The sequence below is a fragment of the Triturus cristatus genome, chromosome 6 (assembly GCF_964204655.1).
Source record: "Triturus cristatus chromosome 6, aTriCri1.1, whole genome shotgun sequence".
NCBI lineage: Eukaryota > Metazoa > Chordata > Amphibia > Caudata > Salamandridae > Triturus > Triturus cristatus.
In genome coordinates this window covers 826,621,669-827,775,101 of record NC_140589.1, presented here as the reverse complement: position 1 = coordinate 827,775,101, position 1,153,433 = coordinate 826,621,669, and the positions used below count along the sequence as shown (strand labels likewise).

Here is a 1,153,433-nt window from a genome sequence, read left to right as displayed (position 1 = left end):
CATTAAGCGTATGGCAATAAACTCAGTGTGCTCTTCTAGCAAAGCCCCAGAAGTGCTTATTACCATCTTGTCAACAACAGTTGACAGTCTTCTAATCTTTTCGCCATTTAACATAACGCCTACAAGTGGAATAATTGTGCCAAATATGTCTCCTACTAGTTCAGCTCCGGTTTCTCTAGTACGTCTGTGAGCCTGTGTCATTGTTAGTGCATCTATACTTTGTAAATGGTACATTTTATGAATTAGTATACCTAAATAACAAATACCCCTCCAATTGGCAGGTAGCTGGAAATAAGCATTCTGTCCACAAATAAAATAAACTATGGGATTTGCAGATTCTTCACCTACTAAAATTTGCCATACGCTTCCTATTAATTCAAATGTGTGTTCACAGCTTCTAAACCCTGCATGTCTAGTTATTTTGGGTGTTCTCCTTCTGCAAACACACATTTTCCCTCTGTGTTGACTATTTAACCTTAGCCTGGGCTAAACCAACTTTTTCCTATTTCTTCCAGACATTTTTCAACACATCACTATGTTTATCTTTAGTACATGTTATATTTATGTATCTTTTTTCTAAAGCCATTATGTAAGTCTTCTCTAACGGTCGCATTAAACAGATTAAGTTGTTTTTATAAGCCTTAACACTATCTATTGATCTATGGGGAAAGAAGTAATACCAGGCGTAGGACGTTTGCTCTGTATATAGTGCACAAAAATGAAGTCTAGTGGCTCCCTAATAGATAGGAAGAGGTAAAGCAGATCATTCTTTTGCTCTTTTTGTGGTAGTTTAGGCGAGCAGTTAAGACTTATCAGAGGGTAGTGCTAAGCATTTGTTGTCACACATAGAGGCAATGAATGAGACACACACTCATGAATAAATCTGAGATCAATAAGGAAAAATAAAATCATATTTTTATATATTTTTAGAAACTGAGAACTTCGTTCACAGTTAATAATTTCTTTGTACATCGACTTTTTTTTTTTTTGGAATGTATTTATTTGCATTTTCTTTGGTACAGTAAAAAACCACATCAGATATTCAAAACATCTCATTTCTGTTTTCAACACAGGCATAGCAGAGTCCGGCAATAATAGCACATAAGGTATCAATGACTTCAAGTAGTTACTGTCAACGAGATCTTCATTCCCGCACCCTCTCCCTCCCCTGTACCCCCCCCCTCCTACTGCGAGTCGTGAGTGCAAGACCATAATAATTTAGCCACGGCTTCCATATTTTCCAGAATTTTTTAGGGCATCCCCTTGCCGTATAGGTCGTTTTCTCCCCCAGCATGTACATGTCCATACCTTTCCGCCAATCTTCTATCGTTGGGTTGATCGCAGCACCCCATGCCCTTGCCAAGTCTCTTTTAGCTACCACCAAACCCAACTGGAGCAACAACAACTTCACTTTGGGGAGATCTACCTCTGTAGGTATACCCAGCAAGATAAACTTAGGATCTGGGGATATGGAGTCTTTCAATATAAATTCCAGCTCCTTCAACAGCGCACCCCAATACAACTGTACCTGTGTGCACCCCCAGACCGTGTGAAAGAAGGTTCCTTCCATGATCTTACACTTCAGACAGGTGGGTGACTACGATCTGCCTATCCTATGCAATCGATCTCTGTCATAGTATATGCTGTGTAAATATTTGAGTTGAATCAAGCGCAATCTAGATCTGAAAGCTACTTCCCTTGGATGCATCAAAGCCATCTCCCAATCCAGGTCGTCCATATCCCCCAAGTCCGCCTCCCAGTGCGATCTCAGTTTTCGCAAGGGGTCCGGTGTGTTATTCATGATGGTCTTATAAGCCCAGGACACAGCCTTCCCCCCAATTTCCTCCATCAGGAGCCTTCCTTCTAGCGGGGCATATTCTGGGAGGCCCTCCATGTCGATAGATTGTGCCCGCCAAGCATGCCTCAATTGCAGATATTTGAAATATTGTGTCTTATTCATGTCGTACTCACTCTGGAGGCGTGAGAACGTCATTAGCTCCTTACGATATATTATATCTTTGAGCTGAGATATGTCAACCAAATCCCATTTCTGAAAACCTTTCAGTTTGGCAAATTCCGTGAGTCGTGTTCCCACCCAGAGCAGGGTTTCTTTGGATACCCTGCCATCCCACTTCATTCGCCTCTCTGCCTTTTTCCACGCCAGTATCACAATTTGAGTGGCCGGCAGTAATTTTGCGATTCCAGCGCCTCCATACACATAATGGGAATACGTCCTTTTGAGGAACTGCGTGTGCTCAAGCGCATATGCGGGGTGTTCCCTATCTCCGAATGCCCATTCATTGACCACTATCAGATGGGATGCCCAGTAGTATGCCCGGAGATCCGGCAGGGAAATGCCTCCGCTGTATTGATTGCATTGTAGCTTCCCCAGGGCCACCCTAGGGGGTCTCCCTCCCCATAGGAATTTTCTCAGGATTTTAGTGAACACCTCTTCCGGGATAGAGTGATAATTGTTTTGCAAGACATATAAAAATTTCGGTAAGATTATCATTTTGAAGAGTGCGACTCTTCCAAGCAGTGTCAAAGGTAATGAGGCCGATCGATCCGCGTCTACACGGAATTCCCCCAGCACCTTATAGAGGTTCCGCTCCAGTGGCAGCGGTGTATCCAGCATAATGTAGATACCTAGGTATTTGATCCCAGTGGGTGCGACTTGTAGGCGGCTTGGATAAACGGTAGTTTTAAAACACCCTGCCCTGCCGGATAAACACATGATTTTTCCCAATTAATTCTATACCCTGCATACGTGCCATAATCCTCACAGCTCAACATGATATTAGGGAGCGTCATTTCTGGATGCGTGACATATAGCAATATGTCATCAGCATACAGAGAAACACGCTCGTCACGGTCATCATCGTTGTTCACTCGAAAGCCGGAGATGTATGGATGCGCTCGAATAACACATGCAAAGGGCTCCAGAACCACTGGGAAAAGCAGCGGTGAAAGGGGGCATCCCTGCCTAGTGCCCCTTCCTATTTAGAATTTCCTAGACGTGGCCCCGTTGACTCTGACCCTTGCTAACGGTCCTTCATACAAGAGTGCTATCCACCTCCGAAACTCCGGGCCAAATCCCATCTTATCCAAAACGGCCATGAGAAACGGCCAGTGGACCGTATCAAACGCCTTCTCGGCATCAAGGGACAGTATCAGATGTGAGTCAGTCCTATATCGCACCATTTCCAACCAATTAGAGACTCGTTTGAGATTCAGTCTCGTCAATCTCTTAGGCATAAAGCCTGACTGGTCCCTATGAATAAGTTCATTAATGACCCGAGTTAGTCTATTAGCCAAAATTCTGGCCAGAATCTTTGTCTCCATATTTATGAGGGAGATCGGACGATACGAAGTGCAGCTCTGTGGCGGCCGCCCTTCCTTAGGTATCACCACTATAGTGGCCGTCCGGAGATCTTCGGGAAGCGCACCCGTTTCCCTCGCCTCCAGGTACATCTGCAAGAGATGTGCGCTAAAAAATGCCCCATTTTGCTTGAAAAATTCTGGCGGGAGCCCATTAGTACCCGGGGACTTTCCTGTTTTCATCTGACCTATAGCTTCTGGGATTTCTTCCTTTGACAGTCCCGTCTCCAGCGTTTGCGACTCATTAGACTCTAATCGTGGGAGCTGGGCTTCAATTCTTGTTACCTCCTCATTCTCCTTGCATTTCTTGTGTGCAATAATATTCTGGGCTCTGTCCCGAAGGACCGTCTTGTATGCCTCACACAAAACAATAGCGGAATCCACCGACCCCACATTCTCCTGGAAATACAGTTCTGTGTCCACTTTAATCTCATGGTCTACCTGTGGGTCCTGTAACTCCCAAGGGTTCAATTTCCATTCCCTAAATTGTTGTTGTGTTCAAGCCCCTACTGCCAGCCATAACGGTGAGTGGTCTGAGAGACCCCTCGCCAGGTATTCAATCCTTTGTACTTCCCCTACTTCCCCCGCCAGGGCGAATATGTAATCTAATCTAGAGAAGGCCTTGTGGGCCCCTGAATAAAAGGAATACGCTTTTGTCTGGGGGTGGTGTCTCCGCCATAGGTCAGTGAGTGTCAGGGTATCTGCAAACCTTTTGAGTGGGGTTTCCCTGGGGCCCCCTGTTGGGCTGTCGTGCGATCCCTTGTGGGATCTATCACATCATTAAAATCCCATCCGATAATGTGGGTGTGGGAATCGGCTTCAAGAAGGATGTCCACCAGTTTGTCCATCGTTTGCTTCTGTAACCGGGGGGGGGGTGCATAGACACTAACAAGGGTGATCTGTCGTCTGTCCCAAAGCCCCTGTACTGCCACGTATGTTCCATTAGGGTCACTCCAAGTACGCTCTATCCTAAACTGCAGATATTTCCTTATTAATATGGCAACCCCCCTTGCCCCAGTGGAGAACCCCGCATGTGCCAGTGTGGTGTATGGTCTACGACCCAGAAAATTACAGCTCGTGCCCCTCAGGTGCGTTTCTTGTAGGAGAATCACATCCGGCTTTAGCCGTTTACAGAACGACGCTACCAATCCGCGTTTGACCTTACTCCCCATCCCGTTGACATTCCACGATAAAACAGAGTATGGGGTCTGATTAGCTGTCATCCTTGCTAAATCCCAACGTCCCGTGGTCATCCCTCTGCCTCGTATCCGCCTCCCTCCTTCCCCCTCCGAATGGCTGCAACCAATACATTCCTGCATTTTCAAAACGAACCATCGTGCTCCCCCCACCCCCCTCCCCACTCACCCCTCACCCAAGTGACTCTCCCTCGGGTCAACATGACCAACTTTGTCAGCTGGATCAGGAGAGGTCTGCCGCCCACCCCTCAAACTCTCCCCTCCCCCCTCTATGAGCTACCTCTCACCCCACCTCACACCCAAATAAACAAAATCTCAGTCACTCACAATAAGAACAAGACTCCCCCGACCAACCAAGCTCAAACAGTGAAGAAAATCCAAAAGGAAAACCTCCGACCAACTAAAAATTCTAGGGAAGGAAGGAACAGACACGAACAACTACCGGGGGGGGGGAGGGAGGAAGGACAAAGGGAAGCACAGAGGGAAATAAAATAATCTAAGCTCAAATACACCAAAAGAAAACTGCACACGTAGGGAGGCGTGGGCGCCCGTCTGTCTGCTTACTGCCCATCCAGTTCTCTGCGCCCAACACTGCTCAACATTCGGCTGCATCTTCAGGCCTCAGTTGCGTTTCTGCGCTGGTTGTCAAGTCTGTCTCTCCCGGATTTTCCAGAAGAGTAATGTTCCGCATCAGTCCATGGTAAGATCCTGATCCGTGCCATCCACCAACTTCCGCCGAGCCGCTCCCGCCTCCATCTGTCGCTCCTGTGGCATGCCCCTTCGGGAGGCGCTTTCCAAGTCTGAGGCTCTCGGCGTCCGGCATGGAGCTCCTCTCGTGTCATACGGTGTTGTCCTGTTGTGGCCTCTTTGTATCGAGTCTCTTTCTCTCCATTCCCTTGTCTTTGCCCGGGGTCTATTACTGCGGCGGCTCGGTGAGCACTGAGTCCCTGGGGGTCCAAGCTTGGGCCTTCCTCTATCCAGTGCCAAGCCTCCTCGGGTGTAGTAAAGAACAGCGTTTTGGCCTGATATATCACCTTAAGCTTGGCAGGGAAGAGGAGCATGTAGGTGATCTGCATCTGCCTCAGCTTATCCTTGACCGAGTCGAATTGCTTGCGTTGTTTCTGGACCTCACGCGAGTAATCCGGAAATACCATAATTTTGGTGTTGTCTAGTCGGATTTCTCCTTTCTTTTGGATCCCCTGAAGGACAAGGTCGCAGTCCTGGTAGTTGAGAAATTTCGCTATCAGTGGCCTTGGTGCTGCCCCCACCGGAGGCCGAGCCCCCAGAATACAGTGCGCCCTTTCAATGATGAAGCAGGACGAAAAGTGTATCTCTGGGAGAGAGTCCAGTATCCACTTCTTCAGAAAGGCACCGGCACCCGTCCCTTCAACGTTTTCCGGAAAGCCAATAAAGCGTAGATTATTTCTCCTCGCCCTGTTCTCAGCATCATCCACCCTCCATAGCACATCCTTCATAGCCACTGTCAAGTCTGTGACCTCCTTCCGAAGTGTGTGTGTGGTATCTTCCACTTCCGATATTCTCTGTTCCGCTTGCGTAACTTTTTCGGACACATTTCGCAAATCCTGTCGAAGCAGGTTGACATCTATCTTAATGCCATCAATTTTGCCTTCCAGCGCCTCTCTTGAGGAACGGATCGCCTGGAGAAGAACACTGTTGTTCGGCGCTTCCATGGCAGCTGGCACGAGGGGATCAGTCCCTTGCAGGGGTTTGGCAAATTTATCCAGCTTCCCCTGTTTCTGTGTTTTAGGGTCTTTATCTCTCGCCATTGGTACTCGTTGTCCACCACTGGTCAGATTCCGGAGAAGTGTTCCTGGTGTTCACCTCCCTGCCGCTTTCTAGGTCAGGAGGTCACCTCCTTCAACAGCTCTTCCTCGGGGGGCGGTGTGGCACCCCTCAGGGCCTGCCACCGCAGATCTCCCTCCTGCACCGGTTTCTATCACTCAGTTCTTATTTACCACCTTGGCCCCTACCAGTGCCTACAGACTTCCACTGACGTCATCCGTCTTCACCTGCCTGGTGGTGCGTCTGGATATCTGTTACCCTTTTCCTGGTGGCGCCGGCGTCTCTTAAGTTAATGTCTCGCTCCCCCCGCTTTGTTCATGGGGCAACAAGCACCTTGCACTGAGTATAGGTCCTCGGTAGATGGGTATCCGCACCGTCACCACTCCCGTGCGTCGCCTCCAGGGGACCCACCTCTCTCGACCCCGCACACTGTGTTCCTCACCTCTTTAACGCTCTCGAGGACCAGGCTTTACACACCTCTCCTGTCTCACACCACCGAGTTTTCCAGTGCCTGTTAAGGCAATCCGCTGTCTTCCATCACGGGGCCTAGGTCTCTCTCACCTTCTGCTCTGGCCGCTGTCTATAGCCCCTCGGTTGGAACCGTCAGCCTGCCCAACATCAATCCTTCCACTGGTAGGGCGAAGTCATGTCCTTCCCCTCTCCCTACCCCCCCAGCCACACCAGGCAAATCCGTATCCTTCTCCCTTCCAGGCTCGGGCCGATCTCCCCGCCGGCCAGCTGACTCTGCAGATCCTTTCTTCACAGCCACCATCAACGTTGTTTCTCCGCAGGCAGTGCTTCCGCCCCGGCGGGGGTGCCGCAAGTCACCACGGCTTCCCCTCCTCATGCCGCGCCTGCATCTACGCGGCAGCCTCCATGCCGCAAATTCAGCCGGTCGGCGTCTCCGGGCTTACCTCTTTCTTGTGAGCACCTCGGCAGGTCCAGCGGCGCCCAGTACAATCTCCACCAGGCATCTGTGTCCGGATGCTCCGTTGTGTGTATCTAGGAGTGTCCGTAGCACACTTTCGCTTTTGCTGCGGTTGGACACTACGTCTCCCCCGCGCTGTCTTCTTCACCTACCCGCGTCAGCCGCTATGGCGTCAGTCTCGATTTCCACGACAGCCACTCGGTCGCCACCAGAGGCCGTGGAGATCCCCTATGTCCACCGCTCTGCCGATGGTCTCCAGCTCCCAGCGATCTCACGCAGCAGACCGCTCTGCTGCACTCGGTCACCCTCTAAGTGCTTTCATTTTGGTGTAGCGCCATCTTGCCTCCCGGGCCTGGCCTTTGTCACTCGGCGGTTTTCTGTCCGCCAGGGAGCCTCCTAGGGTACGGATGCCACCTGCGACCGGCGCACCGAATTACCCGACACTCGGATTGGGAGTACGATGCGGGAAAGTGAATGTGAGCTCAGGATCTATTGCGGGCTTGCAGAGCTCCGGCGGGACACGTCTAGTCCGCCATGCAGCTGGCCACGCCCCCATGTACATCGATTTTTAACCAAATACAATTCAAGACACAAATGATTACAGATTTCAAGCAACAGCGGTCAATACCATCAGGCAGAGACCGTAGAGGTCAAGGTGAAGAAGCGCAAAGGGTTAGATAGTTGAGTACCACCAACACATTTAATGTTGCGGTCAATGGAAGCAACACTCTGCCACAGAGTTTTGGGGACAATGGTCACCCAGAGTTCAGGGAAAGTTCTACTCAAGAGTATCCAGAGTTTAGGAAGTCCCAGGGATCCGGCACAGCTGGCAGTTCTGGGTTACCTGTATCGGAGTAGCAGGAGGTCTTGTGATGTAGAATTGGTTCTTTACTGGCAGCGTTCAGCCACAGATGTGGTGAGGGAAGCCCAGGGCGGTTGTGAACAAGTTGCTGCTTTCACACAGTCGACAACACCAGAAAGCGGGTACAGGCTCACAGGTACAGGGCTGTTTCCAGCATCTGTTGCAGGTACTGTGAGAATCTCCCAGGCTGGTGGATGGGTTGAAGGGGGTCAATTACTGGACTAGTGACCATCAGGCCTGGGCTGCTGCAACTTTTGGGTGACAAGATGAATCGTGTCGACACAGTCTGTGCTGGTCTTCACCTTCTGGCGGTCTTTTACCGGTGGTGCGCTGGGAACTAAAACCACTAGTACAAAGGGAGGTCTGACGCAATTGGTGAAGGATGGCAGGGCTCCGGGGTTTTTGGAGGCTGCACAGGTCTCAGGTAGGGACAACAGACCACAGTTGTTGAGCCCTTTCGCAGTTGGCAGGGTTAGGCACCAGTTTCTTCTGCATCAGGGCTCAGTTCCTGGATCATCAGAACATCTTTTTCCTTTGTCTTCTTTAGGTCTGTGGAATCTGAAGTCCAGGTCTCAGGGAGCCACCTAGGTACTGAATTTAGGGGCGTTACAAGGGGAGGCAGGTAGTAGCCAATGGGTAACTTCCCTTTAGGGTGTCAACACCTTCTAGTAACTACTCCCTTCTCCTCATCTAACCAATTTTCCTGCCTTTCTTCCTGCCAAACATGGAGCAGGAAAGGGAGTTTGATCTCCCCCACTATCTGGGGATTCCTGGGTTGGATTGCATAGGCAGCATCTCCTTTGAAGCTTCCCGCCCGGGAAGACCATCCTGTCCTGGAGGAGGTTTAAAACACCCATGCCCAGAGCAGGTATTCTTTCTGTCCCCTGAGTGTGCTGGCTCTCACCCCATGAGGTCAGAAACATGTCTGGTGGTGGCAGGCTGTTGAAAACTGGCCAGGGACCCCACTAGTGTTTGGTTAGGTTTCAGAAGTCCCTCTAAAAGGGCCTCCTGTGTGAATTTCATTAATAAATACAACACTTGCATCAGTGACGATTCATTAAGACAAGATGTTTGGCACCAAAAACCTTAGAAATCAGTATAGCCATCATGGAGCTAGGAAACTCGTGTTGGCAGTGTCTAGCCCATGTACTTTTTATGGCTTCCCTGTTCACTTACAACATCATAGAATAGGGTGGACATTGTAGGGCCTATCTGCTCATGCCGATAGACCCACAGATATGATATAGTGCACCCTGCCTTAGGGCTGAAGGCGTACAGAAGGGGAGATTACCTATACCTCATGCAGTGCATGGGAGGAATGGCACACAAGGTGGTGTGCGATGCAGACCCTTCTGATTTTCCTGCACCAAGACACGCAGCCTGCAATGGCAGAGTGCAAAGGCTTGGTAAGGCGGCACTGGATGACACAATCAGTGCTGCATCCCCAGAGGACCCTCTTCAGTACCCAAGCGCTAGGTACCAGAGCACTATGTATTTGGGACTTATAGGGTGGCTAAAGTTATGCCAATTGTGGTACAGTTTTGGGGAAAGAGATCTGGTATTGGGAACCTGCTTATGAGGGGCACAGTGCACTACAGTCAGAAATCACATCAGGCATCAGATAAAAAGTGGGGGCTAACCATGCAAAAAGAGCCACTTTCCTACATAACACACCACAAATGAAAGAGCATGAGACTAATCTTTCCCTAGATAGTCTTCATCGTCTAAGTGGAAGAACCTGTACAGGCCATCTGCGTCGGCATGGTCAGTCCCAGGTCAGTGTTCTACTGTAAAGTCCATTCCCTGTAGGGATATGGACCACATTAACAGTTCGGGGTTTTCTCCTTTCATTTGCATGAGCCAATCAGAGAGGTCTGTGGTTGGTTTGGATAAGAAAGTGAGAACCAAACAGGAATGGTCTTAACTTCTTCAGGGACCCAACCACAGCAAATACTTCCCTATCTATAGCACTCCAACTCTGCTCTCTGGAGAGAAGCCTTCTGCTTATGAAAGCAACTGGTTGGTCATGGCCATCATTATTGATCTGGGATAGGACCGCTCCTATCCCATGTTCAGAGGCATCTGTCTGTACTATGAACTGCTTGGATTAATCTAGAACTTTGAAAATGGGTGCTGAGAACATTGCTTCTTTCAAGGTGTCAAAAGCCTTTAGACAGCTCACTGTCCAGTTTACATTTTTGGGCATTTTTCGTAGAGGTCAATTCGGTGAGGGGGGACTACAATGGACCATAGCCCTGCACAAACCTTCTATAGTACCCAGTCAAGCCAAGGAATGCCTTGACTTGAGTCAGTGGTTGGAGCTTCCAAATCCAGAATGGTCTAGATTTTGGTTTGTAGGGGCTGAACTTAGTTTTCACCTACAAGGTGGCCAACGTATACAACCTTGCCCTGCCCTATCTGGCACTTACTTGCCTTAGCAGTATGGCTTGCTCTCTGCAGAGCCTTCAGAACCTTTTGGAAGTGAATCAGGTGATCCACGACAGGTAGAGCTAAAGACAGCAATATTGTCAAGATAGGCTGCACTATAGGCCTCCAATCCAGCAAGGACTTTGTTCACCAACCTTTGAAAGGTGACAGTGGCATTCTTCAAACCAAAAGGCATCACAGTGAACTGGAAGTGCCCATCTGGAGTGGAAAATGCAGACTTTTATTTGGCTCCAGGGGTCAGACCTATCTGCCAGTACCCTGATGTGAGATCGAAGGTACTCAGATATTGTCAGCTTGAAGAGATCCTCTTGTAATTGACCCCGTTAGATGACGACAGGAAATAACAGTTACTCTACCACATGTAGTCCTTCATGTATCCTTTTGAGATTCAGAACAAATCCTTGATTCTTACTAATCCAATCAGTATAAAAGGGGATTCCAATAGCATTGCAATCAAAAATAAAATAGAAAAAAACAAAGAGAAGGAGGGGTTATCCACACCCCAAAGTACCATCTTACAATTGGTTATAACCAACAGCCCAACAACGGTATGAATACGTTCCTCCACTCGATAAAGTCTCAGCCGAGACTCCAATATCCGATTCTTAACATTACCGCAATCCTGCAGGAAAATGTTACCACCACAAGACCAGCCGATCTCAATTCTGGGATGCAGACGCGTCTTAACACTCCTCAATATGAAGCAGCTGCACCTTCTAAACAGTTACCCTATGGGGCTAACACTTCAACAAAATGCTTGTCCAAGAACTTGAATCCAAACAGCCCTTCAAAATATCACTGTTATTTTGGCAAACACAGAATGGAGAGAAAACTTGCTGCACCGCAATATCAATCTGTATCTCCGCTTCCTCTGGCTGCTCAAGAATAATCTGCAATGGACCACCGAAGATCCTCTTATGGTCCCCACAGTCCTTCCAATCAGCAACAGTCAGGAACAGGAATTACCTCACGGAGAACATGGGTAATGTAGTTTTAGAAGGGAAAACTTCCTTGAAAATGAATTCACAGAACTTTCCAACAACCCAATGGCAGTGTTCAATACCAGAAGCAAGACACGTAACCGATATGTGGCAGTCCCTAACCTGTCAATAAGCTTGTCAGCTCTTGGAATTGGGAGTTCATCTGTTTTCCTGACTGAATTGAAGCCACTATAGCGCACAAAAAACCTAATTTCTTTCTTTCCACCCTGGGAATGAGGCTTGGGGACTAACTCAACTGGGCTTGCCCAGGGGCTCTCTTAGGGCCCGATTCACAGAACTAACTTAAGACAAAATCCTAAACTTACTACCATTTTTGTATTCACAGAAGGCACTTGGAACAAGCTTCCCTGCCAACTTCGAGTTGAAGACCGCCTTCTCCCTTTTAGGAAACAATTGAAAACCATCTTGTTTATAGAAGCCTGGGCTTAACATAACTATCAGTGCTCTGCTAAAAGTCTACGCTACTCTTCTTCTACAGCGCTTAGAGACCTTTTTGGTATTAAGCGCTCAACAAATCCAAATTAACATAACATTAACATAACTTACTCATTTTGGTATTCACAGAAGACACTTACTCATTTCGGTATTCACAGAAGTTAGGAGTCCTAAGTTTAGGACTCCTTAATGCCTTCTGTGAATACCGAAAGTCTTAAAATTAGGATTTTTCTCAGTTTAGGAGTCCTAAAGTTAGGACTCCTAACTTTACTACTACTAAACTGAGAAAAATCCTAATTTTAAGACTTTCGGTATTCACAGAAGGCATTTAGGAGTCCTAAAGTTAGGACTCCTAACTTCTGTGAATACCGAAATGAGTAAGTGCCTTCTGTGAATACCGAAATGAGTAAGTGCCTTCTGTGAATACCAAAATGGTAGTAAGTTTAGGATTTTGTCTTAAGTTAGTTCTGTGAATCGGGCCCCCCGTCTTTGATTACACCCAACTCCAGCACCTTGCTTATCTCAGCTTTGATGTTTTCTTTGATATGGTCAGACTGCCTGTATATTTTGTTTTTGACATGTAGGCTGACACCAGTGCCCACATCGTGTACACAAGTTAGTCTGACCGGGCGTCAAGGAAAAGAGCTCAGCAAACCGGTCGAAGACTTGCCTGCAATCAGTCTGCTGTTGAGCTGTGAGGGTGTCTGAAAAGACCACTCCATCAACTGACCCATCCTTAGGGTTGTGAGAAAGGAGATGAGGGAGTGGCTCGCTCTCTGCCTCCTGGTCTTCATTCCCGACCTTGAACATGATCACATCATCCCTCTCATTGTAGGGTTTCAGACGATTTACATGTATCACTTTTTGGGGTTTCGACATGTTCCAGGGTCAGCTAAGTAGGTGACCTCCCCTTTTCTCTTGAAGATAGGGTACGGGCCGCTCCATTTGTCCTGGAGGGCCCTACATGCTACAGGCTCAAAAACACCACACACCTTCTGCCCTCATTGGAACTCCACCATGGCAGCCTTTTGGTCATACAAGAGCTTCTAGAGCTCTTGGCTGGCCTCAGTGTTTTCAGTGGCTTTTTTATGTACTCATCCATCCTGGAACGAAAGGCAAGTACATAATCCACAATATCCAGTTTTTTTTTTGCTTTGAAAATTTGTTTTTATTTTACACAGATCAAAACAATCGGTACTTGTACATGAAATCACAATAGTTATGCATTTCGTTACACACGTTTATATGGTTACAGCAGTTCTTGAATTGTTCATGTCTTTTCCAAATCACCAAATAATGTTTTTAGGGCGTAACCGAAAATGAGCTTCATACTTAGCACACAGTCTCACAACTGAACCACCGCTCAATCACTAATGTCAGATGTTGTGTCTTCTTGAGGGGGCTTGCATATATTGGCGCGGTAGGTGTTCCATTTCCCCCAGATACGGGCCCATTTTTTGTGGCATCCCCTGTGTACATACACTGCTTTTTCGGCTGCCATTGATGTGTCCATGTCTCGGCACCATTGTTGGAGGGTCGGGTTCTGTCTGGATCCCCAGTGACGAGCTATATTTCTTTTTGCCAGGGTCAGACCAAGTGTCACCCAGTCCTGGTCGGAGTGACTGAGGTCTGTTGGCTCCCAAATATTAAGCAAACAGCATTTTGGTTCCGGGAGGACTACTATCCCTGTGACCTGTGATATGGTGGTCATAATTGATGCCCAATATGGCTGGAGGATTGGACTGTCCCAGATCGTATGTATGAACGTTCCCGGGAGATGGCATTGCCGCAGGCAGAGCGGTGTGTCGGTAGTTCCCAGTTTATGTAATAATGTACGCGTATAGTATGTCCTATGTAGGATTTTCAATTGTAATAACCGGAGCCTCGAGGGGATTGCTACCTCCCGTGGGGATGCTAATGCTTCCTGCCATTCCGCCTCATCCATGGGGCCCAGCTCCGTCTCCCACCTTTCCTTAAGGGTTAACGTGGGATCCGGTTGGTTGTTCACTATTTTCCGATATACCAGGGATATCGCTTTCTTGTGTAGATGATCCGTGAGAAGTCTATCCTCTAGTGGCGGGGCTTCTGGTAATGGAGTGTTTTGCGGCAGCGCCTTATGTAGTGCATGTTTTACCTGCAGATATCTAAACCTCTCCGCCTGTGCAAGACCATATGTGCCCTGTAGTTAGTCAAATGAGATGATCTCCCCTTTTTTCCAAAGATCCCCCACTTTCGATATACCTATTAGATCCCATCGACTGAATCCTTTTGTGTTGCTCAGTTTACCCAGCCGTCGTGTCCCCCATATAGGTGGGGCCTGAGTAATGACCCCTTTCCAGCCCAGCGCTCTCTGTGCCTCAAACCAAATCTTAACCGTGTGAGCCGTTGGGCCTGTAAGTGCGGGCCTACGTTTCTTATTATATAATGTCCCCATGATACCTTCCTGGTCAAGTAACTGCCTATCCATGTGAAATGCTGGCTCCCCCTGTGACGCATTCAACCGTTGATTTATGACCGTAAGTTGAGCAGCCCAATAATATTGCTTGTTATTAGGGAGGGCAATACCCCCGTCATACCATCCCCTCATTAGTTTTTGTATTGCTATCCGACTCGTTTTCCCATCCCATAGTAGTTTGCTCACTTCAGCGTTAATTGCTGCGAAATACGTGGGCGCTACCAGGAACGGCGTATTTTGAAGAGCGTATAAAAATCTAGGGAGCACCATCATTTAAAAAAATAAAGGGCCGCCCGTCCCAGGGACGTTAACGGCAAGGAACGCCAGAGTTTGACATTGTTTTGGAGTTTTACAAGCGGTTTCGTGAGATTCTCAATAATGAAGCGCTGTTGAATGTGGGTGATATAAATATCAAGGTATTTGAATCCCTCAGTCGCGACCTGAATGGTGCAGTGTCGGGGGAGTTAAGGCACGGGGCTGTGCAATACGTAGAGAAGAGATTTTGTCCAATTAATCGTGTAGCCTGAATCGCGTCCATATGCCGCGCAGACATCCAGTAGGCAATGTATGGATCATGCTGGGGAGGCCAAATAGAGAAGGATACCATCGTCGTACAGCGAGATATGATCTTCCCAACCCGCTGCCCACCGCAGCCCTCGGATGACCGGATCCTGTCTGATCCGTGCTGCCAGAGGCTCCAACACCATCGTGAAAAGCAACGGTGACAGAGGGCAGCCCTGCCTTGTGCCCCTCCCCAGTGGGAATTCTGTGGAAATGCAACCGTTTATGACAACCTGGGCCAGAGGCTGCGTGTATAGGAGTTCTATTCACGCACAACACTTCGGGCCAAACCCCATGCACCAGAGCACCGCAAAGAAAGAGGGCCATTCGACTAAGTCGAATGCCATACGGGCATCCAATGACAGTATCACAGCGTCTTCTTCGATCGTGTCTTTGCGTGCCATCACGCCATTTAATCTGCGCAGGTTGAGTGCTGTATTCCGGTTGGGCATAAACCCGGAGTGATTCGGGTGGATCAAGGCCGGGAGGTGTGCTTGAAGTCATGTGGCTAGTGCTTTGGCTAGTATTTTGGCCTCTGCGTTGATGAGGGAGATTGGCCTATAGGAGCTACAGTCCTCCAGGGGCTTCCCCGGTTTGTGGATAGCCACTATTGTAGCCAAGAGCTGGTCCCTCTGTAGTGCCCCACTTTGCAGACTAAGTGTAAACATGCAGAGCATATGAGGCATGAGTTTGTTTCTGAACCGGAGAGTGCAGGCCAGTGTCCGGATTCAGGGCATCCGTTTCTTGCGTCGTAACTGCCAGGATTAATTACAGGATAATCTGGTTTCTGTGCCTCCGATCGCAGAGCTCTCTCAGGCTGCGGCCATCTTCACGGGCTGCTAGGCACGCCCCCCCCCCCCCCCCCCCTCCCACAATGTTCTGTTTTGGCTTCAGGAGGGGTCTCTCTCATCCTACCTTTTCAAGACAGAGGGGTCCTCTTACAGGGTGTCCAAACAAAAGTTCAAAGTGGGCAACCCCTTCTCCCTTCTGTGGCACCTCTCTGTAAGCAAAAAGCAAGCAAGGTAATAAAACATCTCATCTCCTTCTGAATTTTTCAGGGAGTCCATCAATCATGCCTTTCGCGGGTCTTATTAAATCTTTGAGCAAGCCCATTTGTTTGTGGGTGATATGGTGTAGGGAACCTATAGGTAATCCCACACTCAGCCCATATGTGATTAAAATATGCATACATGAAGTTGGTACCTCAGTCTGACACTACCTCCTTCGGAAAGTCGACCCTAGTAAAAAGACCAAGGAGGGCCGTTGCCACTGCAGGTACAGTGGTGGTCCCTTAGGGGAATGGCTTCAGGGTACCTGGTGATATTATTCACTACCACCAGAATACATATATTCCTTGATGCTGTTGGAGGGTCAAGGATACAAACAATTCCAATCCCTACCCTTTTGAAGAGTATCCCAACCACTAGAAGTGGAAATAAGGGAGCCTTCAGGTAGCCACATGTCTTGCCATTAGCCTGACAGGTGGCACAGGAGTTACAAAACTCCTTCACCTTCTGGGACATTCCTAGCCAGTAGAAATGGTTAACTAACCGTGTCAAGGTTTTGGTCTGGCCAAGATGCCCAGCTAGGGAAATGTCATGTGCCAATATTAGGAGAAACTCTCTAAACTTCTGAGGTACTATCACTTTTCTAGTGGTACCAGGCTTGAGGTCTCTGGCTTCCATGTATAGGAGCCTCTCCTCCCAATAGGTCCTGTGGGAACCACGGACATGTCCCTTTTCCTGATTAGAAGCTTGCTGTCCCTGGCTTTCAAGAATAGGACACATATCTTTTCCCTGACACAGATCTTCCCTAGAGGGTCCCTCTGGTCCCAAGAGCTCTGTAGGGCCCAAGTCCCTGAGGCTCACTTCCCACTGGGGCTGACAAGTCCTCTCCCTCAGGAGAGGGGACTTGCTCTGGTGTCTGTTTTGAAGATGGTACCCCAGTCTTTATACCTTTTTATCTTGGAAGGTAAATCCATTCTTTTAGGCTCTAACACTTCTTTTTCACCTTGGGTTTTGCTTCTGCCCTAGTTTTTACAAACACCCATTCAGGTATTCTCAGCATCGCTGTATGGTTTTTCTTCTCTACCTCAGCCCATGCTGATTACTCCAAGGTATTTACAAGCAGACACTGTACATGGATAGCAGAAGACTCCACTACCCTTTGGAGTCCACCCTCCCCCACTCTAATGGGCAGCAAGCCCATTGGATGTTCCTTAACCTGATTATCAGTGTTGATGACTGTATAGGTCTGTCCTGGGAGATATTGGTCTGGGGACACCAGTGGCTCAGCCACAATGGTGATGCTGGCACCAGTGTCTCTGATGGCTTCCACCCTAATCCCATTAATACTTGGCTGTAATGCTCCAGGTTACTGGGCCAGACAGCCAGAGCAGCTACATCTACCCCTCTCCCTGAGACTAGAGTTGCCTCAGTGAGCACCTTGGCCTGTTCAGGGCTCTTCTGTGATCCCATCTGGAAACTCACAGCTGCATTTACTTCTGATGGACTAGAGGCATTATTTTTGTTTTTAGGGCTGGGGTTGCCAGATCGGTGTCCAGTTGCCTTGCAATCGAAGCCACAAGTCTTCTTGGGATCCCAGTTTTTACCCTGATACCCACCCTTGGGCTGTGATGAGTTTTGGGTTCCACCCTCCTGAGCACGTTTTTGGGGGCCCGATGAAGGCTCATTTTGGTTTTATCTTTTTGGTCATTATCTTTCCCTTGGGGGGGATGTGTTTGGCCTCTTTCTTTTGGTCACTCCCACCAGAGGTAGTTTTGGTCACCCTTGTTTTAACCCAGTGGGCTACCCTTTTCCCCAACTCTAGAGGAAAAAAGTGGACATAGGTCTACCAGATGCTGATGTAACTTCACAGTGTAACAATAACTCAAAAGATGGACTTTCATAATTAAACTGTAAAGACCTTCAAAGTCATTCACATTGTTTACCTGTTAACCAATCATCTAGTGTTTGCACTGAAAAGTCAACGAATTCCACCCAGGACTGACTCTGGGTTTTTCGAATATCCCTGAATCCTATTCTATACTCCTCAGTGGTGAGTCCAAAGCCCTCAATCAGGGTACCCTTCATTAGGTTGTACGACTTAGCATCCCTTTTAGGCAATATCAGGAGTCTATCCCTGCATTTTCCTGAGAATAGTTCCCACAAGAGAGGAACCCAATTTCCTCTGGCTACTTTTCTACCTATGCAGGCTCTCTCAAATGCAGTGAACCATTTGGCGATATCATCACCATCTGAGTATTTAGGGACAATCCCTTTGGGGAGTTTAGAGTCATTAAAACCTTCACCCTCCCTATTTATTTGTATGCTGCCACCAGAGATAGGTCCAAGGCCCATCTTTTTCCTTTGTTGTTCTATTTCCAGGATCTGAACTTCTAAGTTTATTCTCCTGGTCAACCTTTCTAGCCTGAGGTCCTCATCTGAGGAACTCTCAGACGTGTTTAAGGGGACTGACTCAAGCCCATCCTCAATACCATTATCATTGATATTGTCTTCATCCTTAAGTGGTCTACCAGTTCTGGGTGATCTCTCGAAAACTGAGGTATCAGTTCCATGAGATATTCTTTTCAGGGCTTTTTCCTGGTTTCCGTAGCTTTAACAAAGGCCTCTAAGATGAACATGGCTCAGGTTCATATAAGGGGTCAGGTCGAGCTCCTGAACCTGGCTGCTGGTGTCAGGCAATATTTTACCAAAGTTGGTACCTTTTTAGGAAAATTAAGAAAACTATCTATACACTAAAATACTTTGCCTTAACTAAAGTACAGATTTTAAAATTTATAAACAGTTTGTTTCAGGGACTTAACCAAAGGCCTATTAGTTAATTTTTCAAATTTAGAAACTTAGACCAATCAAAAATGTGACTAGCTAAAGACAATTTTCAGATTTACTCATGTGGCCAAATATTGACACAGTGGTTCCAGCATATGCAAAGACTTCTAACCCAATCCTGAACCACCAAATGTAGGATGCTGGCTCTCTATCTAGTGTACTGAAATGAAGTACACTGTGCAAAGAGTCCAGTGGATCCCCAATAGGTGTGCAGAGGGAAAAGGAGATAATTCTAATGCTCTTTTGTGGTAGTGTGTAGGAGCAGTTAGGCTTATCAGAGGGTAGTGTTAAGCATCTGTTGTCACACACGATAAATGAGACACATAGTCACAAATAAATCCGAGACCAGTTAGGAAAAATAAAATGGTATCTTCATAAATATTTTTAGAAACTGAGACCTTTGTTCACTGTTAATAATTGCTTTGTAGGTCTAATTTTTAACCAAATACAGTTCAAGAAACAAATGCTTACAAGTTTCAAGCAAAAGCAGTCAATATCATAAGGCAAAAACCGTAGCGGGCAAGTGGAAGAAAAGCATTGAATTAGATTTCAGAGTACTGCCAACACATTTACTGTCACGGTCGATGAAAGCAACACTTTGCCACAGAGTTTTAGGGGAACACAGTCACCCAGAGTTCAGGAAAAGTTCTTCTACAGGGGAGTCATGGTTTTTGAAGACCCAGGGCTCGGGCACAGAAGGCAGTTCTGGGTTATCTGGATCGGAGGTGCCTTTCAAGCATTCAAAGCCACCAGAAAGCGGGTACAGGCTCACAGGTGCAGGGTTGTTTCCAGCATTGGTCACAGGTTCTGTGAGGATCCCTCAGGCTGGTGGATGTGTTAATGGGCATCATTCATCAGACTGGTGACTTGCAGTACATGGTTGCTGCAACTTTTGGGTGACGAGGTAAATCGCGTTGACACAGTTTTTGCCAGTCTTCACCTCGTGGCGGTCTTTTACTGGCAGTGTGCCAGGGACTAGTACCAGTAGTTCAAAGGGAGGTCACAGGCAATTGAGGATGGCTAGCAGGGCTCTGGGATTCTTAGAGGCTGCACAGGTCTCTCGTAGGGACAGCAGACCACAGTTGTTGAGTCATTTCGCAGATGGCAGGGTTTGGCGCCGGTTTCTTCTTCTTCAGGAGCAGGGCTCAGTTCCAGGATCAACATGCCTTCTTCTACATCCTGCGGAAAGAGGCACTACGCTAGCCCTGAATGGAGGATTTCCCTCCATCTCACGATGGTGGAATTTCAGTAGAGGGGTTCACCTAGTCTGCCCCACCCTAGGGGTGGTGTAGGCTGAGGGTGGACTCTCCTCCTCATTGAACTAATTTTCCCATCTTTCCTCCAGCTAGAAGTGGAGCAGGAAAGGAGGCTTGGCCTCCCCTACTGCCTGAGGATTCCTGGGTTAGATTTCAAATGCGGCATCGCCTTTGAAGCTTCTCGACCGGGAAGACCATCATGTCCTGGAGGAGGTATGAATGAATTAAAAAGTTCTGTAGAGGGCGCATTACCCGAGGGTGTCTTAGTGCTGAGCAGGTATGAAACACCCATGTCAAAAGCATGTCTTATTTCTGTCCTCTGAGAGCACTGGCTCTCACCCCATGTGGTCAGTAACATGTCTGGTGGTGGCAGGCTGGTGAAAACCAGCCAGAGACCCCATGTATGAAAGTAGGATCTGCTTTTATGGTTACCCCCACTTTTTGCCTGGTGCTAAGCTGTTACTCACTAGTCTGAGTGGGATCCTGCTAATCAGGACCCCAGTCTAACTGCTTTCTCCCTTAAATTGGTATGTTCAGTACTTAGGTACATCCAAGATTGGATACTGGGGTACCCTTATCAGTCCCTAGTATATGGTGCAAAGGTAACCAGAGCATAGGTACCCCAGAGGTCCCCCATGGACTGAAGCATGTAGTATGCCACCCATGGAAGACCAATCAAAATGGAACTACAGGCCTGCCATTGTAGCCTGTGTAAGCTGGTGCTAGCACCACTTACTACAGATATAGGTTTCCTAAATCTGGGCTCACTGCACTTAAAACCTATAAGTCACCCCTATAGCAGGCCTTATCAATCTTGAAGGCAGGATGCTTGGGTCTAAGTGTGAGGGTGCCCCTGCATAAGCAGCACACCTCTACAGCCTATGGAGTCCATTCTCCCGGGTTGTATGTGAAGCAGCCATATAATATACTGAGGGGCATCGCGTAATTACGCGATGACCATCGAAAACTGGCTGCACTCTGGACATCGCTTGACTTCGTTTCAGCTGAACTTCATCCCCCTTTCAGTGTGCTGCATCCTCCGTGCCTGTGCACCATACAGGAACCTTCCAAGGCCTATGGGCATCAAAGAAACCTGAAGGAATCTCCCTTGGAGTGAAGGAGACACCACCCTGTATTCGCAGGCACCGCAACTAAGTCGACAGGTCTGCTGAGCCTGAGCTCCTCCAGACTCCGTAAGGTTCTGCAACACAGATGGTGGTTCTCCACAGCTCCCGAGGCCTGTCCTGCCCTCTCACCAAGTTTGAGGCCATTATCCCTCATGGGGTTGCAATAACCGAAACTCTGTGCACTGTGTCAACTTGCAGTTGCAAAGCCATGTTGGCTTCCTTCCAAGAAGATCTTTGGGCTCCAAGTAGCCCCAACCTCGAGCACCTCCAGTGACCAGAATCTTCAGCCACACTGCATTGTGTGCATTGTGGCCTGCATCTTTTGGTGAGCTGCTTGAGGTCCTCTCGTGACTCCAGTGCCTTCAGCCTGTGGGTCTATTTGAGGGTCACCTTTGTTTCTTTTGGACTTCCCTGATTGTCGGGCCTGCCCTGACTCCCCTGCTTCTGGTGAGTCCTCTGGACCTTGCTGGTCCGGACATTGCACCTACTTTGACTTCTGCGTTGGTTACACTTGCGAAGGCTTGTTGGTGCACCCGCCGGACACTTACCCATCAGCAATGGACAATGAACGTGGGCCAGCTCGTGCACGGCTCCTAGTCTTCCTCAGTGTCGCCTGGACCTCACAGCTGCAGAGTCAAGGTCACCGTCATCTCTCCTGCAACACCCTACATCAGAGGGCATTCGTCTTCCAAGTCTCCCGGTCACTCCTGAGTGACAAAGACTCTGTCCTCTCAGCTAGCAGGTACCTCTCATCTAGAATCCATCCTCGGATCCCACCAAACACTTTCTCCTTCTTCAGCAGTGGCACTTTCCTGAGGTCCTCCATTGGGTTCGGCAGCGGTTTCCGACACCACTTCACACCTATGCACCCAGCTTCCCTGGTGTAGGTAATGTGGGTATTAGGGTATCCATGGGTGGGGTGGTTCTCCAACCTTCTGTCTTCCACAGGGTTTCTTCAGGGTCCACTGGGAAGGGTCCATAATCTTTAAAAATCCAACCGCAACTTACACGTGGAGTTGGACGGACCATGTGGTTGTGTTCCCACACTGCACACGCTCTCCGTGGGGCCCCTATTTACTCACCGTGGGTGGTTCCTTGGGTCCCCAGCACTTCTACCTCCCTCGACCTTATCTTGACCCGAGTCGTGGTTCTTATACCACTTTCTTAGTATATGGTTTGAGGTCCACTGTGTATTCTGTGCTATTTACTGTGTTTCTTTGCAAATTATTGTGTGCATTGTAATTATCTACGGGTAGGACACATCTAAACGTGTTAGAGAGTATATTATAATAAATACATATTTTTATAAGTACCTTGTGTGGTTCTTTTTCCCATTGGGCCAGATGTACGACCATTGGCAATCGCGACATACAAATTGTGCCAAATTGCGAGTCGCAATTGCCAATGTACAACAGTGTCTGAGACACTGTTTGCGATTCCCAATGGGGTCGCAAACTGCATGCCTCATGCATATTAATGAGGCTGTCACAATTTGCGACCCCATTGGGAATGGCTGGCACTCCCAGGGATGGTGGCCCGCTGGGGTCAGCAGACCTCCATGTTTGGGACTGCTTTTAAATAAAGCAGTTTTTAAAAAAATGCAGCCCGTTTTGTTTAAAGGGAAACAGGATGCATTTGGGTGAAAAAAAATGAAATGTTTTTGTTTCATTTTTTAAGGGCAGGTAGTGGTCCCTGGGACCACTGCCTGCTCTGAAAGAACGTTTGTGCACCCATTCACAAAGGGGAAGAGATCCCCTGGGGACCCCTTTCCGTATGCGAATGGTTTACCACCCTCTTGAAGAGGGTGGTTGTGAGAAGGTGGCCTGATATATGCTGTCCACTAGTTCTACAACCCCTTATGGTGATAGGTTAAAGACAACCTTTATTGAAAGATATCCTAGTGGTAGCTATGGAGAGCAGCTTTCAGGCTAAGTCTTGAAGGAATGTAAAGCAGCTTGTTTTACCAGTCTATAATCTCTTGAATGATCAAATCAAAAGACAACCACACCAGGTATAAATTTAAAATATATGTATTTAGTATAAAACACACCCCTCTAGTTTCTTTATGAGACTGGAGTTCGAAGTACTTAGTTTACAAGTCAGCAATTATCAGTAATAGCACAAATACACGTTTGGGACCTAGGGGCGTACCAAACCATATACCAAAAAAGTGGTATAAGAACCACGACTGGGATAGACACTAGGCCTATAGCCTGTAGAATCGCTGGGACCCCAAGGAACCACCCAAGGTAGTGACACAGGGGACCCACGGGGTCTGTATGCAGTGTGTAAACACAACCGTGGGTCCCCGTTTCCTTCTATGGGCAATGTCGCGGTTGGAAATTTAAAGATTAGGGACACTTCTAATCGAGTCAGGACCAAACCCTTTTGGACTTAAGAAGTTCTAGGGCTAGCACCCACGAGAGCACCGGTGTACTCGAGTTACCTCACCCAGAGAAGCTAGGTGCATAGGTGTCTTTTGGTGTCGGGTTGCACCGTCGATTTCAATGGGAGCCTGCAAAGAACTGCTGCTGCCGTGAAGAGGAGAAGTGTTCGAAGAGATCCAAGGCCGGATCTTGGATGGAAGGAACCTGAAAGCAGAGGGGACAGAGTCTGGGTCACTTACCAGTGACCTAGGGCAGGATGGACCAATGCCCACAGATGTCGGGTGCTTCAGGTGAGTTGATGGGAGTCTTGACTCTTCAGCCACGAGGTCCAGGAGGCGTCGACAAAGTCCACGAGCCGGATTCGAGCTGTTCCACAAGTCTGTCGAGTGCTGCGGTGTCGGCGACCAGAAAGGACCCAAGCCTTGGCAACGGCAAGTCACTGGAATTTAGAGAAAGGACTGCGGTGCAGACCAGCAAGGTCTGAGGGACTCACCCAGCGAGGGTAAGTCAGGGCACGTCTGGAGCAACCAGGAAAGCCCAAGTAGAGAAGGAGTTGCCTTCGTGGGGACCTGCTAGTCAACGGGCTAGTGACCACGAAGGAGCCTCAAGCGGTCGCACTTGAAGCTGGCACCTGGGTCCCTCGTGGAGTGGAGGTCAACAATCTTCGGTGCAGGAGGTGCTCAAGGCAGGGGCTACTCGGAGCCCAAAGCACAACTTCGAGGAGGACCAGGAAGATAGTGTTGCTGCAAAAGTTCACGGTGTCCAGGGGTCACGGTTCCACGTCACCCACGATAGCCACAGGCCTCAGCTTTGCTGTGGACTCAGGGTAGCCTTGGGGAAGTATGCAAATCCACCTCTGGTGATGCAAAGACCACGGCGTCCGGCTGGAGCTTCAGCGATGCAGACCGGTCAGTTGCTTCTTTGGTGCCTGCCAAGCAGGGGAGTCACTCCTTGACCCCAAGGTAGATTTCTTCAGTCTTCTAGTTAAAGTAGAATGTCGAAGGTCCAGGATATATGTTGCAGAGTTTCGTCCAGGGTAGTCTAAAGTTCTAGGGACTGGATTCCTATACTTATAGTAAGTTTAGGGGATGGACTAACTCTAAGGCCCCACCTATGGGTGGGCCTGGATAGAGGGGTGGTTACACCCATTTCCTTTGTCCAGTTACGCACCAGAGCAGGGGCAGGTAGCCCCTGCAACCGGTTTGAACTGAGCTATGCACAGGGACAGCAACCGTGCCCCCAGTGCAGGACTTCAAAGCACCAGAGAGTGCTCCTGCCCAGCCCCAATACACATCTGCCTGTCTGGGGAGGTGGTCACACCTCCCTTCGACAGGAAACCTATTGTCCAGGCCTCCCCTGCCGGAGTTTCGGTCAGCAGCAGGAGGCCAGACCTGTGTCTGTGGCAGAGGCATCCATTTTGTGATGCCAGGGCTCAGGAAAGTCCTACCGGGTTTAGCCAGTGTGAACATGTCTCTCCCTCTAGAAGGATGGAATGCTACCCCCGCTGCCAGGACTGACGGGGGGGGCAATATTGAAATGAAATGAAATGAAATGAAAAAGGGTATTTAGTTAAGCGCACTGCGGCCAAGCGGCTTCCTGGCACTGAGGACTCATCCAAGCTCACAGAACAACCCAAGAGGACTAGCTGGGAAAAGCCTGAGAAAACAGGAAAGTTTTGAGGGCCTTACGAAAGTGAGTGTAGATGGGGATGGAGCGAATAGAAAGGGGGAGGCTGTTCCAGAACCGGGGGGCCAAAACCGAGAAACGGGTGCCCCCAGTACGTGATTTGCGAAAGCGGGGGACGTGAAGCAGAGAAAGTGATGAGGAACGAAGAATTCGACTGGGGACATGGGAGGTGATGAGAGAGTTGATGAAGTGTGGGGCGGAGCGATGATGAGCCCGAAAGGCCAGGCAGGCGAGTTTGAAGAAAGATCTGAGATGCACAGGGAGCCAGTGAAGAGACTTAAGAGCAGATGTGATGTGAGAAGATTTGGGTAGGCGGAGGATAAGACGAGCCGCCTGATTTTGAATGGCCTGAAGACGGCGGGTTTCATAGGCGGGGATGCCAACGTACAGGCCATTCCCATAGTCAAGGCGGGAGATGATAAGAGCGATGACTATGGGTTTAAGGGCATCAACAGAAAAAAACCGAGAGATCTTATGGATTAAACGAAGGGAAAGAAAACACGAAGAGACAACGGAGCTGATTTGTGAATGCATGGACAGGTCATGACTGACCTTGATGCCCAAGGTCCGGACAGAAGAAACCGGTACGGGGGGGACCAAAGGAAAGGGGCCAATGAGCAGGGGACCAAGGATTGGAGGAACCACCCGTGAGGACAAGCTCCGTTTTGTCCGGATTGAGCTTCAAATGATTGAAGCTCATCCACTGAGAAATGAAGACTAAAGTGGAGCAGAACTTGGGGAGGGAAACAAGAGGGGACGAAAGATCAAAGACGAGCTTGAGGTCATCAGCGTAGTTATACACAGAGACCCCCAGCTCGAGAAGAGAGGAGACAAGAGGGCGGATGTAGAGATTAAAAAGAAGAGGGGAAAGGGAGGAGCCCTGCGGAACCCCACAGGTAACCAAATGAGGGGGAGCGGAAAAACCGGAAAGGTGAACCGCTTGCATCCTGCCTTGAAGGAAGGACGTGATCCAAGAAAGGGCAGTGCCCTGAATGCCCGCTGCGCTGACACGATCGAGGAGAATGGCATGATCGACCGTGTCAAACGCAGCGGACAGATCGAGGAGGACCAGAGCTTGGGGGAGATTGATGTCGGCTTTCCCCTTGAGTTCATCCATGACCGCAAGCACCACTCCCTCAGTGGAGTGGCCTGGGCGGAAGCCCGCCTGATGGGAGGCCAGAAGATGGTTCTCCTCGAGATAGATGGACAAGCAAGATGTGACATGGCTTTCAAGGATCTTCCCGAGATAGGGGAGCAAAGAAATAGGCCTAAAATTGGATAAAAGAGAGGGATCAAGACTAGGTTTTTTGAGAACTGGAAGAACAATAGCAGATTTGAATGAGGAAGGGACAGAGCCCAAAGTAAGGGAAGCATTAAGAAGGGCAAGAGGGGGGATGGGGCAGCTAGTGTAGAGTGCTCTGAGGATCCGTGCGGGAGCAAAATCCGCAGGAGAGCCAGACTTAACCTTAGCAAGCAGGTCCAGGAAAAGCTGAGAAGAAATAGGTTGGAAATAGTTCAGAGAAAAGGAGGGTGGAGAAGGAGAAGCAGAGAGTTCGGGTTGGGATACAGAAGGGATGTTAGCCTTAATGTTGAAGATCTTGTCAATGAAAAAATCATTGAGTGAGGAACATAAAAATTGGGATGGAACAAGGGATGTGCAGGTGCGATCGGAAGTGGCAAGGTTATGAACTAATGAAAAAATTTCGCGAGATTTATTGGCGGAGAAGGCCACTCTCTCAGTGAAATATTTGGTCTTAGCCACTAGAATGGCTCTTTTGTAATCGTTCAGGAGGGTTTTATATTTAAGCCGGAGAGTGGGGCAGTAGTTCCGTCTCCACTGACGTTCCGAGTGCTTGAGATCAAGTTTAAGGGCTTTTAAGTCACTAGTAAACCATTTGTGGGCGTCATAGGGTCGGACAGATTTAACCTTCTTGAGCGGGGCAGCCTGATCGCAAGAAGAAGAGAGCCAGATGCTGATGGCATCAGCCTGATTTTCCAAAGACAGATCAGTCAAGTCAGGGGCAGATGAGGCCAAAGAAGATGAGAGAGCATTAAGATCAGTCTGGTTCCAACTACGAGCCAGGATGGTTTTAGGAAGAGGAGCTTTCTCGGCAGGGCCCAGATGGATAGAGAAGGAGATCATGGAGTGATCCGACCAGACGCAGGGGAAGATAGAGGTAGATGATATGTTGCAACGTGAAGACCAAATTTGATCCAGGATATGACCCTGGATATGAGTGGGGGCCGAAACATGAGAAGAGAAATTAAGACACTGAAGTGTGGCAGTGAAGTCTTTAGATGATGAGTCCTCCCTGGGGTCACCTGGCCAAAAATTAAAGTCACCAAGTAGTAGCAACGATGAGTTGTTAACCACCAAGGTGGCCAGGAGATCCTGCAGGATGGGCACAAAAAGCGGCATAGCTTGGGGGGGACGGTACAGAAGGACGACAGTGAGGGGTGAGGGAAGATTGAGGGAACGGGCCACCAAGTAGTCCACATTGGGTATGGGGGGGTGAGCGAGAAGTTGGAATTTCAGAGAAGAGCGGATTATCATAGCCACACCTCCGCCAGCCTTGCCATCCGGGCGGTCTGCTCGGAGGGCATAATAGGTGTCAGGTAGGATGGCCAAAAGATCAGGAAGAGAATCAGAGGAGAACCAGGTTTCTGTGAGAAATAAAAAATCAGGAGAATCAGTGTGGAGGAGGGTGGAGAGTGCTGTTTGATTTTTGGCCGCAGAGCGGGTGTTAAGCAAAATAGCAGAGGCTGGAGGGGGACCGGGAGAGGGGCAAGTGGCAGGGGGGGGTACAAAGCATGGGAAGGGTAGAGCTAGATGCAGCAGGAAGGGAACAGGGGGAAAGGTGGGCATTAATACCCAAGATGTCTAAATGGTGCAGTAAGGAGGGGGAGAGAGGAGGGGTGGTGAAATGTGCAGACAGTTGGGCCGAAGTGTAAACCAGAGGAAGAGCAGGGTCTGTGGCCCCTGGTCCCGGCCCGTCGCAGACGGGCGCAGATGGGCTTAACTTAGGCGCAACTTCGGCACGCCTTCGTTGCGCCCGCTGCGCCCGTCCGCTGCGCCGCCAGGGCTGACTAGCCAAGATATAGGAACACATGAGGGGGAGTGGCAGGGGGTGGAGGGGCCAAAAAGCTGCAGCGCTGACCCAGAGCCGCCCAAGATGGAGGACTCGCCCGTCCCTACTCCGAGCAGCAGCCCGGCAGGAGGAGGCGATCAGCGGCCGGCGCTCTGGGGAGCGTGCAGGAGAAAGAGGCAGCTAAAAGAGCAAAGCGCGATAGTCCAAAGCGCAGCTGGAAACACAAAGATTCGTGGACCAGAGGTCAGTGTCAGAAGTAAAATGAAACGTTGCTCCCGGCGAAGCCTCGGGAGATCTGTGGGAGGAATGAGGGTAGGCGCGATGTCCGCTGGGCGCCTGAAGTACTTGTCGGGGGGGAGGGGCCAAAAAGCTTCAGCGCTGACCCAGAGCCGCCCAAGATGGAGGACTCGCCCGTCCCTACTCCGAGCAGCAGCCCGGCAGGAGGAGGCGATCAGCGGCCGGCGCTCTGGGGAGCGTGCAGGAGAAAGAGGCAGCTAAGAGAGCAAAGCGCGATAGTCCAGAGCGCAGCTGGAAACACAAAGCTTCGTGGACCAGAGGTCAGTGTCAGAAGTAAAATGAAACGTTGCTCCCGGCGAAGCCTCGGGAGATCTGTGGGAGGAATGAGGGTAGGCGCGATGTCCGCTGGGCGCCTGAAGTACTTGTCGGGGGGGGAGGGGCCAAAAAGCTGCAGCGCTGACCCAGAGCCGCCCAAGATGGAGGACTCGCCCGTCCCTACTCCGAGCAGCAGCCCAGCAGGAGGAGGCGATCAGCGGCCGGCCAAAGCGTTTGACACCAAACACGACATGTTTTGATGCAGCCATTCCAAAGTTAGCATTTACAGCGAGGTTATAATGCACTTAAGAGTATATGGTATGGCTGTATCACAGAACAGCCATAAGGAAGTATTTCCGAAAGCTGCAGAGGGGCGCAGCTCATGCTTGGGTACCCTCTCACATAAAACCAAGCACTCTGCCTTCAGGATTGTCAAGGCCTGCCATAGGAGTGGCTTATAGGTTTATATGTGTCTGTATATATGTGTGGATATAGGTAGCCTATACCACTGTAAGGGGTGCAAGCACACCCTTACCCAGGCTGCAGTAGCAGACCTGTGGTGCCATTTTGGAGTGCTTCCCAGGGGTGGCATAATACATGCTGCAGCCCCTGGTAGGCTTCTGAGGTACCTATGCCCTATGTACATAGTATACCATATACTAGGGGCTTATAAGGCACTCCGGAATCCAATTAGATATGTACCTAATGTATATGCAAACCATTTTAGAGAGGAAGCAGTTAGGCTGTGGGCCTGATTAGCAGGGCCACAGCCAGACTAAGCTCGAAAAACAGTGAAACACCAGCAAAAAGTGGGGGTACCCATGTGAAGCAGATTCTACTCTCCTACAGTGGTAAACTGTGTGCAATTGCAGTCGCAAAACATTCTTACATAGGGTTCAGACTCGCTATTAGGAAGGGACGCCCTTGGAACACCCCTTCCTAATAGCAAGTCGCTAACCCTATTTTGCGAGTCGTTATTTATTTAACGACTCGCAAAATAGGGTTAGTACCTGGGCCACAGGTTTTTTGCATGCACAAACGGGTCTAAAACCTATTAGCGCATGCAAAAATTCATCGTACATCTGGCCCTCAATCTATACTATAAGATTGCATTCTGGAACAACATGCTGCTTTACACTCTTTCTGGATTAAGGGCCATATGTATGACCTGTGAAAATAGTGACTCGCTATTTGCGACAAATTGCGAGTCGCAAAAAGCGTTTCACTATTCGCTACCTACTAACACAACTGGCAACATAATTACAAGTGTATACAGTCGCAACGCCATTTGACCCACTCGCTATTTGCGAGTCGCTATTGTCTCTCAAATAGCGAGTCACGTGGAAACAGCGATTTTACATGTACTATTGGTGAGTGTGCATGAAAAAGGCCAATAAAGCACTCATAAATAGCGATTTGAAAGAAAAAAAAGGATACACTTCCTGTTTGAGGTGAAGGGCCCACAAAACAGGAAGTGGTGCCCAAAGCAACTCCAGAACAAAAATCAAGCACATGTGCAGGTGCAACAGCACTGTTAGACACTGCTGAGACAGAAAACGTGAGCAGGAAGGAGAGCAACAAGGGTAGCAAGTAGAGGCTGAGAAAGCTGAAGTTCTCAGAGAAAGAGCTGGATATCATCACAAAGGAATGCTGCAACCGCCACGATGAACTATTCGGCAGAGCCTCACACCGTTTGGCCGAGAATGAGAAGAGGAAGCTCTGGCGCAGCATGCAGCAAAGGATAAATGCCCTAGGAGTAGCACACCGCTCCATAGATGATATTAAAAATCAGTGGTATGATCTTCGCTCCAACGTAAAGGAGAGGGTGCCTGCACGGCTGGAAGCTGCGAAAAAGACCGGAGGGGGACCATCCACTTCAGCAGAGCCAACAGCTGCTGAAGCAATGGTGGAAGCTACCCTGGAGAGGGCAGCTGTAGCAGGCTTTGGGAGCCTTAATACATCCCAGCCATCCAGAAATCCTGGTAAGTGAAAACTTTGCATGTAATGTGTGAATACCCACTAACACTGGTGTGTGTAGATTTAGATTCCGTATATAGGTTTCCCGATTTATGCCCTTATATAGGTACAATTCACATTGCCCTTAATTGGACATAGAAATCTGGCCCTTATTTAGACATTGTGCGTTCAAACCAAATACAGGCATGGCCACCTACATCCGTCCATCCACGTCACAACAAATTCTTGGAAAACCAGACCCATAAGCCTTTAGGAATTTCCCTCAGCTTAAATATTGATTTCTCCAAGAACTCATTAAGTATGCATGAACATCTATACCTTAGGGGTTCATTCATGACTTTCCTCTGCCCGACTTTTGCGTCAATACTGGCATTCCTAGACACCTTCAAGGTATAAATATACCAGCACTTGCCCTGGCAAATTGCAGTTCCCGGAGAATTCGATCCAACCCAGACTACGCGGTTCGCCACGGCAAGTTCGGAAGGAGATCGAGTTCCAGCCTGATGCACTGACCTGACGTTGCCATCCTCCTCACAGAGAATCCAGCTCCAGTGCTCTCTGACTTCCCTTGCGGGAGGTTAGACTATCGAGTCCAGAAAAGAGATTCCAACCTCTCTCATTCTCAGGTATGGAGCTGACTAGAATTTAGAGAAACTTTTGGCAACTCTTGGCTAACCTAAAATATAGCTAGCTATACTTTAGAAATAGCACCTACTTCAAACCTCGTACTACACTTAGGTTAGGTACACCGGGGTTGAACAATTTAGAAGCATCAGATGAGTATCACATTTTAGCATTATGTTATTTATGTATGTATTTTGATTAATATGTCATAGCTACAAACCATGCTATTACAGTATTCTTTTATCCTCCTGCTAACCTCGTACATATTGTACTTCACAGTCTGTCTTACGATTGTAGCAATTCATATCTCTTGCATGAGAAATAAGACTGTTCAATAAACCCTTTTATTGAAACCCCCGTCTCTCTATTTCTGTGCAACTCTGTAGAAACGAAGCATGCACGATTGACTGAGTGAAACTGTTATATATTGTTTCCACGATTCTGAGATTGTTCCGATTCTAAAGGGAAACAAAGTTGTCTTGTTTATGCGGTTGTCAGAGACTAATCCCTTCTTGTATATTCGAGAATTCAAGTGACCTCTGAGTTAGCTGCCACACACAAGTAATTACGTTTAATATACTCGATAGAGACATACTGACCTTAGTCCTATGTCAAATCTACAGTGTATGTTATTCCAATGCGCAGAGCCTATCAGGGATATAGGAACTGCACTACATGGCGCCCAACGGTTTGGTAAGGCACTAATTTAACGCTAGATATTGAAGTAACTCAGTCGTGCTTTTCTCAGAGACCCTCTACTCATAAAACTCCATAAGACGTCTGGAGTGGGTAGGGATAATATCCGCCATAGCTGAGTAGGACGATAGTTCTATGTATTTGCTGTTTGGTTTTGTTCAACGTTGAAGGATACAGTGTTCCAAAATATTGTGCACCTTATCTTTGTTCCCTTGAAACTTGCTCTGCATTTTTCATTTCAACATGTCCGAAAACGACACAAACACCGATACTGGTGGAGCTGTGGCTGACCAAGTTGCAGCAGCTTTCAATCGTACAGGTTTTCAAGAAACCGACGAGGATGCTATAAACATCCCACCAAATTTAAGGAGAGCCATCACTCTAAAACATATAAAACATGGCCTAACACCAAGAGGTGGTAGAGCAGTTTTCGGGATAGAGGCACATGAATCTCACCAGACAGAGGTATTCTATTCATGGATAGTATTCCCAGAATCAAATCCAGTAACACACTTGTTTCACTTCTACAAAGAAGATGAACCACCAGAGGAATATATTCCTTTCGAGGATACTGAAATTCCACTCACACACCAGGAGCATGAGCTCTGGCTTAAAGGCGCCCTAAAACATTACAATCACATTACCAGGCTCGGTCCACTAGGTAGACCAGGAACAACATGGCCGATTTTAGGCGGCTACACAGCTCATCCTGACATTGAAGAAAAGTCAGATGTGGATCTACTAGCTCAACTCATGGAGCTAATCAAACTTTAGAGACAATTGGTTCAATATGTCAGGCGGACTTTCACAGTCCAACCACCATTAACCATTCAAAATCCAGCCCCTCATCAGGGAATACACTAAAAATCACTCCACCGACTTTACACGCAGTCATGGGTAAAATGCCTACAAAACGTGAACATATTCCATTCTGGATAACTCAAACAATTACTCAAATCGAAGCGGTATTTTCTAATACAGCCCTTATGAGAAACAAAGAATTCTAACAATCTGTTTACCAATGGGGATCACACCACATCTGGAAGACTGCACCTCTTGTGGCGCAGTCTTTGCTGCAATCTACACAAAAACACATGGTGTTCCGTCTATGGCGGTAATAGCTGACGTCCTGAAACAGATTCAAAACGAATACGGGGCAGAGCCTGCTCTGAATTTAGGTAGGAAGTTACTGAAAAATTTCAACCAGGTCTCAACAATAATATTATCTAATATTAAAGGAGAAGCAGCATCAGTGGCGATCTGCCAAAAACTAAGGGAATTTGATGTAAAAGAACAACCTCAAGAACTAGCCAAAATAATTGAATAATCCTATGAAGAATTAGGCAGAGACAGTTTGGCGGGGAAACCAGTAAAACCACAACTGTCTGAAAGTCCTGATAAGGTCTTTCCTAAAAACACTCCTACCTCTTCTAAAAAGAAGTGGGAAAATAGAAAACAGAATTCCAAAGAGAAGCGTTCTCATTCCCGAGGCTGGTCTCCTCCTCAAAAGGAGCCCTCTGAAAGGAGGTACAACCTCAGGAATAGGGATAATTTGAGAAAACCTGACAGATATCAAGAAAATGATACACGTTCCTCTCGTACCTTTCAGATATCGTCACAGACATCCGAAAGAAGAGGACAGTTGGAAAACAAGGAAGAACGCGTGAAATCCAAAGACGATCAACACATTCAGAACAGTCATTGGCATAGCCAATAGGTCTCGCTTTTGGGACATTCTAAGTATTTAGTTATGCAGCACAATATCCTTGGTGCAACCACATCAACTGTTGTGTGGCTAAACACTTATAAGGTCCCAAAGGTGAGACCTATTGGCTATGCCAATGCTTGGTGTGGTTGTGTGTGTGGTTGTGTGTGTGTGGTTGTGTGTGTGTGTGGTTGGGTGTGCGGTTGTGTGTGGTTGTGTGTGTGTGGTTGTGTGTGGTTGTGCGTGTGGTTGTATGTGTGGGTGTGGTTGTGGGTGCGGTTGTGGGTGTGTGTGTGGATGTGTGGTTGTGTGTGTGAATGTGTGTGTGTGGTTGTGTGTGTGTGTGGTTGTGTGTGTGTGGTTATGTGTGTGTGGTTATGTGTGTGTGTGGTTGTGTATGTGTGGTTTTGTGTGTGTGGTGTGTGTGGTTGTGTGTGGTTGTGTGGGTGGTTGTGTGTGTGTATGTGGGTGGTTGTGTGTGTGTGTGTGTGTGGTTGTGTGTGTGGTTGTGTTTGTGGTTGTATGTGTGGTTGTGTGTGTGGTTGTATGTGTGGTTGTGGTTGTGTGTGTGGTTGTGTGTGTGGTTGTGTGTGTGACTGTGGTTGTGTGTGTGTGTGGTTGTGTGTGTGGTTATGTGTGTGTGTAGTTGTGTGTGGTTGTGTGTGGGTATGGTTGTGGGTGCGGGTGTGATTGTGGGTGTGTGTGTGAATGTGTGGTTGTGTGTGGTTATGTGTGTGGTGTGTGTGGTTGTGTGTGTGTGGTTGTGTATGTGTGTGTGGTTGTGTGTGTGGTTGTGGTTGTGTGGTTGTGTGTGTGGTTGTGTGGTTGTGTGTGTGTGTGTGGCTGTGTGTGTGTGTGGTTGTGTGTGTGGTTGTGTGTGTGGTTGTGGTTGTGTGGTTGTGTGTGTGGTTGTGGTTGTGTGTGTGTGTGTGTGGTTGTGTGTGTGTGGTTGTGGTTGTGTGTGTGTGTGGTTGTGTGTGCGGTTCTGTGTGGTTGTGTGTGTGTGGTTGTGTGTGTGTGTGTGGTTGTGTGTGTGTGGTTGTGTGAGTGGTTGTGTGTGTGGTTGTGTGTGTGTGTGTGGTTATGTGTGTGTGGGTACGTTTGTGGGTGCGGGTGCGGTTGTGGGTGTGTGTGTGGATGTGTGGTTGTGTGTGGTTGTGTGTGTGGTTGTGTGCGTGTGTGGTTGTGTGTGTGGTTATGTGTGTGTGTGGTTGGGTGTGTGTGTAGTTATGTGTGTGTGTGTGGTTGTGTGTGTGGTTATGTGTGTGGTTGCGTGTGTGCGGTGGGGTTGTGTGTGTGTGGTTGTGTGTATGGTTGTGGTTGTGTGTGGTTGTGTGTGTGTGTGTGTGTGTGCTTGTGTGTGCGGTTGTGTGTGTGGTTGTGGTTGTGTGTGTGGTTGTGGTTGTGTGTGGGTGCGGTTGTGGGGGCGGTGTGGTTGTGGGTGTGTGTGTGGTTGTATGAGTGGTTGTGTGTGTGTGGTTGTGTGTGATTGTGTGTGTAGTTGTGTGTGTGTGTGGTTGTGTGTGTGGTTGTGTGTGTGGTTGTGGGTGTGGTTGTGTGGGTGCTTGTGTATGTGGTTGTGTGTGGTGTGTGTGTGGTTGTGTGTGTGGTTGTGTGTGGTGTGATTGTGTGTAGTTGTGTGTGTGGTTGTGTGTGTAGTTGTGTGTGGTTGTGTGTGTGTGGTTGTGTGTGTGTGTGGTTGTGGTTGTGTGTGTTTGGTTGTGGTTGTGTGTGTGGTTGTGTGTGGTTGTGTGGGTGCTTGTGTGTGTGGTTGGATGTGGTGTGTGTGTGGTTGTGTGTGTGGTTGTGTGTGGTGTGATTGTGTGTAGCTGTGTGTGTGGTTGTGTGTGTAGTTGTGTGTGGTTGTGTGTGTGTGTGGTGTTGTGTGTGGTTGTGTGTGGTTGTGTGTGTGTGTGGTTGTGGTTGGGTGTGTTTGGTTGTGGTTGTGTGTGTGGTTGTGTGTGTGTGTGTGGTTGTGTGTGTGGGTGTGGTTGGGTGTGGGTGTGGTTGTGGGTGTGGTTGTGTGTGTGGTTGTTTGTGTGGTTGTGTATGTGTGGTTGTGGTTGTGTGTGTGGTTGTGTGTGTGGTTGTGTGTGGTTGTGTGTGTGTGTGTGGTTGTGTGTGTTTGTGTGTGTGGTTGTGTGTGTGGTTATGTGTGTGTGGTTGTGTGTGTGGTTGTGTGGTTGTGTGTATGTGTGGTTGTGTGTGTGGTTTTGGTTGTGGGTGTGGTTGTGTGGTTGTGCATGTGGTTGTGTGTGTGTGGTCATGGTTGTGTGTGTGTGTGGTTGTGTGTGTGGTTGTGTGTGTGGTTGTGTGTGGTACTGTGTGTAGGGTTGTGTGTGTGGTTGTGTGTGTGTGGTTGTGTGTGTGGTTGTGTGTGTGTGGGGTTGTGTGTGTGTGTGTGTGTGGTTGTGTGTGTGTGTGTGTGTGTGTGGTTGTGTGTGTGTGTGTGGTTGTGTGTGTGTGTGTATGCATTTATATATTTAGATGTGTGCACACACACACATAGATATAAAAAACATATTCAGAATGTATCTGTTTTTGTTTTTCCTTGCTCTCTTCTAAGTGAGGAAGAGTAAGTAAGTCTAAGTTCATAGAATTTCAATAAAGTACATTTTGAACATGAAATACAAAACCCTTTTAATTCAGAGTGGGTTAGTACACCATAGCTTTTCAAGTATTACACACACCTCCCTTGGTTACGGTCTAGTGGGAGTTATACCTTTTTTTAGGACCTGTTAGATACTGTAATTGCATTGTCCTCAGCTTGGCAGTAAATATAAGACCCACAGTGCTTATGTCAAGCTTTGCTGGCTGGGTTGCAGTGGCACAGTTACAATCATCATCGTCAAGCTCAATTTCTTATTCAATCTTTCACATCCAAGCACAGAACACGCCTGATGTTGAGGGCGTGTTCCCACAGTTCACTATGAGAGTTATCCTTTCACATAAAGAACTTGAGTAACAACCATTTTGGTAACCATAACATTCTTTCACATAATTGACTGAAGGAGAACACATAAACACGTGCAGTGGCTTTGGCGGTTAGTTGAATGGAGGTCCAATTGGGTGGAGATCCAGTTGACTGGATGAGTAAAATTTCTGGGGAAATTGTTTGTAATAAAACTGGGGGTCACAAGCTTGATCATGTCCAAGTGAGGGGTCAGGCTTAATGAACATGCCTCGAGTCAGGTCTCAAGGTATATCAAGTCTTTTTGTCTTTGGCTGACACTCTGGAAGAACTTAGTTGTAGAGAGCGCCTGTATGTTTCTGCTGGATGGCTAATATTCCAAAATTGCATGCTCAGTGCCCCTTGGCTTGTACCTTGATGTAGTGATGACGACCTGTCACGTGCTCTGTCACTGTCATATAGTTTGGGAGAGTCTTCAGAGTCCTCATAAACTTCAGAGTAAAGACCTTGATAGCTCTTATATGCAGACACATTCTCTTTAATGTGGATAATCCTTTTGACAAAACCTTTGCATTTCTCTGGGTAGTTTCCCTGAATGATTATGATGTGAAGGGCATCCTAAGCTTTGCTCCTGGGTATTGCATGAGATTTCCTACCCGGATGTCTGAGATTCTGGTGCATCTCCACTGCTTCACCTTGTTATTACTCTACTGGTATTTGATCGCCGTTGCCTCTGTCAAGGGAGAAGGGTAGCTGGATGCCAGGATGAATGAGCAGGGATGTTGACGGCAGTGAGACTTGTCATGACAACAGCAGCCAGGAACATGTGTGTTGCCTCTTCTGTGGGAGTATACAATATTTCATTTCTAGATACAGAGAGTATTTGTCGACAACTATTGGCAGCTATCTCTCATTGGTGGTGACACAAAAATCAGCACTCATTTTTCCAGTAGCTTTTTTGAAAACTTATGTGATGATTTTTCTCCCAGTTCTGTTGCCTAACACCTAGAAGCACATTGTCACCTCGCTTTCCACCAAAGCATCAAATCAGAGAGCAGCACCCTCTTGTAGATTGAGGACTTGATCACCGCTAGAACCTGGTGTCTGACATATGCTAGCTTAATGGTAGGAAGAGGCAATGTGTGAGGCATCACAATGCAGGGCCCTGAATAACAGATATGTCTCATACATAACATAACTGGGGTATTTGTAAAGCAGACAATTCACCCGTGGCGGGGAGTGGGAGGGCTTATTGTTTTGGCCTGACAACAATTATTTATTGTTATCTGACTCAATGGTTCTCATTGTATGGTTCTCAGAAGAATTACATTCTCAATGGATTGACTTAGATTTGAAGCTATGACCTTGGGAGCAAATACATACCTTTGTAGTAGATCCATTAGTGCACTGGGTCACCACAACTAGCCTATGTTTCTTACCAAGTGGTGATGATAACTGTTATCATCTTCCTGGCCCTTAGTGTCTTCTTCTCCATTTGCTGATCAGATGTTTCTGAGATGATGGTAAGCACCAATCTACCCTTTTGTGTGGGTTCTAACTGACTCCTCCAGCTTCAGGGCTGTAATACAGCAAATTTGGTGATTGGCTTCACTTGCTCTTCAGTACTGTCCACCTCTTATGTTTCTCTGATGAACCTATCTAGGATGCCTTTGGGAAATCGGCAGGCTTATCTGTAGGCTTATTGTTGGACCTGGCTCTTCTTACAGGTTTACCCCCCCTCACGTTTTGCCTCCTATTTTTTCTGACTTGTTTTGGTTGGCTTTAGGACTCTGGGCACATTACCACTGCGGATCAGTGCTAAAGTGCATATGTACTTCGGATTGGTTCTCTATAACTAGCATATTTAATTTACTGGTAAGTCCCTAGTAAAGTGCACTATGGTTGCCCAGGGCCTGTAAATCAAAAGCTACTAGTGGGCCTGCAGCACTGGTTGTGCCACCCACATGAGTAACCCTGTACATATGTCTCAAGCCTGGCATTGCAGTGTCTGCACGTGCAGTTTTTAAACTGCTATGTAGAACTGGCAAGTTCACCCACTTGCCAGACACAAACATTCCCTTTTACTACATGTAATGCACCCCTAAGGCAGGCCCAGGGTGCCCCCCATGGGTCAGGGTGCAGTGTATGTGAAAGGTAGGACATGTACTGGTATGTTTTACATGTGCTGATAGTGAATTACTGATAATTCTGTTTTTCATTATTGCAAGGACTATCTCTCCCATAGGTTATCTTTTTTTTTTATTTTTTTTTATTTTTTATTGAGCATGATCTGTTTCATTCGAACAAACAATAAAAAGAATAGATTCTTAATACAGCAAAAAAAATACACCAGATAAAAAAGAACAAAATCATTACAGCACAATACGAATGCACAGTTAATGTAAAATATAGCAGATACAAAGTAAATCTCTAAATGTTTTACATCATCAAATCATATCAACCCTTCTCTTATCAGGGGGGTGATCAAACATTGGAGTACCAGTTGGAAATTGGGGCCCAGATCTGAGTACCCCGGGCTCTAGTTTTCCTGCCTCTTGTGCTATATATAGCTGTCTCCTGCTTATATATGGCAAGAAATCGGCTAAGCCACATCTGAAAGGTAGGTACGTTGGGATCTTTCCAACAAGCAGCCAAAATGATACGAAAGACGGCAGTACCCAGGAAGACAATCCTCTGTTCCTCCAAGCTATACCCTAAGGATTCATCATAACCTAGAAGAAATAGGGTAGCGGAGGATCTGAGATTCCGCCCGAATATTTGAGTCCAAAATCCTCCAATCAATGTTTGCAAATTATCCAATTTTGGACATTCGGCAAACATGTGGATTAAATTTGCCTGTCCCTGTCTACATCTAGGGCAGCAGTCATCTACTCGCATTCCCCAGGTAAACAGTTTAACCGGGGTAAAATAAAGGTTGTAAATAGTTTTAAAATATTGTGCTTTGAGATTGGGCGCTAAAAATAATGTTGTGTAGAGAGTTAGGGAGTAGTCAATATCTACATCTGGGTTTCCAAGCTTTTGTGCCCAGGATCTCTCCACACGATCTAAATCGTCTCTAGAGGATTGAGAGAATATATCATATAAAGTGCCTATCCTAATGGCTCGTTTCTCAATAATAGAAAAAAAAAGAAAACTATCTAAGTTGATATTGAGTTTAGATTTCCGAATATTAGTAAAGACTTGGAAGTATTTTAAATAATCTGTAGATGGAATATCAAATCTCTGTTGTAATCCCTCAAAAGATGGAATAAAATTCTGTCCAAAAAAATGACCGAGTGTATATATGCCTAAATTCTCCCATCTCCTAGAGACATTATCTATCAGAGATGATGAAATGATCTTGCTATGCCACAGAGATGTGTATCTTGTTATTTTGGGTATACCTAATTGTTTTGAGGCAAGTTTCCAGGTTTTCCAAGCATCTCCAATCACCTTGAACTTGGTCTTTTTGTAATAGGACGCTTCCAGTTGTCGCAAAAATAGCCCTTGACATTTATCACCCAATCCCAGTTCAAAAATAGAAGGAATATAGGAGTCTATATTGGGTAGATTGGCCGGTTTAACTTTAAAGAGAGGGCCCATTTGTTGGAGTAATGTCGCCCAGAGATAGAATGTCAGGTTCGGGATACCAAGGCCACCTCTATGTAAGGGGAGAGTTAATAATGGTAATGCTCTCCTTATTTTACCATAGTTCCATATAAATTTAGATATCGTGGAGTCAAAGATTTTAATAATACTACCGTCGGCAATCAATGGAATAGCCCGGAACAGATAAAGTATTCTGGGAAATATACTCATTTTGATATAATTCGCTCTCCCTATTATTGAGAGATGTAGGTTATCTACCCTCTTAAGATCTGTTTTTATTACCTTAATCAAAGGATCATAGTTAAGTTGATTAATCTCTTTTACCACAGGAGAAATAATTACACCAAGATAAGTTGCGTTTTTAACTTTGTAAGGACTTTCATATATAATATTGTTTGTACATAACACCATGGTTTTGTCTCTGTTAAGTGAGTAGCCAGAATATACTCCAAAGGCCTGGGTTATTTGTTCTATTTCTGCTACTGCTTCGTCTGGATTCGTTGTAAGCACAGCAATGTCATCGGCATATGCCAATATTTTAGTAGAATATGAGCCCACCATAACTGGTTGTATTTGGGGGGAGTTAAGAAGCTTTAAAATTAAAGGATTAATCACTAGAGCAAATAATATCGGGGAACAAGGACAGCCCTGCCTAGTGCCTCTTTTTACCTCTATAAACTCTGACTCAAAGCCATCAATAAATAGTTTAGCCCTAGGGCTGATATAAAGAGCTTTTAGGGCTTTAATAAAGCCTGGGCCGAAGTTATTATATTCCATTATTTCCCATAAGAACCGCCAAGACACTCGATCAAATGCCTTTTCGGCATCGAGTAAGACCATTGACATCTCTCCCCCCATGACGCCCATGATGTCAAATAAGGCAATGACTCTACGGGTATGGTCAGTTGTTCCTCTCCCCGGGATAAAACCGTGTTGCCATGGGGATACAAGATGTTCAATGATCCCCCTCATTCGGTTTGCAAGTATCTTAGAATATAGCTTTGAGTCAGAGTTTATAAGTGAGATAGGTCGATATGAAGATGGAAGCTGGGGGGGTTTCCCCTTTTTTGGAAATATTGCTACGTTGGTATGTTTCCAAGACTCTGGCGTAGCTGAGTGATATTGTATTCCTAGAAACAGGTCAAGTAAATAGGGGAGTATCTGTTTGCCCAGCACCTTATATAATTCTAAAGGAATCTTGTCAGGACCAGCCGCTTTCCCATTAGCTAGGTCCGACAAAGCAATTTCTAACTCTACCATTGTGATTTCTTTCTCTAGCTCTTCTCTACCTCCTCGATCGAGTACTCTAGATAGCTCTGGTTCCGGCAACCACTCGCTAAGAAAGGTTTTCATGTCTCTTGTAGTTAGATGCTCGTTATCATTTTGATATAGTTTTTGGTAGTATTTTCGAAAGACACCTACAATATCTTGAGGGGAAGTATACTGTTGGCCCTCATATTCTATAATCTTTATTTTGTTATATGTCTCTTTTTGTCTAGTTTTGAGAGCTAATTGCCTCCCTACTTTTTCCCCTGCTTCATAGATTCTATTTCTATTGGCTTGATATATTTCCGCTGCTTTTTGCGTTAACGAACTATTAATTTCAGTTTTTAAAATCAGTAATTTTTGCAGTATATCAGAAGTTGGTATTCCTTGCTGAATTTGTTTGGCATGTACTATTTCCAAGTTGATAAGTTCCGCCTTATGTTGCTTATTAATATTATCCTGAGTTTTCTTACATTTAGCTACATACGATATAGTCTCTCCTCTGATTACTGCCTTAAAGCAGTCCCATACACTAAATCTGGATGCACTATATTGATTACAATCAAAAAAAGATTGAGTAACTGATGTAATATAGTTGATATAATCTGGATTCAAAAAGAGCTTCCGGTCAAATGACCATTGGATATTAGATCTATTAAAGCTATCCAATTCAAAAATTAATGTGAGTGCATTGTGGTCAGAAATAGTTTTAGGATCTTTAATTATATCAATTAGGGCTGACCTATGTATTGATGTCATAATATAATCTAATCGAGCATACTTATTATGGGGATAGGAATAATAGGTAAAGCCGTTATCATTCTGCCTCAAAGTGTCCCAAGTATCCCTTAAGTCATGACTATCCATCAAACAAGATATTGCCCTATAGACTTTAGGTTTCCGGCCACTGTAGTTCTGTGGGAGTCTGTTGTTTACTAATTTTTCTATATTTATGTTAAAATCACCACACAAAATAAGTGGACCGGCCCAAGAAGCCAGTTCTAATTCAAGTTCAATAAAGAGTTGTGGGTCATCCAGATTAGAGCCGTAAAGTGAGCAGATGGTTATATCCAATTCCAGTTGAACCACAACCCACCTACCATATTTGTCGACAAGTCGACGTCTAGGACTCCCCAAACAGGGTTTTGCCAAAATAGCGACCCCCCGTGTTTTAGATGTTTGAGATGTTGCTGCCATCAAGTTATATCCAGGAAATTTTAATAAATTTTTATCGCATCCAGCTATATGAGTCTCCTGAATACACAGAATATCAACAGGGTCCTGACGTAACAGTTGAAACAGTTGGGCCCTCTTTCTCCCATCATTGAGACCCGCTACATTCCAACATCGCAGTTTTACTCTCCCCATTCAAAACTATTCCCCATTGAACCGATACCATCAATGCTAAATAATTTGCGCCACCACCAGCCGACTTTGCATTTGATATTTACTCCATTCTGATCATTCAAAATAGTTGATGTAAAACTCCAATCACTTACAAAGATTAGAATGAAAAAAAAGCCTTTGAAGGTTCCTAGACTACAGATCAAGCTCTTTTCTGCATTTTTCCCCCCCAGTATCCCCACCCCCTCCCCCTCCCCCTCCCTACCACCCCCTGCACCCGACCCTCCACCCTCCCCCACCCATAATGTGAGGCAATAAGACTCTATAAGAGTCTTTAGTGATGGAGAGATGCTCCCAAGCCAAGCTTAAATCTAAAATAGATAACAGTGAAAAACAACCAAAAAGAGAAAAAAAAAAAAAAGGGGGGAGAAGAAAGCCCAAAAATAATAAGGAAGATATAGAGAGGCATATAGAAGCATATAAAGACTAGTAAATCTAATGTATCTTTATATCATTCTATCATTCTATCATTCTATCTTTATATACTTTAAATGATGTCCAATACACTCTCTATTCACCTCTCCCTTTTCGTCAGGTCTTATTTCCAGAATTCTCTATTCTGTATATCTCAGTGTTTCAGTGTAACAGGTTTCTTCCCATTCTCCATAACGCTAATAGACCATTAAGTGATACTATCTAAAAATTCTTTGGCTTTTACTTCCGAAGTAAAAAATTTGGTCTGGCCATTGTATACAACTTTCAACTTAGCTGGGTTATTAAGATAAACTAGAGCTTTCTTCTCCATAAAGGGTTTAATAAGTTGTCGCAGACGCCATCTCCTCTCCACCGTCGTGTGGCAAAAATCCGGTCTTACAAAATAGGAAATGGAGTCCCTAGTCCGTCGAGCTTCTGGCCTGGCTCTATCCGAAATGGCTTGTCGAAGAAGAAAGTTTCCAAAAAACACAAGAACTGCTCGTGGATAATTTTCTTGCTTCCACGTAGGTCTCATAGTGATTGGAGTTCTATGGGCCCGTTGCACCTCGTGCTCCCAATTCCATGAAGAAAGCTCAGGAAGTGTATCCTTGAAGAGTTGGATGATGAAGGCTCGAATATCAGTACCTTCAATATTTTCAGGTATTCCGAGAACGCGTAGGTTGTTACGTCGTAAGCGATTCTCCATGTCCTCGAGCTTCCATCTTACATTACTCAATTCTGCTTCATGTAATCCCACTTGTTTCTGTGTGGCTGCAGCCTCTGCCTCATTAATAACAATACGATCTTCCATTTCTGTCATTCGGGTGTTAAAAGTAGTAACCGATCTTGATAGTTTACGTACTACGCCCTGGACCTTATGCAGAGCGAGTTGTGCTTTGCGTCCATCCCTTGATGTCTCTTCTCGATGAGAGGCAATAGCAAGGAGGACTGTATCCATCACCGAGGAGAGCGTAGCATCCTGTTGATTTGAGGAGCAACGCTGCGTCGGTTGGGAACTGGTGGCATGTTCTTGAGACCCCAGTGCGGTAGGAGGGGAATAATCCCAAGTTAGTCCCTGGGCCCTTTTCTTCCGTATGGTAGCTCTTTTATTTTCCCTGGATTCTGCTGTTCGCGCCTCTTGGTCACTCTCCGTCTCTGAGCCAGTATTGGTTTCAATGTCCAGTTCAGAGTCATCTGACCATCTCGCGTCTTCCATCCCTTCCGATATTGAATAAAAGTCTGAAGGATCCCTGTCGGTATCCGTGGGATCAGGAGTTATCTCACCCCCATCAGCTTTCTCCTTGCCGTCAGGAACCTCCAGTAAATCTCCCAGATTTTTTGAGGTGGCGCCAAGATCTGCAATTTCGTGATCATTCTCTGGCATATTGCAAATAGGTTGGTGTTGCAATACTTGCTCTTCCTGCACAGCCATAGCCACAGTAATTGGGGTTATAGTGACCGTTGGAGTAATTTCCAGTGCTGTTACTGGTGCTGACATGAGTAAGCCTGCTGAGGTAGTCTGTATCGGTGTTGTTAAAGAGGCTAAAGCAACAGTAGACAAAGCAGGAGTATCACACAAGGAAAGATCCTCTGTATCTTGTATTCCAACATTAGGGTCTATCCCAGCCTTTAGATCTTCCATTCCTGCCAATGTAGGCTCCTTGTAAAGCATAGAGCCGTCCACTCCTATACTTATAGCAGTATTCACGTTGGTATTCACTGTTTCCTTGTCCTTGATTAAGCTGTTCTGAGTTTGCCCACCAGGTGCCGCTATAGACCCAGAGATACCTCTCGAGTCACCCGCAGTTAGAGAAGCAGTTGGTTTCACTGATGGGAAAAGCTGAACCTGAGCCGAAGAAGACACTGGGGCGGGAGTCCTCCGTAGCAGTTCAATCACGGATGGCTCAGCTACGGCTACAGGCATACCCAGCTGCTGTCTTGGGGCCCCCGCTGATTTTCCAGCTCCCGCGCCGAGATCTGCAACGCCGCCGCTGCCCTCCTGACGTGTGCCGCCTCGCTTCACTGCAAACTCTTTGTCGCGAAGAGCCTGCTTCGCTGCTCTAGTCTTTGCTGCAGCTGCGGCTATCGTAGCGGCGTTTTTCGGCGCCATGCCAGAGGATACACGGGAGGATACACGGGAGACACTCCGGAAAGGCAGAGCCGGCTGGTCTTTCTCTGGGGGTCCGTCTTGCTTCACGCAAGTAGATACTCCGCCGGCCTGGACACGGGCAATTAATCGAAGTGCAAGCAATCCAATCAGGGAAGTGCAAAATGAGAAACGTAGCTGTGATGGAGTCGGGTCCGAAGCAGACTCCAATGGTTGACCTTCCACTCTGCTCTCGGACATCATACCAGGATCGGAACCCGGGGCTTTAAAGGGGAGCGAGAAATGAGGTAAATCCTTTTATTACATCGTTAGTTTTTCTTAATAACAGCCGGACCTCTTCCTCTCGTCCATATTTTGTTTTTTGGTCTATTTTAGAACGCTGGCTTGGGAGCTGCCTCAAAGCGGTCTAACAAGCTGCCGCCATCTTGCCTTGAAGGGCACCACAGACTCAATGCTCTCCCATAGGTTATCATTGCAACATTTTGCAAGTGTACCTATCAATTGGGAAGAGAGAGAGATTTGGAGTTTGGGCCCAAAACTCAGGATTTAAAAATACATATTTTAGTGAAAGTGGTTTTTAAATTGTGTGTTTGAAAATGCCTCTTTTAGAAAGTGGCATTTTCTTGCTTTATCATCCTGTGCCTCTTCCTGTTGTGGAATCAACATCTGGTTCAGACTGACAAATGGGTTGTTTGTGCATTCACTCTAGGCAGTCACACAAAGGGAGTTGAGCTGTGCCCTGCATATCCTGATGACCCATCACCAGGCTGATGGGCCTTCCTAAGCTAGAGTGGTAGGAGGAGATGTCACATACATCTGAATAGGGCTATGCCTGGCCTCTCACAATGCTGTCTTCAGCCCCCTGGAGTGTGGCTGGAGATAAGACCAGGCAGGACAAGAATGTGTGCACTGCAAAGACAATCATTTGAAGAATGCCTACTTCAAAGGCCAAAAGGGGTATAAGTATTGGGCCTAAAACCGCAGACTTTTAGAACCCTTCCGGAACGAGAGGAGACTCTGTCAAGGAGAAGAGCTGTAAGGAGGAGTACTACCCCTTTGCTGTGTGTTGCTTTGCAGTGGTGGCTTGGAGTTTCTGCTTCTGCTTTGGAGAGGAAAAGGACTGGACTTTGCTGTGTATCCTGCTTGTGAAGTTTCTCAAAGGGCTTGTGCCTGCTTGCGTCCTGTTGGAAGTCTCAGGGTCATCAAAGACTTCACCTACAGCACCTTGACTCCATTGCTGGTAGTTCTGAATTTGCCAAGTGGCGTCAATTCCAGTTCTGGGCCACTGGAGGTGTTTGCTGGGCTGTAACTTCTAGAAAAGGATTCCCGAAGCCATCACAGTGACCGCTTACTGGGTGAGATCAGCACCGATCTCAATGATACCGCAACCCTAGTCTCAGCGACGACGATGCTTCACATTGTCAGCAACAAGGCTGCTTGCACCGTGGCTGTGGACACTGACTTCTACAACCACACAACCCTACTTTTACCGACGACACCGCTTCGCACCGTCACCGACTCCACTGCCTACACTGTAGCCGTGGTCACCGCCCTCGACGGCACCATACCCCTGGTCTGCCAACGATAGCACCACCGACTCTGACATCGTCACCTGTCGCCGCTGCCTGCACTGAAGCCCATCTCACGCCTCGTGAGGAGCACGAGATACCGACCGTGACAACATCGCATCCCTGGGTCAACCGACGACCGTGCTGAACAGACGCCACGCCGCTGCCTGCTCCGAAGCCACGGACACCGTATCCTGAAGTGCACGACACACCGCCTGCGATGACACAGCAGTCATCAGCGCTCCTGACTTCAACTTCATGGCGTTTGATCTGCAAAGCGTGTGACATCAGGTGCTCACCGACTTCCGTACTGACATGCAGCACCGATGCCGCTCAACTCAAGCGACGCCTCACCTCTACACTTCACCACAAGGTCCTCGAGGCCTCTTCAAATCCAAGATACTGTTTGCGGGTCTTCCCAGACACTGTACCCAGCGCTCGACTCCATCCAGGTCGGACTGAGCTGTTAGATTTGTTGGTCACAATTCCGTGATAGCCCTATTTGGCGCTATCAACTTAAAGGAACTGTATTTGCTTTATTCTTTACAAAATCATATATTTCCTTGTGTATGTTGGATTTTTGTCTTTTTGTTTTTGTTTAGATTAAATAAATATTTGCTATTTTTCTAAACAGGTGTGGTGTCCATTTTGTAGTGTTTTCACTGCGTTACTGTGTGTGTTATGTATAAATACTTTACACATTGCCTCTTACATAAGCCTGACTGCTCGTGCCAAGCTACCAAGGGGGTGAGCTGGGGTTATCTTAGCTGTGTAATCCCCTTACCATAACTAGAAGGTAGGGTCCCTACTTGGACAGGTGTATACCACTGCCAACTAGAGACTCCGATTTCTATCACTTATCCATGGCAAGTTGGTACTCTACTCTAAGGTGGCACTCTTGCATCTCCAGAACATACTCCTCTTTTCTTGGTGAGGAATATTGGATTAGCCCGTGGAGTAGAGTAATCAGTAGCTATTGATCAATGGCTTAATTGAAGGTGTGAACAAAGCAAACACAAGGAGATGATGGACGGCGCACTGAAACCTTTCTGACACTCACCCCCCAGTCACAGATCTGGGTTGAATCCATCACCGTTCTTTAGCTCACTTTGCCACCCCAGTTCAGACCCAGCTATATGCAAATCAGTCTTGACCCTGTGCCTCATGGGAACAGTCCAGCCCAAACTGCCAAGCCAGGTCTTCCCTGGAGCGGAAACAAGCATTCTGGGACCGGTTTAAGGGTAACACCTCTCATCAGCTAGGCTAGCTTGAATCCAGTGGCAAAGTGAGCAAGGGACCCACGTCAGGGCATTCCCTGCCAACTTAAAGTGAACAAAGCAAACACAAGGAGATGATGGGTGGAGCGCCAACACTTTTCACACACTCCCAGTCACAGATCTGGGTTGAATCCATCATTGTTTTCAGCTCACTTTGCCACCCATTCATTTTTTCTCAGGTGGACGGTTAAAATTTGCTTTTTTATCATCTCAAAAAGACATTACTATCCTGAAAGTAACCAATATCTCAATACCTTCACTTGCCTCTCGTTTGCAGTTTGAACTAGGCTGGCTGGCTTTCAAGCAGCTCTTCCCAAAACCACCATCTTGTCTGGCCCGGAGACCAGTGGCGTAAAGTAATGATTGAGCCATTTGAAGATATTGAAATTCTATAAAGCTGTTCTTTTTCCATAGGCAATCTATGTTGCAGCACCTCTTTTTGGGAGCTTTCTCCATTTAACCTGAACATTGGCATATGTGAGAGCTGTCTTTATGGAGATGCCTATAACCTAGGGTTATATATGAGATTAAACACTTTGTTCTAGTTTTCTAACACATGTATTGTTGCTAATTCATTGCTTTTTGTTTTGACCTTAGAAACGAAAATGGATGGATGTATATAAAGCCAGATCTATTCCCAATCTGGTTTTACCTTGTGTGGATGCTCAACAACGCTCTCAACATTGGCTGGCTTTTCCCGTGGGATCGAGAGTAAGTCTAAACTGTGATATATCTAGAGGAGTATTCACCATTTAAAGTCATAACAAAAAAAGCTATAAAATGTTCTCAACCAGAGAAACTGAGATACGTCTTGCAGAAGAGGATGCAGACGTTGAGGGTGGTCAGTGGAGCTCTGGTGAAGATGAACTGCTCCTATCGATTACTGCCATCCTATACAATGTGCCAAATACTTACCGTCATCTTTGTTACTCTGCTGAACCCCTGTGCTCTATTACCTACCACCTTAGGTGTGTATAGTTTCCACTAAGCACCGCTTGACATACACTTGGGCCTCCAGGAATCATATCACTACACCAGCGACAGCCAGAAACAAGTACCCCGCTGCCAACATTGAGGAGGAAACGGCAAGCCCGACCCTCAGCAGAGTCTCTCTCTCCACGCCTACCTTGCTAGACCAGGAAAAAGAAAGCAAGAAAAAAGCTAGATAGGTTGACTAGGCTTATCTGAGTCTGATGAGTATCATCCTGTGGAGGAGCAGGTAAAAACAGCAGGGTGTTGTGGGACCTCCATGGTCCTGGATAAGAGGGAGGACTTCAGAGGAAGAACAGAGAATTGTGTAGGGAGTTTTTTGGGGTTTTTCTTTTGCTTGGTGAAATGGTGCCTTGAGGCACACAAACATTTGGAAAGGACTCAGACTGAAAAGAATTGACAACTGACACATTGTGGAGGCTTGTGGTTAGCTGGATAGGTGGAGAGGGGAGGGAGACTGGGGGAATCAACTGACACAGAAGGGAAAGATTGAATGGAAAGTTTCTAGATGGCACCTATAAGGGATACTTTTAGGTGGTAACTCCTCGGATCTTTTTGATGAACATCACTTTGAGATTGTAAGCAGAGTGACCAAAGCCATGCAGGTGAATGTATTCGCTCTGGGGTGGTGGAGGAGAGGCCCTGTATCGCCATTCACCTACCCTCAAATACAAACCTACACCACAAAATATAAGTATGCAGTTTCTCAAAATACATGTGAAATTGTGTATATGTTTTCCCCATAACACAGCAAAGCTGAACGTAGAGCAGAAATTAAACAGGTTATGGTGTATTTGCAGTAGATAAGAGTGACGGTCACAAAATTAACTCTGACTTCAACTCTTAACCCAAGTCTCTGAGACTCGGTACGTGGACTCGAGTTCCCAGCAATGCTCGTATAAAGGGATGGGTGACTCCTCTCGAAAACACAGTTTACTTAATGAGGTTTGCATTAAGAAAGATAGGGATGGGTGGAAATGATGCTGCCTGGGGTGGCATCTGCCGATCTGTCATCATAAATTGCCTTACATGATTTTGATCAGCGAGCTGAGCGATGCATGTGGTTCCCCGAGGGAGTGAAAAGGAAAAACGAATATATGTCGTTACTACGCATTCCGTTGCAACGCATGCCTTTACCACGCATGCGTTACTACGGAATTATTTTTCTACGCATATCCTTTACCTCGATTATTCCTTTACCATGTATTTTTTTTGGGGGGGGAGACCCCCCCAAGCCCCCTTTTTTCTTTTTTTTGCCTTTTTCTCATGTCTTCGCCGACACTAAAAAAAGGACTGAATCAGATGAGGAAGAAGACGTTCCATGAAGACTTTGCTTGCGTGGTAAAGACGATCGTGGAAGCAATACGTTTACGAGGTAAGTGTACCGCTGTAAACGTAACGCGTAGAAAAGCCTTCGTGGTAAAGGCTGTTTCCCGGAAAAACATCAATGGAGGCTTGATTGTTTACCTGCTTGTGGGTGTAGAACTGGATTTTGTGCAGTACTGGGTGCTTAGCCATACACACAGCTTCTCATAGGAAGCAGGGGATAAAGCTCCACCTTGCACGCAGCTCAGTGGCCTGCTGGCTCATGGTGAGAGCAGAACCCGTGGCAGATGCTAGGAGGCCGGGATACTGAGGCAAAACAGAAAATAAGACAAAATGCCCTGGACTGCCATGAGAGGAGGTGACAAGAGTGGAGCTTCACTTTGGCAAGTAATAGAGGGGAGTAGATCTTGCCCCCCTAGACACTGTGAAAGGCAGTATAAAAGATTTGTTTCAGGGAACATACAGACTTTCTTACCAAAAGTGATGAGGTCTCTGAGAAATCTTTAAGGCTTGCTCAAACACTCAAGGAAGTTGGCTGCCCACCGGTTCCTCTCTGCATCGGTACAGAGGGAGCTTGCATGTGCTGATCTATTGATGTTATTGATAAAACAAAGAATGATCAGATAAGCTTATAGGAGGCTCCCCAGCTGAACACCTTTAGAATACTGCTAAGGTAGTGATGCAGGGGGCCATGCTTAGTGTTACTAGTCATAGTGGTCAAGAAGCTCGCTGGCAAAAGGAAAACACGTGTATACAACTTTCAAATCTAGAGCTTGAGTATGGGTTTTTGATCCGCTCGCCTGTGCCTGGATGAGGAAAAGGAGATTTACAAACATTAAGTGGTCAGATGTTGCTTGCATAAAAGCAGCTCAGAGACATTATTGAAAGGGTGTATCATAAGCACTCAATGTTCGAGCATAGTCAGTGGGTGAGACATTGGCCTTTAATATTAGCGAAAAGGACATTACCAATATAGTTTTAGGGTATATAATATCGTTGGTATGATGATAAAACAAATTTGTGGGAATTTTAGATGTCTTTTGGGAATTTTATTCTGAACTTTATAATGAAGACTCAGACTGTTCTGTTGAGTATCCTAGGACATTCTGGCTGTGGCTAAAATGCGTCTTTATGAAGAACTCCCTACTAAATTTGAACAACCCTTTTACATTGGGGGAGAAAATCAATGGAATAAAAGGTCAGCTTGGAAGTAAGTCCACTGGTTCAAAATTAATTCCATCTGAATTTTTAATGGCATGTTAGCCCATTTTTCCTTGATAAAATCAATGGGTTTTTTGAGTAATTAAAGGTCCCTTTATGAAAAATGTAAATAAACATAGTGATATTCCTGGAGAAAAATAAACACCCCAGGAAATGTCCTTCTTACTACCTAATATCCTTTGATTAACACTGGTGTTTTTGAAAGCCTTGAGTAATAGTTTGGCTGGGATAATACATCAATTGGTTTCCCCCATGCAGCATGGATGTATCCCTAGTAGATAGATCACTGTTCATATGAATATGGCCATCTCTATTTTTTGATGTCGCAAACAGCAATTAGAGGTAGGGATGGGATCATCCTAGTAAATACCCAGAAGGCATTCATTAGGGCCGCATGGGTTTTCACTAGTCAAGTTGGGGGTTTGGTTTTAGATTTTTAAAGTTTTATCCAAATTCTCAATGAAAAATGTGTTTATAACTAGTCCCTTTTTTCAAGTCGTGGAAAAAGCAAGCAGAATCCTACCAGCCTTTGCTTAATAGTAGTGAGAGGAAAATTACAGATCACATTGCATCCTTTTCTTCCGACTGGCTATCTCGGTGTTGGGACACTCCATCGCCACCCCCCTTCTGGTATTGAATCAAGAAAGCTATCAAAAATGGCTGCTCACCTTGTAACTCCCTGTCATCCTCTGACACCCAAAGACATCTGTATCTGGTGGCATGTAGACACTTTATACACCTCACCGCCAAGACACAATACTGCGGTTTTAGGGAGAAGGAGGCATCTGTATCGATCTGCATGGCTGCCACTCTTTATTTGACAATGCTAGCACTTATCAGCAGATCTGCTGAATTTTCATTGGGACAGTACCAGCTCTTCTCAGCAGAGGTGCTCTTATGACCAAGTAGCTGATCTTCTTGCCCATAGTGTAGTATGTTTGATGGAACAGTAGCAGCACTTCCCAGCTCTTAAACACTGAACCCCTGACTAGTTCTGTTAATTTGTCTATATAGTGAAAATGCCACACTATCTCCATGCACCTATTGTTCCACTTCTTCTTTTACAGGTATATCATTCCAGCCCTGGTGTTCCTGGCATTCATTGCCTTCACAAACTGCTGTGTCCTCATCATCTCTTACCGCGCACTGTACATTAATGGCTTATGGCTGCAGAAGTCTAGAAAAATAGACCTTTGGCTCATCCGGATTCTCGTAAGTTCCTCTTTATTGTTAATATAAGGATTGTGTGCAGTACCACACCATTAGCTACTTCACAGATATCTGTTGAATAAAATAAAAACCAACAAACAAACAAAATAAAATGTGCAGGTGCCCAATTTTTTCTTATGGCCCATTGCTGAATGCCAGGGTTGCCATTACTAAGGAAGCTTAGTCTTGAATCCACCCCATGCTTCTTTCCTCCACCACTCTACACTTCTTGTTTCTTTATCTCACTTTTTGGGCCTTGCCTACAGGCAGCTTTTAGGGGTATGTTGTCAAAAAGGCATATTGTGTCCTGCACTAGTACATTTTTGTGCCAGCCTGTTTCTTGGCACAGACTTTCTTTCTTGGCAGTCTCATTTGCTTGCTTCCTATTCAATGGCTTTCCTCCTCCTTGTGTTTTTCCCTCCTCTGGAGCACAGTTTCTTTACCAATCTTTTAATTGGATGGCTTTTATCCTTCCACTGCTTACATATAGGGAACTACTTTTTGCTGTCTTTCATCACTTTATGGGATTGCAGGAATGTTATTTTGCCCTCTCTTCCTTATTAGCTGCTTCCACCTAAATGCTCACTCCACCCCGTGTTACTCCCTCCTCAGCCTTCCTGTATAGTTGCTATATCTTTTCTTTTTTTACATTTATTTCTCCCTCTCACCTCAGGCTCCTACCTTGATCATGCAACCCCCCCCCCTCCATCTCTTGTTGCCCACGCCTCTGTGTTTCACTCATTGTGCTCATTTAAGAAATGCTTTTACAAAATATTTTGGAGGGCTCAGCTGCTTCAATTTGTTGCCAGAATACTCCTTTTTTTATGTTTGTGTACATTTGACTTTCTTTATATTTACTGCTCCATGATTGGCGCCCGTTGTCTTGGAACGGCGAGTAAAAACAAAATGGATGCTGAACTATGCCATATGTGAATGCGTGGTGAAGCATGCAGGCATTTAACACAGCATGCCTAGTCGACTTGGCATCATGATGCATATGCCCACAAGTGTGATGACTTATGCCTATGTTGACTTTTGTTTTGTTTTTATTCTTTCCTCTTTTTGCCATATGCTGCTTTGCCAGTTGGTTTGCTGAAGGCTAGACCTATTGACTTTGCCATAATTGTTTTTTAATTTTCTGCTTTCCCTGTGAATCGCTGTTTTCTTGTGTTTCTCTTCCTCCTCCTTTCTCCTGTTTCTGCCTTTCTCTCTCTTGCTATGGGTCAAAGATGATAAAAAATCCTTATTGGTCCGCAACGACTGGCACAAATTAAACGACAGTTGAATAAGGACGATGGCAGGAAGTCAGAAAGTGGTCTGATTTAGGGAGTTATTTCCTGTCTTTCATTTCTCAGTTGTATTCAGTGTTCAGGCGACTCTTGAAGCTAATGTAGCATGGTTGTGCCTGGAGGTGTAGACTCACTTGAACTACTTCACATATTTGGTGTAAATTTTTATGGTAACATCAAAAACTAACTATCGTATCATGCTTATTTTCTGGCATGGATGCTGGATTGTGACGAAGAAAATGTTTAGAAATATTTAAAGATACTTCCTGGGCACCTCGCAGAGGAAACAATGATGCTTCCTGTAAGTTGTCAGTTTGAGTACTATAGGTTTGGCTTGAATGTTACCCTTTAGGGCCCCTATTGTGCATCGGGGCAAATAGGTAAAACTAGGTAAAGTACATTTTTGGGTGGTGATGGAGTAAAGTCTCTAAAACATGTGTAGATTGGTCTATTTTGTGCATGCTAAGAAAACATGCACGCCACGGGCACTTGAGTGTGAAGAATTAAAACCAAATGCACAACATTGAGGAACTCAACGCCTATAGAATTTGCAGAACACAAAGCAGCTACAAGAGTAGGTAAAAAGTTACTATCACTCAGCGCCTTATCTGTAGAGGGTGAATACTACTGTTGGCTGGTGTAAGCTGGTTATAGTTGCACAGGCACAGGCATTTTCACTTGTACAGTTGGAAAGGAGAGGGCATACAAGTTTTCCCCCTAAAAAAGCTGTGTAGTCCCCATAGTCGAATAGCTGTATAGTCTCTATCGTCTGTGCATGGTTAGGTACACGTGTTGTGTGGGGGCTGGACAGACTATGAATGGTAATTGGTGTCTATATAGGAGCCAATGCGGTGAGCCTACAGAAGTTGACAACCAGTAGCGGCTGCTACCGACCAGGGGTCAAATGTGGGGCAGGAGGAGGAAAGGGAGAGGAATAATAAGAAAAAGCACTTACATCTTTACCGCTGGCCGCCCCCTATTCTTTCTCCATCCTCCTCTCGGCAGGAAGTGCACAGCCTCCCAGAATCCCCTGACCAATCAAAATGCTGCCTTAGCAGCGTTGTAATTGGTCAGAGCGCCATGGTTCAGCGCTTACACCGGGGCTGGCAGGCTGTGCATGTTCTCAGCCAGCGTGGATAACTTGCAGAGTGCGCATGTGGCTTTGGACGGCCCAAGACTGCCGGCCAAAGCATCATGCGCACTTTAGGTGCTGCCACCTCCATCCTGACTTCAGCTTCAAGCTGAATACAAAAAACGATATGATAATAACAAGCGTTATTATCATTTTATGTTTTGTATTCTGCTGGCAGCTGAAGCAGTTGGGTGACGTTCCTCTACCTTAGCGGAGGAGCCACCACTGTTGACAACCAGTTTCCCTGAACAAAAAATCCAGAGTTGACTGGTAGGTTGAGGGAATCTACATCAGTCCCTGCATATTCAGTTTCTTCCTCCCCTGTACTTACAGCTCCCTCATTCCCACTCAGGGCCTGCTTCTAAGGCAGAAGGTGAAACTGGTGTAGATTTTTTCTTAGATGAGATTGATACTCTGAGGTTCAGCATCCCCAGGGCCAAATTCCAGAGTGAATCTGAGATTTTACTGTGTGCAAAGTAAATGGTAAGCATTTTGATTTAAATTCTGACATTTCCTCAGATAGCTTTTATGTTGTTTTAAGTATACAACTACTCCTCTATTTGCCCTTCTTCTCAATGCAGAATCTCCTCTTGATCGAGCAAGTCTGCCACAACTGATCTTCAATGCATTTAGGTTAGGTGCAAAATCCTCACAAACTTTCAGGGGAAAATATTGGTATTGGGTATCAGTGATACACATGTACGCAGTTGTACACATTCAGCACCCTGACATGTAGAAACACTGGCTGACCATGCATAAGGAGAGTGCCAATACACTGTAAGTTTTGCTCACCCACAAGATGCCTCCTGTAGAGTGTGATAAGGCATGCTACCTGAGGTCAGGTGGATAGGTCACTATTCATCATGTGCCAAAGTAAAATACACGACAACAAGAAATACTATTTGGGAGACACAGACATGCTAATAGGGAAACAAGACAACAGAGGGGTCGGGTGGATAGGAGATAGTAACAGACAGTGGTTGTAGACCAGTGGAATTTGTCCATGTTGTGTTGTCATTGTAAATGTGGTCTAAATATCCAAAATTGACTGCCGGGGAGGCATCACAAAATTCCACCATATTTCCTTGTTAACTTTATAATTCAGCAGCATGGAGGTTCAGAACAGAATATTCAATCCAATTACCATCCCCTATGCATTTTTACTTTTAGACCCCTTCCTCTTGAGAGCTGAATACTCACTCTTCTCACAGCAATTGAGAGTAGTCTTCTTCAATAGCTTTTTTCACTCAACACACAGTAAAACACCTCGCAGAGTGCTCCCAAGGCTGCCCACCTCATAATAGTGTTACGATCTTGGCCATGAGGAGCTCGATGATGAAGAATGTCGGTTAAGGTTTTAAGTACTTTTTTAAAAAGAGACATCACACAGTGGGGCAAATGCAGTAAACATTCGAGTCTACCTTATCCCAATTTAGGAATCTGTAGACACTCTGTTTTTTTCCTTGGTGTTCTTGTACCCAATATCCTATGTACCTATTTATAGCTTCGGAGGGTTTATTGGACATTTTTGTCCTTTGCTTCTCACTGGCGTTTTAGAGATCCAAATATCTAAGTCAGTTTTTGCCCCTGGGATACTAGCTCTTTTATAAAGCACAGTTGTGAGCACAGCATACAATTTTGAACTAAACATTATGCTAGGTCCATTAAATCACAGTATCTCACATACAGGCACCAGTGAATGTATTCCCTTTGATGGTCACCCAGTGGTAATGAAGGGGGTCAACATTGCAAGGTGGAGTAAGTCGGGTCTTAGTCATTGTGCTTAGGATAATACAGTGAAAATAAGCCTTTTGCCAATAACTCCTCATGTGTTAAATAGCTTAGGTCTACCTTACAGCTATTTATTGTAGACATCATCCAAACACAATTTCTTAAACTTTGTCTGGAGTGTCAACTACAACCCAGTCTTTTCCATCAGAACACTTAAGGTTCCAACCACCTTTGGATGATTTGAGTTTCCTGACCTTAAGAATTACCTCAAGGCATTTATCCTGTGTTAAGCTACATATAGGCTTCAAACAATTCAGACATCCCTAATTGTGTCTCAATAGAAAATGATGTCCTCCGGTGACTGTTTACAATCTTCATTAACAGCTAATAAGCGCAGAGTGCACTCTTGCTTTATGGTTACGGTTAAGACCACACATTCCACATTGTGTTATGTGGGTGCAGAGTTGCAAGTAAACTCCAGACTCCTCTTGCTGTCTTCAATTTGGGACATTACTGAAAGCTGCTGTGCAGGTAAGAAAATACATTGGCAAGAGTGGATTGAAAAAGGAATACACACCATAAGTCAAGTAATAATCAGTGGTTCTGTTATTCTATTCAGTGTTTGATAGAAGGCTTTTTTATATCTCCCCATTAGTGAAGTATAAATAAAGAAACTATATAATTGTGCCGAAAGCTGTAATGCCACTAGTGAATGAGGACTCAAACAAGGCTGATATAATTCTCTAAATAATAGGATTGCTAACCGGCCAATTCTATTGGAAAACTTCAATATCCAAAATAATCTAACTTACCCCTGCAGTAAAGTTTATCCTGTTTAGGAAAAGAGAGAACTGGATGGAAAATTGAACTCAGAATTCAAATCCCAAATGCAGCTTGCCAAACTTACTAAACATCAGCCCACATGGAGCAATGCATTCAGCAAAGAATCATACTGTGTAGCTGTTGGACGCCTTAATAAAATGCAAAACTTGAATGTGATTATTCACTGTGCTGTGCTCTCAAGCTAATCTCACTCGTATGGTAGAAAAGGGCCACATAGAACAAGGAATTTGTTACTGTACGTTACTTTGTTTTAAATCACAAAATCGATGTAGATCATTCGATATTCTTCTTCAGTGACCTCTCCACATTTTCCAGTTTGACACCGTTCCATGAGAAATGGCTTGTAAAAGCTCTTTAGTAGCAATAAGTCTTCATCAAGTGTCTTATGTTTGGTTTCAGGGATTGTCATCCCTCTCTGTTTGGGGAAACTCCACTACCACTTTTCAGAGTTAGATGTTCCAAAAGAATACTGGACTGAAGGATAAATTCTGTACCTTAAAGTATTTTCATGGCGCAATCTCATTTCTTCAAAAGATGAATTACACATGAGCTCCTTCCACTAAGTGCTTAAATGTGTCGCCTTGTTGCTTATTATGAGACGACTGTAATATAGCCTTATAGCCCGCCGTAGCGGGCTATACCGGCTGTTAAAGGCCCGCTGCAGTGTTAAAGGCCCGAGCCGAAGGCGAGGGACTTTAACAAAGCAGAGGGACTTTAAAAGCCGGTATAGCCCTGCTACGAAGGGCTATAAGGCTATTAGAACATTCTGCCACTAGAGGGCAGAATGTTCTAACAAAACAAAGCCTTCAGGGAGCGAGTGGGGATTGAAATCCCCTCAGGCTCCCTGAAGTCTTTGTTCACAGCCAGAGCTGTGAACAAAGACACATTGGAATGTTGGAGCTCCGGGCTTATGCCAGCCATTATAAGCCCGGAGCACTCCATTGTTTTCAATGGAGCTCCCAACATTCCAATGTTCTAATACATTTTGTGTTTCAATAAAAACAAGCATTGGCATAGCCAATAGGTCTCGAATTTTGGACCTTATAAGTGTTTAGCCATGCAACAGTTGTATAACTAAATACTTATAAGGTCCCAAAAGTGAGACCTATTGGCTATGCCAGGCAGCCGCGAAAGTGATCGGGATCAAACTTCAAAGCGGCCGTGAAAGTGAAAGTAATCGCGGTAAAGCGCGGTGCGCGCGCCCGCGCATATACACTGTAGCTTTAGGCTGGCCTGGTAGCACTTTTTGGAGCCCTCTCAATAAGTCTCGCCAGACCAGCGCATGCGCTGGGTCAGGCGAGACCTAAAAAGGAGAGGACTCAGTGCATCGTTTATTAGGGGCTCCCTAGGCACTGGTGCAGTAGGTTATTTCAACTAGGCATTGGATCTCCAGAGATTCATGCAAACGAGAATGAATACATAGGAAAAATGACCCTTTTTTTCGTAATGTTATTCATACTTTTAAGATCTTAATTATTTTGTAGGTCCATAATGGAATCGCAGTTTATGCTACATGGACAACTATAGCCACACTTTTCCGTTGTGTTAACGTACAGTGGAGATGTGGCCAACGCGACTTCGACTACGGTGGCATTAGCAATTTTATCCTTCGAGGTTGTTTTATGGTATGTGAAGTCAATGTATTTAATAAAAATATACAGCTTTCCTTTGATCATTGCACTCTTCAAATTAAGGAAACATTTCCTGTGGCAGAAATTGCACTTGTGTTTCCTAATGCTTTGAGGCATTTTTTAGTAACCCAGAGGCTCTGTGACAAGCTGCTTTCTCCAGCAACTGTTGTTTTATTTAAATTAAAGTTGATAATCTACCACTGTATGGTTAGCCCTACATTTGGAGTAGATTTCTGACTTGCAGGGGATTAAGAAGAATCCCAGGCTTGTTAGTATAAATGTATGTCAGTTGATTTCCAAGCATTAATCTAATTTTTCCGAATTAATTCATGCTTATTTCCCACAAGTCTGAAAATTTGAGAGAGCAAATTCTTCGGTAATGTAGCTTTAAAGAAATCTATAGCAGGGAGAGTATTTTCTTCTCTGTAAGTTCTCTGTGAAATATGTGTGGGTTACTTGTTGGAGTGGACTTCAATTCTGGCAGCTACTAAAAGGCATAAGGGTCCCTGATGAATCTGCTTCCCTGTTACCTAGGGAACATGCAGTGGGGTATGCGCACATACTGGGGCTTATTTACAAGTCACTTTTAATATGGGAAAAAGTGATGTACTGGCGGCACAAGGGGTTTGTAAAAAGGCCCCAGAGTGTATGTGGAGCGATGCTGCTGCCTCCAAGCAGAAGAAGGAATTTCTGGGTCTTTTCCCCACGACAACTCCTTTAAAAGGAAATTAGAAAGTACTTTTTATGAGTTTTATCGTGTCAGTAGAAACAAAGAATCAGCCAACAGGGTGGCTTCAAACATCTGCAAAGAAATAGACAGACAATAGTTTACTCTCTCAAACTCACTCTGTATGTTAAACATATAGCGTTATATGGTTTATTACATTTAAAATAATCGTTTATATAACAGACAATACAAATAAGTGTTTTTGGAACTTAATTGTTAATTGCTTCTTCCTAACTTAGTTGCACTCATGTTATCAACCTTAGAAGAATGAAACATTGGTGAAAAACCTATCTTAATGTTTATCCTTGAGGCTTACAGGCTGCTGTTTGTAGCTAACACATAACCCTCCGAGCTATTTTACCAGGATTATGATTGGGTTACACATAATAGCTATCAGCAGGCACATAATTCATCCACACAATTTCATGTTGCAAATCTCTTAACATATATTACACAAAGTCTCTTTTAGGCCAACAGAGCCAGATCAATTTTCTGCACACAAGTTTTCTCGGAGGCAGACTTAGTAAAAAATAATGCACATAATTGCTGGCCATTGGTGTGCTGATGTTGACTTCAGACCTGTCAACTCACACAGTGCCACCGTGTGTCACTTTTACATGATTTCGGCTCCTTTCACTCGGTCAACTAGTGAGGACAATGCGAGTTGGAATGCTCTTATAGGGAGTGTTTCCAAATCACATTGTGTTCAAGGCTGAGCTGATGTCCATCGAGATTTTACAACCTTCCCAAGACATCAGTGTCAGCCTTTGAAACTTCAGATTGTTATCTTAGGAGGGTCACTCTAACTCACGGGCAGTCCCCAAAGCCCCGTTCCTTGCCTTGAAAGCCACACCCCCTCAGAAGCACTTTCAGATCTTCTAAGGTAGTGGATTTAAGGTCTCGCCCCGTCCTGGTGTCCTCATCGCACACGGTGGGTTGTTGCACACTGGCAGGTCTGTGGCTCTCTTCCTTCTGACTCTGCTCTCTCTTGACTCTACCCTGCCTGGCTTCACTTGCTATTCAACCCTCCCATTTTCTACATCCGAAAATTTGTGGGTTCCCAGACTACATATTTTTCATTCCAGCATTGTGTCACCTCTTTTCCATCAGAGATGGTCACTTATTACTTCATTCCAAAGAGTGAATTGATGTGTGTTTTCAGGGTGCAAAAATTCCTGTGATATGAAAATGCACAAACACACACGTTTGTACACATTTGTTGCCTTGTGCCTCTAGCACCCTTTCCACCCAAAACCTACATCTGTGACTGGAAAATCTGCCATGTTGGAGGACACTCCACCCCATTGCAATTTATGGCCCCAAACGTATCCAATTTTTGATTTTGTGAATCAGAAAGTGTAACTTACTATCATAAATTCATTTTATTTCTCGCCTATGTCCCTTTTTTGTGGATTGAGGCCATAATGTACCCTTTTCTGACGGGAAATGTGACGTATGGTTGGATGAAAGTTTGCTGGTGTCCTCGGTGTTTGCGATATGTGATGCATTTAACAACGTTCTCCCATGTCCACAGTCTAAAACCCAGAGGTTGAAGTGGGCGAGATCGGAGGGGTACAAAGTGCCCATACTTTTTTTAACTTATGAAAAACCGTTCCCCTACTTTTTGTGAAAAGACATCTGTCCCGGTGCGGTTAATTCCAGATAGCTTAAATGCTTAAACTGAAGTTTCATTCAGTGAGTCTCCTGTGCTGTGAAACCGAAGCCGGGCAGACTGCCGAGCAAGCCTTCCTGCCAGTACTAGGTTATGGCAAATTCTGTTTTTTCAAAGGTTCAAAAGAGGGGTTTTGTGCATGACAGAGGAAACTGAGTTCCAAATTCCAGGGCTCTTCCTGAAAGTGATTTAGGACTAGTTCTTTATTTCTTGAGTCAGGCTGGCTCCAGAAGCATGGATTCTGAGCGTTACAGAGAGTAACGGGCCCTTGGGGTGAGTAATTGTTTTGCCAAGTAATTATGGTTGCCAAGGTATAAAGCTTTGTGTGTGTACATCTTTAGGGGCTCATTGCTATTGGCATATGGTTACTTAGTAGAACTTGATGCTACTGTGCACTGAGATTGTTGATGTTATTTCACATACCAGATGTAAGCTGTTACTCATTAGACTGCCAGGAACAGGAAGTTGCACTTGAGAGAAGCCAGCCACTTTCATGGAATTTTGAGGAGCTTGAGACTCCATGTTCTCTTCAGGACCTGTGGACGTTTGCTCTGTCACAGATATTTTCTCAGAATGGAGCAAGATGAACACATAAGATAATAGTTGCAAAAAATACCCTGAACAGCCACTTGAACAGCTTTCAGATTGGAGGGTGGTGTAGTCTCCCAAAGATTTCCCTAATTCCCCGGGGTCAGGCTTGGTTTGGTTATTTCAAGTCTGCAGTCTCTGCCATGGACTGATACCTGCGATAGGGCCATTGCAGTTTTCAGTTCAGTGAGAGACTGGATGATGTTAGGTTTTTTTTTGGGCAGTGTAACAATGGGTGTTTAGAGAGCATCAATACTAGTCTGTAGTTCACACTACTACAAAATGCAAGGCATTTTTTACATCTGCCAATGCCTCACCAGTGGGGAAACCAGTCGCGGGGCACTCTTTTAATACTGAAACTCTTTCCAAATGAGGAGTAGCAGGATGGCTGAAACACTTCAAAGTAGAATATGGCTTGAGGTTTTCCAAAAGTTATACTTATCCCTATTACTCTCAAAGTACCTGAGTGTTCTTGCTACAATATATCTATATATGGCGAATGTATTATCCAACAACATTCAATATTGGTTCATTCGTGATTCTCATATAAGCTGAATGATTTATAGAGGAAAGGAGCAGGAATAGACCTAGCTATCAAGTCAGGAAAATAGATAAAGAAGGAAAGCATGCGTTTGGGATGTTTACCATGCAGTACAATTTCTCAAGCCCTAACATTCTAGTTAGAAATGTATACTTCTAGCAAGCTGAACCAAATATCCTCAAAATATTACATATTGATTTCTACTCTGAAGGATGCTCTGTACACACTTGTGAAATGTACCAAACCCCCCAGTCCCACTTCTACCCTAGGTTTCCTAATGAGCTTCCATTTCCCAGAAGATCTCTTTTAGCACATATCACTGCTCTCAGCAACCACATTTTATGGTCTTAATCAGACTATGAGCTGACTTGTCACTTCCTAATATAGATAAATATGCATCTAACTTTACTCGCTCACAAAAGTGATTATCATTCTTACATCAGTTCTGTCCAAAATGTTTAATTTTTGAAGTTTGACAAACACATGTATATTTTATAAAGCTTTATTTGTTGCATCCAATAGATCATAAGAGACCTTTCACACTTGTGAATGATGCTGCTAAAATGTATCCAGTAATTGAAGCTAATGTTATCTTCAACCCATTTTCTTAAGGATTGGATGCAGGGGGTTCTCGCCTTGGTCGCACGTTCCCTGAACCTGAGGTCAGGGTGAGTGCTCTTGGTAGCCACTTTGCCAGCCAGCGAATGCATTACACAAAGCTAGGGAGTGTTGTCCTTTTTTGTTGTTTTACATTTTTTTATTGTCAAAAAGAAGTACAAGCAAAGAGAAAAGGCAGGATAGAATAGGGGTGGGAATTCCCCTAAAAAGTTACACATCCAAATATACATAAGAAAGTCTGTAAAGAGAAAACAAACATTTCAAGAAGATTGTAAGCAAACAAATATCAAAGGAATCACAGAGAACCAACAACTAGAATTCCCCCTCTTATTAGCCATATGATTCTTCCAAACAACCCCATATAGACCTATATTTTAGCAGGGCCTGAATACCCCTTGCTTTAGCTAGCGCCTTCTCCCTTCACCCCGTTTCTTTAACAATTAACCACCATTCCAACACTGTGGGGGTTTGGGAGAGATCCAAACTCTACCTATCGCCAGCCGGGCAGCAACCAACATGACTGCCATTATGGAACTATACCGACCACAATCTTCCTTGTGTACTAGCATCTTTTTGGCTGTCGTGAATATGAATTCACGCCCAAGTCTAATTTTAATTGCCTCTGATATTTGATCCCAAAAAAGACTTAAAGCAGGACACAAAACAAACATATGAGTAATACCAGCCGCATATAGCCCACATTTGGGGCAATTATGACGCAATCCACCATAAATCCTTCCCAATCCAGCCGCCCCTTGAGACCATCTGACGATCCTCTCCAGGGTGTAATAAAGTAAGCAAAGTGTCCGGAAATGCTGCAATCGTAAGTTCACTGAATGTACAGAAAGGGCAATAGTATTAAGGGCTATCTTCACCTTTTCTGTAGCAATATTTCCCCCGAAGATCTCGCTCCAGCTAGAAGCTAGTTTCTCGCAGCCCTCTACTCTATGCTGATGGAGGATTTGATACGCCTTACTAATGGTAGCCTGCCGGTTCTGGGCATACAAACACTCACACATATCAGAACCAGAGACACTCCGAGCAGCTAAGTTTTTAACAAAATAATTCCTAACCTGTACATATTTAAAAAAACAACCGTTGAGGAATATCAAAAATTAGCTGAAGATTCACAAATAACTTAATGCCATTACAATCGAGTAATTGCCCAAGACAATGCACACCATACCTAGCCCATTGACTGGCCGCTGCATCCTGAAATACTCTGGGCAGCATTGGGTTCCCCCAGAGGGGAAGTTTGTCATGTATAAGAGATAAGGAGGATCTGGTTTTAATGCCCTGCCAAATATATACACAGTCTTGAATGGTATTAAACCGTACACGTTTAAAATAATTAGGGTAATTGATTCATTACAGAAACATCTGGCTCTCAGAACCAAGAACCAACCAATACCAAAAATCAGTTTGCTCTGGGTTCAGAAGGCTGCGCAAACGGCCAATGAAAGCAACCCAAAAATAAAGTTTAAAGCCAGGGAGGTCTAAACCGCCCTGATTATATGGGAGCTTCATAGACCCAATGGCACGTCTTGATTTTTTATAACCCCAGATGAAACTGCTCAAGGCCCCATCCAGCTTATCAAAAACGAATTGGAAATCCTAAGCGGGATCGACCTAAATAAATACAAGAACTTGGGGAGTATCTTCATCTTTATGACGTTGCATCTCCCTAAGATACTTAATGGGAGCTCGTGCCACAACTTCAGTTGCTTAATAACAGCAGCTATTAGAAAATCATAATTTAAAGAGTGAATGAGTTCAATCTTAGGCGAGATTCGTACCCCCAAGTAGGTAGCGGTCGAAGAAGTCCCTTCCACTGGAAATTCCGGCTGAAAATTAAGAAGAACTTGGGTTTTATCACTATTCAGTTCATAACCTGAAAAAAGGCCAAAACTCATTGACTCCCTATTAATACTCTCTATAGCCTCCTTAGGCTCCTCCGTGAAAATAGTGATATCGTCTGCATACGCCATGAGTTTCAAGAGGCCCTGTCCAATATTCAAAGGACAAATCGTATTATTGGCCAACAATGCCCTAATAAATGTCTCTATATAAAGAGCGAAAAGAAGGGGAGAAAGGGGACAGCCCTGCCTTGTGCTGCAATGAATAGAAAAAGGAGTAGTTTGAATATTAAAATATCGTAGTCTAGCCATAGGGTTGTAATACATAGCACCAACCAGCTTCTGGAATTTTTCCCTAACCCCAAATGCTGTGAGTGTTGCCCAGAGATATTCCCAGGCCACCCGGTCAAATGCTTTTTCTGCATCTAATAAGACCATGCCCAGGTTGATTTTTAACTTCCCCGCAGCATCAAAAGCTGCCACTGCCGTGTTGACATGGGCATTGGTGTCTCTCCCATGAATAAACCCATGCTACTGCAGAGAAACCAGGCTGGCCATCATTGGAGCTAACCGGGTGGCCAATATCTTAGCAAACACCTTAGCATCTGCATTTATTAAAGAGATTGGGCGATACGAAGCCCGTTCCTCTGGGACTTTATCTTTTTTTAGAAAAAAAATTATGTTGGCCATATTCCATGAATTTAGTACCCGACCAGTAACCCACACTTGGGCAATTAGATCTCGAAGCACCGGGCCAGGAGGCTCTTACAGCACTTATAAAACTCAGCCGGAATAGCATCGTTACCAGCCGCCTTCCCTAGAGGGAGCCCCCCAATTGATTTTGCAATTTCCTCCACGGTAATCTCCTGCTCTAATAAAAGAGAATCCTCTTCTGTCAACGTCGGTAAATTGCTCGCTTGCAAATAACTCTGCATACCAATCAAATCTTGTGTTGAATCGGGAGAATATAGTTGCTGATAGAAAATGGAAAACTGATCGGCGATCTCCTGGGGGCGCCTGTATACAATTCCACCCTTTCCTTTAATAGCTTTAATCTTAGTTTTAAGACGGCTGTCCATGAGCTGATGTGCTAAGACTTTCCCTATCCTGTCCCCATACTCATATTGCAGTGTCTTTTTCTTGGTAAAACAAGCCGCTACCTTCTCTTTAAGTACCCTATTAATCGCGGCCCTGTGCTCGCGAAGAGATATATACAGAGAGCCTTGATCTAGCTTTCGCATTCGGACAGCCTCAGCATGTTGAAGCTCGCAAATAACAAGCCTTTGATAAGCTTCCTTAGTTAGTTTCTCCCGCTTTCTCTTTTGTTGTCAAACAAACTGTTGAGTGACTCCACGAAAAAAATCCTTTCATAGCATCCCATACCACAAATGGTGAAGCAGACCCTATATTATCTGTAGGATATTCTGAGATTTTTTGAGAGATAAAAGCCAAATATTCAGAATCCGTAACCAAATACTGTGGAAAAGAAAAGGAACGGTTTGTTTTAGAAATAGAATTGGCCAAAAAGGAAAATATTATAGGGTTGTGATCAGATGGGATCCTAGGACAGATCTCCATGTCTGACCCCGCCAGTATGGTATCTGAAACTCAGGCCATATCAATCCTAGAGTACTGCCAATGTGGCATAGAATAGTACGTGTACCCCGGTGCAGTTGGAAATAGAGAATGCCACGCATCTTGCAGCGAGTGCAAACGCCCTAATTCTAAAATGGAAACCCTCACCTTGGCCATTCTAGGAGTAAGTGACCGGCTAGTAGAATCCGTGCCATAGTTAATAACACAATAAAAATCTCCCATTACAACAAGCACACCCTCCCATCCCATTAATTCTAGACAAATATCATCAAATAATGTCGGATCGTCAACATTAGGGCCATATAGAACACAGAACACGTATTTCAAAGTGTTAATCTCAATTTGAGCTAGGGCCCAACTCCCTCTATGGTCCGCTAATACCTTATGGATTTGACAATTGAGTGTTTTAGACACCAAAATGGCAGTCCCCCTGATTGACACATTTTGTGAAGTACATATTATATTCTGGAAGCCCAATTGATTGAGAAAGCCACGATCTTTATACGCTAAATGCGTTTCCATTAAAAGTACTATATGGGGTTTATAAGCCCTAAGCTCTTCCCGTACTAATTGTCTTTTAGATCCTCTATTCAACCCAGACACATTCCAAGATAGACACCTAATCCTTGCCATACCCATTAATATAATTACCAATCATCAAAGCAAAAAGGTAATAATCCCAAAGTTCCCACCACCAAAACAAAAAACTGTAAACCTTCTTTTTGACTTTTTCTTTCTTTATACCCTTAACCATCCCAGGAGTGCCCATCTGTAGCCCCCTCAAAAACGACCTAACCTCCCTCCCAGTTTCCTAAAGAAGGAATCACCCTCCCCAAAAAGCTGAAAATGACAGCTAACGTCTCAGCGCACCACAGAGCCAGCCCCGGCTAGCCCCCCACAGCTGCAAGAAAAGAAATGAAATATAACAAGCTAAACCCCAAGCTGCCACAGAGGCTGCAACAAAAGGCCCCAAGCCCAGCTTCTATACTTTTCTAGTCTACGCCTCCTGATCCCCTTTGCAGAAAAAAAAACCAGAACATTGTCTACTTTATCAATTCCTATTGGATCGGTCAGTCCTCCCGAAGGTTCATGTCATTTGCCATTTGCTTAATGCTTGCTTAGCCTCAAGGTCCGAAACGAAAAATTGTGACTGCCCATCCTTGATAACTTTCAATCTGGCAGGTTCCTGCAAAAAGACCTGAGCCCCGGTCGCTTTAAATGGATCGATGAGTTGTCTCATTTTCCATCTTTTTTCCATTGTAGTGTGGCTCAAATCAGATCTTTAAAAAATCGAAAAAGAGTCAACCCCTACTGGCGAATTTGGCAGGGCTTTAAAAGACAGTGCCTGTCTTAACAAATAATTCCCCCCAAAAATTAGAATAGGCCGAGGATACCGAGCATTGAGCCTCTGCGCAGTAATAGGGAGTCTATGTGCTCTTTGGACCTGGCAGTCCCAATCCCAATCAGACAGATCCGGAAAGGCTTTTTGGAAAAAGTTGGACCACAAATGCTCGGGGGTCAGCGCCCTCCTTACCCTCCGGAACACCAAACAATCTTAAATTATTTCGCCTTTGCCGGTTTTCTAAATCTTCAATCTTAGCTTGACAAGCCAAGAGCTGTAGGTTGCGAGACTGCACAGTATTCGCTATAGCAGTAACTGACTCCTCTGTCTCTGCTACCCAGTTTTGTAACTCAACCATATCTCTTGTAATTCCGGCCACAGTACCCGTCACCTCATCCAATGATAACTTAATACTAAGGTAGTCCGCTCTAATCTGAGCATGATGATCCTGAGCCTCTCGTTGTTGTTCTTGTAAGGCCTGCAGTATTACCGCAAGAGACGGCAGCTCATCTGTCTCTTGCACCAAATCTAGTGAGGTTGGCTTGGTCATATTACCTAGCTCTTCATTTTGACCGGGCGAGCTTTCAGAGCTGTTCCCATTAGAGTAGTCCGCTGAGTTAGTTAAGGGTATCTCTTGTTCCCCAATGGTTTCAATATTTTTACAATTCACAGAGTCCTCCACACATTGGCCACTTGGCCAGCCAGGACCAGAACCCGACAGACAAGAACTCAGAGCCTTGACCTCTCTCTTTGCTTGGACCCACTTTCTTAGTGGGCTGCTCTCCATTCCGCCAACCTACAGAGCTATTATGCCAGCTAGCCCCTTGCAGGTCCATCGATCTTTTGCGAGGTTTGGCTACCTTGAGATCCTTTTTGCTGTTATTTTTATTTTTATTCCCAGTAGTGTTAAGGGTCTTTTGTGGATCCGTCGGTTCTTCCCTACAATCATGACCTCAGGCATAGCATTAGATACAGTTAAACTCTTATTTTTTGGTTTAGTGCCCAGATCAGAGCGCTTGGGAGTACAGTCTTGGCCACATAATAACCTTTTTGAACCATTCTGATCCACCTCGGGACTAGACAGGCTACAGCTCTGGAGAGTACTACTAGGGCTATCGCTGTTAGCATCTAACGCAATATCCTCAGTGCCCCCCAGTGCTACGTTAGGCACTTCTACGATGGCATCCTCCTGAGTGACTGGAATCGCCTCCGATTCAGTGGCCCCCCAATGGTCCAACACTCTGGGTGGTTCACCAGCATCGTCACATTTGGTTTCCACTTCTAAGTTCCCCACTGGATCCTCAAAAGACAGTCTGTTGTTAGCAGCTGGCTCCTGTGTATCTTTCTGCGCAGCGCTACACAATATAGCTGCTATAGCTATTGCATCAGCCGTTTGTACGAGAAGCTCTCCCTCCGCAATTAAATCAGCGGTTTTACCTGCTTCCAGGAGCCGAAGTGCGGGTCTACCCACTCGAGCTGGGGTGACTTTAGATTCATTCTTGTTGTTCAGCGCCGTCCTGCCTTCTTCACTGAGCGGTGGGGGTTGTAAGCCCGTAGTCCTTGTAACACGGGCTGCTTTCGCTGTGTTTTTCAGCGGCGCCATGTCGGTCTTTAACTCCAACTCGAAAAAAGTAAGGCACAACCAACCGAGCCCCGATCTGCAGGGGCCGGACAGCCAGTAAACTCGCCTCGCCGTCCGTCAAAAGCTGCTGAAAATTACACCTCGGTCCAAGCATCCACGCTACGGAGTCAGCTACAACGCTGGGGAAGACAGAAAAATAAGCCTTCTAGCATATCACTCATCTAGGTAAGAAGGCGCCTCATAGCCTTTATTCAGCGGCTAGCGGTAATGACAGGTACTGGGGTAGCCAGCCAGGAGCTTCGCTGTGCTGTGAGACGAGGCGGCACTAGTCCGCCATCTTCCTTCCCGTAACAACCTCCGCCATCTTCCTTCCTGTGACAACCTCCACCCGCTAGGGAGTGTTTTCCAAAGAGTCAAAAAATGCAGGAGGAAATATCATATAGGAGTAAAAACCTCCCAAGAACCGAGGCAAGGCTAAATACCTGCAATAAACATCCATATGCACTGACAAAGCTTAAAAAGATGACAGCCATGAAAAGAATCAGCCTCACCTCCATCAACCTTCAATGATCAATGACAGGTCAGATGACTTGGTAAATCTAGGCCTGCCAACATCTTAAAGGCCTCAGCCTACCCATCCGTGTTTGTGATTGAGGGCATCCTGAGTCTTCCACGTCGACTTACCATGTAATTATGTGTCCCATCCCTACCAAGTCTGTCCCAGATCCACAGGCTGTCAAGCTACCCTGACTTAACATATGTCTAACCGAACATTTGTACTACTGCTGTTTCCAGTGCTTCCCACAGACAGATGTTCCTGACGTTGGGAACTCACAGTGAACACACTCTAGGTTGCAATACGCTATACCCCACACCTACCTGCCTTCCAAGACACTACTCTGACATAACTGATTTCCAACTCAGTGTACCCTCAGCAGTCTAAAAGCTCTACGGTACTCTCTGTTACTACAGTGTTGGGTTATGTGTCTTAATGTGCACCTCTAGTTCTCCAGCATAAGCAAAGTTTTTGTACAGGGAAAGACATCCCACCCTCCAAGGCTGAGCAAACTACTGTCAATATGAACATCCTTGCTCTGAGTTAATTAAAACAATGTTGGAGCTTACCAAAACGTCCTCAAAGCTTTGAGCATCTACCTCCAAGCACTGAAAGGACATCTTAGAGGACCAAAAGCATTCATTTCCGTGCACTGTAAAATTGATACCAGACACACCAAGAAACTGCTCCTATGAAACAGCTGTTCTCATTAATAACAATTATTTCAAAACGTTATCAGGAAGGTACATTTACTATAATGAATAGGTGCATCTGGACATACATATCACAAATCAGTGGATGACTGAAACAATGAATGAATACATAACAGGGCTAGACACAGCCTCACACGGAAATTTTAGGTATTTACAACCTGTTCACGTTTCCACTACTCGCCTCTGCTAATGTTTTATTTATTTTTTACAATTATACCTTTTTATTTTTTAAAGACAAGGTTAGTATTAAATAAATACTGTCCCATGTTATTCCTTGAAACAGAATTTTCTCTGGAGGAGGTTCCTGTGGCTATCTTTTCTAGATTTGCAAATAAAATCCCAGGTCCAGATAGGGTGCCCATGGGCCTCTATAAACTCGAGGTGGCTCAGTGGGCAAACGATGCTAATTTGGCTCCCTGAACCGGATTCAGTGGCTATAGGCAAGAGTATAACGGACTGCTTATCCTGTGTAGGGGCCTCTGGATCCATTGGTTATGCTATACCAAGGATGTTTGCACTAAGCTAGTTGGCCCTCTTTCTTCTTAAACCCGGAATTGTTATCTACAATGGATAAACACTGGCTTAAAATACATTTCATGGACGCCAGGCAAGGGGAAATAGGGAAGGTTGAACTTCAGAAACCCGCAAATAAAGATTATATGTTGATTCAAACAACACAACGTTTGGAGCCGTACATCGACATGGTGACCAACACGTGGGATAAATTAATCCTGCCTAGATTTAGGTTTGGAACCATTAGATGCCAGCTTTGATTTTGCTTGGGTCAATTTAATTCATCTGCTGTCCTTACCTGTCTTTGTGTTGAGCGCTCTCCGGAAACCCTGGCAAACTTTGTATTTTTTTGAAAATTTTATCGTATTTACACCAAAAGGTTTTTAATCTCGCCACTCTGGAGTGCCGCATTGACCAGATGTATTCTTGTGTTATTATATTTACAGATGCTCTGTTTCCCTGAGGTTTGTGCATGCATTGCAACATTTCTCAAATTTACCCTGCGTTGTGGGCAGTCTCTACTGTTTTAAACTGTTGGATATATATTTAGGCTGTTTTTATTATGTTTATCATCTTTTAATCTGGGTTTGTATTTCTATAAGTTTTGTATACTGTTGATGTGCTTTTATCATTTTTTTATGATCAAATAAAGCTTATTGATTGATATTTGTAAAATATAGGCTCATAGTTGTTTTTGAAGTCTCATCCAGAACAAAGGGGAAGTTCAACGTATGTAAGTGCCCCTTGCAGAGTTATTGACAGATCTAAAGTAATCACCATACGTGTCCAGCCTTGTGAATTATGTCTAGGGAATGGTTGGTGAGAGCCCCATCTCTTATCCTTGCTTTTTGGATCCTCAATCTCGTTGAACAAATCAAGGATCAGGGCAAAAATCTTTTGGCTGATATCACACCTTGAGTCCTTCACATTTTTTGATAGTAAGGCGACACTGGGTTAACTACATTTTTGTGTGAGTAATATGTTCATAGTTTGCTTTTGATTCACTGACTAATACATTTGTTATCTTACACATTTTGTGAAGTGTACTGTTCACCATTTCACTGGCATCCTGACAATGTTGGTTGCCTCGGTACACAAAGGGGGTCTGTTGGATGAAATCTGATCCAGTACCAAGGCTTCATAAGAGGTTTGGGTTTCTGGCTTTGGAATTCTTGAACCACACTGCTTGGGAGCACACTGTGACACTGTCGCTATGCAATTGTTCCCCTATGAGGGATATGTCAGCTCTTGTGGTTGGGCAGCAGTGTGTTTTGGAGGATATGAGAGTTGCCTCCCACACACACTCCTCCACTTGTGCCAGTTCCCATGGTTGGGAAAAGAGAGAGTACGAGCGGGTATTGGCGCTGTCCTAGGTTTTCAATTCCCCTAATTTCTTTACCTCTTCACATTTTTTTTTATACGGATTGTTACATAGCTCGAACTTGACCCGGTATCGGGTATCAGAGCGCTTTACATAGCACCAGTTGCGTTACATGAGGACACATTCATTTGTGTTAGGCACGGGGAGATGAAGTGATTTGCCCAGAATTACAGGATGTTCAGCGTCCTTGCCGAGACTCGAACCCGGTTCCCCAGATTCAAGGTCGACCGCCGTAGCCGTTAGGCCAACTCCTTCACATCCTCAGACTCGAGGAGAACGCTGACTGGACCACCATTGGCATCACAGACTTGTACCCTACTTTCTGGGAAAAGAGCAGGAGGGGCATTTCCATGTAGGGGGAGGGGCAACAAACACTTACTATGCCCTCTCAGCAGTGGGACAAGGGGTGGCAGAAAAGAGGACGGTCAGTAAAGGGGAGGTTCACTAAGAGAGAGGGTTGGGATTAGAGGAGGGGCTAAGGTACCGGTACTCAGATCTCTGTGTAGTAAGGGTCAACATCCTTGTGAACTACACTGGGGAGAAGATTGATGTCATTGGTTTTAGGCAACTTGTTTTCAGATTCAAGGGTAGACATGCATTATGTAAGTTGTACGTGGCTGAAGAGGGACCCTCAGTTTTGGTCTGGAAGGATCAGAAAAAACTTGAGATTATCCTAGATTCCAGCAGTCCAGAGAAAACATTAAGAACTGGGTCTTACATGAATTTACAGCTGTCCGCAATGGCAAAATCGAAAAATTGAAGGGTTTCGCTCATGTTACTAAGTTAAAACAGGAAGCCCCAGCTAAAATTTGCAAAGCACGCAGCATTCCCTTAATTGTTAGAGATGAAGTTAAGTCAGAATTAAATAAATTGCAGGATTCTAGTATCATAGAGCCCATAGAAGCCTCTGAATGGGTATCTCCATCAGTTGTAGGCAGACGTGCCAATGGCAAGGTGCATCTGTGTGTGAATTTGAGAGGTCTCAATGATAACATCATCGTGGATCAGTTTCCTCTCCCACGCATTGACGAAATGTTAACTTTAACTAGAAATGACAAATGGTTCTCTACTTTAGACATGTCTGCTGCTTATCACCAGGTTGTATTGGATACAAAAGTAAACATCTTACAGCCTGTTGCACACCCTTTGGATGCTTCCAATCCAAATGTATGCCATTTGGTTTAGCATCTGCAGCAGCCTTCTTCCAAAGGCTTATGTTTGAACTTTTCAGTGACTTAAAAGAGGTGACATTTTTAAGATGACATCTTGATTATGGGTAAAACTAAACAGTATCACGATGAAATTTTAAGGAAAGTACTTAACATTCTTTGTATGAAAGGTTTAGCTGCTGAAATTAGTAAATGTAAGTTTGCTGAAAAAAAAGCCACTTACCTGGCATATGAAATTAGCGAGAAAGGTATCAAACCCAAGGAGAAACTTGTAGAAGCAATCAACAAAGCTCCTTCTCCCAAGAACAAAGATGAACTATGCTCATTTCTGGGCTTGGCAGAAATTAACTCTAAATTTGTTGAAAATTTTTCAGAACGAACCTATGAAATGCGTTCTTTATTAAAGAACAAGTCCAAATTTGAATGGACTAACTTAAGTCAAAATGCTTTTCTTGATATTAGGGGGCCATCAGCGAAGCTTCTAAGTTACAAGCTTTTAATCCCTCTGCCACAACCTTTATCGCTACTGATGTGAGTGGTAAGGGTTTGGGCTGTGTCCTCACTCAAATTGATGATGTGGCGCAGATATTGTCATAGCGTTCGCCTCCAGGTCACTTTCCCCCACGGAACAATAATACTCCGTTATTGAAAGAGAGACACTGGCCTGCGTATGGGCTCAGAACATTTTCGGAAGTTCTTTTGCGGAAGGAGGTTTACTGTTCAAACTGATCATAAGCCTTTAGCTAAATTGCTTACTACTGATCATCTAGGACATCTGCAAGAATTGCCAGTCTTTCCATGCGCCTCCAAGATTTTATTTATGATGTTAAATATGTTCCGGGGAAAAAGAACGTCACTGCTGATTTGTTTATTAGAATGTCTCTCCCTCTGAGGGAAGTGGATGCCAGTCCTTGGAATGATGTGTGTGTTGCGAGTATTTTTTCGAAAGACAATGAAAAAGGCTTACAAAAAGAAGAGTGGGGAAAAAGCTCAAAAGGAGGATGAAACTCTTAACCTTGTCAGGACCAAAATTCAATGTGGTTGGGGTTGTATTAAATCCAAACTGCTTGGTGAGTTAAAAGCATTATGGGAAGTTAAAAATGAACTAGGAGTTGATGGTTTGTTTGTTAAGATAGGGGACAAGATTATTCCTCCACGCAACTTAAGGAGTAAAATTAGTTATTCTTTATCATGAAGGTCACATTGGTATAACATGTTCTAAGAAAAACATCAAATCATTCTATTGGTGGCCTAAAATTGATATTGAAACAGAGAGGTTTGTGCGATCGTGCATGGAATGTGAGGATTCTGATAAATCTCAGAAAACCCTCAACCCTCCTTTAAGCTCTTTAGGTTGCACTTCTCTTCCCTGGTATGATGAAGCATTGGACATTATGGGTCCCATTGTGTGGTCTGATGAGTCTCAGAGGTATATTCTCGTGTTAGTGGATTTGTTTTCAAGGTGGATTGAACTAAAGTTGTCAATAAAGTTGACACTAGTTGTGTCATTAAATTCCTGGACAGTGTATTTCTGTGTGAAGGTTTCCCTCAAACCATTCTTACAGATAATGGTGTCCAATTTATGTGTGTTGAAATGAAGGAATTACTTGAGGTGGTAGGGATTTCACTTAGATGCACTGCTCTCTATCATCCTAGGGGAAATGGTGCAGTGGAAAGGATCAACCGCATTATTAAGGATGTGTTGCAAATGACTAATCAAAGCAGGAAAAATATTGATTGTGAACTTAAGAAAATGCTATGGACCTACAGGGTTACTAGTCACGATGCCAAAGGTGAGAGTCCCTTTGGTGTTATGAGAGGCCGTATTCCTCACTCTAAGATCAACCCATGTTGGATGAATAGAAGCAAACAAGTGGAATGAGATACAAAAAAGATTAGGAGTTGTATTTTAACTTCTCAACTTAAGGACAAAAAAAACTTTGAAATGAAACATGGTGTCCGTGATGTAAAGTTGACTGTTGGTCAATGGTTTTGTGTAAAATCCAATAGAAAGGTAGCTAAAGGTAAAAGCAAATTTAGTGCCCCTGTACAAATTGTCAAGGTCATGAACAACACAGTGAGATTAACTGATGGCAGTGTATGCCATATGAGTCGTTTATCTTTAGTTAAGAATGTTCCTTGTCACATGTTGAATTATGCTCAACAACGAGCAGAACTATTGGTGGATTATTGTCCACACTGAGAGTTTGTCTTCTTCCAATCCTGTTGATTCCAATATTTGTGTTCAGAGTGGAGATGATCTGAGGAATGAAGCTTGCTCTGAGCTGTGCCTTGGCTCTGGGCAAGGTGAGTTTAGCGGAAAGAAAATTAGCACCTTCGGTAGAACCATTGTGAAACTGAAGTGACTTGAAGACTATGATTGACAATTTCCATTTTATCTTGTGCAGTCTCACCACTTTTTTTACCGTTTTTTTTCTCCAATTTTCTTCTTTTTTTTCTGTAAGAAGGGGGATGTGTAGTATTGTTTTTTTTGTATTTCTCTTTGGAAGAATTGTCCTGGTTCTGTGGAATTAAGAATCAGAACACTTAAGAGTGTTCTCAGTACTTATTAATCTGTGTTAGAATGTTAGGGAGATGCATTGGAGCTGGTGACATTGCTGCTTGCCTGGGCCTCGCTCGGGGTTGCCAAATAAAGAAGAAATCTACTTCTTTATTAAGTCTCCTGTTCATTACTTCAGCCTCCTCTCTCTAATCGATACATTTACTTGCAGCTCTCCAGATATATCAAATCAATTGCTTGCAAAATTAACAGGAAGACTGATCGTTAGGCAACTTTTAAGTGATTACTCATGCTTTGTGGCAGACCTTTTTACTTTAATTTAGTTCATAAACCAAACTACTTCCAGTGCATGTCTAAGCTATAAGTAGCACAGATTCTAGCCAAGGTGTCCCTGCTCTGAGTTAACACATATGCATTTAAACTCCTCATTTCTTGCATTCTACTTTTCAAAGAGGGAGCAGCTCTTACCCTTCCCCTGTTCTCATGGACCTGTCTTGTTTATGAAGGTAAGAGAACACGCCTGTGATTCTACTCCTAAGGTTGTTCGCCATTTATGTGTGGGTGAAGTACCATTTTTTAGCACCTGAACTATAGCGCTTCATGCACAGTGAACAATGGATGTTGGTGACGAAAGCTCGTGATATGTATAAATGGCAGAAACAACTACAGTACTTCCCTGTTGTTTAAGGATTGTGACCCTTAGTACAGAATGTGATGCGAAACGTGGAAAGACACTATGGTGGAAGAAAATGAAGAACCAATTGAACAATATTGGTTAAAAGAATTCAGGTAATCGAAAAACATGTTGATAGTGCTCGTCAGTTTCGTTGAACCGTCTAGGAAAAAGCTGCTGCTTGTTTTTGCTTTCGTTGTTGCTTCTCCAACATCTGTCTATGATTTAGCATTTTTGGTAAAAAGATGGCATCATGTTGAAAACAAGTGATAGATCAATTTTGGGTTATGCATTTCATTTAACAATAGCCATGCTCCATCTTGATGTGTCTGTCTTTGTTTGAAAAGAAAACATACACCAGTGATGTTACTTCCTATTTGAGCCAATGTAAGTTTTTTTGCATCTTGTCACTGGTTGCCGTATTTTAATTTGTTGTTTCCTGTTAAATTTTTTCCCATTGAAGGTTTATTCTTGAAAACTTTGTCTTCGACGAGTATGTGCGTTACACCCTCACTATATATCCAGTGGTAATTGTCTCATTATCTGGAAGCCTTAACAAGCACTTTGTATCATCAGATCCAGGACATCTTTTTAGGTACAAATAATTTGTTAGTAAAATTAATGGTCACGTTGGTCGTTTTTGTTTTTTGGTGGAAACAGTAAAAGTTCCAAATAAATGTAAATGTCATTCTTGTGATGATGTTGGATCAGGAAAACTTCTGCAGTGGTCGGTTCATTAGAGAAACTATGCTTGATGTAGCTTATTTCTGAAATTGAGAGGAAATGGGCTTTGATTATTAGTCTACAATATATGTTGTTTCATTTTATTACACTACTTCAGTGAGTCGATTTCTTCAGTTCTTTATGGATACCATTATTGAGCCTCACTGGCCAACAAATTAGGTGCAACTTACCCTTGATCTATGATCATTGTTAAGATGTATGTGTGCTCTTTATTTATTCCAGAGAGTCTTGTAGAAACTGAAATTGCACTTACTGTAAAGTTCCTCTTCAGTGATAAGTTCCAAACAAATCGTGAAGGCGTATTGAGATCTCCACCCAGCATGTGGAAGTAAGTTGTGCGGGGTCTGGAGGAGGAGTAGGCTGAGTCTGACACCAATAGGAACCTCCCATTCAATGTACACAAATAAAGAGAGAGCAAAATAAAATGTTTACTGGGAGGAGCAAATGTTCCCTTGAGCCCTATAAATATGAGGGCTATATGTTTCTTTTCCCCAGAGTCACCTAAAACCTTCCACTTTCTTAAAATGTGTGGTATTACTTAATTTGCTTGTTTGCTTAGTCTACCTGCAATTTTGCCATTATCACCTTGGTGTCCGATTGCTTGGCAGGTATCAAGGGGTGCTGCTCCCTTCGGGTTAAAAGTTTGGCTGATGCAACACACAGCAACCAAGGATGGATTGGATAAACCCATCGGAGAGTAAAATTATTTATTGCTTAAATAATATGCTATGACACTCTATGGTTGCATCAAAATGCTGAGGTGGGCAGTGTAGAAGAAATGAAGAAGATGGAGAAAATAAGGTAGCCGTAAAGAAGAGGGAAGGGGCCTTGTGAACAGAGTTGGCCATCTCTAAATTCTTATATCTTGCAGGAAGGGGTAAATGAGCTTTGTGGACTGCCAACGTAAAGTGTCTAGTTAGAATAAGTGCCCAATCACCCTTAAGGCTGTATCATTGGTTTGCAAAACTGGCTAGTGCTTTGGCACAGCAGTGTTTTGGTCCAGCGAGTAATGGCAAAACAGGGTGGCATCAAGACACAGGATGAGGGAAATATTTAGTTTACAATCTATAAGTCAGTGGGTACCATCTTGGACTACAGCTCCGCATCGAGCATTCCCCAATACAGGTGGTTGACTGGTCACTTGAGCAGCAAGAGAGCCTACTCTGAGCCCTTCTACTCTGCTACTGACACTTGTGGTTTGAGGGTACGTTGCAAGCTTCCAAACGCGGTCAGTTGGCAGATGGAGCCAGAAACATGCAGGATACACGAGGAGTTGTCTTTGTTTATGACCTTGCATCTCTACTGGTCAATGTAAATACTAAGTCCCTCAGGTAATTCAGTCTGTGAAGTGTTAATATATAGGGGCTTGAATATCTAGGATAAATGCAAGCTGGTTTGCAAGATGAAAGGGGTGACCTTCCAGCTTTGCAGTTGTGGATGTAGTGTGTTTTACATATTTTCTTTTCCCATGGATTTCAAAAACTGTCACAGTATTTTAGACAAATATTCTGTAAAAGAATTGATCCCAAATTAATCCATTACTGCAAAAGAATTGATAGATTGTTACGGCCTTTAGGGAGCAGTTTTTTTTGGCACTGTCCTGTATACAGGGCTATTCAAAACAAGCATTAACAAAGCCAGTAGGTCTTGCCTTTGTCAATCACTTGTGGCAGTGCTGCCCAGCGTTGGGACACTGTGCAGCATCGTCAAAAATGTTTAATAGCACAATGCAGCGTGCACCATTTCCTTTAGTTTTGTATTTACCAATCCAAGATGACAAATGCCACTTGGATCGGTAAAAAAAAAAGTATGATATTTTTTGCGTGAAAGCCCCAATTAGAAGAAAAAAAAGGACGGCACGGGGTAGAAGCACAAGAGCGAAAGATCACCAGAGAATCACACAGATGACTAAGGCTCATGAGCTGTTTAGTTTCAGAAAGAAAGATGTCACTCAACATACTGTTAGTTACAGATTTATTGATATCTCACAACAAAATTACTCAAGATTTCTTTTCAAATAAAACATGCAAGTTCCCACTTTTTGTCTTCTTGCACTACCCAACGTTTACTTCACAGGTAACCAATGATTGTTCACACTAAAGGCCCTGCCTTGATAAAGTCAATCCATCTAGGTTTAGATGATCGATTTAGGATTAGTCATATTGATTATGCACTGGACCTGTTGAACGAAGGCTCCATTATTCATATGCCTGTAAATGTGGCATTGCATGTCGATCCGATGGTGGAATTGCTAGAGTATATTGTAAGGTTTATAGGGGGAACGATTAATCAGAGAGCCTGTCAACGGGGTTCAGTGGGCATGGCTATACTAGGGCAACTGTCCAATTGGATGTTTTAAGGAAGGGTTGATTACTGATTGTCATGTGTTTGTATGATCTTGAATGTTAATAAACATATTTACAAAAAAAAAAAAAAAATGAGGAAGGCGTAAGGATTTGACGCTATGGCATCCTAGAAGTGGCACACTGAAATCTTATAGATTTCAATGCACCACTTCTACGAGGCTTTTATACGGGGGAATGCCTACCCTGCATATATTATACCTGGCGCAGGTATAATGTGCACAGAGGTTTACAAAGTGACACATCTGCCTAGATGCGTCACTTTGTAAATAGGGCACAACTAGGCTCATTTTTTACACCACCAGTAGGGCACAAAAAGTGACGGCGGCATAACAGTGTTGCAAAAGCTCATAAATGAGCCCCTTGGTGACAGTGTTTTGTATCGTACTAGGAAAGTTCATGATTGGAGCCTTAATGTTACCATTGCCAATATCGCTGCCTGCCAGCTTATACGTACTATTGTCTCTGTGGCTGAAAGTGAGCATTTTCTTATGTTTTCCTTGGACTTTGTTAGTGTTCCTGTCTGAAAAGGAGAATCATTAAATGTAGTTAGGTTAAGGTTAGTGTTTCTTCTAGGCTGATCATTATGTGATTAGGACCAACTACTTGTAGATAACTTGGCCTCTTCGGATACCTTGAAAGATCTCAGTTTTAGTCAGAGCTTGATCAATAGAAGCTATGCGTCCACTAGGGAAGGTGATGTAATTTCCTTATTGTGTTGATGAATATGTTTTTTAAGTTTTTCTTTGTTTGCCCTGCATGCATTTTCTAAAACTTCCTATTTCAGAATTGATTACAGCATTTCTAAAAGAATAGTTTTAGAACAGGTTCCTTCCAGTTATACTGTTATTTCACATATTGTTTTAGTGACTGATAGGATTCAGCCCCAGGAGAAACTGCTGGCAATAAACGTTCATTTGTTAGGGAAACAAAATGTAGATGCACATGCTTTGTTTTTAGGTCTTGGCTGCAGATAGATTTAACCGTATGTAGGCCGACCTGTTGTTTCCAACACATAATCTATACTTAGAATGGGCTTCGTGCAGTCCCTTGCTCATGATTGGGCGACTCAGTTGACTATCTTAGTAGACTGCCCACGATTTGATAGTTGTACTCCCTATGCTTATGTCTGTCTTGCTGATTAGCATTTTGTTCTTGATGTTCTGAGTGAAAGAGGTGTGTCCGTCCAATGCATGATGGAGGCGACTTTTTTTTTAGTATTGAATGTTTCATTGGAGTTAATGTGTTCATTTGCTCTTTACCTACCTAAAGTCTCCCTCTTCCTCTCCCCCCAGGTGTGCTGTCATTTCACTCTCCTAGATTTATCTCAGCCTGCTTCCTGCCTCTCTCCCCGTGTACCATTTTTGAAATTGTTATTATATTTATACAATGACCTGGCAGCTAGAAAGTGCTGCCAAGATTCTTGTTTCCTTTTTTGCATGCACTTTCGTTGTTTTAAAAAATTTCATTTCCCGTTTGAGCTAGAAACAGCCTAAAATACCCACAGCAGCAATCATTCAATCCTGATAAGTCATAGTTTCAATTCTGTCAATATTTTGTCTCAAGATGTACAGTATGGCATATATATGGTGAGTCACTGCCGCAACTCCGTCCTCAGTTCTTTGGCGAGACTGGTTTGTTCTCTCAGTTGCTGACCAAGAACGTGAAGAAAAGCATTTGTGTTTTTTCTAGAATGTTGATTGATTGATTCATGGACTGTATTATTTCATCAATTGACATTTATCTATTTTTTTTCCCTTTTCAGCTGTGCTGCTGGCCGTGGCTTGCGCTGCATTTCTTGTTCGGCTCATACTTGTCATATGGAGACACTTTAAAAGGCCGCTGTACAGGTCTCAAGTCTTGAAAGGGCCAGAAAACTCCTACTAAAGCTCAATGATTGCACCGGTGGTGCATGTGAAGGACAGGGCGATAATGTGAATAATGTGCCTAACAATTTAATTAGGCGTTTAGTATAAAATTATTGGATCGGTAGATTTGTTCGTAATTTCTAAGTTATAGTTCTGATATATCTGCATAAAACGCATGATAAAAAGTAAAAAATAAGTATCAGATGTTTGTTTTTTGTTCTGCGCTTTCTTTTATAACGCATTAAGAATGGATGTATGAGAATAAAAGAGCTGGCATCGCTGGTGTTCCTGGCGCCCATTCTGTCCTTTCCTATTGAGTCTTTGCTGTAACCATAAACATATGTTTTGGCAAAAGAGGCCATATTTGATGTTGCTTTAAGGGGTGACACAAATCACTCCATCCCACAGGAAGTGACACGCCTCACACCCCATTTCTACAGGAAAGAATACAAATAAGTGGGAGACAGAACCAAGTGTCTAATGGTCCCTAGTTTTTAAAGAGCACTTTCTTACATTCACCATGGAATCCATCCGTCATCATACTTAGCAGCATAATCCATGCAACTGGAAATTACCCTGGCGCAGTTCACGTCTTACAATGTTTTCCTGGATGTCGTGGTCGCTGTGCTTTGGCACCTGTTCTTTTTATAGTGGAAGAACACATTGTGATGAGTAACATGTCCTCTGAAGTTGGGGCTAGTTCTTAAGATGGTTGCTGCAAGGAGGAACTGAGACCATTTCGGAATGTTGTAAAGACATAAATATATTGTTAGAGTGGGATGTGCTCACTGGATTATCGAAAGACCAAAGAGAGAAGAAGCTGTTACTGGTCACTACAGGACTAACTCATCTTAAAGATTTTGAGAAGAAAAAGGAGACTTGTGGGAGGTCATGGAACATGCAGGAGATGGATGAAGGAGTTTGCTGGTGTGTTAGAACACCGTTACCATTTCTATCCAATAGACCTTTGTGGTTGACTGAGAGGCAAAGGAGTTAGCAGTCAATAAAACAATTTAAAGTTTGTGTAGCTTATTTGACAACACAATAAGGACCAGGATTCGGTGAGTTTATTATACATTAATAATCAATGCAAATTAAGCATCAGATTAGAAACAGAATTTGAATTGGAAGCATTAGTCAAAGATGTAAATTCAGTTTAGTAGCATCAGACTTGGGATAACATAGCCACACAAGTACAAATGGCAAAAACCAGAAGTTTATGTTCCTTAAATAAACCCAAACTCTCCTTCTCAGCATGCATAAAGCTTAAAGCCTTCTGACCAGGACTCCAAGTTTAGATTGAGGATGGTTCAGAATTGAAAATCTCAGAGAAATTTAAGAAGCAAGAAGGTAACATTAACAAAGTAGTAAGGTGTTAGTATGGGGAAGATTTCAGTAAAGATCTTCTCAAAGGGAACGCGTGCTTAGCATATAGCTACACTCGTGAGAATAGGGTAAGCAGAGAAAGTGAACATCGTTTACCACGAATCCTTTTCCCCGCAGGGTATTACAACGCAGTCGTTACAACGACTGCGTTGTAACAACGCATACCATTACCCCTCGAATCATAACAAGGACTTGCGGAGGGGTCAGAAGTTGTTGGATTTAAAATCCAACACCTTCCCTACTGTTGCACAGACTGGAGTTGGAATAGTAAATTATACTATTCCAACATCCAGCACCCCCTCTAGTGCAAGTCGTTGTTATGACTTGCGGTGTAATGGTATGCGTTAGTAACGACCGCTTTGTAATAGCCTGCCGGGACATTCATCCTTTTTCTAGCTACTGAAGCCTTGAATCCACATATGCAGAGGAGAGTACATGCAAGGCAAAAAAATGCATTTAAAATTAAGGCCTAGTTAAATTCGCTATGGTGAAGTTTCACAATCTGCACTTCCGCTACATAATGGTTTTAAAAAATATATTCTTGTTTAACACTTTTGAAACTACATAGTGTACAAAGCTACTGTAAAACATCATATATTTGCCAACACACAGTGGCAATTTATAAATCATACAATGCCAGGTTAATATTCACATGACTCACTCCTAATGATGCTTTGTTGTGTATATATCAACATTGCAACCCCCTGTATGTACGGGTTTTCCTGTTTCCTTATTCAGTTTACTAATGACGGATGGAAGTTGCCTGACTCATCACACATTTTCAGGCCATAGTTTCGTAGCCAGGAGCCCCAGATCTTGGAAAATGTATTTGGGCACCATTTTGCTTTATGTCACTTTTTCCTCCCCCATATAGAGGTTCATCCCCGACCTCCATTCTGCCATCGTTGGAATGTTTGGGGGCCTCAGTATTTCGCTATATCCCTTTTTTCTACTACTAGTCCTAAGTCACAGAAAATAAGGGTATGTCTGGGTACATCTATGTCTGAGGGTATACCTAATAGAGCATATGTGGCATCTCTGGGCAGCTGTAGTTCTTCAAATATCTTGGCCCAGTATTTTTGTATCTGGGGTCATTCCCACAGGGTGTGTATGTAACTCCCTACTTTCCTGCTGCACCGCAGACAATCCGGGGATGCCGCCCACCCAATTCTATAGAGGCGGTGTCTGTCAAAGTATGTCCTGTGTAAGCTTTTAAATTGTATCAACCGTAGTTGCAATTTAATAACTATCTCCATTGGGTACATAAAAGCCGCCTTCCAGTCTACGGCTTCTAGTTCTCCCAGGGTGTCTTCCCTTTGCGCCCTAAGACCCTTTAGATTATCTGGGATGTTATTCATTAGGGTTTTATATATATCCATGAGACAGCTTTTTCAGGTATTTCTCCAATAAGGAGTCATTCCTCAAGTGGTGCATAGTCGGGTATGTTGGACATGTCAACCCTCTTAGCCCTCCAGGGATCCTATCATTGCAGGTATTGATATCCCTGGTTATCAATTAACTGGATTTCCATTGTAGGGAGCTGAAGGAGGTCAGTGACCCTCAAGGACGTCTCCCAGCATGGATGTTCCGATTGCATCCCAGGGCCAAAACCCCCTCAGTTTCCCTAGTTCTGGTAGGCGTGTGCCCTCCCAAATTGGGGTCTCCTTTGTAATTTTCTTATCCAATTTTTATTTGTCTCTCAGCTCCTTTCCAGGCCTCTATTGACCTCTGGGGCGCAGGTAGGAGTTGCTGTAGTCCCTTGCCCCATGTATGTAGTAAAGGTAAGTGCGGGATTCAAATTGGCTCCTCTCAAGTGTGTATGTTGGGTGATCCCCTGGTTAGTGTCCCCACTCATTGATGGCTATCAAATGTGCAGCGCAGCAGTATGATCTTATGTCTGGGAGGTCAATCCCACCATTGTATTGGTTGCGTTGGAGTGTTAGGAGTGCAACCCTCGGCTGGCCCCCATCCCATAGTAACATTTGCAGCTCGTCGTTTATTGTTCTAAAAACATCTTCAGGTATCTTGTTATAGGTATTTTGGAGAACCTACAGTTTTTTCGGAAGCGTGATCATTTTAAAATGGCTGCTCTACCTAGTAAAGTCAGAGGTAGCCATCGTTCTACCTCCTCATGGAAGTCTGTTAAGATCCTATGGATATTTCGGGTGAGGCTCAACGTAGTATTGGTAGTTATGTAGATACCTAAGTATTGAAATCCCTCATGTTTTACTTGCAGTTGGCAAGGGAATTCACGGGTGTGGATAGGTCCATAGTTGGATAAAGATTGGTTTTATTCCAGTTAATTCTGTATCCCACATGCCTTCCATATTCCGCGAATATGTGTAGTATGAGTGGGAGTGTCACAGTGGGGTTGGTGACATATAGGAGGATGTCATTGGTATATAGAGAGATCCTTTCGTCATGACTTGAATCGGTGTCCTAGGTAAATCCGCGTATTTCTGGGTGGGCCCTGACTAGTCATGCTAGTGGTTCTAGTATTTAAGCAAATATCAAGAGTGATAGGGGGCAGCCCTGTCTAGTGCCCCGTTCCAGTGAGAACGGTTTTGAGATAGCACCATTGACCCGTACCTTTGCCTGCAGTGAGGTATATAATAATTTGATCCAAGCCAGAAATACCAGACCGAAGCCATACTTCCTTAGTGTGTGTCGCATGAATGGCCAGTGTATTGCATCAAAAGCCTTTTCTGCATCTAAGGCTAGGAAAATGTGGGGGTCTGTTCTATTTTTAACCCTATATAACCAGTTCAATAGACTATGCAGATTAAATCTTGTCGATGTTCCTGGCATGATCCTGACTGATCTGCATGCATTAGAGAAGAAATAACTGACAGCAGTCTCGTCGCTAGGATGGTGGCAAGTATTTTGGTTTCCATATTTAGGAGTGATATTGGCCAGTAGGATCTCCACTCTGTCCGGGGTTTCCTGCCTTTAAGAATAACTACTATTGTGGCCATTCGGAGGTTAGGGGGAAGTATATCCTCTGTTTGTGTTTCCAGGTACATTTGCAATAGGTATGGACTTAGTAGGCTAGAATTTGCCTCGAAAAATTTGGCGGTATTCCATTTGGTCCTAGGGTCTTCCCAGTTTTTGGTTTGCCTATTGCCATCACTACGTCTTCTAGGGTAAGTTCTTTCTCAAGAGCCTCTCGGTCTTTTGAGGACAGGGAGGGGAGGTCAACCGACTGGAGGTACTTTTAAATTTGGGTACCTTCTGCCAAGGTCCTGGCTTTATATAATCTGTCTAGTACCCTGCAAAGCCGTCTGCTATGTCTTGTGCTGCTGTTAGTATACTACCTCTCCTGTGTATGGCGGACACCCATCTAGTTTCTCTCTCTTTCCTTCCCAACCATGCTAAAAGCTTCCCCGTCCTGTCCCCAGTCTCATAAAGGCGGTATTGTGCGGCCAGGCAGAGTGATTTTACCTCTCGGCGGGCCAGGGTAAGATATTTCTTGTGTGTAACTGATATCTGATGTAGAAGGAGTTGGTCAGTGTCTAGGCCTAAATCCCTTTCCAAGTCCAGGAGCTGAATTTCCAAGGCTTCAACCTCCTGCTGTTTCTTCTTCTTTTTTTGTGCTATTGTATTTTGTGCCCTGTCTCGTAGTTTGGGGTTGAAGGCCTCACAGAGGACCACCGCGGAAGACACTGAGCCCTTATTTTCGCAGAAATATAGTTCAAGTTTTTCTTACTATCTTGGGCGATATCTGCATCTGGGAGATTCCATGGGTTGAGTCTCTATTGATTATATGTTTTTTGGAGGCGCCCTTCTATTTTGAGCCATAACGGGGTGTGCTTGGACAAGCCCCACGCCAAATATTCTGCAGTGATCACAGGCCCGATATCTCCAGCTGGGGCTAGAAGGTAGTCCAGTCTGGAGAGGGCTTTATAGGCACCCTAGAAATATGAGTACACATGCTCTGTGGGTGGTGTAGGCATCAGAGGTTGGTTAGGTCCAACGTTTGCATGAATATGGCCGAGGGTGTGTCTCCTCGTTGCTCATGGTTTCTGTGTGTTCGATTCATAGACGGATCCGCCACCTCATTGAAATCTCCTCCCACTATAAATGTAGAGGATTCAGAGCCCGTTAGGATCCCTGTTACCTTTTCCAGGGTCTGTTACTGTAGTCTTGGGGGTGCTCAGACACTAATCGGAGTGAGTTCTTGTCTCCCCCAATCTCCTAGTACTGCAGTGTATATACCATTTGGATGCACCCATTTTCTATGTATCTGAAAGGGTGGTGTCTTTTTAATGAGGATCGCCACCCCCCTGGAGCCTGTAGAGAATCCTACATGTGCCAGTGTTGTGTATGCCCCCCTTCCGAGAAAGGCGCAGTGGGTTTCTCTGAGGTGTGTCTCCTGGAGGAGGACTATATCTGGTTTCAGTCCCTTGAGATAGTCACCAGCCTTCTATTAATCTTGTGTGCTAGGCCATTGACAATCCATGTCATATCGGAGTACCCCTCCTCATCACGAGTCTGAACTGATGGGTCTGTCATGGTTCCTGTCTGTGCGCTGCCTGAAGTGTGGATATGTCTTCATGTGTGCGGTCTTGACGTCTAGCTGCTCTATAATACATCTTAAGCTGCCCTTTCCCCTGTTTCTTGGAAGCGGTGTTGGCCTTCCCTCCCACCCCACTCTCTCCCACTGCCCATGCACTTTCCCCGAACTGTCAACATGACAACTTTGTCGTAGGTTAAGCCTGAGAGGTCTGTAACCCCCCCAGCCCCCTTATAAAAGAACAACACCAACTTAACTAGGGATGTGTCTAAAAACTTGACCTTTAGACCCTTCTTTGATGTATTAGGAGAGTCCCAAAAGGGGCACCCAGTGCCGTCTTACTGTTCTTCGGCCTGTTCTTCGGCCTCTGACTGGCCCAGGGTGTTTCATCCTTCCTCGCTCTCTTCATGCCGTAGTTGCAGGGGGTTTTCTTGTGCTGCTGTACCTGGTTCCTGTCCCTCCATGCGGGTCATCTTTTGCAAAACAGGGTGCTCACTTTCAGAACCGGTCGAGAGTTCCAGTTCCGTAGGGTCAGGGGTTGACTGTGTTCTCGGTCGGGTCTTAGAGAGGTTCTTCCCAGTTTTAACTTGTGGCTGACCTTCATCTGTATCCAAGGCATGGATTTCTTCTTCTGTGATCCACCCCGATGTGAGTGGGGTGCCTCTATGTAGCTTGCCTGTGCGTCCTGGGCCAGGCTTCAGTTTCAGCCTTTGTGACCGGGTTTTGATGTCTGGCATGTGAAGCACTGCCGGATATTCTGCCGGATCGCTTCGTTGCCGCATGGAGGGAGGTTCTTCTATCCAGCTCCATGTCTCCTCTGGTGTTTTGCTTTTGAAAATGACATTTAAATTCACCGGAAAAAGTAGCATGTATTGAATATGAAGGTTTTATAGTTTTTCTTTGACCGAATCGAAAGTTCTCCTTTGTTTCTGGACCTCTCAAGAGTAGTCTGGAAACACTATTATTTTTGATGTTGGCAAGTCGGATCTCCCCTATCTGCTGCATCTCGTGGAGTACAAGGTCCCGGTCTTTGTAGTTCAGGAAACGGGCAATTAGTGGTTGTGGGGGGGACCCGCCGGTGGTCTCAGGCCCGGCATCCTATGAGTCAGTTCAATCACAAAACAGGACGAGAACTGTGCCTTCGGAAGAGAGTCTTTGAGCTATTTATGTAGAAAGGTTTGCTCGGCAGATCCCTCAATGGCCTCCAGAAAACCTATGAATCGTAGGTTGTTTCTATGCGTACGATTTTCTGCATCATCTACTTTCCAGGGGATTTCCTTCATGGAGACTGAAAGACAAGTAACCTCCTTGCGCAGGGTGTGAGTTGTATCTTCGACCTCCGATATGCGTTGTTTTGCTAATGTGACTTTTTCTGATATGTTGCCTAGGTCTTGTCTCAGTAGGGTGCCGTCAGAGCGGATTTCGTCCATTTCTTTTGCTTCCAATACTCCTCTGGAGGATTGTATCGCCTGCAAAAGGATTGCATTACCAGGCACATCCACCGTCCCCCCCACTGTCTCTGGGGGAACGGCCAGCACTTTTGCATATTTGTCCATGTTCCCTTGTATTTGTGGCTTCGGTTCCTTGTCTCTTGCCATTAGGGAAGAGTGTGATCGGTTGTGTATTGGGGTATTGATCTGGACTACGGCTGACCGAAAGATTCCGTCTGGATTGTTCCTTCCAGTCTCTGCACCAATGGCTCTTACTTCGTGAGCGTTGGCATTTATAGGCAGGCCTTTCTTTTATCTTGGCTTTTTAACCCTGGGGTTCACCAAATATCGCACAGCCCTGGCGATCTTCCCAGGCGTATTTCTTCTGTTTTGAGGAGGGCCTATCAGCCCAGGCACAGTATAGCACCTATTCTGGATTGCACACTGGTGTCTTATCGCCAAGGCAGCATTTACAGCAGCCTCCGCTAGTAGTTTGCTGTGTCTTTCGTAGATCTGGCGGGGTTCAGCCCGGAGTTATCTCTCTAAGTTGTGCCTTCGAAGGGGGTTGTCAATCCTGATGGGGCTATCACCAAGGATGGGGCCAGGGAGGCTCTTGATGGGCCTGGTTTTCATCTCCTTCAGAACAAAGGGGAGGATCAAAGTATGTAAGTGTACCTTGCAGAGTCATTGACATAACTAAGGTAATCACCATACTGGTCCAACCTTGTGACTTATGTCCAGGATATGGTTGGTGAGAGCCCCTTCTCTTTTCCCCGCTCTTTGAATCCTCAATCTTGCTGAACAAATCAAGGATCAGGGCAAAAATTTTTTGGCTGCCATCACACCTTGAGTCCTTTACTTTTTAGGTCTCGCCTGGCGAACGCAGCGCGAAGCGCTGTCGCCAGCGAGATCTATTGTTGCTGACTTGCCTCGGAAGTGGGACAGGAGATGGGCACGCGCAGGCTCTTGGCGGATTTGAGTTGGTGTACGCGCTTACAGCCACGCGGCGTGCACATCTCCTGTCCCCCTTCCCTCGCAAGTCAGCATGCAGTTTCAATTTCGTGAACATTCACTCGTTAAAAACGCAGCATTTGGGCATCCGCAGGGCTTTTGGCGCTTGCATGTAACGTGTACAGCTGGTGCTTGGTGCCGTGTTAATTAGGCTCGAGGCAGTAGTTTCTTTGTGAACGCGCTCATAAAGACTCGGGCCCCTCTCAATTCCTGAACTATGGCTATGGCGCAGCGGTAAAAATACAAGAACCACACCAGAGAGGTACGATGGACCTGCGCCACCTGTACCTTGGTACCCACATGCTGCGGTAATTACCTAGCCATCGAACTCCAGTGCTCACGCCCCTTGCGCCATTTCAATGTGTACATATTAACAGGTTCGAGCCTTATGCGCGCTCCGTCATACTACATGCCGCGCTACATCCGCTAATAGCGAACGGGAGGGTTGGTGCTCAGGGCGCCCTATACTGCCTTCTTCATTCAAGCGTAAACAAGCGGGCCCATTCCTTTTTAGCGCTGGGAGCTAGGCGATTTGCCCAGAATCACCGGATGTTTGAGGGTCGGTGCCGAGACTCGAACTGAATTCCCCAGCTTCAAAGTCCCACGCTCTAGCCATTATGTTGTGTTGCTCTACACAACGCGTGTAGTGTGCCTTGCACCCCTAGGCCGTCGCGCTATCACCCCCCCTAGGGACAGGATAAAGGATCTGTGATCCCGGCTGTCAGGAAACCCGGTCTGGCTGAAGGGGGAAGCGAGGAGAGAACTCGCGGGCAGTCTTGCCCGAGTGTAATCCAAAGCGGGCCAGCCACCCCCATCGCTGGCTACCCTGGGGCAGTCCCCGGGCAGCTAAACATATCGGCATGAGCCCCCGGTCCTAGTGCCTGGTAGGCAAACCACTAATGCAAGCGCAATTCAAAGCAACAACGAATATTTCGCAGTCGCTGGGCCGGCATGTACTCCCGGGAAGACCCGCTGGTCATCTTGTACTCCGACTCGGCCTGCTCTCACCTGCTGAACTCCTGCAGCGCCTGCTTCGCCGAGTTCTACGCCCCCTGCGCCAACAAACACACACGCACCAGCCGCCCTCAGCCAGTGCATGCGTATCCCTCAACGCGCGCATGGCGTGCTTTCGCTTTCCCTCCCTCCGGTGTTTCAGCCCACGCTCAGGTTCTCCCGCCCGTTGAGGCCCCCTCTCTTCCTCCCTCGCAGCTCTCTCCCCTCCTCTCCCTGCCTCCTCTTCGACCCCCTTTTGTCTTACTCCCTGCCCTTTGAGTCACCTTCCTCCCCCCTTTGACTACCTAGTGCCTCTTCCCAGCGCAGCCACGCACTGCTCGGTGACCCTCGGCAGAGAGCAGCCCTCGCACGGCCACGAGGATGGAGAACACACTGCTGCTCAAGATGCTCCTGCTGGCGATCCCTACCGGTCAGCTGAGGCTGCGCAGGAAGGTGGGTGCCCCCGGCAGACACCCTCCCCACCCCCTCCTGGCATGTGAGAGTGATCGGCCGGACACCCCCTGCTGGCATGTGTGAGTGTGAACGAGCCTGGCACACCCCTGCTGGCATGTGTGAGTGAGTGTGAACGAGCCTGGCACACCCCTGCTGGCATGTGTGAGTGAGTGAGTGTGAACGAGCCTGGCACCCCCCTGCTGGCATGTGTGAGTGAGTTGGAACGAGCCTGACACCCCCCCTGCTGGCATGTGTGAGTGAGTGTGGACAAGCCTGACACCCCCTGCTGGCATGTGCACGTGATCGGCCTGACACCCCGTGCTGGCATGTGTGCGTGAGTGTGAAGGAGCCTGACCCCACCCTGCTGGCGATCCTTACCGGCCAGCTGCGGCTGCGCAGGAAGGTGGGTGCCCCCGGCCTGACAGCCTCTCCTCCCCCTGCTGGCATGTGTTTGGTGATGGTATTGTGTATCTTTATTTTCAGCGTGGTCCGCTTTCAGTGCGGTCCGCCTTGGTCACGCTTGTCTTTTCATATTATCAGAGCTGGTTGTAAATTGCATTAACTGTTCTCTTGACTCTTCGTAAATGAGGTGCCATGGCGGCGGTACCTGCCCATTGAGCGCTCGCCGTGCACCCTGGCATGGCAATTCGCAGCATGACCGGACTGAGAAATCATAAGGGGGTGTCCCGCCCAAACAGCCCATCTGAAGCTACGTACCTGCATTTACATTTAGTAAAAACATAATTTTCGGTCGATTTTACCATTGCCAGCACCTCTAAATGGGCCAAGTCCATAATGTAATCTTTTTGGCCGCCTTTGTGTGTGAATTCCCTTCTAGCTGAGTGTGCGGGTTTGTGTATTTCTTTAAAAGTGCATGGGCATGGATGTCTGTGCCACTCTATCTCAGTCAATCTGGGTGTGCGTGCGTAAGGCTTTTATGATTAAGATCTAAGAATCCGCCTCGGGCACCACACAACCCCTTCGTTAACGCCTTTCACAGCGCAGCAGTAAATGGAACAAAAATTTCTTGGAAACCTACACGCGTCCCCGGGCGATTCAGGCTGGGTCAGTACTGCCAGCATTCAGCTTTTTGTTTCGTTTCTTTAATTGAATTTAAATATATTAATCAGCAGTTGAATTAAAAAGACATCCTGTGCATTTGAAGGCCGCAATCACTGGAGGAACGCCTGGCCCACCTTTCAACGCAACCACGGCACAAGTTTTCACGTTTTACTAATTATTTATGATTAATTATTTTGTTATTATGCAACAATACTGTATCCTGCCGTCGAGATGGAGAGAGTAACTGAAACATTTTGCGAATGTTCGACCTGGCACCCCGTCACCCTGAGGTTAAGCAATTGTTTGGCATTGGAGTCTGGAGCTTGTTGCTTTCTATTGAGAGTGATTTTTGTGTTCATCGTTATTTTTGTGTAGCTGTCTGTTGGCAATAGGCCTCGCATTACTAAAAATTAGAGCTATTGGTGTTGCATTATTATTTGCAACGCCAAAAGCTCAAACTTTTACTAATGCGAGACCTATTGCTTTGCAAATGCTTGTTTTGACAGTCAGGCGACACTGGGTTAGCTACATTTTTGTGTGAGCAGTATGTTAATAGTTTGCTTTTGATTTACTGACTAATAACATTTGTTATCTTATACATTTTTGTGAAGTGCACTGTTCATCATTTCACTGGCCTTCTGACACTGTTGGTTGCTTTGGTACACAAAGGGGAGTCTGCTGAAAGAGAGTTATTCCAGTGATAGGGCTTCATAAGAGAATCGGGTTTCTGGCTTTGGTATCCTTGCACCACACCACCCAGGAGCACAATGGATAGTTGCCCCCTCAGTGTGGTAATTCTTGGTATTTTGCAGGCATTCTTCACATGAGATGATGCATGTGCATAAAGATCAGAATCTATTTGTGTGTGGCAAACTGATGTTTGGGCACCAAACGTGTTTGCAAAAAAAGAAAAGTTAGCATTCTTATTAAACTTTTCAACATTTGCATTAAGGAATCAAGTTTGTTTGTGCTGACTGAAAAGCTGATATTTGATAACAAAATGTGTGTGTTTTATTGAATTGGAAGCTGCTGTTTGCGGATTTAATTTCTATATATTTATTTTTATATATATATATATATATATATATATTCACTTAAAAAACCATAGGTTTCACACATGTTATAGTTAGGTGGATATTTCACTCATAAAAAACCAATGAAATTCCCCCGTTATAGTTAGTTCAGATAACTATAACTCGCGCGCCCGCAATCCACTGCACATGATGTCACATATTACATCACTCATGACATGGTCAGTGGCATCACTCATGACATCACTGATGACATCATCCTTGTGATAGAGTGGCGGTCGCGCGAGTTATAGTTATCTGAACTAACTATAACGGGGGAATTTCATTGGTTTTTTATGAGTGAAATATCCACCTAACTATAACATGTGTGAAACCTATGGTTTTTTAAGTGAATTTGCAAGGTTTTTTAAATGCTAATTCCTAACTATAACGTGTGTGAAACCTATGGTTTTTTCAGTGAATTTGTACGGTTTTTTAAATGCTAATATATTTATGTATTTTTTTTTTTTATATATTTATTTTACAATAAACTACGTATTAAAAATTATAATTTTTTTGGGGGGTTTTTACCCTGCGATTTAGAAAAAAAAAAAAAAAAAAAATTATTTTTTTGGGGGTTTTTCAGGGTGCGCCTTCGGGGTCCTTCAGGGACCCCCTGACAAAGGCTAGGGGGTCAGGAACTCTCTACCCTGCCCCCTTTTCACGTTCGCCACCTTCCTTTTTCACTCTCGCACTGAAAACAAACAAAATGGCGGCCGACACTTCCTGATTTCGACCGATTCGAACGTTGACTAACATGTAACCACCAATCAGAATTACGCTCGCGCACGTTAGGGTGCTCGCACGGTGCGCGCACCCTGCGCGCGTATAGATATATATATGCTTTTAAATGCTATTTTCTCCGGAAATACTGAACAGATTTACACCAGACCTGCAAAAGGCACTTCCTTGACCTTATGGCTACCTCTCTGCCAAATTTCAAATAATTCTGTTCAGCCGTTCGGGCTGTAGCTGCGACTAAAGGTCCTATGGAAAATGGGACCCCCCTTTTTTCTCGGCCCCCGCTTGACGAATCACCCCGAGACTTTCAGGGTAGGAGCTGAACGGAGCGCCCCATTAGTTTTGAAAATTTCGCGAGGATTCGTCAACCGGCGCCAAAGTTATTCAAAATAGAATTTTGAGATTTCCTATGGAAACACGGTCCTAACTATAACTATCTACTGGCGACTGCCAGTAGATAATGTATATATATATATATATATATATATATATGTATATATATATATATATATATCAAAAGAAGCAACAGCGTTCCCCCGTTTCTGGAGCCCCAGGCCCTTCAGGGTAGCCTCACTAAATGGGCACGGAGCAGCCCACAAACACCACACTGGCAAGAAAACGATGTGAGGCCCAATACCTTGAAAGTTGCTTTATTTCAAGAGTCTTTACAAAGCGCCTGTTTCCTTTTCGCCCAACGTTTCAACTTTTTGCCTTGATCACGGACAGGAACACAAGCGCCCAGGTGCGCACAGGCGTCATTTCAAAGGTGTGTCACGTGACTGCATTGGCCAGTACTACCGTTCCCAAAGTGCATTGTGTATTTTTTCAAATTGTGGACTGGCAATCCAAAGATGTTTTATTACCTTGGTGGTAATAGCTGTTACACAAGCACTGATATTTGCATGGAATCGATTTTAAAGCAGGCAGGTGAGTTTTAGTCCATATCGCAAATGTTTTTGAAGTATTTGGCTCATGAAAAAACGCCATCTTTCAGGCACGATTAAAGCAGGAAATCATCCCTCTTTCAATCCCTTCCAAGCGCCATACCTTTTGCTAAGTAGTCATCCCTTCGTGGGTTGGAAGGCGCGAGTGAGCCAGGCTCCTCAATTAACATCAAAAGAAGCAACAGCGTTCCCCCGTTTCCGGAGCCCCAGGCCCTTCAGGGTAGCCTCACTAAATGGGCACGGAGCTGCCCACAAACACCACACTGGCAAGAAAACGATGTGAGACCCAATACCTTGAAAGTTGCTTTATTTCAAGAGTCTTTACAAAGCGCTTGTTTCCTTTTCGCCCAACGTTTCAGCTTTTTGCCTTGATCACGGACAGGAACACAAGCGCCCAGGTGCGCACAGGCGTCATTTCAAGGGTGTGTCATGTGACTGCATTGGCCAGTACTACCGTTCCCAAAGTGCATTGTGCATTTTTTCAAATTGTGGACTGGCAATCCAAAGATGTTTTATTACCTTGGTGGTAATAGCTGTTACACAAGCACTGATATTTGCATGGAATCGATTTTAAAGCAGGCAGGTGAGTTTTAGTCCATATCGCAAATGTTTTTGAAGTATTTGACTCATGAAAAAACGGCATCTTTCAGGCACGATTAAAGCAGGAAATCATCCCTCTTTAAATCCCTTCCAAGCGCCATACCTTTTGCTAACACAAACAAAACTATTTTTAACATATACTATGTGAGTGGCTGTGTGACTGTGTATCTGTGTGAGTAGTTGTCTGAGTGGCTCTATAGGTGTGTAAGTGGGTGTATGGGTGAGTGAGTGGCTGTGGGAAGGCAGGAGCAATCCTTTTGTCTGTTTCCTGCCGCCTCGGGCAGAGAAACAGACAAAACCTTTGCTTCCAGCAAGCAAGAGCATTTTGTCAGCTCTCGCCTGCTGGAAGCGGAATATTTTCTCTATCTTGGCAGGTGCTGTCAAAGCAAACAGATATATCCCAGGGGTGGGCACCCCAGGACATATCAGGAACCGGCCTTGGGGGGTGGCAGTCTCCAGGGCCACTATTCACTCCAAGGGGAGGGGGGGCTGCGCCCCCCCTCCTGTGAGCCCGGGCTGGCCCTGGGGGGGTGGTGGTCCCCACTATTGACTCCAAGTGGGGGGGGGGGGCTACACGGCCCCCTCCTTCTGTGAGCACGGGCCGGCCCTGGGGAGGTGGTGGTCCTCGGGCCTTATATGGCCTAGGATTGGGGCCGCACAGCCTTCTCCCAGTTTTATTTACATTTTAGGCCTCTGGAAGGTAGTGGGCCTCGGGGCCTGGGGGGTCCGCGTGCTCCCTTATTGGCTTTAATTTAGACCCAGGGAGGTGGTGGTACCCAGGGCTTAAACCACCCCAGGAGGAGGGTCTGTATGGTCCCCTCCAAGCTGAAAACAGCCCCGGATAAGTGGTTGTCCTCGGGGCTCAAATGAGCCAAGGAGAGGGTCCGTGCTGCCTCCTCCATTATATTAAAACAGCCCTGGGGAGATGGTAGTCCACTGAGGTTTAAAATAGCATCAGGATGGGGCCTCCATGCGCTCCCTCCTTTTATTATTCCTGCGTGCCCCCGGGACCTGGCCTACCCGGGGGCTAAATAGTAGAAAAGTGCAGGAGCTAGTGCTTCTTTATTTCAAAATAGTCAGCGGGAGCCACGTATCCAGCACAAATCCAGCCCAAAAATATAGAAAACATGCTTTCTTGCCCCCGGCGGTGTCTTTGCGGGACCACCCCTCCCCCTCCCCTACTCCAAGAGGCATAGGGGTGAGGGTATTCCTACCCTGTCCCCTTCTCTTTTTTAAAACTTTTTTTGTGGGACTTGGCTGAAGCAGAGTCCCAAGATGGCTGTCAACACTTCCTGGTTGAAGTGTTGCCAGTAAATCATATTTCAGCACAGGGATGTCGGATCCTTGGAAGATCCGTGTCCCGATATATTAAAAAAAAAAAAAGAAATTCTCAAAAACTACTGAACGGATTTACATCAGATAACAAAAATGGTTCTTTCTGGACCAATAGCTACCTTTCTGCCTTTTGCTGCTTGACTGATCTCCCCGAAACTTTCCATGCGCAATAAGAATCACAGGACACCTTTTGGGGAAAATTTCGTGAAGATTCCTCAACCGGCGCCAAGTCAAAAAACGCTTTTCCTATGGAAACATGGTCCTAACCATGACTACCTACTGGCGACCACCAGTAGGTAATACATATATCTTCAAGGTATATAGATGTGGAGTTAGGAATTTAGGAATAGTAAGTCTTTCTAACTCTATATGCACTTACCTTTCTATATTTTGGTTGTCAATATTTTGTCGATGATATTCTTTTGCCACAATATTCCTATCCTCGATATTAAGTAGTACAATCGCAACATATCTTGTCCTGAATATTATGCTGTTACTCCAAGATTAAGACCCATAACAACTTCAGTACTTTCACTTCGCTTACAAATTGTCTTTGACTAAAGCCCCCGTGGCTTTATTGTCCACTATGTTTCAGTCATTGTAGTGAACATTTCAAGGATTATGGGAATGCCGCAGACTGTCCAAACTGATATTTAGTTTCTTAAAACTTCCATGTACCAACGACTCTCTCATAAACTGAATACACTTAGCCATCCCTCCATTAATTAAGGCAGAAATAATCTCCTCCTTAGGTCTCTAAGACGAGCACCTGCTTGTTATGGAGACAATATGAGGAGTGGGGGCTTTTATAATTGACAAATGAGGTATATATCAGACAGCAGTGCAATAAATCCTGAATGGAGTCTCAGACCCCATGCATGTCCAGTTCTGGTATTCACAGTTCCCAATGTCTTGCCATTGCCATATTTGCTTAAGGAGGCATTTTTCTGAAATATCTATATTTTTAGCAGCAGGGCAAGGTATTTAGTGTTACATTTTAAGCACCCAAGTCTCTCCTGATTCAATATCTGCTCTTCAAGAGACTGGTTGCTCTGACTTTCTCTTTTTGTGCTGCATAATTTAAGGGTGCTTCTAATGTTTGTCTCTTTGGCAACCCCAAAAGCATGTCACATGCATTGACTCCACTATGGTAAACTCCTCAGTTCAATTTATCAGTCAAGGATTTATATAATGCTGCTTATCACTTAATAGGGCATACAGGCGCTTGCAAGTCCCGATGGACTTATTAGTGCAGCCAAGTTTTGAGGGCCTTTCAGAGTTCTGGTAGTAAGGTGATGGTCCAGAGCTGCGGGGAAGGCTGTCCAGGTCTTTGATGTGATGTAGGAGAAGGAGCTTCCTCCGCATTTGCTTAGGTGGATGCGGGGTGTGCGGGGAACTGATAGGGAAGCAGAGTGTAGTCTTCTGGATGGTTGAGGCGATGGTTTATGTAGACGGGTCCATGGTTGTGTAGTGCTTTGTGTGCGTGTGTCAGCAGCTTGAATTGCCATCTCTTCTGTATTGGGAGGCAGTGGAGTTGCCTAAGGTAAGGTGTGATGTGGGTTTGTCACGAGGGAGGTCAATGAGGAGTCTGGCTGCTGCGTTCTGTAAAGTTTGAAGTCTTTGTAGGAGGTGTGCTGTGATCCCTGCGTAGAGAGTTTTGCCATAGTCCAGTCAGCTGGTGATGAGTGCCTGTGTCATAGTGTGCCTCATGTGCAGGGGAAGCCATTTGAAGATTTTCCGTGGCATGCATAGTAGTGTGTGGATGCAGGAGGAGGAGATGGCATTGATCTTCGATTTCATGGTCAGCCTACTATCGAGGATGATTCTGAGGTTTCTGGCATGGTCAGTGGAGGTGGGTGCGGGTCCTAGTTCCGAGGGACATCAGGAGTTGTTTCAGGGTTTGGTGTTGTTGCTGAAGATCTGTACCACAGTCTTGTCCTGTGTTAAGCTTCAGGCAATTGTTCTTCATCCAGGTTGCGATGCTTGTCATGTATCTGTGAAAGTTGGTTCTGGTGGTGGTCGGTGTAGTGTCCTCCCCAGCCCTGGTACATGTAAAGGACCATGCAGCCATTATCTAAACATTCTGCAGCAGGAATTCTATCACCCACATCCAAGCACTCATGTCACTGTTCTACGGAATACCATCAGGGGCCAATAGGGTCCCATCATCTCTAACTCACAAGACACTACATCGCTCCCTTTGTTAAATAAAAAGTACACATAACTACATATGTGTATCACAACCCTTCTATAAGTTGTTTTGGTGCTCGAATCAAACGCACAGATCTTATCATGTGAGGCTGCTGAAATACAGAAGATGTGTCCATTACCTGCGCTGTAGATAAAGACACAGGTACAGTTGTTGGGCTCTCTGGATTCTGAGGTGGATAAGTCTTACTTCTGACATCTGAAGTTGGCAAAGGTTAAGGCAAGTGCTTGAAATGCGAAGAATCTCATGTAATGGACTTTCCAGGACGGTTAGCAGTTACCATGTGTCCTTTACTGGTCACAACGCTCAGTTGTTCAACAACAAAGGAACATCAGACTTGCGTTCTGTTTCTGCCTGACAATGACTTGGTCTCCTGTTTTGAACAAATGCTCTAAGCACAGTAGCTTCTAGCTGCATAGGGCTTCATTTTGTATTTTGTGAGACAAATCAGTAGTATGAAGTTATCTATTCAATAGGTCTTTGGGCGATCCATTGCGGCAATTTTTTTCTCATGGCTCTAGCAAACATGAAGGTGGCAGGGCTTTCACACATGGTTGAATAGGGAATTAACCTGTATGCATTCAGTGTACACTGAAGAACTGATTTGAGTTCCCGCTTTTTCAGCGCAGCACGCTGAACGGTCTTCTTGCGGGCGCTCATAATTCTCTCGGCAACCCCATTCACCTACGGCCAAAGAGGTGTTCTTTTCTGATGCTTGACATTTAAATGAGTCAGAAAGTCTTAACATTTTTAACTATTAAGAGTCGGCCCATTGTCAGACTTCACAGACTTCAAAATTACAGGAATACCCCATGTTGCATAAATGCCTTCTAATCATTCAGTGACTCTGTCATGAGTAGTTGACGGCAGATCTTCCACAAGAGGAAAATGGGAGTATTCGTCAACAATTACTTGTAGATGATGTCTATTGTCTAGGGAACCAAATAAATCAATTGCAATCTTTTCCCATGCATGCTTTGGAAGATCAGACATGTTTAATGGGTATGGGGTGTCTTGGATGACAAACAGTTGCACAAATGACAGGCCCTTAATTATTTTTCTACGCTTTCATCCAGACGAGGGAATCACACTAGGTCCCGTAGAGCTCATTTAGTAGCAACAACTTCACGACGTCCCTCATGTGCCAGTTCATCGACTTCTCTTAGATTCACAGGAATTACAATTCTCGACCCTCATAAAATGATGCCTTCGGGAGTAACTGAAAGTTCTTCCGGTGCATTTTTGAATCTGTGGTATTCTAGGTCATCATAAAGAGAGCTAGCATGCTTTCTCTACGATTGAGGGATAATAATGTCTTTGAGGATTTGCAAATCTCTGTCAGTGTTAGTGGCAGCACTGATTTGCTCTACAATATGGCAGCTGGCGTACTGGATTTCACAATGAAAATAATATAAGCATCTGCAGCTTCAGAAGCATTGCCATGATATCGTACTGGGACATGTGAGAAGTAATCAGCAGGATTCTGACCTTTTCCTGGATGGTGCACACTCGTATAATCTACTCCTGCAGTTGTAACCCCCACCTCGAAAAGCGAGGAGCAGCTTGGCTTTAAGATTGCTGAAAATGGTGACCAATGCCTGGTGATCGTTGACAACCTTGAAAGGCTTTCCATACAGGAGCACATAAATATGCTCACAAGCCCACACCACAGCAAGGCTTTCTTTTTCAGGTTGTCAATAGGCTCATTCTGTCAATGACAATCTCTGAATAAAATGCCACAATGTTTTTGATAGCATTGGGACGTCCAGCAGGGGTTTTGGAATAAAATATCTACTTGTCCATGGGACAGGCTGCTTCATAAACCCACTTGTCCTGTAACAAAATCCACTTGTCACTTTGGTGCCATGTAGTGCAGGGGCAAATTATAGCAGCCATCTCCTTATATTAGACTTCTGATAAGAAGATCTCTGACTGTGCCAGAGCTCATACCATAGTAGGATCTGAATACTAGCAATTCACTTAATTTGCCATCTTTCCACAGACTGTAGCTGGAGGCAGTGGTAAGCAATAGTTCCCAATGGTTGGAATACCATTTTGAGTCTGTGCAAACCTACTAGCATGTTTTATGGGTTTTCATCAGCTCATCTCTAATATTTTACCCTACAGAGTAAGGCTGGAAATGTACCCCTGACACGGGCAGAGGTCAACCATCCAGAGTTTGGGAAAAAAGTGGTTGGTGGGAAAGTGAACCTGTTACTGCTCAACAGATTTCCGCATAAGCAAATCTACACATGCATATTTGCTCATGCTAAAATGCAGCTCACAAATATTTTCTAGGCGTCAGATTGCATAACCTACTCATGTAAATTCTTGTGAATACATGAAAGCCTTAAATCTGCACTAATGCAAGGAAATAAACCATAGCTGCACTTTTGTGACTTTCTTTAAGAATTGGGCCCTTATTTAGGTCTGGCATTAATCAAGACATGTTTTTTTTATATTAAAATGTTGTCTGTCTGGGGCAAGATGTCGGGGTGGACGTGATTCACCTAGGCTCCAGAGCCATGTAGCTGTCCGAGTGCGCTATCCGATGTGAAGGGTAAGCCAAAAACTCACTCAACTGGCGTCTGAAGCATCGTGATACCGGTGGTGCCATGCAGGAGTGCTATCACAAGCTGGGAGTAGAGAGAAAAGCGTCTGAAGGAGAAGCAAGAAAGAGCGGCTGAAGCTCCCAAAATGGCGGCATCAGTCGGGGAAGCAGCGACTCCACGACTTCGCTGAGGAGGAGCCCTGAGATCCGCCACAAGGGCCAGTGTCAGCCTGTAGTGAGGCTACAGTGTGCGGGCCGATGAGAGGAGGGCTACGCGACCAGACGGTGCATCTAGCGAGGAGAGACTGCTGCAGCGATGAGGCCCGCGCCCGCCATCTTTGCCCCGACGAATGACAGTGAGAGGGGAGGTGGGTGGTGACGCCGGTGACCCCACTGAGAACCTGGGGTCTCGGTTTGCAGCCCCCGCAAGCATTAGGGCAATTGTGAGTGGATCTAGACAGGCGCAGGGTGCGGGCCTCGGGCTGCCTGGCCTCAAAATGGCAGCCGTCACGACTTTCACCAGGAGCTTAAAGCGGCACTGAGCGGAGGGCCTCCATAGGGCAAACATACACCGGTGACCATAGAACAGCACCAAAAGCTGAGTCCCTGCCCAGGGGAGTATCGCCCTAAAGTTGACTGTTGTGCAGCGCCAGATTTAGAGATGGTCCAGTGGAGTCCTAGGGGGTAACCCAGTATCCCTCCGAGGGGGTGTCAGATTCTTAGGCGCAACCTTCGGGTAGGGGGGTTTGCCCCTGAGTCACCACTAGCTGCCAGAGGAGGAAGACACATCTGCTGTGGGGCCCGCCGTCACCTGGTGGAGGTTGCTCACTCACGGAGATGGGGGCGGCTGGTCTGCATCTATGCCACCGAAGAGAGTGATAGGCTGAGTCTCCAGCTTCATCACCCCCACTGAGAAAAGACAGGCACTGGAACAAAGGGGAGATACCGCCACCATCACGCTTACTAAAGACGACCTAATGGCCTCTCTTAGGGAATTAGGGAATTCAAGGCTGAAATCCGCTCCAAAATCAAATTGGATATCAAGTCTTACATGGATCAACTCAAAACAGATCTAACCCAGCTCATGTCTGCTCTGTGTTGGAGATGGGGACCCAGGCGCAGAAACTGGACAAACGAGCAATGGCCACTCCTGACAAGGTGCAAGACTTCACACGGAATTACAGTTGCCCCACGATCAAAACTTTCTGGAAGGAAATCTTGGTTCACATGAAGGATATGCTTGGCTACCCCATTCCAACCTCCATAGAAGGAGCTCTCCTGGGTATAAGAGACCCAGAGCTGGAACATTAAACGAAAGCGGATTGGGCTATAATATGGGCATGCCTAGGAGCGGCCAAAATCGCAATTGCGGTGGCATGGAAGAAGAAGGCGGCACCGGTGCTGTCACAATGGCACTCACGCCTCATGGAAAGAATGGCAGATATTTTCAGGGTCGATTACAATTTTTTTGAAATACAAATGGAGCCCTCTAGTCGCATATCTCATGCAGGACCGCCCCTTGGCGGTATGCCCACCCTCATTACGGGCTATGCACTTGTTCCAGTTTTAGGCTAAACAGAACCCAGCACTGATAATCCCAGGTGCGCTCGGGGGTCCCCCTCCATAAACGTTTGAACAGACCCCGGAGTCCCACAATGCGCTTTCAGAATCACACATCATGCTGCGTGGCCAGTGTTCACACCATTTAGTTACCACCGCGATTGTTTTTTCGTTGTTTGTGTTGAGGGTGGGATAGCTGGGTAGGCGTTATAAAGATCTACGACATAAGATGCTCAACGCACAAGTATAGTAGGGACGGCTTGTAACTAGTACCCAGCTAACGATAACGGCTTCCTCATGTGAAGAATTTGTACCTTCATTAGCTTGTTTAACAACTGTGGGGAGTGTTCTTTCCTCTTTACTGTAATGCCACCTTCATACTGCTTATGTTTAATAAAAAGAATTTGACAAAAATTATTTGTCTGTCTGCCTGTCTGCCTCCCCCTTCCCCTCTCTCTCTATCTACTGGCTGGTTTCACTGTGAATGACAGCATTCTTCTCTTTCACAAGGAGCATATTGGCGCGCAAAGTAGGTTTGTTCAGTGCTAGGAACTACTGGGGCAATGTGTGGTTTTTGAGATTAAAAATGTTTTTGCTTTTGCCAATGTTTATCATAATGATGAGGGCCCAGCCGCTCCCACAACAATAACGTTGTAAATAAACCATGCCAAAACAGGACACGCATTGACAAAACCAAAAGGCTGATCATCAAATGTTCTACCTATTGGCTTTGCCAGTGCTTGTTTGTTGTCATGTTTCCTATAATTTTGTTTAAACTAGTTACATTGATTTTCGAATATAGATATTTTTGGGGAAATACTAGTATGCATCAACACATTTTACTAAATGATGCTCCAAAGAAATGGTACCTAAAATTTCTGTGTAGTTTAGGAAAACATTTTGTTTCTAGTTGCATTTTTTAATGAACATTTTATTTTGAAATTAAAGAATCATCAATCTTGCTTTCAAGCTTTTGCATATATTTGCATCTAATCAGAGAGCATCCTGGAAGCATTATACGCAGCCTCGTATTATTAAACTTTGCAAACATACTTACACATTTTTATTCTGGAATCAGTGTCAGTAGTGTAGTCTGAACTTACAGCATGTCCTTAGAGCACTCACCCTAACAATAAAGGCTTTCTATTAATGAACCAAAAATACAAGTTGGAATGGCATTAACATATGACACAACTATTACCTTAACTGCAGACAATGCCCTTCCTTGATCCATGATGTGGTAACTAATCTGTCAGCCAAAGGGTTTGTGCTGCAGGAGGTTGGGCCTACTTGTCCCAAGAACAAACTAAACTGAAAACGTGTTGCCCTTGACACCAAACATTTTTTCCTGGGCTTTGGGCTAAAGGAATTCCACACCCCTGGTCCAGTGTGCTGGGCAAGGATGGCAGCCAACCCCACTGGGCTTGCATCAACAACAACCTCGGTCTGCGGTTTCAGATCCAAATATGCCATTTCAGTGACATTGTCAATTGCATGCTCGAAGCTCTGTTTACATTCACATGACCATTGAAATGGAACATTTTGTTTCGTTAAATCGTTCAAATGGGCAGTGTTGGAGTTGGCCCTTTTTGGCAGGTTCACCCCTGAACTTTTTGCCTTAAGCTCTGACATGGTGGTAGTGATTTTAGGCCTATGCGCACTTTAGCACTGTGGCCCAGTGTAAAGTGCGTGCGCTCTCTGTGGTACATTTGGAAGGTTGGCCTGCCCTCCCATAGGAATGCATAGGGATGCCCTGATCAGTGTGTGTCAGCGGTAATTCCTGTTATGAGAGGAGCTGTGTGGTCAACTCTGGTATGTCTGAAATCGTGTGAAAAAATGCAGTGCGCAATAGTGTGCGCAGACTTATTGTGGTTATGTTAGAAATGCCACTTTTAGAAGTTGGCATTTCTGTGTCCTATGTGTCTGCCTGCATGATGTGAATTGCATATCTGGCTTGTGATTGACAGGAGCTGAGAGGGCTGGGGAATTCCAGGAGCCAGGATGAGTCTGCCCAGTGGTGAATAGAGAGATCTGCATGTAGATGAGAGGGAGGAGTTGCACCTGGGACCTGAATAGGGCTGTACCTCCCCACCACAATGCTGGCTCAACCTCCTGTGGTGCGTCTGATGTCCCTGGCTTGTATTGTAAAAAGAAGGAAGGAGTCATGTACACAAAGTGCTCCTGAACCAGTTGTATCTGGTTCTCCCATGCCCTGCAGTTAGACAAAGGGATTTAGTAGTATAAATATGGGGGCTGTGACCCCATGTAAATGTTCAGTCTTCTGGAGTGCTGTTCCTGCCAGGGCGTGCTGCTGCTTGTGTCCAGGGGGGGCTACCATGAGGGCTTGCCTCCCTGGGCCCTGCATTGCCCTTTTCATCTTTGAGGACCTTCTTGCAAGGACCCCTTTGACTTTGCTTCCTCTTCCTTATCCTTCAGGACTCTGTGCTGCTAGTGCCTCGTGAGCGCTAAATTTTAATGATTCCCCAGGAAAGGGGAGAATGTGGGCTGCGCAGTGCTGCGCTGCAGCCCTTGCTGGGGGGCATTCACTGCATAGGGATTCCCCTGTTATGCCAATGCGGCGGGTGCCCACCCCGCTTTCATGCCGCATTTCTTGTTACTTTGCGGGTGCCCACCCCGCTTATTTTTATACTCAAATAGCGGGTGCCCACCCCGCATTGCGGCCGTTGTTTATTCCTTAGCGGGTGCCCACCCCGCTGTATATGCCGCAAATTTACTTTACTTCAATGCGGGAGCCCACCCCGCGTGTCACCGCCGCCGGCCCGATCGAAAACCAGAAGTCCCGCCCACCGGAGAACGCGAGAAGGAGAAGTGCGGCCGGTAGCTGTGCTGCGTGCTGGGGGAGGACGGGAGCCTACCCCGCCTCCCCGAGTACTGATGACGAGTCCGGGTGAAGAGATCAAAGCCGCTACCCCGGGATACTCCAGGCGGGACTTCCGGAGTGAAGAGGGAGTCCCGCGGGCTGCCGCAGAGCAACTGGGAGAGGAGCAGAGTCCCCACCCAAAGTGCACAGTTGGCGAGCGGCCCCAGCTGGCAGCGTGCCGCTCCACCATTGAAGGAGCAGTTCGGTTCCTTTGTGGGGCATGTTTTGTTTTAGGAGCCAGCAAGCTCCAACGCTTAGGGGCAAGTTATTTTTAGGGCATACCTGTTTAGGAGAGCCCGTGTGCTCCAACATGGGGGCCAATTTTATTGAAAACACCCAGTGGGGTCCGATGGCACAGATGTGCCCGGGCCCCGTCATGTTCCTCATTCTCAGCTGCCCCGCCAGACAGTGGGCAGCTGCAACGTTTGGCAAATTGATTCCAAGGGCACCAGGAGTGTGCAGGCCGCATTTGGTATTTACAGCTGCCCAGCAAATAGTGGGCAGCTGCACCGTTTAGGCGCACAGTTCTTTGGGGGCATGTTTTGAGTTAGGAGTGAGATGCACTCCTTTGCCCCATACTTTCCCAGCTGCTGAGCAAGTAGTGGGCAGCTGCAACGTTTAAGTCTGCGCAGATTGCGCACCCTTGACTTTTGCTGCTTTGGCAGTGTGCCCTGACTTCTGGACATAGGGCATTTGAGCCCCTTAGAGATGGCCTGTTGGCCAGGGGGACTATTAGGTTTGTAGGGCGCCAGGCACTAATGTGATTTGTAAAGGTGCTAGGAAATGTAATTTTTATAGTATGTTTTATGCACCCTGATTTATGCTTCTAGATGTGATTTTATGATTATGAGGTTTTACCTACTGTGGTATGTTTTATTTTATTCTCCACTGTGGTTCAGGTATGAGTAATTCCCTACTGCGGTTAATGTTAGTAAGTTTATTTCCTAATGCGAGTTATGTTTAGGAGGTTATGGTCTACTATGTTTAGGCTTATGAGGTTGGCGCAGAATATATTTCTCGCCTGATGTGATACTGTGCATGATATGATTTATGTTACAGGATGATGCTGAGTATAGTGTTTGCCAGTAATTACTGGTTGTGGTCTACGTTTATGATATGTTCTTACTTTTACTATTTTTACCAAGTGATGATTCTGACAGTGGCCCACGTGGCCCTGTCATGTGTAAATAATCCCCTGTAAATATTGCCCAGTGCCAGTTGGCACAGTGTATATTGTGTGATTACCATCTAATGTGTTTTATGATAATACAAAGGCTATTTTTATATATAACCTTGTGTGGAGTTCCTTTTGTGGTGTGCCTAGTATGTTGTTGCTGTGTGTGTTGCGCAAATGCTTTACACATCGCCACCGGGATAAGCCTGACTGCTCGTGCCAAGCTACCAAGGTGGTCAGCAGGGGTTATCTTTGACGTGTAACTCCCTTGCCCTGACTAGAGTGGTGGTTTCTGCCTGACTTTGGCGCAAGCCTTAGCCAACCAGAAATCCTATTTCTAACAGGTAGGCACAGTGGCATAGTCACATATACACCTTGAACGATACTAACTGGCCATACCAAGGAAGGATCACAGCATAATTACATCTTGTGGGGGGGGAGGGGAGTGGATGACAAGGCTTGTACTTTATTTGGATCTGGAGTCATTCCCCCATCTGAAAAGATTTGACAGAAGACCTTGAGTTTTGTTTTCTGCAGTTTAAAGTGAGACCTGCATCAGCAAGTATCTGACACACTTATGTAAGAGCTTTAGCATGTTCTTTTTGCGTGACCCCAAAAACTAATATGTCATCACTGTCATTAAAAACATTTGTGACTGGCTATATCATGCAACGAATTACATCCTGAAAGAGTTCTGCAGTGGAGGACACTCTAAAACGTAGGTGTTTCTATTCAAACAGCCCAACATGAGTCGAAAAGGGTAATATACCTTCAGTTTTCTTCCAGTTCGAGTTGGTGATACCCTTTGTTCAAATCAAGGCTGGAAAAGCCTTTGGTTCCATTTAACTGCATAATCATTACAGTAATATGTGGATCTGAATGTCGTTCTCTTTCAATCGCCTTGTTCTCTTCGTGCATATCAACACAGATGCGCTCTCGGCTCCTCCACCATTCTTCTTCGACACTTCCACTATGGGGGACACCCATAGCGTCGGAGCAGTGGATCACTCATTGATATCATGTTTCAATAATGTCTCAGTTTGTTTCTCAACAGCCTCTTTCAAGTCAAATTTAATTCGACAATGTTTTTGAGCAACAGGATGGATGTCCTCATTTATGTGAAGTTGTCCTTTCATTGTCTTAAGTCTTCCTATTCCATGAAACAGAGATGTAAATAAATGTATTACCTTGTGATAGGCATTGACGTCGTTTACAGAAATCAGCTCCATGTCAGCAGCAGTGCTAAAATTAAGTAAACATGCACTCGATGAAGTGCCTTAGAGGACATGAATTGCTGCGTGTACTTTTGTCTTTTTATGATTCACCGTTGCCATAAATGAGCCTTGACTTTGCAGGGGCGTTGAAGCATCCCATGCATACAATTTGGTTTTCATTGGGGTTAAACGGTGCTCTAGAGACAGTTCATATTCAAACAAAACAAGGGGACCCAAAAGGTAGTTGAGGACCTTGGGTAATCGTTAATTACAAACAAACAATGGTCCTCAAATGGTTTAAGGAGTAAAGGGAATAAATATAGTACAGAATCGAAACTATATTAGGGAAGTCCAGCCGGACAACCGGTTTAATTATTCAATGAAGTACAAACAATATTCAACAGCTAAACATATGTGGGACACAGTCCTGTATCCGTTAGGAAAAAAAGACATTTACAAAACAAACAGACATTTCAGGCAAGGCAGAGGAGCTTATTTACACAATCCAGTGTTTTAAGCTTATTCCGAACAGACAATGCACTTCTTTACGCAATGGATTGATGTGCACGCTGTTTAGACTAGGGTCGACGACGTTTCGATCCTATTACGAGGATACAAGGATCATCATCAGGACAGTAGTATGTACACGCCTGGTATTGAAAAGAAATTGCCTGTGAGGAAAGGAGAGGTGAAGTAAGAGTGGAAGAGGGAGAAAAAGGAGAAAATTAGAGTTAGGGTAAGGCAGCTGCGGTAATTTAGCCATAATAGTGCGCAGTGCACATGCAGTTGTGAGTGCATGCGTGTTTGAAACGTGGCGATGGTTTGAAAACCAGAAAGTGAAACGGGTGAAAAGTATGGTTGGAACAGGGGGGTTCTCCGATTCAAGGAACGTGGGGGGTGAAGGAAGGCAAACATTAGAATGGCGCCGATGGAAGAGTGCTACGAACGGCGAAACGGTCGGATAAGTGGAGAGAAATGAACCACATAAGGTGTGGACGGGGTATTGCAGGCATTAAATGGTGACTACCGGTCAATATGTGGATGACGGCACGGGATGAAAGGTAGCCAGAGGGACCGCTTACCGTAGTCAAGCGATCAGATTCAAGGCGTGTTTGATGCCGAGATTGCGGAGCGCACGTCTCGCAGAAGGAATTAAGGAGGTACGGGTGTTGCCGTGGGAGTGGCTGGGGGAGGAAGAAAGCACATGAGGCAATGGAACGTGGGAAGTGAACGAGAAGGGGTGCCACGGGGGAGGAGAGATACCTGAAATTAAGATGAGCCGGACAGTTCAGATAGGTTGCTCCGAAGGGTAATCCGTCCGGCAAAAGGCTCGGGAGTACGGGTGTAAACGGAGGAGCTGGGGGAGAAAGAAGGCATGTGAGGCAATGAACCGTGGGAAGGTGAACGAGAAGGAGTGCCACGGAGGGGGGGGGGGGATGTACCTGAATTTAAGAGTAACCGGGCAATTCAAATAAGTTGCTCCGATGGGTAATCCGTGGCAATACACTGGAAAGAAAGGTACGAGTCAGTGGCTGGGTCAGTAATGGAAGAACCCGTAACGAACGAAAGTGAGAGCGCTTACCGTGATCAAGTCGCGTCCTCAGGTGGCGATAGACAAGTGACGAGGAAAGGGGAAGCGTGCTGGTATACATGCAGCGTGAGCGTGTAGGGCACTAGACCGTATGAACACGCCGCCATGATGGGAAAGAAAATTAAAGATGGAAAAAGGACTAAACAGTAAAGAGGTCACCAATTTGCGACGATTGCAAAGAAGAGTACAGCAATAAGAGGAGCATGTTTAAATTTTAGACAATAATGAAAAGATCTGAAACAAGAATATATTATGAGCCACAATTTAAAAAAAAAAAAGGGAAATACTCTATCTTTTATGGTACATCTTACTTCCCTTTTTTTAAAAATTTTGGCACCTGATGACGCGATCACGGTAAGCGCTCTCACTTTCGTTCATTACGGGTTCTTCCATTACTGACCCAGCCACTAACTCGTACCTTTCTTTCCAGTGTATTGCCACGGATTACCCATCGGAGCAATTTATTTGAATTGCCCGGTTACTCTTAAATTCGGGTACATCTCCCCCCCCCCTCCGTGGCACTCCTTCTCGTTCACCTTCCCACGGTTCATTGCCTCACGTGCCTTCTTTCTCCCCCAGCTCCTCCGTTTACACCCGTACTCCCGAGCCTTTTGCCGGACGGATTACCCTTCGGAGCAACCTATCTGAACTGCCCGGCTCATCTTAATTTCAGGTATCTCTCCTCCCCCGTGGCACCCCTTCTCGTTCACTTCCCACGTTCCATTGCCTCATGTGCTTTCTTCCTCCCCCAGCCACTCCCACGGCAACACCCGTACCTCCTTACTTCCCTCTGCGAGACGTGCGCTCCGCAATCTCGGCATCAAACACGCCTTGAATCTGATCGCTTGACTACGGTAAGCGGTCCCTCTGGCTACCTTTCATCCCGTGCCGTCATCCACATATTGACCGTAGTCACCATTTAATGCCTGCAATACCCCGTCCACACCTTAAGTGGTTAATTTCTCTCCACTTATCCGACCGTTTTGCCGTTCGTAGCACTCTTCCATCGGCGCCATTCTAATGTTTGCCTTCCTTCACCCCCCACGTTCCTTGAATCGGAGAACCCCCCGGTTCCAACCATACTTTTCACCCGTTTCACTTTCTGGTTTTCAAACCATCGCCACGTTTCAAACACGCATGCACTCACAACGGCATGTGCACTGCGCACTATTATGGCTAAATTATCGCAGCTGCCTTACCCTAACTCTAATTTTCTCCTTTTTCTCCCTCTTCCACTCTTACTTCACCTCTCTTTTCCTCACAGGCAATTTCTTTTCAATACCAGGCTTGTACATACTACCGTCCTGATGATGATCCTTGTATCCTCGTAATAGGATCGAAACGTCGTCGACCCTAGTCTAAACAGCGTGCACATCAATCCATTGCGTAAAAAAGTGCATTGTCTGTTCGGAATAAGCTTAAAACACTGGATTGTGTAAATAAGCTCCTCTGCCTTGCCTGAAATGTCTGTTTGTTTTGTAAATGTCTTTTTTTCCCAACGGATACAAGACTGTGTCCCACATATGTTTAGCTGTTGAATATTGTTTGTACTTCATTGAATAATTAAACCGGTTGTCCGGCTGGACTTCCCTAATATAGTTTTGATTCTGTACTATATTTATTCCCTTTACTCCTTAAACCATTTGAGGACCATTGTTTGTTTGTGACTAGAGACAGTTCATGGTACTTTTCCGCTGGCATAATGTTTATCGACATGCCACTGTCTATGATAAACGGTATGGAGCACCCGTTAATGTTCAGTGTGATTTTGGAAGAGTGTCCAAATTAATTTCACACTTTCACTTGTCGATCTTGTTTCGACTGGCCCTCTTCCTTATAAGAAGCTAATCCTACATCTGCACATTGTTCAGTGGTTGACATTGACATCACACACCCCTCTTCGCCGCTGTCATTTGATAATGACTGTGACAACATTTAGACGAGGACTTTGACATCAGTCGACATCGTTCAGTTTCTACTTGCCTGAACTGATGTTGCCACTTGGCCTTGTGGGCGTTGTTTTAATTTTTTTTACTTTCTGGCATCCATTGTGTTTTCTCATTGTGATGCACTTGATGTTTCCGCCATTTTATTTTCTTGACGTGATGCGGCTTATCTTCCCCACACTTTGCAAACCGTTACAAAATTGTTCTCTTTCCCGAAGCCCTATGCATATCTGTCCACTGGCAGAGCGTTTACCTTCATGTGGAAAGGAAAATCTACATCGAAAACACAACTTCTTTTTCTTTGGAGACATTGCTTTATGGCTTTCTACCTTGTGTTTCAGCTTACTTTTCACACTCAGGGCAGATTCATTTTGGGCAGTTCTGGCCTCCATGTTAGCTGCTTGTCTGTCAGCTCTTTCTTCCACTCTAGCATCCATGAGCACGCATGACCTCTTCATTCTTGAACTTGCAAAGCTTGATGAGGGAATCAAGTCTATAAACAAACTCATCCATCATTTCGCCAGTTTTCTGCCTTTCCTGTCTGAATGTACACCTTTTGTAGTCTAGATTCATCATTAGATTAGACTCGGTGTTTAATGCCTCTTTGATTTCACAGTGCCTAACTTCACCACCGTGTGTTTTTTTCTTAATCATTTCTTTTACTCATTCACCCGCTGTATTCTTCAGATATTTAATGATATTTTTTGTCATTTAATTCTACCAGTACATCAATGAAATTATCAAATGCTTCGATTCAGGCAGTCCATCTGTCGCCTACATTTTGCTTTTTGGCGGTATCGTAGGGAGGCAGTGGGTTCAAGAATGCAACAGCATCATAACCTGTGAAACTTCTGCTGCCAAGAGCGGAGCCCACTCCTATAGTTTCAGCTGCCCAATCAGACCTGTATCTTCTTTAAGCACTAGCCATGTGCCAATATTTGGGTCATCGCGCCCACTCTCTGCTTGTGAGGTACTGTCTTTTTCTTTTGCGGTAAGTAGCGTTTTGATTACTTGCACAGTATCTTCACCATTCTCGCCTTTTTGTATTGTGCCTTGTTTCTACTGCATTTAGCGGTTCTTTGTGTTGGAAATATTTCCGCTTATAGCGCTTCTTTGCACTCAGATATAAATGCCTTTAGCGCTTTGCTGTACCTCGTTGTCTATGTCTTTAGCGTTGTTGTACCCCATGAATGACTGCTCTGTGTGTTAGGCTGTGTTAAACTTTCGATAAGGCTTTCACTTTTCTGCACATGTGGTTTTGATTAATGACATTGAGAAATGTATCTATTAACTCTGTCTCCCTTGTAAATATGTGTACATGTATGTTTTTTCTGTTTTTGATATGAGATAATATTGTGGGAACTTAATCAGTACAAAAATAATAAATAAATAAACAATATAAACATAATTATGTCCTGATTACCATTTTCTAGAAATAGGATTTGCAGATTTTGAAAACATGGTGCATGATTTTTGCATAGCAATTAATTCGCTTGTTTAATTTGTATCGTCGGTTCTCCCTTTTTTCAAATCAGTCTCTGACACTTTACTCCAGCTGCAGTGGGTGGCACTTGCCATCTTGGGGGTGGCGGTGTAGGGCCTGGAGATTATGAAGTGGATGATGGAGTGGTTGGTCTATGTGACTTCTGTGAGGTGGCTGTACTTGACGCAATTGCTGGAGGGGAAGATGGAGTCCAACGTGTGTCCTGTGGATTGAATGGGGTTGCAGACTAGTTGAGTGAGTCTGAGGTTGTTCATCCTGTCGAGGAGATTGGCGGTGTTGTCGTTGGGATCATCGAGGTGGAAGTTGAGGTAGTTGAGGAAGATGTAGTTGTAATCCAGGTCGAGGGGGGCGTCAAAGTCAGCAATGGTGTTGTAGAAGCTGGGGCGTGGTTGGTATGCAAGTGCCCCTCTAATGGTTGACTTGCTGTCCTTGTGGAACTTGAAGTTGAGGTGTTCCATGGAGGTGGTGGTATTCTCAGTGGTGGTGCACTAGATGGTAACTTAGTAGATGATGGCTATTTCTCCTCCGGGGCTGTTGACGTGATAGTGGTGGGTGATTTTGTTTCCGTCGGGTGTAGCTGTGGCGATATCGGGGCAGATAACAGATTGAGTCAGGTCTTGTTGAGGAAGACTATGATGGGTGCGAGGGTGACGATGAGATCTCTCAACTGAGTGGAGTGCTTGTACATCGAGCACATGTTGAAGAGTAAATAATAGAGCTGGTGGTACACTGCTAGTCTGGCATGGTGAGAGGTTGGCGTGGAGCTCTGCAGCGTGATGGTACAACTGGTTAAGGAAAATGGTTTTTCCATAGAGTGTGGTGCGTCAGTAGTGGTTGTTGAGGCGTCCGGTGTTCAGGGCGTGGAGGTCGGTGGCGGATTAGCTGTGGGGTGATGAGAGCCACGGTTCCTGGCCCTGATGTGGTCCGGGCACGAACGGGCACACAAAGGCTTGTCTTTGGCACGCCTGCAGCACTCGCTGTGGGCTCCATTAAGTAGGTCCTAGGAGGTGGGAGGGGCTTGGTAAAAGGTGGGAAACAGGCAGAGCGGTGGCAAAATGAGCAGGACGGGAGTGCGAAAAACAGTCACAAAAGGCCAAAAAGGGTGAAAAAGAAAAGGCACAACAGACAAGTAAAGATCAATGGCACAGGAAGCAAAGGAAAGAAGAGGCACACATGGGTAGCTGGAGGAGAAGGCGCAAAAGAAGTCAGAGGGGGAAAGGAAGCACAAGTGGTCACAGCAACAGAAGCATAATCAGGAGATCTCATAAGAGAGAGGCACAAAAGGAGGGGACGTACTCAGTGAGGGAAAAGGCACTGTAATGAGTGCAGGAAGAGCGAGGCGGAGGTAGGACTGGTAGCATGAGGGAACAATGGATCTGGGACCTGCTCCCAGACCACAGGAATTGTCCACTTACTTAATGTTTGACTTTCTGGCTCTGCATCCAGTCTATACCAGGAGAATCAGTATACTGTGTATTCCCCAAGGGTTTTGTGTACCTCAGTTCTGAAATGTTGTACTTCACAGCTTCATCAAATCCAATCTGTTCCAGCAAGAGACAACTTTATAAATCTGGCACTAGCTTGTTCTGCTCTACAGATATGGTGAGAGCATCAGCCACGTGGATCAACAGGCATGCTTCTGTCATCCAGCAATAAGCACTGTCATACCCTGGCAACAGTAAAAACATGATTTGCCTAAGAGTGCATTCCTAACTTTCTGCAAAGTCTGTGTGTCTCATCTGGCTCTGCTTTCTTTTCCGTGCTGAGTTGGTTGCAAGCCCACAAAGTCCTTTTGAAGCAACGGGCTTTGGCATTTCTCATCCATATCCTTATATTGCTGATGAGGTCATCACGAAGAGGCTAGCATAATCCAGTTCAATCAATTCCCTCACTATATGATGCAATTATTATTATTTTTTTATATTTGTCAAAGGGGAGAAATTTTCCACTCCTTTGAAAGACTGCCACAGGCACATCAGTTGAGAACTAAACCAGAAATTCCTTTCTGCAGCCTAGCTGGCTAGGACCCCCTCATTAACTTTAAAATGTACTTGCTTGGCCAAAATGTCTCTTCACATTGGCACTATCAAAGGAAATAATCAAAAATGGCAGTGATAAGACAAGCTAGTTGTCTGCGCACAAGCTGGCCTGTAAAGACCAAAATCCTCTGTCCCCTTCACATCTGTACCTTCCACTCAGGCGCTCAGCCACAACATTTACAAAAACTGTACTAATCAGTTTACTCACATTTATCAGACTCACCTGGTTAAGACTAATGAAATATTCTTGTCTTACAAATGTGGTACTCGTGCATCACATTGTGGAAAAAAACTAGCCTTTTATCACCAGCATTTCTGTTGATTACTCTGCACAAATACTTGCATTAAAGCTTGCATGAATGATCTTTTTGCAAGGCATTTCTCATGTATCTGTGCAAAGTGCTAGTATTCATGGTAATAGTTTATGGGTATAGTAACATAGTTATTGCTTCTGCGGTATTGCCGCAGACCTAGAAATCCACATAGATAAAGAGCTCCATCTCGTCCCCTAATAACTACACGCCCACATGGCTGCTGAAATTACTCATGAAGGTCCTCTACTCCCTCATCATTCTTCACTAACTCTTTCCAGTACTTACTGCAAGGTAGGAGAACAGTTTCCCGCATTGGCAGTACGGTCTTTCTACATAGTGTCTTCCTCATCTGATCACTTTGTTCCTTCCAGATACATTTTCATAATTGCTAGCACTCTTCGGGGAGTCTGTCAGATTACTGAGTACAAAAATATTGACATGGCAAAATATCATGATGAAAATACTAGCAGCTAGAATATCATGAAGGTAAGTATATATTGATAAGTATAGATTTACTGTCAGTAATACCACATCTGCATACCTGGAAGATACATGTTATTCAAAATCATATAATATGGACTTAAGCGTAGCAAACCGATACCCAAATATGCTTACCTTCATGATATTCTGGTTGTTGATATTTTGGCATGTTGATATTTCGTTCTTGATATTCTGGTAGTATGCCGGCTGGGGCTTCAGTCTGTCTTTTCAGATGCTAATATAATTCCAAACCTCCAAGTCACCTCTTATAATGCTAACAGCCTTCCACCTCATACCTGCAGGAGCATAAATGTGATATTGAGCACCTGCTCCTCCATGTTGTCTCTTTACCGTGATTTCATGAGCCATGTATTTGTACAAACCCTGTACGCTTCTGTATGTAGGCATAAGGAGGGGTGGGTAAAGTCTGAGAACTGTTTATGCTGGTTAGCTTACCCATTGTTTTCAAGAACTGAAGGAACAAGAACATAAGAATTAGATAAGAAAGAACGATAAACAGCAGATGTTGAAATCGCGCCTGTCCTCTCACCATTAAAATGTATTCATGCTTTGCTATTCAATATTTATTTGCATTAGAGGGGAGAGTTTTTCCTGCTGTATCATGACACTTGAACTGTGAACATTATTTGGTGGGGGGGATGCACAATTTGGTACATACCTGACAGCAAACAGGAAGCATATTTACACTTGACTAATATTGTAATAATTATACCTATTATTACCATTATTATAGTCCAACCCCGGGCTCCAAATAGTGAAGAAATATCATTCCACATGTTAGTTCAGCAAAATGATGCACTTGTAACACTATGTCATGTAAATTCTCCATGGCCTTATAAACATTCGGGGCTTTACATGTATAAACGTGCAGCATTCAGTGTACATTATTTTACAAACGCCCCCTTTCTCTTCGAGGAGCATGTCAAGTGCCATACGATTGTGGAGAGTTGCCTGTTTCATGGCTGCCATTTCTACCGTGATATTGCCTAGGACACATGTTGTTTCATTTATTGTTGCTTCTAGCAATCGGCCTAATTACCTGATACTTCTAGAATTCATTGCTACCCCTAGCATAGATAGAATTTCTAGCTGAAAATCACCAAACTCCTGAGCAGAGGTATCCGCCAGCTCCACTGGTAATGAGGGCCAAGAGGCGTTGTCCAGATTGAATACATGGGTGCAGTTACTCCGTCTCATCGCTCGTGATCCATTTGATGACTGACAAACTTGTCTGTGTCCTCTTGTTACCCATAAGGCCGGAGGCTTATTAAGGTAGAGGTGCTGTAAATTGAACTATTCTTCCCTAGGGCAATTTGTTTATATATTTTACTCATGACACTATCTTTGAAGGCGTCCCTGTAGGGGGAGCCTTCCGCTCCGACAAAACAACCCAAAGGTACCACTATTTCATCTCTGTATTTGCATCTGACATCAATACCCCTCGGGCCAGAAAACCAGGTGATCACTGCTTTAAATAGAATATAACAAGAATCATTAAATGTCAAACTCGAAGGCAACACATTCATCTTGTGTTGTGTTACAGAAGGAGGTTTTAGACAAATCCAACAATCAGAGACATTTAATTACTTATGATAGGCATTCATCATTGTATGGCAACCCTTTCACTGTACTTTTGGAATGGTGATCGTGCGGATCTTCAGTAAGTGTGGTATTATTTGAACCTAGTAATTTCAGGAAGTATAAATCATGCAAGCAGATGACAACGGCTGTTAGTCTAGTAATGATCAGAGCAAATGGTATTCCCAATTTCTTTGTCAGAATGGTTCCTTTCCATTCTCCTTGTTCCTCCTGAGCAGTAAGGGTCTTTATTCTTTACCATCGCCAGGCCCTGAGAGGTCACCAGTACTTCGCAGCTCTGGACCCGATAGTAAACTATAGTTGGTTGGGTCAAGAAGATGGACTTACTGTAAGGCCTGGGCACGGCTTGTCTTGCGGGCCAGCATCCTTGATGGGCTGAGGGGGGTGAGGTGGCACATTTGTTGGTGTAATACTGTGTGCTGCAGCCGGTGGCAAGGTCTGAGCAAGGGAGCTCTTTTCACATTTAAGGCATGAATCAAATTCTTACATCCTGGACACTTCACGCCTGTTTATGTTGCTAGCGGAACTCGTACAGACCCTTCCAGCATGGTTGTAGGCAATTAGATCTCTGAAAGTTCTTGACCATCATCCGTTTGCCGGGTTAAATATTGTATCAAGGCCCCTTCTGAGGCAAGGGCAAGGGGTCGTTCACCTGTTTATGAATGGCAGAAACACGTTTTGTCAATTTAACACAATACTCTTCGAGCAGGTTATCAGTTATTTGTGTTGTTAGCAATGTCTTTTGGGACCCCCGAACAGGTGAGGGGCCTTCTAGTCACTGTTTCATGTGTGCTGAGATGTGTTACAGTATCTGAGGTAGTTCGCATATTCATAAGGACAAGTGGCAAGGCATCCACTTAAGTCATTGTGGACTCTGAACATATTTTAACTATCTTGGCCTTCAGGATACTATTTCTCCATTTGATGGCACCGGCTGCCTTGGGATGATATACACAATGAACTTCTGTTGTACTCCCATTGCCTTGCAGAACAACTCCATTACCTTATTGTGGAAGTGCACCCCATTGTCACTTGGAATCATCTAGGGCAAACCAAAAAGGCAAAATAATTAATGTTAATGAAATTCTGTGTTTGTCTGATTGTTTCATCAGCAAAGGCATTTCCCTTTACCACATCAGCTGTTATGTGTACATTACATTTGACAATGGCTACTCTTTTTGGCAGTGATAAAGCATTCAGTATTTAATCAGAGGACCATATTGTATCTTTGTTCCTTGAGACGTGAGGAAACCGTTTTCTGGCCAAAGCCTGTCAAATTTATGTGCAACTTCAAATGCAAATTGGCTATCAGTGTATACATTCACAGTTTAAAAAAAATGTGATTTAAGTTTTTATTGAGGCTTTAACATAAGCACAATGATACATGCTGTTCAGCAATGGCATCAATCTGTTACAGAGGATTTAAGGCACATTCTTCGGTACATTAGTAACTTGGCGGAATTGTGATTGTCTCTGAGATACGCATCAGAAAGAAACAGATCCCATATGAAAGCAGAAGGGGTTTTAGAGAGGCAAATAGAGACATAACAGTAATCATATATGTGGAGTTCCACGTGTCCCCTATCTAGGCATCTGTCGCCCGCGCAGGTGTGCACTCCGAGCTACTCACTGGGTCGTGGTGATCCGAGGTGTTGTCCACCAGACTATGTAAATAAGTGATCAGAGGTCCCCATATATTGTGCTGCCTGCTAGCGCTCGGCATAAGATTCCAAAATTCTGTTAGTTGTGTCTGAAAATATGCCGCATCAGCAAGCTAAAGTTTGAGCGTAGGTGCCGGTCTTCGCCCCTAGCGCATTGCCACTCTGTATTTGGCCAGGACCAGCAACATTGCCACAAGGCACCTGTGGGCATCGGGCCCCTCCTTGACATAGCCAAGTAGGTACAGAAGGGTGTTTGGTGCAAGGGTGGTTGATGCGATAGCACCAATGGATGCGCACGTTTCCAGTCAGTAGGCTGCCACTTGGGGACTAAGCTAAATGTATAAAAGAGGCGCCAGGCGACGCACAGCGCAAGCAGCGTGCGTCCGTAATAAGGCCCATCCTGCGCAGCGCAATTGGAGTATGGTATAGCCTGTGGAGGAACTTGAAATGTAACTGTCTGAGTCTGTAGTTAGGGGAAAGTTTTTCTGTTTGGCTGCAACAGTATTGCTCAGGTGCAGGGCGGGTGAGCAGGTCCTCCCACCAGGCACTGTGTGCCAGCTCGGCGCTAGCAGATGTAGCCACCATGGATAGTGGGTACAGTCTGGTAACAAGCTTACGGTGTCTAGTGGCTGTGTGGATATATTCCAACGCCGCGTTAGTGGGAGGTGGCGCTGGGAGTAAATTATTAGAGCTTTTGTGTGTCACATGCATCTAGTGATACAGCAGGCTATCCAATAGTGTGGGTGTCAGTGTGGCAGTGCGGTTAGGGGGAAGAAGGAACTGGCCGTCTGGGTATAGGTCAGCATTTATGCTAATACCAAGCGATTTCGTGCGGCGCACCGTGCCAGTTTTTTGTAGCGGGGGAAGGCGGGATTTGCAGTAAGTTGCATGGATGGAGCATATAAGGTGTCAGTACCGCTGCATTTACGGAGTCCCTCCACGTCCCAACGCAAAAATTCAATAGTCTTTATCTCTTTCCGGGGGTTTTTATAGGGCAGGAATAGTGCAGTGCTAAGCGTGTGGTTGGAATGGCGTCGGGTGGAGCCAAAAATGCAAGAAGCTAGCCTGGGCGCTGTAAGCATATAGTTGCAGGTCAGGGGCCCCAAGGCCCCCGTGTGCAAAAGGGAGCGTCAGAATAGCATAGGCGATATGCGGTTGGCGCCCTGCCCATGCCAGGGAGATTAGATTGGATCGGAGTCTGTTAAAAAATTGCATGGTGAGCGGGAGTGGTATGTTTAGGAACAAATATAGGAATTTTGGCAAGAAAATCATTTTAGCAATTGCGAAACGGCTAGATAAGGAAAGTGGAAGTTTGTTCCAGATTGGGATTTTGGCTTCCAGCCGTTCAATGGCTCTACCATAGTTAGCGGACCAGATTTCGTCTGTGTTTCTGCTGAGCCAGACGCCCAGGTAACTAATTGGCTCAGTTGCCCATTTGAGCAGAAACTCGGTCGAACAAGGTTGTGTGGCATCCGTCAGGGGGAATAAAATGGATTTGCTCCAGTTCACTTGTATGACCGAAAGTCCCCCAAAGCATATGACCACTATGGTCATAGGATTTAGATTCTTGTGCGGCTTTTGGATAAATAATGCAATCTCGTCCACTTACATGGAGGTGACCAAAGCGCGGGCAGAGAACCGAATGCCCCGGTGTGTGTGATGTTGGCAGAGCCGCGCAGCAAGGGGTTCCATGGCAACAGCAAAGAGTAATGGCGAGAGTTGGCATCCCTGCCGTGTGCCCCTAGTGATTTTGATGGGGTTGGTGATCTGGCCGCTAAGTTTGATGCGAGCCGTGTGGAGAGTATATAGCAGTTTAATGTTTTAAATAAAGCCTGCAGTGAGGCCCAGGCGGGCCAGAAGAGGAAACAAGAAAGGCCGTTCGAGAGAGTCAAACACTTTAGTAGCGTCGAGAAGTGCAGCCACCGTGGGGAGAGAGGGATTAATTTGATGTATAATCGAGAAAATGGTTCGGAGGTTATGCGAGGTGGCGCGGCCAGGAATAAAGCCAGATTGGTCTGGACGTTCTATTAGAGGCATGAGGGCAAGCAGCCGGTTTGCCAACACTTTGGCCAGTATTTTATTGTCAGTATTGATGAGCGAAAGTGGACGGTAGGAGTCGCACGATGTTGGTGATTTGTCAGGTTTCAATATAAGTGTGATGAGCGCCTCACAGAGCGAGGGATGAAGACAACCGACCTCGATGGATTCATTATACATTTCCACCAGATGGGGTATCAAGAGTGGGGCATACTCTTTATAAAAGGTGGGCGTGAGGCCGTCCGTCCCGGGGGCATTATCGACAGGAAGTCCCAAAATAACCTGGGTGATTTCCTCGTTGGTAAATGGGGCATCAAGGTATTCATGGTGTGCTGGGCTGAGCCACAAAAGCTTGATTGAATCAAAATATTGCTGAAGGGAGTCAGGGTCCTCTACGGAGCCCACGGTATAGAGTTGAGTATAAAAACTAGTGGTTGTGTTTATAATATCATCTGGTGTTGTGAGTCTGTCTCCCGAGTCGGAGCGTATCCCCGCCATATAAGTAGACGCGTGGGGCTTATGCAACAACTTAGCCAGAGTTCTGCCCGGCCGCTCACCCTTGCCATATCTGCAGGGCCATCGCCTCGCGGCCCAGGCAGCTGACATCGGATGATATTTGGAGGTTTTAACCCGAATGCTAGCAAGAATGTCTGGGTTTGGGTTGCAGCAGTGAGCCTTGTCTAGGGCTGAGAGTTCCGATCTGAGTGCTTAGGAGTATATATATTCACAGTTTATCCACTGCTCAGCTCACATGCTCTTGTTAATACTATTAATTTGGCTGCATGTGCCAATAATTTGAATAGCATACACATTTCAATGGCATTGTGTAAGGTGGTAACAACATAGGTTGCTGTGGTTGTCCCATCCTTGAGCCTAAAGCAAGGGCCATCAACCCATAAGTCACCATCGCTTTCTTCCATTGGTGTGTCCTATGAATCTATTCTCCCTTTGGTCAGTTCTTCTGTGATCAGTACACAATCATGGGGCGTGTCCGTATCATTCTGAGGAAAAGGCAAGGGGGTTGTTGGATTAAGTGTGGTATATCAATGTATTGTGAAATGAGGACTAAATAAACATTACTCATAATGTGTTAGTTTGGCATTTGGCAAATGTTGAGTCTGCTTTTTTTTAAAAGTATATCTACAGAGTGAGCCACACACAGATGCACTTTGTGTCTGAGAATCAGTATTTCTGCTTGTGTTAGAGAAACAGCTGCTGCTGCAGTTGCACAAAGACATACTGGTAAGCCTTGAGCAACCATTTCTAAGGTGGCGCAGGGCATTTTCTGGTTGTTCTATTGTACAAAAACAGCAAGTGTGCACCCATCTACCCATGTACAAAAAGATGAAATACTTTAGTATAGTCAGGCATTCTAAGAGCAGGAGCGTCACAAAGTGCCTGTTTGATTTGCAGAAAGCTATTCTGGTGTTCAGTTAACCACAGTAAATGTTGTGGGTTGTCTTTAGTTGTGAGTTTTTACAAGGGTTTTAAAAGAAAGAAAAAAATAGGGATCAATTGTCTGCAAGAGCCTGCCATACCCAGGAACGCTTGTACTTGTTGTTGTGTTGTAGGGGATTGAATGTTCAGTATAGCTTTCACTCTTTGAGGGTCAAGTCTCGTTTCCCCCTTCAACAGGAGGTGGCTTAAGGAGCAATTTAGTGGGAGAGACCTTGTGGCCATATGTACCAAGGAAATTTAATAGGGCAATGATGTCATAAGCGCAATCTGTTTCGCTGGCGCTGGCCAATAATATATAATCTGTGTATTTTATGAGAGTGGTGATTGGTGTCAACTGAAAGGTGTCTAGTTGTGCTTTTAGTGCCTGCGAAAAAGAAGAGGGGCTTTCCCTGAAGCCCTGTGTAATACATGTGAAACAGGAGCGAATTTCAAATGAAAAACTGAATAGGTATTGTAAGTCTACAATCAGGAGAATGGAAAAGAAAGAATTTTTCAAATCCATGGCAGAAAAGTAACATGCAATAGGACGAATGTCAGCTAACACGGTGGCAATGTTATGTACCACAGGAAAATGTGGTTTCAATATTTTGTGAATCTCGTGGAGGTTAACCACAAACCTCCAGACATCTTCCTTAGTGGGGTCATCACTCTTCTTTAATACAGGGAGGATTTGGCTATTGAATGGGAAACCCTGTATCTCTCTTATCACCCCTTTCCAAACCAGGTCTTGTATAACTATCTCTATTCCGTGTTCCCCTTCCAGTGAAATTTTGTACTGTGTTAATTGTGGAAGGGGAACATTTTGTTTAAATGTTATATGTGCAGGTGCTTTTGTCATATGCCCCATGTCATTTTTACCAGAGACCCAGGCCTTTTTGTCAACTCCGTCAAACACCCAATATGGAATTGTTGTTTGGGATTGGACAGTGTAAGTGCGGGTGAGTAAGGGGTGAGTTTTCTGTACTGTTGAGGTAAATACTATTGGCAGTACATTTTGGTAGAGTTTTTAAGCAAATCTATGACAACTTATGGGCATATTTATCTGTTAACACAAAAGATTATTTTCAGTTATTGGGCCAGTGATATATGTCAGTGGGGCGGAGACAGGGCTATATATGGGGATGTTAGAAAAACCCACAGAAGTGTTGTACTTACCCGAGTGGAGTGCATGTGGGATTATTTTTTGAGAAATTGAGTAATTAGTAGACTCAGTCTCAGGAGGATTTTATTATTTTTTACTTCTACCATTGCGTCAATATATGGCCCTCTTGGATCTACTGGGATCTCCACCTGCTCCACACTCCTTCCCGGGCTTCCCTATTATACAAAATCGTAATCGGGCTAGGGGACAGTTATCATCTGGGATCTGTATACTATCTAACAAGGTAGTTTTGTTAGTATCCCCGGGAACTAGTGTCATTAGCATAATATGTGGCATAGGGGCTATTATTGGGCATATCATTATTTTGTTGTGACCCTCTTTTAGAAGAATTTCTTTATCCCCCTGAGGCATGTCCACTTGGCATGGAGCATCGCCTGTTTGTTTTCTGTAGTAATGGACACTCTCTAATCCAATGATTAGGGTATTTGCAATAGTGGCACTTATTATATATTTTGGCATTCTGGGGTCTGTAATTTGGTGCAGAGTATCCCCTTATTGCTCTCGGAATGTGGACCTGACTGTGCCTTGCTGTAGTTGCTGGAACAACACTTTACTGTTTAACTCCTTATGTTTCTTATCCTTATTCTAATCTTCCCCTGCCCTTCTCTCAGTGTAATATTGGGGAATAACCAGTACTTCTGTTAGTGGATTTACTCCCCATGTTGGTTCATAAGTGTGGATGGTTAATCTTATACATTCTAGATGGTCATTTACCAAACAACTGGAGATTGCTTGTTGGACCCCCTCGTCAGCAGCATCATCCCACTATGGGCAGAGAACAGCTTTTGTGTTCGGTGACGAAGGCTGCTACATTTGAGCCCTTTTCTTGTTTACAGTTGTTAAATTTTGTCCAATCTTGTCTCTTGAGGGGCACTAATCTATGCAATCTAACCATTAATTTGCCTGGCAGTGCAGCTATTTCATCAGTGACTTGACCCTCAGCTTTCCAGGCATCCAGTATTATTAATTGTGGTCCAGTAAACATCTTCAAAGTTTTGTTTGCTGCACTTCTTCCATATATCAGGTGGGAGCATGCAGGAAAACATTTGGGCTTAGGTCATTCAATGTTAAATGGCCTCTGCGCAATATCCTTTCCGTCCTGGCATCCCATTCATCATGGTTTTCCCTTATATCTGGGTACTGTTTGGAAAAGGCAGTGAGCTCCTTTTTAGGCCAGGGGACATGTACAGGATAATGAGGGTGATTGGCGTCAAAACCTTGTACTTCACGCATAGGGGCTATCATAGAAGCACATATGGATTGTTACTTATCAATCCATTTAAGATATAGGGATAATGCAGTGTTACATTCAACATCCGTCAAGCAAATGTCTCAGATCCACTGTCATAATAGGTGAAATTATTGGGCAGCGACTGGTCCTGCAGCTGACCTTGTTTAAACCTTACTGAATTATAACGTATACATAAAGGATGTAACGTTTCCCATTTCTAGTATTATAGTGGTTTTCACTGCATTTTTACAAGTGTTTCAATTCCTATCCTCCTTATCGGCATCCTGCTTAGTGCCATGTTTAGTGCAGTTCTGACGGAATATTTAAATTTGATCTCGCATATCTTGTGTTATGATGCTTCTTAATAATTTAGTGACTTATATCAGGTCCCACTAAATGCAGAACATTTGGGGGAAGAGGAGGGAAAGGAGGGTCATCCTCCGTTGGGTCTCCCTGTTCTTCTAATTCAGGCATATCATAACCGGGGGTTTTAATATGGCCTGTATTTGCCTTAATTGATCTGCAGCCGCTTGATAGGGTGGCGGGTGTGGTCTTTTAGTGAAAATGTGTTTAATTATAGTGTCCTCTGAAATAGAATCAATCGAGGCCATCTGTTCTGGTATATATGCCATAAATGTCGTTCTGTCCTTCATATGACGTTCCTTCATCTCTTCAGCAAACTCATCAGCCCTTTTCTTTCTGTCATATTCCCTTGCTTTCTTCCTTTCCGTCTTCATTATTTCCTTCATATGTTTTTGAGTGGCGTATTTTTCCCACCTGTTCAGGACATCAAACTGCAACAGTCTCACTTTCCTTTCTCAAACATGCATTCCTTTAGATAATGCAATGCATCAAAATCAAAAGTGCCATTCAATGGAAGCTGTAATGAGGGATCCTTTTCAGTATATTCATGCTATAAATGCAAAAGCTGCCCAGTCGCCATCCCTTGTTCAGTCATCTTCCATGCTGGAGTTCCTTCTACTGGACATGGCTGTACTTCATCTACATAATGTTTATTTACAACACACAATTTACTACAACAACTAACCATGTTCACTACTTCTATAAGATAATTATTTTAGTGCAGTAATGCTGAATCTTCTTTATCACAATGCAAATGCTTCCCGTCCTACCACTATACACTAAAGACAACATGCTGGACCATCATGTAACAAAGTACAACGCACTGTACTGTCCCTAAGGCCATATTTATCCTTAGACGTCTCTAATATCATTTCACATCATTACACACATCCGTGGCACTTCTTACTAGGTCTCAACTACTGTATTGCCTCTGAGGTCTTTTAGAGCCATCTGAGTCAACCTTGTGTCTCGTGGCTCTGGTGATCCCCTCAGACTGCTACCGCGGGAAACACAATCCCTTCAGCGGGTACATACTTCAAAGTCAGTCGGTTCTTCAACCGGCCCCTTGACCGTAGCTCCTTATGGTCAGTCTGGATTGACATAGATCCTGGACGGGCCCCCAGTTTGTGAACGCACAATTAGGTATACCTGTCTGTTAATGAGAATGAGACACAGCGATCAAACACAGTTGTGGAGATATGTTAGCTTAAGCTTGAGAGATACAAAGTGGTCAACTTCCGAGCATGCTCTGCCAGACGCAGCTGGTGCAGTCTTTATATACTGACATGTATGGAAATAGCTGAGTCACACCTGTGTGCAGTCCGTTGGTTTAGTAAGTTAAGCTTTATAAAAAATGGAATCTCAGCAAAGCATGACTACATTCTCACGGTGTGAGGACAGGTGCGGTTTCAACATGTGCTGCTATCGTTCTTTCTTATCTACATCTTATCTACCTGTTCTTTCCGTTGTTGAAAAAAAGGGGAAGCTAACAAGCATAAACAGTTCTCGGACTTTATCCACTCCTCCTCCTGCCTACATCCAGAAGCCAGGGTTTGTACAGCTGCAAGGCTCATGAAATTCCGGTGAAGAGTGTCTATCAGAACCCCTTTCAGAGGTCCACGGGGCACGCACAGGCTACTGGGCTCAACTGTGGTTGTTGGGGCCTTTTACTTCTGATGTTCTGGGATCAGCCTGCTATGCATCCTGACGAACTCAGTTGGCTGTTCAAAACTTGATCTATCACCTACAAATAACACCTTAAAATTTTGGTCACTGTTGTGTCTTTGCATTCACGTTTTGACTTTAACAGACGAAGGAAAGGGAAGACTTCATGCACCTTGATTAGTCAGCTTAAAGACCCAATGAGGTTTTGTCGAGTTTTTGGGGGCTATATTTTGGACTACTGCGTTGTCAAAGGCATATCACAGAAAATCAAACTTACAACTGAGCAGCCTACTGTATACATTGACCTGCTGGAAAAAGCAGTAATCCTTCCATCTGGGCAATGACCCGAACTCTTGGCCACAGTGGTACTGGCAGCCCCTAATGGCATACGAGGTTACCGCGTTACTCAGTCTGGTCACAGACTCTTCTGATGCTATCGCCCTCATTACATCTGGCCCTTCCTGGCATAGGGGGTCGCTAATATCAGCAGACACAAGTCTCACACTCCTGGCCCAAATAAGTTCATCATCATCATAATAAATCTTTATTCGGCATAACCGCAGTAACAGCACATCCGAAAATACAATAAAAGCATAAAAAACAGACAATAAGATAAATAATTAAAGTACATAAAATCAGTAATTAGTGCACAAAGGGTATGGTTCAATTGCATGCGTAAAGCGGCAAAAATAAGTAAGATTTACATAAACTTAATTGAAATGACAGCATAAATGACCTGATCCAATCATATATCTAAAACAGTGGGGGGCCCTTGCAATATATGCCAGTCACAAGACATTTCTTCCCGCTCGAAAACAAAAGCTATCTTAAGGCAGCATCCTTCCAGGGGCTAGATTTTTTTCCTGATCATCCACATGTTCAGCAAGAAACAGAAGACAGCAAATACAATAGGTTGGTTGGTATCGCGTCTCAGGATCCTATTCACCGATCTGTAATCCCTAAACCCCAAATTGTGGCAAATCGGCTAGATCCAATTCTTCCTGTACCCGTGATAGAGTGGACAGAAAATGAAAACATGATCGATAGATTCTGTAACCTGGGGACGGAAGGGGTAGAACACATCTGACTCTGAAGAGGTAGGCTACCACTTGGCCGTAACTGGACAGAGTGTCAGGACCCCAAACCGGAATTTCTTGTACAGTGCTTTAACAAGAGGGGGTGCGATCTCATCTAGGTAACCTTCTGTGATGTAATCAGCTTTGCACTCGAGGAAAGCCGCAGTCACAGACCCCACTCTCCAATTCCTTGAAGTCATAGGATCATTAAAGTGCTGATGAAGCTGATGAAGCCTCTTGAGTGTTGATTTCGAAGTCCCACAGGCAGCCTCTGGAGTAGACCAGAGATTCCCATATCCTATCTCAGTCAACCGGCATTTTATAAACCTGAACCACAAGGTTTTAGAAACCCTAGGTAACTTCAGTAACTCCTCCAAGCCCAAGTAGTATGGCGCAAGTTCTGGGGATGCCCAGACCCTCCTCAAATACAATAGTGGTCTAAGACCCACTTAACTGTTAAGAGATCTGTGGCCCAAATCGAACTGGATTGGAACAAGAGGAGTGCTGTTGGAGAGATTAGTGAGGAGGCGCAGGAAGTTATTTTCTGCTAGCTCCTAATTCCTAAAGTTCTCATGGCCCCAGAGCTCCCCTTCATATAGTGACACCCAAAGGGCTTGCAAATTGTAAATTTGGAGAGCTGGGGACACTGAACGAAATGTAGAACCGCGTAGAGACCCCATCACGCCTCTAAATATTGCTCTAACTTGAGTCTATGCTTCTGAATATGGGGAGACCAGTTAAACTGCTCTTTAAGCGTAACCCCTAAATAATCAAATATGCGGACTCTCTCCAAGCGGATGCTGTTTAGAATCGGATGTGATTGTGCCGACGGAGAGGGATTAAAGACTGTATGCTTAGTTTTAGTAAGATTAATCTCCAGGCCTCTCTGCTTGTAGAAAATTCCAAAAGCTTTTGACCCCCTATGGGGATTTCGAGTTCAAAAGAGTGTCATGTGCAAACAGTGGCGTAACAGAGGAAAGGAGGCCAAGTTCCAAGGCCCCCCCTCAGCAGAGTACCCTGGCCTGTAAGCTCCTAAATGAGCCCAGAGCGGGGCCCTACATGTACTTTGCAGGGGGACCCCCTCAAGTTTCGTTACGCCACTGTGTTCAAACAGGAGACCCAGAACCCTCCCATTATCAAAACTCGGGCATCATTAGCACACTGCACCAGCTGGGCCACTAAGTCATTGATATATAAAAGAAATAGGGTCAGGGCTAGCACACACCCTTGCCTTACACCCCGAGTGACAAGAATAGGGACTGTCAGTTCACCCAGAGAACCACCTCTAACCTGGGTAAAATTATTGGAGTGGAGCCTGATAATAACGAGATATTTTGGAGTGCCCAAATTCATCATAAACTTCCACAGGAACTCCCTTGGTACAAGATCAAAAGCAGTCTGAAGGTCCACAAAGACTATATATAAACGGCCTCACCCCGGGTGACATATTTCCAAAATATTAATTGAAGGTGAAACACCAGATCAATTGTGCTAATACTGTTCCTGAAGCCTGCTTTCAAGGGAATCAATAGGCCTGCATCTTCCATCCAACCATGCAGTCTACTCAACACAATCCGACTAAAGATTGTTCTGGGAACTGCCGAACAGGCCGATAGTCCTATAGTTGGAGGGAAGCGACCTTGATCCCTTTTTAAAAGTAGGGATTATCTCAGCCCCAGCCCATGGAGGAGGCAAAGGGGATCCACACAATAAAACACTAAAATAGAAAGCAAAAAAAGGGGCCCAAATGTCCTTATCTGCCTTAAAGAGGTCCCCGGGATCTTGTTTAGGCCGGGAGTTATATTTAGGATAATCCAATCAATTTCTCTGTTAATTGCACTAATGGAAATAGGCCTAACGTCTTGGGCATCCGACCCGGGCACAGGATCTCAGGCATTCCAGCCCTGGGCAGAGGATCTCCTGAGGAGATACCTGCTATAGGACTGCCCCCTCTAGGATCCCACCTTCAACATATGGAGAGATATTAGTTGTGCAGCTAGCCCTCCCAGAAACAAGTATTCCAACTGATTCACACCCAGAGTGATACACACTCGCATCAGCCGAATACAGCTTTGTTCTACCCAGTCAGCTGCCGAACTGTTTTTATCCATCTAACAATTAAATAAGTTCAACGGTGGGCCCCTCTGGCTTTCGGGGTCATCATAGCGAGGCAGTGCGGGCCTGACACTTCCCACACAGCACTCCTTGCACGGCTCAGATCACAATGGCCCTCCTGGCATACGGGGTCACCAGACTGTTTCTGCACACAGGCAATGACCCGATTTGTGCTCAGCCATTTTCCTCACACCTTACTCAGTGTGTCCTCTTGGTCGGGCTCTATACTGTACCTCGCTTCCTCTTCCCAAAAGCACGTGCCTGAGCTCCAGGCTCCAGGGCAGGTGATCATGGTTTTCCTGGATGATGTCCCCTCACCCAGCAGGGAGACTAGCAGGCCTTTGTCCCCAGTCACAGGCAGAAGTCTTGCAGAGCTTCCCCTCCTCACAGAATCTGTCTAGCTGCTTGGAAGATGCCAAAATGTGAGGTCTCGCCCTCCCTTTCTTATAGTCCATTTCCAGACACCAAAATGTGATTTAGGGTCTGAGTCTAGAAATGTTATGTTGGGGTTCGGCTTCTTTTGATGTGTCCGCATCTCTTATTGCTCTTTTCCCATGAAAGGATGTCTGTCACAGCAGGCAAGACTCGGAATGCTGATTGACCCACAATAGATTTAATGGAAATGACCAGAGTTCACACATGGATGTCAGCCACAGTGATATGTGCATCAAAACTTTAACTCCGGGCTCTTAGCCCTCCTCTTTCTGATTCTCTTATCAGCTCCATCCTCTCCTGAGATGTGTCCAGGCTCCTTCCTTGTGATATATCAACTGATCAAAGAGCAACCTTTTGAAGTCCCTTCTCCCCTTTTTCCAGTCTACATCCCACCATGCTCACAAGAATGCAGCAATACACAAATCTGCCTTGAGGGGGGGGGGGGGGTGGATATCTCTACTTCTCTTCCCAAAATGGGACCCAGGGTCGTATTTGTAATGTATTTTGCAAGCACTCTTGCACTCCGTGTACTTTCAAAGCACACTTATTTTCTAGTACTGTTACTTGCATGCATAGTACTATTAGAGGCACACATACATTAAGCACACACATTCAGTCTGTGTGCACAGTTCAGTACTGTTGCTTTTCTGTATTGCACTAGGATGTGCTATTAGCAAACACACACGCTCACCGTGTGCGTGCAGCACAACACTTCACCCTTCAAGTATCGTACTGTCTGCAAGCACACATACACCCAGCACATGCTTTTATTACGCACACACAGCACAGCACTACATCTCTCATGTATTGTATTCCTCGCAGGCATACATACACCCAGTACATGTACAAAAGACACATACTGCACAGTAGTGCTCTATCCCGGTGCTGTACCCTTCCTAGGCGCACATACATCCAGTGCAGTCACTACTCCTGTGCTGCACAGCACTCCACATCTAGCTGATGTCAGCCAGAGGTAAGCTAATCGCACAGTAGAGGAACATATAACAAGGTGAGTGAACCTGTAGGCCTCCCGCTAGTGGCACAGGATAAAAAGGACCTGCTCACTAATGCTGATCAATGCCTGATATGCTGCCACCACAACACTCGTGCTGCTTAACTCTTGATGAAGGCAGTAGCCTTTCACTACTATGAGGGTAGCACTTTAGGTGCCCCTCTTGGTTCAACAACACTGTAGTTTGTGAGACAGGCATATGTCATGGTGCACACACATGATCTGTGTTCGCCTATGACAAAATATCTGCATTATGTATACAGACAACAGAACAATCGGACACTCAGGTCAGGGTTATACATCTGTAACCATGCAGAGGACCTTTCCGTCTCAACAGATGTCCCTCCCAGATCAGAACACCCCAAACCACCTACTAACCTAGATAAGTTAGGTGGTCAGACAGTTAAAACTGTCGGGAAAGTCTGTCAGCATTCCTGTGTCTCACTCTGGCTCTGTGCTCCACTACAAAGTCTAACCCTTGCAAAGAAAAATACCATCTCATAACTTGGGATTCTCTCCCTTCATAGCCATCAACCCTGTAAGTGGATTATGATCTATTTGCACCACAAAGTTAGTAACAAACAAATATGGGTAGAACTTACGCAAGACTCACAATATGGCAAAGCACTCCTTCTCAATAGCCGCCTAGTTCCTCTCTCTGGGTAGTAGCCTCCTACTGATAAAGGCTACCGTACACTCTCTACCTTTGTCAGGCAGTTGAGCTAACACCGCTCCAACTCCTCTGTCAGAGGCATCTGTCACTACAATGAAATGATGACTGTAGTCTGGTGCAGTGCATAGCACCTTCTTCATTTCCTCAAATGCCTTTTGACACCCTGCAGTCTATATTACTTTTGTGGGCTGCTTCCTAAAGGTCAAAACCGTCAGTAGGGCAACTATACTCCCATAGTTTTCCACTATGGTCCTATACTTCCCGGTGAGTCCTAAAAAGGCCCTCACTTCAGTCTGGGTAGAAGGTGCCTCCCACTTCATCACAGCTGAATCTTGGCATTCAGTGGGTGAATCTTCCTATTTCCCACTTCATGCACAAGGTAGAGTACAAAGTATTGTCCCACCTGACACTTAGTTGCCTTGATGGTCAGTTTCTTCTCTTGTATTCTTTACAACAGTTGTTCAAGGTGCCTCAAGTGGTCTTTCCCTGAATTTACAAACACCGCAATATCGTCTGATTAGGCTACACAGCACCCTTCCCACCCTGCAAGAGCATGGTTCATCAGGTGCTGAAATGTGTCAGCAGCATTCTTCAACCTAAAGGGCATCATCTTAAAGTTAAATAGCCCCACTGGCGTACATAATACAGTCTTCTCCTTAGCATTTGTTGCCAAAGCGAACTGCCATTATCCACTGGTCAGATCCAAGATACTCATATACTTTGCAGTGCCCAACCAATCCACAAGCTCATCTGCTCTGGAGAATGGATAGGCATCGGTTTTAGTTACCTCATTGAGGGCTTGGTATTTTTTGCAGAACAGCAAGTCCGTTGACCCTTGCTTTCGTACTAGAACCACAGGACTAGACCAAGGGCTAAGAAATCTCTCAATGACTCCCAGATCCAGCATTTTGGTAACTTTTACCTTGATGCATCCCTGAACCCTGTCATACATTCTATACACTCTGCCCTTCACTGGCAGACTATCACCTTTGTCTGTGGTATGCACACAAACAGTTGTCAACCATGGAGTCAGCGAGAAGAGGTTGGAAAACCTTTTCAACACATCTCTACACTCTCTCTGCTGTTCAGGTGTTACCTCAGGGGCTAACTGAACAGTACCATCCTTCATGTCACTATGCAGCAAGTCAGGTAGAGTCTCACTCTCTTCCTCAATTTCCTCTGCCATATCCATGACATTTACTATGTAGTCTCTCTGGACGTAAGGCTTCAGCCTGTTCACATGGAACATCCTCTTTTGTTCCCTTGTGGCACCTGTGTCCACCAGGTAGTGTCGTACGGTTTCCACTTTCTCAGTAGGAACTATTTGCTTGTTGGACAACATAAACGTTGGTATGGTGCCAGACTGATTATATGCACTCCCTCAGGATATGTGGGCCTATAGTCCTGCTAGTTTACAGTGCCAGCATATGTGCCCCCTAAAGCTATTAAGGTAACAAATGATTTGGGCAACCTCAGAACATGACAACCCTGACTTCCCAAGGAATCATGGTAACAGATTTAGAACCTTTTCACTCAGTCACTCGTGCATACTCAGTAAGATACACAAGAAATACACAAAGGGGTTTTTCAATATTTATTAAACCATTGTGAATCTTTTATAAAATATATGCGCTTCAATGATTAAAGACAGAAGCAGATAAAAGAGATTAGTAGTATCAGAAAAGTGAAACTGATAAATTATTCCACCATTGTGCTAAAACAGTGTATTTATGCTGGTATACAAGTTCTGTGTATAGTGTAGTTCTACTATGTGCTCCCTAACCTAGCTGACTTGGGCGGGTGTTTTGCCAAAAATCCCCTACTGGATGATCTAACTCCCCATTACCTGAAGATAAGTGTATGCAGGTCCCTGTCTTGGTCACAATTTGGCCATCCCTCCTCGCAGAGTGTTAACAGGAATCAGCTAGGCTGAGACTCTGACAACGGCGACTTTGCAGTGACAGTAGAGTGCTCCTCTGATTTGAACATGGAAATGCATGTGTATTTATAATAACAGTATCCATGCTTCCGTGTCGAGGCTTCAGCCAGGTTGAAATTGTTTATCTCTTGTGATAGACATGTCGCCTCATGGACGAATAATGAACAACAACATTTTCACAATATATGTTCAGGCCTTGTACTAAATGCAATCAAGCTTCCGACCTAACCATTGTACAGACACAGCCCTCATCACAGCAACACATGACATCCAGATGATCCTCAACAGAGGTATAAAACGCAGCCCTCATCCTTCACAACCTCTCTGCAGCCTTCGACACAGTCTCCCACACCATCTTGATTAGACTTTTTCTCGAAGCTGGCATCCATGAACCTGCCCTCAAATTGGTCGGCTCCTTCCTCACCGGTACATGTGGACAAACAATCCACATGACACCATATTTCTCAGAAGCTGGAAACTAATTTGTGAACTTCAGAAAGGTTCCTCGCTGAGCCCGATGCTCTTCAACATCACCATGATGCCGCTGGCAGACACCATCCGGGTACACAACATCATCATACTTACCTACTCTGAAGACACACACCTGATATTGTTCCTCATGGACAAAACACCCAGCACCAGTAGCAATTTAAACTCATGCATCACTGAAGTGCTCTTGGATGAAGTCCAACTGCCTCAAATTAAACACAGACAAGACCAAATTGGTGATCTTTGGAAATAGATTCCTCGCTGTGGTACTTCGCCTGGTGGCCTATAGACCTCGGACCCACTCCTACTCCCAGCACACGAACAAGAAACCTTTAAATCATTATTACAGCAGGCTGGACATGTCTGCCCCAGTTGACACTGTTGCCACCGCCTCGTTCCACACCCTGAGGATGCTAAAAACATATTTAAGTGGCTACCTAATAACACCAAGAAACCATCACCCAAGCCTTCAACACCAGCAGACATAACTACGCAAACACCCTCTACGTGGGAATCACCAGTTAACTCACAAAAAGACTTCAGATCATCCAGAACGCAGCTGCCTGTCTGGTCCTCAACTGCCCATGCCGGTCTAACATCACTTTATGAAATGGATCTGCGCCTTCCTCACCTGAAGAGCACAAACAGTCGACATGACACCATAGTCCTCAGAAGCTCGGAAACGCAGGTCGTCCACCTAAGGGAATTACATTGGCTACTGATACAAAGCATGCAGAATTCTAGCTTCTCAGCTACATATACAAAGACCTACACAGCATAGGCCCAGCAGCATGCATTTCCAGCAACTATCCAGAAGCCTCTGCTGAGCCAGACTCTCTTGTACACATCCCATGCATTCATAAAAGCAGATCAGTGGGTTATGCCTTTACTCCTACATGGTGATGCTGTTTCTGGATAATTTTCAGCCATTTTGTTAGTGTCCAGCTGCTAAAAAGAAGAAAAACGGAGAAAAGCAATTTACAAGATATAGGCCTCTAAAGTTTGGTAGCCCAGAGAGCATAGTTTGGGAGCCACTTCCAATCCTAGCTTCAGTAGCTTCCCTGTTAGAACATTAACATTTGGAATGACTCTGAAGTGTGTTGGTTCCCCATGAATTTCCTGTTGCACTAGTCATCGACCTCTCCATCACAGGTGACCTGATAACCAGACTCTGAAGCTTTAACGTTAGTATTTGTTCCTTTTATGCATAATGGCTATTTTTGGTGGGTTTTCAGTAACCTGGGTTCAAATCTTTAAGCTGGTACTCACTTTAACCCAAGGCCTCTGAGAAGTGAGTAAAAATTGCGGAAATATCCTAGAATCCTTTATATACACCTTAACATTTTATCTGGCTGCTGGGTTCATTTAACTAGACTGGAACGCTTATGGAGTTTGCAAAGGATTTGCAATCTCCAGCCCACAGGATGACATGGTCTGTAGACTCCAATGTTATTTTGTGTGTGGTGCATTACAGTGAAGTGCTGTACCTTTGTCACATAAGGTGCTACGACCTTCTGTGTTTTGTGCGTAGCTTAATTCTGACTGTCCTACTTTACTCACCTCAAAATAAAGATATTTCTACAATTAATAGGTCTGAAGCTCTTAGCGGATACTTGGTTTAGATTATTATTTTACACAGCAAATTAGTTCCTCGTGGAATAAGCCTTGCCTGCTCTGTACGCTTGGAGTGAAGTGATAAAGGGACTAATGTGGTTCTGTTATCAGACTACATTTTAGTTAAGATCCACAGAAGTTGCCTTAGCATTCAGTGGAGTTTTGTTCCTAAGCAAGCACATATACAAGAGTGATACAACAACCCAAGTACAGACAGATAACTTTATGTATGTTTTGCTTTAGGTTGAGATATGTCTTATCTGGGGTGCATTTGGAGAGTCAGTGTCAGAATACTTCACCTATGGGCTGTATGGCCTTTCCCGATGAGGATTATTGGTCCAGTGCCTTAAGAGGAGTGCTTTGTCAACTCTAGTGGTTGAGTGTACAGTACGTAAAAGTTTGAGATGGATGTTGTAATGATGCCTGAGCTCATGTTAAAAGTGTGTCTTCATTATTCAGATAAACTTTGTAATGATAAAAGATCAAGATGGTATGGGACGAGTCTGCTGTCGTGTTGTATGATATCCTCTTTATTTATGTGGAATGGCTCTTCAGATATTTTAATTGTTGCTGTAGGTATTTCTATCAGGTTTCTTAATTTTTTTATTTCATTAAAGTTTATCTGAACATTGATAAGATTGTCACAAAATGAAAAAAAAAGTAATCCCAACGAGGTTATTTTTCCTGAATTAAAAAAAAAAGATGTAAAGGTGATTCTAATGGGGTTATTTTTTCTTAATTCAGGAAAAGTAACCAGTCGTGGCTCCTCCACTAAGGCGGAGGAGCGTCGCCCCACTGCTTTGAGAGCAGTGCAGTGGAGAAATAAAATTATAAACTGAACTTTATTGTCATTTTATTTTTCTGTTCCTAGGTGCGGGGAGGGCCTGGCCATAGAAGGGGCCAGGGAGAGGAGTGTTTTTCACTCCCTAAGTGCGCATGAACTGTTTCGCCGGCCCTCTTGGGCCAACCCAAAGTTCATGCACACATTGCATCTTCTCCACCCGGCTGTAATGCACAACCTGGTGAGGAACATGCACAGGCTCCGTGTCCCCATCTGAGCTTCAAACTTCGGCGCTCAGACCTATCGCAATGTTGCAATGCAGCATTGTGATTGGCTTAGGGGAGCCCGGGTGCTTCCTGCAATGGAGGAGAGGCGGCGGCTGTGATGCAAACGCAGGTAAATTTTCTTTCTTTTTTAAAAATGTTCTAACCCCCGCTTCCTCCCACCCCTGTTCCCTATCAGCCGCCACTGAAAGTAACCTCATTGGAATCACTCTTTCCAGACATTGAAACGTATTTCCGGATATCGCTGAGCGCCTCGCAAAGCTTCTTCAACAATAAATAGCTTTTCCCAATCCCCACTGTTGACCCTTTATCAAGAAATCAATATGTTCTTGAATCGTCCACACCAGGTTACACTGACGAGGACACAATAGCCTGGAATGGACCCACAGTTGAATAGGCCATGGTGATAGCATGCCAGTTCACACATAGCTGGCAAGGCAGGCAGAACCAGGCCAGCTCTACCCAACCTTCTCTTGGCTTCTGTCTACGATCTCATTCAATAAGTGGATGATGGCAGGTTCCAACCAACTGAAAGGGATGACTGAATTCTGTTGCCAGATTTAAGTATTTAAGGCAAAGTTAGATAAGCACTCCTAGGCAGTCATCACCCAGCTTTGAACATAAATCTCTAAATATAGCGCTGCCCTGCTTTGTACCTCTTTTTTAGACCCAATCATGGGATACATTCCATTGTGATGGGACAATCATCCTACTCCACACCCCCATAACATACATGTGTATGTAACTCTTCGAGGCTAGTACAGAATTGCTGCACTGTACTCTTATCGTACCTGGATTTAATATTTTGACACCTTCAGTGCCCGCCTCGGTCCTGACCTGTTGTCTGGCTACCCTCAAACAGTAGCTAAGATTAACAAACTATTATATACAGAGCATAATATGTCTGAGACCTCACTAGTCATCCTCAGGCAATAGAAAAACGTTCACAATTAGTTTAGAAAAAGGAATTTAAATACTACTATGATTCCTGAACTTTTGACAACAGGCTTTCCACAGCACCTCTTAAAGTGCATTAAAATGTGAACTGAAGTCCCCTGTTACCTTTAGATGAGGTTTACTAATTCAAATTCAAATTCAACGAGGATATGCTTACATAATGAAACGTGAGATATTTCTTGAAAACTAGGTAAAGGTAAGTTCAGTTAGGACCTCTTCCCCCTTCCACTCGCTAACCCTCCTTCCCCCAGATATGTCTATTAAAGCCGGCCTCTTGGTCCTGATGTTAAAAGATCTTTAGTTCCTGCTAAAAATGCACCTGTAGTTATGGGGTTTATTATAAAATATATTCTATATCCAGTGATATAATGGCCAACAGAAATTCAATCTTTCTCCCAGAGAGGCCACAGGGTTAAAAAAAAGATTTGATGCCATAAAAAAGGAATATGCAGCGCTAATTAGTAGAAAGAAACGTGTTTACCAGAAGGCAATTTGGGACTTGATGATCCGCACCTTCCAGGCCAAAGATTTGGATATGTTTTGAAAGTTAGTCCAGAGTGGCTGAAGTAAGGCAAACAAACCTGTAAGGTGTGTGGTCTCGGAGAACATTTGGGTAAGATTCGTAAGTAATATTTAGAGGGGTTCCTGAGAGAGGAAGGTGGCTCACCCCGAGGAAGGGTCTACTGGTGTTTTTCTCAGAACATTCCCTTGTGAAACTGGTAATGGTGTGCCAAGCGACTGTTAAAAAAAAAAAGTTCTTAAAAAGAAAAACTAACCAGGGCAGCAGGTCCAGACAATTTATCCGCCATTGTTATAAAAGCAAACCCTGTGTGGTGGGCCTGGTTTTTTAGGTCTCGCTGACCCAGCGCATGCGCTGCTCTGCGAGACATTTTGTATCGGGGTTTTCAAAGTGCTGCCACAGGCTTTTGGTGGCCTAGCGCTTGCGTCCACGCGAGCGTGCACACGTGCAGCCGCCTTGTGGGTTTCTGTCAAGGCTCATGAAGCCTTCCAGCCTTCCAGCGAGTGACTCCCCTCACCTACCCCCTCCCTTCTCCCACTCGTCAGTTTCATTTACCCCTTCTTCCCGCCCCCCTTTTTTCATGATCGCGACCAATTTCATGTCACTTTTGCTTGTTTTTTAAATGTAATTCCTTTATTTTTAACCATAGGCAAACTTGTGCATTTTCGTCTGAGCCAATTCAATACCGCTCATTTTATTGACCCCAGCAGTGGCGTAAAAATAGCACCCGCAGTGCGAGGGGAGGGGCAATCTCCAGGGGGCCCCCTCTGGCACAGTTCGCAGGCGGCGGGACTCTGAGCTCAGAACTCGTGACTATGTCAGGAGCGTGGGGCCTCCTTATACTTTGCAAGCCCCCCGCTCTATTTCGTTACGCCACTGGACCCCAGATGGATGAGATGTTGTGTGATCCTGATGGTACGGGAGCCTGTAACTTGAAAGGAACACACTGACCTCGGCAGCAGGCACTTTAACACACTGAGCCTTCCTGTGCCCATGCATCAGTTTTCTGCTAGAAAATCAAACAATGTTCTAACTCTAGCTTCAAATCGTATGTTATGTTATCAATTCACACAGCGTCAGCTGAAGAGCCTTATAAATGTGTTGTGCATCTGAGGCGGTTTCTGAATTTAAAAGTTTGTTCCTTAGACTAAAGTATAAGGATATTTATGTGCTTCTCTAAAACCGCACCACGTACCTTGTACACCTAAACGATTTCTGTATCTTATACTAAGATCTTTATGACCGGGCTTTGTATGGTGGTACTAAGAACGCATAACTTGGCAAATCCAAATAGCGGACTTTTAATTGAAATGTTCATGTTATTTTGTTTTTCTCTTTTTGTTTTCTTATTCATAAAACTAGTAGAGCAGAAATGATCCATAAATGTTCATTTTCACAGGAAGCTGTGATCCGAATGTGTGAGTGTTTAGTGTAGAAGTTTCACATGTAAACTTATATGCTCCAACTCGGAGGTGGAATGTGTAGTGAATCAGAGAAATGTAATAAGAGCATGGGTGGCCATCAGATGTTTATACAGATACACTCTCAAGGTAACTCACACACCACAGGCTGAATCTGTCCCGCGGAGTGTAGTGCTCATGGACGCCCGTGCCTTGGCGAAAGAGTACAGAAGCACTTTTGCAAGTTACCATTCTAGACTCATCAGCTTTTCCTCTGAACACGTCTTAGCACGAACACTAAGCTGAGAGTAGCAGCTACTGTCCAGGCGGCATACTAGTGACCCTAATTAGGGCATACATTCGGGTTAAAACAAGCACTGGCAAAGTTAATCGGTCTGACATTGGCAAGCTTGCATTTTTATGTATTTTTACAACCGTGCAGTGAGCATTACATTTGTGAAGGTAATAACAAGTAAAATTGCCACTAGGCAAAGGTAGCATGCGTTTGCTTGCAAAAATATACCCATCGGAAAAAATAAATAATTAAAACATGAAATTAAAGTAGAGATTGGCCTAACAGCCCTTGCCCTGAAGCTGGTTTCTTTTTAGGCAGATGTGTACACGTGCATTAACAAAATTCTTTCACTCACAGTAAAGCAGTGGCATAACAAAACAAGCATTGGCATAGCCAATAGGTCTCGCCTTTGGGACCTTATAAGTGTTTAGTTACCCAGCACAATATCCTTGGCGCAACAACATCAAGTGTTATAAGGTCCCAAAGGCCAGACCTATTGGCTATGCCAATGCTTGTCTCCAAAGTTTTTGTGTTTGCAACTCGGACAGGTAAATTCCCTCTGAGCTGGAAGGGTGCAAAAATTAAGCCAATCCACAAAAAAGGAGTTTGATGACCCCAAAAATTACCGTTTGATAAATGTGTTTGATGTCGGAGCTAAGTTGTATTCGAAGGTGATTTACAGACACTAAAAGATTGGATTGAGACCATTAATATAGTCCCTATGGAGCAAGGAGGCTTCACACAAGGCTGATAGACCATTGCTTCAGTCTGTGGGCTCTTGGGCAGAAGGCAATGTAAACGACAGAGAATCTTTTTTGCTGTAAATTATCGATTTTAGTTCAGCTTTCGACCTAGTGGATCACACTATATTGTGGGAGAAACTTCGGCACCTGAACATTCCCTGTAGCTTACTTGCAATCATTCAGGAACTTCATCAACAGAATTGGGGTCAAGTAGAATTAGATTTAAATAGGTCTCTCTCTTCTAGAATCCCTATGGGCTAAGACATCCTTTACTCGGATGACTTGGCCATTTTAGATTTGACATAAGTGGGCCTACAGAGGAAGTTAGGGAGGTTTAATGTGTATTGTGGCTAATAAACTAAAGGGGAATATGGAGAAAACAAAAATAATGACCTTTGGGGAAAAAGATAAAGCTATATAAGTAGGTATTAGGCAACGATAAGGTGGCGGTGGTAACTACTTATAAATATGTAGGTATGATGTTTCAGAACAAATAACATTCGCCCCTGCACAAAGAAACGGTGAAGGCTTGTGCTCTTTCCACTAATGGTGGCCTAGTAAAATTTAAAACCACATACAGAGGACCTTCTCTGACCCCGGTACTTACAGCCTATAACGCTATGGTTCCAACTCAATGCTTATATGGGGCTGAATTGCTGACCCTAGGTACAGAGGCAAGCTGGGAGATGTGTGAGGGCAAATACCTGATAAATTGCTAGGCCTACTCAAAGGCACAATGTGCCCGGCGATACGAGTGGAAGGGAATCTGGTGGCGCGGAATTGTTTAGCCTACAAAGCTACCATTCACTTTTGGGATAAGCTTTGGTCCTCAGAGGTTCAGAAGGTGTCACGCCTCTGTGCTATAGAACTAATATGGAGTGATATAAAGTGGGCTGCGCAAGTCAGAGAAAGACTATTGAATAGGGCACTACTGAAGATGAAAACATTTAGAGTAATGGAGGTGTCCCATCTTTGGAAGGGGGAGTTGAGAGTGGCACCTTTTTGGTGAGCATTCATTCAGTATGCCTTTGTTATCTCCAGTGAGTGAGGATACTATCCAGGAATTCATTTTAGTGTGTGAAATTTTAGTTCAAAATGTTTATGAAGTTATCCATCCTACAATACCCTATTGGTAAATTATATGCTGTGAATTCAGTTTTGAGGAAGTGCCAAAGAAAAAGGCAAACAGTAGTTGCACTTGAGTTCAGAAAGCAAAAGCTCAAAGGAACAAGCTAACACAATGTGAACGAGTGTGCGCAATCTTGTAAATGTTTATTCTCAATCTGTGATACCAGGCCTTAGAATATCTAGCTTAGTGCTTCATTTGTTAAGAAATGTGCTAGGAAACCAAGCTTTCTTAAAGCACTGCCAAATGAGAAGCTTGCCAAATACCTTGGCTGTCTAGTGATGACACAACACCATGCATCTTTCTTTCTCCACCCCACATTTCCGATCTCCTTATCTCACTCTTGGAGTCTCTTCTTCATCATTGCTTTTGCCTTTTCTCGCTGTTTTGATATTATTTTTCCTTCTCATTTCTCCCTTTTCTGTTTTTCTCTTTTTTGCTCTGGGTCAAAGTCTGATGACTAAAGTAAGTCCTGGTTCCTGGATGACTGCATGTAGCCACCACCTGCAAAAACGTAAGAATTGATCTACACTAGTACACACTCAAAAGATAAGCCAAAGCAATGTAGGCCCTACCGTTGCACAAGTGTATCGTATTATCATCAGTGATCCCACACTCAACTTTTCATGGCCCCACTGCATAGAAGACAAAACTATGCAATTTACATCACAACAATTAGAAAAGGAGCGTCTACTATATTGTTTCGTTTCCGGCCCAAATTCAGGCAATCTAATATTAACAACTATTACAATGATTAACAAGAAGTGAGATTTAATTGTCAGGAATCTCAAGAATGCGTCCAGTATCCAATTCAATTTTGTTGATTTTTCAATACATAAAATTTTCCAGTGAGCCCAGCCACCGCGTTTCATCCACTAGGGACTTCATCAGGGTTGTGCTTTTCAAACTTGTATGACGTTCAAGTAGGAAGAAGTAAGGCCTCCTGTTTCAGTGTCTTCCTGGGTAATAAATCTTCTGTGAAGCCAAGTAGTCTGCATTTGTGTGTGTTTTTTTTAAATTCAGCTGTGACCCCCTAAACATTGCAGGCAGATTGCTGTTTGTAAGTTGCCAGAATATGGATATGTGGTGTAATACCTAAAGCTACCCACCCATTATAGCATGTTTGTAAAAGTTGGCCAGTTTAGCCTTTTTTCGGTGTGGTGGAATTAATCTACATGGAATTATGGACTTTTCTGCTATTTCTTGCCCCCTGTGTATCTGACTGTTGGTGTCTTCATTGTCTTACTTTGGGATGGGTTGTGCTGCATTATGTTTTTGCTTCAGAACCGGCTTAATGATCAGCTTTTCCAGGAGCAGACTGTTTCTCATGGGTTGTGGTGTGCATCAAAATCTGGTATGCCTTTGCCAAGAAGGAGCCTCCTTAGAGCATCAGGACTCATACTACCCTTGGCAAATACTGTTTCTTTTGCATTATCTGCTAGGCTGCAGTGTAGGCTTCAGTCCTTACCATCCCCATGCATTATTGCTTTGCCACTGAAGACTGCGGGCATGGCCATTTTGCCAGATCTGTGCTGCAAACGTCCCGATTTGACCATCTCTTTAGATCTGCCACTATGGCAATGCTACTTGGGTAATGATTCAAGAGGTGCAGGATCTGCAGTTAGAAGTATCCATCAGAAAAAAAGCTACTTACCTTTGGTAGCAGTCTATCTGGTGGATACTCTGTCTGCGTCAATGTACCTTTTCACCAATCCCATTCACCTCACCATTCAGAAGAGTGGGGATACATATGACACTGAATAACTATCCCAAGTGAGTTTTGTTACTGGAATTTCTATCACTATCTTCGGCCTTGTCTCTGCATCTGAGAGCATGGAAAAAAGGGTGATTAACTAATATCCAGGCAGTGGATAGAGTGAAAACGAACAGAGCTTTGTGTTCCATGTCCTCACCAAACCTAGTAAATAAAGCCACTCAACTGGAGATTTTCATAAATTTGCTGATCTGGGAGCCCTGAGAGTGGGGAGAGGCTCAGTTGATGAAAATTTAGGTGCAACAAGCCCGCCTGGCTGAAAAGTGCTCAGATGAAACTCAGAGCGTATGTGGCTGGCAAATCCAGGATGGCCACAGTGAGTGGTGCACATCAGCCATCCAGGGCTCCCAAGCTGGACTGAACAGGCTCTAAGCAGTGTTTCCATTGACCGTGATGGGATCAGCACTGCAAACTTCAGGTGTACCTGAGAGGGGGAGCCGAGTTACTCCTTGAAGAGCAAACATGAGGGAGAAACCCAGGTGACACTGCTTTGAGCTGCAACCTGGGGAGAGAAGGGCCCTGACTGGGAAAACAGTCTTTACCATATGGTCGGAACCACACAATGCGATTACCACGCATCCATTACCATGCAATTCCTTTACCATGCATTGCCTTTACCACAAATATGCCTTTGCCATGCATGCCTTTACAATGCAAGGTAAGTATAATTAAGGTAAATGTTTGTGTGTGTGTGTGTGTGTGTGTGTGTATATATAAATTCACTGAAAAAACCATAGGTTTCAGGGGCGTTATAGTTAGCTGGACTTTTCACTCGTACAAAACCATACAAATTCCCCCGTTATAGTTAGTTCAGCTAACTATAACTCGCGTGCCCGCAATGCACTGCTGATGACGTCACATATTACATCACACATGACATGGTCAGTGACATCACTCCTGACATCACTGATGACATCACTGATGACATCATCCAGTGAATGTGTGTTTTTCTGAAAATTACATATGTTTTATATATGTATATCTCAAGGTCGATGGAAGAATAAATGGGTATATAAGTGCCTAAATGGATGATTTGTTTTTGAAAAATTGATTGTATAACTGACTGATTAAGTGTATCTTAGTGAATACATGGCTTAGTGAGTAATGTTTAAATATGTAAATATCTGTATCAGTCTCTCACTTTGTGTATAAGTGGCTGCATGGGTTGGTGAGTAGCTACATGAGTGTCTATATAGGTTATTAGTTGGTTTTTTGAGTATCAGTATAAGTGTCTGATGTCTGTATGGTTCGGTGGGGGGTATTACATAGTGCATAGGTGCATGAATGAGTGACTCACTGTTCGTATGTGTTGAAGACAGCATGTGTGCGGGACTGTATGGGTGGATGAGTGTGTGCATGGGTGTGTTAGTGAGTGAATGACTGTCTCAATAGTGTCTCTATGAGTAACTACATATGTTTTAAACTAGTATATGTGACTATTGGTGTATATAAGTGACTATATGTGAGAGTGAGAGATTGAAAGAGTTCCTGTATGAATAAGTATGTGTTTCTATAAGTGATTGTTAAAAAGACTAAGTATGTGTAAGTTTCTGTAGAAGCAAGTGTGGTGGTGTGTGTATAACTGTATATGCAGGTAAACAGATGTTTGATTCTTTATTAGCATGAGTGACTATGTGTGTGAGTAACTTTATGGATGAGTGGCGTTGTGTAACAGGATGTATAGGTGTATGAGTACATATGATGAGTGAGTACATGTATGAGTGACTGTATAGGACTGTTGGTGAATGAGTGGATGTGGATGTGGATCTTACAATTACTGAATAGGTTGTTGTAACTGGTATTGGTATGTCCATTGTTTTGAAAATTTTAATTTCTATTTTTGAATGTGTGTATCAAAGGTTATATTAGGGGGAGAGGAGGTCTGCCACTCTATCACAAGGATGATGTCATCAGTGATGTCATCAGTGATGTCATGAGTGATGTCACTGACCATGTCATGAGTGATGTAATATGTGACGTCATCAGCAGTGCATTGCGGGCGCGCGAGTTATAGTTAGCTGAACTAACTATAACGGGGGAATTTCTATGGTTTTGTACGAGTGAAAAGTCTAGCTAACTATAACGCCCCTGAAACCTATGTTTTTTTCAGTGAATTTCTAAGGTTTTTTAAATGCTAATTCCTAGCTATAACGTGCCTGAAACCTATGTTTTTTTTCAGTGAATTTCAAAGGTTTTTTAAATGCCAATTTCTAGCTATGCCTACAGAGATAGGACATGTGAAGAAAGAAGGAAAAACGCACAGAAAGAAAAAAAAGAAATGCAGAAAGAAGCAACAGAAGTCCTCAAAGACGAAGAAAAGTGCAGGAAGAAGTATAACGTGCAGAAAGAACAAACAGAAGAGCAGAAACAAGCCTTGTTGCAAAATCATCCTGTACCCTCAACTTTTTCAGACGGATACTGGTGGTAACTGAGTCTGACTAACCAGTCCTAGAGCCAGTGCTATGTTAAAAGACACTCAGAATACAGTGAAAACACCTACATACACTAGGGCACACTATGTGTTGGGGTCCCCCTGTGATTAGCATGACCTCCTCTGTAAGCCCCTAGTATATAATAGGGCAGGGGATTAAAACTACCTCTTAAAACGCACCATAGGGCGTGTTTGAACACGTCACCTCATGCCCCGTTCCCTCCCTTCCCCACTGTGTAAACACGCCCTGTAGCCGTTTTAAGTTGGGAGATTAAGTCCCCTTGAATCCTGAGGGTCCCTAGGGTCCAACTAGACCACTAGGTACCTCCAGTAAGCGCCACAGAGCTGCGTTGCAGAGAGGTGTAAAAAGTGGCACGGCCTGCACCACCTCTCTGCAACGCAGAGCAGTGGTGCTTACTGGAAGCACCTGGTGGGCTAGTTGGACCCCAGGGTCCCTCAGGATTGAAAGGGAATAATTTCCCCAACTTAAAAACGCGCCACAGGGCCTGTGGGCGTTCTGAGTTGAGAGATTAAGGCCCCTTGAATCCTAAGGGTCCCTAGGGTCAAACTAGCCCACTAGGTACCTCCAGTAAGCGCCACAGAGCTGCGTTGCATGGAGGTGTAAAAAGGGGCGTGGCCTCAGAACACCTGTCTGCAACGCAGCTCCCTGGCGCATACTGGAGATACCTGTTGGGCTAGTTGGCCCTCAGGGACCCTCAGTATTGAAGGGGAATTAATTCCTCAACTTAAAACTGGCCAGGGGGCGCGTTTGCAGAGTGCTGCAAGGAGGGGGCGTGGCCTCCAGCGCGATGCCGGTCTTTTATTTATTTATTTTTAAGAAGGAGGGCTGTGTGGCCCCCTTTCTTTTTCTAATTTATTAGCCCTGGGGACCCCATCCCCCAGGGCCTGCACCCTAATTTTTTTTGTTGAAAAAAATTAATTTGGCCCTCCCAAGGCCTTAATCGGCCCCGGGGACCCCAACCCCCAGGTCATGGCCTTTTTTTTATTTTTTTATTCTTTAGGAGGGGGGCTGTGTTGCCCCCCTCCTCAGGCCACTTATGGCCCCGGGGACCCCATCCCCCGGGGCCGGCCTTTGTTTTTTTTTTTTTTTTTTAAATATATATTTATAGAAACACCTAGGACATGCTGGACAAACCGTATGTACCTATCACCATGACGATTTGCGTGATATTCATTAAAAGGCGACTATGCATACAATGAATCCATGTAGAATGTATTCACACCGCTAGTGAAGCTCTGACATGTCTGACACCCTACCGTGCCTAATCCCGGCGCCCCCGCTGGTGGGCACTCTCCAAGTAGACACCCTTGTTGTTTATTTATACAAACATGGGTAGCTATTGACGGGCACATTTAATACACATGCACACCAAGCCATTCAAAGGGGATTCGACAAAAATTCGACCAAACTATGCAAGAAACCCCCTCACGGTTAATAAAACACACATCCACCGCCGGATGTGTAATACTTTTTATTTTACTCTCTGGAAGGAGACAAACCTCACTTGAGAGTCACAGTGTGCTCCTGGCTGAGCCCAATGCTGCGTTACACCCACCAGTGCCCGCCGAGTGCCACACACCTCTGTGTTGTATTCCACCAGCTGGTGCGTATGCTATGACACTCTCTAGCCCATGTGCACTGTAACACCACCCCGTGAATATGTCATGGCACACTTGCCTTCGCACGGGTTATATTGCCCCATCTAACGTGCCTTCCTCGATGCCTATGTTATAAAGCACAGCGCTATGCCATACATATTACAATCTGGGATCCATATCTTTGTCACAGTGCATATGCAATGTTACACTACCCAGCACATATTTTATATTACAACTTTAGAGACTACTTAGGTTACACAACACTGCCCTGTGCATATTACACTCCAAGGCGCATATCACATAGCAAGCGCTAGTGCCTGTGCTATCTCGCGCTCTCCAATGAATCTGTCATTGCGCACAATGTATTGCATATTATATTTCACGCCCGGGTCATCTTATATCACACTTTTTGGTGCATAGTTTATACCATATACTATATTTTCATTTTCAATTGTGCTCTCAGGACTATGTTCTATATAACACTGCGTCCACCTACCCTTTTCACGGGCATTACATTTTGCGATGGGGGGTGGAGGGTCAGGGGATGTTTCTGCCAAGTGAGCCCGGAGTCACAGTCCCAAACGTCCTCTTCTTCCTGAATAAAAGTGAGATTATGCTGCATACTTGTTCATATTTTAAGTAGTTCGCACAGACACACATTTTAAAAACAATAAAGTTCCTAATACCCACCTTCTATGAACAGTTAGCTTGCTGCCCCATCCACCTCCTCCCTATCCTTTGTTGTCTGAATCCATGGACTAGCCTCCTCCCTCCTGCCATGCATGGTCTGATGTGCTGCCACTGCCCTGCATTTAGCATGATGTACCAGTCCACTCATCCTGCCCTCCATTGCCCAATTCTATGGCCCATCATTGACCTCCTGCTTAGCCTCTGTGCTTTGCTTGCTGCCCCTATTCTCCTTCCCCCTGCCCTCCGATGTCTTTGTGCATGCCCCTGCTCCATCCTTTTTGACCACCATGTTCCATGGACCTGCCACTCCTATCTACTCTGAGTGTTCTGTTGAGCTGCCACTCCCCTACCACCTGCCTAGCATTGTCAGATGACTGTAACCTGTCCCTGCCACCTCCACCCTGCCTGTCCACATGCCATGCCCCTATCCCCTTCCTCCTGTCCTCCATGGTCCATTTTACTGCCACACCCTTCTGCCCTCCCTGGTCTGTTGTGCTGCCACTGCTCCTCCTGCCTGCCCCGCGCGGTCTGTTGTGAGGCCCCTTCCCCTGAACTCTCTTGTCTGTGCCCAGGTCCTGACCCTCCCTTATATCCTCCATGGTCCTTTGTGCATGCCCCTGCACCCTCCTTCTTGCCCATCATAGCCATTGTGCTGCCACTAACCCTCCCGCTTGCCATGCATGGTCTTCTGTGCTGCCATGGCCCCTCCCACCTTCCCTGTGTGGTCCGCTAGCTGCTCCTGACCCCCCCCCCACCTTCCCTCCATGGTCTGTGTGTATGCCATCATAGTCTCACTGTTGCTCTCCATGGTGTGTCTTGTTTCTAGTGCCCATCCTGCCTGACCTCCATGGTCATCTTGCTGCTCCTGCCCTGCCCCCTTGCCCCCAGCCCTCTGTTTCCATGTGCAGACCCCTATTCCCTCCCTCCTGGCTTGTCGGTTCCATTGTAATGCCCCTGATCCGTCCCTCCTGCCCTTTATGGTCTGTTATGCTGCAGCTTTCTCTCCTGTCTGTCCATTATGGTCAGCTAGCTACCATTGCCTCTTTCCCCTCTGTTGTCTGTTGTCCATGTGCATGGTCCTGTCCCCTCCCTATTGCTTTCTATGGATTGCTGTGCTGCACTCCCGTCCCGCATGCCCTGTGTGGAGTATTGTGCTGCTGCAAACCCTGATGCCTGCCCTGTAGGGTCAGTTTGGTGCACCTCTCAATGTCCCTCCTGTCCTCTGTTATCCGAGTCCATGTCCCTACCCCAATTCCTCCTGCCTACCATGATCCAATGTACCATACTTGCGTACATTTTGAACTTGGTAAGAGGGAGATTTTGAAATAAAACTGGGGTATTGATTTTCCCCTTTGAGTTACATTGAAAAAGAGAAGATTGTAGACAGGAAACAGATCAAGTAAAGCCCATTTGAGCTTAAAAACATTGGACGTTTCCAGGCTGAAACGGGTCTGTTGGCATGTATGGTTGTATGACCACTGCCTCTTCCTTCTGCCCACAATGGTCTATTATATTGCCACAGCCTCTCTTGCCAGTCCTGTATTGTTGGTTTGTTGCCCCTGCCCCCCTTTCCACTGCCCTCCATAGTCTGTTGTGCTGCCACTGCCCTTCCTGCCTGCCTAGTGTGGTCAAATTGTTGCCTCTGCACTCTCCTACCTGCCTTCAATTTTCAGAGTCCGTGCCCCTGGCCTCTGCCTCTCAACAGTATCCCAATGAACAACTAGATTGCTAACATTCTATATTTATTACAAAAGTGTGGAATGCCTGACGTCATCTTGATGTAATCAAAACTGTAATGCCTAGAGCATTTCCTTTAGAAATTACATATATGAGAGGGTCTTATTTGCATCAAAATTATGGTTAGTGCTCTAAAAAACTAAAATGAGGACATATTTTCTGAGTTTTCAAATAGCGACAAAGAACTTTTAAATTATTTGTAATCTTAGTTTTTTTATCCAGTTGACCACTTGATTAAATGTTGCATCCAAGGGGAGAGGGTGTGGTGTTACTTCCAGAGCTGCAGACTTTGCAACTGGTGAACCAGGTTGGAGTTTCTGCTTCAGCTCAACATTCTGTGATTCTGGTCAAATCACTTAATCTCCCCATGTCTACAACCAAAATCAATTTGATCTTGTGTGATGTAACCAATGTTCATGTAAAGCACTCCAATACCTGACAAGTCTGCACTATATAAAACTGCAAATACACAAAAAATAAGTGTTTTGCACACTTCTGTCATTGGGCTATATTTGGGCTACATTTGGGTGATATTTGGGCTACATTTGGGCTCTTTTGTCTCTGGTGGCCATTTTAGGAGATTTATTTGTTATGAAGTTTCCTAATTTCCTCATTTACTGCAGTCTCCTCAGTAGGAAATGCTTTCAGTTTTTTACTTTGATTCCATCAAGAAGGTATTCAGATATGTCATACATTTGCCATAAATTCTGAATGTTAGCACTCTAGTTGCTCATTAGATCACTGTAGTACAGCTACTGCTCACCACGGAAGTCTGCTGCTAGTATTAGAAGTGCATGTTTCAGTCTGCATATCAGAATTTTTTAATGAAATAGAAGAGGATTTGAGAAGTCACTCAAAATGTGCTCTAATTTTTCTTTCTTCAGCACTAATCATAATGTCTATGGCAAAATGAACCCCCTCATTGTGTTCCTTTTTAAATTAAATGTTTTAAGTGTTACCAGTTTATTCCAATCAAGATGGCTTCAGGTGTGCCATACTTTTGTCATAAGTAAGACAGTAAGCGCTCTAGTTGTTCTTAAGAACACTCTGGGACATTCTGTCATTGGGCTATACTTGGGCTACGTCTGGGTGCTATTTGGGCTACATTTGGGCTCTTTTGTCTCTGGTGGCCATCTTGGGAGATTTATTTGTTATGAAGTTTCCTAATTTCCTCATTTACTGCAGTCTCCTCAGTAGGAAATACTTTCAGTTTTTTACTTTGATTCCATCAAGAAGGCATTCAGATGTGTCACACATTTTCCATAAATTCTGAATGTTAGCACTCTAGTTGCTCATTAGATCACTGTAGTAAAGCTACTGCTCGCCAGGCAAGTCTGCTGCTGGTATTCAAAGTGCATGTTTCAGTCTGCATGTCAGAATGTTTTTATGAAATAGAAGAGGATTTGAGAAGTCAAAATGTGCCCTAGTTTTTCTTTGTGCAGCACTAATCATAATTTATATGGCAAAATGAACCCCCTCATTTTGTTTCTTTGTAAATTAAATGTTTTAAGTGTTACCACTTTATTCCAATCAAGATGGCTTCAGGTGTGCCATAATTTTGTCATAAGTAAGACTGTTAGCGCTCTAGTTATTCTTTAGAGCACTCTGGGAAGCTGCAGTAGAACACAAAGGAATCAACTGACAGTCTTTGCCCTTGTTGGATGTACATGTTTTACTGAGAATGTCAGACTTCATTCTTACATGACTGAGAAAGATAATGTGAATTTACAGAAAATATGCTCTCAGTTTAGCTTAGAGATCACCTTCCAAACCTCTGCAGGGGTGTGGAATTTTCCAAATAATCTAGTTGTCCAAGGGACAAAATGCCACTGAGATCTACATGTCCTGTAAAATCCACTTGTCCCACCTACCCCCGTTCCACATCAAACCTAAGGGCTCCGGCTGACAGAGAAACATTAATATATTTTTGCTTTATTAAGATCAGTAAACCATTGATTGCTGTGCAATAATAATGCTAAAGGAAAACTTGTCAAGCGATATTATCGCGTCCCTGCCCCCCTGCGCCCCCTCCCCTTAACCCTGACGGCAATTCTTTTATTTCTATTCCCCTTTTTTTCCATTTTTTTTTTCTGTGTATTTATTCCCACAAAATACGTACATTTCAAACCATACGTAATGTACTAATTTACCGTCACCCTTGGCTGTGTATTTATTCCCACTAAATACGTACATTTCAAACCATACGTAATGTACTAATTTACAGTCACCCTTGTAAAAACGTATGGGTGGGATATAAAAGGTGTCAGCCAGCGTGCCTCCTGCCATTTCCCCCTCACTTTTGCAGCTGGCCAGACGTGAGCCCTACGTTCCTTGCGAATCGGTAAGTTGTATCGAAAAAGAAACAGCAAAGTTGGGAGCTTCCTTTAATAATAAGAATCGTTTTTTCGCCAAATGTACCCTCTTTGCAACATTAATCAATTGTGTAATGTATATTTGTCGGTGTGTTTACGCAGTTATGGGCTGAAAGTTAATAGCTCACTATTCTATATTAGGACTTTAAGTTATAAATTGCAAGTCACCAACGGATGTCTCTTTTGAAAGCATTAATCTGCAGATCTGTTTCCATCTGCGGTATGAAGGCTCCGGACCCGCGATGTTAAACCCGCGTTGCGATGGCAGCGCGTGAATCTGAATTCGTTGTAATGGGTGTTTCCCCCATGAAGCTTGCGATACGCTTTTTTGACGTACTCATCTGAGGCGCCGAGGCGGGCCAGGCCTAGGCTTTTGTACTAATTAATCTACCCACGCACGGTTGCTAAAAATATGAATAAAAGAAAATCGCAGCACCTCCGTCACAATATCACACAATTCAAGTGGGCAAAACTGCTTATTTTACCTGAATGCTTATTGCAAGCCTCGTGGCGGCCACAGACTACTGCTTGCAGAGGCTGAGTGACGTTTCACTCCCCCAGCCAATCACTGGCTAGAGCCCAGTCATGGGCTGCTAGCCGATCAGATGCCGCCAAAGGCTCTCTGTAAGCTTCGGATTGGCTGTGAGCCCCAGAGTGCCCACAGCCTGTTGTTTTAACGTGATTAAAACGTGATTAATGTCTACATGTCCTTCGGACATAAATAGACAATAAATCTTCTTGCCCGTCAATATAAACAACATGGTTCGAGCGTCCGATATGATTCCCCCACCCCTGCCTCTGTGGGAAAAGTATGAGAAAATAGTTTTCTCTAAAACATGGTTCGTGATATCACAGCAGAAGGCTTTTTCACATGGTAAAATCACCTTAGAACACACCACAATTCCTAAAATGAGTATGGTACCATCAACAAATGATTTATAATGTAACTAAAGTCTTAAAACCTTCTATTAACTGCAATGCTTTTTAATGAGGTGCTATCATGTATATTGGTCCCAAGATGGCTGCCAACACTTCTTGGATGAAGTACTGACAGCCAATCAGATCTCACGATGAGATGTGTGGTTAGGCTCCGCCCAGATATGTATGTGATTTTACTTTTGATTTTCTCAGGAACTACTGAACAGATTGACACCATATATGCAAAAGGCACATGCCTGACCTGAGGACTACCTCTTTGCCAAATTTCAAGTAATTCTGTTCAGCCGTTCGGGCTGTACCTTGCACTAAAGATCCCTATGGAAAATTGCATGGGGAAAACGCGTTTTGGGACCCCCCTTTTTTCTCAGCCCCCGCTTGACGAATCCCCCCGAGACTTTCAGGGTAGGAGCGGAGCGGAGCGCCCCACCTATTTTGAAAATTTCGCGAGGATTCGTCAACCAGCGCCAAAGTTATTTAACCAGCGCCAAAGTTATTCCAAATAGAATGTTGCGGATTTCCTATGGAAACACGGTCCTAACTATAACTATCTACTGGCGACCGCCAGTAGATAATATGTATATATATATAAAATGTATGGGTTGGGGTGGCTAAGGGTATAGGGTGGTAAGGGTGTTTTAGGGTTTAGGAGTGTGTTAGGGGTTGGGTAAGGGTAGTAAAGTTTTTTTTTAGGGTTTAGGGGTGGGTTTACTGGGTGGTAAGGGTCCTCCAATTAAACAAAAAAGTAATATATACATATATTCAAATGTATATAAATATATACATACATATATATACACACACACACACACATATATAAATATATAACTTCCAGTAGAAGGCTGGGTGTTGAAATGCGTAGACCGTCCGTCTGTTTGGTTGCACTATGGTGTTGAATCAAAATTAATAAAGAAGAAGTGAAAACATATCGGAGTCTTCAGTGCCGTGCGTCCTCATCAGATTAATGGGACGCAGACGGTGAAGCATATATATATATATATATATATATATATATATATATATATATATATACACACACACACACACACACAGGAACGCACACACGCACATGCACACACACGCATATATATATATATATAAATATATAAAGTTTCACTTACCTTATATTCTTACCTTGCGTTCTGAATGTATGTGTGGTAAACACTGCTCCACTCTACTGCACTCTACAACACTTCATGAAACAGCACGACTCTCCACTCTACTCCACAACCCCCCACTCTATGAAACACCACCCCATGCCACTCTGTACCACTCCACCCTACCACACTCTACTCCACTTTATGGCACTCCACTATATGGCACTCCACGCCACTCTCCTCTATGCCACTAACTTTTGGTAATGTTGAACAGCATTCATGCATGATGCTGGTGAACAAAATGGACGCAACACATTGGCAAAGCCAATAGCTCTTGCACAGGCAAGAGCTATTGGCTTGCCAATGCTTGTTATGATGATTCTTTACCCAGCCTAGGGAATGGCAACAAACTGTTTTAATTTGGAAAGCTTTAGGAACAGTTTAAGGAGTTCAAATGTTTTAAATGTACGTACATATTATGGTGATATTTAAATATATCTTCTAAGAAATTTACTATTATAAGCATATGCCTTTTCTGTTAAAAATAAACTTCCCCATGCTGTGGGAATAACATTGCTTCAGTTCACTGCCTATGAAGATGTTGCCCTTACCACAAAACAAAGCTAGTCCCTTATGAACATATTCCATGGTGCATATTAATATTTAAACAAAGGCAAAGCAATATAAGGCACTGCATTACGGGCATAAGCATTAAACTGGAACAATTTCCTTTGATGCCTCTCGGTTACTTGCCAAAAATGATCAAAACAGTTTATATTGTATTGCATTGTATTCCACCGTCATTCTTTATTTGAAACATGTATCAAATGGCAATAGCGAAGTATTATGGGATTCAAAACTGACTCAAATTGCTTTTAGCAATATTATCAAACCACTAACAATTTTTAGACCCCAAAAGTCTAAATTCAGTAGCTTCATGTCAAACTGTCAATAAGGTTTTGTATTAATAAATAGAGCAACAGATAGTTTGAATTTCTAAATATTTGAAAAAACATTGGGATAGACAGCTTTTAATGTGAAATATCTGTCCTTTCTGCTACTAGTGTGTGGATCTGGTGAGCAAAGTGTGTTTAAATGCTGTGTTTAAGACTGCAGTACCGCCTCCTGTCTACAGGGGCAGAGCTGAGCAAAAATATAAACCCACTTAATAAAACACAGGTCCCCACAAGGCAATTTTAAAAAAAGTTATAAAAATTGGAACGGATGTTCCTGAAGTCATTTTTAGGTCGAGCATAGCGCAGCACACATGCGCTGCTCTAGGAGAGGACCCCTTGAAATCACTCCAGACATGCTGAAAGCTTTCTGTAAGCTTGTGCTTGTCACATTCTATTTGCCTATGCATGTGGCTTTCAAAAAATGAAAGCACGCAATTGGCCAAAAGCGGGTGCATGTCCCACCTTTTCTTAAAATGTTCACTCCCATGGCGTTTTGCTCTATGGAGCGAGCAGGCTGGCAGCTGCATTCCTTCTGGGTCACATGCTTTCGCTTATCAGGTTACTAATTGATCTTACCGCGCCGCCCTGCTTTTCTTTGAAATGCTTGTTCTTCAGTTCTGTTCTGTGCTACAAAAATTTTCCGCCAGGGGAGGTTGTTTATCTGGGCCTCTAGCTCTGAATGCAAAGCAGATGCAAAGTCACTTCAGATAATAATTAAATTCCTTCTGTTCATAATATCCTCGCAGCTTGTTATGCACCCGGATCCGATGAATTTAAGCAGCTAATTGCTGGGAAGGTAGTGTATTTATGAATCTGTCAATGTTTACCCAGTGTAGCAGCTGTCTGCTGCTTCCCTCTAACAGTGATAAAATCCGAGGCATCGATTTCGAGGTCACGGGATTGACTGTGCCAAGAGAACACGTTGTTATTCCTGGAGATGGGGAGATAGCGGGAAGCCACACACCAGTGCCCGCAGGCATCCGATGAAGTATGTGTCACAGCAGCGCCCAACGTGCTGCCAGGGGCCTGGCCTAGGGTATTTCTCCTTCACAGAGCACTGTGGTAATTAACGATTTACTGCACAGTTTGATGCATTGGAATGAAATATGCATGAGCGTGCCACAGATCACGGAGATAAACGTTCCTCCTGTGATTGCTGCTAATTACGACCTTTCCCGTCATTACTTGCCCTATTTAAACACCCACTTGACCATGTGGAAATTATTTTTACAGGTTCCATGTAAAAGCACTTGAGCTGTGGTACACGCCACATATTTACAATCTACTCAATGCAACATAAATACACTCAACATAATACCACTCAGTACCACATAATTACACATCACATAATTATACTATATTCAATGCAACATAAATACACTCCACATAATACCGCTGTGCCACATAATTACACGACACATAAATACACAACTCAATGCAACATAAATACACTCCACAAAATGCCACTCAGTGCGACATAGTTACACGCCACATAATTACACTCTACTGAATGCAACATACACTCCACATAATACCACTTAGTGCCACATAATTACACGCCACACAATTACATTCTACTCAATGCAACATAAATACACACCACATAATACCACTCAGTACCACATAATTACACACCACATAATTACATTCTACTCAATACAACATAAATACACTCCACATAATACCACTCAGTGTGACATAGTTACACGCCACATAATTACACTCTACTCAATGCATCATGAATACACCACACATACCACTCAGTACCACATAATTACAAGCCACATAATTACTCTACTCAAAGCAACATAAATACACTTCAAATAATACCACTCAGTGCCACATAATTACATGCCACATAATTATACTCTACTCAATGCAACATAAATACACTCAACATAATAACCCTCAGTACCACATAATTACACGTCACATAATCACACTCTATTCAATGCAACATAAGTACACTCCACATAACACTGTGCCACATAATTATACACCACATAATAACACTCTACTCAATGCAACATAAATACCCTCCACAAATTACCACTCAGTGCGACATAGTTACATGCCACATAATTACACTCTACTCAATGCAACATAAATACACTCCACATAATACCACTCAGTGTCACATAATTATGTGCTACATAATTACACTGAACTCAATGCAACATACACTCCACATAAAACCACTCAGTGCCACATAATTACACGCCACTTAATTATACTCCACACAATGCAACATAAATACACCCCACATACCACTCAGCACCACATAATTACAAGCCAAAAACCTACACTCTACTCAATGCAACATAAATACCCGCAACATAATACCACTAAGTGCCACATAATTACACTCTACTCAATGCAGCATAAATACACTCCACATAATACCACTCAATGCCACATAATTATGTGCTACATAATCACACTGCAGTCAATGTAACATACACTCCAAATAATACCACTCAGTGCAACATAATTACATGCCACATAATTACACTCTACTGAATGCAACATACACTCCACATAATACCACTCAGTGCCACATAATTACAAGCCACATAATTACACTCTACTGAAAGCAACATAAATACACTACACATAATACCAGTCAGTGCCACATAACTGCACGCCACATAATTATACTCTATTCAATGCAACATACACTCCACATAATAACACTGAGCCACATTATTACACGCTACATAATTGCACTCTACTCAATGCAACATAAATACACTCCACATAATACCACTCAGTGCCACATAATCACATGTCATAATTACACTCTATTCAATGCAACATAAATACACTCTACATAATACCACTCAGTGCCACATAATTACACATCAAATAATTACACTTTACTCAATGCAACATAAATACACTCCACATAATGCCACTCAGTACCACATAATTAAACGTCACATAATTACACTCTACTCAATTCCACATAAATACACCCCACATAACACTCAGTACCACATAATTACAAGACAAAAACCTACACTCTACTCAATGTAACAAAAACTACCCGCAACATAATACCACTAAGTGCCACATAATTACACTCTACTCAATGCAACATAAATACACTCCACATAATACCACTCAGTGCCACATAATTATGTGCTACATAATTAAACTGCAGTCAATGCAACATACTCTCCAAATAATACCACTCAGTGCCAGATAATTACATGCCACATAATTACACTATACTGAATGCAACATACACTCCACATAATACCACTCAGTGCCACATAATTACAAGCCACATAATTACACTCAACTCAATGCAACATAAATACACTACACATGATACCATTCAGTGCCACATACCTACACGCCACATAATTATACTCTACTCAGTGCAACATAAATACACTTCATATAATACCACTCAGTGCCACATAATTACACGCTACATATTTACACTCTACTCAATGCAACATTCATACACTTAACATAATACCACTCAGTACCACATATTTACACGTCACATAATCACACTCTATTCAATGCAACATAAATACACTCCACATAATAACACTGTGCCATAATTACACACCACATAATAACACTCTACTCAATGCAACATAAATACACTCCACAAAATACCACTCAGTGCGACATAGTTACACGCCACATAATTACACTCTACTCAATGCAACATAAATACACTACACATAATACCAGTCAGTGGCACATAACTGCACACCACATAATTATACTCTATTCAATGCAACATACACTCCACATAATAACACTGAGCCACATAATTACACGCCACATAATTGCACTCTACTCAATGCAACGTAAATACACTCCACATAATACCACTCAGTGCCACATAATCACGTCATAATTACACTCTACTCAATGCAACATAATTACACTCCACATAATACAACTCAGTACCACATAATTACATGTCACATAATTACACTCTACTCAATGCAACATAAATACACTCCACATAATACCACTCAGTGTGACATAGTTGCACGCCACATAATTACACTACTCAATGCAACATAAATACACCCCACATACCACTCAATACCACATAATTACAAGCCAAATAACTACACTCTACTCAATGCAACATAAATACCCGCAACATAATACCACTAAGTCCCACAGAATTACACTCTACTCAAGACAACATAAATACACTTCACATAATACCACTCAGTGCCACATAATTATGTGCTACATAATTAAAATGCAGTCAATGCAACATACTCTCCAAATAATACCACTCAGTGCCACATAATTACATGCCACATAATTACACTATACTGAATGCAACATACACTCCACATAATACCACTCAGTGCCACATAATTACAAGAAACATAATTACACTCTACTCAATGCAACATGAATACACTACACATAATACCAGTCAGTGCCACATAACTACACGCCACATAATTATACTCTACTCAGTGCAACATAAATACACTCAACATAATAACCCTCAGTACCACATAATTACACGTCACATAATCACACTCTATTCAATGCAACATAAGTACACTCCACATAACACTGTGCCACATAATTACACACCACATAATAACACTCTACTCAATGCAACATAAATACCCTCCACAAATTACCACTCAGTCTCAGTGCGACATAGTTTCTTGCCACATAATTACACTCTACTCAATGCAACATAAATACACTCCACATAATACCACTCAGTGTCACATAATTATGTGCTACATAATTACACTGCACTCAATGCAACATACACTCCACATAATACCACTCAGTGCCACATAATTACACGCCACTTAATTATACTCCACACAATGCAACATAAATACACCCCACATACCACTCAGTACCACATAATTACAAGCCAAATAACTACACTCTACTCAATGCAACATAAATACCCGCAACATAATACCACTAAGTGCCACATAATTACACTCTACTCAATGCAGCATAAATACACTCCACATAATACCACTCAGTGCCACATAATTATGTGCTACATAATTACACTGCAGTCAATGCAACATACACTCCAAATAATACCACTCAGTGCAACATAATTACATGCCACATAATTACACTCTACTGAATGCAACATACACTCCACATAATACCACTCAGTGCCACATAATTACAAGCCACATAATTACACTCTACTCAATGCAACATAAATACACTACACATAATACCAGTCAGTGCCACATAACTGCACGCCACATAATTATACTCTATTCGATGCAACATACACTCCACATATTAACACTGAGCCACATAATTACACGCCACATAATTGCACTCTACTCAATGCAACATAAATACACTCCACATAATACCACTCAGTGCCACATAATCACATGTCATAATTACACTCTATTCAATGCAACATAAATACACTCAACATAATACCACTCAGTGCCACATAATTACACATCAAATAATTACACTTTACTCAATGCCACATAAATACACTCCACATAATGCCGCTCAGTACCACATAATTACATGTCACATAATTACACTCTACTCAATGCAACATAAATACACCCCACATACCACTCAGTACCACATAATTACAAGCCAAATAACTACACTCTACTCAATGCAACATAAACACCCGCAACATAATACCACTAAGTGCCACATAATTACACTCTACTCAATGCAACATAAATACACTCCACATAATACCACTCAGTGCCACATATTTATGTGCTACATAATTAAACTGCAGTCAATGCAACATACTCCAAATAATACCACTCAGTGCCACATAATTACATGCCACATAATTACACTATACTGAATGCAACATACACTCCACATAATACCACTCAGTGCCACATAATTACAAGCCACATAATTACACTCAACTCAATGCAACATAAATACACTACACATAATACCATTCAGTGCCACATAACTACACGCCACATAATTATACTCTACTCAGTGCAACATAAATACACTTCATATAATAGCACTCAGTGCCACATAATTACACGCTTCATATTTACACTCTACTCAATGCAACATTCATACACTTAACATAATACCACTCAGTACCACATAATTACACGTCACATAATCACACTCTATTCAATGCAACATAAATACACTACACATAATAACACTGTGCCACATAATTTCACACCACATAATTACACTCTACTCAATGCAACATAAATACACTCCACAAAATACCACTCAGTGCGACATAGTTACACGCCACATAATTACACTCTACTCAATGCAACATAAATACACTACACATAATACCAGTCAGTGGCACATAACTGCACGCCACATAATTATACTCTATTCAATGCAACATACACTCCACATAATAACACTGAGCCACATAATTACACGCCACGTAATTGCACTCTACTCAATGCAACGTAAATACACTCCACATAATACCACTCAGTGCCACATAATCATGTCATAATTACACTCTACTCAATGCAACATAAATACACTCCACATAATACCACTCAGTACCACATACTTACATGTCACATAATTACACTCTACTCAATGCAACATAAATACACTCCACATAATACCACTCAGTGTGACATAGTTGCACGCCACATAATTACACTACTCAATGCAACATAAATACACCCCACATACCACTCAATACCACATAATTACAAGCCAAATAACTACACTCTACTCAATGCAACATAAATACCCGCAACATAATACCACTAAGTCCCACAGAATTACACTCTACTCAAGGCAACATAAATACACTCCACATAATACCACTCAGTGCCGCATAATTATGTGCTACATAATTAAACTGCAGTCAATGCAACATACTCTCCAAATAATACCACTCAGTGCCACATAATTACATGCCACATAATTACACTATACTGAATGCAACATACACTCCACATAATACCACTCAGTGCCACATAATTACAAGAAACATAATTACACTCTACTCAATGCAACATGAATACACTACACATAATACCAGTCAGTGCCACATAACTACACGCCACATAATTATACTCTACTCAGTGCAACATAAATACACTCAACATAATAACCCTCAATACCACATAATTACACGTCACATAATCACACTCTATTCAATGCAACATAAGTACACTCCACATAACACTGTGCCACATAATTACACACCACATAATAACACTCTACTCAATGCAACATAAATACCCTCCACAAATTACCACTCAGTCTCAGTGCGACATAGTTTCTTGCCACATAATTACACTCTACTCAATGCAACATAAATACACTCCACATAATACCACTCAGTGTCACATAATTATGTGCTACATAATTACACTGCACTCAATGCAACATACACTCCACATAATACCACTCAGTGCCACATAATTACACGCCACTTAATTATACTCCACACAATGCAACATAAATACACCCCACATACCACTCAGTACCACATAATTACAAGCCAAATAACTACACTCTACTCAATGCAACATAAATACCCGCAACATAATACCACTAAGTGCCACATAATTACACTCTACTCAATGCAGCATAAATACACTCCACATAATACCACTCAGTGCCACATAATTATGTGCTACATAATTACACTGCAGTCAATGCAACATACACTCCAAATAATACCACTCAGTGCAACATAATTACATGCCACATAATTACACTCTACTGAATGCAACATACACTCCACATAATACCACTCAGTGCCACATAACTGCACGCCACATAATTATACTCTATTCGATGCAACATACACTCCACATATTAACACTGAGCCACATAATTACACGCCACATAATTGCACTCTACTCAATGCAACATAAATACACGCCACATAATACCACTCAGTGCCACATAATCACATGTCATAATTACACTCTATTCAATGCAACATAAATACACTCAACATAATACCACTCAGTGCCACATAATTACACATCAAATAATTACACTTTACTCAATGCCACATAAATACACTCCACATAATGCCGCTCAGTACCACATAATTACATGTCACATAATTACACTCTACTCAATGCAACATTAATACACCCCACATACCACTCAGTACCACATAATTACAAGCCAAATAACTACACTCTACTCAATGCAACATAAATACCCGCAACATAATACCACTAAGTGCCACATAATTACACTCTACTCAATGCAGCATAAATACACTCCACATAATACCACTCAGTGCCACATAATTATGTGCTACATAATTACACTGCAGTCAATGCAACATACACTCCAAATAATACCACTCAGTGCAACATAATTACATGCCACATAATTACACTCTACTGAATGCAACATACACTCCACATAATACCACTCAGTGCCACGTAATAACATGCCACATAATTACACTATACTCAATGCAGTATAAATACACTCCACATAATACCACTCACTACGACATAATTACGCACCAGGTAATTACTCTACTCATTGCAATATAAATACACTCCACATAATACCACTCAGTACCACATAATCACATGTCACAATTAAACTCTATTCAATGCAACATAAATACACTCCACATAATACCACTCGGTGCCACATAATTACACATCACATAATTACACTCTACTCAATGCAACATACATACACTCCACATAATGCCACTCAGTACCACATAATTACACATCACATAATTACACTCTATTCAATGCAACATACACTCCACATAATACACTGTGCCACATAATTACATGACACATAATTACACTCTACTCAATGCAACATAAATGCACCACATAATACCACTCAGTGTGACATAGTTGCACGCCACATAATTACACTCTACTCAATGCAACATAAATACACTCCGCATAATACCACTCAGTTCAACATAATTATATGCTACATAATTACACTGCACTCAATGCAACATACACTCCACATAATACCACTCTGTGCCACATAATTACACGCCACTTAATTATACTCCACACAATGCAACATAAATACACCCCACATACCACTCAGTACCACATAATTACAAGCCAAATAACTACACTCTACTCAATGCAACATAAATACCCGCAACATAATACCACTAAGTGCCACATAATTACACTCTACTCAATGCAGAATAAATACACTCCACATAATACCACTCAGTGCCACATAATTATGTGCTACATAATTACACTGCAGTCAATGCAACATACACTCCAAATAATACCACTCAGTGCCACATAATTACATGCCACATAATTACACTCTACTGAATGCAACTTACACTCCACATAATACCACTCAGTGTCACATAATTACAAGCCACATAATTACACTCTACTCAATGCAACATAAATACACTACACATAATACCAGTCAGTGCCACATAACTGCACGCCACATAATTATACTCTATTCGATGCAACATACACTCCACATATTAACACTGAGCCACATAATTACACGCCACATAATTGCACTCTACTCAATGCAACATAAATTCACTCCACATAATACCACTCAGTGCCACATATTTATGTGCTACATAATTAAACTGCAGTCAATGCAACATACTCCAAATAATACCACTCAGTGCCACATAATTACATGCCACATAATTACACTATACTGAATGCAACATACACTCCACATAATACCACTCAGTGCCACATAATTACAAGCCACATAATTACACTCAACTCAATGCAACATAAATACACTACACATAATACCATTCAGTGCCACATAACTACACGCCACATAATTATACTCTACTCAGTGCAACATAAATACACTTCATATAATAGCACTCAGTGCCACATAATTACACGCTTCATATTTACACTCTACTCAATGCAACATTCATACACTTAACATAATACCACTCAGTACCACATAATTACACGTCACATAATCACACTCTATTCAATGCAACATAAATACACTACACATAATAACACTGTGCCACATAATTTCACACCACATAATTACACTCTACTCAATGCAACATAAATACACTCCACAAAATACCACTCAGTGCGACATAGTTACACGCCACATAATTACACTCTACTCAATGCAACATAAATACACTACACATAATACCAGTCAGTGGCACATAACTGCACGCCACATAATTATACTCTATTCAATGCAACATACACTCCACATAATAACACTGAGCCACATAATTACACGCCACGTAATTGCACTCTACTCAATGCAACGTAAATACACTCCACATAATACCACTCAGTGCCACATAATCATGTCATAATTACACTCTACTCAATGCAACATAAATACACTCCACATAATACCACTCAGTACCACATACTTACATGTCACATAATTACACTCTACTCAATGCAACATAAATACACTCCACATAATACCACTCAGTGTGACATAGTTGCACGCCACATAATTACACTACTCAATGCAACATAAATACACCCCACATACCACTCAATACCACATAATTACAAGCCAAATAACTACACTCTACTCAATGCAACATAAATACCCGCAACATAATACCACTAAGTCCCACAGAATTACACTCTACTCAAGGCAACATAAATACACTCCACATAATACCACTCAGTGCCGCATAATTATGTGCTACATAATTAAACTGCAGTCAATGCAACATACTCTCCAAATAATACCACTCAGTGCCACATAATTACATGCCACATAATTACACTATACTGAATGCAACATACACTCCACATAATACCACTCAGTGCCACATAATTACAAGAAACATAATTACACTCTACTCAATGCAACATGAATACACTACACATAATACCAGTCAGTGCCACATAACTACACGCCACATAATTATACTCTACTCAGTGCAACATAAATACACTCAACATAATAACCCTCAATACCACATAATTACACGTCACATAATCACACTCTATTCAATGCAACATAAGTACACTCCACATAACACTGTGCCACATAATTACACACCACATAATAACACTCTACTCAATGCAACATAAATACCCTCCACAAATTACCACTCAGTCTCAGTGCGACATAGTTTCTTGCCACATAATTACACTCTACTCAATGCAACATAAATACACTCCACATAATACCACTCAGTGTCACATAATTATGTGCTACATAATTACACTGCACTCAATGCAACATACACTCCACATAATACCACTCAGTGCCACATAATTACACGCCACTTAATTATACTCCACACAATGCAACATAAATACACCCCACATACCACTCAGTACCACATAATTACAAGCCAAATAACTACACTCTACTCAATGCAACATAAATACCCGCAACATAATACCACTAAGTGCCACATAATTACACTCTACTCAATGCAGCATAAATACACTCCACATAATACCACTCAGTGCCACATAATTATGTGCTACATAATTACACTGCAGTCAATGCAACATACACTCCAAATAATACCACTCAGTGCAACATAATTACATGCCACATAATTACACTCTACTGAATGCAACATACACTCCACATAATACCACTCAGTGCCACATAACTGCACGCCACATAATTATACTCTATTCGATGCAACATACACTCCACATATTAACACTGAGCCACATAATTACACGCCACATAATTGCACTCTACTCAATGCAACATAAATACACGCCACATAATACCACTCAGTGCCACATAATCACATGTCATAATTACACTCTATTCAATGCAACATAAATACACTCAACATAATACCACTCAGTGCCACATAATTACACATCAAATAATTACACTTTACTCAATGCCACATAAATACACTCCACATAATGCCGCTCAGTACCACATAATTACATGTCACATAATTACACTCTACTCAATGCAACATTAATACACCCCACATACCACTCAGTACCACATAATTACAAGCCAAATAACTACACTCTACTCAATGCAACATAAATACCCGCAACATAATACCACTAAGTGCCACATAATTACACTCTACTCAATGCAGCATAAATACACTCCACATAATACCACTCAGTGCCACATAATTATGTGCTACATAATTACACTGCAGTCAATGCAACATACACTCCAAATAATACCACTCAGTGCAACATAATTACATGCCACATAATTACACTCTACTGAATGCAACATACACTCCACATAATACCACTCAGTGCCACGTAATAACATGCCACATAATTACACTATACTCAATGCAGTATAAATACACTCCACATAATACCACTCACTACGACATAATTACGCACCAGGTAATTACTCTACTCATTGCAATATAAATACACTCCACATAATACCACTCAGTACCACATAATCACATGTCACAATTAAACTCTATTCAATGCAACATAAATACACTCCACATAATACCACTCGGTGCCACATAATTACACATCACATAATTACACTCTACTCAATGCAACATACATACACTCCACATAATGCCACTCAGTACCACATAATTACACATCACATAATTACACTCTATGCAATGCAACATACACTCCACATAATACACTGTGCCACATAATTACATGACACATAATTACACTCTACTCAATGCAACATAAATGCACCACATAATACCACTCAGTGTGACATAGTTGCACGCCACATAATTACACTCTACTCAATGCAACATAAATACACTCCGCATAATACCACTCAGTTCAACATAATTATATGCTACATAATTACACTGCACTCAATGCAACATACACTCCACATAATACCACTCTGTGCCACATAATTACACGCCACTTAATTATACTCCACACAATGCAACATAAATACACCCCACATACCACTCAGTACCACATAATTACAAGCCAAATAACTACACTCTACTCAATGCAACATAAATACCCGCAACATAATACCACTAAGTGCCACATAATTACACTCTACTCAATGCAGAATAAATACACTCCACATAATACCACTCAGTGCCACATAATTATGTGCTACATAATTACACTGCAGTCAATGCAACATACACTCCAAATAATACCACTCAGTGCCACATAATTACATGCCACATAATTACACTCTACTGAATGCAACTTACACTCCACATAATACCACTCAGTGTCACATAATTACAAGCCACATAATTACACTCTACTCAATGCAACATAAATACACTACACATAATACCAGTCAGTGCCACATAACTGCACGCCACATAATTATACTCTATTCGATGCAACATACACTCCACATATTAACACTGAGCCACATAATTACACGCCACATAATTGCACTCTACTCAATGCAACATAAATTCACTCCACATAATACCACTCAGTGCCACATAATCACATGTCATAATTACACTCTATTCAATGCAACATAAATACACTCAACATAATACCACTCAGTGCCACATAATTACACATCAAATAATTACACTTTACTCAATGCCACTTAAATACACTCCACATAATGCCGCTCAGTACCACATAATTACATGTCACATAATTACACTCTACTCAATGCAACATAAATACACCCCACATACCACTCAGTACCACATAATTACAAGCCAAATAACTACACTCTACTCAATGCAACATAAATACCCGCAACATAATACCACTAAGTGCCACATAATTACACTCTACTCAATGCAACATAAATACACTCCACATAATACCACTCAGTGCCACATATTTATGTGCTACATAATTAAACTGCAGTCAATGCAACATACTCTCCAAATAATACCACTCAGTGCCCCATAATTACATGCCACATAATTACACTATACTGAGTGCAACATACACTCCACATAATAACACTCAGTGCCACATAACTACACGCCACATAATTATACTCTACTCAGTGCAACATAAATACACTTCATATAATACCACTCAGTGCCACATAATTACACGCTACATATTTACACTCTACTCAATGCAACATTCATACACTTAACATAATACCACTCAGTACCACATAATTACACGTCACATAATCACACTCTATTCAATGCAACATAAATACACTCCTCATAATAACACTGTGCCACATAATTACACACCACATAATAACACTCTACTCAATGCAACATAAATACACTCCACAAAATACCACTCAGTGCGACATAGTTACACGCCACATAATTACACTCTACTCAATGCAACATAAATACACTACACATAGTACCAGTCAGTGGCACATACCTGCACGCCACATAATTATACTCTATTCAATGCAACATACACTCCACATAATAACACTGAGCCACATAATTACACGCCACATAATTGCACTCTACTCAATGCAACGTAAATACACTCCACATAATACCACTCAGTGCCACATAATTACAAGCCAAATAACTACACTCTACTCAATGCAACATAAATACCCGCAACATAATACCACTAAGTGCCACATAATTACACTCTACTCAATGCAGCATAAATACACTCCACATAATACCACTCAGTGCCACATAATTATGTGCTACATAATTACACTGCAGTCAATGCAACATACACTCCAAATAATACCACTCAGTGCCACATAATTACATGCCACATAATTACACTCTACTGAATGCAACATACACTCCACATAATACCACTCAGTGTCACATAATTACAAGCCACATAATTACACTCTACTCAATGCAACATAAATACACTACACATAATACCAGTCAGTGCCACATAACTGCACGCCACATAATTATACTCTATTCGATGCAACATACACTCCACATATTAACACTGAGCCACATAATTACACGCCACATAATTGCACTCTACTCAATGCAACATAAATTCACTCCACGTAATACCACTCAGTGCCACATAATCACATGTCATAATTACACTCTATTCAATGCAACATAAATACACTCAACATAATACCACTCAGTGCCACATAATTACACATCAAATAATTACACTTTACTCAATGCCACATAAATACACTCCACATAATGCCGCTCAGTACCACATAATTACATGTCACATAATTACACTCTACTCAATGCAACATAAATACACCCCACATACCACTCAGTACCACATAATTACAAGCCAAATAACTACACTCTACTCAATGCAACATAAATACCCGCAACATAATACCACTAAGTGCCACATAATTACACTCTACTCAATGCAACATAAATACACTCCACATAATACCACTCAGTGCCACATATTTATGTGCTACATAATTAAACTGCAGTCAATGCAACATACTCTCCAAATAATACCACTCAGTGCCCCATAATTACATGCCACATAATTACACTATACTGAGTGCAACATACACTCCACATAATAACACTCAGTGCCACATAACTACACGCCACATAATTATACTCTACTCAGTGCAACATAAATACACTTCATATAATACCACTCAGTGCCACATAATTACACGCTACATATTTACACTCTACTCAATGCAACATTCATACACTTAACATAATACCACTCAGTACCACATAATTACACGTCACATAATCACACTCTTCAATGCAACATAAATACACTCCTCATAATAACACTGTGCCACATAATTACACAGCACATAATAACACTCTACTCAATGCAACATAAATACACTCCACAAAATACCACTCAGTGCGACATAGTTACACGCCACATAATTACACTCTACTCAATGCAACATAAATACACTACACATAGTACCAGTCAGTGGCACATAACTGCACGCCACATAATTATACTCTATTCAATGCAACATACACTCCACATAATAACACTGAGCCACATAATTACACGCCACATAATTGCACTCTACTCAATGCAACGTAAATACACTCCACATAATACCACTCAGTGCCACATAATCATGTCATAATTACACTCTACTCAATGCAACATAAATACACTCCACATAATACTACTCAGTACCACATACTTACATGTCACATAATTACACTCTACTCACTGCAACATAAATACACTCCACATAATACCACTCAGTGCCACATAATTATGTGCTATATAATTACACTGCAGTCAATGCAACATACTCTCCAAGTAATACCACTCAGTGCCACATAATTACATGCCACATAATTACACTATACTGAATGCAGCATACACTCCACATAATACCACTCAGTGCCACATAATTACAAGAAACATAATTACACTCTACTCAATGCAACATAAATACACTACACATAATACCAGTCAGTGCCACATAACTACACGCCACATAATTATACTCTACTCAGTGCAACATAAATACACTCCATATAATACCACTCAGTGCCACATAATTACACGCCACATATTTACACTCTACTCAATGCAACATTCATACACTCAACATAATGCCACTCAGTACCACATAATTACATGTCATATAATCACACTCTATTCAATGCAACATAAATGCACTCCACATAATAACACTGTGCCACATAATTACACACCACATAATAACACTCTACTCAATGCAACATAAATACACTCCACAAAATACCACTCAGTGCGACATAGTTACGCGCCACATAATTGCACTCTACTCAATGCAACATAAATACATTCCACATAATACCACTCAGTGCCACATAATTATGTGCTACATAATTACACTGCACTCAATGTAACATACACTCCAAATACCACTCAGTGCCAAATAATTACACGCCACATAATTACACTCAACTGAATGCAACATACACTCCACATAATACCACTCAGTGCCACATAATTACACTCTACTCAATGCAACATAAATACACTCCTCATAATACCACTCAGTGCCACGTAATAACATGCCACATAATTACACTATACTTAATGCAGTATAAATACACTCCACATAATACCACTCACTACGACATAATTACGCACCAGGTAATTACTCTACTCATTGCAACATAAATACACTCCACATAATACCACTCAGTACCACATAATCACATGTCACAATTAAACTCTATTCAATGCAACATAAATACACTCCACATAATACCACTCGGTGCCACATTATTACACATCACATAATTACACTCTACTCAATGCAACATAAATACACTCCACATAATGCCACTCAGTACCACATAATTACACATCACATAATTACACTCTATTCAATGCAACATACACTCCACATAATAACACTGTGCCACATAATTACATGACACATAATTACACTCTACTCAATGCAACATAAATACACCACATAATACCACTCAGTGTGACATAGTTGCACGCCACATAATTACACTCTACTCAATGCAACATAAATACACTCCGCATAATACCACTCAGTTCAACATAATTATATGCTACATAATTACACTACACTCAATGCAACATACACTCCAAATAATACCACTCAGTGCCACATAATTACACCCCACATAATTGAACTCTACTAAATGCAACATACACTCCAAATAATACCACTCAGTGCAACATAGTTACAAGCCACATCATTACACTCTACTTAATGCAATATAAATACACTCCACATAATACCACTCAGTGCCACATAATTATGTGGTGCATAATTACAGTGCACTCAATGCAATATACACTCCAAATAATACCACTCAGTGCCACATAATTACACGCCACATAATTGCACTCAACTGAATGCAACATACACTCCACATAATACCACTCACTACCACATAATTACACAGCATGTAATTACTCTACTCATTGCAACATAAATACACTCCACATAATACCACTCAGTACAACATGATCACATGTCACAATTACACTCTATTCAATGCAGCATAAATACACTCCATATAATACCACTCAGTGCCACATAATTGCACATCACATAATTACACTCTACTCAATGCAACATAAATACACTCCACATAATGCCACTCAGTACCACATAATTACACGTCACATAATTACACTCTATTCAATGCAACATACACTCCTCATAATAACACTGTGCCACATAAATACAAGTCACATAATTTCACTCTACTCAATGCAACATAAATACACTCCACATAATACCACTCAGTGAGACATAGTTGCACGCCACATAATTTCACTCTACTCAATGCAACATAAATACACTCCACATAATACCACTCAGTGTGACATAATTGCAAGCCACATAACTACTCTCTACTCAATGCAACATAATTACCCTCCACATAATACCACTCAGTGCCACATAATTACATGCCACATAATTACACTCTACTCAATGCAACATAAATACACTCCACATAATACAACTCAGTGCCACATAATTACACTCTATTCAATGCAACATAAATACACTCCACATAATGCCACTCAGTACCACATAATTAAACGCCACATAATTGCACTCTACTCAATGCAACATAAATACACTCCACATAATACCACTCAGTGCCACATAATCACATGTCATAATTACACTCTATTCAATGCAACATAAATACACTCTACATAATACCACTCAGTGCCACATAATTACACATCAAATAATTACACTTTACTCAATGCAACATAAATACACTCCACATAATGCCACTCAGTACCACATAATTACACGTCACATAATTACACTCTACTCAATGCCACATAAATACACCCCACATACCACTCAGTACCACATAATTACAAGCCAAAAACCTACACTCTACTCAATGCAACATAAATACCCGCAACATAATAACACTAAGTGCCACATAATTACACTCTACTCAATGCAACATAAATACACTCCACATAATGCCACTCAGTACCACATAATTAAACGCCACATATTTACACTCTACTCAATGCAACATAAATACACTCAGCATAATACCACTTAGTACCACATAATTACACATCACATAATTACACTCTATTCAATGCAACACAAATACACTCCGCATAATACCACTGTGCCATATAATAACACGCCACATAGTTACACTCTACTCAATGCAACATAAATACACTCAACAAAATACCGCTCAGTGCGACAGTTACACGCCACATAATTACACTCTACTCAATGCAACATAAATACACTCAACATAATACCACTTAGTACCACATAATTACACGTCACATAATTACACTCTATTCAATGCAACATACACTCCACATAATAACACTGTGCCACATAATTACACACCACATAATTACACTCTATTCAATGCAACATAAATACACTCCACATAATGCCACTCAGTACCACATAATTACACATCACATAATTACACTCTATTCAATGCAACATACACTCCACATAATAACACTGTGCCACATAATTACATGACACATAATTACACTCTACTCAATGCAACATAAATACACCACATAATACCACTCAGTGTGACATAGTTGCACGCCACATAATTACACTCTACTCAATGCAACATAAATACACTCCGCATAATACCACTCAGTTCAACATAATTATATGCTACATAATTACACTGCACTCAATGCAACATACACTCCAAATAATACCACTCAGTGCCACATAATTACACCCTACATAATTAAACTCTACTAAATGCAACATACACTCCAAATAATACCACTCAGTGCAACATAGTTACACACCACATAATTACACTCTACTCAATGCAACATAAATACCCTCCACATAATACCAATTAGAGCAACATAATTATATGCTACATAATTACACTGCACTCAATGCAACATACACTCCAAATAATACCACTCAGTGCCTCATAATTACACCCCACATAATTAAACTGTACTAAGTGCAACATACACTCCAAATAATACCACTCAGTGCAACATAGTTACACGCCACATAATTACACTCTACTCAATGCAACATAAATACACTCCACATAATACCACTCAGTGCCACATAATTATGTGGTACATAATTACACTGCACTCAATGCAATATACACTCCAAATAATACCACTCAGTGCCACATAATTACACGCCACATAATTGCACTCAACTGAATGCAACATACACTCCACATAATACCACTCACTACCACATAATTACACACTTAGGGCCTCATGTAGGTGGCATACACTTTACCGATTCTAAAATACCGAATCATACCGATTCGGTATTTAAGAATCGGTAAAGTGTATGTAGGTTAAAATTCGGTAAATGTTACCGAATCGGAGTGAGTCGGTAATTACCGAATCGGTATTTACCGATTCGGTAATGAGGCATACCTTCCCATTGATGGGAAGGTATGCCTCATTACCGAATCGGTAAATACCGATTCGGTAATGGGGGAGCACATGCAAGGGTGGCAGGGTGTCACATTGACACCCTGTTGCACCCCTGATTCGGCCATGTGTGCACATGTGGCACACATACATGCCCTAAGGGCATGTATGTCTGCCACATTGCACACTTCTAAGCGCTATGAAATGCGTTTACAAATCCATACTTTATTTACCACCAACTATTAGTTGGTGGTAAATACCGACTCCAAACAACACCCACACACTCCCCCTACATCTCATTTCTGTATTCGGAATTTACCGAATCGGTAAAATTACCGATTCGGTAATTTTACCGATTCGGTAAATTACCGAATACAGAAATGAGCCCCCTACATGTCACAAGCCTAAATACCGGTCGGTAACGGTATAATTACCGAAAATCGGCCGTTACCGACCGGTATTCGGCTACGTACATGAGGCCCATAGTAATTACTCTACTCATTGCAACATAAATACACTCCACATAATACCACTCAGTACAACATGATCACATGTCACAATTACACTCTATTCAATGCAGCATAAATACACTCCATATAATACCACTCAGTGCCACATAATTGCACATCACATAATTACACTCTACTCAATGCAACTTAAATACACTCCACATAATGCCACTCAGTACCACATAATTACACATCACATAATTACACTCTATTCAATGCAACATACACTCCACATAATAACACTGTGCCACATAAATACAAGTCACATAATTTCACTCTACTCAATGCAACATAAATACACTCCACATAATACCACTCAGTGTGACATAATTGCAAGCCACATAACTACTCTCTACTCAATGCAACATAATTACCCTCCACATAATACCACTCAGTGCCATATAATTACACGCCACATAATTACACTCTACTCAATGCAACATAAATACACTCCACATAATACAACTCAGTGCCACATAATTACACTCTATTCAATGCAACACAAATACACTCCACATAATACCACTGTGCCACATAATTACACACCACATAATTACACTCTACTCAATGCAACATAAATACACTCAACATAATACCACTTAGTACCACATAATTACACGTCACATAATTACACTCTGTTCAATCCAACACAAATACACTCCACATAATACCACTGTGCCATATAATTACACGCCACATAATTACACTCTACTCAATGCAACATAAATACACTCCACAAAATACTGCTCAGTGCGACAGTTACACGCCACATAATTACACTCTACTCAATGCAACATAAATACCCTCCACATAATACCACTCTGTGCAACATAATTATATGCTACATAATTACACTGCATTCAATGCAACATTCACTCCAAATAATACCACTCAGTGCCACATAATTACACCCCACATAATTAAACTGTACTACATGCAACATACACTCCAAATAATACCACTTAGTGCAACATAGTTACACGCCACATAATTACACTCTACTCAATGCAACATAAATACACTCCACATAATACCACTCAGTGCCACATAATTATGTGCTACATAATTACACTGCACTCAATGCAACATACACTCCAAATAATACCACTCAGTGCCACATAATTACACGCCACATAATTGAACTCAACTGAATGCAACATACACTCCACATAATACCACTCACTACCACATAATTACACACCATGTAATTACTCTACTCATTGCAACATAAATACACTCCACATAATACCACTCAGTACAACATGATCACATGTCACAATTACACTCTATTCAATGCAGCATAAATACACTCCATATAATACCACTCAGTGCCACATAATTACACGCCACTTATTTACACTCTACTCAATGCAACATAAATACACTGCACATAATACCACTCAGGGCCACGTAATAACACGCCACATAATTACACTCTACTCAATGCAATATAAATACACTCCACATAATACCACTCTACCACATAATTACACTCCATGTAATTACTCTACTCATTGCAACATAAATACACTCCACATAATACCACTCAGTACCACATGATCACATGTCACAATTACACTCTACTCAATGCAACATAAATACACTCCACATAATGCCACTCAGTACCACATAATTACTTCACATAATTACACTCTATTCAATGCAACATACACTCCACATAATACCACTGTGCCACATAATTACAAGTCACATAATTTCACTCTACTCAATGCAACATAAATACACTCTACATAATACCACTCAGTGTGACATAGTTGCACGCCACATAATTACACTCTACTCAATGCAACATAAATACACCCCACATACCACTCAGCACCACATAATTACACGCCACATAACTACTCTCTACTCAATGCAACATAATTACCCTCCACATAATACCACTCAGTGCCACATAATTACACGCCACATATTTACACTCTACTCAATTCAACATAAATACACTCCACATAATACCACTCAGTGCCACATAATCACACACCACATAATTACACTCTATGCCACATACCACCAATCAACATAAATGCACTCCACACCATGACACAATTTCGCTAAGCATAATTTCATTCAACACCACAGTTCCAGGCCACACAATTAAACTCTACACATTTCCAATACACACCACATAATTACACACCAAACAACACATTTAAACTCCACAACTCTACAATCCACAACGTATCTCCAATCCACACCATATAGTGGCACCACCTGAGCACCAAACCTCACTCACCACCACCATTTTGCATCAGCGCACCACCTAAGCATCACGTCAGTCTGCCCTCAGATTCTGGCATCTATTGATTCTCCCCTAGTGTTCGTTCGCAGCTCGTTTTCTTATTAAATCACTGTTTTCCAGCCTCCACTCCCCCGTTATTCATGTCCCGCTCCCCCATAACAAAAAAGATTCTAACAAACAAGCGTGAAAACAGGCAGGAAGAAGTTGCCAGCAGTGCAATTCCCCAAAACTAGAAGACATTTTTTATGTTAAAATCTTTTTTTAGTCAGGTTGTTCAGTTGTATTTAATGTCATCTTGGTTTGTATAAAGGTAACAAAAATGCTTAACACTTTTTATTATAACTTTTCAGCATGATGCACAGCAGCCACAATGCTCTACAACATAGCCAAAAGTTCTGGCTAAACACATAGATCCCAAAGGCAAGACCTATTGGCTATGCCAAAGCTTGTTTATCATTCAGAAGACATTGCCTTGTGGGGACCTGTGTTCAAGTCCCCACAGTGCAATCAAGTCCCCACAGCGTGAGTGTGTTATCGCACCCAAGTCCCCACAAGAATAGTGACCCCCTATTTAGACCCAGCCATGTGCAAATCAGTCTTGTCCCTGTGCCTCTTGGGAACAGTCCAGCCCGAACTGCGAAGCCGGGTTTTCCCTGGACTGCAAACAAGCCTCCTGGGACCGGTTTCAGGGCATCACCCTTCATCAGCCAGGCTACCTTGAATCCAGTGCCACAGTGAGCCCGGAACCCACGTTTGGGCATACCCGGCACACTTAGGATGAGAAAGTAAAAGGCACACAGATGATGGACTGAATGCAGAGCAAATCAAACATTCACCCCCAGTCAAGAGATCTGGGTTAAATCCATCGTTCTTTTGCTCACCATGCCCCCCCCCCCACAGGTTAAACCCAGAAATGTGCAAATTAGTCTTGACCCTGTGCCTCTTGGGAACAGTCCAGCCCGAACTGCTAAGCCGGGTCTTCCCTGGACTGCAAACAAGCATCCTGGGACCGGTTTCAGGGCATCACCCTTCATCAGCCAGGCTACCTTGAATCCAGTACCACAGTGGGCCCGGAACCCACGTTTGGGCATACCCGGCACACTTAGGATGAGAAAGTAAAAGACACACAGATGATGGACTGAATGCAGAGCAAATCAAACATTCACCCCCAGTCAAGAGATCTGGGTTAAATCCATCGTTCTTTTGCTCACCATGCCCCCACCCCCAGTTTAGACCCAGACATGTGCAAATCAGTATTGACCCTGTGGCTCATGGGAACAGTCTACCCGAACTGCCAAGCCAGGTCCTCCCTGGACCGGAAACAAGCATCCTGTTACTGGTTTTGGGGCATTACCCTTCATCAGCCAGGCTAGCTTGAATCCAGTGGCACAGTGAGCCGGGGGCCCACGTCTGGGCATACCCGGCGCACTTAGGGCAAAAAAGCAAAAGACACACAAATGGACGGAATGCAGAGCAAATCAAACATTCACTCCCAGTCAAGAGAACTGCTTCTAGTCCTGCGGTCTTTTAGGCCCTCTCCCATAACAGACGCCCGAGGCGGCTTAGAGCTTTGTGTCACCCAACAAGACACTTTTACAAGGGCCTCGACGAGACCATTCAACCTTTTTCAGCACTGCCATGCACATAGAGGACATTAAAATTAACAACGGCAAAGAGAGGAGCCCTCCCATGTCTTCTCCCACAGTGGCAGGGAATAGGGTGAAATCAGTAAAATCCCTTGCACTGTCCACATCGGAATCTCCAAGCATTGCAGAGCTAAAAACCAAGATATTCTGTGACGATGCCTTGTTGCTGTTTCAAGAAGTTTCCCTTTACACCCTAGATAAACGACGAGAATTTAAAGATGTAACCTCCTACCTGCTGAGAGAAAAAATACCCACCAGCTGATGGTACCTGTTAGACCTGCCAGCCCTTTGGCTGTCCCCTCATTTGTCTTCCTTTACCCTCTAATTTTTCTGTCCACTAGTTTTTTTTTGGTGTTGACTTAGGCTCTGGGTGCCCCATTATCACTAATTGATGGTGTGGCGCAAGGTGCTTCCCTAAAAAGGAGGGAGAGTGAGAGCTCCTCTACAAAATGGTGGCCTAAACTATCACCTCAGAGACTGGGCCATAGGTTGACATGAGGAGTTCCAGAACCTTCTGGGCCACTCTGGACAGTCAGGGCCCAGGCTATATATAGAGGTGAGGTGCGTCGGCCATTTTGTGTGAAGTGAGGTAGTCAGGAGTAAGGCCCCTGAGTGGGGAGGTAGGTGCGCTGGAGGGGGATACTGACTGTTCTTAGGGCCTGCTTTCCTCCCCCCTCGGTTGACACTGCCCCCTACCTCGTGACCTAGCCCTGCCGTCAGCCTCTGACCCTGGGATCACGTTAACCTTTCTGTGCTCCCCACCTAGCCAGGACCCCTGAAGGGAACCGGGGAAAGGAGTTAACACCTACGACCTTATCTTCTACTTCCCTGACTGGGCCTGGGCCCCCCCTATCTTGATCTGCCTCTGGCGTGTGGACTGTCACCTCCCAACCCACCTGCCCTGAGCCAGGGCATCGCTGTGAGGAAGAAGGGAGCGCTAGGAGCTGAGAACATCGCCACCCCTTAATTTGTGTGAGGCAAAAGGAAGCGCTAGGCAAAGAGAACATCGCCACCCCTTAATTTGTGTGAGGCAAAAGGAAGAGCTAGGCAAAGAGAACATCACCATCCCTTAATTTGTGCCACCCCCGTCGGGGCTGCCCCAGAGGGTAACTTACCGCCGTGGCCCTGGGCGGTGTCGCCTGTTCCTGCCATCCTTGGGGCCCGCGGGGAGGACCGGGGACCCGCCGCTGCCGTCGCAGCCTCATCGACGCAGCTCTCTGTGAGGAGAGGGCCGCCGGAGTTCAAAGAAGGCCGCGTAGGCCTGAAGCCGTGATCCACCATCACGTGACGGGGCGGACTGCACGACGCCGCCCCCGCCGCTGTAGGATTCAATCTGTGAGCCGCGCCCCTGCAGGCCGCACTGCCATTGGCGGCTGCGGGCGCGCCTCTGCCGGATCCCTCCCCGGTGCGGAGCTGACGGGGAGATCTGCCGGAGTCCCCGCAACGCGGGACTCCCAGCCGACATCTGTGGGCCCGGGCCCGAAGCCTTAGAGATCGGCGCAAGGGCCTGAATAAGGCCGAAGACACAGGTAATCTCCGAGGAGGATGGCGGGAGGCCCACGAGGCCCGGAGCACGCCCCTCCCCCGGGGAGATCCAACGTGAGGCCGCCTTCGACCCTAGAGCGTGACTGAACTGGGCCGCGGTCCCCCTTCACGAGGTGCCCCATGGGGAGAAGGGTCCAGCAGGTGCCTCAAAGACTTGCATTTGTTAAAGCGCTATTGATTCCTGGATCACTACATTATGCTGGTGGGCCACATCTGACGTGTTATTGATCCCATAATTGAAGTGCGAATGTTCTGCCAGATGCAGCGCTATGTGCAGCACTAAGTCTAATAACTCTATTTAAGGTGCTATGAAATCGCTATGTGCAGCGCTAAGTCTAATAACTCTATTTAAGGTGCTATGAAATCGCTATGTGCAGCGCTAAGTCTAATAACTCTATTTAAGGTGCTATGAAATCGCTATGTGCAGCGCTAAGTTCAATAACTCTATTTAAGGTGCTATGAAATCGCTATGTGCAGCGCTAAGTTTAATAACTCTATTTAAGGTGCTATGAAATCGCTATGTGCAGCGCTATGTTTAATAACTCTATTTATGGTGCTATGAAATCGCTAAGTGCAGCGCTAGGTTTAATAACTCTATTTAAGGTGCTATGAAATCGCTATGAGCAGCGCTATGTTTAATAACTCTATTTAAAGCTCTATGGAATTTGCTGTGCTGTGTTTGACCACCAGATGGTGCGCTTAATTTCATACCAGGTCTAAGATATTTATGCAATGCCAATCTAGTCACGATGAAATGTTTTGACCCTAACGTGATGTAGATAAAAACTGATTGGTTTCATTTGAAGGAAAAGAAAAACATGATAGAAGGAAAGATAAAGCTTTTCTAATTTTTCTAAATCCTCTGGTGTAGTGTCGTTTTTAGTGGTGGTACGCTGGAGTGCTGAGGTGAGAGGGATGCAAGCACGACATTCTACTCTGGAACTAGGCCTTTCCACCTGAGCCAAGCTACCGTAGGTCTTTAGGTCCAACAGTACCCTTTCTGCCTTCACTTCACCCTCAAGGGCCATTAACTCGCTATTAACAAAATCAAAGACGCCTGTGTGGTGCTAGGCCTGGATACAGCCTCCGCAACATCAGAAACAGACACAGGACGGCTTGATCCCAGAGAGACCAGTAACGAATGGCAGCTTTCCCAAACTTCCAAATCACACATAGTAGAGTGACTCTGATGAATGCTGGAGAAAGAGGCTCATCCTCCATTATTCAATGAAATCAGACCTCCCATGGGGTATCTCTCCCAGGTGTATCAGAGTGATGATCATGGCGACCGAGTGTTACCATCCATCCTGGTATGGCTCCCATAGATTTCAGCTGGGCAAGAGTGTTGGAGACCCTACCAGTTTTAACAGCAGTATCCCCAATTTTTGACTTGACTTCTGATTCTCAATGTGGTTCATAGATAATTTATTATTGGATGACCACCTTCATTCAGACCAGTTAGTCTCTCTTCAAAGAACATTCTCCTCAGGTCTCCTAGTTTAATAAAAATGTAAAGACGACCTCTACCAGTATGGATATCCTATTCTGCTGCCGTGCACCAGTTCGCAAAATGTGGTGTCTATCTTCTGCCTCCACAGTCTGGCAATTTCTCAATGCACTGCGCCCAATCCTACATCCTTAAAAGCTTGACATATTTCAAAGGCAGGATTCTAGGCATCTGACATCCCAAACAACATTACGCCAGTATGTAAAGGCACAGAGAGCTCAATGATGCTACTGATGCATTCCACAACCTCCTTCCAAAACACACATAACTATGGCATTCCAAATAGGGCAAAAAGTATGTGGTTGGCTGCATCCTCGCAAACATGCATGGTTATTAGTTTTACCAAACCATAACATCTGTATTTGAGTATAGTAGCTACAGTCTCTCACTATGAGCTGGCCTTAAAATTTCAAAATTTACAGTAACTCCAAATCCTGCACATATATGTAGCAGTAGTATTAAGTATTGGAATAAAAATCACATCCTCTGGATACATTTCAGCAGGTCAAACCTGCGGATATTACTTGAAAGGGGGTGAATCCTGGTAAGTACCAGATCATGCTGATTTTGATGTAGTAAAGACTAAAATCTGCATATTACTCCCTATTTATGAGGAAAGACTCATAGTTTCGTGGTATTTTTGTTACACAATAAATTGCAACTCAGTGAAGTTGGATTTTATTTGGAGGAATAAATGTTGCACCAATTGCTTGTAATCAGAGTCTCTACGTCAAATTTTATATTGTACCTGCCTGGAGCTCAGTGATTCCTCACTTCTTTAGGTTACATCATTTATTCATAAACAGCTTTCTCAATATGGTCTAGATCAGCCAGCCATCGAGCCTGGAGAAATTTCATACTACATGTTTGTTGAACAGAGGTTTGTAGATCTTGGATGCCATTGTGTATGAAAAGATTAATTTAACACTTTTTACTTTATGGACGAGGTGTCCTGTGCCTCATTCTTAAGATCCACAAATGTTTTAGGGCCTAGCACAGATGCAGGTAAGGAAAAGCCTCAGTATCTGCCATCTCATATTCAATTTTAAGTAGGTGAAATGCTTTTAGAATCCTCGGTCTATAAACATCACTCAGGGTAGCTATCCTCATAGAATTCCATCTCCTGAATCCTGTTCTGAGCAAGATCTGCATGCCCAGATTGTGTCTCTAAGTACAACATTTGACATTATGGGAGCACTTAAAAGTTTACATTTTTCACCTTTATTAATGAATTTAGTGATGTTAAGTTCCTTAAAGGAAATAAACTGTCCATTTTTCTCTTGAATTAAGACAATGAAATGTGTGCTAAAACATTAGTTCAAACACTTGCCTCTCTGTGTGATAGCCAAAATGGTTTTATACGTGCACAAAGGACATGTAAGTATGTGTGGCTGGAATTTTGTATCATTGTGAAACTAAACTTAATAAGTAAGGCTTGATTGCCGTTGGTTTAGGCACAATTTATTGGGATTGGATTTGAATAACAAATCGTATAAAAGATCAATTGCAGTATGGAGGACAATAAACAGATGTGTTGATTTACATAGAACGGTGGTCAGGGAAGCCAAGGTGCAGGATGATGTACTCACAGGACATGCACATTACATTTACTTAAACACATTCACACTTTTATATTTTCCCGGGCTGATGGTGAGCAGACAGATGGCTGGATGCGGCCTTTACACCATAGTGGTAAAACTTCTGGTCAGTGAGGTGTTTTGAAGCTAGCTTTAATGGTGGCTCGTTTGGAAATGATATTGAGCTCTCTGAGAGGGGGGAGGGGCAGTTTCAGGGTACAAAGTAGGGAAAAATAGCACAAGTGGGAACTGGGAGCAGGTGTGCATTAGCAGATTGCAGTGATCAAGTTGAGGTGTGACGGGTGAAGTTCCAGCCCATAAATTGATTTGAAGATTAGGATAAAGATTTCATGCTGGTCTTTGCCATTGGCTGCGATTCAAACACCCTAACGGCAGGAGGGGGAGATGTTTTTTTAAGTGAAAGGGAGAAGAATGTTAGGTTGAAAAGCTGCTAACATTGTCAATTGGAGAGAATGCATACTTGCTGAGTTCCATGAACAAGCTGTTGCAGTAATCTAGATTACTTATGATAGATGTACAAAGGAGATTTGTAGTGGGATGGAAAGGGAGGTGATGCTGGAGATTTCTAATGCTTGGGAGCTGATGCTCTGTCCCTATCCTGTGGAAGAGATGATTCCTCAATTGTGAATCAATAGCCTCAATAATCATTCCCTCGTTTCTCCTTGTGGAGGATGGAATGATGGTCTCCGAGATGGGAAGGAGATGAGAAGGATGGTGGAGATTTTCGATTTTACAGCATTAAGTAGAAGAAAGTCAATGGTGACGTAGTAGCAGATAGTTAGGAAACAGGTAAGTTAAAGGTAGAGATGTAGGAATTTACCTTTATAGTGAAAGAGGGAAAAGAGAAGATTTGTGTGTCATCCACATATATGTGTACAATAATGGAAGAATAAAAGAAATGTTGCATTTGTCTCTTAGGGCGTGAGTAGTGACATACAGTATTCTGCAGTGGAGATGGAGGTATTTTAATATTACTAGTCAGTCAATCAATTTAAAGCTAAGCTGACCACAAACCTCTTTCATATATCTTTTGAGTATTTGATGGAGGTGTAGCTCCCAGAGATCCAAGTGTGGATCATGGAGTATAATTTTGAGGTACAATAAATGAAAAGTCTGCAACATTTAGTAACTTACTCCCACCTGAGATTCCTGAGCATCCAAGAAGGAGATAAAATGCAGGACAAAAACAAAGTAACAGTTGGTCATGATGGTGGGAGAGGGACTAGCCAGAGTAATGGAAAATGAGATGAAGTGATAAAGAAGGACCCTTCATGAATTACATAAAAAAGAAATTAGTGAATGGTTTGACTGATGGAGATCAATTCCCAGAAGCGAAGAAGTTTCTGTTTTATGTTTGCATTAGAGTAAACGTCTGAAGAAGACTCTGATTGTACCACTTCTAGTCGTAATAAACTGAATAATACTGTAAAGGCGATTCGATTCAAAAACGTTATTCGGTATGTAAACAACCATAAACGTAGTTGACAATAAAATAATAATACATGATTACACCAAGAGTAAAAACAAGAGCTCTTACAAATAGCTATTTTTATCAATAACAGTAGCAAAAGTACATGACAAAATATTTGACATCATAAAACAATACTTTTATGTATATTGATTACTTTGGTGATAAAAGGTGCAACTGTAAAGGCATCCTTAGCGTTGTATGGCTTACAGGAGCATGAGCCAACAATTCTGATTTTCTCACACAAATAAAATAAAAATTGAAAGAGTGCTGTGCATGTGCCAGTAGTGGCGGTAAAAACTGTAAATCAACCACCTTTGTCACTAACGGAAGTTATTGGGAAATCATGGTTGAAGTTAGCTTTGGATTTCCTTAGCCCTGGGCATGTCTTGTGAAAAATATGTTTGGCTTTAGGTGGAATATCAATATATCCATTGCTCTGCATGTGGCGCTGGAGGGTTAAAGGTTCTGAGATGCAAGTGTGGTTCTAAGAGTGAGGGAAGTGTGTTTCTGAGGTCATAGAAGATGTTGGGACTGGGTGAAGTAGAGATATTGTTGTGCACTGTGGTACAGGGATAAAGTATAGAATTTTATATCTAGAGATAGATGAGTTGACAATCAGTGAATCATCATGGAGTTTGTGTAGCTGGTATGTGCATGCAGGCATGATCAGAGGGATGTGGACACGAAGGTAGCCTCTGTGTCCAGAGGTCAGTATGAGGTTGTTGTGTTGTGAGTAGAGCATGTGTGAATATTAATGAGTATCTGGTCAGCATGAAGTAGAGAGGAGATTGTATTCTGTATGTGGGTGTTTGTGTATCTGTTACAAACTCAAACCACAAGAATGTTCAGAGGGACCAGAGTGTGAAGGTGATCTAGAATGCTGTCAAGATCTTAAAAAAGAGCTGTTGTGAGTTCAGGTTCATTGTAAATAGCAGGCGCATGAAATATGGTGGTGACAGTGTCAATCAGTTGGTCAAGTGTTAGTGAGTTATTGTTTTGGCGTATGGTTGTGAAAGCTGTCAGTGATGTCACGCAAAGGCTTAGTTAGACAACTTTACATGATGATTGAGGGAAATAGTGGAAGTTTGCATGGTGAGTCACTAATGTAGTGTGTATTCAGAAGACTGGGCTTGCCATTGACTTGCGAGAGGTTCTGGACTTATGCTGGTCCTGGACTTCAAGGCGCGCACCAATCGAAATCTTCATGTTGACAGATGAACTACTGTCCCTGTCAGGTGCTTCACATGTGTGGCACAGTGGTGGCAGCATTAGTGTTCTGCTGGTCACTGTGATCTTGGGTCATAGCACCAAGATTCTATGCACTTAAGCATGTGTGTGTATGCTAGTGTGGTGGTGTGCAGTGTATGAGTAAATAGAGTGACACAGGTCTGTGGTTTCCATTTTAGAAGCCCTTGACTTTACATATACACAACATGCCTATGAGTATGCTTCTCCAGTGGAAAGGTATTGATGACATTCCTGAGACTGGAGGAGGGGAACCCAGACACTGAAGTGGGAAAAGTTGAGACAAGCCTCCCCCTTATAAATTTGATTAGGCCCTATCTGATGCTTAGGGGGTGAGTTATATTAGGGCGGATGACCAGTTGTTCCACCAGAGGAACGCGGAGTAGATTATTCCTTCCCCCTGACGGGAAGGGGCTGACTGACAAATTTATGAATCACCTCCAAGCTGACACCCTGCACTGGACTCCCCTGCTGTCTAGTTTTCAGATATGTCAGCCATTCAGCATGGTAGTATAGCAAGAAAATGACATTTGAATTTACCCCCAATCTGCGCGTCCATATCTGATGTTTGCCCCCAGACCAATTTTAATTTCCTCTTGCTCGCCATGGGAATGGGGATGCTCAGTGCACCAGGAATGCAGAAAGACTGTTGGGGTTTTAAAGGCTTTAGTGACAGGGGCTGAGACCAATGATAGGGTGGGCTGCCCACTCTTCATATTTTGTCCTAGGGGTCTCACACCCCCAAAAAAGTTAACTCTGCAATTCACTTTTGATTTAGTAGGCTTTTTATCCCCTGGGGAGTAGATTGGGAGCAAACACCCCCCCAAGGGCAGAAAAACTGTTGTCCCAGGGAATATAGGGAGCACAGGCCCATGTCCAGCAGGAAGGCTCAAGTCAAAACAGTAAATGAAGCAATTTCCCGGTGGTCTAATGGGCATTCTGATTCTCTGGGGCAAATTGAGGTTAAACATCCCTTATATGCCACCCCAGGGGGGTATAAAGATTAGTATGCCTGGGGTAGGAGGGATCAAGCTGCCATACAATCTACTCACTAACTCCTAAAGTGAAAAACCAACCTGCAGCATTATTGTGGAGTGTTTTCCTGTATATACTCTTAGGCTGTACATATAACCCGTAGAGCTCTCCCACAACGTGTACATCCTGATGCTGTAACGGGGTCATACTTTACTTTTCAATCAAAATAACTGACTAACATGTTCACTTCTTGAATTCCATATTCCACTATACTAATTCACCACTAATCCTTTATGGGTTCCAGAGTAGCGTGCTACTCGCCAATAAAGCGTTTCAACACCCCATCAGGGTTACCAGCGCTATATAAATGCAAACCTTTTTCCTTTTTCCACCCCTCTCCAACCCTTCTCAATCCAAATAACTGACTAACTTATCCATCACTCAAATTACTTTGATGTTTTGCAATACTAATTCAACATTAATCCTAAGGGGTTCCAGAGTAGTGTGCTACTCGCCAATAAAGCGCTTCAAAACCCCATCAAGGGGTAGCAAGCGCTATATAAATACAAACCTCTTTCCCTCTTCTATCCCGCAACCTACCCTTCTCTATTCAAATACCTCAATGATATATATCCACCACTCAAATTACTTCATACTTCACTATACTACTTTTCAACACTAATCCTTTAAGGGTTACGGAGTAGCGTCCTACTCGCCACAAAAGCGCTTCAACACCCATCAGGGGTAACGGGTGCTACATGAATGCAAACCTTTCCTCCCTTTTATCCCTCCCCTATCCTTCTTACTCCAAATAACTGACTAATATCCACCACTCAAATTACTTTCATATTCACCATAGTAATTCAGCACTAATCTTTATGAGTTTGCGGAGTAGCGTGCTTCAACACCCCATCACGGGTAACAAGCACTATATAAATACAAACCTTTTTTTTCCTCTTCTATCCTTCTGCTATCCTTCCGAATCCAAATAACTGACTAACCTATCCATCACTTAAAATTTACTTGCATGTTTCACTATACTAATTCAACACTAATCCTCTATAGGTCCCGGAGTAGCGTGCTACTCAGCGAAAAAACTCTTCGACGCCTCGTCTGGGGTAGTAAGCGCTATGTAAATGCAATTACAATACAATACTTGATTTGCTTTGCATAAACAGAAATCCCCCTTTGTACAAGATCAAGGACTCATTGACTGTTATATTCTTTCCAAGAATATAAATCTCTAGAAACTTGGCAGACAAATGTTCCACAAAAGTCTGTATTTTTAACAGTCTGTCACGGTATGGGTGATCCTGGGGCAATGCAACAGAATTATCATTGAAAAGCTTCTTAGGCTCCAAAATCCAAAACCTAGCTGTGCTCATGACCAGTGCGAAGCTGGGTTTTGCTCAAACCGCATGAGTAGAAGGACTGTACAGTTGGGTTGTGTAGGTTTCCCATGTTCAGTGTTAGGCTCAGAATTTCTTTTAACTCCACAAGTGATGTTTTGAGCCTCCAGGTGTGCCCCAGATTGAGGCAACAGAGAGCCTCAATGATTCCTCAGAAACTGAGAGGTATGTACATTTGTTTGGGGCTTAATATCCTCAAAGAAATCTTCATCCAGAAAAAGATGGAAGTAGTTCATGGAAACAAAATGAAGTATTGACCTTACATCCAGCACCTACGGTGCATGGGGGACTCTGTTCCTGAACTACATTAGGAGTCTGCCAAGTGAGCACTCTGCCTGTACTCTGCACGGTGCCTGTCTGCCTGCACTCTACATTTTCTTGGAAAACTATGTGAACATTTGTAGGAAAGTGCCCCTTTTTGCATGGTTACCCCCCTAACGTTTTGCCAGATACATGTTGCCAACTTGACTGAGTGTGCCCTGGGTCCCTGCCGCTCAGGCTCCCAGGGCCTGTGTTCTTTCTCAATACTGTACCTTTTTCTCCACAAGTGGCACACCTCTGGGCCACATGCAAGTACCTTGTAAAAGGTACCTCTGGTACCACGGGCCTTGTGACCTGAGAAAGCCTCTGAGGGCTGCAGAATGTATTATGCCACCCTCAGAGACCCCTCACCTTAGCACTGCCACCTGCGTGTTTGGTGCAGACAAAACTGAAGAATCGAGATAGCATACATACCTGTGTGCCATGTCCACCCACACTTCCTGTGGCATGGGTACATTACCCCTCACTTGTGCCAGGGTTGGATTTAATGTAGAATGCATTCAGAGGGCATCTAAGAGATGCCCCCTGTAAAACAACAAGCCATTGTGTGGTTCCTGAATGGCTACCCACCATCTACCACCTCTAGACAGGTTTCTGGCCCCTGGGTAGAGAGCCTCCACTCTCTGGGTCCTGAAACAAAGCATATCCTGGGCAGAGGTGTCATGCCTGCTCCCCCAGGATGGGCAGGGTCCACGAAGGGGAATCTTCTAAAGCCTGCCGCTTTTGTTAGCTATCCCTGCTGCTATCAGCAACTGGCTCCCACTGGTTCTGATTCTCACTATAAGCGGTAGAATCAGCAGGAAAACCTAGAGAGAAAGGGGGTGTTGCCCACCTTTGTCAACCCCACCCCTCAGGTGGGGGAGGTGAAGCGAAGCACACATCTCAGTCCCCTCCATCTTGAAGATGAGGGGACCCCCCAATCAGGATGAGGCATATGCCCTCTCCCACTGGAGGGTGACATAAGAGAGGGTTGTAGACACCCCAGGGAAGGGACCATTGGTCCCAACCTGTACCCCACTCTAACGCCCCTAAATCTAGGTATTTAAGGGAAACTATAAACCTGGTTAATTAGATACGACAACCTGAGAAAAAGGAGGCCTGAAGAGCCGTCCTGCAGAGAAGAGGCCTACCACAACTACTTTGGCCCCAGCTGTCTCCTGCTTCAGGGGCCCTGCAAGCTGAAACTGGTGAGTCCTGCAGCCAGCAGCCTCCAAGAACCCCAGAGACCAGCCCTGCCTTTGAAAAAGACTTGTATCCCGAGGACACTGATTGTCCAACAAAGAAACTCCAACTTCAAGGACTCCGGGATCTAGGCGGATCCGCGTCCCCAGCCCACGCTGCACCAGACGCCAATGGCCCGAGTTCGAGTGATTCACCTATCCTGTGAATTCTCCCCAGCGATCCTGACCTCGTCTGCATCAGTGGCTGACCCTTCCAGGACTCCCCCTCAACGCCTGCAGCCTCTGTTAGAAGGGTCCTCCCGACTGCGACAAGAACCCGATGAGAAAACCCTGACACCAAAAGGCACCCCTGCATTCTTCGTCCAGTCTTTGGAGAGCCCAGCTGATGGTGCCCAGGTGTCCCCCAGCTATCCAGCCTACCTGTCCAGCCATTGATCGTCTTCAGGCAGCTTCATGGTCCAAGGCTGCAGCCTCTTTCCGAAACCGACCACGTCCATTGGAAAACATTAGGCGTCAGGCGCTAATTTGCACCCAACCGTCCTGTACCCCTGGTGGTGTAGCTTCGGTGCTGCATTGTGGCCCCTCCCTGTGCTCACTTCAACACCCGGCATTTGCCCTAAGTCTGCGGGTACCTACCTTCAAAACGTGCCTCTTCTAGGTACCCCCGTATTGGATAACATTGTGCCTAGCGACCTCTGCATCCGGCCATCCTAGTGCCTCTGGAGGTACAGTACCTACCTGGTCTTGAACCTTGCCCTGTGTTGTCCTAAACCCCCAAAGCCTGGGGAAGTATGTTGAGTACTTACCTGCAAACTGTTTAACATTGTTTTCCTCTGTAGGATTGCATTGTAGTTCTGTCTATTGCACTGAACTGTCTAACCTTATCACTGCAAAAGCATACAACTGTACTTGATTGACATCTACAGAAAACATTCTTAATACTGTAAAGTATATAACTGCATTTACAAAACATTACTGCATTCTTTAAAAGTATTGCTACTTTTAAACCACTGTGAAACTTACCTGCACTAAGTGATTTTTGGTTCTAGAAATAAAATAACAAAGTAACAATGTTTTGTACAACCTAATAGTCTGAATTTGGCACCAAACGTCTCAGCACATTAAACCCACACTGATGCCAGTGTTGGATTTAATGTAAAATGCACTCAGAGAGCATCTTTGAGATTCGCCCTGGAAAAACCACCATCCCTGGAGTGGTTCCTGAATGGCTACCCACCATCTGCCACCTCTCTGGGTCCTGCAAAAAAGCACATCCTGGGCAGAGGTGTCATGCCCTCATCCCCCAGGATGGGCAGGTTCTATGAAGAGGAAGGTTCAAAGGTTTGTTGCCTTTGTTAACTAACCCCAGCCTCTGCTGCTATCAGGAGTTGGCTCCCTCCAGTTCTGACCCCTCTTTGGGCAGGAGAATCGGCGGGAAAACCTAGGGAGAAAGGGAGGTGTGCCCACCTTTGCCAATCCCACCCCTCAGGTGTGGGAGGCGAAGTGACGCACACATCTCAGTCCCCAGCATCTTGAAGATGGGAGGTAGCATAAGAGGGGGCGTCGTAGACACCCCAAGGAAGGGACCCATTAGTCCCATCCTGCACCCCCCTGTAACAGCACTAAATGTAGGTATTTAGGGGCACCCCTGAACCTTGCTCCTTAGATACGACAACCTAAGAAGAAGAAGTACCGAAGAGCCGTGCTGCAGAGAAGATGACAACGACAACTGCTTTAGCCCCATCCCTACCAGCCTGTCTTCTGCTTCAGATACCCTGCGAGCTGAAACCAGCAAGTCCTGCAGCTAAGCAGTCTCCAACAACCATGGAGAACCTGCCATGCCTTCGAAAAAGACCCTTGTCTTCCGAGGACATGGATTCTCCAACAAAGAAAGTCCCCACCTTCAAGGACTCCGGATCCAGGCGGATCCGCGTCTCCAGCACACTGCACCCGACGCCCACTGCCCGAGTTCAAGTGACTCACCTATCCTGTGAAGTCTGCGCCGTGATCCTGACCTCGTCTGCATCAGTGGCTGACCTATCCAGGACTCCCCTGAACGCCTGCAGCCTCTGTTCGAGGGTTCCCCCCGACTGCGACAAGAACCAGTTGAGAAAACCCCAACACCAAAAGACACCCCTGCATCCTCCGTCCCCGACTTTGGAGACCACAGCTGGCGGTGCCAAGGTGTTCCGCCGCAATCCAACTTACCTGCCCAGCCGTTGATCGCCTTCCTGCAGCATCATTGTCCAAGGCTGCAGCTTCTTTCTGAAACCGACGACCTCCAGTGTAAAACAGTGGGCGTCAGACGCTGATTTGCACCCTGCAACCAACTGCCCTGTCCCGCTGGTGGTGTAGCTTTGGTGCTGCATTGTGGCCCCTCCCTGTCCTCACTTTAACCCCCAGGGCATTTGCTATAAGACCGCGGGTGCCTACCTGCAAACTGTGGCTCTTCGAGGTACCCCCAGGCTCTATTGGATAACATTGTGCCCAACGACCTCTGCATCTGGCCGCCCTAGTGTCGCTGGTGGTGCAGCACCTACCTGGTCTTGAACTTTACCCTGCGTTGTCCTAAACCTCCAAAGCCTGGGGAAGTAAGTTGAGTACTTACCTGCAATCTGTTTAACATTGTTTTCCTCTGTAGGATTGCATTGTAGTTGTATCTATTGCACTGAACTGTTTAACCTTATCACTGCAAAAGCATACAACTGTACTTAATTGACATCTACAGAAAACATTCTTAATACTGTAAAGTATATAACTACATCTACAAACCATTAGTGCATTCTTGAAAAGTATTGCTACTTTTAAACCACCGTGAAACTTACCTGCACTAAGTGATTCTTAGTTCTAGAAATAAAATAACAAAGTAACAATGTTTTCTACAACCTAATGGTCTGAATTCAGTCTTTGAGTGCCCCTTTTTGCATGGTTACTCCTTACCTTTTTGCCAGATAGATGATGCCAACTTGACTGCGTGTACCCTGGGTCCCTGCCAATCAGGCTTACAGGGCCTATATTCTTACCCAAAACTGTACCTTTGAATGCACAACTGGCACACCTCTGGACCACATGCAAGTCCCTTGTAAATGGTACCCCTGGTACATAGGGCCTTGTGACCATAGAGGACCCTCTGAGGGCATGCCACACTCAGAGACTCGTCACCTTAACACCCACACACTGCCACTGCAGGCTGCATGTTTTGGTGCAGTCCAACTAAAGAGTCGACATGGCCCACATTTATGTGTTTAATGCCCACCCACACTGCCTGTGGCATGGCTAAGTCACCCGTACCACAGTGGAGGGCATAGCTGCATGAACAATATGCCCCTACAGTGTCCGTGCCATTCACCGACATTGTAAGTGCAGTGAAGCCATTTTGAGCACTTGGGCTGGGAGTTTGTCAGCACAAACTCCACAGCTCCATGATGGATTTACTGAAGACTGAGAAGTTTGGTACCAAAGTTCACAGCACATTAAACCAACACTGATGCCAGTGTTGCATGTAATGTAAAATGCACTAAGAGGGCATCTTAGAGATGCCCCCTGGAAAACAACTATTCTTGGAGTGGTTCCTGAATGGCTACCCGCCATCTGCCACCTCTCTGGGTCCTGCAAAAAAGCACATACTGGGCAGAGATGTCATGCCCTCCTCCCCCAGGATGGGCAGGTTCTACGAAGGGGAAGGTTCAAAGGCTTGCTGCCTTTGTTAACTAGCCCCAAGCCTCTGCTGCTATCAGGAGTTGGCTCCCGCCGGTTCTGACCCCTCTTGGGGCAGAAGAATCGGCGGTAAAACCTACAGAGAAAGGGAGGTGTGCCCACCTTTGCCGACCCCACCCCTCAGGTGGGAGAGGCGAAGTGAAGCACACATCTCAGTCCCCTCGATCTTGAAAGATGAGGGAACTCCTCCAATGAGGACGAGGCATATGCTCCCCCCCTCACTGGAGAGTGGCATAAGAGAGGCGAAGAGACTCAAGGTATGGGACCCATTAGTCCCAATCTGCACCCCCTGTAACTCCCCTAAATTTAGTTATTTATGGGCACCCCTGAACCTTAATCCTTAGATACAAAAACTTAAGAAGAAGAACCAAAGAGCCGTGCTGCAGTGAAGATGACGACAACAACTGCTTTGGCCCAATCCCTACCAGCCTGTCTTCTGCTTCAGAGAACATGCAAGCTGAAACCAGCGAGTCCTGCAGCTAAGCAGCTTTGAAGAACCCTGGAGACCTGCCCTGCCTTCGAAAAAGACTTGTCTTCCGAGGGCACGAATTGTCCAACAAAGAAACTCCAACTTCAAGGACTCCCGATCCAGGCGGATCCGCGTCCCCAGCACACTCTGCACCCGATGCCCTTGGCCCGATTTCGAGTGGCTCACCTATCCTGTGAAGTCTCCCCGGCCTGACCTCGTCTGTATCAGTGGCTGACCTATTCAGGAACACCTTTACCCCTCTATGCCTGCAGTCCGACTGCAACTGGAACCAGTTGCGTAACCCCAACACTAAAAGGCACCCCTGCATCTTCCGCCCCCTGACTTTATGGAGCCCAGTTGATGGTGTCCCCCCGCTATCCAACTTACCTGCCTAACCGTAGGTCACCTTCATCCAGCCTCCTGGTCCAAGTCTGCAGCCTCTTTCCGAAAACGACGACCTCCGTTAGAAAGCATTGGTTGCCCGACACTGATTTGAACACTACACCCATCCACCCCTGTGCCGCTGGTGGTGTAGCTTTGGTGCTGCTTTGTGGCCACCCTGTGCTCACTTTAATCCCTGGGGCATTTTCCCTAAGACTGTGGGTACCTACCTGCAGACCGTGCCTCTTCAAAGTACCCCCAGGCTTTATTGGATAACATTGTGCCCAGTGACCTCTGCATCCGGCCGCCCTAGTGCCGCTGGTGGTGCAGTACCTACCTGATCTTGAACCTTGCCCTGTGTTGTCCTAAATACCCAAAGCCTGGGGAAGTAAGTTGAGTACTTACCTGCAAACTGTTTAACATTGTGGGTATCTACCTTCAAACTGTCCCTCTTCAAGGTACCCCCCGGCTCCATTGGATAACATTAGGCCCAGTGACCTCTGCACTCTGCCGCCCAAGGGCGGCTGTTAGTTCAGTACCTACCTGGTTTAAGCCTTGCCTTGTGTTGTCCTAAACCCCCAAAGACTGGGGAATTAAGTTGAATACTTACCTGCAAACTGTTTAACATTGTGGGTACCTACCTTCAAACCGTGCCTCTTAGAGGTACCCCCGGCTCCATTGGAAAACATTAGGCCCAGTGACCTCTGCACTCAGCCGCCCCAGTGCCGCTGTTAGTTCAGTACCTACCTGGTCTTAAACCGTGCCTTGTGTTGTCCTAAAACCTCAAAGCCTGGGTAAATAAGTTTAGGTACCTACCTGCAAACTGTTTAACATTGTTTTCCTCAATAGATTTGCATTGTAGTTCTATCTATTGCATTGAACTGTCAAACCTTATCACTGAAAAAGCATACAACTGTACTTGATTGACATCTACAGAAAACATTCTTAATACGATAAAGTACATAACTGCATTTAGAAAACATTACTGCAGTCTTGAAAAGTATTGCTACTTTTAAACCACTGTGAAACTTACCTGCGCTAAGTGATTTTTGGTTCTAGAAATAATATGACAAAATTACATTTTGTACAACCTAATAGTCTCAATTCAGTCTTTATGTGCCCCTTTTTGCATGGTTACCCCCTTACCTTTTTGCCAGATACATGATGCCAACTTGACTGAGTGTGCCCTGGGTACCTGCCAATCGGCTTACAGAGCCCATGTTTTTCCCTAAAACGGTACCTTTGTCTCCACAGTTGGCACACCTCTGAGCCACATGCAAGTGCCTTGTAAACGGTACCCCTGGTACCAAGTGCCTTGTGACCAGAGAGGGCCTCTGAGGGCATGCTACCCTCGGAGACCCCTCACCTTAACACCCACACACTGCCACTGTAGGCTGCGTGTTTTGGTGCAGACCAAACTAAAGAGTTGACATGGCCCACATTCCTGTGTGCAATGCCCACCCACACTGCCTGCTGCATGGGTAAGTCAGCCCTCTAGCAGGCATTACAGCCCTAAAGGCAGGGTACACCATACCACAGGTGAGGGCATAGCTGTATGAGCAATATGCCCCTACAGTGTCTGTGCCATTCACAGACATTGTAAGTGCAGTGAAGCCATTTTGAGTACATAGACTGGGAGTTTGCCAGAACGAACTCCACAGCTCCATGATGGCTTTACTGAAGACTGAGAAGTTTGATCCTAAACTTCTCAGCACATTAAACCCACACTGATCCAGTGTTGGATTTAATGTAAAATGCACTCATAGGGCTTCTTAGAGATATCCCCCTGGAAAACGACATGCCCCTTGTGTGGTTCCTGAATGGCTACCAACCATTTACCACCTCTAGACAGGTTTCTGTCCCCTGCATAGAGAGCCTCCGCTCTCTGGGTCCTGAAACAAAGAACATCCTGGGCAGAGGTGTCATGCCTGCTCCCCCAGGATGTGCAGGGTCCACAAGGGGAAGCTTCAAAGGCCAGCTGCCTTTGTTATCTACCCCTGCTGCTATCAGCAACTGGCTCCCACTGACTCTGATTCCCACTTTGGGCAGGAGAATCGGTAGGGGAACCTAGAGGGAAAGGGAGGTGTACCTACCTTTGTCAATCCCACCCCCTCAGGTAGAGGAGGTGAAGCGAAGCACACATCTCAGTCCCCTCCAACTTGAAGATGAGGGGACTTCCCCAATCAGGCTGAGGCATATACCTCCCCCCCACTTGAGGGTGGCATAAGAGCGGGTGTAGACACCCCAGGGAAGGGACCCTGTAACGCCACTAAATCTAGGTATTTTGGGGCACCCATAACCTAGTTCCTTAGATACGACAACCTAAGAAAAAGATACCTGAAGAGCCGTGCTGCAGAGAAGAGTATGACGACACTGCTTTGGCCCCTGCTCTACTAGCCCGTCTCCTGCTTCAGAGACCCTGTGAGCTGAAACTGGTGAGTCCTGCAGCCAGCAGCCTCCAAGAACACCAGAGACTAGCCCTGCCTTCGAAAAAGACTCTTGTATCCCGAGGACACGTATTGTCCAACAAAGGAACTCCAAATTCAAGGACTCTGGATCCAGGCAGATCCGTGTCCCCAGCACACTCTGCACCTGATGCCAATGGCCCGAGATCGAGTGACTCACCTATCCTGTGAAGTCTCCCCAGTGACCCTGACCTCGTCTGCATCAGTGGCTGACCTCTCAAGGACCCCCCCTCCCTCAACTCCTGCAGCCTCTGTTCGAAGGGTCCCCCCGACCGCGACAAGAACGAGATGAGAAAACCCCGACACCAAAAGGCACCTCTGCATCCTCCGTCCCCGACTTTGGAGAGCCCAGCTGACGGCGCCCAGGTGTCCCCCAGCTATCCAACTTACCTGCCCAGTTGTTGATCGCCTTCGTGCAGCCTCATGGTCCAAGGCTGCAGCCTCTTTCCGAAACCGATGACCTCCATTGGAGAACATTGGGCGTCAGCTGCTGATTTGCACCCTGCACCCGACTGCCTTGTCCCGCTGGTGGTGTAGCTTTGGTGCTGCATTGTGGCTCCCTCCCTGTGCCCACTTCAACCCCTAGGACATTTACCCTAAGACCGTCGGTACCTACCTGAAAACCGTGCCTCTTCGAGGTACCCCTAGGCTCTATTGGATAACAATGTGCCCAGCGACCTCTGCATTCGGCTGCCCTAGTGCCGCTGGTGATGCAGTACCTATCTGGTCTTGAACCTTGCCCTGTGTTGTGCTAAACCCCCAAAGCCTGGGGAAGTAAGTTTAGTACTTACCTGCAAACTGTTTAACATTGTTCTCCTCTATTGGATTGCATTGTAGTTCTATCTTTTGCACTGAACTGTCTAACCTTACCACTGCAAAAGCATACCACTGTACTTAATTGACTTCTATCAAAAACATTCTTAATACTGTAAAGTATATAACTGCATCCACAAAACATTACAGCATTTTAAACCTCTGTGAAACTTACCTGCACTAAGTGATTTTTGGTTCTAGAAAAAAAATAACAAAATAACGTTTTGTACAAACTAAAGGTCTGAATTCGGTCTTTGAGTGCACCTTTTTGCATGGTTACCCCTTACCTTTTTGCCAGATACATGATGCCAACTTGACTGAGTGTGCCCTGAGTCCCTGCCAATCAGGCTTACAGGGCCCTATGTTCTTTCCCAAAATGGTACCTTTGTCTCCACAATTGGCACACCTCTGGGCAACATGCAAGTCCCTTGTAAATGGTACCCCTGATACCAAGGGCCTCTGACAAGAGAGGTACCTCTGTGGGCATGCCACCCTCGGAGACCCCTCACCTTAACACCCAAACACTGCCACTGTAGGCTGTGTGTTTTGGTGCAGACCAAACTAAAGAGTTGACATGGCCCACATTCCTGTGTGCAATGTCCACCCACACTGCCTGCAGCATGGGTACATCACCCCTCTAGCAGACATTACAGCCCTAAAGGCAGTACACTATACCACAGCTGAGAGTATAGCTGCATGAGTAATAGGGGAGAGGAGTTGGCCTAACGGCTAGGGCAGTCGACCTCGAATTTGGGGAACCGGGTTTGGGTCTCGGCAATGACGCTGAACATCCTGTGATTCTGGGCAAATTACTAAATCTCCCCGTGCCTAACAAAAATGAATGTGTCCTCATATAACGCAACTGGTGCTATGTAAAGCGCTCTGATACCCGAAACCGGGTCAAGTTTGCGCTACATTAAACTCCGTGAAAAAAAAAAAAACAGCTACAGTGTCTGTGCCATTCACAGACATTGTAAGTGCAGTGAAGCCATTTTGAGTTCATGGGCTGGGAGTTTGTCAGCACGAACTCCACAGCTCCATGGTGGCTTTACTGAAGACTGAGAAGTTTGGTATGAAGCTTCACAGCACATTAAACCTAAACTGACGAAGTGTTGGATTGAATATAAAATGCACTCAGGGGGCATCTTGGAGATGCCCCCTGGAAAACGACAATCCCTGCAGTGGTTCCTGAATGGCTACCCTCCATCTGCCACCTCTCTAGGTCCTGAAACAAAGCACATCCGGTGCAGAGGTGTCATGCCTCCTCCCCCAGGGTGGGCAGGTTCCACGAACTGGAAGCCTCAAAGGCTTGCTTCCTTTGTAAACTAGCCAAAGCCTCTGCTGCTGTCAGGAGTTGGCTCCCACCGGTTCTGACCCCCACTTTGGGCAGGAGAATTGGTGGAAAAACCTGAGAGAAAGGGAGGTGTGCCCACCATTGCGAGGGGTGGGGAGGCGAAGTGAAACACACATCTCAGTCCCCTCCATCTTGAAGATGAGGGCACTCCCCCAATGAGGACAAGGCATATTCCCCCCCACTGGAGGGTGGCATAAGCAGTGTGTAGACACCCCAGGGAAGGGACCCATTGGTCCCAACCTACATCGGCCTGTAATGCTCCTAAATGTAGGTATTTAGGGGCTCCCCTGAGCCTTGCTCCTTAGATACGACAACCTAAGATGAAGAAGAACCGAAGAGCCATGCTGCAGAGAAGATGACGATAACAACTGCTTTGGACCCATCCTTGCCAGCCTGTCCTCTGCTTCGGAGAACCAGCGAGCTGAAGCCAGCGAGTCCTGCAGCTAAGCAGCCTCCAATAACCCTGGAGACCTGCCCTGCCTTCGAAAAAGACTCTTCTGTTCCGAGGACACTGATTGTCCAACAAAGAAACTCCAACTTCAAGGACTCCAGATCCAGGCGGATCCTTGTCCCCAGCACAATCTGCACCCGACACCCACTGCCTGAATTCGAGTGACTCACCTATCCTGTGAAGTCTCCCTGGCGATCCTGACCTCGTCTGCATCAGTGGCTGACCTATCCATGACCCCATCTCCCCCTCGATGCCTGCTGCCCGACTGCGACTTGAACCAGTTGAGAAGCCCCAACAGCAAGAGACACCCCTGCATCCTGGGCCCCCTGACTTTAGGGAGCCCAGCTGATGGTGTCCCCCAGCTATCCAACTTACCTGCCCAACCTTTGGTCGCCTTCATCCAGCCTCCTAGTCCAAGCCTGCAGCCTCTTTCCGAAAACGACAAACTCTGTTGAAAAGCATAAGGTGCCCAACACTGACTTGCACCCTACACCAGGCCACCCCTGTGCCGCTGTTGGTGTAGCTTAGGTGCTGTTTTGCGGCCACCCTGTGCTCACTTCGACCCCGGGGCATTTGCCCTTAGACCATGGGTACCTACCTTCAAACCGTGCCACTTCGAGGTACCCCCCGGCTCCATTGGATAACATTGGGCCCAGTGACCTCTGCCCTCTGCCGCCACAATGCCGCTGGGATTGTGCAGTACCTACTTGGTCTTGAACCTTGTCTTGTGTTGGCCTAAACCCCTGAAGCCTGGGGAAGTAAGTTTAGGTACTTACCTGCAAACTGTTTAGCATTGTTTTCCTCCAAAGATTTGTATTTGAGTTATATCTGTTGCATTGAACTGCCAAACCTTATCACTGCAAAAGCATACAACTGTACTTGATTGGCATCTACAGAAAACATTCTTAATACTGTAAAGTATGTAGCTGCATTTACAAAACATTTCTGCATTCTTGTAAAGTATTGCTACTTTTAAACCACTGTGAAACTTACCTGCACTAAATGATTCTTAGTTTGAGAACTAAAACAACAAAGTAACAACTTTTTGTACAACCAATTGGTCTGGATTCAGTCTTTGAGTGTGAGAAGTCATTTTTTGTCTGAGAGTGTACAGTACATGCTTAACACTACCCTCTGATAAGCCTAGCTGCTCAGCCCAGTTAACACTACATTGAGAGTAAGGTAGTATCTACTTTAACCTCTGCCATACCTTTGGGGACTCACTGTACTCTGTGCACAGTATACCTCTTTTTGGTACAGTCTATAAAGAGCCAGCTTCCTACAAACATCCGCACCCAAATAAAAAAATTGCAAGTGCAAGCCAAAGCCTTTAGCGCCCTGGCATTCTAAAGACATTGCTGACAATAAACAATCCATATGAGACAGGTAAGAATAACAGAACTCCTGAGGAGCTCTTGATAATGAAGGCCCTCAGTGCAACATGGAGACAGGTCATCACATCAGCCTAAGAACAGTACTATACCATCACCATCAATGGATCCACCAAAAGAAGCAGAACGTTCTTCAAGACAATCAAGAACTGTATCCCTCCTGCCAGATTCCCCTATTTCTCACTCCACAAAAAAGTGCAATGCCATCAACCTCTTCTTCAGTGGAAAAAATGCAGAAGATTCGAGAACACATTGACGGCCCTATACCTACTTCATCTCATGAAGGACCTGGCCTGGTAGTTCAAGCTGGACTGTTTCCATTGGAGCAGGGTCAGAAAAGATTTTCATATGGCTAGGTCTAAACTACGATGGCATGGTGTGCAAAATAATTGATTGGGATGCTGCCTGAGTAATTACCAGTGGCTGAGATTAATTCAAGTATTTTAATCCATCACAGTTTTGTGTACCTTAGTGTTGTCCTAAATACTGTGGGCATACAAAAACATGAACAGCTGGCTAACTGATCAGTGGTTGAAATTGGCTATCCCACTGCCCCGTGTTGTATGCTGTGCTAGGTGGAAGTAAAATGTGAATGGCACAAAAACTAATCAGTAGCTGAAGTAGGCTGACACTGCTGCCCAAGCAGGAGGCACCTGAAAAGCCCTGAGGCGGCAGCAGACACAAACAACCATGGACAAAAAGTCAATAGCTCTTGCCTATGCAAGATCTATTGGATTTGCCAGTCTTTTAGCCATATTGATCAGCGTGGCAGCTGTTCAGCATGGCTAAAAGTTAGTGGCATGGCATAGAGTGGCATAGGGGAGAGTGGTGTAGAGGACAGTGGCATGGATTGGAGCAGCCTAGAGTAGTGTAGAGTGGCATGGAGTAGAGCGATGTAGAGTACAGTGCAGTGGAGTGAAGTGATGTGGCATAGAGTAGAGTGGGCGTAGAGTGAAGTGGTAGAGTATAGTGGCATATATTGGAGTGGAGTTGAATGAATGGAGTGGAGTGGTGTAGAGTGGAGTGGCGTAGACTACAATGGAGTAGCGTTGAGCGGAGAGGTGTAGAGTAGAGTGGCTTAGACTTGTGTAGAGTTAAATGGAGTGGTGTGCAGTAGAGTAGAATGGCATACAGGAGGGTGAAGTAGAGTAGAATTGCATAGAGTGGCATACATTGAAGTGGCATAGAGTAGAGTGGAATGGAGTGGTGTAGAGTGGGGTGGTGTAGAATGGAGTGGCGTAGAGTGGAATGGGGTAGATTGGTGTAGAGTGGGTTAGAGTAGAGTGGTGTGGTGTAGAGTAGAGTGGCACGGAATGGCGTTGTGTGGAGTGGAATGGTGTAGAGTGCGGTAGAATGCAATTGTTTGGAGTGGTGTTGAGTGGAGTGGCGTAGAGTGGCATAGAGTAGTACAATTGTGGGTGTAAGTAACTCAAACAACGAACCAAAATTAAAATGAGTGCAAAGATATGCATGAAGTGGATAAATGTCTAAAAGGCAACGATGATAGGTGTGCGGTGGTGGCAAGCATTATGAGGGTGTAATCTGTTGTTCGTGTGGAATTTTACATTGTAACGGCGCAAACCAAACCACATAGAATAGCAAAGGATGATCTAATAGAAGAGATTTTGGGTAAGAAGGTTCAACTTCTAAGGCAGTACATTTGGAATGGGTTGGTGTTTTTTTGGGGTAGAGAATACTGTTCCAGTTTGCACCCTAGTCTTTTCGGGCTAAGTTGATTTCAGGTAATCAAGTTCTGGAGATATGTACTTTGATTGTTCTATACTGTTCAGACGTTCTGATTTTCCGTGGTGGATCAGTGGCTTCTTTCTTGGCTGTTGAACCAGCACTATGCTCTTTCTTCTAGGCACTTTATGCTTTGATGGACTGTACCTCCATCTTTTGCTGCTTTTGAGATCTTCTTGTTTAGAGCCTAACGGCTTACATAATTTCTGCTTGCAATGCTCGCTCGCCAGATTCTAGCTGCTCTTCAAGAAACTGCACATGGCCCCTCATCTCAACTCATCACTCCCCATATTAGTGAGGATTCTAGGATCCACTGACTTCATTCTCTCGACTGTTCTCCAACACTTCAGCTTCATTCTTGATGTGTAGATAAGTCGCTAGTAGCACACTCACAGACACATATGAAAACCTCTGTCCTTTTTTTCGCAGACCTCAGTATGAAACCCCACGAAAGAGGAATCAAATGCTGCAAATGTGATGTTTCATAAAATGGACATTTACGCCTTTGTCCAGAAGTCGGTCAAGATAAGGGTAAACCATAAGTTAGTCCATGAGATTAATATATTCATGTTTTACAAGATAGGAGCACAGCTTCAGCGTTTCTGCAGGGGAAAAAAGAAAAATAAATGTCAGCAGTTGATTGGATTCTTTACACAAAAGATTACTATGGAAGTTCTAAGGAACAGATTGTATTGTCTAGTCTGTGTTTCATGGTGTGCTTAAATCTTATTTTTGAGGTATTCTCTATGAGACTGCTGGATGGGCTATGTGAGTTTTAGAGAAGATGTGAAGAGGGCGGGTAAGAGCTGTGTCTTGCAGTATTATGCAGATGAGGTCCCTTTTATTCATAATTCTTTCGCCACTTTGGCCTTCCCTGTGAATTCTAGCTCAGTTTGTCACTTCTCCTTTCTTGAAGCCTCAAGGTTTTGCAGATTATTTGAATTGGATATGATTTAAATTGGATAAGATGAGGTCAAATAAAAAACAAATGTATGGACAGACATACGTTCACCACCATTTTAAGCAAAGGATTAGCTCAGTTGGCTTCCATGCGAAATTAGAAAAATGGCAAAAGGGATTTAGAGTTTGGTGGATGTGGGAGGCCTACCAAAAATGGTGAATGTTCTATGTGCACTAATAAGTGAGAATATCCAGGATTAAACTCTAACTAGTATTGACAGTAATCCACCAATTATTTGCAGATGTCCCACATCCACCAAACACTGAATAACCCCTAAAGTATTTTGTCATTTTTCACCATCTTTAAGCGCTCTTTAATCTATAGGGCATACTTACAAGCCCCTATTACCAGAGGTACTTCACTTTCAGTGACGTTCAGGTGGCTATATCAGCTTCACCTTATTTACAAGGCAGCTTTAAGCCACTTAACGTGGCTTAAACCCAGTGGTTTTTGAGGTGGGCATCGTAAAGAAGGGGCATGCACAACCAAGAGAAATGTTTCATTTCTCCTTGTTGTTGCTGTTTCTGTGTGTGCTGCGTTGTGCAGCACACAAAGAAACAGCAAAAGAATACTCATTGTTTATGTGCAGTAAGGTGACCCTTCCTGCACATAAGCAATTAAAAAAAGTTATGTTTTGCAATCTATGTGTGCTGCATTAAGCAGCACACATAGAAGTTTCAAAATGCCATTTCAGAATGTTTTTGTGCAGGAAGGGACACCTTCATTGTCAGGAAGGGACACCTTCTTGCACATAAACAATCTTTCCCTACAACGCAGGCACCCTTGCACTATGGTGCACTATGGTGCAAGGGTATCTGCGTTGGCGCTAGGCAGCTAAAATTAGCGCTAGTGCAGGGGGAGACGCAGGGTTGCACCGTATCCTTGTAAATACAGTGCAGCCCGACGTTTTGAAGTGGTGGAGCGTGGCGTTAAGCCAAGGCGGTTAATGCCGCGCTCCGCCACTTTGTAGTAAATAGGACTGAAAATTTCGAATATAAATGAAATTAATGATAGAGTGATTATTCAAGAAACCCACTATATCCTAATGGTGATTATTCAAGAAACCCACTATATCCTAATGGAATAATTAGTTACATTTATAAATTGAATAATTTCCCATTTTCTAAATGTTTTTATATATTTTTTGTTTTAAACGAGCATTTGCTTATACATTAAAACAGCAACCTATCTTTCAACCCACTTATCACAAAGAAGATGGAGACGGCATGAATATAGCGTGGAGCTACTATTAGTATAAACCACTTTTGTTGGCCCAATGATGATTGGTTCAATTACTTTTGCACTATTAGAAAAATACTGCTCTGTTTGCAGTTGATATCCTTGGGAACCATTCTTGTTTGTAGTAGCCCTGCATCATCTTCAAGACCTGCTGCATCAACTACAAATCAGTTACAGAAGGCTGATTATCATACCTAGTAGAAAACAGTCCATCTTTGGTGGTCACTGCAATACAAGAAGCCAAAGCATTTAGATGCTCAAACCTGGGAGAAGAAAAAGAATGTTACCCTCTTCAGTCGAGGCTCCAGGGATAAAGAACACCCACAATTTTACCAGACAACCCTCCATCCTCCCCAAGTAGCTTTTCCATCCTTCTTAAATGATGGTTCCGCATGGACACAAAAACTCCAAAAACATTATTGCAGCAAGATAAACTCCATAATATGGATTGGCTTAATCTCGACCCTACTTAAATATCTCCCTACAGAAATTTCAACTTGTATTTAATTCCTAAATTCAGACAAATCCACTACCTATATTAGTGGGTAAATTTACTGTTTGAGCTCCAGACGTGACATAATTCCACGCTGGTGCTCGATAAAGGATAAGTCCAATTTTTTTGTAGACATGTTCATGTAAGACCAAAGTTTGAGTGACTGGGGTTTTAAAGTCTCTGTGTTAGCAACAACAACAAAATTGAAATCAATGGCGTTACAATTGCCACTGAATTACGGCGTAGTAAAAATCTCCCCAGGGTAACTCGATTAACAGTGTTTTGACCCCGGCGATTTCACTTCCGCATTCTTAGTAAATGAGGTCAGAATAGGAATGACATGCAAATGCGGGTTTGTCACACTCAAAATCTGCACTTTTCCACCATTACAACCTGTTATGCCTGACAACCGAAAAAGCAGCAGTTTCACAGTACCCCGAATTCGAGATTAGGCTCAAACAGTGCTTATGCCCATTACAGGTACGATGCAGCCAGTCAAAACCATTTGTATTCGTCAATAATCCATAAAACACTTCCATAAACAAAATAATAATTTAAAAAAATATATCCGATGTAACCCAAACTTGTACTGATAATGGAGAAAGTGGAATTGTTGGAAAACGGGCCTCAGGGGAGGCTTGGGTAAATTAAGGTTTGGGACAAGTGAAGTGCTATGTAGAAAGGAGTTGAGGTGTGGAAGTTTGGCAGATAATGGAGGATGGAGTATGTAAAATGGGAGACAAATTGAAGTGGATGACAGTCAGAAGGAATGTTTTTAGGTCTCGCCTGGCGTTAGCAGCGCATGCGAATGCACTCGCTAAGCGAGGGCTACTTGGAATCAATACGGGTCCAGAAGTCGTGTCTCAGCTCTGCCTGCAAATTTGATTGGTATGCGTCATTATTCAGAACAGACTTTGTTGATTATGCCGGAGGGTTTTTAGCCCCTCCTGGTTGCCACCCTGTCCTTTTTAGGCCACGTTAAGCAGGATTGGATCTTTTACTGGCGGCGTGAGACGGTGGATTTAATATTGACTTGCTGCACTTTTTTTTAAACTATTGCATGCGTTTGCATGTGGAAGGCATTCTACACTATTTTTTTACCCTACTTTGTTACTATCTGCTTTTTTAAAATCTAAACAATGCTTAAATGTGCATATGCCGTTGGAAGCGTTTTGAGGGGATGTCCGTAACATTAGCATCCAGACGGCGGACTCGGCATAAAAATTAAGCTTTTGTGGATGAGGGCTCGGAATAAAAGGTAAACTTTACTGGATTATGCGTTTCTGATTGGTTTATTTATGGCTTTTTTTGGTGATATCGGTTATGCTATTAAGGTGCGGCCTCGTGTGTGGGATGCATTTTGTTAATTCTATGCTTCTTGTTGCTATATCCTTCCTGTGGGATGCTTTTTCTTCATTTTATGCTACATTGTTACTATACGCTTGAGGTGCGGTTGATGTTTTCTTTCTCTAAAGAATGCGTGAATGTGCATATGCCGCTACTGACACACCGCTGCTGACACTCTGCTGCTGACACGCTGCTGCTGACACACCACTGCTGACTCACCACTGCTGACACATTGCTGCTGACATGCCGCTGCTGACACCACTGCTGAAACACCCCTGCTGACACGTCCCTGCTGACACGCCGCTGCTGACACCACTACTGACACACAGCTGCTGACACATCACTGCTGACACATCGCTGCTGACACACCAATGCTGACACATCGCTGCTGACATCGCTGCTGACACACCACTGCTGACACACCACTACTGACATGCCGCTGCTGACATGCCGCTGCAGACACCACTGCTGACACATCGCTGCAGACACCACTGCTGACACATCGCTGCTGACACGCCTCTGCTGACACCGCTGCTGCTGACATGCCACTGCTGACACACCGCTGCTGACATGCCGCTGCAGACACCACTGCTGACAAATCGCTGCTGACACGCCACTGCTGACACTGCTGCTGACACACCACTGCTGACACTGCTGCTGACACACTGCTGCTGACACACCCCTGCTGACACATTGCTGCTGACATGCCGCTGCTGACACCACTGCTGAAACACCCCTGCTGACACGTCCCTGCTGACATGCCGCTGCTGACACCACTACTGACACACAGCTGCTGACACACCACTGCTGACACACAGCTGCTGACACACCACTGCTGACACATCGCCGCTGACACACCAATGCTGACACATCACTGCTGACATCGCTGCTGACACACCACTGCTGACACACCACTGCTGACATGCCGCTGCTGACATGCCGCTGCAGAAACCACTGCTGACACATCGCTGCTGACATGCCTCTGCTGACACCGCTCCTGACACGCCGCTGCAGACACCACTGCTGACACATCGCTGCTGACACACCACTGCTGACACTACTGCTGCCACAACACTGCTGAGACGGTGCTGCTGACACACCACTGCTGACACGCCACTGCTGACACGCCGCTGCTGACACAATGCTGCGGACATGCCGCTGCTGACACGCCGCTGCAGACACCACTGGGCACACGCCACTGCTGACACACCACTGCTGACACCCTGCTGCAGACATCACTGCTGACACACCACTGCTGACACGCCGCTGCTGACACCTCACTGGTGACACCTCACTGCTGACACCACACTGCTGACACCTCACTGCTGACACGCCACTACTAACACGCTGCTGTTGACACACCACTGCTGACACACCACTGCTGACACGCCGCTGCTGACACACCACTGCTGACACATCGCTGCTGACACCACTGCTGACACCACTGCAGACACCACTGCTGACGCCACTGCTGACACCACTGCTGACACGCCGCTGCAGACACCACTGATGACATGCCAGTGCTGACACACTGCTGCTGATACCCCACTGCTGACACGCCACTGCTGACATGCCACTGCTGACACCGCTGCTGACACTCAGCTGCAGACACACCACTGCTGACATGCCGCTGCTGACACGCCGCTGCTCACACAAACCGCTGCTGACACTACTGCTGATGCCACTGCTGACACGCCGCTGCTGACACCACTGCTGACACCACTGCTGACACCACTGCTGACACACCACTGCTGACACACCACTGCTGACACGCTGCTGCTGACACACCACTGCTGACACGCTGCTGCTGACACGCCGCTGCTGAGACGCCTCTGTAGACACCACTGTTGACACCACTGCTGACATGCCGCTGCTGACACCCCACTGCTGACAAGCCACTGCTGACAAGCCGCTGCTGACACGCCGCTGCTGTCACACCGCTGCTGACACGCCGCTGCTGTCACGCCACTGCTGACACCACTGCTTACACACCACTACTGACACATCACTGCTGACACTCTGCTGCTGACACCACTGCTGACACACTGCTGCTGACACACCACTGCTGACACCCTACTGCAGACACACCACTGCTGACAGCCCGCTTCTGACATGCCGCTGCTGACACGCCACTGCTGACACCTCACTGCTGACATCTCACTGCTGACACCTTACTGCTGACACCTCACTGCTGACACACCACTGCTAACATGCCACTGCTGACAGATCACTGCTGACACACCACTGCTGACACGCTGCTGCAGACACCACTGCTGACACACCACTGCTGACATACCACTGCTGACATGCCGCTGCTGAAACGCCGCTGCTGACACGCGGCTGCTGACACGCCGCTGCTGACACGCCGCTGCTGACACACCGCTGCTGACACACCATTGCTGACACGCCGCTGCTGACACGCCACTGCTGACACGACTGCTGACTCACTGCCGCTGACACACCATTGCTGACCTACTGCTGCTGACACGACTGCTGACACACCACTGCTGACACATCACTGCTGACATCCCGCTGCTGACATGCCTCTGTAGACCACTGCTGACACACCACTGCTGACATGCCGCTTCTGACACCCCACTGCTGACAAGCCACTACTGACAAGCCACTGCTGACACGGCGCTGCTGACACGCCGCTGCTGACACGCCGCTGCTGACATGCCGCTACTGACACCACTGCTTACACACCACTACTGACACATCGCTGCTGACACTGCTGCTGACACCACTGCTGACACACTGCTGCTGACACTCCACTTCAGACACACCACTGCAGACACACCACTGCAGACTCACCACTGCAGACACACCACTGCTGACACACCGCTGCTGACACATCACTGCTGACACATCAGTGCTGACACACCTCTGTAGACACCAGTGCTGACACACCACTGCTGACAAGCCACTGCTGACATGCCACTGCTGACACCCCACTGCTGACAAGCCTCTGCTGACAAGCCACTGCTGACATGCCACCGCTGACATGCCACTGCTGACACCCCACTCCTGACAAGCCACTGCTGACACGCCACTGCTGATACGCCGCTGCTGACACCACTGCTTACACACCACTACTGACACATCGCTGCTGACACTCTGCTGCTGACACCACTGCTGACACACTGCTGCTGATACACCACTGCTTACACAACACTACTGACACATCGGTGCTGACACTCTGCTGCTGACACCACTGCTGACATACTGCTGCTGACACACCACTGCTGACATGCCACTGCTGACACCCCACTGCTGACACACCACTGCTGACACACCACTGCTGACACGCCACTGCAGACACGCCGCTGCAGACACCACTGCTGATACAACACTGCTGACACATTGCTGCTGACAAGCTGCTGCTGACACCACTGCTGACACACTGCTGCTGACACGCTGCTGCTGACACCACTTCTGACACAGCACTGCTGACACACCGCTGCTGACACCGCTGCTGACTCATTGCTGCTGACACGCCGCTGCTGACACGCCACTGCTGACACCGCTGCTGACACACCACTGCTGACACACCACTGCTGACACGCCACTGCTGACATGCCACTGCTGACACACCACTGCTGACACACCGCTGCTGACACGTCGCTGCTGACACGCCGGTGCAGACACCACTGGTCACACGTCACTGCCGACACCCTGCTGCAGACATCACTGCTGACACACCACTGCTGACACGCCGCTGCTGACACCTCACTGCTGACACCTCACTGCTGACATGCCACTACTAACACGCTGCTGTTGACACACCACTGCTGACACACCACTGCTGACACACCGCTGCTGACACCACTGCTGACACACCACTGCTGACACACCGCTGCTGACACATCGCTGCTGACACCACTGCTGACACCACTGCAGACACGCTGCTGACACACCGCTGCTGACACACCACTGCTGACACACCACTGCTGACACACTGCTGCTGACACACCACTGCTGACATGCCACTGCTGACACCCCACTGCTGACACCCCACTGTTGACACTCTGCTGCAGACTCGCCGCTGCAGACACCACTGCTGACACACCACTGCTGACACATCGCTGCTGCTGACACCACTGCTGACACACCGCTGCTGACACACTGCTGCTGACACACCGCTGCGGACATGCCGCTGCTGACACGCCGCTGCAGACACCACTGGTCACACACCACTGCGGACATGCCGCTGATAACATGCCGCTGCAGACACCACTGGTCACACGCCACTGCTGACACACCACTGCTGACACCCTGCTGCAGACACCACTGCTGACACACCACTGCTGACATGCCGATGCTGTCACCTCACTGCTGACACCTCACTGCTGACACCTCACTGCTGACACGCCACTACTAACATGCTGCTGTTGACACACCACTGCTGACACGCCGCTGCTGACACCACTGCTGACACACCACTGCTGACACATCGCTGCTGACACCACTGCTGACACCACTGCAGACACCACTGCAGACACCACTGCTGACACGCCACTGCTGACACGCTGCTGCTGACATGCCGCTGCTGACACGCCACTGCTGACACACCGCTGCAGAAACACCACTGCTGACACACCACTGCTGACACACCACTGCTGACACGCCACTGCTGGCACGCCACTGCTTACACTCCACTGCTGACACACCGCTGCTGACACTACTGCTGACGCCACTGCTGACACCACTGCTGACACGACGCTGCTGACACCACTGCTGACACACCACTGCTGACACGCCACTGCTGACACACCACTGCTGACACACTGCTGCTGACACACTGCTGCTGACACACCGCTGCTGACACCCCGCTGCAGACACACCACTGCTGACACACCACTGCTGACACACTGCTGCTGACACCTCACAACTGACATCTCACTGCTGACACCTCACTGCTAACATGCCGCTGCTGACATACCACTGCTGAAACGTTGCTGCTGACACTCTGCTGCTGACATGCTACTACAGACACCACTGCTGACACACCACTGCTGACATACTACTGCTGACATACCACTGCTGACACGCTGCTGCTGACACACCGCTGCTGACACACCGCTGCTGACACACCATTGCTGACACGCCGCTGCTGATACGACTGCTGACACACCGCCGCTGACACACCATTGCTGACCTACTGCTGCTGACACGACTGCTGACACACCACTGCTGACATCCCGCTGCTGACATGCCTCTGTAGACACCACTGCTGACACACCACTGCTGACATGCCGCTGCTGACACCCCACTGCTGACAAGCCACTACTGACATGCCACTGCTGACACGACGATGCTGACACGACGATGCTGACACCACTGCTTACACACCACTACGGACACATCGCTGCTGACACTCTGCTGCTGACACCACTGCTGACACATTGCTGCTGACACACCACTGCTTACACAACAATACGGACACATCGCTGCTGACACTCTGCAGCTGACACCACTGCTGACACACTGCTGCTGACACACCACTGCTGACATGCCACTGCTGACACCCCACTGCTGACACCCCACTGTTGACACTCTGCTGCAGACTCGCCGCTGCAGACACCACTGCTGACACACCACTGCTGACACATCGCTGCTGCTGACACCACTGCTGACACACCGCTGCTGACACACTGCTGCTGACACACCGCTGCGGACATGCCGCTGCTGACACGCCGCTGCAGACACCACTGGTCACACACCACTGCTGACACCTTGCTGCAGACACCACTGCTGACACACCACTGCTGACATGCCACTGCTGACACCTCACTGCTGACACCTCACTGCTGACACGCCACTACTAACACGCTGCTGTTGACACACCACTGCTCACACACCACTGATGACACGCCGCTGCTGACACCACTGCTGACACACCACTGCTGACACATCACTGCTGACACCACTGCTGACACCACTGCAGACACCACTGCAGACAACACTGCAGACACACCACTGCTGACATGCTGCTGCTGACACGCCGCTGCTGACACGCCACTGCTGACACACCGCTGCTGACACGCCACTGCAGACACACCACTGCTGACACACCACTGCTGACACGCCACTGCTGACACGCCACTGCTGACATGCCACTGCTTACACGCTGCTGCTGACACGCCGCTGCTGACACACCGCTGCTGACACTACTGCTGACGCCACCACTGACGCCACTGCTGACACGACGCTGCTGACACACCACTGCTGACACGCCACTGCTGACACACTACTGCTGACACACTGCTGCTGACACACCGCTGCTGACACCCTGCTGCAGACACACCACTGCTGACACACCGCTGCTGACACACCGCTGCTGACACCTCACAGCTGACATCTCACTGCTGACACCTCACTGCTGACATGCCGCTGCTGACACACCACTGCTGACACGTTGCTGCTGACACACTGCTGCTGACACGCTACTGCAGACACCACTGCTGACACACCACTTCTGACATACCACTGCTGACATACCACTGCTGACACGCTGCTGCTGACACACCGCTGCTGACACACCGCTGCTGACACACCATTGCTGACACGCCGCTGCTGACACGCCGCTGCTGACACGACTGCTGACACACCGCCTCTGACACACCATTGCTGACCTACTGCTGCTGACACGACTGCTGACACACCACTGCTGACATCCCACTGCTGACATGCCTCTGTAGACACCACTGCTGACACACCACTGCTGACATGCCGCTGCTGACGCCCCACTGCTGACAAGCCACTACTGACAAGCCACTGCTGACACGACGATGCTGACACGACGATGCTGACACCCCTGCTTACACACCACTACTGACACATCGCTGCTGACACTCTGCTGCTGACACCACTGCTGACACACTGCTGCTGACACTCCACTTCAGACACGCCGCTGCTGACACCACTGCAGACACACCACTGCAGACACACCACTGCAGACACACCACTGCTGACACACCACTGCTGACACACCACACCACTGCTGACACATCACTGCTGACACATCACTGCTGACACGCCTTTGTAGACACCACTGCTGACACACAACTGCAGACAAGCCACTGCTGACAAGCCACTGCTGACATGCCACTGCTGACACCCCACTGCTGACAAGCCACTGCTGACAAGCCACTGCTGACACCCCACTGCTGACAAGCCACTGCTGACATGCCGCTGCTGACACTCTACTGCTGACCCCACTGCTGACACACTGCTGCTGACACACCACTGCTTACACAACAATACTGACACATCGCTGCTGACACTCTGCTGCTGACACCACTGCTGACACACTGCTGCTGACACACCACTGCTGACATGCCACTGCTGACACCCCACTGCTGACACTCCGCTGCAGACTCGCCGCTGCAGACACCACTGCTGACACACCACTGCTCACACATCGCTGCTGACAAGCTGCTGCTGACACGCTGCTGCTGACACCGCTGCTGACACAGCACTGCTGACACGCCGCTGCTGACACACCACTGCTGACACATCGCTGCTAACATGCCACTGCTGACACGCCACTGCTGACACCACTGCTGACACACCACTGCTGACACACCACTGCTGACACGCCACTGCTGACATGCTACTGCTGACACGCCGCTGCTGACATACCGCCGCTGACACACCATTGCTGACCTACTGCTGCTGACACGACTGCTGACACACCAAAGCTGACATCCCGCTGCTGACATGCCTCTGTAGACACCACTGCTGACACACCACTGCTGACATGCCGCTGCTGAGACCCCACTGCTGACAAGCCACTACTGACAAGCCACTGCTGACAAGACGATGCAGACACGATGATGCTGACACCACTGCTTACACACCACTACTGACACATCGCTGCTGACACTCTGCTGCTGACACCACTGCTGACACACTGCTGCTGACACACCACTGCTTACACAACAATACTGACACATCGCTGCTGACACTCTGCAGCTGACACCACTGCTGACACACTGCTGCTGACACACCACTGCTGACATGCCACTGCTGACACCCCACTGCTGACACTCCGCTGCAGACTCGCCGCTGCAGACACCACTGCTGACACACCACTGCTGACACATCGCTGCTGCTGACACCACTGCTGACACACCACTGCTGACACACTGCTGCTGACACACCGCTGTGGACATGCCGCTGCTGACACGCCGCTGCAGACACCACTGGTCACACGCCACTGCTGACACACCACTGCTGACACCCTGCTGCAGACACCACTGCTGACACACCACTGCTGACATGCCGCTGCTGACACCTCACTGCTGACACCTCACTGCTGACACGCCACTACTAACACGCTGCTGTTGACACACCACTGCTGACACACCACTGCTGACACACCGCTGCTGACACCACTGCTGACACACCACAGCTGACACATCGCTGCTGACACCACTGCTGACACCACTGCAGACACCACTGAAGACACCACTGCAGACATGCCACTGCTGACACGCTGCTGCTGACACGCCGCTGCTGACATGCCACTGCTGACACACCGCTGCTGACACGCTGCTGCAGACACACCACTGCTGACACACCACTGCTGACACGCCACTGCTGACACGCCACTGCTTACACGCCGCTGCTGACACGCCGCTGCTGACACACCGCTGCTGACACTACTGCTGACGCCACCGCTGACGCCACTGCTGTAACGGCGCTGCTGACACCACTGCTGACACACCACTGCTGACACACCACTGCTGACACGCCACTACTGACACACCACTGCTGACACACTGCTGCTGACACACCGCTGCTGACACCCTGCTGCAGACACACCGCTGCTGACACACCGCTGCTGACACACCGCTGCTGACACCTCACAGCTGACATCTCACTGCTGACACCTCACTGCTGACATGCCGCTGCTGACACACCACTGCTGACACGTTGCTGCTGACATGCTGCTGCTGACACGCTAGTGCAGACACCACTGCTGACACACCACTGCTGACATACCACTGCTGACATACCACTGCTGACACGCTGCTGCTGACACACCGCTGCTGACACACCATTGCTGACACGCCGCTGCTGACACGACTGCTGACACACCGCCGCTGACACACCATTGCTGACCTACCGCTGCTGACACGACTGCTGACACACCACTGCTGACATCCCACTGCTGACATGCCTCTGTAGACACCACTGCTGACACACCACTGCTGACATGCCGCTGCTGACACCCCACTGCTGACATGCCACTACTGACAAGCCACTGCTGACACGACGATGCTGACACCACTGCTTACTCACCACTACTGACACATCGCTGCTGACACTCTGCTGCTGACCCCACTGCTGACACACTGCTGCTGACACTCCACTTCAGACACGCTGCTGCTGACACCACTGCAGACACACCACTGCAGACACACCACTGCAGACACACCACTGCTGACACATCACTGCTGACACATCACTGCTGACACGCCTTTGTAGACACCACTGCTGACACACAACTGCTGACAAGCCACTGCTGACAAGCCACTGCTGACATGCCACTGCTGACACCCCACTGCTGACAAGCCACTTCTGACAAGCCACTGCTGACACCCCACTGCTGACAAGCCACTGCTGACATGCCGCTGCTGATACACCACTGCTGACACCACTACTGACACATCGCTGCTGACACTCTACTGCTGACACCACTGCTGACACACTGCTGCTGACACACCACTGCTTACACAACAATACTGACACATCGCTGCTGACACTCTGCTGCTGACACCACTGCTGACACACTGCTGCTGACACACCACTGCTGACATGCCACTGCTGACACCCCACTGCTGACACTCCGCTGCAGACTCGCCGCTGCAGACACCACTGCTGACACACCACTGCTGACACATCGCTGCTGACAAGCTGCTGCTGACACGCTGCTGCTGACACCACTGCTGACACAGCACTGCTGACACGCCGCTGCTGACACACCACTGCTGACACATCGCTGCTGACATGCCGCTGCTGACACGCCACTGCTGACACCACTGCTGACACACCACTGCTGACACACCGCTGCTGACACGCCACTGCTGACATGCCACTGCTGACACGCCGCTGCTGACACACCGCTGCTGACATGCCACTGCTGACACGCCGCTGCTGACACACCGCTGCTGACACATTGCTGCTGACACACCACTGCTGATCCACCGCTGCTGACACACCACTGCTGACAAGCTGCTGCTGACACCCCGCTGCTAACACACCACTGCTGACACGTCACTGCTGACACGCCGCTGCTGACACCACTGCTGACACACCGCTGCTGACACGCCACTGCTGACACACCGCTGCTGATACATCGCTGCTGACGCTGCTGCTGACACACCACTGGTGATACGCTACTGCTGACATGCCACTGCTGACATGTCACTACTGACACGCCACTGCTGACATGCCGCTGCTGACATGCCGCTGCTGACACGCTGCTGCATACACCACTGCTGACAAACCACTGCTGACACGCCACTGCTGACACGCCACTGCTGACATGCCACTGCTGACACGCCACTGCTGACAAGCCACTGCTGACACACCGCTGCTGACATGCCGCTGCTGACATGCCGCTGCTGACACCACTGCTGACACACCACTGCTGACACGCTGCTGCTGACACATCACTGCTGACACATCGCTGCTGACACACCACTGCTGACACATCGCTGTTGACTCATCACTGCTGATGCCGCTGCTGACACACCACTGCTGAGACATCACTGCTGACACCGCTGCCGACACGACGCTGCTGACACACCACTGCTGACACACCGCTGCTGACACACCGCTGCTGACACCACTGCTGACACACCACTGCTGACATGCCGCTCCTGACACCACTGCTGACACACCACTGCTGACACACCACTGCTAACACGTCGCTGCAGACATCACTGCTGACACACCACTGCTGACATGCCGCCGCTGACATGCTGCTGCTGACACACCACTGCCGACACGCCGCTGCTGACACCCACTGCTGACACACCACTGCTGACACACCACTGCAGACACAACTGCAGACACCACTGCTGTCACACCACTGCTGATACACCACTTCTGACACACCACTGCTGGCACGCCGCCGCTGACACACCACTGCTGACACACCACTGCTGACACACCACTGCGGACACATCGCTGCTGACACATCACTGCTGATGCCGCTGCTGACACACCACTGCTGACAAACCACTGCTGCTGCACCACTGCTGACACACCACTGCTGACACACCATTGCTGACACGCCACTGCTGACACACCACTGCTGTGTCTCACTGCTGACACACCACCGCTGACACGCCACTGCTGACACACTACTGCTGTGTGCCTCACTGCTGACACACCACTGTTGTGCACCTCACTGCTGACACACCACTGCTGTGCACTTCACTACTGACACACCACTGCTTACATGCCACTGCTGACACACCACTGCTGTGTGCCTCACTTCTCACACACCACTGCTGACAAACCACTGCTGCTGCACCACTGCTGACACACCACTGCTGACACACCATTGCTGACACGCCACTGCTGACACACCACTGCTGTGTCTCACTGCTCACACACCACCGCTGACACGCCACTGCTGACACACTACTGCTGTGTGCCTCACTGCTGACACACCACTGTTGTGCACCTCACTGCTGACACACCACTACTGTGCACTTCACTACTAACACACCACTGCTGACACACCACTGCTGACACACCGCTGCTGACACATCGCTGCTGACACATCACTGCTGATGCCGCTGCTGACAGACCACTGCTGACAAACCACTGCTGCTGCACCACTGCTGACACACCACTGCTGACACACCATTGCTGATACGCCACTGCTGACACACCACTGCTGTGTCTCACTGCTGACACACCACCGCTGACACGCCACTGCTGACACACTACTGCTGTGTGCCTCACTGCTGACACACCACTGTTGTGCACCTCACTGCTGACACACCACTGCTGTGCACTTCACTACTGACACACCACTGCTGTCACGCTACTGCTGACACACCACTGCTGTGTGTCTCACTGTTGACACACCACTGCTGTGCATCCGACTGCTGACACGCCACTGTTGACACACCCCTTCTGTGCACCCCAGTGCTGACATGCCACTGTTGACACACCCCTTCTGTGCACCCCACTGCTGACATGCCACTGTTGTGCACCTCACTGCTGACACTCCACTGTTGTGTGCCTCACTGCTGACACGCCACTGTTGACACACCACTTCTGGGCCCCACAATGATGACAGACAATTGCTGTGCGCCCCACTGCTGACACGCCACTGCTGGGCCCCACAATTATGAGGGACCACAGCTGTGTGCCCCGATGATGACAGGTCACAGCTGTGCTGAACCCCGAAATGATGATAAACCACTGATCTGCACCCCTCTGCTGACACACCACTGCTGTGCGCCTCACTGCTGACACGCCACTGCAGTGTGCCTCAATGCTAACATGCCATTGCTGTGCGCCTCACTGCTGACACACCACTGGTGTGTGCTTCACTGCTGACACACCACTGCTGTGCGCCTCACTGTTGACACACCATTGCTGGCACGCCACAGGTGACACACCACTGCTGACACATCACTGCTGACATCACTGCTGACACATCACTGCTGACGCATCACTGCTGACACAACACTGCTGACGCAACACTGTTGACACGCTGCTGCTGACATTACTGATGACCTGCCGCTGCTGACACACCAATAATGACACATCACGGCTGATGCACCACTGCTGACACACCACTGGTTTGTGCCTCACTGCTGACACACCGCTGCTGACACACTGCTGCTGACACGCCAATAATGACATGACACATCACTGCTGACACATCGTTGACACACCACTGCTGACACATCACTGCAGACACAGCACTGCTGACGCACCGCTGCTGACACAATACTGCTGACCCAACACTGTTGACACGCCACTGCTGACACAACACTGCTGACTCATCACTGCTGACACACCACTGCTGACACACCACTGCTGTGTGCCCCAATGATGATGAACCACTGCTGAAAACACTGCTGATACACCATTGCTGTGCACCCTAATGACGATGTAGAGAGTCACTGCTGACAAAACACTGCTGTGTGCCCCAATGATGACTGACCACTGCCGACACTCCATTGTTGACATGCCACTGCTGACACATCTTTGCTGTGCTCTACAATGAGCACATACCACTGCTGACAAAGCACTGTCGACAGACCACTGATGTGCCCCCCAATGATGACACACCACTGCTGACACACCACTGCAGACAGACTACTGCATGTGCGCTCCAATGATGGCAGTCCACTGCTGATACACCACTGCTGACAAACCATTGCTGTGTGCCTCAATAATGCAATAATGACACACCACTGCTGTACTCCACAATGATGACATACCACTGTTAACACAATACTACTGACGTGCCACTGCTGACACACTACTACTGTGCGCTCCAATGATGACAGACCACTGATGACAACATTGCTGACACACCACTGCTGTGCACTTCATTGCTGACACACCACTGCTGACACGCCACTGCTGACACACCACTGCTGTGTGCCTCACTGCTGACACACCACTACTGACATGCCACTGCTGACACACCACTGCAGTGCTCTTCACTACTGACACATCACTGCTGAAACACCACTGCTGTGCACTTCACTGATGACACGCCACTGCTGACACGCCACTGCTGGCACACCACTGCTGTGCACTTCACTGCTGCTACACCACTGCTGCCACACCACTGCTGTGCACTTCACTGCTGACACGCCACTGCTGACATGCCACTGCTGACACACCACTGCAGTGCTCTTCACTACTGACACATCACTGCTGAAACACCACTGCTGTGCACTTCACTGCTGACACACCACTGCTGACACGCCACTGCTGTGCACATCACTGCTGCTATACCACTGCTGCCACACCACTGCTGTGCACTTCACTGCTGACACGCCACTGCTGACACCCCACTGTTGACGCACCACTGCTGTGTGCCTCACTGCTGATACACCACTTCCTGTGTGCCTCACTACTGACACACCACTGCTGTGCACTTCACTGTTGACACACCACTATGGACATGCCACTGCTGACACACCACTGCAGTGCTCTTCACTACTGACACATCACTGCTGAAACGCCACTGCTGTGCACTTCACTGCTGACACACCACTGCTGACACGCCACTGCTGTGCACATCACTGCTGCTACACCACTGCTGCCACACCACTGCTGTGCACTTCACTGCTGACACGCCACTGCTGACACCCCACTGTTGATGCACTACTGCTTGTGTGCCTCACTGCTGACACACCACTGCTGTGCACTTCACTGCTGACACACCACTGCTGACACACCACAGCTGCGCGCCCCAGTGATGATGCAGAATTTAATGCAGCCAAATTTGGAAGAGGTGGGCATGCACAGCATCGACCCACATCATCTGAAGGAGTCAGGGCAAGGAGGAGGGTGCAAGAAGCTGCCAGCACAGCTAAGATAGGAGGAACATTTAGACAGGTGCATGAAAGAGAAGAAATACTTTTGGAAGGCCTTTTTTAAACCAGCAGGAGATGGTTTATTGTTTATACCTAATTTAAGGCGTTCCATTTGATTTCTCAACACATGTACATTACAATACGACCAACAGTAGTGATCGAGAACTGAATGTAACTTCCGTTTCAGAGTCAGCAGTCTGTCTTATTTAAAAAGGAAAGGCATCTAACGTAAAGGCAGCAATATTGAACGCCCACAAAGTAAAAATGTCGTGTGGCAAGGAAAGTGCATTTTTAACAGATTATCAGACTGCAGTGACCTTTTAAATTTTCGCTAAATATACCCATAACTTGAACAATTCAGGTGTTTATGTATTTTTGTAGTGACGTGTGTACGAATGGGCATGTCAACAGAGGGTGCATAAACTAATATTTGAAGGAAATATGTTAAAACGTCGCATATTTTCATAATATCTAATTGCATGGGTGTTTTTCTACTTAGTGGAGCACTCAAACCCCGTGTGATTAATTCTAGTCATTCAGCCCAGCCCAGTCTTACATTTCTTGTTCATTGCATGTGAGAGTATATAGCTTACATTTCTGTCAAGACCTGCTGCATCAACTACAAATCTGTTACAGGAGGTATACCTACAAGGCACAAGTCCTAAAAAACAGAAGCGGGGGGACTAACCTAGTTAGGCAGTATGCAAGTGACCAAGGCGCGCGACATCACACATGGCATCACAGAATTGACATCATAGAAAGTGGCATCACAAGATACGTCTTTACAGGAAGTGACATCAGATCTAAAGCCCTCACATATATGTTTAGCAGGTCTTTATTGTGTACGTTTGAGCGCATTCAGTGCTTAATTTGAGCCAGTGCTTTCCGGAGCTCAGCACCGGCACTTGTTTTCAGTGCTGGACACCGGCACCTAAGTGTCAATACCATACTTAAAACAGTCTACCACATGGTGGCCCTGCTCATCTAATTTAGAGATGAGCAGAACAACGGTGTTTAGGATTACAATACAATTTAAAATATGCCCACACTTGCCTCCCCAGCCATTCCTTTAGCTTTGGGGACCTGGAATAATCTGAGCTGTCGCTTTTACATGCGATAGAGGTGGTTAGTAGTCATTTTGGCAGCAATGACAGGGGCGAGGGGTGGTGCAAGCTGCAGTGGCCCCTCCTGGTCAGAGCCCTGGCACTTAATATTTTACTAATTAAGCACTGAGCACATTGCGAGGATAATAGCACAGTGAGCTATGGAAGATGATATGTGACTTCTACACCTTGCAATCCCCCAGTTTTATGCAACACATCTTGTTCATTCATTTACAAACATATAATTTATTGTACATGTAATGTGCACATGTTGATGTAAAGAGCTCTGACAATCTGCATTGGAATGAGTAGGGCTATACAAGACAAAATTGTGGTACTTAAGTTATTTCAATGCCTCCTTAGGGGAAGAAAGCTCTATATAAATGCAATTCGTTTTGTGGAAATACTGAGAAAGACCAACACATCTGACATTCTTACAGTGCATGCATATCCCATAAACAGGGACTGAACAAAGTGAAAAGCTGCCTCTCTTAAGTATGTGTTAAATGCTAACAAGGCGTGGGCCTTTATTTCCCCTCCGCTTCATTTGTATCAGGTGTGAGGCTCCTGACTGCTCCCAGCCAGGAGACTCGAACAAAAGGAGGTCTGATGACACCTCAAAATCGGCCTTTGTTATGGGCCAGCAGGAGTGTAAGAAAGCCAGTCCCCGCCTGCACCTTGTTGCAGATGGAAAGCAGACAATGTGCAGCCGCTGCTTAAAGTGTGGACTGGACTAGTTCAGCACATTATTCAGTGGGGCCTGACTTCTTGGCAGGGTGGATGGCGTTCACCCAGTGAAAATAGTGGGTGGACGCCGTCCAGCCGCGTGTACCCTCGACTCGTGCCCTGAATACCTAGCTTGGGGTTCACTGCATTACCAGAAGCCAAAGCATTGAGAGGCTCGAAACTGGGAGAAGAAAAATAATGTCACCCTCTTCAGTGGAGGCCCCAGGGAACACTCACAATTTTACCAGACAACCCTCCATCCTCCCCAAGTAGCTTTTCCATCCTTCTTATCAAATGGTGCTTCCGCATGGAAACAAAAACTCCAAAAACATAATTTGCAGAGAGATAAACGCCATAATATGGATTGGCTAAATCTCGACCCTACTTAAATATCTCCCTACAAACATATAAACTTGTATTTATTTTCTAAATTCAGCCAAACTCACTACCTATATTAGTGGGTAAATTTACTGTTTGAGCTCCAGACGTGACATAATTCTGCGCTAGTGCTCCATAAAGAATAAATCCATTTTTATGTAAACACATTCATGTAAGACCAACATTTGGGTGACTGGGGTTTTACAGTCTCTGTTTTATCAAAAAATGTGTTTTAAATCAATGACCTTATTACAAATGCCACAGAATTACGGCGTAGTAAAAATCTCCCCAGGGTAACTCAGTTAACAGTGTTTCGCCCCCTCGGTTTCACCTCCGCATTCAGAGTAAATGAGGTCGGAATAGGAAATGATGTGCAAATGCGGGTTTGCCACACCCAAAATCTGCCCTTTCCCTCCATTACAATCTGCTATGCCTGACAACTGAAAGTGCAGCAATTTCACAGTACTCCGAATTCGAGATTAGGCTCAAACAGTGCTTATGCCCAATATCCGATGCAGCCAGTCAAAACCATCTGTATTCGTCAATAAGCCATAAAAGCATAAAACACTTTCATAAACAACATAATCATTAAAACATATATATCCGATGTAACCCAAACTTGTAATGATAATGGAGAGGTCGAATTGTTGGAAAATGGGGCTCTGGGGGGGTTTGGGTAAATTAAGGTTTGGGACAAGTGAAGGGCTTTGAAGTAAGGAGTCGAGGTGTGGAAGGTTGGCAGATAATGGAGGATGGAGTGTGTAAAATGGGAGACAAATTGAAGTGGGTGACAGTCAGAAGGAATGGGGTTGATGATAGAAATGGGGTACGAGTAATAGGGATAATGAGCGTAATGTAGGGTAGTAGAATTAAACAGACTGGGTTTCAAGGGAGGGATGACAATATGATTTGGGCAGCATGTGTTACAGATTGAGGTGATTGAAGGTAACGAGAGTAAGGAATGGGCGTCTGGAGGGGGTATAAATGGGAACACAGAAAACAGATTTGTAATAAGGCAGGTTTAGGGAATGGACAGATTGGGGGAGGGCGGGGATTGAGAAGATTGGAAGAAAAATAAGTGTCTTCGGAGAATTCGGATTTAGAAGGCCTCATGAAGTGGTGCAGAGGGAGTATTTGCCTAGAATGATTTAGAAGGGGTAAAGGTGTGCTAACTCACATTCTCTCTTTGTGGCAGGCAGCGTATCCCTCTCCTCTTCCATTGAGGGAGTCCGTGTAATTCAGCCATGGACGCCCTCTTCTCGTTGGTCTCTGGCTCCAGCAGAGGTTGCCTCGTGACCAAGTCAGGGTCTTCAATGCGACGGCTCCCTAGTAACTGACCTTTATATATAGCCAGAATATGTCACAATGTGTTCCTCATCACATTTGGGAAAGACCATGTGCCCCGAGGCTGTGGGGGTGGAACGGAAAATCACACCAGCGATTGTGTTTTCCAAGTAATCTTTCTGCCTGTTTAATTAATTTAACCAGTAACGTGGACAGTTCGTTGTGTAGTCTCTGAGGTGATTGCTGATTATATAATGTCCTCTCCTTGCTTCTGCTACAGCTGAGTTATCCCCGTTCAAGTACGTTGTTTTCATGTTCCACATGCCTCGTGACATCATAGTGCAGATTGTGTGATGTCATCAGGGGTTTATGCTGATGCTATGGAGATATGCAAAATCCATAAGAGGGTTAAGCAAACCTCATCTGTGTGTAACTGTACTTTGTCCTCAATCTCCACGGCAATTTAGTAAACATTCTGAAGGGGTGGGGGGAGGGGGGGGTCACAGGTCACCTTTCAGATTCAACACATATGCTCGGAAACCCCTTTTTTCTGGATCTCGGTAACACTTCGAATTATATTCTTTACTTATTTAGTTTTTCATTGATGTATTTACTTGGTGCCTTCTACAAACCTGATAATCACTCAGTGCATCCCCTGAAAGGAATAAAAGGATAGAACTGACTAAACAATGACCTCTGAACCATGTTAATTAGAGAAGAAATACTTTTGGAAGGCCTTTTTTCAACCAGTAGGAGATGCTTTATTGTTTATACCTACTTTAAGGCGTTCCATTTGATTTCTCAACACATGAACATTACAACACGACCACCGCAGTGATCGAGAACTGAATGTGACTTATGTTTCAGAGAGTCAGCAGTCAGTCTTATTTAAAAAGGCATCTGATTTAAAGGCAGCAATATTGAACGCCCACAAAATAAAAATGTCGTGTGGCAAGAAAAGTGCAATTTTAACAGATTATCAGACTGCAGTGATCTTTTACATTCCTTTAATTAAATATACCCCTAACTTGAACTATTCAGGTATTTCTGTCTTTTTGTAGTGAAGGGTGATCGAATGCTTATCTCAACAGAGGGTATGTGAATTAATATTTGGAGGAAATATGTAAAAACAACGCTTCCTTTCGAAATACAAATGTCTAATTGCATAGTGGAGCACTCAGAACCCGCGTGATTAGTTCTAGTCATTCAGCCCAGCCCAGCCCAGTCTTAAATTTCTTCTTCATTGCATGGGAGACAATATAGCTTGCTTTTCTGTCTAATTTGGCCCTGCATTTACTGGACCTTTTACAAGACTTCAGATGAAGCAAACACTTAACAGCGAGGCTATATTTTAAAGCCAATATCTTCCATCCAATTCTTTCTTCAAGCTACATGACACAGTGCTGTTCTATTGACTCAGCAGCTCACCCTTCTTACCACTCTCCTGTGTTGACCCTTCTTTCTCACTTTGTCTCCTTCCCCCAACTGTCTCACGCACTGATTTTAGGCAAATTTATGGGCTGAGAGACGCTGCACTAGGAGCCAACATGACAGCAGATTCTTGTCTTCCCTCTTTCATGATGGCACTCTCTCTCTCATACCTCTTCCTGCCATCTTGTGTTCCTCAGCGCTTTGAAGTAGCTCTTTCATGTAACAAACGCTATACAGGAAACCATTATTCCGTAAGATTCTGATGTCTCTGAATTTGATGGATAGTCTGTGGCATCCAGTGCCACTTGGATAATAAACTCCTTACTAGGTTCTCATGGCCATCTGAGGTGTTCCAAACCCCATCCCATGGCCCTCAAACACCACCCCAGAGGGCTTAGCCACCTTCCTTAACTTCACACACACAGAATAGCCAGCAGACCCATCCCTCCACCCCTCTTCCCACCCACTATATTATACTCCTGTTATGGGCGTTAGTATTGCCATACTCCCATCAAATGCAGATTCAGGAGAATCTTGGTCTCAAATATGAAGTTAAAAGATATTTTGGAACTTGGCGTCTGTGGAGAAAAAGTAGGCCGGGCTTCTTCTCTTTAAGATGGGGCTTGGGATATGCAGTGATTGGCAAAATATATCTTTTGAAGCAGACTCTAATTTTTGCGCCTCTTGTCCTCCAGCTGTAAGACTTTGGTTCATTAACCCTTTTTTTCTGCCCTCCACTTACACAGCTGGGGCTGTTTTGGCTCTAGTCCTCAGCATTTTAGCAGGTTTCCATCACCACCAACTGTGCTCCTGAAATCCTGGTTTATAATAAGCCGCAAGTCTTACATGGGTCCTGAATGTTCCTTAACACTACCCGAGTCCTCTTAGATTAAGACCAATAACGCCTATCGGAGCAGCTGCTATGGCAGTCTTGGGTCAGTCTTGAAACTCTGTAAGCTTACGCCAATCAGTAGCCCTGGGCTAGTAAGAGTGCCAGGGCCTGCCCTTCAGCACCCTAGAAAATACATCTGACTTGACACCTGACGTCACTATTCTCTCTGAAGCCCTTCCTACTCCCTATTACTCCTTCCTACTCAATCATCAAGCGCTGCCTCTGGACATCAAAGTCTCAATTGAGATGTAGAGAAGGGGTAAGATCTGTAGCTTCCATCAAACATTGACCAAGAGAATGGGAAAAGTGGACTCAACTGTTTTCCTGGAATCTCTTTGTCCGGTCGTAGTGCGTTTCCTACCCACTGTGTCTCTGATCTCTAACTCAGTGCCATACCAGGATCCCTCTTATCCCTGATTTCTAAGACCTGGCCAAGCAGTGAATCTACTCCCTGTGACCTACTGCTTTCTAGTACACCTTCACCCCTTCCATTCCGCATCCCCTCTTGAGATCAATGTCTATAGAAGGTTCAGTCTGTTGTGTGTGCGTTACATGGCTTGAAATGCATGCATTAAGCACGTTGCGTGAGATATACGGGGACATTAGTCCATTGAACTGGTGTTGAGACATCTTTAGTGTTCTTTATGGTTCTGTATTAAATGATTGTGTGGGTTCTCCCAGTCCTTATATTATTTACTTATTTAATTTTTCATTTATGTGGTGCTTTCTACAAACCTGATAATCACTCAGCTCATCCCCTGAAAGGAATAAAATATTATAACTGATTAGACAATGACCTCTGAACCACGTTAATTAGAGAAGACAAAGCATTACACAGTGTTCATTCATCTTCATGGCATAGAGAGCCTTCCCTGTGCTTTCTTCAGCACTGCATTAATGTGGTGGTGTCTCTTCGTCTGAGCAGTAGTGCCATCTCCCGTATCCTAGACAGCAATGCATTAAAGGGAAGTTGTACCATCTCCTCTGTCTCAGGCAATCATTTTATCTTTCTTACTTTCCTGGTACCCCTCACCTTTAAAGTCACATACTTCCCTCTTCTGACCCCTCAAACTCTTGAGGTGGGATGTGCCCTATACAAGTAGCCAACATAACATTATATTCCCTCTCGTTCTCTCCTGTCCACCATTGCCCGTTCTCACTTCTGTTCCCCTTAACACTGTGAAGCAGATGTAGGGGTGGTCATTTATAGATTTGCAGAGCGAGTCAGCTACCATAAATTGGCAGTTTACCTCCCCAACCAAACTTGCTTTTGTCCCCCACCCAATTAGAGGCGGGGCAACTGCAGGGTTAGCCCTGTCAGGCCCTCAGCTAGCTCTGTTGGCGCAAGCCCATGATCTTGCAGACTGTCCGTCACTGGAGTGTAAGGCAGGCTTGGGCAGGGAAATAAATTGGTAACCCAGCACACAAGGAAGGACATCACTGCACATCAGGATGATTGATTGTTCTTCAATAACAAATTTACACGAGTAAGGTTGTGTTTGATAAAAGAAACGGAGGTTCTGAGCTGTCCCAAAACAACATGGCAACCTCTCAACATATCCCTCAGCCTACAGTGTAGCCACTTGTGTGGTATCTCCTCTGTAGACTTAGAGATCCCTGCCAGGCATGAGAGAATCTCTAAATATGGGAAGGGGGGTCTGTCTCTGGGGTCAGGGAGGAGAACCATAATCTCTGCTGGCCTGGTGGGCCTGTCCTCTGCCCATCAAGGGCTAAATTAGTCCCACGTTTAGTTTTCAGGGTGAAACTCACTAGTTCCACATCCTGGTTTTTATCCATTTGTATGGTGTTTCACTCCCTTTTTAAAAAAAGATAACAGCCACTCCACCCTCCTATCTTCTCAGCCCTTGCTTGATGGATTAGCAAATTACTCCTAGATCCACCTCTGAATCGGGGGGAATCCAAGTTTCAGTAATGAAAAGTATATCCCATTAATTTGATTCCAGTAGGACACTTAGTTCAATGGCATGTTTCACCAAAGAGCGGGCTTTTAACTGCCACATTTAATTCCCTCCCCTCCTTATGTTATGCTGACAAGGGTCGTGGTAATAATCTTCATACGTTCAGTGGCAAATGGTGGATAAAGTAGTGGATCATTGGCTGAGGCAAGGCAAATTATGTGGTGGAAATGATATTTTGGCAACATTTTGTGTGGTTCAGTCCTTGCCTGTGGATCTTTCTGAAGGGGCTTGGTGGAAATTTGGGATTGATCTGAATGGACCCTTCCAGGCTCTGACAAGGAGGTAGGTTTAGGCTATTGTTGTAAATTATTATGATAAATGTCCAGACGTAAATGTTGATGAAAGTGTGACTTTGAGTACTGTAATACATTTTTATAAGATGCCTTTTGGAAGGAGGGAGTTACTGAGTACTTGGTTACTGATAATAGGCCACGGGTTGACTGTATTAGGGTTTCAAATGATCTTGTCAGATGTGGCGTGGAGCATAAAAGGATTAATTCTTACCACCTTAATCCAATGGTCAAGTTGAGCGTTTCACTTGTGTCGTTAAGGATGCTGTCCAACTTGCGGCAAGTGGTGAAATAAAGGGGAACAGAGCATTCCAATCTATATTGCTTACATGGCTAAGCTAAATTCCATTATGGGGTTTCACCATTTGCAATGTAGAGCGGATGGAAACAAGGTCTCGTCTAGCACCATGGTGGTTGAAGGGTAATGTCAAGGAAACTACACAGGAAGATCATTTATTTGGGTAATACATAGAGTTGAAGAATGTAAAAAGGGAAATATTGTTTATTTGGATGGAAAGAGAGGGAACCCTTCTGAGAATCTGCCTGGAGTGTATGATTATGTAAGAAGCAGACATCGTAGGAGTTATAATAAATCACAATCTAAACTGTCTAGTCCTGTCTCAGTCAATACAAATGAGCCATTTAGGTTGAAGGGGGTAATGTGTGGAATAAGAGTAAGATATCTGTGTATAGAGGGCAGGAGTAATTGTGTATTGTTTCCCTTGTTCCTGGCAACGTCTTGCCATGTTTGCTTATGGAGGATGATTCTTTTTGTTCCTGTGTCCAATGGAGTAGGTTTGAGAGATGGCAGAGTTAGGCTAGTAGTAGAGCTAGGAAGCTTTCTGCCAAGTTTATGGATTACAATATGTTTTAGAAGTTGTTTAGGTTGTGGTAGCTTTAGATTTTTTCCCTTCTTTTACGGTAGGTGTTCCTCATGTGTGTTCCTTTTGTTAGGTTTCTGTAATAGGGAAAGCGTGTGTTATGTGTCCTTAGAATCTGTGTATAGGAATGTGTGATGCTGGTGATGTGCCCTAGTAAATTGCCCTCCTGGTTTTGTGACCACGAGTAATGGGGCAGGGGTTGAAGCACCCAAGCTGGAGGCGATTGGAAAAACCACAGGTAGTTGCACAATGGTCGAGAGCAAGAAAGATCCTATAAATACCAGGGAGAACCAGGGACCAATAACTATTGTCGAACAGGGAGCACCACTCCTTATCACTTCCCCCCTTTGCTTATCGGAGTGCACCCACACAATGTCTCACTTCAAACCATCTTAGAAATGTCAACATTAGAAGCCCCAACTCCCGACTTGTTGGTACCAAATGAGTATACACGAGGTGCAACTCTGGAGAAGTCCACCAGTGCTGGCAACCTTAAAGTGAAGCCACCCAGCATCTACACATGGTGTGTAACGGCTGTTAGATGTAATGAAACCTATGGCACTAAATGGGGATAACAGGGTAGTGGCAAAAAATCATATTGTAGAGGCCGCAGTGGGGCCATTGCCATCAAATAGGGAAAAGAACACAAAGGTAGAATCTACGAGGCACGAAATAGAGCGCCATGAGATTGCCACACACCCTGGTGCAAATGACCAGGCATTACTAAATAGCACAGTGCTGGCCACTAAATGGGGAAAAAAGGAAGCCACAATAGAAGTAAACCAGCCAGAAGAGAAGGAAAATCATCAAAGCAAAATGGCCCCACAATAGAAACAGGAGAGCTATTTAGGAGAGCAAGAGGAACGCAACAAAGACAATATGCAACTGTATCCAGTTGTTATGAAAAAACCCTGTACCCCAACTGCCCCCACCCGCATTGCAGCGCCATGTGCGAAGTCCAAAAGTAAAGTGCAAAAAGAAGAAGAAATTTAAGGGAATTAAAAAAAACTATATTGCCACTGAAGCGCACAAAAAAGATAAGGAGAACAAGGGGTTTTAACCCCGGATGCAGGAAATGTTTTAGAGGCACCGCCATCCAGGTAGGGACTCCCTTAAGTGTACTCAAAGATAACAACACTGGAATTGATGGTGAAGAGCAAAGTGGTGCAAATGGTAGGAGCTTTGCGCCATGAAACCCATGTGCAAGCGTTTTTCTGCCTGAATCAAACTGCACGGTAGTGGAAACTAAACCGATGGGGATATTTGAGAATTGTAATATATTGACTCCCCAAGCACTAGCGAAATTTACTTTTATTGATCTATTCCCTGATCCGGTATGTCCATTACCATTAAATCAAGCGTCCCTACTAGAAGTGTTTTGGGCTATTCATGCTCTTAGTTTGCTAGTCTTGCAGAATATTAAATTAGTTAATCCCTGTGAGTATGCTAGCCCTAGCTCCCAGGCTGGCTAGAGTCAGGTATATAGTGACGTGGAGCTTCATGCACCAGTTACTCCGAATCTGATCAATGATAACAAGGACCATCTGCATGTGAGTGGCCTAGATATGATCCCCCAAAGTAGAGATTGGAGCGTAGCATTGCGGCGAGAATGCCAGATGGAGTTGGGACAGGAGAACTCGGAGCAACAGGATACGCGAGTCCTCCTCAGAAGACTGGAGGCACTTTACAAATTGACTCCCGGTGTCCTAAGGGAAGCAAAAAATATGACAGTTACCAGGGGAGAAATAGAGCTGTTATTATCAATCAGAAGAGGAGCCTTAAACCTGCAGTAGGTGGTGGCATTAATTGGCACTGGCTGCCAGCAGTACTGAACAGCCCTAATACAGCAGGTTACAAAACTTATTACACCTCTGCTGTCTCATTTTAGCTAAAAGGGCACCTAGTTTCCTGTCCACAATTGTACCTTTGGACCTGGAGAGATGCGAAGCATAAAGCCAGCGGGATAACCATTATGTCCAGGAATATAGCCGGCCTGCAACCAAAGTTTGAGGATGAGGACTGAGTGGCATCTGTTAGTACCAAGAAGATTTGCTGGTTTCAGGAGACTTGCGCTGCGATTGGTACTTTAGCTGAATCAGTGCCAGGCAAAATGGGTTTTGCCACTAAAGCAAATAGACCCGGTAAGGGCGGGGGGGGGGGGTCTCTCCTCCTGGATCTCAACAAAACTATCTTACATGGTATCAAAAGTTTCTTTATTCACGACTCGATTATGTTTGTTGCACGTACCAAGGCCCACAAGAAACCACAAGCCATAATAGTTGTTGCCAATGTCTATTTGAAGCCCAACCAGTGTGGTAACCCTGAGGATCAATAAGCAACACTACAGGAAGTCATCCATGGAATAAAGGCCAAGGTGAAACCCGCCGGCATTCATTATCTGATAGTATGTGGAGATTTTGATATTCACCCGCCCAAATGTATATGGAACGAGGCAACGAGCAAAGAGGAAGCAAGCTGGGGTATCCCTTTGCCTGATATTGCCTGCTCTATTCCTATCAGCAGGCAATGTAAAGGGAGATCGCCTGCTAACTTCCTCAACAATTTAAAGCTAAGCTTCCGAAATTGCCGAATCACCTGGGGCTCCTATGTTCCAAAGCAATAAGAGAAGTGGTATCCTATTTCCAAACAACCAATGGGAACTGGTGATGAAATGCAAGTAATTCAGCGGCCTAAGGGTGATCACGACCCTCTGTGTTTCAAGCATGGAATAGTGACAGGGTTTGAAAGTCCTCCATGTTATATTGCTAGTATCTTCCCAGATAACAGTAGTAGAGATGTAAAATGGATTGCGGATAGCTACTCAGTCGACAAGAACATACTGATGACATCCACAGAGGAATATCTTCTAAATATTCAAAATGTGGAAAATGGAGACCATGTTGCGATATTAGAAAATTATAGGACTCTGTCAAGTGAGCTTACAAGCAAACGGTCTACATCGAGAGTGGCCAGGTAGAATGGTCTGTTAAAGAATTACTCTGGGTGGTACCATAAGGAGTGTAGACTTGCCACGTCGAAGGTCTCTAACGCATATAGGTACCAACATCATTCATTAATCAATAATTAAATGTTTAAGAGCGAAAGGAGCAAATGCAAAGCCCTACTAAGGAAGAAGAAATCAAACTACCAGCAACAAGTGTGGAGCGACCTGATTGAGGCAGCAGAAGAGAAAAATAGTAGATCCTTTTCAGGGAAAATTGCCAGAGTGTTCAGGGATGGTCCAAATAGTCATGGTCATCAGATTTGCTCACACACCTAGGTGGGCCACTAAAAGGCAGTATATAATAGCAGTGGTGGTTTGACATATTTGGGAGAACTTGCCAACCATAGACCAAATTGAGAACTAAGGAGCTACGCCCGGAGGTAGAAAGAGCAGTCATAGAGCAAAAGGCCAATAAAGCCCCTGGCCCCAATCGTGTCCCAGTGGACATGTTTCGATCTGACCTGAAGGTCTGGTCAATCGTCCTATCTAAGACGTTTAGTGCAGCTATTGGGACAAAATGCATCCCCTCTTCGTAGCAAAGTGCTATCATAGTGCCCTTCCACAAAAAAGGAAGTAATTACAGGCCTATTTCATTATCAGAGAGCACCTCAAAAATCTCTGGCTGTGTACTTTCAAATAGGCTGCAAGGGTGGATTGACAATAATAATGTTCTAATCGATGCATAGGCTAGATTCTGTACAAGCATCAGCACTATCGATCAAGCTGTCAAACCATATATGGTGTGTGCCAAATATAGAAGGGTGCTCAAATTGTGTCTATATCTATCATTTATAGATTTAAAATTGGCGATTGATCTAGTTAACAGTACAGAATTTTGGCAATCACTAGAAAAAATGGGGGTGGAAAACAACTGTGCATGCAGAAACAAGCGCTTCTGTTTGCTACGGAAGCTCTAGGGTATACATCCCTCAATTTACAATCTGCTCTGGTGTACAGCAAGGCTGTCTACTTGCCCCGCTGTTCTATTTTTAAACAAATGCAAAGAATTTGTATCCAGAGAGAGCCTTGGATGCCCCGAGGTTGTGCAGTAAAAACAAATACTCATTCTTCTTTTTGCATATGACGCAGTTCTATTGATGCTATTGATGTATACACAAAACGCAATGCATAAATCTTTGGAGAACTTTGAGAGCATCTGTAGGCAGAAATATCTTTGCACTAACACACAAAAAACAAAAATAATGCCTATTTCAATGGCTCCGCCTTGAAGGAAATCCGCAAGGATAACGGGTCAGGTGCTTGAAACCATTAGGAGCTATGACTACTTGGGCATTCGCTTCATTAACAAACTGAACTGGCCTGACCATATTGAAAAGGCAACCAATGTCTTGTAGCGTCAAGCAAACGCCATCCTTCGGACTTGATAAAAAATTGGTTGCCACATCCTGAGCATTATCTTACAAGGTTACAGACAAAAAGCGGTAGTCTCAGCTACTTTGGGGATACCGTTACTGCACGCAATCGCAGATAACTGAAAATTCATTCCTGCTTTCGCCTTTTGAATTTAAGAAAATCGCAGCCACCATGGGGCATCATATCTGAGAGTGGTTTTGGAAGCATCGACCCTAGGAAATTTCCAATACAATCCCTGGCTAATCTATGTTAAGGGATGCCTGGATGAACTTGGACTCTGTCATCTTTGGTCCAGTTCAGCTCTTGTAGATCACGCCACAGTTGGCTTGGTAAAAGACACCTTTGTGTGCTGGAAACTTCACGCCTTGGCAGGCCTATTCCTCACATTTGACTGTTGACTATTTGCAAGTAAAACATACATTAGGTATTTAGCTAACTGAAATTGCCACTGTTGCACGCCACACTTTGTATTTAAACTTCCGCTTGGGAACTCTACCTACCAGAGTGTATTTGGCCAAGTTTGCTGCTAACTGTTTTGGGACCGATTGCTGGGATTGTAAGTTTGGAGTGTGGGAAACACATTCACTTTTTGCTGTTTTGCACAAAAACCAACCACTTACGCTACAAATGGCTTGTACCACTGTTTAAGCAGTTCTCGACTGTAGCTTGACTAAAGCACTCGCACTTTGCCACAGAACGTTTAATAGCAGTCTGTATGGCAGTGGCCAGTTATAACCTGCCTGTCTGGCCAGTTACAAGAAGGTACTTGAAAGCTCAAGCTAACGATTAATTATGTTGGTGTTCCTTTATAATCATCAATGTTGTTGCTCTTTTGGGATAACGAAGCAGTCCTCTCTCAGCAGTTCAATGCTTACAGTTGAACTGGTGAGAGAGTGTATCTTGATGTGATCTGAAGAGGGCGGAGAAGGAGCTGCCTGGATTAAGGGAACGCAGTGGTGTGTGGAGGAAACAGAAGTGCTGATGGGGCCTCTTACTTGCAAAGTCCAGCTGCAGATTCTCTTTACCATTTAGACAGTTCCCTGGCTCAGGGGATTTGAACTTCCTCACTGACTGGTAAACCAGCTTGCAGACAGATTCCCAAGAGGTTCAAACTGATCTACTTCTGGTTTGAGGACTTTCGGTCCCTTTAGAGGTCCTCATGTTTGGACATATGAAGAGTAACTACATACCCTCAATCACCACAAGCCTTTATGTCACTGTGCAAACCATTTTCAAATACTTATGTCCATGAGCAGTATGTTTTATGCATATAGGTAATGCTGGGTGCTGAGCAGAATGTTTTTCGCACACCTCTCCACTCAGTAGGTAAGGCTGTCATCAGGGACGCGAACATTCACTGCTCACTAAGAGAACTGTAGGCATTTTAGATGATTGAAAATAAGCGACCTAGATTTTGCTTGCCATTAAAATGAATAAATCTTACAGCATATGGCCAAATTTAATCCGCTTGCTCCCTGGGACATGCATAAAGGAACCGTGGCCTGAAATAGTTACACAAGGTGGCTCCCAGATACTTCTGCATCCAAAACATTGGGTCTTTTGGTGTAAGGACAATTTTATTGCACCAACAACAGACAGAAAACATAGAGGCAAATTCATTAGGTTACAGGTCGCCCTCTGTAATCTGCTGGAACCTCATTGGGGAGTCTGACAAGCCTTCCTGTTTACAGCAGCAACCTCTAGTTGTTCCATTTCAAGATGGTGTTCATGGCATAGTTTAACCAGACTAAAAGCACTTGTTCTTCAATGAGGGACAGAGCCACAACAAGTCAGCGAGCTTACACGGTTAATTCTTCCCATTCATAGCCGATGAGCAATGTCCTCATCTTACTAACCAATAATTTAAACTCCAGCTTCTATAACATTGTGGAACTGGTATTCTAAAGTAGCCTAAACACAAAAAAGACATATTAATAAACCACCCTGGCATAAGTTCATCTGTAGCCATCAAAAGTTTAAAATGGCAGCTCGCGGTGAGTTGTCAGCAGTAAAAATGCGCTACATAGACTTGTGGTCCCCAATATACTCTCAGCCATAGATGTCTCAGAGGACTACCACAGTTTGCTATCCTCACCTTTAAGAATGTAAGCAATTCGAATGGCATCACCAATGGGTCATTGGTCCCTAGTATTGTACAGGACTATCATGCAAGTTTTTGCAGATAACCAGTGTAGAATAATAAAGGAATTGTAAGTTTTAAGAAATACTTTGCTTCTTTTGCAGTGCTTTATAGACTATAATGAAAGTGCACGCCAATATCACAAAGCACTGTGCGGGTAATTTAGAGTTTGGCAGAATGTACTCCACCGCAAACACAACAGCTACCCTGTCTGCCAAACTGACAGTCTGCCCTCCCCGCTTAAGGTTGAGAGGATGGTCAGCCCCTGAGAGGAGGGGGGCTCCGTCAACTAAAAGGTACCTCTGATGGCCGGACAGTATAGTACATCAGACTAAAGTCATCACAAATCCCACACTGTTTAGAATGTACGGTCTGATGGGGCTTTTGTTTGTCCATCATCGCCAGGGAATAACTGGCGATGGGGCACAGGCAAAAAATAGTGACCCCGCACCCACACCATGAAAGAAAACTCTCAGGGTGTGGAGTCATTAATTTTTTTGTTAGTGATAAAGTTCCATTTTGGGAGGAAAAAAAAATCTTACGTTTGGAGCTCCGCCGTCAAAACCGATAGCAGCCGTCCACCCAACTTTTTGTGCCTTGAATGGAATTGTAATAATTGCAGTTCTTTTCAGAGTGCATAGTTGACCACAGGGCCAGTGGTCATCTCTAAATAAGACAGACTACTGTTCATCACGGTGGAAAACTTTAAGTCCTTTGCCACCCAAACGGATGGTACTCTGTCCGCCAGGGTCTAAATCTGTTTGTATGTTGAACACAATGTGATTGACTCAAATCTGCCTATTTTATTGTATTTGAATATCTAGACTTGCACAGTAGAGTCTAATTCCATTCATGTATATTGTATAATTTAACTTGCATATAATAACATAATCTGTTTTGGAAGTTAATTGATTGACACTTATTGTTACTATGTTTATCTCTTCCTTAGGTATATTTTTGGAATCAGTGGGAAATCTCTCAAACAAATTAGCAACAGACTTTACTCCTGCCGGATGGACTTTTTCCCTGAACTGGAATACAATATTTATCTGGCAGTTTCTGTGGTTTGGATATGCTCTTTCTGGGTTGTGTAAAAGGTATGTTTTTTGTTTATTTTACTATTAGCCTGGACTAAGTGTCCATCAGGCCGAGCAAATTCACAAGCTAGGAGTTGATACTATGAGTCTGTCAACTTACTGTAGGAATTTAACTATAAATGAGTGCAAACTTTAAATTGCAAAGATTAGCTGTCTATCCATGTGCTTTAATTTGTTATGGGCAAATCAGGGATGGAGATATGGTCCACTATTTGTACTGTCAACTGTGGGACAAGGAGATACAAGTGCTGATCTTAGCTTTCACACTTGACTGAAGGATGGTCATGGGCAGATCTTTATTTCCGTGGGGGTCAGTTATGTTTCTTTGGAAGGATGGAGGATTGTGCTCTTCTGCTGTTCCGCCTCTGCCTCTCTTGCCTCTTTTCTCCATGCCCTGTTTTTCTCTCTTGCCTCTTTCCTCTGTGCTCTCTTTTTTCTTTGCCTTCTCTGTCTTTTTTACAGTGTTTTTTCTTTCTTTTCACGGCGTTCATCCCCCCCCCCTGCCGCTGCTTCCTCAGGGCCCCTCCAGTGTGTCCTTCCTACCTCCGAACTTACCCGCCCTCCCCTGATCCCTACTTAATGGCGGCTGCTGCGTGGCAAGACCACTGACCTGGTCAGTGTGACTGCTCTACCCCGCGCAGCTCCACCACTGAGTGTTGTCCCCTGAGCTCACTGTTGCAGGGGGTTCGAGGCCCTCCACCCGCAGGCTCCTACCTGCGCCTCATCCCTGGTTGTTCAGTGGAAGAGCACTCTGCTCTTCTTCTGTTCTGCCTCTACTTCTCTTGCCTCTTTTCTCCGTGCCCTCTTTTTCTCTCTTGCCTCTTTCCTCTGTGCCCTCTTTTTTTCTTCCTTCTCTGTCTTCCCCTTTTTCTACCGTGTTTTTTTTTCTTTCTTTTTGCTGCATTTTTTCCCCCTGTGGCTGCTGCCTCCATGGTCTCTCCCCCCTTCAGTGTGTCCTTCCCGCCTCCCAGCGGACCCACCCCCCCATCCCTACTTAATGGGGGCCGCTGCGCAGCCGCACAGATAGCGCACAGAAGGCGTGTCAAATGCAAGCCCGTCTGCTCAGTGCCCACCGCAACCAGTGCCAGGACCCGGGTCCTCTAACCCGCCTCTGCTACGACTCCAGGACCCTCCAGGCTCTCAACCTCGGAGGCAGCAACAACTGCCAGCTCTCGACGCCGAACAACACCCGAGGCCTTCTCTCCTGTCTACCCTGCCGTCGCACCTTAAACCCACCTCCGTACCCCAGCAGCATCTCCCAGCCTACCAGACATCACCGCTCACAAACCACTCAACTACATCCTCCTTGACGTATGTGTCCTACACAAGCACGTCATAGAAATCTGGGACCTCCCCAACACCGATGTTGTCCTCCTCACAGAAATCTGGACCAAAGCTAACTCTTCACCCAACATTCCAACAGCCATTCCCGACGGATACAAGATCCTCTGCTAGGACCACCCCATCCACCCAGGAGGAGGCATCGCCATCGTTTAGAAAAGCACCTTCAGCATGAAGACCACCGTCCCGTACGACCCTCATGGAGCACCTCCACTTCCAGATCAACCCTAAAATGACTCTCTGCAGAACCCTCATCTACAGGCCGCCCGCCCCCAGCGCTCCTTTTACCGACGCCATCACCGACCTCATCACACCCTATGCCCTTGCCTCCACAGACTACGTCCTACTCGGAGACCAAAACCTCCACCTGGACAACCACGATGAATCAAACACTGCCTCACTCCTAGAGAGCCTAGCCAGCATAGGACTGAAGCAACTAGTCACTGCCCCCACGCACACAGCAGAAGTCACACTGGACCCCGTCTTCAGCAAAGGAAACTGATTCTCCTATAGCCACACCATGGAACACCTCTGGACAGATCACCACTGCATCCATTTCTCCTTAAAAAAAAAACACCGTACACAAGTATGCCCACCGACTGCCCTGCAGAAGCTGGAACAAAGTCACTGAAGACCAGCTTATTTCCTCCCTCATCAGCACCCCACCACTGCCTACGCCAGACGCAAACACCGCAGCACGCGACCTCCACCGCTGGATCACGAACTGCCACTGACACACTCGTCCCCTCAAGAAAGCCGCAGGAAGACACATCAAGAAAGCAAGCTGGACTCTACAGGACATGGATTAACAACAAAACCCCAGAAACACGGGGCACCTACAAAGCAGACACCACCGCACACCACCATCTCATCAAATCCACAAGGAAGAAATCCCTCCAAGACAGAATCCTCACCAACGCTCACAATACCAAATAACTATTCTCCATCAGCAAGGAATTCGAAAAACCTGCAGCGAAACAACAGATGTCCCACCCTCCCAAGACCTCTGCAACAGACTGAGCACCTTCTTCCACCTTAAGATTAAGAGGATCTATGACAACTTCAACAACAAAGACCTCCTCACCATTCTGGCTCCCCCTCCATGTGACGCCACCCAAGAGACCCTGCTCAAATGGACTCTAGTCACGACAGAAGACACCTCAAAGACCATGAAAAGCATCCTCTCCGGAGCACCCTCAGACCCCTGCCCACACCACTTCTTCCACAGAGCCACCTTGGCTATCACATCTGAACTACGTTTGACGATCAACTGCTCCTTCAAGTCCGCCACCTTCGCACTCCCCTGGAAACACGCCAAAGTCAACCCCCTCTTGAAGAAACCCTCAGCAGACCCGACAGACCTCAAAAACTTCATGCCCATCTTCCTGCTTCCATTAGCAGCAAAGGTCATCAAAAAAGCCGTCAGCACCCAGCTAGCAGACGTCATCGAAGCTAACAACATCCTAGACATCTCCCAATCCAGATTCTGCTGCAATTACAGCCTCGAAATTGCCATACTCGTGGCCACCGACTACATCCGCACCCTCTTCAACCAGGGTGAAACGGCAGCCCTTATCCTCCTGGACCTCTCGGCTGCCTTCGACATCGTCTCCCACCGCACCCTAGCCAACAGGCCCTACGACGCCGGCATCCACGCCAAGGCCCTCGACTGGATATGCTCCTTCCTCACTGGCAGAACTCTGCTGGTCTGACTCCCTCCCTACCTCTCGGAACCGACAGGACCAACTGTGGAGTGCCCCAGGGCTCCTCCCTCAGCCCCACCCTCTTTAACGTCTACATGGCCACCTTCGCAGCCATCATCAGGAACCACGGCTCAACATCATCTCCTACGCTGAAGACACCCAGCTTATCCTCTCCCTCACCAACGAACCCAACATCACCAAACACACTTCCAAGAAGGGATGAAAGCTGTCACCACCTGAATGAAGAACAGCTGCCTGAAACTCAACTCTGAGAAAACAGTCCTCATCCTTGGCTCCACCCCCTCTGCATGGGACGACTCCTGGTGGCCCCCGTCCTCAGAAATCCTCCCACCCCGACCGACCTCGCTGGAAACCTCGGCATCATACTAGACTCATCGCTCACAATGAACCGACAGATCAATGTCGTATCCTTGACCTGCTTCAACACCCTCCGCATGCTTCGAAAGACGTTCAGATGGATCCCATCCGAATCCAGAAAAACTGTCACACACGCTTCCATCAGCAGCAGACTGGACTACGGCAACGCTCTCTACACCAGAATCAATGAGAAACTCTTGCGCAACCTCCAGACCATCCAGAACGCCGCAGCCAGACTGATCCTCGACATCCCCTGTTGCAGTCACATCACCCAATACCTCAGCGCTCTCCACTGGCTCCCAGTCGAAGGAAAAATAACCTTCAGACTCCTCACCCACGCAATTGAGGCCCTTCACTTCACCGTACCCATATACCTGAACAAGTGTCTGTCCTTCCACGCACCCAAAAGACACCTCAGATCAGCCGATCTCTCTCCCGCCACCATCCCATGCATCTACAAGACCAGAACGGGAGGAAAGTCTTTTTCCTACCTCGCAGCCAAGGCCTGGAACTACCTCCCCCTCTACCTCTGCCAAGCTCCACATTGCCCCAGTTCAGGAAGGACCTCAAGACCTGACTCTTCAGATGACCCCAGCACTCAATGGAGCTGCCCCCTCAGTGCCTTTAGACCCTCACAGGTGAGTAGTTGCGCTCTATCAACCCTGATTGATTGATTGATAGCGTGTAAATTAGAGTAAACTTTATCATAACTACTGTAAAATGGCCATACAGGTGCAGTTTAAATAATGAAAGCAGAGAGCTGCAAAAGGAAGTTTGTCACCATTTCGATGAGCTACTCAACGAGAATTACTTGTATATAATAATGAATTGCTATACTGAATAACATATTACACAACTAATTCTAACTTGGGAGGAGTTTATGTGAAATTGGAAAGGAGATGAAGAAATGGAGAAAGTGGCGAGAACCATCTAAAATTACTGCAAGGCATTAGGCTCAAGGCATTTAATACTATCAACATAAAGTCTGAAGTAACAGGCATGTATTAGTCCATGTTGTAATGTCACCAGAAATCCGCTAGACTGCGGATTAGCAGTCTAGCAGAGTGGCGACTGGGCTTTCTAGGGGAGGGGAAGTGGGAAGGGCATGAATAGGAAGTGAGGCAGAGAGGAAGGGAAGCCCTGGATGAAGAGACATTTCAGAGGCTAGCTCCGATATGAGTAGGCTATGAAACTAGCCAGGGGATCAGCAAATAAAGAAGTCTCCTAACAAGTTCCACCAACTCTTGCAGATTTCTGGGAGTGAGTCACTCCCGCCCTCTCCGTGGTCAGGATCAGACACACGTTTCTATCCCTGTTAGGGATTCATGAAGGTTTCATCAGTTGTCAATTAGGCACTTGTGTACTAAAGCATTTTCCCATAGACACAAAATGGGTAAAGCATTTGATACATCTAGCCTTTAGTTCTTAGATGTGTTGTAGGATTGTCGGTCACTCAAATATACATACTTTGTTTTATTCACCATTAAATAGACCGAAGAAGCTGACCTTCTGTTGAAACAAAGGAGCACGGTGGATTACCCCAATTTCTCACACATGGTGGTTCGTTGCCAGTGGTTAGAGATATGTGGCTAGAATACTGTCAAGCAATTTGGCCACAGATGGGGCGGCTCTCCATTTGAGCGAAGGAGCGTTGCCCCGCTAATTAAAATGCCAGTTTTGCCCCAGAGATGAATAAAGTTATGAAAGTTATTCAAGTTTTTAATATGATTGGCGGTGCTTAGCTGTTGAAAGGTAATAGGTGTAGAACATTTTATTAACAAAAGGCAACATATTCTTGAACCCCTATGACTTAATTAGCACTATAAAAGTTGTATTTGGGTTTTCAGTTGTTTAACTGTTTTTTATTATCAGTTCAGAGTGATTGATACAACTCACCCATCTCGATCCTTCAACGCACACCCATAAGTAAAAATATAAATTCTCAAGGACTAGTCCGTCATTACATGACCTACGTTCACGATCCACTCGCGATCCCCCTTAGTATATTGTATAGCATTAAGACTCGGAATAGCTTATTCTACCCACATCATGCCATCCTTCTAGTAAACATTAATACGCAATTACAGACCTATATAGAAGGTGAGTATTTATTATGGCTCATTGCAGAGCTCTGTGGTGAGCGCCCACCCTCCTCCAGGAGTGATATTGGACTTCTCAGACTGTCATAAAATGTGTATCCAAAAGGTCAGTTGCAGATTCAAGTGTTACAAAGAAATTAGCTTCATCTCTGTATTCTATACAAAACTGGCCACATAAATCAGTGCATATTTTGATTCCATTTTCCGCAGCTTCTTCACTTCCAGAAAGGATTGCCTGACTTCCTGCACTGTTGCCTTAAAATCTGGGAAGGAAGACATGAAGAGCCTTCATATTCTAACTTCTCCTTCCAATGGAGTCCAGATTGGATTTAATCTCTCGTGGCATTACTTTTCATTTCTAGGTCAAAACTTTTACTTGCCTCGGGACTGGCATCTGATGGGCCGGTGTTACGTTGCAACGATAGGGCACCTTGACTGACCAGGAAGCAGTCCTGACGTGAGTGGTTTGTCGTTGTTAGACTATGTATACCATTGGTAGAGGCTAGGCTAAATCTAATATTACTTTCACTTCTGGTTCAGAAGTTTCACTTGTCTCAGGCTTGGCATCCAGTAGGCCCATACTACGGCCTTTTTGTTGAAATGCCAACTTCTCCGGTTCAGGATTTAGTTTCCAAGATTAGGGGAGATGAACAAGTGCCTATGTTCCATCCTCAATCTTCTTCTTTTTTTAATTCATTTTAGGATTTACTTTACCCATTATCTCTTTAGCAGTTGGGGATTGTCTGATCGATTGCACTCATTTATTCCTGCAGTGTACCAGATCTTCCAAGAGCCTCATGTAAGGAGTGCCATCCATGACAGGAAGGAGATTTAATTATTCTACTTGCCTGTGAGCACCACCTCAGACCCAGTATCGAGAAGAAATGTAGGAGTGTATGTCCATATTCAGTCTGTGAAGTATGGTGTAGCCTAAACAGAAGATATCATTGGCTTAAGAGAATGGGAACTCAACTCCTTGATTCACTGTTCGAACTCAAGAGAACATGGCCGTCAGCATCACACACTATTAAAACATTCACCTGTATAATTCCCTTGCAGAAAAGCCCCCTATAAACAAAAAATATTTACCCAACTATTTACAATAACTAAAAATCCATAACCAGCTTGCCTATGAAATCAAAACATCTTTGAAAAAAAGTTATTGCATTACAACGTTGTGCTCCTCTTGGCAGTGACAATCTCATTGTTCATTACTGTCTGTCTTCCACATCAGCCAGAGAATCACCAGAGTCCTTCTCAAAATATGTGATAAGGCCCTCACAGCAGGGACAGTTGCAAGATAAGGCAATAATTGGCAGAAGGAAGTAAACTTCACAGAAGCACTAAAAGGGGTACTGTAATCCACAGATGTTGCTGCCATGCATGTACCAAGAAGATTGTTGTCCTTTCACAGTTGTCTGGGGCAGCAGTAATATTTGCATTGTCCATGGCCCAAACCTACCAGTAAGGGTGAGACTTGCCTTTGGTGCAGTTAGAACTTAGCACAGCATTCAACACTGAAGAACACGCAACACCATTTCCATGGCTTTCCATACAGCTGGTGACATGGACGCTGCCATGCCATGGTACCTTTCGTTTAAGGATCTGATACAGTGTCTCACGTTAGACCCTTTCCTACTTCAGTATTAGTGTGCCTGTCAGCAATACTCGTCTTTAAAAGCTACCATACACTTCTCCTGGAGACTGTTGGTAACCTTAGTCTCCTCTCCAACTCCTGTGCTCTGGTGCCAGGAATTTATAAAGGGATTGTATTTTAAAATGAAGGCTTGCATCAATTTTAAGTCTGATAACATAATGTATTCAGTTAGAATCTCTATCAATGTTGTCTTCCTAATGTGTGAAACTATAGGTGTCCCACACTTTACATGGCCTCCAGGTCTCTCAATGAGTCATGGGTATCATGTTGTCGATGTTTGTAGTGGAGCAACAGTCTCTTTTTCAAAGTTTCTCCAGAGAAGAAGGTGGCCTCCTTCTGCATGAAATTCATATTCTCCTTTGGTGTCTCTACTTCAGTGTCTACCAGAGTGACCATGGAATAGTTGGGAATGTCCAGATGTAAAGCCTCCCTCCTAACTAGGCTGTTGTGCCTAACTCTCAAAGGCTCTCACCCGTGGCCAAGAAGTGTTGTGTTCCCCTCCTCCGGTAATCCACCAAGGACCAGCAGATATGGATTGCAGGCCATCATCCTTATAGGAGATAAGGACTAAAGGAGGAGAAGGAAGCTTTCGGGCTGCAGGACACACCTGGGCATATCTATATAGCACGCCTCTGAATGTTGACCATCATAAATGCATCTAGAATACCCCCACCCCCTTAAGGGTTTTTTGCATTCTGTCTTGGTTGTTCAGTTAGAGGTGGTCGGGCCAAGATGGTAGTGGTGATCCGGTGGGAAGCTGTTGAACTTGTCGCTATCTTGGGTCTTGTACCTTTTTGGAGTGCTTGTACTGGGAAAAGGGGCACGCAGGTAATTAATTACCTCTGTCCCACACCAGCTATGGAGTATGAGATTGAATGAAAGTCAACAGTGTGTGTGTGTGTGTGTGTGTGTGTGCATGCGTGCGTGTGTGTGTGTGGTTGTGGTTGTGTGTGTGGTTGTGGTTGTGTGTGTGGTTGTGTGTGTGGTTGTGGTTGTGTGTGTGACAGTAATACTAAAAGCATATCAAAATAAAGGAACACAAACATCGAGTTTATGGAAAGAGAAAGCACATTATAAGTCAAGCAGGCGCAGCAAAGCATAAACACAACAACATGTTTTTTGATGTTTGATGTTCTTTGAACGAGAATATCAAAGGGGCACCGCAAAAGTGATCGTGGGCAAAAGTGAAAGTGATCGCGGGCACTTAATGAGCATGATGAAGTTTGCACTATGGTGCCTCTGCTCCTAAGCGCGCGCCCGCGCGCATGCACTGTATCTCTAGGCTGGCCATGGTAGCATTTTTTGAGCCCTCACTAAAAGTCTCTCCAGACCAGCGCATGCGCTGGGTCAGGCGAGACCTAAAAATGAAGCAAAAACCTCAATTCTCCAAGAAAAAGGTAGCAGGGCTGAAGATTAGACATGCCGAGAATACTGAGAACCCAACTCAGGAACGGAGAATGGGCCCAGACCATGCTGGACAGTGCAGCAGAAGTTACAATAGCTCGCCAGAACCTGAAGGGACTTCTGGAGACAGTGGACTTGAATGAAGATATACAAGTTAAGACTGTAGACACCAGGGTTAGTTCTCCACATATATGAAATAACACTCCGGATGGAGGGAGACATACCAAGAAAAGTGAAAGGACTCTTTTGGGAGCATCTTTCAAAGGGTTTTGATATATTTCTAGCAGAACAGGACTGGCCACCAGAGTTTGTCAGGGAGTGCCCACATGGCGAGGCCATCATTATGCCTGCCTTCTCCAACCATATTTCAGTTCATTAAAAATATACATTAGCCAGGAAATGGGTAGTAGCCCAAGCCCCAGCACTGTATAAAAATCGGCGAGACAACACATATCGTCTAGTTTTGGATTACAGACACTTAAATTCTTGTTGCAAAACATTTGCAGTGCAAAATGCACACAGTACAGCATTAATGAATAACATTGTGTGTAAAAAAAATAAAACTACATTAGACATTTCAAATTGTTTATTTTGTCAAACTATTGCACCAGAAAGAAGATATTTGACCTCTTTCTCAATAATGGGGACTCAGCGTCAATTTTGTCGACTGCCCCAGGGATTCAAAAATAGCCCGGGGTTATTCTCAGCAAGCGTAACAGAGTTACTACAAACTTATGATGACGAGGCATTGTCATATGTCGATGATATTTATCTGACAGGCGATGACCTGGATAGGCACTTGAACAGGGTGAGCACCATAATATTGGGCTTCGCCTCAGAGGGTTAAGAATTCAACTTTAAGAAGTCAAGAATTGCCCACCTCAACGTCCTTTTCCTAGGATGTGACCTATCAAGTGAAGGCAAAAGCCTGGCAGCCAACTTTTTAGAAAAGTGTGCGCTGCTCCAATCTCCAAAAACACTGAAAAATTTACAGTCGATTCTAGGTTTCCTGAATTGTGGAAGAACTTACATTTTAGATTACGCAGAAAGGGTTAAACCTCTCTACGAATTAATCAAACCTGATTTTAAAATCATACATTGGACGCAAAAACACACAGAAATTTTGCGTTCACTCCAAACAGACATGTTAGCAACGAAACACTTGCAAACACGCGTAAACGTACGCAACTTAGTGATCCGAATAATTCCGGGTCAATGCGAATTCACCTACTTATTTTTTAACGAAGGTGAAAAAGTACCAATTGCATACAAATCCCACTTGTATACACAAGCAGAAATGAAATTCACTTCTACAGAATAAATTCTGACAGCTGTTCAAACCGCTGTAGCAAAAGAAAGAGCCCTAGCACAGGGGAAACGCATTATGGTTGTGACTCCTGTACCAGCCCTAGGGGCAGTTACAAAGGCTAGCATTCCAAATGCAAAAGCTTTACATCCGAGATGGATACAATGGGTTAATTCTCTTGCTGCAACTGATGTTGAATACATTTTTGATCCATATTTAAAAACACAAACATTCCTACAATATGAACACAAATGTCCTCTGCCTACTGAAATTCTCCCTCTTGACCAGTACAAATTTATAATTTATACTGACGGATGTGCACAGCCCGCTACGGGGAGTAAACAAGCTTACAGTGCAGCGTGTGCTATCGTTAAAGGTCACAAGCGAGATGGCAAATTCAGACCAAAGGTCACAAAAACCCAATCTCTAAGAGATTGTATGACTCAGCGAGCTGAACTACAAGCATTTAAGATGGCACTTGAAAATACAGATCGCGAATTCCCCACACTCATAGTGTGCGATTCTTTTTACTGTGTTCAATCTTACAATGAATATTTACAGAATTGGAGTCAAAATGGTTTCAAAGATGCAAAAGGTGGCACAATCAAGCACAAATTGCTTTGGGAACAAGTAGTTCAGTTGCGAAACGGACTACAAAACACTCACGTGATACACACGCTGAGTCACCAACGTGATGACGTTCACGTTGAAGGGAATTCATTGGCTGATAAAGCCGCGAAGGGGGCTGTGCAAACGGCTTCCGTAGCTGCAATCCTCGTTCAAAAACAAAAATAGACAGCAAAATAATGCTGGCTGTCAATGCATCAAGCAAAGGCAGCGGTGCGGCATTACCTAAAAAGTTTCCACTCAAATACTCATATATAATTGATGCGAACAATGTTCCGTTTGCTCGAATCCCTGGAGTGGGGGATAGAGTAATTCCAAACATGGAACATAGACTAGGGCTAATCCTAGCAGCACATGAAGGGCTTGCCTCTGCCCATGCAGATGTTTCCGCCACAGTAGCATTATTAAAACAAAGGTACTGGTGGCCCGGCATTAGAAAACAGACTAGGAATTATGTTTTGGACTGTGAGATATGCCAGAAGATGAAAGCTCTACTGTGAAACGACCTGCGCAGATGCTCCTGTTAATTTCAGATAAACCATTAGCTTGTGTTTACCTGGACCACTGCGGTCCCTTACAAAGGGATGGGAACTATAAATATATCATGGTCGCAGTGGATTCGTGCTCTAGGTTCCTATGGATGTGGCCTCAGCGCTCGGCTGACGCTCGAACTGTTATAAAAAATTGGCGAGTCTATGTTGGCACATACGCAATAGGCACACTACATTCTGAGCAGGGTCCTGCGTTTAGCTCCAGGGCTTACAAAGAAGCCATGGCCAGTCTGGGCGTAGCATTGTGGTATTCTTCTCCATTTCATCCTGAGGGAGATTCTGTTGTGGAAAGAAAAACCGGGACATAAAGCAGTCTATAACAGCTAGGGTATTAGGTTCGGGTGATGGGTGGGTCAAACAGTTATATGGGGTCCAGCGCGCACTTAACAACTTGCCAAGAAGTTCTCTAGGGGGTGTCACTCCATATGAGGTCCTGTTTGGGACTGGAATGTTGGTTGCAGACTTAGATATGAAAGGCACAGTGGTGGAAAACAAACAATTTGATATCAGCGATCGTTTGGCTGTTTTAACAGACTTAAATGAACTTAGAAAGCAGCAAAGCAACGTGATCCTGAAGCCAACCACCACTGAGAAAACTCCGGCCATCCCAGCAAGGCCTGTCTGGGCCCCAAAGCTTGGGGACCTAGTCAGAGAAAAGATTGCGGTCAAGAAGGAATTTGGCCCTTCTTACAGACAACCAGTACCTGTCCTAGCAATCCACGGATCAAGAACAGTACTTTTGCCGCCCCTTGCTGGTAAAAAGGAGAAAAGATGTGTGTCCATCGACCTGATCAAACCACACTATGTGGCCGATACTGAACAGTACGCCAAATGGACTCCGCCAATGTAGCAGATGCGCTCCTCTAGCTGCAATCCAAGAGGTTTAAACTGAGAGACTCATCACCTTTGAAGATTCAACAGTAAGAAATAGAGGACTAAGCAACAATGCTATGGACCTTGTACCTCTTGAGACCCAAATAACAGTTCGTCCAGATACACCTGTTTAAACAAAGTAACAAATGATCAATTGGTTCCAGCAATTTCATCAAATATGGATGCAATTCCAACCATTGACAGAACTGCTTCTGGCTATTTCATGAACTTTGATACATTTTCTGAGGATCCCAGCGAGCCTGAAACGACGCCAGAACAAAGAACTTTCAAAAAACAAGCAACAGACTTTTTTCTTCTACTGAAAAAGACTCATCTGGTTTCACCATGGATTGAACTATGGATTGTTTGGGAATATTCTTCTTTCTACTTTGGTTAGCTCTGGTAATAACACTAGGTATGCTGATTAATGGAAGATATATTCAAATGGACATCAAGTAAAAGAGTGAACTTACTTCTCCAGCCACACAAATCATCCCATCGTGAAGCAAGAGACTTGTCAGCAGTGAACATCACAGCGATTCCTATACCAGATGGTATAGTTTGGGACAAAACCAAATATGATATTTTTGGTCCGTCTGAGCTTTTGAAGATTCCACATTTATTTAAAATTTCATTAAGTGGGGAGGAGCCAAGATGGCGACCGGGACGGCAGCGTAGACTCCCGGCTCCGTGAACCTCCGCATCCCGCACGGATATCCTGCACGAGATCCTCAGCCTGCGCTATGCGATCGTGTTTGTGAATGAGAGTGGCACCCGATCGTGTGACTCCGCGGTTTCTGGCTGCGGTATCGCCGGAGAAATGTGCATTTGAGCTTTGCGGCCCGTGCAGCCCTGGAGCCAGGACCTCGAGTGGACGCCTTGGCCGGGTGGCAGTTCAGCAACAGCGGCCTGTGGTGACTGGGTGGAGTCGGTCCACCGGAGCGGTGCCAAACTCGGCCTACATTTCGTCGTGGTCGTTCCTACTGTTAAGCGTAGCGGACCGAGTGCATGCCCGGGGGTGCAATTCTCAGATCCTCCGGTGATTGCCCCTGCCTTTGATGGTGAGCTGCCCGGACGCCGCCCGTAACTCGCCCTGATCCTTGCGGGCCGCTCCCGGATTTTCGCGGGAGCTGGTCCGTGGTGGGGACGACTGTTGCCCGTGACCACGCAACGGATAACTTTTTGCCTGCCCCCGGAACCCTGTCTCCAGCGACGTGGACCTCGTGGCGCTTGTCCCTGGGTCCCGGCCCCAATACGGGTCGGGCATACCCGGCGGCCATCTTGTTGCGATGAAGCCTACCATCCTGTCCGCTGGGTCGCAGCAGGATTGGGAGTGTGTGACTTTTGGGAGTGTGGCGGAGCGATCGCAGAGAGCTGTGCTGGGGTACGGCGACCTCCTCGAGGCCCTTGGTGCCCTTCATTCCTCCTTGGTTCGTGGCGTCGGGGTCTTGGGGAGCAGGCTCGACGGTGTGGCATTAGCGTTGGGACAGTGGCGGCCCGCCTGTCCTCAGGTGCACAGGGACTTCCCACACTGCACACAGGAGGACAATGTCGCGGCCACCCCTGAGATTAGTGCACAGTTGGACACTCCGGACAGTATGCTACCGTGTGATCGGCTGGCTGAGGGTCTGATCTGTTCCGGAGGTATTGGACCTGAGTGGGAGGTGGTGGCCTCGTCCCGTGCACGGCCTCCGGCGACCCAGGGACAATTCAAGCAACAATTGTCCACTTCGGCTGCTTCCGCCTCCCTGGACCTCGAGTGCAGTGCAGATCCTGGGGCAGCACTGGGAAGCCCGTCCCTCCATGATGCGGACTGTGTTGGTACTCAGAGACTTCCACCCCACCTGTGTGCGTCGCTTCCCGGTCGTTTTTGGACACTCCTCTACCTTGGAATATTGGACATGGCGCTGGGTCGAGGGGTAGGCTTGGGCAGAATTGCAAAGAGTGGTCAGGGATAAGGCTGATCCTTCAGGGGTGGTCATCTAGTAGACGGGCGGGCTCAGGGGTTGCGTGCTCTCATGGCATAGCTATTAGCATAATAGGTGCATAATGCTCCCCATCTTTCTTTGATATGGTCGATTTTGTGCTGCTTATTGTTTGCTTTGGGGAAAACTTACCGTGCGGGAGGGAGAAGCCGGGGGTATGTTTTGAAGGCCCTCCTCCAGTTTATTAACACTTTCTCTACCCCCCCGTCTGGTGGGGTTCTTTTCTTACTTCTTTTTCCCTGTTCTTCTATATTTCGGGTCTGGTTCCAGGGCGACAGGCACACTGCTGGGGGGGGGGGGCCGTACTCATCTGCAGAGGTGCAGGGTGGGGGGTTGGGGGAGGGGATTCTTTAGTCTTTCACCTCCTTTTTCCATGGCCTCCTTTTTCTTCTCTGATTCTTCTTGTTTTTTCTTTTCTGGGATCAGCGTGATACACCTCCTTTGTTGTGACTCGTTGCCTTTTCATGTGTGCCACAATTTCCGGGGTGTTCTCTGGGCGTTCGGGCGGGGGACTGCAGGTGCAACTGTTTATGATATTCTTCCCCATCCTGAATTTCCTGTGTCAGCACCATTGATCCAATTGATTGCTGTTTATTGCTTACGTCTATTATTCTGCCTGCCTTTTATCGCTGTTGGGAAATTGTTTGGCACCTGATCCTTCGGTCTTGTTCAATTATAAAATGAAAACCTTTTTTTCTCCTGGTGTCCTACCTGCGCTGTTCACTGGCCAGACTGTATTAGCATGAAGATTCTGCTCCCCGAGGTGCTGCCTGTGTTTACATTTGATCTTTGTTGCTCTGATTGCTTAGCGGCCGGCCCCGGGGGGTTGTAGGCCCATACTTGTTATTGATTGAAATGTCAATAAAGGTTTTTCAAAAAAAAAAAAAAAAAAATTTCATTAAGTGACTTTATTACCTCCAGTACCTTTTCTGATAATTGGGACTTTGAGACTGTTAATAATATGATGTCTGATCTAGAGATGTCAACTGCATTCACTAATAATGAATATTTACAGGGTTCATCAGACTTTGAACAACTGTATTGTTATAACCACTATGGTCATCATTTCTTGCATAAATCTGTAACGCCTAGAAATTTATTTATGTATAACCAATGGGAACATTGTCCTATGCCACCAAAGGGCAGCTCGAAAACATTTGCAATGAAATTTCCATATTTTTCAGGGTTTAATATCTCAAATGCAGAGACATTTTACTTTAAGAATGTCAATAAGACAGGAATGAAAAGTATGTTAACAAATACCAAACAGATTTATTCTGCAGCCTTTATTGCCCAAATGTCTAGACAGGGTTACGAATTTTGGAAAGACAACATTGAGACAAAAAATGCCTGGGGTACTAAAGATTGGCAAGTACAGGGAATAGAAGCTTTGTTTAGAGCCTGTATCATCCTTGAGCAAATTATGTTTTTGAACGACACTGTCCAACAAACATCATGCCTTGAATAGCCAAGATAAAAGATATGAACACTCCGTCTATACCTGCACCTACAAGTGAAAGCACTACACATGGGGAGGTCAACGTACATACTATTTTGAAAAATAACAGATCAGATCCTGAATGGAAAAAATGGTTGCTCCGGCCCTTAGACACAAACAACTGTCAAGATAGATTCCTGAACAAGACACAAGGTTTTACCTTTCATAGGCCAGACCCACGTTATATCCAAAGACAGCATCCAGGGGTAGTAACAACTTACAATGTAGGGAAACTTTGCCTTGAATGGCTACAGAAAGCTACACTAGAGGATGTAAAACAACACTTAACTTTACCTCAAGAAGGCGCAGACCTTAGGGAATTCTTGCTAGGACCAAGAAAACTGCGTCAAAAACGTTTCATATATGCCGGTATCTACGCTGCTTATAATGAAGCATGGATGGTCACCCAAGCAGAGACTGCAGAACGAATACGAGAAATTGATCGTATTAATTTAGAGAAATCTCTCTCTGTGGTAGACAATGTGTTAACGACTCTGTCGTCCAGGATATATTCTTAGGACAGCATTGTATCCTCTGTCATAGACATCATGGAACAAGATTTGGTCATGTTGCAACATGGTCAATCACAGCTACGTTCTATCATGCTATTAGGCTGGACACTTCAAAACCTGCGTTCTGGCTATGTGCCTTGGCGTTGAATCAATATTACGTCACTGTTCGCAGAATTCAATCTCACTGATAGACAGATCAAAATGGCACAAAGGGGAGCAGACTATACGGTGCTGAGCATTGAAAAACAGGAGAAATTCTATTCACAGTGGCAGAAAAAACAGCTACTGAGTGGATCATACATGGTAAGATTACTCTGCCTGTTACGACTTTCCATTTTCAGTATTGCCTAAAAAATATACCAGCAGGCAAATATGAAAGGTTGGGTAAAGAATACTACAAGACATCCTGGGGTTTACCTTACACACATAGATGTTGGAGTAGGGGACGTGAAGTGTTTCTTAGCGGTAAAAACTGTGAACACGCACTAAGCGGTTCTCTCCTTTGTCAGGGTATTAACTTACACGGGGCCTGTGACGGTTCTACTACAAACTTATCCTGCCACCTGCACGGTTCACCGGCAACAGTGATTAATCCAATCTTTGGTCAACTTTCAAATGGGAGTTACATTATGTTGAATGATCACAGCTGCTGTGGCATGCTGCCAGGTATCCCATATCTAGTAACGGTTACATCCAGGGTCACTTGCTGTATGCAAGTCTTGTTTCCTCAAATAGACATAGTCAGGGAGTTGTCTTTATGGCCTTCACTGAATATCTCTTCTATACAAATTGATACTCTAAGCAGAATGAAAGCCATTCTTTTACAAAAAACTGTGCCTTTGACCTCTGCTAAAGAAACCTATGATCTACAAGTAGCAAGGTCTTCTGAGGAGAAACATACCCTTTTGTATACAAACTGCCCTGTGCTTTTCTCAGAAATGTTAGGTCGTATCTTAAACATGTCTGATACGAGCGGTATTGTACATGTATTTAAGAACATGTGTGCAGGACTGTTAGCACCTTTTCAAGCAGTCCTCGGAATTTTTCCAAACTTCGTGCACTCTGTGTTTGGCGGACTGCCGGACCTTTTAGCACTCGTTGCAGGGATACTATTTTTGCTCCTTCTGCTACGATATGGCAAGCCAAATCACCAGCGACACCCAGTTCACCATGGAAAGAATTCTATTGGAGATTAAGTGTCGTGAGCGCATCGTCCAAATTTTGGGTTTACCTCGTCTACGAGAATTAAACACCACTTGGTTTCTGTCATTCAGACCAATCTGGCAAGATTGCATCTTACCTGTTCTACGCTGCCTGCTATGTGGTGAAGAATGCGTGCTGGACATTTGTCTGACACTCCCATCAGTCATGCCTATGGATATCGATACTTTGCTGGACCCGATAACGGCCCATGCTATGTGTTGTCCCCAGCGGCTACCAATCCTGATGGCGGCATTCATTGAGATCTCACAGACGCAACATGCTACTGCTGAGGTACGAGAGGGAACACCAGGCGTGCAGGTAACATCCAATCCAGACATTGTTGATGCTTCCCATGCTGAAGGCGATAGTTCGCATCTCTGTGCTGTTGATCTTCTACACGAGGTATTCCAACTCTCACCCACAACGGTAGACGACTTGTTGTCTACAGGATTAGAAAAATTTATGTTTTCTCCATCCCCACACACTGACTTTTGATTCAAGCACACAGTGTTCTGGAGAGACTCTGAATTTGGCCTTCATTCTTTTTCAAACGTAATACTGACTTTGGAACTTTTTCTATGATTATCTATTTTTTCTCTTCCCCGTCCCAAAATTGTATTTTTCATTTTGTGGCACAGTAATCTGCTTATAGTAGAACTATTCATAGAGAACAGAATTCTTTGATAACACTTCCAGGGACAGTATGCCACCTTGTCATGAATAACAATTTGACTTATGTAACCTGATATGAAATGGTTTCCTTTTTTCTTCTGTATTTACGAGCCATTTCATCACATGTATATATTTTGGTTCATTCATTTAGCATTCCAATGTGAGCCTATGCTTAGAATGGAACATTGCCTTTAATATGTACAACACTTTATGCATAGCAATGGTTTTGTAATGTATTTTTAGAACCTTTGTTTTAGATATGTTTTTAGCAAGTTTTAGCAAACCCATGCGATACTCTGTTTTAAGATATGTTTAGAATGTTTAGGATTTAGTAACGTCGTTCATACGAAAGTGGAGTGGGTGTTGTGTGCAGATTTAGATTTCGTATATAGGTTGCCTGATTTATGCCCTTATATAGGTACAATTCACATTGCCCTTATTTGGGCATAGAAATCCGGCCCTTATTTAGACATTGTCCGTACAAACCAAATACAGGCATGGCCACTTACATCCGACCATCCAGGTCACAACGAATTCTTGGAAAACCAGACCCTTAAGCCTTTAGGAATTTCCCTCAGCTTGAATATTGATTTCTCCAAGAACTCATTAAGTATGCATATACATCTATTCCTTAGGGGTTCATTCATGACGTTCCGCTGCCTGACTTTTACGTCAATACTGGCATTCATAGACACCTTCAAGGTATAAATATTCCAGCACTTGCCATGGCAAATTGCTGTTCCCGGAGGATTCGATCCAACCCAGACTACGCGGTTCGCCACGGCAAGTTCTGAAGGAGATCGAGTTCCAGCCTGATGCAGTGACCTGACGCTGCCATCCTCCTCGCAGAGAATCCAGCTCCAGTGCTCTCTGACTTCCCTTGCGGGGGGTTAGACTATCGAGTCCAGAACAGAGATTCTAACCTCTCTCTCATTCTCAGGTATGGAGCTGACTAGAACTTAGAGAAACTTTTGGCAACTCTTGGCTAAACTAAAATATAGCTAGGTATACTTTAGAAATAGCACCCACTTCAAACCTCGTACTACACTTAGGTTAGGTACACTGGGGTAGAACAATTTAGAAGCATCAGATGAGTATCACATTTTAGCATTATGTTATTTATTTATGTATTTTTTTTTTTTTAAAACAATTTTTATTATTTTCTTTAACACAGTACAGTACAGCAAATGACAATTATCTAATCGATGTTCAGCCTGTAACCAAGTCTGAAGCAGTTCAGCCCCCCACCTCCCGGCAATCCCCCCACACAGGTGCCCACCCCAAACAGTCCCACCCCCAATGTTCACCATAGAGGCCTGCACCTCAGTCCGCATCAAGGGTCTCATCGTCAAGCGTTGGTGGTGGCTCGCATATATCTCCACGATATGTGTTCCATGCCCCCCATATTTTAGACCATTTTTGGGGACAACCCCTCCCTATGTATACTGAGCGTTCGGCTATCATAGCCCTATCCATGTCACGCCCCCATGCAGACAGAAGCGGCACCCCTCCCACCCCCCATTTCTGCGCTATGTTCCGCTTAGCTAGCACGATGCCTACTGTGGCCCAACACTGAGCCTGCCTGCCCAAGTCGTTGGGCTCCCATACATTTAGCAGGCAGCGCCTGGGTTCCGGTGCAAGTGACACCCCCCCCGCCTGGGACAGCGTACGCATCACTCGCCTCCAGTATTCTTGGATTTTAGGGCACTCCCAGATGGTGTGGTAGAAGGTGCCCTCCTCCCCGCAGCCGCGCAGGCAGAATGGATGGGGTGCTCTTCCTATTTTGTGGAGTGTGTGCCTGGTGTAATAGGACCTATGCAGAATCCGGAGCTGTACCAACCGAAGCCTGGAAGGTATCCCTGCCTCCCGAGGGGACGCCAGCGCCTCCCTCCAGTCCGGGTCGTCAAAGTCCCCGACATCAGTGGACCACCTCTCCCGCAGGGTGCCCATAGGGTCCGGGAGATTATTTATTAGCTTACGGTACGTGAATGATGTCGCCCGCTGGGGCATATAATCTGTGAGCAGCCTATCCTCCAGTGGTGACGCTTCCGGAACCGTGGCTCCAGGCCCCAAAGCGGCGAACAGCGCATGTTTAATTTGGGTGTACCGGAACCATTCCGTGGGCGCCAGCTCATATTGTTGTTGGAGGCGCGCGAAGGTGATCACGGCACCCTTGTGCCACATGTCCCCCACCGTGGAGATCCCGATGTCATCCCATTTGTCGAAGCCCTTGCTATGTCGAAGTCTCCCGAGCCGTTTTGCATCCCACAAGGGGGTGAGCTGGGTCAAAACTCCTCTCCATCCCAGCCGGGCCTGGGCCGCGTGCCACGCGGCCACCGTTTGTCGCAAGGGGCCAATAAGGTCCGGGCCGAGCCTCCCATCATACAGGGGTGACAGCATACCTCTCGTGCCCAATATGGCTCTATCCGCTTTGAATGCCGGATCCGAGTGCGGGGCATGGAGCCAATAATTGATGACCTTGAGTTGCGTCGCCCAGTAATAAAGTTGGATGTCGGGCAGTGCTATCCCCCCGTCGTACCAGCCGCGGGTAAGTTTGGACTGTGCAATACGAGCCGGTCGGTTGTGCCACAGAAGACTAGACACCTGCGCCGCGATTGAGCGGAAGTACACCGGGGGCACTGGATATGGTGTGTTTTCGAGCACGTATAGGAAGCGAGGCAGGGACATCATCTTAAAGAGCGCCGCCCTCCCTAGTAGGGTCAGTGGCAGCGCCCCCCAGTGACGGACATCCCGACGAAGACGGTCCAGCGGGGGCTGAAGATTCTTCTGATGGAATACCGCTGGGTCCACAGTGATGTGGACACCCAGATACTTGAACGACCCCTCCGCCACCCTGAGGGGGCAATCCGCCGGTAGTTGCGGCGGAGGGCCACACAGCACGTACATGACGGATTTAGACCAATTTATCGTGTACCCCGATGCCTTGCCGAAGACCCTGCATATATTGAGCAGCGTGAGGATGGAACGCCGTGGGGAGGCGAAGTACAACAGGATGTCATCTGCGTAGAGAGAAACCCTGTCCTCCCAGCCATCTGACCATCGGAGTCCCCTAATCGAGGGTTCCCAGCGTATCCACGCCGCCAGCGGCTCCAACACCAGGGCAAACAATAAGGGCGACAGGGGGCAACCTTGGCGCGTGCCACGCGACAAGGGGAAATCACCCGACATATGCCCGTTGGCCGCAACATGAGCCAACGGCTTAGTGTACAGGAGTCGAATCCAGGCGCAGAATTTGGGCCCGAATCCCAGATGGCGAAGGACCGCGAACAGGAAGGGCCACTCGACCATGTCGAACGCCATTTGTGCGTCCAACGACAGAAGCACCGCCGGCTCGCTCACCTGACTCGTCCGGGCCAACACACCATGCAGTCGCCGCAGGTTGTGGGACGTACTTCTGCCGGGCATAAAGCCGGACTGGTCCGGATGTACAATGTCGGTGAGGTGCGGCGTTAGTCTAGCCGCCAGCAGCTTGGCCAGAATCTTGGCCTCTGCGTTGAGGAGCGAGATAGGGCGGTAGGAGGTGCACTCCTCCGCCGGCTTGCCCGGCTTCGGGAGGACCACAATAGTTGCCGTGCGCTGATCCGGAGGGAGTTCGCCACGCTGTAAACTGTCGGTAAACATAGCGAGCAGGTGAGGGGCCAGCGTCCCTATCAACCTCTTATACAGCTCAACCGGGATGCCGTTAGGACCCACCGCCTTACCCGACTGAAGCGCTCCCACCGCAGCCTCTATTTCGTCCACCGTCAGATCGGCCTCCAAGGCCGCCATTGCGGCGGGGGATAACCTGGGCATGTCCAGATCTTGAACATACGACATCGCCTCCTCCTCCGACATGGAAGAAGCGGAGGAGTAGACCGCAGCGAAGTGGCCCGCCAGGGTGTCCACAATATCGCGCGGGTCCGTTGCCCTCTGACCCTCCCCCGAAATGAGTTGCGCAATCCACCTGGAACCACCCTCCCTTCTATCTAACCATGCCAGCAGCTTCCCTGTCTTGTCCCCGACATCGTAAATTCTGTGTCGCGTGGCCTCGAGCCGTCGCCTGGTACAGTCCGCCAGGTGCTCCTTATATTTCACCTGCGCCACCTGTAATTCCCGGGAGGTTGCCGGCGATGGATGTGCGGCCTGCTGTGCCTCTGCCGCGGCAAGATCCGCCTCTAGCGACTGTAGCTCCAGATGCCGCGCGCGTCGGTGCGCCGCGATGGAGGCGACCGCGTGTCCTCTCAGGACCGCTTTGTACGCCTCCCAGAGGGTAGCCGGAGAGTCTACCGACGAGGAATTTTCTTGGAAGTAGAGACTCGTAGCCTTCCCGAGTGTCTTGCAGACTTCGGGAACCTGGAGATAACCCGGGTACAAGGGGGGGACACGGCGTCTGGTTAGCTGGTAGCGGGTGTATTGTAGAAGTAGCGGTGAGTGATCCGATATGCCCCTGGGCCTGATTTCCACACTGTCTACATATTGGAGACTGCCCTGCGAACCCAGGAAGTAGTCTATTCTGGTCAAACTTTTATGCACCCCCGAGTAGTATGTGTAATGGCGCTGTGTTGGGTGATGAAGCCTCCATATATCTGCCAGTCCGAGTGCCTCGAAGAAGCTCCCAAGGCGAGACGCTCCCCCTCCACCAGCCCGCTCCGGGTGGCGGTCAAGCAGGCCGTCCACCACCGCATTAAAGTCGCCGCCCACTATAAGCTCTCCCTCTGGTAGATCAAGCAAGAAGCTGCTCAGCGCAGGGAGAGTCTCAGCATGCAGGGCAGGGGGAATGTAGACCGAAACAATATTCAGGGGGCGTCCCTCCCATTGGGCATGTAACGCCGCAAACCTCCCCGAACCGTCCGCCCGGGTGCCTTTTATGATTAACGGGGACTGTTTCTTTACCAGTATACCCACCCCGCGGGAACCAGAGGAGAAGTCAGAGTGTATCACCATCTTGTACCCCCATCTATCCATCGCTTTACTAGCAGTGCCCATTAGGTGGGTCTCCTGCAACAGGACCACCGCAGGGGAGCATCTCTTGAGACTCTGGAGGACCAAACCCCTCTTAATCTTATCGCCTAAGCCGCGCACGTTCCATGTAAGGAGGGAGAGAGGCTGCGCCGGAGTGAGGGGGACCCCACTGGAACGCCCTAGCGTCGTGTCAGCCATTCTCGCGACAGGAGCAGCGCAGAACTGGTGCTATGAACGGAGCGGCACCGGCCGTGCCTACATTGCATGGTGCGTGTACTGTGTGTTGAACCATATACAACCGTATAATCAAAAAAATTGTAAAACAAAACTTGCAAACATTCCCTCACCCCCCCCCCCTCCCTGCCTCCCTGCCATACGGACTCCAAACTGCCCGCCACCCCAACTCAGCAGAGTGCTCAGATCCCAAGTCCCCAAACAGTACTTGCGTGTAGTGGAGCGGGCGGTCCGAGGAAGACCATATACTCCCCTTTGGACAAAGTTCAACTGATCACCCCTGGAAATATCGTTGAGCCGACGTCGTCTAGCTGCACAAGGCCTCCACTGCGAGGCATCCCGGAAGGCAGTCTCTAGCATTCAGCGCGGAGTCTCGCCGCCGATCAGGGTCGGTCCATTGTCTCCCCTCCCGGATCCAGGTCGCCGGCGTCCGTCGCCCCCTCTGATCGTCGCCTCCGCCTGTTCGATCTCCCAGGGCCGCCCGCCGGCCTCCAGCCCTCGAGCCAGTCGTGCGCCTCTTCCGGCGTCTCGAAGAACAGGGTCTTGCCCTCCGCCACCACCCGAAGGCGCGCCGGGAAGATCATGGAGTAAGGCAATTCGCGGTCCCTCAGCGTCTTCTTGACCTCCTGGAAGCTTCTCCGCCGTGCCGCCACCGCCGCCGTGAAATCCGGGAAGAACGACACCATCGAGTTCTGAATCCGTAACGGTGGCGCCACCCGGGCCGTCTGCAAGATGACATCCCTGTCGCGGTAATTGAAGATGCGGGCCAGCACCGGTCGAGGGGGCGCCCCTACCTTGGGCTTACCCCCGGGCACTCTGTGGGCGCGCTCCACCGAAAAGAATGAAGAGAGACCCCGAGGCTGCAGTTTGGTTTTTATTAAGTCCTCTATGTATAAGTCCATGGCGGCTTTCCCCTCACTCTCGGGAATTCCCGTTATGCGAACGTTATTGCGCCGGGATCGCCCTTCCTGATCGTCCATCTTCGCCGCCATTTGTTTCGCTTCGGCCTCCAACTGGGACACCCGCTGGAGCAGGAGCGTAGTGTCGCTCGTCAAAGCCGCCGTGGTGCGCTCCACATCCGTGACCCTGGACGACATTTTTTGGAAGTCCGCCCTGAGCAAGGACACATCCGTGGAGATGGATCCTACCGTGGTCTGCACTTTGTTAAGGGCAAGCATTATGTCCTCCAGTGTCACTTTAGGCGCCTCTGCCACCGCATCAGCCCCGTCCGACCTCCCGGCCCCCACGGCCGCGTCCTTACTGTAGGCAAATTTGTCCAGCTTACCCTGCTGGTGCGTGCGAGTCCCTTTCCCGGACATCGTGGGGCCGTCGGGCGCCGTCTCGGGCCGCTGCTTCTCGCCACTCAGACGGCCGGAGGGGGGGCAAGGTCACCACGCAACGCGGGAGCAGCAAATAGGCCTCCAATCCACCGGACGGCCACCGGCCCACCACAGCGGCAGCCCCCGCCTCGCCAGTCGCGCCTCCCTCTTGCGGATCACGGCAGCGATAGTTCCTCCGCAGGGACCGCCGCAGACTGCTCTCAGTGCGGGGCGCTCTCACCAGGCCCCAGGGCGCGGACAATCACGGCCTGCTCCCGCGCTGCCACCCTCAATCTGGCGGCGCACCTCGGTCCCCGCCGGGATCGGTCACAGTCCCCGGCTCCGGCTCACTGCAGCCGCCCGCACCTGCGCCCCCCACAGGGCCGCGCCGGTATCGGGGCGACGCCCCCGGGGAGCACAGCGCCGGACGTCGCTTCTCAGGATGCGCTCGGGGACAATACTCCCCCCGCAAAGCTCGGGGCGCTACCTCCCGGTCCCAGGTCGCGGGCGGCTCCGGTCCGTCCCAGCGTCGCCGTCGTCCGTTGCTCCGGTCGCTTCAGGGCACAGCCACTGCCCAGGCTCAGGCACAGCACGGGCGGACCTCCTAGTAATCGAGGCCCCGGTCGCGGCCGGTGGCACAGGCCGCCTCCAACGGGACGACGCCGCTCAGGCTCAGGAGCACCCAGGAGCCCCGGAGGCGGCTCAGCCGGCGCCGCTTCCTCCCGGTTACCAGCACAGCGCCGGTGGGGATATGTGGTGATGAGGATCAGTGTGCGGATGGCAGGGGAGTCGGCCTCACCCTCGGAGCTCCGTTAGGCTGCGGCCATCTTGCTTGGCTGCTAGCCACGCCCCCCTTTATTTATGTATTTTGATTAATATATGTCCTAGCTACAAACCATGCTATTGCAGTATTATTTTATCTTACTGCTAACCTCGTACATATTGTACTTCGCAGTCTGTCTTACGATTGTAGCAATTCATATCTCTTGCATGAGAAATAAGACTGTTCAATAAACCCTTTTATTGAAACGCCCGTCTCTCTATTTCTGTGCAACTCTGTAGAAACGAAGCATGCACGATTGACTGAGTGAAACTGTTATCTATTGTTTCCACAATTCTGAGATTGTTCCGATTCTAAAGGGAAACAAAGTTGTCTTGTTTATGCGGTTGTCAGAGACTAATCCCTTCTTGTATATTCGAGAAGTTTCTAGTGACCTCTGAGTTAGCTGGCACACACAAGTAATTAAGTTTAATATACTCGATAGAGACATACTGACCTTAGTCCTATGTCAAATCTATAGTGTATGTTATTCCAATGCGTAGAGCCTATCAGGGATATAGGAACTACACTACAATACCTGTACTGTGCATGCATACTAACCAACCACAAGCAAACATCCATGTACAAACAACACTAGTGTTGCATCATGGGAGATGTAGTCTGTGACAAAATCAGTGTAGGGAGGCAATGACTTGAGCTGATACATTGTAAAACCACTGAAACTGTGATACACATCTTTTAGTATGTCCTATCATCTCTTTTGTCACATAGACACCATTGGAAGCAGACGATACTGATGAGGACACACCGGGTAGCCACGAGCCAGAGCAGATGGAGGAAGGGCAGGATGTTGGGGAAACAAGTGGGTAGAGGTCTTCTGACGTCCCATCTACGGTGGCTGCAACCACTACAGAGTCAACACCCACTGTCACCTCTGCTGCGCAGCAGGACACAGCACCACGAGGCCCTCTCTCCACACGTGTGTGTCTCTCACAGAGAACACAACATTCCCTGCGTCGGTCCCAAGGTCTGTCCTCCACTGAGTCAATCATTCAGGCCATGTCTGCTCCAATAGACCGCGAAATTGTGCAATTACAGCACCTGCAAAATCAATTACAAAGGCAAAGAAATGTCAGGATGTCCCAGGGGTGACGCATGGTCACAAACAAACTGGTAGAGAATCAGGCCAGGATAGAATCCAAACTGGATGCCCTCACCAACACTGTGGCAGACTTAACAAAGGAGTGGTCTGCAGAAAGAGCAAATCAGAGGCGCATTGAGCACAGCAGGGGACAAAAACTTGATAATTTGAGCAGGGCAATGAATAGGTTGGTGCATGTTACTAACAAACATACCCAGCGCACACTTGGCGTGCAAGTGGAGATGGGCCACTACAGTGGGGACTTGGCACGTGGGCTTGAAAAAATTACAGCAGCAGTGGAAACACTGCAGACCCATCAAACAGGGCCAGACTGGCCGTAGCGGGCACCGGGCAATCCCCCGGTGCGCCACACAGGTGGGGGCCGGTTTTGGGTCCTTGAGGGACGTTTTGGTTACAGGGTCGTTTTTGCAGCATAGCTGCAAAATCGGCCCTGTAACAAAATCGGCCAAAAACTGGCTCTGGCGAAGAGCTCGGCGGCTCCCCCAAGCCCCGGGGGGGCCCGCCAAGCACTTTGCCAGGGCCGGTTTTGGTTCCCAGTCCGGCCCTGCCATCAAATCATTGGGGATGTTGGCATTGGTGGCACTGACAGTAAAGTGTCAAGCCGCAGCAGCATTTCAGCCACGGAGACACCACTGATGAGCAGAAGCAGCAGACGCCACCTTGGGCAGCTCTGGCCAGGCTAAACGCAGGGGCAGGAAATGAACTTCTTGTGTTCACCGAAAAGATTTCGTGTGCCTTTTAATATCATTATTTGTGGTGACGAAACCCAATTTGTATTTTATTTTACAGCTTATTCCTACAGTTACTGTTGAACATGCTGTCCTACTTTGATAATGGATGCATGAAAATTAAAACACCCATTGCTATTCACAATTTGTTCTGTCTTTTGTACAGCAGAGTGTCTAGCTGGTGTGTACGTACCTCTCAGAAACAGTTGTTGGCAATCTGGCCTCTGTGCCTTCTCCCCTTTGCTGCAGCGCTACCATCCCTTTGTTGTATGGCAGGTGGTCCCGGGTCATCATCCTCAGTATCTGTGTCAGACACATCCATGGGCATTCCACCCCTGCAGGCCATGTTGTGCAGCATGGCACATGTTGCCACGATTTTACAGACTGTCTCTGGTACATACTGCAGAGCTCCACCCCTCTTTTGCAGGCATCTGAAGTGCGATTTCAATATTCCAAAACTACGCTCAATCACTGTCCTTGTGCCCCTGTGTGCAGTGTTGTACCGCCTTTTATGTATGTTGTTGGGAGACAGATAGTGTGAGGATCCACGGACGCAGGGCATACGCACTGTCACCTGTTGTGAGATATTTGATGTACAGACATGCAAGTGAATAAACATTATCTGGGGACAGGTGATTACATTACCTAGGAGGTATTCATTATCAAAGTCACCTCTTTCTAACCTTTGATTTAGACCACTGTGCCTGAAAATAAATGCATCATGGGTGCTTCCAGGGTGTTTGGCAACAATATCTGTGATGATGTTTTTAGCGTCACACAGTACTTGGATATTTAGGGAAGGCGTGCTTTTTCGGTTACGAAAAATGTATTCAATGCGGGATACTGGACATATGGGCACATGTGTTCCATATATGTAAATGTAAATGTACAGATATTTATATAGCGCAAATCACCAACCGGTCTCTAAGCGCTTGCTTAGGGAACCTGTCCTGGTATTCCCCTGTGAGATAACCCAGCAGGGCATCCACAAGGTGAAAGCCAGGCATCCCGCTGCGAGGGGCCATTGTGGAGATTAAGCAAGCTATTGCCCAGAGTCGCAGAGTGTGAACCCATGAATGGAGTATGCACTGGAGTGAGAATTATCGAGTCCATGGACAATTTATGGACTCAAGACCCAGCCGAGCCGGGAATTGAACCCTGGTCCCGGGTTGACCTCTGCTTCCAGGTCTGCCTACTCTAACCAGTGAGCCACACTTCTCCACATATGCACCCTATGACCTGTGGGAAACTTGCTAATCTGTAGAAATCCATTTTTGATTGGTCTAATTCCTCATTATCTCGGGGCATGTATATGTGTTGATGTATGTGGTATAGCATGGCGTCTTGGAAACTATGAAAAAAAATTCGAAAGCGCACTCTTAGACACACCACCAGCCACAGCAAAGACAACCACATAACTACCAGTGTCCAAGAGGTGGAGGGAGCACAACACCTGCACATGTGTGGGAATTGCATTGCTTCGCATGGTTCTACTCTCAAGTTGTGGCTTCAAGGTGTCAATGAGCATTAGTATGACCCTGCTACTTAGCCTGTGCTGCTCATAAATCTGCTCTTTTGTCTTATCCAACAATGTCAGCTTGACTCTGAATATCCTCTCCTGTCTTCTCCTCCTCTGCAAAGCCGCCATTATCTGCCTGCTCCTTGCTGACACGAACAGGGAAGCCATTGTGGAAAGGTTTGTGATGCATTCTGGGTTGTTCCTGATAACCACCTGTTTCAGCTTAGTGGTAAATTGCATGCACAAATATACCTTATTTGCGCGATGTCGCAATTTGCGACTACTTTGTACATGCAATTTCGCGAGTCGCTAATTACGATTTGAAATTTTGACTCACCCACAAAAGGCTTCCACCCTCATCCCGTAAAAACTTGCCTCTTGTCTGTAACTCTCCAGGTTACCGGGCCAGACAGCCAGAGCAGCTACATCCACCCCTCCCTCTGAGACTAGAGTTGCCTCGGTGAGCACCTTGGCCTGGTCAGGGCTCGTCTGTGATCTAAACTCACTGCAGAGATCAAGCTGCTAGAGCGTATGGACAGTTTCACCTCCCTCCTTCTGTCAATGGACATTATTGTGCCCCGGACTGTTGCTTTGAACCCATCCCACAGAGTGTGCAGAGAGATCTCGGGAGAGGTGTTACGGAAGAGTATCAAGGAATACTTTCACCTTATCTCCTCCACATCCACCGGATCTCACAACAGATGTGAGGGCATATGCCATCGAGGTGGGCAGGCTGGGCGGGAAGTTCTATCATCCCATGTGAATTCAAGATGCGCATGATCAGAGATGGAGATGTCAGAGGGCTCCGCTGAGCGCATGCATGTAAGGAGAGATGGCGTGACGAAAGCGTAATCAATGCGCAAATAGGAAGTGTGTACATGTGAATAGTTGGAGCAGTCCCGGACACCTGGATGTTTGAAGGATGGGGCCTGGTCGATGCCTGGCGGTACAATGTCCCTCTTAAGATGTGCTGACATTGCCCCCATATTTTGAAATGCTGCATTGCTTCTGTCTATTGTAAGGTCCCAAACTAAATTGAAGTCTCCCACCCCCATGGGTTTGAAGTCTTGCCTTCTGTGGAGGGTGACTGCCAATAGGGTAGGAGACACAGGCATACAAAGCTATCAGTGTTGCTAGTGATATCATAATCGACCTGTAAAAACATCCAAAATAACATAAAAACCAACAGCGGGCCAACTGAGCCCAACAAGGCCTTCTCTGGGCACAGAGATAGGCACCGTGGGGCACTGATCCCGCTGGAGGAGTCACCGTCTTTGAGAGAAGGTTCGGAAAGGTGGGTCATCAAGGGTGTAGTTTGAGCGTCAGAGTACATTCAAGGCAAGCTCTGTGGGTCCCCGGGGTCCTCCAGTTACCTCTATAGTTCCTGGATGAAAGTCCAGTCTCCGCCTTCCATTTTGGTCTGAGGCCGCTGCCCGGTTGAGTCCTGATCTGTGCGCAGCTTGTATGGCAGAGAGCATGGTGGATTGCTTTCAGAGAGACTCAGCAGGGGTCCTTCCCCTGCTCACTCAACTGCCAAGTGTGCGGAGGTGGTCAATGATATCCTTTTTTGTTGCTTGAGACTATAGTTACGCATGCTGTTTAGTGGTGCGGAGCTGGGGCACCGTGGTCCATCCGGGGTTGAGGTCGCGTTGCAAGGTGCCAGGGGATGTAGAACTTTCCTCTGTCGGAGGGTCATCTGCCAGGCCCAGCAGTGTCTTGGCCTCTGCCAACAAGTGGAGAGCGGCGCCTACCCTCCTAGTGAAACAGGAGCGCAAAAGGGTGGCCCCCTTGATAGAGGATGCCCTGTGCCCGCAGCTTGTCGGTGATGGGTTTGAAGTCTCGCCTTTTGCAGAGGGTGACTGCAGAGAGGTCTTGGTAAAGCTGCACAGTGTGTCCCTGGAACTTGATCTCCATGTAGGTAGCCCGCAACAAGACGATCTCCTCCTTTTTGGTAAAGAAGTGCACCCTAGTCAGGATGTCTGGCCTGCTGCCCTTGCATGCTGTTCTCATGGTGACTCTGTGGGCCCGATCAAGGGCAGGCAGCATTGTCATCTCCTCGGACCGCCTGCAAAAGCTCTGCCGTGAATCCCTCGATGTCCATGCCTTCCGTACCTGCCGGAACCCCCCGTATGCGAATATTGTTGTGGTGGCTCCTATTTTCTAGGTCCTCCTGCGGGTCTGGAGCTTAATGTGTTGGTCCTCTAGGGCACTGATACCCTTGAGCAGCATCTCGTGATCTTCTGATCTGCTATCAACCATCCTCTCCACGTCATCCACCCTCTCACCGATCTCGGCCACATCTCTCCGGATGTCACGGAGGCCCGACTTGAACTCCTTCTTGAGGATGTCTGTGCGTATCTCTTGCATGAACGGTCCATGTAGCCCTGCATAATTGGTGCTGAGGGATCGCCGCCCTCAGGCTCCGGGGTCGAAGCTGAGGTCTGCATTGTCTCCTCTGACTGTGGGGCTTTGTTCCACAGAGCCGTCACCGGGTTCTCTTTGATTGCCTTGGGTCACGGCATAGCCAGGGTCCGGTATCGCTAGGGCACAGGGCTCCATGCGTAAAAGCACCCCCACGCTAAAATTGCAGCTTATCGGTATGGGCAGGAATGTTGCGAGCGAAGGGGGGGCCCAGTCCCCCCGCCCAAGCCAGTGGATGTCCTAGCCTCCCCACTCGAGGTCCCATGGCTATCCTCTGGGCTGCCGCCGTCCGGTACTGTGTCTCGAGGCAGGAGGTCCGTGGTCCACAGTTCAGCGGGGATGGCTGTCCAGGGCCGGGCTTCACCCCGGTTGTTGCAGGCACTTCCGGATCCTCCACACCCCCAATGTGCGCCGCTGCAGAGGGCGCTCTCCACTGACCCCCAGCTCCAGCCCACCAGAGGCAGGCGGGCCCACCCCTGTTCCACACACGGTCCTCCTGCAGGCCCGCCGCCCGGTCTCCTCTTGTGCATCAATGGGCAGGAAAGTTTCAGGCCAGTCCAGGTCTCAGTGCAACGCTAACAGGGTTTCCCAGGCCCCCCACAGGGACAGAGGGGGTCCTGTGTTGCGCCCCACCTTCAGCGTGTGTGTCCAGTCTCGTGTAAGGCCCCAGCACGGGGCCCCCGCCCTGTCCGGCCACAGTTCCAAGTGCCTCCACCAACAGTCTTTGCTCTCACCAGGGAGGCCCTCTGGGAGATCAAGCACGGCACGTCCGAGTCGGTATTGGGGACGGATGCGCCGCGGGTGTGTATTGCATGAGGGCGGCTGCTGTTCTCCCCCGCAGAGTTCGTCACGGGCCCAGGCCCCCACCAGTCTAACTACTGCACAGGTGATGATCAGCGGCAGGGGGCCGGGCGCACCACAGCTGTCCGGTTCAGGGCAGTGACATCCGCTCCTCCCCACAGGCTGCAGTGACCCAAGAGTGCAGGGTATTGGCCACTAAGCCAGTTGGGGGGGTCCAGGCACTCACCGGGCAAGCTGTGGCATGTTGAGCAGCAGGCGATCTCTCCTATACCGCTCTCGATCCTCGGATAGCTCCTAGGATGGCGGCCTCAGCCCCCTGCTGCCATGCCTCAGGGACCCGAGCCTGGCCTCGCTAGTGCAAAACAGGAGGGGCGCTGCCCCCAGTTTTATCAAAGGGCTCACACACACCTCAGGACGGCCGCCATGGGCTACGGATGCCAGCAGCGGCCCCCAGGGCTCGTCAGCCGGCCACGAGTGTCATCGTTAAGATAGCGGACTTCAATTGTTGCTCCCTGACGTGGAGCCCCAGCGATGCGAGCTGTCAATAATCCGGCCCCTCCATCCTCTACCTGCTGTTAGGATTGCTCCCAGAACCTTTGGGGGCTCACCTAAGCATTGCAGGCCACCAGCGCCGTTTAAGGCGCAGGATTGCCATGTAGCGGGCCCTGGGGAGAGGGAGCTCGCCAGGAACACGTCCTACTCCAGTGCTCCCGTGGCCACGCCCCCCCCACCTTGGACTTTGATTCCAGGAAAAGTCCAACTTACGATTCAGATCCGAAACCACTTCAACTTAAACCTTGTCCCAACACTTTCCCTAGGGTACTTAAGGGCTTACCTATGGTGGATCTTCAGATTTGTCATGGGGCGATTCAGGGATTCCTCCCAGAGGAGGGACTGGACAGAGGGGAGGAAACTCCCATGTCCTTTGTCCAGTTGCGCGCCAGAGCGTGACCCAACGGCTCCCTTAACTGGCTCCAGGTGGAGTATGCAAGGAAGGCATCAAATGTGCCCTTCAAAGCAGTCTGATGGGCTGGGTTGGGGGGGCTTGCCAGTGCCAATACACTAAGTCCCGTCTGGGAGGTGGTCACACCTCACTGTGACAGGAAACCTATTGATTCTGCCCTTCTACCTTCCCCTGCTCAAGCTCAGCTCAGCAGGAGAAGATGTCTGGGGTCAGCAACAGCACTAGATTGCTGTTAGACCCTGGCAGGCCTGTACCGGGAATACAGGGGGGCTCCCTAGGAGAACCCCCCAGTACATGGAATCCTACCCCAACACCAATTCCAGTGTTGGATATAGGATCCCAACATGTTTGATCCCAAACATGACTGATTTCGGTGCAGCCAATATATAGTTAGGCATCTCATAATTGACTTGATGTCCACTGTAGGAAAGTAGGATCTGCTTTTATGGTTACCCCCACTGTGCTTTCTACCTTGAATTGGTTATGGTGAGTACTTAGTACCATGTACTAGGGACTTATAAGGGTACACTAGTATCCAATCTTGGATGTACCTGAGGTACCCAGGGCATAGGTACACCAGAGGTCTCCCATGGGCTGCAGCATGTATTATGCCACCCATGAGAGACCACTCAAATTGTGACTACAGGCCTGCAGTTGCAGCCTGTGTGAGCTGGTGCTAGCACCTCTTATGACAGATATAGGTTTCCTTATATCTGAGGTCACTGCACTTACCCCTTAAGTAGGCATTTCAATCCTGAAGGCAGGGTGCTTGGTCCTGAATTAAAACCTATAAGTGTGAGGGAGCTACTGCATCAACAGAACACCTCTACAACCTTCGGAGCCCATTCTACGTGTTGTAAGGGCATCAACCATTGCGATACATAGAGTAGCCATACATCATTAAGCGATGACCATCTCTAAACTGGCTAAAACAAACCATGTCGTATTTGGTATCAAAGATGTTGGAATCACCTCCCACACAGTTTACGGATTGGGGGTATATGATTCCATGCACTGTAAAGCTCCTCCAGGAGGCCCTCATTGGTCCTGTTACCAGTCTTCAAGACCCGGACAGCAAACTATGACTGCTGCTGACCAGAGACCTGATTCTGCCCTCCTGCTGCTGAGCCAAGCTCGAGCAGAAGAAGGCAGGACAATAAGTATCGTGTCACAGGGAGGTGTGACTACCTCTCAGACAGGATTTAGTGTATTAGGACAGGGTGGGGGCGCTTGGACACTTTAAGTAACTGCTGTGCTTTAGAAATATAAATAACAGAACAGAACTCGGTCTGCTTGCAGGGCACCTTTGGTACCCTCCTTGCATACTCCAGTTCAAACCAGCTCAGGGAGCCACTGGCTCCCACTCTGACCTGAAACTGGACAAAGGACATGGGAGTATTCTCCCCACTGTCCGATTCTTCCCCTGGGAGGGAACCTTGAATCATCCCAACCCTTTCCTTAGGGTACTTAAGGGCTTACCTGTGGGTGGGTCCCTAGATTCGTCATGGGACAAGATTCAAAACAAGACACCAGCGAAGTCCAGAGTGCCCAGATGGTCGAAGAAGAAGTGGACTTTTCCTCTGGACACTGAGACTGCAACTGGGAAGACTCTTGCAGGTTGACGAGATCAGGAGCAGCAGGTCTGCTGCAACATTCGTGCCTATTCTCTATACAGGATCCTCCTAAGGCCTGTGGACATCCAAGACACCTGAAGGAATCTCCCTTGAAGTGAAGGAGTCACTTCATTGCGTTGTGGGCAGATGCAGGGAAGCTGACCGGTCTGCTGATCCTGGGCACCCACGGACTCTGGAAGGCTCAGTGCAGGCATCAAGGGAGGTGAAGAACCACCACCTGTGTTGCTGTCTTCTCAACAAGTTTGAGGCCAGCAGTATTCCTCGTTGGAGCCGCAGGGACGGATCCCCTGTGCACCGCGCCAACTTGCAGTTGCAAAGGCTTGTTGGCTTTCTTCCTCCGAGATCTTCGGGCTACAAGTAGCCTCCACCTCAAGCATCTCCTGTGACCCAGATCTTCATCCTCACTGCATCTTTTGCACCGTGGGCCTGCATCTTTTGTGAGCTGCCTGAGGTACTCTTGCGACTCCAGTGCCTCCAGCCTGTGGGTCCTCTTGAGGGTCATCTTTGATTCCAGTGGGCTCCCCTGATTGCTCGGGCCTACTACGACTCACCGGTTTGTGGTGAGTCACTTGGACCTTGCGGGTCCCGACACTGCACCTTTTTCGCTTTCCACGTTGTTTGCAGTTGCCAACGCTTGTTGGTGCTCCCGACGGACACCGACCCCTCAACTCTCGACATCCAACATGGGACAGCTTGTGAACGGCTCCTGGTCCCCACAGCTGCAGCTCCAAGGTCACGTCAACTCTCCGGTAACACCCGACATTGGTGGGCATTTGTCTTCCGTGCCTCCTGGTCACTCCTGAGTGGTATAGACTATGTCCCCTCTGTTTGCAAGTACTTCTGATCTTAAATCCACCTTTGGGTTCCACCGGACATTTTCACCTTCTTCACCAGCAGCATCTTCCAGAAGACCTCCATTGAGTTCGATGGCAGTTTCCGACGCCACTTCACACCTATGCACCTGGCTTCCCTGGTGGAGAGCCACCCCACCCATGGATACCATAGGAAGCAGGATACCTACAACCTTCTTTCACTGGGTTTCTTCAGGGTACACTGGGAAAGGTCCTTCTTTAAAATTGCAACCGCAACTTACCCATTGACTTGAAATTGATAAGTAAACAGGAACCTCACGGAGGCTGTGTGCAGAGTGGGAACACGACCGTGGGCTCAATTCCAGACTATACCCAGAAAACGTAGAAGTGCTACTTTTGTTGACAATGTCTTCCACATAATAAATCATAGATCAGTAAGCGTGTGCTGGGAAATTTGGATGTATTAACTGGGTGGTCTAGGCCACATTACAGGGAGAGTGGTGGTTCGCCCTACCTTACGGGCATAGCACCATAGATACTGGGCATTTGGATAAGGTTTACTTTCCCTGGGGGCTTCACTACCCTGGCACTAATCCAGCCCGTAATCAGGAAGAATAAGCAGTAGTTTTCTTCTTTTCTTGTTCTTTATTGTTCTATTGTTTGTAAGGCTAACAAGTGATACAGTCACAGCCAACACGTGTTTCGTCTCACTGATGGGAGAACTGTCCTGCGACTTCCTCTGGGCTAAAAGAGTATAAACATGAAAGTCCACTGTAACGTGATATGTGGTTTTCCTGTTAAGTTTAAATCCCCACAAAATGACTTCAGTTTTGATAAAATATGATTTAGGATAGCCAAATTTAAACTATGTGCATGGGTTTCCACCGCACAAATATTAAGAGTAAAATATAGGATGAATTTACAATTCGAAACATGGCTTGCAATTACTCAAAATCATTGATGTAGCATTTGTGAATCCAGTATATTGACTAGCTATCTATACTGGTTAAGGACTAGCACAAGAGGCTATATGCTGACTGGAGACGCAATGTATTGGTGGTTTTTCTCTAAACTTCTTTTATTGTGTCACCTCTAAAAACGTCCAAAAAGTGTAGTTAACACTAAACTTACCACTACATCCTTTATCATAAGACAAAATTGAGCAATGTGTTTGTTACAGACAAGCATGTTATAAGGCAATTTTTGTTTCATTGACGAAAACGTGCTTAACGTCACTGTGATTCTTCTGTTATTTTTCTTTACCTACTAGGTATCTTGTAGGAAGCTTTAGGTATTGTACAAAGTCAAACATACCTCCTTGCGGGTGGTAATTCAGTCCTGTACTTTCCGATATTTGTAATGACAGTATCAGACTCTACCATATTAATTGGAGATTTGGAGTAGCTAATGTCCGAAATTTGTATCTGATTCTAGTCAATATGAGGCGCCCGAATATGGAGAAACCTCTACTTTTGTACCTGTTCCTTTTTAGTCATAAAACAGAATAACACTAGCAAAAAGGGGGGGTAACCATGAAAGCAGATCCTACTTTCCTACACCAGTGACATAACCATTTGTAATGGAATACCTCATATCATGCATTTGCAGAATCCCCTGACGCACAGGCAGTGTTACATTTTTGGACCACTCGTTTTTTATTGGAAGGGACTCCCACATTTGTATTCACTGATAATGGCACTCACATCATGTCTGAGGTGTTTGAACACCCTCCTTGATGACTCTATTGGAACGCTCAACAAGGCCATTGGAAGACGGTGAATATACAGCAACTTTGAATGTATGACATCATTGTTGTTAAAGACATTTTTGAAATAGCCTTGGCTTCAGGCTTGGATGTTGCAACATTTGTGGGCCAGAAGTTCTTAAGTTAAACACTTCAAAGAGTGACACCTGTAGTGCAATGCGGTGAACATTCCTGCCCCTTAGTAAAGAGAAAATGCTTTTGTGTCCATTTTGGTTGAGTGGCAAATCTCACAAAGGTAGTGATTGAAGCCACGACATCCTTAGATGGCATGCCAAGGTTGCCTTGCAACAGGCTTAAATGAAGTTGAGGTTTGATCTGGGATATAACCAACAGAATGTGGACATGATTGTGGTGATTTGGTGATGATCAGAAATCCAATTAAAACAAGGAAGAGGGAATCCAAGTTTTCTGCCCCTGTTCAGGTAGACAGTTAGTAAAGGTGCAGCGCTCATTTCAGGCAAGGGTTGGTGGAACAAACTTCAGTTGGTGAAACTCAGGTTGGTGTCATGCGTACCAAGAGAAATTTGGCCCAAAATGCAGACCAAAGTGCAGACTGACCATGTGAATGAATCTACTGTGCTACTTGTAACCCTCTGGACAACCTCCTCCACCAGGTTGTTTGCTGAAGAGTGGGCAAAGGTGACACTGGTTCTCAGAACACAAACATAGCCTCTGAAAACTCAAAAACAGGAGAGTCCCCAGAAGATGTGATGATTTTGTTCTCACTTAGCTTGACACATGATCCCACCATACACAGATGTTTTTTTTTACCGCTATGAAGCAAATAAAAGTGTTTTAGATTAAAAGGGGGGAAGATGTTGTAGTATATTGCATTCTTAGTTCGCGCCAAACACTAAATATTTGGAAACGTTCCGAGCGCTCCCACTCAGCTCTATTGTATGTAATAATGCTTTGTTATTGTTGGAACCTGTTCTTCCACAAGAAGGGTATGGCTGCAGCAGGGATCCTGTTACAGATTGCTGGATGTAGGCTGGCAGGTCGTGCTGTCGCTGTGTCGGCTTCGTTATACGGAAATAATCTTTACTTTTGACATATTGAAGAACCAGCGCCACTTTAATCCATTCCACTCAGTGCTTGAAACATCACAATGAATGGACACAGTACATACACAGATTCAAAAGATAAATATTCACATACATGAATGTTTTATGTACATTGTGTGGTAAGGAGCTCAAAGATTTATAGTTGCAGGATTCTGAACATGTATATAATTATTGGCTACAACAAACAAATGATGGACGGAATGCTGACAATGCAGACATTCTCCCCCAGTCAAGAGATCTGGATTAAATCCATCGTTCTTTTGCCCACTACGCCACCCCAGTTCAGACATGGCCATATGCAAATCAGTCTTGACCCTGTGCCTCATGGGAACAGTCCAGCCCGAACTGCCAAGCCATGTCTTCCCTGGACCGGAATCAAGCATCCTAGGACCGGTTTCTGGCTATCAGCCGTCATCAGCCAGGATAGCTTGACTCCAGTAGCGTAGTGAGCACGGGTCCCACGTCTGGGAATACCCATCCCACTTAGGGCGAAAAGCGTTACAACAAACAAATGATGGACGGAATGCTGACAATGCAGACATTCTCCCCCAGTCAAGAGATCCTGGCTGAAGAGGGGTGAAACCCCGAAACCGGTCCTAGGATGCTTGGTTCCAGTCCAGGGAGAACCTGGCTTGGCAGTTCGGGCTGGACTGTTCCCATGAGGCACAGGGTCAAGACTGATTTGCATATGGCTGGGTTCAAACTGGAATGGCATGGTGAGCAAAAAAACGATGGATTTAGGCCCAGATCTCTGTACTGGGGTGAATGTATGACATTGTTCTGCATTCTGTCCATCAATTGTTGTTTTTGCATAATTATTGGCTACCATCATGTCATTTTGTCTTGTCATTGTTAAGACAGTAAAATAAAAAAAGATGGCTCGAAATTCAGTAATCAATTGATGGAACACGTAGTAATAAAAATGAGATATTTTTATAATTGATTGGTACATGAAGTTTACTTTTACCAATATTTACATTGGCAATAGAAAATCACTGGGCAGCATGCAGGTCACTCAAGAGTTGTAACAGACCTCAATTTTATTTTAATAAACTTTATTTTCTACTTACCACCTGCCGCATCAGCCTGCACTTATTTCAGTCATTCAAACCAATCTGGCCAGTAAATGTATGCCTTTTGTATGCAGCTAGGGCCCAGCGCCAATAAACATCTTTTAATATTAAATTCAGTCGTATGTGGGAGCCATGAGAATGTGTGGTGCTGTGTGTTATATAAGGTAACTGCACTCGCCATTGCTTACATTTCTACGTTTTATTCTATGATAAATTTATAATTTGTGCTCTTATGCATTCGTATTTTCCATTGAAGGAATTATATATTTTAATTTGACAGTATGGGGAAGGACTAGCTGCCTGCGTCTTGCATTTGTTTGTTCACTTGCAGAAACAAGCAAATACAAGCAGTTATCAAAACAGCTGCATTCATCTAGAAAATTGAGCGACAGAAGTAGATTTTTTAAGGTAAATTGACTAACAAATTACTGTAGCACCCGACTGTCGTGTACATTGCATATTTGTGATTTACCAATATGCGGTTGACAAACCCATTATGCCAAGTACATAGAAATTCCATTTGACCAGTTACAAATGGTTTCTGCGAAACCCATTCACAGCACCTGGGATTGATGACACTGAAAAAGCCAGTTCATGTCAGTTAACAGGTGTTTTAGTACTGCTCAATTGTGCCATTGAGATTCAGTTTGTAATTTCTAAGCCAATGACTTGCCCGTGTTTTCCTCCAAGGCATACGTATGGCTTTTTGGGCAATGCACTATGGGCCTCATTTATGAAAAGTGACGCATCACTGCGTGAAAACAGTGATGCGTCACTTTTCACTGCGCCCTCCCTGCGACTCCAATGATGCGTCATATTTACAGTATGACGCATCATGTCGCAAGGAGTCACAGATACGTCAGTATTTCTGACGTATCTGTAGGCGCAAAAGTGACGCATTGCTGGAGTGTGTCACGAAAGTGACGCAACTCCAGCAATGTGTCCTTTCACATGGGGCAAGCCCTATGTGAAAGGGCCTGCGTCAGTCTTACGCCTGCTGTGAGGCAGGCGCAAGATATTGACGCATTTGCACCCTAGAAGTGGCGCAGTGAAATCTTGTAGATTTCTCTGCGACAATTCTACGATGCTTACTTACGTGGGAACGCCCACCCTGCATACATTGGGGCTCATTTATGAGCCCCTGCGTCACTTTTGCGCCACCGGTGCGTCACTTTTTGTGACGCACCAGTCGCGTAAAACATGCGCCATGATGCGCCATATTTACAAAGTGACGCATCTACCTAGATGCGTCACTTTGTAAACCCCTGCGCCACATTATACCTGCGTCAGGTATAATGTATGCAGGGTGGGCGTTCCCACGTAAGTAAGCATCGTAGAATTGTCGCAGAGAAATCTACAAGATTTCACTGCGCCACTTCTAGGGTGCAAATGCGTCAATATCTTGCGCCTGCCTCACAGCAGGCGTAAGACTGACGCAGGCCCTTTCACATGGGGCTTGCCCCATGTGAAAGGACACATTGCTGGAGTTGCGTCACTTTCGTGACGCACTCCAGCAATGCGTCACTTTTGCGCCTACAGATACGTCAGAAATACTGACGTATCTGTGACTCCTTGCGACATGATGCGTCATACTGTAAATATGATGCATCATTGGAGTCGCAGGGAGGGCGCAGTGAAAAGTGACGCATCACTGTTTTCACGCAGTGATGCGTCACTTTTCATAAATGAGGCCCATTATACCTGACGCAGGTATAATGTGGCGCAGGGGTTTACAAAGTGACGCATCTAGGTAGATGCGTCACTTTGTAAATATGGCGCATCATGGCGCATGTTTTACGCCACTGGTGCGTCACAAAAAGTGACGCACCGGTGGCGCAAAAGTGACGCAGGGGCTCATAAATGAGCCCCTATGGGGCAGATTTATGTTAACTGGCGCATCCCTGCATATCAGCAGGGATGCGGCAATTATTATGCGCCACAGCTGCGCCACCATGGATGCGCCGCATTTATAATGCGGCGCACCATGGGGCAAAAACGGCACAGATGCGTGATGCATCTGTGCCGTAAAAGTGGCGCATTGCTGGAGTTGCGTCGCAAGCGCGACGCAGCTCCAGCAATGTTCTGGGGGGCCCTATCTGTACAATGCTGCGTCAATCCTTACGCCTGCTTCAAGCAGGCGCAGGGTTTTGACGCAGCATGGGCCTAAAAGTGACTGAGTGAAATCTTGTAGATTTCACTCAGCCACTTTTAGGAGGCGTTCCTGCGCCGGAACGCCCCCACCTGCCCTGGAACGCCTACATGTGGCGCAGGGCTTTACAACGTGACGCATCTCCCAGATGCGTCACGTTGTAAATACCCCGCACCATGGCGCAGGATTTGCGCCGCTGCTGCGTCACAAAAGTGACGCAACGGCGGCGCAAAAGTGGCGCAAGTGCAACATAAATCTGCCCCTATGTGTCTATTTGCTGCTGATTTCCATTGAATTCAGTAGTCACCTGAATTTCCGCCCAATGATATGGTATATAAAACACACTCGAAATCCTGCTATGGCTTTTTGCCAGGCCTAAACAAAAAAAACAAAATTTCTATATTTGGATTTCTATCTTCATGTTTACACCAGCAGCCTTGAAAATGATTTTAGGTAGCATTTATTTAGAATTTATGATTTCAATAATTTACGCAACTTCATACTGGAGATGCTTTCATGAAAGGAGTCCTCCAGCATCCCACTTCCCCCGCCCCCTTCGCCCACTTAGAATGTTCCCCAAGCAGTTACATTCCTGGTTACGCTTTGACGCTATGGCTGTTTCTCGGCTGGCTGGAAGGGACAGATTCGTCCCCTGGGAGTCTGGCCCTGCGCCGGGATGTGCGGGGTTATTTGAAAAGTGTTCCGAGCTGTCGCTTCGAGTTCTTTAGACGTGAGTTACTGTCTCAATACCCCTCCTGGAATGCCTTCACGCCTGCAGTGTGTACCGAGCCGCGCGCGCCGACGCATTTACATTTTAGTGGCGGGGAGCGCGTGGCAAGTCCGCGGAGCCACATTTTACACAAATCAAATGACTGGCGACAAAGTCGTTTGCTCCCTATTTTAAAGCCTGCGTTTCTTGCATGAAATGTACGAGAACATTTGTCAAAAGGAAGGCTGCTGCAGCTTTTCATGGAACAAATAGGTGCAATAAATCGTCAAAAGAATTGGGGGATTTTTCTTGGGCAGTGCACACCGAAAATTGAATCGCCGTCTTTCGTGATTTTGAGGTGGCACTTTTTTTTTAATGATAACGAAAGAGTGCATAAAAAATCAAGCGCTTTCAGCCCTCGTGATCATTTAATCCACTGCCTCTCTGGTCATCACCTTGAGTGGTCATCGCAGCAGACCCCGAGATCCATTAGCATCTGGTCGGGAAGGTATAAGGGTAGACGGAAATCGGGAATTGTCCGCCTTGAGAGAGCTGTTGTCCGCGCTGTAAACTCATAAATAAATACATTTACATTACCCAGCGATGTCAGAGCGCTTTACAATAGAGCGAAGAACGTTACTTGAGAAATTTGACAGTAACAGGGTGTATTGTCACTTCTCACCATGAGTAACCGTAACAGCGATATGTAATTTGCAAATACGTATTTGTGAAAGTGTGATAAAGATTTGTATAACCTTAGTCGGTTTAACTTTTCAAAAGTTAAAGCTGAAGGGTCGTTCAAGCCAGGGCCGGACTGACCGTAGCAGGCACTGGGCGTTTCCCCGGTGGGCCACCATGGTGGGGGTATTCGACCCCTGGGAGGTCGTTTTTTCAGGTCTCGCCTACGCAGCGCGCATGTGATGCATAGGCAAAGAGACCTTTAGCGATCGCTTCGGCTTTTCAGCCAAAAACTTGCACGCATTCCATTGCCTTCAATGGCAACGCGTGCACGTCTGGAGATTCACTTGCGGGAGCGAGCGGCTGGCGCCATATGTTATGAATTATCTCGGCGCCAGCCGCCCGCTCCCGCAAGTGAATCGCGCAGGGCCCCTCCCCCTGCTGCTGCGCGCGCTTGTTCTTCTGTTTTGATTGGTCTTTCTCTATTTCTTGCTGCTCTTGAGTTCCACATAATACTCTTCAGGAAGATAATCCTCCACGATCCATTTTGGTTCTTCTGCACTACTTTCTCTCCATTATTCTTGAAACCCTCTGGTCTTCCGTCTTTGTCCTGATCTCTAATCTGAAGTATCCGACTCAGTTATTTGACACTGGGGGTCGCAGTCTGTTTTGGTATGCTAAACTCCACCGAGGCCGAAGTACTTTACTTTTCGGCCAAGTCAAGACTTGCACATTTTCAGAGTCCTGGTCTGTCATGGCCCGTTCTCCAGGCTACATAGTGTTTTTTCTTCTCTCAAGACCATGTAGGATTTTATTTCATTCTCTGCTTTATGTATGCATTACTAAGAGTGGGGATTGACCAGTTGCAGACCATTGACGAGGGGTTGACTGAGACAGAGACATTGTACCGGTCTGTTTTTTAGTGTAGCTGTCTGCAAGATGTATTGTTATAAAATATTTAAAATATACATGAAATGAACTCTGGCTGCGCCCAAACGAGTATTCCTCTCACCTCATCCTGTGGGTTGTATCGTTCTTCCGTCCATGAAGTGCTTCCATTAGAAAGCATGCAAATCTATTTTACATTTGAAAAGTGCAATCAGGGACCTTTCTGTTTTACGTTCAATTAACTATCCACAATATGCGTTCTACATAGAAAGTAATTTATTTTGCTACTTTCCCCCCAAAGCCAATGGGTACTGACCGCCTTTGTTCATGTAAAGAGCATTTGTGAATTCCTGTTAACATGCATTGGCGCTTTAAAGCCAGACCCACGGGCTTTGCCTATGCTTGTTTATTCATGCACGTTAGTTCGTCCAACAGCGTTTTCATATATCACTGGACACTTTTCTGTTAATGTTTTTATTAATGTAGAAAATGCTCAGCAAAATGAAATATGATGACTCTTTACCCTTCCTTTTCCCAACTGCTCCCCATGGCCCTCCGATTGGTTTGTTTGTAGAATTATATAGCGCAGCTTATCCCCCATGAGTATCCAGGTGCTGTCCATGGCCAAGGGGAGATTAAGTGATTTGCCCAGAATCACAGGATGTTGCTCAGATGCAGAGACTCGATTGTTGGTACATTTTGAAACATTATCAACTTATGTGGTCTTTTTGTGCTGCTTGGGGGCTTTTCATTAAGTTGGGAAGTCATGAAAATTGTGTTTTTTTTTTGTTTTTTTTTAATGTATTTATTATAATGCTTGACTTCTGTAATTCTAATGTCATTCCCTTTGAATTGATGGTCCCAAATTTGCGTGCGGAAGGTGTAGGGTGGCTGGCAGGTTCATCTCCATACCGTAACCACCAATTTTAATAATGCAGTGTTTGGGGCAGGGAGTGGGAGGGAATTTGAAAATCCACGCTTGCGGCACACAATCCGTGTTGTATATAGGAAATATTTTCTGATAAAATAAAAAAAGAAGGGAGCAATGAAGGTGTTCATTATATCAAAGTGTGACTGTGTTTTATAAAATGTCTTCAGATTGCAGGTCACATCTGAGGGGCATTTCACTACACCAATATGTGGCTTCCTCCTGAAACATTCAGAAAAGTCTTAAATCTGTTTGGAGAACACTCTTAGTAGGCTTTAGTCCTTGCAAACCCCACCTCGTTGTCACTTGTACACGGCTAAGTCACCTTCATTGGTGATTGATCACCGTACCCGGAAGCATTTGGATTTGAAAATGCACTGTCAACGTGTAGCTGACCAGTCACTTGCTACCAGGTTTCATTTACTTCTTTTTTTACCTTTTTTGGTTGAGCCTGTGTATGTGTTGCTTTCTGTCGCCTTCATGCTTCTTTCTCGTTTTCCTTCTCCCAACTGTGCTTGTAGCAAACTCTCAGCCTGTGTTGATTGAACCCTCCCACTGCCATTCCCTGTGTTGCTTCCACTCCCCTCACATAAAAAAACAAGCATTGGCATAACCGATAGGTCTCGCTTTTGGGACCTTATAAGTATTTAGTTATGCAGCACAATATCCTTGGTGCAACAACAACTGTTGCATGGCTAAACACTTATATGGTCCCAAAGGCGAGACCTATTGGCTATGCCAATGCTTATGTTACTGGGGGTCAGTTTTGCAGCATAGATGCAATATCCGCCCACTGTAACAAAAGCTGCAGCGGTGAGACGGGAGTGGTGCTTCCAACTAGTACCCCGCCCCCCGGAGGCCAGCCGAGCTGTTTGCCAGGGCCGATCTCGGTTCCCAGTCGGGCCGTGGTTATAGCTCTCGAGAGTGTCTTGTAAGAGTGTATGGCTGGTGGGGAGCTTGGCGAGGAATGTTATTGAGAAAAAAATATTCTCTTCCAATGACATTTAAGGTCTGTTTTGACCATCCAGAAAGAGGTGGTGGTGCGAAGGCTTGGATGTAGTGAGTTCCAAATTCTAGTCGCATTACCTGAGATAGATTATGCCATAAATCTTTCTCTTTTGAAATTTGGAGGTTCAAGAAGCAGATTTTAGGCATTTCGTGAAGGTCTAGAGCCTCCTGATACCTTGTATTTGTTGGGCTTTATGGGTGATACAAGCATTCACACTTCCATTCCTCGATATATAGTAGTCTTGTATAAGGTTCTAGCTTCAATAGGAGGACAGCGAAAAGTTATCAGCATAAGTGTGATATGGTCATTTCTTTTGGCCCAGTAGATGAAGCGTGCAACCTAGTGGAGGATGGACTTTAAAGGAGATAGGTGGGTACTGAGAGCTACTTATGTTCAATGAAACGCATTGAGAGCTACTAATTTTGTTAGTGTTGTATAATTTCAATTTTGTTATTTGTATATTGATTCAACCAAGCAAAAACCTTCTAATTTAATAAGCTGGGCAGATCACAGGTGAGCTACTCCTAGGTAGCTGGAGAGCTAAAGTAGCTCACGAGCTACTGGTTGGAGACCCCTGGTTTAGAATGTTCAGATTACCTCAAACTCTCCACCTTTGAATTCCTTCTTATCTCGTTCAATCTTGGATGGATAAAGTTTTAGAGGGATTCAGCTTTAGGTGATTGGATGACATCTCGTCACCATCCCTTCTTAGATGGAGTTGAGGGTGGTGGCGAAAAGCGATGTTGTGCACGGAAAAGCCCTTGAGCTAGAGTTGGGTATCGTCAGCATAGAGGTGGTAAAGTATTACGGCCTCTTTTAAAAGGGCTCCCAGTGGTTCAATGTAAAGATTAAATAGGGTCAGAGCAAGGATAGAGCCTTGAGGAACACCTTGATCCTAGGGTCGGCTCCTCCCTAATGGCGGAGGAGCGTTGACTCACTGAGTCAGTCAACAGAAAATAAAATGATAATATAACTTTATTATCATTTTTTTTCTCCGGCCGACGGAGTGAACTTGGGAGTCTTGGGTGGGGCCGGGCATGAAAGGGAGGAGGGAGTAGTGTGCACTGTAAAGTGCACATGTCGGTTTGGCCGGCTGTCTTAGGCTGGCCAAACAGGTTTCTCCAACCTGTGCATGTCTAAGTGTGCAACACAGCAGGGTTAGTGCCTGCAGCCTTTCTCCGCTAAGACCAATCCTGGTGCTGCTCTGACGGCTTTTTTTGCCGCTCAAATAGCATGAGATCTGCGCCTGGATTGGTGGGGAGCCTGTGCCGGTGTCCCAGGGACTGCTGGGACACCATCATGAGTGAAGAGGAGCACCGACGCGGCAGGTGAGGTACGTTTTCTAAAATTATATCTCCCTTACCTCCCCCGCTAGAGTTTTGGGGTAACCACCACTGGTTGATCCACATCCTTTAAAATTGAAAACTGTCTCTCAAATCCAATCATACGAGATCCCCCGTGATATAAGATTCAAACCACTTAAGAAGTGTGTGATGGTTTACTGTATCAGCGTGTTGAGTACTACACCTTCAATTCCCATTCTTTCTTTTAAAGGCTTCAAAAAGGTCAAGAAGGATCAGGAGGCAGGAGTTGCTCGAGTCTAGGACTCAAAGGGTATCATCGATAACCTGTAGCAGTGCTGTTTTGGTGCTGCAGCCTTGACTAAAGCCAGAATAAAAGATTATTGTCCTTGATGTGTTAGGTGTGTTGCTCCACTAGATATCTTTCAGACAAATTTCAGTGATTTTTGTCAAGGATAGGAAGGTTGGTGATAGGGTGCAAGTTGTTAAGATCATTCAAATCAGCTGAGGGTTTCTTTAGTAGTGGGGTCACCTGAACAGTTTTGAGGGCTTCAGGAAAGTATCCTTGGCTGAGAAAGAGGTTAACCAGATTTGTCCAGTAGGGGAGCATGTGGATGTAGAGGTCTATTACAATGTCGCTTGGTATAGTGTCCAGAGACTGGTTTGTAGGTTTGGTTTTCAAGATGTCATCACTGAGGATGCTCTCCTCAAGAATGTCAAAACTGTGCCCGGAGCATTTAGATTTGCATTCCTCATGTGGTGTTGGATGTGTATCATGATCAAGGAGCGATTTAACTTTTGCATTGAAGAATTGTACAAATACTTCTGCTTTTTTGGGTGGGTTGTCAATTTTGATGGTTGACCTAATGAAAACCACCAGCAACCCCTCTCATCTTCAAAGAATTTCTTTGGTCTGTTCTTGGCAGTGATGAGGAGGGTTATAAAGTAGTTTGATTTTTTGCTAATATGTTTGTGATAACGCGCTCTAGCGTATCAGAGGTTTGAGAGATTATTGACAGAGGGTGACGGTCTCTATTTCTTCTCCAGTTTTCTTGGATCTTTCCTTTCATCTTAGAGGGACTTATTGAACCATGGGGCAGAGGGTGTGGGCTTAGATTTTCTTCTTGCTTTGACATCAGTCTTAATAGACTGGTGAAACAGTAAGTAGTCAAGTGATTGTTGAGGAGCTACATTGTCTGAGTTGAGGCTGATGTTTGGTAGTGCCTTCTTAGCGGTGTTGCTGAGAGTATTGAGGGCGATGTTCTTTTTGTTTGGCCCAGAATTACAACACAAAGGGCAACTACCTGGTTTCACAACATAAGAGAGATGCTGTGATGAAAGGATGAGGAAGTGGCCAGACCAGTCTACTGGTATAGAATCGTTTACTGTGAACAGGTCATCTTTGGCAATAAGGTCAAGCATGTAGCCCCTAGAGTGTGTTGGTTTAGAGTTGTGTTACAGAAGATCATCTCCGGAGAGAAATGTGGCAAGCTGGTTGGCAGCCGAGACTTCAGAGGTGCCCAGTGAAGATTAAAGTTTCCAAAAAGCAATAATCTGATCTTTCTAGAAGACTGGCCACTTGCAAAGTCAATGAATTCCTCAGTAAATGCAGAGCTGTCACCTGTGGGTGGTAAATGGTGTTAATCCTCATAGGGGAGTTGTGCTGCACATGAAGTTCCAGAGTAAGGCATTCAAGTGTAGAGAAAGAGCTACTGGGGAAGTTCCCTGCATTGAAGGGAGTTTCTGAAGATGGCAGCTACGCCTCCCCCGACTCTGAGACCTATTATCAGTAATGGCTAGGAAGATACCGTCTTCTGCTACCCCCTAACTATTCTGATTCAATTACACTTCTCACACAATTTTCCATCACTCACTACATCCTTGACCTACTAATCCTCACGGAGATTTCCAGCTTGTGTATTGTTGCCGATCTGCAGTTCTGAAGCATACAACGCACCTCTGAGGTGACTGTTTTGGTGTAGGGGGTGTCCAGGCTTTTGGTGACGATATGAATGATATTCCTATAGGTCGGTGCTGGGTTATAAAGTGCTGGCATTTGGTTCGGACCAGGGAGATTGTGGGTATAGTGCATTGTTTTGTTTTGTCTGGAGAGGAGATGGTGGAGGTTAGAGGTATTATAGCTAGGGATTAAATTATTAAATTCAGTTCGGCAGAGACTGTGCGCAGCTCTTTTGGGGCATGAGAGAAGAGTACTCCTTGGGTTAAATGTTTGACTCCTTACTCCCCTAGGTGAGAACACAATACCGCACATACAGTGGACTATTTTGAGCTTAAATAAGGCCAGCTCAACTCCACAATCTCTCAGCTTGAAGTCACTATCTCCCACTTGTTTTCTAGGAAGTGCAGAGGTCTAAGGATGTGCATTCGATAAGACAAGAATGCCTAATGAAAGTCTTGACACATAATACAGTTGCATTTTCCTATTAATTGGTAATTATCACTGAATTACATTATCGAAGAAGGCTACACTTGAACTAATCATTGTTCAACTCTATTGAACGAGTATAAACAAAGAGAGAGCGAGGAAAAAAAAAAGGTAACTTGTCCTCTTCCCCAATGAATTTTCACAAACAAAATGGACAAGTTTTTAGGAAGGCAACTTAAAGCAAACGTTTTTTGCAGTTACCTTTTGAAAAACTGAGAAGGAGAGTACACAACTGTTGTAGAAAAACCCCTCACCCACCTACCTACCTAGTAGGAGCCATGCTTCATCATCGGGATCCAACTGGATTGCCTAATGCAATCCAGCTGTGCTACAACGCCTGAGTTACAGCGGAGCAGGTTGTTGGAATGCCCTTTTGAAACATTTATATTAGAAGGGTCCTAGGACATGAGTTAAAAACGCATTCGGGATCTCTACAAATGTATGGTATATACCTTGGTATCCCTATCTAATGAGGTCTACTAGTTTCAGCCTTCTAATAATTTTTTTTCAAAAGGGCATTCCTTAGAGACATTTTTAACCCATAATTTCACTTCACATAACACGTCACTTGCTTTTCACCCAACAACCTGCTCCGCTGTAACTCAGGCGTTGTAGCACAGCTGGATTGCATTAGGCAATCCAGTTGGACCCCGATGATGAAGCATGCCACCTACTAGGTAGGTGGGTGAGGGGTTTTTCTACAACAGTTGTGTACTCTCCTTCTCAGGTTTTCAAAAGGTAACTGCAAAAAACGTTTGCTTTAAGTTGCCTTCCTAAAAACGTGTCCATTTTGTTTGTGACAACTCTATTGAACATCATACAATTTGGCAGCATACCTTTTTATATAGCACCAATGTTTTAGATAGATAGTCACCACAAAGTAAACTGCATGGAATGATAAATAGTATGAGACACAGGGAGCAGCAAATCTACGGAATGGAGTTACAACTGCGGAACACAGGGCCACATCAAGCACAACTGCCCACACGCAACTCCAATAGTGCAGGTATCAAACTTACATTTCGTCCTGGAAGAGAGTTGCCAGAATGGCCCTTCTGAAGTAATTTTGTTATCCGCGGGTGGTTTGGAGGACAATAGAGGCGATTGATTATGAGAAGGATATGAAACCCAAGACTATCTGGAGCTTGCGTGGGTGATATCACCACACTGATTGGCATGTGGAACTCCAGTGCCGTATGGTTGACACTTGGAAGGCATGTTCAAGATTATTTGTAAAATCTACTGTCATGAGGTCTCTATCATTGGGTGTTTACAAAATTCAGCAGTCACCTGCACGAGGCTGTGGCTAGGGTGAGAAGACAGACAGCTTTAGGTAGGCTAAAACAGGACCTCAGAAGGTTGTTCCATAAAAGCGCCAGATGCTGTCAGCACAAAGCCTCCACTGTATCCTATAACCATGGGGGCCTGTGCTCTCATGATCAGTTTATAGGGAAGGGCAGATCCCTCATAAGATACTGCCACCCAGAGACAAAGAGGTGTCTGAGGCTGTTCTAGATAAAGCACCAGTGCCTTGAGTTACATACCTTTTTGGAGGAGAATCAGAGCTGCCAGGAGCAGACCAACTACTAGACCTGAGGAGCTTGTCAGAGAAGCCGGCTCTCTATATAGTGTACAAAAACAAAGTACGCTGTGGAGCGAGTTCAGTAAGTCCCAGACTGGTATACAGAGGCAAAAGTAGATAATACTAACGCTCTATTTGTGGTAGTGTGGGCGATCAGTTAGGATTATCAGAGGGTAATGCTAATCATTTGTTGTACTCACAGAGGCATTAAATGACAGAGACTTAAGTAAAAATGTATGTAAACATCAGTATTATTTTTGCAAATTGGTCTCAGATTTAAACACCAAGAACTTCGTTTACAGGTAGGTACTTTTTCAGTTATGACTTTTCAAAGTTCGGCAAATAACTCATTATACACATTTATGGAGAAAATACCAAAAATGCACATAAATCCTTAAGGTGACCCTGAAGAGCCAACTGTATGATTTTAAGTAAATAGCAAGGCCGGGTTCAATATTCCACCAGTGGAACTTTGAGAGGGTCCCGGATTCAGCCAGGAGCAGGGTGCGGAGGTCGTTGGCAGCTGGTGCGCTACGGAGAAGGGAGCAGCACAAGGGAACTAACAGGTAAGTACGAAGGACCCCAAATGAGGCATCTGGTCGCAAAGGCCTCAGGACCACGGGTGCACAGCAGGTTTGCACCCAGCGCGTCCGGCCTGGGTACCGAAAGACTAGATAGATCTGCCAGGCTTGGTGCGTCAAGGCAGTCCTTGCAGTTAGGGGAAGGCAAGTTTCAGGGACAATTCGGGGACAGCTGGGCCATTCACTGAGTAGTTCTCAGGGGTCATTATGTCCCTCGATGGGTGCCTGTTTCCTGGGCAGTTGGTGTCCATAGTGGAGTCTTCGTTTCAGTGTGGGTTGAGGGTGGTCCAGGACCGAGGGTATTGGTATGGCATGGCACCGGTAGGTCCTTGTGTCTTCACACTTGGTGGGGAGACAGATCTGACCCTACAACGCAGTAACTAAACAAGAAGAGGTACACCAGCTCCGGAGTCACCAGGGAGCAGCAATTAGGTAAGCTAGTGCTTGCAGAGTGAAGGGGAGTAGCTCCTCTGCCACAGAACTTCCTTGGAGTAAAGGGCTGGCGGTGCATCAGGGTACTTGGAGGCCTCACAGCAGCAGGACTAGTCAGCACACCATGTCAGCATCTCTTATTGATCTGTCATCTTCTTCTTGATCCAAAGCCTCTGAAGTTCAGGGTCCTGGGATGCTACCTAATACTAAATTTACAGGCGTTACAGGGAGTGACAAGTAGTAGCCAATGGGCTACCTACCTTTAGGGTGTCTACACACTCTATGTGACCACTTCTGTTGAGGCGTGGACACAACCCTGACCTCAAGTGGCTAATTCCTTCAAACACATGAAGGAGGAATCTGAAAAGTAGGGTCCACATCACCTACCCCACCTTATGGGTGGTGCTGGCTGTATGTGGGCCACCTCCTCCTCTAACTAATGTTCCCGCCTGTCCTCCCACCAAAAGGGGATCAAGACAGGGGGGTTGGCATCCTCCACTAGAGGTAGATGCCTAGGTTGCTTTTCAAAAGCAGCACTGCTATTCAGGCTTCCAGCTTGGAATGCCATACCAACCTGGAGGAGGTGTGAAGCACCTCTGACTAGTCTTTGCCCAGAGCAGGCATTGTTCTAGACCTGGAGGTCAGAAACATGTCTTTTGGTGGCAGGCATGCTGAGACCACACCAGTGTTTGATTGGTACCAAAGAACACATCTTAGGTTTTCAGGGGGCACCTCTAACATCTCATCTTGAATCCTCACTGATGCCTGTGCGTTTATTATTGATAAATAAATCCAACACTAACATCCCTGTGCACAGTGAAGCCATTATGATGCTGGGGAATCAGTAATGACCCTCTATCGCTTACCTGCACACTTACAATATCCAAGCAGTTATGACCCTACAATATATATGACCACACATGTGTGATATTGTGCACCCTGCCTTAGTGCTGTAAGGCCTGCAGTAGGGGGTGACTTACCTATACCTCATTCAGTGTACACAGGGATGTGTGCTATGTTGAGTCTTCAGTTTCAAGATACGGAGCCTGCAATGGCAGTTTGCATGATCTTGGTGAGGGGTTTCTAGGATGGCACAATTCGTTCTGCAGCCCTAGAGGACCCTCTTCAATACTAAGGCCCTAGGTACCAGGGGTACCATTTACAAGGGACTTATAGGGGTAACTGAAGTTGTGCCAATTGTGGTTCAGTTTTGGGAAAGAGCTCTAGCACTGGGAACCTGGTTAGCAGGGACCCAGTGCACTTTCAGACAAATTCACATAATGTTTCAGGCAAAAAGTGGGGGCTAACCAAGTGACAATAGGCACTTTGACCAGTATATTCACATGCAACCTGTAGGAAAGACAAGAAAGTTAGTTGGTCGCTTGATAGCAGCTTATGCAGATGCTTTGCTGTACAGCAAGCCCTCAGATCCAAAACATGGAACCAGGGGAAGTTGGTTGTCTGAAGTTTTGGTAGCACTCCATCCTGAACACTTTACGGTTAAAAACACTTAGGAGAGGTTGTTCTCTTGTGGCTCAGAATGGGTATAGAATTTGAGCACTTTAGTCACACACATTCTACTTGAATAGAGTAGGACAGTGGTTCCCAAACTTTTTGACCCATGGCTCCCTTGACCCACTTGGCAGTTGGCCGTGGCTCCCCACCATTTTTTTACCGGCGCACCGGTGTGCCGCGGCGCACAGTTTGGGAACCACTGGTCTACATGAAGAATCAAGCCAAGTTTACATGGGGTGGGCTCTGATGAACCCAAGATGGCTCACCAGATCCCCTCTACCCAGTGTTTTAAGTGTGCTGGGTCCTGCTGGTGCAGTTCTAAAAGGCAGGTGTCAGGACAATAGGTACGTTTTACAGACACATCAGAGGAGGTCGCGCAGTAGTATATTAGTAAGCCCAGCCATATCCAAACATATTCAACCATTTGCAAACCTATCCATCATGTATCCTTCCATCTATAATTTCACTTATCCATCCCTTCATCCATCCTTTCACTCATCCATCCATTATCCATCCATCCACCCTTTCACCCTATCCATCTGTACACGCATCCATCCACTCTTCTACCCATCCAGCCATTCACTCATCCATCCAGCCATTTACCCTTTCACCCATCCAGCCATCCTTTCACTTACTCATCCATCCACCCAGTCACTCCTCCTTCCACCCATCCACCCTTTCAGTCATCCATCCATCCTACCTTTCTCTCTCCATCGACCCTTTCACTTAGCCATCCTTCCATCCATCCACCCACCCGCCCATCTACTCATCCACTCATTAATCCATCCATTGACCCGATCACTCATCCATCCTTTCTCTCATCCATTTATCCTTTCACTCCTTCACTCATCTATTCATCCTTTTGTCCGCCTACCCTCCCTTTCACTCACCCATCCATCCATCCTTACATCCACCCTTTCACTCATCCATCCATCTATTCACCCTTGCACTTATCAATTCATCAATCCATCCATAACTTCACACCTCCATCCTCCCACTTACTCACTCATCATCCACCTTTTCACACATCCATCCTTTCACTCATCCATCCACCCTTTTACCCATCCAGCAACCCTTCGACCCATACATCCAGCTATTTACCTTTTCTCTCATCCATCCTTCCACTCACTCATCAATCCATCCATCCATCCTCTCTCATTCTCCATCTATTCAATCTTTCATTCATCCATTCACCCTTTCACTAATTCATCCAGCCATCCACCCATCCCTTCACTTACTCACTCGCTCACCTTTTCATATTAATTTTGAGCTGAGCCTTTTTGAGAAGAGGCCCATCAAGAACTTCACCCTCGCTGCAGGAGCCATTCCAGGACTGGGACAGAAACCACCCAGGGCGGAGACAGGATCCACCATAGGGGGGGGGGGACAGGAGCCATCACAGGTTTTTGGAGGGGGGGGGACAGGAGCCACCACATGGGGGGACAGGAGCCATCACGGGGGGGGGACAGGAGCCATCACATGAGGGGGAACAGGATCCACCAGGGTGGGCACAGGGGTGGGAATGCAGTATTCTAGTATCATCTTTGTCTCTTCCAGGGTGGGGTAGGGCTCCTCACCCCCTCCTGGACAAGACAACGAGACGACAGGGTCTCTGTCAAAAATGTTAGTTTTGCCATCCCCCACTGTGATGTACAGTACTTAAAGGAGATACTCCAAGAGAACTGATTTAATGGATTGTCCTCCATACTGTTAATCAGTGTGGGTGCGATTGTGCCATGTCTTTATTTTATTACATTTTAGACTGATGTTTGAAGAACGGAGGTTTTCTTACAATTTAGTAAGATGAATTAAACTCTGTGGAGAGAACCACGTGCTGCCTCGGTGTAATCAAGGCCTGTTCTACGATTTTTATGGCCCTGGGCAGGAAGGGAATGTGTGAGGCCCCTCTAATTTGCAGAGACATGACATGACGCATTCAGGGTTGTTTGCATCTGAAAAGATGCCCCTGCGACCGAAGCTGCAGCCCCTCCATCTCAGTCACCTTCAAACACGACTTAACAGCTCATGACGGGGCTGAAGGTGTGAGTGTTGCCATACCGCTGTGCCTCTCCAATGCTGCTGGGGATCTGAGCTTTGGTGCTGCATCGGAGTCATTTACAACGAGTGTTGCGCTGCGGCTGCAATCTCCCACATCCTGCGCGGCGGCGCGGCGCCCCTGGCTTCTAATCGCGGCGCACCGGGGTGCCGCGGCGCACACTTTGGGAACCACTGGAGTAGGAGGCTGGCGTAGCATATGGTGAACACTTATCCAAGTGATCTACCTTGTACTAATCCCTGCAACCCTTATGGTGATTTTAGGGGTATTAGACAATCAGAGAAAGCTCTCTAAGTGGTAGCTTCTTAGTCCAGAAGGAGTGTTTAACCTACACTACATGATAAGCAGCTTGTTTTACCAGATCTAAACATACATATTTTTATAGATACTCAGTGTTGTATAATAAATAAAAAAGAACCACACAAACCCATTCGTATGTCTCCTACCCGGAGATATCAACACAAATATTTACCTGTTTGCAATTGAAGTAGTATTGTTAGTGTTGGACTTGGCCCTTCTGGCAGGTTCACCCCTGAACTTTTTGCTTTTACTGGTGACCTGGTGGTAGTGATTTTTGGTTTCTGCGCACTTTCCCTCTGTCCCAGAGTAAAGTGCGTGCGCACTCGGAGTGCTTTTGGTGAGATAGGCCTGCCCTCCCATAGGAATGCATGGGGAATGTATGTGTCCCTGGTAGTTCCTGATGCGTGGGGTGAGCAGGGTCAAGTCTGGTATGTACAGATTCGTGTGATGAAATGCTGCGCGATGATGTGTGCGGCGTGCATGTAGCTAGTGTGGAAGTGCCACTTCTAGACGCTGGCATAAACGTGCAGTAACTGCCTGTCGCGTGATTGGCTGGCTGAGGTCAGGTGACGGGCTAGGGAATCCCCAGAGTCAGGAGGAGTCACTCAGTGGTGAATAGGGAGATCAGCAGCTAGATGGGTGGGAGGAGTACACCTGGGTCCTGAATAGGGCTGGGCTTTCCCCACACAATGCTGGCTCCGCCCCCTGTGGTGCGACTGATGACCCTGGCCTGCCCTGTGAATAGGGAGAGGGGCTGAGCAAAACAAAGTGCTCAGGAACCAGTTGTAACTGGTTCGCCCCTTCCCTGCACCTGAGACAAAGGGAAAAGATGTATAAAAATGGGGCTGTGACCCATGAAAAATGTTCTCTTCCAGGATCCTATCTGAGGGGGGCTGCTGCTGCTGGAGGCCAGGAGGAACCGCCACTTAGGACTGCCTTCCTGCCTGGAGGGCCCAGTGGGATTGCTTGAAACAGCGGGTGCCTACCCCGCGGTATGCTCCTATTACGAGCGGGTGCCCACCCCGCATTTTTATCGCCATAGCGGGTGCCTACCCCGCTTATTTGCGTACCTTTGGCCTTAGAAATGAAAGCGGGTGCCCACCCCGTATTGCCAGCCTTCGCGGGTGCCCACCCCGCTTTGTGTGCCTCAACAGTAGAGCCATCGTTGCATTTTTATTTGGACCGAAGGCGGGAGCCCACCCCGCGCTTCGGTAAGGAGAAGGAGAAAAGTTCTTTGCCGCTGCCGCCGGCGCCGCGAGAAGCCGGAGGGTTGCCTGGCAACCGGGACTCCTACCGCTACGTCACTGGAACGCAGAGCGGGCAGGAAGTCCCGGCGTCAGGAAATACCGCGAGAACGGAGGAGAAGCCTCGCAGCCACAGAGGAGCCAGGCGGGAGCCTACCCCGCTCTGGCGAACGCCCCACAAGCCGCCCGTGAGGAGAGCAGGGCAGCGCGGCTCGGCTGCCCGGCCTCAGAGAAAGCCGGCGCCAGGGAGAAGGACCGAGCGCAGACAACGCGGGAGTCCCAGGTGAGTGGGACTCCACGGGGTTGTTGGCTCTGTCCCTGTTCACCTCAGCGGCACCGCAGTTGCGGGCCGCTCCAGTCGGGGGCATGTTTGATTAGGAGCACCTCCTGTGCTCCAGTGGGTGCCCAATTGTGTAGAGCGAGTGCGCTCCAACGTCTGGGGGCAAAAGTGATTTCTCGAGTCCCCGAGGAGGACTCTGACGTCAGGGGCATGAGTATCTAGAGCGCTAGGCGCTCCAACAAAGGGGCACATTGGTTTAGAGCCTGCAAGGCTCGCGAGTTCCCAGAAGCGGGACTCCAACGACTGGGGCATTTCTTTGGTGTGTGGAGCCCACGAGGCTCCCACGCGGCGCAACAGGTGTCCAGAGCCCTCGAAGGCTCCAACAAAGGGGCGAGTATTGTTGTTCTGAGTCCCAGAGGGGACTCCAACGCCGGCCAATCTTCATATTTAGAGCCTAGGTGGCTCCCGGCCTGCATATTGGATTTAAAGGCACAGTGGTGCCCCAGTATTTCTCCAGCTGCCCAGCACTTAGTGGGCAGCTACCACGTTTAGGCCCCCCTGACATTGGGACACAGGGCGTCCTAGCCCTACGAGGCCAGTTGGCCTAGGGACTGCCACAGGTGGTGGCTAATGTGAGTTTTGCGCTATTGTTCCTAAACCTGCACCTCTGAATGTGTTTTTATGCGTCATGTGCCTTGTGTTTACACCTCTGAATGTGTTTTATGCGTCATGTGTAATGTGCTTATACCCCTACAGGTATTGTGAAACGTAGGTGGTTGTTTTCTCCTAGTACAGGTGGTGCTAGTGAGGTCCTGGTTCCCTGCGCGATATTCTCCTAAGGTGGTTAGGGTTGCGTAGGTGGTACTTACCTGTTACCAGTAGTTACTGGTTGTGTGCTACATGTGTTATTTTGTGCTACAGTAATTTTATATCCTATGTTCTAAGTGCTAAGTTCTAAAAGAGCTAATTCCTGACAGTGGTCCATGTGGCCCTGTCCCCTGTACATATAATCCCTTGTAAAATTCTGCCCGTGCCAGTTGGCACAGTGTAAATTGTGTGAATATTATCTAATGTGTTTTGGTATAATACAAAAGCTATTTTTACATATAACCTTGTGTGGAGTTTCCTTTGTGGTGGGCCTTGAGTGTTGTTGCTGGGTGCGCGCGCAAACGCTTTACACATTGCCTCCGGGATAAGCCTGACTGCTCGTGCCAAGCTACCAAGGGGGTGAGCAGGGGTTATCTTTGGCGTGTAACTCCCCAGCCCTGACTAGAGTGGTGGTTTCTGCCTGGCTTTGGCGCAAGCCCTAGCCAACCAGAAATCCCATTTCTAACTTTGGTGATCAGCGGTGGGATTTGGACTTGCGTTTGCGCTGTACCGCAGCAGCAGCTGGCTGCACCACAAAACTCTGCATTTAGATAATCACATGGTATAGGGATTATTGTGCTAAGTCTGGTTTTGTCATTTCTGTGGAAATGTGTTTCTGGATTCCCCAGTGAGGTCGGGATCCAGTGGTGGCAGCATAATAGTGTCCAGTGCATTTGTTCCCCGCCCTGCGCCCAGAGTTGGTACCTGTGTCACTTGTGGTCAGGTTGAGGAATCAGGGGTGGTAGAAACTGCCTTACCAGTCCGAGGGGAGGGTTGTGTGTGGATGAATGGTGTGTGGCACTAGACAAGTGAGTGTGAGTTCTCTGGGATAGAGAGCTTGCTGAACCCTTTTTGTGAATTGTGTGCTCCTGTTAAGCTCAAACCCCTAGGTTCCCTGTGTAATCTTTTCACCAGAACGGCCGCCAAAATGGAACCAGCTTTTGATCTCAGTGATCTAGTTTGATACAATATGCAGGAGTTGGAAAGGTTCTGCAGAGAGGGAGACATAGGGGTGAGAGAGTCAGACACTCTGTACGAACTGAGGGACCACCTGATCGTACGGCAAAAGGGTGAATGGAAACGGGAGCGCAGTGAGGAAGAAAGGGCCCGGGCCTCACACCTGGAGGGTGGTGGGTCTGTGGGGAGCCCTAAAGATTCAGAAGAGGAGGAAGAAGGTGACAGTACCTGGACGCCAGTAGAGAGTGGAGACCCCATAGGTAGGGAGTCCCTTGCTGGATCCAGCGTAGGAGGCAGCGCCTCATCCCTTTCCCTGTCCCCAGAGGAGTGGGAAGATAGGAGGAAAGAAAGGGAGCACCAGCTGGCGTTAGAAAAGCTCAGGTTAGAGCATGCCCAAGCTATGGCGCAGATGGAGGTCAAGAAGCAACAGCTAGAGACTGAGAGGGTCTTGGCGCAGGAGAGGATAGAGGAGGCTGAGAGGGCCTCCCCCAGAGGCAAAGTAGCTCTGGAAGGTAGACTATCCCCTGCGCGCAGTTTTACTTTTCTGGGCTCCCCAGGGAGGGTTGAGTCCAGTGGTGGCAGCTATATAGATTTCAGTGTAGGAAATCCCAGTCCCAGTTCCCCATGTCTGGTACCTGTTTCCCAGGAGGAGGAGTTAAGGTTGAAATTCAGGGGCAGTAGGAAACTGTCTCACCAGTCTTGGGAGGAGTTTGTGGATAAATGTGAGAATGCACTGTTTGATTGGATTCCCACAGAAAATGATTTTGATAAACTGTGTGATCTGGTTCTCAAAGAACACCTGCTCAGTTGTTGTGTGCCGGGGTTGCGCCAACACCTGTTGGGGTGTGGATTGTCTGCGCCATTTGAGCTTGCAGAGGAAGCAGAGCGCTGGGAAATTGCTAGAGGTTCTCTAGAGTCATTAGGGAGTGACTCCAAAAGTAGTGGTTCAGGTATCTTCCAGCCCAGCGTGGTGGAAGAGGCTCAGTGTAGCCCAGCTAGGTCCCAGGATAGCGAGGAGGGTGTAGGGGCTTACTGCCTGGCTCAGTGGAGCGGGAGTAAGAGGGTGACCGAGGGTCCCCAGATGCACGAAGCCCTGCCTCAGGACTTGGATGGTTTCTTGAGGGAACACCAAGTTGGGGACCTAGGCTGTCCTGTTAGTCCATTTGAGGAAGATCTCCTAGTGAGTAGAGGACCTGGAGCGCCTGTAAACAGGGCTCCTGTGGTTATAGAGTCTGGCAGTGCTGCTCCGGTAGGGAGGGTACAGGAGTCCAGCGTGAGGAGTGATTGGGGGATGAGTTCCCCAGTGGAATAACCAGTGGGTCAGGGACTACCCAGTTAGGCTAGGATCCCGTGTAGTGACCAGGGTGACACCACTTCTGTTCTGGGGGATCTCTGCGCACTGTCAGGTGGACAGGGGACGGGAGATCAGCGCCAGACAGACAGTCACCCGACATATGTGTCGTTTGTTAGCCTCAGGGGGATGGAGTGTAAATCCCCAAAAGTCCTGGAGTGCCAGGCGATTATTCCACCAAAGGTTCTAGGCCGGAGGTTGGAAGGCCAGGTTCGAGATCAGCCTGACCTGAAGGGTGGGACGTCTGTAACCAGCGTCCCGACCGGTTCTTCTTCCAGAGGTACCGCCCCAGTTGGTAGGGAGCAGGGCTCTGGAAGGGGGTGCAGAGGGTGGGAGAGCCCACCTCTGACCCCGGTGCAACCTGAGGGGTTAAACCCTGGGTTGGAATGGCGTTCTAGGTGTACCCCTCGCCAGAGGAGGAAGAACCCTAGGAGAAGACGTAGGGGGAGGAGAGCCTTCCCTGAGACTCCTGGTCCGCCTGAGGTTGTAGACCCTAGGCTGGAGAACCAGTGGCAGTCTAGTCCTGTCTTGCAGACAGGAAGAGTGGAGAATGGCCGCTATGTGCCAGGGGTTACTACCCCCCACTCTGTGATTAGGCAAGGACCGGTGGCACCTGGGTGGCCTAGGGCCTGGTCTTGGCCGCGGACAGCTTGGGAGTACCAGTGGGGTAGCCCAGTTGGTCCAGACAGTGATTTTAGAAGGAATCCCATGGGTTCACCGTGGCGTAGAACAGGAGGGTGTCCCTGCAGTTGCGGGCCTGCGTCTGTGTTCTATCGCCCAAAGCAGGGAAGTCCATCACAGTGGTGATTGGTCTGCCCTGCGTTTTTGGCTGGAAGGGGGTTGTGTTAGACTTGGCCATTCTGGCAGGTTCACCCCTGAACTTTTTGCTTTTACTGGTGACCTGGTGGTAGTGATTTTTGGTTTCTGCGCACTTTCCCTGTGTCCCAGAGTAAAGTGCGTGCGCACTCTGAGTGCATTTGGTGAGATAGGCCTGCCCTCCCATAGGAATGCATGGGGAATGTATGTGTCCCTGGTAGATCCTGATGCATGGGGTGTGCAGGGTCGAGTCTGGTATGTACAGATTCGTGTGATGAAATGCTGCGCGATGATGTGTGCGGCGTGCATGTAGCTAGTGTGGAAGTGCCACTTCTAGACGCTGGCATAAATGTGCAGTGACTGCCTGTCACGTGATTGGCTGGCTGAGGTCAGGTGACGGGCTAGGGAATCCCCAGAGTCAGGAGGAGTCACCCAGTGGTGAATAGGGAGATCAGCAGCTAGATGGGTGGGAGGAGTACACCTGGGTCCTGAATAGGGCTGGGCTTTCCCCACACAATGCTGGCTCCGCCCCCTGTGGTGCGACTGATGACCCTGGCCTGCCCTGTGAATAGGGAGAGGGGCTGAGCAAAACAAAGTGCTCAGGAACCAGTTGTAACTGGTTCGCCCCTTCCCTGCACCTTGAGAAAAAGGGAAAAGATGTATAAAAATGGGGCTGTGACCCCATGCAAAATGTTCTCTTCCAGGATCGTATCTGAGGGGGGCTGCTGCTGCTGGAGGCCAGGAGGAACCGCCACTTAGGACTGCCTTCCTGCCTGGAGGGCCCAGTGAGCTGGCCCCTGGCCCAGCCTTGCCCCCTGCCTACCTGCCTACCTAGGACCTTTCCTGGACTTTTCGCCTGCTGCAGCTGGGAGCGCTGTGTGTGTGCCCCAGGAGGACTGCTGGGGGCCTACAGCGCGAAGCTGCACCGTGTAGGGACCCCCCCCCCATTGGGATTGCTTGAAACAGCAGGTGCCTACCCCGCGGTATGCTCCTATTACGAGCGGGTGCCCACCCCGCATTTTTATCGCCATAGCGGGTGCCTACCCCGCTTATTTGCGTACCTTTGGCCTTAGAAACAAAAGCGGGTGCCCACCCCGTATTGCCAGCCTTCGCGGGTGCCCACCCCACTTTGTGTGCCTCAACAGTAGAGCCATCGTTGCATTTTTATTTAGACCGAAGGCGGGAGCCCACCCCGCGCTTCGGTAAGGAGAAGGAGAAAAGTTCTTCGCCGCTGCCGCCGGCGCCGCGAGAAGCCGGAGGGTTGCCTGGCAACCGGGACTCCTACCGCTACGTCACTGGAACGCAGAGCGGGCAGGAAGTCCCGGCATCAGGAAATACCGCTAGAACGGAGGAGAAGCCTCGCAGCCACAGAGGAGCCAGGCGGGAGCCTACCCCGCTCTGGCGAACGCCCCACAAGCCGCCCGTGAGGAGAGCAGGGCAGCGCGGCTCGGCTGCCCGGCCTCAGAGAAAGCCGGCGCCAGGGAGGAGGACCGAGCGCAGACAACGCGGGAGTCCCAGGTGAGTGGGACTCCACGGGGTTGTTGGCTCTGTCCCTGTTCACCTCAGCGGCACCGCAGTTGCGGGCCGCTCCAGTCGGGGGCATGTTTGATTAGGAGCACCTCCTGTGGGTGCCCAATTGTGTAGAGCGAGTGCGCTCCAACGTCTGGGGGCACAAGTGATTTCTCGAGTCCCTGAGGAGGACTCCGACGTCGGGGGCATGAGTATCTAGAGCGCTAGGCGCTCCAACAAAGGGGCACATTGGTTTTAGAGCCTGCAAGGCTCGCGAGTTCCCCGAAGCGGGACTCCAACGACCGGGGCATTTCTTTGGTGTGTGGAGCCCACGAGGCTCCCACACGGCGCAACAGGTGTCCAGAGCCCTCGAAGGCTCCAACAAAGGGGCGATTATTGTTGTTCTGAGTCCCAGAGGGGACTCCAACGCCGGCCAATCTTGATATTTAGAGCCTAGGTGGCTCCCGGCCTGCATATTGGATTTAAAGGCACAGTGGTGCCCCAGTATTTCTCCAGCTGCCCAGCACTTAGTGGGCAGCTACCACGTTTAGGCCCCCCTGACATTGGGACACAGGGCGTCCTAGCCCTACGAGGCCACTTGGCCTAGGGACTGCCACAGGTGGTGGCTAATGTGAGTTTTGCGCTATTGTTCCTAAACCTGCACCTCTGAATGTGTTTTTATGCGTCATGTGCCTTGTGTTTACATCTTTGAATGTGTTTTATGCGTCATGTGTAATGTGCTTATACCCCTACAGGTATTGTGATACGTAGGTGGTTGTTTTCTCCTAGTACAGGTGGTGCTAGTGAGGTCCTGGTTCCCTGCGCGATATTCTCCTAAGGTGGTTAGGGTTGCGTAGGTGGTACTTACCTGTTACCAGTAGTTACTGGTTGTGTGTTACATGTATTATTTTGTGCTACAGTAATTTTATATCCTATGTTCTAAGTGCTAAGTTCTAAAAGTGCTAATTCCTGACAGTGGTCCATGTGGCCCTGTCTCCTGTACATATAATCCCTTGTAAAATTCTGCCCGTGCCAGTTGGCACAGTGTAAATTGTGTGAATATTATCTAATGTGTTTTGGTATAATACAAAGGCTATTTTTATATATAACCTTGTGTGGAGTTTCCTTTGTGGTGGGCCTTGGGTGTTGTTGCTGGGTGCGCGCGCAAACGCTTTACACATTGCCTCCGGGATAAGCCTGATTGCTCGTGCCAAGCTACCAAGGGGGTGAGCAGGGGTTATCTTTGGCGTGTAACTCCCCAGCCCTGACTAGAGTGGTGGTTTCTGCCTGGCTTTGGCGCAAGCCCTAGCCAACCAGAAATCCCATTTCTAACAGTTAGTATATGGTTTGGTCTCCCCCTGGAGACCACCGTATTTTGTACTTACACAAAGTGGAATGCAAACTGTGACATGAGTCTCTTGGTTCAAAGTGCCGACTTCAGAGGAGCTTGAGACACAAGGAACCACCCAAGGTAAGTACCCAGGAACCCCACAGAGGCTGTGTGCAGAGTGGAAACGCAGGTGCTTGCTCAATAGAAGTCAACAAACAAGTTGTGGTTGCAGTTTTTGAGACAAATGACCCTTCCCAGTGGACCCTGAAGAAAACCTGTGGAAGACAGAAGGTTGGAGAGTCAACCCTCCCATGGATACCCCAGGAACCACGATACTTACACCAGGGAAGCCGGGTGCATAGGTGCAAATTGACGGAAACCGTCGTAGACAAAAATGGAGGACTTCAGGAAATATACCACTGGAGAAGTCTGTGCAAGTGTCCAGTGGAATCCAAGGGTGGATTCTGGAAGAGGAGAACATGCTAGCAGAGGGGATAGAGACTATGTCACTCGGAGGGGACCAGGAGGCACGAAGGAGCAATGCCCACTGATGTCAGACGGCTCAGGAGTGATGACAGTGACCTTGTCACTGCAGCTGTGAGGACCAGGTGACGCCGAGGAAGACCAGGAGCCGTGCACAAGCTGTTTCACGTCGGAAGTTGAGAACCAGGGGTTCGGTGTCCATCTGGAGCACCAACAAGCCGTGGCAGCTGCAACAGGCATAGAAAGTGAGGAGGGAACAATGTTGGTTAGTCCCTTGCTGGTCCCAACAGCAGGAGAGTCAGAGCATCCCAGAGCGAGCAGGGGAGCCGATTGGAGCAGAAGACCCTCAAGAGGACACACATGTCGAAGGCACAGGAGTCACAAGAGGACCTCGAGCAGCTCATCAAGAAGGGAGGCCCACGGTGCTGAGGATGCGGTGAGGATGCTGAGCTTGGCAGAAAGTGATGCTGGAGGCTGGAGCTTCTTGTAACCTGAAGATCTCTGGAGTGAAGAGCCAACAAGCCTTGGCAACGGCAAGTCGACGCGGTGCACAGGCTTTCGGCCCCATTGGTTCTGACGAGGGATACTGGCCTCAAAATTGCAGAGAGGAGAGGTCAGGCCTCAATGAAGTTGCAAAACCACCACCTGTGTTGCTGAACCTTTCGAAGTCCATGGGACATCAGCAGCAGCAGACTGGACAGCTTTGTTGCGGTGCCTGCAGATGTTGGGAAGTGGCTCCTTCACTCCAAGGGAGATTATTTTAGGGGTCCTTGATGCCCACAGGTATGTTGAACATCCCGGATGAAGCACAGATGATAAAAAAACACTTGTGCTCCTGGTTTCGCTTTTCTGCAACAGTCTTCCATGATACAGTATTGGACTTCGGTGGACTTAGCCTGGAACCAAGAGTCCAGATGCTCGAAGAGTGATGTGTTTTCAGTCTTGAGTCTTGTCAACGACGAATCTGAGGATCCACCCACAGGTAAGCCCTTAAATACCCTAGGAAGGGGGTTAGGATGACTCAGGGGTCCCTCCCAGAGGAGGGGCTGGACAGAGGGGAGGATACTCCCATGTCCTTTGTCCAGTTTCACACCAGTGAGGGAGCCAAGGTCTCCCTAAACTGGATCAAACATGAGTGTGCAAGGAGGGCACAAAATGTGCTCTTCAAAGCAGTCTGGTGGCGCTGGCAAGCACCCCCACCTCAGCCCAATACACTAAGTCCTGCCTGGTGGTCACACCTCCATGTGACAGGAAACCTATTGTCCTACCTTTCTTTGCTTGAGCTCAGCTCAGTAGCAGGGGGGCAGAATCGTGTCTGGGTTCGGCAGCAGCACTAGCTTGCTGGTAGACCCTGAGAGGCTGTTACCATGAGTACTGGGCTTCCCGGAGGAGCCCCCCATTGCATGGACTCATACCTCCAACACTGGTATCAATTATGTTGGAATCACACCGTTAGCAAACATGCCCAGGTTCGGCACATCCACTAGATATATTGGTCATCCGTCATTACGCGATGGCTAACTATGTATCAAAATAGCTGGCCGCACTAACAAATCCTGGCGAATTGACCCCGGGGGTTGTAGGGATGTCCTGCTCATGCAGGGGCACCCTCACACTTGTAACCAAGTACCCTGCTCTTAGGACTGAAGAGCCAGCCAAAGGGGTGACATAGGTATATCTGAGATCACTGCACTTTAAACTAGTAAGTGGTGCTAGCACCAACTTACTTACGATAGGTTTGAACTGTGACTACAGGCCTGCCATTGCAGCCTGTGTAAGTGGTCTCTCATGGGTGGCATTATTCATGCTGCAGGCCATGGGCGACCCCTGGTGTACCTATGCCCTGGGTACCTTAGTACCATAAACTAGAGGCTTATAAGGGTACACCAGTAGCCAATTGTGGATGTCCAGAAGTACTTGCCATGTTCAATTTAGGGAGGAAGCACAGTCAGATTAGTAAATAAAAACATACTTTCCTACACCTAGTAAGTTGTAATATCGGCTTTCATGGTCACCCCCACTTTTTGCTGGTATCTGTCTGTTCTCCAGGCTTACAAAGGCACTATTGGTACCATACATTTTGGGGGAATTAAAGGATCAACTACATTGATTTCCGGTAACAAGCATATCTTGCTGGTAGTGGACCTACTACAATATACCCAAAAGTAGTAATTTGGGAGCACACATGAGCCTGTTGGAAGCCATGAAACGTTAGACATCTTGTAATGGGTCATTTCCCCTAAAAAGGTGGCTTCTGACCCTGGACCAAACTTCATGCTGCATAGCTTACAGGTTTTCCACCTCTTCCTGACCCCAAATCAATAGATTGGTTAAAAAGTATATTAAAGCCATAGAAACATTTTGGATGCACCAGCGCTGCCCTTGAGGAGAAAATGGGACCTACTCCTGCCATGCCTTCTTATCATGCTTTAAGAAGAATGGCAGAAAGGCAATTGGCTTTCTCCCATTTCAACTTTTTATAAGCATCCATTCTGCATTCAATTGGTACTTGTTACCTGTGTGAGACCTCATGTTCCCTTCCTAGACCCCCTTTATAAGGTGGAATATTTGCCAGGTTCCAGATGGGAGATGGCACAACTGAAGCTCGAGGTAATGGGTTATCATTACACCAGTTAAGAATTCCTGAACAAATATGATCATATAGCAACATGTAAGGACAAGCGATTCTAATAATGAAGTTTATCTGCCCTGGGGCTTGTGCGGAAAGGTTGACCAGAACATTCATTGTTTTAAAAACAAATCAGTGAGGTCAACTATTTGATTGATTTGGGTACAGGCCATGACGCTATAAATGTGAAACACCTTCTAGGTGTAAGTCTTACCAATGTTTTGCAGAGATGCCAACAATTTTGGTAAATGTAGAAAAGGTTGAGAAGGACAGGGAACACCCTTTTGACTTGGAAAGCAGCAATCCCTAAGATACCTCAGTAGAGGGAACTAACCTCTCATGATCAGCCTCAGGATTAATGCCTGTGCACACTACATAGATATTGGGGACTGTTATCCCTAGACATTGACACAGCCACTTCTGGTTTGACATCTATAGATCCAAAGATAAAGATTCTCGATCTTAATGAGCCCATGGGCGAGCCTGACTACATAGTCACTCTATCGATTTGGTGCCCAAGATTTGAGGTTCTGCATGGGTTTTAGCAGTCTCAGTGAGGCCCTGAAGACCAACGCCAACCTGATTCACCTAGGTGTACCAGCTGGTGGACATGATAAGTGCTGCAACACTCCTGAACAACTCAGATCTGCCCAGTAACTATGGGCAGATTATACTTACCCCTGGTGCTAAGGCGAAACCAGCACTTGGGCCTCCTGTTAGACTATGCCAGTTCTGGGTCATGCAATTTGAGCTGAAGGACCCCCCCCATCACCTTTCACAGGTGGAGGAATGATGTTCTCTCTAGGCACAAAGATATTTTGCATCACCTATATGGATGATAAAAGTGGTCTTCTGGTGCAGATTGCAGGATCTCATTCAGGCGTTTCAAATCATATTTGAGGCATTACAGCGAGTGAAGCTGATGATCAAATCAAGCACACACAGACTGGGCAGAGCTCAGTGGTTTACCTTGATCTCGAAAGTCTGGATGTACCCTCCCAACCTGCTGCTCAATGTCTAAACCGCGTTGCACTAGCAGGTCTGTGATTTGAGAATCTGAGTGAAGCCTCTGTATTTCAAAGGCCTCTTAAAGCCTTCTTGAGGATATCAGTCGCCTTACTACAGTGGGTCCCGGGAAGTGTGCCAGAGCCATCTTGGTGCAATGAAATATGAGTAAAAGAGCCACCTGTAGCTTTCATCAGTCATCATCTTCTCTCCAAAAAGCAGAACTAGATGACAATTGAGAAAGAGGTTTAACACCTCCATTTGAGTTTGTAAGTGGTTCCTTCACTACCTGTTTGGGGCTATCTTCACCATCCAGATGAACCATAAGCTTTTGTGGTGGGTGATGGATATTTAAAGAGATAAGCCAAAATTGTTTAGGTGATCAATCCTTACAAGAAAATAGGAGTTCTCTGTCGAACACAAAGTAAAGCGGTCTCATGGGAATGTGAAAGGAGTTTGTCATTTGATGGAATACACTACTGAGAGGGAGAGAGAGAGGATCAGTCTCAAAAAGTGTGAATTTGTGAGGACAGACAAATGGGCACTGGATCAAAATACTTGTCAACATTGTCTTAATTTTCTCAATCTGGCGTTCCCAGTGTGTTTTTCTGGCACAAGTGCACAGTGTTGCAAGTCTCTTGCACCACTCATCTACATGATTATGCTGTGCAGCTCACTAACAGTGGTAGACGCTGTTGCTTTATTGGGAACTCTATCCAGAGTGGTATTTATTTTAATATTGTCCTGGACTGGGGCTTGTCCAGTAATTCAGGGCTTCTGGAATGGAGTGACAGAGGTAATGAAGCAAGTTACGGGGCTGACAATCCCACTAGAGGCCAACTGGACGTTGTTGGGCATAACAGGGGAGGAGAAATGACCCAAAAGTATACATACGTGGTTAGATACAGCAGTGGGGTGGCATAGCGCAACTCGGCAAGGCTCTGGGGGGTGGGTAGGCCTCCTATAGTGAGGGACTGGGAAGAAGAACTAGACTGGTGCCAGCTAGCAAAACCTATCGGGCCCGGGGTTGTCCCCATAAGTTCCAAAAGATCTGGGGATCATGGATGCAGTACAGGGGCATCAGTGTAGAGGATTGAGAGGGGGGTTTGGGATACGGGTTGGGCCCCCAGGGCACATAGCAATGTCAAAGACAAGTGGCCACATGGTCCAGCTGGTAGGGCTCGGGAACAGAGTCCATTTAGCTGAAGATACTTAATAATGAGCAAGCGTCTTGCTTGTGACCTATAATGTGCTTGTTGTTTTACTGCTCGCCGCTTCCAACTGTTCTTCAATAACTGTTTAATAATAAGAATTATAAATAAAATATATTATTTTGGACTGGTCATTGGGATAGTATCTGCCAGCAACTTTTGGCATGGTTGGCTAATTAAAACAGCTGGAGACAGACCTTTTCAGCTAAGCACAGGGGAAATAATGTGTACTAACTCTCCCTGGTAACTCCATTATCTTATGTGGCTGGGCACTCTCAATAGCCATGATCATGTATGGCGTGCTTGCCTGTGCTGGATCCATGTGAGGTGGTGTACTCATGTGTAGTCATTAACCTCCGAAAGTAGGTGAGGGATCCATTGGGTTAGTGGTAACCTCTTCACCCATGCAGGGCACCCACACAGCTTTTTAAAGAATTTAAAGAGCAAAGTCTAGTATCTGGATTTGAATCACAATCCAAAGGAAGGACCTTGTGTTTCAAATGCCTGAAACCGAACATCTCAAACAGGAAAAGATTGAGTGTGGCCCTTGGGCCATGTCACGACAAAGGGTTAACTAGGATAGCAGGCCTTGAGCCCTCCTCACACCCTCAGAGAAATACTGGGGCTCCACACCTCTTCCCAATTCCCATTTGTTGTGCTGAGAGATGCAACAGTCTAACACTGCTTGCTTTTGTGGGTTACAGGTACTGTGACAATGGAGCAGGGGAAACATGGAAAATGCACTTGACTGTGATTCATTCCCACTGACTATTTGTTGTGAGTGTTGAATCTGATTAGACATTTGACCCTCAAGCATACCCAATGTTAATCTTTCACTGAAATTCATATTCATTTGTGGTGACAGTTGGTGGTTTTGAAAGGAGCTCAACATACTAGGATAGACAAAGGGGAAGACCAGAGACAGAATGTGTGTTGTCTACCTTTTAGAAGTAATGACTTCATCTCTACTGCAGACAGCAGCTGCTGCTGCACAGCTTTTTGTTGCTAAAAGAACCTGGAGATTGACACTGATCAAGCAGATCCTTTCCAGGCTGAACAGAGTTCAAGTTTCATCACCAGCATATACTGTGAGGATGACGGAAAAGCTAAGCTTGTTGAGATAAGGAACTCTGAATCTCTGTTCATTCAACATGTAGGGTCCCGTGTGTGTTTCTTCTGAAGCCAGCATGCTTCGCCCCCTTGCTGTGCATATGTTAGTGAGAGGCCTGAACTCTGAATTGCCATATCCTTGTCTGCAGTTTGTGACCATGAAAGTCACTTCAGCCTGAATCCTACATCCCCACATCCTACCCTTCATTTCATTATCAGAAGAGGCTTGTGTGCCTGAACCCTGCATTGCCTCACCCTATTCTACAGCTGGTTAAGCTAGGGGCCCTTGTGCTTGCCCCATGCATTGTTGCATTCTGTTCTGCACCTGATAATCTGAGAGTCGCCATTCACAGTCATGTGACTCACAAATTGGGCATTTTTATGTGGCCTTAATCTCTTCTAACTCCAAATCTGACTTCACCATTGAAGGCACAGATGAAGTTAAATTACGATTAAAAAGAGAAATACTTCTATGTCTCTATCTTTTCCCAAGCCAAAGTTTGCACTTATTAACTGTTATAAGGCAACCCAGTGTTATCCTATGGGAGAGTACAAAACAAATCAGGAATATTTCGCTACCAGGATATGAATAAAAAAAAGACATCTTGGTTTAATTTTTAATACCATGCACCCTACTTTTAGGGCCTTCCTTAGAGGTGATTTATGAATATTAAAAAGGAAGGTTTGGGTCTGGCAAAAGGTTTGTTTTTCCAGGTCAAAATGGCAGTATAAAAATGCACTACCGGCTGCAATGGCAGGCTTGACACCTGTTTGAAAGGGGTACCTTAGTGGGTGGCACAATGCGGTGAGGGACGCGATTGTTTGTTTTTAACATTAGGACTCACCTAGCTGCAAGAAGGACGCACTTTCTCCCTTGCCCCTGTTGAGTGTTTGCACAAGAACTTGGCCGAACTCCCTGAAAGGACCGGGAGGAGCCGTGACCGGAGTGGGAGGAGCTGCCTGATCACAGACAGCTAGGAAGTGGTGCTGTAGTGCCATAAAAAAGACAACATTTGTAACCGTTCTTTGCAACCCTATTTGTGTCTCCTCGCCATTATTGCCACGTTATCAGCATAAAGTAAAATTGGGACTGGAGTGTTATTAATAATCGGATAGTCCTGGGAATGCTCTATTAAGTATTGGCCAAGACTGTTAATATATAATGAGAAGAGAAACGGGGCAAGTACACAGCCTTGCCTCACTCCTTTTCTCATTGGGAATTTGGCTGAGCACCCCCCCTGCTTCCCAAACTGTACCCTTGCCCCTGAATCCCAATATAATTCCCTTATAAATTAAAGTATAGGTGGGTCAACTCCCATCCCTTCAAGAACACTCCATAGCTTTTCGTGCTTTACGCAGTCAAATGCATAACTAAGGTCTACGAATGTCAAAAAAAAATTCCCTCCTTTGCTATGGTGTATTTACTTATTATCAGGCTTAAGTTCAGTCCTTGCTTGATTGTACCGTGACCTGCTCGAAACCCATATTGCAAATTAGATAGGACTCCTGTCTCATCCGCCCATAATTGTAACTTGTTTAAGATTACCCTTCCCACCACTTTCAGGAGGGAATCTAACAGGGAGATTGGGCGATAGCACATTGATTCGTTTCTATCTCCCTTTTTAGGTCTCGCCTGAGCCAGCGCATGCGCTGCTCAGGCGAGACTTTTAGATAGTGGGCTTCAAAAAGCCAACCACAGCTTTTTGTGTGGCCTAGAGCGTGCGGTTACACGCACAGTTATGCACGCGCCATCTGGCATTCCTCACCTCGCTCACGGGCACCCTTACAGCGTGCGATAAGGCGCCATCTGGCTTTCCTGTCGCTTGCTCTCCCAAGTGCCTCGCTCTGCCCCTCCCCCACCACTGAGCGCGTCTTGCGGCCGCGTGTCTTGTTCTTTCTGCCTATATCACCTTTCCACTTTTTAACTCTGTCTATGTCACTTTTATTTTCATCACTTTTATCTGTTTCAACTCCCTGTTAGTTTGCTAATATCTATCTTCCTAACAATTTCTCTATATTGTTCTTTTGCACCTTCTGTCGAACTTCTTTGCATTCCTCGAGCTTTCTGACTCTCGTTTCCTGTATCTTCCTCTACACTTCTCTAGCCTCTTTATCTTGTACATATCTGGGTTTCCCTGTCTCGCTGTAGACACTTAGGGCCATATGTAGGTAGCTAAATACCGGTCGGTAACGGCCGAAATTCGGTAAATATCCCGTTACTGACCGGTATTTAGGCATTTGAGATGTAGGAGGCATGATTTAAGGATTCGATAATTTACCGAATCGGTAATGGATCGGTAAAATACCGAATCGGTAAAATACAGATTCGGTAAATTACCGAATCCTTAAATCATATGTAGGGAGCACTCAAGTGAGTGTTTTATTGTATTCAGGATTCGGTATTTACCACCAAATACAGGTTGGTGATAAATATCGAATACCTTTCAAAAATCTATTTTTTGCTGTTTTGACAGTGCCATGTGGCAGACATACATGCCCTTAGGGCATGTATGTGCGCCACATGTGCACACATGCACGATTCAGGGGTGCAACAGGGTGTCAATGTGACACCCTGCCACCCTTGAATATGCTCCCCCTATTACCGATTCGGTATTTACTGAATCGGTAATGGTGAATGGCTTCCCATTGATTCCATAGGAATCAATGGGAAGGTATGCCTCATTACCGATTCGGTAAATACCGAATCAGTAATACTGAATCTTTCCGAATCGGTAAAATTTACCGATTTTTTACCTACATACTATTTACCGATTCTTAAATACCGAATCGGTAAAATTCGGTATTTATGAATCGGTAAATAGTATGTTACCTACATATGGCCCTTAGTATCCATTAATTTCAAGTGCTTCAGTGCTGACTCAAATTCAAATTTCACTTTATTCGGTTTTCAATTTCAAGTAAAAAAACCATAAAAGCATGGTACGCAGATATATATTACAGTTTTTAAATCAATTCAATTCAGTGCTGACTCTGTAGTATGGGTGTTGTGGGGCCTCCCTGTTCACGCCCGGTTTGGTCTCGCCACTTCAGCTCTAGGAATCATGGGTTTCTGCCCAGGGATACTGAGCGAGCCCCTGAGCTTTGCTGCCGGGTTACCAGGAATCTGTTGTCAAAGCACATGATGGAGAAATCATGTTTCAATCCCTCACTCCTCCCTCCTTTTAAAGAGAATGTGGAATAAATATTTTGGAAAACACTTTTTGAAGCTGTAAATTAAATCTCAACCCTTTTCAACAAGCACGCTTTTTGATCTTGTGCAAACCATTAGTGTGCAAATGGGTCTATTTTCAAATTTTCAATAAGAGTGCATTATTTCAGGTACGTTCGTGTGTGCATGTTCTGCTATTTGCATCAGTGCATGTAGACTTAGGTAGGTGTTTGTCACTTGCGTGCTGTACACCTTCTAAGCAGTATCTGTAAACCCTGAGGGTGTGAATAGAGAGAGAACAAGCAGTGGCATAGCCAATAGGTCTTGCCTTTGGGACATGCTGCATAACTAAATACTTATAAGGTCCCAAAGGCGAGACCTATTGGCTATGCCAATGCTTGTTAAAGATAGGAATCACTATTGCATCCGACCATGAAGGAATAAAACCATGTCGACAGCATCGAATTATGACATTAGTTAAGAGTGGTGCCCACAGCTCAATGTTAGATTTGTACACATCCACAGGAACGCCATCCGGCCCAGGAGCTTTGCCAGAAGCACTCTCATTTATGGCACTAGTTACTTCCTCCACAGAAAAACAAATATCTAGAGGAAACGCTGAGGGCTGGGCACTATCATCAGGCGCCGTGATTACTGTATCTGCGTCGTCATGTGTCTTAGGTACATCATTGTAAAGACCAGTAAACTACTGGACCCCTTTGTCCTCACTGATTGCAATATCTATGATGTCAGTATCCCTTTTAGTAAAAAATGGCGCATTGACCGCTTTCCAAAAGCTATTATTGTCTTTCCTGAGGCATGCATCGTGTAGGGCCTGCCACGCCTCTGCTCTTAGCTGCACCTTTTGATTTTTTAACGCTTGCCGTTATATAGTTCTTGACTGTTGTATTTCCTCGCGATTTCTTTTAGTCTATGTAGCGCTATCTTCAAGAGCTTATGCCCCTTACTACATTCCCGATCAAACCAGCCCTGGTTTTTTTGCTTACTCCGTTTCTTTTCCATAGTTAGTATTTTCTGAACCTCTCCGCTTATGTTACGAAAGGCTTTTAGGACATCTTCATCATCCATTTTCTCAGTAAGACAAACTTCAAAGTCTTCTTTGGACCTTTTTTGTAAGTTGCTTAATAAAAGCCATAGGATCTACTTTTGACCACTAGCCGGAAATTTTCGTGGAAGGCGGAGAGAAACCTACCGGAGTGTGCATTGAGCTCTCGGCGCAACCAGGTCATTTGTGCCCGCGGCGTCTCCCTCCCGCCGTCGCTTGCTGTGGTGGCCGCTGTGTGGGGGGAGCGCACGCCAGAACCACATATCCCAGGATCCCCTGGGGCCGGAAACACGCTGCCAGCGCGCCCGGAGGCGCTACTTAACCGACCCTGACCCCGGCAGAGCGGGGAACAAGCCGGAAATTTTCGTGGAAGGCGGAGAGAAACCTACCGGAGTGTGCATTGAGCTCTCGGCGCAACCAGGTCATTTGTGCCCGCGGCGTCTCTCTCCCGCCGTCGCTTGCTGTGGTGGCCCCTGTGTGGGGGGAGCGCACGCCAGAACCACATATCCCAGGATCCCCTGGGGCCGGAAACACGCTGCCAGCGCGCCCGGAGGCGCTACTTAACCGACCCTGACCCCGGCAGAGCGGGGAACAAGCCGGAAATTTTCATGGAAGGCGGAGAGAAACCTACCGGAGTGTGCATTGAGCTCTCGGCGCAACCAGGTCATTTGTGCCCGCGGCGTCTCCCTCCCGCCGTCGCTTGCTGTGGTGGCCGCTGTGTGGGGGGAGCGCACGCCAGAACCACATATCCCAGGATCCCCTGGGGCCGGAAACACGCTGCCAGCGCGCCCGGAGGCGCTACTTAACCGACCCTGACCCCCGCGTCGCGGGTAGCGCGCGGGTGGCGCCGGGAGAAGCCCGGGACAAGGGCGGGACCGTCTGTGGCCGTCCGGGGCCGGAAGAGGCCGGGCCGGGCCACACCCTTTGACTTCTGCAAATAAGACTTACCGTAAGGCTTGCATTGCATTGTTTGGTTAATACCATTTTAACTTATTAGTTCTTTGTTTATAGTACTTGCATACCAGTGCCCCTCCACTAGCCGTGTCCATAAACAAATCATGTCCGTAACATCGCCTGCTCAACCAACTAAAGGCAAGAACCCACTTAGGGGAGGTTCACGTAAAGGGACTCTAGATCATTTCTTGGCTAAAGCGGTCTCAAAATTAGACTACGAAATAGCGGACACTGAACGCCGTCTGTCTTCTGGCCTACCCCCTAATAAACGCTCCTCCTTGGGCACTATTCAGACGATTCCCTCACCTACAACACATCATATGGTCAATATCTCCGCTTCAATCAACGACCCAGGTATTCCCCTACTTTTACAAGATCAGTCGCTGATAGCAGACACCTCAAGGGAACTTGTTATTATCAATTCTAATGCGAACCCTTCCTTACATTCCACCTTGGAAGGGGTTTCACCAAGTATGTCCCCGGAATTACAATCAAGATCTAGGAAAAATACCAACTCTTTCAAGAATTCTAGACCTGGGGTTACACTGAAGAGAAAGCGGGGCGGTAACGGAGTGAAAGGTAGTCGCCCAAAAACTCCTAGACTACTTTCCAGTCCTCTACAAAGTAAAAATATTACATCACCTACTGTGCCCGATCCAAATGATGGTTTATATCAGAAACTTGAACATCTTGTGAAATCTCTATTACTACCGCTGTCTGAGAGAATCAAAAGGTTAAATGAACAACTAGATACCTTAGCAGCCATATCTTCTTCGAATAGCATTTTACTGAAAGACTTGGCTATCTCTCAAACTATTGATGGCCAGAGGAAACCATTAGATACTACTTCTATAGGAGATGTTTCACTGCCACCTAGAGCTAACATACAGCCCCCGGTTACCTCCGCAAATGCATCAATTTCCACAAGAGAGGGGAAAAAATCAGCCCTGCCAAATACTCAAGGATGGCAAAACACTAGTACCATCAGGGCGCCAACCCAGAATAAGCCAGTGCAAAGAATGGATGAGCATATTGACTTACCACCTGAGTCAGCCCCCTACGTTGTTATACTTACAGGCGTACCAGAATTAACATCAGGAAAGAAAGAGGGGTTTATAGAACAATAAATAAAGTAATTCAACAAGAATAAAGTAATTCATTGGTTAAGCAAGAACAGACCTCTGCCCCTAAATCTTAATGGCGAGATTTTACTTGTAAGAAGGTTGACTTGGCTCGGGTGTAGGCCCAAAGATATAGAGGGTGACATTGTAACTATAAATTTCAAAGATCAGAGAGTAGTTACCCATATAGCGGATTGGTTTCTTGAAAGAGGAGTGGAAGGAATATCAACTCGCGTTTTGAGCTACTTCTACCCCCAATCCCTTCTCACCCCCTGTATTAACACCTCCACTCGTAAGACATCTAGAAACATTAGACCAGCCCCAGCGTTTCAACATCTAAGAAATACTAGACCTTTCCCACTGTATCAACATCCTAGAAATTCCAGTCGCTGGATGGCTCCTTCTTCCTTCTCACCCCTCTTAGATAGGCCCCATCCTCATCAACAGCAGCATACACATAATGTATTTCAGCACTCACTTTGGACCGTTCCCGTTACAAACCGCTTTGAGGTACTGACAGGCCTAGAAGACCCGGACTGACAGATGGAATTCAGCCCGGAAACCTACCCCGATGGAGTTCCCACCATGTCACCTAACACCCATGCTATTATTTTCCATTCTGGCATAGATAATACCACTAATACCTGTAACAAGGGAACCCAAATCCATGAGGTATCCAATGATCAGGTTCAAACCAGTATTGACAATTCATATGTTGGGTCCATCCCTAAACTTGATTGCTCAACCTATTCTAGCCCCTCTTCTCCTCAAATTATTATAACCAGAGATAAAATCTCAAATGACCTCCAAATGAGGGAAACACTGGATGCCCAAAGCATTATCTCATGGAATGTTGCAGGCCTTCTAAATAAAATATCGCACCAGCCCTGGTTAGATATAGCGACTAGCTATAGTATTATTTGTCTCCAGGAAACGTGGGCCGTAGATAAACTTCATATTCCAGGATATCAGACCTTCCATGCACCTGCACAAATAAGCTCACAGGGGAGAAATAAAGGAGGTTTGACTACATATGTCTCGATAACGCAGGGCATAAAAGTATTGAGATACATATTCACTGAGTACTATCAGATTTTAAAAATTAGTTGGGGGCAGATAAAATTTCTAACCCTCATCAAATTCTATAATAATATTCCAATTAACAATCTAGAAAGCCAGATCGATAAACTTATGCAGAGTGTTAATACCTTCAAGACCCAGAAAAAAGATGACTCGGTGCTGATTTGGTTGGGCGATTTTAACTGTACTATTTGCCCACACGGTTCCAAAGGCATTTGCGGCCTTAGCAAACACAAGGATGATAACCCAACTCATTTCGTCCATTCTAAACTGGGAAACGCTCTTAATAATATGTTTTTCCATTTTAATCTGTGCTATATAAATGAAATATGCATCCCAAATATTCACTTCCAACCAACATTTTCATGGGCGGGGATGCAATTCGATTATTGATTTTACTCTTATATCTCCAATCAACGAAGGACTAGTATATGCTTGGGAAACACTTAAAGTTCTTTTTAGCGATCATTACCCAATATCGTTTAACTTGAAAATTAGAAAGACTAACGAGATTTCTGTAGACAAGTTTAAGTACCAACCTAACATAAACTTAGCCACAAAAAACGGTTACTCTATAAAATGGGATAGGGTAAACCCTGTGGATTTTCTACATAGTCTAATGGGAACTTCCCAACCTGATATATTTGCCTGTCTGACAGAAACAGAGGAGTCATCAGAACTCATGACTTCCTTCTTAAAAATCCAATTTGAACTTAAAAAATTACTAACTAGAGAGCACCAACCGAATTCTAAAATTGGCCATGGTTGGTTTGATAAAAACTGCACTAAAGCACTTCAAGCTCTCAAAAGGGTATTGCACGAAACTATTAAATCTCCAGTTGAGATTAGTAAAGCCAGAAAATTGTACAACTTGGCTATAAAAACAAGGAAACAGACCTTAAGGAAAGAGGCTTGGTCGGCCCTACTTGAAGCCTCCAAATCCAAGGATAATTTAGCCTTCTGGAAAGTGGTAAATGCCCCCTACCTACAGAAAAATCAGACAGACACTATAGATATGGCCATAAATGGGGAAACTTGGGTAAACCACTTCAAACATTTATATGACAAAGTTGGAAACCTCGACTATGGTAATTCCTTGATCGATGGGGTAGTCATCCAACAATCTCCAACTTTGTTGAATACATTCCCGCTAGGCATTACTTTTAACTGCTTGGAGATTAAAAAAAGCAATCCAAGACAGTCCTTCAGGCAAAGCCCCTGGCCCCGATGGAGTCCCGATAGATGTCTACAAAGCTGAGATTGATCTTTGGGCTCCCCTGTTAACTAATGTTTTAAATAATTCTAATCGACATGGGTTCTTACCATCTTGGTCTGAAGCCATAGTCGTTCCAATTTTTAAAAAAGGAGACAGAAATGACCCCACCTGCTACCGGCCAATATCACTCTTAGATGCATTAATGAAGGTAGCAGCCCGGGCAATTTTAAATAGAATACAACTTTGGGCAGAAGAACATAAGGTATTGTCACATTTGCAGTATGGATTTAGCTCAGGCAAAGGGACTATAGAACAGAGTTTAAACCTGGCCTTAGTCTTATCAAAATACACCCAGGCAAAAAAGGGAAATCTTTTTGTTACCTTTGTGGACCTGAGTTCCGCTTTTGATTGTGTGAACCATGAGATATTATGGTCCATACTATCTGAAATGGGTTTAGATTTTAACATTCTTCGATTCATAAAAACACTCTATAGGGACGCAGGCGCTAGGGTACGCTTTGGAAATAAGGGAGAGTGTTCTGATAAATTCCCTATCAAGAGAGGGGTGCGACAGGGGTGCATTTTAGCACCCCTCCTTTTCACCCTATATATAAACTCCATTGGCCAACACCTAATGGAAGCACAGCATGATTACCCCAAGATTTTGGGAGCTTCGGCCCCAATATTTCTTTATGCTGATGATGCTGCCATCATGTCTCGTAACATGATCGGTCTCCAGAGGGCTGTCCTGAAATTTGCACTTTACATGAAAGAACGAGGGTTAAAAATCAATATCTCAAAAACATACACGATGGCCTGTGGTCCTGGAACAAAGAAAGTGCCTTGCTCAATCTTTTTAGATAACAAGAGGATCGAGACCACAGACCAATTTTCCTACCTTGGAATACATTTTGATAGGAAGGGAAATTGGCATGCAGCTATTAATGCCAGAAATGTAGCCTTCACTCGAGCAATTGGCGCCCTCAAACAGTTCTCAGCTAAATTAGGTGGCAGACCAGTGAAAGAACTGATTGTACTTTGCAAAGCTAAATGTACTTCCACTGCCACCTATGGAGCTGGTCTTTGGGGCATTGAGAATTCACAACTGATACAAAAAACAGAAAATCAGTTTTTGCGCTATTTATTAGGAGTTTCCAAATCAACATCGACTTACTTCATACATATTGAATTGGGTATGCTGTACATCTCAGATATTATCAAAATTGCGCCTATAATGTTGTGGCATAAGATTTGGGTTACTCCTGAGACTCAATCAAATAGAGACTTAATTATTGATTGTCTCAAACTCGATGGATTAACCAACATTAAATGGCTTACTTACGTAAAAAACATGTTGACTGATCTTGGCCACCCTGAGTTTTTTACGAGGCCTTCTATCATGGAAACGGTATCCAGGAAGACGCTAAGAGAGTTGGCCCTAAACCACTTAATAACTAACAGATGGAACCTGGAAAAAACAAAAAATACAGTTACTGATTTCCAAAAAATAACCATGCACGAAGGGCTTCAAAATTATTTGTTAATTCAGCCTACCTGTTATGCCCGAATGCTTTTGACTCGTCTCAGATTTGGTAACTTTTTTCGTATGATTACTTTCCCTGCCTGTAATACTTGGTCAAATGAACTCCCACTATGCCCTTGTGATGACACCTCTGCCCAATCAAATATCCATTGTGTTCTATTTTGTAAATTTTATCAGTTGCCCAGGGGGGCTTTCTTGAAACCAATTTTAAAGACGTGGGGAATTCGCACTTGTAGACCGGCCATGTTTAGGTTACTACAGTTGGAAAATGAATGTATTATTTCTGCAGTAACGAGCTTTTTAAAGTTGACTGTCAAGTTTCGGAACTCCATGCAATCATCCTAAAATGCATTTTATGTTACTGAAAATTCTTATAACCGGAGGATTGCCTAGACTGACTATGATATATAAAAACAAAATCTTTTTAACTGTTTTTATTTCTATTATATATGTATGTACTTTTTAATGTATGCTTTTATGATTTTACTCTGAAAATCGAATAAAGCTTTCTTGATTGATTGATTGATTGACCACTATAATGAGTACCCGTTCATGCTAGCAAGGCTAATTTTGGAATTATATTGTATACCCATGTCTCTAACAGGGTTTTCCAGATCAAAGTCGATACTAATTGGATAGTGATCACTCATTGCAATACAATGAGTTTTAAAAGCACAAATCTTTCTAGCATATCTATTAGAGGCTACAACGAAATCAATATTAGAATTACAACCTCTGCCATTAAAGGTAGGCTCAAAATGTACTGAGGGAATGCATAAATCATTAGCATAACCTAGGTCAACCTGAAAAACAATCTCATTTAACATATCCCCCACCAGCGTATGTGCAAAGTGGCTAATCTTCTTTATCTTTTCCTAGGCCACAGATACCATTTTGGCTATGTTGACACAAAAAACAATTATAATCACCTCCCCATATGATACACATATCACAGGGCATCTCGTCTTGTAATTTATTCAGATCTGTATGTAAGATCATTAACACACTCGTTGTCTTCCCTTTGGGGATGTTATTATATAAATTAAGTAGCACGGCACAAAATCCTCCTACCATATGCATTACTAGGATCTGATAATAATCTGTGTTGGTAATAAATTTCAATTTGTTTACCCCCACAAGGTTAGAAATGTAGATGCATAGTCCACCCTTATTGCGCCCATAACCACTAGTAACCGCCGGTGTATGAAAAGTTCGATAGCCGTTAATATGTTTTTCCTTGACCAACCAAGTTTCTTGTAGGTAGATTATAGAATACTAATTTATAAAGATTAACCATTGGGGCACAGATGCTTTCATGGACAACCCTGCAATGTTCCAAAAGAGTATTTTGCACGCCAGCTCTCTGTCATCCTGTCTATTACCCTGAATCTTAGTATTTGGTTCTAGAATGGGGGTATCCGCCCCTGTTATACTTGGCACTATGTCCTTTAGTCTAGATTCAATCTCCCGTACAGGATTATTATTGTATTTAGTAGTGTCCAAGACCTCAGATCTTTGATGGAAAAGTAAAATACGATCATTTCCAGTGCTAGAGATGGTCCTTTGACCAAAGATCCGGTCTTGTGTGGTATCACTAGGAATTAGTAGATTTTCAGGACTAATTTGGCCATCCCCTCTCGAGTGCTGAACACTCAGTCAGTCTATATCTTCAAGTGTAGTTAACAGCTCAAAACGATTTTGCAGTGGGACATTAAAGGAGCTCCATGTATTAACATGAGAGCCCCTTGCTTGGGTTCTGTAATGGATCATAACTGGGGGATAATAAAAAAAGCCTAAGGGCAAAACATTAATTTCAGTATCATTAATATGTACATTTCCTACCCTTGTCAAAACAGCATGTACTAGGCGGGGGTCGCTAAGGGTCAAAACAATATAATCACCCTGTAAGGTTTTACGACCATTTCCTACCCATGTAACCCGCTTAACCATTTTAAACTTTGCAAAAAGTGCATCTGTTAAGCCAGTTTTTTCCCCTAGCCAAGAGAGAGATTTATTCCGTAAGGCCTCCCATGGTTCATACGCTGATGTATGTAAGGGAGGAACATTGGCTAATATTACTACATATGGTGTGGCAGCTGGTGGTAGATCGAGTTGATTATAAACCAGGTTCTCTTTGGTTTCCATGGGCCTAGTTATATGTTTCCCTGCTCTGTTTTTTGCTCCCTTCTTATCCATTATAGACGTATTAATGTCGCTATTAACTTGCAACTTATTAGGGGAGGAAATAGGTCTATGTATGGCTGGCTTTGCCATGCTGTGCGTAGAGTTTAGCATTGTGGTTTCTACTCAAGCTATGCTGAGGGGAGGATTATCTGCATGTAGTTTTGTGAGCGAACAAGAAGGTTGACAATTATTAGGTTATACCTCACTTTAGGTAGCCCTGTTAAAATCTGGTTTGCGATGTCAACATAATCGGCGCCATCTTGTCCCCTCTCAGGCCCGCACGCTCCCTCAAGCAGTAGCCATTTTTGAAAGCGCCATGGCCCCTCTGCCCCTCCCCACCCCCGCCGACCACCAGCGCGTTCCCTAGGCGCTGCAAAACATCCCCCGCGCGCCGGTCACACCCGCTCTCTCATACATAGGCCATGAACCCTCTCCTTCTGCGCGACCCTGCCATGAAACCACATCCCGCACCTGGCCAACACCTCCTTTTATCCCTTACATGGTCATACATCCTTTCGGTAACCCCTTCCTCCACGCCTGATCGTCCGAACTGATCCCAGGCCATCACCTAGCCCTACGGACGCAGTTTTATTGCCCCTACTGTAAAAGAAGCACCTCACATCTAAGGGATTGCAGTAGATCAAGGCCCCCAACCCCTGTGACCCGATCAGTCGCGCTCACCCCCCGGGAATTGGCGGAATGCCCAGCTGTGTGATAGCCATCTCCTGCTGTGGGTGGGGTGGGGACTTCTACTGTAGATATGTGTGGGAACGAGCTTGAAGTGGGGATTCCGAAAATGTTCTTTCATGTATCAAAGCAATCTCAAGAATGTGCCATGTACAATAAACCGTGTAATAAAGCAATAAACTTGTGTATAAGAGGCCAGGCCTCAGAGATGTGGGCAGAGCATCTCGAGAAGATTCCCTGTGGGTCTGATCTGATGTGTTCTCCTCCGGAGAGAATAAACCTTTGTTTCTTGCCTTCCAGTCTTCAGCGCCTGCCTCTTTTATTGGTAAATCATCGAATGGTATAAGAGGCGATTACCGCCGGGCAATACTTGAAAGGTTATCGACTGAAACTGCCGCTACCATTTAACAGCCCTATTGTCACCTCTTAGACATCCCTCTATTAAGGATAAAAAAATTGAATGTACTGATAAATTCTTCTATTTGGGGATTACTTTTGACCGTATGGGGTCCTGGTCTGCAGCTATACAGGCAATAAAACGACTCTTATCTAGAGCCATAGGTGCGGTGATCAATTTCTCTACAAAACTAGGTTGCAGACCTATCCCTGAGCTATTAGCTATCTACAAATCAAAATGCCTTTCAACAGCTATGTATGGGGCAGGCATACGGGGATTTGTGGAGGCACAAAACCTACAACGTTGTGAAAATTCATTTATGCGTTATCTGTTAGCAGTACCAAATTCAACCACTAACTTTATTTGCCACTCTGAACTCGGATTGCCTTTTATTACTGATATAATAAAAATGAACCCTTTTTTTACTTTGGCATAAGGTTTGGGTATCAAACTAAACCAGCTTTAATCGCGATGTATAACAGACTGTTTAAAATTAGATAGGGCCATTACCATACCCTGGCTTGGCTTTATTAAAGAAATGGCTAACGAAATTGGCCACCCTGAATACTATGAGGCACCGGAGATTATGGTATCTATTTCAAGAAAGGCACTAAAAATAGAGTGTCTGACCTATTTAGAGAACAAGAGATGGAACAAAGAAAGAGAAAAAATAACTGTTATGGATAATCACATGATGCTAACTTGTTCAGGTATACAGCCCTACTTGATACAGGTACAGGGAAGCTTTGACTGTATGCTTTTGACTCACTTTCGTCTTGGGATATTACATAGAATGATTACTTTTCCAGAAGCTAATGATTGGTCACGAAATTTACTTCCTTGTCCGTGTGATGACATCTCAAACCAATCCACAATACATACCATCTTATTCTGTACATTTTATACATTACCTAGGAAAAGGTTTTTAATTCCAATTTTAAAAAGCCCAGGTTTAATACAATGCAGACTTGCTTACTTGAAGTTACGATCTCTGGAAAATTAAATGATATGGCGGCTGTATCCTTATTTTTAAAAAGTGTTATTAGGTCCAGGAATACTATGTAAAGACAAAAGCAATGATACCCTCTCTGTTTGCCATGCAACGAAATGTTTGTACAAGGTAAATAACAAGAAACACAAGAAGCGCTTGTTAGCATGTTGTATAATCATGTATTGATTTTAATTAGAAATGAGCTTCTATATACTTCCCTGTTGAAATGAATGTGTTTTTTAAAAAAAAAATTGTGCTTTTATGATTTTTATTTAAAAAAATTGAATAAAGCTATTTTTGAAGTTTGAAGGGTGGCACAATGAGTACTGCCGGCCCATTAGTAGCATTTATTCGCAAGGCTCGGATGCATATAGTACCATTTACTAGGGACTTACAAGTAAATTAAATGTGGCTATTAGGTGTGGGCCAATTTCGCCATGTTTTAGGGAGAGAGCACATGCACACTGTGCACTTTAGCAGTAGTAAATCCAGCAAAAACGAATTCAGAAAATAGGAGGGATGAAGGCTAACCAGTGAAAGACTACTAAAGTGTTGGGGTGACCCTGCAGAGAGGTACAGGTACAACACATTGAACCATATTACAAAGATTGTACTAACTTAAAGATCTGCATCATCTCCATTTTCACAATTACTTTACAGATCACATCACACTAGATATCAAGGGTAACATTAGTAGTGATGACTCTAGTGTTGTTCTGTTGCTCGCCAAACAGTTGAATTAATTGCAAGTGACTTGCAAAAAAAAAAAAATCACATTCATTGAGAGAGTCACAGTTTAACAAACAGAGGACCCAATGGTAATCCATGTACATTGCATCATAGTAGGGAAATAGACTCCCTTCAAATATGGCTGCCTAGCCATTCACCTGGATTTGTCTTTCTGTCTTACAGATAATAGAGAATAATTCACTGTAAAAAGATGGAGGGCAGCCCAGGTTTTGATGTTCAACTCCCCATCTCTGGCGGAAAAACCAGCCTGGATACTCTCCAGAAACAGAGTGTGCCTCTTATGTGAGGTAAACAATGAGAATCTCCTGCTTTTAACTGGCATCTGTCCCGAGCTGGCCATGGATGGGATGCACCTCCTAAAGTGTCTAGACAGAATATAATGGCATGCCTACATGTATGGAGTCCTTTACTTTTGAATAGAGCCAGACAACCCTGTATCAAACTGCATCTACATGAGCAGTTTTTTTTCAAATGTGTTTAAAAGGTCAAGTACGGAAATAACTGCACCGTGGCCCAGTGAAGCTGCCGATCAACTGGGGCTGACCACATCTTTACACCTGTCTAAATTATGGACTCGTTGGAAGCCCCGCATCCCACTGCGGTGCATTTCTACTTAACCTCCCAAACTCCCTGGCCGCCTGGGGCCTTCTGGGTCCCCCAGGAAAGCCACTAACAAAAGTATGAAAATAGGCTGATTTCCTGTTAGATCCAATTATAGAAGAAAAGGAGTGCGTAAAAGTCCATCGTTAATTCGTCTTTTCAAAATACAAAGAATTATAATATTCATTCCTTAATTCTCATCAGTCCATTAAAAAAATAATCACTTGGGAGTCTTGTGTTTCTTAATGGATCCCAAAAATGTTATTCAATCAATGCTTTGTATCAAAAGCAGTCAATGTAGCCCAGCCAACATGTTTCATCCCTACGTGCATCATCAGGGCTGTAAATCAAAACATATGTATCAATCATATGAAGTTGGCTTTACAATGTACATATTTACAAATATACAATATTACTCCGATTAATACAACAAATTGCACAAAATCCCCCCACAAGTCTCCTTACCTATATACACACTATTATAGGCATTCTGTCCATTAACCTCTTAGTGACATATCAAAAAGATTTTTATTTCTATTTTCATTGTATCTTGATACCCCCCTTTTTATGCATGATCAACATCTCTAAATACACCCCCAATGCCTTTATACCACCTTGAAATGTTTAGAAAACCTCCCATCTGTGTATTTTGCAATACTGACTCCCTCATATTAAAGGATTAGAAGTTCCATCTCCAACATGAGCAACAAACAAGTAAATATTACCTCAAAATCACAATTCAGTCAGACACAACTGAGGAATTAACAGAGTATTCTATCAAGGTACTGCACAGTTCATATAAATGTTTCCGATCCCATTCTCATTGTTCTCTATAATAAAAGAGACACCACTTCAGACCAAGTTGATTTCTTATTACATCCAACCAATGTCCTTTAACCCAAATCGATAAATGTACATGCCAAATTGGTTCATTTACTTTAGCCAAAAATAATAATCAAGTTGACTATTTACTCAAGCCATTCTCAGTGCCCAAGGTAAAGGTATCCTTCTTCTTGCCCCTTCTCCAACTATACCCCTTCTCCAACTGCACCTATTTAAGTAAACCCATCAAAGTTGCCAATCTCCTTCCAGTTTCCATCCACAATCCATTCCAGCAAACGCTCTACACTTGCCCCAATCAATTTCCTTCTGTTCACACACCGTGCTGTCAGTCCAAACAACGTGTCCATCAAGACCTCCCTTTTTTATACTTTTGAATTACCCAATCACAAATCTGTATGCATTAACTGTGTGTAAGTTCCCTATCTGCTCCTCTCCCTCCGGGGCCAATCAAAAATCTGGATTTCTATCCCCTCATTAGAATAAACTACTTATCCTCCTTCTGGGCTAACAATCCCTAATATGGCCCTTACTATTAGGCTTCTGTTTCCTAAGCCAATCACCTGAGAGCCGGACCAGAAGGGGAACCGTTGGAGAAGAAAAATAAAGACAGTTCAGCCTGTGAAGATATCTAGAGCTGCTAAAATAGGAATTAGAACACAGATCGGAAAGAGAATCCCAAGGCAAGGGGGACTAAAATCCACCCCCTCCCCACAATCACCGTGCCATTTTAATTGGGCAAGTTATTGGCATCCCAATCACCTCTCTCCAATCAGACTGTGTGTTGCCGAGCACAAATTCCTGTGCATCTCCTTAAACTACATCCATGTACCAATCCCATGCCCCAACCATTAACCCATCTGTTTTATAACTCTATGTGACCCATAACACTAAGGACAGTGTACCCCACATCCAGATCCTAGGCTATTGTCATACCTCCTGAATCAGGATTACAGAAAGTAATGGAATTCGTTTTCAATATTCAGGCCCAGTTTCAATGTCCTCAATCTGCTAACCCATTTAGTCTCCTCCTGCCTCAGTCTCAGTTCACAGTTACCTCCTCTCCTGTTCGGAACAAGTTTTTGTATCCCATGAAATTTAAAACTGGTGTTATCTGGGTTGCTGTCGCTCTTTTTTTTAAACCAGATTTTATTGATTTTCAAGGAGGTCACAACATATACATCACCATTAATATTTCTTACAGAGTTCCTTTATGCATTGCTGGTAACTCATTATGGGTGTCTGTCCCTCATGTGTTGAAAAATGGGGGACCTGCTGTCTTTATTGACTATGGATCTCCTATGCTCTTGGATCCTAGTCTCCAATGCTCTCTTGGTACTGCCGATGTATATGTCATTAAATGCGAGTGTGGAAAAATTTACACCACATCTCCTGTTAGCATTGAGTTCGAAACTCACCGAGCCAGGCTGCTATCCTGTCTGTGGCATCTTGGGCCAGTGACAAAACTGCCCGCTGGTTTTTATCAACTGTGGCTAGATGTTTTAACCTACTTGAAACTGTCTGTGATTACTTATTTCTGTGTACATTTACTTTAAACATCTCTTAGACATTTTTGCTTTAACCCTTTCCGTGCTCATGACGGCCTGGAGCCGTCATGATACACGGTGGGCGTATGCTTATGACTGCTCCAGGCCGTCATGACACATCGCCCCGGAAATCCCTCTGGTGCGGGCACGAGAGGGATTCCCTTTACACCAAAAGAGCCTCGGGAGCTGGGGAAGAGCTTCCCCAGCTCCCGAGGCCCCCCCCCCCCCCCCCCGGTTTCCCTGAAATGACGATCGGCGTGCACGTCGCGCTGACGTCATTTCAGTGAAACCGAAACAGTTCCAGTTTCTACATGCTCAGGGGGCTATCTCAGCCCCCTGAGCACGTAGAAAGACGGGAGAGGTATTGTTGGAAAGGGGAGAATCTCCCCTCCCCAGTGGATCCCTGCTTGGGGATCTCCATAGGAGGGCGATCACCAAGCAGGGATCCAGCCACTAGACACCTGGGAGGGGGGAGCGGCTCCTTGGGCAAGGGCCTTTGCTCTCCCCAAATCAATTTGGCAAAATGTAGTCTTTTTGCCCCCCTGGGGAGCAGATGGGGGCAGTAGCCCCCAATCTGCCCCCCGGGGGGGGCAAAAAGCCCACTAGACACCAGGGATTTTTTTAGCATATACAAATAAGGGTGGGGGCTGCCCAAAACAGGCATGCCCATGCCCCCACCCCCCGCAATCATTACAGTCTTTCTGCCCCCCTGTGGGCGCAGAAAGCCCACTAAACACCAGGGATTCGTTTTTTGAACATTTTGTTTTAGGGTGGGGGTTGCCTGAAACGGGCATGCCAATGAGAATTGGCCCCTAAGCTACCCCTTCGGGGGGGCGCAAAGCCCACTTTACGCCAGGGATTTTTTTGCACAATTATATTTAAGGTGGGGGCTGCCCAAAACAGGCATGCCAATGCCCCCACCACCATTACAGCCTTTCTGCCCCCAGGGCAGTAGCCCCCAATCTGCCCCCCCGGGGGCAGGAAACCCACTGAATGCCAGGGATTTTATTTTGCACAATTTGTTTTAGGGTGGGGGCTGCCCAAAACGGGCATGCCAATGCCCCTGCCACCATTACAGCCTATCTGCCCCCCCTGGGGGGCAAGATAGGGGTGGTAGCCCCCAATCTGCTCCCCTGGGGAGCAGAAAGCCCACTTGACACCAGGGATTTTTTTGCCGCATTTGTTTTTAGGGTGGGGGCTGCCCAAAATGGGCATGCCAATGCCCCCACCCCTGCCACCATTACAGCCTTTCTGCCTGTAGCCCCCATCTGCCCCCCCAGAGGGGCAGAAAGACCACTAAATACCAGGGATTACATTTTTTTAGGGTGCAGGCTGCCCGAAATGGGCACTCCAATGCCCCTACCCCCCCCCCACAAAAATGACAGTCTTTCTGCCCCCCGGGAGGCAGATGGGAGCTGTAGCCCTCAATCTGCCCCCCCCCGGGGGGCACGGAAAGCCCACTAGAAACTACAGATTTTTTTTGTTTTATTCGTTTAGGGATAGGGGCTGCCCAAAATGGGCATGACAATACCCCCACCCCCAGAGAAATTCCAGTCTTTCTGCCCCCCGGGAGGGCAGATGGGGGCAGTGGCCCCTGATCTGCCCCCTGTAGGGGCAGAAAGCCCACTAGGCGCCAGCGATTATGCAGGCTTTTTTTATGCATGGGGGTTGGGGGCTGCCCAAAATGGTCATACCAATGCCCCCACCCCCACAAAAAAATAGCCAAAGTCTTTCTGCCCCCTTGGGGGCATATTGGGATGAACCCCCCTCTCCCGATTCCCCCCCAGGGCGGCAGAAAGCCCACTAGGCTCCGACTTTTTTTGGCAATGTGCCTACCTGTGGGTTTTGGGCCCTAGCGCAGCTGGCACGTAGGGAAACCTAGCAAACCTGTACATTTTTTAAAACTAGACACCCAGGGGAATCCAGGATGGGGTGACTTGACTGGCTCTCACCAGGTTCTGTTACCCACAATCCCTTGCAAACCTAAAAAAGTGCCAAAAATTACTCAGGAGAACAAGGGGAACGCTGGGTGGTAGGACATTTGTGCCGGCACGGTGATCCCACGCAAAAATGTATGGAAAAGGTGATTTTCTCGGCTAAATATGAGGTTTGCAGGGGATTCTGGGTAGGAAAACGTTAGGGGACCCAAGCAAGCCATACCTCGCTGGACTTCTCCGGGTGTCTAGTTTTCAGAAATGTGTGGGTTTAGTAGGTTTCCCTAGATGGCTGCCGAGCCCGGGGCCAAAAACTCATGGGACCCCCCTTGCAAAACCAGGTTGTTTTGTGATAGGTAATTTTGAAGTCGCCTCAATAGGTTTTGGGCCCTTGCGTGTCGTGGGTACTTGACCCACCCACGCGAGTGAGGTATCATTTTTATTGGGAGACCTTGGGGAATGCTGGGTGGGAGGAAATTCGTGGATCCAAATAGATTCCAGAACTTTCCCACACAGAATATTCAGAAAAAAGTGATTTTTTTAAGCTAAATTTGAGGTTTGCAGGGGATTGTGGATAGGAAAACGTTAGGGGACCCACGCAAGCCATACCTCGCTGGACTCCCCAGGTGTCTAGTTTCCAGAAATGTGTGGGTTTGGTAGGTTTCCCTAGATGGTCGCTGAGCCCAGGGCCAAAAACTCATGGGACCCCCCTTCCAAAACCAGGTTGGTTTGTGATAGGTAATTTTGATGTCGCCTCAATAGGTTTTGGGCCCTTGCCTGTCACGGGTCCTTGACTCACCCATGCAAGTGAGGTACCATTTTTCTCGGAAGACTTTGGGGAACGTGGGGTGAGTGGAAATTTGTGGATCCACGCATATTCCAGAACTTTTCACCACAGAAATGTGATAAAAATTTGTTTTTTTTGACAATGTTTTAGGTTTGCAAGGGATTCTGGGTAACAGAACCTGGTGAGAGGCAGTCAAGTCACCCCATCCTGTAGTCCCCTGGGTGTCTAGTTTTAAAAAATGAATAGGTTTGTTAGGTTCCCCTAGGGGCCGGCAGAGCTAGGGTTCAAAAACTACAGCTAGGCACTTTGCCAAAAAAGGGTCATTTTTCACTGTGAAATTGTGGTGTGTCCACATTGTGTTTTGCGCCGTTTCCTGTCACGGGCACTAGGCCTACCCACACAAGTGAGGTACCATTTTTCTCGGAAGCCTTTGGGGAATGCAAGGTGGGTGGAAATTTGTGGATCCACGCAGATTCCAGAACTTTCCACCACAAAAAAATGTGAGGAAAATGTGTTTTTTTGGACAAACTTTTAGGTTTGCAAGGGATTCTGGGTAACAGAACCTAGTGAGAGGCAGTCAAGTCACCCCATCCTGGATTCCCCTGGGTGTCTAGTTTAAAAAAATGTATAGGTATGCTAGTTTTCCCTAGGTGCTGGCAGAGCTAGGGTTCAAAAACTACATCTAGGCACTTTGCCAAAAAAGGGTAATTTTTCACTGTGAAATTGTGGTGTGTTCACATTGCGTTTTGCACCATTTCTTGTCGTGGGCACTGGGCCTACCCACACAAGTGAGGTACCGTTTTTCTCGGAAGACCTTGGGGAACACGGGGTGGGTGGAAATTTGTGGAGCCATGCAGATTCCAGAACTGTCCACCACAGAAATGTGAGGAAAATGTGTTTTTTTTAACAATTATTTCGGTTTGCAAGGAATTCTGGGTAACAGAACCTGGTGAGAGGCAGTCAAGTCACCCCATCCTAAATTCCCCTAGGTGTCTAGTTTTCAGAAATGTATAGGTTTGCTAGGTTTCCCTAGGTGTTGGCAGAGCTTGGGTTAAAAAACTACAGCTAGGTACTTTGCCAAAAAAGGGTCATTTTTCGCTGTGAAATTGTGGTGTGTCCACGTTGCGATTTGCGCCGTTTCCTGTCGCGGGCACTAGGCCTACCCACACAAGTGAGGTACAATTTTCCTTGGAAGACTTAGGGTAATTCAGATTTGTAAAGCAACTGTTATTACCTATTGACTTTTTATGCATTTTTGCCTTCCAAATGAAAGACAATGTGTAAAAAAGAAGTAATTTTGAAAAATGATCGATAATTCTCATGCTAGTATGAGTATTCACAATTTCGGAAATGTGCAAATATCTACTGTTTCTAAACTCTATATTTTGTTCCCACTTCAGGAATACATTGGTGTCTTTCATACCGATTTTTCCATGTACACATTTTCCCAGAATAATTGCTATATACCCAGTACATAATCAAAAACCATTGCAAGTCACTGCTCAGTTTTTGGCTCTGGGTTCGTCGGATTCTTGGTGAACCTACAAGTCTTATATATCCCCACAACCAGGAAGGTCCCGCGGATGTAACCGTATATTGCTTTCAAAGAGGTGTCATAATTAGAAGAACTTACATGTGAAAACGTTGACACAAAAGGCTGTTTTTTTCAACTAATTTTTAATTTTTCCTATATTTAGTCAAGTCAAATAAACTTTATTTCGGAGAATATCTCCATAAAAGATGCATAGAATTATACTATTATAAAAATATTTAAAAACATGCATAGAATTAGTTAAAAAGTGGTTTAAAATATTTAAAACATTTAGAACACCAGGACATCTATATGGCCGCTCGTTACAACAGTCATATACAGTTTAAACCAGTACAAATTGAATCAGGTGAGCGTTTTCAGGTACCATCACCTTGTATGCCAGAAAGCCCCCAGAAATTTGGCCACAGCAAACACAATATGGGCAGCCATTTCACTCTTGAGGATTCTAAAGGCTTCATGACACCTAGTAAAACCCAAGTTCCTGCAAATGGGGATGATCCATTTTCTCCGCGCCTCACTATAGCCCGGACAAAAGAATATTATATGCAGTTCAGTTTCATCACTTACTCTGCATGCCGGGCAAGTGCTAGGTGCGGACTCAATCCAGTGACTAGTGAGTGCACGGATTGGCAGGGACCCATGCCTCCATTGCAGATACAGCTTCCTTATTAGTACTGGGTGTATATTGTCCAGGGCTGGTTCCAGGCTATAAGCATTTTTAATACAAATAAATTGCTCCGTGAGGGTCCCAGGGGTTGTGCAGGGGTGCAATGTGGGAGCCTTGGAGTCATAGTACATTTTAGTGAGGGCCTTTTTTGGAAGCCTGGGGCAAGCATCTAGAGGATCATTCCATAGGGTGTCAAGGCCTAGACCCACCAGACTACTCCTTACAAATTTGAGCCAACCAATGTTCCCCGAATTCGGAAGGCTAAGGACTTCCTGCAAGCCCTGCCTATAATGGATCAATTCGGGCACCGCCCACAATCTATGTCAGTAGATCAGAGGGCGGAGCGCCAGATCTTCTTCCAGGGGTCTAATACCTAAGTCAAGTCTTAGTGGCACTAAAGGTGTACTTGGAGGGAGGGCTACTAAGCACCTGAGAAACCTGTTCTCCTCCTTTGCCAAGCAAGACGAGACTTTGTGGCCCCATAATTCACTGCCATAAATAACGGCTCCTCTGGCTTGCGCCCTATAAATGTGGAGCGGAGGGCCTATAGGTTTAAGAGTTGACCTATTCTTCCCCAACAGCCTTAATATCCCACCCACATGTTGTACTAGTTTTAGCTTTGCTTTCTCCTGATGCGGACCCCACCCCATTTTCTCATTGAGGGTTACACCAAGATATTCAAAGGTGTTAACCCGTTCTAGCGTATTGTTCCCTATACGGGGAATGCAATGGAACCCAGGCGGGGGATTGAAGGCCATAAATTTGGTCTTCGTGGTATTAATCTCCAGTCCGTGCTCTCTACAGAAGTCCACAAATCCATCCAGAACACGCTGGATTCCCATCGGCGACTTGGAGAGGAGGAGGGTATCATCCGCAAACATAATTGCCGGAACCCTCCTTCCTGACAGCTTTGGGACGTCAGAATTAGGGACCCCGTTGAGGTGGTCAATGACCCCATTGACAAAGAGGCAGAACAGGGTCGGTGCAAGTACGCACCCCTGTCTTACCCCTCTGCCAACGGGAAACTTGTTGGATAGGGCGCCCTGCTTACCACACCTCACTTGAGCATAGGTGTTGGTGTGAAGTCGAATAATTATCGACAATAGATCACTTGGTACCCCCACTCTAGCCAGCACTTCCCACAGCTTACCACGTGGAACCAGGTCAAAGGCTGCCCTCAGGTCCACAAATACAGTATAGAGGCTGCCACCCTCCAATTGTATTGTTTTCCAATATATGAGGGACAGCCTGAAGACCTGGTCTATGGTAGAGACCTTTTGTCGAAACCCAGCCTGGAGGGGGCTCAAGATTTCCCTATCTTCGATCCAGTCCGAAAGTCGATCCAACAGAAGCCTCGCGAAAAGCTTCTGGGGGACGTCTATCAGACTGATCGGTCTGTAGTTGGCTGGAAGCAGAGGTGAACCCCTTTTAAATATAGGGACAATCTCTGCCCCCAGCCAAGTAGAGGGAACCGCCATACCGTGGACAATGGCATTAAAAAGTACGAGGAAGTTTGGGGTCGACTCAATTCATATCTTTGCAATTTGTCCTAAACTCGCCCCAATCCTCCTCAAAATAGAAGAATTTTTAAGGGAAGTCACCTCTCAAACTATTGTGCTAACCCCCACTGTCATCATGCTGGGGACTCAGTCTGAAACCACCAGGATTAAAACTGGGGGTTTAATATTCATTGCAATGGCAGTCTGGAGGATTTGTGTGGCTTCAGCATGGTTGGATGCTGATCCCCCACCTTTCTCTCAGTGGCTGGCCAGACTAGCGGCCACTTACCATCTAGAAAAAGCAGTATACGCCAGGCAAGGGCGCAAAAATCGGAAGAGGGGTTTGGACGTGTGGGGAAAGTTTACATCTTGGTTAGAGCAGTCGGGTTAATCCGACCAGTGTTCTTTCCCTTGACTGTTTTCTTCTCCTCACACTGTTATACTCTCTTTTCTTTGGTTTTCTTTTTCTCAGTATCTGCCCTTCTTTCATTATCCCTTCTCTTTTCTTTTGATTCTTACCGTGCTATTCTCTTATGTTTACCCTTTTTTTTTTTTTTCTTTTTTTTTGTGCCATTCGTCTCGCTGTTTTACAGACTGGGGGGTGGGGGGAGGGACGGGTGTCCTGAACGTCATACCTCTGTAATATTTTCTGTTATGACAAATAAAAAAAAAAATAAAATAAAAAAAAAAAAAAAAAAACTACGAGGAAGTAGGGGGCCCAGATTCTAACCTCGTGTTTTAAGAGGTCGCCTGGGAGCTTGTCAAGTCCTGGCGCTTTTCCCGAGGAAAGGCGAGCAATCGCCATTTCCAAATCCTCCAAGTTAAAATCTTCCATCATGGAAGAATTACCAGTGGTTAGGGACACTATCTCTCCAGCCTCGGTTCCCAGGTGATCCAGCCCAGCTACACTATATTTAACTGTTAGTTTCTATAAAGAAACCTTGAAGGATCTACAATAATGACCCCTTGCTGAATTCAGAATTTTGTCTACTTTTCCAACATGTATAGCTTTCCTGGATCCATTATTGCTTTCATACCCATTTCTACCATTAACTGGAAGGAGGTTGAAAGCGCAAAAATCAGCTATGTCCCACAAAAATGCCAAAACTGTGTAAAAATGTTTGGTTTTCTGACAAAATTCTGCTTGTCCCCACGGCTCTAGTTTGCCGATGGTGATTTCAGCACCACAACCTCTTTTTTGATACCATTTGCAGGGAAAAAAAACAGACACTTTCATATGTAGCCCTTTTTTTGCATTTTTCCCCAAAAAAACAAAATTTAGCTGTATTTTGGCTAATTTCTGAGTCCCCTCCAGGGGAATACACAAACACTGGGTACCTTTAGAATCACCATGATGTTGGAAAAAAAAGGACGCAAATTTGGCGTGGATACCTTATGTGGTCAAAAAGTTACAGGGGCCTAAGCTCGAACTACCACAAATAGCCAAAAAAAGGCTTAGCACAGGGGGGGAAAGGCCTAGCAGTGAAGGGGTTAATCTAGGGCCCAGGTGGTGGGGGAGGGGATCGCCGGTGAAGTCATGTTCTTGGCAATTATTGGATAGCACCCATGAATGTTAATAGCAACTGCACACTTGCACCTTAACTTAAAGTTGCCCCCATACCTTTGAGCAAACAGCTCAAGTGGGTAAAGGTATAATCTTCTAAACATCAGCTTCTACCTAATTTGGTTATTCCACATTATAGTCTGCTTTTTATGAAGTTTATGATTGTAAGATTTTCTTTAATCAAAGAAGACTCAAATACAAATAAAGATTGATTTGATATCCAAATAACAGAGCATATATCGCTGTATTGGAAATACAGATTTAATTAACAAATGTTACGGTTACACTGGTAACAAAAACACTATCTGTGGGTTTACATTATATCAGGCTTTAAGGTATGATATAATATTGCTGATTGCTTGATAAAAAGGTTTTGTGGGTTCACATTCCTTCCAATCACGCCACAAACATTACCCGAATTTGAAAATGTACTCATAAGCACAGGCAGTTAGAGCAACCACTTTGAAACACAGTCATAGTTGTGAAATTACATTATATTTTGACATACAAGTAGTGATCAACATTTTGCTTTGTTGGCAGCACAAAGGCGTTTTCTGAACCCAAGCTACACACAACTGCTCTCAGTGGGACTTTTCTTTCTGTATCCTAAAAATACGCTTTCCATATACCAATGGATCAGGTTTTTAGCAGTACATGCATCAGGAATAAACATTAAAACATATAATCCCTGTAGAATGTAGAGCAAAAAATACATCTAAGGATATTTTCAGGGCTGTGGCTCCGTCTTTCCAACCAGCACTGAAAGCAGTCGCTATATTCCAGTTCTCCAGGGGTTTCCCAGTGGTCATCCAGCTGTGGGTGAGATGTCTTCTCTAGAAAGTGATGCGTTTCAAAGTTAATGCATAGGTAATCTGTGATTCAAACCAGCTTTGGTTGCAATCTGGCATTCAGAACATGGGCTGGTCACCAACTGTCTGATCTCTCATATCCTTGGCAAATACATCATGTGGTATACATTAATTGTATGTACACTAGGGTCTGCTTAAAGGCAACGTGCTGCTTAGAAACTCTCCTTATTGTAATGGAAGCAAACACCCCTCGGATCCGTTGAAGAATACAAGCTGCTCATTTTTTGAAGCGTCTTGGACAATGCTTTGGGGCCACAGAAAAACACTCCAATGGTTTTGCTGAGGAAAGAAAAGATAAATAGAAAACTATTATTCAGGCAATTTGTAGTTTTTTTTTCTGTACCTGTCCACTGTTCAGCAGCTAGCACTTGTTTCAAAACAGCAGCCCTTATTCACTAAGCTGCTTAGTCAGTGCCTATTTTTAGTGTGAGTGGGCACCACCTGAAACCACTGCCTCAAATTAAGTGCTATTCCCCAAAACTGACCTTGAATCTCTTTTGCCTTGAAACAATCACGAAAGGGGGAACGAAGGAGGAAGAGAAAACGGAAAAAACTGTGTCAAAGGGAGAAAGTAGGAATGAAAAAGAAACTGCAAGAATGAGATAATGAGACGAGAGATGTCTGGTGGGGGATTAAAGGGGCGTGAGGTGGGATCAAGACCATGCAGCCTTAGTATTCAGCACCCCAGTCTTTTATTGTGCCAGCCGTGGGCTTCTGAGCATAATTTTGGACTCGGATACCTTTACTTTTTCAAATGTATTACTGAGTTTAGCTTACAGGCTCAAGTAGTCTAAAACCACTTTTAGTAATTCGTCAAAGGAGGGTTTACACTAGTAAAAAGATTTACTCACACAAAGGGCCAACTTCTTACATACACTCAGGTTTTCAAATGTCATGAATTCACAAAAGCTGCAATAGTTGCACGTTTTCAGGAGTACAGATTGTGAATTCTCTCCTGTCTCTAACATTTTCCTGTACTGAGTGAGGTGCACTATGTAATATTACAAATCTGGAAAGCCCAACTGCACATGAAACAAGCATTGGCATAGCCAATAGGTATCGCCTTTGAGACCTTATAAGTATTTAGTTATGCAGCACAATATCCTTGGTGCAACAACATTAACTGTTGCATGGCTAAACACTTATAAGGGCCCAAAGGCGAGCCCTATTGGCTATACCACTGCTTGATTATTTATTTTATGCAACTAACATCCATTGACAAAGCCAATGGTCATGGCTTTTTGTAGGTCTAATGTTCCTGGATGCAATGATAGAAACAGCAAAATACCAGTCGGGCGGCACATTATGCTCAGCACATATTTTTAGCTGAGGTGTTTTAAGCCACGCCCTTCATTACATCAGACACGCCCCTTGGAGAGAACCTCAGTTTTTTCATCCCACTTAAAGCCCTGGAAACAACACCATGTCACAGTCACCTCACATCCTGGCACTGTGCATCCATCATGATTGACTCATAACTACTACGTTTTCAAATTGCGTATGTGCAGGGGCATAGTCAACCCCACCCCTTGCTTTAGGAACTACAGCTAGGGTGAAGTTCTTGATGGGCCTCTTTTGTCCGCAACTGGATGGGTGGGGGAATGGGTGGGTAGATGGGTGATGGGTGGATGGAAGGATGGGTGGCTAAGTGAAAGGGGAATGGAGAGAGAAAGGGAGGATGGGTGGATGAGTAAAAGCATGGATGAATGCTTGACAGAATGAATGGGCAAATGGGTGCATGGATGAATGAAAAGAAGAATGTAAAGACGGATGAGTGAAAGAATGCATACATGAGTGAACGGGAGGGTGGAAAGCTAGAAGAAAGGATGGATGGATGAGTGAAAGGGTGAATGGTTGGATGGATGAGTGGAAGAGTGGATGGATGAGTGAAAGGATGAATTGGGTGGATGTATGATGGATGAATGAGTGAAAGGGGGGATGAAGGGATGGATGTGTGATATGATGGATGGAAGGATAGATGATGGATAGTTTTGCAAATGGTTGAAAAGGTTTGGATAGCGATGGATACACAGATGGCATGACAGAATGAATGGTGAAAGACTGAATGTAAGAATTAATAGATGACAGACTGTACATTTGAAATGGTGGATATCAGGGGATTGATGGAAGGATTAATGGCTAGATCCTTGGACAAGAGAGCTCTTCTAGGAGGGTTGTGATGACTTACTTTGCTTTCTTGGTGTCATAAGAGCTTTAGTTCAAAGTGGGAGGTATTTACATTTTCTGGTTACTCCCTTGCCTATGTGTAACTATTCTGTATTTGCTGTGTGCTTATGTGTCTATACATCATGCATATGACATTTTGACTGACACCCAACTGCTACTTGAATGTTACCCTAGTAATTGTAAATGTTTGCATGTTTTTCTTCAGTTGTAAGGTTTTAGGGAGAGCCTCATAGTGCCATGAGCTGTGCTTGAGATGTATATTGTGTTTATAGCAGTAGGCAAGGCGTCAAAAATAAACTATGTAATTGTGTATCGACAGTGCATTCTTTAAGAAAGCTGCAGGAAAAAGCACCTTTGTGACTTCCGTCAGCTTGTGCAACTCTCTGCAAAGCCCCCATAAGCAATGTCTGATTCCATATTTTAAGTTCCACTTGCTGAAATACCCATAATGCTTTCCCTATAGTGGGTTAATCACAGCAATCCTCCTTTTAGTTGACCTACGGGTGCCGCTTTACATCTCACAATGGAACTCAGATATTAGATGCTAGTAATAAAGTCTATCTGAACAGAAGTTTCCTGACCACTTCTCTCACCAAACATGCCTGCTCAGGAACAGGAGTTGTAAGCAAAATATCAGACTGGACAACCCAGTGCAGTAACCATATAAATAGATTATTATCATATGAAATACCACCACAGATCTGCACAGTTGCTCAAAGCTGCACGCATACCGAAAAACAATTGTCTCAAACTAATATAAAACTTATTTTGACTTGTACTTAAGTGGTTGTTTATTTACTAACTTTTATACTATTGTGCAACTTCCTCTGATGTGTCTGTAAAACTTACCTTTTGTCCCCACGTTTTGTCCTGAATTTTGACCCTCTGTCCTGAATTTGTACACTTACCGCCCTAAATTTGCACCAATGCCAGTTGGTCACCCTAGTTTTCATGTGATTAAAAGCTCTGCAGAACACCATTCTCTCCTTTGAGTACAGCAGAATTAAACAAACAGCAGCAGGTTGTGATTGATGAGAAATAATGACGGCTTGTTGGTGTGCCAAGAGAACCAGGACTTGGTGTGTGTGTCTGCTAGATGTGTGGGTAGCTGGCTGTGTTTTGCTTTTATGTATGTATGTACGTATGTCTGTAGGTATGTCTGTGGTTATCTACCTCTACGTTGGGTACACCACCAACCTTGGCACTCTCTGGAGGCCTCATGTGTAAGATGGTAGCCAGTGTGCCAGAGACTGTACTCCAAAAATACCCAAATGTGTACAGTTTGCATGCATCACACATGTTAAAGAATTTCAGTAACTGACTGACTGATTTGGTTTCTTTTTATTGGAGAATCAGAGATTGATTGGCAGGTAGATAGCTACAAGAATGAACTGATGTTGACAACTGCATGAGCGGAGAGACTGGCTGGTGAGACTATAGTCAGTCAAGCAACCATAGAGGAAGAGAGAAAGCTAGTGATGTATTTAAGAGAGAGAAGACAGACATAAATATAACGAGATAGGCGAAAGCGGTGTGTAGAGAGAGGGGGAGGAAGAGAAGGAGAAAGACCAGGACCCCAACAGAGGGAGACTAGCATCCACAGACCAAGAGACTTCCAGGCAGAGTGAAAGACAACGACAGAGGGAGCAGCTTCAGAATACTTACAGCGTATACTCCTAGGTCAGTAATGGCCAGATGATTGAACTATCCCACGCCCCACCTCACAGGTAAAGCAAGCTTCAACCTCTGCAAAACAGATCTTTGCACTTTGTGTAGGAGAAACCGCCCGCAAATAGATTTAGCAAATCTTTGAATTGCATCAACTCCTGCTCTCCAGCTCCCCCCACCCGACCACTGAAAGCCCCCGCACTTTGACTCAATTACAAAACATGCACCAAAGATCTGTGCTTAATTCAGAGGTTGCACTTAGCATTCTGAGTGATGCACTTGGAAGCGAATTGGAAACATCCATAAAAGAAAAAACAAGAATTCGTATTGATCCAGCACACATTTTTTCAGCATTTGTGACTAATAGCACATTTAAATGTACATATTGAATTTTACTTACCAAAGCGTGTGTATTTTGCTTAATGTAGATATTTGCATCGATTGTTAATGTAAATTTTATGCTCTTTTTATGCTCATGTGGAGGTGGGGGTTCCAGTGTGGAGGCGAGGATGTGACTGCATTTATAAGTGGTCGTATAGTGTGCACACAGTATGCACTGAAATTTGCACTTCAGTGATACTGGTGCATGGACCTCAGAGGCTACAGGTTGCTTCGAAGGACAAGGTAATCATTTCCGTTATAAACACACTCTCTACAAATTCAGAAAATAGCTGCGGAGCAGGGCAGGCTTGATGTCCTTGTTTATTACTGTGGTGTTTACACGCTACATGTGCCGGGCCTTTGTGAAACAGGGACCGTCATGAATGTAACAAATACGAAGCTTCGGACCTCGCCTGCTTAAAAAACAAGCACTATTGATTTCCCGGTACGGTTCTAGCGGTGTGATCAGCCTACTAATTGGTGAAAATAAACAGAGGCAGTCAAGACGAAATTAGCAGGGAAGTCCCCACAGCCTCCCGCATGCTACGTTTATTTTTAGCTAATCAACGTGGGTTAATTACCAAAGCGGGCGAGGACACGGCACCAACACAGCTCAAATAACAAGCAGGAGGAGAGTGATTGTGTAAGGACATGGTTTACAGCCGCGGACACAAGAGACCATGAAATGGCGGCATGAGCTGAGAAGAGTGTCTGCCTATTATATTAGTTTATCTGTTGCCGAAAAGTAAACGAAGGGGGAACTGCTCCAGTGAAACGAGATTCTGGGCCCAACTTTAAAGGGACGAAAGAGCAGCGCCCATAAAGTGGGTGCTCTGGTTGCCACAAAAAGACTGCTGCAATGTGCAACAAAGCAAAAGTAGTGCGCAAATACCACAGGAAAAACAATCAATGGCCGCGAAAGTGAAAGTAATTAGGCCAGCGATGCGGAGGAAGAGATTAGAAAGGCAGATGGCGGCGTGCACGCGAGCGTGCACTCAAGCTTTATGCCAGGAAAAGCTTGTGGGTAGCACTTTGAAAAGCCCCTTACTAAAAGTCGAGCAGCAGCGCATGCGCTGCTCTAGGCTTGATCTAAAAACACTTGTGTATTTGTGCAAAAAGACTGATCACTTTTACTTCAGGACATAGGAACTCATTTAAGATACCTCTTTTAATGGCAACATCAAAACGCGGTCGGGGGGCCGGCGGCCCGGTCGCCCTCAAGAACAACGAGCGAAGGTGGGGGGACAGAGGAGGCAGCGCTCACGGAGACGACGACGCCCGGGTACCCCCGGGGGGCCGCCGCACACTTTGGGATCACCGGACTTAGAGCAGATCGTCCAGGAACGGCGCCAGGCCCTCAAGGCGGCGGCGGGCCTTTGCCCGGCCTCCCTGGCGACGGACTTGGAGCGTGCCCCCCATGTCTTCACGTCGGAGGAAGAAGAGGACAGTGAGGCGACACAGTCCGGTGTGGACTCGGGGGCTCTGCCTTCAGTCACCCCGCGAACAGCTGACGATCTGATATGACTAGCTCTGTGTAGAGGGCCACACATCCGCAGCGGAGGGTGATACTCCCCCCCCTGTGTATTTGCCGGCCCGGCGCTCATGGAGTTTCCCCCGTTGCCTCGGGCACTTTCATCCCCTACAGCGCTCACATTGCCCAAGCGGCTAGCCATAGATACTGCACATAGCCCGCTTGTAGAGCCTTCAGCAGCCGCCAGTCGACCCCCCTTCATTAATAGGTTCATGCTCTCATGCAATTCGAGAGTCAGTTTGGACGTATCGCGCCTGGCAATATGTCCCCGGTGTTGGGGCAAGTTACGTTCGCCTCACCCTAGTTTCCCCTTCCCTTCCTACGCACACCTACTGCACTATGTCCCTACCCACGCGCCGCTGAGCTGCTGCGTCGATGCACTGGACCCACGGGGGTGGGACGCAGGGATTAGCGCCGGGGGCCCCTGGGGGGACCCGACTGACCTGCCCCGCGACGTACACTAGACACGGGTACTGATGGCGCAAGCCGGTAAAACCACAATCCTTACTCTGAATGTGCGGGGCATGCATACAGCGCGCAAGCGATACTCCATTTACGCATACATCAAGCGCCACCAGGCACAAATTGCAATCCTGCAGGAGACACACCTAACGGCGGGGGAGGTGACAAAGCTGCGCAGTCGCTGGCGGGGGGCCCTTTATGCCACAACTTACTCCGCATTCGCCCGCGGTGCCCTCATATGGGTGCGCCCGGGAGTGCCCTTTCAGGAATTGTCGCAAGTAATAGATCCGGAGGGTCGCTATGTACTATTACTCGGTCGGTTAGACGGCCAGACGGTATTACTAGGCAGCGTCTATGGGCCGAACGTTGATCAATCTACATTTTGGGACACACTGTCCAATCCCTTGAGCGCATACGCGCAGGTGCCGTGGATCCTGGGGGGCGATTACAATTGCGTACAAGACATAATTTTAGACAGATCTCACCCGCCCCTCCCCACTTCCCCTATTGTCACGCAGGCCAAACGGTTCACGGCCTGGATGCGTCATTGGTCTCTGGCGGATGCTTGGCGAACTCGGAACCCCACCGCTAAACTGTACTCGTTCCACTCCAGGCCGCATAACCTTAGAGTGCGCCTGGACTGTTTCCTTTGTTCCCCCACCATCCTCTCTACCGTTCTGGACGCTGACTACCTGGGTAGAACTATATCAGACCATGATGCCCACACGATAACATTGCAATAGCGCCCGCCACATCCCCCCGTCCCCGCTTGGCGCCTTCCACGAGACAGTCTTGAAGACCCGGTCTTCCGACAAACCTTGGCGGACCACATCAGTCACTATTTTAGGGAGAACGCCGGCACGGCCAGTACGCGAGCGTCGGAGTGGGATGCTTTTAAGGTGGTCACGCGCGGCAATTGCATTCGTCATATTGCGGGGGTCCGACGGGTTCTGGAGGGGGACATTCAGCGGGCGGAAGGGGCACTGGCCGCGCTCACTAAGGAGACAGACCCCGCTAAAGCCACGCCGGCAGCGTTAGCCTGTGCCGAGACTGCGTACGCTGCAGCTTTGGCAAGCATGCGTCGGTTCAATTTCGCGGCATACGCTGCTAGGGCCCACACAGAAGGAGATCGCGCGGGCGCCCTATTGGCGTGGCTCCTACAGCAGGATTCCCGCCTTCCGACCATTACAGCCATTCGTGATGTCCAGGGTACCCTGGTGTATTCACAGGGGCGGATACTCAAGGCCTTTCAAGAGCATTATATGCGCTTGTACACTAGGCCCCATACCCCGGTGTCGGATGATGCCCGGGCTGAGTTCCTGGACCGTGTTCAGCTTCCCCGCATAGACCGCGAAACGCGTCTGGACCTAGATCGTCCTCTCAAGGCGGCCGAGATTCGGCACGCCATGAAGGCGCTAGCCAGTCATAAGGCCCCCGGCCTGGATGGCCTCCCCCTTGAATTTTACCAGACTTTTGCGTCCCAGCTGGTCCCTCAACTAGAATTGCAGCTCCGGGCAGCTCTGGACGCGGGAGCCCTACCTCGTTCCATGCGCGAATCCGTTATAGTATCCCTCCTTAAACCCGATAGAGACCCGCATCAGCTAGGCTCCTACCGACCCATAACTCTACTGTCAGCGGATTACAAAATCTATGGGAAGGCCCTGGCGGACAGGTACTCCACGATCCTCCCACGACTCGTCCACCCGGATCAGAATGGATTCGTGCCGGGTAGGCACACCTCTTCTAATATCCGGCGGTTGTTCCACGTGCAGGACCAGGTGCGAGAACGGTTCCCTCGGGCAGCGTGTCTGGTGCTGGATCTCGAGAAAGCGTTTGACACGCTCTCCTGGGCCTACCTGTTTCAGGTCCTGCTACGCATGGGCTTCGGACCCAAACTGCTGGGTTACACTCGGTTCAGTTACTCCTCGCCCAGTTCCAGAGTGCGCATAGGCCCCCTCATCTCGGACTCCTTCCCGATCCAGCGTGGTACCAGGCAGGGGTGCCCCCTCTCCCCCCTCCTATTCGCATTGGCGATGGAGCCGCTGGCGACCCTGTTGCGCGGGGCGGGCGAGGAATGGGGCATCCCGATAGGCAATTCTACCCACGTAGTATCATTGTACGCTGATGACGTACTCATATATGTCCGTGACATCACGATCGACTTGACCCCTATATCACGCATCCTGCATGATTTTGCGGAGGTGTCTGGCCTTAGGGTGAATTGGGCAAAGTCCACTGTCTATCCCTTAACGCAAGTCGTGCCCCAGGGCCCGATACGAATAGGAGATGCTGACATCTCGTGGAGCCCCCAAGCGGTTCGATACCTCGGCGTTAAACTATATCATACGCCGCAAGATATCTATGAGGGGAATTACCGCGCACTGATGGGTAACATCCGATCCCTGGTACATTTCTGGAAGGGTCTCCACTTGGCTGTCCCGGGAAAGATAGCCGCCGCGAAGATGATCCTGGTCCCGCGCCTGCTTTACCTCTTCTCCAATCTTCCGGTGGTTCCCCCGCGATCCCTGTTCCGGGAGTTGGACACCCTGCTCGGGACCCTCGTTTGGGGCAACGGCCGCCGGCGTATTGCTCTGGCAAAACTGCAATTGCCCCTTGATCAGGGTGGGTTGGCGGCTCCCTCATTCGAGGCGTATTTCCTTGCCGCCCAATTACAGTGGGTGTCGCGTTGGACGGCAGGCCGGGCACAAGAGGAGCTGCTCACGGAGACGGGGCGGATTCCAATCCCCGCTGTCCATCGCATGCTGCTGCCGGGTGCGGCACCGCCGTTATCCCGGCCCCTCCAGGTCATGACGGCGCGCACCTGCTTGGCGCGTGTTCACCGACTCAGCCGGGGTACTCCCCTGTACTCTCCGCTGCTGCCACTGGTGGGGCTCCCTAGGGGTCGGGCGTATTACACAGAGCGAATGATGCGGGTGTGGACGGATCGTGCGGTGACGGAGGTGGGGATGTTGTTCTCCGGGGAGAGCTTGCAGACCTTCGATGCATTGATCGGGGACTTCGAGCTTCCCGGGGGGCAATTCCTTCGGCACAGGCAGCTTCTCACGGACTGCCGCAGGCAGTGGGGGGGATCGATACGGAGCCCCCCACGCACCCGGTTCTCCATGCGATACTGCAGATGGGGCCGGGTCGCCATCTTGTCACTTGGATTTACAAAGCGGTGAGGACCCTGCGGAGTCCTACGTTAGCGATCCTTAGAGAACACTGGGAGGATGAATTCCAGCGGCCTCTACATGACAGGGAGTGGACCAGGGCTCTGGAATACACGAAAAAAGTGTCCCGCAACTATCGGTTTAAGAACATACAGTTGCATATATTGCACAGGGCGTATCTCACCCCCGAAAAGTTGCAGAAATATTTCCCTAACGGCGTGTTTGGCTGCCCCAGATGTCCGGAGCCTGCTGCCTCGTTTAAGCACATGTTTTGGGATTGTCCGACGCTCCACAGCTACTGGCATACAATTCACAATGCCCTCAAAACGATAACAGGGTTTCAGGACCTGGACACATGGGAGGCGTGTGCGTTGGGTATTCATGGGCGACATAAGCCGCAGAAAGTGGAAAGGAAATTTGCTTTCCTGGTGTTGCTCCTCGCTAAACGATGCATTGCTATGCATTGGAAGGCGACAGGGGGGCCCCCTCTGGCGGCATGGGTGGGAGCAGTTAAGAAGTGGGGCAAGGCGGAGGAAACCACACTTAGAACTGAGGAGGCCCGGGGGATGCGCAAACACCCGATCTCCATGCCCTGGGCCATGTTAATGCACGCTTTCGCGCAGGAAACAGCGGCTGTGGCGAGTTCAAGGCCGATTGACCCCTCGGGAGCGCCCGCGACTCCGGAACCCACCCTGGGAAACGCGCAGGCAGTCCAAACACTTGGTGCCTCGCAGAGGCAGACACCACAGGTCCCACCGCCAGATTCCTCATAGGCTGTGATTGATGCCCCCACCCCCCCCCTGTCCCCTCCCCGCCTCCGCGTCCGCAACCACCCCGGCCTTCCCCCGCACGATGGTCCAGCTCTCGAGCGCATAGATACAAGTATTTCGGATAGGCGACATAGTGCACCCCCATTCCCTAGTTCTCTGTCCCCAGTTAGTTCGCGGTTAATCACTGGCTGCACTCCTATAGCCTCTACGACATCCCTCACAGGGATTCAATCACACTGCATGGCATCCCTGCGGCGAGGCGATCACTGCGAGCTCTGGGGGGGCATACCCAGAGACTGGTCCCGAACACACACCGGCAGCCCCACTCAGGGAAGAGGCGAATGGCCTGAGGGCCCATGAGACTGCGAGACCGAAAGGGCTGTGACCGGGCGCTTCTGATATGTAAGTCTCTGTGATGCTGGCGATACCGCCTGTGCCTGCGTGTAGTACTATTGTTTATAAATGCCAATAAAAATGTTTTACAAAAAAAAAAAAAAAAAAAACATCAAAACGCAGTGTCGACGTTATTTCTATTGTGAATTCACTGTGTCCACCAGATATCTAGTCAAAAATAGAAAATTTCCCATAGACTGCACTGAGATAGTTATTGCGGTAATGCTATAATATTTTGAACTGATGTAAATTAATTGTTTGTTTTCAGCATGTTAGTGGCGCCTTGCTCATTCTTAGTGTATGTAACACATAGTGATGTGTTTTGCTCAAACTCCTTTTAGGTAATTGTATATTTTTATATACAAAACACTTTTATATCAAAAAACATATTAAATATGTTTTATGGTAAATTACTGTGTTTATAGAATGTAAAAAAGTAAGCTGAACTTTAGCTATGATTAAAGTGGAAATAGATGGTCACATTTGCTCTATATTCTCATAAACCTGTAAACTATACTAATTCAGGGCTCTTATGTGTCCCTGTAATGCCAAACTTTCTAAAATGTTATTGCATATATCTTCACCAGTCAATTATTCAAGGCAGTATAAATCCATTCTCTTTAATAAAGTCAACATTGTGTGTTTCATGATAGTAGGAACTTTCTCATGGCTACAAAATTCAGACAAATTAAAAAATAAAAACAACGGTATATATTATACAGATAACCAGCATTACTATGCCATGGACTGCAGAATATTGTTCTGCACACACTGTAGCGACAAGTACGAATCGTGAAGTCTCACATGGTCAAAAATATATCTGTACACCAAAGCATGTTGAGATGGTAAACAACAGCAACAATCGGATTTTCTCTGTTGTACTTAGAAAAGGTAAATGAGAAAAGGTTATGTTCATGTTGTTAGGTGCTACTTTCACATATATCTGCTGAGTAATATCAGGTACTAACAGTCAATAAAAAAGACTCTGTGCACTTTGGGGTATCTGATTGACAGTCACACTTCACTTCAGTTCATGCTAGTCTGGCCTTCGGTGAGTCCTTAATCACTGGATCTCGGGTCAGGATCACCGGGGAGACTGCCTCGTGGTGTTGGGCCACTCGAACTAGAGCCGTGGGCGACGGATGCAGAGTGGTGCAGACTCGCGGATTTTGCAGGAGCTGGAGTCTGTGGGTGAACAAATCAGGTGTTCATGGGAGACAAAGTATTTTCTTTGGAAGGCAGGGCAGGTCCTTTGGGTTCTTGAGGTTGCTGGCTGCAGGACACACTGGAGTTTTGCTTCTGCAGTTTCGAGGTGAGGACAAGCCGGTAGGGCCGGGGCCAAGTCAGTGGGCGTCCTCCTCTTATTAGCTTTGGTACGGCTGTTCGGTCCTTCTTGTTTTCTTCTTGGTTGTTGCTTTTCTGAGGAGGCGAGGTTCAGGGGTGCCCCTAAATACTAGATTTAGGGGCCTTACAGGTAAGTAGAAGGTTGGGACCAATGGGTCCCTTCCTTGAGATGGGTAACTGTGAGAAGTTGGCCTGGCATATGCTGGTCACTAGTTCTAGTGGCCACCTTGTACCAGTCCAATTCGACTCTTGGTAGATAGGTTTAAAGACAACCTTTTTAAAAGAAAGCTATCCTAGTGGTAGCTGTGGAGAGCAGCCTTCAGGCTAAGTCTCTGAGGAATGTAAAGCAGCTTGTTTTACCTTATAACCTCTTGAATTACCAAATGAAAAGACACCACACAGGTATATTTATGAAATATATATGTATTTATTACTAAATATACTCTACTAATCTCTTTATGAGATTAGTCCCAGGTAAACATTCAAAAGATCAACATTTCTCAATAAATTAAGCACATAAATCACTGTAGCCCTAGGGGCGTACCAGACCATATACTAAGTAAATGGTATAACAAATTCGACAAGCAAAATGAAGGGGCCTAGGGCCTTGGGAATCGCTGGGGCTTTACTGCTGTAGTGTTTTCAGGTAAGTAATCAGCCCACGGGAGGCGTGTGCAGTGTCTAAACACGCACGCGAGTTTCTCATAGACTTCAATGCAAAAATGTCGCGATTTGTATTTTAAAGTTCTAGGGCACTTCTGAGTGGACAACAAGCACACAACTTACAGGGTAAGTATTTCGATAGCCAATGCACACTTGGGCACCGTAATGCCAGAGTTACCTCACCCAGGGAGTCCGGGTGCACAGGTGTCCTTTGGGGTCGGGTCGCGATGCTGATTTCAATGGGAATCGAGGTGTTCTTGCTGCTTGTGTCGTCGAGAGAGGTGTCCGTTCGGTTCCAACGATGGATTGGAGTTGCAGGCGACCTAGAAATTGAGGGGACAGAGTTCAGCGTCACTTGCCAGTGACCGGTGGCCTTCAGGATAGATGACCACAACTGTCGCGTCGCTTTCGTCGCTGATGGTGTTTTGTCTCTTCGTCCACGTCGTCCAGGAGGGATCGAGGATGATCAGCAGCTGGAGTTGGAGGGTCCCACAACGTCTGCAGCTGTTGGCGGTGTCGGCACTCGGATTGGAGCCAACAAACCTTGGCAACTGCAAGTCTCATGTAGAGTGAAGATTGTGGATGGCTCAGACCAGCAAGGTTCGAGGGACTTACCCAGCGAGGGTAAGTGAGGGTAGGCCCAGAGCAACCAGGCCAGCCCTTGGAATAGTTGAGGATGTCTTCAGGAGGGCTACTAGCCAACGGGCAAGCAACCGCAAAGACGCCTTTGCAGGAAAACTTCAGCAACAGCCCACGGTTACTCGGGACGGGGTAGGCCGCTGATCTTTGGTTCAATACCTGCTCGGGGCTTGCACATTAAGTGGTCCAAAGCACAGGTTTGTAGTTTGTCGTTCAGGGCTTGCACTCGAAATCAGTGCACGGTTCCCTGGTATTGTCGTTCCTCGTCACTCGTGGGGTCCAGACGCCACAGTTTCACTGGGGACTCAAAATGGCCATAGAGAGGTCAGGAAATCGACTTCAGGGGACGCAGGGACTTCGGGCTCCGGCGGGAGCGGTAAAGTTTGCAACCGTTGTTCAGTCCTTAAGGTGCCTGCAAAGCAGGGGAGCCACTCCTTGGCTCCAAGGGAGATCCTTCGGTCTTCTAAAGGTAGTAGAACGTTGAAGGGACCGGATTCTTCTTCGTAGAGCGTCGTCCAGGTGTAATCTGAATTGCATTGGCAATATTTGGTATCTTATACTGTAAAGATGGGAGGGACTAGCTCTATGGCCACTCCTCTAGGAGGGCCAGGGTAGGGGGTGGTTACACCCACTTCCCTTTCTCCAGTTTCGCGCCAGGACAGGGGCAGAGGCCCCTGAACCGGTTTGAGCTGGCATATGCACAGAGGAGCCTACTGCTCCCCCAGTGCAGGACTTCAAAGGCACTCTAAGAGTGCACCCACCCAGCTCCAATACACTAAATCCAGTCTGGATGGTTGTGACACCTCCCTGTGACAGGAAACCCTTTGTTGAGCTCCCTCCACTGCGAGTTTCGGTCAGCAGCAGGAGGGCAGCCCGGTGTCTGTGCTGGTGGCATCCATTTTGTGATGCCAGGGCTTTAGAAGATTTCTACCGTTTGGTACAGTGGGTACATGTCGTCCTCTCTAGTAGGGTGGGATCATACTCCCACACCAGTTACTGGTGTGGGGGTATGATTCCAAAACGTTTGACACCAAACACGACATGTTTTGATGCAGTCATTCCAAAGTTAGCATTAACCGTGAGGTTATAATGCACTTAAGAGTATATGGTTTAACCGCATCCACAAACAGCAGCAGAGAATAGACTCTGCCAGCTGCAGAGGGGTCCTGCTCAGGCAGAAGCACCCCCTCACATAGTAAACCACGCACCCTGCCCTTGGGATTGATAGGGCCTACCATAGGGGTGACTGATAGGTTCATATGTGTGTGTATGGTGAGATATAGAAACCTATACCTCAGTGAGGAGTGCTAACACTACCTCACACAGGCTGCAGTAGCAGGCCTGTGGTGTCAGATTGAGAATGCTTCCCAGGGGTGGCATAATACATGCTGCAGCCCCTGGTAGGCCTGTGAAGTACCAATGCCCTAGGTACCTAAGGTACCATATACTAGGGGCTCACAAGGTACCACAGTATCCAATCACTAGTGCATCTAATATGCACACCAATCATTTTAGGGAGTAAGCAGATAGGCTGGGGTCCTGAATAGCAGGATCCCAGCCAGACTAGTCAAAAACCACTCAAACACCAGGAAAAAAGTGGGGGCAACCATATAGTCAGATTCCACCTTCCTACATAACCCCCCCCAAACGAAAGGAGATAAGGCTAACCTTGTCCAGATAAGCCTTTATTTCCTGAGTGGCCATATAAGGAAGAACCTGCACTAGCATGGTTGCTCCCTGTCTCATGGTCCACTTGGGAAATTCTACCCCAAGGGGTTCTAGAGTTTCTCCAAAGTCTAGGGAAATTACCTGTATTGGTTTTTGGGTCAGAGGTGGGCTGGTGGGGTGTCTGAGTCTGGAAGTGAGGCCCTATTTGGGTTGGTCTCAACCTCCTCAGATCATTGGCCACTATGGAAGCCTTTCTGCCCATGACTGTGTCATATCTGGCCCTAAGGGTCAACCTCTGGCTGCCTACAGCTGGGGGTTGGATCCCTTTGGTTGGAATAGTGGAGGGCACTGGAAGGTTTGGGGCAACTAGGCCCCAGGTTTCCCTGTGTTCAACAACATCCATTTGAGGGGTGCCTATACCTAGGGGTAAGGGGGATCCCTCAGGTTGTAGAGGAATTTTCACCTGGCTAGAACTACTCTGCTGGGTGTCCCTAATCTGCTGATGAGGGGGTTCCTCTGGACAGGTGTCAGGACTGCGGCACCAATATCTTCACGGAGGCAGAATGATGCTAGCTCCCCTTGCCCCTTCTCCGGAACACACTGCGTATGAGCAGCTGCTCCAGATGGGGGGAAAGGGGAATGGGACAGAGAAGAGACACTCGTGCTGGCCTGGACTCCCTCCTCAGTCAGGTGACGATTTCCGGAGGATTCCTAATGCACAGATGGGAACATCATTTCAACTTAATGCCTCGACTTACCCCCTAATCACTACGGTTCCAGTTTATTTTCTTTCCCCCCCTTTGCCTACCAGGTGTCTGCAGGAGTTTTGCTTCTCTTCTTATGATCAGAGGTCCACTTCTGATTAGATTAAGCGGATGACCTAATGCACAGAGGGATAAATACAGGTTAAGTGATCCTATTCTAAATCTCTAATGCTCTCTGCTTACAGTATACTTCCTTCTCTTCCCTCTCTCTTACCTATTCTCTGATCTTCCTATCGTTACCTCCTTCTGTTAATACTTGGTGTAGTCCAAAAGATGAAAGTTTAGTTCAGGAGAGCTTTCGCTTTTGAAGGACTATCCCTGCTCCGCTGTAGCTCTGCTTCACGGCTTGAAAACGCGCAAAAGGGGACAGGGAAGGAAAACAGTAAGGAAAGAATAGGGAAAGCGCAAGGGAGGCAAGGAATTCCGTGCAGCAGGCGTAAGTACTTTCAGTCAAGAACTAGGCATGCGCTGCAACAACAGTCTAGTGCTTACTTGCTTCTTGTGACAACTGGTTGGCTGACAAACTTCAGTCTCCTTCTCTCGACGGTAAGCCTACCGGAGTAAAAGAGACACGAGATTTCTTGTTCTCAGTAGCTCGACGATATTCTGTGTTTCTGGATTCCGCTACCTCTTCTGCCTCTAGAGGGGCTAACGGAGTTCTCTGACTGGAAACGCTTTTCTTTTGACGTGCTCATTCACGACCTCCCACTTCATGAGTGTAGGTCTGGGGACAAGAGTTCCTTCCGCGTGATTACACACAAAGGTACAAAACAGACGCTCTGACTAGAATACCTGAGAGCCTTCCGCAAACACAACCTCTCTCAGACTTAGGCGAATTGAAGTGCGCAGTGGAACGTTCTTCCACGGCGCGCGAAATCTCACTTCCCGCGAGACTTCCAACTCCCTTCAATACTGGGGTAAACTAGGCGGCCATCTTGTAACGGTCAACCTACAAGGAACAGCAGACCAACAGTTGCAAAGAGAAGGCTTAACGATGACTCGATGTCTTTTCAGAGAGTGATTACTTAGAGTCATGGCGTTCACATAGTTCCTGACAGTACCCCCTCTCAAGGACCGATCCATCGGTCTCGGTTTCAGAGGATGCTGCATATGGAATCGTCTTATCAGTTTGGGAGCATGAACATTCTCAGCTAGTTCCCAAGACCTTTCTTCGGGTCCATAACCTTTCCAGTCTATCAAGTACCATAACTTTCCCCTACTCTTCTTTGAATCCAGAACCCCTTTTACTTCATACTCTACATGTTCGCCCAACATCAGAGGGGGTGGAGGTTTCTGTAATCGGAGATTAGGAACTGTTTTCTTCAAAAGGGACACATGGAACACGGGGTGGATCTTTAACTGAGTAGGTAATTTCAGTTTGACAGTGACTGGACCCAGTATTTGTTCAATTGGAAATGGGCCTATGAAACGAGGCTGAAATTTTCTATTTCCCTTCAGTCTAAGATGTTGTGAGGACAACCATACGGAATCTCCTACTTGATACTGGGGTGCCTTTCGCCTGTGCTTATCTGCCTGTCTCTTGTATCCCTCCTTAGCCTTCAATAAATTGGACTCTGCTGACTTACGAGCTGAATTTAAATCTGACAATAAATTGTTGACTGCTAGAACCCTAAAATCTCCTTGACTACAGAAAGGATTTGGGTGCTGCCCATAGTTTAGGAAGAAGGGAGAATATCCTGTGGAAACATTTTTTGCATTGTTATGTGCAAACTCCGCCATCCATAACATTTCTGACCACTGGCCACCATGATCCAGAAGGAACAGACGTAAATACTGTTCCAACTCTTGATTCACCCTCTCCGTCTGGCCATCTGTTTCGGGGTGATAACTGGTAGAATGTCTGACTTCCACTCCCAATCCTTTCAAAAATGCCTTCCAAAAGTGGGACACAAATTGGGGATCTCTGTCGGAAATAACAATCTTTGGGACACCATGAATCCTCACTATGTTTTCCCGAATGAGTCTGGCTAACTCGGCAGCTGAAGGAACCCCTTTTACTGGTATGAAATGACTCATCTTGGTAAAGGTGTCGACCACCACCAATACTGTGTTATACCCCTTACTCAAAGGAAGGTCGGTAATCAAATCCATTGTAATAGTATGCCAAGGTTGATTGGGTGTGGGTAGGGGTTGCAAATACCCTTGAGGAGCCTGCCTATTCGATTTTCCCCTGGCACAGAGTTCACAGGCTGCCACATACTCTTTGATCTGAGAATTCATGTTGGGCCACCAAAAATATCTCTGAATTAGGTCAATAGTTTTCGAGATTCCCTTATGGTCTGCTAGAGGATGGTCATGGCAGTCTTTCAACACTAGTTCTTGAATTTTAGTAGTTGGCAGATACAGCGCTCCCTTTCGATACGGTAACGAATCCTTGATGATTCTGCCCTCTTCTTGACTAACCCACTCCGCCATTTCTGCTGCAGACATCTGTTTCCCGACTTCTTCTTTGAACTCAGCCAGAGATAAGGTGCACACAAATTTAGATGCTGGAATAATAGGCTGCGGAGTAACGGAATGTTCAGAACTTTCTGTTTGAATCCTGGACAAGGCATCTGCCTTACCATTCTTGTTTCCAGGTCGATAAGTAATCACAAAGTCAAAGTCTGCGAAGTACAAGGACCAACGCAGCTGACGCGGAGTTAAGGTTCTTGCAGATTTGAAGAATTGGAGATTTTTATGATCAGTATACACGGTTATAGTGTGTCTCGCCCCCAGTAGATGATGCCTCCATTCCCCAAACGCATCCTTTACTGCTAACAATTCTTTTTCGGCAATGGTATAGTTAATCTCAGCAGGATTTAATTTTCGAGAGTGATATGCCACTGGATGTAGCTGTCCAGTTGATTTGTGGCGTTGGGACAAGACCCCCCCTACTGCTTGATCTGAAGCGTCGGCTTCCACAAAGAAGGGTTCAGTGGGATCCGCATGGAGTAAAATAGGCGCAGTAGTAAAACTGTTTTTGAGGAAACGAAAAGCTTGTTCAGCCTCTTCTGACCACTGGAACTTCACTCCTTTCTTGAGTAGTCTGGTAATTGGAATGATTTTCTGAGAAAATCCCTGGATAAATCGTCGATAGAAATTAGCGAATCCCAGAAATCGTTGAATCTCCTTGATATCTTTGGGGGAAGGCCAATCGGCAACTGCTTGCACCTTTTTCTTCTCCATTGTAATGCCTCCAGGAGACAGCACAAATCCCAAGAATTCCACAGTCTGTACACTGAAAGCACACTTTTCCAGTTTTACATATAGTTTGTGCTTATGTAGTCTTTCAAGAACTGTTTTGACATGCTGAGGATATTCCTGAGGATCCTTAGAATAAATCAAGATGTCATCCAAATATACTACAGCAATTCGATCCACCAAATCATTCATGATGTCATTTATAAAGTGCTGAAAGGCCGCCGGGGCATTACATAAACCAAATGGCATCACTTGGTACTCAAAGAGCCCATACTTGGTCCTGAAAGCAGTCTTCCATTCGTGACCTTCCTTCATGCGAATAAGATGGTAAGCACCACGAAGGTCCAATTTAGTGAAGATCTTGGCGTCTTTCAGCTGATCTAAAAGGTCCGAAATTAAGGGCAGAGGATAACGGTTCTTAACCGTGACCCGATTGATTGCTCGATAGTCAATACATGTCCTCAGTGATTCCTCCTTCTTAGGAATGAAAAAAAGTGGGGATGACACTGGGGACTGGGATGGTCTGATAAATCCATTAGCCAGGTAACGGTCCAGGTATTCTTTTAGATAGCTGTTCTCGGCTTCTGTCAAGGCATAAATCCGACTACATGGTAGCATGGCCCCTGGTTCCAGGTCAATGGTACAGTCATAGGGACGGTGTGGTGGGAGCCTCTCTGCCTCTTGCTCACTGAAAATTTCTTGGAATTCTTGGTATTCTATTGGAATCTTCGAGGTGTTGACCACTCCGATAGCTCCTCCACCAAACGATAACAAAGTGGATAAAGAAGGCTCCAAGGCAGAAGTAGGATCAACGAAACAGTGTTCCGTACAGAATGACGAGTCCATCTCCACAATGCGATCCTCCCAATTGATTGTAGGATTATGCAAGGAGAGCCAAGGAAGACCCAAAATGATCTGAAATTGTGGAGCATCAATCAAGTTGAAATGAATGGTCTCACGGTGACCATTGGATTGAATTAATTCCAATTCTTCAGTGTGATGGGTAATTGGGCCAGAAGAGAGATTAGTTCCATCGACTGCTCGAACTGATTCTTTACATTCCTTGCGAATAGCTTGAATCCCCATCGCATTTGCGTACTTGATATCACAGAAGTTGCCCGTGGCTCCAGAATCAATCATAATGGCCACACCAGTAATCTCCTTTTCTCGAAACTTAAGAACCATTGATAAAATCAAATGCGGGGTCTGAGTCTGCAAGGTGTTCATGATATGATGAATCTTTGGAGCCGAATCTACCTCTTTCACCACCTGAGCGACTCCGCCTACAGATGGTTTTACAAGTTTCCCGAATTGGACAGCTTAGGCCTTTTTGGGCACTCTCTCACAAAATGCCCCGCTCCTCCACAGTACATACACAGTTTCTTTAACCTCCTCTGTTCTTTCTCTTCTTTGCTGAGGGGCCCACAAATTGACCCAATCTGCATTGGTTCACTTTCTGCACCTCCACCCGGAGATTTGCCAACTTCTGCTCTTGTTCGCTCGAATCGTGGGAAACTCCAACGAAAATCCTTGGTCTTCTTTTCTCCTCTTCTCTCGGAACTTCTAAAGTCGATCTCTAAAACCAAATCCACTAATTCAGAGTAGTTGGTGGGTCGATTAGGAATCTGTGCCAAGGTGTCTTTTATATCATCCCTCAACCCCCGATAAAATAAGGCTGCTCTTTTCTCCTCAGGCCAATTAGTCTCTACTAATAATTTATTGAATTGTGTTAGATAGGTGATTAAATCCCTATTCCCTTGGCGCAATTCTAATAATTCATTGTCCGTAGCCTGGGACACTCTACGTCTATCAAAAATCCTAAGGAATTCTGCTTTAAAATTGTCCAAATTATACAAAAAGGGGTCATCTCGGGCAACTAAGGGCATGGCCCAATTTGCTGCATCCCCTCCCAGGTAGGATAAGATAAACGCAACCCGTGACTGAGCATCAGGAAAGAGATTTGCCCGACACATGAAGTGTAAAGAACACTGAGTGAGGAAGAGTTGGGCCTTTTGGGGATCTCCACTGTATCTTTCTGGGGGAGCTAAAGGAATAATGGGAGAAACCGAATGGACCACCTGAGCTACTGTGTGAGGGTCTTGATGTGGGAGTGAACTACTTGAAAGTTTTTGAGCAGGTGACGCCCCGGCAGAAATTTCACTAACTCTCTGAGCTAATTGAATTGTTTCCTGTCTAGACATTACTACATCTTGTCTTAAGGTCTTATTCTCATCCTTCAGGACCCCGAGATCTCTCTGAATTCCCTCCAACATTTCTCCCAAGGCTTTTAAACTAAACCCCTCCGCCATTCTACCCGGGTGAAGAATACTCTTTTAGGGCACTTCAATCTGTCAGGACTGCGGCACCAATATCTTCACGGAGGCAGAATGATGCTAGCTCCCCTTGCCCCTTCTCCGGAACACACTGCGTATGAGCAGCTGCTCCAGATGGGGGGAAAGGGGAATGGGACAGAGAAGAGACACTCGTGCTGGCCTGGACTCCCTCCTCAGTCAGGTGACGATTTCCGGAGGATTCCTAATGCACAGATGGGAACATCATTTCAACTTAATGCCTCGACTTACCCCCTAATCACTACGGTTCCAGTTTATTTTCTTTCCCCCCCTTTGCCTACCAGGTGTCTGCAGGAGTTTTGCTTCTCTTCTTATGATCAGAGGTCCACTTCTGATTAGATTAAGTGGATGACCTAATGCACAGAGGGATAAATACAGGTTAAGTGATCCTATTCTAAATCTCTAATGCTCTCTGCTTACAGTATACTTCCTTCTCTTCCCTCTCTCTTACCTATTCTCTGATCTTCCTATCGTTACCTCCTTCTGTTAATACTTGGTGTAGTCCAAAAGATGAAAGTTTAGTTCAGGAGAGCTTTCACTTTTGAAGGACTATCCCTGCTCCGCTGTAGCTCTGCTTCACGGCTTGAAAACGCGCAAAAGGGGACAGGGAAGGAAAACAGTAAGGAAAGAATAGGGAAAGCGCAAGGGAGGCAAGGAATTCCGTGCAGCAGGCGTAAGTACTTTCAGTCAAGAACTAGGCATGCGCTGCAACAACAGTCTAGTGCTTACTTGCTTCTTGTGACAACTGGTTGGCTGACAAACTTCAGTCTCCTTCTCTCGACGGTAAGCCTACCGGAGTAAAAGAGACACGAGATTTCTTGTTCTCAGTAGCTCGACGATATTCTGTGTTTCTGGATTCCGCTACCTCTTCTGCCTCTAGAGGGGCTAACGGAGTTCTCTGAATGGAAACGCTTTTCTTTTGACGTGCTCATTCACGACCTCCCACTTCATGAGTGTAGGTCTGGGGACAAGAGTTCCTTCCGCGTGATTACACACGAAGGTACAAAACAGACGCTCTGACTAGAATACCTGAGAGCCTTCCGCAAACACAACCTCTCTCAGACTTAGGCGAATTGAAGTGCGCAGTGGAACGTTCTTCCACGGCGCGCGAAATCTCACTTCCCGCGAGACTTCAAACTCCCTTCAATACTGGGGTAAACTAGGCGGCCATCTTGTAACGGTCAACCTACAAGGAACAGCAGACCAACAGTTGCAAAGAGAAGGCTTAACGATGACTCGATGTCTTTTCAGAGAGTGATTACTTAGAGTCATGGCGTTCACATAGTTCCTGACAACAGGGGCCCATTAAGGGTCCACTGACCTCCCTGCCCTCTGCAGCCCTGGGCTGACTGAGGCAGGGTAGAGAGGGGCAGGATACCTGCTCCAGACTGGGTACCACCTTGGAAGGATCCCCTGCCATCAGAGAGGTGACCAGGCCAGGCCTGTCCACTTCTGGGGCAGTTACTCCACAAGAGGCAGGATCAGTTCCCTTAGAAACTGGACCCTCACCCTTGGTCTGGTGGGGGGAGGGCTGTTCCTCTCCCCCTATGCTCTCTGTTTGGGTAGAGTGATCCATAGTTTCAGGCTTCACTCCCCTTACTTTCTCCTGGGGTGGAGGTGAGGCCCTCAGGGTCTCATCCACTCTCTCAGGGATGCCTAACATTCTTAAATGGGCAATGCGGTCTACCTCAGCCCAGGCTGAGATCTCTAGATCGTTCCCCAGTAAGCAATCTACAGGCAAGGTTGGGGACACTGCCACTCTCTTGGGGCCAGTGACCCCTCCCCAGCTGAGATTTACTACTGCCATGGGATGGTCTGTCCTAATTCCATCAATATTGGTCACCTGGTAGCTAAACTCAGGTAAAAGCTGTTCTAGGGGCACTAGTCTCCTTGTCACCATGGTGACACTAGCCCCTGTGTCCCTGTAGGCCACAGCCTTCTGACCATTGATCATAGGCTCTTGTCTGTACCTGCCCAAGATATTGGGACTCATGGTAAAGTTGGCAAACCCCATGCCACCATCACAGACTAGAGTTGCTTGTGTAGGGGACCTGGTTAGGCCAGAGTCCACCTGTGTTCCCCAAGAAAACCCAACTAAGTTTTTGGGTGTACTCCCACCACCTGGGGGATTACTACTGGTAGTAACAGGAGGTGTTGGAGCTGCTTTGGGCGGAACATTCTCTTTATTGCCATTCTTTGGACAGCTAGAGTCAGTTTTCCAGTGTCCAGGTTGTTTGCACACATGGCAATATGGTTTCTTATTGGAAGAGGAAGGATTTTGGGACCCACCCCCAGAACTGGGTTTTTGGGGCCCTTCAGAGGACTTTTCTGTTTTATCATCCCCACCTTTCTCTTTGGGCTTAGTGGAATCTTTCTTCTGGTCACCACCTTGGTTCTTTGGCCTAACCCTGGTTCTGACCCATTTGTCTGCCTTCTTTCCCAATTCTTGGGGAGAGGTCAGATCAGAGTCCACCAGGTACTGGTGTAAGAGTTGGTTTTGACAATTATTAAGGATCTGCTCTCTCATAATCAGATTATACAATCCCTTAAAGTCAGTGACTCTACTGCCAACAATCCAACCCTCCAGAGCCTTGGTAGCACAATCTACAAAGTCCACCCAATCCTGAGTCTGTGCTTTCTGGGTATCCCTGAACTTCAACCTGTACTGTTCAGTGGTTAAGCCAAACCCATCTATCAAAGCACTCTTCAGGGATTCATAGTCATTAGCATCCTCTTCTCTAACAGTGAGGAGCTTGTCTCTGCCTTTATCTGAAAAGGAGAGCCACAAGATTGCTGCCCACTGTTTCTGGGGGACCTGTTGGACTTTACAGGCCCTCTCCATAGCAGTTATCCATTTGTGGATATCATCCCCACTCTGGTAGGGAGGAACAACCTTGGACAGGTTCCTATGGTCAGGAGTATAATCTCTGTTTCTAGGGACACTGTTGCTGCCACCAGGGGTATCTAACCCCTCCTTCTTTGAAGCTCTTTGGAGCTCGAAGGCTTCCCTATCTAAGGCCAGTTGCTTGGCTCTGAGAGCAAGCCTAGCTTCCTCATACTGTAGCAACTTGTACCTTCTGTTATGTTATGTTATGTTAAATTTATTTCTAGAGCGCACGTACACCCAAAGGTTTCATGGCGCTGAAGCAATGATGTACTGGAGGAGAGGGTTACAGGTAGGCTTGTGTGAATAAGAGAGTTTTGAGAAGGGATCTGAAATGAGGCAAAGATACTTCAAGTCTGAGCTCCAGCGGGAGGGAATTCCACATCTGCGGTGCCAGAAAAGAAAAGGTGAGGCCACCGTGTTTTTTCCGATTGAAACGAGAAGACATAAGAAGGTTAGATTGAGACGAGCGGAGTGTGCGAATAGGAGAGTAACGAGAAATTAAAGAAGAGATGAAGGCCGGGGCCTTACAAGTGAGGGCTTTAAAGATGATACAGCCCAGTTTAAACAAACAGCGTTTAGCAACTGGGAGCCAATGAAGGAGTTTCAGGAAAGGACGAATGTGTTGACTACGTGGTTGGTGAGTGATGAGCCGAGCGGCCTGATTCTGTACCAACTGAAGACGATGAAGTTGATAGAGAGGAATGCCAACATAGAGGGAGTTGGCATAGTCTATTCGAGAGATGACCAGGGCCATGAGAACCACAGTGAGGGCCTCGGAAGTGAAGAATCTGGCAATCTTCCGAATTCTGCGTAGATGGAAAAAGCATGAGGATGTAACTGCTCCAATCTGGGGTATCATGGACAGGTCATTACTGATAATCACACCAAGGCTTTTAACAGAGTTGGAAGGTGAAGGAGGAATACCTAGCGAAAGGGGCCAAAAATTGTTATTCCAGGGGTTGGAGGGACCAGTCAACACCAACTCGGTCTTATCTGGGTTGAGCTTGAGTTGACTGATATTCATCCAGTCCCGGATAAAACATAAAGTAGCCTGAAAGCTAGAAATAGACGCGGCAGAAGGATCGATATTGAAAACAAGTTGAAGATCGTCCGCATAATTAAAGCAGACTACTTCAAATTTGCGGAGTGAATGAATAAGAGGAACCATGTAAAGATTGAAGAGTAGGGGTGAGAGAGACGAGCCCTGGGGGACGCCGCAAGTAAGTGGAGTCTTTTTTGCTAGAAAGGTGGACAGGCGTACAGCCTGCGAACGGTCTCCCAAGAAGGAGGAGATCCATTTTAGGGCCATGCCCTGAATGCCGGCGTCTCTGACACGGTCGATCAGCAAATTATGATCGACCGTGTTAAACGCGGCTGAGAGATCTAAGAGAACAAGGGCTTGGGAGAGATTGAGATCCGCCCCCTTACGGAGCTCGTTCATCACGGCAAGTATGACCTGTTCGGTGGAGTGTGCAGGTCTAAAACCGGCCTGATGAGGGTCAAGGAAGAATGAGCGTTCAATAAATGAGCTGAGGCATTGTGTGACATGAGCCTCCAGGATCTTGCTCATAAAGGGGAGAAGGGAAATGGGTCGATAGTTGGAAAGATTGGTGGGATCGGCCTGGGGTTTCTTCAAGATGGGGAGGACCTCTGCTGCTTTAAAGGAGGCGGGGACGATTCCTGTTTTTAAAGAGGTATTGAGGAACGCAAGCGGGAGGTCAGGGCAGGTGAGGAAAGCTTCTGAGAGGAATGGGGGAGGGCAAGGATCCGAAGGAGATCCCGAACTGACCTTTTTTAGAAGAAGAAGGAAGTTTTCTTTAGAGATCGGAGGGATTTGAACAAGGGAGTGGGTGTTTATGGGGGTGGGTTCCCAGACCAAACCCGAGGGAATTAAAGGGATACTTTGCTTAATAGAGGAAATTTTCTCGGTGAAAAAGTTGTTGAGGGCGTCGCAGAAGTCCTGACTGGGTGCTGGTTTGGGTGTCACCCTATCAGGTAAAGATAGTTCATTGACAATATGGAAAATATCCTTAGTTTTGGTCGATGAATTCATGATTTTGTGTGAGAAATAGGTGGATTTGGCTGCGAAGATAGCTTTTTTATAATCAGTTAGCAGCTTGATAAAAGTGTCTTTAGTGCTAGGGGAGTAATTCCGTCTCCATCTGCGTTCCGCCTGTCTAAGAGAGAGCTTCTGCATTTTGAGGTCTTCTGTGAACCAGCGCTGCGCGTCGTGAGGTCGCCTAACTATAGAAAACTTGCTGGGGGCGACAATGTTGCTGGCTGCACAAAGCCAGTTGTGGATGGCAGTTTCTTGGCCATTGAGACAGTCAGTGACCATAGGCATGGAGGCAGAAAGTAAAGAACAGAACTTTTCTTTGTTGACCCGACTCCAATTCCTAGTTAAGATTTTTCCCGGGATAGGAGGTTTGACTAGGCTAGGCAGATCTAAGGAAAATTGAATGGAGTAATGGTCTGACCAGGGACATGGAGAAATAGATAAAGAGGAGATGGATAAATTAGCTGTCCATAGCTGGTCGAGAAGGTGTCCTTTAATGTGAGTCGCAGTATGAACATGCTGAGTACAGTTTAGGCCCCTGAGGAAATCAGTGAATTCACGGGACTGCGAGGTTTCATTGGGATCAGAGGGCCAGTAGTTAAAATCACCTATTATCATCAAATTAGGGCTGTTTATTAAAAGGTGCGAAATAAGGTCACCCGCTAATTGGGGAAAAAAGGGCATGTTGTGGGGAGGTCGGTAAAACAGGGCACAAACCAAAGAAACTGAAGGGGAGTCGAGTTTGATAATGAGACTCTCAGTGGAAGGAATAATAGTGGTAGTAAGGGCAGTGAACTGTAGCTGGTGGTGAATGATGGCAGCTACACCACCTCCTTGACGCCCAGTCGGTCTATTAGTCTGTAAGATATAATAACCAGTGGGGATGGCTGCCAGGATGTCTGGGAGAGAGTCATCTGTGAGCCAGGTTTCGGAGAGGAGGAGAACATCAGGTTTTAAAGTGTCAAGGAGATAGAAGATTTCTAAATGGTGCTTTGGGAGGGAACGTGTATTAAGATAATAAAAATTCAGCTTGTGTTTGATGGGGTGAGAGAGGTTAGGGGTGTTAAGCGGGGGGGGAGAAGGTTCTTTACTGGGCGGTGGAAGAGGGATGAGAGGACCAAAAAACAGAATTCCACATGAGGAAAGCTGTTGTGTTAATGATGGCTTAATGGGCCAAGAATGACGGAGAGTACGTAATTCACAGGAAGAGTATTTTAAAAGAGGAGCGGCAGGACCTGGCCCTAGTCCGGGTCGGACGCGGACGGGCGCAGATGGGCTTGCCTTTAGCGCGCCTTCGGCGCGCCCGCTGCGCGCGTCCGCTACGCGTTCGCGCTGGCATCGAGTTTTTATGCTCTACTAGCTCCTGGCGGCTAGTGCGCGAGTTATGCCCCTCACCCAAGATGGCGGCCACGCTAGTAGATGTCGAGTCCTGCCGCCGGGAAAGTGCGACGGGTTCGGACAAGGCAGAGATGAGGTATGCGGGGGGCACTGGAATCAGGTAAGGGGGGAACTGGAAACAGCGCACAGTTAAAAACAAAGAGCAAAGCAAGTGCCAAGTACAAGATAAAATGTCACACAAAAGTATTACAGATAAGTTTTAAAAAAAATGAACGCTTCCCGGCTTCCGCCTCAGGAAGTACAGCAAATGCTGCGCGTTCGCGCTGGCGTCGAGTTTTTATGCTCTACTAGCTCCTGGCGGCTAGTGCGCGAGTTATGCCCCTCACCCAAGATGGCGGCCATGCTAGTAGATGTCGAGTCCTGCCGCCGGGAAAGTGCGACGGGTTCGGACAAGGCAGAGATGAGGTATGCGGGGGGCACTGGAATCAGGTAAGGGGGGAACTGGAAACAGCGCACAGTTAAAAACAAAGAGCAAAGCAAGTGCCAAGTACAAGATAAAATGTCACACAAAAGTATTACAGATAAGTTTTTAAAAAAATGAACGCTTCCCGGCTTCCGCCTCAGGAAGTACAGCAAATGCTGCGCGTTCGCGCTGGCGTCGAGTTTTTATGCTCTACTAGCTCCTGGCGGCTAGTGCGCGAGTTATGCCCCTCACCCAAGATGGCGGCCACGCTAGTAGATGTCGAGTCCTGCCGCCGGGAAAGTGCGACGGGTTCGGACAAGGCAGAGATGAGGTATGCGGGGGGCACTGGAATCAGGTAAGGGGGGAACTGGAAACAGCGCACAGTTAAAAACAAAGAGCAAAGCAAGTGCCAAGTACAAGATAAAATGTCACACAAAAGTATTACAGATAAGTTTTTAAAAAATGAACGCTTCCCGGCTTCCGCCTCGGGAAGTACAGCAAATTCTCTCACAAGAGGTCTCCCTGGGAAAGTTGGAGTTCTTCTGTGGGACAGATTCTCTTCCAGAGTGGTATGAATGGTCAGATTCCCTTGAGAGGGACCTAGGCCTCTCTCCCACTCTGTCAGTTCTCTTAGGGAGAATTCCTCTGTTCCTTTCAGACTCTTCTGAGTCTGGCCCTTCAATCACAGACTCCAGGTCATCTTGATTTTCATCATCAGACCCAGAGACTATGTTTGACCCACCCCCTGATCCAGACCCACTTGCTCCTAGAGCTTGTTTCAGGTCATCTGCTACTAGCAGATCTATCAGGTGCTGTGATGAGGGACTCCTGCCCACCCTCAGTCCTCTTTCAAAGCATAAGGCCTTCAGGTCAGTGTAGGCCATGTCTTTGTACTGAGCTGGGATGGACCCACTGGCTCCATCCTGGTGAGGCATACTAGTGTTGTGCAGTGTTGTACTACCTACACTAGTTGTGGCCTACTAAACCTAGCTTGAGCTGTAGCAAGGGTGTGCTTATCCCTTTACACACAGCTCTAAGTTCAGTAGAACTTATTGATACTAGCTTGACTTTATATGTACCTTGAGTACCTTAAGTGGTTTTCAGTTAGTAATTCAAATTGAGATTTTCTGGTAAAACAATGGCAAGCTGTAATCCCACACGCTGCCCACCAATGTGAGAAGTTGGCCTGGCATATGCTGGTCACTAGTTCTAGTGGCCACCTTGTACCAGTCCAATTCGACTCTTGGTAGATAGGTTTAAAGACAACCTTTTTAAAAGAAAGCTATCCTAGTGGTAGCTGTGGAGAGCAGCCTTCAGGCTAAGTCTCTGAGGAATGTAAAGCAGCTTGTTTTACCTTATAACCTCTTGAATTACCAAATGAAAAGACACCACACAGGTATATTTATGAAATATATATGTATTTATTACTAAATATACTCTACTAATCTCTTTATGAGATTAGTCCCAGGTAAACATTCAAAAGATCAACATTTCTCAATAAATTAAGCACATAAATCACTGTAGCCCTAGGGGCGTACCAGACCATATACTAAGTAAATGGTATAACAAATTCGACAAGCAAAATGAAGGGGCCTAGGGCCTTGGGAATCGCTGGGGCTTTACTGCTGTAGTGTTTTCAGGTAAGTAATCAGCCCACGGGAGGCGCGTGCAGTGTCTAAACACGCACGCGAGTTTCTCATAGACTTCAATGCAAAAATGTCGCGATTTGTATTTTAAAGTTCTAGGGCACTTCTGAGTGGACAACAAGCACACAACTTACAGGGTAAGTATTTCGATAGCCAATGCACACTTGGGCACCGTAATGCCAGAGTTACCTCACCCAGGGAGTCCGGGTGCACAGGTGTCCTTTGGGGTCGGGTCGCGATGCTGATTTCAATGGGAATCGAGGTGTTCTTGCTGCTTGTGTCGTCGAGAGAGGTGTCCGTTCGGTTCCAACGATGGATTGGAGTTGCAGGCGACCTAGAAATTGAGGGGACAGAGTTCAGCGTCACTTGCCAGTGACCGGTGGCCTTCAGGATAGATGACCACAACTGTCGCGTCGCTTTCGTCGCTGATGGTGTTTTGTCTCTTCATCCACGTCGTCCAGGAGGGATCGAGGACAATCAGCAGCTGGAGTTGGAGAGTCCCATAACGTCTGCAGCTGTTGGTGGTGTCGGCACTCGGATTGGAGCCAACAAACCTTGGCAACTGCAAGTCTTGTGTAGAGTGAAGATTGTGGATGGCTCAGACCAGCAAGGTCCGAGGGACTTACCCAGCGAGGGTAAGTGAGGGTAGGCCCAGAGCAACCAGGCCAGCCCTTGGAATAGTTGAGGATGTCTTCAGGAGGGCTACTAGCCAACGGGCAAGCAACCGCGAAGACGCCTTTGCAGGAAAACTTCAGCAACAGCCCACGGTCACTCGGGACGGGGTAGGCCACTGATCTTTGGTTCAATACCTGCTTGGGGCTTGCACATTAAGTGGTCCAAAGCACAGGTTTGTAGTTCGTCGTTCAGGGCTTGCACTCGAAATCAGTGCACGGTTCCGTGGTATTGTCGTTCCTCATCACTCGTGGGGTCCAGACGCCACAGCTTCGCTGGGGACTCAAAATGGCCGTAGAGAGGTCAGGAAATCGACTTCAGGGGACGCAGGGACTTCGGGCTCCGGCGGGAGCGGTAAAGTTTGCAACCGTTGTTCAGTCCTTAAGGTGCCTGCAAAGCAGGGGAGCCACTCCTTGGCTCCAAGGGAGATCCTTCGGTCTTCTAAAGGTAGTAGAACGTTGAAGGGACCGGATTCTTCTTTGTAGAGTGTCGTCCAGGTGTAATCTGAATTGCATTGGCAATATTTGGTATCTTATACTGTAAAGATGGGAGGGACTAGCTCTATGGCCACTCCTCTAGGAGGGCCAGGGTAGGGGGTGGTTACACCCACTTCCCTTTGTCCAGTTTCGCGCCAGGACAGGGGCAGAGGCCCCTGAACCGGTTTGAGCTGGCATATGCACAGAGGAGCCTACTGCTCCCCCAGTGCAGGACTTCAAAGGCACTCTAAGAGTGCACCCACCCAGCTCCAATACACTAAATCCTGTCTGGAAGGTTGTGACACCTCCCTGTGACAGGAAACCCTTTGTTGAGCTCCCTCCACTGCGAGTTTCGGTCAGCAGCAGGAGGGCAGCCCGGTGTCTGTGCTGGTGGCATCCATTTTGTGATGCCAGGGCTTTAGAAGATTTCTACCGTTTGGTACAGTGGGTACATGTCGTCCCCTCTAGTAGGGTGGGATCATACTCCCACACCAGTTACTGGTGTGGGGGTATGATTCCAAAACGTTTGACACCAAACACGACATGTTTTGATGCAGTCATTCCAAAGTTAGCATTAACCGGGAGGTTATAATGCACTTAAGAGTATATGGTTTAACCGCATCCACAAACAGCAGCAGAGAATAGACTCTGCCAGCTGCAGAGGGGTCCTGCTCAGGCAGAAGCACCCCCTCACATAGTAAACCACGCACCCTGCCCTTGGGATTGATAGGGCCTACCATAGGGGTGACTGATAGGTTCATATGTGTGTGTATGGTGAGATATAGAAACCTATACCTCAGTGAGGAGTGCTAACACTACCTCACACAGGCTGCAGTAGCAGGCCTGTGGTGTCAGATTGAGAATGCTTCCCAGGGGTGGCATAATACATGCTGCAGCCCCTGGTAGGCCTGTGAAGTACCAATGCCCTAGGTACCTAAGGTACCATATACTAGGGGCTCACAAGGTACCACAGTATCCAATCACTAGTGCATCTAATATGCACACCAATCATTTTAGGGAGTAAGCAGATAGGCTGGGGTCCTGAATAGCAGGATCCCAGCCAGACTAGTCAAAAACCACTCAAACACCAGGAAAAAAGTGGGGGCAACCATATAGTCAGATTCCACCTTCCTACAGTAACCCCCTATTATCAATCAATCAATCAAGATATTTGTAAAGCGCGCTACTCACCCGGAGGGTCTCAAGGCGCTAGGGGAAGGGGGGTCCGCTACTGCTCGAACAGCCAGGTCTTGAGATGCTTCCTGAAGGAGAGGTGGTCTTGGGTAAGACGGAGGTGGATGGGGCGGGAGTTCCATGTCTTGGCTGCCAGGTAGGAGAAGGATCTTCCTCCCATGGTGGCTCTTCGAATACGTGGAACGGCGGCGAGTGCGTGGCTGGACGATCGTAGCTGGCGGGTGGGAGTGTAGAAGGTCAGGCGGTTGTTGAGGTACCTGGGGCCCAGGTCGTGGAGGGCTTTGTGTGCGTGGGTGAGGAGTCGGAACGTGATTCTGTTGCTGACGGGAAGCCAGTGAAGTTCATTCAGGTGTCCGGGGATGTGGCTGTGTCGGGGGATGTCCAGGATTAGTCGTGCGGAGGCGTTCTGGATGCGTTGGAGTCTTTTCTGTAGTTTGGCTGTGGTTCCGGTGTAGAGGGTGTTACCGTAGTCCAAGCGGCTGGTGACGAGTGCCTGAGTGACCGTCTTCCTGGTTTCGGTGGGGATCCATCGGAAGATCTTACGGAGCATGCGTAGGATGTTGAAGCATGATGATGAGACGGCGTTGACTTGTCTGGTCATCGAGAGGGAGGAGTCCAGGATGAAGCCCAGGTTGCGTGCGTGGTCCATTGGTTTGGGTGCGCTGCCCAGGGCAGGGGGCCACCAGGAATCGTCCCAGGCAGAGGGTGATGGTCCAAGGATGAGGACTTCCGTCTTGTCTGAGTTCAGTTTCAGGCGGCTGTTCGTCATCCACTCGGCTACGTCTTTCATCCCTTCGTGTAGGTTGGTTCTGGCGGTGGCTGGGTCGTTGGTGAGGGAGAGGATCAGCTGGGTGTCGTCGGCGTAGGAGATGATGTTGAGGTTGTGTTGGCGTGCGATGGCTGCGAGGGGGCTCATGTAGACGAAGAGGGTGGGGCTGAGCGATGATCCTTGTGGTACGCCGCAGATGACTTCGGTGGCCTCGGATCTGAACGGGGGGAGGCGGACCCTCTGGGTTCTTCCAGTGAGGAATGAGATGATCCACTCCAGGGCCTTCTCTTGGATTCCGATGTTGCGGAGGCGCTGCACCAGGGTGCGGTGGCAGACAGTATTGAATGCTGCGGAGAGGTCTAGGGGGACGAGGGCCGCTGTTTCCCCGTTGTCGAGCAGGGTTCGGATGTCGTCTGTGGCTGTGATGAGGGCGGTCTCGGTGCTGTGGTTGGCTCTGAAGCCGGACTGCGAGTGGTCGAGGGATCCGTTCGTCTCGAGGAAGGTGGCAAGCTGTCTGTTGACGGTCTTCTCGATGACTTTGGCGGGAAACGGGAGGAGCGAGATGGGGCGGTAGTTCTTGAGGTCGGTGGGGTCTCCTGATGGTTTCTTCAGGAGTGCGCTGAGTTCGGCGTGCTTCCAGCTCTCCGGGAAGGTGGCGGTGTTGAAGGAGCAGTTGATGATGTCCCGGAGTTGGGGTGCGATGACGAAGTCGGCCTTGTTGAAGACGTGGTGGGGGCATGGGTCGGTTGGTGATCCGGAGTGGATGGTGTTCATCGTGTGGATGGTGTCTTCGGTGCTGACCGGGGTCCAGGCGCGGAGGGTGGTGGTGGGGGGCGTCGGTTCGGTGGTTGGGTGCGTGGTCTGTGCGCCGAAGCTGTTGTGTATGTCGGCAATCTTGCGGTGAAAGAACGAGGCGAGTGAGTCGCAGAGGTCTTGTGAGGGAGTGATGTCGTTGTTTCCGGCGCTGGGGTTGGAGAGCTCTTTGACGATGTTGAAGAGTTCCTTGCTGTTGTGTTCGTTGTTGTCTAGTCGTTCCTTGAATGCTGTCCTCTTGGTGATGTGGATCAGCTGGTGGTGTTTGCGGGAGGCGTGCTTGAGGGCGTTCATGTTGTCTGTAGTCGGGTTTTTTCGACAGGCTTTCTCGAGGGTGCGGCAGTTCTTCTTGGAGTTCTTGAGGTCATCGTTGAACCAGGGGGCTGTCTTGCTTTTGGTCCTGTTGGGATGGTTTTTCAGGGGTGCGAGGTCGTTGGCGCAGTTGGTGATCCACTGTGAGAGGTTGTTGGCTGCTTGGTTGGGTTCCGTTGAGCTGGCGGGAGGGTTCTGGCTCAATGCTGTGGAGAGCTGGTCGGTGGTGATCTTGTTCCAGCTCCTGCGGGGAGCCTGTTACTGGTGGTGGTGAGTCGTGGTTCTTCTGAAGCTGAAGTGGACGCAGCTGTGGTCTGTTCAGTGGAGTCCGGTGGAGTGGCTGAAAGAGATGTGCTTGCTGGAGAAGACTGGGTCAAGCGTGTGTCCGGCGTAATGTGTGGGGGTGTTCACCAGTTGCTTGAGTCCGAGGTTGGCGAGGTTGTCCAGCAGGGTGGTGGTGTTGTTGTCGCTGTTGTTCTCCAGGTGGAAGTTGAGGTCCCCTAGGAGGATGTAGTCAGCGGAGGGGAGGGCATGTGGGCTGATGAAGTCTGCGATGTCTTCGCTGAATTGTGTGCGGGGTCCAGGGGGTCTGTAGATGAGGGTGCCTCTGAGTGTGGTCTTGGGGTCGGTGTGAATCTGGAAGTGAAGATGTTCGGCGGCTGTGAGGGTGTCGTCGGAGTTGGTCGTGATGCGGATGGTGTTCTTGTGGGCGATGGCGATGCCTCCTCCCGTCTGGTTGACGCGGTTCCTCCGGGTGATCTTGTATCCGTCCGGGATGGCGATGGCGATGTCGGGTGCTGAGGAGGCGTTCATCCATGTTTCCGTGAGGAAGGCGACGTCTGGAGATGTGGTGTCGAGCAGGTTCCAGAGTTCCACGGCGTGTCTGTGGATGGAGCGGGTGTTGAGCAGGATGCACTTCAGGTGGTTGCTGCTGATGCTTGGCTTGGCGGGTGCGGTACGGGTCCGGATGCATGAGAACTTGCAGGATTGGCAGGTGAAGGGTCCGTGGGTGCGTCTTGGGGCGGCGCAGCAGCAGCCGGGGCTTCGGCCGGTGTTGAGTGCGATGAGAGTGGCGGTGTTGTAGGTCTGGCGGGTGGGCTGGCATCTGCGGGGGCCAGGGGGTATGGCGCTGGGCGCGGGCCAGGCGCGGACGGGCGCAGACGGGCTTGCCTTAGGCGCGACTTCGGCGCGCCAGCGGCGCGCCCGCTGCGCGGCCTCCATAAGAGTGGAAGAGGGAGGGAGGAGCAGCTGGGAGGTGGGAGCGGGGCGGCCAATGGGATGTGAGGGGGCGGAGCTACGGGACGCGGTGGCAGGAAGCGGGCGGCGAGGGGGAGACTCGGCGACCACGGGAACAGAAGAGAAGGGATCACAATTAGGGCAAGGTGAAGGCGCAGAACTGTGCTACAAAATGACACAGGTACAAATGAAGGCACAGGAGAAGGCACAAATGAAGGCAGACAACGGCACTCACTCGGGTACAAAAGAGAAGAAGGGCACTGGCACTCGGTCACGGGCAGTCAGATCACAGCAGCGGCAAGCGTCACACAGGGGGCTGCATGGCGGTGAGGGGAGCGACCTGCCTGGTAAACAGGGTCAGAGGTCGCTCTCTCTACCGCTGCGCGGCCTCCATAAGAGTGGGAGAGGGAGGGAGGAGCAGCTGGGAGGTGGGAGCGGGGCGGCCAATGGGGTGTGAGGGGGCGGAGCTACAGGACGTGGTGGCGGGAAGCGGGCGGCGAGGGGGAGACTCGGCGACCATGGGAACAGAAGAGAAGGGATCACAATTAGGGCAGGGGGAAGGCGCAGAACTGGGCTACAATGACACAGGTACAAATGAAGGCACAGGAGAAGGCACAAATGAAGGCAGACAACGGCACTCACTCGGGTACAAAAGAGCAGGAGGGCACTGGCACTCGGTCACGGGCAGTCAGATCACAGCAGCGGCAAGCGTCACACAGGGGGCTGCGTGGCGGTGAGGGGAGCGACCTCCATATGGGAGGGGGGCATATGTCTCACTCTAGTTGGCTGGGTCCCCCCATCTGCAAGATGGAAGGGACTGAGAGTTGTGCTTCACCTCGCCTCCCCCACCTGAGGGGTGGGGTTGGCAAAGGTGGGCACACATCTCTTCCTCACTTGGTTTTCCCGCTGGTTCTCCTGCCCAAAGTAGGGGTCAGAACCAGTGGGGACCAGTTGCTGAGAGCAGCAAAAGGCCTAGGTAAGGTCACACAGGCGGCAAGCCTTTGATGCTTCCCCTTCGTGGACCCTGCCCATCGTGGGGGAGGAGGCTTGGCACCTCGCCCCAGGATGTGCACTGTTTCAGGCCTCCAAGAGCAGCAGGCTCTCGACCCAGAAACATGTCTGGTGGCGGCAGCTGGGGAGCAGCCACTCAGCCTGGACACTAGTGTTAGGTCATTTTTCAGGAGGCATCTCTAAGATACCCTTTGTGTGCATTTTTCATTAAATCCCACACTGGCATCACGGTGGGTTTAATGTGCTGAGAAGTTTGATATCAAACTTCTAAGTTTTCACTAAAGCCATTATGCTTCTGTGGAGTTCGTAATGGCAAACTCCCAGCACCATGTAGTCTTAATGGCATTACTGCACTTAAAAGGTCTAAGAATTGGTTTAGACACTGTAGGGGTACAGGGCTCATGCACCTGTACCCTTACCACTGGTATAGTGCACCCAGCTAGAGGGGTAGCTGATCTATGCAAGGGTAGTGGCTTGTAGGCATGGCACACAGGGATGTATGCCATGTCGACTCTTTACTTTGTTCTGCACCAAAACACGTAGCCTGCAAAGGCAGTGATTGAGTGTAAAGGTACAGGGCCCCTAAGGGTGGCACAATAAGTGTTGCAGCCCTTAGAGGCCTTCCCTGGTCACAGTGCCCTGGGTACCATTTACCAGGGACTGGCCTGTGGCCAGGGAGTACCAATTGGGTTTGGTCTTCAATGCAGTTTTAGGCAATGAACATAGACCATGGGTACCTGATTGATTGAGTGTGCCTTGGGTTCCTGCCAAAGTACATCAGCAGTTCAGCAAAATGTGGGGGCAACCATGCAGAAAGAGGGCACTTTCTCACAACGATGCCGTGACAGGCAATAATCCAAAGTATGGCACCGACAGCGAGGTGCATGGAGTCACATGGACCCCCAAACAACAGTACCTTGGAGCGAAGTCTTTGGACGATGCACGGCGTCGTGGAGATGAGGCTTTTGTCCCGAGGTCGAGGTCGGCTACCTGGCTGCCACCAGGGAGGCAGGGCATTGTGTCCGCGAGGAGGTGATGTGTTGAGTCTAGGACAGGGGAAGTTGGTTGCGTTAGCGTGAGGCATCAGTTCCGGTGAGGTGATGTGAAGTTGAAGAGTCGTGGAGTCACCCTCGGCGGTTAGCGCCTTTGTGATACCGGGATGAAGGCACTGGCGGTGTCGCGTCGGGAAGGCCAATAACTGCGGGTGTCAGCAGGCATCAGACCTGCGGTGTAGGTGGGGTGATGCGTCATGTACTTCATGAGCAGTGCCCCAGGCTTCGGTGCAGCTTGCGGCATCACAGTGGGGTCGTTGATGGCATCGGAGATTGCTTTTCTTGCTTCTGTTAGGTTTCTTCCAGCTCCCAACAGCAGGAACAACCCCCAGAGGTCCAAAACTGGAACAGGAACCTCCAGGCAGGTCAGAACTCGCAGCACGGAAGTTCAGAGGAGCTGGTTGTGAAGTCTTTGTGTCCCTGAGACTTCAGAACAGGAGGCCAGCACACAAAGCCCTTGGAGATTCTTCTTCAAGCAGGTCTTTTGCAAAGATCCAGTCTTTGTCCTGTCCTCGGCAGAAGCAGCAACTGCAGGCCAACCCCACACAGCAAAAGTGGGGCAGTATTCCTCCTCACAGCTCTAAAGGTCTTCTCCTTGGCAAAGGTTCCTTTTGAGTCCAGAAGTGATCTAAAGTTCTGGGGTTTAAAGTCCACTACTTATACTGCATTTTGTCTTTGCTCTTCTTTGTGCCAGGGTCTCTGAGCTCAGTCCAAACCAGTTCTGTCCTCACTGGTGCAATATGACCACAGGGGGTTGTGACAGCATGTTGCAAGGGAGACAAGCCCTATTCAGGTGCAAGTAAAACTCCTCCCACTACATTAAATGCAGCCAAGGTCTATTCAGCTCAGCTCTGATTTAGGTACACCTCAACCCCCCCTGTGGCTGTCTACAGTGAATGCACATCCCCTTTCACTTCAACGCCAGACAGTCAATCCACAACCCAGCAGAGGCACACAGGATGGCTAAGCAAGAAAATACCTACTTTCTAAAAGTGGCATTTCCAAACACAGAATTTAAGAACGCACCTTTTAGTAAAGATGTTTTTTAAATTGTGAGTTCAGAGAGCCTAAACTTTATTCCCCTAACTTGTCTCAATGGGAAGTTATACTTGTAAGATGTTACAAAGTATCTCCCATGCTATCCTATTGGACGGATATCCTTTCAATAGGGAAAGCCGAATCAGGACATGTCACACACACCAGTACATGTCCTACCTTTCACATACACTGCACCCTGCCCATTGGGGTACCTTAGGCCTACCTGAGGGGTGTCACATATATGAAAAGGAAAGGTTTGTCCTGGCAAGTGGGTGCAGTTGCCAGGTCGACATGGCAGTACAAAACTGCCCACGCAGACACTGCAGTGGCAGGTCTGAGACACATTTACAGGGCTTACAACAGGTGGGATGGCACAATCAGTGCTTCAGGCCCACTAGTACCATCCTATTTACAGGCCCTGGCACATGCAGTGCACTTTAATAGGGACTTACCTGTAAATCAAATATGCCAATCCTGGACAACCAATCATAATAATAATTTACACAGGGAGCACTTTCACTTAGAGCTTAGGGCACTTTGACACTGCTAATCAGTGTCAAAGCCAGCAAACACGAAATCCAGCACAGTATCAAAAATACAGGAGGTGGAGGCAAAAAGTCAGGGTAAACCATGCCAAAGATGCCAAGTCTAACAACTGGTGTTTGTTTTGAGCCAGGTACATTACAGCTTTCTAATTTGCTGTTTTATCTAATTTATCTCCGTATTTCTCCAAGGTGCTTATTTTCTTTTGTATTGTTCTTAGTGGTATTAGGATATCAAAAGCTTCCTGTAGCCACTCATACAGTACAGACCTAGACACAACAATTTCTTTTCAAAAACAATATGTCAGTTGTGTTTCTAAATATTCAAAATTGAGTTTGTTCCACGGTCAGTAGATGGATGCATGTAAGGTGGTTTTAGGTGTGTTGCTTTGTGTTGTTTTATGTTGGAAAGCAATCAAATTATGGTATTTTCCATGTGACTGGAGTCATAGTTTGAAAAGTAACAACTTCTGTATTATTGCTGGACACCTCTTAGATGTCATTTTCGCTGTTTCCGGCATGTGAGAGTGGATGTATGTTTCTAGTTTATGACAGAAAGTATTATGAGGTGTATTGTGTTCGAGATATTGTTGTGCTAGTGTGTGTGTACCATTTTGTTTTTGAGGAGTAGTGAGAGGAGTTGATGATGTATTTGTTTTCTGTGGAACATATGAATGTAAAGTATTGTTGGTGACTGGAAGCTGCAAGGTAAAAGGGGCATTTGATGTGTTTTGGAAAAGAGTGTATGTTGTGTTTAAGAGACCATGAACAAGACCAAAGAGTGTTTGTGTTAGATTTGATTGCTAAACGAGGTAATGTGTGTGGTGCAGTGGAGTGTAAGTGTTGTGTGGTTGTGTTTTTGTGGTAAAAAGAAGAGGAGAATGTTGGTGGATGAAAATAGGTAGGCTGAGTATAGGTTTGTTGGTGATAGAAAGGAGTCTGTTAGGAGTAATTAGAGCGGGAGTGTGTGTCTGGATGGGATATAGTTAAGTATGGTGTGGATTTGGGTTGTGTTGGTGATGAGGGATTGGTTAGTGGTATAGGATGTGGCGGTGTTTTGTGTGAGACTGATGGTGCCATCATGTGGTAGTTGGGGGAGAAGGGTGTAAATCTGTGGGTTGTGTAGTGGGTGTTTAGACATTGACAGGTGTGTAGGGTTTGTTAGTAGTACATGAGTAGAGTACATTTGCTGTGAGTGTGTAGATGTTGATGGGGTATGGTGGGTGCTGGTGTAGGAGACAATGGGCAGCATCTCTGGCCCTAGGCCCTAACGGGTCCAAACAGGCAGCTGCCCTAGTCTATGTGTTCTTTAGTTGTTCCTATACTTGGGTTGTATAGGTGATACAGGATTTTTATTTCTTTGAGCTAGCCTTGTGTGGGCATTGGCATGTCCGCCTTTTGGTTACACCAGATTGGTGTTCCTGCGAGTAGCAGATATTGTTTCAATACTGTACTTTAACAGTTAATTTGTTGTAGGATGCCGGAGGTATTTTTTTTAACTTTTACTTTTTCCTCTGAAAATAAGCTTCATGCTCAAGAGGACATTTGTAGATAAGTCTTCAGGTTAGGGAGTTTACCTTTTAACATGCTTCTGCGAAGCAGTTTAGTACTGCTAGTGTGTATTGCTGTTGACTTACAGCAATTCTTATAGAGCATGTACTTATGACAATTATGAGACCTTGTATGTAGAGTGTATACTTGTATTTGGTGCATACTCTGAATTTCCACTTCAGGGTAATTTTGATCTCTGGTTTGTCCAACGCAGTTCTTTTTATTATCTTGGCTTAGTGCACTTTTCATCAAATTCAAGTGGTGCACGGATAGCTTTTGTGTTGGATAATCTTTGGGTTACGTTTCTCGGTGTGGGGTTCATGCCAGCTTTATTATGTGACGTGTTACAAGCTTGCACATCAGAATTTGTTCCATGGAAGTGTGCTCCATTTTTACTGGAGACATTACTTTGACAATTCGAGGTGTCTGATTTGTATTCTTCTGAATACTTAAGAATAATAGCACCTCCAAAAACGGAGGAAACAAAGACTTTGTTTTAATATTTGGAACATGGATGTTCTGTGAACTCTGCTTCGGAGGTTATCTGAGATGCAGTGGCTGATAATTTACCTTAGGGCAGCTTATGGACTTGTCTTACATGGTTGAGAAGATTTCAGTTTTTTCAGAGGAGAAGGTTCGTTTTTTGATCCTTCTTCACTTTAAGAACATCCTGAATATGTCTTTATTCATTGGTTTTGGCACTGTTGATAGCCTTACATTTCTTGGATGTTCTCGGTCTTCTCGGTGACATTTCTCTTTCTCTATTAAGCATTTCTCTTTCTCTATTAAGCATTTGTTACTTTCTTGACTTACAGCCCTTTAAGGGATCATAGAGTGATGTATGATCTTATGCTTCCTGTGTTCTTATAGACCTAAATATGTATATTTGAGTCCTTGTCTGCCTTACGGTCAGATTGGACTTTGGCTCATATGCCATGTGGATAGTTACTACAACTGATTTACCTTTTTCGTGGGATTTTCCATGGGTTTTGTCTATCTTATTTGACTTGGCCTTCTAGGCCCAGTGTGGTGGTAAGTGCTTACTGCTGGCAAAGACTCATTTACATGTGGGATTTCTTTAGGTAGTACCAGCCTGTTAGCATTAAGATAATGCTGCCTGTCAAAAGTATCTTAAGTCACCCAAGGTCTTTCATTAACAGTGCAATATCTATTTTGATATTATATTGTGTGGTATTTTGGGACTGTTTTTTTAGTTCCGAGTTTTTTTTAGTTCCGAGTTTACATAAGTGTGTTAGCATGTGAAAACACATATGTGAGATATCTCTATTACACATAGCAGAACTATATTACCTTCGGTTTTGAAGTTTGGATCTATATGCAGGCGTGGCATACAGAATTATGAATATGGGTATAATAGATCAATATTTTTGGCAGATTTATATCTGTTTAATTGCCATTTTTCCATCCCAACGCACACTATGCATTGTGTGATCCTACGGGTGGTCATTGTGTCTGAATTTATTTAATTGATTTTAAGAACATCTAAGGCGTTGATCTGTCTAGGCACTTGGTCTGATCTTCACAACCATGCAATGAATGAGTTTATTCATCTTGGTTTTAATGTGAATGGGTTTTGGAAACCCTTCTTTTCTGGAGTTATCAGGACAGATTTTCTTCAGATATTTCTTTACTGATGTAGAGAATGTGGGTTGCACAGCACTTGCATTGCCTTTGGCCCCTTTAGTCCAAGGGCTCACGTAACCTTTGAGGTTTAAATACTATTGTCTGTCTGCTGTCAGATGTCTTCTGATAGGGTATTATCTTGTTCCCCTTGAGGCATTTGTTTTTCTGTTCTTACAGGGTTGTTTCTATTTACATTGGCTGTGGTCAGTGCCACATTCTTATAGAGAGCTATTCTATTTTTATTTAATTCCTACATATGTCTGGGGTGAATTTCGACCAGCTGGTTCTCTTTGATAGTGTTGTAGGATTAGTTCTCCGGGTGCATATAACTATGGTATTTAATTCAAAAGTTAAGGAATCTTCAACTAGATGTCTCTGTCAGATGAACAAGCTACTTACCTTCGGTAATGAATTATCTGGTAGAGACACAGTCTAGCTGCAGATTCCATAACACCCTGCCCATCCTCCCCGCTCTGCGAACGTTCTAAGATGTATGGGCTAAACCCTTTTCAGCACTGGTTTTATATACCAGTGATTGCTTTTTCACAAGATTGTGTGATTCAATGAACCATTTGGTCTTACTGCTTACATCTTGACTTGGGATTGCCATACCCTTCATTTCCAGTTGCTTCATCACACCATTGGGTCTTCCCTTATGGGCCTTGTCTGGGTATTATCATACCATTTGTTACCCTTTTCTGATTATGCGTTTAAGGATATATTTATCTTTTTGGCACACTATTTCCACAGCCAGTTTCTGGGGATGCTCCGCGTCTTAGCGCGAAGGTTCCACAGAAGAAATGGATGTCCACGCACCGGAGGGGACTTATAGGACTCCATTGACTTCACAACCAAAGTTGACATCATCACAGAGTCGTAAAGTGCCAGCCCATGGCACGCAGAGGAACTGCTGAAAAATTGACAGATCCAGTCTGACGCTTGGGGAGAATTCAAAAGATAAGGCATCTGCGGCTAGATTGTCACGTTTCTAGATAATATGTTACAGAAGGTTAGTAACTTTTGTTTTAGGAATCAGGTTAAGTGACTCCAATTCATAGGCGTCACAAATCATGATGAATTACCTATTGGTCAAGAACGGAGCATTAGTTATGTTAAGGTTTGCGAAGCACACAGCTTTTTAGCCGATAACTCCGGTAATAGACATTTACAAAGCTCAAGCTACCTGTTCTATTTTTTATGGTTCTAAACTCTTGGCAAATTAGGTGTAAATCAGAACAGCTTTTTAAGGTCCCTATTGAATGCAGCTCAGCGTACCACACGGCTGCTGCCAAAATTAGTTTTCCAATCTCTACAATGGTCTTTAACACAAGATCTGAGGCCCATCCTGCAATGGCTTCGCATATGGTGCCCTGCAGAGCTAAAGTCATACAGACATACACTCAGTGACATCATTAGTTGACCCTATGCACTGAGGATTCCCTGGTTGAACTATGTCAAGAGGTGCCTGATAGATCTAGGACTGTAAGACTTCTAGTATTGTATTGATTTGCCCTACCAAATAATAGAAAATACCAACCTCCCACACGGAGGCTCAACCACGACGAAGCAATAAAAACAAACACCACCAAGAAAGAGATTTCACTTTAATAAAAGGAGACACTTCAAGGACAGTTCTCAGAAAAAGGCATAGGGTTTTATTTATGCAGCACTCTCTAACAAAAAGGCTTTCCCATATGTCAAATGAACAACATTCAAATGTATATAGAGATTAATAACACACTTATACGTAGGCAAATGCAACTGTTAAATGCATGTAATAATAAAATGAAATGAAATGCAAGCAGATAATAATATGGACGTCCGCTCCAAGAAATCAGAGATGTTTACACTAACTACATCAGATGATTATAAACACTGGAGACTTGGATGTGAACACAAACTCACACATCACAAAGTTAATACTCAAAAACAAAACACCCCACTGGCAGCAAACACTGCATCTTAGCCCACTCCAGACTGGCGGATTCACAGCCGGGGTTAAGAGCCTCAGCAAACCTGGGTTCTGTCAAAGACGACACGTTCGTACCCCATTCGGATTCTAAAATCCTAGTTTCTAAGTCAACAAACCCCAGCTTTATAATGTTAAAACACACTAGAAGGTTCCGAGAAGCCCTCCTCTGCACCAAGAAAACATGGAATTGGCCACTTTCCATGCAAGCATTCCAAAGGCAAAAGAGTTCTCATGTCCCTTCTGCACTCTCACATGCATTCCAGCCTTTATCTTAACAAAGCTTACGAAAGCCTCCGGCAGTACAGTCAACAATCTCCAAAAGCAAAACAACCTTGAATGTGAATAACCTAAACAACTTTAGTAATCTGTCTAGCTTGCGCTTTGCGCACAGGCAGGCCCCCAGAGTCAGAATTCAAGATGCCATGAGGGCATGTCAAAGCCAATAGTAAGAACTTCATAAAAGTTCCCAATACACAATGCACATTTGTGCACCACTGCCTATAGCATTACACACTTGATCTCCCAATGTACAACATAATGCATATGATTCTCTTGGAAGCCGGTCCCTAGTTTATTGCTTTTAAAATAATCCCAGAATTCCTCATGCTTAAATACACACTTTTAATCTTCTTTCTCCAGGTCCCTTATTTGAAGTTTATATATGATGTCCTTCCATCAACCTCCTTCACATCTTCCTAGTCACCCTCTGCTATCAAGTCCAAATTGTGCCCTGCATGCTGCATCTCAGAGGAATCTGAGAAGCATGTGTTGCTTTTTGCCTAGCTCATTTAAAACCAAACAACCTGATGGGCTTCACTTTTACTACCCCCAAAGATCAACATAAGCCATGTGAATGGTATGAGAATGTGTAAAACTGATACAGTCAGTATGTAGCTTTTGTTGTTTGTAAGTTTTTACATGCAGCATGGCTCATGAGATCCAAATAACTGAGACAACTTGCTCATTGAGTAATAGCTTGTAACTCTTGGAAATAATTTTGCCTTAGCCTTTTGGCTTTTTAAAATCTAGATGTTTTTCTTATTTTAACATTCAATACAAAGTCTTAAAATATGCTTGATTGTTAGATGATTGGATAATAAAATCCATCATCAAAATACAAGATAATGATAAAGACTATATAGTCAAGCTTATGCACACACTTGACCAAGCATGTCTCAACTACAGGAACATAATCTACTTTGACATCCCATAAACTCCTTACCAGACTCTAAAGATTTAAAAACCATGCAGCCAGACATACGTATGCAAAACAGGTCCTATTAAACCCACCCTTAAAGTTTTCCACTGACTCCCAGTTGACATCATGGTTACATCTGTGGCCCTGTCCATTCATAAGTCTGGGACAAAGGTCCTTTATGCATGCAGAAATGGACACAGCAAAATGTATCATCCAGAACCTTTCACTCAATGTTCACCCAGCAGATGAATCATTATTCATTCAAGGTGGCAATTGAAGAATGTTGCCATGGTTGATACCCATCCATATAAACTGTAATCTCCTCTCCAAGTCATTCTGTATATTCATTCACCCCCTGTCAAGCACTCAGAAGTAAATGAAAGTATACATGCAGCACTTTATAAAATGTATAAAACGTTTTGAAAATTGGAAAGGAGCCCATTATGTCTGCAGTGTGTTAGGCCTCCTAGTCACCCTCCCGTCTTCTGGCAGATTTGCTGGGGATGTCTATGCTGGATAGTCGAGGAGGTGGATTGGAGTACACAGAGAGACTGTACTCTTGTCTTGCTGCAAGCCTGTGACTTCCTTGGCCTGCCCTCTGTGGAATAATCTACTCAGTCAGCAGCTGTGATGGGTGGTGCCCCCACTTGGGCCATCTCCCTGAGTGAGAGGAGTAGAGCGGCTCAGGAAGCATCAATGATCCCGTGTTTGGGATGTCTGGCACTTCTAGCATACTGTCTGCAGACTGAAATCTATATACCCTTTTGAGGCCAAATTTTATTAGTCTATAGTTTTCATATTTCAAACATATACACAAGAACCAAAGGTAAAATAGAATTGAAACCATACTGTGATTTAGCTGCATCAAGGTTAACCAGTAAATGGTTCAAATCCTATGAAGCACAAAGTGCTCTGCACAGATGCAGACATTTTCTGCAGTTGGGTTGTTTTATATTGTTATGACATCAATGGTTATTTTTATTCTCACACATAGAAACCGCTAATATCCAGCTCTTGAAATTCAAATGGGTCGCGTTTTTAATATTGTTTTTAGGGACAACTTCTGTAATGGTAGTCTGGCTTAATGACAACTTGGTGGATGTGAGAAACTGGGTGACTGTTACAGTGCTCACCATTTTTTGCCTGGTTTTTAATGCAACTTTGACTGAGGAGTACTAGGTCCTTGCTAACCCGGTTCGCAGAACCAGTGTTCTTTCTCTAAAAATGTACCACAATTGGCACAACTTCAGTTACCCCTATAAATCCCTAGTAAATGGTACCCCGGTACCTAAAGCATTGGGTACTGAAGAGGGTCCTCTGGGGCTACAGCAATGGTTGTGCCACCCCAGGGACGCCTCACCAAGGCTATGTACTCTGGATTCTCTGCACCAAGACATGCAGTCTGTAATGGCAATGAGTCAACATGGCCCAACGCCCTTTGTGCCATGTCTCCGATACACTACATAAGGTATAGGTAAGTCACTCCTACTTTAGGCCTTTAGCCCTAAGACAGGGTGCACTATATCCCATGTGAGGGCATATCAGCATGAGCAGATATGCCCCTACTATGTCCTGTCTATTCTGAGATATCGTGAGTACACAGGGAAGCCATAAAGAGTACATGGGCTGGAAACTTGTCAACACGAGTTTCCTAGCTTCATGATGGCTTCACTGATTTCTAAGGTGTTTGGTACCAAACATCTTGTCCTAATAAATCCAACACTGTATTAATGAATCCTCACTAATACCATTCACACAGGAAACCCTTTAAGAGTGTCCCCTGAAAATCTACCAAGCTCTGGTGAGGTCTATGGTGGTGGCAGACTAGCAAGACAAACCAGACACATTTCTGACCTCATGGGGTGAGAGCCAGCACTCTCAGAGGACAGACACAAAGCCTGTTCTGGGGGGAGGAACTTCACACCTCCCCCAGGACAGGATGGCCTTCCTGGGCGGGAAGTTTCAAAGGTGACACTGCCTTTGAAGTCCAAGCCAGGAACCTCCAGATAGTGGGAGAAGCCAAGCTCCCTTTCCTGCACCACTTTTGCCAGGAGGAAAGGCATGAACATTTGTAAGATTAGGAGAAGGGTCCCCACGTAGCCTACATCACCCCTAGGATTGGGCAGCCAGAGGTGAACTCCTCTCCTGAAATTCCACCATCTTGGGATGGTGGAGAAACAGCTTTGAAAAGCTAAGAATGTAAAATACTGTTACCTGAAAGCATTAATAAAAAGATAAAGGCAGGGTGCATCTGCCTAAAATTAGCCTTTTTTTAAATTGGGCTGATATAAGTCTTCCTCGGTAGCTCATAAAAACTACAAAACTTAAAAAAATGGAGCATGTCCTGTGGAGACTTTCCATCGCAGCCACAGGGCAGCAAACTCTGGCTCTGCTCCCTGGGGTGGGCAAGAAGATGATGAGAGGTCAAAGCAGAACCTAATCAGTAGAAAGCGATCATAAGAGTTTGATAGCCCTAATAAATATGGTTCAGTGAATTGCATGGTATTTAGTGTAATAAATCTACGTACACTGGGCTTCCTTAGCTCCTCATCTTTCTTATCTGTTGACCACTGTCTAAAAAAGGCCTCCTTTATCGGATCCAGATCTTCATGCTACTCAATTCTGGATTTAAAAAAACAGGTCAGCTCTTCCCAGGCTTAAAAGACGCTCTTTAACATATTTGAGCCACGGGATGTGGGAGGAGTCATCAAGGGCCATGCAATTCTTTGTAATATGTTTGTTTAAAGTGATCCCTTTGCCGAGCCAGAATTTTATCCATAATGAAAGGGGGGCAAAAGGCCAACAGAGACAGGCCATAACAAGCTCTTCATGAGCTACAAAAGTAGAGGTAGCCTAAGGTACACCTAGTAGACATCTCAGAAAGTTGTTTTCAGCTATTTGTAGATCATCATGAGTGATATAACCACAGATTTCACTACCATACAACACCTTGACAATGCACTTGGCCCTATAGATCTGCAAGAGCACCCCAATCGGTCTCTTGCCCAATCTAGAGGCAAAATTAAAGATAGCTGCATTTGCCTGTGTAAAATCCCCTTTCTTTTGGCTTTTAGAGGCCTCCAATTCATCTCAGCATCCAATGAGAACCCCAGATAGGAAAAAACACTGGTCTTGGGGCATGGACCCAACCTCAAAGGTATAGGACTTTCTCGAACGAAATCCCACCTGCATCACGTAGGATTTGTAATCGTTAACCAAGAAGTCCTGATCTTCCATGAATTGAGCAAAGGAGTTAAGCAGTGTTTGTAGCCCGCTCTCAGTCCACGCCATGAGGACAGCGCCATCTGCGTACAGTAGTACAGGCAGACCGCGCTGTTCCACACGAGTTAGTCCACCCTAGACTCCACTAATACCTTCTCCAGGTTATTGATGTATAGATCAAACAGAAAAGGGGCCAAAATAAAACCCAGCGGGACCCCTCTCTGAATAGGAAACTTTTGGGTGACCTTGAGATCAGAAGGGGCCAAAATAAAACCCTGCCGGAACCCTCTCTGAATAGGAAACTGTTGGGTGACCTTGAGATCATTGGTGTATCAAACCTCCGCCTTTGTGTTGCGTTGCCGATCTTGTAAAAAGAGAACAATGTCTCTATCCAATCCAGTAGATAACAAGATCTGCCAAAGCTTCCTTCTATTGACTCGATTGAAAGCGGAGGACAGGTCCATGAAGGCCTTGTGAATGGTACCAGAGCGGTCAGCTGTGTTCCAGTTGAGAATCATAAGCAGGTTCAGACATTGGTCCACATTCGACCGATTGGTGCAGAAACCATACTGAACATCTGCTAGGATATTTTTATCAACTGCCCAGCTAGTTAACCTGTCTAAAATGATACGTACACCCACCTTGACCACAGAGTCCAGCAGGGAAATTGGCCTGTAACAGTGGGTGCTGTCTCTGTTGCCTTTTTTAAAAACAGGGACAATAGTGGATGTGGCACCGGTCCCCAGGGGGGGCTGGCTCTAACCGCAGCATTGATTATTGAGGTGAAGGCCGGCACCCACAGCTTTGGGTTGGAGGGATCCCATTGGGTCTTGGTGCCTTGTTACAGGACAACCCCGCTATGCCCTTCCTTACTTCCTCCTCTGAAACTGATAGGGTGGATTTCCCTTCTCGCACTCCGCAGGGAGCACTCACGGCTGGTGAGCACTGAAACATTTCCACAAAGTGGCTAACCCATTCATCCTCAGTAATATGGGCGTGAAGGGCATTCGTTGCGTCTACTGCCAAGAAAGGTCTGTTAACAATGCTCCAAAACTTGGACCTACTCAAGTAGTGGCCTCGATGAGCTCGCTCGGGGCCCCCTCCTTCAGCAGGGCCTTACGCCTAGCTAAAACGGCTTTATACTTACTTCTACAAACTTTTACTAAACCAGTGTCCCTTGGGTTGGTATATAATGCTTCCTTAAACTTCCTAGACGCTCGAGAGCAGGCTCAATCAAACCATCTTGGGGCCCGGTCCAGGTACCTTGGGGCCAGAGCCCCTAGTAGGTCTGCTATGGTATGGGAAATAACTGTAAAGGTCTCAATGGTGTTGCCTAGCTCCACCTGCGGAGCTAAGTAGTTCTCTTGCTCCTTATAACATTTTGGCTGATAGGGTCTTGTGAAAACAATCAGGGATTATCTGGCCCCACTTGAGCCTTCTGCCTCCAACCGTGACTTTCAATTACCCCACCCCCACTACCCCCAAGGTTTGAGCTAGTAAAGGCCAGCTGGCTTTGATACAGAGAGGGTTATGGTCACTGAGGATACTTGCTTCCATGGAGAAATCCGAGATAAGATAAAAAAGGAGTTGAAACAAACATAAAATCTATGAACGAGTCACTGCCCCTCCCCCCCGGTAAATGTGGGGTTTAGGGGCTTCGTGCCTCGATCCAGTTTGCACATGGCCGATGTTAAATCAAACTCTTTCACTAGGACATTAAGAATATCCCCCTGATTGGTGTGTTCTAAGTGCATACCTGTCAAACCAGGGCAACCTGTGTCTCTAGGGCCAATCCCTCTTGGGTCCCCGCATAAATGAATGTTGAAATCTCCAACCAGCATTAAGTTTCTACAGTGAGCGGTGGAGGTATTCAGATTACTTTTCAAAAAGCCCAACCGAGAAATGTTACAGACCTCTGGAAGAGAAGATGTAGGGCTACATGAATGAACCTCACAATTTGTGATTACCTATTAGCGATTTTTACAGAATCGCAAATAGGTAAATGCTAAATGTGATATAACAAAAGATACAGAAAATAGCTATTTCTTAAAAATCGTGAACGCAATTAGGGAATCATTATTTGTAATTGTGACTCCATTTGTTCCAATGGGCCTCAAGGCCCATCGGTGCGAATGGTCTTGCATTACCTAAATTGCGATTAACTATTTGGTAACCGCAAATTAGGTAAGGCAAAGGCAAGGGGGCTTAAGGCCCTCCTGAAGTGCCCCCCCCAAAAAAGGTGCACATGTAAGGCACACACATGCCCTAGTAGCATCTGTGTGCCAGACAGCATTTTGGAAAAAGCTTTTTTGCATTTTCCAAAATTGCACATGCTTACCAGCGAATTGAAATCGATGGCAATAGCAATTCCTAAATGCACAGTTTGCATTTAAGAAACACTTCTTACATATGCATTAGGGAATCGCAAATTGCGATTGCCTATTTGCATTCACAATATAGGTAATCTGTAAAAGTTTAGATTACCTAAATTGCGAATTCTAAATCCTTTCATACATTAAGAAAGGCCATTTTGCATCCGCAAAGGGGCAAATTTAGCGATTTGGCGACTTTGTGAATGTAAAATACATTGATACAAGTGGAACGCAGTGTTGTAAAAGTTCAGGATAAACAGTTTACCTGACCTGCTGGAAAGTAACAAATCTTGCAACATGAGTTATCTGTGGGCAAAACAACTGTGCTACATTTTACTACCAAGGAAACATAAACAACCAAACTCCCTTGTGTTGACCTGCCCTCGAGGGGGTGGCAGGCACAAAAAAGGACTTATACCCTTCTATGAAAAAGTTTCTCAATGGGCCTCCTGTAAGCATATCACATCAAACCTTTTTATGAAAAAAATCCATCCTGGGTCGGAAAACATGCTTGGCAACCCAGCTATGTTCCGCAAGATAAATTTACAGTTCTTGCCATTCAAAGAACTAGTGCCTGAGGGTCCAGGGTCAATCCGGTGTGTGGGAATGATCTGATGTGTAAGTATTGTTGTATCCACTAGGGCTACTGCCGGGAGTCAATCAAAATCATTCAGGGAGCTTAGAGGTGTAAAACCATTAAAGAGGGTTATATTAGAAGTCACCATCCATGCTAAACCTGGTCAGGGAACCTCCTTGGAAACCTTTTGCTAAGAGATGTTACAGAACTTGAAGGTCTATAAAAATAACCCAAGGTAAGGGCCATAATGGATGAAAAGGGACCCTTGGGGGTACTCAAGATGGCAGTGGGGAGGATTCTCTCAGTCACATGGGGTCTGTTGAAGTTGATTATGACACAGTCTCCTTCACAATTCTTGTACAGCTTCCCTACCCAAGCAACTCTACGCACCATGTTGATGCACTTCTCCACCCTTATTCCCAACACCGTGTTGGAGTTTAGCCAATACAGAACTTTGTTCTTCAGTTGGCAGACATCTTCTGAGACACCCGACTTAAGCATGGTTAAGTTCCCCAAAACCACTGTATATGGTGTGGCTTTGGGTGGAAGGTGAAGAGAAATTGGTCTCTGTCTCAGAGTACCAATGCCCCATGCCTTGATCAATCGTCCCCTCCTAGCAATGGCTTGCACATGGTGGACTTAGCAATTCCCAGTCAGTCTTTTGACCTGGGATTCTCTAATGAGGGTCCTCCCCCCTTTGTCCTTGTTTCTGAATGGACTGAATTCGATGGGGGCTGTGTGGGTTGGGAAATACTCTCCTGCACGAAAGTTGGTGATGATGACTGCTCCGGACTCATTATACGCGGACCAGTCCGGCTACAACCCTCTTTACTAATACACTCGGGTGGAGCCACAAGTCCATCATTTGCTACCATATTGTCCATGGGATTATGCTGGTTAAACTTGGAAAGTTCCCTTCAATTGTAACTAAACGTTGCTTGATTGGATCCAATTTTACGTCCATTCCAGCCAGCAGGGAACCCACAAAGGCTTCTATCATGGCCGACATATCTTCTTTGGTCAGGGCTTGTAGGTCGTGTGCAGTGTGCAACATGCCCTCAGCCCTTAAACACTTTGCCTTACCCCCAGTCAAGGAACACTTTCTTTTAGCTCCCGTCCCTAGTCCCGCTCTGGTGCCCCATACTGAGGTTTAAGGCTGAGTGGCCGGTGTCATAATGGTGCCCTTGCTCAGCAAAAGGGAAAATGCTGGTTCATCCCTAATAGCATTGTCCAAAATAATGGGTGGGCCTGTATCCTCACTTATTTCCTGCCTTGTAGGTATAAGGGAAGATACCACAACCAGCTCTGGCCCCGGGATGATGGGATTCTTGAGGAGCTTGGGTAGCCACAGAACAGATGGTTTGCAGGGACGGGAGAGAGCCGTTGGGCCACCAACTCTATCACTTTATCTAAGACCCCTGCTGCTCTCTGTAAAAAAATAGTCCATCGTCATTATCGCAGGGACCGTGGAGGCTGCCACGGCCATCGTGAATTTCCCCATAGTAGTCCAGCTATAGCGCTAAGGACTAGAGTGGTAAGCTGTATAAACCGAACCACTGGCCGTACTTATAACCGGGGTATCCAAGGCCGGGGAAGGTGATAAAGAGACAACAGTCTTGCATCAGAGCAGTAAGTAGACAAGGACAAAAGCAGGAGGTGAAAGGCACCCTCCTACCTGGCCTACCTTGTCTTGCTGGCTTGTCCAAAAGCTCCCCTACAAGATCCTTGGTGCTCTAGTTTTTCTGGATGCTGCGTCTGCCAGGGATCTACCGACCCTAATCCCAGGAGATCAGATGACCAAGAGGGGGGGCCCAGCCCAGTCTCCTCTGGTCTCTGATGGGCACGGACGGGCCTCCCCTTGGCCCAGGCTTTGCCCAGGCACGTCCTGCGCCAGGGAGGTGAATAACGCTTTTCAACACGCAGGGAAGCTGACAACAGGCTCCTCCTCAAGGGTTTCTGGGACACAGAGTCCCTGGCTGGCAAAAGTGTCCTCCACAACCAACAAAGAGTAACCGTCCAGCGCCGCGAGAGGTGAACAGCGCTTTTCAGCATACGGCACTGGGAAGCTGGCAACAGGCTCGTCCTCCTCCTCACAGGTTTCTGGGACACAGACTCATTGGCTGGCAAAAATCTACTATACAACCAACAACGAAATAAGAGAGATTATAAATGACTGTCTTGCTTTAAGTACGACTTCCTCAGTTCTCCAAATAGATAGTCACAAGAGCAAAGGGTGAACTCTAATACAGTCGCCCAAATATGTCAAACCCAGCTCCTCATGTCAAATAAAATGGGAGGAGGATAAAGGGGCAGAAAGTACGTTTCTGCAAAAGCAGTTTCCCTCCAGTAGAATGGCTTCACAATTTGTAATACCGAATATCTCGGTCAAGTATGAAGCTACGGGGATGCACTGGGTCGCATAGATCTGTAATAACAGCTACCTTTTTAGCTTACCTCAGCCTCACAGGGGTAAAGAACTTTTACCAACTGCCCTGAATAGCTTCTGTCTACGATGTATAATGTTCGGTGCCCGTGAGCCAGCTGTGTTGAAAATAACCCCAGATAGGAAAAAATGTTTGTGCTTTGTAAAAAATGTGAACCAACAGTGAAGATAGAAAGCTGGATGCCCTTAGGGACACAAGCTATGATATAATATTTTGAAAAATGTGTTTGCGGAAGGAGATCAACTATAAATTGGATAAATGAGTACACCAGTAGGGGCAGTGCTTTTGGAGTATAAGCCGTCACGCTTCATCATCCACGTCTAGCAGTGTAGGAAGTGAGAAACCTACAGTTTTAGGAGATCAGGGATGATAGTACACAACTATCCCGCACACCTGAAGAGATTTCTATTACATTGGAGACTTCACTATTCGCATTTATTTTTAAAGGTTTTATATAGCGGGAACATGACCACAGGGGGTATCAGAGGGCTTTACAATTTAGCAATCACGAAAGTTATAAGAGGAATTAACACAAAACCAACAGAACAACATACAATCTTCAAAGTCTTATAGAAACTAGCGTGTCCTCGAGAGCATTGGAAGCTAGGGTCCAAGGCAGAAGTTTCTACATCAATATTGCTTTAACTTCCTCTTTGAAAAAGGCAATGGAGGGATACTGTCTGACTGGGGCAGGGAGTTCCATATTCTCGGGGCAATACCACAAAAGGCTCGATTGAACGTTTTCTTTCTATGGAATTTCTGTGATTTGAGCAGTAATGTGCTGGAGCTTCCAGAGGATCTACAGCCACGAGAGAGCTTCAGTTTTTGAGCGAGGTATATCGGGGTGTTGAAATGAATGGCTTTGTGGGCCATGCATGCAATTTTTTGTTGTATCTGTGCTTCATATTGGAGCCAATTTAGGAGTATCAGCTCAGTCAAGATATGATTGTTTCTTTTAGAACCTGTTATGAGCCTTGCAGCAGAGTTGAGACCGGCCCTAAGTGGAGCCGTCTTTGATCTAATCAGTGATCAACATGGTCCCTATGTATAACTTTATAACCATTAGGAATAGCCATAGAGAGGTCTAGACCTGAGCATTTGCGAAGCCAAGTCACAGTCAAAAACAGTAGATCACGATCTGTTTACAAAACAAATCTCTCAGTGCATTACTATTTTAACAATAGAACGTGTTTAATAAGAATGGTTTAAAAAATGTTACCTGCTAGGCCTGATTCATTTTTCGGGAGGCTAACCCTCACACCTGAGAAGTTAATGAGGTTTGAAGTACTGGGTGCTTTCAGAGCCCTTAACATGCAAAGTGTCAAAGACAATCCAACAGTGGGGACTTTACCTCTCAAGTCTCAAATACTTCCTGAATTTCGACTCATGTTTCCACGCCTTTGTCCATGCCTACTGCTAATGTGGTTTGGACAGGTCTTGGTGATTTGGGCAGCATTTCCCTCCCTACTCCTGGCTAAATGGAGAAGGGCATAGGTGGGCTTGACCCTGGCGTGCCTTGAGAGTCCCAGGGGTATACATGCTGCATGTGTTTGCTGCATGTCTGCATGGCCTACTTAATAAGCCGTGACAAGTCCATAAGATGCAACGCTAACCTCTCCCCTAAAAACAACTACTGTGTAAGTTGTCATTGAGTTGGAAGGAGCCCTGGAAAGCATGTTAACTAAAACAAATGGGGGGAGGGGTGGCCAAGATGGTGACCGAGGCGGACGCGTGATAAAGAGCTCCGCGCGCGGCCCATCACTCTTTCTGTAGAAATCATTGCCTCCTGCGGCTTCAGTGACGCACAAACTACTCCTGTGTGTCTAAGCAGCCCGCGTCTCAGAGAAACGGAGCTGACTGTGCTCGTCGAGTGCTGCTTTGGCAGATACGGACCTTAGGCCCGTACTGATCCTCCAGCCTTGCCTGCCTGGGCAGCCTCTCCGGATTGCTGCCACGCCTGGTGAGGCGCAGCAGACTACTGCCAGTGAATCGGAGCTGACTGCGCTCGACGGGTGCTGCTCCAGCAGATACGGACCTCAGGCTATCGGGCCCGCACTGATAATTCAATCTTGCCTGTGCTGGACGGCCGTTCCGGATTGCTTTCATGCCTAGTGAGGCGCACCGGACTACTCCCATGGGTGCGCTGCCCGGTCAGGCCCGAATCACTAAGGCAGGCTTTTATTGTGAGCTACATCAAGCACTCGCTTAATACGCTCCCTTGGACACAATATCATCCTGGAGTGCTTCAGTTGTGCCGTCGGCTGTGGTGGATTGACCTGCATAGAAGGAGTGTTGCACAGAGCGCAATCTGTCTGCGCGGGCTACGGTTACTAAGCCCAACCGGGGCCTAAGCAGTGCCGTCTATGTTGCGCCCATTTAGCGCTGAAGACAGATCAGACCACTGACAGAGAAAGAACGAAGGGAAGGCATTTTAAACAACGCAGCCCTCATCCACCTGGTTCTGAGGACAGACAACACGGTAAGCCCCAATCAACGCAGAAGTAGAAGGAAGGGCCCCGTCATCATACAGACCTAACAAGGGTGAAAAGCAACAGATAAAGTGACCTATAGCAGTTATATCTCTACAACAACTGATCCTGGGGCACACTCACACTCATCACCCGTAGCGCCTCGTAGCAGCACCAGGGGAAAGCAGTCCTAAACCACATCAGGCCCAGCTCACGCTTTTTATACACACTTCTGCACAACACCTTGATGGACAGAACTGTGCTGAGTCCCAGGCCTTATCCCTCTGCCCACAATACTGTTCCTGCCTCTGTGGAGTGAGGTCCTAACAGCTGGCTACCAGGCCGGTCACTACACCTGTGTGAACTACCGTTGTGACACCGACTGAGGCACAGAGCCTGGGTGTGCCCTCGGACTGTAATCTTCACCAGCTCCAATACTGCTCCTCAGCTGCATTATTTACACCAACGCCTTCACGATGGTGAGGGCTATGGCAGACAATGCCCCTGGCTTCGGCTGGTAATGTACAGTGCTCTGCCGAGCTCCCATCAGATGCTGCCCCTGCTGATAGGGCCCTGACGACCACCCTGTCTGATCACTCCTGTCGATTCGACTAACTGCTCTCAGCAGTTCTTGATATCAAATCTACCTTGGAACCTAAAATTGACTCACTATGTATAGTGGTGGGCTAACTTCGAGAAGATCATAAAACACTGAAATATAGGGTCAAAAATTCCAAATCCATGCTGGCTAGCCACAGACGCACTGTTTTAGACACTGGCAAGCAGCTAAAGGCTCTGCAGGAAGAGGTGAAATACCTGCAAGGCAGGATCGAAGACCAGGAAGAGAGATCACGATGGAATAATGTATGCATAGGGGCCTCCCTGAGCGAACTGAAGGTCAAAGTATGGAACTTTCCTTAGAGAATTGATTTGTTCACACAATCCTCCAGGGAAAACAAACTTTCTTCTCATGGAAAGGGCCCACAGGGTTTACCACATCCAGTGGTGGTGCGGTTATTAAACTACCACGACAGAGATCAAATACTGCAGGCGACGAGAGCACAAGGCCCATGGAGTATTGAGAATGCTGCGGTACTTAGCTACTCAGACTTCACACCGGAGGTTCAATGACAGAGATCCTCTTTCCTTGTGGTAAAGAAAACCCTACGGGAGCACAGTGTGAAATATGCCTTACAATGCCCTGCTACGCTCAGGATACAATAGAAGGGCACTATTACCTTTTGCGTGACTCTAGAGGAGGCCTGGTTCTGGCTAGAACACAAAGGACGTACGTCCCTACATGGAGACACAAATGGATCCTCACCCCCGTGGCAATGACAAAAACGTCGAAAGGCATGATACAAGCGCCGACTGCAGGGCCCCAGCAAAGAACAAGTAGCAAAGGAGCGGGCACAAGTGTTGAGAGACATGGAAAGACATGCCACAACTCGTTCTCCATCACCATCAGGCTCGGAGGTGGAGAACCTACAGGAGGATGCACTGGCAAGCTGTGACAGACTCACAGCTTGCTGCGGTGTTGGGCAAGGGCCCCGCTGTCCCTCCACAGACAGCTGAAGACCTAATGTGACCGACTTCGAATAGGTTTGGTGGGGGGGGATTTTCAAATGGTGTTCATGATTGCTACTAGGGTGGGGAGGCATTATTGCTATGGTTTTCCATAGTGATGGCTGGCCACAGAGGGTGTTATATACTATGCAGGCCTTACGTCGTTGCTTATCCCTCCAACCACATAGTTTCACTGGCATAGCAAGAATAAACAATGTTTTAGTTTCTTACAGCATATAAGTGCCAATGGCCTGACGCCCATTCCAAATGCAAAGGAGCATTTACCGTTCAACCCACTTGGAGAGCTTTGCATATTGTCTGAGTGGGTGGCACTCATGGTGGATGGGGAATAATATGTGTGCACAACTACGGGTGACTTTAGCTTCATTGTCATGGCTTTGACGGCACACACACAGGGCACATCTATACTGCTACCGATATGGAATGTCCGGGGCTTGGCGGGATACACCAAACGCTACAGAGTCTATCAATATCTATGGAGGCGCAAGATCACCATAGCTTTCTTACAAGAAACTCCCCTCACTTCACAAATGCTGGATTCCGTGCACAAATGATGGGGAGGGGGACATTGGTGGGGACCACGTACTCTGGCTATGCGAAGGGTGCACGGATCTGGATGGCTCCTGGAACAACACTAGAAGTCCAATACACTTGTGTCGGCCCAGAGGGTTGTTATGTGGTGTTGGAGGGGCTGTTAGACGGGCAATCGAATTTGCTGGTCTCCTTATATGCACCCAATAATGGCCAGTCCTCATTCCTACAGTTCCTGACACCGGTGCTGATTCGTACTTCACTGGCACGACTTACTGGGGTGGCGATTTTAACAGAACTCCTGACTTGGATAAGGATCGGTCACGCCCGCCACTACCGAACGCCCATTCAATTGTGCTTACACAACACCTGCAGACATGGGCAAGCAACCTCCACACACAGGAAGCGTGGCTAAGTCTACACTCGAACACCTGGCTATACTCTCACATGACCTACATACTAGAATAGACCTACAATACTGCTCGCGAGACGCCATTATCAAGGTGTTCCGGGTGGAGTACCTCGGTCACACCCAATCAGATCACTGACCCCTAAAATTACAATTAGCATGGGGGAATTGCAACTTAAAATCCTCACATGGCGCTTGCCCCAAGAAGTGCTCCGTGATGCCCCGCTCCACTCTTCTCTTTTGGAATCCATCACAAATTATTTCCACAATAACGATGGTACTGCATCCGGACCCGGGACAGAATGGGATGCAATCAAGGTTATGCTGTGTGGGCTTATGATAAAGGCAGTATTCGAAGTCCGCAAGACTGCCCACTGCCTCTTCTAAGCTCTGATTATACGATATTAGGCAAGGTCCTGGCACAGACTAACTGCGGTGACCCAACTGCATGTGCATGGCGACCAAAATGGATTCATACCCACCAGAAGTACCTTCTTCAATTTTTGTAGACTCTTCTTACTACTCCAAACACTACTCATACATGGCTCTGGCCGGCGGGCCATCACACTACTATACAATTCAGTGAGGCTGGACACAGCGACCCCACTGACGGTGCTTTGGGTTTATTAGGATGCCGCACTTTCAACAATGCTGACAGACAAATAATGGGAACAATGCTTGGGGATCCCTTAGATCATCTCGTCAAATGTGAGGCTCAAATACACCCAATTTAATTACCTTCATCATATATATCTTACCCCCCAAAGGTTGTCGCGTATGTACCAGAACTCCCCAGATATCTGCCCCTGGTGCCATGGTAATGAGGCCACGTTTATACACATAGTGTGGGACTGCCCAAGATTGCTAGAGTATTGGACGACACTGGCAAACACACTCCCAGAAGCCACGGGCACTACAATTGCATTGCATGGCCCACACATTCTGTTGGGTATCACATTACGATCAGAAAAGCGCAAAGCCCTGAACAAATTCCTGGAGCCAGCAATAGTATTAGCTAAACGAAGACTGGCCAAGCCCTGGAAATCACACACAGCTCCTCACACTCATGCATGGCTAACCGACCTGCATAGAGCTCTAGTATCTTAACTCGAAATATCTAGTGGTAACATACTGAGCCGACCAGTGACCCCCCCACCAACCCCTGACTGGAATGCCTAATTTACAGTGATCAAGACAAAACTACTAAAGTACCTACGGGACTGCCAAATCAGTTGGACCCCACAGACAGGACAGGATGTAAACCGCCTGATCCCTCCCTCCATGTGGACATATCCAATATCTTTAGCCCATAAAGAATCCCCCCCCCCCCTCTCCATCTAAGGTATAAATAGGTTTTTTGGACTAACGCTTTGACACCTTTACGTTCCACCTACATCCTGCACAAGTATTGTGCAGGGTCTCAGCTCTTCACACACAAACAGATCAATACAAATATAATACTGTAAAACACACTGTCCTTTGCTTATTTAATGGAATTGTTCTTGACACGTGCTGTAGTAACTGCTTTAACAAAACTTCATCACTTTATGACATGGACTACCTTGTGTTGCACTATATTCTGCACTGTTACTGCATTTGAGCTCCTACGAATATTTACATGGATTCTTTGTAAAATTCTGTTGATAAGCACAATGCATACACCTACTTTGTCTGGACATCTATATGCTTCTTTGAAAAATTAATAAAGAAATATTTTTAAAAAACTAAATCAAATGTAACCTTTTCAAATACTAGTTCTGGAACGTTATAACATTCAAGTATCAGCAAAAATGTAGGGATCATTATCCCAAATCTACAGGTGTGCGCACTGCCACCACATGATCCAGAATACCTACTTGAAGTTTAAATAACCCCTTTGGAGATGAAACAAAACTGTAAATGATATATTGAGGGCAATATCGGAAAGCGGAGCACAAGTTGGGGGTACACGTGGGTAAATGGCACTCACCCACTATTTTCACAGGGTAGACATTGTCCACCATGCCAAGAAGTTGGGTCCCACTAGCATATGCTGAACTTGTCCCGGTGTAATTTTCAGACATCGGGACACATTCACGAGCACCTGCACGTTGCCTGCTTTCATTCCAAGCAGCAACATGCAGGAAGTGAGAGGGCTTTGTTATTTTAAATTCCAGGTGAGCCCAAAACAAAGGCTGATTTTAAGGGGCCACCAGACCTCCTTTTGTACCAGTATCTTGGCTGGGATCAATCTGAAGCCTCACACCTACATGCAAATGCAATAAAGAGGAAACAAAGGCACACTCCTTGTTATTGCTTCGCAGGTACTTAAGAGAGGTATGGTTTTGGCTTTGTTCAGTCGCTGTCAGTGGCGGCTGGTGGCATTTGAAAGTGGTGAGCGTAAAATTATTGTCGTATTGCACTATGGCACGCGAGCGTAGCGTGCGCCCGAACAGCCTACAGGGGGGATCGGGGTGGTTCTCCCCCCCCCCCCCGAGAAAGTGGAGTGAAAAGAGAATGAGACTGAATAAAGGGTTGCTGTAGAAAAAAGAGGTAGCAACAGAGGAGGAAGGTAGTGAGAGGCAAGTTAGGAGGAACCAACAAGGAGAAAGAAGGGAGGTGGAGAGGTGAGGCCGTGAATAAATGTTAGGCAAATTGCGAGGTTAGCTTGTGAGTGGGGTGGGGTACAAAGATGAGAGTGAGTGAAGTGAGGAAGAGAGAGAAATGAGATGGAGGTGGTGAGTGAAAGTGTGGGGAATGAAGGGTAGCGAGAGGTGAGGTAAAGTGAGATCAAAAGAGGAGAGTTAAAGGAAAAGATGAGGGTGAGAGAGAGGTGAGGCAGTGAGATGGGAACAGTGCGCTGAGGTGCAAAGAGAATAGTGACACTGTGATGTCATGATAGTGAGTAACAGAGAGGTCAGGTACACAGAAGTGTACCTGCGAGAGGTGAGGGTTGCTGTAAAGATGTGAGACAGACAGAGGTGAGCTAGGAGTGGGAACATCAAGATGTAGAAGGCATGGGTTAGAATACATGAGGCAAAGTAAGGACAGAGGCGTGAGACAGAGATCGGTGAGGGAAATAAGCTCCTAAGTCTCTAGGTGCAAAAGTCAGTGAAATATCCCATTTGCAAAAAACATATTTTGTGGATTTCTAGTTTTTGCAAATAACTCATATGATGGGGTAAATAAACTATGTTTTATGTATTTGAATGACCACCCTGCTTGAAGCCCACTTACATACATTCATCCAATTCAGATTACTGTGCCCTTCATCAAGAGCTGTAAACATTTAACATTTTCAATTCAGTTACTGTGTATTCCAGATAAACAATGAAAAGCTTGAAATATCACAGGGCTTCACACGTGCAAAACTCGGGCTAATTTGAGCAAGCGCACACAGACTTGTTTCTTCATAAATTACAAAATAGTCCTCACATGGCATTTATAAAGGTGCACCTGTCATCCTGTTATTGGACACCTGCCTATATATTTTCCTTCTCTTGAAGGAAGCTATTGACCTCCAGTTTGAAAATTATTATTTTTCGGGCAATAGCATTTCTTGCTGGCAAGTTTACTCGAGTGTTTCGAGTAACTGAAAACAGAACAAAACAAAACGGCCTCTGCAAGTAAGGGGTCGCACATCAGCATAGAGAGTCTCTCCCCACCCCATTAAGCTAAGGCTCTGTGTTTCTGGGATAGCCAAGAGGTGAAATCGGGCTGACTAAAGAGAGTCAAGATCCCGCCAGAACTGGGAAATCGCCCATTCACACCTACTCTTCAGCCACAGGCACGAAATAGAAACGCTCACCTCACACTTCCAAAGGATGGGGGTCTTACATGGAGGATGGGGCACTGACTGGGCCGTTTCCTCTTAAAGAAGATAACTAAGATTACACCAGTGTAACAAAAAATTCACTCAGGTTTATTGCCAAGTCTGACAGCATCAATATACATGTTGATGAGAGCACAGTCCTGTGTTTAAAAAATAATTTCTTTAAAAATTAAACTCATAATCTGCTGGTGTTTGTGCCATAAATCATGTAATATCACCGCCACCGAGCTCTGATTTTTCCTGCCAATATCGGCAGACTTGCGGTTGCTCTTGGGCGCATGCGAAGCTCCACCATAGATCTATACACTTGCATATATTTTTTTTGTAAAAGGAGCTATCCGGCTTGGCGCAGCAGTTTCCCTTGCTGGGGAGCAGGAAGCAGGAGCTTTGTGGCACGAAGGGGCGCGCTTTGATGCATGGCTTAAACAAGCCTTGGCTGCACCTTGGCAAGGGCGCGGGAGATGGCTGACAGAGGTGACGCTCTCAAGAGCACGCTCTGTTTGCTTTAAGGGAACATGAAGCAGGTTTGGTCTAATGAGCCGGCCATTGAGGGGGAGGGTTGCGCAGGGGTTATCGAGCGAGGGGTACAGCGGGGGGGGGGTCGAAAAAAAAAGAAAACTTTCCTGACGGCCCGCTCTGCCGGTCCCATGCCACCTCTAGTCCTGCGCAGTAACAGGCATGCTCCCTCCCCTCCTGTAGCCAATCACAACGCTGCAATGGCAGCGTTGTGATTGGTGCAGAGTCTGGGGCAGCGCCCAGCCGGGCACCATTAGGGACGCCATTTTCTCTATGTAGGCAGCCTACATAGAGAAAATGTAGAGTGCGCTTGACTGCTTTGGTCGGCCAAGCAGTCTGGGCACTTAGAGTGGTGCAAGCCACTCCTACCCGACCCGCCCCCCCACCCGCCCCTAACCAGGCATACCCGACCACCCGCCCCTAACCCTGACATCTGCTTTCTCGCAGTGCGAGAAGCACAAAAAACAAGCATTGGCATAGCCAATAGGTCTCATCTTTGGGACCTTATAAGTATTTAATTATGCAGCACAATATGCTTGGTGCAACATCAACTGTTGCATGGCTAAACACTTATAAGGTCCCAAAGCCGAGACCAATTGGCTATGCCTAACAGGGAATGCTGGAGCCGGTCCCTGAATCTCAGTTAGATAAACATATACATCACGTAACGGCTCTTTGATTGGATGCCGGGGGAGCTACATTTTGCCACAAGCACAAACATCACTTGAGAGACTTTGAAGTATCTTAACTAGTGTGGTGTTTGCAGTCCACGGTTTAAATACAAACTTCAACAACACTGGAGATTCCATTTAAAAAGAAGGCGAGTCTTGGCCGCTGCATTGCATAATTTAGCTACACATCATGACAAAGGCCCTTTACGGGGTGATTGTCTATGCTCGACGCATGGCTTCTAAACAGGCCCTACAAAAGGAAGCATGACTATGGTTCACGAAGGGCACACTTTCATTTAAAAACATACATACATCACTGGACAGGACAGAGAGGGGCCGAAGTGATGTCTCTATTGCAGCGTTTAGCTGAAGCACACGAACACATTTCAAGACATACTCTTTAAAAGGAACAATGAAGGTACATCACAGATGGCAGTGCTTATTGAAAACGCATGGAGATCTCCTGACATCTTTAAAATGGAAGCATCGGGGTGCTTACCGCCTTGCACAATTTAGCTAAACCTCTGAAAAAATTAAACAAGTCATGCAAGCTTAAGGCGGGGTGTGGATCGTATATTTCACAGTTTAGAGAATAAATTAACATTATGAGACGGACAATTTAAATGAAAGGGTGAATGTGTATTGTGCAATGCAGAGAACACCCAAACACGTGAACATCAGCAAAAAGACCCTTTAGGCGAAATACGGAGGCGGATCCGACTTTGCACAACTTAGTAAACAAGCATTGGCCGCGCGGCCGTGAAAGTAACGCCGCGCGGCCATGAAAGAGAAAGTGAGCCACACGGGGTAACATGGAAGCAGGGGGGGCGGTGAGTGCTGAAGCAACACAGGGAAGGGTGAGGGGGTGGATGTGAGAAGCAACATGGGGGAGCAAAAAGAACCAGCGCGTGCCTCGCGCTGTAAGTAAAAAACAAAAAAGCAAAGACCAGTAGCTGGCAAATAGTGTGCACTTTCGTGGCCGCTTTGATGTTCTCAGTGGCCGCGCGGCTCACTGAGAACATCAAAGTGGCTGTGAAAGTGATCACGCAGGGTGACAACTGGTCCGCACGCCCGGCGCACATGCACTGTAGCTGGAGGCCTGAAAAGCCACTAGTTTGCACTTCCAAAACCCGCTTACTAAAACGCTCGCTAAAGCGCTGGCTCAGGCGAGACCTAAAAATGGTATTTAAAATACCATTTTATTTTCTGCTTCTTGCGCTGCGCGAAAGCAGTGAGGCGGCGCTCCGATGCCCTAATGGGGAAGCCGCCGCTTCACTGTATATAAGAGATATGCATGCACTGTAAGAATGCTAGATGTGTTGGTTTGTCCCATTATTTACACAAATAACAATTTAGATGCCACTATTTTATTTATTTCCGAGAACGACTCATCTCAATGCAGTTTCAGAGGACTTTACATCACAAGTACACAGTATACATTTACACACGGGATTTATTGTCAATCACTGTACAAGATGTGCTGCATAAGACCAGGGCCACTGGAATTATGCGGTAATGAAGGACTGAATTATTTGGCAGGGTTTATTAATTGTGTCAAGAAAATGCAAATTATGCTGCAAAAAGCAGCACATTTTGTGACAATACCAGTTCATTATTTTGTAATATTTACACGTCCTAACACTGTCTGGACAAAAGTTTCACCTTATTAGTACTAGTTTAACACCCAAATACAGCAATATGGAACTAAAAATTTAACAGTCAACCTTTGCACAGTGACTTCTGCAGAGCAACACGAGGCGCAACATTTTTTTAAAGTTTTGATCCGTTTGAGCTAGAAACATTTTTTTTGTAAAAATCTACAAATTATGTTGCAGATAATGGATTATGTAGCATATGTGGCAAATCCATAATCCTGCAAAATGCAGCAGCCGCAGAATCACATTATTTCAGTGGCAATGCATGAGGCAGTGAGGGTTACAAGATGTAGGAATCACGTCCTTCATAGCTCACTTTTCTATATTAGAAAGCTTGCAATTTATGAACTGCAAGTAACAAAAGGATCTCTTTGTTAAAGGTAGTAGCCCACTGTAGGAGGCTGGCTTACTTTATGGTGCACCCTTATTTAAGAGAATAGTTTTACGCCCTCCGCTTCAAGTATCAGGGTTTCATGCCCCGTGCGGCATTCTGCTTCATTTCTCGACCCCCGGCACCTCCCGGTTTTGAATTCATCTTGCTCATAATTGCTATGTTCAGAAGATGATCTCGAATAGCTGAGATCGAAACGCACACTTATTTAAGAGAAGCACCTTGCACTAATCCAGGCAACCCTTATGGTGATTTTATTGGTCTAAGACAACCATAGAAAGCTCTCTAAGTGGTAGCTGTGGAGAGCATCCTTCAGGCTTAGTCCAGACGGAGTGTTAAGCAGCTTGTTTAGCGTAGGTTAAACAAAAAAGAACCACACAACTAACGCATTGGTATATCTCCTACCCAGAGATATCAACACAATACACAAAATATTTAAAATGGAAACAAGTAAGTAAGCACAAATACACAGTAGTCTCTCGGGAGAAACCAAACCATATATTAAAGAAGTGGAATACGAACTGCGACTAAAGTCGAGTCTTGGACCAGAAGACTCAGAAGAGCTGGAGACCCAAGGAACCACCTGAGGTAAGTACACAGGAACCCTTCGGAGGATGTGTGCAGAGAGGAAACACAGTCGCGTACTCAATGCAAATCAAAGGGAAAGTCACATTTGCAGTTTTTAAGAAGAAGGACCCTTCCAAGTGGACCCTGAAGAAACCATGTGGCAGATGGAAGGTTGCAGAGTCACTCCACCCGTGGATATCCCTGGAACCAGGACACCTACATCAGGACAGCCGGGTGCATAGGTGCGAAGTGACATCGGAAACCGCCCTAGACCACAATGGAGGACTTCAGTAAAGATGCCGCTGGCGGAGTCCGGTGGTATCCAAGGTGGGATCCTTGAAGAGGAGTACCTGCAAGCAGAGGGGACAAAGTCTATGTCACTCGGAAGTGAACAGGAGGCACGGAAGACCAATGACCAAGGATGACGGAAGATGCAGGAGTGATGATGGAGACCTTTTTGCTGCAGCTGTGAGGACCAGGTGATGCAGTGGAAGACCAGGATTTTTCCCACATCGGGAGACAATAACCAGGGGTTCTGTTCTGTTGGGAGCACCAACAAGCCTTGGCAGTAGCAACAGACATGGTAAATAAAAAAGGTGCAGCGTTGAGACCAGAAAGGTCTGAGGGACTCACCAAGTGCAGGAGAGTCAGAGCAGGCTCTGAGAAAGCAGGGGAGCCTACTGAAGCCAAAGAAGACCCTCAAGAGGACCCCCAGACCAAAGGCACAGGAGTCGCAAGAGTACCTCGAGCAGCTCACCAAATATGCAGGCCCTCATTTCAGAGGATGCGGTGACAACGAAGATCTTGGCAGGTAGAGATGCTAAAGGTTGAAAAATCTTGTAGCCTGAAGATCTCTGGAGGCCACAGTCAACAAGCCTTGGCAGCGGCAAGTCGTAGCAGTGCACAGGGGTCTGTTCCAGCGGTTCAGATGAGGAATACTGGCCTCAAACTTGCTGAGAAGACAGTGCAGGCCTCGAGGGAGTTTCTGAACCACTACATTTGTTGCTGAGCTTTTCGGAGTCCGTAGGATGTCAGGAGCAGCAGACCGGTCAGCTTGGTTGCTGTGCCTGCAGATTCAGGAGAGTGTCTCCTTCACTCCAAGAGAGATTACTTCAGGTGTATTTGATGCCCACAGGCCTGGAGAAGATGCAGAAGACTGGCAGGACGACGAGATCAGGAGCAGCAGGAGTCTTACTTGATGCAGTCTCTGTTACAGGCAAAGTCCAACAAACTCCAAAGGTGCCCAGACAGTTGAAGTGGTTTCGGATTTGAATCTTGTCCCACGTTGAATCTGAAGTGACACCCACAGGTAAGCCCTTAAGTACCCTAGGGAAAGGGTTGGGACGATTCAAGGTTCCCTCCCAGAGGAGGGGCTGGACAGAGGAGGGATACTCAAATGTGCCCTTCTAAGCAGTCTGGTGGCACTGGCAAGCGCCCCCACTCCAGTCCAATGTACTAAGTCCTTCCTCTCTGGGAGGTGGTCACAACTCCCTGTTTCAAGAAACTTATTGTTCTACCTTCCCCTGCTCAAGCTCAGACCAGCAGCAGGAGGACATAATCATGTCTGTGGTTGGCAGCAGCACTAGCTTGCTGTTAGACCCTAAAATACTGGTACTTAGAATACAGGGGAACCCTGGGAAGCCCTCAGTACATGGGATCTTACATCCAACATTGGAATCGGTGTTGGGGTAGGATTCCACCATGCTTGATACCAAACATGAGTGGTTTTGGTGCAGCCAATATATAGTTAGACCTCTAGAATTTCACTTGATGTCCACTATATGTATTAAATGGCTGACCACACTTACAAAGCCTGGAGAATCAACTTCCGGGTTTGTAGAGGGGCCCTGCTTATGCAGGGGCACCCACACATTTGTAACCAAGCACCCTGCCCTCAGGTCTGAAAAACCTTCCATAGGGGTGACTTATAAGTTTCCTTATATCTCTGGGCACTGCACTTAAAATCTATATCTGTTGTAAGTGGTGCTAGCGGTACAAAAGGGGGTGGTGATGGACAGAGCATCAGAACCAATCAAACACTCACACCCAGTCAACAGATCTGGTTTTGATCCATCACCGTTCTTTAGCCCACTCTGCCACCCCAGTTCAGACATGGCCATATGCAAATCAGTCTGACCCCGTGCCTCATGGGAACAGTCCAGCCCGAACTGCCAAGCCATGCCTTCCCTGGACCGTAAACAAGCTTCCTAGGACCGGTTTCTGGCATTTCAGCCGTCTTCAGCCAGGCTTGCTTGAATCCAGTGGCAAAGTGAGCAAGGGACTCACGTCTGAGCATACCCTGCAAACTTATGGCGAACAAAGCGGTACAAAAGGGGGTGGTGATGGTGATTGTTCGCCTTAAGTTGGCAGGGTTCCCATGAGGCACAGGGTCAGACTGATTTGCATATGGCCATGTCTGAACTGGGGTGGCAGAGTGGGCTAAAGAACGGTGATGGATTAAACCCAGATCTGTTGACTGGGTGTGAGTGTTTGATTGGTTCTGATGCTCCGTCCATCACCACCCCCTTTTGTACCGCTTTGTTCGCCATAAGTTGGCAGGGTATGCTCAGACGTGAGTCCCTTGCTCACTTTGCCACTGGATTCAAGCAAGCCTGGCTGAAGACGGCTGAAATGCCAGAAACCGGTCCTAGGAAGCTTGTTTCCGGTCCAGGGAAGGCATGGCTTGGCAGTTCGGGCTGGACTGTTCCCATGAGGCACAGGGTCAGAATGATTTGCATATGGCCATGTCTGAACTGGGGTGGCAGAGTGGGCTAAAGAACGGTGATGGATTAAACCCAGATCTGTTGACTGGGTGTGAGTGTTTGATTGGTTCTGATGCTCCGTCCATCACCACCCCCTTTTGTACCGCTTTGTTCGCCATAAGTTGGCAGGGTATGCTCAGACGTGAGTCCCTTGCTCACTTTGCCACTGGATTCAAGCAAGCCTGGCTGAAGACGGCTGAAATGCCAGAAACCGGTCCTAGGAAGCTTGTTTCCGGTCCAGGGAAGGCATGGCTTGGCAGTTCGGGCTGGACTGTTCCCATGAGGCACAGGGTCAGACTGATTTGCATATGGCCATGTCTGAACTGGGGTGGCAGAGTGGGCTAAAGAACGGTGATGGATTAAACCCAGATCTGTTGACTGGGTGTGAGTGTTTGATTGGTTCTGATGCTCCGTCCATCACCACCCCCTTTTGTACCGTAAGTGGTGCTAGCACCAACTTACACAGGCTGCAATGGCAGGCCTGTAGTCACAGTATAAGTGGTCTCTCATGAGTGGCATAATGCATGCTGCAGCCCATGGGAGAACCCTGGCGTACCTATGCCATGGGTACCTTAGTACCATATCATAGGGACTTATGTGGCTACACCAGTAGCCAATTGGGAAGGTACCAAAGTATTTACCACTGCCAAATGTAGGGAGGAAGCACAGTGACTGGGGTCCTGATTAGCAGGATCCCAGTCAGACTAGTCAGAAAACAGAATAACACCAGCAAAAAGTGCAGCTAACCATAACAAGAGATCCTACTTTCCAACACCCACTTACCTATCTACATAAATTAAAAATCTGCCATCTGCATTTTATATGATGTGCTTTTCATGAGACACATTAATCCTCTATGCTACTTTGATTTAAAACGGACACTAGACAAAACACAGATCGCTCCAGAGGTATCTTACATTATAATTATTACCTATGATTTACTGGACACACAAAGATCTCTGCAGCAGGTGCCTTAACCCCATCAGATATTTAAAAATGCAGACTTTGCCACCAATAAAGCAGAACAGATTTATTGCAAGGTTTCTCCTTCTTATCAATTTCTTTGTGGCAGATTAAAAAAAAAAAAGGTATAAGTTGAAGCCCAGATTTTGTCGGTGTTTCGTCACGTTTTTGGCACAACCCGATGCAAAATCTCATTTGTTAAACCTTATAATGCACTCAAATGTACTAATGATAGACCTGCTAAACATATGTGTGAGATATTAAGATCTAATGTCACTTCTTGTGATGTCACTTCCTGTGAGTTTATGGGTTGTGTTGCTGCTTCCTCTGATATCACTTCACATGATACTACTTGCAATATCACACACTATGATGTCACGTGCTTGAATGTCACACGTGATTATGTCAGTCGAATACTGCCTAACTTTGTTAATCTCCCTACTCCATTTTGTAGGACTTGTGCCATGTTGGAAAGATAACTTTTGATTACATTAGCACAAATATTTCCTCTTCAGGCTGTTGCAAGTGTACTGTTTGGTGCACACTAATGGTGGGAGAGTTCATTATAGTTAATGAACCAGGCAAATAATTCTCCCTTAGGCAATAACAGTATTTAAACCTACAAGAGTTAAGTAATTCAAGGAAGCTTTAGGTAGGAGCAAGTTGCATCCTCAAGGTTCCCAAAAGGGCATCTAGGGATTAGAGTGATTGGTTGCACCCTACTGGAGACCAAATACAGCTCTAAATGCCGTTGCGAGCTTAGTGGTATGCTCCAGTGCACTCATCGACTCATAATAGCCATTGGGTGTTTGGGAAAGGGAATAATTGGGAAATACTACTTTGCCCTCACCTCCCTAATCAACCAGAAAATGGATGAATGTGATAAACAGATATTATTCCTTAACATATATATCACCTGGTAAAATCTAGGAATTATAAATCCCAAGTAAATTTATGAAGTTTGCAACCTTTGAGAACAGCTCAGTTAAGATGCAAACATTTTGACAGGTGATATTAACTGCAACCCATGTGCTAATGAAAGTAATAAACCAATTGCTCACTGCTCATTACATCGACTCTTAGTCTTCCTCATCTCAGTTGTAACTGAATGAGACAACCCCCCCACCTGCATACAGAGATCCGACACATTATTTTTGTGTCCTTCCTCAAACTCCATTGTTAGTGGTAAGAGAATAGACCTCACCCACCTCTCCTCCTGTAAATTTCACGCTGTCCAGTTGGAGGTGTAAATCCAGGAAGGAGGGATGTGGACTGGGAAGAGGAGGACTACAAATTAAAGTAATGAAGATTACCAGTAAGTGATTGGATCATTACCCTCTCATCTTGCCCTCCTTGTGCCAGTCATAAATGAATGGTAATATACCAAGCTTTATAAAATTTGCACCAGCAACCAATTGTTGCAATCATCTTTATTATGCCTGCAATTGCTTCACTGCCACTCTCAAGACCAAAATTACATTATGTAGGATCAGCAAAACCCTGTTTATTGTGTTTCATGAATGTCTGATGTGAGGACCACATTGCAGCCCTACAGAGTTCTTGTAGGGATGCATCACCCACTTCAGCCTAGGTTTCTGAAACAGCGTTCAAGGACCTCCCTTAAATGATAGATGAAGGGGACTCATTCAACACTTTGTAGGACTGTGGGACTGTGAGATTGCCTGGCGAATCCACAAGTTCATAGTTGAAGTAGTAACCTTCTTGCTCTTGTTTGCTGAACAATACAACACAAAAAGAGAATTTTATAACTTTGAATCCTTTATCCACCCCAAAAAGTTGGAGAAAGCTCTCCCTACAAACCAGAAAGAGGGGATTACTGAATTCCCCTCTAAGCATTGGGCAAGTAAAATGATCTCCTGTGGCAGATGAAAAGCAGAAGTCAGTTTGGAAACAAATTTCGGATCCAACTTTATAACTTCCTTGCATGGGAAAAACTTCAAGTAAGGAAATGAAACAATCAGTACTTCCAACTCCCCTGACCTCCTTGTCGAAGTAATGGCAACCACAGACGCTGTTTTAACAGACAAAAACTCAAATCTGCTTGTTCAAGAAGTTCAAAGGGAAGCTGTTGTAAGTTCAGTAAGACTATGGACAGAACCCATATCAGAATAGGGTTATTCACTTTTTGGACCTTTTAATCTAAAACCTCTAAAGAGCCTACCCATGAGTGGGGATAACTGCACAACCTTCTCCCAGTTGAAGAGCCTTAATGTCTGATTATTGTACAGATACATTGGAAGGTGCTAATCATAGCAGAATCCCTTACTTAAGGTACTCAGGGATCTGAAAGGAATCTAATGAGAGTGGATCCAAACCCTTTAAACTGCACCACTTCTGAAAGAACCCCAACACTTCTTGTAGACAGGGTTATTGGTTTCTTTGATGCCTGAACATCTCGGGCAATGTCCAGTGAACACCCCATGAGTTGCAGGCTTACCATTTCAAGCTTGAAGCCTTCAATCTGATGTGATGGAACTGGAGCAATGGTAAATTGGGAAACTGTTGAGGGGAAGGCTGCAGGGACAGATGGAGAATATTTTCCCTTCTAAGTAACATCAGAAGGAAGATCCAAGGGTGCTGGGCAAAAAAGGTGCTACTAATATTACTGACGTCCTCTCCTTCCGAATCTTCTGAAGCACCTTCAAAAGGAGGGGACTCATTGGCAAGGCATATAGCAAATCATTGGGCAAATAAATCAGCAGTGTGCCCACTGCCCATTCCAGTGGACAACATATCTGTTAACAGAACACAGTTGGCATTGCTTTCTGTTGGGATGAGAACAGGTCCATCCACAGTGTGGTGAAGTATTACTAAAACCAGTTGATTTCCTGAACTGACAAGTGATACATAAATGATGACGGATAAAGCTGTCGGCCTGCAAAATTCAAGTGTCAATGGATGTAAACCGCTCTCAGGGCCAGGAGGTCTGGCTCCGCCTAAGTGAATATCGGAGCAGCCAAGAATTGTAATCCCTCACTCCTGCTACCTCCCTGCCAATTTATATAGAGATTCACCCCCTTCTTGTTTGTCTTAACTACCAGATTGGCTCCCTTCAACCATGGAAAATGAGTTTGCAGAGCCATCTAGACTACTGCTAATTCTCTTCAGTTGGAGGAGTGCAAAGTTTCTTTCCTTGACCACTGCCCTTTTGCTTCCTGATACCCAGTGTTGCCCCTCATCCCCCGAGGCCGACGTCTGTCACCAGCTGTATTAAAAGGAGGAAGTCATAGAGGGACACCCTTGAAAAGATTATTCTCTTGTAACCGCTAGCCCAATGCTCCCTGGATTTGGTGTGTAACTGAAGTTAATGCCTCGTAATTCTGAGAGCTTGGAACCAATGGTGGAGAAGATGGTTCTCTTTGGGTCTGAGATGAAAATTTGCCCAGGGAACTATTGCAATAGTTGTAGGCATTGACCCCTGAACTCCTAAATATCCCCTTGATGGTATGGTGCATTGGGCTATCAGATGGGAGAGCTGATTCTGAATTGTCGCAGTTCTGACATGGGGTAGAAAAACACGCCAGACTGATGTTGAACTGGGTTTCTATAAACTTCTTGTTCTGCGTCATTTGAAGATGGGACTTCTGGATGTTGATAATTATCCTAAATCCCTGCAGCACCTCCATGACCTTCAGCACGTTGTCTTGTGCTTTAGGGGCCGAAGAAGCGGACAAAAACAAGTCATCCTGATATAGGAATATTATGCATCCATTTAGCAGGAAGTATGCAACAACTGGTGCAGTACCTTTCTCAAAAGCCTGGGAGACAATGCCAATATAAATGGAAGGACTTGGAACTAGAAATGGTCTGCTCCCAATGCCAGGGACAGAGGTTTTTGGATTTCTGGGTGTATCAGGATGTACAAATAGGCGTCCTGCAGGTCCAAGGTTGAAAAACACCACCTTCCGTTATCAGTAGGATGATCATTTGAGGAGAAACCATACATAAAAATCTATCTGGACATATCTGGTTAACACCTTTAGGTCCAAAACAAGACAACACCTCCCAACTGCCTTTGGGACCAAGGATGGAGTAGAATATAACCTGTTTTCTCTCTGGGTCTCCAGAACTGATATTATTGCTTTTGTATGCAACCAGATAAGCATAAATTGTCTTCTGCAGTCATCTATTGGTAAAAAGTAGGCAGAAACCTGTCCATGGGTTGATTCCATGAAAACTGGAATACATAACTGTCCCTGATAATGTCAAGCAACCAACTGTCCAAAATCAAATCTTGCCATTGATGGTAATACCACCTCAACCTTGCTCCAACCTCCTGATAATTACTTGTGTGACTGTATTGGATCTTGGGGAGTAACTGGTCAAGACTTGTTGCCAAACGTCGACCCCCCCAATCTCGTGCTTGGCCATGAAATGGACGCTTTTCCTGACGTTTTGAAGGCTACTGTGTTGATAAGAAATATGTCTTGTTGGTGAACAATTCGAAGGGATTGAGGATCTTTTTCTCCTCTTTAGCCTTCTGGACCACAGCATCAGGCTCTGCTCCAAAGAGCTTCAGGCTTGTAAAGGGACACGTTTGAATGAGCGACCTCTGAGAGGTCTCAAGTTTCTAGAACTTCATCCACTAGAGGCAACACCCTGCCATCACAGCTGCTGCCGATTGACCTAGCAGCCCATAGGCAATCAAAAGGTATGTCAGACAAAAATTGCAACTTTAGTTCCATTTTTGCAATGATGGAAGTCATATCATCTTTCTCTGGGATGATGTCAAACAGCTGTTGGAAATCCTTAAGTAACACCTGCGTTGCATATGCTACATAGGTCCCTGCCCTGATTGCAATGTTGGATGCTACATAGGAATGTTTGAAGGTGGCTTCCCTCTTTCTATCTACCAAATCTGTTAATGAGCTGACGATGTTCGCATTGATGCCAAAATCATATTCACTTTGGGGCGTGAGGAAATTCCTCTTTAAAATCCTGAGGAGAATATCTTCTGTAGCGGAATCGAGGAATAGAAGTCTTGTCTTTGTCTCAATATTCCTTAAACAGGAGTTGTTTCATGACATTATGCAATGGAAGTTCATGCACCAGCCCCCTGCTATACTGCAAATAAAAGCCCTCTTCATCCTTAGGCTTCTCTTGAAAACCTAAAATCTTTCTGGTATGCTTTATCCCACCCCTTTAATGGAAGGGAGACACAGGGCCCCACTCCCTGATAGTAGCCGCAGGGACCTGATCCCCCAGGGCCTTCTTTTATTATCTGGTCCATCCACTAGAAAATATGTTGGAGACCGTGAGAGGGAGCCCCAGTTCCCCCATGGCACTGCTGACTCCCTGCATATACCCATCCTGGGTGCAGCAGGAGCGGTCACTTCTTCTGCTCAGTAGGAGCAGGTATTTTCTTCTGCTCCCGCCTGGCAAGAAAACAAGCAGGGAAACAAATGTCTGCTTCGACCTGGTGGTAGCTGCATAAATGGTCCAGCCGGGAGAGAGCAGAAAGTTGCTGTGTCTGTGGGAATGCAGGCAGGCACTATGTCCTGGGAGTAGGCACTCCAGGACACACTTAGTGGAGCCTGGCTCCGGGGGACAGGGTCCCTGTGGCCTTAAGTGGCTCTGAGAGATGGGTCTGTAGGGTTCCTGGTGCCGCAATCAGCTTGGCGCGGGGCTGCACAGCCCCTTTCCCCTTCAATACTGTTCATCACCGGGGATGGGGTCCCTGGGCCTTTAGAGGCTTGGTGAGGAGAGGCTGCTCAACCATCTCTCCATTTTTTTTTAAAGTTGGCCCCAAAGGAAGGAGTCTCCAGGGCCCAAATCAGCTCAGAGAGGCGGTGGGGGGGGGGCACGCGCGCACACACACACACACACACACACACACACACACACACACCCATCCTCAAATATATATTTGTTAAATGGCAGGCCATGCCATTCAATTTTATTTGCTGCAATCAAGCAGGAGTTTTGCGGGATCACGCAAAAAAGCCTGAATATTTTTGCATTTTGGGACGAGGGGGTCCCTCTGGGAATCCCCTACAAATGCTATGGGGCAGACAATCTCTACCCTACCCTATTATATTATATATTAAAAAAGTTGCAGGACAGGGGACCAAGTTCCATAGTCATGTAATGTCTGTCAGCAACATTTTTTTTCATGTTGCTAGCAGCCAATCAGAGCACTTGTCCTGCAGAAGTCTGACTTCCGTGGAGCGAAATGGCCCAAGGCAAAAAAATCTCCCATGTGCAATTAGAATAATCTATATTTTAAAATTGGGCTCAAAGGACTCTCAGGAGAGTCCCTCAACCCCTATTGTCCAGATTTACAAATATTTTAGCTTATTGTCTCAAAAATTACTTTTACACAAAATCACAAAAAGCACACTTTCTGGGCCAAGATCTAGCTTCCTGATAAATTTGGTCTATTGCAAATGCATGGGGATTTTGCATTCATGGGACCACCCCATTTTTTTTCCTCGGTCCCAGCTTGACGGATCACCCTGAAAATTACACAAACTTGGGAGTAAAGAGCACTTAATTGGAAAGTTTTGTGAAGATTTGTCAAACGGTGCCAAAGTTATTATCAAAACAAATAAGACATTTCCGATGGAAAGACTGGCCTAACTATAACACGGGGCAGTTATAGTTAAAAAATCATGACCTATGGAAAAGATGACCTAAGAGTAACAGAATTGTTTATATGATTTTGAATTATTATGGCTGTTGTATCTTTTCTTAAATTGATCTGTGGTTCATGTTACTGAAGTTGTCTTTACTTATGTGAAGCACTATAATGCTTTGGGCCTTGTGTGCTATATGAAAATATATAACGGATAATGTTCCTCCTGCCGTAAATTACAAGGATATTACAAGTCACCGAGAAGCTCCATAACCATATAGAGGAACAATGCCAAAGGCAGAGTTCCTTCATAAGGTATGGAACTCCTAGGTGGCTTGCAATAATAATAATAATAATATGAAATTTATAATGCGCTCAGCTTACCCGGGGGCATCCCGGCGCAACAGACCAGAAGGAGAGACTCAGCTAATCACTACTATGGAAACAAGTGGGTCTTAAGAAGTTTCCTGAATGGTAGGATCTTGGGCTCTGAGCGAATCTTGAGGGGCAGAGAGTTCCAAAGAGAGGCCACTTGCACAGAGAAACGCCTACCCCCAGAACGAGCTCTTCTTACTCTCGCTAACTGCAAAAGGTGTTTTTGGTCCGAGCGCAGCAGACGTGGGGGTTTGTAAGGACGGACCATGTTAGCAAGGATGGGGGGGCCTTTGCCACGTAAAATTTTGTGGGCTGTACATAGCGCTTTAAATTTCACCCGCTCCTTCACGGGGAGCCAGTGAAGCGCTTTGAGGGCCGGAGCAGCAGACTGCCTTCTGGGAACATCCATAAGGACTCTCGCAGCTGCGTTTTGCACCTGTTGGAGGGTTTTGAGGGTCGCTTCAGGAGCACCGAGAAACAGCGCATTCCCATAATCGAGCCTCGATAGAATCAGGCCACGTATCAACAGCTTCCTTGCTGGATCAGGAAGCAGAGGTAGCACCTTTCGGGCTGATCTCAGTAAACCAAAGCAAACCCCTGCGGTCTTCCTGGCATGGGTCCTGAAGGACAGGTCTTCTTCCAACCATACTCCCAAGGACTTGATCTCCTTCTTGGGGGATGGTGGGTCACCAAGAGACTGGGGCCAGCAGCTCGCAATAATGGAGGGGCTGGAATTGCCCAGGAGCATCAGCTCGGTTTTACCTCCATTAAGCTTTAGGGCGGAGATAGACATCCAACGATAAACATTGGCAAGGCAGTCGTGTAGCACCTCAGGTTGTTCCGCCAGCTGAGTGAGGCCCACCACCAGCTGAGTATCATCAGCGTAACTGACGATCTTCACCCCAAATGGGGCGACCACTCTTTCAAGTGGAGTCATATATATATTAAATAGGGTAGGGCTCAGCGATGAGCCCTGCGGGACTCCACATTGAAGAGGGATTAGGGCAGATTGCTCTGACCCTTCCCATACTTGGTAGAAACGATCAGAAAGAAAAGATCCCAACCATTTCAGGGCCGTCCCTGAGACACCTACCTCTGACAGACGTTGGAAGAGCACCTGATGACTCACGGTGTCAAAGGCAGCACTCAAGTCCAGGAGGATCACTGCCACTGACCCTCCTGTATCTAGAGTGCTCCTTGCCTCCTCCACTACTGCCAGCAAGGCAGTGTCTGTTCCATGGCCGGGGCGGAAACCAGTCTGGGAATCTCCTAGCAGGTGGTTAGACTCAAGATGGTGAGAGAGCTGACGGTTGACCAACTTCTCTGCAATTTTAGAAAATCCAGGCAGAAGTGAAATTGGCCTGAAGTTGGTCAAATTGGATGAATCCAGTCCTGGTTTTTTCAATAGGGCTTTCACCACAGCCTTTTTCCATCTCTGGGGCACTGTGCCCTGAGCGAGTGAAAGGTTCAAGAGATCAGTCAGAGGGGTTGACAAGGTGTTAGCCACAAGCTTAAGATGTTTTATGGGAACTGGGTCACTCGGGGAGCCACTCTTCATCTCCAACAGGACTTTTATCACCTCCTCTTCCGAGAAGGGGCCTAAAGATGCTAGCTCAATCGAGCGACTTGTGAGGCTAGTAACCGGTTCATGGCTTTGCGGAATAGTGGGTAAGGAGGATAAGATTTTCTCTATTTTTGAATGGAAGAAGCTGGCCAGTTCCTCACATTTTTCTTTGGGATTATCATGCAACACTGGAGGGACCGGGGCTTTCAGAAGTTCCTTGAAGATTTTAAACGATTCTCCAGAAGAATTGCTTGCTCTCTCAATCCTGTCGCTAAAGAAAATCTTTTTAGCGTCCTTCAGTGCGCTTTTATATTTCCTCAACTCCCTTTTGTAATTGGCCCGGCTTTCTTCCGTCTGCTCTCTCCTCCAAGCACGTTCAAGCCTTTTACAAGAGGTTCTGATGCACCTAAGTTCGGGGGTATACCAGGGGGCAGAGCCAATTCTTCTCTCCCTGACAAGCCTCCTTTTATTCGGGATCAGTAAGTCCAGAGAGTTAGTCAGCCATTCGCCCAAGAGCTGATCGGCGGTGTTGGGGTCATCTACGGGGTGAGGACAGGTTCTAGCTAGTTCTTCTGCCCAACTGTCCACCGGGAGCTTCGACCAGAGTCGTTCCACAATATGTTGTCTTTGTGCGGGGTCTCTCCGGTTCCCCAGCAACCAGCTAAACGGAATGAGATGGTGATCGGTCCAGGGGAGAGCCAACATCTGGAGAGCCTGTAGGTTGGCAGAATTAGCAAAAACCGCATCAAGCTGATGACCTCTAATATGAGTAGCTCCAATATTAACGAGATGTAGGTCCAGTGCCCCGAGCGAACTTAGAAAATCCCTTGCTACTACGTCATTGGGGTCGTCAAAATGAGAGTTGAAGTCCCCGAGAATGACAAAGTTGGACGAGGCAGCAGCCAGTGGGATAACAGCCTCCATGAAAGAATCCACAAAGTTCCCTAGCGTAGCGGGAGGCCGATACACAAGGAGGCCAGCAATAGAGACAGTAGAGGAGACGCGAAGGGTAAACTGACAACTTTCGGCGTTGTTGATGCCGCAGTCTACTGCTTTGCATAAGAATGTGTCTCTGTAGACAATGGCCACTCCACCCCCTCTCCCATCCGGCCTATCAAGATGGAACATGAGGTATCCCGGAGGGAGAGCGTTGACAATATCGGGGTCGGAACCTGTGGTCAGCCACGTTTCCGTCAGGAATAAAACATCCAGACTATGGTCCAAAAGGATGGAGTGAACCTCCGTGGCATGACAAGGCAGTGATCTGCAATTAAGCAGAGCCATAGTCAGTGAGTCAGGGTCCTTGCAAGTGTTATGCGGGCGACAGGCAAGACAATGTTTAAATGCGGAACCCTCAATCCAATAATAGCAACAGCTGGGGTGTCTGGCCGTGCGTAGAGCAAGCAGTGTGTCCCGCGAATACCTGTGAAAGGGGGTCCGAGGGCTAGAAGAGTTAAGCAGAGTGGTGTGCCCTAAGCTCGTCTGGGCCCGGACGGGCACAGACGGGCACAGACGGGCTAGTCTTTGGCGTGTCTTCGGCGTGCTGAAGGTGTGACCGCTGCGCTGTCGAGTTGTGTGCATGGTAATGAGGTGGAGGAGGAGTGGGCGAGGCTAAAAGCGATGGGCGTGGCCCCAAGTCACGTGGGAGCTTAACGCTGAAAAGGGATATTGATCTTCCCTTTCAGGCGCTCGCTCTCTAAACAATGTGCAGTTTTAAAAAACACAGAAAACGAGTGTGCAGTCACAAGGAATAAAAACAATTTAGACAGAAGAAAACCCCGGCTTCCGCCTCAGGGTCCTATCAGGTCAGCACCGGCTGCTTGCTCAGCCCGGCAATTTGTACTTCTTGGGTGGGCGAGGCTAAAAGCGATGGGCGTGGCCCCAAGTCACGTGGGAGCTTAACGCTGAAAAGGGATATTGATCTTCCCTTTCAGGCGCTCGCTCTCTAAACAATGTGCAGTTTTAAAAAACACAGAAAACGAGTGTGCAGTCACAAGGAATAAAAACAATTTAGACAGAAGAAAAACCCCGGCTTCCGCCTCAGGGTCCTATCAGGTCAGCACCGGCTGCAATATCCTCATTATGTACACCAGGGGGTACTCTATCCCATTGAATACATGGTTATATCATCACCTTTTACTCAAATCACTTAAAATCTTGGTGCGTAGCTCTTTAATATTATAGGAGGCTGGCTTAGTATATGGTGCATAGTTATTTGAGTGAAGCACCCTGCACTAATCCAGACAACACTTATGGTGATTTTAGTGATCTAAGACAATCATTGAAAGCTTTCTTAGTGGTAGCTGTGGAGAGCAGCCTTCAGGCTTAGTCCAGAAGGAGTGTAAAGCAGCTTGTTTTACCAGTACTAATCATATAGTGTGGGTTAAGTGAAAAGAACCACACAGTGTAGGTATAAAGATATGTATTTATTGTAAACACTCACTAACACATTGCAATATCTCCTACCCAGAGATATAATCACAATACACACAATATTTCAACACAACAATATAACAGGTAAGTACCACAAATACACAGTGGTCTCCAGAGGGGGACCAAACCATATAGCAAACTGAAATGTGAACCACGACCTAAGTCGAGACTGCACCCGGAAGACTTAGAAGAGCCGGGGACCCAAGGAACCACCCAAGGTAAGTACACAGGAACCCCACGGAGGTCGTGTGCAGAGTGGAAATACGTCCCCATGCTCAATACAAGTCAATGGGGAAGTCGCGGTGGCAGTTTTCAAGAAAAAGGACCCTTCCCAGATGACCCTGAAGAAACCTCGTGGAAGATGAAAGGTTGGAGAGTCACCCCACCTGTGGACACACCGAGAATTAGGATACCTATACCAGGGAAGCCAGGTGCATTGGTGCGGAGTGATGTCGGGAACTGCGGTTGACCACAATGGAGGACTTCAGTAAACATGCCGTTGGCGAAGAAGGTGGAGGAGTCCAGTGGAACCCAAGAGTGGATTCAAGAAGAGAAGTACCTGCAAGCGAAGGGGACATAGTCCATGCCACTCAGGGGTGACCAGGAGGCACGGAAGATAGATGCCCACCAATGTTGGGAGATGCAGGAGAGTTGACTGTGACCTTGTCGCTGTAGCTATGCGGACCAGGTGGCACTATGGAAGCCCAGGAGCCATTCACGAGCTGTCCCACGTTGGATGTCAAGAGCCAGGGGGTCGGTGTCTGACGGAAGCACCAACAAGCCTTGGCAGCGGCAACAAATGTGGCAGACGAAAAAAGGTGCAATGTCGAAACCAGCATGGTACATTGGACTCACCACGAGCAGGTAAGTCAGAGTAGGCCCCAAGCAAATAGGAGAGCCCACTGGAGCCAAAGAAGACCCTCATGAGGACCCACAGGCCAGAGGCACAGGAGTCGGAAGGACCTTGAGCAGCTCACCAATGATGCAAGACCAGGGTGCAGAGGATGTGGTGAGGATGAAGAACTTGGTAGCAAGATATGCTGGAGGCTGGAGCTTCTTGGAGCCCAAAGATCTCTGGTGAAGAGTGTCAACAATCCTTGGCAACGGCAAGGCGATGCAGTGCACAAGGGTACTGCTCCTGCTATTCCGACGAGGGATACTGGCTTCAAACTTGCTGTGAAGACAGTGGAGGCTTTGAATGGAGTTGCAGAACAACCACCTGTGTTGCTGAACCTTTCAGAGTCCGTGGGAGCTCAGGAACAGCAGAACAGTCAGCTTTGTTGCAGTGCCTGAAGATGCAGGGGATTGACTTTTTCACTCCAAGGGAGATTCTATTACAGGACCGGAGGCTTCAGAATATGCTATCTCTTTCTTTACTGTAAAACACAGCAGCCAATGAAAAACATACAATTACTTAATGCAAACTACATTGTCCAGGATGCTTTGCATCAGTCACGCCTTCCCAACCCTCCATAAGAGCCATGAGCACAGTCCCATCATCCTCTTTCTTTGCTGCTCACAGCAAGAGCTAAGTACTCATTCACAATACGATTATTCCTTTATTGTAATTGGTTACATGCCATGTTTTACATAGCGCGCTGTGCTACTGTTTACTCTAATAATTGGATTTGCTGAGCATCTATTTCAAGTGTAAAGAATTGAAGTTTCTTTTTTAGGCATATTTGACATTGATTTATATGTGTTATGAGGGCGCGCTTCGCGCATTGCTACGGAGCTCCGCTCTGCTTGCCAGCGCTGCTGGAGTCATTATTTTGTCAACGCGCTTCTTGGCGCGACAGTACCGAACCACTGGGCGGTTGTCTGAGACCGGTTTCACGGTTGCGCGCTTCATGCGCCGGTGTCTTGGGCTTCCCTGATCGCCCGTATGCACCACAGGAGCCGGGTGGCTTCCGTTCGACGTGCGCAGCTCAAGCGAGACCACTGGGCTCTTTTTGGGCTACTTTGGGGCTTGTGTTGGGCTACACACGGCGAGATCAGCCCGTTTTATGCTTTTTTGCCGCATTAGGGATTAAATTCTTTGCTGGAGAAGGAACGCCTGACTGGCTGCAAGAAAAGTCCCCTGAAGGAGTGAGCACACGCTCCAAATACCTAGAAATTCGGTTCCTACGCCCGCAACAGGCTGGAATAATAATTGAGTACAGCTTTGGTGAGGGGGCTTGGTACTTACAAGTAATTTTCATTTGTGTGCACGTGGGCTGGCCCCCCCCCCCATTACTCCTCCTATACTATATATATATATATATATATATATATATATATATATATATATATATATATATATATATATATTGAGACTTGATTATTAACATTACTTATACTGCACCACTGCATTAGAATGGAAGAGTGGGTGCTTTACGAAGATGAGGAGGATGTCTATTATGAGGGACAGCAGGAGAATGTCCTTGAAGATAACATAGTGGAGGCTATGGATGCCTCCGTCCAATCCTCAGTGAACAGGGCTATTGAGAACACAGTTCCTAACACTGTGCTCGCATTGGCAGCTGCTCTTAAACCAATTACTGAGCAGCTTGAAAGTTTTGCCAAACGTCATGGGTTCACTAAAGATAAGCCAAAAAATGGTAATCCACCAGCTACTGACGCAGTTAAAGAGAGTCAATGGCCGCATGCTAGTGTATTAAATTCACTACCCCCAGCTCCCAGTGGTGATCATAAATATTCAGTGGGAGGCAAGGCGAAGAGTAAGCAGAGGGTCTATGTAGATACCGACACCACGAATACCGATACCGACACTACCACTACGGATGAAGAGGCCCCTCCCAGGAAGAAAGCTAAGAAAATGGCTTCTTCCACCCAGGAGATTCCATCTAACACTCCCTTCACCTTCAACCCTAGCGATATTGTACATCCCCGAGCTTCAGATTGGGCTCTGGCGCCGGAGGTTACCGAATACCTACACGAGAACCTTCGAAAAGGGTTTGATAAAGAGGTCCGTAATCTGCTCCGGTCGGAGTGCCCTCGTCCTGATCTGCCAAACAAAGTCCCTGAGACTCCTGATATAGATGTTAGTTTACTCACCTTTTTGAAGAAGTTCGCAAAAGACCCCTAGAAGGGGATAGACCGTGCCTGGCGCGGATGTCAGGACAAGCTCCTTGACATCGTCGGTCTGCTTGCTAAGATCCTGGAGATGGCCTTGGTGGCCAAGGAGACGACGACTCCGGTGGATCCGGATATCCTGGCAGGATGGACACAGAGGGCAATTTGTCTGTTGGGCAATGCCAATTTTGCCATCTCCACGGAAAGACGTAAGTCCTTGCTTATGCGTATGGTCACCAACCTTACCGATCTGGCGGCCGCGGAACCGGGACCCCTCGCTGAAGGCAACCTCTTCGGAGACCATTTTGTTAAGGACGTGTCGAAATACGCGGGGACATTCACATCACTTGATAAAGCACAATCAGGCATCAAGCGTGTTTTTCAGCAAGGCCTTTTCAACAGGGCCGGACGAGGCAGGGGACGCTCGTCAGGCCGCTTCTCTAACCAAGGTCCCCCCAGAGGCGACTATGGTCGCGGAAGAGGGAGTGGGACTCAACTAGAGGAGGTACCTTCTACCCCACTCGTCGCCGATTCAACAGACGCCGGTTCCACAGAGGTGGCAACAGGGCAGGATTCCAGGCACAGAATTCCGCAGGTAAGCGTGTCTGACTTGTCTCCTTTACCTTTGGGGGGGTCGGACTCAATTCTTTGTTCACAATTGGCAAAACCTCACTCAGGATGCGTGGGTACTGCAGACGGTTCAGGGGCTCCATCTGGAATTTTACGAAACGCCCAGTCAGAACACATTTCCAAAGCCTCTCCATTTTTCCTGACAAGAGTGCATTTTCTATAGACAATGAAATAGCAGAATTGCTGCAAAAACACGCAATAACACCGTGCAACAGCAGGCCTCACGGTTTTTGCAGCAATGTCTTTTTGGTCCAGAAGAAGGGTTGTGGCCACAGACTAGTTCTAAATCTGAGGGAATTCAATCAGTACCTTATTTACAAACACTTCAAGATGGAGGGTATCCATCTTTTGGCGGCTCTCCTGAAGCAAGGAGATTGGATGGTCAGGCTAGATCTAAAAGATGCCTACCTATCCATTCCCATTTTTCCTCCACATCGCTGTTTTCTTCAATTTCAATGGAAAGGTCAGTGGTTCGAGTATTCGGCCCTTCCTTTCGGGCTTTCCTCGGTTCCTTGGTGCTTCACCAAAGTGATGAAGCCGGTGGTAGCTCACCTTCGGGAGCAAGGGGTGCGCATGATTATTTACTTGGACGACATCCTAATTATGGCGCAGAGTCCAGCAGTGGTCTCGCAACATCTCCAAATGACGATGTCTCTATTGCAGAGTCTGGGGTTTGTAATCAACCACTCCAAGTCATCACTGACTCCGGCGCAGACAACAGAGTTTCTGGGTTTTGTGATAGACTCCCAGACGGCCCAATTGAGTCTTCCCAAAACGAAATTAAAAGATCTCAAGAAGGAGATTACAGCAATCCTCAACAAACAAGTGGTTTCTCGCAGAGTCATTGCCAGAGTAGTGGGATTACTAGAGCCATCCATTCAGGCGATTTTCCCGGGACCACTGCATTACAGAGCATTGCAGAGGTTGAAAATCCAACATTTGCAGAAAGGTCTGTCTTATACAGACCTGGTCCCGTTGTCACAAGAAGTGAGAGAGGAGATGCAGTGGTGGCTGGGTCACGTGGAAGCGTGGAATGGCAAAGCGATATTCGGTTCACAACCGGAAGTTATCATCGAATCCGACGCCAGCCGTTGGGGCTGGGGTGCGCGCTGCGGAGATATCTCCACAGGCGGAAAGTGGTCTCCCCAGGAATTGTCACTACACATAAATTGTCTGGAACTCCTCGCGGGTTCCTTTGCAGTTCGGACTCTGTCTCCCAAAAAGACCTCATGTTGTATCCTCCTACGGATGGACAGCGTTTCGGCAGTGAGGTACATCAACAAGTTGGGAGGAACGAGATCGTCTCGTCTAGTAGAGATTGCCAAGGATTTTTGGCACTATTGCCTGAATCATCAGATCACGGTAATAGCGGAATACATTTCGGGCCAGTCCAACCTGATAGTGGACTGGAATTCCAGACATTTCAGAGATTACAATGATTGGCAACTGCTTCCGAGCATATTCCAATGGTTGCAGGACCTTTGGGGTCCTTGTCAGGCGGACCTGTTTGCTTCCAGGCTGAGCCGGCAACTTCCCAACTTCTTCAGTTGGAGACGGCATTCAGCGGCGAAGGCGATGGATGCCTTCCTTCAGGATTGGTCGGGGACATTGAATTATGCGTTCCCACCTTTCCTTCTAATCCCCAGAGTGACATCACACATTTTCAAACAGCAAGCAGAGGTGGTTCTAGTGACGCCCCTGTGGAGATTGCAGCCCTGGTTCCCGGTGCTGCTGGAGATGAGCTGCGATCTTCCCAGGATGCTTCCGTGGTCGAAGTCCCTACTCCTTGGACCTCACAAGGAACAGCATCCTTTGATCCTATAGGGGCGGTTGTCGCTGATGGCATGGCGACTTTCAGGCAACAGTGGGAAATGCCGGGATTTTCAGAGACAGCTACAGCTTTCATCAAGCAAGCTTGGGCTCCTTCAACCAGGAAACAGTACTCTTCAGCCTGGAAAGGCTGGATGGGTTGGTGCCTGGAACGGAACTTGGATCCCGTGGGGACAGGCCTACCCCATATTGTAAATTTCCTTTCAGACAAGGCCGCCGAAGGTTTGGCTTACCGTTCTGTAAATAACTTTAGATCAGCCATTTCGGCGGGCCATAGTCAGGTAGACGGAATACCGTTGGGTATGCACCCAATGATATGTAAACTTCTTAAGGGCATAAGGGTGGCTAACCCTCGTAAACCCAAGTATTCAGACCTATGGGATGTCTCCTTAGTCATTTCTCTCTTTAACAACTGGCCAGCGAATAATCTCCTATCCAGGAAACAGTTATTTGCCAAATTGGCGATGCTGTTATGCCTGTCAGCTTGTAGGCGTTCATCGGATGTGTGGGCCTTAGACATTACAGGTAGAGTATTTACTCCGGAAGGAGTTTCTTTTACTGTCACAGGTCGTACAAAGACTCTCTCGAGACACATTGAGTATAACGCTTTTCCTAGCAATGATAAGTTATGTGTGGTACGATGTTTAAAAACATATGAGGAATGTACTCGTTCTTTGAGACCAGAGGGTTCTACTCAACTTCTAATTGCTTTGCAAAAACCCTTCAAGCCTGTGTCTGCTGCGACAGTAGCCAGATGACTTCATTATGTTATGAAAGAGGCTGGTATTGACATTCAAATGTTTGGTGCACATTCCGCGCGTGGTTCTATGGCATCGAAATCATATATGTTGGGTTCTAACATTCAAGACATTATGCGTTTTGCTGATTGGTCATCTGAATCAACTTTCAAGCAATTTTATTATAAGCCGTGGGAGATATAACATCTGTTGTTTTTGATAAAGCGTTAAACTAGCATAATCCGAAGCCTCCGGTCCTGTAATAGAATAAAAAATGTGCTAGCATTCGCGCCAAGAATTTTCAATTCTATTAAGGACATGGAGGCGAGGATCATCCCACCCGGCTATGTTACAATATTATTGTTCATGCTTACCCACCCGTGTATGATAGAATGTTCACAATTTCAATAAGCAGAGATTACGGGTTTGTTTATATTTTTTCTAGGAGCAGACAAGAAGTCTGAATAAGAAGTTTCTTCAAGTTGAAGTCTTTCGATGGATCTTGGTTCCGTGTTAACTTCCATGTTGGAGGACGTTATCGAATATTTTCTGGTTGACTAGTGGACTTTCAAGTTTGAGCAAAGAAAGAGGATGATGGGACTGTGCTCATGGCTCTTACGGAGTGCTGAGAAGGCGTGACTGATGCAAAGCATCATGGACAATGTAGTTTGCATTAACTAATTGTATGTTTTTCATTGGCTGCTGTGTTTTACAGTAAAGAAAGAGATAGCATAATCCTCGCCTCCGTGTCCTTAATACAATTGAAAATTCTTTGCGCGAATGCTAGCACATTTTTGATTCCTTAAGGTGTCTTGGTTGCCCACAGGCCTGTAGAAGAACCTGTATAGAGTACAGGCACAGACAATGCAGAAGACTGGCAGGATGACGAGACCATGAGCAGCAGGAGTCTTCCCGGTGCAGTCTCGGTTCCCAAAGTGAAGTCCAAGGTGCCCAGACGGTTGAAGATGAAGTGGTTTCAGATCTGAATCTTGTCCCATAACGAATCTAAAGAACCACCCACAGGCAAGCCCTTAAATACCCTAAAGGAAGGGGTGGGACTATTCAGGGGTCCCTCCCAGAGGAGGGGCTGGACAGTGGGGAGGACACTCCCATGTCATTTGCCCAGTTTCATGCCAGAGCGGGAACCAACGGCACCCTGAACTGGTTCCAACTGGAGTATGCAAGGAGGGCACCAAATGTCCTCTATGGGAGGTGATTACACCTCCCTGTGACAGAAAACCTATTCTCCTACCTTTCCCTGCTTGAGTTTGGCTCAGCAGCAGGAGGAGGGCAGATTCGGGTCTCTGGTCGGCAGCAGCTATAACTTGGTGTCCGGGTCTGGAAGACTCGTACCGGGAGCACGGAGGGCTTCCCAGAGGAGCCCCCAGTGCATGGAATCATACCTCCAACACCGTTTAAGGTGTTGGGGTATGATTCCAACATGCTTCATAGCAAACATGCCAAGGTTCGTTACAGCCAGCTTAGAGCTATCCGTCGCGTAATGTCGCATGGCCACTCTACTTATCATAATGGCCGATGCACTTAAAACCCCTAGAGAATGTACTCCAGGAATTATAGGGGTTTGCTGCTACTGCAGGGGCAACCTCACACTTATAACCAAGCTCCCTGCCTTCAGGATTGAAAGGCCTGCCTTAGGTGTGCCTTATAGGTTTTAAGTGTAGTGACCTCAGATATGAGAAAACGTATATCTATCTTAAGTTGTGCTAACACCAGCTTACACAGGCTGCAATGGCAAGCCTGTAGTCACAATTTAAACGGTCTTCCACAGGTGACATAATATATGCTTCATCCAAATGGGGTACCTCTGGTGTACCTATGCCCTGGGTACCTTAGTACCATATACTAGGGACTTATAAGGGTACACCTGGAGCCAATCTGGGGGTTACCTAAGCACTCACTAAGGTCCAATTTAGGAAGGGAGCACAGAGACTGAGTTCCTGTTTAGCAGGATCCCAGTCAGACTAGTCAGAAAAACATAATGACATCAGCAAAAAGTGGGGGTAACCATGAAAGCAGATCCTACTTTCCTACACATATGAAAGAGCGAGCATGTTAACTTCATCTTGGACTCCTGGTGGTGTCGAGTTGTCCCAATGTAGGGCATCAGTAGGTGGTGTTGGTTGGATCAGCGTTCGCCACCGCGTCGTGTGTGCCGGAAATGATGTTGCTGGACCTACGTAGATACCGCCTGGGCACGCTGAAGTCAGTTCTTTCTTTTTCTGTGCCAACCCAAGCACAAATCCGGAGAGATCTACCCCTTACCTGGTTTTTGGCTACTTTTTTATGACTTTTTGTCTTGGACTCTTGGTTGGTGGTGTTGAGATGTCCTAATGTAGGACTGGATTCAAGCCCTGCGGATCCTGTCATCGGATGAAGTCCATTACGGATCCTCCTGTGCCTCTGGTCCTTGGAACACGACCATGACCCAAAGATGTACTCTGAGTGCCAGGCCATGAATTCAAAAGCTTTGCGGGAGTTGTCCCGAAAGATTCTGCAGGCCAGGCGCTTGGCTCACCGTTGCTCCTGTTCTTGATCGAGAGGAATGTCCTGAGAACGGTCGCAGAGCCCGCGGAGGCCGCACTCCTCATCCCATTTGAAATCTTTGAGGTGCTAAGGGAAGCACAAGAAGAAGTCAAAGAAGCATAGATGTTCTTTGTCTTCACCCCAACCATTGGCTGACACCACACGGGACACAGAGCATCGTCACTCTAGGCCTCTGTCCCTGGTGCCTCTTTCTGAAATGACTCCACACCTCCCCAATTTTCCGAGGCCAGAACGTCTCCTGCCCAATTGCGAAGGTTTTATGAGGCCTTGCACCTCATATTTGGGTAGCCCACCTCCACTAGTGTGCCTTTGGGCCCCATGGAGTTGGGGGCACCCAGCCCTTTGAGGCGGCATTGGCAGCTGGCTCCAGAGGGCCCCCGTGGATCCGTTATCGGATGTGGGCTTATGTCGGTCGTTCCAACCTGACCTTCCCCAACGTCAATCCTGGCAGTGACGCTCCCAATGCCAACTGTGCTCCCGGTCGGCGTCTACTCCATCCTCGTCGTCTTCGACTTGGACATGGTGCCAGACCGGCAATGTTGGATGTCGGTTCCTATGCTGGAAGGGACATTTGTCCCTGTGTTTGCCTTTTGTTTTGATTTTGTACCAGGAGGTGGTGAAGAGGATTGGGACGGGCAGTTGGACCCTTTAACAGACCAGCTTGAAGACCCCATGGATTGGCAGATGTGCCTGGTTGTGGCCGGTGGGTTGGACACTTCCACTGACACTGGCTTGCTTTCTCCCCCTTCCGAGGCTATGGAGGAGTGGGCATTCTAAGCAATAGTGGTGAGAAGGGCAGCAGAGGTCCTGGACCTCAAGCTCCCTTTGGTGTCAGGAATTTGTAATTTGTAATTTGTGGGGGTATTTGTAGAGCGCAACGGTCGCTCCGGAAGGAGCATCTTGGCGCTGATTTCCAGGTAGAAGATCAAGTAACTTCCTAAAGGTAGAAAAGTTAGATGGCTGCCATGGTGTAGTCGTCGGGAAGATTAAAAATCCAAGTTTTTAGTGCTTTCCTGAAGTGGTTTTCTTGGGTTAAGGACCTCAGGAATTTGGGCATGCTGTTCCAAGCTTTAGTGGCAAGATGATTTAAGGTTTTGCCACCTTTGGTTTTCAAAGAGAACCTAGTAGGAAGGATTAGATTGTCCTTAGAGGAACGCAGGGATCTGCTAGGGTTGTAGTGAGGGAAACGCTTGATAAGATATTTTGGGCCGGAGTGATTAAATGCCCGAAATGCTACCATAAGAATCTTGAAAAATATTCTTTTGTGCAGTGGGAGCCAATGTAAAGATTTTAAAGCAGCGGATATTGAAGATTTTCTGGGTAACTTCAGGACTAATCTGGCTGCAGAGTTGTGAGAAGTTGGCCTGATGTATGATGTCACTAGTTCTAGTGTACACCTTATATCAGTCCAAATACCCTTATGGTGATTGGTTGTAAAGTCAACCTTATAGACCAGCTATCCTAGTGGTAGCATGGACAAGAGCAGTCTTAGGCTAAACTCTGAATGGCATGTGAAGCCAGCTGTGATACCATATATAATCCCTTGAATACCAAATGAAAGGACACCACAACAGATATATATATAAAATAAAGTGTATTTATTCTAGTCAAACCCTCAGCACTCTTTATGAGATTAGAGGTAAGTACAACACAGTCTTATTTATGCATACATTAAGTCACACAGGTAAGTAATACAGTTAGGCCCTAGGGGCCACGCAAACCATATACTAAGTAAGTGGTATAAGGACCACTGTCACGGAAATAGGATAGGCCTAGGCCTAGGGAATCGCTGGGGCTACACTATACTACCAAAGGTTAGGAAGTGGAAGGCCCACGGGATTCAGGTGCAGAGTGGAAACACTCACGCGTAATGCGTAAAAGTCACTAGCAATAGTACAGTTTAGAAATAGATAGATTTAGGACACTTCCGGAGTAGCTAGGAAGTCGAGACTGGAAAACTAGACACTAGGATAGTCACTATCCTGATGAGCACCGGAGTACCCAAGTTACCTAGCCCACAGGCTGCGGGTGCATAGGGGTGAAGTTGCGTCGGGTTTCGTCGTCGACTCCTATGGATGCCTGAAGAAAGATGCTGACAGGCAGTCAGTGAAGAGTGTCCGGTGGATCCCAAGGCTGGGATCAAGAAGAGAGGAGACCTGCAAGCAGAAGGGACAGAGTCAAGGTCACTAGCCAGTGACCACGTGGAACTAGGAAGGAACCAGGCGATGTCGTGAAGATTGCAGGTGAAGGTGAAGCTTGTCGCTGTAGCCACGAGGACCAGGAAGCGTCGAGGACGACCAGGACCAGGAGGCGAGCTGTCCCACGAAGGATCTTGCTGTCGGCGGCGTCGAAGTTGGACTAGGACTCACCAAGCCTTGGCAAGCGGAACCCACGCAGAACGGAGGACTTGCTTCTGGTGCAGACCAGGAGGGTCTGGGATGCTGCTCTTTTTCAAAGGAGCAGGAGCCAGTCTGGAGGAGCCAAACCAGCGCTGAAGATTACGGGATGCGTCGTCACAAAGGCCACTAGCCAACGGGCAAGCAACCGGTCAGACGCGGCAAGCAGGAAAATGCTGAAGGGCCCCACGCAGGACTCGTGGAGTGTGGGGGGCTGATCTTCGGTGCAGATGGTGCTTGGGGCTGGGGCTTCTCAATCCCCGGTTCACAACTTCGAGGGTGCCTCAGAAGCTGCGCTTGAATATACTACCCACTTTTCCCAGGTAGCCGGTCCCACGTCTCTCGTCGCCTCCACGGATCTCAGCTCTGCTGTGGATGTGGATCAGGGTCGGAGAAGTCTGGAAGTCAAGGCTCTGGTCGGGCTCTGCAGTCGGTTCCTCGTAGAACTTGAGCAAAGCAAAGGGTAGTCTCTTGATGGTGCCTGTTTGCACAGGGTAGCCACTCCTTGGCCACAAGGGAGATTCTTCAGTCTTCTTCTTTCGTCGAATGTCGAAGGTCCAGAGTTTCTGTTCAAGTTGCAGGTTCAGGATAATCTAAAGTCTTGAGGCCCAACTCCCACTCTTATACTAATCTGGGGGGCTGGGTTACCTGCTAGGTCACGCCTTATGGGTGGGACCTGGGAGGGGGGTGGTTACACCCCCTTCCCTTTGTCCAGTTTCGCGCCAGGACTGGGGCTGGAGTGCCCCAGCACCGGTTTGAACTGGACTATGCATGGGACACCTTGTGTGCCCCAGGCATGTCTCATTCCTTTCAGCCCTCCCTGCCCCAATACACTAAAGTCTGTCTGGGGAGGTGCTAGCACCTCCCCAAGCAGGAAACCTATTGTCCAAGCCTCCCTTGCCGGGATCGCTCCCAGCAGCAGGAGGTCAGACTTGTGTCTGTGGCAGCAGCATCCATTTTGTGATGCTGAGGCTTTGGTTAGAGTTAAACAGCAAAGTAGGATTTTAACATGTCTCTCCCTCTAGAAGGGAGGAATAATATCCTCATCACCAGAAATGGTATGGGGGTATTATTCCAAAGTGTTAGACACCTTACACGACATGTTTTGATAAAGCCAAACCATAGTTACCATAACCGTTTAAGATTATAAGGCACTTTAAGAGTATATGGTAGGCTATATCATAGAACAGCTATAAGGACATGGTTCCGAAAGCTGCAGACAGGCTCAGCTCATGCTAGAGCACCATCTCACATGTTACCAAGCACTCTGCCTCCAGGATTGTTAAGGCCTGCCATAGGAGTGACTGATAGGTACACATGTGTCTATATATAAGGGTAGATATGGGCATACTACATCTAAGCAAGGGGTGATTACACGACCTTGCCCCAGCTGAGTGATCAGCCAGTTGTGTCTGATTGGAAGGCCAGACCAGGGGTGGCATAATACATGCTGCAGCCCCTGGGAGGCCTAGGGTGCACCTATGCCCTGGGTACCTAGGGTACACTGTACAGGGTCCAATAAGGTGATCCTTACCAATTGGGAATGTACCTAGGGTACATGGAGTCCATTTTAAAGAGAGAGCAGACAGCCTGAGACCCTGAATGGCAGGATCTCAGGCCAACTAAGTCGAAAAACCAGCTAGACACTAGGCAAAAAGTTGGGGGTAACCATAGTCAGATATCCACCTTCCTACAAGAGTGAAGTACACTTTGGAGTTTTTTAAGTGTAGCTTTCTTGGCGCCAGCCAGAAGACCGTTGCAGTAGTCCAAGCGAGCAAGAACTAGGGCCACTGCGACGGTTTTTCTAGAATCTATTGGTAAAAAGTCAAAAAACTTTTTTAGAGATTTGATGATTCCGAAACAACGGCCGGCCACAGTCCTCACGTGTTGGTCGAAAGACAGATCAGTATCAAACAGGACTCCAAGGTTCCTTGCAGTTGTTACAGTCTGGTGGGGAACAGCTGAGTCTTCAGGCCACCATAGGCTAGGACAAAAATTGGCATTTTTTCCCATAGTGCGGATCTCGGTCTTGCTGGAATTACATTTTAGATGGTTTAGATCCATCCAATGAAAAACAGCTTTCAGAAAGCATTTGAGGTTCTGCTCCGCCTCAGTCGAGTGTTCCTCTAGGGGCACAATGAGTTGCGTATCATCGGCATACGATGTTACGAGTATGCCGAATGACTCAATCAGAGAAATGAGTGGAATTAGGTAAATGTTGAAGAGGAGAGGGCTCAAGATGGAGCCCTGAGGGACTCCAGATGAGACCCTCTTCTCTTTAGAGAGGAAAGGGCCTAGGGCGATCGTTTGCGATCTATCCGTTAGAAAGGACGTTATCCAAGCTAGAGCCACCTCTGAGATACCAATATCTTTCAGTCTGCTAATCAGAATGGAGTGCGAGATGGTGTCGAATGCCGCCGTGAGGTCTAAAAGAATGAGGACGGCATTCTTCTTCTGATCCTGCAGCAGCTTTATAGAGTCTGTTAACTCAATCAGTGCAGTTTCTGTAGAGTGATGGGGGCGAAAGCCTGATTGTTGGGGATGGAGTACATTGTGTGCTTCAAGATACCTTTTAAGTTCTCTATAAACCGTTTGTTCGGTGATCTTTCCTAGTGCTGGAAGGAGCGATATTGGGCGGAGATTAGTAAATTCAGAGGGGGATTTGTTAGATTTCTTCATCAGGGGTTTGACTATTCCCTGTTTCCACAGGCGAGGTACAATTCCAGTGCTAAGAGAGGAATTAACAATCTTGTTAATAATTGGGTTCACCACGTCAATGAGTTGATGGAGTATTCTAGGGGGGCAGGGGTCAGAGGGTGAACCAGATTTGCATGCCAAGATAATTTCTCTAGTTTGATCTAAATTAACTGGAGTGAAGTTTTTAAGACTTCCAACAGGGATTTCTTTCTGGGCGGATTTGCTTGAGGTCTGTGTTACTTGGGGAGGAGGAAATTATTTTGGGATGGCATCTATTTTCTCCTCGAAGAAGTCGGCAATTTGGTTACAAAACTCTTGGGATGGTGGAATTTCAGGTTGTAACGCTCTGGGCTGGGTGAACGTCTTCACAATTGAAAACAATGTTTTTTGTTTATGTTTGGACTGTTTAATGGCCTTTGTATAAAAATTTTTTTTTAGCTGTTTTAATGTTGGAATGATAGGTTTTCCTCAGCTGGATATATGAAAGTTTATCTGCCATGCAGTACATTCTACGCCATTTGCGTTCAGCTTTTCTGCAAGCTAGATGGGCTATTGCTAGCTCTGGGGTGAACCAGGGGGCACTGGTCTTAGATTTTTTATCTATTCTTCGGGGACGATTGGGAGGTTCACGAGCTTTAATTTCCTGACGAATCCAACTGTGGAAAAGGTTAGCGTCATGTTCGACGTTACCGGTAAAGTTAGGAATCTGAGAATTGGTGATGGGATTTAGGTCGATGTTTTCCTGTACCTTTTTCCAGTTAACGAGGTTATCCGGGTGTGAGCTAGGTTTACTGGTAGTTAGCACGCGTGAAGTTTTAATTAGGAACGGGATCAGGCTATGATCAGTCCATATTTGAGGGACAGGAGGTAGGGTTGTTAGAAGGGAGAGGTTAGTGCAAACCCCATCAAGTGTATGCCCTAGTAAGTGAGTGGGCTGGTTAACTCTTTGTTGGAGATTAAAGATTTCTAGGGTCTGAAGAAAGTTGTTAACTTGTACATCGGTTTTGGACTCAAGGTGTAGATTAAAGTCCCCAACGAGAGTGAAATGTGGATATCTGAGGAGGAGGTGAGCCAAAGAGTCACTCAAAGAGTCTAGGAATCTGGTGGCATTACCAGGGGGGCGATATATCAATCCTCCGGAGAAGGACGAAGAGTCGTTAAGTTTGATAGAGAAGCCAAGACCTTCCATGTCTTTTAGGGGGTCTAAGTTAAACGTGTGGCAGTTGAAGCTGTTGTTGAGTACTACAGCGACACCACCACCTCTTCCCTTCAGTCTGTCTTGCCTAAAGATGGAAAAGCCCTGGGGGAGGGCTATGGCTAGATCAGGGTTACTATCGTCCGTTAGCCAAGTCTCAGTAATCAGGAGGCAATCAAGATCTAAATTTTGAATAAGGTCCCTTATGTCTTGGCTGTGCCGACACATGGAGCGAGCGTTGATCAGCCCTCCTTTAAAGTGTGGTGAGTTATCCGTGGAGTTGGTTACGGAGGTAGGTGATTTAACTGGGTCGCTGTCAGAGGACCAACGGCAGAATTTACAGCTGAAGGGACCATATAGGTTCTTCATGTCAGGTTTGCAATTGCAATTGTACATCCCGCGTAGGCGGTATAATTCGTTAGGCAGATACCTTACTAAGGGGGGAGTTAGGACAGAATTTCCTGCACCTGTCGCGGACTTGGCGCGAGCGGGCGCAGACGGGCTTGCCTTAGGCGCGCCTTCGGCGCGCAAACGGCGCTCCCGCTGCGCTCGTCCGCTGCGCTTCCTGTGCATGCACATATCTAGTTGAGGGGGGTGTGGCCTCAAGGGGGCGTGGTCAGCGAGCACGCCTGTGGGAATGGCGGCCGCTCGAGTAAACAAACAAACGCTACAGCGTTCAAATCGGCTGTGCGTGAGAAGAAGGAGCGAATGGCTGCTGCCCCAACCAGAGTAATGAGGGCGGTAAGCTTTGTATTGTCAGTGCGCAATTAAAACATAGCATATTAAGTGACACCAATACAATTTTTAAAACCAGGAAGAAACAAGAGATCGTACCGCCACCTCCCGGCTTCCGCCTCAGGAGTGGGTTAGGAAATCGACGTGAACGCTAGTGATCAGCGTTTTTATAGGCTGTGCAGGGGGGCGTGGCCTCAAGGGGGCGTGGTCAGCGAGCACGCCTGTGGGAATGGCGGCCGCTCGAGTAAACAAACAAACGCTTCAGCGTTCAAATCGGCTGTGCGTGAGAAGAAGGAGCGAATGGCTGCTGCCCCAACCAGAGTAATGAGGGCGGTAAGCTTTGTATTGTCAGTGCGCAATTAAAACATAGCAAATTAAGTGACACCAATACAATTTTTAAAACCAGGAAGAAACAAGAGATCGTACCGCCACCTCCCGGCTTCCGCCACAGGAGTGGGTTAGGAAATCGACGTGAACGCTAGTGATCAGCGTTTTTATAGGCTGTGCAGGGGGGCGTGGCCTCAAGGGGGCGTGGTCAGCGAGCACGCCTGTGGGAATGGCGGCCGCTCGAGTAAACAAACAAACGCTACAGCGTTCAAATCGGCTGTGCGTGAGAAGAAGGAGCGAATGGCTGCTGCCCCAACCAGAGTAATGAGGGCGGTCAGCTTTGTATTGTCAGTGCGCAATTAAAACATAGCAAATTAAGTGACACCAATACAATTTTTAAAACCAGGAAGAAACAAGAGATCGTACCGCCACCTCCCGGCTTCCCCCTCAGGAGTGGGTTAGGTAAGGACATACTTCCTGACAGAGGTGCTTCAGCCTACAGTTTCTACCTCAGAACTTCTTTTGCCTTTTATTGAAGCCATCACTGATGTCCTTCTGGGCACTTGGTCCAGGCCCAGCCATTGCCCCGCTCCGGGCGACCCAGAGTTCCTTAGGCAACATCCTTCCTCTGAGAAGTTGGTTGGCCAAGCCTCATCTTCCAAAGGCTGATTCCCTTCTGTTCCCTCAGATACGGCATCCAAGAAGCTGGAACATTCATAATACAATCTAAATTACATCCAGGCCCATATTATATAGTCTCAATAAAAGTCAGGAATTTCAATTAAAATTGAATTATTTTAAAACTCTCTAAGTGCATCACCGGATCACTCCATTGTTACCACCTCAGTAAGTTCTCTTTTAAAATTAAATAAAAACATTTTTACAATTCAGTAAAAGGGCATAGTAACTGGTTATTTTATACAATTCAAAGATGTTTATGCAGTAAGAAGTGTTTTAATCCTTGGTGCATCACAGCTTTAGCCCCGTTTTTTCCCTTATCAGTCCCACTATAAACAAATATCTAGATAAGGTGAATATGACGTGTGGTGCGGTGCTAGTTGTCAAACCGCTTAGTGCATCTTGTTGCTTTATAAATCCCATTGTATTGCATAAGGGTCGTATCCACTTCCTCCTTGCTCTTTCGTACGCCGGACAGAAAAACAAAATGTGTGCTATGTTTTCTGTGGACCCTTGAGCATGCGTAGTGCAAAGAGTACAAGAACGATCTTCCTTGCCTCCCCCCCAGTTTGGTGTCTGGCTCTTAATCTGTAAGATATTGTACCTTAACTTTAAATATAAAGCAGAAGTTCATAATCTTCACTTTGGCCCAGGTCCTTTCTGGCCTTGACCCAGAAGATTGGATGGTAGCGTTGGACTTGCAGGATGATTATTTCCATTTCCCCACCCTGCCTGCCCACAGACATTAATTACGGTGGGCCACAAGCCCTTTAAGTTCACCGTGCGGCCCTTCAGCCTTACCAGTGCCCCTTGAGTATTCACGATAGTCATGGTGGTGGTCACAGCTCATCTGGGTAGATTATGGGTACCAGTCTTCCATTATCTTGATGACTGGCTGTTGAAGGCGGGCTCGCCCCAGGCTGTCGTCTCCCACCTCTAGACAACAGCGGACCTCCTGCACTCGCTGGGTTTCACTATCAAAGTGCCGAAGTCACACCTGACTCCCTCTCAAAAGCTCCCTTTCATTGGAGCGATTCTGGACACAGTGCAGTTTCTGGCCAATCCTCCCGAGCAGTGAGTGCGGAATATTCGGGCTATGATACCGATGTTTCAGCTTCTAGCCTGGATTTCAGTGAGAATTACTCTTGAGGCTGCTGGGCCTCATTGCCTTCTGCATCCTGCTGGTGGATCATGCCAGATGGCATATGCGGGCCCTGCAGTGGGACCTGAAGTTCCAGTGGGTACAGAAAGGAATCTTTCGGACTCTTTCGGACTACGTCCAGTTCTCGGAGGGCACTGCGCACCAACTGCGCACCAACTGCAGTGGGGGCTAACTAACAGATTGGGTCAGAGGCAGATCCCTCTCCCTTCCCCAACCATATATGATGGTGGTGACGAATGCATCTTAGGAACAACGGAACCCAAATTTAATCGGTCAGGGACCTTGGGATCTAACATATTACAAGAGACAGTGGTCCCTGAGTTAGTGGAGAATGTGTATGCAATAAATATAGCCTCAATCAGTACTATAGTTTAACCGGTATCCAGCCGGACAAGGGCGATTTTAATATGCAAAATAGTTGAATAAAACTAAAATGCGAGTTAATAAAAGTGGGATACAAGCCTGTATCCATGAACCCACATATCAGACAAACAAACAAAGTAAGAGGCTCAGGCAGTTTACAGTTGTTTCCATAAGGTAATACGTAATAGAATAAACAACAATTATCAGAAGGTCACCTTTACACAAATTACATATAAGAATCACTGTGTATAAGGTTGACAACTATGTCGACGGCGTTTCGATCCTTAACTGAAGGATATAGAATTATCATCAGGACTTTTGAATACAGTGCCTGAAAACAATTGCCTGTAATTTACTTCAGTATAGCCCTGTGGGCAAGGGCTTATGTGAACGCGTCAAGATTGCAAGAGAGGCCAGTGAACCCTCGGAATTCTAGTGCAAACCTCTGAATGGAGGCGAGACTGTCCTGGTCCCGGACTTTCGGCAAATGACCCTACTCTGCCGATTATGCGAGGAAATTCAGCCCACCCAAACATCTCAGATCATGCAAAATCATCCTGTGATTCCGGACTATCTAGAACTCCGAGGGTTCACTGGCCTCTCTTGCAATCTTGATCCTCTTTCGGCCCCTCTTTTAGAGGGTCTATTGTATATAATTTATTTGGCCCAACAGGGTTCTGCTTTGGGCACTCTTAAGGGTTATCTTTCAGCTATCTCTGCCTTTCTGAGACTTCCAGATCAGCCTCCTTTATTTAAGTCTCCCATTGTCAATAGGTTTCTTAAGGGTCTTACTTATTTCCTCCGACTCCTTTCATAATGTCCCAATGGGATTTAAATTTGGTCTTGACTTTTCTTATGTGTGCTCCCTTTGAGCCTCTTCATAATTGTTTTCACAGGCTTCTAACCCTGAAGACTGCTTTTATAATTGCCAGGACCTCTGCTCGCAGAGTTAGCGAGCTCCAGGCTCTGTCTTCCAAGCCTTCCTATCTGTCTGTTCATCCAGATAAAGTGATGCTTTGATAAAATGCTTTGTTCCTCCCTAAAGTGGTCATGCCCTTTTATGTGGGACAATCCATTACTCTGCCCACCTTTAGCCCGCATCCCTCCAAGGAAGAGGAGAGACTCCAACATCTGGACCAAAAACGTGCGTTTTCTTTATCTAGATGGTACCAAAGACTTCTAGGTGGAAGATCAACTCTTCATTGGCTATGTGGGTGCCAAAAGAGGTCAGGTAGTGCAGAAAAGGACCATCTCTCCATGGGTTGTCTTCTGCATTAAATTGTGCTACGAGTTGGCAAAGAAGAAACCTCCTGTGGGCTTATGTGCTCACTCTACTAGAGCAAAAGCAGCAACCACTGCGTTAGCACACAAAATCCCAGGCCGGGATATCTGTCAAGCGGCAACGTGGGAATCTCTGCACACATTTACCAGACACTACTGCCTGGACAGCTTAGTCCAGAGGGACGGGTACTTTGCCTGTTTGGTCCTCCAGGACTTCATTGTGTGATATTGAATCGCAGACACTCCTGCGGGGTGGTATTACTGGGGTATCTATTCTATTGGTAAAGAATTTACAACTATAAGTCTGTCACTTCCCTTCGGTAATGATGAATCTGGTACAGAGATATTTTAGTTGTAGATTCCTTACTGCCCCACCCATCCTCCCCGCTCTGCAAACTGATTTCTAGGGATAGGGACTCCCCTAAAGGGCTCTAGTTTGGCACACCAGTGGTCAGTGTCGTTCATGGCCATGTGCTTCTGGCATGGTAAGTTGTATTAGGAACTGACGTCAGAGCCAACAGGCGGTGTCTATGTAGGTCATTTCCTGGTGCGCTGGCCGACAAGGGCAGACGACGTGCCGACCGACGCCACCTACCGCCACGCAGAGGTATTGCTAAAGAAAAATATGCAGATCCAGATTGACGCCTGGGGGAAATGCCACATGTAAGGAATCTACAACTAGAATATGTCTCTACCTAATACATCGTTACTGAAGGTAAGTGACTAACTCATTAGAAACAGCTCAATAAAGTCTGGGTTTTTTTTTCAGAAAAAGAAGCTTCTATAACTTAGAACGTGTAGAAACATGCAGAAAGATTCTGGCTTTTCTCTAAGGAGTGCAAAAATAAATATATTCTTTCTGCTGGTCATTGTAAGTTATTAAAATAGAACAGAAGAAAGAAAGCAATGTTCAGTTTTTTGCTTTAAACAGCTTTTTCAATTATACTCTATGACCTGACCTGCCTTTCATCTCGTATGCTAGCTCTGGCAGCAGGCATTGTGTCTCACAACTCAACTGTAATAATCTTATGATAGTCGAATTCAGACTGCTTTTCTTTATGATCGGCGATTTGGTGTGTCACAAGTTGCCAATTATAAAGAAATTAGTGACTGACATTTATACAGGGTGTACTAATTCCCATATATTATAAAATAAATAAATACAAGCAATTGTAATAGCTTTAAACTTAATAGGACTTCTAGGTCATTCCATATGTGGTCTAAAACTAAATGGAATCAACATAAAAGGGGTCTCTCAAGTGCTATCAAAAAAGGGGTCTCTCAAGTGCTATCAAAAAAGGGGTCTCTCGAGTGCTATAAATCAGCTAAATAAGAACTTGGATATGCGGTTCTCACTTATATAAAACTATATAAATATACCACTGCTGAAACTAAGCAGATTTACCTAAAGGGAAAATGGTGCTCACTTCTCAAAGCATGCAATCTAAGGACGTAAGGACATCTTGGCAATTGCAGGCAGTGTCTGATTCCTCTATAAAAACAACCACTGGCAAAGCCAATAAATCTGTCTTTTGAAGGGCGTAGGGTGTGTGTGTGATGGTTAATGTAATTTTTATTGCAATGGTATGCTACAAAAATAACTTGGAAAAAACAGAAAACATGGCCAACCAAACGTGCCCATCTAGTGCTTGCAATTAAAATTTTAAATGTAAATAATTAGCCCTTCAGTTGTGCTATATAATTAGTTTTGAAGGAGATAAGAATCCATTGCCAGGTAACCAAACACTCTAATCAAAAGCAGGTTTACTGTTTCTTAAACAGTCTGTAACTTTAAAAAAAAAAAGGAGACCGAACATAAATCAATGACCATCTAACTGAGCACTTAAAGAGCAGGCAAAACAAATAGTTGGTATGTCACTGACTATGTCATGAGTGATGTGATATGTTAGATCATAAGCAGTGCCATGCGGGGGCGTAAGTTAAAGTTAGTTCAGGTAACTAAAACTGCTATCTGAGCCTAAATATAACGTCCGTGTAAACTTTGGTTTTTCAGTGAATTTCTATGGTTTTTTAAATTCAATTTCCTAACTATAATGAATCTGTAACTTTAGTTTTTTTTAAGCAGATTTTAATGTTTTTTTAACTACTAGGCATGTTTGCAGAGTGATGGAGAGAGGGGAGGGGCCTCCGACAAGCTGTCAGCAATCCCGCTGTGTGGAACTTACTGTTGGTAACAGGAGGGTTTCTTGGCCCCCCAAGGACCCTCAGCATCCAAAGGGACTTCATCCCCTAACAAGTAGTGCAGAGTGGTGGAGAAAGGGGGCAGGGTCTCAGGAGAGGCTCCCAGCAATCCCGCTGTATGGGACTTATTGGAGGTAACGGATGCTGAGGGTCCTCAGGAGCCAATAACCCCTCCTAAGGGGACTTCATCCCCCAACCAGTAGTACGCCTGGAGGCACGTTTGCTGAGTGGTAGAGAAAGGGGGACGGCCCTCTGTCGTGTAGTTTCTAATAATACATAGGATCTGCGCATTTAGACAACATAAACTAAGGGGTTCGAGTCCAGACCAATTCCATACACCCCCAAGGGATATGTTAGCCTTTAGACCAGCTAGCTCACAGTGCCACCATAAGCCCCCTAACCTTACTGGCAACTATCGACATGACAACCCTTGATTCTTCAGGGATCGTGGATACAGGACAGTACTTTTTGCTCAGTCAGTCATGCTTACTTGGACCCCGAGAGATACACAGAGTAAACAATGGGGATGTTTTCAATAAGCATTAATTGAACCAGCGTCATTCTAGTATAAAATATGTTTGCTGCGACAATCATTAGACAGAAACAGAAATAAAAGGTAGAATTCTACCATGGTGCTAAAACAGTAAATATATGCAGGCATATCGATACATGGCAGTAATCAAGAGTACTTCTGAGATGCAAACCCTATCTAAGTGTACCTAAGTGTACCTAAGTATACCTAGCATGTATGTGAGTGTAAAGTCAAGTATCCTCTAGGACAGAGCCAACTCTATTACCTAATGGGAGAGAACGAAGGACCTCTCCTTTTTTTTTTTGACTTGGTCTCGAGTTGGACACCCCACAAGGGATGTCAAACCACTGCGTGCTGGAGCTTCTGCAGGCCGGGACCTCAGTGTCTAGTGTCAGCGTGAAGCTTCTCCTCTGGTTTCCCAGTGAAGATGTGGTTCTTTTATACCCAAAAAGTACCCTCAAGAGTTCTACCTAGATATGTAATGGTTTGCCATTATGTATGGTGGACCTGTCGTCTAAGGATGACGACAGCAGTGACTTTTGTGCAGAGTTATTATACAGAAGATGGTAATCCTGCTGTGTACGTCCTGGGCAGGGGAATAAGATATGATACTAGGAATCCTCATGCATAATAAATGAGTCCAGTTTCGGAGAAACCTGATCGACATTTATTCAGCACATACCTAGGTAAAAGGTCAGTGCCAGAATGGTTACGCAGAGCAAGGTAGGACGAATATAGATAAAAGGTCTTATAGCTACCTAGGCCTATATTGGGGTACATTGGGGTTCATAACACCCACTCCTCATCGGAAGGTTAATAAGGTCAACTAATGTTAAAATAAGCCTGTATAAAAAGCATTAAAAGTGTTATAAAAACCGGTGTAATAAAAACATCTAAAAACATGTTATATGTAAAACATGTTAGAAGTTAAAAAAGCTCTATAAGTCCCGGAGAACAGTCAATATACCGTTAGACCAACTGAGCACATAGAAAGCCATTGTGCTCAGTGACCGCAGGAAATAAAAAATAAAACAAAACAATGTTTTTGAGTTCCAATTTGGCTTATTTTGGAAAAAAGGGTGAATTGTTCCCAGCATACGGAGTGCGAAATGTTTTTGTGTCCCATGTGGGAGACCCAACATCACTGTCACTTGCAAATGACGGTCCCTGTAACACTTTGTGTATCAGGCCAATGAAGCAAAGGTGATCATCCTCCAGTTCCCGCAGCAGCCGCTGAGGAAACACTCGTTACCTGTGTCCTTTTTAAAGAGCCAGTGTCCACAGGGGTTCTACCTAGATATGTAATGGTTTGTCATTATGTATGGTAGACCTGTCCTCTAAGGAGGACGACAGTGGTGACTTTTGTACAGAGTTATTATACAGAAGATGGTAATCCTGCTGTGTACGTCCTGGGCAGGGGATTAAGATATACTAGGAATCCTCAAGCATAATAAATTAGGAAAGTTTCAGAGAAAACTGATCGACATTTATTCAGCACATAACTTGGTAAAAGGTCGGTGCCAGAACAGTTATGCAGAGCAAGTTAGGACGAATGTAGGTAAAGGGTCGTGAAGCTACCTAGGCCTATATTGGGGTATATTGGGGTTTATAACACCTCCAACGACTTCCTTTGGGACCGCCAGTCTCGTAATTAGCCTCAAAGTCTCTGCCAGAGTCTTTAAACACCCAACGCACAATGGAAGACCATATTAATACCATTATATTGTCTGAAGAATCGACGTCCGGGCTCTGTCCCAGGGTTAGGGTGGGCTAGCATATTTGTAACCTTAGTATTGATAACTCTGGGGAGGCAAAATTAACAGGGGATTTAAGAGGGCACTCTTCAGGCAGCTAGGGTACTTAATATTACGTAAAACCTGTCAGTATGGTGAATCTTTGAAAACTGCAAATTTAGATTTGTTACATCGTACAGAGATGCGCAGCTGATCCCAAAGGGATGGCGGCTAACTCCCCCCCCCCCCCATCCCCTCGTGGCTGACTCCTGAATGGCCCTGCAGCAGTCGGCGTGAAAAGAGCTTGCCATGAAGGGGGCAGAAGTTTGGCCCAGGTGAATACCGCCTAGGGGGTGATGACGTCCGGAGACAAACTGCTTGTTACTCATCTGAGCCTGAAAGGGGGCATACATTGGAGGCAGCCCAGCATCAGAAGTGCTGCAGGAAGGACCAGCAAGCTGGCTCGTTGAGCTGGGGCTCGTAGTGGGGGACAAACCCCACTCCCGCAGAAAAACTGCCAGCTGGCACCTTAGCGGGCTACAGGCACTCTGTGGCGTGGTGTAGAGACATTGGAGCTAAGATGGAGGGTCCCTCCTTCATTCCACAGTGTAGTAAAGCTGAGGTGACGGGCTCTGGTAAGTGTGCAGGACTACAGAGCGCCTGTTGTCCAAGGAAGTATCCAAGCACTGCGAACGAGTGGGAGAGCAGGTGATCCACACCCACCATTAGCGGCTGCCAGCTGGTCGCCTGAAGGTCTCTGGTGCAGGAATGGCACCAAGGGTGTGGTCAGCCTTAAAGGGACGGCTCTACTGAAGAGGTCCATTAAAGGGGAAGTTCAGGAAAAGAAAGGAATTAAAGGGGCAGTTCCCCAAGGGAAGCAAGCTGGTTAAGGCCCGTGGAGGAAAGGATTTAAAGGGACAGTTCAGCAATGAGAGGCGAGCTGGTTAAGGTACCTCCAGTGGCTGCGTAGTGAGGAGCAGGCCTGTTGGAGGTGCTAAAAGGCAGAAAGCAGTGCTCACAGGCAACCCCTATGTTCCAAAATGGCAAAAACCAGCATGAAGCATGGGGCAGGGAGCATTCAGCAAGACATGCACAAAAAGAAGAAGAAGAGGACCATTTACCCCCAGCCGGGGACCTTGATGTGACGGTTAGCGCACCAACGTTTACCGCTGGCGTGCTACACCGTGACCGCCCCTGCGCTCATGGCGGCCGGCGTGAGCGCGCATATAAAATAAAGATTGGCAGAGGCGGCGGGCAGTCCGCGCCATACCGTGATTGCCGAGTGTGCCTCATTATTTTAGCAGCGCGCTAAATAGGCCAGGCATGATCCCTGGTGTCGGGGGGTGTCGGGAGGGAGGCCCCCCCACAAATGTAACATTGGCGACTGAGGAAGGGATCAACACACGCTGCTCCTGCCTTGCTCCAGGGGGCAGCACACGCTGTTTCTGCCCTGCTTCAGAGGGTAACAGCATACACCCTGCTTGGTCCAGCCTGTTGCAAGCAGCTATCCCTGGTCACAGCTTTCAGACACAGCTGTCCCTCCACCCACCACAAAAGCTTCCGGAAGTCTCCGGCCCCACACCAAGAGGGAGTGAGCTGCGGATGTCCAGAAGGAGCCAAAGAACACAGCACTGGCCCACGCCAGCCTGGTGAGTGGCACACCACTGAAAGCGCGCAAGCCCTCACGATCTCAGGATCCTGCACTGACGCCTACACGCCTATTCCCACCACAGACACCAGCATCCTCTGCAAGCTACCCCTCTTCAACTACATGTAATGCAAAGGGAGATCAAGATAATGCCGCCCATGCCCCTGCACCAGCAGCTCCCCACCACCCGCCCTCAGCAGTCCTGCCTCCATTCAGTGAGTCGGCAGACCCCTCCACGGCTGCGCCGCGGTGGCAGACCTGGCTAGGTCACCTTGAAAATTACTTCATCGACACGAGGGAAAAGGATGGCGCAGTAAAACGCTTGTTGCTGCTCCACTATGCAGGGGAGGAAATCTACCTTTTATTCAAGCACCTACCGAACACAGGACCCCCTGACGACTACGTGGCGGCGGTCACAGCCCTAAATGCCCACTTTGACCCGCAAATGAACCCGGACTTCGAACACTTTAAGCCCCGGCAAGCCAAGCAGAGAGAGGGCGAGTCAGTAGACGCTTTTCACGCACGACTCCGGGAACTAGCCGCCACCCACCTCGCGGGAGACAGGGCTGCAGAGGAAATCAGAGCCCTGCTGATCCTTGGAATTCGCAGCACATTCTACGTGGCCTCATACTCAGGCAACCGAACATCCTGATGAATGACATCCTTGTACTGGCGCGAGCAGAGGAAATGGACATGGCGCTGGTGCGAGGGGCGGAAAAAGGCATCGTAGTCAAAACAGGGAAAGCCGACGCAGTCAGGACATGAGACAGGACGTACAGACCTCGTGAACGTCAGCCACAACCCCCAAAGAATCAATGTGGGTACGAAGACCACCCCGCACAGGCGTGCCCGGCGCAAGGAAAGACCTGCACTAACTGCAGCATCGCGAACCACTTCGCGTCAGTATGCAGAAAGAAAACGCAGCGCAGTGAAGGGAACAGACCAAAACACATGAGGAAGATGGTCAGGCAACTATCACAAGTTTCGCTTGCATCACAGCCCGGAGGGAAGAAGAGAGAACCGACAACCTACCAACAAGACGAGTCCACATCAGAGGACGAAGGAGTAACGTACTTGATCTCGTTTACCCGGGCCCTGAAGAGTCGGAGGCGACCCCAACCCATCTGCACAGTACAGGTTGCAGGGACAGATGTCAACGCGGTAATCAACACCGGTGCCTCAATGACGGTAATGGGAATCCAGCAGCACAACAAATTAAGACCCAGAGCTGAGACCATCAAAAGCACAGATATTTGCCTACGGAAGTGACTCACCACTACCCCTCCGGGGTAAAATGACAGTGCCAATGCGGTCGGAAGACGTCGCGATCACCATTGAGATTCACGTCATCAACCAAGAAGTAGACACGCTGCTCAGTAGCCATGCAGCTGAAGACCTGGGTCCGGTGATGTTTGCTAAAAAGATACAGGCAGACCAGACGGAAGAACTACTGAGCCAGTTCAAAGACCTGTTCAAAGGACTAGGGAAGATAAAGAGAGCCCCCATCTGCCTGCACATAGACCCGACCGTCCCGCCAACAGCCCTACGACACCGGAGGATCCCGTTCCACCTACGGCCTCTAGCAGAGGAAGAATTGCAGAAACTCGAAGATCAAGGGGTCATAGAGAAGGTATCCGGGCCCACGCCGTGGTTATCACCCATGGTGATTGCTAAAAACCTCGCCAACCAGGGAAGATCAGGCTCTGCATTGACATGCGCCTTCCCAACAAGGCCATTCGGCGTGAGCGCCACATAACGCCAACCATGGACGACATCGTAGCGGACCTGAACGGATCCCGATGGTTTTCTAAGCTGGACCTGAACGCGGGCTATCACCAACTAGCCCTTACCAAAGACAGCCGGTACATCACCACATTCAGCACGCACCTAGGTCTCCGGAGGTACAAGCGATTGAACTTCAGAATATCTTCTGCCGCGGAAGTATTCCAGAACGCTGTCAAAGAGATTCTGGTAGGGCTACCGGGCATCCTCAACTTAAGTGATGACATACTCATCCACTCCAGGACAGCGGAAGAACACTACCGGCACGTCAGAGCCACCCTAAAGAGACTCCTAGACCACGGTGTCACTCTCCACACAGATAAGTTCCTGCTGTTCCAACAAAAGATCGAATTCTTCGGATACACCTTCACCCAAGAAGGCATACAAGTTGATCCACGGAAATCTCAAGCGATCAAGACCGCAGCTGCCCCACTCTCCGTGGCCGAAGTCCGCAGTTTCCTGGGAATGGTCACGTACTGTGGACGCTTCATTCCGGACCTAGTAACTCTTGCAGAGCCTCTCCGAAACCTCACCAGGACAGATGCCATGTGGCAGTGGGGTCTGGCTGAAGAGACAGCATTCCAAGCAGTCAAGAAAGCCCTCCTTGACCACACCACCCTGGTATACTTTGACCCAGCCAAAAGACGGAAATATTGGTAGATGCCAGCCCCGTAGGCCTAGGAGCCGTCCTCGCCCAGGAACAAGAGCCAAGACGATGGGCTTCCTTAGCGTATGCCAGCAAAGCGCTATCCCCAACTGAAAAGCGATACTCCTAAATCGAGAGAGAGGCTCTAGCCATCCGATGGAGAGGCAGACATTTCCACCTCTACATGTGCAGACACCCTTTCACTGTGGTCACGGATCACCAACCGCTAGTACCGCTCTTCAAAGGCTCAGCGCCCCACCCGCCACCACGCATTGAAAGATGGGCCAACGGGCTACAGCAATACGACATGGATGTTGTATACCGGCCCGGCGCCAAGAACCCGCCCGATTTCATGTCCAGACACCCAGACACAACAGGAAAAAGTGACGAAGAACCCAGCAACAATGACACGGAGGCACACCTAGACATGATCGTGACACTGACGTGTCCCCGGGCACTGACGCTCGAAGAAGTAGCTACCGCCACGGAACATGACCCCGTTATAGTCAAGGTCCGAGAAATCATACAAGGAGGGATGTGGCGCCAATTTCTGCAAGCTGCAAACAATTGCTCAAGCCCAGAAACAGAGAGACTGCTGAATATGTGGAGAGTCCGAAACGAACTAAGCCTCACCAAGGGGGTATTCTCCTCAGAGGACCTCGCATCGTCATCCCGGCATCCCTACAGGTACGTGCGACGCAACTCGCCCAGGGGGGACATCAAGGAGTGGAGAAATGAAAGCTCGAATGAGAGAGAAGGTTTGGTTCCCAGGAATAGACACTCAAGTAGAAGAGACAGTCCGGAGGTGCCCATCCTGCCAACTAACGAGTGGACCAGAACGACCAGCACCCATACTCACCGAGGAGCACGGCCGGCAACCCTGGGAAAAGGTAAGCGTGGATTTTGAGAGTTTCCCTGACGGGCGCGTCACATTAGCTCTCATTGACAGCTACTGGAAGTACCCAGTAGTAGAAGTTGTACAGTCAACCGCCTTCCTGCATGTCGGCCCAGCTCTGGAGAAGATATTCGGCCTGTTTGAATGTCCAGATGAACTCCACAGTGACAATGGGCCCCCATTCCAAGGACAGGAGTTTCGTGAATTTATGCACCACCACGGTATCCGGCACCGGCGCATCACCCCACAATGGCCCCAAGCCAATGGGGAGGTTGAACGCCTCATGAGGACAATAAACAAAACCCTCTGCATTGCACTGGCAGAGCAAAACAACCCAGAACAAGAACTACAAAGGTTCCTGCGGGAGTACCGAAGCACCCCGCACTGCTCAACACACCAAGCCCCCTGGGCGCTGTTTCACGGCACCCGCCGAGGCGGCCTCCCCACCGCACCCCTGTGGTCTCCCCCCCCCCCCCATTTGACGAAGGGAGTGCTTCCGGAGGAGAGAACAGCGCAACACCACCGTTAGCCAAGCTCGAAGAGCTGCATTTCGCCAATTACAGCAGGGGGACACAGTCATCATGAAAGACAGGAGGCCAGGAGGGAAGTTCCGGACCAGGTATGAACAGGGGTACTGGACAGTGACCAACACACAAGGGACCATGGTGACGGTCGAGAAGGCCGGAGAAAAAGTGACTCGCAACGTCTCCTGGTTTAAACGGGTGGACAGGCCTCACCCCACCCCCACTGTCGCAGACGCCCCCCCCGAGGAGCTTGAGGCCAGGCAAGGTGAACCCCAAGCAGCTGACGTCCACCGTCCTGAAGTGATCCCGATGCCGGCAAGTCCGGGAGCCCCGGTGAAACCTCTAGCCTACCTCTGGGACCCAGCACACCAGTCCCTGCCCCCACCACCGGTCAGGGCCCTGCCAGGTACGCCCTAAGGGGAAATCCTCCACCGAGCACTCGCCTGAGAGACTTCACCTGCCAAGTAAGTGGACCATGAGACTTTTGAGATCCAGTCAAGGACTGAGTTGAGATGGGATGTAATGGTTAGCGCACCAGCATTTACTGCTGGTGTGCTACACCATGACCGCCCCTGCGCTCACGCCAGCCGGCGTGAGCGCGCATATCAAATAAAGATGGGCGGAGCCAGCAGGCAGTCCGCGCCATACCGTGATTGCAGAGTGTGCCTCATTATTTCAGCAACGCGCTAAATAGGCCGCGCACGATCCCTGGTGTCGGGAGGGAGGCCCCCCCTGTGAATGTAACACTTACCAGAGAAGATGTCCCACAAGAAATCGGCAAAGACATCAGTCCCTTGAAGCAGAAGGGATAGGCGGCAAGCGCACAGGAACTCCCGGGGAGTAAGGACGCAGGAGTGGAGCCTCTGCTGCTGCAGATGAGAGAGGCGGCATGGGGGCAAGTGACTGATTGAGCAGGTATTGGGCCTGAGGGGTGCGCAGCCTAAGAGGAAGGAACATGCCACTAGGGGCGACAGACACAGACGTAGCAGCAGCCTAGCAGGGAGGCACCCAAGAGGACAAAAATGTGCAGATGGCGGTGCACCGCGGGAGGAAGGCCAGCACCAGATCGAGGAGTAGGGGGCACCGTAAGAAGTGGCGGCGAGGAGACCGTGGAGAGGACACCATCGGCACAGCTGCACAGACTCCAGGAGCATTGCATCATGTGAGCATGCAGCCAAATTGGCAGCCCAATGTGGGTGGAGGCCCACCTGGTGGCAGTCGGACAGTGAGTAGGGGACCAGCAGTGACAGGGACAGAGAGGTGGGGGACAACCAGCAGGAACGAGCTGCCATTGCGGACTGACAAGCGCCTCAGGGTAGACCCCCTGTAGTTCAGGGCGAGACACGTGTGGCTGGCGCTGACCAGGCGGGTAATGCGTATGGGGAAGAGCAGCAGGCAGAGCATCTGCAGTAACCTCACCTTCCATTGATACCCCTGGCATGGTGGCCTTGGTCGGAGGCTTAAGGTCAACCCTCCCACAACCAGTCGCTTGGCAGGGCAGTATTTGGTGCATGAGACAAGGCCGGCGAATCTGTTTCCCTTGACAGTTAAGGAGCACATATAGCCTACTTTTTAGACATATTCTCCTTACTGGAGGCCAAGCTGGCAGGGATGGACCTGGTGCTGATAGACAAAAAAGATGAGGACAAGTGAGAGAGGCGCAGACCCAGGATGGAGCACTCAATTGAGAATTGGTTGCATGGAATCTGCACGTTATGTTATGTTAAACGGGGATTTATAGAGTGCTCAGCTACTCGACAGAGTGTCCCGGTGCTATGACAGTAAAGACAGCGGCAAAGGCTATGCACCCAGACAATTGAAACAGAAGGGAAGCGGATTAGATTAGCTGTTGAAACATCCAGGTTTTTAATTGTTTTCTAAACTCCAAAAGGGAGGTAGTCTGTCTTAGGGGGAGAGGCAGAGTATTCCAAGCACAAGCTACTTGTATCTGGAAAGACCGTCCTCCACAACATGCTCTGCAGAACCTTGGCGCTGAGATCAAATGTTGATGGGCTGATCTAAGCGATCTGCACGGGATGTAATATAGAACTCTTTTACGCAAGTAATGAGCCCCTAACCCGTGCAAAGCTTTAAAAGCAAGGGTTAGTGCTTTGAAAAGAATCCTACAACGAACCGGGAGCCAGTGTAATTTCTTCAAATGGGGCGAAATCCGTTCTCTGACTCCCAACTTCAGAAGTGCTCTGGCTGTAGAGTTCTGCACGACCTGAAGTCTGCTCAATAAGCCCTCTGGTATGCCAAGATACAAGACATTAACATAATCCAATCTAGAGGTGATAAGGGCCTGCACAACCACCTTTCTATGTGTCATTGGCAGGAGATAGAGAAATTTCTTAATCATTTTTAATAAGCCAAAACAAGTACCAGTCACAGTCTGGACTTGTGTTTTCATTGATAACATATCGTCCATTTTCACCCCCAGATTTTTAACCATGTTAACGGCCGTCTGGGGTGGCGACATTTCGTCAGGCCACCACTGTTTCCAAATGTCCGACGGAGGGGAACCGAAGAAAATGATCTCAGATTTCTCAGGATTACATTTGAGTTGGATGGATCGAAACCAGAGAAACACTTTAGCCAGGCAGGCTCTAATCTTCTGACCATGAAAGTCTTCACCCTTCCCACAAGTGAACAACAACTGCATGTCGTCCGCATAGGATATAATCTTAGCATCTCTTGCCTCCGCCAACTTTTCAAGGGGGGACATATACAGGTTGAATAATACAGGGCTCAGAATAGAGCCCTGGGGAACCCCGACATTAAGGAGCGGGATCCTGGCGGTAAAGGGAGGAGACCAAACTTCCTGCTTTCTGCCCTTTAAAAAGGAGGCAAACCATTTCAGCACCGTGCCACCAAAACCACACTGCTGCAATCTCTGCAGCAGGCGATCATGGGGCACGGTGTCTAAAGCTGCCGAAAGATCTAGAAGAATCAGGACAGCTTTTCCACCCCTAATCAAGTGTTTCTTTAATGGTCTCAGAGACCTCAAGTAAGGCCGTTTCCGTACTGAAGTTAGAACAGAACTCTGATTGACTTGAATGAAGGAGGTCATTAGTTTCAGCAAAGTTGGAAACTACCGAATGTACATATTTTTCCAGCATTTTAGCAAAGAATGAAAGAAGGGAGATAGGTCCGTAGTTGGAAAGTATAGTCTGATCTGCAGAGGGTTTCTTCAGCAACGGAATCACTTTCGCGCTTTTCCATAGCTCGGGTACCTAGCCCGAGCTCAAAGACAGATTCAGAATGGTATTTACTGTTGAATTCAGTATCTCTGCCATCTTGGCCAGAAATTTTGCCGGGCAAGGGTCAGACAGGGAGACGGAATTCAGACCCTTCATTATTATTATTTTTTTTTTTTTATTTATTTTTTTAAAGAAACCTTTATTTGACTTCAAAGAGTTACAGACATGGGCCTACAACCCCTCGGGCCGGCCACTTATTAGCAGGAGATATATCATTCCACCGTTATACAGATTGAGCAATCCGAGGATCTCGCCAGTCCACCAGCACTCCCAGTGAAGGCAAAAGCAGTAGTTAGGTGACAATATGAGATACGGTTCCAATTTTCGACTTAAAACTAATAAACATTACACACAAACAAGGCAATAAACAGTGTGAATATCAGGACGCGCTCCCCGGGGTAGGAAATCAATGACCTGCGGCCGAGAAGGGAGGGGGGCCAGGGAACAGAGGAAAAATCAAACTGTAACCTACTCACAACCTAACGGGTGAGGAATGGTCAGCTAGGGGGACAAAGAAACATCCAATACAATAGTCAGGGGAGGGGCACAGATGTCTCCGCGATAAGAATTCCACGGACCCCACACCCCAGTCCATTTCCTAGGCTTGCCTCTCGCGACATACACCGTCTTTTCCCTAAACATGCACCAATCCATATTCTCCTTCCACACCGAGACCGTGGGCAACCTCTGGGAACCCCACAACTGTGCGATGTTTCGTTTAGCCACCATATTACCCAAAGTCGCCCACTGCGTCTGCGCCACATTATAATCGTTGGGCTCCCACACATTCAGCAGGCATCTCCTAGCTTCTGGCAGCAGAGCGACATGGGTGACCTCTTCCATTACGGCATGCACCCGACGCCAAAAGCGAGCCACCTCAGGACATTCCCATATAACATGAAGGAAAGTACCCAGCGAACCACAGCCACGCCTACACATCCCATCCACGGAGAGACCCATGCGCATCAGGCGGGGACCAGTGACATACACTCTATGGAGTATCTTGAGTTGTACGAACCGAAGGCGGGCCGGAATTGCCACCTCACTCGGGGAGGCTATTGCCGAGACCCAGTCCTCATCATCTAATTCCAAACCGTCAGCCACCCAGATCTCCCTCACGTGGGTCAACAGGTCTGCACGGTCGTTGATGAGTTTTTTATAGATCAAGGAGATTGTGCTGTCAGGCACGTAGCCATCGAGCACCCTGTCCTCCAGTGGGGAATTTTCCGGGATAGCAGTAGCATCAGGGAAAACCGAGCGCAACGCATGACGGACCTGAGCATACCGGAAGTACTCCCTATCGCTCAGCTTATATTCCGCTTTCAGCATTTCAAACGTTTTAAACTCCCCTTTCACCCAGAGATCACTCACCTTACAGATGCCAATCATATCCCATTTCTCAAATCCTTTAGTTCTCCACAAACAGCCCAGCCCTTCTGAAGCATACAGTGGGGTCGCTCGAGTCAGGCGGTCCTTCCAACCCATCGCGGCATTAACAGCATGCCACACACGTACTGCTATCTTGGTTGGGCCCGTCAACTGCACCCCAGGTGACTTCGAATAGAGTGCTCTGTTATAATCCCCCCCAGGCAATAGCATTTTATCCATCTCGAACGCCGGGTTCAGGGCCGGTCCATACATACCGTGGTTCACCGCCGCCAATTGGGACGCCCAATAGTATCGTTTGATATCGGGGAGTGCAATACCCCCATCATACCAAGGGAGTGTCAATTTTGCAAGAGCGATTCGCGATCGCCCGTCCCAAAACAACTGCCTCTGCAAGCTCTCCACCTCACGGAAGTAGCGGGCCGGTATGACGTCGAGTGTATTTTGCAGTGCATATAGGAATCGTGGTAGCGACATCATTTTAAACAGGGCCACGCGTCCGAGCGGCGAAAGCGGGAGCCGTCGCCACCTCGAGACGTCGGCCCTCAGTCATTGGAGTGGGGGGAGTAAGTTCCGCTCATAACGAGCCACAGGGTCCAAGGATATGAATACACCCAGGTACTTAAACCCTGACTGCGAAATCTGGATAGGGCAGCCACGCGGGAGGAGAGGAGCATCCCCAGAGAGAACATAGACACACGACTTGGCCCAGTTGATGACCAAACCGGAGTTACGACCAAATGATGTCAGAACATCGACTAGTACAATCAAGGACTGCCGAGGAGATGTGAGGTACAGGAGAATGTCGTCCGCATAAAGAGAGATGCGGTCCTCAAATTCAGGCGTCCACCTAATGCCGCGCAACGAGGGCTCCCAACGTAACCAGGCAGTCAGAGGCTCCAATGCGAGTGCGAAGAGGAGAGGCGACAATGGACAACCCTGCCGCGTGCCTCTGCCCAACTCGAAGGGCGCCGACGCTCTGCCATTCACCACTACCTGAGCCAACAGTTCCTCATACAACAATTTCACCCAACCGATAAACCCGGGGCCAAAACCGAATTTCGCGAGCGCCGCCCAAAGATACGGCCATTCTAGGGTATCAAACGCCATTGTGGCATCCAAGGACGCCAAAACGGCCGGTTCACGTATGTGCGCCGCTCTGGCGAGCACTCCGTGAAGACGTCTCAGGTTCAGAGCCGTATTACGGTGGGGTATGAAACCGGACTGGTCCGGATGGATCAAGTCGCCAACGACCCTAACCAGACGATTAGCCAAAACCTTAGCCAGAATTTTAGGCTCAGCATTTAGCAATGAGATGGGCCTGTAAGAAATACACCAATCCCGTGGCTTCCCCTCCTTGTGAATCACGACTATTGTAGCGAGACGCTGATCATAGGGGAGGGAGCCCACGTCACGTGCCCCAAGGAACATGTCGCGGAGATGAGGCGCCATCTTGTCCGGGCGCAGCTTATACAGTTCAATGGGAAGGCCGTTGGGACCCATGGCCTTGCCAGAAGCGACCGAGCGAATAGCCGAAGCAATCTCATCAGGCGACAACATCGCACCATCAGTACGCTGTCCGCCTCTGACAAAGACGGCAACGCAATGTCTCTCAGCAACAAATGAGAGCCATCCTTAAGGCCATCCGAGACTGGAGAATACACCTCACGGAAATAAGTCGCGAAACATTCAACAATTTCCACAGGGTCAGTCACACGCACGCCATCCGTTCTCTCAATAACCGGCACCACTCGACTCGCTCTCTCCTTCTTGTCCAACCATGCAATCAATTTTCCAGCCTTATCCCCCACATCGTATAAGCGCCCCTGTTGCTCCCTACTCATCACCTTGGCAGCATCAGTAACCAACGCTTTATAGTCAAGCTGCTTGAGACTGAGAACATGCAACTTATCATTCGTAACACCCAACTCCAGGTCCCCTTCCAACTTGGCTATTTCGTTTTCAAGGCGAACCACCTCTTCAGTCTTGCTTTTCTTGGAGTGGGAGATTAGAGAAAGTGCCTGCCCACGAATCACTGTTTTGAAGGCTTCCCACAACGAGACAGCAGATGACACAGACCCCACATTTTCATTGAAATAGAGCTCAAGGGACTTGACCAGGTCCGCCCGGATTTTAGGATTACGCAGGTACCAGGGATTAATCGGTGCTACCCTCCCCTCAGCCCCAGGGACGACCTCAATGCGCAGCAGCAGGGGGGAATGATCAGAAATACCCCGGGCCAGATGTCTTACTTCCCTAATCATCACAGCTTGGGCCGCCGGCATAAGGACATAGTCCAGTCTCGATAAACTGCCATGAGCCCCTGAGTGGAAAGTATATTGCGCCTGCCCCGGGTGCATCAGTCTCCAGCAATCTATCAGCCCGAGGGTATCTATAAACCCACTCAGCCAGGCCTGTGCCCCCGGGAGGTCCCTGGGAGGGTGACGATCCGCCCTACCGGATACAACAGAATTAAAATCGCCCCCCATCACCAGAACCCCCCCCGGGAGCCCCAAGACCATTCGCCCCAAATCAGCTAAAGTTACGGCCTGCAACCCCGGTGGTACATACACAGAAACAAGCGACACGGTTCTGCCCTCCCATCGGCCTACAAGTGCAGCATACCGCCCTCTAGGATCATGAATCACGTCGTCTACCTCCAACGGGAGAGAGGCTCTGATCAAGATGCCCACCCCCCGCGAGCCAGAAGTGAAACCAGAATGAGCAACAAGACGGTACCCCCGCCTATTCATAGCATGGCAAGAATTCCCAATGAGATGCGTTTCCTGCAGAAAGACAATGTCTGGCGACAGCCGTTTCAAGAACTGCAGCACTACTCCACGTTTAATCCTATCCCCCAAGCCATTCACATTCCACGAAAGTACTCTCAGTCCCCTACCCCCCATCCCAACCCCGCGCACAACTCCCCCCCAGAGTCCACGAACCCGACCACCAGTCGTGTAGCGTTACGTTGCCTTGTAGAACATTCAAACAGTCCCCGACTCCCCCCCTCCCCTCCAACATTCCCGTTACAACTCCCCCCTCCCTGCACCCCTGCGTGAGCCCGTGTAGCCCCCCCAACTTGCAGTGTGCCTGTCGCCCTAGCATTAACTAAGCTACAAAAAGGGGGAACCCCAGAGGAGGAAAGAGCCTCACTGAGCACCCCACAACCCCGGGCATTTAGGATAAGGCACTGAGTAAAAACATCAAACCAAAATATGGAAGTATCATCGCAATGGTCAGTCACCGGGAACCAAAGTCTATTCCTGTCCAGCCAGGCCTACCCCGTTCTCCTCTGTCGGTCCCTCTCGACTTCGTCGCTGGGGCAGTGTATCAAGCCAATCTCCTACCTCCTCCGGCTGATCGAAGAAATATGTCCGATCCTCAAACTCAACTCGCAACCTGGCCGTAAAGAGCATCGCATATTTCAGGTCCATGTCTCTCAGTCGCCGTTTAACACCCATGAACCCCTGTCGCTGCTTTTGGACCGATTGCGTAAAGTCCGGGTAGAAGCTTATAGTAGTGTTCTCAAACTTCGTCGGCCCACTCACCCTTGAGGCCTGCAGGATAGCGTCTCTGTCCCTGAAATGAAAAATTCTGGCCAATGAGTGGCCGTGGGGGAGCGCCCGGTTTCGGTCTACCTCCCGGAACTCTATGGGCCCGCTCGACCGCAAAGAATTTACTCAACCCCTTGGGTGCGAGATGGTTGATCACGAGGTCTTCCACGAAGAGGTCAGCCGCAGGGGCCTCCGATTTCTCCGGTACCCCGATTATGCGCACATTATTCCGCCGAGCCCTACTTTCAAAATCCTCCAGCCGACGGACAGACAAATCATTGGACGTCCGCAGATTACGAACCTCGGCTTGCAGGTCAGACACGTCCGTTACCAGACTCGACGTTGTCAGACCCAAGGATTTGACCTTCTCATTCGTTTGTGAAAGGTCCGCTCTGAGAAGTTTAACGTCGATCAAAACCGTGTCCAATTTATGGGCCAAGGTGTCGAATTGCTGGCCGACTGCTGCTTTCATCTCATCGATGGCGCCCATGACGTCCTGCAATGTTAACTCCGTAGACGGTCCTGGGCCATCCTTGGATCTCTCCGGTGACTTATGCAAGCCACTAGGAGATCCTTTTGGCTGGGTATAGCGGTCCATGTTATTAGCTTGGGTATGAGCCCCCCGCCTAGTCGTCTTGGATTTTTGCTTGTCGCTGTCCAATCTAGCTGCCATTGTCTGATGGTCGCCAAGGCCACCGTCCACCAACACGATTAGTGATCCTCGGAGAGCCGATCTAGGGAGCCTCGGCGATCACGAAAGGCGGTCCAGACTAGGGTCCAAGATTCAGGCAGGATACCCGATCTTCCCACTAGCAATGCATGCTGACAGTCCGGGGTCCCTCCGTCAGTTTCAGCGTGGAGACCCGAAACCGAAAGTGAAAGTAGGGGGTGCGCCCCGGCCCGGTTCCTGCAGGCCGTTGTTGTTCACTTTCTACCCGGGCACCACGCCAACTCGAATCCGAGGCAAGGCCAGGAGTAGGCCGCCGACTTGAAATCGATGTTATCCCGGTTCCTGAAGTCCGATTCGAATTTGGACAACGGGTATCACCTCCGCATATGTTCGCCTTTAGAAGCCCGTCGAGAGAATCAGGATATATTCAGGATAGACGTGAGAGGTCATGGAGGCCCTCGGGAGCCCTGTGCCTACGCGGCCATCTTGGTTGCGCGCTAGGCTCCTCCCCTCACCCTTCATTATTATTAAGGAGGATTCTAAAGAGATCGGGGGAAAATAAGAGAAAGAAGCATTTCCTATCGTAGTTTGCCAATTTACAAAGGTGGAGTCTCTATTCACGGATCCGTACGACAATCCAAAAGAGGATTGGATCTCTGTGATTTTAGAATAAAAAAAGCTGGCTAACTGATTAATCCAATCTGTGGTAAAAGAGGGATGGTTGACTCCCGCTTTGGGTGATGAGAAACTTTTCACTGTGTTGAAGAGTTCTCGACTTTTATTGCCAGCACATTCAATTTTTCGAGTGAAAAAATACTTCTTTTCCTCCTGTATCATTCTATGATAGATTCTTATTGTTTGCTTATATTTTTCTTTCTTGTCCTTACTAAAATCTCTCCTCCACACTCTTTCCAGACGTTTACAGTCTTTCTTTGCCTGCAGCAAAGTGGCATTAAACCACGGTGCAGACCTTACCGATCTTACTGGACAAACAGTCAGGGGGGCCAAAGATCTAGTGCCGAAACTGACCCAGCTTTCTAGGGACTCCACATCCCGTTCTATATTCCCACATAACACCATGGGGTGCCTGGCTAATTCCTCTTTGAAAGCTTCTGGCGTAATTTTATGCAGTGGTCTACAGGAAATCAATGCTTGCCTTGCCTGGGGCTGTCGAGGTTTGAGAACTTTCTGAATATCAAAACTAATCAAAAAGTGGTCCAACAAAGGCAGGGGTAGGGGAGCATCGATTTGGATAGTAAAGTCCGTAAAAATTTGATCTAGAATCTGTCCCTTAATGTGAGTCTGGGATGTCACATGCGGGCCGAGGTTCAATGATTTAATTGACTCCAGTAAAGAGGAAGCATCGGCCCTCTCCTGGTTATCTAGGTGGATATTAAAATCCCCAAGGACCAAGAAGTGTTTGACTCTAGGGACCAACAAGGCTAAAGAGACATCGGGGGTTCTCAAAAAACCACTGGCGTGCCCTGGGGGTCTATAGATTAATATCCCATTGATGGGGGGGAAAGGATACATTGAAAACTGAGGTATTTCGCCCCATCTATGTCCTCCATAGCAATATGAGAGATTGAATATTCCATTTTACTGATAATAGCAATCCCTCCCCCTTTACTGCCTACACGGTCTTTCCTCAGGATAGAGTGCCCTGGAGGAATCGCTATTGCTATGGTTGGATTTGAGCTTTCATTAAGCCAGGTTTCAGTCAGAAACAATAGGTCAGGGTTTTTCTCTATCAATAGGTCATAGATGTGAAGGTCATGTTTATTCATGGAGCGGCAATTAATAGCAAAGCACTAATATTTTCTTGTTTAATTAAACCTACATTAGGGCTATAAATTGGGCAAAGCTCCTCATTTTCAGGGATCCCCCAATTACATTGCTTACACCCCTGATTCCCGTCATCATTGAGTGGTGGAAAAACATACCTATAACTTGTGGGGGTTCTCAACAACAAGAGCGCGTCTCTATTGTATCTCTGTCTTTTCGCAGCATGGCCTATGCAACTGGCAGAGTCTCCTGCACCTCGCGCCTCCGGGGAGCTGACGGGCGCAGACGGGCTTGCCTTTGGCGCGCCCGCTGCGCGCGGACGCTGCATCCGGTTTTTTGTAGAAATGGTGCCCAAAAAGCTAGAGCGCTAACCAAGAAAAGCGGGACTGCTCTAACATGCGGATACCGCGGCCATGCGTTTCTTAGTCACTTAAGGATCTCGTGATTCAATTTCCCCAGCGCAAGTGCCCCGCAAGTTGGCGTGCATATTTGTTGAAAAATTGGAGTTGTTGTATGAACAAAAGGTGCATGCAGCGCAGCAGAAGTACCAGGGTGACGCATTGATAAGTATGATGAGGGCTTTAGAGCAAAGATGCAGGCTGGGCAAAATCATCTGTTGGGACCACCAGGATGTGGGTGGATTTATGGAGCACATGGTTGTGGCGTGAGGAGGGGTAGAAGCTCCTGAGCACCCATTTCTTCCTTATGGGGGCAGCAGGAGACCGGACTGGTACAACCAGGGCAACATGGCACAGACATATGCAAGTAATAAGCCGGAAAAGCCGCAGCATGTTGGAAGTTTAACAAGAGTGAATGCAAGTTGGGGGGGGGGGGGGTGCTGCAAATTCAGGCACGCTTGTGGTAGTTGCAGGGGAAGCCACCCGAGCAGTGAGTGCTAAAAAGAGAAAGGGAGCAGCAATAAGTAGCTCCCTTAAAAAAATAACGGCAAACACTAACAAATGCGCCTGATTGGGGGATTAGTGCCCACCCCCATTAAATGCCAATAACTGAACCAATTACTCAACCATTACCCTTAGAAAAACGATGCGCTATTGCTAGTGGACTGTTTTAAGAATGGGTTTAGCATTCCCTAGGTGAGGCTCTGCAACAACCTAAAATCTGTTACAGCCAACTCGGAGGTGGCTAGATGGAAAGTGATCAAGGCGCTTGACCTAGGCCACGTGGCTGGCACATTTGTCGAGCCCCCACTAGACAATTTCATAGTATCTCCCATGGGGGTAGTACACAAGAAGGAGCCATGCCATTTTCGGCTCATCTACCATCTATGTTACCCATATGTGGGAGTCCGTTTTTTTAAAACAAACTTTATTGGCATTTTTGTAATTTACAACCATACATTGCCATGTTCATACAATTGAATTCAGCTTTATGGTAAATAGGCTTATTTTGAGGACTTCTAGAGAAAAAAAAAACACAGCTTTGATTTCCAAGTGTACAATACCTTTTTTAACAAAACATTCAAAAAAAAGAGAACACATTACCATTGCGTATTATGTAGTTTCTAGATAATTGCATTCAATGTATATCACTAACAAACTATGGGGCATATTATCAAGCCAGGCGATAAAATTATCGCCGCTTTAGCAGCAGAAAACTGCCTCTAAAGCGGCGATAATGGGCTTGATAATATGCTCTATGGCATTCCAATTGAAGCCCATGTTAGATGTGTAGGACACCTAACCTGACCTTCAATTGGAATTCCATAGAGCATATTATCAAGCCCATTATCGCCGTTTTAGCGGCAGTTTTCTGCCGCTAAATCGGCGATAATTTTATCGCCTGGCTTGATAATATGCCCCTTTGTAACTCCCTCTCACCCTCTCCCATCCTTTCCCGCACTGGTGGCCCCTTGTGAACTACGGTGTATGAGTGTCGGTCAAGGTCTCTCTCATTTCTCGCATATGGCGTGGAGGTTTTTAACTATGGATGCTCAGGGACCTGACCCCCAGTACACAAGGGGGAGAGCTGTTTGGTTTTGGGGCACACATATATATCGTGCTGCTCAGCTATCTACTTGTGCGTTTTTATACTGACTCTCTGGTCCTTACTAGGCTCTGAGTGTGTAGTCAGGCAGATGTTGTGTATAAAGGTGCATATGGTCACGTGTCCGGTAGGTCTAAAACTGTGAATGCTTCAATGAGAGTGTCCCAGTCCAACGCTATAGGTTTTTTTCGTAGGCCTTTGTATTCTTCTCTGTGGAGTGCAGCGCTCTCTGCCGTGCCCCATTTTTAGGTCTCGCCTGACCCAGCGCATGCGCTGGTCTGGCGAGACTCATTGAGAGGGCTCCAAAAAGTGCTACCAGGCCAGCCTAGAGCTACAGTGCATGTGCGCGGGCGCGGGCGCCGCGATCACTTTCGCGGCCGCACGGCCGCTTTGATGTTTGATCGTGATCGCTATCACGATCACTTTCACTTTTGCGGCCCCACGGCCGCTTGGCATAGCCAATAGGTCTCGCTTTTGGGACCTTATAAGTATTTAGTTATGCAACGGTTGCATGGCTAAACACTTATAAGGTCCCAAAGGCGAGACCTATTGGCTATGCCAATGCTTGTTTAACTTCTTCCAGCCAGGCCAAGATATTCAGGGGGGGATATGGATTTCCATATTTTTGTTATTTGACGTTTTCCAAGGTGCAGTGCCAGCTCTACGAATTTAGTCTGTGCTTTGCTATTCTTTGGACGGGGATAAAGGCTCAATAGACAACCGTCTGCCGCTGCCGCACAATGAGTAGTGCGCCCTATTGTCTTACTTGTGTCCTCAGTCACTTGTAACCAGTAGGTTGACAGGGTAGGGCAGGACCATATCATGTGTAGGAATCTCACATCCGGTTCACAGCATCTGGGGCATGCTGCCGACGCTTCTGGATACATAGTATGCAGTCTATGTTGTGTAAGGTACGCTCTATGCAGGATCATTAGTTCTATTAGTTTGAATCTGGAGTTACGCGAGACCTGCTTTGGGAGGCTAAAATTTTTCGCATTCTTTGTCCTACAATTCCCTTCGAATTTCCTGCCCCATTTGTCTCTTATTTGAGTTAGGGGTGCTAGTAGGTGGGCTCTCAATCCATGGTATAGACAACGTGTTTGCCATTACTCAATAAGTGTACTGCATGTATGAATTTATGGGTATTCGGTTCTGACAATCCAGAGCCCAATGTAGTTTGACATACCATGTTATGATGGCATGTGTGAGAAAAAGGGAGTCTGGGAGACTGTGTACTTGTATGAAATCCATGTGGTTTAACAGCATACCGTCACCGAACAGTGTCCCCGCCGTGGACACCCCGGCCTGTTCCCACGCCTGCAAGGGCCTTGAGGTCAGTAGACCCATTGGGGTGGGGAGGCCTAGGAGTGGTATATTTGGTGCATATGGGGTAGCTTTTGATGTATATTTAAGGGCTATTTTCCAGTATATGAGGGCAACTTTTAATAACATCGGGGCTTGGGCCGGGGTGCACACATTAGGGTATAATAACGTATCCAATGCACCAAGTTTGAGCATGCAGGATTGTATGCTATTTGGTGCAAATTATCTCCTGCCAGCCAGTACGATAGCCATTGCAGCTGGCCCCGGATGGGGAGTCAGTTAACAATGGGTTGGATCAGGAGCAGTGCTCAGTATCCTATGCTACTCTGGATGGAGCAATTGACATGCTAAGGGCAGTGGGTAAGGGGGCCCTGATGGCAAAGACCGAAATTGAGGCTGCCTTTTGACTCCTCCCGGTGCATCCTGATAGTTGCCAGCTCCTGGATTTCTAACTGAGCTTTTTACTATGACAAGTGTCTGCCCATGGACTGCTCAATCTCCTGCTTATAATTTGAAGCATTTAGCACATTCTTGGAATGGGCGGTGGGCGACAGATGCCCACAGGGGGAAGCTCCATTACCTGGATGACTTCCTGTTTGTGGGCACCCCTCACACTGATCAGTGCACAGTGATGGTTGAACATTTTCAGGCACTAGCAAAGCGCCTGGGGTTCCGCTAGTGTATGATAAGACTGAAGGGCCCACAACACGTCTAACATTTCTGGGAAATGAGCTTGAACTGACAGAAGGGGTCAGCAGGCTCCCGGGGAGCAAAGTAGCGGACCTAAGGCAAGAGATCGAGGGGCTAATGGGCAGGAAGAAGTCAATGTTCAAGGAACTACAGCAACTTTTGGGCAAGCTCAACTTTGCAACTAGTGTGTTTCCGGCGGGCCGCATGTTCATGAGGCAGCTGGCATGGCTGACAAAAGGCATCCCCCAGAAGCATCACAGAGTGAGTTTATCTAAAGGGGCCAGGATGGACTTGCAGCAGTGGCAGATATTCCCTGGGAGAGTTCAAGGGTACCCTGTTATGACGGATGCCCTTGGTGATGAAGGACGTGGCAGGGAGTGAAGGTTTTGGCTCCCTTCTAGGCACCACCTGGTGCGCCACCTGGTGGCTTAAGGTCTGGTATGAGAGAGGGTTGATGACAAATGTTGCGCTGCTAGAGCTTTTCCCAATAGTGGTGGTGTTTACGCTGTGGTCAGAGTGGCTGGCAAACAGGCAGCTGACATTGTGGTCCTACAATTATGCCATAGTCTAAGCAATAAACATGAGTGCAGAGCACTGTCCAAGAGTACTATGGCTTCTCCAGTGCCTGTTGGGCTGCCAGTTGCAAAACAACCTCGCGCACTGCAAAAGCTATCCACCTGTCAAGACATGAAAACTTGCCTGCTGATGCTCTCTCTCACTTTCAGTGGCAGAGTTTCCACTAACTGGCACCATGGGAGGACGAGCAAATGACGGAGCTACCGGGAAACATATAGGATGCTGTGGAACAGACCTAGCATTGATCGTGGACCAAGCACTGGCCCTAAAGACAGCAAGCTCTTACCATACGTGTGTAGAATGCTTTAAGATGGTGATAGGGGGGTTTGGACAAACCTGCACAAGAGGCTGTGTTGAGAACTTTATACAATTAGCCTTTAGGCAGGACAAGTCCAGGGCGTGGGCGCAGGTGCATTTGAGTGCCATAGCGTACTACTGTAAGCTGTACAGGGGGTTGACATTACAAATACATTTTACTGCCACGAGGCAATGATGGGTTGGGACTGAATGCAGCCAAACAGCACTGATGCTGGACTACCATTCAACTTTGGGATGCTGCAACAGTTCATACGTACCCTCCTGGGTGTAGATCCTTGGGGGATACACTTGTTCAAGTCAGTTTTTTTCCTGGTGTTCTTTGGGGCATTTAAGGCGAGTGAGCTGGTGGCCAATCCCGGCTCCACTTGCAACTGGGTGGATAACCTTTGCCTAGGTGACACTCATTTGGTGGTGTACTGTTGGAGGCTAGCTTAGTATATGGTGCACATTTATTCAAGCACCTTGTACTAATCCAGGCAACGCTTATGGTGAGTTTAGTGGTCTTTGATAACCATAGAAAGCTCTCAAAGTGGTAGCTGTGGAGAGAAGCCTTCGGGCTCATCTTGAAGGAGTGTTAGCAGCTTGTTTCACCTGATCGAATCATGTAGAGTAGTTTAAATAGACATTTTCTTATATATACACTAGCTGGTTCTTTTTCGTTTACTACATAACACTCACTAACACATGGGTATATCTCCTACCCAGAGATATAAATGCAAATATACTTGAATTTTATACTGGTAAGTAAGCACAAAATACAGTGGTTGCCTCAGGGAGCCCAAACCATATTCTAAAAAAATGGAATGCGAACTGCGAGCAAAGTCAGGACTTGGACCAGGAGACTCAGAGGAGCTGGGGACACAAGGAACCACGCAAGGTAAGTACAAAGGAACACCATAGAGGCTGTGAAGAGTGGAAACACAGCTGCATACTCAAAGCAAGTCAATGGGAAAGTCACGGTTGCAGTTTTTGAGAAGACGGACCCTTCCCAGTGGACCCTGATGAAACCCTGTGGAAGATAGAAGGTTGGTGAAACACCCCACCCGTAGATATCCCAGAAACTAGGATAGCTACACCAGGGAAGCAGGGTGAATGGGTGCAAAGTGACATCAGAAACTGCTGTAGACCACAATGGAGGGCTTCAGGAAAGATGCCGCTGGAGAAGACTGTGCAAGAGTCCGGTGACCAGGAAGCATGGAAGAGCAATGCCCACCGATGTCAGATAGTTTAGAAGAGTTGACGGCGATGTTGTCGCTGCAGCTGTGGGGCCAGGCAACACCGAGGAAGATCAGGGGCTGTGCACTAGCTGTCCCATGTTGTAATTCGAGAACCAGGGGGTATCTGTCTGGCAGGACAACCAACAAGCCTTGGCAGCTACAACAGGTGTGGAAAGTGAAGAAGGAGCAACGTTGGGACAAGCAAGGTCCAAGGGACTCACCACAAGCAGGAGAGTCGCAGCAGGCTCTGAGCCAGCAGAGGAGCCCACTGGAGCAGCAAAAGACCCAAAAGAGGACCCCCAGGCCAAAGGCACAGGAATCACAAGAGGACCTTGAGCAGTTCACTGAAGATGAAGGCCCACTGTGCAGAGGATGCAGTGAGGACACTGTACTTGGTAGGAAGAGATACTGGAGGCTGGAGCTTCTTTTAGCCTGAAGTTCTCTGGAGTGCAGAGCCAGCAAGCCTTAGCAACGGTAAGTCAATACAGTGCACAGGGGTTTGGTCCCAGCGATTCAGATGAGGGATACGGCCACAAAATTGCAGAGAGGACAGATCAGGCCTCGAGGGAGTTGCAGAACCACCACCTGTATTGCTGAGCCTTCTGAAGTATTTGGGACATCAGGAGCAGCAGACTAGTCAGCTTCGTTGCAGTGCCTGCAAATGCAGGGGATTGACTCCTTCAATCCAAGGGAGATTACTTCATTGTCCTTGATGCCCCCAGGTCTGTTGAAGATCCTTGAAGAAGGATAGGCATAGACGATGAAGCAGAGGAGTGTTCCTTGATGCATTCTCAGTTCCAGGCAAAGTCTGGGTGTCCAGACGGTCAAAGAGTGATGTAGTTTCAGGCTTGAGTCTTGTCCTACAATGAATCTGAGGACCCACCCACAGGTAAGCCCTTAAATACCCTAGGAAAGGAGTTAGGACCACTCAGGGTCCCTCCCAGAGGAGGGGCTGAACAGACTTCTAACCCACCACCCTGCCTTCAGGACTGAAAGGCCTGCCTTAGGGGTGACCTATAGGTTTTAAGTGTAGTGACCTTAAATAGATATGTTTTCTTATGTCCTAAGTGGTGCTAGCACCAGTTTAACACAGGCAGCAACGGCAGGCCTGTAGTCACAGTCTGAGTGGTCTCTCATGGGTGGCACAATACGTGCTGCAGCCCATGGGAGACCCCTGGTGTACCTATGCCTTGAGTACCTTAGTACCATATACTAGGGACTTATAAGGGTACACCAGTAGCCAATTGTGGATGTACAGAGGTACTAACCATAATCAATTTAGGGACAAAGCACAGTGACTGGGGCCCTGATTAGCAGGATCCCAGTCAGAGTAGTCCAAAAAAGCATACTGACACCAGCAAAGAGTGGGGTAATCATGAAAGCAGATGCCACTTCCCTACATGTACCTGAGAAGACCAAAGAACGACCAGGAAAGAAAGAAGAAGCACATATAGCTGGAGTGCCTTGCATCGAGCAAACACTGTCCAGTCTGTTTGTCTCACAGTTACATGCGGGTCGGGGTGGAAGGTGGCCCTCCTTTGTTCATGCATGAGGATGCCACCTACCTGAGGAGGTTCTAATTCACACAGTAATGCGCCAGACGCTGGCGCAGGTGGGGCTAATGCCAGCATGCTTTGGGTCACATTCCTTCAACATTGGGGCAGCCACCAAAGCAGCAGCAAATGGCATGGTGGCCGAAGAGATTAGGCTATAGGGAGGTTGAGATCCTCAGCTTTTTAAAACACACACTCGGCCAACATTGTACTAACGTGGAGCAAATTTCTCACCGCAAGCAAAGGCGTAAGCGGACGGACTGTTTGGATAGTGGGACATTCATGCATCACAAGTGCACCCCGATGGACTAGTATCATGAAGCAGTATGGCGGCATATGGCTACACAACACCACTGTTATCTGGTTGGGGAAACAAGACATGAAATAAAGCCAGCTCCTCCCTACTGTAAGAGAAGCCCTGAGGGTTCATGGGAACCCCACCGTGGTGGTGGTCCATTTAGGACGCAATGATCTTGCAGCGATGGGGTGGAAAGCCCAGCTGAGCCCATCAGAGTGGACCAACAACTTTATCCAGGTTGGCACCCCCGGCTAACATACTATGCTCAGAGATCATTGCATGATACGAGTGGTGCGGTGTGCCAGGGAGCAGTGGGGAGATCCAGGAGAAAGCGGAACATAACGATGAGCACGTTCTGCAGGTGCATGGGCTGAGAGTATGTTAGGCATAGCCTCATTAACCTGAGGATATCAGGCTATTATGCAGACGACAAAATCCACCTGTCTAGCGGTGGGTTAGATATGTTCCTGCTGAACATCCTGGGGGCGTTAGAGCTCTTGGGTTTCTCTTAGTCTTGGGGGAAACTGTTTGAGGTAAAAAAAAACTACCTACATAGTGGCGGGCAGCCACAAGGTTCAACAAAACCATATATTCACACAACGGCATAAAGGACAAGCCAGAATGAGGTCCTTGGGATGCCTCACGGAAGGGACACTGGAGGGCAGGAAAAAGGGAGATAAAGGACAATTGCCCAGAGAAGGTCCTTGGGATAACTCATGGCAGAGACACTCGAGGGCAAACCGAAGGGCTATGAAATGGACAGTGCCAGCGGATACAGAACCTGCAGCCCCGGCATGGCCACGGGGTCAAAAAATGCCAGACATTCGGTAGCAAGGGAAGCCTCGAAGCCACAGCCTACTGTGCCAAAATGAGAATCCACAGAGATGAGCTGTCACAGCAGCTGACAAGCAGTGATGCATGACAATCAGATAAAATGTTTGCTTCGCAGGATAAAGCACTAAGGATTACGTGGGGTATGTTTTAAAATACAATAAAAATAAGATTATACTGTGGTTTACTTGTGAAATGAATGCTGTACAAAGTTGAAAATGTTAATGACCGAGGCAATCGTGATGATTTATGGACAAGCTTAAGATGTGAATAAACTGCTGACGTTCTAACACCACAAGGGTATTGGTGTCCATGATTAAAGAGAGTTGAATGGCGGGACGGCTGGGGGGTGGGGCGGGGGTAGGTGGGTGGTGCTCGTACAGCTGGAGGGGGGAAGGGGTTATGAACCGGAATCTGTGTGATTCCAAGGGAACAGCACTGGGGGAGCACTGAACTCTTCCATGTCGCATACTGCACCTACTAATCATTTAGCCTACCTTTACTGAAAACGGTCACAACAAAAAGCACAAAGAGGCCCCATAACAGAATAAACTATGTGCAGTCACATTTATTAGTAATGTAACCAACCCTCTTAGAAATATTCAGTCCAGAGAGGAGGACTGCTTTAGATTTACTTTCATCTAGCTATTTTCAAAAAGCAAAGATGTGCCCAATCTTGCACTGCAGATTTGACTCAGAATGAAGTGAGGGTTTGTTTGGTGATAAGGAGGACCGAAACATTCCTAAATTCTTGCTTTAAAGGAACCAATAACAAAGAAGTATTTCTTCAGTGGCGATCAATCCACAGCGCTTAACTAACTGACTGTTTTTTGTCAACCAAAACTGTACCTCATGAAGAAGAATCATAATCCGCCAAGTGGGTCTAGGAACAAACATTTCCTTGCTGCGATGATAAAAATAACAAATTCAGTTTATCTCGTTTTTAATAACCATCCTGAGGAAAAATGACGTTCCTCTGTCCTATGTGCAGAAGAGTGATTGAATTGAGTGATTTAAATTATGCCCGGAGAAATACCAGAGAGATTGAGGTTTCCACCTATTACATTTTTGCTTCCCAATATTAGATTTTGTTGGCGTTGTGTTTGAGATTTCGTCTCCTTTATGAACTCTGTTGGATGTGTAACATTTTTTAACTAGCAAACCCTTTAAATCGCACATTGTATTTTATCATCGTTTTTGTCGGAGCCGATGAGAAACCAGAGCTGGTCTTACCTCGGGTGATGGTCTGCTAGTTGTCTGAACTCGCTGTGCCAGTTTGGTCTGCCATAGAAGGTTTTCTGTCGCAAGCCAGTAATTACATCCGTCTGGTCGTCACAGTGCAGAGCGATGTGGGCAGCCTGATGTAAAACATTAAATAGCTTCAATTTTACAGCAAAATAGACAAATGTCTAAACTGGCGAAGTAAGGCAACCATAACAAATACACCCCAATAGCGTCTTGAGGTCAGGCCTCATATGTAATTCAAACTAGGTTATGCCATAGGCAGTGTGTTCCATGGTCCAAGTTGCAAGTTCTCATAATGGCAGTTAAACCACCTCCTTCATAGTTTCTTGTTCGTCGCATAAATTACCTTTTTTAAAATACCTTTGTGTGTGCTAGATTAATTCATTTTAGCGATGAGGACACGCAGTCCTTGTATAGACATTTGTCCAACAAAAGGCAAGTGGTACCAGTGACACTTATGCATCCTTGGAAACCCAATTGGAATTTCCAGGTCACCTTCTGTTGTACCATATAGCAACTCTTCACCTGGGGAGTGATGCGAGCCCCCGCGCGGCGCAGGGGCCCCCAAATTTTCGGAGGCCCGCAAACCCTTCAGGGGTCCCCACTGAGCCCTACAACAGCCTTCATGTCCAATTAGGCGTAGGGTAGCAAGGGCAGTGCTAGAGGTACCAAAGGAAAAATTTGGGAAAGCCGCCACTACACCTAGTTGAAGCTAATGAGGCCGGGCAAAGCCGGCTAAACGTTTTTCATACCATCAAACATCCATTCAGCAACGCTGCACCTCACATGACCAATTTTATTATTACGTGTGAGAGAGTGGTGCTGCATGACCGGGATAGGGCAGGAATGCACCATATCTACTATGATATGATGCATTCCTGCTTTCTCCCTGTGCTGGCCCACCGAGAGTAGCATAGCGCCAATGCAAGCACCCTTGGGCCATGGTGCAAGATCGCCTGCCTTACTGCCAGGCTTGTTTTTGTGTAGGAAGGGACCCTTCATACATAAAAACAATTATTTGAGGTTTTTTCCTCTTTCTACATTTTCTGCAGAATGCAGCACACGTAAAAAAGAGGGGAAAAAATATTTCTCTATGTTACGCCTCATGTGGAAGGAATCACATTTTGACGCATTCCCAGGTTTACTAGTGTTAGTACATTGGGGAATGCACCAAAAACCATGGGTGGATGAGTGGGAACGCCCACGCTCCACCCATGAGATGCCTTCTCCACGCAGAGTAATGCAAGTCATCGACTTGAACTGCCTTGCATTACTCCAAATTTCCTATGCCACGCATAGCCAGGTATGGTGACTCTGCGTGCCATAGTAAATCTGACTTAAGGCCTTGCATTGCCTTGTGTGACATTATGGCAATGCAAGCCATTAGTAAATCTTGGCCTTAATTTATAAAGATGTACACCCTTGGCAAACTACCCAATCCAGGGGTTTCACAATGGGACATTTGAACTCGAAATATGAGATAAAGATGCCTGCTGCGAGATGGCTGCTGGACACGAATGCCTACTGAAGCAGTATCTGCACATCATACTATGTCAGACTGACTATATATTGTGCAGTGATAATGCACGGTTTAATCAAAAGAATCTACAAATCAATCAATCAATCAGGATTCATAAAGCCCAGCTAATCAGCCGAAAGGGTATCCAGGCGCTTGCAGGTCCCGGAGGCTTATTTGAACAGACAGGTCTTGAGGGCCTTTTGGAAATCGAGAACTGAGGTGATGGTCTGAAGCTGCATGGGGAGACTGTTCCAGGTTTTTGCTGCGATGTGGGAGAAGGAGCCTCCTCCACTTTTGCTTCACCAGATGCAGGAGTATGGGCAAGTGAGAGGGAGGCTGGTGGAAGTTCAGGCTGGCTTTAGGGCAGTACAACCGGTGCAGCCACACTGGGTGTTGACCTGAGGAGGGGGTCACAGACCTCAGGGAGGAACTGTGTTTAGCAAGTTACTTGTAGGTCCAGTTTTCAGGCAGCAATAAAAATATCAAGATAGCTCTTGTGATTAATGTTCCTGCTAGAGAGAGAGAGATCATAGTTTTGTCTTGTGGCAGTATTGACTCACCATAAAGCAGTACAGAGGGTTAATATGCCTGCTGCAAAGAACGCGTACTGTGTAGAGCACATATCTGTATTTTATGTGGATAGCTGAGTGGATTACTGCTTTTACCACAGAGATCCTTTTGTTACCGCAGTTCATAAGATACAACCCTAACGTATAGCAGTGACTGGTATAAACTGTCATCAAAGAGCTGCATGAAAACTGCATAAAAGAGGTTAGGAAGTAGCTTTTTTTCCCATTCTATGATTATCTTTTCCTAATGTCGCATGCGCCTCCAAGGCATGGAATGAGCTCCCGCTTTACCTAAGAGACTCCCCAGATCTTCCCTCTTTTAGAAGGGGGCTAAAAACTTGACTCTTCACTCAGTAATTCTTCCCGTTCACAGACTCCTAGCAGGCATGCGCAGTGCCAGGACACCCCAGGGTAACCGTGCGCTATATAAGCTCCATTAACATAACATAACAAATGTTGCTGAAAAAGGTTTGTTTGGGTACATATACATTCTTATTAGCAAAGTCACCCTTTAGCAGTCCTTAAAACAAATTAAATGTATCCAAGAGGGTCTATGGAGAGATGAGGGGCACTTTTGACGATGGTAGTGAGAAAATTCGAAGAGGAGGTCGGGGAGGCAACAAAAATTAATTTTCACCGGGTGCTAACAGCGCTAAAACTGGCCCTGCAGGTGGTAGTTAATGTAGGTGAGTCCTTGGTTGTGTAGTTCCTTGTGTGCATGGGTCAGCAGCTTGAATTTGAGTCTCTTCTGTATGGGGAGCCAGTGGAGTTGCCTTAGGTGGGGTGTGATGACAGTTCGTCGGGAAAGGTCGAGGATGAGTCTGGGTGTGGAGTTCTGTATGGTCTGAAGTCTCTGTAGGAAGTGTGTGGTGATTCCTATGTAGAGCGCATTGCCGTAGTTCAGTCAGCTGGTGATGAGGGCTTGTGTCATGGTGCTTATCATGTGTAGGTGTAACCACTTGAAGATCTTATGTAGCATGCACAGAGTGAGAAGACATTCGGAGGAGACGGCGTTGGCCTGTGATTTTATGGTGAGCTATCTGTAGTTGTGGTTTCTGGTATGGTCGGAAGGAGTGGGTGCGGGTCCTAGTCCGATGGCCACCAGGAGTCAAAATGTGGGCTTTGATCCTTGTATTGTTGTTGAAATCTCTTGGCACACTCGTTTCCTGCTTTTTTTATGAAATGGCCGCACAACAGATGAGCACGTGCAAATGAGTTGTACCTCAGAACCCACAGCAGTGCCCCTTTCTCAATGAGAAAACTGTTACAGAGAAGGCATGACTGAAGTCTGCAGGACAGCACGAGTGCTGCTGAAGGAAGTGTGTGTGCACTAACATTCATGCATTGATCAAAACGTGTGCAGTTGTGTGTACAAGCAACCCGTTGATGCACTGTCTCTAGCCTGTTTTGAGTACACTTCTGCCCACAGTTATACTCATACCAATGTGCAGGAAAGAGGTACTCCTGGAACACAAAGCACCAATCACTAGAACTGGAAAAACATAATGCGTTTATGTAAACATTGCATATTTTCATCCTATGTGCTGTTGCAGGAGGTGTGTACACCCTTTGCCCATGCCTTAAATCTTCTCTGGCTAAAGTGGGCTCTGGCCCAGGCCCCTAGCCTTTTAGCCCCCCACCTGACAGAACTAGCGCTGTTGTCCACACAGTCCTGCCCTGATGACCTTGAAGAGAGATGGCCTTTACAATGCGGACTGAGCCACATGTGCCGTTTCCCCACAAGAGGAACCATTCTTGCCTTAACCACACATATGCCTTTAAACAGGCATGTGTGTGGTTAAGGCAGTGCGTGGTCTAGATGTTGCAATGGGTGGACACAGAAAGAAAAAAGATCGGAAGAGGATGCAATCAGGTAAGTGGGGCTGGGTTTTCGGGGGTGGGGGAGTATTTAAGGGTTGGGTAGTTTTTAGGGCTCAGGGGGAGTTTGGGGGTAGTTTTTAGGGGTTGGGGTAGCTTTCAGGGCTGGGGGGGTCAGGGTTGTTTTTAGGGCTCTGGATAGGTTTTAGGACTCAGGGGGGCTCGCTGTAGATTTTAGGGCTGGGGGAGTCAGTGTACTTTTTAGGGCTCAGGGGGTTTGGGGTACTTTTTAGGGCTCAGGGAGGTTAGGGTTGTTTTTAGGGCTTGGGTAGTTTTTAGGGGTCACGGAGGGGGGGACTGGGGTGTGATCTTTACCATACATAACCCTTTATAAGTTATGCCTTTACCACAAAATTGTGTGATGAAAGCATGCGTATTAAAGGAAGGCGTTGTTAGGTCGCATTTGTTGTTCGGGCAGTGTTGTAGGGGCAAATGTGGTTTAGCCATGCATGCCGCTGTCATACAACCGACCTTGATTGATTTTTAAACTGAGATTTTCCTTTAATTTATTTTTCAGATGGGTAATGTGTGGGAGCCTATTAGATAAATATTGCAGAGAAATGTTGTGTTTGTATTTCAACAATTGCAACATCAATAAAAAAGTTTCTTTTAGATCAAAACAGGACCTCACATATAAGAAATGGCAGAGTGTTGAAGAAACTATTTGCTATAGTCAGTCCAAGGCGAATCGGAGAGCACGTTGTGTTGTGGAGCGGCTAGTGGGCATGGTGTTCGTGCTCGGAGCTCACAGCTGCTGCGAGGGACTAATACCACAAACTCCGTGGACTGTGGACTCGAGGTCCCCGTAGCCCCAGCGGTGGGAGGAACCAAAGGCGAGGTAAGGTGAGGCTGAATCCGACTGCGCCGAGTGGCTGTCACAGCCGGCAGGGGGACGCTCGGAGCCATTTAGGCACACCCAAACCACCAGCTGCCTGGAAAAGACACCAGCCAAGAATGTTTTTTTCTATTTTTTTTAAAGTGGCTGATGAATAAATAATTTTTCAAACAGCAGTCTACAGTTTTGGGTTGCATCTCAGATAATATCCTGTAGCTTCCTCCCTGGTGCTGTAAAAATACACCGGATGCCATAAAAAGACACCCGCCGGAAGCTGGCAGCCAGCCAGCAGTTGTCAGCGAGGCAGGTGAAACTACCCCTAGTGCAGGGGCGCAGCGCCCGCACCGCGGAGCGCGAGCCCGGGCTCCGGCAGAAGTGGTTCAGCCAGGTTTGGGCACAGCTGCGGGTAGGCCTGGTGAAGCTCCCACTCTGCAGTGGCCAGGAAGCAGCCAGGCAAAAACTTCATAGCCTTGTTCCCAACCCAGTCATATCACCTGTTATATTACCATCAAAAGCCCGGTGAGGGGGTATCGGGTACAGGTTTCCAAAACATGGCTGCAAAATAAAGGAGGAGCAAAAAAAGGGCTATCGACGGTGTGAGGGCGGGCCCCACTCAACCAGGGCCACAAGGAGCAAAATGCCAAAGGGAGGCTACGCACAGCGGGTACTAGTGCATCAGACTGAAAGACAGCTGGTACAAGTGCATCTCTCACTAGAGAGTTCGCCCCTACACAACTCTCCAGTTCCGTCCCTACCCCTTACACGTAAGATTTCATCGAAAGGGGCCAAACAGCGCAATTGAGCAGCAGCAACAGCCCCCTGCCAATAGGTGGAAAGGTGAACGTCACCCGTTCAACAGGAGAAGGACTACAGAAAGACAAAGGAACAACCAAGTAAACAAGCAAATACAACAACAAAAAATACAAATACAAAGAAATAAATAAAAGAGGGCTCTCTGAATTACCTAAAAAGGATCATGAGATGGGAAGGATTCGACAGACTCCCGGGCAGAAGAACCTAAATCAGAAATGTGTAAATAAAAAAACAAAAAAACAACAACCAAACCTCAACAAAGGCGACAAAAGAGACAAGAGAGACAACAGCCACCCAAAGCAGTCCAGCTTCTGCAGAGCTGAAAGGTCAGTAAGGTGGGGCTTTTGAATCTCCGGGGAGAGATGGATGGTGCTGAGACCCCCCCCGGGGAATGGCGGAGCCTCCCCCTCTTTGTTAGCGGTGGCCAGCTGAGTGATCCCGGGGCTCCGGGCCCTTCTTCATATGCTGCCTGACCTCAATATGGCGCCGCCTGGCCATTAGGCACTCTCGGCCAAGCTCAGGAAAGACTGATAAGTGAATAACACAGCCCACAGCCGATGTAATTACTGGAAGCGACTAGGGAGGGTTGACTCCTGATCGTCCCCCTACCGGAAATGTGCCCAAGAGGAGAAGAAGGGGCTGGGTGGTCTGAAGCGCCAGAGGGGCATAGTTGAAGTTCCCCAGAGAGGAGCCGAGAAGCAGACTTGACTGCCGACTGATCTCTCACTGACCTCCCCACGAGGGAAATCCTCTTTGTCGGTGACTTGGGCAGTGGAGGGGTGGCCCTGAGCTGACCAGTCCCCATATGCCACCTAAAAGCCCACGGGCAAAAAAGTCTCCAATTACTTCACTCCGCAGAATGAGGCGACAGCCAAGGAGGCAGCAGGGACAGCGAGAGGCAGCATGGCACTCACCCGGGAAGACTTGATGGCGTCCCTCAAGGACTTTGGGAAGGGGCTGAGAGAAGATATCAAGCCAGACATGAATGCCTTCTTGGACGCGTTCAGAACAGAGATGAGAGGGAAGCTGGTGGCCCTACAAGCAGATGTTGACTCAGTGGGAACGCGTACCCTAGATCTGGGAGCGGAATGTCAGGAGCTGGAGGATTGCCTGGGGCCTTTTGAGGTGAGCACTGCGGAGCTCCGCGATCAGATTTGAGATTCTGCCCTTAAGTGTGAGGACTTGGAGAATCGTTCAAGATGGGACAACATCACGGCCAGAGGCCTGGAGGAAGGTTGTGAGAACCCTGACTTGGAGCCATTCATGGTCGGCCTCTTCTCCACAGTCCTCGGGAAGGGAGGCCCTGAGGTGCAACTGGAGCGGGTACACAGAGTTGGCCTGAGACTACCTAGAAACAACAGGAGGCCAAGGGACATATTAGCTAAGTTCAGCTCCTTCAAACCAAAAGAACTGGTTCTTCAAAAAGCGAGGGGAATGGGCAAAGTAACGTTCCAAAACGCCTCATGCACACTCTTCCAGGACATGGCGACGGCCACCCTGGTGTATCGCCAGCTGTTCAGACCGATCACGGAAGCCTTGCGTGAACGCCAAATTAAGTATCATTGGACCTACCCCTTTGACATCGCCTTCCAAATGGACACTAAGCAGCTCCACTGCACAGAGTTAGAGGAAGCTGCGGACCTTATGGGAATCACACTCCCCCCTCCGACACAAGCTTCAACATCGAAGCACGATGAGGGGGCTCAATCGAAGGAGCGGCAAGCAGGTGGCCCCTGGAGGTCATCTGGACGAGGGAGTAAAAAAACACCGGACTGAGGTTAGGTGAGCTGGGGATGTCAGGCTTGGTTCTACATATGTAGAATATTCAAAGCTAGTTTCCATTCGGCTTATGATGAAAGGGCAGGGGAGAAGAGACCAAAGGGTAAATGCTCGCCTATAGATGCAACACGAGTTGAGTCTGACGTTCTGATGGACTCTTCACGTCTTGGGATTCTGTTAAAACTTAGCTTTGGGGGGGGATGGGTTCTATCCATCAATGATCACGTCAGTATTCTAGCCAATTGGATAAGGGGTTCCTGGGAGCAGAAGTAGGATAGCTCCTTGAGGACTTAGTGAGTCCTTCCTCTGAGATGGGAGACCCCACCACTCACAGTTCATGTTTTTTTCTGTTTTACGGGTTGTGTATCATGGTGCTCACAAAACTAATGACTCTTATGGGGCCGGGGGGGGGGGGGGGGGGATGGGGAGGGTGGAGGGGGTGCAACCAAGAACATCGAACAGGGGGCTGCAGAACAAGGGGGGGTGTATATAGCAACAGATGACTGTTAATTGCCTCTCATGGAATGTTAGGGGGTTAACTCCCCTAACAAGAGACAGAGTCTATGGACATTCCTACATTACCACCAGATTTCAATAGCCTCCCTGCAGGAGACCCATTTAAAGAAAAGTGAAGAGGCTAGGCTGAAACATAAACGCTACCCCAGATCTTTCGTTCCTTGGCCCCCACGAAACACAATGGGGTGGCTCTCCTTTTCCATTCCTCGATCCCCTTCAATCACCAAGCTATTAAAACAGACGCGGCAGGGCGTTTCCTGATGGTTAAGGGGGAGATCAGGGGTCGACCCTGCACTATCGCCACGTTGTATGCACCTAACACAGGGCAACTGGATTTTTGGAGGCCTTTTTAACAGCACTTGAGGGGTTTGCTGGGGAACATTCTGCTGCTGGGGGACTTTAATCTCATATGGATCCCGGGTTAGACATGACCCATCCTCACAGGACAGCAGGGGGTACTTTCAGTAGGGCTATCAAGAACTCTCTTCAGCGGTTGGGCCTTTTAGACGCATGGAGGGAACTCCACACTGCGACAAAAGACAACTCTTTTTTTCTCTCACTCTCACAGAACCTACTCTAGAATCGACCATGTTTTTCTCAGCCAATCCCTGCTATACACGGTCGCAGATGCCAGGTTTCACCCAATTTGCCTATCTGACCATGCCCCTCTGGAAATAACCCCGAACTGGCCAGCCCCACGTTCAAAGCACAGGTGAGGGTACTTCCCCAATTTTCTCAGTAGGGACAGACTCCTTAGGGATGAATTGAGAGTGGCAATCACGGAGTACTTTCGCACCAATGACCCCGCCCTTACCTCTTTTGCAAACAACTGGGACTCCTTTAAAGCGGTTATTAGGGGCAAATGCATTGAGTTGGCCGCCACACTTGGACACCAGCAGCAGGGTGAGAGACTCATATTAGAAGGAGAACTTCACACCGCAGAAAAAAAGCACCAAGACGCGCCGTCAAGCCATTCCCACCGCTTGGTAACTTCCCTCAAAGGCAAACTTAAGGCCATTTACACTAATAGAGCAGAGACATCCATCCTGAGGCTTCGGGCCAGGGGCTATGAAAGTGGCAACAAGATAGGCACCCTGCTGGCACGGCAGTTAAGGGTAAAACAGGAAAAAGAATATATTAAACAAATAGTGGATGATGAGGGCATTACCCATAATAACTAGGAGAGTAAAGCAAACGCTTTTGGGAAGTTTTATCTCCACCTCTATTCCACCGACCCGCTGGAAGCCCACGCCCAGGAAAGTTATCTGGCCTCCCTCATTCTACCCCAGGTTTCTGCACACGCCAACGAGGAACTTAGTCAGCCCTTCACCAGGGAGGAGGTCCAGGCAGCGATAGATGCATTGAAACTGCAGAAAGCCCCTGGATGGCCTCAATGCCCACTTCTACTGTTCTTTCGCTTCTGACTTGACTCTCCACCTGGTGACCCTTTTCAATGATATAGCAAATGCCCAAAGTGTGACAGATACCATGGGGGAGGCGTTAGTTCCAGTTATCCCTAAGCCGGGAAAAGACCCTAGAGCGTGCGCCTTTTACAGACCCATTGTGCTTCTAAATCTGGACGCAAAACTGTACTCTAAAATACTAACCTCTCGCCTCGAAAATATCCTCCCCACATTGATCGACCACAATCAGTCGGGGTTTATTAAGGGGAGACAAACTCACGTCAACCTACTGAGAATAGCCCTTACAATTGAGAAAGTACAGAAGAAAGGCATTCGCGCGGCCCTTTTCTGGTTAGACGCGGAGAAGGCTTTTGATAGGGTGGATTGCCCCTTCCTTCTATATACGCTGAGAAGCTTTGGCTTTAGCGAAAACGTTTATTGGCATGGTGCGGGCCAATTACCACTCTCCCAGGTCGAGGGTCCTTGTAAACGGGGTGGCATCTGACGCCTTAACACTTTAACGGGGGACAAGGCAGGGGTGCCCCCTATACCTCATGCTTTTTGCTCTCTGCATTGAACCCCTGGTGGAGAGGATCAGGGCAAACACAGATATCAAAGGGGTGGCATTTGGCTCCGCCAACCATAAAATATGCCTTTTTGCAGATGATTTTCTACTCCCTATCATTGATACGCTGACCTCTCTCTCAGCCATCCATGAGGAGCTCGCTCGCTTTGAACGGGTACTAGGCTTTAAGGTGAATCTCTCGAAGTCATTCTTGCTCAACTTAACTCTACTGGGGGAGATATTAGATCGAGTAAAGGAGACCTCGCCATTCTGCTGCACGAGCAAAGATATAACCCCCTTAGGGGTCAAGATCACTCCAAACATTGCAGACCTATACAACGCCAACCATCCGCCTTTGCTGCGACAGATCAAGGCAGATTTGTGTAGGTGGAGGGCTGCCTACACCTCCTGGATCAGGAGAATTAACGCAATTAAGATGAATGTCCTCCCTAGGCTTCTCTATCTTTTCCAGGGGCTCCCGGTACCAGTGGACAGGGAACTCTTCACTGAACTAAAAAAAGCAATTACTAAATTCATATGGCAGGGGCAATATCATATTGGGTATTAATTAGATCACAGGCTGAGGGGGGCTCGGCTCTCCCGGACTTCTGGGGGTATTACAGGGTGGCCCAACTTCGGGTACTGGCGGAATGGTCCCTTAGGAAGTTCGAAAAACATTGGCTACATATGGACCGTCAAATAACTGGCAGGACATCTGGGACCTGATTTGGTTAAAAAAGCAGCACAGGCCCCCAAACACTTTCCTCAGCACCCCCACGGCTACCACTCTGAGGGTATGGGACATACTCACAAACACCTTACCCCTGACAACTTTCCCCTCTCCATACATCCCCATTCACTTTAATCCTGAATTCCCCCCTGCACTCCACGATGGACCATTCAGCCAATGGAGACTAGGGGGTTGCCTCATGATTTCCCATCTGTTCGAAAAAGGGGAACTCTTGACCTGCGCGGAGTGCGCCAAAGCTTTTGATCACAGCCCGCAGGGAGCTTTCATTATACGCAGCTCAAACACTGGGTGCTGCAGCCCTAGGTGCGGTGGGCAGCTACCAGGGACCTGCTTCCTATTGATAAATATGCACAATCAGGGTCTTCCACTAAGGGGAACATCTCTTTTCTATACTCTCTCATTAGGGTGTTGAGCCCACAGGGGGCGCCAAGGCACAGGGCTTTCTGGAACACTACTCTCTCTGGACTAGTGGAGGAGAAACAATGGTCCCACCTATACAATGACATAGCAAAATTCAACCGCTCTATGCACTTACGGGAAGCTCTCTAAAGTAATGTACGACTGGTATTTGCACCCCCAGAAACTACATAAAATATTTCCTTACACGACAGATAGATGCTGGAGGGGGTGTGGGCTCTTAGGCGATTTCCGACATATCTGGTGGGACTGCCCCTCTATTGAACCATTCTGGAAGGAAATTCTCTCACAGATCAAACTGATACTAGGATACCCCATCCATAAACCTTGGAACACACTCTACTGGGGCTCCGGGACCCGATACTGAAGCGGCAAATGAATGGAGATCGCTCCATCATGTGGCTGTGCTTAGGTGCAGATAAGATGGCTGTAGCGGCTGCCTGGAAGAAGGTGGATGCACCGTCCATCACGCAGTGGCACGCTAGACTGTGGCAAGCATTGGCTCTGGAGAGGTTAACAGATATCACAGAAGACGCAAGAAAGGGATTTGAATACATCTGGTCCCCACTGGTGGAATATTTGTCGGAGGGCCTGTCCTTATTCGCATGTAGCCCCAGACTGCGAGCACTCCATCTTTTTCAAATTTAATTACAGGGAGGAGCGCTTTAAAAATACATAAGATATCATTGACCTGACCCGAATCCCCGCCCTGGAGACCACCCAACCCTGTGCAACATAACCACCATGATACACTTATTTGGTTCACATGTTGTCTTCCTTTTTCTTTCTATTCTTTTTTGTTCAAGACTTTTTTTGGGGGGTTAGCAATTTGTTTGCATCTTACTATCCTTCAGCCATATGGGCTAAGTTAAGGGCTCAAAGTTGGGGTAGGACGTATTAGTACACAAGAGCATAGCCCCCACATCACAGCAATATGATCAGAAAAGCTATATGCGATTTTAGAGGAGTAGGAGGGGACACAATAGTACGATCATCTATAGGGCTGAGATCTCTTAACGGTGGAATTTTTGCCTAATGAGGACTGCACACGTCTGGAACACACTTTAACGACTTGGCAGTCGGTAGACACAGTTAAACAGATATTAAACCACACACAAACTTTCGACACGTGGGGCATAAAACTGTCAATGCGACACTAGAAAATCTATCCCCATCCTTTATTGGTCAAAACACACCTTCAAAGAATATCAATATAAGAATATATGGGTGAGAGTCAAAGTAGGTGACGGGACAAGGGTCTTGAGGAAAATCCTGATGAATAGGGGTTTGAAACAAGGATGTGTGCTGGCCCCCCACTTATTTAACCTGTTTATGAGGGACATTGCCCAAAGATTGGATCAAATAAGAACTCACCCCCCACGACTAGGGCTGCTACCACTGTCACACCTCTCTTAAGCTGATGACGTCATACTAATGAGCCATACGCAAGTAGGTTTCCAGAGAGCGTTGACAGAAATTCAGAATTAAGTAACAATAAATAAACTAGAAATTAACTTAAATAAGACGAAAACCATGCTGACTCAAAACAGATCCAGCCGCAAACTAAATATCTGTCTGAACGGCAAAAAGCTGGAGGAAGTCACAAAGTACAAATATTTAGGAGTCTACTTAGACAACAGATTCAATCAACAAGTACAATGGAATTACATGGAAAAAAGGGCTGGTTCGTTAACATTTGCCTTCAGCACTCTAGAAAAAAAAACGGGCGTGTCCATCATTCAAGCCAGTACTAGCACTGATGGCAGCAAAGTTCCTGCCAACACTAACTTACGGCAGTATCATTCAACATGGAAAAGATTCTGTATTGCTAAACAAACTACAGGTAACTACTTATAAACGGACCTTCCAGCTGCCGATAAGGGCATCACCAGCTCAGGTGGGGATGGAATTTGGTTTAATAAACAAAACACTGGGAATGATGTTTTCGACAGTAAAAAGTTGGTACAAAATAAAACTTCATTGAGATCAGTGTAAACTCAGCGAATCACTTTGGACGGAAATTAAGGAAGACAAAGAATCATCATACAGTCATTTTCTCCAAAAAGCCCTTTAAAAAAACAAGACAAGATCTTTGGGAAAAAAGTCTGTTCCTTCTCAGAATTCAGATGCATCGCCAACAAAATGGCAAGACTTCAATCATTGCTAGAAGATAAAACAACATTTAGAACATGATCACACGCATGGATGGTAATTAATAACTACGACTCCTTAAAACAAGCTCCCTACTTAAGTGCCCCATTCTCTGTTCTTTACAAGAAACGACTGATGGCACTCCAGGTTGGCGACCTACCAACAACAGCCGATCAACCAAGCTGGAAATACAAAGGCCCCAAAACATGCAGAATTTGTGTTCAAATAAAAGAGGATTTTATTCCTGTAATTTGCATTTGCCCATATTTTTATCCTGCACAGGTCGCTGTATTGCAGCCGAACCTTAAACAAGCATTTGCAATGCAAATAGGTCTCGCATTTGAGAGTTAGAGCTATTGACGTTGCCAATGGTAATTTCTTTTTTACCTACACGTTTTATTTTTGGAGTGAATGTATGTAGTGTGCAAAATCCCTTGGAAATGTCCTGCACTTCGTTATAAATATATTGAAAATGACTCAGTGTGGATTGTGTCAACAATTGCTTGGCACGTACCTCATGGGTGAAGTGTCGCCACACATGCACAACGTGGTGCTTTAATAATGTGAAACTCATTAATAAAAGTAGCGCTTACAGACTAAACAGTGTTTTAGACAGTACTGGTTGCTTAGTTTCATTGCATTAATTTTTGTATTTACTCTTTTACGCAGCTTCCAAAGTAGGTTACCTAACCCCAAAGCCCCGAGTTGTTAAATGACCCATAGAAGGGAGTTTTTTACAGTTGAGCAAATGTGCCCAAATGTAGTTTTGGTAGTGCCATGGAATGATCAGCCAATGAGGTACTCAATGAGCAGTTATTTAACTACACGTTCAAAACGTACGGTATTGTGGCTGTTTGTTTGTACCCAACCACCTCTTTGAATGTGTTTATTAACACAGAAGTTCATCTACCAGACAGTGCTCACAGAGGGGCGATTAAAGCACAGAACAAAATGTATTCATTTATCCTGAGTGTGAAGGCACCCGGAAGGCTTAGGTGCCTGCCCGGAGACGCTAGGGATCCTAGCGCTTCTACAGATTCTGCCGTGCTCCTCTGCACCAGCAGGGCACAGCTCAGAATCTGCCGCTTCTGCTAAGAATAGGTGAGGGGGATGAGGTTGGGGCATGCGGGAGTTGCCGGCAGATTTCCAGGTTTTTGAAAGTGATGATTCTGACGTGAGGCAATGGAGACTGACTTTGTCTGTTTGTCGGCACCAGTCTATTTTTCTACCATCTACCGGGCTCACTCTCATGTATCCATTCATCTCTCTTTGTTAGAGGTGTGCAAGCCAATATATTAATTAGCAAGTAGAGCCAGCCGGAGAAGAGCCAAGCGTATACGAGCCAGTGGGCGTGACGTGAAAATGATCGGCATGTTATTCATACAGTAAACATGATGTAAATGTGCGATAATGTCTTTTCAGAATTAAAAAAATTGCATTTCTTTAGCGCGTCACCTCAGTACACAAGATTATAGCACTGAATTGAGAGAAAGTTATTAAAAGTGCTTGTTTTAAGCATGAGTTAAAACACTGCCACTCCTCCTGCCCGACAACAATGCCATTTGTTAACTAAGAGGCGTCAGTTGCCATGCATACCCTGAATGTTGCCTAGAGTCTTATTATATTTAGAGTAACATTAAAATCTAGTTAATTAAACAAGAGAAGTTTTTGTACAGCATACATCTTGAACGCGCATATTTCAAGGTGGCAATAATAAAGATGAAAACGGAAGTGCCGACAGGCAAGGAAACACGAACGAGAGTGGGGGGGGGGGAGGGGCAGGGGAGGTTGAAAAGTCACAAACTGAGGGAGGGGGACGATGGGATGGGGAGACAGGGAAGAAAATAGTGTTAGGAGTAAAGGGGCCAATAGCCATGGAAGGATACAAATGAAGAATGAGGAGGGACCAACAAGCCTCAAACCATTCGGAAGGCAGCATTTAAGACAAAAGCCAATGGGCAGAGAGTGGGAGGAGCTTCCAAGAAGCTTCCACACCACAGTATATACTGCATGCTTTGCAAAGCGATGGCAGCGCATGCGCGCTGCAACGTTAGACGAGGCCTAAAAGAAATTAGTGCTAGGAGTAAAAGGGCCAATAGCCGTGGAAGGATACAAATGATGAATGAGGAGGGACTAACAAGCCTCAAACCTATCGCAAGGCAGCATTTAAGACAAAAGCCAATGGGCAGAGAGTGGGTGGAGATTCCACGAAGCTTCCACACTACAGTATATACTGCATGCCTCGCAAAGCGATGGCAGCGCATCCGCACTGCAACGCTAGGCGAGACCTAAAAAAGGGAAATTAAGACATGCAGGGCTGCAATAACCCAGAGCCTTAACCCATTGGACACACAATTGAATTGTAAGATGATAAAGTATTATGAAGTAGGTTTAAAAAAAACATATCACTTCAATTTATAACAAAGAGAATTTCTTGTACTACACAGAACAGTAATTTAAATGTTTTCTTATTTTTATAAGTATCTAATGCATTTTTTATTATGTACACAAAAACAATTTTTATGCAATATTGTTACAGTTTTAATTAACTAAACAATAAAGTTTCATTCATTCATATTTGCTATAATATTAGTGCACTGCTGCTATATTAGAATATTAAAACCACATATTAGATTGAAACATGGAAATATGTTTAAAATGTGAACTAGTCTGCCTGTGCAGTGTCAACGACCTAGTCAAAGAGGACATGAAAAAGCTGAAATGTAATAATAAATTTAAGGCTTTTCCACATAGGGGCCCAAAACATATGTTTGTCCCATGGCCCCCACAATCCTTAAGATGTCTCTGCCTTTTTAGGATTGGTTTCACTAACACAAATTCTTCCATCTGCAGGAGAAGCGCTGGTATTCTGGAAGAATGCAAGAAGTACTTCCATGATTATCTGGCAGTAAATACTGATGTGCACATTTCGCCAAGAAAGGAAAGACATTTTTAGAAGACAATATGATTATCCTAGATTCCTATTGCTTGTGGAAGCTCTGCATTAGGGGCATGCGTTTTTTTTTATTAATCTAGCAAAGCCTCATGTAGATCCTGATTACTGACCTAACCCTAGTTTGAAGAGTTTCCGTCTTTTCTGAAGTTTAACTCACTGATGTAGTTTTTTTTCCTGGAAACAGGCAATAGTTCCTCAAAAGCACTAGTTGGCACTGGACATAGGTGCGCCATTTAAATTAAAAAATCGTATTTATAATTATTTTGAATCTGGACTGATGTTTGTGACTTTAAAAGGGGTACAAACATTGCCATTGTAATGCGAAAACCCACATGCTGAAAACTTTGCATGTATTTGCGAAAAGTAAGAAAAGTCTGTGAGAGGAAAGCTTATCATCGTACACCCTAGTCTGCGCACTAATAGAGTCCTAAACTTAAACCTAGGGAGTCATGAGCACCTAGATAATATCGGCTCTAGTTTGTACACATTTTCCAGCATTTTTAGTTCAATCAATCAATCAATCAATCAGAGATTTATAGAGTGCACTACTCAGTAAGGGTCTCAAGGCGCTGGGGGGAGGAGGTTCGGGCAACTTCGAGGTCATCCAAAGAGCCAGGTCTTGAGGTCCTTTCTAAATGCTTGCAGTGCCGGGCTTTGTCTGATGTTGAGGGGGAGTTCGTTCCAGGTCTTGGCCACGATGTAGGAGAAAGATCTGCCTCTCATTCTGGCTCTATGGATGAGGGAGATGTCGGCCAGGGCCAGGTCGGCGGAGCAGAGGTTTCTCTTGGGGGCGAGGAAGGAGATTCTATCGCTGAGGTATTGGGGTCCGGTATTGTGGAGGGTTCTGTAGGCATGTGTGAGCAGCTTGATAGTCACTCTTTTTCCAACGGGGAGCCAGTGGAGGTCTCAGAGGTGCTGGGTGATGTGGATATGTCGTGGGAGGTTGAGGACGAGTCTGGCTCCGGTATTCTGGATGGTCTAGAGGTTGTGAATGAGAAATGTATTGATTTCGGCGTAGAAAGTGTTCCCGTAGTCCAGTCTGCTGGTGATGAGTGAGTGGGTGAGGGTCTGCCTGGATTGGGGGGATCCATTTGAAGGTTTTGCGGAGTATGCAGAGGGTGTTGAAGCATGTGGAGGATATGGCGTTGATCTGTCGGTTCATGATGAGAGAGGAGGCGAGTATGATGCTGAGGTTGCGGGCGTGGTCCGTGGGGGTGGGAGGGATTCCATGGGCGGGGGGCCACCAGGTGTCGTACCACACGTTGGGGGTGGGTTTGAGGATGAGGACTTCTCCTTTCTCCGAGTTGAGCTTCAGGCAGCTGCTGCTCATCCAGGATACGACGTCCTTCATTCCTTCCTGGAAACTGTGCCTGGTGATGTCGGGTTCTTTGGTCAGGGAGAGGATGAGCTGAGTGTCGTCGGCGTAAAATACTATGCTGAGTCCATGTTTTCTGACGATATTTGTGAAGGGGGCCATGTAGATATTGAAGACCGTGGGGCTGAGGGAGGATCCTTGGGGTACTTCACATCTGATCTCTGTGGGTTTGGAGAGGAAGGGTGGGATTCTAATCCTTTGTGTTCAGTCTAGGGCAGTTCCCTGTATGCCGGCGCCGTGGAGTCTGGTGGCTAGTGTGCGGTGGGAGATGGTGCCGAAGGCTGCTGAAAGTTCTAGTAGGATGAAGACTGCAGTGTGGCCTTGATCGAGGAGTGCACAGATGTCGTCCGTTGCGGCTAGGAGGGCAGTCTCGGTGCTGTGTTTGCTGCGGAATCCGGATTAAGATGAGTCGAGGATGTTGTTGGATTCTATGAAAGAAGTTCATGGAGGAATGTAACTGGATTATTACGCACTCTATAGGCTGGGCAAGGAACCCCATGGCTTTACATGGCCACATACCTGCAGCAAATCACATCCCTGCAAAGGAGCACAGTAAATACTAATCGTTGTGCTAATGCATTAAGGAAAAGAAGGACAATGAGAGAGGTGAGTCGGAGTACAAAACAGTAATGCATTGCAATACAAAAAGGGAATCAATCAAATTGTTAATGTTATGGCAGAAGATGGCATTCAGCAAATACACAGCCACAAAACAAAGGGATGAAACACTGAAGTGTTCTTAGGCATTTCACTCTCATATCCAGAAAGGACATGGAGGTGAAATGCTCAATTACATCACAGTGTTACTGGGCCTTCGGGCGAAACATGTTGATAGCAACAGTTCTGTGAATGCCGGTATGGCAAATTAATAGTACCACTGCTGAAGCCAACCTGACACTTAACAGGATACCTTTACGAATGGTGGCTGATCCCGACTCATCATATGCCACTGATCCTAAAATATTTGGAGTACCAGTCTCACAGGTAAGTTAGACAGATGTGGAAGAGGGCCTAAAACTGACTGATGTCCCCTTAGCATGTAATAAATAGGATTTTAGGTTTCAGGCATGTGAATTTATGGGCCACATCAGAATATCTCTGTGGTGAGAAAGAGCACATCCATTTGGGATAGTGCTATAAACAGCACTCACCAGTGTCTATGGATATCTGAGATAATGCAAAATAGCAACAGAGTTAAGCTCCTTCGGGTCTTTAATGGGATTTGAAATAATACGTGGCGCACCAGGTTAATTCAGGATGCAGAGAATTTCCTCACATAGAGATTAGCAAATACATTTAAAGTTTTTTTTCCGGTCATCCCTGATGCTAAATTGTCAAACAATAGTGTAGAGTCATGGTAGGGTGATGATACTAGAAATCCTAATCATGATAAAGAGGTCTAACAGTGTCCTTTATCAAATCTTAGTGAAATGCTGGACTCCATCTGTCCTGCAAAGATATTTAGCAAGACTGATCTTTCAGTTGCATGGAATCAAATACAAACTTACTGAACTGGCAGACAGTAAACAGAAGTTATTAGCCCCAAATGAACATTCCGATATAAGAGGTTGTTGTCCAGTTTAACACTCCCCTGCAGCTAATTCCAAGTATCTTCAGAATAACATTTTGAAATTTGTCACAAGAAGATATATTGGGTCTTCATGATAATGCTAAACAAAATATTTCCAGATTTTGAGCATGTAAACAAGTGACAAAAATATGGTCAGTTCTCACCACAATCACAGCCAGTATGCACTGTATGTGCACAATAACAATTAATGCCCACTCAGAAATTATGCGTACAGCAGATATAGCTGAATGTATCACCTTCCACAAACGCTGGCTTCACCTCACCTACCTCTCTTAGAATCAACTTAGGATTTATTTCTTAGATTTTGCACCTCATTACTATAGTCTTCACCAGCTTTAACCTCTTCAGTGCCCCGCCCTTTCCACGCCCGTGCCGGGCGTTTCATTAGCGGGCGGGGTTCATGACGAGATAGTCTCGTCATGGGCACAGCGCAACCGCGCTCCATGACGAGACTATCTCGTCATGGGCACTGAAGGGGTTAAGAACAATATTTTATTCAAAGACTTTAAGTTCGAATACAGTGCATTAATCAAGGCCATGAATGACACAGTCCCAATCAAATGGCCACTGTGGAGATTGCTCAACTGGTACAGGGCTAACCCACAGCATCAGGAATATCCTAAACTTCCTCTTGCTCCACACTGACCAACGTCACTTGCTAACCACCAAAGCATGTGGAATGGACTCATAATGCGGCACAAAAGGGGGTGGTGATGGACGGAGCATCAGAACCAATCAAACACTCACACCCAGTCAACAGATCTGGGTTTGATCCATCACCGTTCTTTAGCCCACTCTGCCACCCCAGTTCAGACATGGCCATATGCAAATCAGTCTGACCCTGTGCCTCATGGGAACAGTCCAGCCCGAACCGCCAAACCATGCCTTCCCTGGACCGGAAACAAGCTTCCTAGGACCGGTTTCTGGCATTTCAGCCGTCTTCAGCCAGGCTTGCTTGAATCTAGTAGCAAAGTGAGCAAGGAACTCACGTCTGAGCATACCCCTGCCAACTTATGGCGAACAAAGCGGTACAAAAGGGGGTGGTAATGGACGGAGCATCAGAACCAATCAAACACTCACACCCAGTCAACAGATCTGGGTTTGATCCATCACCGTTCTTTAGCCCACTCTGCCACCCCAGTTCAGACATGGCCATATGCAAATCAGTCTGACCCTGTGCCTCATAGGAACAGTCCAGCCCGAACTGCCAAACCATGCCTTCCCTGGACCGGAAACAAGCTTCCTAGGACCGGTTTCTGGCATTTCAGCCGTCTTCAGCCAGGCTTGCTTGAATCCAGTGGCAAAGTGAGCAAGGGACTCACGTCTGAGCATACCCCTGCCAACTTATGGCGAACAAAGCGGTACAAAAGGGGGTGGTGATGGACGGAGCATCAGAACCAATCAAACACTCACACCCAGTCAACAGATCTCATAATGCTAGAGTCACCTTCGACATGTTCCACAAAGCTTTAACACCCAGAGTTCAATCAAAAGCAGTTTAGATGAGGGGCGGACCATTAAAAAAATCTCAAAGGATGTGCTAAGTTTTAACCTAAAATATATCATATCTGACCCCAACACTGAAGATTTAACTCTACGAAAAGTTTCCAAACACCCCTTCCAGAAGATGGCAGATGCCCAACCACTAATCAAGTAACAATCAATGAAAGTCAAACACTCTGTACCATGGCACATCCAGGATCTCATTAACAGCAAGTGTGCCATCAGACCAGAGAAAAAGAAGAGGCACACAACTAGGGAAGACAACTTAGCAACAGTGAAAGTCTCCTTTCCATATATAGTCTGCTCATTGCAAAGGACAAGAATGCCTAAAACAAAATCGTCACCTCTGAAATCTTCAACATCATGCAAGCATCATGTAACCTGTAAGTAAGCCAACTTTCATCCACCCAAAAGAAAAGAGCACAACAACTAATCCCTATCTAAAGATTGACAACACATCAACAAACCAAATGCAAAGGACATCACCACAACAGTCCCTGCAAGCATCTCACCCAATTGAACTCATTTCACCACCCGTTCCCCTGATGGCATGACTAAACTTCTATCCCTGAACACTATGTTATACACAGATGATACTTTTTTATCACCATCTGTGAAGGATATCTTTGAAAATGCCCTATCACTTCTACTGAACATTGTCAATACATCACTAGTCCAGGACATCTCTCTGGTCACCCTCAAGGTTGGTCAGATCCTGCCTCTGATGAAGAACCTCAACTTGAAACCGGGTGAACTTGCAAAATTCCCAGTGTTCACTCACCCACCATTAATTGGGATGATGATTGCGAAGATCATTGCCATCCAGCCTTAAGAGAGCGTCCTGTGGCATGAAGCGCTACTAAGTTTCGATACTTGGGCATAAACATCTATCACTCAAATGTGGATATGCTTGCCAGGAACGTAATGAAGGCTGTATTTTCCTTATGCATGTAGTTTGCGTTCTGGTGCTCCCCCCCCACTAACAGTACTGGGGCGGGTGGTACTCGCTAAAATTATATTGCTAACACAGTTGCTCTACTACTTCACAAACCTGCCCGTCCCAGGTCCTAACAGCCCGTTTCACACCTTGAATGCCATACTAGGCGACCCTATCTAAGTTAATGGCTGATGAAGAGTCCCCCTAGCAAAGCTAAAGGTACCAACGGAGCTGGGTAGACTTGGTGCACCAGACTTCGAGTACTATTATATGGCTGCACAGCTCAAATTGCCATTCTGTTTTCTTGCAGGCCGGCACCTCCTTGAAGAGGGCCATGCAAACAATGGAGCCGTGCAGAAGCTCATCACAGAGCCTCACAACAGCTACGCCAAGGCCCTGAAAGTCACATCCTCCTTAACGCCCTACATGCCAGAAATGCCACTGCGATGCACACACAGTTTTTGTCAAGTTACACTGGGCAAAGTGGGAAGGTCCTGGGAAAATGCTGGGATCATGTGCCTAGGCTGCCTATTTCAAGATGCTAAACTGATTTATTGATGGAGCAGTTTGGCCTACTAGTGGGCCAGTTCCTAAACCACAGACATCTTCTAGCTAAAGTATTGCACATCTAGAATATAACCAACACAGCAACGCCTATACACCGCCTGACTCAAGCTTTATATTCTTGTTATCTCTGGGTAACAATGGATCACCTGGTTGGTCCAGTTCGGGCCATTCCACACCACACACAACCCCCACATCCCACTTCTAGGCACAGTGAGAGACTAACCTGGGACATCCCTCCATGAGGAAGGAATGGGGCAGGGCCCTATCCCTCCCTCATAATATTTTCTGGAACACCAGATATATATACCTCATAATATATTACATTGGGCATATCTCACCCCAGGTCGACTTAGCAGAATGTACACAACAGCCAACTCAACTTGCTAGGTCAGTCGCATCACACAGGCAGCCTTAAAACAGATGTTTTGGGATTGCCTGAATGCCCAGACAGAGGCGGTTCCTGCATTTGACATTGGGGCATTGCCCCACTCATATTTTGCCCCCTGATCCCCCTTTTATGTGCACATATTTTATTACGTTTTTGAAATATTTTTTTTAACACTTTGCTTGCATTCCTTCCTTATTTTCATGCGCCGCGGCAGTCGGTCTTCAGCCGTGGGCATCAGCGGCTGTGACCTGGGTGGGGTTTCAATGATATTGACACCACACAGCAGTGGTATGGAGCAAGCACAGGGCACCTAGGCCCAAAGTGCACATCTTGGATTTCCAACCTACCGTCCTCTGGCCAGTCAGACATGCACACTAGAGGCCTCTCTTCACCTGCACATTATGGACTGGAGGTTGACGAAAGCCGCAACCCCTGGTCTCCCAATGAGCAGCGAGTATGCCCCCTCCAGCCGATCCTGGCGCAGCTCTAATGCTGTAGCAGAGTCTGGATTGGCAGGGAGACACAGTAAGTGTGCGTTTGTTTTTCCATTACCTTCAGTTTGTGCGTACAACTTTGGACATGGGCGGTGTCACTGCGCGGCTGTTGTGAGGGAGCACATGAGTCTCAAGAGGAGATTGAATTTCACTGCGGGACCGACAGAGTAATCCACGAGGAGGTTGAGGCAATCGGAGTCGGTTAAGTCCACTAGCTTAATATGACCATTCCCCGTGATCCAAACCAGAAATCCGCTGCTCTTTCCATACCCTGTTCATGCTGAACAGTACCTGTACACCATATCATGTTAGAATGCACTGTGTATTCTAAGTTTTCACATGCTTTTTCTTTCTTGCTTTACCAGCAGTATAGTGTATTTACTGTAGTGTAGACTGCCTCCTGCACTCCCAGGGCGCGGAATTCATCAAGAGCTTCTCGACGCTCCCCGTCAGCCCCGCACCGGAACCTGTGCCATGAGTCATCACCAGGAGAGGGAGCTGGATGTGTTTATTGTGCGTGACACGGCTGCACCTCCTGAGACTGTCAGACATGCCAGAGCCAAAAATAAACATACTATAGACAGGTGCCTACCATTTAGTGAAGATTTCAGCCTTAAAGATGGAACGTACAAATCTGTGCAACCTCTTTAGTCCCCATGTGAATACATCAGAGCTCCCTCGCTCACCTCTCTGTAAGCTAACACCACGGTAGTGCCCATGTCGATCGACCAGAGCCAGTGAATCTGAATGCGCGTTTAAAACGTTTTCCAAAAACTCCTTTCATGAATGCTTTTAAATCAGAATTTTAAAGGATTATTAACTATTCAGAATATGGTTCCCCCACTAAATGGAACACCTGTATATATATCTGACTAAGTCTTATCAACAATTTATTCTTGCCCAGAAATTCAAAGAAGCGTCCTTTAGTTTTTTTTAGGTCTCGCTTAGCGATGCAGCGCATGCACTGCTCGCCTTGGCGATATCTATTGTTGTCGGTTTGTCGGCGGAAGGTGGACAGGACATGTGCACGCGTGCAGAGGACAGGAGTTGTGCACGAGTACGCACATCTCGTGTCCGCGCTCGCGGCAATCGTGCAGAAAACGCATATGGCGCACTTTCACTCTCACGGCAACAGCTTGTACAGGAGTTGTGCACGCGTACGCATATCTCCTGTCCGCGCTTGCGGCGTTTGAGAAGAACGCTTTCTCTCTCTCAACGCATCAGGAATGCAGCACATCAAGGAACAGCGGATAGATATTAATTGGTATTGGACTCCAGGTATCCTTAGTGTTTCAGCGATGGGTATAGCGAGCTAGATTTATTATACTGGAATGCTCAAGTCTACTATTAACTGCTGTTCATTAGCTGCACCTCTAATCACCTCACAAGGAGGCCCCATGTCCGGTCCAACTCACACACAGGACGTCTTTACCTCGGGCAGTCCCTCTGTCTGTTAAGGGGATCAGTGCGCTCACACCTCGCAAGCCCTCTCTTGCCTCACCTCCAGAGCGGTTCTCACTGAGTGTCTGATGTGTAGGAGCATGGCAGCATCAGGGTCTGAATCTGAATCACTCTCCCTTGCCCCGCTCGAAACCATTGATGCATCTCAAGTCCATGTTGAGTTGCGGGGCTGCAGAAATAAATTCAGAGCGGGCGATCCTCGTTCCGTCCCAGGCGAGGCTCTACCTCCGGCCCACTCTAGCACTCTGTGACTGTAGGGTCTCTCTGCAACCTCACCTGCAGGGATTCTCGAGTCCGCCTCCTGTTGCCGCAAATTTGAAGGCACTCACCTCCCCAGTCGGAGCACTTGTATTACAAGCAGGCGCTAATCTGCGTTTGAGGGCTCCTCGTTGCTCTTCGGTGCTAGAGTCTCTGGCAGCGCAGGCACGAGCCTGCCGGACCCGGAGCAACACAGAGAGGTGGGCAGAGGTACTCTAGGTCATACGGGGCTCAGTCACTGGTCTCTTCGTCTTCTGTTAGGTGGCTTACCAGTGGGGCACGTTCAAGTCCGAAGCTCATCTCTTCTTAGGTCCTTCCAGTTCCTTTTGTCTCTGGTGGCCACCGCCATTTTGTCTCCGGGCCCCGGCAGCCTATTTCACTCTCCAAGCCACAATATTGCTCCGATATTAGGGCCCCCGGTGCGCAGTATGAAGCTCGTCCAGGGAGTGCCACTGGAGCAGTCTAGTTGATCGTGTAGTGACAGGATGGCACGGGGTTAGGGTCGACCTAGCGGAACTCCGAGCAACGCTGCTTACTTCATCGGCATCAGGCCACGCCCCTCCTCGCAGCCTATCAGCATAGCGGGCAGGGGGGCTTTATTCAAAATTATAACTCGACCCAATTTGTTTTAGGCCCTACAGAACTACCCCTACGAACTGTCAAATCCTTTTTCCGAACACTACACGTGGCGATAACATAATTCATATGGGCTGCCAAGCAACCTTGAATATTCTACAGGAAGTGTGTCTTATCCCCATTTGATGGTGGTGTGGGTCTAGCGGATGTCCAGGTATATTATCTGCACGAGACAAATTTGATTGGCTCTTCTCAGACAGCGGCACCCTATGGTGGTGTTGTAGCTAGAATACATAGAGCAGCACAACCTTCTACGTTTACTTTACACACACATGCACATAGACCTCCCTCGGACTACTACAGGGACCCTGGTTTGCTGGCACCTACCCCATCGATAGATTAAATGGGATAGAATCTCCGCTATGGGAGCACTCTTTGTTAGAACAAATAGCCAAACTAGCCAGCTTTAAAACATTGTATTTCATAGTTATCTCTAGGTTGGGAAACATTTGGGAAGGGAGGCACATCTGGTCCTTTTCACATCTATTGGAGGCTTATAACATGCATCTTACAGAATTTTACAAATACCTGCTACTGCGACACGAACTGGATGCCCACGGGGACACCTTTCTTAATCTCCTTGCACACAACTCACTAGAGGCTCATGTAATGCCAGCAGCCACAGGGAGCAAAGGTATCTCAAGACTCTACTGCACACTGGTCGCCTCATACTCCCAATCCTTTAACGACCTTGTGTGTATGGTGAATGTAGGATGTTGGCCCTATAGACGACGCCGACTGGACAGAGGCAGAAATGGCTCTGAGATTGTTGCCGATCTGTACATGGTTATGTCTCATCCAGCTAAAATACCTGCATAAGGTCTCCTATATCCCCTCGAGGCTTGGCAAAAATACTTGAAATGCTATAGGTTTCACATTTGCGAGAGTTAAGCCGTTAGCATTTACAATGCCAATAGCTCAAACTCTGGTAAATGCGAGACCTATTGCATTGCAAATGCTTGTTTTCTTGCTAGTTATCATATGTTCTGCTCTGTCTCCGGTGATTTATGCTTCCTTCAGTCGGTTATCAGATGTTCTGCTCTCACGTGGCCACAACTTTCTGGATCGCTTGTGAATACTAATGATTGATTTCACAGCAAGGCAATAAAAGTTAGCTTGTTCAACTGTTGCCATTGAATCCCTCTGCTACTGTGTTATGTCCCTAACGGAGGAGGGTGTCCAGTGTTACTGGTGCGTCAAATGTTAGGACTATAATATAAATTCTATATGCTTTTGGTTTGAACTTAGGGCTTTAATTGGCTTAGAAAGTTAGACCGCTCAAATTAACTCCTATTTCCCTATCATAATCCACTTCTTATCGTTTTTGGATTCCGGAGTTGCCTAGAATGCCAATCCGACAGGTTAATGAAACATCCTTGCTGCAGGCAGTAAGCACCTACAGCCAAATCCAAGAGGCAAATAGGTTCTTCCCAATAGCAGCTTATTACTTGGCCCAGTCCTGCATGCCATCAGCACGGTCCAGGTGAAAACAATTGTCAATGGTCAACTGAAACATGCACGCTGGAAACCATATTAGCACTGGCCAAACTGTTTAAACTTTTCTCAATTTTGCTTGAAAATGCACCATTTGCCCAGTCTTTTTTCACAATTTGCTCAGGGGAGAACCCAGCCAAGCCCCTTTTATGACAGTCCGGCTCACTCGCAATGATTGCTCACCAACACTCCTCCTGAACCTTTACATGCCGCCACTTTGAAATGTCATTAGCCGCCACTGTGCTCAGACCTTCTGGAATACAGTTTGCATCACTCTCACAGCAACAATGGGCCATCCTGACCTGCACAAACTAGAATGCTGCCTACTTGGACATCCGAGACAACGGGAGCCACAACAAAATTTCTCGACCGGGCCTTCTTCACTGCCCCGCGCCCAATTATGATGCGTTGGAAAGCTCCCAAATTAGCGGTACTGACATTCTCATGGTTAACAATGCCCTTCTGATCTCAGACATTTCCAAACCATGGCTTCTTGTCCTGCTTGCATTCTGTCTACCATTCAACCCCATAAAACACAGAGCCATACTCAACTCTAGCATTCTGAATCTGTTTTGCAGTGGTTCACCTATTATGCGAAAACCAAAGCCCAACTAGTCAGACAGTCTCATCCAGGTTAGAAATCGTTTCCATCCCCTGTGGCAACCCCCAGGGCTTTTTCCCCAACTCCAGAGTGGTCTTCAAACTATTTACCAAGTCCCTGGGTGTCATTGTTTCCTGCAGGATATCATTATTCACCAATACATGGATGACACTGAGTTGTATGTAAAATATCATTGGACCATATTATTGACCACCACCATTCAAGAATAAATGAGCAAATCCTTCCTCAAGCCAAATCCTATTAAGACAGAGTTTGTCATCAACAACAAGAGCAGAAAGAATGTGTTCAGAGATAAATCTTCATGGTTTCACCCCACGACTCATTGGCATCACACAGTCTGAGAACGTCCACATTGAAATCAATATCAGGTCTACACCACACACAAGACAAAAACCACCTGCCAACAGCTGACCCTGTTGATCAAGATGAAGACAATCCTACCAGATGCTGATTTTAGAATGGCTGAACTGGCACTAATTTGATCCTACTCACAACTGAGGAGGGACAGGAGATTACGCCTCCCCTCACTCTCACAAAAGATCAACTCAAATCACAATTCAAGAAGGACTCTTTAAAAATAAATAGGCTAATAAACAAGGTGCCTACCAAAAATTCATGTGTCCATCGGTAACGAAACTGGTGCTCATGTAAAGCGCTCTGATACCCGATGTCTCGGGTCTAGTTCATGCTATATAAAACTCAAAAAAAAAAAATAATAGGATAAATACACACAGGGGAGACCCTATGGACTACACCCTCCCAAAATACATTTTAGGGGGAAGACCCAAGTAGTTTTTCTGATTGCCCTCTCCCACTCGAGAGTGGCATGCTACATCATAGGGCTCGCTGACACATCCTGAAGTTATCCAATGTTCAGGGTGGAGCGCTATTTTTTACACATAAATAATTTTATATGTGTTTGAAACACAGTGGTTTTGAACCTGGGATCCCTTAATGCAGAAAACAAATCAAGTTAAAACTGCCTAGGAGGATACCCGCCTATAACTTTATTATGGGTCCCTCGTGGCAGGATTAAAAATACGAATAAGGTAAATCATCGCGCCGACTCCAGCAGCTGAGGCCAGCCCCGGTGCCCCAGGAGGAGGTGCCACCTGGTGAGTGGGGATGGGACTGGGGATAGGCTGTCATGTCGGGCAGCGGTGCAGGAGGTCATCGCCCAGGCTTCTCTCCCCCCTCTGTATTCTGTGCTGTGGTGTGCCTGGGCCTGTCTGGACAGCCGTCATCGAGACACCGCCTGCGCCTGGGGGCAAGGCCGGTCCGGGAGCAATGGATTTGCCTAGTGGAGCGGGGTAGGTGCCGTTTGGCTGCGCACTCCGGGCAGCAGGCTCCCCGAATAATCCCACCGCCATCCTTCTGCCCCCGACCTGTGCCTACCCCGACCTCTGTGCTGGGCGTGCTTGGGGCCAGGTGGCCTTGAAGCCTTGGAGGCTGTGCTGTGGGGGTGAAGTGCAGATCCTCGGGCGCCCGCTGGGGTAATCAGTCAGGACTGCCCATCCCCCCTGCTCCTGTGGTCACCCACGAGCGGTGAGCAACGGGCCCGGCCCGGTCTTGCCTGCATCACCTAGCCCGGGGAAGGGCCTAGTTTTCAAGCCCCTGACCTGGTCCTCGTAGGGCCCTTTCTCCTTTCTTCGGCTGCCATTTCGGGCGGCGGCGTGGGGTTCGGCCGGTGCGCTCCCAGTGCTCCCCCGTTTCCTGGAGTGGCTTCTCCTGGGCGCACTCCTCGGATTGACTGACTCATCCTTCCAAGGGTGCCCTCTCGGCAGAGGTGGACTCTCTGCACCCCGTCGCTCCCAGCAGATGAGGCTGAGGTGGTGGGCCCCCAGTCATTGCTTCCCACACTGGGGGGCTTCACCGGGAACCGGAGTGGCTGAAACCACCCCCATCTGCCTCTCATACAGTGGCCTTCCACCCTGCTTTACGGCCCTTGATCCTGGAGGGGTCGCCCACTCTCATTTGGGGCGTTCTGACTATCCTTGGGCCCATCCGTCCAGCACCTGGAGCTGTTGCTGGGGAGGGACCTGGCATCGACCATGGGGAGAGACAAGGCCTCTAAATCCACGACCGCCCCTACGCAAACGAAGATGGACCGGTTCACCACTTCAGAGCATGATCCCCCCGGACAGACTGATGGGGCCCCCACTTCCGGGCAAAGACTTAGCAACCATCCTACAGGCAATCAGCGCTTCGCAGGCTTCGGTGGAAGGGAAGATCGGTGAGGTCAAGGTGGATGTGTCCCTTCTTCGGCAAGACCTCCACAATGCCACGGCCCGAATAGCAGAGGCTGAGTCTCGCCTCTCGACAGCGGAGGACGATATCCTTCAATTGAAAGAACAGGTGGCCAATTTGCGCTCACACACCAAGGAGCTGCATCGACGTGCGGAGGATGCGGAGATCCGAGCACACCGCAACAACCTCCGAATAGCAGGGTTCCCTGAGGGGGTCAAGACGAACCAGGTATCCACCTTCATCAAGGCTTGGTTCACGTCATGGATGCCCAAGGGCGCCCTCTCCGCATGGTTCGTAGTGGAGAGAGCGCATCGGTCCCTCGCACCAAAACCGCCACCCGGGGCCCCATCTTGCCCTATCATACTAAAGATTCTTAACTTCAAGGACCGGGATGCCATTCTGCGCGAGGCACGTTCTCAAGGACCCCTCAAGTTCCAGAACCACACCATCATGATATTCCCTGATTATACCAAGGAAGTGCAACACCAGCGCCGCTCCTGTACCGACGTTAAAAAGAAATTGTGAAACTTGGCCCTGCAATACCAACTCCAATTCCCAGCATGCCTCCGTGTCATTTTCCAGGGCAAAACCCAGTTTTTTGACTCGCCCCAGGCGGCCTGGACTTGGTTGATGGAGGAACGTCCCCTCCGACAGCGGCGAAACCTGTCCCCCATGCCATCGGGCTCTCAGTCCGCATGGCCTCGGTCACCTGGGCACCAGCGCCGGAGGCGCACACACTCTCGCAGGAGGTGCCAGTCCCAGCCAGCAACACCTAGATCATTGAGCCTGGCTGCCCATGGAATCCGGGACTCTTCAAGCCCAGTGTGCTCTCCTCCCTGCCTCAGACACCACTCCACTGGCGGACCATCTATGTCTCCTCCGTCACCGGCTCAATGGGGCTCACGACGGCGGATTCGGATCTTTTCCGCAGCCCAACCCTTTAAGGACCCGGCGGGCACCGCCTGATGCAGTCTCTATGGGGACATGCTCCAACGTCTGTAGGGGTTCGAAAACACGGCAGACTCATTGCTCTATTTCATTGTCTTTCTGCCGAGACATTACACATCCGCCTAAATGGAGTGGTCCTCCACGCAACCCAACCCAAGCGTTCTAGTTTGGTTCTTGTTTTCACTGGTGGGCCAACAGATGCTTCTGTTCTCGAAGTTTAGAGTGGGGGGAGGGGGAGGGTTTGGGATTGTTTTTTACTAAGGTTGTTGTTTCTTATTGTGTTGTTGCACCAGCTATCATGAGACACTCTGCGATTTTCCCTCATGTGGTATACATGGCATCTTCACACGCACCCGTTCACACAGGCGCGACTCTCCGCGCGTACTTACGACTCTCTGTGGTGCCGCTCACCGCTTCTCCGACCACCAACCGTCATGACTGACACACTCGCTCCGAGGGCCTCCCTTCACGTTCTGTCCTGGAATGTTAACGACCTCTTAGACCATCTTAAACGAATGGCTGTTCTACGTTATGCGCAGCGCCTTGGCATAGAGTTGCTCCTGCTTCAAGAGACACACTTGTTGAGTAACCACTGCCCTTTCCTAGCGCGCTATGGGTACGACGAGTGTGTCACCCTGGCTTCGCCCGGGGCTCCCGTGGGGTGGCTATCCTGTTGAAGCACACCCTTCCCTTTGTGCTTACCCAAGTAATTCATGACTCCAGGGAATGTCAATAACCCTCTGTGGCTCGCAGTGTGGTAATCCCCTCAACCTCGTTTCCATTTACTCGCCCCCTTCGATGCTCGCGGCGACCCTGAAACACGCCACCACCCTGCTGACCACTGTGCCCCTGGGTCCCACCATTATCGGGGGTGATTTCAATGCGGTTTCCTCCCCACATCTGGACACGAAAGGCCCCCAGTCTACCACTAGACTTGCGCTAGCGAAACAATGAACAAATTGGTCTGAGTCTTTGGGCCTCTGTAATGCATGACGTACCTGGCACCCTCACACCAAACAATTCACTCACATCTCTGCTGCACACCATACACAGGCGTGCATAGATGTTCCTTCGACTGACTGCATCACGATTCAAGATGTCCGTATCCTCCCCAGGAGTATCTCCGACCATTCTCCGGTGCTTCTTAGCACGGGGGCCCCCCCCATCGGCATGTCCGACATGGAGGATGAATGCTTGGTTCCTTCAAGATAAAGAATTTAAAAAGGTGGTGGGAATGGAGCTTAAGTAATACTTCCTGACCAATGATGGGTCGGTGTCCTCTCCAGGTACCCTGTGGGAGGCGGGCAAGGCCACCATCCGGGGCTTTGCCAAGGGTCAACTCAAGCATCAGCGACAGGTGCAGCTGCAGAAGATCACCTCGCGGGAGGCACAGGCATTGCGCATCGAGCGTTCCCCCCCTACTGCTGATGACACTTCCCGAGAGCGACAACTCGCTCATCTTCGGGTGGATATCAGGTAGCTTTCATTAGATGCCGCCAAGCTCCTCTGGAGATCCTCAGTAGCAAGAATATATGGCTGGGGTGACAAGACCGGCACGATTCTCCATAGACTAGCCACGTACCCTAGGGTGAACTGCATTATCCCCGAAATAGTGGACCTGGACGGGTCGGCACACCGATCCCCGGTGGCAATGGCTCGCACCTTCGCTCCTACTACCGTCAGCTCTATGCGGAAACAACCACGGTATTGTCACTCTCTGCCCTACTAGAAAAGGGAGGCGCTTGCCTTCCCCAGCTGGGTTCGACCGCGCAGGCGGATTTGGACCGCCCTATCAACTGTGAGGAAACTGGCGACGCCATAACCCTTACCTGGTTGGGCAAGTCCCCTGGTGCTGACAGCCTCCCCCAGGAATACTTTGCTCTGTACCGTGAGACTCTCGTCCCTCGCCTCGCAGACCTGTTCGAAGAAGCTTTTGAGAAAGGTTCTTTCCCACCCGAGACGGATATGGCCACCATCGTGGTTATCCCAAAATCTCAGCCGCCATCTCGTCGTTGCGCAGACTACCATCCCATCTCTCTTATAAATACGGAGGTTAAACTCTATGCCACAATTCTCGTCCAGCGGTTGAAACCCTACCTGTCTACTTTGGTTCACCCTGACCAGTGCGAATTCATGCCCACGTGTGGAACTCAACACTGTCTCCGGAGGATGCATTTCGCTTGGCTCACCGTCACTTGCTCACCCCCTATTTGGCGATCCTCCTTGTAGATTTTGAGAAGGCCTTCAATTCGGTGGATTGGAGGTATCTAGACGACGTGCTGACCACGATGGGTTTTGGCCCTCACTTCCGAGGTCTGGTACGCGTCCTGTATGCCCAGCCCCAGGCGCGAGTCTTAGTCAATGGGGTCTTGTCAGAAGCCTTCTCCATTCAAAGGGGAACGAGACAGGGGTGCCCCCTTTTGCCCCTACTCTTTGCTCTGGCGATGGAGCCCCTGGCAACCCTGGTGCAGTCCGAGGGCCGCGTTCGAGGATGGGAGTGGCCCAAAATGGAGGCGGACAAGATTGCTCTCTACGCGGACGATGTCCTAATTTTTTTAGCTGATCCCGCTCAGTCGGGCCCTGAGTGCCTCCAGATCTTGCAGTCCTTTGGGCAGGCCTCCGGCCTCCGGCTGAATCCCGATAAGTCGGTCTTAGTCCCCCTACACTTGTCTAGAGACTTCTATGGCTGGCAATCCACAATACCGATTTGGCGTCAGTCCTTCAAATACTTAGGGATCTGGGTTGTCCTTCTACCTGAACTAAGCTGGTCCCTCAATGTTACCCCGCTGGTAAAGAAAGCCAAGGCAGACCTTCAGAATTGGCAGACATTACCTCTGAATCCCCTGGGGAGAGTTGGCCTGTTTAAAATGATGATTCTCCCCAGGTTCTTATACGTCCTCCAAAACATCCCCTTTTGTTTTCCGAGGGCTTGGTTTCGGGAACTGGACAGTATGTCCACCAAGTTCCTCTGGGGGTGGGGGGGAGAGCACGTCTGGCCCTGACCCTATGCCGGATTCCCTCATTCAATGGGCGCATCGGGATGACACACTTATACCTGTACTATTTGCCTACGTGCTTACTAAGTATACATGCCTAGTTTAATGGGGGATGGTCTGACCCTACCTACAGGCTTGAATTGAGCGAACTAGGTTTGCCCAAAATCCAGTCAATGATGTACGGGGACTCCATTCCGTCCATCTTACCAGATGTAACGCGCTCCGTGCTATTGGCCTGGCGGGCAGCTCTGCGTCATACTCAATGGTCATAGAAATTGACTCAGTGCACACCTCTCTGGCATGGCTCTTGTCTAAGAGAGGTCAGTGGGCTACAGGGATTTAGATCATGGGACCTTATAGGAATCTCGCAATTGGGGGATGTGTGGGCGAGCGTTCATATGCGCTCCTTCCAAGACCTCCAGACCCGATACTCCCTGCAACCCACACACTTTTACAAATATTTGCAACTGCGACATGCCCTCCACGTACATATATCGGATGACACAAGGATCTCAGAGTACAGCCCTCCCGAAGCGCAGACTATGTTGGGTGACCTGGGGAAGGGGGGTATTTCCCGCATTTACCGGATGCTGGTTAACAACACCCCGACCTCACTGGATCGGCTTACAAGCCAATGTGAAGAATGGGTGGATGCTCTAGATGAGGAGGATTGACGTGATGCTCTCATGGCACCCAAGACGGTCACTGCATCAGCAAAACTCCGCTTGATCCAACTATACTATTTGCACGTCGCCTACCTCACACCAGTACGCCTCCACCGGGCTGGCTTTTACCCGAGTGTTTCCTGCAAGAGGTGCGGCCATGACTCAGCTGATCTTTTCCACATGGTATGGGCATGTCCACATTTGGCACGGTTCTGGGGGGACATCGACAAAGAGCTTACAGAAATCGTGGGGTGAGAAGTCCCTCATGACCCATGACATTTTCTTCTAGGGATTACGGATGGGCTGGATGGGTCCAGGAATGAAAAATTATTTCTCAATACGGCAATGGTAGTGGACAAGCGAGACATAGCTGCATCCTGGAAGTGTCCAAATCCTCCTTGCTCTGGGAGGTGGCGGAGGGGGGTGGACTGGTGTGCCACACAAGAAAAAAACATGTACAAAGCACGAGGTTGTCCAAAGAAGTATCGCAGGGTGTAGGGCAAATGGTTGGGTACCATGGAGTAGTCAATGTTATGTGTGCAACGGATATATATCTATTTGTATCTTAAGGGGTTGGACATTATGGATTGATCATGTATTTGGCTGTGAATTGTTATCCTCAGTGTCCAAGACTGATTTGCTGGTGTTGTTTTTTGTCAAAACAATAAAATTGATTTAAAAAAAAAAAATCTGATAAATGGGTATATGTAAGAACCTATGACTCTATTACCCCGTCTGCTTGTACCGACATGTTTCAGCCTATTATGTCGCCCAGAAGGGTCGAAGGCCTTCCTCAGGCTACAGATCCCTTTCTTATAAGTTGACACTTACTCCTAGTGAATCATTCTCTGTAAATTATGATTTTGTCTATGGCCATACTTTCTCTTTTTAGACAGTTTTGTAGACACACATTGTGTGGCGTACCCAAAAACAGATAACAAAAATCAAAGTTTTATTGCTCTACCCCCTTAGCCAAACATTTTAATATTACATAATTCATGCAAATCAAAAGATTCATTTTGAGTCAATACTCTGAGCTCTTTTTTCTACAATTCTTCTACAGGCACCACACCCAGTGGTAATTCGATACTCTATAGTTGGTAAATGTGTCAGATAGAAAATAAGAAATATGCTTCATTTTCATTAAAAGTACAAAGTAGGGGGGCGTGACCAGCCAAGATGGCCGAGCGGACCTAATCCGCCGAGGCTCTGTGGCAAAATATCGGAAAACCTCACACAATTGAGCACACTTGAGGGAAATTATGCCCTACGGTTATTGATAAGACCCCAGAGACACTGGGAAAAACAGAAAGCAGCCTGGGAGGAGCAACTGAGGAACGGATGGCAATAGAATCACAATGGGCCCTCAAGGCCCATGAATAACGAGACGGCCTCGGTGCAGGGAAAGGCGGTAGAGAGATAAAGACGGCGTAACATCAGCACCTGAGAGCCCTCTAACTGACATCAGCGAAGTGAAGAAAGAAGCGACGAGTGTGGAGGGGCACCCCCTCCAATCCGCCCGGGTATAGTCTCAGACCAGATGGACGCGTAAGTGAAGCAGACGCAACACTGGAGTGAAGCGCTGGCTCTGCGTGACTCTGGGAACAGACAGGCATCAGCACTGAGGCCGTAGAGGTAATTGACCTACCGGCAGATAGACGTAGCTGCAATGAAGTGGGAGAGCCCCCAGCCCTTGGCTGGCCCCCACGAAGACGTGTAGCTGCTGGCGGCTGACCCCAAGATTGCGGCCAGGTGAGACGCAAGCACGACGGCAGACATTCAAGAGCCGGTGAGTCGGTTAGAGAAGAGCAAGGTATACCACCAGCACAAATAAATACGGGGGCTCCACCGGGCTCCACATATTTTTTGCCAGCACTAACTCGTGGATCCCCCATCCAGGGTGCCTGATTTTAACGTGGTGCCTGTCTGGACGATCAGGAGTCAGACCCAGAAGTAATCTAACTGGTGAATGTAGCATACGGGGGCCTGTGGAGGGTTACAGCCAATTGCAGATGGATAGAGGTGGAAAGGACTGTAAACAACTGGATACCCTAATAGAGCAGCAACAGCCTATGCCAAATCACATGCAATGGGAGAGAAGGGATCCGAGCGGGAGCGACCAGGCCACTGAGACCTATTAGGATATCCAGCCAGATCAGAGCACACGACCTAGCACTGGTCGCCCCAGAGCCCGGGAACGAAGTCCTCCTGGAAAGTAAGGGGACACTGCAACCAGTATAAATCAAGGGAAACAATCACAGTGATGCACAGAAGCCCCAAACACATCAAATATCTCACAGAGCCAAGACTGGGTGGAGGCCTCTGAGGCGCGGACTGCGCATTACCATGGCGACCAGAACACACGAGGAGGGTCCAGCCTACGACCCGGCCTGCCCTACTCCGGGGGGGATTCCCAGCAGGTACCGCAGACTCTATGCCACCCAAAAAGACCCAGATGAATAGAGTCTCTTGCTACTTCTCACCCACGGAGACGAGAGGGACGACTTCGGAAGGACGAAAGGAGGGAGAAATAGCCCTCACTAAAGAAAACCTGCTGGCCTCATTGAGAGACTTTAAGAAAGAGCTTCGAGAAGAAATCAAAGCAGACATGGCAGGTTCCTTGGAGGCCTTGTGCTCCGACATCCAGGGCAAACTCAAATCCCTGCAGCAGGATATTGACTCAGTAGGCACCTGCACATTAGACGTGGAATCGAAGATGCAAGAGCTGGAACGCAAAGAGGAGGAGGTGGAAAACACGCCGAAAATGCTTCAGGAGCAATTGCATGCCAATATCATAAAATGGGAAGACCTAGCTAACAGGTCCCGGAGGGATAATGTATGACTACGGAATCTGGAGGAAGGAGTGAAAGGAATGGTCTTAGAGGCATTTATCCTAGGCCTGTTTGCAGAGGTACTTAGCCCTGGAGGTATGACAATAAAAATAGATAGAGTCCACAGGGTGGGTCCTCCAATACCTGGAGGAAATAGACGACAGAGGGACATCCTGGACAAGCTACACTCCTTCAAGATGAGGGAGGCAATTATCCAGGGGGCAAGATCAAAGGAGAAGGTAACCTTTCAGGGCTTCACATTTTCCCTATTCCAAGATATGGCCCCAGCGACACTGGCACGCAGGCAACAACTTTGTCCAGTCACAGAAAAACTGCGAAAAGGATCACATAAAATACAGATGGACATACCCATTCAGAGTTGCTTTTTAACTGCAAAATAAACATTGTCACTTCACTTCCTATGCAGAAGCAGCCGAGCTCCTCGGCCTGCCACCCCTCGGGGAAATGGGCAATGAAAGGGCCTCCCGCGAAATAGGAGGGAAATCCGGGGCGGACAGCGGTGGCAAACGCAGGAAAGATCAAAGACACAAAAGAGAAATTTACTTGGTGCAACATTCGGTTGGCACATGGCGTAAACAAAAAGGCGAATACTGAACATATATTGAAGGAACGCTCTTAAAGGTTTAGGCCCGCCCAACAAGAAAGGCCAAGAGGCTGGGACACTACTAGGTGCTACAGAAGTCTTGATGTCTAGGAGGTGTAATAAAAGTCAGGTACAGGGGAGACAAAGGAGTAATGGAAATTGAGAGGGGACACCTATCCACGAACTCTCCTGAAGCCATCTGGTAGTAAGTGACTTGAATATAATATCTTAAAGCTCGCCATAAGCGGTTATGGACCAATACGGTCACAATAAGGGTACTACAATGTACATTCTTGGGATAAGTTGCAAGCTGTTGGGTCAAGTTGACCCTCAATGTTCTGTTTTAAATTGTATTTGTTGTTTTAACTACAGGTGCACTGGGACTATCCTTTATCCAAGAGGCACACATAGAGGGGAGGGGGGGCTAGTGAATGGACAATGGGGGACCTGGGTAGGGAAGACCACCAAAGGACCAGGCAGGTAGGAGCACCCCTGAAGCTAAACAATATTAGCTAAGTTAAAATGGTGCTCACATTATTTACGTGGAATGTGAAGGGGCTTAATTCCCCCTCCAAACATCAAAAGCTTTGGAAATAACTCCTAGATCAAAGGCACGATGTCATAGCATTACAGGAAATGCATATAAAAAGAGCAGAGGAACAGTGACTGTGACACAAGGCTTATCCCCTTGCTTATCGCTCATCAGCAACAACTAAACACAACAGGGTGACTCTACTTTTCCACAGCTCCCTGAAGTTTCAGACAGAAGGAAGTAAATCGGACTAAGAGGGTAGGATAATCATGGTCAAGGGGCACCTAAACAGACGCCTATATACGTTTGCCTCCATCTACACACCCAACACCAACCAAGCCACATTCCTATCTACCATCTTATCTTTGCTGGCGGGGTTTGCGGAGGGGGACATTTTCCTGCTGGGAGACTTTAACCTGACATGGGACGCAGGCCTTGATAGCACTCAGCCCCACAGGGCAGCATCAAGCAGGTTTAGCAAAGCCTTGTAAAAGGAGTTCTCATCTTTAAACCTAATAGATTTATGGCGCATGCTGCACCCAACACCTTCTTTTCTCACACACATAGGTCTTACTCTAGAATTGACCATATTTTTGTGAACAAAAACCTGACCCCCACACTTCAGTCTGCCTCCATACATCCCATCACTATTTTTGACCAAGCCCCAACAACACTGACACTAGCATGGGACGCTGCACCCCCAAAATACAAACTCTGGCTTTTTCCAGTAGCTATCACAAGGGATCGCCTACTGCGCGACAAATTGCTCAATTCTATTAAGTACTATTTCCTTTTAAATGATACTAAGAACACTTTCCACAGTATCAACTGGGATGCCTTTTAGGCAACACTCAGGGCCAGTGTATAGCACTTAACACAGAGTTGCATAGATGAAGGACCCAGGAGAGATTATAGTTAGAGACAGAATTGAAAAAGTCGGAACAGGAACATAAGAAGCATCCTATTCTGAGCTTACAAAGAAAAGTTACGGCCCTTAGGGGCAAACTGAATGCCATACACAACAAGGCAAAACTCGCACTCCTACGATTGAAACGCTCAACCTACAAAAAAGGAAATAAGGTAGGAGCTCATTTAGCGAAACAGTTAAGGCTCAAAAGGGAAAGAGATCATATAGGGACATAAAGTTATCGGGGGTCATGGCGACAACAGAACCTGAAAAAGTGCACGCCTTTGGTCAGTCCTACGACAACCTGTACAAAACAGTTAGCTATGGACAAACAGAGCAGACATGCTACTTGGAGGGGGAGGGGTGGGTGGAATTACAGAAGATGTCAGCACTGCAGAATGAATCACTGGGGGAACCAGTAAGTGCAGAAGAGGTAAGCAAAGCTATAGCAATCTAAAATTGCATAAATCACCGGGCCGCAACGGGCTGATGGCCCAGTTTTATAAAACGTTTGGGTCTGAAATAATCCCACAATTAGTGAATCTTTACAACTCATTCGCGGAGTCAGGGACAGTGACCACTTCCATGGGGGAAGCCCTCATTTCTGTATTGCCCAAGCTAGGGAAAGGTCTTCACAGTTGCAGCTCCTATCGCTCGATCGGGCTCCTCAACTTGGACGCCAATATTTACACAAAAATAATAGCTAGCAGATTAGAATCTCTAGTGCCAGAACTTATCCACTCAGACCAATCAGGCTTCATTCAAGGCAAGCAGACCCACAACAACCTGCAGAGGGTCTTTCATTTGATAGAAAAGGCAAAGAAAAAATCAATCCCAGCAGTCCTTGTGGTGCTTGAAATCGATAAGGCCTTTGATCGCGTGGACTGGCCTTTTTTGTTTCTGACCTTGAGGAAGTATGGTTTCTGTGATAGATTCTTAGCCATGGTAACAGCTAACTATGGATGTCCTAGTGCCAGGGTCGTGGACAACGGGGTGAGCTTAGCAAGATTCCACTTGGGAAGGGGTACATGCTAGGGATGTCCCCTATCGCCACTAGCATAGCTGTGAAAATACGCATGACACCTGAGATACAGGGTATCACATTTGGAGGGGATGAACACAAGATCTCTGTCTTTGCGGATGACATGCTACTATCCATAATGGCCCCTGAATCCTCACTTACAGTAGTAATAGAGGAGCTGAGGCGCTTCGAACACGTGGCGGGCTTTCGGGTTAATCTATCAAAATCATACCTGTTGAACCTTACACTGGCTGGTGGCCTCCACTCCCTTCCAGTGGGCCAAAAAGGACATCACATACTTAGGCATAAAGATCACCCCTAGACTACAGGATACTTTTAAATCGAACTATCCCCCTCGTAATCTGAAGATGGATCTTCAAAGATGGGCTCCCATGTACCTCTCATGGATAGGCCGATTTTCAGGTGACCAATATGATGGTGCTGCCTAGAATCTTATACCTCTTCCAGGGTCTCCCGATTGAGATGGAGCAGGGGATCTTAGCCACATTGAACTCCATGATCACCCGCTTTATATGGCAGGGACAGAGGGCAAGGCTCTCATACTACCAACTCCGTTTACCCAAAAACAGAGGAGGTTTAGCATTACCAGACATATATCTCTACTACCAAGCAGCCCTATTACGAGTGATTATGGACTGATTGTCCCGGGAATCTGACAAACATTGGCTGCACATGGATAGAGCAGTGACGGGGAGATGTATATGGGACTTAATGTGGAAACCCAAGGTAGATCTTCCCCCTAATGTATATCTCAGCAGTGCACTAAAACTCTATTGAAGGTAGGGGATGACATACATAGGACTTCTGCTCTGGCCACTTTTTGTCATCCCCCTTTATGCCCATACACTATAACCCAGCGTTCCCTTCCACAAAGACACCAGGCCCCTTCGACGTCTGGAGGGAGGGGGGCTGTCGCAAAATCTCAGATCTATTCCATAATTGGGAAATCCTTACTTTCAAACACTGCGAAAGGGAGTTTAACTTACCAGCCACTGAACACTTCCATTATACTCAACTTAGACACTGGGTCCTCCACCAGGGAGTGAAAGAAGCAGAAACTAGAGAGCTTACACTAATAGAGAGGTTAGAAAAGTTAGAACATGGCTCTAAAGGTACAATCTCGCACCTCTATAAGATACTCCAAGCTACATTATATACTATTCGGTGAGACACAGATCTCTTTGGGAGCAAATCTTGGGGGAGAACGTCACAGACAATCAATGGGACAAACTATATACAGATATACACAAATTCAACCAATCAATGGGGATGCGGCAGGCCCGCTATAAAATACTGTTTGATTGGTACCTATACCCAACGGAGGGCGAAGCGCCTTTTCCTGAGTCCTCAGATTTATGCTGGAGAGGCTGTGGGCTCCAGGGGGATTTTAGACATATATGGTTGGAATGCCCTGCGATTAGGCCTTTTTGGACTGAGATTCTAGCCCAGATCAAAGATATATTGGGATACACCATACCCTCCGACTTAGGGTCGACATTATAAGGCCTCAGGTCAGACATCCCAAGCGCCAAACAATCAGTGGTAGGTCTATTTTATGCCTCTGTTTCGTGGCAGCGAAAATGGCAGTGGCGTGGAAACAGAAAGAAGCACCCTCATTGACCCAATGGCATTCACGCTTTTGGCAAGCCCTCACTATGGAGAGAATGGCAAGTGTACTAGCATATTTGTTCAAGAACTTAGAATATACCCAGGGACCATTGGTGGAATATTTAGTACAAGATCGCCCCCTTTTTGCATGTCCCACACACATTCGGGCATTCCATCTTTTTCAGTTCTAGACACGACGAGGGGATGAGGGAAGGTTCAGGATGGAGAATCGAGGAGATAACTTTCGGGGTACGCATAACAACTCAGACATCCCAACCACACAAAGTACCTTAGTGATAGCCCTCTGCACCCTTTAGCTTTAGGGGGGAGAGAGGGGGAGGGAAAGGGGAGTTGGGAGGGGATTCTTTTTTTTCTTTTCGGAACTTACTTGAACGTCATGTACGATTGAACCATAGTGCTACTTCACCATCAACTCCGAGTATGAAGAAGATAACCTTCCCCGACAGAGGAAACTGTATTATTCTATAGACTTCCACAGTATGGACCAAGGGAAGTGGATGGGAATGCACTATGTAACGATATGCTTTTTAAAATCTTTAATAAAAACACTGTTGACAAAAGGACTAAGTATAATGTTGGGGATACACAAGCAACATTTTGTAATGTCCACCTTCTTCTTACCCAAGTTTCATTGTTTGCAGTCCGAACCCGGGGATATAGAGGGTACATTGCCCTGTAGTCACACACTATCAAAATAAATAACTGAAAGTGGAACGCTTGTTTGGAAACCAATAACAGTCAGCAATAATGAAAACAGCAACCCTTTCTACGAGCACAGATACTGTATTCATATCCAGCTCTTTTCTTTGTAAGTAGATAATGACATACAGTGTCAAAAAGTGCAAGTATAATAATCAATCAGTTTGGCAATATGTATGCGCTATGCAAAATTATTCCTTAACAGTAAGGCAAACTGCCCAGTTCTTACGGATTCCTCAATGTTCTGAAGAGGACACATTCCACCCGCCGTGTAATGTAACTGACCTATCCCCAGCTCCTGTAAAATCAATGGCGATTACTGATCTCATTAACTAACCGACTTACTCAAGATGCAATGTCGCCCACTCTGCCACTCTTCTTCCTCCATCAGACAAGTGTGGAGTGGAAGGAGCCTACAGGACCATCATATTGGAAGGTTAGATAGACCTGACAGTCAAACCCTCCTTTTAGGGGGTCCACTACCAGATGGCTGCCGCAGAAATTGAGATTCGAACAGACGACATGATAAAAGCTCCATTCCGGAGAATAGGACCTGAGTTAGAATTGGGGTCCCTGGAAAAAGGCTGCCAGTTTAATCTTTATTATTATCAAACAGGTTTTAGGTGGACACTTTGGGGCTCGTTATGATGGCGGGCAGACATCAGTCCGCCCGCCATCATAACGGTGATGGGACCACCTGCCAGACGTACAGCGGTACCGGCATCCCAATTAGGATGCGCCCGCCAAACTGGTGGGCGCATCCTGGCCTTTTCACATTGTGGACGGTGCTGCTGGCTGCAGCACCGTCCGCAATGTGAAAATGCCACGATGTGCATATCCATGCACAACGTGGCAGAGACCACGCGGGGCCTGCCACCTTGTGCATGGAAATGTAGGGGGGTACCCCCCCTGTGCACCCCCCCACATAGAGGGGGCCCGCAACAGGCCCAAAAAGCAAGCCAGTCTCCGCCTGTCTTTTTGCGGCGAGATATCCGGCGCAAAAAGAAAGCGGAAGGGCTCATCCTAATCACTACGGCGGTGCCTGCGCGGTACCACCGCAATGATGCCCTGGTTCTGGGTTCCGCAAGGCGGGCGGAAAAGGACCGCCATGCGGGACAATGGCGGACAGACTTTCCGTCCGCCGCGGAACCAATGTGATTCCCATTTGCCGTCCTAATTTGGCGGTGGGTGAATGACATTGTGATGGCGGGAAGATTGTCACCACCGGCCCACCATCATAATGAGCCGCTAATAGTACCCCCAGAAGTCTTTAACACACCTTACAAGATGGCCGCCAAAAGGATCATTACGACTATGAGCAGAGTCTATGATCGCGGTCAGTGCAATCTTTATAGCATTAACAATAAGGTCTGAGATGGACACTAACAGTAATACCAGAAGGCTTCAATAGACCTTATAAAATGACTGCCGGAAGGATCATTACAACTAAGAGCAGAGTCGATCGCGATGGATCACGTGATTCTACTGCGAGGGGACGGAAAGGATATCTACTTCCGCGCCCCATCAACACTTGGCCGACGGAGGGAGAACAGTGGTAGAATGGGCGACATTGCACCATGCCGAAGTAAGTCGGGTTCTATACAATATTTAACATGATCATTAACCATCCTTGATATTACAGGAGCTGGGGACAGGTCAGCTACTTTACACAGCGGGTAGAACGTGTCCCCTTAGAACATTGAGGAATCCGTTAGAAGTGGGCAGGTTGCCTTATTGTTGAAAAACAGTTTTGAAGGGCGCATACATATTATCGAACTGACCGGTTATTATACTTGCTCATATGCAGTTTATTGACACTGTATGTCATTGTCTACTTACAAAGAAGAGAGTTGGATATGAATACAGTAACTGTGATCGTAGAAAGGGTTGTTGTTTTCGTTTTTGGGGTCTGTTATTGGTTCCCAAACAAGGGTTACACTTTACTTTCTTATTTATTTTAATAGTGTGTGACTACAGGGCAATATCCCCACTCTATCCACAGGTCCGGACTGCAAACAATAAAACTTGGGTAAGGAGAAGGTAGACGGTACAATATTTTGCTTAAGTATTCCCCAACATTATGGTTTGTTCATTGGATTAAAATGAAGCACATTTATTCTTTTCTATCATACACATTTACCAACTATAAGGTATCGAATTAACACTCGTGTAGTGCCTGGAGAGAGTTGTAGAAAAAAGAGCACAGAACAATGATTCTAAAACTTTTTTGGATTTGCATGAATTATGGTATCATGTAATAGTAAAATGTTTGGCTAAGGGGGTAGACCAATATAACTTTGATTTTTGTTATTTGTTTTAGGTACGCCACACAATGTGTGTCTACAAAACTGTCTAAAAAAAGGAAAGTATGGCCATAAACACACTCCTAATTAATATAGAGTGATTCACTAGGCGTAAGTGTCAACTTATTAGAAATTGATCTCTATCTTGAGGAAGCCCTTCGACCTTTATGAATTAATTTTATCCTATCTTGATGATGGTAATGCCCTGTTGGCCATTGTCCTGGATCCCCATTGAACACAGCTGAAGGACTGCTATGTCCGAAACACATTAGGCTGATGGACTTTTAAGGCAATTGAAGTTTGTGCTTGTGCTGTGTTCCAAATAAAAGTAAGCCTTTTGGGAGTGCGTTTTCGTCGAGGGCACCTCTTTCTTTGCATACATACATACATATATACATACATTCAAAAATTGAAGGTGTGTACAATAAATTTAGTTGTGGACCCTTCATGGCTGTATAACAGGAAACTTGAAGTGATAGAATTCAACCAAAGAGCAGTTTAATAAAAGCCAGCAGGAGGGCCCCCACATGTACCAACGAAGATGGTTCCATGGCTTTCCTTTAATTAATGGAATTTTATTGCAAATTCATTTCTTTCAAAGACTTTCCCTGCAAGGCATCCAGTGAAGAATGTGTGCAATTTGTGTGGGATATTGAATGCAGTCGACCCCTCGACTGACAAAAGTGTGAGGTTTTGATAGACCCTGCCTTACAGGTTTTTGGTCAATCTTTATTATTCACCATCATCACACAGTACTTAATGCATACAAACAATTTTCTCTCAGTAGCATGACTGGGGTGAGAACATCATAGATGGTGATGATGATTCAATGATTTAGAATTGAAGAGCCAATGCTACCCCAGGTACATTAGAGCTCTAACCCAGAAGAATAAAGTAAATGAAGTAAGAAATGCTGTAATGTGAAAAAGAGGAAGCTTTGCAAGTGGGTTAAAAAGGTTAAGCTTATTGGGCTTGTGCAAAAAGAAAAGGAGAGACAGTTGCAACCTTTAGGGCAAGAAATGAAAAGGTCCGGCCACCCATAGCAGCTTTATGATACTTGGGGCCTGTAGCAACATATAGAAAGAGGAACATAGGGCTCACCTTGGTTCATAAGGAATCAGCTTCGGTAAGCGTTACTTAAGGCAGAGGCACTGAATAGCTTTGTGACCGAAAATGAGAGTCTTAAACACACATCCTAGGCAGCCATGGCATTTGCTAGCTGATACTGGAGAGAGAATGTGGCCTAACGGCTAGGGCGGTCGACCTCAGAGCTGGGGAACCGGGTTTGAGTCTCAGGGATGCTCAACATCTTGTGATTCTGGGTAAATCACTTAAGTTCCCCGTGCCGAACAAAAATGAATGTGTCCATCTGTAACGCAATTGGTGCTCATGTAAAGTGATCTGATACCTTCGAGTCTAGTTTGCGCTATATAAAACTCCACACAAAAAAAAGAAAAAAAATATGAAAATGCCAACATACATTCCTTTAGTAACTGCATTGAAATATTTCATATTGTAGCGTGACCATCAGCTCCTCACTAATGTATTGATAACTACTGTAATGGTAAAACGTCTGTACAAGCTGGAAAGATTGCTTAATGATTTAGGCTACCCTAAACATCTCGTTGTTTAACTTACAGTCACAGGTTCAAATCCTGCCATTGCCAACTTGGCTAATAAAGTTAATGCAATTGAAGGGGGTATACGATCTTCAAGTAATAAAGAGTCTTGATCCACAAGCCCACAAATTCACAGGACACATGCTATACAATTATGAGGACACATCAAAATATGACAGGAGACAACTATTCTTTGCCGGACAATATGTCCTCTTTCGTCCAGGAATGTTTTCGCAATTACTATTACCACTCGGGATGCTCCCTTTTTATAGACAACATCTGGAATGAATTTAGAACACTTTGGTAGTATGTATACTCAATGAATTATGGTGGAGATATTTTCCATAATAATAGTTTTGCATTTATATCGACATTAACATGAAACACGAAAATGTACTGATTGTGCATAATTAACTTTAGATTGACTATAGCAAATGAAGGCTGTATTTTGAAACGGCTAACATCTGGCCGCCATCTTGCTTTAGATCATATCGATGTGCTCTGGATTTGGCGTTTCTGCGCACTTTTCGCACTGCTGATCAGTGGTAAAGTGCAGGCGCTCCCTGTGCCAATTGTGTTATGGATTGGTGTTTCTTCGATTGGATATTTGATCTACTTGTTAGTCCCTAGTAAAGTGCACTGAGTGTGCCAGGGCCTGTGAATCAATTGAAACTCGTGGGCCTGCAGCACTGATTGTGCCACCCACTTGAGTAGCCCTGAAAAGGTACCTCAGACCTGCCATTGCAGAGTCTGCGCGCAGTTTGTAACTGCCATGATGACTTGACCAGTGCACACACTTGCCAGTCCCTAACCTTCCCTTTTCTTACATGTCAGGCACCCCTAAGGTAGGCCCAAGGTACCCCTGTGGGCAGGGTGCAGTGTATGTGAAAGGTAGGACATGCCCTGGTGTGTGTGGCATGTCCTGATAGTGAATAACACCCAATTTCGTTTTTCACTATTGCAAGGCTATCTGTTCTCATAGGCCAGAATGGGCAGTTTGATTATAACATCTAATAATCCTATACTGACCCAGGGAACAAGGTAGAAATTCGAGTTTAGTATGCCTGAACTCAGAATGTTAAAATGCATCTTTTAGTGAAGGTGATTTTTACATTCTGTGTTTGAAAATACAATTTTTAGAAAGTAAGTATTTTCTTGCTCAGTCATCCTGTGTGCCTCTGCTGGAATGTGGATTGCCTGTCTGGGTTTCAGATGACAGAAGGCTGGGGAGCAGGAGGGCTCCAGATAGTCTAGGTAGGGTCAGGAAAGGGCTGAATAGACCTGGGCTGTAATGGGGGGAAGGGGAGGTGATTTCCTTGCACCTCAAAGGGCCTGGTCTGCCTCTGACAATGCCGTCTCCACCTCCTGCTAGGAAGTCGCACCAGAGAAGGCAGAACTGGTTCTGGCTGGGCACAGACACCCTCTGCCTAGAGAATCAAAGGATTTTTGGATACAAATACTGGGGCCCAGACCCATGAACTTTAGAACTCATCTGGATCAAGAAGACTGCCAAGAAGAAGAGCTGTAGAAGCTGTGAGAAGGAACTACCACTTTGCTGTGTGCTTTGCTGGGCTGACCTGCAGTGGCTGCTTCTGTCTTGGGCAGTGAAAGGACTGGACTGGACTTTCTGCAACCTATTTTGGGAGTCTCTCCAAGGGCTTGAAGAAGAGCTTGCCCCCTGTTCACGAAGTCTCAGGAACAGCAAAGACTTCCAAGCTCTTCTGCCCGCAGCACTGGGGACTGTGTGTTTTGTGCTGTATCAGAGGAAAAGCAACTCAACGACATCTACGACACCGCTGCCGACTACGTGTCCTGAAGGCACCACAGAGGGCACCGCCGCACCCCAACCTTGGTCTCACCAATGACACCTGTCGACGCCGTCACTGAGCCGGTCCTTGCACCGCCACCTGTAGGCCCGCACTCTGCACCGCCTCATTTCACGCCGAAGCCTTGGCACCGCAGAGAGCACCGCGGCAACACCGCAACCTTGGTCTCACTGGCGGTACCTGTTGATGCCGCCACCGAGCCGCTGCTCGCACCGTGACCTGTGGACACCGCACTCCGCACCGCCTTGCTTCACAAGGACGCCTTGGCCTCCCCGACGCCGCCGCTCCATGCTGTAATTGATGCAGCTGCTTGCACCATGGTTCGAGGGCACCGCTCGTAAGTCACACAAAGCACCGCCCCATCTCACACCGCACCCTTGGCCCACCGACGCCAGCACCATCGACTCCCACTCGTCAGCCGGCGACAGCGATTCAGCAACGACACCGCCCCTGCTTGCACCGTGACCTGCTAGCACCATGATGAGCACCGCCTGCATCTCGCACCGCGACCCTGGTCTCACTGACGGCGACATCCAACGCCGCGCCACTGAGCTGCTGCTCGCACCGCGACCTGAGGGCACTTCACGCCGCACCGCGGCACTTCGCACCGCAGCACCCGACGCCTGCCGACACCAGCGCTCCTGATTCCATCACAGAGGAGCTCGACCTGCAACGCAAGTGACTTCGAGGGCTTCATCGCCCTGCATTTCTCACAGGTACTGTTTGCCGGTCTTCCCGACACCGTAGCTGGCCCGCGACCCTGTGGTCAGCCAGAACTGTTGGATTTGTTGTTCACGATGCCGTGGTAGCCCCGGGCGGAGTTATCGACATCGAGGAACTTTGTTTGATGACTACAGACTTTTTTTTTACATATAGTATTGTGGATTTTTGTCCTTTTTGGTCTTGTTTTAATTATATGAAAATATTGGATATTTTTCTAAACTGGTGTGGTGTCCTGTTGTAGTGCGTACACTGTATTACTGTGGGTTATGTGTAAATGCTTTACACACTGCCTCTAAGATAAGCCTGACTGCTCGTGCCAAGCTACCAAGGGGGTGAGCAGGGGTTATTTTAGGAGTGTAACTAGAGTGGGGATTTTTTCCTGGTTTCGACCCTTGCCCTAGCCTACCAGAAATCCTATTTCTAACATTGGTGGCAGCGGTGGGATAGGACTTGCGTTTGCACTTGACTTATAGGGATTGGTGTGCACTACTACCATATCGCAGACAATTACGTGCCACATACTAGTCCTTTTTATTTTTGGCCTATTTTTTGATCTTGCCAGTTTAAACTTGCTACTTCATCATGCCGGAATCAAGAGCATCATCTGTTGTAAACCCTGGAAATTGCCTTTGAGGAGGATAGGTTGGAAGTCTACAATGTTAGGGAATTGAAATCCATTTGCAAGAGCCTAAAAGTCCAAGTCAGAGGCCTCACAAGGAAGGACGAGCTACAAAAGGCGCTGAGGGCCTGGGTAGCAGCCAGAGATGCAAGTGGGCAATCTGGCGATCTTAGTGGAGAGGCGAAAGGGCCTACTCCTAGGGTGGATGTGCTTTTGGGAGGGGGTAACACTTCCGGACATGCAGCAGTAGCCTGTCCCCAGAGGAGCTGGAGGACAGGCGGGAAGCAAGGAAGTTTGATTTGGAAAAACTCAGGCTAGAAATGGGGGAGAGGAAGATGATATTAGACCATGAACGAGGTCTTAAGGAGCTGGAGCTAAGAAGTAAGCCCAGCTCAGATGGTGGCAGCAACTCGTCAAGACAGGCAGGCAGAATCGTGCACATCCCTAAGAATGTGGGCAAGGAATTCAAGAAGGGGGATGACATACAAAGGTGGTTTCAGGGGTACGAGGCAGCAATCCACATGAATGGGGTCCCTGAGGAGAATTGGGGAGAAGGATTGTGGCCTCTCTTCCCTGAAGAAGCGAGGGACACTTTAATAGCTTTGGGTAAGGGGTATCACCTCACCTATCCAGACATGAAGGACGCCCTCCTCACTAAGTATGGTCTTACTCCTGAAAAGTACAGGGATCAGTTCAGGTCCAGTAAGAAGTCTGATGCCAACACTTGGTTGGAATGTGTGGATGTGTTTTGCCGGTCACTGGATGGCTGGGTGAAGGGCAGTAATGTAACAGATTATCAGGGGCTCTACAATTTGATTGCATGGGAGCACTTGTCCAGTCTATGTTTTGCAGATCTGCGCCAGCATCTAGTTGATAGTAAGCTGACTGACCCTAGGGAGCTTGCTATGGAGGCGGACCGCTGGGTGTCCCCGGGGCATTCCACCAAGTAATTGCAGTCGACAATTCAGAGCGCCAGTGTCTGGTGGCGCATGTTCCCTTCGAGTGGGGGGGGGGGGGTCTCAGGTCCTTTGAGGGTAGTTGTGAACCCTTCCAAGCCTGTCGATTGTCTGCTCGGTAACGACCTGGAGCAGTCCTTGTGGAAGGATGTTGAGCTCAGGTCCCACTTGGAGATGCTTGGGTTGCCGGAGTGGGCATGCGTGTCCACTCGGTCTATGGCGGCCAGAGGGGTTGATCAGAGGGACCCGGAGCCTGGAACAGTGGCCCAGGTCCCTGCCAAGAGAAAGGGCCGGGGGCACGGGAAACCGTCTCCCGAAGTTCCCAGGGCCTGGGAGGAGGTGGACCTTGAGGGGGACGCCCCGGTGCCTACAGGGGAACAGGTAGCCGAACTGGGGAACATCTCTGAGCTGACCCATTGGCAGCAAAAAGGGGGTCCCACCAGGGAGGAATTCTGCCAGGAGCAGAAAGAGTGCCCTTCTCTGGAGGGTCTAAGGTGGCAGGCCGCAGCCCAGGCGACTAGTGATCAGTCCGGGTCACATTGGATCTACTGGGAGAATGATCTCCTGTACAGCGAGCCTAATGTTGCGGAACCTGGGTCACCCGTGTGCTGGTGGTATCCCAGCGCTTCCGGACCTTCCTACTGGGTCTGGCTCTCGAGGTGCCTTTGGTAGGACATTTGGGGCAGGACAAGACGTTTGACAGACTTTTTTTTTTCTTTTTTTTTAACTCTTTATTTATTCATTATTCAACCAAAAAGCATTACAATCACACACTTGATCATATGCAAATTAGACTCAATATCACCATTATCTTCGACATTTAACATCGGGTAGTATCACACACTCATATTAGCCCATCCCTGCGCTAGGCCCCAGGGCGGCAGTTCAGCTACATGAGGGTGCCATCTGATCAATCAATCCCCCGCGGTGTCCCAATCAGGAGGCGAAGGGTCCCCCGCCGTGCTCTGTAGCGCAGTTCTCCAAAGTCCATTGTTGATCAAATCCATCCCCACTCCCCGCCCCCCCCTGGCACCATCCCCTCAAGGGAGATCGTAATCCAACCCTCCCCAACAGTGACAAAGCTGCAGTGTTATGTTCGTGCAGGGGAAATGGGTCAGAAAGGGGGACATCGCAGGCCGCGGCAGTGGACCCCGTAATGACAGCATCCATCCCAGGAGAAGCATTGCAAGGGCGAGCAGCCAGTACGTCAATTATCCGTGAAGAGTGCCCATGGGACACTCTTCCCCCAGTGGAACCGGCCAGTAGGGAGCTATCCCTCAGTGACGGCAGGGGGGGATACCTGATCGCCGTGTGCGGCGAGGTACCGCGTTAGGGGTCCCCATATGTCAGAGGGTCGAGAAGCGGATAGGAGCTGACAAGTGAGCATATCTCGCAGCCACTCCTTAAATTTGGGACTTCTCCCCCTTCCCCACCTACACGCTATACGACGCTTGGCAAGCAGCAGTGCGCTAGTGACAAAGCGGCGATCAGGCCTAGGTATGTCGCGAGTGTAGCCCAACAGCGCCTGCAAAGGAGAGGGTTGTATTGCAGAACCCAGCATTTCCCCCAGGGCCGCGTAAACCTGCCTCCAGTACTTGCCCACACTCGGGCACGTCCAGGCCAGATGTAGGAAGTCCGACCGGGGGGAGCGGCACCTGTCACAGCGATCATCATCACGGAGATTAAACCTATGCATCCCTACCGGGGTACAGTATAAGCGATGCAGAAACTTATAATGGATAACTCGGAACCTACTGCTAGAGGAGATCATTTCAGTTTGTAAACAACAATACTCCCATTGGTCGTCCGTGAGGGCAGTGCCCATCTCAGCCTCCCAGCAAGCCCGGGACCCCACCACCCCCCTCTCGATATGATTGTATAGTCGCCGATAAAGAGAGGAAACAATGTGCGATGGGGAAGGGGAGCCAAGCATGTAGTGGAAAGGGTCCAGAACAGTAGGTTCATGCGGATATGCCGGCAGTATTTTTTGTAGCCCACTACGGAGCCGTACAAACGCGAAGATCTCCAGGGGTGTGGGGACATTGTCTCCGTAGAGGAGCGGGAGGTCGCGGAATCTGCCCTCATGAAATAGATCACCCCAGCTAGTAATTCCCATTTTTAGTTTCAGTTTCTGAAACATCCCCTCTCCTAAAAGTGGGAGAATCGGATGATACACCAGAGGCATCAGTGGGGAGTAAAGTAACTTTGTACCCATGTGATCAGCAATGTAATTCCAGGCCTGTGTTGTAGTATAGACGGGGTTGTGTTCCGCGCGGGACGAGGGCACCCCAGCCAGGACCACCCCCTCCAGCGGGATCGAGTCTGCCAGCCAGTGTTCAACCGCAGTCTGTGGCATGAAAGGGGAAGGTCTGTACCAATAGTACGCAAAATGTGCCTGTGCGCAGTTGTAGTAGAGTTCGAAGTCAGGAATATCAAATCCACCTTGTATGTACGGGCGCGTTAGCACACTCCATTTTATCCGCGGCCTTCCCCCCCCCACACCAAACGGATAAGTTCGGACTGCAATGTCCGAAAAAAATAGCCACCCGGATGAAATGGTATATTTAGGAAGAAATAGAGCAGTTTGGGAAGTATAGTCATCTTTATAAGTGAAGTCCGGCCTGCCATGGTCAACGGCAGGGTCAACCACCTGGTCACATTCGACCGTATAGTTTCGAGGACCCTGCCATAATTCATACGCATCACCTCCTGCCGATCTCTGGACACCCACACTCCCAAGTACTTCACGTCAGTCTCACACCACTCCAGCGGAAAGTCAAGAGGGACTCTGTCAATACCATCCGTCAGAGGGAAGACAGCGGACTTACCCCAATTTATGTGTATTCCGGAGTACAGTGCAAACCTCACGAATTCCCTAAGTATGGGGTTTAAATTGTCCCGGGGGTGTTTGATGTATAACGTGAGATCATCCGCGTACAGTGACAGCAAGACTTGCCGTCGCTGACACCTCAAGGACGCCGCCAAATAATTCTGCCGGAGACGGGACGCCAACGGTTCTATCGCCAAGGCGAAGAGGAGTGGCGACAGCGGGCACCCCTGTCTGGTGCCCCTGGTGACTAGAAAAGGATCAGACATCCGACCGTTAATGAGAACTCTCGCCAGTGGGCGCTGATACAGAATGTGGATCCATCTGGAGAATGCCAACGGCATACCCATATTCTTCAGAATCAAGTGAAGGTAATCCCACTCGACCGAGTCAAATGCCTTAGTGGCATCCAGGAACACCGCCACCAGGGCAAGGGAGGGATCGGCGTTCTGTAGGATCGAGAAAAGCGTCCGCAAATTATGGGACATAAATCTGCCAGGGATAAACCCCGCCTGATCCGGCAGAATCAAGTCTCCGATCAAGAGATTAACGCGATTTGCCAGGACTTTGGCGAGGATCTTTACATCGCATTGATGAGGGAGTAGGGCCTATAGGAATCGCAGCAGTCCGGGGGCTTCCCGGGCTTGAGAAGAGAGACAATTAGGGTCTCAGACATACTGGGTGGCAAGGAACCCGTCTCATTCGCCTCATCGAATACCTCTTTTAGAACAGCCGCTACTGGATCTATGAAGGTTTTATAGTACTCAACAGGGAAACCGTCCAAGCCCGGCGCCCTGCCCGACGCCGTTTGCATTATGGCGTCTTTGATTTTGCCTAGTCCAATGGGAGCCGCGAGGAATTCTCGCTGGGCATCAGAAATCCATCCCAGCGTGAGGTCCGACAGGTATTCAGACATCTCTAACGGCGACTCTCGCCTAGACGTATATAGAGTGGAATAATGAGATACGAAGGTAGAAAGTATGGAGTGTGTGTCACAAAGCAGCGTGCCATCTGGGGCTTTAACCCCCAGTATGTGGTTAGCGCAGCGCGGGGGACGAACCACTCCCGCCAAAAATCTTCCGGGTCTCTCGCCCTCCCCATATGCTCGTGCAGTAAAGTAATTGCCGCGAACGTGGACTTCCCTGTCTGCAGTAGCCCTATACTCTGTGAGTTTTGTGTGGTAGTCTAATTGTGCCTTGGGATCATTCAAAAAATTTGTGGCAGTCTCTAATACATGTAGCTCACGTTCCAGGGAGCCCAGCATGGTGCGGAGCGAGCGCAGGACCCCCGAGCCTTTGGAAATGCATACTCCTCGCATGGTGGCCTTAAAGGCCTCCCACACCGTCGCCACGCAGTCCACCGATCCCCTATTCCGATCTAGAAATTCAGTGATCTCGTCAGACATCTCAGCCTTGAAAAGCTCATCTAAAAGAATATTAGGCTGCATGCGCCAGGGGAGCGGGGCCCCGACCAGTCCAGTCCTAGCCAGAGTGATCAAAACGGGAGCATGATCCGAATGAGTTCGGGACAGATGCCGGGCACACAGCAAAGAGGACCCCAAACTTCTGGAAACCAAGATATAATCTAATCTAGCCCAAGTAGAGTGCGGCGCCGACCAGTGTGTGCCTTCTTTCACACCGGGGTGAACATGGTGCCAGGCGTCGAGCAGCCCGTGTTGAGTCATTAGATCAGACAGGTATGCCTGAGTGTGTATGCGGTGTGTGGTGCCCGCATTAGACCGGTCCAGCACAGGATTCAAAGTGGCATTAAAATCCCCTCCCCAGATCACGTGTGTGGATCCTATGTTTAGTATGACCTCCCACAGGGAGATGAAATGTGCAGGCTCATCTAAGTTAGGTCCATAGGATGATGCAATGGTAATGGTAGTAGCTCCCATCCGCCCCCACACCACACAGAACCTCCCCCCTCATCCTTTTTTTCCCCCAGAGGCACAAATGGAGTATGCCTTTTAACTAATATGGCTGTTCCCCTGGAGTATGTCGAGTATGAAGAGAATAGGGAATAAGCCGCCCACCTAGATGCAAATGTCGGCAATCGGCGAGGGTCGGTATGAGTTTCTTGCAGCAATGCAATGTGTATCTGATGACGATCAAGGTAACCCAGGACCTGTCTGCGCTTACGCGGATCGCCCAGCCCTCGTATATTCCACGTTAGTACATTGACCCTGCTATGTGGCTCGCGTTGCGAAATCTCACCCCCTGGTGCCATTACGCGTAATTGCGCCTAATAGTGACCACTGACATGTTTCATGACCGACCCTCACTCCTCGCGATCCGCCTCCGCCCGCATGATGATTGTGCCTCGACGCCCCGCCCGAAGCCCAGCACTGAGGCCGCCATATACCGAAGACAAGCGCAAGAGTGTGTGTGTCCCAACGTCCAAGTGTGTGTCTGCATTTGCATTTCCCTCCCACTCCCCTTCCATCCGACTTCCCCAACGTGTCGGTGGAGACCCTCCCCAATAACATTTCCCCTGTCAATGAGTCCGTATCCCGCCCCACCCCCTCCCACCACGACAGCCCAAACCTGCCGGGATCTATATCCCTCCCATCAACCATAAAACACATAACCAATGTTGTGGGGTATTCCCTCTCTGGGGGACACCAGTGGGCTGGACCTACCCTCCCCTATCCCGATATTTCACCCACTGCACCGTCACCATGCTTGGCGAGGGTCCGAAGTGGGGTGGGGGGGGGGGAGGGGGGAGTGCCATGGCGAATTGCGACAGCTACAACCCTGCCAATATACCAAAATGGAATAGATGGGAGCACAAACAGGGCCCTAGTTTCTTTTAACCAGACCCGCAGGTGCAACTGAGAGAAGGTTGAATCAAAGAGGAAAGAGAAACAGTAAATCGGCATGACATTAGTACTCATCAGTCCAGAGCAGATGTCGGAGATCGGGATCCGGACCTCGCCCCGGAACTCCGCCGCTGAGAGGCAGGGGGTTGCTGTTCTTTTTTTAGGAAGTCCTCCACCTGCTGAGGATTGCCGAAGAAGAAGGCCCTGCCATGATGCGTGATCTTAACCTTTGCGTAATACAGCATAGAGTATTGAATTTCTCGCTGTAATAGTTTCTTCTTCACTCCCACAAACTTGCGACGGGCCTCCTGTACCGTCTGAGTGAAATCTGGGTAGAACGAAAGAGTGGTATTTTCATGCAAGATCGGTTGTTTCTCCCGGGCCAGGCGCAGCAGGGTATCGCGATCTCTGTAGTTGAGGAACTTGATGATGACAGGGCGCGGCGGAGCCCCAGGGACCGTCCGGGGCCCCAATGAGCGGTGGGCACGCTCCACCACCAGTTGTGGCGAGAAAGAATCCCGCCCGAATTTGTCGATCAGTAGACGCTCTATGACCTCCTCCATACGGCCACCTCCACTAGACTCTGCAAGGCCAATCAGGCGGACATTATTCCTTCGGGAGCGCGCCTCCAAATACTCGTTCTTCTCCGCAATAACCCTAAGCAGCCGACCCATCAGTGAAAGTTTAGTCGCACCAGTCCTGGTTCCATCCTCTAGTTCTGATATCCATTCCTCCGCCTCCTTCAGGTGCTCTCCGTGCTGATCCAGTCGTTGTACCACCGCATCCAGACGATTGTTCATACTGTCAATCCTGGCATCAATAGAGGTTAGGCTCCTCTGCATGCCCACGAGGAGGGCCTTCCAGTCTACATCAGTGTCATCACTAGGGTCCGGCTCCGCTAAATCTGCGGATTGCGCGCGCGTTTTCTTCTTAGGAGCATTAAAATGTAATGTGGTTTCTTTTGTGTCTGTTTTGCCCATGCTAGCAGCAGGCACTAGCCCAGATCACCAAGTCCAGTCTAAGTATGGATGGCGGCCCTCGGACGGCACGGCACGCTCCGGCCCTGAAGCCCAACCACAGATCACGCTCACTTCTGTATTCTCCCGCACCTCCAACCTCCGGCCCGGGACAGACAATTCAATTCGCCCACCTCCGAGGGTTCCAGAAGACCAACCAGAGAGCCCAACGGTATCCAAGTGCCAGCAAGGTCCGCAGCACCCCGCACCCTCTCCGCACCAGGTCTGAGAATATCGGAGTCCAAGACCAGATATACGGGCGGAGGTCTGTCCTCTGAGGCGGCCCCGGCACACTCCGCCAGTGAGGGGGCTAGAATGAAGTGTCTCTGCCAGGGACTTCACCACACCGAGCCCAGGTATCCCCGCCGATGTCACACAGGTGTCGCCAGGACCCGCAAAGCACTCTGCCTCCCCAGGGTAGGCAAGGAAGGGAAGCGGATGGGGCCCGGGTGCACCGCAACCTCGATGAATGGCGCTCAGGCCCTCCGGCACAGCAGACGCCCGAGACCAGGCCCCCAGCGTCCGTATCCAGAATAATTATCACCTTCAGCGGCGACAGGCCAGACCTCCGGGAGGGGGAGATCCACTCCCCAGCGAACTGTCAGGGGGGACGGCGGCAATAACCCAGGACCGGCGTCCCAGCCGCCGCCCAACAGGCCTCTCAAATCCCCGGTGTAAAGTGGCAAGGGCCGCCGCTCCGCTGCTCCGCCTCGTGTGTGGAATTCCTCCCGGCGGTCCCAAGAGCCGATATCTCCGCCGCTGGGCCTCTGATTTTCACCAAAATTTCACCGAGCAGTCTCAGTGCGCTGTACTACTCGCCGGTGTTGTTAGGCCATCCGTGTTTGGCAAGGAGGATGGTGCTGCAGGGTTTTAATTCGCCTGGCTGGCTGGAGCCTCACTAGAACGCGGCCATGTCAGTCCAGCGCCACCTAGCGCCCCGGCCTTTGACAGACTTGTCACCCACTTCTTCTGGCCTCAAATGCGAAGGCAGTCGGAGGTGCATTGTCGGTCTTGCCAAACTTGCCAGGCAAGTGGCAAGAGTGGGAAGAAGGTCAAAGCTCCTCTCCAACCATTCCCCTTTGCTGGGACACCCTTTGAAAGGGTAGGGATGGACGTTGTGGGGCCACTGGATCCCAAGACAGCCAACAGGTACATCCTGGTCTTGGTGGACCATGCCACATGGTACACAGAGGCAATCCCTCTCAGGACAACGATGGCACCAGTGGTAGGCCGGGTGTTAATGGGGATCTTTTCCAGCGTGGGGTTCCCTAGAGAGGTGGTTTCCGACACGGCGACCAACTTCATCTCGAAGTATATGACATCTCTGTGGAAGGAGTGTGGTGTTACTTACAAGTTCACCACCCCTTACCACCCCCAAGGTAACGGTCTGGTAGAAAGGTTCAACCAGACCTTGAAGGGCATGATCAAGGCTCTCACCGTACCCATGAGGTGTAAGTGGGACGTCCACTTTACCGTGCCTTCTCTTTGCGTACTGGGAGGTACCCCAGAAGTCTCTCCGGATCAGTCCCTTTGAGCTTTTGTACAGGCACCCCGTGCGAGGACCTCTAAGCTTGGTGAAGGAAGGCTGGGAAGCCGCTCCCAGGAAAATCCCCCAGGATGTGTTTAGCTACATGCTGGCCTTCCGAAACCAAACTGCCCGCTTCAGGAAACTCGCTCAGGCGAACCTCGAGGCCAGCCAGGAAGAAAGGAAGAAGTGGTATGACCAGAATGTCACTCTGGTCGAGTTTTAACCTGGACAAAAAGTGTGGGTTATGGCCTGTTGGACTTGGCCCTTTTTGCAGGGTCATCCCTGAACTTTTTGCCTTCCTCCTATATTTTTTCTGACCTGTTGTTGGCTGTTTTATGACTCTGGGCACTTTACCACTGCTGATCAGTGCTAAAGTGCATATGCTCTCCCTATTGTAAATTATTGTACGAATTAGTGATTCCATGATTGGTTGGTTTGGTTTACCTGTCAGACCCTAGTGCAGTGCACCAGGAGTGCCCAGGGCTTGTAAATCCAAATACTGCTGGTGGGCTTGCAGCACTGGTTGTGCCACCCACAGAAGCAGCCTGTAAACATGTGTCTAAGGTCTGCCATTGCAGAGCCTGCGTGCAGTCTGGTACTGGCATGCTGACTGGGCAAGTGCACCCACTTGCCAGTCCCTAAACCTTCCCTTTTCTTCATATCAGACACCCCTAGGGTAGGCCCAAGGGCAGGGTGCATTGTAAGGATAAGGTAGGACATGGTCTGGTGTGTGTGGCATGTTGTAGTAGTGAATTACAGCCATTTTCATTTTTCACTATTGCAAGGCTACCTGTTCTCCATAGGCCAGAATGGGCAGTTTGGTTATTACACCTTATAATCCTAACTGACTCAGGGAACATGGTAGAAATTCAAATTTACTATGCCTGAACTCAGAATGATAAAATACATCTTTTAGTGAAGTTGGTTTTAACATTCTGTGTTTGAAAATGCCACTTTTAGAAAGTAGGCATTTTCTTGTCTAACCATTCAAACCTGCCTCTGCTAGGCTGTGTGTATTCCTTTTTCTGGAGTTTGAGTGACAGGGCTGGGGAATTCCAGGAGACAGGGTGAGGTGCCCCAGTGGTGAATAGAGAGATCTGCATCTAGATGGGTGGGAGGAGTTGCACCTGGGACCTGAATAGGGCTGTGCCTGCCTTCCACAATGCTGGCTCCACCTCCTGGGGAGCGGCTGATGTCTCTGCCCTGCACAGTGAATGAAGAGAAGGAATCCTGTCAACAAAGTGCTCCAGGGCTGTACTTGCCTTCCACAATGCTGGCTCTACCTCCTGTGGGCGTCTAATGTTTCTGCCCTGCACTGTGAAAGGAAAGGAGAAGTCTGGTAAACAGAGTGCTCAGGAACTGATTTGGACTGGGCAAAGGCCCCTCTGCCTTAAGAGGACAAAGGATTTCTGGGTATAAATATTGGGACCCTGATCCCAAGAAATTAGATCACTTTGGGAAAGCAAGAAGAACCTCTGCTGAGGGAGGAACCAGAAGAAGCTGAGGAGGAAACTATCCCTGACCTGGGGGATTGGCCTGCAGTGGTTGCCTTACTGCCAAAGAGAGGAGAAAGGAACTTTGTGTGTACTTTTGCTCAACTTGTGAAAGATCTTCAAGGGCTTGGAAAAGAGCGTGCCTCCTGCTGAAGTCTCAGGAACAACAGACTTCACCCCCCAGCTCCCCAGAGTTCTTTGGAAGTGCCTGCTGCTGTTGTTGGGCCTTCTGAGGGACTGCGTGTCGCAAGGAGCTGGAAGCGCGACTCAAGAAGGAGAAGCGTGTCACCGTCGGAGCTGTTGTCATCGCATCTCGTAAAGTGTGTCGCCGCTGCAGCATCGCATCGAGCGGAAGCGACTTGCATCATCCAGGAAGTGTCTCGCAACGCCGAAGAAGCGCGTCGCCATCGCAGCCATCATAGCTGACGCATTGCACCGCATCAAGAAAAGCGCCTCGCATCCACGGAGAAGCGTGCCGCCATCGGAGCTGCTGTCGCCGCATCGCTGCAACATCGCATCGAGTGGAAGCGTCTTGCAAACGTCGGAGAAGAGTGTCGCTGCCAAGGCCGCTGTCGTCGCATCGCATCACGTAAAGGGTGACCCCGCTGCAGCTGAAGCATCGAGTCGAGTCTTCTCGCAACATCGGAGAAGCGTACCGCATCTGGAAGATCTTCACGTCTTTATCTCTTTGCACAAAAATCTTCATCGCATCAACATCGTTGCAACACTTTCGTCGCCCTGCGTGTCGCATCTAAAAGGTACATTGACTTAAAGTGTCGCATTTAAGAACTTAAGAGAGCTAAGCAAAATCCTACCATCTAAAGTAACAGTATTGTGTGTTTTTGCCATTTAATGGTCTTGTGGTAAATCTATATAAAGAATACTTATTTTTGATATAAAACCTGTGTGGTGTCCATCTGTAATGTTGTCACGGGATTACTGTATGTGTTCACAAATACCTTACACACTGCCTCTGAGATAAGCCTGTCTGCTCGTGCCAAGCTACCAAGGGGGTGAGCAGGGGTTATTTTAGGAGTGTACTCCCTTACCCTGAGTAGAGGAGAGGGTCCCTATTTGTCACAAGTGCATACCTGTGCCAACTAGAGACCCCCACGTCTAACATTGGTGGGCAGCGGTGAAGATTCTGGACTTGCATTTGTGACTCATGTACAGTGATTGGTGAACACTACTTAGTGAGTGCAAACCATACCGCAACCAATACTTGTTGGTAGATTTCTTTTTGGGACTTTCTATTTTTGTGAACTGCCAAGTTTAATCATGGTGGAGAAAGCAGCATCCATAGTCTCTGTTGATAATGAATGGGAATGGGAAGAAGAGAAACTGGACAGCTACCCAGTAAACCAGATAACGTTCTTCTGCAAGAAATTTGATGTTTCCACTACTGGATGCAAAAACAAGGCAGAGTCCTACAAGGCGCTGAGGGCCTGGGTAGAAGCAAGGAATGCCACTGATGCTGATAATGCAGAGGAGCAGCTGGAAGGGCCAGTGGGTCCAAGAGGAAGGAGAACCCCTTCCCCTGCCGGTAGCAGTGTTTCTGGTAAAAGTCTATCTCCAGAGGAGTTGGCAGATAGAAAAGAGCGTAGGATGCACGAAATGGAGCTGACCAAGCTCAAGTTAAAAGCACAGTTAGAAATGGAATGGCAAATTAGAAAGTTAGCCCTAGAGAAAAAGAAAATGGAAATGGAGCATGAGTTGATTATGAGGAAGCTTGACTTAGAGCTGGAGAGGCTTGAGGCCATGAGTGTCTCAGACCAGCAACAAGAAATGTGTGTAGCTCAGAGTTTGAGCTTTGCTGAGTGGGAGGAAGAATCCAGCTCAGATGGTGGCAGCAATATTGAATTTTCTAGTGCTGAAAGGGTAGTACACACACCTAGAGATGTGGCACCTGACTTGAAGGAGCGAGTTAATTTACACCAGGAGGTTCAAGGATATGAGGTAGCTCCAGTGGTGCGCAGTGTTCTTGAGGTGAATTGGGAAACTGGCACAGGGGTTCATAGTCCTAGTGGTGGGAGGGATTCCCCCATGGTTGAGATCCTGGTGTGTGAGTGTGAAGACCGCCCAGAAGAGTGTGGGTTGAGTGACAGAGACAGTCAGATACTGTCTTGCCAATCTCAAGAGAGTGGTGTGGAGTACGTTTGCGAGGCACTGGATGGTGAGGTGAAGGATAGTTTGGTTAACCCTGCTAGGGGGCTGTGTGATCCAATTTTGGGAGAGCATATTGTAAGTCCCTGTTTTCCAGAACTATGCCAACGCCTGTGGGAGAGTGAGTTCTCTGACCGCAGGGAGCTCACATTGGAGGCAGACCTTTTGGTGGAGTCCAGTGCGTCTGGAAAGGCATTGGGGAGTGATCCCAAGAAGAGTGGTTCATCTATCTTCCAACCCAGTGTGGTGAAAGTGGCTCAGAGTAGCCCAACTAGGTCCTGTAGTAGTGAGAGGGGTGTAGGGCCTCACGTCCTGTCTTTAAGGGGAAGGAGTGAGAATGGGTTATGTCCCGGTAGTGCCCAACCTCAGTCTCAGAGCCTGGATGGTTTTTTGAGGGCACACCAGGTAGGGAGCCTAGTCTGTCCTGATGGGCCGTCCTTTGAGGGGGATCCCCTAGTGTCTGGTGAACGGGGAGTGTCTGTAAGCAGGCCTCCCTCAGTTCTGGTGTCTGGCAGTACCGCTCCAGTTGGGAGGGTGCAGAAGTCCAGATTGAGGGGTGAGAGGGGGAAATAGTCCCCAGTGGAAGAACCAGTGGGTCAGGGGCCAACCAGAAGGGCTGTGTCACCAGGGAATGACCATGGTGACACCACTTCTGTCCTGGGGGATCTTCGCGCACTGTCAGATGGACAGGGGTCAGGAGATCTGCGCCAGGCAGACTGTCACACGACACATGAGTTATGTGTCACCCTCCGGGGGGGCATGCGTGCTCCCGGGAAGTCCTGGTGTGCCAGGCGAGCGTTCAACCGTATGTGTTGGTCCCAGGGTTGGGAAACCAGGTTCAGGTGTTGTCTGACCTGGAGGGAGAGACATCTGTAATCAGTGTCTCTACCAGTCTGTCTTCTTGGTGTACCACTTCAGATGGGAGGGTGCAGCCATCTGGAAGGGGGTGCAGAGGGAGGGAGTGCTCGCCACTGACCCCGGTTCAACTGAAGGGTTTAGACCCTAGATTGGAGGGCCAGGTTCAGGGTGTCCCCCCTCACCTGGACGCCCAGTTGCAGGATAGAACCCCTGAACTGGTGGGCGAATTGTGCAGGAACCTACCACAGGTGCCCTGGCAATTCTGGAAGGGGGTACCACTCCAAGTGGGAGGGTACAGAGCCCCAAGGAGGAGGACCGGGTGTGGGAGAGGCCACCCCAGTCTTTGGTCCAGCCGCCAGGTACAGGCCTGGGGCTGGTGGGTCAGTGCCAGGATGTCATACCTGACCGGACAGGAGGGAGAATGGACAAAGGGTGCCAAGCACCTGGGGCTACGGCCCCCCGCTCCCTGGCGCCACAGAGGTTTGAGAGCCCTGAGAGGCATAAGGCCTGGGTCTCTGTCAGTGGCCACTGTAGCATTTTGCTGTCTGTCTGTTGGGACACACCTATGAGCCAGTTAAGGTTAGGTGCTGCACAGGTGGTGTCCACAGGTGAGAAGGGTTCCCCATGGATTGGCTTGGTGGGCCCTGAGAGTATGGACAGAGGGATTCCATTAGTTTCAGATTGGCGTAGAACTGGAGTCTGCCCCTGCAGTTGCGGGCCAGGTCCTTGTTCTATCGCCCAAAGCAGGGCAGCCCATCAAGGTAGTGATTGGTCTACCGTGCGTTTTGGCTGGAAGGGGGTTGTGTTGGACTTAGCCCTTTTTGCAGGGTCATCCCTGAACTTTTTGCCTTCCTCCTATATTTTTTCTGACCTGTTGTTGGCTGTTTTATGACTCTGGGCACTTTACCACTGCTGATCAGTGCTAAAGTGCATATGCTCTCCCTATTGTAAATTATTGTACGAATTAGTGATTCCATGATTGGTTGGTTTGGTTTACCTGTCAGACCCTAGTGCAGTGCACCAGGAGTGCCCAGGGCTTGTAAATCCAAATACTGCTGGTGGGCTTGCAGCACTGGTTGTGCCACCCACAGAAGCAGCCTGTAAACATGTGTCTAAGGTCTGCCATTGCAGAGCCTGCGTGCAGTCTGGTACTGGCATGTTGACTGGTCAAGTGCACCCACTTGCCAGTCCCTAAACCTTCCCTTTTCTTCATATCAGACAACCCTATGGTAGGCCCAAGGGCAGGGTGCATTGTAAGGATAAAGTAGGACATGCCCTGGGGTGTGTGGCATGTTCTAGTAGTGAATTACAGCCATTTTCGTTTTTCACTATTGCAAGGCTACCAGTTCTCCATAGGCCAGAATGGGCAGTTTGGTTATTACATCTTATAATCCTAACTGACTCAGGGAACATGGTAGAAATTCAAATTTAGTATGCCTGAACTCAGAATGATAAAATACATCTTTTAGTGAAGTTGGTTTTAAAATTCTGTGTTTGAAAATGCCACTTTTAGAAAGTAGGCATTTTCTTGTCTAACCATTCAAACCTGCCTCTGCTAGGCTGTGTGTATTCCTCTGTCTGGAGTTTGAGTGACAGGGCTGGGGAATTCCAGGAGACAGGGTGAGGTGCCCCAGTGGTGAATAGAGAGATCTGCATCTAGATGGGTGGGAGGAGTTGCACCTGGGACCTGAATAGGGCTGTGCCTGCCTTCCACAATGCTGGCTCCACCTCCTGGGGAGCGGCTGATGTCTCTGCCCTGCACAGTGAATGAAGAGAAGGAATCCTGCCAATAAAGTGCTCCAGGGCTGTACTTGCCTTCCACAATGCTGGCTCCACCTCCTGTGGGGCGTCTAATGTTTCTGCCCTGTACTGTGAAAGGAAAGGAGAAGTCTGGTAAACAGAGTGCTCGGGAACTGGTTTGGACTGGGCAAAGGCCCCTCTGCCTTCAGAGGACAAAGGATTTCTGGGTATAAATATTGGGACCCTGATCCCAAGAAATTAGATCACTTTGGGAAAACAAGAAGAACCTCTGCTGAGGGAGGAACCAGAAGAAGCTGAGGAGGAAACTATCCCTGACCTGGGGGACTGGCCTGCAGTGGTTGCCTTACTGCCAAAGAGAGGAGAAAGGAACTTTGTGTGTACTTCTGCTCAACTTGTGAAGGATCTCCAAGGGTTTGGAAAAGAGCTTGCCTCCTGCTGAAGTCTTAGCAAAAACAGACTTCACCCCCCAGCTCCCCAGAGTTCTTTGGAAGTACCTGCTGCTGTTTTGGGCCTTCTGAGGGACTGCATGTCGCAAGGAGCTGGAAGCGCGACTCAAGAAGGAGAAGCGTGCCGCCGTCGGAGCTGTTGTTGTCGCATCTCGTAAAGTGTGTCGCCGCTGCAGCATCGCATCGAGCGGAAGCGTCTTGCATCATCCAGGAAGTGTTTCGCAACGCCGAAGAAGCGTGTCCCCATCGCAGCCATCGTAGCTGACGCCTTGCACCGCATCAAGAGAAGAGTCTCGCATCGAGGAAGAAGTGTGTCGCCATCGTAGTTGTCGCATTGCACCGCATCAAGAAAAGAGCCTCGCATCCACGGAGGAGCGTGCCGTCGTCGGAGCTGCTGTCGTCGCATCGCGTAAAGGGGTGTCGCCGCTGCAACATCGCATCGAGCGGAAGCGTCTCGCAAATGTCGGAGAAGAGTGTTGCTGCCAAGGCCGCTGTCGTCGCATCGCGTAAAGGGTGATGCCGCTGCAGCTGAAGCATCGAGTCGAGTCATCTCGCAACATCGGAGAAGCGTACCGCAAATGGAAGATCTTCACGTCTTTATTTCTTTGCGCCAAAATCTTCATCGCATCAACATCGTTGCAACACTTTCGTCGCCCTGCCTGTCGCATCTGAAAGGTACATTGACTTAAAGTGTCGCATTTAAGAACTTAAGAGAACTAAGCAAAATCCTACCATCTAAAGTAACAGTATTGTGTGTTTTTGTCGTTTAATGGTCTTGTGGTAAATCTATATAAAGAATACTTATTTTTTATATAAAACCTGTGTGGTGTCCATCTGTAGTGTTGTCACGTGATTACTGTATGTGTTCACAAATGCTTTACACACTGCCTCTGAGATAAGCCTGTCTGCTCGTGCCAAGCTACCAAGGGGGTGAGCAGGGGTTATTTTAGGAGTGTACCCCCTTACCCTGACTAGAGGAGAGGGTCCCTATTTGTCACAAGTGCATACCTGTGCCAACTAGAGACCCCCAAGTCTAACATGGCCCCAGTGGAACCTTGTGCCTTGCAGGACAAGTGGACTGGGCCCTTTGAGGTGGTGGAGCGCAAAAGTGAAGTCACCTACCTGGTGGATTTGCAGGCTGCCTGGAACCCTTTACGTGTCCTCCACGTGAACCGCCTCAAGCCCCACTTCGAGAGGTCCGAAGTGAGCATGCTCTTGGTGACGGACGACAGGGAGGAAGCGGAGAGTGAGCCTCTCCCGGACCTCCTGTCTGCCCAACAGGGGGATGGGTCGGGGATGGGTCGGTGGATGGTGTGATCCTCTCCCCGACCCTGACCGCTGAGCAACAGAGCGGGTGTCGCCAGTTGCTGGGGCAGTTTGCCCCGCTGTTCTCCTTGACCCCAGGTGTTACTCACTGGTGTACCCACGATGTGGACACCGGTGACAGCCCCCCTGTGAAACATAAGATTTACAAGTTGGCTGACCGGGTCAAAGCCAACATCAAAGAAGAGGTCTCGAAGATGTTGGCATTAGAGGTGGTTGAGCCGTCCAGCAGTCCATGGGCCAGCCCCGTGGTCTTGGTACCGAAGGCTACAGCACCCGGTGTCACACCAGAACTGCGGTTCTGTGTGGACTAGCGGGGGCTCAATGGGGGGACGCACACCCCATCACCCGAGCTGATGAGCTCATCAATCGGTTGGGAGCTGCCAAATTCCTTAGTATGTTTGATTTAACGTCAGGGTACTGGCAGATTGCTCTAACCGAGGGGCCCAAGGAAAGATCCGCATTCTCAACCCAGGAAGGACATTACCAGTTCCGTGTGATGCCCTTCAGGTTGAAGAATGCCCCTGCCACCTTTCGGAGGTTGGTCAACCAGGTGTTGGCCGGGCTGGAGGAATTCAGCGCCGCATACCTGGACGATATTGCGGTGTTCAGTTCCAGTTGGGACGAACACCTGCAGCACCTCGGGGAAGTGTTGAAGGCGCTGCTGAGAGGAGGCCTCACAATTAAGGCCAGTAAGTGCCATATTGGGCAGGGTTCAGTGGTGTACTTGGGACACCAGGTAGGGAGCGGCTAGGTGGCACCCCTACAGCCCAAGATTGACACCATCCTGGCTTGGGAGCCCCCCAAGACCCAGACAGAGGTCAGGGTCTTCTTAGGACTCACCGGGTACTACAGGAGGTTTGTTAAGGTATATGGCACCATTGTTGCCCCCTTAACCGAGCTGACACCAAAAGACACCTATGCACCCGGCTTCCCTGGGTGAGGTAACTCGAGTACTCAGGTGCTCTCATAGGTGCTAGCCCTAAAACTACCTAAGTCCAAAAGGGTTTGGTCCTGACTCAATTAGAAGTGTCCCTAATCTTTAAAATTCCAACCGCGACATTGCCCATAGAAGATGATAGGTTGTGTTTCCACACTGCATACAGCTCCCGTGGGTCCCCTGTGTCACTACCTTGGGTGGTTCCTTGGGGTCCCAGCAATTCTAGAGGCAATAGGCCTAGTGCCTATTTCAGTTGTGGTTCTTATACCACTTTTTTAGTATATGGTTTATTGCGCCCCTAGGGCCCAAACGTGTATTTGTGCTTTTACTGATGCTTGATCACTTGTAAACTAAGTACTTCGAACTCCAGTCTCATAGGGAGACTAGAGGGGTGTGTTTTATCTTAAATACATATATTTTGAATATATACCTTGTGGGTTGTCCTTTCATTTGATCATTCAAGAGATTATAGATTGGTAAAACACACTGCTTTACATTCCTTCAAGACTTAGCCTGAAGGCTGCTCTCCATGGCTACCACTAGGATAGCTTTCATATAAGGTTGTCTTTAACCATTCACTATAAGGGGCTGTTTGTACTGATACAAGGTGCCCACTAGAACTAGTGGACAGCATATATCAGGCCACCTTCTCACACTGTCAAGATCAGTAGAAACTTTGGCCATCCACAAGAACTCTCCGGTGCTCTCTGTAAGAAAACATCTTTGAACCTCACTACAATTTTCCCATATTTTGGTGTGAGCGTCCCGGGACCAGAATTAGAGATTCCGGCTGGCATCCCCACACCAAAATACATGGTCTGCCAACTAAACTCCCCATAATGGGGATTAGCATGCAGTTCCAGGAACACCGGGACTAATTCTTAATGCTACTCGTATTCCAAGGAATACAAGAGGCCCAAATCTGCATTCATTCACCACCTAGTTGGAGCTGGTGGCAAACTGATGAGGCGCCTATTTGAAGGCTGTGGTACACGTGGCTCTGGAAAGGCGGACGAAGGGAGGATAGAGTAGATGAGGGAAGAGTGTAGGGAGAGGTTGTTGTTCACCCCAGCATGAAGGAGAAGGCCAGCTGCAGTTGCCACAGTCCCTGCAGCACTGTCTTCGGCTCTGGGTCAGGTGTACGGGCACACAGGTTTGGGGCTAGGAGACACCAGGAAAGTTGAAATGGCTGGGAGTGGTGTCTACCTAGGGTTATCGCTCCAGCCAGGAGTGGCATCTACCTAGGGTTATCACTCCAGCCAGGAGTGATATCTATCTAGGGTTATCGCTCTAGCCAGGAGTGGTATCTAACTAGGGATATCGCTCCAGCCAGGAGTGGTATCTACCTAGGGTTATCTCTCTAGCCATGAGTGGTATCTACCTAGAGTTATCGCTCAAGCCACGAGTGGTATCTACCTAGGCTTACCGCTCTAGCCAGGAGTGGTATCTACCTTGGTTTGCAAACCAAGGATGTACAAATTGCACAACTGGTTTTCCAATATGGATGTAACTTGCAATGTGACCTATGTACTAGTAGGCAGCACAGTAAATTTTCCATTCGTAAAGTGTTGTAAATAGACATGTCTAAAGTATTTTTGTTTTTCAAAAACAGCCCGTGTTGCATTAATAAAAAAAAAAAAGTTTCCTGTTTGGAGCACATCATGAGGAGCATGCGTGGGTCTCTACATTTATTTTTGAAAGAAAATAAGTACTGCTTTAACGCAACGCTATATAGAGCTTGTTTAAATGACGAGAAATGGAATAACACCAGACATACAATTGGCTGTGGATTGTTACCTGAGTTTCATCCCAGCCAGTCAGAAACAGGTGATAGCTCAGGAAATGGGTGCTGCCTCTTTCCGCCATTTGTGATTCCAGGGACAGCAGCAGATCAATAAACCACTCAAAGTGGCACGTATCCCGACAAATCCAGTAAAAATAAACCTATTGGAAAAAGGAGAATGTAATTTAGTTAGATATTCTGCTAAGACTCATATTCTACACAAACAAAAGGATATGCTCATCTTAATGCAAGGGCTTTCTTTTTGTTCCAACCACAGTGAATCTTATCATGGCAATCCGGCAATATCTCTTTTCCCAGAATTTGTTTCCAGTCTATTGCCTTCCACTTTGACTTCTCCCACTAGTTTTGGACCAGTCTTGGAAAAGTTGGAATCCCCCCTCCCCCATGTATTGGATGGGGAGAAGTGGCAGATGGGGAGCAGTGACAGCTGGTGATCACTGAAAGTGGGCATGATAGGGTTTGAGTGGCGGTTCATCCGTTATGGCGGAGGAGTGTTGCCCCCCTGCCAACAGCCTCAAAAAGTGAAAAATAAAAAGGTAATAAAACAGGTTTATTATCGTTTTATATTTCAAATTCTAAGGGACGAGTCTTGGGGGTAATGACACCACAGGGGCATTAATGGAGGGGGAGTGGTGGGCACTGCTATCAGTGCGCATGTGAGTTTAGCCAGTCGTCTTACGACAGCCAAACCGATAAGCGCACTGAGATGTCTCTAACCCGAGCTGCGTTGCCCGGTTGGAAACAGCAGATACAGGCTCCCAGTCTCTCTGGGAGCCCAAAATCAAGCTAATCCCAACTCTGCTACCAGTGTCTGGATTGGCCACAGTAAGTTATTATCCACTATTTTGATAATTAGGAAAAGGGCTCAAACAAACATCGTGGCGCCCCAACGCTCATTACACGTAAATGCCAGTACACTGATGTCACAGGAAGTCACAAATTTGTTTAATAAGCACATTCACAATTTGTATCTGGAAAAGATGAATACACCCTCTGAAATGTACCAGTACATGAAGTACTGAGAAAACCACAATTGACAAGGCCAATGTTTCTGGGTTTTGTCATGGAAAGGGTTTCCTTATAGATGGCCGTCTCTGTGTGCATGTAACACGCCCGGCTGTTCGTGAAAAAGAATTCCACAACAAAGCAACATCTTGGGCTATAACAATATGGAGGCTGGCTGGCTGTTTGGCCCCTGTGTAGTGTATTGGAAGAGGTAGACTGTGCTCTCACAGAAGAGTGTCCTGCACAGGCGTTAGAAGAAACATTATGCATTAGAAGTGGTGAAATTAAAAGGTATATGTCAGGACTCAGTCCGGGACACTGGCATATGTCAGGGACTCTGGCAATGACTGGTGCCAGGGAAGAAGAGCTGCCCAAGATCACAAAGCGAGTCAAAGGAGAAAGGGAATCCAAAGAGGAAGCTCTGTACAAGAGATTAAGAGAGGTAAGGCTCAGAAAGGACAGGGCCTCAGAGGTGATTTAGCATTCAGAAAAACTACACACAGGATGGATATGCAAGACTTGTATATAAAACAACATTAACAATAAAGGAATGTAGGGTAAAGTACTTAGGAGCTCCACACGGTAAGACTGAAGATCAGTACATTCCTCACCCACAATTGCTGTTACAGATACTGACTGCAAATTCCCACATATAAGACATGCATGCTAATGCAGGGTCTGTAGAGCTGATGCCTATGGTGATGTTATAAATGTAACTCAAGGACAATACTCACAGTGAACAAGAAACACCACCTAGGCTGTCAATTGTGCTCACGGAGCCTGTCGATCAAACAGAAACACACACGGCAGTAACAGCAAGAGGGTAAAACTAAACACAAGCACAATAGACAAGGAGCTAGCAGGGAGGAGAGCTTAACAGGAAAGGAAGACATCATAGGGCACACTTGGCAGAAAGCAAGTAACAAACATACAAGGTAATAGAAGCAAGACAGTAGAATAGAAATACACCAAACTAGGAACTGGAACCAATGAAATGGAAAGAAAGGCAGGCACTGTAAAAAGGATATGCAAAAGGGGAGGCTACAAGGTTATACTAGAAGAGTGCTGGTTCAGGAATAAAGAAAACAAAGTAGCACTGAACTCAGTGCTGGACAAGGAACTAGCATTGAGCAAAAGCTCAGGAGTCAAGGTAGCACTGCAGGCAGTGCTAGTTCAGGAACAAGGGAAACTGCTACAGGTCAGGAACAAGGAATGCTAAGGCTCAGGAAACAAAGATATCAAAAGCTCAGGAAACACTGGAAACAAGGGTCGGTCTCACCGGTACACAGCTATAATAACCAACCCTGGACTAAAAGGAGATGGGGCTTAAAAGAGCTCACAGTAATCACATGCATCAAGTGTGAGCAGGCTAGCAGCAGCCAGCCCCTAGTGAGCTGAATTCCTCCACCCATACTTGTTTGCAGAGGTGGAGACAAAGCAGTGAGCAGGGAATTATAGGTAATGGGAGTGTCAAACATGAGCAGGCTGTCTTCAAGCATGAGCAGGCTGGCTTTCACAAAACACTGCATGGATTGAGAATGGATGACAATTTGCAAGTAGAATCCAAATGACTGGAAGTCAGTTTATGCATGAAGGGGAGGGTCTGGAAGCTTACTAGAACACTGGAGAGCCCCACAATTCAGCCCCCTGGTGGTGGGCATGAGAATGCAGGGAGAGAGTCTCAACAGTATACATGTAAAATAATAGATTATTTTTGAAAATGTGACCCAAATCTGACACTAGAAAGTGAATTTTCAGAGCACAAAACCGGAAAACAGTGAAAGGTTGTGCTAATTACAGGTAGCGAGTGGGAAGAAAAAAATATATATAAGTGTAGGTGGAAGTAAGCAAAATAAGTGTACATGAGGAGCGTCTCAACCACTCACTTTTCTCACATTTCTCTTTACAAAATGGATGAGAGGGAATTTAGTAAAATTGCAGCCTTGCCATAAATTCTTGAGGCAGAAGAGTTTTTTTTTTTACAAAAATCTTCTCAGGAAATTCAACACGGTTACATAAACGCATGGAAAGAGACTGTCAATCACATGCAGATGAATAGAAGTGCTGTTAGTTTGGAAGTAATCATTACAATGACACAGGCATCGAAGCAATATCTCATGTACCAGAACCAAATCCAATGAAAACATCTAATTTTGGCTAGTAAGTTCATTTGTTTTTATCAATTGTTAACATGCTATACACTGAGGAACTGTAAAGGAATCATTTTGTCTCTTTATTTTGAGTTTAATATGTAATTTGGGAGGTCAATTGAGGTGCATTGCTTCAGGTATAGAAGAAAATGTTCAGTAAGAGAGGTGAAGTTTCTGAAATGCAATAGAATAGTATTCTCAAAGAAATGATGATTAGATACAGTTGTGTTATTCAATAAGGCAAATATGTAGGCATATACATATAATAGTGAAAGAGATTTTTATAATTTGAAAAATCCATATATTAGTAGAAGTGCAAGGTTGTTTCTTGTATGGGGGCAGAAAAGCTATTAACCCATGTATGCAATGGGGCAAGTCATTACAATGCCTGGATGGTCTGCCCTGCCACTTCTTTTTTTTAAATTAAAGTATCCCTGGTGTTTAGTGGGCTAAAGTATACCTCATAATCTGCTCCAGCGGAGTTGAAAGACTACTGGAGCCATTATGGGGTGAAGGCACGCCCGATGCCTGGGCAGACTGACCCATCCTTTGTTTCTTCATGTATTTGCCCTGGTGTCTAGTGGTCTTTCTGCTCCCAGGGAGAAATACTTTTTTGCCACTTTTGAGGTGGTGGCCAGGCCTTATGCTTGGAAAGACTGCCCCACCACTTATGTTTAGTTTAAAATATATCTCTGGTGGTCTAGTGTGCATTCTGCCTTCTGGGAGAGTGGGCAGATTGGGGTAACCCCTAGGGAGACAGAACACCATTGATTTTCTTGGGGCAGAGAACTTCCCGTGCCCTAGGGGTGGCTATTATCCCCTCCCAAAGTATTCCTGGTGTGTAGTGAGTGGATCAAAGGCATGGCGGAATCCCCAAGCAGGGAGACATGTTGAGTAGGTATTGGTAAAACAGGGACATTGTAGCTCTGTACCTGTACCTCTGTCGTCTTGATCAGTGCACGAGGGCAGAGTTATGCTTGATGAAGCCGACTGGTTTCACTTTCATCAGTGCGACATCAGTGTTCTGAGCATGCTGCATGTTACACTGATGATATAAACAAACTCATCTTATGAGGAAAGCCTTTTCTTCATGTCCCTACATTATTGTTTAAAAAGAAAATCCTTCTGGAACTTACACCAGAATGACTTTTTGCGGTGACAATGCGGTGGAGAAACTATCTAGTGCACTACTGAGTTAATACAGTGGACATGAACGGTTCATCCATCACATTCAAGCAGTGAAGATGATGTGATTGCCTGCCTCACACTTCCTTACACGAATTTACCAGCTACCAGAGCACACATTTTGTATCCAATACCCAAAATGGACAGCTTGATATCAAACTGTAGCTGGATCAACTTGCAGAGCGTGGGTGATTGGGACATACCGGGGTTGGATCGACCATCCCCTCCCACTGCACAAGGGCAAATGCTGTGCAGAGCAGGGGGTTGGGTGGCCGTTGGGAATGCAGGGCCTAGGCAGAGGACACCTCATGCAGCTAACTTCATACTGCGAATAGCCACAGGTTGTGCACAGCTGGAGCTTTGTCCTCAGGTTGCCAGAAGGGGTAGATATATGCCCAACTTCGAATATGATTAAAAAAACACAGAAATACCCTGAAAATAATGCCCACAGACATATACAGCATAGAGTTACAGTGAGTACATGTGTGAGTGCACCAGTGGATATCTGGACACATGTCTATGCTAAAACGTTGTTATCCAGAGCTATAGACAACTTATATGTAAAGAGAATGGCTTTACATGTCCTTATTATGCTTTGTCTGATAAACTACCTCAGGAAACTGTCTTTGTGACCCTGGAAACACTAGATGTATTTCATTGAAAGGAAAGGTACCGTGTAGGGTGCATATTTGATAGAATATTTTGTGTTGTCCATTGGAGTAGTGAAAAATAATTTGACCACTTAAGTGTTACAGACAAAATATAAGTAGAGTGATCCCAGTTATAAAGACATGGGATAAACGATCTTAAGACCAGTGATTATTGAACAATGATGTCAAATGTGTAGTGTCTTGCGAGTTAGAAACAATGGATCCTTTTTGGCTCTTGATGGACTCTGTTGAATTGTGACATAAGTGTTAGAGCAGAATGCAATGAAGATTGGTTTAGAATGTTGAGTTTGCAGTTACACGCAGATGAATAAAGATGTGTAATTCTAAGCTCTGTGTGTGGCGTAGTCTTTGGCGGGTAACCAGCCTGGGGAGAACGCTACAACCGGCGACGAGTTAGGGGATAAGTAACCCGAAGATCGACAGTGCTCTCCCAGAGAGTTTGCTGTGGTCCAAGCAAACTGCTTGTGTGTGCCAAGTGTGTTGCAGTCGAAATATGGACCTGATGCTTAATGCATTTGGAGTCAAAGCGTGACTCCAGCCGTTGTAGAGAAGTTGAAAACAATAAAAGCACTGCAAAGAAATCTACGTATCGGTCACAACGTGCGGTCTGATCGCAAGTTCACACAGGTACCGTGCTGCTACACAACATACTGTCATATGTAATCCGGAGCATTAATGCTGAAGGCAGATGAAACCAGGTTTTCAAAGAGCAACTATTGATAATCATGAATTGCAAGATAATGTTACAATTAGAAAGTGGTGAAGACAAAGAGTTAAAAGGATAAAACAGTTATTAACTCACCAGAACCTTAGTAAAGTGAGCCGTTATGATCTAAGCAACAGGTGCCGCAACACAGATGACGCACAGGGGTTGTGTTTGAGAAGTGCACAACAATCACTACAATCTCCGATATCTTTGGATTAGTGAAATTATACCTTTCTAATGGAGGCAAAGACTGAGGCTGTCTTTCCAAAAGTCATCAAGGATGATCTAGAAGCCAGCAGGTCCCAAGACCCTAGAGATAGCTTACACAAACAGGCTCAAGATGAACAGCCACAGAAGCCAGAGAAAGCTTCACACTTGATGCCAGCTAATCCATAAATGGCTTAAATGCTGCTGTTTTCCGGAAACAGCCACCACCATTTGGTACCGCCAAAAGGCTAAATATTGGCGCTAGATGGACTGCTTGGATAGAGAAATTTGATGATTTCATTGATGCACTTGAAGAGACTGATTGCAAAAAGATTATCAAGTGTCTCAAAAATCTTGCTAGTAATGGTGTAAAAGAAGTCATAAACAAAATGCCACGAACTGATGAAGTCACACATCGTCAGATTAAAGAAGTGTTAAATCTCAGTTTGATCAGACATTGTAAATTCAATGAATTTAATGATGAAGAAGCTATGCGTCTGAGAGTTATTGATGGATGCTTGTCAGATTCATTCAGAAGGCGAATGCTGTGAGAAACTTATAGTCTGGAGCAAGAGTTAATGGCTGCCAGAGCTGCAGGGCATGCTGAAAGGCAACAAAGTGCTGACATTGAGGTTGAAGGTGCCCAGAATGAATCTGTCATGAGTGTGAAAAGTAAGCCAAAACAAAAGACTGAAGGACACAAAGTGATGCCTACCCATAAAATGAAGTTGTTTTTGGGATGTTGATTTTCATTTCCACGCAAAAGTTAATGTCTCACTGTAGGACAGCTATGTAGAGGCTGGGGGAAGGAGAACCATTTTGTAACAGTTTGTAAAGTGAAGGAAAAAGTAAGTGCGTCACAGCACAAAGACAAAATGGTATCAGAATGTTCCAGAAGCAATCTTCGACGAACACTCACAAGGCCAAGCGGTGACATCAGTTGAGACAACTTGACACTGAATGAAGTCGATCGTCATCTAAATCATCCTCAAACAGTTCTTCTGTATCAGTATCAAGTGAACGTGATGAAAATTATTGCGCCATGTTGTCTACCTCATAAAAATGTGTGCATGTTGGTTTGGGTGCTTCTGAAGAAAAACGTCAGTCAAAGAAAGATCAACATGCCAAAGCACCAAAGTCATTCAAACATTGTTAGAAGATTACACTGAAAGTAAATGGTTGTTCGATAACTTTCATTGTCATTTATTTTTGTGTGGGGTTTTATATAGCGCGAACTAGACCCGGAGGTATCAGAGCACTTTACATGAGCACCAGTTACGTTACAGATGGACATATTCATTTTTGTTAGGCACAGGAAGATTAAGTGATTTGCCCAGGATCACAGAATGTTGAGCATCCCTGCCGAGACTTGAAACTGGTTCCCCAGCTCCGAGGACGACAGCCCTAGCCGTTAGGCCACATTCCCTCCCTCATTATCGTGTTGCATTGATAAACATTCTTTTTTTTAAAAATCTTTTTTATTGAAACATACAAAATCTGTACATCAAAGAGCCTTAATAGTACAATCACTGTTGTTTTTTCCTTTTTTCATACTTCGCAACACCATCTTCTACACATAATATATTCATTTATGGAATTGAGCAGAGTGGTCCCACCTATTCTCAGTTTTTATTTTCCTCCTTATAGACCCCGATATGTCTGCCATGGCCCCCAAATGTTCTCCCCTTTCTTGTGGCACCCTCTACCCTTATAGATTGTTAGATCCGCTTGCCAGCACCAATCCATATCGCTTTCCCAATCTTCCAATGTAGGGGGAGTGAACGCACCGCCCACTTTTGCTATATTCCGCTTCGCCACCACCGCGGCCAGAGACAGCCATTGTTTTGAATGTCGTAGCCAGTCTTCATTCGCCCCTGTCACCAACAGGAGCTATTTGGGGTCAACCTGCACCTCTATACCCACTACCTCTGCCATTCTTTGGGCTATTCTTGTCCAGTATTCCTGGAGGGTTGGGCATTCCAAAACCAAGTGGAAGAAGAGCCTTCCGCCCCACATCCCCTATGGCACATTGTGTTTTCACTACGTCCCATTTTGAATAAGGCTGACCTAGTGTAATACACTCTGTGGAGTATTTTAAGCTGCATCAAGCGGAACCTTGCTTGAATCGCCACCTCTTGTGGACTCTGCAGCATTTCCACACACTGTTCATCTTCTATTGTACCTACGTCTTGCTCCCATGCCGAACGGAGTGCACGGTGGGGTCTGGGGCGTTGTTCGCAATCTTTTTGTAAAAAATGGATATGGCTTTGTCCATAATCTGTTCAGTCAGTACCCTGTCTTCTAATAGCGAGGCTTCGTTCAACGCTTCCCCTTCCCTCATGTATTTCCGCACCGCATGTCCCAGCTGAATGTATCTTAGCCACTCTTCCCTTCCCATCTCATAGTCTCTCTGTAGGGTATTAAATTCTATATATGCTCCTCCTCTATAAACATCTCCCAACTTTTCCAGTCCTATAAGCTCCCATTTAGCGAAGCCCTCCAACCTACTAATTTCTCCAAGGAGGTCACCAGCCCATGCCTGATAATTTTTTCTCCCATTCTAGGTACTCTGTGGCCGCCTTCCATACCTTCACAACTGTTTTGGTGTGTATCGGGAGGTTTTTATCTATCTCCTTTGTATATAATAATCACAGTGGGCCACTGGCCCCCGCAGTCAGTCTCTATCTACTCTATACGCTGGTTCAGCCCTGTCCTCAAATATCCAGCCATTTACATTTACTAGTTGCGGGGCCCAGTAGTAACCCCCTATATCTGGTACTGCTAGGCCTCCTTCAAACACTCCCCTTTGGAGCTTACTCAACGCGATTCTTGGGGATGCCCGCTCCATATTAATGCCCGAATTTCTGAATCTACTTTCCAAAAAATGGCAGGAGGCACTTCATACAGTGAGTTTTTTAACATATAGAGTAGGCGCGGGAGCGCCATCATCTTGAACAATGCCGCCCGTCCCATCAGTGTCAGTGGGAGCGTCCGCCAGTGTTTTGCGTCATTTATGTCAGTCCAATTGCCGCCCTTAGATTCTGGTTATAATATTCGTCCAGGTCACGGCTAATATATATAGCCCTAGTTATGTGAAGCCATTCGCCTGGATGGGCACAATTTAATTTAAAAACATTTATAAAGCGCAGCGTGCACCGAACGGTTTCTTGGCGCTGGTGGAGGGTATTGACTACAGAGGCAAAGGTGAGAACCGGTGGTAGAGCCGGGAAGGGAGGATTACACAGGGAATGCCTGTTTAAAAAGGAACGTTTTTAGTTCCTTGCGGAAGGATACATAATGGGTGGCTGCGCGTAGATGGTCTGGGAGGGAGTTCCAGAACGTGGGGGCCAGGGTGGAAAAATTGGACCCACCCCACTTTTTGCGCCTGAAGCGAGGAATTTGAAGGAGGGATTTGGTGGAGGAACGAAGTTCTCTGGAGGGAACGTATTCGTTTATTAATGAGGAAATGAAGGCGGGGGCGGTGCCTTGACGAGCCTGGAAAACCATGCAGGCGGTTTTGAACAGAGAGCGTTCCTTAACGGGGAGCCAGTGGAGCTCCCTAAGGAGTGGAGTGGAGTGATGATAGCGTGGGAGGCCAAAAACCAGCCGGGCAGCTTGGTTTTGGACCAATTGTAGCCTCCTTAGGCTGTATGCTGGTAGGCCATTGTAGAGAGCATTGGCATAATCCAAACGTGATATCACTAGAGCGGCCATGATCATTTTGAGTGCCTGGGGGGAAAAGAAACGAGCGACAGTGCGGATAGTTCGAAGGGTGAGGAAGCAGGAGGAAACCACCGAGCTGATTTGAGAGTGAAGGGTGAGCTGGTTATTCATTTTAACCCCCAGTGTTTTGACCGTGGTAGAAGGAGTGGGGGCGGGACCAAGGGTAGGGGGCCAGAAGAAAGAGTTCCAGGGACTGGAAGAACCTCCGGTAAGAACCAACTCGGTTTTATCCGGATTTAACTTGAGATGGTTGTGATTCATCCAGTCCCTGATGAAAGTCATGGTGTGCTGGAAGCTGGAGACAGAAAGAGGAGAGGAGGATAGATCAAATATGAGCTGGAGGTCATCTGCGTAATTATACACGGTGACCTCCAGCTGCTGGAGAGCGAAGATGAGGGGAAAGATGTAAAGATTAAATAGTAGGGGGGACAAAGAAGAACCCTGGGGGACACCACAGGTGACGGGGAGTGGGGTGGTTGTGAAATCTCCTAGCCGGACCGCCTGGGTGCGGTCCCTCAGGAAGGAGGAAAGCCACACCAGGGCTGATCCCTCAATTCCGGCCGCCTTGACACGGGACAGTAAGATGGTATGGTCTACCGTGTCAAATGCGGCGGAGAGATCGAGGAGTACCAGCGCCTGGTGTTTGTTGTGATCCATGCCCTTCCTGAGGTTGTCCAGTACTGATACCACGACTGATTCAGTCGAGTGCCTAGGTCGGAAGCCAGCCTGGCGGGAAGCCAGTCCCCCATTGGCCTCTACGTGGGTGCTGAATACCGCGGTGACATAGCGCTCCAGCACCTTGCCCAGGTAGGGCAGCAGGGAAATGGGGCGGTAGTTGGCTGAGATGGAAGGGTCAGCACAATGCATCTCGTTGTTAGATTAGGGGACTCCCCTACTAGGGGGAATATTAGGGATTCATCCCAATTAATCTGCAGTATACGGTCAATTGACTGTCTCGGTTTCTTCACGTATAACAAAATATCATCAGCGTAAAGTGATATTCGGTCTTCCCCCTCCTCTCCAATTGGTATACCCCAAATCAATCGGTCCTGCCTCACCAATGCCGCCAATGGCTCGAAGGCCAATGCAAATAGGATTGGGGAAAGCGGACATCCCTGCCTAGTTCCTCTATGTAGGGTAAATGTGCGGGAGACTGTTGCATTGACTCTTACTCTGGCGAGGGGCTGGTTATACAGAAGCCTGACCCAGCGAATGAATTTTGGGCCAATGCCACAGTGATCGAGGACTGCATACAGGTGGTGCCACTCCACACTGTCAAACTCCATACTCGCGTCTAATGGTAAAAAAGCCGCCTGCTCATGTGGATGCGTCTGGGTCATGTGTAAGATACCAAAGAGCCGTCGCAGGTTCAGCCTCGTGCACCTATGAGGCATAAATCCCAATTGATCTAGGTGGAGGAGGGTCTCTATGATGCTTACCAGCCTCGTGGCCAAGAGTTCAGCTAGTACCTTTATATCGAAATTTAAAAGGGAAATTGGTCTGTAGGAGCTACAGCTAGAGGGGTTTTTCCCTGGTTTTGGTATTAACGTTATCACTGCGGTTCGTTGATCCGCCGGTAATATCCCATCTTTCAGTGCCTGGTTAAACATGTTTAGCATATGCTCCGCTGTCACTTCTAAAGTTGCTTTGTGTAATTCAACATGCAGTCCATTGGGGCCTGTTGCTTTCCCTGACTGCAACGCACATGACGCCGCGCTTACCTCCTCTATCATTAAGTCTTCTTCCAAATGGTCTCTATCTTCCTCGCTGAGGCAGGGCATAGAGATGTCTCTCAGGAAATCTCTACAATCATTCTCTGTATGTTCGATGTGGGAGGTGTATAAGTCTCCGTAGTAGTTCGCAAATTCATCCTCGATTTCTGCCCCAGTTTCGTGCTTATTCCCATCGTTATCTATTAAGCCTGTGACCGATCCCCCCTTCATCTGTCTTCTGTCCGACCATGCCAGTAATTTGCTGGCCTTGTCGCCCACTTTGTATAGTCTGTATTGTGTTGCTCGCGCTTGAGCCCTAGCGCCTTCCTCCATTAGGTCTCTGAGTTTTTTTTGTTGGATGCCAAGCCTGTGCTTACTATTGGCTTACTATTGGCTGCTTCGGTGTCTTCCCCCTCAATTCGCGCTTCAAGACTGACTATTTCCTTCTCCAAGGCTATGCATTTCAGATTTTTTTCCTTTTTTATTGCTCCTATTTTTGCCAGGCCTGGCCTTTAATGACCTATTTAAAGACATCCCAAAGGGTTACAGCCAAATCCACCGACCCCTAATTTTCCCCAAAGTAATGTTCTGCCTCCCCCCCCAATTCTTCTCTAAATCTTCGTCCTTTAAATACCAGGGTTCAATTCTCGGCGGAAGTGAGAAATCTTTTCCTGGGCCTGTCGGATATACCTCTTGCAATATGTGTAGCCTTCCTGAATCCTCCCAACCTGGATGTTTGTGTTATTATATAATTCAGTCTAGAAAGGCTACCCGTTGCTGCCGATAAGTCTCCAAATATCCCCTAGTCCTAGGGCCTCAAGGAATCCCTGCAATTGGCCCGCTGCCTCATGGTGCCTGTGCTACATGTACCCCTTCCTAATGCATCTAATTCAGCCGAGATAATATCATTCATGTCCCCCCTCATATCAGCCTGCCCTCAGGCTGTTGTAGCAACATCTTCTCCAGTGCATGAAGGGTGGCAGACTGCAACCCTGGGGGTGAATAGACCGAGCAAAGGTTGAGTTGTTCTCCCTCCCATTTTCCATTTATGGCTGTATATCTGCCCAAATCAACTACCCACAGTTTTTGCTCCATAAATGGGCATGCCTGTTTAATCAATATGCCAACTCCTCTGGAGCCTGAGGTGTAGCCAGCATGTGCCCTGAGGGTATAGCCATATCTGTCTAATGCCCTGTATTGGTTCCCCCTAAGGTGCGTCTCTTGTAGGGGAATGACATTTGGGGCATTACGTTTAATAAAATGTGACACCATTACTCTTTTAATTTCACCATTTAAACCATTTACGTTCCAAGACCATATCTTGAGCGAGGACTGGTTGTGTCTATGGAGAGCCATCTGGATAAATGTTCCTTTTGAGGATTTCCCACTGTGGATGCGATTCCCAAGCTGGTGTACTACTGTTCTCCCTCCTTGTGTACAGTTCTAAACTAACATTAACATTTACAAAACCCCTTGCCCACTCCCCCCACCCACCACCCTGCATCTAAGGTTAAGGAATCCCCAACTCTCCCACCTGCAGAGTGGCTGTCGCCCTAATACATACATAACAGTTATATGAGGGGGTGATCGATCCAGCTGGACCGGCAAACTAGTAGGTTCAGCCTATCTCCTCCCGCCCATGTCCAGTTCCATGTTAGTCCCTTAAGGTCTTGGCACAAAGTTTATGTGCAATGTTCCTCCATATATTACCGTACTTGTACAGGTCCATGTTTCCTCCAGGGGTCCGTTAATTTCTTTTCCCCTGGGGTCTAAAATGGTACAGTCTTACCTCCTCCCGGATTTTCCCGGTCACTTTCTTGGCTCTGATTACCCCATATTTGGATCGATGGCTCGTTGGTCATGTTCAGTCGCTGGCACCTCTTTCTCTTTGCCTGATCCCCCGCCGCATCCCGCACTTCTGTCTTGTCTCTATTGGGTGGTACGCCATCCATCTAACCACTCCCCTACTTCCTCCGGGGTTGTGAAGTGCCATGTTTTCCCCTCCGCTATGACTCTCAGCTGTGCAGGAAAGAGCATCATATATTTCATATCTCTTGATTGCAGCTCTTTTTTGGTGTGGTCAAAACTCCTTCTTTGTTTCTGCACTTGTAACATAAAGTCTGGACAGAACTTGATCATTGAGTTCTCGTATGGGAGATCACCTTTCACTCTGGCTGTTTAGAGTATCGTATTGTGATCTCTGTAATAGAATACTGTAGCTATCATTGTACGCGGTGGTAGTCCTGGTTTTGGGGTAGGCCTAGGCATTCTATGGCCCCTTTCAATTGAGAAGAAGTTAGAGGCGCGTGGACTGCAGCTTATTAGTGATGAGATCTTCGAGGAACAGGTCAACGCTCTGTCCCTCCGCTCCTTCGGGAACTCCCACCACCCGAATGTTGTTTCGCCTCGCTCTTCCTGCTTGGTCTTCGAGTCGTGCCGCCATTTGCACTGCTTGCTGCGTAAGGGTGGATACTTGCCCTTCCAGCTGCTTTGCCTTAGATTGGAGTTGCATTTGTTTCGGCTGCAGCCACTTTCTCATTCAGTTTTGAGAGGTCCGCTCTGATTAGGATGACCTCCACTGAGACCGAGTCTATCTTGGGCTCCAGGGAGCCTTTGACGTCACAAATTGCTGCCATTATTTCTGCCAGGGATGGTTCCTCTTCCTCCACACCATCTGTTGATGTTCCTCAGGCTTAGTGATCGCATAGTTGTCCATCTTATTGGATTGGATTGAGCCCAATCCTTTGGTCTGCCCCATCGTCCTTCGTATTTCGCGATTATTTTCAATGGGGATGTTAGAGGTTAGTGTCCTGCTTTCCCAGTCAGTTGCTATGTTACCCTCCCCTCCCCTCTTCTTGTCTTAGAGGGAGTGCCCAGTTAGAGCCTTGTTTGTAGCAAAGTCAGGCTGATATAAGTCAAAGAGGGCCCCACACTGCCTCAAATTCTTCCACGGTCCTCCTTCCCTTTGCCGGTCTGGTGAGGGTTCGCTCCCCTCCTCCAGTCAGTTTACGCCTCTCTCCCAGATCCTCAGGGTGTAGTTGAGTAACGTTCTGTCTGGTTCCCACCCAAGCTGCAATGGCTATGGCTTCACTCTTTCTTTCCCTTGGGTGAGGAATATAACCAGCGGAGTCACACCGTGCACTAGCTGCTGAGGAGGAGGGGGGGTCGCGCCTTTGTGTATTGGCTACTGTATTCACGCGCTCTCCCCTCCTTCATGTCGTTTTCCAACTACCGCAGCTCAATACTTTATGGGCTGCTGTTCTCTAGTGCCAATCGCTGTGTAGTGTGCTGGTCTCTATACCGGTGTATTTGGGCCAAATTAGCAACAATAGTTCCTTTCAGCGCAACGCGCCTCACGGGGGCCCGGGCCTTCTCACCTTGTTATTGAGGCCTCATGTGCGGCTCTTTCTAAGGGTCTTATCCCCCAGCACTCCGCTCCGCTGGCCCCTCAAATCCCTCTGCTGCCAAGTGCTGGGGGTTAAATTCTGCCGCTGAGCCCACACCAGAGGCTCCGGGTGGCGTCTGTCCTCCAATTCCGCGAGGACGAGCTCCCAGCGCCTTTCGTCTCTGATCCTGCACCGCCCCACCACCCTCCTAGGTCGGACTCTTCTTCCAGCTGATATCCCAGCTCAGTTTCGTCGGTCGTGCGGACGCAGGCCCAGCTACGCACTTCTCTTCCTCAGACTCAACGATTACTCTCGCTGCCGTTGGGGATCCCAGGAACCATCCGTGCCGTTGTAGGTGCGCAGCAGTGTCTCTGCTTCTTTTTCCTCCTCCAGTGCTGGGGAGTATACGCCGCTAGGGCTCAGGATTTTGACAGGTTAAGTGGGCTCTGGCGGGAGCTCTGCTACAGCACGGCCATCTTGGTCAGCGACCAAGCCACGCACCCTTGAGAAACATTCTTGAGGAGAAATAAAGTAAACTATCTCCATTGCCGCAACATACGGCATCAAAAACCAAATAGTATACATGGGCTGCATTGACGCCCTTTAAAAGTCAAGGTTCATTTGTAGCGACTATGAAACACAAGAAAACAAAGGTACATGCACCCATCTGTGTGCTTCAAGACACAGCGTCAAGTGCCTGTCTATTCAGTCTCAGCACAGCTACTGATATGGGACTGATTTCCATGAATTACAACAGGAATGCTCACCACAAAATAGTAAGTCAGTTCCCTTTGTTATTTCATGGTTTAGGAAATCTTAAGACTATGAAAGAAAAGTTACATATTTATGAGGACATACGTTCTGTTGCTCAGGGACAGACGGATTGCTTTTCTTTTGCAAGAAGCTGTTGAAAAAGGTCTTGAAGCGTTACCGAAGCATGATATTGTTTAGCGTTCAACTGGTCCATCCGCATGGGTATCTCCCATAGCACTAGCGCCTAAAAAGGACGATGAAGGAGGTGTACGCATATGCATTGACATGCGTCAGACAAACATAACAATTGAACGAGAGCAAATTCCAGGTCCACACATTGCGGACATGATAACGAAATTCAATAATGCTAAGGTCTTCTCTCACTTTGGTTTAGCTAAAGATTATCATCAGTTCAAACTCGAAGATTACAGCTACATTACAACCTTTTCTACACATGTTGGTTTGTTTCAATACAAAAGACTAACTTTTAGTGTGTCATCTGCTGCGGAACTATTTCAAGAAGTTATTTGAAGTATCATACAGCCTTTCCTGAATGCTTTCAATGCCATATTGTTTTTTGGGAGTGACACAAAAAGAACACGATAAAGCTCTTATACAAGTATGTTGTTTACTTGCTGAAGCAGGTTTGACTTTGATTGCAGACAAATGTGAGCTCCACAAGACAAAGCAAAAATTCTTTGGCCACATCTCTTCTGATGGAGGTATGACACCAGATCCTGCTAAAGTACAAGTGCTGTCAAATGCGGATCCCCCTACAAAGGTTTCTATGGTGTGTTAATTTCTTGGCATGACCAGTTATTGTTCAGATACATACAAGACTTTGCCACTGTAAGTGCTCCATTGAGAGACTTGACGAAAACGAATGTTCCTTTTTATTGGTCCCATGAATGTGAAAGAAGTTTTAAGAAAATCAAATAAGCCATTGTGCATGCAACTGAAATGACATACTTCAATCCGAAGCTTCATAGAGAGGTTGCTGTTCATGCTAGTCCAGTCGGGGTAGGCGCTATCCTTGCACAGCACAGCGGACACCCGAATACTCGAAGTCATCTTGTAGCATATGTAAGTAGAAGTTTGAACCAAATAGAACATGCTTACTCACAACCTGAAAAAACAATCTTAGCTGTAGTATAGATTTGTGAACATTTCCATGTATTCCTCATGGAAAAACTTTTATGTTGGTAACTGATCATCAAGCTTTAGTGACTATATTAGGCAATCCAAAGGAAAAAATGCCTCCTTGCATTGAATGATAGGGACTAGGGTTAGAAGAGTAGAACTATACCTTTGTGCATCCAGGGAAGGATTAGAGCCCTGCTGACAACTTTGCCAGAATACATATCCAGGGTGACAGTACTCCATCCAAGATGGCTGAGGCCTACATCAAATTTATTGTAAAATCAAACACTCCAGCTGCCATTTCATTAGCCCAGATTATCACTGCCATGAGCCATGACAGTCATATGTTAAAGTTGAAGGGTATAATTACATATTCATTCATGGAACCAACACACTTGAACACTGACCAGTGTAACGATCCCTAACCTAGGTCTAAGGAGCAAAGTGATCTTTTACCTACATTTGTCCCACCTTGCTCTGCCTAACCATTCTAGCACTGACCTTGAATAAATGTCGATTGGTTTCCTTGAAACTAGCAAAAAGAACAATTGATGGACAGAATCCAGAACAATGTCATACATTCACCCCAGTACAGAGATCTGGGCCTAAATCCATCGTTTTTTTGCTCACCATGCCATTCCAGTTTGAACCCAGCCATATGCAAATCAGTCTTGGCCCTGTGCCCAATGGGAACAGTCCAACCCGAACTGTCAAGCCAGGTCCTTTCTGGACTAAAACTAGCCTCATGTATTATGTAGAGGATTCTTAGTAAAATCCTCTGCACATGACGTACATAACAGGATTAACATACTCTGTACAAAAGTCATTGCTATCTTCGTCCTAGGGTGACAGGGCTACTTTCCATAATTACAATTATTGATTTAGGCTCTTCTACATAATTGTACTCACAACATATCAATTGTAGTGGAACTCTCAAGGCTACCTTTTTGGTAAAAAAGAACTGCACCTTCACGAGGTAGGAGGAGGAGAAGCTTCCACACTGACACAAACGTGGAGGTGCCTGCACGATGGAAGCTTCAACACGCAGTGGTCTGACATTCTATGCGTGGTTTTCAACTCAATACCAAGATGGGGTCCTTCATTCTCTCCCATCAAGTAATGGGGTGGGCTCTTTCCTAAGAGATTTTTTTTTTTTTATAAACTTTATTTTTCAGTTTACATAATGTAAAAACCAAAAACACAAACTGGCATCAAATCGTTGTATGTAGGCAAATCTATGACAGCAGTGATGGCACATATGACAACCGGCAGTATCAGGGAGGGAAAGGTACAATGGGGGGAAAAATAATTTGCAAATATAGCACCGTGAGGCAGGAACCGGGCATGACACCGGGTCTCACTGCGGACATTACTGGGGCCAACCCTCTCGCTCCCCGTCGGGCCCAGACCGAGTAGCTATATCCAATCCACTCTCCTCGCTGTCAGTTGTATCCTGCGGGGAGGGCTCCCCATCTACTAACCCAGAGGCACACATGACCCGCCAAGCCAGTAAATTTTCCTGTAACTTCTCATCCCTACAAGTGAGTTGCATGTGAGTCTCTTCGGCTAGGGACCACTCACGGATATCTTTAAGCCAGATGGGCACCTCCGGGGCCTTCTGCCCCATCCAAGTTATTCCCACCCTGCGCCTAGCTAGTACCAGCATTAATTGTAGGAGCTTATACAGGAGTTTCTTTTTCTTGGGTTTCCGGACTAATGCAAGTAAACAATACAAGGGTTCAGGGTCCTTCTGAAGGCCTGTGGCTGCAACTATCCGTCCCCCCTAAGAGATTTTTGGCTTCAAACCCACATACATGCTAGGTACACTTAGGTAGGGTCCGCATCATAGGAGTACACTTGATTACTGTCATTTTTATATGCCTGCATATATTCACTGTTTTAGCACCATGGTAGAATTCTACCTTCTGTTTACACTATTTGTGCTTGTAATCTCTTACATTTGCTTCGGTCTATTGATTGTCGCAGAAAACATGTCTTATACTAGATTGACGCTGGTTCAATAAATACTAATTGAAAACGTCCCCAACGTTTCTTCTGTGTATCTCACTGAGACTAAGTGAGCATGATTGACTGAGCGAAAGTACTGTTTCCACAATCTCTGAAGGGTCCAGGGTTGTCATGTTCAGTGGTTGCCAGAACCTATTCACTCCTTGGTATGATTTGGGGGCGTATGGTGGCACTGTGAGCTAGCTGGTCTACAGGCTGACATATCCTGTGGGGATGTCCGGAATCAGTCTAGACACCAATCCCTTAGTTTATGTTATTCAACAAACACACTGATCTTATGTATTTTTAGGAACTACGTGACACCAGTGATGGTAAATATCAAAAATACAAAAATGTCAAGGACGAACTGTCCATGACTCAGGAAGGATTTATACAAGAGGGTCAAGAATCCTGACTCTGGAGAGTCTGAAACAGAAAATAATTGGGGTGGCCCATGAAGGACATTGTGAACATTTTGACACAAAATGAGCTCTCCAAGACCAAGTCTGGTTTCTTTATCTTGATGACAGGGTTGAAAAGGAATTAAAGGCCTGTCATCTATGCAACTGCCTTTCTACAAAAACTACTCACCACACCGTGAACATGTCAGAACTCTCAGAGCATGCTTGGGAGAGAATAGCCATTAACTTTTTCCGACCACTCAACAATGGACATCCCCTGCTGGTGATTATGGATGAATACTGAAGATCTTTCACCTGCTACTCAAGACGAGTCATTGAAAGACTAGATGGCTTCTTTGCGACATATGGTGTTCCAGCCATAGTGAAATGGCCCACCTTTCAACAGTCAAGAGTTTAAAGATTTCTTGGAGCATTTGAATATAAAGCATCAGAATAGCATACCTTTGTGGCTGCAGGCCAACGGACTTGTTCAGCATTTTATGAGAAGGCTAATAAAAGCAGTGCAGTGTGCTACTTTTGAGAAGCTGGATTTGAAAAATTTGTTGATTTCTACCTTGAAAGCTTATCGTTCAACACCCCATTCTACCACAGGCAAAATTCCTGCATCATTGATGTTCCAGAGAGCAATGACCACTAAGTTACCTCAATGAACCAATCAGGAAAGAAAGATGAGAAAGCATCTCATGGGAAGGACTTGGTGAACAAACAAAAGATGAAAACATATGCTGACCAAAGATGACAGGTGAAGAACATTGTCTTTAATAAAGAAGATCGAGTGCTCGCATGAAAGATGCGGGGAAGAAAATCTGATGCGCCACTTGATGCAGAACCTTTTCAAATGGTGCCTACTAGGGACATGTGGTACCTGCCCAGTGCCCTGGGAAGTCTATTACCAGAGACTATTTAAAATTTCGTCACTTAACTAATTGTTTAACAGATCTAACTGTTGAGGAGAGACTGGGTCTGAAACATCAGTGACTGCTGTTGCCTCTACACCTTTGACGTAAATCCTGGACATTGGTGATGACAGTTTCCAGTGTACAAGCACAATTAAAGCACCAAAAAGATTGCAACCAGAGGTGCACCACATACAAAGAATTTGAAATGATCACCGAAATCTTGAAAATTAGTAACAACGAATTTCATGAATCCGATAATATTCTTCTTTTATTAAAAGTTTCCACAAAAATGAGCAGTGAGGTAAGTAAATATACATAACTAAATAACAGGGTAATAGGAAGTCACAATACAAGGGAACATTCCACCCACAACACACTGTGTGTTTTGTTTTTTCCCTCGTTTTTTCACTTTATGTATTCTCACAATATTTCTCCGTTCTGTTTGTGTCCCATTGGTTGTGTAAATAGGATTTATCAATGTGTGTCTTTGTATATATTTTTGTACAGTTTATTTATACATGTTACATATTTACTTAATTACAACCCTGAAGAAGTCCATTGCGTGTTGGATGCAACGCGTTGGCTGGCTTTATCAATATCTCAAAGAAGCATCAATAAAAGAAGAATATCATTGGATTAATGAAATTTGTTGTAACTAATTTTCAAAATTTGTGATCATTTTGAATTCTTTGGATGTGGTGCACCTCTGGTTGGAATGTTTGAAAAGATTTCCCAATGAGAGGGGAGCATCCTTTTGGGCAGAGGGTGCATATAGGGCAGTGCACACTGTATGAAATATAATTTCAAAATTTGCTTGCTTTTAGGGTATAACGGTGTGGCATTCTGTTGAGGTCCACTGCCCACCTTTGTTTTGAGTTTTTCACCAAAAAGATTGAGTGAAGTGGTTTAACTGTATCTATCTATCTATCTATCTATCTATCTATCTATCTATCTATCTATCTATCTATCTATCTATCTATCTATCTATCTATCTATCTATCTATCTATCTATCTATATATATTCTAGATTTTTTTTAGTTTTTATTTAACAGAGGGGGAGATGTTGTGTCTTGTGAGTGTAAAATTTAGTAAAAATCAAGAATGGGGAGACTCCAAGAGGTAGGAAATATAGTTGAGTTTATTCCAGTAAAGTGATCCCATCCATCCAGCAGAAGATGTCAGATACAAATGACAGGCTGCTGCAGAAGCATCACCACACCAGGTTCTATCACCATGGTGTCCCTTTAAATATAAGCAGCATCTCTGTTATAATAAGCACATCTATGAATTAATAAACTTTAAACAACTTCAGGATATTACAGTGAGTTAGAATTGTGGAACCCTTTTGGCTTCTGATGGACTCCATAGAACTGTGACGTAAGTGTTAGAGGCGAATGCAATGAAGGCTGGTTAAGAATGTTGACTTCGCAGTTACACGTAGATGTATAAAGATGTGTAATACTAATCTCTGTGTGTGGCACAGTCATTGGCAAGTACCCAAGCTGGGGAGGACACTACAAAATGACAGAGTTACCCAATTGATCCTTCAACAGCTAAGTACACAAAAGAATATTTCCTTTTTTTTGGCTAGAAAATGCTTTAAACAGAATGCCGTTTTTTAATATTTTGGGATAAACGGTACATAAACGACTGTCCTACTCAAAGCCACTATGTAGGCTTTGTTGATTTTGATCATGTGTTATCACTTACCTTCTCTAGTTTCTGTGGAGTTGATGAGCTGCAGAATCTGTACCAAATAGATTTTAGAACTGAAGCGAACGGTGTCACTCCAATTCCAGCTGCAATGCACACGCTGACTTCATAATGGAACACACCTGTAGTTGCTGATCCAAATGGCCCATCAACTGCCAGTCTAGATGTATGAAAAAAAAGTAAACAACTGTTCAAGAATATACTTCCCTCATGTTGTTTTAGTGAGCCCTTACAAAAATCACAGGTAGTAATGTCATATACATATTCACCAAGTCGAACTGCAGAAAATAAGGCTAACCAAACCATCGGTTTACTACCAGTGCTCTTTGTACACAACTAGTTTTATTACCTCCATGGCATTTATTATGATGTTTATCCTCATATTTCTTAAACGATTACCTAGGCAACCACTATAGAACCACAGTGCATGAAAATTGTACAAAACGCCCTCAATGAGATGTGTTTATTTTTATTTATTTGTTTCTCAAACGTGACTATTATTCAGTTAGATGGTGTCCTGGTTTTTAAGTAATCAAACAATAGAGGGAATGAATATCACAACCAGAGAAACAAAGTCTAGTTTAACAAGAAAACAGCTGGGTTTTGAGCATTCCACTGAAGCCGAAAGAACTTTTCATGCAACCCCGATCCAAATGAAGATTGTTCCAGGCTGTGCAAAACATAACAGAGAACGCCTAATGGAAATATTAATGTTTTAAAGGTGTGCAGATTAAAAGCAGACCTTTATTGTAGAGGTTTGATGGGTAATGTTTTCTGTCTTAAAGGTGATGTGTTTTTAGTGGAAGCTAGTGACCAGGAGATAGATTGGATCTATATAAGCTTTTACTCAGGTGTAGAATCAGTCTTGTCACCGAGATTTGCATACTCTGAAGTAGTTGAATTAGTAAGGAGAGCAACCCCAGCAGGAAGGAATTATAAGTCTTAACCTAATGTTGTCTGGACCACAATTGTCCTAAAGTTAGGTGATCACGCCAGAAGGGTCTTTAGAAATTATAAACAAAAGTAAGACAGTTTGTTCACATGTTCTTAGACAGTCATAAAAGTGTAGCTGTTCATCTGTGGAACTCAAAAACAGTCTAATGATTCACCGAGTAATGTCCAGTGAGGCATAAAACATAAACCTAAAGGATAAGATCAAACAGATAAAGAGGGCCAAGGTCGTCTGTCAGAATAGTGTTAGCAAAAATATTATCTGGCTGAAACATCACATATTAAATATCATTTACAAAAATATTATCCCATTGGGTGTAGATTTTCTATTGGTAATTTCAATGGGGAGACATGTTTTTAAATTATACTTATAACATGAGATTTGTGTCAGACAATATGTTGGTTATGAACTTATGGGACCATATGAGGGCCAGAAATAGATTAGTTGTTGCAATGAACATTGAACCCAACAGCACTCCACATGTACAGACTTACTTTCCAGTAGGATAGGCAGAAAGGAGAATACCTGAGAGTACGCTGAAACGAACACATCAGGGTCACCAGCTTCCAAGACACAAGTCATAAAGAAGAAGTGAGAGACCATGTCAATTGCTATGCAGCAGAACTTCCCAAATTCAGAAATGAACATACGTTGGTTAAGAACCAAGGCCAAAACTACTGGATGGGTGAAAGCCATCTTGAGCCCACTCAAATTGCTTGCACTTTTCAATGTGTGTCTAAAGCTGCATATTTATACGTGTTTCACTTTTTAGCAGGTAGAAATTGATGGCCAATATGTGCCCAATATGTCATTATAGAACGCTCAAAATAATTGTATTTGAGAAGAGGTGTAACAATGGATTTTTTCGAGAGAACGTAACAAAGCCCCATTCACTAGGGAGAGATTACAAAGGTGGGTGAATTTTGGAGATAGAATCTGGCTATAAAGTTCAACTCTATTCACCACGAATAAGTTAAGGGGTGACACCAAACAGATCAATTACATTTTTAAAAGGATAGTGTGGCCCATAATGGTCTTAAGCAAGATAGGCACATTGTTGGGAGTGCATAATGCCAAAATAGACAAGGTGCATTTACTGTGTGGTTTAAAATAGTGTGAAGGAGTCACAAGTAGTGCTAATCTTGCCCTGGAAGTGGGTTGAGAGTTTTGATCAGTACTCTTGAGAAGCAATATTTCACTGTGGAATCTGCAGCATGATTGGACAGTGAGTTCGCAATGTTGAAGATTTATTTTGGTTGGTCTATGGAATGGGAACTAGGCAAACGGTATGGGCAGTGTAGATTTTCAGCTGATCCATATCTTTAGATTCAACATCTAGAATGTAAGAGCATGGCGTCAGCACTTACAGTATTTGCATTCTTTTTTAATGTCAATCAACAAGGAAGCTTCAGCTATGGTCCAGAACAAATGTTCTTTGACACAGAAAGCTGAAGTGATATTATTAAATGTATTATTTATGCAATTTTTAAAATTAGAACTTCAACATCTTTTTTCAATTAAGGTTACATTCTAGATAAATTATGGTTATATATTTTGAAATGGATTGTGGGGTATATTGGGAGATGGGTGGGTAGATTGTTTATAAAAAAAGAATAATAATAAGTTATTAGTAACTACAAACTCAAATATGTTAAACAAAATAAGTATACTTTCTGTTTCTGTGTTTTATGTGCGAGTTTGAGATTTTTTTTTTTAACACTTCTGTTATTTTCTTACGTTCTTTTCTTTGCAAATTTTGACTATTGTATCGATTTCTTATTTTATTTTTTTTACATTTCTGAAATCATTTGATTTGTTATTAATATTATTTGGATGTAGTGAATCTGATCCCCAGATAAATGCACTTTCCCCATTGTTTATTTGACTGGGGTTAAAACAGTAAATTGGAACCACCCGTCCCATGTATGCATTTGTCTCAGTATTTGTTGGAATGGGGTTTAGAAGAGTAAATCTGACTACCCCATGTATGCTCTTCACCTGGTGTTTCTTAGCCTGGGACTAGACTTGTAAAACCTGATCTGCCCCAATGGATGCACTTTCCCAATGTTTGTTAGACTAGAGTTCGAATACTAAATCTGACCCACCCACTTTCTTGAAAGTTGATAGGCTGCAGTTAGAACAGTACATCTGACTTTCCCAATGTGTGCATTTCCACATGATTTGTTAGATTGGAGACAGAATAGTAAATGTGACCCCTTAGCCCCACAGTGTATGTATTTTCTGCAGTTTGTAGAACTGTAGTTAGAGTACTGTATTTGAATTTATTGAATTTGTTTTTTTAATGCTTCTAAATTGGAGTTAAGTTACTACATTGTACTTCATTCTGGACTTTTATCTGATATTTTGAGGATGTTTCATTTTTAAGTTTATTTAATATTTCAGTTCTTTCAATTATTTTTATTGTGTTTTGTTTTGATAGTTTGAATCTTTCCATAATTTGTATTCAAGAATCATTTTTTTATTACATCTTTATGACATTTAGTTTGAATTGCATAATAAATATATGTGCTTTAAGTGAATTAAAAATATTAATTATAGGGGGCGTGGCCAGCGAGCACCCTAGATAATCGCACTTGGATAGAGCTCCTTAGCAGCGTTCACTAACTCTCCTTAAATCCACCTCAAATATTCAGATAAGCCCCAAACTTCGCTTGCCGGCAGTGCGCGGACTGCCCCAGAATCCCACCAGCCAAAACAGCGAAGCTCAGCGGCTCTGTGGGTCAAGATCGGCATATGCGAGTCCCGAAAGGTTGGCACGAATGTCCCACTGAATGCGTGCTTGAAGAACTGTGAGAGATGGCCAGAGAAGGGAGAGCAAATTCAGGCAGAGTCGAATTGAAGATGGAAGTGCCTGCTGACCTCCAGTGAGCCCAGCCCCGGGAGTGCTGACACCGAAGACTCGGTTACGTGAGTCATAAAGCCCTAGAATTTAAGTAGTCACGACTGGACAGTGGCGGGTGATCTAACTCCCCGCCAAAGTGGAAAGTGTCGAGAGTGGTAATCGGGCGTGAGCAGGCCTGTGGCGGCGGGGCCTCCCCAGGGCTGTGGCGTCACGGGGGCCCGGTGGATGAGCCGCGAGTCCCATAAATCCAGGGAGGCATGAGTGGCCCATGAGTGGATAAACGGGCCTGTCGTTGGTGGCGCTGTAGCAGCAGGGGGACTGACACTTGGATAGGCCTCCGACGGACGGACCGCCTCACGAAGACCCCAGGAAGACCCCAGAAAGCAGGCATCGGCCCGATACCTAGGTCCCGGCACTAGGAGAGCAGAAGATCTAGGGCACCTCAACACAGGCGAGTACGAGGTGTGTGGCGCATCCCTTGGGCCGCTGTCTGCCACAACAGGAACTATTCCAGGATGGTTTGAGGGGCATTGATCGCCCAGGGCCAAGGAGAGGGCGGACAGTGGGGAAGAAAACACACTATACCCCCAACAAGATGTCTAATCCCAAGGTGCCAACGCACCAAACTAAACTTGAAAAGTACGCACACTCTAAAACAGAGATAGCCGGAGGGGAAATCTGAAGCAACCGCCCCATCAAAACTACTTCAGGAAGACGCCACGACCCTTCATGATATAATGGAGGCAATACAGGGTGTACGATTGGCGCTAGAGATCAAGATTGATACAGTCACCACTGAGGTGACACTATTGTGCGCAATACGTAACTTAGGGGACAGAGTTAAAGCCACTGAAGATTCTGTCTACACGCTGCACAAAACCACTGATACACTTAAACTGGATGCGCAAAAACTCATCACAACCACGACAGAACTGGAGGCAAAGCTGGAAGACTATGAGGGGCGCTCCCGGAGGAACAATGTCCGTATTCTTGGGGTTGCCACCAACCTATGTGTGGAAGACCTGGTCCAAAATCACTTACAGCCGCGGGCTCCCTCCCGTTACTTATCGGTGGAACGTTCCCACGGGGTGCCGGGAGGCCCACCGAAGCCGGGTGCACCCTCATGCCCTATCCTAGCAAAAATCTTCAACTTCTGAGCTGGGATGCAATTTTACAAACAGCCCGATCTGCTCCTCCACTGAAGTTTCAGAACTCAACGATATCCTTCTACCCGGACTTCACGATGAAGGTTCAAAAGATGTGCCGCTCCTTTCTTGATGGAAAGAGGGCGCCCAGAGACAAGGATATAAAACATGCTATGCTCTTCCCGGCCAAACTCAGGGTGGTGGTGGCGGAAGGCAAGTAATGGTGTTTTACATCTCCGGAGGAGACCTGGAAGTGGCTGGAGGGCTGGAGGGACTGTTGGAGCCCACACAACTGACCCTCATAAATGTGCACAGGGACAGGATCGGCTGGAAGAAAATCGCAGACAGGACGCAGGTTTGGAGTCAGAAGAGAGGGGTTGCGGCACTGCTAAGTAGAGGCATAACTTAAAAGACTTTAGTTGTAGTAATGTAACCCATACAGGTTTGAAATACTTGGGACTTGTGGACAACACATTTGTTAATGTCTAGGTATTGGGCGGTACAGTGAGAGGTCTCGCAATGAGTGTGGGAAATGTATAACTCAACTATACGAAGTTACTGAGTGTTCTGCGTAGCCGATAAGACTATATGTCTACAAAGCAGAATGGACCAATTGGCTTACATAACGCGTTCCCCAACGTTGTGAAGATGGGTATGGGTACACAGGCACTCTGCAAGGTTGGGGGGTAGGCAGTTTTAAGTCCACAATGCTGGGAGGCAAGGAGGGGGGAGGGGTTGGGAAGTTGCACACTGTCGATGGACAGAAATGAGTTTTTCAAGTTGTTCAAATTGGTTAAGGAAGAAAATCAAACAGTTCATGTGATAAAAGAGATTATGTGCAGGAGGATAATATTTCAAGTTGTAATGCGGTTAGCCATGGACGTATTGGGCGATTCTTTGCTTCTGGCTGCCCAGGATAAACTTGATATCCTCCTGGTCCCCCGTGGAGTACACACGACCACTAAGAAATGTATGACAAGTCGCCATTAACGCCCCCTTTGTCACTTAAAGATCCTTTCATGGAATGTAAATGGATTGGGGACAAAATCAAAAGAGGGATAGTGTTGCAATATTTAAAGCGACACATGCCCGACGTCGTACTATTGCAGGAGACACACATACAAGGGACTTCCTATTGTGCATTGAATAGATAGGGCTATAATTTGGTGGCCCACGCGGGATACACTAGGGGATCGAGGGGAGTTGGTATTCTTCTGCACAAATCCCTCCCCTTCACAATACAGAAGATCAAACACGATATACAGGGAAGGTTCATCACACTGCCCAGGTATTGGGAGGGCCGATTGCTAAACATCACGTCCCTTTACGTCCCGCCAAGACTGCATTCCTCTGCTCTAGCTGATTTAGGGACACACATACTTAACCTACTGGATGGGGAAATTCTTATAGGAGGAGATTGCAATGCAGCCATTAACGGGTATTGGGATGGACAGCAAGCCAAACCAAGAGAGGCACCTGGGAAAGCACTCAATGATTTTGTGAGGGCTATGGGACTGGTAGATGTGTGGAGGGCATACAATCCCACAACTCGCCAGTTTACTTTTCATTCAGGGGCTCATGGTACACTGTCCCGTATAGACTACATGTTTGGGAGGGCAGATCAACTTGCGATGTTTAGGGAGGTGGTTCATCTCCCGAGAGGTATCTTGGACCACTCCCCACTGGTGGCTTCCTATGGAGGTATACCTCCCGCGGTACTTCATCCCTGGTACTTCAGGATACCAAGCATAAAAGAAGACCTAATAGAAGTAACTACCAACTACTTTAAAGAAAATGAGGGGTCGTGGTGTCAGCCCAGGTGATGTGGGAGGCATATGAGACAGTAATTAGGGGGTGCAGTATTTATCCATGGCCGGACATAAAAAGAAAAGTAGAAACAATTACTACCAATCGAGGAGGAGATTAGCAAGATAGAAGCTGAGTTCGTCTTACTGGATACCCTGGACTCCAGGCATAGGTTATTGGTCAAACAAAAAGAGTATAAAGATATAGCTGAAGAAGCGGCAAAAATGCAATATCGAGCAATCCAACACCGAGTATATGAAATAGGTGATAAAGCCAATAAACTGTTAGCATGGCTGGATAAAAGGGAACAAGCCAACAGATGGGTGTTAGAGGTTGCATCAAACGATTGAACACTATGTAGAGATAGGCAAGATATAGCAGAGGCCTTTGCAGCATATTTAAGTCAATTATACACACCAGCAGGAAGGTCCACACAGACAGAGGCCCAGGAACTTTTGGCCACCCTCAAACTACCCTCCTTAAAAAGAAACAGACAGGGAACGCATGGAAGTAGACTTAACTGAGAGAGAGGTCGTACAGGCAATCAGGGCATTACAGTCAGGGAAGGCAATGAGGCCAAGTGGCCTACCTATTGAATTGTACAGACTGACGGCATCAGCAATAGCTCCGCACTTGGTGAGGATGTATGCAGAAAGCGTGGAGCGTGGTAACCTGCCTGAGAGTCAGAGACTCGCCAATATTGTCGTGATGCACAAAAGCGGGAAACCCCCTACAAACTGTGGCTTATACCGGCCCATCTCTTTGCTAAATGCAGAAGTGAAGATCCTTGCCAAAATCCTTGCGATGAGATTGACTCCCCTGCTGCACAAGTTGATTCAGCCGGACCAATCTGGCTTTATGCCAGGTAGGAACACCACGCTCAACCTGTGGCACCTCCACGGAGTGTTAGGCAGAGCCCGAAATGTTGATGAGGAAGCAGTAATAGTATCTCTAGATGCCCAAAAAGTGTTTGACATGATCGAATGGCCTTTCTTATTCGCAGTTTTGGAGAGATTTGGATTTGGAGAGAAATTTGTATCATGGGTCAAACTTCTTATACAGAGCCCCTTGCACAGGTTACAGTGAATGGAGGTGGGTCCAAGACCTTCGAGCTTTAAAGAGGGACATGGCAGGGGTGCCCGCTCTCACCATTAATATTCGCTCTGGTGCTGGAACCGTTAGCGACATGGATCCGGGGATATCCGCTCCTCAGAGTACTCAAATGGATGGAGGAGTGGGAAGGCCGAATCTCCTTGTATGCAGACGATATACTATTTTACCTGACAAACCCATATTCCTCCAGATATAGAGTTCTGCATATATTTACCCTCTACCAAAAATATTCAGGTTATATTATTAACTGGGACAAGTCGCTCATTTACGTCTGATGCGGCCTGGCCGTCCAGCTTCCCCGGCTTTGTGCCGCACAAAGAGTAACTGACGAGTTTCAGTATCTAGGTATTTATGTCACAAGGGATGAAGCAGTTTTTTATGAGCGTAACTTGGCCCCTCCTTTGCGGTGGCTCCTGGACAATGTCCGGGACTGAAGGGCACTGCCTCTCACGTTGCTTGGAAAGGCCACCCTACATAAAATGATGGCACTCCTACGCTTTCTTTCTGTGTTACAAAATACTCCCTATCTAATTCCACCAAAGTATTTTCAGGCAATCGATGCTGAAATTCGTACACTTCTGTGGGATAGTGGTATACAACGCATAGCACTAACTAAGCTCACATAAAGTTGGTACAGCGGGGGGATAGCTCTCCGGGCAACCCAATATATTATTATTGGGCAGCTCAACTTGCAGCTATGAACCACTGGGTCCACTGGATACGAGCAGACCTGGCATATAGACTGGAAAGATATAATGTACCATCCGAAAATTACCTAAGAACGATATACGGTGGGCGACATACGCCAACATCAACAACACTCACATTATGGCACACTGCAACAACCGCTCTGGGGTGGAAAAATAAGATAACATTGGCCACTCCTCTACTGGAATCAGCACAACTGGGGCTATTGGCTAAGCACCTTGGGTTTGAAAAATGGGACCTTATTGGACTCTCCAAGGTTAGGGACCTATGGGAGAAGGGGGAGATAGTTCCCTTCGGCAAGCTTCAAAAGGAATATGAATTGAGAGTAGGGGAAACGTGTTGATATTTACAGGTGCGAAGAGCACTTTCTAAGTTAATACCCAGGGGCACTAAACTCCCGGCCCCCTCTCCCCTGGAGGATAGACTTTTAGATGATTATTTACCGAAAAAAGCTATATCGCTATCCTAGAAGAAGATATTAAATAATATGCCGGATCCCCTGGTGAAACTACGAGCTAGGTGGGTGGACGATATCGGAGATATGAGTGATGAGGAGTGGCAGGCGGCACTGGCATCCCCCCGGGAGGTGGCAATACGTTCTTGATTCCGTCTTATACAATCAAAGGTTTTGCACATAACATACTACACGAGTACGATATTAGTTAAAATGGGTGTCTCCGACTCCTCGTTCTGCCCTAGAAATTGCGGTCAGATAGGAACATTTTTACACCAGTGGTGGGATTGCCCTACTATTCAGAGATACTGGGATAAAATAACAGGAAAAATGTTGACTCTATGTGGTAAACAAGCGACGGTCTCTCGCCGATGGTGTCTACATAACATCTGGGACGACAATGATTTTACATCTATAGAAAGAACCTGGATTGCCCTGGGGTGTATGGTGGATAAACGTAATATTGCAAAGAAGTGGAGGGGGGCGACTGGTCCTAGTCTTGGAGAGTGGGAGGAGGACATAGATTGGTGCATGCAGGATGAAAGAGTGATTTATGAAGGGAGAGGTTGTCACCAAAAATGGACTAAGATCTGGGGTCCTGGAATAAAAGAAGAGGGATGATATGCTTGCCGTTTGAGGATTCGCCTGAACATGGGGAACAATGAGAGGAGGGAACTACAACACAGGCTGCCGATAAGTTTGTATCTATTGTATTTGACGTGCACCCTGCAATGTGATGGAACTGTATTGAGGTACATGTACTGTAACAACGTATTATTGATAATACTCGCTTGCTTCCAATGTTTAATAAAAAGAATTCAAAATATATATATATGAATTATAAACGTTTATATTGGATTATATAAAGCAACATAAAGAGTATATTTTCAATTTACAAATTATATTTGTTTAGTAATGGATTTTAATTGATAATTCATTACTAGAAGTATATTTTAAAATGGCATGTATTTTTAAGAATAACTTTTTTAAAGTTATATCATTGTTCATATGTTATTTTCCGTTATGTATTTGTTTTATGTGTTACACTTTTTAAAAGAATAATTCAACTTTTTTTAAATGCAATAAGGTAAATTAAATTTAAATACACATACCTACCAATAAAATGTTGATATTTTTGGCCATGATAGTTTGGTAGTCCTTATTCTTTCACTTGACACTATGGTGCCGATCACGATCCGGTAAAAAATTCCCCCGTGCGACTCGTATCGGGTCTTTTTACCGTACGAATCGTCCAAGTGCCGTACGAACTGGCAATCACGATTCGCATGGTAAAAAGTCCATACGACCCGCACCGGGAATCATTCCCCACACGTCCTCGGGTCGGAAAATGTGTCCGACACGTCCTCGGACGATTTACCTTACAAACGTAAAAATCCAAGTCCGACCGAGGAATCACGATCCATCCCGTGCGTCCGAGCCTACAACCGTATGGAAAAAACACCGTCCGCACCGAACACCAATAGCAACCATGGAGACATGTGCCCGCATACGCGCCCAACACTGCCCCCAGCCCCCGTACGTCCGACACGTACCCCCAGTATATGTATACCCCCACCCGTCTATGTACACCCCAGTACGTTCCAGTCGTACCCCCACCCCAGTACGTGTCGTACCACCGTCAATGTAAACCCCCCCACCCCTGTACGTGTCGTACCACCGTCTATGTACACCCCCCACCCCTGTACGTGTCGTACCACCGTCCATGTACACCCCAGTACGTTCCAGTCGTACCCCCACCCCAGTACGTGTCGTACCACCGTCAATGTACACCCCCCCACCCCTGTACGTGTCGTACCACCGTCCATGTACACCCCAGTACGTTCCAGTCGCACCCCCACCCCAGTACGTGTCGTACCCCAGTGTACCTACACCCCAGTACGTTCGAGCCACACCCCCACCCCAGTACGTGTCACAGCCCCGTCTACCTACACCCCAGTACGTTCCAGTCGTACCCCCACCCCAGTACGTGTCGTACCACCGTCAATGTAAACCCCCCACCCCTGTACGTGTCGTACCACCGTCTATGTACACCCCCCACCCCTGTACGTGTCGTACCACCGTCCATGTACACCCCAGTACGTTCCAGTCGTACCCCCACCCCAGTACGTGTCGTACCACCGTCAATGTACACCCCCCCACCCCTGTACGTGTCGTACCACCGTCTATGTACACCCCAGTACGTTCCAGTCGCACCCCCACCCCAGTACGTGTCGTACCCCCGTGTACCTACACCCCAGTACGTTCGAGCCACACCCCCACCCCAGTACGTGTCACAGCCCCGTCTACCTACACCCCAGTACGTTCCAGTCGTACCCCCACCCCAGTACGTGTCGTACCACCGTCAATGTACACCCCCCCACCCCAGTACGTGTCGTACCACCGTCAATGTACACCCCCCACCCCTGGACGTGTCGTACCCCCCGTGTACCTACACCCCAGTACGTTCCAGTCGTACCCCCACCCCAGTACGTGTCGTACCACCGTCTATGTACACCCCAGTACGTTCCAGTCGCACCCCCACCCCAGTACGTGTCGTACCACCGTCAATGTAAACCCCCCCACCCCAGTACGTGTCGTACCACCGTCAATGTAAACCCCCCACCCCTGTACGTGTCGTACCACCGTCTATGTACACCCCAGTACGTTCCAGTCGCACCCCCACCCCTGTACGTGTCGTACCACCGTCAATGTACACCCCCCCACCCCAGTACGTGTCGTACCACCGTCAATGTACACCCCCCCACCCCAGTACGTGTCACAGCCCCGTCTACCTACACCCCAGTACGTTCCAGTCGTACCCCCACCCCAGTACGTGTCGTACCACCGTCAATGTACACCCCCCCACCCCAGTACGTGTCGTACCACCGTCAATGTACACCCCCCACCCCTGGACGTGTCGTACCCCCCGTGTACCTACACCCCAGTACGTTCCAGTCGTACCCCCACCCCAGTACGTGTCGTACCACCGTCTATGTACACCCCAGTACGTTCCAGTCGCACCCCCACCCCAGTACGTGTCGTACCACCGTCAATGTAAACCCCCCCACCCCAGTACGTGTCGTACCACCGTCAATGTAAACCCCCCACCCCTGTACGTGTCGTACCACCGTCTATGTACACCCCCCACCCCTGTACGTGTCGTACCACCGTCAATGTACACCCCCCCACCCCAGTACGTGTCGTACCACCGTCAATGTACACCCCCCCACCCCAGTACGTGTCGTACCACCGTCTATGTACACCCCAGTACGTTCCAGTCGTACCCCCACCCCAGTACGTGTCGTACCACCGTCAATGTAAACCCCCCCACCCCTGTACGTGTCGTACCACCGTCTATGTACACCCCAGTACGTTCCAGTCGCACCCCCACCCCAGTACGTGTCGTACCCCCGTGTACCTACACCCCAGTACGTTCGAGCCACACCCCCACCCCAGTACGTGTCACAGCCCCGTCTACCTACACCCCAGTACGTTCCAGTCGTACCCCCACCCCAGTACGTGTCGTACCACCGTCAATGTAAACCCCCCCACCCCTGTACGTGTCGTACCACCGTCTATGTACACCCCCCCACCCCTGTACGTGTCGTACCACCGTCCATGTACACCCCCCCACCCCTGTACGTGTCGTACCACCGTCCATGTACACCCCAGTACGTTCCAGTCGTACCCCCACCCCAGTACGTGTCGTACCACCGTCTATGTACACCCCCCCACCCCTGTACGTGTCGTACCACCGTCTATGTACACCCCAGTACGTTCCAGTCGTACCCCCACCCCAGTACGTTCCTGGCGCACCCCCAACACAACCTCCTAAGTACGGAGCGCACCCCATGCCCCAACATCACAACCGCATGTACGAGTCGTACAAAGCCACACACAAGGACCAAATCGTACAACCAAATGGCCCATGTACACACCGTACACACGCTCAAAACGCACGTACACAACAAGGACAAAACAAAACAACTCAACAATACACCATTCGAAAGGCACACAGCCACTAAACATGGCCAACAACCACTAAAATAACACAATCACTGACCTGCAACTGTCAAAAACAAACAGAGGCCCAATACACCACCACTCCTTATAACACACCCACCCAAAATTCAAACACTGCCACACCCACCCATGGACCAATAAAAAGGGCCCACACACACAAACCATGAGCCTTTGCAACAGACCCACTGCTGCCAGACACCACAGAACCAGACTACAAGCGACACCACATCTTACACTTGCACACCTTCACACGACCACCCTCACAAACACCCTCTCATCACATTCACACACACACACAACCATCCACACCCCCCCCCCAACATCCACACACCCCCCACACCCACACCATCCCCACCCACACCCCTCACCATGCCCACTACCAAGAATCCAAAGTTCAGTCACCGAGAGTTGGAGGTCCTTGTTGATCAAATCCTCAGAGTCGAGCCACAGATCTTTGGAACATTGGTCAGAAGCACCAGCCAGGCAGCCAAAACAGCCATGTGGCAGACCATCGTCGATGCTGTGAATGCTGTTGCGGACACCAGGAGGACCAAGCAGGATTGCCAGAACAGGTGGTACGATCTGCGGAGGAGGGTCAGAGCCAAGAGACAGGAGGAACACGACCAGGCCAACGCCACCGGAGGAGGGCCCTCCCGCAGAGCCGTACAGTACCATCCCTGGGAGGAGAGGGTGATGGCCATACTGCCGGTGGAGGCAGTTGAAGGAGTAGAAGGACTCCGAGACCCGGGTGAGTACACAAACAACGCACCTCACATGGGGGGAACTGCAACCACAACCAAAATTAATAACAGGCACGCAAACACCACAAGCCATCGCATTACTCAACCACACTCCATGAGCAGGCACATGCCACTGCTGCCACCATGCCCCATGCACCCAGCTGGACAATGTCAAGTCACAGGCCACAGAAGACAACAACACATGACACGGTAACCCGGATGGCGGGAGGCTGGGCACCAAGAATCACATAGTGCGACTCCAAAGCAGACAACAATGCCCTCTGCCCATATGGCCTAGGTCACAGCCAGACAAACACTGTGTCCCAACACAGGAATGACTTGCCAGCAAATGGCGGATGCCTTGCATCAACACATGGGGGTGAAGGCACTGTTTTGCACATGCCAGCAGCTAATGAACAGCCAACAGTGTGAAAGAGTGGCAGCACACACCACCACAGCAGCAGCGCACAGACACACAGCAGACAAAATGGGTGCCTGGAGATCAGAAACAAACTCACATCAACAGGCCAAGGGCCACTCAAAGATCTGCTAACAGTGTGTGCCCAGGAAGCTGGGCCAAGGTGACAGAGGGTGACACACGGAGGGAGGGAGAGGGGGACACAGAGGGAGGGAGAGGGGGACTGAGAGGGAGGGAGACACAGGAAGATGGACAGAGGGAGGAGGCTGACACACAGAGGGAGGGAGAGGGGGACAGAGAGGGAGGGAGAGGGGGACAGAGAGGGACGGGGACACAGGAAGATGGACAGAGGGAGGAGGCTGACACACAGAGGGAGGGAGAGGGGGACACAGAGGGAGGGAGAGGGGGACAGAGAGGGAGGGAGAGGGGGACAGAGAGGGAGGGAGACACAGGAAGATGGACAGAGGGAGGAGGCTGACACACAGAGGGAGGGAGAGGGGGACAGAGAGGGAGGGAGAGGGGGACAGAGAGGGACGGGGACACAGGAAGATGGACAGAGGGAGGAGGCTGACACACAGAGGGAGGGAGAGGGGGACACAGAGGGAGGGAGAGGGGGACAGAGAGGGAGGGAGAGGGGGACAGAGAGGGAGGGAGACACAGGAAGATGGACAGAGGGAGGAGGCTGACACACAGAGGGAGGGAGAGGGGGACACAGAGGGAGGGAGAGGGGGACAGAGAGGGACGGGGACACAGGAAGATGGACAGAGGGAGGAGGCTGACACACAGAGGGAGGGAGAGGGGGACACAGAGGGAGGGAGAGGGGGACAGAGAGGGAGGGAGAGGGGGACAGAGAGGGAGGGAGACACAGGAAGATGGACAGAGGGAGGAGGCTGACACACAGAGGGAGGGAGAGGGGGACACAGAGGGAGGGAGAGGGGGACAGAGAGGGAGGGAGAGGGGGACACAGAGGGAGGGAGACACAGGAAGATGGACAGAGGGAGGAGGCTGACACACAGAGGGAGGGAGAGGGGGACACAGAGGGAGGGAGACACAGGAAGATGGACAGAGGGAGGAGGCTGACACACAGAGGGAGGGAGAGGGGGACACAGAGGGAGGGAGAGGGGGACACAGAGGGAGGGAGACACAGGAAGATGGACAGAGGGAGGAGGCTGACACACAGAGGGAGGGAGAGGGGGACACAGAGGGAGGGAGACACAGGAAGATGGACAGAGGGAGGAGGCTGACACACAGAGGGAGGGAGAGGGGGACACAGAGGGAGGGAGAGGGGGACAGAGAGGGAGGGGGACACAGGAAGATGGACAGAGGGAGGAGGCTGACACACAGAGGGAGGGAGAGGGGGACACAGAGGGAGGGAGAGGGGGACAGAGAGGGAGGGAGACACAGGGAGAGCAAATCAGTCCTTTGGTGTGTGGGAATGTCTGCACGTCAGCAGGTGGACTGCGTGCATGTAGACAAGGGTGCCCAGTGCCAGAACCCCCCCTCTTCATCATGGCAAAACGCAGGGCCATGTTACAACCTGTACACGAGCACAAGGACAGCCACCTGCATCATATGAGTGTGTGGATCCACTCCATGTGCACATGTACAGTGCTACAAGGAAGGCGCAAACGCATAGCTCGGCACACATGCACACTCCACTGCTGACTGCAGTCACACTTGACGCAGCAAGTAAGACTGTGCCACACATAGTTAAAGGGGCCAAATTGGTGCCCAAGGGACACACACATGCACAAGTGCACTGTGAGTGGAATGCAAGACAGATCCTAATTCCAAGAGGAAATGTGCCAACTTTGTAACGGATGAAACATGGATGTTGCATGGATCAAAAGTAACATTGTCTCTCTCACACACAGGTCAACGTCGTGCTGCACCCCCCAACACTGGGGGGGAACACTCACAGGACCCGGATCTGCAGGAGACCGATCCCACCGGCAGCGACCACTCTCACCACTCTGCGGACGACCCCGACCGACCTGGCCCCTCTGGTGTCCAACCACCTGCAGCACCTGCGTCAGGTACAACCGTGCCAACCACCACCCCCACTCCTGCCACATCCCAGGAGACACCCAGGATCCCTGCCCCAACACCACAATGCAGCCAGGCTCGCCAGGAGGGACACGGTGTCCCGGGCACCCAGGAGGAGGCAGGCGACAACGCCAATGCCACCCCTCAGGGGTCCCGGAGACCCCATGTGCCCACAAGTGCAGGCCAGGCGCAAGTGGGCAGGGGTGGTGGGAGTGGAGAGCGGCGGAGGCGCGAGCCTGACCAGTTGGCTGGGGATCCGGTATTTTCCCATGTCCGTAACATCCTGGACTCATACCGGCAGGACACCACGGGCATGGCCCAGGTTGTGTCCGTCCTCGAGGGGATCAAGGTCCAGCAGGCCCAGCAACATGCGGAGCTAATAGCCTGTCTACAGCTACACCAACGGAGGATGGAGGACAGACAGGCTGAGCAAGTGACGGCGTCCCAGGGGATTCACGCTGAACTCCGTCGGATGGCCGACACCATGGCCGACCCTCCCTGTGCCAGAAGGCGGAGAACATCACCACCCACAGGGAGGGATCATGAGGAGGAGGAGGAAACATCCGACGGAGCATCCCAGACGTCGTCACGGCCTGCTGCTGAGGTTCCCCGCAGGAAGCCGGGTCGTCCACGGAAAGGACCGTGAGGGTGGCTGCTACATCACCATCTCCCAGGACACCTGGCCTGGCACCTGGCCCACTGGAGCAACAGCATCACAGCATCAAGAGACATTCTCTGCCACATGGCCCTGCTGGTCACTGGCTGACCAATGTTGACAAAGACTGTGGCATGGACTCTGAGGATTTCCAATGGCAAGGACACCAACTCCCCTACTGAACTTTGGATTCCCTAATCCCGGAAAGGCCCTCACTTGGCCCCCCCCCCCCAATAATAAATCACACTATTAAGAGTAGATGCCTGCTGGTAGCATTATTACCTAACATGTGTCTTGTACAGTCTAAACATGCCTGAGTCATCTGTTCACTTCAACCATCCACACCCTGGGGCCTGAGTCTGGCACAGGACACATGGGTCACAGTTTTCTAGGCAAGACAGACATGGAGCACCATACACACCCGTGATGGTCAGAACCAGCTGAGGGGGTGGCCGAACAACCGTGCTGACAGACACATTGAGTACAGCAACAGTCATGCGCAGAGGTCAGGGATCCTGGCCCGTGTCCTGGGGGGCACCCAGGTACGTGTAGACAGGTGGCAGAACCATGTCCTGCAAGCTTGAGTCCGGTGGATGCAGAGAATGGGGTCATGGACAACGTTGGATGCATGGGGATGGCACATGTCACAATACCCACACAGTCATGGACATCATGCCCATTACACAGTCTCAGCACACACACACAGCTTGCATCTTGCCACTCGACACATTGACACATAGCCACAATCAGGGAATACCATGCCAGACATGCAGGATGCACCGTGCCAACACACCAGCATTGACTGAGAAGAGGCACCTTGGAGGCATAGGGACACCTTTAATAGTCATGTGTTTGGGATTGCAGAGGCAACTTGAAGTACACATGAACACATCATGTGGAGTAACATGTGGCTCCAACACTGGCACCCCCCTTCTGCAGCACAAATGCGTGATAGCCATGGAACTGGCACACAAGTGTCGGATAATAGCTAAATACCCACAGCTGCTCACGGAGAGCCTGCCATACACCATACATCCGCTGATGTGGAAGTCCCACGCCATGTCAAGACAATGTTAACCGTATGTGTCCGAGGGCAGTGTCACACACATTGATGCCTTCATCACAATCCACCATCCCATCACTGATGACTGACAACCAGGCAGCCCATCTATTCAGGTGTACCCAGCTGCATGTCGTGTCCCATGGGGATGCCACATGTCTGCAGAGGACCCAAACCCCGACCGGGGCAGTGTGCACACATCGTGAACAACTGCCACACCCAATACACCCCAGATGCATCCCTTACCCCATGGAGACTTCCAAACGTGTCCGTGCCTGTAACGCTGAGTCAGCCCACGATGCCATGTCCATTAGGAATAGCAGTGCCACAACAATGCAACCAGCAAACGGCATGCGCAGGTACCTGGGGAAGAGAGACACACAAGAAGTCAGCCACAAGAAGCACAGCCACTTGCATGTGCATGTACTCGACACATGTATGTATGACAACATGCTAGGTCACAATTATGTCTGGGGAAATACTACCATCACTGCCACCATCACTCCAGTGACACACCCACACACACCTCTGACCCACGTGCCATACATGCAGGTGGAGACACACATCACAACGCATGCCACACGGGGACCAATGCGTGCACACTCAGACCCTGGTACTCACCACTAAGCAAAGAAGTCGCGTATGAGCCGAGTCCGGATGTCCTCTTGCGGCTCCACATCCTCCACATCACTAGCCCCATTGCCAAGCCCTTCGTCCTCCACGGGTGGATGGTCCTCGTCATCTTGATCCAGGATGAGGGGCACAGCTCTTTCAACTGCCATGTTGTGCAGCATGCAGCAGACCATGAAGATCTTGCAGACCTTCGCCGGGGCATATGGGAGTGCGCCGCCGGTCTTGTGGAGGCACCGGAATCGGCTCTTCAGCATGCCAAACGTCCTCTCTATCACTCGCCTTGTCCGGCCATGGGCGGTGTTGTAGCGGAGCTGGGCCGGCGTGATGGGGTTGCGGAGAGGTGTCAGCAGCCAAGGCATGTTGGGATAGCCAGCGTCCCCTAAATGGAAAGCACATGGATATCGTTAGAACAGGCGAAGCGGTAGTGCTGCTCGGCCAAACAGAATACAGGACAGACAGACTGTACCCACCAACAACACATGCACGTTCGTTGCGCAGCTGCATCATCATATCAGGCATCCCGCTACGCCTCATGATGTAGGCATCGTGTGCTGATCCTGGAAAACGAGCACAGACATGTGAAATCACCATGTTGGACAGACACACCACAAGGGCATTGATGGAGTGGTAGTGCTTCCGATTGCGGTACGCCACCTCCCGTGCGTGTGGTGGTACCAAACCTACATGTGTCCCATCTATGGACCCAATGACATGGGGCATCCCTCCCAGGGCATAGAAACCACGTTTGACCTCAGTCATCTGTTCAGGGGTTGGGAACTTGATGAAGTCATCCAGGTGAATCAACATGGCCTCCAAGAAATCATGCAGCACACCGCTGAACATGCTCTGGGACATGCCACCAACATGAGCTATGGTATTTTGGAAGGTACCCGTGGCAAGGAAATGTAGGGCAGCCATTACCTTCAGCTGGGGTGTCAGTGCCGTAGGATACCTGTGCTGCGGTTGCAGGTGTGGTGCCAGTCTCGCCGTCAGCTCCAGAATCAACGGTTGGGTGAAGCGGTAGAGCCGGATCCTGTCATTCTCCTGCATGGTGGCCAAGTCTGGAATTCTTCGGGCAACAGGAGGCGCTCTGCAGTAATTTGGAAGTGACAAGGAAGAGTGAGTGCACTACGAGAACAACGCATGTCTACTGAGCACATGTAAATCTGCCAATACACACATGCCACATAGGGAGTCAGGCATGTGCTACATGCCCAGGACACGTATGGATGCAAGGTGACACTCCTTCCAAGACCCAGCCACACACGGTGATTGAGAACCTCCCCATGCCACGCCATGGGAATAGCTGTGTCCCAGTGCAAGTGAACAGCCCGACGCAAGACAGAAGTGACATACACCCACACATCAGCAGAAGTAGGATGCCGATTGTAGAGACTGGTAGCGGAACACCGGAGCCACAGGTCACATGACATTACACTAGGCCTGCCCACACACCTTGCCATGAAGGTGCACATGTCATGACTCACCACACATTCCTTGTGAGGATGCTGACATGGCCTTGTCACGCTACTCCGTGTCCCATGCATACATGTGCACCTCACATCAGATACCACATGTGGCATGGTGTGCGGAACAGTGTGCAATGATAATCTACACACAGACACATGTTGGTTGCTGCAACGGCTGCAGCTTTTGAGGGTGCTACAACATCAACCTGATGTAAATCCCGGACACATAAATGACATAGTCACATTGTGCACTGTGGGTAGTGACAAGTCAGGTGTCATGACCCCTGTACCGGGCATCATGGGACACTTCCGTGTGTTGGTGTCCGTGCCATGCCAGTGACGCTCACCCCAAGTGCGCAGTACGACATGCACACATGTCAAAGGAGTCAAGGGCATGCCTGGCACACATTGCACCCTCACACAGTACACCTGTACACATCTCATCATACATCTGGTGCCTCCTCCACTCAGGAGGCATGTTCCACATCACAGCCTGTCACACCTGTGCCCCACACATGTAGTAATGCACAGACAATGCCTTGATGTCCATTCCTGGACAAGTATGTCCATCCATGGACAAGTATGTCCGCCCTATTCCTACCTGTGTGTCGACTATCACCACAGTGATGTGTACAAACCGGCGTACTGCTGCTAAGAGGGCCTGTGTATGTTCCCCAATCACTGTGGGAGTGCTGCCGTATGTGTACCCATCGTGATGGCGAGCGTACAGGCATTTGTACGGTCCGTACCACAACGAGTACGCATACGCGTGCAGACCCATAGTGATAGTGAGCGTACATGCGAGTGTACGGCCCTCTCACTATGGGTCTGCACGCGTATGCGTACACGTAGTGGTACGGACCGTACAAATGCCTGTACGCTCACTATCACTATGGGTCTGCACGCGTATGCGTACACGTAGTGGTACGGACCGTACAAATGCCTGTACGCTCACTATCACTATGGGTCTGCACGCGTATGCGTACACGTAGTGGTACGGACCGTACAAATGCCTGTACGCTCACTATCACTATGGGTCTGTGTACCCGTAGTGATAGTGAGCGTACATGCGAGTGTACGGTCCGTACCACTACGTGTACGCATACGCGTGCAGACCCATAGTGATAGTGAGCGTACATGCGTGTGTACGGTCCGTACCACTACGTGTACGCATACGCGTGCAGACCCATAGTGATTTTGAACGTAGGCATGCATGTACGGGCCGTTGCCATGCATTTGGGGTGCCCTAGGGCCCCGAAACGCACCGTACCTGTGTGTGATGCTCCAAATTACATAGGGGACAAGTATTAAGGCCTACATGCATGCTGGTTGTCATGGCGACCAGGTTCAAATTTCGATTTTGTTCTGGAAGGTGCACAGCAGAAGTCAGTTGGAATTCTTCTACTTTGTTGCAATGTGTTTGTGGGGCTGACATCATGCAGGAGAATGAAACCGATAGAGAACCCACAGACTGCTAGGTTTGAAGGGATTGGTGGAAACATAGGATGCAAATGTGAGTGACCAATCACTCTGTACTCCTGTGCATGAGACTGGGCAGAAGGCCACATATAAGGCAGCCAGGTCCCATGAGGGATTACTTGCCTGCACATCTTTGCATTTGTCGACCAAGCTGCTGCTACTGATTCCCTGGAACCATGTCAAGGGCTGTGGAGAGGACACAGCCATTCACCCTGGAGGAGAACATGGCTCTGCTGGATGTGATCCTCCCACAGTACCCCATGCTGTATGGGCGACCAGGGTATCAGGTGAGTGCATAGGCCACTGCCACAGACTGTCCCTATGTTGTGACTGTGTCTTCAGGCATTGTGACCCGGTGTGACACACATGCCATGTACTGTCGGGGGGGTACCAGGGGGGGGGTGCCTGATGTCTCCCAGCAGTGCCCTGAGACAGGAGGGGTGGGGACCTATCACTAACAGCAGTGCCCTGAGACAGGAGGGGTGGGTGTGGAGTCCTCCCAGCAGTGCCCTGAGACAGGAGGGGTGGGTGTGATGCACAGTGTGAGCCTTGATCATTGATTGTGACATTGCCATCATTCCACCTGAGTACCCACTATGGCACGTACTGCCTTTTCCCTCACCAGAGGATGATGTCCCTATGACAGAGGTGCAATGCGTTGGCTGCATTACATGCCATGTAGTAACCAGCTATTATGTTCACATATGTCTCTCTGTGACATGTGGCTGGTGTATTGATGTGGTGTCACTTGTACTTCCTCACAGGTAGGCGCCTCTGCCAAGGAGCAGATCTGGCTGACCGCCGTCAGTGCCGTGAGGCGTGTGGATGGTCGGAGGCGGAGCCTGTCCCAGGTGAGGAAACGCTGGCAGGATATCCGGTGCTGGACGCGGAGGATTGCACGGCTCCTGCTGGGGGACTCACCTGAGAGCCACAAGAACCGCGGCCGCCGCCGTCTGACCCACCTCCACAGGCGTGTGCTGCCGGTGGTCTTTCCAGACCTGGAGAGGCGCTTACAGGCGATGCAGCAGGCGGAAGGGGGTAGGTACATGTGCGTTTGTTGTGTGTCACCGGCATTTGTAAGGGCACAGTGGCATTAATTCACTGGCAGGGTTTAAAGGTGCTGTGCCCATCCAGTTTGCCCAAGTGTAGCGCTGCGCCCCTGCCACCCTTCCCCTCCTTGCAATGTGTTCCCTGGTCTGTGTGTAGTCACTCCTTCACAAGGTAATGTAGGCTGGCGCTTTGTCCACGAGAACAATGACTGTAGCATCATGGGTGGTGGTGGTGGGTAACAGGTTGTGGGACCTTGCCTGTGAACTGTCAAGTTCACTGCATGTGGGTTCCATGTCAGTTGGCACTGATGCTGGCTCCAGACATGGGAGTTGGTCTCTCATGTGTCATGCCTTACAGCGCGCATGTCCTATGTAGTGGCCTGTGACATGATGTGCATGAGTGTGCGCTACGCATAGTGCAGGGATGGTGACGTGTGTAGCAGTCATTCCCATTCAGCCATTCAGTAGCATGTAGTTGCGTGCCCAATACTGTCCCCTGGGGCACCTTATCCTCAGTGTTGTTTGTGTCATCATCAACGTGGACACTCTCACTGTCTACAGCGTAGGTTGTGCTCTGTGCCATTGTCCCCTGTCACCATGTATATAGACGTGCTATTATGTACAGGTGTCCACTGTGCAGCCTGACCTGATTGTCCCTCTTCATACTCACAGTTGCCAGTGCCTGTGTGTCTTGTTATACTCATCTGAGGATGGGCACTGGTACCTCATTATTTGTACAGGCGCACCTTTGCTGTTTTGCGTCCAATCTTGCCTTTTGCCTGCCACTGTGTTTATCACCCAGACTATGAGATGTTGGTGCCACCTGTGTCTCAGCAATTAGCATCGTGTGGGGGTTGCTTGGGGCGGGCAATGCCTATGTGTCAAATCCTGATTCCTAATTGCTGGGTCTGGACAGTGTGTGATGTTACTGGACACACACGCAAGGTGCAGTGACCGAGTTATGTTGGGCATGTTTGCAGCATTACCTATGCAGCATGTGTCTCAAGTTCATGGATATTGTCCCTGGTCATAGGTATTTTCACAAACGCTGTGTGGTGCAGAGGCAGTGCAGGATTGTCCCCAGGGCCTGGGTGCTATGTCAGACTCCGTTTCCTGTCATCAGCTATTGTCTCATGCTCTCCATGGTATTTCAGTGGCATGGTGGCTCAACCAACTGTGTTTCATGCCCTACATCGGTACCTTGTTTTGCAGATGTTAGGGATCTGCCTCTTCAGGCTATGCAATGTTGACTATGTAGATTGGACTCATGTGACAGATGTGTACAGGTGTCTGATTAATTTCTGTCTCTCCACCCTGCCCACAGCATCGTCGGGGGACACAGAGGGAGACATGGACACGGACCAGGCGGAGGGACCGAGCACCAGTGGCAGCCGTGACATCGGGGCTGGCACATCGAGTGGGACAGAGGCGGAGGATAGTGTGGCCGAGGACCTGTCGACTGGCACATCAGACTACGAAGCTGACAGGTCCGAGGAGGATGTCTCAGGGTTGGCGGAGGCTGCACCAGCAGCTGACAGTGGAACAACACCTGCCACCGCCCCCTCAGTTCCCACCAACCGCCTCCCACTTGCTCGTGTCCCTTCCCAGCGTGCCCGGTCACCGCATGTCTCCTTCCTGCCAGGCACCGCACCCCCTGCCCCTGTCTCCACTGCTGCCGCCAATGCTGAGTCTATGGACATCCAGCGGCAAATGCAGGTTGGTCAGGCTGCGATCCTGAATGTCCTCCATTCCCACGGGAAAACCCTCACCAACATCGAGGCATTCTTGGAGGGCATTCATTCTTTGCAGGCTGACCAACGCAACTTGCTGAGGTCCCTAGACTCCACACTGACTGCAGCAGTGGGTCTCCTGCAGCGCGACCTCCCCCCACCTACCCCTGCCCCATCCACACTTCCCACTTCCATGCCTGTCCCACGTACACCCAGACGTCGGCATGCACCCACCACAACAGACACAGGCACCACACCAGCAGGGAAGGTCCACCGCACTCCTCCTGACACGCACACACAGGGTGAGATAGGCACACCCACTGGGTCGGGGGGCAAACGTGTGACACGCAGCCAGAGTGGGAGTCCGCATTCCACACAATCCACTCCCTCCAAATCCCCTCCCCTCAGCTCTCCTGGCCACATCTCCCCCAAGGACTCCTTCATGGCCGCTCTGTCCCTGAGCCCCACAGTTACGCCACCACGCAAGCGGTCAAGGAAGTCCTCGGTCAGGGTGGTTGAGTCTCCCCCCCTGTCTCCACCCTCCCCCGGTGGCGCTGCAACCCATCCCTCTGAACCCCCCCCCTCCTTGGGGCCTGAGGTCACTTCGGGTGCAGGGGACTCCCTGGAGGACCTTGCTAAGGTGTGTAGTGCCATCCTGGCCTCCGCCTTTGGCCATGACACACCCCCTGTGGTTGAGTCCTCCATCCCTGCACCCACAACGCCGCCCCTTTGCCCTGATGTCCCTGCGGTGCCTGTTGCTTCCCCCCCCCCTGATGCCCTCACCAGTATGGAAGACGATGGCATTTGACTGTGCAGGCAAGGTAGGGGACACACATCCCACTGTGTCCCCCATGCAGCTGGGAATAATTGACTGCCCTATGGCCTTTGTTGACTTTGAACTGCCGTTGATCCACGGACATTGTGCTCATGCTGATTAAAGCTTATTTTTTTTTTCATTATCACACTCCTGCTATGGTGGTATTGGTGTTGGTGGGGCTGCTACATTGTTTTGGGTGGTGTTTAAGGCTTTGGGTGTGTGGGATTTGTAGTAGTGTTCTGCTCTTTGGGGCCACCCTAGGATCTGTGTGCCATCACAAGGTGTTGGCTAACTTCCTTAGGTCATGTCAGCAGTTACTGCATGGTTCAATTGTCCCAGGGTGTATTCCTTCCTCTGTGTACCCAGTTTCTTCCCTGCAGGGTGTTCCCAATGTTTAGCGCAGAGCTGTGTGTACATGAGCTGTGTGTGTGACGGAGCCCTTCTACTTTGGCCATGCATGCATGGCCATGTCTCCACCTGCAACAATCGTGGCATCCTTGGTGATCACTGTACTTGTGTGTGGAGTCAGTTGACATGAGTTCATGGGGACATGTTCCCTTGTAGGCAGTATGGATGTGGGTAATTGTGGCATCACACACATGTGTTACACCCCTCCTGGGTGTGGACACTGCTGGGAGGACTCTGCACCCACCCCTCCTGGGTCTGGACACTGCTGGGAGGACTCTGCACACACCCCTCCTGGGTCTGGACACTGCTGGGAGGACTCTGCACCCACCCCTCCTGTGTCAGGGCACTGCTGGGAGGACTCCACACCCACCCCTCCTGTGTCTGGGCACTGCTGGGAGGACTCTGCACACACCCCTCCTGTCTCTGGGCACTGCTGGGAGTGATGGGCACCCACCCCTCCTGTCTCAGGGCACTGCTGGGAGGACTCTGCACCCACCCCTCCTGTCTCAGGGCACTGCTGGGAGGACTCTGCACACACCCCTCCTGTCTCTGGGCACTGCTGGGAGTGATGGGCACCCACCCCTCCTGTCTCAGGGCACTGCTGGGAGGACTCCACACCCACCACTCCTGTCTCAGGGCACTGCTGGGTGGACTCTGCACACACACCTCCGATTTCTGGATATGTGCGCTTGGCACATACACGGTGGGGTTACGCACACTGCATTAGAGGTGAGGGTACGTGTCTACTGACACTGTTGGGCTGGGGGTACGCTCCGTACGTCCGCGGGTGGGGGTACGGGTCGTACTTACACTGTTGGGCAGGGGGGTACGCTCCTTGCATTCGCGGGTGGGGGTACGGGTCGTACTTACACTGTTGGGCTGGGGGTACGCTCCGTGCGTCCGCGGGTGGGGGTACGGGTCGTACTTACACTGTTGGGCAGGGGGGTACGCTCCTTGCATTCGCGGGTGGGGGTACGGGTCGTACTTACACTGTTGGGCAGGGGGGTACGCTCCTTGCATTCGCGGGTGTGGGTACGGGTCGTACTTACACTGTTGGGCAGGGGGGTACGCTCCTTGCATTCGTGGGTGGGGGTTCGAGTCGTACTTACACTGTTGGCATGGGGGGTACGCTCCATGCATACGCGGGTGGGGTTACGGGTCGTACTTACACTGTTGGGCAGGGGGGTACGCTCCATGCATACGCGGGTGGGGTTACGAGTCGTACTTACACTGTTGGCATGGGGGGTACGCTCCATGCATACGCGGGTGGGGTTACGGGTCGTACTTACACTGTTGGGCAGGGGGGTACGCTCCATGCATACGCGGGTGGGGTTACGGGTCGTACTTACACTGTTGGGCAGGGGGGTACGCTCCTTGCATTCGCGGGTGTGGGTACGGGTCGTACTTACACTGTTGGGCAGGGGGGTACGCTCCATGCATACGCGGGTGGGGTTACGGGTCGTACTTACACTGTTGGGCAGGGGGGTACGCTCCTTGCATTCGCGGGTGTGGGTACGGGTCGTACTTACACTGTTGGGCAGGGGGGTACGCTCCTTGCATTCGTGGGTGGGGGTTCGAGTCGTACTTACACTGTTGGCATGGGGGGTACGCTCCATGCATACGCGGGTGGGGTTACGGGTCGTACTTACACTGTTGGGCAGGGGGGTACGCTCCATGCATACGCGGGTGGGGTTACGAGTCGTACTTACACTGTTGGCATGGGGGGTACGCTCCATGCATACGCGGGTGGGGTTACGGGTCGTACTTACACTGTTGGGCAGGGGGGTACGCTCCATGCATACGCGGGTGGGGTTACGGGTCGTACTTACACTGTTGGGCAGGGGGGTACGCTCCTTGCATTCGCGGGTGGGGGTACGGGTCGTACTTACACTGTTGGGCAGGGGGGTACGCTCCTTGCATTCGCGGGTGTGGGTACGGGTCGTACTTACACTGTTGGGCAGGGGGGTACGCTCCTTGCATTCGTGGGTGGGGGTTCGAGTCGTACTTACACTGTTGGCATGGGGGGTACGCTCCATGCATACGCGGGTGGGGTTACGGGTCGTACTTACACTGTTGGGCAGGGGGGTACGCTCCATGCATACGCGGGTGGGGTTACGGGTCGTACTTACACTGTTGGGCAGGGGGGTACGCTCCTTGCATTCGCGGGTGGGGGTACGGGTCGTACTTACACTGTTGGGCTGGGGGTACGCTCCGTGCGTCCGCGGGTGGGGGTACGGGTCGTACTTACACTGTTGGGCTGGGGGTACGCTCCGTACGTCCGCGGGTGGGGGTACGGGTCGTACTTACACTGTTGGGCTGGGGGTACGCTCCGTACGTCCGCGGGTGGGGGTACGGGTCGTACTTGCACTGTTGGGCTGGGGGGTACGCTCCTTGCATACGGGGTGGGGGTAGGGTCCGTACATATCCGTCCCCACGCTATGTGATGTTTGTGCGGCCCGTACCCAGGCCTTTGCCACGTGGGTGCGATCCGTCCCGCCATTGTTGGGGTGACGTGTGTGGGCGTGGTCCGACTCGTACCCACGCTCTTCAGGCGTGGGTACGGGACGTACCTGTCTGGTTGTGTTGCCGGTTCGCGTGGTGACGGACTTCCGTTGTGGCGGTCGCTGGATTATCAGGACACGCCCCCACCCCCTCGTGGTGACCAGGGCATGGGAGTCAGGTATGTCCAGGCCATGTGTAGTGTGTCACTCATGTGGTTGTTTTGTGGCCTGCCCTGGTCGTGCCACCCCCACCCCACCCCACTTTCCCCCCTCCCTTAGTTATTCTGACCTTCTGCGGCGTCTGCGTCGTAACCTGTAGAGGAGGTGTACTGCTATGAGGGCAGGGATGACTCGTAGGTTCGGGTCCATGTCTGTCCGTCGCGTACTGGTACTCCTTGCTCGCGTCGTCCTGTCGCGTACGGGTCCTCCTTGATCGCGTCGTCCTGTCGCGTACGGGTCCTCCTTGGTGCCGTCGTCCTGTGTGTCCGTCACGTACTGGTCCTCCTTGTTCGCGTCGCCGTCTGTCCGTCGCGTACTGGTGGTCCTTGTTCGCGTCGTCCTGATTTCCCGGCAGTTTTTGGCTGCCGCAAAATATTCACCGTGCGGGGTGACGTCGGTGCGAATCGTGATTCCTGGGTCGTGAATGGCTGGCTGCGTGCGTCCCGACGTCAGGTCGGCGCTTTCCCGGATCGCATTGGTAGGTGTTTTTTGTTCGGTCGGTCTTTTTTACGATTCGTACGGTAATGGTGTACCCGTGCGAATCGTAATTCCATGTTTGTATATTTTGACGACCGGGTACGCGTCGGACGGAGAATATGCTCCGTCCGACGGTTCGTACCCGGTTTTTACCGGATTGTGATCGGCACCTATATGTATGTAATGTCGATATTGTGATTATTGATACTTTCACAACGATATTCATTTGTTCCTTTTGCTTTTGTCGCAGTAAGTGGGAATGGTATGCCCAGACATGGGTCCCAATACCACTGCACCAATGGATTCAAGCTAGCCTGGCTGATGAGGGTTGATGCCCAGCAACCCGTCCCAGGATGCTTGTTTCTTGTCCAGGAAGGACCTGTCTTGACAGTTCGGGCTGAACTGTTCCCACAAGGAGCAGTTCAGTTTCGGTTTATTTTTTATTGCGTGATTACTTAAATTCATTTCAAAATTGCATAAAACGAATTACACTATAAAAACCATGGTATCATATAGAAAAAGAATCATTGGTACATGGTAAGATTAAAATATGAAATACAAGATGGTTTGCCTGAAGTCAAATGTCTTTTTGTATTCAACTAACATAATAAAAAATCATTATCACAAACCGCAACTGTCTCTTATTTGGGGATACGCAACCAGCAATGGTGGATGAAGCGCTGCTAGTTTAAAACCAGCCATGCGATTAAAATGCCTTTAAAGTGCTTAGTGCTGTATAGCCTGTAATGTTCGGACCACCTATAATCGTGTTTTTTCAACCAGTGTTCATATTTGCTTGTCGGAGTAATTTTCTAATATGTGCAAAATATTTTGCACCTCGACAAGACAGAATAATTGATGAGCCCTCCATCCATCTAATCACAGCTTGTCTGCATGTAGGAATGTTTAGATCGTTAAAGATCAATTTTAAAAAGGATTTCCTTAGGCCCTTTACAGCTGGGCATACACACAACAAATGGGTTAATTTTTAGTCCGAATAACCACATAGACGACAGTTCTCCTCTTGATAATTGCGTTTCCATGATGGCATTAAGTCCTTAGAGTCATGGATTCCCAGCCAATAGCGAATAAAGCTCTTTTTTATCTCGAAGCTAAAATGGGCTGCTAGGTAGGCTTGGGGTTTTGTATGAGTATAGGAATTTATTACTGTCCATGCATGGTGTCGTTTGGACAAGATGTTTTTGTCTTCCAGGAGCGATTTCTTCTTGGCAGACAAATTACTGACATTATTAAATATTGTCTTTTATTTAATAATGTCAGTAATTTGTCTGCCAAGAGGCTTGCTCTTCCACTTGGTCTCCCTTAACGTACCATTTAAACTTATTTTTCTTGGGGTCCACTAGGCGTACCACCTTTGTTTTCTTTTTATTTAACTCCAGATTTTCCTGGTCCAGGTAAATTACTAAGTTGTTTATTGCTCTTTGCAGACCAATCAGACTTTGACTTAGCACTATGATGTCGTCCAAGTATTGTAAAAAAGGTATAGCTCTTTGGCCAACATAGGTGGATGGCTCATTGCTACCAAGAAGCAGGGCCAAGACTGATTTGCATATGGCTGGGTCCAAACTGGGGTGGCATGGTGAGCAAAAGAACGATGGATTAAACCCAGATCTTTGTAACTGATGCTGAGCAAAAGAACGATGGATTAAACCCAGATCTTTGTAACTGCAGGTGAATGTTTGCCTTATTCGGCATTCCGTCCATCCTTTGTTCTTTTTCTTTCGTCTCCCTAGGTGGGAAGGGAATGGTCAGACTTGGGTCCTGTGCTCACTGCACCACTGGATTCAAGCTAGCCTGGTTGATGAGGGGGAATGCCCCGAAACTGGTCCCAGGATGCTTGTTTCTGGTCCAGGGAGGATGTGGCTCGGCAGTTCGGGCTGGACTGTTCTCATGAGGAGCAGGGTCAAGACTGATTTGCATTTGGCTGGATCCAAACTGGGGTGGCGATGGATTAAGTCCAGATCTTTGTGATTGGTGGTGAATGTTTGCATTGTTCAGCATTCTGTCCACCGTTTGTTCCTTTTGTATGGCATAAAAAATATTTTCCACCTTGTTCCAGTAATAAAAACACTATTTATCCTGTGGCCAATAGTAAATCATTTCTCTGAGTGCGTGGGCAAAGTGTATGTAGCAAAATACATGAAAGGTCAGTAAGAGACATACTGAACGTGGAGAAAGCGGAATCAGGCCAAAGTTGTATGTTGCTGAGCTCAGTCACAATACCAGGAGACGGTATCATCTAGCAGAGAAACAATGGGCAGTTGCATAAGTTTGTTTTTATCAAAGGCCTAAAAAAGAAGAGCATATTTCCAACTCTATAAAAGGAAGCTTGCCTTTGGCAAGCCTTCGGCCTGCTAGATGTACACTTACTGCATGGCTGCACACACTTTAGAATTACAACTCCCGAGTATGTTCATGGCAGTGCCTACTGCCTAAGGAACAAGCATTTGCAATGTAAATAGGTCTCGCATTTGTGAGTTAGAGCTATTGACATTGTAAATGGCAATGCTTTTTACCTACACGTTTTATTTTTGGAGTGAATGTGTGTAGTGTGCAAAATCCCTTGGAAAGGTCCTGCACTTCGTGATAAATATATTGAAAAAGACGCAAATTGTGGATTGTGTCAACAATTGCTTGGCACGTTCCTCATGGGTGAAGTGTCGCCACACATGCACACCGTGGTGCTTTACTAATGCAAAACTCATTAATAAAAGTAGTGCTTACAGACTAAACAACGCGATCGGGATCGGAGCATGTGAATCCGAATCCCGGCTTCTCTTTCATTTTCTAGACTATTTGACTCACTCTCCTGGGTCTTGGTTATCCCCCAAACACTGGGAGGCAATGAAGTTTGCCAAGGGAGTGGGGCGCAGGGGGGCTTCAGGGGTACATGAAAATGTATTCATTGCCTAGTTGTCAAAGGTCGCCCGGTGCTATTAGGTAAAAGTGTGCAGATTTCATTAAGATATTAAGAGTACTTTACTCGCATCTATGAGAAAATCGACATTAACTAAACAAAATGCCAGAATGTGTGTCAGTTTTCACAGTGTTTTAGACAGTACTGGTTGCTTAGTTTCATTGCATTAATTTTTGTATTTACTCTTTTACACAGCATCCAAAGTCGGTTACCTAACCCCAAAGCCCCGAGTTGTTAAATGACCCATAGAAGGGAGTGTTTTACAGTTGAGCAAATGTGTCCAAATGTAATTTTGGTAGTGCCATGGAATGATCAGCCAATGAGGTATTCGATGAGCAGATATTTAACTACACGTTCAAAAACGTACGGTATTGTGGCTGTTGTTTGTTTGTACACAACCACCTCTCTGAATGTGTTTATTAACACAGAGCTTAATCTACCAGACCTTGCTCACAGAGGGGCGACTAAAGCACAGAACAAATTGTATTATTTCATCCTGAGTGTGAAGGCACCCGGAAGGCTTAGGTGCCCGCCCGGAGAGGCTAGAGATCCCAGCGCTTCTACAGACTCTGCGGTGCTCCTCTGCACCAGCAGGGCACAGCTCAGAATTTGCCACTTCTGCTGAGAATAGGTGAGGGGGATGAGGTTGGGGCATGCGGGAGTTGCCGGTAGATTTCCAGGTTATTGAAAGTGATGATTCTGATGTGAGGCAATGGAGACTGACTTTGTCTGTTTGTCTGCACCAGTCTATTTCTCTACCATCTACCGGGCTCACTGTCATGTATCCATTCATCTCTCTTTGTTAGAGATGCGCAAGCCAATATATTAATTAACAGGTAGAGCCAGCCAGAAACGAGCCAAGCGTATAGGAGCCAGTGGGCGAGCCGTGAAAATGATCGGCATGTTAATCATACAGTAAACATGATGTAAATGTGCGATAATGTCTCTTCAGAATTCAAAAAAGTGCATTTCTTTAGCGCGTCATCTCAGTACACAAGATTATAGCACTGAATTGAGAGGAAGTTATTGAAAGTGCTCGTTTTAAGCACGAGTTAAAACACTGCGGCTCCTCCCGCCCGACAACAATGCCATTTGTGAACTAAGAGGCGTCAGTTGTCATCCATACCCACGAATGTTGCCTAGAGTCTTATTTTATTTAGAGTAACATTAAAATCTAGTTATTAAACAAGAGAAGTTTTTGTACAGCATGCATCTTGAATTCGCATATTTCAAGGTGGCAATAATAAAGATGAAAACAGAAGTGCCGGCAGGCAAGAGAAGGGGGGGCGGGGGAGGGTGAGAAGTCACAGACTGAGGTAGGGGGCGCTGGGGTGGGGAGACAGGGAAGAAAATAGTGTTAGGAGTAAGGGGACCAATAGCCGTGGAAGGATACAAATGATGAATGAGGAGGGACTAACAAGCCTAAAACCAATCAGAAGGCAGCATTTAAGACAAAAGCCAATGGGCAGAGAGTGGGCGGAGCTTCCACGAAGCTTCCACACTGCAGTACATACTGCATGTCTCGCAAAGCGATGGCAGCGCATTCGCGCTGCCACGCTAGGCGAGACCTAAAAGAAAATAGTGCCAGGAGTAAAGGGGCCAATAGCCGTGGAAGGATACAAATGATGAATGAGGAGGGACTAACAAGCCTCAAACCAATTGGAAGGCAGCATTTAAGACAAAAGCCAATGGGCAGAGAGTGGGCGGAGCTTCCATGAAGCTTCCACACTACAGTATATACTGCATGCCTCGCAAAGCGATGGCAGCGCATTCGCGCTGCAACGCTGGGCGAGACCTAAAAAGGACCTTACCATCATGAAATCGAAGGGCAGACCAGAAAGAAGGACACTACTTGGAAAAGTGATTCTTAAGTGTATCGTGGAAAATGAAATTAAGCTAAAACAAAAAGAAGTTGAAGAACTCAGAGAACAGACAGCAAATAAAATAAGAAAAACATAATGCGCTATGAGCTGACAAAAATTAAAACACTTTATTGGAGTTTAGGTTGGGGGCTCAAGATTACCCGCTACGACAACTGATAGTGGAAGAAGCCATTGAAAAATGTTGTTCCAGCAACAGAATAGTTTCAGAAGTTGTTGCACAAGTTTGCACCTTGTGAATTCGATTTTCTTCACTGACAAATAGCATCAGTTCATTTCTAACACTGCCAGTTGCTTTACTTCTGACTAGCAGAGTGATCCAATGAAATTAGTTCAGAACAGTTCCAATGTGAAAAGCAACACTTAAATGTTTTTAATTTTGAAAAGACAGAATACAAATACTTTTTACAATCATCAACATGGCTTAAGCACTATTCAGAGACATTAAACAAAAGCAACTCTTTCTTGAACTCTAAAGACTGCTTATTAACCCTCAATTCTATTTTTCCCTGTACCTTATAAACTCTTCAGTACCCATTAATGCTATCCTTCACTGCACCCCAAAAAGTCCTTAATATCCATTAACGCTACCCTTCCCTGAACCCTAAACACAACTCATTTCCACTTAATGCTACCCTTTCTTGACTCATAGAAACCCTTTACTACCTCTTAGCTATATACATTGAGGAAGCCTAGAAATCCCTTACTACCTCTCTCTGAAATCTAAACACTCCTGACGGCCACTTAACATCACCAATTCCTGAACCCTAAAAACCCTTACTGTCCCTTAATGCAATCCTACACGGAACCCAAAAAACCCTTAGTAACACTACTATTCCATAAACCCCCAAAAAACCTACTACCCTTTAACGTTCCCAATATCTGAGCCCCAAACACCCCTTATTATCCCTTAATGATGCCCATCCCTGAGCCGTAAAAACCCTTTCATCCCCTTTATTGTAGCCCTTCAATAAACCCTAAAACCCCTTAATACCCCTTATTCTACCTTTACCTGAACCCTAAGAACCTTTACTACCCTTTAATGCTACCCTTCCCTTACCCCTAAATATTCCTAACTACCCATTAATGTTACCCATTCTGAAATCCTAAACAACTATAGTACCTGTTAATGCTGAAACTTCAAACCATAGACTTCTACATTACATTTATATTTTTAAATATTAAAATTAATTCTGTCTATGCCCCAAGCCTTTGCCGTATATTTTAACTCTATTTCCTAATCCCAGTTTTGAATCTTTAATCTTTTCTTCCTTTTCACGCTGTCCCATATTTCAATATATTCTTGGTAGCAAACACTTTGGGAAGTATTCCTTTCTGGAAGTATTTATTTGTAGAAGTATTTCATTGGGACACGTTTTTTTTACAAGTGTTATTTCAAATTATGAAGTCATAACATGGTAAAGCTGTGAACACATCATTGTGAGAAAGTACCTCTTTTTTGGCGGTCACCTTCATTTTATGTGGACTGATGCTGCTGGTGTTTTGACTCTGTGAACTGGGACACTGCTAACCTCAGTGTGTGTGATTTGGCCTCTAAACACATTGAAATGGACTAAAACCCCAATTGACATATTTAACTTTCCTATAGACCATAGTATGTGGTGCGTAAAGTACACACATGGCATAGAATGTTAATTATCACCTGGAGGCTGATGTTAATTAGTAATCAACTGTCAAGCAGCTGGTGAATGGCATTGATGAGGTGCGAAAATTGCTCTAAGAGAAGAGACAATGGGCTGGGTGTTGTGTGGTGTTTTTTTCCCCTAGCCAGAAGGCAAGTTGAGCAGTGCCCAGGAACAACATTTAGTTCACAGGGGCATCCCCTATCACAAGCAGATGGCAGATGACACCAGAACAGGCCTCTTCATGTGTCCGACCAGTCAGGCAGGCACCATACCCAGTGGTGGGAAAGCTGCTCCTAGAACTGAGTTGGAGTAACCAAGGAGGAGGGGACTGTTCATTACCCTGGCCACACCTCATGGTGGGCACAAAGCCTCTACACAAGGGGAAAAGGGATTCTCTACCTTGAATTTTGTGAGTGAGGGGCACAGTGGGAATATTTGCAGTAGGTCACACAACAACAGCTGCAAATGTGGGTAGGTTCTCCCCTATGAACATTTACCCTATTGGTTAGGAAGAGGTCAGGAGTCACCGCCAACCACAAGTTAGTGCCAGGCATAAATGTGGCATCCAAGACACCTTCTTCAAAACACTATTGGACCTGTGGAAGAACAGGAGGAATGCACCTGCTGTGTGAGACCTATGAGAAAACCTGACGAGCTAGACCTGCTCCCACTTCCGCCCGGGACAAATAATGGACTCCAATGGTCAGTTGGCTGACCTACTGAATAAGCCACAGTGCCACACTAAGCTGCAAGAGGCCTTTTCCATGTAAAACCCACCTGACTAGTTGCAACTGGACCTGCCATGGACCTTGCTGGCGGCCTCTGCTGGATTGAGCCTTCAACCCCCAGGGCTGTTCCCGAGGTCTTGGGACTCTGGGCTGCGTCTAATTGGACTTCTCCTAACAGCCCTGAAAACCTGAGAACTTTTGGATTTGAAGACCTCTGGAGAACCGGGAAAATACTACTAACCTGTTCTGCCTAAGAGGTTTTGCCTCTGGGCTGACGAAACAGGTTTTCCCCATTCGGAGCTTCACTACAGCAGCAAATCAGTTGCAGTGACACCTCACTGGGAAAGTATCTGGTCACATAGAGACCTCTCTGGATTCAGCCCACAGTCTTGCCTGCTGGAAGATTCCGAGCTCTAAAAACAAGACTATGTGGGAACAAAGAAATAAGTCTTGTCCAGGAGAAGCTGCCAAAAGTACCCAACCAGCAAGAAGACTTACCTGGGCACCTAATGAGCTCCCGGGACCTCATCCAATGCCTATCTGATGTCATGGTGCCATCCTCAAACAGAGCCCTCAGCCTGGCCTTGCTGAAGAATTTTGTTTTCCAGAGAAAAGTCTAAGTTCAAGGTAAAACCTCTGACTGGGTCAAACCTGGTTGATGTATCGAACCCACGCTACATCGCAGTGGAGCCAGAAATCAAACCTAGGTCCCGGTCTACCACGACCAGTTAACCTGCATTGACGATAAGGGCTTTTTGACTCTATTTTTATTTAAACCACTAAAAATCTGTATCTTTATTTCCCCATACTGGATTTTTGTTGCTTTGGTGTAATCTTGTTCACTAAATTATTCTCTACTTTCATAAATTGGAGTGGGATTATTATTGTGTTGTGTTTCTGATACCTCTTCATTTACATCGGTATGCGCTGTTACTAGCAGCTGAGATCAGTTTTAAATGACTTTTAAATGGACGTAACAGGATTGTAACCTTATTACTTGTGGTGGACTGCTATCCACCCCAACTAAGAATTTACTGCCTTAAAACAATGACTGAATATCTGCACTGCTGCTTGCTGCCCTGGGAGACAGGATGCATGAAGCGCAAACACATAGGGCTGAGCAGAGTGAGACCATCAGGAAAAACAAGTACCGCAAGCTTGAGTAAAGGCAGACACCTTAAATGAAAATAACGACAAGCTATGAACAGAAGACAAAGAACTCAGAGTCCAGAAAACAAATTCCAGTCTCATTCATGATTATACCACTGTCTTTAACAGTTAATCTGTGTGTTCACTGTTGATGCCAATGAGCAGCGAGGTAAAGACATTTATGTGATGATGATACCTTTCAAATGTCTGCTTTCCCGAAAGCCAAATGGAAATATTTGTATTCCTTATGTGATTTTAGCTATGGACAAAAAGAAATCCCACAGTGCTACAAACCTTGGCATTTTCCATGGCTCCTGAAATTCTTTTTCCTCTGCTCCACAAGCCTTCCAGAGGGCTTCTGTCCAGTCTCCCACCACTCTCACATGGACACTGAAGTATTCTTCTTCTGGGGCAGAAGTGAGGGTAAAGGGGTGCCACTCTAGCTGAGATATGGAGGGGCACTGCAGAAAGACATATTGGCCAGGCTCCATTTTAAAATCACGCTTATTCATGTGAAGCTCAAGCACTCCAGAGGAATGAGCCATGACCTAAAAAACAACAAGAAATTATATCACTATGTTAATGTTTCAACATGTCCAACATTGGAACAGTATCCATTTTAAGAAGTAAATGATACTGTTTTAAAATCATCATTTTCCCTACCTATGTAGTTAATACAAACTAGCTTGTCTAATCGGATCTATGCTACAGGGTGATAACCTCATCATCCCAGTCCTTATGTTGCGAGTCATGGAGGGCCATTCCAACAGGAATTTCCTTTTCTAGTCTTGTACCCCATTTTTTCTCCTGCAAAAACCAGGAAGGCTCAACCTAGGTAGACTCTTCCCCAGCTCAGTTCCCATAAGAGAAGCTCGCCAAATTCTCTGCGTATTTTCTCCTTGTGCTGACTTCATGGACATGGTTCCTATCCTGTCCTTTCAGGTATGTCAAGGTTTAATATGTCAAAACGTTTACTATGTACTGCGATCCCTTCAGCCGTGCTTTAGCCATCTCAAGGATTTAAAATATGCAATTATCTCTATTTTGACATGAAATATCTGCTTCAGTTGTCTCATTAGGTATTTATTAATATTCACACTCATGCCTCTTACTTCAGAGCCTCTTATGGCTCGATTCTAGACACGTTTGGACATATTGAGGTAAGTGCACATGAGCATTCTTGGTGTACACTAAAATATCTTGGGTCTATCTTGCATGCCAAGTGGGTTAAGGAGAAAACAATACAGGATGAAGCAGATTGTTTCTTTCATCACATGTATTGCCACTTGTGTCCGATTCCTTCACGGCAGCTATCACATGAGAGCGGGTGTCATCAGCATGACTTTCTTGGTTGGTAACACAAATAGGTGGAAAGCACCCTTGTGTTGCTGGAGATGTTTTGCTTTGTCCAGTGTGGTGCTCATCCCTCCAACAATGGAGAGAAGAACACGTTCTGCAAAATGACACCATATTGAACCCTTGCTAGCTGAGCCTGAGAATGAATCCTCTCAAGCATTTCTGATTATTCACATGGTGTACTCCAGGCTGTTAAGAGAGCCTTGAGATCAAAAGAGGGCCCCCTCCTTGCAAACAGGTGGATGGGACCCATCAGTTCATCTCAATGTGTGTGCAGAGGACAATATTAAACAGTGTGGTCACTATTTCAAGAGTTCAGATCCTTCAACATTTCCGTCACACTTTGGTTCCTTCCATGTTGGAAGAGGACTAGGAATTCTTTCTACAATATCAGCATAAGGAGTCTTATTCTATGCCCTTTTGTAATGCAATTCTGAAAAGTGCTCAATAGAAAATAGAAGGAGGTAGACCAGACTCGGTTTCCATTCTCGTTACTCATTTCTATCTCCCTTGACCAATTTTTGAGACAAATTTCTTCAATTGATAAGGAGGACTCTATAATGACTAGTTTGGCATCACAGGGCAGGATAGTGTCTGAGGATGGATCTCCCTCTGATGTTTTTATAAGATGGTAAAGAAGTACCCTTATTCAGAATCTAGGACCGATACTATGCTACCTAGCTATCTATGCAATTCAGTCCTTATTGCAAGATTTGGCTGAATGCAAGGAGAGGATTGTTTTCTTTGATGCAGAAACAATGAAGGGTCCTTTCTGATTTTTTATTTTATTGTCTTTAATCAATCAGCAGCAACATCTGGGTTTTCTATATCAGAAATACGCTATGTCTGGATGAGGTCATGGAAGGCTAATATCACATAGAAAGCTCTTTTGTCTCATCTTCCTTTCAAGGAAGCCACACGTTATATATCAGCTTGAGGAACAGGTAAAGTCTGTGAAGGATAGTGATCTGATGACATCTGTCAGTCCCCCAACTACAGGGAGAGGTTGTGGATTCCATAGAGCTTTGGTCCTCTTCTACTTGCTAGTCAGCCCTTTCATCAGACCTTTTGTGTCAGGGAATGTGGCCAGGAGGCCAATATGTCATCAAAGCACTGTGTCAGCCAACCTACTCCTATCCTGCCCCTTCCTACTCCAAACCTCAACTTTGCCAGTCCAGTGTGAGCTTATCTGTTGACTTTCACAATAATTACAATGTTTGGGTAGATTCATATTAGACAAGTGAATTGCAGACTGTGGAAAGGGGCTACAGACTATTATTTCAGGACCATCCCCTGCATTATTTCACAGCAACTACAGCTCCACATTGCCCTCTAAGACGTCAAGGTTTTCTGTAGATAATTCAGGACTCAGGAGTTATAATCAAAGGCTGCAATAGTTTCAGATACAGAAGCAGAGGGTGGTCAACAATTTTACTCCATTTTGATTATTGTTCAGCAGTCTTTGGGAGGATATTATCCAATACTGGACTATAAAGGGTTGAACTCCCAGCTTACACAGCAGTCATTCAAGATCGCAACTATTCAATCTAATCTTCAATTGGTAGCAACAGGAGACTGTCTGGCTTTACTGGATTTAAGAGATTCTTTCCTTCACATTGCAGTGTATCTCGCCTCACGAAAGGACTAAGATTCTGTCTCGTGGGGCTTTATGATCAATTCTGAATTCTTTCAGTTAGAGCAGCATCAGTTCCAAGAGTCTTTACCGAAGTGTTGGCTCCATTCATAATCATTTTGTATTCTAGAGGTAATCATGTCTTTAGCTACTTTGACAACTGGTTACTCTATGTCCCTTTTTCAGCAGGGACCAATCCTGTTGTGCTGGTATGTATACTTCTCTAGCTCCATCCCTTTACTCTGAACCTTACCAAGCCTGTCTGACTCCATCTCAGAATCTTCAGTTCAGAGGGGCATGTTTCAAGACAGATTTAGAACAAGTGGTCCTTCCGCCCTCGCATAACCTAAAACTGGTGCCTCATCTGGCAGATCTTGTGTCACAGCCTTGAAAACCTGCATGTGAATGGTCGTGAATCCAGGGCAATATGACAGTCGGATTCCTACTTTTTCCCTGGTCTTTTCATTATGTGTAACCTTTATTTCATCATCTACTGGGACATTGGACACCAGTAGTAGTAAATTGTTTATTTCGGGCACAGCCCATAAACCACACCAGGTTATTACAGCAAAAACACTCTTGAGTACACTGACAGGTTATGAAGTATAAAAACATAATAACATCATGGTTAGGTTGGCATACTATTGAGAAGGGGGACCCCTGGTGAGTGATATAGGTAGGTAAATCAGGGGAAATGAAGAACAACCAGAAAGTATGGTACCTGCCAGAATTAATTCAAAAAAGGCCCTAGATAAGGGTCCTAATGATAATAACAAGCCCTCGAGGCAGATGAACACAAAGTTCAAGAGAAAAAGAACACAATTGCAACCATGTTAAGTTTTGATAAGGCAAATCAATTACATTTATTTTTATATGTTTTTGAATATCATTTTGTTATATGTACAGATATATCTTACAATGCATCAATCTTCTAGTTTTCTTTGTCAAACCATAAAGAAACCCACCAACAGGTTTTTCTGTTCCACACCACTGGTGCATCCTCACCCTGATGAAGGTGTAGCCCCGGCTGGGGCAGTACACCGAAATGCGCGTCGGCGCTATTTAAGGCTACTGTTGGTAGCCGGAATCCCACTACCCTTATATTTTGGATGCTAACTGCCTTTTTGTTACCCTAACTAATATGTGGCAGATTCATCATATTGATGCCTTTTTTTAACTTTTGAATATTAGTGTATGTCTTGATCGATTAGAGTATGTTGTTGTGGAATGTATGAAAGTATGATTGTTGTTTCCTGGATGAGAGTTGTGGGACAGAAACGTAATAGCCTTTTGAATTGTGGATTGATGCATTGTAAGATATATCTGTACATATAACAAAATGATATTCAAAAACATATAAAAATAAATGTAATTGATTTGCCTTATCAAAACTTAACATGGTTGCAATTGTGTTCTTTTTCTCTTGAACTTTGTGTTCATCTGCCTCGAGGGCTTGTTATTATCATTAGGACCCTTATCTAGGGCCTTTTTCGAATTAATTCTGGCAGGTACCATACTTTCTAGGTTGGCATACTATAAAAGAACAAAGTAAAAGTCAATCTATCGACATTAAAAAGAGAAGAAGGGACTTCATCTGACTGGATAGGTTTTGGATCTAGCATGACAACCAATTATACAATTTGATGGTTGCAATGAGAAGGTATAAAGTGATGAGGTGGAGCTCCAGCTGCTGCCCGTAGCAACCAACCAAAGTGATATTGGCTACTTGCCTTGAGTCTGATAAGTCCAAACAAACTCAACAATAAAAACATGTTCTTTGGCACTTGCACCTGTCAAGGGAAATTCATATATTTACAACGGGGGGAATGTGCAAAATGGCAGTAAAAGGGGGCTATGCAGAAAAAATATATACATCATTTCGTGGTCATTAGTTTGGTAGATAGATAAATGAGACAATAATTGGAAACTAAAGAACAAGCCCGGTGAGGACACAAAGTAGGGCTTGTGCTTATCTAATTATCTATCATGCTTTGGCGTTGAGAAGGGCCTTCTTCCTTAGTATCCTGGCGATGTACAAATACCGGGAGACCGCATAGGCTAAAAGTGCTCTGGTGTCACTTTTAAAGAGTCTCGCTGCTTCCCAGTAGTGTCTCACACCCATGAGGTTGCAAGCCGCCAACAACCATTTTTTCCGAGCCTTCCTGTATAGAGGACAGAATAACATAAAATGGGTCTACGTTTCCTCTACATTTGGACAGTTTGGACAGGAATCAGACTGGAAAGGTGCATTGGCCTATTTAGAAGTATGTAATCTCAAGAGCAGAACCCCGCATCTATATTGCGCATACTAACATTTTGACTGGTATGGGTGCATCCTCTTCATGTATAGTTCAAACCTTGGTGTGCTTGTGTGGTTGAAGAACGTGCCTGTAAGGGTGTTAGTCGGATGCACTTCCCACGTTTGGACTAAAACTGCCTCTCAATAAGACTTTTTTACTCTTGAGGTGTCTCATTTTACTATTGAGTAAGGGGCTGACCATAGCTTACTCATGCCTATTCTATGTGTTGTTTCTTGAATATGTCTCAGCCGCGGTGTTCTCAGGTTTCTATCAAGGGCCAAAAGATCTTTCACACACCCTCTGTATGTTGCCAGTTCATGAGTAGACCATAGTCTGACCCAGTATAACAGGTTTTAATACAGCTGATAAATGGATAGGGTTGAGGGCTAGGTCTAGGCACAATGGGGTGGCAGGGGAGCTTGAGGGAAGTTTAAAAAGTGTTTCAATGAACCTATTTTCTACTTTTGTTAAAGTTTCTGCAGCGGCATATCCCCACATCTCAGCTCCATATATTGCTGAATCTACGGCTGAGGCTTTGTATATGGTGATAACCGGGGTGACAGCTCCTCCCGATGCTGCCTTGTAGCGCCTTACTATGGCACAGGCTTTCTGATGGAGAATGGTTTTGCTTTTTTCCATCTGGGAGCCCCATGATTGGGTGTCACTTAGCCTCACCCGAGATAGTTGAAATGATGGACTACCTCAAGAGGTAGCCCCTCTACAGTCGCGATGCCTCTGCATTTTTTGTGGGGGTTAATCGTCATAACTTTGGATTTAGACCAGTTTAGTTCTAGTCCTCTTTCCCCACAAAACGTGACAAAGGCCATTCAGTTCAGATTGGAGGCCCATTGGAGTTCCGGAGATTAGCAGGGTGTCGTCTGCAAACAATATTGGGGTTGGGATTCCCGCCACTCTGTGGTCATCGTATTTGCATTCCTTCCGTTTCTTCACTGCGCCATTGATGAATAGGCTGAACAGTGTTGGGGCGAGGATGCACCCCTGTCTGACCCCTTTCAGAATCTCTATCTGGTCTGTCATGTAACCTGTGGAGTTCCATCACACCCTTGCATATGTGTTTTCATGAAGAAGCCTAAGTATTCTTAATAAGTCTGAGGGGATACCATACCCATTTAATACCCCCCACAATGTGTTTCTTGGGACCAGGTCGAATGCCGCTCTCAGGTTAATGAAGGCGACGTATAGATGGTCGCACATCAAGGTGATATATTTCCAGGTTATCACCTTGAAGAGGAGGACCTGGTCCAGTGTGCTGATCTTTGGTCTAAAGCCTTCTTGGGACTCTTCAAGGATGTTGTTTTTTGTTGTATCCACTCGTTTAGTTTATACAGAACCTGTCTGCAGAAGATTTTTTGCGAGTTGTCAAGTAAACTTATAGGCCTATAATTTTAGGGGATAGTTCTCTCACCTTTTTTGTAGATGGGTAGGATGACGGCACCTTGCCATGACGGCGGATCGTGTTGCGTTTTATGATACTATTGGACCTTGCCCTTTTCCGTTTATTTTATTGCTTATGTGTTTCAGATTGGGTAAATGAAAGGGTGGGATGTGCAACTGGGATGGAGGGTGGGATAATCTCATTTGGTGTTTGAAGGCCACTAACCTCTTCTAGGGGTGTGCCCTCTACGATGTTGTTTCGCTGCAGGCAAGTTTCAGGCTTGATCACTGGGTCTAAAGAGTTAGAGGGGTTAACTGCTATTAGTTTCCAGAAGCTTTTTTGTCAGCCTTCTCTAGGGTCTCGGCAATAATTAGCCATTGGTCCTCTTCCCATTCTCTTTTAGCTTTGGCTAAGAGGGTTTTGTAGTCACACCTAGTCATTATGATTTCAGGCCTAGAACCCTTTTTGATTGCACTCAGCAGGTAGATCTTTCCTACACGACAAGCCTTGCTGTACCAGGATGGCGTTTTCCTTTTAAGAACTCCTCTCCTCTGTTCCCTCATGAAACACGGTCTTAGTGTGTCCATGAGTTAACAGTGTAAAGGGACAAAATTAAACTTATAACCATTAGTTGGGTTGATCTGGGAAAGTTTTGGACACAAACAGATTGTAAATGAGTGTCAGTTTGTTTTCATCTGCCAACAGTTCTGCCCGCTCAACATTTCTCATGTTGTTTGAGGTTGTAATTAACGCAGTGGATACGACCATTTCCAGTTTTACATCTTTGAGGCGGGTCATAGAAAAAGATGCGCTTAATGCCTGATAGTCACTATCCGATCTGGGAATAACTTGCATATCACACAGGTCTGGCCAGAGATCATTATCCACCAATATATAATCAATTCTTGATTTGCTAAGACCTCCTTTAAAGGTGAAGCAGGGGGAACAATCGGATTTAGTGTTGCCATTTACAATTCTTAGGCCATGATCAGTGATAAGCTCAACAATTTGAGTGCCAACTTTTGATGTTTTTGTCATTTTCTTGTGCTCACGAAGGGGTGATATTTCCGGATGTCTACACCCCGCAAATAAGGGAATACAGTTGTTAATGTCTCCCGCTATGATTTTTAAGGATTTCTGGGCAAACTGTCCCAGGAGGCCATCTAATTTGCTAACTATGGGGGATTGCACCTTTGTGGGTATAGACCTGATTTTGTATTTACTAAGGTTATATGTCTAGGGCCTAACCGGGTGTTAATGTTAATTTGCACGGCAAGTAGAACTTTGGATTCAGTCGGAAGCATTTTGGCCACTGGGAACATGTCCAATCTTAGCCATATTAAAAGGCCACCTGATGGTCGCCCAGCCGGTGAGGGGACTGCGCTTTCGCTAAAGGCGATAAAGCCTGGGCGGGGTAAGGGTTCAATGGCCCAAATTTCTTGAAGCAAACTTATGTGGTGAGAGTCAATGAACGTTCCCCACTCGGGTCAGAGAGTTTGGACTTGATACCTGCTACGTTCCAGGATAGTATTTTAGACACCATCTTTTGCAGGCTACCAGGCTTGAATTCCAATGATTTCTCACATGTGTCAAAATGTCCAATATTGATACCTGCCCATTTGTGAAAAGGAGTTCCCCAAATCTCCTTGGTTGACCATCATAACAAGGTACGCCGGCAGAAAGGGTTATGGGAGCTTTAAAGTATCAGTCTGTATCAGATTGATTGCCAGTGAAGGATGCAATGGGATCTTCCAGTAGAAAAGTAATCTGCCATGCAATGTACCCTAGTTTCATTTGTTTCTTACTTGAAGGACCCAGCAGTAAGCTTCTGTGAGTGAGAAATAAGAACCCCCAAGACAGCCATTTGATCAACGTCTGGGCAGAGTCCAATCTCCTTTACTTAACAGTAGTATTTTTTTCAGTAAAAGAATAATCGGTTTGTGGATCAACTGAGAAGAATTGTTCCATCATCAGTCTCATTATGTTCGTGCCCCTGCCTGGTCCAGGTGATACTGGAGCATTTCAGTAATCCCTGGCTAGACCCATCTGCCTCGAGCCAGAGCACCCTTCTTTCTCATTTTTTTTCTATTTTCCAGTTCTGGGAGTGTAGGTAGTGGATGCAAAGTCAATCATATGTTCAGAGGCCTCCTATACACTTTTCCTCATTTTCCGCTCATAGAGATTGTTCTCAGGAAGATAATGGAGGACCACGTGGATGTTCTTCTGGTGGCTCCATATCGGCCACAGTGGACCAGCCTCTGCCACTGCAGCTAGCTGTTTATCCTCTGTGATTCTTTCCAAGATATACATCCCACTGTCAGTTCTTCTTTTGTCAGGTCTCCTTCTCTAATTCCAGCAAATGGATGTATAGAACTTGAGAGGTTAAGCATTCTGGCTTTGGTATCTTTAGAAGAGATGGCTCTTTCTATTCAACAATTCAGTCTTCAGGTACCTTCAAACTATATTTCTGCCACTGCAGACACGTTAAATGTTGGTGTTCATCCAGAACATGAAGGCTTCTTCTTAGAAACTGATTAGGGTTTATGATTTTCTCAGGATGTTCTTTGCTAGATTTAGTCAGGGCACTCTAGGTACTCAGTAGCCTGATAGTCATGCCTACAGAGGTTCAGAGCTTCAGTTGATTCAGACTAGTTTCTCATATTTTGAGAAATGTTTCTTATGTACACCTAGTTCTGCATTTTCCTTTCATGGGATTAGCCTTTAGTGCTTCAAAGTCTTTATGGTCTTCCCTTTGAATCCTGTGGACATCATTGGGGAGAAATTAGTGCTTTACTTTGCTACACACTTTCTTCAGTTTCTTCCAGACAAAGAGGTTCTTTTGCCTCTTCCACATTGTTTGTGCAAATGTCATTGCTCAGATCTGCTTCTACCAGTATTTTTTCCTTCCACTCCTTGGATGAGGAAGCGTGACTTGGCAGTCTATATCGCACTCTCAGTCTGTTTATCCTGAACAGTCTACTTTCACCAAGTTAATTGTTTTTGTAATTTTTGGCCAGAGTGGTCAAAGCCGTGGTCATAGCTTCTCCAAGCTGTTGTGTCCAGCTAGCAATCTCGCTGGCATTTGAAGCAAGTGCAGCACCTCTTCCTCGCTGGGTAGAGGATTATTCTACTGGAGGTATTGATGTGTCATCATCAGCTTTTAAGGGAGTCTCTTTAAGGGATATTTGTGGTGACTCCAGGTTGAAGACATTTCTTTATTCTGCTATAATACATTTCACTGGGTGTAGCAGTAAGGGCAGGATTGGTTCTTCATACAGTGTTTCAATTAGCTAGGGTTAGCTAGAGTACGCCCTCACGACAGAAGGACTAAGACAAGGAAATAAGCAATCTTCATTACTAGGAGTCCTAGCCTTCCTTGTCACAGTCTTTAAGTTCCCTCCCATCTTGCTTGATACATTTTTCAGACCTTCAACAGCTTCAAAAACTGAGGTTGAGCTTCCTTTTTGGAAACTGAGCAGGGGTGGGGTTAACCTAGGGTGACCCTTCACTTTTCTGCAGTAAAAAGGGGGTGTAAAGTATAACACAGAAAATTCCTATTTGGGTAGCAAGACACAGCTCATGGCATGAGAACTGCAACAAGGAAGATTAATACACCGAATAATGAAGTAGTCCATGATTACATTGCTTCAGCAAAAGAAATGTGTACTGCAAAATACAGCACACGTGCAAAGAGGAAATAAAGAGGAGAAATAAAGATATTCAATTATTTTTCACTTTTCAGTTTTTGGTGTGTCTCAGGAAGCACACGATTTTGGTGCAAACCCATGTCTACATCTCTTTGTAAATATGGATTTGTGTGAAAATCTATGGATGGATGAATGGGGAAGGCAATGCACGACCCATGGAACTTCTACCAGTGGCAAAGTAACAATGTGACAAAAAGCGACGCAACCCTGATGCAAAATCTTTGTAAATGTGGGCCTACTGTAGGGAGGCTGCAGACATGGCCCTGCCGGGCAGCCATCGTCATTTACAGCTGCATAATTATTGGCTGCGCTTTAACACTGATTTCCACCCATACTAGAGCTCGTCTCTATGTAGTTGCAGATGGAACAATAGGTACATGGAAGAGATATTGCTTCTTCACATTACTTTTTATTGAGAGCGGTTGTTTTTACCGGTTTAGGATAACAGAAAATTGGTTATGCCTTAACAGCAACTATTTTCAAGCCACGTATTTGATGATATGGCTATCTTCATGCACATCAATGCCTTTGCTTGACCAGCCATTCGGCTGCCAAGAGGCTTGTGCTGATAGCACAGCAACTCAGCTGCCCACAGCCATTTTGCTCCCTCATGTAAAGATTTATTTCAGAAGGCTCATTGTTTTTCAAGACATGCTTTTTTCTTTAACATCTTTTATTGAAGTTTTGCAAACATTGTAATCAATTCAACGACACATGACATGAGCTAATTACAATAACAGGAGCAATGTAACAGTGACATGGCGTACTAGTTGCATAACAAGAGGGGGGTATGAGTGGCACAGACAAGTGCAAATGCACGGCTGTGGCAAAAAGGGAGATGCTAGATTGGGGGTGAACAACAGATGTGCATGCGGTCAACACACAAAGAAATATGGTCCCTCCCTGCACGCATACGGATATTCATTATTATTATATGATAAGCAATCACAGAAGTAAAGCACCTATATGACAGGTAAGGGGTGAAGTCAATGGAAGGAAGCCCATGGAGTCGGTTGACAATGCTCTGGGTTCTATTCTAGTTGATGATTATGGATGGTGACTTGGTTGGGTCCCCTCTATCCCTTGTCTATTCAAGTGCATGGTCTTGTTAGCCTCCCCTCTCATGCTTATATCACTTCTGTATCCCATCTTGCCTGTTGTTGCATATTTGGGTTCCCTAGATTAGGTGACGTGGTCAATGGGTTGGGGGTGGGGGTAGAGTTTATCGTTCTTTAGTTTGCACTACAATGACATATCCTGTAACATATATGACTTGACTGGGGCTCTATGTAATATCATTTGCTTAATCACTGTTAATCCTATGTCATATGTTGCTGTAAGTACTGTCATTTCTTTAGAAAAATGCAATAAAGTTTGTATTACAAAAAAAAGTCAGGGGAAGGCAGAACTGGGCAAATAAGGGGGTGAGAAGCAATGAATCAGTCCTGCAGTGGCAGCCAGTCAGGTAATGTAGCGGGCGAGATGTCTGTGGCAGAGAGCAGGTCAGGGGCTCTGCTCAGAGAGGCAGACTCTGGGCTATGTGGGGACTAACAGCTGTTCAGATGAGAGGGGGGTCGGAGACATCTGCCCCAGATCTATAAGCTTCAAGCAGGGCATCCCACTGGTGCGATATTGGGTACTACGGACAGTTCGCAGATCCTCGGACTGGAAGGCAGTACACTCCGTTGTCACCCCCACCTCCAGTAATGAAGTCCAGGCAAGCGGCAAAAGGGGCTCTCAGCTTCCAGGCCCGTGTGATTCCCTTGCTTAGCCAGGTAAATGAACCTGTTGACTGCCCCATTTTTATACGGATGTGGAAACAGACCAAGGGCACACATGTCCCAAGTGCACCACGAGGGAACCAAGGGGACACAGTAAGGGAACCCCAGTGGCATGGAAGAAACAGGCAGTAACAGACAACCAGTAGTCACTCAGCAGAGGGTAGGACCAAAGCATGTGAACAAAGTCCGCAAACCATGCAGGCAGACTGGCCTTGAGGCATCTGTGCATTGGAAACAAGCATTGACATAGCTAATAGGTCTCTCCTTTAGGGATTTATAAGTGTTTAGCTAGAGCTATTGGTTTTGCCAATGTTTGTTAGCTAAGTTGGCGTGTTCAAACCTCACAGAATATAGCATGCCTCGCAGAGCAGCACATGCTCTCTGACTCTAGTCGCCCTAGTTTTTTCATCCCACTTAAAGTCCATCAGTTTATTTACAAACACAGACAGGCCATGTATGAACTTAAAACTAAATGCACAGTCCTGCCACTTCAGAAAACTCAAATACTGTAAGATCAGGGATAAGCGCTTTCATAGTTTATTTGACAAGTGGGAGGGTCACTTTATGAAAGATGGACAAAGTGAACAGGGACAGCATAGAACACCAATCTGAAAGTGGTCCCCAATTTCTGCTAAAAGGAAACAAATTCCGCGGTAGATAGAACTATCTGCCCATGATCACACTGCTGAGTAGGAAAGCCGGGATAATGAAAACAGAGGCCCCTCGGTTTAGACAGCGCAGGTTGGCCAATAAACTACACAACCTCTGAGTATACACCAACCCTGTTTGTGGGACGGCAGGAGCAAGGGCAGGTATGCGTGTCCCCTTTTTGTGCCAGGCAGCCACGGACTGAGCGCAACCCTCCCTCCCCCGTCCTCCTCCTGGTTCCAGCACAACCGTTCCCGGAACTAGGCCAGATACCAGCTCAAACTGGTTTCAAATGGATTTGTAAGTTATCGGAGATGGAGTGCCCGTGTTGGGTTCTAAGCAAGGAAACTGGGTTGGTGTTAAAGGTACACGTAGCACTAGAAACGTAAACAACCCTGTCTTGTGTTCAGTTTACATAAGGATTAGGGAGATTTAATTAAGAAAAGGGTTCAGACTCCCAACTTGCACGTTTGCTTTGGTACAAACAGATTCGTTGCCATATATGAAACTGTTACACTGTTGTCAAATCTGTGCTTTCGTGTTCTTTCCACTGGAATAAATGTAAGTAAAGCATTCGTCCGTTGCTACAATCAAAATATCCTTGAAACACACAACTTGAAATGCACTTGGCTTTGCATGTGTTGTCTGTACAAATGATTGTAGAAATACACACCAGTGCACTGCGCGCTCGTGGGAGCGGTTTACAGTATCAGGAACAGCCAGGTCGAGGAAAAGTATGCGTTTTCAAGGAAAGCGCGTGCACGAGTAGACATTGGTGTGCATGCTCGCGGGCAATGCTTGAGATGGAAAAATAGAACTACTGTACCAGAGTACCTGCTTGTTTTGAGAAGTGCCGGTACTCTCCAATTAAAACTACTACGTTTTTCTTGAGAAATGCAGGTACTCTCCCTCGCAAAATAAAAAAAAAATGACGGTACCGGCCCATTTAAAGCACTCTTAAATTGCATATGTTGTTTTGTTTGTTTAAAGTGTTGCGTGTATAAAAAAAGAGTGGAGGGAACAGGAAAGCGACCGCGAGATAGGCAAGAAAGTGAAAGCTACCAAAGGGAACAGGAAAGTGAAAGCGACCGCAAGACAGGCAAGAAAGTGAAAGCGACCGGAGGGAACAGGAAAGTGAAAGTGACCGCGAGACAGGCAAATGTAAACAAGCGCGCGCGGCCACGCTAATTAGAAACAGATGGCCCCTGTGCGCCGCTGCTCGCTCCCGCAAGGTGGATGTTGCCACACGTTACAAAAGTGCAGACCGATTCCAAAAGGTCATCTCCTAGAGCCGCGCATGCGTGCTGCGCTAGGCTCGACCTAAAAATGGTTAATCTAGACGGGGCTGAGATGCGTTCTATACAGGATGGACAACTGTATTAATTTGAATCACACATTCTGAGAGACAGTGGCAGGGTAGGCCAGGATCATGTCCCATTGCACGTTGCTGCTCGCCCCACCCAGATCCTCACTCCACCGATCACGAAACGTCACAAGAGGAAGGCAGGTATGCTCAAGCATTGCCTTGGTGTACCATGTGATCAAGAGACACCCCGTGCCCAGCAGGGATATGTTTTAAAGCATCTGATGTGTGTTTGGTTCGAGCTGCAGCGGCCCCCAGCGTGCTCTTAGAGTATTTATCATGGAGTTGTATGTGAAGAACTAACCCGGGGGGAGACTGTTTTTTTCGCTCAGTTCAGCAAAAAGGATTAGCACAGCATCTGAGGTCACCCAAAGTGCAAATGCCCGCTTCATGTTGAGGAGCGATAGCCGCTGCCATGAGACCCGCTCGCCTCCGGGTCTACCGATTAGGGGTATAAGGGGGCGTATGGTACTGAGGCATTTGTAAGGCGTAGGCTACAGCGGAAGCACTGGAGTGCCACAGACAAAAGTCACATGGGTGGTAAGGAAGCGTGGGCTATGAAGTTAAAGAGGTGTAATAAGCACTCCAAAGTCCACAGGAGCAAAGTCAACTTCGCCGTGTCATACCGATCACAGTTGGCAAACCACCATCCCACCCACTGCAACTTAGCAGTAAGGTAATAAGGCTTAAAGTTGGGGGGCCCCAGGCCTTCTGTATCTGTCGGCAGGCACAGTTTCCACAGCGCAACATGGCGGCGGGTGCTGTGCCAGATGAAGAGAGCAAGCAGGCGCTCAAGCGTAATGAAGAAGGATTTCTCCAAGTAGATTGGGACGTTAACAAAATAGTAAAGTAAACACAGCAGCATCACCATCTTAGATACAGCAATGTGCCCAGACAGTGGCAAAGATGTCTACAAAGAGATTTGTGAACTGGTAGCATCTCCTGATTAGGTGACGTCCCCCTGAGCACCGTGAGGGCCCGCAAAAGCGGGATATACAAATCTTGAACTAGGGTGCTATGAAAGAATGTAGTTTCAAGGCATAGCGTTGTAGCTTGTGAAGATTGTTATTCTTGATTCGAAGACTGATGATCATGTGGTAAATTAGCCATTACACAATTCAGACATCTCTCCCGATGCATTTCGGGCAATCACAGCCCTTCGTCAGGGGAAAATATCAATAATAAAAGGCGAGAAGAGATATTTTGAGGAAACCAAACAATGTGAATCACCAACCAACACCTTGAACCCAGGTGCGTGATTTATTCAAAGGTGTGGTCTAAGAGACCAAGGACCCATGTGCACATGTGTGGGACAGAAAATTCAGAAGAACAAACGTGAAAATACCGCAACTTGGAAACCAAAAGTGGTTCAGGCATGCAAGCGAACGTGACTTAAGGGTGTTATTGTGGTGCCAAGATTAGGACTCCGAATTACTGTATATGGAAGTCTATATAAAGGTCATAATGTGGACCCAGACCGCGGTGCACTGGTGAACGTATAGGGGTACGAAAACGCCATGCCTGGAATTTAAACGGTGAGAATAACGCGTGGTAAACTGAAAGTGTACACTGTGGTTAATGCGGGCGCTAGATTTAAACATTGTCATACAATCATAGCACCCTGGTTCAAGATTTGTATATCCCGCTTTTCCGGGCCCCTCCCGGAGCTCAGGGGGACCTTACCGAATCAGGTGATGCTACCAGTTCATGATTCAGTTACACTCATTGACCAGAGAGTGATACTCCTGAAGCACGCTACAATCAAAACAATTGCAGTTCAGCAATGTTCAGTAGTGCGTGTTCCTCCAACACTTACTTCTTCATTAGAAAGAGATTTTCCCATGGAGGGAGGACACCACCTGGCGCACGTTTCCATCTGCCAGTGCCGCTCTATCTCGGTAGCTCTGGGTACCAAAGTAACGGATCGTGTCCTATTGCCACTGCACCAGATCCTCTTCTAACTGGAGGGCAGGGTCCACCACTCCAGTCAAAGGGGGAATAGGCAGAATTATCCCCAATTAGCTTGTAGCCCTGAGACAGCAGCAAAGGCAACGAGCAGGCCTTCAATTGCAGAAAAGTGTTCAGAAATGTCTGTCACAGAGAAGCAGATCATCAGCGTAAAGCAAAATAGCATGCATTCCGTATCCTAGTGGGATCATCCAGTCTCGTCCTTGAACTCCATAGCCAGAAGAAAAGAAGGGGAGAAAGGGGACAGATCAGGGGGTGCCACAGTCTTTACGATATTCCTGCCCATCTTGACGGGGCCAGCGGCATGGTATATAGGCGCTTGATAAGTTCAAGCATGTGAGGACCCAATCCAAACCTAGATAGTATGGCACAAAGGTAGCTCCACTCCAGGGAGTCAAAGGCTTTCTTCAGATCTAATAACAGGCAGCCAGATCGGGGCCAGCAGCCCAGCACCTGCTCCAGGACCTGGAAGAGGCGATGGAGATTCAGAGATGTGCTGCAATAAACCATTTTGGTCTTTGTGGACCAACTGCTGAATCACTGGCACCAGCTGATCCGCCAGGATTTTACCAATAATTTTTGTGCCCGCCTGGAGCTTCGCCAATGGTTGATAAGAGCCAAGATTGGTGGGATCGCGCCATGGCTTAGGTATGGAAATAATCAGTGCTTCCCAAAGGGACTGTGGGAGGCAGGAGCATTAAAGTACAAGATTTGGAGGCAGGGGACCAACAGTGTGCAGCATATGTTTTTTGGAACTCCTGATGAAGCCCATCGGGGCCCAGAGTTTCACTCGAAGCTAGCAATTGGATGGCTTCATGGATCTCAAAAGGAGCAATGGCTGCATTAAGTTCCAGTGCCAAATCAGGTGGGACCCACAGGAGGTTTACATCAAATAGGAATGCCTCAAGAACAGAGTCGGTGATCTCCGTCACTGACGTGTAGAGACTCTCATAGTATTGAGTAAAGGCCGCATGGATCTCATGCTGCATTTGCAACTCCATGGCCAGAGGCACAGTAATGGACAGAATAAGGTGCTGTGGGCTGTCCTGTCTAATTGACTAGGCAAGTAGACCGCCTAACTTGTCTGCCCCAGCATTGGTCCAGGCAGAGTGTGCAGCGTAATTAAGGCAGTGCAGGCACTCCAACAGGGTTGTGTGCTCCCGTCTCACCTTAGTGAGCCAGCATCTGCCTCCGGTCAAGGAGACAGCCTGTGTCTTGAGACAGAGATTGCTCTCTACTCCTGTGAGATCCCAGTCCAGCTGCTTATGCATGGCCGAGATCATACAGTGTCACATGCCAACGACCTTAACCACATCCCATTCCACTAGATGGAACGATGCAGTGCCAGTGTTTGCTTCAAAGTACTCTATATAGGAGGCACTCAGGGTGGTGCAGAGTGCCGTATCATCTAGTGTCTCAGGGCAGAGGCACCATGTTGGTATAGGAGAGGGCGCAGTGTTCCAGCTCACCTGCATGTATTGAGGATTGTGATCGTAGTGTGCTCTCCCAAAAAAAGTCAGTTTGTGTCACATGCGTGTCCAACTCCGTGGAACAAACAACGTGGTCAAGGAGTACGTGAAGGTCATGGGGATAGGAGAAAAAGGAGCACACCCTGTCCCTCGCTTAGCGCTGATGCCATATGTCCACTAGTGCCAGTGATGTAGCCAAGCACCCAAGTGTTGGGCACTGGAGTGTATAAGGGACTGAGGAAGTGGGGGTAGGAGCTAGAGTCATGTCCAGTACACTGTTAAAGTACCCGCCCAATAACCAAAGAATGCCTCTCCAACACACCAGAACTCCTAAAAGCTGATCAAGGAAAGTAGGTTGTTCCGTGTTCAGAGCATATATCGTGCCGAGCACCAGATGAAGTCCCTCCAATGTGCCCTCCACAAAGAGGTAATGGCCTTGGAGTCCCCACTCTGATCAAGATTATGACCCCCCAGTGTAAGAGGAGTAGTCAGTTGTGAAAACCTGGCCCCTCCAGTGCGGCAAGAGGCACATGGACTCTGGCTGGGTGATGTGTGTCTTCTGTAGAAGTACTATGTTGGCAACCCAATGGTGAAGATAAGAGTAGTTCAAGTAATGCCGTGAGGGGGTGTGCATCCCCCTGTTGTTCCAAGTGATCAGACTGAGGTCAGGTGCAGTAGGTGTTAGATTGAGGTGATGGGTCAAGGACGGTCTCCTTGAAAGTGGCAGGGTCGGAGTAGAGTGTGCATACATTTTGGGGCGTGAGGGCTAGTGTGCAGTCTAGAACAACAGAACGAGGGGAAAAAATACCATGAGTAGGGCGCAAACTATAACCCGTCCAACCTTAGAAAAGCTATATACCAAGTAAATAGTGTGGTGAGGGGGAGACTTGGTTGGAGAGACAGAAGGGGATACCTCTGGGTAGGACCTCATGCAAAAGTAGCAATCATGCAGGAGGCTAGCAGTGCTGTCGAAAATCTATTAGAAACAGGGATGTTTGGCCGGCCGGAGCCTGAGTGGGGTGGAAATGAGCAGTGCCTCACACTTTGCCGGGGAGGAGGAAGATTGCGGTTTTCTGAGTAGGGCACCCAGTGCACAGAGGCGGGTATGGGGAAGCTGAGCTTCACGTAGAAAGCCAAGTCATTGGCCAATGCACACGGGCAAGATCGCAAGATGGGGGCAGAGGTGTCGCTGGTCACCCAGCAGCATGGGGGGAGAAGAGGAAATAAAGGAGAAGGATATTGTGGTGGAGGAAAAGAGAGGAGGAGCAGTATGGGGAACAGTGGGGTCAAGAGATATCATCTGCCATTTGCAGCATAACTGCTGGTGGTGTGAATGAGCTCCACAAATGGGAGCAGGACCACGACAAACCACTGATTCTCTGGGAGGAACTCCGAGGACTGGCATCAGAGTCTGTGACCCGGTCAGCAGCATGGAGGGATGCCTCATCTTCCAGAGCCTGTTTTCTCTCGCGGATCACCTGTGACAGGTGAGGGAAATGGTGATTGCGTTCTAGATCTATTTCCACATTAGGTGTGGTAACGTCTTTGAAGAGGGGGGCGTGGCTTGGAGAGCTAAGATGGCGGGCTGAAAGCACGGAGGCTCCCAGGCGAGTACCTATTTATCTGCATTCAGTCGGCTGTTATTGAGCACATTTGGCTTCCCTGCATGGCGCTACAAAGAGGAGAGGCATGATGGAGCCTGCCTTGCTGCATTCAGGGCTCCAGAGGGGCCGTGGTCAGCTCCTAACTGATGCTTTCCATGGTGCTTCTGCACATCCATTTGTTACCTGTAAGGTTAGGGTACAGATGGTGCACTGTGGGCTAGCAAGACTTCGACTAACATATCTAGATGGTGTACATGGAATCAGTCTGGTGGCACAGTTCTGATGGTTATGTTATCCAACAAATGCACAGTTTTACTTGGGAAAGTATAAGCCGTACGACAGAGGGAGGCACCTGAGTCTGTTTCTCTTACTGCTCCGTCCCCTTTCAACTGCTTCACTCTCTCTCACGAAGGCAGGCTGCATGTGCTCGGCATAACGTTTCTTCCTGACTTTGGCCCCGCCTCCTTCTAGGCAGATTCACTTGTGGATGTGACCTATAATTCAAGGTGAGGTCTTGAACAAGGACTGACATAATTTAACCCTTTTGACGCCCTCCTGGGACTACAATAAGTATTTGAATTCAGGTATTAGCCTGTGGGTACGAATTTCCCTCCTCTCCTAATTGGTGCTTTAACCAGCCCTCTTGCTCTGTATCTTCTCATCTATATAGACACATATCTGGACTGTAAGTGCTAACGCACCTATATCTATCTGTCTCTCTCTGTCTCTGTCTCTCTCTCTCTCTCTCTCTGTGTCTCTCTCTTTCTCTCTATATATATATATATATATATATATATATATATATATATATATATATATATATATATATGTTTTTTTTTTCTTTTTCACTGAAAAAAACAAATGTTACAGAGATGTTATAGTTAGGCTCAAGTTAGTTTCACTCGCACAAAACAAGACAAATTTGGCAGTTATAGTTAGCTATGCTAACTATACCTCGCACCCCCGCAATGCACTGCTTATGACCTCACATTTTACATCACTCATGACATGGTCAGTGGCATCACTGATGACACCACTGATGTCATCATCCACAGAATCTCTGACACACCCACTCACACCCCAATATAACCTTTCATACACCCCCTCTAACTTTGGACCAAGCTGTAGGTTTGACAACGAGTTCCTATGGGAATTAACATTACCAACGAATCCTTTTTTCGCGCCCAATTTCATGATCCCCCACTGCATTGATCACCCCCAAACTTTCCATAACAACCAGAACCTACTTTGACACTTTTTTTTGGAAAATTTCATGAAGATTGGTCAAGCGATGCCAAAGTTATAGGCAAGTCAAAAAATGCCTTTCCTATGGAAAAAGATATATGCTTCCATATAGACCAAGGATTACTTGCTACCTCGCGTGGGTCTAACCCCCGTTATAACCTGGCTTGCCTGCAGCAGAAGCGAGAGCTGCCCCATATAATTTTAGGGTGAGCATTTTGTGAGGACTGAATTTGAGTGTGCCTATTCTGACCAAGCATGATGTCTCGGTCCAATCCTGTTGACCTACCTGTGGATCTGACGCAGGAGAGCATTGCAGATTGTTTTTTGGGTTCTGGCAAAGAGGCTGTATTCCAAGCAATGCAGTATATGTCCAAAGGACTATTGCTAAATCTTTAGGCCCACTGGCTGAAAAGTTTCAAACAGTTTTTGAAGGGATGCCACATTCATTGTTTCAAGGCCCTCCTGTTTCCCCAGGGCAGAGAGCATCTCAAAAGCAGGTCACGTCCAGAATGGAAGCCCTGGAAAAATTATAACAGCCTATCTTACTTAAATATCATCCTTTCCGGAGGAGGATTTTGAAGACAAGACCCCAGACAGCATAGCCTCCTTTTAAGATTTAGAACCCCTGTAAGGGGATACAGAGGCCTCTCATGAAGAAGACACTAGGTTTTAGTTACCTACCCCTAAGAAGAGGTGCATGGAGCTTTCCGACTTCATGAAAGTCCTTTGGTCAATTGGAATTCTTGGCATGTCAGGAATGCCAGTGAGTGGAAACTGGATCCGAAACCTATCCTCCAGGATTATGCAGAAATGGGGACCCTTCTTCTTCAGTTGTCGGCCAGGCCTGCTAGCTCTAGCAACAGATGCATTCTTGCAGAATTGGAGGAATTGGCCAAGCCTGAATTACAAAATTTCCTCTTTATGCTGTTGAGAGTTGCCCTGCAGGTCAGACGTCAGTCAGCAAAGTTTATCCTGATCTCCCCCTATGAAGGACACAGAGTTGGTATTCGGCTTTACTGGAACTTTCTTGTGATTGCCCTCTCCTTCTTTCTTTGTTCCCGATTCTCCTTCTGGACCCTCTTCGATATCAGCATCCCTTGGTCAGGACACAGCAGCTGAATCTCGCAGCATGGAGACTTTCCAGAAATGCTGGCAAGTGCTGGGACTTTCGGGATAGGTTCTCAACCTTACCAACAAAGCCTGAGAGTGTCTTCAAATAAGTATTACCAAGCAGCATGGAAACAAAGGTCTGACTGGTGCTTGGAATGGAGTTTGGATCCTGTGGCAGCAAGTGTGTTTCATACCACCGTTTTTTGGGCCTAGTTGGTCTCAGATGGCCTTTCCTTCAGAATCATCACTTCTTACAGATTGTCAGTTAGGCTGGTCACCTTCCCATTGCCAACAGACCTGTGGGAGAACATCCAATTGTTTATGAGCTTCTCAGAGAAGCATGCTTTACTGCTCCACCTCAACCAAAGTATCCTTGTTTTGGGATGTTTCCATAATCCAGAAAATGTTCTTCTATCCAGGAAACAACTCTCTGCAAAATGGATGCTTTTACTGTGTCTCGTCTATTGCCAACGAGTCTCTGATGTTCGAGCGCTAGACCTTGTGGGTAGATCTTTTACTTGAGAAGGCGTTACCTTCCTGATTTCCAAGCGGACATAATCAGCAACCAGACAGGTGGCATTTCTGCCCTCCCAGGAGACAGGAAGATCTGTGCAGTTCACTGTCTACAAGAGTATGAAAAGGTTACTGCACTTTTAAGGAGCACCCCTTTTGGTCCACTACTATTGTATCTTTGTTACAACCTCATGCTCCAGTCTCTTAACCTATATTGCCATGTTGAGTAAAATGACTTCTATAAGGAGCAGGGATAGACACCTTCATTTTTTTAGCTCATTCTCCAAGAAGCCATGGTTTCAAAGTCATCTTCTGTGGGAGCACGCTTGGGAGAAATTATCCGCATGGTTGACTGGCTGTCACTTTCCATATTTACCTACCATAAGCCAGTAGGTAGCCCTTTTTCTGTGGTGGTTGATTAGCTTTAAACTTGCAGAATTTAAAGCAGTGATACTCAAAGTAAGGCCCGGGGGGCGCTTGCAGCCCTCTTGACATTTACATGCAGCCCCCTTGGTTAACAGCAGCACAAGCTGCTGTGTAGTTCTTGAGCAATAATATTCAGAAGAAAATGTTAAATACATGGGCAAGCATTTGTTGACCTGCAAATAAATGCTTGCCTGTTTATTTAACATTTCTTTAGACCTTCTTACACAATCCCCTGCGACACCAAGACCCCCTAACGCGACACTGCTGGTATCAGTGTGGCCCTTGATCACACCCCAGACTGTACTTTGTGGTCCCTTGGCAAATGTTTGTGAGTACCCATGATCTAAAGCCTCCAGTCCTGACATAAACTCAAAAATGTTATAGCATTTGTGAACAAAAACTTTCAGTTCTATTAGTCAATTAATTTCTATAATTGTTCATGTCTTTTTCGGGTTTATCTTTTCCCCTCAGTACTTGTTTTCCTAATTCTGCCCTAGTGGGCCAAATATATTGTGCATACATTATCATTCTAAAATGACTGCCATAATAGGTACTGGTATTTTCTATTGCAGTTATTGTACAGTTTAGAATCCAGTCACAAGGATACCCTTTTATAGACAAACCACAAAGTAATGAACTGTTATGTTATGAATTTATTCAGAACTTGACATTTATGTCTATGTATGGACTAGATTTAAAGTACAAGCCCCGTATGCAATGAGAATTTGATGTATTAAAATGACCGCCATGAAATAGGCACATCTACTCCCTGTTGTAGTGCTTCACTGGTGATGATATTGAGAAGAGTATGCAAGTTGTTTGTATCCACTGACCACTAAACCTGTGAGTAAGGCTTTGGTAGCCAAAACTTGTCTGGGTGAGTAGCCATATCAATAAAGCACGATTCAGGCATATTGGAGCGTGTGACTATTGTTTTCAATGTAAAGCATGCAAAGTTAATTGCATATTACGGTTTCCCTGCCCGTGGTAGTACTGCTGTCGCAAGGGCTAAGTTGGACACTTGGGGAATGAGAAGCTGTGGAAGATATATATATATATAAATGTATATACATGTCTCAGCATTTAAAGCCAAGCAAACCTTATGGTGAAATGCTTTGAGCTAAGCCTAATTGTAGCGCTAAAATTGATACTATAGAATGTCACAAGGATATAATTGAGAGATTCAATCAAAGAGGGTACAGCATGAAATCGATAAAGCAAACACAGAAGGTTGTGAATGAGAAAGAAAGAAATGAAATGCTGTTTGCCAGGAGAGCAAATAAACACAGTAAGGGGGAAATTAGATTGATAGCGCCTTATAGTAATGAAGGTCAGGCATTAAGATCACTGATTCACAGAAATTGGCACTTTATTCGGTTGGATCCCATTATAGGGTCTAAAGTCACTAGAGGGCTCGATTCACAGAACTAACTTAAGACAAAATCCTAAACGTACTACTTTTGGTATTCACAGAAGGCATTTAGTAGTAGTAAAGTTAGGATTTTTTCTTAAGTCTGTTTTAAGTCTGTCTTAAGTCTGTCTTAAGTCTGTCTTAAGTCTGTCTTAAGACAAACTTAAGACAAACTTAAGACAAACTTAGGACTGACTTAAGACAGACTTAAGACAGACTTAAGACAGACTTAAGACAGACTTAGGACATACTTAGGACAGACTTAGGACAGACTTAGGACAAAATCCTTACTTCACTACTACTAAATGCCTTCTGTGAATACCAAAAGTAGTACGTTTAGGATTTTGTCTTAAGTTTTTTTTTTTTTTTTTAAACTTATTTTTATTGCCATTTACATATTTCAGACATTGACCATCATACACAACCCTCAGATAGACATAGCAGAGTATACATCCAGTAGTGGGACAGAACAGCTGTGTATATCGCTTGTACATAAACAGGGAGCATAAACAAGGTATAGAGAGAGCATGATGTTTATATCCTGTTGTCCGGGTTCCAGATATGGCATAGAAACTGGGGCGGAACACGGGCATAAACTAAGGAAGGGGTATGGAAGAATATATCCAGTTACATTAGCGATGGTATACAGCGTTGTTTGGGCAGGACCCCTCTGCGACTCGTGTGTGCTTATCCTAGTTGGTGCGACCGAGGGCTGCGACCGCATTCCAGACGCCAGGGCTTGCGATGAGCTTGTGTGGGTGGGGTTCCGAGAGATCAGTTGGGTAGGGCCTGTGACTGTGTGCGTGGGGCTGACGACGTAGGGGGGCTGCCACTCGGGTCAGCGCCCGGGGAAAGCTGTTGAAATTGATACAATAGCATGGCCCATTCCATCGATATAGGGTGCTTGCGGGTCCCCTTTACCTCCTCCTCCCGTAATGTCTCCTCCTCAGCCGCCGCCCACTTGTGTGTAGCTCCCACCCACGCCGCCAACGGTGGACCAGTGGGAGAACGCCAATGCATGGCGATGCTGCGCTTAGCTAAGAGTACCGCTAGGGAGAGGAAACGAGTCTGCACCCTGTGCTGTTTACCTGTGCGAAAGATGCCTATGGCGCTAGCTTCCCAAGTGTTCATACAAGTTAGCCCAGTGAGAGTACCCAGAGCAGTGTGAATGTGGTGCCAGAAATTTTTTATGACAGAGCAGCTCCAGAACATGTGTCGGAAGTCTGCATTCCGCGCTTGACATCTGGGGCACAGGAACTGAGTGTCAGGATAGAATCGCTGGAGGCGTGCGGGGGTTAGATAGGCCCTGTGTAGGATGTGATATTGAATGTTTTTAAAGCGTGCGTTCCTAGAGACCTTCTTAGGGTATTTCAGAGCATTCCCCCATTCCCCGTCATGAAGTGCCCGCCCAATTTCAGCTTCCCAGGTGGCTCGCAGGGAATCTAGTGGCTTGCTAACCAGTTCCCGTATGGCCTTATAAAGCCACATAGTGAGATGGCGCCCAGCTCCCATGTGTAGGATCGTGTGGATAACGGGGTGCGTGCGTGGTTCCCCTTTACTTAGGTCTTGATATGGTCGGTAGCTATCTAGGAGTTGGCGGTGCAGCAGAAATTGTCCCGGGGGGAGATCGTACTCCTCCACCAGGCTATGGAATGGTCTTAGTCGCCCATCCTCGAAAAAGGACTCCACCTCCGTTAAGCCGCACGACGTCCACATGCGGAGCGCATTATTTGTATAGTAGCGTTCCTGTTTGGGCCACCCCACCAGGGTGAGTAGGGGAGAATACAACGGGGTCCCCGGGGACATGCGGTGTATCCGTAGCATGCACTTACGTGCCACTGACACCTGTAGAGGGTATGTGCGTTTTGGCTGAGTGCCAGGGAGGAGCAGGCGACGGATCTCCGGAATCGATATCCGTCCTGCAGCAGTACAAGTTTCCACATTGTACCTGTCTGCCGTCCAATGGGACAGCCATTGCAGCTGTGCTGCCAGGAAGTAGGCTTCAAATGAGGGGGCTCCCAAGCCACCCTGTGTAGTGGGCAGCTGCAGTTTTGTCAGGGCTATTCTGTGCCTGGCAGACCCCCAAATGAGCACACTGAGGAGGGAGTCGAGGTCCCGGAAGAAGGCCTTGGGCGGGATTACTGGCAGATTGGTAAAGAAATACAGCAGTCTTGGAACCATGATCATCTTGGCCAATGCCACTCTCCCAATAGGCGCCAGTGGGAGGCTCTTCCAAAATCCGACCGAGGCCCTAAGACTCGCCAACGCCCTACCGTGGTTGCCCTCGAACATATCTGTGGAGGAATGGTAATGACGGATTCCGAGATATCGGGGGGCCTCCGCGCTCCAAGGCACCTGCTGAGCCCCAAGGCGAACTTCCTGTGGGGGTAGTTCCGGATGCAGCGGATATATCGTGGATTTATCCCAGTTCACCCGTAGCCCCGAGGCCGCGGCAAATTCCGTCAAAGTTTCCCAGAGGGGGGTCAGATCGTCTGTAATGTCTCGTACATAGATCAGCAGGTCATCAGCGTGCAAAGATACACTATGCACTGTGCCCGCTATCGGGATACCCCAGCTCTCCCCCTCCCATCGGAGTCGGATGGCGAGAGGCTCCACCGCCAGAGCAAAAAGCAGAGGGGATAATGGGCAGCCCTGTCGCGTGCCCCTCTGAACCGCAAACTCCGTCGAGATGTACCGGCCCAGGCACACCCGCGAGGTCAGCCCAGTGTACAGTAGGCGCGTATAAGCTAGGAGGGTGGGCCCAATGCCTGCTCGCTGCAGCACCGAAAACAAGAACCGCCATGTGAGGGAGTCAAAGGCCTTTTCAAGGTCTAGGATGAGACAGGCCGCTCGAGGGTATATCCCCTGTACCTGATCCTGGATGTGGAAGACCCGATGTATGTTCTGTGAGGTGCATCTGCCTGGTATAAAACCGCATTGATCCGGGTGGATCAGGGAGCGTATGATTTGTACGTATCTATCCGCAAGGGTCTTCCCGAGGAGTTTGCAATCGGCGGACAGCAGCGATATGGGACGATAGGAGGCCATTTGTTGTGGGTCCCTGTGCGGTTTCAGGAACGTCACAATTACGGATTCTCGCATGGATCTCGGCAGCTCTCCCTTCTTCAGCGCCGCCGCAAACACCTCCACTAATCGAGGGACCAGGTGTACGGAGAATGTCGTGTAATATTCTAGGGGGAACCCATCTAATCCCGGAGCCTTATTTCGGGCCAGGGCATGCAGGGCCCGTGTCACATCCGCCGAGGCTATTACCGTGTCCAGAGCCTCCCTCTCTGTCCTCGTGATCATTGGGAGGGGTAGGGGATCGAGGAATCGATCCACTACAGGATGCGGGGTAGAAGTTGGGTCACTGTAGGTTTCCGCATAGTAGTCGCGGAAGGCGCCCAGAATCCCCGCCTGAGAACGTATGACCAACCCTCCAGGGTCCAGTATCTCAGTGATGGGCTTGACATCCGTGTCCTGCCTGGCTAACCACGCCAATAGAGTGCCCGTCTTATCTCTCTCCCTATGCATCCGTGTAGCGTAAGATCGGAAGTTGTACTTCCGTAAGTCCGTGGAGGCAGTTTGGTAGGCAGTTTTTGCCTCGGTGACACTTCGCATCTCCTCTGCGGATGTGACATTCTGTTTCGGGAGGGTCGCCAGACGGCGCTCCGCAGCGGTTAGGGCCTGTTCTAGTACGCGCTTAACTCCCGTTATTTGCTTCAAGCACTCACCCCGGGCCACCACCTTAAATGCATCCCATTCCACTAACTTGGAGGATGCCGTACCCGAGTTGCGTGCGAAATAGTCTTGGATGCTATTCTCCTGATCGTGTCGGAAGACCTGGTCCGACAGACAGTCCCGTGGTAAGCGCCACGTGGGGACCGGCGGGTGTGGGGGTCGCCAGTGTAACTGGAGAATGTGGGCATCGTGGTCGGATATGATCCTGCCCAAGTAGTCCGTGTGGGTAATCGTGGGCAAGATAGTCGCCGAGCATAAGAAGCGGTCAAGACGGACGCGTAGATTGTGGGAGATGGAGTGGAAGGAATACAATCGCACCAGAGGGTGGCGCATTCGCCAAGCATCGGTGAGTGCCCAGTGGGCGATCCAAGCCCAGAATCGGTCAGTTTGCTTATATGCCGGGGAGTGCAGTGGGGGCGGGTGTGAGCGGTCAAGGTTCCAGTCAAGCGTGCAATTATAGTCTCCTCCCAGAACCCACGGTACGGAAGCGAATGGGGCAAGAACCCCCGTGAGATGGTCCCAAAACTTGTCTTGGTCCACATTGGGGGCGTAAATACTGCCGAGAAGCACTACCTGTCCGTCCAATAGCCCCTCCAGCAGCGCATATCTACCTTCTTTGTCGACCACCCTCCGAAGCTCCTGGAAGGGGGTTCCCGGTCGCACCCAGATCAACGCCCCCCACGCAAACGCAGAGTATGTTGTGGTGCAGATGAGCCCCCTCCATTTCGACTGTAGTTTCCCCACCTCTTTTGCAATGAGATGCGTCTCTTGTAGAAAGACTATCGGGGCGCTGTGCCGTTTTGCATAGGAGTACACCGTATACCTTTTGCGTGGAGTATGAAGCCCCCTAACATTCAGGGTAAGGATGGTAACATCAGTGTGTGTCGTATGAGGTGTCGTGTCTCCACGTCTGTATGCCATGCGCGGGAGTTATGCCCATTGCAGTGCACAAAGCGCGGTCGCCCCAGCTGGTTGCGGGTGTCTGTGTCCTCCGACGCCGTGTAAGCATAAGCGGGGGATGTCGGGGTCCGTATCCTTCCATGTGAGGGGTGGGAAAGTGTTGAACTGGGACATGTAACTGAACAAACAGGGTCAGGGAACTTTCCCAATGCCTAGGGCCCATCGTCAGGAACGATGCGTCCAAACCGGTTTACCCAATTAAGGGAGGTACAACAATATAAGAAGGGGGCGGCGGAGCATGCGTGCCGGGCTGGCTGCGAATCGGGCCGTGATCAGGGGAAATGGACGTTGCTCCTGTTATAGCAAGTAACGAAACTGGGGTCAAAGTTCGGCCTGTGGGAAAGGAAGTGTACTTAGCTCGATGTTAGTGTCTGCAGTCCCCTCTCATTTCGCTCGGGAGTCGGATTGTTCATCTAGAATGAGGTCCGCTGTCTGCGGAGTGACCATGGGGGGCGTCACGGAGTTCTCCCCCGATATTGTGTCGTCACTGTCATTCTCCCCCTCCGATGTAAAGATATGCGGTGGCCGGTCGATGTCGTCCGGCAGGGGGGATGCCTGCAAGTCGATCACCGCTTGTAGAGCCTCTCTTCGTTCCTTCACAATTTGCTCTAGGTCAGGAGAGTCCTGCGTGTGCGCGCGATCTCTGCCACTCATTCCACCCCGTGGGCGCCGTTGTGATCGCTTTCCGGATCGTGAAGGTTTAGGGTATGGTTCTCTTGCGATCTCCGCTCTAGACTGTCGTGTGCAATGCAGGTCCGCCCAATCTTGGGCTTCCGCGGCGTTGGCGAAAAACACAGTAGAATCGGCGTGGACCACCCTGAGGCGAGCTGGGAAAAGCAAAGAGTATTGAATATTGTTCTCACGCAGCCTGCGTTTTACATTCAGAAAGGAGGCCCTTTGTTGTTGAACTGCTCTAGCATAGTCCGGGAACACCATTATTCGTTGGTTGTCGACCCGCAGGGTGCCCGCCACACGCGCCGCGCGTAGTATCGTATCTCTATCCCGGAAGTGGAGGAACTTTGCTATCAGCGGCCTTGGGGGCGCCCCTGGAGGCGGTCTGCGAGCCGGGACCCTGTGGGCTCTTTCCACAGAGAAGAATGCGGAGCGACCCTTTTCCGGAGTGAAGGACTTCACCCATGTCTCCAGATATTGCAGGGGGTTCGTGCCTTCGATTCCTTCGGGCAGCCCTATTACGCGAATGTTGCAGCGCCGTGAGCGCCCTTCTAAATCGTCCGCCCATTCCTCCATAATGGTGAGGCGATGCAGCACCTCCTGGAGAGTTTGCTGGTGTTTGTCGAGCGTTGGCTGTACGTCCTCCATTTTCTTCTCCCCGTCCTTCACTCTATCCACCAGTTTCCGATGGTCATCACGGATAAGGCTGACGTCCGTCGCCAGCGTTCCGAGTCGCTCCTCCATTGCGACTCTGAAATGCTCAATGGCAGCCAAGACCTGGTCGAGCTTGACGGAGACCGAGGAGTCAGGCTGCGTCTCCACCGCGCCCACCCAGGTCCGGGCTCTGGGCATCCTCTCCGGGGCCGTCTCGGGGACCGTCGTCTGTTGTGTCCCCCTGGGCTTCCCCATCGTCGCGGCCGGAGCACCTCAGTGCGCCGCGTCCGTCAGCCGAAGACGCGGGCTTCCTCTCTCCCCGGGAAGGCAGGGGGGCTTCCCCAGGAGCGACCTCGCACCAACGATCCGCGTCTTCGGCCGTAGCCTCCGAGTGCTGCTATAGGCCGCCTCAGGTCTAGGAGACACTCTGCTATCCTGCCCTCGCCACCAAGGAGCCACCGGCCGTCGATCTCGGGGGTCAGTAGTCAGAGCAGGTGACAGGCTCTGTCCCCACGCGCTTCTCCCCTCGCTGCAGGCAGTCACGGGTGCGGTGTACACTTCGCACTCCGAGTGCCATCCATTTGTGTGCTTCCCTGTGGGGCAGGGCGTCCCACTGGTGCCGGCAGTCTCCGGTCTCCGGCGCGGGTCTCAGGCTCCTCTACAGCGATGTCTCGCCGGGCGCCATTTTGAGGTTAGGCGTCCCGGCCCAGCGTTAATATATGCCAGGGCTTCCCCCGCTGCTCCGCTCCCACCGCGGGTATCGTAGCCCCCAGGTGCCCCCCGGGGGATGTAGCGGCTCTGGTCTGCACCGGCTCACCTGCGGGGCCGGCCAACGCGTGGAGCGCGCTCCGCCGGAGTCATGGCCGCCCTGCCTTCTCGCACCACTGCTGGTAGGGGGGTGATCGAGTCCTCGATTTACCGCAGGCACCGCACCGGGATCACCCCGACGAGGACCCCCAGGGAAACGCGCCGGCTCCGGTACAGTCCTCCCCCAGGGTCACCGTCCCGAAGCTCCGGGACTGCTCGCCGCCATCTTGTGTCGCTGGGTCTCGGTGCGGCGGCTCACCGCGCCGCCGGTGCACTTCTCCTTCTCTGCGTCGTGCCTCCTCAGGGCAGCAGACGCCAGAGCCGTTCCGACACCCAGGGTTGCATTTGCTAGTGGGAGCAATGCCTGGAGTCGGTCATTTGGCCGGCCCGACTGGAGAGCCCTAGCAGACTGCGACCGCCATAGTAGCCGGCTTGGCCACGCCCCCGATTTTGTCTTAAGTTAGTTCTGTGAATCGGGCCCTAGGAGTCCCCTTATTGCGTATCGCAGGGCTTACTCAATGAGCCATGCCCTCCTGGGCAGATGATCGCTAAGCGCAATATAGCACAGTCATGGGGAGCCGCTGTGCCACCGACATTGAAGAAATGGAAAGAGGACATGGATTGGTGTATGGTTAGAGAGAAAACAGTCTATGTAGTGCGGGGGTGTCCTAAGAAACGGATAGCAATTTGGACTAAATGGAATGTTTATCGGGGGGGGCTGTGTGCACCCCCATCTATCCCATCCCCTGATGACCACTGTATGGTGTAAACCTCACTGCATGTACTGTAAATGTAAAATCCATGACGAAAGTAATATACCGATGCCTATAAAGAACCGCTACTATGGTAATGTATGAAACACATATCTGTACAGCATGACCACTGTTTTAAGTTCAATAAACAGAATTATATAAATAAAAAAAAATGAGCCATGCCCTAGTAAGAAGTAGTCCTGAAATGTTTAAACCCAAGAACTGGCTGAGTCCTAGGAAAGAATTCTATAAATGTACAAAGGAAAACCATGCTCAATTGGAATTAACACCTTGGAATACTCAACCCCCTTTCATGCAAAACCTCCTAAAATTACTGGCATTTTCAACTGTAAAACTGAGTTCACAGTGTATTTATTGACATGCAGCTGAAATTTGCGCTATGTAGGGAGCACTGTGTTACAGGTTCATAAGCGCATACTGCAACATATGTGAGCAAATACTAATGTTTATCAAACGTATCCACTGGTGAGGCATTGTGCAGAATTTCACAATTATGATGTGTTGCAGACGAGGTACCTTGTGATCAATGCAATTCCCCGCCAAAAAAGAGGGGGGAAATGTGTGAAAACATTGAGGTGCCGATTACGATCCGGTAAAAAAATTCCCCGTGCGACTCGTATCCGGTCTTTTTACCGTACGAATCGTACAAGTGCCGTACGAACTGGCAATCACGATTCGCATGGTAAAAAGTCCATACGAACCGCATTGGGAATCATTCCCCACACGTCCTCGGGTCGGAAAATGTGTCCGACACGTCCTCGGACGATGTACCGTACAAATGTGAAAGGTGAAGTCCGACCGAGGAATCACGATCCATCCCGTGCGTCTGATCTCACAACCGTATGGAAAAAACACCGTCCGCACCGAACTCCCATAGCAACCATGGAGACATGTGCCCGCATACGCGCCCAACACTCCCCCCAGCCCCCGTACGTCCGAGACGTACCCCCCGTGTATGTACACCCCCACCCGTGTATGTACACCCCTGTACGTTCAAGTCGTACCCCCACCCGTGTACGTGTCCTACCCCCATGTATGTACACCCCCACCCGTGTATGTACACCCCTGTACGTTCAAGTCCTACCCCCACCCCTGTACGTGTCGTACCACCGTCTATGTACACCCCCCCACCCCTGTACGTGTCGTACCACCGTCTATGTACACCCCCCCACCCCTGTACGTGTCGTACCACCGTCAATGTGCACCCCTGTACGTTCGAGTCGTACCCCCACCCCTGTACGTGTCGTACCACCGTCTATGTACACCCCCCCACCCCTGTACGTGTCGTACCACCGTCTATGTACACCCCAGTACGTTCGAGTCGTACCCCCACCCCTGTACGAGTCGTACCACCGTCTATGTACACCCCAATACGTTCCAGTCATACCCCCACCCCTGTATGTGTTGTACCACCATCTATGTACACCCCCCCACCCCTGTACGTGTCGTACCACCGTCAATGTACACCCCTGTACGTTCGAGTCGTACCCCCACCCCTGTACGTGTCGTACCACCGTCTATGTACACCCCCCCACCCCTGTACGTGTCGTACCACCGTCTATGTACACCCCAGTACGTTCGAGTCGTACCCCCACCCCTGTACGTGTCATACCCCCGTGTACCTACACCCCAGTACGTTCGAGAAGTACCCCCACCCCTGTACGTGTCGTACCACTGTCTATGTACACCTCCCATCCCCTGTACGTGTCGTACCACCGTCTATGTACACCCCCCCACCCCTGTACGTGTCGTACCACCGTCAATGTACACCCCTGTACGTTCCAGTCGTACCCCCACCCCTGTACGTGTCGTACCACCGTCTATGTACACCCCCCCACCCCTGTACGTGTTGTACCACCGTCTATGTACACCCCAGTACGTTCGAGTCGTACCCCCACCCCTGTACGAGTCGTACCACCGTCTATGTACACCCCAGTACGTTCCAGTCGTACCCCCACCCCTGTACGGGTCGTACCACCGTCTATGTACACCCCCCACCCCTGTACGTGTCGTACCACCGTCTATGTACACCCCCCCACCCCTGTACGTGTCGTACCACCGTCTATGTACACCCCAGTACGTTCGAGTCGTACCCCCACCCCTGTACGAGTCGTACCACCGTCTATGTACACCCCAGTACGTTCCAGTCGTACCCCCACCCCTGTACGTGTCGTACCACCGTCTATGTACACCCCATTACGTTCCAGTCGTACCCCCACCCCTGTACGTGTCGTACCACCGTCTATGTACACCCCCCCACCCCTGTACGTGTCGTACCACCGTCTATGTACACCCCCCCACCCCTGTACGTGTCGTACCACCGTCTATGTACACCCCCCCACCCCTGTACGTGTCGTACCACCGTCAATGTACACCCCTGTACGTTCGAGTCGTACCCCCACCCCTGTACGTGTCGTACCACCGTCTATGTACACCCCCCCACCCCTGTACGTGTCGTACCACCGTTTATGTACACCCCAGTACGTTCCAGTCGTACCCCCACCCCTGTACGTGTCGTACCACCGTCTATGTACACCTCCACACCCCTGTACGTGTCGTACCACCGTGTACCCACACCCCTGTACGTGTCGTACCACCGTCTATGTACACCCCAGTACGTTCCAGTCGCACCCCCAACACAACCTCCTAAGTACGGAGCGCACCCAGGCCCCAACATCACAACCGCATGTACGAGTCGTACCAAGCCACACACAAGGACAGCACCGTACAACCAAATGGCCCATGTACACACCGTACACACGCTCAAAACGCACGTACACAACCAGGACAAAACAAAACAACACAAGAATACACTATTCGAATGGCACAAAGCCACTAAACATGGCCAACAAACACTAAAAAAACACATTCACTGACCTGCAACTGCCAAAAACAAACAGAGGCCCTAAACACCACCACTCCTTATAACACACCCACCCAAACTTCAAACACAGCCACACCCACCAATGGACCAATAAAAAGGGGGGAGGCTGACACACGGAGGGAGGGAGAGTGGGACAGAGAGGGAGGGAGAGGGGGACAGAGAGGGAGGGAGAGGGGGACAGAGAGGGAGGGAGAGGGGGACAGAGAGGGAGGGAGACACAGGGACACGGACAGAGGGAGGAGGCTGACACACGGAGGGAGGGAGAGGGGGACAGAGAGGGAGGGAGAGGGGGACAGAGAGGGAGGGAGAGGGGGACAGAGAGGGAGCGAGACGGACAGAGGGAGGGAGAGGGGGACAGAGAGGGAGCGAGACACAGGGAGAGCAAATCAGCCGTGTGGCGTGTGGGAATGTCTGCTCGTCAGCAGGTAGACTGCGTGCATGTAGCCAAGGGTGGCCAGTGCCAGAACCCCCCCTCTTCTCCATGGCAAAACACAGGGCCATGTCACAACCTGTTCACGAGCACAACGACAGCTACCTGCATCATATAAGTATGTGGATCCACTCCATGTGCACATGTACAGTGCTACACGGAAGGCGCCAATGCATGGCCGCCACACCTGCCCACTCCACTGCTGACTGCAGTCACACTTGACGCAGCAAGTGAGACTGTGCCACACATAGCTAAAGGGGCCAAAGTGGTGCCCAAGGGACACACCCATGCACAAGTGCACTGTGAGTGGAATGCAAGACAGATCCTAATTCCAAGAGGAAAAGTGCCAACTTAGAAACTGATGAAACATGGATGTTGCATGGACCAAAATTAACATTGTCTCTCTCACACACAGGTCAACGTCGTGGTTCACCCCCCAACACTGGGGGGGAAGTCTCACAGGACCCGGATCTGCAGGAGCCCGATCCCACCGGCAGCGACCACTCTCACCACTCTGTGGACGAGCCCAACCAACCTGGCCCCTCTGGTGTCCAACCACCTGCAGCACCTGCGTCAGGTACAACTGTGCCAACCACCACCCCCACTCCTGCCACATCCCAGGAGACACCCAGGATCCCTGCCCCACCACCACAATGCAGCCAGGCTGGCCAGGAGGGACACGGTGTCCTGGGCACCCAGGAGGAGGCAGGCGACAACGCCAATGCCACCCCTCAGGGGTCCCGGAGACCCGATGTACCCACAAGGGCAGGCCAGGTGCAAGTGGGCAGGGGTGGTGGGAGTGGAGGACGGCGGAGGCGCGAGCCTGACCAGTTGGCTGGGGAACCGGTATTTGCCCATGTCCGTAACATCATGGACACATACCGGCAGGACACCACGGGCATGGCCCAGGTTGTGTCCATCCTCGAGGGGATCAAGACCCAGCAGGCCCAGCAACATGCCTGTCTACTGCAACACCAACGGAGGATGGAGGACAGACAGGCTGAGCAAGTGACGGTGTTCCAGGGGATTCACGATACACTCCGTCGGATGGCCGACAACATGGCCGACCCTCCCTGTGCCAGAAGGCGGAGAACATCACCACCCACAGGGAGGGATCAGGAGGAGGAGGAGGAAACATCCGATGGAGCATCCCAGACGTCGTCACGGCCTGCTTCTGAGGGTCCCCGCAGGAGGGCGGGTCGTCCACGGAAAAGACCGTGAGGGTCGGCGCAACATCACCAACTCCCAGGACACCTGGCCTGGCACCTGGCCCACTGGACCAACAGCATCACAGCATCAAGAGACATTCTCTGCCACATGGCCCTGCTGGTCACTGTCTGACCAATGTTGACAAAGACTGTGGCATGGACTATGAGGATTTCCAATGGCAAGGACAACAACTCCCCTATTGAACTTTGGATTCCAAACTCCCGGAAAGCCCCTCACTTCATCCCCCCCCCCCAAAATAATAAATCACACTATGAAGAGAAGATGCCTGCTGGTTGCATTATTACCTTACATGTGTGTTGTAAAGTCTAAACATGCCTGAGTTCTCTTTTGACTTCAACCATCCACACCCTGGGGCCTGAGTCTGGCACAGGACACACGGGTCACAGTGTATTAGGCAAGACAGACATGGAGCACCATACACACCCGTGATGGGCCCAACCAGCTGAGGGGGTGGCCGCACAACCGTGCTGACAGACACATTGAGTACAGCAACAGTCATGCGCAGAGGTCAGGGATCATGTGGAGTGTCCTGGGGGGCACCCAGGTATGTGTAGACAGGTGGCAGAACCATGTCCTGCAAGCTTGAGTCCGGTGGATGCAGAGAATGGGGGCCTGGCCAACGTTGGATGCATGGGGATGGCACATGTCACAATACCCACACAGTCATGGACATCATGCCCACTACACAGTCTCAGCCCACACACACAGCTTGCATCTTGCTACTCGACACATTGACACATAGCCACAATCAGGGAATACCATGCCAGACATGCTGGATGCACCGTGGCAACACACCAGCATTGAGTGAGAAGAGGCACCTTGGAGGCATAGGGACACCTTTATTAGTCATGTTTTCAGGATTGCAGAGGCAACTTGAAGTACACATGAACACATCTTGTGGAGTAACATGTGGGTCCAACACTGGCACCCCCCTTCTGCAGCACAAATGCGTGTTAGCCATGGAACTGGCACACAAGCGTCGGCTAACAGCTAAACACCCAAAGCTGCTCACGGAGAGCCTGCCATACACCATAGATCCGCTGATGTGGAAGTCCCACACCATGTCAAGCCAATGCTAACCGTATGTGTCCGAGGGCAGTGTCACACACATTGATGCCATCATCACAATCCACTATCCCATCACTGATGACTGTCAACCAGTCAGACCATCTATTCAGGTGTACACAGCTGCATGTCGTGTCCCATGGTGATGCTACATGGCTGCAGAGGAACCAAACATCGACAGGAGCAGTGTGCATACATCGTGACCAACTGCCACACCCAATACACCCCTGATGCATCCCTTACCCTATGGAGACTTCCAAACGTGTCCGTGCCTGTAACGCTGAGTCAGCCCACGATGACGTGTCCATGAGGAATAGCAGTGCCACAACAATGCAACCAGCAGACGGCATGCGCAAGTACCTGGGGAAGAGAGACACACAAGAAGTCAGCCACAAAAAGCACAGCCACTTGCATGTGCATTTACTCGACACATGTATGGATGACAACATGCTAGGTCACAATTATGACTGGGGAAATACAACCATCACTGCCACCATCACTCCAGTGACACACCCACACACACCTCTGACTCACGTGCCATACATGCAGGTGGACACACACATCACAACACATGCCACACGGGGACCAATGCGTGCACACTCAGACACTGGTACTCACCACTAAGCAAAGAAGTCGCGTATGAGCCGAGTCCGGATGTCCTCCTGCGGCTCCACATCCTCCACATCACTAGCCCCATTGCCAAGGCCTTCGTCCTCCACGGGTGGATGGTCCTCGTCATGTTGATCCAGGATGGGTGGCACAGCTTTCTCAACTGCCATGTTGTGCAGCATACAGCAGACCATGAAGATTTTGCAGACCTTCGCAGGGGCATATGGGAGGGCGCCGCCGGTCTTGTGGAGGCACCGAAAGCAGCCCTTCAGCAGGCCAAACGTCCTCTCTATCACTCGCCTTGTCCGGCCATGGGCGGTGTTGTAGCGGAGCTGGGCCGGCGTGATGGGGTTGCGGAGAGTTGTGAGCAGCCAAGGCATGTTGGGATAGCCAGCGTCCCCTACATGGGAAGCACATGGACATCGTTAGAACTGGTGAAGCGGTCGTGCTAGTAGGCTATGCAAAATACAGGACAGACAGACTGTACCCACCAACAACACATGCTCTTTCGTTGCGCAGCTGCATCATCATTTCAGGCATCCTGCTACACCTCATGATGTAGGCATCGTGTGCTGATCCTGGAAAACGAGCACAGACATGTGAAATCAACATGTTGGACTGACACACCACAAGGGCATTGATGGAGTGGTAGTGCTTCCGATTGCGGTACGCTACCTCCCGTGCGTGTGGTGGTACCAAAGCTACATGTGTCCCATCTATGGACCCAATGACATGGGGCATCCCTCCCAGGGCATAGAATCCACGCTTGACCGCAGTCAACTGTTCAGGGGTTGGGAACTTGATGAAGTCATCCAGGTGAATCAACATGGCCTCTAAGAAATCATGCAGCACACGGCAGAACATGCTCTGGGACATGCCACCAACATGAGCTATGGTATATTGAAAGGTACCCGTGGCAAGAAAATGTAGGGCAGCCATTACCTTCAGCTGGGGTGTCAGTGCCGTAGGATACCTGTGCTGCGGTTGCAGGTGTGGTGCCAGTCTCGCCGTCAACTCCAGAATCAACGGTTGGGGGAAGCGGTAGCAACGGATGCTGTCATTCTCCCGCATGTCAGCCAAGTCCGGAATTGGTCGGGCAAGAGGCGGCGCTCTGCAGTAATTGGGAAGTGACAAGGAAGAGTGAGTGCACTACGAGAACAATTCATATGTACTGAGCACATGTTAATCTGTCAATACACATATGCTACATAGGGAGTCAGGTATGTGCTACATGCCCAGGACACGTATGGCTGCCAGGTGACACTCCTACCAAGACCCAGCTACACACGGAGATTCAGAACCTCCACATGCCATGGCATGGGAATAGCTGTGTCCCAGTGCAAGTGAACAGCCAGACGCAAGACAGGAGTGACATATGCCCACACATCTGCAGAAGTAGGATGCCGATTGCAGAGACTGGTAGCGGAACACTAGAGCCACAGGTCACATGGCATTACACTAGGACAGCCCACACACCTTGCCATGAAGGTGCACATGTCATGACTCACCACACAATCATTGTGAGGATGCAGACATGTCCTTGTCACGCTACTCTGTGTCCCATGCATACATGTGCACCTCACATCCCATACCACATGTGGCATGGTGTGCGGAACAGTGTGCAATGTCCATCTACAGACAGACACATGTTGGTTGCTGCAACAGCTGCAGCTTTTGAGGGTGCTCCAACATCAACCTGATGGGAAGCCCCCACACATACATGACATAGTCACATTGTGCACCGTGGGTAGTGTCAAGGCAGGTGTGGTAACCCCTGTACCGGGCATCAGGGGACACTTCCGTGTGTTGGTGTCCGTGCCATGCCAGTGACGCTCACCCCAAGTGTGCAGTACGACATGCACACATGTCAAAGGAGTCAAGGGCATGCCTGGCACACATTGCACCGTCACACAGTACACCTGTACACATCTCATCATACATCTGGTGCCTTCTCCACTCAGGAGTAATGTTCCACATCACAGCCTGTCACACCTGTGCCCCACACATGTAGTAATGCACAGACGATGCCTTGATGTCCATTCCTGGACAAGTATGTCCATCCATGGACAAGTATGTCCATCCATGGACAAGTATGTCCGCCCTATTCCTACCTGTGTGCCGCCTATCACCACTGTGATGTGTGAAAACCGCCGTACTGCTGCTAAGAGGGCCTGTGTACGTTCCCATATCACTATGGGAGTGCTGCCGTATGTGTACCCATCGTGATGGCGAGCGTACAGGCATTTGTACGGTCCGTACCACTACGAGTACGCATACGCAAGAACACCCATAGTGGTAGGTCCGTACGCACGCATGTACGCTCACTATCACTATGGGTCTCCTCGCGTATGCGTACTCGTAGTGGTACGGGCCGTACGCACGCATGTACGCTCACTATCACTATGGGTCTCCTCGCGTATGCGTACTCGTAGTGGTACGGGCCGTACACACGCATGTACGCTCACTATCACTACGAGTAGGCATACGCGAGGAGACCCATAGTGATAGTGAGCGTACATGCGTGTGTACGGCCCGTACCACTACGAGTACGCATACGCGAGGACACCCATAGTTATAGTGAGCGTACATGCGTGTGTACGGCCCGTACCACTACGAGTACGCATACGCGAGGAGACCCATAGTGATAGTGAGCGTACATGCGTGTGTACGGCCCGTACCACTACGAGTACGCATACGCAAGGAGACCCATAGTGATAGTGAACGTAGGCACGCGTGTACGGGCCGTTGCAATGCATTTGGGGTGCCCTAGGGCCCCGAAACACACCGTACCTGTGTGTGACGCTCCAAATTACATAGGGGACACATGAGGGACAAGTATTAAGGCCTACATGCATGCTGGTTGTCATGGAGACCAAGTTCAAATTTCGAAATTGTTCTGGAAGGTGCACAGCAGAAGTCAGTTGGAATTCTTCTACTTTGTTGCAATGTGTTTGTGGGGCTGACATCATGCAGGAGAATGACACCGATAGAGAACCCACAGACTGCTAGGTTTGAAGGGATTGGAGGAAACATAGGATGCAAATGTGAGTGACCAATCACTCTGTACTCCTGTGCATGAGATGGGCCAGCAAGGCAGATATAAGGCAGCCAGGTCCCATGAGGGAGCACTTGCCTGCACATCTCTGTATTCCACGACCCAGCTGCTGCTACTGATTCCCTGGAACCATGTCAAGGGCTGTGGAGAGGTCACAGCCATTCACCCTGGAGGAGAACATGGCTTTGGTGGATGTGATCCTCCCACGGTACCCCATGCTGTATGGGCGACCAGGTTATCAGGTGAGTGCAGTGTCCACTGCCACAGACTGTGTCCCTTTTTGTGACTGTGACTTCTGCCATTGTGTCCAGGTGTGACACACATGCTATGTACTGTAGGGGGGGTGCCAAGGGGGGGGAATGCCTGATGTCTCCCAGCAGTGCCCTGAGACAGGAGGGGTGGGGGCAGAGTCCTCCCAGCAGTGCCCAGAGACAGAAGGGGTGGGTGCAGAGTCCTCCCAGCAGTGCCCTGAGACAGGAGGGGTGGGGGCAGAGTCCTCCCAGCAGTGCCCAGAGACAGAAGGGGTGGGTGCAGAGTCCTCCCAGCAGTGCCCTGAGACAGGAGGGGTGGGGGCAGAGTCCTCCCAGCAGTGCCCTGAGACAGGAGGGGTGGGTGCAGAGTCCTCCCAGCAGTGCCCTGAGACAGGAGGGGTGGGTGCAGAGTCCTCCCAGCAGTGCCCAGAGACAGAAGGGGTGGGTGCAGAGTCCTCCCAGCAGTGCCCTGAGACAGGAGGGGTGGGTGCAGAGTCCTCCCAGCAGTGCCCTGAGACAGGAGGGGTGGGTGTGATGCACAGTGTGAGCCTGGATCTTTGATTGTGTCGTTGCCCTCATTCCATCTGTGTACTTTCAATGGCACGTACTGCTTTTGCCCTTCCCCAGAGGATCATGTCCCTAAGACAAAGGTGCAATGCGTTGGATGCATACTAGGCCTTGTTGTAAACAGCGAATGTGTTCTAATCTGTGTCCCTGTGACATGTGCCAGGTGTATTGATGTAGTGTCACTTGTCCATCCTCACAGGTAGACGCCTCTGCCAAGGAGCAGATATGGCTGGACGCCGTCAGCGCTGTGAGGAGTGCGGAAGGTCGGAAGCGGCGCCTGTCCCAGGTGAGGAAACGCTGGCAGGATATCCGGTGCTGGACGCGGAGGATCGCACGGGTCCTGCTGGGGGACTCACCTGAGAGCCACAAGAACCGCGGGCGCCGCCGTCTCTCCCACATCCAGAAACGTGTGCTGGCGGTGGTCTTTCCTGGCTTGGACAGGCGTCTACAGGAGATGCAGCAGCCGGAAGGGGGTAGGTACATGTGTGTGTTTGTTGTGTTTCACCAGCATTTGTAAGTGCAATGTTCCATGGATACACTTCCAGGGTTTATGGTGCTGTGCAGATCCTATTCCCCACAGTATTGCAGTGCTCTCCTGCCTCCCTTCCCCTCCTTGCAATGTGTTCCCTGATCTGTGTGTAGTCACTCCATCACAAGGTTATGTAGCCTGACACCTTCTACAAGTGTACAATGCCTGCAGCATCATGTGTGTGGGTGGTGTGTAACAGGTTTTGGGACCTTGCCTGTGCCCTGTCCAGTTCTGGACTTGTGGGTTCCATGTCAGTTGGCACTAATGCTGAGTCCAGACATGGGAGTTAGTCTCTCAAGTGTGAGGCCTTACAGCACGCATGTCCTATGTGGTGGCCTGTGACATGATGTGCATGAGTGTGCGGTACGCATAGTGCAGGGATGTTAGCGTGTGTTGCAGTCATTCCCATTCAGGAGCATGGAGTTGTGTGGCCACTACTGTCCCCAGGGGCATATTTTCCTAGGTATCATGTGTGTAATCCGAATATGTCGACAATCTCTGTGTCTACAGCATAGGTTGTGCTCTGTGCCATTGTCCCCTGGCAACATGTATATTGACGAGCGATGTATTACAAGTGTCCACTGTACAGCCTGACCTGATTTTCCTATTACATACTCACGGTGGCCATTGCCTTTGTGTCTTGTTGCAATCATCTGATGCTGCCCATTTGTACATGATAATTTGCACAGCCGCACCTTGGGTAGTTTGTGTGCAATATAGAAGTTTTGCATCCCATGTGTATTTCACCCAGACTAAGAGATGTACGTGCTTCCTGTGTCTCCATAGATTTGTCTCATGTAGGGGGTGGGTGGTGCGGGCATGTCCGACACGTCAAGACCTGATATCTCCTTGCTAGGACTGGCCAGTGTGTGATGTTTGCCTGGACATACACTCAAGGTGCAGTGTGCCAGTCAGGGTGGGCATGTTATCAGTATTACCTATGCTGCATGTGCCTGTAGTTCCTGCCTATGGTCCCTGCTCATCCCTATTTGCTGCCACGCTGTGTGGTGCAGATGCAGTGCTGGATTGTCCCCAGGGCCTTGCTCCTCAGTAAAAATTCCATATCATCTCATTTGCTATTGTGTCATACTCTCCATAGTTTTTCCATGGCATGGTGGGTCGAAAAACTGTGTCTTGCATGCCCTACATATGTACCTTGTTTATTAGATGTAACTCTTCCTTTGTTTCAGGCTATGCACTGTAACCTACGTAGATTTGACTCATGTGACATATGTATACAGGTGTATGATTACTTTCTGTCTCTTCACCCTGCCACAGCATCGTCGGGGGACACGGAGGGAGACATGGACACAGACGGCGCGGAGGGACCGAGCACCAGTGCCAGCGGGGACATCGGGGCTGGCACTTCGAGTGGGACTGAGGCGGTGGAGAGTGAACCCGGGGACCTGTCGACTGGCACAACAGAGTATGAAGCTGACGGGTCCGAGGAGGATCACTCCGAGTGGGCGGTGGCTGCACCACCATCTGACAGCAGCCCTACATCTGGCACCGCCCCCTCCATTGGCATCAGCCGCCTCCCACGTGCTCGTGTCCCTTCCCAGCGTGCCCGGTCACCACATGTCTCCTTCCTGCCAGGCACCGCACCCCCTGCCCCTGTCTCCACTGCTGCCGCCAATGCTGAGTCTGTGGACATCCAGCGGCAGTTGCAGATTGGTCAGACTGCGATCCTTAATGTCCTCCATGGCCACAGCCAGGTCCTCAACAACATGGAGGCATACTTGGAGGGCATTCATTCATCGCAGGCTGACCAACGCAACTTGCTGAGGTCCATAGACTCCACACTGACTGCAGCAGTGGGTCTCCTGCAGCGCTACGTCCCACCCCCTACCCCTGCTCCTTCCACAATTCCCACTCCCATGCCTGTCCCACATACACCCAGACGTAAGCATGCACCCACCACAACAGACACAGGCACCACACCAGCAGGGAAGGTCCGCCGCACACCTCCTGACACGCACACACAGGGTGCAGTAGGCACACCCACTGGGTCGGGGGGCAAACGTGTGACACGCAGCCAGAGTGGGAGTCCGCATTCCACCCAATCCACTCCCTCCAAATCCCCTCCCCTCAGCTCTCCTGGCCACATCTCCCCCAAAGACTCGTTCATGGCCACTCTGTCCCTGAGCCCCACATTGACACCACCCCGCAAGCGGTCAAGGAAGTCCCCGGTCAGGGTGCTTGAGTCCCCCCCCCTGTCCACAACCACCCCCAGTGGCGCTGCGACTCATCCCTCTGACCCCCCCCCCTCCTTGGGGCCTGTGGTTCCTTCGGGTGCAGGGGAGTCCCTGGAGGACCTTGCCAAGGTGTGCAGCGAGATCCTAGAATCCACCTTTGGCCCTGCCCCACCCCCTGTGGTGGAGTCCTCCATCCCTGCACCCAATTCGCCTACCCTTTGCCCTCCTGTCCCTGCGGTGCCTGTTCCTTCCCCCCCACATGATGCCCTCACCCCTGTGGAAGACGACGACTTGTAACTGTGCAGGCAAGCTAAGGGACACGCATCCCACTGTGTCCCCCATCCAGCTGGGACTCCTGGACTGCCCTATGGCCTTTGTTAATATTGGACTTACGTCATTCTAGTTTTTTGCTCATGCTGAATAAAGCTATTTATTTTTTGCCCTTGGAACACTCCTGCATTGCTGGCATTGCTGTTGGTGGGGCTGCTACATGGTTGTGGGTGTTGGTCATGTGTTGGGTGTGTGGGAAATGTAGTAGTGTGTTGCTCATAGGGGGGACCCTGGGATCAGTGTGCCTCACACGGTGTTAGCTACCTTTCTCCATTCATGTAAGCAGTTGCTGCATGTTGCAATTGTCCCAAGGTGTTTTCCTTCCTCTGTGTACCCTGACTTCTTCCCTGCAGGGTGTTCCCAATATTTAGTGCAGAGCTGTGTGTACATTAGCTGGGTGTGTGACGGACTCCTTCAACTTTGCACATGCATGCTGAGCCATTCTCCACCTGCATCATTCGTGGCATCCTTGGTAGTCATTGTACTTGTGTATGTGGACTATTGACATGACTTCATGTGTACATGTTTTCTTTTTGGCCCTATGCATGCGTATACTTCCAGCCTCGCACACATGTGGTACATGTACTGCAGGGTCTTTGTGCACCTGACTGACATTTGTGGGCATGGTATATGTGACTACTCCACCCTTTGCGTTCCATGGGCACTGCTGGGAGTGATGGGCACCCACCTCTCCTGTGTCTGGGCACTGCTGAGAGGTCTCTGCACACACCCCTCCTGTCTCAGGGCACTGCTGGGAGTGATAGGCCCCCACCCCTCCTGTCTCAGGGCACTGCTGGGAGGACTCTGCACCCACCCCTCCTGTCTCAGGGCACTGCTGGGAGTGATAGACACCCACCCCTCCTGTCTCAGGGCACTGCTGGGAGGACTCTGCACCCACCTCTCCTGTGTCTGGGCACTGCTGGGAGGTCTCTGCACACACCCCTCCTGTTTCTGGGCACTGCTGGGAGGTCTCTGCACACACCCCTCCTGTCTCTGGGCTCTGCTGGGAGGACTCTGCACCTACCCCTCCTGTCTCAGGGCACTGCTGGGAGTGATAGGCACCCACCCCTCCTGTCTCAGGGCACTGCTGGGAGGACTCTGCACCCACCTCTCCTGTGTCTGGGCACTGCTGGGAGGTCTCTGCACACACCCCTCCTGTGTCTGGGCACTGCTGGGAGGTCTCTGCACACACCCCTCCTGTCTCAGGGCACTGCTGGGAGTGATAGGCCCCCACCCCTCCTGTCTCAGGGCACTGCTGGGAGGTCTCTGCACACACCCCTCCTGTCTCAGGGCACTGCTGAGATGACTCTGCACCCACCCCTCCTGTGTCAGGGCACTGCTGGGATGACTCTGCACCCACCCCTCCTGTCTCAGGGCACTGCTGGGAGTGATAGGCCCCCACCCCTCCTGTCTCAGGGCACTGCTGGGAGGTCTCTGCACACACCCCTCCTGTCTCAGGGCACTGCTGGGATGACTCTGCACCCACCCCTCCTGTGTCAGGGCACTGCTGGGATGACTCTGCACCCACCCCTCCTGTCTCAGGGCACTGCAGGGAGTGATAGGCACCCACCCCTCCTGTCTCAGGGCACTGCTGGGAGGACTCTGCACCCACCTCTCCTGTGTCTGGGCACTGCTGGGAGGTCTCTGCACACACCCCTCCTGTGTCTGGGCACTGCTGGGAGGTCTCTGCACACACCCCTCCTGTCTCAGGGCACTGCTGGGAGTGATAGGCCCCCACCCCTCCTGTCTCAGGGCACTGCTGGGAGGTCTCTGCACACACCCCTCCTGTCTCAGGGCACTGCTGGGATGACTCTGCACCCACCCCTCCTGTGTCAGGGCACTGCTGGGAGTGATAGGCCCCCACCCCTCCTGTCTCAGGGCACTGCTGGGAGGTCTCTGCACACACCCCTCCTGTCTCAGGGCACTGCTGGGATGACTCTGCACCCACCCCTCCTGTGTCAGGGCACTGCTGGGATGACTCTGCACCCACCCCTCCTGTCTCAGGGCACTGCTGGGAGTGATAGGCCCCCACCCCTCCTGTCTCAGGGCACTGCTGGGAGGTCTCTGCACACACCCCTCCTGTCTCAGGGCACTGCTGGGATGACTCTGCACCCACCCCTCCTGTGTCAGGGCACTGCTGGGATGACTCTGCACCCACCCCTCCTGTCTCAGGGCACTGCTGGGAGTGATAGGCACCCACCCCTCCTGTCTCAGGGCACTGCTGGGAGGTCTCTGCACACACCCCTCCTGTCTCAGGGCACTGCTGGGAGGACTCTGCACCCACCTCTCCTGTGTCTGGGCACTGCTGGGAGGTCTCTGCACACACCCCTCCTGTGTCTGGGCACTGCTGGGAGGACTCTGCACACACCCCTCCTGTCTCAGGGCACTGCTGGGAGTGATAGGCCCCCACCCCTCCTGTCTCAGGGCACTGCTGGGAGGACTCTGCACCCACCTCTCCAATTGCACAATATGTACGCTCATGACATGCACGGATGTGGGTACGCTCTATGCATTCGAGGTGGGGGTACGTGTGGTACTTACACTGTTGGGGTGGGGGGTACGCTCCATGCATACGGGGTGGGGGTACGTGTGGTACTTACACTGTTGGGGTGGGGGTACGCTCCATGCATTCGGGGTGTGGGTACGGGTCGTACTTACACTGTTGGGGTGGGGGTACGCTCCATACGTACGCGGCTGAGGGTAGGGGTCGTACTTACACTGTTGGGGTGGGGGTACGCTCCATACGTACGCGGGTGGGGGTAGGGGTCGTACTTACACTGTTGGGGTGGTGGTACGCTCCATGCATACGGGGTGGGGGTAGGGGTCGTACTTACACTGTTGGGGTGGGGGTACGCTCCATGCATTCGAGGTGAGGGTACGGGTCGTACTTACACTGTTGGGGTGGGGGTACGCTCCATACGTACGCGGCTGAGGGTACGGGTCGTACTTACACTGTTGGGGTGGGGGTACGCTCCATACGTATGCGGCTGAGGGTAGGGGTCGTACTCACACTGTTGGGGTGGGGGTACGCTCCATACGTACGCGGGTGGGGGTAGGGGTCGTACTTACACTGTTGGGGTGGTGGTACGCTCCATGCATACGGGGTGGGGGTAGGGGTCGTACTTACACTGTTGGGGTGGGGGTACGCTCCATGCATTCGAGGTGAGGGTACGGGTCGTACTTACACTGTTGGGGTGGGGGTACGCTCCATACGTACGCGGCTGAGGGTACGGGTCGTACTTGCACTGTTGGGGTGGGGGTACGCTCCATGCATTCGAGGTGAGGGTACGGGTCGTACTTACACTGTTGGGGTGGGGGTACGCTCCATACATACGCGGCTGAGGGTACGGGTCGTACTTACACTGTTGGGGTGGGGGTACGCTCCATGCATTCGAGGTGAGGGTACGTGTCGTACTTACACTGTTGGGGTGGGGGTACGCTCCATACGTACGCGGCTGAGGGTAGGGGTCGTACTTACACTGTTGGGGTGGGGGTACGCTCCATACGTACGCGTGTGAGGGTACGTGTCGTACATACAAGGTTGGGTTGGGGGTACGCTCCATACGTACGCGGCTGTGGGTACGGGTCGTACTTACACTGTTGGGGTGGGGGTACGCTCCATACGTCCGCGGGTGAGGGTACGGGTCGTACTTACACTGTTGGGGTGGGGTACGCTCCATACGTTCGCGGGTGGGGGTACGGGTCGTACTTACACTGTTGTGGTGGGGGTACGCTCCATACGTACGCGGGTGGGGGTAGGGTCCGTGCATATCCGTCCCCACGCTATGTGATGCTTGTGCGGCCTGTACCCAGGCCTTTGCCACGTGGGTAGGAGCCGTCCCACCATTGTTGGGGTGACGTGGGTGTGGGCGTGGTACGACTCGTACCCACGCTCTTCAGGCATGGGTACAGGATGTACATGTCTGGTTGTGTTGCCGGTTCGCGTCGTGACGGACTTCCGTTGTGGCGGCCGCTGGCTTAGCTGGACACGCCCCCACCCCCTCGTAGTGACTAGGCCCTGGGAGTCAGGTATGTCCAGGGCATGTGTGCTGTGTGACTTTGGTGGGGGGTTTGTGGCCTGCCCTGGTCCTCCCACCCCCACCCCACCCCACTTTCCCCCCTCCCTTAGTTGTTCTGACCTTCTGCGGCGTCTGCGTCGGAACCTGTAGAGGAGATCGACTGCTATGAGGGCCGGGATGACACGTAGGTTCGGGTCCATGTCTGTCCGTCGCGTACGGGTCCTCCTTGTTCGCGTCGTCCTGTGTGTCCGTCGCGTACTGGTCCTCCTTGTTCGCGTCGTCCTGTGTGTCCGTCGCGTACTGGTCCTCCTTGTTCGCGTCGTCCTGTCTGTCCGTCGCGTACTGGTGGTCCTTGTTCGCGTCGTCCTGATTTCCCGGCAGTTTTTGGCTGCCGGAAAATATTCACCGTGCGGGATGACGTCGGTGCGAATCGTAATTCCTGGTTCGTGAATGGCAGGCTGCGAGCGTCCCGACGTCAGGTCGGCGCTTTCCCGGATCGCATTCGTAGGTTTATTTTGTTCGGTCGGGGTTTTTTACGATTCGTACGGAAATGGTGTTCCCGTGCGAATCGTAATTCCATGTTTGTATTTTTTTACGACCGGGTACGCGTCGGACGGAGAATATGCTCCGTCCGACGGTTCGTACCCGGTTTTTACCGGATCGTAATCGGCACCTGAGGCTGTTGGAGACAAAATAAATTTTGAATCTTGATTCAAAGTCACCAAATGAGTTTAACAAGGATGAGGAGCTATATACTTGCCTTAAAAAATGAATTTATGCCATATCACAGTAATATAGATTCACTTTGCATATTGTGCCTTTCATTAACTTTCCTGTTCTGTCTCCTATTTCTATTTTTAATTTTCCTTTGATGAAAAGACATGATGTATATATGCGGCAGTCTCACCGGTAGAGTCCAATTGATTCTAGGTGATGTAGAAAATGTGCTGCTAACCCTCTCTTGAGTTCTTTTTATAAATATGCCTATGGATAATTATGAAAACTTCAATTATAATGTTGATGGGATGGTCAGTGTGTAATGTCTGCCCATTTGGGCTTAAGGTTTTGTGCAACAAGATGATTGGAAAAGATGCAATCAAGTCATTATTAACAATGTGATTTTGAGCGTTGACAATCAATTTGCTCACATGGGTTCAATTGTGTAACAAGTTGATTAGAAAAGATGCAATGTACTCATTATTCGAAATGTGATTTTGAGCATCAACAATTTTTTTCCCACTTCGGCTCAATTGGGTAGCATAATGACGATTAAGTGCATTGAGCTATTTGAAGTTAGAAATGTGTTAATATAATATGAATATTTAATATGAGCTAAAAATGAATTGTATTATTTGATGGGAAACAAATCATTGAACAGACACAAAAATACGAATGAGTGTTAATATTTCATCAGTTTCCATGAAATGATATGATGAATATAAACAACAAGATGTTGGCATGCATTTTGTGTGATCAAGGCCGTAAGTGGCGGCATAAATGCGTTATTACGTACATTTGGCAATTTGAAGAAAATTCAATTATGAACAGTATCCTGTGTCTGCATAAAACCTGTGGGAGGTAGAGCGAGCAGGGGTTTGATGGTGTTTCAAAATATATATATATATACATATATATATATATATGTAAATAATACTTTTTTGTTATTCGGTTGAGTTTTTTTAGTTGTTATTTTAATGTTAATTATGTTTTACTTCCTTTTAGGGTATTTATCTTTGATTTGGTAATGGTGAGTTGTTGGGATTGTGGGGAAATAGTATGGGGAGATTTTTTAATATTTGCTTTTCATTGATTTACATTGTATACGTTTTGATTTGTGAATTAGATGATTATGTCATTTGTTCAGTTATTAAATAAATTATTTTAAAAAGATAGTAATAATGTATACGTCAATTAGTTACTTAATTGATTGTTTGAATTAATTAGTTGTTTTTAATAATTTGGATAATAATTGTATTATTTTTTAAGGTAGTCTGTATAATAAAATATTGTATAGTGTTGTTTTTAAAAATAATGTTTCTTGTGGTTTTTCTATTATTATTTATTTGTTATTTTCTTGTTAATAATGTAATTAGATTTTTCTGATTGTTGGAATTTTAGGGTAAAAGAGTGGAAAGTATTTAAATTAATTTTTTTACATTTTAAATTCATATAATTTTTAATATAATTGTATATATAATTGAAGTTTATTCTGTGATTTAAATTTTTCAGATTTATATAAATTATATAATGTTAATATTATGTATTTATGTTGATGAAACATTCTTTTATGTTTGTTTATTTGATGTATCTGTAATTTGTTTTGCATTAAATTAGAACAGGAAAATAAATCTGACTCCTGCAAAGCCCAACACTTTCCTTACTGTTGCTTATGATGGAGTGGAAAGAGCAAATCTGACCACTCCAAAGTCCAACACTTTCCCTCCTGTTGCTCAAGTTGGAGAGAAAATAGTAAATTTAACCATTTCAGTGTCCAACACATTCCCTACGATCATTTATGTTTGAATGGAATAGTAAGTCTGACACCCTCCAAAGTCCAATACTTTCTCTATTGTTTCTCAGGTTGGAGTGGGAATAGTTCTGACCCCTCCGGAGTCCAACATTTCCCCTATTGTTGCGCATGTTGGAATCGGAAAAATAAATCTGACCCCCTCGAAAGTCCAACACTTTTTCTACTGTGAAACAGGTTGGAGTTTGAATAGTAAATCTAACCCCTCCAGAGTCCAACACTTTCCCTGCTGTAGCTTATGTTACAGCTGGAATATTAAATATGACCATCCAAATTCCAACACTTTTCCCTACTGTTGCTCAGTTTGGAATGGGGGCAGTGAGTATGAATTTGTGTTGATTTTTTTTTTAAACACATTTTTATTGGTTTATTGTACATTCAAAAATAACATGAAGCGTGTAGAGAAACAAGGGGTTTCGGTTACATGCCCCAGACCATTGTTTGCCGCCCAGTATCAAGGAGATTAGTTAAGGCACATTTATAGCAACAGGAGATGGTTCATATCAACTTTCGAACAGGCTTATTAGCAATCTAAAAAGATCCTTGGCATTTATTCGTAATCGATGAAACAATGCACACCCCATGTGCTACCCACCCCTATAGTCTGGGCAGAGCCCTGGGTCAGTCCTGTACAAGTGTCCTTGATCAGTCATATAGAAATGTGAACCCCCAACTACTCCCCCCCCTCCCTCCCCACCCTCCCAGGCATGTCACTTAAGTACTGGCTTCGCAGGATCTAGGATGCTATAGCCACAAGAAGGGCAATTCATTGGAATGAGGGGAGATTTAAAAGGAACAAATATACATAGGGTAGGCGCCATTTCCCACCTCAAAGCGCCAAACAGGGTGGGCGCCCAGACTACCACGGGCTAATCCACCGCCGACACAGGCTCATCATCTTCCGCATTGTCAGGGGTTTTGAGCGCCATTACTAGCAGTTCCCAAGCTCTCGCCCTGTCCATCGCCTTTTCACTCCCCGTATGATTTGCAATCTCTAATCTAATCTAATCTAATCACCCCCTCACACTCTGCCCATTTCAGTAGGTCCGCTTTCCACCTAACAGCACTAGGAGCTCGCTGTTCTTTCCAATGTGTGGTGATGGTTCTCTTGGCCAGTAAGAAACCCAGGTCTATAAATTTACTGGTGATTTTATTTTTGGTGGTATGAGGAAACCAGTGTAGGATGCAGTGGGCCATAGAGGGGTTCAAATCTCTGTCAGTTATGTCTGTCAGTACAGCTGTTACTTCCTCCCAATAACTATCTAGGACCGGGCATTCCCATAGCATATGTTTAAAATCTGCATGATCTGCGTTGCATCTTGGGCAAGTCGCAGGGTGGGTCGGAAAATAGGTATGTAGCTTCTGCGAGGCAAGGTATGCTCTGTGTAGTATATGGGAGTTTATTAACTAGAACCTCGCATTCCTTGTGCTCTTTCAGGCTCTCTCCACCAGTTCATCCCATGCCTTGTCTGGGATCGCAGTCCCTATGTCTGTTTCCCACATAAGCTTTAGAGCAGATAGGGTGTGTAAGGATTCTAGTGTCATGCGTCTGTTAAGGCATGTCACTGCCTTGAATGTGCCTACTGCCATCACCATGTATTGGCTTCCCATAGAGGTGGGCGGTTCCATCAAGCCTGTTCCCCAATGCTTCCTGATGGCTGTTGTGAGGGCAGTGTACTGTAAGAACTCATCTTCAGGCAGGTCATAGCGGGCCCGCAGGTCATTAAACGGGAGAAAAGTTCCTCCTCATAAAGTTCCCCCATAGTGGTTAGCCCTTGCTGTGCCCAACCCTCAAGTTTTTGCCAAGTACCCTCGTGTGGCAAGGCCCTACACATCTGCAAGAGTATCTCTGGAGCGTAGGGGCAGTTGATCGAGGCTCTCCACAGGTACCTGTTCCAGCATTTCCTAGCAGTAGCAAATTCTAGGGTGAGGGGCTGAGGGCCAATCGGGAGTCTCAGTACTATACGGGACAAAACCATCAGGGGCCCAAAGACTACATCCAGCTCCTCCCCCCCTCTAGTGGCCCGCGCAACCCATTGTGTGTGCCATTGGAATTTGGCCGCTAAATAATAGTTTTCGTAGTCCGGAACTGCCAAACCCCCCTCCGCTCGGGCGCGCATAAGTGTACTAAAGGCTACCCTGCGCCTACCCGTGCCCCAGAGGAAAGCGGTTATCATTGTACGGAGTTGTTTGAAGTAGGGAGCGGGGATCCAGATCGGGAAGGTCCCAAAGAGATACAGGAGTCGCTGGAGGGTCACCATTTTATGGAGTGCCACACATCCGGTGAGGGACAGGGGGAGGGAACCCCAAAATTCAAAGTTGGCCCTGGTTCCTCTGATGGCCTTCCCAATGTTGCCTTCAAGCATATCTACGGGGTCATGGTAAATAAGGGTGCCTAGATAGGGCAAGCATCTGTTTTCCCAGTTCACTCCCTCAGTACGCTCTGGACCTAACCTATTCCCTCATACCGGAAAGAGGTATGATTTTGACCAATTCACTTTTAACCCTGCCACTCTGCTGAGATCGTGAAGCAGCCTCTTGGCTCCCAGAAAGGCTTCTCCAGAGTCAGCAAGGAAGAGGAGAAGATCGTCTGCAAAAAGTGCTATATGGTGAATCTGTCCATGAGCGTTAAGTCTCTGGTATGCTCGCCCCAGTCTAGCACGCACCTCCAGGGGTTCCACTGCCAGAGCGAACAACAGCGGGGAGAGAGGACACCCCTGACGTGTGCCCCTTCCCACCTGGCATGCCTCTGAGATCACTCCTCCCGTCTTTACCCTGGCGGCAGAATCAGCGTACAAAAGAGCTGTCCATTTCACAAATTCGGGACCAAGACCCATTATGCCCATTACATGGAACAGGAACGCGCATTCTAAGCTGTCAAAGGCTTTTTCCATGTCTACTGCGAATAGCAGCGTCAGCATTATAGGAGTCTGTCTCTAAAAGGTGCAAGAGTCTACGGACGTTCAGAGGCGTGTTCCTATGCAGGATAAAGCCGGATTGGTCAGCTTGGATGAGGGTAGGCATGTAGGGGAGCAGTCGGGAGGCCAGGATCTTACTTAGTATTTTATAATCGAGGTTGAGCATAGACAATGAGCGATATGCAGATCTGTCCCATGCCTGCTTGCCCGGTTTCAGGAGGGGAATTATGATCGCCTCCTTAGTGGAGGCCGGTAATTTACCAAGCGTCTTGGCATCATATAAGCGAGTGAGTTGGAGAGCTAGTAAGTCAATATAGGTAACGTAAAATTCCACCGGGAGACCATCAGTGCCCGGGGTTTTGTTACGTGCCATACTTTTGATGGCGCTGCAGACTTCTGGAATCTCTATCTCGCGGCCCAGTAGAGTTGCCACGTCTTCCTCGAGCGTCAGCAAGTCCACCTCCCGCGTGAACTCGTGCAGCTCAGTGTCGGATGGGGCCAAACGGCTTCAGTACAGTTCGGTATAATAGTCAAAGAATAAATCATTGATTCCCTGTTGACAGTATTTAGCAATACCCCCCTGGTCTCTGAGCTCCAGTATGGTTGAACCTCGCCTAGCAGGATTCGCCAGCCAAGCCAAAAGAGCTCCTGATTTATCCCTTTCGGATTGTGCCCTCGTTATATAAGTCTTATACTCGAAGCTGCGCAGGCGCTCCACCTGCGCAGCCACTGCCTCTCGCTTCTAGCACCTCTCGGTGTGTGTCCGGGTTCCCTGGTCTGTCCCTCTCCAAAGTACGCAGGCGCTCATCTTCCCGCTGAATATCCCGGAGGAGAATCTTTCGGATCCCAACTAATTCAGAAATGCACCGCCCTCTGATCACCACTTTGCAGGCATCCCATTCCACAGTCGTGGACGTAGCTGTGCCCTCGTTGGCCGGGAAGTACTCCGAGATGGCTGCGCCAATAGTGGTATGGAAGACCTGATCTTCTAGGGCCTCCGGGCGCAAGCGCCATGTGGGGATTGTGGGGCGTGTGCACACCCAGAGCAACCGTGCCAGGAGTGGGTTGTGGTCTGAAAGTGTCCTGGTGAGATACTCATGGACCCATGGACATCAGGTGAGCATAAAATGGCATCCAGATGAACGTGCAAGTCATGAAGAGCAGAAAAGAAGGAATAGTCCCGGTCCATAGGATGACCCGCCCTCCAAGCAGCTATCAAGCCCTATTTCTGTTGCCAGTTATGGCGTGACGCCGCAACCCTATGTGCAGGTGCGTTGGGAAGTGGTGGGTGGGATCGATCTAGGGTAACATCAGTGGCGCAGTTGAAGTCTCCCCCGAGGAGCAGCGAGCCTGTGAGTGTGTTTGCTAACCTAGGTGACAATAAGGCGAAGAAGGCCGGCTGGTCCACGTTAGGTGCATATATGCTACGCAGGGTAAGATCCCTCCCGTCTAGTCTCCCTGTTACCACTACAAATCTGCCCTCCGGTGCTACAACCTGTGATGTGCAGTGAAAGGGGACCCCCGCACGTATCCATATCAACCCCCCTCTCGCATATGCAGAGTATGTAGTATAGTAAACCTGACCCCTCCAGCGGCACTGTAGTGCCCTCCCCTCTGACACTAGGAGATGATTTTCTTGTAGGAGTGCTATCTGTATCCCCCTGCGAATCAGGTAAGAGTGTATCTTGTGGCACCTAACCATAGAGTCCCATTGCTTTTCTCTGTTCAAGCAGTTCCTAGAAAGCAACCCCCGTGACACTCCTGGACCCCCGTAAACAACCCCAACTAGTGGAACTACCCCAACTCCCCTTCCCCAGGACAGGTAGCCAACAAGGTGTCCCCATCCAAACTGTAAGAACTCCAAGCATTGTCAATTGACCAGGGTGAGGCGGCCCCCGATAAGCAAGAAGAGAGCCCCGCTATGCACCCTGTGATGCCGCCTCCCCGCTAAGTGTTCCAGTCAATATACCCCCTTCAGCTGGATGTTACCTAGGGGTCCAGAAAAGGGAGATCATCAGGTCTTGAAATTAGCACTTGTGTCGCAGGAACATAAGGTATCAGGAGGATCTGCTCAATAAGAGTCATACCAGTGTCCTTACATAAGATCATCTGCCGTTTGGGGTGTCACCACAAGCATGTGGGCTCTCAGGCTGTCGGTGTCGCTGCGGCCTGATGAGGATTCTGTGTCGGCGTTCTCTCCCCTCTGGGCGCGAGCCAGGATCGGTCTGACTGTGTGACACCATGGCCTGCAGCGCTCTCCGGCGCTCAAGACTGAGTTCCCTGGGTGAAAGGGCGCCAGATCCCAGGCCATGTCCACCAGGGCTCCGTCATGGGGTGCCAGAAGTCGATCCTGAGCGCCTCGGGTCTCCAACCAATCCCAGGTTTCTTGTGGGGAATTGAAGAAGCGTACTCCCTCCAGGTCAGCAACTCTGGGCGGGAAACAGCATCGCATAAGATAAGTTCATTTTGCGAAGTTTGGCCTTGACAGCAGCAAACGAGGCCATGTTCTGCTGCACCTCCCGTGTAAAGTCTGGGAAAATCATGATTGTTGCATTGGCTATGCAGAGCGAACGTTGTTGTCGGGCGCATTGTAGAATGTGGTCTCTGTCGCGGAAGTGCAACAGCCTAGCCACCACTGGATGTGGGGGAGCCCCTGGTTTCAGCGGCCTAGCCGGTACTCTGTGGGCCCGCTCCAGGGCATAGAAGGGGGAGAGGCCCTCCGGTGCCACCTCGTTTCACAGCCAGTCTTCCAGATATTTGACCATGTTGGACGCCTCCGTTTGTTCCGGTATCCCAATGACGCGGATATTGTTCCACCTTGACCTCTCCTCACTGTCCTCAGCTCGCAGCTCCAAAGTCTTCACCTTGGCTTCCAGGGTAGTGAGAGAACGCCTCATGTCTTGTACTGCATTGGGCAGGCCCTTAAGTTCTTTTTCATTGCTCGATACCCTGTCTTTGAGCTTACAGTGGTCCTCCTTGAAAAGGTTGAGATCTGTGCCGATAGCATCTATCTTCCCTTCCAGCACTGTTCTGGAGGCAGTTATTGCTTGCATGATGTCTGCTAGTGTGGGCTTCCAGGAGGACAAGTCTCCACTAACATCGGATGCCTCTTCTTCCTCTTCAGATTGGGGGCCGGGGACGTCCACGCTCAGAGCAGCGAAGCCCCTTTTCTTTAGGGATCTCCCCATCTCGAGGTTATGTAGTGGCAGCGCCCGATGGATTGTATCGTCTTCTGGGGGCGATATGCCAGATCCTCACCCAGCCTGAGGGGTCGCCTCCAAGGTGGTGTTCCGCCCCAGTCCAGGGAGCCCCACGGCAGTCCCACCACTGCGAGCGCCGCGTGCCGACACGTCTCGCCAAAATGGAACACCACCCAGCAGTCTGCCACCTCTGCAGGTATATTCTGTACTAGGGTCTCCTCACACCCTTCAGACACGGATCGGGAGTACGGAGAAATTCCAATAATCTGTGCAAGTGGTTATCCCTGTATTGGTGTCACCCTGGGCTGGTGCAACAGAGCTAGGGTCCCGCACATGCGTCCCCCAATGCGTACAAGCCTCGGGCCATCTTGTGTTCCCAGGCACCAGGTGCGGCCGGGGGTCCCAGGGAAATGGGGGCTCTAGTGGGCCTTCTTATGTGACCAAGTGTGTCGCCTTACAGCAAATGTTCCTCTAGACGCCGCACCGGGAGCCCCCCGTCAGCACCCCCAGGAGGACTGCCAGGTGCCGTCGAGATCTCCCACCGCAGCCCAGGATCATCACACCATCCACATGCATCTCAGCTACTCGTGAGCGGCTTCGCTATTATAGCATACGTACAGTTTTAGCCCAGATGCCTCTTAGGGTACAACACTCTCCTGTCCAGGGACTGTGCCAGGGACCGGCCGGGTGGGAAACCCTGGGGAAATTTCGGCGCCCATTTGCGTCCAGTCCTGCGAGGTCCTCCCTGCGGGCAGCTCCTGCCACTCCAGCCCCCAGAACACTCCTCTGCTGCTCTTCAGAAGTAGACGCAACATGCCGGTGACAGGGGGCTCCACCCAGACAGGCCCTCGTTCGCTTCAGCTGGAATCTCAGGTATCCCTCTGCCCAGCCGCCATTTTATGTCTTGGCCCAAGGGAGGGAATGGGACGATCACTGTAGGACAATCTGGCACACTGAGGGCATTTCCGATCCCCCTCACCTGCCCGATCTTCGAGGCAGTCCAGTCGAGGGCCTCCATAGCAGGACCGCCGGTCTCCTACCTCGCTGCTGCACCAGGTGGGTGAACTCCTCCGGTGCTCAGTGTCCCCCTGCCATTTTTTGTCCCAGTGCAGGAATCCTCAGGGCCAAGCCGGAGGTCAGATGTCTCCAACAGGGCCAGTTCACTCCCTGCTCATCTCCCCAGGAGTGTGTTGCCTTTTGTTGCGCAGCTCAGGCGATAACATCAGGCCCCTCTGATCGCTCCGTTGAATCGGGGCCGCGGCAGCTGTTAGACCGCGGCCGCCATTTTGGAGTCAGGCCCGGTGAGGGAGGAATCGGCAATTCTCCCCTGATGGCGGCCGCAACTCACGGGCAAAGCTCCGCCAAGGCCACTCCCCATGTTCCGAGGTGCTGCGGCCCGGTTTGCGGCTTCCATCACAGCCGTAGGGGGTCTGGATTAGTGGAAACGGGGAGACGGCGGACGGAGCTCTCTAGCTCGTGGCCGTCTCCATCAGCTGCAGGCCACGCCCCCCCATGAATTTGTGTTGATCTGAGTTTTTAAAATTCTTTTAATATAATTTTGGTTTTAAAAGTTAGATTCATGTATATTTTTTTAAAATCATTTATTAATTTATTTTTATTTTAATGTTATTGAATTAAGGAGCTCATTACAATGTCAGTTGGAAAGCCTTCGACCAACACCTTTTCGGACTCTAGACCGACAGACAGGTGGTCGGCGGTTCTGACCGCCGGATTACGATGCGACTGAACACTGTTCGGTCGGAGTCTCATTGTTTCATATGGGAGCTTGTGTTACAGGTGTAAAACGGCAGTTATTGTTATTGTTATTGTTAATTCAATCTTGTATAGCGCATATATACCGACAGGTCTCATAGCGCTCAAACAGAGGAAAGAACAAGACCATGGAAACAGGCTAGGTCCTTGGATGCTAAAAAAAATTCACACCAGATCAAACGCTTCTCTGAAGAGGAGGGTTTTAAGTTTTGCACGAAAGGGGAGAAATCTAGATTCCTTCCGAAGCTCTCCGGGCAACTGATTCCAAAGTTGGGGCAGGAGGATCGAAAAGGCTTTGCCTCCTTTCGATGCGAGGTTAAAACGAGGGCATATTAGTCTACTGGCTTCTGCTGAGCGCAGCACTCGTCCTGGCACGTATTTGAGTACACGTTCTTTTATGTATTCCGGGGCGTGTCCATAAAGGGCTTTGTGTGTAATACACAGACCCTTGAACTTGGCTCTTTGCCTAATGGGTAACCAATGTAGTTCACTCAGCAGAGGGGTAGCATGAGTTCTTCTAGGTAATCTAAAAATTAGCCTGGCTGCATCGTTCAAGACTATCTGCAGTTTATTTGTCAACTTCTGAGGTAGCCCAACATATAGTGCATTTCCATAGTCAAGTCTGGAGACTATCGTAGCAGCTACTATTGTCTTCATGGTCGAGACCGAGAGGAGGGGAACAAGTTTCCTCAGCTGTCGCAGCAGACCGACACAAGTACCGACCACTGCGTTGACCTGGTTAGTCATAGAGAGCTCAGAGTCGATCTTTATACCCAGGCTTTTTACCACAGGTGCTGGCAAGGGGGGGGATCCTAACTCCTGAGGCCAAAAAAGATCATTCCAGGGGTTACCTTTAGTTGAAATGGCAAGGACCTCCGTTTTATCGGGATTAATTTTTAAGGAGTTAGCCGCCATCCAGCCAACCGTGAACCTGAGTATGCTCTGAGCAGACTGTTGAGCAAGGGTCGAATTCTCAATCCTTAGGATAAGCTGAGTGTCATCCGCATAGTTGACCACTCTGCAGTCCATTTTGGCTAGCGCGGTCACCAGGGGCTGCAGGTATATATTAAAGAGAAGGGGGGATAGTGCGGATCCTTGAGGGACTCCGCAAGAAATGTTGCCCTTGTCTGATACCTGCTCGGCTAATTGGACCCTCTGCGTTCGTCCTGATAGAAAGGATTCTAGCCATTTAAGGGCCTGACCTTGTATGCCCAAGTCTGCCAGACGGGAAAGTAATTTTTGGTGGCAGACAGTGTCAAACGCCGCTGACAGATCTGATAAAATCAGGGCGTTAGGTTCTTTGATATCGGCTTTTCGTCTGAGTTCATCCACGACCGACAGCATAACCAACTCGGTACTATGGTGGGCTCTAAAGCCTGCCTGGTGAACCGGGAGAATCTCATGCTTTTCCAGAAATGCTGAAAGAGTTAACAGAACATGTTTCTCTAAGACCTTCGCCAGAAAGGGCAGCTGAGAGATAGGCCTATAGTTCTTAAGTATAGTCCTGTCAGCACCTGTTTTTTTTTAGAAGTGGAATAACTCTAGCCTCCTTCATATTAGCAGGAACCTGACCGAATGTCAGGGAGTTGTTCAAGAGCATAAGAATCTGATTCTCTAACACAGGAAGTGCCATTCTAAATATCCGGGGGGGGACAAGGGTCAATAGGGGAGCCAGACTTAGTCCCATAGGCTAGACGAGAGAGAGTACTTGCTTCCAAAAGCGGAAAGCTGGAGATGAAGTTGCCCTTGGGAAGAGAAGAGGTAGGTGGTTCCAAAGTGCCTGTAGAGATCCGAATGTCTTTAATCTCTAGAAGGATGTCGGCTACTTTCTGCAGAAAGAAGACCTGAAGAGCGTTGCAGTCAAACGGTATGGCTGCCGGGTTGTTGTCAGGCTTTTTGCTAAGTTCTTTCAGAATCTTAAAGGTCTCTTTTTGGATGTTCGGTGCGCTAGTAATGCGCTCCGCATAGTATTCGGCTTTCCTGGATGTAATGGCTTTTTTGTACAATGTAAGGAGGGATTTATAGGTAATTAACTCGGCCGGGTCATAAGCTTTCCGCCAACGTCTTTCGGCTTGACGGAGGCTTTGTTTCCTTTCCCTCAAGGATTCATTGAACCAGGGGGCCCCCTTCTGTTTGTGTCGAATACTTTCCACACGCTCTGGAGCCACTAGATCAATAGCAGCCTGTAAAGTGTTGGTCAGAGTAATGCTATCTAGATCAATGTTGCCAGTATCGAGAATGGGAGGAGATGGCCTCTGTAATATCACCCCTAAATTCTCGGCCTGGATTTTATTCCAGCTCCGTACCTTCCTCCATTTGAGGGGGGCTAGTGGAGGAGGGCCAGTCACGGGCGCACAGCACGAGATTAGAAAGTGATCTGACCAAGCGCAGGGTTTGATGTCCAAGAGCCTGTCCCGTCCATCGGTGGACCAGATTAAATCTATAGTATGCCCCTTTATGTGAGAGGGGCGGTCAACTATTTGGACGAGCCCCAAGGCGGACATTGCCATTTCTAATTGTCTGGCCTGAGGCTCTCTCGGGATTATTTCCCAATGGTGATTGAAATCTCCAACCACCATGAGACGTTAGTATCGGGTGCTGAGATCAGACACGGTCTCCGTGAAATAATCGTAGAACCTCGGGGTTGCCCCCGGGGGACGATAGACGACCAGGAGCAAGAGGCAAGAGGAGTGAAGGGAAAATTTAATTCCTAATAAATCGGTGTTATCAATGCTCTCTGCGATGATCTTGGTGGCCATAAGTTTGGTTTTAAAGAAAATCGCCACACCCCCCCCTCTCTTAGGATCCTGTCTGTTATGCCAGACGGCATCAAATTCCCCAGGAAGGGCAGCGATAATATCTGGGGCAGAGTTATCACCCAGCCAGGTCTCTGTTAATGCCAGAATATCGATGTCCCCCTCCTGGAGAAGCGTGAAAATCTCCAGATGGTGTTTTTGTAGTGATCTTGTGTTTAGGACCGCTATATTTAAGCCCGGAACATGATCCGAGCTGGTGCTGTTCAGAGGTAATTTCTTCGAAAAGGTATGGTTGCTAGTAGCCTGTGGCCTCCGAATGTTTTCCTTATCCAGCTTGGCAATAGTGACATTATTGAGCACCTGGTGACTCGCGGCTAACCGAAGCAGCTCCGAGGCAGAATATCTTAGCCTAGGACCAGGGGTTATGGCCCCTAGCCCCGGACGGCCGCGGACGGGCGCAGACGGGCTTGCCTTAGGCGCGCCTTTGGCGCGCCTTTGGCGCGCCCGCTGCACGCGTCCGCTGCGCGTTCGCTCCTGCATCCAAATTAAGGCTGGCCGCTTCCCCTGAACAGCCAATCAGCTCTGCTGTGCAGCAGCTGTGGCTCCCCCCAACCACTAGACCGCGTGAATACAGCGTAAGTGGGTGCACGGAGATTAACGCAAATTTCCCGCGCTGACCCCCAACAAAGTGAAAGAAACAGTTTTCAGCAAGTGTGTTTGCCGGAGTGAAAGTGACGCTTGTGACAGGATTTCAAGGATCACATAGGAATATCAGCAGCACATCGCAGCACAATCACCCCCGTTCCCCACAATGCAAAATAAGTCAGTGCAGATTCAAAACAGTGAGTAAAATAAGGTTTTCCTTTTAAAATATTCAAATAACGCTATCCGGAGGGCAGCCCGATTACCGTGGCTTATCTCTCCCTCTATCCAGTAACACAGGCTCCTATGGGGAAATGGGTGTGTGTGTAAAACCCTGCAACCTGTTGCAGGCACCCCATGGTGCCTGCCACACAGTGCAGGGTTTTACAAGGGGGTACCAACAAACGTAGGCCGCGGGGGCATAAGGCCCTACCAGTGGCCCCCAAAGTCCCTATCCAACAGCCTTTCCGTGTTGGAAAGGCCGGCACGGTAAGCCTGTCGGAATCCGATATCATAACAGGAGAAGGAGACATATTTTCAAGGCAGTAAAAACAGCGGAAAAATCGCAAAGCTATGTTATACACCATGGGTATCCACAAACATTTTCCCAGGGGCCTCAAAGTTTGGTCTTTGGTGTGACCGAGATCCGCACTGATGCCAGCGGGGGAGGGGGTGTAAAGTGGGTATAGGGAAAGCGAAGCATGTATATCTACTGGCTGAACTCAATTGCGCAATGTGAAACCAGGAAACCTGAGATCAATACCGGTTTCTCAACTTGACAAAATTGTGTGACCCTAGGCAATTGATTAATTTCCTTTTTCTTCATTATCACATATAAGAGGACCGTGAAATATATGACTTCAGGATGCGTGCTGTACAAAACCACCTTCTGTGCTTGGATGTAATCACTAATGGCATTGTTGTCAAAGTGGGGGCGTCGGAGGGGTGGGGGCGGTGGTTAGCCTGAACGTTTCTAAATTCATGTTTGAAAACCATAAATGTAAAAAAATACTTCTGAACGCACTGCTATAATTTAATTGACTAAGGTGAAACGGTTCTACAAGTAAATAAAATACACTTTTTGAATTTTGAAAAGACTATCCCATGTTTACATGTTTGCTGTCTTTAAAAATGAAGGTGTTCCTAAAGTTAAGGGCCTAGTTACTTCCTTTTTTTAACTGCAATTATCCTTTAAGTAATTGCTTGCTGTATATATAATTATTTTGTAATGTGATTGCTGAGTTGAGTGAATAGCAGCTCAGTGCTGCTGCTGCTCAGGTGGCCGCATGTAAAGGTCAGGAGGGCCGCATGCGGCCCGCGGGCCGTACTTTTAATATTACTGATATACACAGTAAAATCTCATACTTATTTTTTTTTTAAAAGATATATAAAAGTGCTTAGATATTATCTGTGCAACATGTTGCTCCTGGGCTATTTTATATCCCAATTCTATGACTTTTTAAATTAAAAGGAATTATAGGAAAGACTCCTTATGTCACAGACAACAGTGTAAGTAAGGGGGTCAGCCCATTTCATGGGCTATCTAAAGGTGCCTTTCTTCTAATGCCCCACATACTGCCAAGAAACTTAGCAACTGCACAGGCGAAGAATGATCTAGTGTCTGATTTAAGAATTCGCAAGGCAACCCGGTAATTCCGTGTGCCCATTTGGTGGCAAATCGGTTTGATCCATTTCAGTCTAGGGCACACATAAGCCAGGCAAGCAAACATCATGTGTGCCACGGATTCCGAGGAGGCTTTGCAGCTGGGACAATTTCTTGATGTCGGAGTTCTGCAATGCCATCTGGCCACTAGATCATTCAAGGGACGGGTGCCAAACCAAAATTGTATGAATAGTTTCCTGTCAAATGGTATTTGGATTGAATCAAGATAGGATTCCAAAGAGCTAACCTGTTTGTAAATTCTGTTGTGAGTTTCCCCGGGTCACTCCTGCAAACATCAATTTGCGCAACCCAGTTCCAGTAGTGCCTCTTTACTGTATCCTTTTGAAGCAGAGATAGGTCAAAATTATACCAAGCTCCCCCAAGTCCTATTTCTGAAAGGAGTCTCCTTATGTTGTTTAACCACCCAATTTTATTGACAGTGTCTAGGCGGGTGACCTCCGCAAGGGCTTTAGCATATAGCAGCAATTCAGGGGTCCTCCGGATTCGGGCCCAAAATAACAGTGGCGAAGTTTAGCTATATCAGTGAAAGAGTGTTGCCCCAGATCTAGGATTAGTGGATGGAGGGGAGTACTCTGGGGCAACATCACTAGACTTCTTAAGAATTTGTGCTACGACCTGCTAAGTTCCTCTATCTTGTCAAAGCCCCACAATTCCGACCCATACAATGTGGAACTGACTGCTTTTAGGTCAAAGGCCTGCAGGGAAGGGGCAACTGGTCTGCTGAAGGAGGAGCAGTGTTCTTTCCCCAGAGCCGCAGGTATCTGCTTGTGTCTAAATGCCATTTTCAATATGTTGGGTTTCCAGTACATTTTATCGGACAGTTTTACACCTAGGTAGTCGAAAGTGCTTACTCTTTCCAAAGGAGCTCCTCCCAAAATTAGCCTGCCTCTATAGGGGATTAAAGGCTAAGAATTTAGTTTTTGACGTATTTATTTCGAGACCCCGAGTATCTCAGAAGAATTTGAATCTTTTTAACAATAGTTGTAGCTCTCCGGGGTTTTAGACACCAGCAAGGTGTCATCTGTGAATAATAAAGTCAATATCTTTTCCCCGCAGAGAGATGGAGCATCTGCGAGCTCCTGCGATAGAAAACGTACAACTTCGTTCATGTAAAGGGAGAAAAGCGTAGGTGCCAGGACGCATACCTGACGAACTCCCCTGCTGACAGGGGTGCGCTCTGTAAGTTGGCCCTGCAATTCCCTCCTCACCCGGGCAAAGTTGTTGTTATGAAGTCGAACAACCAGAGCAAGTACAACAGGGGAGATTCCCATATCTTTGAAGACTTGCCACAGCTTCTGCCTGGGCCCTAAACCAAAGGCAGTCTTTCAATCGGTGAAAGCTAAATATTGTCAAGTCCTACTTACGTTTGCACAGGAATGCCATGCAAAGAGGAGAGGTCCCAACCTCCTCTGGTCACATAATGTACCCAACTGTGTCAAAGTAACAACAGTAAACCAGAGGAAGAAGGGAAAACAGGGAAGGAGAAGGAAGAAAAAGTTCTGCGGCGTCCCCCACTCTAGGACAGGACCAGATGGCTATGAGGAATCTCTATCAAACAAAGACAGAAAGTGCAAGTAGTGAAGAAATGCTGAAGTTAAAAAGGTAATATAGAAAAATATGTGTGACTCTAAGGTACCTGAAAAGTTCCCTTCTTCCACTGAATACTGACAGGTTGTTCGAGTGGGGTGTAATTTTTTGTCTGCAGAGAGTGAGAGGTAGGGCATAAATAGGGAGTGCAGTAAAGCAATGAAAAAAATAAATAACAGGAGAGCACACTAAAACCCACCTATGGACTTTCAGTAATCACCCACAATGAAAAGATTCCTTATTCAAGAACTAATTCCCTAACATCTATCTAATACAGTGTACATGTAACTGAGAAATAAAGCTATACTAAATTCCACCATAAAGTCAGGTGGGACTAACAGGAAATTCCTTTCACTTTCAGGAATAATCCTTGTAAAAATTAAATGAAGAGAAAAACAGGAAAACTAAATCTCAATGGACAAGGGTTCCAATCAGATAAGTATTAGAAATATCCACATCATGATTTGCATGGTCAGCACAACAGTGGTGATACCATAAATCAATGAGTAAATGTTGTTTTCTTTTTTGCTTTCCTCAGCAGAATTGCAAGGACGCGGGAGCCGAGGACTTGCGTGACCTTCAGTGACGTGGAAGCTAAGGACTTTTCAGACCTGCAGCAACATGGGCGCTGAGGAACTGATCCAGGATCTGATGAACAGATGGTCCAGAAACCCGCCGGAAAAGAAAGCGAGATGCCAGGACGTCGTGAGGCGGGGACGCGGCGAGGAGCAGGAACGCTGGAGATCCAAAGAATGACCGGAAGAACTCAGGTAGGTAACCGGAAGCACTCAACACTGATCCCGAAAGCTAGAACGCAAAGCATTCTACAACGGGATTGAAGGAGATTTATACTCCTTTGCCAATGCCTGCTGCGTTACGCACGTTGGATCAGCATTCATGACAAATATAGACTACCCTGAACAATGGCTACAACTTTCCAGCAGAGGAGCAGGAGGCAGAAGACCTGGTCAATTGTCCCTGTCTTTTCTCTAAAGCCTGCTTGATATGGTGACAAAATAGCATTTTCATTAGCCCATCTATGAATCTTTTGTAAAATGGCTCAACTACATACCTTTTGCACTGCATCTATCAGGCTAATAGGCCTGTAGTTGCAGGGTTGTCCTCTATCCCCTTTTTTGAATATTGAAACCATCTGAGCCCCTCGCCAGGAGCCAGTGACTGGAGCACCACTGACTATGGCATTTGAGAGTAATAATATGTAATGAGCCCAGCTGGAGCTATCAGGAAAAATATATCTCCCGGAATGCCATCTGGCCCTGGGGCTTTTGCATGTATTATTCGGCTAAACGAGCCCTCAATGTCACTTAAAGAAAATAAATCATTATCCAGAATCAGAGGTGAACAGAGAACATCCCCACAGGAGGCATAACAGCAGCCTCTGAGTAAAGCTTTTTAATATGATCATGCCAGTCTTGGGCTGAGATTTAATTCGGAGGTGAACGGGCCCCTGTTTCATCACCCCAAACAAAAAGCGACCAAATGGTCTAAGAATCTTTGGCAGCACAAGCTTCCTTAATTAGCTGTCATCGAGATTTGTAGGACTCCTTTTTTGCCTGGTGGAGGGCTACCTTATATCTTTCTAGACGCCTTAATTTGTTTGCAATCTTTAGATTTTAGTGCCTTGGCTAATTCTAATCAGAGGGTTCTACAAGCATGATGATACCATGATTCTGTGCCCCCTTCCGAGATTCTAGGCTTAGTGTGATGCCTGACTATGGTAAAGTAAGAGCCTAGTTGCTCAAATAAATTTGTGTGGGGTATCTACTTCAGCTAGCCTGCCAGGTCTCTCAAGCGACGACTGAAGGTCATGTGTTCCTGCTGCCAAATCTTGATGCATACCTAAAACTTTGTCTTCTCGTAACATTACTTTCCCCCAATTTAGTCAGTGGTTATCATTTGAAGGGAAGACTACCTTTGTTAGCTTTTGAGCAGAGGCCAGTGTATTTGGACCACCCCACTCTGGCAACATGCTTAAACAGAGCGGGTTGTAGTCGATATCTGTTGTGTCGCCCACGGCTATGTCGATTTGACACCTCCAAAGTCTTAAGTCTAGCATAATGTAGTCAATACTGCTGGGGCTTGTCGTGTCCCCCTGCGTCGCCCTTCAATAACGACAGACACGGTAGGTACAGGGAGGCTTCTTTATTCTTATCCTCCACCTTCAGTGTCCCTACTCTAACTGCCCCGTTTCCCTCTCCTAGCACCTCCCGTTCCCTCGCTCCACCCACGCTCCGCCCTCCCATCTACTAGACCGCACACTAGTACATCTCCCCCTTTGTTAACAGAACAAACTTACAAAATATTTACATCTCTTCAATCAGCCGACGTGGCTGGCGGATTGTCTGTCGTGGTCTGAGAGACCGGCCTTCTGGTACCGCAGTAGGGTCGCCTTCGCTTCGTTCCTCCGGGCCAGTAGCAGTCTCACCTCGTAGTTCAGTCTGTTCAGTTCTCGGAGGCTGGAGTCGTGACTCTAGCGCATCTTGCAAAGCCGAGCTACATCTTTGAAAATGAGACACATTTCGGGTGATGCGCCTACTGTCTGATTCTGCCGTCATCATGGTTCCCTTTTGACGGGTGACTGTCAGCGGCTCCGCTCGAAACCTGCTGTCCGTTTTCTTACATTGCTCCTGCTTAACCACCACACAGTCTCCCTCTCGGAAAGAGAGCGATCGGGCTCGCCTCCGACCATCAGCATACGTCTTCATGCCCTCTTTGCGAGCCCTGTCAGTGGTCACCATTTCTTGATGGATGCGACCTGGGGACACGGGTCGTAATGCTCCTTCCCAGGTGGGTATTCGTGTCCGAATGGGACGCCCCAGCATGAGTGTCGCTGGGCATTTGCCTGTGGTGGCATGTGGTGTCGTTCGGTATGATCGGAGCACGTCATTGAGGGCTGTTTGCATGTCTCTTCTATCAAGCACAGCCTGCTGGAATGTTCTCTTGAGGGTGGCCATGAATCTTTCAACAGTGCCGTTAGCCTGAGGCCATAGCGGTGTTATTCGCCGGTGTCGGATATCCATTAGTTTCATGAAGTCACTGAACTCTTGCCCATTGAACGGCGGGCCATTGTCCGTCTTCATTACTTTGGGTACTCCCCACGCTGCAAACACTTCGTCGAGGACGGCGAGCGTGGCAGCTGCTCCGGTGGAAGGGACAAATCGGGCGATGGGGAATCTCGAGTACTCATCAACAACCACCAGCACGTACTTGCCCGACTGCATTGGGCCGTAGAAGTCCATGGCTAGTTCCTGCCACACTCCCGATGGTAATGGTGTCATTTGGAGCGGAGCTGGAGGATCACCGCGCCCCACCACTTGGCACTGCGGACAGTCTTTGAGGGTACGTTCTACCATTTTGTCAAGAAACGGGAACCAGACACGTTCACGAAGGGCTCTCTTGGTCGCAACCACGCCTCGGTGGCTTTCATGGGCCAAGTTGATGACTCCTTGGCGCAGGTGCTGTGGGATGACAATCCGGTGGTCTCTCAGGAGCAGCCCTTCCGCTGTGACGGATAGTTCCTCGCTCACATTCTTAAATGCCTGTAGCTCTTGGCACTTCTCTGGGTCACTCTCCTCAGGTGTATCGTCCTGTCTCCACCGATGTGCTCGTACCCGGTGAATCACCCTTTGTAGCAGCTCATCCTGCGAGGTGGCTTGTTGGATGGCTTCCAGGGGAACAGCCGGCGGCCGTGCCTGGGCCACTACGAAGTGGATGTACTCCTCAGCTACGGACGGAGTGGGACGTTGGGTAGCTTCGGGGTGCCTTGACATGTAATCGGCTGGGTTGGCCGACTTCCCTGGTTTGTGGACAATGGTGAAAGTATATTCTTGCAGACGTAGTCCCCATCGTTCGATGCGGGGTGGCATTTTGGAGCGCGGGTTCCCAAATATGGTGACGAGCGCTTGGTGGTCTGTCACCATGGTGAAGTGTTTTCCATATATGAACACGTGAAAGTGTTCGCAGGCCCATACTACCGCGAGGCTCTCTTTCTCGGGTTGGGAGTAGGCCTTCTCCGTGTCGGAGAGACTTCGGCTGGCATGGGCCACTATGTGACGCTGGTCAGTGTCCTTATCGTATTGGGCTAGGATGGCACCGAGACCGACGGGGCTGGCGTCCACTGTGATCTCAGTTTTTCGGTCCGGGCTGAAGTACGCCAGACTGTCGGCTTTTCCCACCGCTTGTTTGATGTCTCGAAATGCTCGCTCGCACTCCGGAGTCCACTCAAATGCCTGGCCTTGTTTGGTCAGTCTCCGGAGGGGGTGGCTGAGAGTGGCGTAGTCTTCGATGTACCGCGAGCAGTAGCTCGCCATCCCTAGGAAGGACCGCACGTCGCTGACATCCCGTGGACTCTTGGTATCATTCAGCGAGCTCACTTTGTCCGGGTCCGGCTTCATCCCTGCACCAGAGAAGACGTGCCCGAAGAATTTCAGCTTTTCTTGATGGAATTCGCACTTCTCTTTGTTGAGAGTTAAGTTTGCGTCCAAGAGCGCGTGGCAGACTCTGTCGAGGGCTGTGTCATGAGCTTGAATGTTCGCCCCATACACTAGGATGTCATCACTGTAATTCAGTGTGTTGGGGATGTGATGGATAGTCTGCCGGATGGCTTCTTGGAATATCTCGGCAGCTGATGATATACCAAAGTTCAGCCTTTTATACCGGAACAGCCCCAGGTGCGTCGCGAACGTTGTGATGTACCGAGAATCTTCATGGAGTTCCAGTTGATGGTACCCTTTGTTGAGGTCGAGTTTGGAAAACACGCGCGCACCATTTAGTGCGGCTATCATGTCACTCAGATGGGGTCCTGGGTGGCGTTCTCTCTCGATAGCTGTGTTGGGCATGCGCATATCCACACAGAGTCGGACTTTCCCTGGAGTTCCTTTCTTCGGGACGATCACCACTGGCGATACCCACGGCGTGGGGCCCTCTGTACGCTCGATGATGTCGGCTGTCAGGAGGTCTTGCAGTTCATCTTCTACAGCCTGCTGAAGGTGAAAAGGAACCTTTCTGGGATGCTGGGCAACCGGTCGAACCTGTTCATCGATATGCAAGCGGATCTGGCCCCTATTCATTTTTCCGAGTCCTGTGAACAGTTTTGGGAACTTGCGGACGGTGTCACCATCATCGGTGACGCAATAGAGAATTTCAACCAGTCTTAGCCGTTCGGCCGTCGGGAGGCTAAGGAGACAGTCCGCTTCCGGCCCCTCGATGACATGTATCACCGCTGGGACTGATGTCGTTTGGTGCCTCAGTACAGTCGGGAATTTTCCAAGACACGGAAGTGGTTCTCTGGACATCCAGGTGTAGACACGGACGTGCGCAGGGTTCAGTCGGGGGCGAGGGTTCATCTTCCTGTATTCAGTCACTGGGATGTAGTTCAGCGACGCACCGCTGTCCATCACGAACTTCGTGTTGTGGCCACCAACACTGATGTCCAAACGGGGGTATTTTTTGAGTTGGTCCGGGTCAGCGATCATGTTCGCGTACTCCACCGAATACTCTTGTTCGTCTGAAGATGACCCTGATTCACGAGATGGAGATCTCCTTGACCACCTGGACGACCGCGACTCCCTGCTGGAATGGGAGGACCTTGATGATGATTTCTGGCGGACATGCACTGCTCGTACATGGTGCCGGCGGGTGTCTCTTCTCGACGACTCAGGCGCGGTCTTGTCTTTGTCTTTCTCACGGCGGTATTCCCCGCACATAGCTTCAAAGTGATGACTCCGGCCGCACTTGCGGTATTGTTGCCCCATGGCCGGGCATGTCCCGCTGTGTGGAAAGTCATATCCACATCGGTAGCACCGTCTCGCAGCCGATTTCTTTGCGTGATCGTGTCGCTTGCTCCTCCTTCCCGAGTCAGGTCGCCGATGTTCTGGGTAGCGGCGGCGCGAAGATGGTCGGGCATGTCGCTCGCGCTCTTTCGACCCCCGGCGGGGACGACTAGTGCGCACTTGACACGCAAGCTCCTTGCGCTCCGTGCACCCTGACTCCATGGACTTGGCATGTTCCTCGGCCTGGTCGTGCACTCTTGTGAGTTCTTCTATTTCGTCCAGTGTGTGGGTCTTCTTTAGCAGTTTTCGTCGAAGTGTCTCCGACTGACAGCCGTCAATTACGCGCAAGCGTATGGCATCATCCGTTGAGAACGATTCGAAGTCGCAGTGACGCGCTAGCCGCCGAAGCCGCGTAATGTAGGCGGCCATTATCTCATCTTTCTCTTGTCGCGCCCGCTGAAACACATACCTCTCATAGTCCACATTCTTCTTGTGTATGAATTTTTTATCGAGGGCTTCACGAACTTTGGCGTATGTTCCTGCATCTGCTGCGGGAATTTCCTTGATCATCTTGCTGATATCTTTCCCCACGAGATTGCGGAGTGCAATCAGCTGGTCCTCATCCCCGAGTACCTTGGAGCCTTTGATGTAGTCCTCAAAGTCCTCTATCCATTCCTCCCAGCAAGGGCCCATACTGCTACCGACGACGAGCGCCAGAGGCTCCGGAGGGCGCAAATGCGACAGTCCCATGACGATTGGCTTCGCGTCCTGACGGGTCGGCGATCCATGGTTCGACATCGTGTGCGCGATTCACCCCACTTCCGTCAGATCAGGCGGCTTCCCAAGTTCGTTGTGACTTTGCTCGTGTTTGTTTGTTCACTTGCCTGTATTAGCTCGTGCTTATTTGCTTTGCATTGACGTTGGTTCGTGCTTGCTGTTTGTAATCTTCTTTCACCTTTGCTTTCGCTTGTGCTTGTGTGCTTTCACACTCGCAGTGGACTTTGCTCGTGCTTGTTCGTTCACTCGCTTGCATTAGCTCGTGCTTGTTTGCAGTGGCTGGCTTGTGCTTGTTTGAATTTTTTTTTTTTCCCCTCTGGGCGCCTGACTTTAAGATGGCCGCCTATTTATTTCAATGGGGATGTCCCTCCGAGGCTGCCTGACTTTAAGATGGCCGCCGGGTCACTGCACACGTGGGGGCCTCACACGAGGCTCAATCCTTGCTTTCTGCCTGCCGCAGCGTGTTGGAGCTTCACTCACCCACTCCTGGAGACTGCCGCTTGCACCAGGTAGGGAAGGCTTCACCGCTGCTCACACGTGTATCTTCTTATTTCATGCGCAGGGGGGGGCTCTCATGTGTCGAGATTGCCTTCTACGAAGCACTTCTCTCGCGGGGGGGGTTCCTTGAGCCGGATCTGGGCTTCCCCTTCTCATCCGCGTTCACCTCTGTTATCTGCAGGCCCCGGGTCAGACTCCGGGTGCACCGCGTGTGTGTCAGCGCTCCCGCCGTCACCTGCCACCACTCGGTCTCCGGCGGGTCGTTCACGTCGTCGGGTCCAGGAGAGTCTGCTGCTCATCCCACCCTCGTCGCCAGCTGTCGTGTCCCCCTGCGTCGCCCTTCAATAACGACAGACACGGTAGGTACAGGGAGGCTTCTTTATTCTTATCCTCCACCTTCAGTGTCCCTACTCTAACTGCCCCGTTTCCTTCTCCTAGCACCTCCCGTTCCCTCGCTCCACCCACGCTCCGCCCTCCCATCTACTAGACCGCACACTAGTACAGGGCTATTTGTCCTATTACATGTGTTTGCACCAGTCCTATCTGATTCAGACCTACCGTTTGCTACTCTCAGTCCATACTCTAGGCTCAGGGTGTTTATTTGAAGCACCAATTGCGACCAGTTCTTGACCGGAGGGAGGTCTAGAGGCGGTACTGACCGCTTCAGGTCCTCCTCATTTGTCTCTGTTACATTAGCTTTATCTAGGAGCTCAACTGTAACATTGAAGTCACCTGCTATTATTAGCATAGAGTGGTACAGACTCTCGTCCAGTAGCTTTTCCAGTTGTTTGGATATGGCTGATGGTCTGCCCCCCATTGTTCCTCTCGCATATATGTAGTAAATCTCAATGGGTTTGCCGGAGCACCCCTTGATACTGATCCCCAGAATATCTGGGCTATCTATGCAAAAAGGCGTGATTGTGCAGCCCAGAGCAATCTTAATCCATATCAGACCCCCTGCCCGTCGGCCTTTTCCCTTGGTAACTGCAGGGCAGCAGTAGCCCTTATATAAAGGGGCTATACTCCAGGTCTCCTGAAGAATACATACATCAAAGCCCTCTATAAAGTTGTTCCAATGAGGAGGAGAAATTTTACTACGTAACTCTGCCACATTCAAAGAGACTATTGTGAAATATGGGGTTGATCATGGGCTAGCATGCATCATATTGCTCGGGCATCCAAGCTGACTGTATTTGGGGACTGTGGCTCCATTCTTGTCATTAAGGCTTGTAGTTAAAAGTCACCCTGAGCCCTAATGTCGACTCTACAGCCACTTATTTGTACCTGCCTGATCACCCTCCCTAGGCAGGGTGGTGTCTGCATCCTCTCTGAGATAGAACAGGGTGTAAGCTCTGTCTGTTTGGTGGGGGGAATGCCTATCGGCCCGGTAACCATCCCTGGGGGGTCAATCAATGGCCCCCAGGGTTGACTCGTGGCCTAGCCTGTCTACAGTGCAGAAGGAGTTTTCATTTGGCTGAGTTGAAGCCATGAATTGTTGGAATTGAATATTAGATGAATCAAGTGAGCAGGTTCTGAACTCTAGGATCAAGAGATTTTCGGCAAGGTCGTCCCCTTTGAGCAGTAATTCTATACAATCAGTGGGCATATCAGGGGCCATGCCCTTACAAAATCATCAGGAATCAGAAAGCGGCATCCTCTTACATAAGGGATCCAGTGTGTTGCTTTATTTATCAGTGATTCTTCTCCTTCATACCCCGTCTGGGCTCCTAGTTTGGGAACACTTACCATAAAGAGTTTCCGTGAAGACAGTGGAGTGGGTGGACCTTGCTTCTTCAATTAGGTTAACGACCTTGCATGAGAATTGCTGCCGCCGATCTAAGGCCTATTAAGTATAATTTATCATTACATGGACATATTTGTTTTGTTCAGCTCGAGATGAACTATCACTCAACTATTACACACAAGCAAACTGCGACCATGAAAATGTACTACATGAGCAAACTGAAAACGTGTGAGCTATCGAATGCTGGCTTCACTGGTGTAGCATTACTTATTATGTCATGTCACTCTCACTTATTTCTCTTTATGCCATCTGGGACAGATGCCTGCACTAAGGATAATTAACTGTTTATTTAGGTTATGTTTGTTTTAAGTGTGTTTGTTGCCCGTATCTTAAAGAGATGATGATTTTGATACTATAGGAGCTAATAGCATGACTGTTCAAATTCAAATGTGTTTTTTTCTGCTCTATTGTGATTACTGATATGAATCTTATATTCATATTTAAAGCCTGGCTCAGGCTAGACGCGCATGGTACCAGTAGCAGCTGCTACCGGTCGGGAGAGGTGAGGCGGGCAGCAAGGAAATGGAGAAAAAAACCACTCACCAGGGCCGGCCACCACCTCTCCTTGGTCCTCTTCTTCATGTCTCTGCTGGGAGCAGGAAGCAGCAGAATGTACCCGGGCTCCCAGGCTCCCCATACCCAATCACAACGCTGCAATGCAGAATTGTGATTCGTCTCAGCGCTGTGGTTCGGCACTCAGACGGGGACTGGGAGGCTTTGCAGGTTCCTCACTAGGCTGTGTAAAGCAAGCCTGGTGCGGAAGATGCAAAGTGTGCAGTCCTGCACTCTTAAGGAGAGCAAACCACTCCTCTCCTTGCTCTAGACAGCCACACCCTGCACCGCCCAGAGAGCCTCTGACTTCAATAGGAAAATAAAATGATAATAACGATACATTATTGTGAGAAGCTGGTCTGGTACAAGCTGTCAACTAATGTAAGTGGGCACCTTGCGCCAGTCCAGACAACCCTCATGGTGATTTGAGGTCTTAGACAACCTTAGAAAGCTATCCAAGGGGTAGCTGTGGAGAGCAGCCTTCAGGCTTAGTCTTGAAGGAGTGTAAAGCAGCTTGTTTTACCAGTATAAAATCTTATAGCGTAGATTAAATAAAAAAAGAACCACACAAAGTATTTATGAAAATATGTATTTATGATATAGCTATCTATTCGTTACAGTATCTCCCACACGGAGATAGGCATAAAGCACACAATAATTTAGCAAAGAAATCACAGTAAATAGCACTAATACATAGTGGTCCCGGGGGGGGGGGGTGACCATACACAAAGAAAGTGGTATAAGAACCACAACTCGAGTCAGGACAATGTCTAGAGGACGTAGAATTGCTGGTGACCCACAGAACCGTCCAAGGTAAGTAGATAGCCCCACTGAGACCGTGTGCTCTGTGTCAACACGTCCGCATGCTCCGTACAAGTCTATGTGCAAGTCGTGGTTGGATTTTTAAAGATTAGAGACCCTTTCCAGCGGACCCTGAAGAAACACTGTGGAAGATAGAAGGTTGGAGAGCCACCCCACCCGTTGATACCATGGTACCCTAGTTATCCATCCCAGGGAAGCCATGTGTATAGGTGTGAAGTGACGTCGGAAACTGCTGTTGAACTCAATGGATGACTTCAGGAAAGAGCCGCTACTGGAAGAGGAGAAAGTGTCCGGAGGAATCCAAACGCGGATTCTTGAACATGAGAAACTCAAAGCAGAGGGGACAGAGCCTATGTCACTCAGGGGTGACCAGGTGACTTGGAAGACGAATGCCCTCTGATGTCGGGTGCTTCAGGGAAGATGTCGATGACCTTGACTCTGCAGCTGTGAGGACCAGTCGATGCTGAGGATGACCAGGACCCAGATAAGAGCTGTCCCACGAAGGATGTCGAGTGATGAGGGGTCAGTGTCCCTCGGGAGCACCAAAAAGCCTTCACAAATGCAACCCACGCAGGAAGTCGAGAAGGCGCAAAGTTGGGACCAGTAAGGTCCAGGGGACTCACCACAAGCAGGGGAGTCAGGGTAGGCCCGAGCAATCAGTGGAGCCCAAAAGAAACAAGTGTGACCCTCAAGTAGACCCACAGATCGGAGGCACTGGAGTAGCGAGAGGACCTCAAGGAGCTCACCAAACAGTGCAGGCCACGATGCACACGATGTGGTGTGGCCGAAGGTTCTGGTCACTGGAGGTGGTCGAGGTTGGGGCTACTTGGAACCCGAAGATCTTATTGACAACAAGCCTTTGCAACTGCAAAGGGGACGATTTACTCAGGGGTTCGGTTAACGAAACCCCCACGAGGACTACTGGCCTTAAACTTTTTGAGAGGGTAGAGCAGGCCTCAGGAGCTGTGGAAAACCACCACTTATGATGCACAGCCCACGAAGTCCGTAGGAGCTCAGGATCTGCAGTACGGTTGACTTAGTTGCGGTACCTGCGAATGTAGGGGTGTGACTCCTTCACTCCAAGGGAGATTACTTCAGTTGTCCTTGATGCTTCACAGGCCTTGGAAGGTTCCTGTATGATGCACAGGCACAGACGATGCAGTAGACTGGAAGGAAGATGAAGTCCGGCTCAAACAAAGTCCAGCGAAGTCCAGAGTGCCCAGACAGTAGAAGTGCAATAGTGTCTGATCTGACTCTTATACCACGGCGAACCTAGAGACCTACACCCAGGTAAGGCCTTAAGTACCATAGAGAAAGGGTTGGGAAGATTCAGGGGACCCTCCCAGGGAAGAGTCTGGACAGGGGGGAGGTTACTCCCATGTCTTTTGTCCAGTTTTGCTTCAGAGCGGGAGCCAACGGCTCCCAGAACTGGTTTGAACTGGACTATGCACAGGAACACCAAATGTGCCCCTCATGTAGACTTTCTGGCGCTGGCAAGTGCACCCACCCAGCCCTAATACACTAAATCCTGTCTGGGAGGTGGTCAAACCTCCTTGTGACAGGATGCCTATTGTTCCACCTTCCCTCTGCTCGAGCTTGGCTCAGCAGCAGGAGGGCAGAAATGTGTCTCTGGTCGACAACAACCATTTTGTGCTGTCTGGGTCAAGAAGGCTGGTACTGGGAACACTGAGAGCCTAACGGAGGGCTCTTCCAGTGCTTGGAATTGTACCTCCCACACCGTTTACGGTGTGGGAGGTATGATTCCACCATGTTTGGTACCAAACATGATAGGATTCGTTGCAACCGTTTTTTAGATGTCATCGCGGGAATACTCTATATAGTATAGGGCTATTTCACTGACAACCCGGGAGAATGGACTCCGTAGGCTGCAGGGGTGTCCTGCCCATGCAGGGGCACCCTCTCACTTAGAACCAAGCACCCTGCCCTCAGGATTGTGAAGGCCTGCTATAGGTTTTAAGTGCAGTGATCCTTAGATATAGTAAACCTATATCGTTAGTAAGTGGCGCATGCACCAACTTACACAGGCTGTAATGGCAGGCCTGTAGTTCCAATTTGAATAGCCTCCCATGGATGGCATAATACATGCTTTAGCCCATGGGGGAACTCTGGGGTACTTATGCCCTGGGTACATGGGTACCATATACTAGGGACTGACAAGGGCACCCCAGTATCCAATCTAGGATATACCTAAGTACTGAACTTACCAATTTAGGGAGAAAGCAAATCGACTGGGGTCTTGATTAGCTGGATCCCAGTCAGACTAGTCAAAAACAGCATCCAATCAAGCAAAAAGTGGGGGTAAGCATAAGAAGCAGATCCTACTTTCCTGCAGTTATTATCATTTTATTTTTCCTCTTGAGCAGTGGGGCGACACTCACCTGCCTTAGCGGAGGAGCCGCCACTGCATGGTACTGTAAAAAGAATGTAATAGTTACTTCTTGTCAGTGCACGTGGATCTCTGCCAGTAGTCTCACAGTCTAGGCTCTGTGTTTCCTTTACTGCAAGTATTGTAATTGACCTATCCGTGAAGTTATTTACTGTGTCCTATTCCTAAAATAGTTGGGTTTTGTTGCACAGTGTTGTACGGTTTTTTTTCAAATCCTTTATTAGGTCTCATTTGACAGCCCAAATGCTGTCTAACCTTACGTGAGCACCACTGAAAGAGCTTTAAAAAACTCTCATGATAGGGGGTTTTTACTCGGCCCGCAAGTTGATAGCCTTCAGTACAGCTGTTGATTGGGCAGATCTGCTTCCACTGAAAAAGTGTGTGTGTATTCCAGTTGTTGCCATGAGGGAAAGTTTATGCTCAACACAGCAGGCCTGAGTTGGCTAAGGTGACAGGGTAATGATCAGACCTATAAGCCGATATATTAGATATATAAAAAATTATGACAAAGTTAGTAGATCTAATTTTTTTTAATTGTGTATGGCATATATTAGAGCAAATAGGTATTTAGGAGTGGGTTTTTACCATGCTGTGTTAAAGCAGGTGGGAAGCTGTTTGATAGTTGAACTCCCAACAAATTATCATAGTACACAATGGCTTTGGTATTGATTACTTGCTTTAACAAATCCTGGGGTTAGAAGATCTCCACTATTAGAATACTTTCTAGGCCCTATTAGCAGGGGTTGTATATTGCTTTGCCATTTGTAATCATGTACATATTTTCAGTTTGAAGACTGTAAATGTAATAGTTGTCTTGTGGGAAATTTTATGTGAAAGGCCTGAGCTAGTTATGGTGACAAGCCAGTGATAAAAACCACACATCTGATTAGTTCATTGATAAAAGTTACATCAGATGCCCTAGGTATGACCTGTTCATTAAAGATACAACAAACAGTATTCCAGACTTAATTTACCGTAAAAATCATATCTTAAAACATTTAGGGCCATATTCACAAGGAGCTATCGCCGAATTAACGGCACTTTATCGCAGCCAAAGTTGTGATAAATTTACCTCCCCATTCCCAAGCTGGTGTTAACCGCCCACAGCACCAGTTTACCCTGCGATAGCAGCCACAAAAAACATCGCCACCGAGGACCCCCGCAACTATCGCTAATGAGATGCAGAGTGTGCGTTCCCGTGCCAAAGGTCGCGACCACACCACTCCTCAACATTCTCAATGACCAGACAGATCTGTGATAAAAACATAAAACAGGCGATAAGGCGCGATAGCACCAGGAAATCTACACCTGCTCTGACCTGGTGTTAAGTCAGATGGTAGCCAGCCCCACAAAAGGGAGACCAGCCCAGGGCCACATTGGAAGTGCAACAGATGTCAAGGAGCCACCCATCATGCGGCCCGGGCACCCAAGAGGGCCACAACACCCACCGACACCACCCCAGGGTCCCATCCCACACTCGGAACACCCCCCCCCCCGGACATCACACAGAGGAAGCGCAGACAAAGACAGCGGAACCCCAGGAAATGTACCAGCCGCCCAGACCCAACCTCTGACAATGTCACCGTTCACCACAGGCTGAAAGGGACAACCATCCCACGCATCCTGACCATCATCGCCCAACAGGCCTACGGCACCAACACAGCGGACAACCAACATCCCACCCCACACCAAGCTGCGGGCTTGGCTGCAACTGTTGGCCCCTGGCACCCCCCAACCAACACCCGCCAGAGTCGGAGGAGTCTCACTGCCAGCCACATCCAAGTCCATCACACCTGTCCTGGACATCAGCATCACCCTGGTACCCCAGTATCCATATGTCCAACACAATGCCCAGGTCACGCCGGAGACCAAGCAAGGATCATTCGCCAGAGCAGGATGCATGCACGTGTTGGGGGCAATCCACAGCACACATGGTGACACAGCACACAATCACCGCAACAAAAAGCACAGGTCCCACCCCAATGTGCAGACAACAACAGAACACCGTGGAACCTACAACAATGTCGCCTTCAAATACACAGCCAGTGTGCATGATTCCTTCATCCTCCGACAGTCCATCAGCAACCAGCGTTCCCAGGATGGCACAAAGGGAAATGCACAGCCCCTTGGCAAGTTCCAAATGAACACCCCACTCACCTCAACTCCACAACCATGCAAATCACAACTCTGGTAATACGTCACAAAATCACAACCAACATGCACAACAACATGCCCACCCACCAGACACGACAGAACAACTCACAATGGTTACCTGGCCAAGCCGTAAACATGAGCCGTCAACTGTATGGCACCTCAGCCACACAACAGCCGAATGTGGGGAGAGGTGGCAAACAGGCATGTGTGAAGGGTGCAGTAGAACCTTGATTGGGAAAGTACACAATGCCAAGAGTGGCGGAGATGTGCTGGACAGACCGCAATATGCAGCACACACCCATGTCCATGGCGACATACACCTCTGGTGTATGGAGTGTAGTGGACAGTGGACGCAACCATGTCACCACAGCCAGTGGGGGACCTCATGGAAATCTTGCCTGTTATGCCCCCCCTAAGCGTGACCAGAGTGGGATGGCCCGGTGTACGCCACGCCAGCATAGGAGTGTGAATAAGTAGCATGTAGCCCTGGGCGTGGTCCTCTTCCGGAAAGCCCAACGTATCTGCCAGGGCGGTGCCTCTCACCCCGTCATGGAGTTGCCTGCAAAGCTGTGCGCCTGCCGGACCACAAACCCGTCAGGCCTGCCCCTGCACAGCCAGGCCTCACTGATCACCTGCCGACACCGGCGTGTGTCAAGGAGGGCCCACCATGTTCCGGCTCAAGCTCCAGGCCTGAGTCCCGCGACCTTGGCAGCCTCCTCAGACCATCACGGCCTTCACGACATGGGCCCGCTTGAGTCCTTTTTCGTTGACGTACTCTACTGCCGCTCAGACCTACTCCTCGGCCCAGTAGGTCCCATGTGTGAAACTGTGTCCTGAGTCATGAATGGCAGTGACCCCAAATCCGGGCCACCGGCAACAGCACCAGACTCCCTTCAATCAGTGTGGCATAGTTCCATATGAGCTTCTTGTGACACGTGGTGCCACTAACCCTGTTCACCGCCAGCCGGCGACACATGGTGCCACTAACCCTGTTCAAGGCCAGCCGGCGACACGTGGTGGCACTGAACCTGAACTACGCAGGCCGGTGGGGCCATCCAACCTATGCCGGCGACACTCGGTGAATGAGCCGTGCTGACCGCTGCCTTAGGCCTACACCACGGTCAGGTAGGTCACACATTTGGAACTGAACATCGGTCATTCAAAAGGCAGAATACATGTCATTGCACGCACGGAGAGGTGTAAGAGGATGACGCGTTGCAGTCCGGAGGGAACAAGTTCATCGTTACGGAGGTTTTTCGAACACTACCGACAACTGCCCTTGTGTCACTAACTCTGTGCCGTGCCAGCCAATGACACGTGGCTGTAGGCCACTGCTGACCACTGCCTCAGGCCTACACTGCAGTCCAGTAGGTCAGAGTCTTCATTTTGCAATGGCTGAGTTCGTATCAGCGTACCGGCATCATCGCAGACAGCATCCCCTCTCAGCTCCTTTGCCACTAAGTCTGTTCCCCGACAATCATGGACACTCTCTGGTCAAACTTTGGTGGCGTCTGAGCCTATGGCCTAGGGGGCAGTTTTCATCATGTAGCTGATACCTAATTGGTGATGGCAACGAGGCTGTCGCATTCCACTCGGCGTCATGCCCTGGAGGACACCTTCCACTCTCCCTGGATACCCTCCGCACCATACACCTCGTACATAGATGATGACCCGCTCAGGTCGCATGGCCCATCTGACTGCACCGCAAATCACCGTCCCGTGGTTGGGTGCCTGTGCCGACCGCTGTGCATCCGGGGTCAATAACTCTGTGCTAGTCAGGTCCGGGACCCCTTCTTCTGAGATATTGGATGGCCCCTGAAGCGTTGGCCTTGGTGTCATCAACGCCATTTCTCTGTGGCCCTGCGCTGTACGCAGCCTCTGGGCCCAACAGCGTCCCACCAGGGCTCACACACAAAATCGAGTCCTGACCGGCCCGGATGTGGCATCACCGCAGGAGGCACATGCCACCACTGCAAGGACCACCTCCAACAGCCATCTGCCATAGTCGAAATGGTGGTCCTGACAGACTTGCGGAGTTGCTCAGACCTGTCGTGGATGCCATCATCGGCCTGATACCCTGCTCAGCACTCCAGGTGCCAGTGACTTAGTGCACCGCAGGCCATTGTCCGTTACTGATTGAGTTATGAGGTGTGGAGAGCTTGCGCAGCTATGTCACTTCAAACAGTGTTGAGGCCCTGAGAAGTTGATGGGGAAGATGATGCAGGTATGACACACCCCACTGCATCTGCATCAGGTGTCTGTCTGAGGGACACGTTTTGAGACTTTTTCTTCACATGGGCGCGTTCATCTCTAGTATCCCATGCCCAGTGCACTGCAACTCACGGACACTTCTGTTTGCATGTTGGCTGTCCTCTGGACTTTCTCCGGCTTCCTCCATGTTGCTCAGCAATTGACTCTTTTATGCATGTGTTTACTGTTTCCGTTGCACTGGTATCTAATGTTCAAGTGGTTGCCAGCACCAGGCATTCCGTGCGGAATGGTTTACACCAACCCTACACACATCCAGCACAGGCGTCACTGTACATGTGGCCCTGCCAATAAAGGGGCCGGGCGCATGTGCCCGTAGCCAGTTCAACATGGTATCTGCGTGTGTCCCTGTGGTCTTGTTGTATGCATGAGGACCCTGGGCCCGACGCCATTACATTGTGCTGTGTACTTTGGATGCAGACGTGTCACCGCAAGCACCGGGTTGGAGCTTGGTCATGTAGCTTTGTCGTCCCCCACTCAATTCGTAAGGGGAGTGGCCAGGGCCGTCATATGCAGAGCCAAAATGGGTGTGTGAATGGAATTTGAGCGCCCCTGCCGTGGTTCTGTACTGTGACTGTGCAACTGCATGTGTCTCTATGGCAGTGTGGGTCTCCTTAGTGGGGTGTTGGTGGCCCCTGAAAGGAGATGGACACCTACGTATGTGTCCTGGTTCGCCTTCCATGGGTTGGGACCCCACCCACACCTGTTGGTCCACCTCCTTTTGGCATGCAGGAACATGGCATTGGAGTGCGATGTGTGGGTGGGTGAAGTGTCGTGAGCCAGCCGTGCTTGTGGGTGCTTCCTGCTGTGTGGTCTGTTGCAGGCTGGGTGTTCTCCTCTGAGTAGCTTGGCTGTCCAGGTCCTGGTGGTGGGTTGCGTGGGATATCCATGTGCTGCTGTAGGGCGTCGGTGTCGCCGGTGGGGTGGTCCTCTCCGGCATCACTGATGTGTTGTATTCTGTGCTCTGCTGAAGGTGTTGTGTGCCCCTCTGCGATGTGAAGGGGAGGTGCGTATTGACTTTGCGTTAACATATATGTTGGCGCATTGTGCAGGATTACATGCTGACTGTATGGCAATGTACATTGTGACTGTTTCGGGGTGCTGGATTCTTCTGCGGGACAGTGTACATTTGGTCTACATGACGGATGTGATTTCGTATGCGTACATTTCCATTTCACAGTTTCCGGCTCCGTCAGATGTAGTGGGCATGTTTCTGTGCATGTGCGGAGCCAGTTGTGTCCTCTGTTCTGCAGTGTCGGCTATGCGCGTTGTTCCTCGTTGTCGTCAATGTGGGTGTGCTGTTCGTGCTATGTGTGTGTGCTGTAGTGTGCCAAGGGGATCGGGCACATGGACCTGGGTGATTGTGGGTGTGCAGTGTGCTACACCTTGTTGTGCCTGTATGCCATTGTGCCCACTCCCCCCGTCCCCCCATTCCCTGTTGATGTTGTGTCAGGTCCTCTTGAGCTGTGTCCGTACTCCCTACTCCTTGCACTGTCTCCACACTGATGACTGTGGCCTGGGTTTCCTTCAGCTCCTCCGGTGGCGCTGGACTGCCACCTCCTGTCGCCGTAGCTGCCTTCCTGTTGGCAGCGGGTTTGTGCCTGGTTTAGGTTGTCACATCATGCCGGCACCTATTGGCCTCCTGGAATGACCTCCTGGGCACTCCGACTGCAATTCAGGTGGTCTGCTAGTGGGTCAGTTGCTGGTAGTGTTCTGTCACCTCCGTGACGCTGGTCTAGTTTTCCTGCGGTCTGCACCCAGTCTTCCTCTCCCTCTTCTCCTTGGCCTTTCCTGACCCCTTTGTTCCTTGCTGGTAGTCTGTGGGGGTTGTGGGGTTCGGGGTGGCCCCTGCGCTGTGTCAGGGTGCATCCATGTTGCTACGCACTTTTGATTGTTTTTGGTGTATTTTTTCTGTGGTTTTTATAGGGCATAGTTCCACCAGACGTGTGGTACTTGGAGGCCTGTGGCTGGTTTTAGCTACTTTTTATACCGCCGTTGGCCTCAACGCATGTTTTTTTGCGTTTGCGTATCGCATTTAGGCTGCGTGGCATTGATTTTGATGCAGACATTTGGCGCGTTATCTGGTGACTATCGCATGCTACCGCCTTGTTGTGAATCCCACGTTGTCACGGGGTTATTTTCCCGCGATGGGCTGCGATATTGAAAGTCGTGTTATGCTACTCTTACCGTAGTTATCACATGTTCTTGTGAATATACCCCTTAATGTGGATTGGTCTTACTCTGTGTGAAAGGATGTGGATGGGCATTTTGTCACAGGGAATCTCGCAGACTGCTGTACCAATGATTCTGATTGGCTCATTGAGAAATATTATGCCAGACCTCTGGTTTGTTTAGTATGAAAATCTACGACAAAAGCAAAAAGCCTGGCTAATTTATTGCGAAGAACATATTTTAAAGGCTTTAATGGTGGAGTTGTATTACACTGTGTTAAAGCCTGTTGACAGGCATTTTGTAACCTGTTTCTTACAGATTATATGGTAGGCAAGGGTGTTTTGTGTTTATTACCCTCTGTGACAAATCCTGGGTGTAGAAAATTTGCACCCGTAATATACTTTTCAAACCATTTTAGCTGGCGTTATATATTGTTTTCCCAACCGTTGTTTTCTACATATTTATAATTGTGTGACTGTATGCCTAATTTAAATGCTTATGATCAGTACAGTACTGTTGAGTTGGGTATGGGGACAAGCCAATGATAAAGGCTGTAGGCCTTATTGGTTCATTGGGAAAAGTTGACAGACCATAAGTCTGATATGTTTATTATAAAAAGTCACGACCAACAAAGGAAGTAGGCCTGCAACCATGATACTCTATGAGTAATACAATTGTAGGATAGCTTCTCACTACAATGTTTATTGAGTGAATGGAGAAAATGGGTTCCACTCCTTTAATTCCAGTGGATTTTTGCTTTTTGACAATCTGTTTTCAGACTTTACTGGACTGAGTCTCACAATCCAGGTCTTACTCACCGTAAATTCTGTGCAATTGGACTCGGAAATCTACCCCCCCTCCCCAGTGTCTGTCATTTAAGGTAAGGCCTCTGCTTTGCAGCTAGGGTAAGAGGATATTGGCTGGTTACAAGCGAACATGTGAGTATTTGCACATTGTGTAGGTGGAGTATGCGAGACTACCGTCTAAATCAGCCCAGTATCTGCACAAGGTAGCCTGCCAGATAAGGGAACTTTCAGGGATTGGTGCGGACCTAATGTAGGCCTTATAATGTGAGTGTGCATTCATAATGTACATGCGTAATGAATATTGATAAGACTGAGTTTTACTGGTATACACTTTATGGGTGAAATCTTGGCCACAGCAGCGTTTTGCCCCATGTAGGCCTAGAGATACCCGTCGGGTATCAATCCTAGAGTAAACAAGTACAGCAAGTGCAGAACCAATGTCGTTTTTGTGATAACTGTTCTGCAACTTGCTTTTTGACGATCGTGAATGGACTTGTGCTATTTCAATTATGGGGCAGCTGCTAGAATCCAATTCAAAAACACTGTTATCTAATTATTGAACTTGATAGCCGAATCACCAGATCTGGTACTGGACGTAGAAATATTAGTTTGGCCCTGAAATATGATGGCCTGGCAGGCTAGTGGGTTCTGTAGCACAGAACCCAGGTTGCCCAGAAACACTAGGAACACAGTGGTCTGATCCACAGGGATACAACACAATCACAAATGTTACTGGATTCAGCACCAACTTTGGTGAGACGAGGCCCAGCACTACTGCCTCCCGTAGCCAGCCAGCAGATTCCAATGGTGACAGTTTCTGCATGCTCCTCCTATATGGTCAAGTGTGAGTTACATACTGGTCAAAATATGTATGTTGTGGTTGTTCCACCTGGGCAATACCTAGATGATACGGTGGCATGCCGGGTGACGCCACCAGGTGTGTTGGAAGATAATGAACCAATTACGTTTGGATTACCTCTCAGGAAACATGATGGGCGGCCATTTTGTGGCCAGTGGCAAAGTGGGCAAGGGACCCACGTTTGTGTTACCTGATTGCTGGCAGATGACAAAAGAAGATTCTGGCTACTATTTCATTACTTTTAATAATGATACGGTATGCTATTTACACAACAATGACAGTTTCTGAACTTCTACGCATTGTTTTCGCACAGCATTATCAGCGTATTTCTTTTTAACATTAGCTTGTGACCACAACCGCTTGAGTGATCCCCTGATATTTTCTGACATACTAATGTGGTACAGGCATCAAAGTAGGCCATAAGTTACGTTTTAGTGTAATGAAAAATGTGACTGAAATTACTCACAGTGGGATAAGTATTAAAAACGGCATGCCGGCACACGATTAATTAGAAACTGGACGTAAAAGAGGAAAGGAGCATTTAAGTTGCTAATAAATTGCCGGTTCCAGTATGGTCCCCCCCTCCCCTCCCCCCCCCCCCCAACCTGCGTTTACCTTTGTAATGACAACTTGCTGCTGGGAACGCCAGAACCTAATTATCCGTTCGCACACGTAGAGCACCATAGGGCCCAAAATCCATTTCCAAGACTGGAAAAAACAACAAAGAAACAAAGCATCGTAAAATACAAATGGCTGCAGTCCCGAGAGTCATTAGTATGTTAGATTAAACAAATCTAAAAAATAAACCTCCCATATAATGCTAAATGATGTGCATGTCTCTACAGGGCTCTAAATTGTTTTTCCAAAATCAAAACCTTATAAAGAAGCGTGTGGAGGGCTGGGATCCGAACTCGGGCATATTAACAAGAGCCAGCGATAAACTGGCCCCACATAGTGGTAGAAATATTATCGCCGGCTATCGCTGAAAATTATCGCCTTGATAACGCTATATTAACAATACATAATGCTATGGCGATAATATTTCAGCGATAGCGGTGTTTACCATGGAACATCGATGGTTTTCCAGCGATGTTCCATGGAAAACAGCAATAACATTGCTGATACGACCCTGTGGTCGTACCAGCATAATCCATCTACCATTATTAGTATGCCTTAGTCTGGAATTTAACAGATGTTAAATTCCAGCGTTAAGGCCGATGTAGCGCGATTTTTTTTATCGCTGCACCTCCTTGTTAATATCGCGAAGCTGCCTTCGCGATATTTTCATGTGTTGTTTTCACAGCCACGCCTTCTTTGCATCTCATTAGCGATGAGAGGCTGGGAAAAAACAGCCTCTACATCAAAGAAACACGCGCTAGCGTGTCCTTGATGATATTGCGATATAATTATTGCCGCTTATCACCCGAAAATGGATGCTAAAGCTGGGATAATTATATCGCCATCCCTTGCTAATATACCCTCAATATTTTGAAAAGGTTATAGGGGATAAAATAGAGTGAGATACCAACACCTGCCAACTCGTTTCCTTGCTTTTCGGTGCTACACCTCTCACGCCCTAGAGTCACTACTATCATATCCCATCAGAGAGCACTGAGGGGCATATTAGCAAGGGCTGGCAATATAATTATCACCACTTTAGCGTCCGTTTTCGGGAGATAAGCGGCGATAATTATATCACAATATCATCAAAGACACGCTAGCGCGTGTTTCTTTGATGTAGAGCCCGTTTTTTCACAGCCTCACATCGTTAATGAGATGCAAAGAAGGCGTGGCTGTGAAAACAACACATGAAAATATCGCGAAGGCAGCTTCGCGATATTAACAAGGAGGTGCAGCGATTAAAAAAATCGCGCTACCTCGGCCTTAACGCTGGAATTTAACGTCTGTTAAATTCCAGACTAAAGCATACTAATAATGGTAGGTGGATTATGCTGATATGACCACAGGGTCGTATCAGCAATGTTATCGCTGTTTTCCATGGAACATCGCTGGAAAACCAGCGATGTTCCATGGTAAACACCACTATCTCTGAAATATTTTCGCCATAGCGCTATGTATTGTTAATATAGGGTTATCATGGCGATAATTTTCAGCGATAGCCGACGATAATATTTCTACCGCTATTATCGCTGGCCCCTTGTTAATATGCCCGTAAGTTCCCACATGACCAGTGAGCCCACTTCCCTCTCTACACCTCTCTTAAAGTGCTACTTTGTTTTTTAATACACAGGTCAAAAACTAAAATTCCCATATATACACAGACCTACGAATGTAAGATTTTTTTCACTGCTAGAGTGCACAGGGAGAAGAGGGCGTGGCTTTGGCACGGTTGTGGGACAGGGTTAATGGGGCTTTGGGCTCCTAGCTCTGCCTGAACAGTCACAGCTACCTACTCACAGATGTAAGTAACGGGCCAAGTGGCCAATTGGACACTGCCCCACCTACCAAGGGGCCCCTTGGGAAAGTCAACTCTCTCTCCATCTCACATCTGTCTATTTCACCATGTCAACCTTTAATGTATTATTTAATATTACTTGGTATAGTGGAGCTTAAATTAGCAGCAATTGGGTATGAAATTACAAAGCTGTTCTAGACAGGGGACACTAAAGTTTGTCTTGCTGGGGCCCTCGAAATCCTCAAGATAGCACTGTACCTACCCACAGAGCAAATAGGGAACTCATCTGGCACCAATTCCTATGTCCTAGGGAGGTTTTTAATTGGAGCACAGCTGTGTAGAGTGTTAAGTGCTAAGTTAGAAATCTGTTTTGTCGAAGGGTTTCTAGCTCACAATGGGAACGTGCCTCTTCTCTGTGTAGCCTTGTGATGAGTTATTAATCCATGTGTGTCACAGTTGCACCGTGGGAGGTGGCAGGCCTAACGACACTCATTCAAAGATGTATTCTCCCTCTCCTTTCAATGAGTCCCCTACAAAGGAACTGGCAATCCACCACACTCCTCTGTCCCTTTACTCTGAGATTTCAGTTTAAATATGGCGGGATTCATAGATTTTGATGTTTCCCACTCCTTCTCTGTATGTAGTATTCTTGCAGATTGTTATCAGGGCAGAAAATATCTCAAGATAAAGTATAGGGGGAATGTAAACTTTTTTGAGAAATCCCATACTCTGCATCCCCATGAAATATTGGCATGTTAGTGAAATGTTTTATGTCAAATCTTTTTACTAAAGAGCGTAAACACATACCACAGTGTAAAACATATGCCAGGCAGGTGCTGATAACAATCGTTACGTGGACATGAAAGGGAATCATCAAAAGCAACTGACATCTTGTATCACATGTCTATCAGATTAAGGATTAAGAATGAAGCCGTGACCAGCCATAGAAGCAACAGCTGTGGCAATAGGAGGACATAAAAACTTCCCCTCGTCTCAAGGGGGAACGACGCCTTTGTCAACATAACATGAAAACAGGGCAGAGGAGAGGGGGAAGGGAAAGAGCCAGAGGTACAGTAGGTTGAGCCCTAACGGGCTAGCGATAGGGAAGGGGAGGGCAGAAGAATAGAATCGGATCGAATAGAATAGAACACAAGGAAGAGAAATAGACAGAGAAAACGAAGATGGAGAGAAAAAGAAAAACGAAATAGTGGGGGGAAGGGGAGGTGGGTGGAAAGAGAGCAGGGGATAGAGCTTGTCAAGGCCTCTGTCGGAGGCTAGGGGGAGGGCAGTGTGTTTCCCATACTATGAGGCTGGGCATCTTGAGAAGGAGTTTCAGCTCCACCAGCTAGGAGGACATCCTCAAAAAGCTGGAGGGCGCGGAGTCGGGGAGGAGTGAAACAAGAGTGTTCCAATTTGGAGAAGTGATCGATCAGTGGTTGCCAAATGCGAGTGAATTTGGATTTCATATGTGTGATTCGGCATGTTAAGAGTTCCAACGCCATGACGTGCCAGAGGCGTGTAAACCAGAGTAAAAGATGGGGCAGAGGGCTTCTTCCAATTAAGGGCAAGTTCTTGCTTTGCTGCCCCCAACATATGCGCGATAAGGTGGTAGTAAGAGTTGGTCACAGCTGTGAGCAGCTGGGGGCAGACACCCAGGATGGCCACGGTTTGTGAGCTCGGTAGGAGGGAGCCAGCAGTGTCTTGATATGGCTAAGGACTTCCTTACAGAATATGGTGAGCAGTGGGCAGGACCACCAAATGTGGATGAAATCGCAGTCACCAATTGGCAATGGGAGAGGAGGTGGGGAACATTTTCTGTAAACATGTCAGAGTGTAATACCAGCTGGTCATGAGTTAATAAGCGGATTCGCGTTGGGGTATGCTCCTGTATGTTAGTGACATTCTACACCACATTTCCACACTTGCTTCAACTTTTGTTTTAGATTAAAGCTGTGTATGCAAATGGGAGGAAAACCACTGGAGAGGTCTGTCTCCATTCAGAAATATACATCTTTGTGGGTGTTCACTACCTTCCAATTGAACACCCTTCCCTCCGAATAACTATGTTTTCGCCCTTACCTCCAAAGTTAACACTGCAGAAAATGTGTGGTAGTGGTATTAAGTTCCATCTGCCTTCATAAACGTTCAGAAATCTTGAGTCTGAATTACAATCTACCATTTACAACCACAAACGGCATTTTAAGCACACCAAATTTTCTAAGTGGATCCATTGTAGACAGAAACTAATCAAAGTACGACTTTTCAAGCAGTAAAAGAGGACCACCAATGCATAGATATCTGTAAAGTGTCACTGTTAAGTGAAACCCAAAACCTTGCACAAACATTACTGTGTGCAGTCAAGTGCATGTGTGAGTACAGTGAGCACTCCTTATTTTTAGAGAGCTACATTGTCAGTGTGGGAACGGGAAAGTTCTCTGCATCGTAAATGGGCGTGTCTCCCTGCCCAGAGATTTCTGCTCCATGTGAAACTGGTGTCATGACTCCCATTTTTGGCCTTGGCGTTACAGTAGTCTAGATTGTGCCCTGAGACCTAGACCGGTCTATGACAATGTCAGGTTCTGGACCTGTTCTATGACCTGGAGGGGCCCATCAAGCATGCCTGATAGTAGACAGTGGACTGCTGCCCCTGCGATCGATAGATAGATAGATAGATAGAACAATTAATTTTTAATATTTTTATTACTAATAATTTGAATGTGTTTTTAAATGCTTACATATGGTCTGTATCTTTTAAAATAGATATTAGAATATATCGAAATTTTATTTTACGTTAAAAATTATTTTTATATTTATTTTTAATTAAATTATTATTTTAAAAACGAATACTTTAAACACATAACGCATTATAGATATATATTTCAATATACTTCTCTTTGGAAAATACCCTGGCATAAACAATTACAATAATGTTGTAATTTGCATACAAAATATTGGGGACAAAAATATTTCGATACACTAATACCGCATTAAAAATATTATTGTCAATACTGAAACGGTGGATGGGTAAGTGGAACTATAAATGTAGAAAGGGTAAATTGATGGCTGGATGAGTGGATGGATGGGTCGGAGAGTGGATGGAGGAGTGAAAGGGTGGATGGAGGAGTGAAAGGGTAGATGGAGGAGTAAAAGGGAGGAGGGATGGAAGGAGTGAAAGGGTGGATGGATGAGTGTAAGGGTGGATGGATGAGTAAGTGGAACTATACATGTAGAAAGGGTACATTGATGGCTGGATGAGTGGATGGATGGGTCGGCGAGTGGATGGGTCGGAGGGTGGATGGAGGAGTGAAAGGGTGGATGGAGGAGTGAAAGGGTCGATGGATGAGTGAAAGGGTAGATGGATGAGTGGATGGATGAAAGGGTGGATGGATGAGTGAAAGGGTGGATGGATGAAAGGGTGGATGGATGAGTTAGTGGAACTATAAATGTAGAAAAGGGTAAATTGATAGCTGGATGAGTGGATGGATGGGTCGGAGAGTGGATGGATGGGTCAGAGTGTGGATGAGGAGTGAAAGGCAGGATGGAGGAGTGAAAGGGTAGATGGATGAGTAAAAAGGAGGATGGATGGAAGGAGTGAAAGGGTGGATGGATAAGTGAAAGGGTGGGTGGATGAAAGGGTGGGTGGATGAAAGGGTGGGTGGATGAATAAGTGGAACTATAAATGTAGAAAAGGGTAAATTGATGGCTGGATGAGTGGATGGATGAGTCAGAGAGTGGATGGAGGAGTGAAAGGGTAGATGGATGAGTAAAAGGGAGGATGGATGGAAGGAGTGAAAGGGTAGATGGATGAGTAAAAGGGAGGATGGATGAGTGAAAGGGTGAATGGAAAAAAGGGTGGATGGATGAGTGAAAGGGTGGATGGATGAGTGAAAGGGTGGATGGATCAATGACAGTGATAGGGTGGGTGGGTGGATGGATGGATAGGCTTGAAGATGGATGGATAGGTTTGGATATGGATGGAGGACGGATAGAATGCTGACAAACAGAATGATGGATGAAAGATTAAATGGATGACAGAATGCAAAGACAAAATGGTGGATATCAGCGGGTGGATGGAAGGATGAATGGACAGATGCTTGGATGGAAGAGACAAGCAAGATCTTCTGGGGAGGGTTGTGATGATTCGTTTCGCTTGCTTGGTGCCATAAGAACATTGGTTCAAAGTGGGAGGTATTTTTATTTTCTGGCTACTCTCTTCTTCAGAAGTTTTGGTGTGTGTTACTTCAACCTATGCTAGCCGGAAGACCAACGTTTTAGCAAGGTCTGGATGCAGAAACCAAAACGAAAGGCATGATGAAATGGAAGTGATTCCCCCTGCAAAATTAGCTGTTGAGGACAGAGGACAAGTGTTAGTACGTGTCCTCTCTCTCTGTACTCTTTTTAAAGAAATAAAGCAAGAAGTTCTTGACATTTTAAAGGTCAAATTTGAGGCGTAATGAAACGTGTAAACACAACGCACTAACATGAAACACAAACATGAACCATGTTAACATATATCAAGGCTTCTAACATATCAACACCGCCATCGCACAGGCAACATGCCGCAACACGGCACACATTGGCAGTCTGCAAATCTAAAAGTCTTCCAAAGAGCACACACTTAAGTCTCTAGAACAGGTGGCTACAGGCTTTTCTTGATAAGAGCTGTTTATATTGAATTAAAATCATTCAGAGCTACTAATGTTATCAGTGTTTTAACAGAAACCTGCTTCTAGAAAAGCCTTTTTTTGCACCTCAGACTTGCTCCCTCCCCGCTGGTGCTGTTCAGCATATTTAGATTTTCACAATCTTCCTACCACTTGAGACTGTATCTTCCTGGCACCCCATTGTGATGTTGCGCCTTTATTCGAATACACTGGTCTTGAGTTCCCATTGTATATGTACTAATATGTCTATGTATCGTCTATGGCTATGCATCATGGTGCTTTGTACAGAGTCCGCCGGCCTAAGGGCCTAGTTTCAGGTTTTATAAATACCCCGATAAAAGAAAATTAAAAAAAACTTCTCTTGAGGCGATTATGGTCACCAATATCCACAGCTTCTTCATGACTGATGTCACTCCCTTTTGCTATGGAACTGTCGCATACATTGAGACCAGCTAGCAGGAACCCCTGCTTTTTACTTGCTTTCCTACTGGTGCCCATAAACATGCTGCAATACAGGGCTTTAATTGGGCCGGGCCCTGCCTGTGCTCAGCACCGGACGTTCTAAAAAGCAGGTGCTGAGACGGTTCCAATCAGGCTGTCCATTTTTGCTCTCACCTTCAAGGTGAACCTTGACTCTGTAACAGTACCACCACCATTCACTGCCTTTGATTAAACTTCAAAGACACTGGTCATAGTTCTTTCACAGTCTCATCATTTTCAGAACTGAGGCATTTTCAATATTCAATACAAAGAAGCCAAAGTTGTTGCTTATTTATCCTATGCAGTTAACACCACTGGCAAAGCCAATAGCCCTTTTTAGGTCTCGCCTGACCCAGCGCATGCGCTGGTCTGGCGAGACATTTAGTATGTGGGTTTGGAAAGTGCTACCCACATTTTTGTGCTGGCTACAAGTGTCAGTGCACGATGGCGTGCACGCGCACAGCTGCTCCCCGCATTCCCCCCTCCCTTCTCGCCCAGCCATCCTGCGCCAGCCTGCAGCACCATACCCCTCCCCCCAGCTGCTGCGCGTGCATCCCATCGCGATGACTTTCGCTTTCCGAGTGATCACGATCGCGATGACTTTCGCTTTACGGTGATCATGTGTGACTACTTTTCAGGCGCATCAGTGTAATGAGAAGGGCTTTCATTTAGTTAAGTGGCATCTATCCATTCGTATTATTTGTGAGTGGGTAGTTTGTATCCAAAAACATTATTCGGGTCATTCATCAATGTCCCTCTCTCCTGTTTGTCACCGTTCATCATTTCTTGGCGGCGCGAAGCTTCGGCTGTGCTGCGTTCAACCTAGGAGTAGCGCGGTCCCTTGTACTGGCCTCCGATCTGAATGTCAGGGAACACGGGTGCATGCGCAATGGCCGGTGTGTTTAAATAAGAAAATACAGAACTCGCCTTCCATGGTTGCCGTCCTTATCAGGAGTGTAGCTAACATTTGTGTAGCAGGTGCAGTGGCACCGGGAACCAATGAACCTTGCTACATGTTACTACCCCAACAGCAATAAAAGGGGCCTGTTATTTGTTGGCTGGCACCAGGGCCCACTGAACCCTTGCTATGCAAGTGGTCTTTACATCAGATTCAGTCGAGTTTAAAGAATACAAACACTGCATGAATATTGTTTGAAATAAATGACGCGAATTTCCCACCAGAGTCAGAAATCTCGACTGCTTCTTTAAACACTGGGAAAGCGCACTGAGCCCAAATCACGGCGCTTTTTTCTATGAGTAGGTGTGTCTCGCTCCTGAACATAAAGACGCTGTGCTTTGTGCAGACCATGCTCTAACCTGCACTGCTGCTGAGTTAGAACATGCTCGCACTATACAAAAGCAGGATTTCATTACAAACAAGCAAACCGATCAGTTGTGTGCCTATGTGGAGGTACAGTATATGTTCAGCAATGACCCCCCTAGTCTCTCTATGCGAGACAGACACTGTTGTGTCGAATCCACTGATGTCCACATTCCACTGAACTACCGTGCTATATTTTCTACAGCACTGGGCATTCTACAATTCTGGTACTACCAGCAGGGCAAGGGCGAAAGTCTTTTACTAGTTCCGAGGGCTGTGATAGGACCAACAAATAAACACTGGTCCTTTAAAGCTGGGCCATCTGCCAGTGCCAGAGTGCCCGACAAGTCAGTGCGATACTGATTTTTCATAGCCAAGCGAGTGATGTTGAAATAGCCAGTAAACGTAAAGCAATTATAGCACCTCACTTAGTGGCTTACTCCAGTATGGACAATAATTAAATTCCAAATATGTTGTATGTTGTACGTTTGGATATTAGGTCTTTTTAAGTACCCCGGATTGCAAGGCACGCTTTGCCACTTTACTAGTAAATATGCCATTTGGTGTCCAAGGCTATTCAAATTCAGCCTCTATCTGTTCGTCATCGGCTGCATCCTCAGGGTCATATTGCAGCTTCTGTCTTTACAGTCCCTTAGGCCAGATTCCATCTTCTTCCTCTTTGGAGCCACCTTCATGCATTTCTGGGATCTTTCTTCAGGGGACTATGACATGATTTCCCCTCTGTCTCCTGAGATTAAGGAATGTGTTGGTGGCTTCTGCTGGAGTCATTGTTTAGGGGGATAGAGCCACAACCAGACCTCCCTAAGATTCTGATGATGGACAGCAGCTCTTTTGGATGAGGTGCAACTCTGGAGATGTCCTCCACACAATCTCGTTGGTCTCTGGAGGAGAGCAGGCAGTCTTCCAACTGGAGAGATTTGATGGCAGTCAAGCGAGCTCTGTTGCATTTTCAGGATGTCCTGTTGGGGTGTTATGTGATGGTCAGGACAGACAATACGGTGACACTAGCTAACGTAACAAGCATTGGTATAGCCAATAGGTCTCGCCTTTGGGACCTTATAAGTGTTTAGCCACGCAACAGTTGTTGTGGTTGCACCAAGGATATTGTGCTGCATAACTAAATGCTCATAAGGTCCCAAAAGCGAGACCTATTGGCTATGCCAATGCTTGTTGTATTTCATATCTGGATGTAATGACAGAAGCAGCAAAATACCAGTCGGGCGGCACACTATGCTAAACACAGATTTTTAACTTACTTTTTAAGCCACCCTCTAATTGCATCGGCCACGCCCCTTTGAGAGACCCCCCCCCCCCCCCAGTTTTTCATCCCACTTCAAACCCTATTGCAACAATATAGCTTAGAATATGATAACATTATAAAGGTGTAGCACAACATTACGTTATCTAGAATAGTGCAATATTTAACATGGCATGGATAGCTCAACATAGCAGGACACAGCATAACATAACACAACACACCTTAAAATACATTTGGAAAGCGATCAATATTTAAATCTTGATCAAATCTGATCAAAGCACAAGAGAAAGGGTTTGCCAGTTTTAAGACTGCACTCCGAACTGCACCAAAGGTATTGACACTTTCAGTATTAACATAGCATACGCTTTGCACAAGACACAAGATCTGAACTAAATTAACGTATGCCTCACCCGAGCACCTCAGTCTATATAATGACATGATATAATGGACATGAGTTACGGATACCGCTGGTTTGTTGCCGGAAAACTCTGGTAAGGGACATTGCGCGTCTTCTCCCCACTCGTAGTAGTGATCTCTGCAGTGCGATACATTATGCATGAACAAGCTTTGTGGAGTCTGGCCTCGAACCATCTGACTTGAGATCAAAAGAAAAATAAAGTAAGTCAGTCGTTCAACAGACGATGTTCAGCTACATTAACAGAAGTATGTTTGTTTACAGCCTATGTATCTTTACAGCATACTATCTGATTTCAATCTCATTTACAACATGCTGCCAGAATTGAACAGTAATCGGTTAACACATAGAGGCATATGTACAAGGAAACTGTTGGAGCGCGGTGTTAAGCCAAGATAGCGCACATAGGCCTCCTACAGTTTCCAATCGCAGGGATGCACCACATTTTCAAGAATGCGGCGCACGCTGGTGCTAAATGTAGCTTCCTAGCATTAACGCAGGCACCCTTGCACTATAGTGCAAGGGTGCCTGTGTTACGGGGACTGACTGTTCATGTACAGGAAGGTGTCCATTCCTGCACATAAACAATCAGTAATGGCGGTTTATAAGTTCTATGTGTGCTGCTTTATGCAGCACACACAGAAGTTGCATGTCGTAATTTTTCAATGATTGTTGATGGGCAGGAAGGGACCTTCCTGCATGCAGGAAGGTAGAATCCTTCTGCATGTGTACCCCCACTTTTTGCCTGGTGCTTTGCTGTTTTTGACTAGATTGGCTTTCTCCATAAACTGTTATGTTATGTACTTGGGTACACTCCAGATTGGATACTTGGGGGCACTTGTCAGTCGCTAGTATATGGTACCCATGTACCCAGAGCATAGGTACCCCAGAGGTCTCCCATGGGCTGCAGCATAAATTATGCCACCCATGAGAGACCATTCAATATGCAACTACAGGCCTGCCATTGCAGCCTGTGTAAGTTGGTGCATTCTCCACTTACTAAAGATATAGGTTTACTATATCTAAGGGTCATCGCACTTAAAACCTATAAGTCACCTCTATAGCAGGCCTTTGCAATCCTGAGGGAAGGGTGCATGGCTCTAAGTGAGAGAGTGCCCCTGCATGAGCAGGGCACCCCTGCAGCCTACAGAGTCCATTGTCCCGGGTTGTCATTGAAGCAGCCATATATTAATATAGAGAGGATTTACGTGAACACGCAATGACCATCTCGAAAACGGCTGCAACGCACCCTATCGTGTTTAGTGTTAAACATGTTGGAATCATACCCCCACACCATTAGGGGCACTCGTTGTTCCTGGTACCTGGCTTTTAGTCTCAGACAGCACAAAATGGTTGCTGCCTACCAGAGACACATTTCTGCCCTCCTGCTGCTGGGGCAAGCTCGAGCAGGGGAGGGCAGGACAATAGGCATCCTGTCACAGGGATGTGTGACCCCCTCCCAGACAGGATTTAGTGTATTAGGGCCAGGTGGGTGTGCTTGCCAGCGCCTGAAAGTCTGCATGATGGGCACATTTGGTGTCCCTGTGCATAGTCCATCTCAAACCAGTCCTGGGAGCTGTTGGCTCCCGCTCTGGCGAGAAACTGTACAAAGGACATGGGAGTAACCTCCCCCCTGTCCAGACCCTCTCATGGGAGGGTCCCCTGAATCTTCCCAACCCTTTCCTTAGGGTACTTAAGGGCTAACCTGGCTGTAGGACCTTAGATTCGTCATGGACAAGATTCAGAACTGAAACCACTGCACTTTTACCGTCTGGGCACTCTGGACTTCATTTGGGCCTGACTTCGTCTCCCTTTCAGTCTGCTGCCTTGTCTGTGTCTGTGCACAATACAGGATCCATGTAGGGCCTGTGGAGCATCCAAAACATCTGAAGATAATCTACCATGGAGTGAAGGAGTCACTCCCTTACATTTGCAGGCACTGCAACACTGCTGACCAGTCTGCTGATCCCGAGCTCCTACGGACTCCGAAGGGTTCAACAACACAGGAGGTGAGTTTCTCAGTCCCTAGAGGCCCGAGCTGCCCTCTTACTCAGTTTGAGTCCAGAATCCCTCGTGGAGGCTGCAATACCTGAATCCCTGTGCACCCTGTACTTTTGCAAGTGCATATGCTTGTTGGCATTTCAGCACCAAGTGCATTGGGCTCCAAGTAGCCCCAACCTCAGGCAACTTCTCCTGCAAAGATCTTCAACCACACCGCACCGTGTGTCCCGTGGCCTGTTGTTTTCTAAAGCTACCCGAGGTCCTCTCGCGATTCCAGTGTCTTCGACCTGTGGAAGGTCAACTACGACTCCTTTGGGCTCCCCTGATTGCTCTGGGCTTGCCCTGACTCCCCTACATGTGGTGAGTCTCCTGGACCTTGCTGGTCCTCTTCCTTTAACTTCTTGACCTTCTGCGTAGGTAACTTCTGCCAAGGCTTGTAGGTGCTCCAGCCGGACACCGACCCCTCAGCACTTGACATCCTTCATGGGACAGCTCATATTCGGCTCCTGGTTGTCCTCAGTGTCGCCTGTTCCCCACAGCTGCAGAGTCAAGGTCCTCAACATCTATCCAGAGCACCAGACATCGGTGGGCATTCGTCTACCGAGCCCCTGGTCACTCTCAAGTGACCCAGACTCTGTCCCCTCTGCTTTCAGGTACTCTCCATCAAGAATCCACATTTGGATTCCCACGGACACTTTCTCCTCTTCCAGCAGCGACACTTTCCTGAAGTCCTCCATTGGGTTCGACGGCGGTTTCCGACACCACTTCACACATATGCACCCGGCTTCCCTGGGATAGGTAACTTGGGTACCACCATATCCACGGGTGGGATGGCTCTCCAACCTTGTGTCTTCCACGGGGTTTCTTCAGGTTCCACTAGGAAGGGTCCCTAATCTTTAAAAATCCAACAGTGACTCACACGTAGAGTTGTTCTCACACTGCATGCACCCTCCTTGGGGTCCCTGGCTACTTACCTTGGGTGGTTCCTTGGGTCCCCAGCGATTCTACATCCTCTCCACATTGTCCTGACCCGAGTCGTGGTTCTTATACCACTTTCTTAGTATATGGTTTGGCCCCCCAGGGGCCCACTGTGTATTAGCGCTATTTACTGTGATTTCTTTGCTAAGGTATTGTGTGCTTTCTGTCTATCTCCATGTGGGAGATACTGGAACGAACTAGAGAGTATTATATAATAAAAACATTTTTATAAATACCTTGTGTGGTTCTTTTTCAGTTAATCTATACAGTAAGATTGCATTCTGGTAAAACAAGCTGCTTTACACTCCTTCAAGCCTAAGCCTGAAGCCTGCTCTTCACAGCAACCACTTGGATAACTTTCTAAAGTTGTCTGAGACCTCTTAAAACACCATAAGGGTTGTCTGGGCTTGTGCAAGGTGCCCACTTACATTAGTGGACATCATATACCAGGCCAGCTTTTCACAACGCTCCTTGAACGCTAAGTGCTGTGTGAAAGGGGACCTTATTTACAAGACATAGTTAAGCCACGTTAAGTGACTTAACGCTACCTTGTAAAGAAGACAAAGGGTTTATCGCCACAGGAACGTCATATAAAGTAACGTTCATGTGGCAATAAGCCCTTGTAATTATGCACCGTAGTTTTCACCAATAAGCTGTATTTAAACTTTTATGGTAATGACCTTGCTACCATGTGGTATTTAGAGCTATGTTACCCGTTAATGGATTCTGTTAAGATCCTCTGTAAAGATGCAGGGTTTATATTCTGCAAAGTCTTCCTCACTGACTATTTCTAATCTGTACTGAGAAACTTCAGTGAACAGCGATAATGCCTCATGGTAAGGGTATTATCGCTGTATTTAGAAGAATGTTTTTAATAAAGGGTATGGCACAGGGACATCCATCACCATTCTGTTTATTAGTCTGTGTATGTATTTAACAAGTGTCAAAATGTTTGTAAATGCTTAATATTGATGACAGCCCGTTAAGTCTGGGCAGATAGCAGAAAATTACTTTCTCCTACTAAAGAAAAAGAATTCACTAAAGCCAAAAACCAAAGGCAAGAGTAAAGCCCTGGGAAGCAGGAGAGTACATGCAATACATAAATTCCATCCATATATAACAAGACTTGACAAAGCCAGTAGATCTGGGCTAAATTAGGTGTATGTGTACTAACTGCTTTATGTTCAGTGATAAGAGTGAATACCCAAAAATAAGTACACATGGAGACCCTCTGAGTAGGGAGAAGAACACTTTTGTATTCACCGCATCACACAGAAGAGGAGGACCTTTTCTAAAAACTGGTGGAGCATATCGTTGAGGAAAGTTGAAAATAACAGGTGCTGTTAGGGGTGGGGTTTTTAATCCTAGCTTCTAGGACCAGCCAATCAAAACATATAGATCACTACAATAAACACTGGGAACATAACATGATAATAACATTCTTTGCCATTGACCAGCAAAGATCCTGAATGTGACAACAAGCAGCTTAGAGAAGCAAGTCAATGGATTACTCACCTCGACACAGACTTTTGTGTCTGAACAAAGATGCAGAAATGTACTTTTGGATGGACTAACCCTCATCTCTCTACTGTACTGAACATCAATTTCACTCCCCCCTTTTTTCTCTCCCTCACCATTTACCCATCCATGTTATGCAAACTATACCTATCTGTTTTACTCACTTTGTACTGCTGTTGATACTGTAATGATACTGTTCGTCTGTCAGACTCCTCCATGCTGAATTATCCTTGCAAATCAACACATGTAAACCTCACCGTACATTATTTATACGTGTAGCTTGTAAATAGGCAGGACCACTGTTGGACCTGGCCCTTTTTACAGGGTTATCTCTATACTTTTTTCTTATTCCTTCTATTTTATTGATCCTATTTTTGTTGGCTTTGGGACTTTGGGCACTTTACCACTGCTAATCTGTGCTAAAGGGGAAACATCCTTTACCCTGCAGTCACAACAACGACCTGCCTTTACAACACAGTCACTACCCCATCTGCGACATTACCATGCATTCGGTTAACCCGCAGGTTGTTACAACGACTTGCTTTAGGGGGTGTGTTGTAGGACCTGTGTTGGATTTTTAAGTTCAACACCATCCCTACTGTTGTGTGGACGGGAGTTGGAATAGTCATTTATATTATTCCAAAGTCCAGCGCCCCTAAGGCAAGTAGTTCTAATGACTTGCATGGTAAAGTAACAAGTGGAAAAGTAACAAGTGGTAACAGTTAGGGTAGGGGCTACATGGTAAAGGCATGCGGGGTAAATGCATGCGGGTAAATGCATGCGGGGTTCTATCACTGAACCTTGTGAAAGTACATGTGCTCTCCCCCCTAAAATGTGGTATGATTGGTTTACACCTGTTTGACATATTTAGTTTACTTGTATGGTTGTATCCCGTATACCCAGGGCCCGTAAATTAAATGCTACTAGTCAACCTACATCCCAGATTGCACAACCCGCAGAAGTAGTCTTTCAAACCTGTCTCAGGCCTGCCACTGCAGTGCCTGCCTGCGCAGTTTACTGCCACATTGACTTGACATTTAAAACTACTGCCAAGCCTCAAACATCCCTTTTAATACATATATGTCACCCCTTTAGTAGGCCCCAGGTAGTCCTATGGGCAGGGTGCTGTGTAAGTAAAAGGTATGACATGTAGCTTTATTGTGTGGCATTTCCTGGTAGTGACAAACACCCTATTTTGTTTTTCACTACTGCGAGGCCTACTCCTCCCAGACTAGCATTGAGAATTCCCGTATAATGTTTAGGTGGTAATTCTTGATCTGAAAGGAGGAGCACTGCTTTGTTTGGTATGTTTAGAATGGTAGTGAAAAAGCATGCTTACTTGTGTAGGTGGATTATTTATTCCTATTTGGAAATGCCACTTTTCGAAAGTGTACGTACTGGTGGGTAGGGCCTTATCACTAACAGCTAAGTGGGCCCTCTTCAAATTGTATAAATAACAGTAATAAATGGTTGTGATTATTTGAAAACAATTATTCTGGCAAAATCAAGTCAAATCATTGTATTACCTAGGTCTGTGTGTTTATTTCACATTCAATTCTGCAAATATTGACACATTCACTTAATGTACTCTTTCAATATGTCATACAAAACGACTATTCTCTCTATCAAAGGATACCTTTTGTAAAAAATTAAAAAATCAAGTGAGTTCACATGATCAAGCGTGTCCAACGAAGATGGAAAACATTAATATAAATCAACGTAAAAAAAACACAACAATTTTGACAATGAAGCTAAATAGCGCAAAATAACACCTAAAGGGTGATACTTTCAACAGTGTAAGCACCATTTGAACCAACATAGTTCAGTGCATGAAAAACCTTATGAAGGTCATTTTTGGACCAACATAACAACTAGTCATACAGGATTTAGAAAAACAGAGGTGATTATTACAATTGGTGAAAATGTTGCGACCCTCTTGAAACAAGCTAAGGGATTATTACAAATATAATCAGGAGTGGGATAGATACTTTTAATTGTTTTCCACGAGCTGCCATAAATAATTTCAAACAAATACCCTAGCCTTTTTCGTCAATGCGTTTCAAACCTCTAGGGATTTTGGGTTCTCATCAGGACCTAGACTGGGCGTTTACTCATCTCTTCTTTAATGGAGATGCTGGAGCAGAAGTTTCCTCTACTCTTCTTTCTTTTTGTAGATAGCTGGACGAGATGCTAGAGCAGTAGTTTCCTCTACTCTTCGTTCTTTTTGTAGATAGCCAATAACTTTATCTTGAGCAGGCCTGCGGTCTCTATTCTTCATAATTGGAGGTATTTGCTGTTATCCAAGAATGGGCTTGCTTCTTTTTATAGTAGCTCACTGAATGGCTGCCTTGCAAACTGGTCTCGAACACACAAGAAATTCAATATAAAAAAAGCAAGCCCATTTTACAACTGCTGACATGAAGGGAGATAATTTGGATAACAGCAACCACCTCCACTCATGTGGAGGACTCGCACTCGGGCATGAAGGCAGTGCTCCTACCTTGAAGACCGGGGGTCACCGCTGTGATGTGAGAGCTGTTTTCTGGCTACTTTGATTATTTCTGCAATTTAGCAGCACTGTTGTGTCCTGTGAGACACGTTCTAGTGTCTTGACAGACACAGAGTTATTAATCACTCCCCTATGGGAGTGGGCACACTTGCACCCCCACACACATCCCTCACAGGTGTCATGAGTGACGTGAGCCTGTTAATAAAAGGGCCCAGGTGCACATGCTCGTGGCCAGATCTGCACCATACATAAATGTCAGTGTGGTCATTGTCCTAGTATGTGGGCCTAGCGCCCGCCAACATTACAAGCACCACCGCACGTTAGTGGACAGCTCTGTTCCTTTCACAGCATTTCCCTACGCAATGTTGGGGCCAGTTTCGGATCTTGTCGCTTTCATAGTTACCATATTCCAGGTAGTTGGGGCTCAGACACTTCTGCAACGGATATGTGTGCTGTGTACTGAATTACTGTAAAGGACCGCGTGTGTTATTTACAGCATTAAAAATCACAGGTGTTTTAAGCACTCATAACTAATGAACGGTTTATGTTATTTATGTTGTTTTTACCTAATTTTGATCAGGACACCGCATAGACTTTATAGTTGTGATACCTGGAAAAGTATATGTAACTTTTATGTACTTCTTGTCCCTAATCAAACTGCTGCATTTCATACTCTGATGTTCGGATGTATGTCTTCTCAATTCTTGCATTGCCGGATAAGGAGTACTGACACACGATTCGCCTTAGATGCACAGTATTTGTGACTCATGTCGGTTTGGTCTATGATATATGTACAATATACTTTATATTTTTGTATAGCTTTGTGTGGACTCTTATGTGGTATGTTCATTGTTTTACTGGTGTGTGTGTGTGTTGCTGCACAAAAGCTTTACACCTTGCCTCGGGGGTAAGCCTGACTGCTGTTTGCCAAGTTAACAGGAATGAGCCTATGTTATTTTCGGTGTGTAACTTACTTAACCTAACTAGAGTGGTGGCTTTGCCTGGCTTAGGTGCATATCCTAGCCAACTAAAATCCCCATTTCTAACAACCATCATAAATGTAATAATGTAACTTGAGAGAATACAAGAGCGTACAGTTCAACATGTTTATATTATGTGCATAACAAGTGAAAAAATGAACTATCACTAATGTGAAAACATTACATCTGCAAAACCCTTCCCTTGCTGAATTATTCTTTAAAATTTAATACATTGAGCCCTCACTGTATATTAAATAGTGAATATGCATGACAACCATGAAAGTAATTTGTGAGAAACCAAGAGCACACTATTGAGTAAGACAAACTACCAAAATGCCATCATATCTCATGCGGATATTTCTTCAGCTCCTGTAGGAAGCTGGCTCTGTATATACTATACCAAAGTAAGGTATAGTGTGCAGAGTCCAGGGAGTCCCCAGAGATATAGCAGAGGCTAAACTAGGTGACTAACAGCTCTCTTTGTGGTATTGTGGGTGAGCAGTTAGGCTTATCCAGAGGGTGTGTTAAGTATTTATTATATTCACTCAATCAAGACTGATGGCACACACTCTGAGACAGAATACAGACCATTTAGGTAGGTAAAAAAAGTATACTTATGTTTTATTTTAGAACCACGCAAGACTCTTAAATGCAAGACTTTTCAAGGAAAGCAGTTGTGCTTAAAATTGCAATTGTTACAGGTTTGTATATACTTTGGAAACAGTTTAAATTACACAGTAATGACTTTTTACTACTTTTTGATTTCTTTTAATACTGGGGGTGATATGCCTAAATACCACACCTTAGGAACCCTCAATACAAAGTAAGTACAACTTTGTATACTTTGCAATTGAGTTCTCTTTTCTTCAACAACACCAGTTCAACAAAGACATTTTTTAGGCCCAAAATCTATTTACATGGGTTCCCCTAAGGAAAAAGGTCTTAGCGGTCTCACTGGTAAATACACGACTTACGAGGGTGAATTTTGGGGGCTAGGACCAAGGTTCACCAAGAACTAGATGGGCACTGGAGTTGCACCACCAGCGGCACTGGGGAGGCTAGGTGTATAGTGTTGGGCCCAATGTTAGCCAATGGAGCTAAGGGGCCTTTAATTAGGGACTGCTTATGAGCAGGCCACTCAGGTGTGGGAGCAGAGCTCCCGGGGTTATAGTTAGCACTGCAGGAGCCAATGACCAGCACAAGAGCTGCAACACCAGCGGCACTGGGGAGGCCGGGTGGACGTCGGGGACCCTGTGCTTTTCAATGGAGACCTTTGGTTCTGCAAAGCTGTTGGAGGCTCTAGTGGGGAGACTTTCTCGAGGTGACCACTGGCTGGAGAGGTAAGTTGGGATCTTGGGGGATGCCTGGCCACCATTGGTTGGGCCACCCAAAGCTGTGGGGTGACGGGTGCAGGGGTGTCTTCTGGCATCAGGTTTTCTTACCAGTTCCTGTCCCAGTTGGAGGGACCCTTCAGGTTGAGGCTGCAGGTGTCGTCTTGAGACTTCAGGGACATCGGGGATCACCAGATCCCAGGTCAGGATTGCTGGGAAGACTTTCTTGTGGTGTTGGGCCACTCGAGCTCGGACCGTGGGTGTCTGGTGCAGAGTGGTGCAGAATCTCGGAGTCGCCAGAATCCGGATTCTGGAGGTAAGTGAGTGTTTGAGCAAATCCTTTGCTCACGGAAGAAAGAGTCTGTAAGAGGGTCACAGGGCAGGTCCTCCAGGTTCTGGAGGTTGCTGGCTGCTGGACTTGCCGGAGTTCTTGCTGTAGGCAGGTCGTAGACGGGACATGCTGATAGGGCTGGGGCCAAGGCAGTTAGCAATCTCTTTTCCTTGCAGGGTCAGCACGGCTCTTTGGTCCTTCTTTCTTCCTCAAATGAGGGGAGGCAAGGTTCAGGGTCGCCCCTGAATACTAAATGTAGGGGCCTTAAAGGGGTGTGCAGGTCGGGACCATTAGGTCCCTTCCTTGGGGTGGGTACACCTCCTATCATACCATCCTCCAGTGGGAGGGGGCATGAGCCTCTTCCTAATTGGCTGAGTCCCCACTTCTTTAAGCTGGAGGGGACTGAGATGTGTGCTTCACCTCGCCTCCCCCACCTGATGGGTGGGGTTGGCAAAGGTGGGCACACCTCTATTTCTAGCTTGGATTTCCAGCCAATTCTCCAGCCCAAAGTGGGGGGCAGAACCGGTGGGAGCCAGTTGCTGGGGGCAGCAAAAGGCAGGGACAGCTTGCAAAGGCAGCAGGCCTTTGAAGCTTCCCCTTTCATGGACCCAGTGCATCCTGGTGGAGGAGGCATGACACCTCTGCCTAGGATGGATTTTGTTTCTGGACGCTGACAGCGGAGGCTCTCTACCCAAGGGTCCAAAAACCTGTCTGCTGGTGGCAAATGGCGGGCAACCATTCAGAAACCACACCGGGGCAGGTCCATTTTCAGGGGGGATCTCTACGATGCCTTCTGGGTGCATTTTACATTAAATCCCACACTGGAGTCAGTGTGAGTTTAACGTGCTGAGAAATCTGCTACCAAACTTCCCAGCTTTTAGTAAAGCCATTATGGAGCTGTGGAGTTCGTAATGACCAACTCCCAGACCATATACTCTTTATGGATTTACTACACTTACAATGTCTAATAATGGACTCAGACATTGTAGGGGTACAGGGCTCATGCCTCTGTACCCTCACCTTAGGGCCAGTGCACCCTGCTAGAGGGGTGACTTTCCTAGGCCTCAGCCAGTGGATTGCAGGCATGGCACACAGGGATGTTGGCCATGTCGACTCTTCTCTTTTATCTGGGGGTGGGTGTGTGTGTGGGTGTGGGTGTGTGGGTGTGGGTGTGGGTGTATGTGTGTGTGTGTGTGTGTGTGTGTGCGTGTGTGTGTGTGTGTGTGTGCGTGTGCGCGTGTGTGTGTGTGTGTGTGTGTGTGTGTGTGTAGAGACTCTAAGGGTGGCACAATAGGTGCTGCAGTCCTTAGAGGCCTTCCCTGGTCAGAGTGCCCTTGGTACCCATGGTACCTTTTACAAGGCGCTTACCTGTGGCCAGGGATGTGCCAATTGTGGATACAAAGGTACAAAGAACATTTACCTAATGATTGGACCCCAATCATACTCAATGTCTGTGGCATTTGACAGTTACATTTTGATAACCACACTGTATCCAAGGGCGAGTTGGAATCATTTGTGACCATCTTCAAACACGATGGTTTATCACCTCCATATCTAGCAGACGGACAGATTGGTGATTCGGAGCACCCCATCCAGCACCTTTGAATCACTTCAGTGTGAGGTAGTGGTGTAAATTGTAGAAAAATTAGAACAGTTAGACAGGGGCAGCTTAGGGCTGCCCTACTCCATCCTTGCCCTTAGCAAGGCGCGTGTCAAGGTGGTTGGGCAGCTGTTAGGTGCCCCTCTTTGCATTTGTAAAGAAGTAACAGGGACACCTGTAAGCTGCTCTTATCGTCCATGTCTGAAACATATTACACAACCACAGAGTGGCAAGGCAGTTTCCAGCTGATCCAGTGCCCTGTTCACAGTTGAGAAGTGGATACAAAGGCAGCTCTGAGTGTCCCATTACTCCCACACTTTTAGGATCACAACAGGGAAATGTCCTAAGCCCCTAAAAGAAATATGACTTTTTCAGAGAAAGTGAAAATGACCAGATGTCTCTCCTTTTCTACTAAATAATCCTCAGTTAGGTGAGAGTGTTAGGAGTCAGATAAAACCTGCAAAGACTCTGGGCCCGATTTAATTCACGGCGGGCAGTCCGAATTCCGTCATGAGATCAGAGTAAATTATTCAATCCCAATAGTGGAGAGACCACCCACCTAATTTAAAAATGACCGCCAAGCAGGCAGGTATTTCTTAAAGCACTGCCAGGAACCATCATGATGAGGGCTTCTGGCGTACTTATTACTCTGTTCTACGGGGCTGCAGCAGCAGGACGCAGTCCTGTAGCACAGAGTAATCCTTTTTTCTTTTCAAAAAGAAAATCCTGAAATGGGTAGTGTGAGAAGTTGGCCTGGTATATGCTGCTCACTAGTTCTAGTGATCACCTTGTACCATGCCAAGCAACCCTTATGGTGGTGGTTGAAGTCAACCTTGATAGACCAGCTATCCTAGTGGTAGCTTGGACAGTGCAGTCTGCAGGCTAAACTCTTGAGGGCATGTGAAGCCAGCTGTTTTACCATATGTAACCTCCTTTAATACCAAATGAAAGGACACCACACAGATATATATTCAAAATATATATGTATTTATTTACTAAAAGTATCCTCTATACTCTTTATGAGCACAGAAGCACATTCATTAAAACAAGGCAATGTTTAAATATACAAAAGTTGCACAATTATGGATGGGCCCGGGTGGCCCGCTAAACCATATACTAAAATACTGGTATAAGAACCACGTATAGAAAAGTAAGAAGGCCTAGGGCCTTGAGTATTGCTGGGACTACAAGGAGCTAACAGTAGTTAGGGACCAGGAGGCCCACAGGATGCGTGTGCAGTGTTGAAAGTTACACGTGTGCACCTATTGGATTCAATGGGTGCGTAAAAGTCACAAAGTTAAAGCAAAGGGAGTCTTCCGGATAGACCAGAACCTAACAACTGGAAACCTAGACACTAGAGATGTTTCTCTACACAGGAGCACCGGAGTGCCAGCGTTACCTCACCCACAGGAAGCGGGTGCATAGGTGTCTAAGTGCGTCGGGTTTCGTCGTGCAGGTCTATGGAGCCTGAAGATGAAGATGCTGCAGGCGGCCAGGCGAGAAGAGTTCCACCCTTGGATCCACCGGATCTGAAGAGTAGAAGACCTGAAAGCAGAGGGGTCACTGTTCAGAGTCACTAGCCAGTGACCGGCGTGGAACCAGGAAGGAACCAAGCGATGTCGGGTGCCAACAGGTGAAAAAGTGAAGCTTGTCTCTGCAGCCACGTGAAAGTGAAGATGTCGACGACGTCCAGGAGTCACTCACGAGCTGTCCCACGAAGGCTCTAGCTGATGGCGGTGTCTGCTTCTCGATGGGAGCAAACAGGCCTTGGCAAATGCAAGCCACGCAGGAGTCGCTGAAAGCTTGGTGCTCTAACCAGCAAGGTCAGAGGGGCTGCTCCTTTTCACAGGAGCAAGGGCCAGTCTGGAGCAACCAGACCAGCAGTGTTGTTCGTAGATTTCGTCGCCAAGATGGCCACTAGCCAACGGGCCAGTAACCGGGATGACGCGTCGAGTGGCAAAAAGCAAAAGGGCCCCACGCAGATCTCGTGGATGCTGGAGGGCTGGTCTTTGGGGCAAATGCTGCTCGGTGTTGGGGCTTCTCAGGGCCCTATGCACAACGATGAGGATGCCTCGGGTGCTGCGCAGTCAGCTTGTCGTGGACGTTTCAAGATGGCCGGTCCCACGTCTCTCGGTGCCTCCACGGGTCTCTTCTTTGCAGGGACTGTGGATCAGGCTCTGAGATGTCTGGGAGTCTGGGTCTTGTCGGGCTCTGGGCTCGGTCTCCGGCGGGAGGTAGCGGCAAAGCAGTCGTTGAGTTGCTGGGTGGTGCCTGTGTTGACAGGGTGGTCACTCCTTGACCACAAGGGAGATTCTCTTCAGTCTTCTGTGCAGCAGAATGTCGAAGTCCAGTGATTCTTCTTCTTCAAGTCGAGTTTCAGGATGATCTAAAGTCCTGGGACACAGCTCCTACTCTTATTCCAAATCTAGGGGCTGGATTACCTGCTAGGTCCCTCCTCTGGGTGGGACCAGGAAGGGGGGTGGTTACACCCCCTCTCCTTTGTTCAGTTTCGCGCCAGGGCCGGGGCTGGAGAGCCCCAGCTCCAGTTTGAACTGGCATATGCACGGGGACACCTTGTGTGCCCCAGGCATGTCTCAATCTATTCAGCCCTCCCTAACCCACTACACAAAATCCTGTCTGGGGTGGTGCAAGCACTTCCCCTGACAGGAAACCCTTTGTCCAAACCTCCCAAGCTGGAAGGACTCCCAGCAGCAGGAGGGCAGACTTGTGTCTGTGGTGGCAGCATCCATGTTGTGATGCTGAGGCTCTGTCTAACTTTACCCGGGTTTCAGGTTAGGTACATGTCGTGTCCCTCTAGAAGGGTGGAATGCTACCCCCGTCGCCAGAATTGGCGAGGGGGTAGTATTCCAAATCGTATGACACCTTACTCGACATGTTTTGATAAAGCCAAACCAGAGTTAGCATTTGACCGCGAGGTCCATAATGCACTTAAGAGTATATGGTATGGCAATATAATGGAAACAGCTAAAGGATGTTGTTCCGAAAGCTGCAGACAGGCTCAGCTCATGACAGAGCACCATCTCACATGAAACCAAGCACTCTGCCTCCAGGATTGTTAAGGCCTGCCATAGGAGTGACTGATAGGTTACCATGTTTTCCATATATGTTAGATATAGATATACTATATCTAAGTAAGAGGTGATTACACCAACTTACCCCAGCTGAGTGATCAGCCAGTTGTGTCAAATAGTGAGGCCAGGGGTGGCATAATACATGCTTCAGCCCCTGGTAGGCCTTGGATACACCTATGCCCTGGGTACCTGGGGTACACTGTTACAGGGTCTATAAGGTGAACCAGTTCCAATTGGTAATGCACCTAGTGTGCATTGGCATTAATTTAGGGAGAGAACAGCAGGGCTGTGGGTCTGATTAGCAGGCCCACAGCCACACTAAGTCATAAAACCAGTGAAGCAAAAGCAAAAATTTGGGGTGACCATAGGATAGCAGACCCTACTCTCCTACAGGTAGAAAAATAATTCTCCCCTCACCCTGGGAGCCTTCTCCCATGGCTGGGGAAAGCACTATAAGGATTTTACTGTTCCTTACCACCAGGTTTTACCCGGCGGTAAGAAGAAGTGGAAAATTACTGAATGTTTACCCATCCAAATTGGGTGGGTGGACATGTAGCCATTTCTTCAATGACCCTTACTCCCCAAGGACATCGAAGAAGTTTGGCCACAGTGGAGACAGAGTAGTCTTCGCCGTGGCCAAACTTAAGGTCTGCCTGATTTAAATTGTGCGGGAGAACATTCAACTTGGTGGTCTGTGTAGGAGTATGGCTTGGTATATCGTGCATACTTATTCAAGTGGTGCATCTTGCAGTAATCCATGCAACCCTTATGGAGGTTTTAGTGGTCCTTGATAACCATTGAAAACTCTCAAAGTGGTAGCTGTGGAGAGCAACCTTCAGGCTTATCTTGAAGGAGTGTTAAGCAGCTTGTTTTACCAGTTCAATCTGTAGTGCACGTTTGGTAATAAGTAACCACACAGTGTTTAACAAAAATAAGTCTATTTATTACAACACAATATTACTATCACATTAGTATATATCCTACCCAGAGATATCAACACAATACACAAAGATACTTAAAAATAAATCGGGTAAGTAGCACAAAGTACAGTGGTCTCCAGGGGGAGACCAAACCATGTACTAAGAAATTGGAATGCGAACTGCAAAGGAGAATGGGACGTAGAGCAGAAGACCTTGAGAACCTGGAGACACAAGTAACCACCCAAGGTAAGTACTCAGGAAACCCAAGGAGGCTGTATACAGAGTGGAAACATAGCCGCATGCCTAATGGAAGTCAATGGAGAAGTCGCGGTTGCAGTTTTGAAGAAGGGTCCTTCACAGTGGATCCTGAAGAAACCCTTTTAAACACTGAAGGTTGGAGAGCCACCCCACCCATGAATGCCATGGGAACCAGGTCACTTACACCGGGGAAGCAGGCTGCATAAGGGTGAAGTGGTATCTTAACCTGCCTTAGACAACAATGGATGTTAGACTTGGCATCTTTTGGCGTGTTTCCCCTGAGTTTTTGCTTTCTGCCCTCCCGGTTTTGACTCGGTTTTTGCTGGCGTAGTGTTTCTGCTCACATTTCGCACTGCTTATCAGTGGTAAAGTGCAAGTGCTCCCGTGGAAAGTATGTTATGGATTGGTGTTTCCATGATTGGCTGTTTGGTTTTCTTGTCAGCCCCTAGTAAAGTGCACTGAGTGTGCAAGGGCCTGGGAACCAAATGCAATGTGTGGGCCTGCAGCACGGATTGTGCCACCCATGCGAGTAGCCCGGAAAAGGTACCTCAGACCTGCCATTGCAGAGTCTGCGCGCAGTTTGTAACTGTCAGGTCGACTTGGCCCGTGCACACACTGGCCAGTCCCTAACCATCCCTTTTCTTACATGTCAGGCACCCCTAAGGTAGGCCCAAAGTACCCCTGCGGGCAGGGTGCAGTGTATGTGAAAGGTAGGACATGCCCTGGTGTGTGTGTCATGTCCTGATAGTGAATTACAGCCCATTTCGTTTTTTCACTATTGCAAGGCTACCTGTTCCCCATAGGACAGAATGGGAACTTTGTTTATAACATCTTATAAACATAACTGGCCCTGGAAACTAGGTGGGTAAATAAAATTTAGTACGCCTGAACTCAGAATCTAACGATGCATCTTTTAGTAAAGGTGATTTTTACATTCTGTGTTTGAAAATACCACTTTTAGGAAGTAGGTATTTTCTTGCTCAGTCATCCCGTGTGCCCCTGCTGAAATGTGGATTGCCTCTCTGGGTTTTGGCTAGGAAGCAAGGGTGGCTCCCGATAGTCTAGGTAGGTCAGGAAAGGGCTGAATAGACCTGGGCTGCGATGGGGGAAGAGGGAGAAGATTTCCTTGCACCTCAAAGGGCCTGGTCTGCCTCTGACAATGCCGTCTCCACCCCCTGCCAGGAAATCACACCAGAGAAGGCAGAACTGGTTCTGGCTGGACGCAGAACTGGTTCTGGCTGGACACAGACACGCTCTGACTAGAGGATCAAAGGATTTTTGGATACAAATACTGGGGCCCAGACCCCTGAACTTTAGAACTCATCTGGACCAAGAAGAAGAGCTGGAGAAGCTGTGAGGAGGAACTACCACTTTGTTGTGTGCTTTGCTGGGCTGACCTGCAGTGGCTGCTTCTGTCTTGGGCAGTGAAGGGCCTGGACTGGACTTTCTGCAACCTAATTTGTGAGTCTCTCCAAGGGCTTGAGGTAGAGCTTGCTCCCTGTTCACGAAGTCTCAGGAACAGCAAAGACTTCAAGCTCTTCTGCCCGCAGCACTGAGAACTGTGTGTTTTGTGCTATACCAGAGGAAAAGCAACTTGACGACGTCTACGACGCCTCTGCCGACTTCGTGTCCTGAAGGCACCGCAGAGATCACTGCCGCAATGCCGCACCGCAACCTTGGTCTCACCGACGACGCCTGTTGACGCCGCCACCGAGCCGCTGCTTGCACCGTGACCTGTGGGCACCGCACTCCGCACCGCCTTTCTTCACAAGGATGCCTTGGCCTCCCTGACGCCGCCACTCCATGCTGAAATTGACGCCGCTGCTTGCACCGTGGTTCGAGGACACCGCTCGTATGTCACACGAAGCACCGCCCTCATCCTGCACCGCAGCGTTGGCCCGACACTGGCACCATCGACTCCAGTTCGTCAGCCGACGACAGCGCTTCAGCAACACCGATGCTGCTGCTTGCACCATGACCTGCCAGCACCGTGACGAGCACCGCCTTCACCTCACCCTGGTCTCGCCGGCGACGCCATCTGACGCCACCACCGAGCCACTGCTCGCACCACGACCTGAGGGCACCGAACGCCACACCGCTGCACTTCGCACTGCAGCACCCGACGCTTGTTGACGCCAGCGCTCCTGATCCCAACAGAAAGGAGCTCGACCTGCAAAGCAAGTGACTTCAAGGGCATCAGCGCCCTGCATCTCTAACAGGTACTGTTTGCAGGTCTTCCCGACACCGTAGCTGGTCCGCAACTCCGCGATCAGCCTGAACTGTTTGGATTTGTTTGCTCATGACGTAGTGATAGCCCCGGACGGAGCTATCGACATGAAGGAACTGTTTTTAATGCGTATTTTGATAACTGTAGATTTTTAAGTACTGTATTGTGGAGTCTTCTTGTTTTTGGTCTTGTATATAAAAATATTGGCTATTTTCCTAAACTGGTGTGGTGTCCTTTTGTAGTGCTTACACTGTATTACTGTCGGTTATGTGCAAATGCTTTACACACTGCCTCTAAGATAAGCCTGACTGCTCGTGCCAAGCTGCCAAGGGGGTGAGCAGGGGTTATTTTAGGAGTGTAATCCATTATCCTGACCAGGAAGAAGGGTCCCTACTTGGACAAAGGTGCAAGCCATTGCCAACTAGGGACCCCCATTTCTGACAATGGATGACATCGAAGAAGATGCCTCTGGAGAAGACTGTGACAGAATCCGGTGGAATCCAAGGATGGATTCTGGAAGTGAAGAACCTGCAAGCAGAGGGGACAGAGTCTATGCTACTCGGAGGTGACCGGGAGGTTCTGAAGAGACAACAGTGACCTTGTTGCTACCAATGTGAGGACCAGGCAATGCGGAGGAAGAACAGGAGCCATGCAAGAGCTGTCCTATGTCAATGACTTTGCTGGTCGGTGTCCAGTGAGAGCACCACCAAGCCTTGGTAGACGCAACTGGCATGGAAGATGAAAAAGGAGCAATATTGAGACCAGCAAGGTCCAAGGTCCAAGGGAGTCATCAAGAGCAGAAGAGTTGGAGCAGGCTGGAGCAAGCATGGGAGCCCACTGAAGCAGTAGAAGACCCTCAAGAGGACCCACAGGCTAAAGGCACAGTAGTCGCAAAAGGATCCCAAGCAGTTCACCAAAGATGAAGGCCCACGGTGCAGAGGATGTTGAGAGGATTGCTGATTTTGGAAGGAAGAGATGCTGGAGCTTTCTCTAGCCCATAGATCCCTGAAATGCAGAGCCAACAAGCCTTGGCAAAGGCAAGTCAATGCAGTGCACAGGGGTTATGTCCCAATGGTTTCCGATGAGGGATACTGGCCTCAAAATTGCAGAGAGGAAAGGTCAGGCTTTGAGAGAGTTGCAGAACCACCACCTGTGTTGCTGAGCTTCGGGGAGTCCGTAGGACGACAGGAACAGCAGACCAGTCAGCTTCGTTGCAGTGCATGCAGATGCATGGGAATGACTCCTTCACTCCATGGGAGATGTCCTTGATGCCCACAGGTCTGTTGAAGAACTTGGAAGAAGCACAGTAACAGATGACATAGAAGACTTGAAGAACAGCGAGACCAGGAGCAGCAGCAGTCTTCCTTGGTGAAGTCTTGGTTCCAGTCGAAGTCCAAGTGTCCAGATGATTGAATAGCGACATAGTTTCAGTGCTGTTTCTTGTCCCATGACAAATCTGAGGGCCCACTCACAGGGGAGCCCTGAAATAGCCTAGGGAAAGGGTTTGGACAATTCAGGGGTCTTGCCCAGAGAAGGGGCTGGACAGAGGGGAAGATACTCCCATGTCCTTTGTCCAGTTTTAGGCCAGAGTGGGAACCAAGGGCTCCCTGAACTTGTTCAAACTGGAGTATGCAAGGAGAGCACCAAATGTGCCCTTCAAAGCAGTCTGGTGGCGCTGGCAAGCACCCCATCCTAGCCCAATACACTAAGTTGTGTCTGGGAGGTGGTGACAGGAAACTTATTGTTCTACCATTACCTGCTCAAGCTTGGCTCAGCAGCAGGAGGGCAGAATCGTGTCTGGGTTCGGCAGCAGCACTAGCTTGCTTGCAGAACCTGAAAGGCTGTTACTGGGAGTACGGGGGGTTCCCTAAGGAGCCCCACAGTACATGGGATCATACTTCCAACAATGGAATCGGTGTTGAGGTAGGACTCCAACAAGTTTGATACCAAACATGACCGGCGTCGGTGCAGCCACTATATAGTTAGACATCTCGTAAGGACTGATGTCCACTATATTTCTAAAACTGGTTGAGCGCACTAACAAAGCCTTGAGACTCGACTCTGGGGTTTGTAGGGGTGTCCTGCTCATGCAGGGGCACTCTCACACTTATAATCAAGCACCCTGCCCTCAGGACTGACTTTTAGGTTTTAAGTGCAGTGACCTCAGATATAAGGAAACTTATATCTGTTGTGAGAGGTGCAAGCACCAACTCACACAAGCTACAATGACAGGCCTGTAGTCACAGTTTAAGTGGACTTCCATGGGCGGCACAATACATGCTGCAGTCCTTGGTAGACCCCTGGTGTACCTATGCCCTGGGTAACTTAGTACAGTATACTAGGGACTTATAAGGGTACACCAGTAGCCAATTGTGATGGTACTTACCATGTCAATTTAGGAGAGAAAGCACAGCTACTGGGGTCTTGATGTAAGATCACAGCAGACTAGGTCAAAAATGCATTGACACCCATAGTAATACACCCGTGGCTACTTAAGATACCCGCCATCAGGGAACAACTTACAGAACAGACTGATCACTATTTTGCGGAAAACCTTGGATCGGTGAAATCCGCCCAGACAATCTGGGAAGCGAATAAAGCAGTGTTGAAAGGCCACGCGCTCGCCCTGAAGATGGGCCATATCTGGCATCACAACGAGAACATACTTGAAATTGAGAATGACCTGCAACAACTGGAGTCACTCCATAACTCTTCGCCCAGTGATGACACAGCGCACCGCCTACACACTAGACGTCTCGAATACTCAGCCTTGGTGCGGGAAAAGGCGAGGGCACGAATGCTGTCCACAGCCCACAGAGTGTATAAGATGGGGGAAAGGGCGGGTAAGATGCTGGCCGGGTTCGAGCATCGGGAACATGAACACAGGTGGGTGCCCGAACTATCCACCACCGCGGGCGTGAAAATATCTGACCCGCAAGAAATTGCAGATATGTTTGCAGACCATTTAGAGAAGGTCTACACGTGCTCCACCACATACACATCGGAAGACTGCCGGCAACTACTCATGGATAGTAATTTGCCCTCCCTGTCGGACACAGACAGGGTTGACTTGGAGGCAGATTTCACTAATGAGGAACTCTGCAAAGCTATGTATAGTGTGCAGTCAGAAAAAGCGATGGGACCAAATGGTATCCCAATAGAGTTTCTTAAATCCTTGGCAGTAAAAATAGCCCCCCACCTTAACCTTATGTACTCGGAAAGCCTGGAAAAGGGCGTCTTGCCACCAGATCAGAGACTGGCATCTATAGTGGTTATACGTAAACCCGGGAAAGCCGCGGATTGCTGCGGATCATATAGACCAATCTCATTAATAAATGCAGAGGCTAAGGTTCTAGCGAAATTACTGGCCTCCCGTTTGAATGCCGTGTTGCCGTCCCTGGTCCATGCGGACCAGTCTGGAATCGTCACTGGTCGTAATACAGCATTAAATATTCACAGGGTACACAATGTACTTGCGAGGCAACCCTATTTGGAGGAAGACGCAGTGATCATGTCACTAGACGCCTCTATGCCTTTGATTCAAATGAATGGCCATACCTTTTTGAAGTGCTCGCACGCTTTGGATTTGGCCCTAAGTTCATAGCCTGGGTTTGATTGCTGTATACTGACCTGCAGGGACAGGTGCGGGTTAACAACCATACCTCAAGGGTATTCAAGCTACGCAGGGGAACTAGGCAGGGCTGCCCCCTAGCCCCTCTGCTGTTCGCGCTTGTCCTTGAGCCACTGGCGGCATGGGTAAGACGTGACGTCACCATACGCGGGCAAAATGGGACGAGGACACAGAAGACAAAATATCACTCTATGCTGATGATATTCTGGTCTATTTAGCTTCCCCATACGCATCGATTCACAACTTACTCAATATTTTTACTAATTTCGGGAAATACTCCGACTATGCCATTAATTGGGCAAAATCTGTACTTTACGTTCTCCATGGCCCCACACCCCGTCTACCCAGGGGCTGTGATGTAGCAGTGACGAGGGAGGGCTTCACCTACTTGGGGATCTTCATCACCCCTGATCCCAAAACCTTCTATGAGAACAATCTTGCTGCCCCCCTGGAGAGATTTAAAGAAGATGTCAGACATTGGAGGTCATTGCCACTGTCATTATTAGGCCGTGAGGCCCTGTTTAAAATGTTAGCATTACCGAGGTTCCTCTACGCACTTCAGAACTGCCCATATCCTCTCTCAGACTCATATTTTGTTGGCATTGAAGCGGAGGTTCGTACGCTGTTGTGGGATGGGGGAGATGCCTTGTATCGCTTTAGGGAAATTGACGAAGAGTTGGTACGATGGAGGCATCGCACTCTCAGATCTACGCCTCTATTATTGGCATCACAATAAGTGGCGACCAACCACTGGCTGTATAGTCCCCCTTCGAACCCGGCATATCACCTGGAGAGATATCAGACCGGAAGGGAGGGAGACCTAGGAGCCCTATACATCAAACCCCGTAAGGGGAGGTACCTCGGTCCCATGGCTCATACGATCTCCATCTGGCAGATAGCTAACAAACGACTGGTTTGGTTAGGGAAGTTGACGAAAGCTACACCTCTATGGTCTTCTCAACAACTGGGACTATTATGCTATCAAGCAGGGTTTGACAAGTGGGATACGATAGGGATCTCCACGATTGGAGACCTGCTTAAAAAGGGGAAACTACTCACATTCAAAGATCTACAAGCAAAATACGTAATGGCGCCCAGAAAAATCTTCCGATACTTACAAATCCGACATGCACTCCATACAGCTCTCACAGACCTGTCGAGTGTCCCCGATTCGTCCCCCCTGGAAGACCAACTTTTATCTTAGCCCCTCCTTACTAAGGCCATTTCCCTTACATATCGCAAATTAAGCAATAACCTGCCAGACCCCTTCCTTATTCTTAGAGACAGATGGCAATCAGACATAGGGCAACTTGACGATGAGGACTGGCTGACAGCTCTGATGTCCCCCAGGGACGCGGCTATTAACCAACGCTTTAAACTGATCCAGCTGAAGATCCTACATAGGACGTACCTTACTGGGGTGACATTGGCCAAGATAGGATGCGCTTTGCCTACGTGGCTGTAACTGTGTAGCCACCTTCTATCACATTTTATGGGTCTGGCCCTACATACGATACATCTGGGAGCGGGCCACAGACAAGATGCAAGACGCTCTGGGCAAATCAATTGTGCTGAAACCCCCACTAGGACTCCTGAACATTTGGGAAGCAAACGATCTTACGGACGTAGAACAACAATTCACCACCCTGGGATACACCCTAGTCAAGAGAGCCATCGCTATGAAATGGGGGGCTCCAGACAAGCCGTTGCTGGTTGGTTGGGTGGCGGAAATGGACAAATGTATGGTAGCTGAAAAAGAAGTCTACAAAATTAGAGGCTGCCCTAGGAAGTGGGATAGAAAGTGGGGGGCCTGGAATGCCTACCGGGGAGAAATATGCATTTCACCAACTGTTGAACTTGAAATGACACGTAAGAAATTCATGTAATTGTAATACCTGGCTGTATTGTTGTATCTTCCGCGAGATTTTTCCGTTAAATGACGAACGGTATATCACGATATATGTACATGACAAATGTTTTATTCATCAATAAAATTTTCCCCCCCAAAAAAATAATGCATTGACACCAAGCAAAAAGTGGAGGTAACCATTTAACATATCCTACTTTCCTACAGTCTGTATATCCGTTCTCCGTTGCGACGGAGTATACTTACTGCCAATATGTAAACTGAGCCCTTTGTCATCTACAGATGGTATATAGAGCCCTGCCACATCAACTAAAATCAGTATGCAAACGCAGTACTTGGCATTTTATATTATGTGATTGTTTAATATATATAATTCATCTGAAAATCATGTGCATTTGAAATATTGTAAATATTATCAACAACTTTGCAATTATTATACATGTTAGGGCAAAAGTTGGATATGCCCAATTCATATTTCATCAGACATCTCTATCCACTTATTCTAAAACTCTAAGTACTCTAAGTAGCATATTATCAAGAACGGCGTTAAAAATACTCGCCGGTTTAGCGGCATTAAACTGACGCTAAAGTGGCGATAATGGGCTTGATAATATGCCCTGGAGAATTCCAATAGAAGTCCATGTTCTGGTGTGAACATGGGCTTCTATTGGAATTCGCCAGGGCATATTATCAAGCCCATTATCACCGCTTTAGCGGCAGTTTTCTGCCACTAAACCTGTGATAATTTTAAAGCCGTCCTTGATAATATGCCCGTAAGTTTTCCCAGCTAACTAACAGCATGATTTTATTAGTCCTTCATAACATGCTCAGCCATGGAAAGCCTCACCGCTTACCCCATTTGTAGGCTTTCCTATTTTCAGTTTCTATTTGTTATGAATTCTGGTGGGGTGTTCTTCAGAGTTTTCCATTGTTTTCAAAAGTTGTAAAAATCTGTTATCAGTGTTCACTCCTTCTTTTCTACAAAAATCATGGGGATGGTGTTATTTAATACGTTTAAAGAATTTGGCTTTTGTTTCACTCCTACCCTTGTTTATTCCTATTAATATATAAGGAAGAGGTGTGGTGCCGCGGCTAGGGCGACTGACTCTGGAATCTGGGGATCACGGTTTGATCCCCGGTGCCTGCGGCAGATTAGCCCAGCACCATGTGACGCTGGGCAATAGCTTGCTTAATCTTCCCAACGGCCCCCAGTTCCTAGAGACCCTTACGAGTGATTGTTCGCACTTTACAAATGTGGATTATTATTTGTTCGTTCTTTCCTGCCCTTGATTTTCTTCTCTTTACTTTTTCATTGTGTTTGCACGACTAAGTAACTTTTCATTATTTCCCTCACCACCCTGTCTGCCTCCTTTCCCAGCAACCAAGCTCCTCATTCCAGCAATCAAATCCCACCGTATGCCCATGATACATATGGTTGGTAATAACTTTGCACCCATTAAGATTGGATTGCAGCAAATTAAAGATTATTGGTGAACATGATTTAACACACTGTCCTGCTGCCTTATTCTTCAGGTAAATTATATAGATAGACTGAACGAAGACGTTCTACTTGCATCTCTCCCACTGACTGTGCTGTGTATATATATATATATATATATATATATATATATATATATATTCACTGAAAAAACCATAGGTTTCAGGGGTGTTATAGTTAGCTGGACTTTTCACTTGTACAAAACCATTGAAATTCCCCCGTTATAGTTAGTTCAGCTAACTATAACTCGCGCGCCCGCAATGCACTGCTGATGACGTCACATATTACATCACTCATGACATGGTCAGTGACATCACTCATGACATCACTGATGACATCTCAAATGACATCACTGATGACATCACTGATGACATCATCCAGTGAATGTGTGTTTTTCTGAAAATTAAATATGTTTTATATATGTATATCTCAAGGTCGATGGAAGAATAAATGGGTATATAAGTGTCTAAATGGATGATTTGTTTTTGAAAAATTGATTGTGTAACTGACTGATTAAGTGTATCATAGTGAATACATGGCTTAGTGAGTAATGTTTAAATATGTAAATATCTGTATCAGTCTCTCACTTTGTGTATAAGTGGCTGCATGGGTTGGTGAGTAGCTACATGGGTGTCTATATAGGTTATTAGTTGGTTTTTTGAGTATCAGTCTGAGTGTCTGCATGGTTCGGTGGGGGGTATTACGTAGTGCATAGGTGCATGAATGAGTGACTCACTGTTTGTATGTGTTGAACACAGCATGTGTGCAGGACTGTATGGGTGGATGAGTGTGTGTATGGGTGTGTTAGTGAGTGAATGACTGTCTCAATAGTGTCTTTATGAGTAACTACATATGTTTTAAACTAGTATATGTGACTATTGGTGTATATATGTGAGTATATGTGAGAGTGAGAGATTGAAAGAGTTCCTGTATGAATAAGTATGTGTTTCTATAAGTGATTGTTTAAAAGACTAAGTATGTGTAAGTTTCCGTAGAAGTAAGTATGGTGGTGTGTGTATAACTGTATATGCAAGTAAATGTATGTTTGGTTCTTTATTAGCATGAGTGACTATGTGTGTGAGTAACTCTATGGATGAGTGGCATTGTGTAACAGGATGTATAGGTGTATGAGTACATATGATGAGTGAGTACATGTATGAGTGACTGTATAGGACTGTTGGTGAATGAGTGGATGTGTATGTGGATCTTAGAATTACTGAAGAGGTTGTTGTAACTGGTATTGGTATGTCCATTGTTTTGAAAATGTTAGTCTCTATTTTTGAATGTGTGTATCAAAGGTTATATTAGGGTGAGAGGAGGTCTGCCACTCTATCACAAGGATGATGTCATCAGTGATGTCATCAGTGATGTCATTTGAGATGTCATCAGTGATGTCATGAGTGATGTCACTGACCATGTCATGAGTGATGTAATATGTGACGTCATCAGCAGTGCATTGCGGGCGCGCGAGTTATAGTTAGCTGAACTAACTATAACGGGGGAATTTCAATGGTTTTGTACAAGTGAAAAGTCCAGCTAACTATAACACCCCTGAAACCTATGGTTTTTTCAGTGAATTTCTGAGGTTTTTTAAATGCCAATTCCTAACTATAACGTGCCTGAAACCTATGGTTTTTTCTGTGAATTTCAAAGGTTTTTTAAATGCTAATTTCTAACTATGCCTACAGAGATAGGACATGTGAAGAAAGAAGAAAAAATGCACAGAAAGAAACAAAAGAAGTGCAGAAAGAAGCAACAGAAGTCCTCAAATACGAAGATAAGTGCAGGAAGAAGGATAACGTGCAGAAAGAACAAAAAGAAGAGCAGAAAGAAGCCTTGTTGCAAAATCATCCTGTACCCTCAACTTTTTCAGACGGATACTGGTGGTAACTGAGTCTGACTAACCAGTCCTAGAGCCAGTGCTATGTTAAAAGACACTTAGAATACAGTGAAAACACCTACATACACTAGGGAACATTATGCGTTGGGGTCCCCCTGTGATTAGCATGACCTCCTCTGTAAGCTCCTAGTATATAATAGGGCATGGGGATTAAAACTACCTCTTAAAAAAGGCCACAGGGCGTTTTTGCACACGTTAACTCAGGCCCCGTCCCCTCCATTCACCACTGTGTAAACACGCCCTGTGTCCATTTTTAGTTGGGAGATTAAGTTCATTTGAATCCTGAGGGTCCCTAGGGTCCAACTAGCCCACTAGGTACCTCCAGTAAGTGCCACAGAGCTGCGTTGCAGAGAGGTGTAAAAAGTGGCACGGCCTGGACCACCTCTCTGCAATGCAGCTCAGTGGCGCTTACTGGAAGCACTTGGTGGGCTAGTTAGCCCCCAGGGGCCCTCAGTATTGAAGGGAAATTATATCCCCAATTTAAAACGTGCCATAGTGCGTGTTTGCACACGTCACCTCAGGCCCCGTCCCCTCCCTTCACCACTGTGTAAACGCGCCCTGTGGCTGTTCTAAGTTGAGAGATTAAGTCCCCTTGAATCCTAAGGGTCCCTAGGGTCAAACTAGACCACTAGGTACCTCCAGTAAGCGCCACAGAGCTGCGTTGCAGAGAGGTGTAAAAAGGGGCTTGGCCTCAGAACACCTGGCTGCAGCGCAGCTCCCTGGCGCATACTGGAGATGCCTGTTGGGGGCGCGTTTGCAGAGTGCTGCACGGAGGGGGCATGGCCTCCGGCACGATGCCAGTCTTTTATTTATTTTAGTTTTTTAAGAAGGGGGGCTGTTTGGTTCCCCTTCTTATTCTAATTTATTGGCCCTGATGACCCCATCCCCCAGGGCCAGTCTCCTAATTATATTTTTTTGACCCCAATCCCCAGGGCCGGCCACTGTTTTTTATTATTTTTAAAAAATATATATTTATAGACACACCTAGGACATGCTGGACAAACCGTACGTACCTATCACCATGACGATTTGCGTGATATTCATTAAAAGGCGACTATGCATGCAATGAATCCACGTGGAATGTATTTACACCACTAGTGAAGCTCTGACATGTCTGATGCCCTACCGTGCCTAATCCTGGTAGACACCCTTGTCGTTTATTTATACAAACATGGGTAGCTATTGACGGGCACATTTAATACACATGCACACCAAGCCATTCAAAGGGGATTCGACAAAAATTCGACCAAAACTATGCAAGAAACCCCCCTCACGGTTAATAAAACACACATCCACTGCCGGATGTGTAATACTTTTTATTTTACTCTCTGGAAAGGGGACGAACATCACTTGAGAGTCACAGCGTGCTCCTGACAGAGCCCAATGCTGTGTTACACCCACCATTGCCTGCCGAGTGCCACACACCTCTGTGTTGTATTCCACTAGCTAGTGCATATGCTATGACACTCTCTAGCCCATGTGCACTGTAACACCACCCCGTGAATATGTCATGCCACACTTGTCTTCGCACGGGTTATATTGCCCCATCTAACGTGCCTTTCTCGATGCCTATGTTATAACGCACAGTGCTATGCCATACATATTACAATCTGGGATCCATATCTTTGTCACAGTGCATATGCAACGTTACACTCCCCAGCACATATTTTATATTACAACTTTAGAGACTAGTTAGGTTACACAACACTGCCCTGTGCATATTACACTCCAAGGCGCATATCGCATAGCACGCGCTAGTGCCTGTGCTATCTCGCGCTCTCCAATGAATCTGTCATTGCGCACAATGTATTGCATATTATATTTCACGCCCGGTTCATCTTATATCACACTTTTTGGTGCATAGTTTATACCATACACTATATCTAGTTTTCATTTTCAATCGTGCTCTCAGGACTATGTTCTATATAACACTGTGTTCACCTACCCTTTTCACGGGCATTACATTTTGCGATAGGGGGTGGAGGGTCAGGGGGTGTTTCTGCCAAGTGAGCCCGGAGTCACAGTCACAAACGTCCTCTTCTTCCTGAATAAAAGTGAGATTATGCTGCATACTTGTTCATATTTTAAGTAGTTCGCACAGACACAATGTTTTAAAAACAATAAAGTTCCTAATACCCGCCTTCTCTGAACAGTTAGCTTGCTGCCCCATCCCCTTCCTCCCTATCCTCTGTTGTGTGAATCCATGGACTAGCCTCCTCCCTCCTGCCATGCATGGCCTGATGTGCTGCCACTGCCCTCAATTTAGTATGATGTACCAGTCCACTCCTCCTGCCCTCCATTGCCCAATTCTATGCCCCATCATTGACCTCCTGCTTAAACTCTGTGCTTAGCTTGCTGCCCCTATTCTCCTTCCCCCTGCCCTCCGATGTCTTTGTGCATGCCCCTGCTCCATCCTTTTTGCCCACCATGTCCCATGGACCTGCCACTCCTATCTACTCTGAGTGTTCTGTTGAGCTGCCACTCACCTCCCACCTGCCTAGCATTGTCAGATGACTGTAACCTGTCCCTGCCACCTCCACCCTGCCTGTCCACATGCCATGCCCCTATCCTCTTCCTCCTGTCCTACATGGTCCATTGTACTGCCACACCCTTCTGCCCTCCCTGGTCTGTTGTGCTGCAACTGCTCCTCCTGCCTGCCCCGTGTGGTCTGTTGTGAGGTCCCTTCCCCTGAACTTTCTTGTCTGTGCACAGGTCCTGACCCTCCCTTCTATCCTCCATCGTCCTTTGTGCATGCCCCTCCACCCTCCTTCTTGCCCATCATAGCCATTGTGCTGCCACTAACCCTCCCACTTGCCATGCATGGTCTTCTGTGCTGCCATGGCCCCTCCCACCTTCCCTGTGTGGTCAGTTAGCTGCCCCTGACCCCCTCCCACCTTCCCTCCATGGTCTGTGTGTATGCCATCACAGTCTCACTGTTGCTCTTCATGGTGTGTCTTGCTTCTAGTGCCCATCCTGCCTGACCTCCATGGCTATCTTGCTGCTCCTGCCCTGCCCCCTTGCCCCCAGCCCTACTCCCTCCCTCCTGGCTTGTCTGTTCCATTGTAATGCCCCTGATCCGTCCCTCCTGCCCTTTATGGTCTGTTATGCTGCAGCTTTCTCTCCTGTCTGTCCATTATGGTCAGCTAGCTACCATTGCCTCTTGCCCCTCTGTTCTCTGTTGTCCATGTGCATGGTCCTGTCCCCTCCCTCTTGCTTTCTATGGATTGTTGTGCTGCACTCCCGTCCTGCATGCCCTGTGTGGTGTATTGTGCTGCTGCAAACCCTGATGCCTGCCCTGCAGGGTCAGTTTGGTGCACCTCTCCATGTCCCTCCTGTCCTCTGTTATCCAAGTCCATGTCCCTATCCCATTTCCTTCCATGATCCAATGTACCATACTTGCGAACATTTTGAACTTGGTAAGAGGGAGATTTTGAGAAAAAACTGGGGTATTGATTTTCCCCTTTGAGTTACATTGAAAAAGAGGATATTGTAGACAGGAGACAGATCAAATAAAGCCCATTTGAGCTTAAAAACATTGGACGTTTCCTGGCTGAATCGGGTCTGTTGGCATGTATGGTTGTACTACCATTGCCTCTTCCTTCTGCCCACAATGGTCTATTACATTGCCACAGCCTTGAAGGAGGGTAGATTTTGTATCACAGGGGGCCCCTGGCCCGTTCTGTCCACACCTGAAGTATGAGACCCTTGTCCTTGCCCTGCCTGCTGCATTTGTAGGCCGTATTAAATTGACCAGCGGGTCCTGTGTTGCTATATAATTATCCTGAGACATCCTTACCACTCAGCCAGCATAAAACCCCTGTGTAGGCCCTTCAGTTCAATATGTAGGCCTCTTTGTTAAATTGACCATAGCTCTGCAATTTTAGTGTATAGCAGTCTGAAGGCAGGTCTGCGAGGCCTTCTGATCCAAACTAGTAGCCCCCACCCTACCCGAGTGCTCCGTGCTCGGTATCAAAGTTCAACATCCCCCTGAAGCTGTCGACATACAGTAGGCTGCATCCTGGACTGGTACTTGCTTCCTGGGCAGGTTTCCCGCTTTTAAGGAAGTGGCAACCGCAGAGCGTCAAGTTAGGAGAACTGAGGAGATTTTATACATGAATATATTGAATTCCCGTACAATACCCATTATTTTCTGCTTGCTCTATGGAACTTACGATAAGCGATTGGCCTGAGAGACTGACCTTTTCACCCAGTCCATTGTCAGCATTAAGTGGGTAAATGACGAAATGTCTGGTAAAATCTGCAGACGAAGCTTTTGGGTAGCATACGTAGGTAGATGTAGCGTGCAAAGGAGCCCACAAAATGATATAAAAAGGGAGCACCCACAGATATCGACGGACTACCTCGCCGTCTGTATGTAGGTTAACAGGCAGTGCAGGTTTTCCCCAAGAGCTGGGAGCTCTTGTCTTCCTTTGCTTAAAATGTCTTGCTCTGCTTTGCTTGAAGTATCTTATTCTATTTTACCTATATGAAATGTCATGTTATGTTTAACCATTGTTCTCTTTACTTTTGCATTTAAAAGATTTTGTATTGTAATTGCAGGAATGCTTGCTCTAAGAGTAAACGTGAGTGTTCCTAGGTAACATTTTCCTTGGTGTAACTTGTTTCTCATGATGCATTTATAGATGTGTTTTCTCTCTCTCTCTGTCAGTACATTAATTGAGATACAGAGAATATTATGACAGCTGTATGATTATCTGGATTCTGTATTTTGTACTTTATGTCTCTATTCTGCGGTTTCTTTGAAGTTGCATCTTCTCATTAAACTGCCATTGTATTCTGCCTCCAATTCCATGTCTCATATGTCTGTTTTCTTCATTTTTGGAGCAAGCGTTCCTAGGCACCCCGGCTCAAATTAAGGTGCCCCTTTTGTCCCTGACTCACTCTCCTGCTCAGTTCTGTGGTGGCTCCCGGGGATCTGGGGACCGCCCCTAGCTTCCTTGACCCGTAATAGATCTTCCCTCCAACAGCCTCTCTTGCAAGTCCTGTATTGTTGGTTTGTTGCCCCTGCCCCCCTTTCCACTGCCCTCCATAGTCTGTTGTGCTTCCACGGCCCTTCCTGCCTGCTCAGTGTGGTTAAATTGTTGCCTTTGCACCCTCCTACCTGCCTTCAATTTTCAGAGTCCGTGCCCCTGGCCTCTGCCTCTCAACAGTATCCTAATGAACAACTAGATTGCTAACATTCTATATTTATTACAAAAGTGTGGAACGCCTGACATCATCTTGATGTAATCAAAACTGTAATACCTAGAGCATTTCCTTTAGAAATTACATATATGAGAGGGTCTTATTGGCATCAAAATTATGGTTAGTGCTCTAAAAGACTAAAATAAGGACATATTTTCTGAGTTTTCAAATAGCGACAAAGCACTTTTAAATTATTTGTTATCTTTATGTTTTTTTATCCAGTTGACCACTTGATTAAATGTTGCACTTAGGGGAGAGGATGTGGTGTTACTTCCAGAACTGCAGACTTTGCAACTGGGGAACCAGGTTGAAGTTTCTGCTTCAGCTCGACATTCTGTGATTCTGGTCAAATCACTTAGTCTCCCCATGTCTACAACCAAAATGAATTTGTTCTTGTGTGATGTAACCAATGCTCATGTAAAGCACTCCAATACCTGACAAGTCTGCACTATATAACACTGCAAAAACACAAAATAATAAGTGTTTTGCACACTTCTGTCATTGGGCTATATTTGGGCTACATCTGGGTGATTTTGGGCTACATTTGGGCTCTTTTGTCTCCGGTGGCCATCTTGGGAGATTTATTTGTTATGAAGTTTCCTAATTTCCTCATGTACTGCAGTCTCCTCAGTAGGAAATGCTTTCAGTTTTTTACTTTGATTCCATCATGAAGGTATTCAGATATGTCACACATTTGCCATAAATTCTGAATGTTAGCACTCTAGTTGCTCATTAGATCACTGTAGTAAAACTACTGCACCATGGAAGTCTGCTCCTGGTATTAAAAGTGCATGTTTCAGTCTGCATGTCAGAATTTTTTAATGAAATAGAAGAGGATTTGAGAAGTCACTCAAAATGTGCCCTCATTTTCTTTCTTCAGCATTAATCATAATTTCTATGGCAAAATGAACCTCCTCATTGTGTTCCTTTTTAAATTAAATGTTTTAAGTGTTACCAGTTTATTCCAATCAAGATGGCTTCAGGTGTGCCATACTTTTGTCATAATGAAGACAGTAAGCGCTCTAGTTGTTTTTAAGAACATTCTGGGACATTCTGTCATTGGGCTATACTTGGGCTACATCTGGGTGATATTTGGGCTACATTTGGGCTCTTTTGTCTCTGGTGGCCATCTTGGGAGACTTATTTGTTATGAAGTTTCCTAATTTCCTCATTTACTGCAGTCTCCTTAGTAGGAAATACTTTCAGTTTTTTACTTTGATTCCATCAAGAAGGCATTCAGATGTGTCACACATTTGCCATAAATTCAGAATGTTAGCACTCTTTTTGCTCATTAGATCACTGTAGTAAAGCTACTGCTCACCAGGGAAAACTGCTGCTGGTATTGAAAGTGCATGTTTCAGTCTGCATGTCAGAATTTTTTAATGAAATAGAAGAGGATTGGAGAAGTCACTCAAAATGTGCCCTAATTTTTCTTTCTGCAGCACTAATCATACTTTTTATGGAAAAATGAACCCCCGCATTTTGTTCCTTTTTAAATTAAATGTTTTAAGAGTTACCACTTTAATCCAAGCAAGATGGCTTCAGGTGTGCCATACGTTTATCATAAGTAGGACTGTTAGCGCTCTAGTAGTTCTTTGGAACACTCTGGGAAGCTGCAGTAGAACACAAAGGAATCAACTGACAGTCTCTGCCCTTGTTGGATGTACATGTTTTACTGAGAATGTCAGACTTCATTCTCACATGACTGAGAAAGATAATGTGAATTTACAGAAAATAAGCTCTCAGTTTAGCCTATAGATCACCTTCCAAACCTCTGTGGTAAAAGCATGAGAAAATATTTTTCTCTCAATCATGATATCCCAGCAGAAGGCTTTTTCACATGGTGAAATCACCTTAGAACATACCACAATTCCTAAAATGAGTATGGTACCATCAACAAATGATTTATAATGTAACTAAAGTCTTAAAACCTTCTATTAACTGCAATGCTTTTTAACCCCTTCAGTGCCCATGACGAGCTGGACTCGTCATGGGCTGCGGTGGCGCTGTGCCCATGACGAGTCCAGCTCGTCATGAACTCCGCCCGCTAATAAAAAGCGCGGCACTGGGCGGGGAAAGGGGCGGGCATGCAAGGGGTTAATGAGGTGCTATCATGTATATTGGTCCCAAGATGGCTGCCAACACTTCTTGGATGAAGTGCTGACAGCCAATCAGATCTCAGGATGAGATGTGTGGTTAGGCTCCGCCCACATATATATATGCTTTTAAATGCTATTTTCTCAGGAAATACTGAACAGATTTACACCAGACCTGCAAAAGGCACTTCCTTGACCTTATGGCTACCTCTCTGCCAAATTTCAAGTAATTCTGTTCAGCCGTTCGGGCTGTAGCTGTGTCTAAAGGTCCTATGGAAAAATGCATGGGGAAAACGCGTTTTGGGACCCCCCTTTTTTCTCGGCCCCTGCTTGACGAATCCCCCTGAGACTTTCAGGGTAGGAGCGGAGCGTAGCGCCCCACCTATTTTGAAAATTTCGCGAGGATTCGTCGACCGGCGCCAAAGTTATTCCAAATAGAATGTTGCGGATTTCCTATGGAAACAGGGTCCTAACTATAACTACCTACTGGCGACCGCCAGTAGGTAATATATATATATATATATATATATATGAAACAAAGATGCCCTGAAGCATTCAAGAGGTCACTCGACTGTGTTCTCCCCTTTGGTATTCAAATGCAGCATGTCATCTCGCTCCGACTCAATTTTGTCAAAGCCGACGCGTTTCGAGGAATTCTCCTCTTCTTCCTGGGCTTGCATAAACGGCACATCGACGGCTCACAGCATTGAATTTCTGGCATTTTTTATTGGCGTGCTGGCCCCCAGTGGGCGTATTTGTATAGTACAAGTTGACTTCATGCATGCTGGGACATAGAGTCCGTGCTGTGAGTGAAATTATTTTCTTAAGTAAGTTCGATGAGCAGTCTTGCATTGAAAAACAATTTTAAACCTTCGTAGATGTCGGTAACTTTAGACTTGCTTAATTAGCAAAGAACACAGTGCTGCAGTGGTGCCAAACAGTGTAGCGCCGCAGCCTCAGCCACTAGCGATGGTGCTCCTCTTCACGGCCGGGCTGCCGTGGAATATTTTTTAAACAAATATGCCCTGAAGCATTCAAGAGGTCACTCGACTGTGTTCTCCCCTTTGGTATTCAAATGCAGCATGTCTTCTCGCTCCGACTCAATTTTGTCAAAGCCGACGCGTTTCGAGGAATTCTCCTCTTCTTCCTGGGCTTGCATAAACGGCACATCGACGGCTCACAGCATTGAATTTCTGGCATTTTTTATTGGCGTGCTGGCCCCCAGTGGGCGTATTTGTATAGTACAAGTTGACTTCATGCATGCTGGGACATAGAGTCCGTGCTGTGAGTGAAATTATTTTCTTAAGTAAGTTCGATGAGCAGTCTTGCATTGAAAAACAATTTTAAACCTTCGTAGGTGTCGGTAACTTTAGACTTGCTTAATTAGCATAGAACACAGTGCTGCAGTGGTGCCAAACAGTGTAGCGCCGCAGCCTCAGCCATTAGCGATGGTGCTCCTCTTCACGGCCGGGCTGCCGTGGAATATTTTTGAAACAAAGATGCCCTGAAGCATTCAAGAGGTCACTCAACTGTGTTCTCCCCTTTGGTATTTAAATGCAGCATGTCATCTCGCTCCGACTCAATTTTGTCAAAGCCGACGCGTTTCGAGGAATTCTCCTCTTCTTCCTGGGCTTGCATAAACGGCACATCGACGGCTCACAGCAAATAGGGAAAATAATAAAATAAAAAACGCCGGAAACACTGTGAGTTTTCAATGTGGTGTTTATTCGGAGCAGCCCAAGAGGAAGAGGCTTTCAGCCTCGAAACGCGTCGGCACAGAGCACGAATTTGGAGCATTTGGGGGAAGCTGCATTTTGAATGGCCAGAGCGATGTCGAGTGACCTCTTAATGCTCACGGGCACTTTGTTTGCAAAATATATATATATATATATATATATAAAGGTGGAAATGGAGCCAGGATTATACAGCGTCTTGCACCACCACTGGGCGTCGGAAACACCAGCGTCGTGAAAAGCGCCAGCCATACAGACTGGAGGACAATCGGATATATGCCGATCCCTGCGCTGCTATGTGATGAAACTTGGTGGTTGACGAGGGGTGCCCTTCAGACTACGTTCGACGTGGTGGGGACTGAGCCAGCGGTAATAGGGAGATGTGTGAGCTAGAGGGGCCTTGACATTGGCTATTGAGCAACCTATCCCTCTCTCCCTACCAGCTACTGCGGGAAATGAGCATATAGCTCTGATATTTTAAGCAAAGACACCCACATGCATTAGATGATGCACACGCGAGCTGGAAGAAGGCAGAACGCCGAAACGCGTCCTCATGATCGTGTGCTAAAATAAAGGAATTGATTCACCCCGCGAGTGCATTGTGTTCTTACACTCGAGCCAGATATAAATATATATATATATATATATATATATATATATATATATATATTATCTACTGGTCGTCAGTAGATAGTTATAGTTAGGACTGTGTTTACATAGAAAATTCGCAACATTCTATTTGGAATAACTTTGGCGCCGATTGATGAATCCTCGCGAAATTTCCAAAACAGGTGGGGCGCTCCGCTCCGCTCCTACCCTGAAAGTCTCGGGGGGATTTGTCAAGCGGGGGCTGAGAAAAAAGGGGGGTCCCAAAACGCATTTTTCCCATGCAATTTTCCATAGGGACCTTTAGTCCAAGGTACAGCCCAAACGGCTGAACAGAATTACTTTAAATTTGGCAAAGAGGTAGTCCTCAGGTCAGGGATGTGCCTTTTGCATATCTGGAGTCAATCTGTTCATTAGTTCCTGAGAAAATTGCAGTTTAAAGTACATAAATATCTATAGGCGCGCACCGTGCGCGTACGGTAAGCATAACGTACGCGCACGCTGCCGTGCGCGAGCGCAATTCTGATTGGTTGTTAGATGTCAGTAAACATTCGAATCGGTCGAAATCAGGAAGTGTCGGCCGCCATTTTGTCTCTCGCAGTCTGAGGCAGTGAAAAACAAAGGTGGAGAACATGAAAAGGGGGCAGGGTGGACAGTTCCTGACCCCCTAGCCTTTGTCAGGTGGTCACTGAAGGACCCCCCAGGGTGATAAAAACATTTATTTATTTTTCGAAAAAGCGCGAGGTGCGCGCACCGTACGCGCACGGCACGCACAGCGCATCGTGGGCGTTCGGTGCGCGAAGCACACCGAACGCTCACAGCGCGCGCACGGTGCGCGCACGGTGAAAAACCTGAAAAAAAAAATATTAATAAATACATAACGTAGCATTTAAAAAACCGTACAAATTCACTTAAAAAACCATAGGTTTCACACACGTTATAGTTAGGAATTAGCATTTAAAAAACCTTGCAAATTCACTTAAAAAACCATAGGTTTCACACATGTTATAGTTAGCTGGACATTTCCCTCGTAAAAAACCAATGAAATTCCCCCGTTATAGTTAGTGCAGGCAACTATAACTCACGCGACCGCAATCCTCTGATGATGACGTCAGATATTACATCACTGATTACATATGTGTCTTTCTGAAAAATAAATATTTGTACTATATGTATAGCTAAAGATTAATGGAAGAAGACATGGGTAAATAGGTGTCTAAATACAGTGATGTAATATCTGACGTCATCAGCAGAGGATTGCGGTCGCGTGAGTTATAGTTGCCTGCACTAACTATAACGGGGGAATTTCATTGTTTTTTTACGAGGGAAATGTCCAGCTAACTATAACATGTGTGAAACCTATGGTTTTTTAAGTGAATATATATATATATATATTTTCTTTTTTATTTATTTATTTATTTATTTATTTTGGGGCACCAAGCACTCCGTTATTGCTAACCAGTGTCACACTACCTTTTTTTGTCTCCAGATACCAAGAAAGGGTTAGGTTAATAAATGTGGTTGTGCGGTCTGATTGGGGTATATTTCTACTGTATACAGTTATAGGGAAGATGTCTGCTAAGGAATTATTAGGCAGACTGTTAGATATAGGTCTTTAGTGACTGCAAACTCTTAAGTTGAGCAAGATACCTTGGGTTGTTTGCTTGTGCAGTTCACATCATGAATAAGGTTCACTTTACATTGTCGGGCCATGCCTATGGGATTTTGTGTTTATATGAAAACTAGAACAGGGACCTCCAGGAGTTTTTACCAAGCATGAAGGCCTGTGTTTATTGGAAAGAAGTGTAGGGGCTGTGCATCTTCCAGGCATAGGCAAGAGTTGCCCAAGACACTTTAACGTTGTGTTCTGAGCAGCAATCACTCTTCTAAAGCATTTTTTGTTGTGGAAAAAGAACGACCACAAAACAATATGATTCCATTAAATGTATTGCTTTAATTTATACTAGTGATTTTGTCAAGGGCTAGGTCTTATTTCAGAACCATAGGTTCCACGCTTCATTTTGACATCGTGTCAATAGGAATTAAAATTAAACTTGTTGTAATTCAGTGAGCAGGCTTAGAAATGGTTCATTAACCTATTTTCCCAAAAAGTGTGCTGTCTCCAGCACATACGTGGAAACAAACAGCAGTGGCTTTCTCTTCATGTTTATAGGCTGCACTGTCCGTAATTCATACACCAACTCTAGATTTTCTGAGATTATTTATGTTCTGTAAGTAGGTCAGTTACAGCAAAACAGATGCATGAACCTCCTCTAGACTTGTTCTCGGTTGCTCAAAATGTCCATGGAATTGTCATGTCCTTCTGTATGAGGGGATGTAGCTTGTACAGGAAGGCTTTTTAGACCATCACCATGTATATCTAAGACCAGAAATATTGGCTACAGCACTTTATGTGAGAAGTTCATTCTAGAGACATCGTATGCACAGGGATCTTTGTTCCCAGAATCTTGGGGCCCGATTCACAGAACTAACTTAAGACAAAATTCTAAACTTACTACCATTTTGGTATTCACAGAAGGCACTTACTCATTTTGGTATTCACAGAAGGCACTTACTCATTTCGGTATTCACAAAAGTTAGGAGTCCTAACTTTAGGACTCCTAAATGCCTTCTGTGAATACCGAAAGTCTTGAAATTAGGATTTTTCTCAGTTTAGTAGTAGTATAGTTAGGACTCCTAACTTTAGGACTCCTAAATGCCTTCTGTGAATACCGAAAGTCTTAAAATTAGGATTTTTCTCAATTTAGTAGTCCTAAATTTAGGACTCCTAACTTTAGGACTCCTAAATGCCTTCTGTGAATACCGAAAGCCTTAAAATTAGGATTTTTCTCAGTTTAGGAGTCCTAAGGTTAGGACTCCTAACTTTACAACTACTAAACTGAGAAAAATCCTAATTTTAAGGCTTTCGGTATTCACAGAAGGCATTTAGGAGTCCTAAACTTAGGACTACTAAATTGAGAAAAATCCTAATTTTAAGACTTTCGGTATTCACAGAAGGCATTTAGGAGTCCTAAAGTTAGGAGTCCTAACTATACAATTACTAAACTGAGAAAAATCCTAATTTTAAGACTTTCGGTATTCACAGAAGGCATTTAGGAGTCCTAAAGTTAGGAGTCCTAAATTTAGGACTACTAAATTGAGAAAAATCCTAATTTTAAGACTTTCGGTATTCACAGAAGGCATTTAGGAGTCCTAAAGTTAGGAGTCCTAACTATACTACTACTAAACTGAGAAAAATCCTAATTTTAAGACTTTCGGTATTCACAGAAGGCATTTAGGAGTCCTAAAGTTAGGACTCCTAACTTCTGTGAATACCGAAATGAGTAAGTGCCTTCTGTGAATACCAAAATGAGTAAGTGCCTTCTGTGAATACCAAAATGGTAGTAAGTTTAGGATTTTGTCTTAAGTTAGTTCTGTGAATCGGGCCCACGATACCTAATCTTTCAGAAAGCAAAGCTTCACCTCTGTCCGTGAAACAGGATGGCTTTATCATGGTGCCTCTTCCCCTGGATTTAGATTCTGTTCATACTTCAGCTATCAGTTTGCTAACTACTACACAGCAACGTGCAGCAAATTGCGAGCTGAATCCACTCCCCAAGTGGGTGTCAAAGTAGGTCCAGGAAGTCCTGGCACCTTGTGGATTGGTCAAAAGGGCATAGAAGTTAGCTTACCATGATCCAAAAAGGTCATAATGGGAGCATCCATTACAGAAAAGTGCTTAAAGGTAGCAATGGCACTTCTACTGCTTTGTTTACCAGAGGATATCAAAGCAGTAAGCGTGCAGCAAAATCCAGTGTTTTCCAGTTTGCACTGAAATGCAAATATTCCCTTCTGTGGTGTTTTATTGGTTAAAATCAGTATTCACTGAAAACCGAAAACCCTACTCATTTTCTATCAGGCCTAAAGATGGAATATAATATTTATCATCTAAACAGCAACCAGCCCATGTGTCTAATCCTGCAGTGGTGTCTTAAACACCCGTCATACATTTTGTGCTCTCTAAAGCAAGGAGGTGTTAGCTCATACGTAGCTTTTGTTTGGTTACATAGGTCAGTGAACAATAGTTCTTGCTCTAAATTTAGGAAATACACTGAATGTTTCTCCTACTTTTCCCTGCTTCCTACCAGAAGGAACTCGCAAGGTCATCTTTCCTTGTCACCACATTTCAGTAGCCTAGTTTATAAAAGAGCATCAGAAAATTTTAATTTTCCTTTGCTGGTATTTTAGTGTGCACCTCAGAAAAACATGACAATCAAGCACACTTTTGATTAACAGCACTATTCAAACAAGCATACCTGTTTTCTTGGCCCTGCAAATATACCACAAATTCTAGTACATTTAATGCACAGACTATGACCATGTCAGCATACAAACAGGGGCCCTATTACAGAGAGGGCACGCGTTTCCTGTTTGTGCCATGGCACACCTTTAAGCAGGTGCTCCGGGTGCAAAAAGGGAAAGCATGCCCTGTTATGTTGAATGTGCTGTCCACAGGGCAGCTGCAAACTTGCGCTGCCCCCAGGGCAGCGCATTCAAGAAAATTACGGAGAAGATTTTTAAAAGCTGCTCTGTGTTTCTCTGTGCAGGCAGCAAACCACCTGCACTTTTGAGAGGGATTAGAGCTTGCAGGCGGGTGCAGTGAGTGAATGCATGCAAGATGATGTTTGGGGGATCCATGGGACTCCCTTCCATCCCACCAGAGGACTCCCTTTAGGAGGCACACTGAAAGTAAGCCACCTTTTTTTGGGCGCACTTTCAGTGCCCCTCCTAATGGCACGTTTGCCTCTGCGCCCACATCAGTAATATGGTGCGGGTGCAGAGGCAAAGATATTCCCTCATTTGCATGGGGCCTCCCCCATGCAAGTGAGGGAATGGCCTCTAATGATATACCTGGTGCTACATGTGTGCCAGCATTATCTGTATTACAGAAGGGCCCGCTCAAGTATTTACGGCCCTTTCTATAATACCAAAGTGCCCGAGGGCGCACAAAGTGGGCGCAAATGTCCATTGCACCCCAGGAGACTTCTGTAATAAGGCCCTATGCTTATATTGTATGCAACATTAGGAAAAGCATACCGAAATTGTACCGCACTCATCACCACCATCATGTGCCTAGATTGTCGTGGTTGTTCGATTAACATAATAATGTATTAATGTCTTTCTAAGCTATATGTTGTATAGGTTGGGTGTTTAGATTATCTATCAAAGACTATGGCTCCCGAGAATACAAAATTGTATAACAGGCTTCCAGTAGTGTGTTACTCAATGTTTTAGACAATCATTTTGTCTTGGTGTTATCCTTCAGTGACTCATTTCAGTGCTGAATCCTGCTCTTAATGCACCTTTTGTTGAACATCACTTCTCAGACTAGAAATACTCAAGTGCTGCACATTAACATGGGTTAAAGTGAAACTCACATACAAAACACAGTTAAAGTGCGGCTATGGTTACAAATTTATACTGAAAAAAACACTGGAATTGATAAGATTGTCCGCATTTGCCAATAGCTTGGGGACTGCACACATCGTGACAGCCCACAGATATAGGTCGGCAAGTTTCAGTAAGAGTAAGACACCAGAGGAATCAGAGGCTGTGGCTAACAGGCCCTAGATCGAGATTTCACCCAGGTGCAGTTTGATACCTTTCTCAAGATGGCGGGGCTTTCTTATGGAGTCATTGAGCATTACCACATTAGTAGCCAATCTAAAATGGCGCCTTGCTACTACAGGTCATGACAACACTTCCTCTTCTAGGTCATTGTAGGCAGAGACACTATTAAAGGCAACAAGATACAAATGCTCATTGCCTGGCAAACAAGTGTCTTATTCAGTTCTATGACTCTCGCTTTGGTTTGCATTGTGCCTTCTCCCTCGCTGCACCTGTGTTGTTTTCTCTGGTCTACTTTCCGTTCCCCTACATGTACATATGTGGTGCTGGATCCTTTGCCTACAGTCCTCCTGCAGGGTTTCTGAACACTCTCACTGAACCAATCTCTATGCCTCCTCTAGGACCATGTTTCAGTAGATGTAAGATTGCTATACATTTTTTTAATGCAATTTCTGCTATTGTATAAACTTTCATTATAACTAGTTGGTCCATTTTGCAGGATTAGTGTGTTGGCTGTGGGTGCATCTCTATTTTTCATTACCTATCCTTTTATTCCCCTATGACACTGGAGCAGCGTAGTTTTGATCCCATCCTAAGATCAGGGCAGGGCTCTAGGGCGGTGCAACCGGTGCCAAGGCACCGGGTGCTGACTCTTGGAGGGGGCGCCTGTTTGGAAGTATTTTATGGTTTTAAAAGCACCTGCTGCCACGTTCCTGGCCTCCAGGAATTTTCATACAACATTAGAAATGTCAAGATAACTACAGTGATTAATGTTCTTCCTGGAGAGAGAAGGAGTTTTGTCTAGTGGAAGTTTTAACTATTTTATGGTAGCTCTGAGGGTTAATGTGCCTGCTGTAAAGAATGTGTACCATGTAGATCACAAAGTGCATATAGTTTAAATAGGTCAGTGCTTTTGTCAGAGAGATCCTTTGTTGCTAGTAGTGTAGATGTTAAAATTGTAACATTGAACAGTGAGCTAATAACTGTCAAAGAGCTGCATGCAAACTGCAAGGTATAGATTAGACCATTATGATTTTTTCCTCCGTCTTTCATTATCCAAATATTTCAAATAAAAGGTTCATTTAGGTAAAACAAAAATCCTTATTATTAAATGTAACCCCCAACCGTGGGGTTCTGTTTTAAATTCTAAGTCTGTGCTTCTCCAGACCAAGCACTCTTAAACTATACTGTCTACCAGTATGGTTGACGTGTAACTCACCTTGCAGTACTCTGGCTTTTGTAACATTTCCTATACACTGATTTACACACATATGATTGATTGTCTCTGTGTACTGTGTGTGTTTAATGTAAAGTGCTCTGACACCCTAAACTGGTATAGGTGGCATTATATAACTAATCAAATACATCTGAGAGAGAGAGTGGTTATGGAGACTTGAGGGTGCACTGTTAAAGGGTGGTAGTGAGGGAGTCTATGAGGGCACCAACAAACCTTGTCGCACAGGGCGCCACCATCGCTAAAGCCGGCCCTGCCTAAAATACTGTAGGAGTGCATTATAGTCATGTGTAGCCAGCACTCAAATATATTCTGTGTGAATAATGTTACTGAGAAAAAGATGGAGTATTGTATATTTGATGTACTCCAAGTAAAACTGATAAGACTTATAAATTGAATGCATAGATATGTGATCAAGGAAGGTCTTTGCAACATTTAAATGTTCTAAAAGAAATTCAAGTTTAGATGTGTCTCATTGTGCAGTGAATGAAATAAGGTGTATGTGTAGATAAATGTTTACACATTTAGATGTGTAACAAGAAATTATATTCTTGTTGGTGTGTTTGAAATAACATGATTTTCATAATCTTTTGCAATTGTTTCATGCGTTAAGAAATTGCATTTGTTTTTTGTGTAGAAATGTGCACATATTTGTAACCCTGTGCACTATTAATATGCCATAATTTTTGGGCCTCGAGAACTGTTTCAGTACAAGCTCATGTTTAATGTCTCATGTTTAAAGTCTAACATGTAATTCGTATTTTACATTCAATTTAGAATGTGTTTGTTTGCATGTTTCTATTTCTACTGCAGGTGCGGACAAAGCCTTATTAGTTAGAAAACAAGGGGTTTTCTTAGTTAGGTAGCAAGGTACGAGAACATGGATCTTGGCAAGGAGAATAGCAGTAACGAGCAAGGAGGCGTGTTCCCATGGAGGAGGAGAAGAATGTCCAAGGGCAAATGAGGTAGCAATTTATCAATGTGGTAAAGGTGGTGTCAGTAACCAATTTGTGCTGAAATCGTAGAAAATTACTGGAGATTAACAGGTGGCTTAACCTTAAGTGCATAGGATGTCTTATGCTGTAACATTGTGAGGGTAAGAGAGACATCATAGGACTTCATGAGGTACAGTCCTCTGCTTCTGTTTGTGGCTCCATGCTTCTTTACCCATAGCTGGATTTACTTCTACTGAAGACTCTGATAGCTGACATCTTTCTATTATTCATACTTACTCAATGCTTCTTAGTTTAGGGTTGTCCCTTTTAAGACAGTGTATGGAGAGATAGTGTGCTCATGCTTACCTTTGAGAATCATCTGATGCAATGTAATATTCAATTCTTTTTCCTGATTACTTACATTGTCATAACTGAATTAGTCGTATGCATCTTGTTATATAGGCTAAATCTCTTAAGTAGATTTTGATTCAATCTGTTTGTTCTGTATTTCTATACTGTGATGCTGAGCTTGATTTATATCAATCTATTTTTTAATTCATAATTAAACCTTACTAATCTCAGATTTAGTTGTCGAGTGGATTATTGGGTGACTAAGTTGGTTACACTGTATTGAAATTTAAATTGTGATGGTTTCCTCCCTCCTACCTCTCATACAGCTAAAAAGACAAATGGGCCCAAGCTCTCTCAACACCAAGACGATAGCTCTACAGCATTGTATTCTTGCCTATGCTCGTGAATTTTTGGGTACATAGAAGATGGAGGTTTTGCTGCTGGACATTCTTATTAATACTTGTATCATGAAAATTTGCCAGCTCAAAAAAGACTTGGACAATGACCCTTCCGCCTATCTCTCTTAAGTCATTGAGCATAAACTGAAAGAGATAAGAACATCTCAATTAGATAGAGTAAGTGACTTTTTAAGATCATGGAAATCACTTGCAAAGGAAGCATGTTAGTGTCCCTTCACCAACATAGCTATGGCATCTCCTGATAGATTAACAGGTGATCCAAAATCATTTTCAGAGTTTTCAGCCCAGTGTCAAGCACATTTCTATGCAAAACCACATCAGTTTTAATTGAAGCTGCAAGTCTCCGTTGGACTATCTATACTGACTAAGGATGCCTTAGCATGGGCCACTCCTCTTATATTAAGAAACTGGCCACTTTGCTGTTGTTAGTGCCTTTCTAGTTTCATTCATGGCAGTATTTGAAAGGAGACATACAAAACAAGAAGCTTAGATGGGGTTTTTGATATAATATTGTATATGGAGCAGTTTCACAGATTTTTATCAGGTGCAACTTGATTGGGTGAATCCACAGATGCAGCTTTTCACCAAGGACTTCATAAGGATTTGAAAGCACTGCGCCTATGGTTGTAAAACGACCAGCAACTATAGCTGGCCTGATTTATTCGGTATTACAGATTGATCAAATGCATGTTCACACAAGAGAAAAGCTTTTGGAAAATTGGCATCAAGCTTATTAATTGCATTCTACAGTCGAATCCAATTCCTCAATGACTGTTACCAAAGACCATATCTAGACTGGCATTAGAAAAAAAGAAATGATCGACAATAGAGAGGGAAAAATTATGAAAAGCTGATTATGCTTATATTGTGGCCCCCAATAACTGCTTGTACGACCATGTCCCCTGCTGCCAGAAAACTGAGCACAAGGCACTCTATCCGCTGCAGAAAATGCAACCTTTTCCTTGATGTGCTCATGGCTCCTCCTCAAGGACCTTTACAGATCTTATTCTTATAGGATCCCGGAGCCTCGGGTATCCTCATGGATACCCAATTTGCCAAACAGAAAGTTATATTACCAGGAAACAAACAAAAAGCATACCCAATCTGTTCAGTATATGGTACCACTCAAACGTCTGGGAATATGAAACGGGAAATATTAGGGTCTAGTCACAAAGGTGAACTTACACACGAGTAAATCTACACATGTAAATTTACTCTTACACTGTTGAGTAACTTTACTACTTTTAGGCTATTCACTATTTACGAGTGCAAGTTCCTCAAAAGTGTAGACTTACTTGTCTCCACTCCTTGGAACACAGGGTGGAGCCAAATTTAATAGTATGATGTTACTACAGCCAAAAAAGAGCTGTAGTAAATCCAGCACCACACAATGGCTAACCACTGTAACACCCTTCCACAGAAAAGAATGGAGGTAGGAACTTAACATGGACCCCTATAGGAAATAATGTTAATTTAAAATTAATTACTATTTCTATTAATTGTTATAAGATGTGTAATTTTGTTCTACATTTTATTCCCTGTTTGAACTCATTCTTTCCCACTGACCTCTTGTTACATAATTAGCACTGTCTGCATTGCCAGACACTATTTTCTCCTTAAATCATGCAGTTCTCAGTTTTGTCAGAAAAATAGCTTCCTATTATTATGCACTTCACTTATATCGCTCTTTTATATATGATAGTGGAATGCAAACCTAGAATATAAACAATGGCCAATATCCAGCTCCTGTTTTATTAGATATCAATGTTTTTGCAATTTCCTCCATATTTTATTCAGAACTTATCATCCTTATCTCTCACCACTACCCTTCAAAGGATGACCTCGATTTATAAACCTTGGCTCCACACATTCGCTATGTTTGAGTATTTCTGATACTGTGGAAAAGTTTCTCTTTAATTTCAAAGATTTTCCATATGCGATACTCCCAAAATTCCCTGTATGCAACACTCCATTGTAAGCACTCTTCTTGATAACTATCTGTATGTATGATACTATTTGTAGTTGCCCACGCCCAAGTCATCTCCCACTCAAGATGATGTGCATTGCTTTTATCCAGGACGTGTGCTGAAACCCTGCCACTCTGCCAAACAGATGCATGTGCATTTTACCATGTGTAGTGGGCTCTGGGTGCAGACCCTGCTCCTTAGCCACTGAATCAGCTATGTAGAACTTTTGGCCATGCACTGTAGGCACATGGTCTGGTAATGGCCACAATGACCCAACCCCTAGGGCACACTGATCACTGTGGATGGTAGTTGCTATGTATGGTGGAAAAGTGCAGTGACATTTTAACTGTTGTTTTATGTTCCGTTTCCTACCTTGCCCCTTTGCGTGGTCAATTTGCAGCTTTTAACTCCCTTCTATGAAAAGCATAAAAGAGAAATCGAATGTTTTCATACGTTTTCGAGTCGACCCATGAATTTGCTGATCTACGGCTCCAAATTTAGATCTACAAATCCCTTTAGGAAAGGGGGGTTAATTATGGGGGCAGTGTATGCTCCTATTGGACACTTCCACCTTCACATCCTTTCTGGGGTGAGGAGAGGCCTCCCACACATCGTGTCTCCTTGGTTACTTTTTCAAGACACAGGCTTCTGTGCTTGACCCCCTGAAATGGACACCACATCAAACATTTTCAAGTAGTGCCTTATCCACCTAATTACCCTGATCCCCCAACCCTCCCAGGATATGTAGATTGAAAATATATGAGGGGGCAAAATGCAATGGAATTTGTTTATTTTTAAAATGTATTATCTGCAAAGGATCCAAGGGACTGAATCCATAAATAGTCTATGAATTAACAGAAAAGATGTGCAAATGTCCCTGAATGATTACCCCTTTAAATTCCACACAACACTCTTTCGTAGTGTAAGTTTCTAAAACATTACGGAACAGATATACAACAGCCAAGCCTAAGCACGCCTTTGATCAAAGGTCTAGTTACAAGCTGTTAGACCTGTCAGCCTTAGGGTGGTCTTCCCTTAAACATTTGCCCTACTCCTCCTATTTTTGCGGTATTTGTTTTGTAGGCCTTAGGATTCCAAGAATGTTACAATGCCTAACCAGTGCTAAAGTGCTTGTGCTCTCTTCTTAAACATAGTAATATTGTCTTGCACTCAATTGGCACATTTAACTTACTTGTAAGTACCTAGTAAAGTGGTACTACATGTACCCAGAGCATGTAAATTAAATGCTACTAGTGTACCTGCAGCATTTATATTGCCACAACCTGAAGTGGCCTCTTTAGGTATGTCTCAGGTCCGCCGATGCAAGGCAGGGTGCAGTGTATTTAAAAAGCGGGGCATGTACTTTTGACTTTTGCATATCCTGGTGGTGAAAAACTCTTAAATTAGTTTTTTACTACTGCAAGGCCTGCCTTCCTCACACGATAACATTGGGATATCCTATTAAATTTAATACGTTACAATTTTCAATTGGGAGCAAGTGGGAATGTTGAGTTTGGTCTCTAAAGAATTGTAATTTAAAACCCTCCTAATGATAAAGTTGGATTGTAAGTTATAAATCTGAAAAAGCCTGGAATGGAAAGCAGCTGCATTTGAAAATGTTCAATAAACATTTAAATGGAATTTCGCTGTCTCCGTGATATTTACAAGCAAGAAATGGATTAAAATGGTGATTAAATGGTCAAGCTTTGGACGAAACATGAATGAATGTAATGGATTGGAAAGGGAAAAGGTCCCATTCATAGCAGTGCGCCAATCTTGTGCGTCAATTGCGCGCTTTTTGCATCTTCATTTTGAATATAGTGACTTGGGACGGGTCACTAAGTGGAGCGCATGCAAGTCAGAATATGCATCAATTAAGGATTACGTGAAAGGGAAGGAGTGCACTCTAATTCAGATACTTTTAGAAAGTTGGCATTTTCTTGTCCCAACCATTTTGTGCCTGCAGCCTGTATCCTGGGTCATATGATTAGGTGTAGCTGGCAGCTGGTCTTTGTCTATTGCTCCCAGACAGTAAAGCAAAGGGGGCATAGGTGCTGGCAGCATGGGCCATCTCTGACTTGATAGGGGGTGGTGCTGTCACCTACCACACTTAGAACACATTAGTGTTACACTCAATCACTCTCCATGATAGGAAAAACCATTTTTTATTGTAAAACCCTCCCCCACCAGGGTTACCCCTTGGTGGCATGCTTTATCATCAGGTCCATCCAGATCCGTTAAGGATCAGGGCATGCTGCGAACGACTTGGGAGCACTTATTTGTTGATCTTTATATGATGATAAAGAAGATGTTATAAGTGGGGGAGTGGAGGATAGTACTGTGCTATGGTGTAGTCTAAAAATACCTGGCTAGTAGGTATATCCATTTTCTTCCTGCCTCTGGACGATATGATTAAAAACGTGGAAATTTTTAGTAAAACTAGGTTAAAATGTGCCTAACACGTTTCCCTATTGGCTCTCTTTCACGACCATGGGAACCTAGTTCCTTGGTACTACTCCTGTATGTTTCTCTCTGAAAACACGCTACTTGCATTTACACGCTGTGAACATACATACGTTTACCACCTAATTGGTGTTCCTTAACTGCTTCTATACTAGATGCTTTTATATTGCATCAAGGTTCTTCCAGGAGAGAGAGGGTGGCCTGTTGTCACACTCGCATCAAGGCAAACCCTCATCAAATGCACTTATTGTGTGCTTGCCCTGGGGACAGCACACTTACAAAAAGTTTCACACTAGTCTTTTGTGCTCCTAGAAAAGCTGGGGTCAGGGCAGGGAGGCAGAAAATTTCAGACACCTCTGTAGGGGGAGGACTCTGGAAGCTTCTTTCACTTCAAATTAGGTATCGGGTATAAATAGTGGACCCTCTGACCCAACTCTTCAGTACACACTTGCCCCTGTGGGAGCTAAGAAGAAGGACTGATACTCCAATGCCCTGCTGCTTTAGTGAGAAGGACTGCACCTGCATTTGTAACCCAGACCTCCAGAGTGACTCCAAGAGCTTGATGGCTGACCTCCTGATCAAAACCCTCAGGGACCGAAAAGGCTCCAACCACCCTGAACCTGTACTCTGCCAGCTGTGTGTCCTGCTGCCCAAGTGGTGCCACCCCAGTCCTGGACCCTTGAAAGTTGGCCTAAAGGTGCTCTGTGAGCCCAACTGTGGCCCTAGCAGAATCAATGTAGCATGACGCATCGCCTCGCAGGTCCACATTGGACCCTCCACTGTGCGACGCATCCCCTATACAGAACCTCACAACTTCTTGGAACCGCTACTGGGTGACACATCCTCGAAGAAGGACCTCGTGTCGCAGCCTGCAGCTCCTCAGAACCACCGCTGTGCAATGCAGCCCCAATGCAGTAGCTTGCATAGCAGCCCTGCAGCTCCTCAGACCCACCGCTTTGAGACGCATCCTCAATGCTGACCTCAGAATACTCTGCAACCAGGATTCAGGGGCACTTTGTTCAATGGGCCTAACTTGGTCCCTGTTTCTGGCATGCACTCCATTGCAGTCGGTCTGAACCATTGTTCATGCTTTCTGTTTATAAACACTATTTTTACATGAATCTTTAAAATTACATATCTCTGGTTTTACCAACTGGATATTTGAAGTTTTGGTGTCAAATAATGTATTATTATGTTTTTCCTAAATTGGTGTGGTATTTTTCTTGTGTTGTATTTTCACTTTATTACTGTTTGAAGTACTGCAAAATACTATACACATTGCCTCTAAGTTAAGCCTGACTGCCCTTGTGCCAGACCTACCAGGGAGTTATGCACTTGTTAATTTGAGATTTACTTGTTTTTCACCCTGACAAGAATTGTGGTTGTTGCTGGAGTAGGGTTTCATTCTCCTCAAACAGTAACCCAATTTCTTACACAAGCCATGTATGGTGTAACTCTTTTAATTGATTTTTGCTGTAGCAGAGATTAAAGGGGTGGTATGAGCACGCAAAGACCAGAGACGAAGGTCTATTTGTCCAAGTACACAGTGGTTTCTCATCCTCCTTTGCACAAGAGTGAGGTGGGTCTATAATGTTCTATTCAATCTCTCTCAATGTTAGGCAACATTAGGAAAGGTTGAAAGAAAATGAAGTGGCCGGACAATATAATTGTCTTAATGAAGTTTTAGTGTTGTACCATGTCATTTTGGCAATAATAAAACCCCACCCCTCTTGCCCAAGGAAGGGGGCTGTTGGCTCCCGCTTCTGACTTTTCCAAGGGTGGGGGATGAAATGAATATTTTAATTTCTCTCAATAATGCTCAAAGATCAGGAATGATTAACAAGACAGTGGACTACTTTTTGTATGTTCAGTTGCTCCACCTTGTCCAATGGTAGGGGGCACATGCAGCTTGCAACCCACCCTCCCTCTTTGCCTAAGGATGCTTTTCTCAAAGACAGGAGGCTATGACCTCTCTTTTACTCTCTCTTCCTGAGCAAGGGTCTTCTTGGTAAAGCTAGAGGGTCAACCATTGGTAGGATTCATAGCAAGACCTGGAAGAGTACTTATTAACTGGCTAAATATTATCCCACATTTTTCTATTTGCCTTAAAAAACACAGCTGGGCTGGCTGAGAAAATCAAATGGTTAATGAGTTCTAAATGTCTGGTTTGGATAGGTCATGAATGAGCAGCATTATTCATATTCCCAAGCTTGATGGAGAAGGTGGGAGTTGCGATATTAGTAGGATTAGACACTGGGGATGGATACCAAAGGGCTCAGCCCATATTAGAAGAAGGAGGGCGGGTGTTGTCTGTGGGGTTATGTGTGCTGTAAACAAAACTGAATCTAGTCTAAGAGTCTGTACTAGCTTAAGCGAAGCAAAAACTCATTGCTACTCTTTCAGTGACTTTAGGATTTAACCCCCATGCCTCCAATTACTGACAGGACTGTCAATTCACTCCATTCCTCAAGTCTTTTGAGCTGCATGACAAGAGGAGAAACACCATTCTCTGTTTACTTTTTGAGCATTGTAAGAGTTTAGGAGCAATCACTGACCCCAGTGCTGAGGACCCTGGTGTCCTAAGAACTGCACGAATTTAGGACTAATCCCAGGCTCTTACTGTTCTACAAACTGTGTTAACCTTTGTTCCACCTGTTTATTATCTCCATATGAAATTGGACCGACCCTGTGCCCATGGTAACTGCATTTGTGACCACCAAGCACAGGGATAGCCCCTGTGCTTCTGGTCACAAATCCCAAAAGGACCTTAGTAACGATTTTACATCACTGCTTAGTCCCTCATATGAGAATCGTGGAAATACAGGATTGGCCAGTATCAGGAGATACTGGCTTAATAGTGATTCCAAGATGTGTGGTAACTCCACATCCTCTGAGTTTTCTAATGATGGTACTACTTTGAACCATAGTGATGTTTGGTGACATTTGGTATCATTTTACCTAGTGCTGCCATTTCTAATTGCTGACAGTAATAGGGACCCTTTTGAGTGTTTGAATATTTCAAACTCCTCATTCAGAATTGACTTTTACACCTAAAGCTTTTTAACCAATTTCTTTGGAGAAATGAAGGATAAAATGTATAATGTTTCCTCAATTTTCAGAAAAGTTCACACTGGGCATACTAGCCCCAACTCAGTTTTGAAAGTTTTGAGCTCACTGGCACGTCCGATTCAGTTTTGACTCCACCACTTTGAAATTATACCAGCCTTCGATGATAAAGGAGGACCAAACTCTGTGGTGGCTTATGCCTTCTTGTCTGCATCTTCAATGACGGGGTCACAAAACCACACCGATCATGCTGGCACTTATGTTACAGACCTCACTATGCCTCCACTCCAGGGAAATTGACTCCCAGAGTGAAGGGACCTTTTCAAGACCAACATACAAAATGAGCGTAATACACTGGGGGCCTCATTTATGAGAAGTGACGCATCGCTGCGTGAAAGCAGCGATGCGTCACTTCTCAGTGCGCCCTCCTTGCGACATGATGGATGCATCATATTTACAGTATGACGCATCATGTCGCAAGGAGTTACAGATACATCAGTATTTCTGTATTCGTAGGCGCAAAAGTGATGCATTGCTGGAGTGTGTCAGAAAAGTGACGCAACTCCAGCAATGTATCCTTTCATATGGGGCAGGCCCCATGTGAAAGGGCCTGCGTCAGTCTTATGCCTGCCATGAGGTAGGCATAGATACTGACGCATTTGCGCCCTAGAAGTGGCGCAGAGAAATCTCGTAGAACGCCCCCCCTGAATACATTATACCTGGCGCAGGTATAATGTGACGCAGGGGTTTACAAAGTGACGCATCAAGGTAGATGCGTCACTTTGTAAATATAGTGCAACAAGGCTCACTTTTTATGCCACTGGTGCGTCACAAAAAGTGACGCACCGGCAGCGCAAAAGTGACACAAGGGCTCATAAATAAGCCCCTGGGAGTTTTGTCTCAGCACGACAAGGACATAGTTACATATTTTTATGCAAGACTGCTATGCAGTGGCAGTTCCTCCTAAAGGGCGGAGGAGCATCACCTCACCTGCCTAACAAAAACCTATAATGGCATGGTAATGTCATTTTATTTTGCTGGTCTGGATCACTCGAGTGTGAGGGCAGGGGGCGAGGCTGAATCCTGCGATTGCAGATGACTGTGCATGTCCGATTGGTCGGCTGTCAGCCTGATATGCGCACTGTAGATTCAGAAATCCCGGGGCTGTGAAAGAGCTGGCCGATTGCTAGTACAGGCCCCCAACCTCAAAATTAGTGCTGGGTTAGCCTGCTCCAACTAATCCTGGAGCTTCTCTTATGTTGAAAACAGCATGAGATCAACTCCTGGATTGGTTGAATTTGCGTTCCACTGGGCAAGAGGGAAGTACTTCCCTTTCCTGCTCGTGGACATCACCATCGCCGGGAGAGAAGTGCTACACCGAGTGGGAGCAGTATCTGTGGTGAGTTGTGCGCCATCGCTCCCCACCATATTTATGTGCTGGTAGCTGCTACTGCTGCTATGGTGTCAATGGTGCTTCTACACAGAAAGAACAAATGGGCATCCTAAATGGGTGGCATCAATCACACCATTTCTATTACTGTTAATGCTGCAAAGTAGCGCTTTCTGATTGTGGAGCTGTTACTATGAAAAAAAAGAAGAGGTTGGTTTGCACTGTCACATACATCTTTATCTGGTATATATATCTTGCTACTTCCATCTTCTAAACCAGACCCTTAGAGCCAGTCTGATAATCTCAGATGCACCTGTTGTAAGCTTGATTGCAAGTCTGAATTGACACAGAGTAGTGAGGAAAAGAATAATATTGTGTGGTGAAGTATTTGTTGGAGAGTAGAACTATATTTTGAGGGCTCTTCTAAGATTCATTTGTTGGTGGTGGTAGGTCAAGAGCATAGATTTGTTAGAGCCAAAACTTTGTTTGAGGGCTTTTCTCAGTAACTGGGAAACGCAGAGTAAATTGTTGATTCTGGTATTTGTGAAATCAGGTTAGTATGTTTCCTGTCTCAGTGTATTAACTGGATGCAGAATATGACTTTTAGGGAGCAAGTTCAGCAAAATAGCAGCTGAAGGTTCAAATGTTTCTGTAAATGCAAATGTCCAGTATTCGTAAAGCGCAAACAATTACCCGAAGGCGTCAAGGCCGTAGGGAAGATTAAGTGAGCTATTGCCCAGAGTCACATGGTGCTGATCTGATTTGATCGGCCGCAGGGATCGAACTGTGAACCCCCGAGCTCTGGAGTCAGCCGACCTGGCCGCTGCGCCACACCTCTTCCCGAGTTCTAACCTGATAAGACCTTAAAATATGTCTAGTGGGAGGGAGGAGCCTAGATGGGCACCTAAGAAGGCGCACCTCGCTGCAACTCCATCACTCACTGGTGTTTGGGCTCGCCCTCGGCTCCACCACCATTCGCGAAAGACTACTCAGAGCCCCTAGGTGTGCCCACCACTCAGGGGACAATACAGAGGAAGCACTGCAGCCCCCAAGACAAGTTTTCACCTGTAAACAATGCAGCGCAGGACGCGAATGTGATGGCCTGCTTCGGCGCCGGAGGGCAGCGGTGCTGGCCGCGGTTACAGCGGATCCACAGTAAACTGGACCTGGGAGCCCCAAGGAGAGGTGCCTGCAAGTGCGGACAGGGTCGCCGGCAGGGTGACCAACCGTCTGTAAATTTCACGGACCATCAGTAATTTGGACCTCACGTCCGTTGTCTGTGAGGATCCTTTTAACGGACGCCTTTTGTCCGTAATTTTGGCCCTAGCAGGCAGCAGAGCTGTTCCCCTGCGAGAGGCCTCAGTTCCAAGGTGGGGCGGCCTGGCACTCATTCACGAAGCACAACAGCAGCCCACCGCCCATTGTCATTCTGTTTGCGGCTGATTGCCACATACAGAATTACAATGGGCAGTTTTAGCAGAGGCCGCCCCCGAAGGGGGCTTGAGGGCCGGCGCCATAATGGCTGCCAGAGCCCGACAAGGAACTAACTGGTTCTCGCCAGCGGGAAGCGCCGCAGGGCGAAACGGCCTGAGGCCCCCGCCCCCCCTTCCAAGAACAATAGGAGAAGAGGAAGGGGAGATATAAGGCGACGCTCCGCCTGTGGCAGCCCACTTGCATATCATGGGAGCTGGGGGAGCGGCGCCAACGATTTTCGAATCACCGTCTTGTCTCCGTTGCGACCCCGGGAACAGCGAAGAAGGGCCCCGGCCAGCAAGAGGAATCAAGGAGCCCAGTCACCGGGAGACGGAGGGCGGCACGGCCTCCAGCCTCCGCTGGGGCCTATATGATCGGGGCGGAGTGGACCGAGGCTCGAGGTCGGAAGATGCAGGCATGATCCCCAGCTCCCCAGGCAGCAGTCGAAGATGCTTTTGCTGCCGTAAGCAGTGGCAGGGTAAGGACTCAAGGTGGGAGGAGTGGCGGCGTTTCAGGCCGATCACCCTGCGAGTTAGCATAATCGTCCGGCCCTGACTGTCATAGCGGGTGAATTGTTCAAACCCCAGCTGGGTTAAATAGATGATGTGCGAGATACATAAAAGTATATATTAGTAGCGACAATGGGACACCGGCGGGTGCCCTACCTCAATTTACCCCGTAACAAACCCTCCTTAGCGTCTAGGTTTATATGTCGTGAAACCCTGCAACATGGTAAATAGTCCTTGTCCGGCCATAGTCATAAGCATAGCGGCCCGGCAGCAAACCTGGTCTCTGTTCATCTGCTATTCTAGTTACCGGAGGCGTGGGTTTGCATAGTTATATGGCCGGGGCGGGAAGCCCAATGGTCCAGGGCCTAGACTGTTACGCTCGAGGATCCAGTGTTTAGTACTGGGGTTTCGATGTATCCGTTTCTTCAATTAAAGCTATACGCAATGGTATTGTATTAGAGAGTCACTGCGGGGGCGAGGTTCAGGCATAAGGCCAGAGCAGTAGACCTTCCAGCGGAGAAAACCGTTTCGAGCCCCACGTCATGTGACTTCAAAAAAAAAAAATGGCAATGTTGCAATGTAACTGCTGCTTATGTAAAGTGCATCAAAAGGCGGGGGCAGGTTTTATGAACTATTGATGGTGCATTTATTCATCTCTTACCGTAATTGTCGCTCCTAATTAATGCAGCGCCTTTTGTCTTGTAAAGCGGGGAATGCAGTGAGGTATGATTCTGAGGCCCTCCTATGCAGTGGCAGGGTAAGGGCTTAAGCAGCGGGGGAGCGGATGCGGTCCGTCGGCTAGATTGCCGACCTTGGTGCGGGAAACCAGAGTTCGACACTCGGGGTCGCGTCCACATCTTGTGATCCTGGGTAAATAACCCCCCCCCCCCTCGTGCCTGAATGCGCAATGTAACGGCGCGCATGTAAAGCGCTCCAATACCTTTGGGCGAGTTCGCGCCATATAAATAAAAAAATAAATAAAAAAAGTTAGGACAAGTACTTTACTAAAGCTGGTTCCTATTACTCCTTAAAGTGCACCAGCAACCCCTCATTCCGAATGCACCGATCGTAAAGGAGTCTCCTCCGAGCGGAATGCTAAGTGGGCGCCATTGGTGCGGAGGGTGCAGGAGTCGGAGGAACAGATGCAAGCTGTGGTCTTAACTTTTAGGCCCCCTAAAAAAGATTTGCCATGACTAGGGGCGGGCGTTTAGCACATTGACGCAAGGTTTAGTGCTGCTGGCAGCCGGATCCACAGGTTCGAGTCCCGCCCTCTGAACTCTGCGTTCTAGTCTTTCAAGGACAGTAAACTGAGTATTATTGAAGTGAATAATAGTAAAAAATATGGAAAATGGGGTACAGAGCTTCGAAACGGCAGAAGCGCTGTGTAAATACACGTTATCGTGACAAAGAATGGACGGTTTGGACTCAAGGCTTTGATACTTTAGGGGGTGTCAAGCGGTCCGTCGGCTACGCTGCCGCCTCCGGTGCAGGAACCAGGGTTCGAGCCTCGAGGTCGCGTCCACAGCCTGTTAGTCAGGCACTGCACTTGGCCTTACGGTCGAGCTGCCGACTTTGAGCTGGGATAACCAGGATCGTGCCTTGGCGTCCTCTCAGTTTTCCAGTGAATCTGGGCATATCACTGAATCCCCCCCCTCCCCCAAACAAATGAAGGTGTCCCTGTGTGAGATGGCTGGTGCTCATGTAAAGCGATCCAATACCTCTCACGGTGATTTCATGGGATAATGGGTAAGGCATCCGACTTCGGACTAGAAGTTTGAAGGTTCTAATCCCTACAGATCGGGGCTTCTTAGCGGCGGACATTGCAACTCTTAATCTCCCCGTGCCTGAATGTGTAATGTAAATACGGTGGATATGGAGACACACCGACGGGCGGTGTGTGTGAATTGCTATGTGAAGCGCTCCAATACCTTCGGGTCGAGTTTGCGCGATATAAATATGCAAAAAAAAAAAAGTGTAAGAGGCAAGCCGTTTAAGGCATTTTACCGTGCTCCAGAATCCGATAAGAGGCAGAGTTGGGAGAAATACACTACAAATGTCTGCGAAAAAATTACGGACAAAAAAAAAAAAAAAAAAAGAGGCGATAAGATATGATTTAGGGACGACCAGCTCTGTTAACGCTGGACTCGTTCTGTTAACTAGCGGTGGGCGGGACCGGAAGTGAGCCACGTTGCTCACCAGGTACATACACCAAAGAGCAACCTGTGTATCATGTGGGCGTCTATCAATGTATGTAATAAACACCATCAATTTATATAAAAAAAAAAAACACCATTCTGGCTGTCGACACAGAGTTTAGCAGCCGGAAGGGCGAGGGAGGACTCCAAGCGCTTGCTCTTGGGAATGAATGAACAACTGGGCTGACGGCACTGGTTCAGAACAGACTTCGTAAACACAAAGTTTGAGTTTTGAAAGCTGTATTGAAAACAAGAATATTATGTGGAAGAAGCTTTATATTAAAAGCTGACATGCGTAAAAATGGTGTGTTCCCAGGAATCTCTCCCAGGGATATTCAGTCCAGGAAAACTCAGAGAGCCATTTCCAGACAGAGCCTTTGCATGACCAGTATGTGTAAGGATTCCATCCCACTTCAGAGGACTATGGGGATTGCTAAAGGCCCCCTAAGCGAGCTATCGCGACCAGTATAGTCTGATGTAATAAACATCATCAATGTATATTAAAGGGAAAAAACAAAAAAAGGACCATTCTGGCTGTCGACACAGAGTTTAGCAGCCTGAAGGGCGAGGGAGGACTCCAAGCGCTTGCCCTTGTGAATGAATGAACAACTGGTCTAAGGAGGCCCTCTAATCGAGCTATCGCGAGCAGTATAGTCTTAAGCAGAGAGGGTGACGTCATTACTAAAATATATATATATATATCTTACACACTGAAATCTGGTTCTGGGACCAGGGTCCATAGTACGCTAAAGGCTGGCAAGATTCAAAAAAAAATAAATAAATAAATGTGTCCTTTTGTAAGAGTTCATGCGCGCAGTGAAGCGCCCCAATACCTTTGGGTCGGGCCTGCGCTATATAAAAGTGCCAGAAAATAAACAAACGAAGTAAAAACGTTTCGCAGACAGGGGTAGCATCGCCCACTATTTAAATCCGGTGAGAACAAGTGGGGCAACACCTGGCAGGAAGGAGTAGCTGAATTAGGCATGCGTGTGTTGCCTATAATCTCTGGGCTTCCCAGCCTCCTGGTGCCCGTGACAGAGTGAGATTCCAGGAGTAGAAGTAAGCATGTGTGGGTGCCTACCAGCGCCGTGCGTCCCAGCCTCTAGGCGCCTGTTAAAGAGCACTTTCCCGGTAGGTATGGATCAAGCACCAGACAGGGAGGGCTGTGCTGAAGTTACACAGTGCTTGGGTTAGCATACCTGCTGCAAAGACCGTATAACATGCATATCACGAGGACAGGGCAATGTCAGATTTCAAAGCATAAGATCGGAGCATATGTAATGCCGCCAGCCTGTCATTCTGTGAATGTCGCAAAAGGGGTAAATTGGCGTTGAAGTAGTTCCGGTGCAAAGAGCACCTCAAGCCATTGCGTGACACTGTAAATTCAGAATTTGGGCTGGTCCAGAACAAGTACGCTGCAACCATACTGCCTACCTGTAAGGTGCAGCAGAGTGTGGGATGTCAGAGCTTTTAAAAAAAAAAAAAAGCGATAGTTAAACACTGTCTGGCAGTGGCGTAATAGAGGATGTTATGTAATGAAGGTATGCTGTATCACGCCTCCACAAGAGGCATCTGACTGTCTCTCAATTTTGATTTCATGTATAACCATGACGGGAGGAGACAGTACTGTAAGACACCGAAGAAGGACACAGGTGTGCCAAGGCATTAAGGGCAAAGATGGAGCAGGGCGCATCATTGCGTTTGTGGGAAGATTACCGTCGGAGCTGACCAGATGTGGTGGGAGCCGCAGGAAGACGTAAGCCTCCCTGGTGGCGTGGCGGAAACAACGAGTGTATTGGTTCTGTATGGGAGCACACCGACAGGGCGGTGTGTAGAAGGAGGGCCACTCACTTTGGGATGCCGCACGGCAGGGTGAGTGCGCCTGACAAAATCGGGGTAGCAAACGGAGACGGCGCTCACAGCCCAGCCCCCGCCAGAAGGTGGGGCACAAAAGAGACTAACAAGGTAGCGAGTTGGGGCCTAACTCCAGGGAAAAGGCTACCCCCCACACGCAAAGGGGCGTGGTAAACAACAAAGAACAATCTACGAGCTGTCAGGGTGATTTACGACCCTAGGAGTTGCAAATGAGCAAAAAGACAAACCAGTGATTTATGGCCAGCCAATGAGTTATGGCTGATGATTTATGATGCTCATGCAGAATGATTTATGACAGCGGAATGAGGACAGATTGTGACAGAATGATTTATGACATACCAATGATGTATGACCCATGATTTATGGCTGATGATTTATGATGCTCATGCAGAATGATTTATGACCACGAAATTCTGATGGCTTGTGACAGAATGATTTATGACATACCGATGATTTATGACCCATGATTTATGGCTGCTGATTTAGGGTCCATTCCGTCCATCATTTGTTTGTTGTAACGCTTTTCGCCCTAAGTGGGATGGGTATTCCCAGACGTGGGACCCGTGCTCACTACGCCACTGGAGTCAAGCTATCCTGGCTGATGACGGCTGATAGCCAGAAACCGGTCCTAGGATGCTTGATTCCGGTCCAGGGAAGACATGGCTTGGCAGTTCGGGCTGGACTGATCCCATGAGGCACAGGGTCAAGACTGATTTGCATATGGCCATGTCTGAACTGGGGTGGCGTAGTGGGCAAAAGAACGATGGATTTAACCCAGATCTCTTGACTGGGGGAGAATGTCTGCATTGTCAGCATTCCGTCCATCATTTGTTTGTTGTAACGCTTTTCGCCCTAAGTGGGATGGGTATTCCCAGACGTGGGACCCGTGCTCACTACGCCACTGGAGTCAAGCTATCCTGGCTGATGACGGCTGATAGCCAGAAACCGGTCCTAGGATGCTTGATTCCGGTCCAGGGAAGACATGGCTTGGCAGTTCGGGCTGGACTGTTCCCATGAGGCACAGGGTCAAGACTGATTTGCATATGGCCATGTCTGAACTGGGGTGGCGTAGTGGGCAAAAGAACGATGGATTTAACCCAGATCTCTTGACTGGGGGAGAATATCTGCATTGTCAGCATTCCGTCCATCATTTGTTTGTTGTAACGCTTTAGGGTGATCAGGCAGAGTGATTTATGGCAACAAAGGAAGGGCCAACAGAATGATGGATAATGATTTATGGCCCATGATTTCTGATGTCCAGCTGACAATGCGCGATATCGCATTTGTAACAATGTTTGACACCGAATTATGACCCCGGCCTCCAAGGGGGTGTCTGGGGGAGTTGTACAAGTGTGACTATGTAATAAGTAATAAAAACTGCGGCCAACAATTACCACCACATACGACGATTGTTGGCTGTGTTTAATAATGCAGATGCACAAGTATGGTACGGTTCCTGGAATGGGCGCAGTGCGGCCGTTAGGGGTGTTACAGCATGTGGTGCCCTCCTCCTGCGCAGTAGCGGCCGGCAACATTACCGTCTAGTGAGGAACGATTCCCAAAACATCTCACCAGAAGTATGTTGCTGGCCACAGGGTCGGAGGCCGTCTCTCTTCTTTTGGCACATGTTGAGAGCTAACACAAATGCAACATTTGAAAATTAACAGAGGCTGTAATATGTTTCGAATAAAAGTTCAATCATTTTAAGGCTGGTTTATCACACAGTTTTGTCTGAAATAAAAAACAGCTGAGCGGCGAAGGCTCCTGAAGGGCTGTTTTAGTTTATCAGTGAGTCGAGTTCCCAAAGAGGCACGCTAGTGTTGAAGGGCTGCAGGCTGTCCCTTCTCTCCAGCCTGCTCGCTCAAATCACAGAGGCAAACACTCCGCATTCCTGGAAAGGTAAAGAAGCATGCCCCACTCCACTGTAACTTCTGGGATTCCTAGCTCTTGCACAAGAATCCACAAACACCCCGGATGTTTCATTTGTGTCTGAAGTGTTACGCATGTATGTGCACTTCTGTTTATTCAACATAACAGGATGCAATCGTTTTATAGGAAACGTGTGTAAAACGTGTTAGGTGCCCTAATCTCATGCTGCTGTATCAACCTTCTATCTTCACTAGATCGATACAATTATGATAATTAATTTGTGTAATAACAAAACATATCTGGTATACAGCGCCAACTAACCTTTCGGAATGAATGTGCGCTTTACAAGTACACTTTATGTCGTTTATGTTTTTTTCAGTGAATGATGTACTGGGGTCGTCCTAGTTCACACACGCACCCATTATACACATTTCACAGAGTTTGAAACCTGACAAATGTACATTCTTATTGTTTTACAGGCTGGATGGGTGAAAGGGTAAATGGTTGAATGGATGAGTGAATAGATGGATGGGTGGAAGAGTGGATGGATGAGTGAAAGGATTATTGGGTGAAATGGTAGGATGGATGAGTGAATGGATGGATGAAGGGATGGATGAGGGAAATGATGGATGGAAGGATAGACAATGGATAGGTTTTCAAATGGTTGAATAGGTTTGGATATAGATGGGCACATAGATGGAAGGCCAGAATGAATGGTGAAAGACTGAATGATGGATGAAAGAATTAATAGGTGACAGAATGTGAATTTGAAATGGTGGACATCACAGGTTTGATGGAAAGATGAATGGCTAGATCCTTGGACAACAGAGCTCTTCCAGGGAGGGTTGTGATGACTTACTTTGCTTTCTTGGTGCCATAAGAGCTTTAGTTCAAAGTGGGAGGTGTTTACATTTTCTGGCTACTCCCTTGCCTATATGTTACTATTCTGTATTTGCTGTGTGCTTACGTGTGGGATCTATACATCACGCATATGGCATTTTGAGTGACACCCAACTGCTACTTGAATGTTACACTAGTAATTGTACATTGTTGCATGTTTTGCTTTAGGTGTAATATATATAGTATTTGTAGCAATAGGTCTGACGTCAAAAATAAACTATGTAATAGTGTATTGACAGTAGATTCTTTAAGAAAGCTGCAGGGAAAAACACCTTTGTGACTTCCGTCAGCTAGTGCAACTCTGCGAAGCCCCCATTGGCAAAGCAAGATTCCATATTTTAAGTTCCACTTGCTGAAAAACCCATAATGCGTTCCCTTTAATAGGTTCATCACAGCAATCCTCCATTTAGTTCACCTATGCGTGCCGCTTTACATCTCACAATGGCACTCAGATATGAGATGCTAGTAACAAAGTCTATCCGAGCAGATCTTCCTGGCCACTTCTCTCACCAACCATGCCTGTTAGGACCATGAGTTGTAAACAAAACATCAGTCTGGACAACCCAGTGCAGTAACCATATAAATAGATTATTATCAAATGAAATACCACAAAAAGACCTGCACAGTTGCTCAAAGCTGCACAGATACCGAAAAACGATTGTCTCAACCTAATCCAAAACTTATTTGACTTGTATGTAGGTAGGTGGTTGTCTATTTACTTACTTTTATACTATCGCGCCACTTCCTCTGATATGTCTGTAAAACTTACCTTTAGTCCCAAAGTTTTGTCCTGAATTTTGACCTTCTGTCCTGATTTTTTAGTCCTGAATTTTGACCCTCTGTCCTGAATTTTTACACTCACTGTCCTGAATTCGCACCCATGCCAGTTGGTCACCCTAGTCGCCGGCAGTGATCAGAGAGCAATGTGGCACCTCCGCGGGTGACTTCTGAGAGGTGCTGCGCACAAGGTTTAAACACCAAGAACTTTTGAGGAACCTCGGGGTAGCAGAGGATCGCTACCCTCCCTTTCCAGAAACATATGTAAAACCCGGGGGCGCATGGAGCACGCCTCACCTCAGTTGACTGCAGGTGGACAGTGGTGAAAGCGATCCCAATCGGAGCGGGGATGGACTGCGTGGTACATTGGGGGCCGGACTTCAGGCTTAATGTCCCTGGGGTGCCTGATACTAACACAGGGAAGCACATCAAAGATCTACTGCACACGGAGGCCCCCAGGGCAGCGAGCAAAGCTCTTCCTACCTAGCAGAGGAATCCACATCTGGAGGGTTGGGATGAGGAGGAGATTACCCCTACATGCTCAACAAAGGAGGTGAAACGGCAGACGTCTGAACTTTCATGCTGGGGGAGAATGAAGATATGCCCTCACCCGGTCCATCTCCGGCTGGAAAATCTAAACGGTAAAGGGGCTGACACTGATCTCCCCCGGCAAAGGGCTCCCAATTGAAGATTGTTTGTTGTACATTACATAAAGCATATGTGGTGGTGTCTGAAGTGAAGATACTCAACAAAGTGACACAAGTGTCTACCGTCAATGTAATTCATTAACCTGGTTTTCTGCGGTGCTGCCTGGGCTGGAGGGCGAGGGTGAGATGTCAGTGGACAGGGCTCATAGAATGCCAGGCAGCAGACCCAAACCAGGTGCCCTGCCACACATGTTAATAGCTCAGATGCTATGATACAAACACAAAATGCGCATACTGGCGGTGGCACAACAGCATGGCATTGTGGAGTATAATGGGAATCGAATCACTTTTTACCAGGACTACAGTGTAGCCACCCAAAAGAGAAGATCATTCATGGAGGTGAAGCAAAAACGAAGGGATTGAGGCCTGGACTGCACACTTTTGCCGCCGGCACGCCTTTGAGTGCTCCACAGGATCTTCAAGTAGATCCCCACCGAAACGAGAACAGTCACCCAGGCCCTCGTCACCAGCAGGCTGGACTACGGAAACGCCCTCTACGCAGGAACGTCGGCCAAGCTCCTGAGACGGCTGCAACGCATCCAGAACACCTCTACACATCTCATCCTCGACATCCCCCTGCCGCAGCCACATCACACCCCACCTGAGAGACCTGCACTGGCTCCCCGTCAACAAGAGGATAACCTTCAAGCTCCTTATCCACGCACACAAAGCACTCCACAACACCGGACCAGCATACCTCAACAGACGACTCTACACCCCCACCCGCCACCTCCGCTCCACTGGCCTCTCCCTCGCCACAGTCCCCTGCATCTGGAAAACGACCGGCGGCGGCAGATCTTTCTCCCACCTCGCCGCCTAGACCTGGAACACCCTCCCCACCAACCTACGTCAGACCCAAGACCTACTGGCCTTCAGAAGACTCCTCAAGACCTGGCTCTTCGATCAGTAGCAGCACCCCCACCCTCCCCCAGCGCCTTCAGACCCTCACGGGTATGTAGTGCACTTTACAAGTGACTTGATTGATTGATTGATTGATGGATATACAGGGGAAGGGACACTTGTTTAACAATGCAGAGGACGATATGTAGTTTATTGAAAATCATTGACTGTAGACTACTTGTGGGGAACCACGTAACTATTGGCATGGTTTCATGATTGCAGTGCGGGGAAGCCATCAATGCTATTATGTATAAACCCGAGGGGGGTTGACTAGAGATGCATACATGTGCATTACTGCTCTTTAGTGTGTGTGTGAGACCTAGGGGGCTTAACACCAGGGCACCTCAGCACGGGGACCGTGGTGATATCACACCAGGAGAAGGAAGTTTGATAGCAGTATGGGCGGTTGTGATGACATCGTGTGTCGATTGTGGAGGCCGAGTTGGGGTGAGCCACACAGAAGGAGGGGTATCACGGGTCTTTCATTTTTCAGGGGGGTGTTTGTTTCAGATTATCAGAAAGCGAAGCCTGGGGTGCAAGTGCCACAATGATAAGCTGGAGCGACTGAGCTGGTGCATGTGAGGGATACACACACTACACACAGGGGGGTGATAGCTCCATCCTGGAATGTTAAGAGGATACAAAACCCCATTAAGTATCAGAGCGCTTGGTCTTATGCTTGGAAACACCAGGAAAATATAGTGATGTTACAGGAATTACACCTGCTACTACAGGAACATAGGAAACTACAAACCAAATGGAAGGGTGGACTATGGTACTCCAGTTTTACTTCCTTGGCACGCAGGGTGCTACTGTGGATGATGTTAGTATCCCCCTTAAAATAACTACTGACCTGAAGGCGGCGGATGGCTGGTATGTAGGCATAGTGGGCAAGATAAGTGGTTAAACCACGGTGCTTCTAAACACATGCTACAATCAGTCTGTCGCGGTCCGGACTGTCGTACTCAAGTGGCTGCTTTTGCGCAGTTGACACCACCAGAAAGCGGGTACAGGCTCTCAGGAGTGGGTCTGTTTCCAGCATCGGTCGTAGGTACCGCGAGGATCCCTCTGGCTGGTGGATGCGTTGATTACCAGACTGATGAACAACAAGCCTTGTCTGCTGCAACATTTGGTTGACGAGGTGAATAGCATCGACACGGTCCATGCCGGTTTTCACCTTGTGGCGGTCTTTACCGGCGGCGTGGCGCGGACTAGTACCACTAATCCAAAGGGAGGTCCCAGGCAATTGGTGAAGGCTGGCAGGGCTCTGGGGTTCTTGGAGGCTGCACAGATTTCAGGTGGGGATGGCAGACCAAAGTTGTAAAGTTCTTTTACAGTCGGCAGGGTTTGGTGCCGGTTACTTCTGCTGCAGGTTTCAGTTCCTAGATCAGCAGCATGTCTTCTTCCTTTGTCTTTTTTAGTTATGTGGAATGTGAAGTCAATGTCTTGAGGAGACACCTAAATACTGAATTAAGGGGGCGTTGTGGGGTGCCAGGTAGTAGCCAATGGGCATTTTACCTGTAGAGTGACTACACAATCTGTATACTCACCCTACGTGGCGGGTGGGCACATCCCTAACCCCGATAGGCTATTTTCCCCATCTTCAAGATGGTGAAAGTGAAACATGGGCTCCACCTCACCTGCCCTGAAGGTGGACACACCTCCTAGTCTCACTAGTTTTCCTGTCTTTCCTCTCACCAAAAGTGGAGCAGGAAAGGGCGGTTTTGTCCTCCCCCAATATCTGGAGGTTCCTGGGTTGGATTTCAAAGGCGGCATGGCTTTTGAAGCTTCCCGCCATGGAAGGCCATCCTGTCCTGCAGGAGGTGTGTGACACATCCTCCCAAAGCAGGCTTTGTCTCTGTCCTCTAGAGAGCATGGGCTCTCACCCCATGAGGTCAGAAACATGTCTAGTGGTGACAGACGGACACAAAACAGTCAGGAACCACACCAGGGCTTGGTAGGATTTCAGGGGATCCTCTAAAAGGGCCTTGTGTGTGTCTTTATTTAATACATCAATCACTGGCACCAGTGAGGATTTATTAAGAAAAGATGTTTGGTACCAAACACCTTATAAAACAGTGAAGCCATCATGGAGCTAGGAAACTCAGGTTGACGAGTATCCAGCCCAATTACTCTTTATGGCTTCCCCTTTTCCAATACAACATCACAGAATAGACTGGATATTGTAGGGGCCTATCACATATGCCCGGATGTATGATGGTACAACGCGTACCATCACAACGCGGTATGTTACATCGCGGTTTTGACAACGCAAGTCGTTACATCGACTTGCGTTGGAGGGCGCTGGATTTAGGAATAGTGTGAATTACTATTCCAACTCCAGTCTACGTACAGTAGGGAAGGTGTTGGAATAGTAATTCACACTATTCCTTAGTCTAGAGCGCCCTCCAGTGCAAGTCGGTGTAACGACTTTCGTTGTAAAAACCACGATGTAACCATACCGCGTTGTAATGGTTGCGTGGTAAAGGATGTTTCCCCATATGCCCACACATAGGATATAGTGCACCCTGCCATTTGGGCTGAAGCTGCAGTAGGGGTGGCTTACCAATATCTTATGCAGGTCAGGGGAGGCATGGCACACTAGGATGTGTGCCATGTCGACCCTTCTGAATTTCCTGCACTAAGACACGCAGTCTACAGTGCCAGAGGGCATAGCCTCAGTGAGGGGGCGCTGGGGTGGCAATTTCAGTGTTGTAGCCCCAGAGGACCCGCCTCAGTACCCATGCCATAGGTACCAGAGGTACCATTTACTATGGACTTATAGGGGTAACTGAAGTTGTGACAATTGTGGTACAGTTTTTGGGGAAAGAGATCTGGCACCGAGAACCTGATTAGTAGGGACCCAATGCACTTACAGTTCGAAATCACATCAGGCAAAAAGTGGGGGCTAACTATGCAGAGGCACTTTCCTACACTGAGATTATGTCACACCACAATAGCTGCACCGGTGGGGCCCAGCCAAACAGGATGAGTGCCCAAGATGCAGGTCCATTCTTGGGACCTATATACATATGTGGTGGACATGCCCAACTGTGGGAGCCATTTGGGGTGAGGTGATTCAAGTGCAAAAGGTCTTAATTGAGCTACCACTGTTGCCAACGATGCAGTTATGCCTTCTGGGTCTGGTGGCCCGGTCTAAACACACTAAATAAGCAGAGAAGGTAGTAGAGTTATGTCTAGCTGCGGCGAAAGAATTTACAGCATGAAGATGGATGACTAAACGATCACCTACTAAGAATCAGGCGTTGTAGGAAATAGCGCAATGGGTACGAGCAGAATGTGGGGTGAGACAGACTGGTGTACAGCGGGATGGACCAGGGGGGTAGAATATAGTGGGAACTGCTTGAGGTCCGATTCCAACAAGAAATGTAGGAACCTGTAATGGTGCTGGAGTGGACTTTGGAGAAGAGTGAAAAGTAAAGATTCTGGCTGACAAAGTACTCCACCACAAATAGTGCAGATTATCCCATCTGCTGAACTGAAGGTCCAACCACTCTAAATAGTCAAACAGTCCATCATGTTTCTGACGCCGATGCTGCAACTGGCTCGGTGGGTGGAAACCCTAACTGATCAGAGAAGGCCTGGCAGTCCAGAGCAGAAAAAAATTGAAATGGCCCCCTCCTCCTTGGCGATAACTTCCAGGGTGGCAGGATCACTAGTATTTTGTTTTCTAAAACAAACTCCTGCTTTGGGAGTTTGTTTTTGAAAAACAAAAAAGTCTGATGAGCGGTCGCATGAAACATGGCTGCTACTTAGCAAACTTTCACTGCCCACAAAGAGGATGCCATGGCAGTGGCTCTTCTGAAGGCACAAACTCTAAACTCTAAAAATCAAGCCCTGAATTATCATCTAAGCTAGATTACAATACTTTCAATGCCTTGAGTTTGTGAGTAAGTAAAAGAACAACACATAAATGCCTAATACACCTAATCGGAGTCGAGGTTTACCTAAGGGAACAGAATGTAAATGGGTCTGGGAAGAATTCTTAATGTTTCATTGCACTTTTAAGATTTCTGTGTGTAGGCTTGACACGTATATGATTAAACCAGGGGCGTCCAACATAAGGCGAGAAGGACTTAGTTAATCTCACATAACATGAAATTTAATGTACTGAATGTGGAGAAAATTAATTTAACATATGACAGAAATAAATGTCCCTACGTTAAATACAGTTCTATTACATAAAATGGCCCATTTTCAAATCCAACCTCAGCGGACAGCTCTCTAGATCATGGAGAAAGTGTCTTGAATACATCTTGTCCCACAGTGGGAACTAGCACAAATTTTTATTTATGTTGTATATTTTCTGAATATACATGCCGTATATAGTCTACTGACACCTTATCAATGACAATGTTTACATTTCAAGTGCAGGAAGGGCTAGACGTGTTGAGTCACTCAATGTGTTTTAAAATAAGGTAATTTTATAAAAGTTTCTAAATAAAATTTGCTAGATATTTCTCAGCTGAATGAAGTCCAGATAGTGTCATAAGGCCTCCTCTGGTTCTGATCTCATGTCCTCTGCCTATTAGACCAGAATCTCAAGATCCTCCTCGAATCAGGAGAACCTAGATCTTTTCTGAATTTAAAATAAGTGATTTTAAAATAAGTCTGTTGCCCTCCCCCAGACATAGGCCAAGGAAGAGATTCTGAAAGCACCAGATGACACCACTCATCTTAATGGTAAGAGCATCACAAATGTGTGTGTGGGTTTCCACCTACCCAGCACCGTGGACAATGAGGCCAATGAAGAACGCGGTGGCAAGATGATGCGTGTACCAGAACACCTCATAGAAGGACCTGCGGATCAGCTCTGTGGACGAGGTCATTATCAGGATCAAGGCCAGGGTGATGACAAAGCCAGTTGCACCGGCTATGGTGCTCAACACCTCCTTCATTGTGTCCTAAAGTGGAAAGATTGAACATAAAAACATAAAAGTTGTAGTATACTGTGATAAAAAGAAGTTGACCAGCATAACAATCTGATGCCACTATTATTTTTCGGAGGGGCACGAGTATGAGAGCATGCAGATTAGACCTGCTTTTATCTTTTTACAAAAGCTTTCAAGCCACTCAGTGTTGCATGTTCTTAGCTTTTTATGGGTTGCCATAAGGCTTAGGTCTAGCTGTGATTAGCTTTTATGGACACTTATTTGTCACTGTGATAATATAAATTTTGTTTTGATGATTTGTGCATCTATCCTTATATTTTAGGGGGCTGTGGTGGATGTTTTTATTTGCATTTGAAATCATTTTTACCACCTATATTGCATTTTAATAGTATCTAGCGATGCTCACAGATACTTTGGACTCCTCGATCATTGCCATAGTGCCTGTTTACCATCACTGCACAATGGGCCATTGATGGCCAAACTGCATTGTTGTCTTATGTATCAGATGGAGATTCCTTTAACTGCGTTTGCTCGATGTTTATGGTTTTTCTTCGTATAAACCGTATCAAGTACAAAAAGGAAAAAAAAGAGTGCAGTACCAGAATATCGTAGTCGCCAGACATTATCATGCCTCAAGTACCAATTGCAAACATATCACACCATTGGATTAATAATGGAAAAGTGATAGCCAATAGTGCAATATTTTTGCAAATGGAATTTAGGAGACAGCATTTATGTCAGAGGATATTTTTGCTCATGATTATCTGGCATATTACCTTGAGTGTTTGCAGGGGACCTCAGAATAAACTGATGAGGTCACCTGTGACGACTAGGGATGAGGAACTGGTCAGACCCTCCTCTTTCTCAAAAACAGTAATATTACTTTCAACAGACCAGCATAGATTGTTTATTCCAGGCTATTTTTTCATGTGTCAATGCTGTTAACAACAAGAACATGAGGGGTTAAATCCAGGCAATCTGATTAAATCTCAATAAATAATTGTGACTTTGGGCCCGATTTCGATGACAGACGAACCAGAGTCCTTCCGATATCGATTCGGTACTGGGACCGACCAACCCCTGTTAGCGGTCCCAATCCAGCAATTAGGATGCGACCGAACACTGTTTGGTCGCACTCCTATTCTTTACAATGGGAGCATGCATTCCGACCGGAATGCATGCTCTCACTGTAAAGAGAAGAGGTGCAGTTCATCCGTCCACCCCGTGGCAGGCACCTCAAGGTGCCTGCCATGGGGTGCGGTGCCCCCTTGGCCGCCATCAGGGCCGTTTCTAGGTGTTTTGCCGCCATAGGCAGGAATTGAAAAATGCCGCCCCCTCCCTTTTTTTCCTAATTTGCTCAATTTCTTCGCTGTTTGATTTCAAATTAAAAAAATGTTCCCCCTTTTGCAGCCCTAGGCGGCCGCCTAGTCTTGCCTAATGGTAGAAACGGCCCTGGCCGCCATCCAAAGGCCTTGCACCCATGTGGGCCCTGCTGGGGGCCCCCAAAGTCGACTCCCAACAGCTTTTCTGTGTCAGAAAAGCCGGCACAGAAAGGCTGTCGGAATCTGACATTGTAATCCCTCAGGCGGAAAGAGCTGCCTTTAGGATTACAGGAGGCTTTCCAAATGGCAGACGGGCTCTTCGAGCCCATCGAAAGCCATTCGGAAATCCAGTTTGGATTAATTTCCGATCGACTCTATCCAAATGGGTTCGGTCGGAAATTAATCCAAACAGCTGATTACGCTGCCGTAGGAACCGTTTCCTATGGCATCGTAATCTGCCCCAATTTGTCCAATGTTGGGTTAAGCTTTATTGTTCAATTACTTAAAATCGTTACAATATACTATCATTACAATAATCTAAAAGAGGAAAAGAATTAAAATCCCGCACAACTTGCTGCAAACTATAAGAGAGTTAAAACATTAATAGCAGTTTATCCAAACTGACAATAAAGTGCAAGTGCATAAAACTTAGTGGGGAGTATTGTCAGTCTATCTTGCTTGATAGCCAGCTGGTTTCTTTTTTGTGACTCCATTTTCTGTGACAATGCTGCCCGGATTGATTCTGTAAATTTCCCTAACCGTGCAACTGTTTGAGCTGTTTTAGCAGAGAAACACCGGTCTGAGGCTTCTCTGCATCGTACAAGACCGTGAGAGCTGCAAATGGGAAGAAGCAGTCGGTGCCGCTCGCTAGCTAGCTTTGGGCAGCAGCACAGCAGATGGAGCCAAGATTCACAATGGTAACTACACAGTCGACATGCAACTGAATTATCCTTCCGGGCCCAGGCTTGGTTAAAATCCACAATAGGCAGTGCGAGAAGTCTCATATAGGCGATTTTTTTCCGGGCCGGGACTGTCAGTTCTTGCTCTAAGTAAGGCTGTGGTTTGCCCACTGTATAGGAAGTGTCCAGTGCTGAGAGATTGGGTTGATGGTGTAAGCTTTCCAAATCTCTTTCGTAGGATATTTTCTTAACCTGTGTATTCACTGTTCTTTTCCATGCGGTTACTGGAATATTTAAATTGTGCACATTTTGAGCATCTATTTCTAGCGATTCTATGGCTACTGCCATCTGACCCTACCGTGGAGATCCTCCTTCTTCAAAGATTGTTTTAATATGCATTTTCAGGGAGGTTACTGGAGCACGCAGGGTGCTAATATAGTATTTTAGAACATCCCCTAAGCAGCTGATGTCCGGACGGGTGAGACCCAGCTCCAGCCTTACTCTTGCTTTCCTGGCCTGTCGTGGAAGTTCTAGCACCTTCTTAAAGGCAGAAATTTGGTGGTTTATGAGGAACTTAGTGAAGGCTCCAGGGAAGGCTAGGTGGCCGTAGTTAAGAGAGGGGACTAATTTTGCTTTTAAAACTTTCAAGATGGGTCCGGCAGTCGGACTCTGTTGACGTCGATTGAGATTTCTCAAGCTGTGTATGATACCGGCCCCCTTACTCCTTAGATGTTTCAGATGGGCTGTGGGTTTGGCCCCGTCCGATAACCTGAGACCCAAATAGTTTTAACTTCTACATGTTCTGATTTGCAGGTCACCTAGGCGCCATTGTGCTATCTTCTTGCGGTGGTACTTCCCAAAGATGATTATCATGGTCTTCTCTTGGTTCACCAAGAGATTGTTCTTTTGGTTAAACCTATACAGAGCTTCTAAGGCTTCCTGTAGGCCTGTCCTAGTGTGATCCATTATGACTATGTCGTCAGCGTATTGGAGAATTTGGAGTTGCTCATTCCCCAGCATTGGTGTTAATAGATTTGCCCCCTCCAGGGCTTTGCCCAGGTCGGCTGTGTAGAGATTAAAAAGTAGAGGGGCAAGAACGCATCCTTGTTTAAGACCGTTATTAGTTGGAACCATAGTTGTTGCAGACGATTGACTGGTTTTGATACAAACCCAGGTCCCCTCATGAAGGGCGATTATTGCCATTAACAGCTTTTGAGAAGCGCCCCAGGAGTCCAGTTTTTCCCACAGCTTCCCGCGATCAACTCGGTCGAAGGCTGCACTGTAGTCAACAAAACAGCAAAACAGGGGTAATTGTGATGGCTGGGTTGCACGGAGTGACAGGTGTCCCAGTGCTAAGATGTTATCTATGGTAGAACTTTGGGGCCTGAAACCGGATTGGAAGAAGGGGAGGATGTTACTATCCTTTGCCCAGGTTTCTAGTTCTTTCAACAGAATTCCGGCATATGCCTTCGCTTCTATGTCTAATAGGGCGACGAGCCGGTAGTTTTCAGGTTTCGTGCGGTCCCCTTTTTTAAGTGTCCAATGTTTTCCTCTGTAATCTTAATGTAAAATAGAATCTCTGAGGCAGCAAGCAGTGATTTCACAATTTCGCTATACTGTACTACGCTAATAACATGGAATATGACGTTTGCACTGTAGTAATGAATATGCTTTTATTGGTGCACCTGTCCACATAACATGTTTAATTGGGTCACATATCCCCCACTAACATTGTATAAATGTATAATTATTTAGGATTTACATGTGTGGACACTTAACTCGTGTTTTTCCCATCGTCTGAGTTTTTGTGTTGCAGCCAGTATTGACTCTTACCTTTTTTTTATACTAAACCATCACATCTCAGAATTGTGCTAGTAAATGTCATTGTTTTTTGTACGGAAACAAGTTTTAATGAGGATGAATCTCTCCCTCAGGAATGAGCACGAAGGCAGTCGGTGGTAATAAACCTTAGTGACCCCAGGCACTAATGAAACCTATTATGCCTAAGCAGCAATGAGCATAAGTAGGCCAATAGTGAATAACGTGCATTACAATCTTGGTTAAGTAGAATAATCCTCAGGAAATTCACATTTTGGATTGCGGATAAAAACTGGAAGCCACTTAAATTTCCTCGCTAAGGTTCTTAATTTTAAATTCCGAGCACATTGATCAAAAAGGACAAATAATGTCGCTAAAAAACTATTTCTTCCCATCTGAAGTGCATTAGGAATATTTTTTGTCTGCTACAGCGAAAACGGCTGAATGGAATTACACTAAACTTGTTATGATGTACCCAGAATAGATCCTTTTATTGGTTTGTTGGCCATTGAGTCGTTTTTGAGTTATTACTATTTAAAAAATGCTTTGTCGGCTTCCAGTGGTTCACCTTTGAAGCCTTTACCCACATACAGCAGTCTCGAGATCTGGGATATCTTAAGGATTTTTGGGGCCCTGGGCCAAACGTATTTTGGGGCCCCCTGTTCGGAGCAGCTTTGAATTTATGATCCAGTTTCAGCTCTTTATGCCCTCTTTGGCCATGTCACTGACAGTGCACAGACACACTGGTCCAAATTCTAAATGTGTTTGCCTCTAATATTTAGGGATAGTGTTGTGTGTTTTCAATATTGTAACACAACAGCAGCTCCCTAATATTACTACAAATAATCTCCGTGACACCCTTCCATTTCTCATATGTGAGGCCCTATTGTGATTTGAAAAAGCTTTTTATGGATGTTGCATGAAACAAACACTTTTTCTGCAAAATATCTGTGATAGATTCTCACAAATCACCCACATTTTAAATAAATTAAACGAAAATGGTGTTTAAAACCATCTGTTTAAGAATTATTTAAGGTCATCAGGTCAGGACTCTGCAGAACAGAGCAAACTATCAGTGGCTCCCCTGAAAGGCTGGTACCCTGGGCCAGAGTCCACTTTGGTCATACCTTAAAACACCTCTGCTTGAGATGCATGACATGGACTATGGCTCAGTACCCCTGGCAACAGAGGCTACTGCACTCATGCGCCCTGGCATTTTGCACAGCACTAAGCCTGGGCAAAGCACTACTCTACGCTCGCGTAGTTTGCGAAGTTTGCGCTACTTCACACTACGTGAATTGCACGTAGCACAGTGCAAACACGCGTAGCGGTAATTTTTTGCTTGCTCGCGGCCCTCAACGTCAAGTTGGCGACCGCGAGCAAGCAAAATGACATCCCGGCAAGACTTTTTCCTCGTTCGCGATCAGCAACATCAAGTTGCCGATTGCGAGCGTGGAAAATAAACCTCCTGGCGAGATTCTCAACGCGGGGAGGTCAGGTTTCTCAGTGCTAGTGGTCGCATATGCTCGCGACCGCTCGCGATGAGAAACTACCAGTCCGCGTTGAGAAAGCTGCAGCTCGAGTAAAAATCTACTCGAGCGGCAGAAAACTACAGCTCGCACTGTGCAAGATGCCGTTTTCAATGATTGCACAGTGCCGGATGCTTGTCCGCATCTTGCCCAGTGCGAACAGGGTACTACGCAGTTCGCGAAGTGCTACGCGTAGCTCGCGTAGTGCAAAGTTCACTTTGCGTAGCTACACGTAGCGCTCCTTTGCGAACTACACCCAGTTCTCATGGTTCCAGATTCCGCGCTGTGCAGCCTTAGGCTGTTAACAGCTGACCCTGGGAACAAACACTAGTGGTTGCAGCACAAAATCGAAAATCAAAAGTTGAAGTACTAGCCTAAAATGTAACATTAAATCTCACCCTAACATCATATTTTGAAAGGTGGAAATATGTGAATGAGAGTCTAGGAAGACTAGATAATTCACTTAGTTTATGAAACATATTTCAGTGTAATTACCCGGTTAATTGGATGTAAAAGAATGAAAACACACTAAAACTCACTGTGTTGTAGCTTCTTATAGGGTTGAGGTAGGTCTCATTCGAATTCTGTCCAATGCAGGAAAGCATGTTCTGCAGCGCTCCTGCCTCTTTTGATTGGCTCATGTGATATCTCTCCACGTTGACCAGATGAGCAACAACATGGATGGCTACAGGAAAGAGAACAAGAGATTTCACTGCAGGGAAAATGTTAGGTGACGTGTTTTTCAACCACTTTAGTGTGTGTTGCTCACAATCCGCAAACAATTATATAAGTAATACTGGGGTTCTGAAAGCAAGAACCCCCAACGGGGAGAAGATCATGCTGTATCAATATGTACTATATATTTGTCCAACCCTAATCCTTCAACTTTTCTTAAAATGTAACCTCGAGTGAATGTGCAACTTGTATATTTGTAACTCTAACCTCTAGTATCTGTAGTAGACTTTTGCACTTACTACCATTCTTACGTGAATTTAGAGTTTTTCGGGTTTTATGTAACTCATGTGCTCTGAAGTCCTTATGTAATATAACTGGTCCTATTGTAAAGTGCTCTGCTAGCTTCGGGTAAAGTTTGCGCTATATGATAAAACGCATTAAATAAAATAAATAAACAATTCCTGGTGAAAGGAGATGGCGCTTCTTCCCAGACAGGCTCTGTGATCTTTATATTAAACCATCATTACCAAGAGGAAGAATCGTTGACAAACAGGATGTACATCGATGATGTTGCACCACTGGTGTGAAAGCAATGCTTTGCTTATGGAACAGCACAGAACCTGGTTGGTTACAATTGCCTCTTTGAAAATAACTCCGTGAGGCTGTGGGGCCTGAGTCTATCAAGAATACCATAGGTGTCATGTTTGCCTGCAGGCGAAAGGCAACCCCACTCAAGAAAGCTCTCTGACATTTACCACCATGAGTAAAACGAGGGAATTATTCACATGCATTCATTTGCTGCTTTGTAGTGACATGTGATGCTCACAGCAGCCTCAAGGAACTAGCAAAATTCCCCAAATGGAGCACGAGGTTGCACAAAAAATTGCACTACAAAATCCCCATAACAAGGAAAAACATTACTTGTCTGCAAAAAAGTATTTAAAATGCATGCAACTCAGAGTAGAGGAAAGCAAAGTCGGATCCATATAATTTTGACCTGAATTAGAAAGCAAATAAATGATTACACACCCCCAAGACCCTAAAAATACCACACATTCATAATGTGCAAGCTGTGATAACTGTTGACATCCCTTACATAGTTCATCAATAATGAATAAAGTATGCGCTGCTAAATAACAATCAAGAAAGTCGGCAATAGAATTCAATAGAGTGAAAACGCTTTAATAAGTTCCAAAGTCTTGATATTAAAAAGGAGGGAATAATGTGCATTGTAGATTTCCACCTACAATTTTCAGACACCAGTGGAGGCTGGTAATCTTTGAAAGTCGTGAGGCAAAACATTATTCTGATGCAATACGCAGGCGCCATTTATTAGGTGTATGTGATTTAAGAGAAAACGATTTCATGGAATACCATTACTGAGAAACCATTTAGTCTAAACGATTTAAATGGAAATTTTCAGGATAAATGGCATTTACCATTCATAGAAACCAATTTGTCTTTTACTTCGAAATTTGCTTCTGCATACTATTTTTTTGATGTGTAAATGGAATGGTTGCATGTCTTATTTTCAGAAAAATGTTTGGCGAAGGTATTTATTCCAATCCTTTATGTCAGGGGACATTATTTCAGATTTATATATTTTACATTGCAAACAACTACTTTAGATGCTTTTAATTAGCTGAACCCTCACCATAGCTAACATACATCCATTGTTGCCCCTTAAAAATGCCTTCCCATGCATAAATACCACCTATCCCTGCATATGGCTAGGTCCAAACTGGAATGGCATGGTGAGCAAAAAAACGATGGATTTAGGCCCAGATCTCTGTACTGGGGTGAATGTATGACATTGTTCTGCATTCTGTCCATCAACAGTTCTTTTTGCATTTACCACCTATCCCTGAACATTAACCTCCACCTATCCCTGAACCCTAAAAGCCCTTCCTAACCGTAAACTCCACCCATCCCTTAACCCTAAAAACTTCTCACCACACCAAAACTCCACCCATCCCATAACCCTTAAAGCCCTCTATACTGCTAACTCTACCCATCTCGTAAGCTAAAACTCTCCAACTACTCCTAAACTCCACCCATTCTTTAAAAAAAAAAAAAACTTTATTGGCATACGGGGATATCACACAATCAATTTGGACCATGAAGGTGTCCATGAACTAGTTTCCCTCGTCCCTCCCTCCCCCAACCCTGCTTATATAGTTAATCCAAATTACAATACTAGTTCGAAATTTTCCGATGTGTCCAGGTAAGAGCAAAAGGAGGGACTAAGAGTTACACACATTCCCCAGAAATATAACTGGAGCACACAACGATATTCAAAAAAGTACACATTTGACTTCAACCATGAGTGAGCCATACAGGAGGGAAGACCATGTGCATCAGCTAAATAATACCCATGCCGATATAAAACAGTTTTTAAACTCCCCCACCCCAACCTGCTTTCGTGTTAGGGCAGCACAGTAAATAATGAGGCAAGATATTTTCGTTATGCTCAGATGTTGCAGCCCTCCATCACCTCTAGGATTCCTCGTATTCACACACTCTGGGTAAGGGGTGTCAACTCGTCAGTCGCTCCCTCCAATCAGGGCGCCTCATGCGGCTCCCTTATCTCAGATAGCATAGATGCTCAGGGCAGCAAATCATCCTCAAGTTTTTCATCCCTTCACACATGTCGCATTCGCACCTCCCCAGCAGTCGCCCACTCACAGACATCCCTCAACCATGCCTCGTACCTGGAAGGTCTCCCGAGGCTTCGCCGGGAGCAACGGTGTTTCTTTTACTTCCCTGACGTCTTGTTTTAATTGACTTGTGCCTACCTGCGCATTTCGCTCAGCGCTCAGGAACCAGCGCCAGCAACTTCCTGGCTGCCCCTTCGCCTGCTTTCACGACCCAGACAGCCAGACCGCCTCCGCTGATCGCCCCCTCCTTGCCTCGCGTGGGGAGTGGGACGGGCGGCCAGTACACCTTGGGCGGGTCTGGGCTGGGCGTGCACTACTCTGGCTCCTCCCCCCCTGGCTAACGGCTCAAAAGGCTGACAGTGGGCTACCTGTAGTGATTGCAGATCTCCCGAGGCTTCGCCGGGAGCAACGGTGTTTCTTTTACTTCCCTGACGTCTTGTTTTAATTGACTTGTGCCTACCTGCGCATTTCGCTCAGCGCTCAGGAACCAGCGCCAGCAACTTCCTGGCTGCCCCTTCGCCTGCTTTCACGACCCAGACAGCCAGACCGCCTCCGCTGATCGCCCCCTCCTTGCCTCGCGTGGGGAGTGGGACGGGCGGCCAGTACACCTTGGGCGGGTCTGGGCTGGGCGTGCACTACTCTGGCTCCTCCACCCCCTGCCACGCCCCACTCAAAACTCCCCCCACATGTGTCCCTATATAATCACTTCCCCTCACCGACGGCGCAGCGGGCGGGCGCAGCGGGCGCGACGAAGGCGCGCCGAAGTTGCGCCTAAGTTAAGCCCGTCTGCGCCCGCCCGCGGCCGACCGGGGCCAGGGGCACAATACCCTGCCCAAATCATTTCTTACACTCCTTCCCAGCTTCACAGGCTACAGGGTCCGTGGGTTCTATCTGCCTCCATACACTCACGGATATCCCAGCTAGATTTATCCCCTCCTTTTCACTGTTCCTGTTCATTCACTTCTCCTATCCCGGTCCCCCCTTCCACAGAAGCCGTCAATACTGCCCCAGTTAAGACCCTTAAGGCGTATTATCTGAATACCAGATCGGCGGTGGCTCATTCACATGAACTATCAGTGTTGTTAGATCATTATGCACCAGATCTTCTCCTTTTAACCGAGACATGGTTCTGTGATGACTCCCTACCCACCTTGCTAGCTACATTGCCCGCCCCCTACTATGCACTTCGGGCCGATCGTTCATCCGGCAGAACGGGGGGTGGCGTCGCGGTCATTGCCCGTTCTGATCTTCCATTTCAACGGCTCTCTCTCCCCGATATTGCCACCACAGAGTATCTTGCTATTCGAACCACGTCCACATCCCCCCCTCTCACTTGTCTTCTCATTTATCGACCTCCCCAGTCGCCTCTACGATTTCTCCCTGATTTCCAGGAGGTGTTAGCCACCCTCTCTGTCAATAACTCTTCAGTGTTATTACTGGGTGATTTTAATTTCTGGCCCTCCGACCCAGCAGAGTGTTCATCTTCTAGAGAGTTTTCAGACACACTTTTATCTCTTAATTTTGTTTTTCACGTATCTTCCCCAACTCACGTCAAGGGGCATATCTTGGACCAGATTTGGTCCTTGAACTGCCCTGTCGACTCCCTTCTTATCTCCCCTTGCACTTGGTCTGATCATCACCTGATTTCTTTTGTTCTTCCTATCAGCTCTCCAGTTAGGGCCCCCCTTCCTAATAATGTCTGGGTCCGCTCGTGGAGTAGAGTTGACCCGGCGAACTTATCAGCTCTTTTAAGTGCTTCCTATCCCGTCTTACACGGGCTTTCCACCTCGGCTCAGGTTAATAGCATTGAACAATGGCTCTCCTCAGCCAGTGAGTCCACTGCCCCCTTGAAACGTCTGACTTCCAAGCGAGAGAAAGATGCCAACCTGTGGTTCACCGATGACTTGAAAACCATCAAGTTATCGGTACGCCGTGCTGAGAGGGCCTGGAGGAGAAACTATTGTCCCATCTTAAGAGCTGATTTTACCACCCTTTTAGCTCAATATAAGAATGCCATCTTGGCCGCTAAAACGGCCTATTTCTCCTCCAAGATCCTCACAGCCGAGAACCAATCTAGGGAAATTTTCTCGATTGTTCAGAACCTAGCCTTTTCAGATCGTACCTCTCTTAAGCCCTCTCCTTCCCTTGCCCTTTGTCACTCTCTGAACAGCTTTTTCATTGATAAAATTGCTGCCATTAAAGCTAATATCCCTGCACCTTCCCCGTCTTTTGTGGATCCTCAGTGCCCTCCTTCCCAAGGACAATTAAACTCTCTCCCTCTTCTGACCAAGGAATCCTTCACATCCTTAATCCCCCTTGTAAAATCTGGCTCTCCCCTTGACACCTGTCCCGCTCAAATACTTCGTCACATTTACATTTCTTGCCCTGATCCTCCCCTTCACTTACTAAACAGTTCACTCTCTCAGGGGGTTGTTCCCAACCCCTTGAAATCAGCTATTATTTTACCCATTTTAAAAAAACCTGGCGCAGACCCCTCGATCCCAGCCAACTTTCGCCCCATTTCTCTCCTACCATTTTTGGCTAAGGTGCTCGAGCGCCATGTCACCAGGTCTCTGAGCACCTTTGTGGATGAAAATGGGGTATTGGCTGCCCGCCAGGCCGGTTTTCGCCCCGCACACTCTACGGAGTCCGTAGCTCTTTCGGTCCTTGACAACCTCAGGGAGGGGAGGGACACCAATCAATTCCAGGCACTGGTCCTCCTCGATCTCTCTGCCGCCTTCGACACGGTGGATCATACCATCTTACTTTCCCGTGTCGCGGCGGCGGGGATCGGGGGTACGGCCCTGGTTTGGTTGTCCTCCTTCCTGAGGGACCGCACCCAGGCAGTTCGCCTGGGTGACTTCACTGCGGACTTTCGGAAAGTTCCGTGCGGGGTCCCCCAAGGCTCCTCCCTTTCACCTCTTCTGTTTAATCTTTACATTTCTCCCCTCATTTTTTCTTTACAACAAATGGAGGTCTCCGTATATAACTATGCGGATGACCTCCAACTTGTTTTTAATCTGTCCTCTTCTTCTGCCTCTATCTTTAATTTCCAGTCCATTATGATTTTCATCAGGGACTGGATGGACTTCAACCACCTGAAACTCAACCCTGATAAGACCGAGTTGGTGTTGACGGGTGGTTGTTCCAGTCCCTGGTCTTCACTCTTTTGGCCCCCTTCCCTTGGTCCCTCTCCGGTCCCCTCTACTTCGGTCAAAACCCTTGGTATTAAACTCAACTCTCACCTTACCCTTCACTCCCAGGTTAGTTTTGTGGTCTCTTCCTCTTTTCTGTCTCTTCGCACCATCCGCAGGGTCTCTCGATTTTTCACCTTTGAGGCCTTGAAGTTGATCGTACTTGCGATGGTCATCTCCCGCCTGGATTATGGCAACGCCCTATATGCAGGTATACCTGCATATAGTCTCAGGCGGTTGCAGATGATCCAAAACCAGGCGGCTCGGCTGGTCTTTAACCTTCCTAAATCCTCACATGTCACCCCCCTTCTGAAACTTTTACATTGGCTTCCGGTTCGGGAACGTATCCAATTCAAGCTTGCATCTATCACTTACCAGGCTCGATTAGGTACGGCCCCTGCATTCATCTCTTCGGAGATTATCCCCTACTTGCCAACTAGGGAGCTCCGATCTTCTTCCCAATCCCTCCTGATAGTTCCCCGGTTTCGCCGGAAAAAGTGGGGGGGCTCAAAATTTGCGACCCTTGCCCCAACCCTTTGGAACTCATTACCCCTTGATCTCAGATCCCTAACCCCATATTCCCAGTTTCGAAAGAAACTTAAAGCCTACTTCTTCAGCAAAATTTTCATTTAATCCTCTGTTACCCGACCTCCCCTCCTTGTCTATTGAGGAGATCTGCTAGTTACAGCGCCATGAAACCGCTGGTGTAAGAGCGCTATATAAGAATTTTTAAACTCAAACTCAAACTCAAGGTGTAGGGCTAAGCTACTTAAACACAATACGCCTCTTGGCCAACACGAGACACAACTTGACAAACTTTCTGCTCAACCTACTTTTCGTAGGGAAGGGTACCAATCCAAGCAACACCTGTCTAGTCTCCATTTGGATACTCCACCTGAAGCCCCACTGAGTCGAGTAAGTATTTGTTGCCAATACGAAGTCAGGGATGATATTAAATCTCACAAAGATAAATTGTAGGCTTGAATGACTTTAATTGAACAGCACGGCAGACATCAATCAATCAATCAGTGACACTTATAAAGCGCGCTACCTACCCGTAGGGTCTCAAGGCGCTGGGGGGGGGGGGGGGGGGGGGGGGCGCTACTGCTCGAACAGCCAGGTCTTCAGCTTCTTCCTGAAGGAGAGGTGGTCTTCGGTCAGGCGCAGGTCGGGAGGGAGGGAGTTCCAGGTCTTGGCGGCCAGGTAGGAGAAGGACCGTCCTCCTGTAGTCGCTCTTCGGATGCGGGGGACGGCGGCGAGGGCGTGGTTGGCTGATCGGAGGTGTCGTTTGGGAGCGTAGAAGTTGACTCGGCTGTTGAGGTAGCTCGGGCCTTGGTCGTGTAGGGCTTTGTGTGCGTGGGTGAGGAGGCGGAAGGTGATTCTTTTGTTGACGGGGAGCCAGTGAAGGTCTCTCAGATGTCCGGAGATGTGGCTGGTTCGTGGGATGTCGAGGATGAGTCTGGCTGAGGCGTTCTGGATCCGCTGGAGTCTCTTCTGGAGCTTGGCGGTGGTACCGGCGTAGAGGGCGTTGCCGTAGTCCAGTCGGCTGGTGACGAGGGCCTGGGTGACGGTCTTCCTGGTCTCGGTGGGGATCCACCAGAAGATCTTCCGTAGCATGCGTAGGATGTTGAAGCACGCCGAGGAGACGTTGTTGACTTGCCTGGTCATGGAGAGGGAGGAGTCCAGGATGAAGCCCAGGTTGCGTGCTTGGTCTGTCGGTTTGGGTGCGGTGCCCAGGGCGGGAGGCCACCAGGAGTCGTCCCAGGCGGAGGGTGAGGAGCCCAGGATGAGGACCTCCGTCTTGTCCGAGTTCAGTTTCAAGCGGCTGGTCGTCATCCACTCGGCTACCTCTTTCATCCCTTCGTGCAGGTTGGCTCTGGCGGCGGCGGGGTCGTTGGTCAGGGAGAGGATCAGCTGGGTGTCGTCGGCGTAGGAGATTATGCTGAGGTTGTGTTTGCGTACGATGGCCGCGAGGGGGCTCATGTAGACGTTGAAGAGGGTGGGGCTCAGAGATGATCCTTGGGGGACGCCGCAGATGACTTCGGAGGCCTCTGACTTGTACGGTGGTAGGCGGACTCTCTGTGTTCTTCCGTCGAGGAAGGAGATGATCCATTCCAGCGCCTTGTCCTGGATTCCGATGTTGCTGAGGCGCCGTACTAGGGTGCGGTGGCAGACCGTGTCGAATGCCGCGGAGAGGTCTAGGAGGATGAGGGCCGCTGTTTCTCCATTGTCCATCAGGGCTCGGATGTCATCGGTGGCGGCGATGAGGGCGGTCTCGGTGCTGTGATTGGCTCGGAAGCCGGACTGTGAGGGGTTGAGGGATCCGTTCGTCTCGAGGAAGGCGGCCATCTGCTTGTTGACGGTCTTCTCGATGACTTTGGCTGGAAACGGGAGGAGCGAGATGGGGCGGTAGTTCTTGAGGTCGGTGGGGTCCGCTGTTGGTTTCTTGAGTAGAGCACTGAGTTCGGCGTGTTTCCAGCTCTCAGGGAAGATGGTGGTGTCGAAGGATGTGTTGATGATGTCTCGCAAGTGGGGTGCGATGACAGCGTCGGCCTTGTTGAAGACGTGGTGAGGGCAGGGGTCGGTCGGTGATCCGGAGTGGATGGAGTTCATCGTGCGGATGGTGTCTTCGGTGCTGATCGGGGTCCAGGCGTGGAGGGTGGTGGTGGGGGGTGGTTGTTCGGTCATGGTGTGCGTTGGTTGGTTGTTGAAGCTGTTGTGTATGTCCGCGATCTTATTGTGGAAGTATGAAGCGAGGGAGTTGCAGAGGTCTTGCGATGGGGTGATGTCGTTGTTTCCTGCGCTGGGGTTGGAAAGCTCTTTCACGATGTTGAAGAGTTCCTTGCAGTTGTGTGCGTTGTTGTCCAACCGGTCCTTGAATGCTGTTTTCTTGGCGGCGCGGATCAGCTGGTGGTGTTTCCGGGTGGCAAGTTTGAAGGAGGTCCTGTTGTCCGGTGTCGGTTCCCTTCTCCAGACTTTCTCGAGGGCTCGGCAGTTCTTCTTGGAGCTCTTGAGTTCGTCGGTGAACCATGGGGCCTTCTTGCTGCCGGGTCTGCTAGGCGGGGTCCTCAGTGGGGCGAGTTCGTCCGCGCAGTTGCTGATCCACTTCGTGAGGTTGTCGGCGGCCTGGCTGGGGTTCGCTGAGCTGGCAGGAGGGTGCTGGCTCAGGGAGGTGGCGAGCTGGTCTGCTGTGATCCGGTTCCAGCTTCTGCGGGCGGCCTGTTGCTGGTGTTGGTGGGTCGTCGTTCTCTTGAAGGTGAAGTGGACGCAGCTGTGGTCCGTCCATTGAAGCTCTGTGGCGTGGCTGAAGTCGATGTCTGTGCAGGAAGAGAAGACTGCGTCGAGTGTGTGTCCGGCGAGGTGGGTGGGGGTGGACACCAGTTGCTTGAGTCCAAGGTTGGCGAGGTTGTCGAGCAGGGTGCTGGTGTTGCGGTCGTTGTTGTTCTCCAGATGGAAGTTGAGGTCTCCCAGGAGGATGTAGTCAGCGGAGGGGAGGGCATGCGGGCTGACGAAGTCGGCGATGTCCTCGCTGAATTGTGTGCGTGGTCCAGGGGGTCGGTAGATCAGGGTGCCTCTGAGGGTGGTGTTCGGGTTGGTGTGGATCTGGAAATGCAGGTGTTCGGCGCTGGTCAGGGTGTTGTCGGTGCTGGTCGTCGTGAGACGGATGGTGTTCCTGTGGATGATGGCGATGCCTCCTCCCATCTGGTTGGCGTTTCGGTCCCTCCGGACGATCTTGTAGCCCTCTGGGATAGCGATGGCGATGTCGGGAGCTGAAGAGGCGTTCATCCAGGTCTCCGTGAGGAAGGCAACGTCAGGGGCTGTGGCGTCTAGAAGGTTCCAGAGTTCGATGGCGTGTCTGTGGACGGAGCGGGTGTTGAGCAGGATGCACTTGAGGTGGGTGCTGCTGGTGTTCGACTTGGCGGGTGCTGGTGCGAGGCTGGTCCGGATGCAGGAGAACTTGCAGGCGTGGCAGCTGAAAGGTCCGTGGGTACGTCGTGGAGTGGCTTGATGGCATTCTGGGAGTCGGCCGGTGTTGAGTGCGGTGAGGGTGGCGGCGGAGTACGTCAGGCGGGTCGGTCGGGGTCCTCGTGGGCCAGGGGTCCTGGCACTGGGCGCGGTCCAGGCGCGGACGGGCGCAGACGGGCTTACCTTTGGCGCACAATCGGCGCGCCCGCTGCGCGTGGCCGCTGCGCGTTCGCACGGTCGCCATTTAAGGCGAAGTGCGCGGGTGGGCGGAGCAGCTGGGAGGCGGGAGCGGGGAGGGTACAGAATAGAAAAAGGGGCGGGGAAAAGCGGCGGTGGCGGGAAGGGAGAGCGGAGGGCGGCGAGGTAGGCGGACAACAAGGAAGGAAAACCAAAACACAGGCACAACGAAATAAATAAAAACAGGCACAAATTACAGTAAAAACAAAGCAAAAGCAACAACAACGGAGGCAGCCGGCAGCCGGCAACGAGGCAGGCAGCGAGGCAGAGGGCAGGCAAGGGGCACACGCAGCAGCTGGTGGCCGTGCGGCGCGGGGGTGTCCCACAAGTGGGTCACACTCACCTGCGTCGCACGGTCGCCATTTAAGGCCAAGTGCGCGGGTGGGCGGAGCAGCTGGGAGGCGGGAGCGGGGAGGGTACAGAATAGAAAAAGGGGCGGGGAAAAGCGGCGGTGGCGGGAAGGGAGAGCGGAGGGCGGCGAGGTAGGTGGACAACAAGGAAGGAAAACCAAAACACAGGCACAACGAAATAAATAAAAACAGGCACAAATTACAGTAAAAACAAGGCAAAAGCAACAACAACGGAGGCAGCCGGCAGCCGGCAACGAGGCAGGCAGCGAGGCAGAGGGCAGGCAAGGGGCACACGCAGCAGCTGGTGGCCGTGCGGCGCGGGGGTGTCCCACAAGTGGGTCACACTCACCTGCGTCGCACGGTCGCCATTTAAGGCCAAGTGCGCGGGTGGGCGGAGCAGCTGGGAGGCGGGAGCGGGGAGGGTACAGAATAGAAAAAGGGGCGGGGAAAAGCGGCGGTGGCGGGAAGGGAGAGCGGAGGGCGGCGAGGTAGGCGGACAACAAGGAAGGAAAACCAAAACACAGGCACAACGAAATAAATAAAAACAGGCACAAATTACAGTAAAAACAAAACAAAAGCAACAACAACGGAGGCAGCCGGCAGCCGGCAACGAGGCAGGCAGCGAGGCAGAGGGCAGGCAAGGGGCACACGCAGCAGCTGGTGGCCGTGCGGCGCGGGGGTGTGCCACAAGTGGGTCACACTCACCTGCGTCGCACGGTCGCCATTTAAGGCCAAGTGCGCGGGTGGGCGGAGCAGCTGGGAGGCGGGATCGGGGAGGGTACAGAATAGAAAAAGGGGCGGGGAAAAGCGGCGGTGGCGGGAAGGGAGAGCGGAGGGCGGCGAGGTAGGCGGACAACAAGGAAGGAAAACCAAAACACAGGCACAACGAAATAAATAAAAACAGGCACAAATTACAGTAAAAACAAGGCAAGACATCCACCCAGCTCCAGACTCCTAGACCAACTGAGTCTCTTACTGGCAGTGTACATCATCATTTCTACACTAGAACTTAGAACATAGCCTGAAAGCAAACAAAGCGCATGCCACTGATGAAGTCAAGTTAATATTCAAATGACCACAATATAGGTTACAACACATCCCCCTCCTTTGAACAAAACAAAAACAAAAAAAACAAAATGAAACAAATAAAATAACAGAAAGTAAAAAAAACAAATGCACAAGGAAGAAACAAACAAAACACAATGTAAGAAACTAAATATAGTCATTCAATTTCTTAGGAAAATATTTTACACGGCTTGAGGTTCTAACCTTAAAACCACCAGAATTATTTGCCCCCGCATTGCTAGATTCACAAAAAGTACCAGCATTGTACTCATGGACACGGTGCGTATCACCAGAAACCTGATTGGATAAACTTCTGCTTACACTGGGTGGACACTTTGCAACTCTTCTGACATTCCAGACCTTCCCATCCTGAGTAGCTACAGAATTCTTGAAAACCCTTTTGATTTGTATAGCTTTACCAAATTTACTAGCCCCCTTGCAGAGAATACCAGGCTTACGGATCCTAACTAGGCCTGGGCAAAAATTTCGTTCCGTTCGCGGAAATTGCGATAATTTGACATTTTTGCGTTCCGCGGAGAGCGCGAAAATGTCAAAAATTCCGGTTTCCGCAGCTTGGCGATAATTTGTTTCTTGCTCGCGCTGTAAAATGATACATTCTCGCGCGCGCGCGATCGCCTTACCTGAATCCCTGCGTTCGCCGACAAGTTTTCTTGATCCGGTCGCGTTCTCCATGAGATGTTGTATTGTTTTTAGCCATTTGCGCTGTCTCGCGACAGTTCGCGCCCGCAGTGACGTCATGCGTCGCGCGATCACGTCTTTCTTCTCGCGATCATGCACCGCGAGAACAACTCAAAACAAGATGGCCGCGCCCGCAAGCAACCACATGGGTAAGTTGGCGACCCGCAACCATGCAGAAAATCTCGCGAACATGCCGGAAAAAAACTTCCGCATCTTCGCGATATTTCTGCTTGTTTGCGATAATTTTAAACATTCTCGCGATAATTTGCGAAGGTTAATTCCGCAAATTCCGCCCACCCCTAATCCTAACCCAATCACCAACTACAAATGATGGTGTTTGTGTTTTCCACTTTTTATCAAACCAAGAACAAGTTTTTTGTTGTTTGTTCGTCACTCTCAAGGAAATGTCATCAATACCTACACTGTTTGAGTCTAGTTTCATGCACTTCTCTCTAAACCACCATGGACAGATCTTTGAGGCTGGCTCTCTCCCTTTCAACAATTTGAACGGACTAACCTCAGTTGTAGTATGAGGAGTGATCCTGTATAGCCATCATTTTTCTCTAACTCTGTTTAACCAATCCTCTCCAAACTTTACCGAATCAACAACAAACTCCTTCAAAACTCTGTTGAACCTTTCAACCTGACCATTTTCATGCGGCCCATACAGAGACGTGAAAATATGCTTTATACCACATTCACCAACAAAATTCCTCATCTCTGAAGACTTAAACTGCACCCCGTTGTCGGTGACAAGGTAAGACGGGCAACCTTCACGTGCAAACGTTTCTTTTAAGAAATTTAACACAATTTCTGTTGTTATTCTATTCACAAACTTTACTTCCGGCCATTTTGAATGGTAATCAACCAACCCTAAAGCAAACCTACATTTTTCAGGAAGCATATTAAAAGGACCTGAAATATCGAAAGCTAACTTTTGCCAAGGTACTTTTGGCCATTCCACCATTCTTAAAGGTGGAGTCTTAATGCTCAACATTCTTTCACTAGACACACAAAACTCACATTCTCTGACTAAGCAATCAATGAACCTGTCAATGCCTGGCCACCAAAAAAAATTCCTAACCAGACGTTTCATGGAAGAAATTCCAGGATGTGTTTTGTGTGCAATTTTAAGAATAACCTCCCGCATTCCTTTAGGAGGAATACATTTAGAATTCTTGGAAATAAAGTCTCCCTCCACTTCAAGTTCATCTGCAAATTTGAAAAAAGACAATATCTCAGATCTGATCTGACGCTTGTTAGGCCAACCTTCCATCACAAATTTTTTGACCTCCAACAAATCTTCGTCCTTAACCACACATTCTTTCCAAAACTCCTCACTAATGTCCTGAAATTGTGCAGGGATAATATCATTAATATTAAGCACAAAATCAACCTCTTTTAACACATTTACACCACTAGGACCACATGGTAACCTTGACAAAAAATAAGCTGTAACATTCTTCTTCCCTGGCACATACTCTGTCTTGAAGTTGTACTCTTGAAGCCTAGAAGAAAGCCTAGCAATTCTAGCGGTGGAATTCCACCCTCCACCAGATGAAAGAATGTTGACTAAAGGCTTATGATCCGTTCTTAACGTGAACTTGTTACCCCACACATACAGTTTAAAATGTTCGATGCCCCACACACACGCAAGTAATTCTCTCTCAATAACTGCGTACTTTCTCTCTGACTCATTGAGTGTTCTTGAAGCAAAGGCCACATTCCACTCTTCCCTTTCGTGCCTCTGCGATAGTACACCCCCAATACCATACAAACTTGCATCAACAGTGATAATGCATTCTTTCTTAACACAAAATGGCCTCAAAGTGGGTGCCTGCACTATTTCTTGCTTAATGTTCTCAAACGCTCTTTGTTGGATACTACTCCAAATATAATCTGCATTCTTCCTAAGTAACACTCTCAACGGTTCCATTTTGTTTGTAAAATTACTAACAAACTTACTATAGTACTCGTACATACCAGCAAAACTCAATAACTGTTCCTTGTTTGTGGGTGCTGGAGCATTGATAATGGCGTCCACATTGGATTTCTTTGGGACAACACCATTGTCTGATAAAGTATGCCCTAAATACTCTACTGATCTCTTGTACAATTTACATTTACTTTCTTTGAGAGTGAGACCGTTCTTTTCCAACCTACTGCAGACTTCTTTAAGATGACAATCATGTTCTTCATCATTTTTTGAAAAAATCAAGATATCATCCTGAAAACACTTAACAAAATGATCAATATCGCTAAAAACTCTAAACATCACCCTTTGAAAAACAGAAGCTGCTGAAGCTAAACCAAACGGCATCCTGGTGTAACGAAACAGACCTTGTGGGGTAATGAATGCCGTTAGATTTTTTGACTCTTCAGACAGACAGATCTGATGGTATGCAGACCGCAGATCCAAAGTTGAAAATACATTTGCTCCTTCCAACATAGACACCATCTCGTTTATATTTGGAAGAGGATGGCAATCAATCACTATGTTAGAATTAAGCGATCTGAGAGCAACACATACCCTCAAATTCTTATCAGCCTTGCGTACTAAAACAATGGGTGAAACCCATTCTGAAGACTCGATTTCTTCAATAATGCCCTCATCCGTGAGTTGTTTCAACATTTCTCTGAGCTCATCTCTAACATTAATGGGTACCCCTCCTAATTTTTGTACAACCGGACGTGCATTAGATTTTAGGATGATTTTGTGTTCGAAATCTTTAAGTTTTCCCAATTTATCACAGAACACCTTCTCAAATTTGTTTACCAACTTTCCCATTCTGACATTAGAGTCCAAAACAGCAATGTTCCCTATCTCACATTTGTCCCCTAAAATGACCGGATCTGCAGCTCGTGGGTTTAGCATAATGCCTAGCTTCCACTGATCACGCCATCCTAACACATTTACACCCTTCACAGCGATGTATAGCTTAATCTCTGCAACTCTGCCCTTGAACTGTAAGGAGAGATTAAAATAACCTTCCATATCAATTCTTGTACCGTCAAAGCTTTCAGCAATAACATCGTTTGCATGTAGCACTTTCCCAAAGCATACGTTTTGCAATTTATCCATGAAGTAGTCTCTCGAAATTATAGTCCATGGCGATCCTGAATCGGCCATAAGGTGAAGCTCGACACCCAATACCTCGACTTTACATTTTGGAGCCTCCAAAAGCATTTCCTTCTCTTCTCCTAAACCTCTATTAACCATGGAAACAATAAATCCTCTTTCACTCTCATTGTTAACACAATTCTCTTCCTTCCCTTCCTCACTATGAACCATTTCTGTACCACTAATGGTCGAGATTGAACCAGACGCAGATGTTGATGGACTATTTTTCCTAAAATCTCTGCACATGGTACTAAAATGGCCCATCCTTCCACACTTCCTACACTGTCTATTAATAGCCGGACATCCTGCAAAAGATGCAAAATGTGACCTACTCCCACATCTAAAACACATATTTTGTCCTCCCATGTTCACATTACTTCTAAACGAACTCCCACCATTGTATCTATTGTTTATAACTCTCTTTTGAGCAACTTCCATTTTGTCTTTTTTAAACTGCGTACTGCTTCCTGAATTACTTTTTAAAGCACACGCTTCTTCCACACATTCACCCTTCTTAGTACTTTGCCTAATGGTTTGCATCCAACTTTCTGATTGTTCCACTGCTTTCGCATTAGCTATTGCTTCTTACAAGCTAGGATCCCCCATCACCCACAAAATTTCTTGGACTTTCTTGTTTTTCACATGCACAATAAGTTGATCTCTAATCATTTCGCCCGCCATTGCCCCAAACTTGCAATGGACACATAAGGATCTTAGAGACGTTAAAAAGTCATCAAAGGATTCCTCCTCCTTCTGCGCCCTCGTATAGAACTTAAACCTGTTCAAGGCAATACTTGTTGTTGGCTTGAAACGCTTTTCTAGTCTCTGTAGTGCCTCATTATACACATTCAAATTCTCTTCTCCCACTTGTGCCGTAATTTGTGGAAGCGCTCTAAAATGTCTTGGCCTTCTGATCCTAAGCAATGTAGTAGGATGCTTTTTTTCCTCTCTGCCCCCATCCGTTCTCCATCAATTGCCTTCATATAAGTCAAAAGCTCCTCTTTCCACCTTGACCATGGTAGGGGTGGATCTCCCTTACTTTGCAAAAACTTTGCAGGAGGATCGAACTGCATTTTATCCAACTACACTTGAAATTGCCGAAAAATGCCCTACTAACAAACTGGGCTTACAACATGGAAGGATAAACAAAATAATTCTAAGCTTTCCTCCTTTGAGCTTTGAAATGTACTTCCTTTGTAACTAAGTAAGGTACATCCTCTTGTATACTTCGGTTAATGTCAGATGGAACTAATCTCAGTTTAACCTTGGGCCGAAATTTCAATTTAATGTTTAAAAGTTAGATGTATTCCCACCTTGTACTGTTCCTTTCTTCCTCTCATAAATATCTTCCGCGCACAGTCCAGACTGCTTACAGATCCGATGACTGCTCACTAAGACAACACGACTGTTTTCCTATTCGCGTTTCTCTTCATTTTACGCGCGTAGCACTTCCTCGCTCTTTCCGTCACTCGGCAACGCTCAGCTGATCATCACGCTCCACACGTCACAGTGCGTTCCACGTACTGACGCTCCTGAGGTACGCTCCTTCACGTACCATTCTCTTCCGCTTACCTACTGTGGTGCTTGGATACGCCGAACGTTCCACCGGAAAGTTCTTTCCTCGTAAGGTGCGTTGGCAAATTATTATTTTTTAAATTGAAATAACTTTACTCTTCTGATTTCGCCTCTTCCATCGAAAATCTTGCCACAGTATATCTTCTCTCTTCCTTTCAAGCGCTCCTCTTCCAAAACGATATTCTTTGCTTCTTTTCCTTAAATGAGTTTTCTTTCGTGGATTCTTCTACTGTCCGTTCCCGTGCCTTCTCTGACTGGAGAGACTGTAACTCGTCGCCAATATTAAATCTCACAAAGATAAATTGTAGGCTTGAATGACTTTAATTGAACAGCACGGCAGACATCCTCCCAGCTCCAGACTCCTAGACCAACTGAGTCTCTTACTGGCAGTGTACATCATCAGTTCTACACTAGAACTTAGAACATAGCCTGAAAGCAAACAAAGCGCATGCCACTGATGAAGTCAAGTTAACATTCAAATGACCACAATATAGGTTACAACAGAAGTCAGGGATGAACATGTCCACACCATGTGGATAAAATCTGCTGTTGAGGCTTTACAATGTGGGCATTCCTCTGGGTGTTTGGGGTAAATCATATGTAGTGTCTGTGGCGTAAGGTAGGTCTGGTGGACAAAGTTATATTGGAGAAGTTTAAAGTGTGCCTTGGAACTGACCATTCGGACGCCCTCATTAACCTTCGCCCAGACCTTAGCGGACAAGGGTTCCTCCAATAGGGTGTCGCATATTTCTGTGTAGGGGCTCCACTTGCTGTAAGTTGTCGTGCAGGACATGATAAAGTTAAGACACCAATCGGCGTCGGCGACCCTGGGCCATGTACAACATGACCACTGATGTAGCACAAATTACACTTTTAATTTGTATGGGTGCATCATAATCACAAATAGTTCGTACCCACATATATTCTTTTTTTATTAATCTGGGACAGTAGAACGAGAACTGTAATAACTTGGATTGTGGTGTATTAGGGATGTTTTCATATAAATGTGAAGTAATTAATGAAGAATTCACACATGTTTATCTGAAATCATTAACATGTAAAATTAGCACCTGCTGCTGACAATTATTCACGTATTTCATGTTCTTATGTAACGTGCTAATTTAGAAAAGCAGAGTAAAAGTGTTCATTTTATGTGAAATTTCTGTAGGCCTGTTTGCTATTCTCTTATGTTGGCCGATCTCTGTAGGCCTGAAATGCATTTTTCCTGGGAGCTCTCGCATTAGATTTAATAGCCGAATTTCATGTGCATGTTGGGTTTGTTCTTTCCCACGTTTCTGTTGCCGGTGGAAAATTCATTTTTGTTAGCTAGAATAATGTCTTTGTTTTAGGAGCTAGGCTCAGGGAGAAGAGCATACTTTGAGCGTTGATGCTGATAACGGAGAACTGTTGTATTTTCTCATCAGAGCAAGCCTGGGAATCAAGGTCATTTCGCCAAGGCCTAGGAGCATTGCTGCCCAATGAAAAATCACCTACAAGGAGGTGGCTTGACTGGATAGTGTGATGCTGCAATGCATCTTGGGATACTACCTGTGGTATTGAGGATGTATGATGTAACAACGCGTACCATTACAACGCGGTATGTTACATCGCGGTTTGAATAACGCAAGTCGTTACATCGACTTGCGTTGGAGGGCGCTGGACATAGGAATAGTGTGAATTACTATTCCAACTCCAGTCTACGTACAGTAGGGAAGGTGTTGGAAAGTAATTCACACTATTCCTTATCCTACAGCGCCCTCCAGTGCAAGTCGGTGTAACGACTTGCGTTGTTAAAACCACGATGTAACCATACCGCGTTGTAATGGTTGCGTGGTAAAGGATGTTTCCCGGTATTGATGAATTGAAGTTAGGGAAAGTTTCCGAGGGACTTCTGCCTTGCCTTGAGAAAGAGAGCATCTTAGAACGAGCTCTGCAGCTTTATTCTTCTTGATCCATCTAATGTGAAGAGACTTCTTAGGACGACTTCACACGCTGACACCTCAATGAATCTTGCAGTGGGAAATGCTATTTAGGGAAATCACACTAGTGATAGTGCAGGGACAGATTAATGCTTTATGCCCACGAACTTCAAATGAAGGGGAATCTCGACGTCTGCTCTGTTATTTTCTGTATCCTGATTCTCAAACTCATCATCCTGTGCATGTTACACCGCCTTAACTTTATCCGTAGTTTTGGCTTTGTATTAGTACCAATGTTTTCTACACTCTCACTTTGAGGTTCCTGTTGTCCAAATGGTTTTGGCTTTGTAATAAACTAACTAAACTTAACTGGTAGTCAGTGATTCTTAGGAGTCGTGGTAAATTGAAACTGAAATGTTTGATTGGCTAACGATTTCTGTCCCCTCCACGCTTTCACGTTGACAAAAAGTACCATTGACCTGAGGTTCCATAGCAGATCTAGAACCTGGAACCCAGTTCCTTCACCATTAATACATTGGACTTGAGAGGCGCTGCTGGAAAGGATGGCCATAACTCTTGAGCAGTGCATGAAATTTTCATCTATTGCAAATTTTGTCCAGTACCCAAGGCAAAGGAAGCTGTCGCCTTGGCCTGTGTGATAAAACTTTGGTCAATGTACAGGCCGGCCATTAAATTGCTGCCCCCATTTTTCCAACGCTGAACCAACATGGATTCAGCAATGCATGAGAAAGGTTCCACTGCCCATAAAGGTGTATATGGTGCGTAAGGAGCCTGTCGGACAACCCTCTCCCACATGATCACAGCGTGCTGTATGTTATAGGGACATAATGCGGGGGTGCGGGACCCAGGCATCAGAAGAATCGGTAAAGGCCTCCCATCATGTATGCCAAAAGATGCCGCTTCTCCCAATTATTGTCATTGTCCAACCAATTAATTGAATGTTGCAGCTGGGCTGCCATATAATAAAATCCAGATGGAGAATTTCAATTCCCCCCTGACTGCACGTTCTTTGCAAAGTCCAACCCGCCTACATCTGGACCCCGAAGGAGATCTACCACCAAACTGTCTAGTGTACAGAAATAGTGCCTACGGAACTCGTAAAAAGTGTTTTCCATGGCGTAGAGTCAGTGCAGTAAAATTATAATTGCAGTGCTCCAGAAGGGCCTCCCGTATTTTGCACCATTCTGATAGCTTATGAGGGGCTGAGGTAAGTACCACCTCTACCTTGCCCAGCTTAGTCTCATGGGTTTTGATGTTGCTTTCTAACTGACATAGAACCCCATAGGATGTCTTCATACACACCCCCTGAAGAACAAACTTCATAGCCTCCAATGGAGCGCCCGAGGGAACGCTGACCACCAGTTTTCCTTAAAATAGTGTCCCAATGCATCAGTGACTGTCACCACAAAGAGGCGGGTGGGGTCCCCCTGGGGCTTCCGTGCAAAGACGCCATAGGGGTATCGCTGGTCGGCCAGTTGTACCACCAAGGCCGGCAAATTGTCTGACAGATATCAGGTAAGATAGGTGACATCCACCACCGTGGATACCAGATCAGCAGAAATAAAATAATAATCTAAGCGGCTGAATGTACCTGTTGCTGGGGCGTGGCAAGAAAACACACATCACCAGGGATGGCACTCGCGCCAGACATCACACAGGTGTAAACATCCAGTAAGTCCCGGAGTGCCCCAGTGAGTTGGGTTTAGTATGGGCTTGATGGGGTTCCCGGTCCAACATCCCATCCATAACACTGTTGAAATCCCCTGCAAGGATCACCGCCGCACCCAGATAGAGGGCTGCCGCCAACATGAGTGTAGGGAAAACATTTGGACAGTCAGCATTGGGAGCTGAGACATTATTAAAACAAATCTAACAACCCTAGAGTGTTCCATGGACAACAATGTATCATCCTGCTGGGTCTACAACATGGTGTAGGTGTTAAAAGGGGATCCCCGTAGCTACCACGACCAGCGACCCATGTGCACACCAAATAGGAGGTAGTATAAATTTGTCCTCTCCATCGCATCCGCAGACAAGGGATGCAATCACCCAGACATGCGTTTCTTGCAGAAACGCAACAGCTACTCTATAGCGCTTCAGATAGGCAAACACTCTTGTACGTTTTTATGAGGTGGCTATGCCTCGGACATTCCGAGAGATCAACTTTTTTACGGCGGCAGCTATTTCTCATAAACCATCCATACACCCCTCCTCACGTGTGCAACTCCGACACCCACACAGCACCAGTAGGTGAACCCAGTCAGAAATCCAGGCATGGCCATTTTACACAGAGGCAGAACTAACATCCTAATACAAACCAGAACATGTAAAGAACACCCCACCCACAACTCACCCCTCCCCATGGGTAGTATCACCATCCCACCCCATCCACGCTTAGACAAGCTGGAGGCCAGCGGAAACCACCCCACACCTCAACATTAAAAAGGAAAAAGAGAAAGATTAAAGACAGCACCCCCCCCCCACCCACAGCCCTCTGCCTCTGGGGACCAGGCCCTCCCACCAACACAGGTCACGTATTCATGAAGGCGGGACCACCCACGCACCCTTACAATGGTGCACAAATTACCAAATTTCTTAGCGGATGGATCACTAGGGCGAGCATAACACATTATATTATACTTACATGTCTGCGTTGCCTCTCTGCTCAAAGTCCACCAAAACCAGATCACAGTCTCAGACTGTCTCGTTCTCTATTTGGTCCCAGTCCTCCAATTTGTACTGGGAGGTCACATCCAAATGTGGGACCACATCAGTGGCTTGAAAAGCACAATCCGGACACAGCCATATCCTCTCTTTCCCGTAGTTTCCTGATTTCTCCACCAGCCCCTCGTCTTTGACCCTGTCCAGACCGACTCGGCACCGACCGCTGAGTGGAACGCGTTCGGGCAATAGCCTATCACACTACAGTCTAACCAGTCCCTGGCCTCCTCGGCCGAAAAAAAGAAGAGTAGTTTCCCATGGTGTTCAACCCTTAGCTTGGCAGGGAAAAGGAGGATATATTTAAGATTAAGATCTCATAGATGACTTTGAACTGATAAGGTTTTCCTATGATCTTGTACCTTTGGCATGTAGTTAGGATAAATAGATATGGGATGTCCCTCAAACAACAGAGGCCCCCATGTTCGAGTGGTTTGCAGTATTGCAACTCTGTCTCAGAAATTAAACAGCCGCGCAATAATTGCTTTTGGCGGCGCACCATGCCTGGGCGGGGGGCAAGGGCTTTGTGCACTCTTTCAATAGTAAACAATTTGTAAAGTTGTTTGGGTGCCAGAGTGGTACTGATCCAATCCCCAATGAAGAGTTTGGCAGGTTGTCCATCCGCCTTCTCAAGGAATCCTACGAAGTGCACATTGTTTCTGTGGGACCTCCCTTCAGAATTCTCCATGCGGTTATCCAAGTTAACAGCTTGTTTTTGAAGACGGATAACAGTGTTGCTGAGCGTTTTTACCTCTCTCTGTAAGTCGCACACATTATGTTCTGTAGTGGTCACACGGTCCAATACGTTGCGCAAATCAGCTCGCAACAGAATTAGCAAGGTGACCCTCGCCAGGACCCACAGGCCAAAGGACCAGGGTTCGCGAGGAGACCTCAAGCAAGTCTGCAAAGAACCAGCCCACAGGACACTTGTGGAGTGGAGGCCGGAAATCTTCGGTGCAAATAATGCTCGGGGTCAGGACTATACAGAGTCCAAAGTACAGGCTCAGGAATCATCACTAAGCACATGCACTTGCAAAAGTACGCGGGGCACTGGCGTTCGGGTTGCGCAGTCCCCACGAGGGATACTGGTCTCGTAATCGCTGAGAGGGCAGATCAACCTCAGGGACCTTCGGGAACCCACCTCTTGTGTTGCTGAAATCTTTGGAGTCCTCAGGAGCTTGGGAGAAGCAAACTGGTCAGATGCGTTTAGGTGCCTGCTTATCAGGGAAGTAATTCCTTTACTCCAAGGGAGATTCTTCAGTCATCCAGCATCGTGCAGGCAGTCGAAGTACTTGGTTTCTTCTTAGCAGAATCTTGTCCAGGTAAAATCTAAAGTCCTGTAGTCAGGTAACCCACTTTATTCCCATGGGAAGGGGTTGGAAAGATTCTGTGGACCCTCCTAGGGGAGGGACAGGACAGAGGGGTGGCTACACCCATGTCCTTTGTCAAGTTTCGCACCAGAGCAGGAGCAAATGGCTCCTGGAACTGGTTTGAGGTGGACTATGCACGGGGACACCAAATGTTCCCCCAGTTCAGACTTTCTCGCATTCTAAGAGTGCACCCACCCAGCCCCAATACACTAAATCCTGTCTGGGAGGTGGTTACACCTCCCTGTGACAGGATGCCTGTTGTCATGCCTTCTTCTGCACAAGCTTGGCTCTGCAGCAGGAGAGCAGAATCGTGTCTGTGGCTGGCAGCATCCATTTTGTGCTGCCCAAGTCGAGAAAGCTGGTACTGGGTATACCGGTGACCCACATATGTCCCTTCAGAAGGGTGGATCATACCTCCCCCACCAGTTACTGGCAGGGAGGTATGATTCCAACGTGTTTGACACTAAACACGGCATGTTTCTAAGCAGCCATTTTAAAGTTAGCATTTACCGCAAGGCTATAATGCACTTAAACATATATGTCTGCCTGCATCACAGACAGCCCCTGAGAATGGTCTCCGAAGACTGCAGAGGGGCTCTGCTCATGCAGCGGCACCCTCCCACGTAAAACCCATCACCCTGCCTTCCGGATTGTTAAGGCATGCTATAGGGGTGACTGATAGGTATTTAAGTGTAGTGATTTAGATAGATATAGTGAACCTATATCTTAATTAAGTGGTGCAAGCACCAGCTTACACAGTCTGCAGTAGCAGGCTTGTCGTGTCAATACATGCTTCAGCCCATGGGAGGCCTCTGGGGTACCTATGCCTTGGATAAACGGGGTACCATATACTAGGGACTGATAAGGGTACACCAGAATCCAAAGTACATGCATATCCATTTACAGGAGAAAGCAGATAGACTGGGATCCTGGATAGCAGGATCCCAGTCAGACTAGGCCAAAAACAGTGTGACATCAGCATAAGAAGCAGATACTACTTTCCTACACAGCTCTCATGGGATTTTTTTTTTTTTTTAAAACAAGTTTGTTTTTCCAGGGGGGTTGGAGGGGGAGCGATCGCCCCTTCTGATGTTAAAAAAAAAAGTAACTTCGTTTTTTTAAAAGATTGCAAAACGGACAGGAGGTCGCCCTCCTGCTCACTGGGAAGCCACACCTTTAAAAGAAAATCTACACAAAGAGAGAGCGATCTCTCTCTGTATATATATACAGAGGGGGAGAGAGTTAGAGAGAGAGAGAGTCTTTCTCTTTGTTTAGATCCTATGTGTGTGTGTGTATATATATATATATATATATATATATATATATATATATATATATATATATATATTCACTGAAAAAACCATAGGTTTCAGGGGTGTTATAGTTAGCTGGACTTTTCACTTGTACAAAACCATTGAAATTCCCCCGTTATAGTTAGTTCAGCTAACTATAACTCGCGCGCCCGCAATGCACTGCTGATGACGTCACATATTACATCACTCATGACATGGTCAGTGACATCACTCATGACATCACTGATGACATCTCAAATGACATCACTGATGACATCACTGTTGACATCATCCAGTGAATGTCTGTTTTTCTGAAAATAAGTGTCTAAATGGATGATTTGTTTTTGAAAAATTGATTGTGTAACTGACTGATTAAGTGTATCATAGTGAATACATGGCTTAGTGAGTAATGTTTAAATATGTAAATATCTGTATCAGTCTCTCACTTTGTGTATAAGTGGCTGCATGGGTTGGTGAGTAGCTACATGGGTGTCTATATAGGTTATTAGTTGGTTTTTTGAGTATCAGTCTTAGTGTCTGCATGGTTCGGCGGGGGGTATTACGTAGTGCATAGGTGCATGAATGAGTGACTCACTGTTTGTATGTGTTGAAGACAGCATGTGTGCAGGACTGTATGGGTGGATGAGTGTGTGTATGGGTGTGTTAGTGAGTGAATGACTGTCTCAATAGCGTCTTTATGAGTAACAACATATGTTTTAAACTAGTATATGTGACTATTGGTGTATATAAGTGAGTATATGTGAGAGTGAGAGATTGAAAGAGTTCCTGTATGAATAAGTATGTGTTTCTATAAGTGATTGTTTAAAAGACTAAGTATGTGTAAGTTTCCGTAGAAGTAAGTGTGGTGGTGTGTGTATAACTGTATATGCAAGTAAATGTATGTTTGATTCTTTATTAGCATGAGTGACTATGTGTGTGAGTAACTCTATGGATGAGTGGCATTGTGTAACAGGATGTATAGGTGTATGAGTACATATGATGAGTGAGTACATGTATGAGTGACTGTATAGGACTGTTGGTGAATGAGTGGATGTGTATGTGGATCTTAGAATTACTGAAGAGGTTGTTGTAACTGGTATTGGTATGTCCAAATTTTAGTCTCTATTTTTGAATGTGTGTATCAAAGGTTATATTAGGGTGAGAGGAGGTCTGCCACTCTATCACAAGGATGATGTCATCAGTGATGTCATCAGTGATGTCATTTGAGATGTCATCAGTGATGTCATGAGTGATGTCACTGACCATGTCATGAGTGATGTAATATGTGACGTCATCAGCAGTGCATTGCGGGCGCCCGAGTTATAGTTAGCTGAACTAACTATAACGGGGGAATTTCAATGGTTTTGTACAAGTGAAAAGTCCAGCTAACTATAACACCCCTGAAACCTATGGTTTTTTCATTGAATTTCTGAGGTTTTTTAAATGCTAATTCCTAACTATAAGGTGCCTGAAACCTATGGTTTTTTCTGTGAATTTCAAAGGTTTTTTAAATGCTAATTTCTAACTATGCCTACAGAGATAGGACATGTGAAGAAAGAAGAAAAAATGCACAGAAAGAAAAAAAAGAAGTGCAGAAAGAAGCAACAGAAGTCCTCAAAGACGAAGAAAAGTGCAGGAAGAAGGATAACGTGCAGAAAGAACAAAAAGAAGAGCAGAAAGAATCCTTGTTGCAAAATCATCCTGTACCCTCAACTTTTTCAGATGGATACTGGTGGTAACTGAGTCTGACTAACCAGTCCTAGAGCCAGTGCTATGTTAAAAGACACTTAGAATACAGTGAAAACACCTACATACACTAGGGAACATTATGCGTTGGGGTCCCCCTGTGATTAGCATGACCTCCTCTGTAAGCCCCTAGTATATAATAGGGCAGGGGGATTAAAACTACCTCTTAAAACAGGCCACAGGGCGTTTTTGCACACGTCACCTCAGGCCCCGTCCCCTCCCTTCACCACTGTGTAAACGCGCCCTTTGGCTGTTCTAAGTTGAGAGATTAAGTCCCCTTGACTCCTAAGGGTCCCTAGGGTCAAACTAGACCACTAGGTACCTCCAGTAAGCGCCACAGAGCTGCGTTGCAGAGAGGTGTAAAAAGGGGCTTGGCCTCAGAACACCTGTCTGCAGCGCAGCTCCCTGGCGCATACTGGAGATGCCTGTTGGGCTAGTTGGCCCTCAGGGACCCTCAGTATTGAAGAGGAATAAATTCCCCAACTTACAACTCGCCAGGGGGTGCGTTTGCAGAGTGCTGCAAGGAGGGGGCGTGGCCTCCGGCACGATGCCAGTCTTTTATTTATTTAAATTTTTTAAGAAGGGGGGCTGTGTGGTTCCCCTTCTTATTCTAATTTATTGGCCCTGATGACCCCATCCCCCAGGGCCTGTCTCCTAATTATATTTTTTTGACCCCAATCCCCAGTGCCGGCCACTGTTTTTTATTATTTTTAAAAAATATATATTTATAGACACACCTAGGACATGCTGGACAAACCGTACGTACCTATCACCATGACGATTTGCGTGATATTCATTAAAAGGCGACTATGCATACAATGAATCCACGTGGAATGTATTTACACCACTAGTGAAGCTCTGACATGTCTGATGCCCTACCGTGCCTAATCCCGGTAGACACCCTTGTCGTTTATTTGTACAAACATGGGTAGCTATTGACGGGCACATTTAATACACATGCACACCAAGCCATTCAAAGGGGATTCGACCAAAACTATGCAAGAAACCCCCCTCACGGTTAATAAAACACAGATCCACTGCCGGATGTGTAATACTTTTTATTTTACTCTCTGGAAAGGGGACGAACATCATTTGAGAGTCACAGCGCGCTCCTGGCAGAGCCCAATGCTGTGTTACACCCACCATTGCCTGCCGAGTGTCACACACCTCTGTGTTGTATTCCACCAGCTAGTGCATCTGCTATGACACTCTCTAGCCCATGTGCACTGTAACACCACCCCGTGAATATGTCATGCCACACTTGTCTACGCACGGGTTATATTGCCCCATCTAACGTGCCTTCCTCGTTGCCTATGTTATAACGCACAGTGCTATGCCATACATATTACAATCTGGGATCCATATCTTTGTCACAGTGCATATGCAACGTTACACTCCCCAGCACATATTTTATATTACAACTTTAGAGACTAGTTAGGTTACACAACACTGCCCTGTGCATATTACACTCCAAGGCGCATATCGCATAGCACGCGCTAGTGCCTGTGCTATCTCTCGCTCTCCAATGAATCTGTCATTGCGCACAATGTATTGCATATTATATTTCACGCCCGGTTCATCTTATATCACACTTTTTGGTGCATAGTTTATACCATACACTATATCTAGTTTTCATTTTCAATCGTGCTCTCAGGACTATGTTCTATATAACACTGTGTTCACCTACCCTTTTCACGGGCATTACAATTTGCGATAGGGGTGGAGGGTCAGGGGGTGTTTCTGCCAAGTGAGCCCGAAGTCACAGTCACAAACGTCCTCTTCTTCCTGAATAAAAGTGATATTATGCTGCATACTTGTTCATATTTTAATTAGTTCGCACAGACACACGTTTTAAAAACAATAAAGTTCCTAATACCCGCCTTCTCTGAACAGTTAGCTTGCTGCCCCATCCTCCTCCTCCCTATCCTCTGTTGTGTGAATCCATGGACTAGCCTCTTCCCTCCTGCCATGCATGGTCTGATGTGCTGCCACTGCCCTCAATTTAGTATGATGTACCAGTCCACTCCTCCTGCCCTCCATTGCCCAATTCTATGCCCCATCATTGACCTCCTGCTTAAACTCTGTGCTTAGCTTGCTGCCCCTATTCTCCTTCCCCCTGCCCTCCGATGTCTTTGTGCATGCCCCTGCTCCATCCTTTTTGCCCACCATGTTCCATGGACCTGCCACTCCTATCTACTCTGAGTGTTCTGTTGAGCTGCCACTCCCCTCCCACCTGCCTAGCATTGTCAGATGACTGTAACCTGTCCCTGCCACCTCCACCCTGCCTGTCCACATGCCATGCCCCTATCTTCTTCCTCCTGTCCTACATGGTCCATTGTACTGCCACACCCTTCTGCCCTCCCTGGTCTGTTGTGCAGCAACTGCTCCTCCTGCCTGCCCCATGCGGTCTGTTGTGCGGCCCCTTCCCCTGAACTTTCTTGTCTGTGCACAGGTCCTGACCCTCCCTTCTATCCTCCATCGTCCTTTGTGCATGCCCCTGCACCCTCCTTCTTGCCCATCATAGCCATTGTGCTGCCACTAACCCTCCCACTTGCCATGCATGGTCTTCTGTGCTGCCATGGCCCCTCCCACCTTCCCTGTGTGGTCAGTTAGCTGCCCCTGACCCCCTCCCACCTTCCCTCCATGGTCTGTGTGTATGCCATCACAGTCTCACTGTTGCTCTTCATGGTGTGTCTTGCTTCTAGTGCCCATCCTGCCTGACCTCCATGGCTATCTTGCTGCTCCTGCCCCCTTGCCCCAAGCCCTCTGTTTACATGTGCAGACCCCTACTCCCTCCCTCCTGGCTTGTCTGTTCCATTGTAATGCCCCTGATCCGTCCCTCCTGCCCTTTATGGTCTGTTATGCTGCAGCTTTCTCTCCTGTCTGTCCATTATGGTCAGCTAGCTACCATTGCCTCTTGCCCCTCTGTTCTCTGTTGTCCATGTGCATGGTCCTGTCCCCTCCCTCTTGCTTTCTATGGATTGTTGTGCTGCACTCCCGTCCCGCATGCCCTGTGTGGTGTATTGTGCTGCTGCAAACCCTGATGCCTGCCCTGCAGGGTCAGTTTGGTGCACCTCTCCATGTCCCTACTGTCCTCTGTTATCCAAGTCCATGTCCCTACCCCATTTCCTTCCATGATCCAATGTACCATACTTGCGAACATTTTGAACTTGGTAAGAGGGAGATTTTGAAAAAAAACTGGGGTATTGATTTTCCCCTTTGCGTTACATTGAAAAAGAGGAGATTGTAGACAGGAGACAGATCAAATAAATCCCATTTGAGCTTAAAAACATTGGACGTTTCCTGGCTGAATGGTTGTACAACCACTGCCTCTTCCTTCTGCCCACAACGGTCTATTATATTGCCACAGCCTCTCTTGCAAGTCCTGTATTGTTGGTTTGTTGCCCCTGCCCCCCTTTCCACTGCCCTCCATAGTCTGTTGTGCTGCCACGGCCCTTCCTGCCTGCTCAGTGTGGTTAAATTGTTGCCTTTGCACCCTCCTACCTGCCTTCAATTTTCAGAGTCCGTGCCCCTGGCCTCTGCCTCTCAACAGTATCCTAATGAACAACTAGATTGCTAACATTCTATATTTATTACAAAAGTGTGGAACGCCTGACGTCATCTTGATGTAATCAAAACTGTAATACCTAGAGCATTTCCTTTAGAAATTACATCTATGAGAGGGTCTTATTGGCATCAAAATTATGGTTAGTGCTCTAAAAGACTAAAATAAAGACATATTTTCTGAGTTTTCAAATAGCGACATAGCACTTTTAAATTATTTGTTATCTTTATGTTTTTTTATCCAGTTGACCACTTGATTAAATGTTGCACTTAGGGGAGAGGATGTGGTGTTACTTCCAGAACTGCAGACTTTGCAACTGGGGAACCAGGTTGGAGTTTCTGCTTCAGCTCAACATTCTGTGATTCTGGTCAAATCACTTAGTCTCCCCATGTCTACAGCCAAAATGAATTTGTTCTTGTGTGATGTAACCAATGCTCATGTAAAGCACTCCAATACCTGACAAGTCTGCACTATATAACACTGCAAAAACACAAAATAATAAGTGTTTTGCACACTTCTGTCATTGGGCTATATTTGGGCTACATCTGGGTGATTTTGGGCTACATTTGGGCTCTTTTGTCTCCGGTGGCCATCTTGGGAGATTTATTTGTTATGAAGTTTCCTAATTTCCTCATGTACTGCAGTCTCCTCAGTAGGAAATGCTTTCAGTTTTTTACTTTGATTCCATCATGAAGGTATTCAGATATGTCACACATTTGCCATAAATTCTGAAAGTTAGCACTCTAGTTGCTCATTAGATCACTGTAGTAAAACTACTGTTCACCATGGAAGTCTGCTCCTGGTATTAAAAGTGCATGTTTCAGTCTGCATGTCAGAATTTTTTAATGAAATAGAAGAGGATTTGAGAAGTCACTCAAAATGTGCCCTCATTTTCTTTCATCAGCATTAATCATAATTTCTATGGCAAAATGAACTCCCTCATTGTGTTCCTTTTTAAATTAAATGTTTTAAGTGTTACCAGTTTATTCCAATCAAGATGGCTTCAGGTGTGCCATACTTTTGTCATAATGAAGACAGTAAGCGCTCTAGTTGTTTTTAAGAACACTCTGGGACATTCTGTCATTGGGCTATACTTGGGCTACATCTGGGTGATATTTGGGCTACATTTGGGCTCTTTTGTCTCTGGTGGCCATCTTGGGAGACTTATTTGTTATGAAGTTTCCTAATTTCCTCATTTACTGCGGTCCCCTCAGTAGGAAATACTTTCAGTTTTTTACTTTGATTCCATCAAGAAGGCATTCAGATGTGTCACACATTTGCCATAAATTCAGAATGTTAGCACTCTTTTTGCTCATTAGATCACTGTAGTAAAGCTACTGCTCACCAGGGGAAACTGCTGCTGGTATTGAAAGTGCATGTTTCAGTCTGCATGTCAGAATTTTTTAATGAAATAGAAGAGGATTTGAGAAGTCACTCAAAATGTGCCCTAATTTTTCTTTCTGCAGCACTAATCATACTTTTTATGGAAAAATGAACCCCCTCATTTTGTTCCTTTTTAAATTAAATGTTTTAAGAGTTACCACTTTAATCCAAGCAAGATGGCTTCAGGTGTGCCATACGTTTATCATAAGTAGGACTGTCAGCGCTCTAGTTGTTCTTTGGAACACTCTGGGAAGCTGCAGTAGAACACAAAGGAATCAACTGACAGTCTCTGCCCTTGTTGGGTGTACATGTTTTACTGAGAATGTCAGACTTCATTCTCACATGACTGAGAAAGTGTTGTGTTGTGTAGTTGACCTTTTCCCCCTTAGCCAATTGCTTCTCCCCGCGCGCCCCTCCCCTCCTGCGCGCGGCAGCCACCAGCTGGAATGTTGACAGCTGGAGATTCTGATGTTGACAGTTTAGACGGTTTGTTAGATCGTCAGTTTATCTGTATGCTCTGTGCCTCCGGGTTGAGTGCGTTGTCCTTATGTGAATAAATAACTTATGAGCTTTACTTTGAGTAATCGTCTTTACAATTTGGCGACGAGGACGGGAGGACGACGCACGGATGAACCCACGAAGAAGAAGTGATTGAATTTGAAATATTTTACGGAGGTAATGAAAAACTTTGAAAATATTTAAATGAGGAGCAACAGCAAGTGAAAGGAGTACATTGGTAGCGAGTAAGGACTAGAAGTGAGCCCTGCGTATAAATGAGAAGATAGTTGGCACTTCATAAAATGAGAATTGGAAGGAGAAAATAATTCATTGGATGGTAAAAGTAAAAATGGACTGTGTTACGAAAAGGAAATTTTAAGAGTGTTCGGAGGAATACCGTGCTCTAAGTGAAATTGAATGAGTGTAAACTGCCTAAAAGACATCGCAGGTGTAGATTGGCGTCATAATTGAAGAGAAATGGAAACGTTTTGAGGAAAACCCCGCTATGAGTGAAACTGAATGAGTGTGAAGGTGCACAAAGAAGGGGAATAACGCTGACATCAAAACATCCCAGGTGATGTTTAACGACAGGATATATGAGAAGCGAGTAAGAGCATTTTGAAGTATACTGCGCACTAAGTGAAACCGAATGAATTTGAATTTGATTAAAGAAGGGAAGTTTTACGCAACCTTCAAGCAATCGCAGGAGAACATTTGCTAAATATTGAAGAGAAAAGAAAACGTTTTGAGGAATACAGCACACTATGTAAAACCGATGGAAATTGAATTTGCATAAAGAATGAAGGATTAACGCTGCCTTCTAGCCATCGCTGGTGATGTTTTGCAATACAATTTAAGAGTAAGGACAAGTAAAGTAACTCCACACGCCTATGTGATTTCACCTCAGAACAAAGGCGCCGACGATAGAACGTTGAGACGTAGAAGAGGAGGAGGAATTCCAGGAAGTAGAGACTACGTTCTAGTGTTCCGCGCGCGAACACGCGCAGGAAGTGGGCGCGTCACCACATTAGTTGAAGTTCCTAGTAAGAGAAAGAAAAACAGAAACAAGACATACAAGTCTTACGGAGGCGCACGAAGCTTTGAATGTCCAGGGCAAAGGTGCGGTTAATGAAGAGCACAATAGACTGGGGTCTACCGCTTGGGCGCAAATGAGCAGGTGAGAGATATTTGTGTACGTTATTACAGAAGCAAATAAAAGTAAAATATTCGAGGAAAATTATAAGTCAAGTAAAACAAGAACTAACATGGCAACAGGCAATATATATAATTTACAGCCACCAGAAGCGTTCTTAAAGGGTACTGGCGTACCAACTGTGAAGTGGGAAGAGTGGAAGGAGTACTTCAGCAATTATATATCCACATTCGATAAAGAGGATGAACCACTAAAACAGGAGGAAAAGAAAAAAATATTATTACATTGTTTAGGTGCAGGGGGGCTAACAGTGTATAAAAACATTACTAAGAAAATAAGAGTTGGAGGAGAGAGAAATGTTTATGATGAGGCTATGGAGGATTTAGACAGTTATTATAAACCGACAGTATGTGTTGCGGTACACAGGTATAAGTTCTACAGAAGGAAGCAAGGAAAAGAAGAAAATATAGAAGACTATGTTGCTGCTTTAAAGAACTTGGCGCTCGTTTGCAAGTTTGGAAGCATGCATGATGACTTAATTAGGGATCAGATAGTGATGTGTGCTGCAAACACTAACATTCAGGACGCCTTATGGGCTAAAGGTGAAAAACCCCTCCAACAGGTTATTGAAATCGTAAAGAAGGCAGAATTGACTGGTCGTTGTGCGAAGGAAGTCATCAATGAGAGTAAAGGTAATATTGAGGAAGCTAATGTGGTGGCAAAAGTAAGTGGGTACAGTAAAAGTACTCGTAATAGAGTGAAGGACACAACAATTTTCAAAGAGAATGCTAGTTCATACGAGCAGTTGAAATGTTACAGGTGCGGCAGCAGCAAGCATTTGGCTAATGACTGGAAATGCCCAGCGAGAAACAACAAATGTACCCAATGTGGGATCATTGGCCATTTTCAGAAAGCATGCAAGTGGAAGAAGAAAGAAAAGGTAAAATTTGTAGAGGATGAGGATGAATTTGGAAATGACTCTTCGGATGATTCGGAGTACAACCTATGTGTAATATATGTAACTGAAGCAACGGATAGAGAGGATGACGAAAGGAGGAGGAAAGAGAAACCAATGTGCGTGGTGGAAATAGGAGGAGTGCATATAGATATAGTAGCCGATTCGGGTTCACCATGCACTATTATCAACCATGATGTTTGGAGGGAGAAATTTAGCAGTAAGGAAGAAAGACAATTAGAAAGACCTGACATATCACTCAAAACATTCACGGGAGAACCGATAGAACTTAAGGGTTACAAAAAACTTACATTTGCATTTCAGGGAATGAAAACCAACAGCAAGATGTATGTTGCTGCCACAGGCCCATCAGTGCTTGGCTGGAAGGACCAGGGGAAACTTGGAATAACTCTAAACCCATGTAGTGTTGAACAGGTCCAGGTTACACAATACGAGGTAGAAAAAGATGAACTATGTGTAGCAAGCATCATGGAAGAGTTCCCGAGCATTAAAGAAGAGGTATGGAACAAAGAGAACGAAAGTGGTGATACATTAAAAGAGGTTAGGAAGCTTTTTGTAGGAGTATGGCAAAAAAAGGTATTACTTAGAGAAGAATTGCGGCTTTTCTGGGAAGTGAAGAATGAACTGTCAGTGGAAAACGAACTGGTTTTAAGACAAGGAAAGGTTATACCTCCGACCACTTTGAGAGAGAATCTTATTGAACCTTGCCATGAGGGACATTTGGACACGAACAAAACTAAACAAAGGTGGCCTGGGTATGACATACAAATCGAGAGAGCGGTGAGAAATTACATGCAATGTGAAAATTCAGAAAAATCACAAACGACCCTGAGACCTTCTCTCCAACCCCTTAAGTGTCCGGACATGGCATGGAAAAGGGAGGGCATTGGCTTGCGACCACAAACTATTAGAGAAAACAAAGGGAATAGAGAAGGTTGTGAGAATATCGTGAATATTGGAGGTATGAGAGAACACAGCACAAGCGCCTCGCAGGCATCTCCTGGTAAGGCAAGTGACCAGGTGTCTGTGGAAGAACAAGAGTGTTCGGAACATAGTGGTGCAGTCAGTTCACCTGATATGGGTGCCGCTAGTAGTTCTTCGGAATCTATTGAAAAACAAGTACAGAGTCATGATCTGGTGCCTGAATATAACACTTTGGATGGAGTGACCATCACCAGCAAGGAGGGTGCAGTGTAGCTAACCCTGCAATTATAAAGACTATAATTGTGAAAAGTAACCAGGCACAGCATCTTTAAGTTTTCATGTCTTTCCCTTCTTTCTTCCTCTAGGTACAACTTTTCATAAGGGAAGGAGATGTGTTGTGTTGTGTAGTTGACCTTTTCCCCCTTAGCCAATTGCTTCTCCCCGCGCGCCCCTCCCCTCCTGCGCGCGGCAGCCACCAGCTGGAATGTTGACAGCTGGAGATTCTGATGTTGACAGTTTAGACGGTTTGTTAGATCATCAGTTTATCTGTATGCTCTGTGCCTCCGGGTTGAGTGCGTTGTCCTTATGTGAATAAATAACTTATGAGCTTTACTTTGAGTAATCGTCTTTACAGAAAGATAATGTGAATTTACTGAAAATAAGCTCTCAGTTTAGCTTATAGATCACCTTCCAAACCTCTGTGGGAAAAGCATGAGAAAATATTTTTCTCTCAATCATGATATCCCAGCAGAAGGCTTTTTCACATGGTGAAATCACCTTAGAACATACCACAATTCCTAAAATGAGTATGGTACCATCAACAAATGATTTTTAATGTAACTAAAGTCTTAAAACCTTCTATTAACTGCAATGCTTTTTAATGAGGTGCTATCATGTATATTGGTCCCAAGATGGCTGCCAACACTTCTTGGATGAAGTGCTGACAGCCAATCAGATCTCAGGATGAGATGTGTGGTTAGGCTCCGCCCACATATATATATGATTTTACTTTTGATTTTCTCAGGAACTACTGAACAGATTGACACCAGACCTGCAAAAGGCACTTTCCTGAGCTGAGGACTACCTCTCTGCCAAATTTCAAGTAATTCTGTTCAGCCATTCGGGCTGTACCTTGGACTAAAGGTCCCTATGGAAAATTGCATGGGGAAAACGTGTTTTGGGACCCCCCTTTTTTCTCAGCCCCCGCTTGACGAATCTCCCCGAGACCTTCAGGGTAGGAGCGGAGCAGAGCGCCCCACCTATTTTGAAAAGTTCGCGAGGATTCGTCAACCGGCGCCAAAGTTATTCCAAATAGAATGTTGCGGATTTCCTATGGAAACACGGTCCTAACTATAACTATCTACTGGCGACCGCCAGTAGATAATATATATATATATATATATATATATATGTGTGTGTGTATATACAGAGAGCGATTTCTCTCTTGGTGTCAGGGCTTTGAGTGGGATGATAGAAACTGGGGGGTCTCTGAAAGAGGTGTGTCCGATGTAATTAAGGCACAGCTTTAAAACACTTAAGCTGAAAATGTGTGCTCAGCTTAGTGTGCCGCCCGACTGGTATTTCGCTACTTCTGTCATGGCATACAGGTATAATACAACAAGCAACATTACATCCACAAGCCAGTACTACTGGCTTTGCTAGTACTTGTTAGTTGCAAAAAATAAATAAGCAACAACTAGGACTTTGTTGTATAGCATCTTGAAAATGCTTCCGTTCTGAAATGATGAGACTGTGAAAGAACTATAATGAGTCTCTGTGAAGATACATGAAAGGCAGTAAAGTGTGATACTGCTGCAGAGTTAAGATTTTTTTTCTGCTAGAGAGAGCGATATCTGACTTTTGACATTTTTACGCCATAAAGTAACGCAGAGGGCATGCTAGAAAGAACATATCTGTATTATGTGATTGGCTAAGTGGATTAGTACAGCCAGGCATTAGAAAAGCTTTGAAACAGTTGAAATGTATGTGAGAGAGGGGCTATGGAGAGATGAGAGGCATGTTTGCTGGATGGTAGTGAAGGAATGCAATGAGGTCATAGTGTGCATTTGTAAAGCACACGTTCACCCGTAGGCATCTTGGCGCTCAATAACAGATGTTTATTGGAGGTCATGGGAGGGGGGCGCCAAAATGATGGTCGCACTGGCTGCCACTAGCGCTAAAGGCTGTGAGGATGAGTATGTGGCAAGGTGAAGTAATAGTGTGCCTTCTGCTGTCTTTCTTAGTGTTTTTGGAGAGCCTGTTGATTTTGGAAAGGCAAGGTAAGGTGACTTCATCATTCCTGACTGTTGCACATATCACTCAAGAACACACCTACCTACGCTTTGAAATCAACAACCTATCTGCCTTTTACATAGGCTAGTGTTTTGAAATGAAGGTTTTAGGCAGTATCAGAGATGGCGTATCGTTGGATGAATGCTTCCCAGGCCCTAAATCTGGTACTGGAGTCCAGCTCTGAGGCAGGATCAGAGAATGAGACAGCAGCTACTGAGACTGCGTCTGAAGGAGAAGATAATGGAGCAGAATCTGGGAGTGATTTTTTCAGTCCGCACATCTCCATCCGACTACTCATCTTCCAGCGATTCCAGTCAGTTGTTCTGTCCCTTTGCAAGCACAGTCTGTACAGCGGGACACCAGTAGCAGGTTAGAGCAACCCAGAGAGCAGGCACGTGTAGAGGTAAGCACAGACGGAGCTCTCTCTTGGCAGCCTCCCAATTTAGTTCAGCTCCAAATTCCGCCTTTCACTGGCGACGCTGGATGTAAAGTTGATACAGCCGTTTTTTGCCAATTGACTACATCCATCACTTTTTGGGTGTTGACTTCCTTGATGAAATTGTGCAGCAATCAAATATGAGTGCCGAACACTTTCTGAGGGAGCATGGAAGCACTATCGGGCCTCATTCTAGGGCACCCAAGTGGACTCTCATATCATTAGGGGAATTTAAGATATATTTGGGTCTCACACTTAAAATGGGGGTAGTGCATAAACCAACCTTGCTGTCCTACTGGTCTACTGGCATTGTTTGTTTAACCCCCCATCTTCGCACCATACATTAGCAGAGATAGTTTTTTGCTAATGCAGCGCATGCTGCATTTCAATGAAAATTCTGCTGCATTGCCCGGGACCATCCAGACTATGACAGGTTGTTCAAAATTCGACCGGTCATGGAACATTTGACTGCCAGGTTTCCAGAGGTTTATACTTCTGGAAATAATATAGCCATTGATGAGTCCTTGATCATGTATAAAGAGTGGCTGCTGTTCAGCCAGTACATTCCGAGCAAATGTGCTCGCTATGGCATCAAGGTGTACATGCTGTGTGAGAGCTCAACTGCCTATGTGTACAGCTTGAGTGTCTATACAGGGAAGGACCCAACTCTAAACCCTCTAGGTTACCCTCCCACGCTAGGGGTCACTGGAAAGATTGTATGGGAGCTTGTCCAGCCACTCCTTCATAAAGGTTATAACCTTTATGTGGACAGTTTCTATACAGGAGTAGAGATGTTCAGTGAGCACGCAAAGCTGGCACTGTGGCCTGCGGTACAATTTGGTGTCGCCGCAAAGTATTCCCAAAGCCACCTGTATACTTAATTACAACAAGTACATGGGTGGAGTTGACAAGAACGACCAGGTTCTTCAGCCATACAATGAGAGTTGTAAAACTCGCACTTGGTATAACAAACTGTTTACTTACCTGATCCGGATGGCAGCATACAATGTGAATGTTGTTTATTGTCAGACCACCACAGGAAGACTCATGTCTTTCCTTGACTTTGTTGTCTGTGATATAAAGTCTCACAGCTACAGAAGCAGCAGCCTCTACTTCATGTGTTCTGGAGGACCTGGCAAGGCTGCAGGAGCTACACTTTGCTGATAAAATTCCTGCAACACCCAAAAAGGAGCGACCATGTCATAGTTGTAAAGTGTGCTCGATGCAGAGAAAGATGCAGAAGACTTGTGTTAACTGTCCCCAGTGCCCAAGTAAGCCTGCCTTCTGAGCAAAGTACTGGGGAATTGACTGAGGTAGAGCTGCCAATAGGTAAACCTTTCAATTGGTGTGAATGGATACCCACTGTCTGTGGGCCACTCCTCTGCTAGGCAAGCAGCCGCAGAATTGTTTTCCTCTACTTCAGGAAGTCATGGACTTTGACACCTTTATCTACTTTCAGAATGTGGTAGTTGTTCTGTTCGTCAATTGACAAGTACATTATAGTCCCCACACTGCACATCCTGGTGGACAGAACATGCGCCACATTGTCACGGAGTACCCTGTTTGGCAAAATGTTAAAGGCTTGACTGGATTTTGAAGTGCTTGTTAGGGAACTTATGTATACTACACAAGGACCACCCTGATTGCCATTGAGAACCGCAGTAAGCGAATTAAGAAAAACAAATATCCAATGGGACTTATTCACCAACATTTCTACTTGTTTTGAAAGTGTGCAAACTCAATTATTAACTTGTATTATAACCATGTTATTGAAAAGGGATAAAGGACACGATATCTTGTATGACAATAGTTTTCACATCTTTAGTTTAAGATGTGAAATCAATCAGCATACAAGATATTGTGTCCTGTACCCTTTTTCAATAACATTGTGTATGATGCAAGTTAGTAATTGTGCTTTCACACTGTCAAAGTAAAAGTGTCGGTGAATGAGACCCAAAGGACATTTGTTCAGCGTATTACTTTAGGGAACTTAGGCAATATACCCCAGCATATTTGCCTAATTTTCAAAGGTAGATATGCTCGCTCAGTTCAAGATTTGGCTTACTGGGATACTCGGACACCCCCCAACTTTCATCCACAAACTGGAAAAAATTGGATTTAGCACAGTGAGAGCATTGATGGCGCATGACAGAAACATTTTTTCGAGCTTCAAGGGGTTAGAGATGGAAGGCATTAATATAGGGTCACTTGGCAATTAGACAGGATTAGTCAGGACTCTGATGAGGACAGACATAAATACGGGTTAGAACAGCTTACGGACGGTGGGCTTTCCCAGGAATATTGCATGGGTAGAAGGCAGATAGTAAAGGTAGTACAGATACACGTCATGACTTCATCTTCACCCATAGATTCAAATCAATTGCTGCCACACTCACATTGAACTTACTATAGTACTTATGGGTCAATGCTATTTGTCATGTTCATCCTCCATCATAACTTAGTAGATTTTCAGTTTGCTGTTTGATAAGTGCATTACAGTCACTGCACATAATGGTGGATTGGGCATATGCTACGTTGTCACTGACTACTCGTGTTTCACATTCTACTGTTCTTCATTGTTTATGATGTTCTCTTTAGAAAGCTTTGGAAAATTTCCAGCTTGTTTGTCTTATTTTCAAAGGTAGATGTGCTTGCTCAGTTCGAGGAATGACTTTGTGGCATACTCGTGCACCCCCCAACTTGCATCCACAAACTGGAAGGAGTTGAATTTAGCACAGTGAGTGTGCTAAAGGCACATGAAAGACATGTCTTCCTGAGCCTCATGATGCTGTCATGGGAGCCATTAGTAAAGGTTCACTCAGCATGCATTTGGTAATGATCAGGAAGAAGGAGGCGGACACTTGACAGGTGGTAAATGAAGTCACACTCATTACATCTTGTGGCATATGAATGTGATGGGCCCTTGAATGGTGGCGGTATGTTTATGTGATTGCAAGTGGTCTGTTTGACTGGGCCCGTGGAAGTCTTGTGTGTGGTGCGTGAAAGGCGTGTGAATGGACCATAAACCTGTTGGTGCCGTTAAGTGGCTTTATGGCTCACCTTCAGAAAGCTTGGCTTCAATATTGATATACTTTGATAAGTATTTGTGCTTTGAAGCCAGCATTTCTAGAGGTGCTAAAGCCAACCAGTGTAAGTGGTGTATTAACTTTATCAAATTAGTGTCAGATTTATATTTGTGGCGGTTTGAAGGCCTTTTGAAAGAACTTTTGTTTTTGTCAATATGGGTAGCAGGGGGCATTGTGCCCTGGTTCAGGCGTCACCGAGGCAAACTTTCAAATTTTTGATAAGTAGTCAATGAGGGGAGTACAGGGGTGAATGGCTTGAGTGGCTCTCATAGGCGTTTTCCTCAGAATCCCCTGCAAACCTCAAATTTAGCTTAAACTCAAAATGTCTTCACATTTAAGCGATGGAAAGTTCAGGATTCTGTGACGACCTACAAACTTCCATCCACCTAGTGTTCCCCCAGGTCTTCCAATAAGAATGGTACCTCACTCGTGTGGGTGGGCCAAGGGCCCGCGACAGGCAAGGGCCTAAAACGTATTGTGGAGACATTGAAAGGGGGGTCACCTGGGTTTCATTCCCCAGGCTCGGCGGCCATCTAGGAAAACCTGCCAAACCCAGACATTTCTGAAAAATAGACACCTAGAATAGTCTAGGGAGGTATAGTTTGCATGGACCCCCCAAAGTTTACCTACCCAGAATCCCCTGTAAACCTCAAATTTAGCTGAACAAAATGACATTTTCACAATTTTCTGTGTGTGAAAGTTGTGGGATCACTATGCTGACACAAATTTCCTACCACCCAGCGTTCCCCCAGGTCTCCTGCGAAGAATGGTGCCTCACTTGTGTGGGTGGGCCAAGTACCCGTGACAGGCAAGGGCCCAAAACGTATTGAAGAGACATCAGAATGACTTATAACAAAAGACCTAGTTTTGCAAGGGGGGGAGGCACCTGGGTTTTCTGTCCCCAGGCTCAGCAGCCATCTATGGAAACCTATCAAACCCACTCATTTCTGGAAACTAGCCACCCAGGGGAGTCCAGGGAGGTATGGCTTGCGTGGTTCTCCAAAAGATATCCTACCCAGAATCCCCTGCAAACCTCAAATTTAGCTGAAAAAATATAATTTTCCACAAATTTCTGCGCGGAGTCACCGTGCCGGCACAAATGTCCTACCACGCAGTGTTCCCCTCAGTCTCTCCAGTAAAACGACACCTCACTTGTTTGGGTGTTCAATGCAGAATTGGCTAACAGGGTATTTTTAAAAAAATGTAGCGCTTAGGATTCACTGTGCTATACCCTTAATCCCTATGTTTTGTGACACTTCAGTCCAGGCCCTTGCCCCATCCACACACGGGAGACTAAGGGGAACGCTGTGTGGTAGGACATTTGTGCTGGCATTAATTAATGCAATTTTCATGTTCACTTAATCTTTTGCATGTTTGACGAAAAAATCCAATCTGAGGTAGAGGAAAGATTGGTGTCAAGACATATTTGATTCTTGGTCACACATTGGACAAATCACTTAAGTAGTTGACTAAATACTTCATTCTCAATGCCCAGGTAGTCCTTTGCTCACTTTTCTTCAATGCTACTATTTAACACATTTAGGTTGGTCAGGTTGCTCCACGTACACCAAAATTCTACACTTATAATTTTACTTTCTCTTACGGTGCTAAACTTACATTTGGTGTTCATGATGTCCTAAGTTGTATTCCAAGATTCAACACATTTCACCTGTTTTGGAATTCGGCAACATTATGAAACCCAAAAAACAAATGCTACCTAATTTATGTATAATTATTTTCCCTTGATTGCATTTATTTCGTTTTTTCTTGCAGACTATAGCTTCCATGCAATAAAATATTGTAAAGAGACAAGGAGTGGAGAGCAAAATGACACAACCATAAGGCAGCAGGCATGGATATCGATGAGGTACTTTTAAAAAAAATTGCCTGCCTGAAAGTGTTTTTTATTTCAACCAGGAGCAAGTCACCAAGCCAAAGCTAAAAATATAAGAGTTAGAGTAATAAACACCATCCTTTATTTGTAGAGCCCGGTGTTGATACAGCAGCAAAAATAAGTGATTGTGTTTTGACTACATAGAAAAATTGCTAACACTGCAATTGACTGCATTAAAATTGTAAAAACATCTACAAAAAAGAGTAAAATAGTACATAATTATAAAAAAATTATGTCAAGCTAAATAGCACATCCGTGCCAATTAGCACGATCTGGACAGTTATTACAGTTTGACCCACTGCACCATTTTCAATGTCTGTGTGGAATTAATAATGCAAATGAACTACGGAAGCTGCTCGTTTTCTATGAATCCTGCCCAAATTTGCCATCGCTAATAAAAACGAATGCAGACATTATATGGCATGAAATTAATTCGGGCTCCCTCTAGTCTTCTGCTATGCCCCTTAAGGTGAAAGAAAATTGCATGGTAGGTGAAAGGTGGATAGTTACCTATTTTAGGTACCTTCACATTACTGCTGATTAAAACAAAATAATCTTACCTTCTGCTCACTTCAATTTGTTTGTTGTTAAATCTAATGCAAAATGGATTAAAATCAGCCACCTGTTATTTCTGCAAATCCCGCAAGGTTGGAAAGGTTACCCAGATATATGTTCCAGACTTGTCGTACCTTTGGAACTCCCCAAAATGCCTGGGGTAGCGGAAGTGACTTCACACGCCATTTGACAATTACTTTGACTCACACACACATGCTTACACATACTTACACATTCACACACTCTCACGCTTAGGAAAGTGGGTTTCTGTTGCAGTAACCCCTCCACTTTTTGCCAGATTTCTGATGCACCTTGACTTGATATGCCTTGGGTCCCTGCCAATCAGGTTTACAGGGCCTGTGTTCTTTTCCAAAACTGTACCTTTGTACCCACAATTGACCCCTCTCTGGCCACATGTAAGTCCCTTGTAAAAGGTACCATGGGTACCAATGGCACTGTGATCAGGGAAGGCCTCTAAGGGCTGCAGCACATATTGTGCCACCCTTAGAAGTCCTGTACCTTAACACACACACACACACACACTGCCATTGCAGGCTGTGTGTTTTGGTGCAGAGAAAAGTGAAGAGTCGACATGGCACACATACCTGTCTGTCATGTCTGCAACCCACTGCCTATGGCAAGGGTTCAGTCACCCCTCTAAGTGGGTGCACTATACCACTGGTGGAGGTACAGTTACATGAGCACTGTACTCCTACGTCCATTTTTAGACATTGTAAGTGCAGTAAAGCCATAAAGATTATATGGTCTGGGAGTTTGTCATTACGAACTCCACACCACCATAATGGCTTTACTGAATTCTAGGAAGTCTGGTAGCAACTGTCTCAGCATAATAAACCAACACTGATGCCAGTGTGGTATTTATTAAACAATGCACTCAGAGGGCATCTTAGAGACGTCACCTGAAAAACAACCAGCCTCTGGTGGATTCCCTGACTGGTAAACACCAGCCTGTCACCTTGAGACACGTTTCTGGACCCCTGGGGTGGGAGCCTTGGCTCCCTGGGCCCAGAAATAAATCCTTTCCCAGGCCGAGGTGTTCACACCTCCTCCAGGTCAGGAAGAGGCATCTGTGGCAGGGGAGCTTTAAAGGCCTTGCCGCCTTTGCAATGCGACCCCCAGCCTCTACTGCTATGAGGAGCAAGCCCCCTTCTTGTCTCACCCCCTTTTTGGCAGGAAGATAGGCAGGAAAAATAAGAACAGCCCAGAAGGTGTGCCAAACTCTGCCAACCCCACCCATCAGGTGGGGGAGGCGAGTTGAAGCCCACTCTTAAGTGCCCGCCAATTATGCAGATTCCAGTGCCAGATTCAGATTTATGGTGGCCGCCAGAAATGGGTCTACCACCATCCCCTGCTATACGTATTCGTAATTTAGGGGTGAGATGGGAGGCGGACCTTTCTTTTCTAGCCCAAATACAGCAGGTTTCTGCAACTTGTTTTAGTAAACTAAAAAATATCCGGAAAGTTTTAAATTTCTTACCGGAAGATTGCCGTAAATCAGTAGTTCATGCCACAGTTACATCTAGGCTGGACTACGCTAATGGCTTATATCTTGAGTTTCCCAAATACGCTATTTGTCGCCTTCAGATGATTCAGAATGCGGCTGCGAGACTGGTTCGTCATATACCGTTTCGACACCATGTCTCTCCGCATCTACAGGAGCTCCACTGGCTTCCAGTGGAGAAAAGAATTAAATTTAAGGCCATGACGCTGGCCTACCGGGCCCTTAATGTAAACTGCCCGGGTTATCTGAAAGATAGACTGTATTCCTACAAACAAAATCATGCGTTGAGATCCAATTCTCTTAACTTGCTACGCACCCCACGCTTTGCGAAATCCCAATTGGCTGGCAGAGCTTTCACAGTCAGAACAGCTTCTTTGTGGAATGCCCTGCCAGGGTTTCTGCGGCAGGCCAATTCAGAAACCTGTTTTAGAAAGGCCTTGAAGACGTGGCTCTTTAGGGTAGATTAATATGGGCTGTTAATACCGGTGCTCTCCTTGGACACAATTACCTGCTGCTTCAGCGCCGGGACACCCCTGTTTGGGGTAGCTGTCGCGCTTTATAAGCTTTAGTATTATTATTATTATTATTATGGCAGGCACTCTCCAATCAGGATTAGGGATTGTGCCCACTCTCCTAAGTGGGGTGAGCACACCAAAGGTGCAGTCTCCCTAAGGTCAGTTGCCTATTGGCTACTACCTTGAGACCCCTAAAACGACCCCTAAATACAGAATTTAGGGGGCAGCCCCGAACCCAGAAGGGAGATTACCGCAATCTATGAAGAAGAATGACGGAAGAAGTCGCACAGCAGAGGAGACTAAAGAGAAGAATTGGCCCCAGCTCCATCGGTCAGTCTGCAGTTTCCATAGATTCTGTGCCAAAAGTTGACTTGTCATGCAGCCAGCGACCTCCAAAACCCCTGGTGGGAATGACTTCCTTCAACAAAGATGACACTAGATCTAAAATAAATTCCCTTTGGGATAATTTAGTTGCATACCATAAAAGTATCACACCATACAATACACTCACCTATCACCGGGTTAGTATCACAGTAGCCAAAGAATTCAATATGGAAATCTTTATTTGTTTGATTTAAAACTATTTTCCTTGTTACTGATTTTCTGATACAAGTAAGTTTTTGTAAAAAAAACCCTATCTAATTGGATTCACAATCTAAAAACATGTATATAGAAAAAAATGCAAATCAATAAGAACAAAGTTAAAAACCATCATCAACAACAAATCAATATTTGATCTAATCCTTTTCATATGTTCAACAATAGTCGATTTGATTCACAGAAATATTTATTACAAGAAGACCAAAAAGTGACGCTTTTCGGAGGTATCTACAGGTCCAACCTCCTTCTTCAGGCTTAACTACTAATTTTTCCCAGCACTTTTTATCATAGTTGGGACAAATAGGCTTTTCTTCACAGGGAGTGATTCTTCTCCTCACAATGTTTTTCAAATGTACTTAAAATATAGAGGGGACAAGTCTCCGCTCTAGAGTGATCAGATGTAGTGACAATGCATTTGATGTCACGATATATTCATGAAATTCCCTATAGTTCTTTATTCAAACGTGGGAAAACCTCCAAAAATGGCAGGCGACAACCACCCAACACTGGTAATCTTAATAGTAGGATCACAAGCTGTTATTTCTATTAGATCGGGTCAGCTTACTGCTGCATATTGGTATATGTAAAAATTGATGTTGCCAAAGTCATTTTAGCAGCAGAGCTGCGATGAATTTTGCTCAGAATTTGGGATTCAGAAATCTCCATCCACGCTCCGTTTGCTTCCTTCAACAAAGAACTGTTCTCTGGCGAACAGCAGTCTGTTCAAAAGAAACTCCAAAGGCAGACTCTGAGCCTGCTGAGGACAAAGAAACTCAATGCCTGGAGCCACCACTGCACCCATAGCCTACAACCCAAGTCCAAGGGGCCCACCTGTCCCAGTGAGGTCCCTCAGTGCTCCAGAGTCCAGGTCCCCCTCGGGTTGACCCCTTCAGGGCTCCCCGTCCCACCTGCAGCCTCTGCACGGAGAGCCCCCCACCTGTGAGTGGCACCGTAATGTGAAATCCAACCTCAAAAGGCACCCCGGCATTCTGCTGCCCTGCTCCCTAGAGAAGAGGACCTGAGGTGCATCTACATCCCTGAGCCCTCCAACTCACCTGCCCTGCTGTTGGACCCTAACCCTAGGAGCTTGGCTCCCAAGATAGAGTGGCCTGCCGGTGACCAGCCCCCAACCCCCAACCGAAGTGCCCCTTAGACCAGAGGTCTTCAAACTTTTTGATGCCGAGACCTCCCTGTCAAAAACATTTAGACGTAAGGATCCCCTCTCGACAAACATTTCTAGAACTTGGTCCTCCTCATCATTGCCAACTATTGACAACCTTAAACACCCCCCAATTCCCACAGAAAATCATTTATACATTGGGGAAATAAATTAAACATTGTTTAGCAAACCAAAGGTCAGTGGTTGGGGATGTGGTCAAAGGTGTGGCAAAAAACAAAGGGCTAATTTATGAGGCATTAGCAAAAGGCAGCGCCGCAAGTCTCATTAATGTGCTGCCACCAATGTGAAAGGGCAGGAATGCACCTTATTTCTGAAATATGGTGCATTCTTGTCCTTTCCCCCTATGTTGGCACACAAATTGCTGCCTAGCGCCAACACAGGCAGGATGGTTTTTGTGCACGAAGTTGCACCATCCTGCACAAAAACAATCCTGAGAGGGGTTTTCCTCTTTCTATGTGTGCAGAATGCAGCACACATGGAAAGAGGAAAAAACAAAGAGAAATGAAAACATTTCTCCTCCTTACGCCTGCTGTGGGGAGGCGTAAGGTTTTGGCGCTCCCCAGGTTTACATGGTTTTGCAAATCCGAGGCACCGTCAAAATCCATGGGTGTTGTGTGGGAACACCACCGCAATGCCTATGGAACGCCTACTTGACATAGAGTAAGGCAATGCAGCGACTTGCGCTGTTTTGTCTCACTCCATATCTATGAGGCCGTGCAAAGCCACGCAGGGTGACTTTGTATCGCCTCATAGATATGATTGAGAAGCTTGTGCAGCCGAAGCTTAAAAAAAACTGACGATACAGCGGCGCAAGCCTCTCTTAAATCAGCCCCAAAATGTTTTGTTCATTTTTTAGGTCTTTCATCCTCAGGTAGCTACATATAAAATAATGGGTAGTTTAAATGAAAAATAAATGTAAAAAGTTGTTACTCAATGGGAAATGCACTATATAGTACATTATAAAACCTCTACTATTTTCTGCACGGCATAGGTCTGTGTGTAACCATAAAGCCAAGGAATTAAGTTCGGTTGGTGCCGTGGAAAGTAGTGACTTGTGTATTTTTAGTGCTATGAGGTCACCGCCTGTGACAGAAAGCACTTTTAATGTGTAAGTCATTATGCTATACTTGCATTACACGCATTATAAGATAGACTGCTACAAAAGACCAAAGAGTTTTAGAATAAAATGGAGCTTCCAAAATGCAGATTTGTGTAATATCAGACCATAAGTAATGCATTTTTTTGTTTGCATAACTGTCCCTTCAACACTTCCTAAGGGGTACTAAATGCTATGTAAATACAGTTATCATTAAAAGCACACAATTCACAGCCCAGTTGCTAACCACCACACAGAAAAACACATCTTTTCCATCACCATGCTTGGAGTGATTTGAGCAATTAAAGCCAGAACCACTCCCATGCATCCTTTACATGTGCAGATTAACTCCTAGTGTACATTTGCATTTCATTCAGGCAACCTGGCATGGAGGCTTATTTGAAGGATTGTTTTACCTGTCTGCCAGGCCTCTTCGTTTTACAGCACATGAGACTCAATTAACTTCAGCTGAAGCATTTTAACAATTGCGGTTGACTTTTTCCAAAAGGAAGAGCACGTTTTGTTCCATGCCGAAGTTAGGCCTGGAAATGTGCAACCCCCTTCCCAGGACTCCAGGGCCCCCCTGGGGGTCGCGCCCCACAGATTGAAGACCTCTGCCTTAGACCCATTGGATGACATTGGGCCCCTATTCTCTCCATCCGGCCGCCCCAGTGCCACTGGTGGTGCAACATGAGTGTCTACCTAGACCTTGGGGAACCTTGGTCCTAACACTCCCACTCGTAAGTCGTTTACTTACCTGAGAAACCACTAACACTTTTTCCCATAGGAACCAATGTTGTGATGTTTTGATCCTGAAGATGTTTTTTAAGTGTTTAGCTGATGTTTGTATGAAAGAAATAGTAACTAAACTTCAAAACTCAAAAACGTTTTACTTACCTTGTATTGTGAGATCCATGGCGTTTGTATCTAGGTACCCCCAAAGTAGTTGATGTCATCCAAAAGTGATCTAAAAGTATTCAAAAAGTTATTACTGTGTAATCCGAATTGTTTTGAAAGCCAATACAAGCCTGTAACTATTGCAAATTCTACCACAACTGCACTTCCTTGTAAACTCTTACATCTGAGAGTATATTTTACTTACTTGTGCCAAGTCCTGCTTGGTTCTAAATATAAAACTTAAGTATACCTTTTTTATACTTAACTAATTGGTCTGTATTCAGGCTCTGAGTGTGTGCCATCAGTCTTGAGTGAGTGAATACAATAAATGCTTAACACACCCTCTGGATAAGCCTAACTGCTCACCCACACTACTACAAAGAGAGCTTTTAGTACTAACCTAATTTAGCCTCTGCTACACCTCTAGGGACTCCCTGGACTGTGTGCACACTATATCTTTCTTAGGTATAGAATATACAGAGCCAGCTGTCTACACACGCATATAAACACACTCTCACACGCAAGCATGCATACAACATACATTTAACAGCATGTTTTACTCATCTTAGCTTTCAGATTCCAGCTAATGTATTCCATTTTTTATTACACTAATAGTGAATAATATTATTCACTATTTGTATAATAACAAAATGAACAGATACCAGGCAAGTGGAGCTCCAAGCAGCGTCCATTGGGAAGAGCTGCCCCTGTGTTCCAGGTATTGGTTTTGCCACCTCTGAGGCCAGGGGTGGCAATAGTAGTGCCAGTGGCAGCCAGGTTCATGCCAGAGGGCCAAAGCTGCGACCCCTGGCGACCTATAAACGACATACATGTGCAACTTACTGATAACGGTCTGTTAGGCCAAAACACATATGGAGGCAAATTTATTAAACTTTCATGCAACGCAGGGCAGCAAGTAAAGTTGCTACATTGCAAAAAAGGGAAAGCGCAGACATGATCTATATTTACAAAAATATGGCACATTTCTCTTCTCTCCTTGTGCTGGTGCACTGTGTGCTACCTAGCACCAGCACAGGCACCCTTGCTCCATAATCCAAAGGTTCCTCCATTATGGGCGAGATTGTTTTAGTGCAGGAAGAGACAACTTCTTGCATGAAAACAATCCTTAGAGGAATATTTCTCTTTCTATGCATGCTGCTTAATGCAGAATATTTAGAAAGAGGAAATAAGGGGGAGAAATAATATATTTCTCCCCGTTAAGCCTCACTGCAGAAGCATTGTGACGCATTCCCAAGTTTACAAGTCGGGGAATCGTGCAAAATCCATGGGTGGATGCATCGGCACTTTCATGCTACATTCCTGGAACACCTTCCAAGTTGAAAAGTAAAGTAATGGAGCACAAGCAGCTGTGCGGTGTTAAATGTCTTTTCAAAGCCATGCAAGTCGATGCCAATCAGGCATTGAGCGACTTTGTAAATATTACTGAAGCTTTTGTGTTGTCCTTGCATTGTCTTGCGTGGCACAAGAACACCGCAAAGGCTTCTTAAATCTGGGACAGCGTGTAACTTGTGGTCTCATAATAAATTGAGGGTGGTCTTGTAATGTTTGGTAGAGTTTTCCTTTGGGGCAGGGCTCAATGTTGATTTGTTTATGTGTATAATGGCACAGACAAGCTAAGATCAAAATAATGGAATGGTTCCTACAGGTTTTACCAGTAGCTACGAAGTGTTGGTTAAAGCATTTCCACAAATACTTAATTGTTTTTGTAATGCGTTTTCCTAAGTGGGAGTTGGATTTCCATACATGGGTTTCAAGCTTGCTGTTCCTAGAAACTCAAACTGCACCTCACAGGTAAGTCCCAAACACACCTGGCATTGCTTGTAATCTCCTGCACAGTGGAACTGGAACAGAAAATAGAGCCGGACCACTCCTTTTGGCCAGCTTCAAAGCTGATGTGTTTTTAGTTGGGTCCCTTTGTAACGACACAGGTTGAGCATTATAATCAGAGAAATGAGTAGAGCTTTAGAAGCACCGGCTGAAACATTTCTGTCCATCACATTTTTCTTTTCTCTGTGCTGTAAACCCGGCATAGGCTACAACGTGCAACCCCACGGATTAATTTGAAAAGTTACACATGTATTTCAGAAGATACTAGCTATAGCCTAAGAATGTATCCATAAATTGTAAAAAAAAAAAAAAAATCATATTGACTAATTTTTCTTTTGGACATAGTGGATATAGGCATTCGATATTGCTAGTGTCACTACAGTAACCATATAGCTTTTCAAATCAGTCCTTAGCAACCCTTTATAAAGATCAGCAAATGCTCACATCCGGGTTCCAAGGAGTGCATATTGGCCCTACTAATTCATGTATGTCTACCTGGCATGAGACATTGCATGATTTTCTGTGTGTCTGGAATTAGCAGTTAAGTTGAATGGCGAATGCAGCTTCTGTGCTCTGCTTTCAACGTTGCCCTCCTTAATACCTCCTTAATACGAAAATAGCATTCGTTTTGTGGACATGAATTCCTCTGGGGTAGGCAGGGTTATGCTTATGCTCAATGGTGCTCAGGGTCGGCTATAATAGCCGAGCAGGTGAAAGGTGGACACTTGGCTATTTAAGATATCTGCACATATCTTAATAAAATAAAATAACGCAGCCTTCTGCACCACACCATGCATTAAATGGTAACTAATGTGAAATGGATGGGAGCCTGGGACCTGAATTCGACAGGCTCTCGCAGAAATACTGATATTATACATTTCAATCTGTCTTTAGGACGCAATATGGCATTATAAATGAAACCACGCGCCACTGCTTTAACTGCAGTGGTTTTCGTTTTATTTACTATCTGTAGAAAATCTGACTTTTTTCATGGTCATCTCAGAATTTTTGCCATTTTCTGGACCCTATTTTTGCTGGCCTTTGAACTCTGGGCACTTTACCCTTGTAACAGGAGAAACATGTCTGTCCACCCTTTAACATGTCGAAATTGGCTTAAACTTGATTGGCACAATGGACTTCCATATAAGGCCATAATATATGCAGAAATAGACTCCTCACATGGCAAGTTAAATGCCACCCGTGGACTGCAGCACCTTGTGTGGCATCCAATACACCAGCAGTGAGGACATGGCATTAGGCCAAACCTGTATTGCCTGACAGTGGCAGCTAGAACCCGGCTTGCACAGACTTCTCAAAATCACCCCTCTAACAGTTAGGAAAACCTGATTTTAAATATTAAATAAGTTAGCCCTGAGCACACCTTGATGTTCACAGTACAAAGTGCATAATATCTAAGAGTGGAAAATATGTGACCATAGATATGGCATGATTTCCTAGTCACTGGACCTAAAGCAACATTGTCACTGGCTGTAGCTGGCCCATAGAAAAAGTCAAATTATATACAATTATATGCAATACACTCTAATCTATAACTTTCAACTTGTACCAGCTACAGACTCCCTCCAAAGATGTATTTTTATATTTAATTATAAATCCTATTTAATGGCGAAGTTGGATTTTTAGTAAATGTATGGGAAATGTACTTTTTGGAAAGTTACTTTTACCCTTCCCAAAGCTGCTGAAGGCTAACTGGCATTAGCTCTCCAACAATTGCCCAGTCTGTACTTGCTTTTAATGAGGTGTGAAAACTGTGCCCAGACCTGAGACAATGACTTGGGCGTGGGAAGGTGTTTTCTTCTCCTTTCAGGAAGACCAGTTATGGTGGGTGCCGGACCTTCATTAACTTGAAAGGAGATCTGTCCTTTCACAAGTAAATGTAAGGGTGACCTGGAGAAAGCAGGCTTTCTCCCCTACTCAGGTTGGCACCACATCTGGTAGGAGGGAAGATATTTGGAGAATTGGTTTAAAGTGCACACAAGGAAAGGGACTCCTCATTTACCTAACAGTTGGCCCACAGATTCTGCACAAGGGTGAAAGGGTTTCTCCGTCTAGAATTTTTAATCTGAGTGACTCTGTGGGATTGATTGCAATAGGCCAAACAGGAAGTGCTGAAAAAGTAGTTAAGTTTGCCCCAGGAAAGTTTACCCCATAAGTTAGGCAGCAGGCGGAGTCAATCCCACCACCAGCTAATGCCAACCATAAAAGTGACACCCCAAGGCACCGTCTTCAGACCTTACTGGACTCGTGGAAAAACTGAAGACTGGGCCTGCTGTCGGTGACCTGAGAAAAGCCCTTAACATCTGGACCTGCTCACTCTTCTACTCAGGACAGAGAAATGAACTCCAAGGGTCAGTTGGGTGACTTCCTGTGTGCCTACACATCAAACTACAAGAGGTAATTTCCATGAAGTGCCCAGCTTATTAGTGGCATTTGGACCTAAATTGTATTTTGCTGTTGGCCCCTGACTGACGCCCTGAGTGTGTTCCCCTGAGGATCCAAGGGCCTTAGAAGCAAACTCATGTTGTTGTATGGACACCAGAAGAAAGTTTGGGAAGTTTTGAAAACGTTTGCTCCAGGGCTTCAGCATGTCCCTGTGGGGAAAAGTATCCAAATGACAGTTCCACAGCATCACATGGAATTTCAGCTTCATCCTGCTAAGAGTCTCCTACACCTCAGATTTTTAAAAAAACGTATTTCCATTCTGTATTGGGACTTGGAATTTTTTCAGTGAGATGTCTCCAGAGCTCCAGAGTTCCAGTGGGACCAACCTGCTTCAAGTATCCGGCCTTAGGTTCCAGTGTGACGCTACAAATTCAGTGCCTTCCAAGACAGAGGGGATTTTCCTTCTCAAAAGATGAAAAAGTCCTCTTCTGCATTGGGACATAGTAAAGACAATCTATGTTTTTCTGAAGAAGGACTTGTGAACTTGTTTATATTTTTGACCACCACACTTTCACCATGGTCAATTCATTTGGTGCACTCAACTCTGGCTCCAGCAAGATCAACCTCAAATCGCGGCCAGGACCCAGTCTACTGCTTCAGTAGGCTATCATTGGCTATCATTGGCTTTGCACTATATCTACTTAAAACTATAAAAAAAAAACAGGTTTATTACATTTTACTCAAATTTTCTAATTCGATTTGGGATCTGCGTTGCATGGAGTTTATTACTGTTTTGGTACTGCATACATACTTTACACATTACCGTTAGATAAGTATGTTTTTTTTGTACCAAAGCTACCAGGTACATGAGCTCAGGTTAATATAGTGACATTGGAGGGTGTTCAACCTTACAAGAAATATTATTCCTTGAGGTGGGCAGCTGCCTACGGCAAATAATAATACACCTTCTTACATTATATTTGAGGCAAACTTAGGCAGGTCCGTAGCCAGAAATATATATCTTGGGGGCCATGGCCCCAGTAATGAAAACAATGTAAAAGGAATTTTGCAGGAGATTATATTGGGATATCCAATGGAATAGTATTTGAAAAACGAATTTGATTAGGAGATTAAATATTAAATCACATTTTTAATTTGTTATATTTTACTTTAGGAAATATTTGCAAAAAATTGTAGGATAGTGTGTATCTTAAAGCACCCTAAGTTAGGAGCTTGGGTGAAAAGAGGATTTAAATTTGTAGGTGGATGCAAGTGAAACCCCTTAGGAATTTCTGTGAAATTTTACGACAAAACATGTTTTAAAGCACCATATTTGAGCCCCTGAAATTGATAAAAGCTGAAAAGAAATGAAAAGTGGTTTATAGAGGGACGTGAGAGGTCTCCTCGGAGTAGAAAGCAGTGAATATTGGACCAAGAACATTGGAAAAACAGTAAAGAATGTATATGCAAATTTATAGTGGATTTGAGGGCACTCTCTCCTGGGATGTATGTGTAAACATATATCAAGTGGTGCTTTTTAAGACACATTAACATTCTGCCAGTGCTGGAAATGAAAACCCAATTACTCAGCATTACAGGGGAGCAGGTTGGTATGTCTAGATATTGGACAGCTAATAAACTACATAAGTAGAATGTAGTCACTACAATTTTAGTGAAATAACTTTTCACCAATGCTACTAAATTTATTGTGATAAAGCATATTTAAGTAATGCTGCTATATTTTTCATGACCATTAGCACCATTTCTAAGCAGGGCAGCTATACCTTTATTTGAGGCTATGAATATATCCCTGCAGTCGGCTACGCTTTATCACTTTCTAGCTCAGCACGGATGGCACTGTGCTAATTCTATGCTTAAAAACTCTGCTAGAAAAACAGACCTTTTGAGGAGAGCAGATTCAGAGTGTTGCTAGTGTTGTAGGATGCCCCATACAGAGGAAATGTTCTCTGCCCCAACTTGGGTACTGCCAAGGGAGATATAAATATATATATATTTTTTTTTCACTGAAAAAAACTAAGGTTACAGGGACTGTAACAGGCTGGCATGGTATATGGTGTATATTTATTTAAGTCAAGCACCTAGCATTAATACAGAAAACCCTTATGGTGGTTTTAGTGGTCTTAGACAACATTCAAAAGCTCTATAAATTTTAACTGTGGAAAGCAGCATTCAGGCTTCGCCCAGAAGGAGTGTTAAGCAGCTTGTTTTACCAGATATAATCATGTAGTGAAGGTTAAACGAAAAAGAACCACACAGTGTAGTTATATAATTAGGTCTATTTATTACACAACACTTACTAACACATTGGCATATCTCCTACCCGGAGATATCAACACAAATACACAATAATACTTCAATTGCAAGATGTAAGTAAGAACAATACACAGTGGTCTCCAGGCGGCGACCAAACCATATACTACGAAAGTGGAATCTGAACTGCGATCAAAGTCGGGACTGGGACCAGGAGACTCAGAAGAGCTGGGGACACAAGGAACCGTCCAAGGTAAGTACGCAGTAACCCCATGAGGCTGTGTGCAGAGTGGAAACACAGCCACATACTCAATACAAGTCTACGGGAAAGTCGCAGTTGCAGTTTTGAAGATGAAGGACCCTTCCCAGTGAACACTAAAGAGACCCAGTCGAAGACAGAAGGTTGGAGAGTCACCCCACCCGTGGATACCTCAGGAACCAGGATCCCTACACCAGGGAAGCCGGGTGCATTGGTGCAAAATGAAGTTGGAAACCGCCTTAGACCAAAATGAAGGACTTCTGTAAAGATGCTGCTGGCGAAGATTACGCAAGAGTCCGGTGGAACCCAAGGGTCGATTCTTGAAGAGAAGAACCTGCAAGCAGAAGGGACAGAGTCTATGCTACTAGGAGCTCACCAGGAAGCACGGTAGAGCAATGCCAACCGATGCTGGAAGATGCAATAGTAAGGATGCTGACATTGTTGCTGCAGCTGTGAAGACCAGGTGATGTTGAGGAAGACCAGGAGCTGTGCACAAGCTGTCTCATGTCGAAAGTTGAGAATCAGTGTCTGGTGTCTGGCGGGAGCACCAACAAGCCTTGGCATCAGCAACAGATGTGGTAAATGATGAAGGAGCAACGTTGAGACCAGCAAGTGCAGGAGAGTGAAAGCAGGCCCCGAGCAAGCAGGGGAGCCCACTGAAGCAAGAGAAGACCCTCGAGAGGACCCACGGGCCAATAGGTACAGAAGTCGCAAGAGGTCCTCGAACAGCTCACCAAAGATGAAGACCCACAGTGCATAAGAAAGGGATGCTGGAGGCTGGAGCTTCTTGTTGCTCGAAGATCTCTGGAGTGCATGGCCAACAAGCCTTGGCAAAAGCAAGTCAAAGTGGTGCACAGGGGTTTGGTTGCAGCAGTCCCGATGAAGGACACTCCCCTCAAAAAGAGGGCAGGGCAGAACTCGAGGGAGTTGAAGAATCACCACCTGTGTTGCTGAGCTTTTCGAAGTCCATGGGACATCAAGAGCAGCAGACCAGTCAGCTTTGTTGATGTGCCTGCAGATGCAGGGGAGTGACTCCTTCACTCTGAGGGAGTTTACTTAGGTCTGGTGAAGATCCTGGAAGCAGCACAGACACAGACAACCTAGAAGACTTGCAGAACAGCGAGACCAGGAGTAGCAGGAGTCTTCCCTGATGCAGTCTTGGTTTCCAGGCTTAATCCAGCGAAGTCCAATGTCCAGATCGTCAAAGAGGCATGTGTCTTGTCCCATGACAAATCTGAGGACCCACCCAAAGGTAATTCCTTTTATACCCTAAGAAAAGGGTTAGGAAGACTCAGGGTCCCTCTCATGTCCCTTGCCCAGTATTGCACCAGAGTGGGAGCTAAGGGCTCCCTGAACTGGAGTATTCAAGGAGGGTACAAAATGTACCCTTCAAAGCAGTCTGGTGGTGCTGGCAAGCACCCCCATCTCAGCCCAATACACTAAGTCCTGTCTGGGAGGTGGTCACACCTCCCTGTGACAAGAAACCTATTGTTCTACCCTCCCTTGCTCGAGCTCAGCTCAGCAGCAGGAGGGCAGAATTGTGTCTGTGGTCAGCAGCAGCACTAGCTTGCTAGCAGACCCTGAAAGGCTGTTACCAGGTGTACTGGGGGCTTCCCAGAGGATCCCCCATGTGCATGGAATCATACCTCCAACACCCGTAACGGTTTTGGGGTACGATGCCAACATTTTTGATACCAAACATGCCTAGGTTCGGCACAGCCACTACATAGTTAACTATTGCTTGATGATGCATGGCCACTATATGTATCAAATGGTTGACTGCACTTACAAAACATGGAGGATTGACTACACGGTTTGCAGTTGTGTGCTGCTCATGCGGGGGCACCCTCACACTTCTAGCCCAGCATCCTGCCTAAAGGATTGATAAGGCCTGCCTTAGGGGTGACTTACAGGTTTTAAGTGTAGTGACCTCAGATATAAGCAAACTTGTATCTGTCGTAAGTGGTGCTAGCACCAGCTTACACAGGATGCAATGGCAGGCCTGTAGTCACATGTTTAGTGGTCTCTCATGGATGGCATTGTACATGCTGCTGTGAGGAATTACGAGCTTTCCTGTCCAAAATTGATTTTTTTAAACTCACACGATATTCGTGACGACAATGCGACTACCAGCGGGGACATCGGGCCTATCAACGTCATCGCGAATATTGGTGGAAATATTAAAAAAATATATCAGTGATTCATTAATACGCATTATTATGGCGATATTGAGATTTTGATAAATTATTTTATAGAGTTATTTATATAGTGAGTTATCTACTGTGATGGTTAGAATTAATTATATTGGTATAATTTATTTATGTGGTGGCGGCTATTGAATTCCTGCATTTCCTTTATGCTTTGGAACATGACCGCGGGGATAGGGACAACCAACATCATCGCGATCTCCGGCCTCACCGTGAAAACGAAAAATAGGTTTTAGAGATGGTTGTCCTAAAAGTACGCTAGTACAATATGAGTTAGAAGTGTACAGTAATAAACCCCTAGAGTGTAAAATACTGTAATATGTGTGCATATATGTGTTTTCACTTTATGGAAAAGGTGCGACGGTCGCGGTTAACAGCGATGTCGCGAATATGGAAAATAGGTCTGAAAGATGGTTTTTAAAGATACGTAGTGCAAAAATATGAGTTTAAACATGCTTTGATAGCAGAATGTATATTGCAATATATGTAGGGCAAGGTTCACAAAGGATTTTTTTTACATATTATTTACATAATAATTTTGGATGTGTTGTTGGTTATTGAATGTCTGCTTTTGTGTTCCATTTTCGCGACGTGTTCACAGGGATTGCGGTGTCATCGCGAAGATACCCAAAAACTAAAGGACAAAAAACTTTAAAAAACATAATACACAATATTTCTGGTACTACAGTGGCTCTGACAAGAGCCATTGTGTTAGTTGTGTGTATATGGCTGCTGTACATAAGACGGGATGCAGACTTTCTCGTTACTTAGAAACACCCTGTTGCCTTCATCTGTAAAGTGCACTCCATCATTTCTATAAATTCCATGCATGTCAAAACGCAGACTGTTGTTTTAGATACAGCTCATGCGATGGTCTCTGAGGAATGCAGAAACAGATTTATTGACAGGTTTCCTGGCTATGTAAACCCATAAACCCATGGACAGAATCGATTTGACCACTTCCTTTTCTGTCTTTGGCATATATTAGAGTACACCGAGACAGTGTGAGGTAAAAGTCACATCAGTTCTGCAAAGGTTTCTTTCATTAGGATTTCCAGTGCTACCCCTGCCACCGCAGTGCACAATCATGAGGTTAGGAGCTTGGGAATACACAATGGATTTTACCAAAGCCAGCAACTGATGAAACTTTAATCCTCTCTGTCCAAACCAAGTAATCTGCACATGTGGCAAACCCAAGTCCCTGTAAATACCTCTCTTTTTTGCAGCCTCCTCAGCCCAATAGATATAACTGTGGCCCACAATCCATATTCTTAAGTATTTTGAAGTGAAGGATGAATAGTAGTCAGGAGAAGGCTGAAGCTGAATGAGGTAGTTTTCCAAAGGAAAAGCAGTTAATACTGGAGTATTTTTTTAAAGATATATTTCATTGGATGCTGTCAGCATGAAAGTGAATAAAATTAGATAGTGTGTTGGATACCTCAGCAAGAGGTCTTAATATTGACTGTTGTTTACAAAAAGAAATGTGATACAGACATGGATATGTCTTTAAATCTGTGTAGTAAAGCATCCCTGTTGTATCTTATGTGGAAGCAGCATGTTCCTTCTAGAATGTGCTGTGAACTTGTGACCTACCGGTTCCACTGGGCTGTTAGGTACACTGAGCTAAGAGTGCATTAGGGAGGGGGGAGGGTGTTAAAGAGACAGAACTTTTTTTTTTTAAGTTGAGGAGTAATGACACAATTTAAGTAATGGCAAGTTTTAATTTCTAACTCGACTATGTAATAAACTGTTGTGTAGTATTTACATTTCAGAAAACTGAACCTAGAGATAAGTTTGAACACTTATTTTTTATGCAATTACTCAGTGATGATCACGAAAACATGCCAACAGGAACCTCATTTTGAAAGCAAGGGAAAGGGTTGGCAGATGCTAACCATTCACAAGTGGACAAGCACTAGTCTAAAATGAAAGACATGATTTATTCTGCTGCCTTTCTCATCATGATAGAGTGGAAAGTTGAAGAGTGTGCCATTTTAGATGTGCTTTGTATGAGAGTGAAGTATCCGAAGAGAGCTAAAACAACAATATAATCTACAAACTCAATTTACTGATATCTACATAACTTTTTAATCCTTTAAAAAAAAATACATTAGAAATGAAGATGTATATGGGAGTTTGATAAAAAAAAAGAGTATCATAGTGATTTGAAAAATGTATGAGATGAACTTTATCTATTAGAGGGTATGTATTGAAGAGGTTAGTGGTGAAGGTTTTGGGAAATAAGAGAAAAATGAATTAGTGTCTCTTTATTTCATTGTGTATTTTAATGAAATATAAAAGTTTAGTCTTGTGGAAAGTTGCAATGAGGAACTGAGAATATTTTAAATGTCTAAACATTATGTGCAGAATAGATGCATCTGTTATTTGCAGTTGTAGTACTTTTAGTAACATTATTAAACAGGAATAGTGTAGATGAAATAAAAGCTGAGAACATGTTGTTCTCCTGTATATGAATTAGAAAGTAGTAATACTGATTAGGTATGTGTTGGGAAGTGTTTGTCAATGCGGTTTTTAACTTATATGACCGCTTTGCACATGTTTAGATGTTGAGATATGGTTTTTGTGCTAGCACATATTTATATGTACAGTGGGACTTTTGAGTTTAATTAAAGATGCAGAGAGGTATATATTTTTGGAAAGCTGGCTTGAAGGTGTACATCTATTAAATAATCGCATATATGTTTACATGATGATCTATGTTCAATAAGGCTGATGAAAATTTCATTTAATGGTGAGGGTAGTGTGTTTTCTTTAAACATGGTTTGTTTAAAATTGAGGAGGATTAATAGTGCAGAATGCATCGAGAGTAGCTTGTGTTAGCTTCATTTTGAGTTTAACTTTTGTTTGAGATCTGCTAAATATATATTTTAGAAGAAGTATTTGAGAAATGATGTAGGTATGCCATTCACAAAAGGTTTTGTGTTTTGAAAAATTTCAAAATGTGGTTTGCCATTTTAGAACCTTACTGATGCAAGTGCATGCTCAGTACAGTGAAACAGGTAGTTTGATACATACTAACAGAAGGAGATAACCAATGAGTCAGAGATATAGTGACAACTGTTACCTCAGACACTAGTCATCTAATTAGCCAGACAATACTGATGCACTTATTCAATTATCCAGGCACTACCCATGTAGTTATGTAAACATCCAGGCACTGCCTGTTCACTCAACCAAAAACAAATGGTCAGCATCCAATCGCTGAAACACTATTTATGCATTCATTCAATAGGCTAGGTGCTATGTATAGACTTAAACAATCATGTATGCACTACCAATGCACTCTATATATCACCTATGTACCATGTATGCACTCATGCAATCATCCAGGCACTAGATTTGCACTCCTTTAATCATCCCAACAGTATCTCTGCATGTATTGAATTATTGAAGCATTAGTCACTGAGAGAGAGAACTCTGTTTATTTAGACCATAGTCTTTAAACACAAAGAAAATCTCATAAACAATAAAACCATACACAAAAAGATCACATGAACAGATAAAACCATCTGATTCCTTAGAACTAATTTAGCTTAATACTTTGTTAAAAGGGGACTGGTAACCACCTTCTTCCCTGGTAGCATCAACATTTTCAATATTATATACACAGTTAAATAATTAAAATAGCATTAAAAATTATTAGTCGGCGGTATCATTATCCACATCCTTCCTCATTAGCAGCAGTTGATTAAAACCATTGGATCTATAACTGTTCTTTAAGCTTTGTTGCTTATATACTCAGAATAAGGGATTTTAAGAATAAATAAAATTTCTACCCTTGCTTAAGTTTATCCCATACAAAACGATTTATGGCTTTCATGTAGCTTCCTAGTGCAATAGCAATGTCAAGACTTATCATTTCTGTCAGTAACACAATGGCTTGGGCTCGTGACCTTATTCCATATTTTAAAAATACTGGGCGTAAAAACAATTTTCTCAATTTTAAAACTGCAAGGCAATCTAGCAATATATGCTGGAGTTCAGATTTGGTCCCAAGGCCCCATTTGCATGTTCCATCTGGGTGTAACATTTCTGACTTTATTTTTCCCTCCATTAACCATGGGTTAGTACCAATTCGTATCCTTAGGATTTCGCACCTAAGCCCATGGTTTGGCAGAGTTTCTAGGTATGGATACCATGCAGCATTTACCCAGGAGTTTATTATACATTGGACCGATTTTTTCTTCCTCAGGTACTCTAAGTCATTATTCCTTGACTACTCCATGCCTTGGTACCTGAGAGACGTCTTTGTAAATTCTACATCCAGGGGGTGCTATATTGAGCTCACATTTAAACTCCCTGTTATTACCTGGATTTTCCATCTTGCTTCCTTTGCCCCTTTTAAGCTACTGTGCCGATCTCCTCGCTACACCAGTGTGAGATTTTCTGCACTCCCCCTGGGTTCTGGCGTTTCCAGAATCTTACCAAAGACATTTGGACCTGGCTGTTCCATGCTATTGTTCCTAACTCCATCCTAATTGCCTGGATCATTGCAGAGCTTGGTAGGGACAATAGCATTTTTAGGGCCTTACCCTGCTCCCGATCCCACCCTCCTTTACCTCTTAGAAGGAGGACTTCTGCCCAATACAGTACTTGGGGTGGGATCATAGCTTCATAAGCTTTTAACATAGGTTTGTGCGACATATCCCCATAGTCCTTATTACATTTTTTCAGCCCGCAGATGGATGAAAAAGCTTTTGTTTTTTGGGCTTCTAGGTGAGTACACCATTTTAAGGAGCTGTCAAACCAAAGGCCCAGGTATTTATATTCTTTTACTATTTCCAGTTTTGTTTTTCCTAAATACCAGCTAAAATTTGTATCTCTCTTACCAAAACATAAAATCTTCGTTTTATCCATATTTACAACTAAAAACTTTGCCTCACAGTATTCTTTAAAAACATTTAATTTCCATTGGAACCCAAGTTCCGTTTGATCAATTATCACAAGGTGATTGGCATATAAAAGACTTGCTACTTTCCTTCCGCTCATTCTGGGGCTTGCGCTTCTTTCTACTTCCAGCGCTGCAGGTAAGTCGGCTAGGAATATTGCAAAGAGCAGGGGGGACAGGACACAGCCCTGTGTTAGCCCATTTCCTATGGCTATTTTCTGTGTCAGTGACCCTTGTGTGTCCTTTATTACTCGGGCTCAGTTCCCTCTATGTAGTTCCTTTTGGATGGTCAATAGGCTTTCCGGTATATCATATTTTATCCGGCACTCCCATAAGCTCTTACGATCCACTAGGTCGAAGGCTGCCTGGAAATCAACGAAACAACAGTACATTTCCCCTTTTGTTCTATTGACTTCCGGGCAAGTGCCCAGAGGGCGAAACAGTGGTCTATGGTGGAATGACCTTCTTTGAATCCCCCTGTTCAACCGGTACCACTGAGTTCTGGTCCGCCCAATCGTTTAATTTACCTAAAACTATTTTTGCGAAAATCTTTTCCCCAATATCTATTAGATTAATTAATCTATAGTTTTTTGGGGCTTGCATATCGCCTTTCTTGTTTGTGTATGGGCCTTATTATTGCACCCTTCCAATTGTTAGGGAACTTCCCAGTTTCTAAAATAACTTGGAACATCTTCGCAAAGAATTCTGCCCACCAGTCCAACCAGGTTTTAATTATCAGGGCAGGGAGGTTGTCTGGACCTGCTGCCCTTGTTAGATTAAAAAATGTTACCGTGTTTTTCACTTCAGAGGCCGAAAAATCGGGTTTTAAGACTGCTACCAGACCGCTCAAATCTGGTTGCAAACCCTCTTCCGGTTCTCTGCCTGGGCTATATAATTCCAGCAAATATTCCTCCCAAGCTGCTTCTTCTACCACACAGTTTGTTGTGGCCGCAGGGTGATCCACTGCTGATTGAATTAGTTTCCAGAACTGGTGTATATTCTTTGTTTCTATTGCCTCAAGCAGCTTTTTCCAACAGTCTTCTTTATACTCTCTTTTGCTCTCCTAATTAACATATTATATTCTCTTTTTAATTTCATGAGGATATCGGCCTTACCCTGATCATACTTTATGCTTAGGCTACGTGCTGTTCTCCTCAATTCTCTCTTCTTTTTCAAACAATTCTTTGTAAACCACCTTCCTTGTCTCTCCGGCTTTCTTTGGTTCCTTTTATCATTTATTTTGTCTTTCTAATTCTAAGAGGTTATGGTTACTCCCTTCTCTATTAGTAATCCTAACATCTTTAATTAGTTGGAAGCACCAGGGTGTCGTAAATACATAATCTATTGGGCAGTTTTGCAAACCTAATTTAAATGTTTTCTTTGCTGGGCAGTCTAAGGTTGATCTTCTGTTTAGACAAAAGAGGCTTTTAGTCCCCAAATAATTTCCCAGCTGAATATCATTGGATGTAGATACACAGTCTGGGAAAGTTGCTTGTATTATATCATAAGCCTCCAGCAATTCTTGGAACCAACAATCTTATTTATTTGAGTCCAGTTTATGATTAAAATCGCCCATTAGTATGATCAGATCCATACCATATTTTTCACAAATTGCGTCCATATCATCTTTGAAATTCCCCATTTCGACAACATATTCCTCTCTGGTACCCCATTGCATATACACATTTAACAGCATCATTGTATTCTTTTTGTCAGAGGTAGATAAAGTTACCCAACATGCAAGCAGCCATGTACATTTTACAGTTATTTCGATCACCTTTTTCACTATTTTGGTTGATATCAATGTCATTATTCCCCCCGCTGGGCGCCCAAATCTTTGCTACTTTGCTAAGCGATTAAACTGGTGGAAGCCAACAAATGTCGGGGTCTTGCCGCATAGCCAAGTTTCCTGGATACAGATGATCTCGGTGTTTATTCCTAATTCCCTTATATTTTCTTGTTTGTATTGATCTCCGAGACCATTTATGTTCCAGGAAGCTATTCTTATGTCATGCGGCATGCCCTTTACCTATTCGACGTCATCTAGAGATCCTTCCTCCCCACGCCCCTCAGTATGCCTGTTTGTGGGGCCTTCGTGGCATGATCCCTGGCTCCAGTTTCCCCACCAATTTTCCACATCTGAGTTATTTACTACTATTTTTAGGTTTCCCAAGTCAACTCCTTCATCTTCTTCCGTGTCAATTATCTTTCTCTCTTTCTTAATCCTGCATCGTACCTTAAAAAATTCTTACTGTCGCTCTTTCCCTTCTACTTCTATTTGCACTTCCTCTTCTGATAGTATCCGTATCCCTTCTTTCTGTACCTCACGCACCGCTTTTTCAATCATAATCTTTACCAGGTCCGAGTAAATCAATACTCTGGTCACATCCTTTCCTTCTATATTTTGCCTAAATCCCACTTGTCTTAAATCGTTTGACCCTATACCTTTCAAATTTGGGCACTTGGCAAACACTTGCAGAAGTTGTGACCTGTTTAGCAGCAACCTCTTCCTTAACTTCTTACACCCTTTACCTGTTGGTATTGGTTCCAAGTATAACCACTTATCCTCTGTACCCTCCTTCCTTGCCCCTTTTAAAGCCTGCTGTTGTATCATATGTACCTTATTTATCTGATTTTTTGGCCTACTAATTCCAACCTCCAGAGTATTCCTGGTTTGAAGGCTTCCTCCGTAGCCATGACCCAGGCAACTACCGCAATTTTTAGGCTTAGTTGGGGTTTTATTCCTAACTTGTTTCTCCTGCGTACTTGGGTTACTATCTAATTGCGCCCTTATGTTTTGTTTCTTTGGGATTTTCTTCTTCATTATACTCCTGATGGGGTTGAGTGACTTTATTTCTTGCACCCTACCCTCACCTCTCACCTCGACCGCCCTTGATCTTTTCACTATCTTGTTACTCCCCTTTTTTAATGGTTTCCTTCCTACTCGCCCTACTCTGTTTGCTGGCCTAAATCTAGAGACCCTGCCTCTTTTTATTACTCTCATTGGCCATTTTGAAATATAAACCTCCGGTTTTTCTTTAGATAAGTCAGCTGGTTCGGGGTGTTCCTCTAACATAGGCTGTGGATCAGTATCTAGGACAGGTCTTACCATAGAAGGCATTTGGCATCTAATCCCCTGTAGCTCACTCTCTATCTTAGCTAGGTACTTTCTTTGTACTTTTAAAATGTCATTGTTTGTCAGCGTGACTTCTAGAAGCCCTTGTAGAGTTCTCTGTAGTATTAACATAAGGTCCAGCATCGACGAAGCGGGTGTAGCAGAAAGTTCCAAATTTAATTTAGAGGTTAGATTCAATTCCACGCTTTGTTCTATCACTGTTTTTTTCGAGTTCTCAAGCGGGCTTTGCTTTTCTTTTCTTCTTTGCCTTAGCTCTCCACCAGGTGTATCCTCTTCTTCTATCCTTGAGTCCTCCTTTGAAATCAGGGTATCCCGGTGTCCTGTCTCCGGTTCATAAATAAAATGACCTTGCGGTGAAGAGGACAACCGTGGTGACGAGAATAAGAGTTGTAGAGACTGATTGGCCAGAATTACTGATTCAATTGTATGATCCTCAAGCAGTAGGGAATTGTTCCCAATCCCGTTCCCACTTTTACTCAAACTCTCATTCAGCGGCGCAGCCTCAATTATTTCTATGTCGGGGGCCTTTGCTGGTGGGAAAACATTTTTTAAATGTTTCCCCACAAATTCTTTCAGCAATTTTGAGGCGGTACCCCCCTGTTTTTTGCTTACGGCCATGCTCTTTTCTTTACCTCTTTCTTTGGGCTCGGCTCGGGCTCTCTCCATTTTCTTCTGAGTCACTCGGGTTAACTAGGGTCACTCTTGGTCTCAGTTTATGCTCCAGGCTCTTGGGGGCCATCCCTAATGCTTGGTTTATGTTACGTTTTCACAGTCTCTACCATCTCCAAATTAGGTTCTTGCTCTTTAAGGGTACAATCCTTCCACCCTTTAAAAAGTCCAGTAACCTTTAACCTGTCCTTTAGAGCCGGTGTCCAGAGGCGCTGCCTCTGACGCTCACGCTGTTGCTGACGTGAGGCGTGTGGCGTAGGGCAGGGCTACTGCAACGGGGGAGCGGAGTTTCGCCGTTTCGGCGTTCGGCACAACGGAGTAATTCCTCGCTTTCAGTCACAAATCACTGGCAGAAGCATACCTACAGCTTTGTGTCGTAATAGTGGCTAACATGCAAGAAGCTCTTTTGCCCCCCTGGCATCTCCTCCACTCCTGTGCAAGCTCCTATACGACCCCCACACAAACAGCGTAAATGTGTGAGCTAAACACCCTACACACCGTGCGCTATACCCCACGCACTGGCCCCCTCGATGGTACTGGTACCTTGTGCTCCTGGTACCTTGTGCCTTGCTATTGGTCTGCTGCAGACCTCTGTGCCCCCTGCTGGCTCTAGCGCTGCTCCGCGCAGCTCCCTGCTGGTTTCCTTACTTTCTGGCTGAATCCTCGCTGTTCTGCTCGCGGCTCCGCGGCTCCCCTCGCTCTGCCTGAGCCTCTGCCCTCGCAGACTCGCAGCCTCGCAGTTGGGCAGGATCCGGCAGGTTTGAGCGCTGGGTTGAGCGACAGAATTGGGCGCCAGCAGCCTCTCTCCTCCGTTGGCTCCGTTAACTCTGCTTCCGGTTACCGCTGCATGATCTGGGACGTTCGGTCTCACAGGATTAGTCACGCACTTGTGTAATCATTCAGGCACAACACATGCACTCATCCAAACACCCAGATACAAGTGGTATACTCATGCAAGCACGCAGGCAGTAAGTATGCAGATATGGAATGACCCATGGAGTTATGACATTGTCAGTGAATCATCTAGGTACTACTCGTTTCCTCAAGGAAACACCTAGGCACTACCTATACACTTATTCAATCATCTAGGGAGTACTGATCTATTCAACCACAAACCCATGTATTTACAAGTGTTACTGAGGAATATGTAGTCTTTTAGAAGCATGTGGGGAATTATATATGCAACCTGTCACACATTCTTTCAAGTACTCAGAAGAATTAGTAAGCTTTCAAGGTGGATATAGATTAATGTGCATATTTTTATATGCAGTGTTTCCGAAAATGTTAAATCTAATATATTTAAGTAGAGAAGTACTAAATACACCAGTGACATGGTAGTAGAGAGGCACACAAATAGCTCTTATGTGTTTTTGGATTTAGAGTGTTGAGACACTGTATATACTTCTACACTTGGGTAATGCGGCGCAGAGCCGCATGTCATTTGGCTGCACCGTGCCACATTACTTTCAAAGCACAGGGATGCATGATATTACAATAATATGATGGATCCCTGTGCTCTCCCTGAAAACCCACAGCAACACCCATGGCATGCTCCTTTCACGCAAAGTGTTGCGTAAAAAAGGGCCCATATTTACAAGGCCATGAAAAACCACGCAGAGTTGCTTTTCATGGCCTTGTAAATATGGAGCATCACACTATGCTAATAGTGGGTCGAAAAAGTGACTCATTGGCACATGAAGCTTATGAATACGCTCCCTTGGCTTGATGTTCATTTTCAAACTTACTACAGAAGGGATAAACTGATCTTTCACCATGTGTAAGGTAGAAGTCTGATTTGGTGCAGCTGTGTTGTAGGATAGGGTGCTAAAATGTTAAATGGTAACTAATAAATAAAGTTTTGTGTTTTGCTTTGGGTTTGCTATATTGAAATAAGTGCATGTAGCAATATAGCTAGGTTAATCTGTAGATTTAAAACTGATACCATAAAAACTGTTTTGTATGTCATTAGAAGAGTAGTTTGTAAGTTGGGTAGGGTAAAAATTAACATTTACTTTTTTTTTTACAGAACAAGGTATACATAACTACACACAGTTAGAATGCCTACAAAACCTCAGACAAAAAAGCAACAGAAGCAACTACAGTATCTCTGCAGAAATGAGTTCTAAAAGGGGTAAAATGCAGAAAAAGCACTGAAAAAAACGCGCTACTGGTAAGAGGACAAAGTCTTTTCTCAAAAGTATATGTGGACGTTTGCAAAGATTACAATATAAGGAACATACAATTATGACGATGAGAAACAACAAGAGTGGACAAAGTGTACATTGGAAGAAGAGAAAAGATTGTAACAAACATGGACACAGCATAACCAGGAGATAGAAGCAGTTTAAGGAAATCAGAACCAGGATATTTTGTAGTAGAGTGTTTGTGAATTTAGTGAGAAATTTTAAAAAGTGTAGAAGAAGAAACAGAAAGAACAAGTTGAGAGAGTAGTTGTTAAAGCCTTTGCTTTGAAGAGGAAGCTTTTCAATTTGATTGGAAATAGAATGAAGACTCTTGATGAAATAGTGTTGTACATGAAGAGACAAACCCAGAAGAAAAGATCAGTGAATAGAAGTAACGTTTGTACAGTTTTTAGTGGAGAATGGATACATACTTCTAGTACAGAACCTTTCTCTAATGAAGAAAGCTATCTCTAGGATAATAGGTTAGTTCATGCTATTGATGAAAGAGGACGATGTTATGAAATGAAGAATGGTAGTCCTATAGCAAAATAGGTGATGGTACCTAGAAATGTAGAAGTTATTGCACAAGAGGTACAAGGAAGGCATAGTCAAGGTCCTATATACAAATGGAATTGTAGTAGTGTTTATAGTATTAGACAGCAATCCATTATAGCTTAATAAAATTCCTACGTACCTTTTGAAGGCAAAGTATAAAACACAAAATAAGTTATATGACTCAACAATGTGAACTTTAGTTATGAGGCTGTGCTATGTGAAAACTCCTGCTTTATGTTTAGGAGAAATGAATAGAGCACTTTGCATGGTAGTGTGGCTGAGGTAGAAAATGTTTGTGGTGATGTGCAGTTTCATTTTTTTGGTCCTGAGCAGGATTCTAGGGAAAATGAAGAGATGTTAAGAGGAGGAGTTGCAGAACAGGACACATATATTACAGTTGATAGTTTTAAAGGAGAGATTACAAAATTGAATACAGTGTTGTCTAAATAAAAACAGGATGCTTCTATATGTTGTTGATGCCCTTACTGGAAGACTTATACACAGACTGTTGACTTGTATTTAAAAAGTCAAAAAGTAAATAATGATAACTGGCAAGTTAGTTGTGTATTTATTTGTACAGGGATGGTTTGACTTGTCGATATGGCAAGTTATATGTTATTAGTGTTACAATAAATTAGAAGATAATAAAATGAACAACAAATATATATTAGGTACCCATTTTGTAAGATAATAAAATGCCTGCTAATGTAGAAAAACTATAAAAGGTCAAAAATAAAAAAAATCAACATTTATTATTCTTTGCAGCATTGCTAAGGGCTGTATGGACTGTTCTCCAGCAATCACTACAACTCCACAATCCATGCAGTATGATGTCATCGGGGAAAACTGTGACACCAACTCTTGAAGTTGAGATTGGACTTTTGAATGGACTCTCTGCTTCAGTGTTGTTGTAGCTGCTTTTGAAGTCGAGGGTCCCTCAGCTTTGCATTGCCTTCTTGCTGCTCACTATGAAGTCCTCTTAAAGAATGTTCTAGATATATAAATAGGTGTGTTCGTCTTATTCTTTTAGTTAAAAAGTGTGTTATCCAATGATATTCCTTTATTTCCCAGTGACATGATTTTCTGTTTTGATTTTGAAGTTTTTTGATTTTAGTGGTTTTGTAAAGAAAAAAAAAATGTTTTTTATGGTAACAAAAATGGCAACTGGGATAGGAGAATTCGATAAATGTGCACTGAGAAATGTGAAAAGAATATAAATGGGGGAAAAAAATAGCATGTATGATTTCTGGCAGAATTGCCAATAGCTGAAACACACTGCTCACGAGCTTTTATAACAACACTACAGGCAATGCATATTTGGCCATTCTTCAAAACTCTGGAGCCATATCTATTGTAGTAGTCTGTACCTCTAAAGGGACTTTCTGGCCGGTAATTGTTGCTGCTGCCACTGATGTAGACGATCCTCTAGATTCCCTCTGCTTGATCGGTTTTAAGATGATATAACATGAATGTAGTCCAACTGGAGTCCAAAAAAAGTCTGCAGCCAAAATATACTACTTGCTCACAATAAAGTTCTAGAAAAGAAGATTCAAGGAGGAGGAGTGGGTGTAAACTTTTTACTCATTTCACTGAAAAGTATATTATCCAATGATATTCCTTACTTTCCAGGTCATGTGATGTTTGCAGATTGTGCATTGCACTAGTTTTGCAGCAGTTGTTAATTCCACATGAGTTTGTGTAACAATGGATAGTTTGATGGGTGTTTGGGATTTATGTTGTATTTGTGAGTTCAGATATTGAGTTATTTTTTTAAACTGTTGTTTTTTATAAATGTGTTGTGAAACTAAAGTTAAACCAATATGTTCCTAAACAGCTAGACTCAGCATTTGTGCAAAATATGTCTATATACCTGTTTTACACTTTGTCATTTGTATTTGTGACTACAGATGTCATTGTAACCTCTGGTGTAGCTGTGAAGAAGGAAAATGCATTTTTGATTTAGTTATTTTGACAAATGAATCCAAAGGGAAAAGTTAAAATAGTATCTTTCTAAATAGCTACACTGAAACCTTATATAAAATATGTCTATATATGTGTTTTACACTTTGGTAAAAAAAAAACACATGGAATCTGCAGTGTGTCCTTGGCAATGGCACTCATAGAATCATACAGGCACTACCTGTGCACTCATCAAGGACGTCTTTTCTCGACCACTCTGCAAACGCGCTTCCTGGCATAGTACTAGTTGAGGGATGAAGTCCCCTTGGCTATTGAGGGTATTTGGGGGCCAACTATCCCTCCTGTTACCTCCAGCAAGTTCCACAAAGTCAGTTTGCTACGAGGTCTTCGGGCCACACCCCCTTTATGTACCACTCTGCAAACGTGTCTCTTGGCAAACTACTGGTTAGAGAATAAAGTACTCTTGGATGCTAAAGGACCTTGGGGATCAAGAAACCCTCCTGGTACTTTTGGTAAGTTCTACATAGCGGGATTCCTGAAATCTGGTCAGAGGCCTCGCCCCCTTTCCACAATATTCTGTAAATACCATTGCTACTTAAAGAAACATGGAAATTCACTAAAAAATATAGGGTTACAGGGCTGTTATAGTTAGGAAATAAGATTTAAAAAAACTTTGATATTCACAAAAAAACCAAAGGTTACAGGCACGTTATAGTAAGGCTCAGAGTTCACATGCACAAAAAAGAAATTTAGCAGTCATATTTAGTGGAGCTAACTATAACTCGCGCCCTGCAATGCACTACTTATGACCTCATATATTACATCACTGATAACATCTCAAATGTCATCACTAATGAGTGTTAAATATATATACACCAAGGTGTATTGGTGAATCAGTGTGAGTATGAGTGCCTGTATGGGTGATTCGGTAGATGCATGACTGGCAGTATAAGTGAGTGATTAGGTGTCTCAGTGAATGTATGGGTGAGTGACTTGGGTTAATGTCTGTATCGGTCTGTCAGTTGGTGTCTAAGTGGTTGTATAGGTGTGCAAATGGGGATGTGAGTTTCTGTATGGGTGAGTGATTGGTTGTCCGAGTACATGTATGGGTGTCTCAATGTCTGGGTGGGTGGGTGTGGGGGTGTGTAACTGATTGTATGGATGAGTCAGTGGGTGAGTCAGTGGCTCTATGGGTTAGGAAGTGTGTGTTTAAGGGGCTCTATGGGTGAGCGAGTGTCTGCATGGCTGTGTCGGTGAGTGAAAGGATGTGTCAGTGGTAATTCGGTGAGTACCTGCATATGTGAAAGCCAATATAGGGGAGTGATGGAGTATATGAGTGAGTGAATGTGTGACTGCGATAGTGGCCATATGGGTGAGTGTGTGCTTGTGTCAGTGACTGTATAGGTGAGTGAGAATGTGCTAGTATCTGTATGAATAAATGAGTGGGTGTGTGTAAAATTGTATAGGTGAGTAAATGCCTGTGTGATTGACTCTATAGGTGAGTGAGTAGGTATGTAGCTCTATGAGTGACTGTGTGTGAGTTGCTGTATGGGTGTCGGAGTGGATATATCAGTGGCTGTTTAGTGACTGAGTTGGTGAATGTGTGGCTTTATGGGTGACTGAGTGGATGTGTGTGTAATCCTATGAATCAGTGAGTGGGTGTGAAGTACGGGTATGGGTGTGTCAATGGTTTTGACAATGCTAGTGTAGAAGTTGGAGTGGGTGTATGAAAGGTTATATTGGGGTGTGTGTGGGTACGTTAAGAAATCGTAACACCTCTGAAAGACCAAGCAATTTGAAAATAAGTGACATTGAGATTCTACACACTATGAATGAGTTGGAAGGGAATATTGGAATTATTCAAGACCCCTTTTTAAATTTGTTAAATTATCACATCGAGATGGACTTAAGTTGTACCAGTGGTTTTAAACCAAAATCAGTTTTTATACCACAATTGTTGGATGATGTTATTGACACTTTCGAAAGAGGTGTGGTAAATGAATTTAAGAAAAGTGATATAAAGAAGGTTTTTATTCAAAACAACTTGAATGATTCACAATGTAAAGCAATCAAGGAGTTAGGATGCAACAAGAATATTGTAATCAAAAAATCTGATAAAGGTGGAAACATAGCGATATATCCTATAGAAATGTATGTGAACGAGGGTTATAGACAGCTAAATGATATAGAAAGGTATGAGTTGACCACGAGACAAAAATATGAAAGTGCAAACAAGGAATATGAGGAAAAATTGATTGAATGAAGAGATGAGAGCTTATTGCAATGGGATGAATATCAGTTTCTAACATTTACATTTCCGAAACTACCAGCTTTATTTCGCCTGCCCAAGTTACACAAAGATAATGTTAATCCACCAGGCAGACCGATTGTATCCTCAAGAGGAAGTGCACTTGAAAACACTTCAAGATATATAGATTTTTTCTGCAGCCATTTGTACAAGCACTCCCGTCGTACATTAAGGACACAGGAGATTTTTTAAGGCTGATTAATGAGATTGTCTGGGAAAATAATTACATACAATGTGTCTAGATGTTAACAGCCTTTACACATGCATTCCCCATAAGCTTGGAATCCAAGCCAGTTGACATTTTTTTGAGAGCAAGATCTCTCTCATATCAATTTCACACAGAGATGCTTCTTGAAATGATGTATACATGCCTTACTCGTAACTTTTTTACCTTTAACAAACATATTTACAGACAAATACAGGGGACAGCGATGGTAACCTGCTTCGCCCCCAGTTTTGCTGGGCTGTTCCTGGGCTGGTAGGAGGAACAGGTCATAATTAACATTGATCATTTTGACAATCATGTTGTCACAACATTTTCTGTGCTTGGAGATGGTGAGTTTCATGAAGCAGATGAATTTGTCAATATACTCAATGACAACTCATTGAATCTTACATTCACTGGTTATATACATAAACTACCATAGAATTCTTATATCTGAGATTGAGTGTTAATGGGAACAGATTGGAAAGTATCCTGTTCTGTAAAGAAATGGCAGGAAATAGTTTACCGCATGCAAACAGTTGTCACCCAAAGAGCTTAATACAAAGTATCCCTTACGGCAAACTGTTAAGAGCAAAAAGAAATTGTAGCTCAGAGGAAGGGTTTCCATAAGAGAAGCAAGTCATGACAGACAGATTCGATGAGAGAGGATATTCCAAAAAAGTAATCAAACAAGCATGTGATAAAGTTCATGAATATGCGAGAACGTAACTTCTAACCCTCACCACTGAGAGCCAGGTAGAAAACCATACAATTAGATTCATTACTTCATTTCATAGTCAGGCCTGGGAAGTAGAACAAGGGAACAAAAAGTTCTGGGAAGTCTTAAAAACAGACTCAGATTTAGTAAAGCATATAGAGATTAACCCCCAAGTGACCTTTAAAAATTCCACGTCGTTGAAAGACACCCTATGCCAGAGCCTAATAACATCTAGTAATGAAACAAACAGCGTACAAGGGTTTGACACATGTGGGATGTGTAAAGCATGCAGAAATAGCCACAATTGCAAAACTGTAAAGCTAAACCTGCAACCGTTTAAGATAACAAAACATTTAACCTGCAATTCAGATCATGTGGGTTATGCATTAGGCTGTCCTAGCAATAAATACCACATTGGCAATAACATAAACAGGGCGAGGAAGAGAGTATTAGAACATCTAAGGGTGATCAACAAAGATGATAAACAGTATCTCATTGCAAGACACTTTAAAACACAACACAATCAGAATGCCAATCTGTTATTTTGCGTGTTGGATACGATTCCAGTAAGAGACAGAGGAGGTAACAAAGTGCAAGAATCCAGATTAATCATTAAATATCACACTTTACACCCCTCTGGCCTCAATCTGGATGAAGAATTAGTAGTACATTTAGGGTACAAGTGTGAATAAATACAATAATGAAAAATAGTAGGTTCTTTAAACTGATTCCTCATGAATATAACATCTATGCAATATGCAATTTTCAATCACAAAAATAATTTTTTTTTATTGAGCTTTTGTTTTAATTTTATTACAGATGTATTGGACACCACAAGAAGATAATGAGAAGCAAGAGAGCTAATAATACCCAGCCTTCGGAGGCATGTGTGAATTTTGATATGTCAGAGGACGTGATTTTTTGATAGTCAATGAGTAGCAGTAGTGTCCATTCGATTTATATGAGAATTGCAGTTTAAAGGCAAAGTTCAATAAGCCCACTCGGGCAGAATTGCGTAATGACACAACATGTCATTTAACTGGTTGTGGGGCAATGGAAATATAGATGATGTGAGGAGGTTATTAGTTGATTACACAGGTGGGAGTGTACACAGTGTAAACAAGCAGAGTATATTTCATGATTATAATATGCCCACTGGGGCAGAATTGTACCAGAGAGGATACAAAATAAAATTGTAAAACATGTGTTCATGGCACTGATAATGGTTGATCATGATTTATATTGGGAAAACATTGAAAGTACACATGGATGAAAATCCAACAGTTTAATTTAAGGGACTCATAAGTCGAAGCCATAAAGTAATAACTTCCAAATACAAAGGAATAGGTCAATCTGTATCTGTGTTGTCACAATTAAAAAGAAGGATACATTATAAAATTATAAAATAGAATCATGTCCTATTTCGGACACTTTTCTTAATTTATAAAAATAATATCTATCACAATTTAATCGGCTTGCACTCTGCAATAGTTGAATATTATAAGATTGTGAAAGTGAAAAACAATCAGATGGTGTGACCTTTAACAGTCTGTTGTTTATGTTTTTAAGCACTTAGAATCACGTGGGGTGTTAAAAACGAGAGGTGTTGAATTTTCAATAACTCGTGATCAAGGAGCAGAGAGCTCCGAAAAGCATGGAGTAACGTTGTTGCTGTGAATAAATAAATACACTTGTACAAGCATCAGAACCGCGTTGTGTTCTGTCTTCGGTTTTTGAGATCGTCATATTTAATTGAAGGTCTACACATTTTTTGAATGTATAGGGGTTCGCTATTCCGCCGCAAGCTCACTGTTGCAAAGAGGCTCTAATGACAGCGATTAGCACAATTGCATGCATAATATATATATATATATATATATATTTCACACAATGTCGATCCCAGTCGGAAAAGAATCCACACGAGCCCGCTCGATCAGTGTAGCAGTTTATTTTCAAAAGGCAGAAGAGGACGACACGTTTCGACCACGTCCGTGGTCTTGGTCACATGACCATTGTCTCCATTCCACAGTTTTATAAAAGGTAAGTGCACTTTTTTTCATAAACATAAAAGAAATACTTAATTGATGGATTACTCCATAAAGTGACACAAATCATATTAATTCAAATTACAAAATACAATTCAAATGACACAGGTAATTTCGTGACAATACAATTATTTTTCATTGATTGTTTGTACCAGTGTAGAGTCAGTGAATTGCGCAAGAGTGCATTGCTGACTGTGTTGAATTATCAATAGAAGACTAGTGCCTTTCTGATAAGCTATGTGATGAAATTAAGTGGTTTGGAGGATACCTTCCAGTAAATCATAAGTTGAACAATCGATGTGATGAAAGGTCTAGTGCCCATAACATATATTCAATGTTGACTTGGAGTGAAGGTGACTCCGGTGCACGTAATTCTATCATATATATATATATATAGAGAGAGAGAGAGAGAGAGAGAGAGAGAGAGAGAGAGAGAATATGTATAATTATAGAAATTCAAAAATAATTGAAATTAATTCTACATATAGCTTTTAATAAACTGTTACACATATGAAATAAAGAGAAAACATTTACTGTGTGGTATTTGTTTACAATTATTCTATAAGAAATATTATACATAAATTAAATAAATACATTTTAATTAACCGCTTCAGTGCCCATGACGAGATGGTCTCGTCATGGAGCGCGGTTGCGCTGTGCCCATGACGAGACTATCTCGTCATGAACCCCGCCCGCTAATGCAACGCCCGGCACAGGGCGGGGAAAGGGCGTGGCACTGAAGAGGTTAACTAATTAGTATACTTATTTCAATGAGTTAATATGCTGTAGATTGTTTAGTATTAGTTGTAGGTTCATAATAAATAGCTTAGATTATCTTACATATATAGTTTATATTAAAATATTATAATTTTTTTTAGGAAAAATAAACTTTTACTTGTTTCACTATACCTTGGCATAGGGAGAGCTCCATCATGGTGTATGAGACCAATGTGTAAAAGATTGCTGTTAGTAACTATTCTTCCATAAATTTTTTGGGAGGAGATTTCACCGGGGGTCAAGACATGTTGGTCTACAATTAGATGCAAATCTACACTCATAAATAATGAGGAGCAATAAAGTGTAGATTTGCACCTAGGTACGATAGTAGATTTAAAAATACGGATATTTGCAGATGTAGGTTTACATTTGTGCACACGCACCTACATTTTTCTTTGTCCATATCCCAATTCTTTTCTGAGCAGCTGTGGCTCCCTGAAGGAAAGTGCATTAGCTTCAGAATTATTTCTTTACGAGTTCAATATTAATTAATGATAAAACATGTGCAACACAATACATTTATTATTTTTAAAAATGTCTCTCTGTATGCCATTTAAATGACCAAACACATTGAGCATGGACATTGATTTATTAAAAGGTATGGGGTAGCAAAAGTGACATCACGTGCCATGTGACCTCCTGCCTGATATCACAGGAAGTGACATCACATGAACTGTGACCTAGTGACATCACAGGAAGTGACATCACCTGCCCTTTGACCAACCCATTGATGTGACAGGAAGTTACATTACAAAGCATTCGCCTGATGACATCACAGGAAATGACATGACGTAACCTTTCGACCCTATGAAATCAAAGGAAGTGACATTGTATGACCTTTGTCTTGGTGCTATCACAGGAAGTGATGTATCTAACATTTGGTTATCTACATCACACACACTGGTTGGAAAATGTCTACAGATACAAAAGAAGTATCCTATAAACAAACATACTTAAAATCCTTGAAAATGCAGCTACATACATTGTTTCAGGTAGTGTCTTCGGGAATACAATTAAGATAATGTAGCACTGATTAAGAATCAAATAGTGTACAAAAATGGAAAATATGCTAGTCAAGTTGAGATCAGAGCCATTGTCAATATCAAATAACTTATAAAATGGGAAGGTTGATGGGAATATAATGTTCCAAACAAGTTCACTTCATCATTTTTTTTGGAAACTAAGGCGGATATTCTCAAGAATAATCATCGCCAAAATAGGTTAACGCAATTTTTCATATCGCCGTCTATCGTGGGAAATTTACTCCGTGTTAACGTCGTATTCCCACCTCGGCCGTAACATGCAATAGTCTCCCAATAACACGTCAAATGTCCACGATACAATTACATGGACAGTGATAAAAATCTCAGGCCGAACGTGAAAAAAGTGACGATGGGACCAACCGCGATAAAAAATCAGTGATAAGCTGCACCAGGCCTGCAGTTCCTTCACGTCAGACAGGAAAAATCACCATAAAAGCAGAAAAAAACCAAAACAACTGTGAAGCACAATGGAGGTAGCCGGAGCAAGTACAGAGGACAACCAGAACCCCACAAGCCCCACGTAGGACCAGCCTGGGACCTCGGGGTCAGGGAAGAGCAAGGAGGAGAAGAAGAGGAAGACGCGGTTCAGTACGCAGGAAAACAGGATCCTGATAACAGAGGTGATAGAACACCATCAACTACTGTTCCTCACCTCCACTGTGTCATTGGCAACAAAAAACAGAATATGGCAGTCCATCGTGGACAAGGTGAATGCAGTAGGAGTACAGAGGAGAACAATGGAAGAGGTCAAGAGGCGCTAGAATTATGTGAAGCACAAAACCAAGCACAAACTTGACAACACCCAGAAGGCAGCAATGCAGACTGGAGGTGGGAGTCCAGTGCCACAGGAGGAGCTGGATGAGATGGAGGAAATGGTGTCCACAGTCATCAGTGTGGAGATGGTGGCAGGAGATGGGGGACCGGACACTGCTCAACATGACCTGACACAACAGCAACAGGGTGAGTAAAGACCAGGGACTGGGGGGACGGGGGGTAGATGGGCACAAAGGCCCACATGCACAATTAAGTATAGCACGGTGCACACCCACAATGACTCTGGATCATGTCCCCGATCCCCTTTGGCACACTGTAGCCCACCTACAAACAGCAAGTAGGCCCCCGTTGACTATGCGCCCAGAGGGGGCCCTTCCCACACATCACCAATCTCACAACCAACACATGCACATGTGCCAAATCCAGCAAAGCGGCGTGTCTGTGAGCCACACTGACAATGCAAGTGACACTGCATGACAAATAGCATGGCAGCAGTCAATATATCATGACATGTTGCACGCCACGACACTGCGGTGGCTGAGTGTGGACCACATCCGTAAAGGAGCAGATCACACTCTGACACATCCACGTGCACAAACAACCCCTGACGTCAACAACACATCTGTGGACAAACCATGCCCCAGAGTCTCAACTCCCACCAAGAGCCCAGTTCACCCAAGTATGTAACATCTCAGCACTGTATAAGCACAGAAGTCAAAGGCATACCACCTGAAAGGGATAAGGGGCAGCTAAATCAATGCTGCAGGGGTGACTCTACCAAAATGGAGCATACACACATAACATTCAGAGCACATCAACAATGACAACAATGTGGTACAAACTACAACACGTTCACAATAGAACAGAGGACACAACTGGTGTCGCTTGTGCGTAGAAACTGGCCAATCCCATTTGGCATAGCAGGGAAATGTGAGATGGCAATGTTCAAGTACAAACACACATCTGTGATATTGTCAAAATGTCCACTGTCCCGCATCAAATAGGCAGCTCCTCCCAATCAGTCACAATGTACAGTGTCAGGCAGTCTGTAAGTAAACTTGTACAATGCGTCAACATACATGTGAACACAATGTTAAACTGCATATCCCCTTCACATTGCAGTGGGAGAATCAACACCTACTGCAGAGCAGACCAAACTTCTCTTCACTGATGAGCAAGAGGACCTCCACACCTTCCACCCCGACGCGCTCCAAGAGTTCGTGGACAGCTCCGGCACCTCACCTCCAGAAGCAGGGCAGCCCAGCTGCATCAAGGAGACCTAATCCCCTGCACAGACCACACAGCAGGAAGCACCCACCACTTCTGCTGTCTCCCATGACGCCCACAAACAACACATGACCTTCCAACGCCGTGTTTTAGGGTGCCAGGAGACGTTTGCTGGTCAGGTGTAGGTGGGGTTTGACTGCATGGCAGCCTAACTAGATGCCATACGTGGGTGTCTAAGTCCCATCAGGGACCACTCACAGTCCCTAACAGACACCCACAGTTAGCTCCATGCTCTCCAACGATCCATGGCTGACATCGCTGGAGTCCTGACTCAGAGACAAGAACAACTGTCTAGTCCGAGTGGCTTCAGCGATGTGATCCGGCACTTGGGACACATTCGGAGGAACATGGAGAACATGGAGCAAATGCAAGCTGAAAGAATGGCTGCCATGGCTGCCGACAGCTGGGATCTTCCATGCCCTGCAGACCCTCATCGTGGCATTGCTGCCACAAGGCCTGGCGCGGATGAATGCTGCTGCTACTACTCCATCCACATCTCTGCCCCCTGTAGTGTCAGTGCCTCACAGTGCGGCAGACAATCCACCTCCGGCCCCTGATTTGCCACTGCCACACAGTGCGGCAGACATTCCACCTCCGGCCCCTGATGTGTCAGTGCCACACAGTGCTGCAGACAAAACCCCACCACCCACATGTGAGGCACATGGGATATCAGAGGACGAAGATGAGGATGATTCTGCCTTAGTGGTAAGAAGGAAGAGGTAGCATTCATCTCTGCCATATGGCCTGTTTCTGCTTGGTTCTGCCCTCTGCATCATCACCTTCCACTGTCCCCCATACACTCTGCGACACTCAACTTGGACCTCGACATGGACTGCCATATTCTGTTTGGTTACCAATGATACAGCAATCAGACTGCAGACTGAACTCTTCCTCTTCCGATGACCTTGTCATTCACTAAAGGACTCTGGCTGGCCCTCCACGGGGCAACAATGTAAAGTGGGATGTGCATGGCCCTGTACTGCTCCAGCTTCAACACTCCACTGAATGTGAATAAAACATTCAAATTCACACAGATGCGTCATGTCTATGATCATTCAAGTATGAAAGTACGGATGAATGTAGGGTCAGTGATTCCCCCTTATGTCCATGTTGCTCATGTTGTAGGACTTGAGTCACAGGGTTAAACATTGCCGATTGTGGCCCGGTTGGCGCCGACACTACAACACAGACACACGCATATGTTACTTCCTTGTCCAGCCCAGAACTGAACCACGCCCAGAGCCCCGGGCTCATTGTTCACACCCCTACGCTGGACTGGTGTGTCGGAGGTGACATGATGGCACACCACGAGACTCAATCATAAAGGGTCCATGACTTGTGGCGCACTGGGTTAGTGCCGCCCAATGCGCTGCAGCCAGCATGGGCCTACCGCCACGGGACGATGACTTACGTTGCACAGAGTTGGTGGCACCTGATGCACTGCAGCCGGCATGGGCCTACTGCCATGGGACGATGACTTGCATGCACAGAGTTTGTGGCACCCGATGTACTGCGACCGGCACGGGACTCACGCCACGTGGCGACTTGCGGTGCACTGAGTTAGTGGCACCAGAGCTGAGCGGGTGTGCAGCCTGTGATGATGCGTAGGCCTCGATAAGCCGTCCTGCCAATCAGGATTCTAATTGAATTAATAGCCCTGCAGGACCGCAGTGTACGCCGAAGGCAGCAGTCAGCACACACATGACTCCGCGGTGCGGTGCACCAGGGTGCACTGGGGGCCTGTGGCACGGAATCCAGCGATCAGCTGAGCAGGTTGCACCGGCACGTGGTGGGATCTCTTGGAGACACGCTGGTGGCGGCAGGTGAGCATTGAGGCCTGGGTGCGCAGGGGCAGGCAGTCATCTCTGAGCAGCAGACGGGTCTGGGGACCAGAGCTGGGGTGCAGCAGGAGCACAGGATCGTGCAGGCACCACCAGTCACGGCGGTGGCCTCGTGGCTGGGTGGGGGGCGCCACCCTGGCAGAGACGACCCTGCATGCGATGACTAGATGTGCGCGGGTTGGCTTGTGACGTAGCCACATCGTCTCCAGTGTAAATGTGGCCTTTGAAGGTGGTCGGCCACGTGTGTGTAGGCCTATGGACAGGATATGGCGGATACAGAGACACAAGCAGTAGTAACTTTGGTGCCCATCCCGGGACTGAACCACGCCCAGGGCGATTCATTCACAGCATACGCCAGCCCACTCCGCTAACGCATACAGGGGGGATGACATAGCTACATGTCAAAGGTCTTTCCCACTGCCTACGGTAACATGGTTGCGTCCACTGTCCTCAACACTAAAAAACACCAGCAGTATATGTCCACATGGACATGTCTGTGCTCTGCATACTGAAGTCTGTCCAGCACATCATCGCCACAATTGGCATTGTATACATTCTTATTCATGGGACACTTGCCTCCTTCACACAGACTTGGTTCCCACCTCTCCCCACATTCTGCTATTGTGTGGCAGAGGTGCCATGCCATGGATGGTTTGTCTACATGGCTGGCCACGGTTACCACAGTTACTCGTGTTGTCATGTCTGGTAGTTGGGCATGTTGATTGGCATGTTGTATGTGCTTTTGTAACGTTTGAATTACCACAGTTGTGAGTTGTTAGATTGTGGAGTTGAGTTGTGTGGTGTGTTCACTTGGTACTTACCCACGAGCAGTGCATTTCCATAGGTACCCTCCTCAATGCGCTTGTTGGTGATGGACTTGCGGAAGATTTAGGAATCATGCACACTGCCTGGGAAGTTTGCTATGATATTGGTGAACATGCCTGGCTGGTCCACTTTTGCGTGCACATTGATGGAATGCATGTGGTTTCTGTTGCGGTGATTGTGTGCAGTGTCGGCAGGGGGCACAAGTAGTACATGTGTGCAGTCAATTCCCCGACACGTGCAGGATGCCAGCTATGGCCTAGTTCCCTTGCTTGGTCTCCAGCTGTTCCTGGGCAGTTTGGGGAAAGTGAAGGTGCAGGGGTATCAAGCTGATGCAAACCATGATGCTTACAGGTATGATAAATCCTGCATAATAAGACCTTAACAGAAGTTTGCGTGGTCGTAACCTTCCTTTTCTTTCGAAGTTTATGACCACACAAACTTCTTTTGGAATATGGAATTGTATTGGGGAGTTCCCGCAGCATTTGCAGTTAATTGAATCAACACGTTGCCCTGATGAAGTTCCCCGTTGGAAATGGAACACGTTGGCTGAGCTTTTCATATTGTTGATTTATGTTTTTGTAATAAAGAACTGTTTTTACACTACTGTTGATTACTGGACTTCATGACTTGGCGCACCCCCATTTCAGTGACTACAATCTTGGATCTGGAGCACAGAGGCGTCAAGCAAAGGCAGGCGTTGGGGTTGGTTGCGCAGGAACACTCTGAATTGGAACTGGCGTGTGGTGCGGATACAGGGCCCGGCGTTAATTTGGTAGGCATGCATCCAAGAATTGTGTGGGGAAGTTTGATAGGACTGGCTGTGAGTCTTCTCCGATTCTGGCCGTTGTTGGTTGGAAGGTCCCAGAGGCCAACAGGTGTAGCACAGCCAGCAGCTTTGTCTGCGGAGGGATGTTGGTTCTCCGCTGTGTTGGTACCGTCGGCCTGTGGGCAATGTGGATCAGGATGCGGAGGATGGTTGTCCTTTTGAGCCTGTAGTGGGCAATGGCATCCTCTTGCATTGAGTCTCAGAGGCTGGTGCGTTTTAGGAACGTCCGCTGTCTTGTTCTGTGCTGTCTAGGTGGTAGTCCGGGGGGGGGGGTCAGGTGGGGGGGGAGTGGTCGGAGGGGCCTGGGAGTGGTGGTGGTGGGTGTTGTGGCCCTCTTGGGTCTCCGAGCTGCATGATCAGTAGCTCCATGACATGTGTTTTGGTCTTCAGATGTGGATCTGGGCTGGGCTCCCTTTCATACTGCAGGTTGTTGTCCTGCTTAACACTAGTCAAAGGCAGGTGTTAAATCCCTGCTGCTAATGTGCCTTATCACCTGTTTTTGGATCGCTTCGCAGATCTAGCTGGTCGTTAAGAATATCGCGAAGTGGTGTTTTGTGTGTTTTTGCATGGGAACGCCTACTTTGCTTATCATTAGCATTAGTTCTCGCACCCATCCGTGGCGATGTTTTTTGTGGCAGCTTTCGCTGGAAAACAGGTGATATCGGCAGTTTGCACAAGCTTGAGAATAGGGCGAAAAATGTATCACCACTTCAGCGGCGCTAAAGTGCCAAGAAATCGGCGATAGGTCCTAGAGAATATGCCCCTAAGAGTACCATGTACCTAAATATCCATCTTGGAACGTAGGTAAAAGTGCTATTTAATGCAGGTCAAGTTCTCCCAGCAACTTTCCTTTCCATGGCATGGAATACATACTTCTAAACCTGTGAAGCCACTGAATCTTTTCAAGTTTACTATCAATAATTTCTTCTACAGAAAACATGCACATCACTGGTACAGTACTTCTGTTGATCAATAATATGCTTATTATGCATTAGAATATGTAACCAGCAACAAATATTTTATCTAACAGCCAGAATGCCCAAATACATGAAAGATTGCTGTACAAATGCAGATGTTACAGTCTGTCTTAAAGCAAAACTTTCCACATTTTCAAAATCCATCACACATACATACAGAGACAATGAATCATACATGTGTAAATACGTGTATAGGAACTGTTACCTAAGGCGAAGGAGACTACAATGTGTAGGATTCACATGTCATCCATACTGGTAGGTACTTTTAAAGACTGCTTGGTCTGGAGAAGCACAAATTCTGGATTCCAGATATAACACAGTGATTAGGGTTGGCTTTAATAAGAATTTATTTCTACCCAAACAAACCTTTCTTAGCAACATCAGGACAGGAAGAATAGGGGAAAAACTTAACTTTCTGACCTGTACCATGCAGCATGCATGCAGGTCTTAGATGGCAGTTCATAGCTCTCTGTGCTGGATTACAAATGTAACTTATGATTTGCACAGCAACAACAGAATCTCTGTGACAAAAGCAGTCTCCCACTGAGCTAACCATATAAAATATTGCTCTTTGATATGCATGCTACATGTTCTTTGCAGCAGGCATATTACACCACTGGGCTACCATAGATAAGTGAAAACTGCCACTAGACATAACTTCCATCTCTCTCCAGCAGGTACATTAATAAATCACCAGAGTTAACTTGACACTTTTATTATTGCTTAAAAACTGCTGGATATAAAATGAACTTTGCAGTGTTTTTAAAAGTGCTGCACTGCTACAAAATCGCCCCCGCTCACAAAACCTACCCCACACTCTTCCAGTCTCTCAAGGAAACACCAGCCTGTCGCTCGAAGTCTGGTACGAACATTCCGGCCTTGGTGGTGTTCAAAACAGATTAAGTCTTGATGTCCAGTCCACTAGCACTGACCAGCATCCACATGCTGTGGGTACACGGATGCAGTGTTTGACATAAAACAATAGCAATCAATGTGTTATTCACATTACCTAAATGACAGCTAGACCGCTTGAAGGGTTAAACCTGAAATGTGTCTTTAACAATCATTTCTGAGGTTTTGCAGGGCATTTCAAAATCGTGTTTCAGCTCCAAAAACAGATAATATTATCTTACTTTACTTGTTACTTCTGTTAGAGGTTTAACCAGGGCCTGCAGCTCACCACCACAAGGGTAATCGGAGAGCCGAGAGTCTAGTCGAGTCATTGTGACGACTCAGTCCCACTCTCACACGACCTCATCTGCCCTGTGGCCAGCCCGAGGTCCGACGACTCAGTCAGAGAGTGACAATTAAGTGAAGCAAGTCACTCATGGCCCGGTCCTGAGCTTGCCTTGATTCTAGTAAGTCACTCTAGAGTCTTGACACCCAGCACCCATGAAGCAGGCATGAGTCCTACTCGACTTCAACGCCGTTCCGCGTCACCGCTGCTTTTTCTGCTGTGTGTGTGTGTGTGTGGGGGGGGGGGGGCAATCATTTTTACCGTCATCATTGGTAGCGCTTTTGCGTCTCACCAGATTTAGAGCCCTGGGACCCGGTCAACAATCCCAAATGCGGTGGTACACATAACTTAACAGGCATCACCTTCTCAGTTAGGGCAATGTGCAGCTGGTGAACGCTTGCACTTACACATGCATGTGCTGCAGCACATGTAGTTAGTCACTGTCCAATCATGCAGCGCCATTCTGCAGGCGCTTTGTGCTCATTCGCTCAACTTCCTGGCCCAGGCCCGCAGCAGATGCATACAGCATATCAAATCAAGGACTGCGCCGGCCGGCCCAGGCCCGGGGTCACCATAACAACAAATGAGATGAGTTCTTGCCCCCACCCAGGCCCAGCTTACAGGCCATCATGAGGTGTCTGCAAGCAGAGCTGCAGCACAGCAGTGCGATCAAGTGCTGCTCAAACTGAGGCTGATTTTATGCCACCAGAGCCCTTGCCAAGGCTGACACACAGCCAGGGGTCGCAAGCAAGGTGTCAGGGGTCGCAAAGTTTGGCTTAGGGGTCACTGTGGAGACCCCTAGTGACCCCAATTGACGTCCATTACACCAAGCTCCTTTTGATAACTTACTGAGCCTTCTAACTCAATTAGGAGAGCTAATACCAACAACAAATGTAAAATGATGTGATTCTTCAAACACTCAATAAATGTGTTTAACATATATAAAACTTTAAATTGCCACATAGTCAGAGCCGAGCGGCAGTGCACAGGGCTGTTTTTAAGTGCCTCCTGATCCCTACAGTATGTCGGGATCTCTATATGTGTGACTCATGCATTAGTGAGGTGATGTGTGTCAGCTGGCAATAAATGTGGAGAGGAGTTGGCCTAACGGCTAGGGCGCTCGACCTCCTATCTGGGGAACTGGGTTCGAGTCTCGGTAATGACTGTGATTGGGGGCAAATCACTTAATCTCCCCGTGCCTAACAAAGAACGAATGTGTGTCCTAATGTAACATAACTGGTGCAACGTAAAGCGCTCTGATACCTGATTGGATTCGGGTCAAGTTCGCGCTATATAAAACTCTGGGGGAAAAAATGTGGTAGTTTAACTCTTAATGCATGGAACTTGTCAGGGCTGGCAACTTAAGAGATAGTATAACTTTTTTAATTATTCTTCGACTAAAAAATTTTAGGCAACCAGGAGAATGTGAGCCATGTCTTGCAGTGCTTTCACGCAACTCGAACAATTAAAAAAGAGGACATGTTAACTGCCAAATAATAGGAAAAGATAGAGCAAAAGAGATGACGATAAGAAAGAGAGTAAATGAGTGAGAAATAAAGAGAAAAGGAGTGGGAGACAGAGACAGAAAGAGAGAGAGAGAATACAGCAAATGGCATAATTACTTAAAGAGGCGGGCTAGCAATTCGTACATTTTACAAAGTAAATTACGTTTGTGTCCATCATCAGGGCTAAATCTTTCCTCATTGTATAACCATTCTGGAGGCAAATAAAATCTTACTTGTGTGCAGTGCTATCATACAGCCAACCATCCGATGGAAAGTTATGTTTTTATCTAGTTGTCTTCTCAACATTCGTCTACAGCACTAAAATAAAACACATACAGAATTACATTTTTTGGGGGTGATTTTTTGATGTAAACAAAGCCGTTTCTTACAATATTTATTCAGGGCTGCTGCAAGAGAACTTTAAAGAACTGTTCTAAGAAGCGGGGCTAGGTGAATGGATCAATACATGCAGACTGGAACTGTGTGATTAACAGATTACTACATAGTCCCTTCTTTTACATAGAAAACTAATTGAACTCAGCAAGCAACAAGAAATGTAATAACAGTTTATGTGCTATACTATCCTAGATGAAGATGAGGGTTTATTCAACATAATCTTTACATCTGGAATCAATGCTGACCTTTTCTGATCCTAGCTGGTACTACCAGAAACCTTTGTGCTCCTTGAAATATCCACACCTCAGACTTGTTCCCGCCATAATGCGCCTGCTCCTATTCTTCTGTCTCTTCTATCTGCCAATAACATTGAGGTGGTAAGGGTAAGTATTAGGGCCACTGCTAAACCCAGTGAGATGTCAAATGTGTTATTAACTACATCTAAACAAATGTTCACTTTCAGAAAGTTCCTCTTGAAATACTATTAAGTTGGACAGGTAATACAAATACCACTGAGAAGGACTGTGACACTTAACCAGGGTGGGTAGTGATGATTATCCAGATCTGTTCGGGTCTAGTATTAAAAACCAAGGGCCTATTCACAAAGGGCCTCTGCACTAGTGGAGGAGCCCCACAGTCACGGCGGGGGTACCACACTCGTGGTGGGATCTCTGCAATTGGTAACTGCACTACTGAGCTCCCGCCACGAGTGCGGGACCCCCACCACGACTGTGGGGCCTCCACGAGATCGAAGGTGATTTGGGATTTGCCCCTTGTTGAATGTCTCCTTATAACTCAGCAGTGTTCAATATAAACTTTAAAAAGCCAGCATCACACCATTACTGAAGACGACATTTTTGGATGCCGAAGATTCACTCAACTGTAGATCTATCAAATGATTGCCTATATCAGAAGAATTATAGATAATGTTTACACCACTCAGATGTGTGAGTACCTTGAAGACCCGATGTGTCTTGCTGAGGCTCAATCTGCTTTCTCTCCAGTACACAGACTGATCTTGGGATCTAGATATTAATCCATAGGATTGCTGTAATTGGCTGCCTGGTCATTATAGTGCCCTTAGACCTCTGTGAGGACTTCAACAACATCGATTTATCACCATAGATTAAGGTCTTCCAGTATGTTAATTAATGGAAGTGGGGGAGAAATGGTTAGACGAGCGGAGTTATCCTGATTTCACTTATTCTTAATAGATAACACCGTTAGTGGTTACTTCGTGGCCAAATCCAAAGAAGTAAGTTGCGGGGTGCTGCAAGACTTACTCATATCACCCACATTATTTAATGAGGCGTTGGTGTGCCGTTTTAGTTGTATGTAGACAATTCTAATTGAAGAGGAAAGTATAACCAGTACGAAAGTTACATCCAAATTGGTGCCGGATGAACTCCAGTTGCCATATTCTAAATCGAGCCAACATGAAAATGTCTTTTTTTTGTTTCCCTCAGTTGTAGGCTTCCTCAAGGGCTCTATCCCCAAGTGACTGAGCCATTAACTTGAGCCAAGGGATGCAGTAAGACAATTGGGGTGAATTTGGATAGGGAATTGTCGGTGAAAGAGCAAATGGGAGAGGTTGTGTGTACCCTCTTATTCCAACAGTCCTCAGTACAGAAAATGATTTACTGGTTCCCTCTTCAAAACCTTCTCTTTGTGAATGGAGCCAGAGTAAATTCCAGGTTGGATTTTAGCAGAAGCCTTTAGGCTGGTATCCCACGCCTATCTCATCAATAAATACAACTGTCTCAAAATGCAGGGCTTAGGGTAACGCAAAGCCTTTGCAAGTATGATTACATTTCCCAGAGCATTGAGCTTCAAACAGATCAGATTTAAAATCCTCTGATGTTCCATACTTTATACATTTCTTATAGCGTCCACTCCTCACGGTAAAACCCCGAGCCAGCGCAGGTGGGAAGCGCAACTGGGAAAGACCTGGTCTACCAGAGACAGGGAGCACCTCTGTGATTGAGCACGAACATTCGTAACTGATGTCCTTTTCAGAGAAACGCAATATAAAGTGGTGCACGATGCCAAAAAATTGAAAATGGAGCCAAACTGAGACTGACCACTGTTGGAGAAGGTATGGCACCTTCGGGACCTTGCTACACCTTTTGTGGTACTGCCCCAAGCTGGCGAGGGTCTGGGATGAAGTCCCAGAGGACGGTATAGTCCTTTTGCCACCCAAGTTACAAGGGACCCAGTGTTGGGACATAAGGTCCTCTGGATGGTAAGGGATGTGCACCCCTGCCCTGAGTGCCCAACTGTACTGTTGACTAGATCCCTAATGCTGTTTTTTTTTTGTCATAGGTGAACACAGATCATGCATGTGCACCATGACATGACATAGGCTCATCTCACTTATTGTGCTCTCGTTGGACTGAGTGGGGCACCTAAGCGCTACTCTCATAGTGGTGGAAGGCTACCTCCTTCACCAGGAGCTAAGCATCACAACCGCGGTGGAAGCAGTATTCTGTTTAGGGATCCATAGTAGTGAACAGCACCTTTTTACCCTGTGTCACTGGAGTGAGGCCTACAAGCTCACTCACCTTTTTAAAAATCCTGCTGCTGTGTGCTTACCTCACCATTGGCCTACATTAGGTAGATGTGAAGTACTGCAAAGCACAGGGTTAGTGACTATGCATTAGTTGTATGTGTACCTGAGAAGGGTGCAGTACAAGGATGGAGCAGCACTCTGCAGTACGTGTGGTTAGTACATGTACTGGGTGTATGCATGGTCACTCCCATGAATTATGTTGTGGACAATCAACTTCGGAGTTGTGTTTGCTGTGACAGACCTCTTTCATGAAGGAAGATGAAGAGAAGTGCCCACTTCAAAAGATGCAAAAATTCAACATAAAATTTCAACTTCCCAGACCCTAAATTGCATTTGGTGTCTGCAAAAAGGTCTATAAGAAGGGGAGGTAGAGTACCCAAAAATGTGTCCTGTGCGAAGCAGCCAGATGGACTGTGTGAGACTTCTGCCTGTTACCAGGAATAGGGAAAAAGGCCTGTTAGTCACTCTGCTAAGTGAGGGGACATCACCCAGGACACCAAGATCACCTACCCTGGAGCTTGGAGCACCATTGCCTGCCTATTTGCCAGTGCCCTGTGAGGGAGAGCAGAGTGTTGGGTGTAGTGAGGTCTGGTGGGGAGCCCTGCACAAGGATTCCCTGAGTGAGATGTGAGGCTGTGCACTGATCGGGGTATTGCCTATGTGCAGTATCGGCTCTGCGACCCTTGTATGCCAGGAGTGGGCTGTGTTGTTCTGAACCATATTAAAAACACTGGGTGGGAAGCACAAGCGGCACCACTGTGCCACAATGATCCCACTTGCCAGAGGGGGTCACCGGTGAACTGAGTTTGGGCCAGGTGTGCAGGACCTGTGACTGCAGAGATCAGTGAACCCATATGTCAGTAGGGGCCACAGTAGTGAATGTGATCGCTTAAAGAGAGTTTGCCCTGGCAACCTTGTATGCCAAGAGGGGCTGCCGGTACCACTAAGGCCTGAAATTCAAACCATCGCCGAAGCCGAAGGAGAACTGCTGTAACTGGTGGGTCAAGCCACCATGCCGTGATCTGCACCTGACAAAGTCCACAAGGTTCACTAAGACGAGCCGTGTTCATTGTGAGTGGCCTGACTTCACAATACAGCATCTGGACTTGGGTGCACCTGAGGAGAGGGAACTTGCTGCACCACTGAACACTGCCATACTACCGGCGCGTGTATGACTGAAACTGGACCTGTGGGCCCCAGGGACTGGCTGCTAATGGTGCTGCTGCACCATAGACACTTTTGACTAAGTTCCTAAAAGGTCAGAAGGGGCAACTGCTGAGTATGGCCTAATATTTTATAATCGCTGACTCGGCCACCAGTGATTGGAAAATAACCCTGAACGCCTGACAAATACTAGAGCCAAAGCCACTTGAGGGATTGTGCTATTGCACTCAAAAATGTCACATCTCTTTGTAGAATTAGAAACAAAATACTACTTTTTCTTATAAAGCATTGATTTATTGTTCGTACTGCTTTCGTTTGACTGCTTGAGCACAGCTACCACTGAGAGTCATACTTGGGCCAGATGAGCAGGATCCATAGTAGGTCAGGCCATAGGACATCAGTAGTAAAATGTCTCAACCTCCACAGCTGGGCACAGCAGCCTCTACGTGCCCTGTGGCGCTCTGAAAGGGGTTCCGACACTCACCGGTGGTGTTTCAGAGTCAGTCGTACACTCCCTGGACTCTATTTGGGCCTACATGTACCAAACAACTCACTATGGTCCTGGTGGCCGAAATTCAGGTCCTGGTCACCAGCTGGGGAGGAACTAAAGTGCCAGACATTACCTGGTGGCACAAAAATCTGAGGGACATACTTGTCTTTTAAGAAAAAACTCTGGAGATCACTAATATCCCCTAGAGCTTATGAAATCAGCTAGCGGCCATTTATCAGACTTTTGACCCACAAATTTAAGGAACTATTGTGTCCCAGATACTTGCGGGCTGTCCGCTTGATACCGGTTTAGCTCTCTAAAATCCTGTTGACTCAACCATCATTACCAAGCTCCAAGATCCATTCCCAGCACTCCTGCTAGAAGGGTGATGGAGAACTGACTTGCCACAGATACTCCTAATGTATGACCTATTCAAAATCAAAGGGGAGGGAGGTTTCGGGCGCTGGTTTTTACTGAATGATCACTATTTAAACCTGTACCTTTGAGCTTTTTGAGCTCCTCATCGGCCGGGTGGTTGTAAATGATGGTATGTGTAAGATATTGAATAAACACAGTTGTCACTAAACTCCTATGCAAGGTGGACAAATTCAATCCTCAGAAATGGCCATGTTATAGTAGTTAGAAATTCTATGCTTAGATTGTCCTTAAAACCTTTTACACATTGGATGTGTGCTGTACGGTGCAGCACACATGAAAACGATTCTCGTTGTTAATGATTAAAACCTAAGTGAGGAAGAGCATAAACTCCACTGCGCACATGACCATCATTTTATCACATAATATGTGCCAATCACTTTACCGCATAATACATGTAAAAAATGTTGCAATGGAACATATACTGAATCGGACGCGGACACTAGGGAATCTCGACTTCCCTGAAGGCCCTCTGTCTCTTTTGTTCCCCTCTCCTGACTTGCGACCCCCCACGCGCATCGCGCGGTCCTGCCGAGCCCAACCTGACAGCCAATGACCCTCCTGCTCTGCCGCAGACCGATCTCCACCCCCCCCCCTCTTCACTCCCCCTCTCCCCCGTTTGAGTTTATGACCTTAACCCTAGCACATACTCTTGCTATGCATACACGGGATGGATAAGGACTATGATGCTGCATACCAGGCTCGCCAACTCTATGCGCTGCCATATGTGTAGCTGTGAGCTATACTGGGTTATCCTTGCCGCGCTGCGGCCCGCACTCTGAGCGCGTTGCTGGCGTTTGTCCACCCGGAGGCCTCTACATTCTGGGGACATGGTGACGTCCGCTGGGTCACTGACTTGGGGCCTGGGTGGCAGCCGGCATAGCTGTGGAGTGGGCTAGGTCACAGCGCCATCCTCTACCGTTGATAGCCTGCACCTGAGACACCTCTAAAACTAAAAAGCACATACGTAACATTCCGTGCCTGCTCCCTTCACAACGCATACACCCCCCCTTCCGCGCGCATGTCATCCTGAATAATGCCGCCGGACCTCCGGGTTGTCGGCTAAATGGCTGTGTTCTTATCTCTGGAAATGTACACTTTATTTAACTGCTTTGCCATATGGACGGGGAATGTGCGTTGTAAGATGGCATAAATGTGCACAATAAAGGTTTTCAAAAAAAAAAAAAAAATGGAACATATACTGAATATTGGTATCACAAATTACATGCTGAAAGAATGTGCTTCTTTATCGTAGAGTGCTCTCTCGTCACTTTCCATCATCTGTGATTCTCTGACCCTTTAAGTGAGTAGGGCTTGGCTTCATAGTACTATACTCACCCTGCTTTGCTCCATCCATACAAACAAAAAATGGCCATAGTAACATTTGAGAGCACCTCCCCTTTCATACTAAAGTAAGTCTCTGCGAATGTCCCCTACATGGTGCTCAGGTGGGCTCTCCAAAGCTCCTAACTGTATGTATCTGGTATCCTGACTTTTGATGTTTAGCCCTGCCAACACACTAATCTAGGATGTTCACAGAGGCCCTATTCCGTCCCTGACAAGAGGACCTACTAGCTGTCCTGTGACGCTGCTGGCCACACCAAGCTTGCCTTCATTGGCCGACAGCGGACTTCTGACCCTGTCATGGGTTTAGAACATAGAGAAATTGTAGCATATTATGTTTTGAGAATCCACAGTGTGATCTGAGTCACTGGAGGAGGTACCTACATGCCCACTCATGTAAAGTTCCACTTCTAGGCCCTTACCCAACTCCATGCACTAACATCCAAAGTGCATGTTATGCATGTGTGATTTACGTATCCGCAATGTACATGAATGGTGTGTGTCGGTGATCTAAAGTGTAAAGACCTGTGGGATCCATTTTGGATACCCGGACCTGTCCTTTCCACAAGATGGAATATGAAAGTTCCACCCTCGATGAGCTCCAGTTGCCTTATTCTGAATGAGCCAAAATAGATATAATATTTTTTTGCATCAGTTATAGGCTTCCTAAGCAGGTCATGAAGGGGTCCATCCCAAAGAGACTGGGCAGACGCTTAAATCAAGAGATACTGAATGACGTTTGGGATGATGTTGGATAGTAAGCTGTCAGTGAGAAAGCAGATGGGAGAGGTTGTGCATACCATCGATTAGGTGTATGAGTGAGCCAGATGAAGTTAAGGTTGGTTTCCCAGAAATGGAAGTATATTGATCATATGCCTGCAGCTGAAGGAAGAATACCTTGACACTGAAGTGAGGACATTTGTCTTTCCATGATTATTCCTTAAATTGGGCCGGAGACAGCCAGGTGCAGAAACCTTGCAAGTCTTTGTGCCTCTGGTTGCAGACTACCATACTGACAGAAGCAGAGCTCTACCCTCAGGCTGTGCCTAGTGAGCAGTCCAGAAATGACATCTGAAAGGTGAACCACCTGACACCATTTCTGTTTGACTTTGGTGTATAAAAGTTGAACTCCACCACCACACTTGTTCAATTTCCAATTACTCAATTGCCAAGGACGAAAGTGTTCCACTGAGTAATCTGAGGACTGTTGTACAACCATGGCTGGTGTCTGCCTGGCAGCCAGTTTCCTAGAGCTGAGGGGACATCCCTTTAGGACTAAATCTCTTGCTGGAGGAACTGTACGCCTGTCTTGAAGCACTTATAAGCCTGCCTGTCTACATGGAGAGGGAAGAAGACTGCTAATCTAGCAGAAAGGAGTTGCTGTCCAGGGGATGGGGGTTCGCCATGTTGCTCGAGTCTGTGGAATGTCCAAAAGAGCAGACTGTTGAGAGAGATTTGCTAATCTCCAGCATCAGCAGACCCACTGTCTCTCTGTGCCAGTTCTTGGTGGGATCTGCTATTTCGAGACTGCATTTGCCAAGGTCCAACCAGGTCTGAGATTGTGCATCAGAATCGGCCTGTGCAAGACAGGAACTGCCATCTGAAGATTGACCTGTGCATGTCTATGCTTGCTCCATTATTATGAGCTCTGTGCATGACCGCAGTTACCAAGTCTTGTGATCAGCATGTGCCTGGGTGCAACAATCAAGTGTGGTGCCCCAGCTGCCACAGTGTGACAAAGGTGACCCATTAGGGATGCTGTTATTCAAGTTATAACAAACCAGCAGAGGCTGCACCTGCTGAAGTGTTGCCTCCCTCAGAGGGATCCAGGCCTGCCCATTGTCAGCTGAAGGCCCAACACCTGAGGTGGAAGCACAGAAAGGCTGCTGGTCAATGCACCACCGCTCATGCTGAGAGGGTGGGAGATAGGATGACCAGATGTCCTGGCCTTGCCCGGACAGTACCGTTCTTTTGATGATTGTCCCGGCGCCCCAGCTCTTGTTACAAAACGAGCATTTGCAATGAAATAGGTCTTGCATTTACGCGAGTTTGAGCTATTGACATTGCAAATAACACTGCCTTTTATTTTTGTTTTTGTTTTTAAAACAAATAAAAGGCATTGTCATTTACAATGCCAATAGCTTAAACTCGCGCAAATGTGAGACCTATTGCATTGCAAATGCTTGTTTTATTTCTAGCTAGCTACTCAGGGTGTGCTGTCCAATGTTATTTTTTTTTGTAACACAAAACAAAATTTAAATGTCTGTAAATGAACTGTGCTGATATCTCAGAGCATGGAAAGCACAAATGAAGCACATTTTTTTTTGTAGTAATTCTGAAGTGTGGTGGAAAGAAAATGTTTTAATGTGGCGGGGCCCAGCTTTTGTTTATATGGCAGGCTAGGAGTCAGGATGTGCATCACAGGAGGAGTCCTACACACGAAACACAAAGGGAGGGCTGTGAGCACGCGCAGCGAGGGCCCAACGAGGCCTCCAATGTAGCGTGCCACTGGGCATTGACCTGGCATACAAAGCAACGTTTTGTCGCCAACCACAAGTAGGACTTTGAGGTTTGAAACCCGTTAATTAACATCCCAGTGACTTCACTGGAAGTAACATCTCACCGCCTTTGGCTCGACAGTCACCTAATGTTAAATGTGACCCAGATCAGAGGAGTGAATGCGTGTGACATCGCGGGATGCAGTGAATTGTGACCACTCCGGGCAGCCGTCTCCTGCTATCAGTGTCTATGACCGCAGCAGCGCCGCAAGGCGTGTGCCTCTGGGCGCTGCTAGCCTACAATGGGTGTTGGCAAACCTTCACTGCTTAGGGAGCCGGGCTTTAAATGGGCAGGTACTGAGTGTCTGCGCTTCTTCCGTGTGAAAGGGAGTGCACCTGCACTCCTCAAAGGGGCTCAGTGTTTAGAGCGGGGGAATACAGACCCTTCTGGTTAGCAAACTGTCTCTCTGGGACAGTGAGTACCTGCACTTTTGTATACTTGAATGTGCAGCGCTGGTAAGCAGGTAAAACACACCCCGCCCCCACAAGCCTTGGAAACCTTTAGACAGGAGTGTTGCTGAAAATGTACCACTCTGCTGGCCAAAATCGCGGAGGTGGCAAAAATGGATGCCTGGCAGGGCCGGGGAAACCAAAAAAACCCTGGCAAACATGCTGAAGCCAGCCCCACTCCCTTCCCCTCCTCGCGCCATCTCTCTCTTTCCTCCATACATCCACCTTCTCCCCATCTGTCTTTCTTCTCCATCTCTGATAGCTTTTTCTCTACCTTCCCTTCCCACCCCTCTCTCTCCTGAAGCCTTCTCGTACAGTGGGGGAGAGTGACAGGGGCACCAGGAGCAGCACTGTGCTTGTAAAACCGGCCAGCCCCAAGGGCTGGGGAAATGCCGGTAGAATAAAAGGCCTGTCCCGCTTAGATGCCTGGGTTGGTTATATGTTGGCGGTCTGCGGCCTCACTGTGATGACCCTTTTGCAGACAGCGTCGTATGAAGAGGGCTCTGTGCGCCCTGTGCAGCGTGGGTCCGTTCAGGCGGAACTATGCACCGTGAAGCTGCAATAAAACAAGGCCCGGGCTGCGGTGGAGGAGGGAGGCTGGCAGGGTGCCAGGCATGGAGCGCGGGCTGGGCCCGTAGGGCACAACGTTCTTCGCTAAGCTTTGCACTTCCGGTTCGCCCTGAAGGCTCCAAAGGTAAACAGCCGTTCATGGAAGAGATTGGTGCGGGGCCTGGCATCACAGAGAGCACTGAAGCATTGGCATGGGGGCAGTTTATGAAGCCGTGGGTAGCCTCGGACAACAGGGTGCTGGCACCCTGCGACAAGTGAGGGGACATTTGTAGGTGATCAGGACCAGGCTTGGCAGGGTTTGATTACTCTCTGTCCCTTCTCACCTTAATCTAGCCCACCAACCAGCCTGAACCACCGGCTCAAATTAAGCACTGCCGCTCTCTTTCCATGAGTCGCTTCTTTTTATTGAATATATGCTCTGTTGCAGTGGCTTGTGGACTGTACCGTCCACCAGGAGCGCGCCTCCTCGCTCAGGGTTTGTCGCTTCTCCTGACTTTGTCTCCGCCCTCACTTTCCTTCTCTCTCTCTCTTTCCCTCCCTCTCTACTCCCCCCTCTTGATTGCCATTCCGTGGTGCTTTCTGTCCATGGTATACTTACAACCCACGTGGTTTTACAGGTTCTGGTGTCTGGCCGCGGCGTCATGCGTCGGGAGCCTGACCCTGTCAAAGGCGCAAGCTTTCTGACACTTGCAAGCTTCCTGACGCTTTTCTTGCCAATACGGCGGGGTTGTCCCTGCAGTATTTGAAAGTTGTGTTCGTGAAAGACAAATGTTCCTGGGAGTTGCCATAGCAGCCATCCTGTGCCCCCCGTGCGCAGCGTGTAAGATCTGGTCGGTGCCTCGGTCATGCTTGGAGCATATAGCACTGTTACTATAGCCCTATCACAAAATGATAACATGTGGTGTCTATAAAAGCTAGGCGCGCACAAAGGAAGTGGTAAAAAGAAAGAAAATCAAGAGGAAAGGGATGAAGGAAGAGAAGGAGCGAGGGAAGAAGGGGAGACGGAGCAGAAACAAAAGGAAGGAAACGAGCAGGAAAAAGAACAAACCAGAGTTTTCTGTCTTTGCCTGCAGAGCAGCTGGGTCTCAGAAAGTGGGACTCTCAGCACAGACCCGCAGCTCCACTCCAAGGCGTTCTCTGCCCCGCCCTCTCAGAGCATCCTCCTTTGAGACACGTAGCTACTTCCTTGTGTGGGGCCCTCTGGCAGCTGGACACCGACAGACCAATGAGAGAGCTGACTGGCGCATGCTCCAGGCGTGAAGCCAGCATAGTTGCAGGACGCCTAGTGCATGCTCCTTCACGGCTCTCATGAAGACACTTCTTATCAGCTTGTTAAATAAACAAGCTGATAAGAAATGTCTTCACGACAGACGCAAAGCAGGCGAGCCAGTCCGGCTCGGAGACAAAGTGCGTGATCAGAAAACCCTCATTTCCAATGGCAGGCCACCGTTTAGCATAAACGGTGACGCCGGACAATGGAAATGAGGGGCGGGGCTTAAAGCCCTCTTCTAAAAGTCCTCTCTTACAAAATCTCTTGCGGAGGCGGAGCAGCACTTTGCGCTGCAACGCACGCGAGACCTAAAAAGATAAATGTCCTGGGTTTGAGAGAGGGTCAGGTGATCACTGTGTTCAGTAGGTTTATGTGCACACCAGCCCTCTCATGACACCATGGACTGAGTTTTGTTTAAAAGACTCTCCTGTTCTGCTTGCTGACAGGTCAGGCAGCACAGCAGGATTTAAGAGGGGGGGTGTTAATCAACCGCTGTAGAGCCCATCATCCGAGGAGAATCACAAAGCTCCCCTTGCAACACACTGCAGCATGGCCGAGGAAGATTTTATTTTTCATGCTACAGAGGTGTGTGTTTCCGGAGCATAAAAATTAGACTTCATTGGCCATGCTGTGGTGTGTTCACATGGCTGTCTTTACATATATAGACAATATATAATATATTTAAAATATATTTATAATATGATATATATATATATAATATATTTATTATGTATATATATAATATATATATATAAAACATATATATAAATAGGCTTTACATACTTGGATGTGAGGTACCCTGATGAACTTTGCCGCAGCTCCCATTAAAACACGACTACGCATACCTACCTGTGTGGGCTCTTCCGTTGGGGTAACCCTTTTTGACTTGATATATATATATATATATATGTATATATATATATATATATATATAGACACACACACACACATTCCAGTGCGGAAGAGGTTATACTTGGCCCAGTTTCCAGAGCCATAGTCGGACAGACGTTAGGACATCAAAGGCAAACGGCCTCAAATCTCATGGTTAAGACCCGACAGCTTCTGCTTGCCCCATGGCAAACCATATGAGGTCAGACACTAGGTGAGTTCTTTACATTAATATTTATTAACTCTGAGTGCAAGTACATCTGAATATCAGAGAGATTTCCTTTTAGGTGTAGGTAATGAATGACTGCTAACTTCACCAGCATGAATGTACTTAAACAGTTAATGTCTTCTAGCTCCTCCACTCTGCCAAAGCAGCTTCAAGATGAAATGGGCAGAGTTTACATCTACTTCCACAGCTTCAGAAATGGTGTGCAGGAGCACACGGTGGAGAGAAGAAACTTCAAATGAAAAGTTCTGGCCTGTTTAACACAACCTTCAATTGCTGATACAGGATTCAGGAATGCCCATAGCTATAGGTGAAGTCCCTCACAGTTCTCTCTTTGATGAGGGTCTTAATTTCACTCTGCATCAAGATACTCGTTTGTAAAGTTGTATCCATGAAGGACTTCACGGGTCCAGACCTTGTCTATAGGAACTTGTACTGGAGCTCTTTTCTGTACACGATGACCATTGTGATTTCACTCTTTGTGTAACATTTGCATTTGAGCATTACCAGCAAATGTATTTAATTTATTCTGTTTTCATCTCATATGAATCACAATTTCTCCCTTTTTCTTATACTCCTCTGTTTTATTAATTCTTGCAGGAGCATGGTCTGTATATGAGGCTAACCGTGAAAGCACTGAGCATCTCCCGATTTGGCTTTGAGTAATGTCACTTAAAGAAATTAGATCAATAGTTGTGGAGGATGTAGGTACTGGGCAAGTAATAAGTCCACAATTGTCTTTTTACTGCAAACCAAGTACCCCATTGTAGCACATGACTCTCTCAGGGTGGCAATGCACAGCAGTCAAGGGCCTACTCGGGAGGTAGTATGGGTTATCCTTCCCAATTCGCTTGCATGCAACAGCAACATTCAATAAATTGCTGTCCAGTCAATGCTTTTTCTTTTAGAAAGGAAAAGTACATGTATTACTCACACACGTTTATAAATACCATGCATTAAATTGCAAATATCTACATCAGATAGACATAAGTACATTTGGTGTCAAAATCATATCACATTTTACCCCAATGGGTGCTGAACCCCATAATGACAATGCCCCCCCCCCTCCCCTCCCCACCTACACCATATGTAACATCACAGTACAAGGCTGGGGGATTATTTATAGGGCAGGCTTACTGGCTTTGTTAATGAGTCACCACATCAGTATATAGAACAGGACTATAGGCTTTGTCAGAGCGTTGTTATGTTACTAACAATAACCGCTAGTTATACTTGAGCAAGATGCCACCATTATAATCAATGGGAGCAATACTGAAACACAGTGGTTAAAAATGTATGCAATGCAGTGTTTCTAATACATCTTCAAATAGAATATTAATGTTAAAAAACATTTGCAAAAGTGCCATAGTCTTTCTTTTGCACTCTTCCGGCCATGTAGTGTAGCCATAGGACTAACCACTAGAGGTTTCCTCACTCCAGAACTCAAGAGCAAAAGTTCTAGCTTTGAGAGTGCTTTAAAGTGAGTGGAAGATTGGTCTGGGTTGTAGGGGGCTTAGGGTTAGTTTCTACAATATTATTAGGGGGAAGCTAATGTGTTCTATGCACCCTCCAAACACCTGAGTCATACATTGGTGCCCTATTGTGTCACCACAGAAACCAATGGTTACATTTTTAGCCTCCTTGCAGGGATTATGGGGCGCTCCTCAGCTTGATAGATAAATATTTGATGAGCGGCTCCTGCCGATGGTTCAAACCTTGCGCCAAGAAGACAACTTCTGCTTTGGATGGCCTGGTCCCATCTAGAGCTTCCGTAGACTATACTATCAGTTGGTGGCTCTGGGAGATGGCCCAGGGTCCCTGTGACCATGTCAGATCCCTGCATGCAGCCCTAGTCCTTAGGGGGGCACACGGGTGCTGCCAGCATTTGTTTTTGGTTGCAGCAGAAACAATACAGTGTCCCCATGCTTGTGTGGCGGGAGGCTCAGGGTGGGGTGCACCCCCAAGACAAGCACAGTGGTGGGTCAGATCCCTGGTACCGGGAACACTGAGAGCCTAATGGAGGGCTCTTCCAGTGCTTGGAATCATACCTCCCATACCGTTTACGGTGTTGGGGTATGATTCCAACATGTTTGATATGAAACATGATAGGATTTGTTGCAGCCGTTTTCGAGATGGTCATCCCGTGATTACATGGTGCCCCTCTATATAGTATATGGCTGTTTGACTGACAACCCGGGAGAATAGACTCCGTAGGCTGCAGGGGTGTCCTGCTCATGCTTAGAACCAAGAACCCTGCCCTCAGGATTGTAAAGGCCTGCTAGAGGGGTGACTTATAGGTTTTAAGTGCAGCGACCCTTAAATATATAGTACACCTATATATTTAGTAAGTGGTGCATGCACCAACTTACACAGGCTGTAATTGCAGGCCTGTAGTTCCATTTTGCATGGTCTCTCATGGGTGGCATAATGAATGCTTCAGCCCTTGGGAGACCTCTGGTGTACCTATGCCCTGGATACATGGGTACCATATACTAAGGACTGATAAGGGTACCCCAGTATCCAATCTGGGATGTACCTAGGTACTGAACACAAAAGTTTAAGGAGAAAGCAGATAGACTGGGGTCCTGATTAGCAGGATCCCAGTCAGACTAGTCTTAAACCAATTTAGCACAAGGCAAAAAGTGGGGGTAACCACGCAGAAGGATCCTAGCTTCCTACAGCCTGGCTCCTGGTGTTCCTCTCCTCACTGCCAGGTGCCATGTTCTAGAGTACTCACAAAAAAGGACCTGCCCAGCAAAGTAAACAGAGTGAGCAAACTTTCGTCAGTAACCCATACACATTCAAAACTACTTTGTTTTGATTTATCATGAGCGGCCAAATTTTATGCTGTGCATAGATAGGGTCTGATGTCACTCATTTCTTTGAAAAGACCTATATCGTGTCTGTGTGTGTGTGTGTGAAGAGTTTCCCTTGTTATCCCATTTCCTAAAAACATATAGAAAAGGAAAAGGCAGAGAGAAACCATGTGCGTATGGTATCCACTCAAAGACAACAGTGATAGAAAAAAGGTGGGGAAAGGATGGCAGTGCCTCACGGAAGTAACACCATGGAGGATACGCAGACAGGTACTCGCCTGCTACCTCACGTTCTCATCATTAGCACCTGCCACCCAGAAAGGAAAAAATTTATTTAAATCTGCACTGCCATCCTTTCCCCACCTTTTTTCTATGGTGTGTAAGAGTGGTTCGTTCTGAAACTTGTTAACTTGGCCTCATTTTAGATGTAGATGCTATTTTGTCAGGATAGAAGTCACCCTTGTCACTCATTTCTTTCCACTTTGCCCACGGCTCTGACAGCAGTTTTTTCAGTGCACATAAAGATTTGCGCCCCACTACTTTCAAAGTTCATCAACTACTAAAGCAGTTCAAGCAATAATATTAATAGAACATTGGTGATTTGGGAAGAGAGAAAACACCAATTGGTCTGAAGCCAGTTGTTGGGAGTTGGAGTTTTATTAGGGAGGAACTCAGGTGTTGACGCTGGAGGACAGAGCCCAGATTGTGGCAGTATTTTGCAGGCAACCCTGATAGAAGTTTCATGCAACTGATCCACTTGAGAAACTAATATTTTCGGCCTTCATATACAGAGTAGCCAGATAAGACTCTGGGACAATAATGGGTTTAGGGAACTAGGCCACTTTATAGTAAGGGGGAGATGTTTAAAATGGCAGGAGATCCAGGCTAGGTGTGAAGCTAGCTGTACGCCGTATTTCTTGGGGTTTTCTCAGATTACTCAATTTGTGAAAAAAAATTGCTCTCCATTAAGCAATGCCCAGCTCTTATTGACAGCCCTATATAGAACTAAAAAAAGGGGAGTTGGAAACTGGTACAGACTGTTACGGAATCAAAGGGAAAGCTCTCTAATCACAGGCTTTTAGATAAGATTTCCCAAGAAACACAGTGCACTTTTTCAGAACTAGAGTGGCAGGAGAGTGGCAGGAGATTGCGATACATGGCAATAAAGCACTAAGAGACGCAAATTTCAAAAGAATGGCATTTTTATCACATTGGATTTGTTATTATACACTTAGGGGCAGATTTACAAGAAAGTGACGCATCTGTAGAGATGCGTCACTTTTCCTGCGCCAACATGCAAAACCCTTGCGTCACCATGGATGCGCCGTATTTACAATACTGCGCACCATGGCGCAAGGATTGACAGATGCGTCAGAAATTCTGGAGTCGTGTCGCAAGCACAACGCAATTCCAGCAATGCTCCGGGGCGCCCTATGCCTAACATGCTGCGTCACTCCTTACGCCTGCTTCAACCAGGCGCAGGGTTTCGACGCAGCATGGACGTAAAAGTGACTCTGTGAAATCTTGTAGATTTCACTGCGTCACTTTTACGGGGCTTCCTGCGACGGAACGCCCACCCTGCATACATTAAACCTGGCGCAGGTTTAATGTGGCGCAGGGCTTCACAACGTGACGCATCTCCCTACTCCCCACTTTTACGCTGCCGCTGCGTCACAAAAGTGACGCAACGACAGTGCAAAACTGACGCATGGGATTTGTAAATCTGCCCCTTAAAGTTTTACATAAGATGTATTCAGTAGCAGAGGACAAGTGTTTTCGTTGCCAACAAATGGATCTGGGGGGGTTGGCTACATATTTATTTTACCTGCCCGCTTTTAACCCAGTTCTGGGAGGAAGTGTTTTCCGCCCTGAATAAGGGCTTACTGAGAAAATTAAAACCGGAACCAGAGATAACATTGGTTGAGTTTGCAAGGCAGAGCTCTAATGCCCCAATCTCCCAAGGGGGGAAATAATTTATAGGGATTACTGTTTTAGTAGCACAGTCCTTGATCCTCCAGAATTGGAGGACAATTAAAGGTCCAACCTACCTAAATTGGCATACAAAAATGTTAGGTATTAAAACCTTAGAGGAAGCCTATGCAAAGAGTGGAGGGCCTATTAAGAAATTCAGGGTAGTTTGGAAATTTATGGATGAAACAAGAAAGTAAAATATATAGCATTTTAGACTGAAACAGGATGGTTAACTATTGGGGTATAAGACATATCTAAAATTTAAGGAAGAAAGGATTTAAAATATTATTTAAAGAAGTTTTATCGGTAATGATGAAAATATTGGTTTAATTATGTAAAAGCTGCTATGCACTGCACTTTAGCTTTAGTATTTAGGATAAGTAGGAGATTCGTGCTGTTTTAAAAATGGTTTAATTATGTAAAAGCTGCTACGCACCGCACTTTAGTTTCTGAATTTACGATAAGAGGGAGACGTGTCTCTTAATAACTTGATGAAACTGTACTGTATTGCACTTTACTATCTGCATTTGGGATGGGCGCCGGAGCTGCGCCTCCTCGGAACGGAGTATTGTGAATGGCTTAATTGTGTAAAAGCTGCTATGCACCGCACTTTAGTTTCTGTAGATGGAGACTTGTGTGTTTTTAGTAAGTGGAGCTTAAACACCTGATCAAACTGCTTTGCACCGCACTTTATTATCTGTATGGGATCGGCGCGGGAGTTGCACCTGTTTGAGATGAAGATGTGGGAAATGTAGGACTCCAGTAATTAGTTAAGAAGCTTTTAATTAACAACTATATGTACTGTGAATGATTTCTTGCTCTGTTATAATTCTGCTCAATAATATATATATATATATTTTTTTAAATAATAACAACAACAAAAAAAAGAGAGAAACTAATAATTTCGAGCCACCTAGTGGCTCCTGAGAGATGATGCAGATTCCTGAACCCTCTAGCAACGTTTCAGTGAAACAATCTCCTCGTCTCATTAAAGAGAACTGTGGTTTGGTGGCCAAGTAGGACATGAGAGCAAAGAGCTCTGTGCCCTTCGATTGTAATCCATCGACATTCTGCATCCAGGACCCAACAAAACGCACTATAATTAACTGGGGACGTGCTACAGAGTGTGATGAACTAAAAGAGACCCAACTGGAGGCACTAGCATAAAGTGAACCAGCCATGGCCATTGGAGAGCAAAGGGCCCCTGGAGGAAAGTAATATGATCACCGCTGAGACATTCTGATTTCAGTGCAAGGAATAAGATCAGACTGCTGTGGACGAGAGTGGTGCCGAAAGCACAGTCCTAGAGGCAGGTTCAGCCAGAGCAAGATTGGCTGGCACAGGGGAGCCCTGAGAAGACAGAGTGCTCAGAGTTCATTCAAGCAATGGGGCTAATTGCAGATGGCAGCAGTAGCCGGGTGAGTCCAAGCCTAGTGAGCGGGAGGGAAGTCCTTCCCCCAGGTATGAGATAGAGATCACCCTCGGGCCCCGTGGAGAAACCGCAAGATGCGGGGAAAGTCGGAATGGAGGTGGCTCTCTCTGGCTTCCCCTGCCTGATGAAGGACTGTAGTGTCGCGATAATAAGACTGACGCGACACGCAACGGCGTGCGCGTCAGGTCACGTGTAGTGAAACGTTAATAAATATGACGTCACTGATGCACGTCGGCAGAACCGCCACGGCAGCAGTGACGAAGCAACCACACCAAGTGTCCTGAGTGTTCTTTACCACGTGCGGGGACCCGGGTGGCCAGGGCTCAGTACCAGATAACCCTGACGATACAACAAAGTGGCGACGAGGGTGGGCGTGCCCTCGTGTTCCGTTGCCTGCGCTCCGGTGGTGTGGCGGCCGGTGAGCATTCCCTGCTCGCGGTGCTCGTGCCCCGCGGAGACGTGAGGCTGTCCCTGTGCCCCGGTGCTGCGGCGGTGAGTGCTTGCGCATCGGAGCGCTCCTGATTGGCGGCAGCACCGCGTGGGGACGTCAGCTGTTTTCCCGGCCTCAGCGCGCTGCTCTACATGTGCGCCCCGCCCCCTGCCTGCCTGCCTGAGACGCGCGGAGCGCCCGTCAGCCTCCTGCCCCCTGCCTGGACTGCCGGTGAGCCCCTGCTCCCTCCTACCTTTACACGGGGAGGTTGTGTGGATGGCCTGTCTGGAGGGCGGCCTGGGGGGAAGGAAAATCGCCACGCCCAGCCCGCAGTAAAGGCCCAGAAGGTCACGGGGGAGAGCCATACGTCATCCTCTCACCCCTGCCCGACCGGGAGAGCGTCTGGAGAAGGCCGCACCTGGCCTGGGAGCAGACCCTGCCATCTGGGCGCCCTCAAGGCCACGAATAGGAGGTCTCGCCCGGCACCAGCAGTACACGTGGGTCTCGCCCAACGCAAGCAGCACACGCGCAGGAGGCCTCGCCTGAGACAGGCAGTACACGTGCAAAAGAAATGGCGAACATCCCGCCGATCGAACCATTCTCGGTGGAGGGGTCCCCATCCGCAGTAGCAGCACGATGGAGAGACTGGGAGGACAGAGTGCGCATCTTCTTCGAGGCCACGAAGGTCCACAGGGATCAAAAACGCGCAATGATAATCCACCTGGGAGGAAAAGAGATTCACAACATAGTGAAGACGCTTGCGGAAAACACCCCCAAGACGCACACGACACTAATAGCGGCGCTCAACGAGTACTTTGAACCAATGGCGAACCGCGACTACGAACGCTTCATCTTCCGCCAAGCACGCCAATTGCCTGAGGAATCGCTCGACAAATTCCACGCTCGTCTCAAGAACTCAGCGGCCACCTGCGGGTTTCGGGATGAGACGGAGGAGATAAGAGGCCAGATAATACAGGGGTGCGCGTCCGTCAAACTGAGGGAAAGGATCCTGGAGGAATCCGGCAAGCCCCTAGCAGACATACTGACAATGGGCCGGACGAAAGAACTATCGAAGGCGCGCGCTGCGCACATGGAGGCGGCCCTGCAAGCGCCAGTGAAGACTGAGCCGGTCAACGCGGTGGCGGTCAAGCCTAAACAGAGATGGCCCCGACGAGGACCAGGCCCGGCCGCCCAAGACCAGCCCAAGTCCTGCGGGTATTGCGGTGGTTCGCCCCACGCCTCGGCAGAGTGCCCAGCACGAGGGAGGAAGTGCATGGCCTGTGGACGGTTCAACCACTTTGAGAAAGTGTGCCGGTCAAAGAAGTTCCGAAAGCCCCGCCAAACCGTAAACACGGTTGAGGAAGGAGGCCCGGTCGCCAGCGACATGGACGACGATGAAGAGGAAGAAAAGGTGATACACAGAGTACACATGATATGCACGGCGATACGCAGGACTAGGAGGCTGCCGCAATGCAGCATCCGAGTGGGGTCGCAAGAGGTCACAACAGTTGTAGACACCGGGGCCAGCATCAATATCATGGCCGCGGCGATGCACAGATCCATGCACCCCCAGCCGACGTTGCTTCCATCGGCAATCACGGTATTCGCATATGGACAGGAGGAACCGTTGAAAGTACGGGGGAAGTTCAGGACTGTGATATCTCATGGGACGCGGTCCATAACGTCAAATATCTATGTGGCCGAAGACGGACAAGGCATGCTCCTAGGCTGCAGAGCGGCAGAAGATCTGGGAGTGGTAACGTTCCCCTTCGGGGTACACCAAGAGTCAATACACCACACCTTGGAGGAGTTCGAAGAAATCTTCAACGGAATAGGCAAGTTCCGAGGGAAAGAGGTCCACCTACACATTGACCCCACCGTGCAACCGATAGCACTTCGACATCGCCGCATAGCGTTCCACCTCAGGCCACTGGTCGAAGCCAAACTGGCGAAGCTGGAAGCAGCGGGAATCATCGAGAAGGTGTCAGGACCGACCCCGTGGGTGTCGCCAATCGTGGTAGCGAAGAAACCCAAGCAACCAGGCGCGGTCAGAATATGTGTGGACATGAGGCTCCCCAACGCTGCCATCAAAAGGGAGCGACACATCACTCCGACCATCGATGACATCGTTGGGGAAATGGCAGGCGCCAAATGGTTCTCAAAACTGGACCTACGCTCTGGGTACCACCAACTGGTGCTGGACGAAGCGTCCCGGAACATCACCACGTTCTCCACGCACGTAGGTCTACGGCGGTACACGCGGCTGAGTTTCGGCGTGTCGAGCGCTGCGGAGGTGTTCCAGAATGTAATACAAGAACTCATCGCAGGGATCCCTGGAGCGATCAACGTGAGCGATGACATCATGGTGCATGCCACAACCGTAGCGGAGCACAATGAGAAGCTGGTGCAGGTGTTGCGACGTATACGAGACGCAGGCCTTACACTGCACCGGGAGAAGTGCGAATTCCTGTGCAGGAAGATCCAATTCTTTGGCTACACCTTCTCGGCAGATGGCGTCAACCCAGATCCAGACAAGGTCAAGGACATAAAGGAAGCGGCTGCCCCCGCAAACATCACGGAGGTGCGGAGTTTCTTAGGAATGGTGAACTACTGTGGCAGGTTCATCAAGGACCTGGCGAACCTCACGGCGCCCCTAAGAGAGCTCACCAAGGAGTCCACCCCCTGGACATGGGACAGTGACCGTGACCGAGCGTTTGAGAACATCAAACAGGCGCTCTCAGAAGCCACGACGTTAGCATTCTTCGATCCGGCCAAGCTGACACAAATTGCCGTTGACGCCGGTCCAGTCGGTCTAGGAGCAGTCCTACTACAACGAAAGACAAGCGCAGAGGAATGGGCCCCCGTGGCATTTGCCAGCCGGTCGCTTACAGAGACTGAGCAGAGATACTCACAAATAGAAAAAGAGGCGATCGCCATTCATTGGGGGTGTCATCACTTCCACCTGTACGTCTACGGCAAACCATTTGTTGTGACCACGGACCACAAACCACTGGTATCTTTGTTTGCGGGCACCTCTACCAAGCCGCCCCCGAGAATCGAAAAATGGATGTTGCAACTGCAAAATTATAACTGTAAGATCGAATACCAACCGGGCGCCCGGAACCCGGCAGACTACCTATCTCGCCACCCTCGCAAAGCGACTCCCCAAGAGATGGAGGAGGCGGCTGAAACAGAAGAGTACGTCCGCTGCATCACCGCGCGATCGTGCCCCCGGCCACTGTCCATGGCCAGCCTGTCCCAGGCCACCAGTGAAGATGAGTGCCTACAAAGAGCAAAAGTGGCGGTCCAAAACAACGAATGGAACCGGGCCAGAGAGGAGTGGAAGAGCTTGACGCCCAGGGCAAGACAGGTAATGGAGAGCCTGTATAATGTAAGAACGGAGCTGACGGAAGATGGCACAGGATGTTTGTTGAGGGGCCACCGATTGGTCATCCCGGCGTCCCTAACCCAGAGAGTGGTGGATTTAGCCCACATTGGCCACCAAGGCATGGTCAAGACCAAGTCCCGCCTCCGAACCAAAGTGTGGTTCCCTCTCATGGACGAGTTAGTAGAAGCCACCGTTCGAGAATGCCCTGCCTGCCAGGTCACAGGGGAGGCCCCACGGCCAGCCCCTGTCGTGATGGAACCTCGACCCCGGAGTCCTTGGTCCAAGATAAGCGTTGACTTTGGTAGCCTTCCGGACGGACGGCACACTCTGGTTGCCATAGATGACCACTCCAAATATCCCGAAGTGGAAATACTAACTGTGTTGAGTGCCCAGGAAGTAATCCCGAAGCTCGAGAAGATCATGGCAACACACGGCATAGTCAAGGAGATCAGAACTGACAATGGGTCACCATTTCAGAGTCAGGACTTCGCGGCATACCTACAGGCTCTGGGAGTGCATCACCGGCGCATCACACCTTGGTGGCCGCAAGCGAACGGAGAGGCTGAACGCTTCATGAGGACACTCAACAAGGTGATACGGATCGCCCACGAGAAACACCAGTCTGTGGAGCTAGCCATCTTCACATTCCTCCGTAGCTATCGCCAGACGCCCCACTCTACCACAGGAGTGGCGCCGGCACATCTGCTGATGGGGCGGGTTGTCGCCGACACCATACCACACCACCCAGAGTGGAGGCCAGAAACTCCCGATGACAGTGCCATTGACGAGCGCCGACGTGGAGCGTTTGCTCAGGTTGATGCCCGACGGCGCGCTGTCACCCCACACCTGGCCCCCGGTGACAGGGTGTTAATACGAAATCGGAGGCCAGGAGGCAAGTTTCGTCTAAACTTTGAGCCACAACCATGGACAGTGGAGAAGGTCGCGGGCACGTGCGTGACAGCCCGGAAAGGCGGTGAGAAGATAACAAGGAACGTTTCATTCTTCAAGAGAATCCCAGTGCCCTCGAGGGCCGATGAAAGGCCCCAGCGCAGCCCCCTGGGGCACACCCCGCGAGAGGAGAGGCTCCTAGAACTTGCGGAACCTGCGGACCAGGCGAGCGGAGGAGCAGACTCTGTGCATCAGGGAGGTGCCGCACCGCAGCACGGCCATCAGCCAGAGACCCTGTTGCCAGCAGACGCTGGCATGCCAGAGGAGAGAGACGATGGTGCAGATGGTGACTCTGTGAGTAGGGGCCGGGGCATTGTGCCAGACTGTGGGGGACCACGATATGACTTGAGGCCGAATCCAGAGCCCTCCCGTCGTCTACGAGACTACGTCAAGTAAGACTGTTTTGTTTTGTTTGAAATGTTCTGGAATCGCAAATGGTCAGCACAGAGATGATGACCACTGAGGTGTTGATAAGCTAGGGTTTAAAGATGTAGTAATAGGTTTGGAGCTGTAATTGGGTCTTTGTTTGTGTGTTGGGGAGGAATGTAGTGTCGCGATAATAAGACTGACGCGACACGCAACGGCGTGCGCGTCAGGTCACGTGTAGTGAAACGTTAATAAATATGACGTCACTGATGCACGTCGGCAGAACCGCCACGGCAGCAGTGACGAAGCAACCACACCAAGTGTCCTGAGTGTTCTTTACCACGTGCGGGGACCCGGGTGGCCAGGGCTCAGTACCAGATAACCCTGACGATACAACAAAGGACGACAAGTGGGGCCACAGATTGACTAATGGTTGGGACACAAACAAATGAGTACAGGGCAGGAACAAAATGAACAACAAAGGTATAAAGTACACCCCTGCTGTCGCAGTGGGAAGGTCTGGAGCAGAACAATCTGCTATAGAGAACTATTGAAGGCCAAGTACACAGAACACCTAAATCACGCAGCACAAAAAATGTCGTATGAACAGTGGCGGCCGGCACAGGTAAAAGTGGTGCGGCGGGGTCGGGGGGAAGTCAATATACGAGGGGATAAGTTAAATTAAGTTAAAAAAATAATAAAACCACTTACCTTGCTCTCGCCGCACAGCGGAGTTGGCGATGCGGTGAGCACAAAATAAGTGGTTTAATTTTTTTTTGCAATTTAATTTAACTTATCACGTCGTATGTTGGCTTACCATACCTCTATCCCACCCCACCATGCCCCGCCCCCAGCTCTTACCTGTGCAGGCCGCAAAGGTCTATGAATAGCACATTCTGAATTAGTAATTAAGTACAAGTAAAGCCCCTGATAGCGCTAAATATTTTAAAACACCATACACGACATTTACCGATTTTAGACATTGAAAACTAATGTACACATTGCACGTGTTAAAGGAAGGGACACAGCGGTTTGAGACAAGTGAAGTAAGCACCATAAAAGCATGCTTGAATAGTATTACAAAGTTCAACAATTAATTATTAGATGGTTATAACGTTTACTAATAGGTTTTGTTACGGGATTTCTTATGAAATGTTTCATTATTCATTTTTTGATAAGATTAAAGGTTCTAACGTTAAGGCCTAGTATTCCTAAGTGCTTTTCATTGAAATGTATTACGAACTAAAACAGGGTTTAATTATGCGATAAAAACAGTTAGGATTCTAAAACTCAGGAAGATGATAGTAAAGACCCTAACATGTATTTAACTTAGTTAACGATATTAGTAAAATAATCTGTACAAATAAATTACATGTATCAATGTTGAAGAAAGTGTGGCAGTAGACCATAGCTAACGTTAATGAGCTTCGTATAATAACACATTGGTGAAGCGTTATTTTACTCTCATTATAAATGTATGACTGAAAAGCCTTATATTTAATTCTAATTGAGTTTAATTCATTGAAAGTTGACATATGCGTTTTCATGCGGTTGCAGACATGCTGCCCGAAATCTGGGGAACACTATGAGGGAGGGAGAACACCAGATCTGCCTACCAGCCCCAGGCGAGCAGTGGGTTCATGGGTCTGCCCTCTGTTATCTTTGTAAACAGGCTCATAGTATCCCATTTTGCTGAGTTGGCATTTGACAAAAAGGTATGTAGCAACAGACACAGCTTTAACCAGCTTGCCCAGGTTGCCATCCATCTTCATATGCTTCTTCTACTTATCCTCTCGTTCTTCGCAGATGTCCTGGATCCAGGCAAGGAGGCTATAGGTCTATGCAGTAGAGTTCTCCAGAATGTCAGGGAATTACCCACAAAATCTAGGATAGCCTAAGTGTTCAGGGCAAAGGAGCTGTTGGGGCTGTGGCGATGGTAGGAATGTACACCTATGGGATGAGCCAGTTAAGGTTAGGTCAGGGGTAGGATGGAACTTCCCAGATACAGGGGATGATGTGGGGCACTACGTTGTTGTACCTATGTATTTTGTGCTATGTTAAACCACACCTATGGGGCATTAATGCTATGTAGGTCAGTTCAGAAATAAAAAATGTGTTGCTTCTGATGCCGCTGGCATTGAAACCCTTTCGATGTGCACAAAGCCCACTTCTGCTTCCTCATCATCACTTGTGTTTTGTGTTTTCCCCCTTATCCATTGCCTGCAATGTTGTGTAGCACGCAACAAATTCTGACCAAGAGACCCACTTTACGCGGCTTGTATGTCAAAGCCCTCCGAGTATGCTACCAACTCTGGAAACTACACTATTAGTAGTCAAATGCACGCCCTCTTGATGATGTGTGCTTTTAGATAAAGACATGCAGGCAATGATGCTGAAAGTGCATATGTAAATGATTATGCACACTTACATTTGTGGGGACATTCTCAATTCTTGATACGTGAGCAGAGGCATTTTATAGGCACGGACTCCTGACACGTACAACATTGCCTTTACTAATGTGTTGCATCACATGACATGCCATTCCCCAAAATATTTTTCAGGACAACAAAGCTCGTCTGTGTGCTTTGGGAAAAGGCTCAAACTAGCCTCACTGAGCATCTGTCTTGAGTGTGTGATGTGTCTCCAAGGTGCATGGTATGCAGCAGCTCGTGAGGATCATGGAGTCATCGGTTGTACGTAGGAATCTAGTATTATTCATTAAGCACCATGCATCGCCTTGAAATGGCTCCAGAGCGCTAAGGATCAATTAGAAAAGGCACAGTTTATGGACGAGAAGTTGGATTCCAATCAGTGAGGTGGGGCCTCAATCTGATATTGCTCCGTTTCCCCAGTGACAGTCCAGTTCAGTTCCATGCACACAGGGAAAGTTTGGTTGTCAGATTCTCGCGGCAGTGCATGGAATTTGCTTCATACCTGAAGCATGGATTGAAGGCACTCCATATCCTAGCTCCCTGGATTCAGTGAGTTTTGCATATGTTTAAAGCACAGGTCTACGTCAGACACCATCTATATATTGATGGTGTCCTGTGTTTTCTTGTTGCAATGCACTTGCCCTCTGGCCATAGGAGCAACCATTGGTTTATAAGAGCAATACATAGGGGCAGATTTACAAGCCCGTGCGTCAGTTTTGCACTGTCGTTGTGTCACTTTTGTGACGCAGCGGCAGCGTAAAAGTTGCGGCCCATTTACAATGTGACGCATCTAGGGAGATGCGTCCCGTTGTGAAGCCCTGCGCCACATTAAACCTGCGCCAGGTTTAATGTATGCAGGGTGGGCGTTCCGTCGCAGGAAGCCCCGTAAAAGTGACACAGTGAAATCTACAAGATTTCACAGAGTCACTTTTACATCCATGCTGCGTCAAAACCCTGCGCCTGGTTGAAGCAGGCGTAAGGAGCGACGCAGCATGTTAGGCATAGGGCGCCCCGGAGCACTGCTGGAATTGCGTTGTGCTTGCGACACGATTCCAGAAATGCGTGACTTTTCCGTCAACAGATGCGTCAGAATTTCTGACGCATCTGTCACTCCTTGCGCCATGGTGCGCCGTATTGTAAATACGGCGCATCCCTGGTGACGCAAGGGTTTTGCATGTTGGCGCAGGAAAAGTGACGCATCTCTACAGATGCGTCACTTTCTTGTAAATCTGCCCCATAGTCTTTAGCACATTAGTAAAACTCGCTATGGAAACAAATGCTGTAGTTACTGCATTCAATATAGATGAGTGGTTTGGAAATATGATACAGTAGTCAACTAAAATCAGAAGGTCATTGATGACCTGGTTAAGCTTTTTTCAAAGGGTGGGCCAACCAGCATGCCATGCCCACTGTATGTACGTTGCAAGAAAATGCAGCACTGCGACAAATGTGACAAGTGAGTATGGCCGTCAGTATCCCAATGTTTGGCTCCAGTGCCTCGCTTGAACCCATCAGGGGTAGCAAACGCTATATAAATGAAAAGCTTTTTCCCTCTTCTATCCCTCCACTATCCTTTTGAATCCAAAAATTTGACTAACCTATCCACCACTCAAATTACTTTCTTATTTCACTATATTAATTCACCACTAAACCTTTATGGGTTCCGGAGTAGCGTGCTATTCGCCGAATAAGCGCTTTGACGCGTCCTCAGGGGTAGAGAGCGCTATATAAATGCAATTACAATACAATCTCCAATGGCAGAGAGGATGTAGTTTAAGGTGTCCGTGTCAAGCTTGTAGTTTGTCATATTGAAGTGATTGGTCCGTGCCCTGGGAATCCTGCCCGCCCCTCTTTGTCAAGAGGCTGGTATTTCCCTTTGGCACTGCGCAGCTTCCTTCTTTTCCTCTAGCACCATGCCTACTGAATCAGCACTGGCATCTGGTGACATGCCAGCTACGGTGGGTCCATGTTAGTGATTTCAAGGGTTTCTTTCAGTAAAACAAATAGCCAATGGCCCCAACGGGCAGGGTGTTTCCTCGCCTGGGTCTCGGGTCATTACGTCATTTCCCTACCTGGGCCGCCGTGCCTCACATAGTGGCCAGAGCGGGGAAATCATAGAAAATAGGACGGACGACAGCGCTACATTGCTGTTTGTAATATAGCCTTCCAATTGGTCAGTGGTAATACTTTGCTGAACGTGTGTGTGTTAACCCCAAGTTAACCCCAAGTGAACTCAATTCTGAACACTGAAGAGCATTAATGCAGGTGTTTTTGTGCCAACGGCATTGTACAAGCGCATCCTAGACTAACTCAACCCATTTTTTATGGCAAACAATATGAAGCGCGTCGCTTTATGGCAAAAATGGTATTTATTTTTTATTTTTTCATTAGGTCTGGTGTAAAGGCAGCATTATTCATCATCAGGATTAAGTCTAGAGAATGAAAAAATAAGAGCTATACAAGTGTATCTATCAAAAGACTCCATTTGATGTCATTAGCATTCGTACACTGTTATATCATGAACCTCTAGGAATTTATTATATGTGTATACTAGTACTATGACTACTTATTGATTGTCATTATTGGATATGTTCATAGACATATTAATTTATTCAAAAAATAAGAAGAAAAAAATTATTTGTATATTACAATTAAAAACACATAAAAATAAATTAAAGAATCCTTCAATTAGCTTTCTCTAATTCTCTTTTTTATAAATTTATGTATTCACAGTGTATATTCATCAGTACTTTTGTTGAATTTGGAGTTGACAAGTGATCTACATGTTATGTACACTGTGCCCGGTGTTCTCTTCTTTTTCCCACAAGTAAAGGCAGCATTAGCCTGGTTGACCCATGCATTTCCTACAGTACGTTCCAGTATCATGAGTTCTCAGGCTTTAGGATTGGTGTGCTGTGCAGTTTGACATTAAAATAGTTGTTAATTTAAACAGAACAGACATGGCCGTGGATATTATTATCAGGTCAAAGCCATTGCAAGGTAAAACGAGCACTGGAAAGGTCTGGCTTTAAAGGAATGTTGCATGGTAATGTGAAGTGTTACAAGAAAATAGCATGGGAATAGATATGTATTTGTGTTGAAGCAAAGAACTGTAGAATAATATTGGTGTAGGTTAAAAGGTCAGCCGACAGCTGCACTGTCAAGCCATACCTAAAAGTTCATATAGGTTAATGACTGCCCTCCTCCCATCTGTGCTGCTGCCAGTAAAGAACAACATAAATGATCTAGTTATCTTAGAAAGTTTAATAGCATGCCAATGTCGTGTGTGCCCCTGAAAATTGGAGCTTAAATTAAAAAAAATTAAACACACCTGTATGGAGGGCAAGCACTTTTTTTGCGCAAGCACACAACTTCTGCCCAATTAAAATACGTACTCCTGGCTCCCAACATGTGGGCGGAGCCAAAGTCCTTTTCTAGGGATGCTCACATAATCGTCTGGCGACAGCTGCACTGTCAAGCCAAACTTTAAAAACAGATGCACAGGGTTTGAAAAACAGAAGAGTATCCTGACAAAATATGGATTTTTCTTTACATCAGTCACCAAAGGAACAGCAAAAAAGGAATTAATTTTGAACACTGTAGAAATAGATAAGATTTAGACCAGTGGCCTTATTGTAAAAGCCTCTGTAACTCTTTATGCTATCAAAACTTGTATTGCCTCATAGGCCTTTCTCAAAGCTACAAACCCTACCCCACTTCACACTTCATAACATCTGGCATTTTTATTGATCATGTTTTGTAGATTACTTAATATCCAGACAAGGAAAAACAAGAACATTTTACTTGCCGAACTAGAGCCTCTGAGGAAGGACATAAGATTTCGACACACTGGTAGTAGGATCAACATGCAGTTGAAATTTAGGCACATGGCGGATGATCTTGCCCACGCCAAAGTTGACTGCGGAGAAAAAGAATGTACAGAACACATTAGAAGAGGTAAATTAAATGAGCAATCTATGCAAAAGTAAGCAATATTCATAGCTCCTTACGCCCAGCATGACGCGTGTGTACAGGTATGCGTCTTCCTGCTCAAACCACCGGAAGGTGTCGATAAACAGGTACACATTCAGTCCCAGCCACAGCAGCTGAAAGACAGCATGGAGAATAGTTATGGAAAGGACCATGCACAGAAAGCTGTTCTTAATAAGCAGATCCAGGGGACCTGCTGGTGACATTAAAAGTCATAAGTCACCAATCCTTCTTTGGGCACAGAATGTTCTGTCAACTCAAGAAGTGAGCAAAGTGGCCTCAAATGCCCTAATTTAAGGATGGATCGAAGTTAAAGCCCATGGCATATACCTACTGGCAAAAATGTGAATACATTATGATAGGAGCTCTCAATTGCATAGGTGGGCAAGGGGGTGGGGAGAAGGGTTAATAGCAGCGGGTCTAATATGTCAAGGTTTTAGGCAGCTAATTTGTTGCCAAGGAAAAAGTGCTCCAGAAAACCTTGATGTTACTACCACATCATTGATGGCATAGCTTTAGTGTTATATTACTAGCACTTCTCACTAGGACTGGTATACTAGTAAACTACCATATCAGCATTTTCTGTAGAGCTGTTGCACTTTTATGGGGCAGTACTAGCAATTGTCAGCACAGTGGGCATACTTTTACAAGGGAAGTGTCAACAGTAATCAGCAATATGGCCATATCCATAGCACAGAGTACCAGCGCTCAGAGACGTTTTAAGACATGGGCAAAGTGGCCAATTACCCAAGGCCTCCACCTTCCAAGAGGCCCCTGGTGAAGTGAACTTTTTTTATATTTGACTTTTGTATCGCTAGCGAGTGCCAGCTGAGGATTTTTGTGGGTCCTGGGCAAGAACTATTTTAGCTTTTTTTGTGATCCTGTTAAAATGTAACATATAATTAGGGCTCCCAGTTTTACTGATTTTTACAGATAAATACAAACAGAAAACTATTTATTTTTCAGTCTGTATTTATTTATAAATTCAGAAAAATATGGAAAATAGGCCTTCTTTGAATGATCTTTTTCTACTGTCAGTCATGAGAGCCACATCAGTAGGTGTACAGATTGAGAGGTAGGAGAGACGAAATAAGATAATAGATTTCCTAATTAAGCTTAATTAAGTGCAGATCTACAGTTATTCATGGTATTCTGCAATGCAAGTGTTTTCAGATAACACTATTGCGCTGTATACTTGCTAAAACCTTTTGGACATTCAAATGCGAGTATACATTTATCAGTTAAATAAATGTGGAAAAATACACAACGCAGTTTTATTTATACAGAAAACACAAAATAAAAATGTATAAGTACAGAACAATTGAGCAAAAAATAAATATGGATAGATACAGACAGAAATGTTGAAAAAATAAATACCATAAAACCGGGAGCCCTACATATAATTTAATATTGTTTTGCCTCATGCATGCTTGAATTATCAGGGAATGGATAATAAAATTCATATGTGTTCTCAGAGGGGGCCCAAAATAAGTTTGCCTGGGGCCCCCAAAATGTTTAGGGTGACACTGCCAGCACTTCTCAGCAGTGCAGCCACATGTATTGAGAGGACTGGTATGCTTGCAATAGGAAGTACAAACACTTACCAACAGATCTGCTATAAGTACAATATACAGCAGCAACGTTTCCCAGCAGGGCTTCTATACGTAGCATAGCATCTATATGTAGCAGAATTCTGGTGGGCAGTGCGAGGAGTGCGAGTCTCTGCGGTCAGGAAGAGACCGAGGAGGAACAAGCGATTGAGAGGGCAGCTGAGCGGCAGCAGCCCGGGAGCTCTCCTGGACTTGATTTGGAGCCTCACTCAGACTGCAAGAGGCTCTAAGAGTTGCAGTCAAACGCTGCACAATTCTGCAGGTCCAACGAGGCAGGAGCAGGGCCGGATTGGCCGTAGTGGGCAACGGGCATTTCCCCGGTGGGCCGCCAGGGTCGTGGCCGGTTTTTATGCCCCTGGAGGTTCATTTTTGTTACTGGGGCCGGCAAAATCGGCCCCCTGTAACAAAATCGTCCGAAACCGGCCTTGGCAAAAAGCTCGGCTGCACCCCCATCCTCCCCCCCAGGGGGGCCGGCGGAGCAGTTTGCCTGGGCCAGTCCGGTCTGGTCCCAGTCTGGCCCTCGGCAGTAGACATGCAAACCCACACCTCCCCGTCGGGCCACCCACTAGCTCATCAGTATACACCGACCAGTAACCAGTTTTCTAGTAACCTGGTCAGCACCCGCTGCCCCCTTCCCCCTTTTTTTCGTGCTTCTCATTCACCTCCCGTCACTGCACCGCATGGCCAAGAAGCCAAGAAGAAAGCCAAGAAAGAAACACTGAAGCAGCGGGTGGCCCCCCTGACATCTCCTGCATTTCCATATGGCCTAATGGCCAACTGACTCAGGTTACTCCCTCTGGTTGAGCGCCCTGTGTGCGCAGAAGCAGCCCAGCTAGGCTGGGTGCAGCTTGGTACGGTGCAAGCTCACCTTCATTTGCAGTATAGACTGGGGCACCTCTTCCCTCCCAGCTGTTGATTTCTCCGACTGACCAGTGGCCCCTCCAGCAATTAACTTTCCACAAAAAGGTCCCCTGCACCGGTCTCTTCAGTTACTCCTCAGTGGGCCTAAGTTCAGTCTCCTCAGCCTGCTCCTTGATCCCAAAATGCAAGACTTAGGAGCAGTACATACGGCTGAGCACACAACTTAACGCTCGACTCAGCCAAGGCCAGCGTGCTCATGCCTCCCCCCCAATATTTAATGACAAACTCCTCTCAGGGTAGGTGTGGGGGTACTAGGCTCTTTCCTCCATGACCTCAACCTTGAGCCGTAGGATTAGCATCACTACCACTACCATTACTGCTAACAAGATGGGCAGAACAGTCCAGCACATTGCAGTCCTAATCTATATACATTTGTAAGCAGTTACAGTAATCATCCTACAATAGATATACTGCACTGCACAGACGGTTGAGAAGTAGGGGCTTTTCTACTGACTCCGTGGTAATTACTGGACACCTGAAATGCGTACAAAGAGCTTGCTACTCCTGAAATCCCATACAGCCAGAGCAACAGGATAACCAGGGGTGACAATCAACTCTGGCAAAAGGAAACAGGGAGAACTCCCTACTCAAAAAGGGCGCCAAGACATCCTTTTTAAAAAACAAAACATGGAGACCCTGGCAACTCCCCCTTTGTGGATAAGAAAATACTACAATACTAAAAGGCCTACATTTTCTGACCCTGAAAGTGGCTCCCCTTTTCCAGGATCTCTCAACGTAGAACATAATCGGCAGGCAACTCCAGTCGAACATAACCTGGAGGCTAGTGAGGGACTCTCCCTTCAAGAGGTTTACCCCCACCAAGTGGCAGATGGGAATTTTACGCCTCAACCCGAGGAAGCAGTATGACCTCTATTTATATCTCAGGATTCAAAGGAAACTAAAAGTATCAATACACCAACAAGGAGGTTCCCATCGGCACAGGCCTTAAAAGAGGAAGCCCTCAATTTTCTGATCCATGGAGAAAAGACCACGCACTCCCACCCAAGTGACAAATTGGGCAGCAGAGGGGCAGTCTACAAAACCGTCCTGGCCCCTGTTGCCCAACATCATAATAATGTCAGTTCCCGCATGTCAACCTCCAAAGGGGACCGATCCAATAGAGGGTAACTTTATCCAGGAATCTACTGAATTTAAGACAACCTGCAGTATCAACTGCGAACAAGACCGCATTGATTGGGGCACTGAGGCCAGAGAACCCAGTACGGTCCATAGAGGCCAAGCCACAGCTACAAAATCACGTAAGCCCTTGTCCCCAATCAATACATACAGAGTACACCATGTGAAGTTGGAACAGCTCTATATAAAGGAAGAGTAGTTACGCCTGCTTTCAATCTGACTTAGCCATTATATCCAATGGAAGGTGGATAATATGGCTAAGCCTGCCCTGCCCTATCAACAAGCTATCACCTATGTTTGTGCGACTATCGCTGGATTTCCAGCGATAATCGAACATTTTGCAGCTAGCGCTTGGATTTTTATCGCATTGAAGATAAGCGTTGCTGATAGCACGCTATCTCTGCGATAAAATCCAGCGATAGCCGGCGATAATTATCCTCACGCTAAGCACGCTTAGCGATAATTAGCGCCGACTGTTGCTGATATGCCCCTAAGTTGGATTCTACAGGGACCCCACATGAGCAATTAGGCATAAGAGGATATCAAAACTACAGCCCCCATACTCATAATGGTGGGATGGAACTTAAAAATGGCCAACCCGACTGAGAAATTCTACACAGAACAGTAAAGCGAGGACTAAAATAGTTCAAATCTAATCAACGATGACAAAATTAATGGTGTAAATTATTTGAATTGGTGGGCTGTCATTGACAGTACTTTGACAACCCTGAATCAGGCGGCCATTATGCATGCGAACAAACTGGATACACTGATATCTATACTAAAATCTCTGGCAAATTATGTTTAAAGAATTGAGACCCAGCTAGATAATCTAAACCCTCTTATAACAAAAGCACAGCAGTCGGTGGACAATCCCCGACCTTTGCTACTACTCACTACTCCTAGAAAAAATCTCAGCCTTGCCCAGAATCATTAACAACTTTTTGGAGCACACACTTCTTATATACTAAAAATTAAAGTTATCATACAACAAAGCAAACAATAATCAGTTGGGCTCTTGTTTTTCTTCTTTTAATATCAACAGATCTTCCAATCCCTTATGCCAACGCGTTTTGCTGTGATAGGGGTAACCCTATGGCTTCCTCAGGGCTTAGGGCTTCTTTCAATGCGTTTCTCAATAAAGGTAATCTTCCAAACTAAATTCTGTACTCCCTCGTCAAATCCTAGTGCATAAATCGTCGCAAAAGTATGCAAAATCCTCGAAAAGTGAAGTCCTCCAAGTAAAAAGATCCCAAATAATATTGCAAACAATATGATAAATCCGGTAAACGACCAAAATAGAGAATCCAAAATATAGATAGCACAGAATATCGAATTACTAAAATATAGATAGGACAGAATATCGAAATTGGGGTATGAAATATCGATTTCCATAATATCGAATTTAAAAATATAGATTTCCATAATATCGATTTTTTTTGTAAGTGTTATGTATGGTAGTATATGTGTTAAAATTATGTATTAATTTTGTAATGTATGTTTAATTTTTTTAAAGTAATGAATGTTATGTAATTAAATTTTGCGTAATTTAATTCCGTAGCGTGTTGTGGGTTTATAGGGGAATAGGGTGGGAAGTAATTTAATTATAGCAAATTAAATATTGATTTTTATTTGTATGTTTTGGTAATTAATTGATTGGTGATTAATTATTAATTGGTAATTAATGTTTATTAATTGGTAATTAATTTTTATTAATTGATTAATAAATAATTATGTTAATTGTATTTTTTATTAATAGGAGCGGGTTGTGGGTTTATAGGGGAATTGGGTGGGAAGTAATGTAAATGTAATACATTAAATATTAATTTTTATTTATGTGTATTGATAATTCATTGATAATTATTAATTGGTAATTAATGTGTATTAATTGATTAATTTATATTGTTAATTGTATTTTTTATAATTGGGAGTGGGTTGTGGATTTATAGGGGAATTGGGTGGGAAGTAAATGAATTGTAATAAAGTAAATAATAATTTTTATTTATAGGTATTGATAATTAATTGATAATTAATTATTAATTGGTAATTAATTTTTATTCATTGGTAATTAATTTTCCAACGCTTTCCCTACTGTTGCACTCACTGGAGTGGAAATAGTAATTTTTACCTTCCCGCTATCCAACGTTTTCTCTACTGTTGCACTCTCTGGAGTGGGAATAGTAATTTTTACCCTCCCGCTATCCAACGCTTTGCCTACTGTTGCACTCACTGGAGTGGGAATAGTAATTTTTACCCTTCCGCTATCCAACGCTTTCCCTACTGTTGCACTCACTGGAGTGGGAATAGTAATTTTTACCCCTACGCTATCCAATGCTTTCCCTACTGTTGCACTCTTTGGAGTGGGAATAGTAATTTTTACCCCTACGCTATCCAACGTTTTCTCTACTGTTGCACTCACTGGCCATATTTGGAAATTCCTCATGGAGGCATAACGCAAAAATCCCAACCATCTGAAGGATGAACTCACCGGATCAGGCCAGTAGCCTGTCAAGTGACTCAGAACCACCCCCCAAGTATAGAAACGAGAAGAGCAGTGGAAAACATGGATAGGGGCACTGAAACATCCTCAAGCTGGGCCTTTTGGCAAATACTCCACCACTAACGGCCACCCAGTTTCTCCCAACGATCATAAAGCCAGGGGCCAAATTCAACAATGTGGAAACCTGTATTGCCCAGGGTTGAACTGATAGATTGGACCCATAACCTTCGATCACTACAGTGCACATACACACCCCAGTATGCCGGAATCGCTGCGCTGGTTTCAAATACTGCGGTGTTAGGTCTCTGGCCAAAAACCCACCTTTCCACAAACCTCCACCGAGCTAGCAGTTAAACAACAGTAAGCAGAGAACCAAGAGGAGACTTTCATTTTCCAGACCAAATATATTTCCTGTGACCAGGAAGATATTATGAACAGGTCCAATCTACTTAAACTCCTTTCGGCTGTCCCCGGGCTGGGAGCGATGGAATCCAAAGATCTGGTTTACATTGCAATATCGCTGGCAAAAAACACTATCCCAAAGAGGCCACAAAAGTACAGTTTAGATACGTGGATATAGCCAGACGAGCAGCGAGCCATTCCATGATTTTGGCAGAATGGCGAGTCACCATAAGTATCACAAACGAAATATCCTTGGTTTCTCCCAAAAAACACCCAGCAGTTTTACTAGCTGTAGGAGAGTAGGATCTGCACTTATGTTGCCCCCACTTTTTTTCTGATGTTTACACTGGTTTCTGGCTATAGTCTGGCTGGGTCCCTGCTAATCAGGGCCCCAGCCTCTCCTTTCTCTCTAAACAACTTGGACAGCCGCGGTCGGTAGTAGGAGTTCCTGCAGGGCGGTGACGTGGGGAGGGGGAGGGGCAGGGTGGGGGGTAGTAAACTATGGATTACGGAGGTTTACAGGTAAGTAAACATATAAATTATTAAAACGAATTTCGTTGCGTGCACTGCATCCCCAAATGCGATGCAGTGCACGCAACGAAATTCGTTTTATTAATTTATATGTTTACTTACCTGTTAACCTCCGTAATCCATAGTTTACTACCCCCCACCCTGCCACTCCCTCTCCCCACGTCACCGCCCTGCAAGAACTCCTACTACCGACCGCGGCTGAACTTGGAGTGCATATTAGATGCACTAGTGATTGGATACTGTGGTACCTTATGAGCCCCTAGTATATGGTACCTTAGGTACCAAGGGCATAGGTACTTCACAGGCCTACCAGGGGCTGAAGCATGTATTATGCCACCCCTGGGAGTCATACTAAATCTGACACCACAGGCCTGCTACTGCAGCCTGGGTGAGGTAGTGTTAGTGCTATTTCTTCAATAACTGATTGAATATCGAAGGACTCTCCGTATACCCCTGTGGGATACGACACCATGCTAAGATACGCTGGCCAAACCTAAATGCAAAAATCGGCTGGCTATCATGATGTAATGGAATTGAAAAGAACGCATGACACAAGTCAATTACTGTATACCACTGGGCATCATGTGGAATTTGATACAGGATCACTGATGGATTTGGCACGATAGGACAACATGCCACCACAATTTGATTAACTTTTCTCAAATCCTGTACGATCCTAAATTTCACATTAGGCTTTTTTAGTCCCATTATTGGTGAATTACACGGACTACTCAGTAGTTCTCTCAGGACTCCCTGCTGAATCATTTTCTCAATTATAGGAGCTATTCCTTCAATTATTTCTGGTGTCATTTTGTATTGAGGAATGTTAGGATATGTAATTCCCTCTTTTACTGCAATTTTCACTGGATCTACATTATTCATCAATCCCACATCCTCTCCAGTAAAATCCCAAACTGTCCTTTTCACTGTGTTTCTCAGCTCTCGAGGCAAATCCTCCGGATTAAACACAGCAAATGCACCAATTAACTCACTTTCTCTATTCTCTAGAGTCACTCGGTACAAAACATCCTCATCTGGTGTCTCAAAGGCTATTCCATCCGGTGTACAAAAAATTGTGCAGTTCATCTTGCACAACAAGTCCCTACCTAACAGGTTCACTGGACTCATGTCACAGACAATGAATCTGTGCATGTCTGAAAATTTCCCTATCTGTACTCTTACTGGTTCAGTAAGACGTGTTCTTATTTGCGTATTGGCTACACCAACTACTTGGATTGCTTCATCCGAGAGAGGAAGATTTCTAACATCTGTTGACCTGACAGTTGATCTTGTCGCACCTGTGTCTACCAAAAAAGTAACACTCTCCTCATTTATTTTCCCATCCACAAATGGTCCTGCCTGGTCTATTTCTAGAGTTGCACCAAGTATGCACTCTTCCTCCTCTCCTCGGCACCGTCAATAATCACCCTCAGATTCACTCCCTTCACTCTTTAACAAGTACTGTTGTACCTTGTTTGAACGTCTTGGTTTGTTTACCTGTTCATCATTGTAGAATCCTGAATCCTTATTATACTTTTGTAACCCTTTATTCTGCGGCAAGGGCGGTTTTGGCTCTTGACTCTGCTGTCTCACAACTTTCTGTTGTTGCTGCTGTTTATTATTTCCTTCATTCTGCACCTGTTCATTTAAGGATTTATTCTCATTACTCACTAATGGTGGATTAGGACACTCCGATCTCCAATGCCCCAATTGGCCACAGTTGTGACAAGGAAACTTTTTTTCGCTTCCTCAAGACTTCCTTTTCCTTTCCCTGCATATCTAGGTCTATTCCCTGCATTGTTTCCTGAATTATTCGCCTGTTCCACTAACTGTGCTTCTTGTCTTTCCGCAACTTTCACTTGTGCCCACATTGCTTTCTCTTTCAGCTTTCTTTGTTTCGCTTCAATTTCATCACTGAAGTATTTCGCATGTCTCAGAATCTCATCTACTTTCTTACTCTGCCAATCCACTGTATGCTCACGAATTCTCTCACCAATTTCAGGTCTAAGGCCATATACAAATCTGTATACAAAATGACTCAAATCCTTGTCACCCAGGTGTTCATCTCCACTGAATTGTTTAAATGCTAGTATCAGCCTCTCGTAAAAAGCATGAACTCATTCTTTCGCTTCCTGTTGTGTTCGATCTATCTTTACCCAGTCTGTCTCTTTTGCAGGAACTTTACTCTTCAGGTATACCATCACCTGATCATACTTTCTCATTACCTCTGGATCTGGTGCCCCTGTTCTTGGGTCTCTTGGATATTCCTCAGTAGGCCAACTCACAAATATTTTACACTCAGTCCACAAGTCTGCTGGAACAATTATATCAAACAGACTATTCAGGTCAACCCACAGCACTTTTGACAATTTCACAAACCTATCTACCTGCCTATACCACTCGACGGGCTTTTCTCTCAATCGAGGGAAATCATTCGTGAATGATAAAATATCCTGTCTGGTCCATGGAACATGTACATATCCTCCTCCAGGTATTTCTCTCATAGGATAATTATCCACTGGTTTCTCTTTTTCTCTCACTGGAAATGCTGAATAAGTTGTTCTATCTTCAGCTTCATCTCTTTTCTTATACCACCTATCCTTCCACTTTTCTACATCACCCCATCTTCGCAATAATGCTACCATTTCCTTAATCTGTCCTGTTCTACCAGTAGCATTCAAATTTTCAATATCCTTCTCTGTAAAATCCATCCTGTAGGTTTTCTGTAAAGCTTTCACTTTATCAATGTCAACTCCCTGCTCATTCGCTATTGCTCTTAGCCTGTCATGTGTATTTCTTGCTCTCCAGGTAATGTTCTTGCACATAAACATTAATTCACCATCATGATGACTCTTCAGAATTTCTGTTGGAACTGTTCCTGTAACAAGCTCTTCTAGTTCTACACGCAACCTAGCCACGTCAATTACTTGTGAATCTTTATCCTTTTTCTGTAGAACTTTCATCCAATCATTCAAATCTTCAACTGTTATTTCAGCAGTTTTTCTCACTGGAACCACTCTCTTCTGCGGTTCTAAAATTGGCATCCCTGAACTAGCTTCACTAGCATCTAATATTTCACTACATGTGTCATGTCTTGATTGTCTCAGGTCACTTCTTTCTGCTCTTTTGCCTGAATCTCCTGAAGGACCAACTGAATTTGTCAAATTATTCCCAACATATGGAATCACCAGTCCATTTTCACCTGTCCTCTGTTTGTCAAACACAGGCATAACCGGACCTATTGTTACAGGCACCGTAACAGCTTCCATATTCTTCGTTAACTCCCTAATCTTCTCAGTCAACTCTGTTGTAGTTCTGGCTAATTGTCTGGCATTCTCATCAAGGTAGTGATCATTTCTTAACTCAGGTGTCTCATTTTCTGTCTCACTGACACAAACTGTATCTCTTATCGGAGAAACAACTGGTGTACTCTTATCCGGTTCTGGTCTATATGGAGGTGGTCTTTTGTAAATCATGTCATTCAAGACCTCATCCTCATACTCATCAACTCCATATTTTCTCATTTCTGACTCAGGAACCCTTTCTGCTCCTCCTTCAACTGTTCTCATCGGATATAATCCCTCTGACATACTAACATCTCGCCACCTTTTCATTCGATCATGATGAGTCTCACGATCATGTCTCCTCCCAAACATATACCTGTAGTACCCTCCAGATCTCTGTTTTTCTCGCTCATGTACTTCCTCTTCCCATTCCACTAAAGCCTCGAACTGTGTAGGTCTTGGTTTCGGGTCTAGACATAACATCTTTTCCCGTAAATTTCTCAACACGGCCAGATTAAATGAACCATGTTCTGGAAATGCTAGAACACCATCTTCTTTAGTATACCTAACCCAATTCTCCAACCATATACAGGTATGAAACCCATATTTCGCAGCCATGAAGGATGCAGGTGTTTTTGTTGGAGGTAACAACTCACCCTCTCTCGTTTTAACATCTTTATCCTTGTTAAACCACTTTTTAATTTTACCAAAAAATGTTTTCTTCTTTTTCTCTTCTTGGTAATACATTTTAGCGTTTACCAAAAACTCTCTACTCTTTCCGTATTATAAATATACAATACGAATTTTCAACCAATAGCAGCGCGACTCACACCAACGCACCAATCCTGGAGCGTCTACGTCACTAAATAGCTCTTCCAATCCTTGCGCGGCTCACACCAACGCACCAATCCTAGCGCGAACACTATTCTGATCCACTATCCAATCAGAGCGCAGTCTTTCTGACGTCAACAGTCGCTTGTCTCCTGTCTTCTGTCACTCGTCTACCCCTCCTTTACAAAATCTTCTCAGTAGACTTCGTGTCAAAATTTCTACAAAATCTATTAGTTACAACATAAAAACATCTCCATTGTCTGCTTCGCTAACCACAGAATAGTAAAAGAGAGTCTATTTCACAAGAACCTCTCGTTGACACAGTAGCACATCCCTCTACTCTGCCCTTCTAACATACATTCATTAATTGTTTCCTCTAGGACTTATCCAAAGAGTCTTACAATCAATTAAATGTATAAACATTTACGCACATTCATACAAGAAAATATAGTACATACACACAGAATCCTGCTTCCCGAGAACAGCGAATAATCTGTCCCACTACAGAATTATAACATACATCAACTAAACAGCTTTCCTCTGTCCAGTTTCTCAAACAAGCTCAGAGAATACCTATTACTTCTCCCGCGATAAGCTTTAACGGTAATCCTTACGGATCCCTGGGACTTAAGACCAGAGTTTCACAGATAACCTTCACTATCATACACACTCCTTATATACCAGAAATATCTAATAGTAACATACGACAATGTCACTGATTCCGAACCCAGACAATGTGACGCGCAACTTCAATTGTCACACGTTATTCCTTACAATTCCGTCTTTCCCGAGAGCAGCATATACTTCCCTCTGCCCTACTACGGAACTGCTACCAGCTCCCAAGTTCCAGAAGCACTACATATAACTCAACATTACGACTCCAACATATAGTATTAGTACATATAGCAACATCAACCAATAATCAATAATCAATAAGCTAATGTACAAGCAATCTTATCAGATCAAGACAATCATCAATAACCATCCTACTCTGCTACCAGGAAATCTGCTCAACCACACCAGAAGCCTCTGGTCGGTATGCACAATGTAGCTTCTGCTGTATTTTCAATGCTTCACAAATCAAACCCATGAGTTCATTTTGAAAGTGTCCACCTCTATCAGACTCAACTGTTACTGGAAACCCGTACCTAGGAATCAACTCCCTTAACAGTAACTTTGCCACTGTTATTCCATCATTTCTTCTAGTCGGGTAAGCTTCCACCCACCTTGAAAACAAACAGACTACCACTAGAACATACCTCAGTCTGTTTACTTGGGGCATTTCAATGAAATCAATCTGCATTCTTGTAAAAGGACCTCCTTCTCTGCCTATTGTGCCCAGACTCACCACTGTCTTTTTCCCAGTGTTAAATTGCTGACAAACCAAACACCTTTGACAGATGCTTTCTGCAATTGTCCTGAACTTTGCATTGTACCAGGTTTGTTTAAATGACCTAACCATCGCATCCCTCCCCAAATGTCCCTGGCCATGATACATTCTTGCCATTGACGACAAAATGGAGTTAGGCATTACTGGTCTGCCATCTCTGTAGACCCAAACATGGTCTGTTTCTCTTGGAGCACATCCTGCCTTAATCCAATCTTTTTTCTCTTCCTCTCCTGCCTCATCTTGCAACTGTTTCACTTCATCCCATGTTTCTAAGACATTAGTAAACATCACAGAGAGAAAAGACATTTCCCCCTCTCGGTCCCGATTAATGGACTCATTTGTTTTAGCGCAGTATTGCGCAACATCATTTGCGTAACGGTTTCCGACCGTTATAAAATCTTCTCCTTGTCCATGGGCAGCACATTTTACAACTGCTAACTCCTTAGGCAGCTGTATCGCCTCAAGCAATTTACCAATCATTTCAGCATTCTTTATCGGAGTTCCACTCGATGTCAAGAAACCTCTTTGTAGCCAAAGCTGGCCAAAATCATGCACAACTCCAAATCCATACTGACTATCAGTCATCACAGTTGTCCTCAAATCTTTCCCAATTTCGCAAGCTTTTGTCAATGCCATCAATTCAGCAACTTGCGCAGATTTCACTCCTTTCAATGGTGATGCTTCCATGACCTCTGAAACTTTGCACACCGCATATGCTGCACATAACACACCATCATCATTTCTCAGGCATGATCCATCCACAAACAACACATGATCACTCTCATGCAAGGGAAGATCCCTTATGTCTGGTCTCGGTTTTGTACAGTACTCAAGCACATCCAAACAATCATGATCATCTTCCATCTTTACACCCACGTTTTCAATATCCGGCAAGAGTGTCGCTGCATTCACATTCACACATCTCTCAAGAGTCACATTTGATGCTCCCAGAATCACTTTTTCATATTTAGTCAACCGACTATGTGACATGTACTGAGTTCTGCTTCTTGTCAAAAGAATTGCCACATTGTGAGGTACGAATACCCTTACAGGATATCCCATTATTATTCCCTCACTTTGTTCCAGACTTCTGCATGTTGCAGCCACAGATTTCAGACAACCTGGTAAACCCACAGCTACAGAGTCAAGTGTCGATGAGAAGTATGCAATAGGCCTTCTCAGTAATCCATGCTTCTGAATTAACACTGAAAGTGCACATCCATTTCTCTCACTGCAGTACAACTCAAACTCCTTTTCATAGTCAGGCATACCCAAAGCTGGAGCCTCACACATTTTACTTTTGAGCTCTTCAAATGCTGCCATTTGTTCTGCATCTAGATCCAATGGGTCTGTCATCTCACTTTTTGTCAGTTTAATCAGTGGCTTTGCTATCAAAGAAAAATTAATTATCCACTGACGACAATAACCCACCATACCCAGGAACATTCTCACTTCCCTCTGAGTTTTTGGGGCTTTCATTTCTCTTATTATTCTGATCCTGTCATCCGTCACTTTTCTCAGACCCTTTTCAATATTGTGTCCAAGATAATGCACCTCTTTCTTGCAAAATTGCAATTTACCTGGAGATACCTGCTTCTATGGGGTATTTTAGTTTTATTAGTTACTTTTAAAGTTGAGTTTGAGATGCATACAGGGAATGTGACAAATGTAGAGAAGAATTCGCAAAAAGTAGTTCCGATTAGAATTAGTAATACTTACATACACAAAGATAGGTCAATTAATAACTTTTCTAGTAATGTTTTTTCAAAATTGTTATATGAATATGTGAAAACAATGGAAGTGAGGGATGGTACAATCAAGAACAGGATTGGAAAAATGTGCTTAGCCACTGGCATGAAATGGCCAGATGTTTTACCTCTAGTGCTGATGACTATTAGATCTACTCCAGATAGAACTACTGGCTTGAGCCCGCACGAAATAATTATGGGACGTGCAATGCGCCATGCATTTGTGCCTGTCAATAAGTTGGTGACAATAACTGATGACATGATTTTGGATTACTGTAAAGGCCTGGTAAAGGCCTGGCTGACGCAGTTCATTCTGTGTTTCACCAGGTTGGAGAAGAAGCTACCACACTTGAGAAGAAGCAAGCCCATGATCTGAGTCCAGGAGACTGGGTGAGGATTAAGGTACACAGAAGAAGAAATTGCTTGGTTCCAAGGTGGGGAAGGCCGAGACAAGTTATTCTGACTACGACAACTGCAGTAAAGTGTGCTGGAGTGAAACACTGGGTACATGCAAGTCATACTCTGAGAGTTCCAAACCCAAAAGAAGGGACTGGTAAAGAGTATTTTGAAGAGTCAGATTCCAGTGATGATGAAGATACAGAATAAGTGGGGAAAGAAGTAGGAAAAGCTTCGAATGAACCACTGCGAGTATCAGAGAAAAGATCAGATTCTGTAAGAGAGCCTGAAGTTTCAAAAAGCAGTGAAGGAAAAAGAAAAGAAAAGAGAAATATCACAGAGACTACTCCTGAATAAGAAGAGGAGGAGATTGAGGAACCACTTGAGATTATACTTGAAGAAGTAGGGTCAGTAGAAGATAGAGAGGGACAGATTGCGGAAGACCCCCGAGGAGGTGTAGGGAACATTATTGATGAGCTAGGTGAAGGGACAAGTAGACAGCAAGAAGATTGCGTGTCGGAGACTCGAGGAGGGACAGAAGTAGGGAAATCTCAAACAGTGGTGAAAGAATCTGTGGAAAAAAAGAAAACTGCTAGAAAACGAAAACAGAAGGCACTTGAAGCAGAATTGAATGATGAGAATGAACAAACAGAGGGTCGAGTTCTGAGAAAGAGAACTTGGATTGGAGAAAGAAGTAATAAAGAAATAAAGCCGAAAAAGGTGATAAAAGGAGAACGTTGGCCTAACAACAGAGTTAAGAGGCTGAAATACAGAATAATAAGAGCAAATACATCAAAAGCTGAACAAGTGAATGAAGTATCGAGTCAAAGTTCAAAAGCTGAAGGAGAAGAATCAAAGGAATAAAAAGAACCAGTAGAAATAAAAAGAGTAAGAAGACCCAACCAAAAGTACAGATCACCGGAATGGTCTTATGTGGCACTGTCTGAAGAAGGAAAAGAAGAAACAGTGACTCGAGATAATCCGGAAGAGATCTTGAGAGAAGTGGTTGAGGAAGATACTGGTGAAATTCTGAAAGTACTCTTGACTGACATTGGAGAAGAGTCAAGTACTGAGGATTTTGATGTTGGAGATCTAATACAATTTGATGTTGAAGAAATTGAAGTGAAGAATGACAAGTATCCAAACTGAATAAAGGAAGGATTCACTTGGATTAAGTGAACGAAAGGATCATTTGGAAAGACTGAAGAAAAATTTGAAAATTGTTGAAGAATTTAAGAGTTCCAATTTCAGTAGTGGAGTAGTAGAGCCTAAATTAAAGTAGTAAAATGGCTAATATAGAGGATAATCGAAATAGATGTGCCTTCTTTAAAAGGTGGTGTAGAATGTGCTGCTGCTGTACTGGATTATTAATGCTTCTATGGGGTATTTTAGTTTTATTAGTTACTTTTAAAGTTGAGTTTGAGATGCATACAGGGAATGTGACAAATGTAGAGAAGAATTCGCAAAAAGTAGTTCCGATTAGAATTAGTAATACTTACATATACAAAGATAGGTCAATTAATAACTTTTCTAGTAAAGTTTTTTCAAAATTGTTATATGAATATGTGAAAACAATGGAAGTGAGGGATTGCTACGTTTGTATGCAATTACCTGCATCCGTTTCAGAGGGTGTTACTTATCATCATTTACCAGCTACATATGGTATTTCTTGTAGTATTTTAAGTAGTGTTCTTTATTTGTTAGGGAAAGTAGATTATAAGATGTCTAACAGAGATAGTATTTTTGGGCATTTGCCAATGAACGAAGAGCTGAATCCAGCTAAAGAAGCTAACACTTTTGGTGAAATTTTTATTGAAGAAAAAGGATTAACATTAGATTACATTTTTAAGAATAATTTAACTTGCAGTTTGAAAGGAGAGGAGAAAGCTTTCCTGGATATGGTAGAGGAAAGGAGATTGAACATGCAGGAGAAAGCAGGAAAATATAAAGTGAGTGAGACAATTTGGGACACTGAGATGGGAAAAGAGTTGAAGAATGGGGCTAGTCCAACTTTAGCTTTAGATGCACCACAGAAGGGTAAACTTTGCATTACAAGAAGGAAATCCCAATATGATACATATTTTGTTGGGACTAGTGAGTGCCATGATACATACTTCATTGCAACAGGTTGGGGTTTCAGAGGTGGAGAAGATACAATTTTTCCAGGAGTATACTATGTTTGTGGGAACAAGGCTTATTACAAGTTGCCTGACCATTGGTATGGCACGTGTTATGTGGGCCTGGTTTTTCCAAAGATTTTTCATATAGATAAGATAAGAGATGTGGAACATATTAATTTACTAATGCGTTTTAAGAGAAAAACTTGGTCTGAAATAGTGGGAATATTATACACACCCTGATCTCTATCAATTTCCTTATCGCGGGAGAAGTAATAGGTATTCTCTGAGCTTGTTTGAGAAACTAGACAGAGGAAAGCTGTTTAGTTGATGTATGTTATAATTCTGTAGTGGGACAGATTATTCGCTGTTCTCGGGAAGCAGGATTCTGTGTGTATGTACTATATTTTCTTGTATGAATGTGCGTAAATGTTTATACATTTAATTGATTGTAAGACTCTTTGGATAAGTCCTAGAGGAAACAGTTAATGAATGTATGTTAGAAGGGCAGAGTAGAGGGATGTGCTACTGTGTCAACGAGAGGTTCTTGTGAAATAGACTCTCTTTTACTATTCTGTGGTTAGCGAAGCAGACAATGGAGATGTTTTTATGTTGTAACTAATAGATTTTGTAGAAATTTTGACACGAAGTCTACTGAAAAGATTTTGTAAAGGAGGGGTAGACGAGTGACAGAAGACAGGAGACAAGCGACTGCAGCGACTGTTGACGTCAGAAAGACCGCGCTCTGATTGGATAGTGGATCAGAATAGTGTTCGCGCTAGGATTGGTGCGTTGGTGTGAGCCGCGCAAGGATTGGAAGAGCTATTTAGTGACGTAGACGCTCCAGGATTGGTGCGTTGGTGTGAGTCGCGCTGCTATTGGTTGAATATTCGTATTGTATATTTATAATACGGAAAGAGTAGAGAGTTTTTGGTAAACGCTAAAATGTATTACCAAGAAGAGAAAAAGAAGAAAACATTTTTTGGTAAAATTAAAAGTGGTTTAACAAGGATAAAGATGTTAAAACGAGAGAGGGTGAGTTGTTACCTCCAACGAAAACACCTGCATCCTTCATGGCTGCGAAATATGGGTTTCATACCTCTATATGGTTGGAGAATTGGGTTAGGTATACTAAAGAAGATGGTGTTCTAGCATTTCCAGAACATGGTTCATTTAATCTGGCCGTGTTGAGAAATTTACGGGAAAAGATGTTATGTCTAGACCCGAAACCAAGACCTACACAGTTCGAGGCTTTAGTGGAATGGGAAGAGGAAGTACATGAGCGAGAAAAACAGAGATCTGGAGGGTACTACAGATATATGTTTGGGAGGAGACATGATCGTGAGACTCATCATGATCGAATGAAAAGGTGGCGAGATGTTAGTATGTCAGAGGGATTATATCCGATGAGAACAGTTGAAGGAGGAGCAGAAAGGGTTCCTGAGTCAGAAATGAGAAAATATGGAGTTAATGAGTATGAGGATGAGGTCTTGAATGACATGATTTACAAAAGACCACCTCCATATAGACCAGAACCGGATAAGAGTACACCAGTTGTTTCTCCGATAAGAGATACAGTTTTTGTCAGTGAGACAGAAAATGAGACACCTGAGTTAAGAAATGATCACTACCTTGATGAGAATGCCAGACAATTAGCCAGAACTACAACAGAGTTGACTGAGAAGATTAGGGAGTTAACGAAGAATCTGGAAGCTGTTACGGTGCCTGTAACTATAGGTCCGGTTATGCCTGTGTTTGACAAACAGAGGACAGGTGAAAATGGACTGGTGATTCCATATGTTGGGAATAATTTGACAAATTCAGTTGGTCCTTCAGGAGATTCAGGCAAAAGAGCAGAAAGAAGTGACCTGAGACAATCAAGACATGACACATGTAGTGAAATATTAGATGCTAGTGAAGCTAGTTGTTCAGGGATGCCAATTTTAGAACCGCAGAAGAGAGTGGTTCCAGTGAAAAAAACTGCTGAAATAACAGTTGAAGATTTGAATGATTGGATGAAAGTTCTACAGAAAAAGGATAAAGATTCACAAGTAATTGACGTGGCTAGGTTGCGTGTAGAACTAGAAGAGCTTGTTACAGGAACAGTTCCAACAGAAATTCTGAAGAGTCATCATGATGGTGAATTAATGTTTATGTGCAAGAACATTACCTGGAGAGCGAGAAATACACATGACAGGCTAAGAGCAATAGCGAATGAGCAGGGAGTTGACATTGATAAAGTGAAAGCTTTACAAAAAACCTACAGGATGGATTTTACAGAGAAGGATATTGAAAATTTGAATGCTACTGGTAGAACAGGACAGATTAAGGAAATGGTAGCATTATTGCGAAGATGGGGTGATGTAGAAAAGTGGAAGGATAGGTGGTATAAGAAAAGAGATGAAGCTGAAGATAGAACAACTTATTCAGCATTTCCAGTGAGAGAAAAAGAGAAACCAGTGGATAATTATCCTATGAGAGAAATACCTGGAGGAGGATATGTACATGTTCCATGGACCAGACAGGATATTTTATCATTCACGAATGATTTCCCTCGATTGAGAGAAAAGGCCGTCGAGTGGTATAGGCAGGTAGATAGGTTTGTGAAATTGTCAAAAGTGCTGTGGGTTGACCTGAATAGTCTGTTTGATATAATTGTTCCAGCAGACTTGTGGACTGAGTGTAAAATAGTTGTGAGTTGGCCTACTGAGGAATATCCAAGAGACCCAAGAACAGGGGCACCAGATCCAGAGGTAATGAGAAAGTATGATCAGGTGATGGTATACCTGAAGAGTAAAGTTCCTGCAAAAGAGACAGACTGGGTAAAGATAGATCGAACACAACAGGAAGCGAAAGAATCAGTTCATGCTTTTTACGAGAGGCTGATACTAGCATTTAAACAATTCAGTGGAGATGAACACCTGGGTGACAAAGATTTGAGTCATTTTGTATACAGATTTGTATATGGCCTTAGACCTGAAATTGGTGAGAGAATTCGTGAGCATACAGTGGATTGGCAGAGTAAGAAAGTAGATGAGATTCTGAGACATGCGAAATACTTCAGTGATGAAATTGAAGCGAAACAAAGAAAGCTGAAAGAGAAAGCAATGTGGGCACAAGTGAAAGTTGCGGAAAGACAGGAAGCACAGTTAGTGGAACAGGCGAATAATCCAGGAAACAATGCAGGGAATAGACCTAGATATGCAGGGAAAGGAAAAGGAAGTCTTGAGGAAGTGAAAAAAAAGTTTCCTTGTCACAACTGTGGCCAATTGGGGCATTGGAGATCGGAGTGTCCTAATCCACCATTAGTGAGTAATGAGAATAAATCCTTAAATCAACAGGTGCAGAATGAAGGAAATAATCAACAGCAGCAACAACAGAAAGTTGTGAGACAGCAGAGTCAAGAGCCAAAACCGCCCTTGCCGCAGAATAAAGGGTTACAAAAGTATAATCAGGATTCAGGATTCTACAATGATGAACAGGTAAACAAACCAAGACGTTCAAACAAGGTACAACAGTACTTGTTAAAGAGTGAAGGGAGTGAATCTGAGGGTGATTATTGACGGTGCCGAAGAGAGGAGGAAGAGTGCATACTTGGTGCAACTCTAGAAATAGACCAGGCAGGACCATTTGTGGATGGGAAAATAAATGAGGAGAGTGTTACTTTTTTGGTAGACACAGGTGCGACAAGATCAACTGTCAGGTCAACAGATGTTAGAAATCTTCCTCTCTCGGATGAAGCAATCCAAGTAGTTGGTGTAGCCAATACGCAAATCAGAACACGTCTTACTGAACCAGTAAGAGTACAGATAGGGAAATTTTCAGGCATGCACAGATTCATTGTCTGTGACACGAGTCCAGTGAACCTGTTAGGTAGGGACTTGTTGTGCAAGATGAACTGCACAATTTTTTGTACACCGGATGGAATAGCCTTTGAGACACCAGATGAGGATGTTTTGTACCGAGTGACTCTAGAGAATAGAGAAGGTGAGTTAATTGGTGCATTTGCTGTGTTTAATCCGGAGGATTTGCCTCGAGAGCTGAGAGACACAGTGAAAAGGACAGTTTGGGATTTTACTGGAGAGGATGTGGGATTGATGAATAATGTAGATCCAGTGAAAATTGCAGTAAAAGAGGGAATTACATATCCTAACATTCCTCAATATAAAATGACACCAGAAATAATTGAAGGAATAACTCCTATAATTGAGAAAATGATTCAGCAGGGAGTCCTGAGAGAACTACTGAGTAGTCCGTGTAATTCACCGATAATGGGACTAAAAAAGCCTAATGGGAAATTTAGGATCGTACAGGATTTGAGAAAAGTTAATCAAATTGTGGTGGCATGTTGTCCTATCGTGCCAAATCCATCAGTGATCCTGTATCAAATTCCACATGATGCCGAGTGGTATACAGTAATTGATTTGTGTCATGCGTTCTTTTCAATTCCATTACATCATGATAGCCAGCCGATTTTTGCATTTAGGTTTGGCCAGCGTATCTTAGCTTGGTGTCGTAACCCACAGGGGTATACGGAGAGTCCTTCGATATTCAATCAGTTATTGAAGAAATCGTTGGAGAGTTTGATCATGCCTGAGAGCTCAGTACTAGTGCAGTATATTGATGACCTACTTGTGGCATCAAAGACACGTGAAGCTTGTGAAGTAGATACCATAGCTTTACTGAATCATCTGGCCGATGGAGGGTTAAAGGTATCTCCAGCTAAATTGCAATTTTGCAAGAAAGAGGTGCATTATCATGGACACAATATTGAAAAGGGTCTGAGAAAAGTGACGGATGACAGGATCAGAATAATCAGAGAAATGAAAGCCCCAAAAACTCAGAGGGAAGTGAGAATGTTCCTGGGTATGGTGGGTTATTGTCGTCAGTGGATAATTAATTTTTCTTTGATAGCAAAGCCACTGATTAAACTGACAAAAAGTGAGATGACAGACCCATTGGATCTAGATGCAGAACAAATGGCAGCATTTGAAGAGCTCAAAAGTAAAATGTGTGAGGCTCCAGCTTTGGGTATGCCTGACTATGAAAAGGAGTTTGAGTTGTACTGCAGTGAGAGAAATGGATGTGCACTTTCAGTGTTAATTCAGAAGCATGGATTACTGAGAAGGCCTATTGCATACTTCTCATCGACACTTGACCCTGTAGCTGTGGGTTTACCAGGTTGTCTGAAATCTGTGGCTGCAACATGCAGAAGTCTGGAACAAAGTGAGGGAATCATAATGGGATATCCTGTAAAGGTATTCGTACCTCACAATGTGGCAATTCTTTTGACAAGAAGCAGAACTCAGTACATGTCACATAGTCGGTTGACTAAATATGAAAAAGTGATTCTGGGAGCATCAAATGTGACTCTTGAGAGATGTGTGAATGTGAATCCAGCGACACTCTTGCCGGATATTGAAAACGTGGGTGTAAAGATGGAAGATGATCATGATTGTTTGGATGTGCTTGAGTACTGTACAAAACCGAGACCAGACATAAGGGATCTTCCCTTGCATGAGAGTGATCATGTGTTGTTTGTGGATGGATCATGCCTGAGAAATGAAGATGGTGTGTTATGTGCAGCATATGCGGTGTGCAAAGTTTCAGAGGTCATGGAAGCATCACCATTGAAAGGAGTGAAATCTGCGCAAGTTGCTGAATTGATGGCATTGACAAAAGCTTGCGAAATTGGGAAAGATTTGAGGACAACTGTGATGACTGATAGTCAGTATGGATTTGGAGTTGTGCATGATTTTGGCCAGCTTTGGCTACAAAGAGGTTTCTTGACATCGAGTGGAACTCCGATAAAGAATGCTGAAATGATTGGTAAATTGCTTGAGGCGATACAGCTGCCTAAGGAGTTAGCAGTTGTAAAATGTGCTGCCCATGGACAAGGAGAAGATTTTATAACGGTCGGAAACCGTTACGCAAATGATGTTGCGCAATACTGCGCCAAAACAAATCAGTCCATTAATCGAGACCGAGAGGGGGAAATGTCTTTTCTCTCTGTGATGTTTACTAATGTCTTAGAAACATGGGATGAAGTGAAACAGTTACAAGATGAGGCAGGAGAAGAAGAGAAAAAAGATTGGATTAAGGCAGGATGTGCTCCAAGAGAAACAGACCATGTTTGGGTCTACAGAGATGGCAGACCAGTAATGCCCAACTCCATTTTGTCGTCAATGGCAAGAATGTATCATGGCCAGGGACATTTGGGGAGGGATGCGATGGTTAGGTCATTTAAACAAACCTGGTACAATGCAAAGTTCAGGACAATTGCAGAAAGCATCTGTCAAAGGTGTTTGGTTTGTCAGCAATTTAACACTGGGAAAAAGACAGTGGTGAGTCTGGGAACAATAGGCAGAGAAGGAGGTCCTTTTACAAGAATGCAGATTGATTTCATTGAAATGCCCCAAGTAAACAGACTGAGGTATGTTCTAGTGGTAGTCTGTTTGTTTTCAAGGTGGGTGGAAGCTTACCCGACTAGAAGAAATGATGGAATTACAGTGGCAAAGTTACTGTTAAGGGAGTTGATTCCTAGGTACGGGTTTCCAGTAACAGTTGAGTCTGATAGAGGTGGACACTTTCAAAATGAACTCATGGGTTTGATTTGTGAAGCATTGAAAATACAGCAGAAGCTACATTGTGCATACCGACCAGAGGCTTCTGGTGTGGTTGAGCAGATTAATGGCACAATCAAGAACAGGATTGGAAAAATGTGCTTAGCCACTGGCATGAAATGGCCAGATGTTTTACCTCTAGTGCTGATGACTATTAGATCTACTCCAGATAGAACTACTGGCTTGAGTCCGCACGAAATAATCATGGGACGTGCAATGCGCCATGCATTTGTGCCTGTCAATAAGTTGGTGACAATAACTGATGACATGATTTTGGATTACTGTAAAGGCCTGGCTGACGCAGTTCATTCTGTGTTTCACCAGGTTGGAGAAGAAGCTACCACACTTGAGAAGAAGCAAGCCCATGATCTGAGTCCAGGAGACTGGTTGAGGATTAAGGTACACAGAAGAAGAAATTGCTTGGTTCCAAGGTGGGGAAGGCCGAGACAAGTTATTCTGACTACGACAACTGCAGTAAAGTGTGCTGGAGTGAAACACTGGGTACATGCAAGTCATACTCTGAGAGTTCCAAACCCAAAAGAAGGGACTGGTAAAGAGTATTTTGAAGAGTCAGATTCCAGTGATGATGAAGATACAGAATCAGTGGGGAAAGAAGTAGGAAAAGCTTCGAATGAACCACTGCGAGTATCAGAGAAAAGATCAGATTCTGTAAGAGAGCCTGAAGTTTCAAAAAGCAGTGAAGGAAAAAGAAAAGAAAAGAGAAATTTCACAGAGACTACTCCTGAATCAGAAGAGGAGGAGATTGAGGAACCACTTGAGATTATACTTGAAGAAGTAGGGTCAGAAGAAGATAGAGAGGGACAGATTGCGGAAGACCCCCGAGGAGGTGTAGGGAACATTCTTGATGAGCTAGGTGAAGGGACAAGTAGACAGCAAGAAGATTGCGTGTCGGGACTCGAGGAGGGACAGAAGTAGGGAAATCTCAAACAGTGGTGAAAGAATCTGTGGAAAAGAAGAAAACTGCTAGAAAACGAAAACAGAAGGCACTTGAAGCAGAATTGGATGATGAGAATGAACAAACAGAGGGTCGAGTTCTGAGAAAGAGAACTTGGATTGGAGAAAGAAGTAATAAAGAAATAAAGCCGAAAAAGGTGATAAAAGGAGAACGTTGGCCTAACAACAGAGTTAAGAGGCTGAAATACAGAATAATAAGAGCAAATACATCAAAAGCTGAACAAGGGAATGAAGTATCGAGTCAAAGTTCAAAAGCTGAAGGAGAAGAATCAAAGGAATCAAAAGAACCAGTAGAAATAAAAAGAGTAAGAAGACCCAACCAAAAGTACAGATCACCGGAATGGTCTTATGTGGCACTGTCTGAAGAAGGAAAAGAAGAAACAGTGACTCGAGATAATCCGGAAGAGATCTTGAGAGAAGTGGTTGAGGAAGATACTGGTGAAATTCTGAAAGTACTCTTGACTGACATTGGAGAAGAGTCAAGTACTGAGGATTTTGATGTTGGAGATCTAATACAATTTGATGTTGAAGAAATTGAAGTGAAGAATGACAAGTATCCAAATTGAATAAAGGAAGGATTCACTTGGATTAAGTGAACGAAAGGATCATTTGGAAAGACTGAAGAAAAATTTGAAAATTGTTGAAGAATTTAAGAGTTCCAATTTCAGTAGTGGAGTAGTAGAGGCTAAATTAAAGTAGTAAAATGGCTAACATAGAGGATAATCGAAATAGATGTGCCTTCTTTGAAAGGTGGTGTAGAATGTGCTGCTGCTGTACTGGATTATTAATGCTTCTATGGGGTGTTTTAGTTTTATTAGTTACTTTTAAAGTTGAGTTTGAGATGCATACAGGGAATGTGACAAATGTAGAGAAGAATTCGCAAAAAGTAGTTCCGATTAGAATTAGTAATACTTACATACACAAAGATAGGTCAATTAATAACTTTTCTAGTAATGTTTTTTCAAAATTGTTATATGAATATGTGAAAACAATGGAAGTGAGGGATTGCTACGTTTGTATGCAATTACCTGCATCCGTTTCAGAGGGTGTTACTTATCATCATTTACCAGCTACATATGGTATTTCTTGTAGTATTTTAAGTAGTGTTTTTTATTTGTTAGGGAAAGTAGATTATAAGATGTCTAACAGAGATAGTATTTTTGGGCATTTGCCAATGAACGAAGAGCTGAATCCAGCTAAAGAAGCTAACACTTTTGGTGAAATTTTTATTGAAGAAAAAGGATTAACATTAGATTACATTTTTAAGAATAATTTAACTTGCAGTCTGAAAGGAGAGGAGAAAGCTTTCCTGGATATGGTAGAGGAAAGGAGATTGAACATGCAGGAGAAAGCAGGAAAATATAAAGTGAGTGAGACAATTTGGGACATTGAGATGGGAAAAGAGTTGAAGAATGGGGCTAGTCCAACTTTAGCTTTAGATGCACCACAGAAGGGTAAACTTTGCATTACAAGAAGGAAATCCCAATATGATACATATTTTGTTGGGACTAGTGAGTGCCATGATACATACTTCATTGCAACAGGTTGGGGTTTCAGAGGTGGAGAAGATACAATTTTTCCAGGAGTATACTATGTTTGTGGGAACAAGGCTTATTACAAGTTGCCTGACCATTGGTATGGCACGTGTTATGTGGGCCTGGTTTTTCCAAACATTTTTCATATAGATAAGAGATGTGGAACATATTAATTTACTAATGCGCTTTAAGAGAGAAACTTGTTCTGAAATAGTGGGTGATATTTTTGGAGTTTTGATTCCAGCAGTGGGAATTTCTTTGAATGCTTATGGAATTCGGAAACTGTCCACAGTGGTTGATCGCTTATCGACAAATACCGCTGGAGGGTTTCTTTTGGTGAATACGGAATTAAGTGCCGTACGTGCCATGTCTATGCAAAATCGACTTGCCCTTGAAATTCTATTGGCCAAGGAGGGTGGAGTCTGTGGAATGCTGAAAGTTCAACATTGTTGCACTTACATTCCAGACGAAAGCAAAGACCTGAAGGTCTATATCAAAAATATTACTGATTTGCATGAAGAATTAGTACCACTTGAAGCTGAGAATTTATGGACTAAAATAGCTAATAAAATGATAGCTGTTAAGGATTTTATTGCAAAAATAGGTAGTACTATTATAGGTAGAATATTGTTTCCTTTAACTTGTATAATTGTTGCTTTATTGATACTGAGATTAGTGTGTGTGTGTTGTAAAAACAGGGGAGGGAAGAAGAAATTGAATAAAGAGAAGAAAAACAAGAGGTTGAAAAGAGAACCGCAAGAAATTGAATTGGAAGAATTGAGGGAGAGTGTTTACTTAGAGACAAAAAGGGATGATGAAAGAGTGACTGGTGTGTAATGTTGTGTAGGGGAAAAAGACATTTCCGATTTCTCCTAAAATGGGACTAAATTTTCACTAATTTTTTTTTTGGGTTTATTTGGTGATAAAATCACCAAAGGGGGGATTGCTGGAGCAGAGTTTCCTGTTTGAAAATTCGTTGGTTTTTGAAGCTCTGGTATGTCTATTTGTTATATTAATTTATTAATCACTAATAATTAATTATTTGTCTTGTGCAAGTGTGTTTATATTAATCAATCTGTTTGTCCTAATAAGAGAGAGTTACACGTGGGTACGCATAAATGTGCTGTTTAATATAATAACATGCATGTTTTCATGTTTAAACGTTGCTATGTGCTGTTTATTTTTGAGCACAAAACGCTTTCCGAATTAATGCTTTTCTATGTTGCAAGTGCTAGATAGATGCATACACATAAGGGTATTAGTGGGGTTAACACTGTTTAATCACTATGCTGTGGTAACGTTGTTTTTGTTTCTTTTAATTAAGATGGTCTATTGTGGCCTATGGTGGCCTAGTCAAAGATGGCCGATTTTGTAAGCCTGGCCTCGATTTGAAAGTAGAAAACCGTGATGGGAGAGAGCCCTGCTGAATATGGTCTTGAAGTCAGCTGACCACAGTCCTTGCTTGCCTTGCTAAAATTTCCGTGAGGACAGCAGCAGCCTGGGTAATCTTCAAGTGAAATGGAACGTCCTTGGCAGCCCTGGGAAACAAAGGAGCCTTAGAGAAAGACACTGAACTATGGTCTCATTGCCGAGGAGAAGTAGAACTAACAAGATACATTTATGTTTCTTGGTTCCTGTTCCGTAGTCTTTATTTTGTGATTTTTCCTGAGCGGAGATTTTCAAATGTAGCAATGTTACATCCTTTCCTTCTCGCTCTGCTCAGCGGTCCAGCGGACATTACAACTTTTCTATGTATCTTTCCTTTGTTCGATTCATTATAAGAATTGTTAGCCTAGAGAGGCCACTTGCCACTTGCCATTTGCCTTTGCCGCGTACCGAATCTGCGTTGCTGAGGATTGATGCTGAAGGGACTCCGTCTTGAGAGACTTTACCGAGAGACTTGTCCTGACCTGTTCTGACATTTAGCTAGAATAGGTAACTATGAGAAAAATGATTTATTCTGATTGATTTTCCATTTTGACTAATTTTAGATAAAGCAATATAATTTGAACATGGTGTTGGATATTATTTCTTGTCAATTATTGTGTATTATATTTTGATTATTGCCGTATAGGTTGTATAGATTATGTTTATGGACAGTCATAATAACCAGGTCTTATCGACCTCGATATAGATGCAGGGTGACTAGGAGTTTTCTTTCCACAGGTTTATTGCTGGTAGAGTATTTGAGCGTATGTTAGTGAAATGGGCCCTAGCGTATGATGAATGTATGTGCGTGTAACTGTGGGATTACTCTATCTGTGGTAGTGGGAATATTATATACACCCTGATCTCTATCATTAGCACTCCTCACTGAGGTATAGGTTCCCTATATCTCACCTTACACACACACACACATATAAGCCTATCAGTCACCCCTAAGGCAGGCCCTATCAATCCTGAAGGCAGGGTGCTTGGTTGCACCTGAGCAGGGCCCCTATGCAGCCCTCAGAGTCTATTCTCTTTGGCTGTTTGTGGATGCAGTTAAACCATATACTCTTAAGTGCATTATAACCTTGCGGTAAATGCTAACTTTGGGATGGCTACATAAAAACATGTCGTGTTTGGTGTCAAACGCTTTGGAATTATGCCCCCACACCAGTAACTGGTGTGGGAGTATGATCCCACCCTTCTAGAGGGATAGACATGTATTTACTGTGGGAACACGGTAGAATCCTGAAGAGTCCTGGCATCACAAAATGGATGCCACCAGCACAGACACTGGGCTGCCCTCCTGCTGCTGACCGAAACTCGCAGTGGAGGAGGCCCAACAATAGGCATCCTGTCACAGGGAGGTGTAACCACCTTCCAGACAGGATTTAGTGTATTGGGGCTGGGTGGGTGCACTCCTAGAGTGCTTTGAAGTCCTGCACTGGGGGAGCAGTAGGCTCCTCTGTCCATATGCCAGCTCAAACCGGTTCATGGGCTACCTGCCCCTGCTCTGGTGTGAAACTGGACAAAGGGAAGTGGGTGTAAACACCCACTCCCCTGACCCTCCCATAGGAGTGGTCATAGAGCTAGTCTCTCCCTTTCCTTTAGTATAAGTTAGGGAACCCTTGCCATTGCAAACTAGATATCCCTGGACGACGCTCTGAAAAAGAATCCTGGACCTTCAACGTTCCACTACCTCTGGAAGACTGAAGAATCTCCCTTGGAGTCAAGGAGTGACTCCCCTGCTTGGCAGGCACCAAAACTTTGAATCAACGGTCACAAACATTCCCACTCCCGCCGGAGTCCGAAGTCCCTGCAGCCCCAGAAGTAGATTTCCTGACTTCTCGATGGCCATTGTGAGTCCCCAATAAACCTGAGGCGAGTGAACCCCACCAGTGACGAGGAACAGCAATACCCAAGTACCATGCACTATTGTCGAGTGCAACCCCTTCACAGTGTTCTACAAACTTGTGCATTGGACCACGTGTGGTCCAAGCCTCCAGCAGGATTTCCTTTGAAAATCAGAGGCCTACCTTGTCCCGAGTGACCGTGGGCTCTTGTGAAGTGAATCCTCATGGGGCATCTTTGCGATCCCTTGCCAGCTGGCTTGTGGATCCCCTGAAGACTTTTTCATCAAACCAAAGGGCTCCCCTGGTTGCTCCAGGTCTGCCCTGACTTACCCTTGCTGGGTGAGTCCCTCAGACCTTGCTGGTCTGCACCGCTGACTTTCTTCACATTCCACAAGACTTGCTGTTGCCAAGGCTTGTTTGCTCCAATCGGTTGCCGACACATCAGTAAGCTGCAGACTTTGTGGGACACTCCGAATCCAGCTCCTGGTTGTTGTTGACACCTCCTGGACCTCGTGGCTGAAGAGTCAAGACACCCGAGAATCACCTGAAATCACCCGACTACCGTGGGCATCCATCTCCTGGCCCCAGGTCACTGGCAAGTGACTTTGAACACTGTCCCTTCTGCTTTCAGGTCTTCCTTCTTCTGAATCCAGCCTTGGATTCCACCGGACACTTCTCCTGTCTTCACAAGCAGCAAGTCTTCTTTGGCTCCCATTGAAAACAACGCCGCGACCCGACACCAAAAGACACCTATGCACCCGCCTTCCCTGGGTGAGGTAACTCAAGTACTCCGGTGCTCCTGTGTGTGTTGGCTCTAGAACTACTTACCCTGTAAGTGACTTGTTTGTAGACTCTTTCGAAGTATCCTAAAACTTTAAAATTCCAACCACAAATTGCTCCATTGAAGTCTATTGGGATACGCGGCTGTGTTCTCACACTGCATGCGTCTCTCCTTTACTTACCTGCCTTGGGTGGATTGGTGAGGCCCCAGCGCTTCAGAAGACCTTAGGCCTTCTCCCTTCTCAAGTCATTCTTCTTATACCTCCTTTTTAGTATATGGTCTGGTACGCCCCTAGGGCCCCAGCCATATAAGTGCTTAATTTGTTGTGAAACATTAATTTGTGCATATGTTCCTGACTTCTAATCTCATAAAGAGATTAGTAGAGTGTGTCTAGAAATAAATACATATATATTGTATATATATGCCTGTGTGGTGTCCTTTCATTTGGTAATTCAAGAGATTATAAGGTAAAACAAGCTGTTTTACATTCCTCTGAGACTTAGCCTGAAGGCTGCTCTCCACAGCTACCACTAGGATAGCTTTCTTTAAAAGGTTATCTTAAACCTATCTACCATAAGAGTCGAATTGGACTGGTGCAAGGTGGCCACTTTAATGTGGTAAAAAACATACAGTGATTCAAATGAACACTAATTCCACTAACTTTATTATCACAATGGCTCAAATACACAATTGCAATTTGCAAATCAGTTCTAGGAACATCCGTGGCTTAAACACTCTCTTGAATGACATCAACACGATGGAAGAAATCTGTCAAAAGGATATAATCTGTCTACAGGAAACTTGGCAGTCAGCCACCACAGCCTGGCAAGACCAAAATGAATTTGTCAGAGGCCGGACCATCAACAAAAGGGGGACAGCCATTTGGAGGAGTCTCCATACTGATGCATATAGCTTTGGAGCCTGAAGCAAGAGTCTTTGCAAGTGGCATGGGGGCCTTTATCTTTGTGAAATTAACAGCTGCAACTGTCGGGCATGTCAGGGAGGCACCCTCACCCATCATTGGAAACATGTACATAAACCCCAAACTGCTCAAGATGAAAATAATCACTGGAAAAAGTTTAAAAAAACATCAAAACCCTAAGGCAACATCCTTTTGCTGATGTGTGGGTTCTCGCGAGTGACTTTAATATGTTTCTGCTAGAAACAGTAGAACCTCCCCCTGGCAACAAGAAGAAGACATTGCCTGGGACATTCCGGAGCTCGTCCGGGGAAAAACATAGAAACACAAGGCCGGTGAGAAATTTGCTTCATCCCTAATGCCCTGTGCCTGAGAACCCTAAATGGAAGAGGAGGCCAGGATCAACCAGCTTTCCCTTATGCTACATGTGAGAAGTTGGCCTGGTATATGCTGTCCACTAATTAAAGTGGGCACCTTGCACCAGTCCAAACAACCCTCATGGTGATTTAAGAGGTCTAAGATAACCTTAGAAAGCTATCCAAGTGGTAGCTATGGAGAGCAGCCTTTAGATTTAGTCTTGAAGAAGTGTTAAGCAGCTTGTTTTACCAGAATGCAATCTTATAGTATTGGTTAAATGAAAGGAGAACTACACAGTAGTTATAAAAATATGTATTTATTAATATAACACTCTAGTACGACACAGTATCTCCTACACAGAGATAATCGCAAAACACACAATACTTGAGCACATAAATGACAGTAAATAGCACTAACACACAGTGGGCCCAAGGGAGGGGACCAAACCATATACTAAAATAATTGTATAAGAACCACGACTCGAGTAAAAACAGTGTCGAGAGGATGTAGACTCGCTGGGACCCCAAGGAACCACCCAAGGTGAGTAAGTAGGGACCTCACGGAGGACAGGTGCAGTGTGGGAACACGACCGCGTGCTCCATACAATTCTATGTGAAAGTCGGGGTTGAAGTTTTAGAGTTTAAAGAACCTTCCCAGTGGACTTTGAAGAAACCCAGTGGAAGAGAGAAGGTTGGAGAGCCACCCCACCCGCGGACACCGAGGTACCCAAGTTACCTATCCCAGGTAAGCCGGGTGCATAGGTCTGAAGTGGCATTGGAAACCGCTGTCGAACTCAATGGAGAAATTCAAAGAAGAGCTGCTGCTGGAAGGAAGAATGCCCGTTAGAATCCAAAGGTGGATTATTGTCAAAGAGTATCTGAAAACAGAGGGAACAGAGTCTGGGTCACTTCAGAGTGACCAGGGGCTTGGTAGACAAATGCCCACCGATGTCGGGTGCTTCAGGTTAGTTGATGGAGTTCTTAACTCTGTATCTACGGGGACCAGGAGACGTCAAGGGTGACCAGGAGCCAGATAAGAGCTGTCCCACGAAGGATGTCGAGTGCTGAGGGGTCGGTGTCTGGCAGAGCACCAACAAGCCTTGGAAACGGCAACGCACACAGGTCAAGTATGTGTACAGTACGGACCAGCAAAGTCCAGGAGACTCCAGGGCAAGCCTGGAGCAACCAGGGGAGACCAAGAAACGCAAAGTTGACCGTCAATTGGACCCACAGGCCGGAGACACAGGAGTTGCAAGAGAACCTCGAGCAATTTCACCAAACAACAGCCCAGGGAGCACTCGGTGTGAGGAAGTCAAAGTTCTTGGTAGGGAATGGTGCGAGAGGTTAGGGCTACTCGGAGCCCAAAGCACTTGTTTGGAAACGCCAACAAGCATATGCACGTGCAAATGTACGCAGTGCACAGGGGTTCAGGTATTGCAGCCCCCACGAGGGATTCTGACCTCAAACTGAGGGTGAGAGGGCAGCTTGGACCTCGAGGGATATAGAAACCCACCTCCTGTGTTGCTGAAGCCTTCGGAGTCCGTAGGAGCTCAGGATCAGCAGACCAGACAGCAGTGTGAGTGACTCCTTCACTTCAAGGGAGATTATCTTCGGTTGTCCTTGATGCTTCACAGGTCCTGCATGAAGCCTGTATGGTGCACGGGCACACACAATGCTCAGACTGAGAGGGAGACAAAGTCAAGCCCAAACGAAGCCCAGAGTATCCAGACGGTCAAATCTCAGTGGTTTCTGGTTCAGAATCTTGTCCACATCAAATCTAGGGTCCTACAGGCAGGTGAGCCCTTTTGTACCCATGTGAGAGGGATGGACAGATTCAGAAGACCCTCCCAGGGGAGGGTCTGGACAGTGGGGAGGTTACTCTCATGTCCTTTGTCCAGTTTTGCACCAGAGCTAGAGCCAACGGCTCCCAGGACTGGTTTGAACTGAACTATGCACAGGGACCCCAAAAGTGCCCCTCATGCAGACTTTTGGTCGCTGGCAAGCGCACCCACCCATCCCTAATACACTAAATCTTGTCTGGGAGGTGGTCACTCCTCTCTATGACAGGATGCCTATTGTTCTGCCTTCCCCTGCTCGAGCTTCGCTCAGCAGCAGAAGGGCAGAAATGTGTCTCTGGTCGGCAGCAACCATTTTGTGCTGCCCGGGACTAGAAGGCTGATACTGGGAATACCAGGGACCCAATGAAGCTCGCTTCAGAGGTGTGGAATCATACCTTCAACACCGGTTACCGGTGTGGGGGTATGATTCCAACATGTTTGACACCAAACGCGATAGGGTTTGTTTCAGCCGTTTTACAGTTGGTCTTCACGCGGTCGCATAATGCCACTCTATATGTCGTAAATGGCTGTTTCACTGACAATCCGGGCGAATGGACTCCGTAGGCTGCAGGGGTGCTCTGCTCATGCAGTGGCACCCTTTCACTTAGAACCAAGTACCCTGCCCTCAGGATTGTAAAGGCCTGCTGGAGGGTTGACTTATAGATTTTAAGTGCAGTGACCCTTAGATATAGTAAACCTATATCTTAAGTAAGTGGTGCATGCACCATCTTACACAGGCTGGAGTGACAGGCCTGTAGTTCCATTTTGCATGGCCTCTCATGGGTGGCATATTACATGCTTCAGCCCATGGGAGGCCTCCTGGGTACCTATGCCCTGGGAACATGGGTACCCTATACTAGGGACTGACAAGGGTACCCCAGTATCCAATCTGAAGTGTACCTAAGTACATAGCATTACTGTTTAAGGAGAAAGCAGATAGACTGCGGTCCTGATTAGCAGGATCCCTGTAAGACTATTCAAAAACAGTATTACATTTAGCAAAAATGTGGGGGTAACCATAAGAAGCAGATCATACTTTCCTACACTACGGGAGTTAAGCAAGTCAACAGAATACACCAGGCAGAGAGATAAGGCTACCGAATTGATTAGCACACTCGCCTCAACCAATGATAGGATGGCCCCCCATGCTATAACATCCTTTAGCCCCATGGAAGAAGCCCCTTCTGAGGATCGACCTGTAGATCCCCTGTGAATCCTCCTGATCATCCACCTTGGGAAGTACTATCCCCTAGGAACAATCAAAAGGGATGGGGGGCAAGGGGCCGCAAACTCCTTTAGACAAATTTTGCCAATTGGGGTCAGCCGCCAGCATCACAATTCAAACTTAAAACATGGATTAAATGCGCCACTCAGCGGGGAGGATGCAAATGATATACTTAACTTACCACCAGACTGCACCCCCTATACCCTGGTACTTACTGGAGTTGCACATATCCCTCCTGGCTGTCAAGAAAATTGCCAAAGCCTAATTAAAAAATCAGCCCACTGGTGCCATAGTAAAATATCGCTTCAGGCAAACTTGTTAGACAACATTATTATGGCCAGGCGGTTGAGTTGGTTGGGGCATACGGTGAAATCTGTTGGGGGGATTGTGTGGTCCTTAGCTTTAGGGACCCCAGGTATGTGTGTTTCCTTCTGACACACCTTAAGGACATACTTGGGGAGAATGACCCCATAAAGGGCCTATCTGCTGTGTTTTTCTATCCACCTTTAAGGGGAAACAGTTTGGCCCAAGTGTTACCCTTCAAGGGTTCAAGAACTCTTGCTGTCTCACAGCCATTGTTCTTCACTCACCCAAACCGCTTTGAAACTCTCTAGTCTTACTGATAATGATTGACTGCAAGTCCATCTTAGAGAGGTAATGGAGGTGGGAGGGGAGGAATAGGCATGCAGTAATCTAGGAAGTGCCATGGATGATGTAGAATCCGCAGCTGAAGGGCTTGCACCTTTAATGGGTGTTGTACCCTAAGTACCCACATTAACCCCCGGTGTTCATCAAGCCAGGAAAACGTTACCCGTCCTTTTAAAATTATTTTGTGGAATATTGCAGGAACCCGCTCTAAAATAATGAACCAGGACTGGCTAGGATATATTAGAGGCTTTGACATCATTTGCCTTCAGGAAACCTGGTCCAGAGATGATATCACCATAGATGGATATCGTTCATTTTGTGTTCCCGCTTTGCCATCTCTTGCAGGGAGGGCCAAGGGTGGGATTGTGGTGTTCACAGCAGTAAAATATGGATTTATAAAAGCCAGCTGCCTCAGTTAGTCACCTTGGTATCAATTAATTAATATTTCCAATGTAATTAAGGTCAAAGCCCTATTGGTGAATTGGTACCATAAAATCTTTGAGCAAAACAACTGTCAGGTTATCGATTCCCTACAAAATGAAATTACTCGGACCACTGGGAAGTGGCAATCGTTATGCATCCTTTGGGCAGGGGATTTTAACTGTACAATCGTTTTTTACTGAAGCAGGGAGGCAAATTGACTCACTAATTTTGTCAGATGCTAGGGTAACTCATTTTTACTGGTATTTAACCTGCTGGGCAAGAGGGTAGAAAAGCACACAAGGGATACGCCTGTAGATATACCCGCAGACACCCAACTTAGTCTATCTCAAACAGTGTCTGAGGTCAAGGAGGCATTAGCACAGGGGATCCCCTTGAAAGTGCCAGGTCCAGATGGGTGCCCCTTGACCTTTTTAAATACAATCCTAACCTGTGGGCACCACTGCTGACAAATGTTTTTAAGGCAGCCATTATTGGCCCCATCCCTGTGTCCTGGAAGGAGGTACTTAGGGTCCCTGTTTTTAAAAAGGGCAATAGAAGTGACCCCACATGTAACAGGCCAATTTCACTCATTGATGCCACAATTAAGGTGTTAGGCAGAGTCCTTCTTGCCCACTTGGTGACCTGGGCAACCACTGTGGGGGTCATGTCTAAAACGCAATATGGCTTCAGGAGGGGATTAGACATGACTGAGCAATGCCTAAATTTGTCCTTAATTATTAACAAATACGTGAAGGCCCGGAAGGGTTCAATCCACCAGGCCTTCAAGGATTTGTCCAGTCCCTTTGATACAGTTAATCAGGCCAAATTGTGGGCTATGATGGAAGGCATGGGCGTAGAAGAAGCATTGGTATCCCTCCTTCGCAGGTTACACCTTAAGACCTCAGTTGCTATAAGATATGGCACCCAAGGGGAAAAAACTGAGCTGATTGCCTCAACAAAGGGTGTCCGGCAAGGGTATATTTTAGCCCCCCTTTAATACATACTAATGGTTTGAATGCCCATTTATTAAGTAGGGAGCTTGATTTTCCTAAAATTGGTAGTAAATATGTTCCCTTACTAGCTTATGTGTTAATGGCAACAACAGCTAATAGCCTTCAGAAATACCTCAATATTTTTACTGATTTTATGTCTTCACTTGACCCAAAAGTGAATTTCACCAAATTATACATTATGGTATGTGGCCCTAAGACTACAAGATCTTAAAACTTTGTTGTGTGGGACAAGAGAATAGAAAAAGTAGACAACTTCATGTACCTGGAGAATTTATATAATTACCAGCTGTACTGGGAACCTCTTGTCACGGCAAGAGCCCATTTTATAAATAGGGCCATGGATGGGCTATTTCGTTTTGCACGTAGATTGGGCCACAAGCCAGTGAGGGAATTAATTACCATATATAAAGCAAAATGTCTTTCTGTTGCAACAGATGGGGCAGGGATGTGGGGACATCACAAAAAGCGCCACCTTCAAATATTGGAAAATAAGTTTACCAAAAGGTTATTGATAACGCCGAATAGCACGTCTAACTCAGGCACAAGAAATTGGGTTTAGAGTTTGTAGAGGATCGTATAGCTAGTGCTCCCTTATTTCTATGGGCAAACATTTTGCTCTCCAAAGAATTATTGTTCTCACGTTAAGTAATTATAGATTGCCCAAACATGGCCAATGCCTTAAAAATACCATGGCTCTGTTTTGTGAGGGACACTTACCATGAGGTAGGGCTGGGGCATTTTTATGATAATCCAGGAAATATACCACCAAATGCTAAAGCCATTATTAAAGAGGCGCTCTTTTTCAGTGCCAACTCCGACTATCTTGAACAAGACGAGATAGGACCACTACAGATGTCTCCTGCCCTGCTGCAATACTATTTAACTTTTACTACTGATTTGCAGACTAGATTCTATTTAACCAGATTTTGCCTATGCACGGTGCACTTTTTAGTGCCATTTCCACGTCAAAGAGGGTGGCTGATAAGCTCACACCCTGCCCGTGGGACAACTTTACGGAACAAAGCACTATGCACTTTATTTTATTTTGCACTTTATATAAACGGCAAGTAGAACATTTTTAGTTTCATTACAAAGGAAAATTGGCCCTTGCACATATATTGCTGATTTTAACTTTTTGCACTCACTGGCTGCCCCTGATATCTGCACTGCGGTAGCCTACTACATAAAAGTCTCTTTGGCTATTAGATAACGTTATGAGTAAGCGCTCCCGTATAATGAATGGTTTTAATGTACGTTGTTTTAAACTGATTATTATAGTCTCAGATTTTTATTCTTTTTGGAATATGGTTGATCTATACATTACTTTGTGGCTCCAATTCAGTTACTGTGTGTAAAGAATTTTATCTCTCTGAAATTTTATGAATTATTTTTCTTTTAATTTGTGGTTTGTAATTGTTACACATCGTGATAATTTTATTGTAAACTTTTATGGTTCAGATGAACCGAAATAAAGTTGTTGGGTAGAGTATATTTTTTTTTCCATCATTATAAACATTTTGAATGAAGATATTCCTTCAATGCAGGAATATAAAACATTTTGAACTTTTTGGTAATTGAGAAGGAATGCGCGTTAAATTAGAAAACCATTTTCATTTGTGATCAAGACATTTCACTCAACACATTTTAAAGCTCCTCACTTCTTCAAGAGGAATAATCAATTATTCGCCTCCTTGAATTATTTTTTTTTTTTAAATAAGTTTATTGGGATTTTATGCAAATCAGCAAATAAACAAAAAAGGAAACAACAGAGACATATTCCAAGTGACATATTCCAAGTGACAGTCAAATAAACATACCGCGTAGCACCATTCTGAAATGAGAAGACAGTACAGTGAACATTGGGAAAGTCCTATCCACAGAATGACAAAGGGCTCCCTATCGTCTGCGCTGTTATTGAAAGGGTATAAATATGGGGTACTGATCAGATAGTATATAGCAGAAGGGCACGTCACAGTCAGGGAGGTCAGCAGTCGTGGGAAGTGGGGCGTCGTCAGGGGCAGTAGTTGTCGGGGACTACCGTCTCGTCGTATACAGGGCCCAAAAGTTCTTCGGTATTTTGCGAGGTGGCAGTAGTTTGCTATAATTTTCTGTTTGGGTGCAGCAGAACATCATGTCCCTGGACCACTGTGCAATCGTAGGTGTTGGGCCACGAAACCAGCAGATCGCAACGCATTTCTTAGCCAAAAGAAATGCCATGTCCACTAGTCTCCTCCTTGAATTATTACCAAAGTCTTCGATGTACCAAACACTGAAATTAAATTTCAGAAAATAGATTTAGACATTTCATCTTCATACTCTGATAGAGTACCAATCTCTGAATAGACCTAAGAAGTGCAAATACACACATTCTAAGCGTGACTTTTGAGAAAGTGCTCCATTTGCATTACAAACATAGCTACACAGTGTGGCTGGACACCATAGAAGTGTTCGTTCCCTCAATCAATACGTCTTCCATTGGAATTTCCAATCCTGAATTTTCATTGTATCACGAATAAAACATATTCTGACCGCTAACATTGCTATCTCGATGTATCTGTAATCCTCACTCTCTGCATATTTGAGGAGTGTTTCTTACCAGGTCCCTCACATCAGCTTATACTTTCCTTATTTACTCACTTATTCCCTGTCCGAGGGACCCCCGTCATGTATCTCATCCAGTTCACTGTCTGAACAGTGCTTCTTCCTCTTTCACTTCACAGGTGATGGTTTAGGTAGGCCTACTAATTTATTATATGGTGAAATATGAGCAGTGCGACTGGATGTATGAGATTCTGCTGCTGCAGCACTTTTCACATATTTAAGGATTTGCCGCATTTGCCACATAATCCATCATCTGTAGCTCAATCTGCAGATTTGACTGAAAAAAGGTTGTTTCTAGCTCAAACGGATCAAAAGTCACTAACAATGTGGCGATATGTGTTCACACGCGTTCTAGGACCCTTCGCAAAGGTTAACAGGTCATCTTTCAGTTGCTTATTCATGTATTTGGTTATTAAACTGGTACTAATAAGGTGAAATCTTTGCCGAGGCCCGATTACCATGAGTAACAAGCATTTACAATGCAATGGTCTCGGCATTGTTAAAGTTAGAGCTATTGGCATTGCTCATGACATTATTTTTGTTTATGTTTTTGTTTTTAAACGGCATTGTTATTTACAATGTCAACTGTAAACAGTTTATTCCAAAATACATCTCCTCGCTACCGAAATGAAAAGTGTGTAAAATGAAACATGGGGGAAGATTTTTTCAAAGAAACATATAATTGTTTTTCTTCATAAAACAGACCATGACTCCAGTCTATACTCCACACTTCTTCGTGATACACACTGCTCAATGCTTACAGACACGAAAGTGGTGAGAACCTTGTGCTCATTAAGCACATACATTTGTGAACGTGTGTGACTGTACAGCACCTACAGTAACGACAACAACAGCAAAGGCGCATGTTCTTTTCACTTGCAAACCAGAACCCCCCCCCCCCCTCCCCCCCGTGCCGACGCGTTGATACACCGTGTCACTGCTTCCAAAGGGGGCACACCCGGGGTCACGTTCGCCCGAGCCCGACCCAATAAAACACAACGAGGAGCACCTTACACATTCCAGGCGGCCCTCCATGGGCTGCTGTGACGTGTAAACCCAGCAGGAGGCATTGCATATTATTGTGGCTTGAAGTTTAGTTACAGCCTCGTACACGGGAGACCCAGGACTATCATTTTCGAAACACCCCTCTCGCACTGGAGACGAGGGCGACCACATAACAAACAGTCTTTGTTCCACGCGAACTCGCTGCACTGAGACTTCTGGAAAATCTACAAACAAAACAAACATTGGCAAAGACAATGGTCTTGGTCTGCTGCTGGGGTGATGGTTATTATCATTATTACATTTGGGGGGGAATTGCAAGCATATGCTGAAAAAATAAAAATTGAAAACAAAAATAAAACATAACAAAGTCACTTCACCGTACAATACAAATTCAAAGTTACAAAGAAATAATCTATATTTATAAGGTTAATAGGGGGATGTTCCGTTAGGGCCAGAGCTGCAGACTTGGAAGCTGGGGAACAACTCGGTTCGAGTCTCGGCGTCACCTCAAGATCCTGTGATTCTGAGTAAATCACTTCAATCTCCCAGTGTCTAAAAAATGTATGTAATGTAACTGGTGCTCATGTAAAGTACTCCAAGAACTTCGAGTCGAGTTTGCGCAACATAATACTGCGACAAACAAAAAACACACACCTGTGGCTCATTGCTTAAAGGTGTGCTTTTAACAGGCACATATAACGATACCCTTTTAAGTTTGAAAAAATAACTCATGGACATATTATTTTTATTGCACAAACAACACGAGTGGCTTTGAATTATCTGGAGACATAGTTTAAAAAACAATCATGCCTACAAAAATGAGAATAAAGAATTGAACGAAAAAACGCTTTCAACATGTAGAGCCCGATTCACAGAACTAACTTAAGATAAAATCCTAAACTTACTACCATTTTGGTATTCACAGAAGGCACTTACTCATTTTGGTATTCACAGAAGGCACTTACTCATTTCGGTATTCACAGAAGTTAGGAGTCCTAACTTTAGGACTCCTAAATGCCTTCTGTGAATACCGAAAGTCTTAAAATTAGGATTTTTCTCAGTTTAGTAGTAGTATAGTTAGGACTCCTAACTTTAGGACTCCTAAATGCCTTCTGTGAATACCGAAAGTCTTAAAATTAGGATTTTTCTCAATTTAGTAGTCCTAAATTTAGGACTCCTAACTATAGGACTCCTAAATGCCTTCTGTGAATTGCGAAAGTCTTAAAATTAGGATTTTTCTCAGTTTAGTAGTAGTATAGTTAGGACTCCTAACTTTAGGACTCCTAAATGCCTTCTGTGAATACCGAAAGTCTTAAAATTAGGATTTTTCTCAATTTAGTAGTCCTAAATTTAGACTTAGGACTACTAAATTGAGAAAAATCCTAATTTTAAGACTTTCGGTATTCACAGAAGGCATTTAGGAGTCCTAAAGTTAGGAGTCCTAACTATACTACTACTAAACTGAGAAAAATCCTAATTTTAAGACTTTCGGTATTCACAGAAGGCATTTAGGAGTCCTAAAGTTAGGACTCCTAACTTCTGTGAATACCGAAATGAGTAAGTGCCTTCTGTGAATACCAAAATGAGTAAGTGCCTTCTGTGAATACCAAAATGGTAGTAAGTTTAGGATTTTGTCTTAAATTAGTTCTGTGAATCGGGCCCGTAGTATTCGAAAACCGGCTTGTTCATTGTCAAATCTGGGATAAATGAAACTGAAATCATGTTTCACTTTTCACAACACACACAAGCTAATTATCCTTTAAAAAGAATGTACTCTTATTGTATGCATATTCCGTATAGGTAAAGGAGTATTTGAAATATATAGAAATAATTATTTATTTTTCAGAACGACGGCACTCATCACATGTATTCAGCCACACCCTTGGCTGCAAGCTACATCCTATAGTGGTTGCTTAGCGATTTATGCTGCTTAGATCATTCATCCATTTTAAAGCACTAGCGCCAGGCGACCCTTTGGGATGCAGGAGTTTTAGAAAAGTTCACTATTAACTGGCTATGCCCTGGGCACTGGAATTATGCGATTTTTCAGAGTTGTAATATAAATATGGATTTGCCACATAATGCACCATCTGCTGCATAATCAGCAGATTAAAAGAAACATTCAAGCTCAAACAGAGCAAAAATTATTTAAAATGTGCTGATGTGTTGCGTGCAGCAGAAGACACTTTGCAATGGTTGACTGTTACACTTTCAGTGGCGTATTGCTGTAGTGCTGTGTTGAACGAGTACCTATAAGATGAAACTCTTCTCATGACAGTGATAATGTGTAGAAATGACTAATGAACAGATGGCAGTACGAAATGTGCCACATAACTTGCTTTTTGTTGCCGGATAATTTAGTGAACCCTACCACATTATGTGGCCCTCCCTAGCCGCATAATTACAGTGTCCTTGGCTATGCCATACGTAGACTGGCAGTCTCACCCGCTTCATGCCGCACCATGGGCTCCTGCCCTCTGTCCACCAGGACTGTCCTGAGAACCGGCTCGGCCGCACGGTCCCCCATCTGTCCTAGGCAGTAGGCCGCCTCATGCTTGAGCAGCGCAGACGGATCATGGAACGCCCCGCTGATACCGGCAATGGCCTCCGGACCGCCCAAGGCGCGGAGGGTAAAGAGAGCTCGGAAGCGCTGGCTCAACGTCCGGCTCTGGTCCACCAGCTCTCGGCCGAGGCGCTGCAGCTCCTCCTGGGGAACCATCTTTCCCCGGACAGCACCGTGTGTCTTTAATTGCCGCACCGGTCCTAGGCACAGAGAGCGGCCATCTTAGAACAGGTACAACGTAACAACTGGGATCAACCAAAGAACGAAATACATTTTAAAACATATTTAAAAAGCAGGCAACGCTTGGTCATGCCATAAAGAACACTTGTTTTTATTTATTTTAACTTCATCGATTACGAAATTGAAGATTTGTTCTTCGAAAGTCAGTGATAAACCCAAGCTTTCATAAACACGCACCCCTCTCTAGGCTCCCAAATGGTAATGGCCGGGTGTGAAAATAGAAACAAACAAGGCAGAGCAAAAGGCACACCACTGTCTTTCTCCGAGGTCAAGAAGAAATGCCTCGGAGAAAGGCAGCGGCATTTTCGGATTCGGGGGCGTGTTTGTCTTTTCACTCCTCCAGCCATTGGCTGGAGGAGATAATTAGACTTCTTGCAAAAAACACGCCCCCCGATCCGAAAAGGACGGGTCCTAATCGGAATGACTGACCTTTTCTCCAATGGCTGGCCAGCATTCAAGAGGCCAGCCAATGGAGAACAGGGGAGAAGAGGGGCGGGTTCAAGCCATTAAATCTCGGACCGAGACTGCGCAAGCGCAGCCTTCGAGCCGAGTCCTAAAAATAACAAAATAATGAGGTAATACTATCAAAAAATGTGCCGCATTATGCCACATAATTTTCCTTTTCTTGATGGATAGTTTAATCAACCCTGTCATATAATTTGGTGCTCCCCTGCCACATAATTCCAGTGGCCCTGAATATGATAGACTGTTCCAGTGAGTGTGTATATGGCTGTAAGCTGCACAAACAATTCGATGGGATCAGCACGCTGTGTCAGCTCTATTCGGTCCTCGATATTCCATTAAGAGACTGCTGCAGTGGGTAGGCTTCACAGGCTTCACAGGCCAGATTGACCATATTTGATGCCCCAGGATGCCACAATTTCCCCAAATGATATGACTTAGTCATACAATGCTTAATTTGTGGTGGTGTTTACAGATGCCGAGCACTGGCATTAATTTCTACAGTTTCTCCTGGCGGCTTGTACTTGCAACTTAGCGGCAACTCCAAACACTGATGCAACAGCAATCAGTTAAGATTTTCATTGCAGGAGGCTGGGTAAAAGCGGACACTTCTTGTGTTTGCATGCAACATAAGGCCTGATTCGACACTCGGCCACCCACACTTCCGTCCACTGGCTTTTAGACACCCATCTGGATTGCCTTGCAGGAGCTGGCCAAGCATGCTTTTGCACTCGTCTTGATTCATGTGACCCCCTTATTACCCGCAACTAGAAAGTTGTCAGTGAAAGAACCAGGTGTGTCCCAGTGGTGTCACTACCTATGATCTCATGGTACCCCTATCTTGAAACAGGGCACCTGGGTGTACGCAGTGCAGGAGCCACAGCTCGAGTTAGTGCCCACACCCACCATAAACATGGGAGACATTGGCAGTCTCACATGGTATTAAGTCTAATTTATTTATTTGAGGAGTTTTATATAGCACAAGCATGACCCGAAGGTGTCAGAGCACTTTACAAAGCAAGCACAACCGAATAACATGAGGAACATAAAGAGTAAATAGAAATAGATAGTATCGGTAAAAAAGAGTAAACAATATACAATGGGATATGTCAACAAAATAGCAGCAATTACTCAGATTACATAATCATAAATAAATATACAAAGTAACAGCATATAAAGGATGTAATCAAAACAAAATACAGTGGAATATGTGAATGCAACGTTCTATGGTAGAAGAGGAAGGCGATTACAGGGTGGAGAAGAGTAGAGGCATAGTTTACCTGAGGTAGTGATGCACAGGTTATGTGGAGGTGTGGGTTGGGGTACTAGTGGCCTAGTCCTAGTGAGAGAGGAATTTGTTAGATAGAATTTATTTTACTTCTTTCCGGAAGAGGGATGTGGATGGGTTGCATCTGATCTCCGTGGGTAGAGAGTTCCGAATGTTTGGGGCAATTCCAGAGAAGGAATGTTTGTAGGTTTTCTTTTTCTTAAACTTTTGTGGCTTGAAAAGTAGGGAACTTCTGGAGGATATATTTTCTCCCGACATGGTCAGTTTCTGTGACAGGTAGGAGGGGATATTGTAGTGCAGTGCTTTGTGGGTCATGCAGGCGATTTCTTAATGCATTCTCTCCTTAAAGGGAAGCTAATTCAGTGCACAAAGGTCAGGGGTGATGTGATCACATTTTTGAACCTGTGATGAGCCTAGCTGCAGCATTGAGGGTAGTCTTCAGAGTTGCAAGTGAGGTTTTCTGGAGGCCCACAAGGGCATTGCTACCGTAGTCAAGTTGAGAGCATAAGTGCAGGAGCTGTGATTGTGAGGTCGGCTGCTGTAATCAAAGAGCCACTCTTGTGGTTTGGCACCCTATGATGACCTTCAACTACCAACATTTTAACTGACTTTAGTGTGTTAATTTACCCTAGCCTTAATGTAGGACGGTCCTGCATATGCCTGCTTCTCTTCTTTCTTGTAATATTGCTGTCTTTCAGTGGGAGTTGTCACGGAGTAGAACAGTCTTGCCAAGAACAGAAGGTGTGGGATGTGCATTTGAAGGCGTGAGAGGTAGAGAGAGGTATGGGACGTCAAAGTGCAGTGTTGTGAGCGGTGGTGCACAAATATTCTTCGGTGTTGTACATTGAGAGATAAAGAATGTGATGCTATAGGACATTGAGAGATAAAGTATGTGATGCTATAAGCAGCTGTGCAGAAATGTGTATTGCGTTGTACAGTTATGAGAATTATGAGTTCTTACTATTGACTTTGACATGGCCTCATGTAATCTTGTTTTCTGACTTTGTCTTGCTTCTGCGTGCACAGTAGTGCTTGCAAGTTGTTTGGGTTATGAGAATTATAAGTGCTTACTATTGGCTTTGACAAGGCCTCATGTCATCCTTTTTTCACTGGCTTTGCCTTGCTGCAGTTTTTCTGTGTGCACAGCGGTGCTTGCAAGTTGTTTGGATTATTCACATTCAAGGTCTTTCTGTTTTTCTGAGCGATTGCTTTTGTTTAATGTACTCTGGAAGGCCTTGTGGGAGCTTCAAGATAGAGGCTGGAAGATGTGAGAATGTACAACTCTGTCTCGGAGTCAAAATACGGGAGCTTGGCAGCCCCCGTCTTGGCCTTGACGCAGACTAGAACAGCCAGCTTGTTTTTTTCTATGAGAAGGGGGGCGAGGTTTTCTAGAAGCTTCGCCTCCAGTTGAGTAATGGTATTAAAGCTGGGAGCCTTCGGGGGCCAGGTGGAAGTTCACCACAGAATAGACGTATTGCTGTGGAGGTGACGGAACTTGAGTCCTGATTGAACTCCTTCCTAGGCTGTTGAAGGGCTTCCCCAGCTTGAGTTGGCAAGGATGATGCAAATTCAATCTGTGAGGTGCTCCTAACCATTTTGCATATATTTTCTACTCTTTGCTACTTGTATATACTGCATTTTATTTCAATTGTTCATTTAATTGTTCACTTGATATTTGGGAGTCTGCATTTACTGATATATTTGGCCTACCTTTCTAAAATGTTGCATTAATGAACTTGTGTGTGTTATTTTAAATGCACCTGAATATGTTTACTTGCCTCTCCTAAAGGGAGTGCTGCGTCCTTTTCCTCATCTTTAGGGAGTGCTGCTCAAAAGTGTATATTATTTAAAGGTGCAGTGGTATATTTGCCTCCAAAGTGGGAGTGCAGGGTTTGGGTGTGTCCTTTTAGAGAAAAGCACATTCATTACAGCTGCGGGGAGAAAAGATTTTATTTTTATTTTTTTATTTTCTTTGTTGAGATTTACATAACAAACAAAAAACAAATAATGATATTATCTCAGCATGATAATGTGCCACACTCTAACACACTGGAGTGTCAGTATGATAGTTATAACAATACCCCAACAGTAAACAAGGTACAAGAGCAAGTAACAAACATGTAGTCAATTCTACATCTCGTGTACATAATCCAACGTATCTGGCTATGTCTATTCCTGTAATTTCAGTAGTGACCATTCTGTAATAACTGTGTCAATTATTGGACACTGGTTGGTCTAGATGTCCCTATGTGCAGAGCCAATGTATAGCTGTCCGCTGCTCCCACCTAATCACAATCTAGTGGATGGGTACTTAGGTAGTCCCTTAGCGGCTGCCAAATATCTCGGGGGCGTGAGGTGGGTAGTAATAGCGTGGCATACATGTCACTCATAGTGTCACAGTGTATCATATCCCGCAACCAAGCCTTCGCAGTAGGTACTCTTGATCCACCCCAGTGCAGTGACACCTGTGCTGAGCAATAAGTAGAGCAATCGCAATGAACCGTCTGACACATTTTTTGAGAGGCTGAACATACCTCAATAAAGCCATTGGTGGTGTGGGATTTATACTCAATTCTACCATTAGGGATATATGTTGAAAGACTTCCTCCAGTACGCTTGCACCGGTGTGCTAGTCCATGCAAGGTGTGGGGAATCGGCACCAGGGGTAGTGCATCTGACACATGTGTGTGATAAGTTGGAGTCCATCTTCGCTAGTAACACCAGGGTCACATATATTCTATGTAAATATTTAAAATGTAGGTGTTTATAGTGGTGGTTGTTCGAGATATACCGTGTTTGTGCGCAGCAGAAATGAGATATGGTGTCTGTTATAGAAATGCCTAAATCCCGTTCCCATGCTGCCCGTGCTTTGGTCCCAACTACAGGGCGGAGGGATAAGGATAAGTGGTATAGGCGTGAGACCAAATGTGTACTATCGGGCGAGGTGATAAGTGTTAGGGGAGGAAATTCCTTCGGCTCTGACAAGGGATCCGGTAGGGCATCAGGTAGGGATTCCCGAACTCATTGTAATAGGAACCTGTCCATATACGTGGCATCTCCATGAGAGAGTAGTTCAGTTGTCGAACACGGCCGGGAGCTGGTAAATAAATCACCAATCTTATGAAGACTATGTTTAAGCAATGTGCGCTTGGTGAGAGTCTCAGTAGTGGGGAGTAACCACAGGTTATCTGCCAACAGGATGTGTGCTGAGTACAGAACCTCCTTCTGTAGGTACCGCCGTAATTTAGTCCAAGCCCAGTGCGTTGTCGACACCGTTTGAATCTCAGAGGGGCAGCGAGGCATATATATTTGCGAACAGTCAGGTTTAAGATATTGGAGTCGGGCATCAGGGTGGTACCAATAATACGTGAAATGGATTGGGGCTACAAGGTAATATAAATAAAAATTGGGGACTCCGAAGCCCCCACACTCGTATGGCATAATTAAGGTATTCCAGCGTATGCAAGGCTGATTGCCTGCCCAGACGAGGTGAATAAATAAAGACCGAAGTGTATCAAATTTATTTTGCGGTTATTGCAATAGGAATATTAGAAAAAAAATACAGGAACCGTGGCAGGACTACCATTTTCATTATGGCGATTTGACCGGCCATAGAAAGAGGAAGTTTAATCCATTTATCTACCTGCGTTGTGAGACGGTCGATCACTGGTCCGTAATTAAGGCGGATAACCTCTACTGCGTTACAATGTAAGAAGATCCCCAGATACTTGGGGGACTCTGAACACCATTTTAAGGGGAACTCAAAATCTTCCTGGGAAACTGAAGATGTCAGTGGAAATATTTCAGACTTAGTCCTATTAATAACTAATCCTGAATATACTCCAAATCGAACCACCTCACGCAAAAGCGGGGGGAGGTTTTCTGCCGGCTGCCGCAAAAACAACATAACAACATCGGCATAAAATGAAGCAACAAGTGGACCCGTGTGTAGTTGCAAGCCACGATGGAGATGCCGTTCCTGTATTTGTCGCGCCAATGGGTCCATGGCCACAATAAATAATAAAGGCTAAAGAGGGCATCCCTGTCTGGTGCCCCCTGACAGAGGAAATGGGGCTGTAAGTCCACCATTGATCTTCAATCGGCCCACTTGGTTACGTACATTAAGCCGACTAAATTGAGAAAGCCAACAGGAATACCCAGTTTCTGCATCACCTTACATAAAAAGGGCCATTCTAATGAATCAAATGCCTTTTGGGCATCTAAGAGGACAGCCGCGGCCAGTAATGTGGGTTCAATTTTGTTTATGACATAAAAGACAGCCCGCAAATTAAGCGAAGTAGACCTACTAGGGACAAAGTCAGCCTGGAAAGGGCATAAGGTGGTATCCATAGGTAACGATAGGCGGGTGGCTAATATCTTGGCGAGAATTTTATAATCATGGTTAAGCAGCGACAATGGTCTAGAAGACGAGCAGTGGCACAGCGATTTCCCTGGTTTAAGCAGTAGCGTGATAATAGCCTTGCACATTGTTGGGAGAAGAGCCCCGGTCTGTAGTACCTCGTTATACACTTCAATTAATCGCGGAGCTAATTCATGTTGGTAAGCTTTATAAATTTCCCCAGTTAGGCAGTCAGCCCCAGGGGCATGGCTCCCAGACAAGTCCCTCATTGTTTGCCTAATTTCCACCACATCTATCGGGGAAGCCATAAACTCGCACTGTCCCGACTCTAACCAGACCATAGCAACCTCTTGTAGATAGTCCAACAATGCTTGACCCACCGGAGGGTCACGCGTCCTGTATAAATGGGTATAGTAAGTAAGAAAAGCTGCAGTGATGTTGGTTCCTTTCGTCAGTGTGCCATCTGTGTCCGTATTAAGGTGGGTGATAATTGCTGACTGGTAATGGGGCCGTAGGATGAGAGCTGGTGTCCTGCCGGGTCGCTTACCCTCCCCATGTATCCGCGCGCGAGCATATTTGCCCAGAAATTTGATCTCCCGGGCAGCAGCGTCAGTGAATTCAGTCATTAGCGTTGCACGGGTGTGCAATGATTCGGGCGAGGAGGTGGTTTGTGCTGCTATATCCATGTCTCTTAGTTTCTGTTCAATTTTCCCCAGTTCCCCGCGGATAGAGTGAAGCACACCTGAGTGTTTAGAAATGCAGACCCTGCGAATGAATGCCTTAAACGCATCCCACAAAATCGCCTGCGAAGATACAGTCCCTTTGTTAAATGAGAAATATTCCTTGATAGCATCGCCCACTTCAGCATGGAACACCGTATCAAGTAAGGCTGATGGAGGGAACCTCCACAGAGGTCGCTGTCTTGGTAGTGTAGGGAAATCAACCGAGAGCAAAACAGGGGAATGATCAGATAGTGTGCGGGGGAGATAATCAATCGTTTGCACTTCTAACAATAACTGTGGGGTAAGGTACCAATGATCTATCCGGGACCACGAGCCATATGGAGCGGAGTAAAAGGAGTAGTTGCGGGCCCCCGTGTGTGACGTGCGCCATGGGTCTGTGAGTAACTGAGAATCCAAAAGTTCAGGAAGGCCCAGAGTAGCCTGTGGCTTTTAATACGGCCTGGCCCTGTGGTGTCAACAGCAGGGTCCAATGTGAGATTAAAATCACCACCCATAACTATATTGTTTGCTCCCAAGCGATCAATATGTGTAGCGATGTTGGGGGAAAAAATAAGCAGTATCAGCATTTAGTGTATACACATTAACCAGTAGAATGGATACTCCACCTAGCAGTCCCAGCACAGTAATATACCTGCCCTCATCATCTGAGACTTGAAAAGGAAGGGAGCGATGTATCAAAACGCACACCTCCCGGAAATATGTACTATAATTGGGAAAAAAACTGTGGCTGCCCCATGCCGCTGTGAAACCATGTGTAGGTAGTGGAGCGTAATGCTTCTCCTGAAGGAAGGCTATTTGAATGGAGTGGCTAGCCAAATATGCCAAAACCTGTCGGCTCATCTTGGGATTAGACAGTCCACGCACATTCCAGGACAGACATCGAAGGCGCAAGCAATGGCCACGCTCTTCTCTAGGGATCATCTAAGCATCATTAAATAGGTCATTTCCAGAAGCGGGATTATAAAAAATGCACTCTGTATAAAATGAGTAAATTGCGCTCTGTACCAACATAGAACCAAACAGTAAACATCAGTAGCAAAATCCCATCCCCACACGCACCCCCCACCCACATCGAATACACAAAAACGAGGAACCCAGTGAATCCCAATCCATTAGAAATACACAGAAAAGAGAGAGAAGAAGAGGTAGAGAGAGGGAAAAAGAGAGCCGGATAACATCCTGGGGGGAGAGGCAGCACCCCAGTGGAGCCGTCTCTACATAAAGCGTGTAAAATTTGAGTCATGTCCGCCCAATATGGAATCATATCACATCAGTCAATCGGAAGTATCTGAGGATGTAGAGACATTATTTTGGCAAACCATGAAATGTGAAAAATAACCATGTTTGGTGCTCCACACCAGAGCCAAAGCGATTTCCTGGCCATTTACTATGCATAAGATTGGGCTGTCCCTAGTGATGGTTCCTACAGGTTCCTACAGTGTCTCTAGAGATGCAAATCCAATGTGGGCATCTCACAAAAAGTGAAGGACTGGCCTCACACACCGCCTGGTGTCATGCTTCATCATAGGCCGCCCTAGCCCTCTAAAAACTCTGTTTGATGGAGGGCGGGCATACACCTGGAGAGAGGGATGCACTTCTAAAGTTAAGTGGTGGCCCGTGATTTAGTGAAAAGTGATTTAAAAACAATTACATTTGTCTGCAGGCAATTTTAATTAAAGATCAAATGTGTGGTAATAAAAGAAGTAGACGGTGGTATGGGAAATCATTATCCCCTCACCGTAAGTAAGGTCAACATGTTTCTGCTTTTTGTCCCTGAAGGGTACATAGCATTCGTCAGGACCGCAAAAATTAATAATGGGCTCTGCCTTACTACACTTTGTGTATGCAAGGAACAACCACTAAAGGACCGGGGGTGAGGATAAAAACTCCCCGTGTAGTGTAGTACTAAAATGTGAGAAGTATCTGTAGGAAAAAGGAACAAAAACACAAAATAAACAGTGTGTGTAAGTTTGATAAAACCACAATATGCTAAACGTACATCACCGCACATTATGTCCCGCATGGTGGTATCTAAGTGAAACACGTGTCAGTCATACGTGTTAACACTTAAAACATGGAAAAAAGGGTTTCAAGGCCGCTTACCCAAAGACACTATCCTACTAACTCCATGGGAGGTCGAGGGTGGAAGGGCCTACTGTGACATTTCTGGAATGAGAACAATACATGGAGACATGAGCTGCTTGCATCATGGTCCATTAAGAACAGTAAAACATCCACACAAACATTCATCCAAGTGCATGCCTCATGGTGAGTGAATGCACATGGAGCGTAAAAGTACGCTTCTTCATTTATTCGCGACAGTCATACTCTTACTGTCATCTTCAGCGCTTCCAGCAGTTGCATCTAAAGTCGTCCTCTTCGCCTCCCCGCCGGTGAATAATGGTGAGAGGGGAGCGAGTTTTTATACTCCTGCGCGCTGGCTTGTTAGACGTTAATTGAAGGAAGATTGCCCCCGCCTGTGTAAGTTCCTGTGTACGGCCAGTATCCTGCCTGTTTGCCTGATCTTGGGTGTGACAGAAAATGAACTAACACTCCCTCTCGGAGTGGAAGAAGGTGTACATTAGCACGTGTGCTAAAGGTACTACACTGATCTTCTACCTGATGCCGAAAGACGCGTGATTAGGAATACGCGTGCAGATGGCAGGGATCGCATGTGTGTAGCGGCTTCATTGTGTGCACATGCGCAGAGGGGTAAAAAGGTCTGCCTCTAAATGCATCTAGGAGACAGTGTATTCCTAGTTGTGCATGAAAACATACCCATACGACGGTTATGGAAGTAACGGGCCGGGGGTTTAAAAAGGCACTGCTTTTCTTTTTCCATATTCATAAACACAGGGTGAGAAGCGCCCGATATTCTGGATATGTCCTGGCATATGACTTAATCCTAATGACCAAATGGCCATATTTAGATTCGCCAGATTGTAGAACTAAAGAGTTTCTTCAGAGAGGTGACTGTATATGTTTTATTTATGTTTGTTTTTTGAGCCAGATATGTTAACATGAGACTCTCATGTCCCACAGGGGTCCCACAGGGGTGCAGAGCTTTATCATATGTAGTTCTGTATAGAGGAGATGACCCTCTGATTCAATCGATTACCAGAGGACAGGGAGTGTTTTAACGAGGTAGTTAACGAGATAGTAGTAGCCATGTGATTTCGTTGTTGAGTCCTGTTTCCCATGAGCGTAGCCAATAAACCCAGGATGGTTCTCTGACATGTAGTTGTTGGCTTATGTCTGTAGTTTGTTTTTTCATTGCCTCTATGACTACCCATTTAAAGTCTGATTCTGTATGGTTTGTATCGAGGAAATATTGGGTCAGTCTGGTGTTAGATTTTTTTACACCGGATAGTGCTACGATGTTCGTTAATCCTTGTTTTAACTTTCCTCGTTGTCATCCCAATGTACTTCAGGTCACATGGGCAGGTCAGCATATATAACACGTTTTCAGTGTTGCAATTACAGAAATTTTTAAATTTCCAAGGGTTGTTTGTGCCAATGTTCACTTCTTTAGTGGTGATGGTCGAGCGGCAGCACACACAATTACTACAAGGGAAATGACCAACTGGTTTAGGTTGACTCCACAGGGTGGATTGGATACTCTCTTCCTCCTGTGTGGTTTTCGAGTGTACCAGGTCGTCTCTCAAGTTCCTGTTTCTCTTAAATGTGAAAAAGGGGGGTTCCCACTGTCTTGCCCCACAGTTGAGTATTGCCCATTTCTTTTTTATGAAATTTTGCACTTTATTAGATGCCGGTGTGTACGTGGTCATGCACACCAGGCAGTCGGATTGTTCCTTAGTTGTGGTATCTAGCAGGGCTTCTCTGTTATTGTTTCTTGCTCTTTTCTTAGCTCTCATGACCATATGTTTGGGATAATGTCTTGCCAGAAGTTTAGTTTCCAGTTCTTCTGCCTGTTCTTGATATGACACCAGTTCAGAACAGTTCCTCCGCACTCTCAGGAATTGACCCACTGGTAGATTTTGTCGTAGTGCCCTCGGATGGTAGCTTTCATATAATAGGAGGCTATTCCTGTCCGTTGGTTTCGTATGTACTTTGGGTGAAATCCCTTCTGTAGTCAAAGTGATATCTAGGTCAAGATAAATGGCATGGTTCTGTTCAATGGTATGCGTGAAGTTAAGGTGAGTGTCTTTACTGTTAACCCATTCCACGAAGGTTGAGGCTTCCTCCGGTGTACCATGCCACACAACAAAAATGTCTATATAACGTTTCCAAGTTTTCATCTGGTGGCTGAATGGGTTGTTATCACTGAAGACGTGGTCTTCCTCGAACTGATGAACGTAAAGGCACGCCAAGCTAGGCACGAAGGTTGAGAATCAATTTAATTAATTGATTACTTTTGAATTAGGAAAAGGCGGTGAATATAAGCGCTTGTGTAGATTGACCCTTGCCTGGAAATATATTGCTGTTAATCGAGGCATCGTGTCAGAGGATTAAAGAATAAGCTTTGAGTCCCCTTGGCTTCTGTGTGTTATTGGGGGCAAGAACCCCTGTTGTTGCCACAAGTAATTCCACCATCGCAGGATTGTCGAATACTCATTAGTGGCCCATCCCCTTTCTCAACAACTCTGCAAACGCATCTCCTGGCACACTACTGGTAGGAGGAAGTCCTCCCTTAGCCTGCTGAGGGTTTTTGGGGACCAAGAACCCCTATTGCTGCCACAAGTAAGTCCCCAATGGCTGGATTGCTGAGACCTCGTAGGAGGCCTGGCCCATTTTCCTAACCACTCTGCAAAGGGGCCTCCTGCTGCACTACTGTTTGGGGGATGAAGTACCCTTGGCTGCTGAGAATCGTTGGGGGCCAGGAACCCCTATTGTTGCCATCAGTAAGTCCCCCACAGTAGGATTGCTGAGACCTTGTCGGAGGCCCCGCCCCTTTCTCATCCATTGTGCAAACACGCCCTCTGGTACACTACTGGTTAAGTATTAAACTCCCCTTGGCTGCTGAGGGTCATTGGGATCAAGAACCCCTATTGTTGCCATAAGTAAGTCCCCAACAGAGAGACTGCTGAGACCTATTAGGAGGCCCCGCTCCCTTTCTCAACCACTCTGCAAAGCGGCCTCCTGGCACACTACTGGTTGGATGATGAAGTCCCCTTGGATGCCGAGGGTCGTTGGGGGCAAGAGCCACTAATGCTGCCACAAGTAAGTCCCCCACAGCAGGATTGCTGACAGCTCCTCAGAGGCCCCACCACCTTTCTCAACCACTCTGCAAGTGTGCCTCCTTGCACACTACTGGTTGGGGGATGAGCGTACCGGTAAACTCTGCTCCGGCGGCAGTTAGCAGAGTTTTTGCCGAACTCCACGTTCCAAGGAGAGCACGGAGTGACTAAACTCTGCAAACTTGCCGAGAGAGAGGAGTTTACCACCCACCAGTAGTTTTCTGCTTTTTTTCTGCTAACTTCTGAACTTAATTATTTTGCTCTTTCTGCTCATTGCTGACCTTTATTTTTTCTGTTTGTGCTCGTTTCCAACCTGTATTTTGCCTCTTTCTGCTTGTTTCTTACATTTATTTTCCCTCTTTCTGCTCATTTCTGTCCTTTATTTTGCTTTATTTCACTCAGTTCTATCCTTTATTTTGCCTCTTTCTGCTCATTTCTGACCTTTATTTTGCCTCTTTCTACTCGTTTCTGACATCTATTCTGCCTCTTTCTTCTCGTTTCTCAGCTTTATTATGCCTCTTTCTGCTCGATGCTGACCTTTATTCTGCCTCTTTCTGCTTGTAGTTCTCACCTTTATTTTGCCTCTTTCTGCTTGCTTCTCACCTTTATCATGCCTCTTTCTGTTCGTTACTGGCCTCTATTCTGCATCTTTGTGCTTGCTTCTAACCTTTATTCTGCCTCTTTCTTCTCCTTTCCCCTTGGGACTGCAGGGGAGCCTTAAGAACCCCGCAGTCCCCGCCGGTTCCCCTCCTCCTCTGGTTGCCGGCATTGCTCTCACAGACAGGGAGCTACTAAACATGCAGGTCCCTGTCTGTCAGAGCAATACTTTCATCTGTTTCCCTGCCTGTATGCCAGCAGGCAGGGAAGCAGCTGAAATCTCCACTTCTGGCAAGCGAGAGCATTTATCAGATCTTGCTTGCTGGAAGCAGAGTGTTTGTTCTGACTTGGAGGGAGCTGTTAAAGATCCCACTAAGTCAGAGCAAACAGCTATGTAACAGGAGGTGGGCACTCCAGGACATAGCAGGAACCGGCTCTAAGGAGGTGGCAGATCCCTGGGCCATTATTGGCTTAAGGACAGGGGACATGCACTGCATGGGCCAGCCTTGGGAGGGGTGGTGGTCCCCAAACTGTATATGGCCCAGAGGGGGGCAGCGTGACCCCTCTGCCATTTTTAAAAAGAAAATTTGGCTGTGGGAAGGTAGTGGTCCCCAGGGCCCAGGGGGGTATGCGGGCCTCTCATTAGCTATTTTTAAGCCCCAGGGAGATGATAGTCCCCGGGGCTTGGTGGGGTCCACTTGTGCTCCATCAATCTTTCTTTAGCCCTGGGGAGGTGGCGGATTCCAGGGCTTATAGAGCCATGGAGGGAGTCCACATGCGCCCCCTCCTTTTTTTTTTTAATAAAGCACCATGGATGTGGTGGTCCCTGGGGCTCAATGAGCTTTAAGAGGGGGGCCTATGCTTCCCCCTCCTTTTTTCAAAAGATGCCCCCGGGACCTGGCCCACCAGGCTGCTGTATTCAAAGTAAGTGCTGGAGCAGCATTTATTTTTTTATACTCTTTGCAGAAGATTAACGGCTTAGCTCTGTTGTGTTTTTGTGGCAAAAATGTTAAAAAGAAGGGATTTTTGGCCCTGTCGAGGGTCACAGGGGGACCACACCACCATACCTAGGGTTCAGGGTATTCCTAGCCTGCCCTCTTTTCTTTTCTTCAAACATTTTTATGGGACTCAGCTGAAGCCAAATCCCAAGATGGCTGCCAACATTTCTTAAGTGAAGTGTTGGCAGCCAAATCAGATCTCCATGAGATATGTGCTTAGGCTCCTCCTTATTTGCTTTCTCTAAAATTTCTCAACAACGACTAACCAGATTTACACCAGATAACAAAGCGTGATCTGCAAACCAAAATCTACATTTCTGCCAGATTTAGTCTAATCACATTCAGCAGTTTAGGCTGTAGTCCTGTTCAAAGCTTCTATGGGAATTAACATGGAAAATCGTACATTTTGACCCCCCCCCCCTTTTTCTCAGCTTCCGTTGGACAGGTCATCCTGAAACTTTCCATGCACACCAAGACTCACTATGACACTATTTTTTGGAACATTTCATGAAGATTTATCAAACTGTGGGAAAGATATAGGCAAGTCAAAAAAAAAAAAAAAAAAAATATATATATATATATATATATATATATATATATAAATTCACTGAAAAAAACCATAGGTTTCAGGGACGTTATAGTTAGTTGGACGTTTGACTCATATAAAACCAGAGAAATTTGCCTGTCATAGATACTTAAGCTAACTATAACTCGCGTGCCCGCAATGCACTGGTGATGATGTCACATATTACATCACTCATGACATGGTCAGTGACATCACTGATGACATCTCAAATGACATCACTGATGACATCACTGATGACATCATCCAGTGAATGTGTGTTTCTGTAAAGTTTAAATATTTTTCATATATATCTATGATCAGGTGTATCGAAGAAAGAGTGGATTTACAAGTGCCTGAATGGATTATTTAGTAGGTGCGTGACTGACTGTATAAGTGAGTGATTGAACATGTGTTACTGAATGTATGGGTTAGTGACTAAACTGTGTGAAAGTCTGTATTAGTGTCTCAGTTGGTGTATAAGCGGCTGCATGGGTTGGTGAATAGCTACATGAGTGTCTATATGGGTTATTGATTTGTTGTCTGAGCATCTGTATGGGTGGGGGGGTGTTACTATGTGCATAGATGTCTGAGTGGGTGATTCACTGGTTGTATGGATTAAAAAGTGCATCTGAGAAGGGCTGTATGGGTGAGTTAGAGTGTGTATGGGTGTGTTGGTGAGTGAATGAATGTCTCAGTGGTATATGTGTGAGTAACTACATATGTTTTAAGACAGTATATGTGAGTGTTAGAGTATATAAATGACTGTATGTGAGAGTAAGTTATTTGAAGAGTGGGTGTATAAATGAGTGTCTGCTTATATCAGTGATTGTATAAGACAGTAAGTATTTGTTAGTATCTGCATAAATAAGTGATGTGGTGTGTATAAATAACGGAGTTGTGTGTATAACTGTATACATGAGTAAATGGGTATGTGATAGATTCTTTACATGACTGACTAGGTGTGTGAGTAACTGTATGGATGAGTGGTGGAGTGTGACTGTGTGCATAGATGTATAAGTGCATATTATAGTACTGTGTTGATGATTAACTGCATGTATAAGTGACTGGATGTGTGTAGACCTAGGAAATAGTGGGTGGTATGTAGTATTTGGCATTCATGTGTGTATGGTTTCAAAAATAGTAGTCTGTATTTTAGAATGCGTGTGCATCAGATTATCATGTGGATGATTTCATCAGTGATGTCATTTGAGACATCATCAGTGATGTCATCAGTGATGTCACTGACCATGTCATGAGTGATGTAATGTGACATCATCACCAGTGCATTGCGGGCGCGCGAGTTATAGTTAGCTCAACTAACTATAACAAGCGAATTTCTCTGGTTTTATATGAGTCAAATGTGACTGGTGAATAGCATCAAGGGACCCTGGCAGAAAAAACTTTGACTGAGGCGTTCTGCGAGGGGTAGTTGCACAGGGTTCCATCGCAGTCAGCCTGAAACTTTGACTTTTTCCCGGTCTCGGGCAACCAGATGTCCCAATAGGCACTATAGGTTTCTATGTGCTATATAGTGCTAAATCTTTCAAAAAAATTGTATCTCCGGTTCCCTACATTGGATTTTCTTTCGTTTTGGTGTCATTTTAAAGATAAAATTATTTCCTATTTTATGAATTGGTGTTTGATTTTTATTGTGTGTTGTGTCTCAGTTTTACGTACCGGTCTCTGAAGTTAAGCCTGCCTGCTCGCAGCCAAGCTACCAAGGGTTGAACATGGGAATAATTTTCTGAGACCTATTCTGAGCCCTAGACTGTGTTAGTAGCCTTTATGCCAGTGCTGGATATATATTTACCACTACTAATAATCCACTTTCAACAGCTCACCATGCGCTATGGTTGCAGGGGCAGCAAACAATGCTCACCAAACGCAGGGCCCCTGGGAGTATACCAGTAGGACAAATCCAAGGCAGGCAGCAGTAGACAGAGGCCAGAACTCTAGAGACAATTAAGGGCGGTTCCTCCTGGCAGTCCAGCAGTGCTTAGGTAGCCCCAAGTCAAAGAGCAGGCTTGCAGCAGGGCAATAATCAGCAAAGCAATCCAGCAATCCCTTATGATACCCAGCACAGAAGGCACCAGGGCAACAACAGCTGTGTTCTTCTGCAGCTCAGCAGTCCTTCTGACAGAGGTTCAGTCCCAGTTCAAAAGTGCTCTAAAATCATGGGGTCAGAGCCCCTGTACTTATATTTATAATGTATCTGATGTGGAGACAACTTCAATGCAAACTTTATCAATGCACAACACCACCATTCAATCTCCAGCCCTGGCTCCAGACAAACTACAGGTGCGCGGAGACAGCATTGTGAAAAGCAGGCACAGCCCTATTCAGGTGCAGGTGACAACTTCTCCTACCACTCTAGCACAGGAAGACCCATCAGAATATGCATGGTACACCTCAGCACCCTTTGTGACAGTCTAGAGTGAATGCACAAAACAGGCACGGTCAGTCTAAACCAGATGTTGATTGGAGTCAGGCTGCAAAGCAGAAGTAGTCATAAGGACACTTCTAAAAGTGGCATTTCTGAAAAGTTGTAATAAGAAATCTGCTTTCACCAATAAGCAGGATTTATCACCACTATTCCAAACATATCAAACATGGCAACACTACTCCTTTCATACAAGAAATTACCACTGAAATACATATCAGGGAATTCCCAATGCAAACCTATGAGACGAGCAGCCTCACAGCAGTGAGAAACCAAATAGGCTGTTTGTCACCACCAGGACTGGCAGTTGGGTCAATCACCTATATGGGGTCAAGAGTACACTAAACAACATGCCAAGAAGTTCCCTAGGGGGATGTACTCCATACCAAGTCCTGTTTGGGTTTAGAATGTGGGTACCTGACATCGACTGTGGCAGCACAGTGGCGGATGAAAAACCATTTGACATCAATGATTGTTTGGCTGTTTTACAGGAACATAATGAATTCCAGGCATTACAAAGCAACGTCCAAGTAAAATGCACTGCCTCTGGAGAAGTGAAAGCTGTTCTGGCAAGACCTGCCTGGGTCCCAAAGATTGGGGACCTGGACAGAGAAAAGATTATGGACAAAAAAGAATTTGGGCCATCTTATAGAGTGCCTGTACCTGTCCTGGCTGTCGAAGGAACAAAAACAGTACTTCTTCCGCCCCTTGCCAGCATGAAAGAGATTGTCTCAATTGATCTGATCAAACCACACTATGTGTCCGATACTCAATAGTAGGTGTGTGGGCTACTGGGTAGCACCAGATCCCCTCTTGCTACCATACAGGAGGTTCAGATGGAAAGATGAATCACGTTTGAAGATTCTACTCCACGAAGTGAAGGAGTTATCAACTATGGAATGCAATTCATACCTGTTGAAATTGAACAACTTCAATCTACAAATGAAAAACAGATGTCAATTCATCCTAACACCAACATCTATGTGAATATGTCTCAAATGGAGGCATCTGCCTGTTCCACAAAACCTGCTGAGCTACCAAAGTCAGATCGAACTGTGTGTTGGCTACTTCATCGATTTTGATACCTTTTCATTGGATCCAAGTGAACCTGAATTACCGCCACCGCCCGTTTCCCAAAAATAATGAATTCATGATTTCTACCTTTGGCTGAAAAAGGCTTACTTTGTTTCTCCCCGGATACAGCTCTACATTGCAACTGGTCTACTGCTTCTAGTCCTTTGGATTGGTATAGGGTCTGTCTTTTTCGTGCTCCTGAATGGACATTATCTCCCAAAACGCTCTGCAGCACAAAATGTGAACTTGGTCCTGAAACCACATGCATCATCACACCGTGAACAGAGACCTGTCCTTAGTGACCATTACAGCAGTTCAAGTTCCCAAAGGAATAGTCTGGGACAGAGCTTCTTATGATGTATATGGTCCCACTGAACTTTTAAAAATACCATACGTATTTAAAAATTCTCTAAGTGATATCATCCTCTCTGGTACTTTCTCTGATTGGGACTTTTAAACTGTAAATACTATGCTGTCTGATTTAGAACAATCTGCTGCAAATAATTTTGACACCATGTTTTGTTGCCAACACTATAGTCATCATTTCTTGCACAAAGCAAGTATCCCACAAAATGTTTTCCCTTACCATCAATGGAAACATTGCCCAACACCATCAAAAGATAGTTCAAACACATTTGCACAAACTTTTGCTTATTTTTCTGAGTTTAACACTTCAGACCCGGCCTCTAATTATTTTAAGATAGCACCTACACCTGCAAAGTAAAATATGCTGACTAATACGAAACACATATACTCTGCTTGCTTTATTGCCCAGCTTTCTGTACATGGTTTCAACTTGTGGAAAGACACTATAGACACAAAATCTGTCTGGGGGACTAAAGATTGGCAAGGTCAGGGAACTGAGGCCTTATTTAGAGCGTGGATCATACCACATCAGATGATTTTCCTGAACGATACAGTGCAACAGACTACCTGTCTTGGACTAGCCAAGATCAAGGACTTGAACACACCTTGTATTCCCTCACGTACACACTTTGAGGAATGGCAAAATTAGACACAACACAGTGAGGATACATTAGATGCCATTTTACACGATAGTTCATACAATTCATCTGACCCCAATTGGAAGAGATGGTTGGTTTGGCCTCTCGACACGAATAGGTGTCAGTCATGATTCAAGGGTACCACCAAAGGGTTTAGTATCCATAGTCCTGACCAACGCTATGTACACTCGGGGTGATGACATCATGCAGTATCGGGAAGTTATGCCTAGAGTGGCTAAAGACCTCGACACTATCCCAGGTGAGACAACACTTATCTCTTCCCTCAGAAGACATGGATCTTAGGGATCTTTTGTATGCCATTTACAATGATCTATGGATAATCGCTCAACAGGAAGCTGCTAAGAGACTACGTGAGATTGATGGGGTTAAACTAGAAAAGGCTTTGGCAGTGGTCGACAATGGTATGACCACACTGTCATTTAGAATGTATTCACTGTGCAAAATTGTGTCTTCTGCAATAGATATAATGGAACAAGATTTTTCTATTCTCCAACATGGATAATCACAATTACGATTCATTCTACTATTGAGCTGAACACTACAATCGTTGCGTTCTGGCCATGTGCCCTGGCGTTACATCAACAGTACAACTCTGTTTTCTGCATATAATCTAACAGAAAGACAGGGTAATGGCACAAACAGATGCAAAATATACAATGCTGTACATTGAAAAATTGGACCAATTACCTTTCACCGTGGCGGAGTCACCTTCCAATGAATGGTTAATCCATGGCTAGATCACACTGCCTGTCACAACATTCCAATTTCAATACTGTCTACAGTATCACCAGTTAGGCAGATATAAGGCACTGGGAGACGGGTGCATGCCAGAGAACTGGGAATTACCGTACAGATGTAGATGCAGGAATGGACTTCTAGACGAACTCTAAAAGCTCAATGAAATGGGAAAAATGAAAGAGACCTTTCAACTACTACCCACTAGATTGTGGGAAAGGAAGCAATTCCTTTTGTTATTATAACCCTCACACACTCTAGTAGTGTAATGCTTCATCATCGGGTTAACCCTGACTCCTAAAGGTCAGGGTGGGCTCAACCATATTTCGGGGAGTACTTAGGAAGAATTGGCCAGGGGGTATGAAGATTAAAAATCTTCCTGCAGATTCCGGTATCCCTTTATTATTTGAGCCGCAGGGGATATTAAAAATACAAAAAACTATGTGGGTCACAAGGAGTATTATGGTCCTATGACCCTAGTGCCAACATGTTTCAGTCCGAACGAGGGCCTTAACAGTTCCCGGACTTTCTTCAGGGCAAAAATGTCCTCCCTGGTAAAAGTTGCAAAAAGGAAACTCCCTATTTCTATATATGTAAGGGCAGATAGCTGCTCCTTAGTGTGACACACCCGAAACAAAAATCACTTATCTTATGACTTGAGAGGTGTGCCGTACTCCATCTGTGAGAAAGAAAAATGGAAAAATGGGACAACCATCGAAAGAATTTGTACATTACAAATTTCCAATTGTGATTTGCTCTGTACACCCATGCTAATCAAACAGGGAGTGTGTGTAGGAGCCATCATACATCGTAGCCATTTGTTACATGATCTGTTAATCAATTTCTAACAGAGCCTATTGTTCTGTAATTTATTTAGTGAGGTGGCGATATGACTCGCATTCTGCCACTAATCCAAGTGATGTGACCGAATACTCAGTAAAATTATTTATTTATTTCCCCACACCACACCCTTCTCACTCAACCCACACAATCTCACACACGTCATTACGCATGAAAACATATTTGTCCAATTGCGTACAGTCCCCCTTAACCCAATTCAGGAGAGTGTTTGCTTCGCAGGGGACCTCAGCAGTGTGGGGTAGCCCTTTAGTCACACTCTGGTCAATTTTGTCCGGAGAAGGGAGTATAAAGGAAGAACGAAGAAACAGAGCCGCTTGTGTCGTTAGGGACTCATAAAATAAGGCATGATTCAATCATACCTGTGTAGCGCTTAACGCGCTCTCCGTAGTTCCCCATACTCACAACATCAAGAGTCCTGTCTCATATGTGCGCCTATTCGGTCTGTGTCCCCGGACTTTAGCAATGTGTTGCTGGTAGCTCTTCCCTTTTGAAATGCCGAGCCATGAATAGTTCCGGGTAGCGGTGGGTGTGGTCGCGTCAACGTGGATGCGTCACCGCATCACATGGTGTATGATTGAGCCATGTGAAACCAATGAACTACGGATTTCCGAGGCATTCTGGGATCCGTAGTTCAAATCACTGCGATTATGTATTGTGCGCAATGATGTTTAAATAAAGTTATCGGGACGAACACTGTCCAACCAAATTTTAATCTCGTTGTGTGAGGATTTTGCAAAGTGTGTAGCCCCATTCCTACTCGTCGGTCTTGTCGACCTAATGCAAGAAAGCTTGGTCTTGCCTAATATTTAATATTTGCGGGTATGTCTGGGGGATTAGACCCCCACTATTATAGTGATCCCATATGCTGGACAGTATTAATATTGTGATCACAGATATTACCAGATAAATGTCCCAACTAGAAAGTCCAGCGTTTTCCCTAGTGATGACTCGATGTGTATTATCTCTACAAACATAAGGAATTCTGTATGAGCTCAAATATCATAGTGAGCGTCTGATACGGTAGAAACTAAGAAGTGGCAGGAATGTTAAGAGGAATATTAACTGTAGCAGCTAAGCCTAAACAAGTTACAGCGTTGTATAACCTCATATATGTACAGGATACATCCATAAGGGATGGGAGTGTATGTTTCAGCAAAACGGACTCATCCCCATTGAGGTGAAACCTAGGCAGTCATAGTACCGTCATGAATCTGCAGACTCATTTGCGGTTCAATTGGTTCCATGGGATGGAATCATTTAATCCCTTTTCATGTGTTCCCAGTTGGTACACCCAATGCTGTTCTCTTTCTAATAACCTATTGGCTATATTCCCACCTCCCTTCACTCTCTATAATGCACTTTTAAAATAAAGAAGTTGCAGAATGGACTGTATTAAATTTAAACAGTAGGGGCGCACCGTACCCTTCTGATCTCGCCCACTTCGACCACTGAGTGTCAGGAGACTTTTACTTTTGTGGAGGAGTCACAATTGGTTTGTTCTGTTTTGGATGAATGTGCCATTGTGATGGGTCAGGGAAAGTAAACACTAATCTCCATGTTAAAAGAATTTGTTAGAAGACATAACTTGGCATCTAACTTGGCACAGCAAATCTGACAAGATAAAAATAAAGTTTTTGAACTCCAACATGGTTATTTTGGGGGTGCTGCAGCACCCCTTGCACCCCTACTTCCAGTGACTATGTTAGTAAGGAAGGTTTTCACTGATGCAGGAGTAAACATTTTTGAAGGGCATTTTTGCAAGGGAGGGACTGCTCGCAAAACCTATTTTACAGGCAATATAGTCCAATTTGAAGAAAATAATTGAAGCAGGCATGGAAAAATCTTAGGAGGGATGGATAATATCATGCAAGCCTTTACAGTCACAACGGGATAATGAAAACGGTGGTGACAGAGCCCAATCTCTCTCTCCAGGCCTTTAAGTGTGATACAGAATGTGTGGGTGTGGTCTTCAAAAGGGGTGTGGCCTATGTAATTAAGGGCGTGATTTAAACATGCAAAAGGAGATTTTTTTTACTAGCCTAGCGCCAAGGTAGGCCCCCTTGTATTATGGTGCAAGGGTGCCTCCGTTGCATACAGGATTGTTTCTGTGAGGGAACCTTTCTGCACAAAAACAATCCTAAGAGGCATTTTCCTCTTTCTATATGTGCAGCAGAATGTAGAGGAAAGAGGAATAATGGGGAGAAATAACTATATTACTCCTCGTTACGCCTTACCTCAGGAGGCGTACGGATTTGGCCCTTCTCCAGGTTAACACCACTTTGTAAATCTGAGGAAGCGTCAAAATCCATGGGTGTTGCATTGGAAAACCCACCTCAGTGCCCATGGAACAACTCCCGGGCGTTGAGTCACCTTACTCATAATTTATGAACCACTCAAAGCCACGCAGGGTGACTTTGCATTGCTTCATAAATCGAAATGAGAGCCTTGCATCACTCATGCACCACTTTACATGGTGCAAAAGTGATACAGGGCTCTCGACACTAGTTGAGACCAGAATTCGATACTTAAAATGAATTCAAATTAGATACAATAATACATCAGTACAGAGTTTGATTTTGCTTCTTAAATTTCCGCCTGATGAATGTGTGTGTTATAACCAAATTTTTTAAAACTTTTTTAAAATTGTATTGTAATGATTATTTTATTAATGTTTAATAACAAATGTATTTTTACAAAATGTGTTCTCAGTAAAGAACTAAATCAATGAAACTTGACACAGAGCTCTCATAAATATGCACCTAAATGTTTGTGACCCTACGGTGCGCCACCCAACTGTTATTTTGGTGCAAGATTAAGTAAACCATGTGCAATATAAAAAGGAAGAAATCGCGGGCATGGATTACCTTAACTTTTTTTCTTTTGCATTCAGTGTTTAGAAATCGATCACTGTTATTTGCCAGTCATTTTTTTTGCAGATTTATGTAGCGCAAACTCGACCCGAAGGTATTGGAGCGCTTTACATGAGCACCAGTTACATTACACAAGGACACATTCATTTTTTTGGTAGGCACGGGACATTAAGGGGCATATTATCAAGACAGGCGATAAAATTATTGCCACTTTAGCGGCAGAAAACTGCCGCTAAAACGGCGATAATGGGCTTGATAATATGCTCTATGGAATTCCAATTGAAGCCCATGTTAGATGTGAATGACATCTAACCTGAGCTTCGATTGAACTTCCATAGAGCATATTAACAATCCTATTATCGCCGTTTTAGCGGCAGTTTTCTGCCGCTAAAGGGGCGATAATTTTATCGCCTGTCTTGATAATATGCCCCTAAGAGATTTTCCAAGAATCACAGGATGTGGAGTCGACCCCGAGGCTCAAACCTTGGTTTCCCAGCTCCAAAGTCGGCAGTTTAGCCGTGAAACCACATCCTCACCCCAGTAATGTTAAGTACATGAAAATAGGGACTGATGAGGGGCCCATTTCCATGTCCGCTTTTAGTCACTAACGGGCTGCGGCCCGAAGGTACCCGGCTCACTTAAAGCCCTGTCTCACGGGGGGTTTGGGAGGGTGGGCGGGCGTTGGCCGGAGTGTGTGTGCGTGTGTGTGTGTGTGTGTGTGTTGGCGTGCAGTTGAGGAGATGGCGCTGCAGAAAGAGCTTCTTCGCTCTACATGTTTCTTTATTTCATATACATATATGTAATATTGTAGTGCGTTGCAAGCAACAATTTAGGGGCATATTATGAAGCACGGCGTTAACATTATCGCCGCTTTAGCAGCAGAAAACTGCTGCTAAAGCGGCGATAATGGGCTTGATAATATGCCGCAGAGAATTCCCATAGAAGCCCATATTCACACCAGAACATGGGCTTCTACGGGAATTCTCAAGGGCATATTATCAAGCCCATTACCATCACTTTAGCTGCAGTTTTCTGCCGCTAAAGCGGCGATAATGTTAATGCCGTTTCTTGATAATATGCCCCTTAGTTACTTCAGAGCGCTAAATGAGAAGCACAACAAAGTGCATTGTTGATAAATGAAGGGTTCCCGCATTCTCCTCTTCTCCCCCGCATCACTGTTACCACCCGTGCTGTATCCTGCGCGAGCAAAGGACACAGCGCTGCGCTACGGGGCTGCCGGGCCAACCCTGGCTTCCTCTTGGGCTAGTGAATGTGTGGTACTTAAAGGTACCGACCACACCAACGTTGAGGTGCTGTAGCTTTTATTTTATCTTGTTCATATGTAATACAGAGGTGCCCGCATAAAGAACATCAGCCTCCGTGACAAACCGCATCCTCCAACTGAAAATGAGCACCTAGTACTAGAACTCTCGAGATTCCCCACAGTCGTTCTGGTTCCAAAATGGAGCTAAAACCCAGAACGAAAGGGCCGGCTCTAGGGCGGTGCGATCGGTGCCATCGCACCGGGTGCTGACTTGGGGTGGGGGGCGCAATGTTAATTGTTCTAAAAGCACCTTAAGCCGCGTTCCTAGTCCCCGCAATAAAAACGTTGAGTACTTCCTGGGGGGAAAATGGAGCTTTGTCTAAGAAATGTTGACTCCTAGTGCAGAGGGTTAACATGCCTGCTGCAAAGAACGTGTCCCATTTAGATCACAAAGTGCATATAAAATAAATTGGTCAAAGGGTTACCGCTTTTGTCAGAGAGATCCTTTTGTTATTGCAGTTTATACCTTAAACTCTTACATATTAACTGTCATCAAAGAGCTGCATGCAAACTGAAAGGAATGTATTAGAGCTATTTGTTTTTTACCCAGTCTTTTGTTATCCTAATATTGCAAAAAGGGTTCATTTAGGTAGAAATCAATTATTATTATTATGAAAGAAAACCCCTAAAAATGGTGTTACATTTTAAGTTCTGAATTTTCGTTCTACCAGACCAGGGACTCAAACTATACTGCCTACCGGAATGGATGACATGTGACTCCTACACCTTCTAGGCCTCTGTCTTATGGAACATTTGCTATACACTCATTTACTCATGTATGATTGTCTCTGTGCAATGTGTGTGTGATGTAAAGTGTTCTGACCCCTTAAACTTGTATGAGTGGCGCTATAAAACTAAATGAATCTGAGCGACAGTGGTTTTAGAGACTTGAGGGGAACTGTCAAATGGTGGTAGTGAGGGAATATGTGGCAGAGGTGATCATTGGGGGGCGCCAACAGACATTGTCGCACAGGGCACCACCAGCGCCAAAGCCGGTCCTGACGACAGTGGTGAATACTACAGAACGCCATGATCTGAACACAGTAGTGCTGCCGGAATGGCAATCCAGGCGATTTTTTTTTACAAAGCCAGTACTTCAAATATCGCAAAATCATTCATTTGCAAAGCAAAACTACACACCGTAGTTCAGTGTAGCACGAAGGGGAACTACCACCACTGACAAACTCAAAAGTACTTATTTTATCAGCTTCAGGAGAATGAACAGCTATATTAGACTCGTGTGGATTGCAATCCAGCCCAAGAGATGTAGGCGACAAGCAGTTCTGCTGCAGGTGCCCACTGAACCTAGTGCATCGGAGTACTTATTCTGAGCCGCATTCGCTAGAATGAAACGGTGATCAGCAGTTCAGCACAGACGCGCCCAGATTACAAAGACCGCAGTAGTACCAATGCAATATGGCGCTGGTAAACGAACATACACATTCTTTGAAATGCAGAAAGGGCAGTCACATTTAGAGCAAAAAAGAAATTTTGAAAAAGCAAAACAGGCCGGGGCGGTGAATGTGTAACTGACAGGTGTAATAGTTCACTGGGTCAAAAACACAACAACGGTCCGGTCTAAGCACTGAATATACAACTGGGAACATCTTAGAATACAAGTTACTAATCAATGTGAATGTATGTCTTTGTTAGCGTTTAAAGGCATTGCTATGACTGACGGTAACTGCATTATACACTTAATGTAACTAAATTACGCAGTTAGTAGCAACAGACACTATAAAATAACAGCGCATTGTTCAGTAACATATTTTCTGCGTCTACATTTTTTACTTTTAGTACGTTTTACAGGAACATAGACAATCCAAACCTACCCGAAAAAATCCATTGTTTTCGTGCAACTCTTATGGGCGCGCGTCACTGTATTTAACTGACTATTTTATTAACCAATTTGATTATAAAAGCTATTTTAATACCCAAGAAGGACAACGGTTGAGCCACCCCCACTGGGCTTCATACCTGGGAAGGTAAGGTTGGCCCCAGATCTCTGCAGGTGCATTACTCGCCTGAGCTATGCAACCGATAAACTAATGACATTAAACCCGGATACTCACAAACAGCCCCACACTAAGGCTTTCATTCAGGCACCAGCAGCCCATGGTGAATGCTGGGATGCTGAGGTAGTGGCCGGGTGTGGGCCTGCTTTCCAGTCCCTCGGAGTCCGTGTCCTACCGACTCTTCCTGTATTTGAGGCTCCTTTTGAGAGAACCGGCAGCTTTATCGACCTCTCTCTCTCCTCTGCCTCCCCTCCTCTCTTCCTAGGAATTTTCGAATGAATGACCTCCTGTCAGAAGACCATCCCTGAGCTGACATGCCAGGTGACCAAGGAAAAGAAAGCGTGTGTCTTCCCTGAAATTCCTTTCCGTGGCCCCCGCCGCACACACTAACCCAAAGGAGGTGGTTTTGTTTGACATTTTTCCTCCATTTCGATGACTCTGAGGCTGATCAAAGCGAATTCGCAGGCCAACAATGAACAAAAAGCCTGTGTGGTCGCGTCCTTCTTCTTTGATAACCTTTAGCCCTTTCCCCTTTCATGTCCTTAAACGAACAGCAGCTTCCTTTAATAAGTCGGTGCCTGCTCCTGGAAACAAAAGGCGCATCGCGTTTGTTTTGTGTCTAATGGTAATAATGAGTTTAGCTGGGGTGTTATACTATCTCTACTAATAATAAAAATGCAACGAGTCACATGCCTGCATTCTGTGGTTCTTGAGTACTGGTGTTATTCTTACATGCACACGTTTGAATCATCCCCATTGTCAAATTGGTAGTCTCACACTCATTTTTAGGTGAGCAGTACAATGCTAAATTGTGCTTTGAATGCTAGAAGTGGCCACTTTGATAATCTGTTCACATCATTTAAAAAGAGCCAAGCGTCAACCAGCCAGGAAACAGATGAGCAAACAGCACGCACAACAGTGGCCACCATAATTCAGATTTTTTAGCAGTAGAGTGAGGTTAGAAACTGGTAGAGGTGAACCCACATTGGGGAGGAGAGTGGATCTCGTGAATCAATAGATATACGTATTCATAAAAATAATGCAGATAGTAAATGGAGGAAAAACTGTTAAATTGCCTATAGAAAGTCTGTCCCACTGCTTATCATTATTTACTGCTGAGTCAAGACAGTAGTGTCAAGGACATGTGTGCCTGACATTCCATGCTATAGCCCCACAGATGTGCAACCTGCAGACATGGCAGTGGAAGTTGATATAGTTCGTGTGCAATGTGACTTGATCTTTCCCTCTAAAGGCCATCCTGCCTTTTGGTGACAGAACACTATAGTTGAAGACACCCAGCGTGCCACACTTTGATTAGAAATAGCTTGCCCCTTTCTCGACGGGGGAGGAACCTATGCGATTAATAGTTGATCAGATTTTCTGAAATGTGTTCTCTCAATGAAAAAACCTGCAACGTTGTTTTCCGCTAAATATATGCAGAGCTCTCTCCGCTGCATCCTTAGGATGTTAGAAAAATGTCTTTAGCGCAACTGGATTTTAAATGAAAAAGTCTCAAGGGCCATTAGGAATAAAGTTAGGTTTCTCCTTAGAGTCTGTCATCTCAGAATTGCATGTATGGTTCCTTGATGGTAAAGGTTTGAAATTTGCTTACCCGTTTATCAGACTTCAAAGACAATAATAGAGCGGTTTTCCAAGACAAGTATTTTATTTCTGCCTTGTGAATAGGCTCAAAATGAGTTTTTGTCAATGGTTATATATCAGAAATGGGGTTTCTGGTTGGCGAGGGCATGCGTCTAAGCCAGGAAGAACCCACCACTCTAGTCAGGGCAAGGGAGTTACACACTGAAGATAACCCCTGCTCACCCCCTTGGTAGCTTGGCAGAGCAGTCAGGCTTATCCCAGAGGCAATGTGTAAAGAGTTTACGCACCACACTCGCACACCAGTGACACACTAGGCACACCACAAAAGAGACTCCACACAAGGTTATATAAAAATATCCTCTGTATTATCCATAAAAACACATTAGATCACAATCACATATATTACTGTGTCACTTGGCACTCGTCATGACTTCACAGGGATTACATAAACCTCTTAGCCAATCGGTCCACTGTCACAAACATACATCACAGTAAGGATAACCAGTAACTACTGGTAGGACTGCACTTAGCATAACACATTATGCATACACATTATCAGTAGAGCACTATAGTAGATACCTATAGAGTGCACATATCATAGCAAGATCAGTACGGAAACTGTACATAAATGCAACTTAGGGTACTGTGACGGTGACTGCTGGAATCACATACGCGGTGCCAGCATTACACACAACCCCCCCCCCCCACCTGGGTGTAAGAGGCAATAGTTCACACTCCGGCTACCGCGCATTGGTTATGGTAATTAATACTCGAACACAGGGCACTGTGCCCCAGAAACAATCGGTCCAGTGATCCCAACAGGCTCAGCCAGACCGGGACGTCAGTAGAGGCTTCCTTCCCGTCTGGTCCGCTGAGTGAGCACTGCTCCCCTGGGTAGGGTCACCCGCACAGGGGAAGGGTGCCCACACACTCCCAAAAACGATGGAGAGAAATACCTTGGTCTCCCCGGGTAGGCACACAACAGAAGAATTGCCCAAGGGCACGTCCCGCATCACGCAGTGCTGCTGCCTGGCAAATGCAGTGAGGGGCAAGGATTCCACACAGGCCTCTGTGCTGTGGTGGCGTGACACGGAGCAAAGTCTCCATCGACTTTGCTCTCCTCCGCTTGGCCTTCCACTGCTGTGGGCCCCACCCACAATTATGTTGGCATTACAAGGCAACGCTGGAACCCCAGCACTGGGTTTCCTCTTCAACTGGGGCTGCTTGCTACAGCTGGGTTATGCGAGGCCCCAGCTTCGCTGCAGTCATGGTGGTGGTGCTGTGGGTGGGGGCCCGGCCCTGAGACAGCCAATCCCATTGCACAAGCTGTCACCGCCTCGGGCCCCTGTTCTGTTAAGAGGGACAAGGAGCTTTCATCCGCCAACAGCTGTGCGCTCCAGCAACAACCCCCGGCCTCCGCTTAGGCAACGCAGATTTGCAGTCCTGGGCCAGTTAGCAGAGCCCCGACTGCCGGTAAGCAAATCGATGCTGGGGGAGAGCGCTTCCGTCCTCACCACTCCCCCTACTGTAGTTCCACCAGGAACTGTAGCGCTCCTCCAGGGAGTCACTTAGGAACCCAAGCACCAGGGCTCTTGCCAATAAGAATGCACCACCACACTTCACAGCGCTCTCCACGCGCTGCAGGCAGGGGGCACGCCACCAAGTCCCTGAAGGTACTGAGGCAGAGATCAGGGCACAGGCAGGCCAGCACACAGGGTCATTTAGCAGAGTGGCAGTCCCTCGAGCAGGTAGTCCCAAATGTCGGTTCCTCCTGGCCCACAGCAGTCCTCTGGCCACAAGCCCCAGGTAGTGTCTTCGCTCTTCACATGGGGTCACAGCCCCTCTACTTATAGTACCAATGTCTTTGTTCTGGGGCACTTTAAAACACATTTACAAGTGCACAACAACACCCCCAATTGACATTGTAAGCCCTGGCCACAGACACACCACAGTGGGGCAGAGCCAGCATTGTAGAAGGCAGGCACACCCTATTCAGATGCAGGTGCTACTCTTCCCACCACTCCAAATGCAGACCGGGCCTATTCAGGTGCAAGGGAAAACTCCTCCCGCTACTCTAAATTCAGCCCAGGTCTATTCAGCCTAGTGCTGAGTCATCCAGGAAAGGCAAGACACACCTCAACCCCCCTTGTGACTGGCTGGAGTGAATGCACATCCCCTCTCCCCCGTCAGTCAGAACCTGATGGTCAATACATATCCAGGCAGGGCACAAAGACACAGTACACAGAAATGCCTACTTACTTCTAAACGTGGCATTTCTAAAATAGTATCAAATCTGTTTTCACCAATAAGCAGGATACATACTACTATTCCTAACATGGTCATGCTACCCCTTTTAGATCAGAAATTATCACTGAAGCACATAACAGGGAATCCTCAATGCATCCCTGTGAGAGGGCGGCTTCACAGCAGTGAGAAACCAAATAGGATGTTTTGTCACTATCAGGACATGCCACACAGTTAAGGCACATGTCCTACCATTTACATACACAGCACCCTGCCCATAGGGCTACCCAGGGCCTCCCTTAGGGGTGACTTATATGTAGTAAAAGGGGAGTTGTAGACTGGCAAACACTTTACATGCCACATTCCAGCAGCAGTAAACTGTGTGCGTAGTCCCTGCAGTGGATGGGGCCTGAGACAGGTTTGAAAGGCTACTTCGGTGGGTGGTGCAAGTAGCGCTTCAAACCCACTAGTAGCATTTAATTTACAGGCCCTTTGTATATGGGATACCACCTTACAAAGGATCTACAGGTAAATTAAATATGCCAAACAGGTGTAGACCAATTTTACCAAGTTTACAAGTCAAGCTAGAGCACATGCACATTAGCACTGATCAGCAGTGATAAAGTGCCCAGCGTCATAAAACCACCAAAAGTTCTGGGTTGACCCTCCAAGAAGGGCCAAGTCCAACATTATAATATTGTGTTAAGTTACCATGAAATGTGTGGTTTTCTAGTAGAAGGATAGGTACTGAATTAGCCTTTGAGAAACACTTTAATAATTCTATTTAACCATAAGGATAACTGATTAGCCAACCATCTAAACATGACATTGCCGCCAAATGGACTTTGAATTAAGCCCAGGAAAGGTCTGTACAAGCAAATGGAAGCAGGTATGGAAGAGTCGGTTCAGCTAGGGGAAAATATAGAATGAATATTGTGATTGGAACACCATTTATAAACAAGCATTGGCATAGCCAATAGGTCTCGCTTTTGGGACCTTATAAGCATTTAGTTATGCAGCACAATATCCTTGGTGCAACAACATTAACTGTTGCATGGCTAAACACTTATAAGGTCCCAAAGGCGAGACCTATTGGCTATGCCAATGCTTGTTCCATTTCACATCACGTACCTTTCCTTTTCCATGGTGTGCATGAGTGTGCACTTTGCACTCCCTCGTGTCTCGGAGTTCACTGCCTCAGAATCCGTGATGCTGCACCCCGGACGCACAAGCCCTCTCACAAACATTACACTCAAAAGCAGATACGCCCAAAATATACAGAAGTCATAAGAAACGCCCTTCAAAAGAAAGCATATTTTGGAACAAGTAATTCATCTTTCAGTTAAAGGCGTGGATCTCCCTAGACAAATATAGTTGGAAATAGTAAACAGAGGCCAACTATTGCCTTGACCATCAGACAGGGCAGAATGTTTCTAAATTATTCTTTGGCATTAGAGGCACATTATTTTGAGTCCGGTCGAAGGAGGTGGCCGCTGAGTGGATTGCTGCCGAGGGGAAGCTAAAGCTGGGGGTCACGTCTCGGATAATATGGTGCTGTATGATTGATACTAGGGCAGTAGATGTTCGGGATGTTAAAAAGTAAAGGTTGAAATTATTTGTAATTTCTTGCCGTTTTGATATTGCGATTAAACGTTGAACGGATTTGTTTGAAAATCCAACATTTCACTAGGCCTGGGCGGTAAATTTCATTCCGCTTGCGGAATTTGAGATATTTTGACATTTTCGCGTTCCGCAGAGAGCGCGAAAATGTCAAAACTTTCGCTACCTGCTGCGAAACAGAAGTATTTTTCTTGTTCGCGCTTTAAAAATGCATTCTCGTGCGTGCGGTCGTGACTTCCCGGGTCCCTGCGTTCGCCGACGAGTTTTCCTATCCGTTCGCGCACGCCACAAGATGTTGAATTGTTGGTAGCCGGTCGCGCTATCCCGCGAGAGTTTGTGATCGCGAACACGTCATTGCGATGGCGAACAGGAAATAAGCATCACAAGCAAGATGGCCGTGCCCATTAGCGACCACATGGGCAAGTTGGAGATATATTTTCCCGCGAGCACGCAAAAACACATCGTGAACGGGCGGGAAAAGCAATCTCCGCGTCTTCGCAAAAGTTTCGCATGCTCGCGGAGATTTTGCACAATTTCGCGATAATTTGCGAAAGTCAATTTCGCAAATTCCGCCCACCCTTACATTTCACAGTGTGTCTCCAGGGACAGTCAGCTAATCTGAGGCTGCTGTATCTATAGAATGAATTCAACACTACTCATTTGCATGCTGCAGATGGTGCTCACTGCTTTAATGTTTGTGATATGACCGGCGCCCCCCGCGCCTAGAGGAGGGGCGCCCTTAGTAGCGCCACGGGACTGGACCTTCCCCAGGGCCGAAAAGGGGGCTGAATGAGGTGACGTCATCGGGGTGCGCTGGAAGGTTATTTAAATCCGCGCCCTGCGATCGTCAGCCTCTTCGTCCCTTTGAAACTCCGGCAAGCTGCAGGGGCACATCGCCAACCACCCACCCACCCGGCAAGAGAGCGAGGGCGGAACGGTGACAGTTAACAACAAGCAAGCACAACAATGGCGGTTCAACAACTGGATGGCCCCCAGAAAGGGGTAGGAGGGTAGGCGGAAGGGGGGACTGGCCTGCTGGTGGTCCCTGACTCTTCTGCCCTAACCCACAACCTATGGACTGAGGTGAACCCTGGGGAGGCTGCCTGAGTGCAGGTACCCCGGTGGGCATGCCAGTGTGCCATGCGGGGCCCTGGTTTACAAGTAGTGCAACTGTTCGCTGTAGCGCGTTGGGGCCTGCTGGCACAATGTGCACAGCAGAGTGGGGGCGTGGTGGGCCGAGACGGCCAAGTTCAAGTGTATGGCCAAGTTCAAGAGTTCAAATGTAATGTGGTGCATATCTTCTTTACTGCCTTTGACAGGCCAAGGCCACTAAAGTGTACGGCCAAGCTCAAGTTCAAGTGTAATGTTGTGCCTAATTGCCTGGCAGCCTTCGTCAAGTTAATACCGCTAAAGAGAAATGCTTTGATAATTTTATATCCAAAAGGGATACTGTTACTCTCGTGTTGGTCACTGGTGAATTACCTGTTTCGTGAATAAAAAGGCTACGCCATGAACAACACGCTCTGTTTCTGAGAGTTCTTGGGCAAATGGGAAGAGTGAATGTCACGTTGTGCGCCTACTATGCACACACGGTCGGTTTACTCATGGGCAGTCCATGCACCCGGGAAGGGGGGGGGGGGGGGTTAGGGTAGGAGCGAATCAGGGCATGTCGCAGACTTAATGGATACATGTTTGACGTATAGCACATTCCCAGCTCAAATGGATAGTTAGATATATTAAACGTACATCCCCTGGTGCACTTTTCAAGGTGGGTTTTCTCACCCAGGGCTCGTGCAGGTGTTCCCTCGTAAAGGCCAAAAACTGCCTGGGACATGGGACGGCTCAGTAGCCACAGACCTTCCCATCTGAAAAACGTATTGCACTCGGCACTTCCACAGAACAAGACTTTTGAAGCAGCGCCGATATCCTGTTTTTAGAAACTTTATCGCGTGTTATTTTAAAAGAAAAGCTAACATGTTGGCAACGTCATACCGGTACCTGACACCAATCCTGCTCGATCACAAATGACAAATACATTTTACATTTATCCTTCATGTACTAAATTTGCATCTCTGTATCCACGCTATTCCATTTAACCCAAAAAATGAACAATAACGTAACTCTCGTCCACCGTTTGCCTTATTCGTGGCTCTTCCTATGTCCTACTGTAAAACACTTCTCCGTATGTTTGAAATACACGAGCATCGCCTAACAGGGAATGCTGGAGCCGTCCCTGAATCTCAGTTAGATAAACATATACATCACGTAACGGCTCTTTGATTGGATGCCGGGGGAGCTACATTTTGCCACAAGCACAAACATCACTTGAGAGACTTTGAAGTATCTTAACTAGTGTGGTGTCTGCAGTCCACGGTTTAAATAAAAACTTCAACAACACTGGAGATTCCATTTAAAGAGAAGGCAAGTCTTGGCCGCTGCATTGCATAATTTAGTTACACATCATGACAAAGGCCCTTTACAGGGTGATTTTCTATGCTCGATGCATGGCACCTAAACAGGCCCTACAAAAGGAAGCATGACTATGGTTCACGAAGGGCACACTTTCATTTAAAAACATACATACATCACTGGACAGGACAGAGAGGGGCCGAAGTGATGTCTCTATTGCATTGTTTAGCTGAAGCACACAAACACATTTCAAGACATACTCTTTAAAAGGAACAATGAAGGTACATCACAGATGGCAGTGCTTGTTGAAAACGCATGGAGGTCTCCTGACATCTTTAAAATGGAAGCATGGGGGTGCTTACCGCCTTGCACAATTTAGCTAAACCTCTGAAAAAATTAAACAAGTCATGCAAGCTTAAGGCAGTGTGTGGATCGTATATTTCAGTTTAGAGAATAAATTAACATTATGAGACGGACAATTTAAATCAAAGGGTGAATGTGTATTGTGCAATGCAGAGAACACCCAAACATGTGAACATCAGCAAACAGACCCTTTAGGCGAAATACGGAGGTGGTTCCGACTTTGCACAACTTAGTAAACAAGCATTGGCCGCGCGGCCATGAAAGTAACGCCGCGCGGCCAGGAAAGCTAAAGTGAGCCACACGGGGTAACATGGAAGCAGGGGGGTGGGGGGCGGTAAGTGCTGAAGCAACACAGGGAAGGGTGAGGGGGTGGATGTGAGAAGCAACATGGGGGAGCAAAAAAGAACCAGCGTACGCTTCGCACTGAAAGTTAAAAACAAAAAATTAAGCTGATAGCCGCGCGGTCGTGAAAGTGACATGGCCGCGCGAAAGTGAAAGGAAAATAAAGCTGACGAGGAGGGAGTGAGAGAAGGGAGGGGATTCACGCGCGTGCTGAAAGCCAGATGGCAGCTGTGCACGTCGCGCGCGCTTGTGCGCGTAATAGCAAGCTGGTGGCCGGCAAGGTAGCACTTTTAAAGCAGCTACTAAATGTCTCGCCAGTGCAGCACATGCGCTGGCTCAGGCGAGACCTAAAAAGGGTTTCCATTTGGCTTTATATGATTGATTTGGTGATTCTGCTCTGTGTACCAGTCACAATGGTGCTATTAGAATGACACAGCATGGTTTCCATTTCATCTTGCTTATGACTTTCGGTATCGTGGAAAGCGGGGAAATGTATAGGCCAAAATTCTGGACCATGCTCCCTTCTGATTAGAATCGGCTTGTGTAGAACCCTCATTTGTGGCTCTGGATGTTCACAAATAGATCTAGATTTGGACCTGTAAGAAATTGAGTTACTGGTTGAGGGGGTGATGATCTTTGTCAAGGTGAAATCACAAGCAAACCCTAAATTAACCTGTGCTCATCCCTTTGGCAGCTTGTCACAGAGCAGTCAGGCTTAACTTAGAGGCAATGTGTAAAGTATTTATGCTAATACAAGCCACAAGATTAACCTGTAGATCCAATTGAGACTGGGGTAAACATGGTATCATGCAACAATGTCTCAATCAGTGTCAATAGAAGGGCACAATTTAAGAAAATATTGTCGATATTATAATTGTATGTGTTTTTGTTTTGTACATAATTTATTTATTTTGAAATAGTGCCCTTCTATTGACAGCCATTGAGACATTGTTGCATGATGCAAAAGTATTTATGCAGCACTTCAAACAGTAATAAAGTGAAATGCAACACAAGAAAAATCCCATACCAATTTGGAAAATCAGAGTCAGTTCAGTTCAAAATATCTTTATTCGGATATAAAAAAAATCCAAGAAAAGAACAAAAATGGATACACATGTTTCAACATAATATTACATACAATATCACATATTAAAATTCATCAAGACTGTGAAAATAATGCAGAGATAGGGCGGATCTAAATGTCTTATTCATAATCTTACAGATTAGTTTATGCAAAGCGACTGGCTGGCTCTGCAATCATCAAATATTCATTAATAAAGTGCAGGGTGCAAGAGCTATATAGCACAAAGAAGAAAAAACAATGACCAGGATAAAATGTGCGATCATAGAGGCTTAAAACACATGTATAAAAAATGCTAGCATTAAAAATACCATATAACTTCCCTGGTACGATAAATCATCCAATACGTCATTTACATACTTCTTTGGTATTATTACTGTTTTCTGCATGGTGCGGATCTAATAACATGAGGCGAGACGCCACCTCCTTTATACTGACAACGAGGTAACTTATGTCTCGCATCTCGATTTCCTCGATTTTACAGCAAGTCTTAAAAAGTTCACAGTACAAAACAGTGTAAGAGGTTCCGCAGAAAGTTTTAAATATAACAGAGCTACCCTGACGTGGGTGAATTTATTCGCTTTTAGGATGCGTTTTAAAAAGATATTCCGCGGGAAATCATATAGGGGACAAAAGAATACAAAGTGAAGAGTGTCCTGTGGAGATACCAGATCGCTGCCACAGGGACCCTTTGAACCAATATCTTTTGTAAATCCCGCGGGGACAGCTAAAATGTGGTGTAAAAGGTCCAGTCTAAATCTGGTCATTAAAAATCTGTCATTTTTGTTATAGATTTGCGCCAAATAAGGTTCTATGCCAGCAACGGATTTCGTAAGTATGTATGCACGGACTGAGCCTTTCAATAATTCACTATCTTCTCTATGGCAAGCTACCCGTCTCAAGTATTCTGCTTTTATGAGTGTTTTTGATTGGGGCGTCATAGAGGAGGGATCATCAAAACATCTTACATAGCCCAGCCACTTCAGCTTATCCTTCACGAATTTTAGCCATGGAATCTTATGACTTTTTTCCCTTCTAATACAATCTGTAATTATATCTCTGCTGCAGCTAGCGTCAGGATTAGTCCAAATTTTAATCCAACACATTACTGGTTTTAGGCTTATTCTATCAGAGATGTAAGGGAGCCCTAACTCTTCATGTATGATATAGGCCGGGATACTTTGTGGTACTTGCAAAATCCTTCTCAGAAACTTATTTTCCTCCTGTTGAGTCGTAGAGGTGTTTCTAGTACCCCAGACCTCGCTCCCATACATAATCTTAGAACAACAGATTGAGTTGTATAAATTCAATAATTCGTTCGGGGACCAGTGGCCTAACCTCGTGACGCGTGACATAATGGAACCCATTATGTTTGTGTGCTGTTTACACTTTTCTGTGACTAGTGGCGTGAATTTTAAGTGTTTGTCAAAAATGATTCCCAGATAGTTAAAAACCTCAACCTTCTCGAGCTTATGGCCCCCGATTTTGAAACTGAAGTTCCTCTTTGGTCTTTTTCCAGCTTCCATGATATAGGATTTTGTTAGGTTGGCATATAAGTCTAGTTGTGCCATAAACCGACAGAAGCCGTCAATGAGGGCCTGCAGACCCCTCCCTGTTCGTGCGAAGAGTACTGCATCGTCCGCGTATAGCAGAACGGGTATACTTCTGTTGGCTACTCTAGGGCAGTCCACCCCCAGTTCTACTAGGGCTTTATCCAGGCCATTTATGTATATCGTAAATAAAAAGGGCGCTAGAATACAACCCTGTCTCACCCCCCCAGTGCAAGCAAAATGATCAGTTAAATTCCCTTCATTGCTGTATCTGATCCGGGCAGTTGTGTCCCTATGTAGTGTTTTTAAAATAAAAATCAGACTAGGGTCCACCCCAAGCAACTTTAAAATCTCCCATAATTTTTCCCGGTTGACCCGGTCAAAAGCTGCCGTTAGGTCCATGAAAGCAAGATAAACTGTCCCATCATCGGCAAGAGTGTACTTGGCCACCAGGTTATAAAGGTTGAGACATTGGTCTGAAGTAGAGCGACCCATTCTAAAACCGTACTGGGTATCTGTGATAATCTTGTTTTCCTCAGCCCAGTCCATCAAACGGTTTAGAATTACCTTCCCTAAAACTTTTGCTGAAACATCGATTAATGAAATCGGGCGGTAACATTGAGGATCGCTTTTATTGCCCTTTTTAAAGAGGGGAACAATTGTGGCAGTCGACCAAGACCTGGGCATACCCCTTTCCACTGCTGTGTTAAAAACTCTAGTGAGTATAGGGGCCCAAAGGTCAACCTGGGATAAGAATAGGTCGGGAGGAATCCCGTCTGGGCCCGGGGCCTTATTCTTTGTCAGGGCTTGAATTCCAATTTTAATTTCGTCCACTGAGAACTGAACCCATGAACTTGGCAACGCGCCTGCATCAGAGATGTAATGAGTCAAGGTGCTGCCCTGATTATACAATGTTTTGAAGTGGGAGACCCACGCTTCCGGCAAGATATTGCAGGAGACCTTCGCACTGTTTGGGGGCTGAAAACTAGGATCGTTAATCACCCTCCAAAACCGTGACATATCTCTCATTTCGGCTGCCTCCCTTAAATTCGCCCAAGCTTCATAGTGGATAGATTTTTTCCTCTTTTTTATGGCCATTTTGTAATTGGTCCTACATTCCACTATCATACTCCTGTCCTTCGGGACCTTTTTAAGTGCCCGTTTAAGTTCTTTTTGGGCTCTGGAGCATGCTTTGTCAAACCATTTCGGCGTAAGATTGGGCGGTGCTTGTGATTTAATCCTCAATAGTCTGTTAATATCCCTTGCCATGCTTTCAAATGCGTTTATCAAATCTTGGCCTCTGATATCTTGGTTTAGGCACAGCCATATCCCACTTTCTGGATTTGCGAGAAGTTTTTTATAGAATGCTTCCCCATCAGTGTTAGACCAACGTAGTCGCCTACCCTGATCAGTTGCTTCCAAATTTCCCCTTAACATCCGAGGCATTAACTGCACGGAATCATCAGCGTCCCTCAATGATAACACCAGTGGGTTATGGTCACTGAAGATACTGATTTCTATATTAAAATCTATGATCCTACTTTTAAACTCATAAGAAATAAAGATAAAATCTATAATAGTTTCTTTACCCCTGCCTTTAAACGTGGGATTTATGATATTTGGGAGCCTGGGCTTAATCAGGTCCATTGTAGGGACGAGATTATATATCCCCAGAATCATGCTTAATTCACTGCCTTCCTGCGTGTGTTCAAGGTGCCAGTCATCGGTGGAAGGACAAGAATTCCATGATCCCTCGAACCATTTCAGATATGGGCATGGGTGACAATTAAAATCTCCCACCAAGATTATGTTTGGGGGATGCTTTCCCCTAGAATGCAAATCAGCCAGTCTATTCTTCAGGTCTGCCAACCTCTGCATTGATTGGCCCGCATTATAAAAATTTATCAAAACAAACTTAGTCCCCTTGTTACTATAACTAAGACCCTGAGTATATTCCGAGTTCCAGCCCAAATCTTCCCATGTCCCTTGTAGCGTCAGAGATACATACGTTATTAGTCCTCCTTTCGCTCTTCCCATCACGGATTTTTGAGCGGGCACAAAAAACATTTTGTACCCATCTATATGGGGGACATTACTATCCATTTCCCATGTTTCTTGTAAACAAATAATGTGAAACTTTTTGCTGTACTCCAACCATTCCTTGGTTCTTAGTTTGGGAGAGATTCCGGCAATGTTCCACGATACTACCCTAAGTTCCCCGTTCCCCGGGGTAGTCCCGTTCCATACATGGGAATATTGAATTTGGGATCCCACTTCTCCTGAGCTAATCTGATCTGCTTCGGGACTAATCGCTAATTGAGTTGTTACAACCTCATTTTGGGGGATTTCGGGAAGATGGCTATTTCCTATGGAGCCAACATTTTTTCCCAGGCATAATGTTGTCTGGAGGCGGTAGGTTTACCGGTATTTCTACTTGAGTCTGTCAATCTAGTTCATCCATCACTGCCACATCAGACAATGGATTGAACCTATTGGAGACTGACCCCAGTCTAAATGATCTTGATAGCGGGGCTTCCACTCTATTACGTGGCCCCTGACGCGGTACTTTTGCCTGGTCCCTATAGAAAAAATTTAGAGGGAGCATTTTAATAGACGACCCACTATCAAAAGCCACATAACTATAACCCAACAGTTCTTTTACCAACTCTCGGTATCTGAAATTGACAATGACGCAATCTCCGGCAAACTTCTTTTTTGAGGTACCAATCCAAGCTACCCTCCTTGCCATGAGAATATGCGTTCTCCACTGCATAGATTCCTTCGCATTATTATCCAACCAGTGACTGACCTTGTTTATCAAGGAAACTGTAGATTCTTCTCTTTCCCCATTATGGGCTGGTACCCCTGCTAAAACTATTGTGTAGGGGCAACATGCCGGGGGCAAATCTAGCGTCTGGAGGCCCGGCGAGCTCAGCACCTGGGCGTTATGGGAACCGGTGGCTGCTAACTGGGCTTTTATACTAGACTCTTGTTGGGTGCTTACAGGGGCCTGGACCGGGTGTGTGACACTATCATTGCTCGCATTGCGATCTACCCTCTGCTTTGACCCTGCTCGTTCCGGGTCGGATACAGTCTCTTGCCCATCCGGTATCGAGATTAACTGGGGGACTGGGAGAACACGTTTATCCATCTCCAACAACCTATTGACCTTTTCCTCGATTTTCTTTATATCTGCTACCAGGGGGGCCAAATGTTTAAGGAAAAGGGCTTCCAACTTGGAATCGAGTGTTTTCATTATCTCCTGTGACCAGTCCATTCTGTTTACAGGGGAGCTAATATGACCTTGTGAACAAGCTGGCCTATTGCTTTCATCCTCAACTATTTTAGGGTCTATTTTAGAACCACCTTTTTTTGTATTTGGATCTTTTTTATTTTTACTTGTCCCCTTGTTCTGTGGCCTGGTTGAGGACTTCAAACTCACAATAGTGGCACTTTCTAGGGGGGGGTCTGGCGTTAATAAGGCTTTTTTTGAACGGGTGACTACTACCCTTTCTTTCTCCACTAGGGCGTTAAGATCCCTCTCACCCCCGGGTGTAATCTCATTTTGTTCTTGGGCATCCGCCTGTGCTCCCCCGGGTCCGCTAACCTCCAGTTCTACCGCGGGACCCACCACTGACGGTAGCTCGTCACCACCGTCACTTTGCCTATTTGTATGAACTTGTGCTAATGTGACGCCCTGAGTTTTACTAGACAAAGAGGGACCCTGACCTGCCGCTGTACTCGTCCCCGGTGTGACACATTCCGCTATTGTCCCCAATGAGGAGCGTTTATGTGCCAGTAAGGAATCAAGGGACAATCTACGCTCCGTCAACTGTATCTCGTGTGTCAGCAGTGATTCCGCCCGTGTAATGAATGCATCTAATGTGCCCCTAACTCCCGTCCCAGGTCTAATTGGTGTTTTTTTAGTTTTCCCCATATTCTCAAACTGACAATTTGAGGCTGACCCGGGAGCGAAAGACCACAAAATGCTAACTTGCCCACTGCAGTAAGAAATTGACCTACGCTGTGACCCACAGGCGGTGACTACAGCAATACGTTACAAAGCAGGACGAAATGTTATGCCCCCAGCTATGGTGCCTCATGCAACTAACAATATGGAATCTACGCACCACTCCCAGACTTAGCTTAGTGTTCAAAGAAGTCTTTCAGAGGAAGTGGAACGATGCCCGGCTTGAACAGACGAACCAAAAGGGATGGCCCAGCCCGGCCTCCTCTGGCCTCGGACGGCCGCAGACGGCCCCGCCCTTGTCCCGGGCTTCTCCCGGCGCCGCCCGCACGCGTCCCGCGAGGCGGGAGACCAGGTTTGAATTTAAGCGCCACTGAGCGCGAGCTGGCGGTGTACGGCGTCCGGCCGCAAAGGCTCCTGGGTAGTGTAGTCTCCCCACACAGCAGCCGCGCCCTCAGGTGTCACGGGGCTGCAGGCGGCGGGGGAGACCGGCGATGAGCCCAGGGATTCTAAAGCGCCTCGGCCAGGGACCACAGGACCAACAAAGCAGGTAATTTCCCCGTGCTCCTCACAGGGTTGTTGTCGAGGCTCCCACTCGGCCGAAGACCAGGTTTGAATTTAAGCGCCACTGAGAGCGAGCTGGCGGTGTACGGCGTCCGGCCGCAAAGGCTCCTGGGTAGTGTAGTCTCCCCACACAGCGGCCGCGCCCTCAGGTGTCACGGGGCTGCAGGCGGCGGGGGAGACCGGCGATGAGCCCAGGATTCTAAAGCGCCTCGGCCAGGGACCACAGGACCAACAAAGCAGGTAATTTCCCCGTGCTCCTCACAGGGTTGTTGTCGAGGCTCCCACTCGGCCGAAGACCAGGTTTGAATTTAAGCGCCACTGAGCGCGAGCTGGCGGTGTACGGCGTCCGGCCGCAAAGGCTCCTGGGTAGTGTAGTCTCCCCACACAGCGGCCGCGCCCTCAGGTGTCACGGGGCTGCAGGCGGCGGGGGAGACCGGCGATGAGCCCAGGGATTCTAAAGCGCCTCGGCCAGGGACCACAGGACCAACAAAGCAGGTAATTTCCCCGTGCTCCTCACAGGGTTGTTGTCGAGGCTATTTTAATAAATAATTTAAGACCAAAACGACAACGAACCAGTCAGTAGAACCGGAGATATGCAAACTTGAAGATTTAAGTGAAAATATCGCCAAAAAGCTCTAAAAGCGAACTGTTGTTATTTGGTCACGTTGGACTCGGATAAAGTCACACATTCAGACCGACCACGATGGAGTGTGGACCGTATACATGGACATAGTTAGGCCTGATGAACAAGAGTGCCTTAAATCCTGGTTGTGGAGCGCTGTGAGATCCTGCATCGAGGATGCGTCACACAGCTGAGGTGATGCAAGGTCTTGGAGTGGAGATGTATCATGCAGCTCTGGTCCTAGAAGCTGTAAGGCTGCGATGCAAGGTCCTGTGTCATGGTCAAGGATGCCATCGATGAGGGCTTGAGTTGCAAGGTCCTGCATTAAAGATGCATCGTGCACCGGCTGGTTCCAAAAAAGTTGGGCGGCTTGCGATGCAGAGTCCTGCATTGTCATCAAGGATGTTGTTGGCAAGGAGTCTGCGAAGCAAAGACCTACATCGAGGATGCCTTGTGCAGCAGTTCAGATGCAGAGTTTAGTGAGGCGATGCATGGTGCTGCGGTTCCAAGGCACAGTTTTGGGAGGTGATGCTTCACGCTGCATCAACTCTGCTGGGACCACAGCTGGGCTGGCAGAGCACTTTCAGTCCCACTTCCAAGTCTCCAGGACTAAGGTGGCACCACTTGGGAAGGCATAACCCACAGAGTCCAGGTGCTGGGTTCTAGCTTGTTGGAGCCTGTTCTGCCCCTGTGACTCTGATCAAGAGGCCAGCCTGCTAGTCCTTGGAGTCACTGTGGTGGTTCTGGGTTCAAGATGCAGGTCCAGTCCTTCGTACTCAGGCAGAAGGGCACCAGGGCAGAGGTCAGCAAAGCAGGCCAGCAGAGTGGCAGTCCGTCTTACCGCAAAGCAGCACAGCAGTCTTTCTTCTGAGTCTTCCACAGGTCCAGATGTGTATTGAAGAACTAGGTATGAGAATCCATTATTTATACCTAGTGCCCACTTTAAAGTAGGAAAAAGTTCTGGACGTTTCCACACCCTGAGGTATCAGCCATCCCCTTCTCCCTCCCTGGCCCCAGTTTGTCTGGGTACACAAACAACTGGTGACAAACCCTTTGTGAGTGTGTTCAGGCAGAGCCTTTGCAATATACAATTGTGGTAGGTCAGCCGCGGCCCGTGGAGGGAGTTCTGTGGGGCGGTAAGTTAGGGGCAGGGTGGGGGGGTTCTAAAAACCAGAATATGGATAATTGCAGGTAAGTAAACAATTAAATAAATAAAATGAATTTCGTAGCGCGCTCTGCATCGCAAAATGCGATGCAGCGCGCGCTACGAAATTCGTATTATTTATTTAATTGTTTACTTACCTGCAATTATCCATATTCCGGTTTTTAGAACCCCCCACCCTGCCCCTCCCCCGCCCCGCCTTACTGCCCCACGGAACTCCCTCCACTGGCCACGGCTGTGGTAGGTGACAGCTCCTCTCCCTCGTTAAGACACAGTCGCCCATCCTGCCAATACTTAGCCTCCCTTTGTCTTACTGTCAGGGAACAATGCACAAAGACCAACTGCCAGCTACACCTAGTCATGTGACCCAGGAAAAGGCTGCAGGCACCAAATCATTAGGACAAGAAAATGCCAGCTTTCTAAAAGTCGGGTATTGACAGGTTGAGAGCCTGTATGCAACTGAGCACTGTTCACAAAGTGTCTTTCCTGACACTACTTTGTTTGAAACGTATATGTTTAATTTTCAGCGTTAAAACAAAACATACTCTAGAGCTTTACACATTATTATCTGATGTGGAAACGCATAAGAATATAGCAGTTTGTACCAATACAAATTAATGTCATTTGTACTTAAACAGCATAGATACAATCAATTTTCACATGTAACATAATTCCAAGTTGCATGTTGTAAGCATGGTGCAATAACACAAAAACTTCTACACAACAGAAATTTTTTTAAAATGCCCAATGCATTTCGGAACCAGCCGGTTCCTTCGTCAGGGGCCAATCTGAAAAATAAAACGAACCATTTCTCTGATTAGGATTATGGTGTGGGGGCTCAATCTCAATGACTCTAATGCAATGGAGACGTGTCTGACAACAAGTTACCTGTTTGTCTGTGTGGTTAGATATTCTCTGAAACGGACAAAAATGTGATTGAGTCAGCATAGGCTCAGATGATGAAATATACGGACAAGAGGAATGTAAATAATGGTCAGCTATGCGCTTACCTGGGTGTATAAAACTCATATTTCTGAAATGATGAAAAATGAACCAAATTGTATTAGTGAAATTAATTAGGACTGGGGTCCTAATGCAAGTGTACGATAATCGGTATGAGGTTACAATGGTAGTAGTGGATTCATACCTTTCATAAGATGGTCGGCTGTGAAGCTGTTGAAGAAATGACAATAGCGTATGTAAACCAATAGCGTGTCAAAAAAACTGTGCTAGACGTACACGATACTCAAAAGTGCAAACTAAGGGAAGTTACGTGTGAAGCTAAACAAGTGAAATCTTACCTCCGGAGGTTTTATAAAGAGCTGCGTAGAGAAAAGGAGAACGGGTTTTGTTTAGAAACGGAAAAGTTAACAAAATGATGTGACCAGATTAAACAGCGATCTCAACCAACGGGAGGCACATCACAGAAACCTCACCTTAAAGATGCTACAGGGAAGAAATAACGAACGTCTCGGCAACACCAGTGAACGAGTGCAAAGCGTCAGCAGAACATGCGCTTATGTAAGAGAATCGAATCAAGACATCAACCGGAAGTACCCGACATGGCCGACGGACTAAGACAAACTTGGATTAAACCTAGTAAACAGATCGTCTAAGTGCTTAGATGGGTGCCATGTTGGAACGGAGACGAAACGCTGTGAGATAGGGGGGAAAATCCCTAGGTACAAGAGAAAAGTAGCATTTTCAGAATTGTGACTTAAAATCTGACTTTACTTTTACAGATGGCTTCAAATTACAATTATTTATACAGCAAACTTGACCTTCCCTCCTGTTCCCAATTGAAAGTTATCACTTATTAATTATAATAAGTTAACCTTATGTTATCCTATGAGAGAGGTAGGCCTTGCAGTTTTTCACTACCAGAACATGTCAAACTTTAAAGTACATGTCCAAATTTTTAAATAAACTGCACCCTGCCTTATTGGCTATTTAGGGCCTACCTTATAGGTGACTTATATGTATTAAAGATGAAGGGTTGGGCTAACAAATGGTTTATTTTGCCAGCTCGAATTGTCAGTTCAAAAGTGGTTACCCATGCTGCAATGGCAGGCCTGAGACATGTTTTACAGGGCTATTTAAGTCGGTGACACAATCAGTGCTTCAGGCCCACACGTATTTTTACTGATATAGGGAAGTACATGTGATAAATCCTCCCATTAGTTCAAACAATACACCTGAGAAACTCATAGGCAAGAAATTGAATAATTAAAAAACTGTATCTTGTCTTAGCACAATCCATTAAAAATCTTCATAATTCAGAGTAAAAGGACAGGTGTTCCGTGTGAAGTGAATATAAAGTGCTCGTGCGCACAATGTTTGTGCTATTTACAAACAGTAATGTGCAGTTGATTTGAATATTATTCAGTACACTGTCCGTATCTTGATTTCAGAGTCAGAAACTGCTGTGGCTGTATATTGATAAATGCAAAATTCACTAACAGCCAGTCTTAATGGTATAGCAGAAATATAAATGTTGATATTTCAAACCCAAACATCCAAAGGGTGTCTAATCACATCAACTGGGGTCGTCATCAGGACAAGAAAGGAAATAAGCCGTATGGAGACACCCTCAACATACAACTGAGAGTCTTCAGAAAAAGGGGTTCCAATAGTTCACACATGGCCAGAAATTACCTTGTCAAAAATATATCTTCAGCCTACAACTTTCTGTCAGAAGTGGTGTAATTACACATTCACCCAAGGTAGTGGCTCTATGTATCAAGATGCGTCTGAAAAATTAAACAGGGGTGCGTTCCCCCAGTTTAACCCTCAAAATGTTACAAATCAGAGGATATCCTCTGTGCTTGCATCAGGAGGAAAGCAAGCGCAGAGGTAATCCTCTAATTTTTACCATCTGTGGGCCGAAATTGATTGATGCGAGTTCAGTATTGAAAATAAAATGCGACCCCATTGAAATGTATACAACTTGTCATTGCTTACGTTGGCTATCCATCAAGGCCATGGTATTTCGTGGATGGTAACATTATTCTGTTTATGTTCCCATTCATTTTTGGTGATGGAATATAAAGTATCCCATTTATTAGACTGCCAATGTGACAAGATATGTGCCTTGTAATTTAGCACCACCATATATTTTCTGATGTATGCAGTTTGAAAATATAATGGCATTTTAATTACAGATTTACGTCCATTTTAATGTTCATATGTCTTAATCTATTATAAATTATCAGTAAGAAACACTTTTATCCGACCAATATTTCTTTACTGGATGTCCTTCATAGGGCTCATACTAGAGGCAGTTACACCATAGAACACTCAGACAAACTGATTATTAAAAAAATATTCATATATTTTTTATTTTCTTGAGTATACAAAATATTTTTAAAGATAATTTTTATATATGTGAATACCTTTTCATATAAATTCATATCAATACAATTTAGACAAACATTATACAATAATTGTATGCTATTAGTGCAAAGGAAACAATATGTCAATAATGACAGACAACCAAAAACAAAATGACAATTACTTTACAATAAATAACATCATAAAATACATTACCATTGACCCCATTCACAACCATCCAACAGTCATACTAACCAGCCATAACCATCTCATATACGCAACACATTCATACACAGGACATAATACATTAGCAAAAGGGACTCCTATTATTTAGAATGACAAACACTCAATCGTAGATTAAGTGGTGAGATTTAATCAAAGGATTATCCACAGGTGTGTTGTCATATGTAGGCCTCCCTTGTAGTCGGTCTATTGTTTTCTGTGCACTAATAGCATAGAATTATTGTATAATGTTTGTCTAAATTGTATTGAAGGCCATCCAGTAAAGAAATATAAGTCAGATAAGAGTGTTTATTGATAATTGTCATTCCCCCTTTACTCTTGGACCTTAAATTCAATTTAGGGGGTACCTTTTGTAGTAATGCATTAACGTAACATGCACGTGCTGCACCCAGCGCGTGCCAGCTGATGCCCTTGAGCTCTCCTGCGCGAGAGCACCCTTTGTTCTCCCCCCTCCGATTGGTTCCCCAACATTCCACCCTCCCAACTGTTCTGCTGCCCAACTGTCAGTATTGACATTCCTCCCCTAACTTACACACCGAACTAGGGGCCCGATTCACAGAACTAACTTAAGACAAAATCCTAAACTTACTACCATTTTGGCATTCACAGAAGGCACTTACTTATTTCGGTATTCACAGAAGTTAGGAGTCCTAACTTTAGGACTCCTAAATGCCTTCTGTGAATACCGAAAGTCTTAAAGTTAGGATTTTTCTCAGTTTAGGAGTAGTAAAGTTAGGAGTCCTAACTTCTGTGAATACCGAAATGAGTAAGTGCCTTCTGTGAATACCAAAATGAGTAAGTGCCTTCTGTGAATACCTAAATGGTAGTAAGTTTAGGATTTTGTCTTAAGTTAGTTCTGTGAATCGGGCCCAAGGTGTGGGGTTGTATTGAATAAATCTTCAGAACCCTTCCTACAAGTCTGCGTCCTTTCTACACCTTTCTCTTACATTAATCTATTATAAAGACATTCATTCTGGCACGCATTTGTTTTACCTCCCTGCTGAAATTTAATTACTAACAACCACTTGCTTTAAACAAATTGCTTCACACACAGATCAAGCACTCACCACTAACACTAATATTTTTTAAAACATACTTAACAATCATTATCTACCTCATTTATTTTGCACCAATACTATCAGAACAACATATAATCATACTAACACACTCAGGTTTCTCTTCAAAATGATACAAAAATCATCCTATTGCAACAAATATCCTTCCTATGCTGCTTCATGTGTTCATAGTGTATACTACCTAGACATTAAAAGAAATCCTCTATTAATAACATGCAAATATACAAATATTTTGTTTAGTACTCTAAATCTAACCACTCTTCTTTTCTTAACACTTTTCCATTATCTTTCAGAAACTTCTCATTTATTTTTGACCCTTTTCTGCTACTCTTGAAACATTGCACATCAATTTCTGCATCAAAATACATAAGAAGATTAAACTATAAAACAACAGGGTGTGGCTTGTAAGTAGGCAGTGTAGTCCCCGTGCTCCATAGAACAAGGGGATCCAAATTAATCATAATACCCAAATGCAGTTACAAGTCTCATGACTGCAAGCAGTAACATCCCTGAATCAATTGGAGTCAGAAGAGGTGGTAATCCAGCTCCATATAAGACTAAGGGCCTGATTACGAGTTTGGAGGTGTGGAACGGACACCACCAGACCTGTGGTTGCACCGCCTGCCATATTATCGCTTTTTAAGTCACTGGCGGGTGGTTCTTGAAACAGACAACGCAATGGGAACGTCAAAGACAGTAGGTGCACGACATGGACTGGTGCAGTCCATGCCATGCAGGTACTGGGGTCCAAGCACACAGGGGGGCACAACATGTGCCCCCTTGCATGCACCCCAAGACCCAGAGGCAACAGCAGGCCGTGTAGGGCCCCCTTTGATTCCTCTCTGGCACAGTTGTCATGGAGTAGGAACCCCCATGAAAACCAGGGTGGAGAGGAAACTCTTAATATGCTGCGGTCCCGCCAAGCATGGTGCGGCCTCAAGAGCACTGCACCACCACCTGGGATCTCTGATCCCTGGCGAATGTGGCGGTGCAATTGATGTTCAGCCATCCTAGTTGTAATAAGGTGGTCAGAAGACCGACACCGCCGTGCTCCCACGAGTCTGGCGGTACGCGGGCCACCAATCTTGTAAACAGCCACTAAAAATACACGTTTCACAGTGCAGCTCTCACTGAGGATGCGCTTGATGGCGCATAAACAAACGGATAGGCAGCGGTGGTAGAGTTGTGGAATCCCTATGCAAGCATGGACCACAGTTTCCACATATGCATTCTAAGTAATAAACATGCAGGTTTCACTTTATAATGACCCTGTCATCTCAGAATTACATGTACAATTCCTTTATGGTAAAGTCTTCAAATTTGATTACTCGTCTAGCAGACCTCAAAGCCAATAATAAATATGGCTGTTTTCCTAGACATGTATTCTATTTCTGCCTAATGAATAGGATGAAAGGGATTTTTTGTTAATGGCTGTAATATTGTGTTGTTGCCATGAAATTGGTAGTCTTCTTGTAGAAGGTTAGGTAATGGAAAAGTCTTTGAGAAACTCTTTAATAATTATATTTCAATAAAAGGATAACTGATTATCTAACCATCTAAACCACGGCATTGCCGCTAAATGGACTTCGAATGAAGCCTGGGAAAGGCCTGTACAAGTTAAGGGAAGAAAGTATTGAGGAGTCTGTTCAGCAGGGAAAGATATAGAATGAATATTGTGATTGGAACATCATATTAAAAAGTATTTCCCTTTGGCTCCAAATGGAAATTGATGATTCTGCTCTGCCTTTGGAGAGTATTATTTTGCAATTTTCTAGAATATTTAGGAGACAATATTATTGGGTTCAGGAGCCAAGAAAATAAATTAAGAATTCGGGTTCGAAAGAAGAACTTGGCCTTAAGAGAGTGGTTAGTGGCCTGAGAGGAATATGGCTCTGCTCTGAAAGGAGAAGTAGCTTGGTGTACCAATATTGTCTGGACCATACTGGTGCTATTAGAATGAGGCAGCATGATTTTCATTTCACCTTTCTTATGACTTTTGGTGTCATGGGAAAAAGGGAAAAGAACTAGACCAAAATTCAGGGCCATGCAATCTGAAAGGTCATTCCCCATGATCGCTTCTGATCAGAATCTACTTGTGTGGCACCCTCATTTGTGGCTCTGGATTTTCACAAACAGATCTAGATTTGGAGCTGTAAGAAATTGGGTTACTGGTTGAGGTGGTGAAATCACAATCCTTGTCAGAGTGAAGTCACAAGCAAACCCCAAATTAAACTGTGCTCGACCCTCTGGTAGCTTGGCACAGAGCAGTTAGGCTTACCTTAGAGGCAATGTGTAAAGTATTTATGCTATTACAAACCACAGGAGAAAACCGTAGACCCAGTTGAGTCCTGGGTAAATATAGTATCATGTAACAATGTCTCAGTGAGTGCCAATAGAAGGGCACAATTTAAGATTAAATTGTTGATAATATAATTATTTTGTGTATAATTAATTTACTCTCAAATTTTGCCCTTCTATTTACACCGATTGAGACATTGTTGCATGATATTAAAGTATTTATCCAGCACTTCAAACAGTATTAAAGTGAAACACAACACAAGAAAAATCCCACACCAATTTAGAAAACCAGAGTAAATTTTAATAATTAATGTAGGACCAAAACAACAAAAATCTGACAGTAGAACCAGAGATATGCTGTTTTGAAGATATAAGTGGAAATAGCGCTGAAAAGCACAAACCGCCTACCGTGGTTATCAGTTTGCATTGAACCAGGATAAAGTCACACGTGCAGACCAACCACGATTGAGTGTGGGCTACATACAGGGACCAAGTTAGGCCTGTTAAACAGGAGTGCCTTAAATCCTGGTTGTGGAGTGCTGTGAGATCCCGCATCGAGGATACGTTGCCCAGCTGGAGTGATGCAAGTTCCTGGAAGGGAGATGTATCAAGCGGCGCTGGTCCTGGGAAGCTGCAAGGTTGCGATGTGAGGTCTTGCGTCATTGTCACGGATGCCATCGATGAGGGCTTGAGATCCAAGGCTGTGCATCAAACATGCCTCACGCACCGCCAGGTTCAAAACAAGTTGTGGGGCTTGCGATGTGGAGTCCTGGGTCATCATCAAGGGAGTCGTCAACGAAGGGCTTGCCATGCGAAGACCTGCCTCAAGGATGCAGGTCGTGCAGTGGTTCTGATGCAGAGTTTAGTGAGGCGATGCATGTTGCTGCGGTTCCGAGGCAGAGTTTTGGGAGCTTATGCTTTGTGCTGCGTCAGTTCTACTGGGACCACTGCTGGGCTGGCAGAGCACTGTAAGGCCCACTTCCAAGGCTCGAACACTAGGGTAGCACCACCTACAAGGGCATGACTCACAGGTGGCAGAGTCCAGGTGCTGGGTTCTAGCTTGATGGCGCCTCCTCAATCCCTGAGACTCTGATCAGGAGGCTAGCCAACTGGCCCTTCGAGTAACTCTGTGGTTCTGGGTTCAAGCTGCAGGTCCAGTCCTTCTCACTCAGGCAAAAGGGCTGTAGGGCAGAGGGCAGCACATCAGGTGAGCAGAGTGGCAGTCCTTCTTGCAGTAAATCAGCACAGCAGTCCACCTTCTGAGTCTTCCACAGGTCCAGATGTATAATAAAGAGCTGGGTCTGAGGGTCCGTTATTTATACCTGGTGCCCACTTTAAAGTGAGAGAAGGTTTTGGAGGTTCCCACCCCCTGAGGGATCACTATCCCCTTCCTCCCTGCCCTGGCCTAAGCTTGTCTGGGTACAAACTTGACTAGTTACAAACCCCTTGTGAGTGTGTTCAGGCAGACCCCTTGTAATGTACAAGTGTGGTAGGTAACAGCTCTTCTCCCTCATTAAGACAGATTTGCCTACCCTGTCAATACCTAGCCCCTCTTTGTCTTACTGTCAGGGAGTATTACACAAAAACCAACTGCCAGCTACACCATGTCATGTGACCCAGGGAAAGACTGCAGACAAGAAATGGTTAGGGCAAGAAAATGCCAGCTTTCTAAAAGCGCCATTTTCAGGATTATGACTTAAAATCTGACTTTATCATTATAGAGGTATTTAAACTCCAATTCCTTAGACACTAAACTCGACTTTCCTACCTGCACCCAATTGAAAGTTATCACTTACTAATTATAATAAGTTAACCCAATATTATCTTATGGGAGAGGTAGGCCTTGCAGTAGAAAGAAACACATAAAAGTTTTTTTCACTACCAGGACAATTAAAACTTTAAAGTACATGTCCAACTTTTTAAATCACTTCACCCTACCCTATTGGCTGTCTAGTTTATTTTGCCATGTCGCAATGGCAGTTTAAAAGAGCACACAAGGCTGCAATGGCTGGTCTGAGACCTGTTTTACAGGGATAATTAAGTGGTTGGCAAAATCAGTGCGACATCCCACTAGTATTTTTTACTGCTTTAGGGAAGTACAAATAAAAAAAGCCTCCCTTTGGGTCAAATAATGTGTCAACAAAACACATAGGAAAGACACTGAATAACAAAACAATTGCATGTTGCCTTAACACAATCCATTACAAATCATCCTAATTCAGAGTAAAAGGACAGGTGCTTCATATGAAGCAAATATAAAGCACTTGTGCAAGTAGTGTTTGTGCTATTTCCAAACAGTAATGTGCAGTTGATTTGAACATTATTCAGTGTACTGCCAATATCATGATTTCATACGCTGATATTCCTACATGTAAAATTCAGTAACAGCCGGTCTCAATGGTACAGCAGAAATCTAATTGTTGCCATTTCAACCTCAAACATCCAAAGTGTGTCTGACCACATCAACTATGGTCTTCATCAGGACAACAAAGAAAATAACCATATGGAGACACCCGCAACATACAAGTGAGATTCTTCAGAAAAAGGGGTGCCAAGCGGTCACAGGTGGCCAGGAATTACCTTCTCCAAAATACATATTCTGCCCACAACTTTCTCCCAGAAGCGGTGCAATTACACATCCACCCAATGTAGTGGCTCCATGTAACAAGATGTGTTTAAAACTACAACAGGGGTTAGTTCCCGCAGTTTCGGCCCAAAAAGGCAAAAATCTGAGGATTACCTCCATGCTCGCGTCCAGAGGAAAGCTAGCGCTGAGGTATTCCTCTGATTTTTACCGATTTGGGGCAGACCCGAGTTAGGCATGATACAATATTGAAAAGAAAATGCACCCCCATTCAAATGTATACAATTTGTCATTGCTTACGTTGGCTGTCCATCAAGGCCATGGTATTTCGTGGATGGTAACATTATTCTGTTTATATTCCCATTCATTTTTGGTGATGGAATATAAATTATCCCTTTTAATAGACTGCCAATGTGACAAGATATGTGCCTTGTAATTTAGCGCACACCATATTTTTTCAGATGTATGTACTTCGAAAACATAATGGCATTTTAATTACCGATTTACGTCCATTTTTATGTTCATATGCCTTATTCTATTATAAAGACATTCATTCAAGCATTCAATTATTTTACTTTGCTGCTGAAATATAATTACTAACAACCACTTGCTTTAAACAATTTGCTTCACAGACTTACCACTAATACTAATCTTTTTTTAAACGTAATGAACAACCATTATCTACCTCATTTATTTTGCACTGACACTATTAGAACAAGCATTGAAAATGCAATAGGTCTCGCCTTTCATTAAGTTAAAGCCATTTGCTTTGCTATACAATACCATTAGCAAAGCAAATGGCTTCAACTTAATCAAAGGCGAAACCTATTGCATTTTCAATGCTTGTTAATCTTGTGGTAGTCGGCACCAGTAAAAAACATTTTTAGCTCACCCATAAATACTTTCAATACGTGTCAAAGTATAACAACAACATAAACATCAACCTAAGGGACATAACCGTCCCCAAACGAGGGACCCCCTAACTAGGAGACTGAACACCCAGCGAACAGTAAAACTCTTGGATGTTTCCAAGTGCTAAAAGTGAAACCCACTGTTGAAGCATCCCACATTCGACAAGGGTTCATCATTCTATGTGAGTAAATGAATGTATGGTAATTCCATCAGGGTTTTCCTGTTTCTGTATGAGTGTCTACAGAGAACATACAAAATTCCTTTAAGTCCTCTGGGCCCGATTCACAGAACTAACTTAAGACAAAATCCTAAACTTACTACCATTTTGGTATTCACAGAAGGCACTTACTCATTTTGGTATTCACAGAAGGCACTTACTGATTTTGGTATTCACAGAAGTTAGGAGTCCTAACTTTAGGACTCCTAAATGCCTTCTGTGAATACCGAAAGTCTTAAAATTAGGATTTTTCACAGTTTAGTAGTAGTATAGTTAGGACTCCTAACTTTAGGACTCCTAAATGCCTTCTGTGAATACCGAAAGTCTTAAAATTAGGATTTTTCTCAATTTAGTAGTCCTAAGTCTAAATTTAGGACTACTAAATTGAGAAAAATCCTAATTTTAAGACTTTCGGTATTCACAGAAGGCATTTAGGAGTCCTAAAGTTAGGAGTCCTAACTATACTACTACTAAACGGAGAAAAATCCTAATTTTAAGGCTTTCGGTATTCACAGAAGGCATTTAGGAGTCCTAAAGTTAGGAGTCCTAAACTTAGGACTACTAAATTGAGAAAAATCCTAATTTTAAGACTTTCGGTACTCACAGAAGGCATTTAGGAGTCCTAAAGTTAGGAGTCCTAACTATACTACTACTAAACTGAGAAAAATCCTAATTTTAAGGCTTTCGGTATTCACAGAAGGCATTTAGGAGTCCTAAACTTAGGACTCCTAACTTCTGTGAATACCGAAATGAGTAAGTGCCTTCTGTGAATACCAAAATGAGTAAGTGCCTTCTGTGAATACCAAAATGGTAGTAAGTTTAGGATTTTCTCTTAAGTTAGTTCTGTGAATCGGGCCCTCTCTCTTTAGTGTGTTAGCTACCAGTGTTGTACCTATCCTGTATTTCAGCGAAAATCAAGTGACATTACGCCGGCTACTGCCACTTGTCCTTTACATGTTGTTTGTGTTAGAGAACATTGTGCTGCTGATGTCCACATTGTAACTATGTTGTGTTGTGAAGCTTAGTATAAAACGTTCCACCACACAAAATACAAAACAATGTGTATTGCCAATGCTTGTTTTAATGCATAATGTGAATGAAAGAGGTAACCCTCACAAAAGATGTGAATAAAGTAACATTTCAGAGTTAAATGTGAAACAAGCAATGCTCTAGTTCACTTTGTAACACTTTAAAACATAGCTGACAAAAGGCTCCATCTCATGTTTAACACATTTGACCAGTTCTGGCATTTCAGCCAATAGCACTTTGTTTGTTGGGTTTTTCAGTCAGTGATGACACTGTTAAAAGCAAAACTATTTGCTCCACGATGCAACATGATGTTGGCTGAAAATCCTGGAACAGATGATGTTAATATGTCATAGTGCCACTTGGCAGAACTTTGAAATGCAAAATAAAATTTTGTTTCTGACCTTCTGCCAGTTTCTTGTTAGCAATAATGGGTTAAGGAGCCAAGTAAGTGGCTGATAGGGCGGAAAGAGCCTTTCAAACAGATGCCAGCATCTCACTTCTGATTGACGAACATTCACACTCCTTGGAGAAACAAACAGCATACTAAAAGCTTTCTACCACGATGCAAGCAGCAGCTGAATGTGTGGGAAGAGACACTGGGAAAGGAAAAACAACTTTCTGATGTCCTTGTCCCTCTTCATGTGTCTGTTCTCCATCTAGAGGTTGGTGGGATTCAGGTGGAGACCCTGAAGCACCATTGTGATGCCCCCTACCTTGAACAGATGCAACACATACTGCAGACTCTGCCCTGTGAGGACCACGAGACTAGGGACAGCAGTGAGTCTGCAGCCTGTCTTGTTCCAGAAGACAGTGATATCTGTTTATTGCAGATACACACTGCCACGTACCGGAACACCGGAAGGCTCTAAAAGGTACAATGTGTTGTGTAGCACAGGGACAGTAAGTTGTGTTTCAGAGGACACAGAGAAGGACTTTGTGGTGTGTATCGAAGAGATTGGAGTGTCCATCTGCAATCTGTCATTTGCTGTGTGTTTGAAGAGATTGAAAGGGACAGTGTCTTGTACATCATGCTGACGGATTTGGATGACTACACCTTGCCATGACACAGAGAGGCGGTTGTCTATCAGGCTAAAATTGGGGCGTGGGTGTCTATCTACAGCCTCCTATGTACCAGGAGGCTTCAAAAGGGACTGTGTGTTGTGTATCAGAAGGGCAGTCGCCTATTTATCGAGACTGCCTTACACATGAGGACACTGAGAGGGACTGTTGTCTATCAGGCTAAAATAGACGGGGTCTGTCCAGCTACAGCCTATGTACCAGGCAGCTCCAAAAGGGACTGTGTGTTGTGTGTCAGAAGGGATGTAGCCTGTCTATCTAGACTGCCTTACACAAGAGGAAACGGAATGGGACCAGGTGTTGTCTGCTGGACTGATATATGCATGTCAGATGGACATGAGCGTCAGGCTACAGCCTTCTATGCACAAGAGGAAGGACTCGGAAAGGGACTGTGTAATGTTTAACAGAGGGTCAGTAGCCTATTCCTACAACTGCTTTGCTCAGGGGGCACAGAGAGTGACCTGGTGTTCCCTGTTTGAGTGATTATCCTTATATCAGGGGTCGGGAGTGTGATCTGAATATCATAGGGACATAGGAGTGCCTGCAGCCTTGAGTGTCCAATAGGACAGCTATATGTCTATATTGCAGAGACAGGACAGATTCTTTACCCCATCAATGACATGTAAACAAGGACAGAGGCCGACAAACATTTCACAGGAACTTGTCAAATGTACTTAAACTCATGAGGCACTGACAGGAGCTGTGGATGGAACATCAAAGGGTCAGGCAAAAAAGCGGCAGTGATTTATGGTCGTCAATCATGGGCACCAGTTGTTCCATGGGTACCCAAAAGATCAGCAGTGTAGGGACGCTTGCCCATCTACCACTGGGGAGAGGGGTGTCATAGACAACAGAGTATTCTAAATCAGGAATGGGGACATTAGACACTGAGGTTTCTATCTGTAGCCCATGATTCTGATGAACCAGTACCTGTTGTATGTTTTGTCGTAGACAGAGGGGTTTACACCTACAGCCTAACTTTACCATAAACACGGCACTGCCAGCCATAAATATTTGTGAGCGGTGTACCTGCCTGAAGCTTGTTTCCATAAACCAGAGAATGCAGTACATATATAACAACAATTTCTATCTATACCCTTACCTGTACAATAGTCTAGACACTGTGGCATGTGTATGAGAAGAACATGTGTTTACATGACTTTATCATGGCCTCCCGAGCCATATATTACAGTGAGAGGTGCGTCCGTCTATAGGGAATTACAATAAAGCAGGGATTCTGAGTCATATATCACAGGGAAATGGGGCTCTATGTGTAAACTAACTTGGGGGCATATTTACAAGCTGGCGATAAAAAATTATCGCCGCTTTTGCCGCCGTTTTCGGCCAAAGAGCGGCGATAATTTTATCGCCTAATTACCAAGGCCACGCTAACGCGTGAAACCTTGCTTTAGCGTCAGGATTCCTAACGCCCAGCTTTGCATCTCTAATGAGATGCAAAGTGGGCGTTCCTGACCTAACATGACAGGAGAAATGTCGCTAAGCGACATTTCTCCTATCATGAAGCCCCACGCTATGAAGCATAGCGTCAGGAAAAGTAGCGATAACCCCTGTTATCGCTACTTTCCTTACGCCTGCTTCAGGACTGACTTAGCCATGATATCCTATGGAAGGTGGATATCATGGCTAAGTTTGTGAGTCCCTATCATCAAGCTAACGCCACATTGTGAGAGATTATCGCTGGGTTTCCAGCGATAATCTCACGTTAGGCAGTGAGCGTGAGGATTTTTATCGCTTTTGAGATAAGCGTTGCTAATAGCACGCTATCTCAGCGATAAAAATCCACGTTACCCGGCGATAATTATCCTCACGCTAAGAGCGCTGAGCGATAATTATCGCCGGTTGTAGCTGATATGCCCCTTGATCACAAACAAAGGACTGAGCATCATAGGGTCGGTGATTACACTTATGCCCCAGTATTATCATAGTCCAAGAACTATCAACCATACGTCACTGCATGACGTGTGTCTGTCTACACGCATTACCATAATCCAGTGACTGTGGGGTGAACATCAGAGAGGTGTATGTCTATATTCAAACATTGCACAAAACTGATGATTGTTGACTGTGCATTACGGACAGCATTATTGTGAACAAGGGACTGTCAAATATTTATCACTGTCAGTGGTGTGTTCGACTGTTGAACGCATCAAGGTGTGCAGGACATAAATCACATCACATCTGTCGATTAATACCTCAGTAACAGCTATGTGTGCATTCTACGGAGAGGCATCTACACCCATAGCCCATTATTAATATAAATCAGAGCCAGTTAGAAGTATATCGAAAGGGCATGCGAATCCAGATGCCCAATACTTCCATAAACCCGTCACTCCATCTATTCACCAGCATTACCATAAACCAGGGACAATGGACCCGTTTCACAGAGCCAGCATGATCTAATAAACAAGCACTTGACTCCACATCTCAGCTGCAAGTGCCTCCTTCTGCTGCCAAACACTTCCACAAAGTGGAGACCGATGGACGAATATCACAGGAAGAGATTTGTCAAGTACAGGAAGCCTTAAGAACACAGTAGCAGCAACCCACTACACGCTGTGCGTCAGACTACAGAACACTACCTTAAAAGCGAGTACATCAGACACAGGCTGAGGGCAGTGCATGTAGCATAACAGCTGTTAACCTGAAGAACGTCACCAGTAACGTGGAGTGAAAGAGCCAAGTGCTCGGAAGGGAAATACACGACAAGACAACGTTTTCAAATTACTTTAGTGCAAGTGTGAAGGTACCGTCCAAGGTACTTGCAGAGTGGAGGCAGGACGCCGTGACATCATAGGCAAAATTCATTTCCAGGTGTCGGGCTCACTTTAAACATTCGCAACAACAATCTCACATCAGCAACCTCGAGGAACGCGATCTCATATGAAAACGGCAAAACTTTCCCTTGCTTGGCCACTCAAAGGAGAAAGGGGTACCCTCTTTAGCTTTCTGGATAAATGGTCCCAGCTGACACTCACCTGTCCTCGCGCACAAACGCCACTGGGACACACTGGCTGTCCTCTAGGTGCTTCCCTCTCAACTTCCAGCGCACACTTTACCCTCGACATAGCATCAGCAGGAGGCAACACTCCCCATCCCCCCCCCCCACAATACCATGCATGTTCTACGCATAAATAAAACACACCACACAAATTTTGTTTGGGTAAAAAACTGCTGCAGGTTTATTACATACACCGTTATGTAATATGGTGGGTTATCTTACGGGCGATCCAAGGGCAAGCAACCATCTGGGCCGCCTGCCCGCCTGATGAGCCAAGCAGCACTGGGGCAAAGCCTATCTGTGCTGCCCCTTCGGTGATCCTCTTCCCGGATCACGGTCCCTTATTACTCACGCCCCTTTCAGGGCAGAGCGTAGCAAGGCAAGCCCCCGGTTGTTCAGGCCCACAACCACCCGAAGGACTAAAGGGGCGCCGACACGGTTTTCTAGGAACCTCCCATGAGGCTCCTGGGCTTTGACACCCCCTATGGTGCCGCGCAGAGGTACACTTCGGTACCCATTTGCTTCCAGATCGCCCTGTAACTCCGCCACAGCTCTGGAGGCGGCCACCGTCGCCGCCAGACCCCCCCACCAAAATAGCTATAGTCTTGCCCGCTAACTCTCCTGTCTAGAGCCTTCTGCAAATCTAGATGAAAGGTAACATCCCTACTGGTTGTCGATACCCCATCTATATCCCAATAGCCCTAGACGTTAGCTTGGATCAGCTAGTGTCTGAAGAAACAAAAACGCCCTTTATGCCTGTGAAGTTGTGCCAAGCACTATACACCTCACGCCGCAAAGTTCCACTGCGTCACATGACTCAGCCCCGTCCCACTCAAGGCGGGACCGTTTCAGACACCCTGGCTCACGATGCCCCACCTATATGCGGATTACACTGGCTGCCGCCCTTCTAGCACCGTGTGTGACTGGACACATGTGTCTCCGATCTCTGGGACAGCAGCTCACTTGTTAGGAGACCGTTCCTACCCCCGCTAGCCAACTAGGCTATTAGGGCGAGAAGGATTATACTTAACCTTGGCACCGTCCCTTTACTTGCTAAATCAATGTGCCACAGGGATGTCCATAACAGGAGTATGAACATTGAGCACGGCTGCACCCCAGCACTTGCCCTGCATGCCATATTCTTTATTGGAATTTCGACCGCTCAGCTCCCTCTGGTGAAGCCCCCTAGGCATACCCGCTTAGAGAATCTGTCTGACTCGATACAGGGCGCACTGTCTGTAATCTAGTGCCTAACATTTGATGTGGGAGTTGCCACACACCGCCTAGGTCATGAGAAGTAGCACACCATTTTCCCCCGGGCGTACCTCTAAGTGGGACTGGCTCCACCCAGCTGTAACGCCAGAGACACACCTCTTAAACCTCTTTACTGGTTATGCCACTTGGCACCCCTCTGGTTGCAGCTTTGTGTATTTGTAAAGCGCGCATGCCCCCGGGGCACGATGTCGCTGACTAGCCAGTGTATGTTACCCACTCGCTGATACTTATCTATCGCTAACTGCCCTTACTTGGATTGAAGGGTTGCTGGATGCTACCCCTGGTCTGAAGACTGAATGCTCCCACCCAGTTTGACTCCAGAACTTGGGGCCAACCCCAGTAGTGACCATGCCTTTCATGGTACATCTACCCCAGCGCTTGACTATCAATGTGTTAGGGACCCCAGTCCCAAAAGTTGCCCCTTCTATTGTCTGGTTCTAGCCCGCAGAAGGATAACCCAGGGGGGGCAGACAAGTCTGTGGAACCAGAGGGGAATGTTGTGTGCAAATACCTGCCCTATCCTGAATTTTGGGATGCCAAAAGGTCGAAAATAACCTGTCGCCATTGGCACTAACGCAGTGTTTACCAAACTTTTCCACCAACACAGCACACTTGTTAGCTGACAACTACCACCACCCGCCTGCTGCCCTGGTTAAAGCGCGGGTGAATATGTCTTAACTGAAGCTACCTAAAACTGGCCCTTGGCTGCAGGGGAATGCCCACCCAGTGTACATGGTACCTGATTCAATATGGTGCCCGCAGGTGTTCCCCATGAAGGCCCTCGTAGCCAATTGCACAATGCAGTCTCAGTATTTCGCAGTGCCTCTCTTTGCGTTGAAATTTCTTGAGCAAGTGTAAAATTATACTTTCCCACCATTGGGCTGTTAACTGGGCTGTTAACCGGTGGCAAAAGCAGACTGTTATTTTGCTGCTTCTGACATTGCCTCCGAATATATACTACAAAACCACAGTACCTACTACCCACCAGTACCCTTGACTTTAACAATGCTTGTTAGTTGTATAAGGTAACTGAAGCCACAATTCTGGCTTCCCTGCGTAGCATATTGAAAATGCTTCCATTCTGAACTGGTGGGACTGTCACCTTGTTATGGTATGTTATTAATTACTTGTAGAGCGCACGTTCACCGGGAGGTTTCATGGCGCTAGCAATAGCGTGTGCCGGGACCTTGACAGAATTACAAGTGGGCCTGTGCAAACAGCCACGTTTTGAGCATTTTCCTAAAACACAAGAGGTTATTGCAGGAACGAATTTCTAACAGAAGGGAGTTCCAAAGTCTGGGGGCCAGCGTAGCAAACCTGCGGCCACCCTGGCTTTGTAGCTTAAAAGACGGGGTGACCAGGAGTTGGAGGTTAGCGGAGCGAAGATTACGGGAAGGGGTGTACCTGGTTAGCAGGTGATTGATAAATTTGGGACTGTGGCCGTGAACAGACTTGAAAGTGATACAGGCCGTCTTGAATGATGTGCGTTGGGGGATAGGGAGCCATTGAAGATTTTTTAATAGGGGTCTGGCAGATTGCCATTTAGGTTGCTGATGGATCAGTCTGGCCGCCTGGTTCTGGACCAGCTGGAGGCGTTTGCTGAGAAAGAGTGGTAGACCCAGGTATATAGAGTTAGCATAATCCAGGTGAAATAGTACTAAGGCTATCACTACCTGAATTAGCGCAGAGTGGGTGAACATGCGACTAATCTTCCTGATCCTGCATAGCTGGAAGAAGCAGGTCGAGACTACTTGGGATTTTAAAGATAAGTCGTTGTTAATGGTCACCCCTAGGCTTTTCACCGAGGTGGAAGGAGTGGGGGGGGGGGAGCCGAACTCTGTGGACCAATAATGTGGGCCCCAGAGAGTTTGGCTGTTCCTGTTCAAGACTAGCTCAGTCTTGCTGGGGTTCAGCTTCAGGTGGTTTCGGTCCATCCACTGACGGATGTGGATCATGGTGCCCTGGAATTCCCGGATTGATTCAGGGGAGTTGTCTATCGTGAAGATCAGCTGAAGGTCATCAGCATAGTTAAAGGTGGTAGTTTTTCGTTCCTTCAAGGACTGGAGCAGGGGCAGCAGATACAAGTTAAACAACAGAGGAGAGAGTGAGGATCCCTGACGGACTCCACATGTTGTGGATAGTTTAGGTGCAATAAAAGGAGCTAGGTGTACCGCTTGAGTGCGGCCGCTAAGGAAGGACCTGAGCCAACTGAGGGCTGAGTCACGAATGCGGCCTGTTCGACACGGTCCATCAAGATGACATAGTCGACCGTGTCAAACGCGGCCGAAAGGTGCAGAAGGACCAGAGCCTGAGGGATTCCTTTATCAGCATTACCTCAAAGGGCATTCAGAACTGCTAGAATTACTGACTCAGTAGAGTGAGCAGGGTGGAACCCTGCCTGATGAGGGTCTAAGTAGTCACCTTAACATGTTGAACATTCATTAAATGTCTCCCTTTTATGAATAGCAAGCTCAACCACAAATAGGACCATTACACTAATCAACTTCCGCAACAGCCAGACAGGTCACCTGCACATAATCCAGGTGCTGAAAGCAGAAAGCGGGAGCCCTTTGGAAACGGAATAGTGGTGCACAATCCCCGTGCTGGAGACAAAATTGACCTTGTTGTACTGCGAAAGAGGCACATGCAGAGACAACATAACTATTCTTTGCAAAACAGAGCCTGACCGTAACTTTTGTCTATATTGGGACAAAGGATGAACCATGATAATATCACTGATCAAGTCTGTGATGTCATATACGCTACCTCTGGCATATTTCTCATAATTCGCCATATATGACTGACACCACACTCTCCCCCTGTGCTTTGTGTGATCTTGGCCCACTTTGGTGTGAGCAGAGCCCCGTGAAGTATACTTGGCTTCTAGGCCGATAATGCACATGTGTTAGGTGAGAAAGATGAAACCATACTTGCCGAGCCCCAGTCAAAACCGACAACCATTTTACCATTTGTCATCAGTAGCACATACATCAATAAGACATTGATAAGGGCCACATGCATAACTCCTGGTGGCCAAAGGACCTTGCTGACCAAGTAGCGAAAATCTTCGCTCAATGCAATAATGCGAAATAGACTTCTCACGGCGCACGCCACCCAGGCGCCAAACTGGACACCGATGTTTACACCGAACATCCCAACTCCAAAGGAAAGGCCCCACAAACCCAACCCCCTGCGCAAGTCACTCACCAAGGCACCGCTGAAGGATCCACCCCTGAACAACGCCTTCAATGAATAGCAAGCTCAACCGCAAATGGGACCATTACACTAAGCAACACCACCAATCAACGGAAATCAAGGATGCTTAGACCACCTTTGGAATTGGCCACATTTATGAATGGTCCCTTGATTATCTGTTAGCCACCCACCGGTTAGCCAACTACATGTGCTTGCAAAGAACACAGTCCCTTATCAAATTGGCACCAACCAAGAACTAGTTTCTTTTTCTTCCTCTCAACCTGTGGGAGCAAAACTAACATCAACGGTCGCACTAGCGACCCACAACGCTCCGATTACCGACCCCGGTATGCCTACCTGCAAAGCTTCACCATGCGCTGCTTGGGCCATGTGTTCCACATTTACAAAATCACTAAAAAGTTTATTTTTTATCAAAACAGAACCTCCTGTATGCTAAGTGGTAGAGTCACCTATTATTTTCAGTAATAATAGTGAGCTGCTGCTGTGTTACCGTGTTGAAAACACGCCACCGTCCCTGAGTATTGTATGCAAACTCATTTAGAAATTGGAAGAGTGTGTCCGTGCACTGTCAGTAACTTTCCCAAAGTGGGCATAAAACAGCTGGACTGTATCAAATTCAACGCTGTTCCAAACAGGGGCCCCAAATAAGTTACTACTAAGGGCAGCTGCTAATGCTACCGCATGTGCTGTTGTGCACGAGTAGGCACTCCTGACCTCAAACCTTCAAAATGCCGTGTTAAACGCGCCAAAGACACAAGTTTTTTTTATTTTTTTATTTTTATATTGCCCAAGTAACTGCCTTTAGTCTTTCTTTGCACTTTGGCGAATAGCCAGTGCAAAGCTGCAGCACACATTTAGGTCTCTGACTGGAACAATAAAAACCCCTGCATTTTTATCAGTAGCATGTACCCACTATGTGCTAGCTCTGCCTTTCATGTGGGCGGCTGGGTCACTGGATCTTTGCATGCCTTCAGGGCTGGACTAAGAATATTTATTTATTTATAGAGTTTTATATAGCGCGAACTACGACCCGAGACGTCGGGTATCAGAGCGCTTTACATGAGCACCAGTTCCGTTACCTGAGGACCCTACAATTTGTAAGGCACGGGGAGATTAAGTGATTTGCCCAGAATTCCAGGGTGTTGAGCATCGTTGCCAAGAATACAAATTGTGTGCAAGATTTTAGCCCCAAACAATGCAAGTATTCTATTCTGTAATCCTTGGAGCATCACCTTGGCTTTCGATGACAGAGACCCTCCTGGGAACTTCCCAAGCCCCTTGTCGGCCCGCTGCAGCCAGATGAGCAACTATATTCCTGCACTCACCTCAGGTGGGCACCTGTTTGCCCCACACCTTGCTCCTGCCGTGCTGTCAAGCAAAGTAGCATCCCTGCTATTAACCCTGAGCATGTGAAAGTGGACATCCAGACTATACCAGGCCCCTGACTCTGTAAGCGTGGCTTGGGCAACAGGCAATCGAAATTCAATGCATAATAAGTTGATCGATGCCTGTTGGTGTGGTCATCTCTAAAATAGATAGCGCCCTTGTGGCAGGCTATCCGGGTGCCAGTGTTGAAAAACCGTGGCGGTGCCGCGCACCCGGACCCCCCCCTGTCAAGTTTTAACCAGGTAAACTTGCTGCTGGGTATAACATTAGTAGGCCGTGCAATGAATCCTTATTTTGGCCACACACGCCTATGTTACACAGTGATGGCAGTCACTGACAATGCACAACATAGGTGCAGGACCCTGAAACAGCACCTTGACGCATGGCATTATCTGCACACTTATCTAACACAATGATTGCAGGGACTGAACCTGCACACTTATCCTGCCCACCGCATTACATTGCACCTAGGCACAGGAGATAAGTGATTTGCCCAGAAGCACAGGCGGTATTGGCGCGCTAACATGCGTAACCACATTACAATGCACAATCGGGCACAGGAGTCAGTAGGCCCAACAGCACAGTACGGCCTAGGAGTGCTAGCAGTGCCCCGCTTACATTCCACAAGAGGCCCGGGAGATAAGTGAATTGCCCGGAAGTGCAAAATGGCATAGGAGCGCTAGCATGAGCCCAGCTTTACACTGCCCACACAGGCATGGGAGAAATTGATTTGCTCAAAAGCGTATAGTTGCGCACCGCCTTACATAACATTCAGGCACGGGAGATAGGTGCATTGCCCCGGAGCACAGCACGGTATTGGAGCGCTAGCCTGCGCAACGCTTGCATAGTACATTCAGGCATGGGAGATAAGCAATTTGCCCAGAAGCACCGGATGTGGGCGCGACGCGCCTCTTTCCCTACCAAGAACACGCTCGTAGAGCCTCGCCTACTGATCCTAGTAACCCGCGAGCAATCGCGTCGCCCGTATCTATCCCGCAGCGAGGAAAATGAATTGAATCGCTACCCTCACTGAATGGGGGGTGCACCCACAACTCGCCACACTAAAGACTATTCTGAGTTATGACGGCAGGCAAAATCCAGCCCACGGGCACTCGTCTCCCCACCCCTCACCTTCCGGGCCAAGCCCACGACATAGCTTAAAACGTAAAGCGATGCAGGCCACGCTGATTTTTAAATACAGCAAAAGTGCCGGACATATTCAAATAAAAGCACACTACTGCGTACGACATGGAGCTCGAACCCCCCACCTTCCGGGCCATGCAGACAACATTGCTTAAGACATATAGCAATGCAGGCCCACCGAATTTAAATAAGGCAAAAAATGCCCGTCATATTGAATTCCACAAACAGACTACTGCGCACGACATGGAGCTCGAGTCCACCATATAGAAGTTAAAGTCCTCGTACTCTACCAACTGCACTATCACAGATGCTTAAAACTAGATGGTGCCGGGGTTCCGTCGATACTAACTGCCTTTTGAGCAGACTGGCTGACCCGGCTGTAAATCGTGTTGGTGGCACTCTACAGAGAGCAGATATGGTCAATAAGATTCTAGACAAATGCAGGTCATGTACCAATTCACAGGCAGTGAAGGCCTGCTGGAGAGCGCACATCTCCCAAGATACGCTCTCAACCCAGCCAGGCCCGGGGGGGGTGACCTCGCCACCCGCGGACCAGGGGCACTCGGGCCATCAGCCTGGCCTAGCAAAATTCGGGGGGGGGGGGGGGAGGAACGTGGACCGCTATTGTGTGCCGCTGCTACCCCTCCCCCCAGAGTATCCTCTGAGGAACGCGGTCTGTAAACCGATCCCTCTGAGGATCACAGGCCGCCCATTAAGGGCATCGGGCCGAGATCCGCAGGCAACTAGGGACGATCGGGCCATGTTCGGGTGTGAGGGGGAGGTGTGCGAACACGCTGTAAGGCGTCGCTGCTACCCCTCCCCCCAGGAAAGCCTCTGAGGATCGCAGTCCACCAAACAAGGGCACCAGGGCAAGAGCCGCCAGCATCAGGGACGATCGGGCCATCCGCCTGGCCTAGAACCAGCACTCCGCTGGCCAAACGCAGGGGAAAGGAGGGGAGGGGAGCCTCACCAGGAACAGCCCGCCTCCCAAGCTGCCGGGCCGCAACCAGCATGCACCGACACACAAGAGGCCAACCTCGGTCCAGCACAATATGGGCACAACCATCACCCCGCATCGAAACCGAGGCGGTCTCCCCGAGGGACAAACCTGCATTCATCCATGCTAGAACCCAGATGCCCTGGGCTCACCTCGCTACTCAGCGATACGTGCGAGCTGTGCTCGGCCTCTACACAGCGCGTGCCTTCTCCGCCATCGCTCAACACACCGGGCAAAATTTTAAATAGAGAGACCGGAACAAGACCACCCTCTCAGGCCGAGAGATGCAAATCGTGAGAGGCTAAAGAAGCAAGGCCCCAATGGGAATGGTTCCCCCATATACAACCCACTAGGACGAGACGACAGAGCCGAGCGCCACAACATGCTGCTGCATCGGGTTCCCGTCCGAGAAGAAGGTCGGACACGCACAACCCATTCGCAAAACCCCCCACAACATCGTGGTCATCACTAGGGTCCCACACGCCCCGCCATCACGGCCAGCACCTGGTGCAGCCCAAAACATCAACAGCTGTACATCGAGCAAGAGGCAGGGACGACACGCTCCCCTGACTCACCCCAAAGCCCCCCTACGAACCAAGACGGTCACGTGCTCCAAGCTCTGCCCTGCACCCCCGTCTCAGACGGCGCGCTGCTCGGAGCGAAAAACTCTTGAGTTACCGCTCCAAATCCCCGAGGGCGAGCGAGCTCATCCACTCGAGAATGCGGTCCCATGGGGCCTCACATCCGGGAAGGCAGAGAATTGACTCACCGCAAACCGAAGCCGACCCTGCAACCGGGGATGTCACCTGCATGACGCCAGACCAGGCCTCTGGACAACACGACCAGCAGGCACCCAAACAGCGAGACGGGCAGCGCCAGAGACCGGCGTGTCCAGGGCGCAAAAGAGGAAGGACAGAGGGTGGGGGAGGCCTATTTACCCCCCGTTCCTCGCGCCCCGAGGCGCGATGCGAAAGTAAACACGCGGCTGACTTTGCCAAAGCAGAGTAGAAAAAAGTGCGTGGGGACAAATAAAGGGGAGAGTGTCACGCCGCCGGTAAAAGATCAAATCCCAGTGGGCGTGGCCAAAAGGAGACAAGGCGGCAACAAGGAGGGACTAAGAAGCCTCCTTTACAATCACAAGCCAGCATTTTCCATTAAAGATGACGCTGGCCTATCAAAAAGATGGGCGGGGCTTCAACTCCGCCTCCGAGAGCTTCAGAATCTGAATTGATTTCCAAAAGCTCTCGGATGCCGAGAGCAGCACATGCGCGCTGATTTCGACAGCCAAGACCTAAAAACTATGATCATTCTTTTGTTACGAATGTCCTTCCTCTGCTGCTGCATGTGTACTAAATGTATACCACCAACACATTTTAGAAATCCTCTATCACTTATTATCTACTGGCGGTCGCCAGTAGATAGTTATAGTTAGGACCGTGTTTCCATAGGAAATCCGCAACATTCTATTTGGAATAACTTTGGCGCCGGTTGACGAATCCTCGCGAAATTTTCAAAATAGGTGGGGCGCTCCGCTCCGCTCCTACCCTGAAAGTCTCGGGGGGATTCGTCAAGCGGGGGCTGAGAAACAAGGGGGGTCCCAAAACGCGTTTTCCCCATGCAATTTTCCATAGGGACCTTTAGTCCAAGGTACAGCCCGAACGGCTGAACAGAATTACTTGAAATTTGGCAGAGAGGTAGTCCTCAGATCAGGGAAGTGCCTTTTGCAGGTCTGGTGTCAATCTGTTCAGTAGTTCCTGAGAAAATCAAAAGTAAAATCATATATATATGTGGGCGGAGCCTAACCACACATCTCATCCTGAGATCTGATTGGCTGTCAGCACTTCATCCAAGAAGTGTTGGCAGCCATCTTGGGACCAATATACATGATAGCACCTCATTAAAAAGCATTGCAGTTAATAGAAGGTTTTAAGACTTTAGTTACATTATAAATTATTTGTTGATGGTACCATACTCATTTTAGGAATTGTGGTATGTTCTAAGGTGATTTCACCATGTGAAAAAGCCTTCTGCTGGAATATCATGATTGAGAGAAAAATATTTTCTCATGCTTTTCCCACATAGGTTTGGAAGGTGATCTATAAGCTAAACTGAGAGCTTATTTTCTGTAAATTCACATTATCTTTCTCAGTCATGTGAGAATGAAGTCTGACATTCTCAGTAAAACATGTACATCCAACAAGGGCAGAGACTGTCAGTTGATTCCTTTGTGTTCTACTGCAGCTTCCCAGAGTGTTCCAAAGAACAACTAGAGCGCTAACAGTCCTACTTATGATAAACGTATGGCACACCTGAAGCCATCTTGCTTGGATTAAAGTGGTAACTCTTAAAACATTTAATTTAGAAAGGAACAAAATGAGGGGGTTCATTTTTCCATAAAAAGTATGATTAGTGCTGCAGAAAGAAAAATTAGGGCACATTTTGAGTGACTTCTCAAATCCTCTTCTATTTCATTAAAAAATTCTGACATGCAGACTGAAACATGCACTTTCAATACCAGCAGCAATTTTCCCTGGTGAGCAGTAGCTTTACTACAGTGATCTAATGAGCAAAAAGAGTGCTAACATTCTGAATTTATGGCAAATGTGTGACACATCTGAATGCCTTCTTGATGGAATCAAAGTAAAAAACTGAAAGTATTTCCTACTGAGGAGACTGCAGTAAATGAGGAAATTAGGAAACTTCATAACAAATAAGTCTCCCAAGATGGCCACCAGAGACAAAAGAGCCCAAATGTAGCCCAAATATCACCCAGATGTAGCCCAAGTATAGCCCAATGACAGAATGTCCCAGAATGTTCTTAAAAACAACTAGAGCGCTTACTGTCTTCATCATTGCAAAAGTATGGCACACCTGAAGCCATCTTGTTTGGAATAAACTGGTAACACTTAAAACATTTAATTTAAAAAGGAACACAGTGAGGGGGTTCATTTTGCCATAGAAATTATGATTAATACTGAAGAAAGAAAATGAGGGCACATTTTGAGTGACTTCTCAAATCCTCTTCTATTTCATTAAAAAATTCTGACATGCAGACTGAAACATGCACTTTTAATACCAGGAGCAGACTTCCATGGTGAACAGTAGTTTTACTACAGTGATCTAATGAGCAACTAGAGGGCTAACATTCAGAATTTATGGCAAATGTGTGACATATCTGAATACCTTCATGATGGAATCAAAGTAAAAAACTGAAAGCATTTCCTACTGAGGAGACTGCAGTACATGAGGAAATTAGGAAACTTCATAACAAATAAATCTCCCAAGATGGCCACCGGAGACAAAAGAGCCCAAATGTAGCCCAAAATGACCCAGATGTAGCCCAAATATAGCCCAATGATAGAAGTGTGCAAAACACTTATTATTTTGTGTTTTTGCAGTGTTATATAGTGCAGACTTGTCAGGTATTGGAGTGCTTTACATGAGCATTGGTTACATCACACAAGAACAAATTCATTTTGGTTGTAGACATGGGGAGACTAAGTGATTTGACCAGAATCACAGAATGTCGAGCTGAAGCAGAAACTCCAACCTGGTTCCCCAGTTGCAAAGTCTGCAGTTCTGGAAGTAACACCACATCCTCTCCCCTAAGTGCAACATTTAATCAAGTGGTCAACTGGATAAAAAAACATAAAGATAACAAATAATTAAAAGTGCTTTGTCGCTATTTGAAAACTCTGAAAATATGTCCTTATTTTAGTCTTTTAGAGCACTAACCATAATTTTGATGCTAATAAGACCCTCTCATATATGTAATTTCTAAAGGAAATGCTCTAGGTATTACAGTTTTGATTACATCAAGATGACGTCAGGCGTTCCACACTTTTGTAATAAATATAGAATGTTAGCAATCTAGTTGTTCATTAGGATACTGTTGAGAGGCAGAGGCCAGGGGCACGGACTCTGAAAATTGAAGGCAGGTAGGAGGGTGCAAAGGCAACAATTTAACCACACTGAGCAGACAGGAAGGGCCGTGGCAGCACAACATACTATGGAGGGCAGTGGAAAGGGGGGCAGGGGCAACAAACCAACAATACAGGACTTGCAAGAGAGGCTGTGGCAATGTAATAGACCATTGTGGGCAGAAGGAAGAGGCAATGGTAGTACAACCATACATGCCAACAGACCCGATTCAGCCAGGAAACGTCCAATGTTTTTAAGCTCAAATGGGCTTTATTTGATCTGTCTCCTGTCTACAATCTCCTCTTTTTCAATGTACCTCAAAGGGGAAAATCAATACCCCAGTTTTTTTTCAAAATCTCCCTCTTACCAAGTTCAAAATGTTCGCAAGTATGGTACATTGGATCATGGAAGGAAATGGGGTAGGGACATGGACTTGGATAACAGAGGACAGGAGGGACATGGAGAGGTGCACCAAACTGACCCTGCAGGGCAGGCATCAGGGTTTGCAGCAGCACAATACACCACACAGGGCATGCGGGACAGGAGTGCAGCACAACAATCCATAGAAAGCAAGAGGGAGGGGACAGGACCATGCACATGGACAACAGAGAACAGAGGGGCAAGAGGCAATGGTAGCTAGCTGACCATAATGGACAGCCAGGAGAGAAAGCTGCAGCATAACAGACCATAAAGGGCAGGAGGGACGGATCAGGGGCATTACAATGGAACAGACAAGCCAGGAGGGAGGGAGTATTGGTCTGCACATGTAAACAGAGGGCTGGGGGCAAGGGGGCAGGGCAGGAGCAGCAAGATAGCCATGGAGGTCAGGCAGGATGGGCACTAGAAGCAAGACACACCATGAAGAGCAACAGTGAGACTGTGATGGCATACACACAGACCATGGAGGGAAGGTGGGAGGGGGTCAGGGGCATCTAACTGACCACACAGGGAAGGTGGGAGGGGCCATGGCAGCACAGAAGACCATGCATGGCAAGTGGGAGGGTTAGTGGCAGCACAATGGCTATGATGGGCAAGAAGGAGGGTGCAGGGGCATGCACAAAGGACGATGGAGGATTGAAGGGAGGGTCAGGACCTGTGCACAGACAAGAAAGTTCAGGGGAAGGGGCCTCACAACAGACCGCACGGGGCAGGCAGGAGGAGCAGTTGCAGCACAACAGACCAGGGAGGGCAGAAGGGTGTGGCAGTACAATGGACCATGTAGGACAGGAGGAAGAGGATAGGGGCATGGCATGTGGACAGGCTGGGTGGAGGTGGCAGGAACAGGTTACAGTCATCTGACAATGCTAGGCAGGTGGGAGGGGAGTGGCAGCTCAACAGAACACTCAGAGTAGATAGGAGTGGCAGGTCCATGGAACATGGTGGGCAAAAAGGATGGAACAGGGGCATGCACAAAGACATCGGAGGGCAGGGGGAAGGAGAATAGGGGCAGCAAGCTAAGCACAGAGTTTAAGCAGGAGGTCAATGATGGGGCATAGAATTGGGCAATGGAGGGCAGGAGGAGTGGACTGGTACATCATACTAAATTGAGGGCAGTGGCAGCACATCAGACCATGCATGGCAGGAGGGAGGAGGCTAGTTCATGGATTCACACAACAGAGGATAGGGAGGAGGGGGATGGGGCAGCAAGCTAACTGTTCAGAGAAGGCGGGTATTAGGAACTTTATTGTTTTTAAAACGTGTGTCTGTGCAAACTACTTAAAATATGAACAAGTATGCAGCATAATCTCACTTTTATTCAGGAAGAAGAGGACGTTTGTGACCGTGACTCCGGGCTCACTTGGCAGAAACACCCCCTGACCCTCTACCCCCTATCGCAAAATGTAATGCCCGTGAAAAGGGTAGGTGAACACAGTGTTATATAGAACATAGTCCTGAGAGCACGATTGAAAATGAAAACTAGATATAGTGTATGGTCTAAACTATGCACCAAAAAGTGTGATATAAGATGAAACGGGCGTGAAATATAATATGCAATACATTGTGCGCAATGACAGATTCATTGGAGAGCGCGAGATAGCACAGGCTCTAGCGCGTGCTATGCGATATGCGCCTTGGAGTGTAATATGCACAGGGCAGTGTTGTGTAACCTAACTAGTCTCTAAAGTTGTAATATAAAATATGTGCTGGGGAGTGTAACGTTGCATATGCACTGTGACAAAGATATGGATCCCAGATTGTAATATGTATGGCATAGCACTGTGCGTTATAACATAGGCATCGAGGAAGGCACGTTAGATGGGGCAATATAACCCGTGCGAAGACAAGTGTGGCCTGACATATTCACGGGGTGGTGTTACAGTGCACATGGGCTAGAGAGTGTCATAGCATATGCACTAGCTAGTGGAATACAACACAGAGGTGTGTGGCACTCAGCAGGCAATGGTGGGTGTAACACAGCATTGGGCTCTGCCAGGAGCTCGCTGTGACTCTCAAGTGATGTTCGTCCCCTTTCCAGAGAGTAAAATAAAAAGTATTACACATCTGGCAGTGGATGTGTGTTTTATTAACCGTGAGGGGGGTTTCTTGCATAGTTTTGGTCGAATTTTTGTCGAATCCCCTTTGAATGGCTTGGTGTGCATGTGTATTAAATGTGCCAGTCAATAGCTACCCATGTTTGTATAAATAAACGACAAGGGTGTCTACCGGGATTAGGCACGGTAGGGCATCAGACATGTCAGAGCTTCACTAGTGGTGTAAATACATTCCACGTAGATTCATTGTATGCATAGTCGCCTTTTAATGAATATCACGCAAATCGTCATGGTGATAGGTACGTACGGTTTGTCCAGCATGTCCTTGGTGTGTCTATAAATATATATTTTTTAAAAATAATAAAAAACAGTGGCCGGCCCTGGGGATTGGGGTCAAAAAAATATAATTAGGAGACAGGCCCTGGGGGATGGGGTCATCAGGGCCAATAAATTAGAATAAGAAGGGGAACCACACAGCCCCCCTTCTTAAAAAATAAAAATAAATAAAAGACTGGCATCGTGCCGGAGGCCACGCCCCCTCCTTGCAGCACTCTTCAAACGCGCCCCCTGGCGAGTTGTAAGTTGGGGAATTAATTCCTCTTCAATACTGAGGGTCCCTGAGGGCCAACTAGCCCAACGGGCATCTCCAGTATGCGCCAGGGAGCTGCGCTGCAGACAGGTGTTCTGAGGCCAAGCCCCTTTTTACACCTCTCTGCAACGCAGCTCTGTGGCGCTTACTGGAGGTACCTAGTGGTCTAGTTTGACCCTAGGGACCCTTAGGATTCAAGGGGACTTAATCTCTCAACTTAGAACAGCCACAGGGCGCGTTTACACAGTGGTGAAGGGAGGGGACGGGGCCTGAGGTGACGTGTGCAAACACGCACTATGGCACGTTTTAAATTGGGGATATAATTTCCCTTCAATACTGAGGGCACCTGGGGGCTAACTAGCCCACCAAGTGCTTCCAGTAAGCGCCACTGAGCTGCATTGCAGAGAGGTGGTCCAGGCCGTGCCACTTTTTACACCTCTCTGCAACGCAGCTCTGTGGCACTTACTGGAGGTACCTAGTGGGCTAGTTGGACCCTAGGGACCCTCAGGATTCAAATGAACTTAATCTCCCAACTAAAAACGGACACAGGACGTGTTTACACAGTGGTGAAGGGAGGGGACGGGGCCTGAGTTAACGTGTGCAAAAACACCCTGTGGCCTGTTTTAAGAGGTAGTTTTAATCCCCCTGCCCTATTATATAGTAGGGGCTTACAGAGGAGGTCATGCTAATCACAGGGGGACCCCAACGCATAATGTTCCCTAGTGTATGTAGGTGTTTTCACTGTATTCTAAGTGTCTTTTAACATAGCACTGGCTCTAGGACTGGTTAGTCAGACTCAGTTACCACCAGTATCCGTCTGAAAAAGTTGAGGGTACAGGATGATTTTGCAACAAGGCTTCTTTCTGCACGTTATCCTTCTTCCTGCACTTTTCTTCGTCTTTGAGGACTTCTGTTGCTTCTTTCTGCACTTCTTTTTTTTCTTTCTGTCCATTTTTTCTTCTTTCTTCACATGTCCTATCTCTGTAGGCATAGTTAGAAATTAGCATTTAAAAAACCTTTGAAATTCACAGAAAAAAACATAGGTTTCAGGCACGTTATAGTTAGGAATTAGCATTTAAAAAACCTTGCAAATTCACTTAAAAAACCATAGGTTTCACACATGTTATAGTTAGCTGGACATTTCACTCGTAAAAAACCAATGAAATTCCCCCGTTATAGTTAGTACAGGCAACTATAACTCACGCGACCGCAATCCTCTGCTGATGACGTCAGATATTACATCACTGATGACATATGTGTCTTTCTGAAAAATAAATATTTGTAATATGTATAGCTAAAGATTAATGGAAGAAGACATGGGTAAATAAGTGTCTAAATACAGTGATGTAATATCTGACGTCATCAGCAGAGGATTGCGGTTGCGTGAGCTATAGTTGCCTACAGTAACTATAACGGGGGAATTTCAATGGTTTTTCACGAGTGAAATGTCCAGCTAACTATAACATGTGTGAAACCTATGGTTTTTTAAGTGAATATATATATATATATATACATACACAAATGTATTGATTAGTACTCTATATATAACCACTCTGCATTTCTTAACATTATCTTTCAAAAACTTCATTTATTTTTGACACTTTTCGGCTACTCTTGAAACATTGCACATCGATTTCTACATCAAATTACATAAATAGATTAAACTATAACAAACAGGGCGTGGCTTGTAGGTAGGCAGTGTAACCCCCGGGCTCCATAGAACAAGGCATCTAAATTAATCATAATAACCAAATGCAGCGACAAGACTCATGAGTGCAAGCAGTAACGTCCCTGAATCAATGGGAGACAGAAGAGGCGCTAATCCAGCTCCTTGTAAGACAAAATATACAAGGTTCACAGAGCGGCCTTGTCTACAATAAGGAGCTGAAGGGGCAGAGAACAGGTCATCCCCCACTCAATGCACTGTATACAAAAGGACCTGTTCACAATGTGAGCGAGTAATTTATACATCCGTTCCGGTTGTCATACGTTTTAGACAATCTTTAAAGCATGCGATTATTTCATCTATGCTATTCGTCGGTGTAGCTCACTTAAGAGAAGAAAAGGAAAGACAAATATTTTGCATACGAGGTAAAGTAGGATGACTATCAATGCGTCTAAAAACTTATGTCTCCAACACCCAAGCGTGATGAAAAAAGAGTGAGTGGGAGTGTTGGTGCCTCACGGTAGCGCCACCAAGGAGGGTTAAGCAGGATGGTACTCGCCTGCTACCTCAAGATCTCATCATCAGCTACCAACACTCCAAAAGCAAGAAATATGTGTAAGAAAAACAATAATTGACTGTACAGGTGCTAAAGTGTGTGATTAAAGAAAGAAGAACCGTGCTATAGTGTGTGCACCATGTTGAACCCCATAGTGATATACAATGATATCCAAAATTGAGCTGGATCACACTGGCTTGCGTTTTTTATTCTAAGCTGCGTGATTGCTCATGTTTAAAATGCCGACATGTTTCATTGCCACTGGACAAAACTCACGGCAACTTCTTCAGGGCGTGGGGTCTGTTCGTTTCACCCTGCACCTCTGTTTGTCAATTAAAAACAATTCTGTTGGAGACAAAAGAAAAATACACAGGACAGGCTTGGTTGGCAACCGGTTTACCTCAGGACTGATGTCCTATGTATTGCATTCTGAGTCACACTTTATCATATTTACCGGGATATTGCCCACCATGGGCATACCTTTACCCTTGAGTCCTTGTGGCTGTGTACACGCGTTCAAGGCTCCACTTATTCAACTCCAATCGTGAGTCTGTAATATATAATGTACAACAACGATTGTATGGCTGACAGTGTCAAATGTCTACCCTGAGTGGTGTCATTGATAATTGATGCTGGTGTATCTCCGTCCTGATTAGGTATCTCCCCAACATCTAAGTCTTTCCTTGTAACTTCCTCGTGTTCAGCATCCTGTTCGATAAGCTGTGACCCCTTATAATAGCATACCCTTTATGGAGTTCTAGCCTGACCCATCCGCGTTAAAACCTCCCGCTCTAACCAAGGTTTCCCAAATTCCCTTCCTTTGATGTTTTCGTGCCGAGTGCCCCAAGTTAGATACCTCAAGCGAGACTCACCATGAAAGTGTTCGTGACTGGCGTTTACTCAGCCCAGCAACAACGCGGCTGTTGTGTTTCGCGGTATAAGAACGTAATTACGTTCACCACGTGACTTGCCTTCACAAATCCCGTTCTCACATGGGAATTCGCGTAGTGTAAAAAAGGCTGCCATTTTGCAGTGGGGGGTTCCTTATTGTACCAACCCCCATTAGTTTGCAAAAGTGTTCTACTACATATAATTACTGCACCCCAGTGGTGGATAATGATGGATATATATCAATCGACCTATTTGTAACATTTAAAAAAACGAAACTAAGGTCTTTCCAGAAATCCCCCTTCGGATACATGTCCCTTTGTAGTTTTTAATTTTCCATTGGGAACTGACCAAGTGGTAGGTGGAGGTGTATCACCCTGTCCGGTTACTTCCGCATGAGAGTTATGACCCGTTAATAATGCACTCTTTGGGTTAACTCATTCCCAGAAGTTTGGACCTCTTGGATGTACAATTCACAAATTAATACTGACTGGGGTCTGAGTACTAGTAAACCTTTGGTGGTATAAAGGAAGGATTAGGTGATTCATGTATTCACCTTACTCCATTCGATAAGGTCGTTTAGTCCATTTTGGTCCACACCCTCTTGGTAAATCCAACGTGCTTCCCTACTACTCAATCTGGATTCAATATTAAACTGATCGCCTGTAACTTTTTCCAGCACTACCCAGCGCACGTCTTGAGGGGTATGTTTTTGTGTCTGAAAACGTTGCATCAATTTGGTGCTCAATTTGCCTGCGCGAAGTGTACTAAGGTGTTCTTGTATCCTTGTTTTTACCTTCCTGGTGGTAAGGCCGATATAGTGAAGCTCGCAGGGGCATGTTAGTCTATAAATGACATGAGAAGTATTACAGTTGCTGAATTTGTTTAAAAACCAGATTTTTTTGTTTGCAAGGGTGACGTTTTTGGTAGGTGATGTAAATGCACACACAGAGCAATTCCCACACGGGTAGTGCCCCGGAGGAATGTTGGTCTCACGTGGACTTATTTTGGGTCTGGTATGGACCAGCCGGTCCCGGATGTTCGCCGATCGTTTAAATGCAAAACGGGGTGGAGGCATTTGCATATTGGTGGTACTGAGCAAATGCCAATGCCTACGAATAATCTGCCTGATTTTGGTGGAGAGTGGCCCAAAGGTGGTGACCACTGGAATACATTCACCTTTTTCCTTAGAGGTTTTTTCCAAAAGGGCTGCACGGGGCATGTTATATGCTCGTTTTTTTGCCTGTCTTATGACCTTTCTGGGATATGCTCGATGTTCTAACTTAGTGGCCAATACATTTGATTGTTCAGAGTATTCCTGTATGGTGGAACAGTTTCGGCGGTATCTTAAAAACTGTCCCACAGGCAAGTTGTCGCGGAGGGCTCTGGGATGGTATGATCTATAGTGTAGCAGGGAGTTTTTATCCGTAGATTTGTGATGTACCCTGGTCACGAGCTTATCATCCTCTGCCTGAATGTCAAGGTCCAGATATACTGCGGTTGTTTTGCTCATTTCCCAAGTGAACTTTAAACAGCTATCTAGACCATTCAGCCAGGAAAGAAAATCCTTAAGTCTCTCTTCCGTGCCTTCCCATATGCATAGTACATCGTCTATATATCTCTTCCAGAGGACAATGTTCCTCTGGAAGAGATTGGTGTCAGAATGGATGTGGTACGCTTCAAACTGGCCTACATAAATGCAGGCCAGACTGGGGGCGAATGTAGCCCCCATCGAAGTCCCAGACACCTGGAGATATACCTGGTCTTTGCATGAGAAGAAGTTTTGGGTCAATGCAATCTCTATGCATTGAAGGACGAAGGTTTGTGGGCAGTCATAGAACCATTCAGAATCCCTCAGGGCACGCGCTGCTGCCACCAGCGTCGCCTCCTGAGGGATACTGGTGTACAACGACTCTATGTCAATGGTTACAAGGAATTGGTTTGCAGGATTGTATGAGACATTCTCCAGAGTTCTCAAAACGTCCGTGGTGTCCTGGACGTATGAGGGTTGGGTGATGACACATTCCCTTAGGAAGAAGTCTGCAAACTGTGATAGTGGTTCTAATAGCGATTGAATGCCAGAGACGATGGGTCGTCCCGGGGGAGGCTGTTGTTTCTTATGGATTTTGGGTACAATGTAGAACGCCGGCATTCTCGGTTTCATGTTAATCAGAAATTCGGCTTCCCTATATGTGACACATTTCTTTTCTTTAGCCTCGGTTACCAATTGGATGATGGTCGCCTGCAGGTCATTGGTGGGGTCCCGCGCCAAAGGTCTATAATTACAGCGGTTCCCCAAAAGCCTAGCCACTTCTGTGTCGTAATCAAGGGTATCCATCACTACCACCGCCCCGCCTTTATCGGCTGGCTTAATAGTGATTGTCTGGTTGTTTTGTAGACTTTTCAATGCCTGCCAGTCTCTAGAACTCATGTTGCTGTGGTCCACAGTGTGCATATTGTGTTCAATCTGACTGATATCCTGTAGGATCTTCTGTTCAAAAACCACAGTTTCAGGGCCTACTGTATTTCCGGGGGGACAAAACTGGGAAGGGCACCGTAAGTTTGTGGAGAAGTTAGACACACTCTCCTTTTCCTTCCCAACAAAAAACTTCTTAAGTTTGATCTTCCTCATGAGCCCGTACAGTTCTGCCCGAAGTTGGAACCCGTCATGTCGGGGGGTGGGGACAAACCCCAACCCTTTGTTAAGTACTGCAATTTCCGCGTCTGTGAGAGGATATTTAGAAAGATTGACCACAATGTTGTTATCATTTGCAGTTATAGGGGTGTTCTGCCTCTGCTGCGAGTGATCCTCGGGGAGAAGGACTGCCAAGTTGAGTTCGGGTTCTGACGAGCCCGACCCCGTCCCCGGCCTCTGTAATTGTTCCCCCTTTGGTCTGCAGTGTTGTGTGTCTGTTGGCCTAAAAAAACCCTAAACATTGCTCCCAAATCCTCGTTAGTTCTGTCCTGGGGATTGAATCTAACCTTTTGGTTAGAGGTAGATGCTTGGGCACTGCTCTCGTCATCTTCACTGCTTGTATTATCAAACGTCCAGTTGTTAGGTGTCCTCCTGCCCTGTTGACGACCTCCCCGCCCGCCAGGTGGAAACATGGGTTGTGGTTGTGGCTGCTGGTAATACTGGTCTTCAACATAAGGAAAAGCCCATTCATGGCTAAACCTCTCTAAGTTACGCTTTAAGCCTTTTATCTTTTGATTGACCATGTATGCCTGGTATTCACTAAGGTCATTTTGATTTCTAGCTAATTGTTCTTTCGTATCAGTGATGGTGGTATCTGCTTTAAGGGTTTCCTCTATGTCCAAAATTTCCTTTAGGAGTTCATCACTGAGCCTCTTAGCTGTATTAATTATCAAGACAAGCCAATCCCGGGTGCACTTGTTCGCTATGTAGCTCCAGTTCACCCGGAATCTCTTGTCTTCTAAAAAGAACTTTGGCGCAATGCGCACTAGGAGACTGGCTGGCGCTGCGCCTGCTCTGAGATATTCCGTCATGAGCGCTCCATGGAATGCAATTCTTATTTGTCGTTTCCTAGTATTAGACAGTTTTTCCCATTCATCCCGAGCTGAAGTAGTCCCATTGAGAGGAGCATTGGGCAGGAGGGAGGGGCCTGATAATATTGATGCTATGTGTTCATCTGTGAAGGCTAGGCAGAACTTATCCATCCTTTTACCGTGATGGACCGTGTTAATGGTGTATTAACTAGTGGGAAAAAAGAAGGGGAAAGTGTGTTCTATTATGCATTTGAGATCTGCCAGCAAGTGACCAACCAAGTAAAAATGCTCTGTGTTGTACCTCGTATACAAATGAAAAATCTAAAAAAGCTCTCACGGCTAAGCTGCCGTTCTCAAGACCAGTCTACAATAAGGAGCTGAAGGGGCAGAGAACAGGCCATCCCCCACTCAATGCACTGTATACAAAAGGACCTGTTCACAATGTGAGCGAGTAATTTATACATCTGTTCCGGTTGTCATACGTTTTAGACAATCTTTAAAGCATGCGATTATTTCATCTATGCTATTCGTCGGTGTAGCTCACTTAAGAGAAGAAAAGGAAAGACAAATATTTTGCATACGAGGTAAAGTAGGATGACTATCAATGCGTCTAAAAACTTATGTCTCCAACACCCAAGCGTGATGAAAAAAGAGTGAGTGGGAGTGTTGGTGCCTCACGGTAGCGCCACCAAGGAGGGTTAAGCAGGATGGTACTCGCCTGCTACCTCAAGATCTCATCATCAGCTACCAACACTCCAAAAGCAAGAAATATGTGTAAGAAAAACAATAATTGACTGTACAGGTGCTAAAGTGTGTGATTAAAGAAAGAAGAACCGTGCTATAGTGTGTGCACCATGTTGAACCCCATAGTGATATACAATGATATCCAAAATTGAGCTGGATCACACTGGCTTGCGTTTTTTATTCTAAGCTGCATGATTGCTCATGTTTAAAATGCCGACATGTTTCATTGCCACTGGACAAAACTCACGGCAACTTCTTCAGGGCGTGGGGTCTGTTCGTTTCACCCTGCACCTCTGTTTGTCAATTAAAAACAATTCTGTTGGAGACAAAAGAAAAATACACAAACATAACAACACAGGACAGGCTTGGTTGGCAACCGGTTTACCTCAGGACTGATGTCCTATGTATTGCATTCTGAGTCACACTTTATCATATTTACCGGGATATTGCCCACCATGGGCATACCTTTACCCTTGAGTCCTTGTGGCTGTGTACACGCGTTCAAGGCTCCACTTATTCAACTCCAATCGTGAGTCTGTAATATATAATGTACAACAACGATTGTATGGCTGACAGTGTCAAATGTCTACCCTGAGTGGTGTCATTGATAATTGATGCTGGTGTATCTCCGTCCTGATTAGGTATCTCCCCAACATCTAAGTCTTTCCTTGTAACTTCCTCGTGTTCAGCATCCTGTTCGATAAGCTGTGACCCCTTATAATAGCATACCCTTTATGGAGTTCTAGCCTGACCCCTCCGCGTTAAAACCTCCCGCTCTAACCAAGGTTTCCCAAATTCCCTTCCTTTGATGTTTTCGTGCCGAGTGCCCCAAGTTAGATACCTCAAGCGAGACTCACCATGAAAGTGTTCGTGACTGGCGTTTACTCAGCCCAGCAACAACGCGGCTGTTGTGTTTCGCGGTATAAGAACGTAATTACGTTCACCACGTGACTTGCCTTCACAAATCCCGTTCTCACATGGGAATTCGCGTAGTGTAAAAAAGGCTGCCATTTTGCAGTGGGGGGTTCCTTATTGTACCAACCCCCATTAGTTTGCAAAAGTGTTCTACTATATATAATTACTGCACCCCAGTGGTGGATAATGATGGATATATATCAATCGACCTATTTGTAACATTTAAAAAAACGAAACTAAGGTCTTTCCAGAAATCCCCCTTCGGATACATGTCCCTTTGTAGTTTTTAATTTTCCATTGGGAACTGACCAAGTGGTAGGTGGAGGTGTATCACCCTGTCCGGTTACTTCCGCATGAGAGTTATGACCCGTTAATAATGCACTCTTTGGGTTAACTCATTCCCAGAAGTTTGGACCTCTTGGATGTACAATTCACAAATTAATACTGACTGGGGTCTGAGTACTAGTAAACCTTTGGTGGTATAAAGGAAGGATTAGGTGATTCATGTATTCACCTTACTCCATTCGATAAGGTCGTTTAGTCCATTTTGGTCCACACCCTCTTGGTAAATCCAACGTGCTTCCCTACTACTCAATCTGGATTCAATATTAAACTGATCGCCTGTAACTTTTTCCAGCACTACCCAGCGCACGTCTTGATGGGTATGTTTTTGTGTCTGAAAATGTTGTATCAATTTGGTGCTCAATTTGCCTGCGCGAAGTGTACTAAGGTGTTCTTGTATCCTTGTTTTTATCTTCCTGGTGGTAAGGCCGATATAGTGAAGCTCGCAGGGGCATGTTAGTCTATAAATGACATGAGAAGTATTACAGTTGCTGAATTTGTTTAAAAACCAGATTTTTTTGTTTGCAAGGGTGACGTTTTTGGTAGGTGATGTAAATGCACACACAGAGCAATTCCCACACGGGTAGTGCCCCGGAGGAATGTTGGTCTCACGTGGACTTATTTTGGGTCTGGTATGGACCAGCCGGTCCCGGATGTTCGCCGATCGTTTAAATGCAAAACGGGGTGGAGGCATTTGCATATTGGTGGTACTGAGCAAATGCCAATGCCTACGAATAATCTGCCTGATTTTGGTGGAGAGTGGCCCAAAGGTGGTGACCACTGGAATACATTCACCTTTTTCCTTAGAGGTTTTTTCCAAAAGGGCTGCACGGGGCGTGTTATATGCTCGTTTTTTTGCCTGTCTTATGACCTTTCTGGGATATGCTCGATGTTCTAACTTAGTGGCCAATACATTTGATTGTTCAGAGTATTCCTGTATGGTGGAACAGTTTCGGCGGTATCTTAAAAACTGTCCCACAGGCAAGTTGTCGCGGAGGGCTCTGGGATGGTATGATCTATAGTGTAGCAGGGAGTTTTTATCCGTAGATTTGTGATGTACCCTGGTCACGAGCTTATCATCCTCTGCCTGAATGTCAAGGTCCAGATATACTGCGGTTGTTTTGCTCATTTCCCAAGTGAACTTTAAACAGCTATCTAGACCATTCAGCCAGGAAAGAAAATCCTTAAGTCTCTCTTCCGTGCCTTCCCATATGCATAGTACATCGTCTATATATCTCTTCCAGAGGACAATGTTCCCTGCTGATGCGCTCGACGGCGCATACTAAACCGGATAGCCTGCTAGTTGTAGAGCTGTGGAATCCCTATGCCAGCATGGACTAAAGTCTGGTACATACGGCAACAATGTGAGCCCATCATTCTACCCTTTATATAACTTCCTGGGCTACCTCTTACTCGATTGTTCGCTTTGCCTGCCTACTCTGCCTTTCTCTAGCGCTCAGCTCAACCTGGGAGACTGTTCAAATCAAACTACAAAACATAACACATCCTTGCTTTATTTTGAACTATCTCCCATTGGGTTACTCTTTTGACAACTGACTTTCAGTAACCTTCTATTCGAGCCAGTCTAAAAAACCCGAACAATTCTAACTAATAGCACCAAAGAAGGGTGCAGATCCCAAGTATTTTTCTACGATGAAACTCTACAGTTCAAGCCCACATTTTAATTGTCTGTCAACCTCCATTTGCATAATTTGTGATGCTGTCTGGTGGCTTAAACAGGGGTCTTTAATTGCTGGTGGAAAATTGTCACTCACAGTCCTGGGCCCTTTTCGCCGTTGTAGTCTACCTGCAGGGCATGGCCAAGAAGGAGGGACAGTGAACTTTGAAATAAACAAAATCAGAACTGTAACCCAAACTCTCTGATTTTAAACAAAATGGACATAGACAACACAATTGAAACCACTCTGAAGAAACTCTCTGCTTTGCATCATCTTGCAGAGATCACTAAAACAAATGCAGATCAAATTCAGCTTGACATTGCTGGCATCAACAACGTCATCAAACAGGTTACAGACAGGATTACAGAAACGTAGACCAGAATAAGTTACCTCGAAGCTTAAAAAGGACATCTCAATCTTAAAGACCAGTCTTCAAAATGACCTATTATAACTAGAAGATCATAACCGTAAATAAAACTTGAGAAAGTTGACATCCTTGTGGGAGCAGAAAACAACACAAACTTGTGCACCAAGTACACAGAGTCATGGTGCTTGAAAGTTCTAGCACCTTTATAGAATCTGGTTAGCTGATTGTTTGCCAATATGTTCAAATGTTCACATAATATGTTGAATTAAGATTGTGAAAGTATAAAATAACATCTAAACACAATTTAACTCCATTGCAGGTGCACGAGTACTTAATTAATTCAATTCATTTGATTACTGTTCTTGCTCACTTAAAATCTCATTTATTGACTCAAACTTGGGTGATGGCAGTCACAGAGGCGATTTTGGGGGGGGTTCGGTAATACTCTTAACACTCACGTTCATAACAATTCTCAGCTGCTCCTTTATTAGTGGACCAAGTGTGCTGGAGTTTACATGTTCTATGTTAATGTTGGGGAGGGGTTGTTGGGACAGTGAGGTTGAAGAAGGGGCTTTTTGCGGGGTTTTGTTTGTTACTGATTTTGCTTTTCCTTATGTTATGCTAATTTAAATTATAATGCGTCTAAATCACCACAGTAGTGGTATCTCATTGCCGCAGTGAACCAGGCAAGGCAGCACTGAAAATTATACCTTACTTGTGTGGGTAGGCCAAGTGCCTGTGACTGGGAAGGGCCAAAAACATAGGGATTAAGGGTATAGCACAGCGAATTCTAAGCGATACATTTAAAAAAATACTTTTGTAGCCGATTCTGCATTAGACAGCCACACAAGTGAGGTATCATTGTACTCAGGAGACCAAGGGGAACACTAGGTAGTAGGACATTTGTGCCGGCACAGTGATCCCACAGTGAGGAAAAAGTGATTTTTTTCAGCTAGATTTGAGGTACGCAGGGGATTTTGGGTAGGAAAACGTTGGGGGATCCCGAACGAAGCCATATCTCACTGGACTCTCCAGGATGTTTACTTTTCAGAAATATGTGGGTTTTGTAGATTTCCCTAAATGTCCGCTGAGCCTGGGGCCAAAAACCCAGCTGCCCCCCCCCCCCCCCCCCCCCTAGCAAAACCAGGTTATTTTGTGATAGGTAATTTTGATGTCTCCACAATACTTTTTGGGCCCTTGCCTGTCGCGGGCACTTGGCCTACCCACACAAGTGAGGTACCATTTTTATCGGGAGAGTTTGGGGAATGCGGGATGGGTGGAATTTTGTGGATCCAGTCAGATTCCAGAACTTTCCATCACAGAAATGTGAGTAAAATGTTTTTTTGTTTTACAAAGTTTGAGGTTTAAGGGATTCTGGGTAACAGAACCTGGAGAGAGCCACACAAGTCACCCCGTCCTGGACTTCCCTGGGTGTCTAGTTTTCAAAAATGTATAGGTTTGCTAGGTTTACCTAGGTACTGGCAGAGCTAGGGTTCAAAATCCACAGCTAGGCACTTTGAAAAAAAAGCTCAGTTTTCACTGTAAAAAATGTGGTTTGTCAATGTTGCGTTTTGCCTGTTTCCTGTCGTGGGCACTAGGCCAACCCATACAAGTGAGGTACCATTTTTAACAGAAGACTTTTGGGGAATTTGGAGTGGGTAGAATTTGGTGGATCTACGCAGATTCCAGAACTTTCCATCACAGAAATGTGAGGAAAAGGTGTATTTTATTTTTACAAGGTTTGGGGTTTGCTGGGTAACAGAACCTGGTGTAAGGCACTCAAGTCACCCCATCCTGGATTTGTCTGGGTGTCTAGTTTTCAAAAATATATAGGTTTGCTAGTTTTCCCAAAGTGCTGGCTGAGCTAGGGTTCAAAATCCACAGCTGGGCACTTTGCAAAATAAGGGTCAGTTTTCACTGTGAAAATGTGGTGTCCACTTTGTGATTTGGCACATTTCCTGTCGCGGGCACTAGGCCTACCCACACAAGTGAGGTACCATTTTTATCGGGAGACTTAGGGGAGCACAATATTGTAGAGCAACTGTTATTACCTATTCACTTTCTATGCATTTCTGCCTTCCAAATGTAAGACAATTTGTAAAAAATAAGTCACTTTGAAAAATGTCCTATAATTCGCATGCTAGTATGGGTTCCCACAATTTTGGAGATGTGCAAATAGCTACTGCTTCTAAACTCTAAATTTTGTTTCCATTCCGAAAATACATAGGTGTCCTTGATACCTCTTTTTCTCTCTTTATATTTTACCAAATGAATTGCTATATACCTGGTACACAATAAAAAACCATTTCAAGCCGCAGCTCAGTTATTGGCTCTGGGTTCCTCGGGTCCTTGGTAAACCTACAAGTCCTATATATCCCCACAACCAGAAGGGCCTAGCGGATGTATACAAATCTATTATACTTAAAAGAAGTTACAGGTGAAAACCTTGGCACAAATGGCTGTGTCTTTCAACTCATTTTATTTTATTTTTAATTTTCTACTGTTAGTTTCCATTGAAAACCTTGAAGGATCTACACAAAGGACCCCTTGCTGAATTCAGAATTTATATACTTGTCAGAAATGTATAGCTTTACAGGATCCATTATTGCTTCCATACCACTAACTGGAAGGAAGATGAAAGCACAAAAAGTAGAAAAGATAGGCTATATCTCAGTAATATGCCCAAACTGTGTAACACATTTTGGTTTTCTGACAAAAGTCTGTCAGTCCCTGAAAGCTGGTGATTTCAGCAACACAAACCGTTTGTTGATACCATTTGCAGGGGAAAAAAACAGAGATTTTCTTTTGCAGCACATTTTCCCCATTTTTTCCCCAAAACTCCAGAATGTAGCCGTATTTTGGATAATTTCTGGGTGCCCTCCAGGGAAATCCACAAACCCTGGGTACCTTTAAAATCCCCATGATGTTGGAAGAAAAGGACATAAATTTGGCATGGATACCTTATGTGGACAAAAGGTTACAGGGCCCTAAGCGCAAACTAACGCAAACTACCACTAGCACGGGGGAGGCCTAGCAGCGAAAGGGTTAAAGGTCTGGTAAGGAATAAGTTTCTCTGCCAGGTATCTGGGTCCTTTGCCATTCAATGATTTGTGCGTTATGCAGCAGATCTTGAAAATGATTCTCTTGCATAAAGGAAGCCAATGGAGTGAGCGTAGAAGGGGATTAGAGGCTGTTCTTGTCTGCATTTTATGGATGAGGTGGGCAGCTGTGTTTTGGACCACTTGGAGTTTGTCAAGTAGAGACTTATTAGTGGCAGCCAGGAGGGCATTACAATAATCCAGGTGACTGATCACCACTGCCTGAACTAGGGTTTTTTAGCACCGAGAGTGGGAGTTGAGGAAAAACTCTGCCCAACAGACTCATCATATGAAAGCAGGTGTCCAAGGTAGCCACTACCTGATCTTTCATAGTAATAGTCTGGTGCAGGCGAACACCCAGATTTGGGGGCAGCTGCTGCACCTAAGTCTGTTAGCCACCAGTTAGGGGACCAGAGCAGTTGAGCTTTATCGAAGAGCATAATCTCCCTTTGCCAGCATTTAACTGGAGAAAGTTCTCTGTCATCCAAGCCGAGATGGCGTTCATCCCATCTGCAAAACGTGCTTTTGTAGTATGGAGGTCTTTATCGAAAGAGATGAGAAGTTGGGTGTCGTCTGCATATGACAGTGGTGTGAATGCATAAGCTTTGATGGTTTTGGCAAGGGGGGCCACATAGATGTTAAACAGTGTGGGGCTAAGACATGAGCCCTGCGGCACCCCTTGTTGAGCTCTATGGTGCAGGATCTAAACCGACCTAGATTGATCGTCTGAGTTCGATGTGATAGAAAACTCATAAACCATTGCAGAGCTAGGCCTCGAATACCTGTCTCCTCTAATCTCTGGAGCAATCTGAGATGAGACACTGTGTTGAAAGCTGCCGATAGATCAAGCTGCACTAACGTTGAAAACTGGTTTACATACTGGGACCATCTGATATAGTCTGTAACTGCTAAGAGAGCAGTTTCAGTGCTATGCATGGGTCTGAACCAGGTTTGGGAAGAGTCCAGGATCCTGTTGGATTCTTAAAACTCCATGAGTTGTCTATTAATGTGTCCTTCCAATACTTTACTCATCAAAGGGAGAAGCGAGCTAGGACTGTACTTCGACAAGTCTGTGAGGGTGTCCTTACGAAAAGGAATGACCCGAGCGGCCTTCCAGTCTAGTGGAATCCTTCCTGAGCTAATTGAGAGGTTTAGTTAAGAGCAGATGGCAGGGGTGAGCTGAATAGCCAGAATTGATGAGATCTTGGCTAGAACCATGTCTAGAGGAGACCCTGATTTTGCTGCCTTCAGAGCTTCTTGAACGGAGTCAGACCTGAGAGGTAAAAGAAATTTGGGGTTACCTATACTTTCAACATTAGAGTGGATGACGTTGTATTCCACTACCAATTGATCCCCTGGTCTAGGAAAGTTATTGTAAATCAGATAACTTTTTCTTCAAAGTAGTTTGCAATGGCATCACATAGAGCTTGTGAAGGAGTTGTGAAGGGTTGAGCATGCAAGCGGGTTACAAAGGATTTAAGGACTTTGCATAACTCTTTGGGGGAGTTCCCAGCCTGGCTAAGTTGTAGTGAAATGTGTGCCTTGCATGCTTTTTTGATGTTGCCATCAGGTTGTGGGTTTGATGACATTGTCTCGCCAGTTTTTTTGCACCGGGCTTTCTCTTTGAGCAAGTACAAGGGGCATGTGGACCATGTTTGACTACATGTTGGTGTTTCATAGGGGCTAAGATGTCTATTGCTGTTTTTAAGGACTTCTGATAATCTGCTAGTGCCATGTCCACTTCCTCCGTACCCCCTATTGTCGGACTAATTAACTCCTTGGTGAAGACATCCTGAGTGACTTTGCACCATTGTCCCATGAGATGTTGCATAGGTTTTTTTGGAAGCATAGGTGCACATGTGGAAGTGACCCGAAATCCAATAAGTGAGTGGTCTGTCCCAATGAGGGGGCATGGGGCTTTGCAGACATAAAGGGAGGATTGGTAAAAATCAAATTATGCATTATGTGTGGGATTTAGGACAATCTGGTTGAGACCTAACGTAGAAAGATCAGCAAGGAGTTGGGATGCCCCCAAATTTAAGGGGTATTCACTGTGTACATTAAAGTCACCCAGTAAAGTGAAATGTTTCAATGAAAGTACGTGGGTGGCAATAGGTTTCATACATTTGAGTCTCCTGTGGGTCCAGGGGAACGATATACAAGGGCTCCTTTCCAACAATCCTGGGGAGAGAGTTCTACCGAAAAGACACATATTTCTATCCATTCCTCCGAAAGGGTTTCAATTAAGTAGCCTTTTAAGGAATCTTTCAAGAAGATGTCTATTCCCCCACCCATTCTGCCTTCCCTGTCCATTCTTAGTACATAATAATTATCCGGGAGTTTGGAGGTAGATTTCAGCCAGGTCTCTGTTAGAAATCCCATGTAAGGTGACAAAGAAGTTAAGATGTCCCAAATTTTGACCGCACACCTAGGCAGTGATCTTTCGTTGCCTAAGAATCCCCTCCAGACCTGTGGGGACAGAGGGAGAGGGTCTCTAGGGACATGGAATGGTAAGTCATAACCAGGGGTCTCACTAGATGGGTTTAGAGGGTACTTTCTCCCTTTATTCAGCTTGAGGTATGAAAGTGACATCTCAAACAAGTTAATGGACCTTCGAAGTGAAGTGGAAATCTTTGTTTGCAGCATGGTTCATTAGGGATGAAACCCTTACCTTGGTTTCCTTTGAAAGTAAGTGCCTCCGCAGAATAGGTCATTTGAGATGTTCTTCTAAGTTCTGAGGAGAAAGGAGCAGCGCTCCTGGGGACGGTTGGGCGCGGACGGGCGCAGATTGGCTTGCCTTTGGTGTGAGGTCAGTGCGCTGACATGTGACTTAAATTGAAGACCGGGAGCACACCTAGACATATGTTCCTGATGTGAGAAAATAATCTTTTTTGCCCTTATCACCCTCGTTGTTTGACTGGTACTGGTGGGTACTGACTCTGGTTGTGCCTGGGGCTCTGCTAACCAGGCCCAGGGCCAGTGCTCTGTTTAAAATGTGTATGGTAATTAGGTGTAATTACGGTTGGTTCACACAGCCTACCTGTAAGTCCTTAGTATATAGTAGGTCCTTAGCATATGCTAGGTTTATAGACCCCAGTGGCTTTAATGCACTTAAGTGTGCACAGCTGTGGTGTCTGCTGTCCTGTTAAAACAAGCCCTGCAGTAATATAACGTAACATGCTTTTAAAATAAAACTGTCCAAATTCGCTTTGAAATCAAAAGTACTTCCAAAGTCTAAAATGGCTCTTTTTATTAGATATAAGTCACCCCTAAAGTCTGCCCCTGGTGCCTCAAGGGTAGGGTGCCTTGTTACAAAAAGTAGGGACATTATAAAAGATGCTTTATATGCCCTGGTGAGGGAAAAACTGCCAATGTTGTCTTTTCCCAATGTAGTGTTGCTAGCTACAAAGGCTAACATTGGAAGGTTTTATTAAACTTTAATAAAGTCTACCTTTTCACAGGAGTGAGGTAGAACAAAACATGAACACTATCAAAATAATAGTTAAACTAAATCCAACAACATGCTAAAGTTAGTTATTATAGCCATTGCAGGAAAGTAGTTATAGAAATTGCTTTCCTGAAGTTGCCTAAAGCAAACCTGTAGCAACCTTTACCGATTGGGCAGCATTTGACAGGGTGAGCCAAGCTGTTCCTGACTAGGTGTGAAGTGGCCTGGGCTCAAACAAAGAGACCATCTGTTGGGAGGAGATCTGCTGCCTGCAGATGTCAGGACAGGAAGCAGACTGGGTAGCCAAACTGGTCTTCAAAGGGGGAAGGTCAGATAGTACAGGAACCAGGCCCATCTCCACTTCCCACACACCCAGCTAGATGGAAGCCCCTCTAATTCAATTATCAGAGGGTCTGGGAGGGGAGTGTAGGGAAAAGTTAGCCACACCTGCAGGTTGGGTTAGCAAGACCTGAACTCCCAGGAGATATTTTTTCAATTTTGATTTGGACTGAGATGTGCATTCTGGGCCAAAAAAGAAAGTAATCTGCCCTTCTATGGGAGTGATCATCACATAGGGTGGCAACTTGCCCCACTCTGGCCATCCCAGAAACTAGAATAAACATGGGAGAGCTGCACAGCACCTGTTTGAAAATGTCAGAAAAAGGGACTGCCCGCTGAACACTTGGTCTGCACAAAGAGAGGACTGAACTCACAAAGACTGCACCTGCTGCACACTCATGGCTTCACAAAAGAGGACTTTGCCTGCCTTACAAGATTAAGGAGTGGACTCCCTGATCAGCAACAGGAAGAAAAGTGCTGGAAGAAGTCACCTGCATAATCTCCAAAAGGAAAGCCAAGCTGAAAAGCTTCACCTAGACTTTACTGAAATTAACCAGGTGCATTGTGGGAATTGTAGACTGAAACCCCTAAGAGGCAAATGAGAGGTTCTGTGCCACTGACTGGTGGACCCTGAAGAGACGTTCCAGAAGAAGTTCTGGAAATATGGAAAATTTTGGACAAACTTTTGGAAAAAGCTCCATAAATCCACTGACCTCGACGACAAGAGTCAAGCTGGTGACGTCGAACCGTGACGCAGCCTTACTTGCAGGTTTGCCCTGCTGAAAGCTCCGGAGCTGTTCGATGTTCCATCTAGATGACTTCAGGCGTGCCATGCTGTTGCCTTAAATACAGAATGTTAGCACTCTAGTTGTTCATTAGAACACTGTAGTAGGCTGCAGTAGAACACTGGGGAGTGAAACTTGCAAGCTGCTGCTTCTGCTGAAAGTACATGTTTGACTCAGAATGTCAGACTTTAGTCTCACACGACAGAAGAGCGTGTGGATGTATAGCAAATATGCTCTCATTTTAGCTCCTGGAATACCTTCCCCATGCTGAACCATCTTACACCCTGGCCCAGCACCTACCCCACTCCCACCGGTACCCTTTGCAGCGTTTCACTTTCAGTACTTTGGATCCCAGGGTAATCTGAGAGTTTAGGGGAAGTTAGGGATTGGCTTTGGATCAAATAGCTGTACACCAGTATCCTGACAACTCTGTGTAGCTGCCTGTGGCACTGCAGGCTTCTGAGTCTCACTCTCAGAGTACCTGGTATCAGACTGTAATACTCCAATTTGGTGCTGCACATTTGCTGGACATCTTGAAGTGGCTACACCAATAGGTTTAGTGTCTATGTGTTAATTCAAGCACACAGCATCTGTGCATGTCTTTGTGTTAACACATTAAAAGCAGACATACATGGGCTTAGCCAGCTCCAACTTTTGGATGCTTTAAGGTGAGACATGATTTGCAAGCTTTGGTCACTTCTTGCAAAGTCCACAGATTTGTGGACTTCTATAGAATTTGATGTTGCTTTTCCTTGCTCCTGGCGAATTATACTTTAGACATCTGAAGTAATCTGGCATTTGATTTCTTCAGGGTTCTCCAGAATGTGAAGTGCTGGAATAGTTATCAGCTATCTTCACTACAATGATACTGCCTCTCTTGTCCCCCAGGACTAACTTTAATGGGGAGGCAGAGACTCCCTAGACCAGCACTATATCCATATAGCTCCATCCAAAAAGACTTCCTCCCTATAATTTTCATCTCACCCTTTACAAAGTCAAGCCCTCTACGAGGCAGTCCTTTTGCCACAAATTCGGATAATTCCCAAAAGATTCCCTTCAGGAATGCAGACATAGTACCTCCAGATGGTCGGGTGGGAGCATAACATTGGGGCAAGAACAGATGAATCAGTGTTATGACGATTTCTATCCCTGTCTTACTACTTACTCTAATGAGGATATACAGTAGTGGCATGCTTTTGTCGAAATCACTAGCATGGGAAAAAGCACACGAACAGGTAATAGTAATGCAACATCCCACCATTTAATGCATTACTATGACCTAAATAAACAAAGCAAAAGCAAATCAGACAGCAGTATCAGCAAGCAGGACACTAGTAGGGAAACCCACATCACTGTCCCTAGTCGCAAAAAGTGGGTGGAGTAACCCAGGTAGTGGCCTTGGAAGTGTCTGACTTGGACGTGCCACCAAATTCCACACAGGAAGCAGCCATTACTTTAGTTGAGTGCTCTTGAATCTGATGTGTAAGTGTTAGATTGGATTTCTTATGTGCCATTGAAATCAATGATTTTGCCCATTGGCTTCTGGTCACTGTGGTGGGCTTGAAACCCTTCTTAGCCACACCAACTCAGCGGATTTATGTTGATAAATGTGTACCATTTACACGGCCTCAGGTAAATGCACCCTTGCGTCAGAATCTGAGTCTAGATTTGACATAAAAGATGGGAGCGTAACCTCTTGGTCATGCTGAAAGGCAAAGTTCACAATAGAGTATGAAAAGTAAGCCAAATGGCAATGAAATGTGATCTACAAACATAGGCAAGCATGAGAATTAAAATGCAAGGCGCCAAACTCACTCAGACTTCACATTATAGTAATGGCAACCAAAAAGAAGCTTTGGACACAAATGTATCCACGTCCTTCTCCGGGGCTTCAAATAGATGGTCCTATAAGGTTGAAAGGGCCTGAGGTGGATCCCAAGGAAGGGCCAATGCCCATACCCTGGGTCTTGATGGAGACAGATTTAAAAAATCATAATAAACAACACATTCAATGATTAAAGACATGAACATCTGAAAGTGCACTTTCTACACGTTAGACACAGTAACACATGAAACTGAGACAAGTGTAGTAGAAGCACAATAAAAGCGTGCTTTGAAATGCGAGATGAAGAAACATGCAAAGTAATACTAATACATATAAACGAGTTGCATTAATGAGAATTTCTTACGGACATGTTATTAGCTTCTACTGAAGAAATTGTGCTATTAATGAAGTGGCCTGGTGTTTCTATTGCCTTCTATTAGAATGCACCATGTCGAAAAGTCAGTGCAAAAATTTGAAGAAACAAGATATGAACTTGAAACTTAAAGTAATAATACTAGTGATTCTATAGTTTATGAAAACTAAAGAACGATTATTGTACTGTGTACTTAGAAAATTATATACTCATATGAAAGGTGAGATAAATTGTGATAGTAGGCTATTATAATCATAAATCATTTCCAATGTGATAATATAGAGTGACATTTTTACTTCATTTTCTATTTGAAATTCATTTATTGAATTAAGACCAGATATACGACCATGACAATTTGCCACTCGCAAATTGTGCTCGATTGCAAATCACAATTTGCGAGTCGCAAAATGCCATTTATATAATATATGTTTGCGATTCCCAATGGGGCCACAAATTGCATGCTTCATGAATATTCATGAGGCAGTCGCAAAAATATTTTCTCCTGCATTTGCGAAGGGGAATGAGTACCCTGGGGACCCCTTCCCAGTTGCAAGTGCATTACCACCCTCTTGTAGAGGGCGGTAAATTGCCAGTGTTTTGCATACATGGGGTAGAGAGTCGCTATTAGGAAGGGACACCATTGAAACGCCCCTTCCTAATAGCAAGTCGCAATTCCTATTTAGCGAGTCGCAAATAAATTGTGACTTGCTAAATACGAATTGTACATGGAACTATTTGTTTTGCATGCGCAAACTGGTCGCTAACCCATTGGCCCATGCAATTTAAGGACGTACATCTGGCCCTACATTTGATATCAATTTAGAGTTAATTTCATTTTCAAAATTGTAATACCAACTTAAGAGCTTTTTCAAATGTGTTTTTTCCTTAATTTTGACTTATTCCTTGACCTAATACAATGGTCCTTTTGCAGCTAGTAAATTGTTGCCTTATTTGTCCTGTACATGTGTAACAATCAACATTCCTAAATGTTTATTCAATGTTCACATTGGGAACAGGATTTCAGCTGTTGGTTTAGACTGATACTTTGTATTTTTCTATTTACTGTTGTTAGGCCAATGTGGATTTCAAATCTCTTCTTTCTCATAACCAGAATGGGAAACTATCTTACAGTTACAAGTGTCCAATGTGACATTATGTGAATTTGAACACATGATAGTCTTCCGGCAGTGGTGTGATGTTGCATCACTAGGAATCTGAGAGAGACTTTACAAAAGGAGAAACCCCAAAAGAGGGGGCAACGCTACACCAATGCTTTTTCATTTACCCTTGCAAGAGGATTGGTTGCCTTTTGATGATCTGTTTTTGCTTTTACTTTTGGACTGATTTTGCTGGATGCCACAGTCGGTAGATGATAGACTAAAAACTTCTTTGCCGAACCATTTAATTTTTCCCATTTCTTTTGTCCCATGCCAATGGACTCGCTCTTAATGGACTTTAAATCCAAACCCTTTTTGAACCGTTGAACGAACAAACTATCCTTCTGCCTTTGATGGTAGTGGGATTCTGTAACTCTGTAACTCTGTAAATTGAATTTACAATAATCATCTTTTAAAGCCTGGCCTAAATGTTTGGCACTTTAATGCAAGCTGTGATGTTCTTAACTGGAATTCTTAAGAAATTTCTTATTGCTATGAATTTTGAACCTTAAAAACAATAGCCAAATTAATCTAATATCTGTCTGAGTCTATTATTGAGTCTTGTTGATTCTTCCATTGAAACAGTGCCATTTTACTAATGATTTAAATGTGCTGTCAGGAGAATCAGCTAACTCTTTCAAAACTTCTTGTGTTCTGAGTAGCCATAGCAGAACTTTTAGTCTGCATAATTCTTGTTCGACTTAACGTTCTTATGAGGTTGAGTGTCCTGTTACAATTCTTTATTTCTACAGCAAGGTTTTAAGAGTGGTATACCTGAGCCTGATCTCAAATTTGTGAGTTAGCTGTCAATTTATGTTCCTCATTGGAAAGCTAACGTTATGTCTTGGTCACCTTAATTTCCAGCCCTCCTATTGGTAGAGAAAGATTCATCAGAGGTCATTGCCTCTGTGGTCAATGGAAATGCTTCATCATATTGTCTAATTGTAAATGGCCCGATATGGTTAGAGTAGTAAGGAGAGTACACGTACAATATACTTTTACCACACTTGCGCTGCAACAGTCTCATCAATTTGAAGCCCATGCTAACCTTGCAGCCAAAGATATAATAAACAGCAAAACACACCAGGGTTAACCTATAAGCCCAAATTGCTTTTCCATATAATCCTATTGTAACCACAAACAATCCGATAGTCAAGCAGCATTACACTGGGAAGTTAGAGAACCATCTTGTGGCCACACTAAAATGGAGACAAAAGCTGGAGCTGGCACCACTTTCGAATGGTATACTTACGCTGAGTGGCAGTCTACAGGAGGGCTGAATGTAGATTAACATTGGGAGGTTAGAGAGTATGGAATTCCTGTCCAGGGACTGGAAGGTGTCCATGGTGTCACAGGCCAAAAGATATAGACAACACATGAACTGTTGAGCAGATACTGTCTCTGGATCCCTCCACTGGATCATTCTTCAGGAGGTACGGAACAGCTGAATTCAACAGGAACTTTGTTTCCTTTAGTTTCTAGAAAAGGTTGAATGAGGTTGCATGAATGGTCATATATCATTATTACCAACCTTAGGAACTGCCCTTTCATTATCACTCTACAGAATAAAACTCAATCTTCCATTTAAACCCCATGCCTGGGCTGTCCAGATGGAACACAGTGAAAACCTTTGGTTGGTTGCCGGATGGAGGGATGCTTTTAGGGATACAATTGACGAGGGTTTGAGGTACTATTCCAGTTTATCAATAACAGACCCAATTTTTATTGTGAAACATTTGTACCATTCAGAATTTAAAAGTACCCTTCGAATGTCGATCATAGATGCGGAAAGTCTTGCCTTTTCCAAAAATAGAAGGCTAACGAAAAACTTGAGCTTTAGTAAATCTAACATTATAAGCATCTAACTCATTTCACATTCAGCACTCCTGAGGTTCATGTTAAGAGGGTGCGGATGCTTTGTGTGTAGACTGCATCTCTAATTCTTCAATTAATTTGCTACGTTCACTCTCAATGTTTAGCTTCGCCTGCTGGGCTTGTTTCTAATGTTGAGGCTCACTCTGCGCCCTTTCTTCAACAATTTGACTCTCTTGCTAAGCCTGTTTGTGATTGCTGCTAACCTGTGCCATACCCCGATGCCGATGAATGGAATATTTAATGAGTTTATACGTGCAGTACGTGCGGGTTTTAGCTAGTACATTTGGTCAATTGTACTGTAACACAGCATTGTTTGATCTCGGAAAATATGTGTTCCTTTAGGGTTGGCGGTGTTACAGTCACAACACAGGCACACGTCTGTTTTCTTATTTTTACCTACAACATTCATTGTAGAATATACAGGAAAACAAGCAAAAGGGCAAGGCTTCCTGTTAGAAATGGGGGTCTCTAGTTGGCAATGGCTTGCATCTTTGTCCAAATAGGGACCTATCTTCCTAGTTAGGGTAAGGGATTTACACTCCTAAAAAAAACCCTGCTCACCCCCTTGGTAGCTTGGCACGAGCATTCAGGCTTATCTTAGAGGCAGTGTGTAAAGCATTTGCACATAACTAACAGTAATACAGTGTAAGCAGTACAAACGGACAATACACCAGTTTTGAAAAATATCCAATATTTTTATATACATGAAACAAGACCAAAACGATAAAAATCCACAATACAGTACTTAAAAATCTTTAGTTATCAAAATATCCTTGAAAAACAGTTCCTTGATGTCGATAGCTCCGTCCGGGGCTATCACGGTGTCGTGTCGGGAAGGCCCGCAAACAGTACCTTTCAGAAATGCAGGGCGTTGATGACCTCTCGATGAGCTTCCGAAAACACGTCGTCCGCAGGCGTCGGTTCTGGAGGTCGGGGCAGGAGTCGTTGGTGCCCTCAAAGTCACACACGTTGCAGATCGAAGTACTCTTTTTTTAAGTCAGGAGTGCTGGCCACATGCAGGCGTCGGGTGCTGCGGTGCAAAGTGCAGCCGTGCGGTGCCCTCAGGTCGCTGTGTGAGCAGCGGCTCGGTGGCGGCATCAGATGACGTCATCTGTGAGACCAGGGTCGCGGTGTGAGATGAAGGCGGTGCTCGCCACGGTGCTGTCAGGTCACGGTGCAGGCAGCGGCGTTGTCGTTGCTGAAGCGCTGTCATCGGCTGACAAACTGGAGTTGATGGCACAGGCGTCGGCAGACCAAGACTGCGGTGCGTGATGAGGGCGGTGCATCGTGTAACTTTACGAGCGGTGCTCCCAAACTACGGTGCAGGCAGCGGTGTCGAGTCCAGCGTGGAGCTGCGGCGTCGAGGATATACCAAGGCGGCGTCGTGAAACAAGGCGGTGCGGAGTGCGGTGCCCACAGGTCGCGGTGCGAGCAGCGGCTCGGTGGCGACGTCAGCAGGCAGCATCGGTGAAACCAGGGTCGCGGTGCGGTGTTGCGGCGGTGCCCTCTGCGGTGCCTTCAGGACACGGAGTCGGCAGCGGCATTGTAGACGGCATCGAGCTTGAAGTCTTTGCTGGTTCTGAGACTTCTTGAACAGGGGGCAAGCTCTACCTCAAGCCCTTGGAGAAACTCACAAAAGTAGATTGCAGAAAGTTCAGTCCAGTCCTTTCTCTGCCCAAGTCAGAAGCAGCCACTGCAGGCCAACACAGCAAAGCACACAGCAAAGTGGTAGCTCCTCCTCACAGCACACAGGGTGACCCAGGCCTAGCAACCTTAGGTTCACTGTATAGGAGACCATTCTCCCAGTAGATCAGATGTGACACAAACTGATCACCAGCTGCCTGGTCTGCAGCCTGCTGCCACAGACCCTCCACAGTAGGGCACTCTTTCTGCTCCTTGCAGAATGCCTCCCTGGTGGGATCCCCTTCATTGCTGCCAATGGGTCAGCTCAGAGATGTCCCCCAGTTCGGCTACCTGTTCCCCTGTAGGCACCGGGGTGTCCCCCTCAAGGTCCGCCTCCTCCCGGTCCGTAGGAACTTCAGGGGCCCGTATCCCGTTCCCCCTGCCCTTTCTCTTGGCAGGGACTTGGGCCACTGTTTCAAGCTCCAAGTCCTCTTTCTGGCTGCCATTGGCCGAGTAGACACGCATGCCCACTCTGACAACCCAAGCATCTCCAAGTGAGACCTGAGCTCAACATCCTTCCATAAGGACTGCTCCAGGTCATTACCTAGCAGACAATCAATAGTCATGGTAGGGCTCACAACCACCCTCAAGGGACCTGAGACCCCCCCACCCAAAGGGAACCTCCGCCACCATACACCGGCACTCTGAGTTGTCCACAGCAACTACTTGATGGAATGCCCCAGGGACTACCTGCTTCTCAGAGACCAGGTGACACCGGACTGAGGACACACTGGCTCCAGTATCTCTGAGAGCCTCTACCCTTTTCCCATTGATGGTCACCCAGGTGCTATATTTCTTTGTGTTAGGGGGCATCTGGTTTCCTGGGACCATCTCACTGTCCCCTAGTGAGAAAAGGGTCATTTCTGTGAAATCCCCACCCTCCTGTGGGCATCCCTCCTTCCCAAGCGCTACACTATCTAGCACCTTGGTCTGCCCACCGGTGGGTGGTTGTGTCCCCTTTGGGCACCTGGGGTCCCCCTTCAAGTGACCCACCTGGTCACATGAAAAACACTTGCGGGGGGCGGTGTCAGCAGGCTTTCCTGTAGAGACCCTTCTCTTCTTATCTCCTAGGGGGTGGGAACCTTTACCCTGGGTACTAGTTTGGGGCCCTTCAGAGAACTCCTGTGCTTTACCCTTGTCCCCCCCCACTTTTCTGCTGTGGACGCTGCCCACCTTTGGCTGAGTCTCCCCCAAACGCTTTCTTGTGGACCCTGGAACTCACACAGCGGTCCGCCTCCATGGCAAGCTTCCTGGGGTCAGTCAGCTTACTATCAATTAGGTGCTGGCACAGATCTGCAAAACTTAGACTAGACAAGTGCTCCCATGCAATCATATTGTAGAGCCCCTGAAAATCTGTCACATTACTGCCCTTCACCCAGCCATCCAGCGACCTACAGAAAATATCCACACATTCCAACCAAGTGTAGGCCTCAGACTTTTTACTGGACCTAAACTGATCTCTGTACTTTTCAGGAGTGAGTCTCTGCCTAGTGAGGAGAGCGTCCTTCATGTTAGCATAGGTGAGGTCCTGCCCCTTAACCAAAGCTATTGGAGTATCCCTAGCTTCTTCTGGAAAGAGAGGCCACAGCCCTGCCCCCCAGTTCCTTTCAGGGCCCCCATTCATAGATGACTCGTACCCTTGAAACCACCTTTGTATGTCAGCCCCCTTCTTGTACTCTTTACCTTCATTCTTGGGCATGTGTATTATCCTATCTGTGTGTGCTAAAGATTTGCTGCCACCATCTGAGCCGGTTCTACTCTTTAGCTCCAGCTCCTTGAGACTTCTCTCATGATCTAAGATCATCTTCCTTTCATCCATGTTTATCCTTTTGTCTTCCCTCTCACTTTCTATCCTGAGTTTCTCCAACTCGAACTTCCTTTCTTCCCGCCTGTCCTCCAGCTCCTCTGGGGACAAGCTACTGCTGCCTTGCCTGGAGGGTTCCCCCCTCCCAAAAGCTCATCCACCCTAGGAACAGGCTCCTCCTCCTCTCCACTGAGATCTCCAGACTGCCCACTGGCATGTCTGGCTGCTACTCAGGCCCTCAGCGCCTTTTGTAGCTCATCCTTCCTGGTGAGGCCTCTGACCTGGACTTTCAGGTTCTTGCAAATCGCTTTCAATTCCTTCACATTGTAGGATTCCAATCTCTCCTCCTCAAAGGCAATTTCCATTGATGCAATTGATGATTCTCTAGATTCAGGCATGTTGAAGTAGCAAGTTCAAACTGACAAGATCATAAATAGGCCAAAAAGAAAAAGAACCAGTATGTGGCACGTAATGGTCTGTGATATGGTAGTGGTGCACACCAATCACTATAAGTAAAGTGCAAACACAAGTCCTATCCTCACCGCTGACAACCAATATTAGAAATGAGGGTCTCTAGTTGGCAAGGGCTTGCACCTTTGTCCAAATCGGGACCCTTCTTCCTAGTCAGGGTAAGGGAGTTACACTCCTAAATTAACCTGTGCTCAACCCATTATAAGCTTGGCATGAGCAGTCAGGCTTATCTTAGAGGCAGTGTGTAAAGAATTTGCACAGAACCAACAGTAACACAGTGTAAGTACTACAAACGAACACCACACCAGTTTACAAAAATATCCAATATTTTTATATACTTTAAACAAGACCAAAACTATAAAAATCCACAATACAGTACTTAAAAATCTTTAGTTATCAAAATATCCTTGAAACGGGTCCTTGATGTCGATAGCTCCGTCCGGGGCTATAACGGCGTCGTGAGCAAACAAATCCAAATAGTTCTGGCGGCGGCGAGGGCCAGCTACAGTGCCGGGCAGACCCGCAAACAGTACCTTACAGAAATGCAGGGCATTGATGACCTCTCGATGAGCTTCCGAAAACACGGCGTCCGCAGGCGTCAGTTATGGAGGCCAGTGCAGGAGTCATCGGGGCCCTCGATGTCACACGCGTTGCAGATCGAACTCCTCTTTGTTGAAGTCAGAAGCGCTGGCGTCAGCAGGCGTCGGGTGCTACGATGCGAAGTGCAGCTGTGCGGCGTGCGGTGCCCTCAGGTCGCGGTGCGAGCAGTGGCTCGGTGGTGGCATCAGATGGCGTCGTCGGTGAGATCAGGGTTGCGGTGTGAGAGGAAGGCAGTGCTCGCCACGGTGCTGGCAGGTCACTGTGCAGGCAGCGGCGTTGTCGTTGCTAAAGCGCTGTCGTCAGCTAAAGAACAGGAGTCGATGGCAATGGCGTCGGTGGGTGCGGGATGAGGGCGGTGCATTGTGTAACTTTACGAGCGGTGCCCCCAAACCACAGTGCAGGCAGCGGCGTCGAGTCCGGCATGGAGCGTGGTCGTCATCGGAGATACCAAGGCATCGTCGTGAAGCGAGGCGGTGCGGAGTGTATTGCCCACAGGTCGCGGTGCGAGCAGCAGCTCGGTGGCGGCGTCAGCAAGTGTCGTCGGTGAGACCATGGTCGCGGTGCGGCGTTGTGGAGGTGCCATCTGTGGTGCCTTCAGGACACAGTGTCGGCAGCAGCATCGTAGACGGCGTCAAGCTTGAAGTCTTTATTGTTCCTGAGACTCCTAAAACAGGGGGCAAGCTCTACCTCAAGCCCTTGGAGAAACTCACAAAAGTAGATTGCAGAAAGTTCAGTCCAGTCCTTTCTCTTCCCAAGACCGAAGCAGCCACTGCAGGCCAACACAGCAAAACACACAGCAAGGTGGTAGTTCCCCCTCACAGCTTCTCCAGCTCTTCTTCTTGGCAGTCTTCTTGATCCAAAAGAGTTCTAAAGAGCACCTTCTTCCTTTGTCAGTGTGGGCCAGGGTCCTCAGACGCACCACAGGTGGTGGAGCCAGTATTGTGGAAGGCAGGCACAGCCCTATTCAGACCCAGCTGCTACTCCTCCCACCCATCTATGTACAGATAGGTCTATTCAGCCCTGTGCTGACTCACCCTGTCTCCTGGAGTCACCCCAGCCCCTGTCACTCACAAACCCGACAGACAATGTACAATATACAAGTTAGCAGAGGCAGGCTGGATGGTTAGGTCAGAAAATACCCACTTTCTAAAAGTGGTATTTTCAACCACAGAATATTAAAACCAACTGCACTAAAAGATGTATTTTATCATTCTGAGTTCAGGCATACTAAACTCGACTTTCTACCATGCTCCCTGGGTCAGTTAGGATTATAGGATGCTATAATCAAACTGCCCACTCTGGCCTATGGGGAACAGGTGCCTTGCAATAGTGAAAAACGAAGTAGGCTGTAATTCACTATCAGGACATGCCACACACACCAGGGCATGTCCTACCTTTCACATACAATGCACCCTGCCCATGGGGGTACCTTGGGCCTACCTTAGGGGCGACTCAAATGTAGAAAAGGGAAGGTTTAGGGACTTGCAAGTGTGTGCACTTGCCAAGTCGACATGGCAGTCCCAGGCTGCGCACAGTCTCTGCGATGGCAGGCCAGAGTTACACTTTACAGGCTGTTTGCGTGGGTGGCACAATCCAGTGCTGCAGCCCACCAACAGCATTTGATTTATAGGCCCTGGCACTCACAGTGCACTTTACTAGGGACTGACACATAAACCAAATAGGCCAATCATGGAAACACCAATCCATAACACAGTTTACATAGAGAGCACTTGCACTTTACCACTGGACAGCAGTGAGGAAAGTGCGCAGAATCATTACACCAGCAAAAACAGCGCCAAAACCAGGAGGTCAGAAAGCAAAGACTCAGAGAAAATACGCCAAAAATTGCCAAGTCTAACACTTTCCCTCATAGAAGACACATTGCTCCCTGACCCAAAAGCCCATAAAACTGTTGTGGAGATGAAGAGAAAAAGAAATGAATAGCGCAATGAATTCTGTTACATACACTCTGGGGCATATTTACAAGGAAGTGGCGGAGCGTGGCGTTAGCCTCCTTGCCTTAACGCTGCACTCCACTACTTCTGAAACACAGGGCTGCACCGTATTGAAAAGAATACGATGCAGCCTTGCGTTTCCCACTGCACTGGTGCTAATTTAGCGGCCTAGCACCAACGCAGGCACCATTGCAACATAGTGCAAGGTTGCCTGTGTAGAAGGTGCAAGGGTGCCTGCGAAAGGGGCTTGTAAATATGCCCCTCAATGTTATCTTGTTTGACTCAATATAATTACAGAAAGTGAATTTCGGTCATTAAAATTAGCATAGCCAAGCTAGCAATGTTTTCCTTTTATGGTGTTTTAGAGCCGGCATGCTTAATTAAATATGATATTCTTCCAGCAGCGTTTCTTATATTTCGACATAGTAACCTTCCCTCTGGTGCCCGTCATGTTCGAGAAATTAAAGAGACAGGGTAAAAGACACTTAGTGTCTTCGCTGCGGCCGGAATTCCCCCGCTGTGCGGGCGACTTCCACCCGTGCGCAGTTCGGACGGCCCCCGGCCATCCTCCGTGCACGCCCACCGTGACGTCAGACATACTTTTGATATAATCACGGCACCGGCGCTTTACTTTTAACATTAAAAGTAAACCGCGGGTGCCGCGATTATAACAAAAGTAAAGAAATAGAAAAAAACATCTATTTCTTTACTTTTGCTATACTCGCGGCATCCGTGCTTTACTTTTAATGTTAAAAGTAAAGCTCGGGTGCCGCGATTATAGCAAAAGTAAAGAAATAGATGTTTTTTTCTATTTCTTTACTTTTGCTATAATCGCGGCACCCGTTAAAAGTAAAGCGCTGGTGCCGCGATTATAGCAAAAGTAAAGAAATAGAAAAAAACATCTACTTCTTTACTTTTGCTATAATCGCGGCACACGCGCTTCACTTTTAATGTTAAAAGTAAAGCGTGGGTGCCACGATTATGGCGAAAGTAAAGAAACACTCTGACATACTCCCCATTCTTGTCCCATACGCAGCAGTCCTGTTTGTGTATGTACTTTGGGCTTCCTCCTGCTGCTGTGTGCTCATAGTCTAGGCGCTATAATAAAGTTGTATGAATAATGCTAGTGAGTTGGGAACTTTCACGTTTATTTACATATTGACTCTGTGATGGGAAACAGAATATGGTGGTTTGGCCTCATGAAAAGCAACGTGGCTAAAGCTCAGTCGACCTCAATGTTTTGGACATGAACTGTGTGGGCTGCTACCACCGCGATAAATTGTGTACTATAAATCTCTCGAAGCATAGTTCCTCTTTGCCTAACCTGACATCTGATACAGGTCTCAAATGTGATGTTTGCTCCTAGTCTAACGCACAGACATCATGGCTGAAACACAAGGCGCACCGTGCCACAAGTAAACCATTGTCCACAACATCTTTTTGATTATAACACATTCTGTTGTTTATTGAAATGTAACCAGGTAAATGCAACTAAATAGGCCACAGACTCTTGATTGGCTTGAACGGTAGAGAGGTTAACCCTGATGTAAGTTAGGCTTGTACCTTACATTTGAGTGAAACCATTGACTTATAAGGTCCCAAAAGCGAGACCTATTGGCTATGCCAATGCTTGTTTTTAAGATCTTCCGGCGAATACCAATTCAGGGCGCTAGAGTTTAAGGATTAGCGAGGAAGATGGTGTAGTTTTGGAGACACAGACTTCAACAAACAGCAGATGACAATTAAAAAATGATTACTCTCTCTCTCTATCTTCTCTCTTTCTCAATTGCAAATGTGTGCCAGGACTGGGGCTATGAATATGCGCAATTTCAAAGCCATAGCACCATACACTTTAAAGCAGCACAATCGATTTCAAAGAGTTTTGTAAACAGGGACCTATTTGACCAATCTGCAAATTGCAAAATATCTTCCAAACGTCCTTCCACAATGTTCTACTGAACGTCCTCATACAGATACAGTACGAACATGGCGCAGGTCCTGCCCAAGATTTGGGGATGAAATTGATGGGAAATTTTACCATAGTCTTCAAAAGGATTCTTTCTAATGTTAAAAATGAAGCAGCATCTCTGGCTATACACCAGCAACTTACTGTGGTGGTGTTTGCCGACCGCAAACGTGAGTTGCCTATTATTATTGCTAATGTAAATACCTCACTAGGACGCAATCATTTGGGAACCACACCTTCAATGCCACCACTTGGCAAGCTTACCACTGACAAGGATGCCAGACCAGCCTGTGAGTTTGCCAAAAAAAATGGGATAAAATCTAAACAGCAACAGAAAGGTAAACCTTGTGGAGGTTCTTTGCCCTCAGAGTCCTCTGAGAGTTGGTACGATTTTCGTGATGTCACTAAAATCAAGATTCCAAACAGGTATCGTGTTACTGATACATGTTCTCCTCGTTCCTTTTCAGGAATCGTCTGACTAGCAGTACGACAGAGGTGGATGATCTGACCGCAGACAAGAAGAGTATGTGAAACTGAAAAGGGAGACACAACACTCGTCTGACATGAAGATTAAGAAGGAGGACAAGACTCCTTAATATAAAGCGCCTTTCCAGAAATTGAAAGTGGCAGCTTTGACTGCTAAATATGCCACAGACAGTGAGAACCCTCCTCCTGAACAGGAGTTGGGCAGTGACTCTCCTCTACAGCGCAGCAGAAGTCACCATAGTATGCCAGAATATCCAGGAGTTTCTGACAACAAAAGCAACTGATACATTTTTACAGTTGAAACCGCAGATACTGACATGGTCCCTCCATAAAGAAAGGCTAACCGCTCAAGGGAAACGCATCATTGTTGTTACTCCCATAACAGCCTTACAGGCTGTCAACAATGTCTACGCCCCTGACCCTAAAGCCCTCCATCCTAGGTAGATACAATGGAGTTACATCCTTAACAGCTGTTGATGTAGACTTTGTCTTTGACCCTTCTTTGCAAACACAATTTCTACAGTATGAGCTGGTTTATCCTTTGCCATCTACTGTTCAGCCACTTGAACAGTATAAATATATTATTTACACTGATGGATCAGCTCAACCTGCTCTAAGTTCTAAGCACCAATATATAGCCACATGTGCCATTGTTATTAGTATTATATTAGATGGCATTTTCCACCCTCAAACCACTCACACACAGGATCTAGTAGACTGCACTCCCCAGATGACTGAACTGAAGGCTTTGTTTCTTGCACTTGCACATATACATCCTCAATTCCCCATACATATAGTATGTGATCATTATGTACAGTCATTTAATGATGATGTACATTACTGGCAACAAAATTAATTTAAGGATGCAAAAGGTAGCAAAATCAAGCATAAACCACTTTGGGTTAAAGTGGCAGATCTTAAAGATAGGTTACTACAAGCTCATGTAATACATATGCTGAATCATCATCGTATGGGAACACATGCTGTAGTGAATTCACTGTCTGATGAAGCAGCCAAATCTGCAGTAGCCACAGCTAAAGTAGCAGCAGTTACACGCTCTAAAACTTGTATCTGTAGCGATATCTTGGCTGCTGTGAATGCCCTAAAAAACGGCACTCCTTTATCAAAGGATTTTCCTATTAAATATTCTTATCATTTTACATAACCAGAATGTGCCTTTTGTAACTATTCCTGGGATTGGCGATCATTTGATTCACAAACAAAACCGCAGACATGCTGTGGTTGTAGTGGCACATGAAGGTGTTTCTTCCGTGCATGCGGGAGAGGCAGCCACAATATGGCTGCTATCACACGTTATTGGAGGCAAGGCTTATACCAGCAGGCCGAAAATTCTTTCCTGTATTGTGACATATGTCAACAGATTAAAAGCTCCCCTGTGGCTTGTCCACTGCAGACCTACCTCTTTATCTCGAACAAGCCTGTTGGCGGCATTTATCTGGGTCATTGTGGTCCACTGATTTCAGATACTAGGTTTACATTTATTTTGGTTGCAGTTAATTCTTGCTTTAGATTCCTTTGGGTTTAGCCATGGTGCTCGACTGATGCTCGAACTGTTATTAAAGACTTGTAAGTCTTTGTCAGTATTTATGTGTGCTGTGCATTCCATTCGGACCAGGGTCCAGCTTTCACTTCCAAAGCATACTGTGTTTCGATGACGTCCCTAGGGGTACAGCTGCATTATTCTTCTCCATATAGGCGCGAGGGCAATTCTGTTATGGAAATAATAAATCATTAAAGCAGTCCTTAACAGTGAGAGAATTAGGTACTGGGTGCGGTTAGTTAAATCATCTCTATGGGGTTCAATCAGCTCTTAATGGCCTTTCTAAAAGATCTCTGGGTGCGCGGACCACGTACAACATGGTTTTTGACATCAAGATGTATGTTCTAGACCTTGACGGTCCAGGCATGGTGGCGGCTGCTGCAACCTTTGATGTAGATGACCATTGTGCTGTCTTACAGAACCTGCAAAAGTTCTGTGACACTCAATAAAGCCTTAATCTCTCTCTCCAAGTGCAAACGTACAGACTACAGTTTCCAGCTGGCTTCCAAAAGTTGGACATCTGGCTTGAGAGAAGGTGCCCATTAAAAAGGAGTTTGGTCCTATTGTGCTCCTGTCCTGGTCCTTAAATTACATAGTACCTTGATCTTGCCACACTTCCTGTTCTAAGGGCTAACCCTTTGTCTCTAATGAACATGTCAAACTACACCATGTGGCTGATTCTACATAGCATGCCTTGAGGTTTTCGTGCTCCTTGTAGGAGAGTATGATCTGCACTTATGTTGCCCCCACTTTTTTTCTGATGTATACACTGGTTTCTGGCTATAGTCTGGCTGGGTCCCTGCTAATCAGGGCCCCAGTCTCTCTGTTCTCTCTAAACGACTTGGTGTGCATATTAGATGCACTAGGGATTGGATACTGTGGTACCTTATGAGCCCCTATTATATGGTACCTTAGGTATCTAGGGCATAGGTACTTCACAGGCCTACCAGGGGCTGCAGCATGTATTATGCCACCCCTGGGAAGCAGACTCAATCTGACAACACAGGCCTGCTACTGCAGCCTGGGTGAGGTAGTGTTAGCACTCCTCACAGAGGTATAGGTTTCTATATCTCACCATACACACACATATAAACCAATCAGCCACTCCTATGGCAGGCTCTATCAATCCTGAGGGCAGGGTGCTTGGTTTACTATGTGAGGGGGTGCCTCTGCATGAGCAGGACCCCTCTGCAGCTGGCAGAGTCTATTCTCTGTGGCTGTTTGTGGATGCGGTTAAACCATATACTCTTAAGTGCATTTTAACCCAACGGTAAAAGCTAACTTTGGAATGACTGCATCAAAACATGTCGTGTTTGGTGTCAAACAACTTGGACTCATACCCCCACACCAGTAACTGGAGTGGGAGTATGATCTCACCCTTCTAGAGGGGACGACATGTACCTACTGTGGTAACACAGTAGAAATCTGAAAGAGCCTTGGCATCACAAAATGGATGCCACCAGCACAGACACTGGGCTGCCCTCCTGCTGCTGACTGAAACTCACAGTGGAGGAGGCCCAACAATAGGCATCCTGTCACAGGGAGGTGTCACCACCTTCCAGACAGGATTTAGTGTATTGGAGCTGGGTGGGTGCACTTCTAGAGTGCTTTGAAGTCCTGCACTTGGGAGCAGTAGGCTCCTCTGTGCATATGCCAGCTCAAACCGGGTCAGGGGCTACCTGTCCCTGCTCTGGCACGAAACTGGACAAAGGGAAGTGGGTGTAACCACCCCCTACCCTGACCCTCCCAGAGGAGTGGTCATAGAGCTAGTCCCTCCCCTATCTTCAGTATAAGATAGCAAACCTTGCCATTGCAAAACAGATAACCCTGGACAACGCTCTACAAAGAAGAATCCTGGCCCTTCGACGTTCCACTACCTTTGGAAGACAGAAGAATCTCCCTTGGAGTCAAGGAGTGACTCCCCTGTTTGGCAGGCACCAAAATGGTCGCAAACATTGCCGCTCCCGCCAGAGTTCGAAGTCCCTGCGGCCCTGGAAGTAGATTTCCTGACTTCTCGATGGCCATTGTGAGTCCCCAGCAGAGCTGAGGCGAGTGGACCCCACGAGTGACGAGGAACAGCAATACACAGGTACCGTGCACTATTGTCAAGTGCAACCCCTTCACGATGTTCTACAAACTTGTTCATTAGACCATTTGTGGCCCAAGCCTTCAGCAGGTTTTGCAGCGAAAATCAGAGGCCTACCCCATCCCGAGTGACCGTGGGCTCCTCTGAAGCATTTCCCCAAGAGGTGTCTTTGCGATCCCTTGCCTGTTGGCTTGTGGGTCCCCCGAAGACTTTCTTATCAACTCAAAGGGCTCCCCTGGTTGCTCCAGGCCTGCCCTCTCTCACCGGTCACTGGGTGAGTCCCTCAGATCTTGCTGGTCTGCAACGCTGACCTTCTTTGATTTCCACAAGACTTGCTGTTGCCAAAGCTTGTTGGCTCCAATCCAGTTACCAACACCTCAGTCAGCTGCAAACGTTGTGGGACACTCCAAATCCAGCTGCTGGTTATCGTCGATCTCTCCTGGACCTCATGAGTGAAGAGTCAAAACACCATCGACAACCTGAAATCACCCGACATCCGTGGTCAGCCATCTTCCTGGCCACCGGTCACTGGCAAGTGACTTTGAACACTCTCCCTTCAATTTTCAGGTCATCTGCATCCCGAATCCACCCTTGGATTCCACCGGACACTTCTTCAGTCGACGCAAGCAGCAAGTCTTCTTTGGTCTCCATAGAAAACAGCGACGCGACCCGACACCAAAAGACACCTAAGCACCCGGCTTCCGTGGGTGAGGTAACTTGTGCACTCCGGTGCCCTAGTGTGTGTTGGCCCTCGAATTACTTACCTTGTAAGTGGCTTGCTTGTAGACTTCCTCGAAGTACCCTAAAACTTTAAAAATTAAACCGCGACTTGCTCCATTGTAATCAATAGGGAACCCGCGGCTGTGCTCACACACTGCATGCGCCTCCCGTGGGTCTGTTACTTACCTGCTTTCACTGCAGCAGTGAAGCCCCAGCGATACTACAGGCCCTAGGCCTTGTCATTTTGCACGTCGACTTTCTTAACCCATTTTTTTAGTATATGGTCTGGTACGCCCCAGCCATATTTGTGCTTAACTTATTGTGAAATGTTGATATTTGAATGTGTTCCTGGCGTATAATCTCATAAAGAGATTAGTAGAGTGTGTCTAGAAATAAATACAGATATATTTGATATATATACCTGTGTTGTGTCCTTTCATTTGGTAATTCAAGAGATTATAAGGTAAAACAAGATGCTTTACATTCCTCTGAGACTTAGCCTGAAGGCTGCTCTCCACAGCTACCACTAGGATAGCGTTCTTTAAAAGGTTGTCTTAAACCTATTTACCATAAGAGTCGAATTGGACTGGTGCAAGGTGGCCACTATAACTAGTGACCAGCATATGCCAGGCCAACTTCTCACACTCCTCCACAAGAATTTCCTTTGCAGCCTGTGAGCACCACTGACACTGGTTCTCTCCGGCTGGGTGGGGGTGAGGCTGAGTCTTCCTCTGACAAAATGACCAAAAGGATAACTGTTTCTACTATTGCGTCATCTAAGACAGATGTTATTTATACTGATCCTCTTTGGTGAATCCCTTGGTGTTGGAATTTCTAAGTCCTACTCCTGTCTTCCAGCTCCCAGGTTTTTCAACTAAGTACCTCCCGGTACTATATGGATCGGGATGTTTTTTCTACAGACAGGTCTTCTGTGTTGCATCCGCCTTCGGCATGATTTGTGTTTTTATTTCATGGTTGAAATGCAATTATCTAGTCCTGCCTTAGCTATTTGTCTGGATCATACTCTTTTATTCATGTGGATTGGATTTGTGACAGTTTTTTTCTTGTTGATAAATGGCCTCTACCTCCCGGAAACATTCTGCTAAGGAACTGGTTGAAGGGGTGTTGGCCCCCCATTCTTCTTCGCATATGCTGAAAAGAGCCTTGTCCCACATAAACATTTAGGCTGTTCCAGTGACTGATGGGATTGTTTGGGAAAGAGTTACTTTCGATATCTTCAGCCCTGAGGAGACCCTGCATATACCATATGTTTTAAAAGTTTCTATGGGTGATGTAATAGTACCTGAATTACATTCGGATGATAGGGATGTTGAGGCTGTGAGGTCTATGCTTTCGGAGCTGGAGTATTGTACTGTTTTTGAATCTTAGTTCTGGTAACTATGCTGATATGCTTTGTTACCACCATTATGGACATCATTTTCTTCAGAGAGCCAATACTTCACATGCACCATTTAATTAGGCACAATGGGAACATTATTCGACTCCCCCAGAAGGGAGTTCTAAATTGCATAGGGACAAATTCACGTATTTTGCCGAATATGACACTTGAGACCCCACATCATATTTTCTCAAATTAGTTCCTACCCCACCCAAAACATATATGATTACACATAGCAGGCCCTTAAAAGCTATAAATACTAGACCGACATAATTGTTGTGAAATCAATTTGGGGTGTGGGATCTTGATGAGTTAAGGGAGCAGGGGCCTTGTTTTGAGGCTGCTTGAGTTCTATTCGGGTAGTTTTCTTGGATAACAACGTCTGGCGGACTGCATGTCTGGGATTGGCAGGGATTGAAGAGGTGGATGTCCCCATAGTTCCCTATAATGCTCGCTTTGATGGTTGGCAAAGTTTGACAGGTTACGCCGAAGAACAACTCAATAGCATGGTGCATTTAATTCCACTCTCTCAGGTCCTCTCCGGTGGTTGTTGTGACCAGTGGACAATAGTGGTTGTCATGCTCCTTTTCTCAATTCCATGCCTGGGTTCAGGTTGGGTGGACCTGATCCCCGATGTTATCAGCCACGGCATTCTGGTGCTGTTGCCACCTGTTCGACTGGAAGATTTTATCAGCAGTGGTTGGAGCGTTCCAAGCTGTCTGTGGTGGGGCAGCGTCTTTCTCTCCTGTATAGGGACATGCATTTATCAGACTTTCTTTTGGATCCCGGATCGCCGCACTCTAAAGGATTTGTTTATGGTGCTTATGATGAAGTTTGGAGATTGTCCCAGATAGAAGCTGCTGCATGTTTGAGACAAATTGACCAAGATGATTTGGATGGAGTACTTGCTGTTGTGAATAGTGGTGCTAATGCACTGTCTTCTCTCGTTTACAGTTGGAATGACATTGTGTCATCGGTTTTTGATACCGTGTGGGGTGACGTGGCAGCATTGTGTCATGGGCGGGGTCAGCTTGGATCTATTCTCCAGTTTATCTGGACACTTCGGGCACCTGGTAATGGGTGTGTGCCATGACGCTGCTTGGGTTGCAGGTTTGATCCTGCCCTTTAGTTTGATGAGTATGAAGCAGCTGGTGGTGATAGGGGACACAGCTTGCATGGCGCTGCGTTTAGAGAGGTTGTAGTAGCTTCCATTTGCTGTGGCTGGGGTGCCTTCGGCTGCATGGTTGATGCACAGCGTTGTTTCTTTGCCTGTCTCAGCATTTTGGCTTGCAGCGTGCATGGAACATTTTCCTGTTGGTTGGTGTGGGCCCCTTGAGAGCAGCTTCATTCATGGATTATGGTCACTTCCTTTTACATATCTTTTGGAGTGCACCAGTAGGGAGGTTTTCCTTGCTAGGGGGGGTGCGCCTCTTATGTCGGACATTCACTAGTTTTCTGCCACGTTGAGGTCCACGGCATATGTGATACTTCGGCACAGAGTTTGGTGGGTTTAGAGGGAATTCCAATCCCTGCGGTTCTTCCCCTTGTTAAGGTCCTTTCGAATGGGAGTTATTTGGTGCTTGCCGATTGAGATTACTGAGGGTTGCAAGCTCAAGTCCCCTGTATTTTGCCAGTTTCTCACTTTTGGCAGCAGCGTCTTGTTTTCCCCTCTGCGTGAGATCATAGGTCGCTCGTTGCGGCCTTCCATTACAAATGGGCAGATGCAAGGCATTGCTGTTTCAACGTGAGGTGGCAGTTGCATCTGCTCGCGAAGTTGTGGTGGCTGGAGCTTCTAGTGAGGGGCAGACGTTGTTGGATACAGGTCTTCCCCTGCATTTCGTTGAATTGGTGTATTGAGTTTTTAGTTGCCTCTAATAAAGCGGGTCTAGCACACTTTTTCAAAGTTGTTGGCTCCGGTTTCGTCAGTTTGTTCCAGACTGTCTTTGGTATAATACCGGCTTTTTATATATTCCAGTTTTTCCCAGTGTTTCCAGAGGATATCCGTTGCTATTGTTCCCCATTTGCGGCATTCTTGTCCTGTTTCTGCTTCTACGCAGTGGATGTTCCTTTTGCTGACCCTCTGGGGCTACAGCCGCTCCAGCATTGTCGTGAGCAAATGCTTCAAGCTTTTGGAGTGTTTCTACTGCTGGAGCTGGATCTTGACTGGCCCTTGACATTCAGGCCTGCCTGGTTTGCCTGAATGCAGCCCGTGTTCTGCTGCCTCTGGTGCCTTTTTGGTTGGGCAACGGATGTTTGTCTGGCTTCATGAATACTCACTGCCTTGGCATTGGGCTGTTCTTAAGTCCGTCGGTGATCCATTTTTGGGACTGCCACTTGCGTTTGCCACTTCTTCATGGTGCAGGATTTGGGCCACTCACTTTAGGGGAGGTGTGTGCATCAGCACAATGATCACAGAGTGCGGTCTCTGTTGATGAGGATGCAAGTTGTCTGATGATTGTTTCAGCATCGGCTAGGACCAAGGATTGTGTCTGTTCTTTGAACTTGTTACTTGGGCTGTTTATCGGTTGTCACTTGCAGAGTCGGACTCCTTTGTGGAGTCCCAGGCCTTTGTGATGACGGGCAACACTATGCTCTCTGAAGCACTACGAGTTGATTATTCTTTCAATTGGACAATTTTTAATATATATAATATGGCTTTTATCAGCTATGCTTTAAGTTTGTTTATCTTTTAATTACCTTCATGTTATTTAGTGCTTTGTGTCGTGCTATTTTCCCGACCAAAGAGATGGTCTCATATGTTTCTGGTATGGCCCATTGATGTTTTCCCTATGATAGCTTAACTCTGCACATTGTAGGCAGCTTTTATTTTTCACATGCTACCACATAACACTTGCTTTTGTGCCCCATTGCATTTTTACACAGAATCTGCACGTTCTCGTATTTTATTATTTTCCTGGGATTGAGTCTGAACACGATAGACAAGGTCGAACAACAATGCCCCTTGTTATTCTATCTGATCAGACACTAACACCTACACATAGCAAGAAAATGTAGCTGCTGTTTGAGGCCACACGTTTTGTCATATAACTGAGGACAGGAATTCTGAAAAACACAGTTATTGAGTGGAGGTCCAGAGGCAAGGGTGTTGCGTCAGCTGAGATGTATAACATCCACCTATATATGCAAACGTGCGGGGTCCACCGCTAATCCCAGAGATCTTTAATATATAATCATTTAATTCAGTGGGGGGTAGGCTAATCTGTCTTGTAACATGACAGGGCTTTTTATGGTATTTGGTTTGTTAACTATACTAATGATATTTTTGGTATACATTTGTTTACTAATTGTAGTGCAAATACTGCATCTTAGAGCACAATAGTTTAAATTAATATTATAAACTTCCTTTGTGACTCTTGTTTATCTTATTGTTGAAAGAACGAGTGAGAGAGCAAAAAGGTGTGTCCTGTTGATGCGATCCCTGAGAGGGTTGAGGTTGTTCTGTTCTGAGGTGTCAACTCACTAGTTTCTCTGCAAAAGTTAAGAGGGCAAGTGAGACACTATAGATAGTCGGACTCTGGCTCACAGATACCGAGTTGGTGTTGTGACTCAGTTCCTACAGGCTGATGTTATATTAACCAAAGCACAGTTCTGTTCCTGAGCAGAATCCCTGCAAAAAATATCTGACCAATCTTACAATAGTTGTTACAGCCACTGTTTTGAGTGGTTACACAGAGGAACATCTGTTGTCTACCTTTGGATGTATGATGGAACCACGCATACCATTACCATGCTTGCCATTCCTATTCAGCCTTTTCCACACAATGCTTTTACCACGCAAATCTTTAAACTAAATGTTCACATTCATAAGGGTTTCAAAGAGTTACGGTTATTTTTAAAACAACATATGACAGACACGTTTCAGCTTGCTGCCTTAGTTAATGTCACTAAAAGACATACAGATGATGGACAGAATGCAGAGCAAATCAAACATTCACCCCCGGTCAAAAGATCTGGGTTAAATCCATTGTTCTTTGGCTCACCATACCACCCCTGTTTAGACCCAGCCATATGCAAATCAGTCTTGACCCTGTGCCTCATGGGAACAGTCCAGCCCGAACTGCCTAGCCAGGTCTCCGTGGACCAGAAACAAGCATCCTGGGACTCGTTTCGGGGAATCGCCCCTCATCAGCCAGGCTAGCTTGAATCCAGTGGCACAGTGAGCCTGGGACCCAATTCTGGGCATACCAGGCACATTTAGGGCACGAAAGCAAAAGACACACAGAAAATGGACTGAATGCAGAGCAAATCAAGCATCCAACCCCAGTAAATAGATCTGGGTTAAATCCATAGTTCTTTTGCTCACCATGCCACCCCAGTTTAGACCCAGCCATATGCAAATCAGCCTTGACCCTGTGCTAATGTCACAGCATCTGGCATAATTTTCTCATGTATATACATATATAAATGATTGTTCTGGCCAACAGAGAGGCTTGAAAAACAAACAGAGTTGATGAAAATATTTGTTAGGCCTCCAATTCAATTACCGTGGTGGCCATCTTAGCACTAGAAGACATTGCTATGTCACAGTTTTATGCCAATTTTGCACATTTCTTTGTATCTGGGTATGTCCACATATTTCAATAACAAAATTGATACAATTGTAATCTGGGACCAAAATTATAGCAGTGGCCCATGAAATACAGTGTTCTCATGAACAATGAGTATGTATATTTTTTACTGCTTTGTATGGATCCTATGCCCCCCGCTCCTTGGGAGTATGAGGTTGTGTATAAATTCATGATGCCCTGAATGGACTTACACATCACCCCATGTTGGCTGTCCCAACCCTAAGACATCGGGAAAGGCAATCCTGTTACCTCAGTATAAATAATCTGATGAAAAGCCTCATGCCAAATTGCCGGATTTTCCTAGGAATGGCGATATAATGTAAGGGCAGAGGAGTCAACATCCTCGGGGGCAAAATCGTGGGTGCTGCATAAATCCTAGCCACCTGCTGGACAGATCACCCTCTCATGTATTTCTATGTGTAAAGAAATAATGTTACTAATATCCCACCCCTGAGGGGCTCAATTCCCTAACAACTAATGTGTCTGTGATGACAATCATATCGCAGTCAGTGATCCAGAAAACTGCCGAATAAATCAAGGGAATTTCCATAAATCTAATATTACAGAGTGCAAGTATAACATACGGAATGCAGTCCGGGTGGGAACCTGGACAAAACAATCTAGCTCTGAATAGGCTTACTACTTTCATGTAGAAATAGCTATGAGTATTTAGTGCACTACTTTCCTGATACATACATATGGCTATAGAACCAAGACTTCCTTGTGTATACTCTGGCCCAACTGTGGGGAAACAGCTATTTAAAATTGTGTTACACATTGTGCTAATTAACCTATGTGAACCCAGAACTCCTCATCAGTGTTCAGACCAATAGGAGTTTTGGTTTACAGTGTGATTATATATTTAGACTCCAGCTGTCTACGCTTCCGAATCCTGTCACCTCCACTCTGTAATTGATCGAAACAGTAGAATCTCAATAAGTTGCAGTTGCTGACATGGTGAGCCTCAAAATGTCTTGCGACAAGAGATGCGGGGGTCTCTATTTGCAATCGCCTGCATGTGCTCAAGCACTTATTTCTTAGATGTGTGGGTCATACTGCCCACATTTTGTTTTCACATGGGCGCACTAGGCAGTACAGCACATAATCTGAATTGCAGTTCAGTAACTTGTTAATCAGGTCTTTCCTTTTTGTTTGAGGAATTTCGTACTCTTACTTTACAGCTATACTTGCATGCTTTACATCGCATGCACAGGAAGGAACCTGCTACAACATTTCTCTTGAAGGCTATGCTTGTGTAGTAACTTGGGGGCATATTATCAAGAAACGGCGTTAAAAGTATCGCAACTTTAGCGGCAGAAAACTGCCGCTAAAGCGGCGATAATGGGCTTGATAATATGCACTGGAGAATTTCCATAGAAGCCCATGTTCTCCTGTCAATATGGGCTTCTATGGGAATTCTCTGCGGCATATTATCAAGCCCATTATCGGCGCTTTAGCAGCAGTTTTCTGCCACTAAAGCGGCGATAATTTTAAAGCAGTGCTTGATAATATGCCCCAGCAAGTCTTTAAGTGAGGCATCATGTCTGTATGTTACCTGGGGTGAAATGATCAGCTTGGGACCGATAATAAGATCGGTCCAAAGGATCTGCAATTGAGTTTTAGAATCTGATACACCCTGGTTGGTCTTGTGGAAAAGTTGGTAATCATTCTGCCAGAGTCCTGGCCTGATGTTTCTTTCTTCCCCCTGTCTCAGCTGTTGCTGTCGATTTATTTTTAGAACCTTTTCGACAGCTTGTCCCAAGAGTTTTAGTGAATATCCCTGTCTAAGAAACCTACCAAGTGTGTCCTCCCCAGCCTGTTGGTAATCCTAGACTGTCGAACAATTGTGCTTAGTGCGCAATAGTTCCAGATATGGGATGCTGTTGATCAAATTACGTGGGTGATGACTACTTGCATGTAAGAGTGAATTGCCAGCAGTAGCTTTCCTAAAAAGGGTGGTCTGCAATCTGTTGTCCTCCACAAAGGCCATCAAATCTGATGTCACTAATGAAACTGGTGAAGTGTAAATTAAGGAAATTGGTATTCAAAATGTCGATATATTGCTCTGCCTCCTGTTGGGTGCCCTTCCATATTATGAACAAATCACCAATGTAATGGCCCCATAGGAAAAGGCAATCTAACCCCTGGTTATTCCCCTCTGCCCAGGCCACATGCTTCTCCCAACAGCCCACAAAATTCTGGTAACAGGTGGAAAAGCATGAGCCCATGGCAGACCCTTGTTTCTGTTGATACAGTTGGCCTCAGAAGAGAAAAGTTTTATCGGTCATGCGGAACTCAATGAATTGTAAGATCACGGTATTGTGTTCCTTATATTTAAGAGATCGAGTTTTTAGAAAGTACTGGTCTGCTGCCAGTCTTTCCTGATGTAATATGAAAGTATATAGACTAGTGATGTCTAAAGTTATCAATAGAAAACCTTGTTCCCATTTTATCTCTTTGATCACTCTTGAGTTCTTTAGTGTCCTTAATATATGGATTTAAGCTCTTTACGAAGGAGAAAAGTCCACCTAGTTGGAAGTATTTTCAAGTAGATTCCCTTTTGAGGAGGCAATCCGATGCCCAGGCAGGGAGGCAGCATTTGTTGTGGACCTGTGGAAATGTGGTAAAATGTCAGTATTTGTGGGTATTCACAGCAAAGAAATTGCTACTCTTCGCAGTCCAATGTACCACTGTCTTTTCAATATACAAGTAGATCATGAAATGCTGTGATGCTCTGTGAAGATACTGCTCTTGAAATTGGTTGGAACATTCCCTTTCTGTCAATTGTCTTAGGGCTTCGCTGTAGTAATATTCCTTTGTAAGTAATAACACAGTCCCCTCCCTTTGTCCGATGGCTTAATGACTATTGTATTGTCATTTTTCAATGCTGATATTAACTCCAATTGCTTTTGTGAAATGTTTTTGCTCTTCCAGTTGCAGTCTTCTTGTCCTCGATATCTTAGTTTTCCCAGTTCCTTGATTACTACTTGATTATACAACCTCATACTCCCAAGGGGAAGGGGGCGGGCATAGGATCCAAACAATGCAGTAAAAAACAAACATACTCATTGTTTATTAGAACACTGTATCACACTGGCCACAGCTGTAATTTGGGCCTCAGATTACAATCGTATTAATTTTGTTATTGAAATGTGTGGACATACCCAAATACAAAGAAATTTACAAAATTGGCGTAAAACTGTGATATAGCAATGTCTTATAGTGCTAAGATGGCCGCCACAGTGATTGAACTGAAAGACCGACAAATATTGTCATCACCTCTGTTTTATTTTTCAAGCCCTTCTGTTTGCCGGAACAATGATTAACATGCATACATACATGTCTGTGTCTGTGCTTCCTACAGGTTCTTCAACATTCCTACATTTTGTGGCAAAAATATTTTTTTAAACTTTTTTTGCCCTGCTGGGGGCACCTGGGGGACCTCAGCACCAGGGCTTAGTTGGTCAGGGTATTTCTACCCGGCCCCCTTTTCTTAAATGTTATGTTTTTTTGTGGGCTTTTCTGAGGCGAAGTCCCAAAAATGATACCAACACTCACTCCCTGGTTACGGTGTTAGCAGCCAATCAGATCTCTGCACGAGGTCGGTAGAATTCACAAAAGGTTGCGTCTCAACAACAAATTTGTTTTTCCTTTAATAGCTCCAAAACTACTAAAAAGCTTTACACCAAATAACAAAAAGGTCTCTTTCTGGACTAAGAGCTAAGTTTCTGCCAAATTTGGTTTAATTCAGGACAGCGGTTCGGGCTGTAGTCGTGTTACAAATCCCTATGGAGTTGTGAAGCTTGTCTCATTGGGTCCCGATCCCTGGTGTGAGATGAGTCTGGATTCAGAAGCGCAACCTTGACACACACATATATATATATATATTCACTGAAAAAAACAAAAGTTATAGGGACTTGAGAGGTAGGCTGACATTTCACTCATACAAAACCAGAGAAATTTAGCATTTTTGGTTACCTGAGCCATCTATAACTTACGCCCCTGCAATGCACTTCTTATGACCTCACATATTACATCACTCATGACTTGTTAGGGACATCACTAGTGATATCAGATTGTCAGAGTGTGTACGAGTGAGTGTGTTAGTTAATGTTTGTTGGAAAGTGGATTATTAGTAGTGGTAAAAATGCATCTACTACTGGCACAAAGGCCACTAACACAATCTAGGGCTCAGAAAAGGTCTCAGAAATGTATTCCCATGCTCAACCCTTGGTAGCTTGGCTGCCAGCAGGCATGCTTAACTTCAGAGACAGGTATGTAAAGCATTTAAAAACACCAATTGAGTAAATAGTTAAGACACAATACAAATCCAACACCAATCTATAAAAATAGAAAACATTGTTATCTTAAAAAAGACACCAAAATGAAAATAATTCAATGTAGGGAACCAGAGATATGATTTTTTTAATATTTAGCACTATATAGCACATAAAAACCTATAGCGCCTATTGGGACATCTGGCCACGCTAGACAGGGACATAGTCAAAGTTTTCAGGCCGACTGCAATGGAGCCCTGCGTGGCTACCCTCACGGTAGGCCACGGTTAAAGTTTTCACTGTCTGACTTAGAAACCATTCTGGAGCTTTTTCTGCTGGGGTCCCTCGAAGCTCTCCACCAGTCTGGATTCGGTGAGAGTTCGCCGGCTTGCCTTTCAACAAGCTCCCGGTCAAACTATGAAAGTTAGACTGCCAGAGCTTTCCAGTGGGACGAACAAAAGATCTAGGCCGGCTCGTGGTTGAAGGTGGGCGGCTTGACTCTAGCGGTTGGGGCCAGTCAAGTCTGTCACCTTCGGACTTAGAAACGTTTACAGAGCTTTTTCTCCTGGGACCCTCGATGCTCTTCACCAGGGCAGATTCGGTGAGGGTTCACCGGCTTGGATTTTGACCAGCTCCTGGTCAAACTCTTGAAGTAGGACCTCCAGGGCTTTTCAGGGGGATGAACCTGGAGGGTAGGCCGGCTCACAGTTGAGGGTCACCAGCATGGCTGGCCAGGTCGAGTCGGTCCACTTATGGAGCTTTTTTCCAAAGTTGCTTCATACTTCTCCAATCTACTGGGACCTCTTCCTGAAGTTCCTCTGAGGGTCCCAATGAGTCCAAAACTTACCCCAAGGGTCTGGAAGCTCAAAGATGGTCCTTGAAAGTTTGGGACTTTAGTTCCTACAATCCACTTGGACAAAACCCTTACAAATCTACTGGAAGCACTCCAGGCTAGGGATTCTTGGCGGTGATGATCCAGGTGAGATCCGTTAATCTGTAGTTTGCAGGGAGTCTGCTTTTTAGTCCTTTTGAAGAAAGTTTGGTCCACAGGCCATAGTTCCAGATTGTGGAGCAGGCACAGGCAGTCGGAGTGCAGGGCCTGGTTGGTGCAAATCAAACGTCCAGCATGGACCCTTCTTCTTGTTTCAAGCAGCAGATCTGAGAGGCTCTGCCCCTCTCAAATGGGAAACAACCTTTCCATCAGACCGCAATGCCTTTACAACGCGGTCGTTACAACAACCGCGTTGTTCCAATGTGATGCCATTACTACACAAGTGATTACATCGACTTGCAGTAGATGGCGCTCTAACATAAGGAATAGTATAATTTACTATTCCAACACCTTCCCTACTGTTGCGTAGGCTGGAGTTGGAATAGTAAATTATACATTCCTAATGTTACAGCGCCATCTACTGCAAGTCGATGTAATGACTTGCGTAGTAATGGCATTGCGTTGTAATAACGCGGTCGACTTGTAACGACCGCGTTGTTACCTACCGCGTAGTAAAAACACATGTTGAAACGTGCTATATTCCTCTCAGATACTTATTCAGTGTTCTCAGGGGTCAAACAGGATGACACTACTGTCCAATGAGGTGCAGGGCAACACCCCAGAGCATGAACATTTCCTACAAAGTGTGGCACAGTGGTCTCCCAGAAAGCACTATTTCTCCAAATTTCAATATGTCTAAAGTCTCAGCAGAGAGGCAAGGGCTAGCTAAATCAACCTCCAGGATGGCTCATCTCCGTAGTCTCCCTCCGACCTTAAATCTGCACATTCCTTCCTTAAGCCTGCCATCTGTATGGGTTCAGAGGGGATGGGGGTAGATGGACCTGGCTTCTTCTGCCTGTCCCCTTCTTCCTTTAAAGCTCATGGTTTACGACCCCTCCCCTTTGCTCTGGCATTCCTGTGTAGCAGAACCGTCTCCTCCTAGATGGCTCCTCACCCCAGGTGCCACTTATCACTTCATCAAAGTAGCCTGGCTAATCCACTTAACTCTGACTTATCAGGGCAGACCACTGGAAGGCTGGATTTTGGCTTACAGACAATAAAGTCTTATAACTTCTTTTCTGTACATGTTAGGATAAATCCAACAACATCATATTGTTCGATTTATCAATACCATTCTCTTAAGTTCTTAAATTATATTTGTGGGTGGGGATCTACAATGGGGAAAATGAAATGTCCAATTTCTCCAGCACCAGGACCACTACAAATACTTTTATAAGGCCTTTCCTGATAACTATAGGACCCCCCACCCCTTGGACACCTAGTGGGGACTTTAGGGGTTTGAACTATACAAGTATTTTGTAGATCTTCACTGCACAGTGCTCCTAGTACAAATGTCGATTTTGGAAAGCATTTTACCTTAATGAGGGAAGTGAAACGTGCATTTTCTCTATCCCCAAATAATATTTTGTAAGGGCCCCAAAGACCAAACACCAAAGTCGGGTTTGGGCACAATTTACATTTTAAAAGCAGTCCTGCAACACAGGGCTGCTTTTAAACTGACCCCCGGCTCTCAGCAGTGCACACATGCAAGTGCAGAAAGGGCTAGTGGTCTCCAAACTGCAGTGCCCTAATATATACTGTGTATACTAATATATACTAGGGACTTAAAGGTAGTTTTAATCCCCCTTCCCTATTATGTACTAGGACCTTATGGGGAGGTCATGCCAATCATAGGGGTACCCTAACCCAGTGACGGCCCGTGTAGAGCGTTTTACCGGGGCGGTGACGTGGCGGAGAGGAGGGGCAGGGTGGGGGGTTGCAAAATGCGGCAAACGGCCGATTTCAGGTAAGTTCCGAAAAAAATTAATAAAACGAATTTCGTTGCGCGCGCTGCATCGCATTTGGCGATGCAGCGTGCGCAACGAAATTTGTTTTATTAATTTTTTTCGTAACTTACCTGAACTCGGCCGTATGCCGCATTTTGCAACCCCCCACCCTGCCCCTCCTCTGCGCCACGTAACCGCCCCAGTAAAATGCCCTACACGGGCCGTCACTGCCCTAACCCCAGTGAATGTAGGTGTTTTCACTGTATTCTGAGGTGTGTTTTCAGCGTAGCACTGGCCCTGGCTAAACAGAGCCCAGGGACAGTCAGAGTCAGTTACCGCCAGTACCAGTCAGCAAAAATTGTGGGTGCTCAGGGCAGAGGATGACTTTGCAACAATGTATTAGTGTGTTCATGGTTGTGTCAGTGTATGCATTAGGGAGTGCTACATCATCTCATAATGTGTAGAGGTAAGTGTTAGTGTGTTATTGAATGCATTAGTGAATCCATGGGTGTATCAGTATATGGTTCACATAGTCCTAGAGTGTGTCAGAGTGTGTATGTGTAACTGTTTGAATATGTTAGTAAATGGATTGGTGTGTCCATGGGTGTGACAGTGTATGTATCAGTTAGTCCCAGAGTGCCTCAGTGTGGATGTGAGTCAGTTGGTGATTTACACAGTGAATGCATTAGTTTGTCCATTTGTGTGTTAGTGTATGCATTAGTGAGACCTAGGGTATGTCAGAGTGTGTATCACTGAGTGACTGAATATGTCAGTTAATTAATCATGCGTGTCCATGGGTGTGTCAGTGTATCCATTACTGAGACCTAGGGTGGGTAAGAGTGAGTAGGAATAAACGAGTAAATATCAGTTAATGCATGACTGTGTCCATGACTGTGTCAGAGTATCTATTACTGAGACCTAGGGTGCATTAGTGTGTGTATGAGTGAGTAAGTATGTCACTTAATCGATCACTGTGTTCATAGGTCTGTCAGTGCATTAGTGACTTGTAGACTGTGTGGCTCTGTGTATCACTGAGTTCATGAATGTTAGTCAATTCATGAGTGTCTCCATTGGTGTCTTAGGGTATGTATTATTAAATCCTAGTGTGTGAGTGACTGTTTAACTGAATGGGTGAGTATATGAATGAATGCATTAGTGTTTGCAAGGGAATGTTCATGTATGCATCGGTGAGTTCTAGGGTGTCTGTTAATTTATGTAGTATACATTTTATAATAATTACATACAGAATTGATTACTGAAACATCTCCAAAAATTGAATCCATTGATCTGTTATAAAAGAGAGAAAACAAAAATACTTATTATTTGGATTTATTAAAAATATTCACAGTAAAGTTAATATTACTGAAAAATGAACATTTATATTAATATACAAGCTGTACATATACTTTTCTGTTATTTACTGTTCTCAGCTTGTATACTTGTACATCCTAAACAATGTACTGTATTAATAATCATCATTGAACAGTGGGGAAAAAAACACAATCATATAGAATGTAGAAAAAAAAACAGAACTGCACAGTATTACACTATAAATGAGTCATACCATACATCATACTCACTAAAAACACTTAACAACTTATTCCTACTAAAGGTACTCAACTAAGTTAAATGAAAAAATGAGTTTATGAAAAAAATTATATCATACTGAAATAGTCCATTACTCAAAATAGATATAAGACATGTTCAAATTTCAGACTGCATTTCGAAGATATCACCTCTGCTAGGCCATATTATATCTTATACACTGATTATCCATAAAAAACAAACACTGTATATTGCACTTTGAATGCTAATCTTCGGGAAGGTGTGGCCAAGATGGCGGCCGAGTGAGACACCATTCCCCATCTCTCCGGTCCTGCTGCCGATCTATGCCGTCTAACATCGCGTATCAGCCCCGACACTGATTCAGCCCGGCACTATGGTTGGCAGATAAGCCAGAGCTCCTGATTTTCGCCCTGAAGTGCACCCAGATGGGCCCCGGGGTGGCCTCGCTGAGCAAACCCTGATGGCTGCAAGACCTGCAAGCGAACACTGGCAGAGTGGTGATACGGCCCAGACGGGGCCTGCAAATCTGGGCTGCACGGCCGACCTGCGTTGCGGTTTGAAAGCAAGCAAGCACTCCTTCTCACCACCCAGAATTCCCTACAGATTGCTCCCTGACTGGCCCGGTGAGCGTTCTTGGACGGCTGTGAGACTCGCAAGCAGATTCCAGGAAGGTGGCGTTCGGGCCTGGCTGGGGCCTGTGGATTGCAGATGTAGAGAGGCGCGAGCAACTCCCATCGAGGAACTTGTCTGCCCTGAGTGGGGCTCCTGTGAGCGGAGGCAGCGAGCAGTCTGGACAGCAACGTGCCTGCATCCGGCCTTGAGCTGCTGAGGCCTGACAGGGGATACGGGGTACCTGCCTGGGCGGGGCATCCACCTGAGAGGGGTGCTGGCACCTTCTGGCTCCCGGTTGGATCAAGTTTTAGGGTAAATGGAGGAGACTCGCAGACCATAGCAGCAATCTGAAGGGGGGATTGGGGCAGGCGCTTTGAACTTCTAGGCACTGACTGCCAAGGTTGGGACAGCTGCGGTGTACATACACCGGGGCCTTTAGCTCTTACTATGCTTTGTGTCCTGGGCCCTCTGCATAAGCGTGCTCAAGAGCAGCCCACCCTGGTAAATCCGTGAGTATAGTACTGGAGGACCCCCCAGCCTGAACTAACTTGCATGTTAAGGCTGGGTGGAAACTATTAAGGCACCATGTTTCCCCTGCCACATGGGGCGTGCTAAGCGTGGCGACAAGGCCACCTACGTACATTCACATAAGCGCACCACTGTATGGATAGATCTCGGCTTTGCCACACTTGGTCACAGGCTTTAACAATTTAGGTGACCCCCCTCATTTGCATCTACTGGCTCCTCTAATTTCCTGGCGGCCGCCTGGGGTGGAGGCAGGTCTACCCGGCAGATCATTTTGGACTTGGCGATCTTCTGACCGCACCACATGACGGCACAGTTGCCTGGTGCGGAAGAGATAGAGGGGTGAGGAGGCTTGGCATCCCCCCACCTCCCCAGAGCTTTAGATTCCAACTATCCACTGGGTGATCCGTGGGCTTGATTCTGTTCTCCCTCAAGTGTACGGGGGAACTAACATGCTAAAGTCCCAGTGGGCAACCACTGGGGCTGGGTACGATGACAGCAGCCAGATCCAAAACGGACCCAACCTTAAAAATATGCTCCCCAGGCTGGCTGGCGACTCTTCCAGAGACTGACCCCCAAAGTCTAACCCAACTCCCACGCAGGATGGAAACACGACGGAGGTACCAGTGACCCAATTCTTTTTCGAATCCCTCTTCATAGCTCTTAGAGAGGATCTGCAGGCGGTCAAAAAGGACCTTTCCAAATCTATCAGGGAGATCCAGAGAAACCTTGACTCGTTCGAGTTGTGTATATGCAAAATAAGCTCATACACCAGTCAATTTTTCATCTGTCCCCACCTTATCTAAAAGTGCAACCTTAACACTGTTCCCCTTAAATCAAGCCAAATGCCTGTGCATACACAATTACATGAAATAACAATCTCGATGGACATATAGTCCACAATGACGTTTTAACAGTTCTTTGTAATTTGTCTATCTATTCAGAATTATTTATTAAGCACTATTATCAATTGATTTGATGCATGTGTTGCCACTAATTATCTTTGACACTAATAAAATTTGCTATAAATTGGTTTTGCTCTCGCCAATCATGCCACTCAAAATGTCAGGAGAGGTATAAACCGACACAAATGTCACCATAATATAAATAATACTATATACCAATCAATACAGTATATCGCATGATTGTATATGTCCATGTATTTTAGCCCTGATGAAGTCACAGGATTGATTCCCCAAAGCGACGAAACACGTGTCGGCCACGGCTAAGAACATAACAAGAAAATAAAGAACAGATGAGCTAAAGAATTTAGGCAATCTTGTGACACTGCTGTTAAACAATTATATGTGCAGACTAGCGTGTGCTGGAGGGCACAAATCATTTAATTGTTGACTTGGGTCACCTATTACGGAGGAGGGTGATCTCCCAACCTCTAAGCACCACAGCACACTTTAGAGAAGTCAAATAATGTCACACTGGTCTATTGAGCGCCATATCCCTTTTATAAATTTCACCCGGAAAATTATAAATAATCTTTATCAGGACTTGGCAGCAATTACCTTACAGAAAAGATAAGCTTTCAGACCGGCAACCTCTCATCTCCGGAGCATGGGGGTGTCCTACTTCTGGGGGCACCCATTCAGCCTCATCTTTTGCCTAGATGGGAAGCTTTTCCAACTATGATCCTTGGAAGAAACATGTTGTGTGCTAGGCATAGACTTGGCAGCTGACGGTTCTTCGCCCCGGGTCTCCCTGTCCCATTCAGCGAACTGCAACCCTCATTGGTGTGGACGTGGGGTCGGGGAAGAGGGGTGCCTTATCAGACCATGCTAGGATTGTCAAGGGACAAGAGACAGCATTGGAGTCGATCCCCACGGCGCTGGCTAAGTCCGACTTCCTTGATATGGCTGGGTACGAAACTATCACCAATTTCAATAAGGGCAGGTCGGGGGAATGGGGAACTATGGCCACTGATTGGATCCTCTACACTGGACATTTGGAACCGTAGGTCCATTTTTTTTTATTGAGTACTTATGTTCTCATTTGCATTTTTACTTGTTTCTATTTGGGGTTCTCTTCTTAGTATGGGGTTATACTCATTTTCACAGCAGTCACAGCGCCATACACATAAGACACTAGCTAGACCCAGGGGATGTAACACTGGCTCTTTTACTAGACACAGAATGACGCTTGAGGTAGCTTTTAGGTTCATCTTGAAATATAAGGACAAGCACTACGTTTAAGGTACTTACCCTTAATATGAAAGGCCTTAATAATCCAGTCAAGCCCAAGGCGGTTTTATCCTATATGAAGAATTCAGGGGCAGATATATGCTTACTCCAGGAGACGCACCTCCCTTAAAAGGACTGTCATAGGCTCTGCCCGCACACCTTTCCACACTGATTCTTCTCTTCCGCATCCAACAAGACTGCAGGAGTGGCTCTTATGGTAGCGCACTCCTTTAAGAGGAAAATTGGTTCCAAAGTGGCAGACGTAAAAGGCCAGCTCCTCACTTTTCACCTCACCTTCATTAACTGGTCTTTTGTGGGGGCTACTATTTATGCCCCGAATGAGGGACAATAGGCTTTTATTTGCTCTGTGCTGACTGAGATGCTGTCCACACAGGAGAGAACGGTCCTAGTGGAAGTGGACATTAATGTAGTCCTGGATAATGACTTGGACGGGATAAAACGCAGGCACGGCCAGACTGGGGGACTGACGAGGGAGGGTCATAGGTGGCTTAAGGACATGGGGTTCCAGGATCTATGGAGAGTGCTTCACCCACATGCATGCGAATATTCCTTCTTTTCTCATGAGCATAAAACCTATGCAAGGTTAGAATACTTCCTGGGTACAAAAGACATATAATTTTTTTTTTTTTCAACAAGCAATAACTGGCACCACGTAGCATAATTTTCATGTAATCTGGACTGGGTGGAGGAAAAATAAGTTTATCAAAAACCTCCAATATCCATTAAATCATATGGTATAACCCCATCCAGTATGCTACCAATACTTAAAATTTCAAAGCAACAGAAAAGATGGAAACAAGAGAGTGAAGAGTCAGTCCACAAGATAGTTTAACTACTTTTCTCACTCTACACACACCCTTATTATTCAAAAGGTAGGTGAAAAAATGTGTAAAGGAAGAGAAAGTATCTCACGTGCGCACCACCAGAGGAGCTATTGGTAGATTCTCACCAGCTTGCCCACGTTTGTTTCATCATTGATGACTTTCTCATGAGAAAAAGAGTGATGTGTCCAGTGCAAAGTAAGAAACGAACACAACAAAGAGATGTGCACTGTGAAGACGAGAACAAAAAATGCACCAACAGAAACAAAGAAGGGGTTAGACTCACAATTATGCTTTTATTTATTTCAATTAGGAGTCTATCCCACTATTTAAAAACACAGCATGTTGTATACCTTATTAATGACGGCCAACATGTTTCATTGCCAATTGATTTGTGGCAAATTCATCAGGGCTATAGAGGTCAAAAATCACCTCCCTGGACACACAACAATAAAAAGGACTGACGAACACAAAGAGACAACACAAAGTTTGGTTAGCTCAACAGGATGTCCACAATTAAAACCTCTATAGTATATTCACAAATAATCATGGAAATTTCCATGACTATAACCTAGGGTGTTTACCTAGTCGGAGCCTTGGGCCCACGTACCAGCTCCCAACCAGTCACAGGGGCGTGTAAACTGTTTGCTATCGCCTCCCTGTTAAAAAAAGCACACCTGTTGCTAGTGCCTGCATCTGTGAAAAAATGATAACAAGGATTGATAGACAGATCCCCAGTTTCCACACTGTCATCGTGTATACTACACTTAATGAGAAACAGTGATGTTATTCCAGCCTTTCCACACCCAGACATACATATAAGATCTCACAGGTTTGAGCCCCATAGGGCAGCATAAATATACCTATTGCCTCAGATCGACCATTTCAAACATTCATTGCTGATTCTACCCCCGTGTGAACCAACTGACAATGACCTGCATATATGCTGGCGCATTTAAAAACTGAGCAAAAGATGCCCCAAGTATTGGAAAATCGAGCAGCTGTACACATCTGGTAGTATGCATTTAAAAAAACTGTGCAGACAATGGCCCAAATATTAAAAACAATCGAGCAGCTGTACACAGTTAGATTTACCAGCTCAATCATCAAGAGAGCTCCAAGTAGTGCCTCTCCAATCCATACGCTTACCGTATACCTTCACACACGGGCGGTAACTCAACTCAGCATCGAGCTACCACCCTCGCCGCGTCCTATTTCAAGCAATACGTACTCGCGCATCGCGAGAATCTGACAATACCGTATCCAATGCAAACAGCATAGAAAACACGGCGGCCATCTTAGCACTGCTTTTAACATCAATGGAGAATGCTAGTGGATATTATTTTGTTCAAAAATAGTCCGAGAACAAGCCCAAATGTGCCATATATTTACACAAAGGCAGCAACTCGGCCAAAGCCTGCAGCAGTATCTTATTACGTACTACACGTATATGAGCAACACTCACAGCCTCATCGTGAGCCCACGTCATTAATAAGGTATACAACATGCTGTGTTTTTAAATAGTGGGATAGACTCCTAATTGAAATAAATAAAAGCATAATTGTGAGTCTAAACCCTTCTTTGTTTCTGTTGGTAAATTTTTTGTTCTCGTCTTCACAGTGCACATCTCTTTGTTGTGTTCGTTTCTTACTTTGCACTGGACACATCACTCTTTTTCTCATGAGAAAGTCATCAATGATGAAACAAACGTGGGCAAGCTGGTGAGAACCTACCAGTAGCTCCTCTGGTGGTGCGCACGTGAGATACTTTCTCTTCCTTTACACATTTTTTCACCTACCTTTTGAATAATAAGGGTGTGTGTAGAGTGAGAAAAGTAGTTAAACTATCTTGTGGACTGACTCTTCACTCTCTTGTTTCCATCTTTTCTGTTGCTTTGAAATTTTAAGTATTGGTAGCATATGGGATGGGGTTATACCATATGATTTAATGGATATTGGAGGTTTTTGATAAACTTATTTTTCCTCCACCCAGTCCAGATTACATGAAAATTATGCTACGTGGTGCCAGTTCTTGCTTTTTGAAATAGTATTTGATTGGAGGGTGTTCTAGCCCGTCTTCCCTCTACAGCTCCTCTTTTTGATTTAGTACAAAAGACATATACACAATCTGAATCGGAGATACTTCCAGCTGCACTGAAAGACCAGGAAGTGATATCACTTACAATGGCACTTCCCCCAATAGACACCATGGCACGGACTTGGCACCTTTGGGATACATTACTGCAGCTCCCTGAGGTGGTGAGGCAGATTCAACAACCCATCAGTGATTATCTTGCATTAAATGACACCCCTGAAGTCTTCATAGCCATGCTCTGGGAGGCCTTCAAAATTGTAATACATGAGGAATCCATCGCTATTTCTGCTGCAGATAATAAACTTCACAGCGAAAAGAGGGACCAATTGTCCGAGCAAGTGATAGAACTGGAATGTATTCACCAGCGAACCGGTGTGCAAGAGTTTGGCATCAACTGGCAGCCACCCACGCACAATTAGCAAGCATAGATCTCGACAAGGCTGAGTATGCAGCCCTACTCCTTTTATATTGGGGGGATAAATGCAGCAATCTCTTGGCTATCAAACTGAGAGCCCAGCAACAAGCTTCTGGAGTGCATTCACTCAGTAACCCAACCGGGACACAGATTACAGATGATAAATCCATAGCAGACTTATTTAAGGACTGATATGCAGAGTTATACACTAGTCAACGCTTAGCTCCTGTAGACTGCACTTCGTACCTCTGCGAAATGCACACATCTCCATTATCATCTGACCAGGAAGACGCATTAGAGCATGATATTTGCATAGAGGAAATCATTTCAGCCATCTTTTGACAGAAGACCTCGAAATCCCCGGGACCATACAGATATCTGACTATCTTTTCTCAAACATTCTGCCATGCTCTCGCCCCGATTCCCACGTGACTGTTTAACTCCTTGGCTACACCAGGTGCCACTCTCACTTCGATGATGACAGCCTCGGTGGTAGTTATCCCCAAGCCCGGCAAAGACAGGCAACAGTACAGCTCATATTGGCCAATCTCTCTTTTAAATGTGGACCTCAAGCTATTCACTAGCATTTTAGCCGTTAGATTAGGCCCCAAATGCCATCCATTATAGACCCGGATCAAGTGGGATTTATCCCCCAGAGACAGACCAGCGACAACACTAAACGTATTTTACATATCATAGAGAAGGCTTTGCATGCAACAGGAGAGTTTATGCTCTTAGCGATCGACGCTGAAAAGGCCTTCGACAAAGTTCACTGGCCTTACTTAGAGCAGGCTTTGGCCCACTTTGGGGTTGAGGAGAGATTTAGGACTTGAATGTTGAACTGTTATCATCTTCCTACAACAACAGATAGGGTAAACAGCTACGTGTCCACACCCTTTCCTGTAAGCAGAGGCACACGACAGGTGCACATTGTCACCCGTTATTTGCTCGCTATATGGAGCCCCTAGGTCAAAGACTTTGCAAGAACCGCAAAATTACCGGGGCCACTTTCAGGAGGTAACAAGATACGATTAGTCTCTACGCTGATGACGTGTTGGTGACCTTAAATAAGCTTGAACCTCTGGCCTTTTTGTCCGAGCTGGAAGCTTTTGGCTCAGACTCAGGATTTCAAGTTAACATGGCTAAATCTCAGGCTCTGAACGGGTCACTGTCCCCTGCCCTGGATGCACAGCTTGCTGCACAGTACCCTATCCAATGGGTGAATGTGGCAGTCCCATATTTGGGGATCCGATTAGCTTCCTCTATATAGATGACCTCTACAATTAACTACCAGTCCCTGCACAGACAAATCAAATTTGATCGAACTCACTGGAAGCATAATCAGATTTCCTGGCGTGGAAGAATAGCTACCCTCAAAATGACTATCTAACCTAAGATCCTTTATCTTTTAAACGCTCCCCTAGACACCCCGAGGGGGATGATCTCCAAACTACAGACAGAATTACCCCATTTGTCTGGTCAGGGAGGAGGCTTCGTATGAAGAAGGAACTTCGCTACCTTCCACCGTGTGCTGGAGGACTAGGTATCCCGAACCTTCAATTATATTTCCAAGCAGCTCAACTGTGCTATTTGGTTGAGTGGAATAAGGAAGAATCTGAAAGACATTGGCTATTTCAAGACAGAGTGGTGGCTGGCATTTCCCTTTGGAAAATTCCCTACTTGAAGAAAATGCATATGCCCCGAATCCTATTTTTCCCCTGTCAGGAAGGTGACCATGGATGCCTGGGATCGAAACAGTGTTAGGTGTGGCCTCACATCCTTTCCCTCCCCCTAACGCCATTGTTTGATAACCCAGATTTCTCACCAGGGCAGGGTCCTGGGTCATTTGCCGATCAGTGGGTCATATGATAGACGAGAAAGGAATGATCTCCTTTACATAGTTGTGCTCGGACTTTGCACTCCCAGAGATAGAACGCCTACTCTACTGGCACCTCCATCATTGGTTCGTACACCCAGACAATAGAACCAATACCAAAATATACCTTACCTCCTACGAGAAGTGGTTGATTACCAAGACCTCCAATTAATGGCTGATTTCTAAGCTATAAGCCCCCCCGGAACCAGCCCACTAGGCACATATAATAGGCTAGAAAAAAACGTTGGGAAATAGAGTTTGGTAGGCATCAGACTACCAAGAAATGACGAGAGAAATATTATAAATCCCGACACACTGCCTGCAAGACAGCCCTCACTTTAACATATACTATGGTGGTCACGTATTGGTACTTAACTCTGGAGTGGCTTCACAGGGTTGATCCGAAAAGGAAGCGCGGACCGTTGGAGAGAGTGCAACGCTAAAGGGACAATAGTGCATCTTTTATGGGACTGCCCAAGGATTCAAACATACTGGACTCTAGTACTAGATGATATTGATCAACATCTTGGCACCAAACTTCCCAGATTTCCCTCCTACATGCTACTTGGGTTACCCAACCCCCTTACGTATGCCCAGAGGAATAGACGAGGACGATAGATTGGCTTGGCATTGGACTCAGCGATCCAGAACATTCTCACACACTGGGGGTCGACACACATGTCTACACATCTAGGATGTCTTAACCGCCTGTGGTATATTCTTTGTATGGAAAAGATTACACTCTCTCACCAATAAAGGTGCATCCTTTGGAGAACTTCGGCGTCCTTACCTTTCTCCCCTCTCGCAAGACTTCAGGGAATTAACATGCCCTAAATATCTCTGCATATTGCGCCTATCTGAGTTTGCCCCTACCACCCGTTCATGGGTTGGTTCATAATGATATGTATTGTGCTGCTGACTACTTACTTTTACAGGGGCAAACTGAGCGAGTTTAGGAGGGAGGGGGAGGTATACTGGGGTGCAGCGGGTTTTGTTTGGTTATAATTCAATTCCAAGAACTGCAGAACTGTATGTGGAGTTGCATACTGTGTTACACTTATATTTCACTATTTGGCATAATTGAATCAAAAGATTTGAACCATAAATTCTAATCTTCCTTAAATCTTTGGTTGTAGAAAGAAGAGATATGAATTTAGAAGTTTGAAAGGTAGTTTTTGTTTGAAAGTGAACTTGACGTCTTTGCATTCTGTCCATCCAGTTGAATTTGTCAAATATACAGTGTACTGTCCCGAAGTTATATAAAGTCCTTCTTGAAAGATAATAGCCATTGTTGCAAACGTTCTTCCAGAAATTTAAATTTGTCCTACTTTGAAGTTTGTAATTTCAGTTTCGATTTTTGATCTGTCAGGTCTGCATCGTTGTAGCATCAATATAATATATTTTTCACTTCTCTGTGTCTGCAAGGTATATATACAATCTGATCTACATTTTGAGCAGGTTATATTTTAGTATGCATTTTTTCTTAGCCTGTCAAAAGACACAGTCTTACAATCTGGAAATGTTAAGTATATAAATCTTTCCGAATTCATTTGAGTACTAGTTGTGAAGAAGCAATCTTCACAATTATGGTTCAATGTGTAACTCAGTCCAAATAATTAATCAATATTAACTTCTTCTTCTTCTTCCAAACATCCAAGCATCACCATAATAAATTCCTGAGTGTCTTGTTGACTGTTGAGAGAAAATACTACAAATCCACTTTGCGTGTCTACTATATCTCGAATAACTGAAGCAAAATGTACTACGGGCTAGACGCGCGCTCCTGGACCTTTGCACTCGTTTCTCACTCACTGACGTATGGCGCAGGCGCAACCCAGGCACCACGGCCTACACACACTTCTCTGGGCAACACAACACCTGGACCAGGATTGACTACTGGCTCCTATCCCCCGCCCTGTCCCTCTGGTATCGCACATCAGGAACCCTCCCTAGAACCTATTCTGACCATTCGCCGGTGATACTGGGCTTGGAGGTCCCTCGCCCGGAGGGGTTTGAGCGGCAGTGGCGTTTTCCCGGCAAGGCGCTTCTGGATGATCTCTTTGTCCATGAGGTGACTGAAGCCATAGAAGACTATTTTGCGCTAACCACTGGCTCAGTGGACTCATGGGCTGTCCTGTGGGAGGGGTTCAAGGCCTATATCAGAGGGGTTTGCATTGCTAAGCAGGCTGGGGTCCTGAGGGCACTTCGCTCGACAATCACGCGCTTAGAGGCGCAGCTGGATGCGATTGATGTAGAGGCGCGACGGTCGCCCTCTGACGAGATATTTGCTCAGCGCTTGAGCCTCCTGTCAGACTTTCAGGAGGCTGCGGATAAGGAGATCCTATATCTTGGGAAATATCATGTGGCTCGGCGGTATAGGGAGGGGGATCGGCCGGGGCGCACGCTCGCACAGGTCTTGAGACCGCCGTATAGTAAGTCCCTGATAACCGAAGTGCGGGGAGCAGATGGTACGCTCCGCGCACAGCCCGCTGAGATTAGGGATGAATTCCTGGCCTATTATACTGAGTTGTATACCTCCAAATTGGGTGAATCCACTGCCGCTCGGGACGCCTACCTGTCTGAGATCGCGCTTGTGTTTCTGGACAGGGGCATGCAGGAATTTATGGCGGAGCCCATAACAGTGGCGGAGGTACGGGGAGCGATTAAAGTGCTCCGGAGCTCTTCCGCTCCGGGTCTTGATGGCTTCTCCGGAGATTTTTACAAGGCCTTCTCTGATCTGTTGGCGCCTAGGCTCATAGAGGTCTATGCGGAGGCGTTGGAGCGTGGTTCGCTCCCGGCTACTCTGCGGGAGGCGGTCGTGGTCCTGCTCCCGAAGCCAAACAAGGACCCATCGCTGTGTGGGTCATATAGGCCCCTTTCCCTCTTAAACACCGACTATAAGATTTTAGCCAAAATAGTAGCCAACAGACTCTCCCAGCTGATGGAGTTCATTATCTCGCCCATGCAGTCGGGCTTTGTCCCACGTCGCTCGACGTCGCTGAATTTGCGGACGTTATTCACGGTTTTGCACAGAATTAACCCAGCCACACCTGCGGCTGCGATCCTACTTGACACCGAGAAGGCGTTTGATTCCTTAGAATGGCCATTCTTTCTTGCCGTTATGGAACGCATGGGCATGCCGGCGAATTTTCTGGCCACGGTTCGTCTCCTCTATAGCCGCCCCACGGCACGTCTGCGTATCAACGGTACGTTATCCCGCCCTTTCTCCCTAACGCGTGGCACGCGCCAGGGCTGTCCGCTTTCCCCGCTCTTGTTCATTTTAGCCATGGACCCCCTGATACGGCATTTCCAGGAACGGCACCTCCACAGGGGTCTCCAGTTTGGGACGGGCCCGCTGCTGGCCTCCCTTTACGCAGACGACACTATCCTGTATGTAAGGGAACCACAGGTCAATCTTGCCCCCCTGATTCGTGAGATCCTGCGCTTTGGTGGCCACTCGGGACTGGGCATAAACTGGCACAAATCTATCATATTTCCATTGACTAGCGGCACCTCCCCGTGGCAGTGTGAGTTCCCATTGGAGTGGTGCTCGGACTCAGTACGCTACTTAGGCATTCAGATCCATTTGAGCACAGACGAAATCATCTGCCTCAACTATGGACGCGCGGTGGCGCGGTTGGAGACGCAGGTGGAGGGTTGGCTGCGCCTCCCGCTCTCCATGTCGGCCAGAATAGCCATCATAAAAATGATAGTGCTCCCCAAATTTCTGTATCTTTTTAACAATATCCCTATCCCCCTCACTCGGTCTTTCTTTTCCGCCTTGAGGTCCCTCCTGATCCGACTGGTCTGGGGCGGGAAGCACCCCCGGATTCGTTGGAAGACTCTCACACTCCCACAGGATAGGGGAGGCCTCGGCATACCGGATCTGTATTTATACTATCTGGTCGCGCAGTGTGCACATGCTTATGCCTGGTACCATCCGGACGCTCGAATCCCGTTTTTGCACCCTGAGGCAGACTTTGTGCTCCCAGGTCAGTTGGCTGCCGTTTTGCCCAAGGGTATCCCCAGAAACCCAGTAGATATCCAAACAGTGTCCACCACTAGCTGGGCCTGGAAGAAACTTTTGAGCTATTTAGCTCACCCTCGCCTATATTCCTCTTCGCTCCCTATTCGCAACCCGGGACTACTGACGGGCACGGATGAGGCGCTTGTGCAGCGAACGTTGAGTAAATTTAACCTCACCAAGATGGGAGATTTATACCCGGAAGGGCACATATTCTCGGCGTCGGAAGAGGCGCGCTTTAGCGAGGCTACATTCATGGACAGATTCGTTCTGCGCCGACTCTATTGCGCAGCCAGGGCGGCAATTGAGGGTTTCCCCCTTGAGCCTGCTTCCTTTGAACCCCTTACCATCATCATTGACAGAGATACGGGGGCCCATATAGTCTCGAGGCTGTACAAGGCGTGTGCGGATTTGCTCCCTTGTGCGGAGGACCGGGCGCGGGCGGAATGGGAGACGGACCTGGGTAGGCCTATCACGGATGAACAATGGACGGCCTGCTGTAAGGTTACTGCTACGGTGTCTCTGAACAGTCGTCACAAACTTCTTCACTATAAATTCCTCCGCCGTTGGTACGTGACCCCAGACAGGCTCCATTCCATTGACCCTGCACGACCTCACCTCTGTTGGAAGTGCGCAGCACCACACGCAGACTTCGCACACTTGTCCTGGACCTGTCCGAGGCTGCAGACATTCTGGACACAAGTCTACAAGGTCTTGGAAGACATGTTAGAGCTTACACTTGTTCCCACTCCGGGGGTGGCGTTGTTGGGCTACACAGCAAATTTCCCTAAAAACGTTCGTAGGTTGGCCGCTATGGGTCTACTCCTGGCTAAACGAGATATCGCCAGGCGCTGGGGTGATAGACGGGCCCCTACGGTCCAATCGTGGCTCACTGCCATGGCGTTTTGCAGCACGAATAGCGAACTCTACTCCAGTCTCCTTCCCGCAGCAGCGCGTCCTAAGGATATCTGGGGCCCTTACAAATCATACATTGCAGGCCTCCCCGGCTCCCCCTCGTCGCCCACACATTCCGGCATAGTTCCAACGGGAGTCGGGTAGGCGAGGTGACATGGGCGTTGGGAGGCTGGGAACGTCGAGGTCAGACTGAGATGGTGTGTTCCATGGGGCGTTTGTTGTGGGGGGGTGGTTGGCATGGTATGCGCATGGGTAGTGGACTATGCGTGGAGGGAGGGGATGGCTAGGGACCATGGGCATGAATGGGCGCCGTCAGTCTCCTCTGTTTCAGGTTGGACAAGTACTGATGGGGGAATGAGCAAGGGGGTTCTGATGTTGGATGCCACTCATAACTTACATATATTGCAAGGGAGCGGGAAATGTTTTGATGTACCTCCATACTTTGTCATCGATGATTATACAGCTAACATTTGTGTACCGTTTGATTTTGCAAATCTAAATAAAGCTTTAAAAAAAAAAAAAAAGCAAAATGTACTACAGTCCTATCACTAGATAAACATTCCAGCAAAGTATACAGATGAAAGCACATTCTGTTGTCTCCTTTATCTTGAATTTACAAAATGTGGTAAATGGATACCCCTAGGTGTCTACTTTTATAAAATGTACAGGTCGGCACGGTTTCCCCAGGTGCCGACTGAGCAAGGGTCCAAAATCTAGATTGACCCACATTAGAAAAAAAGAGTCCGTTTTCGGTGGAAAAATGTGATGCGTCCATGATATATTTTCAGCAGTTTTCTGTCACGGCCACTGGGCCAACCCAGACAAGTGAGGAACCATTTCTATTGGGAGACTTTGGAAAATGCCAGGTGGATGGAAGTTTGTGGCTCCCCGCAGATCCCAAAACTAACCATCACAGAAATGTGAGGATTTTTTTTTTGTCAGAATTTGAGGTTTGCAAGGGATTCTGGGAGAAAAAACGTGGTGAGAGCCACGCACTTCAGCCTGCACTGGGTCCCCCAGGTGCCTGCCGATATAGTGTCCAAAACCGAGAGTTACCCACATTAGAAAAAAAGGGTCAGTTGTCGGAGGAAAAATGCGATGTGTCCATGTTATATTTTGGGCTGGTTCCGGTTGCGGCCACTAGGTCCACCCACAGAAGTGAGGTAACATTTTTATCAGGAGACTTAGAGGATTGCTGGGTGATTGAAAGTTTGTGGTGCCCCTTAAATTCCTGTAATGAGGAAATGAGATTAACTGCGGACATTGCTCAGTTAGCATAAGTTAGTTTTTGCACACGGCACTACATGGCTCTGTTCTGGTAAATACTCTGCTCGCGCTTCTTCACATGAGAACTGTCTGCCTTTCACACATCTAGCTGTACACCGTGCTCTTCGTCAGTACAGCGTGTTCAAGGTCGAAAAACAATATATGCTGTTGATTCGCTTTGGTCAGTCCCACGCCCATAGACATAACATGAAACACTGCTGCACTACTGAAACTGTGCTTTTTTTTTTTTTGATAAACACATTTTTATTCATTTTACAGAAGGAATGCACCAGCCAAATCACACCATATTTCAATGATCGAGAATTACAGTCACAGAATCCCACCACGCAGCATACAGACATCAACGAAGCAAAGATACAATGGAACCAATCAAGCCCCTCGTGATTAGACCTCTCCCCCCAACCACTTCCCCCAAACTCCACGGTATCTCTTGGGGCAACCACGTGCTGCATACATAACTTTCTCCTGTGTGGTGCACCAGTCCACCCCACTCCGCCAACGCCCCACGGTAGGGGGATGAGGACACTTCCATGAGGCTGCAATGTCCCTTTTGGCTACCACCATGGCCGTATTGAAAAACAGTTTTTCATTTCGCGACCCATCCAACCCATCAGTGATGCCCAGGATCGTGCGCTTAGGGTCATGTGGAACCCTCCACCCCAGAACCTCAGAGAGCTCATCCTCGATGCCCCTCCAGCATCTCGCCAGGAGGAGACAGGCCCACACCATGTGTAGGAAGTCAGCGGGATCTTGGCCACACCTGGTACATGCTGAGGACAGACTAAGCCCCACGCGATGAAGACGTACAGGGGTGAGATATGCGGCATGTAGATAGTAGAGTTGCACTAAGCGCAGCCTAGCAGAGGCGGTGACCGTTCTAGGGGCCATAAGGGCATCTTGCCAGTCCTCTTCTTCCAGGGGGCCCACCCAGTCCTCCCATTGTGTCCGCAGTCGGTCCAAGGAAGTCGGGGTGTTGTTAATCAGTGTGCGGTAAATACGGGAAATGCCACCCTTCCCCAAGTACCCGAACATAATCTGTGCTTCAGGTGGGCTATGGTCAGGCAATTGTGTGCCTGTCGCTAGGTGTGAGTGGACGGCATGCAGCAGCTGGAGGTAGCGAAAGAATTGCGAGTGATGCAGCGAGTACCTGGTTTGGAGATCTTCAAAGGAGCGCATATGATCCCCCACCCAAACGTCCCCAAGCTGTGTAATGCCTATGAGGTCGCAGGCCTCGAGGCCCCGAAGCCCGGACACCTCCCTGAGCAAGGTCCCGCACCACAGGGGCGTACACCAGGTCAGTGTGTGTGTCCAGTTGGTATGCCGCAGTGCAGCCCGCCAGGCCAGTAACACAGAGCGCGTCACCTCCGGAAGACGGGATGGAATCGGGGTCCCGTAGAGAAAGGAATGTATTTTGTCGAGGCCCAGCTCCCCCAGCTCAAGCTTGTAGGCCGGGTCGGACCACCCCCCATTAAACCAGTCATGTATGGAGAGGAGTCGCGTGGCCAAATAGTAAAGGTAGAGGTGAGTCATCCCCAAACCCCAGTCAAACGAGGGGATCCTGCAGGTACTGAGCGCTAATCTGGACCTACCTTTCCCCCATAGGAACTTGCTGGTAAAGCAATCAAGTGCACGGAACCAGGCCCTAGGAAAACACATAGGGGTATTCTGAAGCATATAAAGGAAGCGGGGGAGCACCATCCTTTTGAAAAGAGCCACCCTGCCCATGGGATTGAGGGGCAATGACTGCCACCGCTGGAGATCCGTCTTGGCTCGCTTCACCAGAGGAGTGACATTAAGGGCCCAGCTGAGTTCGGGCAGCAGGGTCACCCAGATCCCCAAATATTTGAATGATTGACGGCGTAGAGGTATGTTGGACTGCCAGTCAAAGCATTCCCGAGAGAGGTGCAAGGGAACCAGGACCGATTTGTTGGAATTCAAACGTAGGCCGGAGGCCTGCTCGAAGGACTGCAAGATACGAAGACAATGGGGACCCGACCGGGCAGGGTCTGCCAAGTAGATGAGAACATCATCCGCGTAAAGGGCAATTTTATCCGGCTCAACGCTGGGCCATTCCCATCCCCGCATCCGGTCGCAAGACCGCATCAAGGACGCCAAAGGCTCTATCACTAAAGCAAAAAGCAGGGGGGAAAGGAGACAACCCTGCCTTGTTCCTTTGCAGACCGAGAAGGGCTCCAACAGGACCCCGTTAACTAGGATGCGAGCCCTCGGGAGGGCGTACAGTACCTTGACCATGGCCCGAAAGCGGGGGCCAAGTCCCATCATGTGGAAAACATCTTGAAGGAAGCCCCAGTCCACCGAGTCGAAGGCCTTCTCGAAGTCCACCAGGAGAAGCGCGAGGTAAGGAGTGAGGAGGTGGCGATGGGCCAAGGAGGAGTGCAGTCTACGGAGACAGTGTCGGGTGCCGCGGGAGGGCATAAACCCACATTGGTCGGGTGGACCAACGCAGACAGATGGGGCTTGAGTCGATGGGCGAGGAGGGTGGCGAACAGTTTGACCTTAGTGTTGATGAGGGAGATGGGGCGGTAGTCTGCACACTGCGGCAAAGGGGGCTGAGATTTTGGAAGGACCACAATGGTGGCTATATCTGTTTGTTGAGGAAAGGAACCCTTCTCCACGGCTTCGCGAAACAACGCTTCTAGATGAGGGATGAGAACATCCAGATAGTGGGCATAATATTCCTGAGGAAGGCCGTCAGGGCCCGGAGCTTTGCCAGAAGAAACAAGAGCGATTGCGTCTCCAATTTCCTCACGGTAATGAGACGGTCCAGGTTGACTTGGACGGCGGCGTCTATCCGCGCTTGCCCGCCTCCCACAGGGTGCCGGAGAGGACACAGAGTACTGTTTGAGCTCCACCCCCACCACCTTTCTAAATTCTTTGTCGTGAAGAAACCAGGCATTTAACATCCATGTTTGTCAGACAGAGGCGGGAGGGGGCCCCGCACGAATCAGCACTGGCGAGTGGTCAGAGATACCTCGCGGAAGAAGCGAGACGTCCTGAATCCGAAGACAGTCCGTCGCCGAAATGAAAATGGCATCAATGCGTGCCTGTGTATGGTGTGCCGCTGAGGTGTGTGTAAATTGTCTAGCGTGGGGATGCCACAGTCGCCAGCCGTCGCACAAACCTAGTGAGGCTGACCAAGACCGCAGCTGCTTGGCCTGCGCAATTCTACCTGGGGATGGCGGGCATGTCGTGTCGAGGTCCGGTGACGAGACCGCGTTAAAGTCGCCCCTCAAGGAATGTCGGGCCAGGGGGCAGTGACGCCTAGAGCTCAACAGATTTAGCTAAAGTCGTCGTCAGCATCGAGGGGGGAGAATAAAGGGACACCAGGTTGAGCGGGTAGCCATTTATTGTGCCACTAATGGCCACGAAAGTGCCCTGAGCGTCAAGGGTCATGTGAACAGTCACCAGAGGAAGGGAGCGTCTTACTAGGATTGCTACCCCCCGGGAACCCCTGGTAAACCCCGAGTGCCAAACTCTGTCATAGACGTAACGCGTTAGGAAGGGGCAGCGATTACCCAGCAAGTGGGTTTCTTGTAGAAGTAAAAGTCTATTAACGTCCCAAGACATGAAACGCAGGGGGGCATTTATTAATGGCGTTTCAAACATGGTACTTGGGTTGCCAATGAAACTACAAGCCTGAAGGGGGAGATCCAGTCTGTCTGTCGCGTCGGGTGTATGTATGTCAATGTGCTGCATGAATGCTGGTGAGTTCGAACTAAGAAACATAAAGAAAAACAAAACTGGGAAGGAAACACGGGACAACGATCCCGCCCCCCCCCACCCTACACTTCAGGAACGGAAGCATCTGTCGCCCAAACCACAAACCAAAGAGTGAACACCCAAACTGAAACGCTTGGTAATGGGAAAGCGTGGAGGACCCCTCCTCATTTCAGGATGTGCTTTAAACGAACCATCAGAAAGAAAGGAATAAGATTGGACTAGATCTACCCTCCAGCTGCGGAGCCAGGCCCTGCAGGCAAAGACGAGTTCATACAGGGTCTTTCAGAAGCATTGGGCTACACAAGAGGTCTGTGTCCGGGGGAACCTGCAAGGAAGGACGGGGCGAAGCGCCCCCAGGAGCCAAATGGTCAGATACCCCAGAGTGTCTCCCAGGTGATGGTGCATCAGAGAGTAGTGTTGGTTGAAGGGGACGGCTGGGTGGAGAGTCTGAACGTGTCCGTCTCCGTCCACGGCGCCTGCGGGAGCGGTTTTGTTGGAGCTGGAGAGCAGGAGGTGGGAGGCGAGCCGGACCACCCCCGGCCCCTTCCTGTCACGGGGCTCGATCATCAGTGTGCAATGGGCGTTCCTCTGTCGCCAGGTCCAGGCCTCAGCTGGACTATCGAAGAACAAGGTCTTATGGGCGAACACCACTCGCAGGCGTGCCGGGAAAAGAATACGATATTGGATATCGAGTGCCCTCAGCTTTTGTTTCACATCATCAAAGGAGCGGCGCTGGCCCTGAACCTCACAGGTATAATCCAGTAAAATCATGATGGTGCGATTTTCGTACAAGAGCCTTTGCTGTTTGCGGGCTTCCGACAGGATGACGTCCCGGTCTTTGAAGTTAAGGGCCCGCATTATGATAGGTCGGGGGGGCCCCACCCGGGGGAGGCTTCGGAGCCAGGGACCGATGGGCCCGCTCAATCACGAACCAGGGGGAGAGCGAACCCTCAGGGACCCATGATCTGAGCCATTTCTCCAGGAAGTACGCCGTGCGGCCCTGCTCCGCCCCCTCCGGGAAACCCACCAGGCGAAGGTTGTTGCGCCGGGACCTATTCTCTGTGTCTTCTGCCCGGCGGTGCAGCTCCTAAGCGTGAGATTGAAGACGGGCAACCTGCCCCTTGAGTTGCTGGACGTCCTCTTCAATGGTGGAGATATGGGATTCGGTTTCCTTGATGCGGGCGTTGGCGTTGCAGAGGTCTTGCCGGATGAGAGTCATGTCCACACGTACCTCCACGATCTTCCCCTCCACCGAGGTTTGCGAAGCATGGATGGCTTGCAGGATGGTAGATAACTCAGCTGAGGGGGGAGGCTCCTGTTCCGCTGCCCCCCAAGGAGCGCCCACCTCCAAGGTGGTGAACCGGTCCATTTTGGTTTGGGTGGCAGGAGCCTTCAATGACCTGTCCGTCCTGCCCATGATAGCACCTCTAAGAGCCTTCGCACCTGGGCCCCTGCAGGTAAGTCCGACAGTGGGTATCCCACGCACCTCTGTGGGTGGCCCGAAGTCAAAGAGGTGGAACAATCAGTGCCGAAGCACCGTCAGGACCAGATCTCCGCACGTGGGACTGCGCGGGGGAAGGCCCTCACCGCTCAGCGCCGCAATTGTGAACCAATGAGCCTTCACAGACAGCTGGGGGCAAGCAGCCGAAAGCCCCAACAGGAGGTCCGCAAGTGTTAATGTGTCCTGGGGGCTGAAGGGAGAGAAAGAAATCAGGGCGCAGTAGTGCGCCAGGGAGGACCCCCCATCACGCCCACGTCAACGCAGGCTCGAGGACGAGAACAGCCCAGCCGTATGCACCAGGACGGCAGAGGATCCACCTCAGGCACCACGCCGCTCGGTTCTGCGGCCGATATGGGGTCCCGGGTCCGCCCGCACCCACGGGTGTGAAGTCAGGGTCCCGTCCACACGAAGTCCAGCAGCGTACCCTCTGGGCGGGAGAGTCTGTCGAGCCAGGCAACGAGGGGGACCACACAGGGCTGGCCCCCCCCAACGGTGCCGCTTGCGTGCACGGGGCCCCCAATCAACTGTCCCCGGACCCCACCACCGCCAGGACCCAGCCGCTGCAGTGCGGGACTCACCCAGCTCTTCAGGTGCCAGCAGCTCCTCTCCACGCCCCAAGGCCCACAACCGATCACCGCAGCTCCCACTGCCCGATGTGGCGGCCGCACCCCCAGTCAGGCCACAAGTGGGTACAAGCGCGGGCAGACCCAAGGGCCCCAGGCGTCACCCCCACCGCCGCCCATCACAGCATATCCTCGGGCCCCCGGAGAGCGCGCCGGAGCGCCCCTGAAGGCACGGGGTCTTCCTGTGCCGCCAGAGGTGCAGGTGCCAGAAGCTGCAGGCAAACCAGCGGGGGGGGGAGACTAGAGGGAGACAGGAGACCACCCATGCCACAGGCCCGCGTGGCTCTCGCCGCCCGATATGGTGGCTTCTCCCACTGACACACTGCAGGCAGATCCAACGTGCGGGCGGGCTCAGTAACTTCAGGTGCCACCCCGGTGCCGCATGCCACAGCACAGCTCTGGGCCCCCAGGGATCGCGTCGATGGGCCCGGAAGGCGACACAGTTCAGCTTCCTTTCCCGGGACCGCCTGGCACCACAGGCAGTGAAGCGGCCGCGCCGCTGGAGGGCCAGTCACCAGCGGCCGTGCGGGAAGCAACAGGGGAGACGCGCTGCGAGTTCACTCAGCAGGTCGAGCCCACGGCCACAGTGGACCCGAGATGGGGTCAGCGTCAAGGAGCCCCACCACTCCCGGGACCAGGCGCTGCGTCCAGTGAAGGAGGACGGAGTTACAGACCGGGAGCCGCCATTTTGTCCTTGACAGTCGGCGGGCCGGCCCCCAGCTTCAGAGGTCCCGCTGCAGGTCTCCACACTCCCGGACACTCTGCCAGATCACAAAGCCAGGTAAGGAGGGGAGAAACCGGTGCTGATGGTTCGTTGTGGGCTAGAATTGTGAGCGGATGGTGGAAGGGTCCCGGAGCACTCTTAGAGTGCGTCCCCCATCTTGGCTCGGTTAGCCACGCGCTCTCCCTCAAGTGCTTTTAATATGGCATTACATGCATGAGAGGGCACTTGGAAAAAACCTTTCCAACGAAGAAGAGCTGTGTTTGTCCGGAGATGTAATTCATTGCATCTAACCTTGGAGGTATGGGGTCCCCCTGACAAAGCCTAGAGGTCTTCCATCATTATAATAAACTAGCTCTTAGCTCGGGGAGGGTGGTAAGGCGCTGTAGTCCTGTTTCCGCTGTCATTATAATATGATTTCCCCTTTTGTGCTTTATGGAATTGTAACAATGCTGACTATATTGTTCTTATGCATTTTGCTGCTAGTATTGGCTTGTGTACTGCATTAAAGACCACGTTAGTTAAAATAAACATTTTAAACTATACCGTGTCTCTGTTTACTCACGTTGTGGACAAGTATGAGTGTTTGAGCGAAAGAGTGCTCTTGTTTCCCACTACTCAGGAGAGGAACAAAGTCGCATGTTCTAGGTTGTCGAATCATTGGTAGCTTCGCTGTAGTACGGCGAACGAATGAGACACTATTGCTAGTCGGATTGGGGTTCTAGGTACTAAGGTTGGTTTTTTGGTACACCACAGTACACCGAGGTCTTGGTTTCCTGTGCATAGTTTTGTGTATGTGCAGAATCCCTGCAACATTCCCAGAAGTTTCCATCACAGAAATGTGTGGGAATTGTGTTTTTTTGTGAAAGATTGAGGTTTGCAACGGACTCCGGGTAAAAATTGTGGTGCAAGTCATGCAAGCCCGCTGAGCTAGAGTCCAAAGCCTAGAACTACCCACATGGGGAAAAAGGGTCAGTTTTCACTGGAAAAATGAGATGTGTCCATGATGATTTTTGGGCTGTTTCCTGTTGCAGCCACTTGGCCTACAAACACAAGTGAGATTCAGTTGTTATCAGGAGAAATGGGGGAATGCCGGGTGGATGAAAGTTTGAGGCTCCCCACATATTCCAGACATTTCCATCACAGATTTGTGAAGAAAATGTGTTTTTTAGTCAAAGTTTGAAGATTGCAAGGGATTTTGAATAAAAAAACATGGTGAGATCTACAAAGGTCATTCCACCCCGGATACCCCTTGGTACCTAGCTATAGAAAATGTACAGGCTCATTAGGTTTCCTCAAGTGCCGGCTGAGCTAGGGTCCAAAATCTAGATTTACCCACATTAGAAAAAAGAGTCAGTTTTTGGTGTGAATTGTCCATGTTATATTTTGGGCTGTTTCCTGCTACGGCCACTGGACCAATCCAGACAAGTGAGGAACCATTTTTATTGGGAGAGTTGGGGAAATGCTGGGTGTATGGAAGATTGTGGCTCCCCTTGATTCCAGAACTTTCCATCACAGAAATAAGAGGAAAATGTGTTTTTTTTGGTGAAAGTTTGAGGTAGGCAAAAACCAAAGGAAATGATGGACGGAGTGTTGAACATTGCAAGCACTCACCCCCAGTCAACTGATCTGGGTTTAATCCATCACCATTCTTTAGCCCACTCTGCCACCCCAGTTCAGACATGGCCATATGCAAATCAGTCTGACCCTGTGCCTCATGGGAACAGTCCAGCCCGAACTGCCAAGCCAAGTCTTCCCTGGACCGGAAACAAGCTTCCTAGGACCGGTTTCTGGCATTTCAGCCGTCTTCAGCCAGGCTTGCTTGAATCCAGTGGTAAAGTGAGCAAGGGACTCACGTCTGAGCATACCCTGCCAACTTATGGCGAACAAAGCAAAAACCAAAGGAAATGATGGACGGAGTGTTGAACATTGCAAGCACTCACCCCCAGTCAACTGATCTGGGTTTAATCCATCACCATTCTTTAGCCCACTCTGCCACCCCAGTTCAGACATGGCCATATGCAAATCAGTCTGACCCTGTGCCTCATGGGAACAGTCCAGCCCGAACTGCCAAGCCAAGTCTTCCCTGGACCGGAAACAAGCTTCCTAGGACCGGTTTCTGGCATTTCAGCCGTCTTCAGCCAGGCTTGCTTGAATCCAGTGGTAAAGTGAGCAAGGGACTCACGTCTGGTATGCTCAGACGTGAGTCCCGTGCTCTCCATGCCACTGGAATCAAGCTATCCTGGCTGAAGAGGGGTGAAACCCCGAAACCGGTCCTAGGATGCTTGTTTCCAGTCCAGGGAGGACCTGGCTTGGCAGTTCGGGCTGGACTGTTCCCATGAGGCACAGGGTCAAGACTGATTTGCATACGGCTGGGTTCAAACTGGAATGGCATGGTGAGCAAAAAAACGATGGATTTAGGCCCAGATCTCTGTACTGGGGTGAATGTATGACATTGTTCTGCATTCTGTCCATCAATTGTTGTTTTTGCATTAAGTTTGAGGTAGGAAATGGATTCACTGTAACAAAACGTGGTGATATCTACACAAATCAGCCAACCGTGGGTATACCTAGGTGTCTAGTCTTCATAAATGTACAGGATGGCTAGGTTTCCCTTGGCTCTGGCTGAGCTAGGGTCTAAAAGCCAGAGCTACCCACTATTGAAAAAAGAGTAGGTTTTCGGTGGAAAAATGCGATGTGTCCATATTGCATCTTGGGCAATTTCCTGTTGCAGCCACTAGGTCTATCCACACAAGTGAAGTAATATTTTTATCGGGAGACTTCGTGGAATGCCGGGTGGATGGAAGTTTGTGGCTCCCCACAGATTCCTGGAACTTTGCATCACAGAATTGTGTGGAAATTGTGTTTTTTAGTTAAAGATTGAGGTTTGCAACGAACTCTGGGTAAAAGAATGTGGTAAGAGACATGCAAGTCAGCCCGCTGATCTAGAGTCCAAAATCTAGAGCTACCCACATCGGGAAAAAGGGTCCGTCTTTGGTGTAAAAATGCAATGTGTCCATGTTCATTTTTAGGCCGTTTCTTGTTGCAGCCACTTGGCCTACAAACACAAGTGAGATTCAATTTTATCAGGAGACTTGGGGGAATGCCGGGTGGATGGAAGTCTGTGGCTCCTCACAGATTCCAGAACTATCCATCACAGAAATGTGGGGAAAATGTGTTTTTTTAGTCAAAGTTTGAGGTTTGCAAGGGATTCTGAGTAAAACAAATATGGTGAGAGCCACGCAAGTCAGCACACCCTGGGTACAACTAGGTGCCTAGATTTCATAAAGGTACACGTTGGCTAGGTTTCGCTAGTTGCCAGCTGAGCTACAGTCCAAAATCTAGAGGTACCCACATTGGAAAAAAGGGTCCTATTCAGGTGTAAAAATGCAATGCATCCATGTTGCTTTTTGGGACATTTCCTGTTGCGGCCACTAGGCCTACCCACAGAAGTGAGGTACCACTTTTATCAGGAGACTTGGGGGAATGCTAGGTGGATGGAAGTTTGTGGCTCCCCATAGATTCCAGAACTTTAAGACTGAAATTTGAGAAAAATATTTTTGTAAAACTTTGAGGTTTGCAAGGGAATCTGGGTAAAAAATGTAGTGAGAGCCACGCAAGTCAGCTCCCCCTTGAGTACCCATACTGCCTAGTTCTCACAAAGGTACAGGGTGGCTAGTTTTCCCTAGGTCCCGGCTTTGCTAGGGTCCAAAGTATAGAGCTACCCACATTGGGGAAAAAGGGTCCGTTGCTTTTTAGACCATTTCCTGTCGCGGCTACTAGGCCTAACCACAAAAGTGAGGTACCATTTTTATTGGGAGACTTGGGGGAATGGGAGTTTCTGCCTCCCCGCAGAGTCCAGAACTTTCCATCTCAGAGATGTGGGGAAAAGCAGTTTTTTTAAGTCAAAGTTTGAGATTTACAAGGGATTCTGGGAAAAAAGACGTGGCGAGAGCCACAAAGTCAGCCTACCCTGGGGACCCCTGTGTGTCTAGTTTAAAAAAATGTACAGGTTGGCTAAGTTTCTCTAGGTGCCGGCTGAGCTACGGGCCAAAATCTAGAGCTACCCACATTGCAAAAAAGTGGCAGGTTTTAGGTGGAAAAACGTGATATGTCCATGTTGTGTTTTGGCATGTTTCCTGTCATGGCCAGTTGGCCTACCCACAGAAGTGGGGTACCATTTTTATTGGGAGACTTGGGGAAATGCCTGGTGGATGGAAGTTTGTTGCTCCCCACAGATTCAAGAACATTCATCACAGAAATATGAGGAAAATGTGATTTTCTAGTCACAGTTTCAGGGTATAAAAAGGTGGCGAGCGCCACTGAGGTCATTCCACCCTAGATACCCTTAGGTGTCTAGTTTTCGAAAATGTAACAGGGTGGCTAAGTGACAGAAGTGGAGGGTCAAGTAGCCCCTCTGGAGGCAGAAGCCACAGCTAACAAAAAGCTGGTTGAAGGTCATGAGGCATGTCTGGTAGACACTCAATGGAAACTCGAAGATTTCAAAAATAGATTAAGGCGGAATAACCTTAGGGTCCTGGGGGTGGTGGAGGGCTTAGAAAAAGTAGATGCCTGGCAGTTTATTGCCAACTTGTTTAAAGCGGCCTTTCAAGAACTGCAGGATTGGAATTGCGAAGGCGAGATTCAGAGGGGCCACAGATCTCCCTTCAACCAGTATCGTCGGCAGGAACCAGCAAACATTACGCCCAGAGCAATACTGGTATATGTTAGGAACTTTCTTCTACGCCAGGCTATCTCCAATAAAGCAAGACCAGATTAAAGGAGAGTGTTAATGAAGGTTCCTTCTTTGTCCAACTGGACTTCAGCCATGCTACGGTGGAGAGATGGTGACGAGTTCGGCAACTAATCCAGCCCATGCAGGCTAAAAGAGAACAGGCATATTTACTCAACCCTGCTAAACTTAAAGTTATCTCACGAGACCAAACACATTATTTCTCATCAGAGATCAAAGCAACTGAGATTCTTGACGGATTAGGCTGAATACGGGTATCAGGAGGTGGTAACAGCAGGGATCAGCGGGAAGAAATTAAAACAAAAAAGAAAAGTGGGGCTAAAGGAGAGAGAAGTGTGGAGTTAGAATACATGCACTTTAGTATCACATTGCACTTAGTATCTTAGCACTAAGCACTTAGCACTTTGCTTCAGAAAACAGAAAAAGACCTCTCTTTAAATACATTTGAAATGCATGCATTTAAGTAGTACTACGCACTTTTCCTTTTTTTGTACTTTAGATTAAGATAGGGCTATAATATAACGCTGGCTGTATGTGCATATAAGAACTGGATCAATGAATTAATAAAATGGGGATAGCGAGAAAAAGGGGGAAGGAGAAAATGCAAAAGAAATAATGTGATTACACAATGGTGGGTTTAATTACAAACAAGGTAGTAGTGTTCCCCAAAATGGGTGAAGAACCGCACATCAATACGGTGTAAATATTTCGTCCCAAAACCAATATAATAATGTAAGGCAAATACCGACAAATAAAGTCTGTGCAAGAAACGTTAACTAAGACATAGCCTAGGAACAATATAGATAAAGAGTGTGTCAAACGAAGAGATGAGAGTAGTGTTGTGAAGCATATGAGTTAACAGAGAGCAGGTATGAATGGGATTTCTGTCCTGCGTGATCCATAAATTGGGATGAGAGAAGAGATAGAGAACATCAGAAGAGGAAACGTGAAAAAACCACCACATGAAAAAAGACTTATTACATGTTTTATAAGTAACTGCCCACTTATATGTTTGGTATATGGCTAGTCATTATCTTGGATAAGGTAGACATATCAGGTTAAAGATCAATCGATAGAAAACCAAAAAACATCTCTTGGTTACTATTAACAGGTTAAGTAGATTGACATTAGACCACCAGAGTTTAGAAAGTCACCAAACTGGTAAGTCATTAAACCGGTCTCAATTGAAAGAGTGTAGTACAGACCTGTATGAACAATGAATCAGAAAAAATTCACATGAAGATAGTGTTATCACAATAAGTGAATACATAAGACAATGTTTGATTGAAAGTGATGCATTTAGTCCTTTAAGAAAACATGCAACTCCCTATCTACGTTGATTCCGTGATCGACAGACCTCAGTTTGATGAGCCATTTTGTCTCCAGTTTTCTCAGGGCCAAAACCTTGTTGCCCCCCCGGGGATCATCTACCAATTTGTCTATAGCATGGAATCGAATCTTCAATGATTCAGTTGTTTTATGTTTGACATTGTAATGTAATGCCAAAGGGTAATTGGCATTGTTCTTTTTGATGGCTCTAATATGCTCCTGTATACGTTCTTTAAGAGGTCTTATTGTGCTGCCCACATAGATCTGATTACACTGGCAAATGATACAGTAAACAACGTACTTAGTGTTGCAGTTGATAAAATGATTGATTTTATGTATTCTGTCCGTATTGTAGCTGAAGCTAGTGATTTTGTCTTCTGCATACTGACATATGCTACACATGGAGCATTTGAAGAAACCCTTAGGTTTCGCAGGTAACCAAGTACTGGATGGTTGTCGATCTACCTGTATTGGACGATTAAGCATGTTTTTAAGTGTCCTACCTCGTACATAAGTGATGTGAGGTTTCTTTCTAATGTATGGATCTAGGTCATGATCTAGTTTGAGCAAGTGCCAATGCTTCAACAGGGTACGCTATATATCATTGCTATGTGAATGAAATTGTGTAATCATAGCAATTTCATTGGTTGTTGAAACGTTCTTTGGCCTTTTATTAGATCTAAGTAGATTAGACCGTGTTGTCCTATTTATTCTCGTTTGAGCTTTGTCTAGGGTGCGTCTGTCATATCCCCTAATAGTGAATCGTTTCTTTAAATTCAATATTTCCCTTTGGAAGTCATGGTCTGTACTGCAATTTCTTCTAAACCGAGTCATTTCCCCAAACGGAATGGCCCGGATTTGAGAAGTTGGGTGCGCACTGCTAGCGTGTAAGATAGAGTTACAAGCTGTTTTTTTGCGAAAGAGCTTGGACTCCAACATGCCATTGTCAACAAATAGTGTCACATCTAAGAAATCGATCTCCGTTCTACTGTAATTGTGTGTGAAGCTTAGGTTGTAATCATTAGTGTTGAGATGACATAAAAAATCCTCAAGGTGTTTGATATCACCCTCCCATATGAGCAAGATGTCATCGATAAATCGACCCTAGTATACAATGTGGTTGGTCAAATGGGGTGGTGTTGCTTTCCAAATATGCTCCTGCTCATAGAACCCCATGTAAATATTCGCAAATGAGGGTGAAAATTTCGCCCCCATTGCTACACCAGAGTGTTGTCTGTACCAAACTTCCAGATGTTTAAAGTAGTTGTTCTCCAAGGTCAGTTTGGTGAGTTCTAGAATCATTCTGGTGTGATCATATAACGTGGCATCCCTTTTAGATAAAAAATAAGTCAATGCTTCCATGCCTTTGTCAAGTGGAATACTAGTGTATAATGAATTGACGTCCAATGTGACCAAGGTAAGATCATTGGACCATTTAAAATGTTCCAACTTGTTAAGAAGATCCTTCATATCCTCAATAAAGGCCGGTAGTTTGCGGACAATGGGTTGGAGATAAAGATCTATGTATTCTGAAATACTTTCAGTGGGACCCCCAATGCCAGAAATAATAGGCCTGCCAGGTGGTGCAGTAATGTTTTTATGAATCTTTGGTAAGGTGTAAATGTATGCGGTTCTAGGTGTAGAATTAAATAGGTATCTAAATTCCAAATCAGAGAGAAGTCCCGCATCCAACCAATACTGTAGTGTTCTTTCTACTAGAGTATTGACTTCCATCATCGGATTATGTGTGATTTTAGTATAAGCTTTGGTGTCCGATAGTTGACCCTCAATTTCTTTTAGATAGTAGTCGTTGTCCATGAGGACAATATTGCCGCCCTTGTCAGCCTCCCTAATGGTTAGATGTGAGTAGCTTCTCAATTGGCTCAAAGCTGTCCTCTCATTCTTAGTAAGGTTATCTCTACACTTGCTGTGAGACCGATATAGTTTATCCTCCAATTTATACAGATCAGTAGTGACCACTCTGAAAAAACAATCAATGATATTATCTGATGGCAGAGTAGGTATAAACGATGACTTAGTTCTCAATCCACTGTCAGTTTGTGTGTTGCTAATGATATTAAGATCTGACAATAATTCCTCTACATCGGGGACTGTTTCAAGACTATCATCAAGTGACATGAGCATTTGTAGACTATGTATGTCTTGAATAGATTGTCCACTGACACTAGTGGTATAGATGGGTACAGGACACAATTTATTTTGGCTGTCAAAGAACTTTTTCAATTTAAGTCTGCGTGTAAATTTGAATAAATCTATATGAATTTGAGTAAAGTCTGGTCTAGACATAGGACAAAAACTAAGTCCTTTCTTCAGTACATTAATCTCGCTTACATTTAAACATTGGTTAGACAAATTTACAACAGATACATCATCAATTTCATTAGACATTGAATTATCAATACATGATGTCATGGCAGTCACACTAGACACCACACCGGCACTCACTTTTTCTGCACCCGCGTCACCGATCTTGTGATTCTTTTGGTCCCTTCTAATTCTGTTTTTGTATCCCCCCCGCCTGGTCCTGTTCTTGCACTGGGTCTTTGATTGTTGAATCCCGGTCTGGTACCCCTCCTGTACCTCTCTAGTTCTGATAAAAAAGAGGACGAGGAGGTCCCTGGAGTATTCCCATTGGATCCAAGAGTAGAGGTACCCTCGATCCTAGTTTCACTAATATCACTAGCAGTACTGTAGAGTTCTGAGTCACTAACTGTGGTGTCAGTGTCCATTCTCTTTTTATCAAGATCTCGAACTCCAGGTCTGGGTTTTTGTTCATCAAATTTTCTTGCAAAAGTATATATACGGCCATTTTTGTAGTCATTTTCATCTCTTTTCAGTTTGCGTACTTTCTTATCACGTATATAATTTTGGTGTGCACTTAATACATCTTTTAAGATTTTGAAGTTTTTCTCAGTAGCCTCTTCAGCTTTAAGTTTTCTTATTTCCTCCTCAACTTGTTCAATCTCTTCTATCAATTTGGCTCTCTTTCTTTCCGCATGACGGATCAGTAGATCCATCATGCCAAAGGACGATGATGAGATAAGTTTCTCCCACTCTTGTAGGAGATCGGGATCCAAGTCCTCGAAGGTTGGGAAGATGATGACTCTCAAACCTCTCGGAAACTGTCCGATCTCAATATACTTCTTCAAAGTTGTAAAATCCCACCATGTAGATAATTCCGCCTTCCTTAGTCTTTCAAGTTTTATAAAAAGTTGTTTTAAGCCTAATGGTGTCGCTTCAGTCATAGGTGTTATATTCGATTGGATCCCCTGTTCAGAAAAAATATTATTGAAGAGCCTGTCCCTTTCATCATTGAAATCAGCCATGCTGAATAACAGTGTGATAAAGTCTAATACAGATAAGTCAGATCTGATCACGATTAATGATCCGATGATGCCTACAGAAAAAATGAGTGCCGGTATCACTGAGAAATTTAATTACAAACAAGGTAGTAGTGTTCCCCAAAATGGGTGAAGAACCGCACATCAATAGAACCAAGTTAATGAGAGCAGTAAAGCAATTTGATATTAATGTTGGCAATACGGTGTAAATATTTCGGGGTGCTAATGAAGCTGTGGCACTTACTACCCAAAAGTGCTATTGGTAAGTCGAAAAATCGACTAGTCCATACAATTATTGAGAAAGAAATCAGCTGTAAAGCACACCCTTCTTGTAAGGTAAAGCTAGGAGTCTATCAAATAAGTCTAAAGACCAATTCTTTACGATAAATGAACAAATTGTTATGGTCACTGAACGATTGGTAAACAAAATTAACCGGACAGGATACAGAAGTTGACAAGTCTTTCCAAAATTGTATTCTTCTTTATTGATTGTGGATCAGTTTCCAGACCAACGTCACAAATCCAAAGCAGCCGACACGTGTTTCGTCTGTACTTGTATTTGTACAGTGACTTTTTCAAGGCTGTTGACAAGGAATACATATATATATATATAAACAAATTGGAAACAAATTTTGTAACATGAAGAGAGATGGAAGACAGAGTTATCCTGTGGTGATGGTTAGAATCCAGGTATCAAAATATACAAGTACAATGGAGCTTCTCTAATTAAATGGAGCATAGTCCCAATGAAAAAGGACAGTAAAAAGGGAAAAGAAGAAAAGGACCCGATCACCTCGACACACCACCACGACAAAGCCTGAGTGGGATTGAAAGAAAGAAAGTGTAATCAGGTTAAAACACGAAGATGCCCAAAGCTGTCAAGGGGGTTAAAATATATTAACGAGAAAATATATGTTGAGATATAGGTGTGTAGAATGGGAGTAGTGATAGCGGTAAGGAGACTAGTTATAAATAATAGATAAAGCTTACAGTCTATAACTGACTGCTGTAACACATCTAAATAAATGTCTACCTAAACCCACCTCACAAAATAGTCAGATGGTCCACAAATCCAATATATAAGTCCAGGTAGGTATCAATTCAGATAGACCCACTCCGTGGTCCAATGGGTGGTAATATATACGGACACTAGTAAACACGTAATGAAATTAGCTAAACGAAAGAAAAAATATATGAGAGAAATGTAACGTGCTGTATCAGGCGTATAGGCCAAGTCCAATAAGCGCCCCAATGTTATATAAATGAAAGACAATTCATACGAATAAAGCACTTACCGAGATAATACTTGAATGGATACGCAGGTTGTATCATAACCAGTCCAAACAAACTAACGGCGAAAACACCACAATACGGTGTCAATTGGTACAGAAACCTGGGTGGGAATAATGAGTGTCTGAGTCCAAAAATTGTGAAAATAAACAGATAATACAAAAATGCTCTAATGATACGCACTCACTAAGCACTTTAATTATATTAAGTAAAAGTGGGTTAAGTCAAGTAGATGAAATACTTGACAAACTACTATCTAAACCAATAATAGCGCTAAAATAGCAAGAGTTATGGTGACGATAATAAGCATGCCTATATAGGTAATGTCACTCACCAAGAAAAGGTATGAATCGTAATTGCGATAGGTATAGGCCGATCCACTGTGTAGCAGGTGTACAGCACACAGCAATCTGGTGTGGAGTAATTGTGAAAACCTAAACAAAAATTATGTATATACATATATAATGACCGTCTAAACAAACAGAAATCAACCAATGAATAAATCGTACACGAACGTGTAAATATCCTGAGACAAATCTATAAGTGTGGATTATAGCCTTGATTAAAAAGAACCACAAGTCCCACGATGCAAGATGGTCACAATGGTGGGTGACTAGCGGACAAATAAATTATGTCTTACTTGGAATTAGTATTTAGTACCGGGGGGAGGGGGGAGATCCAACTCCATCTATGGACCAAGCAAGGTGCTATTGCCTTAGTGAGGGGTGGGAGTGGGAAGGGGGAGTTGGCTACGAGCTGGGGAGGGTTATGGGGGGACTGAAGGTTGGGGGCGGGATAAAAAAGGTATGGGATACATATATGTTGGTAATCATCAGGGAATCAAAGGAGGCAAGAAATCGGAGCAGAAGCTGAAAATGTATTGGAATACGGGTTATACAGTCTAGAAGGTGGTCAGAGGACCCATCGAAGCAGGGGTAAAATTCGTATTTGCACAATTAATGTATGTGGTTTGAATGACAGAGCTAAAAGAGGTAGAATGGCAATCGGTTTCATGGCTATGAGGCCAGATATATTATGCTTACAGGAGACTCATGTCCGGTGGGAGAGAAGGAAAGTACTAGAGTAGTTGGGTTATACATTACTAAACTGTACAATGCAAGGGGCTACTACCAGAAGGGGTTGCTATATTGGCAAATCAAACAGTGGGGACAGTAATCACAACTAAGGGGGATATTGTAGGGAGATTGGCTATTGCAGACATTCACATTGGTATGGGTAGAGTCACAATCTGCTCTCTCTGCGGCCTAATTTAGACGACCCAGTAATGTGTCATTCTCTCATTATGGGATTGTCAACATGGCCCACCCCTCTTATTCTCTGTGGGGATTTTAATCTATATCTACAAGTGCCAAGAAATTTGGGAACAGGAGACCCTTGCAGGGGTCGAAAACCATTTGTTTTTATAGCGGTTCAGCAATTGGTTATTGATCATTGGCTGGTAAATGTCTAGGGGCCTGAAATTTCCAGATTCTGGCTATCCTTTTTTCCCTATCCCCATAATAGGTTGGTTCCACTCAATTATTTTGTGGTATCTGCCTCTTTAGCTGGGCAAATTGGAATTAAATGTCACCCATGGGCAATGTCATATCATAATCCATTGATAACAGAATGTAAAATGGCAGGGCTTGAAAAAGAGGTTAGAACCTGGACATTTCATAGGAAACTACTCAGGGACAGAGACTACAGGGAACATATTTGAGAGTGGCTGAAGTGGTTTCTTCAAATAAATCAGCATACGGCCGCGATGGGGATGGTATGGGACTCCCTTAAAGCGGGAGTAAAGGGAGAACATTGAGCTATAGCCTAGCTAAACAACAAATCCAACAGCAGCAGCAGGTATTGTATGACACACTTTTGAGATATGAGTCAGATCTTGCTGGGATAATTGGGGTGGGGGAGCAGCGGGGAAATATTGCAGAAAATAGGGATAATTAGGGCAAAAATAAATGTACATTATAGCAAAGAGGTTGCTGCCAAATATCAAAACCACCGGGCAGAGTGCTATGAATAAGGAGAAAGCTTGGGTGGCTGCTGGTACATTAGGCAAAAGGAGGTTGCCAGGGGGATAGAGGCTATCAAGGACAAACTGGGGAGAAAGAAGGAAGTACCCAAAATAATTTTAGAGGTCTGTCATGAGTACTATTCAGATCCGTATTCAGACTATGTAATCTCTTTGCGAGTATCCTATCACAACTTCCTTAGTACAACTAAGGGGCACACATTAGATCCAGAAGAAAGGCAGCCCTAGAGCTACCTATATCTACATTGAAACATGGGACCGCGGTAAAAGATATGGCATTAAAATAATTTCTTTAGTCTTTTGGAATGCCCAGGAGGAAGGGGTAATACCACCATCCTGTGAAGACACTAATATCGTCATTTTTTTTTTTTTACAAGGTTACACCCCCATTAAACCCTGGGTCGTATAGACCAATTTCTCTTATAAATGCAGATGCAAAAATATATGCAAAGATATTGGCAACAAGCTTAAGTAAGGTAATAGCATCTTTGGCCTACCCCCATCAGCATGGCTATCCTCCTGGCAGGGGCACTGATCAGCAGGTACGCAGGGTAAGAACACTGCTGGATGTAGCTAAAGTGACTGAATCGCCAGTTGGCCTGGAATTCTTGGATGATGAAAAAAGCCGCCGACCAAGTCTCCTGGGATTATCTGTGGGAGGTGTTAAAATGCAAGGGACTCAGTGGGGGCTTTGTTAGGTCTGTCAAGGCCTTATATCAGGCACCCAAAGCCAGGATACAGCTAATGGTTAAGAGCTCGAACCAAATCAGCATCACACGGGGACGACGCAGGGGAGATCTTGCTCACCCCTATTATTTCCTTTGTACATTGATCTGTTTGTAAGCCAATTGGAGGGGAATTCGATGATCCAGCCAGTAATCTTGACTCAAGAGCAATATAAATTATTAGCATATGCAGGTGACGTGGTCATTGTAACGCCAGATCCCGGATAAGCTATAGACCAGATAGAAGGGGAGCCATGCAGATTTGGGGTAATATCTGGATATCATCTTAACAAGGGTAAGACACAAATCGTCAGAACGGAAGGTAGACCAGCGGACCACCACTGGGTGGGAGAAGCAACATATTTGGGAGTGGCTCTTACACCGGATATTGGAAAGTTAGTCGAATTAAATCTGGCTCCATTATATAATCAAATTAAGATGGATTTACATAGAATAAATAACTTACAGTTAACTCTGGATGGCAGGTACAATGTATTAAAAATGGTGGTACTCCCGAAACTTCTTCATTTATTTAGAACCCCCCCTGGGTATTCATAAGGCAGGCGTCCGAGTTTATGATTTTACCGACCTACTGGGGAGAGAAGGGAGTGCCTAGTATGGTATTATATTATTGGGCTTCTATGATGCAGCATTTGGCAATATTAATAACTGGCAATAGCCAGTTAACAAGCCAGTCTGAAACATCATCAATATAGCAACTGATGTTCGGTACAGACATGAGAGGACGCTTCTTGAGGAATATAGAGAAGAGCTACTACAAAAAAACTAAGTTTAAAACAGTTGATGCAGCCTTCAAATTAGAGTGTCAGATCAAAAAGCAATATCATAGCACCAAAATAAATCAATACACCCCTCTGTGATTCATTATTTTTACCAAGTATATTTCAAGATGGCATGTGTAAGCGATATAGGGCTTGTGGTATTTTAAAGTTTGGCGATCCTTTAGCTGATGGACAGCTCTGCTTGTTTATACAACTGCAGGCTAAGTTTGGTCTAACTAGGGAGATATTTTTAAAATATCTGCAGATTTGTGACTATCTCGGCAAATGGATGACAAACAATGGTCTAAGTATCCAATAATAGATATAGTCAAGTGGACATATTGGCTTCATTTATAGGGTCCTGATAAGTGATCATCCAGATGATATGGAACTACAGAACTAGAAGTGGAAGTAAGGGTAGGATCATATGGACCACTTTTGGAAACTTCTCAGGAACTCTGTAAGGAGACGCTCCTGACGGCCAGCCTCAAGAGCCAATATTATAAAGCAGCTTTTGATTTATACTATATGCCCAAACAATTATTTAAATGGAGGAGGAGGCCAGATTCAGAATGCCATAGATGTGGCATACCAGAGGCTGATATAATGCAAATGTTTAGCACTTGCCCCCGGGTGGCTAATTATCGGCAAGAGATTTCACACTTTATGGGAACGATCTTGAATCAACATATTAATATAACATCACAAGTAATTTATAACATCACAAGTAATTCTACTGGGGGTTAGTGAGGATGTGGATCAGTCAAGAGGGGGGGGCGTACCTGATCTTTGTAGTCATGGCTATGGCACAAATGTGTCAGGCGACTGGATGGATTAATGCGGACCCTCCAACATTTACTGAGTGGAGATCGCGATTTTTGGCTATGTATAATATGGAGAAAAGCCCCTATGAATAGAAGCGGAGTAGCTTGATAGAGGCCTAAGTTGATGAATGGATGGAAAGGGTGAATGGGGGTTTATAAAGTTAACAAGGGGACAAACCTAGGAACCTCGGGGAAATAGGGGCACCTCTGCAAATCCTGATTTATTTTAGGCCTGTTTTGTACTTTTCCGAATGATATCTATGTTAGGATTGCATTGCTCTTAACTATCTTCTTAGTTCTACAGCACTGATATTGAATGATTTTACATGCAATGCTCATAATTTAATGTTGTTTGAAACGCATCATCCTTGGAATAAGAATCCATCACTGTTTGCACTTTAAAATATCTTACCTAAAACGGCTGTCGGGAGCCATTACAATATAGTATGCCATGGATTTTAAACACTGCTATTACCTTGACTTTCATGTGCTTTGCCATTCGATCTATGCATTAATTAAATATTCTGACTTCTTACCTTTGTTTATCTTGTTGAATGATATAATTGTGTATGAACAAAAAAAAGTATAAACTTTTTTTTTTAAACAGAATGAACATAAGTGGACTAAGGAAGTAATAAAACATTTAGTGGCAGAAAATCAAGCAGAAATGACTTTATTTTGGAAACATAGAGGGAAATGGTGTACATTTGTGGAGAGATCTTAATTTGCCAATCGTTTTGTGGGAAAATCATTAATGCGACCATATATTTGAAGTTAGTGGAAATTGGAATTTATTATTGATGGATAACAATCATGTTATTCCTGGGGGCTACTATATTTGTGGAGGGCATGCTTATTTCATACTGCCCAGAGGCTGATATGGTACTTGCTACCTAGGTGTAGTTTTTCCAAAGTTTTATCATGTGGACATCTTGATGACCCTGTATGGGCAAGAAAGTCCAGGTCTAAGCAAGGAGTAAGTGCTGGAGGAATAGTGGGAGGTATTTTGGGTGCATTGATTCCATTTGTGGGTGTGATTTTGAATGACATTATGATTACAAAGTTCTCCACAGCCAGGAGGAAACACTGATGCTTTCACACAGTCTGGAACCCCTGCCTCGCGGGTTAGGGGAACTGGCGGGCACCCTGGTCACATAGACCCGTCAGCCAACACAGCCAGGTAGGCGGGGATGTCAGTTGGGCGTTGGCGGAAGGGCACAGGTTGAGTATTAATCCGCGATCCACAATGATATCGTCTCCCATCCCAGTCATCACCATGTCAGCGGATTCTTCACATAAGACCGTGTCCACCTGCTATTTTATACATTGTAGCCCCATCCAGGGCAGAAGACGGGGTTGGACATAGTGCTTGAATTATGTCAATCTATGTAATCTGTGGATATATCTACTGCACTGTTCTAGCCATTGCTGCCTGGTTCTTAACAGTTATGTTTTTCCACTCTATTTCGTATCACAAATATAGCCTGAGCAGGGATGTGTAGATGTATTGCATTTATTGGTTACATGCTATGGCGGGGTTTCATTGCCCCCTTGCTTTGATATATCACTCACTATGCACCATGTGTCCCTTCTAGGGATTGTACTGTATGTGCAATTATACATGTCCCGAAAAAAATATAAAATTTGAAAAACAATTTGAAAGTTGTCCACCGTACTGCATAAGTTGGTCACTAGTACAGCCCGAGCGGTATTTGTTGTGGATACCGAAATGGTAGGGATTAGGACCATGGTTTTGCAGAATAGACTTGCGTGAGACCTCCTACCTACATTCCAGACAAGAGTAAGCAGTTGAAGATGTTTATCAGGAATATTTCTGATTTATGCAAGGATTTGCAGGAGTTGGAAGCTGCAGGTGCTTGGGAACTCATTGGAAATGGATTTTCTGGAGTAGGCAAATGGTTTAGAAACCTGTGAAGTGGAATTTTGGGTGCTACTCTGAAACCTCTAGTGATAATTGCCCTTTGTGTAATAATCCTGATTGTGATCTTTAAGGGATATAAGCGTATGAAAGTCAAACAGGGGGTGAGGAGGAAGAGAGCGGATGTAGACAGAGGAGCGTCCAAGTAAATACTATGATGATATGAAACGTCTGGAAGAATCAAGGAGGAAAATGTTAAAAACCACAAGGTTTTAGATGGTCCATCTGATAAGATTTAATTCTTAGATTTTGATTTCTTGATTCGCCATCAAAGGGGTACTGGAGCAGCATAATTTTAGCTCCACCCTTTCACGTCACTATGTCATATATACATGCATGTAGTATCATATATTTGAGTGCTTTAATATCATTACCGTAAAGCGGTGCACTTGACCGAAACACTGAAGGTGCATTTCCTGTATAATTCAGACATTTATATGAGTGTTCATACAAATTTTTTTCCCATAACAATACCGAATTGTAGTTTTCATATACATCTGCATTTGTGTAGGTAATTTTGTTGACACTACATATACACTCACATATTGTCTGGGACTGTCCGGGACTATGTCGGGAACACACTCAGGGACTGGAAACTAGGCAGAAAACGTACACAGAAAGAGGAGTACAGCGCTGCCCAGGATCACAAAGGCGTTAGAGGAGAAAAGGGATCCAAAGGGGAAGCCTGTACAAGTGAACAAGATGGCGAAGACTCAAAGGATGGGCACTCAAGAGGCAATTTAGCATTCAGGATAACTGCACCCAGGATGGACGAGCAGCAATATATACATATCAAACAGAAGGTTGCCCCAATGAAGATATCGCACCTGAAAGGGTTACCGCACACATACTGCCGGTAGCAGCAGCAGCAGCTCTTTACCCAGCTTCTCTGTGTCACAACTGCCAAACGCGTTTCGAGCACTCTTAGCTCTTGATTATATATATATATATATATATATATTCACTTAAAAAACCATAGGTTTCACACATGTTATAGTTAGCTGGACATTTCACTTGTAAAAAAACAATGAAATTCCCCCGTTATAGTTACTGCAGGCAACTATAACTCACGCGACCGCAATCCTCTGCTGATAACGTCAGATATTACATCACTGTATTTAGACACTTATTTACCCATGTCTTCTTCCATTAATCTTTAGCTATACATATATTACAAATATTTATTTTTCAGAAAGACACATATGTCATCAGTGATGTAATATCTGACGTCATCAGCAGAGGATTGCGGTCGCGTGAGTTATAGTTGCCTGCAGTAACTATAACGGGGGAATTTTATTGGTTTTTTACGAGTGAAATGTCCAGCTAACTATAACATGTGTGAAACCTATGGTTTTTTAAGTGAATTTGCAAGGTTTTTTAAATGCTAATTCGTAACTATAACGTGTGTGAAACCTATGGTTTTTTCAGTGAATTTGTACGGTTTTTTAAATGCTAAGTTAAGTTTTAATTTTTTAATTTTTTTTTCAGGTTTTACACCGTGCGCGAGTGCCCACGGTTCGCAGTGCGCGCAAGGTGCGCGCACCTCGCGATTTAAAAAAAAAAAAAAAACAATGTTTTCCCTTGGGGGAATTTCATTGGTTTTTTACGAGTGAAATGTCCAGCTAACTATAACATGTGTGAAACCTATGGTTTTTTAAGTGAATTTGCAAGGTTTTTTAAATGCTAATTCGTAACTATAACGTGTGTGAAACCTATGGTTTTTTCAGTGAATTTGTACGGTTTTTTAAATGCTAAGTTAAGTTTTAATTTTTTTATTTTTTTTCAGGTTTTACACCGTGCGCGAGTGCCCACGGTTCGCAGTGCGCGCACCTCGCGATTTGTCCAGGAACTGTCCACTCTGCCCCCTTTTCACGTTCTCCACCTTTGTTTTTCATCCCCTCAGACTGCGAGAGACAAAATGGCGGCCGACACTTCCTGGTTTCGACCGATTCGAATGTTTACCGACATCTAACAACCAATCAGAATTGCGCTCGCGCACGGCAGGGTGCGCGCACTGTGCGCGCACGGTGCGCGCGTATAGATATTGATATGTTTTTAAATGCTATTTTCTCAGAAAATACTGAACAGAATTACACCAGACCTGCAAAAGGCACTTCCTTGACCTTATGGCTACCTCTCTGTCAAATTCCACGAAATTCTGTTCAGCCGTTCGGGCTGTAGCTGCGACTAAAGGTCCTATGGAAAAATGCATGGGGAAAACGCGTTTTGGGACCCCCCCTTTTTCTCGGCGCCCGCTTGACGAATCACTCCGAGACTTTCAGGGTAGGAGCTGAACGGAGGGCCCCATTAGTTTTGAAAATTTCGTGAGGATTCGTCAACCGGCGCCAAAGTTATTCAAAATAGAATTTTGAGATTTCCTATGGAAACTAGGTTGTAACTATAACTATCTACTGGCGACTGCCAGTAGATAATATATATAATATATATATATATATATATATGTATATATATATATATATATATATATATATATATATATATATACACACACACATACACATACATATATACACACACACAAAACAACGTCAACAATAAAGGGAATGTGGGGTAAAGCACTCGGGAGCTCCACACGGTAAGACTGAAGCTCAGTAAGTTCCTCACCCACAATTGCTGTTACAGATACTGACTGCAAATACCCACATTAAGGATATACATGCAAAGGCAGGGTCTGTGGAGCCGATACCTATGATAATGTTATAAAAGTAACTCAAAGACAATACTCACAGTGAACAAGAAACAGCACCCAAGTTGTCAGCTGTGCCCACAGATCCTGGGGATCAAACAGGAACACGCAAGGCAGTAACAGCAAGGGGGTAGAACTAAATACAAGCAACAATAGACAAGAAGCTAGCAAGGAGGAGTGCTTAACACGAAAGGCAGGAAATCACAGGACACACTTGGCAGAAATCAAGTATCAAACATACAAGTTAACAGAAGCAAGACAGCAGGAATAGAAAGAGAGTAAACTAGGAATTTGGAACTAAGGAAAATGGAAGAAAAGCAGGGACTGGAATAAGATATACAGAAGGGGAGGCTAGAAGGGTATACAAGAATTGTGCTGGTTCAGCAATCAAGAAAACAAAGTAGCACTGAAGGCAGTGCTGGTGCAGGAACTAGAATTGAGCAAAAGCTCAAGAGTCAAGGTAGCACAAGGAAAACAGCAGCAGCTCAGGAACAAGGAATAACTAAAGCTCAGGAAACACTGGAAACAAGGATATCAAAAGTTCAGGAAACACTGGAAACAAGGATCGGTCTCACCGGTACACAGCTACAATGACCAACCTTGGCCTGAAGGGAGCTGGGGCTTAAAATAGCTCACAGTAATCACATGCATCAGGTGTGAGCAGGCTAGCAGCAGCCAGCCACAGGTAAGCTGAATTTCTCCACCCATCCTTGGCCTGCAGGGGTGGAGATGAAGCAGTGAGCAGGGAATTCTAGGTAACAGAGTGTCAAACATGAGCAGTCTGGCTTCACAAAACCTGGTATGCATTGGGAATGGATGCCAATTCCCAAATAGTGACCAAATGGATGGAAGTCAAGAAGTGAATGCAGGGGAGTATCTGGAAGCTTATTAGATAAGAGGTAAGTGACACTATGCACCCCTCTAGTGGTGGGAGCGAGAGTGCAGGGATAAAATCGTGACACATTCATTTGACTAGCATCCTGAATTTAACTTATAACTGTATATGTATCCATAACCATGCATTTAAAATGCGTATTAAAGTGTTTTGACCAAAGCCCTTAAAGGTTTGGGCTCAAATGTTTTACCTTCAATATAAAAGTTTGCTTGGTTGCAATGTTTCCTTCTTCTTTGCAGGTGCGTTCACATGATCTCATAGTTAGTGAAAGGCACATTGTGTATGAGAGATAGTGAGGCTCGGGAGGCAATCTCTTGACAAGGATGAGAGGCGCTAACGAACAAAGGAGGACCCTATATCATGTGAACATCTGGAGACGGGAGAAATCCAAGGACGTTATGATGTTCAGATTAAAATATGGGCGCATCGAGTGAAACAGCCATGTTTTACTGTGAAAAGGTGGAAAAGTACTGAGACACGTGATGTTGGATTCTCCAAGGTTCTGTGAAGTTTAATAAGTGGCCACACTTTAGTTTTAGTCAGATTCCCCTTGAAACTTAAAGGGTTACCGATCTCTTTGCTATATTTCTCTTGTGTGGCAATATGCTATACAATACTATTGAATTTTGAGAATTTCTACAGAAGTCCTTGCAATGCTGACACCTTCCTGCTTTAGTGGTTCTAATTAGGGTGTCCCCAATTAGTACTACTTAGTTTAGGCTTCGTTTAGATAATTTAGTTGTTTGGGAATCATATACTGATCAGATTGTATTCCTTATTTTCTGCATCCCTATTACTAAATTCCTTGTATGCTTTATGCTACTGAGGTTAAACTATGTTAGAAAATTTGGGCTACCAGTAGTGAGTCTGTATTTTTATAATATATTCTTGAGACTTGTATGCATTAGTTTGGCTTTGAATTTGTAATAAACCTGCATTTAATCCCATTTATAGACTTTTGGATCCCCACTGTGTAGCCAAATAGGTTCCACTGCAAATTGAACTTTTGGATTTTGTCACCTCCTCTTTATTTCTCAGCTTCCTAAAAAGGTCAGTCGCAGGACAATTTGGATATACGGCTCAGTGCTATGGCAGTGGAGATGGCTGTGTGGTAATGGTAATGCGTGGTAATGACTGCATGGTAAAGGTTGTTTACCCTACCTTTCATATTCCTTGATACATCACTTCACTGACAACCTAGGATATCCCTAACTATGGGATATGCCACTACTTTTGACAATGTCCTTGTTTTCCTTGTTATTCTGAAGAAGCATGAAACCAGTTCAACAAATTCAGAGAGCTAGCATCTGAGATTCTCCTAAAGCAAACAACATAAAAATATTATCAGCTTCCAAGTCAAATTCTTTCAAGTTAATCACCATTAAGCAGCCAATTCTTCAGTAGCCAGAACACTATAATAACATTTCATTAAAAAGATATATTTAGGTTTAGGACACTTTTTGAACTGAATACTCTTTGTAAGTCTACAAATCAAATCATTCCTTTCAGCAGACAAACCATCTATCGGTGACTTACCTGATTCAATTGGCGATCTATACTCATATATTGTCTGGTAACTCAAGCCTCTGCTGTCAAGATTGACCAAATATTGATTGACGGAACTACAGGCGCTCCGAAAGCATCCAAACCTTTTTCGACACAACATTTACACCAATTTTTCAATAGGTTTTTCTACTAATTGATGCCAATAGCTCTTTCACCAAAACCAAAGCTTCTGCAGAAGGCCTCCAACTCCACAGGTACAGCTGAAATCATCTACACTATCACATGTGACTGGCATATCTGATCCGTCTTGAGCAACTCTCCCTCCATATTCCTCTGCAATGTCAGAAATATCAACAGTTACAATGGAATGACCACACTCATTCTCATTGCGTTTGGAAACCAAGCCTGTGCTGGCTACTATGGAGTAATCAAAAACCAGACAGACTTGATCTTTCTTGGTCTGTAATAAAACCTTGGCAGTCAGTGAAGAAGGTGGGGAAGCATATGTGCCTCTGTTGCCTTTGTCTGGCCACTGCTATAAAAAAAATTATTCAATGCCTCCACTTCTTGGTCTGACCTCCAACTGAAATAACTTTGACGCTGCCTTGTTACTCTTGAAGAGAAAATATCTATTATCAAAGGCTCTCTCCTGTTCTGGAACTTCAAAATCACTTCCCTGTAATCCATTCCTCAAATCTGTTAAATACTTCAAATTTCAATCTGCTTCTATGTTCAACTTACTCCAGCCCATTCTTCACCCTCAAAGATAACTGGTGATCTAGACAATAATGTTCAAATTCCTTTGCAAGTTTTTTCAATCTTGCCCCCCTCTCCATTTGTTTGACATAATTAATCTTCAACACACTGTCCATCCTCAAAAGCATTGACTTGGGAGGACAATATGTAAATTCCACTCCTCTTGGTCCACTTTACACCAATTAAACAAGAACCTCTTCTTGTTCCCCATACTGTTTGACTTGTGTCAGACTATTATGGCCCTCCACTTTGTCTACAAAAATTGTTTTGCCGTTCCAGGCTGTCATATTCCTTACTACCCAATACATTTCCTCTCTTGCCTCGGGACTCAGCTTCAAATGAGTATGGTACCACCAGCCTTTCCTACATCTGTAATGAGTGATAATGTTAAGGACCTGGGAAAATGGCTTGGATTTTGGAAGAAAACAAACCTATGACCCGGGATAAATGCTTTATTTGAGCAGTCTCTTTGCTCAGCGCTTCCATCAATTCTCTCCTCACATGTCCTGTTTTCTCTGATGCGAGGCTCAACATGGACTGCTATGAATCCACGGCAAAAATTAAAACCTCCACATTTGTTACCGGATAAAAACAGTTTTTTACCTGTTCATTCTATAACCCATTCTCAACTGACACACCATCATCTCCATCTGTTGGACACAAAATTTCATCCTGTGCCATTATCAAAATATCTTCCAGATAAACAATTAACCAGACACCTCTCTGTGTTAAATAACCCATAACAGGCCTCAACCTTGAAAAACATATGGTGCAGAGGAAAAACCAAAGAGTAGATCAGTACATTTCCACCCTGTGTTTTTCTAGCCAACAAGTGTCAGCGATATTCCTTGAATACAGGGACTGTAATGTAGGTATCTTTGAGATCTAGTCTTATTAACCAATCCTGAGCCCTGAGAATATTTCTCAAATGATGGGTCTTGAAATGTTGATACATCACCCACTGATTCATATCCCTCAAGTTTATTACTGGTCTCATCCCAGGATTCTCTGACCTTATCTTTTTTTCACTAAGAATAAATTGCTCCCAAACTCTCCCTCTGTTAAGCAAGTTTTCAGAGACTTCTATAACACTTTTTATGGATTCTTTCCTTATTTAAGCATGCATTTTCCCATTTTAAGATCCAACTCAGAAATACGGCAAACTTTATTAGCAATCATAGGCCTTGAATAGTCAGACCTCATAACGTTGCATACCAGTTATTACCTTTTGAAATTTATATATATTTCGCAATAAAATCCATCTGCCACCAATCCCTAAATCTAGGATGTTGGGTTTCTCTAGGCTCAAACATCTCTCCATCGCGGGCATCCCTTATCACTTCCATTCCTACACCATAGTCTTTCAAACCGTCATCAAATAAATCACACAAAAATCTTGTACATCTTGAAGGACTAAGTCTTCCTGCAAACATTTTCTGAATCTTTAAAAATTGTTTTTCTAATCTCTTATATGTCAAACCTTTCCTTGTCAAAAAAGGTTTGTTTCTTTCTTAATCAGTATTATCTCCTGGATATGGCTTGAATTACAGGATTATTGTTAAACACTGATAGCTTAGCATTTAATCTCTTTCTGTTGTCATCCTTTATCTGATTCTCCATCAGATTCTGAAAGCAACAAAAAATTGTCCGCCTCTGCACTAGCACTTTTTTCACTGCCTTTCTCTTTGTAGATTTAGTCATAAAGGCTCACCTAATTGCTCTGACCACAATCCAACTCATGTCAGAGACAAGAAAATGTCTCAATTCCTCTCCTATCAACCAACAGGTTAAATGAAGAGGATATACATACATTTCTCAAGTCCTCTCTTGGCAGCCTTCTGGTTGAAAGAAGCGGATCCATCTTCAAAAATTTGCTGGGATTCTAAGCAACTAACACTTCTGACTACCAGCTGTCTCACAATCCACTCGATGTGAGGAAATCAATTTTCTAATCTGAGAAACAATGAATAAACTAATCTACAATGGCACTGATATTGTTTAAGCACAATGAAAGTATATGGTAAACCCAAAGATGGCATCCCAGCCACCTGACACAATAGTCCTTTGTCTCTATTTATGGCCTACCAACCTGCTTCAACAAATGTTTGCTCTCACACAAGCTCTGCACAAGCACCTTGTGCATTAACAAAATGCTACAGCAGGAAACACACGAATAAACCCACACGCACTGGCCTAATTGCTGCCTGTGACACTGCTCTAACCAATGCTTGCTGAGCAAGTCTAACCATTATCCATGCTTTAAGGGCTCCCGTGGGCTCATCCTTGATGCCAAGATGCGCTGTCCAATGTTATTGTTCATTAGGTTATGTTCCTATGGTTTTGTGCTGCTTGAAGGGAAGTGCACTGAAGAAACTTGCACATAATCAGGGCCTCCAGTCTTGACATAAAATCTGTGTGCCTTGGAGAGGTACCTCTTTTTGTTCCGTTTAACTATAGCCACACAGGATGCTTATTCAGTTCCATATCAGTTTACACTCTACCCACCCATTGGGGAACAAAGGCACAGTACATTTTCTGTTGTGGTTGCAGAGTTCATGTAGTACCTGCCACATGTAGCACCGGTGCTCCTCCATGAAATGGAGGCAGAACTGAGTGGCGATTTAAGTGTCCCAGAACAGCCCACCAAGTGGGGACACTGCATTAGTAGCCTGGGCCCAGTCGACATCTATTGAAGGCACCCATAACCTCAGATAAATCACAGCAGAACCAGCACAAGTTAATAGGATGTGTCCAGGAGGGGGAACAACCTTTACAACGCAACTTTTACACCGCACTACCATTACAAGGAAACTTTTACAACGCATGCGATGTTACAACGCATGCTTTTACAACGCAAGTCTTTACATCGACTTGCACTAGATGGCGTGCTAACATTAGAAATAGTGTAGTTTACTATCCAAACACCTTCCCTACTGCAACGTGGACTGGAGTTAGAATAGTAAATTACACATTTCTAATGTCAGCACGCCATCTAGTGTATGTCGATGTAAAGACTTGCGTTGTAAAAGCATGCGTTGTAACATCGCATGCGTTGTAAAACTTTCGTTGTAACAGCATGCATTGTAAAAGCATGCGTTGTAACGTCATACATCCGTCCAGGAGCTTGCAGAGCTCATGGTCACAGGGATTTTGACATATGAGTCTTAGTGGACCCAATCTTAAAATCCCCTGCCCAAACAGGAAAGGGTGTGGCCTAACGCCCAGGGCTGCCGACTTTGGAGCTGGTGAAGCAGGTTCGAGCCTTGGCGGCGGCTCAACATCCTGTGATTCTGGGCAAATCACTTAATCCCTCCATGCCTACCAAAAATGTATGTGTCCTTGTGCAACGCAACTGGTGCTCATGTAAAGCGCTCCAATACCTTTGGGTCGGGTTTGCGCTATATAAAAAACGTAAAAAAGAAAATAAGCAGGTACAAACGCCAGAACATAGTGGTGAAACCTATCTGGACCATACACTCTGCTTGATTTTGGCTTTACTCAGCATTTGAAGAATTTGAATTCTCTTGTGGGTCCCACTGCTTCTAATGGTCATGGATTGTTTTTTAATTTTATAAATATTTTATTGAGAAGAATTATAACAGAGAAAGCCTAAAATTCACAATAAATACAGCTGTTAATACCTGATAAAATTGAATACTTCTTCTTAACTTATGCCTGGAATCGATCTTTCCAACAACTTCATCCTATACAGGCATGAACCGAGCGCCAATCCAAAATGCAGATAATAAAGTAGAGTGCAGAACAACTTTAAGATGATCAGGCTATTAGGTTCAGTTTTCAAAAGGCACAGCCCATCCACCTATCCAAAATACAAAAGCTAAAGTGAAATGCATAGTAGCTTTTACATATTTAGACCATTCATTTAATCATTACAGATAAAATCTATTAAATACCATTTTGCATCCTATCTACCTTAAGTATCCATATATCTTTTCCTCCTTTCCCAAGGCAGTAAACTTTATATCGAAGCAAAAGTTAACCATCCCGCCTCAGTCTAAAGTGCTATACATTTGACTTTCTGCTTTATCCATATATTTCCAAACTGCAGAGAATTTTTTAATAGCCCCTACCCTTTTTCTATGAGCTTCCTCAAAGGTTTTGAAAAGGTGGCTTCATAATAAGTTCGCACCTGGGGGAGTGCCAACCCCCCTTGACTAATGTCGAGTTGAAGTGCTGGAAGTCTTACTCTTGATGCCTTTTTCTTCCAAATAAATTGACAAACATAACTTCCAGCTCCTTAAAATACATGTTAATTGTTATTGGTCCATTTGAGAATAAGAATATTAATAATGGTAAAATGGAAATAATTTTTATAAGGGCTACCCTGCCGATTAATGTAAGTGAGAGAAGAGTTCATCTGTCTAATACATTTCTAATCTTTATAGCCATCACTAGATAATTCCGTTTAAAAAGTGCCTCATATGTGTTTGTAATATATATCCCTAAATACCAAAAATGGTCTGAGGATTGGGCTTGCCGTTGCAAGAAACTTGGAAGAATTGGACTACCTGCATTAAGTAGCAGGATCTCAGTTTTGTTATGATTAATTTTATATCCCCCAATAGATTCACACTGCGTGAATTCTGTCAGTGTTGTCTTGATGTTATGTTCCTCTGGCCTAAGGTAAAGAATAATATCATCTGCAAACAGTTTTAATTTGGGCATCCCCTCCAAAGGCACTTTTATCTGCAGATTAGCCCTAATCTTAGCAGCAAGTGGTTCTATAAAAAATATAAACAAAGCAGGGGATAAATGACATCCCTGCTGAGTTCCTCGCCTTATGTCCACCCTTCCTGCTAGCCGAGAATTTATAAAGACTTGAGCTTGGGCCCCTTGATACAAATTTCCCAACATTTGTGTAATTTGTATTGGGAATCCCACCCTTCTAAGAACAGCAAAGAGAATGTTCCAATTAACTAGATCAAATGCTTTTTCAGCTTCGAAAGTCATAATTAAGACAGGCAATTTGTTGGGCGTTAAAAAAATCAAGTGCTTGGACTAGAAACTCGGTGTTAGATGACATGTATCTTCCTGAGACAAACCCCGTCTGGTCTTAATCGATTACCTTCTATGCTGCTGGCGAAAATCGATTTGCTCAGATTTTCATTATTATTTTATAGTCGACATTCAGCAAACTGATCGGTCTATGAGTAAGGGCTCTTATCCTATTTAATAAAACTAACTATAGTATATTCATTAGAAGTAGATGGAACCTCCCCTCCCACTCTCACAAAATTAAAAAGCTCTACCAAAAAGGGTGTTAATTTCTCTGAAAATATCTTATAAAACTCTGTTGGTAGGCCATCATTTCCTGAGGCCTTTTCACATGGCATTGAGGCAAGGGCCCTCTTAATTTCAGTTGGAGTAATTTCTGCACTAATATTCTCCGACTGTTCATTTGCCAGCTGCGGCAGATCAATGCACTCAAAATATTGACTTATCGCTTCATTTGAAACCGTATATTTGGTTGCGTATAACTTATTATAGTGGTCCCCCCAAAAATTGTAATTTTTTCCTTATCAGTAGTCAATACCCCTGACTCTGGTTCTTCCAATTCTGTAATTAACGCTGCCTCCTGCTTAACTCTGCTTGACCAGGCGAACTGTTTCCCCCCCATTTGCCTCTCCTCATATACGCGCTGCTGATAAGTCCGAGAACTAGTTATTTCTTTGGGAATACAAAATTCCCTTAGCTCCTGTTTAGCTTAAGTTAGTTGTTCCTCCCTTCTAAACGCTGTTCCCTGCTGTTATTTCTCTGTATTAAAGCAGTGTCAACAGCATCTTGCAGTTTAGTTATTTGCTGCCCCGCATCTTAGATTGCTATGCCGAGAAGGCCAGCATCTGGCCCCGCAATGTAGCCTTGAAAGCCGCCCAAACCGAGAAGAGAGCTGCTGTACCCTTATTCTCCTGAAAGAATGTCTTAATCCATTCTTTCATATCCTCTACCTATTTGGGGTTCGAAAGTAGGAGCCGATCTATCTGCCTCCTGGATCTCTCCTGCCTTTCAGACTCTACTTTGATCTCAATTATGGTCTGGAACAAATTGTCCCTAATTTCAGCGCTTCGACAATTAACATAACGAGGGATAAGAAAAAAATGTATACGGGAAGCTATCTGAAATTGGTGGGAGTAGCAAGTGTATTGTGTATTGCCTTGATGCGCCTCACGCCATGGGTCTATTAGATGATAATCCTGTTTCATGGAATTCAATACGTTTTTTTGTTCTAGGCTTTTGTTGTTTTTTTGCTTTATTCGAGGTGTCCCTTTTTAAATCTTGAATAAAGTTAAAATCACCTCCTAATATTTTAGGACCTTCTACACCTCTAATCAACTCATTAATCCTTATGAGAGCTTTAGGATTATCATTGATTGGGCATAGTAGTTTACAAAATTAAAAAGTGTCCCATTTACCCTGGCAATGACCCAGATCCACCTTCCCTTGGGGATCTCTCGAAACTTGATAGATCTCGCAATCGATCCCTTGCACGAAATAGATAGCTACTCCTCTGACTGCTAACCCTACAGAGGCGGAAAATGCCTTGGAGTAGTATTTAGGAATAAAAAGTTTAGGTGTATTCATTTTTAAATTGGCTTCCTGGACATATATAATCTGAGGAGAAAAAGAAGATAGCCATCTAATCAACCCACCATATTTTTTCTAGTTGGACACTCCATTAACATTCATCGATATTATCCTTACTTTAAGATCTATTTCACTTCAAAAATAGGGCCAATAACCAAAACCATACAATTTTATACACCTTTGTTGCAGTCCTTCAATTTATTCTACTCTCGTTATTATTCTCATGATTACTCTTTCTTCTACAATTCTGCTCTTTTTTCACTTTTGCTCCCCTAACCCTGTCCTCCCTACCTACCCCTCCCTCTTCCCTGCCCCCCACCCAGACCCCTCCCTTGGAGATGGGAATAAACCCGCAGAACCCTTCTCCACCCTCCCCGAATTGACGCCCTTGTGGGGTGCCATGGACCTACAGCCTTAGTGACCCGTCCCCCCCTCCCTCAAACAGCCTTTCACTTTACACTTAATAAATCTTTACTGTTCTGGAGTGCAGATTTCTCTCAGCAGATCCTGAGCTTCCTCTATATTTGTGAACATATGGAACTTCCCTCTCACTAATACCCTTAACTTTGACAGTTGAGCAATCGCGGCCTGGGTGCCCTCTGCCTTAAAAAGATATAACAATTTAACAAACTTTTCGCCATCGTGCGGCGACTGCAGACATATCCGCAAATATCCGACAACTAGAAGCATCATTAATCAATAATTGTCTCTTCTGAATTGTTTTAGTTAATATTTGCTCTTTGTTGTGATAGTCAGCAAAGTTGATCAAAATTGTTCGCCGTAGCTTAGAGTTTGGAAAAGGGTGTGAGGGCACCCAATGCGCTCTTGTTATAGTGAGATTCCAGCGAATTCTGGCAGCATACTCTTCTTGATAAAAGTCTCGACCCATTGGAGAGTTTGGGACCCTTCGCTCCCTTCTGGGACCCCCACTATACGCAGATTAGAGCCCCTCGATTGATTATCGAACTCCTCCAGTTTACTCTTTAGGGAAGTATTTTGTTTTTTAGTCAAGTTCACCTGCTGCTCCATAATATTCTTATGATCTTCTAAGCGCATGATCCTCGATTCCGCTTCTTGTATCCTTACAGGAAAACTGCCCACTGCCTCTTCGATCTTTGAGAGGCACTGATGAAGAGAAGCTATATCATTAGCTTGATTTATCATGAGCTCTCTTATCTCTTCTAAAATAAGTTTCAGCATGGTTTTTATGTCACATTGCAAGAGAGTTCTCTCTTCTTAAGCTTGTTTTGACGAACCTCCAATTTCTTTCAGAACCCATGCTTGCTGTCCTGCAGCAGCTGGTCTTTCTTTACTTAGCGAGTGGGACTGATGTTGTGGAGGTGGTTGCTGGAGTGGGAGAGCCTACAGGGACAACTGTGATGATAACTGTACCGGAAGGGATTGAGATAGCTGAGCCTGCGGCTGTAAATCCATGGACACACTGTTTTCCTTTTGAAGGGAGCTAAGTTCACTCTCACCCTCCTGGATGTCCAGTTGACCTAAGAGTGATTGATCACTTAGCGAAGGACTGGCTTGTGTCTCTTCAGGGGCCCTTTGTGATATCACTGATACAGCCGGAGTGGCCAAAGCTACTTTGCCTTTAGAGAATAGCGGATACTCTTTGATGTTTTGATGATTCAGATTGCCCATTTTCTCCTTGGTAGGTTCTTGCAAAGGAGGAGGAGGAGGAGAATCTTCTATTCCTTTTCCGCCTTCTTGTGCCCACTCTATTGAATCAAGATTTTCTTGTGTTTTATCGTGTGGACCCAGCCCTTCCCCTGGTCTTATTCTTTCATCCGACCCTCTTTGAGTTATTCTCTCCATAGCTGGGACCCCTGTTCCACAGTCCTTTCCTGATTCTGGTGGTTCCTCTTCTGAACTCACAGAACTTGAGTTTATAATTGAACCAGACCGTGCTTTTAGGCTATGCTCTGCTCTTGCCGCAGCTGAGGCTGCCTTCAATTGATCTGCTTGCGTTTTTGCTTTGAGGCTCGCGGATGATTCCACCTTGGCCATTAAATTTGACAATTTTAAGTTCTTTCCCCTTGTTTTCACCCACGCCTCAAAGAGGAGGGACCTGTACCAGCTCCAGCAATAAACTGGTTTTGGTCTATCAGTGTCTGTCGGCAATCGGACTCGCTCATCTGGTGTCCTTCCCTTTCTATTCTCCTTTATAAATTGGCCCCATACTTGTTGGATGTTGTGAGGATCATGCACTGATGTACCACATCACTGCAACTCTTTGGAACAGCACTGCGCAGGCAGAGTCTTTTTTACAAAACTAATCAAATACGCCCGCTGGAGGGAAGCTCACCCTAGCCTTTGCAAAGACGTTGCGCTTCGCTGGTTCTCCTCGCGGCTGGGCCAACCGTCTTGCCACAATGCAGCTAATCGAAATTCAACACTCATGCAGTGAATTCCTTCAAATGCCAAATATTGGTGGCTAATTTGTGCAGACCATCACCCCTGGATTTGCATTTGATCCTCACATTGGCTCTTCACAATGGCTCTTAAGAGCAGAGCATTAGGGTCAGTACGAAGTGTGGAGGATTGGGCACTCAAGAAAACCAGAAAGCAAAAGACCCCAAATACAGTTGCCTGCCCAAAAGACTGCCAAGTTCCAAATCTCCTCCTGCTGTATCCTGCGTATCCTGTGCAGCTAACAAGTCTTATCCAACTGCCCTTTCCCCTAAGAGATGCGGAGGTCAGAAGTCTTCTCCACCAATCACCAGCATACTGAACCGGGCAGGCTGCTCACCTATTTTCTTTTTGCCTTAGCCACTCAATGGCGCTTCATCGGCCCTCGTCACTGCCGGGCCAGCCGTCTGTCGCCGGAGTCCACAACCGCCGCCTTAACCATATGTCAGGGGTGAGGAGCCTAGCCCGGTGCCGAGGAATTCCCAGCCAAACCACAGCAAACAAGGGAAGCGCGATCTTGACGAGGCACGCCAGACACGCCAACAGCACACACGAGACTCTCCACCTTGCCGGGAACTAACGCCCCTGAAGACGGAAGGAGGGGCTTGCTGGTCACTAGCAGCTACGCGCTACGGGCATGCCGTAGCTGCCGTCCCATGTTTCTTGCCATTACGGTTGATTGATATGATCACCTGGTCATGGATTGTTGTAGCACTTTAGTACTTCTTGATGCCATAATGACAAGTGGAATTCTGGGACACCATCAGACAGAGGTGTCAAGGTCACTTCTATTAGGGAGACCCTACCGGGCCCTAGACCCCCACTCACAGTCTCTTGGTAAAAGTAATTCTGTGTGTCAGTAATGGCATTGCTTCCCCTGAGCTACACACAGTCTTTACTTCTTCTGAGCAGCATCTTCATTGTGCAAATACACCTCTTTTACTCCTCCTGGGCAGTCAATCAGCTCTCTCCCTCCAAGTACGATACACTCAGGGCCAGATGTACGAACCGCCAATTTGCGAGTCGCAAATTTGTATACACAACAGTGTCTGAGACACTATTTGTGATTCCCAATGCGGTCGCAAATTGCGAGACTCATGAATATTCATGAGCCACTCGCAATTTGCGACCCCATTGGGGATAGCATGCACTCCCAGAGGGATGGTGGCCTTCTAGGCTCAGCAGACCTCCATGTCTGGGACTGCTTTTAAATAAAGTAGTTTTTGTTTTTAATGCAGCCCGTTTTCCTTAAAGGAAAACGGGATGCATTTGAAAAAGAAAATGAAACTTTTTTGTCTAATTTTTTAAGGGCAGGTAGTGGTCCCTGGGACCGCTGCCTGCCCGCCCTTAAAAATATTTTGGGGGCTAGTCACAAAGGGGCAGGGTTGGGATGCTTGATCAATCTTCCATAATTTACTGGACCTGAACCTACAAAGGGGAGTTGCTGGTTAGTCCACCAACCCCGGCACTCTAAGAATTCTCTCGGCTACCACTGGTGTGGGACACCATGCTTCTAAACAAGAAATCTTGGCACTCTGACTGGATGTATCTCTCTCATCGCTATACCAGAGTTGAAGTTATAATTTGTGCTGGCAACAGTTCAGTTCTGGGAATTGCTACAATCAGTATTGCAGGTTTTCTATTTCGAGGTAGAAATCTCCAGCCATGGTTTTTGTCTAAAGTGTAAATGTGATGGTTGAGTGGAGCAGGGAGATTTCATGCACAAAAAATATGCAGACAATCCCACTTAATTATCTGTCAACCTTCGGGTGGTAGCCTTTCCACAGAACAATGGGATTCAAAGAAAATGTTTGTCTACTCTCCTAAACCCTCTTCAGTGACTCACTACACCACCTTCCGGAATATCTGACTAAGAGTACTGTCATTAATTTCTGCTCTCTGGTCTCCGCCCAAGCGTCCATTTTAGGTACTACTTGTATTTTACATCACACGAAATGGAAACCAATGTAGCCATGTTCATCAGCACTACATGCACTCCATTAATGCAACATCCATGCGATGCATGAATGGAGGAAAGCCTCAGTTGCAGGGGACTAGCAGAAAATTTAAAAACACAGGCGCTGCTGGTAAGCACACTCCCTAACAGGAGATGGGCAAAAAGGCCTGCTTTTGACTATAATCGGGATTACTGTTTCCACTGTCAGTCCACTGCAGCTCAGTGGGGTGACAGTAGTCATGCCCACAAAAGGATGGTGCACTTGGTGTGCCCCTCCAACCTCAGAAGCCTTCTCTGGGACTCACTTTGTCAAACAAAATGATCTCAGCAAAGACATGTTGTGTGTGGTCTGCAGTAGGGGTAACATTACGACAGCTTTCCAGGGTAAACATGAGACAGGGGGTACAGGCTCTCCATAACAATGCAAGGGACCATCCGACACCCCAACAAGTGCCAAAATAAATTGGAAAGCAATAGGCGGTGCCACACAATCCAAGCCACCTCAGCAAGCAGCAGTGGCTACATCTGATACACATACTGCAGTTGATGGTTCTTTCATCACATTCCTGTTATACCTGCTGCTCAGCCAGTGTGACTGTGGTGAGAGAATGTTGGTGAGTGGAATGTTGGTTAGTGTGTGAGTCAGTTGGTGGATGGGCTGAGCAGCAGGAAGGCTGCTCCTGGTGGGGCTCTGCTTAACATCTTAACCCAAATAAATCTACATGAAGAACCTACGTGGACTGGACCATCTTTTATGGATTACATTTTGCCGACGATTTGAGTAAAATAATGTGTGAAAGATTACTTGTTCATGAAGCTACTGAGAGACCGGAGGTGAAGTTACTTAAACTGTGCTGGAAACGACTAAAGAAACTTGAGGTAAACAAGCTTGGAATTAGAAGTATGCCCTTGCTAGCCCCACTAGTGACCTTTACCACCTGGACAGCCTGCCTAGGGCGTTTGACCTTCCTCACATCTATTGGTGTGGACTTCTATTGGGTGCTAACCTGTGTGCTTCAAAGTTTGACAGTCTTCAGAAATGTCATTTGTGGCTTGAAGTCAACTGGTCTACAAACAATCTACTGTGAAGCCTGCTGTCATCTGGTATTTTGAGAAGCAAGTTGAAGACTTTGTGTGCATTGTGTTGTTGACTGCAGTTCCAGCAGTCATTGGGAGATAACTTGCGTCTTTATTTCTGAGTGACTGTCAGGGCATGAATCTGTCAAGTACAGAGACTGGCAAAACATCAAACAACCCTTCTACAAGGTTTCGCAACAAGCGCTCCCTGAATTGGGGCTGTACTGATGTGGAGTGAATCATCAGTTTCTTGCTGCGTGTGCTTCGTGAATCATCAAGGTAGCGCTTACTTGTGAGGAGCTAGAAGCGGCACTGTTATAGAGATGCATTACAGTGTTTCCATTGATATGTGTATTATGAGTCGCGTGGTAGCACGCGACTCTTGCTGTTCTATGTCATGTCATTGTGTGCATTCCAGAGCGTTGCTTTCCAATCGTGAGGATTCCTTCTTAACGTCACTCTGGACGTTGGTTTCTTCGCGTTTGGATGGCTCCGGTCGTGGGTGCATTATTTATGCAATAAACCACGCTTTAAACTCTACTCACCATGTCGAGTATTTAATAGGCACCCAGTTTCAACATTAATTTGATTTTCGGCATCGGAAGCTGTCTGGATCAGTCTTAATGTGGCAAACAGAGTCTCCATCGTTGGTTTTTTTAATCGATTAGTGGCTCTTTAACTATTATGTGAGGTTTGCAGTTACGGTAACTGCAAACCTCACATAATAGTTAATTCGGGAAGTTTGAGTTGTGAGGCTGTTTAAACCATTGCCTTGCGGTTCAAATTACAAATTCAGCGCATGCTACTCACCTGGCTTTGGTGGTTGCGCGGTGCCGCAGTGCGTTCCTCGGTGACTTCTGTTCTTTCTTCGTCATTGTGCTGCTTTGGATGCTTTGCAACATGCCAACGCTGGGAGCCATCCGGCGTGGCTTGGTCAGCGTGCTGCCATCTTTTGGTTGGAGGCTGCAGGCTTTTCAACATAGTCTTGAAATGTCCCGGGAACTTTTCTTAATTCGGAGTTCTGCCAACCACGCTCTACGTTGCTATGGAGGAAAACTTCAGCGTCCTGTTCTACATTTGTGCAGTATGTTACGTCATTTGGAGGAGTGTGAAACTTACTTTATCTTCCTTTTGGAAAGAGTCTAATGGTGAAGTTGTTTCAATGCTCCTTCTGCATTGTGTTCGAGTGAGATATCGCTCTTCAGGTCCGCTTCAGACATCGTTTGTCTGGGGTTTAGCAAGTATTTATGTTTCCTTTTGCAGTGCTGAGATGTCTATTATCTTCCTTTATTATTCTCTCCTGTCACATGAAGTGCTTGCTACCTATCAATTTGCTATTGTGTGCCACATATGCAACGTACTTGCTGTCATGAAGTCAGGAACTTTGTTCTATCTGTGCTCATCCTTGCTGCCACGGGTGTTATTAAGTCATGCTCTATTTAACTAAGTTTGCTGCCAAGTACGCTATATTCTTATTGGGTGTGTTGTAACCCTTCTCTTGCCGTGCTGTTCTTGGTTTGCTACCCTGTGCCCCATATTCTTTTTGAGTGTGCTAGTGTGTATGCTTTGGTATTTAGTACGTTTTTTTTTGTATATTTGCAGTTTTTGAACAGTGACTAAAGTTAATAACTTATTACTGATCACTTTGTTTCCTCATTTCTTCAGATCACTTTTATATTGTTATTTGCTGTGCTGTGCTCATTTTCTTAACGTATTGTGGAGGGTGCTGTTTTATGCTATGGGTTCAAGGTGAAGAGTAGAATGCTGCCTTTTTACTGGTGTTGGCAGTTTTTCAGTGCATTTTTACAAGTTCCGTGTGGAGCCCTTTTCACACGTATCACCCTAACTTCGGGCTTGGGTGAAGGGCTGTGTTAAAGCCAGGTTTGCTAACAGCGTGCGTTTTTGCTAGTTTTCTATCACTCCTTGTTTGGATGTAGCATTGTGATAGTGATTGGTGTTCTTTTCTGTGCTTGGTTGAAGGGCTAAGTTCAAATTGGATTTTTCAAGAATGAGTGTTTTTCCCTAGGGATTGCTGTTTCTCCTACTATTTGTTTGTTCCCTGTGACGCCCCTTCCACACGTACCACCCTTACTATGGGTAAGGGTGGAGGGCAATTTTTATGCCGTCAGTTTTCTGTGGAATGATTTTCCACAGCTTCTTGGTTCTTGTTTTAATGGTTCCCTACCGCACCTGTGGTTGGCACATCATTTACTTTTCTCATGTTTGCCTGGCCAGCTGGCATGTTTAAGGTATATGGGTTTGTTTGTGGTTTGCGGTGTAATAGTGCTTGTGTTTTGCTGTGGTAGAAAGGGAGATGGTGCATGTGTGTATTCTTATTATAGCACTTGTGTTCTTTTTTCTCTTTCTTTTTATTTCTTGAAGCATGATATTTTCCATTTATTATCTTCATGCTGACGTTTCAGATCGTTGCCATTTTGCTTGTGTGGCAATGGTTCTGTTGTCATTCTGTTGCTGCTATTGTTCTTTTGCCATCCTTTGCTTGCATCAGACTTCATTGTTATTCAATTTAGAGTATTTCTGTAATTAATATAAAGAAAGGAGATGTGTTATACCTGCTGCTCACACTTCAGAAAACTAATGCCCCTTTGGTAGAGCACTTCCTGGAATTCAAACATAAATCAAACAAAATATGTTGGTTTATAATTGAAAATCTTGATACATTAGGCACTGTCAAAACTGAGGAAGTCCGTAAAAAACGAGAGGTGTTTTGGATTTTCACTTTGCATCTAATAAAAAGGGATTAAACAATGATATCCCATGGGAGAATGCTATCAAATACAATACAAAATGATGGATAATTACCCTTTATTGTGAGCAGTTACTCCCCCTTAAATACTATGAGACTTAGTACTTGGGAACATCTGGTGCTATACCCTATAGGGAAGAATTTAATCCGTGTATCATCTCTGGCTTAATTTAACATGGTTTATTGTTTTTGTTATTTCAAAATTAATTACGAATTGGATTAGTTATTTTCATACTTCATGCCTATTCTCCTTTCACCGCTTTCCATTACCTGTTCGTTTATCCAACGATAAGAGTTAGCAGTCTAGTGTTTCCTGCTATCCCGACTTGCGTATACCATAGACACTGTCTTTACGCACACTTGAATACATTTATCACGTGATGCGGAAATATACAGCCTATTCGTTTTGGCACGTCTGAGCTAGTCTATTTAAAGACAGTTAAGGTGCACAAGCTTATTGATACATCGCCGGAGGCAATGCAGACTTCCTTGAATCTAGCGACATGTAAGTTATACCTCAGATTACCCTGCATATGTAGATTCTATTTTACCTCGAAGACACAGCGCGTTTAGAATGCTATCGAGCTCAATTGTTTACCATCAGTTAACATTTTAGGTCCTGTCCCATCTCGGCCGCATTCTATCCATTGTTTTAGTTTAACATATCTATATAAAGATTGTTCTTCTTAATAATTTAAATCCTGCACATTAGAATTTGTACTTTTTATGCGGACAGTCGGGGCACATTAGCTCTAATCGTAAATGTCAGTGCTGTTAGTCCCTGCCTCCATTGCTTATCTCATTTTCTATCTCCGTTGCGGACTAGCGTGTCGCTTTGTACTGCTCGCTCAATTTAGAGTAACCAACCTAGTTTAAATCGTGTAGGCAGTTGGAGACTATAAAGGTAACACTTTACATCTATTTATATTACAGAATTGTGCCCGATGTAGCCTTGTGGTTTCCCACTATCCAAAGTGGTTTTTTACCATCTGTAGAGCCTACCGACATTCACGGACTTGTGGCTCATATCGTACATTTTAAAAACAGGTAACTCCATGTCTTACTGTACGTTACTCTCCATTACTCCTGCATTTCAGGAGTTGGGATATATTTAATTCTACTTGTGTTTTTCAGCCTCAAATAAGACAGCTGTCCGTTTCCTGTTTTTACTATATCTACTCCAGTTCACCTATTCACCTCGCGAATTCTTCCCTAGACGTCTTGGGCTCAAGCGTCTACCAACCTTGAGAGTATATATAATTGATCAGAATTGACCTATGTTCAGGTATACATTTATGATTTTATAGTTTATGGTTTTATGTCAGTTATGTTAGCCATTTGTTGCATAAGGCTTTAATATATGTACAATCTCTTCTAGATTCATACAAGGGACAGCATAATACCCCCTTTTTTTGACCCTTTCGTATATCCTCGATTGGGCCACGTAAGATTCTGGACAGGTAATTTAAAGCCGTCCACTCAGACAATTTATCACTTTTTGTAGAGATGGTATAATGAACATAAAGTTAAAAGCCTTTTTTTATTCCACGCCTTTCTCAGTTCCCTTCATCGTTTCTGTGATCGCGGGTAAAACCCCTGGTGTTCGGTACTTGATTCATAGGTAAGTGCCCTTTGTTAATTAGGGATCCATTAGAGGATGTTCTACATCTTTTGCTCTTTCACTACCAGACACTTCTGAGTTCATCTATCTGGGTCAGTTATCAATCTATTCACCCGGTGACATATCTTGGTTTCTTTTCTTGTCTCTGCTATTTTTTCATCCTTTCCGACCAGAAATTATTTGTTCCATGGTCGATTCTTGGTTCAATTGTAAATGTGGAAGACCTTAGTATATATGTACAATGCAAAATAATTTTGTATTCGTTACAGACTCAGTGTACTACAATGTCTTCTATGATGTGTTATGTTGCACACATTTTTGTTTTTTATGCAGAAATTCAAGTGGCTTCTCCTGAAGAAGGCGTTTGTCACACCGAAACGCGCGTAGAGATTTACATCTGCATCTACTTAGATTTAGTCACCTTTGAGTTATTTTACCATACAATGCACCTTTATGTGTTTTTTACATATTTTTACATTAGAATGAAGGTGAATTAAAATAGACATATATGTATGGTCATATTGATTGTCAGGTTATTGTCATGTTATTGTTTTTGGTGTTGGTACACCTGTTTTAACAAAATGATATGTATGAATAAAATGAATTGTTCTTAACTGTTTTTCGGTAGTACACTGAGTTTCTGTTTGTATGTATAAAACCTGATTCTCTCCAGGTTTCTTGTTACCTAGGATTTGTTATTACTTTCAGAATTGTTTCCCTGCCCTAGGAACTACTAGCAGATACAGGGGATCCTTGTTTTATACAGTTGATTTACCCACAGCTTGTCTGTGCGGGGCCGTGTTGTTAGTATTATTCGTTTTTATTATTCTTTGCATTGTACATTGGATTCTTGTGCCTTCAGGTGTTTCATTCCTCATTTGTCTCTTGACCATTCTCTCTTGTTCCCCATCACTGCTTCCTTTCCTCTTTCCTCCTTCATCTTTTTCTTTTCTTCTAGATCTCTATTTTTGGTCCCTTGAACCTAAATTGTTTATTCTCCAGTTCATTGCATTCAATATGGACCAATTGAAAACCTTTGGGTTTACTGATGAGGAATTTGCTGCATTAGTGGGCTCCAGCTCAAGTTTTATTGGCAGCTCTACCACCAGCATCCGTGGAAATGATGAGGTAAATGAACTAATCTTCCTCAAAAAGAAATTAGCTAGGATGGAAGCCCATGGCGAATTTATGCTCGAATACTTAAAAGCAGGAGTTCTTCCACAGAGTCTCCGTATACGAAACATTCCAGGTCTTTTTATACGTCAAACAATTCCTGGAAAAATGGAGTCTTATCGCGAATAAATGTTCGCATGACTTAATGATATTAATTGTGGAAACCCCAAAAGAACTAATAGCAGCGCTTAAGAATGAGCTATTAGAATTAGAAGAAAAAATAAGAAAGAACATTGCTCTAGATGAGGCGAAAAAGAAAATTGAACAGGCTGAGAAGGAACTCTCATCCTTTAAGGATTATCTTCTTAAACATAAACTCGATAAATTACAGAAGGATATCAAATATAATACAAAAGAAAAAACATATCCTTACTTATCCAAGAATTTCTATAAACAAAACCACTACCCCAATGAGGATAATTCTAGGAACTCTCGAGTACACACATTCTCTGATACCTCAGATTCTGAGGGAGAAAATACAATTTATCAGTATGAGTCAACAGGATCTCACAGAACTTTTAACCCTAATCATAATGCCCCGCAGCCTTTTTTAGAGCAGCGTGGTGCTTGAAGGGGGAAACCCAGAGTGCGATTTCACAATCAAACTCGGGGCAGTTACCCAAATGCATACAACCAGCAGAGCAACAATCAGATGCTAGAAACCCGCAACGGTCAGTACTGGAGGAGAGGAACTTAATTCCCATCTTTAATTTATCTTCTACCCCTCTAGATACTGCTAGCACCAACTTGCTATCTAAAGGGCTATCGTTCGTGCCTCACTCTACTACTAATATCTTTGAGCTTTATCAAGACATCATTACATTCTTTCGCAAGAGTAGGCTAAAAAAATTCTTTATGGACAAAGAAGATTCCTGTATTAATATCACCAATCTTTCAGGCATGACGAACCCCTCTGTATTCACACCGACTCTAGATCAACTTTATCCTGAGGTCATGGTATTTGAACATACTGTTCTAAACTGTCTTAATAAAGCTACAAAGTTTGTACCCAAACCTGTATACAATTTAAACAGAGAAGAATTCCTATCATTTCACAAATTATCAAATGAAAAAGCATTGACCATTAAAAGTTGTGACAAAGTGGGTGGCATAGTGGTTATCGATACCTCCACTTATGAACAAAAAATGAAATCTCTCCTTAACGACACTAACTTTTACTCTCCTATACACCGAGACCCTACATCTAAAGTGAAATCTAAAATCCAACATTTGACTAAACATGCATTAGATGATGGCTTCATCTGCATAAAGAATTTGATTACTTGAATCAATCGCAACCTAAAATGCCATGTATCTATGGTATTCCCAAAATTCACAAGGACATAGTTAATCCACCCTATCGTCCGATAGTGTCCACCATTGGTTCTGTTTTGGAACCTCTTTCAAAATATTCTGATAAACTATTAAGTTCATACATACCGAAAATACCTTCATATGTTATGGATACTACAGCCATCATTATAAAGTGGAACATCTCCCTTTTAATCAGGTCACCAGTATACTTGTGACGTTAGACATCGAGGCTTTATACAGTAATATCCCTCAAGATAAAGCCCCAGCAGCCACCTCCTGGTTCATTGATAAATACAATGTTATATGTCCTAAAACATTTCTCTTCAATGCTTAGAAATTGTCTCAACAGAGAACACCTTTGAGTTTGGAAATAATTTATACAAGCAAATAAAGGGCGTAAGTATGGGAGCTTCTGTAGCTCCCTCAGTGGCTAACATCTATATGGCTTACTTCGAGATGATACACATCCACAATGAAGTAGCCCCCTTCTATGAATCTGTGTCTAATTGGTCATGCTACATTGACGATATTTTTTTCATTTGGACTGACACGGAAGACAAACTGTCTGAATTTCTTGAATGGCTCAATATGTATGACAACAACCTTCATTTTACGTCACATACCAGTAAAAATCAAGGGGAATTTCTTGATATTCTCATACGACATAATGAAGGAATCTTGGAAGTGGACTTGTTCATCAAACCTACGGCACGCAATACGCTATTACATTTTGATAGCTACCATCTACGTGCCAAAAAAAGAAAGTATACCTTTTAGTCAATTCCTCCGTCTCCGGAGGAACTGCTCTAATATTCATGATTTTGATATCCAGGCAAGTATGTTGAAAATCAAGTTTCTTGCTCATGGGTATCCACAAAGACTAGTTCGAGAGTCCTTTAAACGAGCACGGTTCTATGATCGTGACTGTCTTTTACAACCTTAACCTCTGACTACTAACAACCAACTAGTATGCATCACTAGACATTTGACGATGAACAATAAAGTTCGACAGAGCGTCAACTCCAATTGGCACATTCTTAACAGCAATCTAGAAGAGAATGAAAATATGCCTAAACCGCTGTTCGCTCACTGAAGAAATAAAAATATTAAGGACTTTATTACCCGGTCCAGATTCACTGAACAAATACCATTCTCTCAGAAGACTATTGATGGCCAGTTACCGATTAAAGGTACATACAAATGTATGAATTGCAAAGCATGCAAGACTGCTCTTGAGGGCACTAGTTATACATACCAAGACTATGTCATCCGCCCTCACAAGTTTTCAAACTGCAAGACCAAAAATGTAATATATCTCCTTGTCTGCCCCTGCGGGCTTAGATATGTGGGCGAGACCTGCAGATCCTTCTGTACTCGGCTCACTGAACATCGCTTAGCAATTCACACTTCAAAAACTAATGCTCCTTTGGTAAAGCACTACCTGGAATTCAAACACAAATCTAACGAAATACGTTGGTTTAGAATTGAAAATCTTGATACATTAGGCACTGTCAAAACGGAGGAAGAACGTAAAAACGGGAGGTGTTTTGGATTTTCACTTTGGCATCTAATCAAAAGGGATTAAACAATGATATCCCATGGGAGAATGCTATCAAATATAATACAAAATGATGGATAATTACCCTTTATTGTGAGCAGTTACTCCCCCTTAAATACCATGAGACTTAGTACTTGAGAACATCTGGTGCTATACCCTATAGGGAAGAATTTAAGCCGTGTATCATCTCTGGCTTAATTTAACATTGTTTATTGTTTTTGTTATTTCAAAATTAATTACGAATTGGATTCGTTATTTTCATACTTCATGCCTGTTCTCCTTTCACCGCTTTCCATTACCTATTCGTTTATCCAACGATAAGAGTTAGCAGTCTAGTGTTTCCTGCTATCCCTACTTGCGTATGCCATAGTGACTGAGTTTATGCACACTTGAATACATTTATCACATGATGCGGAAATATACAGCCTATTCGTTTTGGTGCGTTCGAGCTAGCCTATTTAAAGACAGTTAAGGTGCACAAGCTTATTGATACTTTGCCGGAGGCAATGCAGACTTCCTTGAATCTAGCGACATGCAAGTTATACCTCAGATTACCCTGCATATTTAGATTCTATTTTACCTCAAAGACACAGTGCGTTTAGAATGCTATCGCGCTCAAATTGTTTACCATCGGTTAACATTTTAGGACCTGTTCCATCTCGGCCGCATTCTATCCTTTGTTTTAGTTTAACATATCTACATAAAGCTTGTTCTTCTTAATAATTAAAATCCTGCACATTAGAATTTGTACTTTTTATGCGGACAGTCGGGGCACATTAGCTCTAATCGTAAATGTCAGTGCTGTTAGTCCCTGCCTCCATTGCCTATCTAATTTTCTATCTCCGTTGCGGACTAGCGTGTCGCTTTGTACTGCTCACTCAATTTTGAGTAACCAACCCAGTTTAAATCGTATAGGCAGTTGGAGACTATAAAGGTAACACTTTCCATCTATTTATATTACAGAATTGTGCCCGATGTAGCCTTGTGGTTTCCCACTATCCAAAGTGGTTTTTTACCATCTGTAGAGCCTACCGACATTCACGGACTTGTGGCTCATATCGTACATTTTAAAAACAACAGGTAACTCCATGTCTTACTGTACGTTACCCTCCATTACTCCTGTATTTCAGGAGTTGAGATATAATTAATTCTACTTGTGTTTTTCAGCATCAAATAAGACAGCTGTCCGTTTCCTGTTTTTACTATATCTACTCCAGTTCACCTATTCACCTCGCAAATTCTTCCCTAGACGTCTTGGGCTCAAGCGTCTACCCGCCTTGAGCGTATATATAATTGATCAGAATTGACCTATGTTCAGGTATACATTTATGATTTTATAGTTTATGGTTTTATGTCAGTTATGTTAGCCATTTGTTGCATAAGGCTTTAATATATGTACAATCTCTTCTAGATTCATACAAGGGACAGCATAATACCCCCTTTTTTTACCCTTTTGTATATCCTCAATTGGGCCACGTAAGAGTTTGGACAGGTAATTTCAAGCCGTCCACTCAGACAATTTATAACTTTTTGTAGAGATGGTATAATGAACATAAAGTTAAAAGCCTTTTTTTATTCCACCCCTTTCTTCGTTCCCTTCATCGTTTGTGATCGCGGGTAAAACCCCTGGTGTTCTGTACTTGATTCATAGGTAAGCGCCCTTTGTTAATTAGGGATCCATTAGAGCATGTTCTACATCTTTTGTTCTTTCACTACCAGACGCTTCTAGGTTCATCTATCTGGGTCAGTTATCTATCTATTCACCCGGTGACATATCTTGGTTTCTTTTCTTGTCTCCGCTATTTTTTCGTCCTTTCCAACCAGAAATTATTTGTTCCATGGTCAATTCTTGGTTTAATTGTAAATGTAGAAGACCTTAGTATATATGTACAATGCACAATAATTTTGTATTCGTTACAGACTCAGTATACTACAATGCCTCATATGATGTGTTATGTTACACAAATTTTTGTTTTCTATGCAGAAATTCAAGTGGCTTCTCCTGAAGAAGGCGTTTGTCACGCCGAAACGCGCGTAGAGATTTACATCTGCATCTACTTAGATTTAGCCACCTTTGAGTTATTTTACCATACAATGCACCTTTATGTGTTTTTCATATTTTTTTACATTAGAATGTATGTGAATTAAAATAGACATACATGTATGGTCATATTGATTGTCATGTTATTGTCTTTGGTGTTGGTAGACCTGTTTTAACAAAATGATATGTATGAATAAAATGAATTGTTCTTAACTGTTTTTCGGTAGTACACTGAGTTTCTGTTTGTATGTATAAAACCTGATTCTCGCCAGGTTTCTTGTTGTCTAGGAATTGTTATTACTTTCAGAATTGTTTCCCTGCCCTAGGAACTACTAGCAGATACAGGGGGTCCTTGTTTTATACAGTTGTTATACCTGCTGCTCAGCCAGTGTGACTGAGGTGAGAGAATGTTGGTGAGTTGAATGTTGGTTAGTGTGTGAGTCAGTTGATGATTGGGCTGAGCAGCAGGAAGGCTGCTCCTGGTGGGGCTCTGCTTAACATCTTTGTAAAACATTTTTATTGGCATTTGAAATGGTTACATACATCACATCTATCATTGCCGAAGCTGTTGGCGTACAAGTGATATCGCACGGGTGTATCATACACTGACTTAAGAGTGTATAATGTCATGGTTGTAGATTCCCCCCCGCTCAGTCTATTGATTGGTAATGGCCCTTAGAGGCCGATGTCAGGATACATTTAACGTTCATGCAGGGTGATCGTTATGCCGCGCTGGGGGTGTGAGGTGTATTTTCCCCCTCACACGTATTCTCATAGGGGTTATGGAAAGTCAGCCATATTCTAACCTTGAACAAACTTGGGGTATAGAACTGTGATGCACTGTGTCTTATGTTGCGACCGTGTGTAGTTGAGCGCCCGAGTGTTGCACTGTTGCGAGATGTCGTATTGGAGTTGCGCAGGTGCGGGGAGGTCGAGGAGGGGGATTGTTAGAAGTTGTCTGTATGTGGGTGTGGCGATGAGTCATTGGCGGCTATTGGACGTGGCCTATCAGGTGTCTGGGCCCTTTGCATGTCCACCCGGGCATCCGCAGAAGTTATAGAGGCTCTGGGAGAACGGTCCATTCGTGCTCCTGCCACTGTTAGCGTTTCTTGTGTAAAGGAGTGGAGCAGCATGGCCCAGGGCATGGAGATTGGATGTTTGCGAGTTCCCTGGGCTTCCTCCCCTTGGAGTATTCCCTCTTCCGCTGCGCCCCATTCTTGGCCGTGCCCACCCAGGCCGCCGGGGGGCCTTCTGGTGCCTTCCAATGCATAGTGATGCATCGTTTGGCCAGTGCTTGTGGCGCTTACAGATACCAAGAGCGCTAGCTTCCCATGTGTAGAGGTCCCGAAGACCTGTGACCGTTCTGAGGGTGGTATGGCTTGTATGCCAGTTGCTGTGGAGTGATGGACAGTCCCATAGCATGTGTAAAAATGAGGCAGTGGGCTCCAGACATCTAGGACAGGCGAAGAAGCTTTCGGGGAAATACTTCTGGAGTTTTTCGGGAGTGAGGTATGCCCGATGCAGGATATGCAACTATATGTTTTTGAAGCGGTAGTTGCCGGATACCTTCTTGGTATATTCAAGGGCCTTAGCCCATTCTCTATCATGTAGTGGCCTGCGAAAGTCGGTTTGCCATTTTTCCCTGAGGGGCGCAAGAGTGGGTTGTTTAAGGGTTTGTATGGCTTTGTATATCTAGGTGACTAGGTGTCGCCCCGGGCCCATCTGTAGAATTGCGTGGATGACCGGGTGTGTAGGGGGTTTGTATCCATTGTGTGCCATTGTTTGCGGCAGTCATCTAGGAGCTGCCTGTGCAACAGGAACTGACCCCTAGTGTCACGATTCCGTCCCAGGTCCGATACTCCTCAGGATTCGGGTGATGCTATAGGGGGTCCACCTCTCGACGTCCCCAACTCCTGCACTAAAGGCACGGAAGGTTGGAGCAATCAAGCGAGGGAAGGGAAGGATGGGAACAGAAGGGATTAGAACCTGTAAAGAAATACAAACATAGAAACAATACCTTACATTGACATGCCTGAAAATGCTACTCTCAGTAATTTTCGCTAAGATCTTCAATGAACTATATTTTTAGTGGGCTTCAATATTGGGTCATAAACAAGCCAACTCTTACATCAGGCTCAAACCATGCACCACGCAAACCTACAGGCACCTCCCAACAGGGTAAACGTTCTCTATGGTGTAATGCCCTCGTGAAATGTAAAGAGCAATAGCAAGACCTTATACTGTCTCAAGAGATTCACCCAGAGTATTTAGACAGTCTCGTTTGTGGCGTAAGAAAGCAGAACGAAAAGGACGGTTGCACTGTAGATCAGGTAATACCAACAAAACTGCTCCTGGCAGAAAGACTTGAACCTATGTCTATTGCGAGCCTTAAATTGTCTGGCTAGTGAGTCCTAGGAAGTAAGCAACGGTTGCCTCACCGCTTCAAAGGGTCCCAGTGTCTATTCCTTATTGTCCTTTCATCAAAACACCCCAGCTACGGGAAGCGAGAGTAAAGAAACAAAACGGGTTAGCGTTACCCCCCCCTCCAAATGCACAGGGGACAATGTTTTACTGCTTCGCCTGAATCACTGGCGATCCGAATGTACAACGGCCCCAAATGGCTCACTCCTCCCTGGGGAGAAGCGAGCTCCTGCGCCGATACCTGATGGTGCTTCACAGACCGAAGGAGGAACCCGGCTGAGTCTCGCACGCTGCTACTCACGTGCTCGTCCACGTCTCGTTTTCCGCTTTTCTCCGGAAAGGCGAAGGAGGGATTTCCAGGCCCCCGGCCAGGAACGTAAATACCCTTCGCCACTGCATGTACTGAAAACGACGAGGCGGCTCTCAAGAATTTTCGGGGAACGGGTTCGGGAAACACGGAACTCGTTTATCCTGAATTACGCACAGCGTCGGTTGTGCATCGTCTCGATTTATGCCCGCGGCTCCTCCCACTCTATTTCCGGGTAGTCTGGGAGTTGTAGTCGATGCAGGCGCGCTATGCCCGCTTCCTGACACCTAGGGAGGTCAAAGTCATTCATGAGTGCCTCAAATGTCTGCAGTTGTCTGTTAAAATATAGTGCCCCTGCGTCTGTCAGGGCGTGTTTGGTCCATATATGTAGCATTCTTTCCATGTAGTGCGTGCAGCCTTTGAGGAACCCTACCAGCGACAGGAGAGAAGAGTATGGGGTGCCGCCCGGTGCACTCTGTGGATGTGTGTGAGACAGGCGCATGCTGTCATCATTTGGAGTGGCTTGGTTGGGGCAGCGCAGCCCCTGGCAGCAGCATGTGATGAATGGTGGGGGTTTGAAGCTGTCCAGCCATAGTGAACAGTTTCCTCTGCGCCCGGCCCGCTGTCCAACGGGACACCCATTGTAATTGGGCGGCCAGGAAGTAAGCCTCAAAGGATGGGGCAGCTAGCCCTCCTTGGTCGAGAGGCAGCTGCAATTTTGCAAGGGCGATACGCCTACAGCCGGAGCCCCAGATGAGGGTCCCCAGCAGGGTGTCGAGTTCACTTAAAAATGAGCGGGGGGAACCACCGGGAGGTTGGAAAAGAGATAGAGGAGTTGAGGGAGGGAGGATCATTTTTGCGACTGCTATCTTCCCCTTGACTGCCAGTGAAAGATCTTTCCAAAAGTGTATGGAGGATCTAATGCCAGCCATCAGTCTGCGGTAGTTACCCTTGTAGATGTCCTGCGGTGTATGATATAGTCAACTTATAGGTATCGTACCGCCTGGGGGCTCCATGAAAGATCAGCGTTGCCCAGTCTCAGCCGGCACTGGGGCATGGCCTGTACCAGGGAATATACGGTGGATTTGGACCAGTTGACTCTGAGTCCCGCCACTTCTTCAAAATCTTGTAGAATGCGTAGTATAGGGGAGTGGTCTGCTGCAATGTCCTGGACGTAAATAAGTACGTCATGGGCGTACAGTGACACAGCATGGGTGGAGCTGGTGATAGGGATTCCCCACTGCTCACCCGCGGCCCGGAGGTGGATTGCTAGAGGCTCCATTGCCATGGCGAAAAGTAGGGGGGAGAGTGAGCAACCCTGTCGGGTGCCCCGGCAGACCGAAAAAGAGGCGGAGATGAGGGGGCCTAGTCTCGCTCTGGATGTGGGCGTGGAGTAGATGAGCTTAGTGTAAGCCTGGAGGCGGGGTCCTATTCCCAAGTGTTGTAGGACCTGAAATAAGTATACCCATGAGAGGGTATCAAAAGCTTTTTCTAGGTCCAAGACCAGACACGCCACTCGGGGGAAGCGGTCACGGATCTGGTCCTGCACGTGGAACAGCCGTAGGATATTGTGAGAGTTATTTCTACCCAGCACAAATCCATTTTGATCCGGGTGGATCAGTTGTGAAAGGATAGTGGTGTATCTATCCGTCAGGATTTTTCCGTAGATCTTATAGTCCGCCGGTAATAGGGCTATGGGCCAATAAGAGCCCAGTTAGTGGGGATCCCTATCCGGTTTGAGAAGGGACACTATAACTGATTCGCACATGGATTGGATCAAGGCGCTCCCGTCAAGGGCTGCTCAAAACTGAATCTCTAGTTGAGGGACCAATTGGGATGCGAAGGTGCGGTACAATTCTAGTGGAAGGCCATCTAAACCGGGGGTCTTGCGGGTAGCTAATGCTTTCATGGCATGTCTGATTTCCGTAGCTCGGATGGGTTCGTCATGATCTCGGCGGGTGCCGCTGCTATCTGGGGTGGTTGGTGTTGATTCAGGAATTTGGAAAGGGTTTCTTCAGGTATCGGGGCGGGGCTAGCGTAGAGTAATGTGTAATGTTCTTGAAAGGCCTACAGGATTGAGTCCTGTGAGTGTAATATAGTGTCACGAACGCTGCAGATGGCCGTGATCGGCGGGAGGGTCGAATCTTGTTTGACGAGCCACGCCAATAACGTGCCTGCCCTGTCACCCTCTTTGTGAGCACAGGCCGCATGTGCCACAAAGTTATACCGGCGCAGGCTTGCTATCGCCTCCTCATATGCTGTTTTGGCGTCAGCAATTTGGGCCGGCGTGGCTCTGTCTGGGTCTGTCTCTTTTGTAAGGGTGGCCAGTGTTTGCTCTGCGTTTTTGATGTCTCGCTCCAACACCTGGCGGACTCCCGTGATGTGACGAATATACGTGCCCCGTATAACGACTTTAAAGGCGTCCCACTCTTTCGCACGTGTGGTGGCTATGTCAGTGTTCTCCTGGAAGTAGTGGCGTATGTGGTCCGCCTGAGTTTGTTTGAAAACCGGGTCGTCGAGACAGTCCCTGGGGAGCCGCCATGTAGGGACAAGGGGGTGTGGCGGGCGCCATCGGATCGTGAGGGTGTGAGCGTCGTGGTCCGATATGGTTCTGCCTAGGTAGTCCGTGTCTGAAACCATAGGCAGGATAGTGGGGGAGCAAAGCAAACAGTCTAGGCACACCCTGAGGTCGTGGGGCACTGAGTGAAACGAGTAGAGTCTGGTGGCGGGGTTCCGAGTTCGCCAGGCATTTGCGAGGGACCAGTGTTGCGCCCATGTTGTGAATCGTTTTGCTTGTGCTGCAATGGGGGATGCCGGGTGGGGAGGAGTGGATCTATCCAGTGTTATGTTTTGTACGCAGTTGTAGTCCCCTCCTAGGATCCAGGGGATTTGTGTGTATGTGCTTAAGGGGGTGGAGAGTGTGCCCCAGAATTTGCTTTGGCCTATGGTGGGCCCATATATACTCCCCAATAGCACTGCTTGACCCTCCAGTTGTCCCTGCAAGAGAACGTATCAGCCATCTGGGTCATTGGTGTGGGACTGTTCCTGGAATGGAACGCCGGGACGTATCCATATAAGGGTGCCTCGAGCAAAGGCCGAATACGTAGTGGCGTATATGATTCCCCTCCATCGCTTACGCAGCTTTGCCACTTCTTCTGACGTGAGGTGCGTCTCTTGTAAGAACTCAATTTGTGCGTGGTGGCATTTGATGTAAGCATATATTGTAAGGATGGTGATGGTGCTGGTCTATGCCATCAATGTACGTGTACGGTATATAGGGTTGAGGGGGCACTCGGGCTATCCTGGAAATCTCGAGCGCTAATCTGTTCCCCCGATGTCCGCACTACTCGGGCATCTGTGCTGCTGTTCACTGGCATATTGGCGGGGACACAGTGCAGTATGGGCGTGTTCAGTGGGAGGGGGAAACTAAGGTGGGGCAAAAAACAGCAGCCCCAATGCGAGAGACCTATTGTCAAAGGCGATACGTCCAAACTAGCTCTCGGTTGGCATGAGAGCATCAACATGCTATGGGGGTGGCGGCCTATGCCTGCGAGGTAACTCGGCGTGTGGGCTATGCGCACAGTGTATGGCTGGCTGCTGGTCTACCTGAGTGTATAAAGGGCTGATGAGGCAGAAGATGGCATGAGGGTGCATGTGCGCAAAGACTGCTTGTGTCTGTGTACAGAAAGTATCACCTCCCAACCGGTGCCTTCATTGTATTGCAAAGGTCCATTCATATCAGATCATAAGCTGTTTGCGGGGTGACCGAAGACAAGGCCACTGAGTCCACTCCAGATTGTGTTGTTTCACTGTCTCCTTCCTCCTCCGATGAGAATAGGTGGGGAGCCCTTTCAATATCCGTTGCAGGGGAGGTGGGGCGGAGGCTCGCCACCGCCTTAAGGGCTTTCTGTCTTTCCTGAACTATTTGTTTCAGGTCTGGGAACCCCAGGGTGCGTGGGAGCGATTTGGAGGTGCCCTGTTGGTTGCGGCGTCGTGAACTCCGTCTTCTTCGGCCCAATTCTCTAGTGCATTGCTCCTGGGTGCGTTCTGCATGATGGCTTGTGGTACAGTTCTGGTCCGCCCAGTCATGCGCCTCCTCCGGGGCCGTGAAGAAGTGGGTGGTGCCATCATGTATGACTTTCAGGCGGGCTGGGAACAGCAGGGAGTATTGTATCTTTTCTGCTCGTAGGTGCCGTTTCACTTCCAGGAAGGATGACCTTTGACGCTGGACCGCTCGGGAATAGTCGGGAAAGAGGATGATGGTTTTGTTCTCTACCCGAGTGGTCCAGTCTAGCACCGCATCCCGGTCTCTGAAGTGTTTGGAATTTTGCCCGCATTGGGCTTGGCAGGGCTCCCGGCTGGGGGCGGCGTGCTGGGACACGGTGGGCCAGTTCAATGGAGAAGAATGCTGTCCGCTCTGCGTTGGGAGTGAATAACTTGGTCCAGGTCTCCATGTAGTCCACTGCGTCCGTCCCTTTGATTCCTTCCGGTAAGGCAAGAACACGTATATTACAGCATCTCACACGCCCTTCCAAGTCGTCGATACGCTCTTCCATGGTGGACACGCGGCCTATCAGCGTCTGTTTAGAGTCTTGGTGAGTCTGCACCATGGGTTGGATGGAAATTACTGCTTTTTCATTATCGGAGACCATGTCAGATAATTTTCGGTGGTCATCCCGAAGGTGGCTAATGTCCGTCGTCAGGGTGCGCAGTTGTTGTTGCATTGATAGCCTGGATTGTTCTATTGCCGCTAGAACCTTGTCTAATTTGGCCGAGAGGGAGTTGTCCGCTGTTGTGGCATCGTCTTTGGGGGTGCCAGTGGAGTGAATATTGGTAGCGTCTGAGGTAGCTCCTTGAGCCGTCATCGCTGCCCTAGGCTTGCCCATTTCGTCAGTTGAGACCGCGTGAGCGCGGTGGGCGTTGGTATCAGGGCGAAATGCTGGCCTGATTGACGTTGCGTGTCCTGGCGATGTGACCAGTTGGTGCCTTTTGTGGATGAAAATATCTCAGGAAGGAGACGGGATTTGGGTGGGTCCGTGGATTTTAGGTGTACCAAGAGGTGAGCGTTGCTCAGTAGGCAGCTGGAGTGGGTACTCAGTAGGTGGCTGGGGCAGACCTCTGTGTCAGGCAATATCTTTAGGCCTGATCCAGCGTAGGCTATTGTTTTTGGCGTCTGTCTGTGGATTGCCGTTGCCTGGGCAGTGGAGATGTTTACAGTGTTCCCTTGTTTACCACTTCACTGCTTGCTCATTGCCAGCCGTCGGTTGTGGATGCTTTATATGCTGGTAGGAAATGTTCTTTGGGCTGGTTCAGCGGTAGAGTATGGTGGTATCACCCTGCCCAGGTGAGGGCTCAGCAGGCGGCACAATCTGCAAACATGGGCTGATGAGTCACAAGTATGAGCCAGGCGGGCCCCCGTCGCGGCTCTCCGCCTGGCCTGCGCAGCAGCGGTGATTACCAGTGATCTCAGTCGCGGGCGGGCAGACAGTTCCCCTCGACGGTGGGGGCACTGGTACAGTCTCGGTCACCGGGGGCTTGCTGTGTGGCGCCGCTGTAAGTGCCGGTTTCAACAGTTGACGGCAGTCCTGCCCCGGTATGTTGTAGTAAAGGGCGGTACTTGGGTCAGTGTTCCGCGCGCCTTACACTGCTTACAAGGAACTTTTGGGCAGACCCTCCATGTTGAGACCAGGCAGGTTTCTGTTGTCGTGCAGACTGCGGGAACACCAGCTCCTTTCAATCCCCAGGCACTGGTGGGCGCTGGTGCGGGTGTTGGCTGTGATCTCAGTTGGGGGGGGTCTCGGTGTGTGCCGCGTTGCCGTGTATCTCGTCATTGAAGGTCGCTATGAACCGCCATCTTAAAGTCAGGCAGGCTGCCAAACAGCCGCTGCCCTCGGCGGTTTTTGCAGGGTGAGCAGGGCCTCCCGCCAGTCTTCCAGTGCCATCGAGTGGGCTCACCTGGGCGTTGATTGCAGTCCGGGGTCATAGGAGGCAGGCCGCATGAGTCCTCCACCCAGTTCGGCAGTCGAGGAGCTCCGATGGCAAGTTTGGTTGGCGGCAGCGCTTACAGGCACTCCATGCCTGCCGGACCGCCACCGGTTCTTTCTGGCCGCTTCGTATCTGACACGGATTGCAGGCAGGAATCCTCTGTCGCCTGCAGGGCGGGAGACAGGTAGGGCCCGGGGCAATGAATGGCAGCCTCGCCGGGGTTCTCGCCGCAATTATAGTGTGAGCGCGCAGCACTCTTAAGTTCTCAGGGCTATCTATGCCCCCTGTGGTGTCTGCGGCTCATCCAGGTTGCTTCTGGGGTGTCAGGGTTACCTCACGGAGCTGCGTGAATTCTGTGGGCTTGCGGCGGTTCAGTCACTGAGGCGGGGATCTTCGGGTAGGATGGGCTCCATCATATGCTCCGTGCCGTTTCCCTGCTGAGAAGACGGATTACTGCCGCTACAGGGCTGCACGGCCGTCGCAGGCGGTGGCGTTGGGTGCCTGGTGTAGTCCAGTACCGCTAAGTATAGCTGGAGACCAGCTGGGCTCCATGTAGCAGGTCGAGGTGGAAGCCCGATCGCAGAGCCTCAGAAAGGCATGTCCGCCATGGTGGCCATCTTGGCCACGCCCCGGGGATCTGCTTAACATCTTAACCCAAATAAATCTACATGAAAAACCCACGTGGACTGGACCATCTTCTATTCATTACAATTCCCTTTTTCCTAAACTCACAGCCAGTTCACATAAAGATCAAAAAGTTACACTAGGCTTTAATATAGTCAATGTCCTCTGCTGTCCATGCAGAATTTCCCCATCTGTCCTTAGTAACTTGATGGGATGTGAAAAGAATGACAGGAACTTCGGTATATTTATAGAAAATTGAATCTAGGCTAAGTACTGATGTTGATTGGATTAGTCTCTTCATTCAGGTCCATCGTTGTGAGTGCTATACTAGAGGCAGAAAATCTAGAGGGCAATTAGGTGTAAGTTTCGATTCTTTTCGAATATAAGGTTCAAGTAATGTGTTGAGTGAACAGCCAATGATCAGTGAGATCATATCTATTCATGCAACACTACGAAGCAGTTTTGAATCTCAGAAAATCTCCTTGGAGCATGGCCTGTGTCTTTGGTGAAGCCCACTTAGGCCATTCGGCAAGGTCCACTCCCTGTAAAACTGCTTTGCATAGGTCTTTTATGTATTGGTCTTTATACAGTACAATGGCCACTGAAAGGGGTGTGATAGATTGGTGTACTGAAATGCGTTAGTCACAAGTGGAGGAGTGTGGCTCAATGGTTAGAGCGGCAGACCCTGAAGCAGAGTTCTGGCCAGGGACCAGGGTTCGATTCCCGCCTCTGCGGGTCTCGGGCTCAATTTCCTTGGAGTGTTCCAACCAAAGGGACCCAACCCTCAGCTGTAGGCAGCCAGAGGTTGACCCTTAGGGCCAGATACAACTCAGTCATGGAAAGAAAGGCCTCCATGGTGACCAGTGCTTTGAGGAAGCTGAGACCAACTTTATTAGGGCCTCACTTCTCTACTCAGACGCCACAGCAGCCTTTTACTTTGCCAAAACACACTACAGGTAGTAATCCCAAATGTTGGGGAAAATCCAATACCCTTAAGGGTAGAGACTCCTTAGTGGACCATAAGACAGGGGGTATCCATGCTAGTGCATGATCTTCCTCATATGGCCACTGAGGCAATAAAGTCTCAACTCGGCAAGTATAATCTTATCTCCTTTCGTTGGGGGGGGGGGGGGGTGTTATGTAGGAAGGTGGGATCTGACTGCATAGATATACCCCTACTTTTTTCATGGTGTTTTGCTGGTTTTTTACTAGTCTGACCGGGATCCTGCAAATCAGGACCTCAATTTATCTGCTTCCTCCCTAAATTGGTTGTGCATGTACTTTAAGTATACTGCAGATTGGATTCTAGGGTACCCTTATCAGTCCCTAGTATATGGTACACCATGTACCCAGGGCATAGGTACCCCAGAGGCCTCCCAGGGGCTGAAGCATGTATTTTGCCACCCGTGAGAGGCCATTCAAAATGACACCACAGGTCTGCTACTACAGACTGTGTACAGAGGTGCATGCACCCCTTACTTAGATATAGGTTCCCTGTATCTATTCTAAATCACTATACATATAAATCTATCAGTCACCCCTATGGCAGCCCTTAACAGTCCTGAAGGCAGAGTGCTGGGTTTTGTGTGAGAGGGTGTCCCTGCATGAGCAGGGCCCCCCTGCAGCCTTCAGAACCTATTCTCCTGAGTTTTCTGTGATGCAGCCAACCATATATGTTTAAGTCCATTATAACCTTGCGGTAAGTTCTAACTTTAAAACGGCTTCTAAGAAACATGTTGTGTTTGGTGTCAAACACCTTGGAATCATACCTTCCCACCAGTAACTGGCGGGGGAGGTATGATTCCACCCTCCTAGAGTGACTTATGTGGCGCACCGGTATACCCAGTACCAGCTTTCTCGACCTGGGCATCACAAAATGGATGCTGCCAGCCACAGACACAAGTCTGCCCTCCTGCTTCTGAGCCAAGCTCGAGCAGAGGAAGGCCTGACATTAGGTTTCCTGTCACAGGGAGCTGTGACCACCTCCCAGATAGGCTTTAGTGTATTGGGGCTGGGTGGGTGCACTCTTAGAGTGCCAGAAAGTCTGCACTGGGGGCACATTTGGTATCCCTGTGCATAGTCCAGCTCAAACCAGTTCCAGGAGCCATTTGCTCCTGCTCTAGTGTAAAACTCAACAAAGAACATGGGTGTAGCCACCCCTCTGTCCAGCCCCTCTCCTAGGAGGGTCCCCAGAGTCACTCCAACCCCTTTCCTTTGTATAAAGTGGGAAACCTGATTACAGGACTTTGGATTTTACCTGGACTAAACTCTGCAACAGAAACCAAGTACTTCAACGGTCTACACTTCGCTGGACGACAGAAGAATCTCCCTTGGAGTAAAGGAGTTACTCCCCTGCAGCCGCAGGCACCTAGACGCATCTGACCGGTTTGCATCGCCCGAGCTCCTGAGGACTTCAAAGATTTCTGCAACACAGGAGGTGGGTTCCCGAGCATCTCTGAGGTCGATCTGCTCTCTCAGCAATCCTGAGACCAGTATCCCTCGTGGGGAGTGTGCAACCCGAACAACCCCTGTGCTCTGTGTACTTTTGCAGCAGCATATGCTTTTTGGCGATCCCTGAGGCTGTGCTTAAGACTACGTGTAGTCTCAGCCCCCAGCAGCAATTCCACCGAAGATTTCCAGCCTCCATTCCACGAGTGCTCTGTGGGCTGGTGCTTTGTGAATTCGCTTGAGGTCCCCTCGCGATCCCTGGTCCATTGGCCTGTGGGTTCTGGTGAGGGTCACTTTGATTTTTCTTGGGCTTCCCTGGTTGCTCCAGACTTGCCCTGACTCCCCATAGCTTGGAGAGTCTCCTGGACCTTGCTGGTCCTCACCGTAACCTGTTTCCTCTGCCCGTATGGGTTGCCTTTGCCAAGGCTTGTTGGTGCTCAATTCGGACACTGGCCTCCTCAGCACTCGACATCCTTTGTGGAACAGCTCACTTCCGGACTTTGGTCGTCGTCGACATCTCCTGGTCCCCGTGGCTGCAGAGTCAAGCATCCTATCTTCACACCTGAAGCACCTGACATTGGTGAGCATTCGTCTACCGAGCCGCTGGTCACCCTGAAGTCACCCAGACTCTGTCCCCTCTGCTTTCAGGTTCTTCTCACCTCGGATCCAGGCTTGGATTCCATCGGACACTTTTCATCTTCTCGGCAGCAGCACTTCTTCGCATCACACCATTGAAAACGACGAGGGTTTCCGACACCACTTGACCCCTATGCATCCGGCTCCTCTGGGATAGGTAACACAGGTACCTCGGTACTCACAAGGGTGCTGGCCTTAGAACCTTCTATATTCCAAAGGGTTTGCTTGAAGTCCTCTCTGAAGTGTCCATAAACTGTAATTTTCCAACTGCGACTTTCCCATAGAGTTGTACTAAGCACGCATCTGTGTTCCCACACTGCACCCGTCTTCCGTGGGCTCCCTGTGTTACTCCTTTGGGTGGTTCCTTCGGGTCCCAGCTATTCTACAGGCTCTACGCCCTGTGTCTATTGAAGTCGTTGTTGTTCTACCATTTTTAGGTCGAGCCTAGAGCAGCGCATGCACTGTTGCTCGACTTTTAGTAACTGGCCTTTCAAATTGCTACCAAAGGCTGGCTTTTCCTGGTCACCAGCGTGCAGTTACGCGCAGCGGGAACGTGCACAGGAGCCATCTGGCTTTTGTAATGGCTCATTAAGCCTTACAGTGTCTGAACCATGCTCCTCCACTCCCTCTCTCTCTGCTCTCACATGTCTTTAAATGTTTGCCTTATAGCTGTATTTGAGTCTGCTTAGCTGGCAGCTGGCATAGCCACCCGTCTATCTTAACAGCTAAATGTCTTTTTTACCTCATTCTCTAGCTGCTTGCTAGGGGTTCTCTTTAATCTTTTGTTCTGTTTTGATCGTTATAAAGCTGTATGTTCCTTCTTGTCCATGAGCCCACTGTAGTTCCGGCTGTCATTTCACATCAAGACTCTTCACAGCATCCTGTATCATTAATGGCATAACAATTGCTGGATGCTGTTATTTTAATATTTACACTTGCCGTTCTTGACTTTATTTTACAATGTATACATTTCACAAAAAATGTACCTGAATTGAAAAAAGATATCTGAACTCTGGCAGATTGCCCTGAAATGGTGCTGTCAGTAATGCAGAAAGGTGAGCCTTGTGACGTCATCAGAAGGCCAGATCAGATGCCCAAACTGCAGGGGCGCGCATAGTCTGGGGCCCTCCTCCAGTGGTTTCTGTTTCTTCTGAATGGGGTGCAGACCAGTGGCAGAGGGTTTGGGACCCCCATTCCTGTGTGTCATGTGCACCGGGACAGCCCTCTGAAGCGTGGTTGGACCTGTACAGACATTCCCTGTTGCGTAAACAGCAAACGTTATGCATCATGGATGATATTCGATATTTAGAAATATTTGAGGAATCATCTAGTTTGAAGGATTCTAGAACACATTTAAATTGAGAAATTTCACATTTTTAAACGCCATTTTATGGAGAAAACCTTCATTTTTCTTATGTAAAATGCAGTCAGTTAACATCACTTTGGATCTTCACCAAATGTGCGTGTATATTTTTTACCAGCTGATAAGCCTCAGAGGTTAGAAAGATAAAAGGGCTCATGTTTGCACAAGGAGTTAGTAATATTTAATACGAATACAGTTACTTAAGCCATGCATCACTCTATTTTTGTGGAATTAACATCTGATTTCCTGCTAATAATCTTTGTGACCCACTGCCATTTCTCATAAGTGAGGTCCTGTGTTAATCTAAAAGATACTGTTTTTGTTTTGATGTTGCATGGTATTGAAAAACAAACATTCCCCTACCTAATGTCTGTAATAAACTTGAATACATCACCCACGCCCAAAAAAAACAAGCATTGGCATAGCCAATAGGTGTCGCCTTTGGGACCTTATAAGTGTTTATTCATGCAACGCTTAATGTTGTTGCACCAAGGATATTGTGCTGCATAACTAAACCCTTATAAGGTCCCAAAGGCAAGACCTATTGGCTATGCCAATGCTTGTTTTAGTATATGGTTCGGTGTCCCCCTGGAGCCCGCTGTGTATTGTGCTATTTACTGAGGTTCAATTGATTAAGTATTGTGTGCTTTATGTTCTAATCTCACATAGAGATTAGTAAAGTGTTTAGTAATAAATACATATTTTTTATGTAACACTGGTGTGGTCCTCCTTTCATTTGATCACTCGGGAGGTTCTGTCCTGGTAAAACAAGCTGCTTTTCATTCCTTCAAGACTTAGCCTTAAGGCTGCTCGCCATAGCTACCACTAGGATATCTTTCTATAAAGGTTATCTTTGACCTAATCACCATAAGGGTCGTTTGGACTGGTGCAAGGTGCCCACTTTAATTAGTGGACACCATATACCAGGCCAACTTCTCACACAGCCCTCTGCCTGCACAAGTTTATTCCAGCAGGAGCTGAGCTCTGCAGTCTGCACTGAACTCTAGATGGGAGAAAGTGTCATCAGCTGCTCACCTTTGCACAGAAAGAAAGATGTGAGCTTTAAGGCAGTGTAGGTAAACTAGCCTCCCTACCCTCAGCTGGGTAGTAAAGGACAGCCATAACTGGGATCTAATACCCCCCCACCCTTTACGATCCATGGCCCTTATCCTATTGTATGTGCTACACTATTGATTGCCAATGCAGTACTCCCACCCTAACCCCATGGGTGGTTTACACGGTTTGGTGCTGTGGTGAATTCCATGTGACAGTCCTTCTTATTTTATTTATTATTATTAATTAATGTCATTTAAAGTTTTGTATAGCACGAACATGACCCAGGTGGGGTATCAGAGCGCTTTACATATGTTTAGGTAGACAAAGGAAAGCCGCAAGGTGATAGAAATCATGGGAAAGGTGGGACAATATACAACGGGAGCAGGATGAAGTTGGGGAGTGCAGAGGAAGCAGGCTGGCTGAAAGCGACAAGTAGGCCAATATACATCAAGAGCATATCAGACAAAAACTGTCACTTTAGAGTCATTCTATTCTCTTTTCACGTGTTTCTATTTTATGAGTTCTCATATTATAGCAATATTGTTACATTCCTGGACACCATGTTTGTTCATTAAGTTTGCTCGCTTCGCTTGCTACAAAAGCCATGCCCGAATTTTACGCCCATACCACTTTCATTTGTCACCAGCCGCCACTGGCTCGTTCTGCGCTATCAGTATGATTCACTGTTTGCCTTCTAAATTCACTGATATAATGAATGTTAATACTGAGCATTCTTCCACTTCAATCTTATTAGTTTAACTCGGATGAATTCTACTTGCTGACTTATGCAGCCTATATGTTTTACTGCGCTTTTAATTAGTCTTTGTAATAAAGAGCATTCACTCGCTCGCCTCTATTAGTAACCAACCGTTTTTGCTGCTGCGCAACGACCCTGTTTCTGAACATTCTTTGGATCCCGAACGGTTGCGGTTAAATCGTTTTCCGTTTGTGGAACACAGACAGCAATCCTACGCTCTTACGGAAGTTAAGTCTTCACTAGAGGCGGAGGTGCTGGCTGGAGTCGACCGCTCCAGGAATCTCGCGATGAGCAAAGCACCAGGGGCCACTAGAGAGGGAGGCGGGGCCGCCGAGCATGAAGCTTTTGTTGCTGACACCGCAGACTCTACGAACACGGCACAACACGTAGCTTTAGATGCTGGCACCGCAGACTCTACGAACACGGCACAACATGTAGCTTTAGGTGCTGGCACCGCAGACTCTACGAACACGGCACAACATGTAGTTTTAGATGCTGGCACCGCAGACTCTACGAACACGGCACAACATGTAGCTTTAGATGCTGGCACCGCAGACTCTACGAACACGGCACAACATGTAGTTTTAGTTGCTGGCACCGCAGAATCTACGAACACGGCACAACATGTAGCTTTAGATGCTGGCACCGCAAACTCTACGAACACGGCACAACATGTAGTTTTAGTTGCTGGCACCGCAGACTCTACGAACACGGCACAACATGTAGCTTTAGATGCTGGCACCGCAGACTCTACGAACACGGCACACCATGTAGTTTTTGTTGCTGGGACCGCAGACTCTACGAACACGGCACAACCTAGGAGAACAGCACACACTGGAGGCACCTCGCACCATGTAGGCTCAACACACACTGGAGGCACTTCGCACCATGGAGGCTCAACACAAACTGGAGGCACTTCGCACCATGGAGGCTCAACACACACCCGAAGCACAAAACCGCACGTGCACAAAAAGCCTAGGGGCCCAGCTGGGTTTCCGGCGAAAAGCATGTTGGCACCCAAAAGGAGGGAAACGACTCGGATCCTGGACGTGCCGTGGTTCAGGGGCTTGGTGGCAGCCGCCGACCAGCAGGCGCGGGAGGAAGAGTCGCGCTTGATGGCGGCTCTGGGCTTCTGGCACATTCCGCCGCAGATGTTCTTGCCAGAGGTGGGGAAGGCCACGATAGCCTTGTACCGGAGCCGTGGGGCCGTCTATCGTGAGAGGTGGCGTATTAAAGAGGCCGGCAAGTTCCTCATCCACCCGTACTCTTCATTCAGGTAGATCCGAGGGGCGGGTGGTTTCTTCCCAAATAGGAGCTGGAGAAAAGTAAGAAGAGTCGCTATTGACAGGCTCTAGTGCAGGAAGACGCCCTCACTCAGTGAGGCATGGCAGTGGTTATGAAATAGCATACACACGCTACAGATGTGATTACAAGAACGACTGTCAATGTCACAATTACATAGTTACTATGGACAGAGCCATTACTTTTATTGTATGTGAGTAAACAGTTCAAGGTTTACGAGTAAATTTTTTGGGGCTTTAAACCTAAAACTTGCTGCAGATGCTATCACATCTTTTGTGCTTGATCATGAAAAATAAAACATCTGGCTGGTATGTTGTTCTCTTGCCAGACGTTATCGTAGTGTTGCTCGTCCTCACAGAGTTTGTAATAACGCTCCAAGCAGGTTCATTCAAGTAGAAGTTTATTGAAGTATGTATATATATCTTTATTGCGTGATTTAAAAGTAAACCATTGCAAGTACAAACATTTAAAAGGTTCAAGATTGCATTTAGAATGGTGAATTCATTAAAAGTCAATATGTATGGATAATACCAAATGAAACTTCAGTTTAAAAAGTCATATTCATAAAAAGCCAGCAACAGCAAGTAAAAATTTGTCAGCATTATTCCAATGGGGGGTCGCAGACTCTGGGCAGCTCAGTATGTTTTTTTGCAGCGCGCCCCATAAATCTTACTAGGGCACAATTTAATTTAGTGTTCCTAGGATCGAAACAGGCCAAAACTGCTGCTCTACAGCTTCTAATCATGTTTCTATTCCAATGATGCTTGAGTAGAGCCCGTCTCTCTGTCAATAGTAGAGGGCACAGGCATATGATGTGTATGATGTCTTCTTTGTGGGTCCCGCAAAGTCGGCACTGAACTTTTCCATGTTCTCTTTTCCATTTTGGCCAGTGAGTCAACAGGTTAATAACTCCCAGTCTCAGTTTTAAAAAACTTAGTTTCATCCGAGCACTAAACGATATAGTAAGGTACGGCTGTGGAATTAGCAAGGCATAGGATTGAAGGGTCATCCACCCATGACTTCTTTTGGCAAGGCTGGCTTTGTCTTCCACTATTGATAATTGTTTGGTGCTGATTTTCGCTAGCCTTTTAAATTCCATCTGACTGGCGTGCAGGATCCAGAGGTCATTTAGGCACAGGGTTTTTAAGCCTTTTGACCAGTATTCATGTCCTGCTCGCCATGAGTTGTTGTCAATGCTGGCACACAAATGGTATCCTAAACTTCCCTCCTTTGATAACCTCAATTTGTGACAGCACACGAGAAAAGACATGGCTCTGGCCAATCGTTGTTTGCAGATGCCAAATTCCAACCTAATTTGTGCCGGTGATGTATTGTTTGGTAATTTGAACACAGACCTGTAGATCTTAGTAATTATTTTGTCCAGATGGTCACTGTCCAATCCTTTTAAGGCTTCACTGCCGTAAGTTAGGGTAGGAATGATTTTTGCCTGAGCCACCTGAAGTGTGGGTGCAAGAGTAGGGCCTTGTAGTTTCTTTTGAATTAGTCCGATTGCAAAAGCGAGTGCCGTACCCTTCCTTTTTTGCTCTTTTAGTTGGGATTTGTATTTTCCATTGTTGTTGAAAGTGACTCCAAGGTACCTTTGGCAATTTGATTCGACAATGCTTTCGTTATTCAAAGCCCAAGACAGTTTCTTAGCTTTCCTTGAGTGCACCGCTAAAATTTTCGTCTTCCTGTTGTTGATGCAAAGCTCATTGTCGTTTGAATAGTCGGAAGTAGCATCCAGAAGTCTTTGCATTCCGATCTTTGTTTTACTTAACAGTACCACGTCATCAGCATATAGTATATTTGTCAGCGGCAAGCCAGATAGTTTGGGAGCGTGGGAGTTGACCTTATTAAGAGCTTCAGGAAGGTCAGCTAGGAATAGGTTAAAAAGTGTTGGGGCCAAGACACAACCCTGTTTGAGGCCTTTTTCCGTCGGAATCGGGCGAGACAGTCTTGAGCCGTCCCCAATCTTAATTCTGACCCATGTGTCCTGGTGTAGGAGTTGTATGGCTCTTAGAAGGGCCTCTGGAATGTTGAAACTGGACAGCTTCTGCCATAGTTTACTTCTGTTGACATTGTCAAAAGCCGCTTGGTAGTCAATAAACCCCATATAAAGTGAACAAGAGCAGAATTTCGCTTGGTCAATTAAGCATGAGAGGGTCATGAGATTGACTGAGGTACCGGTGTTTGTTGTGAAACCTGTTTGATTCGGGGGAATTATGGAGTTTTCATCAGCCCATGCCCTAAGTGAGTTTAGCAGCACTCCCGCAAAATACTTTGCTTCGTTGTCAATGAGTGCGATGAGACGGTAATTCCCTGGGGATTTTTTGTCCCCGCCTTTAAAGATTGGTGCAAGGATGGATCCACGCCAGGAGGGCGGTATGGTGTTGTTTTGCAGACATGTGTTGAAAAGGGGGCTTAGTTTCACAGCCCAGAAAGTTGGATCTTCCTTGAACAAAGCTTGAGGAATTCCACCTGGGCCAGGCGCGCCATCCTGACGTCCCTTTTTTATTATTTTTTCAATTTCGACCTTCTGGACTGTCACAAAATTGGCGCAGCTTTGGGTCGAATGACGTTCTTTTGTTGGTGTCATTTTGTGACCTAGCTTCTTTAAGGAGTTTGAAGTGTTCAGAAGAGGTTCCGGGGCAATCTCTGTTTGTGTTGGTGTGTCCATGCGAGGGGGATTTGGATGGTTAGTGAGCAGTTCCTGGTCATTAAAGTGGGAAAAAAGATATTCAACCCACTCTATTTCAAGAATGCTCGAGGAAGCAACTTTGGATGAGCGCCCAGATGCACTATTGATTGTGCGCCAAAACCTGGCAGAGTTGTTTGTTTTAATGTCATACTGCAATTTGACCCAAAACAGATTCCATTGATTTGTGCGTAGTTCACGTTTTGCTTTCTTGAGGAGATTGCGTGCCTCTCTCAATTTTATTATTTTGCTGGGATCCGTTGGATCAGTTTTCAAAGCCCGCCATAAGCGATTCATCGATCTTTTTGCAGATAGTATCTCAGAATTCGAGCGCGGCGTATACTTTTGATCAGTTTGACTTATGTGTTTTGTCGGTCGCCCCATCACCCTGAGTGCTGGGGTGTAGGCTGGCGAATAGAAGAGAAAGCGGGAACAAGGAAAGGGACACGAGTTTGCGGGATTTTATGCCTGAACGCTAGCTAACCTCTTGCGGCCTGAGGCGTGCAGGCATAAGAGATCAGTGATCTTGGGCCTTGTGAAAAGGGTCCTGTGTCCAGCGACTGGTGGCCAGTAGCAGCTGATTAAAGCTCTGCCGCAGCAGAAGTCCAGCAGTAGTCCTGTGAGCCTTTCCTCAGTTAAGTTCCTCATCTACTTTGTTGCCTTGAGATGAGATCTGGCAGGGTGAGGACAACGGCTCCCCAAAGGAAAAAGAAAAGCAAAAGGAGAGACGAGAGGACAGTCTCGGACCCAGAACGGTCACCTATTCTGCTGCTGAGCGACACCGATACCACAATTGATATCGAGTCCCAGGCCTCCAGGAAGTGTCCTGATACAAGGGCCAGTAAATCTATTGGAAATCAACCGAAGATAACAACAAAATTCAACTACATAAAGGACGCCGGGTCAACGGTTTTTTCTAGCAATAAGAACATCACTGGGCTTCCAACCCCCCTAAGCCCACTGGTGATCATTTCCAAGGGCCGCACAGCAAATGGGGCATTAAGGAGTGTTGGCCTCAACACAAAGGAAATCGATACTGAACAAGCGGCAGAAAAAAACAGCATTTTGGGAAACCTTAACCAAATGCTTCCTGAAGCTAGCTTCAGCATCCCGTGCAGTCAAAACGGAGAATCTGCGCTTCACTTTATCAAGGGCATTAACACCTCCCTTACGACGGAAAATCCAGGCACCTCCACTGGGGGGGGGTGGTCGCAACCAACAGGACCTACACCGTGTGTGCAAATCTGAGCCAGTGCACACTGAAACCGTAACGAACAGAGAAGATGCTGAGGGTGTCATAAAGGAGCTTTCCTACCTCGACTCGACGGAATGGGCAAAAATGCTGAACTCATATGGGAACTAAAATCCTGGCTCTCCCAAGCCACCAGTAACTCCAAGGCAGGACAAAAGTGAGGTTCCCTCACAAGAAAAAGCATGGGCTACCGCCCTTGATATCCTTCAAAAGTCAGCAGATGCAATGCTCTATCAGGCCGATAAAATGGACATTCAAATCAGCCTTCTAAATACACTTGCCGTATATGTTGCCAAAATCGACGAAAGGATCTCAAATCTAAACAGCCTGATTAGACGGGCCCAGGAAACTGTAGATCGCCCGCAGCAAGGATGCGATTGCTTACCAATAGTGGAGAAACTTTGTTCGCTTCCAGGCATAATGGAAAAGCTGGTAGCAGACTTAAAAGAAATAGCAAAAGCTACACCTACCTCTGGGAATGGCAGCGATACAGATCCAGGTAATCCAAGCGAAGCTCGTCAATCCAAAACAGTCTTTAATTCAAGGCCAAGAGAGGAAGAAACTGACAACTCCCCACGACCTGAAGAGAATACGGCGCAAAGTGGCGGCATGAGAGGAAAGCAGGTCACTAGCAGAGCTAGTTCCACCCCTTTCTCCCCCATTGAACAAGAAGAGGAAAACCCTGCGGGAAAAGTCAAGAGACAGAGGAAGCGGAAAGGACGCAATAAAATGAGAAGGGGCAAACAAGTCCTAAACCTCTACCCGATGTTCAACAGCCTTAGACCTCCTGGTGTCTCCGGAGACGATGAGCAAGGAAATCCCTCTGACCCAGGAATAACAACGGAAGCACAACCAATTAACCAAGATTGTGACAAAAGGAAGAGCCTCATTTCCAGCCCGCCAACAGTAAAGGAACCACCAATGGTCCCTCCGGGAAAATGCTTGCTCATTGGAGCAAAAGAACAAAAAACCACTACCAACTCGGCTCCCCCTAATATACACATCAAGCAGAATGAAATAGATGTGAATCATGCTCCGAGTCTCGCGACAAGGCCGCTTGGAGGCCCCATCTTAAAGCAGGAAGATGCAGCAATTTGTGTCAACTACCAACAGGGCACATTCCCAGTAAGTGAAAACTGGAACTCTGGTCATGTAAACAATGAAAGGCCCGACACTACGCGCAATGAGATCCCTTTTACGGGTCCTTTGATAAAAATTGCGCAATTGCCAATCATGGACAAAACAGAGGCAATGCCCAGGCCAAATAGAACAGTTCGGAGTGGGGACAACCTCTCTACCCTCTTCTATCCAGAATACAAGTCTAAAGGCAGCCATGATATCCTAAATCGGGGTAACATTTTAAAGCTGATACAAGCGTCAGGTTTGTCAGATGAAATTACCTCTCCAGACATAATATCGGTAGAATTCATTGCACCGTGTCAAGGCCAATTAAACGAATCCACAAATATCACCTGGAGAAGTGCAGAGGCAATGAACAATATTCTAGGGTCAATTGACACCTTCAAACAATGGGGAATACTGATACTTACCGGGCAGGGAAGAGGGCTATCCATATGTTCTACAGGGAAGCTGTGGTGTTGAACATAGAAGTGTAGGGAGGGGTACAGTTTACTCCATCCTCAGGGGCGCATGTAATAAAACTCCCACTTCTGTCCACTCAATGAGGAAAGCAAAAGAAGACGGGAGCACAATAAATAGGAATCAGGACGAGGTGGGTTCATGGTCATGGCTGGCCGGCGCCCTGAATACAACCCGCCTTTTACGTTGACATCCTAGCAGGGTGGACTGCCATGAAAAGATTCCTTTAAAAATCTGTTCATGGAATATAAATGGCCTTACGAGCAAACTTGAGGACAACGCTACCATTTCCTATTTTCGGGGTTTTGACATACTCTTACTACAAGAGACATGGCTTACGGCACCGCAGCACCTAGAAGGCTTTAAAATCCACCATATTCCAGCGCATAAACTGAATCGCCCAGGAAGAGGGAGTGGCGGTCTTGCAGTCTATATATCAACAAAAAATGCAGTCACCTCCTGGGACCTGCCGGGCTCATCAAATCGCCTCCAATGTGTGGGAATCTCTCTTATTTTGAACAATGGCCAAAATTGGAGGTTAATTCTCATGAATGCCTATGTCCGCCCTAACACAGCATTCAGGAAATCCTTTGTAGACGAAGTATCAGCGTCAGTAGTAAGAGTACAAACAGGTTCTCTAAACTCTGAAATCTTACTTACTGGTGACTTTAACATGTGGTTAATGTCAGTCTTTCAAAAAAATGAGGTCACCAAATCACATGATAGCATTTGGGTGATCCCACCGCAAGCCAAGCCTGGTTGGCACAAGGATGATCCTCATGGATGTTCTCTACAAGGTAACCTTGAAAATCTGGGCCTAAGAGCCTTAAATGGGCGTTATCCTGCTGACAAGCCACCTCGATTCTCCTACCTATCGAAAAAAGGCACTTCACTAATTGACTATACCTTCATCAGCATTTCACTGCTCCATCAAGTAGCAGGATACTGTCTTGGAAACAGAACAGAAAGTGATCACTGCCCGCAAGAAATTATTCTGAGGACTTGCCCTACACAACACAAAAAGGTAAGGGACTTGCCATCTGAGAGCCTCACAATCAACCTTAAACGCATCAAATGCTCCTTTAAGAATCTTCAACTCATATCAGCAGAGGCTAAACAAATAATTGAGCGCTAAACGTGGCCGGACAACATATGTGCCAACTGGTCAATATTTGCTACTGAACTTACTGACAGATTCGCGAAACCAACAAAACACATAAGTCAAACTGATCAAAAGTATACGCCGCGCTCGAATTCTGAGATACTATCTGCAAAAAGATCGATGAATCGCTTATTGAAGTAAGCAGGTACATCCTTCCTTGACGAGTTCCCTCTGCAACTGAATCCATACCCCACGATCTAGAACACTGATAGCGTCTAGCAACCGTAACCATAGTAAAGCACATGTAAATATACACATACCACATCTCCCTCTTTTCCAGAACAACCTAACTAATTGTTAAATAGAGTTTGCAACATATCTTTACAAGTAATTCTTGCAAGGTATTGTTCTCATAAGTTCAGACAATAAATGATTATAGGAAAAGTAATTCAGTAACTATAAATTATACTAAATTCATGAACCACTTTTTTCCCCTCTTCCATTTTGAACCACATAATTCCGATATTTCAACGGCATGATAATCGCTCTCCCAGTGCGTGTTGTTCTCATCACCTCACTAGAGGTTCCCACCTTAACGCTGGAAAATGTACTATTTGACTATGTCAAACTATTGCTACAATTCCCAACGTTAAAATTAGGAACTTCATCCCACAACCATTTCATGTCTGATCCAATACCAACAGTATCATTTTTTTTAAAACATTGTATTTTGACAGTCTATTAAAGTGCCAAATTTTCCCATCACTCAACTTTGCAGATCTTGAATACGTTGCGATTACCTGCAACGGTGTAGAAAATTTACTATGGCCTTTTCTTACTTTGTTAGCCAATTTAACTTTAACCCAGTCACCAACATTTAGTGCACAATCAAAAGTACTATGAGTTCTGTCAAAATTGATCTTGTAATTTTCTTGCATTTTCCTTAAATTGGCCCTGACCAATGCAGGTGACCATTTTCCATAAGATTGCATGTTGGACCATGCCACATTATCTTTACAAAATGGTTCTCTGCCTCGTAGTATTCTAAAAGGGCTATAACCTGTTCCAGTTGGAGTGATTCTATACGCCCAAATTGTACTAAAAAGTTCTCTTTTCCAACTTTTACCAGCTTTTAATGAGGCTTGTACACTTCCCATTATCACCCTGTTAAACCTCTCTACTATACCATTACCCGCAGGGTTGTATACAGGTGTCTTCTTCTCACAAATTCCGTTCCTTACCAAAAAATTCTTGAACTTGTCAGAAGAAAATTGCGGACCATTGTCACTGCGTATCAATTTTGGAATCCCTTCTCTTAAAAATAGGTTTTCCAAAAACTTAATGGTATGTTTAGTGTCACATGTTTCATAAATTTCAATTTCTGGCCATTTCGAAAAATCATCTATAACAACCAGAATATACACATGGCAACCCTCATCTCCTTCAATGGGACCCAGCCAATCTATACTTAAATTTTCCCATGGCCCATTTGGAAATGATTTTATACCTAGTGTGGGTCTTAACACACGAAGTGACTTATCTGCATCTTGACAGATATGACAATCTCTCACAAATCTCTCTGAATCATGATCAATACCTGGCCACCAGTAAGATAACTTCAATTTGCTTTTTAGTTTAGAAATGCCAAGATGACCTTCATGATTTAGTTCTAAAATTCTTGATCTCAAATTTAAGGGTACTATAATTCTATCTCCTCTACAAATGTATCCTGAATCATCTATAGACAGTTCACATTGTATCTCCCAAAATGCCCTTAAATCCCCTTGGTTTTCATTCTTGGCAGGCCAACCTTTGGTTATGAAATGTGCAGTTTTTTTTAAACATTCATCTTGCGAATATTCATATTCCCATTCCTCTTTAGAAATGGCACTAGTTTCATCATACACTGCTGCTACATTGAACTCATCCCAATCATTTTGTACAAAACTCTCATATGGTAATGGAGATCTGCTCAAGTGGTCTGCCACTTGATTCTTTTTCCCAGGTAGATATTCTACCTCATAGTTAAAATCTAGGAGTTTCAAGGTCATCTTTGCTATCCTGGGTGTGGCTTTGTAAATGCCTTCAGAGGTTAAAACTTTGAGTAATGGTTTGTGATCTGTACGTAAAATAAAACTCGAACCCCATACAAACTATCTAAATTTTTCCATTGCCCATATAGTTGCCAACATCTCCTTCTCTATTACGGAATATTTTTCCTCTGAAGGTGAAAGGGAGCGAGATGCAAATGAAATAGTTATTTCTTCACCATTCTCATCCATTTGCGATAATACTGCTCCCAGTCCCTTTCCGCTGGCATCCGTTGTAATTATGGTTGGTGCCAACGTATCAAAGGCTTGAAGGGGTAAGGCAGAGTGCAGATCATTTTTTACCTTAATGAAATCGTTTTCCAAATCACTGTTCCAAATAAATTCATTTTTTATTTCCAGCAACTGCCTCATATTGTAAGTTTTGGTTGCAAAATTCCTTACAAATTTTGCATAAAATTCTGCCATCCCTTAAAATGATCTCAAATCATCCTTAGATTTAGGAGAAGGAGCATTTTTGATAGCTTCAATCAGACTTTTCTTCGGTGATATACCATCACCCCCCACTTCATGTCCTAAATAGGTAACAGACTTCATCCTAAATTTGCATTTTTTAATCTCCGCTGTTAAACCTTTCTCTGCCAATTTCGATAGTACAGTGTTGAGTCTTACATCGTGCTCTTGTTTGTCTCGTCCCATTATTAGAATGTCATCTTGGATGTATATGACACCTTTTAGCCCTTTGAACAGTTTGTGCATTAGCCTTTGAAACACGGCAGCAGCAGAAGCCAATCCAAAAGGTAAGCGTACAAAGCGATAGCAGCCAAAAGGAGTTATGAAAGCGGTTAGACTTCTACTGCTGTCGTGTAATTGAATCTGGTGGTACGCAGATGTTAAGTAAATTGTCGAAAAATATTTAATATTTTTAGATTGAGCTAATAACGAGTCTATTCTGGGCAATGGAAATTTGTCGACTACTATATTTTTATTGGGATCCCTCAAGTCAATACATAAACGCAACCGTCCATCTGGTTTATGCGCGACGACCAAGGGAGCAATCCATTCTGCGCATTCTATTGGCTCAATTATCCCTTTTTTTTCTAATTGGTCTAGTTCTTTCATTACTCCTTCTCTAATACCAATAGGAATGTTTCTGGCTTTATGCATGACTGGTATAGCATCCTTCTTGAGTACAAGCTTGTGGACAAAACCTTCCAATTTTCCAACTTCTCCCGAAAATACCTTTGGAAACTGTTTAATCATGTCATCTACTAAGCCTTTTTCTGATTCATCTAATAACATGACTTGATCTTTAGTGTTGGGGTTGAGTATAATGCCAAGTTCACCCTGGTCAATCCAACCTAGAACGGATGGGCCCTTTTCTGCTACGTATAATTTTCCTGTCGTGCTCCTGTCCTTGAATTTGAATAACAGCTCTACAAAGCTTACCATTGGAATTTTTTCGCCAGTGTATGTCACCGGTTGTATATCTGGAGTTTTTAATTCTTGTCTAATTACCTCTTTAAATTTGTCTTCCCATATTGTTCTTTGTATGATGGTATACGGTGAACCTGAATCTGGTACGATTTGTAAATCAATACCACCGATATTTATTTCACATACCGGTTTCTTTCTCTTTTTTAAACTCACATTCATAATTACGTTGTCACACTCCTCAAAATCATCAATACATAAAATTTCCTCATCGCTAGAATCAGCATTTTCTTCCTCCTCCTCATTCTTGATCTCATTAATGCAATTAACATATCTTTTACTGTTTTTGTTGAT

The 1,153,433-nt window shown here is 46.2% G+C and overlaps 2 protein-coding genes, 1 long non-coding RNA gene and 1 pseudogene across 11 annotated transcripts in view; 3 read left to right on the top strand and 1 right to left on the bottom strand.

Annotated features, from left to right (window-relative positions):
* The first annotated feature begins 46,010 nt into the window (after nt 1-46,010).
* Nucleotides 46,011-78,598, top strand: LOC146817940 (uncharacterized; annotated as a pseudogene). Its single transcript, XR_014962856.1, has 5 exons — nt 46,011-46,015; nt 49,171-49,284; nt 53,178-53,322; nt 59,799-59,939; nt 78,457-78,598. The product of XR_014962856.1 is annotated as an uncharacterized LOC146817940 (transcript).
* A 260,333-nt stretch (nt 78,599-338,931) lies between these two features.
* Nucleotides 338,932-1,116,513, bottom strand: NOX3 (NADPH oxidase 3). Of its 4 annotated transcripts, none has more exons than XM_085611433.1 (13): nt 1,116,387-1,116,513; nt 889,982-890,077; nt 889,780-889,890; nt 860,062-860,146; nt 772,463-772,608; nt 766,186-766,367; nt 696,554-696,683; nt 686,544-686,636; nt 599,524-599,777; nt 562,121-562,283; nt 540,438-540,584; nt 470,829-470,953; nt 338,932-339,795 (listed from the first exon to the last, which is right to left on the bottom strand). In XM_085611433.1, the coding sequence occupies exons 2-13, from the start codon at nt 889,988-889,990 to the stop codon at nt 339,669-339,671; spliced, it is 1,572 nt and encodes a 523-aa protein (XP_085467559.1). In that variant the 5' UTR covers nt 889,991-890,077; nt 1,116,387-1,116,513; the 3' UTR covers nt 338,932-339,668. The 4 variants fall into 4 exon arrangements, with proteins under 4 accessions (XP_085467559.1, XP_085467556.1, XP_085467557.1 ...); XM_085611430.1 differs by lacking the exon at nt 1,116,387-1,116,513 and adding an exon at nt 959,467-959,594; XM_085611431.1 differs by lacking the exon at nt 1,116,387-1,116,513 and adding an exon at nt 932,497-932,569.
* Nucleotides 1,116,514-1,118,726: 2,213 nt separating this feature from the next.
* LOC146817938 (uncharacterized) lies at nt 1,118,727-1,126,268 on the top strand. 5 transcript variants are annotated; one of them, XR_014963032.1, is made up of 10 exons: nt 1,118,727-1,118,848; nt 1,119,277-1,119,390; nt 1,119,478-1,119,628; nt 1,119,722-1,119,803; nt 1,119,904-1,119,964; nt 1,120,298-1,121,092; nt 1,124,973-1,125,089; nt 1,125,177-1,125,327; nt 1,125,421-1,125,501; nt 1,125,994-1,126,268. It is a non-coding gene; the product is annotated as an uncharacterized LOC146817938 (long non-coding RNA). The 5 variants fall into 5 exon arrangements; XR_014963031.1 differs by having other exon boundaries at nt 1,125,421-1,125,660; XR_014963034.1 differs by lacking the exon at nt 1,120,298-1,121,092 and having other exon boundaries at nt 1,125,421-1,125,660.
* Nucleotides 1,126,269-1,142,615: 16,347 nt separating this feature from the next.
* The window catches only part of LOC146817937 (uncharacterized), a 1,667,073-nt gene continuing 1,656,255 nt past the window's right edge, over nt 1,142,616-1,153,433 (top strand). The window contains exon 1 of the mRNA XM_085609716.1: nt 1,142,616-1,142,923. Coding sequence (XP_085465842.1) covers nt 1,142,655-1,142,923 — 269 coding nt within the window. The 5' untranslated portion in view covers nt 1,142,616-1,142,654. The remainder of the gene's footprint in view (nt 1,142,924-1,153,433) is intronic.

Bases quoted from the DNA above. Each gene is read 5' to 3' on its own strand.
- NOX3 (XM_085611430.1), bottom strand. From the start codon at position 959,511: ATGGGCTGCTGGTGCCTGAATGAAAGCCTTAGTGTGGGGCTGTTT. The intron at 696,684-766,185 runs GTAGGTGGAAAC...TTTGATCTCAAG, and splicing joins CTCATTGTCCACGGTGCTGG to TCAGATGGTTCGAGGCCAGA. The intron at 540,585-562,120 runs GTAAGTGATAAC...TTTTTCCAATAG, and splicing joins CTCCACAGAAACTAGAGAAG to GTTTATTTTTACTGGATTTG.